This window comes from Lepidochelys olivacea (genome assembly GCF_965140295.1).
Source record: "Lepidochelys olivacea isolate rLepOli2 genome assembly, chromosome: 3".
Lineage (NCBI taxonomy): Eukaryota > Metazoa > Chordata > Testudines > Cheloniidae > Lepidochelys > Lepidochelys olivacea.
In genome coordinates, this window is record NC_140413.1 from 39,893,193 (window position 1) to 40,953,752 (window position 1,060,560).

Below are 1,060,560 nucleotides of genomic sequence, written 5' to 3' on the forward strand. Positions count from 1 at the left end.
CAATGAGCTTCAGGGTGCGAATCACATCTAATGCTGGGCCGCCAAGGCTCTCTATAAGGCATCTTCGCTTTTCTGCATCTGGTACGGCCCACTCTTGCAGCATTTCAGTGCTATGCTCTAACCAGGGTTCAAACTCCTCCTCCCCAGCAAATAATCTTAACTTACGACAAGAGTCTGACTCAGCATGGGGCAGCACAACCTTTTCCAATATTTGCCCCAGAGCTTTTGTCCAATCATCAGCCGAGGCTGCAGCCTCCGAGCTAGAAGCTGCTGAGCCAGGGCCCAACAAACCTGACATATTAGCCATTATACAAACAGTAATTTCCTCAAAATATAAGCACAAACAAAAAAAATATATAAATTGTTTCCCAATGTAGTGGATCACTCAACAGGTGCTTGCGAGGGGTACTGACCCAGGCGATCCCGGACGAGCCCCCAAAAATGTAACCCTTCTGCCCGTCAGAGTTGGCAGCAACAAGGGCCGGGTTCAATATCTAGGGGTTCCATTCCAATAACACAATGCAAACCGGCTCGAGCCCCCACCCAGTGACCTGGGACAAATATATACCACCCCCGCTGGGCGCCTCCAAGAGGCAATACTTCCCCTCTCGCAAGCACATAGTCTGAGTGTAGCAAAAGTCTTTTAATAACAGAGAGAAACAATGTGGCATTATGTTGGGGAAACACCACCAACAGGATTCATAACACAACCCATGAGCAAAAACAACCCCACCCCAGGCAAATTGGGGCATGCCCTTTTCCCTTTGGTTCTTGAGTCCAGCAACCCCAAAAGTCCAATGCCCCAAAAGTCTCTGTCCCTGGTCAGGGCAGCCCCAGAGTTCGAAAGTTTATCGGCGGAGCTTTACCTCCCAACCTGGGTGGAAATGGGACGGGGGTAAGAGGCACCTTACGTGATCTGAAGCTGACCGCCCCATAGCTCCATAGCGGCGCTCCGCTCCGCCAGCCGCCCCACAAAACTCCTTCGCGCAGCTGCACTCCGCTCCACCAGCCGCCCCACGAACTCCTTCGCTCAGCTGCGCTCCGCTCCACCAGCCGCCCCACGAACTCCTTCGCTCAGCTGCGCTCCGCTCCGCCAGCCGCCCCACGAACTCCTTCACTCAGCTCCACGGCCCACAAGCAGCTCCTGCCATCCACACACTGCTCCGCGTCGAACTGCTTCACCAGCCGTCCCGCAAACTGCTCCACAATATATCTTCAGGCTCCCCCACTACTTAACACAACACTCAGTGATTTCAGCTCTTAGGTGAATTCAGCTTATAGTAGGGGAACCCCAGTGCTGGTGCACTGTCAGCCCAAAGTGAGCTCAGCAGCCTATAACTAGACTTCTAATGAAATCAAAATTAGCTCTGATATTCCACAGTGGAGAGAGGAGGAAGTACAATCAGCATGTAAGGCCCTCACCAAGGGGCCCATGCCACCAAGTATTAATACTTGTCCCCAGCCTCTCTCCATTCACACAGTTTTGGAACCCATGACCCTTGCCTAGCGAGTGCTACTTAGATGATGGTGAATCCCTCCATCGTAACAAAAGGCCACGTACAGTTCCAAGCACAGTTCCCATAATCAGGGTAATAACAATTTATTCTTCCTGCCCCAATAACAGAGACACTGGGGATCCCACAGCGGCCAAAGTGACCATTTGGGCAGCTATGGTCTCATTCTAGGCGTGGTGGGTGTGCCTATGCAAATGAGATCTGCCCCTGAAGTTCTTTTCCACAACTTGCCACACCTCACCACCAGATGTCAGGGTGGAGCTCATCCTGACACTGCTTACATAGCTATAAAAATCATGTCCCTCTGTTTCCTTTATTTTACTGTGTATGGTGCAAAATATTTCAATTCTCCCTTCCCCCTTAAAACTAAACAAATCTAATTGTGGCCCTTACAGTAGGAAGGATGGGATACTTCAAGTTACATTTTGTTTTAAATTCCCTTTCCTGTCATGTTTAGTTCCTGTTTTAATTGGTCCTGCTGTGATTGTGCTTGTTACTGTGCTACTATGCAACTGTTTTTCCTTTGTTTTTCCATAGTGAACCTTCAGGGCCAGATTGTGACGCAGCCTGAACTGGGGGGAGTTGGTTGGGTGAGGAGGCATTGCGCTGGCATGGGGACCCCAACAGAAATTCTGTCTGACTTAGAAATCCTCCTAGGAGTCTGCCTGTGTTCGCCTCTGGAGTAGGACAGCTTTGGGCAAAGGGTAATTGGGGCCCTCACACCAGACACCCTTTCAGCTGCCTAGCACCAGCTGAGAGAAGAAATAATGCTGCCTATCATGACTGTGCCTGGCCCATGATGCCACCTCTTCGGGGCTGGGTACAATTTGGTCCTCACTGAGCAATTTCAGTAGCTAAGAGCCCCTATCACCGTGGTGAAAAGCACTTGTTCCCTAACAATAGCATTGAGTGCAGAAAATGTTACTTTGTACTAGCAGTCACAGCTAACATTTTGCTTTTGTACTTTGGAAATCTGCCATAATGCACTCATGAAGTTATCACACACAACTGCTTTGTAATGCCCTGAAAGACTGTTGTAGTATAAAAACTGTCTGTGTTGATTCTCAGGCTAATTTCTGGATCTCACTTTTTTATCATTAATCCGTACTTAATGTGCAGTTCAAAGGTCCTTCCCTCCCCTATTAGCTGAATGTAACAGAACAGATAATGTACCGACTAGACACATTCATCTGATCATCTTATCGAACACTGCAAACATTAGAAACAAACATTCTCCCTTACTGGTGGCAGAGTTAATGATATGGATCACATCTTGCAAAGAAAGAAAATGAATATGAATTTTCCTTTGATGCTTGGAAGCGTGGAACCTTTCTGAATAAACACTCTTAACTAACACAAACCATTCCCTGCAGAGCAGCAAATTTAAAATAAACACATGAGATGTAATTGAAAGGTGGTTTGTTGTAAACAGTTTTCAATTATTCTTCTTTCTGTGTAACTGCGTTTTTTAAATATGTTCCACTCAGAAAATATTATGGATAGTAGTATACTATGACCATCAATATGGGCTAGTTATTAGACTTTTGTAAGGTTTTTGACTTAGTAACACACATGACATTCCAATTAAAAATATGGCATTATATAATATCAATAAAGAACTGTTTAAATGGGTTAAGAACTGATTAACAGATCTCAAAAAATTTGTATCAATAGAAAATCATCATCAAATGAAGGTGTTTTTAGGAGGGTTCCACAGAGATTGATGTTAAGCTGATGCTATTCAATATGTTCATCACTGATCTGGAAGTAAATATAAATTTAGTGCTGATAAAATTTGGAGATGACACAAAGATTGGCAGAATGGCAAATGATGACGACAAGGCAGTCATACAGAGCAGTCTGGATTGCTTGTTAAACTGGGACCACTGAAACAAAATGCATTTTAATACAGCCAAATGCAAAGGTATACATCCATGAACAAAGAATATAGGCCATACCCACAGAATGGGAAACTGTCTCCTGGAAAGCAGTGACTGAAAAGGATTGAGGGGTCATAGTGGACAAGCATCCCATTATGAGCTTCCAGTGCGATGCTGTGCCAGAAAATGTTAATACAATCTTTGGATGTATAAACAGGGAGTTGTACATGGCAATACTGCACACAGCTATGGTGTCCATATTTTGAAAAAGATACTGAAAAATTGTTAGGGTGCACAAAAGATCCACAAAAATGATTCACAGGCTGGAGACTCACAGTGAGACACTTAAAGAGCTCCATCTATTTAGTTTACCAAAAAGAAGACTGAGAGGTGACTTGATTACAGTGTGTAAGGACTTTCACAGGGAGAAAATACTGGGTACTAAAGGGCTCTGTAATCTAGCTGAGAAAGGCATTATAAAACCAGCAGCTGGAAGTTGAAGCCAGGAAAACTCAAAGTAGAAACTAATTCTAACTGATAGGTCTGAAAATGTAACTGTAAACAGAGAATGGTCATTGAGTGGGTATGTTTCCAGTGGGGTCCTGCAGGAATTGGTTTTTGGTCCTGTGCTACTTAACATCTTTATCAATGAGTTGGAAAAAAACCTACAGTTATCACTGATAGAGTTTGCAAATGACATAAAAACTCAGAAAGTGGTAAATAATGAAGAAAACAGGCCATTGATTCAGAGAGATCTGGATCACTTGGTAAACTGGGCGCAAGCAAACAATATGCATTTTAATTAAGCTAAATTTAAATGTACACATCTGGGAATGAAGAGTGTAGGCCAGACTTACAGAATGGGGGGGCTCTACTTTGAGAAGCAGTGACTCTGAAAAAGATTTGGGGATCATGATGGATAATCAATCAGTTGAACATGAGCTCCCAGCGTGACACAGTGGCCAAAAGAGCTAACGCCATCCTGGGATGCATAAATAGGGGAATCTTGAGTAGCAGAACAGTTATTTTACCTCTGTATTTGGCACTGGTGTGACCACTGCTGTAATATTGTGTCCAGTTCTGGTGTTCTCAATTCAGGAAGGATGTTGATAAATTGGAGATGATTCCGAGAAGAGCCATGAGAATGATTAAAGAATTAGAAAATGTGGCTTTTTGTGATAGATTCAAGGAGCTCAATCTATTTAGCTTAACAAACAGAAGGTTAAGGGTTGATTTGATTACAATCTATACCTATTTATCCCTGGGTAGTTTGTTCCAATGGCTAATTACCCTCCTTGCTAAAAATGTGCCTAATTTCATAGATTCTCAGGCCATAAGGGACCATTGCGATCTGGTGTCCTATAGAATTTTCCCAAAATGATTCCTAGAGCAGATCTTTTAGAAAAACATCCAATCTTGATTTAAAAAGTCAGTGATAGAGAATCCATCATGATCCTTGGTAAACTGTTTCAGTGGTTAATTACTCTCACAGTTAAAAATATATGCCTTATTTCCAGTCTGAATTTGTCTAGCATCAACTTCCAGCTATTTGATCGAGTTATATCTTTCTCTGCTAGATGGAAGACCCTGTTATTAAATATTCGTTTCCCATGGTGGATGCTTCATTTCTTGATGTCTTCAGATCAAGACTGGATGCCTTTCTGGAAGATATCCATTAGCCAAACACAAGGTATTGGGCTCAGTACAGGAGTAAGTGGATGACATTTAACGTGATATACAGGAGGCAAAACTAGATGATTTATTGGTCCCTTTTGGCCTTAAACTCTATGAAGCTATCCACTTACTGAATGAACATGGAGTGGGAGTCTTTTTGCATGCCTTTGGCCATCTAGATAACACTGTGACTCATGGAAGAGGCTAAACACATCTAGTGATAATAATATATCAGAATACCTCAAGAAGAATCCATCTGTTTTCCAATGCCTATCAATTTAGAAGTTTAAGATTATTTTATTTGATGCACACACATGTTACACTGGGTTAATGTGAAAGGGTTAAGCACAAAAGGTAACGAAACACTGTGCCACATATTTAGTTTAATGTGGCTGGAAAAATCAATACACTTGGGTCTGTCAGCAATCTCACATTTAATTGAACAACATGTCAAGTATTTTAATCTGTTTACCAGTGTAAACAGAATCTACACTAATGCTAATAAGCCAGAATACTTTTCCTGAATTGCAACTGGATTTGAACATGACCTTCATTTTAGGACCTTCAGCATGATCAGATATAGATCAAAGAGCTATCATTATGTCTACAGAATTTGGTGAAGACCTCTGTTATTCAATTATATATTCACTTATTGATTCACTTTCTAAACTCAAATAAAGGGTAATCAGTTAAATATTTCTAGTGATGGTTACTTCATGGGTGTGCATTTGTATTCACTTCCATTTTATTATTGTCACTGGGCGAGGGCATAAATCAGACAGCAGTCTATTATTGAAGCCGTTTGATAAACAGTTGGAGCCAGATTGTGTCTGCCCCTTGCACAGAGGGGGACTGAGGAGAAGGGTATAAATAAGTATTCCTTCTTGCATCTTTTGGGCCAGGACTAGGAATAATTGCAGCCCCTGCACTCTCCTGAGACTGGACTACTTCCTCTTAGCTCTCCCTGGGATACTAGTTATGCAAAAGGGGGCAGAAAGGGGGAAGGAGAAGGTGGGCCCATGGACCCAACTCTCATCAGAAGATCTTACCAGTAACATAGGGAGAGCATGCAGCACCATCTTAAGGATTGGTGAAGTGGGCATGCTCCTCCTGGGTGCTTTGAATCACAGGAAGGCACATTCTGGCTTGAAGCTCTCCCTGATAAGGTGCAGCTGGGGGTATTGTCCCCCAAGTGTCTAACACCTATCAACCAAAATCTGGTCAAAGCAAAACAAGTGTTTTCACAATGGAGAGAGGTAAATAGCAGGGTCCCCCAGGGATCTGTACTGGGACCTGTGCTATTCAACAAATTAAAAAATGATCTAGAAAATGGGGTAAACAGTGAGGTGGCAAAGTCTGCATATGATACAAAATTACTTGAGGTAGTTAAGTCCAAACCTGATTGTGAAGAGTTACAAAGGAATCTCACTAAACTGAGTACAAAATGGCAGAGACAAAATATTGACAAGTGCAAAGTAATGCATATTGGAAAACATGATCCCAACTATACATACAAAATGATGGGGGTCTAAATTAGATGTTACTGCTCAAGAAAGAGTTTTTGGAGTCCTTGTAGAGTCCTGACTGTGAGGATTTACAATTTTAGCAAACATTTTTATAGTTACAGAGCAAATATTTAAACATTACCTTGTGTCATAAATATAAAGGGAAGGGTAAACCCCTTTAAAATCCCTCCTGGCCAGGGGAAAGCTCCTCTCACCTGTAAAGGGTTAAGAAGCTAAAGGTAACCTCACTGGCACCTGACCAAAATGACCAATGAGGAGACAAGATACTTTCAAAAGCTGGGAGGAGGGAGAAAAACAAAGGGTCTGTGAAGGGTTCATGTAGCGTTCATGCAGCGTTCATGCACCTGGAAACAGTCAGGGCACACCCTGACTGTTGTGTAGGAGCAATGCACACATTGCTCTGCTCTGTCCAAGGACATGGACCATGGAAACATGGACCATCTGGGAAGTCAAAATAAGGACATCAACCGTGGGAAGCTTCCTCGGCCTAAGCTCAAGGCCTGAGAACAAAGATTGTAGTAGATAGAGGCTAGTAAATAGGAATATTAATCAAAGTCATATTATTTCCTTTGTTGATGCCTTTTGCGGTCGGTTGGGGTATGTAATGCGCAGGGGGGAGAGAAATAAAAAAGAGGTGGAAAAGCTGACAGGGGCAATCCCGTCAGCAGACCAGCCTGCTTGCTTGCCTAAAGCCATGTCCTGTCTTGTATTGAATCGCCACAACCGGCGCCCAAACGTGGGGCCCTCAGCACTCACCTCGCCCGGCAAGGGTTTCAGACGCATCACTCATCCACTTCGCAGATCCCGGTGAGTATTTTTCATTGTGGTAAGTATGGGAAGCTCCCTCTCTGCTTTGCAAGTGCAACACCGCAATGAGCTACAGTATTTGCTGCGTAAGGCTCAGCATGATTGCCCCACTCGAGAACTCACTCTCCTGCTACAGGAGGTGAGTGCCCAATGCCCGTGGTACCCTGAAGCTGGAACCCTTAAGCTAGCGGACTGGGAGCGGTTGGGCCAGACATTGCACAAGGAGCCTCGGGCGCCCGTGCAGGCTTTACACGCCTGGCATCTCTGCCGCGACGCGATACAGCGTGTTGCTTCGGACAGGCCTCCCCCCCCAACAGAGGGTCTGTCGATCTCGCCACCCCCGTCTGCTCCTGTAACCATCCCTCCCCCTGCTTCGCCCCCAGGGCCTCTATTACCACCGCCTCCCTGGCCTTCCCCACTGGAGCTGGTGTGTGATCACCCTCCCCCCGTGGGGCCCCATGCTCCGGGGCCCCCCGGAGGGTCGTCCGCGTCTGCTCAGGGGCTTTTGCTGGTGCAACAAATGGTCCATGCAGCGAAGACTCGCTCAGATCTTACAGCAGAGGAGCTGGCTGAGCTGGTCTCAGTCTGTCCGGTGACCTGGGCAACCAGGTTGCAAACTGGGTCAGTTTGCCTTACTCGGTGATCAGAGACGTAAAGAAAGCGATTCGCGAGTTCGGCCTCACTAGCACGAATGTAAGTGGTCTCATTGAAGGGCTAGGTACTGGGTACACCCTGATCCCTGAAGATTGGAAGGTGCTGTTGCGCATGATGCTGACACCTAGTCAGTATGTTATTTGGCTTAGTGAATTTCGGCAGATGGCGGAACGCCAAGCCCAGGTATATAGAGAGCAAGGTGTCATTTATGAGCAGTTGGCAGGGGAGGGCCAGTTTGCTACTGTTCAGATGCAGTCTCAACTCCCTCAGGCCGTCTTCCCCATTATTTCCACCTGCGCCCAGCATGCTTTCCGGAAGGTCCCGGATTCAGGCAAGCCTACCAAAAGCTTTGCCAGTATCCGTCAGGGTGCATCAGAGTCCTTTATGGATTTTACCAACAGATTGCAGGAGGCTATCCTCCGACAGGTGGATAGCCCTGCAGCAGCTCAGGAGATCCTGTTAAAAATGGCGGTTGAAAATGCGAACGAGGATTGCCGCCGTGCTCTCCAGGCAGCACAAACTGCTGGAGTTCTAGAGCTGTCTGATATGCTGCGGGCGTGCCAAAACATCGGAACTCAAGCACATAAAGCTGGGGTTCTGGCCGCCGCCCTGCGGAAAAGCGGGAAGGAGGGGAAGCGTCGTTACCGCTGTGGTAAGGAGGGTCACTTTCAGCGGGAGTGCCGCTCATCGACGGCGCCCGCCCGCCCCTCAAAGAAGTGCCCCAAGTGTTGGAAGGGCTATCACTGGGCTAATCAGTGTCGTAGCGGGTCGGGAAACCGCACGATGGGTTCCCCCCGAACCCAGGGCCAAACGGGGGTGTTTCCCACTCAGACAACTGTTCCTCTGCCTTAAAATCCATAGACTTCATGAGGGCGGCGACTGCTGGAAGTGCAGGGCTTGATTTGATTATGCAGGAGGACGCTGATTTTCAGTTGCCGGGGGAGGTTTGCGCCATACCTACCCAGGTGACAGGACCTCTCCCTGACGGATTTGTGGGTCTGGTTCTCCCTCGCTCATGCTGGGAAACAGGGCTTTTTTGTCATCCCAGGGGTCATTGACGCCGATTACAACGGCATAATTAAGGTTCAGGTGTGGACCCATCTTCCACAGTCGCTCCCGCATGGACAGTCAATTGCGCAATTGATTTTAGTCCCCTATCAGGTGCCAGCTGCAGAGGATCGAGCCTGGGGCAGAGGCGGCTTTGGATCGACACTGGCTCAGTCGCCATCTCACAACACGTCCTCTCCACTTGTTGCTTTAACAATGTCGGTCCGCCCCTCAAAACCTCAGTTAACACTTCTCTTAAATAATGTTCCTTTTACAGGGCTGGTGGACACTGGAGCTGATGTTACGGTGATTTGTGATCCGGAGTGGCCGGTCGGTTGGCCAACAGTTCCTTCTAAAGAGTTGTGGGGGATCGGGGGTAGCAAACCTGGGAGCCAAAGTTTGTCTTGGGTCACGGTCTCTAAACCAGGAGGCCATGCTCTTGCTACAATCCACCCTTTTGTACTCCCTGTCCACCTCAATATTTGGGGCTGTGATTTACTTACAAAGCTGGACACCACCCTTGATATTAATATATAATGGCCCGAAATCCTCCCTCACCCACCTTGCCATCTGCATTACCATTGGTATGGCAATCCTTAGAGCCCGTATGGATTGACTAGTGGCCCCTCCCCCTAGAAAAGCTGAAAGCGCTTCATTTACTTGTACAACAATATTTGCATGCACAGCGCTTGGAGAGCTTCACTAGTCCTTGGAACTAGCTGCTGTTATTTTGGCCTTTCGATTTTTTGCTGATTGTCCCTTTAATTTGATCATGGACACGCATTATGTTTATCAGGTAATTGATCATTTACCCCTTGCCCTTATTACCCCTCAGGTCGATGCGGACCTTCTTCGCCTGTTTTTGTCCTTACAGTATCTCATCACCACTCGTAATTTCCCTTATTTTGTTGCTCATATTCGCAGTCATACACCTCTGCCTGGGCTACTCACTGAAGGCAATGCGCGTGCTGATCGCGTGTTACGTGGTCAGGTAAATTCCCTTTTTTCTGACCCCATCGAAAGCCATGCCTTTTTTCATCAGTCTGCCTCTGTTTTGGCCCGACAGTTTTACATTCCTGCTGATCGTGCACGTTCTATTGTTCATTCCTGCCCCCACTGTGCTGCTGCTGCCCCTACCTTTTTTTATGCCGTTAACCCCAGAGGTACCGCAGCGAGTCAGCTGTGGCAAATGGATGTCACTCACGTGCCACAATTCTGCCCCTATTCGTTTTTACATGTTTCCATTGATATCTATTCGGGATTCCTCTGGGCGACCCCACAGCGTAGGGAAGCCACTCCCGAAGTTAGTCACCATTTGCTAGCCTGTTTTGCTGTTATGGGTCGCCCGAGCCAGATAAAAACGGATAATGCCCCAGCCTATTGCTCCACAGCCCTTTCCACCTTTTGTGCCCAATGGGACGTCCGTCTCAAACACGGGATCCCTTATAATTTCACAGGCCAAGCTATTGTTGAACGTGCAAATTGCACACTAAAAACCTTGCTTGACAAACAATTAAAACAAGGGGATCTGCGTCTCTGAACCTTAGGAGACATTCAGCAACAAATGCATATCTTTTTGTTTACTTTAAATAATTTAACGCTGAACGCAGATCAGCAGACCCCCACGGATCGGCATTTTCATAAATCCGAGGTACTGGAAAGACCACATGTCTATTACTGTCAGCTGCCCGATCCGCAATGGCTGGGCCCAGTACCTCTAATCACTTGGGGTCGGGGATATGCTGCTGTGTCTCTCCCTGCAGGACCGTTGTGGGTTCCGGCCCGGTGTGCGCGACCGGCACTGAAACAGCATGGTGTGGCACCAGGGGCTGTTGAACCCCATACCGGAGTTTCAGCTGACCTTGGAGGAGGACACGGTGCCTCCCAGGTCGACAATGGCAGGACGGAGATGGAGGAGGCGTAGTGTCCCAAGCCAGCCCGTGACATGGGGAGCAGTAAAAGCATTGGTCGCCGCTGCTCAACGACGGCTGGCAGCAAACCAACAGCCAGAGACTCCTGAGACTTTGTTTGTGGCAATTCTTGCCCAAATTACTGCTAATTCTGTATTGATTGTGTGCCTTTTGTGCCTGCTATTTCCTGTAGGGGTTGGCTCGGGAGCGCTTTCTCCGTTACGAGCCCAAATGATATATAACCTATGGGAAAGATTGGCTTCAATAGCAAATGTTACCCACTTTTGTTTATCTAATTCTGTAGCAGCCGGAGAATTGTTAGGTACATGCCCTATCCCAGTATGTCATCACCCTGAGGAAATAGGGAATGAGACGATGCTCGCTGCTTACGCGAATCTCTCTTCCCAATACTCTGGTATGGCTAATTGGGGCCCGGCCAACTATACTTTGCCTCACACGGCCATATCCCTCCACACACCGTACCCGGCCGGGGCCAACAATGTCACCTGTGTGCGTGTGGTTAACTGCACTAGTACAAAGGTGCCCTTGGGCTGTCGGCAAGTTTCTCAACCCTTTTTAAATTGTTCCCACGCCGTGAATGTTTCGTAAAATTATGGCCATATCATTCTACCATCAGGGTGGTTTTTTACCTGTGGCTCACGCACCTTTAGTTATATTCCCGCAAATTTAAGCGATGGCACCCTTTGCTGCCTCAGCAGAATGACACTCATTCTGCCTTTTGCCGGCCAAAAGCGCAGTAAAAGAGGTGTACCCCTTTCAGAAGACTGTGTTGCAGATGTTGATCTTTTTAGCCGCGCTGAGTATACCGCCTTAGCGGCCTCTATTGTTGGAGTTCCCGGGCTTGCCACTTATACAGCCAGAACTTTAAATAACCTGGCATGCTTTGCGGCAAAGGCAATTAATACAACATCCCAGGCAATTGCCCTACTTAACACAGAGCAACACGAATTAAGGGATGCAATTTTGGATAACAGAGCAGCCATTGATTTTCTGCTCCTGAAACACCATCTAGGCTGCTCCACGTTTCAGCATATGTGTTGCTTTAATTTAACTGATAATAGTCGCTCCATAGAAACTAGACTGGCCGAATTGGCCAATCTTACAGCACACATACACCAAGATCTGGGGTTTGAGGGCTTTTGGAATTGGCTTACAGGATGGCTGCCCTCTCTAGGATGGCTGCGACAACTTTTCGGTTATGCTGTGTTTGTAATTGTTGGGCTTATATTTTGCTGCTGCTGTATACAATGTATTCCCTCTTTGCTAAGGCTTTGCAGAGATCCGCCCTGGCAGGCTCCCGAGTTATGTCCTTGTCTGTCCAGGAGTTAAATCACTTGCAAAAGCAAATTGATGGCTACCATGAGATGGCCGAGCACAAATAAAAACAAAAGGGGGGATGAAGGGTTCATGTAGCGTTCATGTACCTGGAAACAGTCAGGGCACACCCTGACTGTTGTGTAGGAGCAATGCACACATTGCTCTGCTCTGTCCAAGGACATGGACCATGGAAACATGGACCATCTGGGAAGTCAAAATAAGGACATCAACCGTGGAAAGCCTCCTCGGCCTAAGCTCAAGGCCTGAGAACAAAGATTGTAGTAGATAGAGGCTAGTAAATAGGAATATTAATCAAAGTCATATTATTTCCTTTGTTGATGCCTTTTGCAGTCGGTTGGGGTATGTAAAGTGCAGGGGGGAGAGAAATAAAAGAGAGGTGGAAAAGCTGACAGGGGCAATCCCGTCAGCAGACCAGCCTGCTTGCTTGCCTAAAGCTGTGTCCTGTCTTGTATTGAACCGCCACAGGTCTGTGTCTGTCTGTATGCTGCTTTTGCCGGGGATAGACCAGGAATGGAGTCTTAGAACTTTAGTAAGTAATCTAGCTAGGTATGTGTTAGATTATGATTTCTTGAAATGGCTGAGAAAAGAACTGCGCTGAATAGAATGACTATTACTGTCTGTGTGTCTTTTTTGTAACTTAAGGTTTTGCCTAGAGGGATTCTCTATGTTTTGAATCTAATTACCCTGTAAGGTATCTACCATCCTGATTTTACAGAGGTGATTCCTTTACTTCTATTAAAAGTCTTCTTGTAAGAAAACAATGCTTTTTCATTGTTCTCAGATCCAAGGGTTTGGGTCTGTGGTCACCTATGCAAATTGGTGAGGATTTTTACCAAACCTTTCCCAGGAAGTAGGGTGCAAGGGTTGGGAGGATTTTGCGGGGAAAGACGTGTCCAAACTACGTTTCCCAGTAAACCCAGTTAGAGTTTGGTGGTGGCAGTAGAGATCCAGGGACAAAGGATAAAAGTAATTTGTACCTTAGGGAAGCTTTAACCTAAGCTGGTGAAAGTAAGCTTAGGAGGTTTTCATGCAGGTCCCCACATCTATACCCTAGAGTTCAGAGTGGGGGAGGAACCTTGACACCTTGTAACATGGAATACAGATATTATAAGTAGGATTAATACATGCAGCATCCTACATAAAGCATTCCATAATGTCTAAACACCAAACACATTCTTATAACTCTATTATCTGTTTTAACAATACTAACACACAAGTAAGTCAGACTGGTTTGCAGCTATGCATCTATCAGTGTTCAGTAAGGCCTGGGGCCTTGATATGAACTGGCATGGGGTCTGCCAGCTTCACACACCCAACTTGAATACTGCGTGAAGTTCCCCATCTCAGGGGGAAAAAAAGAAAAGAAAAAAAAAGGTACATAAAATTAACAGAAGGTAAAACTTCCATATGAGGAGAGATTATAAAGACTGGACCTATTTAGCTTAGGAGACGACTAAAGGTGGATATGATAGAGGTGTAAAAATCATGAATGGTACGCAGAAAGTGAATAGCTAAGTGCTATTTACCCTTCACATAATACAAGAACTAGGAAATCACATGATGAAATCATTAGGCAGCAGGTTTAATTTAAACATAAGGAAGTACTTTTCGTAGAAGTGGATCTCTTTGTCACGGGATGTTGTTGAGGCTCAAAGTATGACAGGGTTCAAAAAAGAATTAGATAAGTTTATGGGGATAGGTCCAGGAATGGCTATGAGCCAAGACAGTCAGGGATGCAACCCCATGCTCCAAGCCTCCCTAAACCTCCAACTGCCAAAAGGTATGGGTCACTTGAAATTGTCCTGTTTTGTTCATTCCCTCTGAAGCATCTGGCACCAGCCATTGTTGGAACACAGGATACTGGGCTAGATGGACCATTGGTCTGACCCAGTATGGCTGTTCTTATGTCCATAGATTTCAGGACTGGAAGGGTCTGCCTGGGTCATTAAATCCAGTCCCAGTAGCCATCTAGGAGTTTTCCAGTTTTCTCTTAAGTACATCTACTGATGGTGCCTCAACACCTTCCCTAAGTAGATAAGTCTATCGTGTGGCTGACCTTGCTGTAGGAACTTTTTTTCCTAATATCCCAGCTTGAAGTTTAATTTATGCAGGTTCATACCACTAATCCATATATGGCCTCCTTTGGCTAGCCTGCATAATTCTTCCCTTTCTTTTAGCTTCTGTCACATACCCTCTTTGAGAGTCCTTTTCTGTACAATCAACATATCTGATTCCTTCAGTCTCACATTCATGTCCTACAACCCTTTATTTTTGTAGCCTTTGTTTTGACTCCAAGCAAACAATGCTTATTCTATATAATTCGGATGCAGTGCTGTAGTTATACGATGTGTTCTTAGTAAGGCTGAGTAAAAGAGAAATTGTCATTTGATTGGTCTTAAAAAAGTATAGATTCCATACAAAAAAACGGAAATGAAAATATTAAGGTAACACATTTAAGCACTAAAGTCACGAAATGCCAATGTTTAAAGATATATGTATAATCCTAACACCTCGAGTCTATTCATTAAAATGCAATTGCATTACATGATCACATACTATTTCTCAAATAATAGAATACATCTCACACATTTTTTCTGTAACTTTAGACACACACACACCCCACCTTATACAATTTTCCACACTTTTTAAATGTATAGTAGTTTCCACTGTCATCAAGGTTTAGTACAATATATACGTATTGGCTTAGACATCTGATTTTTTTCCCTCCATAAGGAAAATATTGTCATCATTCATATACTATACTTGCCCTATTCAACCACAATTGCTTAGGTGCAATGCAGAAGGATAAAGCAGTTTACGACACTAAAATTAGCTGCACACAACGTATTCAGTACAAACTGCATTAGGTACAGGTCAGGGCTGAAGTAATTAACTACAACGCTTATTTAGCTCCAACCTTCAGTGGCCCACTGTAAAAATGTCAGCAAACTTTGACTACTATTCTGTTATACTTCGTGTGTAGTTTGCTGTGAAATTTTTGTACTCCTTTCCTAGACTTTTTTATGATGTAAAAGATGCTACATGTGTAGTTAAGTGTTTCACAATTTTGGTATATACTTTTATCTGAGAAACTGAAATTGTATGTGATCACGTCATGAAAGATTACATCATAATGCATACATACAAAGGGCTAGAGTTCAGGCTTCATGGACAACTTTGCATTTTCCGACTTCTGAGTGTTTAACCCATGCATGCAACCATAGGGCTAGATTGTGGCTTTTATTCTACATCTCTGCATAGAGGTGATTGGTGCAGAGGCCCCCTGTCACAGGAGAACACTAGAAAGATTATGCTGCAGTCTCTCCAAGTCTGTCCTTGTGCACAGAGGCCTGGGGTGGGGACTGCAATCTATTCAATCTTTGGCCCATCCACCTCCTTGCCCCGAACTTCCCAGAGCACTATTGTGAGCAGGGCTGACTGGAGGAGAATAACTATGTTTAGAACGATTCCTCACTGGAACAAAACCAAACCTTTTAAATGTTTACACAAAAACACAACGGGGCTCAAATGTCTGTTTTTGGACAGAAGAAGAGGTTACTCACCTTATGTAGTCAATTAGAGGGGTAGCCGTGTTAGTCTGGATCAATAAAAGCGGCAGAGAGTCCTGTGGCACCTTACAGACTAACAGCAATAATAGCTGTTAATCTATAAGGTGCCACAGGACTCTGTCACCTTATGTAGTAACTGTGGTTCTTCGAAATGTGTGTCCCTATGGGTGCTCCACTGTAGATGTATTCACGTCCCTGCACCTTAGATCAGAGATTTTAGGTAGCAGTGTCTGTTTGGCCTGCACATGTGCTCTCTGTGCCGCAGGCTCTGCTGCTATATATTGCTGTGCGGGTGAACCACCCTTAGGTCCTTCACCACCACATAGCTGATTGATAAGAGCTTTGAAGCAGAGGCGCGGAGGGTGGGTAGTTGAGCACCCACAAGGACACACATCTCGAAGAACCAGTTACTGCACAAGGTGAGTAACCTCTACCTCCTCCTCTTCTTCACATAATGTCCTCATGGGTGCTTCACTCTAGGTGACTCTACAGCACTACCTCTAATGGATGGGGTGGGGCTTTGGAGTTGAGTCCAATATTGAAGACAGTACAGTCGAGCTAAATAGAGCATCAGATGCCGAGTCATGGGTGACTGCATAATCTTCAGCAAATGTATGAGTAGATGCCAGAGTCACTGCTCTGCATATTTCTATGATCAGAACGTTATTGAGGAAAGCTATGGAAGTGGAGAAAAGTCTTGCAAAGTGAGTTCGAGCTCCAGAAGGAGGTTGAAGGTCACGCATGTGATAGCAGTGGATAATGCAGTTCAATATCCACCTAAAGAGAGTCTTTGCTTAGAGACCAGGTACCTTTAATCTGTCTGTGATGGAGAGGAATAGTTTTGGAGGTTTTCTAAAAGGTTTGGTCCTTTCCTAAAAGAATGCTAATGCTCTCCAGATGTTGAGTGTGTGCAGTGTTGCCTTCCCACTTTTATCCCTGTGAAGTTTGGGAAAGTAGGCTGGGAAGTGGATAAGCTGATTGATGTGGAAGGCTGAAGGTATTTTTGGTAGGTATTTGGGGTGCGGTCATAATATGATCTTGAGAAAATTGTAAGGGTTGGGGGTACTCCATTAGGGCTCCTAGCTCTCTCATTCTCTGATCAGACGTGATGGTTTTCATAAAGAGGTGCAGAAGCAAGCAAGTGGGCATAGGCTCAATGGAATCTTTGTAAGACTGTTTAAGACAAAGATAAGGTCCCATGCTGGTGTACCGTCTCTGGTTTGAGGGTAGAGGTTACTCAGAAACCTTTAAGAAACCTTTTCATCGTAGGATGAGAAAACACAGAATGTCCGTCTGTCTTCTGATGGAAGGTGGATATGGCTGAGATGTACTTTAACTGAGCTTAGAGATAGATCTGATTTCTTTAATTGTAAGATGTAATATAGCACAATCAGTAGAGAGGATGCAGATGTAGCCTGTCTTGCATCAGACCAGAGTTGGAATCTCTTCCATTTTTGAATGTATGTATGACAAGTAGTTATTTTCCTGCTATGTAACTGTACCTTCTTCACATCCCCAGAGCAGTTCATTTCTAAGGTTTGGAATCATCAAGGAGCCACGCTTTGAGTCGGAGAACTTGTAGATTGGGATGATGGTTCTAGCCTGCGTCTTGAGAGAGAAGATGAGGAATGGGGGGCCAACTGAGAAAGGTATGGAAACCAGGTCTGCCTTGGCCACATGGCAGCTATAAGAATAAACTTGGCTTTTTTTTTTAAACCTTGAATATAACCTTGGATATTGATGGAAAAGCATAAAATAGCTGTCTGTTCCATTTGAGGATAAAAGCATCTCTGATAGAATGGTGACCCAGGCCTGCCCTGGATCAGAATTGGGAACATTTCTTGTTTTTGGCTGTGGCAAACAGATCTCTCTTTGGAATTCCCCACTGTATGAATATGCTGTGAAGCAGGGTAGTGTCTATTTCCCATTCATGATCTTGGGAAATTTTTCTGTTGAGTATATCTGCTGCAGCATTCTGTATGCTTGTGAAGTAGGTTGCTGATATGCTGATGAATGCACCAGTTCCATAGTTTCACGGCCTTGGCATTCAGGGAAGGTGATTTTGCTCCTCCCTGGCAGTTTATGTAGAACATATATGCAATTTTGTCTATCATAATCTATACGTTTGCTTTTGATCAGTGGCAGGAAATGTAAGCAAGCGTTGCTGACTGCTCTGAGCGCTAGTAAGTTGATATCCAGTGTGGATTCGAGAGAGGACTATTTGCCCTGAATGGTGTAGGTGTCCAGGTGGGCACCCCACCCTATTAGGATTGTGTCTGTCATCAGTATCTGGCATAGTTGAGTGGAGGAGACTTCTGTGCAGACATTGTGAGGATCTGTCCACCAGTCAAGAAGTTTTTGACTGCTGAGGGCATTTAAAGTAGTGTGTTTAATTGTGTCTGCTAGGGATGTATACCATTCTGAGCCACCCTTGAAGGCAACGCATGTGGGGTCTCACATGATTTAAGACAAAGGTACCCACCACCACATGTGCCAGTAGTTGAAGACAGGCTCTGGTCAAGATCTGGGGACTGGCCTGAACTGTTGAGATTAAGCTGGCTAAGGTGTTGAACCTGTATGATGGGAGGAAGGCTTTGGTCTCTACTGCATCTAGGTAGGCTCCTATGAATTCCAGTTGCTGCACTGGGGTCAAAAGTGGACTTTGGGGGTATTTAGTTGTAGTCTCAACTGTAGGATTAGATCTATCATCTTTTGTCTCTCTCAAGACATCAGTGAAGAAATGTGTTTTGAGCAGGTAATCGTCTAGATACAGACATATCATGATGCCTTGTTTGTGATGGTGTGCAGCTACCACTGAAAGGACCTTAGAGAACACCCTTAATGCAGATGAGAGACCAAACAGGCGCACCTTATATTCAACATGATCTTGACCCAGAGTGAATCTTATGAACTTCTTGTGGGATGGGTGGATTCTAATATAAAAGTAAGGGTCTTGTAGGCCGAGAACCAGTTCCCCTGATCCAGAGATGGGATGGATCCTGCCAAGGTAGCTAGCTTGAAGTATATTTTTACAAATCTGAGGCAGCTATGCCCCCTCAGCGCTACTGGGCATGCTCCAAATGCACTAGTATATAAGGGAGCAGCACAGCTCAGTTGAGCTGACCGCCAGGGAGGAAGGACGCATGTTGCAGCTGAAGCCCGAGGCTGGAGGAGCTGGAAATGCTGCAACCCAGGCAGACGTCAAGATACACAGAGGCCTCACAGAGTCCGGGAGTCACCGGGGACCGTGAGGACTGGGGAACCTGGAGACAGCAGAAATGCCTAGACCACAGAAGCAGGAACCATGGTACGAAGCAGCCCAGGGGAAATAGGTCATGGCCCGGTTAGTAAACTGGAACTTTGAGTCAGCATATTTCGGTTAGATCCCCGCTGACTCATTGGCACGTGCTCTTACTACTACCAGGGCCCTGGGCTGTGGCCCAGTGGAGAGAGAGGGCCCAGGCTCCTTTACCCAGGCTGCTACCCCCCCCATTGTGAATGGCGGCCCCCCCTTTCCTGACTGGGGCCACTTGGCCACTACGCCTTGCTGCCTGCTGACTGGGGAGAATCTATTGCTGTTGACCACTAGGCCTTACTGCCCGGCTGACTGGGGCAAATTTATTGACTTGGGTCCCTAGGCCTTGCTGCCCTACTAATAAGGGCGAATATATTGACTTTGGCCACTAGGCCATATTGCCATGCTAACAGGGGTGAAAACACTGACTTTGGCTACAGAGGCATAAACGTGGGATACTTACGTCCCGCCCCTACACCCTAAGGGGGATGGAACAGATTCGGCCTGCACTGGACGGGGTTCCCCCACCCTGTTACACCTTCCCTCTGTGTTGTGTGGGAACTGGTTCTATAGTTCCTAGTTTAAGGAGGTGGTTTGTTTCCCTCATGTAAAAAGTGCTCATGAGAAAGGTCCCTGAAGGGGGGGTGGATACAGGGAGGAAGGTAAAGTAGATTGAATATTCCTTGGAGATGATCTCTAATACCCACTTGTCTGTGGTTATACACTCCCAGTTTTGATGAAAAGGAATAAGGCGGTTGCCGAATGGGTGGAGATGTCTGGGTTGTTGCAGCAAATGAAATTGCAGGTGGTAACTCGGGGCCTCGACCAGCACATTCAAATTGTTGCTTGGATGTAGAAGGCTGTGATGTGATTCTTTTTGTAAATAATTTTGATCCCTCAGGAGGTCCTCCACTGTGGCTTATACGTCCTTCGGAAAGCTGGAGAGATGAAGTGAAGAAGCTCTCCTCATGACCACTGCTGTCAAGATGGAACAAGCAGCTGTACCAGCAGCATCCAGAGATGCCTGTAATGCTGTCCTTGCATGGAGCTCTCAACAATAATCACCTGAAACTGCTCTTTGATCTGATATGTTCAATAAAGGCATTTAACTTACAGTAATTGCCATGAGGGCTTGGTAACCAGCGATCCTAAATTGTAGGGTTGCTGATGAATATGATTTCCATTCAAATAAATCCAGTCATTTCCAGTCTTTGTTGTATGCTGTCATTTTAGCGTGCTGCTGTCTGCCATATTAGTTAAAAGCATTGAAAACCAGGGAATTTGGGGATGGCTGAGAAAATAAAACTCCATGTCTTTAGAGGACATATAATATTTTTTGTCCACCTGTTTGTGGGTATTGTGGCTGGGTCTGCCATATAGTTTTTGCTGGGTGACGAGGCCTCATTGATGGGGAGCGAAATTCTGGCTGAGGACAACATCTATAAGATGTCAAGCAGTTTGTGCTGTGACTCTGATTTCTTCAAGCGGGATTTATAGTGAATCTTCTACTCTCTTAAAAGAGGTCTTGGAACTGTTTCAAGTTGTCTGCTGTAGTTGGTAGAGGAAGCATAACAGCTTCATCAGGAGAAGAAGAAGAAGAAATGTGGGTTGCAGGAGTAGCCTCCTTGTCTAGCCTCTCCTCCTGTTCCCCAAAGATCTCCACTTCAGGATCAGGGGATCTGGCTAATGAAGCTGAGGGAGTTCACCTTCCTTTATCCCTTTGGGTAACCCTAGAGGTCCTCAAGAATTGGTGTCTATATGCCACTCATGGATCCCAGTATGACCAGTGAGGTGGTACAAAGGGCAGGCGTGATGGCATCCACGGGTGTCCATACCAACTGTGTGGGCCATGTCTCCCCTGATAGTAAACTGAAGGTGCATCAGTTTCTAGGTGGCTAGATCCATGGTGTTGTAATGGAGAGCTTTCCAGACACTTAATATAGGTCATCCTCATCATGCTCTTTATTGTCACTTAATGGGGTAGAGCAGTCATGGATGGTGGAGGAGATTGTCTCAGCACCGCATGTAAGTCAGGGGAATAGGACGTAACTGGTACCATGGTCAAGTTGGTGCCTAGCAAAGATGATTCAGGCATCTCTGAGATCATCAAGTCTTTAGGGAACCAAAATCCCTGTGATACCAGCACAGCCGGCGGTACCGCTGAGGCTGGCTGAATAAGAACTGTTGAAGTGTACAGAATCAACGGTACCGGAGGTCTTTTGTACTCCAACAAATGACCAGCAGATGTTGTCCTAGACTTCTGCGGGGCTGAAGTACTCATGACTGAGACTCTAGAAGACTCTGTCAGTGCCACTTTAGAGGAACTAGACCACCATTCTTTGCTGCTTCTTTCCCCTGCCAGTACCAATTTACCCAAGCCTGGCCCTTAGGATCTTTGGGCTTAGCAGTGGTAGTGGTACCTGAGGATCCTGCAGCTTCATGGGTACCAAGTGGTGGGTTGGGTAGTCGACCTTGTCAGGGTCTCTTTCTCTTGGCTGATTCCCTATTCAGGCAACTTGTTGCCTGTTTGAGACTGAGAGAAATCGAAGGATTTCCTCTTTGAAGTCATCAGAGAGTACTTAGCCCATGATGTTGACAGAATTGGCCTTGTCATGGATCACTGTACAGTGGGTCCTGAGTCCAGGGTTGGAGGCTGGTCGGAGTGAGCTTTCCATCATGAGCAGTCTTAATTTTTGCCCATGGTTCTTTCCAACTCTCAATTTTAGTTTGAGGCAAAATGTGCACTTCTGAGACATGAGTGACTCTCCAAGGCAATGAATGCAGTGGGAATGGCCATTGCTGATAGGAAAGGTTTCTTCACTGGAGAGGCAACGTTTAAATCTAGGGGAGTTGGGCATACCCTTTTAGGGTTCACAACCTGAATGGGAAGAAACTAAGGAGAACTAACTTAGGCTTGGACAATAACTATTCTACAAGTAAAGTCATTTTTTTGAAGGGGGGAGAGAAATGAAAAGAAGGCAGTATTAAGACTAACTAACGGAAGCTCTATTACTACATCTAATACTGAAGGAAACAAACAAGAAAACACTAAGAAACTCTGTTAATGGGATTTGCTAAGGCTCTCTCTCAGGCCAAAGGCAGTTGAAAAGGAACTGAGGGCAGAGCAAGAGACTGGGAGAGCACATGTGTGAGTCAAACAGACACAGTTATCTAAAATCTCCGATCTGAGGTCCAGGGACATGAATACACCTACAGTAGAGTACCTATAGGGACACTACTGGAAGAATCACCTGAGCTTTTCGATTTGATAAACGTGGAAGGCTGGTTTGTGGCCTGGTGGTTAGGATACTCGAATCAAGAGTCTGCTGTCTGATTAAAAGCATTGTTTTTCATCCCAGATCACTCAGAGCAAGGATTTGAACTTGATTCTCCCACATTCCAGACCAGTGCCATAACCATCAGTCTATACATCATGAAAGTCTCTCCCCCTTTTCCCCAGGAAAACTTTTTGAAACTGACATGTCTCCATGAAACTTTTCAGCTTTGACAAAATAGTATATTTTGGCTAAATGAAATTTTGCTGAAAATGTTCAAACCAGCTCTAATTGCGAACAGCTCTTCTTGCACACCTTGAAGATCCTGCACAGCCATGTGTGGGCCACTCACTATTTGGTCCTTAATATTCTCTTGATTTTTCTTTGGCATTTCCTAGGGGGGCTTTTAAGAGAAAAACAAAGTAAAACTTACCTCTCCCAGGCTTTGAAGTTCTGGGGGCTTGCAAAAAATTGACAATAGCAAATGTTTGCTGAAACTATCTGGCTCGAAGAAGCTGGAACACCTCTCCCCTCCATATCTTAGGACACTGTCCCTCTCTTGCATACCAGAGGTGAAAGTCTCTGTCTTATACTCCTTAGGAGCTAAGCAGCTTATAAGATGCATGATTTCAAGGCTCCCACTTGTGCTCCTTACCAACTTAGCAAGGAAGTCCAATGTAAAATGTACTGCACATGCACAGCATGCATCTTTGAAAAGTTCATGACTTAATGAATTCAGAATTTAACCAATACAAGGCACTTCTGCTCAATGAGGACTATGATTATTCCAATTTTCAGTTTTCATAATTCAGCAATGTTGGTTATAGGGCTGTTTCAATAAACGTTCCAGGATTTTTGATGTATTTAAAATAAAGGGGAAAGTATACCCCTCAACTCTCCTCAGAATTCTAAACAGATAAACTCTTTTTGCTAAAACTTAAAAACAAAAAACCCACCTAAAAACACTTATAATTTGGGACCAGACCCAAGGTACATCTAATCTAGTATTCTGTCTCTGACAGTGGCCAGATACTTCACAGAAAGAATGCTAAAAACCCTAACACAGGCAGAGATGGGGTAATCTGCCCCCCTTATGCTAAACTAACAGAGCATAAGGTCTAATGTCTCATCCAAAATTTACCATTAATAATGATCACTTTGCATATCCTTGTTATCCATATAAATGTTCAATCCCTTTTTGAATCATGTTAGATTCTTGGCATCAGTGATTTCCTGTAGCAGGGAGTTCCACAGTTTAATCTGTTTAATGTGTGAAAAAGTACTCCTTTTACTGGTTTTGAATTTCTCACTTTTTAATTTAATTGGGCAGTGACCACAAGCCTGGAAAATTTCAACCTGAAAAGTCAAAATTTTGGTAAGTTTTGAGAACTAAAAACAGGATGTTAAAATGGAAACTATGAAGAAAATGACACTTATATTAGTTACCCCGGTCGTATTACTAAAAAAACAGGGCTTGCTTTATTTACCCACATGGTCTGGCTGTCCACTCACATTTATTACTCCTGAGTCTCATTCTGCAACGCTGCTCTTAAACCAGTTTTCTTCCATCTTATATTTTAGTATGGCATTACTGCATACACTCATACACAAATATACACTTATAATCTTGCATTTATCCACAGAGAACTTTATCTGATTGAAACTGGCCCAAATTTCATAACTCTCCAAGATCTCCTGCAGTTTTATTTTATCCTCAACTGTGTTTATAATCCCAGTTAGTTTAACAGCAGCAGGTTTGATTAGCGTACAATTGATCTCATATTGCACATCATGTATAAAAATATCAATCACCATTGACCGCAACTGGCTAAACCATTAAATGTTTCTTAGGCTTGTTTTGTTTGCAGTACTTGACTTTTTTGCACAAAATGCACGGATTTTACAGTGGCTACAGTGAAAACAAATTAAGAGATTAAAAACAATCTTCTCCCCACTTCTAATTCATATTAAATACTTTTTTTTTTGAATGAGGAACTTCTTATCATGATTTTTGGGACTAGACAGTTTACAAGACAATATCCTTGTATCGTAGTGTGTAACCCAAAGGTACATTTCAATTTTTAAATAAATGGCTTCAAAATACTATTACAAATTGTACAGAAGAACAACAAACTTTGAATAACCAACAACATCTCTCAGTTGTCACTATTTCCTTAACAATCTTATATATATTTGTGTTTTCCTTTAGATAGAAATTCTTCCCTACTGCATGAAATTATTCATGACAAATGACAAAAGTTAAGATGCTCACATGAAGCAATTTCTGCTATGCCAACAAAACAGTCTTTAAAAAGTGGGACACAAGAACTTTCCCACTTTCTAACAATCAGTCTCTTAAAAAAAAAAAAGACAAAAGGATTAATGCTGTCCACTATCACCATCACTGTGTATGGTGAATGTGGAGCCTCTTGAAGAAGCAATCAGCAAACATTTGGGAATTTCTGGAAGTGAAGAGGAGGAATGGAACATAAGGCATTTTACTACAAGGGATAACCAGTTAATGAATCTTATTAATTAATGAGTATTTACAAAAATTGTGGAGAGGAGTGAAATATTCCCTTTGTCCTAATTCTATTCTAATATGCCAGTGTTTAAATGGAGCTCGTCATGGCTGAAAAAGAGACAAAACACCAAACCAGCAACTCAGTTAATTAAAATGGATTAAGGCAGTGGTCCCCAAACTTTATACCTCATGCCCCTCCTTACCCCTGTCTGCATCCCCCTCAAATCAGGGATGGGAGCAGGGATATGGCTCTGGGAGGGGGGGACATGGACAGGGTAAGGGGTCTGACCCTGGGCCCATAACTGGAGGAAGGGGTAGGGCTGGGAGTGGAGCCTTGGCCAGCAGCTGGGACCCAGGGTATGGGGCCGGAGCCATGAGAGGAGCTGGATTGGGCCCCAGCTGTACCCCTCCAAACATTACTTGGGGGCTCTCCACAGTTTGGGGACCTCTGGATTAAGGGTTAGAATTCAAACTGTCAAACAAAAAGGAGAGAGACAAAGTAGATGAGGTAATATCTTTTATTGGTCCAACTTCCAATAGCCTTGTTCACACTGAGTAGCAATTTACTCTGCGACTAGTCCCACAGAAGTCATTGAGATTACACATGGAGTAAAATGTTCTTCCTTGTGAGTGAGGGTATCAGAGTCTGGCCCCTTTAAGTATGCAGCAACTTAAAATTGAGCTGCACTGTTTTAAATGAATACTGCACATGATCAAATCCTTTTTATGGTGAGGGAACAGACCAAGCATTAAAACGGAAATATTATTACAAGACATGGTTTAGAGTTTCCAACTGTAGAATTCTATCATACTCAACACAGCCTTTCACTATTGGCTCGTTGCGGTCATTTCCTACTTGGACAGCACCTTTTCCATTCCAATCCTAACTGCATGAGGACAAAACTGTCTAATCCACCTAAATGTTGATTAATTAAAAATGAACTAATATTACAGTATAGAGAAAGAAGATGTTTGTGGAAGATCAAATACATTGATCAATGTTCTACCATTATTAATACAATGTTCTTCCATCTGGAACAATTCAATAAAATAGGTCCCAGAGCTGGGAGGAATGGATATGAAACTATTTCTATTATACATCTCACTCTCTTCCAATCACTCAGTGCTCTCCATCCTCTTACACTGTAACGGGCCCATCTTACCAGCAACAGCATGTTAGTAAATGGATAGGAACCATGGACCACATCCCATCCAGTCCCAACATGCCTGAGGTGTGCTGCCAGCAGCACTGACTAATTCTCCTTTCCTGTGTGCTGCCAAAGTGCAAGCAGCCAAATTAAAGCTGCTGGCTCATGCAACCTTAATTTGGACCCTTTGTGCACGTTCTTTATTATATAGTTTTTAATTCCATGAACACAAGTATGCTGTGCTTAGGATTCCTGCCTCATTCAGTGCACAGGATGGACAGTGCTCACTTAATAAGCAGCTATTCAATATTTTGTTTTCTCCTAGTTTTTCACTGTGCGGTGCAATGCCTTATTTTCTGCACACTATTCAAACCCTGCTCTGAAAAAATAAATTATTAATTTCCTCATGGGCTTTTCTGTGGTGCTCCTCACTATAGCATCCAACTACTTCACAAACATTCACAAATGTTCGCAACACCCTTGTGATGTGAAGGCGTGGGGAACGGAGGCACAAGAAATCAAGGTCAGAAGTGTCAACTGATTTTGTGTTCCCAATCTGAGATACCCAGTGCTTGACTTTTCAAGGAGTTTAGCATTGTATAGCACTTTATATATTCAAAGCATAGCTCCCACTGACTTCACTTATCACCATCATTATATGTATTGCAGTAGAGCTTAGGAGTTCCAGTCATGGACCTGTACTCCATTGTGCTAGGTACTGTGCAAACAGAGAAAAGAACGGCCCTGCCCAAAAGAGCTTACAATGTAAGTATACGACAAGAGTCAATCAATGGAGCAGACAGACCGACAGGGGAGTACAAGGAAACTATGAGATAATTTTGGTCAGCATAATAAACTGTCAAGTTTGTAGGCCTCACAGGAAAGAAGAATTTTATTGAAGGATTTGAAGGAGGACAATGAAGTAGCTTTGCAGATGTTTGCAGCTGTGAGTGCTCAACATTTCTGCAAAACAGACCCCAGCCTCTCAAGTCAGGTAAACAGAAAAAGAAGAACAAAATTAGTGACCACCTGTGAAAAGTTTGATTTAAGCGACTTGCCTAGCATAAGAACTCTGTGGCAGAGGCAGTCATAAAATTCAGATCTTCAGGGCAGCATTCAGCTGCCTTAACCAGGAGACAATCCTTTCTCTTCCAACAATACCCTGCTTCCTTCACTGCACACCTTCCCACTTCTGCAAAACCACATTGATCGATCCCCAGAGTGGTCCATCCTGTGCACTGAATAAGATGGGATCCTGTGGAAAAAATAGGATGTGATCATGTAATTAAAGACTTTCATTCAGCCCCCTTATGCATATGCATTATGAAAGTTGCACTGGTAAGTCCTAGTCTCATCCCTTCATATTCCTTATGTTGGGTCCCGGTTTACCTCTTCACTCCAAGCCTTGGTGCCAATATGGGGGTTATTAACGGCACAGGAGAGACAGGTTCCCTGAGCTCACTTCTGGTGCCCAGATCCACTCTTGCCCGGAGTAGCCACTATAGGGAAAGTCAGACTTCACTCTGTAGCTCTGGGCTGGAGGGAGCCTGCACAGTCCAGTCACACACAGGAACTGTGAGGAGATGGAATCTTTGGAGATGGTAGCTATTAAACTCTAGCAAATCTCTACCGAGCATTGCGAACTGCAATATTTCAAAGGTTTATAACTTTGACAAATTTGGACAGATTTTCACAACGACCCGAGAGACACATCCCTGACACAAACGCCAGCCCTTGCCAAATTTCAGGTCCCTGCTACAGTGCATGGAGGAACTTATTTGAGCTTTCTAAAGAAAAGATAATCAGAATTTTTTAAAAATAAATTTATAAATATATATGTAATTTAAAATTATTTAAATGTTTAATAAAAAAGCATGGCTAGAAAGGAGATGTTCTCAGAGTTTTAAAAACAACTTTATTTTCCTTCTTGTCTTTCTCAAAAACAGCAGAACTGTTGTGGCTGAACTTTCCAAAAAAGTCAGCCTGCGGCAGGTCACCCAGCATGGAAAATTTCAGCTCAAGTGATTAAAGTTTGGCAAAATTAAATGCAACTAAAAAAAAAGGTCTTATATGGGAAGTGTTGAGCTACCTTACCAACAGGTGGTGCTATAAATTCCACCTAGAATACATTCTGACACTCTGCAAACAATAATGGCTAAGAAGCACATTTTCTAGAAAGAAATTACCAATAAACATTTAAGTTTAATGTACCTCTTGAATCTTTGAACACCTAGAAACCATCCCATATGTCCCTAATCCCGCAAAAAGATGCATCTGTTTGCACAGATCCAACTGCCGATTCAGGCTCTATGTTAAATGATTTGGTTGATGCATGTCCACATGTAAGATGTTCCCAACCAACCAAAATACAAAATCAAAGTACTTTTATATTGCTCATTATCTTTTGGAGGACAGTCAATGATATGAAAAATACTTCATTTACCTTGCTGAATATACAGCATGTACGCTGCTATTTCTGAACATTCGCTATTCAGTTTACAGTTGGTATATTAAATTTTAACTCTGCACAGATGGACACACACACATGCTTTATTTCCTGTTCTTCCCAGGAAGGATATCTGTAATCCAGTAGTGGAATAGAGAAGAGATGATCTTGGCATGATCTGAAAAGAAGAAAACAAATTCTTCCTGAAATATATTTGTGGTATTTTTCAGCAATCAAATACCTGAAGGTTAAAAAAAAAAGCTTTATAAACATATGTTTTCATCTGACATTACCATTTAAGAAAAAAAAATAACCCTTGGAGCTTGAGACACCAATATAAATTTGAAGACGACAGACCAAATTCATTTCTGGAATAAGCAAGCGTGACTCTTCATAGATTAGTTGCTTGTACCAGGGCTGACTCTAGCCTTATACTGTTTAGTGCAACCACTGAATTATTTCGTAATCAACAACACTGAAAAGTGGATTAAAATGACACAACCACAAGTGTATAGTTGAGGCTGAAACAGTCTGTGATCTGCATCATTTCCTTAGGTATTCTCTGAATGGAGAGTGATTTCACCTACCCTTTATTTATTATTATTTATATTTCAGCTGCATTCAGAGCCCCAACTCATAGAATCATAGACTAAGGTCAGAAGGGACCATTATGATCGTCTAATCTGACCTCCTGCACAACGCAGGCCACAGAATCTCACCCACCCACTCCTGTAACAAATCTCTAACCTATATCTTAGCTACTGAAGTCCTCAAATTGTGGTTTAAAGACTTCGAGGTGCAGAGAATCCTCCAGCAAGTGACCCGTGCCCCACGCTGCAGAGGAAGGCGAAAAACACCCAGGGCCTCTGCCAATCTGCCCTGCAGGAAAATTCCTTCCCGATCCCAAATATGGCGATCAGCTAAACCCTGAGCATGTGGGCAAGACTCACCAGCCAGACACCCAGGAAAGAATTCTCTGTAGTAACTCAGATTCCACCCCATCTAACATATCATCACAGGCCATTGGGCATATCTACCGCTAATGGCTGAAGATCAATTAATTGCCAAAATTAGGCTATCCGATCATATCATCCCTTCCATAAACTTATCAAGCTTAGTCTTGAAGCCAGTTGGTCTTTTGCCACCACTGCTTCCCTTGGAAGGCTGTTCCAGAACTTTACTCCTCTGATTGTTAGAAACCTTGGTCTAATTTCAAGTCTAAACTTCCTGATGGCCAGTTTAATCCATTTGTTCTTGTGTCCACATTGGTACTGAGCTGAAATAATAATTCTCTCTCCGTGGTATTTATCCCTCTGATATATTTATAGAGAGCAATCATATCTCCCCATAGCCTTCTTTTGCTTAGGTTAAACAAGCCAAGCTCTTTGAGTCTCCTTTCATAAGACAGGTTTTCCATTCCTCAGATCATCCTAGTAGCCCTTCTCTGTACCTGTTCCAGTCTGAATTCGTCTTTCTTAAACCTGGGAGACCAGAACTGCACACAGTATTCCAGGTGAGGTCTCACCAGTGCCTTGTGTAACGGTACTAACACCTCCTTATCTCTATTGGAAATACCTTGCCTGATGAATCCCAAGACTGCATTAGCTTTTTGCACAGCCATATCACATTGACGGCTCATAGTCATCCTGTGATCAACCAATACTCCGAGGTCCTTCTCCTCCTCTGTTACTTCCAAGTGATGTGTCCCCAGTTTATAACAAAAATTCTTGTTATTAATCCCTAAATGCATCACGTTGCACTTTTCACTACTAAATTTCATCCTATTACTATTACTCCAGTTTACAAGGTCATCCAGATCTTCATGTATGATATCCCAGTCCTTCTCTGTATTGGCAATACCTCCCAGCTTCGTGTCATCCGCAAACTTTATTAGTGCATTCCCACTTTTTGTGCCAAGGTCAGTAATAAAAAAGATTGGTCCCAAAACCGATCCCTGAGGAACTCCACTAGTAACCTCCTTCCAGCCTGACACAGTTCACCTTTCAGTGTGATCCATTGTAGTCTCCCCTTTAACCAGTTCCTTATCCACCTTTCAATTTTCATATTGATCCCCATATTTTCCAATGTAGCTAATAATTCCCCATGTGGAACCATATCAAATGCCTTACTGAAATCGAGGTAAATTAGATCCACTGCGTTTCCTTTGTCTAAAATATCTGTTACCTTCTCAAAGAAGGAAATCAGGTTGGTTTGACACAATCTACCTTTTGTAAATCCATGTTGTATTTTGTCCCATTTACCATTGACCTTTAACTACTTTCCCCTTCAAAATTTTTTTCCAACCCTGTGCATACTACAGATGTCAAACTGACAGGCCTGTAGTTACCCGGATCACTTTTTTCCCCTTTCTTAAAAATAGGAACTATGTTAGCAATTCTCCAGTCATACAGTACAACCCCTGAGTTTACAGATTCATTAAAAATTTTTGCTAATGGGCTTGCAATTTAATATGCCAGTTCCTTAAATATTCTTGGATGAAGATTATTTGGCCTCCTGATTTAGTCCCATTAAGCTGTTCAAATTTGGCTTCTACCTCGGATGTGGTAATATCTACCTCCATATCAACTGAGCTTGTGCTAAGCAATGTGCAGCTATATAAAAGCACAGTATGGCCAGAGCTTCAGCCTTAACACAGAGATTCCCGTCTATTTTAACTATATTTTTGATAGCACAGCAATGAGTACCGTAGATATACCTATCACATTTAAGATGCTCTATAAAGTCATTTTAATGCAGCTTTCCTATTTTATTTCCTTTTGTATGAATAATCTGCAAAAATGTTATTTTGAATAACTTGAAGGCATATGTATTAATTTGAAGGCACATGTACTGTACCTAGGTGCAGCATAACTATTACTTTTCCTGGCCTGCAAAACACAAATGAAATATTTTTAGAGGACATCTCTCCAAGAAAACCAGCAAAAAGTAGCTTTCAGCTCTTTAGTGAGTGATAATTTCCTAGGCAACAAGAGAGGAGTCTATTTTAGACTTGATACTCGCCAACAAAGAGAAAATGTTAACAGACAAGGGAAGGGAGCTAATGAGTAGAAACTGAAGAGGTCATATATCAGGGAATAATGACATTATTTTTCTACTGGATAATTACCTATGCTCTTAACACACACTCAGAATTAGGACTAAGAATCACTCATTCTAAAATTTGTAATTCCCAACAGCATATAAAAGCTTTATCTTCTAGTCACAGACCATTTTTTGTCTCATGCACAATAAGGTGACATGAAGCAGCTCAACCTCCCCTCCAACGTAGACTCACAAGCAGCATTCTGTTTCCCACACTTTCTGGAAGAGGTGAGTGAAACTTCTATGAGAGATTCCTTTATATTTGACCCCTATCCCTACCCTCTTCAGGTGTATGGAAGATTTTGGGTAGAGAGGGCTAGAGTAGGGGTCTCCAAAGTGGGGTGCGTGCACCCCAGGGGGTGCGCGGCAGGAGGAGTGCTGCCGGCACGATGGCAGCAGCGCTCCCGGACCTTTGATTCTTCGGCCGCAGCTCAGCTGTCCCCGCTCTGTCTTCGGCAGCACGCCGGCAGTAACTCTTTTTTTTTTTTTTGGTGCTTCCCTAGAGCTGGACCTGGGGGTGCTTGATCCAAAAAGTTTGGAGACCACTGGGATAGAAAATGGTACACGTTTTTTGTGAAAAAATTCAAAAGAAGTGAAAAATGTTAGGTTTTCCTTGCAAACATTTTCACAATTTTTTAAATTTTGAAAATGAACAAAAATATTTTTAGAAAAATTGCCATTTTTTAATCTTATTTTTAAAAATGAAAATTTTTGATCACCTCTAACTTTGGGGTGATTACTGAGGTGGAAACCATCCAACTCCCTCAGTCTGCCTCCCCAATCCCCTTCCTCTGGTTCTGGAGTGAGCTAGGGGACCACCTCTATATTGGTTAGAGTGCACCACATTATCATAGGCGTCCTGGATTTCCCCGTCTCTTTTCAGGTACATTTCCTCACTTGGTACGAAGTCCTAAGGGCCAGAGAGAGAATGACAGCTTGAAGTGCGCATCTCTACAGTTTCACTGTCCTAAGTAGTCTCTGCCATGTCCTCTCCCTGCAACTCTGATGTGTTTCCCACCTCTTCTTCTGGACATCTCCACCACCACCATTGCATGCTCTGCCAAAGAATAGGAACTAAAAACTTAAAATAAAATGTAAATTTCCTTTTTCTTCTTTTCTTTTTTCTTTCTTCTGTCTACTGAACAATACCTCCCAATCACAGTAATGTTCTGGGAGGTGTGGAGAGAATTCCAGATAAATGCTTTATTCAATTATCTTTTCTATAACAGGGTAGAGCAATAACACCATTATAAAGTTCAGAGATGAGGAAGATACATTATTATGTATAAGGAGAGGGTCCGCGTAAAGACTTTTATTCATTCTTCTTCATGACTCCCCACTGCAACATCCTTCATTAAGGGAAAAATACCCCCCACAAATTATTAGCCATTTGACCCAGGTGTCTTGCACTGAATCATAACCACAGGGAAAAGGGGTTCTTTTGTTAACTTATTGCTTCTTGAAGCACAAGAGAAAAAAATGGGTTTGTTTTGCAAAAATAAGCCTCTTTGCTAATACTAATAAAAACTGTTTTCTTTTCATCAAGTTAATGAGGAATTACCCTTTATTCCAGGGCATCACAGCCCAGTAAAAAAAAAACAAAACAAAAAAAAAACAAAAAAAACCCCACACTCTAGAAACAAAGGCAAGAGAATCATATGAGCAAGTCCTGATGGAATTTAGATCTCATGTTTGGGAAATATTGCGGTTACTAAGAAGTACTCTATGTTTTATCTTTTTGAATAGCCCTGAATTGTGTTTCTGTAATGAGCAGCTGGAGTTTGCTGAGGCAGCGAACTTCTGTAACAGCTACAAGGAAGGTTGTCTGCTTTTATCAGCTTTCTATTGTAGATTAAATCTGGGGTTTTTTGGACTATGAAAGAAAAAAGTTTATTAATTAAAAAGGTAGAAAAATAAATACATAATTAAAAAATTATGTCGGAAGTAATTTCTTACCATTACATTGTAGCTCTTTGAGATTTCAAAAAATAAAGTTAAAAAGTGATTACCTCTGCTGAGGTAAGTTAGTATAGAGCAGACCTTTAAATAACAACACTTAAAATACAGAAGGCTGGATTCTTCTCTTACACTGGTGTACGTGAGGAATAGAAATTTGATTGTATTGACCAGTGGAAAATAGGTGTGAGTGACAGTAGAACTGAACTAGGAGTGACTAAAGACATGAGGAGAAAATCAACTGGGAGAATAAATAAGGCTGTACACCAACAGGGATGTTTTCAGTCTTCTAAAAGAGGAAAAATACTTATTTCAAAGGGCAGCTCTGCTGTGAATGCTTATTTTATATTTTCTGAGTGGATTTTTCAAAGTTAATTTGTTTTCTTTTCCTTATTCTATTCAACAGTTGTGTTTTACCAAAAAGAGAGAGAGAGAGAAAAGGTGAGTCTGATCCAAAAGCCCACTGAAGCCAGCTGAAAGATTTCCATTCACTTCAATGGGTTCCGGGTCATGCGCACAGTGACTATAATGACTTTGCACATGACTCAACTCTCACTTCTCATTGACTTAATGGAAGATGAATTAGGCCTTTTGTTAAAGGCCCAATTCTGTTACCCCTATTAATGCTGAGTTGTATTTTGCTTTGAGAGTATTTATTCTGAAATCAGTGGGATACACAACGTACTTAAGGGTAGCAGAATCTGGCCCTAAAATTCCAGCTCCAACTTTAAGCAGTTCACCTGTGATCACAGTGAAGGATGATTCTTTACATTTACTGTACACATGCATTTTATTCCACATGCAGATGCACTGCCAATGCACCAGGTCTTCAAGTATTGAAAAATTTCAAATGTACTTTTTGAAAGAGTAGGGAATAATAACTGAGTTCTGGTTAATAGCCTCAGACTGTAAACCCTTCAGGACAGAGATTCTCTCTCTTCTGGGTCTGAACAGCAAAATGATGCACAAAACCCTACTGGGGCCTTGTGGTGTTACCATCACATAAAATTATAGTAGGTTCTAATGCCCAGTCCTCTATGAATTACTGTCAGGTATCTAACGGCTACTGTCTTCACTTACTCAGTTACTGCACTACTGGAACAGAATACAGCCCTGTATTCATAACCTAAACTCTATTGCAGTGGTTCTCAACCCGCGGCCTATGGGCCAACTGTGGCCCAATCGGCACACAGCTGTGGCCCATATGACATCCTCAGGGCCATAAAGGTAGTATTTTTATACGGTGTGGATGTGGCCCACATAACACAAAGAGCGGCATATGCTGCCCACAATGATAAATAGGTTGGGAACCTCTGCTCTATTGTAATAATCTTTGTATAAAGTATGCCTTGTAAAGTATCATTTGAAAATTCATACTTTGCTGGTCAGTACTGTCCTGGTAAAATATGTGTGGCAACATTGTGTGTGAGGTTATAAGATTCCCCTGTATGATGTTGTTAACATATGTTCCAAACCCCACAGCCCTGCCCAGGCAGAAGTCAGGTCTGTCCTAGACAAAGGAAGGAATGTATGCCTCCCTTAATTTGCATTTAAGCAGTGAAGAGAGTCATCGAACAGGGAGGGAAAACAAAGGAAGTTCAAACAGGTGAAAAAAACCCAGCAGGGAATATCTTTCCACATAGACCCTTTGTCTCCTGCGTCTCAGCTGGAAATGTTTTCCAAGAGGGGAACTGAAACTATAAAAGGGAGGGAAAAACACTACAAGGGACCCCTCTCTCTGCTGGCCCATCTTATTCACTACATCTGAAGAGACAAAGGAAGCAGCCATTGGACTCTGGGAGCGGGGTCCTGACCTAAAGAGTTTGGCCTGTAAGACTGCTGAAACACGTAGTGAGAAAACAAACTATATTAGATTCAAATTAAAGTTAAGTTAGGTACCAGTAAGCTTTTTATCTCTATTTTTGTTGTAACTACTTCTTTCTTTGTAGTTAATAAACTTGTTTTATTGGTTTATCTCATCCAGTGTGTTCAAGCTGAAGCATCTGGGTAACTCCATTTGGGGTAACAAATTGTGTGCATATTATTTCCTAAAATGAGTAACGGACTTAATATATTTGCATTGTCCAGGAGAGGACTGTGCAGTACAGGACACATTTTGGGGGGAAATCTGGGAGTAGGACTGTGTTGGTGTCACCCTGTGGTAATTTTTAAGACTGATAAGAATCAAAGGTGTGCCTGGCTGTCTGCAGCACACACAGACATAGCTGGGATTGAGTTCCATGCTGGAGGCTGTTTGTGAGCAGTCTAGGTTGGCGGCTACAGCAGCAAGACACTGGAAAGGACACCCCAGGTTAAATGGCAGGGATGACACAACTACTCATTCATCTGAATTGTACCTTGATAGGTCACAACTACCACTATCTTACTCATTACTTTTCAAGATTCTTTAAAGCACTATACACAATGGTATAAGTATAGTTCACAATACTGGTTTCTTATTCTAAGCATTGAGAAGAAACAGGGACTAAACCTATTCAAATAGCTGATCTCTTCCTATGCAATTCTGAGAGCCTTCACCTCTCACTAACTTCTTTGAGAGCTGAGGACACTCAGCACCTTACAGTACAAGTCACTATTGTGGTTTCATATCAGTCACAACTCTTCCCCCCGACAAAAAGGCAAATTAATGTCTTCCCCGTGAAGAACGATGCTTTCATAATCTAGTAATAATCTTACTTTCACCATTGTGTAGTTATTTAGTTACTGTTTTGTCCCTGTATGAGAATCATGACAAATTTGAATATTTGAACATTTCTAAATGTTGAGAAGAACATCAGCAGTATGATGAGTAAACTGCACATACCTGGCAGCATCATGGAATGTTCTTGGAATTGTTCCAAAATGCCCTTCAATCTCTCAATATCCTGCAAAAGTACAAGGGATTTCATCTGATGTAGAAGTGTCACATCTGAGGAAGCCATGCTGTGAGATTCAAGATGTTGTAAAATCTCTTGGACAGTTGCTGAACTTATAGCTGAATCCATGCATTTTGATTTAGCTGAACAAAGAAAGCCAAATAAATTTAGGAACTTTCTCCATGTTTATTGAAAATTTGTTAATTACCTTTACTTTTAAAATACATTTCCTTCCTTTTTATTTACACTTCCTTAAAACCAATACCATGTTGTACTGACATGCAGCCTGTTTCTTCTTAACATGATGGGTAGGAAGATGCTGAATATGAAAAGTAAAGACGACGCCAATAGGACTACCAATGAATTGTGAGGAATCTAAACTCGCTACCTAGCTTTTCTAATAAAAACAAATTGTGATTTATGATAAAGTAGGAAGGACTAAGGAAAAAACTGTACTATAGTCAAAGCAAGTGTCTGTGTACAGTACCACACACATATTTTTATGGATATACATATACAGAGAGAGGGTCTGCTGTAAAGCTTTTTGGGAGACAACTGATCAACTTATTCCTGTATATTAATATTTATGCTTTGAAAATATATATTATAGCATACAATAAAACTAGAAAGGAAACTATGATTTCTCATACTGTGCTGTTGCTTCTCCTAACTTCTCCAATGCCAGTACCTTTGAATGGTTTGTCCCTATAACCCCCTCAAGACAGGCTTTCTTTAAAGTTAGCTTTTCTAATAAAAACATTTGTAAGTGATGTGTTTAGATTCCTCCTAATTAATCTTTCTAACAGAAATATAAAGGTATAATGCAACGTGGTCATTGGTAAATCATGCTGAAAGCAGTGGCTTCCAATTTTATCTAAAAATGGGGAGGGAAGTGGGGTACCCAATGAGAAAGATTGTGATAAAAGCAAACAGCATAATTTCAGATCTATATATAAACCCCCATTTGTCTAACAGGCAAGTCAGTCATACCGTGATATGTAGATGCGACATCTAATCCATAACATAGATTTGCTTTTGCCTGACAATTTCTCTTTTGTGAATAACCAGGTCCATGTTGGGTTTACTGTCTGCGCTACAGTTTTGGAGTTAGGGCCAATCTGTCAATCACTGACAGAATTTAGCTTTGCCTATTTTGGAAACTGACAGTCTGAATACTTTTTGTTAGAACTGTGCAGCCAACACAACTATGGGAAAGTGAACAGGATTCCATTCTGGCTCAATGAATTGTTAACTAAGAGTCCAATTCTACTCTCAGGGTACATTTGAGCTGGGAGGTGAGTGTCTCAGCTTGTGTAGATATACCTGCAGTAGCTCTGCTCGAGCTAGCATGCTGAAAATAACAGTGTAACTGGGGTACCATAGGTAGCAGCTTGAGCTAGCTTCCCGAGTATATATCTAAGGTGTCTGGGTGGGTACACAGGTCTACATAAACTGTGAATCACAACTCCCTGCTCAAATTTAGATACACTCCTAATTACAACAGTGTAATTCTAGAGTAACTCCATTAAGGTCAGTTGAATTACTTTTGATTTACACTGATTTAAACAAGAGCGTAATTTAGTCATAAATTCTAATTGCAAAATCTTTATTACTGATGACAATATATGAACCTGAAAAACGGTGTTTGGCTTTCATATAACAGGCTTAGGCCTGGTCTATGCTGCCACTTTACAGCGCTGCAAATTTCTTACTCAGGGGTGTGAAAAAACACCCCCCTGAGCGCTGCAAGTTTCAGTGCTGTAAAGTAGCAGTGTAGACAGTGTACCAGTGCTGGGAGCCACACTCCCAGCCACACTCCCAGCACTGGCAGCTATTCCCTTCATGGAGGTGGGTTTTTTATAATGTGAGCAGACCTCTCTCCTAGCGCTGGTGCCACGACTACACAGCCACGTTAAAGCGTTGCTACAGCAGTGCTTTAACGTTGCTAGTGAAGACATACAGACCTGAGATAGAGTAGACATCTTTTTACATGTAATCTGAACAAATTTTATCTGAAAATCATTGAGGAAAAAATAAATATGAATTCCCCAAATGCCATTTTTACAGTCATTTTTCAAAGATGTTCTATACCTTAAAGGTGAATTTTATGAGACTGGGGTCCAACAGCTTTGGCTTACGATAGACACTTTATATGCAGGCAAACTATTTAAAATTCTCCACATAGTTCCACCAGGAATGTCAAAGCTGTGAGTTGTGAAAAGGTGACATTACATGTCCTAGTTTTAAAGCTATGTTCTGGATCCCAACAATGTAAACAACAGTATTTTGCACTTACAAAGCATGTTCCATTCTTCATTATACTAAATTGCTTTAGAATATGCACAGGGAATCACTTCACCCATAATTAAAATCACTTCACTCATCACTAGTTACTTCTGAAGTGGATTCATGACAGAAGCTCCACAGAACAATACTTTAATAGGACAAGAAAATAATATTGTGTCCACTTGAAACAATAGGGATGTGCCTGATCCCAGTCACCTGAATTAGAATATAATAGGACATCAGATCTAACACCTTGATAGTCTTTTGAAGGGTGCTACAGCATCTTTAATTGCCACAGGTTACTAAAACCTGAGTTATGCATCTCATCCACAAGATCCTTAGGTCCTCCAGTAAAGCTCCTACTGCTTCCCCATTTTCTCTGGGTGACTGGTGAGTTGGCAAGTCATTGTAGCTCTCCCTGTACATCACAAATGAATCAAGAACAGTGGTACTTGTGGCACCTTAGAGACTAACAAATTTATCTGAGCATAAGCTTTCATGGGCTAAACCCCACTTCATCGGATGCATGCAGTGGAAAATACAGTAGGAAGATAGATATCTATCTATCTATCTATCTAGAGAGATATCCACACACACACACACACACACACACACAGAGAACATGAAACAATGGGTGTTATCATACACACTATAACGAGAGTGATCAGTTAAGATGAGCTATTACCAGTAGGAGAGAGAAAAACAAAAACTAAAACAAAAAACAACCCCCTTTTGTAGTGATAATCAAGATGGGCCATTTCCAGCAGTTGACTATTTCCCCCATGTTTATTTTTCCCCCATTCTGTTCCTCACAAGTTCTTGTCAACTGTGGGAAATAGCCCATCTTGATTATCACTACAAAAGGGTTTTTCTCCCCCGCCCCCTCCTGCTGGTAATAGCTCACCTTAACTGATCACTCTCGTTATAGTGTGTATGATAACATCCATTCTCGTTATAGTGTGTATGATAACACCCATTGTTTCATGTTCTCTATGTATATATCTATATATAGAGCTATATATAGATATAGATATCTTCCTACTGTATTTTCCACTACATGCATCCGATGAAGTGGGTTTTAGCTCACGAAAGCTTATGCGCAAATAAATGCGTTAGTCTCTAAGGTGCCACAAGGACTCCTGTTCTTTTTGCAGATACAGACTAACACGGCTGCTACTCTGAAACAAATGAATCAGACACTGGAGAAGGGGGAGGCTTCCTGAAAAACAGGTTGGAAAATAAGGACAAGAAAACTCAGATTAGAACAGCAATTACTTCTGTAATTTGAATGTTTCTGACATCAAGCAATTCATCTGGATGTTGATTCACAGAAGAAAAAAAAACCAATTTGGATGATTTAGCACTTTTTACCGAAGGTTCACAAAATGCATGACAAAATATTATACACATTTTAAAGATGGGGAACCAGAGATCTCATCTTTTACATCTGTGCACCTACTTGCATATTTAGAGACCTAAAAAAGGGAACTGAGTTTTAGAAGTGCTAAGCACTTGCAACCCTTACTGACTTCAATGCAGTTATACTAGCAATGGATATAGCCCCTTTTATATAGAAATAATAAGCGTATTTTTCCCTAATTTCAAGCTGTTATTGTTACTGGAAAAAAAGGTTGATACATACTGTCAGCAAAATAGATTTCTTGTGTTGCCTGCAAGAAGTCCAGAATGCCATCTGCTTTTTCATATATGTCTTTAAAGTCTGCTCCTTCACTGTTGTCCTTCTCAGGCTGATACGTAAAATCCACACCAGTGGTTTTTGTTAGCAAGCCAGCTGCTCTCATCTTTTCTTTTTGTCGTTTCTTTTTCATTTTCCTCTTTTTGTTTTTGCTTATTTTTCTGCCATCTGTCTGCTGCAGCTGTAAATTATCTTGAAACAGAGTCTCATGCTTCCCAGATTCTGTTTGTTCTCCATGTAAATTATCAGGATTTCCAACACTGTTCTTTCGTTTCGTCCTTCGAATGCGCTTTCTCTTGGGTTGTCCGCAAGAATCCTCCACTGTAGGTTTAAAAGAGGGATATTAACCACTTCCCCCCCCCCAAATTCTGACATATATAGATACCCCTAATCTTACTCTCTTTCCTCAGTGTGGCTTTCAGTATTACGTATCACACTTCTTGAGTCCAATTGGTCCAGAAAAAGAAATGGCCTTACCCACTTTGTCTTTCTAATATCCTGGGACTAACAGAGCTACAACAACACTGCAAACATCTCCTTGAATGCATCAGACAGGAAGGCCAGTGTCTCTCCCCTTCCACTGCTGATGGAGACTTCTTTTCATCCCATTGGTATGAAAGGCCTTAAGACTCATGGCCATATTAAGTATGGCCCTACTCAGGGAAGAGGACAAAAAAGCATCCCACCCTCGCCACGCATGGGGGCACAACATAACGATGGTGAAGCTTCTGCTAGGCTACCACTGGTGGCTGATAACAGAGCCAAGACCCCACCCATCTGAACACCAGCTAGTGGAGCTGATCAAGCACAGAAGAGCATTGTGTGCAATATCCTAAAAATGATTGATGGAGCCTCCTGTATGTTCCAACTGTAGGGCTGTGCCTGAAAGGCACAACTTAGTTCTCAGTCTTCGGCTCTTTCCTCTTCTCCATTTACACCACTGATAGCTTTGGCCTTGGACATCACCTTTATGGGGAAAGACATTTAAGGTAACAATGCCCTTGACTCACAATTGCTGATCTCTCTCACTGCCTCTCTTGTCTGTCATTCCCTGGCTATAACACCATAACTTCCTGACTGTTTCATTTTTTAAAAGGCTGAAATGTCAAGGGGATGAAGTCCCTCCTTTGGCTTTCATGCTCCTTTATTCAGAGCTTAGCTTTGTACCCAAACCAGAACTCTGACATCATCCATAACACCGAACTTGCCTCCTCTCCCACACATCTCCTCAGAATGCAAGTCTTGCCTGTTACTACCCACAGAAGATTGCCAAAATCCACCCTAACGTTGACTGTACTGCTGCTGAAATCCTTATTTATGCCTAAAATATTTTTCTGTCTAATTAACTGCAATTCTCTTTTATGGTCTAATGACATCCTTACTCTCAAACTTCAGGGGGCCCTGAACACTGCTGCCATTCTACTGTCTCACTTCAGAAAGCAAGACCACTTAATCCTTATTATCCTTTATCTTCACATTCTGAATTCAACTGAAAACACAGGTTCTGATTCTCTGTAAGCTAGTTTTACACCAGTGTTACTCTGTTGAAATCAAAGAGTTTCTCTACATCATTACACCAGTGTTATGCTAGTGAATCAGGTCCACACTCTTGGTTGCTCTGCACACTTTGTCCGCTTGCCTCTGACATCCACAATTTGTCTGGCCCTCCAATCTTGGCCTCTATTTTCTCAGTAATTGGGGACTTTTCATTTGTGCTTTCATTCGACTCTTCTGTCTCGAACTCAGTTAGCTCTAGCCACTTTCTCTCTTTTACAACCCTCAATTCCTCTTTAGCTATGGATGACTCACTGCAAAGACATTTTTGATACCTTCTATGAAGGAGGCTGTGGAGCATTTCACATGCATGACATTTGAGCTAAACATCTTTATGTAGGATTTTGACATATGGGATGTAGGAAAAATACAGTCTGTAGTGCTGGTGGAGTAAAATATGAGAGCTAAAGGCAGGGATGAATGGGGGAAGAAAATATAAACAAAGCACCAATGTTGCATTTTAAGATCTACATTGGCCTTGACTGGATTAAGTTGGTAATAATAAGTAAATCCTATGGTAAAATTTGATAACTTTTCTTCTCTGAGATTACTTAACCGTCTCTTTACATAAGCACATCAGTTTCGGCTCATGAAAGCATCTGTAACCTGTTTCAGCTGCCAAATGCTCCAAGACATTTTTAAGACAGCCTGAGACCACTAAGGCTCAGGGCAACAATTTCATACCGTGGAGCAAGGCACCCCCAAAAGGCTTGAAACTGCCAAGAAAATGTCTCAAAAGGGAGGAAAGGGCTTAAGATAATAGAAATTTTGAGTCAAGTCCAAAGGTTTTCCTATCCTTTGTAGCTCAGGACAGCAGGAGGTCTGGAGACAGCAGGGTGAGCAGGCAGAATGAACTGATTCTTCTCATGTATACTGGCTCCCCAATGGTGTACTTCCATTGATTTCAATGGAGTCACACCTGATTTACACCAGTGTAAGTTAGAGCAGAAGCAGAGGCAGCATTTTTATAAGGTGTACTTAGTTCTCTTCATCTTTCTTAAGTTAAGCTTCCTGTCCTCTAGTCATTTCTTGTGGGTCTTTTCTGAACATCTTACAGTGTTTCTACATTTTTCTGGTATTAGAGTTCACAAAAGAACTTGCCACTTTGTTTGATTACTCCATGGTACTCCCTGCTGGCCAATCAGATATTGTACCACTGATATGACGCTCAATGGCAGAAAAAAATCAGTGTTGATAAATGCAAAGTAATGCACACAGCAGGAGGGAATAATTTGAAAAACTCAATACTAGGCTCTTAATGGACTGTATCAACTGAAGAAAAAGACCTGGTCATCAGTGTGGACAGCTCAATGAAGATCTTTGCTCAGTGTGCATCACTGATAAAAATAAATAAATAAGAATGTTAGGATGGATAAGAAATGGGATAGATAATTGTTAGCATATAGGTCTGTTTGTTAGCCTGGGATTGATAGCCTAGTCTTTTGATACTCTTATACCAAGAAGTTGCTGAACCGACTAGAGGGGATGCCATTTTAGATTTGGTCTTGGTGAGTAATGAGGACCTCATAGAGGAAATGGTTGTAGGGGATAATCTTGGCTCAAGTGATCATGAGCTAATTCAGTTCAAACTGAATGGAAGGATTAACAAAAATAAATCTGCAACTAGGGTTTTTGATTTCAAAAGGGCTGACTTTCAAAAATTAAGGAAATTAGTTAGGGAAGTGGATTGGACTGAAGAATTTATGGGTTTAAAGGTAGAGGAGGCCTGGGATTATTTTAAATTAAAGCTGCAGAAGCTATCGGAAGCCTGCATCCCAAGAAAGGGGAAAAAATTCATAGGCAGGAGTTGTAGACCAAGCTGGATGAGCAAGCATCTTAGAGAGGTAATTAAGAAAAAGCAGAAAGCATATAGGGAGTGGAAGAAGGGAGGGATCAGTAAGGAAAGCTACCTTATTGAGGTCAGAATATGTAGGGATAAAGTGAGACAGGCTAAAAGTCAAGTAGAGTTGGACCTTGCAAAGGGAATTAAAACCAATAGTAAAAGGTTCTATAGTCATATAAATAGGAAGAAAACAAAGAAAGAAGAAGTGGGACCGCTAAAAACTGAGGATGGAGTGGAGGTCAAGGATAATCTAGGCATGGCCCAATATCTAAACAAATACTTTGCCTCAGTCTTTAATAAGACTAAAGAGGATCTTAGGGATAATGGTAGCATGATAAATGGGAATGAGGATATGGAGGTAGACATCACCATATCTGAGGTAGAAGCGAAACTCAAACAGCTTAATGGGACTAAATCGGGGGGCCCAGATAATCTTCATCCAAGAATATTAAAAGAATTGGCACAAGAAATTGCAAGCCCATTAGCAAGAATTTTTAATGAATCTGTAAACTCAGGGGTTGTACCGTATGATTGGAGAATTGCTAACATAGTTCCTATTTTTAAGAAAGGGAAAAAAAGTGATCCAAGTAATTATAGGCCTGTTAGTTTGACATCTGTAGTATGCAAGGTCTTGGAAAAAATTTTGAAGGAGAAGGTAGTTAAGGACATTGAAGTCAATGGTAAATGGGACAAAATACAACATGGTTTTACAAAAGGTAGATCGTGCCAAACCAACCTGATCTCCTTCTTTGAGAGAGTAACAGATTTTTTAGATAAAGGAAACGCAGTGGATCTAATTTACTTAGATTTTAGTAAGGCGTTTGATACTGTGCCACATGGGGAATTATTAGTTAAATTGGATAAGATGGGCATCAATAGGAAAATTGAAAGGTGGATAGGGAATTGGTTAAAGGGGAGACTACAACGGGTCCTACTGAAAGGTGAACTGTCAAGTTGGAGGGAGGTTACCAGTGGAGTTCCTCAAGGATCAGTTTTGGGACCAATCTTATTTAATCTTTTTATTACTGACCTGGGCACAAAAAGTGGGAGTGTGCTAATAAAGTTTGCAGATGATACAAAGCTGGGAGGTATTGCTAATTTAGAGAAGGACAGGGATACCCTACAGGAGGATCTGGATGACCTTGTAAACTGGAGTAATAGGAATAGGATGAAATTTAATAGTGAGAAGTGTAAGGTCATGCATTTAGGGATTAATAACAAGAATTTTAGTTATAAGCTAGGGACGCATCAACTAGAAGTAACGGAGGAGGAAAAGGACCTTGGAGTATTGGTTGATCATAGGATGACTATGAGCTGCCAATGTGATATGGCTGTGAAAAAAGCTAATGTCGTCTTGGGATCCATCAGGAGAGGTATTTCCAGTAGGGATAAGGAGGTTTTAGTACCGTTATATAAGGCACTGGTGAGACCTCACCTGGAATACTGTGTGCAGTTCTGGTCTCCCATGTTTAAGAAGGATGAATTCAAACTGGAACAGGTACAGAGAAGGGCTACTAGGATGATCCGAGGAATGGAAAACTTGTCTTATGAAAGGAGACTCAGGGAGCTTGGCTTGTTTAGCCTAACTAAAAGAAGGTTGAGGGGAGATATGATTGCTCTCTATAAATATATCAGAGGGATAAATACCAGAGAGGGAGAGGAATTATTTAAACTCAGTACCAATGTGGACACAAGAACAAATGGATATAAACTGGCCACTAGGAAATTTAGATTAGAAATTAGACGAAGGTTTCTAACCATCAGAGGAGTGAAGTTTTGGAATAGCCTTCCGAGGGAAGTAGTGGGGGCAAAAGATCTATCTTGCTTTAAGATTAAACTCGATAAGTTTATGGAGGAGATGGTATGATGGGATAACATGGTTTTGGTAATTAAATAGTCATGGTAAATAGGCCCAATGGCCTGTGATGGGTTTTTAGATGGGGTAAGATCCAAGTTACCCGGGAAAGAATTTTCTGTAGTATCTGGCTGATGAATCTTGCCCATATGCTCAGGGTTTAGCTGATCGCCATATTTGGGGTCGGGAAGGAATTTTCCTCCAGGGCAGATTGGAAGGCCCTGGAGGTTTTTCGCCTTCCTCTGTAGCATGGGGCACGGGTCACTTGCTGGAGGATTCTCTGCTCCTTGAGGTCTTCAAACTACAATTTGAGGACTTCAATAGCACAGATATAGGTGTGAGGTCTTTTTTTAGGAGTGGTGGGTGAAATTCTGTGGCCTGCATTGTGCAGGAGGTCAGACTAGATGATCATAATGGTCCCTTCTGGCCTAAATATCTATGAATCTATGTGTAAACAAAGGACAAAGACACTGTGATGTTGCTTCTGCCTAGTCAGATGGATCTGTTAGTACAATGGGAATAGATAAAAGCAGTTAAAATGTTACTCAGAGCACACTTTCAGATTGCCTCAACCCCTATCTCAAGGCAAAAATGAAGCAACCAGTCGGGAGGGGCAAAAGGGGGAAGGTATAAAACACTACAAGACCAAAGAAATGCCCGTTAATGACCAGAGCACAACCTCACTCCTTACCCCTCCCATGGGGTAAAAGAAGATGTGGGATGAAGAACCCAAAATGCAACATGACCCTAAATTGTAAGGGGTGGGGCTGTGGGCATGCATTTCCGGTATAATGATGCCTTCTGAGGAGCAGGGGATGAGACACTGGAAAACAAGGCTCTGCAGCGTCAGAGTTATGGAACATGTTTGCTGGAAACTAACCCCAATAAACATTGCATTGTCTACACTTCGGACTCCTGGTCTTCTGCTTTCTGTCTGCATGACAAGAACCAGGGGAGAAGGTGAAGGGAAAGCTCTCTCACAATAATAGTAAAGAAAATATTATAAAGCCATTGTATAAATCAATATCACTTCCTTTTCTGCATTAGTATGTTCAGTTCTTGTCACCCCATTTTCACTAGAATATAGCAGAATAGATGGGAGTTAGGAAATAGCAACAAAAACAATTAAGAGAATGGAAAAATCTGGAGAGAGACTGAAAAGAGTGGGACTATTTATATTACAGCCCAGATGAATAAGAGAGGCTATGATAAAAATATATGAAATAAAGGAATTATAGGGAGAAGAAAAATCATGTTACATAATACAAGAACAAGGGAACATTCAATGAACTTGAAAGATGACAAATTCAGAACCGAGAAAAGTAAATATTTTTTTCCATAAAATGCACTGTGGGCCTGTGGAACTCATTGACACAAGACAATATTGAGGCCATGACCTTGCAAAGATTAAAAAAAGATTAGCTATTTATATGGACAGCAAGAACAACAGAAATATCTAGTTATATTATATAATAGAAATATTAAAAAATAAATAAGAGTATTGGACATTACATAGGCCCTCAGGCTGAGGGTATAAGCCAGCCTCTAACAGCTGTTGGGGTTAGGAAGAATCTCTGTCTGAGGGAAACATTAGCCCACAACTGCCACCACAAGTTTTCTTTCACCTTCACTGAAGCATCTGGTCCTAGGTATTGTTACTGTGCATATGAACTATTGGCCTGTTCCAGTATAGCAGTGGTCTCCAAACTGTGGGGTGCAGAAGTATGTTCGTAAGGGCACAGAGGGGCCTGGGCCAGCCCCCACAGGGGGCGAAGAGGGAGGGCCACCCAGTCCCACTCTGCCTCCAGCCCCAGCTGTGGCCTCCTGCCCCACTCCCGGTCCCCATTGCGGCTCCACTCCCATCCCCAGCTGCAACACTGACCAGGGCTCCCAGCCCTTACCGCGGGCCCCAGCCGTGGCACCACACCTGGCCCTGGCTCCCAACCGTGGCCCTGCTTTTGGCCCCAGCTCCCAACCATGGTTCCCAGGGGGGACACGGACAGGTACCATTATGGGTAATGGGGGGTATGACAGAAAAAGTTTTTGGATCACTGCAGTATAAGAATGCTTATGTCTTTATACTCCTTGCTTGCCCATCAGGATGTGTCATATCACATGCATTGATCCCATACATGAGAAATTTAGGGTCAAATTTTGCCATCTTTACTTACTGACTGATTTCAAAGGGGCTCTCTGAGAAGTAAGATACTACTATTTAAGATGAGTCCAACATATTAGAATCTGACCTCTCCTAATTAGCAAAACTCACCAGCTTGCAATACATATTCAAATTTGTGAGATTCCACTGTAAATTAATTTTGATTGATCCGTTGCACCATATATCAGTTTGTAGAGCTACTTGGATTCTTTGAAAAATTCAAGTGACATAAATTTTGCTCTAATAATAACTTCTTGCTATTGATTCAAGAAGTCTGTTATTTCTGAGATATTAGTATGTTCTAAGAATGTATATTGTATAAGCAATTCTAATAAGAACATGTTAAATGTATAGTTAAATGGAATACAATCATAAAGACATCATAAACACTGCTCCTGTCTGAAATAAAGGGGTCAGATCATTAATATTCATTAGGATGAATGGATCATTTATACAATATTCATACATTTGAAGCCCAGTTTAGGTCTTCACGGAAAAATAGAAATGATTTTAAATAGTAATGCTTTTCTCTTGCATACTGACATTAATTGATATTCTTATGCATCGATCCCCATGGCATCTGGCCACATGACACAATTAAATACAAACTTGCATTTCAACTGTACACACTAGGCCTGACAAATACTCCCCATTTCTGTGTCTTCCCCCTGGCCCAACCATAAGGAGAAATTCATTGACAGCAACTGAAAAGATGTGTCTCGTACTGCCACCTTAATGCCAGCAAACTGTCTCTGGTGAATCAACGCATCTAAATAATCTCCACTGAAACACTTAACTTTCACTCCCACATGGAGACTGAGTAAATGCACAGTAGCTGGCTTCAGTCACTAGGGAAAGAGATGGTGCCTAAGGTAGATGGGTTCTACACCACATAGGGCCAGATTTTTAGGGCACTGAGCACCCGCAGTTCCCACTAACTTGAATTCAAGTTGTGGATGCTCACCACTTCTGAAAATCAGGCCAGAAGACCTTTACAGATTAGAATCAATAGCACCCCAAACTGACAGAAAGACAGTGCAGTGCACAGAGCACAGATTAAGAGATTTTTTTAAAGGCACAAAGAATAGGTACATGCCCACCTCCCACTGGAAATCCTATGTGCCTTTGAAAATCTCCCCTACAGTGTGCTAATGTTGACCCAATCTAGACAGCAGGAAGGTTGCTGTGTTCTTCACTAGCTGAAGCTTCCTAGTGGTTTTCAAAGTAGTGTGCAGTACAACATGGTGATAACAAGGGCATAGAAGACTATGACATGGAAGACAAAGCTGGACATGGTTCAACACAAACTCAAGAGGGTACTGTGATTTTTCTTACTACTTATCCCCCAAAAGATAGCTATGTACAAAAAAAGTAGAGATGGGGAAAGATAAAGAGTCAAGTGTAATGTCTGAAGAAATATAGTTCTTGTACATAACAGGTTTACAAAAAGATTCTTTTAAAATGCATTGGATACCTCAACTGCAGCAGTCAACTTTACCATATTTGCTCAGGGACTTTCTAGCTCACACAATGGGCTTTTTGGAAGATGTCTGTGGTATTTATATTCAGAGAACAGCATTTATCTTCTGTTCAAATGAAATCAGTTGTCTCCGTATTTTCCATGTGTTTTAAGCTCTTTTTTCCCTCCCTGTCACTACATATTTTTCCATGGCGCACCAAGCAGTCACTGAAGATGAATTTCACTTTGGTTTAGGTTGTTTGAGAGAGAAAAAAATATGCTATTTTTGGTGTAACTTAAATTATATCAGCAGGCTGTAACTGGTCCAAGAGAGAAAAAACAGTGGCTAGCAAATGCATTAAGACTTATGGTGCATGGGAAATCATAACAATTCTGAAAAGATCTCAAGAGCATAGCGCTAGACTTTGGTATTTCTAGTCTCTTCATTTTCTGAAACACAGAAAATGCAGCTGTAATGGTTTTACTCATATGTAATTTTGTTGGTGCTGAAGACGACAACAAAAGACTATCAGCTCTACACGGCAAGGACCATTATATCTTAGCACTCCTGTAAAACAAACCGAACAATAATAAAGTAAAAATCTCAACTCTCTATGACAAACTGACTTTTCCATCCTAAAAGATTGAGTAGGCCTCCACCAGACATTCTTCACAGTTTTATAGCGCTGAAGGCCAAAAGGGACCAGTAGATCATCTAGTTCAGGGGTCAGCAACATCTGGCACGCGTGCCAAAGACGGCATGTGAGCCGATTTTTAATGGCATGCTGCTGCCTACCGGATCCCAGCCGCCGGCCCCGCTCAGCGCCCGCTGCCAAACCCTGGCAGGCAGCAGCATGTCGTTAAAAATCCTGCCCACCCTGGCCTGCTCTTCTCCCCCCCCCCACACAGGGGCAGGGTGAAGAAGCTTGTTACTGCCAGCTGCTGCTGCAGGGCAGGCAAGCTCCCCCTCCCCCTGCCGTGCTACCTGCCTGCCCTTCCTCCTCTCCCTCCCTGCTGCTGATCAGCTGATGGCCCTTGCGAGGGAGAGGGAGCAGCAAGAGCGCTCCGGGGAGGAGGTGGAGAAGAGCTGGGGACAGGGCCTTGGGGAAGGTGGGTGGAATCGGGACATATCCCCTCCAGACCCTTGCCATGAGCTGCTCTAGACAGGGGGCTGGGAGCACCCCCACGACCCCAGCCCACACCGCCAGCCCTCTGCTCTGACCCCTGCACCCCCCTCACACACTCCCCAGCATCCTGCCCTGACCCCTGCATACCATGATCCCAGCCCTGACTCCAGCACCCCCCCCATAAATCCAGTCCTCCACACTCCATGCCCTGACTCCTGAACCCCCCTCACACGCCCTCTGCCCTGACTCCTGTACCCTGCTCATACACTCCCAGCCCTCTGCCCTGACCCCTGCACCCCCCACGACCCCAGCCTTGACTCCAGCACCCCCACACATACCCAGCCCCCCCACACCGCATGCCCGGACTCTTGCACCCCCCATATTCTCACCCCCACCGTGAGCACCAAACAGGAGCTCCTACACCCCACCCCATTTCTACCTGCACCCCTTGCACCAAATGGGAGCTGCCCAGGTAAGCACTCCAATCACTCAAACCTCCTGCCCCAACCCTGAGCCCCCTCCCTCATTTTAGCTCCTGGTCAGACCCTACACTTCAACCCCCAGCCTGCTCCTTCACCCCCAGCCCTGTGTACTCCCACCCTCAGCCCAGTGCAAAGAGAGAGGAAGAGAATGGGCTAGAATCAGGGAGAAGGTAGGTACCCACTCTACGTGGGCAGGGCCGGGATGCCAGACCAGCAGCGGGCTGAGCGGAGCCGGCAGCCGGGACCCTGGCTGGCAGGAGCCAGCGGGGATGGAACCCCAGACCGGCAGACTGCCGGTCTGGGGTCCCGGCCCCTGGCCCCACTCAACCCGCTGCTGGTCTGGGGTTCTGGCTGCCAGCCCCTTGCCAGCCAGGGTCCCAGCCGCAGGCCCCTCTCAGCCCACTGCCGGCCTAGGTGAATGGAACCCCAGGTTGGCAGCGGGCTGAGTGGGCCGGCGGCGTAAGATCAGTATTTTAATTTAATTTTAAATGAAGCTTCTTAAACATTTTGAAAACCTTGTTTACCTTACATACATCAATAGTTTAGTTATATAATATACAGACAGAGAGAGAGACCTTCTAAAAAACGTTAAAATGTATTACTGGCATGCGAAACCTTAAATTAAAGTGAATAAATGAAGACTCGGCACACCACTTCTGAAAAGTTGCCGACCTCTGATCTAGTTTCAACTCCTGTATATCACAGGCCACTAAATTTCACCCAGTTACCCTGGTATTGAGCCCAATAATTTGTATGTTTGACTAAAGCATATATTCAGAACGATATCCCACCTCGATATGAAGACAATTCTCTATCTCTTGATGTCAACTTCCCTTGGTAGTTTCTTCGAATGGTTAATCATCCTCACTGCTAAAACTGTGTCCTATTTCTAATTTGAATTTGTCTAGTTTCAGCTCAGTTCATGTTATGTTCTTACTTCATGCAGACATGGGCTGCAGTAATCCACAGGCTGCAGAGAGCTCCTACTAATGAATTTGTTTTCCCTAGTGATATCTATACCCAATACATGAAAGCCCCAATCCAAAGCATCTTGAATCCTACCGACTTCAATAGATTTGCGATCAGGAGTGCTGGTACTTTACATAGGGACATGTGGTTACAGAAAGCTTCTTCACTCAGTCACTGTGGACAACATCACCACCCTGCTTGTCAGCCAGATCTATAATCTGGGTGCCATCTTCAACTCAGATCTCTCTCTAGGTCAGAGGTTCTCACAACAAATTTTTTGGAGGCCTCAGAGTGTGGCCACCATCTTTTACTGGGGGCTGCTCTGACAAACCTGTCTCTCTGTCCCCGCCTCCCGTGGCCCTTCAGCAAGAGCCTGCCCCAGGGAACTTGGATAAGGAATTCACCTGCTGACTGCGGAGTCTCAGGCTCCTGTGTCCTGGCCGGGTGGGAGTGGGGGGACTGCCCAACAAGAGCTGCCTCCGACACCTTGCACGCCGTCCCTATGTGTCTCCAGGGGCGATGCCCGGAGCCCCTGAGGAGGCTGTGCAGTGAGGGCACTGACCCCTGCTGGCAGTGTCAGCACAAACACTAAGGTAGCGCATCTCACTGCCCTTGGTAACAGCTATTCAGGAGCAACAGCTGGACCCTGCAGGTAGTGGTCACTACTTTGCCCCCCCCATAATCTCTGCCTATACTTTGTAGGCTGTCATGGCCCCCAAAAAATCTGCTGGTGGCTGCATTTGAGAAATGCTGCTCTAGGTCCTCATATCCAGGCTACCTCTAAATCTTGTAGATTCTTTCTGAATAACATCTCTAAGACATGGCCTTTCTTTATCCATCCACTCAGCTAAAACTTGCATCCAAGATCTGATTACCTCAAGTCTTGATTACTACACATCCTTTACTCTGGCCTTCACATATACAGTCTTGCCCCAGTCAGATCCATTCAAAATGCTGCTGCAAAGATCTTTTTCCTAACCTGTCACTTTGACCGTGTCACCCCTCTTTTTGCAACTCTCCACAGGCTTCCCCTTCTCCATCGCATCAAACATAAACTGCTTGTCTTACTTTCAAAAGCCCGTCGTAGGCTATCCCCATTCCCCAACTCTACCTATCATTGCTCATTTGCTATTGAGACGTTGATTCCCATCTCCAATCAGCCCAGGATGCCAGCCTCTGTCACCCACTTGTTACATTTTCAGACAAGCACCTTTATGCTTTCTCCCATGTTGCTCCTCACTCTTGGGAGGAGCACCCTATAAACATCCACAAAACAAATTCATTATCCTCATTCAAAACTCTCTTTTGCCATGATGCCTACAAAAATCTGACAACAGTTAGGCTGCTGGGGTGCAGAGACAACAGCCTATCATGCTGACCAATGCCGGCCTCATCGTCTCCTTGTAGTCTCCTGTCAGTCTGTCTCCATCTGTTATCTCTTGGCTTACACTTAGATTGTAAGCTCTTTCGGGGAGGGAATGTATTTTTCCTCTGTATTTATACAGTGCTTGGCACAAAGGAGTCCTAGCGCACGATTAGAGCTCCTAGGTGCTACAATAATATAAATAATACAATTAAAAAAATAGGAATGGCTCTTGGAGCTATGACAACTCAATGGCTTGTTTTTTAAACATAAGTATCTTGAATGCTTAATGATCTCTATCAATTTTTACTTTAAATTCCATTTTATGCATTTTGACTTTTCTTGACTGACTTCCAACCAGGACCTTTCAGTCAGCCACCTTCACATTTAGACTTTAACCAGCACTTCCTACATTTTCTCATTGGAGTTCCCCAACACCATTTGTAATGACTATTTTGACAAAAAGGGGATGTCTACACTGCAAGTTGAAGGTGTAACTGTAGCATAGGTTGGCATACTTGTGCTAACTTTCCTGTAGCTAGCACAGATAACGATAGTACTGAAGACATGCAAAAACAACGAGGAGTCCTTGTGGCACCTTAGAGACCAACACATTTATTTGGGCATAAGCTTTCATGGGCTAGAACCCACTTCATCAGATGCATGGAGTGGAAAATACAGGAGCAGGTATAAGTACATGAAAAGATGGGAGTTGCCTTACCAAGTGTGAAGTCAGTCTAACGAGACAATTCAATTAACAGTAGGATACCAAGGGAGGAAAAATAACTTTTGTAGTTGTAATGAGAGTGGCCCATAGTGACATGGTGGCACAGATTTCAGCACAGGCTAGCAGCCCCAGTAGAAGCCTACCTAAGATCCTGAATACTTAGTTGGGTTGCTAGTCTGTGCTGTGCCGCCACGTCTTCACTGCTATTGTTATCCTTGCTAACTAGATCAAAGCTAGCATGGATTTGCCTACCCATGTTACAATTACACCTTAATTTGTGGTGAAGACAGACTCTTAGAGCAAAAAAAGTAGGCAGATCTAAAGATTCACAATCTGGGGAGAATTGGCAATGAAAGTTAAAGCCAGGTTTCTATGACAATTATTATCCTTTTTTTAGGGCTACTGAATCAGAAATGCTGTAAAGGTACCAAGCTGTGAGTGCCCACGGAACTTTTACAACTTAGCAGCTGCAGAGCTTAATTGCTGTTAAACAGGGAGATTCTTTTCTTAATAAGATTGTGTTCTTGTATTTGAACTGAAAGTATCATCAGGTTTGTGTGGTTGCTGGGAGTTTCCCCCCCCCCATAATTTATATGAATAAAACTGAAGACATTTTAAACATTTCAAACCACACATTTTCAATACAATCAATCTAATTTTCTTCTAGTTTTGTAGGCCACAGATTAACATTTCACAGAGTCGTCTTCACAATCATTTTTTCAGATTTGGTCTTCAATGAATTGTAAGTTTAAAGAACCCAAAGGGCTCCCATTTCCTCAGAAAAATAAAACAGAAGTTATGAGAAAAGCCAGAATATTAAAACACTTAAGCAGCATTTAAAATCTGCATTTTCAGTTAGTCACGATAAATTGATGTAGGCTATAAGGCCTAATTTGGACTAATCAATTACAGACTATTAAACGACAAGTGATTTAATGGGAAAAAATGTGATATTTATTTTAATTCCTAACAATTAATAGTATGAAGAACAGAAATTTAGTTGCAATTTGAAAATGGACTTCTGAAAGACCAAAATGATATAGATGAACACGGAAACTCTGCCCTAACTTATCTATTTTAGTTAACATGCTTATCAGATATTTAAATATTTTAAAATCTTCTTTAATTTACTGCATTGTACTAAACTCTACTGATTTTTTAAATTTCTGACAGCATGCCTGATTGTTAGTTATGGTGTAACCTTGTTTATGATGTAGTTCCTAAGGCTACAATTAGTAATTTTTAGCTGCCAGTATAGCCATTTTTAAAAGAGTGGAGAATGAAGTCTAATGAAGTATTATAAGGAATGCAAAGCTTTGGAGTATTTTTATTTTTCAGTATCTCCTCCAGAGGGGTTGTTTTGTACTGTTAATTCAGATTTAGATTAAAATTTGTACACACATAAAATAGTGGATGAAAACAGGTATGCTTCAAGGTGCCAGCTATTTCCTAACACTGGATATTCAAAGTTCATTTTGTTTATTAAATGGCTTAAAACGTATAGTTAAGTTAGAAACTTCTTAATGTAAGCAATAAGGCCTGGGGGGCAGGGGGGGGAGTTAAATCGGTCTAAGTTATGCAACTTCAGCTACGAAAATAGCGTAGCTGAAGTCGACATACTTAGAACTACTTACCGCGGTGTCTTCACTGCGGTAAGTCGACTGCTGCCACTCCCCCATCGACTCTGCCTATGCTTCTCGCTCCGGTGGAGTACCGGAGTTGACGGGAGAGCACTCGGTGGTCGATTTATCGCATCTAGTAGACCCCTGGTGGATCGATCGCTCCAGAGGTAAGTGTAAACATGCCCTAAGACATGGATGAGGAGGCACAATGCTACATTAACTACACCCCAGGTGTATTCTGAGAAACGGAATGAAGAACATCCTGGACAGGTCCTCCAGTGGTGTAAACTGGCATAGCACCAATTTATGTCAACAGACCTATGTTAATTTACAAGCAACTGAGGATCCGGCTCAAGAAACTTCCCCATTGATTTAAATTTGTTATGAAATGTACACATTTGTAATTTTTTTAAACAACAAATTATTTTAACAAATATGTGGATTCTAGTCAGGGATATACCATAAATACCCCGTGTAAAATGCTACTGTGGTGATCTGGAGTTGGGAGTGCTCAGTACTTTGAAAAATTAGTCCCAAGGTTGGGCATCCAAACACAGAAGCACCTAAAGTTAGCAGTTTCTTGGAAGTTTTGACCTACGGGTCTTGAGTCTGCCACGTGCAGTGCACCCTTAACTCCCATTTACTTCAGGGGGAGCTGGGGTTGCTCAGCACCTCTTCCTTTAAACACAAAGGACATGGACTTTATTATCTCAGTTCAGTGATATGGCACCATCAGTGAAATAAGATCCCTGCTGTAATAAGGAAAAATACACAAACCTCTCTGCACTTTACATTATACTTCATATAAGCCCAAAAATACGGCATCTGCATCCAAAATAAAGCTTTTCACATTACATATTTAACACCATAAACCAAGATTAGTGGTGATGCTATTGCTTTTGTTATTTGCTGGAGCATTGCCCAGCATCTTTATAGACTGAAAATGTGTCATCTTTTTCACTTCATACAATTTCAACTATCACTGGCCATATAATTTTTACAAGCATGCACAGTAATTCTTTTCACTTTTCTGATATTCTGTCTACATAGGTATTTATAAAGTGCCAATTACTGAAATATCTGAATACTTCACAAGCTTTAATGAATTAATTTATTCTCCCAGCTGGCTCATGATTTAAGGAAATATTGTTATCCCCATTAGGAGGGAATCAGAGCCTGCAGACAAGATGGGCAGGTGGAATGACTAATTTAAGAATCCTGCGTCACGGCCTGGTTTTTCCAGAGCTCTGAGCCGCTTGTTGGCTGTGGGTGAGCGTCAGGACTTAGGCAGCTTTGTGCATGCCTACCAGCAGAAACTTAGGCAACAGCTAAGCAGTGGCTTTGAGAAAAGACTCATTGCCTAAGTATCTTTGTGAATTTGGCCCTTGATCTCTCACCACTGAAGCCAATGGCAGGTTTGTCATTAACATCAATGGGCATATGATCAGACCCTGATTGACTTGCTCAAGATCAGACAGGAAGTCAGGGGTAGAGCTGAGAATGGAACCCAGCCCTCCCAAGTCTCAGTCCATTCTTCCTCTCCATATTTGCACACACAGAGCTGGAGATTTGGGGTGACAGACACTGATATGTGAGAAGATTTGGTACCAGAGAAACAAGGATCTAATTTTCTTAAATGTTTTACTGTATGTGTGTGTGTGTAGCTTGGGAAGCATGCATTTTGTAGGGAGTACCTTGAGCTAGATCTGATTCTCTCATTGTGTGTACCATTCAGTATGCAGTTAGTTAATCGTAAAGACTTCTTTAGTGATAGGGAAGAACACAAGCTTCAGAGGAAATCACAATTCCTCTGGTTTAATTTTAGTCAGATTTCTTCCAATCTGAAAACAAACAGAAAATGGTCAAAGACAGCCAAAAACTGAAAGATGATTTGATCTCGATACACCAAGACAGCAGACCAGAGTGTTTCTTCTAGCATTTACCCATCAATCCTTTTGGATTATGGTGGATTACAGTATTTGATTGGTATCAAATTACAACTGCCAAAGTCCATTATTTAGAAGATATAAAACCTTTACCTTGCATCATTTATTGTACAATATCAAAATATAAGGACATGAATGGGGAACCAGGCAGTCTTCATGTGTTTTATACCTTTATTTACCTAAATGCCAAACTGAGAAACGGATGAAGTTTTCATTATCTATATTGGTGAATCATTAATAAGCAGTCTGTTATCTACATTAGGTACAAAAATACAGAATGTAGTTAGGTGGCTGGAGGTCTGCACCCAGTGTCAAGATTGCCTTATGGCAGCTTACAAGTGTGTTACTTAACATAGTGAGAAGGGAACTCTCTCTCTTTCATCCTTCCTGACCTTTCAGCAATGTTTAATACTGTGTGCCACAACAGACTGATGTAGTGATTGTGACAGCAAGTAAATTTGGCTGACACTGTTCTGACCTCCTTCTCACCTTATCTGCTTATAGATTGTTAGTTTCTATGGGTAGCTTCTCATCCGATCTCTGTTACTAGATTTGGAATTCCCCTTTGCTATACGAGTTTGTTAGCATTTATATGCTACCTCTATCATTCATTATTCACCATTAAAATAAGCGTGGGCATTTTTTGCTGATGTCACCCAGTTACATTACTGTTTTACTGTTCCAGTGGTGAGTAGAAGTATGGGACATTACAAATAAGCTGATGATCAATATTGTTAAAACATTTTAAAAAATCCCAGCAATTTAACACCCCAATTTAACACATTGTAGGAGGTGTCTGTTGTCCTATCCCTGCCCAAACATCTTGGAGTCCTTTTTCCTTCTTGTTTATCATTTGACATTATTCTTTCAACACTGGAATGAAAAGTGTAGGGGTTTCCTGATTTCCAGAAAATATGAAGACTTTCAGAATTGCTCCAGTAGTATGATATTCAGAACTGTCAGGACTTCATTACAACTCAAGTAGGGCACCTCTAACTTGATTTTCAACGAAGCTACACATGTTCAGAGTGGTGCTAGGGTTACAAATCACATTACTGATGTGCTGTTGTATCTGCAATGGCTTTGTGCCAAACATTTTAATCTGACAATTTCCAGAGCCTGGGATCTTCTTAGAGAACAAAGCTTTTTACGCCTTGTGACTCCACTTACACCCTCTTGTCTCTCTGATTTGACTGACATCTATTTTTGAGAAAGCGTTTATTCGCACTGCACTTAAATTGCACAACTCAAATCTGACAATTTAGGGCAGCCAGATCCTAGGAAGTTTTTAAGAATCAGTGACTGTAGACATACAGTAGTGAAACATCTGCACAGAAGGCTTTGCAAACAAGACAGTATTTGTACCACCTTACCTTACTGTTTACATGGAAAGGGAGCCTTGCATGGGTGGGATTCTGGTGACCTCAGAGACTAATTCTCTTCTGCTGTAACACAGAGGCAGATGACATATCCTGAGGCTCTTGGCTTAGTTGTGAGGAGCTGGAGACATGGGAACAGATCTTCAGTTGGTATAAATGGTTGTAACTCCATTGAAGTCAAAGAAACTATGACCATTTTACACCAGATGAAGAGCTGTCCCATGGTGCTATCACTGAAGCGGTCTTTCACTAGACTTCACTTCTGTTTTTGATTTATTGTAGACTTTTTTAAGCTTAAAAAAGTAAGAACTGTTATAGCAGATTAGACCAATGGTCCATCTAGCTCAGACCAGTGGTCCATCTAGTGGTATCCTTGCTCTGATGGAAGCCAGCCAAGGTGCTTCTATAATAAAGTTTTATATACCTTATATATTTTATTCATCTCTTGTAATTGTGGATGTTCCCATCCACACATCTAATCATGTTTTTAATTCTGCTAAACTCTTGCCTCAAAAACAGCTGTAGCAGTGAGTTTTAAAGGTAAATTATGCAGGGGATAAAAAATTGCTTTTTTTTTCAGTTTTAAATTTTTGTAGAGACTTGGGAGGTGAAAAGGATTCAGTTTCTTGTGACATTCACCTTTTTTTTTTTTTTTTAATTTTATATATGAGGATATACAGCCAGTCTACTGGATGTATATATTTTTTAATAAATAAAAGGATTGATTTTTTTAAAACACAAGTACAATATTCATAGGGCCTTTCATGTTCAGTTTTTATTTAATTTAATTTTCCCCCAGGGATTTATGAATGTTTATTACAACAACAACAAAAACAGCTGAAAATTGGTTCAAAAAACTATTAATTTTTCTGGGTAAATACTGGGGTTTATTTTGGTGGACGGAAGGATAGGGAAAAAGTATGCAGTAAATTAATGCTTTGATGAATGGAATACAATGTGGTTTGCTGCAGAACTAAGACAGAACTCAAAAAACAATGCCACCTCTGAGTTTAAGAAAACAATATATTTCTAATCCCCAAATAAACCTTTTCATTTGAATAAACAGTTTACTTTTGTAGACTTAAAACTATTAGCCTATAAATATTTACATTTAATAATTGGGCCCAATATTTTAAAATATTTATAAACGTTCACTAGCTTACGCGAAGTCTTTCAGTGCAATTTCCAAAAGCCCTGCGAAGTGCAGGCTCGCAGCAATCTTTTCATTCTCCCAGTTTTGGATGTAGCCGAATTTTGAAAATACTCTCTCCACATCAGCTGAGCCAGCTTGACATGTATACGTGGTCGGCGTGAGATTTACCAATACGTTCAGATGAGCACACACGCTTCAGAGCTTGAGTGGGGGAGAGATTTGAGTTTGTCAAGGCCTGTGCCTATGGGACTATGTTACATGCTGGAGTGTATGTACCTCCTGAAAAATCGTGCAAGCAAGTGACCCGAGTGATTCACTGCAGTGTGTGGCTGTGAGCTCCCTGGAGACAGCAGCAATATCACTGACCTTAGTATGGCCATGACTGAGAATGAGGGCCAGCTGATGGAGAGAAAAAGCAGATATGCTTCCCCCTAGGTTGGCTATGCAGCTGGGACGAGACAAGAACAAAGGAGGTTGTAAATTATAGTGCTCAACTTCTCTCAGTCACTGAAAGAAAGACATACTACTCATGACACCAGGCAAGCAACTGTCCCTTTTTCATCATCTTGTGCTCTCGCTGCTAAAAGAGGGCTTCCATTGTACTAACAAGCTATATGACAGCACAAAAACCAACAGATCAGGTTCACCAACAGAATTCACATGGTAGAAATGCGCAGTTTCACTATAAGTGGGTTTTCCTATATAGTCTGTATTGTACCTTTAAAAGAAGGAAAGTGTATTACAAAATTTCCATATATTTGACCTAAAAAGACAAATGATACACTGAAAGTTTACACAACCCATGATATTTCAGCAAGGACTGTTTCATTTTGATATGTGCATATTTAAACTAGTGCTAAAAAGAATTTTAAAAAGCACAAAAATACTGTAGCTATGGAGCTAGAGCAGGGGTGGCCAACCTGAACCTGAGAAGGAGCCAGAATTTACCAATGTAATTGCCAAGGAGCCATAGTAATACGTCAACAGCCCCCCATCAGGTCCCACCCTCCAGCCCCCAACGCCTCCTGCCTGTCGCAATCAGCTGCTTCGCATGCACAGGAGGCTCTGTGAGGGAGGGGAAGGAGCAAGGGCATGGCAGGCTTGGGGGAAGGGGTGGAGTGGGGGCAGGGCCTGGGGCAGAGCAGGGGGTTGAGCAGTGAGCACCTCCCGGGACACTGGAAAGTTAGCATCTGTAGCTTCAGCCCCGGAGTCAGTGCCTAGGCAAGGAACTGCATATTAACTCTGAAAAGCCACATGCAGCTCTGGAGCCACAGGTTGGCCACCGCTGAACTAGAGGAATAGAACTGTTACCAGTCACACTATTGCACATTCAAGTCAGTTACACATTAAAGCTTTGCTTAGATTAACATATGGAGAAGTATTTTAGTTATTACAGATAAGTAATGCTTAGAATGAAGCTGTGTGTAAAAGAACAATGCTTAGAATGGCAACAGCAGCTCTACATAAACTTCATAAACTTTGAGAAGGCTTTTGATAGCTTTCACAGGACCAGCCTATGGCTCATTCTGTGGGCACATGAAATCCCTCTCCGTATAATCAACACCATCAAAAGCTTTTATTTCAATTTTACATGCAGTGCTGATCACAGTGAGCTCAGTTTTGAAGTCAAAACATGAGTACATCAGGGGTGTGTCATGTCTGCAATCCTCTTCAACATTGCCATTGACTGGGTAATGCAGCGTACAACAGAAGACATGCCAAGAGGGATTAAATGGACACCCTTCTCATCCCTTGAAGACCTGGACTTTGCAGATGATCTCACTTGGCTTTCCTACCACATACCCAACACCATATACAAGAAAAAACAACTCGACTCAATGCATTCAGCCAGAAAACTGGACTGAAAATCAATCTCAATAAGACAGATATCATGACCTTTAAAAGGATGGTCGAACAAGCCAGGACATCTGGATCAAAATCAATACAGCCAGGAACACCTTCAGGAGCTTAAATACAGTCTGGAAATCATCAAAATACACCACCAAAACCAAACTCAAGATTTATCAGAATTGCGTACTTTCAACATTCCTTTACAGTACAGAATGCTGGGAAATGAGAAAGAATGACACATTCAAACTGTCTTCATTTCATACAACCCACCTCAGAAAAATCCTCCATGTCTTTTGGTCCATAACAATCTCAAACCCAGATCTACTGATACAATGGAACCAAGAGGGTATGAGCACCATCATTGTCAGGAGGAGGTGGAGATGGATTAGCCATGTGCTTCAGATGGAAACTGATTCCATCACCAGAGTAGCAATAAGATGGACACCTGAAGACAAGCAAAAATGAGGCCACCCAAAAACAACATGGCAAAGAGCTGTGGAAGCTGAGCTGAAAAACCTGGGGCACAGCTGGGGAACCATTGAAACTCGCCAGAAACAGACAGAAGTGGAGGAGCTTTGTTGCTGCCCTAAAATGCCAGAGGTGTAATGGGAACATGATGATGATGACACTAGTTCTTGTGTACTTTGTACAAAAATAAAAGCAAAGCTTCACTAGGACAAGTCCACCTTCAAGGCACCAGCTACACACGTTGTGTCCCAACTCAGACATGAAGGAAGAGGAAGGATGGTTCAGTGGTTAGGGGACTGGCCAGTTTGTAGGAGACCTTGGTTCAATTCCCTGCTCTACCATGGACTTCCTATGTGACTTTAGGTAAGTCACTTAGCTTCTTTACGTCTCAGTTCCGCATCTGTAAAATGGGGATAATAATGCTTCCCTACCTAACAGGAATGCTGTGAGGATAAATACATTAAAAGATAATGAAGAGCTTTGAGATCTACTCATTAGAAGTGCTACATAAGAAATAGGATTTATTATTAATAATGTAGGCAGCAACAATTGCTGTCTTCCTCTCTGTACTGCTTTATCATCACACTACTCCAATTTCTGTACACCAACTCCCTCTCCAATACTAGCAGATATTATAGGGCTCTTTAGTCTAGTGGAGAAAGGTATAACAAGATCCAATGGCTGAATGCTGAAGTACATAAATTCAAATTAGAAATAAGGCTAAAAATTTTAAACATTGAGGGTGATTAATTATTGGAAAAAACTACCGAGAGAAGTGGTGAATGCTCCATCACATGATGTCTTCAAATCAAAACTGGATGTCCTTCTAGAAGACATGCTTTAGCTAAATTAGAGCTGGTCGGGAATTTCCTGACAAAACAGTTTTTATCACAGAACACAAGAATCAAAACTCTTCCCTGAAATGTATCAATTTAGACAACATTTTTGTCAGGAAAGTTTCTCAGGTCCAGGATGGAATTTCTGGTCAAAATCAGAGAAAGAGACATACACCCCATAATGGCCAAGTGGTCAGGGCACTTGTCTGGGAGACACATGTTCAAGTCCTTGTTCCAATTCAGGCAAAATGGGGACCTGAAACTGAGACCCCCACATCTGAGGTGCCTATTTAACCACTGGACTATTGAGGAGAAAAGGAGTCTCTCTCACATTCACATAGAGAGAGCGATGTTGACATCACAAATATTTGTGTAGGATGGGAAAACCTTTTCCAATCCAGCTCTAAACTGAACACAAGTCAGTTACTGCACTCAGCAGAAGGGTAATCAGATGAAATTTAATGTCCTATGACATATGGGGAGGTCAGATTAAATGAGCTAATAGTGCCTTCTGGCCTTAAACTCTATGAATACATACAGATGATCCATAAAACATTGCAAGGCTAGATTTGAAGCTGCCTCAGTTGTTTGAGACAATGACATGAAATGCATTTGGCTAAATGTCCTAACTCATGATATATTTGGGATGGATAGAAATACACATTTATTAAGTGCTTATTAAGAAGATGAAATGCTGGCTGACCAGGTCATATTAGCAAAAAGAAAAGGAGTACTTGTGGCACCTTAGAAACTAACCAATTTATTTGAGCATGAGCTTTCGTGAGCTACAGCTCACTTCATCGGATGCATACTGTGGAAACTGCAGAAGACATTATATACACAGAGACCATGAAACAATACCTCCTCCCACCCCACTCTCCTGCTGGTAATAGCTTATCCAAAGTGACCACTCTCCTTACAATGCGTATGAAAATCAAGGTGGGCCATTTCCAGCACAAATCCAGGGTTTCAGACTCCAGCGAGAAACTGCTGAATTGGAATTCATTTGCAAATTGGATACTATTAATTCAGGATTAAATAGAGACTGGGAGTGGCTAAGTCATTATGCAAGGTAGCCTATTTCCCCTTGTTTTTTCCTACCTCCCCCCCCCCCGACGTTAAATTTGGATTTATGCTGGAAATGGCCCACCTTGATAATCACACACATTTTAAGGAGAGTGGTCAGTTTGGATGAGCTATTACCAGCAGGAGAGTGAGTTTGTGTGTGTATGGGGGTGGGGGGGTGAGAAAACCTGGATTTGTGCTGGAAATGGCCCACCTTGATTATCATGCACATTGTAGGGAGAGTGGTCACTTTGGATAAGCTATTACCAGCAGGAGAGTGAGTTTGTGTGTGTGATTGTTGGAGGGGGGGTGCGGGGTGAGAAAACCTGGATTTGTCTGGAAATGGCCCAACTTGATTATCATACACATTGTAAGGAGAGTGATCACCTTAGATAAGCTATTACCAGCAGGAGAGTGGGATGGGAGGAGGTATTGTTTCATGGTCTCTGTGTATATAATGTCTTCTGCAGTTTCCACAGTATGCATCCGATGAAGTGAGCTGTAGCTCACGAAAGCTTATGCTCAAATAAATTGGTTAGTTTCTAAGGTGCCACAAGTACTCCTTTTCTTTTTGCGAATACAGACTAACACGGCTGTTACTCTGAAACACCTGTTCTGTTCATACCCTTTGGGGCACCTGGCATTGGCCACTGTCGGAAGACAGGATATCGGGCTTGATGGACCTTTGGTCTGACCAATATGGATTCAAAGGAAAATCCTGTATCTCTGCACTGTTTACATTCTAATAGGGCAGAACAAGTGATCGAGAAGATGGAGATCCCCAGAATTATTCTGGGTAGCCTTGAAAGATGTTTGGAAAATTGTCAGTTTATTATATCACTGCCACCATTTGGAGTTACAAACTGTGACTCACCTGTGCATATAGTTTGCCCGCTTTAACCTCTCAATAACTCTAATTTCCTTTTCTTAGTTAATAAATCTATCATTTGGGATGTCAGTCCTTGTTTTCCGACTGTCTGCTCTGAGACAGGCACTCTCAGTTTTGAGCCACTCCAGACAACGTGACAAAAGGTACAAACCATTAGAAGTTAATAGAAACTACTTGTGCCTTTGCTATATTATCACTCTATTGTTCAAGCTCTAGTATGAAAATCTTTTCTTAATTTTATATCTGACATGTTGACAGTGTAATTGTTATGTCAGAAATACCAGAAATACAACAGAACAACAATACACATTCGTTTCTGTGTATTGGGGATTAAACACGCTGTACCGGAACACGGATACCTGATCCAGTGTTCCATCTGAACTTTCCCAAACCTACGCTACCTCCTCTCTCCTTCTCTATTAAAGTGTCATAGATGCAGCTTTTTAGTAAATAACCACCAGTGAAATATTTCTAGGAAACTTCAATCCCCTAGTATTATTTTGGTGGAGGCCTGGTATCTCTGCCCTAAGGAAGCATCTAGTTCCATAAAGCAGGTTCATAATGGCTAGAAAAGCAACATACAGTAGAATCTCACAGTTACGAACACCTCGGGAATGGAGGTTGTTCGTAATTCTGAAATATTCCTAACTCTGAACAAAACATTATGGTTATTCTTTCAAAAGTTTACAACTGAACATTGACTTAATACAGCTTTGAAACTTTACTATGCAAAAGAAAAATGTTGCTTTTAACTATCTTAATTTAAATGAAACAAGCACAGAAACAGTTTCGTTACCATGTCAAATTTTTTTTTAAACTTTCCTTTTATTTTTAATAGTTTACATTTAACACAGTACTGTATTGTATTTCCTTTTTTTGTCTCTGCTTCTGCCTGATTGTGTATTTCCAGTTCCAAATGAGGTGTGTGGTTGACTGATCAGTTTAACTCTGGTGTTCATAACTCTGAGATTCTACTGTATTTCTCACATGGCCTCAGCAAAAGCAGTAGACACACATTTTTCCAGGCGAAACTGCAAGGAAGCTCTTGCCAACAACCATCAACTAAGCAGGAAAGTAAGGAGTTACTCGGGAAGGTAACTTGATCCTTATTTATAAGGTATATGAGCAAACCTGGTTAGAATTAATGAAAGACTTAACTAGGTCATTAGATTGATTGAGCTAAGACAGACTCAGATCTGAACTTCCTAGCATTACTCAAATTCTAAGCTAAATTGAAACCTATTAAACAAATGGGTTAGATTGCCAAGTGAAGCATTATAATAATTGATCCAAGAGGACACCACAAAGGCATGGATCAAAGTCTCTGCATCAACAAAGGAAGGGAAATGTTGGATATTGGCAATGATTCACAGGTGGGAAAAGGCTGATTTCACCAATGCAGACACATACAGTTGGATTCCCAGCTGGTGGACACTGGCATTGCACCATTTGCTTCAACAAAGCTATGCTGATTACACTAGCTGAATAAATGGCCCATTGGCAGCAACAAGCCTGAATCAATCTGAACTTCCAGATTTCATGTGGAGGAGTTTTTGAAATATAGCATCATCACACTGGGTCCAAGCAACGAAGTATCTTGCAGCAGCTTGTGAACTATGGGTCCAGCCACTGAAGTTATTGGCTTTCTTTATCAAGGGCCAGAGTAACAGCCGTGTTAGTCTGTATTCGCAAAAAGGAGTACTTGTTGCACCTTAGAGACTAACCAATTTATTTGAGCATAAGCTTTGAGCTGTAGCTCACGAAAGCTTATGCTCAAATAAATTGGTTAGTCTCTAAGGTGCCACAAGTACTCCTTTTCTTTTATCAAGGGCTAAATTGTGACTTTGCCATAAAAGGCCTGTGTATGTGGCTGCATACTGTCAAAGCAGCCTAGAAGCAGATTGATGTTTAGTCATAATCTGCCTCTTGGTTCCCCACTGAACCTGGGAAATAGGTGATAGATATGTATGGCACCCGCTCTATACCTGATGCTGTGCACGCTCCCTAGCACTGACTGGCACGTTACTCCTCTGCAGAGTAACATACTCTGGTAACATACTCTATTACATTCCCACAACAGGCCATGATCTGGCCCCAAGTTACTAGTAGTTCTATTCCAAATACACCTGACCATGGTGTAAACAATTTTCAACTTTTACAACAAGGAGAAGACATGAAAATTACAAACCCATAAAGCATAGCAGTTAGAAAAATTGGAGGTTTTTTTATGCTCATAAAGTTGTGTGGTGTACAAGATCAGGAGGTTATTCAATTTAAAAAAATAATCAGCAAATTTTGTAGCCACCAGCATTGCAAGCAACAAGATAAAGAAATTAATGGGGTGGTAAGGCTGACATAAATGGAGTTAGCAACATGATAAGAAACAAGATCTAAGACATCGGTCAGGGCAGAGTTGCACAAGGCATTGGAGGCAGTTCAAACTTGGTACAGTGGCCAAAGGGAAAGCTAGTGAAGGAATCTGAAGAAGGACATGATGTGATTTGATCGATGGGAAAGAAAGAATTTCAGCAGATTCACTTTGGATAGTACCATATTGGTCATGGAGTGCAGGATAGGAGTACATTACAACAGCAGGATGAGAAATAATTAGGGCATAGGTGTTATTTATTTAGAGAATAAGTATAATACATACAGCAACTAAGTGTAACTTTTTGGAATATACCACCCCACTCAAATGTAACTTCAACTCTGCTCCAGATAGATAACTCATAAAAATGAGTTCATGTCCATTTAACCCTTACATTTTCCACTACATCTGAGTATCTCAAAAAACAAAACAAAAAACAAACAAACAAAAACCCATGAGCCACAACAATGCTGATCAGTATCTTTTGTTGGACCAACTTCTGCTAGTGAAAGAGAGAAGCTTTTGAGCTAAGCAGACCAGAAAAGGTCTACATAGCTTGAAAGCTTGCCTCTTTCACCAACAGAAGTTGGTCCAGTAAAAGATATTACCTCACCTACCTTGACTCTCTAATATCCTGGGACTAAGAGAGCAACAACACCACTACAAAGTGCAGGTTAAGTCAACTTTAAGGCTGAATGTTGTATTAAGTATGACTGTCCACTAGCAACTCATTACACACAGATCAGCCAACAGCACTTAATGGTAATGACTTTCAGTCACTACTAATCTGTGCTGATAGAAGTCAGTGACGAACACATTTAAAGCACCACCCTTTGAGCCATTAAATTTCCTAACCTGTGACAGATTGGAACCAGTGTCCTAAAAGCTGTAACAACCTGTGGCCATGACCCTACAAAGGGCCATTATAGTTATATCAGCACGTAGAATGAGACGGCCATAAAAAGGAAACTGCTGGATTGGCATGATTCTATCTTTCAGCAGAGGTCTGTGAGGATTCCTATGGAGACTGCCTCAGCATTGTTTTCTATAACTTATGCTGTAACATACATTATTAAAAAAGAGCACACACATTATATATAAATTCTATTATTAAAGCCATCCACATGACTGGTTTATGTAAAGGCCCATTCTTTTTTCCCGTTGCCCTTTGTGACTGATTCAGTCACAGAGACCCCCTTGGGATTGTCACCTGATGTGCTGAAATGACCTCCGAGTCCAGTTTCCCTGATGGCTTGGGACTCCACAACCCTGCCTTGTTGAGTCAGACATGCTAGTCCACTGCAACACACACACCCAGGTCTGAACCAAGCCCCCAAAGCTGCAGGCTTTAACTGAAAACCACTCAGCAGGTTACCTATCTCCAGCACCGAGAGACCCAGTTCCCAATGGGATCCAAACCCCAAATAAATCGTTTTACTCTGTATAAAGCTTATACAGGGTAAACTCAAATTGTCCACCCTCAATAACACTAGTAGAGAGATATCCACAGCTGTTTGCTCCCCAGGTATTAATCACTTACTCTGGGTTTACTAATAAACAAAAGTGATTTTATTAAGAATAAAAAGTAGAATTTAAGTGGTTTCAAGTAATAACAGCCAGAACAAAGTAAGTTACCAAGCAAAATAAAACAAAACATGCAAATCTAAGCTAATACATTTAAGAAACTGAATACAGGTAAATCTCACCCTCAGAGATGTTCCAATAAGTTTCTTTCACAGACTAGACTCTTTTTTAGTCTGGGCCCAATCTTTTCCCCTTGTACAGTTCTTGTTAGTTCCAGCTCAAGTGGAAACCAGGGGATTTCTCATGACTGCCAGCCCCCTTTGTTCTGTTCCACCTCGTTTCATATCTTTGGCACAAGGCGGGAATCCTTTGTCTCTCTCTGGGTTCTCACCCTTCCTTCTAAATGGAAAAGCACCGCGTTTAAGATGGATTTCAGCATCATGTGACATGTTCACATGTCCTTTGAGACTTCAGTACTTGCTGGCTGACACCCATGTATACAGGAAGGCTTACAAGTAAACAGAACCATTTACAACCAATTGTCCTAGTTAATGGGAGCCATCAAGAATCCAAGCCACCATTAATGGCCCACACTTTGCATAGTTACAGTAGGACTTTAAAGTAATACTTTACACAGTAACTCCTCACTTAATGTTGTAGTTATGTTCCTGAAAAATGCGACTACAAGCAAAACGATATTAAGCGAATCCAATTTCTCCATAAGAATTAATGTAAATGGGGGGGGGGGTGTTAGGTTTCAGGGAATTCTTTTTTTGCCAGACAAGAAACTACATCTATCTATCTATCTTTCTATCTACACACACACACACACGCACACACAGAGTATAAGTTTTAAACAAACAATTTAATCTGTACACAGTGATAATGATTGTGAAGCTTGGTTGAGGTGGTGGAGTCAGAGGGTGGGATATTTCCCAGGGAATGCCTTACTGCTAAATGATGAACTAGCAATTGGCTGAGCCCTCAAGGGTTAACTCACTGTTAATGTAGCCTCACACTCTATAAAGGCAGCATGAATGGAGGGAGGGGAGACAGCATGACAGACAGAGACAGGCACACCCTGTGTGTGGGAGAGAGAGAGAGAGAGAGATACCCATTTCCACTTTAAGTACGCTGATACCACTCTTAAGTACACTACCTTGTTAAATTAATCAGCAAGCTGAGACCACAGCAGCTGCTGCCAGGAAGCTCCCTGAGTCCTGAGCCCTGTTGTGTATGTCCCCTACTCTATGGAGATGGGATAAGCGGGGTGCAGGAGCAGGGGGGAGGGGGACACCCTGACATTACCCCCTCTCTCCCTCCCCCCCCCAAGTAGGAGGCTCTGGAGAGCAGCTCCAAGGCAGAGGGCAGGAGCAGCACATGGCAGTGGGGGGAGGGACAGCTGAACTGCTGACAATTGATAGCCTGCTGGGCAGCTACTGTACAGGGAACTTAGGGGAGCGGGGAGCTGATGGGGGGCTGCCGGCCTGCCCTGGTTCCAAGCCCCCACCAGCTAGCTGCAACGGGCTGCTCTTCCTGCAAGCAGTGGACAAAGCAGGAGGCTGCCAAACGACTTATAAGGGACCATTGTGCAACTTCAAATGAGCATGTTTCCTAATTGATCAGCAACATAACAATGAAACAACATTAACCGGAACGACTTTAAGTGAGGAGTTACTGTATTTCTAGCTTCAGATACAAGAATGATACATTTATACAAATAGGATGAACACACTCAGTAGATTATGAGCTTTGTAATTATACCTTACAAGAGACCTTTTGCATAAAGCATATTCCAGTTACATTATATTTACACTCATAAGCATACTTCCATAAACATCACACCCTCATCTTCCTTCCCCATTTATTCAGGCAGATTGTTACACGGACTTGTTGAATCATGCCTTAAAACTGACAGAGCTCTTCGCATCAGGGACAGTCTCTTCCTCTGTATTGGTACAGTGTCTAGCACAATGGGCCACTGATCTCGATTGGAGCCTTTAGGCAGTTATAAGTTAACAATAGTAGAAATTTCAAACTCACACTGCTTCTTCTCCCTCACCTCCTTTTTAATGATGAGAGGGAACTGAAACAAGTCCACTGGAATAAGTTAGGTTAGAGAGTAAGAGCCACAGCTTCAAGTAGATGTGCACTTAAGTGATTGCACCTGTCATAGGTGCACAAGCTTCCAAATGTATGTGTAAACCTACATGACCCCACACAACCTCATCTTGCACATGTACATTTCTGGGGTAGCAGTGGTTCATGGTCATATGCTTGAGCCTGGTGTGTGCAAAACAGAGAGAATAATTAGATGTGCACCAGTGGACATGTGGGCCTAAGCGAGTAAGAGAAACAATACAATATTCAATGGTGATATTGGAAGGTTAGTAGATAGAGAGGGCGCAATTGGGGATTATAGTTTTACATACCATCAACCAAGCAAATGATGCCAAAATCAGAATACCATATATGAATAAAAATCTGTAAAGTTCTTTGAGATCTATAAAAGGAGGGTTAGAATAATTATTTCCATATTACAGGCGGAGAAACTGAGGTGTAGAAAGGTGAAGCAAATTACTCAAAGTCTGTCACAGTGAGTCAGCACCACAAACAGAACTAAGGGTTTCTGACTCCCAGTCCAAGGCCCTATTCACTGTATCATGCTGCTGCAGGCCAATTTAAATATGGAAGGACAGGTTCAGAAGGAAATTGTGCACTGATGAGGAAAGGGTTAATTGGTATGTTCTAACACCTCTACGGTTCCTAGCAGCATTAGGGGTTTGAATGAGGTGGACCTTGAGGCAGGTCCATGTGCCTGTCCTCCTCTGTAGGTCCCTGCAACAAGACAGAAGCTGCATGTTTTCTCCATTTCCCCTTCCTGCAAGTTGCCTGCTATCACTATGACAACAGGAAGCCTGCAGCACAGCTGCAGGGGAAGAGAGAACATATAGCAGCAGTCTAGAGAGGAAAAGAGACAGGGTGGGTGGGGGGCAGGAAAGAAAACGTATAAGATAGAATAAAGAATGAGAAAACAACCAGGAAAGGAAAGGGAGAAAAAAATTGGTGAGACACTGCCCTTGAACCATGGCATGGTGTGAAAGCACAAAGGGGCTGATAGGCACAACCCATCATAAAGGGGAGAAATGTCTAACCAAACAAGCTTGGGAACGCTGAAATATATAATTTAAAACAGTCAGCCAAAGGCCCCAATTCTCCCACTTACCCCAGTCTGACACCCATGTAGATCCACTGACTTCATGCTACTCCTGATTTACAGGAGTGTAAGTGAGACAGGTTAGTCAGGTCCTTTGAGAAGCTAAGAACTTAATTCAGGATGGCGAAGGGAGAAATATATTATAGAGAGCTAAATAAAACAATGTAAATGCCATAAACAACCTTTAAATGTCTCTTCACTACATGTATGCGGGGTGATGGTGTTTCTCTACATCTCGTGACATTCATAGAAATTCATACTCCTGGCTCCAAATACTTTATAACCTACTGTTCTGTCATTCAAATCTTTAAGACTTGCTCTTCTCCAATGCGTACACAAAGTGAACCATTTATATTATAAGTATAATTTTAAAATCTCCATTGAACCATTAATATATGCCCAAGCCTAAACTAAATCACTGTGTGGTAAAATTGCTGTAATCTTTGCCTTTCCTTACCACATCCTCATCCTAATATTTATGGTCTTTAACTGACACCACAGCTAGCTCTCTAGGTAGAAATTCTGTCTTCCTAGGTTCCTGAAAAGGCCTACTGTACTTACAGTTGCTGTAAGAACAATGTCTAACACCACTTGGAATAGCTTAAAAAGTCAATAGTATGTAGAAGCTCAAGACTTCTTACCATGATGCATGTGGTTGTGGAGATGCTGGCATTTAGGAATCAGACAGAATTACAGATGGTGAGGGCTATGAAAGGAATGGTAATTCTGTTACACACAAACTTATACTTTGAGGGGGGAAATAGTTTTTATTAAATTATATTTATATTCATGCTCTGTTTAACAAACTTGAACACTTCCTCAGTGGATGGCACAATTCCTCAGTGAGTTTCATACTCATCTACATGAGATTTAAGCTTGTTTTCATCTGAAATAAGAGTCTGTTTTAAGGGCCTACTGGACAGCTATATGCATCATCAAAAATCACCATTATACTGGGATGTCAAAGTTATAGTACATTGGCTGGATAGTGAGGCAAAGCTTTACTGGGTTCAGTAGATATAGGTCAGTCTGGAAACTTCCACAAGCTCAGTCATGACAGAGTGATGCCCTTTTTGCCTGGAGTAGCACACGAGTACTACTCATCTAGGCTCTACTTCAGCAAGGTACATAAGCATGTATCTAAATACAAGCACTGATTAATCCCCTTGAAATGAACATGCTAAAAAGTTGCTGCATTGGAGCCTTAATAAAAGGTGCTCGAGTCAGGCCTCATATTAATAAGTTTTAAAAAAATGATCCCTATATTTCCTTTACCTTTCCAAATTTAGCAGAACTGGGAAGTGACTAGTCAAGACAAGTTCTCCACCACCCAGATAACTTTAAACCAAGCAGAGTACTTGATTCAGATCCCACTCAACACCATGAAACTAGAGTAATCCCACTGACTTAAGTGATGCTGCTCCTGATTTACAACAGTGTGTGACCACCACCAGACCTTGAGTTTCTCATGAACTCAAGACAAAATGTAGTAAGAAAGACTAATCAAACACTGGGTATTTATTTGAACTCTTTGAATAAAGCTGCCTGATTAACATTTCATCTAAAAATGACAGCAGTGATTGCATCCCTTAGTATGACATATGTGGGAAAAGGTATTGCAAAAGGAAGAAGCTTGAGCAATTGCATAAAAGAGCTAACTAACAAGGATCTGCAAGGAAAGACACTTTGAATCCTTCAATATATCTTTCTGGAGATCCTTGCACAGCCATTAAATCTCTGCTAAGAGTTCCCTTTTCATATATCACTACAGAATGAGAATAAGGATAACACCAAAAAATAAGAGCATACAAATGGCCATAGTAGGTCAGACAAAATGTCCATCTAGCCCAGTACCCTGTCTTCCGACAGTGGCCTATGCCAGGTGCCCCAGAGGAAACGAACAGAACAGTTAATCATCAAGTGATCCATCCCCTATCGCCCATTCCCAGCTTCTGGAAAACAAACAGAGGCTAGGGACACCATCCCTGCCCATCCTGGCTAATACAGTCATTGATTCACCATGATGGACCTATCCTCCATGAACTCATCTAGTTCTTTTTTGAACCCTGTTATAGTCTTGGCCTTCATAACATCCTCTGGCAAGAAGTTTCCACAGGTTGACTGTGTGTTGTGTGAAAAAATACTTCCTTTTGTTTGTTTTAAACTTGCTGCCTATTAATTTCATTTGGTGACCCCTAGTTCTTGTGTTATGAGAAGGAATAAACACTTCCTTATTTACTTTCTCCAAACCAGTCATGATTTTATGACCTTTATCATATTCCCCCTTTGTCTTCTCTTTTCCAAGATGAAAAGTCCCAATCTTATTAATCTTTCCTCACACAGAAGCTGTTCCTTATCCCTAATAATTTTTGTTGCCCTTTTCTGAACCTTTTCTAATTCCACTATATCTTTTTTGAGATGTAGATGAGAATGAAACTCACTGAAGAATTGTGCCATCCACTGAGGAAGCGTTCAAGTTTGTTAAATAGAGTTCGAACATAAATATAATTTAATAAAACTTTGATCATCTTTGTTACTCACCTCTGGATCCTTTCCAATTTCTTTACATCCTTTCTATACAAAGGTGTCCAAAACTGGACACAGTACTCCAGCTAAAAAAAAGGAGTACTTGTGGCACCTTAGAGATTAACAAATTTATTTGAGCATAAGCTTTCGTGAGCTACAGCTCACTTCATTGGATGCATGAGGCTTAACCAGCACCGCATAGAGCGGTACCATTGTCTTCTGTGACTTGCATGCTATGCCTCTGTTAATGCACCCTAAAATTGCATTTGCTTTTTTTGAAACAACATCGCATTGTTGACTCATGTTGAGGTTGTGATCCTCCACAACTCCCAGATCCTTCTCAGAAGTGCTGTTGCCAAGCCAGTTTCTCCCCACTCTGTGCATTTGTTTTTTCTTCCCTAAAGTGTAAAACCTTACATGTGTCTGCTGAATTTCATTTTGTTGCCTATAATCCAGTTCTCCAATTTATCAAGATCCCTCTGAATTGCAGCTCCATCCTGCAAAGTATTGGCAACCCTCCCTAGCTTTGTGTCATCTGCAAACCTGACCAATATGCTCTCTATACCTACATTTAGATCATTAATAAAGATCTTGAACACCAGATCCAGATCCCCATGGAACCCCACTTGAGACCTCCCTCCAATCAGACATCATTCCATTAATAGTTATTTGTTTAAAGTTGTTTAACCAATTCTGTATCCACTTAATGGTAATTCTGTCAAGCCCACATTTCTCCAGTTTACTTATCAGAATGTCATGTCGAACTCTGTCAAAAGCATGGCTGAAGTCCAGGTATATTATGTCTACCACATTCTCCCAATCCACCAAATTAGTTACTTGTCAAAGAAGGAAATCAAGCTGGTTTGGCCTGATTTGTTCTCCAGGTATTGTCCTCCAGGTATTCACATATTTAATGTTTTATACATTGCTCTAGTAGCTTCCCAGGTATCAAAGTCAGGCTGACTAGTCTATAGTTTCCCGGCTCCTCCTTCCCCCTCCCTTTTAAATATAGGCACTACATTAGCCCTTCTCCAATCTTCTGGGACCTCTCCCATCATCCATGGGAGTGTAAATATTATTGCCAGTGGTTCTGAGATTTCTTCAGCTAATTCCTACAGTACCCTTGGGTGAATTGCATCCAGCCCTGTTGACAGGGGTGAAAGTAAGATTAAAAAAAGACTTGAAGGGGCGGGGCCTCGGGCAGAAGGGGCAGGCCTCGGGGGTCAGCCTCCCTAAGCCAGCCCTTCCGCGCTGCCCAACCTGCTCCAGCTGGGGCTCCGGCGGTGATTTAAAGGGCCCGGGGCTCCGGCCTCTGCCTCTAGTATTACATCTTTTAAGATCTGCCATGTGTGTATGTATGTATATAGGTAAAAGAACACTAATCTCAAACTCTCATTAGTCCAAAGACAAATGTTGACAAGGAGAGAGTATCCAAAAGGAGAAATAATATAATTATCTCGATTTTCTGAATATATATTATATTAGTGGCATTGTCATGACTGAGTTATATGGTGTGATTCTAATGTGTTTAATAAGTTACTCACAGAGCTTGTTAATGATGGATAAGCAAGAACTGTTCAGAAATTTTTCAAGTTATTTTAAATTAACTGAAAGCAAAAGTAACTGTGGTTGAGTCAAGATTCCAAGAGGCTCTCAAATTATACTTTTAAAAACAAACTGGTCAAAATCCAGAATTATAATCTGTTCTTCCACAAGGTCATCTCAGGTTACTGTAGTAAATAATTACACACTTGGAGAGTGTTACTCAACCATAGATCTCAAAGTGTTTCTCAAAAGTGGACAAGTATTCTGATACCCATGTTACATACAGGAATCTGAAACACAGAGGCCCCAGTTTAACAAAGCATTTAAGTTTAGGCACATTTGTAAGTTTCATTGACTTCAATAAGACTTAAGCACATGCTTAAATGCCTTGCTGAAACTGGGCCAGAAAGATTAAACAAGTTGTTCAGGGTCACAAAGTAGACAGCAGCTTGCATAGTCTAGTTTACCTTATACAACATAAAAGAGAAGGTAGGGACAAAAAATACAAATACGGGACAAAGAGGGTAGAGGGAGGAGTAGTAAGAGTCCAACTTCATGTACCTTCATGAAAATTTCTGTCAATTCCCCTTAGTTCTTTTCCCTCCTGGTTTCTGAATAAGCTCTATATTGCTGCAATATTCATTTGTACTCAGACGCTGCTACTGATCAAACAAACAGGCTTGTTGCTGCGTGGCAAGGCTAATCCTCTTTCTCGCTACAGGCGTGGGGTGCACTGGTTCCGTACACTCACTCCAAGTTCTAATAAACCTAGTGAGCAAGTGGCCAAGCACATGATTCAAACATAAATCTCCTCAGCAACAACAGAGTTTTATATTCCTAAACCTTCCTCGCATGCCTGCACCAGATCTTCTTGAACAAATCAACCCTAATAGATGCACAAGAAGCAGCAGCTGCCTGAGTAAGCCAGGGGCAGAAAAATCCCCATTTCAATGAGGGCTGAATGTTTTACAAACAGAGCTAATATTTTTGGGAAGACCTGTGGAAGAGCCACCATTCCCTGAAATGTAAAAAAATTCTTGTCTAACAGGATCAAATTACTGCCCTAAGAATTCTTTGGGATAAATCCCTATATTTAACTGACTTATTTACAATAGAACCTCAAAGTTACAAACACCAGAGTTACGAAGTGACCTGTCAACCACACCCCTCATTTGGAACCAGAAGTACACAATCTGGCAGCAGCAGAGACGTACCAAAAAAGCAAATTCAGTACAGCACTGTGTTAAACTACTAAAAAAAGGGAAAACAGCATTTTTCTTCTGCATATAAAGTTTCAAAGCTGTATGAAGTCAATGTTCAGTGGTAAACTTTTGAAAGATTAACCATAACATTTTCTTCAGTTACCAACATTTCAGAGTTACAAACAAACTCCATTCCCAAGTGTTTGTAAACTCTGAGGTTCTACTGTAAGTAAAAAGTATGAGGAGGGTGATCTTTATGTTCTCCCTCTCTGCCCCAGCCTCCTGGGGCAGAGGTACTGGGTTTTTTTCATCTCCAGTAGTCACTTTCATTTACATTTTCATTCCCTCTAAAGCATCTGACATTGGCCACTGTTGGAAGACAGGATATTGGGCTAGATGGACCATTAGTCTGATCCAGTATGGCTGTTCCTATTTTCAGAACTCTTTTTGCAACAGAACTATACTTAAAAAAAGTAAAACCACAAGATGAGATTCTCCTTCATGAAACTCAACGCTCAGCTTTATTACCAAGTGGCTTAGTCGCCCCAGTTTATCAGGAAGGAAATTTGGAACGTGTACTTATGTAAGGCTACATTGTACTTTTGCAATCTACCCAGTATAAGAGGCAGAGTGTAGTACAGGAGATTTGGGCTAGATGATGGGTCAGCTTATGTGTCTGCATAGGGACATAGGAGGAAATAAGGCACACTGACATACCTCTGCACAGCCTTCCCAAACCTTGGTGCAATGCTTCAGACCCATTCCTCCTCCTCTTCTCCCTCCACCCGCAAACCATAAAAATGGGAGGATGGGAGGGCAGCAGGCAGAGAAGGATGGGGAGTGTGTAGAGCCTTGTCTCTCCCCTCCTAATGTGCCAGCCAGCAAAGCTGTTTGAATGGATACCAGTAACAGATTATTATCCTCCAAGACAGTTCACATTTGCTGGCCAGCACATGGAGAGGGTGAAGCCATGGCTTCACCTACTCCCCATAGCTTTCTGTCCACCAGCTTACAGTGGGGGAAATGCAGAACTTACTATCTCCTTTGTACCTGGACTTAGTCTGGAGAGGCAATACAGGGGTGGGCCTTATGTGAGCAGATAGGCCAAGCCACAATCTGGCCCTACTCTCTTACACTGAAAGAATGGTATATGGTCTCATCTCGCTTGAGATTACGTAGCTCATCATCACGTCGGCTGTAATAGTAGATTACATACATAACACTATAGTTTAAAAACCGGGAAATACATAACTGAGATCGGGCAGGAATAAAAGAGGGGTAACCAAGAAAGAAAGAAAGAAAGAAAGCAAGCAAGCAGCAGGGTTCCCCCGCCCCCATCCGTTGATCTAGGTTCCCCAATTCTTTTGGTTGCATACTGTCTTTTTAGAACAGAGGTGGGCAAACTATGGCTCACAGGTCACATCCGGCCCGTGGAACCCTCCTGCCTGGCCCCTGAGCCCCCAGCTCCTTCTCTCCCCCTCTCCCGCAGCCTCAGCTCACTGCGCTGCTGGCACAGTGCTCTGGGCAGTGGGGCTGCAAGCTCTTGCTGGGCAGCACAGCTGCAGAGCCACGGCCTGACCCGGTGCTCTGTGCTGCGCCATGGCGTGGCTGGCTCCAGCCAGGCAGTGCAGCTGCCTGTCCTGGTGCTTTGGGCGGTTTGGCTGTAATGCTGCCAGCCACCGGTGCTCCAGACAGTGCGGTAAGGGGGTGGGGAGGTTGGATAGAGGGCAGGGGAGTTCGGTGGTGTGGTCAGAGGGCAGGGGTGGGGCTAGGGGTCAGGGTGGTCAGAGGGTGGGGAATAGGTGGGTTGAATGGGGGCAAGGGTCCCGCGGGAGGAAATCAGGAAGGAAAGGGGGGGTTGGATGGGATGGCAGAGGGGAGTCAGAGGCAGGGATTCTGGGGGCAGTCAGGGAGAAGAGGTCGTTGGGTGGGGCAGGAGTCCCAAGGGGACAGTCAGGAATGAGAGGAGGCGTTGGATGGGGTTGCGGGGGGCAGTCAGGGGACAGGGAGGAGTGGATGAGGCAGGGGCCCCAAGGAGGCTGTCAGGGGATAGGGGGGCAGGGGCTGGGCCTCGCCTGGCTGTTTAGGGAGGCACAGCCTCCCCTAACCGGCCCTCCATAAAATTTCGGAAACCTGATGTGGCCCTCAGCCCAAAAAAATTGCCTGCTCCTGTTTTAGAATATAAGATCTCCAGTTCAGGGATCTGTTCTACCCTGCATCCAGGAAAACACCTAAGAAACTTTCGGGCACTACATAAAAAATAAACATAATATTAATGCACTTCACAGAGAGAGTAGATCCCTGTGCTTTACATCAAGCATGATAAAGTTACATTATATGTTATACACTATCATTGCTTATGAAAGGCTCTCATGGAGAGCATTACTGAACATATTGGAGCAACTGCTCCTTTTAAGGATTTATCTTTTTGAGGAAAAGGAGTTAAATTAAACAAAAACAGTTAACATTTTATTGCATGGCATAGCATTATTGTTTAACTTACCTTGAAAGAAGAAATAAAAGGTTTGCAGATCAACTCCAGTTCATTAGCTTTATAAAAAAAGTTCAGCTAATGCTGTGTAGTAAGTCAGAGTAAGTGAATACATGATAATGCAACTTCTCATTGCTTTGCTTTCATTCAGAATGCCCTTGTAAACAAGATGGTGCATCACAAGGGGCTTATCCTGAAGAAGTACATTTAAGTAAAGAGATAAGATGGAAAAAAAATTGGCAGAGTCAGAGATCAAAATTAAAGAGCTTGAAGCTAGGAAGATATTGACCTAGCTACCAGAATTTGATGGATGATAGCTTATCTATAGCTTCAACACTGAAGTTTGTGTTAATGCCCTTGTTAGAAAGCTTCAAGTCTACCGCTAAAAGAAAGTTAGCTACGTGAGTTTAAAAATATGTAATATCACAGTGAATACAGAGAAATATTTGTAAGAGAAAGTAAGAACTTCTCTGCATTTTTCCCTACCTCTCTTCTATTTAGAACTCTATAATGCATCAAACATGACTGATCAGGTTTTAGATCACTATGGCCCAATTCCAATATTTCAATATCTGCTCAAAACGAAGTCCCTGTTTTAGGTGCCTTCGTCCCACTTTTGGGACCACTGTGATACACAAAACTTCAGCCAAGCCCTGAAGGTGTTTAAACTCACTTGGCCCCAAAACCTTTTTGTAGTAAAAAGGTTCCTTAGGCGCCAATGTTTCTGACTCTGAGCATGCACGTTGCTGCCTCTCTCTAGGCATCTGGATGCCTACCTCTCACGTAAGCCCTACAGAAATTAATGAACCAGGGTAGACAGGCTTTTGGCTGTCTACATTGTGCTCAGAGGCTGCCTACTGGATTGGGGCCCTAAGGTGAGATCTCAGAAGACAGCTGAGAAAAAGGAGCTCCCTCATAACTTTTAGCTGGGAGGCTAGGGTACTCACCTGGGATGTGGAATACCCCGGGTTCAAATCCTTTCGCCCCCTCATAGGGAAGGGGGACTTAAATCCAGGGGTATTCCACATCCCAATGAGTACTCTAACCACCAGGCTACAAGTGATGAGGGAAGTCAACCTCCTCCCCATCTATGAATTGCTAGCAGCAATAGTTGCCTCTGTCTGAGAGAGTGGTGGGTCTTATCACACATCCATATCATTGGCATCTCCCACTTGCTAGCTTAGATAGCTCCCTTGCTAGCATATTGGTTTTTGTGAATCACAATCTAAGGTTCCTATCTATCCCCTTTCATTGTATAGGAGCCTAGGCACCTAAATCAGGCTTTGTGAATTAGTGATTTTCTAGGAGCCTAGAAGCCAGGTGGTATGACTCTCAGTGTCACAAAGCTTAACTTATTTTGTGCATCCAACCCTCAGATCCTAATCTTAAGAATATGTGTTGAGTCTATGTCACAAGTTTCTCTTGAAAGAAAATACAGCTTTTGAAGAGCACATGTACGGAAATACAAAACAACCCTCCTTCCTCCCCCACAAGATCTTTTATAGAAGGAACCCAACCGCAGAGCCCAGTCATCTTCAAACAATCCTGTTATATGTATTGGAACTGTACAAAACAAGTCTCAAGCATCAGAGATGAAGCATCAAGATGCAACCCAAGCCTCTTTTACCTCAAAAATACCTTAAAATAACTTATGCAGTCACAATGATGTATATGTAATTAAACTAAGGTTAAATACAGTAGCAACGTATATTATTTATCCTTCATGATAGGGAAAAGAGCTTGAAGCACTCGAACAAACAGAGTGATGGATATTCACCTAGATATACTTTATTGTTCTTTTTCTTCCCCAGACTCAAGCCTGGACAAGACAGTCATAAATCAGAATTCTCATCTTCTAGTCAGATCAACCACAAGGCAACTATCACAGAAAAGAGGAAGAGGAATAATGGATATAGAGATTTTCAGGGTCTTAGGGCTGACCCTGCTACATTCCAAAGCTGAAACTCTTTTTCATTTTAATATGTAACTATTTCAATTTATAAAACAAAACAGGTTGTGTTTAAATTCTCAACCTAGAGGCTTGATATTCCATTTTACCATGACTGAATTTTGTGTAGTAAAATGTCTTTTCTAGGGCTATCCCTGCTCCTATTTTTTATGCCTGATGAGGTTGTATCTTCCCTCTTTAAAATCAATGGCATTCCATAAGCTTCAGTGAACACTGGATCAGGCAATAAAAAACTATACAGGCCAAATAAATCGAGATGAATGAAAGTGGGATTAGCAGCAGGACCCATCAATTCAGGAGGCAATATCTCAGAAGGCAAATTGACCTGCAGGAATACATTAGCTAGTTCCTGTCTGACCTTGCAGCAGAATAAACCTAGAAAACTCTACAATCCAATTACCATTGATATTGTACCCAAATACAATTAATCTCTTGTCATTATACTATTGTTGCACTTCTAAAGGAACTAAATTAGATTTAATGCCTAAACTGATGGCAGCACTCCATACACTAGGATCACAGTAAAAGGATATGAATGAGAACATTTTACAGATATTATTCAAGAAAGAGTGTCACTATAATTATTTTGATACATGCCCACAGCATCCTGTGTTTCACTTTAAATGATCACATTTTATGATTCTAGGAGCTATAAAGCAAGCATATAAATACACATTTTCAAAGAATCATGCATACACACAGACGCACGTGTGAGGGCACATATTCCTCTGTGCACATGGGATTGTATTTATTTTCATACACTCCTAAACACACCTGAACAGGCTAAGAATTCAAACAGAACTTTGTGTAGTCAAGGTCTGGAATTTTGTGTAGATTGTCCGGGATTTTGAGAAAAGCTTCTATAGCTTTCCAACCCAATTTTTCCTGTCTGGGTAACTGCAGCTCACAGTAACATCTCAACACTTTTTGCAACTCCTGAAAGGAATACTGAAGGAGGAACTTGGGCACAATGACGTAACCAAATTGGGGATTAGTGGCATGAACCCTCTGTGACAGATATGGCAATTTCGAAATTGCTATATCCTGGACAAACCTTATTGAATTAATTCAATAAAGTTAAAGTATCTTATGAGTTCACAGTATTAACAATTAAAATGTTTACGTATTATTGTGGGATTTTATGTAGCATCTCTAAGGAGGAGATCTGATTAAGCTAAACTCTGGAACTCCTGGGGGAGTTCTGTGCCAAAAAAATTTCTGCACACAATATTTTAAAATTCTGCAAAATTCTGCATATTTTATTTGTCAAAATAAAACTACACAATCACTCCAGTTTCAATTATTTTGGTAATTTATTTCAAAATATCTGTAAGCAACTACGTCTGTAACAATACAGACACAAAAAATATTCCCCCAGGAGAAGTTAAAGAAACTGCTATGACAACCCAGTTCCTGTTTTTCTGTCCCCTTCAATCCAGAGCCCAGACGGGGGGCCAGATGTAGGACACTCCCCCCCGCCCTCGCCCAGCTCAGACACTCACACTCCCTACCTTTCCAGACCCCAGGGATCCAGAGGGAAAAACAGCCTGATGCTGGGTCCCAGGCTTGTGTAGAGTTTCCTGCACACTGCCTCCTTCCTTCAGGGCATGCCAGGATGTGCAGCTGCCCAGAATCCTCCAGCTCCCTCCTCCTCTACCAGAAAAGTGTCTATTTGCAAGCTGGGCGCTGCCAGATCCAGCTAAGGTGACCAGATGTCCCAATTTTATAGGGACAGTCCCGATTTTGGGGGCCTTTTCTTATATAGGCATCTATTATCCCTCACCCTGGTCCCGATTTTTTACACTTGCTATCTGGTCACCCTAGGTCCAGCGGCCCCTTGTGGTGGCCAGCAGCTCTGCAGCCCATTTCTGGGGATGGGGAGGAAATTCTGCACAGAACAAGAATTTCTGCACAAATTCTGTATTGTGCAGTGGCACAGAATTCCCCCACGAGCAGAAATATTATGAGCTTCAAAAGGGACCACTTGAAACAATGTGAACTTTTAAAGTTAAGCTGGTTTCCCAGGAAATTTCCAGAGGGAGGTGAATGCAAATGTAAACCCTTTGGTTACACAAGAACTCAGCCTTTTGAAGCTTTGCCCAGAGGTTCCTTCTGGAGCTGTGAACCTTTTGTCTGCTAATCACCTGTTACAGGAGGACAGATCAAAGACCCAAACTGTTTAAAGCAGTGACTCAGATTCATGGCGAGGCTTGTTCTGAGCCAAGGTGGTTATGAACTTGTAGCCACAGGAAAAAAATCCCAGGGGAGTGGAGAGAGGGGAAAGGAAGGTTGAAGAGTTGTTCACCTGCCAGAGGCTTTGCTGGAGCTGGGCTGATTTTTCGTAAACTTATTAACATGTGTGTAGGTTTATTGTTTTCAATACTTTTTCTCTGTAATGCTTTCATCTTAAGAATAGATGTGCTTGCTTAGAAAGAGCTGTATGGAAACTTAACTCTGGGCAGTCATACTGTATATTGCCTCTGAGGAATGAAGGCAAAGCAGGCCTGCTGAAGCAAGCTTTCTTGATGAGAAATTCACAGAGTAAACAGGAAACTCTGCAACCTAGAAATATCCTGGTCAAGAGGGAGAGAGACATGTGTATCTGCTCAGTAGAGGTGAAAACTGGGGAGCCGGGAGTCTAAAGTGGATGCACTTGCTGGATCACAGAGGGGAAATACAGTTGCCCTAAACTGTGACACCCGCTATGAAGTCTTGTTTACTACTGGCATAAATTCCAAATAAAACAATCGGCACAACGGAAAATGATGAAGTAGGAAATAAAATGGGAATTAAGCCAAAAGGGAATTGTTTCCTCAATTTGAACTGCTTTGATCTGGATGGTGGAGATAGACAGAGTCTGGCCTGGGTAAATTATTCTTAAGGGCTTGCTGCAACAGAGAAAATCTTTTCTGCATATGTAATTGTCTTAATTTCAGAAGTTGTGTTATGTTGCCGTTAGTAGGGGCACCACCAGTATATTATAACAAAAGAATTATCTAGCTATAACATCAACAGATATGTTTACAAAGCAACATTATAGCCACTGATATGAAGAATCAGCCATCCATTAATAGGAGTGTTAACACCCAATAGTGAACCTTCACCTGGGGCCCAGTTCTGATCACTGTCACACTAATTTTACACTTCAAGTGTCACTACTGGGATATAACTGAGACCAGAATCAGGTCCAAGATATTTATTCTAATCTATATTTTATTATTTATTATTATTTTATATTATACATCTATATTATTTATGTTTATAGTTTATAATATAATTTATATTATTTATCATTCTATTGTATTATAATCATATCATTATAATATAAATTTATTATAATTTATATTATATATCTATTATTATTTATATTTATTTATTTATTATAGTTTATTCTATATTTTCAGACAGATCAAGAAAGAAACAAACTTTCCTGAGCCAGGAAGTTAGAAATGGAAAACAATTAGCATCAGTAAAATGTCATTAGGCAATATGTTGTAATGTGTTAAGAGCTTTGAGACTCTGCTAGCAAGAGAGCATTAAGAGAGTGATATGGGATAGCTTTGTGTCTGCCCTAAGGATCACATCACAGGATGCTGTTACTTTCGCTTAAGAAATTTTGTTTTACGTATTTCATATTTTTTACAGCCTGTAACTACACCTAGTTAAAAAAAGCCGAGGGAAAAATCCCCACCGTGCAATTATTTAAACTGTTCCTGCTATACTGTCGGAGTCTTCTTTGAGATTTTAGCCTCAATCCCACAAAGATTTATGCATGGATTTAATGTTACTGGTGATGTTTATATGCTTTCATTTCAAACAGGACTACACATGTGCATAAAATTAGGCATATGCGTAAATCTTTGTCGGATTAGTATTAATCTGTTACAATTGCATTTATCAACTATTGTACAAGTGATTAGTCTCTAAATTGACTCCTTCTGAACATCTGACGGAGGCATTAGCTAAATCAGAGATTGCCTTCCAATGGTCAGAATAGTCAATGAGTGGTTCTGTGCGAACACTCCTTGCCAAAAGAGGTTGAGAAACTATGTTTGCAATAAAAATTTTGGAGTACTGGAAAAAGTAAGTTTAAACCACAAAAGTGAGCTCAGAACTGGCAAAGTGAAACAGATGTATTAGATATACACATTTATTCACTTAAAATAAAAAGAATGAAAGGATGCTTAAGAAGCGAGAGGCATAACTCAGTAAAGCAGTCATTGCAAAAACTGGAATGCAATGTTTGTACTATCTTTAAAGGTGGAGCTATAATACCATTGTACGTTTTACACTTCATTATTATAAAATATATTGGTATCCAATATGCACAAATATTTCTTCAATTAGACTTTTAAATATTTAAACAGCAGATGAGGAACATAACCACAGTAGTCCAGGACTGGTATCATAATGAAGATGGTTTGATAGTTAAAGCATAGGGCATTGAGATGACTCACAGGCCTGTGCTCTAATCAGTAGACGATCTTTATCATCCCATGTTTTACTCTCAAGTCATTTAAGTGCCTCATTTTCTCCACTTATAAAATGATAGTGCCACACAAGCATGGGGATTCCTAATTCACTCATGTTTGTGAAATGTGGAAAAGGGGCATGTGTGTACACCTGTCTGTATAAGGGATGTGAAAGGAGACCAAGTTAAAGGGGTCAGAAGAAATTTTTCATCGAGGCCTTGAAACTTAGGACAAGAAATTTTAACTATATGCACTGCAAAGTAGAAACCCAGTAACCTGTCATATGATGATTGTGTTATTAAAATAAAATCTTAAAAAACAAATTAATAAGCTTTTTATTCAGAATATAAGTCTGATTTAACACAAAGAAAAAAGTGCACAATTTAAATTTGGTTCTCAAATAGCTTCCTACAAGGGAAGATCAGCCACCTTAAAAGGCAATTAGAAGAAGAGAAATGGCTTAGCAAAATTGGTTTTTATTTTTAAATCCTAACAGAATTTTAATAAAATAAGCTTGCTAGCGTATATTTTGTTTTTACAAATGGATTTTAATGAGAAATACTTCTGTACTGTCCACAGTCTTTATACGGAGAAAAATCACCTTAAACTTTTTTTTTTTTTGTGATGTCACATTTCCAGGGTAATGTATGTGTTTGACCCCTCGTTCCTTCTCTCTGAGGGCACCTCTTTCAAGTGACAAGCTCATGCTTGCCCTTCTGTCTCTGTAGGGAAATCCCATGATTCGCTCTATTCTGAGCTTAGGTCTCCACATTACAGCATCTCTTAGGTCTCCACATTACATGCAGGTTACTCTGCAGGTGTTTTGGCCGTGCTACAGACTTCCCTCCCGGACTGAGAACAGCATGAAAATGTAGTAGCAGAGAAAAGCTTGTTCAACACAAAGTATTACATACTTACCTCTAGGAACATACCAATCAAAGAAAAAAAGGGTTAAAACAACAAACACTGAAGATTAGCATTTCCCTCAAGATTTAGGCAGGCCTGACTTACGCTTGGTACCCTCCTCCTCCTCCTAGGGAACACGGCTGTGTCTGCACTACAGAGACTATACTAGCATAGCTACATTAGCCTAGCTGTGCCAGCATAGCGCCCAAGTGTGTAAATGCAACCTACACCAACAGAAGAACTTTCTTTGAACTCCTCCCCACAGCCTACACCTCCTCGAACTAATTAGCTAGTTGACGGACACATTCTTCTGCGGACTTAACTGTGTCCACACTTGGGGTTAGGCTGGCATAGTTATGTCTGTCAGGGTGTGCTTTTTCACATCACTGACCAATGAAGCTGTGTTGGCCTGACTTTTGAATGACAGAATCATAGGACTGGAAGGGACCTTGAGAGGTCATCTAGTCCAGTCCTCTGTACTCATGGCAGGACTAATCATCATCTAGACCATCCCTGACAGGTGTTTGTCTGACCTGCTCTTTAAAATCTCCAATGATGGAGATTCCACAACCTCCCTAGGCAATTTGTCAGGGTTCTTAAGCACTGGCATAGTTAGGAAGTTTTTCCTCACGTCCAACCTAAACCTCCATTGCTTCTTGTCCTATCCTCGCCTTAAGAACAACAATTCTTCTCCCTCCTCCCTGTAACAACCTTTTATGTGTTTGAAAACTGTTATGTCCCCTCTCTGTCTTCTCTTTTCCAGACTAAACAAACCCAATTTTTTCAATCTTCCCTTATAGGTCATGTTTTCTAGATGTTTAATCATTTTTGTTGCTCTTCTCTGGTCTTTCTCCAATTTGTCCACATTTTCCTGAAATGTGGCGCCCAGAACTGGTCACAATATTCCAGTGGAGGCCTAATCAGCATGGAGTAGAGCGGAAGAATTACTTCTCATGTCTTGCTTACAACACTCCTGCTAATACATCCCAGAATGACGTTTGCTTTTTTTGCAACAGTGTTACACTGTTGACTCATATTTAGCTTGTGGTCCACTATGACCCCAAGACCCTTTTCTGCAGTACTCCTTCCTAGGCAGCCATTTCCCATTTTGCATGTGTACAACTGATTGTTCCTTCCTAAATGAAGTACTTTGCATTTGTCCTTATTGAATTTCATCCTGTAGACTAAGTCAAAGATACAGTCTGCTTCTCTCTCCCCAGTGTCTCTCTCTCCTTCCCCCCATCCCATTTCCCCAGGCTGCTCTTTTAAATTGCTTTCAAGTTCTTTGTTTCCAGACTCCTGCTTGTAGATCCCATGAGGTTAGAAGCTGGGATTTTCACACACTGCACCTCCACAGGTCAGCCAGAGTCCTGATTCCATACTGGGGGAGATACTAATTCTTTTGAAGTTTATCTCCCTTGTCCATTTGAGTATCAGCAACTGGGTGAGCTTCAGCCATTGCTTGGTTGCTGTGTACATGTGGAGAACTCCAGCAGGAATTAACCCTTAGAGTACATCTTCACTGCACAGCTAACCTGAGCTCTTTCTTCATATGTGGCACCTGAGCTACAAAAGAAGGAGCTAGTCAAATTCTACCCTTAGTTACATCTCTGCAACTTCATTAACATCTGTGGCATTGCAAAGATGTTACCAAGTGCAGAATATGGCCCTTTAATTCTAAAATAGAAAGTCAGCCCATGTGGACACATATCTTAAGAAAAGGCACTTCTTTTTGTTGCAAAACAGCGACACCCACTGGCAGCAAGAGTTAAATACCTGGGTGCTCCAGTTAGGTTTTACTTGATAATTGTGTTGTTAACATATCTTTCTTAAAGAAAATGTATTATAGAAACTGTCATTTAGAGCAATTCCTTACCTGCTGCATCACCACTACTCTCTGAGTGTTCAGCATTTGTGGGACTATCTGTTCTTGGATTACCTGGGACGTAGCTATCCGGAGGGAGACTTACTGTGTATAACCTTGGAAGAAGGATTTCATTTTCTCCACCTGCAAGGCAGAAACAAAGTGTCTGTCTATTGATTTTTGCATAGATTTGCTCATACAAGTTTTTCACCTGTGCATGGACACAATGGCAATAGGACATCTAGGAAAACCGATCAAAAAGACAGAGCATTTCAAACAAGGAGAATTATTAAATTATTTTGTAAACAACTGGAATAAACAAACTATGGAGGTTAAATTCTGTGGTTGCTACAGAACAATTAAGGAGGATCCTGAAGTTATTCTGAAATTTGTTGTCCCTATTTTCAGAGCTTTCCTTCTTCTAAGCTTTGGAAGAAGTGTCCCCCAAAATGAGCCATTTAAGTTATATATTTTTTAAACTGCCTTATTTCCTTCTCCTTTGAATGAAATGAACACTTTTTCTATTAAGTGTTTATTAAAAAATGGATGGGGAGTAATAAATTCTTTCCCATCAGCAGAGACCATAATGAAGCAATAAGAAGAAGTGGGGTTCTACTGCCCCTGTTTGGAGGGACTTCTCAGATGCGGCTTTTGCTGTGGCTCTGAAAGGTTCATAGAGAATCTGAAAAGCACCACCTGGCCAGGTCTGAATAGTTCCGTTCACAGTGGCAGTCTGGATGTGGCTCAGCTCTGTGCAGAGTTCTGAGAGAGGAGAGTGCCCAGCAAGTCACTGTTCACCATTTACATATCTTTTAGAGGAAAGATTCATTGTGGTGATGTTGGCAGCACCTCTTAAAGTAGTCATTTTAGAGAATGGAAAGGCTAGCTTTGTTCAGCAGCTCAGAAGAGCAGAGGACTAAAGGGACTTGGAAATGGGTGAGAGTGAGAAGCTGAGGCACATTTGTTCTGGCATAGGAAGATGAGATCCGAGCAAGTTGAGCCAAGAGATATAACCACTAGATAGCCATTGAAAAATAACCACACAGATGTGGGTCAGTAACCATACAACTTCCCTGAGCTTCAATTGGAGGAAGCCATTCCATTTCAACACACCAAGGGCTAGACTATGGCATTTGTCCAAATGCCAAATTTGGAGTGACTACAGGAGGAATTGTACAGAGGGTGGACTATCCTTCCCCGAGGTCCAGGAGGCTTGGGAAGGCTTCTGAATGATACAATGAGGCTTCTGAATGATACAATGTGTTCTCTCTGTAGCCAGCTATCTCTGCAAACTGTGAAGGGCAGAACCATGGCTCTACTTCTCTGTCCTTTTGGGGTGATTTGTGCCCTTAGGGGTAAGAGAAGGATCAGTCTATATGACCCTGAAATGCAGACACTGACAACGTGGAAAAAATAGCCACCAAAATTAAATTTTAAAACTATTCTTCAATAAATTCATTTCATTACGCTGATGCCAAAACCTTGAATGGCCAGTACCTGGGGCTGATTTTTCTCCACCAGTGTTGATTAATGATGAAGTGTTAATCAGTGCTAGAATTAAAAGACAAGGACATCTGAATGTCCATAAATGTGTTTACGCTATTAAACAATATCAACGTTTGCTAATTTTTCAGTGCAATATTATTGGATACTTTGGATTTGATTCCTACAAAAAATGGTTTACTCAAAACATTAAACACAATTTGCAAGGTCATTTTCAATTTAAATCTTTTGACTCCAGAGTGCCACTATGTAATGATAAGATTTCAGCATTTATAGTTTGGATAGATATGCAAGAAGAGAGAGAAACATGTCTAATGGTTGAAGAAATTCCATTGAGTTAATTGTGATGACAGCTACTGCCTCATATTGATTTAAAGTAAACTGCAGCACCAATGCTGCAGGAATCTCAAACGTTTCTAGGAAAAGGTGTTTACGCAAAATATGCTTTTTTGTGAAGATGTATCACCAAATTCTCTGCAGGACAGCAATAATTTCTGTGACAAGGTAGACAAGTGATTAATTCAATGGGTAATTTTAAATACTTTGAAAAAAATTACCATATGCTTACGTGAGTTGTGTTTAAATTTGTACTCCTCAATCAAAAGTCTAGGGCAGTGTTTACCAAACTTCAGGGAAAGCTCCTGGCAGGCCCAGACAGTTTGTTTACCTGCTGCATCCGCAGGTTCGGCCGATTGCAGCTCCCACTGGTCGCAGTTAGCTGTGCCCGACCAATGGGGGCTGCAGGAAGCGGTGCAGGCCGAGGGACGTACTGGTTGCCGCTTCCAGCAGCCTCCATTGGCCGGGCACAGCGAACCCCGGCCAGTGGAAGCCGCGATCGGCTGAACCTGCAGATGCGGCAGGTAACCAAACTGGCCGGGCCCAGCAGGGGCTTTCCCTGCACAAGCAGCGTCCCAAGTTTGGGAAACACTGGTCTAGGGCACAGGTATATAGATCTTTTAACATGCACAGTATTTTAGATCTGGTCTACACTAAAAGTTAGGTCGACCCTGGCTATGTCCCTCAGGGTGTGAAAAATCCATACTCCTGAATGACATAGTTAAGTCAACCTAACCCCTGGTGAGACAAAGCTAGGCTATCAAGGAATTCTTCCATTGACCTAGCTACCACCTCTAGAGAAGGTGGATTACCTACGTTGATGGGAGAGCCCTTCCGTTTGAGTAGGCAATGTCTACACTGAAGCACTACAGTGGCGCAGCTGTCGCTGTGCTGCTGTAGGATTTCAAGTGCAGACAAACCCTCAGTCTTTGCTAACATTGTATAGGTATATCACCCTTGCCCTTCCTATAGTTCCCTAAATCATTCACTACACTCCTAGCACCTGTAGCAACTGAGGCAGAGATCCTACAGACAATAGCCTCATTCAGTGAACAACCCTGATTCCTCAGTGTACACCATCCCTCCTGTTCACAGAATGAAGCAAGGGTCCCCTGGAAAAATATAGGCTTTAGTTACATGACCACAGACTGTTCCATAATGCACATGCACAATAGTGCAGAATTCATTTGTTAGACAATGTACAGGATAAAAACTAATTATATATAACACAGCAAAAATTAAGGTTGCAAAGTCAAGCACTCATAAGTAGGGCCCTACCAAATTCACAGCCATGAAAAATGCATCACCTACAGAAATCTGGTCTCCTCCCGTGAAATCTGGTTTTACCCTATACTATACAGGTTCACAGGGTGGGAGGTAACTGTGATTCCCCCTCCTGCCCCAACTCCTTTTTGGGTCAGGATCCCTACAATTACAACACCATGAAATTTCAGCTTTAAATAGCTGAAATAATGAAATTTACAATTTTAAAAATCCTATGACCATGAAATTGACCAAAATGGACCCTGAATTTGGTAGGGCCCTACTCATAAGGCAGGAAGTGCTAGAATTAAAGGCTGCACAGGCAGAATTAAAGACTGTAACATCGCAACCTTAATCACATGATTACATACTATTTTTTCCACAAGATCAGCATCTCCTTCAATGCACAGAACTTGCTCTCAGGATCAGTCAGAGTTGTGTGGTAAAGGAGGCTGCTGTCTGAAGCCTCTGCCTCATTTGTTGCAGAAATTGGAAGGTTTGTAGTGAATGAAGCAGAAGACTGCAGAAAGAGAACGGAGGTTAAGGCTGTTGAATACTACCCTGGAGAACCGGCCTCTAACCCTGTCTCTGCCAAAGAGCTCCCATCTGATGCTAGTCGAGTCCCATGAACAAAACTTTTCACAGGTGGTCACTAACTGCGTACACCTAATTTTATGCTTGTCCAGCCTGATCGGATCTGATCTGCAGAAGTGCTGAGCACTCACAACTACATCTGACGTCAATAGGAGCTGTGCTTTGCAAACATGAAGTGTTATAATGCTAAGTACTCTAAAAAGTCAGGTTGGTCTTAGGCATCTCATCTCAAGGTACCCAAAATCAGTGGACAATTTTAGCCTTAATCTCCCTGTGCCTTAGTTCCCCACTTGTAAAATGGGGATAATACTTCATCTCACAGGGATGCGGTGAAGATAAATTAACGTTTGAGAAGCAGTCAGGTATCATATTGATGAGTGCCATAAAATAGCCCATGAGAATATTACTAATTCTGGCTTCATAGCAGGATTTGAATAGTGTGCAGTAAATAAAGCATGAGGTTACGCACTGAACAATGTTCAAAACACAATATTTAATAGCAGCTCATTCAGTGAGCGTTGTCCATTCTGTACACTGAATGAAGCAGAGGTCCCATGAAACAAAATAGTACGTGGACATAGAATTAAAGACTATCATAACGCATATGCACAAGAGGGTCAAATTCAGGTTGCACAGACAACCTTAATTCTAATATTTCCTAGCCCTTGAGTGCTTAATTTTACAAACTTAATGTTCTTTTAACATAGTTTTTTTGTTTTTGGTTTGGGGTGGGTTTTTTGGGAGGTGTGTGTATAATTTCCTAGGTTTTTAAAAAAAGCAAACTGAAAAGACAAATTCCATATGTAGCATCATATTGACACTCACAAGGTTCAAAAGCATATTTCACCTCTTCTAAGGGATAGTGTCTAATTCCTTTCACATTTATGTTAATAGAAAACTCATTTCCTTCAACAAAAGCAAAAATCAGGTGTAATGAGATCTGAAACACAAAGGGTCTATAAAATATGTCATGGCCCATTTTTCCCCCCATATATCATCGGGGAGAAATAACAGAAAATGTGGAAATGGTAGAGGTGTTTAATGACTTCTTTGTTTCGGTTTTCACCAAGAAGATTGGTGGTGTTTGCACATCTAACATTGTGACTATCAGTGAAAATGAGGTAGGATCAGAAGAGGCTAAAATAGGGAAAGAACAAGTTAAAATTTACTTAGACAAATTACATGTCTTCAAGTTACCAGGACTTGATGAAATGCATCCTAGAAGACTCAAGGAGATGACTGAGGAGATATCTGAGCCATTAGCCATTATCTTTGAAAAGTCATGGAAGACGGGAAAGATTCCAGAAGCCTGGAAAAGGGCAAATATAGTGGCAATCTATAAAAAGAGAAATAAAGAGAACCCGGGGAATTACAGACCAGTCAGCTTAACTTCTGTACCTGGAAAGACAATGGAGCAAATAATTAAGCAATCAATTTGCAATCACTAGAACAGGGGTTCCCAAACTCGGTTCACGGCTTGTTCAGGGTAAGCCCCTGGTGGGCCGCAAGACGCTTTGTTTACCTGAGCGTCTGCAGGTATGGCCGCTCGCAGCCAATGAGAGCTGCGGGAAGAGGTGAGGGCCAGACCACCGCTTCCTGCAGCTCCCATTGGCTGGGAACTGCGAACCGTGGCCGCTAGGAGCTGTAAGCCACTAGCCATCACCTTCAGCCCCCAACTAAAACCTCTCCAACGCATCATCAAGGATCTACAACCTATCCTGAAGGACGACCCATCACTCTCACAAATCCTGGGAGACAGGCCAGTCCTTGCCTACAGACAGCCCCCCAACCTGAAGCAAATACTCACCAGCAACCACACACCACACAACAAAAACACTAACCCAGGAACCTATCCTTGCAACAAAGCCTGTTGCCAACTGTGTCCACATATCTATTCAGGGGACACCCCCATCATAGGGCCTAATCACATCAGCCACACTATCAGAGGCTCGTTCACCTGCACATCTACCAATGTGATATATGCCATCATGTGCCAACAATGCCCCTTTGCCATGTACATTGGTCAAACTGGACAGTCTCTACGTAAAAGAATAAATGGACACAAATCAGATGTCAAGAATTATAACATTCATAAACCAATCGGAGAACACTTCAGTGTCTCTGGTCACTCGATTACAGACCTAAAAGTCGCAATATTACAACAAAAAGACTTCAAAAACAGACTTCAACAAGAGACAGATGAATTGGAATTAATTTGCAAACTGGATACAATTAACTTAGGTTTGAATAGAGACTGGGAGTGGATAGGTCATTACACAAAGTAAAACTATTTCCCCATGTTTATTCCCCCCCTCCCCCCAAGCCCACACTGTTCCTCAGACGTTCTTGTTAACTGCTGGAAATGGCCCACCTTGATTTATCACTACAAAAGGTTTTCTCCCCCCCGCTCTCCTGCTGGTAATACCTCATCTTAAGTGATCACTCTCCTTACAGTGTGTATGATAACACACATTTTTTCATGTTCTGTGTGTATATAAATCTCCTCACTGTACTTTCCACTGAATGCATCTGATGAAGTGAGCTGTAGCTCACAAAAGCTTATGCTCAAATGAATTGGTTAGTCTCTAAGGTTCCACACGCACTCCTTTTCTTTTTTCCAGGTAAACAAAGCATCTCGTGGCCCACCAGAGGCTTACCCTGAACAAGCCGTGAATCAAGTTTGGGAACCCCTGATCTAGAAGATAATAAGGTGGTAAGTGACAGTCAGCATGGATTTGTCAAAAACAAATTGTGTCTAACCAACCTGACAGCTTTCTTTGACAGGGTAACAAGCCTTGTGGATGTGGGGGTGGGGGGAAGTGGTAGACGTGGTAATATCTTGACTTTAGTAAAGCTTTTGATACTGTCTCGCATGACCTTCTCATAAGCAAACTAGGGAAATGCAACCTAGATGGAGCTATTATAAGGTGGGTGCAAAACTGTTTGGAAAACCGTGCCGAGAGAGTAGTTATCAGTGGTTCACAGTCATGCTGGAAGGACATAATGAGTAGGGTCCCGCAGGGATCAGTTCTGGATCCAGTTCTGTTCAATATCTTCATCAATGATTTAGATAATGGCATAGAGAGTACACTTATAAAGAACAATCGGTTGCACACATGCAAAATGGGAAATAACTGCCTAGGAAGGAGTACTGTGGAAAGGGATTTGGGGGTCATAGTGGACTACAAGCTAAATTTGAGTCAACAGCATAAGGCTTTTGCAAAAAAAGCAAACATCATTCTGAGATGTATTAGCAGGAGTGTTGTAAGCAAGACATGAGAAGTAATTCTTCGGCTCTACTCCATGCTGTTTAGGCCTCAACTGGAGTATTATGTCCAGTTCTGGGCACCACATTTCAGGAAAATGTGGACAAATTGGAGAAAGACCAGAGAAGAGCAACAAAAATGATTAAAGATCCAGAAAACATGACCTATGAGGGAAGATTGAAAAAACTGGGTTTGTTTAGTCTGGAAAAGAGAAGACTGAGAGGACACATGATAACAGTTTTCAAGTACATAAAAGGTTGTTACAGGGAGGAGGGAGAAGAATTGTTCTTCTTAACCATGAGGATAGGAAAAGAAGCAATGGGCTTAAATTGCAGCAAAGGAGGTTTAGGTTAGGAAAAACTTCCTGTCAGGGTGGTTAAGCACTGGAATAAATTGCCGAGGGAGGTTGTGGAATCTCCATCATTGAAGATTTTAAAGAGCAAGTCAGACAAACACCTGTCAGGGATGGTCTAGATAATACTTAGTCCTGCCATGAGTGCAGGGGACTGGACTAGATGACCTCTCGAGGTCCCTTCCAGTCCCATGATTCGATGATTTCTTAATTATCTTTTAAAAATGTATTTTCTTATACTAACCAGTGATCTCTTAAATTAGTTCTAATATGTTGCCTCTCATTTCAAATAAATTTCTACAAAAAAATAAATCATGCTCCTAACCTGACTTTTCTATTAAACTGTCCTACTTAACACAAAGCTGGGCATATGATCCTTATATAAAATTGAGTTTAGAGCAAAAGCATATTGTCAACACACATCTGTTTAGCTATAATAAACTGAAGGGGTCACACAAAGGCCCTAAATTAGTGACTTTTTATTCCTCTTAAGGAATCAAAAGGTATAAGGACATGAAGCAAATTCTACTCCTTCCCACTTCTCTTACATAATTACTTTTACATTTTCAGGCAGGCTTACAAGTAGTCAGAGGAACTTCTCCCTGTCTTCTTACGGAGGAAAAAAAGAACCAGCACTGTCATGTGTCTCTCCTTTCCTCCATTCCATGCATTTGCCTGCAGTAAGTTTGACCAGGACCATTCAGGCCAGGACATCACCATTTAGAAGATCAGCTTAAAGGCATGCTTCTAGGCTACTGAGTTTCCTAACAGACTCCCTATGGATTAATCCAAACTATAAGTTTGAGCAAAAGGATTCATTTAGAACAGTCAACCTTTGAATCTATTAACCTAGATAAGTTTACCTAATGGAAAATTTAAATTTTCAGACTTAAACATTTGGTGCGTTAATGTAAGCACAGAGTACTTGTTTATTTGAAGAAGATAATAATTGGGGAAAAAATGCAGCAATCTATAAATTTACCTCTTCACTCCTTTAGCATTTAATATGTAGCCTACCACTGAAGGCGATTAGGAAGAGAAAACAGAAATCCACTTTGAATTTTTGGAAGACCAGAAACCAATTTAAAGAGAAAGCAAAGTCAGTGACATGGCTGCTTTTAGCAGGGCTGAATTTGGTTAGAAGGGAGTCACAAAAAAGGAAGAAAATCTGGCTCAATGCATAATTCTCATTCTGAAGTATGAAGATAATTTTTTTACTGTATACTGGAATTTCTACACCCTTTTAACATTTCTACACCCTTTTAACATAACAAGACAGGATTATAGTACATTTTATTGACTATCAGTTTGAAGATACACAAATCATGACTGAGGGGATCCAGCTACAGATCTTCAGCAAATACAAAGTCTGATCACCTACAATGATAGGCAACATTATTAGGCCATTAACTGAAATTACGCTATTTTGTAAATACAGTAGCTTAGTCTCCATCAGCTGTTTTATGTAAAAGGATAAAAACAAATTATAGAGTTAAGTATCAAGCTATTTATCATGTACTTTATTGTGTATCAATATAGGCTGTGATGTATTGGCCAATTTCCTGCAATATTTCTGGAAGATCTTATTGAATTAAATTTAAATAGCTGTGGAGTCATTTGTATTACAAACTTTGCATTTATCTATTATTGTGGGATTTTACATAACTTCTCTAGGGGGGAGAAGTGGCCAGTGTATACCTTGGGAAGTGTTCTGAGCTTCAAAAGGAATATTTTAAACAATGTGCCAGACAAGAAGGAACATGCAGGATAGACAAAATAAAGTTGGTTTCCTAGGAAATACCTAGGGGGAGAGGAATGTAAATTCTCACCATCAGACCCAATCTTTAGAAGCTATGCCCTCAGGAGAGAAGCACTCTCTGGCTGATTACCTACTCAAAGTCTCTGATGATCAAAGTCCTAGACCAGCGGTGGGCAACCGGTTGCCCGTCAGGGTAATCTGCTGGTGGGCCGCCAGGCAGTTTGTTTACATTTGCATGGCCGCCTACAGCTCCCAGTGGCCGTGGTGCGCCATTCCTGGCCAATGAGAGCTTCGGGAACCAGTGTGGGCTGCAGGGATATGCTGGGTGCCGCTTTTCACAGCTCCCATTGGCCGGGAACGGCAAACCACAGCCACTGGGAGCTGCGGGCGGCTGTGCAAATGTAAACAAACTGCCTGGCTGCCCGCCACTGAATTACCATGATGGGCTGCGTGCGGCCCGTGGGCCACAGGTTGCCCACCACTGTCCTAGACTGTATAAAAGAAAGGACAACCTATCCATAGGGGTGATTGTTCTGAGGTAACAGCTGTTATGAACCTGTAACCACAGGAAAAAATCCTTCGTGGGGTTTGAAGAACTGACTTCTACCAGAGCCTTTGTTGGAGTGAGGGGGTGATCTCTGGTAAGCTTATTAGCATGCAGGTTGGTTCTTTTATTTTTTTTAAATATATTTTCTCGTTAATGCTTTCACCTTAAAAATAAATGTGATTGCTTATAAAGAGCTGTAAGGTAACTTAACTGTGGGCAATTACATTGCTACATAGCATCTGGAAGAAAATAAAGCGGGCCTGCTTAGGCAGTTTGCCTTGCTGGGGAACTCACAGGGCAGGCAGGGAACTGTGCTGCTTGGAAAAACCCTGGTCAGAAGGGAAAGAGACATGAGTGTCTGTCCAACAGAGGTGATGGCTGAGGAGCTGGGAGCCTACAGTAGGAGCCCTTGCTGGAGGATGGAGGAGGAATATAGGTTGCCATTGCCCTGAACTGTGACATAGGCAATTATATTTTGTGTTCAGCATTATTTTTTCTGTCAGATGTCTACAGATTTCAGACATATTGGGAGAGCACATAGTGATATTTCCAATATGGCTTTATAAGTAAGTTAGCACTTTGCCAAATATTTCAGCCAGAACTGTAGATCTCATTGGTTGAGTGTTCCTTCCAAAAGTCTAATAATAGAACCCTCTGTCAATCAATGTAATTTTTATAGAATGCAGCAGCTTCAAATCCAAAAGACCACGTCTATGCTGCAATTTGTTAATTACCTTCAGTGATTAACTGATTATATCATTACTGAGACTTTTTCCTGGAACACTCACAGGAAAAAAAAAGTTATCCATAACCCTATACAAAGTACAAGTTTGCTCAAAGATTTAGTTTTTAAACTGAATTTTCTTCTAATATCCTTCCTTACTTTGGATAATTGACAAATAATCAGTATAGCAATTAGTTCCTGTTAAGTGCAACAGTGATAGTAAGACACATATTTTGGGAAAACACAATGTATAGTATGCCAAATTCAACACAGATTTACACCTTAAGCAATCCTACTAACTTCAAATAATGGTTTTGTATTGTGGGGGAGGGTAGAGGAGGCAGGCACTTGTGAGAGGACACAATGAGAGGACACAATGTTAAATTTGACCCCAAATGCCATGGTTTTGCCTCTGAAGAGCAGCCACCAGTGGAATGAGCTCTAACTGGACATTTAAGATAACTGACTAATTTTAAGAAATGGAAATAAAAAGACGCTAACCTAGAAGGCTTTCAATGACTCATCCATCAGATACTCCAACATATCTAATGAAAACAAAGATGACTAGAGGCTAGGCTTCTACCAACTCATCTCCTCAGTCTCTTGAAAAAATGTCCCAGGTGTAAGGTCCAGTTGGTCTTGAATCTGGGCCTGCAAAGCTGATCCGTAGCAAACACCTCCACGCTTCCACCCAATAGCAGCTGTTAACTGGCTCATGCTCCACTACCTACAACCTGCTGCAGACACAGACCGTGCAAAGTCCTGCCTCAGGGGATCCAACAGGCAGCAGCTTCATGCATCCTGATTGGCTCCTGGCCCTATATGAATCCAAAGTGGGTGTGTTTCAGGAAGTATCCAGGTGACATCACTGATCTCCTGTAGCTGCCATGACCTGCTTTCCTCTCAAATTCCTGGCTTTGACCTCAGCTTGATTTGTACCTTGCTTCTTGATCCAGACCCTGAAACCTGACTGGGATTTGGATTCCCAGAGATTGACTATAAACTCCCCTGCTACTTTCAGGCTCAGGTTTGACCCTGCTCTGACCCTTGGTCCCAACTGCCCTTGTCAGGATCCTGACAGTTTGCCTGGACAACTCTAGTTAGTGGTGAAGACCTACTCTGAGGGAATATGGAGGTAACGATCCACTCCCTACCAAGAGGCTGCATAGGTTGATTGCTCCCAGAAGGAGCTCCCCATGCTGTGAGCCCAAGTATCACAGCTTGCAACAGAGAACCAAGCTCTGTGCAGGCAATCTACCCAGCTCAATGATGAAAATGTGGGACTGTGGGCCCACCTGGCACAGCATGCCGCAGATGCTATGAGAGCAGGTGGCTCAGCTGTGAGCGAGAATGCTACACTAGGATATGTGCTATGGCCGTGTACCTGGACCCAGAACTCCCAGTCCTCTTCTCAGAACATTTTAATGGAGACTACGAAAAAAATGGGGGGGTGGGAGAGAAAGAAGGTTATTAACCAATGCCAACTGATGTTTCTGCTTCAACCCCAATACTACCCCATCAATCAAGCAAAAGGAAAACTCGTTACTACCCTCATAATGGGAGATGCATTCGATCGGACCTTGCCCCTGCTTGAACAAGTGACCCTGACGCTCTCTGAGATACTTTCCTCCAGGCATTTCCCGCCATATTTGGGGAGTCCAACCATGCCTGCTCAGCAGAGGCAGCCCTGTGCAAACTCAGTGGGGGGGCAGGGACTGGCCTCCTCCTATGCTACCCGCTTTTGGCAACTAGTCTCTTACACTGAGTGGAACAAAACAGCTCAGCTCTACCAGCTGCGTTGACGACTATGAAAGGAGATTAAGGATGAGCTAGCTTGTGTAGCTACAACTTGGAACAAGGCATCAAAATGAGGGATTCCATTAAGGTTGCTGGAACAGGAAACTTCAGCCGTGTCCAGCCATGGTTTATGATGCAGTAAGACAAGGCAGGTTCAGCACCAGGCAAGTGGCCTAGTACTCATATGTGGTGAGGTATGAGATGGAGCTCTCCCTTCCCGCAATCAACCCCCGTCAGCTGGGAAGCTCAGACCTGGAACATTAGAAATAATAGCCTTAGTGCTTAAGATGTGGTTCTAATTGTGGAATGCCGTTTAGGTGGAGGCGCTGATCAACCTAGATGCCTTCATTGACCTCATCATATGCATCAACAACAGGCAGGGAAGGGGTCCGGGCCACCACACCCCCAGCATCCCTTGGGACCCGTCTCCAAAATGGACTCTGAACCCATGCAGCTGTATATTGTCTGCCGTCATGTGACCCCTAAGGAAAAGGAGTGCTGTTGCCCCATGGGCTGTGTTTCTGCTGTGAAGGATCTGACCACACTCTTAACAAATGCCCATCATGTGCTCGAGCACAACTCAGTTTAGCAAATGACCATCAGGGCCGGCCTTATGGGTGGGCGACTGCCTGGGGTGCCATGGTCGGGGGTGCCAAGGTCAAGCGACCAGGAGCGGGGCATGCCTGGAGTGTGAGGCCGTAGAAGGGAGCTTGGGGCAATAGAAGCAGGGGGAGGGCTAGGGGAGAGGCAACAGAGCTTGGGAGCAATGGGAGGGATGAATGGGGGGGCAGTGCTTAATTTGCAATGACAGAGGTGCCAGAACTCAAGCTGGGTGGCCAGAGAGCGGCGGCTGGTTGAGCACCCAGCTCTGAAGGTAAAGTCGCCACCACCAGCAGTGCAGAAGTAAGGGTGGCATGGTATCGTATTGCCACCCTTATTTCTGTGCTGCTGCTGGCAGCAGTGCTGCCTTCAAAGTTGGGTGGCCAGAGCGCGGCAGATGCTGGCTGGGAGCTCAGGGTGCCAGGGCTATGAACCGCCAAGCCTAGAGGTGCTGATGCTCAGCCCCAGCAAGCCCTAGCACATATTAAGTACTAAAGCAGTGGTCGGGGTGCCAAGATACAAGTTTGCCCAGGGCGCCATTTTCCCTAAGGCCAGCCCTGATAACCATGCCCAGGACCGATAGAGTGGGTTGGCCTGAGCAAGCCCCAAGATAGTACCACCCTACTGCTCACCCTACTGTCTTTTTCCTTCTCTACCAGATTTCTTTTCTTTCCTATCTTTCTTCTTTTTCTTTCTGTAATAACAATCTGGCTTAGCCAGCAAAGACTGCATATTTTGCAACACTGTTGTAAGCAAGCGTGTGACCAAAGAAGCAAATAAAGGCAATGTCCTAAATAGCCTGATGCTGGTACAAGTTTCGGAGTCCAGGTCTTGGAGTCGCTAATAAGACTGAGTGCCATGCTTGAGTTCTTCCAGCAGTGAGGCTGCAAGTGATAGCCAACACCAGAGACTAAAGCTGCATTTTCTACCTTTGCAGTTCTTTCCTTTCCCCTTGTACGTGTTGGTCTTGTTTCGCCTTCTAGAAAACAGAATCAAACTAAAAGCAAAAAGAAAAGGAGTACTTGGTTAGTCCCTAAGGTGCCACAAGTACTCCTTTTCTTTTTGCGAATACAGACTAACACGACTGTTACTCTGAAAACTAAAAGCAGCAGCAGCAGCAACAGCCCCGTTCCATCTCAATTAACTTCTTTTCTTTCCCCCAAAAGGCCAGTAGTTACCACATTTAACTCCATTTAAGAGACAGTCAAACAAAGGGCTTTTTTCAGGGAACAAACGAGTTGTTAAAATGAAAGCCTTATTTAATACTTTACATTTCAAATGCTTGAACTGTTTTCCCCTTCTTTTCTCTATCTTTAATAAAACGTTTAAACTATTTTTAATGGTGTGTTTTCTATGGTACTATGCAGGCTGAGGTCTGTGTACCGAACCTTGTTTTAAGCTGTTGTTTGACAGTGACAGGGTTCTGTTATCATCTTTAATTTAGATGGAATACATGAGCCCAAAGAATTAGCACAACAGGAGGTCAGAGGGCCAGTTATCCTGAAACTGTATCATATTCTGTTACAGAAGAGACAGACTCAAAGGCAGCAAATGTGCAGGCCCTGTTCTGATATTAAGGCTGAAAAGGCTTTTGAAAGCACTGGTACCCTACATAGCACAATTTTGCATAAGTCAAAATTAAGGAGTGGCCGGGGGGGGGTTAGAAAAAAATAATCTATTGACACTGAATAAAAGAGGAAGTTACTCACCTTGTGCAGTAACGAGGGTTCTTCGAGATGTGTCTCCCTATGGATGCTCCACTTCACGTGTCGGAGTGTCCCTGCGCCGCAGATTGGAGATTTTCAGTAGCACTGCTCGGTTGGGACACGCGTGCAGAGTAGTCACCTCGTGGTGCCGTTGGCACCTCATGTAGCACACACATGACCCTGACCCTTTAGTTCCTTCTCTACTGCAGAGCTCGAACGAATTCTGAAGTAGAGGGGAAGAGGGTGGGTAGTTGAGCACTCACAGAGACACACATCTCAAAGAACCCTTGTTACTGCACAAGCTTGAGCAACTTCCTCTTCTTCTTCGAGTAGCGTCCCGGTGTGTGCTCCACTTCAGGTGTCTGTAGAGCAGTGCCCTACCGTGGATGGTAGGAGCTTTGGTGTCATGCGTGTTGTTGCAGAAAGCATGGTAAGGCCTAGTATAGTATCTGACAGAGCACTGAGTGATGGCATCATGTTTTCCAAAGGTGTGCTCTCAGGCCTGTGTGGTAGCCCTGCATATATCTATTAGAGGGACATTGTTCAGGAAGGCTATAGATGTGGCCATGTCATGCGTACAGTGGGATCAGATCCCCAGTGGGGGTTCCTTGTTGCGCAGTCAATAGCAAAGTTGGATACATTTAGATAGTCTCTGGTTGATATAGCGGTCAGCCCTTGGAGTGTTCTGTTGTGGAAATAAAGTCTTGGGGATTTCTGGAACGGTTTGGTTCTGTCTAAATAAGTCGATAAATAACTCGATAAGACATCGAGTGTGTGTAGAATGGCCTCTTGGGAGTTCCCATGTGGTTTTGGGTAAAATGGTAACTAATTAATTAAACAAATCTAATTATTTCTAGAGAGAAAAAACAAAAAAAGCAGCACTGCCACTAGGCTCCGTCTGCAGCTGAGGACAGTTGAGAAGGAACTGAAGGGTAGGTTGCACACACCCTGACATGAGGCACCAACGGCACCGTGAGAGGACTGCCACGCACGTGCACCCTGATTGAGCACTGCTACTGAAAAATCTCTGATCTGTGGCACAGTGACGCACTGACACCTGAAGTGGAGCACCCACAGGGACACTACTCAAAGAAGAAACAGGAGTTCCTCATATAAAAGAATTTATTCAGCCTGTTTCACTCTCGGAAATTCATCATGAATGAAGTTTATACTCTCAAGAGTTTTAATTGTACTTTGGTCAATTATATAGTATTACATACAGTTCTTGTATGCTACACCGTAAGCAGTTTAATTAAACTTAAATAATATTTGCTACGTTTGCTTCCCTTCCCCATTAGTGCTGCTTCAGACTTGAAAAGACAAAAGAATTCAAGTGACTTGTTTCTGCAGGACCTTAAACCACTTCAGTTCCCTTACTCAGTGGTGAAGAAAAAGAAAAAGCCAAGTGGGATGGTGGGCTTTGCAGAGAAGAGAATAATTGAACACTACAGATCTTGTTCTTAGAGTAATTATTTTTCAGCCTCTTCCTCAGCACAGGTCTGCTGCTCAGCACCTCTCAGAATCAATCGGTACCAAATCCCAAATGAGGCTGTTGTGCAGATCAAGTGAGAAAGTGTAGACAATTGTAAGAGAGAACATGATTCTAAGACGCCCTTAGAAATATGCTGTCAAAAGTGAGCAAGCCTACTTTATAGTCTATCTACTTACTTACAAAGCCCCTCCACCACAGGACTGGAGCTCGAAAGACAAAAACCCCCACCCATCAGGTTCCAGCTTTGCAGATTTCAAGAGAAACCATCTTTCCCAATATTTATCCTTGCTATAGCTAGGTCAGGCCTTAACAAAAGTCAGAAGCCAAGAACATTACTTCCATCAGCCAGGAGGTGTAAAGTTTTAATGCAGTCTATTAAAGTGAGTCTCTCGTGCCCATATGAAACAAGTTTCCTAATAAACTTCATGTTGCCAGGCATTTCTTTGATGTGATACAGGTTTTGCAACATGTTATTTAATATGGCATTTGAAAACACTTTGGGAAGCTTGATGGAGAACAATTCTGTCTTTCTGTCTGTACTTGAAGGGGACTAATATCAGCACGGTTCAGTTTTCCAATCATTTCAGCCTATATGACCGTTGTCAAAGAGTGAAGATTTTACCATGACCAATTTTGAATTTGAAAAAGTTGTACAATGTTCTAGACAGGTAGGGATATAAGCACCTTCAAGACCAAAAGATAGCTACCAAAGGCAAAATACTAGTTTCCTGGGTAGACCTAAGAAATAGGAAAAAATAGAACCCCCTAGAAAGGCAGAGAAGGATACAAGTGTTTTTTAGATTCAGAAGTGAACTTCTAGTTCCAGTGCCAAACAGCTTTCTTTCTTTTCTTAAAGGGAATAATGACTAGATTGAGCTTGTGAATGATATCTACTTTCCAAGTCATCGGCCACAAAGGACATGGATTTCTCTGAAGTTCTCAATTATTTTGGGCTTTTTCCTGAGCTTTCGTCCCAGAATTTTTGCAGCAACACATGACTAATACTACGCAGTACTACCAATTTGTCACTTTTGGGAGAATTAAAACAAATTTTAAATTGTATCCTATTTAAAACCATACATTAAAAAAAAACAAAAAACCACTTTTCATAAACAGTTAGGCAGGTGCTGCCTGAGTGTTTTTAAAAACTAAAACAGTCTTTTACAATGAGTTCCTATTTTTGCATCTTTCCAAAAATAGGGCTCTTACTGTGCTAGTGTTCTTTGTTTATCAAAACACGAGCACTGATATTTATCCCTATCAGAATTCCAACTATCAAGTCATTATTAAAAAGAAAAGGAGTACTTGTGGCATCTTAGAGACGAACAAATTTATTTGAGCATAAGCTTGAAGTGAGCTACAGCTCACTTCATCGGATGCATTCAGTGGAAAATACAGTGGGGAGATTTATATACACAGAGAAAATGAAACAATGGGTGTTACCATACACACTGTAAGGAGAGTGATCGCTTAAGATGAGCTAATACCAGCAGGAGAGCGTCGGGGGTGGGGGGTGGACGACACGACCTTTTGTAGTGATAATCAAGGTGGGCCATTTCCAGCAGTTGACAAGAACGTGTGAGGAACGAATAAACATGGGGAAATAGTTTTACTTTGTGTAATGAGACATCCACTCCCAGTCTCTATTCAAGCCTAAGTTAATTGTATCCAGTTTGCAAATTAATTCCAATTCAGCAGTCTCTCGTTGGAGTCTGTTTTTGAAGTTTTTTTGTTGAAAAAACTTCAAAAACAGACTCCAACGAGAGACTGCTGAATTGGAATTAATTTGCAAACTGGATACAATTAACTTAGGCTTGAATAGAGACTGGGAGTGGATGTCTCATTACACAAAGTAAAACTATTTCCCCATGTTTATTCCTCCCCCCTCCCCCGTTCCTCACACGTTCTTGTCAACTGCTGGAAATGGTCCACCTTGATTATCACTACAAAAGGTCGTGTCGTCCACCCCCCACCCCCGACGCTCTCCTGCTGGTATTAGCTCATCTTAAGCGATCACTCTCCTTACAGTGTGTATGGCAACACCCATTGTTTCATTTTCTCTGTGTATATAAATCTCCCCACTGTATTTTCCACTGAATGCATCCGATGAAGTGAGCTGTAGCTCACTTCAAGCTTATGCTCAAATAAATTTGTTCGTCTCTAAGGTGCAACAAGTACTCCTTTTCTTTTTGCAAATACAGACTAACACGGCTGCTACTCTGAAACAAGTCATTATTAGGATTTATTGGTCATAAAGTGGGCAAATATCAATGCTTGCACTCCCAGAAAGGGGGATTGTTGTGTTTTGGGCTTTTTTTCTTGTGCATTTAGGAAACTCTAGTCAGAGAAGTTTATTCATAGGCTTTAGAGAGAAACATTTATTCTACGAGAAGGTAATTTTTAAAAAAAAAGAGCCTGTGTTCATGCATGAAGTCTAAAGGAAACACAGCAACAGTCTTCAGAAGAGACAGATTCGTGTCCATGTGAAATTACCTACTATTTTACATAGGAACAAGACATCTTTTTGGAAGGTGTTAGCTTTGAATTGCAGCCTGGTATAAGAAAAGGACTCAGGGCTAGAACGCCTCAGTTCTAATCACAATTCTGCCATCGACAAAGCGAGATAAATCACTTCTATATGCCTCATGTTTTACCCAGTTGGAGAATGAAGATATTTACTCACAAACATTGTAGGATTCTTTTAAATAGTAGTTAATATCTGTAAAGGACATTGACGATATAAAGCACTTTAGTCAGTGACCGTGCCAAATATTATTTGGAAGTTCCTAATCGAGACTAGAAAAAAAAATTAGGCCGAGATCAACTAACAAATCTGAATGCCTGGGGAGCCATTTCAGTCACCTTTATAGCACTGTTCTCCTCCTCCTCCACACTGCAAGAAGGCCTTGTTGCAGAGACTGAATTCCATGATGGGGGAGGCGGCAGAGATGTGGAAGGCTTCAGGTTGGGGTGGCAAGAGAACAGAATGTTGGAGCAGTGGTGAGGGAGTCTGACTAGTTTGTGTGTGCGTGCATGCGAGAGAGAGAGAATAGAGGGTCAGCAGTAAGCGGCAAACAGTTTCACACATTATAAGGCCAAAAGGGACCATTGTGATCATCCAGTCCAACCTCCTGTATAATATAGGCCATAGGACTTCACTGAATTAATTACTGTTTGAATTAGAGCACATCCTTTACAAAAAAAAAATCCAACCCTGATTTAAAGATTTCCACTGATTGAGAATCCACCATACCCTTGTTACATTGTTTCTATGTTTAATTATCGTCACTGTTAAAAGTTTGCACCTTATTTAAGAATATGAGACCGGCCATACTGGGTCGGACCAAAGGTCCATCTAGCCCAGTATCTTGTCTTCCAACAGCAACCAATGCCAGGTGCTTCAGAGGGAATGAATAGAACAGATAATCATCAAGTGATCCATCCCATTGCCCATTTCCAGCTTCTGTCAAACAGAGGACACCATACCTGCTCATCTTGGCTAATATTAATTTCTAGTCTGAATTTGTCCAACTTCAACTTCCAGTCACTGGATCTTGTTATACATTTGTCTGCTAGCCCTCTATTATCTAATATTTTCACCCATATAGGTACTTACAGACACTGTTCAAGTCACCCCTTAACTTTCTCTTTGTTAAGGTAAGTAGATTATGCCTTATAATGAGAGACTTGAGGAGCTTGTTTTCCAATCCACCTCACGGCCCTTTGAGCCCTCTCCAACTCATCCATATCCTTGAATTGCAGACACCAGAACTGGATTTCCAGGAGCAGTTGCTAAGGGAGCTAATATAGACCTCCTATTCATACATGATTCCCCTGCTTATACATCTGTACACTACCAATCTCACTCACTTGCCTGGGGAATTAGCCACACCCAAATTATACTTTAGATAAAAATTGGAGCCTGGAGGGAAAGGCTAAACAACCACAAACTCACAAAGGAAAAAAAACTTCCAGATAGGGCTTTCTACCCAGCCACTACTTCAGTCCTAGGACTTCCCATCCAGTCTGTCTTCCGCAGGGCCACAGCAGTAGATGGTTCTTTCCTGCAGCTTCTCTGTATTACTCCCTCCATCCCCCCACAACTCTTTATAGCCAACAGCTGTCCCCTTCTCAGCCTCATCTGATTAATCTTCATCCAGTGTTGAGAAAAAAGAAAGTTACATCAATTATGTTGTGGGGGACTGTCCAGCAAGTGTATTCAGAAGTGAAGAATAATTCTTTAATGTTTATGATGAAAAAAACACAACAAGACCTTATTTAACTAGGAAATTGAAAGAACTAGCAGGAGTCTCATTCAGCGTGGGCCCATATGCAATTTTCATACATCCTTGGAGAACTTTCTACCTTATTGTAATTGTATGCAGCAACTACCGTCACTGCAATTCATTATCAGTTAGTATATGCAATGTCCTAAAACAGCATAGTTGGATGACCACTAGTTCATGAGTTATTGCAACATACCCACATTACCCCACATATACTTTATTAATCGTCATATGCAAGTTACATTTATGTTAAAAAACAGCTTGCTAGTGAGGAAGACAGTCACCACTATTACAATAAAAGATACTCTCTTAGAGGCAAAAGTGTATATAGAACTACTAAAAATACAGGATAACAGTACAACATGTTTGGGGTACATTTTACCCACATACTTTTTGATAGAGGAAAAATATGTTTGTCACACTAAATTGAAACTTTTTTTTTTTGCTGAATTTGTCACTTAAGCACAAGTACACATGTCCAAAGAACAGCATAGTTGGAAGACCACTAGTTCATGAGTTAACAAATACATGCTTGTGGAGTACAGCATAACCCTCATTCATGTTCACGGGGTAAATAAACAGGGCTGGCTGCCCCCAGACCTCCAGCCTTTGAAGGGGAAGGCCACCCTGTTACAACATCGAAGGATCACAGCCTTTTTAGCACAGTGTTGCACTGGAAACTCATGATTATCCACCATGACTGGCAGAGAGAGGGGAGTTGAGGCGATGACAGCAAAAGCAGTGGAAGAGAAGAACTGGGCTGTGGTAAGTGTGGGTTCTGAATAATTATTCTAAAACATAACTGACACTGAGTTTAGGCTGAAGAGTGGTGCCTAGTAGCATTCCAGAACGAGGAGAGTGGCTAACCAAGGAAATACAAAGTTGAGGTACATGTCTTCCCGGTGTGGACAGGCAGGATGGTCAGGAGTGGAGATTAAGTGGGTGAGCCTAGCTAGAGCAATGATTACCATGGATGCATGTTAATCCCTTCACTGCCTCTGCCATCACCATCTCCTCTCTCCGCCAGTCCAGCACAGTCCTCTCTCTATGGGAAGCAGCTCAATGTACAGCTCAGCTTATGTAGCAAAGAAAAGTGCTGCCTATGATTTGTTTGCACCAGCAATGGGCACCAAACAGCAATGGACAACTTTGCTTCTAGAGTATAATGATTTGCAAGACAGGAAGGGGAGGGTTAGCTGGAAATATGGGGAAGGTTCTGTGTAGAGAAGGACACACACAGTGTTCTCTCACATGCTTAACCAAAACAGAAAGTCTATCAGCATTCCGTAACAGTCAATGCGCAGTTTCTCTCCCTGTCCTGTCAGCCACTCCACACTCCTAACATTTCAAAGTACAAACCATTACATTATAACAAAACATACTGCGGGGTAAACTACAGACCACTTAGGAATCACATTGCATCTTTGGCCTTTAGCGGGTCACAGTAGCATCTTTACCGTACACCTCTGTAATAACTACAGCTGTCCGAATAAAGAACTCCTACAAAGAGCATTTTTATGTTTAAAAAAAAGTTAGGAAATTCGCTAACAAAATATCCTTTTCTTAGTGCAGAGTTAAGGTTGCCTGGTAGAATCATGTGCCTTTCCAGAATTTCAAGTTCAACAAAACTCAGAATTCTGAAAACCAGGATGTACAAAAATCAAGGTTGCTCTGGTGCATACCTTAACTCTCAGACTTCTGAGTCTTGCTGAACTTGACATTCTGGAAGGACACACGATACCACCAGGCAACTCTAACTTTGCATTAACAAAGGATTTTTTGTCAGTGAAAAATTTAGTTTGATCAAGATGCCGAATGGTATGCACTGCAGGGAACTTGATGGGTAAACCCAAAAGTAATTTTGCATTTAAAATTTGGGGCTCAGTGCATACATAGGACAAGGCTCTGCACTATGCGTTCATATATAACTTTTTTCTCTTTAAAAACAATGACCAAAACCCAAGTATTTTCACATTGCAGTAATTAGCAGATTACATTACCTGCCGAACTGGCACAGTTTGATGAAGCCTGAGTATTCTCAGAATCCTTCTGCTGTGGTTTTGATGTGGGATTTTTTAGTACCATCTCTTCTCCACTTGGAACAGGCACATGAGAAGTGGAGGGAGTAGCAGCGAAGAGCCTCTTCAGTACTTTCCCTATGAACACTATGGGATAATAAAAATAATTGTAATAAATAAAAGTAGAAACATCTTTACAATAGACATAAATCACTGTATTCTGAGATCCTTTTTTTAACCCTCTAATCAATTAAGAGTTGCTTCCCTTTCCTCCAGCTGTAAGTGCAAGCTGCCATCTGCACGTAAATCCCACATCCTCAAGGGTCATCAGTGAAATTTTGAACCTGGAATAGCCAGCATTCCCCCTGGCTATTCCGAGCTAAAGGAGTAAATGTTAGCTCGCGGCAGCAATTGTACGCTGCAACCCTCTGCAGCCAGGACAGGACATTTTACAAGAATGCTACACAAGCATCTTAAGACTGCTTAAAGTGTCTTGTTGGCACTGGGAGAATAACATGAGGGGGAAACGAGTCCAGGAGAGCTGGCTGTATTTTAAAGAATCCTTATTGAGGTTACAGGGACAAACCATCCCGATGTGTAGAAAGAATAGTAAATATAGCAGGCGACCAGCTTGGCTTAACAGTGAAATCCTTGCTGATCTTAAATACAAAAAAGAAGCTTACAAGAAGTGGAAGATTGGACAAATGACCAGGGAAGAGTATAAAAATATTGCTCGGGCATGCAGGAGTGAAATCAGGAAGGCCAAATCACACCTGGAGTTGCAGCTAGCAAGAGATGTTAAGAGTAACAAGAAGGGTTTCTTCAGGTATGTTAGCAACAAGAAGAAAGTCAAGGAAAGTGTGGCCCCTTACTGAATGAGGGAGGCAACCTAGTGACTGAGGATGTGGAAAAAGCTAACGTACTCAATGCTTTTTTTGCCACTGTCTTCACGAACAAGGTCAGCTCCCAGACTACTGCACTGGGCAGCACAGCATGGGGAGAAGGTGACCAGCCCCTGTGGAGAAAGAAGTGGTTCGGGACTATTTAGAAAAGCTGGATGTGCACAAGTCCATGGGGCCGGATGCGCTGCATCCCAGAGTGCTAAAGGAGTTGGCAGATGTGATTGCAGAGCCATTGGCCATTATCTTTGAAAACTCATGGCGATCAGGGGAGGTCCCGGACAACTGGAAAAAGGTTAATGTACCGCCCATCTTTAAAAAAGGGAAGAAGGAGGATCCTGGGAACTACAGGCCAGCCAGCCTCACCTTAGTCTCTGCAAAAATCATGGAGCAGATCCTCAAGGAATCAATTCTGAAGCACTGAGAGGAGAGAAAAGTAATCAGGAACAGTCAGCATGGATTCACCAAGGGCAAGTCATGCCTGACTAATCTAATTGCCTTCTATGACGAGACAACTGGTTCTGTGGATGAAGGGAAAGCAGTGGACGTGTTGTTCCTTGACTTTAGCAAAGCTTTTGACACGGTCTCCCACAGTATTCTTGCGAGCAAGTTAAAGAAGTATGGGCTGGATGAATGGACGATAAGGTGGATAGAAAGCTGGCTAGATTGTCGGGCTCAACAGGTAGTGATCAATGGATCCGTGTCTAGTTGGCAGCCGGTATCAAGTGGAGTGCCCCAAGGCGTCGGTCCTGGGGCCGGTTTTGTTCAATATCTTCATAAATGATCTGGAGGATGATGTGGATTGCACCCTCAGCAACTTTCCAGATGACACTAAACTGGGAGGAGAGGTAGATACGCTGTAGGGTAGGGATAGGATACTGAGGGACCTAGACAAATTGGAGGATTGGGCCAAAAGAAATCTGGTGAGGTTCAACAAGGACAAGTGCAGAGTCCTGCACTTAGGACAGAAGAATCCAATGCACCGCTACAGACTAGGGACCAAATGGCTCGGCAGCAGTTCTGCACAAAAGGACCTAGGGGTTACAGTGGACAAGAAGCTAGATACGAGTCAACAGTGTGCCCTTGTTGCCAAGAAGGCCAATGGCATTTTGGGATGTATAAGTAGGGGCATTGCCAGCAGATCGAGAGATGTGATCGTTCCCCTCTATTCGACACTGGTAAGGCCTCATCTGAAGTACTGTGTCCAGTTTTGGGCCCCGCACTACAAGAAGGATGTGGAAAAATTGGAAAGAGTCCAGTGGAGGGCAATAAAAATGATTAGGGGACTGGAACACATGACTTATGAGGAGAGGCTGAGGGAACTGGGATTGTTTAGTCTGCGGAAGAGAAGAATGAGGGGGTATTTGATAGCTGCTTTCAACTACCTGAAAGGGGGTTCCAAAGAGGATGGATCTAGACTGTTCTCAGTGATAGCTGATGACAGAACAAGGAGTAATGGTCTCAAGTTGCAGTGGGGGAGATTTAGGTTGGATATTAGGAAAAAAACTTTTTCACTAGGGGGGTGGTGAAACACTGGAATGTGTTACCTAGGGAGGTGGTGGAATCTCCTTCCTTACAAGTTTTTAAGGTCAGGCTTGACAAAGCCCTGGCTGGGATGATTTAATTGGGGATCGGTCCTGCTTTGAGCAGGGGGTTGGACTAGATGACCTCCTGAGGTCCCTTCCAACCCTGATATTCTATGATTCTATGATTTGTATGTAAAAGTAACGAGAATGGTAGCAATAGCACATGCTAACACTATTATTTCTATTAGAGAAGTAACTTTCTCACATGCCCTTTTGCCTTCCACCTCACCCTATCATCTCATGCTTGCAGTACAAACTGCTATTGGTTATTTAAATGCAAAGGTCATTTAAATAAAACCAAGCTGTAGCTAAAATTGCCTTCTTCCTAATGAGCATGCCTGAGTATTTTAGTCACTTAAACCATATTTTGTTTTAGTCACAGAAAGCTGTTGTCTAGAGTGTGACACTCTTGGGTTATGATGTATGCCTGGTCAAGCAGAGATTTTTACAGAGCAGAGGAGGAGAATAGGTTTGGAGATAGTTATCTAACCTTTGATCCAATTTTAATGTTTTGGCAGGAAAAGGCACTTCTATCCTCAGGGTAACCTACTGTGGGATTCTAACGAAATAATTATAATGTTGCCTGGAGAAATGGGGTTTTATTACTTTAACAGGCTGATAGGATGGAAGGGCTCCCTTTTTCATGATAAAGCTATTTTTAAGGAATAGTATTCCCTCTAGCCAGGCAATCTGATTGTGGGCCACGAGACATTTTGCTGATCTTATTTGTCTATAGGCATGGCCCACCGCAGCTCCCAGTGGCCGTGGTTTGCCATTCCTGGCCAGTGGGAGCTGCGGGAAGCGGTGGCCAGCATGTCCCTGCAGCGAATCACGGCCACTGGGAGCTGCAGGCAGCCATGACTGTGGACGATCAATGTAAACAAATCTTCTTGTGGCCTGCCAGTGGATTATCCTGACGGGCTGCATGCGGCCTGCAGGTTTCCCACCACTGCTGTAAGTAATGGCTGCTATGACTCTACAAGGACATGTGACCAGGCCACATGATGCTGCCCTCCATCTTGGGATGTCAGTACTTTTCCACAAACTGACCTGGGAACCAAGCTTTGAAACAAAGGGTTCCCACCATATACTAAAACTATATCAGGCAGGGAGTGACATCATCTGGGGATCTTCACTCCCCACACAAGATGACTCCTGGAAACACCTGAGGAACAAAAACTGAACTGAGGGAAGTGCTGGACCCAGGCTAAAGGGATTTCTAGCCTGTGTATGAAAGACCTGGGGATCCAAGCTGTAAAGCAAGTGCAGCTTGCCCCTTAAGAATCTGCAGCCTGCTTGTATCATTTTTAGGGCGAGAATCTGCTATTAATATCCAATCTAGTATATTAAGCTTAGATTGTGCTTTTGTTTATTTGCTAGGTAATCTGCTTTGATCTGTTTGCTATCACTTATAATCACTTTAAATCTATCTTTTGTAGTTAATAAACTTATTTTATGTTTTGATCTAAACCAGTGAGTTTGGAGTGAAATGTTTGGGAATCTTAGCTCAGAGGGCCTATTGCATTTCCACTACACATTGAGAGGCAGGCAAACTATGAGCTTACGCTGTACAGTTCCCTGTACAATGCAAGACAGTATAATTTTGGGTTTATACACGGGGGTGGGGGAAGGAGCCTGGGGAGCTGGGAAATTGGCTGGTGTTTGTTGTTTCCACTCAGGTAGCACCACCTGCTGTCATGTTGGATAGTAACGGTGCCTGGGTTAGGCTGGATGTGTCCCCACCCAGCTGTGTATCTTAGAGGGGTGCAGTGGTTCCCCCAGCTCTCAGACTGCACTCCAGGGGTGACAACCCATCACAGGTCCCTAATGTAGTGCCAGATGCTTCTATCCTTACTTATAATAACTAGTCCCATTGACATCAGGAGTAGTACTCTTGCCAGGTCCTTAGCAGTATCAGTCCCATTTTATGGACACATTCTGCTCATCTCACTCATAGAATTAGTCCTATTGACTTCAATTGAACAACTTACATCAGAAAAGTGAGCACAGTTTGGCACTTAGTGGTGACTAGCACTACGCATCTTGAAAGACATGAGGGGAAACAGTCATCTACCATAGTATACATACACCCATTATAATTTCATTCAGAACAAGATTCTCTTTAAATATTTAAACTGGCTCACAGCACTATTTAAAAGCCTAAATTATTTTACTATGAATGAAGTCTCGTGCCTCTAGGAAATGACAAGGTATGAACAACGAGTGTGGGACATTCAGGGGAAAAAAGCATTTTATGCTGTAATCACAATTTCTATTCATTAACTAGAGGAATAATTTCATTGCGACTGTGGCTTAGATTCTTATTCAATAAGCGTATTGAGAATAATGTGGTGGTGGGGGGGAATAAATGGTAAGAGAGTCTTTAGACTCAGTCCAGAGGATGGGATGGTGCAACTACCTGCTGCCCCAAGAAGAAATGATGACTCAGTTTCAGTTCCTCCAGCGCCTACATCCTGCTTTTGGAGAGGGGGAAAAAAGAAAGGAGGGGTAAATTATTTCACCCATTTTGATGGGGCATTTGCTTGCCCTGCTACTGACCTGTGTGTACACATATGTACTGTCAAAGTTTGACTCAGACTCACAGTTTATCAGACCACTCTGTTAAGGGTGGCAGGTAATTGAAGATACATGAGTGGTCTCAGGGATCTCGAAGGGTGGTGACTAAAATCTTTTTCTTCTTTTGTCTGTAAGTTCTCTGTAACTTGTTCTCCAAAAAACTGTATAAATTAAAAGACACAAGCCCCACTCGGGGGGCTCACTTCTAAATGTATTAGCAGAGCAGCTTTGCTAATAAAACAATCTCCTTTAACAGCTTCCAGTTAACTTAACTAATTGCCCTTCACACCTTCCATTCTGATGCCTGCTTCTTAGATGTGCTGGCTCTATCTTAATTGCTTCTCCATTCAATAGCTAACTGTCCCTACGTGTGCTCCCTCAGATACTTTGTAACATGTTTTGGCATGCCCCCTCATATATAATGTATCCAGGATGTCCCCTTATACAACCTTATACTTATACAATGTTATACTTCCACAGTACCACGGGAGTCAGGGCAAGTGCATCAGGCATGCATTTTGTGCTCTCTTTGCCTTCCTTTCCCATGTGTCAAGCTCTGATTTAAGCAGCCCTACTGCAGTTGCACATGGCAGGGCGTGTGGCCTTGCTCTCCCCCTGCCCTTACTCACTGGCATTGCTATATTTCTAGCAAATCAAAATCTAGCCCAATTAAAGTTTTGTGCTCAAGAGCGGTGCCAAATTTACAACAACAAAGACTGCACTACTGTGTTCTGTCACCCTTTCAAGTGACCACTACAGATAAGGATCCAGACAAATTGGTTCCAATCCAGCACCTTTCACAATCACTAAATTCATTAAAGGAAAAGCTTCCTAGAAGTGTTAGGAAAGATGTAGCGATGTTAAGTACAGAGAAGATTTTCCCCATGCTGTGTGTCTCCAGTGTACAAATATATATTCTTTGCTCAGTGAGACAGTAACAATTATTGGCACTGGTCACAATGGTGCCCTACAACCCTTCTGAGATGAAAGCATGTTCTAATCTAGGAAATCATTTTCTATATTTACATAAATCTGAGAACATTTGAAGTTAGGGCTATGAAGGAGATAACCTTTTTAGGTAAGGTTATTTTTTGGCTTGAACAAAAATAGTTTTAATTTATTCAGTGCCAGAACTTGGTAGTCATAAATGGAAATTTTACTAGGACAGTTAATTCAGATTGGATTATGTGCACGGTCATGTGATTTTAAGACCAAATAAAGGACTACACATGGAAACCAATGATAAATACAAAGTATATCAAAACAAGACGGAGGAGCTTTATCTTGAGTAAAATGGGGATGAATGCTAAATTATATCTATGCTCTTCATTACACATTAAGAGGTAAAAGAAATACATTAATTTAGCCTCCTTTGGAAGTTTGCTAACGTTTGAAACACACTCCAAAGAGAAAAATATAATGGACTGAAGGAGATTAAACAAAATTTTAACCTAAAAAAAAAAAAAAAAAGCAGGCAGATACATCTGCAGAAGATTAAGATCTAAACAAACAATGAAGGCAGTGGGCCAGCAGATAGCCTGGTTTCAAAGTTAATGAATATCCACAGCTCCCACTTACATCAACTGAAGTTACATAGGCTTAGTTAGTACTTCTGAAAATCAGGCCCTATGATATGCAAGTTCAGACACCCAAAATTAGAATCCACTTTTGAAAACCTGGCTCCCTCTCGGTACCCTGGCTTCCTCCCCTTTATGAAGAGCTGTAATCTACACATGATATTTAGAATGAAGGGTTATGGAGTGTTTTAGCTCCATTTCAACAGTCTGACTTAAAAAAAAAACCCAGTTACATTTTATCGGAAATATGAATTAAGAAGATACAAACAGCAGATGTAGATTTCAAGAGAGAAAAACAGCTGCCAAACCACAACAAGCTAGTCTCCAATTATGGTATCCATGTATAAAATGAAAATGCAAAGGACCTGGGATCTATTTAAATATCAATTTTATTTTTGCATAATTAAACCCATCCATCAACCACAATGCCAGCCAGAATTTCCAACAAATTATGAGCTTATTACTGTCACTACTGAAGAAAATAGGCTGATTCTGGAAGCATGCGTGCACATACTGCCCTCCTGCCCACACATCCTGACATCTTTTCCTGAGTTGGATTTTATTCCTCTTGTTTAAATGGGAGGGGCTTGTGTCAGTTTTTAAAGCAAGGGTCATCAATCCTGGAACTCCCTTCTACACTGTGTTGCAAGAGAACCCAGATTCTCTGACCTTCATGACATCCTGCAAGGTTGATTTATTTTGCCAGGTGTCAGTTTGCGTAGATTTCCGGGAGGAGAGACTTTTCAGCAGGGAGTAAGAAAGGTTTAAAGACCATGTGATCATTCTGACATTGCAATCAGATGCTGTACAATCATTAGAAGGGACTGGATAGGGGCTTTTATAGAGTTAAATATATATTAAAGAAAGGCTATATTTTGAAAGGTGCTAAATGACAAATTCAAGGTTTGCACTTAACAGAAGTCCCATTCAAGCCAAAGAAAGTTGAGGATGTTCAGCATCACACTGTAAACCGGTGGTTCTCAACATATTTACCACATCCAATACTACCTATATGGCCCTGAGGATGTCCCATGGGCCGCAGCTGCGTGCCGACTGAGCCACAGGTTGAGAACCATTGCTGTAAACATTCAGCACTTCACAGGTGCAATCTCTAAACGCTGAGTGCCCAAAGCTGTATATGAGTACCCAGTGTTTTGTGTCTGAGGATCTAGAGAGCTTGACATAGAAATGCAAGATAGTATTTCAGTGTGATCATGTCACAAACAGCCTGTGGATTTTTCAGTTGACATTTTAAATCCAAGATTGAAAGACACAAATTTTAGCTGTAGTGATTCTTGGATTAGTTGGATAGGGTAGGAGGGAAATGAAATCTATAAGTAGATCACAGGTTCTTGTCAAGGTGAAAGGCTGAAATATATGAAAAAATAAGCACTAAAAATGTGGGATGTTTCAATTGTACAAGCAACCAAAGCAGCAACCACAGACCACATGTTTTATCTTTCCTGGTACTCTGTGTGGGCAATAGGCACCTGCTATTTTTAGCAATGAGAGCAAGTTGTGACAGATACTAAACTGCTAGACAAACATTAGTCACTGCAGAACTAAACATAAAAGCTGTATACGGAAAGAGATATATAATACATTGCAAAAATAAAAGCAACAAATGTTTAACCAAAACAAAACCCCACACACAATGCACCAAGCACTAACCCCCATTAAAGAGAAAGCAAGCCAGTATAAGAGAGGAATTCAAGCTTGAACTCACATAATAGAAGAACACAATGTGGTACCCAGAGACTTCCCACCCACTCCCAGAAGAGACAGACCCCATATTAGTAAGAGAAACTGAAAACTGAAATGCAAAGACAGCTGTAACTCACATAGACTCGCTGTCCAGCACAAAGTGCTGATCAAAACCAAAGCTGTACAAGAGAAATTGGAAAATAAGGCAAAAATTAACATTATAGGCCAACACCAGCATAAAATTCCAGATGTAAAGGTTCTCCTGCTGTTACTAAAGTTATCTAACGGTTATTTGAGACTCTAATTTGTTTAGTTATCCTGCTTGTGTTGATTACACAAAATTAAAGTCCCAATCAACATCATAATAGCTCCTTTCTTGGCTCAGTGTAGGAGGAGTGAGTTTCCTCCAGAGGCCTTCTGCATGGAGTGCCTGACATACACTGTTGGCTACCTGCCATACATACTGTGAGCACCCCTGCCATGTAACTCAATTGGTTGCCCACTGCCTATTCAGATGCATCTTGGGCAGCAAAAAGAAAGCAATATCAGACATGCTCTACACATTACATCTGGATTAAAAGGAAAAACTGACTAGAAACATGAGATTTCCCCTACTTAATTGCTGTCTCCATCAAACACAGAAGTGTTTTTCTACTAAGAAAGGCTACACAGGAAAGCGACTAGGGGTCAGGACCTGCTCTGAAGTCTTTCCATGTGTAAAATGCAACAACATCTGTTCCTCCAAGTATGGAATGACAGTGTACAATAGGACAGGAGAGCGGGAAAGAGAGATTATCTTGATTCGGTAGTCTACACAGAAAACACAGATGGAAAAAAAAATAAAATCCCAACACATTTTAGGTTACCTAGTTCATCTCTCACACAAGAAAGAAAATATATAAAAGCATTGCATGATTTTTCTTCACTGGGCTTCTTAAGGTTTTTGTCCTTTGTTTTAAACATTTCTGGTCAAGGAGCTTCCACAATTTTCCTTGGAAGATTACTGAATAGTATAATAAACTTCTCTGTAAAGGTGGTGCTCCTCCCACCCTAGGCTTATCCAGACTAAGCTTATTCATAACGTAGTCCCATTATTCCTAGTCACAGTTCCTTTGTACCCAACAGAGCTCTAGTCTCTAAGGTGCCACAAGTACTACTTTTCATATTTAGCTCTTGACATCCTTCCTCCTAGAGCGATCCCTCCTGTCTCCTAATAATTTTTCATTCTCCTCTCTGAACTTCTGCCAACGAGTCAGTGTCTGCTACTGAAGTGCCCAGAACAGCAAGCAATTTTCCATTCAGTGCTTATTCCCTACATTCACATTCCTTGGAATATTGCATATGATATTATATAGAGTGCTTCTGATAACAAGTCATATCTAACTCTGGGTTCTCTCCCCCAGGCTCAGGTGGCAGCTGGACTTAGACGGGCTACTGTTGTACAATTTTAGGTGTGTTATTACATTTGTGCTGTTCTTGGATGCTAACGTAGCAGTTGTACCCTCCCCGTCTCAACCCAAATCTGCAAGAAAATAAATAGGGGGTGTGTGCTCTACCCATTTGCCTGGAGACAAAAGTGGCAGGGTTTTTTTAGGATTTTGATTTTTTTTTTGTTTTACAAGGAGCACAGGTTTGAAAAGAAATTTTTTTCTTCTTTGGGCTGGGTAAGCAGGTTTCCAAGTAGTTGGAGGGTTTTTGCTTTAATTTGGGCCCAGAGCAGAGACAAGGGAATTGTCTTTTTCTGTAGGCTGACAATCACTATCAGAGAATAGGTATTCTATTCCAGCACAGCAAAATTTTACAGCCAAGTTTTGTTTGTTTATTTCTAAACCTCGGGTGTAAAGTTAGTTAAAAACAGAGAGGTTAGAATGGCCAAATCCTCAGCTCGACTACAGCTGGAATTAGCCAAATTTCAGGCTGAGGAAAAACAAAGGGAACATGAAAGACAGATAGAACTCATGCAGCTGAAGAAGGAACAAGAAAGGGAGGCAGAACAACACCAAGAGGCTGCCCACAAGAGGGAAATGGAGGTGGCAGAGAAGAAGAAAACTGGTCGCAGTTGGAGCGGAGACCAGAAGGGACCACCCCAGACCACACCCTATTACCGGGGGCCGCCCAAAGCCCCACCTACCTCCCAAAGAACCCTCCAGACCCCTTATCATCCCACCACCCCGTTCTCCAGCAACCCTCCTCGCCCCAGTGACCCGTCAGCTGGACGATGTTTTAAGTGTAACGAGCTGGGGCATGTAAAGGCCAACTGCCCCAAGAACCCCAACAGATTACAGTTCATTGCACCGGAATCACACCAGAGGTCCACAGGCCCAGATACCTCCCAGATACCCTTGGAGCGGAGGGAAACTGTGAGTGTGGGTGGGAAGAAGGTCACCGCGTGGAGGGACACCGGAGCACAAGTGTCAGCTATCCATGCTTCCTTAGTGGACCCCAATTTAATCAACCCAGAGATCCAAGTGACGATTCAACCCTTCAAGTCCAACTCTTTCAATTTGCCTACAGCCAAGTTGCCTGTCCAGTACAAGGGCTGGTCAGGAATGTGGACTTTTGCAGTCTATGATGATTATCCCATCCCCATGCTGTTGGGGGAAGACTTGGCCAATCATGTGAAGCAGGCCAAGAGGGTGGGAATGGTCACCCGCAACCAGGCTAAACAAGCCGTGAGGCCTAGCTCTGTTCCGGAAACTTCTATCAGGACCCAGTCAGAGGTGATGGACCTGGACCCCAGGCCAATGTCTGCAACAGCAGTAGTGGATCCAGTCCCAGAGACCCAGACGGAACCAGTCCCAGAACCGGAACCAGCCAAACAACCAACACCAGACCCCGTGTCAGCACTGAATCCAGTACTTGCAACCTCAACACCAGAGGGCCCCACCGAACCTGAACTGGCAGCAGCCGATAACCCTACACAAGAGGCTCAGCCGGAGCCTGAATCCCAACATAGTGCACCAGCGGAGAGCGGTTCACAGTCAACAGAAACAGCTCCATCCCCTATATCGCTTCCAGAGGGACCAAGCCTAGGTCCACAATCCCATGAGGAACTGATGTCTCCAGCATCAAGGGAACAGTTCCAGACCGAACAGGAAGCAGATGAAAGCCTCCAGAGAGCTTGGACGGCGGCACGGAGCAACCCACCGCCTCTCAGCTCTTCTAATCGATCCAGGTTTGTTGTAGAAAGAGGACTTTTATACAAGGAAACTCTTTCTGGGGGACACCAGGAAGACTGGCATCCTCAGAGACAGTTGGTAGTTCCAACTAAATACCGGGCCAAGCTCTTGAGCTTAGCCCATGATCACCCTAGTGGCCATGCTGGGGTGAACAGGGCCAAAGACCGTTTGGGGGGGTCATTCCACTGGGAGGGAATGGGCAAGGATGTTTCTACCTATGTCCAGTCTTGTGAGGTGTGCCAAAGAGTGGGAAAACCCCAAGACCAGGTCAAAGCTCCTCTCCAGCCACTCCCCATCATTGAAGTTCCATTTCAGCGAGTAGCTGTGGATATTCTGGGTCCTTTTCCGAAAAAGACACCCAGAGGAAAGCAGTACATACTGACTTTCATGGATTTTGCCACCCGATGGCCGGAAGCAGTAGCTCTAAGCAACACCAGGGCTAAAAGTGTGTGCCAGGCACTAGCAGACATTTTTGCCAGGGTAGGTTGGCCCTCCGACATCCTCACAGATGCAGGGACTAATTTCCTGGCAGGAACTATGAAAAACCTTTGGGAAGCTCATGGGGTAAATCACTTGGTTGCCACTCCTTACCATCATCAAACAAATGGCATGGTGGAGAAGTTTAATGGAACTTTGGGGGCCATGATACGTAAATTCGTAAATGAGCACTCCAATGATTGGGACCTAGTATTGCAGCAGTTGCTCTTTGCCTACAGAGCTGTACCACATCCCAGTTTAGGGTTTTCCCCATTTGAACTTGTATATGGCCGTGAGGTTAAGGGGCCATTGCAGTTGGTGAAGCAGCAATGGGAGGGATTTACACCTTCTCCAGGAACTAACATTCTGGACTTTGTAACCAACCTACAAAACACCCTCCGAACCTCTTTAGCCCTTGCTAGAGAAAACTTACAGGATGCTCAAAAAGAGCAAAAAGCCTGGTATGATAAACATGCCAGAGAGCGTTCCTTCAAAGTAGGAGACCAGGTCATGGTCTTAAAGGCGCTCCAGGCCCATAAAATGGAAGCATCGTGGGAAGGGCCATTTGTGGTCCAGGAGCGCCTGGGAGCTGTTAATTATCTCATAGCATTCCCCACCTCCAACCGGAAGCCTAAGGTGTACCATATTAATTCTCTAAAGCCCTTTTATTCCAGAGAATTAAAGGTTTGTCAGTTTACAGCCCAGGGAGGAGACGACGCTGAGTGGCCTGAAGGTGTCTACTACGAAGGGAAATGTGCTGGTGGTGTGGAAGAGGTGAACCTCTCCATGACCCTTGGGCGTATGCAGCGACAGCAGATCCAGGAGCTGTGCACTAGCTACGCGCCAACGTTCTCAGCCACCCCAGGACTGACTGAACGGGCATACCACTCCATTGACACAGGTAATGCTCACCCAATTAGGGTCCAACCTTACCGGGTGTCTCCTCAAGCTAAAACTGCTATAGAACGGGAGATCCAGGATATGTTACAGATGGGTGTAATCCGCCCCTCTGAAAGTGCATGGGCATCTCCAGTGGTTCTAGTTCCCAAACCAGATGGGGAAATACGTTTTTGCGTGGACTACCGTAAGCTAAATGCTGTAACTCGCCCAGACAACTATCCAATGCCACGCACTGATGAACTATTAGAGAAACTGGGACGGGCCCAGTTCATCTCTACCTTGGACTTAACCAAGGGGTACTGGCAGGTACCGCTAGATGAATCTGCCAAGGAAAGGTCAGCCTTCATCACACATCTCGGGCTGTATGAATTTAATGTACTCCCTTTCGGGCTGCGAAATGCACCCGCCACTTTCCAAAGACTTGTAGATGGTCTCCTAGCGGGATTAGGAGAATATGCAGTCGCCTACCTTGACGATGTGGCCATATTTTCGGATTCCTGGGCAGACCACCTGGAACATCTACAAAAAGTCCTTGAGCGCATAAGGGAGGCAGGACTAACTGTTAAGGCTAAGAAGTGTCAAATAGGCCTAAACAGAGTGACTTACCTTGGACACCAGGTGGGTCAAGGAACTATCAGCCCCCTACAGGCCAAAGTGGATGCTATCCAAAAGTGGCCTGTCCCAAAGTCAAAGAAACAGGTTCAATCCTTCTTAGGCTTGGCCGGTTATTACAGACGATTTGTACCGCACTACAGCCAAATCGCTGCCCCACTGACAGACCTAACCAAAAAGAAACAGCCAAATGCTGTTCAGTGGACCAGAAAGTGTCAGAAGGCCTTTAACAAGCTTAAAGCGACACTCATGTCTGACCCTGTACTAAGGGCCCCAGACTTTGACAAACCGTTCCTAGTAACCACAGATGCATCCGAGCGTGGTGTGGGAGCAGTTTTAATGCAGAAAGGACCTGATCAAGAATTCCACCCTGTAGTGTTTCTCAGCAAAAAACTGTCTGAGAGGGAAAGCAACTGGTCAGTCACTGAAAAAGAATGTTATGCCATTGTCTACGCTCTGGAAAAGCTACGCCCATATGTTTGGGGACGGCGTTTCCACCTGCAAACCGACCATGCTGCACTAAAGTGGCTTCACACCGTCAAAGAAACTAACAAAAAACTTCTTCGGTGGAGTTTAGCTCTCCAAGATTTTGATTTCGACATCCAACACATCTCAGGAGCTTCTAACAAAGTGGCTGATGCACTCTCCCGTGAAAGTTTCCCAGAATCAACTGGTTAAAATCGTCCTTGAGATGTGGAAAATATTGTTAGTCTTTATGTACTTGGTAGTATATTTAGAGATGCATGTGTCTTATTAACTCTGTTTTTCCTAGAGCTCCAGGAAGAAATCCCAGCCAGTGTTTCACCCTAGCTGAGATTTGGGGGGCGTGTCATAAATATAAAGGGAAGGGTAAACCCCTTTGAAATCCCTCCTGGCCAGGGGAAAGCTCCTCTCACCTGTAAAGGGTTAAGAAGCTAAAGGTAACCTCGCTGGCACCTGACCAAAATGACCAATGAGGAGACAAAATACTTTCAAAAGCTGGGAGGAGGGAGAGGAACAAAGGGTCTGTCTGTAGTCGTCTTGGCCGGGGACAGAACAGGAATGGAGTCTTAGAACTTTTAGTAAGTAATCTAGCTAGGTATGTGTTAGATTATGATTTCTTTAAATGGCTGAGAAAAGAATTGTGCTGAATAGAATAACTATTTCTGTCTGTGTATCTTTTTTGTAACTTAAGGTTTTGCCTAGAGGGGTTCTCTATGTTTTTGAATCTAATTACCCTGTAAGATATATACCATCCTGATTTTACAGGGGGGATTTCTTTATTTCTATTTACTTCTATTTTTTATTAAAAGTCTTCTTGTAAAACACTGAATGCTTTTTCATTGTTCTCAGATCCAAGGGTTTGGGTCTGTGGTCACCTATGCAAATTGGTGAGGCTTTTTATCCAACATTTCCCAGGAAAGGGGGAGTGCAAGTGTTGGGAGGATTGTTCATTGTTCTTAAGATCCAAGGGTCTGGGTCTGTAGTCACCTAGGCAAATTGGTGAGGCTTTTTACCAAACCTTGTCCAGGAAGTGGGGTGCAAGGTTTTGGGAAGTATTTTGGGGGGAAGGACGCGTCCAAACAGCTCTTCCCCAGTAACCAGTATTAGTTTGGTGGTGGTAGCGGCCAGTCCAAGGATAACGGGGGTAATATTTGTTACCTTGGGGAAGTTTTGACCTAAGCTGGTAAAGATAAGCTTAGGAGGTTTTTCATGCAGGTCCCCACATCTGTACCCTAGAGTTCAGAGTGGGGGAGGAACCTTGACAAAAGTGCTGCAGTTTATTATAGATAGGAGCTGTATCCTTATCTTGGTCACTGCAAGATTAGATTGCTGAAAAACAACAAACTCTGCATGGAGTGACATGAGGACTACTAAGAAATTGAAGCTAATGCAGTTTGCCACAGCCCGTTTATTAAATGGAGTCTCACACTGGGAGTATGTTATACCAGAGCTTTAGGGTTTTCACTGGCTGGCAACAGGCTTCTGGGTAGAATTACTATTCCTAGCTTTTAAGGCCAGAAGATCATCTACTCCGTCTTCCTGTCAGGAAATAGAATTCCATTCAGTTACCCCTGTATTGAGCTCCAATAACTTGTGTTTGGCTAAAGCATTCCTTCTAGAAAAGGCATCCAGTCTGAATTTGATGACATCAAAAGATGGAGAATCCATCACTTTCCTTGGCAGTTCCAATGGTTAATCATCCTCTGTTAAAGCTTTGCGCCCACTTTCTAATTTGAGTTTGCCTGGCTTTGGGATCCAGCCAATGGTTCTTCTTATGCGTTTCTCTGTTAGATTAAAGAATTCCTTAGTATGCAGTGTTCTCTCCTTGTAATGGTACTTATACACTGTAGTCAAGTTACCCCTCAATCCTCTTGTTGATAACATGAGCTGATTGAGCAATTTTAAGTCTTCCACTAAGGCAGTGGTTCCCAAACTTGCTCCGCCGCTTGCGCAGGAAAAGACCCTGGCAGGCCAGGCCGGTTTGTTTACCTGCCACGTCTGCAGGTTCGGCAAATCGCGGCTTCAGTGGCCACAGTTCATTGCTCCAGGCCAATGGGAGCTACCAGAAGCGGCAGCTGGTACATTCCTCGGCCTGCGCCACTTGCAGTGGCTCCGATTGGCCTGGGGCAGCGAGCCACAGCCACTGGGAGCCACAACTGGCTGAACCTGTGGACATGACAGGTAAACAAACCGGCCCAGCCCACCAGGGGCTTTCCCTGCACAAGCGGCGGAAGAATTTTGGGAATCACAGCACTAAGGCACTTTCTTCAGCTCTCAAATCATTTTGGCTTTTTTCTGTACCTCTCCAATTGCACAGTCTTCTTTTTAAAATGTTGACACCAGAACTGGATACCGTATTCCATTGTCCATTTCACCAATGCCGTACATAAGAGGTAAGAGTCACCCTCTCCTCGCTACTCCTCTGATTATACATACAAGGATAGCATTAGATCCAGTGGCGGATTACTGTACCCAACCAATTGGAGAGCCCCACAGGAGTGACTGGAACTCTAGCCACAGCCCCTGCTCCTCCTCTCCCACCAGCAGCCCTGCCTCCAGCCCAACCAAAGAAACCTGTGTGGAGGTGATGAGCAATTCCCGTCGCCCTGAGACAGAGCTGGCTGACTGCTGCTTGTCCAAGCCTCACACTGAGGTGGCCCAAGGATCTCCCACCCTGCATGCTGGACAAAGACCCCACCCCAGCCCCACGCTGGACTGAGGCACCCCCCCCCGCCCCAAATGTGGTGCTGGACTGAGCCCCTCTCCCCCCCCTCACCAGGCATGGAGCTCACCTGAGCCCCTCTCCCCTCCCCGGTGTGGCGCTGCTCTGAGCCCCCTCAACCCACTCCCATCCCTGGCGTGGTGCTGCTCTGAGCCCTCTCCCTTCCTTCCCACCCCCGTGTGGCACGGAGCTCCCCTGAGCCCATCTCTCTCCTGCCCCCGCACAAAGCTGGCCTTCTCTGCTCCTTCGTGTGGGGCTGGCCTGAGCCACTCGCTGAAGCCCACATCTTCCCTGCACAGGGCTGGCCCGAGACCCACTGCTCATAACTGCCCCGCCCCAAGGCCCACCACTCATCCGCCCCCCTCCTTTTTGGAAAAACTGGACATTTGTCCCATTTGCTCTTGCGAATTGGTGATCAGTTGGCGAGAGCAAATGGGACAAATGCCCAGTTTTGCAAAAATGTTAGGACGTCTGGGGCCAAAATGGGACATATGGTCATGCTAGGCCAGGGGTCCCCAAACTATTTTAGTCACGTCCCCCCTTACCCAGTCCATACCCCCTCCATCTCCAGGAGAAGGGCAGGAGTGGGGCCGGGGCCCACAGTCAGGGGCTGAGAGTGGGTGTGTGGCCGGGAGCAGAGCCACAGCCGGTGGGAGGGCCATAGCAGAGCTGGGAGAGGGCTGGGCCCTGCCATGCCCCCCCCCCGAACAGTCCTCTGTGCCCCCTTAGCGGGGTGTGCCCCATGGTTTGGGAACGACTGCCCTAGGCTGTGGTAAGAACTGCACAAAGAGCCCAGACAGTTGTGGGGGAGCTCCAGAACCTGCACCTGCCTTGGACAGGGGGCTGGAGTGCCAGACAGCAACCCCCAGCCATTGTCCCTGCCCCCACTCCCAGGACACGCCACCCAGGGCAGGTGGAGGGACCAGGGCTCCCCATAGTGGCCCAGACTCCCTGGACAGCTCTTACCATGGCTTGGCTTCTGGTCAGGCCAGGGGGTGGAGCCTTGGGGGAAAAGGGGAGGAGCAGGGGGTGGGACCTCATGCCTGGAAGGGATGTGGTGGGCCCAAGTGTTCTTCGTTCCCACTGCCCCAATATATCTTAATTTGCCTCTGATTAAATTGTTTTTGCTATAGCATTGCACTGGCAGCTCACGTTCTGTTGCTTATTCCCTACAGTCCCTAGATCCTTTTCAGAGTCACTGCTTTCCACAATATAGTCCCCCATTCTGTAATTGGGCCTGCAAACCTACACTGGCCTGGGCACAAAGTTGCAAACAGCTTGAGTCCAGATTTCCTGTGAGACGGTAATACTATGCATTGCCAAATTGCTTCAGAGGTCAACAGAAGTTAACAAGGGAGGTTGTGGAATCCCAGTCATTGGAGTCGTTTTTGAGAACAAGTTAGACAAAACACCTCTCAGGGATGGCCTAGACGAGGGTTTCTCAACCAATAACTGAGTCACCAGAATGTCTGAAAAAGTAACGTGGCAGCTCCTGTCCCAACAGGCTGGCTGGGCTCGACTCCCTGCTCCAGGCACAGCAACCTCTGGGGTCCCAGTGCCACTCAGTTCTGGCCCAGCCGTCATGATAATGCAGGGCCACAACCACAGCAGGGCAAGTGGGGCAGCCGCTCAAGGTACAAAGCCTTGGGGGAGGAAAAAACAGGGTAGTGGGGGTGGAGCCATAAGGCCCTCCAGATTTCTGACCTCCATTTAGCACAGAGGTTTTCAAACTGTTTGAAATCATAGAATCTCAGGGTTGGAAGGGACCCCAGAAGGTCATCTAGTCCAACCCCCTGCTCGAAGCAGGACCAATTCCCAGTTAAATCATCCCAGCCAGGGCTTTGTCAAGCCTGACCTTAAAAACCTCTAAGGAAGGAGATTCTACCACCTCCCTAGGTAACGCATTCCAGTGTTTCACCACCCTCTTTGTGAAAAAGTTTTTCCTAATATCCAATCTAAACCTCCCCCACTGCAACTTGAGACCATTACTCCTCGTTCTGTCATCTGCTACCATTGAAAACAGTCTAGAGCCATCCTCTTTGGAACCCCCTTTCAGGTAGTTGAAAGCAGCTATCAAATCCCCCCTCATTCTTCTCTTCTGCAGGCTAAACAATCCCAGCTCCCTCAGCCTCTCCTCATAAGTCATGTGTTCCAGACCCCTAATCATTTTTGTTGCCCTTCGCTGGACTCTCTCCAATTTATCCACATCCTTCTTGTAGTGTGGGGCCCAAAACTGGACACAGTACTCCAGATGAGGCCTCACCAATGTCGAATAGAGGGGAACGATCACGTCCCTCGATCTGCTCGCTATGCCCCTACTTATACATCCCAAAATGCCATTGGCCTTCTTGGCAACAAGGGCACACTGCTGACTCATATCCAGCTTCTCGTCCACTGTCACCCCTAGGTCCTTTTCCGCAGAACTGCTGCCTAGCCATTCAGTCCCTAGTCTGTAGCTGTGCATTGGGTTCTTCCGTCCTAAGTGCAGGACCCTGCACTTATCCTTATTGAACCTCATCAGATTTCTTTTGGCCCAATCCTCCAATTTGTCTAGGTCCTTCTGTATCCTATCCCTCCCCTCCAGCGTATCTACCACTCCTCCCAGTTTAGTATCATCCGCAAATTTGCTGAGAGTGCAATCCACACCATCCTCCAGATCATTTATGAAGATATTGAACAAAACCGGCCCCAGGACCGACCCTTGGGGCACTCCATTTGATACCGGCTGCCAACTAGACATGGAGCCATTGATCACTACCCGTTGAGCCCGACAATCTAGCCAGCTTTCTACCCACCCTATAGTGCATTCATCCAGCCCCATACTTCCTTAACTTGCTGACAAGAATACTGTGGGAGACCGTGTCAAAAGCTTTGCTAAAGTCAAGATACAATACATCCACTGCTTTCCCTTCATCCACAGAACCAGTAATCTCATCATAAAAGGCGATTAGATTAGTCAGGCATGACCTTCCCTTGGTGAATCCATGCTGGCTGTTCCTGATCACTTTCCTCTCATGCAAGTGCTTCAGGATTGATTCTTTGAGGACCTGCTCCATGATTTTTCCAGGGACTGAGGTGAGGTTGACTGGCCTGTAGTTCCCAGGATCCTCCTTCTTCCCTTTTTTAAAGATTGGCACTACATTAGCCTTTTTCCAGTCATCCGGGACTTCCCCGGTTCGCCACGAGTTTTCAAAGATAATGGCCAATGGCTCTGCAATCACAGCCGCCAATTCCTTCAGCACTCTCGGATGCAACTCGTCCGGCCCCATGGACTTGTGCACGTCCAGCTTTTCTAAATAGTCCCTAACCACCTCTATCTCCACAGAGGGCTGGCCATCTCTTCCCCATTTTGTGATGCCCAGCGCAGCAGTCTGGGAGCTGACCTTGTTAGTGAAAACAGAGGCAAAAAAAGCATTGAGTACATTAGCTTTTTCCACATCCTCTGTCACTAGGTTGCCTCCCTCATTCAGTAAGGGGCCCACACTTTCCTTGGCTTTCTTCTTGTTGCCAACATACCTGAAAAAACCCTTCTTGTTACTCTTGACATCTCTGGCTAGCTGCAGCTCCAGGTGTGATTTGGCCCTCCTGATATCATTCCTACATGCCCGAGCAATATTTTTATACTCTTCCCTGGTCATATGTCCAACCTTACACTTCCTGTAAGCTTCTTTTTTATGTTTAAGATCCGCTAGGATTTCACCGTTAAGCCAAGCTGGTCGCCTGCCATATTTACTATTCTTTCGACTCATCGGGATATGAGGTGCAAAATGAAGATGCTTACTTGCTACTGCCCATGGGAGCATCTCATGGCAGCCAGGCTCTGTGGGTAGGGGCAGCTCCAGGAGGAATTGTGCTACCCACAGTGTCCCATTTTTCCACACCCCCCACTTTGCACCATGTGTAGCTGTCCTGATCGCCCCGCTGTAGTTACACCCTGGGTGCGGAAACCCCAGAGATTGTAACATCCGGAGTGGAGAGCCAACCCCAGCCAGCCTCAGAGCACAACTGCTGCCCCTGTGGGGCACTTAATAATATTGAGAGACTTTGTCTAATGGACACTTATGAATACATCTATAAAATTAAAGAACATATTTGCTGCCACTTGAATTTCAATTACATTACTATTGGGAGGAGCTCTTCTAGCAATTACAGGTTTCTTCTTGTTTAATCCATGTCTAAATTTTGGATAATCTCCCCTTTTAGTTTTTCCACATTAGTTCTTTATTTTTTACTGTTTTTCTAATCAATATATCCTTATTATCATCTCTCTGTCCCCAGTGGTATCCACAACACCTATTTTAGCATAACTTGATCCTATAATTATTTCCAAACAGAATATATGAATTCTATATATTTTCATTTTAGAAAATCTTCATCATGCAAATCAAGAATCATGTTAAACTATAACAAAATACCCAAGTTACAATTATTTTTACACACCTTCTAATGAGTACGTTGTGTGTGTGTGTTTGTTTGTGTTTTTACACAAAGACCAAATTATTTAGGTTGACGTAACGGTCATTTAGGGTCAGACATTCTGGAGTGAGGAAATATAAGCCTTTTTTAGTTCCCTGTGCAAATTCTGCTTCCTTGTGCATCCAATATAAGGCAGGGTTCACAGAAAGAAAAAAAAAAGTGATTGTGCCATTAAAGAGTATAATCATACTCGTACACAGTGAGAGACCAACCCTTTTCCCTCCTTCCTAATGCAAGTCATTAGTGTTTTCATAACTATTTTGGTGCACGGTTATACTTTCATGTATCTGGGATGGTGGTTTTTTTGTTTTAAAGATATATCTAACAAAAATACACATCGTGTGCAAGTAGAGGTCCCAAGCCTAAACTGTCAGTTTTGGCTAGGTTTAAGCCTAGATTGCTCAGAATTTGCTTGGTTTTGAAAAGATATTAAAATGTAATCTGCATAATATAACTCCCACCCCTCGCACCATCTTTCACCAAACCCAATACCTGTTAGCAAAGAAGATCCACGTTTTCTACTACTATTTCCACAGAATTCCTTTCAGTTTGTCTTTCCAGAACCTGCCACTCATGAGAAGCTCAAGTGGGTGGATCTATTTTTGTCACTGCATTGGATTACAGACTGGCTGACTATAATTGACCCTAGTTAGTTTTTGGGACTGATATAGTGTGAATTATGAGCTATGTAGCACAAGTGTACTGTGTCAGTTTCCTTTTCAATCAAGACTACTTTCTCTATTACACTTGATACTCTGTGACAGAAGTGTACAGGTGTCAGAAATTAATGTGATTTAACGCCAGTGTGAATTTAAGACAAGGTCACAGGTTGAAGTGCAGGAAATGTCACATTACCATAAAGATCAAAATTTGGTCACATCCGGTAGTTGCAAGTCTCTATGGAAACACTTGGATCAGTAGTGCTGAATTGCTTTGGCCAATGAGGAAAAAATCTTGGCTGCATTTGAGTTAACAGTTCATTTGCTTCTTCCTAAAGAAATTGATGGGAGTTATGCACTATGAGAACTGTATTATTAAATATTGTCAAGGACAGTGTTGGAATTAATAATATTTGAAATTATGATTACTAATACAGGAAATCACCAAATACTAATTTAACTATAAATTCCTTTATTAAATCCAAAGGCCAAATGGGACTTTATGCAATTGCTTTAAACATGCTTAAAAATCCTAAATAATAAGCAATTTACTACATCGAAACAGTAACAAATAATTTATAAGTATTTGATCAAGATACTGACAAACGGGCTAGACCAGGGATTAGCAACCTTCGGCACGCGGCCCATCAGGGTAAGCCCCCTGGCGGGGCGGGCCGGTTTGTTTACCTGCCATGTCCACAGGTTCAGCCAAACGCGGCTCCTACTGGCCACGGTTTGCCACTCCAGGCCAATGAGGGCTGCGGGAAGCGGCGGCCAGCACATCTCTCGCCCTGCGCCACTTCCCACAAACAAACTGGCCCAGCCCGCCACGGGGCTTACCCTGGAGGGCCGCGTTCCAAAGGTTGCCAATCCCTGGGCTAGCTGAAGAGGTGCTTAGACCATGCCGGTTTGCTTCAGTGTGGTCAGGTAGGTATTAGCAATGAACCCTTTAAGAGCTGACTTTTTATTCCTTTTAACAAACAAATGATGTCATTGCCAATTACTGACTTCAGCTAAAAACCAACTTGAGACAGTTTACCCTTATGTCCAGTCTTAATCCACATAAGATTTATAACCTTCTTTCTCCCCAAGACCTTTCCTCCCCCTCCTCCTTGCTGTCCAACAGTTTTTTCATTGCACCGGGGTTCACATAGATATGTGGGATGGGAAGGTCCATGCTGGCTCAGTTTAAGACAGATTCTCTTTGATTGCAGATGGTTTTAAATCAGTCACTCCTATCAGTTAGAGGTCTTCTTTTTAGAAACTTCCCCTTATTTCATTAGTTATTCTTTGAATCAGACATCCTTCCTACAATTTATTCCTTTTGACCTTAAAACATTATTTTTAAGGCCCTCCTTCTTACTAGTCAGGGCCTTTCTTCATAAACAATTTTCCTTAACCAATAAGCTAACTTTATTTTTTTAATTTTAAACTTATCCCTAGCTCTAACAATCTGTAGGATAAGTACTGTTATTTTTTGTATGCATAAATCAAAAAATAAGTGGTCTAAAGATGGTCGGTCAGTTCTTTCAGGATTCTGTTAAGAGTGCATGGTTAATGTCAAATTCCACTGTATTTCACATAGAATTATGCGCAAAGCCAGCTGTCTCTCTGGTCAAAGCAGAATCCTAATATACACAATGGTATTTCCAAGGTACTGAATATATGGCACTTTACCATCTATGCTTGCTGGAATTATGTATAGCATGACTTTTATTAATAGCTGGAAACTCATGTTCCCCCATTAAGGAGCCATGTTTAAGAGACCTCTGTTCGAAGATTTTATTAGATCAGGCTGTCTTGTCATATTATTACCCTCCAAACATATGGAACTGCACTGCCTCATAGCCTTAATGGCTGGATCCCAAGAGAACTATAACAAATTGCCTTCGAGCTAATCAGTGACTAACCCTCTTGCAGCAAACTACGAGGGGAGGTGTGATGCTCTGTACCTCAGGGGAAAACACCCAGCAGCCCGATGTTCATTCTTGTAAAATGATTGTGTGGTATCCAATGCAAGGTTTGTCATGTCGGGTATCTTCGGAAGGCTCATGATGCACTGAGCATTGTTGTTACAGTAATGTTATAGGTTATAATTTCATGTATGGAGTTATGAGGCTGAAAATGTATCCTCATGACTTAAAATAAGCCCAGGCAAAAACTCTCCAAGAGCAGAGAGGCAATTCACACCTCATCAGGACAGGTATGGGACAAACCCAGCCCAGACTCACAGAACAAAAGACACTGGCCTAGGCAGCAACAAAAGGATCTGTTGGACTCTCAAGTGAGTCACCCCCCTTCTTTTGGCCAGTTTGGGACTGCAAGGAGGTAATGCTCACCTGACTCTGAAGGGGGGTGGGGGAGAGGTGAAGCCATGATGGAAGAAAGAACATGATAAAAGGGATAGACTTTGCCATGCTCTCTCTCTCTCTTTCACTTACATCTACAGACACCACACCAAGCAACCGAAGCACTGATCAAAGGGGAGAGCCTGGCTGAAGAGCCACCAGACAGCCTGTGGTGAGAAGCATCTAAGTTTGTAAGGGCACTGAAAGCGTTAAGATCAGTTTAGAATGCGTCTTGCTTTTATTTCATTTGACCAAATCTCACTTGTTATGCTTTGACTTATAATCACTTAAAATCTATCTTTATAGTTAATACATCTGTTTATTTTACCCGAAGCAGTGCATTTGGTTTGAGGCATGTCAGAGTCTCTCCTTGGGATAACAAGCCCGGTACATATCCATTTCTTTGTTAAACTGACGAACTCATATAGGCTTGCAGCATCCAGCTGGCATAACGGGACACTGCAAGATGGAGGTTCCTAGGGTTGTGTCTGGGACCGGAGATATTGGCTAGTGTCATTTGGTTGCACAATCTAAGGAGCAGCTTACATGTCAGAGGCTGTGTGTGTGAAGAGCCCAGGAGTGGGAGTTCTCACAGCACAGCAGGGGTAAGGCTGGCTCACAGAGTCAAGAATTGGAGTGACCTAGCAGATCACCAGTCCAGATAACACCAGAGGGGAATATCACAGGCAGGTCTTATAAGGTATCATTTTAAATCTCAATTTGCTAGTCAAGATTGTTCTGATAAAATTGCAGCAATACTCTGTAAAGTTACAAGATTTCCCTGTATGATTTTAACACTGTGTGTTCCAAACCCCACAGCCCTGCCCAAGCAGAAGTCAGCAAACAGGTCTGCCCTAGGCAAAGAAATGTGTGCTCTGCTTAATTTGCATTTAAGCAGCAAATAGAGTCATCAAGTAGGAAGGGAAACAAAGAAAGCTCAAACAGGTGTAGAAGGTGTCTGAAACGGAAGTGTCTGAATAATTATTTGAGATAATAAACTGCCAAATTAGTCCCTTTAAGAAATAACAGACTTTAAATATTTTGTACTCTCTAGGTGAGGGCTGGGCAGAATAGGACATTCATTTCTGGCAGGGAAATCTGGTACTGGGGATGTTAGGATCACCCTGCAAAATAACCAATGCTGGTGAGAGCTAGAGCGTAACCCAGGTGTGGCTGGGAGGCTGCAACTACAAAGACACTCAGCTTGTGGCTTGGGTGGTGGAAGGCTGTTTGAGTGCCTGAGGTGGGAGCTACTTCACCAAGGCAGGGGTGACCCTGCTGCCCATTAGTCTGGATTGTACTGTGGTATATTATAAATTCCTAAAGCAACTCTTTTAGAAAAACTTCTAATCTTGATTTTAAAATAGTCAGGAATGAAGAGTTTACCATGACCCTTGGTAAATTGTTCCAATGGCTAATTACTTTCACCATTAAAAACATATGCCTTATATGCAGTCTGAAAGCAGGTCAGCTAACCTGAGTTAAGAACCCATTTATTTATTTTTTATTGCAGTGTAGATACAGCTGGTCTGTGTGTGTGTTCCTTGGCCACCCTGCCAGCTCTTGCTGACACTGTGAGCAACTTCTGGGCACTCACTCAATTGCCACCCTTTTCTAGGCCCAGGGTCCTCTAGCGTGTTGTCTTTGATCTTTCTCTTCTCACCTTGACAAGACAGCTAGGGCACCAGAGGAGTCGCGTCTTCAGGACCATAAGCCTGACTATCATGTTTGAGTATTTGTTGGGATGCTCCTTATTTAGAACATTGATTTACCTTTCCTGCTTGGTTCCCCTGACAATCCCTTTTGACCTAACTCCACAACAAATAACCTATCATGAACGCACATAGAAATGCAGCATATTAATAAAAAATACAGGAAAGTTCATCACACACAGTAATGCTGAGCATACCAGCCTCATGCCCCTCCCCTCCGTTTCCAGCAAACGTCTCTGCCAGAGAGATATTCTTGTTTACATGTTGCTTTGAAGAGACAAAGATTGTCTATTAGGTTGAGATCTAACTTTAGGTTTCCACAGATACTGTAGGTGATGGGTTCTCTATAAAAGCCTAGACAAGCTAGGTTCCATTTCTCTTCTGATTCCCTACGTTAGGCTGCTGTTCAGTAACTACACATTGGCTTAGACACAGTTTAAGGAGAATATTTATTCACTGATTTAAGATCTGATGCTGCAATCATGAGTATGGCAGTTTTGGAGCACAGTCTGGGAAGCGAACATCTCTCTTTAATGTGTGACCTGACATAGTAATACTTTAACATGGTGTTTCTAATGGGAGCAGTACTGAAAATTATAAGATGAAAGGTATTCAAAATAGGTTTCACCATTTAAAATAAAAGAATTTGATAGATGTTCAGAAAGGAAACAACTTATTGCACAAATTGCAATATCTTTTCTGCTTGAAAGGAGGACAGTCTTGTGGTTAAGAACTAGACTGAGATGGAGACAGTCTAGGTTCAGTTTCCAGCACTGGCACAGACTACATGTGTGACAGCAGACAAGTGAATCACTTCATACCTCAGTTCCCAAACTGAAGTGGGAATAGTAATACTGTTGTAATTCACAGGAGTGCTGTGAGATTAATTTGTTTGTGTTCTGAGGTGTGCAGATACTATGGTAATAGGCATTGTACGGGGTGGGGGGAGAGGGGGCATCTCCAGTCAGGCCAAGGGAGCCACAAGTGGGGAGAAGGCAAATTCCATGCCTACCTTGGTTTGCAGTTGGGGGGAGGGGGTACGGGGGAAATGCCCAGGTAGGTCCTTATAAGTAACAAGATATATAATGCTTATACACCCTGGTTTATTGTATGAGCATCATGAATGGGTTCAATATTTATTTTTAAAAGAGGGAGGGGTAAACACATGCAGTTTTCCTAGGGAAGAAACTCACTCAGTTGTCTTTATTTTACAAGAAGCTAAATAGATCACATTCCAGGGAAATACTGCAGAGATGCGGCCCATATAAATATTTGTTAACAACAGGAGAGTTACACACACCGTACTGAACACTAAAAATTCCTCCAAATTAAGAGGATTGGGACTTGCTTGCCTTATTTGTTCTACTCCTATCATACATAAAAACAGATGTTCCAAATAGACATTTCTCCCTTTCAACTGCTACTTAAGTTTCTCTCTCAATAGTATCAGATCACCCCATGAGAGAAGATGCGTGAAAGAAATATCAATTAATGGGATCAGCCAGGCAACCTTGGCTCCATTAGCAAGTCTTATATCAAGAGTCTCAGGCCAGCCTCCACAGGTTAAGGCTACAGTTTTCTTCAAGCAGTGGCTGGTTCCTCCTTATGCTAAGATAAAAGGAAGACACAGAAGCAGAGCCTAAAGAGTTAATCCTGAAGAACACTGTCTTATTCCCTTGTTTGATGGACTGCAGAAGGTTTTATGAAGCAGGGGCTCAAAGAGGATGCCTTCCATGATTCTCTACTATTTCAGGATCCCTAACATTATATTAGATTTATATAATTCCTATTTTGTTTTTCAAATAAATAAATACAATCCATAGTTATCTGGCTTGCAGAAATTGCAAAGTCTTTGCTCTGTAGGGGATAGACTTGTAGAGCTTACAAGATTCAGAACCAGCCAGGGTATACTTAACTAGCTGCATATACACACTTTACAACATAAAATGTTTTATTGTTCTTACTCCATATTAAGTTTTAAACTGATAAAAAATTGTGAAAAATAATTGCATTTTAGAAGCTTAGCAGTAACACTGTTCCATTAGGATTATTTAAGTGCAAAGCTGCAACTTTCAATGTTCAGATTTTTAGAAATAGATACACACAAAAAAACAAGCCCCCCAAACCAAAAATCCCTCAAAGGCAGTCACATTGCAAAAACAGGAAAAAGTCTATTTTCCCAAAATTTTATAACTCCAACTGCACAAAACAGCTCCAAGCATTTGTGCGCACACACTCATCTCGAGGACAACAAAAAGCATTGACAGTTTCAGCCAAAAGTGAGAAAGGTTTTTTGAGGGGAGAGAAAGGGGAAGACTATTAAGATGAATTTAGAAAGGGGTTGCATAGAAGCATTACAGAACCTTAACAGGAACTCAACTTCTGGGGTGAAAGGAGGCAGCAGCAGCAAGTGCACAGCAAGAGGAGGGTAACTTTTGCTCAAGAACACAGCTACAAGCACCTAGTCTTCTAAAATTACTGCAATCTTCAGGGTCCACATAGGGCAGGCAGAATCTTGTTTTAATGGCTTGTTGCTTATCCCCGCTCTTCCTCCCGCCCCCCCAAAAAACACCCTGCAAGGCACTCTTTCTAACGACACAAGGCCAATTAATTAGAGCACTCAAAGGCTGCCACACGTTTATCTACAAATATAATCTATCCTTGCAGATCTACTAAGTGTCACACACTGGACATGACACTCACACAGACAGCTCCATGCCTGTCCTTGCCTATCTGCATACTTCGTGGAATTTCGTACATGCAGCAAGTTTTTCCTATCGCTTCTCCTCCCTGCTATCCGGATTTGTTGTGGTGCTGGGTCTGCAGGCAGCCTCTCCATGCTAGCGCTCAGCCCATGTGGAGCGGCGGGCAGTAAAGCAGGAGCAGCATGCTGTCCCTGGCATGGGACAGGAGCTTCGGCTGGTGGGGGGGAGGGGAGGGAAGGGAAGTGGCGAGGTAGAGCAGTGGCTGTTCCAGATCACCTCTAAGGTGCCACAAGTCCTCCTTTTCTTTTTGCAAATACAGACTAACACGGCTGCTACTCTGAAACCAACCCTCACAGGCACTGTAGGCACACCCCAGACTCCCTCCCAGCTCTCCCTGGCACCTCCTAGGCTGCTTCCGGCGATTCCCCCCCGACCCCATGACAGCACCCTTCCCACAAGCTACTTCAGGCTCACTCCCCCACTCCGATGAACGCATCCGATGAAGTGAGCTGTAGCTCAGGGAAGCTCATGCTCAAATAAATGTGTTAGTCTCTAAGGTGCCACAAGTCCTCCTTTTCTTTTTGCGGATACAGACTAACACGGCTGCCACTCTGAATCCCCCACTCCAGCCTCCCCTTCCTGGGCTACTGGGCTCTCCCCGCCAGTAACAAGCCCCATCCAGGCCCCAGGCTTCCTCCCCGCTCCTAGTCCCTGGCCCCAGGGCTCCTCACCCCCAACCTGCCGCCCGCTGCCTCCCGGTCCGGCTCCCGCAACCGCCCGGGCGCGCGGGGAAGCCGGCTCCGCGCCCGTGTGTCCCTGGGGCAGGGCTCACGGGAACTTTGGAAACGTTTCCCGGACCGAGCAGCGGGCGAGCGGAACCGCCGGCCCGCACCGCCCCCGAGCAGGCAGGGGATCCCTGAAGCGCCCCGGCCCCGCGACCGCACCTTGCCTCCTGCCGACAGACATGGCCCCACACGCAGCTCCGGCCGCGGCACAGGGCCCTGACAGCGCGCCCCAGGCTTCCGCCCTTCCAGCTCCCTCTCCAGCCGGCCGCGCCCACCCCCGGCCGGGGACGGCGCCCATTGGCGCTGCCGGCGGAGGGGCGGCCCCCGCCCGGGGCGCAGAGCGGACCTTCCTGGCATGGCGGCTGCGTCCGGACGGCCCCCGCGCCGCGCCTGCCGCGCTCCGGCCGGGGGAGCGCGGCTGCGCAGAGCGCGCGCGCCGTGTGGAGAGCGGGGTTTGACAGCTGCAAGCTCAGCAGCAGCCCCGGCGGCAGCAGCGCATGGCTCGCGCGAGGGGAAGAGCAAGCGGTGCAATGCCCCAGCGTGTGTGACCGCTGCGAGGGGGGGAAATGTTATACACACCCCGCTCCTCCTCCGCCACCTCCTGCCCGGGCTTCCCCCTCACTTGACCCGCCAGCCCAACATGCAACCCGGCACCTGCTAAATCAATAATGTACTAGAATGTCAGCGCTGAAAAAGGTAAGGACACGGTGATGGGTATCTTCTGTCTCATGCCGGTGAGTGCCCCAGGCTGGGGGCACTGCTGCTCCCAGGCTAATGTAGCCTCTGCAGGCGGGAGACCGGGGGCACAGTGGCCAAGGATATGCAGGACTTGGGGTGTCAGCATGAAGAGACGGGAGCGAAACGACTGGGCTGAGCGTGGATCTTGGGCTGCAAAGTCTGACAGACTCTTGTTAAAAACCATGAGAAGTGCAGCTGCTGAGCGCGTTTGGGGGCGAGGGTACAGCTGCTGCTGGGCTTGTTTTGTGGACGCAGCTAAATCCTGTTGGAATCGTGGGGGCGGTGTGGCTGTTGGGGGTGGAGTGCATCGGGGGTTTCTTGTGGCATTCTGGTCTTAGCAGGAGCTGCTTTGCTGCTGTCGGGTTGGGCGGGAGGCATCTGCAGCTGTGCCTCAGGAGAGCAACGTTAGAGAGCGGCAGCAGGTGCTAGCAGGGTTGTTGCAGGTCCTAGGGATGGGGCTGCTTCTGTTAGGTATCGGCGTGAGGGTTGCAAGAGAGGGTCTTTCTCGTTGCACTGCCTGGGGGCGCATCAGCTGCTGAGCACCGCTGGGATGTTGGGTTTGAGCAGCTGCTGCTGGGGTTGTTGGTTGTCGCTACGCTCCCTCGGGTCCCAGCACTTCTGTGCTGATGAGGATGCAGCTGATTTTGGGGGCTGCCGCCGCCGCTGGGTGTCCAAGGTGCTGACCGCCGGCACAGGGTGTGAAACCGTCAGCTGTGGCTCTTCTTCCAGAAGGCAAGAGACGGTGACAATTGCGCTTTTCGGCCCCGCGTGCAAAAGTGGAAGCCCTACAGCTGACTGGAGCGTGAAACAGGGGTTGAGGGGATTTGCGATTAAAAGAAGCATTGCACAAAATGCGCGCGCGCGCCATGCCTGATAGAAACACACAGAGAACATGTTAAACGTGTATGATACAGACTGACCAGCCCGGGAGGAGGAAGGAAGAGGGGGCTCCTCCTGGATTTATATCCATGCAGTAGGGCAGAGTAAGGCTTTTGGCTGGAATGGAGAATTGATGTGTGGGAAGGGGGACACCGTGCATCTGATTTCTTTGCCTGGAAGGGACGAAAGTGCTGTCAGCGAGGATGGTGGGTTTTCACAGACCATCATTGTAAGGGTTGCTATGTGAGGCTGAAACCAGAGAAAAGGCTGGTGTAACCAAGCCGCCTCCTCCACGTCCTCTCGGTGGTGTACTGCACTGGCGGCGGTTCTCAAAGGGACCAGCAATGAGCATTAGTCCCGGGGCAACGGCTTGGAGGTGGGGGGGGGGGATGCTGGGGTGTGTGTGATTATCCTGTGTGCGGAGGTAACTGATAACTGGCTCAGCCCTGAACAGGGGGTACCATGGAGAGGGCTGCGCAGGGTGCTGCTAAAGGGAAAGGAGGGGCAGGGAAGAACGGGAAGGGGCTTGGAGGGAGTTTGGATTTAGCGAAAAAGGGGAGATCCATTTCCCTTGCTTGGATAGCTGAGTCCGGACGCTTTTCAAGAAATGGAACCGAGATGCTGCTGGCATTGTCCCTTGCCTGGAGCTGGGATGCTGCCTGTTGTGGAGGGTAACTCTGGCTTTGAGGGGCGGTTGGCTTGATCAGTGCAGTCTGCATCTTGTATAGGAGACCAAATAAGGCTAAGGCAATAAATCATATTGCTTGTGTCTTATCAATGTAGCCAACTTGGGTAAGGTGAAGAAGCTCCAGTGACTTCCTCCATCTTTCTAAACAGGGAGATAAAAGGAGGGGCGGAGGGGACCCATAGGTCGAAATTATATCCCAGATAGGTGAGAGTAGCAGCCGTGTTAGTCTGTATCCGCAAAAAGAAAAGGAGGACTTGTAGCACCTCAGAGGCTAACAAATTTATTTGAGCATAAGCTTTCGTGAGCTATAGCTCACTAGTGACCAGAAAATATTGAGGATTGCTTTTCAGAAAGGCATGTTAAGTGCCTTTGTGGCAACCAAAATCACTTAAGCACTTGGCATTTTCATGCAGCTGCATTTGATGTACTAAACACGTTATGTACAGTACACTAAGTATTAAAAAAATTAATAATTTAACTACACTCTTTGTGGTGGGGAATCAATTACAAACTAGCATGTCTAATTACTTTGTGGAATAAAGGATTGAACACCTCTCTAGAAACCCTCTAGGGAGATAGAACCACACCCACACTCTCCCCGTACTGTAACAAAGTCAGATCTAATCTCTACGTAGGAATATCATGACTGGAAAGTTATAAAATACTTCTAATATGCCCCCCCCCCATATCTTTCGTTGCTCTTGGAAACTAGTAGATTATATAAGGCTTGTAAAGAGGAAGAGCCAATAGTCATAGCAGTTCAGCCTGTTGCCTTGATGCTAAAATGAAGAAGTCATTAATCAGGATTTTCTATCAGCCAAATTGTCCTGTGGTGGCTGCTGGTGACTAAGGCTGTGTTAGCAATTGCGACAGATTTCAGTGTGTTTTGTTGCATTTTCTATTTCATGACGATTTAGATAGTGAATTTCAGATGGTGTGATCTCATCTTTAGATGCAGAGAACAGATTAAAATTTTGTGTGCACCAAGTACATATTGGAGGATGAGGGGAAAAGGAGGAGTACAATAACAATTTGTAGGTATTCAAATCTTTCATCTCAGAAATAGTAATAATTACCCCCCCCCATCATTTTACCAAGACCAATATGTTCAGTAACATCAGTTATGCAAAATTCAGCTGAATAATATGCCAGAAAAAGCATAAAGAACTCCTAATTTGCACCTCTTTAAAAAAAAGCTTCCCAGAGCCATTTTCTCCTCAACCCTCCTCTTATCCCTTGTAACTCTGAGGGGTTAGGATCAAATGGATGGTGAAGTTTTTCCACTCCAGTTGGATCCTTAGCACCCATACAGAGTCCCTCCTGACATGGGTAGTCCCATTAACTTCAATAGAAATACTGCTTTTGAATAAGGCTTTGCAGGATTAGGACTTTAAATTGTTTGTTTAAAGTTTAAACAATCCTAATATCAATTTTAGACCAAATCTAGTCATTCTGATTCAACGGGGAAATCTCACTATGCAAAGATGAATATATACATATCAAAAATTAGTCAAGATGATGAGACTATGTTTTATTTCTTTCATTGTCCAGGTTTTGACAGACTTTGCAATCTAATGATTTTACTATTAGGGCCCTGATTTTTTTCAGTTGTAATTTGTGTATTCTTATCTGTAAGCTCATTTTATGTGTGTGTCTATCTTCAAGTGCATTATACATACAACTAGTGGCATTTTCCCCCTAGTATTATAAATTCTTTTTTAACTCAGACATTAATTATGTCCTTTTTGCAGTTTGTTTCCATTTGTATTTTACTACATTACAGGTTTAAATTGGTTTACTATGTCTTGGAAGCAAGTGATAGTTGACACACTTCCAAATTAAAACAAAATCATGTGTTCCACTAAACTTGAATCAGTCTTGATTGTGTATACCCAGGAACAAGACTATCAAACTGAAGTGCTCTTTAATTGATGGTGTGTTTCATCTATATTTCTCTGGAAGCTATAATGCTGCAAAACTGGAGAACTGACAAAATCTGAAGAAATCCAATACTTCAGATCATCTACATAGGGTGACCAGATAGCAAGTGTGAAAAATCAGGATGGGGGGGAGTAATAGTTGCTTATATAAGACAAAGCCTTTAATATTTGGACATCTGGTCACCCTGTCTATGTAGATTATGACTAGAAGTATGAACACTTCTACACTAAGGCTTTTCTTGAACATGTGAAGGAGCCCAACTGTAGATTACTGACAACCCTGGTGTGGGTTTTTTTTTTCCTGGGGTGGTGTGAGCTTAATTCTTTGTACTGTATCCTGCAATACACCATGGGAGTACATTAGCTGTAAAGGATTGATTTTAAGAAATGATTCTAGATGTGCTGCAGATGTTGAAATTATTTTCTAATGCAAATATATTCAAGATACCTAATGTACGCTATCAATTTCCATTCAGTATTTGTGTTCTCTCTGGAAAGTTATTAGGACAAAACGGGGGTAGTAGAAGATTTCCATTTTTTGTATTTTCAGAGCTCAGCAATTATACATAAAAAAACCTATTAAAAAGTCATTCCACATGGAGTAAACAAAGTATTTAGTTTCATGAATGCAATTTTATATTTTTCCAGCTGCATTATTTTTAAAAAGATCAACCAGATTTTATTACTTTTTCTTTTAAAAGGGATTTTGTTGTTTTTAGTCATGAATCATTTTGTATGCTCTTGAAGATATCTGGTTTGTCGTTTAAAATTGTATCAGATTATGTTAATGATTTTATGACTGAGTGTTATGCACTGGAGAGTTAATTCTGAGTGTTATATTCAGAGCCTGTGTGATCCTAGAATAAAGAATACATTTATTAAGTCTGCATAATTTAACTAAACAAAAAATAAAGGCTAGATCTGTCAAATGTAGTTGATTCTATTTGAGATTTTTTTTTAGCATTTTTCCTTAGTGCTATAAAATGCTATTTGCATGCACTTTTCAAGCAATATACCTAATTTCCATTGGGAAAAAATGTAGGAAATACTTATTGACTAGCTTCTTATAATTTGTAGTTCTACTTTGCAGATTATTTAAATATCTAGTGTAATTTTAAACTACATTTACAGTGAAACCTTTTTTAAATAAGCACTCAGTAAACAAAGAGTACTTAACAGAGGTGATCAGGAGCAGTACTATATTAAGCAAGAGCCAAAATCTACAGAATGGAGCCCTGGCCCTGTTGAAGTCAATGGCAAAACTCCCAGTGATTTCAACGGGGCCAGGATTTCACTCACAGCTTTTACTTAGGAAAAAGTCCCACTGAATTTGAACAATGTTAGATATGGTATATTCTCAAGACAAAAAAAGTTGCTTGATTAGGGTTTCAATCTGCAAAGTCCCGAGCACCCTCAGCTCTGACTGAGATCACTTGAGGCATAATTGTATTCTAATAAAGCCCTCACTCATGCCTAAAGTCAAGTTACTGGAATATTCATTAATAAAATGTGATAACTGTGAAGGCAAGTGGTTGCTTTATTAGGTATTCAACATATGTGATCCTGAAAGGTGCTGAGCACTCACAACAATTTTTAAATCAATACTGGATGTTTTTCTGAAAGATATATTAGAGTTCAAATAGGATTTCCCTGAATTAATTCCTATGTCCTGTATTGTGGGGTCAGGAAGGAATTTTCCACAGGTCAGAGACCCTGGTTCTTTTCCTGACTTTTTTCTTTTGCCTTCTCTGCAGCATGGGGCATGGATCACTTACAGGTTTAAATTAGGGCAAATGGTGGATTCTCTGTAACTTGAAGTCTTTAAATCATGATTTAAAGGAGGAGGCCAGACTAGATGATCACAATGATCCCGTCTGGCCTTGGAACCTATGACAAATTCCCATGGAAACTCAGCACTATGAGATCTCCCTTACTGTCTTCATCGTATGTTGATTATCCTGATAGAGCTATCCCTTCTCTTCACAAGTACAGCATTGTACTCTAATAGTGGATGCTACAATAATATTAGAAAGGGATTCATAAATAATATCTTCCATGATGGAACTTTGGCTTGATAGAGAACTTTGTTAGAATACATGATGCAGAATACTCAATGGAATAATTTTTTTTAGGTTTAAGAAAAGTGTTAAAATTGTGCACCTATCTTTACTATGCAAGGGGGAAAATCTTTTGCAGTTAAATGTAGTCAAAGCAATTTCTTTTTATGACTGTTATAATCCTATAAGTAATTTTGGTAATAGAGAGAACATTGAAACGTCCCTTGTTTTTTCTATGGTTTACCATCAGGGGCCTCTTTCAAACAACATCAGTCAAACAAAAACAGCTGCTGCAATTTTAGTGCATGAACAAGACAATCCTTATTAGCTACTTCCGTTCATCACCATAGTGAATTAGCTTATTTAAACATGCATGATAAAACAGACGATTGCGGCCCATTAAAGCAGAAAACTAATGTTAGCCCCTCAAGTATGATGGTAACGATACTTTATATCAGTTGTTAGAAATCTACTATACAGAACAAATATTTCTGTATTGATACAGTATTTCATTATTAGGATAGAGGGAGGACCTCTTCCTTTTAATATCGGGGGGGGGGGGAATAAATGCTGTATAATTTACCTTGCTAAACTCAGATATCCATGAACCGTACAGCTTCCTTTCCTCCACTAGTTAAGAATACCTGTGTATAACAGACAGTATGTCAACAGCTATGATCAAACATAAGTATAACTAGGTATGGATGAATCAGAATCCCTATTGTAATAGACCTGACTGTGACTACAAATGGTCATGCTACATTCCATAAATACCTCAATACTAAGCATGTGCCCCCTGCACCATATTACACTTCAGCAGAACTAATTATTGTTATGTTTCTTTCTCTGACTCTCAGTTTTTGCCTTTTTGCTTTTATCTGCTCTCTGATTTTCTAGATACTATACTTCTTACACAGCTTACCCAACTATTCCATTTTCCTCACTGACTTTTCCGTTTTCTCTGTCTTGGTGAGTTTTGAGAAGTGAATTGCAAATAGCTTGTGTTCTAGCTGTGTTGGTCCCAGGCTATTAGAAAGACAAGGTGGGTGAGATAATAAAAGATATTATCTCACCCTCTTGTGTCTCTCAAATAGTTTCAAGCAAGACACTAGCCCTTAGATCTCCTACTAACTTCTATGTTTTATAGCCACATTCTTCTATCATTTAAAATATTTTTCCTCTCTCATTTTCATAATGAAATGTGTGACACAGAGGAATAGTGGAGTCTTTATTTCGAGGCTGCAGTCACCTGATATGGGTCAGATACGCTAATAGTTGATACTCTCATCACAGAATGGGAGTCAGCATCCACTAACTCCAGTGACTGCTTTTAAAGCTGTTGCTAAAAAAAAATAACTGGCTAATCTGACAATAGTGAAACTGATTACATACAAAATGCTATCAGAGGCTCAAAGTAAACAAATTGAAAGAGTAAACAAAATATTTTCTCTTTACTCTTAGTTGTCATGGGTAACTTTAGTAGGTAATTTTTGTTCATGGAAGTATTTTTTTATTAATTGACATTGCCTCTTTAAGTAGTAATGGCATTTGAAGATGGCATTTGCAGTATAATGAGAGCAGCTTCTATGAGCACATCAGTTTGTGCACCTATATTCCACAGTGAGCAGTTGGACTGCTTTGCCAGTGACGGTACTGTGGTATTAAATTCAAGCGAGTAAAAAACAAATGATGTTGGGTAATTTGGTGCTTTACAGAATCATCATCAGTCAGGTACCAGAGAGGAACAGTTTTGTATTAGTGGGTGTCTTGTTTCAGTAAGGAGTAGAATGAAGTTCCCAGCTTTCATGTCATTCTCCTACCTTCACAAGTAGCCCATAAAAACAACATAAAACAAATTGCTTCAGTAGCCTGTGTGGAGGTTTTGTTCCTGGAATGTTGTTCTTTGAATGGAAGGCAGGAAAGAGAGAGAACTCTCCACTTCCTTTTTGCGCTCCCCGGGCAACCCAAAAAACAGACCTACGCCCTACCCCTGTTCAATCCTTGACAATTTATGGTTTAATAAGCAACTGGGATATGAAGCTATGTAGCATAAACTTTGGTACACATCAGATTTTGTCTAAACAGAGCCCTAAAAGAGTAGGAGAGAAGCTGACTCATTTGTTTCATTCACTTAAGGTTCTGTCTACACTCAAAAAACAAAACAAAAAACGTGTTCTGACTTGGGTTAGATAACCTGACTTAGCTAACAAATAGCAGTGAAGATACAGCAATTTGATTTTTAAGTCAAGTTAACAGGTCAAGTGTAAGCCTATAGGGCAGCCTTGAGTTGAATTCAAACTGCTAACCTAAGTTAAAAGCTGAGTTGTTGTGTCTTCACTGCTATTTTAACTGGGTTAAGAACACACCTTTTTTGCAGTGCAGATATGTCCTAAGGGTGAAATTCACTCTGTGCAGTGGATCAGTACAAGGCCTATCTTGTATTCTCTGCACAGCAGTGGTTTTCACCCTAAATGAACGAATAGAGGATGATACTAATTATCCTCACTCTGATGGGAAAGTAAGTGAGGTTCTCCTCTTATCTGAATTGTCTTTCTCCATCTCACTTCCAAATCTTATAAATCTGCATTACCAGTAGCTTTCTGGATCTTATTTCATAAAACAGGAGATATCAGTAAAACAATTACATTTGAGGTCTCTTGTTTGTCTACATAAATTCTCTTCCTTCTATTCCCCCTCCTTGAATAGGATCTCTGATTGTAACATGTAGTTTTAATTATGCTTACCCACCTTAGTAAAATGTTGTCATCTACAATTGAAAAATGCTACATATATGCAAAATATTATTCTTTTCCATTGGCTGGTAAGTCTTTTGGGCTCTCATTGGTGAGAAGGATGGCTGCTAAGCTCATAAAGCTCATTTTCCCTTTGGAGTAAAATTCAAACCTCTCGGTTTTCAGCTCTTGCTGGTTGCTGGAACATGAAGCTGGCTGCATGGTTTCCTTCATGGCAGCTCATAGCTCTATCATCTAACCACTGGCACATTTTTCTGGCTGATTAATTCTTACTTGGATTTGCTATTTGTGTGTTACTTAAAGGCAACTAATTTTAAAAATTTATTTTAACGTCTTGGAGGTTCCATCTAACACTGAATCTGATATTCTTTCAATCCAAGGAGTTGCTCTTAACTATTTCAGCTTTAAGAGGGTAATTTTGTACTAAAGAGATTTTGATAATAAAGAACCTACTATTAATGAAGTTCTTAGAATGGCTAAATGGAAAGAAAGCAGCAAAATCAATTGGTTCAGAAATTTAAGTTTGTTGATTTTGTTTTCTGAAATGGAAGCAGACAAAGAACATATGATCTGCTGACTACCAATCATTTTTTAGTAAGTTCCATTTGGCTGAAGGTTCAAAGATTCAGACAAAATAGCTATTGTTCATTAATATTGGGTAGATTATTTTATATGGGATCTTAAAACAATTTGTTCATTTTGGAGATTCAGCAGATATTCCTGACAGAGTTGCTTATAGTAGAGTATTTAGAAAGTGCACCTGTGCATTTAAAAGTCCAACACTGTTTATGTTATGAAGTGAGAACCCAAAAATTAGTAAACCTGAGAAATTAAGAATTCCATCAGTGATGAGATCCTAATTCTGCTAATAATGCAACATTTGATAATACTGTATCTAAGACTAATTCAGTCAGTGTTTCCCCCAAGTATTAATTTAGAATTTATCCTAAAAAATCCCAATATTTGTAGGTATTCACTTCTAAAAGTGCTGCTCTAATATCTCTGGACTACTGCAATATCTTCTTTCTGTAGATCAATACACTCTCAACACTGACCTCTTTAGGGAGAGTTGCAACAACTAAAATCCTTCACAACCTCACTGGAATTGAGGATTAGCATATTAAAGATTTTTGCCCTGTCTTACTTCAGAATGTACTTGTACCTCCTCTCTCCTCCACCCATTTAGTAGGGGAAACATAGTACATGAAGATACAGGATCTGTAGCAGGTTAATAAACTGCAGGGAAATACAATATTGAACAGGACCAACCATAAATATGGTAGGTTTACTTTACTGAAAGCTTTAGCCTGATCTAAGGCTAAACATTACTCTCCCATCTTCTCCATAGCCCAATTTCAAATATTTCCTGCAAACTACACAAAGTGTTTGCAACCTTTAACTGCGTTTTAGTGTCTGGGATGTAATAGTTTCCCTGCTGTCTTCCCCAAACTTTTGGCTAAAATGGAAGCAAAAAAATTTGTAATCCATGTTCAAAAGGACAATAGACCTCCAATTACTGATATCTTCCAATTCCCCCTTTTCTGGGTTGGGGGCGGGGGGAAGGGCCTTCATAAAAGGAAGTTTTCAACTTGCCTCCAGTCAAGGCATTGGTGAAAGTCCATGGAAGCACCATAGGAAAGGGATCAACAAATCTCTGATTTTGCCATCTATGCATCAGCCTCAAGGGGAGTTTCCTTTATTGACAACGTAGCTGCAGGAACTTCTGTCTCCCCTGTTAGCCTCACAAGCTAGTACCATTCCTCATCTGCCAAAGCAGGAAAACGTGCAATAATAGTCAACAACTTGCTGCTGCTGAAAAGGAGGAATGTTTTATCCCTGGATGAGCTCACTGCAATACTCTGCTATACTGAGGTAGTTCCAGCAGGTCCCTGCAGACCTGCCATGTTAGGATTCTGTAATTCTACCATCTCCCACTGCATTTTTTCCTTTACATCCTGTAAATACATCAGAGGAGGCTGCCCTGCCTTTTGTCCAGAAGTCCTTTTCAAATGTAGCTGATTCCAGCTTTCTCCTTTGATATTAAATCATTTCTTTCTTCCTTTAAGATCCTCCTGTCTACTTTTCTCTAGCTTGTGGTCGACTATGAACTCCCAAATGACTCTGCAATGCTAAATAACACTTGTAATCAGCTGTATTTCAACATTGCGAAAGAAACATACAGAGGGCACCAAGTTGCACATGGTCAGTTTACACCATTTCATCTGGGATGCATAAAACTCTTGACAGTTTCTCGTTCCATAAAGATGCCTTCAACCTTTCTAATTATCAACGGCATTATTGAGTAAACAAATATTTAGTGTCCAGTAACCTCAGCCAAAAGTCCCATTCAACCTGAACCAAGCAGTGGTCAGAGAACTCTACAGGCTGCACCCACATCTTGTATCACTGAAGTAGGGTTCACATACACCTGTCCAATCGACTACTTGATTCCCTTTTAAAAAAAGCCCCAGCCCTTCTTAAATGAGAATGCCCGAAACATTTTGTAACTTTGTGGCAACTCATACTGCTTGTAAATACGTTTCATCAACTCGTAAGACTTCAGGTTATTTTGTCTGTTGGTCACTCCATAAAAACTGTTAAAATACCTCCCCCCCACCCCAAAATAAATCTAGCTGTTGAGCCAGCAGTAAGAAAGGAATAGCCTCCATAAAAAGGATCTTTCCTCAGCTTTTGATGCTATGGGCTGTAAATGGCAACACAGTGATACCTCACACCCAAAAAATAGAAATCAAATAACAACCCCTTTCCTAGTTGCATTTCTGCAATTCTCTGCACCAATATTGCAGATGTATAAATCTTACCATTACTCCATCATAAGTAGCAGGCCCAGTGGACCAGAAGGATGGGCCCCTCCTCCAAGTCCTCTGAGCAACCAAAACATCTTTCCTAGAACATAATCTTGTTTCTTGGATCTCTACTAAATCCAAAGACCCTTCAAAATCTGAAGACCATTTGCCTCCAGCACACATGCAGGATGGAGCGCACATTCCAAATTGCTATTTTCAGTAACTTCTAAACAAAGGCTCAGGTCTGAGTCATCACAGGTACTTGCAATCCCTGTCTAGTTGACCATCTTGGTACTGTTTTTAATTCCTCTGATTTACCCCTTTCTCTCACCCTTTCCTTTTTGTCCCCTCCCCCCCTTTTTTTTGACTGATTCATTAATCTTCAAAGTCCCAGATCTTGATCCCAAAGAGCATGGTTCTTCCTGAAGTTGCTCAAGTTTAGTAACTCCCCAATCTTCATCCCCCAATAAATGGGCTTGCAGGGCAGATTGACTCAAATCAAAGCAACTGAAATCACCAATTTTAATCATGATTTCAATTAGCAAGTAGGAAACCTTGATTTAACTCATTAGTTTTAATTGTGTTTTGGATTTGTACTTTTTAGTTATTTTCCTCAAGAAAGATTGATTCTCATTTGATTTGCAGCTAAACATGTTGATTTGCAACTAAATATAGCCTTTACATTAAGAATTGATGCCTCTTTTTGCTAACCAGGATGATACACGCTATTAAGACACATTTATTTAAACAAGTATATAGTGTAACTGACACGTATTCAAATTCTTATTTTTTACTTTTTGTTGTGTTAGAAAATGGTGAATGATGCATTTCTTATTTATCAGGTGATTATTAATTTTTACTTATGATTTATGTAAAGCTATATTTGTATGGAAATGCAAATGCAAATAAAAATGAACAAAAGAGCAGTTGTTTTAGTATTATTATTATAATTAAATTAAATGACCTTAAAAGTGCTGGATACAAAAGAAAAAGGTTTATCAAAATAAGTTTTGCACTTAGAACTAACTGATTTATTAAATGAAGGAATTATCTTACCTAGTATTTATTTATAAATTGGAAGAGAAAAACAAGTTTTCCTGCTCTGTCAGCACTCAATTGATTTCTTAACTTTGAACCAATTAGCAGTTGAACTGAACTAGTTGAATAAACTGAAATGAAGAAAATATTCTCTCTGCACCTGTAGAAGAGGCTACTGCTGTCAGAAGTATTTCAACAAACTCTGGTTGCAGGTGTTTAGCTTTCTTGGCAGCTAACATGTAGCACTTACAATTATTTTTGTATTTAATTTAAAACTTAATAAATTTGGGCCTTAATTTAGGCTGTCAATTCCAGATTTAATTTTAAATAGGTTTATTTCAATGTGTACTTAATTTTAATTAAACAAAATCTGATTTCAATTAAAAAATCTGATGTTTTTTAATGAATCAGTTTTTATCTACCCTATGAGCTTATAACGTGTCCACAAGCTCCTCTCTTTGCCCCCCCCTTGCCCGAGGCAGCACCAAATACAGAAAACCTGTTATTCATTGGATTGGTGAAAATCCTATGTAATTAGGGTTGCCAACTTTCTAATTGCACAAAACTGAACACCCTTGCCCACACCCTGCCTCACCCCTTACTGAGGTCCCCTTCCCTCTGTTACTCACTCTTCCCCACCCTCACTCACTTGCTCATTTTCACCAGGCTAGAGCCGGGGCGGGGGACTGGGGTATGTGATGGGGTGAGGGCTCTAGCTGGGGGTGTGGGCTCTGGTGAGGGGCTAGAAATGAGGAGTTCAGGGTGTGGAGGGGCTCCAGGCTGAGGCAGGGGGTTAGGGTGCAGTGGGGAGGTGAGGGCTTCAGCTGGGGTTGTGAGCTCTGGGGTGGGACTAGGGATGAGGAGTTTGGATTGCGGGAGTGGGCTCTGGTCTGGGGCCAAGGTGTTTGGCATGTGGGATGGGGTTCTGAACTGGGGCAGGGAGTTGGGGTACGGCAGTGGGTATGGGGTGCGAGTTCCAGGAGGGAGTTTGGATGCAGAAGGGGGATCAGGGCTGGGGCAGAGGGTTGGGGTGCAGGAGGGGATGCGAGGTGCAGGCTCTGAAAGGGAGTTTGGGTGCTGGAGGGGGCTCAGGGGGTATGGGAGAGGGTGCAGGGTGTGGGCTTCAGGTGGCGCTTACCTCAAGCACCTCCCAGAAAAAGCTGGCATGTCCCTGTGGCCCCTAGGTGGGGGGAGGAGGGGCATCAGGGAGGCACCGCATACTGCCCCTGTCCACAGGCACTGCCCTTGCAGCTCCCACTGGCCGCAGTTCCCGGCCAATGGGAGCTGCGGAGTTGCGCTTGGGGCAGGGGCAGAGCGGTGAGCCCCCTGGCCACGCCTCCGTGTAGGGGCCACAGGGACATGCCAGCTGCTTCCAGGGAGCTGTGCGGAGCCAGTTATGTCCCCTTTCAACGGGGTGTTCTGGTTAAAAACTGGACGCTTGGCAACCCTCTATGTAATTCAGGCAACTGTAGGCCACCCTCAGGATAAACTGAGCATTGTCTTTGGATCCTCTGTTTCACTTTCCAATTTCAAGAAACATTGCTGTTCCTGAAGATGGGCACATCAAAACGTGCTCTCTAACTAGAGAGTCTGTTAGTAGCCTGTCGATCCATCCCTGGTGCCTGAGATTCCTGTGTAACCAATTGTGTCTGCAGATGTTTCTCTTTTGCCCCCTCCCTATCTCTGTTTCTAAGGCAAGACCATCCCCCATATTACCAGGTTTAATGCTCCAGTCTTTAGCGTCCTGACTCTCAGTGGTTCCCACATCCTCTCCCTGACCCATCCCCAATCCTGTATCAGTGAAGGACAAAATCAGTCCTTCCCACAAAGGTAGAGTGGCCCAGATGCTCAAAATGGGCCCTTCATCAATCCTTGCAGGGCTGCTTGGAATCCTCTGACCCCCTGGCTTTGTATGACTGGGAGTGATATCTTTTCCTATTGTCCCATGCTTCTGGGCACTTTCTATAAACATGTCCACTGTTCCCATAGATATAGCATCTAATAAGGTCCCTGCAGTTGTCAGTCTTGTGAATATGTGATCAACAGGGCATGCCTTTTCTCACCCCACAGTCATCACTAAAGTGTTCTGTAGAATCACAGCTAAAACAAGTGTGTGGCTTCCAGGGATACCTACAGTAACCATACATAGAACCTAAATATAATATATTGGAAAGATGTTGCACTATTTTATTTATCAGGAAAAGTTTGAAGGGGCCTTTAAATTCACCATTTCAATTCCTAGATGTATTGTAAATTTTAGATTTAAGCTAAATGCTGAATATCTGCTCCCTGTATATTTTCATTGTGGAAAAAAACAGGAACTGGGTTAATAGAAGGTTGAAATAAAGAAATAGCTACTGTACCATCTCAGACTCTCGTTCCTTTCTTAAATCCAAACCATTCTCAGAAAAATTCAACTTCACCCTAGGATTAAAAGCTGGTATCAGATTCTCTGCCGCCTAGCACATGAATTATGACTTTCAATTGTGTAGGAGAGAATCCTACAGTTTTTAACAGAGTCCCAGTAATAAAATCTCTAGTGGGACATTTGTCCACATCTCCTGTGTAGTGCATTTGAATCATGTATCTTGCCTAAGAAATCCTAGGAAAATGTTTCCAACTGTGAATAGTCCTGACCAGAAGCCTGATCCTGACCAGCTGTGATTTCTGCATATGATTCTGTGGCAGCTCCATGACTGGAAACAAATACCCCACGTCCTTTCATATAATCACTTTTCCTCAGATGCTCATTCAAAATAGGCCATTGTACTCACAACAGCACTAGGACTTCCCTTTGTGTTGCTGGGGACCTCAGGATCACAAAAAAAAACAAAAGATCCCACTTCAGAATCTAAAGAATGCCTCTTCTGAGCTACTTTTCCCTTCAGTTGACCCTTATCCTTGGAGCCCCTGCAACAGAGGAGACACAAGTACTACTCCATCTTCCACAGGGAAAGGGGAAGCCACAGATGTGGCAGCTAAGTTGCCACTTGCCTCTACATTTGTGATACACCACAACCATGGCAAAGCGTCACTGTACTGCTGAGGACCCCATGCACAGTTTGACACTTAGGACACACTCTGCATATCATTTCCCAGAGAGAGGGAACCCAGTTCTACCATATCTGCTCCCTCTGGCAGCTACTCCACAACAGCAGGAAGCTCCAGAGCAAACTCTTTTCTTTTGAACAACATGCACTCCTATTGATTGCCTCTTCATATACACCCCTTCTTTCTCTCCCCACCCCCAGCACAGCCGCAGGCCAGTTCCACTATGCAACGTGCCTTCGGCCTGGGGGCACAACTCCCAGGCCCCACAGTAACAAGGCTCATAACATCAGTTGCTAAAACAGCTGAGAGAACCACAGGATCCACCAGTCCATGCAAAGTAATTTGTGCATCAGACTCCAAACAGTCCTTGACTCTCTCACCATTACATCCAGAGAACTCACTGGAGAAACAAAACCTCCTCCAGCCCCACCACCTCAAGCTTCAGCCATCTTGGCAAGAGGAGGAAGTGAGTGTGCTTTCTCTCTCTCTGACCAGAAATTCCATCCTGGACCTGAGAAATGTCTCTTGATGAAAGCTTTGTCAAACCTGGTACATTCCTGGGAAAAGTTACAGTTGACAAAAATCAGCATTTTCCGACAAAAAAAAATAATAATCAAATTATTCCTTGACTCACTCTAAATGGGTGGCTGAAGCCTCAGGGAAACAGATTGACCAAGTTTGTTTGCCAGGAAGGAGGTTGAAGAAGTACAATTTTTCCCAGAAGGTGCACAAAGAATCCAGGTCTTATTCCTAGCATTTAAAAGCTCAGCGGGTTGGGGAGAGAAAAAAGATAGACCTTTGTAGAGAGAAAGGGAACTTTTTGACAGTGGGACCAACCAAGGCTAGGGGAGCTGTCTGCTGAGGTCAGCAATTTGGAAGAGAAGTCGGACTGGGAGGAATGGAGTCCTGGAGAAGGATCTAGAACCCTGAAAGGACACTGACTCAAATCCCAAAGAATGCTCAAAAGTGGAAGGGAACGGAGGCAGGGATTTTTATGCAGGCATTTCTTATTTTGCCTGGATCTGTACAGTATACCTCTTGTGGTGTCTAAATGAAAGAGTGATTGCAGTAGACACTCTACACAAAGTCTGTCTCTGTTTGCTTCAACTGACACATGTTTCTGATGGGATAAACTGTAAACTATAGTGCCAACACATTTAAAGCTCTGGGAAGGGTATGCTCAAGCCACTGGGGTGTCGGGTGGGGCCTGGGGCATTTAAATCTAGACAGTTGGGCTGCAAAATCCCAGCTCCCAGAAGCAGGTGGTAGATGGAGTCTCTGTATTCTGAGAGTATGCCTAGAGATGCAAATGTAACCCTTCTGCCAGGCCGAGTTGGTAGCAGCAAAGGCCGGGTTCAGAACACAGGGGTTCCCTCTCATCAAAGCAAATGCTAAACTGTCTCGAGCCCCCACCCAGTGACCTGGGAAAATCTTACACACACCCCTGGGTGCCTCAAAGAGGCAATACTTCCCCTCTCGCAAGCACAGAGTCTCGGTGTAGCAGAGAATCTTTAATAACATGAGGTAAACGACATCAGCATTAAATTGGGAAAACATCACAACTAGGGTTCATCAACCAAACCATGAGCAAAGACCCACCCCAGCAAATTGGGCCATGTCCTTTCCCTCGGATTCTTGAGTCCAGCAACCCAAAAGTCCAGCCCCAGAGTTCAAAAGTTCATCCGCAGAGCGTTACTCCTCAGTCTGGGTGAAAATGTGGGGGAGGAGGGGCGGGAAGAGGTAAGGGGCACCTTACATAATCTGAAGCTGACTGCCCCACAGCTCCATAGGGCTTCACTCCAATCTGCCCCACGAGCCCCTCTGCTCCACCAGCTGTCCCACAAACAGCTCCGCTATGCAAGCAGCTCGAGCCGTCCGATGAACTGCTCTACCAGCCGGTCCACGAGCCGCTCCCACCGTCCCGCAAACTGCTCCGCTCTGCTATAGATCTTCAGGCTCCCCACTACTTAACACAGTGCTCAGTGATTTCAGCTCTTAATAATTTTAGCTCTTTGGTGATTTCAGCTTGTAGTGGTAGGAGCCTCAGTGCTAATGCACCATAAGGCCAAAGTGAACTCAGTACAGGACCTGTAGTTAGACTCCTAATACACCCAAAATTAGCTCTGATATTCCACAGCGAAGAAAGACAGAGAAGTTATTGATGTTTCAGGCCCACACCAACAGATACTGATACTGTCTCCAGCCTCTCTACATTCACAGACTTTTGGAACCCATGTCCCTTGCCTAGCGACTGCTACTTAGTTGATGGCGAGTCCCTCCATCACAACAAAATGCCAAGTACAGTTCCACTGTCCTTGATTCCCATAATCAGGAAAATGACAGTTTATTCTTCCTGCCCCAATATCAGAGACACTGGGGATCCCGCAGCAGCCAAAGTGACCATTTGGGCAGCTATGGGCTCATTCTAGGCGGGGTGGGTGTGTCTATGCAAATGAGATCAGCCCCTTAAGTTCTTTTCTACAACTTGCCAGACCTCACCACCAGATGTCAGGGTGGAGCTCATCCTGACTCTGCTTACACAAAGCCAGAGGGAGTGCCTGGACTCTGCTCAGACTCAGCAAGCCAAAAGCACATGATCCAGTGTGGGATTCAAATGCAGCAGCCTGGTGAGTGTCCAGTAGGGAGAACTTGCCCAGGGCTGTGGAAAAAAAACAACTCTCAGGGAGAGGTGATAGTATTGATATCAGTGGGAGCCCCACAAATGAAATCGAGGGAAAGCAAAATATTAAAATTACAATGCAGATCTGACTGGAGAATTTTGCCTTACTTACTTTGATAGAGATGTTTCTCCACTAGAACTGTCAGCTAATGATCCCCTTGATTAGTAATAGGCAAAAATTCCTTCCAGGAACTCTACTGGCTTTTATCCACGGATAATCTTTTCAGCTTAGTTATTAACTCAAATACAACACATTCTGTCTCGTAACCATTTTTAATTTCAGGCTAGGGTTTCTAGAAATAGAGAAAATACAGCCCTTTGACTTCTTTAATATTGCATAACTTTTCATAGTGTCTACTTTGTTGGGTTTTTTAATAAAAAATCATACTCAACCATTTTTATTGATTAATGCTTTAAAATAATTGACCATAAGAGAGGTAGTGTGGCTTTAGAAGAGGATAGGTATATACAAATAAAATATTTTTCCCAAGAAAGATTGTATTTATGCTTCATTGCTTTTTAACCCCCCACTCCTCACCTACACTTTCTCAAAGCACTGTAGAAAATGTGGTGTCTGAGTTATTGGAATTCCATAGCATGTATGTAGCTATTGAAAGTTACCAGACTTGATGTGTTAGAAACAAAACTTTCATTAAATTGATGGGTTCATTGCAAAGCAAAAGGAAGATTGACAAAGTTGTATTACTTCCCAGTTTAGAATCATAGAATCATAGAATATCAGGGTTGGAAGGGACCTCAGGAGGTCATCTAATCCAACCCCCTGCTCAAAGCAGGACCAATCCCCAACTAAATCATCCCAGCCAGAGCTTTGTCAAGCCTGACCTTAAAAACTCCTAAGGAAGGAGACTCCACGACCTCCCTAGGTAACGCATTCCAGTGTTTCACCACCCTCCTGGTGAAAAAGTTTTTACTAATATCCAACCTAAACCTCTCCCACTGCAACTTGAGACCATTACTCCTCATTCTGTCATCTGCTACTACTGAGAACAGTCTAGATCCATCCTCTTTGGAACCCCCTTTCAGTTAGTTGAAAGCAGCTATCAAATCCCCCCTCATTCTTCTCTTCCACAGACTAAACAATCCCAGTTCCATCAGCCTCTCCTCATAAGTCATGTGTTCCAGTCCCCTAATCATTTTTGTTGCGCTCCACTGGACGTTTTCCAATTTTTTCACATCCTTCTTGTAGTGTGGGGCCCAAAACTGGACACAGTACTCCAGATGAGGCCCCACCAATGTCGAATAGAGGGGAACGATCATGTCCCTTGATCTGCTGGCAATGCCCCTACTTATACATCCTAAAATGCCACTGGCCTTCTTGGCAACAAGGGCACACTGTTGACTCATATCCAGCTTCTCATCCACTGTAACCCCTAGGTCCTTTTCTGCAGAACTGCTGCCTAGCCGTTCGGTCCCTAGTCTGTAGCGGTGCATGGGATTCTTCCGTCCTAAGTGCAGGACTTTGCACTTGTCCTTGTTGAACCTCATCAGATTTCTTTTGGCCCAATCCTCTAATTTGTCTCGGGCCCTCTGTATCCTATCTCTACCCTCCAGCGTATCTACCTCTCCTCCCAGTTTAGCGTCATCTGCAAACTTGCTGAGGGTGCAATCCACACCAGCCTCCAGATCATTAATGAAGATATTGAACAAAACCGGCCCCAGGACCGACCCTTGCTTGATACCAGCTGCCAACTAGACATAGAGCCATTGATCACTACCTGTTGAGCCCGACAATCTAGCCAGCTTTCTATCCACCCATACTTCTTTAACTTGCTGGCAAGAATGCTGTGGGAGACCGTGTCAAAAGCTTTGCTAAAGTCAAGGAACAACAAGTCCACTGCTTTCCCCTCATCCACAGAGCCAGTTATCTCATCATAGAAGGCAATTAGATTAGTCAGGCATGACTTGCCCTTTGTGAATCCATTCTGACTCTTCCTGATCACTTTCCTCTCCTCTAAGTGCTTCAGAATTGATTCCTTGAGGACCTGCTCCATGATTTTTCCAGGGACTGAGGTGAGGCTGACTGGCCTGTAGTTCCCAGGATCCTCCTTCTTCCCTTTTTTAAAGATGGGCACTACATTAACCTTTTTCCAGTCCTCCGGGACCTCCCCTGATCGCCATGAGTTTTCAAAGATAATGGCCAATGGCTCTGCAATCACATCCGCCAACTCCTTTAGCACTCTGAGATGCAGCGCATCCGGCCCCATGGACTTGTGCTCATCCAGCTTTTCTAAATAGTCCCGAACCACTTCTTTCTCTACAGAGGGCTGGTCACCTCCTCCCCCATGCTGTGCTGCCCAGTGCTATAGTCTGGGAGCTGACCTTGTTCGTGAAGACAGAGGCAAAAAAAGCATTGAGTGCATTAGCTTTTTCCACATCCTCAGTCACTAGGTTGCCTCCCTCATTCAGTAAGGGGCCCACACTTTCCTTGACTTTCTTCTTGTTGCTAACATACCTGAAGAAACCCTTCTTGTTACTCTTAACATCTCTTGCTAGCTGCAACTCTAGGTGTGATTTGGCCTTCCTGATTTCACTCCTGCATGCCCGAGCAATATTTTTATACTCTTCCCTGGTCATTTGTCCAATCTTCCACTTCTTGTAAGCTTCCTTTTTGTGTTTAAGATCAGCAAGGATTTCACTGTTAAGCCAAGCAGGTCGCCTGCCATATTTACTATTCTTTCTACACATTGGAATGGTTTGTCCCTGTAACCTCAATAAGGATTCTTTAAAATACAACCAGCTTGAGAGAGCATTGCTTTACAAGGAAAGCTGGTCACAAACTGTTTTGTATTACCAAGCATTTGTTGTTTGTCATGATGTGTTAATTTAAAGGTCATGTGAAAGAGTGGGCTTAGATTAGTGTTGGAAAGCTAGCCAAGAGTCTTGAGGAGGGACCTGAAGAAGAGTTATGAGATTACTTGGCACCCAAGAAGAGGAATGCAGTTCCAGGCAAAGTAGATGATAGGAAATAATCTGTGAGTAGGAGAAGAGACAAAGGGACTATAAAAGAGAACAAGCAAAGGATAAGAGTGATGGAAGCATACAGTGATGGAGGAGTAGAGGGAAACAAAAATGGACACATGAATGGTGCAAAGCTTTGAGTATGAAGTGTTTGAACCTGATGTTGAAAGAGGAAACAAGTGAGAAAGAGTTAGGGAAGTGAATGGTTAGTGAAGTGGGAGAGGAAGATTATTTTAGCTGCAGCTTTATGGTTATGCTGGAAAGGATATGGGTGGGTGGCTGGAAATGAAGTTATTTAGCACCTTTGCCAGGAACAGCCCTAGCCGTTTTGCCGGCCAGGGCAGAAAACATTGTTTGGCACCCCCTGCCCATTCACCCCCACACCCAATGAGCAGCTGAGGAGAAAAACAAAAATTGGCCAATCTGTGGAGAGAAAAAAAACCTGAGCAATACAGCAACCTCCTGGAAATTGGCAACCTGGGAGACCGCCCTGCTTGCATACCCCTGGAAGTGGCCCTGATCTTTGTTTCTGAAGGATTCCCGAACACTTCTATAGGATTTGAAAGGAAAACGTATTTTCAATCCAGGAAGTTAAACCAAATTGAAAATTTATTTTTTTAAGCTGACATAGTTGTTTCTAACTGCTCAATATTTAACTGTATTTCCATAAATATGTACTAAAGAAGCCTAACTGATGATGATGTAGTTATCAGGTTGTATTTCTATAATGCACTTTATCTAGGAATAAAACTGGATAACTTAAAAAGCTCCAACTGGTTCAGAAAACAATGGTCTATCCTCTGAACAACAAAACGTCTTCCCAGTGTTCTTATCTCTTCACTGGGTCCTGGCTGAATAATGAATCAAATTTACAGTTCACTCCTCATCTTCAAAGCCTTTCATAGGGCCCATCCAAGTTACCTGGAGGAATGGCTCACTTGGCATGATCATAATTTCCTGCAACAACTACATTTGTATGGAACAATGGAACTACCAGCTGCAGAGTTCAGCTCAGTCTCAGATTTGGGAGTCAGGCAGCAGAGCTTTCTTGGCCTCAAGCCCTTGTCTGTGGAACTCCCTTCAGGAAGAAATCAGAATGATCATGAATATTCACATCTTCAGAGCAAAATGTGAACCACTTCTTCAGTCTTGCCTTCCCTCCCCTGAGAAAAATCAACAAATTCCAGATGACTGGAACATTGAGAGATGTAGAGAAACAGATAACTTTATATATTCATGCAAATAAATTTGTAAGGTGCTCAGACATGGTTTAAATACCTAGATAGATGAAAAAGTTTTCAAGTGTTTAATTGTAAAACTCTATTTATGAAAACCCACTTTGTTATCCAAGATTACTACATTTTACTATAAACTAGTTATAGGGTGTTGCTTTTATTTTTTTGTGTACTTTTCATATGAATGATTTTTCATGCATTGTTTTTTGTGCTAAACAATACTACAAGATGCTGTTCGCAGGTCTCTATTGTAAGTTAGAAAAATTGTTATATTATTTGAGCAATACATTGTGATCATTTAATTAAAGTATTAAAAAGCATCTCTACAAGGGAGAGTGGAGCTGGGGTTAAGATTATGCATATAATCTTAACTTTTGCATTTCCTGTTTTACATACTTTTTCACTACACAACCTTAGAAAGCCCTTTGTACCTGTTTTTTTTTAATTTCTCATGTTTTTTAAAATAAACTACATGTTTTCTCACTGAAAAAATCTATAATAAATAGTATATAAATAGTATATAATATATACTATAAATAGTATATAATAAATAATATATAAAAATCTATAATCTATAATAAGTGACTAAAACATAATAAAATAAATGAAAGACATGGAAGATTACTATACCAAAGAATTGAGAATTACCAGACACAACAAATTAGTACTAATAATATTATAGTCATTTTAGAGATGAAATTCCTATTGATTTCATTTAAAAAATTCCATGTGCAGGCTCAATCTTGCTCCTATCCAAGTATATGGCAAAACTCCCATTGACTGAAATGGGAATAGACTCAAACCCTTTAGCAATCTGTATATACTAGATTGTCATTTCACAACTATTCAAAGAAAAATTATGTTAATTTTCCCTCATGTATAGGTAAAAACAAAGACTTGTATTTAAAAAAAAAATCAATGAAAATAGTTTCCTGTAATGTAGATGTGCTTCACCAGGAAACAATAATGACATTCTTTGAGAACTTTCATAATATAAATATGTTAATAAAAATCTCACTATTTGTTTTCCCTATAGATGGTAACAACAGATCATTCAGACACTTCAGCTGGTACAGAATATATCTGTATATTTATTTAGCAATACTTGCAGGGAGTACGCTACACCTTTGTTTTACAGGTTGCATTGGCTTCTGTTCAGTTTCCTGATGCAGTTCAAGGGGTTGATTGCAATTTCTACAGCCCTTCATGGTCCAGGTCCTGTGTATCTTAGAGGCCATCTCTCCATAACTTCAAGGGTCTTCTATTTTCCAAGACATTTCTATTCTCAAACTAACATTTGAGTTGGTTTTGGAGTTTGCTTTTTATAATGAGGGATTGATGTTGGTAATGTTGGCTAACATTGGGTTAGCAAGTATTTAATCTTGATGGTTGATTGTAATTTATTGTAAGTAAGGGTATGTGTGTGTAGGAGCATTATATAACATTGAATAAATAAATAATGCTTATTCTCTGAATCCTTTCCCCCTTTTTCTATCTGCACCTAGAATTAAGAAGAATTTCCAAAGTAGATACTGAATAGCACTACCTGCTAATGATCGCTGTAGATAAGACTAAATTAAGGCTTTTATTTTAACCCCTGAATTTCACATGCTCAGAACTTTTGAAAAATTCCATTTCTGGGCTGACTTTTTTCATGCTTGCTGTCATTCAAGAAGTAAATATCTGGGAAAGTTGAAGCAAAATTATTTCAGCCAATTTTCAAATTAGATGAAGGTGAAAAAATATATACTTTTAACACATTTAGGCCCCAGTTTAGAAAGATACTTAAGCACATGCCTAACTTTATGCATTTGAGTAGTCCCATTAACATCAATGAAAATTATTGAAATATTAAGAAAAGATTGGGGTTGGTCACAGAGTTTTAAAGCTAGTGGCTTCAAATTTGACAAGTCCATAATAAACATGTGTCCTCTCTCCAAGAAACTAATAAGAACATTGTAAAACATTGTAAAACTTCCCACGTGCAAACCTGAGTTTTTAAATGCTTATAACTCAGTTAATTTTTATTCAGTTGTCACAAATTAGTCCATTTTTCAGTGACATCTAGTCATCTTAAATATTTAAAATATTAATGTTCAGCCATTTGTGTGTGTGAGCAAAAAATCATCTTAAAAACTCCCTAAGGCCAGATTTTGCAATGAAGTCCCAGTCTAGTCTTTAGGCCTCAGTTCAGAAAGGTACTTAACATTTAGCAGGTGAGAAGTCCCATTGACTTTAGGATTATGACTATATTAAGCTTCAAACTTCATCTGTTTTTGTTGTAGCCCTATCTATAAAACATGTTACAAGGATATTTTTAAATATATGGGAATAAGTATTTTTTCACCCTTTCAGGTAATAAATAGGTTTAACAAAAAGCAATTATCTTTCTTTAAGAATTTTTTCTTTAGGAATGCTTTATCACCTCTGTTTTCCTGCCATCCAAATGGTGACCAGTTATGGGTTTACTTGGGCTGTGGTCTTGTTAGTTCTCACAAACTAAGGTGATGTGACTGTTATATAGCATTTGGTATTACCAGAGGCCAGTTTCTTTGCCAAAGAGGTCCTGGTTTTTGTTGCTAAGATAATGATCCTCCTCCTAGTCTTTATTTTACCCATATTATTTATTATTATTTTATTACTATTTATTATTTGTACTGTGGTAATGCCTAGTAGCCCCAATCCTAAACCAAGGCCTCACTGTGCTAAGTGCTGAACAAACACATAACAGAAAGACTGTCACAACTCCCAAATTATATGTGATCCATTGTCTTTGGGCTTATGATCATAGAATCATAGAATATCAGGGTTGGAAGGGACCTCAGGAGGTCATCTAGTCCAACCCCCTGCTCAAAGCAGGACCAATCCCAATTTTTGACCCAGATCCCTAAATGGCCCCCTCAAGGATTGAACTCACAACCCTGGGTTTAGCAGGCCAATGCTCAAACCACTGAGCTATGCCTCCCCTCCCCATAGATGGAGACTGGTTACCAGCTGGATAAGTCTTATTTTCAGTCAGTAAGCTCACTTTAGTGTCTCTTCATGGAGTGTTACCAGATATAAGTCTCCTGAGCTGCTGGAATGGGCAGGAATTAATATGGAAATCTGTGGACCACAATTTGGGGGGGGTCCATCCATCTGTCCCCCCAAAGGCTGCTTCCTTGTCTATGGAGTCTGCATTCAGGCAGTCTTACCACTAAGCAGTTATACAGTGTGTGACTATCATAGGCTCTACAACGAAGCTTGTAGCAATAAACCTCAACTGCAGTTTTTCCAAGAGCAGGAGCTTAAAGGAAAGCCAGAATTCTAGGAAAGGTTAAGATGCTAGTTCTTACATCTTCTCCCCTCAACACTCCAATATATATGTTTTGTTCCACCTTCCCAGGGTTTTTAGGAACTTTGGCAAATTATTTATCAAAAATGGCTGTGCCTCCGAGCTCTGTCCTGTTTCAGAGGGAGAAGATCAAGAAATCAGTTTGCAGTTACTGTAGTTTTATTGTGAAGCAGATGAAGTGGTGTCTAAACCCCTGCTTCAGCAAGGTGCTTAAGCACATGCAGAATTTAAGCATGTGAGTAGTCCTATTGAAGTAAATGCTTAATGTTCTACAAGTGCTTAAGTACCTTGTTGAATCAGGGCCATAAGAGCAAAGAGATGCTGACTTTCTTAGGGCTCTGTATTTATGGACAGATGTTGCAATGACATGATAGCTTTGGTGCCCTCTGCTGTCTAAATTTGATTTTTCTTACATTTGTTTCTGCACTGGAGAAGCAAATGAAGAGTGCAAATCCTGTCATAACTTGCCACCTCATTCATTACTAGAATTCAGACTTTTCTTTGAGTTGTCTTACTCTAGGAAAATCACAGTTAACATTCTTCTGTACTTTCCTTAAATGATTCCAAACAAAGGAATAAGGATTCTTTCACTGTTCATCATGTACAAAACTGTATATAATTTTGATAACTTTTAGAAATTATCTCTGAAAGATCTGATACTGCACAATTTATTTTAAGAATACTTCAGGGGATTAAAGTACTTACGGTTTAAATAAAATCTGTCAGACAATAGCAATACTAAATTTAAAATCAAAATTACATGAGTAATAACTAAGTGATCCTCATTGCTTATTCTATGTGCCAGTACAGATGACATCTGACAACAATTGAACCAACTAATATCCACCTCTGTTAAACATTTCTTGAAAACCCCCACCTCATTTAAATCATAAAAATGGCATATGGATATGCACAGCTCCATTTTTTGTATCCCTCTCATTTCAGACTTCCTATTTGTCTCCAGTGTCTGTATCTTGATGTATAATTCTTGACCCTAAACTCCCCTGCTCCCACATCCGTTTCAGCAAGTCTTCCTCCCATCACCTTCACATTCCACTGCCAAGTTCACCGTTGATGAAGTCTGCATTCGTGCCTTTGTCATTTAGACTGTTGCAAATTCTTTCCATGCTGTCTCCTCAAGGTCCAGCTCTCCAAACTCTGGCAAGTGCAGAATACTGCTGAATAGCTTCCCACAAGGGCAAAGAAGCATGACCATACCATCCTTATATAGCTTGCAACTCTACTTGATTTCTATAATCAAAGCAATTCTTTTAAAGCTTCAGAGTAACAGCCGTGTTAGTCTGTATTCGCAAAAAGAAAAGGAGTACTTGTGGCACCTTAGAGACTAACCAATTTATTTGAGCATAAGCTTTCGTGAGCTACAGCTCACTTCATCGGATGCATACCGTGGAAACTGCAGCAGACTTTATATTTTTAAAGCTGTTTTTAAAAACTGGAGCAGATGTTCCTTGTCAACTTTTTTTTAATTCTCTTCTCTCCTCCCTTCCCCTCTTGTCATTAAATGCCTAATACTATTGATTCTCCATTTGAATGTATAGAATGGTGTTCATATTCACACTTGAAAAACACTTAACTTTGTGGATAATGCCAATGGCATATATATTATATGTATGCTATTATCAAGTGTTGCTTAGCAACTTCTATGGACATGTTCTGCTAGTTCCTTTTCATGCTTTATATCTGCTTTTCATAGCCAAAGTTTAGCAACAGTACTTGATATGTTTTGTATGCCTGTATGGGTAGATCCTGGTTTTGGAAACATTTGAAGATGCACTTTGAGAAATTGAGATCAGACAAACAGACTTATCCAGTCAGGCATTTTGATATTGAATGTCTTACTTTCCGTATTGCTAGCCTCTTACCAGAATGCTTCATGACACCTTATGTCAAGTCAGCTTGTTCAAAAATTCGATGAAAAAAATCTGTTAGTTCAATATTAAGGTTTAGATTTTAAAGCTTCCAAAAGCAAGAAATTCAGAGCTGAGGTTCATAGGAGAGGTGAAGTGGTTAGAGCTCATGGGCTTGACACAACTCTCACAATGATTGACACCAGTGTAATTCAGTCAAATTCATTGGAATTATTCCTGATTTACACTGATTTTGCACTGGTGATTGGATTCAGGCCCACAGTTGTCATGTGGTGCTTAAGATTTATATTCTCATCTATGTGCATTTAAAAATTCTTTCCTAACATTGCATTTACTTGAGTTGTTTGCACTTAATATTAGGCTTTTAAAGGGAGAAAAGTCTGAATTAGAACCAAAGGCAGGGGGAGGGGTTGGCTTCTGTACCTGGTCAGCCTTTTAAAGTAGGTCACCTGACTGTGGATTGACCTGCTGAGATATTCGGGGATTTGCTCCCCGTCGACTCAGGAACTTCCAGCTCATGAGAGGCGGAAGCAGAGTCGACGGGGGAGCGGCAGCAGTCGACTCGCCACCGTCCTCATTGCCAGGTAAGTCGACATAAGATGTGCCGACTTCAGCTACGCTATTCATGTAGCTGAAGTTGCATATCTTAGGTCGACTCCCGCCTATTGTAGATCAGGGCTTAGATGGAGCTGATTATCACTAGTAAGAAGGAGTACAGGGCATAGCTGGTGCATGCACAGAATAAGCCAATGATAGCAGTCTGTGCTAATGGTGCTATTTCTCATAGCCATATGAAGTGCCTCTTCTTGTGGTAAGTGTTGTGTCATTCTAATCACTTCTTGAAGTTAACTATATAAAAGAATCAGATGCATAAAATATCTTGACATTGAGAAAGTTTTGTAGGTAAGAATCACAGGTGCAATTCAGGATTTAGGAAGATAAGCAAGGCTAAAAATGTGTCCTCAGATATGTACATAAATTGTACTGGCTTCAATTAGAGTTGCATGCCTGTAATCTGAAGGCAATGTTTAGCCGCAAGTGAGAGTCAAATGAAGAAGTAGCCTCATTTCGTGTTTCTTCACTTGTGAGGAATGAATCTCAGGTAAACTGTTTATCTCAAAATTCTACCTTTTAAGCTGCAGAAGAATTTTCATTTGTAGTCAGGAGTAGTACTAGGTACCTGACACTATAAATTACACAACATCACAGTCTCCTAGAATCTTCAGCTTTAACAGATCTGACTGCATAATTTCCTCTTCCCAAAATATATGCATCCTGTATTTGGTTGATTTGTCTATCAATTTTATAAACAGCAGCAGTCTATACATTGGTGTTTTTATACTTATTTCTGTCCTTCCTTAGACATAGAATTGCAGAAAACCTATGTTTCAGATGACTCTCAAATGTCAGTGAAAGATGTTTTCCATTAAAGTAATTCACAGGGACTTAACATACCAAATAAATACTATTTGCCATTAGTATGAGCCAAAATGGGTGCTAATAGTTAAATATAAATTGGCCACAGCAATGGAATGTTTGGTCAAAATTAAACTTCGGCAATGCTAGGAACATAAAAATGATGAATTGTCCATGTTCATTATGTCTTTTCCAGTAACACATATCTTTGCCAATTGAAAACATCCTTTTATTCCTGATTAAGTAAAGTCTTTAGTCCTTAGGGCTTAAAGGCCTGCCAAGTTTCAGACTGTAAAACAAAAATGCTTGAGTGGCTGAAGCATGGAAAAAAAGGTCTTGAAGTCAGTGTTTTATATTCTGTATTTAGATGAGTCAAAATTGACCGAGGTAAATTTTAATCAAACCCAGTCAAAAAAAAATTTATAATCACTCCCAAACTAAGACCAGCATTTCATAGTTTGAATGTGATAGTATAATTTTTTTCCTAATCTTAAAATAGGAGTTAAATGGTACACATTGTCCATATTTGGAAGTTTGGACACGCATAAAAATAGGCCAAAATGGATCATGTAAATAATGTTTAGCTATGAAGGGGCCTGACCAAAATCCCCTTAATACATACGGAGATTCCTATTGACGCCACTGAATTTTGGATTAGGTTTTGAATCTATGCTTATGAAGTGAATGCTCTCACTTAAACATGCATCTTTTTCTGTTGAATCTTATGCATAAGATACGGAGTTGTAGAACAACAAAATAACCCTTTAATAAGTTTAAAGGTACAACCGGTTCTTTCTCCTCCCTGTAGTCCCCCATATTCTTAGTATCAACTGATATCTTTTTAAAAAAAATTAAATAAAACATTGAATTAACGAATTAGAGAAGGCTATAACAGCAGAACTAAGCAACCAATCTCCATAATAATTCTTTATATTTCCTACTCCCAGAGTAAATATACCAAGTGAAGGAAAATTGGCCATAACTTTATTCCGTTCTCCACAACAGTGACATGGTATAATGGCAACTACTTAGATTGTGAGCTTTTTGAGGGCAGAGACTGTCATTTAGTTCTGTATTATTACAGCGCCTAGCACAGTGGGTCCGGGTCTATGACTAGGACTCTGAATCGCTACCACAATACAAATAAACAGCAAATAATTATAATGCCTGATTCCTGATGAGCAAAGTGTTTCCTGCAGCTTAGCCTTTTCTTCCCCGGCACAGGTGCTTCAGGAAAGGTTTGTAAAAGTTGCCTCTTGGGAGACAGAAGAAGATGTCTGGTGAGGTAGGGCTCCATCTACGGATTGAACCCCATCTGAGGATTTAGTCATTAATATTAAACTGCTGATGTTTATTATTGTAAATGCAGCCCTCTAGGCCTCAAGAACAGTCAAATCTTGCTAAGACTTTATTAACTAATGGAATTCTAGAAAATCAGTAATGTTACTTGGAGACTTTGGTTGGGACTTTCAAAAACACTCAGCTAGCTTTGCTCCCATCAAAGTCAATGGCAATGGTCTAGTACTTCCAATAGTAACATATGTTGTGGGAATTTGAGGTTCATGCAAATCTCATCACTGAAACACAGGTAAGTAATATGAGTGGGAGAAACCAGAGCCAGAGAAGAATCAGATCTACTAACACCATCACTTCACACATCTATATTACCTTTCACCTAAGGATTTCAAAGTGCTTTACAACCAATTAAAGAGTCACAACCAAGAGAGGTGTGCACTGCTAGCCTGAGCATAGCACTGCTATGTTCTAGACCTGGCTCTAACACCAGCTTCTTCTGCGGCCTTGAGAAAGTCATTCAGTCTCTGCTGCCATTTCGCCATCAGTATAGTGATGATACTTATCGACTCAAAGGGGAGAGGGGAGGATTAATTAGTTAATGTCTAAAGTGCTGAGTGTTATTTTTTAATTACAACAAAAACATTGTAACACAGAGGGTGCAGCTTCACCTATCATTGTAGTTATTTACCATAGTTCACCAAGTGCAATATAGGCAGAACCATTTCTGATATTAAATTATTTTTAAGAAGATTATATATAGCTCCAGCCCAAAGGTTGGTTGTTGAAGAGTATGCATTTAATTATCCTCTACTCCACATCAAATATCAGGTGAGTGAGTACCTCCAAAGAGTCTAATTCAAGCAGTGACTATAAAGACTCATTTTTATATCAAACACTTTCAGTTAATGAAAAAAAGAAATAAACCCCTAGTTGTTCCACACAAACACCTGATATAGTATATCGAGCCATGAGGAAAAAGTCTTGAAGGAATAGTCCACATGAGTTTGCTAGAGAAACAAGCAAACAAGAAAAATCTTGTAGCTAATAACTTGGGGGAATGTCCAGAACAGATGACCCCATCACACGACCATGCTCTACCCTATGTATGAGGGAACAGCCATAGAAACAAGTCATTCCCCTCTCCAGATTGAATCAGGCTCTTGACTGTTTTCCAAAAGTGGGAGTTTCAAAGAAACACAGAGAGTATCAACTCTGGAGCAGCAAAAAGCAATCAGAACATATAAGCCACTTTCTCACAGCTGCTATCCTTCACATTCTTCTACACACACAATTCTAACCTGCTCCTCTGCCCATGCACAATGTCCTCCTCCTACATTCCTTCATATTCCCCCTCCTCTCCTTGTTGAGTAGATCTGGTGCAAGAATTATTTAAAATAAATGTTTAGGATTAATGATCACTTTTGCCTTTCTTCATAAGTGAATGTTTCTTCTTCAAGAGAGGCTAAAGGCAAATGTTCCCCACCAAATCCACAAAAAATTGCCTCCTTCCAAAATGGCTGCCTACTATTTTCAAATTGGCACTTTGCCTCAGTGGGAACACTTGGAGGTGATAACTCATTTTGCAAAGGGGCTCTTTGCTAATGGCAGTCCTTTAGCTTCACTGTAATGGAGAACAACGGAAGATGGTAGCCATTTTGAAAGAGGACAGATCTTTGTGGAATTCCATGAAGGACATTATTGATCAGCCTCTACTGAAGAAGCTGTTATGAAAAATACAGCAAAAATTCCCATTAATCCTTAAAAGATTCTTCAAATATAGCTTGTGCACAAGGTCTTAGTGAATTTTAAATATATAGGAATTCTGAAGAGTCTGTGTTATTTTATTATTAAAATCATTTGGGACAAAGAAATGGTCAGACATGGTACTAAATTTCACAAAGGGCCCTGGCCAATTTACTTGTAACTTTTCAGAAAATGAATGATGCACTCAAACAGTAAGTTCTGTAAATTTGGGGAGCATACACGTTGTTCTTAATACATAACAAAATAGCTGAAACCCTGCTTTAAGTACAAAATTCAACTTAACCTTTACTATAGAACCATGAGTGGCACTTCCATAATAGTAGCCAAAGCATGCTAAGTGATTTGCATTCAAGTACAAAGAAATTTTTTTGTCCCAAAGAGCTAAATAAATCTAGAATCTACATAAATGTGTCAGATTTGGGAATAGAACCCAGATCTCCTAATTCCCATTCCTGTGCTGTAGCCACAAGACATTCCTTTAGTATTCTGTAGCTTACAATTCATATTATAATTCATAGAGGTTTTTTAAGAACAGGTTAGACAAACACCAGGGGTGGTCTAGGTATACTTGATCCAGACTCAGCTCAGGGGGATGGACTTGATGACTTTTTGAGGCCCCTTCCAGCCCTACATTTCTATCATTCTGTGAATGTAGGGAATTACAGGTGTAAATGTAGGACTTCAATTTGAAACACCCCATTGATTTCAGATGTGAAGGGTTGTTCCCTTAGAACCAAATCCAGAGCCCAGCGCCTGGATGATATGTGTGCCGGGGTGGTATGAGGCCTACAGCACTGGAATTTCCACACACAGTTGGAATACCAAACTGTCCTGTTCAGAGTGACTTGAATGTGGGCCAGGATGTGACTGTGTATGTTTAGGTTTCTGTATTGCAATTTTTAGAATCTAACTTGCTGGTTTTCCTAACTAGTTTAAATACTGTGTGTTATGTTTCCAGGTGCACAGTAAGTCATCATGTTCCTTCAGTAAACTAAATTACTTTAATTAAAATGAAGAGAAAAGTATAAGAAAATAAAGATTTCAAATTCAGTACAGTGAGAATGAGTCTTCTTATTACACCTGTCATCACTTGACTTCCTAATTCATTTTCAACTCTTAGTATAGAAAGTCATCATTGCTAATAAAGCTACATGTACAAGTATCTTTTTTGCACTAACCCATCCTCTTCTTCTGTATGTGTGCCTGTAGGGAAATTACAGGGTCTAAATCTCACCTGCCTTGTACCTTGTGAAGCGATTTTTCATCTGGGAAAAATGTAAAACGTGATTGCATCAGAATGCTAGTGTTTTACACCCACTTTGCACTTAGTTAGCAAAGTGTAAATAAATGACTGCACAAGTGGCAAAGCAGGGAGAATCATGTCTGTGTGTGGAATCTGTGATATTACAGTGATTTCCATAACAGTTTACAGATGTCAGAAATGGAGTATTCTGATGTCAATACAGCTAAGGCAGAAGGGGAAGTAGTACTTCTGCTTGAGAGGGTGGGGCAGGGCTCAACAACCTGAGGGTCCTTGGTGGTTTATGTCTTATGTTCCTAAAATCTCATGTTTCACTAAAATCTCCAGTGAGCTGCAGGAAGGGATTTGTTCCTACTGTGTTATGTTTGTTTGTTTTGTCTCAAGAATCAGAGATAGCAACATCTGGAGATGGGACACAGGACAGGGTGGCTGTTGCTCTGAAGTGGTACTGAGAAATCTCTTTCTTGGGTGCTTGGCTGGCTGGTTCTTGCTCACATGTTCAGGGTCTAACTGATCATCTTAGGTGGGAGCAGGAAGGAATTTCCTGCCAGGTCAGATTGTCAGTGACTTTTTTGTTTGTTTGTTTGTTTGGTTTTAGGGTTTTTTTGCCTTCCCCTGCAATGTGGGGCATGGGTTATTTGCTGGGATCATGTGGGTATATCTCACTTAAACAATTCCCTGCCATTCTCTGCCTGTGTCACTCAATTAATTTGGGGAAATTCTATAACCTGTGTTATGGAGAGGGTCAGTCTAGATTATCCAGTGTCTTTTCTGGCATTGGTTTTTCTGAGTAGTTTAGACTCCTGAAGCCAACTATGTCCAGTTGTTGGATTTAGTGTGTTGGTGGCCTGTGATGTACCGAAGATTAGACTACATGAGCTGGTAGTTCCTTCTGGCCTTAAACTCTATGAATCATGATTTTCTCTGTGCTTCATTCAGTGCAGCATGTGAATTCCAAATTTGGCAGGCACCTCCCTGACCCCTGACGTGTTTGCTTGCCAAATTTCTAAGTCCTGCAGCAAACCATGGGAATGATGTAAGAACTCTTCAAAAATCATCACAAGAATTTTTTATAATTGAAAGTTTTAGGTAACCTAAATATAGAGGTTGCTGAGGTGTGTGTGCATGTATGTATAAACACAGACACACAGATCCTGTCATGTACTTCTGAACCAAAAATGGACTGGTCACAGAGCTTGCTTATACGCTCCAGATGTGTTTATCATACAATCCTTTAATCCTCTGCCAGGTATGGCTAAGGTTAACTTTAAATAAGGTATTTTACAAAGTGGCATCAAGTGGCTGAACAGGATAATACAGTTTAGCATTCCACAATTCTGCAGACACTTGCACACGTGAGCAGACCTACTTTAATCAATGAGATTATTCACAATTAATCTTATGTTGTCAGGATTAAGCTCATGTACTGCAGATGCTATTTCAGCTTCTGCAGTTTTGCAATGCACCTTTTGTTCCCACTCTGTACTGCAGATGGTATTCCAGCTTTCTCAAAATTCTCTGTTGGCCTTATGAATAATAACTCAAAGTCCTCTTCCCCTTTATATCTTCTTTAGTTGTTACACTGGTATCCTGACAGTTCTAACTATTCACATTTTCTGATATGTCCTTCTGAACGGGACACATCAGTATAGAAAAAATCCCTGTGCATCATATTCAGTGCAGTATCACGTGAATTCCAAGTTGTCCCACACCGGTTTGCTTTTTCCTCCCTTTCTTTAGCTGAGTGGGGAGTCCTACATTACATATAGTTAGTATCATTGAGACTGTGCTCTTGTATAGTATTGCATTCCATCTAATTGCACCACTGCCAGTGTGAACACAACATAGTCTCCTGCCGATTTCACTGTGCTTCAGGTGTGGCTGTGAGATACAGGCACAGCTTGGATAAGGCTAACTGATTCTTTCTAGAAGATGCTTTAGAAAGAGGAGAACATCATAGCGTGGGGAAGAAAGACTCACAGCACTTCATAAATGTTAAGGTCAGAAGAGACCATTAGATCATCTAGTCCAGTGGTTCTCAAACTTTTGTTTCACATAACAAGCCTCTGAGTGTGACCCCTCCCCCCCTTATAAATTAAAAACACTTTAAACGTATTTAACAGCAATTATAAATGCTGGAGGCAACGCGTGGTTTGGGGTGTATGTAATAACCTTGCATCTCCCTGAGGGATCCCAACCCACAGTTTGAGAAGCCAGGATCTAGTCTGACTTCCTGCGTAACCCAGGGCATAGAACAGGCTCCCTCTTTACCCTTCCCTCCCCAGGAGCAAAACCTGGCTCCGTCATTGGCCAAAGATAATAAAGCACAAGAGGCAATAGTGGTAAAGCATAAAGGGCATTTGAACTAGAATTTAAGGCGCTGCAGGGAGAGGAGGAAGAACTATGCAGTCACACTCTGGGCACTAGAAAGTCAAGATTTCTGGAACACACAGGATTGGTGTAAGCTTCTCTGGTGGACCCTGTCATAAAGGATAGAAGCCAGACCTCTAGGGAGAAGCCCTGGGAGGCGGTGTTATTACAAAGAGCCAAGAAAGGGGCTGGGGAAAAGGCCTGAGAACAGGCTAATGGTAGGAAGGAGTCCAGGGAGGCAGTGGAAGTTGTTTGACAGAGCAGACCTTGGACTGAAACCCAACAAGGGGGAACACAGACCCATCTTCTACCAGCCAGTGAGCAGGTGGCCCCTTCTGTAAGGAGGTCAGGACAATTCAGAGCCCAGAGAGAGGGGCAAAAGACCGTTAGGCTCTGAGTCAGGGGCTAGAGACCTGATACAAGGTTTTAGGATTATTTGTTGGACTTTGCTACCCAAGATGGAGAGAGACTTTTAAAACGACCTGGATGGAGTGCTGAGTCATGAGATCAAGACTGGATTTAATGAAGATATGCTGTCGTTCAAATGGAATTATTCTGAGGAAGTCCTACGGCCAGTGTTATAGAGAAGGTGAAACTAGATGATCATCATGGTTCCTTTTGGCCTTGGAATCTGTAAACCCCACCCAGTAATTTCTGACTCAATCCCCTAACTTGATGGGCTAAATGGAGGAAATGGGGACTAGTATCTGAAAGAGAAAAACAGAGAAACACAGAAAGAAGAGAAGTCATAGTCCCAGATGAGAAACAAATCAAATAGAGAGAAAAGAAGAAAAACCAGGCAGATAATTCCTTGTTCAAACAACTGAAATGAAACCTTGTCGAGTTTTTGTTGTCTTTATCAGCAGAAGGATACTGCTATTACAAATATAATATTCCAATCTTTACCTTTATAATAGGCCCTGTGCTGATCAGACAAATTTAATAACCAGTTGATGAGCACATTTTGTTCTCCCCTCCGATCCCTTTTTCTTTTTCTTTGACTGTACTAAGTATAGCTACCGGCTGCCATCTTTTGCTGTGACTGCCTATCCCATAGGTTAAAACACATTTAATAATACAAAAGGACTGCCCATCAATATAATAACTACCATTACCCTGAGCCTGTTCCCTCCACAATAGCCTGAAAAAAAAGAGTGAGAGAAGAGAACTTTCTAAGCATACTGCAAAACTCAACAGATCTGGGCTGAGGTAAACAATAGGGGGAGCGATTTCCAAACCTAGGGCCTATCACAGAGAAGGCTCTGCTAGCAGTCCCCTCTTGTTTTGTTGTGGGAACCCTACTTGAGCACCTCCGCTGATCTGGTAGCACGACTCCACAACAGGGGGAGACAGGCAATTTCTCTGGTAGCACGTCAGAGGGAGAGAGGCAATTTCTCAGGTAACATAGTCCCATAAGTGCTGGAACTAGAGGTGCTGCCACACCCCTGGCTTGAAATAATTTCCATCATGTACAGGGTTTACAGTTTGATTCATTGGCTAGCAGCACCCTTTCACAGTCCTAAACCAGGAGGGGCTTTACAGGACAAAACAAACACCTGGAATTGCACCTGGAAACTTATTGCACTTGCATTATGTTTATAGCACAGATACAGGCATTTTTCTTTATCAACTGCTTGTCATTTCTGCATTGGCCTCCTGGCTATGAAAGACAGACTGTACTTATTTACGTGTTGCAGGAGATGATTATATAAGAGAGGTGCATAGTGCAGTGAATCAGAGCATCAAGATAACAAAATGTGTTGTTGGATTTTCATTAGCTTTTTTATTCTGGGCTGCCCTTTCATGCAATGATTTGTAATCCCACGCTGCCCCCCTCCGCCTCCCATTTTGTTGTGCTGCACTGGCCATGGATCTGGGAGAGCTGACCACCTCTCTTGCTACAGAGCTGTGTGGTCAGTCCCTGGAGCTCTTACCTCAAATAGACAGCGTCAATTTTCTGGCCAAGAAGCTAAATCCTGAATTTGCTTCTGAATGTAAACCTCACATGTGGTGCACTGTAGGCCTGATTTAAGCTCATTAAAGTCAATGGGAAGACTCCCATTGATTCGAATGGGCATTGGATCAGGCCTGGAGCCACTAAATGAAGCAATGGCTTTGTCTAACTGTGTTTTAATAAGGAAGCTTGATAGTAAGTATTCATAGCTGAATGACAACTTCATAGTCTAAATTATTTTTTGGAGTATTTTTGTTGATATCAATGGAATTACACCAAGGATGAATATGACCCAATATTTTTGTTTATATGAAGGTTGATTGTTTTTCACTGATGTGACCAAGAAAATTAGATCTTGGCTTCATTTTTATGGTTAAACAATATAGTTATAAAAGCTGGAACCTAGACCTAAGCTTAATATGGGATACTCAGATCTAACTAAAATGCAAAATTGAGTTGTTCTGTTGATAGTACATACTGTACATTAGCTGGAACATATTTTTGGACACCATCCCTGTATTTTGCAAGTCAAATGCTGATATTCAGCCAAGATAATTCTAAAGGTAGAGTGTAACTTTAGCAAAAAATAATTGAAACAGTAATTGTGTTGATTATACTATGAGGACTTAATCAAAATAATTTAAAATTTTAACAAAAATATGCTTAAGCCATGTATGCTTAATTCACTAAATTAAAGCAAGCTACTGGTTGCTTAGTTTAGTAAATTAAAGAGAAAGCTATTTAGTTTAAATGAATTTCAGTAATCTGAAGAAACTTGCACATGGTAGATAATGCTTCAAGGCTGTACCTGTAATTACTATTTTTTTAAACTAGTTTGGCGAAAACACCATACAAAATGATTCATAGTGACCTTGTGCTTCTCGGAAACTACAGAAAAGACAATCACACATGGAGGCAGAATGTAGCAATACTGTGAGAAGGTGAAACGGCCAGGAAATAGTTATGGGCTGCCTATCTCTCATATGTTTAAAGGAAGGGGTATTTCTTTTTTTACAGTTTGGCAAGACAAAGATAAAAGCCTCTCAGCCATTGCAGCCTGCTTGGGTCAGGGGAATAGCTTTGTGGTGTATTTTTTTGTAATCAAATAATAATCTGTTCCCTGAGGTAAGGGTCTGAAAGAGGCTCAGCAGTGGCAGAGGTTCTTTCCTGGGCTGGGGAGAGAATCTACCAGCATTAGGGTGACCAGATGTCCCAATTTTATAATTGGGGGACAGTCCCGATATTTGGGCCTTTTTCTTATATAGGCACCAATTACCCCCCAACCCATCCCGATTTGTCACATTTGCCATCTGGTCACCCTAAACAACATATAGACACTCCCTTACAGATAAACACTTCAACTTGCTTATCAGCTTCAGAGAAGATAATTTATTATATGCGAGATCACATAGTATACTAACAAAACAGTGATTAAATATAAAATTGCTCTATATATTTCAAAGTATATCTTAAAAAAATCTTTAGTCTCTAATTACATACTGAATAGTATTTGAAAAAAGTTACATATAAACCACATGGGATCGGAGAGGAGAAAGCTGAGGTTGAAAACTGAAGAATTAAAAACACAATGTTCGCTGTCTTTTGTGCTCATGAAAATGAGGGATGATAGCATTTGCCAGAAACAGAAGTGCTGTGCAAGCTTCACCAACCAGTTTGTAATTGTGTTTAATTCTGATCTACAGCTCTGCCTTAAAAATCCCCACTACTACCACCTACCTCCCTTCCAGAGTAGCCACTAATGATGAATTATGTGACATCTATTTTAGCTAATGTCCATTAAACAAGACTATCACACAATCCTCCTTATAGATTTGAACACCCCATTCGTGGGTGAATAGCTTTTGTATTCACCCACTGTGCCTCCTACTCCCCTATAATACATTTTCAGTTCACTCCATCAAAAATATCTCTGGAGAGAAAGTGATTTATTTTTGAATAGAAGATGTTCAAAAATACCTGAGTGCTGTGTTTATATTACACATACTTTTTCTTAGTATCCTGTGGAATTTAAAAAGCTTAAGCCAGAATTTTCTCCTTTGTCTCTAGAATGAACAGTTTATAGTTTTCGAAGATTTTTTTTCATAAAGTGCTCTTCTGTTTTATAACAATGAAAATTTCAGGAAATACAGCTCCATACTAGAAAATAGCTGGTCGTTTTGTAATTGCTAGAAAGCAGCTACATATGTATTTTGTTGACAGAGAGATAGTAATAATAGCTAGTGTTTTCAAAGTATTATGGAGTCATGAGTCACAACTCCATCATTTAGACTGATGTCATGGTTAGGGGGCTGCTTGCTCCTCTGTCCCCTTTCTGGTCTCTCTAAGTGCACTCCATTGTATGTTAGGCCCTTCTGCCTTGGGGTGCAATTACACAATTCTCCCTTTCCTAGACTGAGATTTGGGTACAACACCCCAACTATGCCGGCTGCTTATTACCATGCAGGTCTGACCCAGATACTTGTGTTTCTTCCCTTCATGAGCCTGTGACCAGTGATATAGTGACCAACAGCCTTCTCAAAACAAGTATGTTTGGTAGCCAGTGGAACAAACTATGAGAGGAGATGATTTCAGAACAAGCCACCTACATGCATATTTAGTCTCATCTGATTTTATACTCCACTGCAAGCTACATTACATCATCTTCCCTCGAGTCGCAGGAACAGAACAGACCCAACTTCCATTCTTTTAGGAAGCCAAGGAGCTTTTGGGACCCAACCTGTCCCAGTTTGTCTTCCAGACTGAGTGTCTGCCAGTCCCAGCTTTCAGGGAAGCTGCTTTTTTATGGATTCATAGATTCCAAGACCAGAAGTTGTGATCATCTAGACTGACCTCCCGTACAGCACAAGCACCAGAATAATTCCTAGAACATACAATATCTTTTTAGAAGAACATCCATCTTGATTGAAAAATTGTGAGTGATGATGAAAAATCCACCATGACCCTTGGTAAATTGTTCCAATGGTTAATTGCCCTCACCGTCAAAAAATTTACACCTTATATCTGGTCTGAATTTGTCTGGCTTCAGCATCCAGCCGTTGGATCATGTTATATCTTTCTCTGCTAGATTGAAGAGCCCATTATTAAATATTTGTTCCCCATGTAGAAGCTTATAAACTAATTAAGTCACGCTTTAACCATCTTTCAGAGTAGCAGCCGTGTTAGTCTGTATTCGCAAAAAGAAAAGGAGTACTTGTGGCACTTTAGAGACTAACAAATTTATTTGAGCATAAGCTTTTGTGAGCTACAGCTCACTTCATCGGATGTAAGGTGCCACAAGTACTCCTTTTGTTTTAACCATCTTGTTGTTAAGCTAAAGAGAATGAGCTCTTCAAGTCTGTCACTCTAAAGTCTGTCATTTCCAATCGTTTAAATCATTCTCATGGCTCTTCTCTGAACCCTCTCCAATTTATCAGTGTCCTTCTTGATTTGTGGACACCAGAACTGGACCCGGTATTCCAGAAGTGCTTGCACCAGTGCCAAATATAGACATAAAATAACTTCTCTACTCTTACTTAAGATTCTCTTGTTTATGCATCCCAGGATTTCATTAGTTCTTTCAGCCACAGTGTTACACTGGGAGCTCATGTTCAGCTGATTATCCACCACAACCCCCAATCATTTTCAGAATTATTACTTCCTAGGATAGAATCTCCTATCCTGTAAGTATGGCCTACATTCTTTGTTCTTAGATGTATACATTTACTTTTAGCTCTATTAAAATGCACATTGTTTACTTGCCTCCAGTTTACCAAGTGATTTAGATCAATCCAAGATCAGTGATCTGTCTTCTTCATTATTTACTCCCCCAATTTGTGTCATTTACAGACTTTTTATAAAAATCATCACTGATGTTTTCTTCCAGGTCATTAATAAAAAATGTTAAATAGTGTAGGGCAAGAATTGATCACAGTGGAACCCCACTGGAAACACACTTTTGATAAACTTACTTGATAATGATTCTCCATTTACAGTTACATTTTGAGACCTATCATTTAGCTAGTTTTTAAATCTGTTTAATGTATGCCATATTAATTTTATATTGTTCTAGTTTTTGAAACAAAATGTCATATGTTACCTAGTCAAGTGCCTTACAGATATTCAATTATATTATGCCAACCCCTATTACATTTATCAACCAAACTTGTAATCTCAAAAAATAAAAAAGTTAGTTTGACAGGATCTATTTTCCATAAATCCGTGTTGATTTTATTAATTAGATTACCTTCCTTTAATTCTTTTTTAATTGAGTCTCATATCAGCTGCTCTATTATCTTGGCCGGGATCCCATGTCAGGCTCTCAGGTCTATAATTACCCAGGTAAACCCATTTACCCTTTTTTAAAAATTGACACAATGTTAGCTTTCTTCCAGTCTTCTGGAACCTCTCTAGTTCTCCAAGAGATATTGAAAAATCAACATTAATGGTCCAGTGAGCTCCTCCAACAGCTCTTTTGAAATTCTTGGATGAAATTTATCTGGATCTGCTGATTTAAAAATGTCAGACTTTAGTAGCTTCTTTTTAATATCCTCCAGAGATAATAGTGGAATGGAAAGAGTTATCACCATATGAAGAGACTACATCATCGGGTTTTCCCCAAATTTATTGACAATTTCTGCCCTTTCTGCATTATTATTAATAATTTGACAATTTCCATTCAGTGATGGACTTATACTATTGTTAAGATTTTTCCCCTCGGAGGACTTGTTCTGGTCAAACATCTTTTGCAGTTTATTTACAGTGTTCTCCCCACCAGCCTTACAAATTGTGCATCTCAGTATTTACAATAGTATACACGTCATAGCTCATTCAACCAAGGAGGAGGAAGATAGAAGAAGTCTAGATGGCTCGATGTCTAGTTGGCAACTGGCATCATGTGAAGTGCCCCAGGGGTGGTCCTGGGGCCAGTTTTGTTCAACATCTTCCTTTAATGATCTGGATGATGTGCTAGATTCCACCCTCAGCAAGTTTGCGGATGACACAATGCTGAGGGGAGAGATAGATACGCTGGAGGGAAGGGATAGGTTCCAGAGTGACCTAGACAAATTGGAGGATTGGGCCAAAAGAAATCTGATGAGGTTCAACAAGGATGAGTGCAGAGTCCTGCACTTAGGATGGAAGAATCCCATGCACTGCTACAGGCTGGGAACTGACTGGCTAAGCGGCAGTTCTGCAGAAAAGGACCTGGGGATTACAGTGGACGAGAAGCTGGATATGAGTCAACAGTGTGCCCTTGTTGCCAAGAAGGTTAACGGCATATTGGGCTGCATTAGTAGGACCATTGCTGGCAGATTGAGGGAAGTGATTATTCCCCTCTATTCAGCACTGGTGAGGCCACACCTGGAGTATTGCATCCAGTGTTGGGCCCCCAGCTACAGAAAGGATGTGGATAAATTGGAGAGAGTCCAGCAGAGGGCAATGAAAATGATTAGGGGGCGGAAGCACATGATTTATGAGCATTGGCTGAGGGAACTGGGGTTATTTAGTCTGCAGAAGAGAAGAGTGATGGGAGATTTGATAGCAGCCTTCAACTACCTGAAGGGGGGTTCCAGAGAGGATGGAGATAGGCTGTTCTCAGTGGTGGCAGGTGACAGAACAAGGAGCAATGGTCTCAAGTTGGGGGAGGTCTCGGTTGGATATTAGGAAAAACTATTTCACTAGGAGGGAGGTGAAGCACTGGAATTTCCATCCTTAGAGGTTTTTAAGGCCCAGCTTGACAAAGTCCTGGCTGGGATGATTTAGTTGGGGTTGGTCCTGCTTTGAGCACGGGGTTGGACTAGGTGACCTCCTGGGGTGTCTTCCAATCCTAATCTTCTATGATTCTTCTATGATTCCTCTATTGAAATCTCCCCTGGTGTTGACTCTCAAAAACCTGCCAATCAATCAGTCTGTCTTCCCCCCTCTTCTCCCTAGCACTTCTTGCCTGTCCCTTTTTACTTTCTGGGCTAATGGATTAGTTAGCCTTGTAGCTCTCTCCAGCCCATTCTCGATCTATCAGTTAGGCAGAGTTTTCCCCCTCACGTTCACTCTGGGGTTAGTTAACTGGTGATCCAGTGACAAGAGTGCTGATACAGCTGCTATTGCCCAGCACTCTGTCACAGGCCCAGCACTCTGTCACTCTGTTATTCTCTTTGCACATTATAAATGGGATCAAATCATGATCAGCTGAACCTAATCTACCAATAATTTTTAGTTCTGTGATCAGTTCCTCTTTATCTGTTAGGACAAGGTCTGCCGTAGAATTCCCCCATGTTGGCTACAACACTTTTTGAGTTGAGAAATTTTCAAGTGTAATGTTTAGAAATTCCAAGGATGCATTAGTACTGGCAGCATGCGACCTCCAGCATAAGTCGCTTGAATTGAAGCCTTCCCATGATCAGTCGTCCCCCCCCACCAACACCACACACACATTGTACATAGGTGCATAAGGAGGCAGCCATCCTGTCCCCTAGTGTGATTTGGTTGTCTGTAGTGGTCATCAACTAATAGCCCATCTTGTGCTTATCTATTAAGACATTTATCTGTAAGCATTCAAGACCATTTTCTTCTGAGTTATCAGTGACTTCGAAACAGGTGATTTTTGACAGAGTGCCAATCCTTTTCCCCTTTTGCCCACTCAGTCCTTCCTAAATAGGTTATAACTCTTGATTTTAACATTCCAGTCATGTGAATCATCCCACCAGGTTTCAGTAATACCAACTAGATCAAATTTATACTCATAAAGAGCAATTCCAATTATTATGCAGGCTGCTACCATGGGTGTACAGGCAGTTCAAGAATTTCTTCTCTTTTCTCAAAGCCTCTCCCTTCCTATGTCCATTGATGACTTTTGTTACAGGGTCTCGGTGGAAGTCTTCCTTTTACTTTAGCCTGCCTGGGCATCTGGCAAAAAACAGCCAGATGCCCAGGCAGAGTAAATCCCCATGATAGTTGCTTCATTGTTTGGCAGTTAGACCCATTCAGCCTCATTGGCCTTCAATCCTTGGTCTGGTGACTATGGCAAAGTGTGCCAAGACTGAGTGCTCCCCTCTGACATTCCAACACACCACCTCAGAAATCCAATACATAAGCCACATTTTGGAGTACAAGTCAGCATGCACCATTGAGCACCCCCACATTCATCATAGCTGAGTTTTGCACTTTAAGTATGAAGATTCTGTGTTGTTAGGTTAAGATTATTCAGGGAAAAATGGGACACACAACTAGTGATAGATTACTTATAGGGCCCATTTTTAATTAGATTAACACAACTGACAGATTTTAAATTCACAATATTTTGAACTACACTCAAAGAGTAAGAGATGTGCATTTGAAGAAGAAACTATTTTGAAAAGTGTCCTGTAACCTTGATGTTAGAGGCATCAGTATATACTTGAAGAGTCTGAAAGTTTCAGCTGTTTTGATCACATTTGTTCTACAAAAGCTTTCAAATGAAAAATGTTGGCCTCCTACATTACTCACCCACTGTGGACAGGCGGAGCCAGCAGTTCAATGCGGCTCAGTGAAAAGTACCTCAACACTTTTAAGATATTTAGATTTATTTTTGCTTCCTCCCTGGATAGATGTCCTGAAATATAAAATGTTTACTTGAGCAATTCACAAGATAACCACTCGACTTCACCACATAGAAAATATTCACCGCACCATGTTGAAAGTATTTTTGGTGAGACACTTACTTGTGTCTTATTCCACCTCCATTTTACACCATGCACTATGTCCAATTCACAACCTTTGCTGCTCGATATTTCTTGAGTCTTGGCTAAACATCTATGGCTAGATAGAAAATGGAAGTGCTTTTATAGAGTTACCAACTTTATAATCACATAAAAATGAACACCCTGGCCCCGCCCCGGCCCACCCTTTCTGCGTGGCCCTGCCACCACTCACTCCATCCCTCCTCCGTCGCTTGCTCTCCTCCACCCTCACTCACTTTCACTGGGCTGGGGCAGGGGATTGGGGTGCAGGAGGGGGTAAGGGCTCCAGCTGGGGGTGTGGGCTCTGTGGTGGGGCCAGAAATGAGGGGTTCAGGGTGCGGGAAGGTGCTCCGGGCTGGGGCAGAGGGCAGGAGTGTAGGAGGGGGTGAGGGCTCTGACTGGGGGTGCGGCTCTGGGGTGGGGCCAGGTATGAGGGGTGTGGGGTGTAGGAGGGGTCTCTGGGTTGGGTTAGAGCTGAGGGTTTGTAGTGCAGGAATGGACTCAGGGCTGGGGCAGGGGGTTGGGGTGTGGGAGAGGGTGTGGGCTCCCGGTGGGAGTTTGGGTGCAGAAGAGGGCTCAGGGTTGAGGTTAGGTTGCGGGAGGGGATGCAGGCTCCAGGAGGTAGTTTGGGTGTGGGAGGGGGCTTAAGGCTGAGACAGGAGTTTGGGGGCGGGAGGGGATGTGATGTGCGGGCTCCGGAAGGGGGCTCAGGGCAGTGGCAGTGGTTTGGGCTTTGGCTCCAGCTGGGCGGCGCTTACTTCAGGTGTCTGCCGGTCGGTGGTGCAGCAGTGCTGAGGCAGACTCCCTGCCTGCCCTGGCTCTGTGTGGCTCCTGGAATCAGCAGGCATGTCCGGCTCCTACACGCAAGGGCGGCCAGGTGGCTCTGCGCCAAGTGCAGTGCACTCTGCCTGTGCCTGCAGGCACTGCCCCTGCAGCTCCCATTGGCTGCGGTTCCATGCCAATGGGAGCTGGAAAGCTGGCGCTCAGAGCGGGGGGCAGCGTATGGAGCCACACTGGCTGCCCCTGTGCGTAGGAGCCTCCTTGGCTGCCCGTGTGTGTAGGCAAGGAGCCTACCTGAACCCCGCTGCCCTGCCAACTGGGAGTTTTAACGGCCTGGTCAGCAATGCTAACTGGAGCCGCCAGTGTCCCTTTTTGACCGGGTATTCCAGTCGAAAACCAGATACCTGGCAACCCTATGCTTTTATCAATCTCTGTAGGAAATACCATGAAAAATGCAGGATTTCTAGCAATCTCCAGAGAAGAAACAAATTTCTAGTATCTGTGTTGGTGTGAGAGATTTCATAGAAAGAGAAGGGGACTTTCATTCCCTCAGTAAACACATCTTTGTGCGTATGCATTTATGCTTCTCCTTTCCAATTCATATTACCACATAAATTCCCAAGTTGCATATGCACCTTTGCTGATGCACATGACTAGATGAATGTTCAAACACATGTCTACATAGGGTCTGCAAATGAGTCCGCTGATTATCAGGTAAAAAATGTACTCATAAATACAGATAATCCCTACATTAAAGCTGTCACTTGTAAAGCTTCATCTGATGTTAAGATGCTTTACATTTCCTTTTATCTCATGTATTGCATGCTTTATGCTTAAAATTCCCTGAGTCTCATGTAAGTTCAAAGAGAAGTAAGCAATTATGTAGTATATTAGCTTAAAGTAACACAAAAATGTTAGAGTGAGGGATATTTTAGTGTTCAATTCTTTCTGGGTTACACTTGTCTAAGCTGTTACACATATGCTTTAGCCTTCAGACTTCAAAGGGAACCTAACCAATTGACTCTCTACTTTCCTGAATACTGCACTTTCTACTTTCCAGGGAGGATAGCATCTACCATAGAATATATATGTTGTTCATTCAATTCTTTGATTTATAGTTGATGCAAAAACTTTGATATAGTGGTTATTTGAAGACACTGAAACAGCAGTCTATAATTTGAAAGAAATTTTAGAACTAAGAAAAGGCAATGTATATATAAGCCTATGCTATAAAACTGTGATTCTCTACCACCGTGCTAAATCATGTGTAAGCTACTTAACTTTTGATCCAGCCATTAATTAGTTTAAATGCAGAGCATAGTGGGCCAGATTCTCCTTTACACTGAGGCCACTTTACACCATTCTGGAAATGTAAAGAGTCTGAAACTAAGTGAAAATATAATTTACACCCTCTTTAGACACTGTTACACCCATAGGTAGCGAGTTATATGAACCCATGGTGCCCAAGTTCCACCAATATTTAGGAATGTGGGCCCGGCTCCACCAATGTTTGGGCTTACCATGCTTTCAGGGTCCGTCCTATGGACGGCACAGCTCTACTTGGACCTGTTCTAGGCGGCACTAAAAATTATACAAACCTGGCGCCCATGGTTACATCAGTAAAAGACCTTAAGGTAAATGAGAGTAAGGCCCTATAGCATTAATAGTAACCCTTTTCCTTCTGGGGAATTTTGAATGTGGTCTCTTTTGGTATCACCTGTCTTTTTGTGAAGTTAAGAAAGGCTTGAGTCTTCTCTACTGCAGTGATGTAAAGATGCTACACTGTGCTTGACCTACAGTAGCTGGACAAACAGTCTGCCAATAACAATAAGGTAGTCCAGTTACATCACTTCTCAAGTCAGTTATTATGGACTAGATTTTGATTTTAGGCACAGCCCTGAACAAGGGGTGGTGAGCAAGCTTCAGGATGCCAGCTGTAATGCTAGGAGGCATGATGCCACAGAGACAACCTTGCTCTCGCAGGATAGTCATTTGCCAAGGGAATGAGGAGATTTTACATTATTCCCTACATTTGCTCCATGGAGGGAGTAAACAGACTTGTCTGCCAACTCTACTGGTTTTCAGACCTTGCTAGGGATCCATGAAGAGGAGCAACCAATCAAAACTGCTTTCTGTGCTCAGGGTCAGCCTAGTGTCTCACGTCAGGAAGCCTGAAGAGCTTCTGCTTCCCACTTCCCAGCCAATGGACTGAGGGTACTTCTTAGTACAGCCAGTTAGGGATCAGCTGTTCCTACGGGCTCTGCAGGTCCTGTTATGGTTCCTTGTGCTGTCCGGGGGGCACAGAGAGAAGTGGGAAGAGTGAAGATCTTCCTAGATCTTCCTAGATCTTCAAGTCTAGCTTCCAAGATCTTCCTAGATCTTCAAGTCCATCTTAGCCCCCCTCCCCCCAGGTTTGGGAGGTTGGAAAGAAAAGATGATCCTCCCTGCACTGATCTCCATTCTATGGGTCTCCAAAAGTCGGGGGCGGGAGGGGGCTTTTTGATGTGAAATTGGTTGGGGATTTGTTTATTTTTAGCACAACAAAGTTTGTTTTTTTTGGTGGGGGTTGGTGTGAAATGTTGATGCTGAGATGGAAAAGAAGAATGAAATGCTTCCATGGGGGGGAGGGAGTGGAAGCAGGTAGAGGATGAATTACTGGAGTCTCTCTCTCCCTTCTCACTCTGTCCCCCTTCACCTCTTTCTGAGCATCTCAAGGCATGTTTATGCAAATCAGTTCACATTTATGCATATATATAAAGAGAGATTTTACATAAATGTGAAGTCTACTGCTAGTTTGCTCTGAGAGTTTTGGCAGCTCAAGTAAATAGGTGGGCAGTACCTGGTTATCCATGTAGGCCTGGCTCCAAGGCCTGAGTGGCCCACAGAGAAGTTTAAGGGGAGGCTCTCTTACTCCTTCTTATTCTCTGCAAAGGCACATAGTCCAAGTCACTATCTAGTCACGTATTATTAGGATGTATATCTGGTCATGATATGATTGACTCTGTTTTTTTGGTTCTGTGACACTGATGCAGAGGCAGAACAAGCTTGTATAGGTGGTATGATATTTAAAGTACAAACTGGCATTTGAATTTTGAGGCTTCTAACTCATAATGTTCTTTGAGAAAACCACAACATTGTCTAAAGGCCCACCCTCACCTTTAAATAACACAAGGACTATGGTCAATACAGTTTGTGTTTTTATGATTGTGTGCCACGTGTGGTTGGATCCATTGTTAATCATCAGTTCTTTTGGTATCTTCCAGTTTGTTCAGAATATATGTGAAAACATTCCATGTGAATATGAGCTAAAATACTGGGAGAGCCAGATTGTAACTTTATTCTTGAACGATGAACTCCGTTTTCAATGTAAAGCCAGAGTCTCAACTGGTGTAAATCAGTGTTTCCCTTGACTTCAGTGGAAATGCGCCAATTTATAGCAGGTGAGGGTCTAGTCCATAGTATGTACAGTGAAACATGTAGCGGGGAAGCTGCAACGTATACAAATGATTTGGTGTATGCAGATAATATTTGTCAGTGTGATGGAAGAAGAGTTGTGATTTAATGTTTAATGCTGGTAGGCAAAGTCACGCTAATTTTTATTTTGATCCTAAAGGCTATATGAAAGTCATACTACTGGTTCTTTTATAAAAATGAACTTGTGTTGAAAAATTACAAGTTTTTTTGCTAATGTAAAAATTCAGTTGTAAGTCAAACCAAAGAACTAGCCTTAAAAAAAAAAGAAGCACATACTCTTACATCTATCTTTGGTACTTATGTGAGCATCTCACAGCCTTTGATATATTTATGTTCATAACACCCCCATTTAGCAAATAGGGAACTGAAGCATAGAGGGCTAGATTCACAAAAGGACTTCACTTCACTTAAGGGTCTACCTACCACTTTAGGCACCTACATCCCAGAATCAGGCCCCACAGGGATTCATAAAACTCTTGCTCAGCCACTTCCAAACCTTGTAGGTGGCTAGATTTTTGTTTATGTGCCTATGTTTCTGCTTCTGCAGCCTCAGTGTAGGCAATGGCATCTAGACTCCTAAACTCTAGAACAATGCATGAACTAGGGGAACATAGGTATTCCTCTCCCAAAAACCCACAAAGAAGGGAAGGAGTAGGAGTTCCCTGGTAACTTTTAGCCCGGCAGTAGGGTACTGTCATAGGATAGTTCCCTGAGTTCTTTTCAATATCAGTCACTGACCACAACTCCTCCAGCTCTTTTTAACCACCACTGTGCCTTATTATATGTTATACTTACAATCAATAGCTAGCCTTTTCACTTACTTCTAGAGAATACTGTAGCAACCAGTCTTGCCTGCTTCTGCCTTCCCAGCATAGCCTTCCGGTTTGCTTATATAGTCATAGCTGCTGGGGCTATTTCCACCCAATTAGTCCCTTCTCTTCTCTTTCTTCTTGCGCATGTATTTAAACATACACTGTTTACTGCAATGACTACTGAAAACTGGAAGTCCCAATACCAATTGAAGATTCTTCCCCATCCCTTTCAGGACTGACTATTTCTTTTTCCATCAGACTTACGTTCCTCAGACTGACCCATCGGGTTGTGTTGGGGATGGAGATTTGTTGGAGTTTTTCAGCTGGGGATTTGCTCCCTGTTTGTTTTTGTTTTATTGTTATTTTAAATAATGTCAAAGAGATCCAGTGTTGCAGAGGCACGTTTTTATGTCAATAATACAGATGCATTTATTGTTATAGCAGTAAGCATTTTATTAAAAATAACCACTGTGTAAAAAATAGGGTGCAATATATTTCTTTGTTAAGCTTTTCTTTAGCTGCTTTCTGTTCCTTTTAACTTTTAAAAATCTAAGGAGCTATAGCTGCTTTCCAGGCCCAGGGCTGGAGTGTGCTGTTAGACACAGCCCCAAGCAGTGGGCAGAGTGTAAGCTGCACCATTCCAAGGCTAGCCCCAGGAACCTTGGACTAGATCCACAAAGGGACTTAGCATCCTAAATCAAAAATTTAGACCCTCAAAACCCTGCTCAGCTACCCTTTAACTCTGGGGGAACTAAATTCCCTAGGTGCCGATGATTTTGCCAGTAGATTCCCATAGGCACCCATGTTTCTGCCACTGAGCATATGCAAAGTTCCCTCAGTCCTGACACCTGGCACCTAGCTCGCAGCTAAGCCCCAGCAGGATTCACAAACTAGGTATTCCCTGGCCTATTTTGTCTGCGGGGCCCGATCCAGAGGGCATGCCCAGAGGCTGCCTATCAGATCAAGTGCCACATAAAACACTGCTGAAGGAAGACATGGTGATGCTCCTCACCCCCTTTACTCAATAACTAGAGCACTCATCAGGATGTGGCTCTCCTGGGTTCAAATCCCCATGCTGATCCCCTGATTCAGAGCAGGGATTTGAACCCAGATCTCCTAGTAACATACCCTAGCCACGGGGTCATTCTGGGGTGCTCTCCATCTCTCTTGTCAAAGCTGTTCCACTTTTTACAAGATAATTAAATATTAATTGGAGCAGGGACCAGAACCCAGGACACCCCCTCCCAGCTGTGTGCCCTAATCACCAGGTTATAGAGTCAATTCTCACTCCCGTTATGCCCCAATGAATGATTTGAACCTGTGTGTGTATATATGTATATGTAGTGAAAAGGGTGCCTAATCCAGGTCAGCACTAAGTCCAGGAAGAAGTTCAAGGCTGAGAATCTTGAGCAGAAGGAGACTCCTCCCATTAAATGCCTAACTCCCTTTGAGGGGCAGGGATCAGGCAACACCCCTCTTCTTAGCATTTTCTATTAGCTGCCTTAGGCAGCTCCCTGCTCAGCATGCTGACTTCTGTGAATCCTGTACTTAGGCACCTATCTCTCTCCATGCATTGTGTAGGGAGCCTGGGTGCCTAACTCAGAGCTGTAGATTCCACTAGGTGGCATGGTCAAGATTGGTTTCAGAATAGCAGCCATGTTAGTCTGTATCCACAAAAAGAAAAGGAGTACTTGTGGCACCATAGAGACTAACAAATGTATTTGAGTATAAGCATCCGATGAAGTGAGCTGTAGCTCACAAAAGCTTATGCTCAAATACATTGGTTAGTCTCTAAGGTGCCACATATCAGAGTAACAGCCGTGTTAGTCTGTATTCACAAAAAGAAAAGGAGTACTTTTGGCACCTTAGAGACTAACCAATTTATTTGAGCATAAGTTTTCGTGAGCTACAGCTCACTTCATCCGGTGCATCCACAAGTGCCACAAGTACTCCTTTTTTTAGAGTCAAGTCTGTCCATTCCCTGCCCTTTGGCTCAGTGTGGGGAGTAGAGGCTACACTCAAGGTCTGGGTAGCCCATGTAGAGGTTTCAGAGGGATCTCTGCAAGAACATATAACCCAAGTCACAATCTAGCCCAGTATTTAATTTTCTGGGGAATGGAAATGGATATTTTTTCTCTTTCACCACATAATTGACTGTGATCTCATTGCTCATTGTATTGATTTGTACCTAGGATATATTGTCTGGTAGAATCAGAAAAGTTACATTAATTATTTTTTCTTAATTAAAACACTATTTGTTTTTTATGTGAGATGCGCCTCACATTTCTTGGGATTTGTAAGGGAAAGGTTAGTGGATTGCATTTTCTGTTTGTTGGGAGCTATTTATGAAATATAATGCTACGTTGATTAGTCTAAGAAACCGCAATACTTATTTTAATCCAATACTTGTATGTAAGCGTCCAATGTACAATACATACTCTATTTAGCAAATGCACAAGCAGAGGAATCAGACACTAAATTCTGTCTGTAATCCAATCGGAACTAGCTCATGGTTTTCCATGTAAAGAGCAGAAGTGATGAGAACTGTTACAACTACACAGTGGCAAAGTTAAACACATCTAAAGCTTTTTCCATGGTCTGATTGTTGATGTGCAGTCTCTGTGTTTGCTTGCTTTCCTGCTACATTGCTGTGCTCAATTTAATTAAATGCTGCTTGGGACCATGGTTTTATTTTTGTTTTATGTGCACACCACATGGATTTATACTTTCCTTTTTTTTGATGGGGGTGGATTTTTTTTTGCATTTTTATCATGTTTTTTCCCATTTCTATTCACTCCTCATCTTAGGATTTCACATCCTCTGAAGTGCGAGTGTAACCACTGCAAGTTCATCCACTGCTGCTACTTGCGAATGCCTGCAACGTGCACAAGGCTCAGACATTATGGGGACAACTCAGGTACTATTTTAACCTCCTAGGAAATGCATTTATTTCCAGTGAAGAAACTGCTTCCCCACTGCACTGAGAATACAAAATGGCTATTTGGATTCCTAGTGTTAGATAACATCATATGGGGGCTAGTTCTGCGGTGCTTACTGATATTGAGTCATATTGAAATCAGTGGGACTACTCCAAGAGTGTGGTCCTACTCCAGGGGAGTAGAAGTGGCAAAATCTGGCCCAAAGAAGAACCATTGGTATCCTGAACATTCATGCTGGCTGTTGACATAGGAACGTTTACATTATAAAATTTTCTAATTAGAATTCAAGTTAGCAATTTAATTGCAACCAAGTTTAATTTCTACCATTTCAATATTAAAACAAACCAACAAATTCTGCAATCTTGTTAAAACCAAAAGAAATTAAAATGTGTGGAAAGAAGTGCACTTATGTTTACAAATATCATATAAAGACTATTACAGCAGTGCCCCCTAGTGTTGCTCTAATTAAAGTGTCAGTGTTGTCAAGATAAAATCCCATTTTAAGAAATATATTTATTAGAGGCCAAATCCTGCATCCTTTACTCACATGAGCAAATCATTAAAATATGCAAACAACTAATGGGAGAAGAGCTGTGTGTAAGCTTGAAATATTGTGTCTCTCATCAACAGAAGTTGGGCCAATAAAAGATATTACCTCATCCACTTTGTCTCTCTAAGTGGAGAAGGATAAGACTCCAGGTATTTGTATGTGGGTGGGTTTTGGGGATTTTTGTTTTTAAATTTCTGAACATGGTATTGTTAAGCCTGAAGTATTTTTATAAACTTTTTTAAATTGGGGAAATGTCACTTTTATCAAATTATAAAAGAACTATATTTATTGTTTATTGTTTGTTGTTGTTGCATATCCAGAAGTCGAAACTAAATAAAAAGTCCACGCCTTAAGCCATATTTAGAGTCCTTTTGGAGTTTCACTTTAAGTTGTTTTGAATACGTTAAAAGGACCAATTTGTTACTGGAATTCTGGCTCCCTTGACAACAGTGAGCTTTAAAAAAAAAAATTTTCTTTTAACACTGTAACAGGAGAGAGGTAGGACCAGCAAATCAAATTTTGGGTTATTCATATAGTTGTATGGAATATTAACCACAGAGCTTGACTGTAATCATAGTTTTATGTTTGAATAATACAGACGTGGTTCATGTATTGAAGTGTATTTGGTCCCTGTTTGTGTGGCCATTTTTTCATATGGCCACAGTGTGCTGGTGAAAGTGTAAATGAATCTTGAAATTCACATGAACAATTTATCTAAAAAAAATCACACCAGAGGCTATTTGTTCATTATGATAATTTAAATTTAACTCATCCATTCAAAGAGCAGAAACAATATCATGCGACTTTGGTGACTAATCACACACCACAAATATCAAATGAACAGCGTATGAACACCCCCACAGAGAAATTTGAATAAACTATTTCAACAAATACATCTTAAAAATATCTTCAATATCATTAATGGTTTTGTGGGAATGAGTTTGATAATACAGGAGTTTCCTGGAAAGAAACTCAACATGCAAAAGGAAATATACCAACTATTATCGCTATCTTTTCAGACTCCTGTTTCAAACTTTATGTTTTAAGTTCCCTAACCTTGAGCAGTTGAGGTCATTTGTTTTGATGGCTCTCACTTCTTGATCTGTTTTGTAAACAAGTATTGGCCATTAATGCTGGCAGGCTACTTATCCTTGCAGCATTAAAACTAATTAAATTGCCAGCAGAGTCTTAAATTCCATTCTTAGGCTAGTCCTGATATGTGACGGGATATGTCCCTACATGGGGGAAGATATATGCTAACATACATAAACTAACACAATAATAGATGTAATTAAGGATGAATTACAAAGATCACCATGTTGTCTAAACCTAGCAATATATATACATTCTTTTTTAATCTTTTTCATATGGCTGAATGTAAGGCAGTGTTAATAACCTTGAAAACCATCTCCTGGACTCAAGTTTTTTCCAGTGTGAATTCCCTAACTACTCTTGTTTTGCTGACCTAGATTCAATTTTAATCTTTTATGGGATCTTTGTTTTAGATTCTCACCTATTTAAACGTAAATTCAGAATAGCACAACTTATTTTGGAATGAACTTACTACAGATATAGAATGCTTCTAAAATCACACTTTCATTTGTCTATGACATGGGTGGACAAACTTTTTGGCTCAAGGGCCACAGTGGGGTTGCGCAACCGTATGGAGGGCTGGATAGGGAAGGCTGTGCCTCCCCAAACAGCCTGGTCCCTGCCCCCTATCCGCCCCCTCCCATTTTCCACCCCCCTCAGAACCCATCCAACCCCCCTGCTCCTTGATCCCTGACTGCCCCATCCCAGGACTCCCCGCCTCTCATTGCCCCCCCCCAGGTCTCCCCATCCAACCCCCCCACTCCCTGTCCCCGACTACTACGACCCCTATCCACACCCCCACTCCCTGACAGGCCCCTCGGGACTCCCATGCCCTATCGAATCCACCCTGTTCCCCGTCCTCTGACCCTCCTCCCAGAACCTCCACCCCCTGGGACCCCACCCCTTATCCCCCTCGCTCCCTGTTCCTCACTGCCACGACCCCTATCCACACCCCTGCCCCTAACTGCCCCTCGGGAACCCCACCCCATATCCAACTCCCCCTGCTCCCCATCCCCTGACTGCCCCCCCGAACCTCTGCGCCACCCAACTGCTCCCTGCTCCTTGTCCCCTGACTGCCCCTGGGGACCCCCTTCCCCTTATCTAACCCCCGCTCGCCGCCCCCTTACCATGCCAGAGCCAGCCACGCCGCTGCGCTGCCCGACTGGAGTGGCAGGCCAGAGCGCTGCCCGTGCAGCAGCATGGCTGCGGGAGAGGGGAGACAGCGGGGGAGGGACCGGGGACTAGCCGCCCCGGTCGGGAGCTCAGGGGCCAGGCAGGACTTTGCCACAGGCTGGATGTGGCCCGTGGGCCGTAGTTTGCCCACCTTTGGACTATGAGCTTTGCGGGTATGTGGTGTCACCAGTTCAGTGTATGGCAGTTTTTGTGTTGCATTTCATCCAATTTTTAGCTTTCTGCTATTAGTTTATATTAAACATTTTTTAACCATCAATACAGTTAGTTATTGTTAAATCACATAGGATCTAATAGATTATTTATTCTGTTGTATTGAGATGGCTACCGTGCCCCTCACCTGTTGACACTCACAATAGCTGCACAGATTAAAATTTACCCTTTTGCAGAGAGCCAGCATGAGGCCTATGAGAGACAGATGTGATGTTTTGGAAGCATGGAATATTCACACTATTACACACTATTATATTGAGATGTGACAGATGCTATGTGAGATGGGTTCCCCCAGGGTGCCACCTGGAACTGGCATACCACTGAGCCGTCTGACCCAGCAGCCTGGGCTCCCTCTCACACTGTGCTGCTGTGACAAATTGCAAAGCCCTCTCAGCTTGCACTTTCACCAGCATTCACACAGGTAGGGACACACCCAGCTGCAGTTACATGCAGGCTCTTTAACCACGAGCCTCCCAGCCTCGGACCCCAGAGCAGTACTGTCCTGCTCTGGTCAAATCTGGCCAGTATATGGGTTTAATACCCAATCCGCCTGTCCCTCAATGTGAAGAGGACCATGCACACTTGTGGTAACCAAGCTGAGATTTTCCCCAGACACCTGAGTCAAACACACACTGATTTGTATTAAAACATAAAATAAGTTTATTAACTACAAAAGGATATAGATTTTAAGTGATTACAGGGGGTCCCTGCTATGCATCTTCCCCTTATCCATCGTTTTGCATATCCTTCGCTCATCAATAGGGGAATGTGTTCCGATTCATGTTGGTCCCGATCTGCGTATCTGTCATTTGTAATTTACTTGCTTCACTTTTTTTGTTGCTTTTCTGTGGGTGTTTAGCACCCACCGGCAGCCAGCACCTCTTGTCTGCCGAGATCAACTCCTCTCCCCCGCCGCCCAGCGCCTCCTGCCTGCCACGATCAGCTGTTCAGCGGCATGCAGGAGACACTGGAAGGGAGACGAAGGAGCAGGGAGGGGGCGAGCTTGGAGAATGCGGCAGAACTGGGCAAGAAGAGGCGGGGCAGGCTGTGAGTACAGTACTATACAGTACTACCCATCATGAGTGGAAAAGTGTTCAAAGTCTTGAGAGTGGGCCTGTGTCTAAGAGGCTATGTAAAAGTGTGACACTAGAAGTGAAATTAGATGTTATAAAGCGTACTGAAAGAAGTGGGCATGCAGCCAACATTCCTCTTATTCTCTGTTTGCCTGCTATGACGATACACACAGGATTTTTAAGAGTGCTGATCAAATTCATGAGAGCACTAGAAGTGCTATGAAATTGTCATAGATGAAGATAACAAAACAGAGAAGCAGTAAAATGGAGAAGATGGAATGTTTGCTGGCTGATTGGATTGATGACCTCCATCAAAAGAAAATGCCTGTGAGTTTAAGCTTGATTCAGGAAAAGGCCAGAAGCCTGTATAATGATTTAAAGGAAGGAGAGGGGGAGAGCTCCATAGCAGTAAAGGAGACCTTCAATGCTAGTCATGGGTGGTTCCACAGATTCCAGAAGCATGCCAATCTACATAATGTAAAACTCACAGGAGAAGCGGCTAATGTGGATGAAGAAGTGGCTGAAATGTTTCCTGCGCAGCTAAAGAAAATTGTTTCAGAAGGTGGCTATTCTCCAAAACAATGAGATGGGCCTTTACTGGAAGCAGATGCCAACGAGGACTTATATTTATCATGATGAGAAGACTGCTCCCGGATTCAAAGCCTCAAAGGACTGCTTAACCCTCCTGCTTGGGAAAAATGCAGAAGGTGATTACAAGTTGAAACCCTTGCTTGCCTACCATAGTGAAAACCCAAGAGCAATGAGGGGCTACGTTAAGTCTCATCTCCCCGTAATTTGGAAGTCAAACGGAAAGGACTGGATAACACACAGTATTTTCCATGAGTGGTTTGTAGACCATGCTGTACCTGAATTTAAGGCTTACTGTCAGAAGGAAAATTTGGCCTTTAAGATTCTCCTTCTGCTGGATAATGCAAGTGCCCACAAACTGGACTACGAAGCCCTCTGCCGCAATGTCAGTGTCCTATTTTTGCCACCCAACACAACATCGTTGCTGCAACCTATGGACCAGAGTGTAAAGGCCACGTTCAAGGCTTATTACCTACGGAGGATGTTCTCCATGCTGATTAAGGAGACGGCAGGTAAAGGAAAGCCCAGTGTAAAGGAGTTTTGAAATTCCTACAACATTTTGAATGGCATGGAAAACTTTGATGCACTGGGGGAGGAGGTCACTTCGCAATGTATGAACAGCATTTGGCACCGTGCATGGCCAGACGCTGTTCACAGCTTTGTCGGATTTCATGCCATTCCTACTCTCCAGCAAGAAATCATCAAGTTGACAAAGAATGTTGGCTCCAAGGAGGTGGAGGAGGAGGATGTAGAGGAGTTGTTGGAGTCTCACGCTGAAGAACTGACAAATGAGGAACTGATTGAGCTGGACCAACAATGGATATCCTAAGAAAAGAAGGATGACGATGAAGATGACGTAGGGCAGGAAGCCAGGAGTCTGACGGCAAAGAATCTCTCCTGTTTCTTTGGATTGCTGGATGAGATGACGGAAATCATACAGAGCGGCAATCCTTTTTGTGAATGTTCTGCCAAAGTCTCCAAGGTTTCAATGATGCAGTGGCTTGCTACAGGGAGAGCTGTCATTCAAAGGTTCATGCAGGAGAGCAGACGTTGATACAATCCTTTTTAGGACTTCTGCAACCGAATAGCCAGCCCAAGAATACCCAGCGCCACCTTACCTAATTAAGTGTAATTGACACTGTTTTATCTTACTGTATTTACTGTATTAAAATGTTCTATGTGTTTGAACAGTGTTAGTAGGATTCTACATTATTTTATTCAATGTTTTATGTGTAAAATGTGTACTATATAACCTGTCATTGTAAAAAGGTACATTGTTTAGGCAAAAAGAGCATTGTCATAGGCGAATGTGTTGACACTGTGAACACATCCCCCTGTTATTCCATTATTTCTTATGGGGAAAAATTCCCCAGTATCAGTTGTTTCGGTATCTGTCGCCCTTTTCAAGAACATAACCCCGACGTATACTGGGGACCCCCTATATAAGTGATAGCAAACAGATCAAAGCAGATTACCTAGTAAATAAACAAAACCACAAGCTGAGTTTAACATACTAGATAGGTAGGATATGAATTAGCAAATTCTCTCCCTGAGTGATAAACAGGCTGGCAGATTCTTAAGGCATAAGCTGCCTTTGCTTTTCAGCTTGGGTTTCCCAGCTTTTCATACACCAGCTAAAAATCCCTTTAGCCTGGGACCATCATTTCCCCCAGTTCAGTCTTTGTTTCTCAGGTGTTTTCAGGTGTGTTGTTGTAGGGAGAGTGAGGTACCATCATGATGCCCGTTCCCCCTTCTATATCTTCTTCTCACTTGCTGGAAAGCTCTTTTGCTGTGACCTGGGTTTCACAGATCCCATTGTGTAGTGCTATCTCTGAGAGGTTTCTATTGTACACAGTTCCTGGGGTAATACTTGTGCTTGTGTGCATTTCCTCAATAAGCCATTAACATTATTTGGCCTTTTTACTGTTGTACCTGAAAGGCTGCTTGTGGGTGTTTTTAAACTCACAACATGTTTCAGTAACACATACATAGCCAAACTTCATAAATTCACAAACAATGATACCACATACAATCCAATGCAATATTAATGTCTAGCAGATCAAGACTTTTAGAATGATACCTCACAAGACATACTTTGGGCAAAACATATCTTAATTATATGACAATGGTGAATAAGGGGGTACCAGGGTGTCACACTATGATCACATGGAATCTTCAAAGACTACTGAATCACTATTATACTATACATGTTATGTATATCTTCATGAGCTAGTTAGGGAGTGTGTTTTTGGCTCAGTGGGTGGGCTTAAAGATATTTTTACAAGAACTAAAGTCATACTGGGGAAGAATTAATGCAAATGCCTAATGTGGATAACAAGTATATGGCAGTTTTGGCCCCTGGGGAAACAGCATATACTGGTTTGACCTGGTTCAAGAGGTTGGCAGTCAAAGAACCTGAAATAGTATGATGATTGCCCTGATCCAGGTGGTCTACCACAATTCAGGTCAACTGTACCTGTATTCCCCCTCCATGGTCCAGCAGGGGCACCCACTCTAGGCCACCAGCTCCTCAGCTGTTACCTCTCTTGAGCAGAGATCTGTATCTCCTTCCCTCCTAGCTGGAGTTTTTCCATACTTCATAGTTCCTGGCCTACACTATGAGCACCCCAGCAAGATAGACTGCCTAAGCAGGCCTGCTTTGCTTTCTCCTCAGAGGCTATAAACAGCATAATTGCCCACAGTTACCACACAGCCCTTTCTAAGCAAGCACATTTATTTTTAAAGTGAAAGCATTACAGAGAAAACATATTAAAAACAACAGAAGAACATATACGTATGCTAATAAGCTTACCAGAGATCACCCCCCAATTCCAACAAGGGCGGTAGGAGTCAGTCCTTCAAATCCTACTGTCAAGGTTTCTTCCTCACTCTGAACTCTGGGGTATAGATGTGGGGACCTGCATGAAAAACCCCTTAAGCTTATTTTTACCAGCTTAGGTTAAAACTTCCCCAAGGTACAAATTATTTTACCTTTTGTCCCTGGACTTTTTTCCTGCCACCACCAAGCGTCTAACAAATATAACAGGGAAGAGCCCACTTGGAAACGTCTTTCCCCTCAAAATCCCCCCAAGCCCTTCATCCCCCTTCCCTGGGGAAGGCTTGATAAAAATCCTCACCAATTTGCATACATGAACACAGACCCAAACCCTTGGATCTTAAGAACAATGAAAAATCAATCAGGTTCTTAAAAGAAGAATTTTAATTGAAGAAAGAGTAAAAGAATCACCTCTGTAAAATCAGAATGGTAAATACCTTACAGGGTAATCGGATTCAAAACATAGAGAATCCCTCTAGGCTAAATCTTAAGTTACAAAAAGACACAAGAACAGGTATATACATTCCATACAGCACAACTTATTTTATCAGCCATTTAAACAAAACAGAATCTAATGCATATCTAACTAGATTGCTTACTGACTTTTTACAGGAGTTCTGACCTGCATTCCTGCTCTGTTCCCGGCAAAAAGAACACACAGACAGAGAGAGCCCTTTGTTTCCCCCTCCTCCAGGTTTGAAAGTATCTTGTCTCCTCATTGGTCATTTTGGTCAGGTGCCAGTGAGGTTGTCTTAGCTTCTTAACCCTTTACAGGTGAAAGGGTTTTTCCTCTGGCCAGGAGGGATTTAAAGGTGTTTACCCTTCCCTTTACATTTATGACACCTATAAAGGGGTTTTTCTGTGGTTACAAGTTCAAAACACCTATTAGCTCAGAACAAGCACTCCTATGACTCTGTGAACCACTCCTTTATACAGTTTAAACCTTTGATCTTGGGACCTTGGGAACAGGTAATCAACAGACAATCACCCCCTCCTCAGAGTGTAGTTTCAAAGGGTAAAGGGGGGGAACAACAGTTTGCATACATCTTCCATCTAGATATTTCCCAGGAAGTCCTCTGAACACACATTGTGCCAAAAGTTCATTCTTGTCTGCCACGTTGTTTCATATAGTACTTTGATCATTCAGGTCCAAAATAATACATAATGTTTGCATTTAATACAATGCATATATACTTAATTCAGTAAGATGTGCCAAAGTTTTTGCAGGAAATTGCCATAAATCTCACAAGGCCAATCTCAGGCAATTCAAGAACTGACGTGAAACTGTTACCAAGAGAGACAGACCCTGTGGAAAGGACCTGAAGTACTTTAATCCTATCAGGGTCTCAGTATGGAAGATGGGTGACTGCCTAGTAAAGTAAGAACATAAGTATGTATAAGAACTTAAGAATGGCCCTACTGGGTCAGACCAAAGGTCCATCTAGCCCAGTATCCTGTCTTCTGACAGTGTCCGGTGTCAGGTGCCCCAGAGGGAATGAACAGAACAGGTAATCATCAAGTGATCCATCCACTGTTGCTCATTCCCAGCTTCTGGCAAACAGAAGGTAGGGACACCATTCCTGCCCATCCTGGCTAATAGCCATTGATCGACCTATCCTCCATGAATTTATCTAGTTCTTTTTTGAACCCTCTTATGGTCTTGGCCTTCGCAACATCCTCTGGCAAGGGGTTCCATAGGTTGACTGTGCCTTGTGTGAAGAAATACTTCCTTTTATTTGTTTTAAACCTGCTGCCTATTAATTTCATTTGGTGACCCCTAGTTCTTGTGTTATGAGAAGTAGTAAATAACACTTCCTTTCTCTAAACCAGTCATGATTTTATAGACCTCAATCATATCTCCCCGTAGCCGTCTCTTTTCCAAGCTGAAAAGTCCCAGTCTTATTAATCTCTCCTCATATGGAAGCCGTTCCATATCCCTAATAAGTTTTGTTGCCCTTTTCTGAGCCTTTTCCAATTCCAGTATATCTTTTTTGAGATGGGGTGACCACATCTGCACACAGTATTCAAGATGTGGGCGTACCATGGATTTATATAGAGGGTAAAAAGATATTTTCTGTCCTATTATCTATCTCTTTCTTAATTATTCCCAGCATTCTGTTCCCTTTTTTGACTGCCGCTGCACATTGGGGATGTTTTCAGAGAACTATCCACAATTTTTAAGGTCAGGCTTGACAAAGCCCTGGCTGGGATGATTTAACTGGGAATTGGTCCTGCTTTGAGCAGGGGGTTGGACTAGATGACCTTCTGGGGTCCCTTCCAACCCTGATATTCTATGATTCTATGATTCTATGACAATGACTCCAAGATCCCTTTCTTGAGTGGTAGCAGCTAATTTACGCCCCATCATTTTATATGCATAGTTAGGATTATGCTTTCCAATGTGCATTACTTTGCATTATCAACATTAAATTTCATCTACCATTTTGTTGCCCAGTCACCCAGTTTTGAGAGATCCTTTTGTATCTCTTCGTAGTCTGCCTGGATCTTAACTATCTTTAGTAATTTTGTATCATTTGCAAATTTTGCCACCTCACTGTTTACCCCTTTTTCCAGATCATTTATGAATATGTTGAATAGGATTGGACCCAGAACAGACCGCTGGGGGATACTACTATTTCCTTTTCCCCATTCTGAGAAATGATCATTTATATCTACCCTTTGTTTCCTATCTTTTAACCAGTTACCAGTCCATGAGAGCACCTTCTCTCTTATCCCATGGCAGCTTACTTTGCATAAGAGTCTTTGGTGAGGGACCTTGTCAAAGGCTTTTTGAAAATCTAAGTACACTATATACACTGGATCCCCTTGGTCCACATGCTTGTTGACCCCCTCAAAGAATTCTAGTAGATTGGTGAGACATGATTTCCCTTTACTAAAACCATGTTGACTCTTCCTCAACAAATTATGTTAATCTATATGTCTGACAATATTGTTCTTTATTATAGTTTCAACCAGTTTGTCCGGTACTGAAGTCAGGCTTACAGGCCTGTAATTGCTGGGATCACCTCTGGAGCCCTTTTTAAAAATTGGCGTCACATTAGCTATCCTCCAGTCATCTGGTACAGAAGCCGATTTAAATGATAGGTTACAGACTACAGTTAGAAGTTTTGCAATTTCACATTTGAGTTCCTTCAGAACTCTTGGGTAAATACCATCTGGTGCTGGTGACTTATTGCTGTTTAATTTATCAGTCTGTTCCAAAACCTCCTCTAATGTTACCTCAATCTGGGACAGTTCCTCAGATCTGTCACCTAAAAAGAATGGCTCATGTTTGGGAATCTCCCTCACATCCTCATCCGTGAAGACAGAGGCAAAGAATTCATTTAGTTTCTCCTCAATGGCCTTATCATCTTTGAGTGGTCTTTTAGCACCTCTATTGTCCAATGGCCCCACTGGTTGTTTAGCAGGCTTCCTCCTTCTGATGTACTTAAAAAAATTTTGCTGTTACTTTTTGAATCTTTGGCTAGCTGTGCCTCAAATTCTTTTTTGGCCTTCCTAATTGTATTTTTACACTTCATTTGCCAGTGTTTATGCTCCTTTCAATTTTCCTCACTAGGATTTAACTTCTACTTTTTGAAGGATGCCTTTTTGCCTCTCACTGCTTCTTTTACTTTGTTGTTTAGCCACGGTGGCTCTTTTTGGTTCTCTTACTACGTATTTTAATTTGGGCTTGTCATAAATATAAAGGGAAGGGTAACCACCTTTCTGTATACAGTACTATAAAATCCCTCCTGCCAGAGGCAAAATCCTTTCACCTGTAAAGGGTTAAGACGCTAAGATAACCTCGCTGGCACCTGACCAAAATGACCAATGAGGAGACCAGATACTTTCAAAGTTGGAGTGGGGGAAACAAAGGGTCTGTCTGTCTGTGTGATGCTTTTGCCGGGAACAGAGCAGGAATGCAGCCTTACAACTGTTAGTTAGTAAGTAATCTAGCTAGAAATGCATTAGATTTTCTTTTATTTAATGGCTGGTAAAATAAGATGTGATGAATGGAATGTATATTCCTGTTTTTGTGTCTTTTTGTAACTTAAGCTTTTGCCTAGAGGGGTACTCTATGTTTTGAATCTGATTACCCTGTAAGGTATTTACCATTCTGATTTTACAGAGGTGATGCTTTTACCTTTTCTTTAGTTAAAATTCTTCTTTTAAGATCCTGATTGATTTTTCATTGTTCTTAAGATCCAAGGGTTTGAGTCTGTGTTCACCTATGCAAATTGGTGAGGATTTTTATCAAGCCTTTCCCAAGAAAGGAGGGTGTAGGGCTTGGGGGGATATTTTACGGGAAGATGTCTCCAAGTGGTCTCTTTCCCTGTTTTTTGTTTAACATGTTTGGTGGTGGCAGCATAGGGTTCAAGGACAAGGCAAAGTTTGTACCTTGGGGAAGTTTTTAACCTAAGCAGGTAAGAATAAGCTTGGGGGGTCTTTCATGCAGGTCCCCACATCTGTACCGTAGAGTTCAGAGGGGGAAGGAATCTTGACAGGGGTATACATTGAAGTTGAGCCTCTATTATGGTGTCTTTAAAAAGTTTCAATGCAGCTTGCAGAGATTTCACTTTTGGCTCCCTACCCTTTAATTTCTGTTTAACTAACCTCCTCATTTTTGTGTAGTTCCCCTTTCTGAATTAAATGCTACAATGTTGGGCTACTGTGGTGTTTTTCCTGCCACAGGGATATTAAATTTAATTATATTATGGTCACTATTAGCAAGCGGTCCAGGTATATTCACTTCTTGGACCAGATCCTGTGTTCCACTTAGGACTAAATCAAGAATTGCCTCTCCTCTGGTGGGTTCCAGGACCAGCTGCTCCAAGAAGCAGTCATTTAAGGTGTCTAGAAACTTTATCTCTGCATCCCGTCCTGAGGTGACATGTAGCCAGTCAATATGGGGATAATTGAAACCCCCATTATTATTATTGAGTTTTTTATTTTACTAGTCTCTCTAATCTGCCTAAGCATTTCACAGTCAATATCACTATCCTGGTCAGGTGATCGGTAATATATCCCTGCCTCTATATTCTTTTTATTAGAGCATGGAATTTCTATCCATAGAGATTCTATGGTACAGTTTGATTCATTTAAGATTTTTACTTCATTTGATTCTATGCTTTCTTTCGCATATAATGCCACTCCCCCACCACCACAACCTGTTCTGTCCTTCCTATATATTTTGTACCCTGGTATTACTGTATCTCATTGATTATCCTCATTCCACCAAGTTTCTGTGATGCCTGTTATTTCAATATCCTCATTTAATACGAGGCACTCTAGTTCACCCATTTTATTACTTAGACTTCTAGCATTGGTATATAAGCACTTTAAAAACTTATCTCCTTTTAGTTGTGTTGCATTACACGATGTAATTGAATGGGACTCTTCTTTTATTTGACCGTTTCTGATCAGACCCTGCCTGTATTTTATCATTTTCCATCCTCTCGTCCTCACTAGGACATAAAGATTCTCTATTAATAGATCCTCTCCTAAGGGATGTCCAAACCATTTGCTCTTCCGACCTTTCGGCTTTCCCCCAGCCCTTTGTTTAAAAACTGCTCTACAACCTTTTTAATGTTGAGTGCCAGCAATCTGGTTCCATTCTGGTTTAGGTGGAGCCTATCCTTCCTGCATAGGCTCCCCCTTTCCCAAAAGTTTTCCCAGTTCCTAATAAATCTAAACCTCTCCTCCCTACACCATCATCTCATCCACGCATTAAGACTCTGGAGTTCTGCCTGTCTAACTGTCTCTGCGCGTGGAACTTGGAGTATCTCAGAGAATGCTATCATGGAGGTCGTGAACTTCAATCTCTTACCTACCAGCCTAAATTTGGCCTCCAGGACCTCTCTTATATCCTTGCCTATGTCATTGGTACCTACATGTACCACTACCACCGGCTCCTCCCCAGCACTACACATAAGTCTATCTAGATGTGTCGAGAAATCCGCAGCCTTCGCACCAGGCAGGCAAGTCACCATGCGGTTCTTGCCGTGGGGGTGGGACCGTTCTACTGTGTCCCGGAAAGTCTCATCTGTGTACCTCTCCGTCTCCCTCAGCTCCTCCAGTTCAGCCACTCTGGTCTCCAAAGCCCGTACACGTCTCTGAGGGCCAGGAGCTCCTTGCACCGAATGCACATATATGCCACCTGCCCATAGGGCAAGCAATCATACATGCTGCATTGGGTGCAATAAACTGGGTAGCAACCACTCTGTTGTGGGACTTCTGCCTTCATTCTCTTTTTCCTCCTGCAGCTGGTTCCTTTGTTGTTGTTTTGTTTGTATCAAGGGGCTTTTAAGTGTAAAGAATGTTGAGTTCTAGTCCCTGCTTACACTCCCCCTCGCAAAACTCCCCTGCTAGCCGCTCCTGGTCGCTAAAATCGGAATATAAGCCGTTTATTGCTTTTAAAATAAGATTTCAGAGTATGCTTTTGTTCTGAATAAATAGTACTCTACTTTATGGGAGACAGTTGGTCACTAGTTAATCCTGTCATTGCCCATGAGAGAACAGGACTAAAGGCAGACCTGCTAAAATAATCAAGATGAATTGCAAAAGTCTGTAGCCTAGCTCTAGCGGGAGAGCATCACAGAGTTCCCTCAAAGAGGCCACGAAGGGATCAGAGGTGCAGTTACCTTGGGATTAATTAACTCAGTTAAATCCTGCTGAAAATCTATTTTGACCCTATTAAGTGAGATTTAAGTTGTTCATAGGTCTTTTATTGGCCCTCTGCCCTGCAACTCCATGTGACAACAAAAAGTTTTGGGATCCCTTCCCATGAGTATTGGGATAATTTTCCACATTCCATAAAGAAAGGGAGGGAGGTTGCGCACCCCCTTAAGGTGTTCCTGCCCCTCCCCCCTTTGCCCCCAAGAAGGTGGCAACGTCCACAATTGATCGTCTTTGCCACAGAGGAGTAGCTCCAGCATTATAAATACATCAAATCATTCAGATGGGAAGAAGAGCACTAAATCCTGTACTGCTCTAAAAGCAAAGAGTGGGAATTGAGGGCATGAAAATGATAATATGTGTGCTTCATGTAAGCTCACTATCAAATCTGAATATTTGAATCAAATGAATCTACTTCGTAAGAGTAAATTTCTTTTTCTGGGGGCCTGTGTGCACATAATGAATTTGATGTAATCTACATCTCTCTTCTTAAATATATCTGTGTGTGAAGTGCTGTGTGCACACCAGTAATTACTTTGTGCCCAACTATCAGTCAGGTGAAACTGCTTAGCTGCTTTTTTTCATCTCTGATATCTTATGCTTTGTCTTCACTGCTAAAAGAAAGTTGCATGTTTACTAGGGCTGTCATTTAGTCACAGTTAACTCACGCGATTAACTCAAAAAATGAATCATGATTAATCGCAGTTTTAATCAAACTGTTAAACAGTAAAATACCAATTGAAACTTATTAAATATTTTGGATGTTTTTCTACATTTTCAAATATACTGATTTAAATTACAATACAGAATACAAAGAGTACAGTGCTCACTTCATATTATTCTTTTTATTGCAAAGATTTGCACTGTGAAAATGATAAACAAAAGAAATCGTATTTTTCAATTCACCTCATACAAGTACCATAATGCAATCTCTCTATCGTGAAAGTGCAATTTACAAATGTAGATTTTTTTTGTTACATAACTTCACTCAAAACCAAAACAGCGTAAAGCTTTAGAGCCTACTAGTCTGCTCAGTCCTACTTATTGTTCAGCCAATCACTAAGACAAACAAGTTTGTTTACATTTACAGAAGATAATGCTGCCCACTTCTTATTTACTATGTCACCTGAAAGTGAGAACAGCCATTCACATGTCACTTTTGTAGCCAGCATTGTAAGGTATTTTTCGTGCCAGATATGCTAAGCCCTTCATGCTTCGGCCACCATTCCAGAGGACATGCTTCCATGCTGATGACGCTCATTAGAAAAAAATGTGTTAATTAAATTTTGACAGAACTCCTTGGGGGAGAATAGTATGTCTTCTTCTCTGTTTTACCCACATTCGATGATGTATTTCATATTATACCTGTCTTGGATGATTACCCAACATATGTTGTTCATTTTAAGAACACTTTCACTGCAGATTTAAAAAAACGCGAAGAAGATACCAATGTTAGATTTCTAAAGATAGCTACAGCACTCCACCCAAGAATCTGAAGTGCCTTCCAAAATCTGAGAGGGATGAGGTGTGGAGCATGCTTTCAGAAGTCTTAAAAGAGCAACACTCCGATGTGGAAACTACAGAACCCGAACCACCAAAAACGAAAATCAACCTTCTGCTGGTGGCATCTGACTAAGATGATTAAAGTGAACATGCATCGGTCTGCACTGCTTTGGATTGTTATTGAGCAGAACCCATTATCAACATGGACGCATGTCCTCTGGAATGGTGGTTGAAGACGAAGATTAAGATATGAATCTTTAGCATATCTGGCACGTAAATATCTTGTGATGCCAGCTTCAACAGTGCCATGCAAAAGTCTGTTCTCACTTTCAGGTGACATTGTAAACAAGAAGCGGGCAGCATTATCTCCTGAAAATGTAAACAAACTTGTTTGTCTGAGTGATTGGCTGAACAAATAGGACTGAGTAGACTTGTAGGCTCTAAAGTTTTACATTGTTTTGTTTTTGTATGCAGTTATTTTTTGTACACAATTCTACATTTGTAAGTTCAACTTTCATGATAAAGAGATAGCACTATAGTACTGGTATGAAGTGAATTGAAAAATACTATTGGTTTTTTTTTACAGCACAAATATTTGTAATAAAAAATAAATATAAAGTGATCACTATACACTTCGTGTTCCGTGTTGTAACTGAAATCAATATATTTTAAAATATAGAAAACATCCAAAAATATTTAAATAAATGGTATTCTATTATTGTTTAACAGTGCGATTAATCGTGATTAATCTTTTTAATTGCATGACAGCCCTCATGTTTACCTCAGGTAAACTGACACATGTGAACTGTCCTGGGGGAAATACTCAGTAGTAATGACGAGGCACTTTAGTTTTACTGAAAGTAAAACTGAGTTTGATCTCGGTGAGTTTACTTCGAGGTAAAACTGAAGTGCTTTGTCATTACTGTGTCTTTACCTTAGGATAGTGCATGAGTGTGAGTTACCTTGGGGTAAAATCATACCTTTCCTTAGCAGTGAAGACAAGGTTACAGAAGGTGTCCCCTGAAACAGCTGTTGACCTGACTATCAACTAAAGCGGAACACTAAAGTGCATTTCCCATTTTGGTTAAGATGCTGATTTGTGACAGTTTATATTAAATATCATACTGAAAATGTTCCAGACATCAGCAACTGGTTTTCAATAACTATATACACTTATGTTAATTCTTTAAAGAGATGCTATGGTAGATACAGAGAGCATTTTCTCCTAGCATATATACTGTAAAACCCAACTTATTTATTCATTTGTTTTTGTATGTTGTATTCAATTCCAAACTTGCATTAATCTACCTCAGATTTAAACTATGTATAAAATTAAATACATTATCCCATCAGTTCATTTTTTAATTATATATTAACTAAGTTCTGAGCTACTGTAGTGGGGGCTTGTAATTAACTATGTCTGTATGGTGCAGTGGTATAGTAAAAGCAGCCATTTTGATTTTCCCAGTTAGGAATCCTGCCTTCCACAAACACCCTTTTGATGCTCGTAGAGTGTATTCTACCAACACTGGTGCCTGTTTGTTAGAACTGCATAGTTGTCAATGTGCTTGCTGGAAATGTGGCAAGACAGTTTCACTGGGGCACAGATGCCAAACAAAAAATCATTTAGATGGGCAACCCATAAAAGTGAAGTAAGTGCTGCTTTATGCCACATTCTTCTATACACTTACCGTAAAACACCTATTCATTTTTGTGTGCCTAAAATGGAGTATCTGAACAGGGAAAGAAGGCAAAACGTGGAAGTCAAAGGTACATGTGTTTTACCAAGAAAACAAAACAATGCTACAGGGTTTCAAGGACATGTCAAAGCTCGGGGCTGTTTTTGCAAGGGTTAGCAATCTTTGTGAAGATTTTGACATTCACATAGATCTTTCCAAATTGTGCAGAGCACGTGGTGGATTTTGCTAGCTTCACCAGTGTCTTGTTGACTTTGAGCCAGATTCTCCAGGACAATCAGTGCAGAGGGGCTGGATGCTATCTGTAAATAGAGAGCAGAGAATGCTCCTTGTGAAGAGAAACTCTCTGCAGGCATAAACCCTGACCTCAGCTCCCTCTTCCTTCAGCATGGGGAGAGAGATGGTGGTATGGGGGCATGCTGAAAGGTATGCTCTGCTTTACTGATTCTCAACAAGTGTAAGGTCGATTAGGACTTCATGCCAGTGGCATACTTAGAGCAGCTACTAAACTGCACTCACTGACTGCTACTTGAGCTGGCCTGGCACAGAATGAAGGAGATATAATTGGCTTCTAACAGTTTCTCTTATACCTAGTGGAACTCAATGCACAGAATCAAGCCTTTTGAATCTTGCAGTTGGATGGGACAGCAGTTTGACCTTTTATTTGGCTCACTGGTCTTCGTTGACATACACTGAAGGATATTCCAGGAACCATTTGGGGGACTTTTACTATGTGGTGCTTTCTTCCTCCTCCTGCTATTTTTCATCTCTGTGAGTTTGAAACATGGCTATTATCAGGATAGCGGTCAGAATTATTCCATGCTTCTGACTGATCACTCTGCAGTGGTCTTAGTACTGCTGTCTTGAATAAATGAAGTTTATTTATGGATGGCACATCCAAAAAAACACAGGCCTTCAGTGTTTTTCCTCATTTATTCCAACTCATGCATTTTCTGTTAACACTGACTTGATTGATTTTTTTCAGTTTCAAACAAGATCTCTTATGGTTGGATTACAGCAGAGTTCGCTCTATCTGGGACTATAATCATCTTCTAGTGCTACCACTTCCGAATTACTTTCCAAATTTCAGAAAGTACTTTCAGAGTAATATGGGGACTATAGAGCTCACTTTGATAACCGCTCAGTTAGACTACAGCAATGACTTGTCCTATGGTCTCCCTGAAGAAGTTTTGCATGGGCTCCAACTTGTGCGCAATGATATTACTCTTATTTTAACTCACTCACAATAGACTGAAGGAGTAACTGCAGCTATAAAGAAATTTTACAGCCTCTCTGGGAAATATTAAATCACTTTGAAATTGGTTAATGCCTTATAAAGCAGAGTACAATTTAGGTCAGATGTCTGATGCTCTGCATTCTGTGTTATGCTCTCAACTAAAGGCATTTTTAGACTGATAATGAACACCTCCTTTTGTTATATTCTTACATTTTCTTTCATAAGAAAGCTGTCCCATCCTACATGACAAACCATCAAGTTTTCTTAAAGATTTCATTTTGTCCTAACCACTAAAGAATACCACAGTCTTCTCTAATTAAAGTTTACTCCAAAAAAGTTGGATGAAAGTGGAGCTTATATTGTTAAATGTTCAACAAGCATTGGGATAGAGTGTCAAATTGTATATGTGATAAACCAGATATATGGGGTCAAATTGAATTCTGTGGAGTTACATCAAAGATACAGTTGACTTAGGTTTTTGGTTTGAGAAGGTTTGGATGCTTCCTTGAGAGGATTTTATAAGATGTTCACAGCACTAGAAGTTTATTTTGCCCAGTAAGGGATGTAAGGCTTTTCATGAGTCTTATTCTTACACAACTCCGACTGGGGCCACAAAAGTAGAGACTAAGGCACAAGCCAGACTCTATATCGCTGGTTCTGATCTACTTCCTTATGAGCTGTCTGGACCCAGCTACTATTTCTGAACGAAAGCTAAAATGTGTATTGCGTGCTAAGAAAATAGTCCTGGTTGGGATTTATAATTCTGGTTAATAGACTCAATCCAATCTAATATCTTTATTTTCTTAGTCCTGTTCTGATTCACGTTTGTTTGTACTTTGGATTTTTAAAGTACATCTTGATTGCTTTATATGGAAGGTGCTTTTAGTCTTACCTTGTAGTGCCTTGCATTATACAAGGATACAACCGACAAACACTGTGTACAAAGACAAAGTTAAAACAGACAGTGACACTGGGAATCAATTCAACTAATTAAGGAGTCTAGATGAACAAACCCAAACAACAAGGAGTCCGGTGGCACCTTAAAGACTATCAGATTTATTTGGGCATAAGCTTTCGTGGGTAAAAAACCACTTCTTCAGATGCATGGAGTGAAAATTACAGATGCAGGCATTATATAATGACACATGAAGAGAAGGAAGTTACCTCACAAGTGGAGAACCAGTGTTGACAGGGCCAATTTGATCAGGGTGGATGTAGTCCACTCCCAATAATAGATGAGGAGGTTTTATGTAGGGACTGTCTGGTTTGGCCAGTGTGCATGGCAGAGGGGCCTTACTTGCACATGATGGTGTGGCTGATTTGGTTGGAGCCTCTGATGATGTTGCTAGAGTAGATATGGGGACAGAGTAGGCAATGAGGTTTGCTACAGGGATTGGTTCCTGGGTTAGTGTTTCTGTAATGTGATTTCTGGGTACCTGTCTCACTCTGTCAATCTGTTTCCTCACTTCCCCAGGTGGGTACTGTAGTTTTAAAAATGCTTGATAAAGATCTTGTAGGTGTTTGTCTCTGTCTCAGGGATTGGAGCAAATTTGGTTGTATCTTAGGGCTTGGCTGTAGACAATGGATTGTGTGATGTGGCCTGGATGGAAGCTGGAGGCAAGTATAGCGGTCAGTAGGTTTCCGGTATAGGGTGGTGTTTATGTGACCATCACGTATTTGCACTGTAGTGTCCAGGAAGTGGATCTCTTGTGTGGACTGGTCCAGGCTGAGGTTGATGGTGGGGTGGAAATTGTTGAAAGCCAGGTGGAATTCTTCAAGGGCCTCCTTCCGGTGGGTCCATATGATGAAGATGTCATCAATGTAGCGCGAGTAGAGGAGGGATGCTAGGGGACAAGAGCTGAGGAAGCATTGTTCTAAGTCAGCCATAAAGATGTTGGCATACTGTGAGGCCGTGCAGTATCCAGAAATCACCTACTACAGGACAGACCCAACAAGGAAAATAACAGAACACCACTGGCCATCACATACAGCCCCCAGCTAAAACCTCTCCAGCACATTATCAGTGATCTACAACGTATCCTGGAAAACGATCCCTCATTTTCACAGACCTTGGGAGGCAGGCCAGTCCTCGCTTACAGACAGCCCCCCAACCTGAAGCAAATATTCACCAGCAACCACAGACCACACTACAGAAACACTAACCCAGGAACCAATCCCTGTAGCAAACCTCGTTGCCTACTCTGTCCCCATATCTACTCTAGCAACACCATCAGAGGACCCAACCACATCAGCAACACCATCAGAGGCTCATTCACCTGCACATCTACTAATGTGATATATGCCATCATGTGCCAGCAATGCCCCTCTGCCATGTACATTGGCCAAACCGGACAGTCCTTATGTAAAAGAATAAATGGACACAAATCGGACATCAGGAATGATAACATACAAAAGCCAGTAGGAGAACACTTCAATCTTCCTGGATGTTCTATAACAGATTTGAAAGTAGCTATACTTGAACAAAAAAACTTCAGAATCAGACTTCAAAGAGAAACAGCAGAACTAAAATTCATTTGCAAATTTAACACCATTAATTTGGGCTTGAATGGGGACTGGGAGTGGCTGGCTCATTACAAAAGCAGCTTTGCCTCTTCTGGAATTGACACCTCCTCATCTATTATTGGGAGTGGACTACATCCACCCTGATCGAATTGGCTCTGTCAGCACTGGTTCCCCACTAGTGAGGTAACTCCCTTCTCTTCATGTGTCAGTATATAATGCTTGCATCTGTAATTTTCACTCCATGCATCTGAAGAAGTGGTTTTTTACCAATGAAAGCTTATGCCCAAATAAATCTGTTACTCTTTAAGGTGCCACTGGACTCCCTGTTGGTTTTGGGGATACAGACTAACATGGCTACTCCCTGATACTTAAACCCAAACAAGTTTGTGGATGATACCAAGCAGAGAGATTTGCAAGTGCTGTGAGGGGCTGAATTAGAATTCAAAATGATCTTGACAAACTGGAGAAATCGTCTGAAATAAACAGGATGAAAGTAAATAAGGAAAAATGCAAAATACTGCACTTAGGAAAGAATAATCAATTGCACAAATAGAAAATGGGAAATGACTGCATAGGAAGGAGTACTGCAGAAAAGAACCTGGTGGTTATAGTAGATTACAAACTAACTATGAGCCATCAGTGTAATGCTGTTGCAAAAAAGTGAACATCATTCTGGGATGTATTAACGAGTGTTGTGATCAAGATTCGAGAAGTAATTCTACTCTTTCAGCACTTATAAGGCCTCAGCAAGAGTACTATGTCTACTTCTGGGTACCATGCTTTGCGGAAAAGGTGGACAAATTGGAGAGAGTTTAAAAGACAGCAACAATAATGATTAAAGATAGAAAAGAATAGTTTTCTTTAGTCTGGAGAAGAGATGACTGGGGGTGGGTGAGACATATAATAGTCTTTAAGTATGTAAAAGTTTTTTATAAAGAGTACAGTGTAGATTTTTAAGAAGAGGTAAGACAAACATCTGTCAGAGATGGTGTCAGGGTTCCTTCCCCACTCTGAACTCTAGAGTACAGCTGTGGGGACCCGCATGAAAGACCCCCTAAGCTTATTCTTACCAGTTTAGGTTACAAACTTCCCCAAGATACAAACTTTGCCTTGTCCTTGAACAGTATGCTGCCCCCACCAAGCGTTTTAAACAAAGAACAGGGAAGAGATCACTTGGAGACATCTTCCCCCAAATATTCCCCCAAGCCCTACACACCTCCTTTCCTGGGGAGGCTTGAGAATAATATCCTAACCAATTTGTTACAAAATCATCAAAGACCGAAACCCCTGGATCTTGGAACAATGGAAAAATCAGTCTGGTTCTTAAAAGAAGGATTTTATTAAAAGAAAAAAAAAGAAAGGTAAAAATCATCTCTGTAAAATCAGGATGGAAAATACTTTACAGGGTATTCAGATTCAAAACACAGAGGATCCCCCTCTTAAAGTTACAGAAAACAGGAATAAACCTCCTTCTTAACACAGGGAAAATTGAGGTGAGGCTGACTGGCCTGTAGTTCCCAGGATCCTCCTTCTTCCGTTTTTTGAAGATGGGCACTGCATTGGCCTTTTTCCAGTCGTCCAGGACTTCCCCCTGATCGCCATGAGTTTTCAAAAATAATGGCCAATGGCTCTGCAATCACATCCGCCAACTCCTTTAGCATTCTCTGATGCAGTGCATCCGGTCCCATGGACTTGTGCTCATCCAGCTTTTCTAAATAGTCCCGAACCACTTCTTTCTCTACAGAGGGCTGGTCACCTCCTCCCCATGCTGTGCTGCCCAGTGCAGTAGTCTGGGAGCCGACCTTATTCGTGAAGACAGAGGCAAGAAAAGCATTGAGTACATTATCTTTTTCCACATCCTCTGTCACTAGGTTGCCTCCCTCATTCAGTAAGGGGCCCACATAGTAAGGTTGCTAACATACCTGAAGAAACCCTTCTTGTTACTCTTACCATCTCTTGCTAGCTGCAACTCCAGGTGTTATTTGGCCTTCCTGATTTCACTCCTGCACGCCCGAGCAATATTTTTATACTCTTCCCTGGTCATTTGTCCAATCTTCCACTTCTTGTAAGCTTCTTTTTTGTGTTTAAGATCAGCAAGGATTTCACTGTTAAGCCAAGCTGGTCGCCTGCCATATTTACCATTCTTTCTACACATCGGGATGATTTGTAACCTCAATAAGGATTCTTTAAAATACAGCCAGCTCTCCTGGACTCCTTTCCCCCTCATGTTATTCTCCCAGGGGATCCTCCCCATCAGTTCCCTGAAGGAGTCAAAGTCTGCTTTTCTGAAGTCCAGGGTCCATATTCTGCTGCTCTCCTTTCTTGCAAAGTACTCCTCTTAGGAAGGAACAATCAGTTGCACACATACAAAATGGGAAATGACTGCCTAGGAAGGAGTACTGTGGAAAAGGATCTGGGGGTCATAGTGGATCACAAACTAAATATGAGTCAACTGTGTAACGCTATTGCAAAAGAAGGAAACATCCTTCTGGGATGTATTAGCAGGAGTATTGTAAGCAAGACACGAGAAGTAATTCTTCTGCTCTACTCTGCGCTGATTAGGCCTCAAGTGGAGGGAATATTGTGTCCAGTTCTGGGTGTCAGATTTCAGGAAAGATGTGGACAAATTGGAGAAAGTCCAGAGAAGAGCAACAAAAATGATTAAAGGTCTAGAAAACATGATCTATTGAGGGAAGATTGAAAAAATTGGGTTTGTTTAGTCTGGAGAAGAGAAGACTGAGTGGGGACATATTAATAGTTTTCAAGTACATAAAAGGTACAAGGAGGAGGGAGAAAAATTATTGTTCTTAACCTCTGAGGATAAGACAAGAAGCAATGGGCTTAAATTGCAGCGAGGGCGGTTTAGGTTGGACATTAGGAAAAACTTCCTAACTGTCAGAGTGGTTAAGCACTGGAATAAATTGCCTAGGGAAATGGTGGAATCTCCATCACTGGGGACTTTTAAGAGCAGGTTGGACAAACACCTGTCAGGGATGGTCTAGGTAATACTTAGTCCTGCCTTGAGTGCAGGGGACTGGACTAGATGCCTCTCAAGGTCCCTTCCAGTTCTATGATTCTATGAAATTCTATGAAAAGATAAACTAATCCGCCTTGCCTGGCTTACCTATACTGACTGCAATATTGGAAACTTGGATTAGGATGGGTTGGAGAAGATGGATTTCTATCTGGCCTCTCTCAGTCCCAAGAGAGAACAACCATGTAAACAAAGAGCACAAACAAAAGCCTTCCTCCCAAGATTTGAAAGTATCTTGTCCCCTTATTGGTCCTTTGGGTCAGGTGCCAGCCAGGTTAGAATCATAGACTCATAGACTATCAGGGATGGAAGGGACCTCAGGAGGTCATCTAGTCCAACCCCCTGCTCAAAGCAGGACCAATCCCCAATTTTTGCCCCAGATCCCTAAATGGCCCCCTCAAGGATTGAACTCACAACCCTGGGTTTAGCAGGCCAGTGCTCAAACCACTGAACTATCACCCCCACCCCCAAGTTAGCTGAGCTTCTTAACCCTTTACAGGTAACAGGATGTTGTCTCTGGCCAGGAGGGATTTTATAGCACTGTATACAGAAAGGTGGTTACCCTTCCCTTTACATTTATGACAGATGGTCTAGATAATAATTAGTCCTGTCACAGTCCAGGGGATAGGACCTGATGACCTATCAAGGTACCTTCCAGTCCTCCTCTTCTATGATTCTGTATAGCCACTTCCTCATCTCTGTGCACCACTGGAGCAGTGCAATGTGGTCAGAACCCCCAGAGAAAGCAGCCTCTAGATTCTGTTCCAAGCTCGCCTGTGTATTACCAGGAACAAATCAGTTAACTCCATTTCTCAGTTACTTAGTTTATAAAAAGAAAAGGAGTACTTGTGGCACCTTAGAGACTAACCAGTAATAAATTGGTTAGTCTCTAAGGTGCCACAAGTACTCCTTTTCTTTTTGCGAATACAGACTAACACGGCTGCTACTCTGAAACCTTAGTTTATAAAATAAGGATCATAGTGGTTATTCACCTGAACAATGTCCTTGTGGATTCAAAGTATTAATATTGATACCAGGCATGAAATGCGTAATTGATGCACAAGTGATGATTGTGGGCATCATTTTAAAAAGTTAACAATTTTCTGTAGCCATGTAGTGGCAGAGTTACTTTTCATTCTAAGGATAGGGAAATACTGCAATCCCTAGCAAGCCTTGTACCCTCCTTGGAGTGGTCAGATTGAAAAGGAAAACAAAATATAGAATTAACATGACATCTGCTGAACATCACCATTTGCTCATTCGCTTGCTTTTGTCACATCCCATCTGATGCTACTCCTTGTCTATTTAGATTATAAGGTCCTTGGGAAGAGCCTTGTCTTATTTGTCTTTAAAATGCCTAGCACTTTTGGGCACTAAATAAATAATATCTCAACTATGTATCAGAGTTCCTGATTCAGGGAAGTACTTAAGCAAGTACGTAAGTCCATCCCTGTTTTGGAAACCACATAAGCATGTTCTTAATAGAGCTGTCCGGAAAACAACAGTCCCATTTTGTGGCAATTTTTGAGGTTGCAAAATAAATGTCTTAGTTTGCTAGGGCTGTAAAAGCACAGTTTTGTCCAGTCTAGCAACAAAAGTTAGAAACTCACTTATGGTGTCTTATTATGCCAAAATACCTCCCTTTGAGATGTATGTTTCTCTGTGCTGCACTTCCTAGTGCCTCTCAGCCTTCTTTCCATTTGTGACTTGAGCAAGAGATGCCAAGAGGATGACTTAGTGTAAAAAGACATTTGAAAATGAAGGGTAAGTGACAGCCTTTGAAGTGCTTTCTCAGACTCGCTGCAATCTTACCACGGGCAGGCAAGAGCACACTTGAGACACACTAGGATCACACCTGGCAAATGCCTGAGAGATCTGGGGGAAAAAAATCTTAATTTTGAAAGGGGTAGGTTTCTATGAGTCTCTTTGGAAAGAGAGCTGAAGTGATTGAGCATCATGTTTAGCTTTTAAATGGGTCCAGGCCATTTAAAAGCTAAACATGATGCTCTTTACAGTGACATTTGAGTTTTGCTGTACCCTTGCAAATTCTTCCAGAAGTTTGCAAATTAAGATGATTTAAAGTGTTCTGTGACAATTTTCAGCTTTTTGCAAAAACAGATCACTTTAAACTTTGTAGTACAAATGATTAGTGAAGTGTTTTTAGCATGCATAGAAACATATTCATGAAATCCAGAAACAAAGGTTCTTTCCATATTATATTTGGAAATGGAGATAAATTAAGAAACTAATTAAAGTGCTGCTATGTTGGCCATGGTTCAGTAGGTTCTCTAGGAGAAAAGCCTTTTCTATATTTTTTAAAAAAGCGATCTTAAACAGGAGAGATGCATTTTAACCAGTTTGTAAGTAAAAACATACTGCAATAATTAAATGCATGAAATTATTCCCTTGATTTTCCAACTTATTTTATTACATTCATTAAGTTCAAACACATAGCCTTTGGAAATTCTTGTTCATTTTGAATACTTGAAAACTGATAATAACTGGAGAATTTATTCAGTGACCTTTACGTGAAACTTACCCTTATGCAAAGACCCAGCATAAGACTTATGCAGTACTTAAAACCCACTAAGGCCTCAGTGGAAAATCAGGAGCTAGATGCCCAAGATTAATGCACAAATTGAATTTTTCATGGTCATGTTTATAATTAATCTGATTTGTATAAGATGAATGGATCTGATATTGATAAAAAACTACATTTTAAAAAACCCTCACATCATTGGCCTTAGATTTCATTTTGTCTTTGGATTGAAGACTGTCTTCTCTTTTTGTTGGGGCTCTAGCTGAGTTCCCTTTTGTCCCTGATCCTAGCGAGTGGTCCCTCATGGCCATCCACTAGGACTGCTGTAAGCCTTTGTGCTCTGGATCCCCTGGGGTGTGTTAGGTTTCTAGAGTCTCAGCAGGCTACAGCACTAGTTCCTCCCTTGGCCTCTCTGGCACAGTTCCTCGCACACTGTCAGTCTGCTACTCCTGTTCAGAAATGGTGCTCCTCAGCTCACCTGCCCTAGGCCCTCAGGACCCAGCACTGACCCCCGAGATACTCAAACACACCCTTCTCTCAGAACGCCATCCAAAAGCATAAATCCTCTGGTTTCCAGAACTCCCCAAGGAGCACACAGTAGGATGCTACATACTAGGTGACTTCTCTCTCTTGGACTGGACCCCTATCTAACAAACCAGCTTCTGCCCTTCTAAAACCTTCAGCCTTGTCTCAGGTGATAACTTTGCCAACTTCCCCATAGGAGCACAAATCCCTGCCAGGTGAATTTGTTGCCAAGGTGACTCCCTCCCTGCTAAACCAGTTTTTCTGCACAGGGAACAGTTTTTTATCTAGATAATTGCCTTTTGGGTCTTATATCCAACAACCTCGTTAATATACCCCAGAATGATATTAGCAATTTTTTGCAATTGCATCAGATTGTTGTCTCATATTCAATCTGTAATTCACTATAAACCCCCGGAACCTTTTGAGCAGTACTGCCACCTAGGCAGTAATTTCCCACTGTGTAGCTGTGCATTTGATTTTTCCTTCCTTAGTGTAGTACTTTTCACTTATCTTTATTCAATTTCACCTGCAGGAGATCTCATGACCCAGTCATGCTGTTTTCCCATGTAGGACAACCTTTGTTTCAGGGGCGTGGTGAAACTGATAAAAGTCATTAGCAAGTGAATGGCCCTTGGCTGGTAGTCTCCATTGTCCTGCTTGCCCAAGATTATTCATTTGATGATGATCCTCATCAACTGTCCGATTCAGGAAGTGTCATTGTAGCCCTGTCAGTCCCAGGATATGAGAGACGAGGTGGGTGAGGTAATATCTTTCATTGGACCAACTTCTGTTGGTGAGAGATATGAGACAGAAGTTGGTCCAATAAAAGATATTACCTCATCCACCTAGTCCCCCCATTCAGGAACAGACAGTGCTTGTCAGTCCCCTTCTCCATAACACAAGAAGGATGATGCGAGGATACACTGCAAGACAACAATAAAACAGAGAGGTCATAAAATCAAAATGGATTTCGTAACTTCATAGTCATAGACAGATCCCCAAACCACCACATTTGGTGTCTCTCAAGCAGCCCTGTTAGAACAGTATGTTAGGTCAGAGGCCTTCCCTGGGACTGCACCTTGGCATGGTGGGAAGGCTTGTGTGTTCCAGTGACCATGAGAGCTATGCCAGTGGGAATTTTAACACCTGGAAGGGGCACTAAAGCTGTACAAAGCAAAAGGTGGGGACCAAATTAAAAACAATCCACTGGTACTCTAGATTAGGGGTTAAGTGACAGGCAACGTATCCTCAACAGTGACAACCTATCCTCGAACAAAAGTTAAGTTACAGAAACACAACAAGGTAGTCATTCCAGCAAACAGCGTGATGGACAGGAATGGTAGAACCTTATTGTGCCCTAAGTGAACATCTGATAGTGTGGAAAAGATTCAGATTCGGATGAATAGTGGGAATAGCTGGAATATGCAGTGTAGTCTGTTGGAAATCTATAGGCCATGATAAAATAACGAAGACTACTTTCACTTCATATTTTGTACATTTTTTGTATAAACATTATGAATACCTTGTTTTGGTAAAATAAATGTTTATTTGTACCGAAATTTAAAACCAGCCTTTAAAATACATATTTTTATGTTGGCAGTGCTTTATAAGGATACTGCATACAAAGCTATGCTCCTTAAATATTTTGTAGCTACTCATGTCCACCAAACGTACGTGTGTCAGAGCTTTCCATTTTTTATTTTGCTTTCTTTTTTGTGTGATGTAGTGTAAGGGTTCTCAGTCATCAACTGATTTTATTTTCCCCATATACTGATGTAAACATTTTCTTTCCTCTGAGTTCTCAAAGACCTTTTTGGCAGGTGCCTATTCTATTATTTTGACCAACCTTCACACTCACAGTTAATGAAGAGATAATGTCAATGGAATAGAAAGCTGTCACAAGAGAATGGTCTCCCACAGTTACAGTGCTGTACTTAATGCTGAGGCATTTATTAAAAATAAACATTTTTAATGTTTCATGCATATTGCTACAGCAGAGATAGAGCTTCTTGCTACAGGGTTAATGAAAGGCTGCATTGTGTGTGTTTTATGGAGGGACTTTGCATCTCAATTGCCCCTAATCACTGCCTGAATATGGGAGTTCATTAACTCTCCATCTGCTGGAAGAGATGGACCCTAAATACCTATCCTGCTGACAGCTATAAAATACATTTCCTTACTCTTTTTAATGTAATCTACAATCTCTTTTAGAATTTTAGTATCAAATCCAAATTATGGAGCAGTTTAGATGATATGGTGATGGGTGCAAGAGGACAGGTGCTACAGAAATCTCTAATGTAGATAGATCATTCTGTTTTACTCACTGATTTATTTATTTTTTGACTTGCTCTTGTGTGACCTTCAACTACAATAATGTTTCCTCTTTCCTACCCTGGGAACATAGGAACGGCCATGCTGCTTCAGAGGAAGATATAAAACTTCCACACTGTATAACTGCAAAGTGGTATGCCCACAAGGGAAATTTTCCTTTAACCCCAAACTCTAGTGATTAGTTTAAAAGGCATATTAACCTGATAGATTTCAGAGTAACAGCCGTGTTAGTCTGTATTCACAAAAAGAAAAGGAGTACTTGTGGCACCTTAGAGACTAACCAATTTATTTGAGCATGAGCTTTCGTGAGCATCCGATGAAGTGAGCTGTAGCTCACGAAAGCTTATGCTCAAATAAATTGGTTAGTCTCTAAGGTGCCACAAGTACTCCTTTTCTTTTAACCTGATAGAGAAGGCTGTATATTCTTTGTAACTTTTCTCTGTCTAATATAGCTACAAATATTCGTATAAATCAATAGTCCTTTTTCCTCTGTGTAATCATTGTGTTTTCTTACTTTACCTGATAAACACTGAATCATAGAACTGGAAGGGACCTCGAGAGGTCATCTAGTCCAAACATTGGGTGAGCAGGGTTGTAATTTACTACTGAGCATACACTAGATCCACATTTTCATACCATCTGTTTAAAAACATACTGAGCAAAACACTAGAAAGTATCCAGCAGGAAACTCCTTTGCCCTGACAGGGTGATATACGAGGTAGCCTAATAAGATTTTTCTATCTATAGACTCAACCTTGTTGTTTCAAGGCCTTTTCACATATGACACTACCCACTTATATTCCAATTTCTTTTTTAATTTGGCTTTCCATATTAATTCTCCATTGATTTCATGTTTCACTCATTTCTAATTCTCTGCATACACTCACTCCTCTAGCTCTCCTATTTTTTGGATTTGTGTAGCAGGATTTCATACCTCTTTACCACAGGAAGTTATCCAATCCTTTTGATTACCTCTTGTATTCTTCTCTGTTTGTTTTCTTGTCTCTGGCTCATAATCTTACTGCGTATGCTCTTTCATCAGTTTTTACTTGTATTTTAAATACGCTAATCTCTGTAAACCCTCTTGGTTTCCTTTTAGTTTAAACATTATTGTGTATATTTTTTGTTCCTGTCGATACTCACTACTGCATCTGGTGGAAGTATATATTGCAAATAACATAACTTGATTGATTCAGCTCTTTTTCTCTGTTCGTGAATCATTCACAAGAAATGATCCTGATCTTTGACAGTTTTGTATAAGACTTCCCTGAATAGTTTAGAGTCTAGACAAACATTTTCTAGCCTGTCGGCTCTTCACAAACTGTTTACTTTGACTGTCAGAAATTCACAGGGTGTGATTAGTCATCTAAATCATTGCCAGCCAGCCTGTACCCTTCAAAAATCAGCCCCCCCCCAAATTCATGAAACTAGTTTAAAAATGATGATTTAAAAATAACAATTCATTTTGAATTCTTTTTTATTTGCCTTCTAGTTTCTGAGCCTTTTGGTTGCACTCACTTCACATTTTCAACCTTTCCTTCACAGCCCTGAGGGCTAGAAACTTTTTTTGAAATGCAAACTTATATATTCTTGCAATTTTTTGATTCCAGGAGGAGGGGCTTTAATAAGCACACTGGCCACAGGGCCTGCCCAAGCAGTGGCCAGTGCAGCTGGCCCCAGGGACCAGCGGTCCTGGGGGCAGCGGGAGCGGTGGCAGGGAGAAGGTCAGAGCAGCTGCTGCTTGTACCCCCCCAGGCCTTTCCCAGAGCAGCGGCCCCCCCAGGTCCCTCCCAGAGCAGCAGCCCTCCAGACACCCCCCCGAGAGCAATGTCCCCCCACCGCCCACTACTCCCTGAGTAGCAGTCCCCCAGAGCAGCGCCCCCTGAGCAGCAGTGCCCTGGGGGCTTCCCAGCTAAGGTTTAGTCAGGGTATTTATAGTACAGGTCATGGACAGGTAATGGGGCTGTGAATTTTTGCTTATTGCCTGTAACCTGTCCATGACTTTTATTAAAAATAGCCATGACTAAATTGTAGCCTTACTTGTGTGTACTTTTCTTAATGTAGTTGAGATATTGCTACTTCTGGCCCAGTTCTAGTCTGACCAACACCCAGGGTAACTCATTGTATTGAATGGAGTTGGACCATGTTTAGGCCATGCTAGAATTCGGCACTTAGTTACTTGAACTATAATTATTCACTTCTCTCTCTCCTCCCAAACCCCATCCCTTTGTGTGCATATATTTGTACAGGGATCTTTTGGTTTGCAATGTGTGACCAACACCCTTACCAGCTCTTCTCTCCTGCTTGATCCTTCAGCGTCTCCCTTTGTGTTCCCTTGCCATACTTCGATGGCAACACAAGTTACTGGAAGCACCACTTCTGTCCATGTACCTTGAATGAGACTATAGATTCTAGAATCTCTTTACACTTCAGCATCTCTCCTTGGGTTGTGAGGGGGTTTTTTTGTGGGAGATGTCTGAGCAAAATTACCCATTGCAGCAAAATTTATTAAAAATAGCAAGAACATGGAATAAATAGTTTGCTTAACATATCTAGGTTGACAGTTCTCAAAAGATAAGGCATTTTAGTTACAGAGACAAAAAGAAAAGTGTCAGAGTAACAGCCGTGTTAGTCTGTATTCGCAAAAAGAAAAGGAGTACTTGTGGCACCTTAGAGACTAACCAATTTATTTGAGCATGAGCTTTCGTGAGCTACAACTCATTTCATCGGATGCTCACGAAAGCTCATGCTCAAATAAATTGGTTAGTCTCTAAGGTGCCACAAGTACTCCTTTTTTTTAAAGAAAAGTGTGTAGCTCACACCCCTTGAAAGCAAATTCCTCTCCAAACTGCCTGCCCAGAGCAGCACAACTCTCTGCTCTGTCTGCAAAGATCTTTCTTATGAAGTCCTCCCCCATCCTGGGCCACTATCCCTGCTTTAAAAAAACAGTTTTCTGCACCTCCCACAATAGGATTTATTTAGGAAATGGACCACTGAAGATAGGAAGACCCTTAATGATGATTAATGGCTGCCTTTCAAAGGCTTAATTGCCTAATTTAGATACCACTATTTACAAACCACCTTGGCTGCTTGTACCCAGTTTTGGTCAAGCCTATTGTATCTAAGCCAGGCCATTAAGCAAGTTTTTTTTCTTTTGTCACGAACTATGAATTATGGGAAGGTCCCCAGATGTGTTGGTCACACTGTTCTGACTTCTGCTCTCTCTTGTTTCCGCTTTGTTTCCTCATCTAATCTTCATTTGTTTTAACCCTCTTCTCCATAGAACAGACATTTCCCCCTGGTTTATTGCTGCCAGCTTCGCACTCCTTCAGTCCACACTCCCTCTAGCCAATCTCTCTTTCCACCCACCTCTCCATTTGCTCTGTGTTTTCACCGAACAGCCTCCCACATGTCTTGTATAAGCAGCTTCCACAGTTCATTCAGCTAAGTGCAAAGCAGCAGTAATGTTCACAATACCTTGCCAAAATGCTTGTTTCTATCCAAACTATGTTGAAATGTATCAGAGGGGTAGCCGTGTTAGTCTGGATCTGTAAAAGCGGCAAAGAGTCTTGTGGCACCTTATAGACTAACAGACATATTGGAGCATAAGCTTTCGTGGGTGAATACCGACGTCGTTGGATGCATGTAATAGAAATTCCCAGAGGCAGGTATAAATATGCAAGCACGAATCAGGCTAGGGATAACGAGGTTAGTTCAATCAGGGAGGATGAGGCCCTCTTCTAGCAGTTGAGGTGAGAACACCAAGGGAGGAGAAACTGCTTTTGTAGTTGGCTAGCCATTCACAGTCTTTTTGTTTAATCCTGAGCTGATAGTGTCAAATTTGCAAATGAACTGAAGCTCAGCATCCATACAGCCTGGTAAAGCTCCCCCTGCTGGACATTTACCAGACTGCTGTTTGGGTCCCACTGAACTGGGCCCTTGTGCTTTTCAGCTTTCTGTGGTTTGAGTAGGCTGTGGCACTGTCTCTTTTCTTGGCCTCTCTGAAACTCTAGTGAGGCACAGATTCTTGTGAGGCACAGACCACAGCCCAGCTTCCCTAGGCTCAGGGACCAGGATTAACATCTCAGACTCCCCTGCAGCTTAAGCACACCCTTTTCCAGAGCTCCAGTCTTGTGGGTGCGTTGGGTTTACAGTTCCTCTTTAGGGACACGTGATAGCGAATGCAAGCAAACACACAAGCTTTCTCAGGGTTCCCCTCATAAATCACTCTTTATTGAGATAGCACAAGAAATATGGAGATCTAGACAAAATAATAAACACCTGTACACATTTCCCTGCCTTAATTTCCTCACCACCTCTAAAGGAGACTGGATCCCTTTTCCTGCATGTAGCTTCTCCTCCCAATCACGGAATCTCTCTCAGTCTTATGAAAGCTAGTTTAATAGATAAAGTTGGAAGGGACCACTATGATCATTGGCTCTGGCCTCATGTAAAACACAGGGCATAGTGCTTCTCTGAATTAGTTTCTGTCTGAACTAGAGCGCAACCTTCAGGAAAACTTCCAACCCTGATTTTAAAATTTCCAGTGCTGGAGAATCCACCAAAACCCTTGATAAGTTATTTCAATGGTTAATTACTTTGACTGTTACAATTGTACACTTCATTTCTAGTCTGAATTTGCGTAGCTTCAACTTCCAGCCATGGACCATGGTCTGCTAGTTTGAAGACCCCAGAATTAAAGCTTTGTTTTCCCTTTTAGGTACAAAGACTTGTTAAGAAAAACAGATTGAGCTCCTGGAATCTCTCATTGTAAAGCAGATTTTCTAATCCTTTAATCATTCTTGTTCTTCTTTTCTGAACCCTCTCCATTTTTTCAGCATTCTTCAGTTGTGGACTCCAGAAGCAGACATATTAGGAATACTTTAGGAAAGATTGGACAATTTGAAGAGAATGCAGAGGAGAGCAACAAATGATGAAAGGTTTAGAAAACCTGACCTCTGAGGAAAGCTTAAAAAAATAAGGCATCTTTAGTATTGAGAAAAGAAGACTGAGGGGGGACCTAATAAGTCTTAAAATATGTTAGGCTGTTATAAAGATGATGGTGATCAATTGTTCTCCATGTCCAATGATGGTAGGACAAGAAGTTATGGGATTAATCTGCAGCAAGGGAGATTTACATTAGATATTAGGGGAAAAAATTCTAACTGTAAGGATAGTGAAGCTCTGGAATAGGTTTCCCAGGGAAAATGTGGACTCTCCATCGCTGGAGGTTTATAAGAAAAGTTTGGTCCTGCCTTAGTCCAGGGGGTTGGACTAGATGACTTGGAGATCCCTTCCAGACACTAAATTTCTATTATTCTGTGACTACAGCAGCTGTTGCACCATTGCCAAATACAGCAGTAGTATATTCGTACTCAAGATTCCCAGGTTTATACATCCTTGGATCACAATAGCCCCTTTGTCCACAGGATGACACTGGAAGCCCATGTTCAGCTGATTACCCACTGCGACCCCCAAGTATTTTTCAAAGTCGCTACTTCCCAGGATAGAGTCCCCCATCCTGTAGGTATGCCCTGCATTCTTTGTTCCTACATGTATAACTTTACATTTGATTCTATTAAGACATTATTTGCCTGCACCCATCTTACCAAGCAATCCAGATTGCTTTTTATCAGTGTCCTGTCCTCTCCATTATTTACCACTCCCCCCATCTGTGTGTCATCCACAAAGTTTATCTTTGTGAACTGGTCCTGCAGTTTAAAAAAGAGGCCCCCTGCTGCAAAAACATGTCCCTCTCTTCCTTTCTCCTGCCCAAGCATCCATGTCTGAGTCCCACGAAGTTTCTCTTGAGGCTCTCAGGCTCAGTGGCATTTGAGATTCACTGTTAACACCTCTTCCGTTCTATATAGCTTTTTATACCATGCTTATCACCATAGTATCTGAGCATCTTCCAGTTGTGCAGTAGGCAAATGTTACTACACATCTGTCAGGTGTCGTTTATTCGGTCATCCTCACCTCAGAAGGAGAAGTATATGGAGTGGAGTGTCTTGTTTGGGAAGTATTTTTTAAAGAAAATTATTAAATATACCTGTTGCTGTGTGTTCATATTAGAGAAGGCAAAGTCAAAGAAATGTGCCTTGCACTTGGAACGGAAAGTGGTGTGATTTGTGATGGTCCCTCAGTTCTTCGGGGAGTTCATACCACAGTCTCAGACCATGTCCAGAGCAGTTTGTCTCCTGCACAAACAAGCTTTGTTCTTACTGCTGAGAGTTCCCAGAGAAGTTGGGCCAGAGAAGCAAAGTTGACAACCACAGCCTTTGTCCTAGAGCTTTAGATGGTCTTTTTGGTATGCAGGGCTGAAGCCATGGAGCACTTTGAAGATAAGGACCAAGACCATGAATCCGAGTTCTGTGGAAAGCCAGTGTAGAAAATGCAGAAGCAGTATGATGTGGTCACTGTAGCCTATGTTGCTGAGGAGTCATGCTGCAGTGTCGTGTACCAGCGGGACTTTCCTGAGTGCTGAAGGTTCATGCCCAATTATACCGCACTGCTGTAGTCCATCTGAGAGGTGACAAAGGCATAATAAATGAGTCCAGGTCTCCATCTGCCAGTATGGGATGGAGTTTACCAGCCAAGTAGACATGGTAGAAAGCATTACTCCCTGATGCTGCTGTGAGAGCTCAGCATCAGTGAGGACCCAAGAGTTTGCCTAGACTACCGACTGAACTGACCTATTATGGATGTAAATCTTCAATCAAAGGAAACTGCACTATGGCTACAAACTCCTTAGAAACTTTCCTCTGCCCACCAACATCACCTCTCTTTTGCTTCAGCCACCAGTTTTTCATCCATGAGCTACTCTCATCCAAGCACTGGGCCATCTTGGTGGAAGTGGTGTGGTCATATGCGATGAAGAATAGATAGAGCTGTGTATCATCTGCATATTGCTGGCACTTGAGTCTATGTTCTCTGGCCAGTTCATGTAGTGGTTGCAGTAGATTTTGTAAAGGGCCAGAGAACTGATCCTTGTGGAACTCCACAGTTGAGGGGTCTAGTGGTGGAAGTGCAGTTTCTTATCACGATGCTTTGGGTGCATCCCTCCTGAAAGTGCTCAAACCATTTTAGTGCATCACCATGGTATCCTGCCTCCTCTTTCAGATGAGACAGCAGTGTCAGACAATGGTGTCAGACACTGCAGAGGTCCAAGAGGATGAGAATGGACGTGAATCCTCTGTCCATTGACAGGAGGAGATCATCCATCAGTGCCATTAAAGCAGTTTCAGTTCTTTGTCCTGGCCTGAATCCAGATTGTGCTTGTTATACCAATAAAATAAAAATCAGCAGGATCTTATTAAAGGGGATAAGGCAAAATGCCACATTTATTGTGAATCATATCAGAAAGAATCATAGTAGGCAGTTAGTTATAGCTATAACATTCCATTCAATTTCATATTTATTCACACATTCATTCATACACACACACAGGTTCTGCAAGGTTGTTATCATAGTTACCAGCCTTAGAGTTGCTCGTGCCAAGCCACTGGCCAGGTGGCCTGGACATGAGGAGGGAGCAGGGTCTTGTCAGATACACATCTGATGCTCCTGGAAGTTGGTTTGCAGAATCAGACCCCAAAGTTCTCAGTTTCTAGAGTCCATTTTTCTAGGAATTTATTCCTATGCCAGTCTATGGGAATTGCTTCATCATGCTGTTGCTGAATCAATCAGCAGATGGCACATTCCTGACGGCGCCATGCTGCCAGATGTTATCTTGTTCTTCAGTTCTCCCATCCTTGAGGCTGTTGGGTGGATTCCAGTCTGCCCTCCGGGGGTCCTCTGGTTGTTTCCACTTGATGCCTTCTTCGGCCGATCGACACTGGATTCTTAGGCTGGCACCTCCCTAATCATTCATTTATTATTCACACCAAGCATCCATCCACATACATCCTCTATCTTTATTTTAATCACAATGTTTAAATCACATTTAATCAATGTTTCTGTTGTTACAAAGTATCGCTTTGAGTCTCTCTCTGTGTGAGTCGTTGTTGTTACAAAGTATTGCTTTGAGAACAGATTCTGTCTTAGGATGTACCAACACAATTAGCAGCTTGCAAGTTTCACACAGAGAGGGAGAGAAATGGTAAAACCAAGAGACCAAAAACCAAGAGACCTCTTAATTAGTAATACCCTGGAATTTAAACTATGGGGAATCAAACTCATTTGTGATTTTAATACAGAACTTCTTTAATATGATCCAACATGCTGGGTCTAGAATGTTGGCGTTAGTTAGATGAGCTTGCATTTGACCTTTCCCTAGGTTCTTTATGAACTTGTTCAGGAATAGGAGGTTTGACATTGGATGGTAGTTAGCTAGGACTGAAGTATCCATGTTGGATTTCTTCAGTGTTGTTTGGACTACTAAGTGTTTGAAAGAGGAAGGGAAGATTCCATCTCTGCATGAGGAACTGGCTATTTCAGTTAGGAGTGGAATCAATTGTTCATGGACTCCTTCACAAAGCCAGGAAGGGCATGGGTCAAATTCACAAGTCTTGGGTCAAGAGTCCTTAGGGGAGTCTTCTTAATGAGTGAATGTACTGATTCTGGGAATACAGGTCGGCTGTTGCTTGATGGGTGCTTGAGCGGATCCATGCTGCTTGAGAAGACTTCCCAAATGTGTGTGACCTTGTCAGCAAAGTAAGATGATAGCAAGCACTGTGAAGAGCTCAGTTGTGATGCAGGTTGTAGGCATTCAGAATTGATTAAGCGGTTTACCACCCTGGATAACTCCTTGAGGTGGGATTCAGAAGCCTTGATCGTGGCTGATGGAAAGATTCTCTTATCCAGTAATACAGCCTCAGCACAGGCAATGAAGAATTTTTTTCTTCTTTTCTGTATCAGCGTTTGTTTTCCACCATCAGTGCTTGATTTTCAATCCCTCTCTCTGTTGCAGGGTGTCAGAAAACCAAGGAGATCCATGTGGGTGATGCGGAGGAAGGACCCATTTGGTGGGCCAGCATATCAATGGTCAAGGCCAGTGTGGAATCGTAAGGTTCCACCAGGCCCTTAACTCCTCAGTCTGCGGGTGGAATGCTGTCTTTTTAGAATATCTTTTAGAAGGCTTTGGAATTTGTTGGCGTCCATGAGTCTTTGTTGTTGCATCAGGATCATTGGTCTTTCTTCTTGCCTGGGCAATGGAAGGTTTCTGACCACTGCCTTAATCAGGAGTTGGTCTGTCCAAGACATCGTCTGGGTTGAAATGTTCTCTGTCTTGATATGGAGGCAGTAGATCAGGCTGTATAGTTGGACCAAAGTTGACCTGTGAAAATCCCAGGGAGGCAAGTGAGATGAGTTTTGGGGATTTGCATCTGCAGCCTTGTCTGCACCCAACTTCTTTGTTTGCACGTGTCAAGGTTCCTTTCCCACTCTGAACTCTAGGATACAGATGTGAGGACCTGTAAGAAAGTCCCCCTAAGCTTATTCTTACCCGCTTAAGTTAAAAACTTCTCCAAGGTACCAACTTTGCCTTGTCCTTGAACAACTGCCCCCACCAAGCGTTTTAAACAAAGAACAGGTATAGAGACCACTTGGAGACGTCTTCCCGCAAAATATCCCCCCAAGCCCTACACCCCCGTTTCTGGGGAAGGCTTGATAATAATATCCTCACCAATTGGTAAGGTGAACACAGACCAAACCCTTGGATCTTAAGAACAATGAAAAATCAATCAGGTTATTAAAAGAAGAATTTTATTTAAAGAAAAGGTAAAAGAATCACCTCTGTAAAATCAGGATGGTAAATGCTTTATAGGGTAATCAGATTCAAAACACAGAGAATCCCTCTAGGCAAAAGCTTAAGTTACAAAAAGACACAAAACCAGGAATATACATTCCATCCAGCACAGCTTATTTTACAAGCCATTAAACAAAAGAAAATCTAACGCATTTTCTAGCTAGATTACTTACTATCTTTACAGGAGTTGTAAGGCTTGCATTCCTGATCTGTTCCCAGCAAAAGCATCACACAGACAGACAAAACCCTTTGTCTCCCCCTGCTCCAGATTTGAAAGTATTTTGTCCCCTCATTGGTCATTTTGGGTCAGGTGCTAGTGAGGTTACCTTAGCTTCTTACCCCTTTACAGGTGAAAGGGTTTTGCCTCTGGTCAGGAGGGATTTTATAGCACTGTATACAGACAGGTGGTTACCCTTCCCTTTACATTTATGACAGCACGTTTGGGTATTTCCCACTCTCCAAACCCCAGCTCCTTCAAGCAAACTTGGTGAGACAGACCATCCAGTCCCAAGGGGCTTCTGTTTGAATGGGCACCATTAAGGTTTAATGACCCTCCATTGTTCCTGGTCTGGGAGACAGCCCTGACAACATATGGATGAACTCCAAATACACTGAAACAGCAAATTCTCAAAATTGTCATACCTTGTACCTAAGCAGGGGTGATGGATTCCTCCTAAAACTGGGGGAGGGGCACAAGGCCCCCACCCCCAGCATTGCCCTTCCCCCTGGCAAAGCTGGATCCAGGCCGGGGAACCCAGGCCCTCCACCTGCCCAGAATGGGAGGGCCTTGAGAGTGGCCCCCCTATTCAGGGCAGGTGGAGGGTCCACAGCTCCCCACAGCTGCCCAGGCATCTCGTTGGCCCCCAAGGACCTGCCCCCAGGCCAGGCCAGAATCTGGAGCCAGGTTGGGTCAAGAGCCATGCGGGCAGCTCTGGGGAGCCATGGACCCTCCACTTGCCCTGGGAGGGGAGCGGGGACACGAGCCAGGGGCAGCTCTCTGCCCCCTTGACCGCAGGCGGGTGGAACGTCTCTGGCTCCCTCTATCTGCCAGGGCTACTTTTCCCCTGGCTGTCAGGGGTGGCCTAAGGGCAGGGCAATGTGGGCCCCTGCCCAGGGAGCCGTAGCTTGGGGCCTCTGTGGTGCAGAGGCCAAGGGCTCGGGCTTCCCATTGCTGCCTGCGAGGTGCAGCCTGGTGCGGCAGGAGTGTCTGCTTCCCTGCTCCTTAGCAGAGGCCCCCTGCTCACCGCCCCACGTGGTTTCCCAGCCTGGCTCCAAGTCCTGCCTCTTCACTCTGCAACTAGGAGCTGGGCTCTTTCCCCTTCCTCCTCCCAGACTGTCCCAGCCCTGCCATTCCTCTTTCCACGGGCCGCCTGAATGAAAGCCATGCTGCCCAATGGACGGTGAGTGTGGCATCTTGGCCAGCCAATGGGAGTTGGAAGTTGCTGGCCTCTTCCAGGTTGGGAAGGGAAGGGACTGGGAACTAAAACTGCAGGGCAAAGAGACTAGTAAGTCTTAGGGGGTCCTGACCCTGTTCCCCAGATCCCAGCTCCCTCTCCCCCCAGCTCCCAGGGACCCCTCCCTGTGCCCACATCTCCCAGCCCCCGGGGACTCCTCTCTGTGCCCCCAGCTCCCAGGTACGCCTCCCTGTGCCTACAGCTCCCAGCCCCCTCCATGTCCACCCAGCTCCCAGGGACCCCTCCCTGTGCCTACAGCTCCCAGCTCCCTCCATGCCCACCCAGCTCCTAGGGGCCTCTCCCTGTGCCCACAGCTCCCAGTCCCTCTCCATGCCCATACAGCTCCCAGGTGGCCTGTTCTCTGCCCCACAGGCCCCAGCCTCCCAGTTTTCAGGGTGTCCCTCACATCTTTGAGGTCCCTCTCCTGCATGGCACACTCTGACCCCACAGTTCCCCATGCTGCCCAGCTCTCAGGGGCTCCCCCTTTTTCTTACTCATCCCAAAGGGAGGTGTTAGTGCAGGGGGTTGGGGATATTTCCGGAGCCAACCTTCCATCCTCACCACCCACTCTAGCTACCTTCAGTGCGCTGGAGCATTTTAACCTCCCCCTCTCCCAATAACCCTCTTCCCTGCGGAGGGGCACTTGAATATTGGGGATGCTCAGTATTGGGGTGGGGAGAGATCTGCCCTTCTGGAGAACCACTGCCCCCCTGGTATCCCCACACCAATGTGATTCTATCTGTACACCTCTGGTTCCCTCCCCCATTTCTGGGGCTCTCAGGCCACCAGGCTTCTCTGCTGCCACCGCCCTGTGATGCCCTACTGTCACTGTGCCTCCATTTGGGCTGCTGACCCCCTGGGGCTCTGGCAGAGGAGCTAGATGCCATGCTGAGTGGGAGAGTTTCAGAGGTGCAGGAGAGAGAGGACTCTGCCCCAAAGGCCACTCACCCCGTCAGAGTGCAGAAGACCACCTACTACATTGTCTTGGCTATCCTGCTCAATGACCAGATGAGGGGTCCCTGTAGCACTGGCTGGGAATAAATGAGATTGCTGTTGGGTTTCCTATGATGCTCATCACCGTGGCATCCAGATGTGAGTCACTGGAGGGCAAGACCGGCTCTAAGTGGGGAGACGTGGTCAGGGGGTGCTGTGATTAAGAGGCAAGAAGCAGGGTGGGCCTGGAGTGTGAGGTCATGGAAGGATGTTTGGGGCAATGAAGGGTGGAGGGAGAGGCAGCGTGGGCTGGGGCGACGGCGGTAGGGAGCCTGGGAAGACAGCTGGGGCCAGGGTTCTCCAAAATACAAATTTGCCAAGGGTGCTATTTTCCCTAAGGCTGTCCCTGCAGGCTGGGCTCCAGCTTCTGGCCTGGCAGAGGGGTGGGATCTCAGGGAGAAGAGGAAGGGCAGGAGGCCAAGCCCGTAGCAAAAAGTGGGAGGGCCATGGCCCCTTGGGCCCCCCATTCCGGGGCTCCTGTACCTAAAATCTCCTTTGCAAGTGAATAAAATAAGCAATTGTAGGGGGAATTGTTTGTTCAATTCTATGCTCCAGATAACAACATAATAGACAATAACATTTCAGCTGGCTTCAGTGCTTTCATGGTTTAGACAATCAGCTGATCCACAGAGAACTGCTGACAATTCTGTAAGGAACTGCTGCTCATTTACCCTCTGGGTCAATTATCCACCTAATAAGAAGGGTAGAAAGAAATGCAGCCTTGTGTAGCTCTGATTTTAATTATATTTTTTCTGTCATCCACTGCCACATTATGCAGGGATGTTGTGTCATAAAAGACCAATTACATCAGATTGTCTCAACTACAGACCTGGATTTATGGGAAAAGGAGAAAAGGCCTCAGGAAAGGAGAGACACTAATACATGATTAGACTGAGAATGTGGAGATGTGATCCTGTTGTTATGTACTTAGAAGCTTGAGAAAAATGTATCTAACGCATAAATGAGTCCAGTAAATTGCTGGTCATATCTTTGCAGATTATCATTTTGGTCTTAAAGCATTAGTGTAAGACATCTTCTTCATTGACTTCAATATTTGAACATTTAAAGCTAGTAAATAAGGAGACATCATTTTTGGAGCCAATGAACAGACAGCAGGGTGTTATTGCATTGCCAGCATTTCATAAAATTAACTCACATGCATGGGTCCATATGCTATTGCACAGAAAATTAAATTCAAGGTAACTTCCTGAGCTACACTGGTTTTCATAGGCACTGTTGAAAAGAGAGAGAGTTGGAAAAACCTGACTCATGAGAAATGTTAGGTAAAGCATATTCAGGAAATTGTTGTTAAGACTCTTGCTTAACAATGGATTGATGCTCTGTTCTGATCAAACTCTGCTCAGCCCGGGAATGGGGATGTCTAAAGAGGAGTGAAGGTAGCACCACACCGCTTTTGTGCTCCCCACATTCTAGATCCATCTGGTTTGACACCTGGTGCAAGTTATAGTAGCCAAGGGGTTGTTCAGCCAGAGTGCTGTAGCACTTTGACCATACCCCTTTTCCTGGCCACACCCTCTGCCAGAAACTGCAGGGGGTAGCATAGATCTGCAATGCCAAATACACACTACAAGGAGATTCCCACCTAGCCAGATATATGGCCGTTCAGCTCCTTTGCACCCACAGAGAATTGTGCAACAGAGCAGTTTTTGTCCACTTGGGAAATTTGAAATGAGTGCCGGGTGAAGCTAAGTTTATTGAGGGAAACCAATACTCCCAAACATGAGAAAAGAAGACAATATCTATAAAATGCCAAAGAACTGGCCAAAACTAACTCATGGCACACTTGTTTGAGTTTGTGATCTTATTTTGAATTGTTTTTTATCATCAGATTTTGGTTCATTCAGAAGTGAGGAATAGCCCTACATATAGCTGTAGACTAAGAGAATAGAGCTCTGTTTTCAAAAGCTTAGGCAGCTTAATATCCACTTCAGCAAGATGCATATGTGTGGTCCACAGCACTCTGCCAACTCGACTGAAGAAGCAGTTAATGTTACAACGGTAAACCTAACTTACTTTCTATGCCATGCAAGGAACTTTAAGAATTTAATTAAATTGGATATTTTGAATAGATATGATTCTCCTTCAGATGATGATAGAATTCTAACATCTTCCTTATGTATTTCTTTTGAGGCCTCAAAAGAACGAAACTATGTTTGTGTGGAAATAGTGTTAGAAAGTTCAGTTTTATGAAGAGTCTGTGCATGCAATAGGAAAATGTGTTACTAAAGATGAATGATGGGGCTTAGTCTCATACAGATACTGAAGGTGACTTACTAGATAAGTTCCCTTTTATTTCATAGGGGGAAAACGGTTGCACCTTTTGGCCCCCTTGCTCCCATTTTAACAGCTTACAAGCCTGATTTTTCACACTGGAGGAGTATCAACTTCTTCTTTGAGTAATGTCCCTATGGGTGCTCCACTGTAGATGTGTCTGTGCTCCCGGTGCTGCTGAGTGGAGAATTTTGGTAGCAGTCTGTCCTGCCGGGAGACTAGCCAGAGGCTGTGCGGGCATTCCCTCCTCAGTTGCTTCTCAATCATTCCTAGCTAGAGACAGAGCTAATAGCTGGCCATTCACGGATTGTTAGTTCCGTTTGTAAATTTTTGCTTCCCTTGAAGCCCTTTTCCTTTGTTACCTCCTTTGTTTTTTTGTTGGCCATGCTGGAAAAAAAGAAAAAAAAGAAACACCCCCACACTCCCCTCCCGCCACACAAAGGTATGCCTGGCTCTCCAGACTTCAAAAAGTGCCTCAGTTGCAAGAGATCTATCCTAGAGACTGATGGACACTCACAGTGCCTTTGCTGCCTGGGAGAAAAGCACAATCCACAAAAGTGTGGTTGGTGCCAGCAATTAAAACCCAGGTCCAGGAAAGACAGAGACAAGGCTCAAACTCCTGCTCATGGAGTTGGCTCTTCAGCCTCTGGAGCCCTGGCGAGAACTCTCACTGCAGCCTTCTATTTCAAAGGCAGGTGATCCCAAGGAGCCGAGACACTCACTTAAGACCACTAAGGAAAGGTTTGAGAGTCCTTGTAGCAAACCCTGATTAAGCTTTAAATGATCTCCAGCTCCATCGGTATCATTGGTACTGATGGCGCCAAAGCCACCTGAAGCTGGTACCCAGGGTATGAACAGTCCTGAGAGGACAAATCAAGTCGTCTGCCCGAAGACTTGATGGGCACGGGTAAAGAAGTACTGGTGTGGGGCATGAGAGGTATGGAAGATCCACCCCGGGATAGGCTATGTCAGCACACATATCGGCTCTGGCCCTGGTACGCATGGCACTGATGGACTGTACGGTCAGGTCCGATTCTCTGACTCATTGGTAAAAGTCTCTCAGCACTGACAACCACCACCGGTACCGACACCATTCACACCGCTGGATTTCCAGTGCGTGACAGATCTGTGTCCGATGCACCAGACTCGTCCCTACTCAGTACAGGGGCCCCAGTACTGAGTTCTCCCAGAGCACTGGGCTCGCTGGCATATGCCTGCCTCACACCACCTTTCTCATCATCTGAGTTGGAAAGTGAGGAGAGGATTTGGGTTTCCACTGCTCTTCAAACCCACCATATGGAACCCAATCTCAGTATGGGCACCAGGGATATCGTCCATCTGACCCTCAGCTTCCATAGCTTAGCCAACCATGGTACCAGCTGCCAGCCTCCTCAATGGCCATGCTGGGACCCTTGGCAGGCCCAGAGGCAGCACGTCTTCCAGGCTCCTAGTGTGGCATACCAACAGGCAAGGAGGCATCCTCCTTCAGCTGCGACTTTGAAAGCTTCGGAACCTCCTAAGCAGCTGGGGGAGGAAGTTGGGGCGGAGGCAGAGGAGAAGACACTCCTTGAGCTCATTTCTCGTTTGTTCTCACCAAATGAGGTGATGGCTCCTCTGCCATCCATAGCTGATGATTCCAGAGCCTAGGTCAGAGCGTGGCAGAAGCTCTGCAAATACACTTACAGGAAGTGATTGAGCCTCACCACAAATTGGGGGATATTTTACACTCCTACACCTCTTATAGAGTGGCCCTCTCAGTTAATGAGTCACTTCTGGATCCTCCCAAAGTCATATAGTATACACCTGCATCCATCCCACCAGCATGTAAGCAGGCGGACAAAAAGTATTATGTGCCAGCAAAGGACATGACATTTTTATTTTCCCACCCACCTCCCAATTCCATCATTATAGATGCGGTTAATTCTAGGGGCCTCCAGCACCAGTTTAAATCTACCCTGTATGACTGACATGGGAAACATCTGGACCTGTTTGGCATCAGCCACCCTCCAGTCCCATGTGGCAAGTTACCAGGCCTTGCTGGCAAAATGCAACTACAAGAATTATACAAAAAATAGGTTCCTTTATTGAACAGCTTCTGGACTCCCATAAAGATCAATTCAAGGCCATAATCAACGAGGGCCAACTGTTGGCTAAAATGTCCCTCCAGTCCACATTAGACGTGGCTGACAAGGTGGCCTCTCAATTTCCACGGTCATCGTTATGAGAAAGGTTCTGTGGTTGCATTTGTCCAGCTTCCCTAAAGAGGTCCAAACCAAAGGATCTTCCTTGTGAGGGGACGAAGTTATTCCCTGAAAAGACCAACACATCTCTTCACATGTTGAAGGATTTGTGGGCGACTCTTCAATCCCAAGCGATATACATATTGGCTCACAAGTGAAAATAAGCCCTAAGCCACTGTTTAAATCTTGATCACCACAATACATGTCTCAGTACTTGTCACAAAGAGTTTATGAGCCACAGAGGAAGAAGCCGACATCAGTTTTGATGGGTTGGTTGTGGCACCTGTAAACTTCTCTCCTTGCCACCTCAAGCTGGAAGACCTCGTTTGTCCTTTCGGAGACTGCCTTACCCCGTTCCACAGCACCTGGGATATGCTATCCATTTCTCCTCCCTCCCCAAACACCTTTCCCTCCTCCCTCGTCAGGGACCGTCTACTCAGTGTTGGAGCTATAGAGTCTGTGCCTGTATATCTGAGGCAAAGGCTTCTACTCTCGCTAGTTCCTGATACCAAAGAAAAAGTGAGGTTGGAGACCCATACTGGACCTCAGAGTGCTCAACAAATACATCAAAGCACATACATTCAAGATAGTCACTCTATCAATGATTATTCCAGCATTAGAGGACCTGGTAAACGTATGCATGGGAATCCCGTTTGCTCAGTCTTCCCCATCTCTACTCCTGACCACTGATGCATTCCCTCATATGATGGGGTGTACATCTCAGTAGTAGCACAATACAGGGCAAATGGTCTCCAGCAGATATATGTCTCTACATCAATCTGCTCGAGCTTAGAGCAGTCAGAAATGCTTGTGCTCACTTCCTCTCACTAATCAAAGACATGCACACAAGGGTAATGAAAGACAATATAGCCTGCATTTATTACATAAACTGACAGGGAGGTGCCAGGTCTCATTCCTTGTGCGTAGAGGCATTAAAACTATGAAACTGTTGCATCTCCCTCAATGTCTTAATATTAGCAGCTATCTACTGGGAATACACAATACGATGTCCAACAGTCTCAGCCACAAATTCCCACACAACCACGAATGGGAGCTCATCAGTGATACTACACAACATGTTCCGATAATGGAGGATGCTGGTAATAGACTTATTTGCTACTTACCAGAACAAGAAATGTCAACAGTACTGCTCATAGGCACCAACTCCGTGGGTGCTCTGGGGCTGGAACACCCACAGGAAAAAAAATGGTGGGTGCTGAGCACCCACCAGCAGCCCCCCAACCAGAATGTCCCCTCCCCACAGTGCCTCCTGCCCGCTGGTGGGCCCTGCCTATCAGCACCTCCCCCACCCTTCCAGCGCCTACTATGTGCCGCGGATCAGATGTTTTGCGGCGTCTGGAGGTGCTGGAGGGAGGAGGGAGGAGTTGGGGCACAGCATGCTCGGGGGAGGAGTCGGAGTGGGAAGAGGCAGGGTGGGGGTGGAGCAGGGGTGGGAAGGAGCAGGGTATGGGTGGGGTCTTGGGGGAATGGTGGGGTGGGGGCAGGGCCTGGGCAGAGTCAGGAGGGTGCACCCCCCGGGCAGATTAGAAACTCAGTGTCTATGGTACTGTTCAATGGTGGGGATCAGATGACACTCCATCTGAGATGCTCTCCTCCTTCCTTGGGACAAGGGACTTCTTTACACCTTTCCCCCATTCCCTTTATTACTGAAGGTCCAGTTGAAAATAAGAAGAGAGAAAGCAAATGTCATACTGATTGCTCCCACCTGGCCCAGGCAGATGTGGTACCCTTACCTGTCACAGTTGGCATTTGGTCCACCAATAAGTCTCCCAACACGACTGACCTCCTGTTGCAGATCGAGAGACACACCGTCCATCCCAGTCTGTGGATTCTGCGACTAGAGCATGGCTCCTTCATGATTCAACACATGGAGACTTCTTGCTTTGAGGAGGTACAAGAGGTGCTGTTACACAGTAGAAAGGGACCTAATCATACCTACCTTCAGAAATGGAAGAGGTTGGTGCCAGCCCAAGGGTGTCACCCCTATTGTGACCATCCTACCAGTTGTCCTAGACTAGCAGTTGACTTTAAAGAAATTGGGTCTCTCTGTTAGCTTGCTGAAGGTTCATCTAGCAGCAATTGCAGCCTTCCACCAAGAGGTAGAAGGATACTCAATCTGCTCCCACCTGGATAGGAAGAGGTTCCTTAAGGGCATAGCAAACCTTTCCCCACAACCCAAGCTCCCAACTCCCCTATGGGACCTCAACCTAGTATTAAGGACTGACTAGACTGCCATTTGAACTAGTGGCCACTTGTTCACTAACTCACCTTTCCACGAAGATGGTGTTCCTCATCGCCACCACCTCTGCCAGAAGGAGAGGGGAGATAATGGCTTTGATGGGGCATCCCCCTTTTACTGTGTTCGTCCCTGACAAGGTCACACTTAGGCCACATCTCAAAGTTCACCCCCCAGGTGACTTCTGCATTTCACATGAATCAGCTTATTCAGCTTCCAGCCTTTTATCCCAGACCTTATGAGGATAACAGGGAAGCCATCCTCCATATGCTTGACATGAGAACAGCCTTGACCGTCTATTTGGACAGGACAAAGGCTTTTAGGAAATCTCCAAGACTTTTCCTCTTGGTTGCAGATAAGTCAAAAAGGTACTGCGATCTCAGCTCAGGGGCTAAGTGGGTCTCTGGCTGTATTAAATTCTGTTACCAATTGTGTAATGTAGCACCCCCATCTTCACTATGAACACATTCTACAAGATCAGTCTTCTCGTCCGTCACCATCTCCATGGGTATCCCTATATTGGAAATCTGTAGAGCAGCCACTGGGGCATCTGCGCATACCTTTGCGGAACATTATGCCATCCTGGGGGATTTGGCTGCAGATGCCAAATTCGGTGCCACAGTACTATATCTATATCAGACTTGATTCCCAAGTCCCAGCCTCCAGTGGTTGTCTTCAGTAGAGCACCGATAGGGACACTGCTCAAAGAAGAAGTTACTCACCTTGTGCAGTAACAATGGTTCTTCGAGATGTGTGTCCCTATAAGCACTCCACAACCCACCTTCCTCCGCCTCTACTTTGGAGTTCTAGTAGTTGATTTAGCGGTAGAGAAGGAACTGAGGAGGGAATGCCCATGCATACTGGCTAGCCAGTGTGCACGGCGAGGAGCAGTGCATACACAGGCGGGACAGACTCTAACCAAAATTCTCTGATGAGCAGTGTGGGGATGCAGACATACCTGCAGTGGATCTCTCAAAGGGGGACACAGCTCGAAGAACCATTGTTACTGCACAAGGTAAGTAACTTCTTCTCCAGTTGGGGTTTTGGATGCACAACACCTTTGTAAATCAGGCTTCTCCTGTTCATCTCATAAGACAGTTATCAATCATGGCTAAAAGAACAGTTATCTCTGGGTTTGCTATCAAACTGGGAGGAGGTATCTAGTGGGGTCCCACAGAGGTCTGTCTTTGGTGTAGTATTTGATATTTTCATTACTTGATAATGGAGCGGGGATTGTGTTTATACAATTTGTGAATGATAACTGGAGGGGTTGCTGGCATTTTGGAGGACAGGACTAGAATTCAAAAGGACCTACACAAATTGGATACGTGGTCTGAAATCAACAAATCAAAGCCAAGTGCAAAGTACTACACCTAGGAAGAAAAACAACTCAAACGCACAACTAGAAAATGGAGAATAGCAGCTAGATTAGGGGTCGGCAGCTTTTCAGAAGTGGTGTGCAGAGTCTTCATTTCTTCACTCTAATTTAAGGTTTTGCTTGCCAGTAATACATTTTAACGTTTTTAGAAGGTCTCTTTCTATAAGTCTATAATATATAACTAAACTATTGTTGTATGTAAAGTAAATAAGGTTTTTAAAATGTTTAAGAAGCTTCATTAAAAATTAAATTAAAATGCAGATCTTATCAGTTTAGTGTGATCCTTGCCCTTGCTTTTCCTTGCTGAGTTTCCAATGTCCGGTACATATTTGGATACTTTAAGCTGCACACAGGCTTCTGAGTGATCAGTTGTTAACCAGCTCTGAGAGGGACAGAGGACAGATTTCATGTGTGAAAATAACTGTTCACACGGGTATGTGGATCCAAATGCTGAAAGCATTGCAAGCGCAATTTTCTTCAAAGAGTTAAAATTTCACTGGCCGGGATGTCCAGCAGGTCAGAATAGAGGCTCCATGATCTCTCTCGGTAGCTTCAAGTGCAATCTGCAGATCTCCAAACTTTGATGCCCACAATTCTGAGCTTTTTAACTGAACACCCATCCACTGAAATACAGACAAATCCAAGTTGCTTTCATTGAACTTTTCAGGTTTAATTAGAAAAGAAAGCATTGGACCAAATTGCTGGAAATCTTGAAATCGTTCAGAAAATTCTGATTCCAGTTCTTGCATGTACATTCTAATCAACATCAAATGCAGCGCGCTGTTCCACATGGCGTGATAGTGATGTAAGAAGCAAATCAGAACTTAAAAATATCCAAGAACAGTGGTGCTGGAACATTTTTTAAGCTGAGGGTGCTGAGCTGCGCCCCCTCTTGCCCCTGTCTGCACCCCTCACTGCTCCAGGCTGGGGCCAGTGGGCCACAGCTGGGGGTGGCTGCAGAGCCCCGGGCCGGTGGCCAGAACCCCAAGCCCGCAGCAGAACCCCCCAGACTGGTGGCTGGAACCAGCAGCGGGCTGAGTGGGGCCAGCGGACGGAACCCTGGTTGGCAGAGGGCTGGGGGCTGGTATCCCAGGCCGGCAGCGAAGCCCCCAGGACCGGTGGCTGGGACCCGGGCAATGTGAGTGCCACTGAAAATCAGCTCACTTGCCGCCTTTGGCATGCATGCCATAGGTTGCCTACCCCTGAGCTAGATGGTAGTACTGCTAAAATTATGTGGGAACAAATGGGAATGAGGATATTGAGGTAGATATTACCATATCAGAGGTAGAAGCCAAACCCAAACAGCTTAATGGGACTAAATTGGGGGGCCCAGATAATCTTCATCTGAGAATATTAAAGGAACTGGCACATGAAATTGCAAGCCCATTAGCAAGAATTTTTAATGAATCTTTAAACTCAGGGGTTGTACCGTATGACTGGAGAATTGCTAACATAGTTCCTATTTTTAAGAAAGGGAAAAAAGTGATCCGGGTAACTACAGGCCTGTTAGTTTGACATCTGTACTATGCAAGGTCTTGGAAAAAATTTTGAAGGAGAAAGTAGTTAAAGGACATTGAGGTCAATGGTAAATGGGACAAAATACAACATGGTTTTACAAAAGGTAGATTGTGTCAGACCAACCTGATCTCCTTCTTTGAGAAGGTAACAGATTTTTTAGACAAAGGAAATGCAGTGGATCTAATTTACCTCGATTTTAATAAGACATTTGATACGGTTCCACATGGAGAATTATTAGTTAAATTGGAAAAGATGGGGATCAATATGAAAATTGAAAGGTGGATAAGGAACTGGATAAAGGGGAGACTACAGTGGGTCATACTGAAAGGTGAACTGTCAGACTGGAGGGAGGTCACCAGTGGAGTTCCTCAGAGATCGGTTTTGAGACCAATCTTTTTATTACTGACTTCGGCACAAAAAGTGGGAGTGTGCTAATAAAGTTTGTGGATGACACAAAGCTGGGAGGTATTGCCTATTCAGAGAAGGACCAGGATATCATACAGGAAGATCTGGATGACCTTGTAAACTGGAGTAATAGTAATAAGATGAAATTTAATAGTGAGAAGTGTAATGTCATGAATTTAGGGATTAATAACAAAAATATTAGTTATAAGCTGGGGATGCATCAATTAGAAGTAATGGGGGAGGTTGGAGTATTGGTTGATCATAGGATGACTATCAGCCGCCAATGTGATATGGCCGTGAAAAAAGCTAATGCGGTCTTGAGATGCATCAGGTGAGGTATTTCTACTAAGGTAAGGAGGTGTTAGTACTGTTATACAAGGCACTGGTGAGACCTCACCTGGAATACTGTGTGCAGTTCTGGTCTCCCATGTTTAAGAAGGATGAATTCAAACTGGAACAGGTACAGAGAAGGGCTACTAGGATGATTCGAGGAATGGAAAACCTGTCTTATGCAAGGAGACTCAAGGAGCCTGGCTTGTTTAGCCTAACCAAAAGAAGGCTGAGGGGAGATATGATTGCTCTCTATAAATATATCAGAGGGATAAATACCAGGGAGGGAGAGGAATTATTTAAGTTCAGTATCAATGTGGACACAAGAACAAATGGATATAAACTGGTCATTGGGAAGTTTAGACTTGAAATTAGATGAAGGTTTCTAACCCTCAGAGGAGTGAAGTTCTGGAACAGCCTTCCAAGGGAAGCAGTGGAGGCAAAAGACCTATCTGGCTTCAAGATTTAGCTCAATAAGTTTATGGAGGAGATGGTGTGATGGGATAACATGATTTTGGCAATTAATTGATCTTTGACTATTAGTGGTAAATAGGCCCAATGGCCCGTGATGGAATGTTAGATGGGGTGGGATCTGAGTTACTACAGAGAATTCTTTCCTGGGTGTCTGGCTGTTGAGTCTTGCCCACATGCTCAGGGTTCAGCTGATTGCCATATTTGGGGTTGGGAAGGAATTTTCCTCCAGGGCAGATTGGCGGAGGCCCTGGGGTTTTTTCACCTTCCCCTGCAGCGTGGGGCACGGGTCACTTGCTGGAGGATTCTCTGCACCTCAAAGTCTTTAAACCAGGATTTGAGGACTTCAATAGCTCAAACATAGGTGAGAGGTTTATTGCAGGAGTGGGTGGGTGAGATTCTGTGACCTACGTTGTGCCCGAGGTCAGACTAGATGATCATAATGGTCCCTTTTGACCTTAAAGTCTATGAGTCTATGTGGGGGGTTAGCATGGATCACAAATGAATATGAATCAGCAGTGTGATGCAGTTGCAAAAAAGGCTAATATCATTCTGGGGTATGTTAACAGGAATGTTGCATGTAGGACATGGAGGTAATTTTCCCAGTTTAGTTGGTACATGTGAGGCTTCAGCTGAAGTACAGTGTCCAGTTTTGGGAATCACACCTTAAGAAAGATGAGGCCAAATCGGAGAGAGTCCAGAGGCAAGCCACAAAAATGATAAAAGGCTTAAAAAGTCTGATCTAGGAGGAAAGGTTAAAAAAAAAACTGGGTGTATTTAGTCTTGAGAAAAGAAGACCGAGTGGGGACTTGGTAAGTCTTCAGATATGTTAAGGGCTGTTATAAAGAGGATGGTGATCAATTGTTCTCCATGTCCACTGAAGGCAGGACAAGAAGTAATGGGCTTAATCTGCAGGAAGGGAGATTTAGGCTAGATATTCGGAAATAACTTCCTAATTATGAGGATAGTTGAGCCCTGAAATAGGCGTCCATGAGAGGCTGTAGACTCTCCATCACTGGAGATTTATAAGAACAGGTTAGCCAAACACCTGTCAGGGATTGTCTAGGAGGTTTACTTGGTCCTGCTTCAGCATGGAAGGGCGAGGGCAGGGGAAAAATACATGTCCTCTCAAGGTCCCTTCCAGCTCTACATTTCTATAAGAACAATGATGTGCTCTGGGAAGTGCAGCTGCCCTTGTCACAGTATAGCTTATCCCATAAGGATTCCAAGGTCTTATCTGGATTCCTTCAGGAACTATTGGAGTTCTATTAATTGTAGAGGTTGCTGGTGCTGCTGAGTGGAGTAAATGGGATTCTGGCCAAAATGGAGTTCCTGCTCTTTGCAGTGTAATTAGAAGGTGCGGGGGAGGAGAAGCAGGGGGTGCTCAGAGAATTCTTTCCTGGGTGTCTGGCTGGTGAATCTTGCCCATATGCTCAGGGTTTAGCTGATCACCATATTTGGGGTCGGGAAGGAATTTTCCTCCAGGGCAGATTGAAAGAGGCCCTGCAGGTTTTTCACCTTCCTCTGTAGCATGGGCCACAGGTCACTTGCTGGAGGATTCTCTGCTCCTTGAAGTCTTTAAACCACGATTTGAGGACTTCAATAGCTCAGACATAGGTGAGAGGTTTTTCACAGGAGTGGGTGGGTGAGATTCTGTGGCCTACATTGTGCAGGAGGTCAGACTAGATGATCATAATGGTCCCTTCTGATCTTCGTATCTATGAATCTACCATATAATTATTACACTCCTCTTTTTTCCTTCACCGTAGCTTAACTCTTTGCTGAAGCACTGGCCAGAATTCTGACTTTTCAAAAAGTAGTACACAGAGTTAAACCTTGGGGCTATTGTGTGTAAAACCCTGATAAATGGATGTTAATAGTTCCTAGTCAATTTTCATAACATTTTCTATACTTTAGCACACATCAAAACACATTCCCCTCTCATCTTCTCTCAGAGAGGATTTCTCAGTCTTTATGGTGTGACTGTAGTATGCAGGATCACCTGTCTCTTCAAAGCTTGAGAAATGGCAGTGTCTCAGTCCTTTCAAACACTTCAGAACCCTGTCAACTAGCAAACACTCTGGGGATCTCCACAACTTGCAGCACTCCAGCCCTGGGTTAATAGCTTAGGTCCTCTTAGTTGCTGGTGAAACCAAGGTCTCTAGCCTGTGTTCAAAGTGGTACAGTTATTGGAATCATCATATAAAATATCCACTTCCTGGATCTCTCTAAGGCTCTCATTTGATAGCACACCATAGTCTCCCTATAATCCCAGCTAAATTGGGCAAGAATTAAAAACCCTTACTTAATCAACTGCTGCCCCATTCTTTCTCTTTAACTGAGCCAGATACTGACTTTTTAAGGGAAATCATGCCTCACCAGTCTACTAGAATTCTTTGAGGGTGTCAACAAGCATGTGGACAAGGGTGATCCAGATCATGTAACGTACTTGGACTTTCAGTAGGCCTTTGACAAGGTCCACACCAAAGACTCTTAAGCAAGGTAGTGGGATAAGGGGGAAGGTCCTCTTATGGATCAGGAATACATGGTCAGTTTTACAATGGAGACAGGTAAGTAGTGGGGTCCCCCAAGGATCCATACTGGGACTTGTGCTGTTCACTATATACAGAAATGATCTGGAAGAAAGAGGTAAACAGTGAATTGAAAAGTACGCAGATGATACTAAATTACTCAAGGTAAGTCTAAAGCTGACTGCTAAGAGTTACAAAGGGTTCTCATAAAACTAGGTGACAGGGCAATAAAACAGGGCAATAAAATGGCAGATGAAATTCAATGTCGGTAAGTGCAAAATAATGCTTATTGGAAAATGTAATACCAACAATACATAAAAAACGATGGGTTCTAAATTGGCTGTTACCACTCAAGAAAGATCTTGGAGTCATTCTGAATAGTTCTCTGAAAACATCTGCTAAATGTGTGGTGGCAGTCTTAAAAGCTAACAGAATGTTAGGAAAGGGATTTATATTAAGACAAAAAATATCACAGTGCCACTATATAAATCCATGGTATGCCCACCCCTGGAATGCTGTGTGCTGTTTTGGTTGCCTCATCGCAAAAAAGATATATTAGAATTGGAAAAGGTACAGAAAAGGGCAACAAAAATGATGTAGGGTATGGAACAGTTTCCATACAAGGAGAGATTAGTAAAACTGAAACTGTTCATCTTGGAAGAGATGACTGAAGGGGGGATATGAGATAGGTCTATAAAATGATGAATAGTGTGGAGAAAGTGAAAAAAGTAGTGTTTACCCCTGAATATAACAGAAGGACCAGGGGTCACCCAATGAAATTAATAGGGAACAGGTTTAAAACAAACATAAGGATGTCCTTCTTCACACAACACACAATCAACGTGTGGAACTCATTGCCGGGGATGTAGCGAAGGCCAAAAGTATAACTGGGTTCAAAAAAAGAATTAGATGAGTTCATGGACGATTGGTCCATCAGTGGATATAGCCAAGATGGACAGGGACACAACCCCATACTCTGGGTGTCCCTAAACCTCTGACAGAAGCTTGGACTGGACAATGTCACTCAATATTTGTCCTGTTCTGTTAATTTCTGCTGAAGCATTTGGCACTGGCCATTGTTGGAAGACAGGATACTGGGTTAGATGGACCACTGGTCTGACCCAGTATTGCCATTCCATGTTTTTAGTCCTGTGTCAGCCAGCCACTGAGTCCATTGCGGTTTTTAACTCCTCTATTTATAAACTTCTCTCTCTCTGCTCTCCCGCTTTTCTCTTTGGTTGGCTCAGATGGTGAATAGAGTATGACTTGCCGCGGGGGTGCCCCCAATAAAGGCTTCCTATACAGCCTCAGAACAGCTACTGAGCATATCCAGTAGCTACCACAGCCTGTTCTGGGTCTTTCTGAGTTGTCCTGCTGTGCCCTCTGTACAGATGCAGAGACAGAGTATCCAACAAAGGCCAAGTTAAGTTGACCCAGGTATGTCACTCAGGGGTATGAAAATTCCACCCAGAGCAAATTAGTTAAGATGACCTAACCCCCCCAGTGGAAACAGTGCTAAGTCAATGGAAGAATTCTTCTGTCAACCTAGCTACTACCTCTCAGGGAGATGGATTAACTACACTGATGGGAGAACTCATCCCTCCCTGGAATGAGTGTCTACGCTGAAGCATTACAGCAGCGCAAGAGTAGACTAGCCCTAACATCCATGTCCCCTCCTCGCTGCTTCGCTTCCACTCCCCTAGAGAAACAAAGTCAAATGCTGCAGTATAAAGCATATGGGTTACAATAGCACTGACCTCATGCTAAACATTTCTAGTGAAGATTCTCTTCTGCAATCACCCCCGTTCTCACAAAGCAATTATTTTCTCTTGACTACTATTTCTATACGAAATTTGAAATGTAAAATTTCAGCTATTTGGGGGATATTTATGCACAAAAATGCCTTAGGTTATTTTTTTCCTAGAAAGAAACAGTACATTTTATCCTACACACTAAACTCAGAGAGCTGAACAGATTTCATTCAAACTTCCCAAAAAGAACGGGAACAAAAAATAAAAACGTAAATAAAAACACCTGAACTCAAACCAAATAACCCAGCTACCTTTTGGCTGAAGTCAGCTATGGAAGGGTAATTTGGGAGAAGGGAATGGGCACGTTATTATAACTTCTATTTTTTATGAGAGTCAATTATAGTTTTGGCTGATGTGAAAGATATAAAGTCACCTCATCAGTTTACAGATACAGAAAGATTAGGAGTTACAGATTTGTCCCTCTTAATTTACATTCTCATTTTAGGGGTTTTTAACTAGCAAATCTGTGATGCTACAATAGATGATGTATGTATAAACAAGTACACAAACTGGTTACATGCATGTGACTGATTGACACCAAATACTTTAGGCAAGCAATAATCTGAGATCCTGTCTCTCTTGCAAAGTGGTCAGCTTCATTTTCTGTCTTTCTGACTGAAGGGTCATCTCTGAATGATGAAACGTTAGCCCATTGTAACATCCTCCATTCATTCTAGTATAGCAGTTGTTTCCCAGGTAAACTAGAAAGAACAACAGTTTATCAAAAAGTAGTCTCTAAGGTGCCACAAGTACTCCTTTTCTTTTTGCGAATACAGACTAACACGGCTGTTACTCTGAAACAGTTTATCAGTGACCCTAATCTCAGGTGCAACTAGGGTTGCCTGGAGTCTCCAGGAGTTAAAGATTAATCTTTAATTAAATATTATATCATATGATGAAACCTCCAGGAATACATCCAACCAAAAATTGGTAACCCAGGTGCATCACATACCCTTCATACGTGGATATTGTGAAAGAATATTGTTTCACGCTGATGCATAAGGCCAGATTCACCATTACGGACTGGCTGCTTTGTGCCACTCTGGTGAGGCAAGCTACTGATCATTCTGCACGGCAACTAGTTAAGTCAGCAGTGTGGCTTCTTTACCTTGCTTAGGAGCACAAATCAGCCAAAGCATACCAGTGAATCTGTCTCAGAGTTTCAGTGACTGCATTGGCTAGGACCTGCTTTCTTTGCCAGTATTTCCTCCATTCCTAGTGATTGCTAGAGACTGGAGATCAGAATTAGGCCCCATTTACAAAACTGCACTTACACTTGTGTATGTGAAATCAAGAACAGATCCCTGAATTTATCATATAATCCAGTAAATAAATTAAATTCACTGTGATTGTATTTTCTGAAATGTACCGGGCTAGATTTTTGACTTGGATTATATGTGTGAGCTGCCCAGAACATGAGTCTGGGTAGGTTGGAGTAAGCAGGTACTGCCTGCCCACATACTCCCCACCCATATGCTCCAGAGCAAGCTGAGCCAGCACAGGGGGTGTTGTAGTTTGCTATTAGCAGAATGCAAATTGTGACTCAGAGTCACAATGCCTCCTGGGGCTACTTCTGCCATGATGCAGTTCATATACCACCCCTTGCTTAGAGCTGCGCCTGATGACCTACCCCATAGACACTATAATTAGAAGAAATGTTACTTTAAGGTTCAAAATTTATTGCTTATCTATGTCATAAAGCATCCATAAATGGAAGGAAAAAAATCATCGTTTGTAATATTGCTGGGCATTGCCTGATGTTACATTATGCTGATTATGTCATCACTTGATAGTATGAGAAATTAACAATTCTGGGTCAACAGGACTTTGTTTTGCTTTTGCAAATAATTTGTTAAATTCATCCTTATTTTGAAGCTAATCCTAAATCTGTTTCACCATTTAAAAATGTCTATTAGCCCCAGCTAGTCAGTTGGAATGCACTGTTGTCCAGCAGGACCCTTTTCTCTCTCAGAAAGCTGCTTCAGGAATGTTAAGTGACATGATGAACTACATCCGGCAAAGTGTAAAGGGGACTATTTGCATCTCCTGGTGTGTTGCAGTCTTTTATGCCCTCCAGATATCCAAAATATATAAAGTTTGTGGGAAATAATCACAGCATTAAGTCATTCCAATAGTTGTAAGTCTGCCGAGAGGTATCATCTCAGACATTTTTTTACATGATGTTCTAGTAAGGTCACTTTTTTGAGGGGTGAGGGTGCTGAAATAATATGATGTTGTTTTTGTAGTTGTGCTCTGTAGAAGAGTGACTCACCAGCTTGTGGCTGGACACAGCATTGCAGGACCTTCCTTCCTGTCAGTGGCTTCATCTCTCAGCTATTCAGGCCTTGCGGTGGGCCAGTTCTCCTCATAGCTTGGCTGTCTGGCCAAGTCATGTGAAGACTCATCCTCTCCAAGTGAAACTGTCTCAAATAAACAGTGTCCAGCACAATGCTGGTTATCAATACCATATCTTCTGCCCCTCCTAGACTCTTCTTCAGTCCCACTCATCTTTCTTAGTAGCAGGCTCTCAGGTTCCTCCCTGCATCCCCCAGCAGGAGACACAACCCCAAATGAAACTAAACACATTTTAAGGTACCTCTGTCTGACCTGGGCTTGAGCTTGTAGTCCCTCTGGGTTCTCCACAGCTCACTGTTCCTCTTCAGAAACACCGACCCACAGGGCTACCTCCCTGGAGCCTTGTGCCCATCTCATGGACCACCACGGGACTAGTTCCAACTCCATAACTTTCCTGTAGTCGTTTTCCTACAGAAAGGGAATTCTGGGCCCCTTTCGTCTCAACTCTCTCCTTCCCTCATCAGTCACCCATTCGCTCCCTAGAGCACCACAACTCTTTTTCTGAAACAGTCCCAGCCCTTCCCCTCCTGCATCTCATAAGTAATTGAGTCTGACATCCCTCCAGGTGCAATGAAGTGAGCTAACTGAGATTTCAGACTCCTGTTAACCCTTGTCTACCAATGTGAGGTTTATACATCCCATCACATGCACTAACATACAAGAACTGCAGGAATCTCAGTGGATGTACTGACACCAAAGTCAAGAATGCAGTTCAGCAAAGCACCTAAGCACATGGTTAAAGTTAAGCATGGAGTTGGACTGCTGAATCAGAGCTCTTGATAGTGATTTGCACAATGGAAATGCAGCTGAGTACTAACTGCAAATGAGTTCCTGAGTGCCAGTACAACATCCATTCATTATACTAGCTCCGTCAAAGCCCAAACACACAAGTCCCTTGAGATCTACTCTTGCATTTGCAGCTTAATTAATACCTTTTTCTCTATGCCTCTTTCAGTTCTATTGATTTCTGTAAATCCTCCTCCCTGAAGTCCTCTAAGATGACGTTATTGTGCAAATAGTTTAAGCAAAGGGTTTGTTCCTTCCGTTTCTTTAGGGTCAGTTGTTTAAATCTGCAACTACATTCACAAACTTGGAATTGCTGATGTATTTCATAAGTATTTTATTTCTTGCCAAGAACACTAGGTAAGCTAACTATGCACTGTGTGTTTTCAGGATAACAGTTTAGATGATTCCAGCTTCTTGTCACTAATGGTGACAAGCGCACAGCATATTTTCCACAGGATTCCATCACTCTGAGGTGGATGATCCTTAGTTTAAACAGAGCTCCCTTTCTTTATCAAAGAATCAACTGCACCACATCCATGAGCAAGAACAGCCTGTATAATGAGTGGATCGCCAATAGATCCAGAGGGACTTTCATAACTACCTTTCCTTTGTTTGTGGTTACATGGGAGGGAGCCCTTGAAATATTTTTCTGTTGTAACATGGCATCATGGCATGGGAGAGGTTGAGAACCATAGCCCTATATAATCTTATACAGAATCTTGCTGTTCTTCCTAACCTTATTATGCCAAATCTGATGCAGTGGACTTCAAATATCAGGCTCCCAGTCACAGAGTGAAACACACATGAAAGACTAAGGGCTGCCTGACTGTCATGACTCAGCAAGGGATTGAAGGAGCAGGGGCATTTTGTCTTTTTCCAGCTGAAAGACACAAGAAAGAGGAAAGGTTTCTGGGGTCTGCAGCTGGTGTTCATCAGGGGAACTGCTTTGTGTTACACTTCATGTGTTTTTGTGTTTGAGTAATAAATTGTACCCTCAGATAAGGGCCTGAAACAGATGTGGGCATGACACTAGTTCTTCTTAGGGCTGATAAGAGAGTCCCCATGTATACTCCCTCTTAACCCCCACCAGAAAGTTCTATATAAAATTTTGTTTTGCTGTGATTCAAGATTATAGCTAGTATTTTATGGAGGTCCATGAAGGACTTTTTCACAAAAACCCTCAAGTTTGTGAACCATGTTTCTGTTGCCCACGGTAATTGTTTAAAACCCCTTGTTAGGGGGCTTATTCCTTCACTCACTTCCTTCCCTGGTCCTTCTCGCATGAACAGAGAGCAATAATACCCAAAGTCCAAAGGTGCAAACAATTCGATGTTTATTGGGGTGAACTTCCAGCAAGCATGATTCCAGTTTCCTTCCTTAGTATCCTCCTTCCCAGCCCTGACAGCACAGAGCCTTACACCTGTGTCCCTGTTCCCATTCCTGCCCTTAGCAAAACATGATTCCAATTTCCTTACCCCCATTCCTTGTTCCCATTTCCCCCTTTAGCAAAACATGATTCCAATTTCCTTACCCCCATTCCCTGTTCCCATTTTCCCCACACACACACACCCCCTCACTTCCTGATTGACTGCAGACTATATAGTAAAACTTGAGTTCGGCTTAGCTATACCTTAACCAATCATTTTCCTGAAATTTAACTAACCAATCCTAACATATTGTAACATGATTATGTAACCAATTATATCCCACCACCTTAATTAGTTTACACCCAGCAAAATTAATTATACAGCAGACAGAAACAATCAGAGAACCAGTCAGAGATTATACAGACAAACAATAGCAAAGTGGGAACTATAATGACAAAACAATACAGAAGTGAGGATTTCACATCCCAGTATTGATAAGTGAGTTCTTGCCAGACAGGATGCTATCAAACTAAGTTTCCTTTTACATCTTCTAGGCACTTCCCTTTCTCTGGGGGTGATAGGCATTATCAGGACAGGATTGTATTCCTAACAGCCCAATAGCACCTTCTTTCAATGTGACTAGTTTGGAATGTGAGGATGTGACCGTTCCCTGCTTCCCAGCTTATGGCTGCCTCTGGTGCTTAGCCAAAGGCCTTAGCCTAAGAACAGGGCCTCAGACTGTCACAGTAAGAGAAGGCCCTTACACTGGCAGACAGTGATTTTGATTCTTTCTTTTATACCTCTGACTAGCCAAGTGATAAGAATACACCCTAAATTCTTAAAGTACAGGCCTTTGCAGACAGACCTGAATATCTATATCCTAACACCCCTTCTGAACATTTGAATAAATAAACTGTCTGGTCATGCTTTGGAACATGCTTGTGATGAAAATACCATTTTCCCGTAATCTTTTGGATAACGTTTGTGATGCAGTGAAGCATAATATGGCTGCAACCTGGCACAGGTGTACATAGCAGAACACCCTGGTGTTAAGGTTGCTATTCAAAAATAGTCCAGCATCCTTTGCAAATAATTCTTGATGGGGCAGGTTGAAGCCGTTTCATTAGTGATTATGGAGCACGTGTGTTTGGGAGGTGAGAAGTAGAGATTTCAGTTGCTGAAAACAGAGAAGGGGCTGGATTAGACAAATGACAAGGTAATATAAGTGAAGAAGCATCTGAAAATGGGATGACCCAAGAGGATAATTGAAGTGCTAAAACAGGAGCACATGTCAATGGAAACAGCTTGTCTGGTAGTCCTGATGCTGATTCTTTAGTATGTTTCAATGGGATGGACTTATCAGTTAGCCTGATTGTATAGTTCAGCATTGCTTGTCTTTTAACCTTTTCTTTTGGGGAGGTAACATTTTCCTGAAGGCAGCATGAATTGAAGAATTAAAAATAAGTAGGCTGAAATCAGCCAAATATCTATTCCAAAGCCATGCTGGTAAAAATTTCCCCTTTAACAAAGTTTGCTTATTTGGATTTATAAAATAAAATAATAATAATAATTAATATAATAAATAAAGCACCTTTCTAAAAAGCTCTGGACTGCCTGCCATTATGTAGATACACATACAAGGAGAGATTCTCCTGCCACCCCAGTCTCCATATGCTCCCCGGTTGGTGTATGGGGAATGTAAACACTGCTCAGCTTGGAAGCCTCTTTAAAGAGGACAGGGGGAATCTAGGGATGAAAAGGCGCATCTTCAATAGCACATTACACTAGGGAGATTCTGGGTCATTACCCAAGAGGCTGCTTTAAATTAGAGCAAGCCCTGGGACTGCTGTAATTTACACTGAGGTCTCGTCAGTTCCCAGCTAGCCTAGAATCCAGACAGTGGAAAGGTGACTTAAAACCATCCTTGCCCTCCTGCCTCTTGGACTACTTTTTCTATGCTATGCTTTCAAGAGAGGCATTGACAATAGTCCCCACAAATTATATAATCTGCCTCCCCAAAGAATATAGCCATAAGCAAATCAGTCCAATCATAATAGCCAGCTGATGCCTCACTCTGTCTCAGAACCTATCCTTCAATAAATCCACCTTCCCAAAGCCCTGAAAAAGAGCCAGGCTTTGCCACAAGCTGCAATATTGTTCAATTTCAGACAAAGCTCAGGTGGGCAGTAAAGCCAAAGTTATTGTTTTAAGGGAAAGGCATTCATTAAAAAAGTATGTGTTTGCGCTAGAGGAAAAAAAAATCAAACCATGTTATGAATGCGAATCCTTCCTTCACCGTCAAACATTGCTTAAGGCGCGAACAAGGCTCTACCATCCCTGTCCTTTGCATGCAAGATTTGTGAAACCTAAATTTAAGTAATGACTGTTCTTAAAAATAAACCTTGTGTGTTCTTTCTTTCATTCTTCCTTTGCTGTCATTTACTCTTGTCTGGATGGGGTGATTTGCTTGAAGACCTCTGTTCCTTTCTCTATAATCTTGAATCCTTGGGGGGGGCACTGCTACTTCAGGTAGTATTATGGGCAAAAGGATGATCACATTGGGTGGCAGTGTAGCTTAGTGGATGTAACTCTGAACTGGGACTTGGAAGGATTGGTTCTGCTACTGGCCTGCCTGGTGATTTTGGGGGAGTCACTTTGCAGCTCTGTGCCTCAGTTTCCCCATCTGTAAAATAGAGATAATGATACTGCCCTCCTTTTCAAAGGCCTTTCAGGTCTACTGATGAAAAGTGCTACATAAGAACGAGATGTTGTTTATTATTAATTATTATTAATAATAAATAAAATAATAAAGATGCTATCTCTGGAAATGCCAAGGCTGGTGTCCTGTTCTCAACCTGGCCAGTGAAATGAATAGTTAATAGTGCTGACAGTTAACTCTTCAGAGTAAATACCTCATTGAGATGAAGGTGAGGAATTTACACTTCTGGCTACAGCTGTTGTTTTACACTCTTAGCCTGTTACTCCTGATTACATTCGAAAATTTATTTTTGGAACCATAAGGGATAAATACTTTTATAATGCTCAGATTCTGATAGAGAGAGGAGTTCTCTTGTCCTAATTTTCCTTTTTCTACACCCGATCCCACTCCAGATCTACTACTTCTTAATTACTAAAATGTGCCCTGGGCATAAGAGAGTAACTTTAAAAAGCAATCATGTATACTAGTTAACTGTCTATTCCTTACATGATTCATAAAGTGTCTGAGGACTTCCCTACTAATTCAGGGTATCATCCTGCATACAATCCTGACAAAAGTGAGTAGCCCCTCTATCCACAGTGAAACTATTCACATGGAACCAAGCCCTTAAATGCTAGTGAACTTGCCATAGTTTGGGATGCTTTTTAAACTATATCACTGTATTTGTAGTCAAAGGACATTCTCAAAGGTCTTTCTCTTGATCTCCTATAAAAGGATGGATTGTTTTACATTTTCACACTTTGACCTCACTCATCACTTTTCAGATGGATTTTTCTTACACACCTGTGGCTTTAGGCAATAAACCAAAGCATGCTATAGGGACAGTTTTATATCTCCATGTCCTAGCTCTAAACTATCCATTTTAAATTTTAATGAGGATCAGCTTGTTTCTACTTGAGATTCAGTGGATGATTATAATTCTACTCTTACCATTTAATCGATTTGCTTGTCTGGTTGCACTGCATAGAGTTATCAAAACCTTTTAGCCTGTCAAGCTTTAGTATAAATCTCATATGCAGTATTACATTCCACACAAAGGGGAATAACACCCAAAGCTTTTGACACCAGCACTCAGGTTGCTTGCATTTTTCTTAAAACATACACCCATCCTCTCTGTGTACTTGTGTAAATTCAAATAATATACTATTTAATTGCACAACCGTAAATTAAATAGATGTCTCACTTGACAAACCAGAGTATAAACGTATCCCAATGTGGTTTTCCAGACAAAAGCCTGCAGGACAGCTGCATATGGGTGGGGTTGGGAGAGAGACTGCATGGAGCCTTCCATTTGACGTTGCAATCCTATTTAGGGGCTACCTACAGTATGGCGAAGCAGCAAAGGAATGGTGCACAGCTGAGGCCATCAGTCCCAGTACAACCCTCAGTGGGCAGGCAACAAGAAGAGTACATGCTCTATCCACTGCAGCATGCATTTCTGGGAGCTCCCAGGAGGGAATCTCATAGATTCCAACGTCAGAAGGGGGACCACTATGATCAAGTTATCTGACCTCCTGTATAATACAGGCAATAGAACTTCCCCAGAACAATTCCTCTTTGAACTACAGCATATACTTTAGAAAAACATTCAATCTTGATTTAAAAATTGACAGTGATTGACAGAATTCACCATCAACCTTGGTAAGTTGTTCCAATGGTTAATTACCCTCCCCAAATCAGTCAGAATTACTGTGGACTTCTGCTGAGCTCATGTTTTGTGGGATTGGGTTTTAAGCCTTGAGTAAACAGATGAGTTTTACTATTTGTCCTAAAGGTCAAGTAATTCCAGACATGTCATATCAATAGAGGAAGCAATTCTGAGTCAGGGGTCATCTACTACAGAGGCCCTGTATCTGGTCCTACTCCTGTTAAGGTATGATATATAGCAAGAGTGCACCAGCTGACCTTTCTTTTGCAGCACTGCACTGGAAAGAGATGTGTGCTTTGCAGTGGCCATGATCCACCTGTTTATTGTAGGGTTTAAAGTTCAGTGGGCTGAGAAGATTTAACTATGCTTGCTGCTAATGTGCTCTGTCCATCTTGTATCAGTACAAACCAAACAAGCATTGCATGTGGAACAGAGTGATATAACGGTGATAAGTGTCATACCAAACAGCCGGTTCTGAAGGACCTTTGTGACTGCCTTGTGATTTATTTATATTACGGCCCCAACGAAGATCAGGGCCCCATTGTGCTAAGCCTAGTACAGATCCATAGGAAGAGGCAACCTGTGCTCTGTTCATGTTATAATCTAACTAGAGAAGACTGAAAAGGATGGGAGAAAAGGAGTGATAGCTCTGTTTTCTAGGTACAAATAGATTTAAGGGCTAGATTTACAAAAGGACTTAGGCACCTAACTGCCCCTTTAGGTACCTAGATCCCAGAATCAGGCCCCACTGGAATTCACAGAGTCCCCGCTCAGCTGCCCCTAAACCTTGTAGGTGTCTAAATTTGTTCAGTCCCTAAATTTTGCAGTAAAAGGTCCCGAGGCACCTATCTATTTGCCTGTGTGCATGTGTGTCAGGGCTCCTAAAGCCCAGAGTGATGCACAAAGATAGGCATTCCTCCACTTAACTCACCAGCAGGGCCTGATCCAGTAAGAGTGCTCTGAGCATCATAACTGGGCCTCTATAGATGAGCTCACACAAAACAGGGGGTGGACTTCTCTAATAACTTCTAGACCAGGATTAGGGTACTCACTGTGGGATGTGGAAGACTCCACTTCAAGTCTTCCCCTCTTCACCTGGGGCGGGAGAAGGGATTTGAACATGGATCAGCCTCTGTTTAGGTGAGTGCCCTAACCATGGGCTTATGGGATATTTTGATGTAGAGTTACCTCATTCTCTCCTGTTGAACCTGTTCCTCTGTGAATAAATAATTTTAAAAAGTCACTGAAGTAAGGGGCCTGGATTCTGGTCTCCCACCTCTCACATGACAGAGTCATTCTCATGCTTGTGTCCTCTCTCTGGCACGGTGATGCTTTCAGTATTTATTCAGAGTGCAACAGCTTCACCAGGAGAGATTGAAGGCATCCCCCATCCCCCGTTAGAATGTCCCATAGTTTAGTGCCGTGGTTCTCAACCTTTCCAGACTACTGTACCCTTTTCAGGAGTCTGACTTGTCTTGCATACCCCAAGTTTCATCTCAATTAAAAATTCTCTGGCCACCCAGCTCTGAAGGCAGCACTGCCGTCAGCAGCAGCACAGAAGTAAGGGTGGCATGATATGGTATTGCTATCCTTACTTCTGAGTTGCTGCTGGCCAGGGCATTCATATTGTTTGCAGCGTGGGAGGATTATTTTTTTTAATCCTGCTCCAATCTGTCCCGCCCTGCAATACCCACTCCCATCCACTCCTGCAATGTTGAATTTTTAATCCCTCTCCTGCTGTTATGGCAGTGAGTCCAGCAGGTTCCCAGTCCTGCTGCAGGGCTCTGGAGCCTGTTGTAAAACTAGGCAAATAAAAGGAGTTGATGTACCCTGGAAGACCTCTGCATATCCCCAGGAGTGCACATACCCCTAGTTGAGAATGACTGGCTTAGTGGTGACAGGTGGCAGATCCCTCTTCAAATCTTTTCACTCCACTCAGGCAGAGGGGGGACTTGAATTGAGGGGCTCCCACATCCTGGGTGAGTACTCTCACCATTGGGCTAAAAATTATGAGGGAGGGCTGCTACCCTGACCTCTTGCAGAAACATCATAGGCGCCTACTGCCAAGAGCAGATTTGCAGCTGAGAATCCCAAGCAGAGGGAAGAGCCTCCCTGTAACCCAGACATAGGTGCCTACCTTGGAGAGGGGTGGGGCTTCAGACATACCCTTCGGTTGGGCATCTCCTATTGTGCTGGCTTTTGTGAATCCCATTCTGAGATGCCATTTTCCTCCATTCATTGTACAGGCAGCTAGGCGCCAAACTCAAGCTTTGTGAATTCTAGTGATCTTCTGGACACCAAAGCATCACCATGCCCAAGTTATTTGTGAATTTAGCCCTACGTGACTTGCTAATTAGAATACAAAATGTCTGCAACAGATCCTGGAATCATCCCAAATTCCGCAGTCAAGTTCCTAAACACACATGGTCTTCAACAACTGTCTCCAATGAAAAGTTGGCTTTTTATAAGAACTTTTTTCCCCACATGCCCTTCTAGGGCTGGCCCTTTAAATTTCATGGAGTTAAACCTCTACAGCCCTAGAATAGGTATTTGTAACTAGCAGCTTCTGGCTGAATCTTGTTCTCTCACTTTCTTCCAGTTGGTGAGTACCTATTATATTTCTCTCAGTTTTCCTTTGCTAGTTGCAGCAAATTCCTGCATTATTCAAACTTAATAATCCGCTAGCAGGAAATTGAAATGGGAATTCCATATGGCTGTGTTTGTTTGAAATTGCTTTTTTGGTAGCAACATCATTTTGGTTTTCACCTACTTCTGTAGCTGGAGGGTTTTTATTAATACTATGCCTCTCACTATGGCGTTGAACACCTTAAAGAATTAAATATGCTATGTGAATGCTCTACATGGAACCTAATTTTTTCATTTCCTCCCGTTACACCCTGTAGCGGGGTGGTCACCCCACTCCAGGGCTGAAGGAGTTAAAATAGCCCTGGAGAGGGCTACAGCTGGGGGAAGCTGAGTGAGTAGCCTTATAAGAGGGCTGTGGGCCAGAAGCAGGGGAGTCTCACTCTAGCCCTGGAGTGAGAAGGGCTAGCTGCCTAGGAGTAAGGTACCTGAAGCGGAGCAGTACTGGGGAAGGGCAAAGGGAGCTGGGGAGTTCCAGCCTGGTAAGCCCCCAGGCTGCAGGCCTTGTTAAAGGCCCAAGAGGTACTGGGGCTGCAGAGGGGCTGCCTGAGGATAGGCAAAGGCAGCAGGTCCTAACCCCTTGCCAATGATGAGTGGCCATTACAGACTGCAATCTACCCCCGTGAGCGGGGGGCTAGATGATGACTGGCAGTAGTCACTGAGACAAGGTGGGTTTCTTTGAGAATCACAGCTGCTTCAGGAGATTGTACTCATGGTCTTTGTATGAGCTGGGACCAAGCTATCTCAGATTGTGAAGATAAGGACTCGAAATTCAGTGGGCAGCCAGTACAACTGTCTGAGAATTAGCTAGACATGCTCCCACTGACCTGCATTTTTCATGCTGTGTTTTGCACTTACTTGAGGGATGGGGTATTTTTAGTAGCTGTGGATTCCTTCATAAGTACAGTCAATTACAATAATTGAATCTGAAGGTCACAAGTGTATAGAGCTCCATAGCCAGGTCTGGATCTGACAGAATAGGTTGTAACCTTCTGACCAGTCAAAGGGGGAAGAAGTGTTGTTTTTTGTTGCTCTTGCTATTTGGGTGTCTAATATTAGAGGAATCCAGGAGGGACAGGCTTGAGGTTGTTGTTGCTGCCAACTCTTATTTTCAAATATTATCAAATAGAAAAAAGGCTACCTTCTAGCATTAATTTAAGTAATTTAAAAACAGGAAGTGGTGCAGTCTTCCTCAATCCTTTTTGAGATGTTTGTTTTTTAGTTTTTTTTCCCCAAAATAAATGTTTGCTCTTCAAAGGCTGTGTTCAGAAAATGTGTATGATATATGATGGCTGTGTGAGGATTTGGTGATTAAAAGTAACAGTGGTCTTCAAGTTTGGGACTATTGTAACTGCTCTTATTGGTATTGACAAGAATCTGCGGTAGAGCTAACTCACGTTTTCTTTCCTGGGACATCGGGGAAGTGATATTTTAAAAACCGAGTTGGGCTTCATTTTGCTTTGTGACATTGATGGCCAGATCATAAGCTGGTGTAAACTGAAGCCAATGAGTTGCATCCATTTACACCAGTTGAAAATCTATCCCTTATGAGATTTTATCTTTTTGTTGGGAGAAGGGTCTCTGTCCTTCGTTTTAATTTGATTTTGATACAACATATACTATACATTCATTGGGTTTGCCATTACTGAAATCCTCTCCCATTAATCCTTAATTTTGGAGGTAGAAGGAAACAACCTTTATTGCTTTTGCCCACAATGTCTTTTCAAATTACAGCCCTGTGTTACTTCTTCCAGATCTCTTTTTAATCATGGAGAAGGTTTTAGAAAATTTCCCTCTGGTTGCAGATTTGCTACCAACTGAAAGAGAATTCTAAATTAATACAACTCTTAACACATGTACATGAAGAAAATGAAATAAGGCTATATAAAAGTCTTATTTGATGGCTTAATTTCATTAAGAAGAACAAAGTTCTGATCCCAGAATATAGATTATACATTCACATATAAAATATTTTTCAGCAAACTTCTGATTATTGCTGAGTATTTCCTTTTGTAACCTTAGAGATTTTGTTTTAGTGGGCAAAAAAAGGAAAACTGTATGTAATTTAAATCTGATTTCTCTGTATTTCCTCTAAATTGTTCAACAAAGGTTGTCCTTCGTGACAAAATATCCTGGACCTGTTTCATGTATCCTCCTGCTATCTAGATCAGTGGTTTAATTTTTTTTTTCATTTGTGAACCCCTAAAAACTTTTGAATAAAGGTGTGTGCAGACAACTTTGGAAATCTTAGACATAGTCTGCAAACTCTCCAGGGGTCTGCGTACCGCAGATTGAAAACCTCTGATCTAGATGGAAAGGTGGAATTTTGCAGAGACTGATAGTAGAGCGGCATCGGGGGAGAGGGGAGAAATGCTTTTTCCCCACTCACAAAGTGAATCTCTAGCAAGTGCTTTTTGACAGTAATTTGATATGAAAGCTGACCAGTATGAATATGAAACTGAGAATTGGACAACAGCAGTCTCGGAGAATTTTGAAGAAACATAATTGGACAAGTCCAGGACATATCATCACAATACAGTGAAATACAACTAACAATAGACTTTTTATTGGAATCCCTCTGGGTGGGAGAAGTTTTGTACAGCCTGCCTTTGCCAACAGATGGGAGCTAATAAAGAGCTACTATGCAAGATTGTTTCTTTAGGATGGCAGAGATGCTGACAATTAACAGAGAATGATTGAGAGGCATTGCAAATGCTTTGCCAATTTCAGCAGCACTTAATGCCCAAGTTTTAGTGCTTCAATATTTCCGGCACTAGTACTGAGTTAGTCCATTCATAATGGCAAGGCCAGTGTTGCTTTGACATAGATCTCTTAGGTAAATTTTTGCTGTAGAGTATATGCAGGTCTGGATTAGAAGTGGAAAGCAAGATCACTCTATTTATGCTTGGTTGTCTTAAACAAGATATTCCACAGAGCAATTTCACAAATCTGGAAACCTGTTGCTAATCCCTGTGGATATGGCACATAATAGCATGGCATAAAGTAATACTTAGAATGGAGTTGCTGGCTATTTTAGATCACCTTTGAATAGTTATGGGAATTGTAGTGAAACCAAAGATCTCACTGATATTATCAAGACTAGTCTCCCCTAAAAAGCATAGTGAAATGTAATACTCTTGATAATATTTCAGAGTAACAGCCATGTTAGTCTGTATTCGCAAAAAGAAAAGGAGTACTTGTGGCACCTTAGAGACTAACCAATTTATTAGAGCATAAGCTGTAGCTCACGAAAGCTTATGCTCTAATAAATTGGTTAGTCTCTAAGGTGCCACAAGTACTCCTTTACTCTTGATGATAGAAAACTGGTCACATTGGCTCCATAATAAGCTTCATCTGCTGAGCATTGTCTAGGCCGCAAACACAACTTTTCTATGCAGCATTTCAGCACTTCTATTGACACTAGTGTTTGTATGTTCTGAAAAATGAAATATAGTAATGCTATAAAGGAAAACAACATTTGATTTATAATAATTTGCAGCTCACAACAGCTTGCAAATAGAAGAGCTATTTTTTTCCCCCCTAGAGAAGAAGTATCCCTTCGGAAGTCTGGTAGAAAGCTGGTGATTATAAGAGGCTCAGTCCTACATACCTCATTTGTCCTAAGTAAGGAGTGGGGAATAGCTCCCAAAAGCAGCAAGAGTTTCATCCTGCAAGATACTGAATGTCCTCCACTCCCAATGAATCACTTGGAGTTGGGGTTCTCAACATCTCACGTGATGCTCAGCATCTCACAGTATGATATCCAAAAAGAAAGGAATAAAGGAAAAACAGAATAAATCTCCAAATGCAAAAAAACCCAAATCAGTAGAGGCAAAAATAGAAAATACGTCTATAATAACAGGAGGAAGCAAAGGACAATTCTTAGTGAAATTTCAGCACAGTTATAGAAGTCACTAGCATTACAAATTCTGCAGTGGTACATACAAGGACACTTTGGGATAAGTTGTATCTGATTATGAAGAAATCTTGCACTAAACATGAGCCTCATTTGAAAAATATGAAAAAGCAAACAAAATGTAATGAAATATGATCTGTAATCTGGAAAAACAAGTAAGACTGATCCCACTAGATTTGGGAAAGAAGAAACTAACAATATTTAGCACAGAGAAGCTGCAAATAACACAAGCTTAAAGCTTCAGAGGGGTAGCCGTGTTAGTCTGGATCTGTAAAAGCAGCAAAGAGTCTTGCGGCACCTTATAGACTAACAGACGTATTGGAGCATGAACTTTCATGGGTGAACTGTCACCCACGAGAGCATGAACTTTTGTGGGTGACAGTTCACCCACGAAAGTTCATGCTCCAATACGTCTGTTAGTCTATAAGGTGCCGCAGGACTCTGCCACTTTTACAAGTGTAAAGGTGTGCCTCTTGTTAAGGAAAAGTTAGCATATGTGACTCCATTTTGGTTTGGGGCCCACCATTGTCTAAAAGCAAACACATCATGCACCGGGAGGATTGTTCCTTAGATACTGCATTCCTGTGAAAACCCTCCCCCTTGTTTCCAGCCTGTCTCGACTCCCGGTTTCTGTTCTTTGTCTGTTCCTAACTCCCTGCCTCCTGGCCTTGATGTGAGCCTCCCATCCTGATAAGAAAGGCTACTGGTGCATTGCTTTAGGACCATGTTGTGTAGTTGAAGTAATGGTCTAGCACGGGGAATGTACCTAGCAGGGATAGGTGGTAGATAAGGGAAGGGTTTGTCTATTGGCTAAGGTTTCCGATGCACGAGGGCAACATGCTTTGCTAAAAGATATAGAATCTCTGTATAACCTGCATTTGGGGTCTCCTCCTGACTAGTGGGGGGCACCATGCTTGAGTGTAATAAACTTAGTGTCTCTGGAAACTCTACAGTTGTGGACTTTGTTGGTGTGCCTCAGCCTAGACTCAAACTGTGTGTGACCTAGCAGGTATAATTCGTAGCAGTTCTTGTGCGTGACCTATCAGGTGTAATTTGTAACACTCTTAAGAAAAAAGAGAGGATTTGCCTTACTGGATCAAACTAGATCATCTAGTCCAGTATCTTGCCTCCAACTCACCTGTACCAAGATGCTTCAGATAAAGGGGCAAAAAGCTCATTAGTGGATATTTGTGGAATAACCACTGCATAGGAGAAGTTTCTTCTTAATGTTCAGCAGTTAGCTGCTGTCTTAATGTCGTGAAGAATGAGTTCATATCCTATTATTTTTAATTTATGTGATATAATTGTGGATGTTTATCCATATAAATGTCTAATCTTTTAAATCCTACTGAGCTCTTGTAATCCAGTCTGTTTTTATGACAATGTGTTCCACAAGTTACTTTTAACCATATAAAGTAAACTTGCCGGCTTTTCTGGGGGCATGTCAGGGCATGGCCTTTGGAGGTGGTTGCAGGCAGCTGTAATTTATAGCAGCTCTGAGGCTACTCCAGTTTATGCCAGGGGCTGAACTGGCTCCAGGGAATCGGGGATTACTGGATGCAAATAAGGTATAGACCTGCTGCTCAGTCAGATGTGACTTATCAGGGATTCACCATGGGATCTTAAAATCAAGCTGGGTTCTTTTTTCTCTCATATCTACTATAATAAAAGTTTTCTAGGTCAAATTCTGTCTTGAGTTACACCTATACAAAACCATTAGGCCCTCAGTAACCTAGGACCTATGCAACCTTTTCATCTTCAGTTGATTTGCACAGTGGTAATTGTTTGTAACTTAGTAAACAACTATGTTGATGGACAAGAAAAAAATAGAATCCAGCTCATTCTTACAGCCATACTAGCTGTGTAGTGCTAACAGGAGTAATGAGCATTAAAACATGCTTCTCACTACAGACATAGGGATGGCTGGAGACACACACTGACCAGAACTGCTGAGTAAATTGCTATAATTTTTACATAGTCACTTGAAAGAATAATTCTACTACAAAAAGTTTAGATTCTCTGTTTGTGAAAGGAGGTAAAGGGGACTGGGGTTTAATAATTTCCAACCTCTAAGAGGTTTTGTAGGATTTAAGTAATGAAGTTAAAGAACTTCAAAGGTTGCTTGCTCAGAATTCACAAAGCACTCATTTGTATTTTCTTAACAAAATATTTTATTGGCTGAGCTTATAATGCATTCCTCTCAACTTGATGGCATTATTGTCTGTCTGGCTGTTAAACTGTAACTTCTGAATTCTGCAGCCAATTAATTCCAAAATTTCAGGGAATATTCTAGGCATCAATGGACAAAAATCTATTGATGGGGAGGGGGTGGGAAATGGGGAATACATGGAAGCCCTGCCATCCATTTAGCACAGCCACAGGTTCAAGTGCCCCTGCAATTGACTTATCGATCAATCAACTGGTTTGATGCTTTCCAGTATAACAGTACTTTTGCTCATCCTCCTAATAGGAGGATACCCTGAATGATTTATCTCCCAGTCAGTTAGTTAATAAGGTGGGCAGGGAGATGGGGTATTCCATAGCCCCTGGCATGCGGATGAGTGGGTACAGAGCATGGGGAATGTGGAGATGGAGGAATGGGGGTGCACAGATCCCCTGTTGGGAGAGAATCTGGGAGCCCTGCTATGCTGAGGGATTGGCACAGTGTTCCTAGCATGGGAAGAGTGGGGATGAGGGACAGAAAGAGACCCAGGGAAGGGGTGAATTCAGGAAAGGAGTACTCCTAGAACCCCCGGAGGGGGGAGATCACACAGAACCACTGGAGGGTGGGTGAGAGAGAGAGAGACTGAGAGACCCTTGGGTGGGGGGAGGAAAAACTTTTTTCAGTTCAGGTGTGGGAAAGATGAAACAGAGTAAAAGGGGAAAATATAAAAGAAGCAAAATGCCAGGTCTTGTTAGTGACTCTGTCCCAAGTTATGGTAGTATGAGTGAACATGCTTTTGCAGATGAAGTTATCTGAATGCTAGACCTTGGCAAGTGACATGGCTCAACTTGCTCTGCCCTATCAGACCTAAAATGAATATATATATATTTTTTTTTAAATTGGAAAAATAGGATTTAAAGTGTCGGCATTAAAACACATGATGCTCTACCTCTTCATTTCACATTGCGAGAAACTTTGGCTCTGATTTGGGTACATAAGCACATTTGTAACTAAGCATGTGAGCAGTTGTCTTTTCCTTCAAGCTAGGAATATGCTGAAGTATCTTAGCATTAAGTATTCTGTGCAGCAAGAGAATTTTTGAAAGGGATCTTAAACCTTATTCTTTGGCATTTGTTAGTCTCTAAAGTGGGGGAACAGGTTACCCTACATCTGCTTATGGTGATATTCTTCCACCTTTCTTTGAAGCATCTGATGCTGGGCACAGTCAGAGATGGAATTCTGGACTAAGTGTCCGATATCCAGTATGGGAATTCCTGAGTTGCTCACCGGGGGTCTATCTCACAACTGAAGGTAAACCCTGCTGGCTTTGTCTTGCGAACTTGTATTTCTACCTTTGCTGCAGAAAGGGGGCATTATATAAAACGGCATTCCATTCTGTGTCTGCATTTTTATATTTCTCTATCTACAACATACTACAATTGTGCTTACTGCTGTTCCAGTCACTCCAGATCTGATCTAATTTGGATGAGGATTACCTGTTCAGGTAGAGATGCAAACAATTAAAACATAAATCCAAGACTTCTCTATGTAATTAAAGAAAAGTAAGGCATTTTAAGAAATAGGATTGCAGTATGTAAGTTAATTTAAAGGAAGAAAGCAGGAGAGAGGAGAAAGTGGAGAGAAGGGAGATAATTTGCTAAAGAATTCTGACTCCCTCTACTGAGTAAAGAAATGGAGGGGAAAAAGTGGGAGGAGAGCCGTGAGAAGAGGCATTCGGATGCCATGGAGATGGGTACAGTATAAAAATCAGTATGTGGAGGTTGATATTAAACTCCTGCCAGCCAGAAATTGGTTTTATACAGGGCAGCAGTGTAAAGAAAAGACCGCAAGAATTGTTGTAGTCTTTTCTGCAATATTTCTAGTCCTGATGTAGGAAATGGGCAATAAAATGCCCTAAGGGCCTGGTTCTCCATTCTTCTACACTAGTTTTACATGGGAGCAAATAATTGAGTTCTAAAGCTTTAGCCTGTCTCCTGTACATTTGCTTTTTCTTTAATGTCTGCTTTTGTTTTTCTTAATTTCACTCTAATCTGATTGAAAAAAAAATCAAGCTCTCCTAAGAAATAAGTTATGCTGCTTCATGGGTTTGGGATTTTGCAGAAAAAAAAATTGTGCCTGAGTGGGAAGGAACTAAATGTTCAGCTGTGGTACAAGATAACTCAATAAGACTGTGTTTTCTAATCTCCATGTCTGTGTAACACTGCTTTGAAAGATTGTCCCTTTTCATTTTAGGATTTTCTTTGTTCTCTGCTTTTAATTTTTCACTCTCAGTACCTAAGTGCTGATGCTGTTATTTATATCCACAGGTATAAAGAATGTCAGTTCAGATGTATTACATGGTACTTAAAAAAAACCCTTCCATGAAATGTAATAGAACAATTTTAGTTTTCTGAAAATTATGGTGGTAATAATGCTATTCTTTTAAAACTCAAGTTTCCAGCTGATTTATGAATTGGTATAAGAACACTTGGCTACTTGAGTCCAAATCCTGCTCTCCTTACTTATTTAAGTAGTCTCATTGGCTTCAGTGGGGCTATTTCTATGATTAGGTTAAGTAGGATTTGGCCTCTGGTCTGCAGGTCTCTTACAATAATAAGTAGTGCCATAGGAAAATACTTACTGTACCTTAACTACTCAGAAGTATATTGCATACAAAAGTGTATTAAATAACGTGATTTTAGCTTGCCAAGGCAATCACTCAAAAGTCCAGAAATGGCAGCTTTGCAGTTGCCTGTCCAACCTTAATTCTGTCCCCTTGTGTCCTATGTCCAATGAAGCACATTAGGCAGGGTCCCTGTGGGGGTGGGGGGAGGGGGAATAGTTTGCAATCATGTAGTTAGAGACCATATTCTTATGCATAAAGGAGCAGCATCAAGGTTGCACAGGCAACAACAGTAAATCTTTTAAAAAAGAACAAAGAGTACTTGTAACACCTTAGATACTAACCAATTTATTTGAGCATAAGCTTTCGTGGGTAAAACCCACTTCATTGGATGCATTCAGTGGAAAATACAGTAGACAGACACACACACAACATGAAAAAATGGGTGTTGCCATACCAACTCTTTTTTTCATGGTGGGTGTGTGTCTACTGTATTTTCCACTGCATGCATCCGATGAAGTGGGTTTTAGCCCACGAAAGTTTATGCCCAGATAAATTTGTGGCACCTTAGAGATTAACAAGTACTCCTAGTGTGTGTTTGGTTTTTTTTTTTTTTTTTTTTGCTGATACAGACTAACAGGGCTACCACTCTGTAAAGTAAATCTGTTGTGTCTCGGTTTCAGGGTAACTGATCCTCCACAAGCCATTGAGGGCACCCACAAGGTTTCTGGCTCCTAGCTGTCATCTCTCTTGGGTGTAAACCCAAGGAAGCCAATTAAAAACTATTAAAGTACTTGGCAGACTTATTTATATCTATCCCTGAAGTATCTAGGTGCTGATCCCTTAAGACCCACTGAAGTCCTTTCAAATATCACAAAAACCGGCTTTTGAACTGAAAGGAGACCAACACTGCCACTCTCAGCCTTGAATTAGAAGATTAACTACGTTAGCTGGCAGCACTGTTACCATAGGAGGGTGGAGATGAGCAGGAGGAGTGGACTCCTGGGGCATGTGCTGGGTCTGGGGAACGGTTAGGGGGAAACCAACCTGGCCCTCTTTCTTCCCTCAAATGCACTGAAAGTTGGGGAAGCTCCTCTCACATGTCCCCCAGAGTGGGGAACGGGCTATATGGTAGCTCCCAGGCATTCCCCGTGTAGTATTGTGGGGCTGCTGCTGTTTTGGGGGCAGTGCAGGCCTGGGTCTTGTTTTGGTTCAGCTATTCTTTTGGCACACGGCCAAAAGTTTCCTCAAACAATAAATAACAAATTGCAAGAACTTTTTCTAGTAGAAAGTATTATACAAAACTAACCACAGTGGTAATGCCAGCTCCCCCATGATGCTATTTTGCCAAAACAAAAATAACCCCCCCCCCCCAACAGTTATAGATTGACTGACTGGTATGTTCTGAGAGTGGCAGTATTCTCTTTTCAGTCAAAGCTTAATCAGGCTTTTCTGATACTTGCAAGGAGTTCAGTCAGTCTTAAGTGATCAGCACCTAGGTATTGCAGGGATAGATATAAAGAAGGCTATCCAATACCTTAATAGTTTCTAATTGGCTTCCCTTTGGAGTAGCCACGGCAGATATAAGTTTTCAGCCACAGTTACATTTAGGTTGATAGCACTTTTATAGTCACCTTCCTTTCTAAGGATATCAGAGTGCTTTGTAATGATGGCTTAAGCCTCCTGACCCCATGAAAGAGCTACCTATTGTCCCCATTTTTATGATAGAGGTTTTGTGATTTACACAGGTCATGCAGCTAATCTGTGGCAAAGGTGAGAAGAGCCTAATTCCTAACACTCAAGTTCTCGGCTCTAATCATTAGCCATGCCCCTTCTGTCACTTACACCAATGGGACATAGAGTGCCAAAGTCCCTGCTGAGCATTTTGGGATCTTGGTATTTGCCAGCTCATGTCTTTTACAATAAGACAGGAGATGCAACTAGTAGTCTCACACGTGACATGTGACATTTGATGTTCCTGTATCTTCAGTTTATAAGAAATCTTGTCCATCTTTAAACAAGTAAAGGTATTTTCTCTCTCCATATCAGGTAATAGTGTACCAGAGTGTCCTGTCCTTTGCAAACAGTGTAGTGTGGTGGCAGTCATTCCTCCCCCTCTGGCTCAGAGGGAGGCCAGAACTCCTCACTAAACAGACAATCTTTATTATGAAGTGTGTCATCTTGGGGATTGTATGCATCCGATGAAGTGAGCTGTAGCTCACAAAAGCTTATGCTCAAATAAACTTGTTAGTCTCTAAGGTGCCACAAGTACTCCTTTTCTTTTTGCAGATACAGACTAACATGGCTGCTACTCTGAAACCTGTCATCTTGGGGATTGTGACAAGCTTTCTGTGCTAGCCAAAAGAGGGCAGAGATGTTGAATCAGATGGCTTTTGGGGTTCATCTCAGCAATGTCAGGGATAAATTGAGAGACCCAATATTACATCTTTTAGATTATGCAGATCCCCTCTACATCCAAACAATTAGAAAAAAAAAGTCTTTCCCTTGGTGACCTTTCAGATTCTCAGTTTTAAAGAAAAGGCAGTTTTTTACTGAAACCACTTCAGTGTATAACAGCTCTTCAGAAGATTCTATATTAGGGGAAGTTCCAGAACACAGCACCACTGAGTTTATAACTTGCTGTACCAGATGACTGGAAGATAGCTAATGTAACACTGATTTTTTTTAAAAAGCGCTCCAAAGGCAACCCTGTCAATTACAGGCCAGTAAGCCTAACTTCAGTACCAAGCAAATTGGTAGAAACTATATTAGGGAACAGAATGATCAGGTTCATAGATAAACATGATTTGTTGGGGAAAGAGGCAACACACTTTTGTAAGGGAAATTCATGTTTCACCAGTCTGTTAGAATCCTTTGCAGGAGTCAACAAGACTATGGATAAGGCTAACAAAGTATTGTAATGCCCCTATATATAAATCCATAGTATGCCACACCTTGAATGCTATGTCCAGTTCTGTTTGCCCCATCTCAGAAATGATACAGTGGAACTGGAAAAGATTCAGAAAAGGGCAACAAAGTTGATCAAGGGTAGACAATGGCTTTCATATGAGGAAAGACTAGAAAGATTAGGGCTGTTCATCTTAGAAAAGAGATGACTAAGGGGGGTTATGGTAGAGTTCTCTTTATTCATGATTTTATAGAAGTTTTTATCCACACAATACAAAAACAAGGGATCAACCGATGAAATTACTAGGCAGCAGGTTTAATACAAACAAGGGAAGTACCTTTTCACATAAAACACTGACCTGTGGAACTCATTGCCACAGGATGTTGTGATAGCCTCACGTATAACTGGCTTAAAAAAAGAAGTGAAGTTCCTGGAGGATAAGTTTGTCAATGACTGCTAGCCAAGATGGTAAGGAACACAACCCCAAGCTCGGTGCATCCCTAAACCACTGACTACCAGAAGCCAAGAGTGGAAGACAAGGGGGTTAATCATTTTGTAATGGTCTTGTTTGGTATGCTCTCTGCCAGAGACGTGATACTGGGCAAGATAGACCATTGCCGGCCCCAGTATGGCAGCTCTTATGTTCTTAAGTGTATGTATGGGAAAACCAAGGCACAAGGATAAGTCAACATTTTCAAATGTGATCTCTAATTCTGACCATGATTTTTTGGTTCTTGTATGAGGGTGGCAAATGTGGGTAGCCCAAAGTGCAGCAAAGTATGGGATGGTCTAAGGCAGTGTTTCCTAAACTTGGGACGCCGCTTGTTCAGGGAAAGCCCCTGGTGGGCTGGGCCGGTTTGTTTACCTGCTGTGTCTGCAGGTTCGGCCGATCACAGCTCCCACTGGCTGCGGTTCGCTGTGCCCGGCCGATGGGGGCTGCAGGAAGCTGCATCCAGTACGTCCCTCCCTTCCTGCAGACCCCATTGGACGGGCACAGTGAACCGCGGCCAGTGGGAGCTGTGATCAGCCAAACCTGAAGACATGGCAGGTAAACAAACCGGCTGGGCCCGCCAGGGGCTTTCCCTGAACAAGCGGCATCCCAAGTTTGGGAAACACTAGTCTAAGGTATCAGGGTGGTCTACCACTGTAAAGCCCTGTTCAATGATCAGACCCTGCTGGGAAGGGGTCAGGTATTTCCTTTATAAGGCTGAGTGTGCTCATTTGGGAGGAGAACTGCAAGAGGGAGGTTGGCTCTTATGACTGGTCCTAGAGTGGAGAGAGGATTACCGAGTGAAAGGTCTTTGGGCCTCTAGCCTGTGTTGATCAGGGGAATATTTTGTTTTGTTACTTTGCATGTTTTTTTGTTTGAAATAATGAACTGTGCCCTGAAGGGAGGCCTAGAAGAGACTTGGATGTGGTGTTTATAGTTTTTCCTGGGCTAGTTTCCTAGGTTCTAATTTTAAGAAATGCTAGGAAGCATAACTTAAACTGAAGTCAGTGGGCAATGGGTGCCCAAAGTTAGCACCTCAGCAAATCAAGCCTTAGGTATCTAAAGTCCTATGTCCAGAAAAAAGGCCTCTAAAATAAGAGGCCATTTCTTACTGTGGGCATCAGTGGTTTGCCAAAGGTAGGGTTGCCAACGTTGTATTTTTAAAACAAAAAATAAGGGACTGTTTTCTTAGCACCCCTGCCTCACCTCTCCTTCTGATATCATCCTCCTCCTCCTCCTCATCATTAATTATAAATACTACTACAGTAGAACCTCCGAGTTACAAACACCTCGGGAATGGAGGTTGGTTGTAACTGAAATGTTTAACTCTGAACAAATATTATGGCTGTCCTTGCAAAAGTTTAAAACTGAATAACTTAATACAGCTTTGAAACTTTACTATGCAGAAGAAAAATGCTGCTTTTAACCATCTTAATTAAAATGAAACAAGCACAGAAACAGTTGCCTTTCCTTGTCAAATCTGTGTTTTTGTTTTTTTAGTGGTTTACGTTTAACACAGTATTGTACATTATTTGCTTTTTTTCTTTCTGCTGCCTGATTGCATACTTCCAGTTCTAGATGAGGTGTGTGGGTGACCAGTCAGCTTGTAACTCAGGTGCTCATAATGCTGAGCTTTACTGTACTAATAAGCAATACTCACCAACATTCACCAGGGGCATTTCTTGCTGCTGCTTGCAGCACTCATCAGCTCCCAATCTTGTTGTACAGAGATGAAAAAATAAGGAATGTCCCTTGTAATAAGGGACTGTTGTCAACCCTAATTCAAGGTCACATAGTGAATCAGTATCTAAGGGGTGATTAGAATCCACACATCTCCTGGTGCCCAGTCCTTTGCTTTATCCATTCATCATATTACCTCTTCAGAGATGTCAGAGTAATAGGAGCTGAAGGGGGAATGATTGCCCATTGAGAGAAGATTATACTCTATCTATTGATCTGAGTGTTGTTGTTTTTTAGTTGAGTATATTTCTCATATCATCTTTGCTGCAGTTTGTTAGATGACCTTGAAGACAAGCTATGCAAAATTTTTATGGAGACATACCAGCTCAGGCACTTAATGTTCTTGTCTGTCAATACTTGATGATAAACCCAATATTAAACTCATGGGGAGGTGGGGGAGTATAGTTTTGCAAGGAAGTTGTTGCTGACAGGAGACTACTATCCTCACTGTGGCCATCAGGCGTTTAAAACTCCTATTGACTTCAGCTTTTATACAGCTGAACTTCCACTGAACCGCTGGATTCGCAGAGCATTATAAGAACTATTTACTTTATGTTGAATAATAAACGTCACCTTTCCCTCAAATAGTAGTAACTCTTTTTTTTAATGTTGCAATAGGTTCTGCCTGGCATTTTGCAGAAGCATTGCTGTATTTTACCAGACAGGAATACAGGTAAACCTCTTCTTTTTTAATTTTTTGATCTGTTAATGTGCCTTTCTTGTGAGATGCAGAGAAACATGAAAGCACAATTGTATAAGATTGAGAAGATTTCTTGTTTCTAGAATAGGACTGAAAAGTGAAAAATGAGATTTATTTCAAACAGTAAGTTGATTCCTCTGTTTAAGTGATCCGTTTTCATGTGAAATAGGTTTACAAGTTACGTTCTATTTTTGGCTATTATCTTTGTAGGAAATTGCTAACAGATCTTGCTTTATAAAGTTGAATATGTTAACTCCCGAACTACTTTGCTAGCCAGAAAAATAATTATTATTAATAATACAAAGAGGTTTAACACTGGAGTCCATTTGTGGCTGGGTCCCTGTGGTTCTTAACTTTTCATACTGACATTTGAGTTATAAATACTTGTACTGTATTTATTTAAAGTGTGTTTCTCAATGCATAAAAGAATAGAGTGGAAGATGATGTGAAATTACTAGTTTAGGTAAGTTCTTACTCTTTTGTGTATAGATTATGATGTGGTAAGTTTGACTTTTGAAGAATTATATGGAAGGAAAATCTCAAGGTGAGTGAGAAGAGATATTTGTATCTACCCTGAAAAACAAAATATCAATTTGAAATACATTTATTTCATCAGAAGCCCTTGCTTGAAACCTGGAGTCATCATAAAACAAGAAGATTTATAAAACATATTAATCCTCATAAATATGGTGAAATTTGGTTGTGTGACAAATTGTGTGAACATTTTAAAATACTTGGAAGTAGTTGTACATTAATTTCATAGAGTTCGAGAAAATACACAAACAACAACTCATTTGTGTGATCAGTTGAACATATATCAATGCACAAAGCACTTCCATTTGCTCAAAAAAATAAATTAAAATCTGATTTCTTTCCCTCAGCTTATTTGCATGTGGAACTTGACCCATACATCATGTGACTCATGGGTATATTATTGTAATTAAAGATAAGTTGAAATTTCATTTACATATTTCTTAAACTGCAAGACCTAAAATAATAAAACAATTGTCTTGCCTATCAAATTTGGACATCATTAATAACGTGAGCACAGACTGAGTGTAAAAGCCAAAGTTTGTTCATTCCTTTCTTCCTGTTTTCAAACTATCTTGAAAAATTCTGTCAAGATAATGGCTATAATGACAACATTCCATTTGGTGTTTGTTCATTAGTGTATTCTGTATTACTCTGCTTACTCATAGGGCTTGATCCCAATCCTGTTGAAGTCAATGGTGACATTCACACTGATTTCATTGGTACATAATTGTGTCCTGCAGATATTAAGGCCAAAATTTTCAAAAGTTGATGCCTAAAATTAGGCTTTTGAATTCATCCACTTGGATAAATGGCCCAACTTTCAAAAATGCTGAACACCCACCACTCATTGACCTTTCAAAGTCAAGCCCCTTATTTAGGTGCCTTAATGCACCTAGTTTTGAAAAATCTTGGTCTGTGTTTTAGGTGAGAGACACCTGTTTATTTGGTGATGGGTTTCAGAGCGGTAGCCGTGTTAGTCTGTGTTAGCAAAAAGAATGAGGAGTACTTGTGACACCTTAGACTAACAAATTTATTTGAGCATAAGTTTTCGTGGGCTAAAATCCACTTCATTAGATGCATGCAGTGGAAAATACAGTAGGAAGATAGATATTGTGACAAAGTTCCTCCTCTAACTTGGTGGGTCCCGCACTCATTGGCGGATTTGCTCGCCTCCGAGATTCACAACAGCCCTCAGTTTGGCCACTTCCATGGCTCAAATCTGCCATTCACTCAGATAACCTCATCGCTGGCCCGCATGGGGAAAAAGAGAACAACAACACCTGCAGTCTCTGCTGATCCACCACGTAGGTCAGGGAACAGCCCAAAGACCTCCCCTCTGGTGGAACCCACAGTCCAGGTCAACTCTTGTGTCTGATCACGAGTTGAGAGGTTTGTGGGGAACCTGGGCCCACCCTCTACTCTGGGTTCCAGCCCAGGGCCCTGTAGATTGCAGCTGTCTAGAGTACCTCCTGTAACAGCTGCATGACAGCTACAACTCCCTAGGCCACTTCCCCATGGCCTCTTCCCAACACCTTCTTTATCCTCACCACAGGACCTTCCTCCTGGTGTCTGATAACCCTTGTACTCCTTAGTCCTCCAGCAGCACGTCCTCTCACTCCCAGCTCCTTGCATGCCTCTCCCTAACTGAAGTGAGGTCCTTTTTTAAACCCAGGTGCCCTGATTAGCCAGCCTGTCCTAATTGATTCTAGCAGCTTCTTAATTGGCTCCAGGTGTCCTAATTAGCCTGCCTGGCTTAACTGGTTCCAGCAAGTTCCTGCTTGTTCTGGAACTGCCCCGTCACCTTACCCAGGGAAAAGGGATAGACTTAATCTGGGACTAATATATGCCTTCTATTACTCTTCTGTAGCCATCTAGCCTGACCCTGGCACATCACACATGCTCTCGCTCTCTACAAAAAGGAGGATTCTGCGTGGACTCCTCCTGAAGGTCGAAACAACAGACTGGACTTCTACATAGAGTGCTTCCGCTGACATGCACAGGCTGAAATTGTGGAAAAGCAGCATCACTTGCTCCATAACCTCAGCCATGCAGAACACACTGCCATCCACAGCCTCAGAAACAACTCCTTTGTCGGCCTTTTTGATTATGATGTCAGAGGTGCTGTCGTCCCCATGAATAGGTCAGAATATGAACAAGAGGCTGCTCGGCAGCTCTCCAACACCACATTCTACAAGCCATTACCCTCTGATACCACTGAGGGTTACCAAAAGAAACTATACCATCTGCTCAAGAAATTCCCTGAAAAAGCACAAGAATAAATCCACCCAGACACACCCCTAGAACCCCAACCAGGGGTATTCTATCTGCTACCCAAGATCCATAAACCTGGAAATCCTGGACACCTCATCTCAGGCATTGGCACCCTGATAGCAGGATTGTCTGGCTATGTAGACTCCCTCCTCAGGCCCTACGCTACCAGCACTCCCAGCTATCTTCGAGACACCACTGACTTCCTGAGGAAACTACAATCCATGGGTGATCTTCCAGAAAACACCATCCTGGCCACTATGGACGCAGAAGCCCTCTACACCAACATTCCACACAAAGATGGACTACAAGCCATCAGGAACAGTATCCCCGATAATGTCACGGCAACCCTGGTGGCTGAACGTTGTGACTTTGTCCTCACCATAACTATTTCACATTTGGGGACAATGTATACCTTCAAGTCAGCGGCACTGCTATGGGTACCCACATGGCCCCACGGTATGCCAACATTTTTATGGCTGACTTAGAACAACGCTTCCTCAGCTCTCGTTCCCTAATGCCCCTACTCTACTTGTGGTACATTGATGACTTCTTCATCATCTGGACCCATGGAAAAGAAGCCCTTGAGGAATTCCACCATGATTTCAACAATTTCCATCCCACCATCAACCTCAGCCTGGACCAATCTACATGGGATGTCCTATACCGGAAATCTACTGACCACTATACTTACCTACATGCCTCCCAGCTTTCATCCAGACCACAAGATCCACTGTCTACAGCCAAGCACTAAGATACAACCGCATTTGCTCCAACCCCTCAGACAGAGACAAACACCTACAAGGGTGATGTCATGGTGGGAGTCTGCTATAGACCACCGGATCAGGGGGATGAGGTGGACGAGGCTTTCTTCCCACAACTCACAGAAGTTACTAGATCGCAGGCCCTGGTTCTCATGGGAGACTTCAATCACCCTGATATCTGCTGGGAGAGCAATACAGCGGTGCACAGACAATCCAGGAACTTTTTAGAAAGTGTAGGGCACAATTTCTTGGTGCAAGTGCTGGAGGAACCAGCTAGGGGCAGAGCCCTTCTTGACCTGCTGCTCACAAACCAGGAAGAATTAGTAGGGAAAGCAAAAGTGGGTGGGAACCTGGGAGGCAGTGACCATGAGATGGTTGAGGTCAGGATCCTGACACAGGGAAGAAAGAGCAACAGAATACAGACCCTGGACTTCAGGAAAGCAGACTTCGACTCCCTCAGGGAACTGATGGGCAGGATCCCCTGGGAGAATAACATGAGGGGGAAAGGAGTCCAGGAGAGCTGGCTGTATTTCAAAGAATCCTTATTGAGGTTACAGGGACAAACCATCCCAATGTGTAGAAAGAAATGATAAATATGGCAGGCGACCAGCTTGGCTTAACAGTGAAATCCTTGCGGATCTTAAACTTAAAAAAGAAGCTTGCTTACAAGAAGTGGAAGATTGGACAAATGGCCAGGGAAGAGAATAAAAATATTGCTCAGGCATGCAGGAGTGAAATCAGGAAGGCCAAATAACACCTGGAGTTGCAGCTAGCAAGAGATGTTAAGAGTAACAAGAAGGGTTTCTTCAGGTATGTTGGCAACAAGAAGAAAGTCAAGGAACGTGTGGGCCCCTTACTGAATGAGGGAGGCAACTTAGTGACAGAGGATGTGGAAAAAGCAAATGTACTCAATGCTTTTTTTGCCTCTGTCTTCACGAACAAGGTCCGCTCCCAGACTACTGCACTGGGCAGCACAGCATGGGGAGTAGGGACCAGTCCTCTGTGGAGAAAGAAGTGGTTCAGGACTATTTAGAAAAGCTGGATGAGCACAAGTCCATGGGGCCGGATGCGCTGCATCCGAGAGTGCTAAAGGAGTTGGCGGATGTGATTGCAGAGCCATTGGCCATTATCTTTGAAAACTCATGGTGATCGGGGGAAGTCCCCGACGACTGGAAAAAGGCTAATGTAGTGCCCATCTTTAAGAAAGGGAAGGAGGAGGATCCTGGGAACTACAGTCAGCCTCACTTCGGTCCCTGGAAAATCATGGAGCAGGTCCTCAAGGAATCAATTTTGAAGCACTTAGAGGAGAGGAAAGTGATCAGGAAGAGTCAGCATGGATTCACCAAGGGCAAGTCATGCCTGACTAATCTAATTGCCTTCTATGACGAGATAACTGGCTCTGTGGATGAGGGAAAAGTGGTGGACGTGTTGTTCCTTGACTTTAACTTGCTGGCAAGAATACTGTGGGAGACCGTGTCAAAAGCTTTGCTAAAGATGTATGGGCTGGATTAATGGACTATAAGGTGGATAGAAAGTTGGCTAGATTGTCAGGCTCAACAGGTAGTGATCAATGGCTCCAGGTCCAGTTGGCAGCCAGTATCAAGCAGAGTGCCCCAAAGGTCGGTCCTCAGGCCAGTTTTGTTCAATATCTTCCTTAATGATCTGGAGGATCGTGTGGATTGAACCCTCAGCAACTTTGCCGATGACACTAAACTGGGAGGAGAGGTAGATATGCTGGAGGGTAGGGATAGGATAAAGAGGGACCTAGAAAAATTGGAGGATTGGGCCAAAAGAAATCTGATGAGGCTCAACAAGGACAGAAGAATCCCAAGCACCGCTACAGACTAGGGACCAAATGGCTCGGCAGCAGTTCTGCAGAAAAGGACCTAGGGGTGACAGTGGACAAGAAGCTGGATATGAGTCAACAGTGTGCCCTAGTTGCCAAGAAGGCCAATGTCATTTTGGGATGTATAAGTAGGGGCATTGCCAGCAGATCGAGGGACGTGATCGTTCCCCTCTATTCGACGTTGGTGAGGCCTCATCTGGAGTACTGTGTCCAGTTTTGGGCCCCACACTACAAGGTAGGATGTGGAAAAATTGGAAAGCGTCCAGAGGAGGGCAACAAAAATGATTAGGGGACTGGAACACATACTTATGAGGAGAGGCTGAGGGAACTGGGATTGTTTAGTCTGCGGAAGAGAAGAATGAGGGGGGATTTGACAGCTGCTTTCAACTACCTGAAAGGGGGTTCTAAAGAGGATGGATCTAGACTGTTCTCAGTGGTAGCAGACGACAGAACAAGGAGTGCTGCTGAAGTGAAGAAAGAGATTGACAGAGCTAGAAGAGTACCCAGAAGTCACCTACTGCAGGACAAGCCCAACAAAAAGTAACAGAACGCCACTAGCCGTCACCTTAAGCCCCCAACTAAAACGTCTCCAGTGCATCATCAAGGATCTACAACCGATCCTGAAGGACGACCCATCACTCTCACAGATCTTGGGAGACAGGCCAGTCCCTGCTTACTGACAGCCCCCCAACCTGAAACAAACACTCACCAGCAACCACACAACAGAAATACTAACCCAGTAACCTATCCTTGCAACAAAGCCTGTTGCCAACTGTGCCCACATATCTATTCAGGGGACGCCATCATAGGACCTAATCGTATCAGCCACACTATCAGAGGCTTGTTCACCTGCACATCTACTAATGTGATATACATCATCATGTGCCAGCAGTGCCCCTCTGCCATGTACATTGGCCAAACTGGACAGTCTCTACATAAAAGAATAAATGGACACAAATCAGACATCAAGAATTATAACATTCAAAAACCAGCCGGAGAACACGTCAATTTCCCTGGTCACTCGATTACAGACCTAAAATTTGTAATACTACAACAAAAAAACTTCAAAAACAGACTCCAACGAGAAACTGCTGAATTGGAATTAGTTTGCAAACTGGACATCATTAAATTAGGCTTGAATAAAGACTGGGAGTGGATTGGTCATTACTCTAAGGAAAACTATTTCCCCATGCTTATTTTTTCCCCACTACTATTACTCAAAACTTGTCAACTGATGGAAATGGGCTATCCTGATTGTCACTACAAGAGGGTGTGTGTGTGGTTCCCCTCCTCCTCCCCCCCCCGCTGATAATAGCTCACCTTATGGATCACTCTTGTTAAAGTGGGTATGGCAACACCCATTTTTTTCATGTTCTGTGTGTGTACGTGCGCGCGCGCGCACACACTCCTCTTCCTACTGTATTTTTCCACTGCATGCATCTGATTAAGTGGGTTTTAGCCCATGAAAGCTTATGCTCAAATAAATTCGCTAGTCTCTAAGGTGCCACGAGTACTCCTCCATTCCTTTTGTTTATATTTGGTGCATCTCATTCATTGTACAGTGTCATTCACATGAAATTTGTATATAACTCCAGTCTTCTGTAATTGCCTTGTGACACTGCTGTACAAACTGCACGCATGTGTGTGGCTGGTATGTCACAATATGCCCAGCTGGTAATTTTTTACACCATTCAGAGCTGCCAGCAGTGCCGAAAGTAAATTTGTGTTCCTAGCTCCCATAACAATGCACAGTATATTTGGAAAACAAAATATGGCGGCAAGCATAATTTTTCTTGCATTTGCTTTCAGGAGGCAATCGAATAGTAAGCAAAGAGGCTGCATGTGCAGCAGCTGGACTCCAGTGAATAAGGGGCTAATGAAAACTCAGGGGAAGACCTATATATTGCCTTGATTTGACTCTAGCCAGAGCTGTGGGGTATAGACTGCAGGGCTCATAGAAGGAGAAATTGAGCCTTTGCTAAGCTCTGAATAAAGGTTTCCAGTCAGATACACCAGCAAGGAGAAGTCTTCCCATCTCTCACTGGCTCAACTCTGTTGGCTGGCCCTTGGCAGAGAGTGGAGTTAAGGTTTTCCTTGTTCCACCCTGTCCACTTCCCACACCCTTGCTATCAGTGGAGAACCTGTGTTCTCTCTCTGCTACTGGACTCCTGGTCCTGGCAGACTGTGCTGAGGTAGGGATGTGGCTATGAAGCATAGGAGCTGACTTTTGGTTTTTTTTGCCAGTGGGTGCCTCTTCAGAGGCGTGTGTGTGTTGGGGGGGCACTCTACCAGTTTTGGGGGGAGGCTATTTTCAGCATATTTATAAACTTCTTTCATATTCTACTTATTGAATGTGTTTATCATTGCTATCTTTACTATTTTAATGATTCAATTATGAACTACATAATTACATTATCATGAATTACAGAATATTAAGATCATTGCAATCACCTACAAGCTTTGTTCACTAACCTCCCAGTTTAAAGACATTTATGGCTCACTGTACCTTTTTGGATGAAAGTTTCAGCAATCTTATTTACATCTAGGTTCCCTGGTATTATTTTGATGCATGTTAAGGACAGCTACATTATTCAGTTGCATCTGTCCCATTGATGACTGGAGATAATTTTTAAGTCTTCTGAAGCAGGAGAATGAGCATTCCACAGTTCAGGATGATACAAGCACAGTGAGAAGGATTCTTACAAATTTGCAGTACTCGGGAAAACGTAGTGCTTCCAGAATACTGCAAATGACTCCAAGTTCTTTCTTAATGGGTAACAGCTAATTTAGGCACCATCATTTTGTATGTATTGTTGGAAGTATATTTTGCCATGTGCATTACTTTGCATTTAACACTGAATTTCATCTGCCATTTTGTTGCCAAGTCACCCAGTTTTGTGAGATCCCTTTGTAACTCTTTGCAGTCTGTTTTGAACTTAACTATCTTGAATAATTTTGTACCATCTGCAGACTTTGCCACCTCACTGTTTACTCCTTTTGCAGATCATTGATGAATATGTTGAACAGCACTGATTCCAGACCAGTATAAGCCGCTAGTGGGACACCATTATATACCTCTTTCCATTCTGAAAATGGACCATTTGTTCTACCCTTTGTTTCCTATCTTTTAACTGGAGTGCCTGGCAATGCTTTCAGGATCATCCAACAACCATTAATTTAATGACAAGCCTTTTGTTATCTTAATCATCCTGTCTCTGATTATAAACAAACCTTCTGCCCCAAGGGCAGAAGATATTAGCAGCAGCACAGAACTCATCAATTCCACACTTTAAGCTCTGATTCCTGGGTACTGAACACCCACTATCTCCCTCCCACCCCCCCCCATGGGTGTTTCAGCCTCGGAGCATCCACAGAGTTGGCGCCTTTGCTATGAAGGGCTTGGTGACAATGGAGCCCTGAGAAATACCTTACTGGCAAACTTTAGATGCAGGTTTGGGTCCAGATTTTAAACTCCTCCAAAATTTTGAGGGTGCTTGGATTTAGGATGGTCAGGCCTTTGCGGCAGAGTGTTGTTTTGTTCTGTTTGTACAGCACTTTGCATGTTGGAGTCTGTGACTGTTGCTCCTTGGCACTATGATGATCCTAATAAATAATAGCGGGGTCCATTTCTGTATAAAAAACAAAGGGAGGGATGGAGGGACAAAGTGTGTGGGGTAGGGAAGGCATGAAATGAAACACACAAATGTTAAAGGGAAAAAAGTTGTTTTTTTTTAAATGCAGGTACTAGAAAGAGAAGACAAACTAGAGGCTTGGGCTAAAAGAAATCTGATGAGGTTCAACAAGGACAAGTGCAGAGTACTGCATTTAGGACAGAAGAATCCCATGCACCCCTACACACTAGGGACTGGCTGGATAAGCAGCAGTTCTGCCAAAAAGGACCTGTGGATTACAGTGAATGGGAAGCTGGATATGAGTCAACAGTGTAGCCTTCTTGCCAAGAAGGCTACAACAGCATATTGGGCTGTATTAGGAGCATTGCCAGCAGATTGAGGGAAGTGATTATTCCCCTCTATTCAGCACTGATGAGGCCACATCTGGAGTATTGCATCCAGTTTTGGGCCCCCACTGCAGAAAGGATGTGGACAAATTGGAGAGAGTCCAGCAGAGGGCGATGGAAATTATTAGGAGGCTGGGGCACATGACTTACGAGGAGAGGCTGAGGGAACAGGGGTTATTTAGTCCGCAGAAGAGAAGAGTGAGGGGGGAATTTGATAGCAGCCTTCAACCACCTGAAGCGGGATTCCAAAGAGGATGGAGGTAGGCTGTTCTCAGTGGTGGCAGGTGACAGAACAAGGAGTAATGGTCTCAAGTTACAGTGGGGGAGGTCCAGGTTGGATATTAGGAAAAACTATTTCCCTAGGAGGGTGGTGAAGCCCTGGAATGGGTTACCTAGGGAGGTGGTGGAACCTCCATCCTTAGAGGTTTTTAAGGCCTGGCTCAAGAAAGCCCTGGCTGGGATGATTTAGTTGGGATTGGTCCTGCTTTGAGCAGGGGGTTGGAGTAGATGACCTCTTACTATTTGCTCTCCCCAAAGCAGTGCAACATGATCAATCTATGACTTTTGTCTCATCAACAAGGGTACATTTATGAAATGCAACAATGGTGGTAGGGTAACTGACCTCTGTGTGTATTTTGTGCCGGTTTGATTTGTCAAACTGTGAATTGCTGACATAGATCTAGAACAGATTAAACCAAATCATACAGTCCTCGATGCTCTGTACTACCCTTTCTCATTCCACCTGAGTGGAATACACTGTTCATCTGAGTCCCTCTTATGTAGTTCCACATTTGCTAAGATTGGAATGACTGTTTCCATTACAGGTTTCAGAGTAACAGCCGTGTTAGTCTGTATTCGCAAAAAGAAAAGGAGTACTTGTGGCACCTTAGAGACTAACAAATTTATTTGAGCATGAGCTTTCGTGAGCTACAGCTCACTTCATCGGATGCATTCAGTGGAAAATACAGTGGGGAGATTTATGTACACAGAGAATATGAAACAATGGGTGTTATCATACACACTGTAAGGAGAGTGATCACTAAAGATGACCTAATACCAGCAGGAGAGCGGGAGCAGGGAGTGGGGAAGAAAACCTTTTGTAGTGATACGTTGTTTCCATTACAGCCTCCTTAAGAAATATTAATATCTGCTAAACCTTAAATGGGTTGACACCATGCTACGGTGAGCCTTGCTCTCCTCTCCACCTGGTTTAAAACTAGTGATGTCCTCCTGCCCTTTTAAAACCTTGCGGGGAAGTTTATACCTGATTTTGAAGTAAAACATAGGTTTGAAACAGTGTATTGAACTTTATGTGGCTAATTTTGAGTTTGATAAAGAGTTTGGTTAAAAAAGTTATACAGAAACTCTAGCGAAATATGGATTTATGTGGTGTCATTCTTCATCAATTCAATTTCCAGCTTTTGCTATTCATTATTGTATTTTCACAGAACAGTAAAACTCTCATTATTCTGTGTTTATGTCCACTTTCATTTTCATGTGGCCATTACATGGGCTAAAATCACATCAGTCATACTCTGTTTGGATGTTCTTTGTTTTACAAAACTGATGATTTCTACCTGATAAACTGGCACAGATGTAGTATTAGGGACACCACAGTGGTGACCATCTACTTCTTTAGCCAAAGTAGTTAGCTAAGAAAATGCTATTGCACTTCCTTCCCCCCGCCCCCCCCCCCAATTTATTTGAACAGCAAATACTTGCTAGGAGAAAATCTAAGGTAGATTTTTAAAATAATTCCTATATTCAGATGTAATTTTGTTTATACTTGACTAAACTAAAGAAATTAAACTTGTGCACTTGCCTCTGAAAAGTAGATCTACATTCATTTATCATTTGGTTTAGCTGCTTTTGTTAGAGTTTTGGATCAGGATTCGGGAAAGTGTGCAGGTTTTGCCGTTATTATATTAACCAGTGGTTTATTATTAATTTATTATTTATTTTTAAATGAGTGATCTGAATGGCTGGTAAATGTTCCAAATCCATGGACTTGATAGGGTTGTCACCTATCGGGTTTTACCCGGACAGTCTGGTTTTGGCTTCTGTGACCAGGTGTACTTGACTTGTGTAGCAGCCAGTACGACTTCTCAGAGAGCATAACACTACAGAGTTTAGGAACCAAAACACTATACCAATAACAAAATAGGCTTTTACTTGTATATTTAAATGCATGGCTAATTATAGTGGATTTTGCCCAGTGCCCTCTTTAAGAGGGAATCATAGAAACAATACATCCACTGCTTTCCCTCCATAGAAGGCGATTAGATTAGTCAGGCATGACCTTCCCTTGGTGAATCCATGCTGACTGTTCCTGATCACTTTCCTCTCCTCCAAGTGCTTCAGGATTGATTCCTTGAGGACCTGCTCCATGATTTTTCCGGGGACTGAGGTGAGGCTGACTGGCCTGTAGTTCCCAGGATCCTCCTTCTTCCCTTTTTTAAAGATGGGCACTACATTAGCCTTTTTCCAGTCATCCGGGACTTCCCCCGATCGCCATGAGTTTTCAAAGATAATGACGGCTGTGACTGCAGAGCCATTGGCCAACTCCTTTAGCACTCTTGGATGCAACACATCCAGCCCCATGGACTTGTGCACGTCCAGCTTTTCTAAATAGTCCCTAACCACTTCTTTCACCACAGAGGGCTGGCCCCCTACTCCCCATGCTGTGTTGCCCAGCGCAGCAGTCTGGGAGCTGACCTTTCTCATGAAGACAGAGGCAAAAAAAGCATTGAGTACATTAGCTTTTTCCACTTCCTCTGTCACTAGGTTGCCTCCCTCATTCAGTAAGGGGCCCACACGTTCCTTGGCTTTCTTCTTGTTGCCAACATACCTGAAGAAACCCTTCTTACTCTTAACATCTCTTGCTAGCTGCAGCTCCAGGTGAGATTTGGCCCTCCTGATTTCATTCCTACATGCCCGAGCAACATTTTTATACTCTTCCCTGGTCATTTGTCCAATCTTCCACCTCTTGTAAGCTTCTTTTTTATGTTTAAGATCCGCAAGGATTTCACTGTTCAGCCAAGCTGGTCGCCTGCCATATTTACTATTCTTTCTACACATCGAGATGGTTTGTCCCTGTAACCTCAATAGGGATTCTTTGAAATACAGCTAGCTCTCCTGGACTCCTTTCCCCCTCATGTTGTTCTCCCAGGGGATCCTACCCATCAGTTCCCTGAGGGAGTCGAAGTCTGCTTTCCTGAATTTCAGGTTCCATATTCTGCTGGTTACCTTTCTTCCCTGTGTCAGGATCCTGAACTCGACCAACTCATGGTCACTGCCTCCCAGATTCCCATCCACTTTTGCTTCCCCTACTAATTCTTCCCGGTTTGTGAGCAGCAGGTCAAGAAAAGCTCTCCCCCTAGTTGGCTCCTCCAGCACTTGCACCAGGAAATTGTCCTGTACATTTTCCCAAAAACTTCCTGGATTGTCTGTGCACCGCTGTATTGCTCTCCTAGCATATATCAGGGTGATTGAAGTCGCCCATAAGAACCAGGGCGTGCGATCTAGTAGCTTCTGCAAGTTGCCAGAAGAAAGCCTCATCCCCATGGTCCGGTGGTCTATAGTAGACTCCCACCACTACATCACACTTGTTGCTCACACTTCTAAACTTAATCTAGAGACACTCAGGTTTTTCTGCAGTTTCATACCGGAGCTCTGAGCAGTCATACTGCTCCCTTACATACAGTGCTACTCCCCCACCTTTTCTGTCCTGCCTGTCCTTCCTGAACAGTTTATAACCATCCATGACAGTACTCCAGTCATGTGAATAATACTTTTCTGCCTCAATTTTACATATGAGGAAATGGAGGAAGTTAAATTCCCTGCCAGTTTCAGACAGAAATCTGTGGCAGGGCTAAGGACAGAACCCAGACCTGTTGACAAGTCCTTTTTTGCTTTAGTCATAATACTTCCCTTTGCTTAAAATCTATAGCTGGGTTTTGAATCCATATCTTGTAGAATTCTCCTGCTGGCTGCCTGCTGAGTTCTACAAGTGTTCTCATTCAGCTGCTCAGCTGTAGACTGCCTGCTGGTACTTTCCAGCCCTGTTTCCATGGAAATGGGAATTAGAGGGGTGAAAACAAAGCAAGGATAAGTACTTTCTTAATCTTCTATCTAATCCAGAAGTTCCCAAACCATGGTCTCTAGATTGCTTTGCTCTGCTCTTTATTTCCTCCTGTCAAATTTCATTAATAGAAGCTAAAAATACATGAAATATATCCTCCATATTATTGTCATGAAAGTAATTGCTGTATTTGGCCTAGGTATGTATGGGATCATCACTGGGACAGGAAAAGGATTGTGTAGCCATGAAGGGGAGGGGAAGTAGGCAGTAGTGAATGGGAGGGGTGGTGCTCAGTAAAACAATTGCTTTGTCAAGACGTACGGTTATGAAAAACTTTGAGATGCATGGATTCCTGTATTGTGGTCTGTGGTGTACTGGCTTTAATTGAAGCCACGTATGCCCTTCTGAGGGCTCAGAAGGGCAAAATTCAGCCTCTATATGGATTTATTTTCTTTTGAGTTTGATAAATATGCATTTCATAATTTACCTGGAGTCCATCTCAACTGCATTAAAAAAACCACATTGCTGTACAAGAAACAATTTTTGGAAAAATGCTAATTTTTTTTTTTGTCTGAAGAGACCTATACCAAAATTTCTTAAATTGTGACATCAGTGAATTTTGGCACTTTGAGAATCTAATGCAAGATCCTTTTGAAACCTAAAGATCCATTATTTTTTCTCCTTTCCACTCCTGCTCTCTTTGAATTGTTTTATATTGCTTTTCCACTATTGGGGAGACACAAATAAATCTGTTAGCCTTCAAGGTGCCACCGGACTCCTTGTTGTTTTTTGTGGATACAGACTAACAGAACTACCCCCTGATACAAAGAGGCTAGCCATTAAGAGAGACATGTCCTCCTCATTCCCCACAGTTGTTGCACCTGTTTCCCCAAGCTGTGCATCGCATCAACCCTTCTTTTAGTGGAGGAGGGCTGGGGACAGCAGGCTCTGAAGCTGAGTGTTTCTTGATTAGCCAAAAGGGATTACTGAAGCATCCACCTAGGGACTGACTCTGCTTCCTGTATAAAAACTCCTTATTCTAGCAACCTTCAATCTTGGGGGAACTCAGGTAAAGATTTTAGTCCATGTTAAACTTCCTCTAAAAGCTGTTTATTTTGGTCGATCAGGGATCCTCACTACTTCTGTTTCCAGATGTACTATGCTACAACACAGCCATCTTTATTATAAATGCACACTTTTACAAAATAAACATCCTTATTTTATTTTCAAATATATGCTACCCCCTCAACCTCTTTATGGGAGGCTAAGTTTCCTATTTAGTAGCATGGAAAAGATACAAAGTGTGGCAAGAGACCACTCTGACTTAATCAGGAGATCTTCAATGATCTGAAACTCAAAAAACTCCTCTGACAACCAAGTTCCTGTTTCTCTGCCCCCTCCCCTCCAGAGCCCAGCTGGAGGGTCATTCACCCACAACCCTTCTCCTCCCCAGCCAATACACCTGAACTCCCTACCCTCCTGACCAGCCCTGGGGGCCCCCTTGCCCAGATACCTACCCCCTCCCCCTAGAGCCCAGCTGCAGGGCCCCCCTTGCCCAGATACTCTCTCCCCTCCCCCAAAAAGCCCCTTCCTCCCAGAGCCCAGCCATGGCTCCCTCAGCCGAGACAAAGGCTCCCTCTCCCCCCAGAGCCCAGGCATGCCCCCCCATCCTATGATTCTATATCTTCTCAGCACTACACTTGCAGAGGAAGCAGTACTCTCCTAAGGACCAGTTCACTTTTTAAAGGAAATGCAACCTAAGAAGTGGGAATACGATGATCTTTTTAAAATTAAAAAAAGGGAGCAGAAAATTGAGGTATGTGGTAAAGATGGTATCATAGGATTTTAACTCTCCTGATCAGTGGGTTTCATATGAGTTAAAACATGTCTTTTTTCAAAAAGCTGTATGAAGGCACCTGGTTACTGTATTGACAGAATGTTGCCAGAGTACTAGCTTGGTTCGACATTCTCTTCTTCACCATCTGCATGAAATCATTGGTTAGCTGCTGAGACAACATGGGCTGAATTACCAGTAGTATGCAGACTAGACCAGGCTCTACATTTTCTATGTGAATAACGTCATCCTGAGTTTTCCCACTGTCTACATAAGAACAGCACCTGGATAAAGTGCAGCTGGCAAAGCCCAAAATCTGGCACGATGAAAGTGGTGCTGGTAGGAAGGGGGGAAAGTTTATTACTTCTATTAGTGTGGCACTTAGGCTCTCTAGCCTCTATTTGTAATACGCTGATTGTAAAGTGCATTTGCATCATCAAGGTCCCTTTGGACTCCTCAGTGCTGCTGGATGTCAAAATAGTCATCGCTATGAACATTTGAAGTTCCATCTGTGACTGGTCAGAAGACTACTGCGGTCCCCACGTGAACCCAGAGTGGCTTTTTGACCTCCTGTAGTGTGAAGATATAGAGGTTTATTAGTCTGCTATTGCCTTCAAGCTAAGGGACCAGATCCATTTTCTCAAGCAGTTCATGTCTTCAGATCTATAGCTTCAGAATTCAATCCACACAGACAAACTTAACCAAGGTGGTGGTTGTGCATATATTCATGACCTCTAGGCCTAAATATTGTAATTTTATTACATCTAGGAATGAAATCTATCACCCTGAAAAACCTCAAACTGGTACAAACCCCAGATGCCCATTTGCTAAGTAACGCAGGTGTGCTTTGAACACATCACCCCACTGCCAAGTCTTTGTACAGGCTCCCTGTTGAATGCAGAGTCCAGTCCAAGCTTTCTCACATGACAGTCAAATCCCTCCATGTGATTGGTACTAGTTATACTTCCCCATCTGTGATCATGACCTTCCTCACAAAAGTTATGTTTCCCCAAACCCATAAGTCTGTGGATGTATAGGGGGAGTTTTTTGTGTATGGGAGACAGCCATCTCTGGATTACAGCACTCACTCTCACAAGAGACCAGAATGTGCACTAGCTTCCCCCCTTTCTGCATTAAAAATAAAATCCATATCTCTGACTCAGCTTTCCCACCATAATCTTAGCATATACACAATTAGACCCAGATGCAAAAGGGGAAAAAAATCTACTAGTTTACTCAAGATTAATCCTACAGGCAGAATGGGAGGGAGGGAGTGTTGTTGTTGTCTTCTTTCAGGCAGTGATGGAGGCTACTTAATTATGTAGCTAGGAAAGTCTATCCAAAACATAGCATCTCCGGGGAGGAGGAAAATGAGAAGAAGGAAAAGAAGAAGAAAAGAAAACACTACCTTGCTCTATATTTCTGACATAATTAATAGAGAATTCCTAGTGTATACAAGTAAGCACCTCAAAAAAGAGGAAAAAATATATACAATAAGTAACACAAACTGCACACAACTGCTAATAGCTATAATATAGTTAGAGGGTAACTATTAAGCTAAATGAAAACAGCAGGTTAAAAAGAATGATTGATTTCAATAAGCCAGAGATTTGTTTATTGACTGGTTCAGTTTATTTGCTAAATAAGTATTCAGGCAGTACCTATATCACATTAGAAGAAGTTTACTTTATGAGGTCATTCTTTTGAGTGGGAGTTGTGTGGATAAAGTGTTGAAGTCCAGAGCCAAAATGCATGGCATGCCAACACAGTGCAGTATGTGGGCAGAGTCAAAGGAAGCATGTAACTGAGAACAGAAAATCAAACAATAGAAATTCCTTGTCAATTTCAAGTCAATAAGGTAAAATTCTTGTGTATATACATGGTAAAATATTAGTCCTTACCATATTGTGGAATAGCTACCAATTAATGGCAAGGAGAAAAGAGTTTTCATAGGTCTCAAGGAATCGGAATAGGTAATGCCAAAGGAGACTTAGGGCTCATTGATTCTGCATAGGTGCAGAAGTCTGTGCTGGCATTTTCTTCCCACTGCCAAGATCCGGGTCCCATTATAAGCAAACCAGAAATGATCTTCTGACCTATGTAAGACAACAGGAAATGTTCAAGTGAGATCTGCATTTCCTGTTTCAATATTATCTGATTGCATGCCAGATGTGAAGAGGTGACTTGGAAGTACTTTCAAGATACTGTGCCTGCAAACACAGGTGCAGAGTGAGAATGTGCTAACAGCTCCTATTTCATCAATAAGGAGCAAAAGAAACAAGTGAAAGTGAGAAGGAACCATTACTCTCCTGATCCTCTACTGCTTTTCTCGCACCTGGCTTCTAGTCTGTGACTTCTTTCTTTTGCCAGTGATTTTTATCTATGTTTTGAAGAGCAGGAAGATACATTCTTAAGGCAAAGAATAAGATGGGGAGAACCCAAGTATGCAGGGAAAGGGAAACACAAGCTCAACTTCTGAAGGGAACTTGCAAGTCTCTCTGTCACCAAAGAAGCATGGGAGCTTTCCTCTAATTATACCCATTTTCTAGAGGATCTGAGAAGTCCTCCTTCATCCAAAGAATACATACAAGAGGCCCTCAGAGCGTGGAGACATTTTTCTGATTATATTTTTTTCTAGCTTATTCCTTTTACATAAATTTCCCTTCACTTCCCATTTCATCTCCTATTACTAAAAACTGTAGAATTATATTGTTATTAATCAAAATGTGAGGATTAAAAAAACAAACAAGCTCTAGTTACCCTATAAGTTTAAAAGGACTTTGCTAAATTCGCATAGCTTTACTTGTAACCTTGGCTGGCTTGGTTTTACAGTCCTTTTGGATACTATTGTATAATAATACAATAATAGTCACCAGTGCCTGCAGTCATCTACCATAGGTAGTACTGTAATTTGTCTCCTTTTCATTGTGATAGGAAATGGCAGATGTTTCTGCATTATAATGTGTATCATGATAGATATTGTTACTGGTGGTTATTGTATAGCCCATGTTGTGCACTATGTATGATATGAAACCCTGTGATAGTTTGCACAGATGATGGTTAGTTCTTTCAGTAGAGGTTTGTCAGTAATGAGGACCTGCAGCTGCACCAGCCTGGTCATTGGGCAGCCAATGAGTGCACCTGGGCCACAGCAAAACCACTTCATTGGCTAAGGCAGTAAGGTGGCTTGCTCTTGAACCCAGCAACTGCGGAGGACCAGGGGCTGCTTAACACATATGCTTGCAGATTCTAAGCCTTCTTATGTTGGCCTCACTCCAAGCCCTGCACCCAGCCTTGCTCTTGCCTAGACCCTGCCTTGCACCTGGCCTTGTTCCAGTCTTATCCCAGCCTTGTTCCTGCTTGAAACCAGCCCTGCTCCTGTCTTCCCTGACTCCAGATAACCCAGTTCTGACCTTCAGCTCCAATTCCTGACTGACTCTGCCTTGATCATGGGCTCTGGCATTCAGACTCTGACCACTAGGCTGACTCCTACTCTAACCAGTAGGCCTTACTCCTGCTCTGACAGTTAGGCCTGACTGCTTAAGACCCAGTCTCCTGACAGTCTCTAAACAATCTCCTAAGTAGCTGAAGAGCCAAGAGGGAGCAGAAAATTTATTCATTCCCTCATAACATTCTCCCTCCTGTAAAATCAGTAAAGAAAAACATCTGGCAAAAGACATCTTTTATGGTGAAATATTCAAAATTTAACCTTTAGATGGGCAAGCATAACAATTTGCACAGAATCACATGCACGCTTGCTAGTGCATGCAGGTGATAACATATATTGTTTACTCCATTTAATTCAAACAAGCAAAAAACTATATTAGAAGAATATTAAAACTGTGTGGTTAAACATTCAAATCAGGAAGTGCCAGTGAGTGTCAACAGCTGGAACAGCTATGAGAGAAAAACAGCTGAGAGCTGTGTGGCTCACTCCCCTGCCTGCCCAATCCAAACATCACTGGGGTTGTAGCTATAGCTCATAACTATATTCCGCTGATAGCAGCCTCAGTGGGTGAACCAGCTGTGGCTTGAGGGCTGCCTATTGTAGATGGTTTGTCAGACCTGATTTCGGAGCCCTGATGGCATTTGTGGACAGTTTTAAACTATATTATCTCAGTGCCTCCTTTTAAAATCTATAAGGGCCAGTCCTTCTTACTCTGTCATTAAAATTTTACATGAGCCTGGAATTTCCATGTCAAATATAGCCTGAACAATGCAGGAGGTTCCGGTTGATAGAATTCTAATTCATGAACGACCTTCACAAATATATTTGGAGGTGGTGAGTCACTGAAGTCTGCCCACAGTGCATAAGAAATTACGTCACAATTAAACTGTAGGTGATATAAATATAAGGGTAAAAAAATATCAAAATCCGCCTCAAACTAAACGGGAATGAATTTTGAAAATAAAATTCTTCAGGCTGTGTTCAGTCTATACCACTCTCGCATCCCCAGTTGATTTTCTTGTATTTTAAATAACTTCTTCACAGCTGATGATGCTCTCCCATTTAATGGGAAAAAAATCCTTCTTTAAAATGTTTTTAAAGAGATTAAATGTACCCCTTTTTCATGTTTCAACTCAATCTTTAGTGACTGTGAAGACTTAGAAATAATGTACAGTAATAAGCACTTACATATTAGGACTAGTCAACCATGTATTGTGGCATAAATGCCTACAACAAATTTATATGCCAGGTGTGTGTATATATACCTATATGCACTAGCTATATACTATAATGATTCATTTAAAAAAATCATTTGAATTTGTTGCCCACTACTGAAATTTTCTAACTCCATCTTGTTTCTATGGAAACTGTTATAGTAAGAAGATACAGTAAACATGTACTGCATTATATGAGTCTTCTTTATAGTGTATTCATTTGATTAATATCCATCCAAATTGTTCCAATGACAGGTGCTCTTTGTGTTACTGTGCTGCCATCCAACATGCAGTATTCTTTTTTTCTTTCCACTGTGGCTAAATCCATGCTAACATATGTGGTGCTTTCACTTTGGTGGTTGATCACCCTCACAAGTAAGTGATGGGATTGTATATACCAGTGGTTTATACTAGTGATAATCAGAATTTTTTTCCAGAATCTTTGACAGAAAATACCATTTTCATCAAAGTAAATATATTTTACAAAATGTTGATTTCAGTGAAAATTCCCACAATTTTTTAAAAATGAAAAATGTTAATTTTTGGGAGCTGTTTGTTCACTTCCCCACATGTTCATTTTCTTCGCATACAGTGCTAACAGAAGACACTTTCATCTGGAAAAGGAAAGATATGTTTCAATCAGTACTAAGTAGCAATGGTCCTTAATGGTTTTTAAATAGAATATTTCAACTATTATATTGTCATATTATGACATGTCAATAGTAGTGCATGTTATACACTAATATGGTTATGTCATGATAGAATGTAAAAATAATATTTATAAAAATAAAAACCTCCACAAAGTAACATCCAAAATGAAACTTCAAAATTCTGAAACAATTTTTCCAAAGCTGAATATTTTTCAGAAATTCTAGTTTGTGGTAAATTTCAAAAATGATTTGATTTGTTCCAAGTCAAAATGAAAAGAAATGTGGAAACTTCCTGCAAACTGGACATTCTAAGTTTCACCTAACTCTAGTTTAGACATTACTTCTAATAATACGTACCTAGTTCACAGGAGTGCAGTGAGGATTTATTTGTTAATGTTTGTAAAGTGCTTCAAAGATTAATAGAGTCATAAAAATCACAAACCCTGCTCTTTTCTTTTGTGAATATTTGGGACCTGTGTGTTGCCTTGGCTGTTTATGTATGACTTTCCAGGGGCATAGCTCTTAAAGATGTGGTTCAGTTGCTAAGAGTGCATGAGATGAAATAGCTTTCGTGGGCCAGATTATGCCTGTCAGGAGTGTAAACAGCATTCTCACTTTGAGCCAGGTGCTGCTGCAGGCCTTCCACTACTCTCAGCACAGGCACTGCTCCCACCTAGCACTTCCTGGATTACTATGCACACCAAGGGAGGAGCAAGGTGCTGGCCATGCCCCTTCTTCCCGCTCCCCCTGCCACCTCCATACTGGCTAACAGAGCTGGCTGACTGCAGAGAGGAGTATGTGCTGCACCGTCCAAAGGGGATTGAGAACATTCCCCCCATCTGCCTAGCAGATGCAATGCCTCATGGAGTTCCAGCCTGTGTTGGCAGAGCTCCGCAGTGCCCCAGTGCAGGCCTGAGCTATAGTGGAGTCAGGCTGTGGTTAGTGACTGACTTTTAGGGGATGTCTACGTTGCACCATAAACCCATGCTTGAGCCCAGGCTCAAGCCTAATGTCCCTTGCACCTACAAGGCAATTGGACTAACCTCGGGCTCTGACACAGACTCTACAGAGTAGAGTGGTAGATACACTGGAGGGCAGTGATAGGATACAGAGGGACCTAGACAAATTGGAGGATTGGGCCAAAAGAAATCTGATGAGGTTCAACAAGGACAAGTGCAAAGTCCTGCACTTAGGACGGAAGAACCCAATGCACAGCTACAGACTAGGGACTGAATGGCTAGGCAGCAGTTCTGCGGAAAAGGACCTAGGGGTGACAGTGGACGAGAAGCTCGATATGAGTCAGCAGTGTGCCCTTGTTGCCAAGAAGGCCAGTGGCATTTTGGGATGTATAAGTAGGGGCATAGCCAGCAGATCGAGGGACGTGATCGTCCCCCTCTATTCGACATTGGTGAGGCCTCAACTGGAGTACTGTGTCCAGTTTTGGGCCCCACACTACAAGAAGGATGTGGATAAATTGGAGAGAGTCCAGCGAAGGGCAACAAAGATGATTAGGGGTCTGGAACACATGACTTATGAGGAGAGGCTGAGGGAACTGGGATTTTTTAGTCTGCAGAAGAGAAGAATGAGGGGGAATTTGATAGCTGCTTTCAACTACCTGAGAGGTGGTTCCAGAGAGGATGGTTCTAGACTATTCTCAGTGGTAGAAGAGGACAGGACAAGGAGTAATGGTCTCAAGTTGCAGTGGGGGAGGTTTAGGTTGGATATTAGGAAAAACTTTTTCACTAGGAGGGTGGTGAAACACTGGAATGCGTTACCTAGGGAGGTGGTGGAATCTCCTTCCTTAGAAGTTTTTAAGGTGAGGCTTGACAAAGCCCTGGCTGGGATGATTTAATTGGGGATTGGTCCTGCTTTGAGCAGGGGGTTGGACTAGATGACCTCCTGAGGTCCCTTCCAACCCTGATATTCTTTGATTCTATGATTCCCAGGACCATGCAGAGGCTGGACTGTCCAAGCTCAAGTTAAACTGGGACCCAGAGTCCAAGTCTTGTTGCTTTGCAGTGTAGACGCAGTTTCACTGGACTTGGGTTCTAGGCGTCATCTGGGTGTATCCCAAATTCCACTGATCAACTTCTAGTCTTCTCTATCCTAACAATCTGCAATCCACTCTATTGAAAATGGAAGCCACCCCACCCGTTGCAAATGGCAGTAGCTTAGGTCAGTGTCAACTCATTCTGTTCTGATCACCAATCTGCAAGCACATGATCAGAGAGCCTCCCGGTTTTGCAATGGAGAGCGAACCTATCAAACGTCTTGGCACAGCGAGCTGCTTCCTGGTCTTCTCACAGTGCACCATGGTCCTAGGGCTAGATTGGTCACATTTTGGGGGGCTGAGAGAGATGCTAGGGACTCTGTGATATGGTTATTTTGACTCAGGTCTGTACACTGCAGAGTGAACTCCAGAGCCCAAGATTCGAGCACAGATTAGAAAAGTCTTAACGTAGGGTTAAAATGCAATGTAGATGCTCAAGCCCATGGGTCCCTAATATGGGTCAACTGACCCTGGGCTTACATTGCAGCACAGAATTATGTTTGTTTTTTCTTAAAAAAAAAGAAAAAAGCAAGCTCAGTTGGCTTCAGGGCCAACAACTGCTGCTGAAGGACAGCCAGATTTTGGTCGGGTAAGATTGCTGAGGGAAGGAGGCCAAGTGGTCCAGGGAACAGTACAATGAGAGTATTAGAATAAATTAACAATCAGTAAATATTGTCCAGGAATCTACTTTTCATAATGGGCTGAAACGACACCTAACCCCTTAGAAAAAATATTTCATATATTCTATTTAGATTAAATGAAAAATGAACAAACCACACAGATAGCAATAAACTATTCCAGCTTGTGCGTTTGGCCCATTGATTTCAACAGGACATTTTCCTTTAGCTTTAATGGGCATTGGACTGGGCCCTCACAGGTTATGGTGATGGCTTCTTGGACGGCTGATGCTATGAGGTTGAACTCACCTGAGGCATATATCTATCACTTATTAATGTGTTATTTCCTGTAGCCCATTGATGTAATGGCACAATCTGTCCACAAAGAAAAGCATCTTTCAAATGAAGAAATGTTCTGAGGGGAGTGGCTTACTTAAAAAGGGATGGAACTGGGAAAAGTGTCAATAAACTTAGGAATGTTTGGAAACAAGGACAGTCTCCATTTGTTTTTGTCCTAGTGGATAGAACAGGAGAGCTGGGCCTGCAAGGTGACCTTGGGCAAGTCACTCTACATCTGTGCCTCAGTTTCTGCATCTGTAAAATGGGTTAATGATACTGACCTCCTTTGTAAAGTACTTGGAGATCTACTAATGAAAAAGTTCTGTATAAGAGGCAGGTATTATTTATTATTATTTTGGGTACTAATTGACTCATGTGCTTGTCACTTAATGTCTGTTCTGTTAAGTATTAGGTTAGATCAATTGATTATAAAGGCATCTATCACCAAATAAAATTATAAATACCCTAGGAAGATGCACAAATCTCAGGGAAAGTGAGTGGGAGAGATGTTGGCTCTCTCACCAGAAGCAGAAGTGACAGCTGTAGGGCCCTGCTGCTTGTGCTGCATTTAAACTGAAATCAGTCTATAGTGCTCCCTTTCTGTTTATCTTGCAGTGCTTTGCATATCATGGAAGCTTTAGATGATGTGGGATATGGACAGGGCTGATTCAGAACTTTTAAACTGGCACACGTAATGCAGCAACCTGCTTACTGAGCAGGCCTTCTCGGTAGCAGTCTAACGAGACAATTCAATTAACAGCAGGATACCAAGGGAGGAAAAATAACTTTTGTAGTGGTTAACTTTTCCTCATAGGTCATTGTGACAGGTTTCAGTTGGTCCACCGAGCCGCTGGGGGGCGGTGGGGAGCTACTACCCTACCGGCAGGCCCTGGTCACACCTTTCTGTCACTAGGGAATTAGCAGGGGAAGGTGTGCCAGCCAGAGCCCGTGGCGTTGTTGGGATTCTGCTACCCGAGGCGGGTTGGCCAGGGTAGGGGAACGCAGGCCCACCCAACTCCACTGCATTCCAGCCCAGGGCCCTGACCGTGGCAGGAGGAGAAGGTCCCACCACTGGGTCAGCAGGGAGCCATCTGCAACACGCTGACCAATACTGACTCACTGCACTGTGCAGTTCTGGCCTTGGGCTACTTCCTACCCGGTCTCTCAAGCGGGTCCCTCTGGTCCCTCCAGCTCATCAGGGTATTCCACTGTTGGCAGCTCCAGCTCCCCCTCCGCATCAGGCTCACACTGGCCCGGGTTACTGCCTGGCTCCTCCAGTTCTCCAGGTACTTGGCGGCTAGCAGTCCTGGTAGCCCCAGTCCTTCATCCAGGTCAGGTGTCTCCTGGCCCAGGGCCTCCCCTGGCTCAGCAGCAGGGTCTGGAGGGAACAGCCTGTGTCTTTCTCCCTCCCTAGTACTGCCCTGACTGGGCTAAGGGCCCCGCCCTTTATACTTCCTGTCCCACCCCTCCCCTTCCGGGGGTTGGAGTAAGCTTGGTCTGGCCCCGCCCACTCAGGCTGAGAGAGTGGCTCTTTACCCTCTGGTTCGGAGGGAAACCACCCTGGCTCCCTACAGTCATATTTTCTAAACTCTTTATCCTTTTTATTGGTCTCCTGTGGACTATCTCCAATTTCTCCATATTTTCTTAAAGTGTGATGCCCAAAGCTGGACACTGTACTCCAGCTGAGGCCTCACCAGTGCTGAGGAGAGCAGGACAGTTACCTCCCACACCTTACATATGATGATCCTGTTAATAGACCCCCCAGAATATTAGCCTTTTTTACAACTGCTTCATATTGTTGGCTCAAACACAATTTGTGATCCTCTGTAACTCCAGATCCTTTGCAGCAGTACTACTGCCTAGCCAGTTATTCCTCATTTTGTGGTTGTACATTTGATTTTTTCCTTCCTGAGTGTTTGCCCTTGTCTTTATTGAATTTCATCTTGTTGATTTCAAAGAAATTCTCCAGTTTGTCCAGTTTGTTTTCAGTTCTAATCCTATGGGCCACAGTGTTAACAACCCCTCCCAGTTTGGTGTCATCTGCAGATTATATAACCGTAATTTCCACTCCATTATCCAGGTCATTCATGTAAATATTGAATAGTACTAAACTAGACCCCTCCGAGACCCAATAGGTATGTCCTTCCAGTTTGATAGCAAACCATTGATAACTACTCTTTCAGAACGATCTTTCAACCAGTTATTCAACCACCTTTTAGTAATTTCGTCTATACCATCTTTTCCCTAATTTGCTTTTGAGAAAGTCATGTGGGACTCTGTCTAAAGCCTTACTAAAATCAAGATGAGACATATGCATCTTTTAAATTAAACAGAAGATGCTGCAGGGCACAGCATGTTTGGCTGAATTAAATGTGAAATTAAGAAGTGTATTAAGAATGTTTAGTATTCTGAAGTTGTGTGTCTAATAGATAATGTTATTAGGTGTGAATACCTATTAAGTAAACACATTTTTAGATAAACTTCTTATCCTTTGCATGCGATGTTAAGTTATGAATCTCAAATCATATTCCATGCTTCTTCTCTCATTACATTTTTATGTTTAAACATTAGAACTCTTCTTCAACCTTTATGCATTCAAATTTTGTCCATTATTAGAATAGAAATTATGTATGTGCGTAAGTGCTTTTCTGATTAGAGATGATTCTAAGCATGTGCCTAATCGCCTTGCTGAATCTGGCCTACTTCTGTTTGCAAAACTCCCTATTTCTGAAATGAAAAACTTACATACAGTTTGAAAAATTGTTGCCTACATTTTGAAGTAATCAGTCAAATTTTCATTTAAAAATGAAGATGTTTTAAACATCACAGCATCAAACGCATTTTAAAATTATTTGTATCTCTGGAAATATTGAAGTCCAATAGTTCTGATGCATGCAAATATATTTAATCTTAGGGGTATGATAGTACAGAATGCATGAATGTTAAAAAATCAATTATTACACACGTTAGCAATTGGGACATCAATTCTGCAAGTCATTCCTCGTGGACAGGTCCTTTGTCCACATGGAACCCTATTGATTTTAGTGGGGCTTTGATTGGGTGCAGGTTCCTTTTGTGCAGAACAACTTGCAGACACTTTCTGTGGGACACCCTTATCCTAAATTCACACTTGAGAATGGTAATCTGAAGGGGAAACAAATCTATCTACCTTTAACTTCTGATTTTCCTTGTAGATTCATATTCAGTGTCATGGTCACTAAAGGGTATTTGACTTTTTCCTTCTCGCCTATATTCATGATCATTACCTATATTTTGTAAACCTAATGAACATAATGTTTAACTCATAACAGTAAACTCAGACATCCTTGTCTTAATTTAAAATTATAAAGCTTTCCCAATAGCAGAATAATAGTGATGTCCACTGTTGGATAACTGGGAAAATAAATAAACCAGGCTTCTGGTTAAGTGTTTTAAAAGAGTTTCTCTCATACTCATGTGAAAACAGTCCTGCCATGAATTTTTATAAATTGGTAAGTCTGTTTATTATACAGTACAGTGATTAATGGCGAATCCCCTTTTGAAAGCTTGAGTAGGGTTGCCAACTTTCTAATCACACAAAACTGAACACTCCTGCCCTTCCCTGAAGCCCTGCCCCACCCCTTCTCCGGGGCCCCACCCTGCTCACTCCATCCCCCCCCCTCCATTGCTTGCTCTCCCCCATCCTCGCTCACTTTCACCAGGCCGGGGGAGGGGGAGAGGGTCAGAACTCTGGCTGGGGGTGCGGGCTCTGGGTGGGGATGAGGGGTTTGGGGTGCGGGAGGGGGCTACAGGCTGGTACAGGCAGTTGAAGTGTGGGAGGGTGAGGGCTCTGTCTGGCGCTGTGGGCTCTGGGGTGGGGCCAGGTATGACGGGTTTGGGGTGCAAGAGGGAGTTGTGGTATTGTGGGGGTGCAGGGTCCAGGAGGGAGTTTGGGTGAGGGAGGGAACTCTGGGCTGGGGCAGGGGTTGAGGTGTGTGCGGGAGGTGAGGGCTCTGGCTGCAGATGTGGGTTCCAGGGTGGGGCCAGGGATGACGGGTTTGGGGTGCAGGAGGAGGCAGGAGGTTGGGATGTGTGGGGGGGTGAGGACTCTGGCTGGGAGTGTGGGCTCTGGGGTGGGGACAAGGGGTTGGGATGTGGAGAAGGCAGGGTGCGGGCTCCGGGAGGGAGTTTGGGTGTGGGAGGGGACTTTGGACTGGGGCAGGAGGTTGGACTGCGGGGTCCTGGTGACGCTTCCCGTGGCTCCCAGGAAGTGGCCGCCAGGTCCCTGCAGCCCCTAGACGCATGGGCGGCCAGGGAGGCTCTTCACGCTGTCCTTGTCCCCACAGGCACCGCCCCCGCAGTTCTCATTGGTCACGGTTCCTGGCCAATGGAAGCTGCGAAGCTGGCCCTGGGGGCTGAGAAAGCGCGCAGAGCTTCCCTGGCCACCCATGCGTCTAAGAGCCACAGGGACCTGGCAGCCACTTCCAGGAGCTGCGTGGAGCTAGGGCAGGCAGGGAGCCTGCCTTAGCCCTGGGGCCCCACTGTGCCACTGACGGGACATTTAATGGCCCTGTTGATGGTGTCGACTGGAGCTTCCAGTTGAAAACTGGACCCCTGGCAACCCTAAACTTGAGTCATTGGCCAGGGCACGCTCCAGGTATCACACACTGCAAAAGATTACTTATTGTGTAATCCCAGAGTCAGTGACAACCCCTTAACTGAATTTTATAATTGGAAAGATGATGCCTGTTCAGAGTCGAGAAGTTTTAAACATTATTAAAAACTTTAAGCAATTACAATGACTCAGGAAAAATAAATATAATAATTGAAACTGGTACAGACTGTAATGAGATTATAATGGTATAATAATAAAAAACAAATAATAAGCAAATGAAGATTACACTATCAAATATATAAAGCTCCTGACAATAGCTTGCAAAGAGTTAGCTTAAAATAGATGAGGAACATATATGAAACCAGATGAGGCAGTAATTGACTGTGTGCCTGCCCTGCAAAGGATTGTGTAATACGGGGACTTGGCTCCCTGTGAATCGATGACTCTACAAAAAATGAGGTTTATCTATGGATAATATATGAAAAAAATTGGGGGAAGAGGAGGGGAATGCAGAGGGATGCATACAATCCATCTCTCTTCCTTAGGAGCCAAATTCGGATACTTTTACTCATGCTGAGTAATGCCTTGCTTCACAAATGGTCCTATTCATTTCAGCTGCACCACTGGTACTATACAGTGTGAATAAGAGTATCAAACTCTGGAACTTGGGCATTGAGTAGTAAGAAGTAGAACTAGGCATTGTTGTTTGTATTTGGTAGCACCAAAGGCCTCCGTCAGGACCCACAATCTCATTGTGCTAGGTGCTGTACAAATATCAGTATTGTCAACGTTAATCATGTGCACTATTAATTTGGATGCAAATTCGTGCTGCCCTGAATATGTGCACAATAATCCCCACACAGACACTTGTAGAGAGATTTTCAGGTTTTTTTTAAGATTACTTGCCTTTGTGTGTTTGTTGTAAATTGGAAACATTATTGTTCTTATTTATTTGTAATATGTATTTGAAATAGATCTTTGATTTGCTGAATATGTAAAAGCACTCCTTTTCCAGACGGAGTGCATTCATGTCACATCTCATCCATGTTTACAAGTCAGAGGAGAACTTGTTTAAAAATGAAAAATATGTATTTATCCTCTAGGTTTACAATATTTCTGTCTGCTTACCTGCACATCCTTGGAAGTGCGCTCTCTCTCTCTCTCATTTAATATTCGTGAATCACTCAGACCCTACAGTGATGAGTACCATAGAAAAGCCCATACAAAATGAATAATTCTGCCTTCAGATCAAGGTTTGAATAGCATTCAGTAAATAAGGAATGAGGCCTCACAAGGAGTTCATTAGTGAGTACAGTCCAACCACTGTGCACTGAGTGATGCAGGGGTCCTGTGGAAGAAATAGTATATGATCATGTTACTAAAGACTGTATCATAATACATACATATGCACGAGTAGACTGAATAAAGGTTGCACAAACTACCTTAATTCTGGCATTTCCTAATTTTTAGTGCTTTACTTTGTAACCTCAAGAATGTTCTTTTAATGTTGTTGGTGTGTGTGCAATTTTCTAGATTTTTGAAAAACAAACTGAAAAAACAGAAAATCTGTCATGAGGCACCATATTGGCATCCACATGGGCCATCATTAGGTTTAGAACTTTTAGATCCACTGCACAGACCCCTGTTGCTTAAGCTAATGGAGTAACATAGCAGGAGTAGGTTGCCATCCTCCATGTGGATCCACACTATAGGGGGATGGGACTTAGGATCATAGAATAACAGGGTTGGAAGGGACCTCAGCAGGTCATCTAGTCCAACCCCTTGCTCAAAGCAGGACCAATCCCTAGTTTTTGCTCCAGATGCCTAAATGGCCCCCTTAAGGATTGAACTCACAACCCTGGGTTTAGCAAGCCAATGCTCAAACCACTAAGCTATCCCTCCTCCGGACTTGCTTCTGGGTTTCCCAGGTATTTGCTGACAGAAAAGGAATAATGAGACTCAGGGGAGTGTGCTCTAGTGGGTGCAGACTCTGTCTGTTCCCCCTTCAAGCTTCATCCTTCCTGCCCCATCTCCTCCAAACTATCCCTGTCCCAGTCCTGTCTTTTCTCCATCTCTGGCTCCTCGTCTCAGTCTCATTTGTCTCACCTACCAAGTCCCCGTATTGACTCATCAGGTTTCTCATCCCAGTGCCAGTCTCCTTGCCAGCAAGTCCTAGTCTTACCCCTCTGGACTCTCCATCCCTGTCCCCCCACCTCCTTGTCCTCAATTTCCTTGCCTAGCCAATCCCAGTTTCCTGCCCCCCAGCTCTTCATCCAATCTTTCTTCTCTAGCCTGGCTTCCATGGTCCCAGTCCCAATATCCCTCCTACCACTTCTCATCCAGTCTCATTATCCCCCACTGCACCTACTGGTTCCCGGTCTCCCCCACGCTGTTTCCCTCCCTGTCTCCCTGTGCTAGCTCCAGTCTCCTTGACTGGCCAGCCTTTCCTCCCACCCAGGTTCCTGCCCCGTTTTATTTCCCACACTACCTGCAAGTCTGTCTCTCATTCCTTTTGCTTTCAGATCAGCTGGCTTCTCCCTTCATGCTGCATGGGTCTAGCAGGGAGGTCGCTGAGGGTATGTCTGCAAATAAAAACCCGTGACTGGTCTATTTCAGCTGACTTGGGCTCCTGGGTCTTGGGCTGCTGGGCTGTTTCATTGCAATGTAGATGTTGAGGTTCAGATTGAAGCCCGAGCACTGGAACCCTCTCATCTCACAGGGTCCTGGAGCCCGGACTGCAGCGCAAGCCTGGAAGTCTACTGTGCAATTAAACAGGCCCTTAGTCCAAGCCCCTGGCACAAGTCAGCTGCCATGGGCCAGACACCGGTGTCTAAATGCACTGTAAATATACCCCAAGAGCACAGGAAAAACAGGCTCCCTTCTCTCAGTTCACTTAGTGAGTTCCAGCCCAGAACTGCAATTGCAATGAAAGTCCTGCTGAACCCCAGGCTGGAGTTTACTCTGTGGACAGAATCTTTGGGGAATCGAGCTGCTAAAATCTAAGTTGTCTCTATCCAGCATGTGCAAGTGTGATGTTTTTGCAAATTGGCCAAATTCTGGCAGACTTTCATGGGGACAGCACAAGCCATATCCCCACCACAAAGGCCACCCCCTTCCAAATTCCAAGTCTATTCTCCAATGTATGGGGTGTCTACAGATTTTCAAGGAAAAGGCCACTAGAATTTATTTAACATGGGCCAAACATATTTTCCCCAAACCTTGTTCTCAATAATAACTGAACTGTTTTGTCTGAAATTTTACAGAAAAATTCAGCCTGAGGCAGACATCTAGCATGGAAAATGTCAACCCATTTACCCAGTTTGGTAAAGTTTTAAGCAGGGTGTTATCATGGGACCTGTCAGGCAATCTTAATCGATGGTGATACCAGCCCCACCTATAACTGATGCAGAGAGAGCAAGCAGGGTTCCGCTTATAACATTTTTGGTACCCAATGCAGACCAAAGAAAACAGAATGTGCTTTCTTGGAGAAAAACTGTTCCAGATCCTGCTGAAGTCAGTGGAAAGACTCATTCATTTCAGTGGCTTTGGATCAGGCAACAGGAGATCTACATGTTACGCTTTTTTAGTTTCTGGGTGTTCTTAAGGTGCATTGTTGAAATTCAGTCTGGAGGTGACAAGTTGTGGATTATTGTAGGAAAGTAAGCATCTGAAAGAAAAGGTCACAGCCCTGTCACCAGAAATATAGAGTAAAAAGCATTCCTGGCCACTGCTCATATTTGGACCTCTGGAAACAGCTGAGGAGCACATAATCCCCCTACAGTGCAAACCTGAGAAATGAAAGGTGGGCACACACCCTGAGCTGGAAGAAGTTATTATTATCTCTGCCATTTTTTTCTGGTTTCTCTCTTAGCTGAAGAGCATTACCTCAGTCTTCTTAGGCTTGGGTCTCTGCCACCTTGTCCTCATCCAAGCCCCAGTTCAGATCAGACACTAGGTAAACCAGTTAATGACACTATCCAGTCTGATGGAGTGGCACTATAGAGCTGGGTGTCACCTGCACATTGAATACAGTGCAGCCCAAACCTAATGGCCATCATGCATCTGAGATATAGATATCTACTAGAGATAGGATAGAGATTAAAAGATAAGTGAAGCTTTATAGTTAAGGCTGCAGAAAGGATCATTTGAAGGGGTCATTTTCAATTGTTAACTTTTATTAATCTCATATCTTTCATGCTAATATTTGCTAATTTTGTTCTCAGCTCAAACAATGTTTTGAGGGTTTTGGAAAAAGTAGTTCAGCCATTTTCAAGAGAGAGGAAGCGTGGGGGGAAAATACCCTTTTGCCATTATAAAACATTTTGCAATCTTCTCATGAACAGCTTTAGTGTCTCAGCAGGAAGTGGAAGGACTTGGAATTTGGCAGGGACAGAGTTCCTGATTCACAAATATGCCTTTTGGTGCCCTGGTGAAAAGTGGAGTTGATTTGATTATCTTAATGATCTTAAAAACTGCTCTCTCACATAAAGGTTTCTCTTAAATGTTAAAATTAACAATCTGTCAAAGTGCCATTGGCCACACATGAGACAAGACCGGCAGAACAGTGGAATTACATTTCCGTGCATTAGGCAGGTCAGTGAGAATTTGTATTTTAATATGTAGGTGTGTCTGGCATTCTCTGTAACCATCACCACTCACAACAGCTGCTTTCCATTGGTTCAATAGTTTGGTTGTTCCAGTGTGGAGAAGATTGAGTATACAGGATACAGAACTTTCCTGGGAGCTGGCACTAAACCATGGAATACCGGATAAGATAAGAATGACTACTGACGCTCCAAACTGCACACAAAACTCACTTCTTTGGACACGTACATATGCATGAAAAAGTGATTTACTGCTATATGCTGAAAAGGGCAGAGGAGAGATTATTGTTCCTGTAACTACTTTGGAGCACTCTGGGGGCAGACCATTTAGGAAACTCGATAGGTAGATAGTGTCTGTGGTCATCTGAGACAAAGATGGAAGGTGGTGGGGCTCTGTCTTATAATATGTAAAGATGCATGTGAAATGAGGCAAGGGTTCCTGCCCCAATTACTGCATGTATTATGGAAGACAGAGCATTGTGCTGTTGTCTAGTAAATAGTTGCACATTGATAGAATTTCTCTACTTTTGATTTTCTTTTAAAACAAAATCTAGAAAACAGCAAAGGTTGTCTGCTACCATAAATTCACCTCCTCTTGCACATGCAGTATGGATTGATGTTTTATTACATGTTCTCATGCTACTACTGAAAAAAATACAATACTTTTTTTCTAAAATATTATACATTTGTTGAATGTTGAACAATGATAATGATTGTTTGTAGGCTACAAAGTGGCAATGAAATGAAATGAATAAACAGTCTAATTGAGTTGGAGCAGATGTTGACTAGGTATTGGCCATTCTGCAATTACTGGTGTGGAGGTTCTTGATTCTCTTCTCATGCTGATTTCACTCATAAAAGCACAATGTTTAGGTTTTGATATAAGATAAGTGTATCTGTACAGTAATTTTGTGGCATATCTTGTATTTTCCCTCAGTTAATAATGAAGTTAGATTGTGTTAATTGTATTTTAATTAATATCCAAATGGGAAATTAGCTTTTCAAATTCTGTTAATGACAATTACCAGTGCACTAAGTCTTTTAGTAGTATTAGTATTAACATAAGAATGCTTTTCTTCATCTCTCTGGCATTGTTTCTATGCTATCTTTGCACATAAGAGAAAGGAATAATTATTTGTTGCTCCTATTCAGGTCCCACACACATTCTATATGGAAACATGTATCTGGTACTTTTATTGAATATCTAAAGGAGACCACATAATTTGAGAGAGACGAGGTGGGTGAGGTAATGTCTTTTATTGAATCAGCTTCTGCTGGTGAAAGAGACAAGCTTTTGAGCTTACACAGAGCTCTTCTTCAGATCTGTCTTGGATGGATATTCTCATCCACCTTGTGTGTCTCATATCCTGGTATCAGCACAAGTACCAAACTCTGCAAACTATATAATTTAGCAGTTTTAACCTCTCTGCTGTTGGATCCTTGCCCAGAAGCCAAATCCAAGTAAATGGACCACCAAGCACAGATTTTGTTATGAACTGAAATATGTTGTTTCATTCCACTGAAGCTGGAAGAAAAAGGAATTTCCCCAAATTTCTATTAGACTTCTATCACTAGATACAAACACACAAGTGTATTGACCCTTTGTTTTTTAAAAAGTCTGAATTATGTTGTGATATTATATTCACAGTCTAAAAGTGTTTTTTTTACTTTATTCAAAATAAAATGACAGATAGTAACCTTGAGCAGAGTCTTTGTCATCAGTGATTTAATTGTAGCCAAAGATAGGAGCCCATTCCTCCTCCTCTTCTTGCCAGTTTTTGTCCATGTCCCATTACCCAACTATCCAAGACTGATGGCTTCTCACCCAGGGCATATTGAATACAGTTCTGTTGCTCAGTTGCCATGAAAGGTGATAATATTTCATTATCCCTACTTCCAATATTTAAATTTTAAACAAAATAACTAGAATTTTCACACTGGAATGACAATAACAAACATGCAGACAGTTCGACTCATTCTTTCTCTTCCTCCAGTTCACCAATAGATGGTGACAGAGAGCTCCTTCTCTGTGGATATTCAGACCACAGCCTTACGTGTAGATCTTTGATACTGATTTATTACAGAATCTGGCCTAAGTTATGAAACACAACAGCAGTTTTATAATTAATAAAATATAATTAAAATAAATTAAAATGCCTTGAATAAACCAGGTGGGGGAGGAAGAAAAAGACTTCCCAGTCTTCTGTCATTCTTTGGTGCCCTAGCATTTAAAAAAAATGGAATATATTATTGTAGACAGCTGTTTGGTAGGAGGAAGTGGGGGTGTCTTCAGTAGAAACACAGCAGTTTCACACACAAGCTCCTATTTTTGTGGCATATTAATATTCAGATTTTTTAAAGTTAAATTAAATCCAGAAGAAACAAGTGTTATGCAGAACAGTTTCTTGTCAGTTATCAATTAGTTGTACAGTAGTTTTGTAACTAAATGTCCTTGTATCTTTGAAAAATGTGCCAAATTAGTAACAGTGTGTACCTCACAGATTAAAATAAACTCAGTATGGGCCAGTGACTGCTTCATTACACTGTATGTTCACATACTTTATTATACTTAATGAACATGTCTCTTACATGAGATGTGATTCAGGACATGATTCTCACATTGTGTTTGGGGGCATTAAATGGGAATAAGATGTTATTTATGATAACTGTAAGGCCTATTTACAAGGCAAGTGTGGTGGAAAGGGACCTCAGTTTAAATGACCATCAGGATCACAGAGCAGCATTTACATATCATGAACTCAGATACATAAAACTTCTTTTATAGTGAAACATAATAAAATTGTCATGCTTATTTCAGAGTGTTTCAATTTCCAAAATGCATTTGCATGTCCAGGCTCAGATTCAGAAAGGCACTTAAGAATATGAGTAGTGTCACTGACTTCAATGAAACTAAAGACATATTTAAAGTTAGATGCATACTTTAATCAGGCCAACAGTAAGCTTCCACTTATGGTGAAACATTTTGACGGGGAGGAACATTAGATGCTACTGAGAAGAACACTAAATAAACTTGTGGAGGAGGGTGAGGGGAGACATTTCAAGGCACAAATAAAACCTCAGACTGGAAATACCTTTGTGCAACTAGAAAAGATTGTTATTGTATGTACTGTTGGAATGTGTTTCTTCATCATAGTATCACTTATCCTTGGTAGACTGTCTATGACATGAATGAATTTCATCCACTCCCTTCTTCTCATGTACACGCTGATGCCATAAGGAAATTGTGACACCCTGTATCCCATGTAACACCCTGAATCCTCATGTTCACCACTTTTATATGGCTATGATATATTTTATAGAAAATATGCCTTGTGAGATATCATTTGAAAAATCATAATCTGCTGAATATCATTGTACTGCTATGATGTGTGTAACAACACTACATGTGAAATTGAAATTTTACTGTATAGTATTACTAAAAAGGGTTATGGTTCTGGGGAACGCCCACAGACTAGTGCCTCAGAAACATACAAAAAGCACAGGTGTTAAGAAACTGTTAATTGCTTAATCAGAGATTCGTCATCAGGGGAGTTGTAAAGAAGAAATTTACAGGAGGCAGCTCACGAACACCATGGAACTGCCTGACCCCATAACCCAGCAAAGACTTTTCCATCACAAGGAGCTAGAGCAGTGGTAGTCAATCTCCGGCCCGCAGGCTGCATGTGGCCCATTAGGGTAATCCGCTGGTGGGCTGCAAGACAGTCTGTTTACATTGACAGTCTGCAGGCACGGCCGCCCGCAGCCACCAGTGGCTGCGGTTTGCCATTCCCAGTCAATGGGAGCTGCGGGACACAGTGCGGTTGTCCACGACTGAGTTAGAGTGTGAAAAGTTGGGGGGAGGAGGAGAAATGCCTCTAGACACCTCTCCTCCCCCATCTCTATTCACAGCAGTAAAATCATTTGAAAGACAAAGAACCATCATTGCACTGGGGGGAGTGGTCCAAAATGGAAGGCTTTTCAGTTGGTATGAACTGCTGAAAGTTTTAGGTGAGAGAAATCCTTTTGTTTTCAAATTTTATTTAGCTTGGTAACATTTAGGAAATAGCTTGCATGTTAATCTTTTATTTCTTTTGTAACCAATTCTGACTTTTTATGCTTTTACTAGTTTTAATCACTTAAAATTTGTCTTTCTTTAGTTAATAAACTATTTTTTAATCAAACCAGTGTGTTTTGATTGAAGTGTTTGTTAACCTGAGTAAAGATTCCTCAAAGTCTGGTGCATAATCATTTCATTTGAGGTAATGATGGATTTTAATGAGCTTACACCAGTGGTAGGCAACCTGTGGCTGCATGCGGCCCATCAGGGTAATCTGATTGCGGGTCTTCCCACACCTCCCATTGGCTGGGAATGGCGAACCGCAGCCACTGGCAGCTGCGGAGGGCCGTGCCTGTGGACGGTCAACGTCAGCAAAATGTCTCTCAGCCCACAGTCAGATTACCCTGATGGGCTGCATGTGGCCTGTGGGCTGCAGGTTGCCCACCACTGGTTTACACTATTCAGGGTGGGGTGGGGGTCCTGAGCAGTGTAAGATGTACATTTCTGGGTGAAAGGCTGGGACTGGGGGATTTGCAGGTGTCACCCTATATATAGTTCATGAGTGGCTGTGTGAGCAGGCCAGGAGTGGCTATTCTGACAGCAAAGCAGAGTAAAAGGCACCCCAGGCTAGAGAATTAAGGGGACACAGTGGTTCCACAGTCCAGATTGTACCCTAGGGGATGTCACAATAATGTGGACTCATCAGCCTTGTATAAGATATCTTTATAAGGTACCTTTTTATATTTTCATAATTAAAAGCTATGACAGTTACTTATTTGTATTATCAAAATTGTCTTGCTGATACCTTCCCTCATCTATTCATTGTGTCAGGCTGTTGTTGGCTGTCTGAATCAGGGATTGACTTTATATACGTACAGTACCTCACACAGTGGATCCCTGATCTTTGATTGGTGGCCTCTAAGTACTACTTTAAATACAAGCAATAATAATAACAGTGGTTCCAGGGGCTGTGGAGTTTGAACATATCACTTACACTTTGGTAGGGTTTCAAAATCTCTCTTTGCTTAATTTCAAACTCACTCAGAAAGTGTAGGTAGGTTTGGAAGTTCAGTTAGAACTGATATGTAGTTGGGCTTGCATTCTGCTCAGGGACTGAAAAAATGAGTGAAACTGAGAGAAAAATGAACAAAAATGGAGAAAAGAAACACTGAAAAAAGAAAAGGAGGAGATAAATTCCAATAGAACAGTAGATTCAGAATGTATACTATATTCACCTGGGGTGTTCTAACCCTAAGGTATGGTTCATCTTTCCCCCCTTTGCCCCCAATAAAAATATCCCCCTTCAAACTGAAGTGAAATAACCCATTGTTGGAGTCCAAATCTCTCCTGACTGCTTGGAATCCAGGACAGTCCTGTGTTAGTTTACTCATGCGTCAATCTTTCAAGCTGTTCAGAGCAGGAACTTGGTGATTGTTTTGCCACTTGCACAGAGCCTTGTAAATGCATGGTACTAGAACAATAAAGAATGAGGAATTTCAGAAAGTTAATATCTGCCCTTTTCACTCAGCCATAGGCAATTGTGACTCCCCACAACTAACTGTCATCAGGGAAGAAAACCAAGACTTTTTTTTACGCACTATATATATGTGTAAAAAAAAATCTATATATAAAAATCTATATATATGCACAAACAAACTCCGACACTGAATATAGTCATGAACCAGAATCACGACTGAGGACAGATTTTGTCCCTAGTTCTAAATCATAATCTGAATGCTTTTTGCCATTCCATTTGCACACCGTGCCCCAAAGCAGGCAGATCCTGCTCCTGGAAGATCTGTCCTGCATCAGGAGAAACAGAGACATCCTAGCAAACTCCCCCTGTGTTGTGGTGATCCCTGACTCAAAACAGCTCTTTTGGGGTCATTGCTGTTCAAGTCTGTATTGTGGGAGCAGTAAGGGGGAACACTATTAGATAGTGATATCAGTCAACTTCTGTCTCACTTGATGTTCTCTGCTGAAATCCAAAAAAGGGCAATGGATTCTTCAAATCACAATACCAGAATAGGCTAATTTGGAAGCCCTCCTATATTGCTTTTCCTTTCAATCCAGGATCCACTTAATTAACTTTTCCCCCCTAGTGATCTTTGAAGAAACAGGTTTCAATTGGTTGCAACTGTGTTTTGATAAAATGCAGTATTGCTTTAGTGATGTATTATAACTTTGTAGATATGTGTTTCAATTTAGACTTCTACACAGTTACTCACTTGACTCCCTATAAAATGTTGATATCAAGATGAAGTAGGAAGACAGAAACAGCCAAATTTCAAGAGAAACAGGTTGAATAAGAAAACTTCCCCTTCTTCTGTGTTCTGATCCATGTCAACTCCACAGTGTGACTTACTTTACTAGAAGAAAAAAGAAAGGTTCCAGGGATTGAAATGACACTGTGAAAGACTCCCTACAGATAGTACAGCATATTCCAGAGACCTTGTTCAGTAAATACTCAGGACTCAGCTAAAGTCAAATTGGATTCATTTCTTGCTTTCAAGTTCTCTAGCGTAAGACATAGTGCTGAGAAAACTTGTACTGCTGCTACTTTCTTCATATATTTGCATTAATCAAGAATGGCCTCAAATTCCACTAACAGCATTTTATTTTCCAAAAGAATGCAGTCCACAACAAAAACATTAACAGGTTCCAGGCTACATTTACAATTTTTTTATATTGTAAAATGCAAAACATTAGATTTCCCATATTGTATGCCATTAGAGGGAGAAATTTTGGCTAATATAGGCTTGAGATATAAAGCTCCAGTTGAGTAGCATAAATCAAGTTCAGTATTTTCCCAGTAAAATAGACTTTATTTGTTGTTCTCTGTAAGGCCTTCTTCCACCTCCACACTAATAAGCATTCTTCTCTGCCTTAGCTAGCTACCCACACACTTTCTTCGTTTAAAGACACAACTGTCCTCAATTACCATTCAGAATTTTTCAGTCTCTCATTAAATTAGAAACAGTAGGCAATTTAATCAGGTGGTGAACAGTGAAATGGTGCTAAAAATGAACTTCAGGAAACAGATCTAATAAAAACATGGAATACTTCTGGTGCTAGTTTTGGAGATCTGTTTAACCAGATTAAATTATAACATTTTAGACACTAGATTACATTTTTTTTAAATTGCACCATTATTACAAATTAGTAGGCTTCCATAAATATTGTTTTAGTTCATTTCAGCATGGTCTCTTGCATATCAAATATGAAACTCTTATGCCCCAGTATCCAAAACTACTGCACATAGGTTTAGGCGCTAACCATTAAAATGAAACTGTTTGCAGAATTGGGGCCTTAGTTCTCATTTACCAGACAATGGGAAAAATACTCCAAAATTATATCTTATTAAAAGTGTCATATTCATTTTCTCATATCAAAATTTCTTTTACAAATAAAAAGGCAGTTTTCCTAACTGTCAGACCTGCAATCTGAACCCGGAATCAGGGAGTCAAGATGGATTATTTTTGTTCATGCATCATCACCTCTATTGAAGGGGAGAGCACCTTGCCCCTTTACAGATGTACATTCCCTTTTACTGCTCGGACAGCAACAGTGGCCAGGGCTGGGAACTGTTGCACTGAAGCAGTTCAGACCAGCTCCTGTCCAACAGTGGAGTGAGCACTGTAGGATTCTTTCCCTTTAAGGACTTCCCCATGAACTACCATCTAGCAACCACCCAAGACATCAAAGTGTGTGGCACTGGCCATGTTTCCATGCATTCTTTCCGCTGTACTGATCTTTCTGTAGAGGGGCATCAGATGTGTATGTATATGGATGAGTATCCTGTATAGATGTCTTTGAAATCTGTACTGTCAGCATACTTGAAAAGTTGTTCTGCTTCCATGACTGTTTTTCTAGGCTATAAAATGCTCCCCAGTGTAGTTTAGGGTCCTGGTCTTCTCTGGTGGGTGGGTTTGGGACTAAACGGCTTCCTCCTTGGCTCTAAGAAAAGGAGTACTTGTGGCACCTTAGAGACTAACTAGTAGCTGCTGCATTGCCCTCTAATGGAGCTCTCTGGAGCCTCATGGCTTGTGCATGCTAAGAAAATATGCACTTAGACTGGTGCAGCCCCCTAAATAAGATGAGATGCCCTGGATTGAAGAGGGACTTACACCCATGTAGCTTAGCTCAGCAACTTACTAAAGTAAACTGCATCCCACCCTGTGCTGATTTAAATCAGAACTGTGCCCTGGTGTGCCCAGTATATCTTGGTGTATTTCTCAAACATCACTGCTGTCTGCAGATCTGAAAAAGACTGTACCACCATTGGGTACAATAAGAGCTGTGTAAAACAGCAGCATCTAGTATCAGAATGCAGTTTTTTAAAGATGGAGAGAATGAGAGAGTACATCGCAGTTGTTGAATCTTGACCTCTGAATCCCTTTAAATATCATCTCCATAGGTTTGCTTCGGGTAGGTCAATCCTACATCTCTCATTTCACCAGAGCGGTGTGTGATGACTGTACCAGTTATCATTGTCAAGAATGTGGAACTTGCTATGTGCAATAAGATAGTCATCTTAAAATTCATTCTTGTCTTAGCGTATCTTCAGTTGCTGATCCATAGGCACGAATTCAGTATTAAAAAACAAAGAGGATGACTATTTCATGAGATTTGGGATAATATTATAAAGATTCCCCTGGTTCTTGTGCTACATGAAATAAGGAAATGAGCAACTGCTAGCATGCAAAAAGTTAGTGACTGAATTTTATCATCATTTTTAAGGGGAAAATTTGGCAATATAGTAGCATCTAATATACTTCCTTTCACAGTCATTGAATAGAGAAAATGTCAAGCAAACGGAACTCGAGAGAGACCAAGATCAACAGTCAGTTAAGCAGAAATTTTTAAAAAGGAAAAAAAAATGCTTTGAATTCCTGTTCTGCCTACAGAAGACAGGCATCGAGATTCCAATTCTGAATTCAAGATACATTTCTGCCAAATAGAGAAATAAATAAAGCAGTAACCACTAAAATGAACAAGATATTGTAAATTATTGACCATTTTTGGAATCTGCTTTGAGCGGTAGTCTTTAAGCATCACACTGAATGGTACTGCACCAGCTAACATAACTATGTAGCACATCTTTTTCACTCAGATAGTGAGGTTGATAAGACCATTGAAGACATGTCTGAAGGGGACAAGTTGCTAGAAGCCAGCAGGTCTTTGTCCAGTTGCTTCAGCATGACGACATCAGAATGTCAGACTAAATTGGAAAAGATGTTCATCAAAAATTCAGTCTGAAAGATGGAAATATAAAGTAAGATCACTATATAACATGGTATTTGCTTACAGTGTTTTATAGCACCCAAATCTATTGATAAAGCTGCAAAATTTTATTCAAAAATAGTATATAATAATACTTATTTGCTTTTCTAGGACAAACCCATACTCATGATCAGAGACCTAAATTCTTAAAGTGTACGGCAAGTGAGGAATTGGAAAGAGTTGGAGGGAATTTTACAGATGTCTTATTTATCCATGAGAGAGCTTGCGAACTTGAGATGTCTTCAAATTGAAGCCAGATTTCTCATGGCTGTACAGTATCATGGAAGTGTTGAGAGCTACTTGTAGTTTTGGAGGTTGATGTACACATCTGCATAGCTTTTACTCTAGTTTTCCTTCTGTTGTGGCAGGAGTTATGAACCACACTTATTTCCAAGTGTATATCATGAAAGATTCTGTTCCATTTGTGAAAGCATTTGGTATTTATCAGTGCTTCTAAGGCACAACCCACTGCACTGTACTACCACACAGAAAATCATATTGTGCGTAATAGAGTATCACATTGTACAACTAACTACATTTTACCACTTGTATATCCCATTAGTATTTCAGATTAGGTTTTGGTTGGTTGGTTTGTTGATTTTTTTCCCTCTTCATATTCAAACATTATTTTATCATAAATGCTTTGTCTGTCTGTAATGCAAACAAAAACCCATAGAATATCCCATCTGACCCCATCATTATATCAGAAACTGAGTGCAGGCTTCCTCCCACCAAGTAAATACTCTTTTTTGAGGGAAATTTAATCTTCTTGAATGTTAAAATGTTTCTGATGTTTTTTTTTTCTATAGGTCTCCTGATCTATCTGCAGCTGACCTAATTTTGGAATTAATCCCGACAAAGGCAAATAAAACATGAAAGGAATTAGTATCATGATTTTAGTTCTGATGGACTACTCTTTGAATCTCTTGAAGAGTTTTAAATTCAAGACAACCATGAAAGTGCTGTATCTTGCTTCTCTCTTGTCATAGAAAGGTTAGAGGAAGCACTGATTTCATAGCAGATGAGGCAAATTTGAATACTTTTGCCTGGGCATGCAGAATTTTAAGTCTCATGGACCACTGAAAGTTTGTGTGTGTTCTTCTTTGTCATGTCATGTCATGCTGATGTAAGATCGTGGAATCAGAAGTTAGACCTCTTTCAGTGAAATATGGCTTGAGGATCTCTCTACAAGAAGATAAGATTACACTAATTTATTATCATAGTTCAGAGAGCTATTGGTCTCAGACCTGAATTATCCCTCGTGTCTCATAATTTCAATCCTGCATGCTTGAACTTGTATTGAAATACAAGTGGCGAATCTTGATCACATGCTTTGGGTTGGATTGGTTGCAAGCTTCAGGATCAGGATGGAATTTTCCTCTATCATGATCAGAGCAAAGATGGAAGATACAATTTTAAACTTAAGGGTGCCAAGTCTTGTCTGTGTAGGAGCCCACAGTCCTATTTGCAGAAGTGCCTAAGTCCCATTTGTTTTCAATGTGTGTTAGAATTGCAAGTGTGCTAGGCTCCAGGTTAGTTCAGTGCTTTTGAAAATGTTGTCCCTTGTGGTGTTTTTACCCTCTCTGAAGCATTGTGGATGAAGCTTTCCCCACATCCACATTACAAGTACAGAACAAAGACTCCAGGACTGAGTTATTGAAGTCTCACTGTACTGCCCTTCTTTCCTCTGAGACACTACATTATGTAAACTTGCAATATTTCCTGCAACCAAATCCACATCTAATAAGTCTTTTCCTGGAAGGCTTTGGTTCCTAGTTAGAAGAATCCCAACAAGAAAAACCATGTTGATTGATGTTCAGATCCTTGGAGAATTGCTGTTTTCACCATGATAGTGCTCAGATCTAATAATAAACAAGATCTTTCCTTGTCTTGTATCACGAAGACAGAGCAATAATAAGATATATTCAAATCTAATAGCTAATAAATAGATCACACAAAAGTGAGAATGAAGGAGGTGAAGAATGCAGTGGGGAGTAAAGGATGTTAGGAGGGTTGCCTGGTGATAGATATGTTGGACAAGCAACCATTGGGCAATGGGACAGTTGGTTGTTTCCAAATGGTGGTTCTCAATTTAAAAGTGACTACTTTAAAATATTTTATCTGTTTGGGTTCGTTTGAGTTAACCAACTGTGGGAAAAAAATCTTTTACCAGTTCAGAAATGTTTCAGATTTTTTTTTACACTCAAATCAATTGAAAATGGCTTTTTAAACCAAACTTCATATTTGGCTTGGACTTGATCTTCAGTGATGAATATAAAGACATTAGAGTTAGAAATTAAGTTCTCCAGCTTACATACTGATAGAAAATTATCTTATGTCTCTTAGTGGTCTGTGTGAATTAAGTTTGATCTCAGTCCAGTTCCTGGTGCATAATGAAAATCATCAGCACAATTGGCAAAAATTGTAACAATTTTTACCCATCTCAGAAGAGACAAGAAGGAATGAATAGGCTTGCTGACTCACATGCCTTTCCATCCTGAGAGGTGGTGCCTCCAGTTTAGGACAAAGACACATCAGTTAGCGCGTGCTATTAGCCAGGATGGTCAGGGATAGTGTCTCTAGCCTCTGTTTGCCAGAATTTGGGAATGGGCAACAGGGAATTGACCACTTGATGTTAGAAGACAGGATACTGGGCAAGATGGACCTTTGGTCTGACCAGTATGACCGATCTTATGTTCTTATGGGAGAGCAAGAGAAAGCATTTGGTGCTACTACATGAGATGTATCTGATATATAGTTAGAGGGCTTTGGTCTCCAAGGATGGCAGTCGGGCATCTTTTTGTGCTCTGTTTAATGTCCACTTCTAGTTCCTTTGTTTATCTGTTTGACCTTTGCTCCCATTCCCCTATACTTTTCCTATGTCCCCTGCCCTCAGTTGACTCTGTATTTGTGGCCCCCTCCCATCGCCTCACCATCTTGGAGGTCAAATAGACTGACACTAAAATGCACATCTCCAGATGTGAAAGCTAGAAAAGAAAGCTATGGAGAAATAGAAGTAGTAAAGCTGTTGCTGTGTGCCTTAGCAGAGTCCTGCATTTGAGAGTATGATGGCTTGGTAATCCCTCTTTATTTTTCTGCAACCTTAACTTTTACTGCTGGTAATAGCTCATCTTAAGTGATCACTCTCCTTACAGTGTGTATGATCACACCCATTTTTTCATGTTCTGTGTGTATATAAATCTCCTCACTGTATTTTCCACTGAATGCATCCGATGAAGTGAGCTGTAGCTCACGAAAGCTTATGCTCAAATATATTGGTTAGTCTCTAAGGTGCCACAAGTACTCCTTTTCCTTTTGTGAATACAGACTAACCCGGCTGCTACTCTGAAACCTACCTTTATTTAGGCATCCAAGTTTGATAGTGCTGGCCATAATAACTAATGCTAATGGAACGTTAATAACAAAATTTGACATGAAAGAGAATGCTCTCATATTTCAGGACTACAAATGCTGAACTTCTTTACCAAGTGATCTTTCATCAAAGCAAAAGGAGATTCGGAGCCTCTCTTATGATCAAATGCATATAACTCAGGAATATCAACTCTAACTCTCCTCCAAATAACCCATCATTCTTCATGCAATAATTAAATGATAGCAACCAAAAATCAGTTAAATGCAAAGAGTGGGCAGTGATGAAACTCAAGTTACTTTCAGCAAGCAAATCCTTGTGACCTCAGTTTGCCTGGGCCCTAAATGGAGACAATGGAAACAAAGATTGTTTCCTGCTGTGCTGTAGACATATCTCTTCTCCCAAATTGAAAAGCTATTGTAACACTGCATTATTGGACTGTGTCTTTGAGCCTCAATGCAGCAAATGCTTAAGCACGTAAGTAACTTTATCAATGGGAGTAGTCTCACAATGCCTGTAAATTGCTACCATCTAGTATTGGTTAGGCAAGCAGTCACCTGTGGCCATTAGACTACTCATTTATTTAAATACTCAAACTCCGTTTTAATGTTGACTCTTGTCCCCCCCTGATTTCTGTAGGTCTGTTTATTCTCTCTCCTCTTAGATTCTGAGCTCTCTGGAGTAAGGACTCCCCCCACCCCGCCCCATCTGTACAATGCCTAGCATAATTAGGCCTCATCCCTGATTGTGGCTTCTACATGCTACTGCAAACAAATAACACATATTTTTCATAATAATATCATTCTTCATGTTTAAGTATGTAACTTAAATAATGTAAATGCATTAGTACCAATGCATGGTGCAGGGAATGCCAGTAATTGAATGCACTATGCAGAACATACTCTTTGTTGCTTAGCAGTTAAATGTATGCACATAGTTGCAGTGCTGACAAAAATGCTAATAAAAGCTGACAAGTTATAGCTCCAGAAAAATTACACAATTAAGAAAAAAAAAATCTGAAGAACTGCCTGAGCAGCAGAAAATGGCACATACTGGTAGAGATCCCATCCCTTGTGAAGACACTATCTTCAGCTCTGAGCCACTTAAGGGGCTGAAGGGGATGGGAAAGGAGAAGGGTTCACAATTATAGCATGTGCTGCAGACAAATAAGATCATGGTAAGGATTTTGTTCCTTTTTGAAGATAGAAATGTTTTTCTTGCAAAACTGTCCAGAAAAGTCTTTTTCTTCTCACTGTTCCCTGTTGTCTGCTTCCTGTATTTTTGTAGGTTTTCCATAGCATCTGTCGCAGTCAAATTTGTGACTTTTCTAGCAGATGGTTGTATCACACTATATGGGTTTTATTTATGTAATATGATACAGCTTATACTATTAATATAAAATGAATTGCTTTATCCACACAGAAGATCCTATAATGACACTTTTCAGAGTAGCAGCCATGTTAGTCTGTATTCGCAAAAAGAACAGGAGTACTTGTGGCACCTTAGAGACTAACCAATTTATTTGAGCATAAGCTTTCGTGAGCTACAGCTCACTTCATCGGATGCAACTGAGCATCCGATGAAGTGAGCTGTAGCTCACGGAAGCTTATGCTCAAATAAATTGGTTAGTCTCTAAGGTGCCATAAATACTCCTTTTCTTTTTATAATGACACTGAATCATTTCATTGTTTTTAATATGTTTTTTGGTTATGAAAGGAACGAACACAAGGCAGAGGGACAGGGTGGTAGGCTGGGATTTTCAAAGAAGTCAATGGGATTTAGGGGTCTGAATTCAGTTGTGGTTTTAACCCTTTATTCTCCCTCTCCCCACCTTTAGGCTCTTTAGAAATATCAGCCGTGACATAAAGAACCCAGGAAGCACAATCCGTCTTTTGGAACATGTCATTACTCATTATCCCCTTTTATTAAGGCAGACTTGTAATAAAAAGTTAGCATACTACATCACACATTACTTATTCAGGATCAGGTTAATATTCAAAGAAGCAGGCTAAAGATTCTAGCTTGCTGGTTGGGACGGTCTCCTTCTCTGACTACGCTAAAAAGACCTATCAAATTTCTAAATACCTATCCTCTTTTTTGCATTTTTCTTGTGTACATCTGTGGTGTGAAAGCATTTCCATTACAAGGACAATCCATATTTTACTATACCACAGTTGCATAGAAGGAGAGGAGGGGGGTCACATTTTTCCAATTATGCTCAGTACAAAGTCTTGCAAATTTGTTATTCTGTTTAAAACATAGATCTTTTAGTGGGGCATTAAGTAAGCAGGTCAGAGCATCTCCAGAAAGCCAGCATTTTGTCATAGGATTAATCTTTTTAATAATTTCTTTCACAAACAGTCTTAATTCCTAGATACCACCACCACATGTTTCAGTATGTTCCCCTTTCACCACAACCTGTCCAACCCCTTCCTAGTAGCAAAAATATGATGGATCTTAACTGGAGTCAGATGCCATCTATACAGTAATTTATGCATTGTTTCTTTAAGAGCTACACAAATTGAAGATACAGATATCTCCTTTCCCATATAAAGACACACTCATCCAGATAAATATCTTTGTCCAAATCTCTCTCCCATCTTTTCATTATTAACTTTCTTTTCAATCAAAATTGTATATATCTTAGAAACTTTTTGTTCCAGCTTGCTTCTGGGTCAATTTCTTAATTATGTTTAAAGGTCTAGATAGAGCTGCCTCATGTCCAGATTTCACAATAAAATGTTTGAGTTGTAAATACTGAAAATACAGGATCTTTAAGTTATTTCCATTACTACATATTGGTATGATTTCCAAGGAGCAACTGTCTAAATTGAGTAATCTGAGCACTTACCCACAACAAATAGTCACTCTGATATTTCCTAGGGATAAATTTCTGATTATTAATTAAAGTAGCTAAGGGAGAGGACCTAGGCGACAGGAATTCAGAAAATTTGTCCAAAGCTGCTAAGTGGGATAAATGAGTAATGTTTTTTTTTATTTTTGATGACCTAAATTTCTTTTTAACCCAGCAGTTACAATGAATAGCTCTGTTTGGGTTCCAGTCTTGTTTGAGTTTTCCACAGTGCTTGGATGGTCTGTTGCTAACCCAGTTGATCACATCTTTGGATTGTGATGCCTAATAATAAGCCAAATTAGGGAAAGCTAAACATGCCTCTTTGTAGCCTTATACAGAACTTTATAATGCACCCTTTGTCTTTTACATTTCCTTATGAATTTTAATAGTGCATCCTGCCATGTTTTAATGTAATGTTAGGGATATGAAACAAAAATAACAAGTTTGAGGAGATTCATCTTTACTGTGGCTATGCTGCCTAGCAAAGAAATTTATTATTTGTTCCATTACTCCAAGTCTTTTACTATTTTACTTCACAATAGAGGGTAATTTACCTTAAAAAAGATTTTTATATTTCTCAAAAATATTTATTCCTAAATATTTTAAAGATTACTTTATCCATTTAAATTTATTTAGCTGCCAAACTATTTGTTCTGAGGCTTTGGGGAATATAAATTCCTCAAATTTCAGATTCTTTGTCAAGACAAAGTGGGTGATGTAATATCTTTTATTGGAGCAATTCTCTTGGTGAAATAGACAAGCTTTTGAGCTACACAGAGCTCTTCTTCACCTTGTCTCCCTAATATCCTGGGATCAACATGGCTGCAATGACACTGCAAACCACAGGTGTATTTTGAAACCAGGTACCTGCTCAGATTCCAAAGTTGATTGTTCTATAATTTTTAACAAGGCTTCTGGTTCCTTTAATTATAAAAAGACATCAGCATACAAAGCTATTTTGTTTTTTAATCCAGAAGTTTTGATACCCTTTACCAAGGAACTGTTTCTTACATTTATTACAAATGACTCCATTGCTAAAACAAACAACAGGGGAGAGGGATAATGGGCAACCCTGTCTCATACCCCTAGAAAAATTAAAAGGAGGAGATTGATGACCACTAACTAAAGCAGACACATGAAGATAAGTATATAGGGCCAATACGCCCCTATAAAGTGATTTTCAAAACCAAACGTTACCAAAATCTGTCTACTCTAAGGTATTCCCCCTACAGCTGGTTGGAGGCTTTTTTCAGCATCCAAAGAAAGCAGCACATAGGAAGAATTTGTAGAATTAGCATTTTAGGTCAAATCCATAGTTCTTCTGGTATTATGAGATAGAAGCCTGCCAACAACTAACCCACATTGGTCAGGGTGAACATATTCGGACAAGATAACACTCAATCTGTTTGCTAACATCATGGCATACATTTTAGTATCCATATTAATTAAAGAAATTATGATTCCCAATAAGATCTTTTCCTTCTTTGGGAATGACCCAGTTTTCGCCTCTTTCCATGAGTCTGGAATCTTGTTCCCTTGAAATATACCATTAAACAATTCAGTTAAAATAGAGACCACCACTTACTTTAGAGCTTTATAATATTCCCCAGAAAACCCATCAGGACCTGGACCTTTATTGGATTGTAACTTCTTAATTACATCTTCAACTTCCTCAACAGCAAATGGCCTATCAAGGGTGCCTCATCATTCTCTGAGAGCTCAGATAGTTTCACTCGTCTCAAATATCTACACATTCAGGATTTGGATGTTCTGAAGCACACAAAGTGTGGAAAAAGTTAGCAAACATTTCAGAGATGTTTCTCCATTACTAAATCTCTCTTTTTATTTCTAATCAGACGGATGGCTGATTTATCCTGTTTCTTTTTGAACTGTCTGGCTAAAAGCCTATCAACTTGATTGCCTTTGTCATAATATTTTTGTTTAATATAGCTAATTGTTCAATCAGCCTTGTCTGTGGTAACAGGTTAATCTTCCCTCTTATTTCAATTATTTTCTTATACACTCTTTTAGATCCCTGTTGATTTATGTTTACCTTCCAAAAGAGAGAGTTCTTTAACCAAACTCTTTTTCAAGACTTCTCATCTTTTTGAGGTATGATACTTTATTTATAAGGGTTCCCCTCATTACTGTCTTTCCAGCATCCAAGAGAACACTTTTATTGATCACTTCCTTATAATTTTGTTCTACATATTTCTGAAAATTTTCTTCCAGTTCTTAAATTTTAAGGTCATACAGCAAAGCTCTATGTTACTGCCAGGCCCTTTGTTTTTCCACTGAGTCCCAATCTTTATAACTCCCAGAATAGGTTTGTTGTCCTAATCAACCAATAACCATTTTTATTTCTAATTAACCAAGGTCTTAGAAACAAAAGTCATACAAATCCTAGAATAAGATCCAGGAGTAGCAGAATAATATAGTCTCTGATGTCCAGATTAATTAGCGATGCAACACATTTGCACTTGCTCCTCCCAAATGCCCACTGTGTACATTTGCATTATCCAAAATGGAATTAAGCACCTTGTTGAAGTTCCCCCTAAAATAATATCCCCTTATCTAACATTTTCTAAGTCCCTAACAAACTAATCAAAAAAAGAAGCTTGATCTTCATTGGGAGCATATACGTTGGCTAAGGTGTTTCAAGGGCTGCTTAGCTGAAATATATCTGCACTCTTTATTTATGAGTTGTGCTGAAACAACAAAAGGGAAGTGTTTATGAAGGAGCATTGCCACCTCTCTTCTATTAGATTTCCCTGGAGAGACATGTGGTAGCTGTGTCTAAGAAGTATTCCAGTATTTATCTTCAATTTTCTTCAAGTGTGTTTCTTGTATATAGATTAAACTAGGAAAATGCTTTTTCAGTGTGCAGAATACCCTTTTCTAAAAAGCTTTCATTTATATCTTAGATATTTCTTCTCACCCAAGGTCCTGATCCTGCAGTTGACATAGAGTCTGGGCCCAGTTTTGATCTGTTTATATCCTATCCTATTTCACTGTAACTGATTATAAGTACAGATCTGCTCACAATAGCTTAAAGAGTACCTTAAGCTGCGCCAAATCATCAAGCAGTTCATTTGAAGTTTGGCCCCCAGTGCTGAAACCCCAATATTTTTAGTTAAAGCATTTTAGAAAAGTATTGTTATTTTTCAGTTAAAAGTGGGCTCTCTGCAACAATCCCTAGTCACTCAATGAAATCAATGGACATTTTGCCTAAGTAAAGAGGGGACCTGAGTCAGTATGGATCAGATTGATTAATTTCATTTATTAAAAATGCTGACTGGTTTAGGCTCCTGTGCAGGGATTTGGAGCAATCAAATTTTTGAATTGCTCCACTCCAGCTGTGCTCCGGCACCAATAGTGACTGCTCCAGGTCCGCTCCGACTCTGCTCCACGCTCCGACTCAAATTAATTTTTAACTAAATAAAAAAGTGCATACTGTAATTTTGAAAAAAACATTATTTTTATTCAGACTTTTAAAACAATTTAAATGTCATCAACAGTGATACAAATTGGAATAATTCATAATTCATTCTGTAAAAAATTATTGCAGCAATCAAGTTGTCTCTCATAGCCTGCCACAAATGTTTGAGGTTAAAATTAACCTTAAGGCTGAAAACAGTCACTCTACACTAGCTTGAGTTGTTGGCATTCTCAAAGCAATTCTACAGGCAGCCTGAATGCGGTGTGGGTAGCTGTGAATGGCCTCAAAAACAGACTTAACTTTTAGCCTACCAATAGACTCCATCACCTCACAATCTTCCAGAAAGTTTCTCTTGAATAATGCTTCATTGCAATTATGAATCGCAGAAATTCACCGGCGTCTTTCTTGTTTATCCAATTCCTTTTTGAAGGCGTCATCTTCTGAAGAATTGGTGCTTGAATTATCTCCATTTCCCTGTGATGGTTGAAGATGTCTCAGGGATGGACGCTCAAACAAGTTCAGAGTGGAGACGGAAGTTTGAGAACAGCCTGCTATTTCTGAAGGATATGAACTTTCCGAAACCGCAAATTCGATTGTTGATGACTCCTTTTGTTGTGTTTTGTTTTCTTCAACTTCTTTTGTCAAGTTCAAATGTAGCAATCAATTTTGTTTTTCGAGTTGTCTAGCAATATCAAGGAGCCCTTTCTTTGCCTTTGGTATTTCCCTTGAGGTAAGAAGAATCCAATACTGTGGGTCAACATAAACTCCAGCAAGGAAATGAATATTGTCAAAAAGCTTCTCTTCACGTTCCTGCATGGAGGATAGAATTCCTTCTGCAATTTGTCCACCATTTTCTTGCAAGAATTTTGACAGTTTTCACCATTCCTTCTTTAAAATTCCCGGGGTTACATCGACAGCTTGAAGATTCATGGTTGTTTTGTTTGGCTTTGCCAAGAGGTCTTGCAAGTTCTTCACTTCATCCCGCTCAGCTTTTGTCAACTTGAGTTCTCTTGTTCCAGCAGCAGCCACTTGTTCACAGTAAGATTGAAAAAATGAGAAGCCGATCGATCATCGCAAATGTTGAATCCCAGCGAGTCACAATATCCAATGATTGAGTTACCCCATGTAGATCAAGCAGAACACTTTGAATACTTGGGGTTCATAGTTTGAGAATGACTTGTTGAATTTTTGCCAGAAATTTCTTCGCATGTTCTTTGTTCAGTCCATCCCAGATTGCCAACTGAAGAGTGTGAATACCACACCTCACCAGTTGGACTTTTGAGTCATCCTCATGAAGCCATGTTGGAAGTATGAGGTTAGGGTCATTAACCAATTGCGCAGCAGCATCTATGTTGAGTTCGATTTCATCCATTCCTTTAATTCCTTCATCAGGCAAAATAGCTTCAGTTCTGTCCACATCCCTGTTCTCAGAGGTTGAAATGATTTCATTGTCCTCGCTGAAATTTTTGATGGCACATGTCATGTTTGCTGCATTGTCAACACAGATGCTCAGCACTTGCATTTCACTGATCCCAATTTTTTCTAAAATAGCTTTTACTTGACTTTAAACATATGAAGAATTGTGACACCCTTCAGTGTCTATTATATCCAAGGTTTTTACTACAGCTTTATCTTTTCCTTCTTTATAATACTGAGCATTGACTGCAAGGAAATATCTCTTTCCACAGGTTGCCACATCCATTTTCAGGTAGCACAATTTTTGCTCCAAAGATTTCTTGAGCTCTTCGCGACCAGACTCAGCTGTGCTGACAACTACATGACGAACCGCATCTTGCCCCATCGAAACGCCAAGCTGCCGACCCATTTCACCTGCAATTTTTTGGAATCCTTTGTTCTTTAGCCTGAAGGTAGCAAGCGGTGTTGAACTCAAGCAAACCATTTCCATCAGCCATTCACGGAAAGTATTGGCATCCATGATGACTGTAACCTTTGAGGACGTCAAATGTGAGTCAAGTTTTGTTGCTCAATTTTGGGTTTCTTTTTCAGATGAAGCTCCGCAAAAAATCTTTTCTCCAGGAGTTTTCAAAGAGCCAGGTGAACGTCATTGAGCCACATCAGCTTTCTGTTTTGCCTCATCTTCCTGGTCCTTTTTTGTAACCAGAGCTGCATACTTTTCAGGATGGTTATGTTTTGCATGCTGTCAAATGTTAAAACTTTTTATGGCACTTGCTTCACTTGTCTTGAAGCTACATGGTTTGAGCTTGCCATTCACTTCCTTTTCCACCTTGCACATTGCCGATTTCTTCTTTACTTTTCCAAAAAGCCCAAATTTGGGCTTTTCAAATTCAAAAGTAAAGACGTGATTGAGATCCTTTTTTCTGTAAATCGGCTATCAATCATGGGGGGGCAGATTTGATTTTTTTGTTGAAGCCATGGCCAAATCTTCTTGTGCTGCTTCTGCATCCAAATGTTTCTTGTTGTGATCTTTGAAAAGCAATGAACAGAATAATTACATTTTTTTATAACGTACCTGCTTGTGATATCTTAACCACTTAAGGTACTTCGAATTTATTTTGGATTTTCTGGACAAAAATTATTGCATTTTCTTTTTACACAAAATTATTATTAATGTATATTTTAATATTTTAACATGTTTCTTGCAGTCTTGATGAAGTAAGAAGTATTTTTAATATACATAATGTGACAAAGCTCTGTCCTTGCCTCCGTGGGTCCCACATTTCCTGGCGGATTTTGCTAGCCTCAGAGGCTCACTGTGACCCACGTAACCCTTCTCTCTCTAGAGACAAGGGTCACAGTCTACTGAGCCATTTTCATCATAAGCCAGCAAGGGAGGTGAGGAGAAGTTATCCTTCCTTGCACCGTCTCTATTGTCTCCCAGTCTCAGTGATTAATCAGGGGGCAAAGGAAGGGGGGAGCCCCGGCCCACCCTCTACTCCGGGTTCCAGCCAGTGACCCTAATAGTATCAGCTATGGTAGCTGACCTTTTAGAAACATGACATATACAATTTCCTGGGCTACTTCCCCCCCACAGCAGCCCTCATTTCCTGAAGATTCATTTCACCCTTACCTCAGGGCCTCCTTCCTTGTGCCTGATATGGTGTGTACTGCTCAGCCTCTCCAACAGCACAACTTCCTCCCACAGCTCCTGACATGCACGCCCACCTGACTAACTGGGAGGCTTTTAATGAGTTTCAGCCAGCCCCTGATTGGCTTCACGTGTCCCAATCAACCTAGCATTCTCCCTGCCTTCTGGAAAGTTCTTAATTGGCCCCAGGTGTCTTAATTGACCTGGAGCAGCTGCCATTTCACTTATCCGGTACCAGGGATTTGTTTAGCCTGGAGCTAATATATCTATCTCCCACTACTTTTCTATAGCCATCTCGCCTTGCCCCATCACAATAATTAATATAAAAATTTATTTATAAATTGCAAGTTAGTTTTTCTTATGAAATTTTGCAGTAAAAATATTTGAAATATTTTCCAAGTTTTTAATTAATATCTCAAAAATGCTTTTATATAGCTATATCAATGGAATTTGGTATGTGCCATAGCATTAGTACGTGCTATCGCTGTTCTACAACATTAATTGTTGGGAAGTAACAAGGCTACACATTACAAGGTTGAAAATAAACTTTAATGGAAAAGCGGATTCAAATTGCAAGCACAGTCCTTTTAGTAAAGAGAACAAATTTTCAGAAAATATTTTTGCTTCATCAGCCTGAATAGATTATATAAGATTTAATATATATTAAATATTAAATATTTATTATATATATTATATAATATATTAAAATTATATCTGTAGCTCCTCTCCTGGCTACATGAGGTGGCGGCAGCCTGGCCCCCCTCAGTTCCCTCTCACCGCCTGTTGGCTGGAGTTGGAACTTTGTGTGGTTGTAGTGTCACAACCTTGTATTCATGCTTTCTTAGCCTAGTTTATTGTACATAGTTAGTTAGTGTCATTTTAAAAAAAGTAATAGAGTATAGTGTTAGCGGTAGTGTTCACTGGTGATGCCCTAATCGGGGTTCAAACATTGCCCTACGTGTGGAGTGGAGATTCCTAACAGTGACCCACACACGTGGTGCTTGCTCTGCCTTGGAAAAGCCCACCTTAAAGAACGCAGGTTCAGTCTGTAGATCTTTCAGAAAAAGGACTGAGGTGGCGTGGCATCTTCGCCTCAAACAGGCCATGTAGCCTGACCCGGTACTGAGGCCCTTCTTGGGCCACAGATCGCCCTTGGACTCGGAAAGTGCTGCCTCTTCTCTTGTTGGGACAGGTGCCTCTCTGAAGAGGCACAGGAGTTGTTCTCCATTGTCAGCATCAAAGAAGAGATCTCATAAGACCAGTTGTGAGCACAGCAGGTCACGGGAGACTCTTCTGCCTTCCCTAATAAGAGCATGGACCAGCTGGGGACTGGTACCTAGTCCAGTACCAATGGGAGTGATGCCAGTGCCCACTATGTCTGTGACGACAGCATACCAGGCTGTGGCAGACCTACTATGCCTTTCGGTCCCATCCTTACCATTGGTCCAAGACTTTCCAAGACTGGTGGCTTCAGTGGCTCCCCCGATGGAGCGTACCACCAAATTGTCAGGACTTTCAGCACTGTACTCAGGTGCACCCCTCCCAGTGGTAGGGATGGAAATGGCATCAGAATTAATACAAGGACCTTGGTATCAGGACCCTTCTAAGTACCGATGTATTGACACTACAGATGCTTGTTTGCTGGCTGTCCCCACCCTTGATGTCAAGGCATCACAGTGCTCCGGTACAGCTGTTTGCACCTGGATCAATCTCCTTACATAGAGTTGCACTGTCCTTGCACTGACAGTGTGGCCACCTTACATAGAGTTCTTCAAGGACAAGGTAACGCATCGGCCACACCCAAAGTTCTTATCCAAAGTGGTCTCTCAGTTTCGTTTGAATCAAGTGGTGTACTTGGCTGCATTCTTCCCTAAGCTGTGTTCCTCCCTGGAGGAGCAGCGCCTCAATATGTTAGATGTTAGACAGTATCTAGCCTTTATCTGAACAGGACTGAACCATTTCGTGCTTCACCACACCTGTTTATGTCATATGTGGACCACTTGAAGGGACAAGCAGTCTCTGGTCCGACCGTCTCTAGATGGATAACATATTGTATCAGGACTGCATATGAAATAGCATCAGCTACGCCTCCTCAGCAGATACAGGCTCATTTGATGAGAGCACAGGCAATGTTGGTAGAATTCCACAATGACATTTCCATATTAGACATTTGTAAGGCAGTCACATGGTCATCCAGCCGTACATTTACCAATTATTATGCTATCACCGCATGTTCCAGAGTGGACGCTAATGTCAGAAGGGTGGTCCTGCAATCCCTACTCTGATAGGCTCCGAGTCCCACCTTCTACAAGCTGTACTGCTTGTGGGTCACCTAAGTGGAATACACATCTCCATCTCCTCAAAGAAGAAGAAACAGTTACTTACTGTAAATGTGGTTATTCGAGATATGATGCAGACAAGTATTCCCCAACCCACCTGCTGTCCCTTCTGCATTAGAGTCTTCCTCTGGACATTCAGTGCAAAGGAACTGAGGGGGTCCAGGGTGGTGCCACCTTATATAGCCAAGGGAGGGGCTACAGACACAAGGTGTGAGCGCTGCCCCTCTACAGGTACTGCTAGGTGAAATCTCTGGTTCCAGCATGTAGGGTGCACACACACTAAGTGGAATACATGTCTGCATCACATCTTGAAGACTCACAGTTACAGTAAGTAACCGTTTCTTCCACTGCATGGGTTTGCATCCTATTGAAGCAGAACAAAATAGCGACCAGAAGAGTGATTACCAGTTGCTGATATTACAATGGGCCTTCTGCTTAATACATTCATTTGCAAAAGTTGGATGCCATTTAACAGTGGCACTGTGACTTCATCATTCTTTCTCAGTATGAATCAAGTCAGCTGACCTCTGTGTCTGTAAAGGTGCGTTGCAGCTGTCTCACTCTCAATGCCATGCAAAAAGACTAAGAGAGTTAGTATGCAGCAAGCCATGGTGTGAATCTAAGTGCAACAACTTGCCATGCACTAACTCCATGCTTCGGAACTTTCTCTGCTGTAGTATGATCCACACAAGTTGGTGTATGGCTAACTGGTGCAATGTAGATTCACACCCTAGCTTGCTGTGCACTAACTCGTCGTGTAGACGAGTCCAAAGACAAGGGCAAGGACCTGTTTCAGACATGGTGAGAATAGGTAGCTATAAGATGCACTGGTGCCTCTACCTCTGGAGCTGTTCAGCCTGCCTTACCCAGCAGACCAAGCCTTGACTAAGCCCCGTTAAAACAATTCACAATTCTGTACAGCATGGCCAGAGAAGTACTATGCAAGCAATTTGAGCAAAAAGTCAGTTTATGCCTGTAAGACCTGTGAATTCAAATTAGAATTCATGGCACCATACTGAGTTCACAGTCTGAGAAACTACTTGAGCAAAAACAAAAAGGAGAACTAGTCAATGTCATATAAAGTCAATGTCTGTTTGGCCTATAGACATTCCTTCACATGTGTGTTTACAGATGTTCAACCCCACTGAGTAACATACAGTTTTGCAACTTTGTATGTATAAAACATATGAGAGCATACATAGCAATTGTGTCTAAGCCAGTTAAGCTTGCCCAGCATGAATGACTTCAAAATTCTGTCAGAAGAGATGCCACAAAATTTCAAGTTTCAGAGTAGCCATAAAAATTTCAAGTTTAGTCTGTATCTGCAAAAAGATCAGGATTACTTGTGGCACCTTAGAGACTAACAAATAAATTTGTTAGTCTCTAAGGTGCCACAAGTAATCCTGTTCTTTTTACAAAATTTCAAGAAAACTGTCACAAATTTTGTAGTCAGGCAGCCACTCATTTCTTAATAGTCTCCATTATCACAGAAGGCCCATGTCACTGTGTCATTCCCCAATTAACGAATGGGTAAAAATGAGCCACAGAGAGGTTAAATTTGCTTAAAGTTACAAAGCAAGTTTGTGGTAAATCCAGGAATAGAGTCCTCATCTTCTAATTCTTAGCTCTTTGCTTTAACCACTTTCTAGCCACTGATTTATATCTGCAAAAAGAACAGGAGTACTTGTGGTACCTTAGACACTAACAAATTTATTAGAGCATAAGCCTTTGTAGGCTACAGCCCACTTCATCGGATGCATAGAATGGAACATATAGTAAGAAGATATATATATATACATACAGAGAAGGTGGAAGTTGCCATACAAACTGTAAAAGGCTAATTAATTAAAATGAGCTATTATCAGCAAGAGAAAAAAACTTTTGTAGTGATAATCAAGATGGCCCATTTAGAGAGTTGACAAGAAGATGTGAGGGTACTTAAGATGGGGAAATAGATTCAATATGTGTAATGACCCAGCCACTCCCAGTCTCTATTCAAACCCAAGTTAATGGTATCTAGTTTGCATATTAATTCAAGCTCAACCTAATTTATATCTGGATCCTGTAGCCTGCCTCTTTATTTTATCCTAAATATAAAAGTACATTAACTTATAGAATTCTGTGTTGGATAACATTAGGATGCTAAAATGTTTTGGAATTCTTAGTCAAGTTATAATCTTGAAATAATGAAGAAATTGTAGAAGCAATTGTTTAAAGAATGTAATGATGCTCCTTTTAAAGAATATGCATTACTTTAGGGGGGAAATGCCTGATTTTTTAAAAGTAAAATGTCAGTAGAATTGTAAAAAAAATGGTGGTTTAGCTTATTTAGCTTTATTTGCCTACTGTAAAAAGAACACAGAAAAGGGAGGATAAATAAGAAAAATCAGAGACAGGGAAGTACAGTAACTCCTCGCTTAATGTTGTAGTGATGTTCCTGAAAAATGCTACTTTAAGCGCAATGATGTTAAACAAATCCAATTTCCCTGTAAGAATTAATGTAAATGGGGGGGTTAGGTTCCAGGGAAATTTTTTTCACCAGTATAAGTTTTAAACAAACAATTTAATGCTGTACACAGCAATGATGATTGTGAAGTTTGATTGAGGTGGTGGAGTCAGAGGGTGGGATATTTCCCAAGGAATGCCTTACTGCTAAATGATGAACTAGCAATTGGCTGAGCCCTCAAGGGTTAACTCACTGTTAATGTAGCCTCACACTCTACAAGGCAGCAGGAATAGAGGGAGGAGACACAGCATGGCAGTGGCTGCAAACATTCCCTGTGGAAGAAACTGAACGTGATGATGAACCCATGCTATCCCACTGGAGCCCACCACTCCCTCCACTTTCCAAAGTGCCGGGAGAGGGTACCTGTGTAACGAGAGAGAGAGACAGAGACACACACCATGTGTCTCTGTGAGAGACAGAGGCACACACCGTCTATGTTTGTGTGTGAGAGAGAGAGGGAGAGACAGAGACACACACCATGTGTGAGAGAGTGACGCCCCTTTAAGTATACTGACCCCACTCTAAGTACACTGCCTTTTTAAGTAGATCAGCAAGTTCCCTCCATCCTGAGTCCTGTCCTGTCCCTTCCCAGCTCTGTGGAGATGGGGTACAGGAGTGGGGGGAGGAGGACACCCTGACATCAGCACCCCTCTTCCGCCCCACCCACTGCACAGCAAGCAGGAGGCTCCTGGGAGCAGCTCCAAGGCAGATGGCAGGAGCAGCACATGGCAGAGTGGGGAGGGACACCTGAACTGCCCAGCACTTAATAGCCTGCTGGGTAGTTGCTGCATAGGGAACTTAGGGGAGCTGATGGGGACTGCTGGTCCACCCTGGTTCCAAGCCCCAACCAGCTAGCTCCAGCGGGGCTCTTTCTGCAAGCAGTGGACAAAGCAGGCTTCTGCCAAATCACGTTATAAGGGAGCATTGCACAACTTTAAATGAGCATGTTCTCGAATTGATCAACGAGGTAACAATGAAACAATGTTAACCGGGATGATGTGAAATGAGAAGTTACTGTATTTGCAATAGAAGATAATAATTGGACAGCCAGTCATGCAAATAAAGCATATAGTGAGTTCTTTCTTTCCCCTTTCAAATGTCTTGCTTGTGGAACCCAGTTCATGTACCTACAACAATTTTCTATAAATTATGCATATTGAACTGGTAAAAATTAATTACACAACTTCCATAATGTGCTAATATGAGTACACTCACTCTCTGATTTCCACCTTTCCCCACTAATGAATACAATAAACTAATGCATCCGCTAGTCATGGGCAGAGCATAATACACTATGACGTTTTTTAAACAGGCATAAATGAGTAATCTGAGTTAATTTAATGCAATGACAGTCAGAGTCTCTACTTGCTGTGCTGTGGCCCAGATCCTCAGCTGGTTTAAATCTGAATAGCTTCAGTGGAGCAATACGGATTTATACCAGCTGTAGATCTGGCAGTGTATTTCTAGGGAGCCTGAAAAATTCTGAGGAAATGGGATGACGTCTGTATAGAATTTTCCCTATTTATATAAATATGGATAGTAGGAGTACTTGACCTATAGTGGAATTAGTTTTGTTAATTAAACTGTGACACATCTTTTGAGTTCTAATTTACTGTGTAACTGTAAGGCCAAACGAAACGTTCAGAAATAGCCATTCAAAGCAAAATTTTTTAGTCTGTTTAGTGCAGCAGGAAAGTTCTGCTGTGACAAATGGTTGGCAGAGAGTCGAAACCAGAACAGTGGAGGAGGTGGGGTGAGATTCTAATGTAATGCAGTTTTTAAGGTGTGTGATTTAGTGTTTGTTTTCGAGATTGCTTTGCTCCATAATGCTGCTGCTGTTTGGCTGGAGATATTTATTAATTAATAGTAAATTGACTTACTCTAAGTGCAGTAAGGATGGTCTTTGCCACAGAAAGGACTATAAACATCCTTCTCAGTAGTCCATGACTACTGTCTATCACTTCAAACTATTGACTTAAGTTTGGTATGTAATAAAAATGTAAACCTATCTATTTGTTGACAGATCAGTGGGAAACACCTGAGCTGCAACTCTTAGTATATAAAAGAGGGAACTACTGGCAAGCATTCAAATGCCCTTTGACTTTGGAATTCATTTCCTCTGCTCCACTAGGTTTGTAATAGCCCAGGTTTTGTTGACTTTTAGGGATTCAGCAAAGTCAGTCTAATGGGCAGCCACTGAGAAGGGTTGAGTTTGGGGGCAGGATTGGTGGAGGTGTGGGGGTGCGTTTATTTTTTTCAGGGATTAAAGTTTTACAGAAAGTACGATAGGTGAGATTTGATTCTATGAACTGGCTTCTCTTTGTGGAGAGGTGGTTTTGGTTAGCTACTACGATGTTAGTTGGACTGTGAGTTTTAAATATCTGTCAAGGGTGCCTGGAATGGTTATTTTTTGTGATTATGTACTGACATAAAAAATAAATAAAAGGCTTTAGAGATATGGTTATAAAATTTGAACAGCTGAAGGATTCTTTGCCCTCTAGATGGAGCTGTCCACTTGTGTTACAATAAAGATGACTACAAATATATAATTACTACGGGTGAAATCTTTCTGGAGATCTGATGGCAGAACTTGCTTTTGCCTGTAAATTACCATACATGAGCATGTCAATGGATACAATTACAAATTTTCCTCTGTCTTCCATGCAGATTTGGACATTGTGGACCTGGCTTTAGGGTCCATTTCTCCCCAATTACAGCCATGACCTTTTAATTCTGCTTTCAGCCCTATATACTCTTCTTTAAGCTTTCTATACTCCTCCTAGTTCTCACTCGTAGCCACTTCCTTTATCTCTTTATCCCACATTTTGCTTAGCATCATCTTCCAGGCTTCATGCCCAGCACTGAAACAAGCTCTTCCTTTTTGTCCCCTGGTGGCCTCTCGTCTGCATCTTCAGTTTTTCTTCCTTAAAACCCACCTCTTTTCTTAACCTGTTAGTGGGGTTCTCCATGATGATGACATTCCCACATTCCCTTTGTACTACCTTCTCATGTACTATATTTGTGAGTCTGTATTAGACTGCACAGTCCTTATGTTACAGAGGGACCATGCTTTCTATGTATTTGTGGTGTTATGTACAATGCTCCATAAATAATAATTCATAGATTCATAGAGATTAAGATCCCTAACTCGGAGTGAAGCACATTCATATTTGTCGCAAGGGCTAGTCCAAAGGGTTGTTCCATAATGGATTATTCCAGACCATGTTTTCAAAATGTTAAAAGTCACACATGGGCCACATCTTGTAAAATCTCAGCCACACCCTCTGTCCTGTCAAGTCTGTTGTCAAGATGTTAGGTTCCAAATGAAAGCTATAGGGCTGCAGCATTTTTGTGATACATTGCATGCATGTTAATTAAACAAAGAGAATGTTTACATGCCAACCAGCCTGTCACATGCTGCATATTACATGGCATTACAAAGCTAATAGTACGTTGCATAAAATAGTCACACTTTTATTGTTTGGCATTTCTCCCTGCGAATAGGCCAGGAGTTCAAATAAGAGGTGAAGAATGACAGCAAAACTACCAAAACAAATCCATGGAGCAGCACTTTCCAAATGCATATTAGCCATTTAGCATGATCCCCTCCCACAATTACACAGTTTTGACAAACTGGTACTAAATTGCTATTCTATTTGTTTTGGACCCAACAATCGGTGCAATTAATAGTACTTCATCAGAAGGCAGGCCCATTTCATGTATTCATATCTGCTGAAAAATGCTAAAAAAGAGAGCTGTTCAGAAGTATTTGTTGTAGCTTTTAAAATTACAGTAGACCCTTGCTATAATGAACCTGTTGGGATCCAAACCTTTTGTTCGTTATAGCCAGGGATTCGTTACAATGAAAGGACAATCAAAATGAATGATAAATTGCTGGAGTAACTTAATGAAGTTACCTTGGATAAAGACGTTAGCTGAATCAATTAATAATAATAATAAAAATTAATAACTATTTGTAACATGCATCCAGTATTCTGCATTATTTCCTTAAAGAATACAGTACAAAAAAATCACAAATCCCAAATTGAAAGAGAACATTCAAAACCAGTCAAATGTGAAAAATGTAAAAGTTTATCAACACATTTTCAGTTTTGTTTCAGTTCAAAAAATAAAAAGTCCAAATGTTGATTTGAGTCTCAGTTCTAAAAAAAATAATCAATTTTTCTTTGCCGTAATGGTTGCATGGAAGCTGTATGAGCCAACATCAGCACTGGATGGAGTTCCAGGATTTTTATTAAAACAACAAGGAGTCCAGTGGCACCTTAAAGACTAACAGATTTATTTGGGCATAAGCTTTTGTGGGTAAAAAACCCACTTCTTCAGATGCATGGAGTGAAAATTACAGATGCTATTATACTGACACATGAAGAGAAGGGAGTTACCTCGCAAGTGGAGAACCAGCGTTGGAGGATTTTTATTGCCTCCAGATCCTATGTTTCCATCCATGCAAGAGCAGCCTCTAACCGCTTAACTGCCTCAAATGCAAGTGGGGTAGGGGGCGCTGGTTTGTTTGCCTCATCAATTTCATTTTCCTGGGCATCTAAGCTCCCAATGCTTTGTCAACAATGTCTTCATCTGTCAGCATGGTGGTCACTGCACACTCATCATCCACATGAAGCCAGTCCTTCACTACAGCTTCAGGATTCTCTACACCATGCAGCAAATGAAGCATCCGGACATCTGACAGAAGTTGCTCATTGTTGTTATTTTCCAGTTGCAGCACTTCTGCATCTTGATTGACAATTTGCAGGGAGGGTCCTAATGTCTTGTTCCAAATGTTTTTGACATTTCCTGAATGAATACTGGACCGTGCATCAGCTGCAAGATATATCATATCTTTCAGGGTGAAGGATGTCAAAAAAGTCACATAGCTTGTATTCCTTGTGACTAGGATTTCTCTCAGTAGCCTTCTTCTGTACTGCTTCTTGAATGCTGCAATAATCCCACCATCCATCAACTGGATTTCTGACATTGTCTTTTTAGGTAAGTAGACAACTTTAATTTTTTCATCAGATGTCACTAAGTGGGTTGCAGGGAGATGTGTGGGTAGTTGTCCAGGAGTCACTGGGCTCTTCCATTTTGATGCACTTGACATTGATGTTTCTTAACACTACAGACATAGTCTTCAAAAAAGCACTGTTTAAAATTTCCCCCCATCATCCAGGCTTTTCTGGAGTTCTTGTAACTGACTGGAAGTGACTTCATATTAATGTGATGAAAGCATTGTGCCTGTTGTGACTTCTTGATGCAAAGCGGGATAATTTCGTGACTTCCACTTGCATATGTACAGAACAGAAATGTCACCCTTTCCTTCAGCACTTTATATCCCTTCACTATATCTGCCCTCTGGGAAAATGTCCTGTCAGGCACACATTTCCAAAACAACCCTGTTTCATCGGCATTGTATATCTGCTGCAATGTATAACCTCCTTCTAACAAAAGTTGCTTTCGTTTTGGGAGAAAGCTGCCTGTAGCCTTGTCATTGCATGAACAGGACTCACCAACAACATTCAGTTCCCAAATGCCATGTCTTTTTTGACGTTGCCACAGCCATCCATCAAATGCTTTGAATGTTGTTTCAAGATTAATTTGCTTTGCCTGGATATTTGCTTTTTTGCAGATGCTCAGTCCAGATACAGGATTACCATTGCTTCTGGACTGCTGGATCCACAACAAGATTTCTTCATCTAGTGCATCATCATCAGATTCTCTTAATTTCTTCTGTGACAGTCCTTTGTCAGTGTTGACTTTATGGACAAATGCTTGGAGATTATTTTTTTTAATGTTCCAATTGTGCTTTTTGATAGCCCATCCTCACGACTGAGATCTGCCTACATTGCTCCTTTTTTCAAATGATCAATCATTTCTAGCTTTGCTGCAACAGAAATTGATTTTTGCTTTGGGGGACTGGCTCATACTTTTGTGACGCTTTTGTTTCAGAGGCACAATGCGATTTTTTGTGACACTTCCTTTTCGGAAGCACTGGATAAAAATTGTGCATGCATGCGCAGAAGCCATTTTTTGTACAGTATTGTAGTTAGGATCCAGGGACCAGGTTCGTTATAGCCGAAGGTTTGTAATTATGAACAGTGTTACAGTGAAGGTGTACTATAGTTTGGCTGGCTGGTGCCAAGCCTTATGAAAGGCAGCAGCAGGTAGGCAGATTGTGGTGTGTTTTTCCTTGAAGCTTGTAAACACAGTCCATGCATTCAGCTATTCTTCACTAATAGCTGAGCCACTTTGAAATTCTGGGTAATACGTTCCCCCTTGACTTACCCAACTGCCATGAACAGTAATAGGATTTATGCGTCAAAAGTAGAGTGTTTCCTACTCATGATTTCTTGTGACATTGAGTGTCCACGATGCTGAACTCAGGTGATTACATGAGAATTTCAATTTCCTTAAATAAAAACAAGTAAGTTTCTAGCCTTCATGGTGGTTGAGAAAAGCTTGGAATCATGAGCCAAGGCAAATAGAACCCAAAATTTACTATTTTAGAATGTTCTCATGATTTTTAAGCCACTCTCATGATTTTTTTTTGGTGGTGGGGGGCGCTGCTAATCATGATTCTTGAATGCTTGGGGTGAGCAATACCACAAGGAGAATGCATGTAGTGTGTGTGTGTGTGTATGGGGGAGGGGGGATCTGGGAGGGAAATGTGAGTTGCCCCCCAGGGAGGCACATATAAGCTGTGTGAAAGCCCTGTTAGAATAGCCGCCATTGTGATGGTAGAGTAGTTAAATATCTATAAATGTAGTTCAATATAGTAATTGTTAATTGTCTACTAATAAGTTATTGAACCTTTTTGTATGTCTCATGCCGAACTTGTGCATCCTAGCTTTACTGCCTGAAGGAGAACAGGGCAATTTAATGCAATCTGCTTAAGTGATTCTGTGGAAGAACACATGAGATGTCCTCATGTTAAGTGTGGAAAGTTATGCAAAAAATTGTATTTTGTATAATGCAAAGCCATTTGTTCGCCTTTGATTTGACATTCTTTTTGTTAGGAACTCCTAGATTGTCATCTCATCTGCAGGCTCCATGTACCATAGAAACCAAGAAGTTCCAATTCAGTGGTGTAAATTAATGTACAAAGACCTTGAACTACCTTTCAAGGAAAAGTAAAACTAGAGAAGGATAAAGAAAATTTTAAGAGGCCATTGTTCCTCTGCTGGAGAGAATTTGCTGTAATAAGGATTTGGTGGCATAGGTTACCAAGTTAGATGTAGGCATGTGGTGACTGTTTTTTAGTCCGGTTTTCGGAATAACAGGTAGTCGTGGTCAGCAAAGTCATTTGGCATCCTGAGAGGAACTGCAATGAGAAGAAGCTAGTGGAAGAGAAAAAGTAAGGAAAGATTTTTAGTGTCCATGAAGGAATCAGCTAGTGTACACAACTTACTCAGAGTGTATGGGGTTTTCTGGAGTATAAAGTGAGAACAAAACCTTGTGAAACACCTCACCAGTGGATGTTGTATAAGTAGCAAATGAAATAATGCGTATAAGAAGATTAAAAAAAATAGTCACTCTGACACCAAAAACAGAGCAAAACAAAAATGTATTTGTAGTCCTAGTAATGTTTTAAAGTTTTGATTCTAGATTTATACATTTATTTTTCATTACAAGAGACAATTAAACTAACCAAGACTAACTTTTCCCACAGCACAGGCTCATACCCTTAGACTGAAAGTACTCCTATATTATTATGAGCATTTACTCTGAATCAGCATGCCAAAGCCACAACTAGTGCTACTTATTTGGCATTACACATGAAATATTTCCTGGGTTGCAGATTTTATATTCTCAGCAACTGGGAGCTGTTCATCTTTGAGTGCTGAAACTTGCATCTAATGAGGTATTCACACTGCAAGATTTCTAATGCAAGTCTTTTCACTTTAAACAGGCATAAAATAATTATATATATACACAACTATATTTTGATTAAAGACCTAACTTAAAATGATAAAAGCAACAGAGCTAAGAGAGCTGCATCACATGAAGAACGTTTCTCTCTGTTTCAATATTGTTGGTACATTTGCTGAATTTTAATGCTTATGAAAATGAAGGATTTCATTCTAGGCATAGTGAGTGCGGGCAGTAACCATAGTGACTTCTGCACATATAAGCATTGCCAGTGTTCTTTGGTCCTAGTCTGCAACATCCTAGCAACTTAAAAATCAGTGAGCTTTTCCTGAACAGATTTGGGCAACCATTGCAAACAATGTGATACAGTGGGTTCAGGTGTATAAGTGTCCTGTCCCGAAAGGACTAGAATCACAGAAGTATAACTCAACTGTGCTAGGTTTCCGAGTCTAGTCAAAAAACCCTCATGATCAAAGGTTTCAAAGCTATCAACAGATATATAAAAAATAGCATGGACACTTTACCTTTGTCCATTGTCAGGGACAGATCATCTATTAATGAAACCAGTATATTTCCCATATTATACTTAGGCCTGTAGCCAGATTTAACAGGATTCCCCATGATACTTGCAGCATGAGGCTATTCTGTAATATTTCTAGAGGATTTCATTTGTTGATCCTTTTGCTGTTATTGGCAGAGTCTAGCTCCTTTTATCATTCTGCAGACACACAGGACTTGGTGAAATGCATGCCTCTATTTTGTTTGCTGTGCCAGAAATAACAGGACTATTTGAAGTAGCCACCACTAAGTAGTCTTCTTATTGCACATTTCAGCCATCATAGTTTCTGCTCGAAGTCTCTGGAGTGATACAACTCATAAATGGGTTAGAAAACTACTGTGGCTCAAACTGAAAAGCTTATTATTTGGACTGGGAACAAACTGCTGTAAAAACAAATACGTAGGTGAACCAAAAATGATAAAGCATGGGATTTCATTGCCATGGGATTTCATGAATGCCTTTTATTTTTGCTTTTAAAATCCAGTGAAACAAAATAACCACAGCTTTCTTAGACTTTGTCATGAAAACGGTAGCTGTTCTTTTCTGAAAGCATGTAAATAGCACATGCAGCATTCGCTATGGTTCTATTTGTTCTTAAGACAGTAAAGCAAAGTCACATGATAAAATAGCCTTCCTTTTTAAATATCGTGTTGCAAGCTTTAGCAGGCTTTATTCACTGTTTTGACATTTGTCATCCACAGATCCATGCATGGTGTGTGTTTCAGTAAGGCAGCAATAAAGTGCACACCCTAATACTGATGCATTGTTTTGAGGACTGCAAGGTTAAAACCTGCCCAAAATAATTTGCTTCATAATTCACTTTCTGTAATGAATAATTAAAGGAACTAGTGCACTGCATCCCCTCTCAGCACCACGACTTCACCTTCTTTAATTTCTATCCCAATTTCAGAAGCTTTGGAAAACTCTCTTGAACAAATCACAGTGGGTTGATTGGCCTTTGAGGAGCGTAACATTGACTTGCTGACATTTTAAAATGTGACCTCTCAAATTTATAGAAGATAAATAAGCAGAGTGTAAAGTTGTTGCTGTTGTTTGTATCACAGTATCCTGAAGAGGCTCCAGCAGAGACTGGGGCCCCGTTATGCATGGCACCATACAAACCCATGGTAAGAGGTAGTCTCTGTCTTGAAGGGCTTACAAACTAAATAGATAAGACAAAGGTTGTGTGGGGAAACAGAGGCACAGCGAGATGAATCAACATGCCCATGATCACACAGCGGGTCAGTGGCAAGCTCAGTACCCAGGTCTCCTGAGGCCTAGTCCAGTGCCTATCCACTAGACCACACTGCCTCTCAAAAGTGTCTTTAGTCACAGTAGTACAAAACAAATAAAAATACTGTTCTTCATTTTCACTTCCAGACCAGCTGAAGGATTCTACCTCAATTGACTTAAATAAATGATCTCACCCTTTCTTTGATAGGCCGGAACAAGCAGTCGTATTCAGAAATTGGTTAGAGCCAGTAGCCATGACTGTAGCTGAGCAGAGGATGACAATTCCACATCACAGCAACTTTTGAGGCTTTGGAATTTATATTCCTTTCACATTCAGAGCACAGATTTTCATCCCAAGCCATTCTGAATGAGGCAGTAGGGGGACTAGAATCTGGGTTTCCCCTATTTTAGACCATTACCCTAACCACTAGGCTATAGAGCATGAGCTCACACTTTTGCTTGCTCCCTCCCAACTTCCTGATGAAAGCTTTGTCAAAACATACATCTCCATAAAATGTTTCAGCTGTGACTAAGTGTCCTGAGTCACTCTAGTCACAACAGCACCACAAACTCTGGAGGCAAGTGCTGTAGGTGCTCCAGCGGTTACAGCCATGTAGACACCTAACACTCACTGGCTTCATGCAGGAAGGACACTCTGCAGAGGTCACAAAACAAGCAGGGAGCTTTACTTACAGTCTGGCAGAGATGAGGTCAGACACAATGTAAAGGGAATGCAGGTAAGGGGATTACACTAAACAGCAATAGATTACATTGTTAGTGCATAGCAAAATTAACAGTGATAACTACAGGCTGGACTGTGAACCAGTGCCTGCTTCCATCCTCTGGCCCTACTGACCCCTAACCCACCTCCTTAGCCACCTCTGGCCATTTACTGGGTTCCTCAGAGCCCTTTCTTTTCACACTGTTTGTCCTGAGTCCGTTCTCTCTGGTATCATACTCAAGCCTGTCTGAGGCCTTACCTTCCCAAGGCTGGATCCATGGACCCTCCAGCTCTCTCTTCAAACCAGAAGTTTGCCTGGGTCTCAAGTGAAAGGCTCCTTTTTCCTCCCTCAGGACAGGTTCTAGGAGCTTCCTCTGCTTCCCAGAGCTGCAGCCTTACTGTCCAGTGTTCCAAGATGTCTGCTGTCTCCAGTACCATCCGAATGTGATCTGGTAGCTGAGAGGAATCAGCTCTGTATCAAAACATCTGTCTTTGATCAGTCCTAAAGCTACATGCTTAGATATTCTTTAGCCAAACCACAAGTTATGCTTTAACCAAACACAAGTTACTGGGCTCAATACAAGGGTAAGTGGGTGAAATTTAAGGGCCTGTGACATAGAGACTAGATGTTCTTAATGGTCACTTCTGGACTTAAACTCTTATGAATCTGCAGCAGCTCTGCATCCTGTTGGAGAAATGGCAGTGGCCCTTTCACCGATTTACAACATCTTCTAATTCATTGTGAGACCAAACCAGAGCACTTTGCAGTGAATGTCAGCAGTTCACAAAATCTAGGCTTAAACATGAGAGAGCTGGAGGGTAAGACATTCTTGGTCAAGGGAGCAGAATTCCAGAAGAGACTATACTTAACCAGAGTCTGATCGCTTTTAGGTCATGCTGGAAGATTTTCCTCTATGCCAAAACATTTCCATCGTAACCAGAATGACTTTTTTAGCAACAGCTCCCTGTCCCACATCAGAACCCCCCTCTTCCTCCACCTCCACCAAAGACGTCACTGTCTAATTACCTCAGAAAGGCACGCAAGGAGAGGAACATGTACAAAGCCCCAAGAGAAGTAGAAAGACAGCCATGGTTTCACCACGAATCACTGTTGGAGGTTCCTTTTAAGCCTTTGAACTACCCAGTTAATCCAGAGTATAATAAATCAGCACATAGGAATGCTGATAAGATACTGGTCTTTATTTCCTGAACACAGTTGCATGACAAGGGTCAGGATTGTAAAATGTTATATACCCTGAGCACATGGCACAGGTAACCTCAGGTAATTATTACTCAGATCAGTGGAAACTCTGCAAGTGGGTAGGCAAAGCTAACATTTCCAATCCAGGGATGCCTGAGGTAATGTTACCTGTGAAAACTATTTGTAAGTCTGGCTAAAAATAATGCTTCAATTCAGTTATGGATCATTTTAATAATGACTGAAATTTAAACACAGTAAGGCTTTATATCTTGACCACTGTAAATTTATACATGATAGGGCAGGCCTGGTGAGTGAGTGGCATATTTTTTTTCCTAATAATCACTGTGAGTAGCCTAGTGCCTGTTTCTGCAAGGAAACAGGTTGCAAATTTTAAAAGAAAAAGAAAAAGTTTAGACTAGCAGGAACAGAGATAATCTCTAAGTGAAACCCTCGTAAGACTGAGGTGATGTTGGTTAGAAGAGGAAAATATTTTGAAGAGTTGTCCAAAACCATAATACCACCTTTGATTGAAGATGGTTGGCCTCCTTTTTTCACGGTGCTACCTGGTTTTTGAGTCTTCTAAATTCTCTTCTGCTCTTGGAGGCTTATATAACAGAATGGGCAGGAATATGGTAGGATTTTTTTGTTTTGTTTTGTTTTTACCTTTTTTGATTGGCCAGTAAATTGTGCTTCCTCCTGTTGAATGAGGACATGTAATCCACATATTCATCACTTCCGGGCTTAATTACAGCAACACACTGCAGCTGGGTAATGACAGAGGCTGGGATGAAGAAACCCTAGCTATCCCAAGGCATAACTACCCTCTTTCTGAGCAGCACAAGTTTATGACATCATATCAGCCTGGTTCTTTGATGGGGTGAAAGTATGGCTTTGATCATCAATGTACAGAGCCCTAGCTTTTTAGAGACCCTCTTGCTGTCCCTGGGGGGATTGTCTTGCCAGAACAGCAGCAGTTATCAGGAACGATGCAACAGCACCAAGCATTAGACCTGTAGACGCAGGTGATCGTCAGTGGCTCACCTACAGCTGTAAAACTGCTTTTTAGTAGATGTTACAATGACTATGGACCCCCCCTCTTTGCAATATCTTTCTCTCAATAACAGTGTTGAGGTTTGCTGTAGGAGGCTGTATTTAGTTACTGTTTATATTCAGAGGCAGTTTAAATGGACGCTTAAGCCATATTGTGCCCTGAGTGTTTAAACAAAACTCCCTTTCCAAATCAATAGGAAAATTCCACTGAAGATTGTATGACACAAGATAGCCCATTGTAATTGTGCTTTCAGTTTTAACTGGAGAGTAACATTACTGTTTATTAATGAATTAGGTAAGATGGACTTAGATCCAAACCACTGCTGCTTTTCTTGATTTTTAAGACTGTAGTAGCCAGGTTTTGCAAAAACTAAATACCTCATTGCTCCATCTACAGTTTTTTGCATGTTTTTTATTCTCCATTATTTTAATATTCATGTAGAAGATTGAAAGTAATTTATTTTCCTACCGGATATTATAAAACTTATGTAATACGTGTATAGTGAGGTTTGAAAAATAATTAGAAACTAGAGGTTGTTCCCCAACATCATAGTAGTGTTAAAGTAAATTACATTTGGGCCTGAACAGTTTGAAAATGTCCCTTTGTTCATACTAAAGCTCTGATGGTGATTCCCAGAAGGTCCAGTATGTAGGTTTGTGTAAGCATTGCTTAAGTTTTCGTGCCTAATTTAGGTATACCTCATTGTGGTGTTATCTGAACCCAATGTGTCCACTAAGCTGGGCTGAAACATTGGAAGAACAGGCTTCCGCAAGAGATTTCTGACATGTCTACCCCTTACATGTCTACCCTTTACAGGATATTTCTGGTCCTGGCTGGAAACCAAATGTGAAAACAACTTACAAAATCTGAATGTTCAGGAACTGTGATAAAACTTCAATTTTGTTCTAGAAATGAGAAAAGATTACAGGTGGAGGTTATATCCTAAGGTTTTTTCCATGTGCCAATTTGCCTGTTTCTAGTTAATAGTCACAAATAAGAGGTGTCTTTAGTAATACAATTACAGAAGGAAGCATCAAATTTCACATAGTGCACAGTAATTGTTCTCATACTGTGCACTTGTAACTGGATGACGTGAGGAGCTCTGTTTTATTTTTATTACTACTGGTTGTTTGCAGTTTAAGGGTAAATAATTCCAATGTGGTGTGTGTTTTAAATCATATGTTGTATACTTCTGCTTGTTGTAATATTTCTATTTCCAATTAATATCAGTTACAATGGCACCTACTGGGGATGGCAGCCTTTCCTCTCAGTTAATTCAGTAGATAAACCTCATTTCACTGCAGCAGATCTTTCTGTTTCTTCTCAAAAGCAACTAGCTCTTGGACATGTCAATGTGTGTATTTTGGAAGCTAAGGCTGGGATATAATATCTTGCTCTCTCTCCTCCCTACTAGAATGGAGCTTCGGAAACTTATGGGGCATGAGATGCTTTGTGTTAGTTCTTCAAAGCAAAGTGGACTCCCAGCCTAATCCTTCAACTGAACTCTCTTCTCAGTATCCCCAGGTGTTCTCATCTTTTCCTTCAAGTTCATAAACTCAGAGAGCCAAGTACATGTAGGGATCAGCTCATAGTCACCACCGTGCTGGCTTGGACACTCCATCACCACTTAAGTCATAAGTTATACTTAGTGTAGGGTGTAGAAATTTCAAGAATTTGCAGGAATCATAGAATCCTAGAATATCAGGGTTGGAAGGGACCTAAGGAGGTTATCTAGTCCAACCCCCTGCTCAAAGCAGGACCAATCCCCAGCTAAACCATCCATGCAGGTTTATGGGCTGGCCCAAATGTGGGGACAAAGTTAATTCCCAGGTATGCTAGAAAAGGACAAACCTGAATGGAAGTAAGGGCAGAAAGGAAATCCAGAGACAGGATCAGAGGTGGACAATGGACATTGTTCCTGTGAGCTTGGCTGAAGTACTGTGTTCCTGTGAGCTTGGCTGAAGAATTTACACTGTGACAGAAGAAAGCCACTTGCTCTTAAAGGGCTAGGATCTTGTTTTATGTTCTGTACAATCTTACCATTTATGAGAATCTTTTTGTTCAGTCAATTCTACTTGGTCTGATTTATCACCATTCCCCTCAGACAGAATTTCCCAGATACCTTTTCAATGCAGTGACTGTGCCTCCCAGCCTAATCCTTCACCTGAACTCTTCCTCTCAGTACCCCCAAATGGTCTCATCTCTTCCTTCAAAGTGGGGCAGCCCAGCCTACCCTAACTGCTGTCTCTCTGACAGCAATTAGCAGGATGCGGTACTGCTACCTACTGTTCTGCCTCTCACCTACTGCTAAATCTGGGTTTCCCCAACAAGGCCCAGAGTCAGTGTTGCTCCTTAACTCCGTTTGGCATACACCCTTGCTTAGGAAGGCAAATAAGGAGGTAGTCTCTTCTCTCATGTACTGCTGTTGCTATGTATGCTGGTGAGCACAAAACCAGTTTAATGTAACGTGGCAGGATGTGTCATATGTGTGTCTCTGGGCTCAGGTGCCACAAGGAACCCTATATTGTGCTCCAGCTGTAAGAAAATAAATGATTTTCATTTTACCTCTGGCATATCCTTCAGAGAATCTTTATCATGAAACACTTAATGGGCCTTCTCCTTAGGCTACCCTGTGGATGATGGTGCTCTCACAAACTTTCATTTTAGGTTGCTGCTTTCCCCTTCCCATTTTGTAATCTCACACCAGGCCAAAATGACAATTTTTAGGCCATGGAGAAATTGAAGTCTTGCATCCCTCTTACACCCACATATGTCCCATTTTTTCCTTAACTGCCTCTCTTCACATTTTATCATGGAAATGCATGAAAATTATTAGTGTCTTCTGGACCCCAATGTTATGCTTTCCTGCTTCCTCCCAATGTTATCTCAATACCAAGCCTAAGGTGTGATGATCCCCAGATGCCTCTGTCAAGGCTGCATTTTTGCCATTGCCTGTACACCACACCCAGAGCAAAGAGGAACTAGCTGCAACATGAGGACAAGCAATGCCAAAAGCAAACAATCAGTAAACGAAGGATGAGGAGGAAAGCGCTTACCAGTGTTTAAATCACCCTTAAATGTTCTCAAATGGACATCTTTGTCTACTTCACTTGGAACCCTGTGAGGCCATGTCTACATTTGACATTTTTTAGGAAATCTCTCACATTTCAATACCACTAGTGTAGCTTCACTGGTAGAACAGTGGGAGCACTGGTGTGGGTAGGACGTGGCTGTAGCCCTGCTGTGAGTCACAGAGCTTGTTAGTCATGTCTGAAATGTTATTATTTATTGCTGTACTGCTTGTAATATGGGCCCCATGATGCTGAGTGCTGTACAAACATATAGTAAAGGACACTCCCTGCCCCACAGAGCTTACAATCTAAAAAACCCAAGATGCAACAGGCAAGTGTAGTACACAATGGAGGGAATGCGTAAGAAGATGAGGGTAAGGGTAATAGGAACACATAATTTCAGAGGTAGCTATGTGCATAACTGACAGATATAAAGCTTTTCATGGAAACGAAGATACTTCATTAAATCTCTTAAAAGGCCACCAGTCTACCCATTATCGATGTGTAATTTTCAAGTATGGCTCCATATTTAAACAGTTATGACTAATTATGCTATAACTGTGTTAAGAAACTGTGCAAAAGTGTATTGAATGCTTTCCCATTAGCCTTTTTGTTTAGAGGAAAAGCTTGGACACACTGATGTGGAATTTATTGTAGCTACAACTATGCTTGTTATTGCAGTGGCATTGTCTGTATTTTCAGAGAAAACATGCTTAACCATCTTGAACGTGTTTGTAATATGCATTGCTCAAGACATAGTGTAGACGGGTCCTAGTACACTGTCTTGAATGGCAGAAAATAGAGCCTTCTGTTTATGGACTAAAGAGGAGTTGAGCCACTTCTTGGTCTTTTTGGCACAGGGGCAATTAAGCTAGATTCTGGAAGATACCCATCGGCTATCTTGTCAATCCCTTGCCTTTTTAAAGATCCATGTGTGGATTAAGGCACATTTTACATACCTAGTTTTTGTGGCTCATGCTTCTCAATGCTTGACATTTTTCTGCCTTGAATGTTTGTATTTCACCATTTTCACCAATCATTGACCAGAGGAATAATAGTTACTAAGTACAAAAACTGTGTCTACCTATTGTTAGCAACCGAGCCACTAGACTTAAAAAAAAAAAAAAAAGAGACGGAGAGTAAGAACACCCTGCATTACCATTTACTTTAATTGTCCCCTCAAATCTTGATTTGCCCACCATGTGTCAATTTGCAACACCCTTAGTCACATTGAATCGTACCTTACTCCACGAACAGTCCTATTGAAACCAGTGGGGCCACATGTGGAACCAGCAAAGTGGCAACTGATTTTAGCTAGCTGTGACCTCCACCAGAAAACTTCACAAATAAACATGTCTAAAAGAATGCTTTGCTGAGCAAATCTCAGCTTGAGCGTTGCTCTGATGCAGTCAGAGTTTTAACCAAACGAATCTATCCGAACGAATTTGAAACACAAAAGGAAAACAGTCTAAGTATATTTTATTAGAAGTTTATCTACTGAGCAAATAGCACTGCCAGGCAGAGTCCTAAAAATATTCCATAAGGGTGGCTAATATATGTGCAGCATGGAAGCATTGGTACTTTTGCTGTCAATATATGTTTTGCAGTCACTAGAAACAAGAAATACAGTATTTCTTACTTTGCTAAAAAGAAACTGTCACCTACACATCTTAACCACTAATGGATTTCGCTTTTCTAAACTCCCCAGTGCTTCCCTGAAAACATGAGGATTCTGAGAAGGTGCCAGTGGTTTTATCTTATTTGCCTTCAACACTTTTCTAAAAGGTTTTTTTTTTAAAATGAGCTCCACCAGGCAGTTTCTTCTTCATTTGCAGCTCTGTGGATGATTATGCAGGATTCATGATATCACATCAGCAGAAGCTGCTGTAGATTGATGGGACCCCATCAATCACCCTGCCCCCTCAATATTATCAAGATTTGTGTTGTCAGGGGCCGTGATGCTGTGTAGGAAGTTGTCCATTTATGGATAATAGAGCAAATGATATCATCACAATAGGTGGCTTCTGTCTAAATAGGGATCATTTGTTAAATGAGATTACAAGTATTTATCTGGAAAACAGGAGACAGAGGCACCTGCTTTATGTAATTGATATCCTGGGGAATCATATTGTACCATAATCAAGACAAATCTTCATTTCCAATTCTATTATCTGAAAAAAATAAACCCCTCCTTTTTCTGCCTACACAAAACAAAGCCCACATCCACATGGAATAAGCTCCAGACCATGTTTTCTATTATGCTTGAATATATGGGACATGCATTGCAATCCTATGCTTGCCACACTGCTGCAGTATACTTGTTTTGCAGAGCTCTCTAGCAGGCAAGTCAAAGCTGTGAGTAACCAGACCCCTGGATACATACTTTGATTTCTGGCCTGCATTTTTTACAATGAATTTGAATTGTTCATTGACTGCATATTTTTCTGATTTGTGAGAAGCTCCATGCTCTGTATTTGGATGCTGCCTGTAATACATCATTAGTCTTTAAGACGGTAAGTCAAAGATGACTCATTTCTTACTTTTTACCTTCAGTGTATACTTTCTTCAACACCATTTTATCAGTCAGAAAATAATGTATTAATTATCCTGAAACACGTTAATTTCCAATACATGCTCTCTTTCTTCCTCCCCAAGTACTTTGCACCATGTTTTTTCCCCCATGCAAGCAATAGGCTTGTATTGTCTTTAAGGAAAATGCTTTTGCTACATTATTTTTTATTATAATATTGCTGCATTACATGGTATACCTTAATTGTAGCGGTAAATAGGAAAACAGCTCACATAAAGAAGTCTAGAACTAAACGTGTTACTAAAATAAAATAAGTTCAGTCCAGTATTAATCTTCATTACAGTAAATCCTGTAATAATTTGTAAGGCAAGAATCATTTTGTTTTGATACTTCTGTTAAAGTAGATGTGTTGCTGATGGGAATTAGTAAATATAAGGACCTGCAGGTACAAACCCCTTTATTTTATTGAAAGCTGTGAAAAGAAAAGCCTTACCAAAAGGCAGTTTTCTCTGTAGTGCAGAAGAAGATTCAGTAGTATCTCTTATCAGCTGCTCTGAATGGGATAAAAGAGAAAAGGCAGATTTAGTATGCTGTGAAGTGCTATGTTGGTTCATAATATAGAAACACTACTGGTAAAAATATGCTATTTAAAAGAAACCCTCTTGAAAAAGCTTTGAACCTAAAATACTAGTGTCAGTGCACTCAAATGTCAAACTCCAAATTAGCTGATATATTAATTGTATAGTGACGGTTACAATGTTATCTAAGGATTATTTTAGAAGAAATATGTTTAAGTAGGGGTCTGGAGGATCACTAGGTTACTAGGTCTCTTCTGGTAAAATTCATTCAGTAGGGTCTTTAGAATGAGGAAACTTTGTAACAAGTGAGTGGTGTCTGGATGGATTGATATGTATGAATTTATGTGCATCCTTCACAGCTATTTTTCATGGCTCATGCTTTTCAACACTTGACATTTTTTCTGTCTTGAATATTTAGCACTGACACACCAGATTATACTTATCAAAAGTTGTTAGTAAAATTATACTATGGACACTGCCCATGTTTTTAATTAACTCTCAAGTATCTAGCTAAAATAGCTTCTCTTTTTTTAAGTTTGTACAGGGATGTAGTAGCAAAAGGCATCCTCTTTAGTGATCAAGAAAACCGAAGTAAACTGTGTATTATATATATATAAAAACAAGGCTATAGGATAATTGTCATATATTCACAAGTTTTAATGGCCTTCAATTATTTTCATTCCTATTGCTAAGTTTTAGGGAAGGCTTGATATGTGCACTAGCTGAGTAATTATTCTGTAAACATGCATTAATATCAGTGCTTTACATTTGTTCATAAGTCGTTCATAGGATTAATATCTAGCATGCTTTCCAGTCATTTCCTGTGCTCTTTATTTAGCAACAAGTGATCAGCATGATTATTCATCTCACAATACAGTACATTTTAAAATGCAAGCTTTGATATGTAAATGCAGTTAAATAATGTTTACTAGATTTATAAAATCTACATGTTCGACAAAATTTGTGGCCCTAGGTATCTAGTTTTACATTGCATATACTGTGTTTGAAATGCTGGAAGGCAAGTGAAATTACTTCAGCTCATAAGCACATTAAGCATCAGATTACTGTCAGGCATTACCCTCTGCTTTTGCTAACATCTCCCCAAATAAAGACTATTTTTAAATTTAAAACATGCATAGAGTTGGCTTTCTAAATATATTCTGTGAAAGTTATTTCATTGTAAATACATCTTAAAGTGATCTAGAAAGGAAGGAATTTCCATAGACTGCATTCATCTACATTAAGCAAAAGATGTAATTCAGTTTCTGCATTTATTATATGTCACACTGCTACATACTTTGTAATTCTGGCATGCAACATTTTATGTATTCTGGTTCATCTAATCTGAGGTAAAAGGTGGTTGATATAGTGTATCTTTTAGAAAAAATATTTTTGAGCAAGTTACAATTTGATTTTTTTTGTTAAACTATCTACAATTTTAAAATTTTATTTTCAAGAAATTAAGATTGATAGCAATTTTGGATATATACTTCATTGCCTTTTTGCAATAGAAAATTATTTGATAACAGCTTATTAATTATGAAATACAAAGTAAACCAACATAATTAGAATAACAGTTGCTATTCTGAAGATCATATGAATGAAAGCTATGCAATCATGTTATTTTTTAACTTCATATTATTATTGCTTTAATACTATTCATAAAGAAAAATATTTAACAGATACAGGGAACTTAATCAGTAATCATGGCAAAGAGCATATACAATGATCCACATTTCAAAACAGTTATGTCAGGTAAGGAAATTTTGTACCCTAGTGTCATACAGCTATATAATATAGATTGTGTCATATTAAAGAGATTCCATAGGTTTTATTCATAAGTATTCTTTGAAGCTGTGTTATATTAGTAGTATCTTGACCATATTTTTCTGAAAAATTTGGGGTTTATGCACTTGGAAAGTAAAAAAAAAAATTAAGCTTTTTTAATTCTAAGGCTGCTCTTAGCTTAAATCAAAACAACAACTTGCACAGTTTCTAATTTAAATATATTCTTAGGGGACAAAGGCCTGGATCTGATCTTAGTTCACCAATGTACACCAAAGTAAATCAAGAGTAATTGCATTGGAATTACACTAGGATAATACTGGGGTAAGTGATCTCTGATAGAGGCCCCTGGTCAACTCTTGACATAAAAGAGCTATGTTCACACATGAAGGAGCAAATATGAGCCCAGCTTTTTTTTGGCCTTTCGGTGCTACCATAATATAAATATTAAATAATAATGAGATATTTGAGGGTAACAATGTTTGCTAATTTCCCACACTCATTTCAAAGGGGAGCTCTTCATACACATGACAGCATAATATGATTGCATGGAAAGACATTTTACGCTGGCTGTCAATTTCATATACATCATGTAACCACCGGTGTTACTTTTATTAGCATGGTTCAAACATTTGTCTGGAGGGGTAGAGTACATGGTAGGCCACACACCATTGACCAGAAAGGCTGCAGTTAAATTTAATTACATTGTTTTTGGTTTCTCATTGTACATTAGGAAATATTTATAAATTCAACAATGAAATATTTGTATTCATAGGTCTAGCATGAATTGTATCTCGGATATAATGTAACTGTCTTTGACAGGTACATTTACAAAATGGATATTAAGACTGACAAGGTGCTGAAAATCATACAGAACAGTATTAATGTCAGCTAAATATACAGGAAAGAACAAAGTTATTCTCCTTACCAAGCTAGTAATTCTTCTTAGTAGTATCTTGCCAAAGGAAAAATTGGGTAATGAGTCTGTTACTATCAAGCAACCACCATAAAACATTTAGGGGAAGACAGAAGGAGCCACAAAGTAGCGCATATATTGCTTTATTGTAGTGAAATGAAATTGTGCAGTGAACACCATTAAAATCTTGACAGATGCTATTTGCAAGTACTGTAATAAATATTACTGCAATATCTGAGAAAGAAGTAATGGTAATTAGTTACAATGGCAAAGTTGTAAAGCTTTTAAAGATGACCAATGACCATAAAAAAAATCCAGAGTTGAAAGTGACATGCATATTATACAGGAACGTCCAGTTTCTTAGAAAAACACTCTTGGTTGGTAGATCCCAAATTAAACTTGCCTCTTAGTAACCTGTTGTTGTATGGTAACAAACATTTCCTCTAGATCCTGATCATTCTATCAACCACTCCAAAATGAGACCAGCAACAGTGTGTATAAATCTTAGGTAATCTGATGGGTGACCCACCAAATCAAATTCTGGACACAGGGGGCCCGAACCTGCTCCCTCTGAAGTTGATAACAAAAGTTCTATTGACTTCATTGGGATCAAGATGAGGGCAATACATTATTTTTCATTGCATGGCTAATGGATGCTGTCCTTCCTCCTCACCTGCTAGCTGCCTGGAACTATTCTTATGAGCAGACAGGCTACTGGAATTTTCCAAGAGCAGAACTCTGTGGACTTTGTATACAAATCCTACTCACAAGAGGGGAAGAGGCAGAGTGAATGGATGGCATGATGCACGCTCTTGTGAACCAAAGCAAATGGATGCTTAATGCCCTGTACTTCTGTGAGTGTTGCTATGGGAGTCAGATAGAGCAGATTTTCTCAGCTGACACAAAGGGGAGCTTTGAGGCTGTAGCATCATCCACCTGTAGCTCCTTAGGACCCTGCCGGAGTTCTGTGGGGTACTGGTGCAAGAGATGATTGATAGGGTTACCAGCCATTCTCTGGTTTATATATTTTCACCTATATTTCCCCCTTTTCTGAAACCAGTGTGTTTGCAAGCAGAAAACAGATCAGGCATTAATGTAGTATGAAGCAAGATTAACTCTCATTCTACGGCTAGTACTGTGCAGCTGCAGGGGAACCCAAAGCAAAGGTAGTGCAGTGTGGCTCTTGAAGGAGCCATGCTACAATTTGGAAGCAGAAGGCAGCGTAGCAATGCATGGAGTCTGATGCCTTCTGTCTTTGTGGCACTGAGTCTTTTCATTCCTGTGAGTCTCCATGATTGGGAAGTAAACCTTCAGCTCACTGAAGAGAGTGCGATTGGTTGGTAACTCTTGTCTCAGAGATAGCCCAAATCTGCAAGCTTGCACTACCAGGCACAGCGCTTACTACTGTAAATAGTCCCATTCAGATGAATGAGGACTCAAGCAAGTAAGCACTACATTTGACTGTGCACAGAATTTTTTGGCCTCTTTGCACAGTTCTCCATGGAATTTACTTTTCTAGCCCAAACTACTTTTCTAGTTGCACTTTTAGCCTGTCATCTTTATCAGTATCTCTTTAAACAGGTCACTGTCCGCTCAGTATTCACACTTGTATCAGATGTATTTTGTGCCTCCAATTGATAGAAGTAATTGAAAGAGATGAAAGAAATATTTTTTCTGTTTGTTCAGTTGGTGTATTTGACAGCCCTTTGTATCTAGTCAGCTTTATTGTTCTCTGTGTACAGTCATTTGGTTTCCCCCTGTTTATGCAGGTATTTACACATACCAGCAGAAACGAGAAAACATCTTAAAACAGGAAAATCTGATTGTATTACCACAAATTTCTACAGGTGAAGTACCTTCAACTCATAGAGGATGCCTTTTTAATTTTTTTTAACTGACTAGGTGAAGTTGGTGGTGTCCCTTCTGTAAATATTGCAACCCAAATGTTTTGGCAGCCTAGATTTTGTGAATTCCCAAATAATGTTTAAAATTGATTTAACACAATACAAAAAGTCTGGATTTTCTATCCCTCACTTCTCCCAGCAACCACCAAATAGACACTGAAAGCCAACTATGACAACGTCTGACTGAAGACTGAGGCCATATAGTGTACTATATTGTCGCCAGCATTAAATAAGACTTAACGTGACCAATGATTCAAGACTGCAGTTCTCCCATGTCTGTCACATGCCCACATTCTATCCTCAGATGAAAAGTTTCAGAGAGATTCTGGGGGCCAAACTTTCAACCTTATGTCTCTTGATATAGCTGCAACAACTAGAGCAACTTGTTTATTATTGGTTTCAGAGTAGCAGCCGTGTTAGTCTGTATCTGCAAAAAGAAAAGGAGGACTTGTGGCACCTTAGAGACGAACAAATTTATTAGAGCATAAACTTTCGTGAACTACAGCTCACTTCATCGAATGCATAAAGTGGAAAATATACTGGGGAGATTTTATATACGCAGAGAACATGAAACAATGGGTATTACTGTACAGACTGTAACAAGAGTGATCAGGAAAGGTGAGCTATGACCAGCAGGGGTGGTGGGGGGGAACCTTTTGCAGTGATAATCAAGGTGGGCCATTTCCAGCAGTTGACAAGGACAGTAGGGGGGGATAAACAAGGGGAAATAGTTTTACTTTGTGTAATGACACATCCACTCCCAGTCTTTATTCAAGCCTAAGTTAATTGTATCCAGTTTGCAAATTAATTCCAATTCAGCAGTCTCTCGCTGGAGTCTGTTTTTGAAGTTTTTTTTGAAGAATTGCCACTTTTAGGTCTGTAATCGCGTGACCAAAGAGATTGAAGTGTTATCCGACTGGTTTTTGAATGTTATAATTCTTGACATCTGATTTGTGTGTGTTTATTCTTTTACGTAGAGACTGTCCAGTTTGACCAATGTACATGGCAGAGGGGCATTGCTGGCACATGATGGCATATATCTCATTGGTAGATGCGCAGGTGAACGAGTTTCTGATAGTGTGGCTGATATGATTAGGCCCTATGATGGTGTCCCCTGAATAGATATGTGGACACAGTTGGCAACAGGCTTTGTTGCAAGGATAGGTTCCTGAGTTAGTGGTTCTGTTGTGTGGTTGCTGGTGAGTATTTGCTTCAGATTGGGGGGCTGTCTGTAAGCAAGGGCTGGCCTGTCTCCCAAGATCTTTGAGAGTGATGGGTCGTCCTTCAGGATAGGTTGCAGATGCTTGATGATGCGCTGGAGAGGTTTTAGTTGGGGGCTGAAGGTGATGGCTAGTGGCGTTCTGTTATTTTCTTTCTTGGGCCTGTCCTGTAGTAGGTAACTTCTGGGTACTCTTCTGGCTCTGTCAATCTGTTTCTTCACTTCAGCAGGTGGGTATTGTAGTTGTAAGAATGCTTGATAGAAATCTTGTAGGTGTTTGCCTCTGTCTGAGGGGTTGGAGCAAATGCGGTTGTATTGTAGAGCTTGGCTGTAGACAATGGATCGTGTGGTTTGGTCTGGATGAAAGCTGGAGGCATGTAGGTAAGCATAGTGGTCAGTAGGTTTCTGGTATAGGGTGGTATTTATGTGACCATCGCTTATTAGCACCATAGTGTCCAGGAAGTGGATCTCTTGTGTGGACTGGTCCAGGCTGAGGTTGATGGTGGGATGGAAGTTGTTAAAATCATGGTGGAATTTGATTACCACTACAAAAGGTTCTCCCCTCCCCCCCCCCGCTCTCCTGCTAGTAACAGCTCACCTTACCTGATCACTCTCGTTACAGTGTGTATTGGTAACACCCATTGTTTCATGTTCTCTGTGTATATAAATCTCCCCACTGCATTTTCCACTGAATGCATCCGATGAAGTGAGCTGTAGCTCACAAAAGCTTATGCTCAGATAAATTTGTTCGTCTCTAAGGTGCCACAACTACTCCTTTTCTTTTTGCGGAGACAGACTAACACGGCTGCTACTCTGAAACTTGTTTATTATTTTGATTTCTTTTACAGAAGCACCTTTGAATCCCAAAATCAAGGGTTAGGACCCCCTTGTGTTAGTCCCCATACAAATAAATAACAAAGAAGATAGTCTCTGCCCCAGAGAGTTTACAATTTAGCTATCAGACAGGATTCAGTAGATGGATCAAGCAGACAAATGGGAGTTGGGATGATGAAGTAACAAAATGAACAAAAACGGATGTCAATTTCTGTTTAAACTTACGTTTAAGCATGTATTTTTTTCAATTAGCAAAAATACGCACATATAAAGCCATAAAATCATTTTGTGTAATTAGTATCTAATCTTGTAGCACCCACATATGTAGTCTATTGAATTCCTTGGGATTATTCATGTAAATGTGGTAAGATTGAGACTTACACTTCTTTCATGTACTGAAAATCCACACGTAGTTTTATGGGAGCCAGCTTCCTTGTTCCATTCCTGATTCAATCCAATCTTGTAATGCAACTCTGCCTCCAAAAAGAATGTAGAAGGGCTTAAAAAGCACCATGTGTACTGTAGATGTAAATGACTATGGGCTTCCCTTTGACTTCAATGGGCTTGGGATCAGGCACCTTTGAAATACGCATAACACCTCCTGCAGTCCTTTTGGGTCCTAATTCCTTGGAAGCTTTAAGTAGTACCACTCTCCCACATCCCTCATGTGAACTTGTGTGCAGTGAGGACCTGCCTTTCATTGTTCTCCTGACTCCCAGATAACACAATGTTGTCCAGATCCTGACTGATTTCTATTAAATCTATGAATGTGAGAATAGAGGACTGTATGTTTGTGTATGTTTGTGTTTCAGTAAGCAAGCACTAATATGCCTTTATTGTAGAATCATAGAAATGTAGGAGTTGAAGAGACATCAAGATGGGGTGGGATCTGAGTTACTACAGAAAATTCTTTCCTGGGTATCTGGCTAGTGAATCTTGCCCATATGCTCAGGGTTTAGCTGATCGCCATATTTGGGGTTGGGAAGGAATTTTCCTCCAGGGCAGATTGGAAGAGGCCTTGGAGGGTTTTCACCTTCCTCTGTAGCATGGGGAACGGGTCACTTGCTGGAGGATTCTCTGCTCCTTGAAGTCTTTAAACCACGATTTGAGGACTTCAGTAGCTCAGACACAGGTGCGAGGTTTATCACAGGAGTGGGTGGGTGAGATTCTGTGGCCTGCGTTGTGCAGGAGGTTGGACTAAATGATCATAATGGTCCCTTCTGACCTTTGTATCTATGAATCTAGGTCCTCTAGTCCAGCCCCCCACGCTAAGACAGGACCAAGCACATCTACGCTTGTTATGTAAAAGTGAGAGATACTTGCAGTTTCTGTTCTCGTAGAAGCTCATACCTTGCTCACCAGGTCTCCCAAAGAAATGCTGTTATGTATGCATCATCCAAACACGAAAAAGAGCTAACATACTTTCGGTCAGATATAGAGAGAGAGCACAGTATGTCTGTCCTCTGAGAGTCTGTTCTGTAGTGTGAGAACAACCACTGTTTCTGAACTCTGGGCACAGGAAGAATGTCGATGCTTAATGGTGCCTTGATTTCTGTGTACTGCACATCTTTCACACCTGCATACACCACAAATGCCTCCTTCAGATGGGAGCTCTAGGATGTATGATCGCTCCAGTGGCAGGCCTGGAAATTTTGGCCTGATTTTATTATTTAGATCTGCAATTCTTCAAGCAAAACGTGGGCAATTGCTTAAAGAAATCAAGTAATTAAGTGAGCCAAAGATCAAGTCTGGTTATATTGTCATTGTACTTTTAGGGTGGGATTTGAAACTAAATGGGACATCTACTCATAGATTACTTAAGTGCTTTTGAGTACCCCACTCCTAACTTAAATAAACAAACAAAAACTATCTGGTCCATAGGGTCATTCACTAATCCTTTCATAAAGATCTCAACCTTCAGCATTCTACACAGCAGCTTTGAGTCTAATTCTGTCGGTCTGCCTCTGCGACACCAACATGCCAGACTCCTGAAGTGTGATGGGCCAATTATATCAGCTTCCTGCCTGTGCCTGAAGTACACACTATAATCCAACTGGTTCAGATGTGCTCCTTTCAGTTTTATGATGCCATCATTAATATGCTAGACAACAGTGAAAAAGGATGTGGACATATGAAAGAACAAATCTGGGTTATATTCATCCTCTCTGATGAAGAGGAGATTCTGGAAGGAAGGTCTTGTAGTGTAGGTGTTAGAGTGAGATTCAGAAGATCTGGTTCTGCCACAGACTTCCTTTGTGATGCTGATCCCACCATTTGATCAGTCTGTGCTTCAGTGCTCTGTCTACAAAATGGGGATACTGATAATTCCCTACCTCACACAAGGCTGTTTTCAGGATATATACAGGGGTGATGCTCAGATACTATGAAGATGGGTGCCACTTTGTACCTAAATAGAAATTGCACCTGACTCCGCCAGCAAGTCCTTCTGTACTTGCTGGGGGAAGAGGAAATCATTTCTACAAGAGGAAAGACCTGTTTTCATTGGTACTCTCCCCATGGGTGTCCAGTAAGGAGTAGACAGCTTGATATAAGTCTACAGATGTGGCTAAACTGTAAGACACCCATGAGTTATGCTTCGTTTGGCTTGAAAGTGCTGCAGAACTGCTGTACATGTCTGTAAGCAACATGGTGCCCTGGAAACCTTCCTAATTGACTAAATTGTGGTGAATTTCAAAAGAATGTTAGGGTATTAATTTAATTAGACAACTCTTCTTTAAAAATTTCAACTCTAAATTTCTGGCTGGTTCCCTTTAGCACTTTAAATATCACTGTATTGATAGCAATCTTATTTAGGCTGCATGTTTTCATTTTTTTTCTCACGGGTGAGATAGCGTATCTGCTTTCTAGAGTTTCCAGTCTTCATTATTACAAGATAGTTCTGAAATCAGAAATACAATTAGGAGATCTTCAAATGATTTAGTCTGAAAACAAAAGAAATTACATCACGCTTGTCAAGTCAGTTTTCCATTAAGAATCTAATTTGGGGACAGGTGCTACATTTTAAAAGAAGGAAAATCCCGTTTTCCTGGAGTACAGACAGTAAGATTTTGTGACCCCTAGTCACCATGGATCTAGCACTCTCATGTGTGTCGCATGAAATCAATGCCAATATGCTTTTAATTTTGTTTAAAATGTTGTAAGTTTTGAACTAATCAAGTCCATTATGGATCTATTCCCAGTTCTCCCACTGGTCTGTTGGGTGAATGTGGGCAAGTCTCTTTGGTGCCTTAGTTTCCCCATCTGTAAAATGGGTAATGATTCCAATGTTCTTTATAAACCACTTTAAGATCCACTGATGAAAAGCACTATATAAAGAGTTACATATTATTATTATTATTATTTTATTTGAACTATTGGATAACTGGGATACTTCCAACCTGCCATTTTAAAGTAATGTTTTTGTGCTAAAATTAAATATTTTTGCCATGCAATTATATTGTGTCAGCATCAGGAAAATAATAACAGAGAAAAATGTCTCTCAGTGACTGGATCAGGCACAGAGGGGATATTGTGACTACATTGCTAGCAGCTGTTGTCTTCCACTTTGAACAAATATTTAGTGAACTTAAAACATATGTTATATATTTGGACGGAGTATAGACAGTATTTTTTATACTGATGATCTAATATTAAGAGAGAGCCAAAAACGATTTTTTTAATTACCAAAATATTCAACATGAGCAATTTATAGAGTAGCATTTATTTCTGATTTCAATGCTGTACTTGGTCTGATGATCTATTTTTAAAAATGATTTAAAGAATAATAATTAGTGCCCAACATAGATGGTCATATAACTCAGCAAATGTTTTTTTAATCCTTAGATAGTAAATATGGGAAAGTATAGCTAGTTATGAGCATGCACAATTGAAAAGCAAACACGGCTAAAACTTGCCCTTTTGAAACACTAGTGCACATAAAGTGGAAGAGTGTGAGTTAGATTTGTACACAAAAAAATCAAAGTTGTTTTGAATTACAAATGTTCAAAACTTTACACATTTTTTCCTAATTTTTTGACATATTTATCAAAAACATTAGCAAAATGGTTGAGATTTATGATTTGCCAAAACCCCAATTTTCAGTAAACTGACAAATGTGGTAACTATTTAGATAAGTTTTATAGTGTTTTCAATAAGCATTTCACAAGAAATTCCAAGTCTTTTTTCCTAGCATTATTTTCGGAATTCCAAAATTTTGACATCAGCAATTTTTCATAACATATTTCAATTTTAGAAAAAGGGCATTTATTATGGAAAAAATCATTCAAAAAAATTTGACCAGCTCTTGTGAGGCATGTTCTCCTCTCCCAAATACAAGCAGTGGGCTAGAATATCTCCATATCATTAGAAAGAAGAAAGTGACATGTTGGCCTAAACAATTTAACCCAAAAGGTTATGGTCCAGGAAAAAGAAAGCATGGAGAGTCCAGTCCCCAGAAATCTAGCATGCATGCTGCTGTCAGTGCATACCAGCACATCTTCACCACACCCCTATTCTACACCCCTATTTTGCCTAGGGAGGTGGTGGAATCTCCTTCCTTAGACGTTTTTAAGGTCAGGCTTGACAAAGCCCTGGCTGGAATGATTTAATTGGGTATGGGTCCTGCTTTTGAGCAGGTGGTTGGACTAGATGACCTCCTGAGGTCCCTTCCAACCCTGATATTCTATGATTCTATGATACCTGGCCCTCCAGGATTCTATCTACAAAGGAGACTAGGGATCGAATGGCTAGGCAGCAGTTGTGCAGAAAAAGACCTAGGGGTTACAGTGGACGAGAAGCTAGATATGAGTCAACAGTGTGCCCTTGTTGCCAAGAAGGCTAACGGCATTTTGGGCTGTATAAGTAGGGGCATTGCCAGCAGATCGAGGGACGTGATCGTTCCCCTCTATTTGACATCGGTGAGGCCTCATCCAGAGTACTGTGTCCAGTTTTGGGCCCCACACTTCAAGAAGGATGTGGAAAAATTGGAAAGCGTCCAGCGGAGGGCAACAAAAATAATTAGGGGACAGGGAACACATGACTTATGAGGAGAGGCTGAGGGAACTGGGATTGTTTAGTCTGCGGAAGAGAAGAATGAGGGGGGATTTGATAGCTGCTTTCAACTACCTGAAAGGGGGTTCCAAAGAGGATGGCTCTAGACTGTTCTCAGTGGTAGCAGATGACAGAACGAGGAGTCATGGTCTCAAGTTGTAGTGGGGGAGGTTTAGGTTGGATATTAGGAAAAACTTTTTCACTAGGAGGGTGGTGAAACACTGGAATGCGTTACCTTGGGAGGTGGTTGAATCGCCTTCCTTTGAGGTTTTTAAGGTCAGGCTTGACAAAGCCCTGGCTGGGATGATTTAGTTGGGGATTGGTCCTGCTTTGAGCATGGGGTTGGACTAGATGACCTCCTGAGGTCCCTTCCAACCCTGATATTCTATGATTCTAGGAGGTATCAGCCAGTGTGTCTGTGTTCTCTAACCAGGATAGGATTTGGATTTGGCTGTATTTGTGAACACAAGTTACTCCATATAATATATAGAATATTTAAGGCTAATTCCCAGCTCACTTGAATGGGAGTTCATTGTGACACTGATTTCAAGCCAATATTGCAGATGCAGATTTATTGGCATTGTGACGTAATGCAAATGTACAATGTCTAAATGGTTTCAATGTCAAACTGTACTAGTGTATGTCTTTCTAGAACCCTGCTTGCAAAGTGACATCCGTATAAATCTACAGAGCCTTCATCACAATGAATGATATTAATATTTTTTCTACCATTTAAAATGAAAAAAAACTAAGGGAATTAAATTTATATAATTATAAAAATAATAAAACATAGGGAAACCTAAAAAAGCATAGATTTTGTATCCTGGAGTATACCGATGACACCAATGTAGACAATTTGAAGACATTCAGCCAGGGTATAGAAGATTGCCTACCACGGTGACATTCATTCATAGAGAGTTAGATACGCCACTGATGAGTACTCAGCATACTTTGTATCATTATCCTTTGTGCTGCAGTGTTGAATTCCAAGTTTTTACTCAAAATGTCTTCATTTCTCTGGGTTTTTCTTATTGTGTCAAGACTGTGTTTTTGATTGTTATTAAAGGAGTAACCATCAATTCAGTTCCATCCATGGAGTTTCCTTAAGGATATCTGAAGTATGTAACAGTGTTTCTAAATTGTAAAATTAGGTGCACAATCAGCTCACTGATGGACTAGTTAGCTATTAAATCTCCACTAACAATAATAGCTCACTGACCAGTATAACGCTCAGTCTCTCCATTTTTATGGCAGAATTGCACTCATCCATGCCTGGTTTTTTTAGATGAATGTAATGATTATGAAAGGTATTAGACAGGCATAGCATGGACAGTGTCCATGCATGAATCCCCATTGCTGCCTCAGTGATGTGCCTCAGACATGATCTTGATCTACCACATTTTCCAACTGTGGTGTGGACAGCTCTTAAAGAATAACTATACTGAGAACACAAACTGCTTTCATGTAGGTCATTAAATCAGTAATCTGAGCCCTGTATGCCACTACCAATTTCCAGAACCAGTGATCTCCAAATTGTAGTCCAAGGATCATATGTGGTACATGGAGAATTGGTTGGTGACACAATGATGGCTGATCTTGTTTCTAACTGCTAAATGTGTTACCTGGGGTTTTCAGAACCCCCAACAGGGGCAAATTAACTATTTCACTCCAGGCACACAGCACTTCCGTCTGATAAGATTCATTCAAGTAAGCATGCTCTTGTCTAAACACTGCAGTTTATTAGATTTAAGCACACACAAACCTAAGCAATAGGTTTAGCACATCCCAGATAGTTGCCTAACATCTGGAACGGTATTGAGTAATTAACACAGGTTCTCAGTGGCCAGTTGCTCAACCACCGGGGAAAAAGGGTGTCAGGAAAAAACATCTCTCAAGATGGCTTCAGAGGACTGCTCCAAAGTACACTCTGTTAGCTAATCTTTTATAACTAACTTCTACAAAACGCAAAGGTCATAATGACCCCTACTATATCATCACTTTTCTAACTTTCAATAAACTTTTAATATCAGAGGCGTCTAGACTCAAGGTTTTCCAACCACTAACTTTTTAGTCTCAATTGTTTACTTGTTTGTCCCCTCCTCCCATTCTGATTAGCAGAAACTGTAGCTAGATTTGACCTTGCTTCTAAAAGCTTGTTTAACCCTTAACTATGTGGCATTCTATTTCATTACTTCAGGGTGGCTGAATGCACATAATATGCTTGCAATTAGCTTGATCACATTCTTTGGTATACATAGCCCTCAAATCCAGGGCAACAAATAATATTAGATACTTTCTTAATGTCCCTCTAGAGTGTAAATAATTACTGTAGTTATCACAGGTATGTTGTGTGATCACAAATAGAAGAGAACAAGGTCCACAATATGGAAATAGCAATAGATGGTGGTCTGCATGACTCCTGTATTATAAAGTGATCCATACTGGAAAAAAAAATTGTTCAGAATCTCTGCCAAGAGCCATCCTGCTGTGCTAAATATTATGTACTGTTTCAAAAGCAAATGCTTATTTTTCATACTGTTGTCATGCAACTCTGGCCCAGGCCTTGGTCAAACTACTCAGATTATCATGGAGGGGAAATAATCTAATTGATAAAATCATATTGTTTCAGATAAAATGCTTCATGAGGATACACTGATGGGAAAATCCAGTCCAAAGGTAGACTGATAGCTTGCACACAGACAATTAAATTTACAAGGAAACACACATGGTTCTGATTTGTACTTCTCAATGTAATATCAGGGATTTTCCTCAAGCAGAATTAGTGTGCAACATGTCATGTGTTGTGCCCTATACAAAACACTGGGAAAAATACATCTCTGGCATGTATTTTTCCCTTTTCTGTTTTTCAGTAATATTTTTATTAGTTTCAGAGTAACAGCCATGTTAGTCTGTATTCGCAAAAAGAAAAGGAGTACTTGTGGCACCTTAGAGACTAACCAATTTATTAGAGCATAAGCTTTCGTGAGCTACAGCTCACTTCCTCAGATGCATATCGTGGAAACTGCAGCAGGCTTTATATATACACAGAGAATATGAAACAATACCTCCTCCCACCCCACTGTCCTGCTGGTAATAGCTTATCTAAAGTGATCATCAGGTGGGCCATTTCCAGCACAAATCCAGGTTTTCTCACCCTCCACCCCACCACACAAATTCACTCTCCTGCTGGTGATAGCCCATCCAAAGTGACAACTCTTTACACAATGTGCATGACAATCAAGTTGGGCTATTTCCTGCACAAATCCAGGTTTTCTCACATCCCCCCCCACCCCCATACACACACAAACTCACTCTCCTGCTGGTAATAGCTCATCCAAACTGACCACTCTTCAAGTTTAAATCCAAGTTAAACCAGAACATCTGGGGGAGGGGGTAGGAAAAAACAAGAGGAAACAGGCTACCTTGCATAATGACTTAGCCACTCCCAGTCTCTATTTAAGCCTAAATTAATAGTATCCAATTTGCAAATGAATTCCAATTCAGCAGTTTCTCGCTGGAGTCTGGATTTGAAGTTTTTTTGTTTTAAGATAGCGACCTTCATGTCTGTGATTGCGTGACCAGAGAGATTGAAGTGTTCTCCGACTGGTTTATGAATGTTATAATTCTTGACATCTGATTTGTGTCCATTTATTCTTTTACGTAGAGACTGTCCAGTTTGACCAATGTATATGGCAGAGGGGCATTGCTGGCATATGATGGCATATATCACATTGGTGGATGTGCAGGTGAACGAGCCTCTGATAGTGTGGCTGATGTTATTAGGCCCTGTGATGGTGTCCCCTGAATAGATATGTGGGCACAATTGGCAACGGGCTTTGTTGCAAGGATAAGTTCCTGGGTTAGTGGTTCTGTTGTGTGGTATGTGGTTGTTGGTGAGTATTTGCTTCAGGTTGCGGGGCTGTCTGTAGGCAAGGACTGGCCTGTCTCCCAAGATTTGTGAGAGTGTTGGGTCATCCTTTAGGATAGGTTGTAGATCCTTAATAATGCATTGGAGGGGTTTTAGTTGGGGGCTGAAGGTGACGGCTAGTGGCGTTCTGTTATTTTCTTTGTTAGGCCTGTCCTGTAGTAGGTAACTTCTGGGAACTCTTCTGGCTCTATCAATCTGTTTCTTTACTTCTGCAGGTGGGTATTGTAGTTGTAAGAAAGCTTGACAGAGATCTTGTAGGTGTTTGTCTCTGTCTGAGGGGTTGGAGCAAATGCGGTTGTATCGCAGAGCTTGGCTGTAGACGATGGATCGTGTGGTGTGGTCAGGGTGAAAGCTGGAGGCATGCAGGTAGGAATAGCGGTCAGTAGGTTTCCGGTATAGGGTGGTGTTTATGTGACCATTGTTTATTAGCACTGTAGTGTCCAGGAAGTGGATCTCTTGTGTGGACTGGACCAGGCTGAGGTTGGTGGTGGGATGGAAATTGTTGAAATCATGGTGGAATTCCTCAAGGGCTTCTTTTCCATGGGTCCAGATGATGAAGATGTCATCAATATAGCGCAAGTAGAGTAGGGGCTTTAGGGGACGAGAGCTGAGGAAGCGTTGTTCTAAATCAGCCATAAAAATGTTGGCATACTGTGGGGCCATGCGGGTACCCATAGCAGTGCCGCTGATCTGAAGGTATACATTGTCCCCAAATGTGAAGTAGTTATGGGTAAGGACAAAGTCACAAAGTTCAGCTACCAGGTTAGCCGTGACATTATCGGGGATAGTGTTCTTGACGGCTTGTAGTCCATCTTTGTGTGGAATGTTGGTGTAGAGGGCTTCTACATCCATAGTGGCCAGGATGGTGTTATCAGGAAGATCACCGATGGATTGAAGTTTCCTCAGGAAGTCAGTGGTGTCTTGAAGGTAGCTGGGAGTGCTGGTAGCGTAGGGCCTGAGGAGGGAGTCTACATAGCCAGACAATCCTGCTGTCAGGGTGCAATACCCACCTGCAGAAGTAAAGAAACAGATTGATAGAGCCAGAAGAGTTCCCAGAAGTTACCTACTACAGGACAGGCCTAACAAAGAAAATAACAGAATGCCACTAGCCGTCACCTTCAGCCCCCAACTAAAACCCCTCCAACGCATTATTAAGGATCTACGACCTATCCTAAAGGATGACCCAACACTCTCACAAATCTTGGGAGACAGGCCAGTCCTTGCCTACAGACAGCCCCACAACCTGAAGCAAATACTCACCAACAACCACATACCACACAACAGAACCACTAACCCAGGAACTTATCCTTGCAACAAAGCCCGTTGCCAATTGTGCCCACATATCTATTCAGGGGACACCATCACAGGGCCTAATAACATCAGCCACACTATCAGAGGCTCGTTCACCTGCACATCCACCAATGTGATATATGCCATCATGTGCCAGCAATGCCCCTCTGCCATATACATTGGTCAAACTGGACAGTCTCTACGTAAAAGAATAAATGGACACAAATCAGATGTCAAGAATTATAACATTCATAAACCAGTCGGAGAACACTTCAATCTCTCTGGTCACGCAATCACAGACATGAAGGTCGCTATCTTAAAACAAAAAAACTTCAAATTCAGACTCCAGCGAGAAACTGCTGAATTGGAATTCATTTGCAAATTGGATACTATTAATTTAGGCTTAAATAGAGACTGGGAGTGGCTAAGTCATTATGCAAGGTAGCCTGTTTCCTCTTGTTTTTTCCTACCCCCTCCCCCAGATGTTCTGGTTTAACTTGGATTTAAACTTGAAGAGTGGTCAGTTTGGATGAGCTATTACCAGCAGGAGAGTGAGTTTGTGTGTGTATGGGGGTGGGGGGGATGTGAGAAAACCTGGATTTGTGCTGGAAATGGCCCACCTGATGATCACTTTAGATAAGCTGTTACCAGCAGGACAGTGGGGTGGGAGGAGGTATTGTTTCATATTCTCTGTGTATATATAAAGCCTGCTGCAGTTTCCACGATATGCATCTGAGGAAGTGAGCTGTAGCTCACGAAAGCTTATGCTCTAATAAATTGGTTAGTCTCTAAGGTGCCACAAGTACTCCTTTTATTTTTATTAGTGTCTCTCTCTCTTACTGTTCCTGAATGCTACCCCTCTGGGTGCATGTGTGTGTGTGTGTCTCCTCCCCTCCCTCCCTCTGACTGTTCCTGAGTGCTATCCCTTGGTGTCCCTATCTGTGATTCAGTCTCATTTTTATTCATGTATAACTTGGCTAATGCAAATGTTGATCTTTTCTTTTTAAACTATTTTGTTATGCAAATGGACAACATGTACAAAAAGGGAGATGTGGGGGTAGAATTCAGAATTCTCTATTCTTTCTTTGTCTTTGTTAGCATCTATATTTAATCAGGATGAATAGAGAGATGACCACTGCAAAGTAAATTAAAATGAAATATTTTAGCATTTACAGGTCAATTTTTTTTTAATTTTAAAGGAGAAGCATAGTCAGTCTTCCAAGTCATCAAAGCAAACAAGTTAATGTAAAATCCTACACAGAACTTTCTTCAGGCTTTTTAAATGGACTGCTCTCATTCTGTGAATAGTCCTTAATTATATGAGAAACATGAGCAAGATTTGCAAGATCAAACCAATAACTATGCACCTGATCCAAAGTCAATAGTAAGACTGACATTGAACAAAAATACATCCTCCTAGATCTTTCTTCATTTATCCACCCAGAGCAGAGTCACTGTAACTATTTTTCATGTTTTTTTGCTGTGTCTTCCAAATTATTTTCATCCCGTGTATATGCTTTTAAGAAAGTTTTAACTTCTCCTAGCTCCTCTGAGAATCAGATTTTATTGTTAGCATTTGACTCCAATTTGTGCAGTGTTCAAGATTGCCATTTGTGAACCAAAAGCAGCCCCGTGGCCAATGAGCTGCTTTCAGCTGCTGTGCACAAATCAGAAAACTTGTATATCTTCTTCTGGTGTAAATAAGTGTCTTTCCATGCACTCTTCCCCTGTGTATATAACAATCATTTTATTTTTCCTAGAAATATTGAAAAACATAAACATGGGCACAACTGAGCTATAATCACTTTTATTCCTAGCCCTAAGTGTCTGGAATCAGTTTTGGTTGTTTACTGGAAAGTGATATGGTTTATTAATTATAGAAATATTTCTGCTCTTGGATACATCCTGGAGTAAGTCTGAAGAAAATGGGAGAGTCCTTTCTTCATTCTTTGGGAAAGTACTAGGGCCTGGATAATTTCGGTCAAATTCAGATAAGATGTTTGGACTCCATACTGCTCTCAGAATCACTGACTAGATTCACGAGCTCTGCTGCTCTCTAAGAGACATAATTGGATATGACTTATACCCTGAGGAGCCAGAAGAAGGTGTAACATAAAAACAGTCCCCACTCATCTTTAACTTACATCCTCTTATACTATCCACCCACTTCTATGTATTTTTGTAGCCCCTCATTCTCATCTGCCAATAGGGTATTTTTAGAAGATTAGAACATAAGAACATAAGAATGGCCATACTGGGTCAGACCAAAGGTCCATCCAGCCCAGTATCCTATCTACCGACAGTGGCCAATGCCAGGTGCCCCAGAAGGAGTGAACCTAACAGGTAATGATCTAGTGATTTCTCTCCTGCCATCCATCTCCTGCCATCATCCATCTGACAAACAGAGGCTAGGGACACCATTCCTTACCCATCCTGGATAATAGCCATTAATGGACTTAACCTCCATGAATTTATCCAGTTCTCTTTTAAGCCCTGTTATAGTTCTAGCCTTCACAACCTCCTCAGGCAAGGAGTTCCACAGGTCGACTATGCGCTGAGTGAAGAAGAACTTCCTTTTATTTGTTTTAAACCTGCTACCCATTAATTTCATTTGGTGGCCCCTAGTTCTTATATTATGGGAACAAGTAAATAACTTTTCCTTATTCACTTTCTCTACACCAGTCATGATTTTATATACCTCTATCATATCCCACCTTAGTCTCCTCTTTTCCAAGCTGAAAAGTCTTATCCTCTTTAACCTCTCCTCATATGGGACCCGTTCCAAACCCCTAATCATTTTAGTTGCCCTTCTCTGAACCTTTTCTAATGCCAGTATATCTTTTTTGAGTTGAGGGGACCACATCTGTACACAGTATTCAAGATGTGGGTGTACCATGGATTTATATAAGGGCAATAAGATATTTTCCGTCTTATTCTCTATCCCTTTTTTAATGATTGCTGCTGCACACTGCGTGGACGTCTTCAGAGAACTATCCACAATGACTCCAAGATCTTTCTCCTGATTAGTTGTAGCTAAATTAGCCCCCATCATATTGTATGTATAGTTGGGGTTATTTTTTCCAGTGTGCATTACTTTACATTTATCCACATTACATTTCATTTGCCATTTTGTTGCCCAATCACTTCGTTTTGTGAGATCTTTTTGAAGTTCTTCAGTCTGCTTTGGTCTTAACTATCTTGAACAGTTTAGTATTGTCTGCAAACTTTGCCACCTCCCTGTTTACCCCTTTACCCAGATCATTTATGAATAAGTTGAATAGGATTGGTCCTAGGACTGACCCTTGGGGAACACCACTAGTTATCCGTCTCCATTCTGAAAATTTACCATTTATTCCTACCCTTTGTTCCCTGTCTTTTAACCAGTTCTCAATCTATGAAAGGATCTTCCCTCTTATCCTATGACAACTTAATTTACGTAAGAGCCTTTGTGAGGGACCTTGTCAAAGGCTTTCTGGAAATCTAAGTACACTATGTCCACTGGATCTGCCTTGTCCACATGTTTGTTGACCCCCTCAAAGAACTCTAATAGATTAGTAAGACATGATCTCCCTTTACAGAAACCATGTTGACTTTTGTGCAACAATTTATGTTCTTCTGTGTGTCTGACAATTTTATTCTTTACTATTGTTTCAACTAATTTGCCCGGTATTGACGTTAGACTTTCCGGTCTGTGATTGCCAGGATCGCCTCTAGAGCCCTTCTTAAATCTTGGTGTTACATTAGCTATCTTCTAGTCATTGGGTACAGTGACTGTAATCTGATTTAAAGGACAGATTACAAACCGTAGTTATTAGTTCTGCAATTTCACATTTGAAGTCTTTCAGAACTCTTGGGTGAATGCCATCTGGTCCCGGTGACTTGTTACTGTTAAGTCTCTCAATTAATTCCAAAAACTCCTCTAGTGTCACTTCAATCTGTGACAATTCCTCAGATTTGTCACCTACAAAAGACGGCTCAGGTTTGAGAATCTCCCTAACATCCTCTTCCTCTTTTCCCCAACGCTCACAGTTTTAGCTACCTTAAAACAACTAGGATCCCAGTCCTAGTTGTTTTGGAGCCACCATAGCTGCTGACATGGCATCTTAGTAGGTAACAACATGTTCCATGCCAGGGCATTGGGTTGGGCAAGATTCTTTACTGGTGAAGGATTTTGCTAATGTAGCCCCCAGAGGAGTTCTTGAACCTGCAGAATGACCTCCGTCAAAAGTTAGAGTATCTCTCACCGAAATTAAAGCCCTATTCACCTTTGTAGCACAAAATAGCTATTTGCATCCATCATCTCAGCTTCTTGGAAACTGGCAAATTCATGACCTCACTCTACTTGAAGGCACAAAGGGAATGGAAACCTCACATATCTTCCTATCTGGGAATTCCCCCCAGCATGAGATAGTCCTCAGTGGACACAGAACCAGTGAGCCCTCTCCTAACAATTACAGCCCGTGGTGAAGGGGATATATTAGGGTAGTAAACAGAAGTGGCTTGGTTATGCTTTACTCTGCCTATGCTTAGTTAGCAGATGGGCTTAGAGGCTACTCTAACATGTGCCAGGTCTAGGTAGAAAATCAGGGATCTGTAACTGGGTGCCTGATGGTGCCTCCACCCCACCACAAAACTTGCAAAGCAGAGAAATTGGCCTGGGTTTCCTGATTACATACAAACAAATTATGTTTCTCTAACTTAATATATAACTAATGGAAGAAATGGGAAGTTGATGGTAATGAATATAAATCAGAAGTTAGGAATTGTAGAAAATTGTTAAGGGGATCAGAAATCCATGGTAAGCAGAGTCAAGGACAATAAGAAGTCTTTAAAGTATATTAGGAACAAAAAGAACCCTGAAAATAGAATTGGTCTGTTACTGGGTGTAAATAGTAAAACAATCAATAATAATGCAGAAAAGGCTGAAGTGTTCAATATGTATTTTTGTGCTGTATTTGCAAAAGAAACAGATATATAGTCTCAGCATATGGTGATGATAACACCCTTTCCATTCCACTACTATCTCGGGAGGATGCTAAACAGTACTACAGTTAAACATTTTAAAATCAGCAGGTCCAGATAACCTTGCATCCAAAAGTTTTAAAAGAGTTGTCTAAGGAGCTTATTGGACCATTAATGCTGGTTTTCAATACGTCTTGGAGCACAGGGGAAGTTCTAGAGGACAGGATTAAAGACAACATTGTGCCAATTTTTAAAAAGGAGAGACAAGGTGACCTGGGTAATTATAGGCTTGTTGGTCTCACAGTGATCACAGGCAAGATAATAGAGCAGCTGATATGGGACTCAATTAATAAATAATTAAATGAGGGTAATGTAATGTAATGCAAATCAACATGGGTTTATGGAAAATAGATCTTGTCAAATGAACTTAATACCTTTTTGTGAGGAGATTTCAACTTGGTTGATAAAGATAATAGCATTGATGTGATTGACTTAGACTTCTGTATGCTGTTTGATTTAAAAAAACGAGAATAATATAAAATTAACATGGCACTCGTTAAATGGATTAAAAACTAGCTAACTGATAGGTCTCAAAATGTAATTGTAAATGGATAATTGGCATTGAGAGAGTGTGTTTCCAGTGTGTACTGCAGCAATTGGTTCTTGGCTCTCCTCTATTTAACATTTTCATCAGTGATATGGAAGAAAAAATAAAATCATCATTGATAAAGGTTTGCAGAGGACACAAACATGGATGGAGTTGTAAATAATGAAGAGGACAGGTCACTGGTATAGAACATTATAGATTGCTTGGTAAGCTCAGTGCAAGCAAACAACAGGCATTTTAATATGGCTGAATGTAAATGTATGCATCTAGGAACAAATAAATTAGGCCATATTTACAGGATGGGGGACTGTATCCTGGGAAGCAGTGACTCTGAAAAAGATTAGGGGCTAGGTGGTGGATAATCAGATGAACATCTTGCGTAGGAGTAGACAGGTTGTTTTACCTCTATATTTGGCACTGGTGTGACCACTGCTGAAATACTGTGTCCAGTTCTGGTGCCCACAAGTCACAAAGGATATTGCTAAATTAGAGAAGGTTCAGAGAAGGTCCACAAGAAAGATTAAAGGAAAACAGGACGTATAATGATAGTATCAAAGAGCTCAATATATTTAGCTTAACAAAGAGAAGGTTAAGGGGTAACTTGATTACTGTCTATAAGTATCTACACGAAGAACAAATATTTTATAATGGACTCTTCAATCCAAGGTATAACATGATCCATGTCTGGAAGTTGAAACTAGACAAATTTAGACTCCATCACAGTTTTTAAATCAGGACTGGATGTTTTTCTAAAAGATATTCTGTAGGAATTATTTTGCAGAAGTTCTGTGGCCTGTGTTATATAGTAGGTCAGACTAGATTATCACAATGGCTTGGAATCTATGATCTTCAGATCTGGCATTTTTAGTTAAGGAGATGAGCCTTTAAAAATAGCTACTGCAGCTGCACACAGTGATTCTTTGCTCATTTAAAATAGGAGGAATACTGTAGAGGTTTGGAGAGTCTCATCTTATTGAAATGGCATCTCTGCTTCCTTTTTCTCTCCTCAGGAAGCCTGCATGAACTGTCCAAGACAAGGTCCTGCAAACAGGCTAGGATTCATCTGCATAAATTAGCAGTGTGTGGAAATCATGTATGAAAACAGTGTTGAGCATTTACTGTACATTGATAGAGCTGCTAATTATTCATCATTACAGGTTTACTTGTATACTTGTTCGGCATTATTAGAATTACTATTTTTTAAAAAGAAAAGGAGTATTTGTGGCACCTTAGAGACTAACAAATTTATTAGAGCATAAGCTTTCATGAGCTACAGCTCACTTCATCGGATGCTGTAACTCACGAAAGCTTATGCTCTAATAAATTTGTTAGTCTCTAAGGTGCCACAAGTACGCCTTTTCATTTTACAGATACAGACTAACACGGCTGCTACTCTGAAATCTATTTTTTAAAATTAACAGTACATTTTATATAGATTCTATGTTTTACCAAATTGCAGGATTGGATGGTCCACAGATTAATACTTGATGTATATCAAATAATTCATCATCTGGAAATATAGATGCTTCAGAGATAGGAAATGAATAATTAATTTGTTTCCTGGGTTAAAAAAAATTCCCTGAGGTGCTTTTCTGTTTTCTGCTGAGGCTTAAATTTTGTAGTCCTCTGACAATGTCTTACACCCTCCAATATGTCTTGTTTCTATGGAGACACCCATGAACTGCAGTTTGCATTCTTCTGCACATCACAATGCTAGGCTGCTTCAGTGTTTTTCCAACGCTTTGCGTTTTTCTCTTTTAATTTGAACCTAATCAGTATACTGTGCTCTCTGTTGTTTGTTTAATGCAGACACAGACACATACTGACTGGTACTGTATATAGCATTGTGTTAGAATTGTTGGCCACGGCCTATCTGTAAACAGACAATCTTCTCTAAACTTAATGGTACAGACCAGCATGGTTATCTTATGATTTAGCTGGAGTGTAATCTTAACCTCCATTACTTATGTTGTATATGGCATGATAGATAAGATAATCATATGATACTTCAGACCTCTTAAATAAAAGGAAGTATGTTATAGTGGTGAACCCAAGAGATCAGGATCTCTGTATTCTATTCCTTTCACACTAACTGACTTGTTGTTCGATCACAAGAAAGTCTCTTAACCTATTTCATAGAATCATAGAATATCAGGGTTTGAAGGGACCTCAGGAGGTCATCTAGTCCAACCTCCTGCTCAAAGCAGGACCAATCCCCAACTAAATCATCCCAGCCAGGGCTTTGTCAAGCCTGACCTAAAAAACTTCAAAGGAAGGAGATTCCATCACCTCCCTACGTAACGCATTCCAGTGTTTCACCACCCTCCTAGTGAAAATGTTTTTGCTAATATCCAACCTAAACCTCCCCAATTGCAACTTGAGACCATTACTCCTTGTTCTGTCATCTGCTACCACTGAGAACAGTCTAGAGCCATCCTCTTTGGAACCCCCTTTCAGGTAGTTGAAAGCAGCTATCAAATCCCCCCTCATTCTTCTCTTCTGCAGACTAAACAATCCCAGTTCCCTCAGCCTCTCCTCATAAGTCATGTGTTCCAGTCCCCTAATCATTTTTGTTGCCCTCTGCTGGATGTTTTCCAATTTTTCCACATCCTTCTTGTAGTGTGGGGCCCAAAACTGGACACAGTACTCTAGATGAGGCCTCACCAATGTCGAATAGAGGGGAATGATCACGTCCCTCGATCTGCTGGCAATGCCCCTACTTATACATCCCAAAATGCCATTGGCCTTCTTGGCAACAAGGGCACACTGTTGATTCATATCCAGCTTCTCGTCCACTGTCACCCCTAGTTCCTTTTCTGCAGAACTGCTGCCGAGCCATTCGGTCCCTAGTCTGTAGTGGTGCATTGGATTCTTCCGTCCTAAGTGCAGGACTCTGCACTTGTCCTTGTTGAACCTCATCAGATTTCTTTTGGCCCAATCCTCCAATTTGTCTAGGTCCCTCTGTATCCTATCCCTACCCTCCAGGGTATCTACCTCTTCTCCCAGTTTAGTGTCATCTGCAAACTTGCTGAGAGTGCAATCCGCACCATCCTCCAGATCATTTATGAAGATATTGAACAAAACCAGCCCCAGGACCGACCCTTGGGGCACTCCACTTGATACCAGCTGCCAACTAGACATGGAGACATTGATCACTTTCCCTTGAGCCCAACAATATATCTAACTTTCTATCCACCTTATATTCCATTCATGCTGCCCATACTTCTTTAACTTGCTGGCAAGAATACTGTGGGAGACGGTGTCAAAAGCTTTGCTAAAGTCAAGGAACAACACGTCCACCGCTTTCCCCTCATCCACAGAGCCAGTTATCTCATCATAGAAGGCATTTAGATTAGTCAGGCATGACTTGCCCTTGGTGAATCCATGCTGACTGTTCCTGATGACTTTCCTCTCCTCTAAGTGCTTCAGAATTTATGCCTCAGTTTCTCCATCTGTAAAAGATGGTTAATAACATTTAGTTATCACATGGTGGTGCTGTAGGGCTTAATTATGTAGGGCCATGTTTTGTGTCTGGGTGTCCATGGCTCCCATTGAAGCCAACATTTGTATCCTACAGCCTAATGTGTTAGTAAAGTGCTTTTGACATTCACAGACTAAGGACACAAGATAAGTGCAAACCCTACTGTTTTTATTAGAAGTATACTATAAGGTATAAAGCGTTTTTAATAAGAATCATGAGGGTGATATGATGCCAAAGCACGCTCCTATTACCGAAGGAAATCTTGACCCCATGAAGTGTCTGTGACAGAGTTCTCATTTAGTTCAATGGAGATAAGATATCCCGCAGCTGAATGTAATAGACAACCAAAGCTTGTCAGGGCAATACCAAGAACTGAAGCTGGGATGGGAAGGGAATCATATTCTGTTGAAATAAATAGGTGTTCTGCTCCAGTATTGTAAGATAGAACTTGCACAGGTCTAACACTGAAGTCATATATCGTGTATATGTTGAAATTCTGTAAGTCACTGTAAGAGTTCTTGCTGGGCTCGGTGGCCTTGTGGCTAGGACCCCCCAAGTTGGGGCAGTGGTATGGGAGCCCTGACCCATCCACTCCACTGGGCACTGACCCAGGACCCTAGGAAGGTCAATATGTTTGACCTCCGAGGGGCCCTCTGAGTTACTTTCCCAGGCTTACTTCCTGCCACTGCTTTCCTTCCTCAGCTTCTGGTCCAAAATCAGGGAAAAAGAAACTGAATTGTCAGCTCCAGCTAGTCTTGGCATATAGTCCGATTCCCTCAGGGAGATATCTCCAGCGCCTTTGTCAGGAGCCTTCTGGATATGTCTGTCCCCCTCCCCAGCCTCCTCCCTTCTGAGCTGGGTTGCTGCCTTTTCAACCCTGTCTCCAATGGAGCATGCTCTACAGGGCTGGAGGGGTAGGGCCACCTGGGTCCAGAACTGTGCTTCAACCCCCTCCAGTCCAGTGTGGGTTTGATTATCCCATCACAGTCACCTTGCTACATGCAACAGATGATATATAATTGTTAGGCAATTGGTGTGCTAAGACCACTGCTTTTGATGCTGACCACTGCTTTTGATGCTGCTTTTTGATGCTTTTGATTTATCTGGTTGTTTCCTTGCACTCCCCATCTGTCTGTTGTATCTCTTGTTGTCTCTTGTCTTACACTTACAATGTAATCTCCCCTAGGCAAAGACTGTCTTATTGTGTGTTTTTAAAGCACCTAGCAAAAGGAAGTCCTGGTCTGTGGTTGGGGTCCCTAGGCACTATGGCAATAAATAATAATATAAATAAAATAAAATGTGTTTACCACGTATGCTAGTAACTGATAATATAGCCCAGAAATATATAATTTTGTTTGTGCACCTCATTCTCATTTTGTTGCTGAACTAACATAGTAAAATAGACAGCACATTAAGCCTAATCTTTAGGACATTTCAGTGAATGTGCTTTGTTTTACCTTTATGGACCTTTACATTCCATCTTTAATTTTTTTAAATCACTAAATTTGTTTGTTGCCACTGCTTTACCAAGGATGTTAACTATATCTGTTAGAGTACATAATTTTAGTTAAACATAAACCTGTTCTTGACAGAAGTTGGTGGAGTTAGAACAGGGATGAACAAAGCTTATTAAATATAACGTATATAGAGGTTGTTCTGCAGTTACTGTGATTTTCTTCATGTCATTATAAAAGATGGACCAGAAAAGGTATGTCATGTTAACTGCAAGCCAATACAGAAAAAGAACAATTCAGCCATATAACGATGTGATAATCTAGAAAAATAGCCATGTTAGAAATGGGTTTACAGCTTGAATTGTCAATAAACAAATCATAGGTAAAGCCACATTGGTCTATTAAGGTCCATATTCCCACAAATGAGGATTTAGAGACGGGATTCCAGAGTACCAAGCTCCATTCAAGTCTTTAATCACTGAACTTTTTTCATTCTGCATAGCTTTCTATGCATAAAACTGAATTACTGAATTATTTGCAGTACAGAAAGGACACTCTGAAATCAAAACCTTGGTGCATAATGAATTATGTGAAAAAACTTCATGAGCTTAAATATACCTGGTCTTCCTTTCTTATCAGCTCTCTCCTCGCTCTGATTCAAAACTAAGTCTGAAGACCTAGATTCTAGATCCAGACATTTCCCAGCTGCTCCAATCCATGGGGGGCTTCCAAGTTCACTGACCCTGAACTTAGAAGAACAGCATGGACTTGTCTTGTTGGTCTCAATGTTTGACTGTGTTTGTAGCTCTTAGAAAATGTCTGTTGACTGGGAATGTGGATCCTTGATCTCGCTTTCTCTGGGGAAGTAGCAGCAGTGTGGAGTGAGGAGAGAACAAAAACTTTCAAACTAACGAAAACTAACAAAAAAATTGTATGTGCTGAAGTCCATCACTTTCAAGAGTCCCTTTGCCTGTGAAGCTTTTTCCTCCACAAACTCACTCATATATTATATTTTAAATGCTACAACTTTAACATTTAAAATTTTGCATGCCAGTATTTTTGACAGGGAGCTAATCACTAACGATGAAAAATACAGATTATTTTATTTTCAATATTTTTTCTAAATGTGGCCTTCGCATAAGGAATTTTAAGTAGTAAAATTGTGAAATATTAAAGACAAGATTTTTTTTTAGTTTTAGAGGGTTAAAAATATCTGACATTTTTGTCCTAATTTCAAGGATTTTTTTAAATCTTATAATGAAAAAAAGTTTGAACAATCAACAAAATTAACCCGAGAATAATCGCTAGTTTTGAGGACAAAGGCATGTTTCTGTTCAAAGTTGATTTTTGTTTCTTTGGTTAGGTCATTATAATGGAATTCTAGTTGTAACTATGTGTGTGTTGTGTATTTATAATATATAGATAGATAAATATAATATTCTTCTATTTAATACTGTTCTTTGTTCTTATTTGCTATCCAACTTTTTTTTATCAGTTTTCAGACAAATCAGTTTTATGGTTTTCATGGAGTTCATTGAAGCACCTATGCTCTATAAAGAGAAAAAATGTAGTGTAAAATAGAGAATTGGAATGTGTTGAGGCAAAAAGAGAACAGAAACAAGTATCAATCCAAATTCCATGACCTCACTGCACCTTAAGCCAGGGAGAGAGGCTGGAGAGGGGCATTGTCTGGCTTGCCTGAGGAAGGGAATACTTCATTAAGAGGTAGAGAAGCATGGATCAGAGCGGATCAGTATGGGTATGATGATTCATCCCCCCAAGGTGACCTGACCAGAAAGGAGAGGAGAGTATATAGGGGAAAACCAGGTAGGAAAAGCCCCCTCTCGCCCACTCTCTTATGACCCAAATTCATGGGGGGTCATAAGGGAATCAGTAATTTTGCATCCTGACATAGCATATGGGGCACCAGAATTATCAGGGAGGATGGAGTTCACCTTTCACACTTGGGGACTGACGTTTTTGGTCAATATTATAGGAGGCATTAGATGTCTGGGAACCCAGTGGGGTATGGGGATGGGGGAGGCAGCCAAGCTAATAGTTGGCACCTCCTTGTGATAAATGTCCAGTACAGGTACTCCATAGGAAAGAGATATAGTGATCAGATAAATGGATTGGTAAAAGATTTAAAGTAGGTGTTTGTTAAAGGAGTGGAAATGGGGAGTTGAACTCCCTTGATTGGCACGGCAGGGACCCAACTGCCCCACAACAATTCCTAGTCCACTTTAACCCTCATTCAGGGAGGGGCATGGCAAGATCCCAGCAGTGGGTTGGCTAGGAATCAGGATAGAAAAGGGAAGGGGGGCTAATGGACCCCCTGCCCAGAAAAATAGTGAAATGATCATAGATTTACTTGCACTGTACTCTTTTTTTTTTTTTAAATCTGCTGAGTACTCCCAGACAGTTAATAATGAAGTTGTGGCCTAATTAAACATATCCAGTGTCTCCTGTCATTCTTCCAGTACAACCACGTATCTAGATAAACACTGAGCCTTTTTATGCTAGGCTTCCCAAACAGCTTTTATGGCACATGACAAATGAAGCGCAATCAATCCTGCAATTATTAATATACTAAAATCAATTAAAATAAGTGGTTCTGACAGATCAGTTTGTAAGTCTGTTGTGAACCAATGTGATGGTAGGAGCTTTCCTGATGGGAAATATCAATTGTCCAGGGTTGTACCAAAGTGATTGGACATAGGTTCGGCCTTATTTAGTAGTTTCATTAACAATATTAAGCAGGAGTAAACAGCATGTTAATGAAATCAGCAGATGATGTAAACAGCAGGGAGCACAGAAAATACAAGATATTTAAAGATTAGAAACATGGACAAAAAAGTAACATATTTCAGGTGGGAAAATGGAAGGGAATCCATCTGGGATAAATTAATCCTAGATAGGTAGGTAGATACTGGAAAACAGTAATCCTGAAAGACACCTGTAGGTGATACAGGGCAGTAGTTTGCAATTCAGTATGGTAGCAAAAGGGCCTGTGCAATATTTGGAAGCATGTGCAGATGGATCGTGCCACAGAGCAGGGAGGATATTGTCATCTTTTACATGAACAGGTGAATTGGAGGGAGTTCAAAGATGAGTAAATAGAATTCAGGAGTTAGGGAGATTGACTTATGAGGGAAGATTGAAAGAGCTAAATGTACATAGTTTGGTTAAGTAATCAATGGGGACAGATGGAATAAAACAGTCTACACCCTTGAAATACTTGTAAACATTCAAGAGGTAGGTGAGTTATGCAGGGTGTGAGATGATGAATCTCTCATCAAAGAATCAGGAAAAGATTATATCAAATAAAATACAGCCAAGATACAAAACACTTCGTAGTGCAGAGGTCCCCAAACTGTGGGGCACACCCTCCTAGGGTGGCACAGAGGAACATTTGGCAGTGCATGGTGGGGCCCAGGTCAGCCCTCACAAGGAGTGGGGAGGGAGCACCACCCAGCCCTGCTCTGCCCCCAGCTCCGCCCTGGCCCTGGCCCTGGCCCTGGCCCTAGCCTCAGCTGCGGCCACAGCTCTGTTCCCGGCCCCAGACCTGCCTCCGTTTGCGACCCCGGCCTCTTACCCCTGTCTGCAGCCCCCTTACCCCCCGGCCCTGGCTCCTGGGGCGAAGGGGGTGCAGACAGAGGTAAGGGGAGGACATGATTGTGAAAAGTTTTGGGGCCACCGTCCTAGTGCAAGGAGTTATCTGCTAATTTACAGCACAAACAGGCTACAGTACTTGAACCTGTAGGGTGCTCAGCTGCTCCTGGAAATGGTGAATGCCTTCAGCTCCCACTGACATGGCTGGGAGTTGCAGGCCCCTGGCATACCCTGGAGCTGCCCAGAATCTTGCAGCACTGAGCTCATGAACTGCTAGCTTTGCACTAGGTCCAGGCTTCTGCCTATTGGAGGGGAGACCTTTCCAAAGTGTTCCACTCAGTCCTCTCACTACTCTCAGTCTCAGATTCAAATGAATTAAATCTCTCTTTCCACTCATCTCCTCCTCTTCCAGTAACTCATGTGTGGTAGAAAGATACAACTCCCTGCCAACTCTGAACGGTCATTTTCAACGTGGTATCCAACATCTTGTTAAACTCATACAAAAACATGACTTGTAACCTGTGTGACTGGGTCAAGACAGGGATCATATTCTAGCATCTGCTAGAATCACAGCTGTTGCTTCCTACTCCAGTTCTAGCTGGAAATGGGGCCCACACTGGAATTCTGGTATCTGAGGTTCAGAGTCACTTTCAAGTTCAGAGAACTTTAGGATTCAGCTCCATTTCTAGCTGCAGCCTTCTAAACTGGAATGCCTACAGATAAAACAGCAAAATAACATTTCCGTGGTTCTCTGGGATAAAATAAACAGGGTGGGTTTAATAGAGAAGTACTGGCTACTCAGTGCAGTAGCTCCAAGCAGTTTGGTACAGTTCCCACAAATGTATCAGTCATGGTGAGGAGCTCAATTCTCTAATTAAAAACACATTTTTATCAAATATTTTTCAGCTTTTTACTCTCAAATTAAAGCTTAAAAACCTCCCGGGAAGGAAAGGAGGCCAGATTGGAGGGGGAGGAGGTGAGAGGAAGGAAGTGGGTGGAGAAAACCACTATATTCCCAAGATGCAAGGAAAATGGAAAAATAGAAGAAAAAATGTATTAAATCAATGTAAACTAAGAGGTAAGTTTCAGGGGTTTTTTACTTTTATTTACACTTTGTGGGGCTATTGTTAGTGGTGCTTTTAAACACGCGCGCGCGCACACACACACACACACACAGTGTGGGGTAGCCATTTATTATTTTGCCTATTGCTGCCCTAGGCCCAGTTTATATTTCCAGTAAGACTTTTCAGGGTGTGTGTTGTGGTGAGATATCTCAACATGCTTTGTTCTTTATGTGCTAAGCCTTCTATCTCATGCTCAGTGAGCAACATGAAGTGAGGGGATATCCCATTGTGACACACACAGTGTTGAGTCTTAGAGTTAAGCAATGGAAGTAGATTGTTTAGGCAGCTTTAATGGGCCTTGTTTCCTATTGCTTATACCAGCATAATTCAGTGGAGTACCAATACATGTCAGGAAAAACTGCATGGAAATCAATAGACAAGCACTGGTGTAATTTGGAGGAGAGTCAGGCCCACTATAAGTCAAGATCTGATATGTCTTTATATAGTAATGATTTTTATTGTAAGCTGCCACAGAGATTGTATAAATCCTTTGAAGGTTTGATTAGAGACCACCAACAGCTGTGTAGTATGGTCTGGTGCATTTAAAAACTTGTTTGTTACTGGAATGTTTACTGTTACTCTGCCAGGAGGCTGCAAAAGCAGCAGCTGAATACAAATATTGCTGACTAATAAGATTGTGCATGTGTTGTAAATATCACATGGGTTTGCAAGTGAAACTGAAGATTTTGTCCAAGATGAATTTAGAAAGGAAGGAAGCAGGAATCTGGAAAAAGTGGATACAAATTTTAAGTTATATACAGATGCACCAGTGTCTAGATCGGAGAAAAAACATAAAGAAGGATAAAGGAGTTTGAGGCGCAAGTGGTGTTCTCGTCCATCCTCCCCGTGGAAGGAAAAGGCCGGGGTAGGGACCGTCAAATCGTGGAAGTCAACGAATGGCTACGCAGGTGGTGTCGGAGAGAAGGCTTTGGATTCTTTGACCATGGGATGGTGTTCCATGAAGGAGGAGTGCTGGACAGAGATGGGCTCCACCTAACGAAGAGAGGGAAGAGCATCTTTGCGAGCAGGCTAGCTAACCTAGTTAGGAGGGCTTTAAACTAGGTTCACCAGGGGAAGGAGACCAAAGCCCTGAGGTAAGTGGGCAAGCAGGATACCGGGAGGAAGCACAGGCAGGAACGTCTGTGAGGGGAGGGCTCCTACCTCATACGGAGAATGAGGGGCGATCAGCAGGTTATCTCAAGTGCCTATATACAAATGCACAAAGCCTTGGAAACAAGCAGGGAGAACTGGAGGTTCTGGTGAAGGCAAGGAATTATGACATGATTGGAATAACAGAGACTTGGTGGGATAACTCACATGACTGGAGTACTGTCATGGATGGTTATAAACTGTTCAGGAAGGACAGGCAGGGCAGAAAAGGTGGGGGAGTAGCACTGTATGTAAGGGAGCAGTATGACTGCTCAGAGCTCCGGTATGAAACTGCAGAAAAACCAGAGTGTCTCTGGATTAAGTTTAGAAGTGTGAGCAACAAGAGTGATGTAGTGGTGGGAGTCTGCTATAGACCACCGGACCAGGGGGATGAGGTGGATGAGGCTTTCTTCTGGCAACTCACAGAAGCTACTAGATCGCACACCTGGTTCTCATGGGCGACTTTAATCATCCTGATATCTGCTGGGAGAGCCCTACAGCGGTGCACAGACAATCCAGGAAGTTTTTGGAAAATGTAGGGGACAATTTCCTGGTGCAAGTGCTGGAGGAGCCAACTAGGGGGAGAGCTTTTCTTGACCTCCTGCTCACAAACCGGGAAGAATTAGTAGGGGAAGCAAAAGTGGATGGGAATCTGGGAGGCAGTGACCATGAGTTGGTCGAGTTCAGGATCCTGACACAGGGAAGAAAGGTAAGCAGCAGAATACGGACCCTGGACTTCAGGAAAGCAGACTTCGACTCCCTCAGGGAACTGATGGGTAGGATCCCCTGGGGGAATAACATGAGGGGGAAAGGAGTCCAGGAGAGCTGGCTGTATTTCAAAGAATCCCTATTGAGGTTACAGGGACAAAGCATCCCAATGTGTCGAAAGAATACTAAATATGGCAGGCGACCAGCTTGGCTGAACAGTGAAATCCTTGCGGATCTTAAACATAAAAAAGAAGCTTACAAGAAGTGGAAGATTGGACAAATGACCAGGGAAGAGTATAAAAATGTTGCTTGGGTATGTAGGAATGAAATCAGGAGGGCCAAATCGCACCTGGAGCTGCAGCTAGCAAGAGATGTTAAGAGTAACAAGAAGGGTTTCTTCAGGTATGTTGGCCACAAGAAGAAAGCCAAGGAAAGTGTGGGCCCTTTACTGAATGAGGGAGGCAACCTAGTGACAGAGGATGTGGAAAAAGCTAATGTACTCAATGCTTTTTTTGCCTCTGTCTTCACGAACAAGGTCAGCTCCCAGACTGCTGCACTGAGCAACACAGCATGGGGAGTAGGTGGCCAGCCCTCTGTGGAGAAAGAAGTGGTTCGGGACTATTTAGAAAAGCTGGACATGCACAAGTCCACGGAGTGGTAGATACGGTGGCAGGTAGGGATAGGATACAGAGGGACCTAGACAAATTGGAGGATTGGGCCAAAAGAAATCTGATGAGGTTCAACAAGGATAAGTGCAGGGTCCTGCACTTAGGACGGAAGAATCCAATGCACCGCTACAGACTAGGGACCGAATGGCTTGGCAGCAGTTCTGCAGAAAAGGACCTAGGGGTGACAGTGGACGAGAAGCTGGATATGAGTCAACAGTGTGCCCTTGTTGCCAAGAAGGCCAGTGGCATTTTGGGATGTATAAGTAGGGGCATAGCCAGCAGATTGATGGACGTGATTGTTCCCCTCTATTCGACATTGGTGAGGCTTCATCTGGAGTACTGTGTCCAGTTTTGGGCCCCACACTACAAGAAGGATGTGGAAAAATTAGAAAGAGTCCAGCGAAGGGCAACAAAAATGATTAGGGGACTGGAACACATGACTTATGAGGAGAGGCTGAGGGAACTGGGATTGTTTAGTCTGCAGAAGCGAAGAATGAGGGGGGATTTGATAGCTGTTTTCAACTACCTGAGAGGTGGTTCCAAAGAGGATGGTTCTATACTATTCTCAGTGGTAGAAGATGACAGGATAAGGAGTAATGGTCTCAAGTTGCAGTGGGGGAGGTTTAGGTTGGATATTAGTAAAAACTTTTTCACTAGGAGGGTGATGAAACACTGGAATGGGTTACCTAGGGAGGTGGTAGAATCTCCTTCCTTAGAAGTTTTTAAGGTCAGGCTTGACAAAGCCCTGGCTGGGATGATTTAATTGGGGATTGGGTCCTGCTTTCAGCATGGGGTTGGACTAGATGACCTCCTGAGGTCCCTTCCAACCCTGATATTCTATGATTCTATGATTGTTCTGTACAGAATAACAAAAGGCATTAATCCCAAGCACTTGTAGCCTTGCCAGATATTTAAAATACAGTCTCTTTAATAAATTATACATCCAGCAATTTCAGCCCAATTCCCATAGCCAGAAATATCCAGCCAGGGAATTGAACACAGATACACACATCCCATCACACACCTTCTCTTTTTTGTTGTCTCTCCTCCCCGGGAACTGATGAGTTTTGCACCATTTCCTAAAGTCAATACATTGAGGTTATTGTAGATGAAGATTAGAGTGCTATGTTCTAAAGCTGAGGGGCCCAGACAGAGAATTCCCTGCCAGCAGCTCTCCAGCGCAGGCACCTCTGCTGATTGCAGACTCTAGCAGTATGGAACTGGGAGAAAGAGAGTGCCTCAAATGGGCAAGTCCCTAGCCACTGAGATTAAAAATACACTGGGAAATCAACAGCAGCCATCTGAGATTGTGGTGCATTGGGATTCACACCACTTACCAAGCATGCAGTGCCACCTTCAGTTTACAGATGAATTTAAAATGTAGTGCACCATGAAGCAGTCCCGTCTTGAGCAGTGGATGGTGGCAGAGAGATCCACACCTGAAAGAGATGCTTGCAACCTTCTGCCTATGACTGCTAGTAACAGCAGGTGGGAATCTAGCCAAACCCACAGCAAATCTGAACAACCACCAGCAGAGGCAGATCCAGAGTCAGGCCCACCCAAAAGACAGAAAATCATGAGTCAGACATTGAAAAATGATGAGATTGCCCCCCCAAAATCATGAGTGTCTTTAGACTGTCTTTCAACTTTTTAATGCCCTCTACTCCTCTGCCAAAGTGTGAGAGAGAATTTGGGGATAAAATGTCAACCCTTAATGCTCACAAAAATGCCCGCCTCTCCCTGGCTGCTCAGATGGAGACTCCACCTTCTTTCTCCTCCCCTCTAAGTTAGGGGGACGTGCCTTAGCCAGCCAGCTGTCATCTGTGCCCCAGTTTTAGCTATACCCTGTGTGAGATGCTCAACTGCACTGGCTGGATCAGATTGAATGGAAACATACTATCTACATACGGTAGATAGTAATCTCCTAAAGCAGGGACAGTCTTTCTGTTTTTGTACACCATCCAGCAAAATGAGGCCCTGATCCTGACTGAGCCAAAAATGCTGGGGAGGCACATGCATTGCATAACTTCTCCCTTGCCTAAATCCAATAAATCCAACCCTCCTGTCCTCTTTCATTTCACCCTAGAAGTGAAATTAATCTCCTTCTCAGGCACCCATCTGTTACCTTTCACACACCCATGATGCTCAACCTACTCAATCCCCACGCCCACCATTGAGGATAGGTCATTGGTGAGTGTGAACAAGAGAGGAGGAAGTTGGAAGTAAAGATTCAGTGAAGGGGATGTCACCCTCAATGGAAGAGGAATACCTCCTACAGTTACTGCCACTCTCTGCCACAGAATGCGGACAGTAGTCAACACGTAACCAAGAGTAGGAAGGCTCACACCCACCAGTACTGAATCAAGATACAGAAAGCAACTTCTCACTTCTCATAATCCTCCGGCCCATTCCGAGATACATCCCTAGCCCAGAGTACTTCCAACCAAAGGGGAAAAAAAACCCCACACACACTCTTCCACAATTACCAGAGTGTACTGGGTGGAGTCCCTGAGAGGGTATTCCTACGCTGCAGCTGTGGGTATGAATGGCAGCTTGTGTAGACATACCCATGCTAGCTGCACTCTAGCTAGCTTGCTAGAAGCAAGGCTGCTGAGACACGGGCTTCAGTATGGGCTGCACAAGCAAGTACTTACTCCCGTGGGTTAGGTGGGCTTGTGAAGCCTGCATACAACATCTTATATTTTATTTTTAGTGAGCTAGCTAGAGTACAGCTAGTGTGAGTATGTCTATATGAAGTGCCATTCACACCCCAGCTGCAATGTACATGTACTCTCAGTGGCAGAGGTCCCATCCTCAAGGGGATCAATCTCATCCCTTTGTTGTTCCAGGAAGCTGGGACTGAACTGCACTGGTGCAGTGGCTACCAGATGCCTTTAAAGTTCCTAATGCGTGAAGCACTTGTTTCTTAAGCCCCGTTATGGCTATAGATGGTTGTAAAATCACTCCCCTATAGTTACAACACAGTTAATTTTTTAAAATTTATTTTTATAAACAATTATTTAAAACAAGTATTTCTCTAGAGCAGAACTAGCTTAAAAATGAAAATCAGTCCAATATTCCCTTTGCAATTTTATAGATGGTGTTCAGTAAGCATTTTAGGCATGGTATGTGCATAAGTTCAATTCAGTTTCCTAGTTTAAAAATTACTCTACCTGTCAGCAAACCTAGGGGGACGTTCTGGAGTTAGGAGAAAGTGCAGCTGTCTATTTTACTTCCTGGCTAAATTTGAATGGAGGGCGGGGGGACTGGAGAACATTTAAGTCTGTTAACAGAACAGACTGAAAAGTGACAAGGGAATTATTTGATATATATTATTGCTTTTTAAAGCATAATTGCATTTAGCAAGTCTGTTTATTAGTGATAAGTTTTAGCAGTGATTTCAGATAGGTGGCACCTATTTTCTGAACAGATTAAATTAAAAGACATTAAAACTCTGTTTTGGATAATATCTTACACACATCCGAAAAGGGTTAAATACTTAGACTTTGTCATATTAGTATTATTATTAATTATTTGTATTACCATAGCACCTGGGATCCCCACTCATGGACCAAGACCCTGTAGTGCTAGTCTTTCTACAAACAAAAAGACAGTCCCTGCCCCAAGGAGCTTACATTCTAAGTTATACATGTATGTAAAGTACCTGGCAGAAATACATTGTACTGGGGCCTCTGGTTGCTACTGACATATTAACTAAGAGTGAGATTATATCCTGAACTGCATGGTCATTTAAAGGTGTAAGGTCAAGTGAGTCTCCTCCATGCCCATCTTTGCATTCCTTAGACCACTCTGGGCATGTAGGGGTAAAACAGCAATATGCACCCCTGAATTCCCCCCTGAAGCAGATGTGCAGGGTGCAGACAGACAGGCGTGGGTAGATGGAGAACCTTGGCTCTGCTCTCCAATGCTCCGGCCATCATAGCTGTACCAGTGCAGGATTCAGGAAAGGAATCTGCTACTGGTATGAGCCAGCAGCACCTTATTACTCCCCCGGAGCAAGGAAGGAATTGTGACTTTGAGGTATGTTTCCTTTCCGGAAGAATGGCTATCCACCACCTTTTATGCGGGGGAACACAATCTACCCCAGGAAAAGGGAAACTATAAAGTGAAAGCAGAGGAAGAGAAAAATGTTTACTTTGTGAATACAACTGATCTGCATTATTATTTAAGAGGCCTATAAATAGATTAAAGTAGTAGCCCGCCTAGGAGCTTTTTGCCCTATGATGAATTCCATAACATGTTCGCAGAAATTAGGCTCTTTTGAACAATAGCAATTATCCAAATAAACTATGCAAGGTTATGACAATAAAATAATTGATTCCTTAGTTAATGACTGTACAAAAAGAAATTGTGAACATAATCTTACTATTTTTGCATTTTCATTACCTTTACTTTTCTGGGAAATGTTTTCTCGGTTCAGTCATAAGTGGAATTTAGCACTGGTGTTTAGTTCCTATTTGGAAATCCTGAAGCTCTGTCTTACCCCTTCTACTTAGCACTTAATGTTAGTGGTTTTCATAGTAAACACACATTATGTAATATGAATTAATTTTAGTGCTATTTTATCAAAGGAGAGACTTGCCCCAAGGGACTTGCCCCAAGCCAAGTCAATGACCATGCACAATGATTTGAGCTCAGTGGTTCCTAATTTCAAATCGTGGGTTTAAACCACTGGACAATATCTGTCTCTCAATGAGACATCCTTGTATCTTTCCCAATGATCTATATACCTTGAACAGAAAGGTGTTACCTTTGGAATAACTTAACTGTGTTTTAATGTATATAAACCACTGTAACCTTAAACAACTGCAATTGAAAAAATTCTTGTATTTCTCATTGTGTCTAAAAGCACCACAAAAGTTTCCTTAGGTATGAAAGTATCTAGATCTATTTCTGTATCTGTTCTTGAAAAAAAGTGAGGTTTCTATTTTGCAGAGGTCATGAGATTCCACTATTAATCACATCTATTTATTTTAGTTTATATTGTGGAACATATGAGGGACTTTTCCTCTGAGATGAATTCATACACATATTGTGAATGACTTACATCTCTGCTGACTGCTTGTCTTTAAAACCTAAAGACCTTTCATGTATACAATTAAGCGAATTGCGTCATTTATGGTACAATGGGAAGAATACATCATAAGGAAAAAAGTGAAAGTTATTCTCTTCCATCTGTTCTTCTGTTTAAGTGTATAACAATAATCTTCCTTAAAAAGGAATGAACAGAGTGGGTATATAGGAGGGGGTGGACAAACAAATAAAACGAGATGCTGACCGTATCTCTCAAAGCCTTCACTTTGGAACACTATTCAATCTTTTTTTTCTTTCAAAGATCTCCTCTCCAAATAACTTTTATGGACCTTAGTCATTGCATATGATTCAGGGATATTTTAAACCAAGTAACATATAAAACTGAAAATTAGGTATAATGTAATTCTAGATTATAGCAATATTTCCTCCATGTCTCAGGAGGATCTACGGCCATGATTTCTCAGTGGCACTGTTACAGGCTAGCAGTATTTGCTTGAAACACCCTACCAAGTCAGCAGGTACTGATACCCTGCTGCGAATCGATGACATGACGATTCTCCCAGGAAAATGGGAATCGCTCTCTGCCTGGGGGAGGATCTGTGTTGTGGCCTGAGAGGTCTTGAAGGGGAAACTCTAGGAGTAGCTGGATCTGGGAAGAAGCCTCAAGCTGATTTTTTTAAATCTTATTGTTTTCTTTGTTAAAGCCAAACTCCTGGAAGGGAATGAGTTTGGACTTTCTGTGCAGTGTGGACTGTACAGGTAGGCAAAGTTACCTGCTCACTGGCACCTAAAGTAAATATTTTAATAGAGAAAGCTATTCATGATCATTTTCTACTCTTTCCATCAATAATGTCTCTCTCCACCATTTAGTATATTACAAAAATTGTTCGCACTTGCTGTAAGAGTAATTCAAAGCCCTGGTCATTCTAATGAACTACATATAGTGCAATGAATAAAAATACAGTACAGTTCCTTTAATCTCTATCATCATTTAAGCAACTGCCACTGTTCTCTTCAGAATCACAGAGCAGAATACAGTAACTCCTCACTTAATGTTGTAGTTATGTTCCAGAAAAATGCGACTTTATGCGAAATGATGTTAAGCGAGTCCAATTTCCCCATAAGAATTAATGTAAATGGGGGGGGGTTGGTTCCAGGGAATTTTTTTTTGCCAGACAAAAGACATTATATACATATACAGTATAAGTTTTAAACAGTTTTAAACAAACAGTTTAATATTGTACACCGCAATGAATGATTGTAAAGCTTGGTTGAGGTGGTGGAGTAAGAGAGTAGAACATTTCCCAGGGAATGCCTTTCAGCTGAGCCCTCAAGGGTTAATACGCTGTTGTTAATTTCACCTCACACCCTACAATGCAGCATGAGCTGAGGCAGGAGGGAGGAAACACAATAGACACAGGGCAGCAGCTGCAAACACTTCCCTGCAAAAACTGAACATGATGATGACCCCACGCTATCCAGCCGGAGTGCACCTCTCCCTCCTCCTGACAGCACATGCATGGCTGCACAGGTGCTGACTGTCCAAAGTGCTGGGGGGTGCATGCATGAGTGAGAGAGAAAGACGGGCATTGCCCCTTTACGTACGCTGGCCCCACATCAAGTATGTTGCCCTTTTAAGCAGATCAGCCAGTGCAGACAGGAAGCAACAGCTTCCTGAATCTGCCCCCCTCTTCTGTCCCCAGCACTGTCCCCTCCTCCACTTTGTGGAGTGGGGACAGGAACAGGGGGACATCCTGACACCAGCACCCCTCTTTCCCCCCCCCCCATCCTCAGCAAGCAGGAAGCCCCCCGGAGCAGCTCCAAGGCAGAGGGCAGATCAGGAGCAGCACAGCAGTTGGGGGAGGGGCAGCTGAACTGCCCTCCCCTTACAGAGAATTTAGGGGAGCTGATGGGGAGAGGGGGCTGCTGGACCCCCCCCCCGGTTCTAATCTCCACGAGGAGGGGCTGCCCTTCCACAGAATCCTGCAAGCAGTGGACAAAGCAGGCGGCTGCCAAACGACGTTATAAGGGAGCATTGCGCAACTTTAAACGAGCATGTTCGCTAATTGATCAGCAACGTAACAATGAAACAAGTTAACCGGGATGACTTTAAGTGAGGAGTTACTGTACTTAATACATTGTGCTAATGACTTGGAACCAGTATATCATACCCACTGTTCCCTCTAAGCTGTGCACGTGTGCGTGCGCGCTCACACAGATCCTAAACACCCGTGCACACGGCGAAACACCACGTGCACAAAAATTTGCACAGAAGCACAACAATTTGCACAGAAGAAATTTTTTGTGCACACGGCCTGCCAAAAATTAGAGGGAACATTGATCACACAGAGATAAGGGGTGATAAAAGACTAAAATTTCAGTGATATTTGACTTATGCTTACTCTCAGGAGTTTCTTATAAGATTAATAATGTATAAAATCTTTCAAGAATAATTTGAGTAGCATTTGGCTACATAAAGAGGAGCAGGAAAAAGAGGAAAATGTATAAGAACTAATATTCTGTATAAGTTCTTGGGAGAAGTATCTCGGTCGCTTTCTACTAATTTGGCTTCCTGAATGGAGAAGGGAGGTTGTATAATTCATTTTTCTCCTCACAGAAAAATTGTTCACATGTTCAGTGGTTCCACTGGTTTGTAATGAGAATGTTGAGGATATCCTACTATAAGCTTTAAGGAATGTTGTCATTCTGCTATGTTTAATGGCGGCTGTGTGGGGTAAAGATACAGCACTTCAAGATCTGTAGATATGTTAAGGGAAGGGGGGAAAAACCTGTAAGAATATTTGGTGGTCACACAATTTTTTAGAGACTTCATGAGTGGAAAGTTAATTGCTCTAATATCACAAGAAGAGAATTGAGGGAAGCTGTGGTTGAAATGACTTTTTACAGGATGAAAGATAATAGAAAAAGAATATTGATTTTGGTTCATTTTTAAAAGGGTTGGAGGCTTCCTCTCTTGCTTGTGTCTCTTTCACTATAACTGCTAATTTATACACTGCAATTCATGGTTTATGAATATGCTCATTTTATTTTATTGTTTGGAGCTGGAAACATCTTTTGGTCGCTCACTTTGGGACTCATCCATTGCCTATTGAAGACAACAGGCGTTTGTCCAAATAATCCAATAGTCACATGAATACATAAAAGGAAAGTTTATAATATGAGGGGATCATGAATTTACTGGTATTTTCAGTATCTTCAACAAAATGTGTGCATTACATTTCACTTGGCTCAGCCAAGTCACATTATGAACACTTTGTTTTCATATCAAAATGTATTTCAGTGCCAAGCAATTTGTACTTTTATCTATTTTTTTAAAGAAGATCGTTGAAATTGTACAAACATCCATTGCGCGTACAAATGAATATCTGCACATAAGAGCAGGTTTTTAAGTAAGAGGAATTTGATGGTTCTCAGCTCCCAAGATTTGCTCAACACCATGTCGTATCAAGACTTTAATGTTTAAGATCTTACTTAACCATAATAACTAGGAGATTCAAGCTGAAAGCTAAATATTGACCTTAATCACTCCACTGTGCTTAGGTCTTGCTGAACATTTCCAAACTTTGGGACAGTTGTGTGGACTAAGATGAAATTATGGTGCTGGTTTCCAGAGATGTATCTTTATGTCCCTTCTCATTCTGGTCTTCAAGACAAGACAGCTTTTCTCATATCTCATGTGATAAGTTAACTTCTTGGAATGGTGATCACTATTTTTTCCATTCTATCCATCATGAGCTTTCAGTTTTATGTCCAAACTGCAAAGATGTTTCCTCCCATATGATCAGTTGCTGTTAATCCCCTTGTAACTGGACTTTGCTAGGTTAAAAAAGATATGCTCTGGAAATAAAAGCATGGAACATTCGAGTTGGGAAAGAACTAAACACATCACTGTAAGCGAAGCGGGGTGGGAGGAGTGAAAGGGAAGTTGAATATGTGCTTTTTCTCATGGCTTCTAAGTGATATTTTGGCAAAAATGCTGACTCTACAAAATTAAGAAAGCAACAAAACATTGTAGGTGAAAGAATGAGACTTGAAAGCACATTAAAAACTGTCAAAGCCAATACTTTTGATGAAGTAATTGCTTTTAAGATTGAAATGAAATATTTGAAGCATACTCTGTCAACGGTGGTGGACCAGGACATCTGTGGTCAGATTTAGTGGTTAGAGCAGTGGTGGTCAAAGCAGGGGTCAGGTCCCAGAGCCAAGCCGAGGGTCAGAGTCAATATCCAGAACAAGTCAGGAGGGTGGGAACCAGAAACAGGGCAGGGACCTGGAATAAGGCAGCAGGGTAGGAACCAAGAATAAGGCAGAGCTCAGGTGAGGAGGCAATGTCCAGTGTAGCAGCCAGCCAGGAATTCACTTAGGACAACTTCTGGTACCTTCTTATGGCTTAAATAGCAAGTCTGAACCAATCGGAGAGGCTGGACATCTCTCCTAATCAGGAACTTCATAGGCAGTGCCTGCAGTGAGCTAGGGTCCAACACTTCCCACTCCCTGTTGATACAAGCAAGCTGCTGAGCAGTGGCTTGGGACCCATGGACCTGGGTTCAAGGCCTGTGATCCCTCGTATCAACTTTTTAGACAAATTATTTATGGCCTTGGGTTTTGGGGGGACTCATATTGGTTTAAAATGGCAATAGGATGACAGCTGGGAAGAGTTATTAAAATGAGATAATAATCAGCAAACAACTTTTAATCCTGAAAAAATACAGTCTTTCTTTCCAACCTTACTGGCATTTGAATTGAAAGACTTATCAAAGTAGTTTCAAATTCAATGTGATGAAGTATTCTCTATGGCAGAAAACACAAAGGTAGATAGATATAAGAAAGAGAAAGAAAGAGTAATTGGGTCTGATCACAAATACTTTCCTGTAACTTAAGCAGAGGGCTGACAAGATGTGGAATGAAGAAGGTTCATTATGCAGTGTCTGTCGCTGATCCCTCAGAGTTTGAGGATGGTGGTCCTCCAATAAAACGATAGCCGGTTGTCGCTGGTGATCTGCAGGTGACTAATGAGACCTATCTGGGATCCACAAACCTTGTCACAGTTGGGGCAGACATTTCCCAATGGAAGGGGCAGACCTGGATTGTTAAATTGGGCTGCTGCATATTTTTTCCTCCTTTCCCGTTTCTCCATTTCCTGTTGTCTCTGTTCGAGCTCAAAATACTGGCATCCTTGCCGCAAAGTCCTTTTCTATTTTGGTGAATCGAGGGCTTGGTTTTCCCATGAGTTTATGTCAATATTGCACTTCTTCATGTTGGCTTTGAGGGTGTCTTTGAAGTGCTTTTTTTGCCTGCCCCTTGATCGTTGGTCATGGCTTAGTTGTAAGAACATGACCTGCTTCTAGAGTTGACTTACAGACATTCAAAGAACATGACCAGCCCAAGGGAGTTGGTGGCAGATGACCATAGCTTCAATGCTAGAGGTTTTGGCTTGGGACAGAACACTAATGTTGGTGTGTCGGTCATCCCACTCGATTTGGAAGCTCTTTCGGCGGCACCGTTGATGGTAGCTTTCAAGCACCTTGAGGTGTCTACTGTACATGCACAGATTTTGGCACCGTACAAGACAGCAGGAATAACGACGGCCTGGTACATGAGAAGCTTGGTTTGATTCTTGAACTCCTGATCTTCAAAGAAACCTTTTCTCAAGTGTTCGCAAGCTGCACTGGCGCATTGAAGGCAGTGTTGAATTTCCCTGTCGATATCAGCTTTTTACAACAGATAGCTGCCAAGTTAAAGGAAGTGCTTGACGTTCTTCAGGATCTCTTTACTGATCTGAATTACAGGAGCCTGTTGGTGGAGTACTTTAGTTTTCTTGGTGTTAAGTGTGAGGCCAATTTGGTTGTAGGCCTCAGAGAAAGTGTCGGGGGGGGGAGGGGTTGGGGTTTTTTTTTGGAAGATCTTCTGAGTGGGTGCACAGGGCACATGCAGCATAGGCACTCAGATACAACACTGATAGGCTTGTTATAGAGTGATAGAAACTAGATAAGAAAAATAGGAATAAGATTAAAATAACTCAAATCAAGGCAGATTTGTGTATGTGCTGTATGAACATGGATGCAGGAAAAAAAGAAATGATTTCAGCATTCAGTCAATCAGTGAATTTTATAGACATTGATGCAGTTTAGTCCATCATTTTCACTTACATTGTAGAATGACATCAGAGGTTAGATTTAAAAACTTGTCATGGGATTTCAAGTGAAGAATAACCAGTAACTTTTCAAGATTCATCAAAAGCATAAAAGTTAGATATGATTAGCTTTTCGAATGTTTATGAATAAATGGCATTTTACTAGTAGAAATTTCCAAATAGATATATAACAACTGAGTTGGTAATTGCAGAGTTTGGATGGTACTTCATGAATACTGTATTGACCTCAGTACAGCACCATTGCTCTGAAATCATGACAGACTCACAGGTCCTGTAGGGGTCTTCATTCTGAAAGGATAGAGTAATAGGGCTATGTTCTCAGATGGTGTAAATGACTTACAAGTGATTTCAGGGACTTGATTTCAATGACACTATGGCAGCGTATACCAGCTGCAAATCTGGCCAAGGTAATATTCAGGCCATCTAATTTCTCTCACTGCCTATGCAAGATTGTTCACTATGGTACACCTTTTTTAGTTCTTTATCCAGTTTTAAATGATCCAAGCATTGTAGGATTTCATGACTTCTCTGTGGAGATTATTTCACAGTATAATAGACTTCAGTGCTTGGAACTACTTCCTAATAAAAAAGGAGTGAATCGAAAAAATAGCAATGAGATTGTGAGTCTTACAAAGCTTTGAGTTTATCTTGCAAGCTGACTACACTTCCATAATATTGTATCTTCATATCCAGTCTTTTTTTAAAACGAGTACAGATATTTTTATAGTAAGGCTTACTTCTCATTCCTGCTTGTGAATAAGTATGAATTTCATAGTGTGGCAAGTTGCTGCCCCAACATGCCCCCTTGTACCATTGCAGCACCTTTTGCTTCAGTTTCCCCCCACTGTCCTTCAGCCAATTCTCGCTGTCACAGTGCCTCATCCTCTGGCCAGACTACTCTGCAGGGTTCTGCTCCTTCTGGGGCCACAGAGTACTTTACTAAAGTCCAACACAAGCATATACAAAACCAAACCTTCAGCCTGACTGGGTTCAGCTGGCAGCCACCTCTTCAGAGGTGTGCCTCTGATGCTCTGTCTAGACTATTCTCCTGTCTAACCACTAGCTTTTGTACCTCAATAAGGGGCTGGCACAGTCCTCCCCCCACTCTGGTTCAGGCAGGCTACAGTTCCTCAGGGCCCATGCTCCAGTCAGGCTTGCAGCTCACCTCTGGAACAGCCTATCTGCTCACCTCTCCTGCTCAGCCTTCTTTCAGGCTGCTTCCCAGAGAGAGTGAACTTTCCGCCTCCTCTCCTCCAGGTCTCCTCCCCACAACTGGGCTCATCTAGCTCTTTATGGGGAAAATAAACAGTCCCCCCCCTTGAGTTAGGCCTGGCCCACCCTGGAGGTGCACCCATGTTGGTTAATTGGTCTCACAGGCCTATATTAAGCCTTTCACAGCACGTGTGGGGTAAGCACCCCACCACATTTGGTTAAATATGAAAGATACCTACTCAACCATTTGAACGCAGCAGTATGTGGTCCCTTCCTGGAACTTGTGTTCTAACATTCTGATGCATCCAAGTATCCTGACTGGTAGTTGATTGGTTGAGTATAGTATTTAGTTTATTGGTTTATGGTTGCCAAAAAGAGTCATATCATTTTTTATTTTCTTTTAGGACTACTTGCAATTTCCAGTTCTATAAACTATTTTATACTCTGTCAGGCTTCTTTATGTTAAGGTTCCACATGAAGGATAATTGGTTATCAAATGTTTCTTGAAAAGTACATAACTTCTACATCATTCTCTTATCTACCATGGCAGTATTATGTTCAAAGAACTCTATTGACTTAATTATGCAAGACTTTCCTCTTATAAATTAATGTTGGCTGACTCTAATGGAATTAAGCTTTGCATGGTACTTCCTCAATAAACAATTTGTTTTCATTATGTATATACCACAATTAAGTGGTAAGCTAGCTGGCCTTTATATTTTTGCTGTGTCTCTTGGGTATCTTTGATTCATGATATTGGGCTTTCAACTTTTCAGTCCCCAGGAAATGGAGATGCCATCATAGGATATCAACTGTAACAACTCACTACCCACTTCACTAATTGGAATGCATAATGGACAAATCACACCCGTAAACTGAAATGAAGAGGTAGGAGGGAAATGGAAAGTACCTCAAGGCAAGTTTCAGAGAAGCTGAATGCATATGTCCAAAATTTAGAAGGAGAAAATTACCAGTGTGAATAAGCATCAGAATACAAAGAGTGATAAAAGAAAAGAAAATTGTGAGGCTGAAAGTATTGGTGTGAAATTAAGGACCTGAATGCTTGTGGCCCTTCAATATCCATTTGCATTTCCTTGCATTTCATTTCAGTTGTCAGGAGGTTAACTCCAATGCACTTGGCTAGTCCAGTTTCATAATTGTACTCTGTCTAGCTGAAGTTTCACTGTTTGATATTTTTCACTTTCTGTCCTAAAGTGTTGAGTAATGTTGGTGTTAAGCAGTTACCATGCTTCGCTCCAGAGGTAGCTGCATTCCACTGGTTGGTGAAATAACACTTCGGATTTATCTATACTACGAGTTAGTATGCAACAAGCCTGGGTGCAAATCTACAGTGTTGTACACTGATTGCCAATATGGGCCCTGTTACTGTGCACTGAAAGTTCCTTAGTGTGCTTTGACTTATTTCTGTAGGGAACTTTTAGTGTGCATCAGCAGGGTCCATGTGGACAGATATTGCATGGCAAGTTGGCGTCGGAAACTACAGTTCTCTAGTGTGCCATGCCCTAATTCGCTGTATAAACATGCCCTAATAGCTTATCAATGTAAATTGAAAAGTGCTTTGGGATAGAAGGCATTATATAAATACAAGGGTCTTATTAATACATCACCAGGGTTATTGCTGCAAGAGGCATTGTCTTAGTGTGAAGTGAAAGAATGCACATAAAAATGAGGCAAAAACTGGAAATGAAAAGAGACTGCAAACAAAGTAAAGACAAAATTTTACTTATCTATAAGAAGACCGGTTGCTGCAAGTATAGACACTTCATGGCAGGGTGAAAGGGACTTGGTGGCAGAGAAGACATATATTGCTGAGAAATTGAAATATTTCTTTGCCTTTATGTTCATCATGGGGAGAAGAAACATGTCATAACAGATTGGATTTATTGGGAAAGAAAAGAGAATATCGTACTTAAATTAAGGGTCACACTAAGGCAGATTGTGGCAAAAAGTATATAAGTGGAAATAAATAGAGCTCCAGGACTGAACAGCCTGCAACTCTGTATTTTCAGAGATGGGAATTATATTTTAAAAATAATATAGAAATGTTTTAAATCCTCAGTGGCAACAAGAGCAACCATGACACATGCACAGAAAGCCTCCCAGAAATATGCAAGTTACAGAGCTGTAAATTTTGACCTATGGATATACAGCACTGGGAAATAGTCTGTTGATTAAGAGCAAAGTAGGAGTATGGTTTGATAGTATAAACTTCATTCATTTTTTGGTGAAGGGTGGCTTCGGTTCTCTTGCAAAGCAAAATAAAATATCTTCAGAACAGAAGACTAAATCACTGCTGATGAGTTAAATGCTTACATGTTGTTCTCTAGAGCATTGGTCCTTTTCAGGTCCCACTGAAGTCAATTGGAGTTTTGCTCCACTGAAGCATAGTGAGGTTAGAGTTGTTGTTTGCAAGAGCAAGCTGTACACAGGTTTATGTAGGAATCACAGTTAAGACAATTGTGATTTAGCCATACATACAAAAGCAGCACACCATGATTTTGCCTGTAGCATGAGCCGATAGCTCACAGCTAGAAAGCAACAAAGGTTCAACTATGTTAAGGTTGTTCAAAACAAATTTGTTTTAAGAGGTTGATATGACAGTCATAAATGTCATATTTACAGATTGAACAGGTGATTTGATCGTTGGCCATATTTTAACTGATAACTAGCTTGCATTTTAGTCTACTCTGTTAAGATGCCTCTGGATATTAAAATTGAGGTTATTTTGTCCAGTAAGGGAGGAGTGTAACAGGGTGCTCCACTCACCGCAGGGATGGTGTCTCCTCTTGGCCATTCTGGGGATTCGCTGTGCAAGGCCGATGCCTCTTTCTGCGGTTGCACACCATCTCCCTGTCAGCCTATGGCCCCCTCTCACTGCAGTAACCGCAGCGTCCTCTTCATAACTCAGCCTTCTGGTGAGGTCACTCAGCATTCCCCCCTTCTGGAGTTTTGCCCTTCAAAGTCTCTTTCTCTCCCACAGTGACCCAGGAAGTCATCCAGTTCACTGTCCTGCTGGTGACACTTCCCCAGTGGCAGGTAGGGGAACCCGGGTCAGCCCTCTACTCTGGGTTCCAGGCCAGGGACCCTACAACACACAGCCAAGGTCTGTTCAGTCCCCAACCTTGCTGCTTCCTCCTTGGGCTCCTCCCTACTCCATGTCCCACAGGCTCTCTTCTCCACCTTGCTCTTTTCAGGGTATACCCTGCCTCTGGGCCAGACTTCAGCATCCTACTCTTTCCCTTGATTCCCATCCTTCCTGCTCTACTAAGCCGAGGGTGACCACAAACTTCCTCCCAGCCACCCTTGCTGCTGCCAGCTTCCTGGGTTTATACTAGCCCTGTCCACCTCTGCTCAGGTGAGATTCCATCTAATCAAGGATATAATCTGGCAGGGAGATATAGACTGTATCTGGCTTCCATTGACCCCTTCACGGTAAGTGTGGGATGGACACCCCATCTCAAACAGGAACAATAACATCTTTGTATAGTTCAATTAGCATAACCCTCTTTTATTTGAACCATTTACCACAATTACAGTATTCCTTTTGGGACAAAGTCAGATGAACAAATATATGAGGACGAAAAGGAAAGGAAATAGGAGAAAAAATTGGATTATTCTCATCCTTGGTCATATGTTGTCCACTCTTCTTCTTCTGGGCTTTCTGCAACTTTCAGAATTGTTGAAAGGCTGGCAGAGTCTGCTTAGCTCTTCTACTTTAGTAGTTTTCATTCTCTACTCATAATGCCAAGGCAAAGCTCTTCAGTTCATAAAAAGTTCCATGAGTATTAATGTATGTAAAGCTTTTTTCAGTTTAAATCCAGGATAGACACGCAGTTAGTGTTTCAAATCCTGGGCTACAAGACAATGTTAAGCAGGTAAAAACACAGTGTGCACACTCTGTGTGGGGTCAAAACAAACTCTTGAGTTTATCAATGAACAAATGCTCTGTAAGACAACATAAACTCCAACCTATGTTTTCAGACAGGTTTATCTGATACCATGGTTCTTAGATCTGGGCAGCCCTTCTCAGCCTACACCTTTAGTTCTCTGCCTCTCTTTTCAGGACAGACTCTTACTCCCTTCCCAGCCTATTCTAGTGTGGATTTCATTTACGACATCTCAAGAACACTGTACGAGTCAACATCATTGATATGAAAAGAGGAGAATTTAAAAGAGTGAAAAATTCTACAGCATAGGAATAAACGCAATGGGAAAACAGCAAAGATTTATTTATTTTTTTAAAAGAACTTGAATTTCACTTTGAGTTTTGCCTGAGTAAGGATTTCAGGACTTGGCCCACTAGGAGTAAAATATTTTCCTTAAAAACTCTTCTCTCTTTAACACAAGTTTTATATAACTGGCATGTTATTATGTGGTTAGCATCATAATCAAGGGAAAAGAAAACATGTAGCTTCACTCTCACTGTCGGGTTATATAATGCTTACTCAATGCATTGCCAGCATTGTCAGACACTTAGAAGAACATAAATTGTTGGGCAAAAGTCAACATGGTTTCTGTAAAGGGAGATCATGTCTTACTAATCTATTAGAGTTCTTTGAAGGGGTCGACAAGCATGTGGACAAGGGGGATCCAGTGGACATAGTGTACTTAGATTTCCAGAAAGCCTTTGACAAGGTCCCTCACCAAAGGCTCTTATGTAAATTAAGTTGTCATGGGATAAGAGGGAAGATCCTTTCATGGATTGAGAACTGGTTGAAAGACAGGGAACAAAGGGTAGGAATAAATGGTAAATTTTCAGAATGGAGACGGGTAACTAGAGGTGTTCTCCAAGGGTCAGTCCTAGGACCAATCCTATTCAACTTATTCATAAATGATCTGAAGAAAGGGGTAAACAGGGAGGTGGCAAAGTTTGCAGACAATACTAAACTGCTCAAAATAGTTAAGAGCAAAGAAGACTGTGAAGAACTTCAAAAAGATCTCATAAAACGAAGTGATTGGGCAACAAAATGGCAAATGAAATGTAATGTGGATAAATGTAAAGTAATGCACACTGGAAAAAATAACCCCAACTATACATACAATATGATGGGGGCTAATTTAGCTACGACTAATCAGGAAAGAGATCTTGGAGTCATCGTGGATAGTTCTCTGAAGATATTCACGCAGTGTACAGCGGCAATCAAAAAAGCAAACAGGACCAGAGGAATCATTAAAAAGGGGATAGAGAATAAGACGGAGAATTTCTTATAAATCCATGGTACGCCCACATCTTGAATACTGTGAACAGATGTGGTCTCATCTCAAGAAAGATATACTGGCATTAGAAAAGGTTCAGAGAAGGGCAACTAAAATGATTAGGGGTTTGGAACAGATCCCATATGAGGAGAGATTAATGAGGTTAGGACTTTTCAGCTTGGAAAGAAGGAGACTAAGGTGGGATATGATAGAGATAAATAAAATCATGAGTGGTGTGGAGAAAGTGAATAAGGAAAAGTTATTTACTTGTTCCCATAACATAAGAACTGGGGGACACCAAATGAAATTAATGGGCAGCAGGTTTAAAACAAATAAAAGGAAGTTCTTCTTCACACAGCACACAGTCAACCTGTGGAACTCCTTGCCTAAGGAGGTTATGAAGGCTAGAACTATAACAGGGCTTAAAAGAGAACTGGATAAATTCATGGAGGTTAAGTCCATTAATGGTTATTATCCAGGATGGGTAAGGAATGGTGTCCCTAGCCTCTGTTTGTCAGAGGGTGGAGATGGATGGCAGGAGAGAGATCATTTGATCCTTACCTGTTAGGTCCACTCCCTCTGGGGCACCTGGCGTTGGTCACTGTCGTAGACAGGATACTGGGCTGGATGGACCTTTGGTCTGACCCAGTATGGCCGTTCTTATGTCCTTATTAGCCTTTTTAGGAAAGCCAAAACATTGAGTTTTCATCATAAATATTTAATTTGTGATTATTTTAATAGGGAATTTTTTTTAAAGTAGCTGCTAGATGTATCCATAGCAGAAAGTAGAGGGGAGTTAGATATTCAATGACTTCAATAGGAATTCTTTTAGACCCTTAAATAGAAACATCAGCATGGAGGCAGATGTTAAAAAGGGGGCATCAAATCCTGTGTCATAGTGCACTGCACTATGAAGATAGTTTAATGTCATGTTAAATTACAAATACATAACAGAAGAAAAGTGTAGGGTAATGATGTATAAAATGAGCTGGATAAGAAAAACAATCTGTTTAGCTAGCAGGAGTTCTGCAAGTAACACAAGGAGATGAAATCACTGTTAACATAAAGTTGTGGCATGAAAGCAATAACATATGCCAAGAAAAGTGGTTTCAGGAATAGACAGTGCATTTTACAGGGGGCTTGGCAGCTCACAATACACTTGCAGCAAAAACACATCCTGATACAGAATGATATAGATGAACATAAGAACGGCCATACTGGGTCAGACCAAAGATCCGTCTAGCCCAGTATCTTGTCTTCCAACAGTGGCCAATGCCAAGTGCCCCAGAAGGAATGAACAGAACAGGTGATCATCAAGTGATCCATGCATCATTCCTTCCTTTTTTCTCAGGGCTTCTGTTTCAGTTGTCTGTGTCACTCTTCTTTTGTAGTATCCACTTACCTTCGACACATACAATGGTCATCAGCATTACCACACAGTGCTGCCTGAAAGTAGCACAGTTGTTCTAGATAGGAACATAGCCATGTAGTAAAGTTTAATAGTTTAGTAGTTTCCTAGACACACTCTCTGGCCCTGATCCTGCATGTGACTCCGTACAGGTGGACACCTGCACCTGCATGGAGCCCTGTTGAAGTCAGTGGGGCTCTGTACTGGTGCAGGGGTTCGTCATCACAGATGCTAGGTTAACAGGGCCCCTGTGAGTACATAGATTCAATAGAAACAAAGTGATGTTTTTGATTAGTTTAATTTTTAAGAATATTTTTATAGTATTACACTGAGAACTGTGCTGTTATTTTTGCGATAGCACAAATTTCCACAGGAGATTTGAGAAACTCAATTCCCACCTAAAAATGATCTCCACTGAGCTTAATATTATTTAATTTTGTCTTGCTTGATACTTTACGTTATGCATGAATTATTTTGTAATTTTTTAAATTATATTGTGCATTGATTTGACATACTCAACTACTAAAGGAACTTGGTAAAAACTGTATGGTATTACAGTATAGATTTGTTATGGTGACAATCAATAACTATATCACTGCTTGAAAGAGGTTACAGTTCTTAAAAAAGGACATTCCTGAAATATGCACATTTATTTCAACATTTCTGTTCAGAGTTTCACTAAGCAAAAGTATCTGTACTTCCTACATGGTTGTAGGTGTATTATTATTACTCTTACCGCAGAGATATTTGGGGGTCTAGTGATTAAAGTTTGAGACTAGAAGTCAGAATGCATGTATTCTATTTCTAGGTCTTGGGTAAAGAAGTAAGACCTTATGATTTTAAATACCATGGATACAGTGAAGTTAAGGTTTTGGGACCAGTAGGGTCCAGTGGCTAAAACAATGGATTGTAAGTCAGGAGACATGGGTTCTAGTCCCAGCTCTGCCAGTGGTCTAGTGTGTGATGTTGGGTCAGTCTCTTCACTTCTCTGTGACTCTATTTCCCCATCTGGAAAATGAAGAAAATTATACTTACCCTTCTTTGTAAAGAGCTTTGAAATACTGTATATGCATGAAATGCAGTGTATACATGGTGATGGATAACCATCATCATTGACTGGGCATCAATGTCTCCCATCTGCAAAATGGGAATAATAATGGTCTGATCTGGGCTTTATGGGATTCAGTTAAAATTTGTGAAGTGCTCAAACATCTCAGATGAAAGGTGCTATATATGTACAAAGTATTATTTTTATTATGCTAGATGTTTCACTGGCCTGAGGAAATATTAGGTGGAGACTCTCAAAGGGAATATGGCCACATATCTACCATTCATTTAACACCTTTTCTAGAACAATTGTTTCACGCTGCCTCTGTAGACTCAGGAAGACAATCTTGCATCAACTCATATTTGGAAGGGAATCTTCACAACCAGAAGGGATACAAGCTTAATTGATTTTAAATGAAAGTCGCTTTGTAGTCTCTTTATACGGTGGCCCTACTTCAAGAAAAAAATGCATGGTATAGAAAGTAAAAGCATAGTAGAGCTACCTCTATTGAATACTTTACCAGAGCCTGGTAGGTACGGGTTGATTCATGGCCAGTATCTTGTTTCTTCTCATTTGGGGATCCTAATAGGTAGTTCCATGACTGCCCAGCCTTTCAACAGTATTCTGCTAATGCCATTAGGAGTTATGAGTAGATCTGCCATATATTAATTCAATTGAATAGATAAAAATGGTACTCTAACAGAATACATATATTTGGAGGCAGATTAAATTCATGACCATTCCACAATGCATAATCTCTCAATAGCTGTTCAGAGTTTTCCTGAGAGCATCTCAAAGATCTCTACAAGGTTTCGAGTCAGCTTTCATTTACTTTACAGCACTTCACACTCCCAAATTGCAGTCACTAGAGAAGAATTCACTGAAAGTTTTGAAAACAAACTCTCCAAAAGCCTCTCACTTACATGAGAAGTTTTCTACCAACAAAATCAAATCAAGATACCTAACCAAGGTTACGATCTTATTTGTTCTAGCAGTATACATAGTACCAAATATATAGAATCAAGTTGTTTGCATGCTAATAATACTCCTAAATCCAGAATATATTATTTTAAGTATTCTGTATATACATCAATTAAATTATGTTTGAGATTGTCAAAGCAGGTCAGGAGATTTAGCTGCATGTCTTTCTTTACAATTAATAGTGTGTGGCTAAATCGACTTTGAAAATCTGAACCCACAAAACTAGGGCATTGACACTGCTTTCTTTTTTAAAACAACTAGCATTCTTAATAACACTGGGCCAAATTCTTAGTTTCTTATTTGAGGAAAAACTCTCTTTGATTTCAGGATTAAAGACTAGAGAATGTATCCTTCTGTAAATTAATGGAATTACTTAACAGTATTCTTTTCCTACATGTTGTGTTAACCCCTCTCTTATATTACTACAGTATTAAACTATCACCCTTCTACTAGAGGTTTAGCAGTTTGAACAAAATTATTGAATTACAATTTTATTACATTCTAGTAACATGACTTTTATATTTCCTGAGCATTTTACATGGACAAAGTAGAAAATCCTTCAAATCGGTGTACATCACATACAGTAATTTATATATATGGTATATAATGTAAGGAACCCATGGTACTTGGAACTGGTGCATCTGAACTGTTTTATTTACTATCCAAACTATAATTTTCTTTAGACAGTTCTCTTCTTGAAAGTCTGTGTGTTTTTGGAGGTGAAGGATTGGTGTGAGAGACTTCGTGAGGGCTGGTTTCAAATAGCCTCAGTAGACTGCAGTTGAGTGTATGGCTTCCAAACAAAAAGTGCAAGCATGTAGGCCAAGTGCCACAAATAATAAGTCACTCCAAAAGGCAGCATCCATGGTGTTTGGCACCATCTACGCTAAAACTCCCTCTGTGCAAATACACAGATTACTGGCATTGTTAGGGGTGTCTGTATTTTAGTGCATTTTATATTAGGGGTATTTGTATAGGTGTCTGTATTTTATATTAGGGGTGCCAGTTACCTCAGCTTGGGCTGCCACTCCAATGCCTCAGGGCTGCTGCAGCTGCCTGCCATCCTCTCCGACTTAGGCTACAGTACCACATCCTCTTGCAGGACAGCCACTCACTGGAACTCAGAGTAGCAGCCGTGTTAGTCTGTATCCGCAAAAAGAAAAGGAATACTTGTGGCACCTTAGAGACTAACAAATTTATTTGAGCATAAGCTTTCGTGAGCTATAGCTCACTTCACTGGGTGCATGCAGTGGAAAATACAGTAAGGGGATTTTATATACACAGAGAACATGAAACAATGGATGTTACCATACACACTGGAATGAGAGTGATCAGGTAAGGTGAGCTATTACCAGCAGGAGAGGAAAAAAAAAACCTTTTGTAGTGATAATCAAGGTGGGCCATTTCCAGCAGTTGACAAGAATGTGTGAAGAACAGTAGTGGGGGAAAATAAACATGGGGAAATAGTTTTACTTTGTGTAATGACACATCCACTCCCAGTCTTTATTCAAGCCTAAGTTAATTGTATCCAGTTTGCAAATTAATTCCAATTCAGCAGTCTCTTGTTGGAGTCTGTTTTTGACTTTTTTTGTTGTAATATTGCCACTTTTAGGTCTGTAATAGAGTGAACAGAGAGATTGAAGTGTTCTCCAACTCGTTTATGAATGTTATAATTCTTGACGTCTAATTTGTGTCCATTTATTCTTTTACGTAGAGACTGTCCGGTTTGGCCAATGTACATGGCAGAGGGGCATTGCTTGCACATGATGGCATATATCACATTGGTAGATGTGCAGGTGAACGAGCCTCTGATAGTGTGGTTGATGTGATTAGGCCCTATGGTGGTGTCCCCTGAATAGATGTGTGGACACAGTTGGCAACGGGCTTTGTTGCAAGGATAGGTTCCTGGGTTAGTGTTTTTGTTGTGTGGCGTGTGGTTGCTGGTGAGTATTTGCTTCAGGTTGGGGGGCTGTCTGTAAGCAAGGACTGGCCTGTCTCCCAAGATCTGTGAGAGTGATGGGTTATCCTTCAGGATAGGTTGTAGATCCTTGATGATGCGCTGGAGACGTTTTAGTTGGGGGCTGAAGAGTACCCAGAAGTTACCTACTACAGGACAGGCCCAACAAAGAAAATAACAGAACGCCACTAGCCATCACTATTTTGTAAAAGAAATTATGATCTTCATGGAAGTACGCTCTTGGCTATTAAACGTTTGCCAAGAAGTGGGGAGATAGCATGTTTCTGTGTGTGAATTGTGGATATGTGGACTGTCAAAGTGACAACGAAGTAGTATGCTCACAGTAATATTGCAAGAGTGCATGCCCAAATAGTGTACTGATACACTGGTATACATTTTGCATACATTTTACACTTAAGTTATACTGCATTTTTTACAAAACAACTAAGTTTATTAAGTGAAATTGATATAGTTATAAGCAACAGCATACAAACTATATTATGTAATGAATTAGACACAACTAGAATTCTGTCACATAGAAACATATTGGAGAATTCTTCAATTAATGATACTGAAGGCCATGTACTATCCTTGTCCACAGAAGCTACTCCTATTAATTTTACAGTGATGATATGACCTTGGGGAGAGAGATTTTATGTTTTGTGAAGAAAACTACTTCACATTTAATTCCTTTCATCATAAAAGATCCCAAAGCATTGTACAGCACCACAGAAATACACAGAAATGGTTTCAGGGTGGCAGAAATGCAGACAAGTGGAACATGATATGCCGTACAACTGGGATGCGTAGAGATTTTGATCTAGGTCACTGTGGCAAACCTCTATTTCCATACAGTGCCATGGAATCTTTAAAATAGATAATGTGCATATAAAGTGGTTAACAGCTAGCTCAGAAGACCCTTTCTCACATTATAAGTCTCATGGCTATCAATTTATCTACTTCTTTGTGGATGTACTAAGTTGATCCTGTGGGATTTTAATTAGCATTCCCGGTAAGACTAAATATGACAAACCTGACATAAGATGAATAAACAGTCCCTTATTACATGAATGTAACAGGTCAGATTTAGTCCTGTTATTGTAATTCACATTATTTCTACACAATGGACCAGATTCTCAGCCAGTGTAAATTTGGCATTGTTTAACATTGGCAGAGGACTTTCCCAAACATTTTATCAAATTAAGGAGAGAATTCCAAGGTCTTAATCTTAAAGTCCTCACTCGGGCAAAACTCGCATTCAAACACACTTAAGAAAAAAGTCATAGCATATTGTTGCTCTCTGTGAAGCATACAGTCACTCTCCTCCCTTTGCCAGTTGCCTCCCCAGTCCAAGCACTGGTTATGCCATCCCTTTGTAGTCCTGATACTGGTCTTCTGAAATCCTTTCTACCACTGATTTCTTACCTCTAGCATGAGAATTCCTCTTAGAGATCCTGTGTAAGACCCTGACTCTGCCCATGCTGAACTTCACACGATTAGTCCCATTGACTGTGTAAAACTAAGCACGTGCAGAAGTATTTGCAGTATCAGGGCTTAAATCTGCTCCATAGAGGGGTCACTCCTGCAAGGTGCAGAGAAGATCCCGGAGGCGCTGAGTGCTTTTAAATTCCATTGAAGTCAACAGGAGCTTGAAGTTACTCAGCACCTCCAGGAGTTGTTCTCCCTCTTGTGCAGCTGAGCCCATGGAGGGTTTACACATGTACAAAAACCCTAAGAATTATGAGACCTGCTGGTCCTTTCCTGCTTGTCCCAAAGTGTGTGAATAACCCAAGCACTGACATGGCATATTTTCTCATGTACTGCAATTCCAGCATGTTGGAATCTCTGTAGCATACCTGTGATATTTGGTATCTCTTCCACATGGCAACCTCTTAGGCTATAGCAAATGTTGTCATCTGGCAGTCTCATATTTATATTCTGCACAGCACTGAAAGTACTGTCAGCATCCATCAAATAATAAAATAATAGCCTTGTAAACCTTATTATCTCTACTATGGCCAAAAGCAGTAGCTTGGCTAGCCACATAGTATAGCTTCTGATCTGTTAAATAATGAAGTAAAATTGGCTTCAACCAGGAACCCATGCAAGGGTCAGATTTTAAAGACTTTTATTCCATAATTATAGTGTTATCCCTCTTTATATATGAATACAGATTTATATAGCTATACACCCTTCTCTACTGTTGGTCACCAATACTCATTGGACCACATTATAAATCTAGATAGGTAATCTCTTTCCATGTGTTCTGTGAAGCACCTATTACATTTCTGGTCCTGCAAAGCAGTGATCCTTTGTAATGGATCTACTATGGCTATTTTTAAGGTTAGGACAGATGTTAAGCAGGGTTGTGTCATTGCCCTGATGCTCTTCTCCAACTTCCTCACTGTGATAATCTATTTGATCACTGACAAGATCCCAACAGCAGTGCAGCTAATCTATCAAATGGATGGTAAGCTGTTCAACCTGGGCCACTTTTGATTGAGAACCAAAACGTTGCTGACTTTAGTCATTCAGCTTCAGTATGCGGACGACGGTGTAGTGTGTGCTCACTCGGAAACAGATCTTCAGGCAGTCATCAGTGTCTTTGCTGAAGCATACCAGATAGTGGGACTGACACACAACATCCAGAAGACAAAGGTCCACTATCAGCAAGCACAACTCCTAGCACCAGCAATAAAGATTCTTGATAATCTTCTAGAGAATGTTGTGCATTTCCCATATATTGGAAGCCAACTCTCCCAGACAGGTGACATTGACGGAGAAATCCAGTACCAGCTCAAATATGCTAGCCGAGCTCTTGGTCATCTGAAAAAGAGCGTGTTTGAAGATTGCAACATCAGAATTAAAACCAAACTTCTGGTTTATAAAGCTGTTGTGATACCCACCCTATTGTATGGGGCTGAAATGTGGACAACATATAGGAGACCTCTAAAGGTGCTGGCAAAGTATCAGCAATGCTGTATGAGTAAGATTATTCAAATTAAATGAGCTGATAGATGCACTAATATCAGGGTCCTCTTGCAAGCTGATATAACGAGCAGATTGCCAAAATAAGTTTTCTGTTCTCAATTCAGCCAAGGGAAATATGCTAGAGGATGTCAGAAAAAACACTATAGAAATGTCCTCAAGGCTAATATGAGGAAATGCAACATTGACATTAACTCCTGGGAATGTATAGCCCAGGACGGAATAATGGAGGAATTGCTTGCGGCAGGGAACTCTGCAATTTGAGAACCAGGTATATGTAACAGAAAAATGGGAGCAACAGAAAGAGCACACCCTGACACGAACCAACATCCCAGGTTCACCCATGTGGAAATACATGTCTGCAATGTGGAAGAGTTTGTGGCTCTAGAATAGGCCTCATCAGTGGGGGGGCTGACCCACTGAGGCAGGTGGCTTGTTCCTCTAGCCAGATATAAGGGAGTAGCTAGCTTGAAATGGAGACCTAAATTCTCCTTTTCATCACTCTGGCAGCATAAAGGGATGTTAAATTTGGTTTAAAATACATGTACACTCATTTTAAGGCTCTTTATGCTGCCAGAGTGGTGAAAAGGAGCGTTAGTGTAACTGAGAATTCCAAGTCATGAGGCTCCCCAAGCCTAAGGACACTCTGTGATGGAAGGCACTCCTGTATTCTCACCCTATATGCTATTGTAAAACTCTTTGTACAAGATATGCCTTGTAAGGTGTCAGTTAAAACTGGTCAATAATATCATGGTAAAATGTATATAGCATCATTATATGTCAAGTGATTAACATAAGCTGAAATCATGACTCACGTGTGTTTATCAGCCAAGTCTGGAAAGTGGGTAAACCTGTTCCTCAAAGACAAAGGGCAAGTTGAGGCCCCAGCCAGGTGTCATCAAAACTAATGGGCCATCACTGATCAAGTTGGCCATTCTTTGGCAAGGACTGGTGCGGGAGGGGAGGAGGTGGAGGAACAAAGCAATCTGATCTTAGCAAACAACCTCTCCTCTCCCTGCCACGAGACTCCATGTCTCTTTGCTCTCGCCTAAAAATAACTTTATATAGGGTCACTCTCAGGGAAATACATTTTCAAAGGGTGTCTGAACTATAAAAATGAGCAGCAAACCCACCCCAGGTTCTCTCTCCCGGTCCATTTCTCTCTTTTCCATCAAGAAGACAAAATAAAAAACCTATAGACTTTGGATGCAGATCCTGACCTGATACTTGGTCAGCAATGATACTGGGAACCAGTGGTTAGAACTTCACCTTAAACCAAGCCTAGTTTCTTAAATTTAGAAAGTGTTTTATCTTTATTTTTCCTGTAACCATTTCAAACTTTAATGCCTTATTACTTGTACTCACTCAAAACCTATCTGTAGTTAAATAAACCTGTTTTTTTGCTCTTTAATTAATATTAATCTAGTGTTGTGAACTATGTGGGTGTAGTGAGGCAGTGTGGCTTCCTGCCATCCCGGGGAGGGTGCCGGAGTGCTGGGTGCCATCCAGGTGCCGGAGTGGGCGGAGCTAGGGAGCTCTGAGCCCGCCCCTCAGCGGGTCAGGCGGTGACCCGGAAGCATAAAAGCTCACCCTCAGAGCTCATTGGGGGCCCAGCTGCTGGGGAGGCAAGATGCCTCCAGCCTGGCCTGTGACTGGGAAGCCCCCGTGGCCCAAGGTGCATGCCAGGATTGGCCTGACTTGCCCTGCGGCGGCTACCCAGAGGAGTTGCCGGACCTGCCCTGAAGCCGCTACCTGGAGGAGTTGCCTTACCTGCCACTTGCCTGTTACCCTGAGGAGCCCATGGTGCTGGACACTGCGGAGGACACCGCCTGGACCCAGGTACCCCAAGAGGGGGAATCAGGAAGTACTCTGGGGGCAGCTGACTGTAGTCTGGCTGAGGAACTGCCAGAGCCTATGACAGTGTGTTGCGGCCAGGAGCCTCACTGACACAGAAGCGGGTCTTCTGCCACTGCTAGGGCCCTGGGCTGGGATGCAGTAGAGTGGGAGGGCCTGCACCCCCCCGCTGCCACCCAACTTGTGGGTGGCAGTCTCCCCCTCTTCCAGGTCCTTTAGAGGCCTGGGCCTGCTCACATTGAACTGTTTGCTCAGCTCCTGCCTGAGGGTCTGAGCTACTGACTTGGTTGCCCTGCCCTGATCCAAGGCCTGGGCCTATTTCTGTATACTGTTTGCTATGGCTCAGCCCCTGCTGGAGAACCTGAGCACCTGACTTATTGTTGCCGCGCCCTGACCTAGGGCTCGGGCTTACGGTGCTGGTTCCAGTTGCCGCAAGGGCAGCCGAGGGAGACTCCCATGGCCAGACTGATTTCCCCAAACATTATCTGTATGTCGTGAGCCGGTGTGGCTCCCTGCTGGCCCGGAGAGGGTCGAGCCCCGGCTGGCTGCATTACAGTGGATAACTCCATTTAAGGTGGCAAATTGTTGTATATTGTTCCCTTACAGGGACAACAGATCTTTGTAATCTGAACTGTCCAGGAGAGGGCTAGACTGTGCAGTACAGAATAGACATTTGGGGTGGGGGGAAATTTAGGACTCTGAGTGTGTTGGGGTCACCTTGCATGTGGTAATCAAGACTGGTGGAAGCCAGACTGTGGCTGGAGTGTGCTGACAGACTGCAGCTATAGAAGGACACTCAGCATGTGGCTTGGATGCTGGAAGGCAGTTTGTGAATGGCCCACGTGGGAGCGACAGCAGCAAGGCATTATAAGGTACCTAAGGTTGCAGGGTAGGAGTGACACAGCCCGTCACTGGTCTGGATTGCAGCCTGGAATGTTATATTCTCAAGCTAAGGGAAAAGGCTTGAGTTGAACTTCATTATCTTATTTTTAATAAAGTAAAAGCAAACCTCAGGAAGGGGAGCAAGTTTTGACTATTCACATTCTTTTACTGCACCCATTACCATGGTTTCTGAGTGCCTATCTGATTCACTGCTCTTTGAGCTATGATATGTGACTCTGCACAGTGCAGTGAGTTCCTTTTAAAAACACACTGGGAAAGGCACCTACTCACACTATTCAGCAGTATAAATCTGCTGATTTAATAAATTGGAATCAAAACAATGAAGCCAAGAGTGTGCACTAATCATGAACTCTTTCGGAGTTCACACTGCTTCGCCTTCCATCACAAGGCAATGATCAGGGTTTGAATTGGAGTTTCTAATTTGAAGGATAACATACTACTTCCTATATTCTCTGAAGAATGAATTTATGTGATCTAGAAGGAAGAGATTTATGGTAAACTCAATATATTGAAGCAGAAAACGCAGAAGTTAAGGCAGGACACGTTTGAGAGAAGTGTCCTCTGGAGAAAACACACGAATAGATGATCTAATAAGAAAGGAAAGTTGGCCAGGCATGAAGGAGGCCATAAATAACATAATATTTCTTTTCTGTCTTCCACACAACCTACTAGTAAATTACTTTAATATCTTCTGTGCAAATCCAGGACATATTTTCCCTGTTGGTGGTTCATGATCAGCTAATAGAAGTTAACATTCTAAGAGAACATAAATATGACAAAATCACCAAGGCTGAAGGTGAAGAGAAGTAAACCATTCTGGATGAGATGGCATTCTTGCAAACAGATCTGAGGCAATAGAAACATTTACTCTATTAATAATTGTGCTGTTTTGGATGAATGATTCATCTAATATTTTATCCTCTAAATATGAAAAAAATGAATTCGATAACCTCCATACCAGCAAAAGGCTTTAAACTGCAGATTGTGATGTGCCTGCCAGGCAAATGTCATTCTTCGGGCATTCATAAAAAGCTTTGTTGTTCTAATTAACAAGAGGAAAAGAGCTGATTCCAGATATTCAGGGAGTTCCTTACAATGGAGGAATAGTGGGAGCATGTTCTGCGTACATACAGTAGTGTTCTCACTTAATAAAATATTTATCTATTAATGCGTGAGTTAAAATATTTCCTCTGATGTTTTGAGGTAGGAAGCTTTTACTTAGGTCTGAAGAAAAGACCTTGAAACAGCTTTTAAGCCACAATAGTATTTTTTTTAACAACTATCCTGTAGGTAATTATGAAAACTTCAGAAATTGACACACATGGCCCTTTTTATTCATGTAATTAATCTTAAATGAAATGTTTCTTGTAAATTAATATACATTTAAAATATGTAATTTTTCAAATGTAATTGAGGTTTTTTCCCCCCTGAGAATTGCTATCAATTGAATTCAATTCCATTAGGCTTGATATAGACATAATGCGCTGTTGAAAATCTATCTGTAAATACTGATAATTCCATATTCAGAACATACAAACTAATTTTAATAAATAATCCAAATATATGCTATATTAGAATCATAGAAGATTAGGGTTGGAAGAGACTTCAGGAGGTCATCTAGTCCAACCCCCTGCTCAAAGCAGGACAATCCCCAACTAAATCATCCCAGCCAGGGATTTGTCAAGCCGGGCCTTAAAAACCTCTAAGGATGGAGTTTCTCCACCTCCCTAAGTAATACATTCCAGTGCTTCACCACCCTCCTAGTGAAATAGTTTTTCCTAATATCAACCTAGACCTCCCTCACTTCAACTTGAGACCATTGCTCCTTTTTCTGTTATCTGCCACCACTGAGAACAGCCTAGTTTCCATTCTCTTTGGAACCCCCCTGCAGGAAGTTGAAGGCTATTATCAAAACTCCCGTCACTCTTCTTTTCTGCAGACTAAATAATGCCTGTTCCCTCAGCCTCTCCTCATAAGTCATGTGCCCCAGCCCCCTAATCGTCTTCGTTGCCCTCTGCTGGATTCTCTCCAATTTGTCCACCTCCTTTCTGTAGTGGTGAGGACCAAAACTGGACGCAGTAAGCCAGATGTGGCCTCACCAGTGCCGAATAGAGCAGAATAATCACTTCCCTCGATCTGCTGGCAATGCTAATGGAGTCCAATATGCCGTTAACCTTCTTGGAAACAAGAGCACTCTGTTGACTCATATCCAGCTTCTCATCCACTGTAATCCCCAGATCCTTTTCTGCAGAACTGCTGTTTAGCCAGTCGGTCCCCAGCCTGTAGCAGTGCACGGGATTCTTCCATCCTAAGTACCTAAGTCCCACTCCTCCAATTTGTCTAGGTCACTCTGGACCCTATCCCTACACTCCAGCATATCTACCTCTCCTCCCAGCTTATATTAAATTTGATCTAATTTTACCTGAGGGCTTTCCCCTGCTCTCCCCTTAAAGATACTGCTTAAATAGTAAAGAAATTGAGTGTTTTAGTTTTTTCAGCCCATAGAAGACATGGTGCAATCTTCAGTGGCCCCAAAGGAAGTGAGACGTTCAGTCACCTTTACACTTCCTCTGATCTCTCTGCAGTGAGGCAGCAGAAGCTCCTGGAACAAATCAGACTAGCCAAATGACTGCTCTAATTTATACTGGTTAGAATGGTCCTGAGGTGAAAATCCTGCTGTTCAGGGATTGGCAGAGTACATCATGCTCCAGCCACTCCTTGGAATGCCTCGGCTAGCCCGAACATACCTCCTACACCAAAAGGACCAGAAGAGCTGGCATAAAGCTGGTCAGTCCAGGATTCTCCCATGCAGGGGGGATGCTCTCTCCCTTCATGGCAATGATAAGGTCACTTTGTGCCACTCCAGCAGTGATTTTGGGGTTCATGCTCTGGCTCATAGTTTTCAGCATTAAGACTACCACTCTATTTGTAACTAACTGAAGATGACTTAAATCTGCATTTTAAAATTCCTTAAACCAGCCCCTCTAATTTGCTTTGCTAAATTTGGGATTGAGTAAATAACTGTAAACACTTTTTTTACTATTCAGAATAAAGTAATTCTATCTTGGGGAAGAAAGGTAAAGTCTGAGCAAATCAAGTTTGCCTCTCTCCTTACTGAAGTATGCTTACTGTTCCAGTCACTAATTGAGCTGTGAGGTTCTGTTCTGAAAGATATCCTCATAACCCCAATGTCTTCAAGAGCTGTGTGCAGGTTTAGCTGAGTAGAATTTGCTAAACACTCCTATTGAGGATACACAGGAGGAGGAAGAATCCAGCTTGATTTCTGAACTGTGTTGGCTCTGTAGATCTAACAAAAGCACAATAACTTTGTGAAGGATTGCCCCCTGCCCCTCTGGGGTGCAACCTGATGTGCTGGTATACTACTGACCCTGCCAGTTCCACCAGTCTGGGTTCCCTTACATTGCCCTGCTGGGCCAGGCCCTCAAACCTCCTCCAGCACACATGCATCTATGGCCATACCCAGCTGCAGAAAGACACAGACACTGAGATCAGCTCTCCATAGGAAGACTCAGCTTGGAAATTGCCCAGTGCTCAAGTGCACACCCCCTCTGGAGGGTAAACCCAAAATTATATTGTCTTGCGCTGCACAGAAAACTGTACAGTGTAGCTCATGAAATTTGCTTCCTCCCTCAATGTGGAGGAAGATATGCACAGCTTTTTGAATCCCAATTATGAATTGCACAAACTGGTTAAAGAAAACAAACCCAAGTTTATTAACTACAAAGGATAGATTTTAAGTGTTAAGGGACAGCAAACAGATCAAAGCAGATTACTGAGCAAAGAAATCAAACACGCAAACTAAGCTTACACTAAAGAAACTGGCTACAAGTAGTAATTTCTCACCCTAAATGTTTTAAGCAGGTTGCAGCGTTTCTTGAAGACAAACTGCTCTTGCTTGCAGCTTAGAACTCCTAGTATTCCTTTCACAGGCTGCACAACTTCTAGCATAACTCCAGTCCTTTCTTCCCCAGATCAATCTTAGGTGTTTTCAGCAGTCACCTTGGGCAGGGATTCAGTGAAGAACCGACCCTGATTAACTCACTTCCCTGCCTTAAATAGAATTTACATATGGCAAGAATACTTTGTTTCCCAGTTTGAGCCCCACCCCATTTGTGGAAAAATAGCAGTCCAAGATGGAGTCCATTACCAGGTGACATGATCACATGATTCTGCAGTGTCAAAACAGCCATAAGTCCTCAGGAAGACTTCCCAGGAAGGTGGGAGATTAGCATCTTCAAGTCCTATTGTTCGCCCTAATGGCCCATACAGACTGATTGCATTCTGCATTCCCCAGATGTAAACCCACTTGTAATTGTTACATTGTCAATATTCCTAAATTTAGATACAAAAATGATACATGCATACAAATAGGATAATCATATTCAGTAAATCATAACCTTTCCAATGATCTCATGAGACCTATCTTGCATAAAATACATCCTAGATAATATCACCTTATAACAATATTTCTATGAAGAATATGGGGAGTAGCATCATAAACTTATTTTTGTCATTCAAGTCAAAAAGATATGACTGAATGTATCCAGAATGCAATTCAGTTGATTACTAAGTTGTCATTTTTACATAGTTCCTTTTCCGAGCAAAACTGCACTTTAGTTGTGAAAGCTGGTAGAAGGAGAGTATCTTCATATCTTTACTCTAAGAATAAATAAAGTATTGGTGCTAGTGATGAGTAAAAGGGAAAAAATCATCTCAGTGGGTTGTTTTCATTAGGACTTGAAATTGGTGATGGAGTCAGGTATTTATTTGATGCAGTCTTTTTTATTTACAAAGCATGTACATAGCCCCGCCCTGTCCTCTTGAACACAGGAGGATTCAAACAGAAGATAGTTTCTTTGCTCACAACTCCAAGGCTCTTTCAGCCAGCACTCAGCCCCAAAAGTTCTCTCTCGAGGCATTTTCTCAGACACTGTCTGTAGGCTTTCAGTCCTTGTTCTGCTGTCGCCAGGGCTTTTCTGTGTCTGTTTCTGTGGTGTCTCTCACTGCTTCTCTCTCTCACACACGGACACAGACACACTGCTCCAATTCAGTCACTCCCTCATCCCTGAGTTTATCATAATCACAGGTGACCCTCCTTGTGCTACGCAGCTAATTCCTACTCCAGCCTTCCATGTGGCTTTGTTTTGGGTGGAAGCAAATATTATTTCAGCTTACCATTTCATAAAGGAACTCAATTGTTTTTACATTTATCCTGAATGAAGGGCAGCTGTTATACCCACCAGTTTCAACCAATCCATTACAAGACAGTATACGCCCCAAAGAAAAATTCATTTTCCTCTTATTCAGCAAAATGATCTTATCCAATGATCTATTTGTATTCTTAATCATCCTCCCTATGGAACAATGAAATGGGTGGCACACCAGATCCTGAAAGCTTATTCAAGCTATCATGCCTGGGCAATGTAATACTAATGCTATGAATTCTGAAAGGATTAGCATAATTCCTAACTGGAAGAGACAGTTGATGGACCTACTTCTCAAATGACATACTTTCATTAACTTAAATATTAATAAAGGATCAAATACAACTTATTCTGTAAAAGCAAAACTTAGTGCAGTAGCAAAATGGATAGGAAAGTCAGAGATGAAAAAAAGGGCAAGGAAAGTCGAAATATAGCAGCAATGAAACAAGGCAGTGCTCAGGTGAGAGGCCAGCAGGAGGAGAGATGCTGGTGGGAGAGGCAGAACAGAAATAAGATTTAGAGGCATTTGCGGGAAAGAAAAATATGAAGAAATGGTAAGAAAATAGCATATTTTATTATAGGTGCCAGTGTAATACAAATAAGTAATAATAGAGGTCCCATTGTCCTAGCTGCTGGACAAATACATGGTGAAACAAGCCCTAACCTGAATTGTTTACAGTCTAAATAAACAAGACAAAGTATAAGATGAGACAGGGAGGTAAAAACAAAATAAATCACTAACTTCTTTCCCTGGTTTGACTGAACTTTTGTGAAATGTTACCTAAGGGGGATTTAGGAGCACAAGCCCATTAAAAGTCATTTTGAACTGTGTGCCTAAGTCCCTTGGATGCTTTTGAAAATCTCACTCCTAACTGATCATTGCCAATACTGATAATTGTTTCACCAATAAATAACCACCTGCTTCTGAACCTACTGGCTGTATACAAAAAGGTGGGGTCAGAACACTCTTTAACTGGATTTCTTAATCTTGCATATTGGCACTATTACCTGCATTGTTAAATTCATTCCAGGGGCCCAAATATAATTTCCAATGTACATACACAACCATTGCATATTGCACCAGATGTAGAGTAAATTGATGCAGACTAGGGGAAAGTATTGCTATTATACTCCCATTGATTGTCGTGATGTATGTGATTAATAGTTCTGATGAGCACAGTCAGTTGAGACTAGAGGGTATGGCCAGGACAAATGTAGGTGCAGTCAATATTAAACCTACTGTGTGGATTTCTGTCCTCCATAATCATAAAATGCACAAAGGAGGTTCAATTTAAAGCTGCTTGGAGCTACTTTAAATGGCACATTTCAGCCTGTGATTTAGAGTAGGCAGGACAATGGAATTAGATATGGCAATAAGAGCTGCTAGACACTCATCTAGGTAGGAGATGTGAAGGTGAGTGAGATGACAAGGTAAGCTTGTTCCGGACAGCAAGAAATGCTCAGTTACTTACAGAAAGCAGCAAGGTTGTAAGGTAAGTATGAGGGGTGAGTCCTAAACTTCTGGAATGTACAGGTCCATTATGCTATCCATGCATTCACAAACATGAGAGCCCAGCACAGGTACTCTGGAGCCAAGGAGGCAGCACACCAAACTGCATTATATGGTTTTTCAAACAGGCAGGCCATATGGCTGTACAAACAACCGAGATACAACAGGTACAATGCCTGTCTAACCCAACTGCAGCACAAATCCAGTCCTGCAGTGGCTCGGAGGTACTGTCAGAAAGAGTCTCTAGAAGGCCATCAAACCAGTAGCAGGTACAGAAAGGTCATAACATTTCCTCCTACATAGCACATTCCAAGGTCTGTTTTGTCCAGAATTGTAAATACCATGTGTCTGCTGCAGAAGTGGTGGTAGCTTTTACATTCACATCCCCATCCCCAGTGATATCAGTTCCTGTGGTTTGCTCTACTTGTTCTGGTAGACACCATTGGTGAGGAAGGTTTTATGGCAACTCCCTTCATATGGTCGCAGTGTATTCTGTTTGATACCAGTCATTGCTGGCTTTGCAGCTGTCTTAAAGAGGGATTTTGCATAGATTGTCCAATTGCCTTAACTTCTGTCCTCCAGTTTTATGCATTCTTTCTCCTCCTTTTATAATTGAGAGAGAGAGAGAGAGAGAGAAATCAGGCTCCAGATCTTCATGCTTTTCATGCCCTTTGCATCTGTCCTTCACATATCTCCATCTGAAAGGAAGTAGAAAATAGATGTGACAAACACATATGTTACCTGAAATGTTTGGATTTTTTTCCAGTACTATTAAAGTCTATTGATCTTTGCAGTCAATAGAAATCCGATTCCCAATACTCTGGTGTTAACCTCTCAGCACTAAATCTTCATAGTGACCTTATTAAAAATCAATATTTGTTTATCAGTAAATGTCTTGTACTTAATCAACTTGTAAAACTGATATAATACAGATACCTCCATTTCAAGGAAGTGCTATTTTCAATTGGTCACACGAATTGTACTACTGCATTTGTCATGTGCATTTTAATTTTGAATATAAAAAATACATATTTTCTAGTTGTTTTTTTTCTGGCATGAATTTTAACTTAAGGCTCTTTTAGGCTTTCTAGAAATGTCATGCTCAGTTCTAATACAGAAACTGAACCTCACTACATACTATCCTATGATGAATGTGGTGATGGCAAACATTGCTTGAAAGAGTGATTCAAATTAGGAGTCTCATTTAAAGTTTACTCTGGAATATTAATCTTGTCATGTTGTGCATAACTATATATAATACCAGTATTAGGGAACACAAGTACACATTTTTAGCATAATTTACTAAGAAATTTTGGGCTAAAAGTTAGCTAGAAATATAGGGTCAGATGTTCAGCCACTGTCCAGTTGCTTTGAGTTGCTTAGGCGCCCTGTGTCATGTAAAGTTGACGGCTCTGCTCCCCTCCTCAGCACAGAAGGCATTCCAGGCTTGTGGCTGAGGGCATGAGAGAGTGGGGTCAAGGCACACTTCACTCCAGTGAATTCCTAGCAGGTGAAATTGTCCCAAGGGGGCAACCCATACAACCAGCATAATTAAGTTGTGGCCCTTAGACTACTCTAAATTATTCCGATGGCAGAGTGGCCCTTGATTGGCCTCAGGAATAGAGGATTAGAAGTAGGGCGATTGCGTATAGGACCAGATAGATTGCATGACCACAGACAGGCCAAAGGGAAATAAAATAGCCCCCCTATTTTTCATCTCATGGTGCCTGAAGACTTGAGGATGGTGATATTGTCCTAATCATGTGAAGTGGTGTGTGGAAAATGGTGGTTTAAATTTAACAGCTTTCCATGAGACATCAGTTCTGGGGCTTGAATCAATTGCTTTATTTTAATAGAAAGAAGAAGATCTTCACAATACATAGTCTTAAATAGGATAAATGTTCTCAGCAGACCCCAGGGCAAATTGTTGGGTAGTCCACTTGAAAGGCTCAGGACAGCCCTTTGCTCCGTACTTTGACTCTGAGAATGCTAAACGCACCGTTCTAAGCTTTCTATAGAACTGAGATCTTAATAAGAGAGGTTGACTGCCCAATGATCCTGTCTTAGGACCTTTCCACGATATAAAACCATTTCCAGTACAAAGTTAATGAGTAATATTGTCGCACCAGAGGTATGAGAGGAGACCACATTGTAGAGCAACCCACCAATCCTGCAAATGCAGGCTGCATCTTCACACAGCACCATCTGCTGCCTCTAGAGCTGGTGATAGGCAACATTGCCCCCCCACTAAAAAACCCACCTTTGATTGAAATCCCATCCCCCCAGCCTGTCTCAAACAACACCCACTGCAATCCATGTAATGCGGGAGGGGTATGCCATTACAGTCTAGACATTTCTTTAAGACATAGAACACAAATCTTGATGCCAGTAAGCACTTAGACCAATATAGCAATATTTAAACTTATATTAGACTATTGACTTCGCCTCCCTTCAGTAGTTTGATCTTCTTCAAAGGTTTCTCTCGGTCCTACAGAGCCTGCATTCTGCTGGTTAATCCTCACTGGTTTCACCAGCAACACACACACAACTCCTCTGCTGTAAAGCATTTTAACCCTAATACAGGTTTCAGAGTGGTAGCCGTGTTAGGCTGTATCAGCAAAAAGAACGAGGAGTACTTGCGGCACCTTAGAGACTAACACATTTATTTGAGCATAAGATTTCGTGGGCTAAAACCCACTTCATCGGATGCATGCAGTGGAAAATACAGTAGGACTTATATATATATATATATACAGAGAACATGAAAAAATGGGTGTTGCCATACACACTAAAATGACAGTGATCAATTCAGGTGAGCTATTATCAGCAGGAGAAAAAAATCTTTCTCCTGTTGATATTAGCTCACCTGAATTGATCACTGTCATTATAGTGTGTATGGCAACACACATTTTTTCATGTTCTCTGTATATGTGTGTATGTATATGTGTGTATGTATATATGTATATATATAATATAGTCCTACTGTATTTTCCCCTGCATGCATCCGATGAAGTGGGTTTTAGCCCACGAAAGGTTATGCTCAAATAAATGTGTTAGTCTCTAAGGTGCCGCAAGTACTCCTCGTTCTTTTAACCCTAATACAGGCATCCTGAGTCACCAGCTTTCATCATATCCCTAATTACCAGGAGAGCAAGGGTTGCAAAAACCAAAATGAAGTGGAGAGCCACTCCCAAAATAAAAAGAAAAGGAGTACTAGTGGCACCTTAGAGACTAACCAGTTTATTTATTTTCCACTGAATGCATCCGATGAAGTGAGCTGTAGCTCACAAAAGCTTATGCTCAAATAAATTGGTTAGTCTCTAAGGTGCCACTAGTACGCCTTTTCTTTTTGCGAAGACAGACTAACACGGCTGCTACTCTGAAACCTCCCAAAATAAACACTCTCATTAGGATTGGCAAATGATGCCTCCCTCAGAACAACTTTTCCCAAACCAGTAATCCCCATTTATATAAAATAGGAAACTATCCCCCCCTTAGAAATTAAAGAGAGAGGTGTGACTTGATTATCAGCATTCACAGAATCATAGATTCAGATTGGAAGAGATCTCAGGAGGTCATCTAGTCCAACCCTCTACTCAAAGCAGGACCAACCCCAACTAAATCATCCCAGCCAGGGATTTGTCAAGCCGGGCCTTAAAAACCTCTAAGGTTGGAGATTCCATCACCACCCTAAATAATGCATTCCAGTGCTTCACCATCCTCCTAGTGAAATAATTTTTCCTAATATCCAGCCTAGACCTCCCTCACTTCAGTTTGAGACCACTGCTCCTTTTTCTGTCATCTGCCACCACTGAGAACAGCCTAGCTTCCATTCTTTTGGAACCCCCCTTCAGGTAGTTGAAGGCTGCTCTCAAATCCCCCCTCACTCTTCTCTTCTGCAGACTAAAAAAGCCTAGTCCCCTCAGCCTGTCTTCATAAATCATGTGCCCCAGCCCTCTAATAATTTTTGTTGCCCTCCACTGGACAGTCTCTCCAATTAGTGCACGTCATTTCTGTAGTGGGGGGCCCAAAACTGGATGCAGAACTCCAGATGTGACCTCACCAGTGCTGAATAGAGCAGAATAATCACTTCCCTCAATCTGCTGGCAATGCTCCTACTAATGCAGCCCAGTATGCCATTAGCTTTCTTGGCAATAAGGGGCCCACTGTTCACTCATATCCAGCTTCTTGTCCACTGTAATCCCCAGGTCCTTTTCGGCAGAACTGCTGCTTAACCAGTCGGTACCCAGCCTGTAGCAGTGCATGGGATTCTTCTGTCCTAGGTGCAGGACTCTGCACTTGTCCTTGTTGAACATTATCAGATTTCTTTTAGCCCAATCCTTCAATTTGTCTAGGTCACTCTGGACCCTATCCCAACTCTCAACTACTCTTGAGTTAGCTTAGCTTAAATGACAGCAGTCACATTGCAAAATAACAGCTGATCAGCACAGACTGGATTAGCAGCACAGAGTAGCTGTGTCCTCACTGCATTCCTAGCACCCGTGTCAGTGCACTCAAGCTTCAACCCACATGCCCTGCTGGGCTAGCTAGCTCAAGATTAATCTGAAAATGGGAATTTTGTATGTAGATGGGACTTGGTTTACGGGCAACATTTGAGTTCTATGTTGCGCTAACACTGCAGTGAAGACATGCCCAGAGAGAACAGGCAGGTTTGCTGATTGTAAACTAGCACAGAGCAGGGAGAGAGGAAAAAGATAACGTTTTTATTCTCTTTGAAAGTAAGTTTCCACTTATTTTTTTTTATTGTGAGCTTAAAGAAGAGACAGAGTTATGTGGACTTATCTCTTTGCAGTAATGTTGTCAGACTTAATTAGTTAATGCTTTTCAAAGCACTATTAAAATCCTCAGATTAAAGGCTCCAAATACTGTAATTGTAAAGTATCTTATTTATTATTTATTTATTATCAGCTGCTGCAGGACTAATGTAGAGCTGATTTCCAATTTTAAAAACAATTGTAATTCTAGGGCTAAATTCTAGGGCTAAACTTCTGATTTTTTTTATTTATTTTATCTTTTTGCGTTGTGAAGCTGAGTGTGCACAAAAAATTTGAAAGCCTGGTTACCAATGGGTATAAATACGTATGGTTTCATTGACTTTGAGCTCTTGTATAGCAAAAGAGGGTGCTTACCTATTACAAGTGTGCGCATTTAAAAAAATGCCCATCCACATTTATGTGTGCAGTTAATCTATGAGCTCAAATGCATGATCTCATACTTTCTGCTGTAGCTTCCCAGTTATCCTTTTACATCTAAACATGTGGCCCCATGTTATCCAATCTGGACAAGTGACTGCTGGCAGAAGAGTGTGGGTGGGGTATTCACCCTCCATTATGCTTGCCTTATACTGTGGTAGCACTGAGCAGCTAGAGCTTCTCTATATTATGACCATCCACCCATGTTTGCAATGAGCTGTCTCAAAAGCTGGGGATCAACAGGGAATAGTCTATGATCCATTTTCCCTGGACAGTAGCTTTCTGCCACACAAAGATACTCCTAGGTAGGAGGAATGCTAGTGTTTGGCTCTACTGTCTCTTATGGTTGCTAGAGTTGCATAAAGCAGCTGGAGTGGGGACCAGGATCTGGCCCATGTTCTCACTTGCTAGTGGTTTTAAAAAAGAGGGCTTTAGGTTTTGGCTGGGGTCTGATTTTTGTTTTATGATTTGTTTTATAAAAGCTTTGTAGTTCACTTTTGAGCATCACTGAAGGTTGTCAATATTTATTAGACATCTGTATATCAAAGTATTTCTAATGAGCTCATTGCTGTGGTATCTGAGCACCTGAAGCATTCAAGTTATTAGGTCAGCTGTGAACTAAAGTTGAAGTTCAATTAAGCTGCAATGCCCTTGGATGTGGATCCTCCAGATCAGGCAATGGGCTTCACGATTACAGGCTCTATTGTGTCTTAATTGACTGTGAGATGTTATGCATTCTGGATTGAAGATGCGTAACCTGTTTTGAGGTCAATGATCTTTTGGTCATGCTCCACAATAGGAGCTACTATTCATGAATGCTGATAAAGACAGGTTTTCCTTGTTTAAAATAACATTGTTCTGTAGGAGTATTGCTTTTATATAGCACTTCCAAAGTTGGTCTTCCTTAGATCTCCTTTACACAAAAGTTTGTAGCAAAATTTAAACCTTTTATTATTAATGAAGCAAGACAATAAATTATTAACTTTAGAACATAGTCTAAAAAGCCTTTCAGAGTGGTTGTTTGCGGAGAATATGCACTGTTAATTTAGCTGTGATAAGGTTATCTGTAAAGCTGTGGAATATAAGAGCACAGTGTCTGCTTTGAGGGGAAGAAACTGTAAAAAAAACAGAAGAAAATGCTGACTGCTTGAGTGTGCTTCCTCCTTGGGATACCGGAAGGAAGCACAGGCAGGAACGTCTGTGAGGGGAGGGCTCCTACCTCATACGGAGAATGAGGGGCGATCAGCAGGTTATCTCAAGTGCCTATATACAAATGCACAAAGCCTTGGAAACAAGCAGGGAGAACTGGAGGTTCTGGTGAAGGCAAGGAATTATGACATGATTGGAATAACAGAGATTTGGTGGGATAACTCACATGACTGTAGTACTGTCATGGATGGTTATAAACTGTTCAGGAAGGACAGGCAGGGCAGAAAAGGTGGGGGAGTAGCACTGTATGTAAGGGAGCAGTATGACTGCTCAGAGCTCCGGTATGAAACTGCAGAAAAACCTGAGTGTCTCTGGATTAAGTTTAGAAGTGTGAGCAACAAGAGTGATGTAGTGGTGGGAGTCTGCTATAGACCACCGGACCAGGGGGATAAGGTGGATGAGGCTTTCTTCCGGCAACTCGCAGAAGCTACTAGATCACATGCCCTGGTTCTCATGGGCGACTTTAATCATCCTGATATCTGCTGGGAGAGCCCTACAGCGGTGCACAGACAATCCAGGAAGTTTTTGGAAAATGTAGGGGACAATTTCCTGGTGCAAGTGCTGGAGGAGCCAATTACGGAGAGAGCTTTTCTTGACCTGCTGCTCACAAACCGGGAAGAATTAGTAGGGGAAGCAAAAGTGGATGGGAATCTGGGAGGCAGTGACCATGAGTTGGTCGAGTTCAGGATCCTGACACAGGGAAGAAAGGTAAGCAGCAGAATACGGACCCTGGACTTCAGGAAAGCAGACTTCGACTCCCTCAGGGAACTGATGGGTAGGATCCCCTGGGGGAATAACATGAGGGGGAAAGGAGTCCAGGAGAGCTGGCTGTATTTCAAGGAATCCCTATTGAGGTTACAGGGACAAAGCATCCCAATGTGTCGAAAGAATAGTAAATATGGCAGGCGACCAGCTTGGCTGAACAGTGAAATCCTTGCGGATCTTAAACATAAAAAAGAAGCTTACAAGAGGTGGAAGATTGGACAAATGACCAGGGAAGAGTATAAAAATGTTGCTTGGGCATGTAGGAATGAAATCAGGAGGGCCAAATCGCACCTGGAGCTGCAGCTAGCAAGAGATGTTAAGAGTAACAAGAAGGGTTTCTTCAGGTATGTTGGTAACAAGAAGAAAGCCAAGGAAAGAGTGGGCCCCTTATTGAATGAGGGAGGCAACCTAGTGACAGAGGATGTGGAAAAAGCTAATGTACTCAATGCTTTTTTTGCCTCTGTCTTCACAAACAAGGTCAGCTCCCAGACTGCTGCGCTGGGCAACACAGCATGGGAAGTAGGTGGCCAGCCCTCTGTGGAGATAGAGGTGGTTAGGGACTATTTAGAAAATCTGGACATGCACAAGTCCATTGGGCCGGATGCGTTGCATCCGAGAGTGCTAAAGGAATTGGCGGCTGTGATTGCAGAGCCATTGGCCATTATCTTTGAAAACTCGTGGCGAACGGGGGAAGTCCCGGATGACTGGAAAAAGGCTAATGTAGTGCCAATCTTTAAAAAAGGGAAGAAGGCGGATCCTGGGAACTACAGGCCATTCAGCCTCACCTCAGTCCCCAGAAAAATCATGGAGCAGGTCCTCAAGAATCTATCCTGAAGCACTTATGCGAGAGGAAAGTGATCAGGAACAGTCAGCATGGATTCACCAAGGGCAAGTCATGCCCGACTAATCTAATCACCTTCTATGATGAGATTACTGGTTCTGTGGATGAAGGGAAAGCAGTGGATGTATAGTTTCTTGACTTTAGCAAAGCTTTTGACACTGTCTCCCACAGTATTCTTGTCAGCAAGTTAAAGAAGTATGGGCTGGATGAATGCACTGTATGGTGGGTAGAAAGTTGGCTAGATTGTCAGGCTCAACGGGTAGTGATCAATGTCTCCATGTCTAGTTGGCAGCAGGTATCAAGTGGAGTGCCCCAAGGGTGGGTCCTGGGGCCGGTTTTATTCAATATCTTCATAAATGATCTGGAGGATGGTGTGGATTGCACTCTCAGGAAATTTACGGATGATACTAAACTAGGAGGAGTGGCAGGTAGGGATAGGATACAGAGGGACCTAGACAAATTGGAGGATTGGGCCAAAAGAAATCTGATGAGGTTCAACAAGGATAAGTGCAGGGTCCTGCACTTAGGACGGAAGAATCCAATGCACCGCTACTAGGGACCGAATGGCTAGGCAGCAGTTCTGCGGAAAAGGACCTAGGTGTGACAGTGGACGAGAAGCTGGATATGAGTCAACAGTGTGCCCTTGTTGCCAAGAAGGCCAATAGCATTTTGGGATGTATAAGTAGGGGCATAGCCAGCAGATCGAGGGATGTGATCGTTCCCCTCTATTCGACATTGGTGAGGCCTCATCTGGAGTACTGTGTCCAGTTTTGGGCCCCACACTACAAGAAGGATGTGGATAAATTGGAGAGAGTCCAGCGAAGGGCAACAAAAATTATGATTAGGGGACTGGAACACATGAGTTTTGAGGAGAGGCTGAGGGAACTGGGATTGTTTAGTCTGAAGAAGAGAAGAATGAGGGGGGATTTAATAGCTGCTTTCAACGACCTGAGAGGTGGTTCCAAAGAGGATGGTTCTAGACTATTCTCAGTGGTAGAAGATGACAGGACAAGGAGTAATGGTCTCAAGTTGCAGTGGGGGAGGTTTAGGTTGGGTATTAGGAAAAACTTTTTCACTAGGTGGGTGGTGAAACACTGGAATGGGTTACCTAGGGAGGTGGTAGAATCTCCTTCCTTAGAAGTTTTTAAGGTCAGGCTTGACAAAGCTCTGGCTGGGATGATTTATTTGGGAATTGGTCCTGCTTTGAGTAGGGGGTTGGACCAGATGACCTCCTGAGGTCCCTTCCAACCCTGATAATCTATGATTCTAGGAGTGGTCTTAAATTAGTGGATACAGGAAATGGAACAAGATGGATTAATTATAGGCCAGTATTCTAATACATATTCAGACCCTCAAACTTGTAGTCCTTCACATGCTAAACTCCCACTGATTTGAAGGAGAATACTCATGTGAAATGACTAAAGGCCTGAGTCCAGCCCTGTGTATAATAGTAGGTATTGTACTTTGTCCTATTTTCTTTTTTTTAAACTCTTCAGTAACTAAGATTACTTTAAAAAGTAACTTTAAGATCTTTATTTCAAGAATCAGTAACATACAGATACAGAGTGAAGTATTTCTCTGCACTTTATAGGGGCATGCATCTCAAATTGTATACTTCTGGCTTTGTTTGTAGGTGAGTCTGTGGGCAGGGTTTCCACATCCATATTTCTGATAAATACAAACTGTTAATATAACACTTATTCAGCATGTTAGTATCTATTTGTATTTTTAACTAAGATATTAAAATAATTTGCACTTACACTGAGCTTACTATATAATATACAGTATCAATCAAAGTTCTTTGTCAAAGTGATAAAGATATATTGTCACCATATCTTTCAAACTAGAACACTGAAGATTAAAAATTATGACTTGCCTTAGGTCATGCAGGGAATCAAGTGCAGAGATGGGGACAGATCCCTGTAGTCCTGGCTCCATCCCACTTGGTCAGTTTAATAGAATACAGTTGCCCCTCAGCTGTGATTTGCAATTTGTGCAACACTTTTTGCCTTACTCTGAGCAATAAAGCACAGGTTTCATAGCCATTTTGTTAAACAGCTTAGCCAACGTATCTGAGAGCAGGAAATAAAATATACAGTGTATAATAATTCTCTTTTCTTATTTTCTATATGGGACTTTTGCATCACAAAGTACACATTACTAATGATATCGCTTAACCAGAGTATGTACTGCAATATTTCTGTACATAGTGCAGCAGCATTTTCTGATACGATGTCCCAGACCTCTGTTTGCCAGAAGCTGGGAATGAGCGACAGGGGATGGATCACCTAATGATTACCTGTTCTGTTCATTCCCTCTGGGGTACCTGGCACTGGCCACTGTCAGAAGACAGGATACTGGGCTAGATGAACCTTTGGTCTGACCCAGTAAGGTCATTCTTATGTTCTTAAGTGGAAGACATAAGAAGCTGGCTTCATCATCCAGTCCCTTTGTTATGTCTTCTGCTCTTTACACAACAACAACAATATGAAGAAACCACATGGGCAGACCTCCCAACAGTCCCAGGTTTCGTGGGACTGTCACGCTTTGACCTACAAAACTTGCTTTCCCAGTTAAAATGGCTCCTGTCTCAGGGGATTACCTGGACTCAGTTCTCTCTTAGCCCTGCTGCTCTCCCATTCACTCCTTGCTCCCAGCCTTACTTCCCACCCCGGCCTTTCCCATGCCCACAGGACAGGGACCTGCCATTGTGGAGTGAGTGTTGGGTGGACTCACTCTGCAATTCCTTCCCCTGGCCTTTCCCCCTTCAAGAGAAGCACCTTCCCACATTGAGGGCAGGACCTAACCCACTTTAGAGAACACTTGGAGGTATGCATGGGCATAGTTGGGTTCCACATAACTGTGTTTACTAACTATACACAGATATGAAAGGTCTAACTGCCTACTTACTACATCTCTGGCTGATTTCTAAAACAAATAGCACAGTGAGTGCCACTGGGGGACTCATGATTATTTAAAGGAATACTACTCAGTTCCGGTACACTTATCCTCATCCTGTGACTGGAGCCATGTGGGCAGTCCCCTGTTCCATTACCAAGTCCTTTGAGGATGTGGGACTCCAAATGAGCACAAGGCTTAGGATCAGAACCTAAGATAGCAGAAAGATAAGATGGTGGTCTTTACTTTAATGTATTATTATATTAATTAACACTTTTATAATTAAGATAAAGCAAGTATATTTTTTAAAAGTAGGTTTCCTTTAAGAGTAGTGATCTGAAAACCTAAAGACAGCTCAGCTGAGTATAATGGAGTAGAAGTGGGCGTACCATTTGAAAGGGCAAAAATAACTGCTGGAATTCTAGTGAGGAAGATTTTATGAGACAGATGAGTATGCTGCTGGCAACCTAAAAAGTGGGAGATGGGTTTTCATAGCAAAAGTTCCTCAAAAGTTTTTCTGGTGTTTAATCCTTTCTCAGTTTAGTGTGATTGCTAAACAGGGAATTTGGTATATTTTTCAGCATGGGTTTCAGAGTATAAAAGAGTATTTAAGATGTGTTCATTACTTTGCCCCTACAGTACTAAAATGATATCCCAGTCTTTCCCTGGAGTTCTGGCTGCACTATTGCGGCAGACTGTGGAGGCCCTCTCCCTCTTTTAACAAACTATATTCAAAATCAGGTAACCACTAACTTAAACCAGCTGTTCAGTGCAAGAGTACTGTTGCCAGTGTTAACTTCTCCCTACATACACTACCTGTTTCATGTGATTAATTATGGCTAGCTGTCTGTTACTCTGAGTACATTGTTCATCCTGTTCTTTTTTCCTAATTCCTTTTCTATCAAACTTCCCACTCATAGATAGTCAGAAATGTCCACAATAAAAATATGTTTCTGTATTCACACTACATTACGTTATGTTCTTAAACTGACCAGATATTGTCAGCCAAAAAGTGAGGCACCTGAATTTCCCTGGCAGGATTTCAAAATGGACACTTCATTAGTTCATCAAGAAAGTAATGCAATAAGGTGAATGTATTTTGGAATATTTGTACCTTATGCCTGAGTGAGCATAACTTAGCTAAAAGCCTGGGGCATTCTGTGCATGTTATAAGAGCATGGCTCATCCTGGCTGATTCTGTGTGTGGATACTTAAACAAGAGAATCTACTTGAAAGAGAATGTTCAGCATCACAAACAAACCTGGGTTTTCAGCTGCATCTGTGATCCAGGGGATGTTACAGCTTTAAACTAGTCACATCATCTCATTTCTTGAGGAGGAATAGCTGCATGTTTTTGCAGATGAGTGCAGAGGTTTGGTGTCACTCCTTAGGATGTGGGCTGGCCAGCAGACTGGATGTAGGTGTGATGTAGTTCCATTTTTCCCCCTCCAGAACTATTACTTCAGCCTCTCAAATAGGAGCTTTACTCTGCTGAATGTGGAGCTCAGATCCAGGCTCATTCAGTAAGGGCAGCACCTGGGCACAGGGAATGAAGAGTTGCCTTTTGGCTCCTCAGTTTTATGAAGGTGAAGCTGCTCTAGTGGGTTAGTAAAAGGAAAAGGAGTACTAGTGGCACGTTAGAGACTAAAGAAAAGGAGTACTTGTGGCACCTTAGAGACTAACCAATTTATTTGAGCATAAGCTTTCGTGAACTACAGCTCACTTCATCGGATGGTTAGTCTCTAAGGTGCCACAAGTACTCCTTTTCTTTTTTCGAATACAGACTAACATGGCTGTTTCTCTAAAACCTTAGAGACTAACCAATTTATTTGAGCATAAGCTTTCGTGAGCTACAGCTCACTTCATCGGATGCATAGTGTAAGGCTGAAATATACAAGGTAGGTGTGAGCACACAAAGAGGTAGGAAAAAGACACAGTAAGAAAAGAAAGTAGGACACAGGACAGGGGGGCAGACTTACAGAAAAAAGATGAAACTAAAGCCCTGGCCAGTTATTTAAGAAATACATGATTTTGACATGACAGTGTATGCTATTAAAACTCAGCATTTTCTGACCATTATTACTTCAGGGAATTTAGATAGGAAATGGTAGTGTTATCACAAATATAGGAATAAATTATGGTGTCTCATATGCCACTAGGTTGTAACTACTGGCAAATACGGACTTTTAAAATGGTGACTAGTGTGCACTCTGGCTGTGCTGTAGTTATGGTTGGGATGACACTTCACACTTTCTGTCTAAGCCCAACACCCCATATTTGGATTATTGTAACTTTTTAGAAAATTTGAGTTTTGGGATTAAACTTTTCTCATTTTTCCTCAGCCTAAAATGAATTATTTTTGGAAAATTTCATAAAAATTTAGTTTGGTCATTTCAGAGTTACCCCAGCAAGAACGGAGGGGGTGGCCATTTTTCATATTTTTTCTTTGTGCATTAGACATTGCTCAGATGATTTTTTAGGCTAAGGACTTGATTTCCAAACTTTTTATGGATTTAGCTCCTGATGAGGAAAAGTGCTATTGATATTTGTAGACATTTCATTCAGAAATAAGTTATACAGCTTTGAAATCATATCCTGCAGGGTGAACATTCCTGCTTTTGTAACAGGTAGGGCAGGCACAGGATGTCTTATTTCAGTGGTTAAAGTAGATAGAAACAGGAAGGAGAGCTCTCACTGCTCCATCAAAGGAGAATGGCACAGCTCTTGTGGAGCATTTCTTACTATGGGCCTGGCTTGACGCAAGTAATTAGACATGGATGAGACTTCATTTCTTTGGAGACAGGATTCGAGAGGTCTGTGCGTTAGTAGGCTGGAAACAGAATATCTGTGCTAACTCAAATAGGTAAATGGGTCAGTAAGCTAAGAGGCAGAATGTCTGTACTATTTTAGATAAGAGGGAACGCACAGGGAGCCATTTCCTATGGACAAGGTAAGTCTGGAACATAAAATTAAGTAAAGAGTAAATCATGCATGGACAGTAGGTGGATGAGCTTCCTTTACAGGGATTGGTTCCTACAAAATAACCAAGCCAATCCCAAAACAAGTGATGCAATGTATAGTAAATGCAAAGTAACCTGTAAATGTATACAAAGGAAGAGGTTTTCTGTGTAACTTTGGATGTGTGGTATGCCCTATCCCCACCCCCTATTTCTGATTCTGATCAACTCGGCATAGTTTTGCTGTATGCCAAATAAAGATACTTGAGTGATGAAATATAGAGTTGGATTGAGTTCTTAGGACTCCAAGTGGAAAGAGGTCTTGGAGGGAATCGCAACATAGTGGTGCCTTGACTCAGATCCTATTCGTCTGGAGCAGGTAACATACAGTTTATTATACATGTAGCTTTGCTGACAAGGATCACAGCCAATGAGCAACGACATTGGAAGGGTTCAAATTTGAGGTTCCCAAGGCACTGGAGGAGTGGGTTAAATCTGAAGAGGTCCCCATGGACTCCCTGGGAAGTGATGGGGTAGACTGGAATGGGTGAAAAAGGAACTCTAGAAAATAGTATTAGCAAAGAACTTAACTTTCTTCTTGCATTTAACATAACATTCAATAAGAAGGTGTCAAGGTTCCTCCCCCACTCTGAACTCTAGGGTACAGAGGTGGGGACCTGCATGAAAAACCTCCTAAGCTTATCTTTACCAGCTTAGGTCAAAACTTCCCCAAGGTACAAAATATTCCACCCGTTGTCCTTGGACTGGCCGCTACCACCACCAAACTAATACTGGTTACTGGGGAAGAGCTGTTTGGATGCGTCTTTCCCCCAAAATACTTCCCAAAACCTTGCACCCCACTTCCTGGACAAGGTTTGGTAAAAAGCCTCACCAATTTCCCTAGGTGACTACAGACCCAGACCCTTGGATCTTAAGAACAATGAACAATCCTCCCAACACTTGCACCTCCCCTTTCCTGGGAAATGTTGGATAAAAAGCCTCACCAATTTGCCTAGGTGACCACAGACCCAAACCCTTGGATCTGAGAACAATGAAAAAGCATTCAGTTTCTTACAAGAAGACTTTTAATAAAAATAGAAGTAAATAGAAATGAAGAAATCCCCCCTGTAAAATCAGGATGGTAGATATCTTACAGGGTAATTAGATTCCAAAACATAAAGAACCCCTCTAGGCAAAACCTTAAGTTACAAAAAAGATACACAGACAGAAATAGTTGTTCTATTCAGCACAATTCTTTTCTCAGCCATTTAAAAAAATCATAATCTAACACATACCTAGCTAGATTACTTACTAAAAGTTCTAAGACTCCATTCCTGGTCTATCCCCGACAAAGACAGACTATAGACAGACACACAGACCCGTTGTTTCTCTCCCTCCTCCCAGCTTTTGAAAGTATCTTGTCTCCTCATTGGTCATTTTGGTCAGGTGCCAGCGAGGTTACCTTTAGCTTCTTAACCCTTTACAGGTGAGAGGAGCTTTCCCCTGGCCAGGAGGGATTTCAAAGGGGTTTACCCTTCCCTTTATATTTATGACACGGCCCCCAAAACTCAGCTAGGGTGAAACACTGGCTGGGATTTCTTCCTGGAGCTCTAGGAAAAACAGAGTTAATAGACGCATGCATCTCTAAATATACTACCAAGTACATAAAGACTAACAATATTTTCCACATCTCAAGGACAATTTTAACCAGTTGATTCTGGGAAACTTTCACTGGAGAGTGCATCAGCCACTTTGTTAGAAGCTCCTGAGATATGTCGGATGTCAAAATCAAACTCTTGGAGAGCTAAACTCCACCGAAGAAGTTTTTTGTTAGTTTCCTTGACAGTGTGAAGCCACTTCAGTGCAGCATGGTCGGTTTGCAGATGGAAACGCCGTCCCCAAACATATGGGCGTAGCTTTTCCAGAGCGTAGACAAGGGCGTAACATTCTTTTTCAGTGACTGACCAGTTGCTTTCCCTCTCAGACAGTTTTTTGCTGAGAAACACTACAGGGTGGAATTCTTGATCAGGTCCTTTCTGCATTAAAACTGCTCCCACACCACGCTCGGACGCATCTGTGGTTACTAGGAACGGTTTGTCAAAGTCTGGGGCCCTTAGTACAGGGTCAGACATGAGTGTCGCTTTAAGCTTGTTAAAGGCCTTCTGACACTTTTCGGTCCACTGAACAGCATTTGGCTGTTTCTTTTTGGTTAGGTCTGTCAGTGGGGCAGCGATTTGGCTGTAGTGCGGTACAAATCGTCTGTAATAACCGGCCAAGCCTAAGAAGGATTGAACCTGTTTCTTTGACTTTGGGACAGGCCACTTTTGGATAGCATCCACTTTGGCCTGTAGGGGGCTGATAGTTCCTTGACCCACCTGGTGTCCAAGGTAAGTCACTCTGTTTGTTTAGGCCTATTTGACACTTCTTAGCCTTAACAGTTAGTCCTGCCTCCCTTATGCGCTCAAGGACTTTGTGTAGATGTTCCAAGTGGTCTGCCCAGGAATCTGAAAATATGGCCACATCGTCAAGGTAGGCGACTGCATATTCTCCTAATCCTGCTAGGAGACCATCTACAAGTCTTTGGAAAGTGGCGGGTGCATTTCGCAGCCTGAAAGGGAGTACAATAAATTCATACAGCCCGAGATGTGTGATGAAGGCTGACCTTTCCTTGGCAGATTCATCTAGCGGTACCTGCCAGTACCCCTTGGTTAAGTCCAAGGTAGAGATGAACTGGGCCCATCCCAGTTTCTCTAATAGTTCATCTGTGCATGGCATTGGGTAGTTGTCTGGGCAAGTTACAGCATTTAGCTTACGGTAGTCCACGCAAAAACATTTCCCCATCTGGTTTGGGAACTAGAACCACTGGAGATGCCCATGCACTTTCAGAGGGGCGGATTACACCCATCTGTAACATATCCTGGATCTCCCATCCTATAACAGTTTTAGCTTGAGGAGACACCCGGTAAGGGTGGACCCTAATTGGGTGAGCATTACCTGTGTCAATGGAGTGGTATGCCCGTTCAGTCAGTCCTGGGGTGGCTGAGAACGTTGGCACGTAGCTAGTGCACAGCTCCTGGATCTGCTGTCGCTGCATACGCCCAAGGGTCATGGAGAGGTTCACCTCTTCCACACCACCACCACATTTCCCTTCATAGTAGACACCTTCGGGCCACTCAGCATCATCTCCTCCGTGGGCTGTAAACTGACAAACCTTTAATTCTCTGGAATAAAAGGGCTTTAGAGAATTAATATGGTACACCTTAGGCTTTCGGTTGGAGGTGGGGAATGCTATGAGATAATTAACAGCTCCCAGGCGCTCCTGGACCATGAATGGCCCTTCCCACGATGCTTCCATTTTATGGGCCTGGAGCGCCCTTAAGACCATGACCTGGTCTCCTACTTTGAAGGAACGCTCTCTGGCATGTTTATCATACCAGGCTTTTTGCTCTTTTTGAGCATCCTGTAAGTTTTCTCTAGCAAGGGCTAAAGAGGTTCGGAGGGTGTTTTGTAGGTTGGTTACAAAGTCCAGAATGTTAGTTCCTGGAGAAGGTGTAAATCCCTCCCATTGCTGCTTCACCAACTGCAATGGCCCCTTAACCTCACAGCCATATACAAGTTCAAATGGGGAAAACCCTAAACTGGGATGTGGTACAGCTCTGTAGGCAAAGAGCAACTGCTGCAACACTAGGTCCCAATCATTGGAGTGCTCATTTACAAATTTACGTATCATGGCCCCCAAAGTTCCATTAAACTTCTCCATCATGCCATTTGTCTGATGGTGGTAAGGAGTGGCAACCAAGTGATTTACCCCATGAGCTTCCCAAAGGTTTTTCATAGTTCCTGCCAGGAAATTAGTCCCTGCATCTGTGAGGATGTCAGAGGGCCAACCTACCCTGGCAAAAATGTCTGCTAGTGCCTGGCACACACTTTTAGCCCTGGTGTTGCTTAGAGCTACTGCTTCCGGCCATCGGGTGGCAAAATCCATGAAAGTCAGTATGTACTGCTTTCCTCTGGGTGTCCTTTTCGGAAAAGGACCCAGAATATCCACAGCTACTCGCTGAAATGGAACTTCAATGATGGGGAGTGGCTGGAGAGGGGCTTTGACCTGGTCTTGGGGTTTTCCCACTCTTTGGCACACCTCACAAGACTGGACATAGGTAGAAACATCCTTGCCCATTCCCTCCCAGTGGAATGACCCCTCCAAATGGTCTTTGGTCCTGTTCACCCCAGCATGGCCACTAGGGTGATCATGGGCTAAGCTCAAGAGCTTGGCCCGGTATTTAGTTGGAACTACCAACTGTCTCTGAGGATGCCAGTCTTCCTGGTGTCCACCAGAAAGAGTTTCCTTGTATAAAAGTCCTCTTTCTACAACAAACCTGGATCGATTAGAAGCGCTGAGAGGCGGTGGGTTGCTCCGTGCCGCCGTCCAAACTCTCTGGAGGCTTTCATCTGCTTCCTGTTCGGTCTGGAACTGTTCCCTTGATGCTGGAGACATCAGTTCCTCATTGGATTGGGGACCTAGGCTTGGTCCCTCTGGAAGCGATATAGGGGATGGAGCTGTTTCTGTTGACTGTGAACCGCTCTCCGCTGGTGCACTATGTTGGGATTCAGGCTCCGGCTGAGCCTCTTGTGTAGGGTTATCGGCTGCTGCCAGTTCAGGTTCGGTGGGGCCCTCTGGTGTTGAGGTTGCAAGTACTGGATTCAGTGCTGACACGGGGTCGGGTGTTGGTTGTTCGGCTGGTTCCGGTTCTGGGACTGGTTCCGTCTGGGTCTCTGGGACTGGATCCACTACTGCTGTTGCAGACATTGGCCTGGGGTCCGGGTCCATCACCTCTGATCGGGTCCTGATAGAAGTTTCCGGAACAGAGCTAGGCCTCACGGCTTGTTTAGCCTGGCTGTGGGTGGCCGTTCCCACCCTCTTGGCCTGCTTCACATGGTTGGCCAAGTCTTCCCCCAACAGCATGGGGATGGAATAATCATCATAGACTGCAAAAGTCCACATTCCTGACCAGCCCTTGTAGTGGACAGGCAACTTGGCTGTAGGCAAATTGAAAGAGTTGGACTTGAAGGCTTGAATCATCACTTGAATCTCTGGATTGATTAAATTGGGGTCCTCTAAGGAAGCATGGATAGCTGACACTTGTGCTCCGGTGTCCCTCCACGCGGTGACCTTCTTCTCGCCCACACTCAGTTTCCCTCCGCTCCACGGGTATCTGGGAGGTATCTGGGCCTGTGGACCTCTGGTGTGATTCCGGTGCAATGAACTGTAATCTGTTGGGGTTCTTGGGGCAGTTGGCCTTTACATGCCCCAGCTTGTTACATTTAAAACATCGTCCAGCTGACGGGTCACTGGGGTGAGGAGAGTTGCTGGAGAACGGGGTGGTGGGACGATAAGGGGTCTGGAGGGTTCTTTGGGAGGTAGGTGGGGCTTTGGGCGGCCCCCGGTAATAGGGTGTGGTCTGGGGTGGTCCCTTCTGGTCTCCGCTCCAACTGCGACCAGTTTTCTTCTTCTCTGCCACCTCCACGCATCTGGCTCCAATCTCTCCTGCCCCGATTACAGTTTTGGGCTTCCCGTCTAGGATGTATCTTTCTATTTCCTCAGGAACACCCTCTAAGAATTGTTCCATTTGCATTAGGAAGGGCAAATTTACTGGAGATTCAACACTTGCTCCTGATATCCAGGCATCCCAATGTTTCACAATGTGGTAGGCATGTCGGGTAAATGACATGTCTGGTTTCCACCTTAGGGCTCTGAACCTCCGACGAGACTGCTCGGGTGTTATCCCCATTCTGACTCTCGCCTTGGATGTAAACAGTTCATACTTGTTCATGTGTTCTTTAGGCATTTCAGCTGCCACCTCAGCTAAGGGTCCACTGAGCTGCGGCCTCAGCTCTACCATGTATTGGTCAGTAGAGATGTTGTACCCAAGGCAGGCCCTTTCGAAGTTTTCTAAGAAGGCCTCAGTATCATCACCTGCCTTGTAGGTGGGGAACTTTCTGGGATGGGAAGTGGTACCTGGAGAAGGATTGCTAGGGTTTGTTGGTATATTCTGCCGGGCCTTTATCCTCTCCACCTCCTCCACATGCTTCCTCTCTTTTTCCCTCTCCTCCTCCACATGCTTCCTTGCCTCCATTTCCCTCTTGTGGGCAGCCTCCTGTACCTCCTTCTCCAGCCGCATGAGTTCTATCTGTCTTTCATGCTCCCTTTGTTTTTCCTCAGCCTGAAATTTGGCTAATTCCAGCTGTAGTCGAGCTGCGGATTTGGTCATTCTAACCTCTCTGTTTTTAACTAACTTTACACCCGAGGTTTAGAAATAAACAAACAAAACGTGGCTGTAAAATTTTGCTGTGCTGGAATAGGATACCTATTCTCTGATAGTGACTGTCAGCCTACAGAAAAAGACAATTCCCTTGTCTCTGCTCTGGGCTCAAATTAAAGCAAAACATCTCCAACTACTTGGAAACCTGCTTACCCAGCCCAAAGAAAAAGCAAATGGGTAGAACACACACCCCCTATTTACTTTTAGGAAGAAAAGAAAAAAAAACCTCTGGGTTGGAAGACTGTGAATTTCCCTGTAGGAGTTAAGTACCCTGCCTCCAGGCAAAGAAAACCTGCAATTCACAAAGATAATCCCCTTTTGTCTCTGCTTGGCCACAAAGCAGAGAAAAAACAAGCTGCTTTCAGTTTCAGCTGCTTTCTGGACTTCCTTTCCAAAGGAAAAAAAAATTTCCTTTTTAAAATCTGTATTTCTAGTTCAAAAAATCTCAACTGGATCTCAATGATTTCAGGTTAATCCCACCACTATGCCACCATGTCAAGGTTCCTCCCCCACTCTGAACTCTAGGGTACAGATGTGGGGATCTGCATGAAAAACCTCCTAAGCGTATCTTTACCAGCTTAGGTCAAAACTTCCCCAAGGTACAAAATATTCCACCCGTTGTCCTTGGACTGGCCGCTACCACCACCAAACTAATACTGGTTACTGGGGAAGAGCTGTTTGGACGCGTCTTTCCCCCCAGAATACTTCCCAAAACCTTGCACCCCACTTCCTGGACAAGGTTTGGTAAAAAGCCTCACCAATTTGCCTAGGTGACTACAGACCCAGACCCTTGGATCTGAGAACAATGAAAAAGCATTCAGTTTCTTACAAGAAGACTTTTAATAAAAATAGAAGTAAATAGAAATGAAGAAATCCCCCCTGTAAAATCAGGATGGTAGATATCTTACAGGGTAATTAGATTCCAAAACATAGAGAACCCCTCTAGGCAAAACCTTAAGTTACAAAAAAGATACACAGACAGAAATAGTTATTCTATTCAGCACAATTCTTTTCTCAGCCATTTAAAGAAATCATAATCTAACACATACCTAGCTAGATTACTTACTAAAAGTTCTAAGACTCCATTCCTGGTCTATCCCTGATAAAGAGAGACTATAGACAGACACACAGACCCTTTGTTTCTCTCCCTCCTCCCAGCTTTTGAAAGTATCTTGTCTCCTCATTGGTCATTTTGGTCAGGTGCCAGCGAGGTTACCTTTAGCTTCTTAACCCTTTACAGGTGAGAGGAGCTTTCCCCTGGCCAGGAGGGATTTCAAAGGGGTTTACCCTTCCCTTTGTATTTATGACAGAAGGGAAAAAAGAATGCTTGGTTTGATGGTAAAACCTGGTTATGGCAGTGCAACTCAGTGTAGTCTCACCCAGTGGAACCCTGGTAGTCAAACAAATTATGCAAGGGGAGGTCAAGTGGTGACCCCACCGCTATGCTTCTCTCCCCAAGAACCTTTACAGTGATTCTAAAGGGAAATGGGCCTTTTCTTAAAGGAATGATCTGTAAATAATTGTAAATGACTGCTGTAGGCAGAGAGAGAATTTGACTTGACTCATTTGACTATGAACAATTTAGTCAAAATCACTAAAAAGGAAATAAGGGGTTTCTGTATGAACTTGGCTGCCTCTGATGGTACAAGGAGGGAATGTAATCTGAGAATAGTTTTGTAAAAAATAATTAGAGCAATAAAAGGGGTGTTGAGAAAAATATTTAAAAGAAATACAAAATACATTCTGTGTAATTATGCAAGGTTTTAAGGACCTAAACAAACACTGCTGGCTTGTAAAGTCCCATTGTATATGTTTTTTTAAATCATTTTTTTTATTTCCACTAAAAATCCACTTGATTCTTTCATTTAAAGTTGCAAAAATTGACAGATATACTTTTTGAGCAGCTGTCAATGTTTCCTGGTAGTCTTTGCTAAATTTTTATTTCTTCTCGAGCCAGACACAAGTAGCTGGTGTTGTTTGGATTTATTACTTAGCATTTAATCATTTAAGTACCTCAGTGTGGTAGTTTTTTTGGTTTTTTTAATTCAATATCTTTTTTAAATAAGGACTAGGCTGTAGTTGTGGTAGAAATGGCTAGAACCATGACAGTAAAAAAAAAATCACTAAATCCTTTTGTATTAATAAAACAGCTGAAAGAGCTGCAGGAGGAGGATAAAAAATTGAAGACATGGTGTACCTCAAAAGTAACAGCAAGTGGGGAGGGGTCACAAAAGTAGCTGTGTTGGAAACACTGAGCCTTAAAATAGCTCTGAGAAATCAGACAATCACTTTGATGGGGCGGGTTCATAAAAACTCTATAAGCACAAAATGAAGTTAGACTTCATGTAAAAATTAATGTGGCAAACATAATTTTATGAGAAGTAAAGGGTAAACATTGCACTATGGGAGGAAGGTGCATTCCCATAAAACATGTAGTATATATTGTAAAAGGATAAACTTTATATAAACATCACGTGCAGCCTGATGTAAAAGACCCCACCCCCAGTATGGGAAGTGGGTTACAATCTCCTTGTCCTTCAGCTTCACTTTCACCTCCTCCACTCAACCACTCACCCCCTCTGGAAAGAAACCCTTGGCATGCCAGGACCGTTTGTCTTATTTATACATGCGTGGTGCTTCCGCTAACTCCCCACATGTTTAATTAAAATCCTATACAATTTAAAAATGCATTTTTTGTTTTGTTTTTTTCCACTCTACTTTTTAAGCAGGTCTGTGGCAGGCAGAGCTACTCTGCAGTGCCCTCTTAAGGACCACATGTGGTATTGTAGCTACACCCCACCTAATTTGCAATTTTTGGCCACCTGGGGCAGAGCAGCCTGGGCTGTAAGCTTGGTGTTGGTTCCAAAAGAAAAATAGCTACTCAGGATTCAGCTGTCTGCACCGTTAAACGGAGAAGAAAAAATGTAAATGCTTGTTGGAACTCTCTGGGAAAGGTTTTGGGTTGACCCTGAGGAGCTCTGCCTCTGGCTCAGCTCAGTCTTTGAGCAAAAGTGGGCAAGCCTTTTTAACTGTCCTGGTGGTTCTTGATTGGTCAGTATTTCCTCCTAGCCCTTGTAGGCCTTTGGAGAACTGTCATGTTGGTTACCCAGTCTGGGTGGATTTTTCTTGGGTGGGAAGCGTCTGGGTATTTATACCTCCAACAAGTGGAAGAGGCGTCCTGATAGACCCCATCACAAAATCATAGAGGGAGATATCTTCCCTGCCATTCCCTTTACTTTAACTCATGCCTTACTCTTACAAAGAAGGACAGTAGTGTCAAAAGGCAGGGTGTGTGGCTAACTTATTGTACCTCTGGACAGGGAAATGTAGATTGTTTTGCTGAAGCAGGAAAATGCTACCGAATGTCAGATACTTGCTCACCATAAACTTTGTTATACCAGTGCTGCTAATTTCATGCCACTGCTTTGACATACCAGTAACTTTGAGTTGGAAAGTGACCTTGAGACACATTTATGTAAGTTCTTTTACCTAGCTAATAGTTTTTTCCAATTTTTTTTTTAATTAAAACCTCATGCTCTTTTGAATAGGCACTCAGACTTTAAGGCCAGAAGGGGATCATAATCATCTAGTCCAGGGGTTGGCAAACTTTTTGGCCTGAGGGCCACATCAGGATACAAAACTGTATGGAGGGCCAGGTAGGGAAGGCTGTGCCCCCAAAACAGCCTGGCCCCCACCCCCTGTCCGACCTCTCCCACTTCCCGTCCCCTGACCGCCCCCTACCGGGACCTTCTCCCCTAACCGCCCCCCAGAACCCCACCCCTATCAACCCCCATTGCTCCCTGTCCCCTGACTGCCCCGACTGCTATCCACACCCCCACACGCTATCCAATCCCCCTGTTCCCCATTGCCTGCCCCCCCCGAACCTCTGCCCTACCCAACCGCTCCCTGTCCCCTGACTGCCCCCCAGGACTCCCTGCCCCATATCCAATCCCCTGGCCCCAGCCCCCTTACCATGCTGCTCAGAGCAGCATGTCTGGAGCCACGCTGCCCAGCTGGAGCCAGACGCGCTGCCCTGCATGAGCATGCAGGCCCGCCGCCCAGAGCACTGCCCATGCGAAGGCGTGGCTGCAGGAGTGGGGGAACAGCAGGGGAGGGGCTGAAGACTAGCCTCCCCAGCTGGGAGCTCAGGGGCTGGGCAGGACGGTCCCGCGGGCCGGATGTGGCCCATGGGCCATAGTTTGCCCACCTCTGATCTAGTCTGACCTTCTGAACATTGTAGGCCACAGAACCTCACCCACCCACTCCTATAACAGACCCATGATTCAGGGTATCTCATTTAAACCATCATTATAAAACTACCCATCTGGATTTCTGTTCCTCAGAGAGGACTTCCTGTGCTATGTACAGACACAAACATGAAATACAGGGCTATTTTAGTACAAGAACACAGGAAACGCTCTGCTTCATAACTTCGTAGATTCTTCCTCTTCCCTTAACTCTTAAAGGTGCATTATATAAGCATTGTTTGCTTGCTTAGAGAAACTGGCAACTGCTGACACAATTCTACTATTTTTATATGGGGCTACATCATGCCTTTAGGCACAGCTCCAAGCCAGGAGTAATGTATGCTGTATTACCCTGATGTTAGCCCTGGGAAGCATGGTGACTCAGATACCCTCTGAATCACATTTTCTCCCCTGCTTCCTCCTCGCTCCTAGGAAATAGTAATTTACTGCTGATTTACTATTAGTAAATTAAGACCCCTCTGCAGCAGCTCAGATGCTCTGGTCAACAAGTAGGAGTAGAGAACTAAAGTTCCAGCCATGCCCTTTCTCTGCCCATCTGCTCCAAGGAGGGAATAAGCAGGTGAATGGTCTGACTTATTCCTACTCATTCAGGCCCAAAGTTTAGGTAGCTTGCATAGGGCTGTCGGTGTGGGGTTCTTATTCTACCATACTCTTGTGTGTGGGTGCATAGTTACAAGCTAGACCTCCTAGAGGAAACTGCAAATGTGATTAGGTAGCATAGATCAAATAAATAACACTTTATTTTGGATCAATGATCCATGCTTACAAGTTGAAAAATCTTGGACATTGGACTTATATCCATGAACTAATCTTTTATTTCTCAAACTTCTCATCATTTAATACAGTGGATTTTAGTAATCTGTTTTAGTCTGGCGCAGGACTGAATCTAGCAATCCCTGGAAGGTCTGTTCTCTTCCTGGCACATGCCACAAAGCTCCCAGCTCAGTTGCAAGTTCCTTGACATTTTATCTAATGACATCAACTCTAAGAGGTCTGTTCTGCCATACTTGTGAATAATTTATCTGTAATATGCAGAACAGAACTGATGTCTTAGAATTTCTATAATTGTGGGCAGGAATTTTGAGGAATTATGAGGAAGTTTGGATGTCCATATCCTGCTCCCTGTCTAGTCTGTGGATAAACAGAAATCTTGTTTCTAGTTTAAGGTATCAGTTTAAGGTATTGATAGCCCTAATTACACTAGTATTACAAGTTAACACCTCTAAAGTGTTTATGGATTTATCCTCACAAAACACATGTGAGGTAGGAAAGTGACAGTTCCTTTATTTTACCAATGCTGAACTTAAGCACACAGAGATTGTGACTTGCCTGAGGCTGCACAGAAAGTCAATCACCAGAATAAGGAACTGAATGTAGGTATTCTGAATCCAGTCCAGTGCCTTAATACAAAACTAACAGAACCCAAAACTAATGTATTTGTGGTGTTCAGTAACTATTGGTTATCTTTTAAATGTTTGTACTTGAGGAAGAGGGATAGTGCTTGCTACACTTTACATGGAAAGGGCAGCATGGAAGAAGGATCCAAATGAAGCACTTTGTTATGAGGTATGGGAGGATTAAAGGGATTGGAGGTCTATGGGGAATAAATGTACAGCATATATTGGATGTAAAAAGTAGAAACATGGACAAATTGCTAAGGATGAGTACAAAAGAATAACAAACATGTAGGGATAAAAAGAGAGGCTAAAGCACAAAGTAAATTACACCTAGCAAGAGAGATGAAGAAAAATATAGGTCTTCTATTTGGTGGGGAAGGAGAGCTGATAACATGCAGCACAAAGATGGTAAAGGTGTTGAATGTCTGTTTTGCTTCAGTCTTCACTGAAAAGGTTAATGGTGACCAAATTGTTAACACAACTAATAACAACAAGAGGGAAGGAACACAAACCAGAATATGGAAAGAACAGGTTAAGTTAGGTGTATTCAAGTCTGTAGGGCCTGATGAAATTCGCCCTATGGTGCTTAAGGACTAGCTAAAGCAATCTCGGAAAGATTAGTGATTGTCTTCTAGAACTTGTGGAGGATGAGTCAAGTCCCAGAGGACTGGAGAAGTGCAAACCTAGTAGCTATTTTTTAAAAAGGGAACAAAGAGGACTGAGGGATTACAGATCAGTCAGCCTAATTTTGATACCTGGAAAAATACCAGAACAAATTATTAAACACATAGAAACTGATTATCTAGAGGATAGTAGGGTGAGAAGGAACAGCTAACATGGATTTATTAAGAACAAATCATGCCAAACCAATCTACTGTCCTTCATCTACTAGGCCGGTGGCACTGTCAAAGGAGTAAAGCTGTAGATTTGATTTTAGTAAGGGTTTTTGACACAGTCCCACATGACTTTTTAATAAGCGAACTAGGGAAATGTGATCTAGATTAAATCACTGTAATGTGAATGCACAACTGGTTGAAAAACTGTACTCAAAGAATAGTTATTAACAGTTCACTGTCAAACTGGGAGTATGTAACTAGTTGGGTCCCACAGGGGCCTGTCCAGGATCTGGTACTAGTCAATATTTTGATTAATGTGTAATGGTTTGTGACCATCCCTCCCCCTTCAGTCTTAAAGAGAGGCCACACCCCCTCACTACATTGTACCTAGAAGTACAATGCTTCACAGGGGAATTAGCAGTCTCAGCGCTCTGGCACCTCTGTGTGGGGCAAAGCACCAAGCCAACACAGGTCATCCGGCCTAATGTGGGTAGGCTGCTGCCCCCAAGGGTGAGCTGGCAGCAAGCAGTAGGAGGACTTATTGGAAAACCTGGGAGGTGGGCAGGTGCAATCCCGCCCACTTCTAAAGGCCCCTCCCCCAGCCTAGCAGGAGGGACCACTGGACACAGGAACCAAATGAATATGCGGGACAACTAATGAAAAACAGGGATCAGAGTGGTGGTCACAAGTTCAAAATAAGGGTACCAGATAGAGACACCGAGAAGAGAACCCCAGACAGTACCCAGTGCTCCTCAAAGGTATCTAGGGAGCCAGCGGACGTTGCCCAGTGGAACTCTGCCCGGAGACGTGAGACCAGGAGGAATGGAAATAGGCCCCACAGTCGCAGAGCACCCCCTCGTCCAGCATCTTCTTCTTGGTGTTATAGATGGTGACTTTAGCTAGAGCCAGGAGGAGGTTGACAAGGAGGTCTCATGACTTTGTGGGGCCTCAGATAAGGTGTGCAAAAATGAACAGGTGTGGGGAAAAGTGCAGCCAGAACCTCAACAAGAGGTTCTGGAGGAGCCAGCATAGGGGCTGCAACCTGGCACATGCGAGGTAAGTGTGCGCCAGGTTCTCCCTCACGCCACAGAAGGGGTACGCCTCAGGTATAGGGGTGAACCGCGCCAGATACACGCCCCTGCTCACGGCTCTATGAAGGAGCTGCCAACCGATGTCCTCGGCGGGCCTTGGGACCAAAGTGGCTTTAAGGCTGGCCCGCCGGGGCTCCTCACCCTTCACAAGTGGTAAATAGTCCCGCCACTTGGTATCAGGGCAGGCCGAGAGGGTGAGGAAATGCAATGTGTTGAGCATGAGCGTGTACAGTTGGTCCCTGGGCGTGGTTCAGAAGCGAACTGGCTGCAGCGTGAGCAGCCGGCTCGGAGTATGGGAATGGGGAAGCCCAGGGGGGCTCGGGGAACACGAGCCCAATAAAAAGGTCTGGAGGACCCGGGATGAGGGGTGGGTGGGGAGCGCCCTTTCGCAGGGCCCGCCGTAGGAAGACGAGAGAAGCGGGCGACAAGCCAGCGCCCACCTCCTGGAGTAAACACAGTGGGGTCGGAACGGTGCAGTCCCATGCACCAACCGAGCGCACGGGGATCCACCCAGTTCCCCCCGTCGTAGTCCAGAAGGTCTCTGACCCTGGTAATTTCTGCCAGGACCAACCTCCGGCGCACCGAGGGAGACTCTGCCACCTGCACACATAGATCGGGGTTGTGTAGCAGGGGCTCTGTGAGGAGGTCCACCCCCTCGGTGGCCACAACAGATCTGGACACCAAAAGGAGCTTCCAGATCTAGAGGAGGTCCTGGTAGAAGACCGGCAGCAATGAGAGGTCTTGCAGAAGACCCCTTGGGTGAAGAAAAAAAAGCTGCCAGTTGTATCAGAGCCCTCAGAGGTGGTGGAGGAAGGCATGGGCCAGCGTGCTCCGTGCCGGACTACCTGCACCAGGGCCTGGAGGCAGAAGACGTGGACCTGACTACGAAGGCAGACTAGGCCCCGCCCACCCTCCTCCAGGGTAAGACTCAGGACCCCTGCAGAGACCCAGTGCAGTCCTGTCCAGAAAAACTCCAGGGCTGTCCTCTAGAGCCTGGTCAGGATCCTGGGGGCGGGACCAGGGTGTTGAGCCAGTGCCAGAGCATGGACAGGACTAGCTGGTTCAGCACCAGCGCCCTCCCTCTCAGCAATCTTGTCCATCTCCACATCCGCTCACCCACCCTGGCCTCCAAATCCTGCCAGTTCTCTGGCAGAGATGGATACGTGGCAGAAAGGTAAACACCGAGATAGAGCACCGGACCCGCGCTCCACCGGATGTCTTGAAGCGCGGGTGGGAGGGAGCTCGCCTGCCACCCGTCCCCCACCACCAGCCCAGAGCTCTTGACCCAGTTGACCCGGGCGGAGAAGGCCGCCGAGTAAATGGCCTGTCAGGCCTCCACCCGCACCAGGTCACGCAGGTTCTGGGCCACAAGGAACACATTGTTGGCATACGCCGACAGGACCAGCCGCAGCTCTGGCTCCCAAAGCACCAACCCCGTCAACCGCCGGCAGAGGAGACCGAGGAAGGGCTCAATCGCCAGAGCATACAGCTGGTCTGAGAGGGGGCACCTCTGCCATACTCCTCCCACCGCCAACGCTGACAGGCTCGGGATCCAGTTGAGCCTGACCAGACACTTCGCCTCAGCATACAGCACCTGGAGAAAGCCCACAAACTGGGGCCCGAAGCCGAACACCCGCAGAGTGCCCAGGAGATACCCATTGTCCATCCTGCCGAACGCCTTCTCCTGGTCCAGGGACAGGAGGGCGAACGACAGACCATCCCTACGCCCCAGCTCCAAAGGGTCCGGGACCAAGTACAAGTTATTGAAGATGGTCCGGTCTGGGATGGTGTAAGTCTGGTCGGGATGGACCACGTCCACCAGCACAGACCCCAGCCACAGCGAGATGGCCTTTGCTATGACCTTGTAGTCCATGCTGAGGAGCGAGAAGGGACACCAGTTCCGTAAGTCGTGGAGGTCCCCCTTCTTCTGCAATAAGGTGAGCATAGCTAGCCTGCACGAGAGAGGGAGGACCCTGCTTTTCAAGGACTCGGCCCAGACAGTGACATGGTCTGGGCCAAGGACATCCCAGAACACGCGGTAGAACTCCACGGTCAGCCCTTCCATGCCTGGAGAGTTGTTGGTGGGCATGAGACGGAGGGCTTCCGAGAACTCGGCCAGAGAGAGAGGCAGCTCCTGTCGGTCTCGGTCGCCCGTGCTGACTGTCGAGAGTTCGGTCCAGAGCACCCTACAGGCTTCGACATTGGTCGGATCTGGGGAGAAAAGGCTGGCGTAGAAGGCCCTGGCCCTTCCACGCATCTCCTCCGGATCCATGAGGGGGTGCCGTCCTCCGCCAGGAGGCAGGTGACATGCTTTTTGACCCCCCTCTTTTTCTCCACAGATTAGAAGAAACAGGAGCCACGATCCATCTCCTGAAGGAGACGGATGCGGGATCGAACAAAGGCACCCTGGGCCCAATGGTCCTCCAGGATCTGGAGGTCCTCCAGCTTCTCCCGGTACGCTGCACAGAGGGGTGGATCCTTGGGGCTGGAGGCCAGATGCCTCTCTAGCTCTTAGACCTCCTGCTCCAACTGCTCTATCACCGCATCCCTCTGCCAGCTGGCGCCCTGGGTGTAGTCTCGGCAGAAGACCCACGCGCATACCTTCCCCACATCCCACCACCGCCGTGCTGAGGGAAAGGTGTGTCATTGCCCCCACCAGGCCAGTCAGAACTCCCGGAAGGATGCCACGAAGCCCACATCCTCCAGCAAGCTGTTATTAAAAGGCCACTAGGCTGGCCCCTGAACTGAGAGAGGCCGTCCCGTCACCAAGGGTGATCCAAGAATGAGGCCGTCCAGATGCTGGAGGCGTTGGCCCGTGCCAGATGGAAACATGAGAAATAAATTCAGTCCAACCTGGAGTGGCGCGACCAACTGTCCTCCACCCGGACGTAGGTGAAGGTGGTACTGTCATCTGGGTGGTGGTCACGCCAGACGTCCACCAGGGAGTTAGGGACATCGTGGACCATGAGGATGCTCGCGGTGGCCTGGGAACTCTCGAGTCCTGAATGGTCCCGGTCCTTGAGGGTGGTATTGAAGTCCCCACCCAGAACCAGGCATTCATGAGGATCCAGGATGCCAAGGAAGGCCGACACATGCAGGTAAAAGCGCACCCAGTCCGGGCCCGTGTTTGGGGCGTAAACGTTGAGGTCAGCCCCTCCCCATGGGCCTGGATGTGCAGCAGGCGGCCCAGCATGACCTCAGTGACCCCCCAGCACCTCAGGCCTGTTTTCCATGCAGGTACTTATAGACTGCCATCAAGTCATTCCTTAACCACCTCTTTGGTAAGATAAATAGAGTGAGTTCCTTGAGTCTATCACTAGAACAGATATTAAAGGAGTTGAAACATTCTCAGGGCTCTTCTCTGAACCCTCTCCAATTTTTCAACATCCTTCTTGAACTGTGGTCTCCAGAACTGGACACAGTATTCCAGCAATGCTTGCACCATTGCCAAATACAGAGGTAAAATAACCTCTCTACTCCTACTTGAGATTCTTCCATTTATGCATCCAAGGATTGTGTTTGTCCTTTTGGCCACAGTGTTGCGCTGGGAGCTCATGTTCAGCTGATTATCCACTATGACCCCCAAATCTATTTCAGAGTCACTGCTTCCCAGGATAGAATCCTCTATCCTGTATGGGGATCTGCCCATGTGGATTCTGTTGCACAATAGGGATTTTAGTGTTTTTAAAACAGTACTTCCCAGGAAAAAGCAATAGGGGTATCTCTATAATATCCTGAGCTTCATCAAGTGATGATGTAAATTAAAGTCTGTTTTTTTTCCTAATCTGTTAATCCTGCATCTTAATTAATTGGTTAATTTATGAAATCTCATAAAACAAGTAGGGTAAGTCATGCCTGTCAATATTTTAACAGGAGACCCTATACATGTGTTTCTGGAAATGGTTTTGTTAACACAAAATAGCACTTTCCCCTCTGACTCAGTCTTGAACCCATGACACAGCATTTGTTCTCATATGGACTCCCGTACATTTGAAAATGCACTAAGACATCAGCTCATCACATTTAAAAGGATGACTTCTTTCAATTTTATACTTGGAAGAGACTTTTTTTAATTCTTCCAGGAAAAATCTTGGGTATATTTTACTTCTTTAGCATAATCAATACAAACTCATTCTTTTCAATATTAAATAGAGAAGGTCAGAAAAAGTCAATCTGTTCTTTTTCTTTTTCCAAAATTTATTGTGAAAGGGGTTTTCCCTACTTTCCAGCCAGCTGTAATCAATCACCAGTCAAGAAAAAAGGTAAATATTTTTATTTTTCTTATCAGATATCTATGTGCCCCAGGGGAAATTAAGGAAGGATCTTATCCTGGTAGTCTGTGGAAGTCAGAGTCAGCATGACACCAAGGGTGCCTTAGAGGGGAGAGGAATATAAAAAAAGAGGTGAAGCTTTGCCGTGCATTCCTATCCAAACTTGAACTGACTCGCTCAGAGGTTCATGAACTTGGACATGATTGCTATTTTTCTAAATCTCCAGGCACCTAATAGTGCCCTTTGTGCATCTAGTCCACAAAGTACTGCTGGGTGGAGGAGAATATCTAATCTAGCCTCATCTTTCCACAGTGAATCATACCAATCTCCAGGAAAGTAAAAATCACAAACTTAAGACTCTAACGATGATTTAAAATGCCATTTTTCTAGTTTCTGTCTCAAACTTTATCTTGCAAATTAGTTCTATTGTTCTGACTCTGCAGTGATAAAATATCACTGTTATTCTCACATAACTAACATCATCTGCAAATTATCTCCTTTGTTCTGATGTCTTTGGCATGTTATGTTCACTGACTTCACATATGACAGCCAATCTTTGTGTCATTCATTTGAGTAAGGAATGTAGAATGTGTATATTGTAGCTATTGAACTATTATGGTGCACATCCCAAGTGAAATAATCTACTGTCTTCTAGTGTGCCAGGCTCACAAATTTAAAACAAAAAAGATTCATAAAATAAGAAGGGGGACTGGATTTATCCTCCCCTTTCTGATATAGCCAGATAGCATATTTCAGTTTTAAACACAGAAATAGGAGTTTTGATATTTGTATTAGTAATTTGGTCAAAATCCAGATGTCTCTATTCAGACAAAACTCCCATTTAGACTTTGATGTTACTTATTGCCCCCAAATAAACTTTCCAGTGAGAAGAAGCTCCTGCTACTAGTTCTGTGGGATTGCAAGAAAGTGAATTTTAAGCCTGTCACAGGTGTAGAACTGTTCATTGTATGTGGTGGGCCTCAGGACAGTGTCCGAGTGGGAGAGGTGTTGATGTAAAAAGTGCACACACGTTGGGGGAGAAGAATGGAACATTTATCTAGGGCATATATATTTTTTTTAAATACCAGCTGTTAGAAATACCTCAGAGTTCCAGCATGTTGTTTTGCATCAAGATGGGGAATCCTGCCTCCACTCCCAGGCCACAGAATGCCAGTGGAGATTCTATTGCCATCCATTGGCTATAATAGCCTCCACAGTCACCATGCCCTCCATACATGGGAGGTTTGGTTGATTTTGCATAGTTCCATACCTCTTTGCGCTTTCTTCTAAACCCCGCTTCTCACATCTTGCTACGATGGACCATTCATGGAAAAGAGCTCTGGATGCACAGGGAGATGCAATTCTACCTCATGAATAGGGTCTTCACAGCCTGCCCCCAATGCATGCAAACTGACGTTTTTAGCCAATTAGCACTTTTACTGTAGTGGGAGGATTTATAATTCAAGTGTTCTGTCCCTGTTTCCTTCCCAATGCAGTCCCCTCAATGGTGCCTTTCTGCAGTGGGCTCTTCCTTGGGCTGCACTTTAAGACTGTTCAGAATTTGAAGCTGGTGCAGAATGAGGCCACCTGCTTTTTTAGCAGAGGAGCTTCACAGAAAGAGCATATTATACCCATGATCTGTAATCCTCACTGGCTGCCACCTCTGCCTTTGTGCAACCCTTCCATGGTTGCAATCAGAATAGACAGTCAAACTGGAGCCCCTTCAGTTTAAACAGGAGGGGTCTGCTGGCAGGGCATTCTCTGAGAAAGGCTCCTTTCATTTAGAATTGGCTTTACCAGTGGTCTGCCAGAGCTCAGATCCATTAACTCTTTGGACATGCTGCAAATCCCATGGAAATCTGAGGAGGGGGTGAGGTGATAACTGGCTGAGAATGGTTTCATTTGGGGGGGGGGGCGTTATATTATAGCATGAATGTTTTTAAATGGCTACAACTTCTGAACTGATTATTGTCTTATTTTTTCTAAATTGGCAAGGGATATGAGATTGCCACTATGAATTCTAGATAAGAGTCCCTATACATCATTTTACCTTCATAATACATCTTAATGTATTTTCCACATGCCTGCATTAACTAAGCTCTGTCTTAATGTTTTTCATATAAATACTTTATCTTTCAGCCTCTGTGATCTAATTTATAAATGTGGTCTCAGTTTATTTGTAACTACATTGTTTTCCCTTCATAATGAAAGATTAAACAAATAGGTATAATAAGATTAAACTTTCCTAGAATAATGGGATTTTTGAGCAAAGAGGATAATTATCTACAAATATCTTACCGAAAACGTTTTTTGCCAGCCAATCCATCACTCCCCTTTACACAAACACACACAAACTCTCATCAGAAGAGACTGAGTTGATAGACAACACAGACACAGGGACAGAGAAACCATTCCCACCTCCTTCTAAGGTGTTTTCTTTAATCAATTTCAATAAAGATCAGATGTTTGTAGCTGACAGAGACAGAGAGCTTCTGCACCTCAGTTGTATTTGTCAAATACAGTAATTTCCAATGAATGAATATTATTTTTTAAAAGACTGTAACTATATATTTGAGGAATAATCAATGTGGGAGAGGAAGTTAGGGAGCTACAGAAGCTTAAAAGCATACGATTAAAAATGTCTTTGGAGCTACAGATAAGATACACTTAATTGATGTAAAGTTTGTGAAAATGTTTGTTTTTGTTTACTTCAGTTAGCATGAAAGTGTGGGAAGAATGTGTTCACTTAACAACAGATACTATCTGATTTATGCAGGTGCACAGGTTGGGGAGGGTGCAAGGAGCCTTTGCATAGCTCTCATCAGGGCCAGTGATCATTTCAGTCCCTGTGCAGAGGAGAGTGCAGGGATTGCTTTGTACCCTATGCCCCGGCTTCCACTTCACACCATACCTCACGCATAAAACCATTAGAAATAGGTGAGCTCCTCACTCAGGTCATGCTGGAATTTTTGCCTCCGATTGCTCCTTTTGGGGCATTGCAACTCCACACCCTGCTTACAATGGGCTGTACACAACAGGCTGTTAGAAACCATTTGCACACACATATGGATATTAACTAATAATGCATATTCACACCCATTTCTAGAATCAAAATCATAACATCTTCAGCCTCAGACACCCACTAGGTCCAGTTCATAACTACTCATTTTTTCTTTGAAAAACTATGCAGCAATAAATTGCCCAGACAGTAAAACAAAACAAACATCAAACCCCATCACTTCATAATATCTACTAGAAACAAGTAAGGGAGCACTTAAAAGGGCATTATAATGCATCTGAGGTTCTTTTATGGGTAGGTTTTAAATGTTTGAATGCTTTGTAATGTATTTTTATAGTAGTCAAACATTCTGCTCCTTGTCACTAACCTGAGTCTGTGAGGAAGAGGAGTTTGGTTTTCCATTTTAGAACAGTCTGTCTGGTTGCCCATTTCGGTGGAGAGAGCAATTGTGTGACAGACATGGGTAGTGACCAGGAGAAAGGAGAGCCTTGCTCTGATTGCCCAAGTTGGAAGTGTAATAAAGAAACAAGGTAGCCTGTAGTGGCCCACAAGGATTTTTTTTCCAATTCGTTTTTTTTTATTTTAAAAAATTGTATCCTGCTTCCCCATCTGTGCATAAGACGATAATTAAGTTAGAAAAAAGACAACGAGTTTAATCAAAAGCAGTAAGCACAATTATACTGTATAAATTGTGGTTTTTAACCTTTACTGCAGCCTGCACCCCTTTGGTTCTCAAAATATGTTCTCGCATCCATTATCAAAGATCGTTGAAGTAGGTCAGTTCTTTAAACCTAGATATATTTTTTGTTTGTATATTACAGTAATCATTAAAAAATGTATAATGTTAATAAATACATAGGTTTGATGAAACAAAGTAGTTGTACTTATGTGCCTGTGCTTAATTTGTGTTTTTGATGATTTACCTTCTAAAAAAATTTGGCATGTCTTGCACCCCCAGAAAGGGCATCTCGCACCCCCAGGCGGTATGTGCACTCCAGGTTAAGAACCACTGGTATAAATGTTCTTTTGGGATGGCAGAAACTTGGATTTGTATTGGCAAGGCTTAATTAAATTCAGACCTTATTGCACATGGAGAGGATTGTATTAGCCATACTTTATGGAAGGGTGGTTATTGTGTAAGAGAACTGGTCAGGAATTTCCATCCTTCTTTTTTTCTTTTTTTGACAGAAAACGCAATTTCTGCAGACTCAATTTTTTCCCCAGATACATTTTGATTTTGCTGAAATTTTTCCCCCATCAGGAAAATTGAAATATAGTAATTCCACTTTGGGTTCAGTCAACCCAAATCAAAATATTTTATTTTGTTGAATTAAATTGAAATGTTTTGTTTTGAGTCAATTCAATATTGAACTGCATCCCCCTTACTAGCTGTGGCACCTCATGGGATTTGTAGTTCAGATGCCTTATGCCCCCATTCTGTCTATTGGCCAAACTCTCTGGCTGGCCTACAGTCTTCCAAAATGCTGTGGCACATTATAGGCGTCACATGCCTGGTGCATCATGGGAGATGCAGTCTAGCTAGGAAGCCCAGACTATAGAAGAGAATGGGGGCTTGAGGCACCTGAATCACAACTCCCATGAGGCACTGTGGCAACACAAACAGACTCGGTTCCATGTTGCACTGAGCCAAAATGAAATGTTTCAATGTAGTTCAATTCAGGAATGTCAAAATGTATAATTCCACAAAAATTTAACATTTTGATTATGTCTCAATTCAGGATGAAAGCAAATGTCAAATATTGAAATTTTCCCTGACATGGAAATTCCGGTGTGTTTTTTTTTTTTTTAACCAACTCGGCTACATAGGTGCACCAGTAGCTGAAGAATAGTGGGCAATACCAGCAGCAAATCACTACTCTCCCCCTTGTTGGTTCATTTCCACTGATCCCCAGTGCATTGGTAATGAAAACAAGGCTCCACTCACTTCCCACTCACTTGCTCTGGGTATGGGGAAGGAGCAGGTGGGAAGTAGCAGGCACAAAGCATCTGTTTGCTCCTGCACATCTGAATCCAAGATCTAGGTAACCCATAGAGAAGCATAAGGGGAAGGTTTTACTCTTCCTTACAGCCTTGTGGGGGAGTGTAAGCCAAAAGACAAGCAAGCCCTTTGAGAATATGCTGAAATTCAATAATTTAAAGATTCACAGTTTTCTTAAAATTCTGGGCCAAAGATTCTCAATCTTGATTAATAAAAAATGTTTAAAAAGTCAATGTTACTCTGTGTAGGTGTAAGGGGCTGTGTGGGCAGATCACTCTGCAGGATTGGAGCTTTTTATCTTAACAAATGCCCATAAGAAACATGTCTTTTCCTCTGACTCTTCTGGGTTTTTTTTCCCTTCAGAATATTTCTTCTTTGGATAAAATGGGGGATTATTATGAGAATTCTTATTTCCAATTGTTTCTAGAGCTCTGCAGATTATCAGTACTAGACTTTTTGTGAATATAAACAAGCTATCTTGGCATATAGTTCTCCTATCTGTGTTCTTGCACTGGATAAGATATCAAATCAAATGCTGATCATTTAATATAATTTTAATAAACTAAGAGTCAAACACAATTAAAGGAAACTTTAATAAATATTATAGATTAAATTAATCAGATTATTTGATCAAATTATCATTAATATAATGACTGATAAAGTCATTGTTAAATGCCATAGTTAACATAGTGGCAATGAAATCAGTGTCAAAACTCCAAATGATTTCTGTGGTTGGTGCAAGACTTGACCAAAACTGAATATTCTATGGCCATCTTTGTATGAAGTACCCAGTCCATCTCGCAAACACCTACACGACTAACTTGACTCACATGTGTTATGACTAACAGTGCTCACTTGGGTGAGATGATTAAGCTACTCACATTGGTAAGAGTTTACAGGCTCCAGGTCCTAAAATTGCATGCATTTCCAGAGGCATCACCCAGATCCTCCACCCCAAATTGCTGCTACCAAACCATCAGATAAGAAGTGATACTGGAGAATGTGTTTGGCAAATGAGTAATCATGGGAATATGAATCTTGCAAAGATGGAGCCCTGTTGATTTCAGTGGGACTCTGCACAGGAATAAAAACCTGCACTTGTGGATCTGTTTGCAGGATTGTGCTTTTGAGCAGTAACACCACTTCCTTTCTACCCACTTCAGCCCTTGCCAGATCTGTACATTCCAGATGGTTCTTAACAAGTGTGTTAGGCATTAATAATATAACCTCTTTTATTTCATATTGCATCTATTAATATAACCTATTATCATCTTGCCTCTTACAGCAGCTGTGAACTGGTCTGATAGTTTCAATTATTTGTTCACAATAGCCTCCAAATTCTTTTCTTCATCAGCACGCAGGAGAAGATGTCCATTTAGTACATATTCTCTAACTTGATGCCTGGCTCCCATGCTAATTATCTCACATTTTTCTGCATTAAACTGCATTCACCATCTGTTCATCCAATCACAAAAATAATCCAACTCCTTTTAAATCTGATGGCATTCTTTTAAATTATTGCTTCTGTCTATAATTGTATTATCATCTGCAAAGTGGCCGAGGTTGGGCCAGATACACCAATTTACCTCCATCAAGTATCTCCATTGATTTCAGCAGAGCTGTGCTTATTACTCCCTTTCCTTGTTTGTACCTGTGATGGGGTGTTCACGCCACACCAGCCTGGAAAGGGTTAATGTGGCTCAGAATGGGTTAAGTAATCTGATAGGCCACACCTGAGGGAAAATTAGGTTTCATAGGGGAGCACTGATTGAGGATGTGCTGAGCCCAGCTGTGTAGGAGCAGTGGGGCTGATATGTGGCCAGGAAGTGAGGACCAATGGAAGCTTCAGCATGAAAGCTTACAGTCATTCTCTGGGCTTACACAAGGAAAGGAAGAAATGCAGTGGGAGACACCCTGGAATCCAGGCCCTGAAGGAAGGGTTACCCAGAGAGGTAGTGGAGAATGAAGCTGCTAGATGCATAATAGGAAGGAGCCCAGAGAAAATGGCAGCATTTGTGATAGAGCAGACCTTGACTGCTGATTGTAAGGCCCCTGGGCTGGGACCTGGAGTAGAGGTGGGCCCAAGTTCCCCTACTAGCCAGTAAGGGAGTGGCATAGCCTTGAAGTGGAGGACTACTGGGGATGAGGTCAGCCAGTCTAGTGAGACTTTGATACCCCAGATGGGGAAAGACTACAGTGATCTGGCCAGAGGGCCAAGCCATGAAGAGGGAGCATCCCGAGTCTCAAAGAGGAAGTACTGCAACTCCTGGAACATGAGAGAGGCAACAGTATGAACAAGAGAGAGAGAGGGTTGTCATACTGGATGGAACTATTCCCCAGATGCAGCCATATGGAGGTGCCCCAGAGGTGAGTAGAGAATTCCACAACAGTACTATTGCCCATTCTGAGATCCCTATCCTCCCAGAGAATATAAATGCCTTAGTCATCTCCCACCTCTGTGCAGCCAGTGGCCTATGTTCCTCAATGCCATGCTGTAGCCTCCACATTTATTTGACAAATAAAATTTGCAGAATTGTAAAATATTGTGTACAGAATTTTTAATTTGTTGATGGAGAATGACTTCCAAAGTAATATATGTACGGTATGCTTAGTTTAGAAGATAGTCCATGATTAAATAGTAATGAATAACTAGGTTGTATGTGTACTACTGCACTCTGCTGTGTGTAATATCTGATCCAAGACACACTGAAGTCAGTGAAAAGCGTCTTGTTGACTTCAGGGTGCTTTGGAGCAGGCTGCTATCCAGAACTTATCAGATGTGTGTCTTTATAGATTGTCTGTCTACTGCTAAGAGAGTTTCCATTAATTCTAGTGGTGTGGGGCTGTGCTTTTGAAGCAGGCAAATCTGTAGTCCAGCATTTCTCAAACTGGGTCTGTGGGCCCCTGGGTGTCCCTGAGGGTACTCCAAGTGGTCCGTGGATCCCGCTTAAAAACTCCTTTCCCTCCCAGCATACCGGGGAACAGGCTTCCTACCTGCCCTGGCTCTGTGCCGCACCCGGAAGCGCCCAGCATGTCCCTGTGGCCCCGGGGAGGAGAGGAGGCAGGGGGCTCTGTGTGCTGCTTCCACCCCAAGCACCGACTCCGCAGCTCCCATTTGCTGGGAACTGAGGCCACTGGGAGCTGCTCGAGCAGCACACGGAGACTTCCTGACCACCACCACCACCTAAGAGCCGCTGCCAGAGGGATCTGCCGCTGCACCCCTCAACTCCTCCCACACCCCAAATCCCTGCCCCAGCCCAGAGCCTGCACCCCACACCCAAACTCCCTCCCAGAGCTCTCACCCTGCACCCCCTCCTGCACCTTAACTCCCTGCCCCAGCCTGTCGAAAGTGAGAGAGGGTGGGGGAGAGCGAGTGATGGAGGGAGAGGGGATGGAGTGAGCAGGGGGGGCAGGGCCTCAGAGAAGGGGCAGGGCAAGGGCTGAGCACGGAGGCTTGGGGATCCTCAAAAAATTTTAAATCAAAATGTGGGTCCTCGGGTTGCTGAAGTTTGAGAACCGCTGCTGTAGTCTATTCCCACTGCAGTAGTGGAGTCCCAAGTAGCCATGGTGTGCAGCCTAGTGGCAACCGTGAAGTCATACATAGCTCCTGATTTATTCTAATATCTGATCTTTTGAGTCAGTAGTCATAATGTACTTACATTTAGAAGCTTCTCTTAAAAGCAGAATCCAGGTTCATGATTTAGTTAAATGAGATATAAGGAGATCAAAGGACTTGCTCAAAGTCACGTCATGAGTTCTTGACTCAACTCAGATTAGATGTCTGCTGTTTACCAGTCCTTTTCTCTTTCTGGTAAACTGCATCAACAGCAGGTTTTCACTTCTTTTGATTTGTTTTAAATAAAATATACTTTTTTTTGGTGGGCGATCATAAGTATTTTATTTCTCAAACCTTTAGGAATGCCAATTCTGGAAATGAATTTGAAGTACAGGTTGAGCAATTATTTACTATTGCTTATCAACTATAACGTAACTTTATAAAAAGAACAGGAGTACTTGTGGCACCTTAGAGACTAACAAATTTATTAAAGCATAAGCTTTTGTGGGCTACAGCCCACTTCATCAGATGCATAGAGCATGTGAACTGCTCTATAGAATAGAATGGAACATATAGTAAGAAGATATATATATATATATATATATATACACACACACACACATACAGAGAAGGTGGAAGTTGCCATACAAACTGTAAGAGGCTAATTAATTAAGGTGAGCAATTATCAGCAGGAGAAAAAAAAAACTTTTTTGTAGTGATAATCAAGATGGCCCATTTAGACAGTTGACAAGAAGGTGTGAGGGTACTTAACATAGGGAAATAGATTCAATATGTGTAATGACCCAGCCACTCACTTTATAGTGAAAGATCTGCTGTGAAAGCACTGCCAATGCATTCTGGCAATGGTTTGAGCATTAACTATTTCACCCCGATGAAAATACAATGTTAGGTGTTAGTGATTGCTGCATACGTCTTATTGTTTGTCATTTCATTTGTTTTAAAGGATATTGTGAAGTTAGTTGTCAAGTTTTTGGAACATTGCAAAGTTGTTGAGTTTTTTCTGCTTTAGGCTCCTCTCTAATGGCCATTTTATATTCTGTTTTCATTGTATATTGTTTTAGTCCCCGTCCCTCTCAAATATAATTGTCAAAAACTACTTTGATATTTTCCTGACTAGAATCTTGACAAGGAAAGAAGTTTTATATAATTGTGTTTTTCTTATTTTCTTAGTGGTCCCATCGGCCATTTATATGCTTTTGGACATTTCACTATAAAACCTTTATCTCTTCTCTCAAATGTTTTTATGTTGCAGTTTTTAACTGATAACCTTAGCCAAAATCCTTTAATTTTTTCCTTTTATTATTCCATCTTCAGAAGAACCTTAAGCTCTTAGCACTACACCTGGTTGGGTTCAAAGTGGATTTTAACCTATATGATCGTGATTTTCTGGGATCCCATATGTCTTTGATCTGCCGTCCTGGGTCTTGACCATCCTGGCTAGGTGGAACATTTTCAACTTGGAAATCATGTCTTCATCTGGAAACTTTGTACTGGCTATTGTTACAAGGAACATCTAAGATTACTATAACTAAAATATGAGAGAGTAGAGCTTGCTTATTGTGTATTTGGCAGTACATTCTCTGTAGTCAGTTTAATTGTTGCAATTTCTGTCTCATGATTTCCCCCCTTGCACTGCTGGGTGGGAGGGGGATATCATGTGTATATTCTTCTGCATATCCTTTAATAGCTAACAGTAAAACCAGCAGCAAAACCAAACCTGTAGATGCAGCAGACAGACTGAAAATAAAGAAATAAAAGGGGGATGGAGATGGAGTATGTTTGGTGGTACTCCTGACTCTAGGTATAAATTGATTCACCATTTTGGTCACACAAATATCTTCTTCCTTCATCTGTCCCTTATTCCTTCCCCCTTTCTAAAAATTGACTGACCACAGTTCTTTTTAAGAAGTACTTTCCATTTTTGTTGTTCTATTCCATTTCCACACTCTCCCCATTTATTTTTGCTGATGCCACTGTGGATTCTTAGTTTCTAGTTTTTATTAAAGATTAGCAGAATTGACTGTACAAAGTTATTGTTTTATGTAAGCAGCAAAAGGGAAGGTGGTATATACAAGAAAAGAGTATAGTGTGGTTGAAGTAAAGTAAGATGTGAGTCACAATAAGAATACATATGTATGTTATAAAAGTTATGTCTGTAATTTATTTTTAACTCATTCACCCCACTTGGGCCATCTTTCCTGATATAGTTCAGCTGCTAATCTAATATAGCCAGTAGGTCTTTCCTTTTCTCTTCAGCTCTTGACCATCTTTGCAGTCGGTATTTTGTTTTCTATCCTTAGGGCCTGATCCTTGTGGGTATAGAGCTTGCTGTCATTAGGAGTCCTGCTGAATCGTAGGACTGGAAGGGACTAGTCCAGTCCTCTGCACTCATTGCAGGGCTAAGTATTATCTAGACCAGTGGTTCTCAAACTTTTGTACTAGTAAACCCTTTCACATAGCTAGCCTCTGCATGTGACCCCCCCCTTATAAATTAAAAACACTTTATTGTATATTTAACATCATTATAAATGCTGGAGGCAAAGCAGGTTTGGGGTAGAGGCTGACAGCTCGCGACCCCCCATGTAATAACCTTGTGACCCCCTGAGGGATCCTGAACCTCTGATCTAAACCATCTCTGACACATTTGTCTAACCTGCTTTTACAAATCTCCAATGATAGAGATTCCACAATCTCCCTAGGCAATATATTCCACAGTTTAACTACCCTGACAGTCAGGAAGTTTTTCCTAATCTCCAACCTAAACCGTCCTTGCTGCAATTTAAACCCATTGCTTCATGTCCTATCCTCAGAGATTAACAAGAACTATTTACCTCCCTCCTCCTTGTAACAACCTCTTATTTACTGGAAAAGTGTTATCAGGTTGCCTCTCAGTCTTCTCTTCTCCAGTCTAAACAAACCTGATTTTTTTTCAATCTTCCCTCACAGGTCATGTTCTCTAGACCTTCAACCATTCTTGTTGTTCTTCTTTGAACTTTCTCCAACTTGTCCACATCTTTCCTGAAATATGCCCAGAACTGGACATGGTACTACATTTGAGGCCTAATCAGTGCAGAGTAGAGAATTACTTCTTGTGTTTTGCTTACAACACTCCTGCTAACACATCCCAGAATGATGCTCACTTTTTTTGCAATAGTGTTAAATGTTAACTCATATTTAGCTTGTGGCCCACTATGACACCCAGATCTCTTTCCACAGGCAGTCATTTCTCATTTTGTATGTGTGCAACTAATTGTTCCTTCCTAATAGGAGTACTTTGCATTTGTCCTTATTGAATTGCATTCTGTTTACTTCAGACCATTTCTCCATTTGTCCAGAGCATTTTGAATTTTAATCCTATTCTCCAAAGCACTTGCAACCCCTCCCAGATTGATATAATCCGCAAACTTTACAAACGTACTCTCTATGCCATTATCTAAATAATTAAAGATAGCGAACAGAATTGACTGATGTGGAAGGTCTAAGATATTCAAGAAGTCTTTTTTCCTTTTGGCAGGAACTACACACCCCATTCAAGAGTGGCCACACTGTAAATGAACAGAAGGAAGGGTCAGAGTTAGACTAGCAATGAAGGAGATTATTCTTGGAAGCAAGCAATGTGCTCAGTAATAAGTGTTTTTGTAGAAATGGGTCCACAGGGATGAAATGCATTTATTGGCTTAGTCACAATGATTCTAAATAGCTAGTATCATTCAATTTTTATATACATTCTTTGTGATACTTTGATGTTTGGCTGTTGCATTTAAATGTTAGTGCAGTGCTTTTCAGGAAAGGTCTTTTAAAATAGAAATTTTATTAATTATTTATTTGACTGCATAACTTATCTGAATCAGTTCAGATTTGTCTCTTCTATGACTGTTCATAGAAATAAGCCAAGTTCCTATTTAATCCCTGGTATGTTTTAAATATTCTCTGGAGTCTGGTTTTTTTGTTTGCAGTGTTTGCATGAACACACTCAAAATCAATAAGAAATAGTTAAATAGTATTAGGAAGTGATGCTGGCACAGTTATTCTTACCACTTCTTGGCTGCATGACAGGGAGGTAAAACAGGACCCTTTCCACTGACTTCAGTGGGCTTTGGATAAGGCTAATAGTGCCCTTACTATAAAAATAAGACTGAGTCCTGGATCTGGTGAAACCTTGTGTCATGAGACACCCCTGCATTCACAAAGTGTTCTGTACTTGCACCATTTCACTCAATTGATCCCTAAAGACATTTTCGTAGAGTTTAAAAATTCTGCCTATGGATATCTGTGTGAGATGAGACCTCTCTTAGTTATGTGGATATGTGAGCATAGGGTAGGAAATGCTCATACATTCATTTTGAACTGGGAAACTGTCAGAAGGACTCACTCGATCTTTGGAGTGAATCAAACATGCTAGTTGTGAAATTAGAGTCCTGGGGGACACTACAAAATCTTTTGGATTTATTCCACAGGTCTGTCACATTTGCATTTCATCTGAGGGCACTGTGCTACAGTGTGAAATCAACAGGCTGAGAGCTCCAAATAAAGAAAAGAAGAGGGATCGTAGATAAAATAGTGAGTCATAAATAGGGAGACATAAAATAGAGAATGAAACACAATTCATAATACGATCAGCTTTAATGGACACTATTCATAGTTGTGTTTAGATACAAATATTGGACCAAAATCCTGAAAATGACTAATGGTCTCTCAGCACACCCCTAAATTGTGCCTTATCTACTAGCTTCACTAAATCCCAAGATACTTTATTTCTCTTTAAATGGCACAGAAAGAATTGTAAATTCCATTTCAGTGACATCAGGGTAGACACATATTGATGGTAATACTATTGCATTACAAACAGTTGCAGCACCCTTCTTCCTCTGATATCAGTGAAACGAAAATTTGAAGTATTAAATGCTAATGTTAGAATGGATTTTTAAAGTTTACTGGAATTCCTACTTGATTTTGTTTTATTCCAAAGATTTATGTTCTAACAAAGAAAACTATATTTTACTGGGAGGACAACTATATTTCACTCCATAACAGAAATAATCTCCATTCTTCTTGTAATGCTTGGAATTCTGATTTTCAGCAGTGGTGTTCAGTTATATTACGTAGCTTATGGGTTTTTGCTGTTCTGTAAATTTGTGTATTTTCAAAATCCTATGAACTCCCTTCTTCATCAGTGTGACATGCACAGTGCCGTGCAATAATACTTTATTTTTATAGCTTCTTTCATTCAAACCTGTGACCTACAGAGTTAGGTAGTAACTGGAAGAGAGGAAATTTTAAGAAATATAAGCAAGAGAGACTACACATGTTTGCAGCTGAGGTTTAAAATGAGATGGAGTGTGGTTGAGACAGAGAGATTCAGGAAGGTTATTCCAGAAGACAGGAGCAGCAGAAGAGAAGTTGTTTCTTCAAATCAACAGTGGTCAGATCACATGAGGGAGAGACAGAAAAGACTGGTGTTACACAGAGAGTGAGGGTATAGGGAAGTGGGAGAGAGAGAGAGAGAGAGACACACACACACACACACACACACACACGGTCTGTGAAATATTTTATTTGTAGTCTCATTTAGAATGCTCATCAGTGTATTGGATCACCTCATGTGCTATGGAATTTTACATCACAAACACTCTTATGAGGCAGGGAAGTATTGTAGTCAGTATTTTACTGACAGGAAGCTGAGATGGAGAGAGGTTAAATGATTAGTCCATGATCACACAGAAAAGATATAACAAAACCCTGATCTGCTGAGTTCCATCATGATGCTTTCATCACAAGACCATCCCTCCTTAATAGGTAGGAAGATTTTTTTTATAAAAAAGGAGTCCAACTCTGAGCTAGATCCTGCAAAGAATGAGTTTGTTTGAATATGGGCTGGTGTGGCCATCCTTCTCTTTACTTGAGAGAAGGCTGAGAGCAGCATTCTGCACATGGTGGAGCATGGGGAGACCCACATGGAGAAGAATGTTGCATGAGTCAAGACAAGAATGCGAATGATGATTTAGCAGAGATGGAGTCAGGACACAGGACAGTGACATATGTTGCAGTGATAGTGATAGGTAGGTTTTCAGAAAGAGGAGATACAGTAGGATGAGAAAAGTTCAAGGTCATGGATCACACTCAGATTATGGACTATGTAGGCTAATAGGAATCAAATAGTGGGATCAACGTTCATGTTGCACTCCCTGTCAGTACCTGGCCGCAGCCAGGAAAGCTAATGATCCACCAGAAGACCAAAAATGTTGATGAATCCTGGTCATGTGCCACCTAAAGCACATTGTGCATATGCTAAGAATAAGTAAGATGGAGAATGTGAAATTGTGCTTGAGGACGTTCGTCATTCCCAAGAGAAGACCTTTCTTTTGAGGCATTTACTGTCACTGAAACAAATTAAGAAAGACAAATAAGCGTCTTTAAAAGTGATGAAAAATTAGTATTATCGCTGTTAAATTCATAGTTAAGGATAATGATAGAGATAAAAGCACAAAGATAGACAGTAGATAGAAAAGAGCAGAGAGCCAAAAAGTGAAAAAGCTGTCCCTCCCCCCACTACCATGTGCTGCTCCTGCTCTCTGCCTTGGAGCTGCTCCCGGAAGCCTCCTGCTTGCTGTGCAGGGGCGGGGAAGAGGGAAGCTAATGTCAGGGTCTGCTCCTGCCCCTCGCTTACCCCATTTCCATAGCAGGGACGGAAACACAACAGAGCTCAGGACAGAGGGAGCATGCTGGCAGCAGGGGCTGTCTCAACTTGTTGATCTAATTAAAAAGGCAATGTACTTAGAGTGGAGTCTGCGTTCTTAAAGGGGCAATGTGCATCTCTCTCTCTCTCACACACACACAGGGGGTGTGTCTCTGTCTGCCATGCTGTCTCCCTCCCTCCATTTGTGCTGCCTTGTAGAGTGTGAGGCTACATTAACAACGTGTTAACCCTTGAGGTCTCAGCTGTTCTAGCTCATCATTTAACAATAAGGCATTCCCTGGGAAATATCCCACTCTCTGACTGCACCACCTCAACCAAGCTTCACAATCATCATCATTGCTCTGTACAGTATTAAATTGTTTAAAACTTATACTGTGTGTGTGTATGTATGTGTGTATATATTTTATATATATATATATAAAATCTTTTGCCTGGTGAAAAAAATTTCCCTGGAACCTAACCCTCCCATTTACATGAATTCTTATGGGGAAATTGTATTTGCTTAACATCATTTTGCTTAAAGTCACATTTTTCAGGAACATCACTACAACGTTAAGTGAGGAGTTACTGTATATCAGTGTTGGTGGAATAGCAGTTTAGAACATTCTGAGCATCCATCCTCTGAGGCGCTTCGGTTTAAGTGCCAAAATCACTATTCACTTCTGAAAGTCTTGGCTAGCCTATACTACTTTATAGGAAGAAGATTGTTGTGTCTATTTTATGATGATCTTTTAGTGCAAGCTAGACAAATTCAGACTAAAAATAAGATGCATTTTTAACACTGAGAGTAATTAACCATTGAAGCAAACCTAGAGACATGGTAGATTCTCCATCATTTGCAATCTTTAATGAAGGCTGGATAGCTTTCTAAAATATGTGCTATAGCCCAATAGAAGTTATGGACCCGATGCAGAAATTATTGGGTGAAGTTCTGACCTTTGTTACAGAGGAGGTCAGATTAGATTATGATGATGCTCTCACCTGGCTTTAAAATCTATGGCTCTGTAAAACTATTTGTATTACATGTTGAAGCCTATTGACTTCTCTGGCCATATTAAAGAGGGAAAACTGTTACTTTGTATAAAAGCAAGTGGTTAAGAAAAGAATATTGTGTGTTCTGTGTATCTTAAACTATTCAAACTGTGAAAAAATGTTAGTCAGTCAGTTTGGTAAATAACTAGTGACTAAGCCAAATGTAGCTCCTTCATTTACTTGAGTGAAATTACACCAGGAATGAACTTGGCCATTTGAGTTCAGGTTATGGCATAACAAATCATAATTGTGGTGTGTGCTATGTGTAACATATGAATGTTCTGTTTCACAAACAGTAATATTTGGCCTTTTTGGTATATTTTCTTTTGTAAATCATTATGCTGAAATATAAGGATAAATATAACTCCGAGTTTTGCTTTTCATGATTCAGCTGTTACTTTTTTATATTATTTCTTTTGATGTCAAAACAAGGAGAAATTGTTGGCTATCTACTTCATGCTTATTCCAAAAAATAATACTTAGTCCTTGTACACAGTGTGGAGATACACCACTTCAAATCACTTTAAAACCATGAACTAATCATAACTATTATTAGTCCAATAGAAGTTGCTCACATTAAGTGTTTATAAGATTGAGAGGACCTTAGTTAGCCATATGTCTCCAACAGTGTACTAAGGGCATGCAGGAGTGAAATGTTGCTCAGGCTTGCAGGAGTGAAATCATGAAGGCCAAATCACACCTGGAGTTGCAGCTAACAAGAGATGTTAAGAGTAACAAGAAGGGTTTCTTCAGGTATGTTGGCAACAAGAAGAAAGTCAAGGAATGTGTGGGCCCCTTACTGAATGAGGGAGGCAACGTAGTGACAGAGGATGTGGAAAAAGCTAATGTACTCAATGCTTTTTTGCCTCTGTCTTCACGAACAAGGTCAGCTCCCAGACTACTGCACTGGGCAGCACAGTATGGGGAGGAGGTGACCAGCCCTCTGTGGAGAAAGAAGTGGTTCGGGACTATTTAGAAAAGCTGGACGTGCACAAGTCCACAGGGCTGGATGCGTTGCATCCGAGAGTGCTAAAGGAGTTGGCGGATGTGATTGCAGAGCCATTGGCCGTTATCTTTGAAAACTCATGGCGATCGGGGGAGGTCCCAGATGACTGGGAAAAGGCTAATGTAGTGCCAGTCTTTAAAAAAGGGAAGAAGGAGGATCCTGGGAACTACAGGCCAGTCAGCCTCACCTGAGTACCCGGAAAAATCATGGAGCAGATCCTCAAGGAATCAATTCTGAAGCACTTCGAGGAGAGGAAAGTGATCAGGAACAGTCAGCATGGATTCACCAAGGGCAAGTCATGCCTGACTAATCTAATTGCCTTCTATGATGAGATAACTGGTTCTGTGGATGAAGGGAAAGCAGTGGACGTGTTGTTCCTTGACTTTAGCAAAGCTTTCGACACAGTCTCCCACAGTATTCTTGTCAGCAAGTTAAAGAAGTATGGGCTGGATGAATGTACTATAAGGTGGGTAGAAAATTGGCTAGATTGTCGGGCTCAATGGGTAGTGATCAATGGCTCCATGTCTAGTTGGCAGCCAGTATCAAGCGGAATGCCCCAAGGGTCGGTCCTGGGGCTGGTTTTGTTCAATATCTTCCTTAATGATCTGGAGGATGGTGTGGATTGCACCCTCAGCAAGTTTGGAGACGACACTAAACTGGGAGGAGTGGTAGATATGCTGGAGGGTAGAGAGAGGATACAGAGGGACCTAGACAAATTGGAGAATTGGGCCAAAAGAAATCTGATGAGGTTCAACAAGGACAAGTGCAGAGTCCTGCACTTAGGACGGAAGAATCCACTGCACTGCTACAGACTAGGGACCGAATGGCTAAGCAGCAGTTCTGCGGAAAAGGACCTAGGGATTACAGTGGACAAGAAGCTGGATATGAGTCAACTGTGTGCCCTTGTAGCCAAGAAGGCCAATGGCATTTTGGGATGTATAAGTAGGGGCATTGCCAGCAGATCGGGGGACGTGATCGTTCCCCTCTATTCGAAATTGAGGCCTCATCTGGAGTACTGTGTCCAGTTTTGGGCCCCACACTACAAGAAGGATGTGGAAAAATTGGAGAGAGTCCAGCAGAGGGCAACAAGAATGATTAGGGGACTGGAACACATGACTTATGAGGAGAGGCTGAGGGAACTGGGATTGTTTAGTCTACGGAAGATAAGAATGAGGGGAGATGTGATAGCTGCTTTCAACTACCTGAAAAGTGGTTCCAAAGAGGATGGATCTAGACTATTCTCAGTGGTAGCGGATGACAGGACAAGGAGTAATGGTCTCAAGTTGCAGTGGGGGAGATTTAGGTTGGATATTAGGAAAAACTTTTTCACTAGGAGGGTGGTGAAACACTGGAATGCGTTACCTAGGGAGGTGGTGGAATCTCCTTCCTTAGATATTTTTAAGGTCAGGCTTGACAAAGCCCTGGCTGGGATGATTTAATTGGGGATCGGACCTGCTTTGAGCAGGGGGTTGGAGTAGATGACCTCCTGAGGTCCCTTCCAACCCTGATATTCTATGAAGGGGGGGGGGGGTGGAATTAAAGACTGAATTGAGAATCTCAGGTCGAGAGAGGAACAACAAATAAGGTGCTAATCTATATCTAGGTATCTATCTATAGCTCTTGTTAACCTGGTGAAAGGACCAGTATCAGCAGGGGGAAACACTTCCTTCAACTCCCCAAGTAGATTTAATACATGATATTTAACATAATACTGTGATGGGGTATAAAAACACTGTAAAGGGTTAACTATCTGCTGTGGGCTCAATCAGCTCTGTCCTGCTCCATGTGCAATAGGTATCGGGCTTAGAGAGGCAGGTGAGAAGGGAGGATCCAGCTCAGTTAGGAGCTGGCTGGGAGGGAGAGCAGTTCTTCAGCTTCCGTTCCTTGAGAGCAGCCTGGCTAGGGCCAGGAACTGAGTAGACTCCTGCCTGACCGAACCTTCCTGAGGGAAGGTAGGTTTGACGTGGAACTATTGTTTTGAGTTGCTATGAGTGATTTGCTTGTTTGTTTCTGAGTATGACTGCTTCAAATGGTGCTTCACTGGAAGGGGGAACAGCCAAATTAAAACAGTTTTGTCTTTTGCACCTGGCCATGGACCCAGAAGTAATTTGTTAGGAGCCCAGGAATGACCCTGTCACGAATACTTCCTTTAATCAGGCAACTCACATGTGAGTGCTCACAGAATTGAGGGCTCATTGACCGACAGGAGAGAGAACACTGAAACATGGACCCACCTCCCAGAGAAATCTTCCCTTCCTAGATATTAGATCTAGCTGAGAAAAAAAAGTTGAAAGACTTTTTTAAGAAATAACTTTTAAATGAGATTTCAAGTCCTTGGTTTTTATAGATACATATGTACACACAACCATAATGTGTATTTTTGTGTGGTCATTCGAAACTTAGTGGATCTAATTTTAGAACAGTACTATTGTGAATACCAAACAGAATATCGTTCATTCTCTCATAGGTAGCATACTAATACATTATGTCCTGCCATGCATACCAGCAAAGCCAGTGTGGCCTTCAAGGTTTTTCTCAAATGGATATCCACAGAAACCTTACTATAGTTATGCTGGATCTTCAAACATACAATCACTACTGAGACCTCTTAGAATGAGGTAAGAATGACCTCTTAGAATGAGGTCATATACTCTTATGAACAATAATCACATGATACAGTGTCTCAAACATTTTCTTATTCACATGTCTAATAGAACAAGTCTTGTTTTTATTTTTGTGATTGAGCCAAGCAGAACTTTAAGGAGACCTGGTGCTCCACAGGTAGCTGGTTGGAATAAAGGAAATTTGTAAGCATAAGATCACTTATGAATCAACAACATCCACTTAGTCTGCTTCCTCCCAATCCACACAGAGACATCAGTCAATTCAAGTATTTTTCATTCTCAGCGGGGCAAGAATTGAGAATTTCAAAATGAAAATCCCCAGTCAGCCTTCTCTTAGTGTGCTGAGAGGTGAAGGAGGAAGCTTTTGACTTGCTTATAGCAAGGACCCGAAACTAACAAATCGGGGAAGAAAGTGCCAGTGAAGTCTTGAGATGAAAGCTCCACTTGGCACTAGCCATGGTGATTGAGCCTTATTTTTCAATGTGTGCTATTAGAGTAGATACTCTGCTACAGATTTACAGCAATCCTGTAGCAATATTGGCCAAACAAACTGGTACTATGATGCACTAGAAACAGGGGAGGAAGAGGATGGTGATGCCATCAGTGAATGGTGATTACATCAGTGAATGAGGACCTTTGGAAGACATTGCTGAGAATTCTTGAGAATAATGTGACCACCACACTGGTCATGCTGTGAAAGCCTACAAACCAGAATAGCAATCATTAATAGAACACACAGGGTCAGCAAATGAGCCAGAAGTTCTGAGTCTAGAGCCCATTCTTTCCCAGAGGTCAGTATAAGCAGCTATGAATGGCCATGCTGCCTCTCTAATGAAACCTGAAGAAAGACTTAAAAAAAAAAAAGGTTTCAGAGTAGCAGCCGTGTTAGTCTGTATTTGCAAAAAGAAAAGGAGTACTTGTGGCACCTTAGAGACTAACCAAATTATTTGAGCATAAGCTTTCGTGAGCTACAGCTCACTTCATCGGATGTAGCTCACGAAAGCTTATGCTCAAATAAATTGGTTAGTCTCTAAGGTGCCACAAGTACTCCTGTACTTTTTTTAAAAAAAGAAAAGGAGATCTTCTGAGCTGCCCCTTGCATCATTCACCCATCAGGGACCCAGAAACAAGCCTGTCTCACCTGATTTTAAATTAGTTTTTAAGCTTTACTCTGGTACATGTTTTCTAACTTTCCACTGGTAGTGGCACTGAGCAGGGCTGCCTCTACAGTTTTTGCCGCCCCAAGCAGTGAAAAAAACTGCCACCGCGGATGGCAAAAGGGAGAAGCTGCCGCCGATTTGCTGCCGCCGTGGAAACACTGCTGTCCCTTTCTAACTACCGCCCCAAGCACCTGCTTGGAACGCTGGTGCCTGGAGCCGGTCCTGGCACTGAGGCAGGCAGTATGTCCACCTCTGTGCTTTAGAGACCCTCAACATGTTTGTCAGCATCATTCCCTTACTAAACTGCACACAACATATGTCACTATCTTTTTGACGTTGTTTTACCTTTTGTTTAGTCTTCTGGTCCATCCATCCAATTAAGCACTGTTAATTACTTACACTGTTAACTTCCTCCTTTTTCTTCTCAAACATCTGTTTCCCATGTTACACCCAACTGACAGTATTAAAATATAGGAAGGGCTTGCTGGTTTCCTGTTGTAAAATTCTGATTGCCTTGTCAGGCTTAGCTCTCTGTCTTGAGAGAGACTTCTATAAATTGGATAATATCATGGATTCACCGTAAATGTCAAGCTGGTAATCAATTCAGCCCCCATGCCCCTTTTCCTACACAGAGGTGGTTCTTCCTTAATGTCAAGACTAACAGCTTCTAGGGGATTTTAAATCCCGTCCACTATTTGCCATTCAGTAGAAATTGGATTGGGCCCTTAAGTCAAAGAAGATGAGATAATTTAGTCAAGCTAATGTACTTTGGGCGCAGTGTCTCAATCAGTCATGTTGAAACTCTCTTGAGGTTCTTCCATTACTGCTTAAGGACGTGTATTTTAAAAAAAAATATATCAGTTTCAGAGTTTTCCAGAAGGAACTGCTTATCAGTGTATCTGACTTTGCCACCCATCAGACAGATTGTTCACATTACTATAACAAAAATAAGAAATATGAAATAAAATTAAATAAACTTGTTTTAACAAATCATTTTATTGTGTCTTGTTCTTAATTATTTAATTACACATGTAAGTAGTCTTTACATATTAGTCAACATGTGCTAATGCTTTAAAGTTAAATACTCGTTTAAGTGTTTGTGGTATCAGGGCCTAAAAGGACAAAATGCAATGGAAGAGTTAAGTCAATAAATGGCAAGGGAATAAAAGGGATAAATTATGGAATAAGTTCTGAGGTTCCTTGTTGTTACAGTACAAATACTGTTATGGGTTGATTTAAATGAATACTTTTTTATTGACATTTTAGAAGTTGTGCCTGCCAACTGAAAATTAAAATATGCATCACCAAAACCCCTTACATGTGATTCTGATGGAAACAAACTTTTAAAAGGTGGAGGCAGAGGCCAAGGGGGAGAATGCTGCTGTTCATTTATGTAACAACTACCTAGATAAAGCATAGTCAAGGCTGTAACATATGCCACTGAGAGGATGAGTACATTAGTTGCTAAACTTTTAGTATTAAGACATTGGTTCACATTTATTTTTGTGCTTGGAGACTTGAAATCTCACTCATGTGGCTATGTCTATGCTGTACTTGTTGCCGATATGCAATTTATTCTTATTTATTTGCAGAGCATCTTAAAAATACTTACTTGGAGTGGTATTATTTTGGCAAGGAGAAGAGGGTGGTTGTTGGGTTTTCTTGTTCGTTTTTTTTTTAAAGGGAAAAAATCTGAAAATGTAGATTTGCAGATTAAATCTTATCAACATATGCGGATAGTTTAAAAAATGTTTCTGGGATGGTGATTCAGTGTATGGCAGTGTTTGTGAGTCAGTATTGAACTTCTGTCTAAGTATGGCTGTAGCAGTCTCTCTGCCACGTTTCATCTGGGAAATAAGCAGAGGCTCTGACTGTTTGTGGCCATTAAGTATATGGTGCTATATAGTTACGAGTAGAGATGTTAATGGGCTACTTCAATGTCATTATATTCCACTGATTTAATTACTCCCTGTGATTTCAACTGATAATGGTATTTTTCAGGTTTTGTCCTACATTATAGAGTTATCCCACAATTTGATACAGTCACCACACCAGAGGTAGTGGTATTTCAGGGGATAGAGATTTTTTTGTGTTTGCTATACAAAACACATGTAAGACAAACAGCCTAATCACAGGCAGCCCTTCATTGCCAAGTAAGGGTGAAAACTCAGCTGAAATACTGTGTGTGAGAGAGAGAGAGAGAGAGAGCACGTGCTGAGATATCAGGAAGAAGGAATCTTTTGCAAGAAGTCTCTGCATTCCCCTCCTTGCTGAGGAGCAGAACTCATTGGCATTTCCCCACAGAGAAATTCAGAGAGGAGGAAAGGAGCATGTTGTAGGTGTGACTGGGGGGCTCGCATGCTTTGCCAAACACTGCATTGGGGATATGTACATGAGGGACAGAAGCATCAGGGGTCTTTATTCCTTAGTGTGTTTGCTGAATATTTTAATGAGGGGCATAACTCATATTATTCACTAATTTGCAGGACTTGACCCAGAGAATTTAGAAACCTTCTGGAAGAAAAGAGTGTAAACTCTTCCCCCATTATTATTTTTTATTCTTAGTAATAAAGTTAAGAGCGCATTATATATTCAGATGCCAATGACTACATGCAGTTTTCCCTATCCAAAATATTAAGGTACCAAATGTTTTTAGTTACACCCTCGCACTACACTAGAATCTGTGGGATTTCATGGCTGTAACTGAGAGTCAAATCTGTCATTGTTTAAACATTTGAGTAAAACCTATTTTTAAAAAAATCCTTGTACAGAACTTTATTTTCATTTAAAAGTAATTTTTGCAATTTTGGTGTAATAAAAATGGAATGAGACTTTCAGGGACACAATAGAGCAATCCAACCCGCAGTCTGACAGCCTCTCTGCTGTTAAGGAGGATGAAAGTCTTGGGAAAGGAGAACATCAAACTGAAGAGGAGGGAAATGATCCCATAGTTGGAACTCACCTTCCAGATATCCTCTTGCTCAGAGGATATCATGATATCTCTCCACAGGAGGGAATCACAGTTACTAGGAAGTCAGGTAATAGTAATGGGGAATTTGATCATGAGACATACAGATAGCTGAGTTTATGTTGACCGGGAGACTCTCATGGCGACTTGCCTGTAGGGTGCAAAGGTCATGAATTTCTCAAGACATCGAGACAGACTTACGTGCAGTGCTGGGAAGTAGCCAGTGATCATGGTACATGTAGGTACCAGTGATATAGGGGAAAGGTAGGAGGGCCTGGAGGCCAAATTTAGGTAAGAGATTAAAGTCCAGGACCTCCATGTTGGTATTCACTGAAATGCTTCCAGTTCCATGCTCAGGGACAGTTAGGCAGAACTTTAGGGTCTCAGTGAGTAGATGAGATGATGATGTAGGCAGGAGGGTTTTAGGTTTATTAGGAACCCAGGAACCTTTTGGGGAAGAAAGAGCCTATACATGAAGGATGGGCTCCACCTAAACCAAAATGGAACAAGATTGCTGGCATGTAAAATGAAAAAGGTAGAAGAAATTTTAAACTGTCTGGGGGAATGCTGACTGGTGCAGAGGAGCATATGAGTCCGACAGAGACATTCCATTGGAGAAGATCTATTAACAGGGATTCTCTATATCCTGATAAAGAGGAGACAATAGAAACTGATTAAGTACAAGAGAAGAGAAACAATCAAACAAAGGAGTCACATTCAGTTATACCACATGGAGGCAGACAATTAAAAAGTAAAAAATTTTATGAGTGCTTGTATACAAATGCTAGAAGTCTAAATACTAAGATGGGTGGGCTTGAATGCCTGGTATTAAATGAGGCTATTGATATAATAGGCATCACAGAAACTTTGGTGGAACAATGATAATCAATGGGACACAGTAATACCAGGGTACAAAATATATAGGAATTACAGAGTAGGTTGTGCTAGTAGGTGAGTGGCACTATATGTGAAAGAAAACATAGTCAAGATATTAAATGAATCAAACTGTACCGTAGAATCATACTATCAACCTCGTGACTGGGATGGTGACGGTAATTGTGATTAGAGAGGCTATAAAAATAGCAAACTCAGTAATGGGGGATTTCAACAATCCCCATATTTGAGTGGATACAAGCCACCTCAAGATGGGATGCAGAGTTAAAATTTCTAGACACCATTAATGACTGCTTCTTGGAGCAGCTAATCCTGGAATCCACAAGGGGAGTTTAGGATTTAATCCTAAATGGAGTACAGGATGTGGTCCAAGAGGTGAATATAACTGAACTGCTCAGTAATAGTGACCAAAGTGTAATCAAATTTAATATCCTGGGGGGAGGGGAAGCGGAAATACCAGAAACTGACCACAGTAGCATTTCATTTCAGAAAGAGGAACTAGACAAAAATGAGGAAGCTAGTTAAGCGGAAATTGAAATGAACAGTCATGCGAATGAAATGCCTGCAAACTGCATGGAAACTTTTTAACACCATAATAGAGGCTCAAATTAAATGTATACCCCAAATAAAAAAAAACAGTAAAAGGACCAAAAATGACACCATGGCTAAACAAAGTACAAGTGGCAGAGGCAAAAAGACATCCTTTAAAAACTGAAAGTCATACATACTGTACTGAGGAAAATAGAAAGGAGCATAAACTCTGGCAACTCAAGTGTAAAAGTGTATAATAAGTGTATAATAAAGTAAAAGTCTTTTGCTAGTTGCTCTTCAAATTCTAACAACAAAATAATTAAGTACATCAGAAGCAGAAAGCCTACCAAACAGTCAGTGGGGCTGCTGGATGATTGAGGTGCTGTTGAAGGAAGACATGGACGATGCAGAGAAGCTAAATGAATTCTTTGCATCAGTCTTCACTGTAGATGATCTGAAGGAGATTCCCACACTTGAGCCATTCTTTTTAAGTGACAAATCTGAAGAATGGTCCCAGATTGAGGTGTCAATAGAGGATGTTTTGGAACAAATTAATCAAACTAAACAGTAGTAAATCACCAGGACCAGATGGTATTCACCCAAGAATTCTGAAGAAACTCAAATATGAAATTGAGGAAGTATGAACTGTGGTACTTCTTAAATTAGCTTCTTTATCAGATGACTGGAGGATAGCTAATGTGACCCCAATTTTTAAGAGAGGCTCCAGAGAAGATCCTGGCAATTACAGGCTGGTAAGCCTAACATCAGTCCCAGGCAAAGCGGTTGAATCTATTGTAAAGGAACAGAATGATCAGACAGATAGAGGAACACGATTTGATGGGGAAGAGTCAACATGGCTTTATAAAGGGAAATCATGCCTCACCAATCTAATAGAATTCTTTGAAAGGTTCAACAAGCCGGTGGACTAGGGTAATCCAGTGGCTATCGTGTACTTGAACTTCAGAAAGCCTTTGACAAGATCCCTCACCAAAGACTTAAGAAAGCAAGCAGTCATGGGATAAGAGGGAAAGTTCTCGTGAAGATCAATAACTGATTAAAAGATAGGAAATAAAGGGTAGGAATATGTGATCAGTTTTCAGAATGAACCAAGATAAATAGCAGTGTCCCACAGGTACTGCTGCTGTTCAGTATTTTCATAAATGATCTGGAAAAAGGAGTAAACAGTGAGGGGGCACAGCTTGCAGACAACACAAAGTTGCTCAAGATAGTTAACTCTTTGCCGTTCCCTTTGGATTTAACAAAGGGATCTCACAAAACTGGGTGACTAGACAACAAAATGTCAGATGAAATTCAATGATGATAAATGCAAAGTAATGCACATTGGAAAACACCACCCCAACTATACATACAAAATTATGAGGTTTCAATTTTGCTATTACCACACAAGAAAAAAATCTTGGAGTTGTGGGTAGTTTTTGGAAAAATATCCACACAGTGTGCAACATCGTTCAAAAAAGCTTAACTGAATGTTAGGAAGCATTAAGAAAGGGTTGGATACTAAGACAGTAAATATCATAATGCCATTATATAAATTCATGGTATGGCCACATCTTGAATACTGCATGCAGTTCTGGTTACCCCATATATCTTTTTTTATATTAAAAATTGAAAAGGTGCAGAGAAGAACAACAAAAATAATGAAGGGTACGGAACAGCTTTCATAGGAGGAGAGATTAAAAAACTAGGACTGGTCAGTTTGGAAAAGAGACAAGTAAAGGGAGATATGATAGAGATCTATGAAATCATGAGTGGTATGGAGAAAGTGAATAAAGAAGTGTTTGTTTACCCCTTCACATAATACAAGAATCAGGGGTCACCCAATGAAATTTATCGGCAGCAGATTTAAAACAAACTAAAGGAAGTACTTCTTCACACAATGCACAGTCAATCTGTGGAACTTGTGGTCAGTTGATGTTGTGAAGGCCAAAAGTATAATAGGGTTCAAAATAGAATTAGATAAGTTCATGGAGGATAGGTCCATCAATAGCTATTAGCCAAGATGGTCAGGGATGCAACCCCATACTCTGACTGCCAGATGCTGGGACTGGATGAAAGAGGATGGATCACTTGATTATTTCCCTGTTCTGTTCATTCCCTCTGAAGCATGTGGCATTGGTCACTGTCGAAAAAGAAGATACTGAGCTAGATGGACCATTGGTCCTAGCTATCATTCTTGTGATACTTCTCATTCATGCACAGTTTGAGTACTGCCAGTTTGAGTTACATTTGTAAATGATTGTGATTTGGTATCTCTTGAGCAGAAGTAATGATCTCAAATATGAGCAGAAGAAATGACTTTTATCTCTCTTCTTTTTTCTTTTCAGAGTCACAGTGTACACTCTGTGGTGAGCCTGAGGGTGAGTGTGTTTCTATATTCTTAATCATTTTCAAAGCTGATAGTGCACAGGCTTGACTCAAGTGATCTGTTTAGTCTGTTAGTTCATTTGTACGGGTAACAGTAGATTGAACATGGTATTAGAAATGATGCTAACACAAGAAACACTCACACTTTGCTGTGCTAGATACCAAAATGAATCAAATTAAACTGAGTAAAGCACAGTACATGCTCCAGGCAGAAGGAAATTATCTTAAATGACAAATATTCCATTACAGTAAAAATGGAAATATTTGCTTTTTGTTCAGTTTTTGTGTTTGCCAGTGTAATATGGGATATGAAACACTGATGAGGCACTTGAAGACATTATTTGGAAAAAAAAGGACATTGGATAATGTAAATGAAAATGACTTAATCTGTAAAGGGTCACATTTTCATGTTTATTGTAACTCAGAGTACTAAGAGAGGCTCTTTTTTAACAGGTGAAGTGAATAAATACTACTTTTGAAACAAGGATAATTAGGCAATAACATTAATGCAAACATATGCACCAATGATATTTATTTTTCAGTGCCAGATTAACACTAAGATGAGATGTAGGATTTACCTAAATAAGCATTGATGTGAATCTGAGGGTTTTACTCTTCGAAGCAAAGAGTCCATTGCTGGAGAAAAACCTCATATTCTATTACCCTTATTGCTATTAAACAATTTTCCTCTTACATTTTATCTTCGAACTCAGCTATCTGGAACCTCTCTGTCAAAAGTAATCCAAAATACTGGCCATGATGGATCCATGTCCATCCATTTTACAAAACTCAGAAGCATGATTATGCACTAGCAGCTTAATTTTTCAGCACTTTATCTCTTCAGAATAGTTTCTGAAAAGCAAAACAAAGCTTTCTATATTTTGAGGTGGGGAGGAGAAGCTAATAACTGTATTCAGGAGATTTAAAGATGGTATCTGATGTGATGAGTCTTGGGGTGTTGCAACTAATGAAACAATCCAGTTCATAAGAACATTTTTCATCTGCTTGTATTGATTTGTTAGCCATCCTGACAGGTTTGTTTTGACGTTTTTGTGTTCTTTTTACAAAAAGCTACCGTTCTAGTTGCAGTGCTTTTTCCATGCACTTTATAAAAAGTTAGACCAAATAAAGGAAAAGCATAAAACAGATGTTCAGTGGCCTTATGTGGCAAACTGAGGACTTCACTATCTCTGTGTACAATTGTGTGTTGGATTAATACTGTTGTTGTTGTGCATGACTAAACTGATTTTCCACAATCATGCTCATTTTCCCCAGAAAACCAGAAGTACATACTCAGTTTTGCAAACTTGAATTCAAAAACTCATGTCCTTAAAAGTGAACAACAGGGTTCAGATTTTTTTTTTAAAAACAGTTACTCAATAACAAGCCCTTTATTTTTATGTGTTTAAAAAAAAATCTATCACATGGTCAGTGAGTGTGTTGTTGGTGGGACCTGTATTAACTTGATATTCAGTGTTTAGATGAGCAGAAACAAACTGTTATAGTTAAGAATTTTTTCTGGCGCACCAACTAACTCCTTGAGTGCAGTGCTGCTGGTATGCTAATTGTTAAATCTTAGCTACGGTTTTTAAAGCATACTCATTAAGTTCAGCAAAGATAAGTGAACTCCAGGTGCGGAGCAAACTCAGTGGTTTTAACCATAGTATTATGGAGCAGTGGTAGCTGCACCAGAGTTAAGGTTGCTTTACAGAGTTTCATTTTAACATGAGCTTTACACTTTTGTTTTGTAGCGGTCTCAATAAAATGGCAAAAAACTCCACACACACAATATAAATTTTGAGCATTATATGAATTTTTCATTGTGGTTTGATGAAAAATGAATTGATAGGGAGAGACTAATGAGAGTTCAAAAATCACCCATTTTGGCAATTATTTCATTGGATTGTCTCTTCCTCCCCACTCCAGAAATCTAAAACACTATAGGATCTGTCCATTGGCTACACTGTTGCTCAGCTAGATAGTATTTGTCTTTAGAGAATTTTCCAACTTTTTTTAGTCATGGAAAATACATTTATATTCATTTCCAAGGGAGGGAGGCAGAGACTGTTTCATCCTCTACCCCTGTACCTTAGGGGGCAGTTCCCTAATCTAGGAAAGAGGATGCCGCAAGGTTCTTACCTCTTCTAAATGCTGTTTAAATTTCTGTCCAGTTGATTATGCTCACGATTGACTAAGGCTGGGAACCCTCCCTAGAAGACAGTTAGAAACGTGCTTCTGAACACTCCTCCCCTCCTCCCCCATTTTAAAATAAATCAGCAGAATGTTTATTCAAGGTTGGGCAGGCCCGGACGCCAGGTCTTTAACATGACAAACCCCCCATCTGATCTACTATACCACATAGCTTTCCATACGGGTTTAGTCACACTGAGTTATCCTATTTCTAGCCACTATAAACCACATTGCTCTGCCAGAACCAGGAGGAATCCAGGATTTCTGATCACCAGTATTCTACTGTGGACTAGTAACTAGTTGTGAAACACACTGGGAAGAGCATGTGAAGTCCTTCTCCAGTGCCTCATCTAGACAGGAGTTTGTGCTTACTCCTGCAGCTCAAATAGTAAGAACTTAAGGTAGTGATCTGAAAGTTAAGAGATTCAAACCCTGCTGCTGATCTATTTGGAGACATGGTAAGGATTATGTGATTCCCATGATGAAAAGGCCACTTCAAAACAGGTTTTTTACTTAAAACCCTATGATCTGTAAATAGTCATGTGAATCAATAAAATACATTTTTCATATTTGTTATTTATCACTCATTTTGCTTGTGCGATCAACTGTTCAGTGTATGTGTAACATGGCCTTGTCTAAGCTCACAGAGGATGTGAGACTGTGACAACATTCAGCTTGAAAGCCTGGTTCTTTAGCACAAGCTGTAAAGATTCAAGTGTTTATATCCAGAGCTCATCAGTTCAGTCCCTTTTGCTGTCTAAGATGGCGATTGTCACACTTGCAGCTGTACCACATTAGCATATTTAATTGTTGAGAGTTATTCCTCATATTAGTAGGGAAGGGGGAGTGCATTAGTCAGATCTGCTGGTACAATACAGACATTCTCACCCTATTGCTGTAGCTGCTGCTGGTGTCATCTAATTTCCAGGAGTCCATGAGAGGCTACAAGCTGTTTTGGGAAGTGAGGGATGGTGCAGATTCCTTCACCGAAGTTCCCTTGAGCTGAAAGGTTGTTGGTGCTAAACATGAAGGGTTGCTCTTGCTGTACTGACTTTGAGTAACTTTTTAAACAGAGAGAAAATGTTGTAGACAAAGAATTTACTGAGGCAGAACATAGCTTCTCATGTTCTTGAATAGTGTGGATGAAGTCAAGAGTAACTTCAGCAGCAGTTGCTCCCTGTGATCTCTAGGCATATGCAGCTCTTCTTTTTCCTGACTTTCATGAGCTGTCCTCTGAAATACACTAAACCTATATTAAAAAAATTGGGAAATTAGCAAACAAAAACTACATTTGGTAGCAGGGCACACTCCAGCTACTCAGAACCTTAAAAGTATGGAACTAAGTTATGGGGAGAGACTTATGCATTCTTTTCCATCTTCATATTGCTTACAATATTAATAACACATGCCAGCACTCTCATAAAGCTTTCACTTCCATTTTTAGCTTGTAGCTTATGTATTCTATTGTTATGGTTTTCCTTGTGTTGACAAAGGTAACTGCATAAATGTAATATACTTTGACTTTTGTAGGGTGTTTGACTTAGTACTGCACTGCATTTTGATTAAAAAATTAGCACAATAAAATAAAGCACAAATTAAATGGACTAAGAACTGGCTAACTGACAAATCTCCAAGTAGTTGTCAAAGAGGAATCATCATTGAATTTGAGTGTTTCTAACAGGATTCTACAGGGATTGGGACTAGCCCTGGGCTATTCCCTATTTTTACCAATGATCCAGAAGTAAATAGAAAATCACTGCAGATAAAAGTAGCAGGTGACACAAATATTGATGTAATGCTAAATAATGATGACAGAGAAGTCATACAGAGTGATCTGGGTTGCTTGAGAAGTTGGGTCTATTCAAACAAAATGTACTTTAATACAACCAGATGCAACGTTTTACAGATACAAACAATAGAGGCCTTACCTACAAAATGGGGGGGCTGATCCTGGAACACAGTGACTCTGAAAAAATTTAGGGTTCAGAGTGGATTAGCAACTGACCATGAGCTCTCAGTGCGATCTTGTGGCAAAGAGGGCTAATGCAATCCTTAAATGTGTAAACAAGGGAGTAATACATATGAGCAGGGAAGTGATTTTTACTTCTGTATAGGTTATAGGTGAGACTGATACTAGAATACTGTGTAAAATTTTGGTGTCCACATTTAAAGGATGGTAAAGAGTAAGAGGTGACTTGTTTGAAAAGTATAAGAACTTTCATGGAGTGAAAATGCCAGGTAGTCAAGGAGTCTTTAATCTAGCAGAGAACAACATAAGAACCACCAATGGCAGGAAGCTGAAGACTTAATTCAAAGTATCCAGTGATTTTTTTTTCTGGATGTCTAGTGTGAGATGCCTACAACCTGATCTTTCACAATAATGAACCTATAAGGTGCTCTTTAGTGTTCAAAGCACAGCTCCCTTGACACACTGACTTACAGTGGCAGCTATGAGTGCTCAGCACTTCTACAAATCAGATCTCAGGGTCCTAAATCAGGCACTAGAAAAGGAGGAACATACAATTAGTGACCACCTGTCACAAGTTTGATTTAAGTTACTTGACTAACATGATACAGGAACTCTGTGGCTAAGGCAGGGATAGAATCCAGTTCTCAAGGGCAGCATTCAACTACTTGAAACCTGAGACCATCCTTTTCTCTTTCTGCAATCCCTTACCTCATTCACTGCACACCTGTGCTTTTCTTTCTTTCAGAAGGGTATGGTCAGTGTATTGTCTGCGGTTATGTTACCACACAACTCATCCTAAGCAAGCACATTTATTCTTATGGGGAAAGCATTACAAATAAAACACATTAAAACAGTAGAAGAACCTACACATCTGCTAAGAACTTACTAAAGGTCATCTATTAGCCTTATGTGGCCCTTAGTAGGTCAAGTCTTTCCATCCTTTCCACAAGGATTGGAGCCCAGCCTTGGACAGAAGGTTCTGTCTGTTTTTTGCATTAGAAAGAACCCCAAGAGTTGGTTTAAACTCAAGCTGTTTATCCAAGAAACCCTTTCTTTGTCTAGTCTCTGAAAGATCCAGTTTCAACTATCTTATATGAGCTTTCCCAGAAGGTGGTACCTCTCTGGCAGGGTTTCAGCCTGGCTGATTTGCATTAATCATCACTTTTGTTGTTGTTGAGGAGGAGTTGTGGTAGCCCTCCCCCAGGAAGTAGAATACAATCACACACAAACCATTCATTTAAAACAATGGACCCCCAAAGATATTGCAAGAAGTTTCCCCATCTGTCATAGGCTCTTCCTTTATTACACAGTCCTGATTCATCCCCAAAGCAGGTCCATCCTGTGTCTTGTGGGGGGAAAAAAAGTATGTGATCATATAATTAAAGACTGCCTCATAAGACATATACAAAAGATAGGTCAATTAAGTTAACTTTCATTCTAGCATATCCTAACTTTTAAATGCTTGACTTAGCAACTTAATATTTAATATATTTTTGTATGTATTCAATATAATCATATCTTAAATGTATGTTATGAAGGGGTTAGACTTTACAATTTGGATCTTAGGGCCAAGTATTCCATAGTAATTGCAACCACTCTTGAATTATTGGTGCAGTTTGCGTATACAATTCATATGTGGGCACAACCTGAGCATGTACCCACAAACCTACTACCTGCATTTGGATGCCAGTCAGGCACTTCAGAGGGACAAGTATTCAGATTCTCTCCACCCCTGAGTTGTTGATTTCTTGAAGGTGCAAAATGCCTGCACAAATTTGGCCTACAAGAAGGAGGCTGGCTTCAACCCTATGTAAAACTATCCCTTAGTGTGTAGCAACTTGGATTGAATTTTCCAAAATCCAGATGTATTCATATGAGAGCTTCATATTGTTGTAGAATGTGGAGAGCTCCCTGTGCTGTCTGGTCTTAAATGAATGGAGTATCAGAACAGTACCCATGTTCAATTATGTGACTATTTGGAGATCATCACTTTTCATTTCTTTTCACTCAGAATTTGATACAAGTGTCGCTTTGAACAGATCTATACCTTTTATTCTTTAAAACCTTCCCTTTGGAAGTTTATCAGGACTACTTCCAAACATACACTCTGACTATGCTGTCAGACAGATCTAAAAAGAAGGATCTTGGAGGACCCTATAGCATTGCAGGATCTGTCGTGATTTTGTATTTATGCACATATACACAAAAAAGGTTGAATGAAGCCCTTAATTTGCATATGGAATTTAAAGGTAGTTGTTTTTACATGTTGTTTTTAGATATGTACTCACTGGAGTGCCACTGACACTCTCTTGCTTCAGTGAGTTTAAGGAATACACATATTTACATATTCACAAGGTAATTTACATATCAGATCATATTTTGATGAGATTTTTTTTACTCTGAACATCCCATATGCAAGGAGAGGGAGTGAGTGTTCATTCATCAAGCTATGCACAATTGGCTTCAGAACTAGGGGCAGAAAAAGTGGAAGATAATATACCATACTAAGCTGCTGTCAACTCTGCCAGAAAAACAGAAGGATGAAGACCTTGATTAAAGCAAATACAAACTACTGTTAGTGCTTCATGTTACAGAACAAACATCAGGGAGACGATGTTCATTTAAGGGCTTACCTTTAAATCACACTAAAAGTGAACAATGAAATTTGTTTGATACCTTTTCTCCATCTGATGCATATGGAAAAGATTAGGATGTGAAGAGGGAGTGGGGAACAAGAAATACTATGCCATATATTTGAGAGTAATGTCAATGGCTGTGGTATGATTCTGGCCCCACTGATAGGATTCATCTGGATATATCTCTCCAAATTGGTTCCCATTACAAGGGCGTTAGGAATTGATGCCCCTCCTTCCCTCTTGGTCTCTGCTTGTGGCACATAATAGTCCACCTTGGTATCTCCTATTCTTAGCCTGTGTCACACACTAGCTAGGTCTCCAAAGGGCTGTAATACTTTAGACTGATTCAGGTCATTGGACTCAATACAGGAATAACTGGGTGTGGTTTAGTGGCCTGTGATGTGCAGAATGTCAGGTTGGATGATCTGGCAGTCACTCCATCTCAAATAGGATTTATTAGAAATAGCAGAGATGTAGAAAGAGATGACAAATACAATTCAGATGCATTGAGGAAAAAATTGCATCAATAGAAATTGAAAAGATTGGGATCCTTTATTCTAAAGAGGATGCAAATGCGGGAACGTAACAAGTACAAAACAACAAATTCTATTAAAAATGGGCCCTTTCAATTATTCATACTTAAACCAAAGCAAGAGAACAGTGAGTGAATTACAAAGCCTGAAAATTCAAAACTAATCAAAGGAAATACTATTTTACACAATGCTCAATTCACCTGTGGAACTCATTGCCACAACATACCTTGGAGGAGGAGGAGAAGAGTTACAGAGGGTTTTAAAAGCACTAGATGCTTCCATGAATAATGAGAATATCCACAGCTATATTAGAAAAAAATTAAAGAAAAACAAATTTTAGGTACATAAATTCTTAGGCATTAGTGCAGAGACCAAGCTCTAATTGAAGGGATTAGGAAGAAACTTTGACTGTACAAGCAGGTTATCCCATAATTACCCATTTTCTTGCCCATTCCTCTGAAGCATCTGGTATTGGCTGTAGTTAGATAGGATACTGGATGTAGTCCTAATTGTTCTGATCTGGTATGACAATTCTTATGGTTCTGTGAACCTTGATTTTAATTGGATCATGTGGGTCCCTGAGAGTCAAACCTCTGAGTGAGTGGGAAGGGAAGAATTTAGGTACCTAAATACTGTTTGAGGATCTGGGCCAATTCACTGAAATCAATGGGAGTTAGGCCCAGATTCTCAGGTGCCTTTCTCCCTCTCCACACTGTGTGAGCTCAGACAAGACAGCTGAGCCTCACTGGTGACTCAGCAAATCGGGGCTGGTCATCTTGTCATCTTAATTGTACCATTAAAGAACTTCAGAAAATATTCTGGGGTTGAATGTGCAAAGTTATATCAGCATACAGAATATTATATGTGATAATATTATGTCCTGCAAAGTCGGAGGAAGGGCTGCAAGATGTGGAATACATGTTTTTGTTTTAATTTCAAGTGCCTGTAAATTAAGATGGGTTTATTCTCGTTGCCTTTACAGCTCGTGAAGATGTCTTGTTCAGTTGTTCTGACCCCGGACATTGCGAAGTAACAAATTGGATACATATTAATAATGAAAATGAGTTATTTGTATTGCTACAGATTTACATTTTCAAATGAAGAACATATCTAGATTGTTGTATTTTTGTCTAAGGAGAAACCAACTTGTGTTAAGTACTACATTTTAGCAAAAAACTCAAGTTTCAAGATTGCTAGACTCTAAATACCTTCCCATTGCTGACACTAGCAAGTGGTTGATCTGATCAGAATTTATGTGATTTTGTTTTTTAAATCATTTCTTTCCTGGACAGATAAATATGCTAATTTCCACATATTAATATCTTTCTACCAGCCCGTCTGGGGAAAAACAACTAGAAATACTGATTTTGTTAGGGTTTTATCCAAATAAAAGAAAACAAATTATGAATATTTTGTAATCAAAACCAACAATATTGTTGAGTTTTGGACAACTAGCCAAATGTGTAAAATATCTAGAACTGTCAGAACTATCCAGAATGAGTGAGATCTTTTTCTCGAGTGGCAACAGCTAATTTAGACCCCATCATTTTGTATGGAGATTACGTTTTGTAATGTGCATTTCTTTGCATTTATCAACACTGAATTTCATCTGACATTTTGTTGCCCAGTCACCCAGTTTTGTAAGATCCCTTCATTAACTCTTCACAGGCTGCTTTGGACTTAACTATCTGGAGTAATTTTGCATTTTCTGCAAATATTGTCAACTCACTGTTTTCCACCTTTTTTCCAAATTCTTTATGGATATGTTGAACAGCACTGGTCCTAGTACAGACTCCTGGGGGACACCACTATTTACCTCTCTCCATTCTGAAAACTGACCCTTTTATTCCTATCCTTTGTTTCCTATCTTTTAACCAGTGACTAATTCATGAGAGGACCTTCCCTCTTATCCCATGACTGTTGACTTTGCTTAAAAGCCTTTGGTGAGGGACCTTGTCAGAAGCTTTCTGAAAATCTAAGTACACTGTATTCACTGGATCACCCTTGTCCGCATGTTTGTTGACTCCTTCCAAAGAATTCTAATATATTGGTGAGGCATGATTTCTCTTTACAAAAGCCATGTTGTCTCGTCCCCATCAAATCATGTCCATCTATGTGTCTGATAATTCTACTCTTTACTATAGTTTCAACCAATTTGTTGGTACTGAAGTTAGGCTTACTGGCCTGTAATTGAGCCTCCAGTCATCTGGTACTGAAGCTGATTTCAATGATAGGTTACATACTACAGTTAGTAGTTCCGCAATTTCATATCTGAGTTCTTTCGGAACTCTTGGGTGAAGACCATCTGGTCCTGGTGACTTATTACTGTTTAATTTATCATGTTGTTCCAATACCTCCTCTGATACCTCAGTCTGGGACAGTTCCTCAGATTTGTCACCTAAAAAGAATGGCTGAGGTGTGGGAATCTCCCTCACACATCTGCAGTGAAGACTGATGCAAATAATTCATTTAGTTTCTCCTCAAGGACCTTATCTTCCTTGAGTGCTCCTTTAGCACTTCTGTTATCCAGTAGCCCCACTGATTCTGATGTGCTCAACCATTTTTTTTGCTATTAGTTTTTGAGCCTTTGGCTAGTTGCTCTTCAAATTCTTTTTTGGCTGCCTAATTCTACTTATGCTTAATTATCTGGTAATATTTTGAAAAATTTAAAAACTAAACTGAAGAATAACTTTTAGTTACAAAAAACCCTGCTCTATGCAAAAAGTTCCTTTTTTAAATTAAGATCCATCATTTTAAAGGTCATTATTAAAGTACTGGAACTATACTACTTTCATGCCAGCTGTGTTTCTGGTTAAGATGAGTGTTTCTGGAGAAATTCTCATTGTTTTCCTTATTAAAATAAGGAATCTGGGCAATATTTAGTTCCAAAAGAATTTCTTAATATTGCAATATACTGTTCACGATATAGATAATGTTCCATCTGTATGGCTATATGATGGCTCCATAGTATTTGTATTTCACCTAGCTTAAATAAGACTAATGGTCATAGGAAATCAAAAGGATGTGTTAGAGATTTTTGAAATGAGATTAATAAAATATTAAAATAAAAATGCTGACAATTTGGATTAACCAACTCATCTGCATTTTCATCAGTTGTATGCATTGCTCCTAATAGATGTTCAGGCATCAGTGAAATATAATGGAGATCAAGTAGTCCTGTATGTCTTTCAGTACCTCTAATGTTGATGCATCTTGACATGGTTCTTTAATATCTTTTGAAAGCAACAAATTAGCATGTTTTCTACATTATTCATTGAGCCTTGTTTTGTGTGTGTGCGCTTTTGTTTTGTTTTTTGACATGATGTGAGGAGATGAAATGTACTGCTTCCTGTCATTTTCTTCTGTAATATATGTATCTTATGACAGTTCATGGAGTCTGCTATGGTTTTTAAGCAATGCTGTCTAATAAATTACAATAATTTTAATATTTTAAAACAGCGTTGAGCAGCATGTTGCTATTGTATTGACATGATAGTCTTCAAAATTGCATTTGGGCACATAGAAGTGATTTATTCAGGTAGTCTGTCAGCTAATGGACTAGTTTATGAAAAGAAACTCTCCGCAGCTGATTACACTTAGTGCAGTCTAGAGCATTTCTCAAACTGCTGAAGCAACAGTGAAATCTTCCAATATTGGTATTTTATGCATGTGTTGTTCTAACACTTGATAAAAGTTTTCTCTACAGTGGATCCTTTGGTAATTAAACCAAGGATCTCAACATGCTGCAATGCTGAAAATGCTGCAATATCATGTTATCTGGTTATGTTGGAAGACATTGGATGTGGTTTAATTAGGCAGCAACTTTATTCTTAAATGTCTGGGAGTACTCAGCAGATAAAAGTGCACAGTGCAAGTAATCCCATAATCATTTAAATATATACCCAGGGGGCTTCAGCCAGCCCTCCCCATTACCCATCCCTATCCCCAGCCAACCCCCTGCTGGGACCTCACCATTCCCCAGCCCTCTCAATTGAGGGTTAAGGGGGCGGGCCTATAAAGGAGGGGAGAGTTGGCCCTCTGCTGCTCTGGACAAGCACCCTGTTTATATAATGAGTTGCAACATTATAGCCTAACTCCCATTCCATGTTTTACCCCAGATAAGTTCCCTCTCCTCCAAACTCATTGTGGGGAAGGGGACTCCCCCTCACCTTGGCCAATCAGATGATCAGGTGGAAATTCTTTCCCAGCCCCCCAAGAAATGAATGACTAGCGCAATGCCCACAGTGAATCCAAAAAATCCCAGTATTTCACCACTCACATGGTTAGGAGGGTGGGTGCTGCCCCACCTGGTCCAAGTAAGAGGGCTTTTGGGGACCGGTGGGGATGTATATAGTCCTCCTTCCCTTCCAGTCCCCTGGAGGGTGGGGAAATGGGTCAGAATCCCCATGCTGATCTTGTCTGCCGCTGCAGCAGGAAGTCTTTCCAAAAAGCCAGACAATGGCCCCCACTGATTTAATTTGTGGTGAAATTAATTTAAGGGCACAAATCCTTTTTCACAAAGGGTATGTCTACACTACGAAATTAGATAGAATTTATAGAAGTCGGTTTTTTAGAAATCAGTTTTATATGTTTGAGTGTGTGTGTCCCCACAGAAAATGCTCTAAGTGCATTAACTCGGCAGAGAGCTTCCACAGTACCGAGGCTAGAGTCGACTTCCGGAGTGTTGCACTGTGGGTAGCTATCCCACAGTTCCTGCAGTCTCTGCTGCCCATTGGAATTCTGGGTTGAGATCCCAATGCCTGATGGGGTTAAAACATTGTCGCGGGTGGTTCTGGGTACATATTGTCAGGCTCCCATTCCCTCCCTCCCTCCGTGAAAGCAAGGGCAGACAATAGTTTCGTGCCTTTTTTCCTGAGTTACCTGTGCAGACCCCATACCACGGCAAGCATGGAGCCCGCTCAGCTCGCTGTCACCGTATGTCTCCTGGGTGCTGGCAAACACGGTACTGCATTGCTACACAGTAGCAGCAACCCATTGCCTGTGGCAGCAGACGGTGCAATAGGACTGGTAGCCGTCATCGTCATGTCCGAGGTGCTCCTGGCCACATCAGCCAGGAGCGCCTGGGCAGACATGGGCGCAGGGACTAAATGTGGAGTGACATGACCAGGTCATTCTCTTTAGTCCTGCAGTCAGTCCTATTGAACCATCTTATAATGAGCAGGCAGGCAATACAGATTGCTAGCAATCCTACTGTACCATCTTCTGCCAGGCAGGCAAGAGATGAGGATGGCTAGCAATCCTACTGCACTGTCTTCTGCCGAGCAGCCATGAGATGTGGATGACTTGCAGCCCTTCTGCACCGTCTGCTGCTAGCCAAAGATGTAAAAGATAGATGGAGTGGATCAAAACAAGAAATAGACCAGATTTGTTTTGTACTCATTTGCTTCCCCCCCCGCTCCCATCTAGGGGACTCATTCGTCTAGGTCACACTGCAGTCACTCACAGAGAAGGTGCAGCGAGGTAAATCTAGCCATGTATCAGTCAGAGGCCGGACTAACCTCCTTGTTCCAATAAGAACAATAACATAGGTGCACCATTTCTTATTGGAACCCTCCGGGAAGTCCTGCCTGAAATACTCCTTGCTGTAAAGCCACCCCCTTTGTTGATTTTAGCTCCCTGAAGCCAACCCTGTAAGTCGTGTCGTCAGTCGCCCCTCCCTCCGTCAGAGTAACGGCAGACAATCGTTCCGCGCCTTTTTTCTGTGCGGACGCCATACCAAGGCAAGCATGGAGGCCGCTCAGCTCACTTTGGCAATTAGGAGCACATTAAACACCACATGCATTATCCAGCAGTATATGCTGCACCAGAACCTGGCAGAGCGATTCCGGGTGAGGAGGCGACGTCAGCGCGGTCACGTGAGTGATCAGGACATGGACACAGATTTCTCTCAAAGCATGGGCCCTGCCAATGCATGCATCATGGTGCTAATGGGGCAGGTTCATGCTGTGGAACGCCGATTCTGGGCCCGGGAAACAAGCACAGACTGGTGGGACCGCATAGTGTTGCAGGTCTGGGACGATTCCCAGTGGCTGCGAAACTTTCACATGAGTAAGGGCACTTTCATGGAACTTTGTGACTTGCTTGCCCCTGCCCTGAAGCGCATGAATACCAAGATGAGAGCAGCCCTCACAGTTGAGAAGCAAGCGGCGATAACCCTGTGAAAGCTTGCAACGCCAGACAGCTACCGGTCAGTTGGGAATCAATTTGGAGTGGGCAAATCTACTGTGGGGGCTGCTGTGATGCAAGTAGCCCACGCAATCAAAGATCTGCAGATATCAAGGGTAGTGACCCTGGGAAATGTGCAGGTCATAGTGGATGGCTTTGCTGCAATGGGATTCCCTAACTGTTGTGGGGCCATAGACGGAACCCATATCCCTATCTTGGCACTGGAGCACCAAGCCGGCGAGTACATAAACCCCAAGGGGTACTTTTCGATAGTGCTGCAAGCTCTGGTGGATCACAAGGGACATTTCACCAACATCAGCGTGGGATGGCCGGGAAAGGTACATGACGCTCGCATCTTCAGGAACTCTGGTCTGTTTCAAAAGCTGCAGGAAGGGACTTTATTCCCAGACCAGAAAATAACTGTTGGGGATGTTGAAATGCCTATAGTTATCCTTGAGAACCCAGCCTACCCCTTAATGCCATGGCTCATGAAGCCGTACACGCTCAGCCTGTAGTTGAACAGCTCCCGACTACTGTCCAGGCTGCCTAAGTGCAGAATGGTGGTAGAATGTGCATTTGGACGTTTAAAGACGCGCTGGCACAGTTTACTGACTTGCTTAGACCTCAGTGAAACCAATATTCCCTCTGTTATTACTGCTTGCTGTGCACTCCACAATATCTGTGAGAGTAAGGGGGAGATGTTTATGGTGGGGTGGGAGGTTGAGGCAAATCGCCTGGCTGCTGGTTACGCGCAGCCAGACACCAGAGCGGTTAAAAGAGCACAGGAGGGCGCGGTACGCATCAGAGAAGCTTTGAAAACCAGTTTCATGACTAGCCAGGCTACAGTGTGAAAGTTCTGTTTGTGTCTCATTGATGAAACCCACCGCCCCTTGGTTCACTCTACTTCCCTGTAAGCTAAGCACCCTTCCCTCCTCCCTTCGATCACCGCTTGCAGAGGCAATAAAGTCATTGTTGCTTCACATTCATGCATTCTTTATTCATTCATCACACAAATAGGGGGATGACTATCAAGGTAGCCCAGGAGGGGTGGTGGAGGAGGGAAGGAAAATGCCACACAGCACTTTAAAAGTTTACAACTTTAAAATTTATTGAATGCCAGCCTTCTGTTTTTTGGGGCAATCCTCTGTGGCGGAGTGGCTGGTTGGCCAGAGGCCCCCCCCACCGCGTTCTTGGGCGTCTGGGTGTGGAGGCTATGGAACTTGGGGCTGTAGTGGCAGTCTGTGATACAGCTGCCTTTGCTCCAGCTCAACCATACACTGGAGCATACTGGTTTGATCCTCCAGCAGCCTCAGCATTGAATCCTGCCTCCTCTCATCATGTTACCGCCACATTTGAGCTTCAGCCCTGTCTTCAGCCCGCCACCTCTCCTCCCGGTCATTTTGTGCTTTCCTGCACTCTGACATTATTTGCCTCCACGCATTCGTCTGTGCTCTGTCAGTGTGGGAGGACAGCATGAGCTCAGAGAACATTTCATCGCGAGTGCGTTTTTTTTCTTTCTAATCTTCACTAGCCTCTGGGAAGGAGAAGATCCTGTGATCATTGAAACACATGCAGCTGGTGGAGGGGGAAAAAAAAGGGACAGCGGTATTTAAAAAGACACATTTTAAAAAACAGTGGCTACACTCTTTCAGGGTAAACCTTGCTGTTAACATTACATACATAGCACATGTGCTTTCGTTACAAGGTCGCATTTTGCCTCCCTCCACTGCGTGGCTACCCCCTCAATCCTCCCCCCTGCCCGTGGCTAACAGCGGGGAACATTTCTGTTTAGCCACAGGCAAACAGCCCAGCAGGAATGGGCTCCTCTGAGTGTCCCCTGAAGAAAAGCACCCTATTTCAACCAGGTGACCATGAATGATATCTCACTCTCCTGAGGATAACACAGAGAGATAAAGAATGGATGTTGTTTGAATGCCAGCAAACATACACTGCAATGCTTTGTTGTACAATGATTCCCGAGTATGTGTTACTGGCCTGGAGTGGTAAAGTGTCCTACCATGGAGGACGCAATAAGGCTGCCCTCCCCAGAAACCTTTTGCAAAGGCTTTGGGAGTACATCCAGGAGAGCCGCGAATGCCAGGGCAAATTAATCCTTTCACATGCTTGCTTTTAAACCATGTATAGTATTTTAAAAGGTACACTCACCGGAGGTCCCTTCTCCGCCTGCCGGGTCCAGGAGGCAGCCTTGGGTGGGTTTGGGGGGTACTGGCTCCAGGTCCAGGGTGAGAAACAGTTCCTGGCTGTCGGGAAAACCAGTTTCTCCACTTGCTTGCTGTGAGCTATCTACAACCTCATCATCATCATCTTCTTCGTCCCCAAAACCTGCTTCTGTGTTGCCTCCATCTCCATTGAAGTAGTCAAACAACACGGGTGGGGTAGTGGTGGCTGAACCCCCTAAAATGGCATGCAGCTCATCATAGAAGCGGAATGTTTGGGGCTCTGACCCGGAGCGGCCATTCGCCTCTCTGGTTTTCTGGTAGGCTTGCCTCAGCTCCTTAAGTTTCACGCAGCACTGCTTCAGGTCCCTGTTATGGCCTCTGTCCTTCATGCCCTGGGAGATTTTGACAAAGGTTTTGGCATTTTGAAAACTGGAACAGAGTTCTGATAGCATGGATTCCTCTCCCCATACAGCGATCAGATCCCGTACCTCCCGTTCGGTCCATGCTGGAGCTCTTTTGCAATTCTGGGACTCCATCATGGTCACCTCTGCTGATGAGCTCTGCATGGTCACCTGCAGCTTGCCACGCTGGCCAAACAGGAAATAAGATTAAAAAGTTCACAGTTCTTTTCCTGTCTACCTGGCCAGTGCGTCTGAGTTGAGAGTGCTGTCCAGAGCGGGCACAATGGAGCACTCTGGGATAGCTCCCGGTGGCCAGTACCATCGAATTGTGTCCACAGTACCCCAAATTCGACCCGGCAAGGCCGATTTAAGCGCTAATCCACTTGTCAGGGGTGGAGTAAGGAAATCGATTTTAAGAGCCCTTTTAGTCGAAATAAAGGGCTTCATCGTGTGAACGGGTGCAGGTTTACATTGATTTAACGCTGCTAAATTCAACCTAAAGTCCTAGTGTAGACCAGGGCAAAGTCTCTCTTTATCTTTACATGTCACTTGTGTTGAAGAGAAATTCAGCACATTATTGTTCAGATACCCCTGTTTTTCAAATGTATGAAATCCTACACCACTGGGCTTCATTTTCTGAACTCCTCATTCACTTTACTGGGGATGTGCAGATAAAGACAAACCAAATTAATCTGTTCAAATGAAATGTAATCCCAGCCACAGAAAGCGAGGTCTGTCCATTCATTTTACATGCCACTGGTTAAAATAAATGTGCATCTAACCTGCTCTCATTTGAAGTCAATGGCAAAACCCTGTTTCATTTCAATAATTGGAGAGTCAGTCTCAAGGGCCCACATTCTGCAAACACTTACGGATGTGTGTAACGTTTATAAGGTGACTATTCCTAGGGATAATAATGGGTCTCTTCATATGAGTAAAGTTACACACATTCTTTAGTTCTATTTATGTCAATTGGACTATCCACATGAATAAAGTTACATTCATATTTAAGCATTTGCAGGCTCAGAACCATTATAAACAAGGTCAATACCACCTCCAAGATGTGGGTATCTTTTGGTTTAGGAATAAATTCTTTGGCTGGTTGGTTACTGCTATTCTACTATTTGTTATACTGCATTTCTTAAAAATAAAAGTGGACATAAGTACTGCACTACCTGAGGGCTGTTGGAGGATTTCAAGTCTCCTTTTTATATGCCGACTTCTACTTCAGCATTTTGTTGAAACTTCTTTGCAGGGTTAAGGTTGTTCTTTGAATATGCAGTGCAGTATCTTACCCATTATTTAGTTAAGACTGTATGAATAGTCTGAGTGTTTGAAGATTATCTGCTTTCCCTTAACTGCTCATTTCAATAGATTGTAATGCTCAGGTTTATCTTTTTTTAAAAACTGTATTCCTTGGAATATGTAAAGCAGCAACTTGTAAGCCTTTAAGTTACACAGTAACATCTCCCAAATTTTTCCTCAATCTTGTTACTTTGTATATCTTCACTATCCCTGTTCAACCTTTGATTGATATGAAACAGTGTAGAATTCTACTGAATACACAACCTTTGTGTAGGCAGAGGTTCTCAACTCTTGGCCCAATCAGCACACATTTGCAGCCCATGTGACATCCTCAGGACTACACAGGTAATATATATATTGTGTAGATGCTGCCCACTCCAAATAACACCTAGAGAGTCACATATGCAGCCCCCAGTGGTGAATAGGTTGAAGGTAGGAGCTTCTGTGCTACTGGAGAATACCCTTCCCCCTTGCGCTAACCAGTAAAGCCAGCTTTACAGGCAGAATTCCTCACCAGCAAGGTGCAAAGATGCTGTCTGTCCCTTGGTATTCCAAAAAGTATCAGATGAAGTGTTACTGAATCAGTGAATCACACATTTTAGATAATTTAGGGCACCATTCACTTCCATGATCCATGAAAATTCTGCACTTTTACCATGTGCCGAACTATTGTTGATATTAATCAAAGTATTCTGTGGAGATGGAGTGCAGACCATGCAATAAAATTTTAAAGCGCGTACCTTCAAGCAGAATGCTTTTTGGCTTATGGACTTTCTGATCCTTTTCCATCACCTCTCCCATCCTCTTTAGACCTGAGACTAGCTCAGACATCTAACAAAATGTTAGAAGCAAAATTTGTCTGTGATAAATATATAGCACTGAATATGTGGCTGGAACCTTATTGTATTTTGTAACTGACTGCCTATTATTATAAGTTATATGATACAAATGACTGTTAATTGCAATGGCATTGCACAGGTTTGTGATATGCATACTCTTTGGTGCTCCATTCATAGTATTTAGAACATTTTTGCTTGACTCTGAAATAAATCATAATCCTAGAATATCAGAGTTGGAAGGGACCTCAGGAGGTCATCTAGTCCAACCCTCTGCTCAAAGCAGGACCAATCCCCAATTTTTGCCCCAGATCCCTAAGTGGCCCCCTCAAGAATTGAACTCACAACCCTGGGTTTAGCAGGCCAGTGCTCAAATCACTGAGCTACCCCTCCCCACCATAAGTTATTGTGTAGTTCAATTTTTAATTTGACTTCCAGATCTAATATGCTCATTTTACAAATAAAAAGATAATTTTCTAACTGCTGGCCCTGGACCATCTCGCTGAGATTTGAGAGTCAGTGTGGATTCTTTCTTACACCTTCTCACCTATGCTAAAGATTCTGCCGGCCAAATTAGACTCCCAGTATTTTTTCCTCAGTGCCGCTTTTACAAATCCACTGCCTTCACTGTGTTTCTAGAGGTGTAACTGTTGTGATGCAATAAACTGTTCTGTGATATAATACACAATGGAATGTAGTCCAGCTCCTTTTCTCTTACCTTAGTAAACTCTGCTGTAATGACAGTAAAATCTGTTTTGTCACAGATGTGACTCAAATATATAAATGGAACAGGTGGCTTAACTAAGAAAAGGAGAATCATTTTTACTTAGTCACTTTTCAGAGTGGACCCATTCTTTAAATTAGAATGCAGCCCTTTTATTTTATTTGAAGTGAATTTTTTAATGTGGTATTACACCATCGTGGGTTCAGCTCTGGCAGCTACAGTTTCAAGCTTAACAGAGTGAAAGTCACCTTTGCTACTTGTTTTAGTGTCAGTCTCTAGAAACACATAAAGACCAAGGGTAGTGACCACACATATATTCACAAGTACAATGTTTAGACTGTTTTACAAGTTTTATTCAAGTTACAATTAAAGTTGTGATTATCCAAACATATCAAAATTCTATACAGACCTATACACAAGTTACAAATACAGTTATACTCCCATCCTTAACAATAATGTTAGGGTCTGATGGGTCTCTCATGGCTTGATCATCAGTAGAGGGAGGGTTCCTCCTGGAGTTTCCCACAGGAAGCTCGATTTTCCCATTCTGGGCATCCCCTTTTTATAATGTGATTCTGTCTATACATACATTGTGCACATGTCCATAAAAGTGTCAACCCTCTTTTCTCCTATTAGTCTGTGTCCCCTGGAAACTTAAGGAACCCTAATTTTCTATAGGCTGTGTACATTCCCTTTATTCTCATTAGCATTGACGCACAACTAGTATGCTGTGGTTATGATGCATGTCGGAGACAGATGCACCTTTACAGTATTTTTATTATCTTATGATTATTAATATGATCTTTATTAACCTTCTGGGTAATTTTTTGCAATATTTGGTACCTCTTTTCCCATAATCTTAGGGCATCAGGTTATTTTCTGGTCACTTATGTCATCCATTTCTTGTCTCCATGGCCTAAAATAGCTAAGCTAAACTCTTGTAGGCCTCAGCCTACAGGTTCTTGCATTTTAGCTTGTCTTACTCAGGTCTAATACATGATTCTTCTAAATACTGATCATAAGAATGGCCATACTGGGTCAGACCAAAGGTCCATCCAGCCCAGTATCCTGTCTGCCGACAGTGGCCAACACCAGGTGCTCCAGAGGGAGTGAACCTAACAGGTAATGATCAGTGATCTCTCTCCTGCCATCCATCTACACCCTCTGACAAACAGAGGCTAGGGACATCATTCCTTACCCATCCTGGATAATAGCCATTAAAATACTTGAATTTATCTAGTTCTCTTTTAAACCCTGTTATAGTCCTATCAATCTTATACGTTTATAATCCTACAAATGAACTCTAATTAAGAAAAAATGAATGTCATACAACATATTGATTAATCATAACATCATACAATAAATGGATAATAAACTAAAATAATTGGCTACAAGAAACATCCATTGTTGCATTTGTGTTAATTCGTGTGCATTGCAATACAAACTTCTTTTATATAATGTGCCCATGTTTTAATAAGGAGAAGCCTTTGCCTTCCACAATGTTGTAGAAACCCTTATCCCACAGGATTTATTTAATGTTATATTTTCATTATACTATTACATACATGATAAAAGTTTAACTTGAATGTTCTTTGTTCATAGTGTAACCCATACGCCTTCTGGGTGTGGTGTTCTGTCCCACCTAGTGGCACCGAGACCACTTAGAGAGAGAGAGAGAGAGATAAAATGAGTCTGCGTTACAGCTTTAGCTAACAGGCACTTGGATTTTAGCTCATGTGGAGAAACTCATTCACTAAGCTGCAGAGACCCCGGGTTCGGTCCCGCCCACCGACAACCGAGGTCTGTCGGCATTACAATAGCAACTTCTGAAACTGCTAATACTGCATCTTTCAAAATTTTTCAAAACAGATTACAGTTTATTGATAGGACTTGAATGTCAGTATTTATAAACCAGGTTTAGCTGTGAATAGAGCACAGCTGAACCTGGTTTACAAATTATTGCTTTATCACTCATATAAAAGATGTCCTGCAGAGGTTACAGTGTTCAGAGATTAGAAAGAGTATTCTAACTCAATATCCATTTGATATGTTTCAGGGAGAGAGCTCAAAACTAAAGCAACAGAATCACATTTATGATGTGCATTATTGTTAATCATGAACTGAACTGAGGCTTCTAAGTTTGTTTCATTCAACAGTTTAGTGTGAGCATGAACTGTAGCCCGTGAGATTATGACTTTCACCTTTTCTTCAATAATCTTTGGATCATTTTATTGGCACGGAAGAAAAGTAAAATACTTTGGTGCTGAAGAAAAACATGTATGTGGCTTCTTTTTTGTTTTTGTTAGGTTTTTTGGAGAGGTGGAGGTATATAAGTAGCTGAAAGCAGCTGAAAACTTGGCTTAACTAGCTGTTTAAGTTAATGGTTGCTTTGCATCAAAGGAGCAGCATAAATTAGCTGTAAGGTGCTTGTGAATTTGGTCAAAATATTCAATTTATGCCTAGACAAAGATAGTAGAGAGTTTATGATCAAGCAAAGTCTATCTGTTCAACTTGTCTTTTTCTTCTTTATCTGAATCCTACTCTACATCTTTGTATATTTTAGCTAGCCAGCTGCTGAGAGCACAGGTCTGGGGGGAAAAACTAAACAATTGCCTTAGATACCTTTTCCGTGGAGTGGTATATTTTAGAATTTAAATGAGTGAAAATGAATTCTAGCCCATAACCACCTCTTTCCTTTAAAACATGGAAGAGGACAGATCCTGCAATTGCAGAACTCTCTTTGACTTCAGGGATAACTGGCCGATATAGATCGTCTATTTCTAGCACAAATCTTTTGATAGCTGCTAGTAGTCACTAACTAGAATTTACTTTAGGCTAGTGATGGTAGTATTAAAGCCTACAGTGATTTTTGTAATAAAATACCTGCTTTAGAGTAGGCCTGTAAAATACTTTTTCTATTCTGCCCGGCCCAACCAACTCCTGTCCATCATGGTTAAATCACTGTCCACTGTAACAGCCACAGGATTTGGGGTTGGATAAGTAAGAGGATTCTTTCACACACACCAAACTTAACTGATTAAATAGTGAAAAAGGGGAATTGAGGAACTTTTCACTAGCGTCCTGCTGTAAGACACAGGAGCCCAGATCCTTGTGCCAGGAGCCGTTCATCATTGCCAGCATTTTAACTTTTCAAAAGGCCAAGTCTGCAACCATAGTGAGGGTATAGGGGGATGCTTGAGGCTTTGTAGAGAATTTTAACTAATCATTAACTAACTATCACATTTCTGCAGGAAGATAGGGAAGTTGCAGATGGAAATAACACAGACAGAAAGGCTACAGGACTTGATGAGGGTGACCAAGGGAGTCAGCACCTGAGCTAGACAAAGAATATGGGGTCCCTTGTTCTCAGTCCTACGCTTATTTCACTTGACCATGTTGAGTCGCATGATACTGAGTGTGTGCCTTGTGTGTAGAGGTCACCTTGACTTCTCAGCAGAGGAGCCAGCTTACCTGTAAGAAGTGGCTGGAGGGAACTTGTAGCGATCAAGCATTATTTCTACAGCGGAAAACTGGTCTGGTCTGCTGAGATCCACAATGATCAAAAGAATTATGCTTGTGGGTCTTGTGTCTCAAAGCCAACCCTGAACCCCATGAATAAACTATTATTTTTAGGAAAAATCACAGTGACAGACTGTCAGTTGTAGCAGCTGGACTATATCACTATATGTCAGTTTATTTTTTTCCAAGGGTATCTTTAGAAAGAAAATGGTAAGAAAATTACTTTAAAAATTAATAAATTAAAAGAACAAAAGTGGCTCGACACTGGTGTTTTGAGGCCACTGTGTCTGATCCATTATTAAATATAACATATAATTACAGCTAATGATCCAGCTAGAAAAGGAGAGAATGACCAACAAGATATGGGGGATTATTATTTTCTATCTCAGAGGTCCTTTTTCCAGGATAAATTATAATGGATAGCATTGCCTAAAGAGAATATAAGTGCTCTAGTTGAGAACTATGCAGAAAACAAATCATGCCTAGATGACCTTCAAACATTCAGAGATGTAGTACTAAGCAGTGCATTTTATATTCTAAAACAATTGTTAAAATATGTGGGTGCTGTAGGTATGCCAGATAAGGATATTTTGGTAGGTTTATAGCCCCTGATTATAAATGAGTACTCCTTTGGGGAATCACTTTTAAAAATATTTTGCAATAAAAAATCAAGGGCAGGTCCTCAACTGGTGTAAATTGGTCTAGCTTTATTGAAGTCAGTGGAGCATGCTGGATTTGCAATGGCTGAGAATCTGGCCCCCAAAATTATATGTATTAAAATAATCTCTGGGAGTATTATGACAGTGTTTGTACATTGGAACTATAAAGTCAAGTCTCCTGTGTTTTTTGGCTAACTTCCTTGATACACTTTTGATTGGCCTAGCGATCTAATAAAAGAATCAATAATACATTACAGCCAAGCCAAATAAAATTTGCACAGGTTAAGTGACACTTTTCAGAAGAAGCAACACTGCAGTGTAATTTAAGGAAACAAATGGTAATTATTTTTACACCAAAATGTGGGAACACAGCAGGGTGATTCCAGGAAACATTGGATTTTTCCTCTCATAACAATGTAGAAATAGGTAAACACATTGTAAATATTCACAGCTTTAACATTCCCTCCAACTCACTACCTTCTTACACAATATTTTTCGCCCAGTGGAAATCATCTCCTCTGTCACACCTTGTATTTATAACTCTGGATTCCCACACCACTCTTCCTTTCAGAAAAATGAAGACTACTCTAAACAGTGTTTATATATGTACACAGGGGCTTTTACGTGTTTGCACAGGTATACTGATTATTGAGTGTTGCATAATTTATTGGAGAAATTATTGCTCTTAGTGTGATAAGTCTAGCTTCCCAGCACTATTGACTTCTTGCCAAACCGCTATTTCTGTTTCTTATACTTCTAATATTAGTTAAAATAAACTCATTCAACATCTTCTGTGCTCAGAAGAAGAGGTAATAACATTAACATGACTAGGGTTATATTTGTCTCCATCTCAAAATTCATACTATGGCAATACCAGTAGGGATGCACATACTGGACCTATTTTTATACTGCTTATACTTGTTCAGTTCCACTGACTTCAGTTTTCAGTGTTGCTCCTGATTTACAGTAATGTAACTGAGAACAGAAGTGGGCCCCTTTGAGTGTCAACAGTCAATATGAACTCACCTTTTCAGGGGTGTGGTTTGTTTTGTGAACAAAAGGTGCAATCTGTGGGGGGTGTTATGGGCTTCCACTAATGGAAGTAAATGACTGTGAACTTCTCTGCTGTCCTGTTTGTGCAGTCCCAAGCTATACATGGTGGAAGAGTGAAATGAAGCAGAACTCATCACACTGCTGCATACAGCTGAGATCACGTAGTTAGTGAATTGTTCCATGTTCTCCTGAGTGACTAACTGCAAGTCTAATATTTCCCTTTGTCACATTTTCCTCATAAACAGTGTTGATGTGGATAATCAAAAACAAAATGAACAAAACCAGTGTTTTGGTGGCATTTACAAAAATGTCATCTTTTGGACAGAACACAAGCTAAATTAATAGGGTTAATGACTCCGTATTTACAAAGGCAAATTTAATGTTTATTACTTGGAATAATAAAACAAAAATATTACTGCACTGGTTGCCAGCTCATTTCTGGATGAAGTTTCTGGAGCTAGTTTTTACCTATATATTTTCATTTCCGGTTACCATCCTGACTGCCTCTGGCGCTTTGTCTGCACTGGCAAGTTTTTACGCAGTGAAGCCGCTTTCTGCGGTGTAACTCCCGAAGTGTACACACTGCCAAGCTGCGCTGTTGCAGCACTGTAAAAAACCCACCCTGAAGAGGCATACAGCTTTCTGTGCTGGGGCTACTGCACCGCAGTGCCAGTGTAGAAACCCTGGTTGTTACAGCACTGCAACTGGCTTTGGGGAGGTGTCCCACAATGCCTGTTCTCGCCTCTCTGGTCATCGGTTTGAACTCTACTGCCCTGCTGCTCTCAGGTGACCAACCGTGAGCCCCATCCTTTAAATTCCTTGGGAATTTTGAAAGTCCCCTTCCTGTTTGCTCAGTGACACATGCATTGGTCTCAGTGCTGAGCCCATGAGCTGCTGGTTCTACAAAGAGCTGGACGTGATACATGGTGGCGACCCCACCTCCACTCTAAAGACCACTGTGGATACTTTGATGGCTCGCATGGTAGTCGAGAGTGGACCAAGCCAGGAGGAGGAGGAGATCTTGGACAAGCATGTGGAGGGGCAAAGGGACCCAGAGGCAGAGGACGACTCAGGAGAGATGCATGCAGCCAGGAGTTCTTCTCTATCTCGGAGGAGGCTAGCCAGTCTCAGCTGTTAGATGTTGGCAAAGCGCAAACAGGAGAGGAGGCCCCTGGTAAGTGGCTTTGATTTTTGGAATCGCTGAAGCAAGTTGTTGGGGGCAGGAGGGTTGCAGAAATCAGGCTTGTGTCTGTATGATGCACGTACCACCACATGCCTACTCTGAGCGGTGGAACAGGGTGTTGATTGACTCCCTCACTTCTCTGAGGGAATCTGCCTCAGAGATCTCCATGAAATTCTTACGGAGATACTGGGTAATCCGCGGCCACAGGGTCTTTGGCAGAATTGCTTTGTTTCCTTTCCCATTAAGGGTAACTTTCCTACGCCACTCTGCTGTCATTGTGGGGAGGGACCATTTCTGCACACAGGTGAGCCGCATAAGGGTCAAGGCGGAAGCTGCAGTCTTGGAGAAGACCCTTCCTTGATTCCCTGCTCTCCCTCAGCAGCAAGATATCTTCCATAATGAACACAGCCTGTGGAAAATGTGAGGACAGTAATGATGATAAGGCTGGGTCTCCCCAAGAGCCACATAACCAGTGTACAGTATGATCCTGGTACACTGATTTCCCCTGCCCCTGTGGTTACTCACCATTTTGGGGGTCTTGTGGCTCATGTGTGCTTGCCTGGGGTCAGCCAGTTAGTGACAAGTATGTGAATAGTGGCTGTGTTTTAAATCATGGAATCAGTGGTCTGTGTGTTGCAAACAATACTGCTTCTGTAAAATGTTGCATTTTGTTTCACAGATATGACCTAGGGAGCCCAACCTCCCTCTTTGTTACCGCAGACTGAATGGCTGTGCAGAATTAGAAAGTGGCCATGAAGAACTAAAAATGACTTTCTGCGTGATGTCATCATGCACTCCACAGCCAAAAAACAGGAATTGAAGGAGTGGCAGGACAGTGAGAGGAAGGACCAAAAGGAGCATGTGGCGTGCCAGAACAAAGCCATGGAGCGGCTCTTAAACATTATGGAGCGCCAAGCAGACACGCTCCAGGAGCTACTAGCACGGCAAAGCAAGCAGCTCCGCAGCCGCTGTCGCAAAACTCTTTTTTTGCGCACGCTGCCAACACACTCTTATCAACCTCTTGGCTCCAGTCTGTACCCGCTTCATACCATTCCTCCCCCATCACAATCCAGCCCTGCGGACTCCCAGTGCCCTCTGCACTCAACACCCATCCCTCTGCAGTTTAGCCCTGCTGAAGAACAGTACCCACTTCACTGTACTCCAAAGGACAAGGTTGCATATGATACCTGGACATGCACAAATCTTTAACCGTCCTGGGACTTCACCTCCTCCTGGGACCCTCCCTTCCCCCATCCCCCACGGTGCTGATGTCTTTTTTGTTTTGTCTCTCTGCTCCAGTTGTTGTTTTTTAATAAAAGAATTGTTTTGGTTTGAAAGCAATCTTTCTTCCATTAATTGAACGCAAACAGAGCCCAACAAAGCAAGAGCAAATTTTCTTAAACCTTCACAGTGCATCGTCTGTACCAATCACAATCACCTCCTAGCATTACAAGCACTGCACTCCTGAGCATAGCAACAAATATTAGTGGCTTTCAGCTTCAAATTGCTGCCTCAAGGCATCCCTGATCCTTATGGCCTCACGCTGTGCCCCTCTAATAGCCCTGGTCTCTGACTGTTCAAATGCAGCCTCTAGGCACTGAGTCTCAGTGGTACAGCCCTGTGTGAAGCTTTCACTCTTCCCTTCACAAATATTATGGAGTGTACAGCACACAGCTGTAAGCATAGCAATATCGTCATCAGCCAGGTCCAGCCTCCCATATAGACCGTGCCAGCGGGCCTTTAAATGGCCAAAAATACATTCAACAGTCATTCTGCACTCACTCAGCCTGTTGCTGAACTCTCCCTGCCACTGTCAAGGTGCCCATGTATGGCTTCATAAACCACAGCATTAAGGGGTAGGCATGGTCTCTTAGGATCACAATGGGCATTTCGACTTCCCCTATGGTGATCTTCTGGTCCTGGAAGAAAGTCTCTGCTTGCAGCTTCCTGAACAGGTTAGTGTTCCAAAAGGTGCATGCATCATGCACCTTTCTGGACCAGCCTGCATTAATATCCGTGAAACGCCCATGGTGATCCACAATTGCCTGGAGAACCACTGAGAAATACCCCTTCCAATTAATGTACTCAGTGGCTAGGTGATCTGGTGCCAGAATTGGAACATGTGTGCCATCTATCACCCCTCTGCAGTTAGGGAAGCCCATTTGTGCAAAGCCATCCACAATGTCACGCACGTTGCCCAGAGTCACAGTCTTTCGGAGCAGGATGCGATTAATGGCCCTGCACACTTCCGTCAACATGAGTCCAACGAGTCCCATTCTGAACTGGTTAGCGACCATTTGGTAGCAGTCTGGACTAGCCAGCTTCCACAGTGCAATTGCCACTTGCTTCTCCAACAACACGGCAGCTCTCATTCTCCTTCATTCTCATTCATCCTTGTGCCGCAGGGCTGGAGCGAGCTCATCACACAGTCCCATGAATGTGGCTTTCCTCATCTGAAAGTTCTGCAGCCACTGCTCGTCATCCCAGACATGTATGACGATGCAATCCCACCACTCAGTGCTTGTTTCCCGAGCCCAGAAGCAGCGTTCCACTGTGGTCAGCACCTCCGTGAATGCCACAAACAATCTCGTGTCGTAGCTGCTATGTGTGGCGAGATCAATGTCGCACTCCTCTTGCCTTTGTAGTTTAAGGAATAACTCCACCGCCACTTGTGACATGTTAGTGAGAGTGAGCAGCATATTGGCCAATAGTGCGGGATCCATTTCTGCAGACCAAAGAGGCAGAGCGCGCAGTACACAAACCATTGAAAGATGGCACCAAATGCGGACAGAAGCACAGGGATCGCTGGGATGCAAAGCAGTGCTTCACAGGGGCATTGGGACAGGACCCAGGATGCCCTGCGTTGGGAAAGGACCCAGGATGCCCCTCCGCCTTCCCACAACTCTTAGCAGAAGAAGAGAAAGAGATGCTTTATGGGATAGTTGCCCAGAGTGCATCGCTCCAAATAACAGTGCAAGTGCCGTAACTGTGAACACGCTATTGTGCAGGCAGCTGACTGTGTGAACACACAACAGTGGTTTCCCTTCACCACTCTCTGAGCGGTGCTGTAACTGCTGGCAAAGTAACTCTGCCAGTGTAGACATACCCTTTGTGTGACCTTGCAGCAGTTGCACCAGCTCAGGTGCTTGAGTTGACAGTCCCAGTTTAAACAATAGGAAGGTGATTGGTTCCTGTGGGTACAGCCTATTGGAGCAGTCTTTCCTGTAGTCATCTGTACCCAAGTGTTAATTTCAAACTTTGGATCTAGAACAAATGACTTCCTACAATAACTGACTAATCCAAGCTTGGCCATTTAATGTTCAATTTCATGCTTTCACTGTTTATGAGAGGTATAAAGAAGAGGGAGAAATATCCTATTCCTTAGCCAGTTTTGTTTACAGGCAAATTAATTGTGACTCCTACCGTTTTACTAGGGTGAGTGATGAAATGGTCATGATCCTCAAATCAAATGGACACACACGAAGGAAATGGGAGGTAACAGTCTCAATAGCTCAGCTATCTCAGTGACATTTACAGCTCTGTAGTGTGTTGTTGTTATGAAAAACTAGGTATTTAAATTAGGTGTTCAAAGATATCAAATAATATTGTAATTAAACATAAAATTGGAATTGAAGCAAAACCCTTGAGCCCAAGCTCAAGTTGAGATCCAAATCCAGTTACAGATTTTTGCAGTTTAGGCCAAATGCTGATCTACGTGGAAGATTAGATTAATTGACACTGACAAAAAGTTTTCTGCCACTCTTGAAATATTATGTATTTATCTCATGTTCTTCTTGCTTCTTCAATACAGTAGATTTCTTACAAAACTGAGTCAAGTATCAGGTCATCACCTCTCATTATCTTTCAGATCACTTACCAGTTATTTGCCAGGCCCTTATTCAAAGGAGAAAAAATCAGCTTGGTGCTCTGTGGACAGAGAGAACGGATGACAAAATTAACTGTAATTCAAGATTTAGGAACAGTTTATTACTCATCTCATATAGAAAAGTGTCTATATCTGTAAAAAGAGTAATCTTGCTCCATTTCCAATGCATTCTCTAACATGTTGTCCATGAAACTGCAGTCATGACAACACAATAAGTATCATATCCCAGTAAGTATGACAGTTGACAGAGTTGCCCTGGAGCTTCAATTACTTGGGCTCCGTGATGATGAATGAAAACTGTTACAGCTCTCAGGAGGACTGCAGGAGACTGGCAACAGTTTGATCAATGATGGCATAACTATTAAAGATCTAGGGAGATTGAAGTATTTCAGTAACTACAAAGAATAGACATCTCTGGGCTTTGGCTTGTCCCAAAGCAGTGTGACTGAGCGGACTGAATAAAAACAACAGAATCACAGTTAGCTGAAATGTTTTGGGATGTGCAGCAACTACTAATATGATGTGGGCCGTGTTTGGAATGGGCATAAGATAAATATTTCAGTACCTAAAGATGAACAAACTTCCTATTAACACCTTCAGCAGAAGAAGCTGAAGTATTTTGTACATGGAAAGAATCCAGAAAAGGAGAGTCTGTAGTCTGGCTTGGGAGCACTGAAAAGATTGCTCATGCCATATTATGAAGTAGATAGGCCTATGAGTTAATCAAAGTATCATTATCACGAGACACTTTTGCATTATGCTACTGACCCACAAGGCCATGAGGAAAGAAAGAAATCTCTCAGCAGGATCTCAGGAGACATTCTGAAGTACTTGGCTGTCAGCACCTTGGATCAAGAGCAGTAGACACATCACTGAATATAAAATACAACTATGGTAAATTGCTCAGTATTATTTAAAATAATTTAGCAGATTATTATTTAAGGTCTTGATTCAGCAGAGCACTGAAGCATATGCTCAATTTTAAGTGACTGGCGTCTACATGTTCTTTGGTGAATCATAGCCATAATGCCTTTTTTTCTCTCCTCCTGGCAATAGCTCACCTTAACTGATCACTCTAGTTATAGTGTGCCTGGTAACACCCATTGTTTCATGTTCTCTGGGTAGAAAAATCGTCCTACTGTATTTTCCACTGCATGCATCCAATGAAAGTGCCCATATGCTCAGGGTTTAGCTGATCACCATATTTGGGGTCAGGAAGGAATTTTCCTCCAGGGCAGATTGGAAGAGGCCCTGGAGGTTTTTTGCCTTCCTCTGTAGCATGGGGCACGGGTCACTTGCTGGAGGATTCTCTGCTCCTTGAAGTCATTAAACCACGATTTGAGGACTTCAATAGCTCAGACATAGGTGAGGTTTTTCGCAGGAGTGGGTGGGTGAAATTCTGTGGCCTGCGTTGTGCAGGAGGTCAGACTAGATGATCATAATGGTCCCTTCTGACCTCAGTATCTATGAATCTAAGTGGGCTGTAGCCCATGAAAGCTTATGCTCAAATAAATTTGTTAGTCTCTAAGGTGCCACAAGTACTCCTGTTCTTTTTGTGGATACAGACTAACATGGCTGATACTCTGATACCTCACTTTGTGATTTGACAGCAAAGTACCAGCCATGGTAGAAAGGTTAGTTTGACTGGCCTCACACCCACATTGCTCATAAGATGACATTCTTATTATCTTAGATTGCAACTTGATTGCTGTTTGTTCCTTTATTGATATAAGGTTAAAAAAAATCAGGGAAAAAGAGTACTCTTGGGGTGGTGGGAATATGTTGCTATGGCAGTAATCTAACACAAGGACACATTTCTGTAATATTAGTTTTGAATGAACATTTGTTTTGCTTTTGTTTTGTGCAGGTACATTTCTGCACCTCACAACCCACTTAACTACTTTTGTAATTACATAAAACAATTTTTAAAAGTGTTGGCTCTCTCTATAAGAGCTAAATGCTAACCTGCTTTTCAAACACAAAAATCCAACTTATAGTATTCCTGGGGAACAAAATTGAATAGCATGTTTTATTATTAATCTCTATAGAGATTCATAAACTTGTTTCTAAGAACCTAAGTAGATTATCTGTCGATTACTCACCTGCTGCACAATTCCCCAGTGTGAGGAATTACCAGATAAAGGGCCAACTTGCTTTGAAGTGCAAAATGTGTGTATTTAGCTAGATGTATCCAACCATCTATTTGTGAATCTATGTATCTAATATGTAAATACACAAATTGTGCATTATAATGCTAGCTAACAGCAGAATAGTGAATGGTGTATATATAACTTTACACATTATTTTAAAAGTTGGGAGTGTGCTATATCTTAGAATTAAAGATAATGGCCCACAAGGCAAATAAACTGGGAATCCCCCCGAAGGCAGAGTCTGCATGAGTTATGAGGCATCTGCCAGGGAATTAATGCCATTTACTCTCCAGTCTGTCTTTTCTCTCTCTCTCTCTCTCTCTCTCTCTCTCTCTTCACTCTGGTCCCTCCATCATACTGCAGCTGCAGTTACGATCCTTGCTCTTCACTCTGTGCATGTCACCCACTTCTCATATTCCTTTGTCTTTGTCCAATCTCATTCCTCAGCATCTTCACATTTCCTCACTCTCACCTTTAAGTATCTATATAGTGACAACCCTGTCTATTTCAGAGTAGCAGTCGTGTTAGTCTGTATCCACAAAAAGAAAAGGAGTACTTGTGGTACCTTAGAGACTAACAAATGTATTAGAGCATAAGCTTTCGTGAGCTACAGCTCACTTCATCGGATGCATACAGTGGAAAATATAGTGGGGAGATTTTATATACACAGAGACCACGAAACAATGGGTGTTACCATACAGACTGTAACAAGAGTGATCAGGAAAGGTGAGCTATTACCAGCAGGAGGGGGGGGATCCTTTTGTAGTGATAATCAAGGTGGGCCATTTCCAGCAGTTGACAAGGACAGTAGGGGGGGAAATAAACAAGGGGAAATAGTTTTACTTTGTGTAATGACACATCCACTCCCAGTCTTTATTCAGGCCTAAATTAATTGTATCCAGTGTGCAAATTAATTCCAATTCAGCAGCCTCTCATTAGAGTGTGTTTTTGAAGTTTTTTGTTGAAGAATTGCCACTTTTAGATCTGTAATCGAGTGACCAAAGAGAATGAAGTGTTCTCCGACTGGTTTTTGAATGTTACAATTCTTGACATCTGATTTGTGTCCATTTATTCTTTTACGTAGAGACTGTCCAGTTTGACCAATGTACATGGCACATGATGGCATATATCACATTGGTAGATGCGCAGGTAAACGAGCTTCTTATAGTGTGGCTGATGTGATTAGGCCCTATGATGGTGTCCCCTGAATAGATGTGTGGACACAGTTGGCAACGGGCTGCAAGGATAGGTTCCTGGGTTAGTGTTTTTGTTGTGTGGTATGTGGTTGCTGGTGAGTATTTGCTTCAGGTTGGGGGGGCTGTCTGTAAGCAAGGACTGGCCTGTCTCCAAAGATCTGTGAGAGTGATGGGTTATCCTTCAGGATAGGTTGTGGATCCTTGATGATGCATTGGAGAGGTTTTAGTTGGGGGCTGAACTATGGCCTGCTATACGTTTGTTTAATCAAAATGCCCCCATCTAGAACTCTGGGCATGTTACACTCTACCCTCCTTTCAGAACCTTTAACATCTACAATATAGTCATCTTGCTCCTTGTGCCGTGAACAGCTTCTGTCCTCCTTCACACCTTAAAATCCACCTCTTCCAGTTAGCATCCCGCTGCCCTTCAACCACTTAATTTCATTTAACTCAATTTAACAAACTTTCCCTTCCCACAAATGATATCAGTAGATTCATAGCTTGATAGATTTTATGGCCAGTCAGGACCATTATGATCATCTGGTCTCACTTTCTGTATAACACAGGCCATTGATTTCTCCCTGTGATTCCTGAATGTAGCTGAACAACTTGTGGTTGAACTAGGCACACAGTGTCTTCTAGGAAGTCATCTACTCTTCATTTATAGACTCTGAGTGATGGGAAAAGTGCCATAACCCTTCGTAATCTGTTTCTATGGTTAATTACCTTCAGTGTTTAAAAAAAAATAAATCTTAGTTCTGGTTTGAGTCTGTTCGATTGTAAACTTTCTCCTTATGTCTTTAAAATGCTGAGTGCACCAACTGTACTATGTAAAGAATCAGTAATTCAAGCAATTCAATTAGGAGCCTGAATAAATAGAAACCACTAACCCTCTAGTGTTTGTTCTTCAAAGTAGAGATTTCTCTCATTTTCCCCTTCCTCTTTCTGTCTCCTTTCCCATATCCAGTTCTTGGTTGACTCTCTCCCACCTGTCCCAGTGCTTCTCTCTGTATATTGCCATTATATTCCATTTTCATTGCTTTGCATCCTGATTTTTTTGTCTCCTTTTGACATTACATGATATACTGCATTATTATTTATTGTTTAACATGTCTATTGTAATGGTGCTTTGTGGCCTTAACCAGGTCAGAGCCCCATGGAACTATGTGCTATAAAGTCTAAACATTTAGTAACTGGCAGCACTTACCCTGAAGAGCTCTCAGTTGCAGCACCTATTTTGGAAGTCGTGGCATGTTTAATAACATACCTAGCAAGTGAGGCCAGTAAATGCCAGCTCTGGCCCTACCTCTGGGGCCTCCACAAGTTCTTCTAATCCTCCCCTTGAGGAGGGAGCACTACTGACCTCTGCACAGCAGGAAGGTGAGTTGGGGCATGTTAGCTGGAAGGGGGGAAAAGTGTTAGTGTTGCTGGAGCCAGAGCATCTGGAAGTAAGGCACTCTAGGACACCACCATGGAGTACTGCCTAACGGCTAATCTCACCCTGAGGAGGAGAGTTTATTTGCCAGAGGGATGAGGCAGGCAGGTAATTCCTTGCAAGGAGAGGAAGGAGCAGGAGCTACATAAGGGGCAGAGGGTCATCATTTGCTGACTATGTTGCCTTTTATACCCATACCTGCCAGGCTTGTTAATCTATCCAATTTTAAACTACCCTCTTCCAAAAGGCATGTTGCAGTACCATGCCATTCCTGGGACAAGGCCAGCTTTACAACCATCTGGGACTCAAACAGCTGCAGGAAAGGGGGAAGAAAATTGTTTCCACTTCTGGTTCTATTGCTAAGGGGGCGGGGAGAATGAGGGATGAGTGGTAAGTTTCTGAGCAGGACTGAGTGGGACTCCCAAGTGGCTGCTGAGTTAGTTTAGTTCCTGCAGGCAGCTTTGGCCTAACAACACCATCTTTAGAAAAACTCAGTTGGAATGACATTACAGGCTAAATATATTATCATTTCTAGATTTGAAATATAATTCCTGGGGGAACCACTCATGGCCTTCTTCCCATCGGTGGGTAATTGCATGGTTGCCATAATAGAGTCATAGATTCCAAGGCCAGAAGGGCTGATTGTGATCATCTAGTCTGACCTCCTGTATAACACAGGCCACAGAACTTCCACAAAATAACTCCTAGAGCATATATTTTAGAAAAACATCCAATCTTGATTTAAAAATGTCAGTGACGGAGAATCCACCATAACCTCTGGTAACTTGTTCCAGTGGCTAATTACCCTCACTGTTAAAAAATGTGAGCCTTACTTCCAGTCTGAATTTGTCTAGCTTTAACTTCCACCCTTGGATTGTATTATACCTTTCTCTGCTAGATGGAAGAGCCCAGTATTAAATATTGGTTCCCCATGTAGGTACTTATATTCTGTAATAAAGTCACCCTTAACCTTCTCTTTGTTAAGCTAAATACTCTGAGCTCCCTGAGTCATGCAAGGGATGTTTTTTAATACTTCAATCTAAACCTTCTCCAATTTATCAATATCCTTGTATTGTTGGCACCAGATCTGGACACAGTATTCCAGCAGCAGTCACACCAAGTGCCAAGTACAGAGGTAAAATAACCTAACTTCTCTACTCCTACTTGAGATTCCCCCGTTTAGGTATCCAAGGATATTAATAACTCTTTTGACCAGAGCATCACACTGGGAACTCATGTTCAGCTGATTATCCACCACGTTCCCCAAATCTTTTTCAGTCACTGCTTCCCTATCTTGTAAGCAGTGTTTAATTTGTAATGAAAGAGGTGTAGCAGCTCAAGCAATTTCATTACATTCATAACTGATGCAGCAATCCCAGAGGTACCAGGGCTATGAACTGCCAAGCCTAGCGGTCCTGGAGCTCAGCCCTGGCACAAATTGAGCACTGCCTGTAAGTATGAACTACATCATATGACACACTCTAACAGTGACAGATGTTCTGCAAATCTTTGGGGGATTGGAGCCCTCATTTGAATTCTAAAACCAACAATTCAGTTTTAGCTCAACATTTGTACTCCCTTTACTAATCTGTTTTGATTTTTGAAGGTTGTGTAGGAAGATTCAAAATATTGACTGGAATGTAAACTATATAGATCTAGTTTCTTCTGTCATGCATGTTCCATCAATTTTTTTTTGTTGAGTATAAGTTCTCATTAGATAGCACAGGTGCTCCTTATTACTGTAGTGCCATATTAAGAATGTTTTTCTCCTTTTCTTTTGAAAACTAAGACCTATCAGACCTACAATAACAGTGTTAGGCTAAGTAGGTCTAGAGGGGACAAAGCTGGTATATATTCTGGTGGGGACTGAGGGGAGAGGAGAAAGAGGATGCTACACCAACACAGAGTCCCATCTGAATTGATTCCTAGCCTGTAGTGACAGTGTTCCAAAAGGCTGAGGAGGAGCCACTGGGGCTTAATTCAGATCTGTCTGGTTAGAAATGTATACATCATACAGAGTACTGAAACACAACACATCAGTTACATACATAACCACATGATCTACATCACATATTGAAGAGTCAACAGTCATGACCCATAGCTCCATCCCAGGACGATTTTTCCTGAGCAGTTATGGTGTCAATTTACATCTCTTGATTTAAGGTAAGGAGTAGATTTAAAAAAAAACCCTTCATAAATGCTCCAGTCTGTTCAATCTGCATTGTCTAACACACACAGAATATTGAACTCCTCCTCTGGATTGTTTTATGTACTTTTTCTAACTGGAGTTATACACTTCCATTTACTCCAGACATTTCAACTGCATTTTTTATATATTTGTTTGGGGTTTTTTGGCTTTGGACCCTTAAAAGGACAGAGGGATTAGATCTGTTACTCATGGGGACTGAGGGTGGAGCACATTCTTGTGCAGGTCAGCATTAATCCTACATGATTAGTGTTCTATCATGCATCCCCCTCTAGTGACTATTCCACAGAAAACATGAGACTGTTACTAAAACCTGCTCGCATAATTATTTGTCATTAACTCAAATGATAGAGGCCCATGCTTTTAGTGCTAGAGATCCTGGTGGCAACTCAGGATTAGTTACCATACATCACTTAGGTCCCATATTGAGTACATTGGCCTTGTACTGGCTGTCTGCCTGGTATGAGTTTCAGGGGTCTATCATTTTCAGTTCCTCATGCTGTTTTTCACTTTGAAGGAGGTGTTAGGGTTCCTTCCTCACTCTGAACTCAGGGTACAGATGTGGGGACACGCATGAAAGTCCCCCTAAGCTTATTCTTAGGTTTCATAGATATTAAGGTCAGAAGGGACCATTATGATCATCTAGTCTGACCTCCTGCACAACGCAGGCCACAGAATCTCACTCACCCACTCCTGTGATAAACCTCGCACCTATGTCTGAGCTATTGAAGTTCTCAAATCATGGTTTAAAGACTTCAAGGAGCAGAGAATCCTCCAGCAAATGACCTGTGTCCCATGCTACAGAGGAAGGCGAAAAACCTCCAGGGCCTCTTCCAATCTGCCTTGAAGGAAAATTCCTTCCCGACCCCAAATATGGCGATCAGCAAAGCCTGAGCATATGGGCGACATTCACCAGCCAGATACCCAGGAAAGAATTCTCTGTAGTAACTCCGATCCCACCCCATCTAACATTCCATCACAGGCCATTGGGCCTATTTACCATGAATAGTTACCATGAAGATCAATTAATTGCCACAATCATGTTATCCCATCATACCATCTCCTCCATAAACTTATCGAGTTTAATCTTAAAGCCAGATAGGTCTTTTGCCCCCACTGCTTCCCTTGGAAGGCTATTCCAGAACTTCACTCCTCTGATGTTTAGAAACCTTCGTCTAATTTCAAGTCTAAACTTTCTGATGACCAGTTTATATCCATTTGTTCTTGTGTCCACATTGGTACTGAGCTTAAATAATTCCTCTCCCTCTCCGGTATTTATCCCTCTGATATATTTATAGAGAGCAATCATATCTCCCCTCAACCTTCTCAAGCCAAGCTCCTTGAGTCTCCTTTCATAAGACAGGTTTTCCATTCCTTGGATCATCCTAGTAGCCCTTCTCTGTACATGTTCCTTCTTAAACATCATCCTTCTTAAACATGGGAGACCAGTTTTCCAGTATTCCAGGTGAGGTCTCACCAGTGCCTTGTATAATGGTACTAACACCTCCTTATCTTTCCTGGAAATACCTCTCCTGATGCATCCCAAGACCGCATTAGCTTTCTTCACGGCCACATCACATTGGTAGCTCATAGTCATCCTGTGATCAACCAATACTCCAATGTCCTTCTCCTCCTCCGTTACTTCTAATTGATGCGTCCCCAGCTTATAACTAAAATTTTCGTTATTAATCCCTAAATGCATGACCTTATACTTCTCACTATTAAATTTCATCCTATTAGTGTTACTCCAGTTTACAAGGTCATCCAGATCTTCCTGTATGATATCCCGGTCTCTCTCTAAATTGGCAATACCTCCCAGCTTTGTATCATCCGTAAACTTTATTAGTACACTCCCACTTTTTGTGCCAAGGTCAGTAATAAAACGATTAAATAAGATTGGTCCCAAAACCGATCCCTGAGGAACTCCACTGGTAACCTCCCTCCAGCCTGACAGTTCACCTTTCAGTATGACCCGCTGTAGTTTCCCTGTTAACCAATTCCTTATCCACCTTTCAATTTTCATATTGATCCCCATCTTTTCCAATTTAACTAATAATTCCCTATGTGGCACAGTATCAAATGCCTTACTGAAATCTAGGTAAATTAGATCCACTGGGTTTCCTTTGTCTAAAAAATCTGTTACTTTCTCAAAGAAGGAGATCAGGTTGGTTTAATATTCTTGGATGAAGATTATCTGGGCCCCCTGATTTAGTCCCATTAAGCTGTTCGAGTTTCTCTTCTACCTCAGATATGGTAATATCTACCTCCATATCCTCATTCCCATTTGTCATGCTACCATTATCTCTAAGATCCTCATTAGCCTTATTAAAGACTGAGGCAAAGTGTTTGTTTAGATATTGGGCCATGCCTAGATTATCCTTAACCTCCACTCCATCCTCAGTGTTTAGCGGTCCCACTTCTTCTTTCTTTGTTTTCTTCTTATTTATATGGCTATAGAACCTTTTACTATTGGTTTTAATTCCCTTTTGCAAAGTCTAACTCTACTTAACTTTTAGCCTTTTTCACTTTATCCCTACATGTTCTGACCTCAATAAGGTAGCTTTCCTTGCTGATCTTTCCCATCTTCCACTCCCTGTAGGCTTTCTGCTTTTTCTTAATCACCTCTCTGAGATACTTGCTCATCCAGCTTGGTCTACAAGTCCTGCCTATGAATTTTTTCCCCTTTCTTGGGATGCAGGCTTCCGATGGCTTTTGCAGCTTTGATTTAAAGTAATCCCAGGCCTCCTCTGCCTTTTGTTCCATAAGTTCTTCAGTCCAATCCACTTCCCTAACTAATTTCCTTAATTTTTGAAAGTCGGCCCTTTTGAAATAAACCCTAGTCACAGATTTATTTTTGTTTGAACTTCCGTTCAGTTTGAACTTAATTAGCTCATGATCACTTGAACCAAGGTTGTCCCCTACAACCATTTCTTCTATGAGGTCCTCACTACTCACCAAAACCAAATCTAAAATGGCATCCCCTCTAGTCGGTTCAGCAACTACTTGCTGAAGGAATCCATCAGCTATCGCATCTAGGAAAATCTGAGCCCTATTATTATTACTAGCACTCGTCCTCCAGTCTATATCTGGGAAGTTAAAGTCTCCCGTGATCACACAATTTCCATTAGTATTTACTTCATTAAAAACATTAAAGAGGGCTCTATCCATATCCAAATTAGATCTCGGCGGTCTATAGCACATCCCAAGCACTATCCCAGGGAAGGCTCTACTAGTTTTCTTCCCCAATGTGATTTTTGCCCAGACGGACTCTGTCTTATCCATTCCATCGCTTCTTATTTCTTTACATTCTACCTCATCACTGATATACAATGCTACTCCACCACCTTTACCTTTATTTCTGTCTTTCTTAAACAGCACATACCCTTCAATACCCTGTAGTCCAGTCATGAATATTATTCCACCATGTTTCTGTTATCCCTATAATATCTGGTTTCACTTCCTGCACCAGTAGCTCTAGTTCCTCCATTTTGTTACCTAGGCTTCTTGCATTGGTGTACAAACATCTTAATTTTTGATATTTGGCCTCACTCACATTCTGTACCCAACTGGGCATGGTCATTCTACCAGTATGACCTATTAGACTTGTATCCTCACTGCCCTTCCTCCTTATGTCCATTCTCCTACCCATGGCTGTATCCTTTCTTACTTTGTTTTCTTCCCTCTCAGTGCTAAAATCCAGCATGGAGATTACCTGGACATCTCCCAACCATCTCCCCCAAATTCCTAGTTTAAAGGTCTCTTAATCAGTTGTGTCAGCCTCCATCCTAGAAGTCTATTTCCTTCCCTACTCCGATGAAGTCCATCCCAAGAGAACTGTCCTCTGTCCATGAATGCCTCCCAGTGGCCATACATCCCAAAGCCCTCCTTATAGCACCACTGCCTAAGCCAACTGTTGGTAGTCATAATCTTGTCACACCTTTGTTGCCCTTCTCTAGGAACAGGCAGAATCCCACTAAAGATCACCTGAGCCTTTATTTCCTTAAGCATCTTCCCCAGCCTAGCATAGTCTCCCTTGATACATTCCAGCAAGAATCTACCGGTATCATTTGTTCCCACATGAAGGATAATTAGGGGATTCTTTCCCACTCCCTTTAGGATCCTTTTCAACCTCAGGTCTACATCCCGTATCTTAGCACCTGGAAGATAGCACACCGTTCTATTCTCTGGATCAGTTCTGGTTACAGGCCTGTCTATTCTTCTCAGTAAGGAGTCCCCGATCACATAGACCTGCCTTTTCCTGGTGACTGTGCTATTCTCCAGTCTATCCCCTGTTCCTTCTGGCTACAAGTTCTTTCTATTCCTATTCTCCCTTATAATCCTCTTCAACCCATCCTGTATCTTCCTGGACTCATATTTGGTGTAGTCTCCATTGGCTCTTCCCCTTTTCCAATAGGGCTAGCTGCTCTTCTCTTCTTCCTTGCCCTTCCACCTTCAGTGACCACCTGCTGAGCCCCTTCTTCATTTTCCAACTCTGCAAACCTATTCTTGAGCTCTATTTCTCCTTCACTAGCCCGTCTTTTCCTCTGCCTGCTTCTTTTAGTCACATGCTTCCACTGTCTACTTTCCTCACCCAGCAGTCTCCCCATCTGCAAGTCTGAGCTTTTCCCTTCAGCTACCTCATGTCTTTGCTCCATAATCTGCTCGAACCCCCTTCTCAACTCAGCCAGAATTTCCACCTGCATCTCCAATCCTTGGATCTTTTCCTCAATCAGCTCTATCAGATGGCATTTCATGCAGACAAAACTCTTACCAGGTACCCCCTCCAGGATCATGTACATACCTCAGCTTTCACATCCAGTCATCTTCATTGTGTCTTCCACCACATGGGTCACTCCCACTGCTGCCTCTGTATCTGTCATTGCCTTCCCACCTAAATCCTGTTAATCTGGGAAACACAAACCACACCAAAACACCACCACCCACAGCAAAAACCAACCCCAAACAAGTACCACAATACAAAATCCCACTGAAACTCCCCTGTTTACAGCTCTGTTTGCTGGCTCCTGTGCCAGGTTAAAAACTTCCCCAAGGTACAAACTTTGCCTTGTCCTTGAACAGTATGCTGCCATCACCAAGCGTTTGTAACAAAGAACAGGGAAAGAAACCACTTGGAGATGTTTTTCCCCCAAAATATCCCCCCAAGCCCTACAACCCCTTTCCTGGGGAAGGCTTGAAAATAATTCTCTCCAATTTGTACAGGTGAACACAGACCCAAACCCTTGGATTTTAAGAACAATGAAAAATCAATTAGGTTTTTAAAAATCATTTTAATTAAAGAAAAGGTAAAAGAATTAACTCTATAAAATTAGGATGGAAAATACTTTACAGGGTATTCAGATTCAAAACACAGAAGATCCCCCTCTGGGCAAAATCTTAGTTACAGAAAAAACAGGAATAAACCTCCCCCTTAACCCAGGGAAAATTCACATAAAACAAAAGATAAACTAATCTGCCTTGCCTGGCTTACCCTATACTGGTTGCAATATTGAAGACTTGGATTAGGATGGGTTGGAGAAGATGGATTTTTGTCTATCGTCTCTCAGTCCCAAGAGAGAACAAACACGTATAAAAAAAAAAAGAGCACAAAACAAAAGCCTTCCTTCCCCCAAGATTTGAAAGTATCTTGTTCCCTTATTGGTCCTTTGGGTCAGGTGCCAGCCAGGTCAGCTGAGCTCCTTAACCTTTCACAGGTAACAGAATGTTGCCTCTAGCCAGGAGGGATTTTATAGCACTGTATACAGAAAGGTGGTTACCCTTCCCTTTATATTTATGACAGGAGGCATTGCGACATTTTGCTTTGCTTCAATCCTTGTGCTGGAAGAAAACAAAACCAGCTTTGCTTTGCTTTAGACATTTTGTAATTATTTTTGGTACACATATAATAAGGGTTTTATTTAAGCAGTTCTAGACAAGTGAGTAGAGGACAAAAGCTTTCTATTTTAGAAACAGGCAGACTCATGTTGCTAAGCTGCATTCTCCATTTCACTCCTCCACTCAAGGCAGAGCCCATTCACTACTACAAGCAACTCAACAGTTCAAAACTGGACTGCAGAGCACCAGAATTCTGCACTTAAAAATGTAGGGTGAAGTTGAGAGTTCAGCCTAAATAAGGGTGTCTGAACTGATGAAACTTATACCATCTTTTAGCTCCCTCTAAATGTATTTTACCCCAAGGTAGACCCCCCTCTAGAATCCCATACGCTTACTTACCTAGACTCATACTCACTTTCCAGTGGGTCACTTGCCCATCACCTTTACATATCACCTCTGAATTTAGTCCGGAGCCGAACTGAGCGTGACAGAGTGGAAGTTTAATTTGGCAGCTGCACAGGGAGGGCAAATAACTGCCATGACGATCTCCTGAGATGTTCAGCCACTCCTGATTTTTTTTTTTAACAGATTCTTTTTTCAAGCATTTTTCTTCTGTAGTTTGGATTTCACTTTAATGCAATAAGCATGTGTTATGTTGCTAGAAGTATCTGATTAAAATGGAATATCACTGAATGGTTTCATAAGCAATTATCCTTACCATGTAATTAAACACAGCTCAAGCATATAAATCAGAGGCTTTCCTGTATCGCTGAAATCTAATATGTAGTGTAGCAGGACGGTTCTAATATACAGTGTAGCAGAACCGACAATGGATGAAATTCGCTGTGTCTGTTTCTCCCCGGCACGAATTTGTTCTTTTGTCAGCTAAGAAAGCAGAGGCATTGGCCCTCACTAGCGCCAGCCGTCAGCCTCATGCAGGAAAGTGAACCCTTGGTGGTAAGCGCTTTGTGAAAGTGGGAACATTAGCTAGCATTGTCATGCTCTGTGGTATCTTACTTCACAACCAGCAATGACCTAAGGTATGTGAAGAATAGTGACAGCCCCACAACAGTAAGACCATGGCATATTATTTAAATCCTTGTATTGCATAACATCATGAAGACCTTATGCATTTTCCAGGCTGTCTGACTAGTGCAGAAAACATTTTTCTGCACTTTAAAAATCTCAACATAAAAACTGCTTAATCCTTTACTTTTCTCATAAATCTTAACACAATTCCTTCTTTAGTAGAAAGCTATGGGTAATTATACTGTACAACAAAAACATATGCTTCGAGGATCATTGGATGTGTTAATTACCATTTAGTAGGATTGATGCTTACATTGTTGAAATAGTAAGGAAGAGTGTAAAAAATTATTCTTGATTAAATCAATTCCTTTTCTCAAATGAGGGTGATTTCAGTAGTCATTTCCTTTTTTAGATGATGGATAGATAAGTCTATCATCATTCTCCTATGCACTCCCAGTCCGGAGAACAGTGTCTCAATTTAGCAAGGCCTGTTGAATATTCTTACTCTTTTAATAGAACATATTTGCAAGATTTGCACAGATGTGTTTACTAATACAGTCTGTTTTGCATATCCCTTAACCTTTTCTGAATTAGGACAAACTATTCAGTGCTTATACCAAATAAAAAGTCTATTTTGTATAATTCAGTAGCTGCTGATCTTAGTGAGCTACAGGTCATTTTGACCCAGCCAAGACTATCAATACTGTCTCCAATCTGGCTTTGTGCAGACATGGATTGCAAAAAATGATCAAGTTGCACTGTCACTTTCTTATCAAAGTCAACTAGATTTTGAAGTAACTTCTTATTGTGTCTGCCTTTTTTAAAAAATCATTTTGTTTGTGGCAATGTAGTACAGGAACAAATCTACATGCCTGGTTTGAATATAACCAAAGCCTTGTTTTGAAAATACACAAGGTCAAATCCTGCTCTCCTTTCTCACATGAGTAGTCCTAGTGGGAGTGTAGAGCAGGATTTGCCTTATAATATATAAAACATGCATTCCTTATATACATTAAAGCCACAAAAAAGATCTGCAAGGGAAGATACTGCACCCATACAGATCCAGTGGCAGGTTAAGTCCTTGCTTTTACAAAAAATGAAACATGTGAGATCCAGCTGAGACTCATTTTTCTTTCTAAAGAGTCTTTATAATTTAGAGAGCTATTATGAAGTAACTAAGGTTCAGAATTGGATCTAATATGTATATAGGTTTATCACACACACACTGCAGATATATATAAAATTCACTCTGCTGTCAGGCAAGACTATATGATGTCTGAATGACTACTCTGGTTGGTTGCTTGGTTGCCACTCCGGCAGCCTCCTGAGAGAGAGAGCAAGTCAGCTAACAAACTGTCCTCATACTTTTAACACTGGTCAACAGAAAATTTAAACAAGCCATAGCCATGTTGCTGTTTGCAGTTCCCTAAAGGAATCATAAGAGAAATGAATGCTTGCTGGGTAAAAAAGAATAAAATACAAAACAAACATGTAATGGTGCTGAGGGAGTTGGCTGATGTGATTGCAGAGCCATTGGCCATTATCTTTGAAAATCCTTGGCGATCGGGGGATGTCCCGGACGATTGGAAAAAGGCAAATATAGTGCCCATATTTTAAAAAAGGGAAGAAAAAGAACCCCGAGAACTACAGACCGGTCAGCCTCACTTCAGTCCCCAGCAAAATCATGGAGCGGGTCCTCAAGGAATCCATTTTGAAGCACTTGGAGGAGAGGAAGGTGATCAAGAACACCCAACATGGATTCACCAAGGGCAAGTCATGCCTGACCAACCTGATTGCCTTCTATGATGAGATAACTGGTTCTGTGGATATGGGGAAAAGTGGTGGATGTGATATAGCTTGACTTTAGCAAAGCTTTTGATACGGTCTCCCACAGTATTGTGCCAGCAAGTTAAAGAAGTATGGATTGGATGAATGGACTGTAAGGTGGATAGAAATCTGGCTAGATTGTCGGGCTCAACAGGTAATGATCAACGACTCAATGTCTAGTTGGCAGCCGGTATCAAGCAGAGTGCCCCACGGGTCGGTCCTGGGGCTGGTTTTGATCACCATCTTTATGGGATGAATTGCACTCTCAGCAAGTTCGCAGCAAGCTGTGGGGAGAGGTAGGTATGCTGGAGGGTAGGGATAGGGTCCAGAATGACCTAGACAAATTGGAGGATTGGGCCAAAAGAAATCTGATGAGATTCAACAAGGACAAGTACAGAGTCCTGCACTTAGGAAGGAAGAAAGAATCCCATGCACCGCTACAGGCTGGGGACCGATTGGCCAAGCAGCAGTTCTGGAGAAAAGGCCCTGGGGATTACAGTGGACGAGAAGCTGGATATGAGTCAGCACTGTGCCCTCGTTGCCAAGAAGGCCAGTGGTACATTGGGCTGTATTAGTAGAAGCATTGCCAGCAGATCGAGGGAAGTGATTATTCCCCTCGATTCGGCACTGGTGAGGCCACGCCTGGAGTATTGTGTCCAGTTTTGGGCCCCCCACTACAGAATGGATGTGGACAAATTGGAGAGAGTCCAGTAGAGGGCAATGGAAAAGATTAGGGGGCTGGGGTACATGCCTTATGAGGAGAGGCTGAGGGAACAGAGGTTATTTAGTCTGCAGAAGAGAAGAGTGAGGGGGGATTTGATAGCAGTCTTCAACTACCCGAAGGGGGGTTCCGAAGAGGATGGAGTTAGGCTGTTCTCAGTGGTGGGAGATGACAGAACAAGAAGCAATGGTCTCAAGTTGCAGTAGGGGGAGGTCTAGATTGGATATTAGGAAACACTATTTCACTAGGAGGGTGGTGAAGCCCTGGAATCGATTACCTAAGGAGGTGGTAACCTTAGAGGCTTTTAAGGCCTGGTTTGACAAAGCCCTGGCTGGGATGATTTAGTTGGTGTTGGTCCTGCTTTGAGCTGGGGATTGGACTCGATGATCTCCTGAGGTCTCTTCCAACTCTAATATTCTATGATTATTTCTAAGTGGCTATTGAAAGCAACAGAGAAAATAACATACAGAAATTGTCACATACATTTTCGTAGTGTATGTCTACACTATGAAATTAGGTCAATTTTATAGAAGTCGATTTTTAGAAATTGATTTTATACAGTCGATTGTGTACGTCCCCACTAAGAGCATTAAGTCGGCAGAGTGTGTCCTCAATACCGTGGCTAGCATCTACTTACGGAGTGGTGCACTGTGGGTAGCTATCCCACAGTTCCCGCAGTCTCTGCTGCCCATTGGAATTCTGGGTTAAGCTCCCAATGCCCGATGAGGCAAAAACATTGTCAAGGATGGTTTTGGTTACATGTCATCAGTCTCCCTTCCCTCCGTGAAAGCAACAGCAGACAATCGTTTCGCGCCTTTTTTCCTGGGTTACCCATGCAGATGCCATACCACAGCAAGCATGGAGCCCGCTCAGCTTACCGCTGCTGTTGTGAGCATTGTAAGCACCTTGTGAATTATCCTAGAGTACATGCAGAACCGGGCTAAGAGATGCCAGCACGAGGATTATTGTGATGAGGATGTGGACACAGACTTTCCTGAAAGCACAGGCTGTGGCAATTGGGACATCATGGTGGCAGTGGGGCTGGTTGATACAGTGGAATGCCGATTCTGGGCCCGGCAAACAAGCACAGACTGGTGGGACCGCATAGTGTTGCAGGTATGGGATGGTTCACAGTGGCTGCGAAACTTTCGCATGCTTAAGGCAACTTTCCTTGAAATTTGTGAGTTGCTTTCCCCTGCCCTGAAGCGCAGGAATACCAAGATGAGAGCTGCCCTGACAGTTGAGAAGCGAGTAGTGATAGCCCTTTGGAAGCTTGCAACACCTGACTGCTACTGGTCAGTCAGCAATCAATTTGGAGTGGGCAAATCTACTGTGGGGACTGCTGTGATCCAAGTAGCCAATGCAATCACTGACGTTCTGCCATCAAGGGTAGTGACTCTGAGAAATGTGCAGGTCATACTGGATGGCTTTGCTACAACGGGGTTCCCTAACTGTGGTGGGGCGATAGACGGAACGCATATCCCTATCTTGGCACTGGACCACCTTGCCAACCAGTACATAAACCGCAAGGGGTACTTCTCAATGGTGCTTCAAGCACTGGTGGATCACAAGGGACATTTCACCGACATCAGCGTGGGATGGCCGGGAAAGGTGCATGATGCTCGTATCTTTAGGAATTCAGGGCTGTTCGAGCAATTGTAAGAAGGGACTTACTTACCAGACCAGAAAATTACCACTGGGGATGTTGAAATGCGAATAGTTATCCTTGGGGACCCAGCCTACCCCTTGCTCCCATGGCTCATGAAGCCGTACGCAGGCAGCCTGGACAGTAGTAAGAAGCAATTCAACTATAGGCTGAGCAAGTACAGAATGGTGGTAGAATGTGCCTTTGGACGTTTAAAAGCTCTCTGGCTCTGTTTGCTGACTAGATTAGACCTCAGCACAACCAATGTTCCCATTATTATTGCTGCTTGCTTTGTGCTCCATAATATCTGTGAGAGTAAGGGGGAGACTTTATGGCAGGATGGGAGGTTGAGGCAAATCGCCTGGCGGCCAGTTTTGAGCAGCCAGACACCAGGGCAATTAGAAGAGCACAGCTCAGCGCACTGCTCATCAGAGAGGCTTTGAAAACCAGTTTCATGATTGGCCAGGCTACGGTGTGACAGCTGTGTGTGTTTCTCCTTGCTGCAAATCCCCTTTGTTGATTTTAATTCCCTGTAAGCTAACCACCCTCCCACCTTCGATCACAGCTGGCAAAGGTAATAAAGTAACTATTGTTTTGAAACCATGCATTCTTTCTTTATAAAAAAGTGAGATAACTGACAAGGTAGCATGGATGGGGTGGGGTGTGGGAGGAGGGAAGGACAAGGCCACATTGCTTATTGTAGCCACACTACAAATCAAAACTGTTTGAATGTCAGCCTTCTGTTGCTTGGGTCATCCTCTGGAGTGGAGTGGCTGGGTGCCCAAAGCACCTCCCCCCTGTCCCCCTTCCCCCTCCCCCCGCGTTCTTGGGCATCTGGGTGAGGAGGATATGGAACTTGGGGAGGAGGGTAGGTGGTTATACAATGGATACAGCAGGGGTTTGTGCTCTTGTTGGCTTTCCTGCAGCTCCAACAGATGCTTCATCATGTCCATTTGCTCCCCCATTAGCCTCAGCATCACCTCCTGCCTCTGCTTTTTGCACTCAGTTAATGCTTTCCTGGCCTCTGCCACTGCCATGCATGAAGCTGTGCCCTATCAGTGCAGGAGGACTGCATGAGCTCAGAAAACATGTCATTGCGAGTGCATTTTTTTCGCCTTCTAATCTGCGATAACCTCAGGGACGGAGATGATAGGAGGAGCATAGAAACATTTGCACCTGGGGAGAGATAAAAAGGGAGAGTAAAATTTAAGATGATACATTTCTGAGAACAAAAGGGAAACTCTTTCACAGTGAATCAAGCAATTCACAGCAGACAGCACATGTGCTTTAGGTACAAGATCACATTTTGCCTTTTATATTGAGTGCCTGCCAGTATGGTGACACATCACACACGGCTGGGCAACAGAATTCAGTTTCCAGGCAGCCATGGTAAGCCTTTTGGTATGCAGGGTTGGCTTCTTCCACCTTCATAACATATGGAAATGGTTTCAAACTGCAGCGCCATCCGTGCAGGCAGGCCAAACTCCGATCAAAAAGAAGAAATGCTAATATATATGCCAAAATCGCACAGGGCATGGTGGAGAGAGGCTACAACAGGGACACACAACAATGCCGCATGAAAGTTAAGGAGCTCAGGCAAGCCTACCAAAAGACAAAGGAGGCAAACGGTCGCTCCAGCTCAGAGCCCCATACATGTCGCTTCTATGATCAGCTGCATTTCATTCTGGGGGGGACCCTACCACTACCCCACCACTGTCCGTGGACACCTGCAAGGGGGGAGTCTCACACAACAGGGAGGAGGATTTTGTGGATGAGGAAGAGGAGAAGGAGAATGCACAGCAGGCAAGTGGTGAATCCGTTCTCCTCGGCAGCCAGGACCTTTTCATCACCCTGGAGCCAATACCCTCCCAAGGCGGGATCCCCTGAAGCCGGAGAAGGCAGCTCTGGTGAGTGCACATTTGTAACTAAAGTGTAGGGTTTAAAAAACAAAACTGTTTAATGTTTGATTTGCCTTGAAGAATTTGGATGCATTTGCGGCCGGTACAGCTACTAGAAAATTCTGTTAACGTGTCTGGGGACGGAGCGGAAATCCTCCAGGGACATCTCCATGAAGCTGTCCTGGAGGTACTCTGAAAACCTTTGCAGAAGGTTTCTGGGGAGGGCTGCTTTATTTCGTCCTCCCCGGTAGGACACTTTACCACGCCAAGCCAATAGCAAGTAGTCTGGAATCATTGCAGCACAAAGCATGGCAGCGAATTGTCCTGGGTTTTGGTCGCATTCAAGTAACATTTGGTCTTTATCTTTCTGTGTTAGCCTCAATAGAGTGATATCATTCATGGTCACCTGGTTGAAATAGGAGAATTTTTGTATGGGAACAGTAAAAGGACCCCATTCATGCTGGGTTGTTTGCGCTTGGCTAACAGGGATCATCCTGGAGAATAGCCATGCGGTGAGGTGGGGGAAGGTGTGTGCTGCACATCCACCTGAAAACCGCAGCCCCTCCTTTTAAATGTGAAACCCAACCAGCATTGCTTGTTAAGGGAAAGGATGGCACTGCAGTTTGAAACCATTTCCACATGTTATGAAGGTGGAAGAAGCCAACCCTGCATACCAAAAGGCTTACCATGGCTGCCTGGAAACCTAATTCTGTTGCCCAGCCGTGTGTGATGTGTCACCATACTGGCAGGCACTCAATATAAAAGGCAAAATGCGATCTTGTACCTAAAGCACATGTGCTGTCTGCTGTGAATTGTTTGAATATCTGTGAAAGAGTTTCCCTTTTGTTCTCAGAAATGTATCATCTTAAATTTTACTCTCCCTTTTTATCTCTCCCCAGGTGCAAATGTTTCTTTGCTCCCCCTATCATCTCCGTCCCTGAGGTTATCGCAAGGGAGACACCTAATGCGGCTAAATTCGACTTAACCCTGTAGTGTAGACCGGGGCTTAGTCTGAATCTTCTGATTCCCCATGTGTCCCCACCAAAATCCACAATGGAAATTACAAACCTCCTTTGATTTATATTGTAGTACTGTAGTAAAATCACGTCATGATCTGCAGTCCTGCTGCTGAGGTCAGTATGCATTCCTGGTACACAAATTCTTTTGCAAGGGAACAAACCTAAAGGTATGCAGAATATGCATCTGTTCTCCTATTTGCAGTGCTACTGTTATAATTTCATCTGAATCTCTGGTCTAGGGTATAAGGTCTTTAAGAAAATTTCTCCCCAAAAAGAACAGTAGTAAATCTTCAAAAGGCATATCTTTTAAATTGACTTCACTGGGAGCAGGATTGGATCCAGAGTGGATAGATATTCTAAATGTATTTTGACCACTCTTGCAGATGTTTCTTCTCTCTTCATCTTGGTTTTGGTTTGGTTTTGTTGCAAGATGCAATGTATTGTGTTTATGAGCATGATTTATTTAACATAATTTATCATTCCAGAATTATTCTGATAGTAATAGTAAAAGTTTAAGGAGGTTGATGAGATTCACAGCTTTTCAATTCTAGGTTGCTGTTTGGAATCTGGCCCAGGCCAACTATAATTTAAAGTTACCAGTCATTACTGGTTGTTTTCCAGTTGCTTGGGTCGAAAAGTAATTGGAAAGTTAAGAAGTATGGCTGCCAGAGGATATTTTATAGACCAGCTGAAATAATTTCATCTTTAGTGGAAAAACAGCACACCCACTGGAACAGACACTTATACGCTCTCTTTCATACCGTTATGTGGACTTCAAAGGCTCAATGCCATCTCACGTAATTTGAAATGGTGCTATTTTTAAAAATAGCTGATAGAGCAGACATCATCATCAGAATAGTTGAAAGTGTAAAACACAAAAATGGCCATACTAGGTCAGATCTGTGGTCCATCTAGCCTGGTATCCTGTCTTCCAACAATGGTTGTTGCCAGATGCTTCAGATCAAGTGAACAGATCAGGGCAATTTATTGAGTGATCCATCATCTGTCATCCAGTCCCAGCTTCCGGCAGTCAGAGGTTTAGGGATGCCCAGAGCATGGGGTTACATGCCTTGTATATCCTTATTCTTTCATGTTCCTCCTTATGGGCTTATAACTTGTGAAGCAATGTGACTACTATAGAACCCGGAGGGGGCAAGTGGAGGGTGTAGAGTGGGGCAGGAGACTGAGTATGTTAAACTACCACCATTCTGATTGGGTAGCATTTTACATCCACTTTACAATCACTTGCCACAGGTGATGACTATACAAGGTATAGGGCAACAGAAAATCAGCTCCCATTTTCTGACATAAATATGCACGTCAGCCCTGATCCTGAGGGTTCTTAAGCCCTTCCATAGCTTTACTCATATGAATAACCCACATACTTGCATGGGACTATTCACATGAATAATGCATGAATATGCTTAATATGCAGGGCTGGACCTTAGAAAAGAAAAGATGGATGCTTAATCTGAGTTGATTTTGTATTTATTTAAATGGTGCTATTTGAAGATGAAAATAACAGAAACAATTTGGTTAAGAGTAACATTACATATGTTTAAGTGTAAAGTCTGAGAGAGAGAGGTGATGTGGAGGTAAGTTTCCTATGAACTGAATGAAGCAGGGGCCCTGTGGGAAAAAATAGTATGTGATCATGTAATGTAAAGACCATATCAAAATGCATACACATAACATTATGATCGCACAGACAATCTTATTTCTGACATTTCCTGACTTTTGAGTGTTTAAGTTTGCACTGGGCTTCTTGTACCAAAAGTGTTTTTTAATGTAATGTTTTATTAAAAAGAAATATAAAATGTGTATAACTGCTAATGTGTCAGTTTCCAGAGGTAGATTTCAGGGGAAGTTAGTGACCCTTACTAACAGCCCCATCTAATATATAAGGAGCTGATAGAAGACAATCACTTAGGAAGGATGGAAATAAAAAAAAATGGAAATCAAATTTGACATAATCACACATAGCATTGCAGTGTTTTTAGAGGCCGAATGGTTTCATGTTCAATCTTAATCAAAGATAATTTTGACTATATGGTACTTAGTTATGAAAAATACTTCACATACTTGGTCTTTATAAAAAGATCCTGATTAAAGTACACTAAAATATCCAATTTCAATTGTTTGTTCTTAATGCAGAATAGGACTTTTCTCATTTAGTTACAGGAAAATTTTAAATTCTGCCGTTGTCGTCTTTTGTTTTTAACCTGTGGTATAATGCATACAGGTTCAGCTGCACAGACTAAGGTACAATTTGTGAACTTGTGAGGATATTTAGTATACAGGTTTTTTTTCTAAGTTGCAAAGGAGTATAGTTTCAGCCAGACCACACTCATAGAGGGCTTTTGTGATGTCCCTTAGACTTTGGAGGTTGCTCTGCTCCGTGGTTTGAAATAGTCTGAAAATGATGTTTGACAGGTCTTGGAGGGAAATTTGAGGATATGTCACTGAATGGTGCGAAAGCTGCTACTTTGATTTGTTTTGTATGCATATTTATATGTTAAAGTGGGACCGCTAACACTGCCTATTATTAAGATTATCCAAACCTGTCCATTATAAGATTCAGTTTCCTAGTAGCTTATACTTTGCCAAATTTAACCCTTCGTGCTGAAACTTTCCATGCCAGGTGTCTTCTTCAGTCTGGGTTTTGGAAAATTTCAGCCAAAACGGTTCAGCCCTTACCAAGAATGAAGCTTGGGAAAAATAAGTTGTTCGTGTTTAAAAAATAAATAAATAAATAAAAAATGGTGACTTTTTTTGGGAGCAGGGACTTATATATTGGAGCAGTGACTTGAAATTTGGCAGGGCCGTGGCCATGGTGTGTCTTTTGCTGCCCCAGTAAAACTGAAGGATGCATAGTCAAGTGCTCCAAAGTTAGGAAGTACCAAAACTTAAGGTTTGCTATGCAACATTAATCCAGCTCTCATATGTGCATGTATTATGATACAGTCATTTATTACATGATTACCTACTACTTTTTCCACAGAGCCCCTTCCTCATTCGGTCCACAGGATGGACCTGCTCTGGGGAAGGATCAGTGTTGTGTTGTGAATGAGGCAGGAGATTGCAGGAAGAAAAGGATGGTCTTACGATTCAGTCAGTTGGATGCTGCCCTGGAGAACTGGTGTCTCTCGCTGTCTCTGCCATAGAGTTTCTGTGTGATGCTCATCAAGTCACTTAAACCAAACTTTTCAGAGATGGTCACTAATTGTGCGTTCTTCATTTTCTGCTGGACTGCACCAGAGGGGTGTTAAATAAGATATTTTAGTTCTGTTCTGTACTTTTCCCCTGAATGGATACATGTAAATTTTCTGTTATCTCAGAAGTAGGTAATTTTCTTGACAATTCATAAAAGATTACTATTTTATTGAACTAAACTTTAATGTGCATCTACAGTACTTCTGATTTAAAGCACTGGGATAATTGTATTTATTTATAAACTATTTCCCTATATTAATAGACTTTTTGTATTGTATTTTTGAAGAAACAAATAATTTTTAATCACTTTTGATTGTAGGGCATAGTGATCTTATAAGCAACAATTGTATTGACTGTGCCAGAAAATACAGTTAATTTATCAAAAATTCTTGGAGCAAAGGAGGTACATGCTTTTCACTGGAACTGATCATTTCGAAAATACAGTTAATTTATCAAAAATTCTTGGAGCAAAGGAGGTACATGCTTTTCACTGGAACTGATCATTTCAAACAAGAAGAGGGAGGAAATATTAAAAGCAGATCCTTGCAGAGTTAGATCACCAGTACTCACCAGAACTAATTATGCATGTGGTTTTCTGAGGGAGAATTTCATTTACTGTCAGCATTTGTCAGAACCATCATCTTTCCCCCTTCAGATCTTCCCTGCCCACTCCCTTCTCGTCACACTAGATAACACAACCATTGTCCCTTCTCCTGGGCTCAACTCTTCTTTGGCTTTTCTCTCCTTCATCCAAGCTGTTGCTAACTTACGTTTCTTATCATAGCACATCTCCAAAAGCAAACCTTGCTTCCAAAAGCAATCCCTGCTACCAAATCCCTTGACTGTGCACTAGTAATCTTCTGCTGGATTAGTACAGCCTGTTTCTTTCTGGCCTATTTGACTATCATGTTGCACTTCTCCCCTCTACTCAGTATGCCACCTCCATACTTACTTTTCTCTCACATTACTCTTACCAATAATCCTTCCACCTTTCGTTTCCTTTCACCTCCTGTGTATCTACATCATATTCAAACTCTTCTCCTCACCTTCAAGGCTATTTACAGTTCAGTTCCTTTCTACGTCTTGCCTCTTTTTTCCTGCTTGTATAACACCGACAGACCCTGGTAGTCGGCAGGCAGGATCGAACCAGGGACTTCTGGAGCTTAGTGCATGAGCCTCTACAGCATGAGCTAAAACCCAACTGCCTGTTAGCTAAGGCTGTAGTGCAAACTCATTTTCTCTCTCTCTTTAAGAGGTCTCAGTGCCACTAGATGCAACAGAACACCACACCCTGAAGGTGTGTGGGTTACACTTGCACCATGCACTCTGCTTCTTTTCATTCTGTCTATGTAATCTGCTTACAAAAGGGCTTTCACACTTTCTCCCATAACATCTTTATCATCTCCCTGATCCCATATGCCATTTAATCTTGCCTCATATACTACTACTTTTGATTCTGTTTACACCAAGATTTGTTTTCTTTTTTTCAAATTATGATTATTAAAAGATCTGACAGCTAGAAAGATGAAACGTCAAGTAAAATTCAGTTTCCATTCCACTTTGGGATTATATTTTCTTAATAAAAGCAAGTGTTAGAGGGTGGAATCCTTCATAAAGCAGCTTTTCTCTACATTTTCTGAGGCAGCATGATACTCCATGGCTGAGTTCAGTGCGAAGAATCCCTTAGATTTGATGGTATTTTGCAACCTTCTGTTGCAGTGGTAACATTTTTTAGCCAATGACAATTCCACTGTCTGTTACCTAATTCCTGAAGCTCTCTCACTTGTACATTCCTTTTTCCATAGCTGCAGAATCACTCAATAGCCCTGGCATTTACCTTTTGCAGTGCACTAAGTTATACATCTTATGAAAGGGAGTTGGTGTACCTTGTAAAAAAGACAGCTAGAGAAAACAGCTTTGAGCTATGTGCTGTATCACCTTATCATGCCATTACATCTCAAGGCACTTTGCAGAAGATGTACAATCATTTAATAATACAGTCTCGAATGCTGATCAAAATGACAGAAAGCACAAAGGGGAAAGAAGTGAGTTATCAGTTCTGATTTAGAGAGTGAATATCCCTGATATAGCTGGGTGTAGAGTTCCACAAAGAATGTGATGAATGGTTAAAGCAATAGCCATTCCACCAAGCACCTACTGTTTAGATACTGGTGATGAATGTAGGATAGCATCAGATTACCTCCACTGTCAGTAGTGACTGAAAAGCAGGCTTGGTCAGAAAGTCCACTTGGACAAAGATTGAAGAGCTTGGTAGATCAAATGAAGTGTGTACTGCATTCTGAAACTAACGCAGAATCTGAGCCACCATTGTTATTAAATCAGTACTGGAGTTATGTGTCTTCTCTGTCATATAGTATTCATAATTGAAATTCAATGTTGATAAATGCAAAGTAATGGACATTGGAAAACATAATCCCAACTATACGTATAAAATGATGGGGTCTAAATTAACTGTTACCACTCAAGAAAGAGATTTTGGAGTCATTGTGGATAGTTCTCTGAAAACATCCACTGAATGTGCAGCGGCAGTCAAAAAAGCGGAGAGGCTGTTGGGAATCATTAGGAAAGGGAGAGATGATAATACAGAAAATATCATATTGCCTCTCTATAAATCCATGGTACGCCCACATCTTCAATACTGCATGCCGATATGGTCCCCCCATCTCAAAAAAAGATATATTGGAATTGGAAAACATTCAGAAAAGGGCAACAAAAATGATGAGGGGTATGGAATGGCTGACATATGAGGAGAGATTAATAAAACTGGGACTTTTCAGCTTGGAAAAGAGATGACTCAGGGGATATGATAGCTGTCTATAAAATCATGACTGGTGTGGAGAAAGGAAAAAAGGAAGTGTTATTTAATCCTTCTCCATAACATAAGAACTAGGGGTCACCCAATGAAATTAATAGGCAGCAGGTTTAAAACAAACAAAACGAAGTATTTCTTCACACAACACACAGTCAACCTGTGAACTCCTTGTCAGAGGGTGTTGTGAAGGCCAAGACTATAACAGGGTTCAAAAAAGAACTAGATAAGTTCATGGAGGAGAAGTCCATCAATGGCTTTTACCCAGCATGAACAGGGATGGTGTCCCTAGCCTCTGTTTGCCAGAAGCTCGGAATGGGCAACAGGGAATGGATCACTTGGTGATTACCTATTCTGTGTATTCCTTCTGCGGCACCTGGCATTGGCCACTGTCGAAAGATAGGATACTGGGCTACATACACCTTTGGTCTGACCCAGTATGGCCCTTCTTATGTTCTTAAGTAGGGATGGGCAAAGCCAGGGCAGAGAGAGATTGCAAGTGTCACAGTGTGTTAAAAATATCTAGCACATTTACAAAGGAGCTCATTTTAAAAAATCTTTCTTTTTTTCTGTAAATGACGCCCTCACTCTTTTAAAGGCGATTCAGTTTTCAAATCTGTTTTACTGCTAAGGGAAGCCAGTGCTATGTAATCAGTGAAGAAAACTTTGAAAGATCACTTCACATGGGGCTGTTCCTTTAGTCAAAATCCTAAAGAAGCGCAAACAATTTCAAGCGGTTTTGGACATGGGGAATCTCAGCTGCTAGATTGTACTGAAAATTATCCTGGGACTCCAACTTACAAATTTTGATGAAATAGGCACTGAGTAAAATATTTCGGGGCATGATGGAAGCACATATGCTGTTTCAGAGAGAGACAGATTCACAGTGCCTCACAAGCAGCAGTGACACATATAGAGGGGACCCTTAACATCAGTAGAAGAAATGTACAATTTGGCAACAGCCCTGATAACGCTCCAGCAGCGCCTGGAAGGACAGAACATGTGCTGTTTGTAGAAGGGAAGACTATAGAAAGACACTTATCCCTCAGCTCTCCTCCCCATGAGAAGTGTATTCAACAATAACAGGGCCTTTAATATCAATGCCACAGCTATACAGCTTGGCAGACTCTCTATGTGGGAATGTACTGCTTCTCACAGGTGCCGACTTCTATTTTTCCCCGAGGATGCTCCACCCCTACTCTGCCCTGAGGCTCCACCCCTCCCTGATGCCCTGCCTTTGCTCCACCTCTTCCTGTCCCCACTATGCCCTCTCCCCTAGGCCCACTGCTTATTACTCTCCGCCCTGCCCCAAGTGCCCCCTGCCAGCAGCTAAACAGCTCATCGGTGGCCCCGCTGGAAAGCTGTGGCTGGTGGCTGCTGAGCACCCCCCCCTTTTTTGTTTTTCTTTTGTGAGTGCTTGCGCCCTGGAGCACCCATGGAGTTGGTGCCTATGTTGCTCGTGTTAACAAGCCAGTAGTAGCACAACATTTCAGTAATGGATTTTTACATCCATTTCTTGGCCACGCAGAGGAGTGAGGAACCCTGGCTGGGCTTCACTATTTTCTAGCTAGTGTAACTTCTTGGGTACTTTTTCAAGTGATTTTCTATAAATGTCCTTTTTGTACAATGGGCCAAATACATTTTGCACCAGGAACATTTACTGGGAGATATAATAAATGCTTCCACTGAGTGCCAAAAATTATATGTGGGATTTTTTATTTGCATCCTATTCAAATAATATGTAAAGAGAAATTTAAAATATTTCTGTGTTTTTCTTTTCTACAGAAATGTTGTTAGACCAAAAATTTTCTATAAGCAATGAGATATTAACTCAGAAGAAAAATATGGAACAGAATACAGGAACTTTCATATTCAAGCTATGGAAGGTGGTTCCCAAGTTAATGAGTTAAGTACTGCTAAAGCAGTAACGGTTTAAATAGAGTTAATAAAAAGTATGTTAATGCATACATGTGTAAGAGCTTTTAAAATCCATGTAGGTCTGACATTATCCTACCTGCTGTGATTAAATTAAAAATCCAGTGCAACCAGTAAGAAATAGGAGTCTGGATTTCATCTGTGCACCACATTGCATTAGTTTTTGTCAAAACCCTTAGCCCCTGCTGTAAATTGTTCCTACACACTCAAAACTCCTGTGAAATAACACAAAAGGTGTGGTTTGTTTCCAAACCATGTGTAGCTAGTAGTGATATCCATTCCAGAGTAGAATGTGATTTGTATCTATAGCATCCTTCCTATAGAGTATCAGAAAAAGCTCTACACAGAGAACCATAGAATATTAGGGTTGGAAGAGACCTTAGGAGATCATCTAGTCTAATCCCCTGCTCAAAGCAGGACCAACACCAACTAAATCATCCCAGCCAGGGCTTTGTCAAACCAGGCCTTAAAAACCTATAAGGATGGAGATTCCACCACCTCCCTAGGTAACCCATTCCAGGGCTTCACCACCCTCCTAGTGAAATAGTGTTTCCTAATATCCAACCTAGACCTCTCCCACTGCAACTTGAGACCATTGCTTCTTGTTCTGTCATCTCCCACCACTGAGAACAGCCTAACTCCATCCTTTTTGGAACCACCCCTTCGGGTAGTTGAAGGCTGCAATCAAATCCCCCCTCACTCTTCTCTTCTACAGACTAAATAACCCTTGTTCCCTCAGCCTCTCCTCATAAAGCATGTATCCCAGCCCCCTAATCATTTCCGTTGCCCTCTGCTGGATTCTCTCCAATTTGTCCACATCCCTTCTGTAGTGGGGGGCCCAAAACTGGACACAGTACTCCAGGTGTGGCCTCACCAGTGCCGAATCGAGGGGAATAATCACTTCCCTCGATCTGCTGGCAATGCTCCTAGTAATACAGCCCAATATGCCATTGACCTTCTTGGCAACGAGGGCATGCTGCTGACTCATATCCAGCTTCTCGTCCACTGTAATCCCCAGGGCCTTTTCTCCAGAACTACTGCTTGGCCAATCGGTCCCCAGCCTGTAGCAGTGCATGGGATTCTTTCTTCCTTCCTAAGTGCAGGACTCTGTACTTGTCCTTGCTGAACCTCATCAGATTTCTTTTGGCCCAATCCTCCAATTTGTCTAGGTCACTCTGGACCCTATCCCTACCCTCCAGCATACCTACCTTTCCCCACAGCTTGCTGCGAACTTGCTGAGAGTGCAATTCATCCCATAAAGATGGTGAACAAAACCAGCCCCAGGACTGACCCGTGGGGCACTCTGCTTGATACCGGCTGCCAACTAGACATCAAGTCGTTGATCATTACCTGTTGAGCCCGACAATCTATCCAGATTTCTATCCACCTTATAGTCCATTCATCCAATCCATACTTCTTTAACTTGCTGGCAACAGTATTGTGGGAGACCGTATCAAAAGCTTTGCTAAAGTCAAGCTATATCACATCCACCACTTTCCTCATATCCACAGAACCAGTTATCTCATCATAGAAGGCAATCAGGGTTGGTCAGGCATGACTTGCCCTTGGTGAATCCATGCTGACTGATCTTGATCACCTTCCTCTCCTCCAAGTGCTTCAAAATGGATTCCTTGAGGACCCGCTCCATGATTTTGCCGGGGACTGAAGTGAGGCTGACCGGTCTGTAGTTCTCTGGGTTCTCTTTCTTCCCTTTTTTAAAATATGGGCACTATATTTGCCTTTTTCCAGTCATCCAGGACCTCCCCTGATCGCCACGAATTTTCAAAGATAATGGTCAATGCCTCTACAATCACATCAGCCAACTCTCTCAGCACCCTTGGATGCATAGATCTGGACCCATGGACTTGTGCATGTCCAGCTTTTCTAAATAGTCCTTAACCTGTTCTTTCACCACTTAGGGCGTAAAGGAAAGTTTTATCATATGATGTATAGAAATAAAATTACTGAGTGCATGAAGATTATGTGCCAGTTGTTTAGGACAGCACAGAACAAAGAGTAACCCCCCACAACAATGGGGAATAGACAAGAAAGGACAACAGGAAGGCCACAACCAGAGTGTAGTGAATGGCTAGCAACATGAGTGGTGCGTCCAATAGGTTGGGGAAGGCTGTGCTTCCCCAAACAGCCCTGACCCTGCCCATGCTCTTCCCCGAAGCCCCTTCCTGCTTGCACTTTCCCCCTTTGCCCCAGCCCAGGCAGGCTGCTCCTCTTCGGTCCTTCTGCGGCCAGGACTTGGCGTGGCTTGGGCTGCCCAGTGTTGCTCCACCGCCCAGTTCTTGGGGAGAGTTGGGAGGGGGGGTGCTGAGGCTGCCTGCCCTGTGTCAGGGGGCCCTGGGGGCATTGGGGCCACGGGAGCCGTGTGCTGCCTGCCTGCCCGCCCACGGCTTGAGGGCTGGGGAGGGCCACGCGCTGCCTGCCAGCACTCGGTACTCTGGGCCTGGGCCTGGGACAAGGGTGGAGGCTGGTGACGGCAGGGAGAGTGGGCTGGTGGCTCCGGCGGGGGAAGGAGGGGCGGGGCCAGAAGGGGGGGTGGGACCGGCTGGGGGCTAGCCTCTGCCAGCCGGCGTTTCACCCACTGCCCACGGCTAGGAACTAGCTTTTGAACACGATTTAGGGTGGGATAGGATGCCAGTAAAGACAGAGGTGATGTGGTCTTGCTTTCTGGAATGAGAGTTCTGGCTACAGCATTCAGGAAACCCTGAGGTTTGGAGAATAGAGATTTTGGAAGACCATAGTACATAGTAAAATGGTTGAGGCAGGAAGGTAAGAGATAAATAGTGATTTAATCAGTCCATTTAGGGTGAGCTCTCACAGTGTTCTGGAGGTGTTGGGTAAATTAGCAAACTAGAGACATAAGGGAGAAAAGAGTAAGTTAGGGTTAAAAGTAAATCCTAGCATTCTGGTCTGAGACCAGGCCTGAGCATGGGAATTTCTCTTTGTTTGTATTTTCAATACTATTGTTTATTTGTCCTTGTTTTTTTAGCTTTTTCACAACTCAGGAAGCTATTTATTGGGCTACAATAATTGGGCCAGCTAGTCTTCCCATGGCATGTCAGTATCTTGATAATAGGGATAGGGCACGCACACACACGCTCCCCACAAGTATATCATACACGCATCTGCACCCATTATAGTTCAGTGTCAAGCAGGACTGAAAGCAAGAATGGACATGTAAAAACATTTATGTGGTAGCTATTGTGTATTTCTGTTCTGTATCTAACTTTAAAACAGACCTTAGAAAACCTCCCATACTATTGTTAAAACTTCTGTTTTTGCCCTTGGTCCTGTCTGCCTCTGGCTATCCTTCTTTATTATTATTTCTTCTCTCACACATTAACTTATGAGTATGTGACATTGCTATCAGTGCAGTGTGTGGAGAATGAAGTCAGTGGCTGTGTTCAATGAGCCTAAACACTAAAAACATTATACATTTGTGCACCGACACTTACATTTTTCAGTCTTATTAACTTAAAGAGGTGTGACTTTGCTGTCATTGCAGTGCAAAGGAAATGAAATCTTGTCCCAGTGCCCAGGCTAGCCAAGAGAGAAGTTTCCGAAATAGTCACTGTAGGAGATTTGGTACAGTTTGCTACTAAATCAGTTGGGTTGCTGGAGCATAACCCGGGGGCTGTACAAGGAAAGAGAGCATGTTTTGGGAAATGAGTGCCAAGTCAGACTGGGATTTTTGAGAGGAACTAGTCAGGCTAGAAAGGTGAAAGAAGGCTCATTTAGAAGAGGTGACTGGTGAGGAAGGAGAGAGGAAACATCGGGATAGATATGGACGGGTCTTCTGGTTGTGGATGGTGATGGAGGGAGAAGAGGAACTGCAGACAATGAAATGTCTTTATTACTTTAGTAAAGTGCATGTAAGATAAACCTATACCAGTCTTAAAGGCTGTGAAGTGATTTATTGCAATCACTGCTACAAATTGTATATGTTGCATTAAATTCTTTAATGCCTTATATGATCATATACCAGTGTGTATCTTGTAACTATCCTCAGTGTTGCATATTTATCAAAATACATGGAGATACAAGCCTAAACATTTTATTAATATGGGCTCCACTGGAGCGGAGGGCTTTTTAACCACATAACATCCAAGAACAAGATTGGGAGTTGTACCTTGTTATGCCAGGATACAATTTGTTCCTTTATTATAATGACCAATGAGGAGACAAGATACTTTCAAAAGCTGGGAGGAGGGAGAGAAACAAAGGGTCTGTGTCTGTCTGTATGCTGCTTTTGCCAGGGACAGAACAGGAATGGAGTCTTAGAACTTTTAGTAAGTAATCTAGCTAGGTATGTGTTAGATTATGATTTCTTTAAATGGCTGAGAAAAGAATTGTGCTGAATAGAATAACTATTTCTGTCTGTGTATCTTTTTTGTAACTTAAGGTTTTGCCTAGAGGGGTTCTCTATGTTTTGGAATCTAATTACCCTGTAAGATGTCTACCATCCTAATTTTACAGGGGGGATTTCTTTATTTCTATTTACTTCTATTTTTTATTAAAAGTCTTCTTGTAAAAAACTGAATGCTTTTTCATTGTTTTCAGATCCAAGGGTTTGGGTCTGTGGTCACCTATGCAAATTGGTGAGGCTTTTTATCCAACATTTCCCAGGAAAGGGGGGGTGCAAGTGTTGGGAGGATTGTTCATTGTTCTTAAGATCCAAGGGTCTGGGTCTGTAGTCACCTAGGCAAATTGGTGAGGCTTTTTACCAAACCTTGTCCAGGAAGTGGGGTGCAAGGTTTTGGGAAGTATTTTGGGGGGAAGGACGCGTCCAAACAGCTCTTCCCCAGTAACCAGTATTAGTTTGGTGGTGGTAGCAGCCAGTCCAAGGACAACAGGTGGAATATTTTGTACCTTGGGGAAGTTTTGACCTAAGCTGGTAAAGATAAGCTTAGGAGGTTTTTCATGCAGGTCCCCACATCTGTACCCTAGAGTTCAGAGTGGGGGAGGAACCTTGACATGGTGGCATAGTGGTGGGATTAACCTGAAATCATTTTGAGATCCAGTTGAGATTTTTTTGAACTAGAAATACAGATTTTAAAAAGGAATTTTTTTTTTCCTGTGGAAAGGAAGTCCAGAAAGCAGCTTTGAAACTGAAAGCAGCTTTGTTTTCTCTGCTTTGTGGCCAAGCAGAGACAAAAGGGGATTATCTTGTGAATTGCAGGTTTTCTTTGCCTGGAGGCAGGGTACTTAACTCCTGCAGGGAAATTCACAGTCTTCCAACCCAGAGGTTTTTTTTTCTTTTCTTCCTAAAAGTAAATAGGGGGTGTGTGTTCTACCCATTTGCTTTTTCTTTGGGCTGGGTAAGCAGGTTTCCAAGTAGTTGGAGGTTTTTTGCTTTAATTTGGGCCCAGAGCAGAGACAAGGGAATTGTCTTTTTCTGTAGGCTGACAGTCACTATCAGAGAATAGGTATTCTATTCCAGCACAGCAAAATTTTACAGCCACGTTTTGTTTGTTTATTTCTAAACCTCGGGTGTAAAGTTAGTTAAAAACAGAGAGGTTACAATGACCAAATCCTCAGCTCGACTACAGCTGGAGTTAGCCAAATTTCAGGCTGAGGAAAAACAAAGGGAACATGAAAGACAGATAGAACTCATGCGGCTGGAGAAGGAGGTACAGGAGGCTGCCCACAAGAGGGAAATGGAGGCAAGAAAGCATGTGGAGGAGGAGAAGGAAAAAGAGAGGAAGCATGTGGAGGAGGTGGAGAGGATAAGGGCCCAGCAGAATATACCAACAAACCCTAGCAATCCTTCTCCAGGTACCACTTCCCATCCCAGAAAGTTCCCCACCTACAAGGCAGGTGATGATACTGAGGCCTTCTTAGAAAACTTCGAAAGGGCCTGCCTTGGGTACAACATCTCTACTGACCAATACATGGTAGAGCTGAGGCCGCAGCTCAGTGGACCCTTAGCTGAGGTGGCAGCTGAAATGCCTAAAGAACACATGAACAAGTATGAACTGTTTAAATCCAAGGCGAGAGTCAGAATGGGGATAACACCCGAGCAGTCTCGTCGGAGGTTCAGAGCCCTAAGGTGGAAACCAGACATGTCATTTACCCGACATGCCTACCACATTGTGAAACATTGGGATGCCTGGATATCAGGAGCAAGTGTTGAATCTCCAGTAAATTTGCCCTTCCTAATGCAAATGGAACAATTCTTAGAGGGTGTTCCTGAGGAAATAGAAAGATACATCCTAGACGGGAAGCCCAAAACTGTAATCGAGGCAGAAGAGATTGGAGCCAGATGGGTGGAGGTGGCAGAGAAGAAGAAAACTGGTCGCAGTTGGAGCGGAGACCAGAAGGGACCACCCCAGACCACACCCTATTACCGGGGGCCGCCCAAAGCCCCACCTACCTCCCAAAGAACCCTCCAGACCCCTTATCGTCCCACCACCCCGTTCTCCAGCAACCCACCTCGCCCCAGTGACCCGTCAGCTGGACGATGTTTTAAATGTAACGAGCTGGGGCATGTAAAGGCCAACTGCCCCAAGAACCCCAACAGATTACAGTTCATTGCACCGGAATCACACCAGAGGTCCACAGGCCCAGATACCTCCCAGATACCCTTGGAGCGGAGGGAAACTGTGAGTGTGGGCGGGAAGAAGGTCACCGCGTGGAGGGACACCGGAGCACAAGTGTCAGCTATCCATGCTTCCTTAGTGGACCCCAATTTAATCAACCCAGAGATCCAAGTGACGATTCAACCCTTCAAGTCCAACTCTTTCAATTTGCCTACAGCCAAGTTGCCTGTCCAGTATAAGGGCTGGTCAGGAATGTGGACTTTTGCAGTCTATGATGATTATCCCATCCCCATGCTGTTGGGGGAAGATTTGGCCAATCATGTGAAGCAGGCCAAGAGGGTGGGAATGATCACCCGCAGCCAGGCTAAACAAGCCGTGAGGCCTAGCTCTGTTCCGGAAACTTCTATCAGGACCCAGTCAGAGGTGATGGACCCGGACCCCAGGCCAATGTCTGCAACAGCAGTAGTGGATCCAGTCCCAGAGACCCAGACGGAACCAGTCCCAGAACCGGAACCAGCCAAACAACCAACACTAGACCCCGTGCCAGCACTGAATCCAGTACTTGCAACCTCAACACAAGAGGGCCCCACTGAACCTGAACTGGCAGCAGCCGATAACCCTACCCAAGAGGCTCAGCCAGAGCCTGAATCCCAACATAGTGCACCAGCGGAGAGCGGTTCACAGTCAACAGAAACAGCTCCATCCTCTATATCGCTTCCAGAGGGACCAAACCTAGGTCCACAATCCAATGAGGGACTGATGTCTCCAGCATCAAGGGAACAGTTCCAGACCGAACAGGAAGCAGATGAAAGCCTCCAGAGAGCTTGGACGGCGGCACGGAGCAACCCACCGCCTCTCAGCTCTTCTAATCGATCCAGGTTTGTTGTAGAAAGAGGACTTTTATACAAGGAAACTCTTTCTGGTGGACACCAGGAAGACTGGCATCCTCAGAGACAGTTGGTAGTTCCAACTAAATACCGGGCCAAGCTCTTGAGCTTAGCCCACGATCACCCTAGTGGCCATGCTGGGGTGAACAGGACCAAAGACCGTTTGGGGGGGTCATTCCACTGGGAGGGAATGGGCAAGGATGTTTCTACCTATGTCCAGTCTTGTGAGGTGTGCCAAAGAGTGGGAAAACCCCAAGACCAGGTCAAAGCCCCTCTCCAGCCACTCCCCATCATTGAAGTTCTATTTCAGCGAGTAGCTGTGGATATTCTGGGTCCTTTTCCGAAAAAGACACCCAGAGGAAAGCAGTACATACTGACTTTCATGGATTTTGCCACCCGATGGCCGGAAGCAGTAGCTCTAAGCAACACCAGGGCTAAAAGTGTGTGCCAGGCACTAGCAGACATTTTTGCCAGGGTAGGTTGGCCCTCCGACATCCTCACAGATGCAGGGACTAATTTCCTGGCAGGAACTATGAAAAACCTTTGGGAAGCTCATGGGGTAAATCACTTGGTTGCCACTCCTTACCACCATCAAACAAATGGCATGGTGGAGAAGTTTAATGGAACTTTGGGGGCCATGATACGTAAATTCGTAAATGAGCAATCCAATGATTGGGACCTAGTGTTGCAGCAGTTGCTCTTTGCCTACAGAGCTGTACCACATCCCAGTTTAGGGTTTTCCCCATTTGAACTTGTATATGGCCGTGAGGTTAAGGGGCCATTGCAGTTGGTGAAGCAGCAATGGGAGGGATTTACACCTTCTCCAGGAACTAACATTCTGGACTTTGTAACCAACCTACAAAACACCCTCCGAACCTCTTTAGCCCTTGCTAAAGAAAACTTACAGGATGCTCAAAAAGAGCAAAAACCCTGGTATGATAAACATGCCAGAGAGCGTTCCTTCAAAGTAGGAGACCAGGTCATGGTCTTAAAGGCGCTCCAGGCCCATAAAATGGAAGCATCGTGGGAAGGGCCATTCGTGGTCCAGGAGCGCCTGGGAGCTGTTAATTATCTCATAGCATTCCCCACCTCCAACCGAAAGCCTAAGGTGTACCATATTAATTCTCTAAAGCCCTTTTATTCCAGAGAATTAAAGGTTTGTCAGTTTACAGCCCAGGGAGGAGACGACGCTGAGTGGCCTGAAGGTGTTTACTATGAAGGGAAATGTGGTGGTGGTGTGGAAGAGGTGAACCTCTCCATGACCCTTGGGCGTATGCAGCGACAGCAGATCCAGGAGCTGTGTACTAGCTACGCGCCAACGTTCTCAGCCACCCCAGGACTGACTGAACGGGCATACCACTCCATTGACACAGGTAATGCTCACCCAATTAGGGTCCAACCTTACCGGGTGTCTCCTCAAGCTAAAACTGCTATAGAACGGGAGATCCAGGATATGTTACAGATGGGTGTAATCCGCCCCTCTGAAAGTGCATGGGCATCTCCAGTGGTTCTAATTCCCAAACCAGATGGGGAAATACGTTTTTGCGTGGACTACCGTAAGCTAAATGCTGTGACTCGCCCAGACAACTATCCAATGCCACGCACAGATGAACTATTAGAGAAACTGGGACGGGCCCAGTTCATCTCTACCTTGGACTTAACCAAGGGGTACTGGCAGGTACCGCTAGATGAATCTGCCAAGGAAAGGTCAGCCTTCATCACACATCTCGGGCTGTATGAATTTAATGTACTCCCTTTCGGGCTGCAAAATGCACCCGCCACTTTCCAAAGACTTGTAGATGGTCTCCTAGCGGGATTAGGAGAATATGCAGTCGCCTACCTTGATGACGTGGCCATATTTTCGGATTCCTGGGCAGACCACCTGGAACATCTACAAAAAGTCCTTGAGCGCATAAGGGAGGCAGGACTAACTGTTAAGGCTAAGAAGTGTCAAATAGGCCTAAACAGAGTGACTTACCTTGGACACCAGGTGGGTCAAGGAACTATCAGCCCCCTACAGGCCAAAGTGGATGCTATCCAAAAGTGGCCTGTCCCAAGGTCAAAGAAACAGGTTCAATCCTTCTTAGGCTTGGCCGGTTATTACAGACGATTTGTACCGCACTACAGCCAAATCGCTGCCCCACTGACAGACCTAACCAAAAGGAAACAGCCAAATGCTGTTCAGTGGACCGAAAAGTGTCAGAAGGCCTTTAACAAGCTTAAAGCGACACTCATGTCTGACCCTGTACTAAGGGCCCCAGACTTTGACAAACCGTTCCTAGTAACCACAGATGCGTCCGAGCGTGGTGTGGGAGCAGTTTTAATGCAGAAAGGACCTGATCAAGAATTCCACCCTGTAGTGTTTCTCAGCAAAAAACTGTCTGAGAGGGAAAGCAACTGGTCAGTCACTGAAAAAGAATGTTACGCCATTGTCTATGCTCTGGAAAAGCTACGCCCATATGTTTGGGGACGGCGTTTCCACCTGCAAACCGACCATGCTGCACTGAAGTGGCTTCACACCGTCAAGGAAACTAACAAAAAACTTCTTCGGTGGAGTTTAGCTCTCCAAGATTTTGATTTCGACATCCAACACATCTCAGGAGCTTCTAACAAAGTGGCTGATGCACTCTCCCGTAAAAGTTTCCCAGAATCAGCTGGTTAAAATCGTCGTTGAGATGTGGAAAATATTGTTAGTCTTTATGTACTTGGTAGTATATTTAGAGATGCATGTGTCTTATTAACTCTGTTTTTCCTAGAGCTCCAGGAAGAAATCCCAGCCAGTGTTTCACCCTAGCTGAGATTTGGGGGGCGTGTCATAAATATAAAGGGAAGGGTAAACCTCTTTGAAATCCCTCCTGGCCAGGGGAAAGCTCCTCTCACCTGTAAAGGGTTAAGAAGCTAAAGGTAACCTCGCTGGCACCTGACCAAAATGACCAATGAGGAGACAAGATACTTTCAAAAGCTGGGAGGAGGGAGAGAAACAAAGGGTCTGTGTCTGTCTGTATGCTGCTTTTGCCAGGGACAGAACAGGAATGGAGTCTTAGAACTTTTAGTAAGTAATCTAGCTAGGTATGTGTTAGATTATGATTTCTTTAAATGGCTGAGAAAAGAATTGTGCTGAATAGAATAACTATTTCTGTCTGTGTATCTTTTTTGTAACTTAAGGTTTTGCCTAGAGGGGTTCTCTATGTTTTTGAATCTAATTACCCTGTAAGATATCTACCATCCTGATTTTACAGGGGGGATTTCTTTATTTCTATTTACTTCTATTTTTTATTAAAAGTCTTCTTGTAAAAAACTGAATGCTTTTTCATTGTTTTCAGATCCAAGGGTTTGGGTCTGTGGTCACCTGTGCAAATTGGTGAGGCTTTTTATCCAACATTTCCCAGGAGAGGGGGGGTGCAAGTGTTGGGAGGATTGTTCATTGTTCTTAAGATCCAAGGGTCTGGGTCTGTAGTCACCTAGGCAAATTGGTGAGGCTTTTTACCAAACCTTGTCCAGGAAGTGGGGTGCAAGGTTTTGGGAAGTATTTTGGGGGGAAGGACGCGTCCAAACAGCTCTTCCCCAGTAACCAGTATTAGTTTGGTGGTGGTAGCGGCCAGTCCAAGGACAACGGGTGGAATATTTTGTACCTTGGGGAAGTTTTGACCTAAGCTGGTAAAGATAAGCTTAGGAGGTTTTTCATGCAGGTCCCCACATCTGTACCCTAGAGTTCAGAGTGGGGGAGGAACCTTGACACTACCTCATTACCAAGGGGAAAATTGTTCATGTTAAAGATAAACTAAAAAGACTACTAGGAACTTCCATGAAGTATGGAGACTTTACACAGTCTCTCCCTGAGATGACAAGTGGAATACTTTCTGCCTCAATCCAGCAGAGCATTTTAGCATGTGCTTAATGTTAAGCATGGAGATAGTCCTGTTGATGTCAATGGAACTACTAACATATCTAATGTTAATACCACAGTGATAGATGATATAAAAACCATCTGAACCTGTAACAGAGTCCCCTGCGGTTCTTCCCCCAGGTAGTGGGAGAACCTGACCACACCCAGTTATTTGCATTGGGAGGTTCCAACACAGGCCCCAGATCCTTGCAGGCCTTTGTAGGCCTTCTTAAGTCTCTCCAGATGGGGGATCAAAACAAAAGTCACAAATACCAATGCATTCAAGGGTACCCCCCCTTCCCAGGGCCCCTCAAAAGGATGGTAGGGGAAAATACCAATGATACAGCACCCACATCATGGGTTTCGAGAAATCTCCCTGGCTCGGCTTCTGAGTCAACCTCAGTCTGTCTGGTTTACCCTGAGAGTTTGCTGCACTCTCTATAGGGTCAGGGTGAAGGTCTTCTGGCTGGGAGTTCACTCTGTAACTTCAGGAGTTGCTCCTGCAGTCTGCTGTTTATGGCAATCCTAAATTCTCCCCCACGCCCCCGATGGCTACAGTTTCCTCCCTTTTATAGGCCTTCTCCCTATACATGATTGACAGGGTTTCAGGGGAGAGGCTACCTCTGCTCCCAGGGCCTCACTGGCATCTTCCTGATCTGTATGGGATCTATACACCCCATCACAGAAACTGTATAAAAAACTAAGATATATAATGGAAAGTGTAAGGTAGCAAACATTACAAGTGATATTCTTCTGTATGCTTGATGGTTTCATTAGCTTATTTTTGTGTGTAATCATATCATGGACCAGATCCTTCAGTGATATAAATCAGTGTTGGGTCTTTGAAGTCAGTGGAGCTATGCAAGTGTACACCAGATGAGAATCAGGCCCTTTGGTTTTAACAGGAGAAGTAAATGGAAAGCGAAACTGGTTCAGTTCTGACTTTTTATTAGTTCCTCTGAATTAAGAACAATCATTTCTGCCTGAAGTGTGTACAGTAAAATCACAGTGAAATGAATGAAAAATCTGCCTTTATTGCCAGTTAAGGTGACCAGATAACACGTGAGAAAAATCAGGGCAGATGGTGGGGAGTAATAGGTGCCTATATAAGAAAAATCCCCCAAAATCGGGTCCGTCCCTATAAAATCGGGACATCTGGTCACCCTATTGCCAATAGACCCTTTGCTGGCAGAATAGTCATGTGAGGATGCAATCTATTAGAGCTCTTAAGACTGGAGAAAGTTTCTTGGGAAAAGGGATGGTTTCCTTATGCTATTACAGGCTGGCATTTTCCCATCATTGCAAGGCTTTTTTTACTCCATTCCACATCCCTCTGTTAGTCTAATGCAGTGGTTCCCAAACTTGTTCTGCCGCTTGTGCAGGGAAAGCCCCTGCCAGGCCGGGCCGGTACCAGTACGTCCCTCAGCCCGCGCCGCTTCCAGCATCTCCCATTGGCCTGGAGCAGCGAACCGCAGCCACTGGGAGCCGCGATCGGCCAAACCTGCGGACGCAGCAGCTAAACAAATCGGCCCAGCCTGGCAGGACTTTCTTGCTCAAAATGGAATTATGCAATGCAATTTGCATTGATCATGAGTACAGCTAGTGTTTAAAAATGTGTTGTGGGAAAGAAAAGCAATAATCGTGCTTCCAAGCATTTCAGTGTTAAATGAATTAATATTCGCAAAAAGAAAAGGAGTACTTGTGGCACCTTAGAGACTAACCAATTTATTTGAGCATGAGCTTTCATGAGCTACATCGGAAGTGAGCTGTAGCTCACGAAAGCTCATGCTCAAATAAATTGGTTAGTCTCTAAGGTGCCACAAGTACTCCTTTTCTTTTTGCGAATACAGACTAACACGGCTGTTACCCTGAAACCTGAATTAATATTCTGACTGTAGTCCTGTTCTTTAACACTAGACACATCACATACATGTTGAGCTCACTTGCTACCATCTTGGGCCATCTGTTGGGTCTTTCAGCTATAAAACCAATGCACAGTTGCTATTATCACTTGGTTGACTACATCTCTTGTTTTTGATAACATCTGTGTCTTTCTAAAACACAGCTATATATTTTAAACACTAAACAGTTTCCTTTACTTTTGTGGGTAGGTTTGAATTATAGGTATACTTTTGTGTAAATATTCTAAATCACAGAACTAAAAATTAATGGCAGCTTAGGTGCAAGTGGAAAGGACTTGATCACATTTATAATGTGCAAACAGAATAAAGTCCAGACCAGTAATAGATATACTTGCTGCTTTAACAGGGTCAACTGCACAAAGCTGAAAACAATTATGAACCCGATCAACTGAAAGGAAGAATTCAATCAGAAAAATTTGAATGATAATTGGGAATTGTTTAAGAACACTGCACTAGATGCCCAAAAAGCCACAGTCCCACAACTGAGGAAGAAGGTTAAAAAATAACCTGCTTTAGAGAAGAAATGAAGGTAGCTGTAAAAATAATAATAAAAAATGTAACAAGTGGAAGAAAGGGGAAGTTGATGATAATGAATATAAATCAGAAGCTGGGAATTGTAGAAAATTGATAAGGGAAGCAAGGGAACGCAATGAGAAATCTATGGCCAGCAGAATTAAGGACAATAAGAAGCAGTTGCTTAAGTATGTTAGAAACAAAAAAGAATCCTAACAATTGTATAGATCCATTCCTAGATGGAATCAGTAGAATTATCTATAATAACCCAGAAAAGCCAGAAGTATTCAATAAATATTCGTGTTCTGTATTTGTTGGAAAAGAACAGATGATGAAGTCTTATCTTATGATGATGATAATACTCTTTCCATTCTGCTAATATCTTAGGAGGATGTTAAACAGCAGGTCCGGATAACTTGCATCCAAGAGTTTTAAAAGAGCTGACTGTGTAGCTTACTGGACCATTACTATTGATTTTCAATAAGTCTTGGAACACTGGGGAAGCTTCAAGAGACTGGAAGAATGTTAATGTCTCAATATTTTAAAAGGCCTGTCTGGGTAATTATAGGCCTGCAGTCTGACATCAATCCTGGGGAAGATAATGGAACTGTGATACAGGACTCGGTTAATAAAGAATTAACGGAGGGTAATATAATTATGCCAATTTACATGGGTTTATGGAAAATAGATCCTGTCAAATTAACGTGATATAATTGTTTGATGAGATTACAAGTTTGGTTGACAAAGATAAGAGCGTTGATGAACTTAGACGTCTTTAGGGTGCTTTGACTTGTTACCCCATGACATTTTGACGAGAAAACTAGAATGATATAAAATTAACATGGTACACATTAAATGGATTAAAAGCTGGCTAACTGATGGGTCTGTTGTAAACATTGAATCATAATTGGGCAGGTGTGTTTTCTAGCAGGGATCGGTTCTTGGCCCAATGCTATTTAACATTTTTATTAATGGTCAGGAAAAAAAACATAAAATCATCAGTGATAAAGTCTGTAGATGACACAAAAATTGAGGAGTGGTAAATAATGAAGAGGACAGGTCACAGATACAGAGCTGTCTGAATCACTTGCTAAGCTGGGCACAAGCAAACAGTATGTGTTTTAATACAGCAAAATGTAAATGTATATACATCTAGGAACAAAGAATGTAGGCCATAATTACAGGATGGGGGACTCTATCCTGGGAAGCAGTGATTCTGATAGCTAATGTTGCTATTGCAGTCGTTGTTGTCTTACCCCTTCCCTTCTCCATTGGGATTTCCACCCACACCTCGCTTCTGGTCCCTATTAGACTGTAAGCTGTATGCGGGAGGAATTTTATGCTTTTACAATGCCCAGGACAATGGGGTCCCAATGCATGTCAAATACAAATAATACATAATAAGAGAGAGAGAAAGAAAAACTCCCCAACGTTCCTTCAGTGATGTCATTTCCTGGGTTTTAGTTTCAAAATTTTCTCCCCTGCTCCCTTTTCCAATTATAAGGCAAAAATAAAAAGGATGTTCTTGAAAGATAATAAATGATGACCAAGTTTGCTGGAATTAGTGCATATTTTTAAGTCCTTCAAATGACACACCAAAGCTCATAGTGAACAGGAGATTCTGCAGTGTGTGGGGTACATTATAAGTGTGTTGAGTAGTGTAGAGACATGCAGCTAAAACCTAAGTGTAAGAGAGATACTGGAGGGAGGAATGAATGTCTTTGAATAAAATTAAAATATATTTGTAAGTCACTGTGAACACATGGAATAGGCAAGAACTCTTTTCACTTTGCCATGTATTGTGCCTAGCTTTTCGATGTGTTTGAGGAATAAGCTATCAATATAATATCCAGTGAACAAACTTTTGTTTTTAGACGTGTATTATTCCTTTGATAATACCAAAATAAAATATAGTAAAGGATCTGATTTAAAGCCACTAGTGTAAGGAAGTTCAAAGGGAAGGCTGAAAATCCATTCTGACATAGGCACAATAAATAGATGCATGACAGATGGTGAAATCCTGGCCGCAGTGAAGTCAGTGAGAGTACTGCCATTCACTTTGATGAGGCCAGGGTTTCACCTGGATTTGCAGCCTTACTTTTAAATTTCCTCACTTTTGGGGGGGTTGGTGGGCCAATCAAAGTTGCACCCTGAGCACTGTGTAGTTTAGCTTTGCTACTAAAGGGAACTGTTCTGATGCATATAGGTATACTGTATATTTTACGTGGTGTAAATTCTGTTTACGTATTTTTTGGTAGACATGGCCCAAACCAAAACCCCAGATCCCTGCTGAAATCTGGACCCTCCTTTAGCATCTGGTACCTTTCCTGTCCTAGATTCAGTGAATTTTCATGGCTGATTTTTTCTGTGAGGCAGTTTATACGGTACATCTTTTGAATGCCAGCAATCTATCATGGCATGTTTTAATCTAGTTATAATATGACTCAGATCCAGGGCCGGCTCCAGGCACCAGCTTTGCAAGCAGGTCCTTGGGGCAGCATTTAGAATGGGGTGGCAGTCCATGTCCCGCGGCAGCAATTCGGCGGTGACTGCTTGGGGTGGCAAAATTGGTAGAGCCGCCCCTGCTCAGATCAGAACTGAAAATATGCAAATCTGCCCTGGCTTAAGTTTGTAAATATTCGTAAAGTTCTCAGATGCGAATAAATACATTGTTTTATAGCTCTGCAGTGCTACTCTAGCTTTTATCTGCTGCTGCTATTATTTGTATTATAATAGTACCCAGAGGCCCCAATCAGGATCAGGCCCCATTATGAGTTATATATTGCTGATTTGCAAAGAGCCTTATAATTACAAATACAGATATTAATTTTGCTAGTAGAGCTAATATCTAGAAGTAGAGGCAATTCTCTGGTTTGTTGCTTTTACATGTATAGACACAGCTTTTCTTTGTGTACCTGTATTATGTCCCTTGTGGGTTTATAGAAACTGCAGCTGCTTTTGTGTGCTGTTAATGGGACTCTTACAGAGCTATCTATTGTGTGGGAGATTGTTAGATTTTGATCAGTGGGTTGTTGTCTTTTCAATGTCTAACAGTAATAGACTACTTTGTGTTCTGTTTTGCTGCGTGATTTGTGAGCTGTACTTGGTCCTTTTTTCAAAATGCAATATTGCTGTTCGCTTTTCCTTTTTTTTTTCCAGAGGTCATTCATATTTTTTGGAGAATACCATTTGTTAGGTTATTAATATTCTTGCATTCAGTAGTATATTTCTTCAGAGTAGTTGCTCTGTTACTGCTTTGTGACAAGCCATGATCTGGAGCCAGTGGGAGACCCATTCTCCTGCATGGATGTCTGAAGTAGTACATATTCTTCCCCTGTTGTTCAAATGATTTTTGTCCTTACTGGTGATCAGTTTTGCAACAAATATGCTTCCTTTGGACCACACTGTGGCAGTTAGGCACAGCTCTGAGTAAGTAATAGTGAGTGGCTGGAGAAAAAAAGACTTTCAGGGTTCTTGGGTTTGCAGAGGCAGCTACACCTCTGCACCCCTTTATGAGATGCAATTTATTACCCTTCGTGTGGCCGGATGCATGTTGTTTAGATTGAGGGAGACTTCGGTGAGCTGACATTAAGGCCAGGCAGAACCTAACCCTTTATGACCAATAACTATTATAAGAATTAGAGCTGAGTGAACAATTTTGCAGTGAGTAATGGTTGAATTTCATAACAGGTTGAATTTCATCGATCTCTGCAAATTCTTGGTGAACAATATATTTGTCTCAAATCTATTCTTATGCAAAACCACGTGGCAAATAATTTCTTCCAAAACTTTTTACTATCTAGACTGTCCATGTGCAAGTTGTTGCAAGTATTCAGTAAATTGAGTAATTGAAATTCAAGTCATATTGGACACAGAGGTCACATGATACATTTGATTCCTGATTGGATGAGCATAATTCATAGACTCAGACTTCTGATGCAAATGTTGTTGTTCTTGCCTTGTCCTGCAATAATCATATCAGGCCATGAAGTTCAAGAATGCAAATGCTAATTTTCACTAATTCATAATTTACTTTCTATTAATAATGGGCACTTGTTCCTTATAGGTGGCAGAAACACTCCTGTAAACTGCAAGTGAGTTCACTTGCTGGAATATTTCTGAACAGCAAGCCCCAATGGTAAGGCAGTGGTGGCGCCGCTTTCAGAGTTGGGTGCTCAGCCAGCAGCCGCTGTTGCTCTCCAGCCGCCCAGCTCTGAAGGCAGCGCTGCTGCCAGCAGCAGTGCAGAAGAAAAGGTTGCAATACTGTGCACGCTGCAGGGCTCTACCCCGTATCGGGGTTTTTTGGAATTTTCTGCCCCTTTTTTCTACTCTTCCCCTCCCTGGCTTTGCACCCTGAGTGGCTGCCCCACTCACCCTGCCTTGGTTATGTTCTGATCTTGTAACCCTCCTACAATAGCCTTGTCACCTAAATTCCCTCTAAGAGGTGTGGCCATGCAGCAGCCTATTACGTGCCGTGCAGGCGCTCAGGGCCCCGGCCCCGGACCTGCCACAGCAAGGAGAGGTGCCTCTCCCAACCAGCCGCAGCCCAGCCCCAGACCTGCTGCGGCTGGGGAAGAGGCACCCCTCCCCGGCCCCAATCCAGCCTCGGACCTGCCGCACCCAGGGCAGGCTGCACCCCAAGCCTCTCATCCCCAGCCCAGAGCCTGCACCCCCAGCTGGAATCCTCACCCCCCTGCACCCCAAACCTCTGCCCCAGCCCTGAGCCCCCTCCTACACTCCGAACCCCTCGGCCCCATACCCGCCACATGAATTTTGTTATGTGCACCAATATGGAGGTGATGTGTCACACATAACAAAATTTATTCTGCACATGCATGAGAAAAAATAGAGGGTACACTTCTTGTGACTCCCTTTTGGATCAGGACCCCCCAGTTTGACTGATTTTGGTATAGATTAAACATTTAAACAAGATATCAAATTTTGTATCTGATGCTCTGCATTCAACTCAAAATGCTAAGTGTCACCTTAGCTATAAAATCAGGGTAGTGTAACAGGTGCTTATTGTTTTATTCTTCCTCATTGTTTTTCAGATGTTATGTTTTGCCATATGTTAGTGACTGTCAAGGGGATATTATTGATCAGCTGAGGCATCTGCTCTGCTCACATTAATTTGACTATTCTTTCAAGATGGATGGGTTCCTTCCACTGTAGCACAGCAGTACTGACCAGGTCTTTGCAACTGGGAAATGAACATTGTATTAACTTCAGCTCCAAGTCCACAGCTTTTGTTTACTCCTAAATAAACTGCATTCTAATTGATGGAGTCATCTCTTTGCAAACTCTGTTGAGAATAAACGTCTTAAGATAAAGAGGACTAATTTTCTTCCTAAATTGCAATTTTTAATTTGCTACCATGCCTGAGGTAGAAAAACAGTAAAAATTCTTGTCACAAAACAGAAAAAGGCCTAGTCCTATTACATTCTAGGGACTAATCATTACTCAGCAAAGGATTGATTGAACTTTGAAAACAGAATGAATGTGCAGACCTAAACAATATTAAACTTTTAATGATACATCCAAAGGGATGCTTTGATTATTTTACATAGAGTGTGGAGGGACACTTGGATACAAGAATATAAAAAATTGGTTAATAGAAAAAATCAATATTCAAAACAATACTTTTAACTTTTGTTCCTTAATTATGACTCTGTGAGGTCAAATGATGCTCTTACCATCATAACTGAAAAATGTGAGCTCTTATCTTGAGTCCCAATTTTTATGAAAATCGTACAGAAGCAGAAATTCCCAGAGAGAGAAATCATCACAAAGAATAATTATCTTTACCTTCTGTTTATACTTGTAACTACTACAGTTGAATTCCACCAATTTATGGTTTCTGACTTATGGAACTGCCTTTTAAATAAAAGAACTGCCTCAATCTTACTTTGAATATTGGTTCTATATATTTGTGAAGTCATCCTTGCCCATATGCCTGACATAGATTTAAAGCAGTGAGCAGACTGTTGAAGAAATTATTTGGTTGGCTAGCTGCGCTCTGATTCTAATTCAGGCGTCAAAGTATAGGAAAAATCTGGTGTAATTCTCTTGTTCAACTTACCTTGTCATCTTCCTTGTTTGCTCATACCTTCTCATTAGTGGATGGTAAACTCCTTCTCTTCACACCTGGAAATTGTTGCCCATCTTCCTCCTCTGCTTCTGCCCCTTATCTCGTGGCACACATAGTTCTGGAGGCTAGCTAGAAGTGTGGTTATTTATTTATTATATTCAAATGCCCTAATCATTATAAGAACCTTATGGTGCTAGGTTCTGCACGGACACAGAAAAGTGCCTGTCCTGAAGAGTTTACAGTATAAAAGCAAGGTTACAGACAAAAGATTGGAGGAAGGGACAGGCCATGCAAACAAAGTGATCGGGTAACAATGGGTACCTCTTAGAATCATAGAATCATAGAATATCAGGGTTGGAAGGGACCTCAGGAGGTCATCTAGTCCAACCCCCTGCTCAAAAGCAGGACCCATCCCCAATTAAATCATCCCAGCCAGGGCTTTGTCAAGCCTGACCTTAAAAACTTCTAAGGAAGGAGATTCCACCACCACCCTAGGCAATGCATTCCAGTGTTTCACCACCCTCCTAGTGAAAAAGTTTTTCCTAATATCCAACCTAAACCTCCCCCACTGCAACTTGAGACCATTGCTCCTTGTCCTGTCCTCTTCTACCACTGAGAATAGTCTAGAACCATCCTCTCTGGAACCACCTCTCAGGTAGTTGAAAGCAGCTGTCAAATCCCCCCTCATTCTTCTCTTCCGCAGACTAAACAATCCCAGTTCCCTCAGCCTCTCCTCAAAACTCATGTGTTCCAGTCCCCTAATCATAATTTTTGTTGCCCTTCGCTGGACTCTCTCCAATTTATCCACATCCTTCTTGTAGTGTGGGGCCCAAAACTGGACACAGTACTCCAGATGAGGCCTCACCAATGTCGAATAGAGGGGGACGATCACGTCCCTCGATCTGCTCGCTATGCCCCTACTTATACATCCCAAAATGCCATTGGCCTTCTTGGCAACAAGGGCACACTGCTGACTCATATCCAGCTTCTCGTCCACTGTCACCCCAGGTCCTTTTCCGCAGAACTGCTGCCTAGCCATTCGGTCCCTAGTCTGTAGCTGTGCATTGGGTTCTTCCGTCCTAAGTGCAGGACCCTGCACTTATCCTTATTGAACCTCATCAGATTTCTTTTGGCCCAATCCTCCAATTTGTCTAGGTCCTTCTGTATCCTATCCCTGCCCTCCAGCGTATCTACCACTCCTCGCAGTTTAGTATCATCCGCAAATTTGCTGAGAGTGCAATCCACACCATCCTCCAGATCATTTATGAAGATATTGAACAAAACCGGCCCCAGGACCAACCCTTGGGGCACTCCATTTGACACCGGCTGCCAACTAGACATGGAGCCATTGATCACTACCCGTTGAGCCCAACAATCTAGCCAACTTTCTACCCACCTTATAGTGCATTCATCCAGCCCATACTTCTTTAACTTGCTGACAAGAATACTGTGGGAGACCGTGTCAAAAGCTTTGCTAAAGTCAAGATACAATACATCCACTGCTTTCCCTTCATCCACAGAACCAGTAATCTCATCATAGAAGGCGATTAGATTAGTCAGGCATGACCTTCCCTTGGTGAATCCATGCTGACTGTTCCTGATCACTTTCCTCTCATGTAAATGCTTCAGGATTGATTCTTTGATGACCTGCTCCATGATTTTTCCGGGGACTGAAGTGAGGCTGACTGGCCTGTAGTTCCCAGGATCCTCCTTCTTCCCTTTTTTAAAGATTGGCACTACATTAGCCTTTTTCCAGTCATCCGGGACTTCCCCCGTTCACCACGAGTTTTCAAAGATAATGGCCAATGGCTCTGCAATCACAGCCGCCAGTTCCTTTAGCACTCTCGGATGCAACTCGTCCAGCCCCATTGACTTGTGCACGTCCAGCTTTTCTAAATAGTCCCTAACCACCTCTTTCTCCACAGAGGACTGTCCATCTATTCCCCATGTTGTGATGCCCAGCACAGCAGTCTGGGAGCTGACCTTGTTTGTGAAGACAGAGGCAAAAAAAGCATTGAGTACATTAGCTTTTTCCACATCCTCTGTCACTAGGTTGCCTCCCTCATTCATTAAGGGGCCCACACTTTCCTTGGCTTTCTTCTTGTTGCCAACATACCTGAAGAAACCCTTCTTGTTACTCTTAACATCTCTCGCTAGCTGCAGCTCCAGGTGCGATTTGGCCCTCCTGATTTCATTCCTACATGCCCGAGCAATATTTTTATACTCTTCCCTGGTCATACGTCCAATCTTCCACTTCTTGTAAGCTTCTTTTTTATGCTTAAGATCCGCTAGGATTTCACCGTTAAGCCAAGCTGGTCGCCTGCCATATTTACTATTCTTTCGACACATCGGGATGGTTTGTCCCTGTAACCTGAACAGGGATTCCTTGAAATACAGCCAGCTCTTCTGGACTCCTTTCCCCTTCATGTTAGTCCCCCAGGGGATCCTACCCATCTGTTCCCTGAGGGAGTCGAAGTCTGCTTTCCTGAAGTCCAGGGTCCGTATCCTGCAGCTTACCTTTCTTCCCTGTGTCAGGATCCTGAACTCAACCAACTCATGGTCACTGCCTCCCAGATTCCCATCCACTTTTGCTTCCCCCACTAATTCTTCCTGGTTTGTGAGCAGCAGGTCAAGAAAAGCTCCCCCCCTAGTTGGGTCCTCTAGCACTTGCACCAGGAAATTGTCCCCTATGCTTTCCAAAAACTTCCTGGATTGTCTGTGCACCGCTGTATTGCTCTCCCAGCAGATATCAGGAAAATTAAAGTCACCCATGAGAACCAGGGCATGCGATCTAGTAGCTTCCACGAGCTGCCGGAAGAAAGCCTCATCCACCTCATCCCCCTGGTCCGGTGGTCTATAGCAGACTCCCACCACTACATCACTCCTGTTGCTCACACTTCTAAACTTAATCCAGAGACACTCAGGTTTTTCTGCAGTTTCGTACCAGAGCTCTGAGCAGTCATACTGCTCCCTTACATACAGTACTACTCCCCCACCTTTTCTGCCCTGCCTGTCCTTCCTGAACAGTTTATAACCATCCATGACAGTACTCCAGTCATGTGAGTTATCCCACCAAGTCTCTGTTATTCCAATCACGTCATAATTCCTTGACATCACCAGGACCTCCAGTTCTCCCTGCTTGTTTCCAAGGCTTTGTGCATTTGTATATAGGCACTTGAGATAACCTGCTGATCGCCCCTCATTCTCAGTATGAGGCAGGAGCCCTCCCCTCACAGACGTTCCTGCCTGTGCTTCCTCCCGGTATTCCGCTTTCCCACTTACCTCAGGGCTTTGGTCTCCTTCCCCTGGTGAACCTAGTTTAAAGCCCTCCTCACTAGGTTAGCCAGCCTGCTCGCAAAGATGCTTGGTTGTGCTCTTTCTAAAAATATTCATTTTTCATTTTTTAGTTTTTTTTAAATTGTTATGGAGACAGGGTTGAAATAAGGCAGATTACAGGAGAAAGGTGAATAAATAAAAGCAAGGGAGTGTGAAAAAAGGAGGGAGAGAATAATGCAGAGGAACAATGATGGCAGGGTGGGTGACGTGGGCAGTGGAAGAAAAGGGATGGAATTCAGAAAAATGTAGGTTGGTAAAATCAGGGACCTTCCTAACAGCGAGATCTGGGACTCTATGAAATACACCACTTCCCTTGGGAAACTGTGCGCTCATTGCGTGGACATTTGAAACTGGACTGGAAAATACACTGTTATTCTGGAAGGTGTTAACAGCTGCTAGTGGTCATGTCTTTGACCTATAGGCAATCACAGACATTTCTAAAACTGATGGATGTGGTAATCACTTTTCATTCCAGCTCAATGGAAGAAGCCATTAAGCTCTTTTATAGAGTAAAAAGCTGAAACAATAGAAGCCACCTTGTTGGGCCTGATGAAAAGGCCTGAGCAAGAAGTAACTCAAGGAGAGTAAGAGGAGTCTCCTGGGGATTGACTGTAAATGAAGGGGGATGGGCATTGACTGATTGCAACTGTGTTTGTTTTTGTGGATGTCAGAGGTTGAAAGCAAACACAAAGCAATGAGAAAGCCAAGAGAGAACAAACAGAACACTGAGTGTCCTTCAGAGGGAGAAGAGAGACCCTTCTTTGGGACAGGCAGGGTGAGGGGTGGGAGGGGCTTGGACGTTGTGTGCAAGGAAACTGCCTGCTATTGTTTGTTCTTAAAGGCCTTTGTGTACATTCTATGTAAATAAACATGACTGCACCAAAGAAATAGCTGACTCGTATCATCAATTCTTCCTTGATGTCAAGGCTTCAAATATTAAGAACATAAGAATGACCATGCTGGGTCAGACCAATGGTCCATCTAGTCCAGTATCCTATCTTCCAAAAGTGGCCAGTGCCAGATGTTTCAGAGGGAATGAACAGAACAGAGCAATTATCAAGTGATCCATCCCCTATCGTCCAGTCCCAGCATCTGGCAATCCGAGGCTTCATGGTTGCATCCCTCCCTGCCCATTTTGACTATAGACTTTGATGGACCTCTTCTCCAAGAAATTATCTCATTATTTTTTGAACCCCATTATAGTTTTGGCCTTCACAATATCCCCTTGCAATGAATTCCACAGGTTAACTGTGTGTTGTATGAAGAAGTACTTCCTTTTGTTTGTTTTACACCTGATGGCTATTTTCATTGGGTAACCCCTGATTCTTGTGTTATGTGAAGGGGTAAATAATGTTTTCTTATTCACTTTCTCCACATCATTCATGATTTTATAGACCTCTATCATATCCCCCCTATCCTCTCTTTTTCAAGCTGAAAAGTCCCAGTCTTTTTAATCTCTCCTCCTATGGAAGCTGTTCCATACCCTTCATCATTTTTGTTGCCCTTCTCTGTATCTCTTCCATTTCTAACATATCTTTTTTGAGGTGGGGTGACCAGAACTGCATGCAGTATTCAAAGTGTGGGTGTGCTATGGATTTATACAGTGGCATTATGATTTTTCTGTCTTATTATCTCTCTCTTTTTTATTGGTTCCTAACATTAATTCTTGTGACTGTTCTTTTTATTTTCTGTTTAATTAGCTTCCTCATTTTTGTGTAGTTCCCCTTTCTGAAATTAATGGTGGGCTTCTTTGGTATTCCCCTCCACCCCTCACCTGTCATCACAAAGATGTTAATATAATGAAATTTATGGTCACTATTACCAAGTGGTTCAGCTATATTCACTTCTTGGATCAGATCCTGTGTTCCACTTAGGACTAAATCAAGAATTGTCTCTCCCCTTGTGGGTTTCAGGACTAGCTGCCCCAAGAAACAGTCACTAATGGTATCTAGAAACTTTATCTCTGTATCCTGTCCCTTCTTTTGTTCTAATTTTTTCTCCTAACCTCCTAATGGAAACAACCTGGCAAGGCTCCAAATATTGGCTAACTGCTTGATTGGTAGGTCAACAATATTGTCAGGGAGTCCAGTGGCACCTTGAAGACTAACAGATTTATTTGGGTATAAGCTTTCATGGGTAAAAAAACCACTTTTTTACCCATGAAAGCTTATGCCCAAATAATATTGTCAGGAACAATCATGCAGTGGCTGGATATGATGACAATAGCCCAAATCTTTTCTGTCTTAGGTATCTGTTATATAGCATCAGTCTGGGTGGTTCATCATCTAATTAGATTAGATGTGAAATAGTTAGTTAGTCAGCACTTTACAGCTACATAAATAAGCTTTAGAATTAACTCCCCATTGATGCCTCTTCAAGAACTCCCTTCTGTTAACTCAGGAATGCATCAGGGCATCCATTCATAATCACAAGGTTTTTTTCCAGTACAAAGCTTAGGGTTTTGTTTTTTAAACAAATGTTCCAGTGGTACAGGACTGACCAGCAGAAACTTCCAGAAGAGGCATTCTGTCTTATATGTTCTAGACCAGTGGTTCTCAAAGTTTTGTACTAGTGACCCCTTTCACATAGCAAGCCTCTGAGTGCGACCCTCCCCTGCCCCCGCTTATAAATTAAAAAAAACTTTATATATTCAAAACTACTGTAAATGCTGGAGGCAAAGTGGGGTTTGAGGTGGAGGCTGACAGCTCGTGACCCCTGATGTAATAACCTAATGACCCCCTGAGGGGTCCCACCCCAGTTTAAGAACCCTTGTTCTAGACAGTCTATGTAATATAATCTCTTTCCTGTCTACATTATTTTCAGCCACCCTTACTCTTATCTCTGCTTAATTTTTGAATTATTATCACATAGTTATGAACACATTTATGTAGGGTCTGATTCTGCTTCCACTGAAGTCAATGGCAAAATTCTTATGCTCAAATAAATTGGTTAGTCTCTAAGGTGCCACAAGTACTCCTTTTCCATTTATTTCAATGGCAGCAGGATTGATAGCCCAAATGTTCTTGTTGAGCTGTTCATAGACATGCCTTTTCCATATTAATCAGTAATAAATTCTATTTGTCATTGCTGCTGCTCACTTTGTATGAAAACAATAACAAAATGATATGACAAAGTGTGCCATTTGTCATTCGTGTATTCCGTGTTGGTCCCTGGACATGAGAGAAACAAAGAGGGTGACGTAATATCTTTTATTGGACCAACTTCTGTGGTGAGAGATACAAGCTTTTGATTACACAGAGGTGTTCTTCAGGTTTAGGAAATGTACTGTGTCACAGATAAATACAAGGTGGAACAGATTGTTTAGCATAAGTAGTTAACACATATTTCAAGGAACCATTCAAGCTGAAGTGGCCTGGTAAAACCTCCCCAGTCATAGTTAGCAAAGGAGGGGAAGGAGGTGGTGGGGTGGGATAACAGGTTATAGACTGTGGTAATAAGCCATAAATCCAATGTCTCTATTCAGTCAGTGTTGCTAGACACTAACAATCATGATGACCTTAAACTTCCAGGCTCATCTTTTGAAAGAGTTGTGCAGGTTTCCTTTGAGGATGAGGACTGAGAGGCCAGTTATAGAGTGGTTGCTTTGTTAAAAGTGTTCACCTGTGCGTGAAATGGTGTTTTCATTCAAGAGCACAGTGATTGTCTCATTTCACACACATAGTTGTTATTGGGGCGTTTAGTGCACTGGTTGAGGTACACCATATGTTGTGATAGACCAGGTGGGTGAGGTAATAGCTTTTGTTGAACCAACTTCTGTTGATGAGACAGACAAGCTTTCAAGTCACACAGAGCTCTTCTTCAGATCTGGGAAAGACATTGCTAGTGTCACAGTAAAACGCAAGGTGGAACAGATTGTTTAGCATAGTTAGCACATATTGTAAGGGACCATTCAAGGTAGAGTGGCTTGTTAACACCACTGCAGACATAGGACAAAAAGAGGGGTTAATGGGTTACAGATTGTTGTAATAAGCCATAAATCTAGTATCTGTTCAGGTTGTGATTTTTAGTGTCTAGCAGAGTGATGATTTTTAAACTCTCAGGCTCATCTTTTGAAAATGTTGTGCAGGTTTCCTTTGAGGATGAGGACGGATAGGTCAGATACAGGGTGATTGCTTTGTGAAAGACAAAAACACCTCTGGGTGAACAATTTTCACTAAGTGATCACTCTGTGTCCGACCTATGAGTCCTGTGACAGAGTGCTGGCTAGGAAACCCTGAGCCAGACCTCTGTCACACCAGCGCCAATCAGGAAAGGGGAGTTGGAGCTGGCTGAGTAAGCCCAGGCCTAACTAACAAATAGGGAACATCTGCTGGCGTCGTAAGCCAGGGGCTACATAAAGGCTGGCAGGAAGAAAGCCGAGGAAGGGGAGGAACCAGGGAGTTAGAGGCTGCTCTCCCCTGTTGGCTGCAGAAGCTAGGAGTCCCTGAGACTGTCAGCAGCTACAAGGTGGTGGGAACTTGTACTGTAAATAAAGAGCACAGGAGATTGCACCAAAGCAGAGGTTTCTGGCTGGTTTGTGGGAGCAGAAGCAGCAGAAGATCGAGGGGCCCACCTGTGCACTGTTACAAGTCCTCATCTTCAAAGAAAAACTGCACAACATTTTCATGTGTGTTAAGGTGCATATCCCAGATTTTCTGCTCCAGAGCATATTCTGTGATGTCTGAGTGGCTGGCTAAGAGATTTCTTGGTGTATTTGGAGTGGTTACGGGATCTGTGAAAGTAGGTATTGCAATTATGTATAGCTGTTGTGACACTGGTAAACCAAGTGCCAGCTCTTGCCAAAGCTGCAGGCATTATCTAAGAACTGATAAACTCATAGCTGGAGACCAAACCAGCTCATCTGTATGTTAATTTTGTTCAAAATCAGTATTAGTCTTATATGAATATGTTTAGACTCTATGAAATACTTGTCTGTTGATGCATGCATTAATCTTGCTTGTAATGTCTGTATTCCATAGTATAAGGAAATATATAAGATTTGCTTAGTAACTGTGAAAATGTTTGCTCTGAACTTGTGAACCCAGGCTCAGGAATCATCCCCCTCACCCATCCGAGAGGACTTTCGAAAAGTAAGTGGGCCATTATAAGACAAAAGCCTTGTTACTTCACCATGTCTGGATGGGACAATTATGTGCCGAAGACCTTGCCCCATCCATTTGAGTGCTGGAAGAGGGAAATAAAAATAGTGGACATGAATATTTTTCATCTAAAGTTGTCTGAACTCTCACAGAGCCAGACACACTCAAGTGAAGTCAGATTCCCAAGGGTTCCCCCTGGGTCCACTCTGAAAGACATTTTGAATTGAATTGGTCACTCTTAGAATTTAGATTGCAACTCATTTGTGTGTACAGTATATGTTTGTTTGCTTTAACCTGTAAATTACTCTTATTTCTTTTTCCCAGTTAATAAACCTTTAGATAATTATTACAGGATTGGCTACAGGTGTTGTATTTAGCGTAAGATCTAGGGTACCAAATGATCTGGAATAAGTGGCTGGTCTCCTGGGACTGGAAGCAACCTGAATATTTTGTGATTGGTTTTTTTTTTTGTTTTTTTTTTAGTGTAAGTGACCATTCATCACTAAGTTCAGCTTGTCTTGGTGCAAGATTGACTGGAGAGTCTAAGGGGACTGTCTATGACTGCATGGTAAAACTGTTACAGTGATCCAGGAGTTCTTCCCTTGTCTTTTCACTGGCGTGGTGAAATCTAATTATAGAACGTACCACAGATTTGGAGTGTCTGCTTTGTTTTTGACAGCCTGCCCTCTGGCAGGCACTCACAGGCGTAAGCCATTCCAGACAACAGACAGTTGTCTGTAGGGTCAAAGGACTGTTGAAGCTGATTGTGGTGTCCAGGAAGTGGATGCCAGTGTGGGAGTTTTCTAGAGAGAGTTTAATGGATGGGTGGTAGTTGTTGAATTTGTGGTGGAAATCTGTGAGGTAATTTAGGTCATCTCTCCAGAAGATGAAAATATCATAGATATATCTAAGGTATGCCATTGATTTTTGGGGTGCATGAAATGAATGAGTTTGGTGATGTGTTTAGAGTGGATATCTGAGGGCTGGCCATGGTCTTGTAAAAGTCATCATTGTGAGGGATGCTGGTGTATAGGGAAGTGACATGCATAGTGACCAGGATGGTCTTTTGAGAGATGGTGTTTTAATGTTTCGGATTTTCTGGAGGAAGTCAGCTGTGTCCTAGACAAAGCTGGCCCTTTGTGTGGTGAGTGGTTTGATGATGGTTTCTGAGAGTCCTGATATTCCTTCAGTAAGACTGCTGTAGCCAAATATGATGGATCTGCCTTGGTTCCCTTGTTTGTGCATCTTGGGAAGCATGTAGAAAGTCCCTGGGGTAGTCAAAGTGGTACCAGACCCTGCCAGACCACAGATGAAAAACCTGTTGACATATTTCCATTGCTATGATGATTAACACCCCGCACAACATACCTTTCAAGATCTATGAATCCTTCAGATGTCTATCACAACATGTGATGTACCTCATCCAGTGGACTTGGTGCCCCAAAATAACAGCTATGTGGGAGAAATAAGATAATTACAACACTCTTGAATAAAAGGTTCTCTACTTCTCTATATCTTACTTCTCAGTCTTCATCCTCAAAGGAAACCGTCAAAAGATGAGCCTGGGAATTTAAGTTCATAATGTCGGTAGACACTAACGATCATGGACTGAATAGACACACTGAATTTATGGCTTATAACCCATTTAAGCCCCCCCCCCTCCTCCGACAACATTGTTTCCCCTTTCCCCCCTTTGACTGGAGAGGTGTTAATGGGCCACTTTACCTTGAACAACAAGGAGTCTGATGGCACCTTAAAGACTAACAGATTTATTTGAGCATAAGCTTTCGTGGGTAAAACCCCCAATTCTTCAGATGCCTGGAGTGAAAATTACAGATGCAGACATAAATATACCCGCACATGAAGAGAAGGGGGTTACCTCACAAGTGGAGAACCAGTGCTGACAGGGCCAATTTGATCAGGGTGGATGTAGTCCACTCCCAACAATAGATGAGGAGGAGTCAATTCCAGGAGAGGCAAAGCTGCTTTTGTAATGAGCCAGCCACTCCCAGTCCCTATTCAAGCTCAGATTAATGGTGTTAAATTTGCACATGAATTTTAGTTCTACTGATTCTCTTTGAAGTCTGTATCTGATTTTTTTTGTTCAAGTGTAGCTACTTTCAAATCTGTTATAGAATGTCCAGGAAGATTGAAGTGTTCATGGCAGAGGGGCATGGCTGGCACACGTACAGCCACCAGCTAAAATCTCTCCAGCACATTATCAATGATCTACAACCTGTCCTGGAAAAGATCCCTCACTCTCCCAGACCTTGGAGGCAGGCCAGTCCCTGCTTACAGATAGCCCCACAACCTGAAGCAAATACTCACCAGCAACCACACGCCACACCACAGAAACACTAACACTGGCCACTTTTGGAAGATAGGATACTGGACTAGATGGACCTTTGGTCTGACCTAGCATGGCCATTCTTATGGTCTTAATATTTGAAGCCTCGCCATCAAGGAAGAATTGATGATACGAGTCAGCTATTTCTTTGGTGCAGTCATGTTTATTTACATAGAATGTACACAAAGGCCTTTAAGAACAAATAATAGCAGGAAGTTTCCTTGCTCACAACATCCAAGCCCCTCTCACCCCTCACCTGCCGGTCCCAAAGAACAGTCTCTCTTCTCCCTCTGAAGGACATCCAGTGTTCTGTTTGTTCTCTCTTGGCTTTCTCATTGCTTTGTGTTTGCTTTCAACCTCTGACATCCACAAAAACAAACCCAGGAACCAATCCCTGTCCCCATATCTACTCTAGCGACACCATCAGAAGACCCAACCACATCAGCCACACCATCAGAGGCTCATTCACCTGCATGTCTACTAACGTTATATATGCCATCATGTGCCAGTAATGCCCCTCTGCCATGTACATTGGCCAAACCAGACAGTCCCTACGTAAAAGAATAAATGGACACAAATCTGACATCAGGAATGATAACATACAAAAAGCCAGTAGGAGAACACTTTGATCTTCTTGGACATTCTATAACAGATGGTGTGGGGGTGATGGTCTGCAGGAGGGAAGGGACATATATGTCTGGTGCTGTAAGATAATACATTTGTGCCTAATACATTAGAGAAATTGTTCAATAGCAGTTTCCTTGTAAAATATTTTCCCTGTAATTATATCAAAAACTTACAACCAGACTCTGCCTCTCTTATTCATGCTGTCATACTGATATAGCACCTTACTTTGCAGTTAATCTCACTGAAATCACTAGGACTATGTGCAGAGTAAATTGATACTCCGCATAAGTCGCAGAATCTGGTTCTAAATTATTTACCATATATGTGATAGCCAAATAAGGTAACATGAAGAAGTGCAATATTGACAAGCTTATAGGAAACCCACCCCTCAACCAAGCAAAATGGAAAGGGACCCTGTGGCAAGGATCCAAGTATTTTGAGATCCGACTGAGACAACAAGAAATGGAGAAACGAGGAAAGTATGCCCCTCAGCCTGATTCAACAATTCAGATCCTCTCCTTCCATTGGGAAATACCTGCTGCCCCAATTGTGACAAGATCTGTGGATCCCAGACCAGTCTCATTAGCCACCTGCAGATCCACCAGTGATAACTGGCTTTCTTTTTATAGAAGACAGTCCTCCTCAAACTCCAAGGGATTGCTGATGAACTACATATGGATGATTTTCCTACAGCCTAGTGTGGCAAATTGCTGGCACTACTACGATGGATCTTGCGCTTTCTCTTCTTGGGGGGGGAGGTTCAGGGCACCATTTCTTGCCCCTGAACTGGGCTATTAACTGCCCCACTAGTGTCCTAGAGGAGAGGAGTGGAGAGGGAGGGACCTGGGCACACCCTCTACTCCGGGTCCCAGCCCAGGGGCCCTAGGGATAGTGGTAAACCACTAGAACTAGCGATTCCTTCCCCGGGCTACTTCCCTCTCCTGCCCTTCAGCTTGTGGGGCTTCCTGCCCTCCCTCTGCACAAACCAGGTGTCCCTTTACCTAGGATCTTGGTCTTCTTAGCCCACCGCAGCACTTCTCCATATTCTCTGCTTCCTTCCAAACTGCTCTCTGCTCCAATACCAATCCACTCTCCTTTAAGTCCTCCTCTTGTCTGATTGAAGCAGGGAGTTTTTATCATGTGACTGGCTTCAAGTGCTTTAATTGGCTTCAGGTGCTTTAATTAATTTATAGCAAACTTTCTTCCCTCTACAGGGAATAAGGCTCCCTTCTGACACTCTCCTGCTGCCCTCTGGCCATGCTGTATCACACTAGTCTAACTTATGCACTCAGTTTTTCAGGCAAATTCAGATCCGAAATGTTACTAGGAGAGGGTCTTGAATCCCTGGCAGCTCAGTTCAGCACCTGGATTCCTACCTCAGCAACTGGATTCCCCCTTTTGAGCTTCACTCCCAGTGTTGTCCAGATTCTTTGGTCATTTCCCAAAGAACTTAAAATGTATGGTTACAATAGAGATGTTAGTTATTTTCTTAAACAATATTTGTGAAGTTTTCTAAGTGTATTAGAACAATTTTAAAACAGAAAACTTGTCAAACTAGACCTTAAATGGTTTTTGCAAGGTTCTGTTTTCTATCACAGATCCGGTTGGGCTTCCCTTACTGACCACCCACCAGAATACTGTCGAGGGGCCCAGCTGCTGGGTCCCTGGTGTTTTAAGCCTCTGGAGCCTGAACAGAGCCCAGCCACTTCACAAGTCTTTGGTTCCCTAGGCAAACTCTCGGGGCACAGACCTTGCATCTTGCACCTCTTCCCTAACCAACCAGTTTCCTGAATAGAAACCAGCCTTTTGCCTTGCCTTTTTGAATAGGGTCCATCACAATGTAACAGCTGCCTATTGTTAGGTCTTTGCCACTACCCCTGTTGGAATTTCAGTCCAACAAAGCGGTGAAAGTATAGAGAAGACAAAAGGCTGCATCTTCAAAATGGAGTTTGCAGTTTGGCACAGATCTATTCATAGAGAGCATAACCTCACAAAGAATTCATAATTTGTACAGAGGAATTCTCTAAATTGGCACATCATCCCAAAGTCAAACTCCATCCTATCATAGGTTAAAACTCAGCTAAACAAGCCAGGAAATCAGATTGGCTCAGGTATCAATTGTTGGCATAAGATAATATGGTGTCAGAGGGTGTCATTAGAGGAGATTTTGGAACAAATCAATAAACTAAACAGTAATAAGTCACCAGAACCAGATGGTATTCACCCAAGAGTTCTGAAGGAACTCAAATGTGAAATTGCAGAACTACTAACTGTAGTTTGTAGCCTATCATTTAAAACAGCTTCTGTACCAAATGACTGGAGAATAGCTCATGTGATGCCAATTTTTAAAAAGGGCTCCACATGTGATATACTAGGCAAACTGGTTGAACCTATAGTAAAGAACAAAATTGTCAGACACATAGATTAACATAATTTGTTGGGGAATAGTCAACATGGTGTTTGTAAAGGGAAACAATGCCTAGCCAATCTACTAGAATTCTGTGAGGGGATCAACAACCATGTGGACAAGGAGGATCCAGTGGATTTAGTATACTTAGATTTTCAGAAAGCCTTTAACAAGATCCCTCACCAAAGGCTTTCAGCAAAGCAAGCTGTCATGGGATAAGAGGGAAGATCCTCTCATGGATTGGTAACTGGTTAAAAGATAGGAAACAAAGGATAGGAATTAATGGTTAGTTTTCAAAATGGAGAGAGGTAAATCCTGGTGTCCACCAAGGGTCTGTACTAGGACAAGTCCTATTCATAAATGATCTGGAAAAATGGGGTAAATAGTGTGGTGGCAAAATTTTCAAACAATACAAAACTACTCAAGATAGTTAAGTCCCAAACAGACTGCAAAAAGCTACCAAAGGATCACTCAAAACTGGGTGACTGGGCAACAAAATGGCAGATGAAATTCAGTGTTGGTAAATGCAAAGTAATGCACATTGGAAAACATAATCCCAACTGTACATATAAAATGATGGGGTCTAAATTAGCTGTTACCACTCAATTGTTCTTGGACTCATTGTGGATAGTTCTCTGAAAACATCCACTATTGTGCAGTGGCAGTCAAAAAAGTGAACAAAACATTGGGAATCCATTAAGAAAGGGATACATAATAAGACAGAAAATGTCATATTGCCTCTACATAAATCCATGGTATGCCCACATCTCGAATACTGCATGCAGATGTGGTCACCTCATCTCAAAAAAGATATATTGGAAAAGGTTCAGAAAAGAGCAACAAAAATTATTTAGGGATATAGAACGGCTGACATATGAGGAGAGATTAATACGATTGGAACTTTTCATCTTGGAAAAGAGACGACTAAGGGGGGCTATGATAGAGGTCTATAAAATCATGACTGATGTGGAGAAAGTAATGAAGGAAGTGTAATTTATTCCTTTTCATAACACATGAACTAGGGGTCACCAAATGAAAATAATAGGCAGCAGGTTTAAAACAAAAGGAATTATTTTTTCACACATCACACAGACAACCTGTGGAACTCCTTGCCAGAGGATGTTGTGAAGACCAAGACTATAATAGGGTTCAGAAAAGAACTAGATAAGTTCATGGAGGATAGGTCCATCAGAGGCTATTAGCCAGGGTTGGCAGGGATGGTGTCCCTAGCCTCTGTTTGCCAGAAGCTGAGAATGGGCGACAGGGGATGGATCACTGGCTGATTACCTGTTCTAGTCATTCTCTCTGGGGTACCTGGCATTGGCCACTGTTGGAAGACAGGATTCTGGGCTAGATGGACCTTTGGTCTGACCCTGTATGACCGTTCTTATGTTTTAATTGACTAAGTGTTGATCAGCAGCCTCTAGTTTGACACCCGTGACAGGCTAGTGTTTTTTTTTTTCTCCAGACATGGTTAAATGTTTTTTTATAAAGGCTATAAAAGATTCATAGATTTCAAGGCCAGAAAGGACAATTGTGATAATCCAATCCAACCTCCTATATAACAGGCCAGAGAACTTCCCAAAAATAATTCCTAAATCATATCTTTTAGAAAAACATCCAATCTTGATTTAAAAATCAGCGGTTATGGAGAATTCACCGTGACCCCTGGTAAATTATTCCAATGGCTAATTACTCTCATGCTTAAAATATTGTGCCTTACTTCCAGTCTGAATATGTCTAGCTTCAACTTCCAGACATTGTTTGTCTGCTAGATTGAAGAACCCATTAATAAATATTTTTCCCCATGTAGGTAATTATAGACTGTAATCAAGTTTCCCCTTAATCTTCTCTTTGTTAAGCTAAATAGATAGATTTAGAGAGTTCAATTATAAAACGTGTTTTCTAATCCTTTAATTATTGTCATGGCTCCTCTCTGAACCCTCTCCAATTTTTCAACATCCTTCTTGAATTGTGGACTAGAGACCTGGACACAGTATTCCAACAGTGGTCACACCAGTGCCAAATACAGAAGTAAATCTCTCTACTCCTTCTCAAGATTCCCCTGTTTATGCATCTCAGGATCACATTAGCTCTTTTGTCCACAGCATTATACTAGATGCTCATGTTCAGCTGATTATCTACCACAAACCCCAGATCTTTTTCAGAAGCACTGTTTTGTAGGCTAGAGTCCCCCATCCTGTAAGTATGCCTACGTTCTTTGTTCCAAGATGTATATACTTAGCCATATTAAAATGCATATGATTTGCTTGTGCCCAGATTATCAAATAATCCAGATTATTCCATATTAGTTACCATTCCCCCAAGTTTTGGTGGATCTGTGAACTTTATCACTGACAATTTTATGTTTTCTTCCTGGTTATTTATAAAAATGTTAAACAGAACCAATCCCTGTGGAACCACAGTAGAAATACACCTGATGAAGTAATTATATTAATTAAAACTTGCTTCTCATGTTCTTTCCTGTCCTGTAATAGTCACATTTTCTGTCAGAGTCAAATTTAGAAATACCAAGAACACTGAGCTGTAATACTTTGTCAATACAGGTCAGTAATAAATATTGTTCATACAAGATGGCAAATGCTGCTGAACTGCAATCTGACAACATAGTCTAAATTGTATTCTTGGGTAGGCAGGTGATGAGCTGAGAGTATTGTCTGCAACAGAGGTCGGCAACCATAAGCATGTGGTCCATCGGGGCAATCTGCTGGTGAACCATGAGACATTTTGTTTACGTTGTCCGACCGCAAGCATGGCCTCCCGCAGCTCCCAGTGGCTGCAGTTCATCGTTCCTGGCCAATGGGAGCTCTGGAAAACGATGCGGGCCGCAGGGACGTCTTGGCCACCACTTCCCGCAGCTCCCACTGCCCAGGAACGATGAACTGCGGCCAGTAGGAGCTGCGGGAGGCCATGCCTGTGGACAGTCAATGTAAACAAAATGTCTCACGGCCCCCGCAGCGGATTACCCTTATGGGCCACGTGCCGAATCCCTGGTCTGCAATATACAGTATGTTCATTTTACTGTTACCTTGATTTAGTTCCCCTTTCAACTACCTGTTACATTTTGTCAGGAGCCAAGAGTATGAACTTTCGTGGGCAGGGTCTGCTTTATTCCGTGTGTGGACAACAGCTAACACACTGGGTCCCTGTCCCTTGACTGAGGATTTAGTTGCTATTGTAATATAAATTAATAATAATTATGAATATTTAGCAATTTAGACAAGGAAGTCAGTGTAGGAATAGATTCCACATATGGTATTTTAAATTTAAAGGAATGGTGAATAATGCTAAGTGCAGTTGTACAGTAAAAGCTGTGTTATCTGGCACTTTATCAACTGGAAAGCTCTATTAACCAGCATTTCTGATGTCTCCCAATACAAATCTTCAATCTAGTAATCGGAACTAGTATACTGCCCAGGAGGTTATGCAATTGCACATTCTGCCCTCTACTTTTTTATGCAAATGTAACCCTTCTGCCAGGCCAAGTTGATAGCAGCAAGGGCCGGGTTCAGTACACAGGGGTTCCCTCTCATTAAAGCAAATGCAAAACTGGCTCGAGCCCCCACCCAGTGACCTGGGAAAATCTTACACACCCCCTGGGCGCCTCAAGGAGTCTATACTTCCCTTCTCGCAAGCACCAAGTCTTGGTGTAGTAGAGAATCTTTAATAACATGAGGCAAACAACATCAGCATTAAATTGGGGAAACACCACAACTAGTGTTCATTAACCAAACCATGAACACCGACCCACCCCAGAAAAATTGGGCCACATCCTTTCCTTCAGGCTCTTGAGTCCCAGAACCCAAACGTCTCTTGAGTCCAGCAATCCACAAATCACCCAAAGTCCAAAAAAGTCCAGCCCCGGAGTTCACCTGCAGAGTGTTACTCCTCAATCTGGCTAAAATGTGCCTGGGTGTGGGGGAAAGAGGTACGGGGCACCTTACATGTCCTGAAGCTGACTGCCCCACAGGGCTCTGCTCCGCTTCACCACGACCGGCTCCGCTCAGCTCGCCGTCTCACGAACACACCGCTGTCTCACGACCGGCCCCGCTCAGCTCGCCGTCTCACGAACACACCGCTGTCTCACGACTGGCTCTGCTCAGCTCGCCGTCTCACGAACACACCGCTGTCTCACGACCGGCTCCACTGCACACTAGATCTTCCGGCTCCCCACTACTTGACACAGTGCTCAGTGATTTCAGCTCTCAGTGATTTCAGCTCATAGTAGTGGTAGCCTTAGTGTTGGTGCACCATAAGGCTGAAGTGAATTCAGCACAGTACCTGTAACAAAACTCTTAATAGACCCAAAATTAGCTCTGACATTCCACAGTGGAGAGAGACAGAGGTGCAATTGGTGCTTCAGGCCCTCACAAAGGGGCCTACGCCACCAGGCACTAATACCTGTCTCAAGTCTCTCTCAATTCACAGAGTTTTGGAACCCATGTCCCTTGCCTAGTGAGTGCTACTCAGTTGATGGTGAGTCCTCCATCATAACAAAAAGGCCAAGTACAGTTCCAAGCACAGTTCCCATAATCAGGGTACTAACAATTTATTCTTCCCGCCCCAATAACAGAGACACTGGGGATCCCACAGCAGCCAAAGTGACCATTTTGGCAGTTATGGCCTCATTCTAGGCGGGGTGGGTGTGCCTATGCAAATGAGATCAGCCCCTGAAGTTCTTTTCCACAACTTGCCACACCTCACCACCAGATGTCAGGGTGGAGCCCACCCTGTCTCTGCTTACACAAAAAAGCAGACAAGTAAGCAAGTTGATATCGGGGATTTATTCAAAAGAACTGCTTCCAGGGTGTGTCATAGGGTCATTACAGGTTCAGCCCAATCTTCTACACCTTTTACCTCTACAATGATGAGTGATGTTGATAATGATGACCCTGAGGCACTGCAAGATCCTGACGTGCCTTCTGAATCATCAAAGAAAGATTAAATTATCTGCAGTATAGTTTTAGTGTTAAGTGTATTTTTAGTGATCTGGGCATATGCCATGTGCTGCCTGTAGTGATACTGTATTTAGTGTCATAAGATAACCTACTGTATAGAAAAATTTACCTGAATATACCTAAGTGCTTTAAGAAACCAACCACTCTGCAGTGCAGTACCATTACTGGATTGGTGAGAACCTGTATAGTATTTTATACTTTATTCATTTAATTGTATTCTAGTTCTTTGAAAATTGGTATTCCATTGGTAAGTATAACTCTTAGTTAACTGGAATTTTTGACTGACTGGCACCCCCCATTCCCGCAACATGCCAGATAACAAAGCTTTTACTGTACTATAAAGATAATGTTGCCAACTATTTCTCACTTTTGAGAGAAGCCAACTGATTTATATCAGGATTAATTATTTGGTTATTCAGAACAGCTTCTGAAAGCAGTCCCTAAAACCTCCCTTGATATTTTTTCTGACAATTTCATCCTGATGTCAAGTTTTTGGTGAGGGCGGTAGTTAGTTAGTTAGGATTAATGATAGGCTGGTTGCCTGTGCACTATAAACAGACATGTTACCTTTATCTTCTACAGTCAAAATTTACAATAGACCACAAAATTCTCAGCGATCCATATTCAAGGAACAATGGGTAGATTAAGTCAGAAGTGACTAACAAGCATTTAGAAATCATTGAGTGCTGTGTGTGTGTGTGTGTGCGGGGTGCTTACTGAGGGGTATAATTATAGTCATTGTCATGTTGAATTCAGAAGTATACATTTTTTTTTTCCTAGGGGTCCCCTGTATCTCTTCAAAGTTCTCTCCAGACCCCTCATGCTCTCCTCCATGTTTCTATCTCTCTGAATCATCAAGTTCATTATATGCATCTTCCTGGCCAAAGGGGCCAGTTCAGAGCTCCCTCTGTAACCACTCATAGCTGCTTTTTCAGAGGTGAATTATAGAGTAACATTAGCCATGATCTGCATCTAGCAGGAGGGTGACACTTCCGCCACCCTTGTATATTCAATCCTCACTGATGTAGGAGCCTTAGTCCTGAAAGTATCTCCTGCATAGCCACGTAGTGTGTTACCAGAAGAGTTGGCCAGTCTCTGGGTTTTTAAATACAATATACCATGGCTACATAGGCATATATCTGTGTTTTTCTATGGTTTTTAACTGGGGTGCCCATAAAAACCCTGACATTTTTGAAACATGGCACATCCTTGATCCCTGTACATTATGCTACTTTTAGATATCAGATATTCACAGCTGCTAATTCTTTTCCTTCAACATTTCTTCAGTCCGAAGCACACGCACTCTCTCTCACTCTCTCTGTGTATATATGTGTGTGTGTGTGTATATATATGTATATATATGTGTGTGTGTGTGTATATATATATATATATATATAATAATTTATAGAGCAGGACTTGTCTAAACAGCTCTTGCATAATGTTCAAATTATTTTTTTGTGGAACCTGCTTTGTAAATTCTAATGTATGTAGTTTTGCCTAGCCATGGTGAATTAGAATTATATTCTGGGAGTTTATAGTTCCAGTGTCATATCTGAACCTTCAGATTTTCAGAACTTCTGAATCCCCAGGAGAGTAATGAATGCTTGTATCAAAAAAATCTATCATCTTCTCAGTTTTCTTTCTTTTCCCAAATACATTTATCTCAGAGTCTTCATTGCCCCCAGAATTTCCCATTCCTTCAGCCCCTCCCTAACATTACTCTTTCCTCCCTAGCAGAGTCTCCAAATATCAAATGTTTAATGAATTATTTGCATTTTTTAATTTATTTAAAATAATTACCATTAGTTTTCAGAGTTAACACCCCATTGAGATAAATGGGGAATTTAACTCCTTTCCGAGAGGGATTGTCTACCTGCAGTTTTAAGGAGAGAGCATTGCATTAGTTCTAGATTCCTAAGATTATTTCACAACTTGTAGGGCTAACGTTGCTTACATGAAAGCTTTCTTATCTCGAAGACATCAAAAAATGCTTATAGTTATGCTATAGTGTGGTATTTCCCTGGCATGTATCTACAATACTTATGTTCATTCTCCAAAAGAGACATTCAGTCCTGTATCTGCTTAACTTAACTTTTCTTATTTGGTCATATAACTGTGAAGAAAGTGGAGAACTTGTGGTAACAGTTACACAAAGCTAGGCATTTCTCCCCCCCCCCCCCTTTTTTTTTTTTTTTTTTTAAGAGAAGAGAAGTGGCAAATTTAGTAATTCAGGTCTTAGTTTTCACATGGCTGGGCTACTCCTACATGTATTTCTAGGACAAATCTCAAATATCTTTTATCTAATTAATTTTCCTTGACACAAACTTGAGCCAAGAACCCTGGGGCCTAACTAGCTGGAGACAGAGGGCAAAAATCTTACCAGCAGGCTTCATTGTGATTGCAGATCTACTAATGTAACCCATGCCCCCTTGGTGTAGAACCTACCCCAGCTAGAGACTGATGAGTCTGCTACAGCCTTGGCTAAGAGTCATGGGGCTTTTAACTAATGCAGGAGAGGCTCATACACTAAGTTCAGAGGTCACAGATCCTAACCGGGGTATGTCGATGTTATGCTTATATAGGTTACTTCATCCCCAAAAGCTGAATGTGCCTATGCAGCCCCTTAGTCTCTATTCCCTTCACTGGCTCACCGATGCCTGCCTGCCTCTGCATTCCCATTTTATTTCCTGGGGAGCCTTCACTCTCATACAGAAGAGAACTGGATTTGGTCCTTTATGTGGCAATATTTGTTATCTAACAACAAGTATTTTGTTTTGCTGCTGTATTTTCTTCGTCTTTCATCATTGATTCTGAGCCAGTACAGGTGGATCTTCAGGTGAGTCAGTTTGTCTGTAGCCCTCTCAAAGCTTGGTCTGAGATACAGATCCAAATTTTCAGACTTGGTGTCTGAAGTTAGGAACTTAAACAAGTGTCCTCTTTTTCTGAGTTGCTGCTTCCAGGAACTTCAGTAGAAGCTACAAGTTTCTCAGCAACTCTTAAAACCAGACCACTATAGCTTAAGTGTCTAAATATGGATTTAGGTGTCCACCTACCTTAGGTAGGCCAGTTTGAAAGTAAAGAACTAATTTTTAATCTCCCGGTAACTGCAACTTGTTTCAGATTTGCTGGATTTCCCTATATTATTTTTAAAATAGACATAATACAAAAGCTTTCCTTTCAAATAATATAAAATTAGGAGTGATATGTGACACTGCACCCCTTTTTATTCATAGTGATATAATTCTGATATGATTATAGCAAAATTATGATGTATTGTATGCAAGATGGGTTATGTAAGGTGTATTTGGAAAAGTTATGATTTGCTGAATATTATTATCCTATTTGTATGCATGTATCATTTTTGTATCTGAAGATATAAATACTGAATATGTATCTATACTTCAGATGTAGTTACTCCTGAGTAACGCCCACTAGACAAGATGCTTTCAGTCTAGATATCTTGTTGGGAAGGGCCTATTCAAGGCAATGAGCCATTAGGATAACCAATAGGCCTTAGGAGAAGCTTATCTCCCACCTGGTGAGTCTTCCTGACAGCACTCTACACAGTGTGTAAGTAATGGCTGCTATGACTCCACAAGAACATGTGACCAGGCCACGTGATTCTGGATTCCATCTTGAGATGTCAATATTTTTCCACAAACTGGTCTGGAAACCAAGTTTTGAAACAAAGGGTTCCTGTCATATGCTAAAGCTATATAAGGCAGGGAGAGACATCACCTGGGGTTCTTCACTCCCCCCACAAGAAGACTCATGGAAACACCTGAGGAACAAAGACTGAACTGGGGGAAGTGCTGAACCCAAGCTAAAGAGATTTCTAGCCTGTGTATAAAGACCTGAGAAACCCAAGCTGTAAAGCTAATGCAGCTTGTACCTTAAGAATCTTGCCTGTACCATCAGTTAGGGTGAAAATCTGGTAATTCATATCCAATCTATCTAGTATATTAAGTTTAGGTTGCATTTTTGTTTATTTGCTAGGTAATCACTTAAAATCTCCTCCTCCCCACCGTGGGCTTTGGGGAAGAGATTGCGGGGGGAGCCAGCCAGAGACTGAAGTCAGCACAGCAGGTTTCGAAAAGTTCAAGCAGGGACTAATAGACGCTCATATCACACTGCTTTCTATAGTTTTCACTCTGAACTTCCTCTCCCCTGTGTTTAATGGCTGTTTTCTCCAACCTCTACTGCCCTCCCTTCCTTTGCCTTTCCATCTAACTAATCCCAATCTAACATAACCTCAAAGGATTTACATCATAAAACAAAAGCAAATAAATAAAATTGTAGAATTAACAGTGACCATCCCATTGTGTGTTCTATATTTCCCCCCACTGTTTGTCTCTCTTGTCTGTTTAGATTAAACCATTTTGGGGCAATGACTGTCCCTCATTCTGTTTTTCTGCAGTACCTAGCACAACAGCGTCCCATTCTTAGTTGGCACCCTGACACTGCCATAATAGCCATGATAAATAAATAAGTACAAACAGTGATATATATAAAAATGTCCTCTACTGTTATTTTACGACTTATATATGCTTTCCTTTTAGATACACATAATCCCTTTTGGAAATCGGGTGAGTCTTTTCTGCTGCAGTGAGTGATTCACATGCAAACTATGTTTTGCATGTGGGTGGTTAGATCTGGAAGTCTGCATACATAACATCACTGGGCTATAAGGCAAACCTGCAAAAGTAAACAATATACGCTTCCTTGTGAAGAACTACTTAAGAAACAATAGTACGTAAAGACAGATGGGTCCCTTTCTCATACGTAACATTAATTTTATAAATTCATTCGGTCCCCAGAGATGACCTGGTACAGAAGCACACATTGCTCTTTTAATTCCAGCATTACTAGAATGATTGTTTTTAAACATTACAAACCCAGTGGAGAAATTAATACAATATTGAGCTGCAAAATTTGACGTTATAGGCCTGTGAAGGGGAATGCTCACCTGCAGTGACACCTAATGGTCAGGCTGGGTGTGGCATGCTGTCCTCCTCCCAGGCATTCCCTGTTCTCACTTCAGATCCGCTATGTGGGGGATCTGTCCTTTCGGCAACTCATCCTTCTGGCCAGGTCACAAATTCAAGTCACCTCTTTCAGGGTACACATAAGGAATCCAGTTTTGTGGAAATCTTCAGAAGTCAGCAAGGGCTTCAGCACTTCCTTCTTGGGTGGGGGACTTAGGGTCCAGACCCTTGCACCTTCAGGATCTTCCCCAATTTAGATTCCCTAGGAAGGGATAGACTTTAGTCATTGTCCCCTCCTAAGGAGTTGGTAGGGTAGCCCAGGCCCACACTCTCCACTGGACTCTAATTCAGGGCCAAAAGTTAGGCAGCTAAAATCTGCACCTTGGGGTGCTATGTAGCTGCCTCCCTTGATCACTTCCTACCAGTGTCTCTTCTTGCCACAGGAAAAATAAGGAACCAAACACAAAATTAAAGTTTCTGACCTTCAAAAGTCACCTGTCCCTTCTTTGCAGGCTAGGTGGTCAGTATCGCCAAGCCTCAGGCAGCAAGTGCTCCTGGGGGGGGCTCCCTCCCAAGAGCCCAGAGCATAGGTCTGCTCCCTTCCACTGTCAGCCTCCTTTTGCAGTCTCTGCCTCCAGCTTGTGCAGGCTTTGCCCGTGCAGAAGGGCAGGGCCACTTCAAGAGCTGCTCCTTAGCTCCTTCTTCTCTAGCGTGGGATTTGTGCACCACATCACAAGGCCAGATCCTCAGCATCTGCTCTGGCCCTGTTGTGTCACTTTTGTTGCCCAAACAGATCAGAAAGATACCCTTTTAGTGCAAGTCTGAATTTTTCCTGTTTTGAATGCTGAAGTGGTGCTGTGGTCTCTGTACTAGGGTGAATTTCATCCATGTAAACATCCCAGCATGTATGGGTTTATTTATACACGTATGACTAAATTCACATGGCATTTCTTTCTTATAGGAGTTGTGTATGTAGGGCCAGAAGTTCAGAAGTGCTCAGTACCCACAGTTGGGGTCAGATGTTTCAAATTTTACTTAGCACCCACCATGTGAGGTTGTATGCCATACCAAGTTGTTATTAATTCTGGAGCATTTGTGCTCTGTGATAGTAAAGTGATGTATAATAGTTATAATTGTGCTTAACATATGTAACTAAATGTAACACACTTTTTATTTAAATTGTTTGTTTGATTGTGTCAAGGTCCTAATAAGTACAATGACTCCAACATACAGTAAAACAATGACCACTCTAATATGTAATGCCTGTTTATGATTAATAGCCTATGGCCCCATTTCCCACCTGGAATTCATTGTGTGAATGGGGCATATCTAGATAGATATAGATTCTGGGATAGAACGTGAAATCCCACAGTAACTCTACACCATACTTTAGAATGAGTGGTAAATAATACTATAAGCAATTGTAAACTGCAGGTGAAAATTTTAGAGAGGCAGAATTTAATTAACCAAACTGAAAAATGGCTAGGATACTGGGGATAGCAGCCTTATAACCACTACCAGATGGATGTTGAAAATTAATTTTAACCTGAACCAAAAAAATTACCACACTCATATTTCTTCTGGTGCTGTTCGAAGGGCAAACTGTTGCAAAGAGGATGACAAATATGAAAGCGATCCTTTAAGTGTCATGGTTCCAGTGATTTCTTCTGGAGCTGGGCAGTATTAAATGATTGGATACAAAATCCAGTAGTAAAATAATCGTATTCTAAAATATTCTTAATCTTTTATTACAAATTATACATTTCCCCTGCCTAGGAGTAGAGTATCATATGGCAAAAATCTATATTCATAAAAATACTGGGGGAATAAGCCTACACTGTGGTGTGTGGGATAAACTCGCAGCCTTCCTGAGAATTAAACAACAATGGGGGCCTTTTGTCCCCCAATACTATGGGGTGCTTGTTACTTTAGAATATAACAATTTATATAGGTCTTCCACTACAGAAGAGTGTGAACGTGTGTATGTATCTGCACATGTGTATTTTGCATAAGGTTTGTGTAAGATTTCTAAATTATCCTCAATATAAAAAGTCTATTAGCTGTAAATGTACTAAAAATTAGAAGTTTATGATGAAATATTTACAAATCTTATCAAAATTAGTATCACATGCTTAGATTTTATTTATATAAGATGTTTGTGGTATGGACTGTGCCACTGTCTCTGTTCAGCATTTTAACACAATGGACGTCCTGACTTGGGTCTCTAGGCCATACCATAATACAAGTAATACATTATATAATTTCCATCAAAAGTGTGTGTGTGTGTGTGTGTGTGTGTGTAATTTAGATTGTGGCTACACTAGAAACCTTACAGCGGCGCAGCTGCACCAATGTAGCTGGCCTGCTGTAAGCTCTCTAGTGTAGCCGCTGTAAACCAGGAGTTTTCCTGTCGATTTAATTAATCCACCCTCAATAAGTGGCAGTCGCTATGTTGATGAGAGAAGCTCTCATGCCGATATAGTGCTGTCCACACCGGCGCTTAGGTTAGTATAATTTATGTTGCTCAGGGGCGGAGTTTATTCACACCCCTCAGCGACATAAATTATACCGACATAAGTGACAGTGTAGACATAGCCTTTGTGATGTAAAGAGAGTAAATAGAGTAACAAGAGTAAATAGCATCTTAAAGATCTGCATTCAGGAGTAACAAGTCAATTTATTTACAATAAGCATTTTCTCGAAAAAGATCACTTGATTAGGCATTTCTGTCTAGCTGGATATGTTTAACATGTTTTAAGTAAAACCAGAAATATTTATGGTGAAAAATCATGGAGCAGGTCGTCAAGGAAACCATTTTGAAGCACTTGGAGAGGAAGGTGATCGGGAACAGTCAACACGGATTTACCAAGGGCAAGTCATGCCTGACCAACCTGATTGCCTTCTATGATGAGTTAACTGGCTCTGTGGATAAGGGGAAAGCACTGGACTCGATGTGCCCTGAATTTAGCAAAGCTTTTGATACGGTCTCCCACAGTATTCTTGCCAGCAAGTTAAAAAAGGATTGGATGAATGGATTATAAGGTGGATAGAAAGCTGGCTAGATTGTCAGGTTCAGTGGCTAGTGATCAATGGCTCCATGTCTTGTTGGCAGCTGGTATCAAGCGGAGTACCCCAGGGGTTGGTCCTGGGGCTGTTTTTGTTCAAGATCTTTATTAATGATCTGGATGATGGGATGGATTGCATCCTCAAAAAGTTTGCAGATGACACTAAGCTGGGGGGAGAGGTAGATACGCTGGAGGGTAGGGATAGGGTCCAGAGTGACCTAGACAAATTGGAGGATTGGGCGAAAAGAAATCTGATGAGGTTCAACACGAAAAAGTGTGGAGTCCTGCACTTAGGACAGAAGAATCCCATGCACTGCTACAGGCTGGGGACCGACTGGCTAAGCAGCAGTTCTGCAGAAAAGGACCTGGGGATTACGGTGGACAAGAAGCTGGATATGAGCCAACAGTGTGCCCCTTGTTGCCAAGAAGGCTAATGGCATATTGGGCTGCATTAATAGGATAATTGCCAGCAGATCGAGGGAAGTGATTATTCCCCTTTATTCGGCACTGGTGAGGCCACATCTGGAATATTGTGTCCAGTTTTGGGCCTCCCACTTCAGAAAGGATGTGGAAAATTTGGAGAAAGTCCAGCGGAGGACAACGAAAATGATCAGGGGGCTGGGAACATGACTTACGAGGAAAGGCTGAGGGAACTGGGAATTTTTTTGTCTTCAGAAGAGAGGAGTGAGGAGGGATTTGATAGCAGCCTTCTAAAGAGGATGGAGCTCGGCTTTTTCTCAGTGGTGGGAGATGACAGAACAAGGAGCAATGGTCTCAAGTTGCAGTGCGGGAGGTCTAGATTGGATATTAGGAAACACTATTTCACTAGGAGGGTGGTGAAACACTGGAATGGGTTACGTATTGAGGTGGTGGAATCTCTGTCCATAGAGGTTTTTAAGGCCCTGCTTAACAAAGCCCTGGCTGGGATGATTTAGTTGGTGTTGCCCCTGCTTTGAGCAGGGGATTGGACTAGATGACCTCCTGAGGTCCCCTCCAGCCCTAATCTTCTATGATTCTATGAAAAGGTGAAATGTTAAAGATACAGTAATTTAAGTTATTGAAAGTTACTTAGATTCTACTTCTGGAGGGCCAGATTCAATAAAACTTGTTTCCTTCATGGCCGCGTTGCAAGAATAATGTGTTCACTTGAAAAAGCTATTTGGATTTTTTTATATGGGTTTTGCAGTTGATGCAGGCAGCTGTAGTGTGGGATGATGTATCAAGTTTTAGTACACTTGTCCTTTCAGTAAGTTAGCAAATATGAATTAATATGCTTATCATATATCCGAAACATATTATTAAACCTAATATTGTATATGAAAACTATAAAATTTCTAATAAAAATCATACCCAGTATTGCTGCTGCTTTTAGCAATGTATTATACTTGGCAAGTTCAAAAGGAAGCATTTATTTTATCTTACTATAAATCCCTCACCTCTAAGCTACAGTCAACGGACAGGAAAATGCCAAAATGTATTGTAATCAGATCAATATGGTAAATACCATTTTAAGTTGCAATACTGAATATGCAATTATAAGTGAAGATGTGTATTAACTTATTTTAAAACAGACTTATAATATACATACTTTACCTTCATTTAAATATATGTATCATATCTTTAAAAAATGACCATTAGGTCACAAACCCGCAACTTCTTGGATGTGATTTGTATGACTGCGTGGAAGGTTCACACTGATAAGTGAAACTGGCAAGTTTGATTAGAATCACTTGTCGTCATGGCAGTTTTACATATATTCTATCACAAGCAAAAGGCAAGTTTCATTCGGCAAAACCTGGCTTGTGGTTTGTACAATGAAATATAATAATGGGAAATTTTTCTGAAATATGTTCGAGTTCTCAAAATTACGTGAAAATATTCAGAATAATCGCATAATTTACAAAATGGACAATTTGCAAAATTGAATAATATTTCAGACCACAATACGTGCTACCAAATTTTACTAGGGTTTGTAAAGCATAACTCAGGAATTTAGCAAAGCCCTGCTGTTTTCTACAGTACCTTTTTATTTTTTTTAACTTCATCACAAAATAGCCACATTGGGAGTTAATGGTAATGGCCATACTTACTTGTCTCCAGAAAGCAAAAAAAAAGCAATTGAGTTTCCACAGAAACATTTCTATTAACATCATTATTTTGTTGATCTAAAATCTCATTCTGGCAAACATCCTGTACATATATATAAAAACGTAGCAACAAACATGACTGCATAGAAGTAGAAGTGGCTCAAGGAATGAAATATTAGAGAATTATTGTACCCAAACAAAGAGTTTGATCCTGATCCCATTGAAGTCAATGGAAAAGCTCCCATTGAATTCAGTGGTGCAAGATTGATTCCCAAGTACCTGTTGAATCCTTCTTAGGTGTACTTAGTTAAAAGATCCAGATCATCCCCTCCCATGGAAAAACCAGTCAAAGTGGGGCTCACTTTCAGAGGAAAGAATTCTCCAGAGGACACCCTTTGCAGAAACCTCTCCAATATTGTCCAATGTGGGGGTGGAATTTGTCACCCCTATGGAAAAGTCCTCAAGGGACACTCTAAACCTGGTGCAACCCCAGGCCATTTACATCAGCTCTAGAGCCTGACCGCCTCCACTTGGGTTCTCTGGAAGCAAGAGTCTGTTGGATCTGTACTACTAGAGCTTCTGCCTGGTTGCAGTGGCCTCTGATGAGTAGCAGGGTTCCTTGGAAAAAATAACAGGCCCAAAGTTGTATTATCTCCTTTTTACTAATTTCTGAGGAACAAGTACATGTGTAAATTGTATCCTTTCCTGCCCACCCAGCGCTCCTTTTAGTCAGTCTTATCTCCAGTTCCTTCCTCAGCAGACCATGTGGAAAGGCTTCCATAGGGCCAGAGTTAGGGTGGGAAAGGTGTCACTGCGGTGGATGGAAACTCCTTCTGTATCTAATGTGGGGGAGGGTGTAAAGGGTCCCTTCCACTGTGGATCTAGGTTGTACAGGCTTGTCCGAGGGCTCAAGTGCCTGACCATGATTCCAGATGTAGTGCATAGCTGGTGGAGTATGGTACTATTCAATGTGAGTATGAGTGGCAGAATCAGATCCAATGAAATGTATTCTGAAAAATAAATTTTATAGTTTTACTCTGAATATACATGCTGATTTAGGTCTGATAATATGAAATTATGAAGACAATGTGAGGTACCTATGCGGGACTCTAATTTTACAGTTGTAGTAACCCTGATATGGACTTCAGGCAGCTTTGAAATTGCTTTGTTTGATTCCTTAGGCTACGTCTACACTACCGCGGTAAGTCAACCTACGCTACTCAACTCCAGCTGCATTAGTAACGTAGCTGGAGTCAATGTATTTTAGGTCAAGTTACCACAGGGTCTACACCGTGGAGGATCGATGGGAGAAACTTGCCCGTTGACTTACTTTACTCTTCTCGTCGGAAGTAGAGTACAGGGGTCAACTGGAGAGTGATCTGCTATCGATTTGGCGGGTCTTCACTAGACCTGCTAAATCGACCGCCGGTGGATCGATCTCAGAGCGTGGATCCTAGCTGTAGTGTAGACATAGCTTCAAGTACTTAAATAGGTACTTAAAGTTGTAAGAGCCCCAAATTGAAATCAGATGATGTAAGAGTTTAGGACAGAAAATAGAGAGACTTTTTTTCTCTCCAGTGTTCACATTAATCCCTTGCTCCCCACTCACATTTCAGGACATTTGAATAACAGCTTGAAAACATCGTGTTCAGTTTAGAGCTAAAGGAGCCATGAATTAAATTTGGTGTCATATGACCAGCAGCCAGTAAGCATTTTCCAGCTGAGTACGCTAATAAACCTGTTTACTCTTTCTGAATGATCAAGCACAGGCTCATTAGCTGCAGATGCCTTCAGCAATATACTCTGACATATAGAAGGTCATTCTCCTTTCATTGTCTTCATATCTTTATAGTTTAATGGTTCACCAGAACAGCTGCATTAATGTATGTTGTATTGAGTAGCTAATTAGTAATATAAAACTGCAGTTGCAGCTATTGTAGGATTCTCCCCCCCCCCAATCCTGATGAATTAGTGCTTCATGTTCATTTACTATGAAAGCTCTTAAATTAATATGAAATCAGCACAGTCATTTAAATTGCATTAAAATATTGCAGTAAAATATCCTGCACCGCAAAATGACCCCTTTATGCCCCACTTTCCTATCTGGTATTCAGTGCTTGGGTACTTGCTTGTAAGAACTCTGTCAGTTAAGCAAGCAGGGGGCATGGATGGTTTAATTTGCCATGCCCTCTGCCACTTACATCAGACTCCCTCCCCCACACCCAGGACTAGGTGGCAAAATGGGCTCAATATTGTGGTACGTTTTTTGAGGAACATAACAATTCTCACACCAAGAAAAGGAGTACTTGTGGCACCTTAGAGACTAACCAATTTATTTGAGCATGAGCTTTCGTGAGCTTTCCGATGAAGTGAGCTGTAGCTCACGAAAGCTCATGCTCAAATAAATTGGTTAGTCTCTAAGGTGCCACAAGTACTCCTTTTCTTTTTGCGAATACAGACTAACACGGCTGTTACTCTGAAATTCTCACACCGTTTTATTGTCAGGAGGAAGCTAAAGCCCCAGTTCAGTTTCCCTTAATATTAAGGTTAGGCAGTAGTATTAGCAAAGTGAACAAGTACCATATTTATTTGCTTAAGTAATTTTAATCAGGGCTGTCATTTTACTTCCACTTTAGCCATTTTCAATGCTCTCTTCCAAACTTTTTTCCAACAGGAACAATCCTGTTTGCATGGAAGGTTCTCTTGCAGGAGAACAAAACCAGTTTTCATACTTAGTTTTTATGGGAGTGAGAAAACTCTCTGATGTTTGAGTAGCAGCCGTGTTAGTCTGTATTCGCAAAAAGAACTTGTGGCACCTTAGAAACTCCTTTTCTTTCTCTGATGTTTGACATTGAATGCGAGTAGTGTCCCTTTACAAGCATAAGAGTTGCCATACCTCGGTGTTTCTCAAATTTGGGACGCCACTTGTTCAGAGAAAGCCCCTGACGGGCCGGGACGGTTTGTTTACCTGCTGCGTCTGCAGGTTCAGCCAATGTGGCTCCCACTAGCCGCGGTTCGCTGCTGCAGGCCAATGGGAGCTGCAGGAAGCGGCGGACGGTACGTCCCACTTCCGGATGCGGCAGGTAAACAAACCGGCCTGGCCTGCCAGGGGCTTTCCCTGAACAAGCGGCTTCCCAAGTTTGGGAAACACTGCCATACCTGACCAGAAAACGCTGGTCAGGCTAATTTTCTATCCTGCCTCTGGTAGGAGCCCATATTATTTTTATTTTATTCATTGTACTATGGAAGCACCCAAAGGCCCCAACAAGGATTGGAGTAATGTTTTAAATAATTACTAAAACAAATTGCTCAATATTCTCAACTTTCTCTTAGTCCATCTGTCTCTATTTCAGGGTAACTGCACCTGTGTGCCCCCTCTGTGCTCTACTCCAGAAGTTTCCACTCAGGTATCAGGTCTTAAGCCATCACTTGTCTCTGGCAGGGACCCTGATACCTCTCCTTTCTGACTGGAGGTTTAAAGGCTGCACTGTGTTCTCTCTGAGGGCTATGAACAGCATATTGCCAGAAGTTGCAAGTTACCACACCACTCTCTCTAAGCAAGTACATTTATTCTTAAGGTAAAAATATTACAGAAGACTCATAAAAATATTAAACCGATTTAAACACACACAAAAAAACATATCAGGAATCACCCATTGGTTTATTGGGCCTTAGTAAGCCAAAGCCATTCCAACCCTTCTGCCAGGGTTGGGGCCTCCCTTGTACAGAAAGTCCTGTCCATTTGCTGGATCAGAAAGAAGGTCCTGAGTCAGTTTAAATCTACCCTTTTTGTGCCAGAATCACTTTGTCTCTTAAAAAAAAAACCCCAGTTTAAACCAGTATATGCTAGCCTCTCTGGTGGCACCCCTCTGGAGATGTTTACAACCTAAGTGAGTCACCTTAATCATCCCCCACTGTTTTTGTTTCCTGGAGGAGCTATAGGAACCCTCACCCCTGCAGTCGCTTACAGTTGCAGGCCCTCAGTAATACATACACTATTAATACACTTAATACAGTATGGTCCTGTCAAGGTTCCTTCCCCACTCTGAACTCTAGGGTACAGATGTGGGGACCTGCATGAAAGACCCCCTAAGCTTATTCTTACCAGCTTAGGTTAAAACTTCCCCAAGGTACAAACTTTTACCTTTTGTCCTTGGACATTATGCTGCCACCACCAAGTGTGTTAAATAAAGAACAGGGAAAGAGCCCACTTGGAGACGTCTTCCCCCCAAAATATCTCCCCAAGCCCTACACCCCCTTTCCTGAGGAAGGCTTGATAAAAATCCTCACCAATTGAACATAGACCCAAACCCTTGGATCTTAAGAACAATGAAAAAGCAATCAGGATCTTAAAAGAAGAATTTTAATTAAAGTAAAAGAATCACCTCTGTAAAATCAGGATGGTAAATACCTTATGGGGTAATCAGATTCAAAACATAGAGAATCCCTCTAGGCAAAACCTTAAGTTACAAAAAGACACAAAAACAGGAATATGCATTCCATTCAGCACAGCTTATTTACCAGCAATTTAAACAAAAGGAAATCTAACGCATTTGTAGCTAGATTACTTACGAACAAGTTCTAATACTCCATTCCTGTTCTGTTCCCAGCAAAAGCATCACACATACAGACAGGCCCTTTGTTCCCCCCTCTCCCTCCCCCGCAACCCTCCAACTTTGAAAGTGACTTGTCTCCTCATTGGTCATTTTGGTCAGGTGCCAGCGAGGTTATCTTTAGCTTCTTAACCCTTTGCAGGTGAAAGGGTTTTGCCTCTGGTGAGGAGGGATTTTATAGTTCTGTATACAGAAAGGTGGTTACCCTTCCCTTTATATTTATGACAGGTCCCCAAAGATATTGCAGGTGATTGAAATGTCTGTCACACCACTGACTCACTTAAAGCGGGATTTAAAACAGGCATGTTACTATCAGTTTGTACAGTGCCTGGTCAAGGCCTCTAAGCTCTACTGCCATACAACTAATAAATACTAATAAAGGATAAATAAAATTTAAGAATCTTACATTCAAGTTTCAATGCCACAAAATCTATTTATTTAACTCCGCCATCTTATATTTTCTTCACAGATACACGATGTCCAGTTGTTCAAGGTTTAATAGCAGAAGCTGTTTGTTTAACTTCAAATTACAATAAAATGTAACGGTCAAAAATAAAGTTAACATAATCCTTGGCTCCACAGATGCAAGACTTTATCTCACCAAATGAAGCTTGAGGCTTGATGATGGCTTCTTGTTGAAGGACATTCTTTCTGACTGCTGGGCTCATTGCTGGTCCTTTCTTCATGCTGAGGCTTCTTGTCTGTCTGGCCTCTGCCCTGTCTCCATTTTTCTGTGTTATTTGGGCTCTGTGGCCTTCAAATGTATCTTCTGTTGTATACAGGATCTTTTTTTCCTGTTGCATAATGAGATTTTGTCACAGTTGCCTGAGATTCAAGTTTTATACCCTGAAACTTGTGCTCTCTCTGAATGCACTGAAGTGGGAGAAGTCCCCTCATTCTTATCTCCTTATTCCAGATTTCTGATTATTTATGTAATACAAAAAACAATAATAAGAGAGAGAGTTATTCCTTTTTCGGCTGAGGTAGTATTTGGGGCCTTGCAGGTTGTTGATATTAGGAGGAGAAATTGATGATGGAATCAGGTATTTCTCTGATGCAATCCTGTATTCTCACAAAAAATGTTCATGAAGTCCTGTTTTCCCAAACAGTGGGAATCAAACAAGAGGAGACTATTTACTTGCTTATAATTCCAAGTCTCTTTCCAGCCAGCGCTCTGCCCCAAAAGCTCTCTCTCAGCTTTCTTTCAGGGTCACATTATCAGCATTTCTCTTGATTTTCTGCTTTTTCTGCTAGCTTTTCTGCTTAACAGACACGTGCACAGTTCAACCAAACAATATCCAGCCCCTGCATTTCCACTCACACCCCAGGGAAAACCCCTCAGACCACATAGCTCAAAACTCCTACTAAGGCCTTGCCATGCTCATCTGTGATTTGGGCAGTGGCTTCTATTGTTTTAGCTATTCATAAACTGCTCCCTCATTTAGCTTGAATTGAAGGCTGCTATCATGCCCAGAGCTTAAAAGAGTTTTGTGACTTCCCATAGATCAAAGACACACTCCCTGGGAGGCCTCAGCTCCAGTATAACATTAATAATAATAATATAATACACCAATAAGTATAATGAGTAGAAATATTTGAAGCTGTGCATCTCTTACAGCTCATGAAAGATGAAACAATGGCTTCATACCATGCCTCTAACCCAAAAATAAATTTCAGTTGAATCATTTTAAAAAATAATCTTTTTGCATTAATACTGAGGGTTTCATTCACATAAAATACTGCGTTTTATTTTTTAGCTTACACTGATCATGTAAAATGTCTTAATGTCAAGAGACCATCACTTTCTAAGCCAATCACTAAGATGAAACCTTTTCATGCCAGTTTGCAACTCTTTGTTTGCCAGTCTGCCAATATTAACACTTAGCAAAGGATTTAATAGGTAGTTTCACCAGTTGCAAGAATATCCATTACTTTTACTGTCATATTAAGGGCCTAGTCCAGGGAGGTGCTCAATCCCCTCACATCCCAGTGATTTTAGTATGGAGTTGTAAGCATTCATCACATTGCAGGCAATAAGAGAACAATTTGGACGCAATATAAGGTAGTGCTTTGACAGCTAGGTTTTGTTATTTACAATATTCTACATTATTTTGTTCACCTATTTTTTTCTTCTACATTGGTTTGATCTGGACTGCCGTCTGAACAGATTGTTTCTCTCAGGGCTTGTGTGTATTTACACTCTGCACTCAGTCATAGAATGTACCTTTTGTATTGAATTGCACTATCCCATTGTAAGTCTTAAACTACCTGTTTGATTCAGTATTTTTTAAGATGGTTTGTTTGTAGTGCATTGCAACTTTGTATAAAGTCCTCCTGTGTTGATAGAATAAAAACTATATAGATTTATTATTGACTGGCTGACAAACTCCAATCCACTATTTGTTCAAAATACTGCTGGCAGCTTCCTTTAATATACACAGCATGTACACATTATTCTAATTGTGTACAAATGACATGCTTGAGACAGAATTAATGAACATTGCAGTAGAAAAGGTGATACTGTATAATACTAATAATTAATAATACTCGGCTCTTGCATAGCTCCAAAGAGCAGATAAGTCTAATGATTTCCATTTTACAGATGGGAAAACTGAGGAACAAGCATGAAGTGACTTGCATAAAGTCACCAAGCAGGCCAGCAGCAGAGCTGAAAATAGGATCAAAGTTTCCTGGGTGCCAATCTAGTGACCTATCCACTAGGTCATACTGCCTGCTAACTTAACTCTTTGTGAACTGTAGCCCAAGAGCAACTCTCCAACATAAGCTTAAAGTGCCACTGAAGTTTAAGAACTCTAACTATTGATCTCTCTTGATTGCTATTCAGTATTTTCTTATGGACTTGGGTAATCAGTGGGGGGTTGAGGGAGGAATGCTGAGTTGCACAGTTTTATACAGTTCTTGAATTTGGTAAGAATCTTTTTTTAATTTTTTTTATTCCAACTATTATGCAACACACCATAATGCATAAGTTGGAAAATTACCATAGCAGTTTGAGGTAGTGTACATCATACTTAAGGAGGTCAGTTTAGTTCTACTTTATCGAATTCCCTCTTTTATTTTTCATTGATTATGTTATTACCCAATTTTCAACACACACAGCCAGGTGATTGGAGGGGAAGTTGAAATGGAGGTTATAGTATGTGTCAAGTATGACTGAGCCATTTAGTACTGTTTTTTTTTTCTTGCTCATTTGGTTCCTGCAGGCTAAATATGGCAAGGTTCACAACATTTTTATATTCTTGAGATGAAATGTTGAGATGGTATGTGCTGCTCCACGGTTGTTGACATTAATAAGAATGGTGAGCTCTTATGAAGAGGGGAACTTGATCACATTAATAAATTATACCTAGGATCTAATTCTGCCCTTGGCTGAATCCACCAGGATCCCTTCTGATTTAGTGGGAGCCCTACGGTATGTTTCCAAGGACAAAATTTGGTCCTTAATCCTTAGAGCACTGGCTGCTTCCTGGGAGCTAGCCAGCTCGTACAGCCTGAGAGCTGTGGTTACTGCCAAACTGCTGGGAAGTAATGTGCTGTGGTGGATGGAGGGTTTCTGGCTGTTGTGGGATAGTACAGGTTAGGACTTTTTTGAGGAATGAGTCCCAGCCTACCTCTTGTCCTGATGGTGATCTGATTCTCATGCCTTGTTGTGGCCAGGAACCATCAGGAAAAGGTGAGACACGTTGGGATCTAAAGCTTGCGGAAGAGGAGAAGTGAGGTAGGACCCAGAATGGCCACATGCAGAAAGAGAGGTTGAGCAATGGAAGGGGATACATGTCGTCAATATTCAGATGTTGACCTGCTAAGAGAGGAAGCAAGGTATTTTGGTGATTGGTGCAGGAAGAAGAAAGGAGAAGTCTAAGGATTTGGGAGGGCTCTCCAAGAGAAGAGGAGAAGCAAAAAGGTAGGGATTCTAGTGGAGTGGAAAGAGTGGTACTGGAGTAGAAAATATTTATCTAGGAGCTCTTTAGGTACAGGATCTAAGAATACTTATCTTTTGGGGCCAAGAGTTAATTGAGATATTTTAGGATTCCATGTAAGAGAAGAAGAAGGTGTTGTTCATTCAAATACAGAAAGCAAACAAAAATGAAATCTATAATAGATAATCCTCTGACAATTATGTCAGAAACTATAGAACATCATCATGTTTGTTTATTTATAACACTTGTGACTCTAAGCAAGTTTCAGAAGCAATAAATAAAAATCAAAGCTTTGGATGAAACACCTTAAGGATTTAACACTTCTGCAATCACTGAAAAATATATTTGTTTAAAAACTGGAAGACTGCAGATTTGCTTACAGGATAAAAATCAGCCTGAAAAGCATCCCCTGGAGTGCTGTAGTCTTGAGTAAAAATATACCTCCCAGCAAAAAGATAAAGAATGCAAAATTGTTTGAGTATGATTGTATCTTTCCCAAGATTTTGAAGGCAAATTCTGAGAACGTAACTTGCCTTGGGCTGTTGACTGCAATTCTCTCTTACCTCACTGTTATATCTTCAATCTTTCACACATTCTACATGCTACGTTCAATTGCAATAAAACAATTAAAATAATCAATGCAAAAGATGGATAAAATATTTCATGAATGTAACTCAGTGAAGATATTATGCCTAATAAATAAGCACAAAACCATTCAGTTTAACCATTAAATTTAAACTTGAGAAAAAGAACCACAAGTGGTTTGTAGCTGGAAATATTGATTTTTCTTGCAGTGTAACTCAAGTTTCTGGCAGGGATACTATAAAATAAAGTGACACAAGTAATGCTATAAAGGCAATTAACACTTTTTACTGTTACCAATGGAAACAAGAGTTTCTTTTCCTGGTAATGGGCCATTGAAAGATTTTGTGTGATAGCTCTGTAAATTGCAGAACGTATTTTGTTACAGCTGCTATGTATTCTTTACTGCTAACATGACATGAAAATTAGTATCTCATGCAAGAATGAGAGATGAGCCTGACATACAAAGGTCAATTCTAAATCCAAACTGTCCGCAAATCAGGGGGTATTCCAGAGGTCTGGTTCAATCCATTAGAGAAATAGGGACTACACAGATCCAGTTTTTGAGCACAATTACTCAGTTTATGAATATTCCATCCCATATCTAAGTAATACTCTTTATAAAATAGTGTAGAACATTCAGTATTTAGGTATGCTAAAATCATGGAAAGGAGAGGTTGTTGTTTAAATACCATTATAGAAAACTACACATTTTGGGCCCGATTCAGCTTTCAGTTACCCTAGTGTAATTCCAAAGTAGTTCCATTAACTTTACTGGAGATGCTCCAGAGTTACACAAGAGTAACAGTGCAGAATTTGGCACTCTCTGTGTTCATCTATAACCTTATGATCAGTAGCAGCTATAGAAAACTACTCTTATTCTGTGTTTAAATAAAATGCTTCATGCCAAGACATCACGTACCTTCAAGTCTTACAATGGTCCTAACTGTGTGATATGTTTTAGTGGAATCCTCTCTGATGTCGTAATTTAGGTCTCATCAAAAAGGATGCAAGGTGTCTGTCTGTGACTGAATATCAAGCCAGGGTAAAACCAACTCCCGAATGAGTGTTGTATGATGACAAGACTATTTTGCGGCTGAGACCTAGACTTTCAATTTGTCGTTATAATTTGTGCCCACAAAAATGTAAATACAGGTTTTTGCATCCAGAGGTTAAGCTGGGGGTGAAAATCTTAGTAGCTGTACATCTAACAACTTGCCCCCCATCCTGATCTATAGTTAGATATTTCATTAAGATTTTTACCAGAGATTATTTACAGGCTCAGAGGGAGACCAAGCCACTGAAAATTTGGCTTTTTAAATCAAATATGATGCTTTGTGTACTTGTTTGCATATCAGTAGCAAGATTTAATTTCCAACTCTCAGGTATGTTGTCTAGAGATTACTTAGAGTCCAACTCAACTGCTTATTCTGCCACAGCCATGAGCTTGTGTGTGTGTTTTTTTAATCTAAGCATGTTCAGAAGGACTATGTCCAGGATTAAGCCTATTAAGTGCTACTATGGCTATTCATTATTTAATACCTATAAAAGTAAGTATATTAAATGTTGGACCAAAGGCAATACTGGAGTAACTCCACTGTCTCCAATGGGATTATATCATAGAAGAATGTGACCTATTCTGATCATACGTTTCGTACAAAAAACGTAAAGAATATTATAAAAGAATTCTAAGGTAGCCGAGTGAAGCAGTCAAAAGTCTGGAAATGTCAGTGCAGCCTTAGCTTTGCCCCTTGTAAATATGTAGGATGGTACAGATTTTAGTTCTATTATCATGTACTGTATTATTTTGCCCCACAAGACCTCTGCCCTGTTTAGGGCTCTCTTCTACTCCCATTGTAATCAATAGGAACAAAATCCTGATCCCACTGAAGTCAAAGGAAGTTTTGCCATTGACTTCAGTGGAGTCAGTTTTACACCCTAGGAGTTTTCCTACTGACTTCAATGGAAACATGATTGTGCCCTCAGTGCATAGGTTGGATGTTGCTCAGTGAATGAGACAGATAAGTAAGATTATTATGTTCATTATTCATTGTGTGGTGCCTTACCTCATCCATTGCATGCAGTCCGAATTCTATATCATGGGTTATCTGGAAATGACTGCCACCCTCCCGCTGCTTTGATGGCAGGAAGAGGGAAGGCAGCCACACTTGTAAGATCAGATAGGGTTATTATTTCTATAATAGAAAGGACCCTCCTCAGAGAAAATGACTTACTGTCTGACTTTGAAGGACCTGGATGAGTATACCATATCTTAACTGTGAGTAGTATCCGGATTCAGATGTCTGGGACACTTTATTATTTTGTAGAGACGAGATTGAGTTTTTTAATCGAAAACAAACAAAAATAACTTCATTTCAAAGACCGGTTAAGATTGCTAGGTAGTCTCTAAGGTGCCACAAGTCCTCCTTTTCTTTTTGCGAATACAGACTAACACGGCTGCTACTCTGAAACCTAGATTACAGTAATTTACCACATATTTTACAGACTCAAGCACTTAAAAATAAGGAAGTGAGTAGTCAAGCACATCAAAAATCTTTTCTTGTCCACATAAACAAATAGGATGCTTATCAAATATAAAGAAATGCATAGGTCATAACTTTACACAGAACAGCCTTCTGTCATTCTGAATGATGGTGAAGAGTACTTCATGAAAAATGATAGCACAAGAAGTGTCTAACCTAAGGCTAGAACTTATTATCTTGATTCTAGAGCCAGTGCCTGACAAAGTTGACCACAATGCCTAGCAGCTGTCACTAAACCACTCTGGCTTAGTTGCCCTATTTAAAAAAAAAAGTGGCAGCTAATTCTTTGCATTTACAATTTGTCTTGTCATCTGCGACTCTCAAAGCACTGTACAAAAGTTGAGAGGCACTACTGTTACCATTTCATATTTGGCCTTCGAGCCACTATGTGAATCAATTCTATGAGAGACACTGTGGTCTAGTGAATAAAATAGGGTCCCATCTCTGACGCAGCTGCCTGTGTCACCTATATCAAGTCACTTAAACTCTCTGAACCTCAGTTATTCCTCTGAAGACTGGACATGTACATAAGCCAAATGGGCATTTTGGTGGTGTATGCAGGATGGATTATTTTACTACATCCTGGAGCTGTTTATTTGCATATTTGAAAATTATAGTAATACCTAACTGTTATGTACTGATACCTAGCTGTTCATCCAAGCAGACCTAGCTTGCTCACAAATACAGCATTAATATATTATCTGTCATTGTTATTTTTCCTGTTTGCTTCATTGACAGAGACTCATGTTTAATTTACAGTTAATGATAGTTCCTTAAATATTTTATTATTCTTCCCTTGAAAACAGCTTCTTACACAAACCATAGTCAAAAGGTATCTACATTTCAAATGCTATGATGTAATGTAATAAAAGGACTGAAGGAAAAATTAAGACACACAAAAATTAAAAGAGGAGCTGTGTTTGTCTTTTAATCTCAAAGATTTCATCCATCTAACCAAAATTTTCATAAAACATTGTAGCTGTCAATGAGACTTCACTTTAAAAATGTGAAAGCAGCAGAAATTCTATTTTTAGGAGGGTCAAAATTAGCCTTATAAATGGGATTGTGAAAGCTTAACTAATGAGAGGTTATCACCTCTCCATAATGAAATAGCACAGAGACTGTCATAGACGAGACTTGAACCTGGCATTCTAGCTAAAAATCCAACCACCGATCCCCCCGCCTTACCTCCCCCAACTAAAAATACAGGCTTCTGTTGGTTGTGTTGAGAGAACAGCTGACAGCTATTGACCTGATGCTGCTTTCACTGATCTCAGTAGGAAGAAAACTCCCATCAATATCAGTAGAAGGAGGATTGGGCCCAAAAATTAGTAATAGATTTGCTTAATTTTAATCTAATCTCTTCAAATATAGCCATGGGCATGTGGATATATATGGAAAGTTTGAAAGGATAGTAAGCTGTTTGAGCTGGAGGGAGACAGAGAAATCTAAATTTCATTTTAGGGTATATTTTTAATGTCCTGTAACTCATAGAAAATTTGACTGTTTCTGCAAAGTCTGAAGCTAACTATTCTCCTTTCCCTTCATAGTAAATCTGGACATTTTCAGATCATACTTTATTTTCCAAGCCAAGATTTGGGGTGGGGAGAGCTAAAATAGGGCTTTATAATTGGAGTTGACTGCAATCATCTCTCCATAATTAAAACAGACTTGAAAAGGGATTTTTTTTCTCCTTGAACCAGAACACCAATATGTTGATCTGACAAACCTTTGGCCTCCAAAAGAGTCCTGTCTTTAAATTAGAATATCATCCATTTAGAACTTTACCACTTTAAACTTCCTGAGACATCTTGGGAGTAGAACTAATTCCAAATAGCATTTGCTTACACACACAAAGACTATTAGTGTATTAAGGCAATTAATTAAAAGTTTCTATTTCAGATTCTAAAAATATCCCATATATAATATTGAGAATATTTTTTCTCTTTCAAGCATCACTGCCATTTTGTCAGCAATATTATATTGTTTTATTTAAATCATTTGGATTAATGCGTATCCATATTTTATTTGGCTTTCCTATTGCAATAATGGAATTAACTAACTCAGTGTATAGGTTGTTCTATACTTTCAATAACTCCCATATAATCAAGTTCAATTTTTACTTTAGCTGCTAAATCTAGAGTAAGTTTTCTTGTTGGTGGGTGGATCACTCCTGGTACTAATCTGTCAGTCTTAATCTGTGGTCTTCCTTCCAGACACCCCATGCCTTGGAAGACATCTGAGAATTCTCCCAGTATGTTGTCTGTACTCTCTGTGTTTAGTTCTGTGGCATTTACAACAAACTACTACTTATACCAGCTTCGTGCCTTGGCAGGTTTTTAATCCTAACAGAGGTCATATATCTGCATTTTCTGTATGGAAAGTCAAGTTATAGTGTTTTTTCAAAGTTTTTTCAAAGCTGTATTAGTCACTTTGCATGCCTTTGCCCTGTTATTTTATATCCTCCTGATAATTAGACAAGCTTTGCTTCAGATTTCTCCTGAGACTATTAAACATCTCTCATAAGTAGCATTTTTGGAGGTTACAAAATTTATGCATAATTTATGCCAAATCCCCTTTATCTTCTGCCTCCTGTTCCTTTCCGCACGTAAAAGCATTATTAACCAGCAGCACTCTTGGGCTTGCCACATGGAACACATCATTGCCTGCACGTTGGTGATTTCTCTGCAGCCTTCACGGTGATGTGAGAAATTTCAATGTTGCTTAAGTAGGTGCCATTTTTTTCCTACAAGGTTTCTTTGCAAATCCAGTGTACTCAGAGGAAATAGTTGCTCTTTTAGTCATATAACATGACACACGTGACAAACAGAGAAAATGTCTGTTTTTATTTCATATGAACATTATGTGTGACTTGGTTTCCTTGTTGAATTGTCTACGGCTGCCTGCCTGAATGCATCAAGCTATATCAAAGGAGGCTGTAAAGGACCTGGTAAAGGGCCAAGCAGGAGAGGTAAAACAATGCCACAAACTCGGAGGTACCCAGCTTCAAAGGAGTTAAGGTAACAATGGCTGGGCCATCAGCTGCGGGGACAAGTTACCTAGCTGGCTCCATCCAGGCTAGGATATTTTACTCTTCCCAAGCCTAAACCTGAGATCTAAAAAGACACTGACCAGATAAAAAGGTGCCTCGGGCAGAAAAGGAGGGGTGTTTTTTGTGAGCTGCCAGAGGCTGCCAGGATGGTAGTGAAAAGGTGGCAGTCTGACTGAGACACTCAGAGTATGTCTACACTGCCTCTGGGACCAAGCCCCCCATCCAGGCCCACAGAGTCATGCTAGCAGGGTTTATGCTGGGGCTCTAAAAATAGTTGTGTAGACGCTGCAGCTCAGGCTGAAGCTTGAGAGCTGAAGAGTGAAGGAGAGAGAATCTGGGATATTTTTGCCCCCCACTTTTATAATGAAATGCATTTTCCAGAGGTCGAAACAGCAAACTGGACTTCTACATAGAGTGCTTCTGCTGACATGCACGGGCTGAAATTGTGGAAAAGCTGCACCACTTGCCCCATAACCTCAGCCGTGCAGAAAACACTGCCATCCAGAGCCTCAGAAACAACTCTGACATCATAATCAAAAAGGCTGACAAAGGAGGTACTGTCATCATCATGAATAGGTCGGAATATGAACGAGAGGCTGCTAGGCAGCTCTCCAACACCACATTCTACAAGCCATTACCCTCCGATCCCACTGAGGATTGCCAAAAGAAACTACACCATCTGCTCAAGAAACTCCCTGAAAAAGCACAAGAACAAATCCACAGAGACACACCCCCAGAATCCCAACCAGGGGTATTCTATCTGCTACCCAAGATCCATAAACCTGGAAATCCTGGACGCCCCATCATCTCAGGCATTGGCACCCTAACAGCAGGATTGTCTGGCTGTGTAGACCCCCTCCTCAGGCCCTAAGCTACCAGCACTCCCAGCTATCTTCGAGACACCACTGACTTCCTGAGGAAACTACAATCCATGGGTGATCTTCCAGAAAACACCATCCTGGCCACTATGGATGTAGAAGCCCTCTACACCAACATTCCACACAAAGATGGACTACAAGCCATGAGGAACAGTATCCCCGATAATGTCACAGCAAACCTGGTGGCTGAACGTTGTGACTTTGTCCTCACCCATAACTATTTCACATTTGGGGACAATGTATACCTTCAAATCAACGGCACTGCTATGGGTACCCGCATGGCCCCACAGTATGCCAACATTTTTATGGCTGACTTAGAACAACGCTTTCTCAGCTCTCTTTCCCTAATGCCCCTACTCTACTTGTGGTACATTGATGACAGCTTCATCATCTGGATCCATGGAAAAGAAGCCCTTGAGGAATTCCACCATGATTTCAACAATTTCCATTCCACCATCAACCTCAGCCTAGACCGGTCCACACAAGAGATCCACTTCCTGGACACTACAGTGCTAATAAGCGATGGTCACATAAACACCACCCTATACCGGAAACCTACTGACCGCTATACTTACCTACAGGCCTCCAGCTTTCATTCAGACCACACCACATGATCCATTTGTCTACAGTCAAGCTCTAAGATACAACCGCATTTGCTCCAACCCCTCAGACAGAGACAAACACCTACAAGATCTCTATCAAGCATTCTTACAACTACAATACCCACCTGCTGAAGTGAAGAAACAGATTGACAGAGCCAGAAGAGTACCCAGAAGTCACCTACTACAGGACACGCCCAACAAAGAAAGTAACAGAACGCCACTAGCCGTCACCTTCAGCCCCCATCTAAAACCTCTCCAGCACATCATCAAGGATCTACAACCTATCCTGAAGGATGATCCCTCACTCTCACAGATCTTGGGAGACAGGCCAGTCCTTGCTTACAGACAGCCCCCCAACCTGAAGCAAATACTCACCAGCAACCACACAACAAAAACACTAACCCAGGAACCTATCCTTGCAACAAAGCCCTTTGCCAGCTGTGTCCACATATCTATTCAGGGGGACACCAACATAAGACCTAATCACATTAGCCACACCATAAGAGGCTCGTTCACCTGCACATCTGCCAATGAGAGATATGCCATTATGTGCCAGCAATGCCTCTCTGCCATGTACATTGGCCAAATTGGACAGTCTCTACATAAAAGAATAAATGGACACAAATCAGACGTCAAGAATTATAACATTCAAAAACCAGTCAGAGAACATGTCAATCTCCCTGGTCACTCGATTACAGACCTAAAAGTCACAATACTTCAACAAAAAAAACTTCAGAAACAGACTCCAATGAGAAAGTGCTGAATTGGAATTAATTTGCAAACTGGACACCATTAAATTAGACTTGAATAAAGACTGGGAGTGGATGGGTCATTACACAAAGTAAAACTATTTCCCCATGTTTATTTTCCCCCCTACTGTTACTCACACCTTCTTGTCAACTCTTGGAAATGGGCCATCCTGATTATCACTACAAAAGGTTTTTTTCTCCTGTTGATAATAGCTCACCTTAATTGATTACTCTCGTTATAGTTGGTATGGCAACACCCATTTTTCATAGTGTGTGTGTGTGTGTATATATCTTCCTACTGTATTTTCTACTGCATGCATCTGATGAAGTGGGTTTTAGCCCACGAAAGCTTCTGCTCAAATAAATTTGTTAGTCTCTAAGGTGCCACAAGTACTCCTCATTCTTTTTGCTGATACAGACTAACACAGCTACCACTCTGAAACCTGTCACCATTTTCCGGAAGGTTATCCCTAGATAAAATTCCTTTCCACTGTGAGGATGGAAACATGGAGTCTCACGGTGAAAGAGGTTCCGTGTTGTTGGTTGTTAAAATGCAAATCTGTTCCTGCCCCCCTTCATTGCCAAAAAATGGCCACTTGACAGGTGATTGCCGGTCAACTTTGATGACGCCTGGTTAGAAATTTTAGTTTGTCCTTTGTCTTTGAGGAACAGATTTACCCCCTCCTTAGACGTGTTTGGTAAACGCATTTCAGTCATCACTTCTGTTTATGTCCATAACTTTATATCTAATGTTGCTACACACATTTTACTGTGATATTATTGACCAGTGAGTTATTAGTTTTCAGATGATACCTCAGAGAAGGCATATTGTACAAAGATTACTACAACAGTCTGTAGGGTGTGACTACGGGGTGCATTTAGGCACACTGTCTGAGCTGTGGATAGAGAGGTAACAGCTTAGGTAAGGGAATATGTGTACACTTCTCATTATCATTTTAAAATCTGCTTCTTTAAGCACTGCAAAAATCTTTTGGCAAAATAAATGATGCTTTATTCTGAAGAAGCTTTTTTTCTGTATCGCTGCAAACATATGCTGTCCAAGATCCCTGTCAAGGTTCCTTCCCCACTCTGAACTCTAGGGTACAGATGTGGGGACCTGTATGAAAACCTCCTAAGCTTACTTTCACCAGCTTAGGTTAAAACTTCCCCAATGTACAAATTAATTTTACCTTTTGCCCTTGGAATTTCCACTGCCACCACCAAACTTTAACTGGGTTTACTGGGAAATGTAGTTTGGACACGTCTTTCCCCCCAAAATCCTCCCAACCCTTGCACCCCACTTCCTGGGGAAGGTTTGGTAAAAATCCTCACCAATTTGCATAGGTGACCACAGACCCAAACCCTTGGATCTTAGAACAATGAAAAAGCATTCAGTTCTCTTACAAGAAGACTTTTAATAGAAGTAAAGGAATCACCTCTGTAAAATCAGGATGGTAGATACCTTACAGGGTAATTAGATTCAAAACATAGAGAATCCCTCTAGGCAAAACCTTAAGTTACAAAAAAGACACACAGACAGGGATAGTCATTCTATTCAGCACAGTTCTTTTCTCAGCCATTTAAAGAAATCATAATCTAACACATACCTAGCTAGATTACTTACTAAAAGTTCTAAGACTCCATTCCTGTTCTGTCCCTGGCAAAAGCAGCATACAGACAGACACAGACCCTTTGTTTTTCTCCCTCCTCCCAGCTTTTGAAAGTATCTTGTCTCCTCATTGGTCATTTTGGTCAGGTGCCAGCGAGGTTACCTTTAGCTTCTTAACCCTTTACAGGTGAGAGGATCTTTCCTGTGGCCAGGAGGGATTTTAAAGGGGTTTACCCTTCCCTTTATATTTATGACAATCCCAAAGTAGGATTCAACCCCAGGGGAACCTGCGGGACTAGTCGTGGTTGGTGCCAGGGGGCTGTATTCCAGGTGTGAAAGTGGATGAATTCTGGAGTTCCACCCGGGAGAGGAAAAAGCCTGAGACCTGGCAGATATGGAGAGAGCCAACAAGAGTTGACAGCAGCGCAGCTAACCCTGTGACTGGGACAGCTCCATCTACTGTCTAATAAGTAATAGTAACATTTGGGGGTTCACCCAGGCCAGTAAGAGGGTCAGTGAATATCTGCCTTGTAACCGTTGGTGGCTGTGCATATCAAACAGCTTGCCAGCAGCCCACCAGCCTCACCCTAGCTTTGCCCAACTTGGTTACTCCTTGCAGGCTGACCTTTGTACCTTTCCAATCATCCTACTGTAGAGTCCAGTCCCTTGCTGGACCCTCACAGAAAAAGTGTTAAGTTTGCTGCCTCTGCGGAGTCAGTAAAAAACTCCAACCTCTGTCAGCTTACTATAAGCACCCACGTTACTGAACTTACCCAGCACTGATGATTTACAACAAAAGCAAAACAAGTTTATTAACCAAAGAGCATGGCTTAAGTGACACCAAGTAAAAGAAATAAAGATAGATATGATTATAAACAAACAAAAGTGAAACGTGCATTTAAAATTCTAAAACTTAATCTAGCAACAGCCTGTGTTCAAGATGGTTTCTCTCACCCATGGTTGTCTTCCCAGTTTTTTACTGGCTGGCTTGGCCAGGACCCATGGCAGGGATCAAATAGCTCAGTTTCTTTGTCTCCTTAAAATGAAGGATAATTTATGAGTTCTCACCCCCTTTCTGTATAGTCCAGTGATTCATTGAAATGTATTTTTCTGAAGGGCACCCTCAGATAAATTCCTTAGTTCATGCTAACTAAAGGAGCCATGAAGTCTGGAGGATAAGCTCCATATTGGCTCTTCCCACCCTGATGGTGATTACTACTATGCAAATTATGTCTTCCTCCTTCAGCCTCCCATGCAAATGAATAGCCCATTTGGCCGCACCTGCTTTGAGTTGTCTGCCTCTTTTCTTTGTCAGGAGAAAACCTGTTTATCAACTCCCCCAGTATGGCTAGTTTAAACACCTTTTAGTCTCAGACTTTAAAGCATAATATCGCTAAATATCCATAATTTCACATACAGCACAGTTACATATATTTTACAATATTATTAACCAATGTGGTGTTAGTTTTCAAATGATACCTCACAAGGCATATTTTGTACAAAAATAATTGCAGTAGCATGTTGGGTGTGAATACAGGGGTGCCTTGAGTCACAGTAATTGAGTCCATTTTGTGACACTCAGCTCAACTGGGTTCCTCACAGGCATTGGAAAACATCCAGTTCACAGAGGATATGCTCAGAGGCTTAATATAATTATTAGCATGGTCATTCCCATACTAGTGTCTAGAAGATGATCAGGCATAAGCTTTCATGGGGTAAAAAACCCACTTCTTCAGATGCATGGAGTGAAAATCTGTAATTTTGACTCCATGCATCTGAGGAAGTGTTTTGTTTTACCCATGAAAGCTTATGCCCAAATAAATCTGTTAGTCGTTAAGGTGCCACTGGACTCATTGTTTTTGTGACTACAGACTAACACGGCTACCCCTCAGATAGAAGATGATCTCTACCCTTACAGAGAAGAGCTAGGAGAGCACAGAGTCACTAAAACCCACAGAGGAGAGAGTGTTCAATGGTATCTAATAAAAGCAAAAGCTCAAGTAGGATGAAGACAGAAAAAGCCCTTTGATGGTGAGGGCGATTTTATCAATGATGTTAGTGAGAGTCGTTTCAGCTGAGTGGAGGGTTGCAGCCCAAATTGGAGAGTGCTCTGAAAAGAATTAGAGGAAAGGAAGCTGATGCAGTGGGAGGAGATAGCACACTCAAAGATTCTAGATGTAAAAGATGAGGAAATTGGTGTTGTGCTTGCAGATGTTGGTTGTGCCAAGAGAGTATTATTATTTCAGGATAAGTATTTACTATAGTGTACTTGAGCAAAGCAGGAAAAGTCAGAGGAGAGGAATGGAGTAGTTAAGAAAAAAAAGAGCAGGGTTAAGACAGAATGAAAGAATTAGGAGACAGGAAGGAATGGTCTCAAAGGAATATGTTGGTATGTTTGACATGAATGGTAGCATTAAATGGGACAATTGCATTCTGCATTTTTCTGCCCATATTTTATGCAGAGTTAGGTTAGTTAAAATAAAACTTAGCAAATAAATTAAATTAACACAGTCAGCTTTAAACTTTTGGGGAATAACATTCTGCATATTTTAAGTATATTCTTAGGTCTGACTGCATGCAACTGTGCACTTTTAATGAAATAAATGTGTACAACTAGGCATGATGGGCCAAATGAAACCTAGTGTAAGCATCTCTGGCCAGATTCCATGATGACCGAAACACTCTTGGATGTTACATATTGGGTGTTGTTGAGGGACACAGAGATGCCATGTGTGAAGGGCTGGTGTAGTTTGTATTATATCTTTGTTAGTTGCTTGGCCTGCTACCACTTTCTGCATGTAAGGTAATTTGTACATACACTAATTTTTGCATTCAGTCTATATTAAACAAGTTTACCATTTAGACCTAATATGCAATGAGCTCTCATGTAACACAAGCCTTTGTTTACATCACTATTGAATCTAATCTGGCACTTGTGCCCAACGCCCACACCCATAATTTGAGCAGTAGACTTCCGTTGCTAGTCCACAAATCTCTCTACATTGAGATTTGCATAAAGTACTAGATACAAATCTGTTTTATACTCTATTTAATCTATCATCCTGCCTTAAAATGCAGGGATGTGTCAAGATTCCTTCCCCACTCTGAACTCTAGGGTACAGATGAGGGGACCTGCATGAAAACCCCCCTAAGCTTATTTTTACCAGCTTAGGTTAAAACTTCCCCAAGGTACAAACTATTTTACCTTTTGTCCCTGGACTTTATTGCTGCCACCACCAAGGGTCTAACAAATATAACAGGGAAAGAGCCTACTTGGAAACGTCTTTCTCCCCCAAATCCCTACACCCCCCTTCCTGGGGAAGGCTTGATAAAAATCCTCACCAATTTGCATAGGTGAACACAGACCCAAACCCTTGGATCTTAAGAACAATGAAAAAGCAATCAGGTTCTTAAAAAGAATTTTAATTGAAGAAAAAGTAAAAGAATCACCTCTGTAAAATAGGATGGTAAATACCTTACAGGGTAATCAGGTTCAAAACATAGAGAATCCCTTTAGGCAAAACCGTATGTTACAAAAAGACACAAAAACAGGAATATACATTCCATTCAGCACAACTTATTTTATCAGCCATTTAAACAAAACAGAATCTAACACATATCTAACTAGATTGCTTATTAACCCTTTACAGGAGTTCTGACCTGCATTCCTGCTCTGGCCCCGGCAAAAGACACACACAGAGCGAACCCTTTGTGTCGTCCCCCCCTCCAGCTTTGAAAGTATCTTGTTTTCTCTTTGGTCATTTTGGTCAGGTGCCAGTAAGGTTATCTTTAGCTTCTTAACCCTTTACAGGTGAAAGGGTTTTTCCTCTGGCCAGGAGGGATTTAAAGGTGGTTAGCCTTCCCTTTATATTTATGACAGATGCAAATTGTGATGGCATGATGTTGCAATATTATCAGTAATGATATGAAGTACAGAAATTAACATTGCCTGTCCTGTGTTTTGGCATGCATGTGTTTTACACTAACTCATGCAAAACAGTCATTGCTTTATAAAGCAATGATTTATAAATGTATGCAGGTAGGGAGTGAATGCAATTTAATGGTTATGTGGCCATTAGGAGTCAGAATGCCTGTTTTTTATTCCCATCATTGCTGTATGATCTTAAGTCACTTAAGGCACATTTCTCCTATGCAGCCTTTGGAAAAAAAAGCCATTTGGATGCCTATATACCCATATCTAGTTGATTTTCAAATTAAGTTGTTGGTGGGCATGTCCAAATCACTTGAAGTTCTGGACTCATAGAAAATTGCTTTAAAATGTTATCTGGGGAATTGTAGGGATGAAAGGGGCATTTCAGTTTAAGAGCCAAGTAATTTTATCTCAAACTACTAAAATTCATAGTCTAGAGAAGCAAGAAGTGGTATAATTTTCTCTCTTAATGCTTGTTTGGGTACTTGACACGCTATTTCAGTCACATAGGGTTCTTATGCTTAAAAAGATCTTGTGAGCTTTTTATATAGGGGAGAAGGCAACACGCCACATTTATTGAGAATACAGTAGTTAGCATATGCTTTTCAGTGTCTCACACACACACAGTCCCACCAGTTGATGGTCATGGTATTTTGGGTTGCTCTTCAGCTGGTATCAGCTTTTCCTGATTTTCTGAAAGACAAAAAATATGTTTCTACCCCTGTTGGGGTGGCAGATTGCTTAAAATATCCCTTTCTTTTACAAATACCCTTGCTGATTGCAGGCAAAACAGAGGAATTACCTGCATACTTTTCTGTATTTGTTCTATAGGCAGGCCAAGTGTCAAGGTTCCTCCCCCACTCTGAACTCTAGGGTACAGATGTGGGGACCTGCATGAAAAACCTCCTAAGCTTATCTTTACCAGCTTAGGTCAAAACTTCCCCAAGGTACAAAATATTCCCCCCCGTTGTCCTTGGACTGGCCGCTACCACCACCAAACTAATACTGGTTACTGGGGAAGAGCTGTTTGGACGCGTCTTTCCCCCCAAAATACTTCCCAAAACCTTGCACCCCACTTCCTGGACAAGGTTTGGTAAAAAGCCTCACCAATTTGCATAGGTGACCACAGACCCAAACCCTTGGATCTGAGAACAATGAAAAAGCATTCAGTTTTTTACAAGAAGACTTTTAATAAAAAAATAGAAGTAAATAGAAATAAAGAAATCCCCCCTGTAAAATCAGGATGGTAGATATCTTACAGGGTAATTAGATTCAAAAACAGAGAACCCCTCTAGGCAAAACCTTAAGTTACAAAAAAGATACACAGACAAATAGTTATTCTATTCAGCACAATTCTTTTCTCAGCCATTTAAAGAAATCATAATCTAACACATACCTAGCTAGATTACTTACTAAAAGTTCTAAGACTCCATTCCTGTTCTGTCCCTGGCAAAGACGACTACAGACAGACCCAGACCCTTTGTTTCTCTCCCTCCTCCCAGCTTTTGAAAGTATCTTGTCTCCTCATTGGTCATTTTGGTCAGGTGCCAGCGAGGTTACCTTTAGCTTCTTAACCCTTTACAGGTGAGAGGAGCTTTCCCCTGGCCAGGAGGGATTACAAAGGGGTTTACCCTTCCCTTTATATTTATGACACCAAGTTTTAATGGCTTCTACCTTTTAGGGGTTTAGGGGAAATTGTTCCACTGTTCAGTTATTAAATTCATGAGGTGGTGTACCTCAGTTTCCCTTTTCATACAGCAGACCACGTTTGTAATGTTTTTCCTGCTGTGTTAAGCTCTAAGTTTATTTATAGGTAATAGTGAGAAGCATCATTACCAAATGACCTGAAAGGATTTTCCAAAAATCACACACACTATACATTGTTACAGGGGTACTTATTAACATTAATAGATTTAATGCTAATATTATTGTTATTAAACATTGAAATAAATTTAAAGGTATCTTGTTATACTATACCTTTTATTTAGACAATTTGTTTGCTGACCAGGTATTTCCTTTATCTGCAGCTTTATTTATTTATGGGCAGTTTTTTTTTTTAAATCAGTTAGGTAATTTGCATCAACACAGATGCTTTCTGGCTTGCTTTTGGCTTCAAAGCCATCAGCAGCTCAGAGATTCTGTTTTTAAAAAGGGACACAATCAACTTTCAGAGTTCTGATTACTTTTCACTTTTAACTCCCGCTTTCAAAACATACAGCGATCTGAAAAAGAAAACACAACCTATTGTGGCTCCCTTTGGAGCCCTAATAGGATTTTAATTAAGTAGCATGGTATGTTTGCGTTTCTTTTACCCCTTCTACAATATACACTACACATGTCCTGGGGAAAATGCACATTCCTTCTGTAGTTTAGCTTCTATAATATTATATTAGTCATATCAATTTTTACTTAAGGTGTAACTGTTTCTTTTGTGCTTAGAGTTTTCATGTACCCTTATCAAAGTGACAGTCTGATTACACAGAGCCATCTTAAGGCTCAGAGTTTCTACCACTGCTTATTTTTGTTTTGTGCACCTCACCCCTGCTGTTGCTTCAGAGGGGTACTGTCTTTTTTTAAATTTTATTCTTTTACTACAGCTCTCATCTGCTAGTTTGTTACCAAAAACAACCAAACAAAAGGAATCCAGAATCTCTTCCTGTTCTCCTGATTTTTACTGCTTTGCTGCAGCCACGACTTTGGTCTGTATTTAAAAACATTTTAAATTTTGTAAAGTATCGAGTTACTCCTTAAGGGTTAAATGCCAATTTCCAAAGCCAAACAACACTATACCTGTGTCTGGCAAAAAGGTCGGACAGTTTTGCAACTTAGAATTAAGGAGTCAAATGGATTTTTAGTGGCATTATTTAAAACAAAATCAGTTGGTCCTTAGAACCTTACATATTTACACACAGAGACATACACATTTTCTTTACATCTCTTCTACACTGCTCCGTTTTTACATAGCTGTACATAGATTACATTCCCTTTACACATTTGGGGGCAGTTAAGTTCTAATAGAAACTCCTTATGTTCTTTTAGCAAATGAAAATTTGACTAAATTGTCCATAGTCAAATTATTTAAATCAGGTTGTCTCTTTTTGCCTGGCTTATTTACAAACATTCCTTTGGAAAAGGGCCCATTTTTCCTTCAGAATAGCTGCAAGGAAACCAAGAATGCTTTTTCTCTAACACTTTTCCTTTAACATTTTTAAAAGTTTGACTGCTTAATTCCCTGCAGTCTCTGTAGAGTTAACTTTTCACTCTTTCCTTAAATCACTTGCTTATCTCCCAAAAGGAGACCTTAATCAAATCAGATTTTACCATTCCAAGTATTGTTTCAGGGATCTGAATTCCCCATGCCTGCACTTACTCCATTTCTTACTCCTGCTACTATGTCCTCAGGGTTTCCAACCTGTTTTCCCAATTTCTTTATCTGTTGCCTGCCTGCTTGTCTGGGCCCAATCCTGCTTTCCTCGTTTAACCATCCCTTTCCATGGGCACATACTTTGGTCCAGTACCAATTTAGCAAGGAGGGTGGGCTCCTCAACTAGCCCCTACCACTCCTGGTCTCTTTCCTTAAAGATTTCTTTCAAAATTGTGAAATCACCACAATATCACTGACAAAAAAATACTATACTGCCCAAACTCCTATATCCTTCAGAGTTTGGTTTAACAGAACAAGATTTGTTTAAAAGGAGTAATCTTTGGATTGCTTCCTTTTAAACATTTCTTACACAAGTGCTAACACTATTTGCCCACACTCCTATATCCTTCAGTTGGGTCTCACATAGAAAATACCACCTGAACATATTTCTTTATGAATCTCTTTTACCTTTATAACTCTTCCATGCCCACACTTGTGCTGGGACTTATAAAACACAGAATCATAGACTCATAGACTATCAGGGTTGGAAGGGACCTCAGGAGGTCATCTAGTCCAACCCCCTGCTCAAAGCAGGACCAATCCCCAATTTTTGCCCCAGATCCCAAATGGCCCCCTCAAGGATTGAACTCACAACCCTGGGTTTAGCAGGCCAATGCTCAAACCACTGAGCTATCCCTCCCCCCAAAGTCTATACCCACTAAAAAAGAAATCTTCCTGACGGAACTGGAGGGGGAAACTCTAAGCCCCCTACCTTTTGGGTTCAATCCTGCTACAACTGAGGGTATATTCACCTGTGCAATTTTCTCCAACAGATGGGTAGGAGTGAGAACTCTAATCCTCCCCCTTATAACCCCCTGGTTGCAGGGGTGTCGGGTCATATACCTAGACAGTTTGTGTATATATCTTACAGATATAGTTTTGCCATACAGACAGGTCAGAGCGAGGACTCTAATCCTCCCCCTATTGCCTGGCACTTCTATGACTGGGGGTGTGCACACCTGAATTATCAATCCCTTTATACATATGGTATACCTTTTAGTAATATTTGGCAGTATTTTCAACTATTACAAAGCATATTCTTCCCCCTTTGCATTCTCCACCAAAAAGGTTATGCTTATAAAAAGCACATGGGATCTTTTCAGGGAAAAGAGACAATACGCCACATTTATTGAAAATACAACAGTTAGCATAGCTATTCTATTACACAACACATACACCATGCATACAGTCCCCCCAGTCTATGTTTATAGTTACCAATCCAGAATCTGGATCAATCTAGTGGCCAGCTCGATTGGTTGCAGAGGGGAGCCAGCCTCTGTCGGTCGCGATCCGATGCTCCTGGAGTTGTGGCAAGACGAACCCAAAGTTCCATGGCAAAGCACACTGTACTTATAATCCTTTTTTTCCACTGAAGTCTGTGGATTTTGCTGTGTTATTTATGACCTTAATTGGTGTTATCTTTTGATGTTAACACTCCAAAGCACTTCCGAGAGGGTCATCCTGTCCTGGTTTCGATTTAATCAATTACCTTGTCTTTAGGGGTGCCAGCCTCTACCACAGGGTCATCAATCTGCCCTTCCTCAAATATGGATGTGCTCTGATGGTTCTCTGGTGTCTAAGTCTCTTCACTCCTCCTTCCTTGACCATCTGACTTTAACAATGGCTTTCACACCTTATCTTTTCCTGATGCATACACTCCTCATTCACACAGTCTTGTACAGAGACCTTCAAAAGGTCTACAAACAGCCATGTTTTACATTGAGCAAAAGACATTGTAAATTAAACCTTACTAAATCTTGTGACCAGAACAGTTCACATTGCGGCCTGGGCCTTCAACATGCTAAATATTTACATAGTAAACATTATGACTTATCATACATTAATACATGCTACATCATTATAACTGTCAATCATAATCTCTAATACAAATATAAAATCCTACTCCTACATTCTTTGCCATGCCTTAGTGGACGCCACAATTAAAAACCAGCAAAATCACAATTATTAATGCTGACTCTTATAAAAGAAAGGAAAAGGAAAAACCCACAAACAGAAAACGATGGGTTATTTCAGTGGTTGCTACAATCTCTTCTGGAGAGCCTTATGTGTAGATTACACCTTTGAGAGTGGGCCTAACCTTGAAGGGGACTGAAGTATTATATTCCCAAAACTAATAGAGGGTCCTGTCTTTGTGTATCATAGATAAACAAAACAGTTTGTAGATGGGCAAACAAATTTCATTTAAGGATATAGTGAGTCCTGTTTGGTATACCATAGATAACATTCAGGTTATAAATGGGCAAAAGTGAGTAATCTTAATTAAGTCCTATGCAAAGAAAGTATTTACATCAGTTACTCAAAAGAAAAAAAAAATCTTTCATTCTTCTGCACAGATCTCAAGAAGAGCTCTTTGCAGCCTGAAAGCTTGTCTTTCACCAACAGAAGTTGGTCCAATAAAAGATATTACCTCACCCACCTTGTTACTCAAAAGAATTCATGCAAGGATCTCAAGACCAAAATTAAATCCCACTGTTTCCTTATGTTTACAAAAGGTTAGCCTGTATCTCCTCTCTACGAATACATGGTCTAAACAATTTGGAGTCTATCAAGAGAAGCTTTTAGTATTTTAAATTACATTTGCATTTCAGTTTCTCCTTAAAATAATCATAGGAAAGTAGAAATCAGATTCCTTGGCAGTGCTTTACAACTTCATCTCACCAATTCATATTGAAGTTTTGGTGGTGGTGTCCTCTGAAATGAAAGGTTGCTGCTTCTTGATGGCGCTTTGTGACTATCTTCTTAGTAGCCTTGCTTCTAGAGACAGGCTGAGCAAAGATGTGTGGCTGTGATGAGTGGATGAAGATCTGAGTGCATTGGTTGTTCAATCTAGAGAGTTTTATAACCTCATACAAGAAGGAAAACACACCTTTTTCAGGCTTGGCTGTTGTTATCCTGTCATTGGCTCAGCATCTTCATGGGTTGCTTATTAGCAGTTTCAGCTGATAAATAGGTGATCTGCTACTACATATGTGGTGGAGTTGTAATTTTTCCTCAGCTGATGGTTATACTGCCTTTGTCTCTGTAACAGGTTATTCTCAGGTTTCAGAGTGGTACCCATGTTAGTCTGATCAGCAGAAAGAATCAGGAGTACTTGTGGCACCTTAGAGACTAACAAATTTATTTGGGCATAAGCTTTTGTGGGCTAAAACCCACTTCAGATGCATGCTGTGGAAAATACAGTAGGAAGGTGTGTGTGTGTGTGTACACACACACACAGAGAACATGAAAAAATGAGGGATGCCATACCAACTCTAACAAGACTAATCAATTAAGGTGGGCTATTATCAGCAGGAGAAAAAAAAAACTTTTGTTGTGATTGTAGCAAGGTTGAGACTCTCAGGTGCCACACCTCCTGTTGGTTGTCTTGGGAATTAATTCATCCAGCTTGGAGCACCCCTTCCGGCCGGTGTCTCACCTTCCACTGGCCCTGTGTTCCTCCCTGACCCCAGTGCCCCTTTACCTTGGGGTACTTCCCCCGGCAGTGCCCCTGCATTCTAGGTCTCCCCTCCCAGGGGAACCCTCAACCCTCTATCCCCTCCTTGCTTCAGTCACCCTCTAGCCCCCACTCACTGGGACAGACTGCTGTCTGTAAAACACTATCATTGGCAAGGGGGTTGGACAAGCTGCCTCTGCCTATTCCCAGGCTACACCTCTGTAGCCTCCATACCTTTCCTGGCCTTTAGTAAGGCCTGCAGCCTGGGGGTTTTCCAGGCTAGAGCTCCCCAGCTCCTTGGGCCCTTCCCCAGCCCTGCTTCGCTTCAGGTACTCTTTTCTCCCAGGCAGCCAGTCCTTCTCTCTCAAAAGCTAAAAAGAGTCTCTCTGAGCACCTGGCTCACAGCCCTTTTATAGGCCTGCTGTGGCCTGATTGGGGCGTGGCCCCAGCTGTGGCTGTTTCCCCAATCAGCCTAGCCTTTTCTCTCAGCCCTGGCCCTCTCCAAGGGCTGGCTTTTAACCCCTTCTGAGCCGAAGTGGGGTGACCGCCCCACTACAGTGATAATCAGGATGGCCCATTTCAAACAGTGGAAGAGAAGGTGTGAGTAACAGTAGGGGGAAAATTAGCATGGGGAAATAGTTTTTAGTTTGTGTAATATTTCCCCATGCTAATTTTCCCCCTACTGTTACTCACACCTTCTTGTCCACTGTTTGAAATGGGCCATCCTGATTATCACTGCAAACGTTTTTTTTCTCTTGCTGATAATAGCCCACCTTAATTGATTAATCGCATTAGAGTTGGTATGGCAACTCCCATTTTTTTATGTTCTCTGTGTGTATGTATATATATCTTCCTACTGTATTTTCCACTGCATGCATCTGATGAAGTGGGTTTTAGCCCATGAAAGCTTATGCCCAAATAAATTTGTTAGTGTCTAAGGTGCCACGAGTACTCCTCATTCCTTTTTAGGAAATCCTCAGAACATCTTTAAAGTTAGAGTTAGCTTTTTCTCTAATTCAGTCCACTTTCTGAGAGACCTGGTCAGTTTCATTAGGGGCCAATACCAACTGAAATTCTATTTCAAATAAGTCCCGACCTTTACTTTCTATGTAAAAGTTTTTCAGTTCTAAAACAGTCTTTTAAAACTCTTTTTAGTGTCTTTTAAATAGCCATCCAAGAATGCATCATCTCTTCTAAATGGTCTTTAGAGAGAGAGCTCTTGTCTATCTCTGCTTGGTAAGGAAATTGCTTAAGCATTGCCAGATAACTAATTAATTCCCCAATTAATATAAATAGTCTATACTCAAATGGCTTCTTTCATTAGTAATCAGTTAAAATGAGGTCACTGAACGCCATATCAGTACATAAAATATCTTACCATTGCATTGATAGGAAGTTATTGCATTAGATGCTTGCATTTAAATGCAAAATGTTTGCAAACATACATCTCAAAAGAGGCTCATGCCATCTTTAAGAATCTAAGGAATTAGAAAGATTTCACCTTTATGCAGAAACAGTAGTTTAGAAGAAAGGTCTTCCACAAAACATTTCCCAACCATAAGACTTCATTTTTCCAACTGTAAGAAATTATTTTCAGTATTTCTATAATTTTTTTGGAGGCTTTGAAACTGAGGTTTTTTTTCTTGCAAAGGAGGATGGGGTAAAGAGAAGCCTGCTTTTATGACTTAGGTTTGTAGCTTTTGGTAACATTCCTTATGAATCACTTCTTTGTGAATCCTTATATTCTTTTAAAGTCAGGAATCTTTCTCACAACTAAATATTTTGTAAAGCCTGTTTAGATAAAACCTTATCTGAATCAGATGATATTTTCTACAAGAGACATGTCCTGTTCTTTAATAAGACAATTCATTGGTTGTTTGTCTTTTGACCAAAATGGTTCTTGGATTTATGTCCTGCCATTTGCAGTATATTTACAATGTTCAACTAAAGATTTCTAATATAGATTTTATACACAGCACAGATCACTGTAACCAATGCTTAAATACACCTTCCAAATCATAGCAGAAAAGAATATAGTATTGAAAGTTAAACCAAGATTGATGTTATAAAAACTGCATTTTAGAGTCTGTATAAACATACTTGGGTTTAACGAATATGGTTTTTAGTCAAAAAGGTGCTCTCTTCCCTGATGCTCGGCTTGTCTTTTGGCAAAAATCTCCTGAATTTCTATAGTTAACCTAAACTTCTTATTTAATAAAACAATCAAAAATGTCATCATGTAAATTATTATATTCTCCAAGACTCATGTAGAAAAACATGTATCTCTTAAATTCAGTAACAGTGCAGGCAAGTTTATAAGGACCTAACATAAGAATAAATTATAATTTTGATAGCCATTTTGCAGCAATATTGAGGGAATACCCCTTACAGAATTATCACCTAACTAGTATTTTCAAAAGAACTCAGTGCTCATAAGCGCGGCTTCACTTAGTTAGAAATAAGCCAGTTTTCAGGCATGACTAAACCAGGGGTAAAAGTAAAGGGCTTGTAAAGAATATATAGATATCTGTATTCATAGAACCATAGGGTTAGAAGGGATGGCAAGGGTCATCTAATCTAACCCCCTGCCAACATGGAGGATTCCTGTGGGTTTGGTCATTACTGTGTTGCTGGCTAAATGTTAACTCGGGGTTAAATCAGTCTTCGTTAGACCTCAGTCTGTAGGAACAAAAGTCAATGGCTATAGACAACATCAGCTGCTGATATTCAAATGGACAATGTAGATGTTAATTCAGTGATACTCAGACCTCAGTGGCTCAGGTGCCAAATTAGTGATCAACATTACCCAAAAGAGCCACAATAGTGTGAATTCATGGTTTCCTATACAATTCATATAGATAGATCCTTACAGCAAAATGACTGAAATATTATTTTATCAACTACAATTGGTTAAAAGCATAACAAAAGCATCCTGATTGGTTAATAACTTAGATTTGTTAAGAGTTAAATATAACAGTGTTTTAATATCATGTGCTACAAAGAGCCACAAAAGACACATTAAAGATTCACTTGCGACTTGTAAGCCTCAGTCTGAGCATCACTGTGTTAATTCCTTTGACATTTACCTTCACTAGTGTGGAATCAGGAGTCAGACTGAGAGGAGGGAGACCCTTGCAGTTTGTAGCCTCAAGGGGATCCAGGTGAGAAATCCAAAACACAGACTGAAAGCAGTTAAAAGCCGAGCCTCTGGTAGGAAAGAAAGAGATATAAGGTCTGCAGAGTAATAGTAGTTTGGCCCACTTAAGCCATGAGGGAAATGCTAGGCTTTTGAGTTTTAACCTTTGCTATCCTATAGGTATTTTCCTATGGACAAATAAATATTACTTCGTTTTGAAGAAGCTGTCTAGTGTCATGGCTCCCGGGTGGAGGTCTATGGCAGGGGTCAAACCCAGTTGGACCTGCTGAGGAAAGTTGGTTGATAAACAGAGGTGCTGTAGCCTGTTGATTCTATCTCAAAGTGGATGAATTGTGGGATTCCACAGTATGAGAAGGGTAGATATAAGATTGTCACATGAGGGACTGAGAGAGAAATTAAAGGTACAGCATTCCCTGGAATCATGAGAGTGGTCAAAAAGCAGCCTTTCATTTGAGTCTCCTTAAAAGAAAGAAAAGGCTATGGTGAAAATCGGTTTATTTTTAATAATATTGCAAGTGAGGACTCAGGAGTTTAATAGCTAGACAAGAGATTTTCAGAACACAAGAACTATCCATGTTCTGCTTTAAGATTTCACCTTGCTTTCTCAGAGCCCTTTAGTGCTTGCTTCCATCCACTGCAGAATGACCAGCTTCGGATCTTGTATACCTCTGTGTCTTAGTTTGTCCATCAGTAAATCAATATAAATCAAACAAAAACTTAGTTTCATTGCAGTTTAGGTTACTTAAGTGTTAAATCTCCAACACAATCCCTTAAAAGGGATCACTCAGGATCGAGCGTGCCCACATACTCGGGGTCCAACTGATTGCTGCATTTGGGGTAGGGAAGAAATTTTCTTCCAGGTCAGATTGACAGAGACGCTGGGGATTTTTCTGCAGCATAGGGTCCAGTTCACTTGTGAAACTAGTGAAAATGGTGGATTCTCTGTAACTTGAAGTCTTTAAATAATGATTTGAGGACTTCAGTAACTCAGCCACAGGTTATGGGTCTATCACAGACGTAGGTGGACAAGGTTCTGTAGCCTGCAATGTGCAGGAGGTCAGACTAGATGATCATGATGATCCCTTCTGACCTTAAAGTCTATGAATCTAAGACCTAAACCTCACAGTAATGGTCCTTCATAAGAATCTGCCTTGCATTGGCAACATTTAAATAATACAATACACACACCATATTTCTCTGACACTCTTAACACAAAACCTTATTACCAATTTTAGACTTTTCTCATTTACTTTTAATGCATCAGGTGTGCATTTATGTATTATGTACGTGGGGACCTTGCTGAGTTACAGTGTTTTGTCAGAGTGTGAATTAGAGGAATGTGGTGTAATGTTCTTTGAATTGCTGTGATGAAAGGCAGTAAGACAAGTACAAAGCATTAGTATTTCAAACTTGAGGCACTTGTATGTGGCTGAATGTTCTGTAGGATATTAAAGAATAGGGTTGGTTTTTTTACTCTATTGAGTTTAGATAAATCAGTCTCAAGACTGTGGTTACGCTCAGAAACATTAAGCAAGCAGCTTGCTTGGGATCAACAGAAGGAAAAAGATGGACCAATGAACACTACCTAAATATATAGAAAATGTAATTTTTCAGTCAGCAGAGTTTAAAAAAAAAGGGGGGGAAGGAAAACAGAAGGAATGTGGGAGGACAATATAAAGTGCAATCCAGTTAAGATGGCTGGTTTCAATAGATCCCAAGTTTTTCTCTCTTGAAAAAATGTTTCTGGGTATGCTCATCAAAGGCTGCCTTAATGGGACTCCGTCGATTCAAAGTTGACCTGGAGCTTAGCTTTACATTTTTGAGGAAGTTAAATCTAAAACCTAAAACCATTTTTAAAAAAGTCCATGCAAGAGTTATTTATTTTACAAATACACATTCCACTGAAGTTTCTATAGTACCAAGAATGATGAGGTGAAACTAATTAAACTAAAGATAATTGATTTAATTGGCTTTCATTGTCCAAGCTGAAATAAATGCAAGAGTCAACAGTATTTTTACAGTTCTTTCTGTGTTAATAAGGTGTTTCTAGTAAGATAGGTACAGAAATTTTATAATATTATGTAAGTTGACAATGTCCCGGGAATAATGTAGCTTTGGAGGTAGTGTACATTTTACAACATTACCAGTTCTTGGGATTTTATCACAAATCTTTCAATATTTGGTGGTTTTTTTATAGCCCCAGCTCCTGAAAATCCCAACTTTAGTTTTTAAAAAAGTGTGTTTCTAGCCCTCGTTGCAGTGAAAGGCTTGAAAGTTCAAGCCTAAAGACTCAAAAATCAGAATACAAATAAAAAGAACCCAACCTTCATTATATTTTGTCATCTCGTGATTTTTTTAAACCAGTGTCATGATTCTGAGGGCCTGACTCATGAATTTTGAATGCTTTGGTTTGGCTATACTAAGTTCATTTTCGTCCTGACACTTTAACTTGTGCTTTTTAGAGATGTCTGACTATCAGATTTATTAACAGTAAGATACTTAATTTTCCATACAACCATTTATCCCAAACAGTTCTTGCATTGTTCATGTGGTTATACTCAGAATAGATAAAAATGAATTTAGTGTCTTTGGGAAACAAGTGACAGCACTGGATTGAAAGCTGACAGAACCAATACATGATTGCCCCTGTGGATTTGATTTGAATGGCCCATTTTGATGTGTAGTTTAATCACTACTATGCCTGTACCTAGAAAAAAAACAAGAAATAAATAGCTTTACATAGTGCATTGTTCGACAGTTTTCATAACTATCTAACCAAACTATTATTTTTCTTCTTGCATTATTGCTGAGATGGTAAAAAAACAGAGTTCAGACAACCAGTGCAAATGATTTATGGGGTTCTTAAGCTGACTACTGTAACATTATGAATGTCTGTGTAATCTACAAACTCATTTTTCTCCATTTTTATCAGATGGATCATTATAGAAAACATAAATTCACATTAAAAATCATAATTGCACTGTTAACAGAAATAATGACAGACAAGTGTGATAATGTAGCAATGACCATGAGAAAGAGTCTGAAAACTGAGTCTTATTAATTGAGATAGGGGCAAGAGGATAAAATAACAATAATTACTGAAGATCTAGGTCTAGAAATGAGAATTGTTTGGGAATTGTCTTTACAGCAACAACAGTCTTTTAATTAATAATGTATATTGTTTCTGCAGCGGAAGCAAATTTCCATTATAGTGCCATCATACAGAGGCATGGATGCCGTTCTGTCTTACCTACTAGTTTTATTTAAGGATGGTCCCCAAACCTAAAAGGTATATCCACTAGTGGCCATCTTCTTCTAGGGAGTGCAGACTTGTCAACTCTTGAGATGTTTTTCACAAGAGTCTCAGCTAGATCCCAGGGAGGGAAGAAGGTGCTGAGCTCCCAACATCCCAAATCTAAGAAGGATGAGGGGACCGAAAGAAAATCAGGAGAGGCTTGGGGAGATGGAACACAAGAGAGAAAAGACAACAAAGTAAGGGAAGAGATAGAGAATGGAAGAGATGGAGAAAATGCATCCAGCCAAAAACAGCCCACTTTGTCTGCCAGATCGGACATGCAAGAGAAGAGCTTGAGATTCATGTCTCACTTCTCCAAAATCAGGGGAAAAAATAATGGGACTAAAACACAAAAGCTCTCATCAACTTTTAATAGATAACTTTAGAACTCAGATACTTTCCAACTGCTGCTCCACCACTGCTTCTGCTCCCTCCCCCATCCCCACACTGGCTGACATAGATTTTTATTTCCCATGTCCTGGCTGGAAGAGCTGCAACTGCAGCTTCTGACCTGTGCAAGTCATCCCAGTTCTCCAGCCACTGCAGCTCTGCTGTCCACCCCCATTCCACTTCTCCTGCTTCTGTGAGGCCCTGACCAGTCTTTCACATCTCTTCATATCCCTTCTTCATGTCCCAAACTTTTGTAGGGCAGTTCTTCTGGATCCAGCCCTCGGCCCTTGACTGCACCCCCTTTTTCTTTCTAAAGGACCACTATAAAATGCACTGTTCCCAGGTCCTCTGAGCTATTTTACAGTACACACCCAGAATGACTCTTGGTCCCTTATTTCTACTGCTGCTTTCTTGTTCTCCTGCCCAGAGTAAATTAGGATCCAGCCTTCTTGTAATATTTTTTTGCCTACCACAAAGAATTAGAGGAGAAAATATAATTCCTGGCAGGGAAGTTATTGAACATTTAGAACCAAGGAACATATATTTGCAAAGAAGCATAGTTTAGAGTTTCTTTGGCTTCTCTTCACTCTGCTATGAATGAATCAGTGCACAGATATTAAATTTGGCATTTCAGTATCTCACTGATATTCCAGGGAAGGATTCCTAACATTACAATTACTTACATGTGTTCTACACCTGAAATACATTTCCCAGTGTGGCATCACGACTGTGCTTCCAGAGTAGGTGTCAGTGTTCTTTCAATACAATGCAGCAGCAGTACAAACCTGGGATGTTAATCCAGGAAGAAGATATATTGTACATCACTATTTTAGTGCAAATCCTGCTTTAGAGGAACCACCCAGGTGAAAGATGAAGCTCTGCATATGGCAGTGTACAATATGTGCTATTATTCAAATGTGAAGAATTGTGCCCTGGAGACAGGAAATAGAGAAGACTTCATCTTTGTGATGCTGGAAATCCTAATCAAATCAATGCTAAGAAATAAACAATGATCTTATCTATATAAAAAGCCTGTACTCTCTCTAATGCCTGTTCTGCACTGAGCTAATGAAATGATTGCAGCGTACTAAAGAACAGTATATCCCCATTCCCCTTCTAAAATCATCTACATTTTCTACAGTGTAAATAGAAGTCAGTACTAACTTCAAATCAGTCTTTTTTCTCTTCTATTTAAATGAATGAATTACTGTCTCAATCAGGTATGCATTTTGTGAATATAATTTATTGCTAATTGCTACTGTGGACATAGTAGTTATGCTGTTTGGAAATGTGTTTCATCTGCATGTACATCACTTTAATCAATGTTCCTATTTTTTGTTTTGGAAATCTTGTGTGAATCAAACTGAAAACCACCACATCAGAGCAACAGATATGATAAATGGAATCCAAGAAACTTTTATTCCACCTGATCCCGTATAGTTAGTTGAAAATCAGTCCAGGGAATACAAAGTCTTTTTGATAATAAGGACTATTGCTTTTCTTCTTGTTATCCCAAGAACAGACTCAGGGATCCCCGAGTATCCCTCCTGTATCTTACTTCCAGGTTCCCAAGATGTTGACCTGTTAATCAGTTCCTGCAAGGAGAAAGGAGGCGGCCTGCCCTAGTAGAATTGCCAGGCTTAACCAAGGATCTCCCTATGTCCTTCGGGAAACTCCCCAGAACAGACTAGATTTGTTCACTGCTGGGAGAACATGGATACAGCCCTCTGGTCAAAAGATTGACACCCAGGCAATACTTTTCCAAAAGTATTTTCTTTATTTAGTGTAAGCAGCCTTTCCTAATGCAATTCATCTAAACATCAGTTAAAACATAAATCCCTTATCACAGGTATACAAGCTAAAGTACCCAATATTGTAATGTTATACAGTTGGAATGGCTTAAGTGATTATGTTCTGCACATGGTGATCAGTCATACGTAGGACACTGCCAGCAATTTTAATGAACTCTAAACTTTATACATGGTAACATAAACATACACACTACAGACACTCATCTTTAGTATCCCAGCCATACATATTCATTAACCCTACTTCTGTTTTATATCCTACACTATACCTAGCATGCTTACTCTCCATAGGTTATTCTTCCTCTGTTTTGTCAGGATCCTTCTGCTCTGCACTAGAAGCACTGCTGCTGCTTCTTCTGATGTTCTTTTGGTTCTCCTTCTTTATCTCCTGCTCCTTACTTGACTGACCTTTGCCTACTCGCTCTGTATTTTATAAAATTTTTGGCCTGTTCTGATTGGCTTGTCTCCCAATCCTAGCATTAGCATACCTATCCTCTAATCACCTTCAGACCCTCTCTGATTGGTCCATACTTACATTTAGCAGTTGTGGTTGGTCTATAACTGTCAATTAAAGCTGTTACACAATAAGTTGTAGTATTATGGGATATTTGCTATTATGGGATGGTGACCCTAACCTAGTTTTGGACTGACCTCTCCTTGCAGCGTTGGAGTGACCTTTACTTGACCTCAGTCCATATCCACCTACCAATGCACTAGCCATAGACCAAAACTGCCATCTCTCTGTCTTTGGCTGTGTGCCAACATTGTATGCACGCTTAAATTACCAACCGTTTGAACTATAAACCATCTTCTTATTTCTTTAATATATGCTTAATGGTAACATATGGACCTTAATGTTATGATCTATCACTGCCACCCTGTTTCTTACCAATTTAGTTAATTTTAGTTCAGTTCTTCCCATTTTCAGTTCTGTGCATAAGAAACAAAACAGAGCAGCTCAAAACCCTTCCTATCATCCTGGCCTTTAATTGGTGTAACAGAGTTGTAGAATCCCTATGGCAGAGACTGGAAACCCCAGTTGTTCCAGGCACAGCAAAGATTTCATTCCATTATTAACTGTAATAATTGCATGTACTTAAGTTTTTAGCAAGGAAGAGCAGCAGACTGTATTTGTCTGCATTTGGGAAACCTTTACACTGCTCGCCTTCTTTAGTTCATATCACTTATTGTGGGAAAGTAATGATGGAAGCGGGGCTTGTGGATCATGATTTGTGAGTTCAATGTATCCTAAAATTCAGTGGTTTCAACTAGCAAAGGAGGACTTACTTTATTCAAAACTTCACACAGTAGAGTTGTAAGAGGGTGACGAACTACCTTATTTTCATCTCATGTAGGTCTAGTTGCAAGGAAATAAACACATGCTATTCATGTAGTACAACAAACTAGTGCTGATTTATTTTGAGACAGATGCATTATGTGCATTGCCTGCAGAGTATCCAGTTTTGCAGTCATTCTACCCAGAGTCCCAGTGGATGTACACATGTATTTCATAGGTAACAGTCTACGTCCATGTTTTTATTTTTATTTTATTTTATATAAACAAGCAATTACTCAAGCCCCAGATCCACCAAAGGATTTAGGCGCCTAACTTGGGGGAAGGTGAGTGTTAGCACTTGTGTATAATCTGTAACACATGGATGGTCAAGGGGTCATGAACAGGTACTGAAAGTAGTCATGACCATGATCCCTTTCTTATGGGAGAGGGAGATCTAAAAATGTGTTTTTCTGTCGTAACTCAGATGGTAAAAGTTGAGAACCACTGATCTAACATGCATGTAGAATATGTGTAGTGTGCAGTGTCTTTGTATGATTTTTGGAAAGCCGTATTTTCTAGGGCAGGAATCATGTTTTCTTTGTTCTTTTATAGCATTGAGCATGTTATTGGTACTCAGTAAATTTCTCTCATTTGGACATTTATATATCATCACAGTCAGGAATGTTTTCCTTCTACCTTCTAATGGGAGAAGCTGTGTGTCAGCCTATCCAGCAGAAGATATATTTTTTCACCACAACTATTTTAAAAAAAAATAAAAACTGTACTGTAGGAGGCTCAACATTTGAGCTGCATCAACAAATATTCAAATCACATCCGCTTTTTTTTATGTTTGTTACAAACAGGAAGGAAAACCCTTTTTCAAGGCTGTGTTTATTTAAAACTCCTACTGCACATTTCTAATAAATTTACTCAGATCCTTGAGCAACCCATCTCCAGGTAAAAATAAAGACTAAATTAATTTCAGAATAACACCAAGTGAACTCACATAGGGGAGTAAGCACATAGGGGAGTAAACTCGCCACTGAGCTTTTCTCCTCCAATTCCTCCTCCAACACCTTTTCTCTTCTTCTCTTTTAATGGGAAGCACAGAACTCCCCTGCTCTGCTGTCCTGGGGAACACACAGCTGCTTACTTTTATCTCACAATCTGAGTGGAGGGAGGAAGGAACTCTTGATGGTGGCATATCTTTTATAATACCATTGTGAGGGTGATAGTCGTAATTGGGATGGGGTGCTATTGACCTATGAGGCTTTGCTGTATGATCAAAAGGTCTGCACACCCCATTCCATATTACATTAGGTAGGAAGACTTCTTTGGCCAATCAAATATATTTTACTTTTGTCTTCCTAATACAAAAGGAGCCCTTGCTAGTCTTGTTAAATAGTCATGATTCTGTGACCCTGTTTTACAAAGCAGAGCTTGGGTTCAATTCCATCTACAGACCTAAATATGAACACAAGTGTGTGAGTTATAGAGCATCTTTCATAAGTTACCAAATGGGTCTCTGTTAAAAATATAGAATTGTAAATGGCAGGGTACTACTCCTGACAGCTACAATTCTAGATTCTTGTCCTACCAGTAGGAAAAAGCCTGAAGGATTTGCTGTGTTGGTATCATTGTCTGCTTTCCCTCAAAGTGAATTCTCCTGGGATACGGGAGTAATTTACACTTCCCTGCTCCTGCAGTAGTATATCAGGCTTATCATCTTTTGAACGTAGATCTTTAAAGAATCTTTTTTTTTATATTTGCAAGAAAAAGAAAAATATTACTATGGGCTAAAAATTCATATGTACAACTTCAGAACGCATGTTCACATTCAAGGAATAAACCTCTGAAAACAGTGGTTTGTAAAGGAATTACTTGCGAAACCCAACCTAACTATAGTGAAGCATGATTAAAGTTGTTATAACAAAGCAAGTGAACTTGTTAAATTGTACAAGAGTTTCATATTTACATACTGCTTTTTCTATGTCATACGGACCCAAATTTATACACACTACCTAATGAGGTTTTTATCTTTGCTGCCTGTGACAAATTTTATATTAATGATACGTGATCTTGGTACCAATTAAATTAGTGTTAAAGATTTTTTTTTCACTGTTTTAATTTCAGGTTTGGATTCTCTAACAGGGCATGCATTTCCAGGTAAAGTTTCAGTTAGATATTGTGTAACCTTGTGCGTTTTATATTTATTTTGTTTATATGCTTTTTTCTTTGTTTGTTTTTTTGTCAAATTGTGTGGTTTCCCCCACATGCCATTTCATGTGAAGGCTATGCCTTAAGATTTTTAGTCCAGGTACATGAAGAGGAGATACCAATATCAATCTTAAAAAAATATAACTGAAAATCTGTTTGCAATGGGAATAACACCATCTTTAAAAAGTAAAAGCAAACCAAAGGAAAAAGATTGTGGAACTAAAAATTTCAGATCCAAATTAGAATAATTGAAATGAGTTCAAAGTGGAGATCAGTTTAATAATCTGGTAACATTAACAAGCCTATGCCTGGATAATGATTTAGGAAGTGTAAGATTCTGTTTCCACCCTGCTGAAGTTTTGAACAGTCACGGGATGGTGTCCTGTAGAGAGACAAACCAGGGTGGGGTACACCATTATAGTAATTCTCACAACTTTCCTGCATACAATTATATCTAATATGACATGACCAACATGATTTAAAATAAAAATAGTCTCTGTGATGGCTGGATTAGCATTATTATATCCTCAGAGCCATAATTTGCTTAACCAATGTAAACATTTTGGGTTGGGAATTTTCCAGTCAGGAGCTAGATTTGATGCTCATTGATCAAGTGAATTTCTACATTGTGCCTGGAATGTAGTTTTTACGTAATCAATCAAAATTCTGATGCAATAGTCCATTTAAATAAGCAGTCTCCATAATGCTGCAAGCTTTCTCTGTTTTACAAATGTCCAGATGTCTACCTCTACTCAAAATCTCCCTTCATGGTAGAGCAATGAGTCCAATAAAATGAAACAGGTGGTGAAATCCAAGTCATAACATGTTAGGTATCCAAGGAGCTGTTGACCCAAAGGTAGAGATTGTATGTCTCCGTTTTATTAGAACAGTCTTGGTCTTTCATATGATATCTAAGTGCCCAAATGTCTTTTGGGACACATCAAGTTTATCTTTGTTTTCATGCAATCAATAAATGTGTTGTTTTAAATAACTACAGAAGGGGGACGGTTTTGTGCTGGGCTTTTCAGATGCTTATGTGGGGGCAAGATTTCGCCATCCTTACTCATTAAGTACTTTGAGTAGTCCCACTGGTATAAATGAGAATACTCCTGGAGTAATGTACCCCCAGTCAATCTAAGGGTTCTGTAAATCTGTTTCTTAAGACAGGAATAAAATCACTGTTGAGTCAGAAGTTGGCAGAAGTAGCATCAGTACACATTCATTAAAAACAACAAAAAACAGCCTTTTTAGTTTGAAAATATGGCCACTTTAACAGAAGGAGATTACTCAAGCAGACTAACAGTAGGGCTTCAGTATTATTTTGTGTGAAGCAAAGTAGTGGGAAGGAGACTCCATGTTTGTTCTGCTAAGAAAACATCCAGTGTAAAGGCCAAATGCATCCTAAGTGTAAGCACATGCAACTCTATCAAGTGGCCCTTTGCATAGCAGGGACACATATATCCTGTGCATAGTCGACCGTCAAAGAGATGCAGATTGATAATATCTGTGTCCATGAGGAGTAAAAGCCTGGAAATGGGGATTTGATTTATATAGGTTCAAAATGGAGATCTATTTAACCCAGAGAAACAATTTCCTCAGTTTCAGTGCTGCTTGATATTGCTCAGTTGGCTGCTGTTTCTTCATCATAGCTTAGTTTAGCCAAGGCACCAGCTTTTGGTTTGTTAGCATTTGTTATGGAAAGAGATGTCATTCCCTGGCAAATGCAGCAAATAACCTGTCCCCTGCGCGCACACAATTTTTCTGGCAGAGCTGGGACACTTTTTTTCCTCACAGAGAGATTTATCCCCAGTGTGGGATGTTTTACAATGCCCCCGAGGCGAAGACTGTATGCTTATCTTTGGTCATTAGTTATTAATTGGCTCCTACTGTGGTAGTTCAGCTAGTCACATGTGTAACTATGTTAGCTTTGCTGACTTAGGCCCTTGTCCTGTTTATATTCATATGGATCCCCACTGACTTCACACAGATACTATGGGGGTGTAAGGGTCTAAAGCTGTGGATCTTTAAGTGGATTCACACCCCTAGCATAAAATCACTATGTTGTATGGACATGTTAGTTATGAGATTTAAGGCTCTTCATCGGAGGAAACTCTAGCCACCCAAAATGTATGGGTCTTTGTATTTTTGTTGCTCTCCCCTAGACTCTCTAGTTTGTCCACATCTTTCTTAAAGTGAGGTGCCCAAACCAGGATGCAATATTCCAGCTGAGGTCTTACCCGTGCTGAGCAGAATGGAACAGTTACTTCCTGCGTCTTACTGTCAGTACACGCAATAATTATGTTAGCCTTTTTCACAATAGCATCACATAATTGGCTCATGTTCAATTTGTGATCTACTATAAACCTCAGATCCTTTTTGGTGGATATAGTGTACTTGGACTTTCAGAAAGCCTTTGACAAAGGTTCTTAAGCAAAGTAAGCAGTCATGGGATAAGAGGGAAGGTCCTCTCATGGATCAGTAACTGGTGAAAAGTTAGGAAACAAAGGGTAGGAATAAATGGTCAGTTTTCAGAATGGAGAGAGGTAAATAGTGGTGTCCCCCAGGAATCTGTACTGGAACCAGTGCTGTTCAGCCTATTCATAAATGAGCCAGAAAAAGGAGTACACAGTGAGGTGGAAAAATTTATAGATGATACAAAATTATTCAAGATAGTTAAATCCAAAGCAGACGGCAAAGAGCTACAAAGGGATCTCACTAAACTGGGTGACTGGGCAATAAAATGGCTAATGAAATTCAGTGTTGATAAATGCAAAGTAATGCACATTGGAAAACATAATCCCAACTCTACATACAAAATGATGATATCTAAATTAGTTGTTACCACTCAAGAAAGAGATCTTGGAGTCATTGTGGATAATTCTCTGAAAACATCTGCTCAGTGTGTAGCAGCAGTCAAAAAAGCTAACAGAATGTTAGGAACCACTGGGAAATGGATAGATAATAAGACAGAAAATATCATTATGTCACTATATAAATCCATGGTATGCCTAAACCTTGAATTCTCTGTGAAGTTCTGCTCACCTCATCTCAAAAAAGATAAATTAAAATTGGAAAAGGTACAGAAAAGAGCAACAACTATGATTAAGAGTATGGAACAGAGCCCATATGAGGGGAGATTAATATGACTAGGACTTTTCAGGCTTGGAAAAGAGATGACTAAGGGGGGATATAAGATCATGAAAGGTGTGGAGAAAGTGAATAAAAGTGTTACTCCTTCACATAACACAAGAACCAGGGGTCACCCAATGAAATTAATAGGCACCAGGTTTAAAACAAAAGGAAGTACTTCTTCACATGACGCACAGTCAATCTGTCTAACCTGTGGCCAGTGGATGTTGTGAAAGCCAAAAGGATAATAGGGTTCAAAAAAGAATTAGATAAGTTCATGGAGGATAGATCCATCAATGGCTATTAGCCAAGATGGTCAGGGATGCAACCTAAGTTCCCTGTAAGGTGGCTGCACAGCAGGCTATCAAAAGCCATGCAGGCAGGGAGGGGCGCCCCTTCCCTGGCCCGGCCCAGCCCAGCCCCACCGGAGCTTCCAGGGAGAGGTGCCCCTCCCCCAGCCCAGCCCTGCCAGAGCTGCTAGGGAGAGGCGTCTCTCCGATGGCCTGGCCCAATCAGCCCCACAGGAGCTGCCGGGGAGAGAAGCCCCTTCCCCGGCCTGGCCCAGCCCAGCCCAGGCCCCCGGAGTTGCCAGGGAGAGGAGCCCCTCCCCCGGCCCAGCGCAGCCCAGCCCCGCCAGAACTGCCGCAGCCCAGGAGAGGTGCCTCTTCCCTGGCCTAGCCCAACCCAGACCCACCGGAGCTGCTGTGGCCAGGGAGAGGCGCCTCTCACCTGGCCCCCAGCTGCTATGGCAAGAGAGGGCTGAGGGACTCCTCTGTCTCCCTACCACAGCCCTGGGGCAGCCTGCACCCCAGACCCCTCATCACCATCCACACCCCCAGCCAGAGCACTCACTCTCCTGCACCCCAAGCCTCTGCCCCAGCCCTGAGCCACCTCCCACACGCCGAACCCCTCAGCTCCACCCTCACCACACATCACCTCCATAGTGGTGCACGTAACAAAATTAATTCCGCACATGGAAGGGAACACTGGATGCAACCCCATACTCTGGGTGTCCCTAGCCTCTGACTGCCAGAAGTTAGGAATGGATGACAGGGGATGGATCACTTGTAGATTACCTGTTCTGTTCATTCCCTCTGGGGCACCTGGCATTGGCCACTGTCAGTAGACAGGATCCTGGGCTCGATGGACCTTTGGTCTGACCCAATATGGCCGTTCTTATGGGTTCCCAGGTTGAAAGGAAACCATTGGTAACTCTCTCTGAGTACTATTTTTCAACCGGCAATGCACCCATCTTGCAGTAATTTCAAATAGACCACACTCCCCTAGTTTACTTATAAGACTGTCATGTTGGATAGTGTCAACAGCCTTATTAAAATCAAGATATATCGCTATACCAGCTGCTTCCCTGCCCCCATCCTCTAGGCCAGTAACCCTGTCAAAGAAGGAAATGAGGTTGGTTTGGCATGATTTGTTCTTGACAAATCCATTAGGGGCTCTCTCCATTCCCTCAATACATACATTAGCTCCCCAACAGCTCCTGGGCTATAACTCGCACCATCATTCCACTGCTTCTCCTGACAATGAGAGAGTAGCTAGCCCCTTTTGCTTGCTTCCCTCCCTCCCTTTCTCTAGGTGACAGCCCTCTGTTTCCACTTTTATCTACCCCACTTACCTTGCCAGGGCATAGCACCCTTCCTCTTCCTTTCCTCCCAAGTACAGGCTCCGACCTTCTGCCCTCTTGAAATCATGGGCTGGCTAGCTCCTCCTTTCTTCTTCTTCAGCTTTCCTTTGGTCCCTGTTGCTGCTGCTGGGGGGTGGGGGGGGACAGCGTGGAACTCTGCATCTAAGTCACAAACCTTTGAAGTACCCTGATTCTGCCCAGAGGGGCTACAAAGGCAGCCTGCAAGCATGTGCAGCTCTTAGCTCTGCACCCTTTCAATGAACGAAGTAGCTCACTTGAGGGGCAAGACCTTAACAAGCCCGGCCTGCCCCTTGCTCCCCTGGGTGCACTCTGGTGCTGTTGTATTGATGGGACTGGATGCTACTAGTCCCTCTTTCCCTGACTGCGCTCTACGGTGCTGCATTAAAGGGACAGATTGTATCAGCCTCTTCTTTCCTCCCTCATATACTCCTTGTGTTTTCTCCATTGTGATGCTGGAGAGAAGGGAAAAAAGAAGGGCAACTGCCACTAATGCTTTTAGTCTTTAAAGGAAGGAATTAAGTGGGTCTGATGCCAGTAATCCCTTACTGGCAGCTTTCACTATATAGATTCACTTTCCCCAGAAGTCCAATGTGACTCTCCCAGTCAGAAGCAAAGCAGACAGAAAACTAGAAGGGTTTTTGGACTCGACATTCATAGATTCATATGCCAGAATAAGAATCTCAAATAGGAGTAAAGAGGTTATTTTACCTCTTTTTTTTTTTTTTTTTTTTTTGTCAGTGATGCAACCACTGCTGGAATGGTGTGTCCAGTTCTGGTGACCACAATTCTAGAAGGACATTAATAAATTGGAGAGAGTTCAGAGAAGAGCCACAAGAACAAATAACAGGTTTCAGAGTAGCAGCCGTGTTAGTCTGTATTTGCAAAAAGAAAAGGAGTACTTGTGGCACCTTAGAGACTAACAGATTTATTTGAGCATAAGCTTTCGTGAGCTACAGCTCACTTCAAAGGGTTAGAAAACATGCCTTACAGTGGTAGATGCTGGAAGCTCAATCTATTTAGCTTAACAAAGAGAAGGTTAAGGAGTGACTTGATCACAGTCTATAAGTACCTACATGGGGAACAAATATTTGATAACAGGCTCTTCTATCTGGCAGACAAAGGTATAATATGAAGCTAGATAAATTCAGACGGGATATAAGGCATATATATTTTACAGAAAGGAAATAACCCCCAGAGCAATTTGCCAAAGGTTTTGATGGATTCTCCATGGTGATTTTTAAATCAAGGTTAGATCTGTTTCTAAAAGATGTGCTCTAGTTGAAACAGGAATTGATTCGGGGAAGTTTTTGCCTGTCTTATTCACAAGGTTGGACTAAATAATCACAATGGACCCTTCTGGCGTTTGAATCTGTTAATGAATTATGATTATCTAGTCTGACCTCCTGCATACCACAGGCCATTGGATCTCCCTCAGTAATTTCTGCCTCAGGCCTATATGTTAGACTCTTGTAAATTGGGACAGATATAGGACTGTTTGTATTATTTACATAGTGCCTTAGGTTAAAGGTGGTTATTAATAACAATCTGTTTTATGTTGTGCAGGTCTTAAAATATGGAGAAGAAACACTTAAGATAGAAAAACACATTTAAAAACACGAAGTCAACTATTTTAACTCTGCTGTACATATGGTCTGAATTTTCTACATGACTATTGTAGAAATTTTGAAATGATTCAACAATATAGTTATTTCCTGCAGTACCAGTATTACAAATGTTAATCTGTTCAGTGCTTAAACATAATAATAGCAATATAAAGTTCATACAAAATATGTTCTACAAGCCTTTGGCATTCTTTTCACATGAATCATTAGGCAAACTTAGTAATATAATTTTAAAATTGATGTGATTTTAGGAATCTATAATGTATAGAAATCTTTTCCACTGTAAGATTCAAATCCTGTATTGTAACTTGTGTCTTGAGTACAGCATGCCGAAGTAGAATTAGAGATAGGTAGAATAGTGTCTATTAGAAATTTCTGATAGATTTTTACCAGGTGGAAAATGTCACTTGTTTTAAGTAGAGAAAGTGATGTATCACAAGCATATCTCACTTCCAGGTAGACCCTGTTCTTTTTGTGTTTGTCATCCACAAGATTTGCCAAATACATATCAATACACATCCTCGTGGATGAAAAAAAGGGTCTATTCATAATGCCAGATTCTCAGCTGATATAAATTGACATAGTTGCATAGAAGTTACTAGAGACTTCAGGATGTCCAGATGCTTGAGTTTTCTCCCTTCGGCTGATAAATAGGTTGTATAATTGTTCTGTAGTAGTTTAGCTTTTTGTTATATCTTCTTCAAATTCCATTCCAACACCAGCTCTGGAATGTTTCCTCCTTTCTTTACTAACTTCCCAAATTGATAAAAGCTTCCTGATAGGCCCTTTTCAATAAGATCCAAAGGCTAAGCTTTTGCACATCTTTTGCGTAGCTCACAGTTTATGAAGCCCAAACCTCTTTCAGGATTAAGATTGTGGGTGAATACTTGTTCCAACAGTTCTTCATTCATTTTGGGTAATGAAGCCAAACTTTAAAATGCCTTATTTTTTATTCTGATAGCTTTTCACCAATGCTGGCAAAAGAATCTTCAGGGTTTGTGGTACTTGAGGTTTCAGCATTGTACTCAGAACTCAAAAATCTATCCTTAGATACAGATTTGCATGGTAACTCAGGGACTTTCAAGAGGCAAACAGGATATGTCTCGAATCTTCATACAGCTGTTGTAGTATATTGTCTTACAGGAAGAATTAGGGGAGGGATGGCTAAAAAATGCCAATAAGAATACATTCTAACTCCTTGAATGCACCTGACAATGAAAGATAGTTGGTTTGTGACTACTTTTATACCTGAAGAAATAGCACTTTGTCCTTTTAGAGAGTGTGTGTTATTCCACGGGTTACAGCTAGTAAGTAATCTGTTGAACTGTTTGTATTCCAGACTAACCATCCTGTTAAGTTTAGATGTTATGTGAACATTGTATTCTTTTCCATTGCTTGTGGTTGAAATCATAGTTTACCAGCCCAGTGCCTGCTCAATCATGCTGTTGGCAACTGTGGCATTCAGTAATAAGTTAGAGTAAATCTTACATTGTCTAACTACATTCTCTAAATTTTCCGTGTGGTTTTTCAGAATTCTTTGGAACATTAGGGAGAGGTGGACATTGTAAAACAGATGATCAGGGGCTGTGTTTAATCCAAGATTCTCAGCATCAAAAATCTGTGACATCTAAAGTCATTACCATTTGGATGACAAATCAATCTGTTCAAAGACATTGTTGGAGATATTATATTATAAAGATGCTACTTTCTAACTATCCTCTTGAAGACTGATTCAATTCCAATCTCACACTTAAAGTGAAGTTAATTGGGATTAATCCTGATTTACACCACACTAAATTAGAGCAGAGGACCCAAGCTGAGGAACAAACAGTGCAATCTTGATAGATAACACAAAAAGTAAAGACATCAAATCACCGATGTACAGGGAATGGTGTGATAACAAAACAAAAAGAACTATTGTGACTCATTGACTATTCCTGGTATTTCCCATATTTTGCAGAATTCTGTGGGTATGGTCAGAAATGAGTGAATATTCTCATAAATTGCACTTGTCTTGGTGGGCGCCACTGGTCCATGGTTCAGCAGTAATTTTAAAGTTTCATTAATTCTGGATACTTTTTGCATGGCCTTTCGCGGCTCAACTTGGATGAAATTTTCACCTGAGCAGAATGCTAGTAAAAGGCCTATACACCAAATAAATTTCACGTAAGCCCTCAACATCTGAAGTGGAATTTAAGTGGTTCATGTGCTTTTTGCTGACCGTAACTCTCAGTCTGCCAAGCAGAGCTGAAAATTTTGCGGAAAATTTTGCAGTTCCAAAAAAAAAAAACATTCGGAATCAGAACAAAAAGACACAGATACAGAATTTTTCATGGAAGGAATATAAAAAAAATCAGTTTCAGAAGAACTAATATGAAATTTTTCAAAAAGTTCCAGTCCCACCTCCCAGGGGCTTTTCAGTTTTTTGGATCTGCAGCAGCCTGCTGGGAAAGCTGTCAAGGAGCCTGAGAGCTGGAGCTCCCAGGACTTTCTGAGTTCTCAGCAGCCTGCCTATTGAGCCACTTGGAAGCCTGGGAGCCTGAGCTCCCCAGGAGCTTGCTAGATGAGCTGCTGAGGTGCTGAGAGGCTGGAAGCCCTGAGATCCCCGGCTCTGTGGCTGTCCACCAGGTGAGCTGCTGAGGAGCCTGGAAGGCCAAGGAGCTTGATCTATCTGGTAGCCAGAAAGGCATTCTGCTGAGGAGGCAGGAAACAAGGCAGGCATCTGTTGGAAACATGACTGTTTTTTGTCAAAATGAAAACATTCCCAGTGGAATGTTTCAATTTCAATTAAAAATGGTTTGTTAGAAAATTGCCAATAGCTCTGTTGCCAAACATGGAACGCAGTGTGTGTTAAAGACCCAAAATGAGGGACACAGAAAATTACTCATGCAGGAATCTGAAAATGATGTGGGGTTCTTTCCTTTGGTGAAAATAACTCTTTCTATAATCTCAGTTTCATGATACTTTATTTTGGATGTAAATAAATACTTTTCAACAAGAAAAACCAAGAGGGCACTGGAGTTAAGATAACTTTGGAACCAAAATGAGTAACATTCTTTGAAAAGAGGTACCTGTGAGAAGTAAGGTGGTGACCCTCTGCAGAGGAGTATATTTCTCGCCAAATGATTAGTCGGAGTATATTTCTCGCCACATGATTAGTCGGCTTCCATCTCCTTTGTCTATCGCCACGCTTTTCTTTTCTTTTCTTTTCTTTTCTTTTCTTTGATAACAGTTGAATATAGCTGAAGTGCGAGAGATTTTATCTCTTGCTTCCCAGTCATTTGTGAAACTTGCTGTCCTTCTAGATAAAGTCTGGTGAACTCCTGACTGTATATAATGTTAAGTTAATGACTTATTTTTTCAGTTGTGCTTTTAATTAATTTTGTTGTCATTTTATTAATTAATTGTTCTTGTTGTAAAGTGCTCTGGGGGTGCTTGATATTAAGGCTGCAATATAAAAACAGTGTGATTATATGTTTCATTCTTTACGTTAAAACAGAATTGAAGGAAAAGAAAATGAAAATTTCATCTGGACCATAGTTATTGCAGGATGATGTATCTTTGATTTACAAAATAAATTAATTCATTACTTGATCTCTATTCAATTAAACATTTTCTTCCTTGAAAATCTGAAACATAATTATTTGAGAGCAGCAGAGGCAGCAGTAATTCTGATGTTGGGCATGTCAAGTTATTCTGAACATTCTACTAAGGCAGTGATTTTTCTGCATTGTCAGTCATCCGTTCTTGCTCTACATTAGTCTGGGACGCAGCTCGAAATGACATTGTCAAAAGCCTGTTAAATTGCAATACATCTTAAATAGCTCCAATGCATCAGTATGTTGAAGGAAACAGGTCAGAATGAAGAATCTATTCCATTCTTTCAAAAGAATGATATTCAGATGTTGTAAGCTAATTCTATATTCTATGGGAACTCATGTGAAGGAAGGTGTAAAATTGGAATTATAGCCAAGGGCAAATCCTAAAGGAAATTAATTTGGACTAAGGGTTGCAGAAGTGGTCAATTAGGTTGGCTTGTGTCATTAATCTGCCAACATGATATTTTAAAATATAGGTTCTGGCAGTTCTCTGAATTATTGTGTATAAAATTATTGTAGCTGTTAGACGCATGCAGAAAATGTAAAAGTACTGTTCTGATATTGCATTAAATCCTACATTTGCTTGAAAAGAAACTAACTACTTTGCATAACATACTGTCTGGAGTAGAAAGAATGGTCTGTTGTTAAGGTCTGTGGTCTAAGAGTCAGAAGTTATAGTTCTAAGTAGATTCTTATGTGATCTTCGGCAAGTCACTTAGTTTCCTTATCTTAAAAATATGGATAAAAAATCTCCAAGGCTAAATTCATTAACATGTATCATATGCTTTGAAACCTTCATCTAGGAGGTGCTCTAAAATACAGAGGTGGTATTATTAAATATTTGGTAACATTTCTAACTAACCTTGCTAACATACCATATAGCTGTAGCTCACGAAATCTTATGCTCAGATAAATTTGTTAGTCTCTAAGGTGCCACAAGTCCTCCTTTTCTTTTTGCAGATACAGACTAACACGGCTGCTGCTCTGAAACATACCATATAGATGTTGCTCCGTAGTTCAGAGTTCATGACTTCAGTGGAGCAATTCCAATTTACACCAGCTGTAGATTATTCCCAGAACACTTTACAAAATGACAGCTTCATTTAGTATCATACACTTTTCTATACCACAGTATGCTTTTTGTCAGGGTTACAAGAACATTCATAATCTTTATGACCCCAGACAGCTCAATATTAAGTAAGGTTCCTCTATGAATTTTGGCTCTTTATATATCCAGCACAGTGGAATATGGGAGAGCAACCTATATTTTAAAATAGTTTTAAGCTATTAGTTAATCATTATTATTATACATAAAGGACAGCGTCCTCAAAATAATGTGACACCAGTACACTTTTTGTTTTTTTCTAAGTACATTTTTAACATTTACATTTTTTTACTGTGACAAAGCCATGACTTCTACTTAGTTCATGACGTGATAAGCAACCAGCCTTGCCCACATGTTACCAAGGCTGTGAAGGGAAGGAATTGGCAGCTAACCAACTTACTGAAAACTGAATGGATACTAAGACAAGTTTAATGTATTGCATAGAATAAAATTCTGATACCTTTTCCTGTTGCAAAGATTTTAACAAGAATAAGTAGTGGTATGACATGAAACTACTCTCCAGACAGTTACTATAATAAGAATGTTAAAAGTAGAAATATAAACCATAGTATTTACTGTTTTAAGATTAGACTGATGGATGGTATGATTTTAGTGTAATTCTTGAAAGCTTGCGTTTGCCATTTTTCTTTTTTAGTTAGTCCAGTAAATGCTGCCTGACTGATCTTACTCCAGTGTAAATCAGAGGAGAATCAGGTTTACTGCAGACAATATATTTTAAAAATTGGATTTTTCCCCCTCTTACCTAACGTGGTCATGAGTCCTGTGTCCAGAAATTTTGGAAAATTCTGTAATTTTGTAGTTGTCTTTGATGTCCTAGAGTTGAGATTTGTTTATTAAAAATCAGTGATTTTTCTGGGTTTCTAATATTGGAGTTTGTGCGCTGCTGGTACACTATGGAGACAGCCAGTTCCTGGCTTGGTGGCTAGTACTTTGTCACTGTGCAGATGCAGGAAATTTGCTGCTTATCCTATCCTCTAGGAGCAGATAACCTGCCCTGTGACTCAAGAGCAGACTACTGTGTTGAAATCTGTATGGGAGGAAGTACTTTATCATGAGGGTGAAATTCATGCCTGTGCTGTGGGTCAGTAGAAAGCAAATGCACTCTTTAAGTTCCACTTGAGCGTTATGGCTTTGTGCTGACCCTTAGTATAGGGGTTAATTTGCTATTTATCATATGTGAGCAAGTAGAGTAGCCTGTGTGTGGAGTAAAAATGCATAGAGCAAATTACTGTGGAAATAATAATTACTATTTATTTGTAGTGGTAATTTTCCTTCTCTACCTGGTAGGCCTAATTCTGGTTTTGCATCAATTTAATTCTCTTTACTTAATTAGACTTGTTCCTGATTGATACTGGAGTAAATGAGATCAGAGGCAGGCCATGTATGTTCAGAAGAAGGGTCGATAGGAGGAGTTAAGACAAAATTAAAAAAAAGGATTACTACTTTGTGTGGGTGCACAAAACAGAGAGATGCTGTACTGCAGATGGAAAAATACTAGTTGCCAGGATTTAATTTTTAAATGCATCTTTTAGTTTAGTTTCATCAGCATTAGAAGCTGTACTTCAGATGTTCATCCTTGAACTGTAATATTGTCTCCTCGTTTTGTTTCACGTTTCCCGTACTTACCCACAATGCTGGGTATTTGTATTCTAGCGACACATTTGCTTGTCCAAGTAACTGTCAGTTTTGCCTTTGAGGCACTGTCCAAGACAAAAATATGAGAAAATAAATTGAAAGTCAAAAAAATTATCTTTATCCCCAAAACATGCATAATAATTGACAGCTGTTAAGCTAACAGTGTTGCACTTTCACCATCCAAATATTGTGGGTTGGGGGAAAGATTCATGATGGGTGTCAGGCTCAGTGGTGGTCTTAAGATCACTTTCAAATGTACCATTAATGATAAGGGGACAGATTGTGGTACTCTTACTCATAATGAGACTCAATGATTGAGTAGTTCTGCAGAAAGAGTCCTTTTGCCTTCATTGGAACCACTTTTGGCAAAAGACGCTACTCAGGATAGGATAAACTTCTCACTGTGAGCCAGGGCATTTCAATCTGGCTCTGAGCATATGTAAAGATTATGGTGCTCCAAACTTCTGACTTAGGCCACAACTACCTGGGTATGGAAATCAAGCATCACTTTAGTGAGAATATGCTTTGGCATCATGCTACATCAGCTGTTTAAAATTTTCACAGCCACTTTTTGCTGATTATGAAGTATTGAAAAAAAACAGGGTTTTTCTAATGCAACATTGAAAGTGCTTCAAGCCTGATAACAAGATCCATTTTGGAACTTGGGACTGTGTATATCTGACTTGAGTGCATTTAGGGTGGAGTAAGCACAAGAGACTTAAGCAGTTCAGCGTACTTGTTGTGCTGGCCTTCCTGCAACAAGACAGGGTGAATGTTACCCATACTGTCTGACTGGTGGGGGGGAAGATGGAGCCCACGGGAGTAGCTCCAGCTTGTTCCTCAAGTTCCAGTCAGTTCCTGAGTTGGAAATGCCTGTTTTCCCCCTGGACACTGTTTTATGAAGTTGTGCACCCAGTAAGAAACTGAGGTTTATCTACCTGTACTCAAGAGACTGGAAATAAATTGATTTGAGGCTGCCTTGGGTGGAACTTGAGGAGTCAGATTAATTCAGAGTTTGACAAACTTTAAGTGCCTGGTGAAAGGCTCTCATTTGGACCTTCCCCATCATAACCAACTAATGGAAGATGAGAAACCATGTAGATGAGTATCATAACTAGTGCCTTCTCTATCAATTAATAGAGAAAAGCAGAAGATTAGGAACCTTGCCTGGCATATTTAACTTAAAACACTGCAGTGATGGGCACCCTAGAAAATCCTATGAAAGTCAGGTGGGTAGAGAGGGGAACAATTTGTCAAGCTCCCTCTGAAATGAGGGCTATACCGCCATCAGATGTTTTCTGGTGTTTTATCTGTCACAATATGAGCTTCTTAGAAGAATCACTTTTGTATTTGTGATGACAATGAAGGTCTTAGAATGGAAAGCACCTGTGTTAGCTCAAGTATGTTGCCTGTTGCTATGGGAACTGTAGAATGTTTTATATAAGAACTTTATCTAGAATTTATATGGCATCTTATGCTAACATAATAATATTAATACTTCCTGCAGTTTTAGATTTTTATTTTTATTGGCAATATGGAGCAATAATTCTACTGGAGAAAATAATATACTATCCCCTGGAAACATCCCTCATAAAGATAGACTTAGCAATTTTCAATACAATGGGGAGATAGCATCCTGACTTAAGTTAGACATTACTGATGTTTTAAAATACATAAAGGTATAGAAGAATGTGATTTTTGAAGTCTGAGCTTTGAACAAGGCTACCACACACTATGTATTCAGGACATTGCAATCATGCGCTAGACTTCATCTCACCCTTCTCTTCTGCACAGTCTCTTTACCACTAAATTATTATTTGTGGAGGTAACAACAAATAGCAGCAAAATATGAGCTTTCATCCTAAGTATTTCTTTTAAAAAACTGCATTGTACCCCCTGTACTCAAGATTCACCTGTCACCCACTTTTATGTAGAAAGGCAATGTTGTTTATCGATATTAGTCCACGATAAAATATTAGAAACCCTGAGGAATTTTAGTCAGAGCCCAATTTCAAATACTTTCTATTAAACAAATTATTACATTGAACTAAACTATAAAAAAATCCAAATTGCGTGAAATCTAACACTATATGAAATTTCACACCAATGCATCCATAATAATTTTTTGTCTCTGCAAACATTCAGTACAAATTGGTACCATGCATGCTATACCATAGTAGGAGGCAGCTGTTATAACTGTTCATTTCTTATTTAGTACCAAGTACTATAGTTTTCTCAAAGACAAACTATTTATTTTCATGTTTGAAACTGTTTTGTGTTGTCTTTTTTTTTAAATTGGAATACACACATTTTATATGCTTGAGTTGGAAATGCCTGTTTTCCCCCTGGACACTGTTTTATGAAGTTGTGCACCCAGTAAGAAACTGAGGTTTATCTACCTGTACTCAAGAGACTGGAAATAAATTGATTTGAGGCTGTCTTGGGTGGAAAAACTGCATTTATAGTGCTGATCCACGTAAAAAAAAATAAAAGAGGAAAGCAATTAATAATTAATGCAGCTCTATATTCATAAATAAAATTAATGTAAAAATGTTCCAAACAGTATTTCTCCCTCAAGCAGGATAATACTTTTCATTCATCTAATAGCATGGAATAGTCACTTTGAACAGTATAGGCAACTTTTTTTAAGTGAGGGAACTTTCTCCTACTTTAAATTATTTTAAGTATGGAATGGCCTCATGTTTTCATTACAATAAACAAAACATCCTATTTCAAAGCATTATTAAAATAAGCAGCTTTTGGAAAACTAAAGATCCAACACTACATATGGATTGTGATAGGTGAGATTTCAGATTTCTTTTTAAATAATGCCCAGATGTCATAGTAATCCTTTACTTTTCATATACCTGTAGTTAGGGTGACCAGGGGTCTCGATTTTATAGGGACAGTCCTGATATTCAGGGCTTTGTCTTAAGTAGGTGCCTATTACTCCGTACTCCTTGTCCTGAATTTCCATATTTGCTATCTGGTCACCCTGGTCATCAGTTGAAAAAAGCAAAGTGATTTTGTCTTGGTTTATTATAAAATAACATTTGTCACAGATCCACAGGATCTGTGCTACACCTCCAGCTTTTGAACAGTCTCTAGAAGGAACCCCTCGTGTGTGCCAGACCCAAGGGATAACACTCTTCCTTCAGGGTAGGCCACTCAAACTCTCAGCCTCCCAGTTTCAGCCTCTGGGACTTTAGCACTCTTATTTCAGCACTCTGCCCAGTGAGAAGATAGACTCCTGGTAGGCACTTGTACACTCTTCAGGGACTAATGCCCCGCAACAATTGTTTGCAAGTACCCCAAACCATGCTTTCAAAACAGAGTGGGATTTATTAGTCAGCTGGAACACAGCATAGGAAGTCCTTAGGTTAGCATAGTTCATTCTGGCCAAGCCACAATTCACCGGCCAAGTCACAATTCACCAGCCAAGCTGCAATGAACTCTGTTTTCAGGCTCTGTCTCTCTCTGATTTTCCTTCCTTCCTTCAGTCAGTTCCCAGGTGACAGCCCATGCTTCCTCCAGAGCTCAAAGACCACACTTATTTCCCAACTGCATATCTCTCAGTCCTTTGTTCTGGAGTTCTCTGCTCATAGTCCTTGCTGAGAGTGTCAATCCATTGGAGCTTGCATTGTATCTCTGGACCCCTTGTTGGACTGGGTCAGTTTCAGCCAGTTTCTTAACAACTCTATTTATTCCCTCCAGACAAGGAAGTGACATACACAGACTTATGTCTCCTAGTCTACTCTGAGAGCAAACTTAATCCCTCCCCCACCAACCACTAGGTAGCAGTGCAAAGTATAGGGGGAAACTGAGGCACACATAGGCATCATGAAAATATTACAGAAAATTCCCACTTTGTTGTAATGTGTGATTATCATTCCTTCCAAATAGTATTCTCATATCCTGTTTCACCTTAGCCATCAATAACAAAGGTATCATTTTTAGCCCTTTGGCCTTTTATCTGCATTTTGTCTCTTCATTTTCTTCTACTCTAACATTAACTTCCACTTTTACAGTTATTCAGCTGCATACAGATCTTCCAACACTTTTATGACTCTTATCTGCCTGTTTTGATCAAGTGAACTTGTTGGTTCATCTGAGCTTCCTTCATCTCCAATCACTTTGAGAGAATGCTTTGCTGGGCCAAGAGAAGCATCCTCAGCCACAGCTCTGTACCTTCTATCTCCCTTCTTGACTCAGTTATTCAGTTTCCCTCTACTTTCCTTATGCCACTTTGACCCCTCAGCTCTTCTTTTCCTACATCTGTCTATGATTCTATCATTCCCTCTGTATGGCCTGCTCCCAGATCCATTTAAATCAAAGGAAAGGCTCCCATCAACTTCAGCGGACCTTTGGTTCAGCCCCATATTGTTGACAATGCCTGTACCTGGACTGAAATCCTCATCCATACCTTAGTTTGCTTTCACCTGGGCCATTGCAACTGCCTTCTCTAAAGTCTTCTTATGATTGAGCTTTCCAGACTCCAGCCAGCGCAGAAGTCTGGGGGGCAGATCCTGATCTGGTGTAAACTATCATAGCTCCATTGACATTAACAGAGCTATGCCCATTTACATCCATGGAGGAGCTATGACACCAATCAGTGGAGTTTGGACAGTTAACATCATCTGAGAATCTGCCCCCTGCTGTTTGTTTTCTGACCTGCACAAAGAAGATTAACTGTGTCATCCCTGCTCTCCAAGCAGTGGCTCATGGGGATACATTTCATGATCCTTTCAAAATTGACTGTTTGTTTTCAAATTTCTCTGAACTTACCTCACCCTGTCTCACAGACCATGTTCCAGAACATTATCTTGCTACTTTTGTTAAGGGAGCCTTTCCTTCTGTTATCAGCAATAGATTTCCAGCAGTTGTCTCTGTTTTCAAATCTGATCGGAAACTTTTCTCCTTTGTCTCATTTTTTAAATTTCTGTCTTCTCTTGGTATCAATTAACCTGATAAAGGTTTATGGGTCTTACTATGAGAGAAAATAAAGTTATTGGGTGAAATCCTGACCCCACTCAAGTCAGTGGTAAAACTTCAGTAACCAATGCAAAGAGTTAGATTGGAGTGGGGCTGTATTAATTGACTATTGCATATATTTTCTGTGTTAATGAACATTATGCTTTGAATAAATGTTGACTTATTCAGTCTCAACAAAGTATAAAAAGTTGATGTAAAATGTTTGTTTTGTTGTTTAAGTTTTTAGCTTTTATTGGTTGACTTTTTTGAATTCTCATACAATATGTGTGTGTATGGGGGTGGGGGGGATGTGAGAAAACCTGGATTTGTGCTGGAAATGGCCCACCTTAATTATGCACATTGTAGGGAGAATGGTCACTTTGGATGAGCTATTACCAGCAGGATAGTGAGTTTGTGTGTGTGGTTTTTGGGAGGGGGGTGAGGGGGTGAGAGAACCTGGATTTGTGCAGGAAATGGCCCAACTTTATTATCATGCACATTGTGTAAAGAGTTGTCACTTTAGATGGGCTATCACCAGCAGGAGAGTGAATTTGTGTGGGGGGGTGGAGGGTGAGAAAACCTGGATTTGTGCTGGAAGTGGCCCACCTGATGATCACTTTAGATAAGCTATTACCAGCTGGACAATGGGGTGGGAGGAGGTATTTTTTCATATTCTCTGTGTATATATAAAGTCTGCTGCAGTTTCCACGGCATGCATCCGATGAAGTGAGCTGTAGCTCACGAAAGCTCATGCTCAAATAAATTGGTTAGTCTCTAAGGTGCCACAAGTACTCCTTTTCTTTTTTCATACAATATTGCAATCCTCAGTCTTTAAAATAACACATGTAGTACCTGTTCAACATCTTTTGCGGTTCATTTTCAAATACAGAGTGTACTATGATATGAAGCAGAGTGAAGTGAGAATGTATTGAGATGATAATGTGAATTATTAAAACTACAGTTTCTTTAAGTCTCTCTGCAGGCTTTTTTTTATGACCAGCAAGAAAAAAGTCTGATCACAAACAGAAACTTCTAAAATTAAAAAGAAATCTATTACTCTGTTTTCATGAGAAATGCAGTGGCATTAAAAAGTGGCATGTCTCTGTTTCAAGCAAGGATGAATAATAAATTTTGTTTTTATTCTTTATTTTTATAGTTACATGGTTAAAGTCTAATCCATCTTTCCTTCCTCCAGAGAGCTTCCACTGGGAGTGTTGGGTGCACAAGGAGTACTGGATTGGATTTTAGCACAGTTATGTAGTGCAAGATGCAGACCATAGGCCCTTCAGGATTGGAACTGTTTGATGATACCCTATATGTTCCAAAACTCTTAAAAAAATAACAAAGTAAAATCATTCTTACCCATTTGCAGAAATATCACACCAGCCCCTCTGGTCTCTCCCATCAGCTCTTCAGAAAAGGAGCTGATGGCTATTCTCAAGCACTAAATTAGTACCCTATTAATTTATAAATCCCATACTGTTTTACAGTAGATAAGCACATATATGTAGGATCAGACTATCCACAACTTTTTCACTAGTGTACAAATGAGAGAGGGCACAGTGAGGACCCTCCCCTCTTGTACTTCTATACAGCAAACAAGCATAGCTGTAGTGAAAAAGGCATGGAGAAAGTGGGGCCATGTCATTGTCCACTCCCTCCACCACTCTCATGGGAGTATGCACCTCCTGAGCCTGCAGAATACCCCCTTAGATCCCATGTGATATGGTGGCTGCACACCAACTCACCACAGGGCTTGTGAGTACAGTTGGGCCCTTGATAGCTTAATAGTCAGATCCAGACTAACATGGCTACCCCTCTGATGCTTAATAATTGAAGAATCTTTTAGAGATAGAATTAATATAATAGAAAAAGCACTCAGGTTTATTTAGGTAGTAAGAAAGTGAAAGCATATCCATTAGTAAGTGACCTTAATCTCGGGCTGTATATGTACATTTTGGATAGATGGATACTGTAAGATCCAAAGGGGAGATATGTCTTTGAGTACATTTTGGTATTGTAAGGACATTGGATTCTATCATTCTCTCTGTATGGCCTGTATGGCCTGCTCCCAGGTCCATTTAAATCAATGGAAAGGCTCCTGGTAAAACAGGAACTGAGGTTGGTCTAAATGTTAATATCACCTTAACTGTTGATTTCTTTGACTAGAGAATATTTACAGTTGAGCACACTTAGGCTGTTCTCCACTATGTGCAGGGAGGTAATACGTAAAAAAAAGGGACAAGCTATGTTAAAACCATGAAAGGGGAAAGCAGTAACAATGCAGCATATTTCCCCCACCTTCACAACCCATGCATGCCCAGTAACCAGTGTTTCTGTCCAATCTCCCCCCCCAACTCCCGCCATATACACATATACTGTATACACATGAACTTTATGTATCAACAGGGCTGATGGGGGTGTGGAGGAAGGGGGCAATTGTACTGGGCCCCTGAGCTCAGGATGCTCCCCAAAACATCTGCAAGTGGGATGAAATGGGAGGGTGGAGGTGCCAGCAAATATGATGTCCTGGGCCCTAAATTTCTCTCGACAGGCCTGTATATCAGCCTAATTGCTTTTAGGATTGTGGTTCTGTATCTAATATGTTGCAAAGGGTTCCTCTTCAGCTAGGAAGGTGTTTAAACTGACTTACTCTTTAAAATAGTGCATTTAAAATTATAGGACAAAAGTATTTATAAACTCATCTAAGTAATTAGTTTGAAAGTTTTACCTCGTATTCCATAAGCTTCATCCATCTTTCACTATTATGCAATTGCATATGAGTTATCAGTGGAATCTTGACGTACTGTAATGGTGTAAAACTTTTATTTATTAAGCACCCAATTCTTCATTCATGTGCACCCAAAGCTTTCATTGATTCAAATGGAAGTTTAGATATGCAAGGAATTAAAGATTATACCCATTCTAAGGTGACTATAAATTTATCTGTCATTTCAGGCATTTAAACCTAGACCTTATGATGTATTATAAAATTGCCAATTGAGTTCTAGTGAGGAATAAGCCAAGTCATTCTCCACGAGCTATTCTGCAGTAACAACGTTGGTACTACACTAAGGTAGTTGGAAAGTGTATCACTTGTGTACACTGCCAGTAAAGAACGATAATATACGGTACTAGTAGTGCAGAATAGAACCATAAATAAAACAAGGCTATGGAGAAGAGGTGGTGCAAGGAGGCAGTTGTGGCTCTTCAATTCAGAGCCACATGGCTCTGGTGCAAGTCAGGGTTGAACAGGAGCAGCACTAATTTACACCATTAGAATAAGTGGAGGAACAGTGGTTGGAGCTGAGGTCAAAGCTGGACATCTGGTCGGGACTGGGAAAAGGTGGTTCCTTGAAGGAACAAGCCAGGATCAGAACAGAAATTGGAGTACATAGTCAAGCCAGAAACAGTACCGTAGCCGGAGTCCAGGTGAAACCAGAGGTTGAACCTGGGTGGTCAGAGTCTAGGGACAAGCCAAGTCAGTGTTGTAGCTGGGGTCCAGATACAGGCCAAAGGTTGATGCTGGGCAGTCAGAGTCTGAGGGTCCAGGGAGAGTGAGGAAGCAGAAGCAAGGCTGGAGTAGGTCAGCAACAGGGCTGGAACTAGATTAGGATAGGGCAAGGACAAGACTGGAATAGGGCTCAGGCAAGTGTGAGCAGGAACAGGAAGAGGGTCAAGAGCAGTCTGGGAGTCTCAAGAATCTGATACACTGTGAGGTACCAAGAGAATTCCTGGCAGGGTTGTGCTATTGCACAGACTGATCTGTAGCTCTGGCATGGTGGGGGAAATACCTTAGCCTGTGCAACATCTAACCTAGACTCTGCCCCTGGATAGGCTGCTGCCACATGCATGAAGAATGAGTCACTGCAGGAAGAATAAAGAAAAGGAGTACTTGTGGCACCTTAGAGACTAACCAATTTATTTGAGCATAAGCTTTCGTGAGCTACAGCTCACTTCATCGGATGCATACTGTGGAAAGTACAGAAGATCTTTTTATACGCACAAACCATGAAAAAATGGGTGTTTACCACTACAAAAGGTTTTCTCTCCCCCCACCCCACTCTCCTGCTGGTAATAGCTTATCTAAAGTGACCACTCTCCTTACAATGTGTATGATAATCAAGGTGGGCCATCTCCAGCACAAATCCAGGGTTTAACAAGAACGTCTGTGGGGAGGGAAGGGTCGGAAAAAAAAGGGGAAATAGGTTACCTTGCATAATGACTTAGCCACTCCCAGTCTCTATTCAAGACTAAGTTAATAGTATCCAATTTGCAAATGAATTGCAATTCAACAGTTTCTCGCTGGAGTCTGGTTTTGAAGTTTTTCTGTTGTAATATCGCAATTTTCATGTCTGTAATCACGTGACCAGAGAGATTGAAGTGTTCTCCAACTGGTTTATGAATCTTATAATTCTTGACATCTGATTTGTGTCCATTTATACTTTTACGTAGAGACTGTCCAGTTTGACCAATGTACATGGCAGAGGGGCATTGCTGGCACATGATGGCATATATCACATTGGTGGATGTGCAGGTGAACGAGCCTCTGATAGTGTGGCTTCCTACCCCCAACCCCCTCAGACATTCTTGTTAAACCCTGGATTTGTGCTGGAGATGGCCCACCTTGATTTTCATACACATTGTAAGGAGAGTGGTCACTTTAGATAAGCTATTACCAGCAGGAGAGTGGGGTGGGGGGAGAGAAAACCTTTTGTAGTGGTAAACACCCATTTTTTCATGGTTTGTGCGTATAAAAAGATCTTCTGTACTTTTCACAGTATGCATCCGATGAAGTGAGCTGTAGCTCACGAAAACTTATGCTCAAATAAATTGGTTAGTCTCTAAGGTGCCATAAGTACTCCTTTTCTTTTTGCGAATACAGACTAACATGGCTGTTACTCTGAAACCTGCAGGAAGAATAAGTTAGTGCGGCTGAGTTGGTGCCTCATACCTGATTGGTGACTCACTACAACTCTGTTGGAGAGGCAGTTATTAAGTGTCAAAAGGAATAGGTGGATGCAAGCCTGCCCCAGGGGTGAAAGTAAGTTGAGTGACTTACCAGTACGCTGGGGCCAGCTCTGGGCCCCGGAAAGGGCGGGACCTAGGATGGAAGGGGCGGGGCTGAGGGGGTCAGAGCCAGCCCCAGCCCACCCTGTAAGGTAAGTGCCCCCCATTCTCCTCCTCCTCCCCCCCCAACCGGGGCAGCAGCAGCCCGGGGCTCCGGGGGCTATTTAAAGGGCCCGGGGCTCCCCTGCTTCTACTGCCCTGGTCCTTTAATTAGCTGCTGGAGCCCTGGGGAAGCAGCGGGGCTCCAGCAGCTATTTAAAGGACCGGGGCAGCAAAGGCAGCTGGAGCCCCGACCCTTTAAATAGCCCCCGGAGCCCCCGTTACCCCAGGGCTCTGGGGGCTATTTAAAGGGTCTGCGGCTCCCCTGCTTCTACTGCCCTGGTCCTTTAAATAGTCCCTGGAGTAGCGGTGGCGGGGCTCCGGTGGCTATTTAAAGGGCTGGGGTAATAGAAACAGGGGAGCCCCGGGCCCTTTAAATAGCCTCCGGAGCCCTGCAGCTGCTACCCCAGGGCTCCAGCAGCGAGGCTCTGGAGGCAATTTAAAGGGCCTGGGGCTCCAGCCACTGCTGAGAGCCCCAGGCCCTTTAAATTGGCCCCTGGGGAAGCCGGGCTGCCCCAGTACAGTGCACCGGCTCTTGCCAGTACGCCGTACCAGGGCATACCGGCTTATTTTCACCTCTGGCCTGCCCACATATAACGGCCCCCCTCCAGCCTAAGGGGAGGAGCTTCTGAACCCAGGTCTCAAATTAATACAGGCTGTTTGAGGACAGCTGAGTGAACAGCCCTGGTTTGGCTTCAAGTTTGCCTCACAGCCTCCTCCAGTCACTTTTAAGCAACTTTGTTCCATTTTTGTACAAACTGAGCTTAGTGAACCAGAGAATCAACTCTTTATAACAAAACAAACCAGGCCAGATCCGTAGCTGGTGCAAACAGGCATATCAGCATGGAAATCAGTGGAGCTATGTTGAGATTCTGGCCCTCTAGATGGATTCCATATTTATATATGTTGAATCTTGTATGTTTACACGATTTATGTCTATTCTATAATCTCAATAAAATTTACCTGCAGCATATTCAAAATAAAAGTTGGCAGATATGTTAGGCTAGCTAATGAGCCTTAAAGAAGCACAAAAATCAGGAAAACACTGTTAATGCTGATGATCACTTTGAACAGGATCTTTTAAATTATTATCTTTAAGACTGAATGGCGTGCCAATTAAAATGGATTTTTTTTAAGCTGGTCTCTGTACCAGCTGTCAGCTAGAAGTCTCATGAGTACTGCTACAACTCTAATCACAATGCTGTGCTTTTCAGGAATTTTTTGCTGATACTGAATAAAAAGGTCAGACAGTTCATGTAGCATTCATTACTCTGTGCCAACAGCATCAGACATCCTAGAGCTGCTTACTCTTATGGATGGCAACCATGATTCTCTAATTCTTTGGGGGTAAACAGTAGAGTTCTCAGAGCCTGACCTCTGAAATTCATCACATGTTCTGACTAATTTTGGTATTGAAAATTACATGAAATACCCTAAATGAAGAAGGTGGGGTAGGGTGAGGTTGGAATAACTGTCAGCAGTAATTCTTATGTAACTAGAACACATGGTTGCATATCAGAAAAATTCTTTTTTGGAATAATAACTGTCCCTAAGGCATTGTGAAGTACTCTAATCTATGGAACATCAGGCAGAATAAGAACTACATTAGACATTTTACTTTTATTTCAGTCTCCATAGAAACTGAATGTTCAAATGTGTTATTTTTGTCTTTTGAGTCTTTATGTGCCACAAAATTTGGATATGTGCTGGTGTGTGTGGGGGGAAACCTGTGAAATCCCAATTAAATGGTGTTGCCATATGTACTGTCAGCAGGCTAGTGAGATCTTTCTGAATGACTGGCGTGGCAAAAATGATCTCTTTGAAGGGATAAATACAGGTCTCCCGCAGTATGGTACACACGATGTCTATTTTTTTACTTGATTGTAAAAATTCTGTCCAGTGAACTATATTGTCCAATGTTTAGAATATGCATGGTCAGCACACTGCTGCTGGACCCCTTCTCCTCCCCCCAATTCAGTTGAAATGGTGGAAGGCCTGAAACAGACAATTATCAGTATGGGCAGTGTCACATTCCACTTCAACTGGCTCTTTGTATTCCAGCAGAAACAGGAAAAGGAAGAGGAAAAACCACTACAGTTAAATCAAAGCTATTTTTTCTTGGCTCTTGAGAATCGTCTTTTAATGAAGAAGCACTGTATTACTTAATTCCAAATCAAGTAAAGCAATCTCTGGTAGCCTCACAAAGAGTAACATTCTGGTACCTCACTAACTCAAGAGCAAGGTGAACAGTTACTTTATCCCTGAAAGAGGAAATGGCAGTATCGGTTATTTTTGCTGTTATTCCTTCACAGCGCTGTTACTGGGATGTTGATAATATCTGATATTAAATTACAGGAAGGTGGAGTAGTGGGTATTTTGTGATTACTTAGTGGTGTATTCAGAGTAGCAGTTGTGTTAGTCTGTATTCGCAAAAAGAAAAGGAGTACTTGTGACACCTTAGAGACTAACCAATGTATTCACTAGTACTCCTTTTCTTTTTAGTGGGGTATGTTAGTACTAAACAAAACACCCCTCATCCCAATAAATAACATGAAAGGACATTAGTAGCTCTCTCTCTCTCCCCTTATGGCTTTCTTCTTCATAAAGTATTTGCTTGCTCTGATTTTTTTAATTAAATATATTTTCATTGTATGAAGAACTACAACAGTTACAATGAAATAAGGGAGAATAGAAACCCAAATCAAAGGGGGTTACAATATAAGCCACATGCATCAATATTACATTTGTTCAGTGCTTTATGTTCTAGGAAAAGTCAGGAAGGAGAAAATAGCCAAAGTAAGGAGAAATGAGAAACCACAGGAAACGAGAAAAATGACACCCGGAACCTAGCAATTCAGACAGGCAGAGCTAGAAAATTATCAACATACAACAGAGAACAAGCTTGATACTTATACCGATGCTGTGACAAGAACATGAGCATATAATATATCTCAGCAGTAAAGAACTTTGCTGCCTCCAAGCTACTAAACAGAACAGTCTCTAATTTCTCTTCAAAGGCTGCCAGCTAACTCCATCCAGCCATTTCTTCAGTTTGCTAGTAATGAAAATCCACAGGCTTCTAAAAAGACATTTCAAGGAAAGCAAGTTAAGTAAAGTTCAAGGAAAGATACAAAATAGGTCAGTTGTCAAAAAGGAAATTAGTACATTTAACTTCCATGTGACAGGTTGTTATGGATACTCAAAGATAAGCCTTTTAACTACCCAACATTGTTTGCAATCGAATGGCACGTTTTATGCAATATATCCACAGTGCTACATAGTTGCTGCCTCACAGTATATACAAAGTTATTAAATCTCTTTTTTTACCCTTTTTATGCTGAGAAAAATTGGTTTACCAGAGATAGGAAGAAAAATTGTTCATTAGATTTATCAGGCAAAAAGTGAATGCTACAAATAGAATGCAGACTTAGTGTGGTCACTAAACCATATAAACCAGACTCCAGCAAATATCTTGTTAGATAGAAAATAGCCAGCTTGTGAGCAAGCTTTACTTTAATCTCTTGATCTTGCAGCCTTGGTTTGCAAAAATATTTTTCTTTTAATTAAATCAAAAGTGCCCCCATCTTCTGCTGAACTGAGCATTATACTAAATATGGTGTCCAAAGAAAGCTCTGAAACACAAATCTATTCATTCAATAGAAAAATGGGCAGAGAATGATTGATAAAATATCTACCATATTTAAACTTTTTGTAATTTACTATAAAATATACATGCACTATTTGTGTTTTATAAACCTATTTGTCTATACATTTTATAGAAAATGTTAATGATGTTCCTTAATCCTAATTAATTGATTTTTGTTGTTGTTCTGTCCTAGAAAGTGTAAATGACACTTCAATACATGATTAAATATATAGTCACTAAATGCAGTGAGCTGTTTCTAGCTGTTGAGTTGTTCCTACTTCAAGTCCCCAAAGGCCTTTAGTGATGGGTTTTTTGGGAGGTTGGGAGGGGGGGATGAGGGCAGACTGTGGGGTTTTTTATCCTGTGTTTGAGTGCTATTCCTAATGAATTGATAAGGGAATATTTCAAAAGTAGTCATTGGGGCCAAATGATGACGTTGGCTCTATATGAGCCTAATCTAAAGGCCACTGAAGTCAATGAAAAGATTCCCATTGATTTCAGTGGACTTTGAATCAGACTTTTTGCTTAATTCCAAGAGGTTGATTCTTCTCACACATGAGTGAAGTGAATGGAGTAACACCACTGAAAAATTGGTGGAAGTATGAGCAGAATAAGACCTCAAGAAAGTGTCTCAATGTGTGTTGAGGACTATGTTGGAATTGCAAGCTATCACTTTAAGAGTGGGGGTTTCCTGGTCCTGCTTGCAGGGTAGGTGGCTCTGTGGGGAAATGTGCAATCTGAACCTAGCAGTTTGCAGCCAGACAGCCTACAGTGAGGTGGGAGAGTTGTGCCTCCTTGTTTAAGGAGCAACCTGCTCTGTTTCTGGTTACTGTGTGTGTTAACATTCTGGATTCTAAGAAATAAATTAATGTTAGGTTGCAACCTTCCAGCAAAAGTATATATCTTTTTATCTAGCTTCTCTGTGTGTATGCTATCAACATAACACTCAAGTGTGAATACAGTGTAGTTGTAATTTAAAACACCTAACTTGATCTTCAGGACTCTACCATACTTTCAGAAGTGCTTTGCTACAAGTACTCATGTCTCATGCAGAATGGTTTGCCACACAGGAAGGGCATTTTCCAAAAAGGGACAATGCTCTTTACTGAGTTTTGGAAATGCAAGAAATGCAGGATCACGTCCTCATAGTGGTAAAATAGCAGCATTTTATAGCCACATTCTGGCCAACTCTAGACTCCTGCACAGCCTCCAGCATAGGTTCCTCAAGACAGAAACAAAAACATTTGAAGCCAGCATGCTCTATAGTGTCTGCAAGGCCCTTACCGTGAAATGGCCACTCATGTCTCAGTACATGAGGCATGTGTGGATGGCTGGTGACATGTTAGGGGCCAAGATGTTACGGTGAAAAACACCATATAATCACAAATAAACAACAAAATAATTTTACAAGTTAGGGAGGAGCCAGCATTGGAGCATAACAGTTTTGCCTTATGGCTCTCTCAGCGATTGCTTTTTGGATGTATTTGTATTAGAACACCAGTCCAGAAATTATCCCCAGATTTCTATTCTGATTTCTGAAAAGCATGTAACTTTCCTACTCTTAGAATAACTTGCACTCTCTCCATGAGTAGTCTAGAGAAATGCCTGACTGGCTGCATTTTCAAACGTGTACATGTCCCTATACTAACTTTAGCACTCACAAACATACAGATCTGAGATGCTCCCTGGAAATTTTTGCTTCCATGTCTGAGCAGTTACTTGTATGTGTTTGGAGAAATATAATCCTGCTCCCGAAGGTGTGATGGCATTTTGAAGGAGGGTTTACAGCCATTATTTTTAGGTCAGTATTCTGAAATTTCAAAGAAGATGATGCTCCCAGCTTGATTATACTCATAAATAAATTAAAACAACAAAGTACACTCCTCCCATAAGGCAGATCTATGCATACATGAATTTGTCTACTTGGTATTGGGGCCTAAGAGACCCTGATCCCTCATATTGTGTCTGTAGTTGGCATAAAATAATAGAGGGAGGAAATCTATAGCATAATTCCAATATAGAAGTTAAAGATAAAATGAGGTAAGATTTAAAGGAGGCCAAGGGGAATATTATGGTATTTCAACCATCTTTTTCTAAAACAAGTACCATTGTTTTACACATTATTTAAAATATAATTACATCAAGGAGTTTCCCTAGAGAAGGCCTATTATTTATTCAGACATCCTTTTATGCTCTTTTTTTAGCTGGCTTTAATAAACCTTTTCATTAACAATTTGAATCCTACCGCATGTCTTAGACAGAGGCAGTCTAAGCAGCCAAGTGAAAACCTCACTAGTAATTGCTGATAAGACAAGGTAGGTGATTCCTTTTGACCACATTTTGTAGTAAAACGAAATGCCTCCTTTCATTCATTCACTTTCTGCTCTAAAAACCAAATGACCCAAATGAAAGCAGAGTTATATATATATCCTAGAATAGTAAGTAATGTATATTTGGCAAATCAAAAAACTTAATTTTGGGTCAAACAAAATGTATTTTGCAGGGTTTTTTTAAATAAAATTCTAAATGAAACATTGTTTTGTATTGACTGACACAATTTAGCAAATGCAGCACAAATTTATGAATGTTTTGGTCTGAATCTGCATTTTCTGGCAAAAATGTTGTCTGAAAAATTTCACCCAGCACTAGCCGGCAGTTCAAATATACATTGAATAGGATCAGTAACTTTCATTCCAAGTATCTCCCATGTTGTTTTGCAGTATATTATTTTATTCCACTATATCCTTTGCATTGTTGCAGTTACTCTATTCCTTATCTCCCAGAGATTGCCTTCATGATGATAATGTTTGTTTAGATTACAGTAGTACCTACAGAAGTAAGGAATTAGGGTTCCATTGTGGCAGGAGGATAAAACAGTGATAAGGTAACTAATAAGAGCATGTTTTTGCATAGACTAGCCCAGCATACAATTTGTATTTACTGTGCTATATCTGAAAATACATCTATGCATATCATAAAAGCTGAAATTTGAGTTATTTACTTCCTTGATATTATACTTCTGTTGTACAGGCTGTTAGAATATAGATATTCAAGCCTGCCTGTAAAGCCTATACTTTAAGAACTTAGGTGTATTTTTATCACTTAGCTAGTTACAGGGGTATAAAAACAGACTCAAAATCACAGTCCATCTGTGTAAAGGCTTTCTCTCACTAGGATAGTCTGAGGCCTTGTTCTTAGGCTAAGGCCTTTGGCTAAGCAGCAGGGGAAGCCATAAACTGGGAAGTGTACAGTCACATCCTCACATTCCAAACCAGTCACACTGAAATAAGGTGGTATTGGGCTGTTAGGAATACAATCCTGTCCTGATAATACCCATCACCACCAGATAAAGAAACGGATCTTAAGATAGCATCCTGTCTGGCAAGAAATCACTTATCAGTGGTTGTGGCTGTGAAACCCTCATTATTGTATGTTTTATCTTTATGGCCCCCACTTTTCTATTGTTAATCTGTCTGGTTCTCTAATTGTTTCTGTCTGCTGTATAATTAATTTTGCTAGGTGTAAGTTAATTAGGGTAGTGGGATATAATTGGTTCGAGAATTATGTTACAATATGTTAGGATTGGTTAGTTAAATTTCAGTAAAATGATTGGTTAAGGTACAGCTGAGAATATTACTCTGTAAACTGGGGTCAAACAGGAAGTGGGGGGAAGGGAAATTGGAATCATGCTTGCTAGGGCGGGACAGGAAACGGGAATAGGGAATGGGGAACAGGGACACAGGCAAGGTTCTGCGTTGTCAGAGCTGGGAAGGGGGACATAGCGTAAACGCTCTGCGGCATCAGAGCTGGGAACAGAACACTGGGGAACAGACTCTGTTGGTGTATAGAGATAAGCCCGACTGGTGTGAAGGGCTTCGGAATATGCTTGCTTAGAAACTAACTTCAGTAAACATCACATTGTCTGCACTTTGGACTTCCGGTCTTTTGCTGCTTGCTGTCTGCGTGACAAAAACCAGGGAAGTGGGAGGGTTGAGGAAAAGCCCTCTAACACAGGCTATGCATTAAAACATTACACTGTTCATGGGACTTTTAAAGGCTTGATCTCATATCCAAATGAAAATGTACATCTCTGTAAGTAAGTCTTATGAGACTAGGCTAAAGCTTTCATGAGCAATTACTTAGAACATCGCAAAATAAAGAAAAGCTATGTATGACATATTTTTGTTTTGTAGTTGTTAATATTCTTTATACATTTATTATTAATAAAGCTAGAGAATGTTTTTGCAGATATTTGTGTCAGGCAAGTATACTCTTTTGCTTTATTCTGTCACAATTGCTTTAATCTGCATAGGTTTCTCTTTTTACATGAAATCTGAATGTAAACTAAAATGTATGTTTTTTTATGGAAACTGATACGTTACACAAGGTCTGATCCTGAGATATACTTACCTCCTTCACGACTCTGAGCTGCTGAGGGCCCTCAGCTCCCACTGAAGTAAATGCAAGTTTTAAACCATAGAGGGCTGTGTGAAATGACCTTTGTGCAAATATTTCCTTTTGTTTCAATCCACATGGATTCTCATGCCTCTCCACTCAGTTTTGCTTTCTGTTTCAAAGATTTGTCCTGAAATCGTCACTTTTCACATGCCTACCTTCATGCAAGCTCACTGACTTCAATAGGGCTCCTCAGCATTATGTGGGGGCTTACACTGTGAGTACTTTAGGGCAGAGACTGTGGCTGAAATCTTGTTCCTATTGAAGTCAAGGGGACTTTTGCCATTGACTGCAGTGGGCCAAAGTTTTACTCTGTGTCTTCCACAGCATCACTCACAACAGGGCCCTGATCATGAAATAATTTCCAGAGTAACTTCTTGTTCTGTTAGCTCAGACCTTCCAGAAACTTTAACCATTAAGGCTGCAATTTTTTGAGTGATTTTTTTGTCCAGAGGTGAATTATTCTGTTAAGTTTGAGGAAGAACAGTTTAGCTGTTTGGAAATAGACGGAATGGGGGGAAATAAGCATAGAGGGTTGAGTTCCAGATGCTGTTGAGTTCTTGTGGCTTAGTCAAAGATGGTGGGAGCTGTTGTGCCAGAAGAGTTTCAAAACCATGAAGGGTGTAGCTCCTTCTGTGGATTTCCCCAGACCTCTTTTTTTCCTTTTAAAGGAAGCCTAAGAAATTCCACATAAATATTTAAGAGAATAATAAGATGAATTCAAATGTCTGGAAATGCTGAAGCTGAGGCTTGTGCTTCCCAGACTATTTATCTTAGCCAGTTACCCAAATATTTCATGTTTGTTAGGTCTGGCTGACAGCCGAGTTTTAATCCAAGTTGTCAGTATAGTACTTGTGCCTACCCTCTATTTTATCCATCAGTTTCTTATGTGACGCTTTATCAACTGCATTGCTGAAATTCTGATAGATTGCTTCTATCACCTTCCCATCATCTACTTCCTTGATCATCTTTTTAAAAAACTTATTCATATTTCACTGACAAGATACATTCATAGGAAATCTATTTTGATGTTTGTTTTTTAGCCCATAGTCCTCTAATTACATTGGGCTAGTCTACACTACCACGCTACACTGGCGCAGCTGCAGCATGTCTGGTGAAGATGCACTATACCAACAGGAGAGTGCTCTCCCATCGGCATAATTACTTCACCTCAGCGAAAGGCAGAAGCTATGTCGGTGGGAGAGCATCTCCTGCTGACTTAGTGCTGGTGTGGACAGCGCTTAGGTCGATGTAAGTTGCATTGCTCAGGAGATGGGTTTTTCGCGTTCGTGAGCAACATAAGTTACATTGACCAAAGCGGTAGTGTAGGCAAGCCCATAATCTTTCTCTTAATGATTAACTGAGTATGTTATTTGAGGGTGGGTTAAACTAAATGGTCTGTAGTTGCCATTGTGACGGGTTCGGTCACAGAGACCGCCTTGGGACTGTCACTTGATGTGCTGAAATAACCTCTGAGTCCATTTTCCCTGCCGGCTTGGGACTCCAGAACCCTGCCTTGTTGAGCCAGACATGCTAGCCTGCTGCAACACAGACTCAGGGTCTGGGCCACGCCCCCAAAGCTGTAGCCTTTAACCAAAAACAGCTCAGCAGATTACTTCTCCAGCACCCAGACACCTAGTTCCCAATGGGATCCAAACCCCAAATAAATCCATTTTACTCTGTATAAAGCTTATACAGGGTAAATCCATAAATTGTCTGCCCTCTATAACACCAATAGAGAGCTATGCACAGCTGTTTGCTCCCCCAGGTATTGATCACTTACTCTGGGTTTATTAATAAACAAAAGTGATTTTATTAAGTATAACAAGTAGGATTTAAGTGGTTTCAAGTAATAACAGACAGAACAAAGCAAGTCACCTAGCAAAATGAGGCAAAAACACGCAAGCCTAAACCTAATACATTAAGAAACTGATTACAGGTAATATCTCACTCTCAGAGATGTTCCAATAAGCTTCTTTCACAGACTAGACATCTTCTTAGTCTGGGCTCAATCCTGTCCCCTGTTACAGTCCTTGTTAGTTCCAGCAGGATTTAGATGGATTCCAGGATCATGTGACATGGTCTGTAAGACCCCTAGTCTTCATTCTTCCTGGGTTGACCCACACCACAGGAAGGTTTGCAGGTAAATAAACCATTTACAATGAATTGTCCTAGTCAATGGGAGCCATTAAGATTCTAAACCACCATTGATGGCCCACACTTTGCATAATTACAATAGGACCTCAGAGTTATACTTCATATTTCTAGCTTCAGATACAAGAATGATACATGCATACAAATAGGAGGAATATATTCAGAAGGTTATAACTTTTGTTATGTTAGCTTACAAGAGACCTTTTGCATAAAGCATATTCCAGTTACATCATATTCACACTCATAAGCATATTTCCATAAAACAAATGGAGTGCAGCTGTCATCACCTGTTTTTTTTAAAAATATAGGCATTAATGTCCATTAGCCTTTTCTCAAGTTCTGCTACCCTGTGAATAATCAATAACAATGTAGTTTTGATGAGACGGTCACTTTTTCAAGCCCCAAGTGGATACCAGGGTAGCAGAAAGTGGCATTAAATGAATGTCTATTTGTATTTTCTCTTGTTCTTGTTATCGAACCAGCATCACTTGATGTTGTAACCTGCAAAAGGGAATGCCTGTAGTCTTCTTCTTTGGGACTTCAGAATGTTCATGATGTCCTGGAGTTGGTTCCACATAGGCAGCCTTAGAAAGCATAATCTAGGGAAATTAAATGTTAGTTTCTAATTTGGCAAGTTTCAAGTTAATAATAAAAACTAAAACCTGGTTAGTTTCATGAGATTTTGGTTTTAACAGAAAACATTTTCTGTTACTGAGTTTTAGATATGGGACTGATTCTTGAGTGATAACCACCAACAGGGAGCATAACCAGTTCCTATACCTCCCTTGTTAACCCTTCTGGTACAAGAAGTGTGGAAGGGGTCAGTGGAGATGTGTCAGGTTCAGAGAATGAGGAGTGTCCAGACTATGCTTTGACTTGGCTAAACCCAGCTGGTCTATGATCATTAGACTGTTAGCTAGCTCTAACGTATATCAGAAATAGACTGAGAATCAGGGAGCCATAAGTCTGTTATAAGAAATTGAACCACTATTACAGTTGTTCAGGAGAGCATATTATTTTATAGCTCTTACACTGAAAGACTAAGAGACAGCTCCCGATCATCTTAATTACCTAGATAGTCTCTTTGCAACTAAATACTCATGTTGGGCTGCACTAACTATACAGCATTTGTGAACTCCTGAATGACTGAGACAATTTCATTTTATTATAATGCCAGTTAGTCCAGTAAAATTTAGGATGACTGAGATATTACACCTCTGGTAGCACAATGGAAAAACACTTTAATAGTAAAAAACTACTGTATTGCAATATAACGTAAAGAATACGTTCACAGTACAGCAGCAATTATAAATCTTCTTACAGTTTATCTGTGTCAGTGTGTTGAATGGCTATATTGTTGTTTTAAGATGTTTTTAGTCTGCTGCATTTAAGTAATTTTCTGAGCAAAGTAAGGCCTAACACTCAAATCAATGACAGGTTTCAGAGTAACAGCCGTGTTAGTCTGTATTCGCAAAAAGAAAAGGAGTACTTGTGGCACCTTAGAGACTAACCAATTTATTAGAGCATAAGCTTTCGTGAGCTACAGCTCACTTCCTCAGATGCATATCGTGGAAACTGCAGCAGGCTTTATATATACACAGAGAATATGAAACAATACCTACTCCCACCCCACTGTCCTGCTGGTAATAGCTTATCTAAAGTGATCATCAGGTGGGCCATTTCCAGCACAAATCCAGGTTTTCAAATCCAGACTCCAGCGAGAAACTGCTGAATTGGAATTCATTTGCAAATTGGATACTATTAATTTAGGCTTAAATAGAGACTTGGAGTGGCTAAGTCATTATGCAAGGTAGCCTGTTTCCTCTTGTTTTTTCCTACCCCCCTCTCCCCCAGATGTTCTGGTTTAACTTGGATTTTAACTTGAAGAGTGGTCAGTTTGGATGAGCTATTACCAGCAGGAGAGTGAGTTTGTGTGTGTATGGGGGTGGGGGGGATGTGAAAAAACCTGGATTTGTGCAGGAAATAGCCCAACTTGATTGTCATGCACATTGTGTAAAGAGTTGTCACTTTGGATGGGCTATCACCAGCAGGAGAGTGAATTTGTGTGGGGGGGTGGAGGGTGAGAAAACCTGGATTTGTGCTGGAAATGGCCCACCTGATGATCACTTTAGATAAGCTATTACCAGCAGGACAGTGGGGTGGGAGGAGGTATTGTTTCATATTCTCTGTGTATATATAAAGCCTGCTGCAGTTTCCACGATATGCATCTGAGGAAGTGAGCTGTAGCTCACGAAAGCTTATGCTCTAATAAATTGGTTAGTCTCTAAGGTGCCACAAGTACTCCTTTTCTTTTTACTCAAATCAATGACATTTCTCTATTTGACTGTCTGTGAATGCAGCTGTTTTTAAGTAATATTATAGACAACTTGTGTCTTGTACTCAATCTGCTAAACTGTCATTTTACTATTACCTCTTTCTCCCAGCCCATTCCTAGACTTTTTTTCTGTTTTGTCTGTCAGCAGGGACTGTTGCATTACTTTTTTTTAATACCAATATGAATTTGAGGATTACTCCCCAGTTCAGGTTTGTCTCAGGCCTGTAATTCCCAACCAGACATTAATCCCCACATAAAATCAAATCAAATCCTGCAAGTCCAATGTGTGTGACTCCTGTGAAGTTCATACTGAAGGTTTACAGTATTGGGCTCAAACCCACTAGCAATGACGTCTTTCCTAACTACCCTAGCCCAGGACATCATGAGGTAAATAAATCACAACCAATTATCTCATAATATTCAATGCCTGGAATCACCTCATTGACACTGTGGAACCACATAGTTCATGTTAATGAAAGGTTATTAAATTATTCAATGTGGTTTCAAGTGTGTGGTTCACAAACAAACTTTCACAGTGGAGAACAGCCAATCAGAATGATCAATGAATTTCATCCTTATTATAATTAAGTACAAGAATACTTTTCTGCATTTTATCCTTCGATGAAATATTTCTTTTGTATCTCCTAGGAAAAAAGATAATAAGTATTTCTCTTTAGATCCGATTATAAATGCAGATATGAGCTGGCTTCATCACTAATCAGCACATGTGACTCAACTGTATAATCAGTACTGATCTAATTAAAAGCTATAGCACTGGCAAAGTGACCTGAGAACATGCAACAAGTAAAAATAGGAACCTATGTGTAGGCTTTGGGCCACATGGTCCATATTAGTCTTTTTCCTCTAAGACAGCAGTGGGTCAACTTGAAGTCCTGATAAGATACCAGAGGAGGCAGTGAGCATGCTTGTACATCCCCATTTGTCATCTAGTAGAATAACAGACTTCACTCCATAAGAGGATGAGAGTTTGGGTGAATTCATAAATATCTATTCAGCCACCATGTAGGAAACATTCTCTATTGTTGTTGAGCCAGAAAGAATCATGGAGCTTCTGCATAAGAACAGCCGTATTGAGTCAGACCAAAGATCCATCTAGCTTAGTGTCCTCTCTCCCAACAATAGCTGATGCCAGGTGCCCCAGAGGGAATGAATAGAACAGGTGATCATCAAGTGATCTCTCCCCTGTTGCCCATTCCCAGTTTCTGGCAAACAAAGGCTAGGGACACCATCTGTGTCCATCCTGGCTAATAGCCATTGATGGGCCTATCCTCCCTGAATTTATCTAGTTCTTTTTTGAACCCTATTATAGTCTTGGTCTTCACAACATCCTCTGGCAAGGAGTTCCACAGGTTGACTGTGCATCATGTGAAGAAATACTTCCTTTTGTTTGTTTTAAACCTGCTACCTATTAATTTCATTGGGTGACCCCTAGTTCTTGTGTTATTAGAAGGAGTAAATAACACTTCCTTATTTACTTTCTCCACATCAGTCATGATTTTATAGACCTCTATCATATCCCCCCTTAGTCGTCTTTTTTCCAAGCTGAAAATTTCCAGTTTTATTAATCTCTCCTCATATGTCAGCCATTCCATACTCCTAATCATTTTTGTTGCCCTTTTCTGAACCTTTTCCAATTCCAATATATCTTTTTTGAGATGGGGCGACCACATCTGCATGCAGTATTCAAGATGCAGAATCGTGTTTGTTTGACTAATCCATAGAAAGGGACAACTCACAAAATTTTCAAAGTGACTGAATGAGCTGTAGCTCATGAAAGCTTATGCTCAAATAAATTTGTTAGTCTCTAAGGTGCCACAAGTACTCCTTTTCTTTTTGTGGATACAAACTAACACGGCTGCTACTCTGAAACCTGACGATCTTTGGATGCCTCTGTTCGGGGTTCACAACTTGAGACACCTTATTGAGCCAGATTTTTTGAAAGCTGAGCACCTTCAGTTAGGCACTCAAAATCATTAGTCGCATTTGAAAACATGTATCTGTACCTATATCTTATGCTCTCCTTTTCTGGAAATAGTTTAAATTAATAGATTTTAAAAGGAAGCTCTGCCTAAGTGTTTTTATGCGTTGTCAATACAAATCAGAATCTGACCAGTAATGTACAATACTGGCCAAAGTCAGCCTAATGCCATCCTGTCCTTAAGTTGAGTCATAGCCCAAACATTTCCAAGGAACTTTGTAGCTGGACCACTCTCACCCCTTAAAGAGGGTTCTTATTAGGCCCACTTATACACATCTAAACTTTCATTTCAAATTATAACCTCTGCAAAAAGTTAAAGTTTAAAGTTTTTAGCTAAAATTAAAATATTAACTGGCAGGGATCATAGGTGAGTGAAGTGCAGAAATACTGTAAGAATAAGCTTTGCTGAAGTATTCCCAACCTTACATGAAATCTATTCTAGTATAAGACTTGCAGCTCAGTTGTAAGACGAAGCATCCAAGCTGTTGGGTGTGTGGATAATGGTAAGCAGCTAAACTCTGGGGAACTTTTCTGAACATAAACACCAAACCTTTTGATCAGCAGCCGCTTATGTGGAAGTTCTTCCCAATTCTAGCCTCCCCTTCATTAGCACACACCTTCTAGTAAGAGAGAGAGAGAGTGTGTGTGTGTGTGTGAAAGAGAGCAATCGGCCATGGTTTAGGGGACTCCCCCTCCCAGGCTAGGTGGGGACCAATCACAGGACAGGGTACCTTACTGGGGAGAGAGAAGGAAGCAGTCCTGAGATCAAGAGTGATTGTGGGGCATGGCAAGAGGCAAGTAGACAGGAGTTCGGGCTACAATAGTGCCTTACTCAGGGGACATGTGTGAAATGTACTCATATCTCTCCCCCAGATGTGGAAGAGCGTGTAACTGAACTTGAACAAAACCTTTTATCATGCCAGGGAAAGGTTTTTTTCCTCCCCTATTTCACACAAGTATGGGGTCAGGCAATGGCGCTGGAGCAGTTTTTAGAGTGGGGGTGCTGAGCTGTGCTCTCCCCTTACTTCTGTCCACACCCCTCACTGCCCCTTAGAGCTGTGGCTGGGAGCAGGGCTATGGCTTCAGGAATGGGGAACATGGACGGAGTAAGGGGACCAAGTCTGGGGCCACAGCCAGGACCCCACACAAAAGTAGGAGGTACTGCAGCACCCCCACACATACCCCTAATTCCTGCACCTATGGGGTCAGGTTGCCTGCTCCTGTCTTTTCTGGTGGCAAATGGAGAAAAAGGTGACAGAGTGGCCCAGTTTTCCTCTCCATATTCAGGGGATCTGCACAGATTGTACTTCCTGCCAAAGTGTGGTACGATCTATGGTCTTATGTGAGGCTGTCTGGGTAAAGAAGGACAAAGCAGACAGAATCAGAGGTTCAGATAAGCATTTGAACTTTAGGATCCTTATAACTGAGTCTCCATAAAACAAATAATAGATGTGGTCATATTAGTGTAAGCTCTCCCAATGTGAAGGTAGACTATATCTTTTCATCATTAAAAAACACAAAACTCAGGTATCTGTTCCATTTCTTTGTTATAAAATGTGAACATCAAAGAGATCAATTACACCATTCACCAGCACTGCATGTAGCTCTTTTGGCTACAGATGTAGTAAACAGAGATGAAAGTGAGCTCAGCATCTTTATGCATGTAACTCCTTTGTGTCTTTGACATAACAGGATTTACTGTACTCGTGAAGTGCCAAAACTTAGGGGCATCTTTAACCATTAATTAATAGTAAATGTTTACCTGGATACTTTCTATGGAGGCAGAAAGTCTTCTGTGTGACTGGAGGCCTAATTCCTAAATAAATATATACAAAGATAAAAAAGAGCATGCTCTGTGTCCCTGTGAAAGTCACATTGCATATGCAACAGAACCAATTTAGGGTGTGCTTGTATCATGTAAAAATTGTAATTAATGTGCCTGATTTGAATTCTGCCTCAGTGGATGTTTCAGTTGTGCACCCAAGGGGGCACTCAGCCCCAAAAGAAATAGCCGCAACTGAAAATGAAGCACAGCTTCATACTCTGCTTTTCAAAAGACAGGCTACGTGTTACTGCAGCCCCAGGATGGCGGTAACCTATGTGCTAACAAGGTATGCAGATTTTATGTATTGCAGCACTTTGCCATTCAGTTAAAAAATCTCCTCACCATGGCAACCATTGCATCACTTGGTACTTCTGCCACTTCTGAAGTGCAAAGCATCTTCCTGAAAGACTACATAGAGGAAAACAAACCTAGTAAAAAACAAGACAGGAAACTTCATAAAATCTACATGAGGTATTGGTTGAGACTCTCCCCAGTTTTTCCAGGATTGGGGTTTGTTTGGTTTTTTTTTGTTTTTGGTTTTTTTTTGGGGGGGGGGGTTACATTATTTCAGTGCATTATGATGAGCATTTACAAATTTGCACATAGTTATATTCCTAAATTGAGTAATTGCAGTGTTAGTTTTTCTTTACAAAGGTATAAACAGTTATACTCAGGCAAAAGTAGCTCAATAAAGCAGTGGCTAAGCAGTCTCTTTGAACTGCCTCTACAGCAACAGATGGGCAACACAGGCCCCAGTCCTGCATTCAGCTCCACACGGGTGTGCTCATCACCTTCAACAAGAGTAGCACTAGTGCCTACAAAGGTACAGCATAAGCGTGTTCTGGCTGTAGCTCTACAAATGATGCGTTGTACACAGACTTTTTATATTGAATCTCTTTTCTTTAACTAAGATTACATCATCATTTTAGGAGACTGAATAACGCAGTTATCCTCCTATGACACTTAGACACTATGATTACGGTTGTGTTAGAAAAGCACGTGCAAAGATAATATATTGTTTTTAAATAGGAAATGACCACCTATAATGGTTGTCACTCCATGATTTAGTCAGCCAGGGCAAAACTGCCATTAGAAAGTTGAAATGATATATAATCAGCACCCCCAAAGGGTAATTAAAGGTATTGTGGGTTACGCACTCAATTGGAGGCTGTTTCCAAACAGTAATGTAATATTATGTCATCTTGGAGAGACCCTTTGTTTTAAGCTGCTGGAAATAGTGTTGAGTTGGAGGTCTGAGTGAGCCCTGACAGAGAAACAGTTGCAGTGTGACCCTGAAAAGAAGCGGAGACTGACCGACAGGCTTCTTGAGCACAGGGCTGGAGTGTGTAGCTTGGATTTTCTGCAAAGGCTGTTTGCCCTAGAGTTCTACTGCGGTTCAGGGAATCAGGATTGGTGTATATTTCTACAAATAAATGGATCACATCAAAGGTTAACCTGACTGCATATCACGAATTTCTCATCCAAACAGAAACCACCCCATAAGGCCCTGAATCTCAGCTTTCTCCTCGGCCAAAGGGGTAACAGTATGCTCTTAATTTTACCATGTTTTCTGCATTGCAATGGAAAACTGAGTAAAGGGTAATCATTAGTCTGTGAAAATGACTGGCATTTCTGCTGCCTCTGTCTTTTCTATTTCCCGGACTTTATTTATTGCTTGACTTTACTCAAGGTAGGGATCAAAGAGAGGTGTCATACATTCTGTCCAGTTCTACGTGCACTTTACACTACAAATAGGAAATTTGTAAGGAGCTTTGAGCTGCCTGTTCATCTTGGAATCTAGGCACAGAGAGGATGTTGTGAGCGAAAAGATGATAGGCAAGGGTATATATAATAGGTTGGTTTGTCAAATTTCCTCTCCCCTATAAAACTACTTTAACTAAGAAGCGTACCCATTCCTTTAAACTTCTCTATCTATGGTAGATATATGCCCTTGCCCCTTGTGATGTGATGTGAGTATCTCACAATTGTTAATATATTTGTCCTTACAATACCCCTGTACGGTTTTAACCTTGTTTTACAGATGAGGAATTGAATCCCAGAGTGACTGTGACGTACCCAAATTCACACAGGAAGTCTGTGGCAGGCCAAGGAACTTAAGTCTCCCAAGTTCTGAGCTAACCACCAGACCATCCTTCCTCTCAAGAAAATATAGCCAACATCCCTTAAATAAAAAACAAACAAATGTGAACTTCAAGGGAGTAATACATGTACACAGAATATTTCCCACAGATAAAGCAGTGACAGGATCAAGAGAACTAGATGCTGGGGCTGCAGGGCTCCTTATGACTGACACGTCTATGCCACTACCCATGGGACAGACATGATCTATGCACTATCAAGCCTGTGGAGCTAAGCATCACACGAAATACTACCTATGGGAGACCTGGTTGGCAGCCCCCTGTGACCTCTGATTGGTCTAGGTGCACTATTTAAGCATGAAGGGATTAATGGCTTTACTTCTGATCCTTGACTCCAGTTCTGATCCCTGGCTAGACTCCTGACTCTGGCTCTGACCTTAGGCCTGACTCCTGCTCCAACCACCAGGCCCTAGTCCTACTGTGACCAGTAGACATGATCCCCGGTCCTATCTGGTAGACCAGAGCGCCCACATCCCAGTCATGACAAGTAGGCTGCAATTACATAGATTCATCCATTTCTACAAAGATGTGGACAACGTTTTTCCTTTTTTCCATTAACTACAATTTTATAATACTAGGAAACAACAGAGTGTAAAGGACAAAAATAAAAAAGAAAGTGGAGGATATGTGCTAATACAAAATGCAGTATAGGATGGAATCACATTTATCAGAACCTTCAGTATGTTTGTCATGGGCCCAACATGCCCGAAATGATTTTGCTGCAAAAACCACAAGGAAATTCTATTAAAGCACCATCTCCTTGGCACATTCGAAGAGACCAAAAAAAAGGTTGCTTATTCATATCGTTTGATTTCCTTAGCAACAGGTTAGTATCAGCTGTGGTACAGCTGAGGGCTTGTAAACATGGCGGGGAAAAGCTACAGCATTAATGGTTGGGTATTTATGTTCTGTTGTTTTTCCAGCCTGTGAATAATATTTAAGTGCTTTGTGCCAAACGGAATGAAATTGCCAGGATTCTCATTGTTGAAAAGAGAAATCATTGAAGGCAAATATATTTTCAGAGAAGCTGTCAGTGTGATAATCATGCACTTGTGTCGCTAAATTACATAAAAATACATGCATTTATGCAGTTGCTAACCCTGTGAAACATTAACAGAAGGAATACCTGGAAGAGTCGCTGTGGGAATCTTTCTGTTCTTTTGTTACTGTTATCATTGCTAGGTAACCCACAGACATCAGCCATCACATTGTGTTTGAAAATATTGTAGTTGGCCAAGATGCCACTGTTTGCCAATCACAGTTTCTGGTAACAATATCATGTCAAGATTTACAAAATCAGTTCAGCAAAAAATTAATCTGAAATTCAAGGGACGAGGAAAATCAATAGAAGTAAGTAAGGTGCTTGTTAACTATTGTGAGGTTGTATGGTTTTATGAATAACATACTGTAGTTTTTTATGCTTTAATGTGATAGGACACCTTGGACAATAGTCCTCAAGGGAATAACGGGTAGACCTATAGAATTTCATTAATTTTAACAAATAACTTTCCTGTATGTTGAAATTCAGAAGTATTTTTCAGTGAAAATCACCAAATTTCAATTTTTAGAGCACTCTTTAGTACTTTAAAAAGTTGTGCAGTTTGATATTCCTGAGGTGCACGCTGATGTAAATACAGAAATTCCAAAGCAGTCAGCCACTTGATTCATCAACTTCAGGATTGTTGAAAAAAAGAATGTTAAAATGGTTCTGACTAAAATTCTCGTAAGTAAGGGAATTCTGGGTTAAGAATGAATATGGATGTAAATGGCCATTTAGACACTGAAAGACTGCTCAAGGCCTCCATTCTGCACATTGATGTCAATGGAAGTATTGTTGTTGATTTAAATAGGAGCAAGATCAGGGCCCATGTTACTAAGGGCTGAGTCCTGCCAGGTACTGAGCACTGTGACCCCAATCCAGCAAAGCAACATGCGTTACTTTTTAAGGATGTGTGTAGTCCCATTGTAGCTAATGGACAGACCTATACCCATTGTGAAGAATGTATGAGATGCCTGTATTATTTTTAATGATTATTATATGTACCACTGTCCATCTGATTGCTATCATGATGTCTGCTGCATGGGTGCAAAGTGATAACTTAAGTCTGGCCTGTTTTATAAGTTTTAACAGCATAACTGTCAGTCAGAGGTGTGATTTTTTTTTTCCTCTCACCCCCGACTAACAGCTATGCTGCTGCAAGCACAGTTACACCTGCAAAAAAGTCATTTTGCAGCTATAACGCAATCCGTTCAGGGAACTGGTTTAAGCTATATCGCAAAATAACACTTTTTTTGCCAGGCCTGGTCTACACCTAAAAATTAGATCAACCTATCTACATTGCTCAGGGCTGTGAAAAATTTTGCATCCTGAGCGATGGAACTAATGCTCCCTGTAGGTGCAGCTAGGTCGATGGAACAATTCTTCCGTTGAGCTAGTTAATGCCTCTTGAAGAGATGGATTAATTATATCGATGGAAAAACCCCTTCCATCGATGTAGGAACTGTGTATACTGCAGCACTATTCTGGGGCTGTGCCTCTGTAGCCATTGTAATGTAGATATATCCCTTGTATAAGCTGTGTCTTTACCATAGGTTTACTTCTATAGCAAGGCTAGCAAATCCTTTCCAGCACAGATGAGGCAGAGTCCTGCAGCATGGCAGACATGGTTGTAGACAGCACAATCATGGATACTTAACAAACAATACAGGTGCCATGACCTGTTGTTGTTTTGCCCCGTCCAGAAGGAAAACAACCAACCCCATTTTATGGCAGAGCCAGCAGCCCTAGCATGACCATGTAGATTACTAGTCAGAGACTATTGACTTGTTTTTATCTACAGTAACAAACGCAGAGGATGGGCAAATATAAAAACCCCAGTGGAGTGAAGGAATACACATGACATGAGAAAGAGCTGTTAAAAGGACCAGACCAGAATGAAAAGAGAAGGCCAGGCAGGAGGAGAGGGGGTGCAGAATATTTTGGACCACTTTTTTAATATAGAGATTGTTTCCCAGACCACTTCTCCATCTAGTTACATAATATCCCTGTAGCAACTACAACAATTGCTTTCATGGGAAAGTAGTCTTGGAAAACTATTCTAACATTTTAATGCCATTTAGCATGTGGAAATAGGGAGGAGAAGACTGCTCGCTGTAGACTACCAGAGGTTCATGGACCTAGGAACCTTTGCCCTAGAACAGGGGTGGCCAAACTGCAGTATGCGAGCTGCATGGGCTCTTTTACAGTTAAAGTGCATCTTGCAGAACCGCTTCCAACCCCACCATTCTCCACCTACCAGATGTGGTGGGGAGCCTGGGGCTTCTGCCCTGTGGTGGGGGTAGGGGCTTCTTTCTGTTCAGCAGGGAAGGGAGTCTCGGGGCTTCAGCCACAGAGGGCTGCCGGGGTGCAGCTTTCGAACTTCTGAAGATTTTCAGATATGGCTCAGAGGGTCAGTGAGTTTCACCACCTCTGCCCTAGAACATGAACAGATCACATGATACAGGTCTCATCTTCAAAGTGTATGATGGCATCTGGGGCACTGTAATGCACTGATGACAATGGCTCTGCAGCACTGCCTTCCACTGGATAAAATCAAGAAATTAAACATTTGTGAACGTCTCCCCATCTGGCAGCTGATTTGAAAAGCTTATAAAAACCTTCAAAAGTGGTTACAACTAATAGAGATTCTCCTAAGCTTAACTGGTAGAAGCCTGTATTTCGGGAGGAGCAGAAGATCGACAATTCTGAATATTATTCCCCAGGCCATCATACCAGTTAGCAGATGGACTCTGGTGGATGGTTTATTGCTGATTTGATGAGGATTTGCTCATGCTTGGTGCTGACCAAGGCATGATCCATGTCCTTACTATCACCTTTAGGACCTTAAGGAGGAAGGATGGTGTTTTTTACAAACAACAAAGTTTAGAAATGCCAAGCTATTTTGGGTGCTTCAGTTTTTGGCTGCCCAACTTGAGACCCCTTAAAGAAGCATGATTTTGCAAAGGGTTGGTGCTCAGCACTAGTCACTTTCAAAAATCTGAATTGTAATCTTTTAGTTTCCCTATTTTCTATCTACAAAATGGGGATATTAAATACTTCTCTACTTTATGGGGAATTGTGAGGCTAAATCTATCACTGTTTGAAAGGCACTTAGATTACTATGGTGACTGCCATATAAATGCCTCTTTAAAATAAAGAAAAGCTTAGTCTTCTCTGGGGAACATCAGTTATTCCTCCACTGCAGAGTTAGCCTGGGTTCTTCCTCAGGTGCTGCCCTGATCTACCTACCATGCTTTCAGCCTTCATGGCTGAAGATGTTCTGCTTTCACTCACGCTGGTAGTCCCTGGTCACCACTCACAAGGGAGAGCTCAGTCAGGGTTGTAATAAGGGTGACCAGTGTGAAAAATCGGGATGGGGTTGGGGTAATAGGTGCCTATAGAAGAGAAAGTCCCAAATATTGGGACTGTCCCTATAAAATTGGAGCTGCAGGTGACAGGGGTATCCCGCAGCCCCCAGCTACTGCAGGCAACTCCTAGTCACTGTGCAGCTGCCCCCTTTTAGGCAGCCTGGGGATCCGCAGATCCCCATTTTCTCCTGGACATTTTTAGTAAAAGTCACTGAATGGTCACGGCTTCCATGAATTTTTCTTTTTTGTTTGTGACCTTTCTGTGATTTTTACTGAAAATATCTGTGACAAAATCTTAGCCTTAAATATAGTTAAAACCTAAAGCAATACAGTAATGGTGCGTGTAAACCGGAGTGCCTTGGTCCTTCCTGTAGTATAAAGGTAGGCTCAAGCTGAATTTTTTTTTTTAAAGGCAGTGACCTGTGGGATATGGAGAAGGTGGAGGAAGAAGTCCAGTGATTTTTTTTATAACTTGTGTTACTTTGTTTCCTCCTTCCCTCAGCTTATGATGACTCAGTACAGAGAAATATTTCGCGTTTCATAAGGCTTTTAAATAATGTACACAGTACATCTAAAAGTAAAGGATGCCGTGGAAACAGGCTTTACACATAGTCCAGGGCAGCATAGTCTAGGGCTAACAGAGTCATGTATAATATTTACAGATGATGCATTCCAAATGTGGCAATTCCAGGTGTGTGCCTCCTTTCAAATGATTATAAAATGTCTAACTCACGTGGCATTGAAATATGGGACCATAATCATATTAGGGGTTTGACCCCTCTTCTGAAGATTTCGTTAGTAACTGTGACACAGAAGCCTAGTGGTGGTTCACTATTCTGTCTTAGCAACTCATGTCAGGCCTGACATACTCACTACACCTCACACACTGTTCTCATGATATTTATCCAAATGTTGGCATGTAATATATCATTAGAAAACTAATAACTCACTGATAATTAATATTCTTGTATGTTATATGTGTTGTTAACCTTCAAAGAATTATACAGATATGCTGGAAATATGTGACTAAAATGTGCTTAAACCAGAAATGTCAGTCAAAGTTGATAAACAGGTTTTTCCAGACAAAGAAAAGGGACTAACACCTCAAGCCAGGTATGCCCAAGGACAGTGTGTCAGAAATACCAAGACCTTCATTGGCATTGTAAAAATCACAAGTGTAGGAGAGGCCAGTTTGGCGTCTACATCAGACAGCATGGCATCTACACTTCAAGGGATGCACTTCAGAAGGATATATTTCATAGGCTTACTAGACTGTAGAGAGAGGGGGAGAGAACTCCTAACTGATCCCTCACGTAAGGAGTCAAAGCGCTTTGAGCTCTGTGTATTGGGTTCTGGCTAAAAAACAGGCCAGCCATGATGAAAGAATGACTTTGGGGAGAAAAACTTCTTTAGGCTTAGAAGTTATTTTTACTTTAGTTTGTTTCCAACCATCTCCATCCTTATTCCTTATACTTAGTATCACTTAATCCTATGTCATTTTGTTAGTAAACATGTTTTACTTTTACCACAAACAAACTCAGTGCTTTGACTGAAACAGAAGGTTTTCCAATCCCAGTTAAGTAATAAACTGCCGTGTATAGTTTGTTTAAAGGAACAGTGAATTTGTTAAGGTTTTGTGGATGCTACGGTAAGAAAGGCTGAGCATGGTAGAGAAAGACATTTTTGGGGTGAAGCTGGGACTGGGAGGATGTTGGTGTCACCCTGGAAGGAGTAACTAAGTTGGTGGAAGCCTGGGTTGAGGCTGTGGTGCTGTAAACATGCTCCTGGTGTCAGGGCTCTGAACCAAAGCTGCATGACACAGAGGCACCCAGGTTACAGGGCAGGTGGTGACACAACCCCTTACTGGTCTGAGTTGAACCCCAGAGTGTCACAGTAACTACCATGTATTTTATAGTTTATTTGCCATATTGTTGTAGCGATGTTGGTCCAAGGATATGAGAGCGACAAAGTGGGTGAGGTAATATATTTTATTGCGCCAAAGTCTGTTAGTAGAAGAGACAAGGTTTTGAGGTTCACAGAGCTCTTCTTCAGGTCTGGAGAAGGTAACCAGAATGTCACAGCTAAATATGTGTGTTAGCCCCCTATGTGTAACAATCTGTCCTACCTTGTATTTAGCTGTGACTTCCACCAACAGAAGTTGGTTGAATAAAAACCATTACCTTACCCATCTTCTCTCTCTCGGGTATCATATATAGCCTCTGAATACATACTCAAGTCTGATTTCTTCCCCTTAGTTTTACTGTAAAAATAATAAAATACAATTACTTTTAAACACACTGAAAATTTCTACCATCATCAGCATCTACACAACCTGAAGTTATATTATCAAATTGAAAAGAAAACTCAAATGTATATGACACTAGGCAGATAGTCTAGCTGCCAAAATACAAAATTAAAATATAGTTGAGGTGAATAAGGACACTTTTTATATTTCATGTTAACACTTGCCCTTTATATGACATGAGTTTAAAGGACAAGGAAAAATTGTTCCCCTTATTTTTTTTTCTTATTGTTGTTTTGTTATCTCCCTGTTTCCTTCTTCCTCCCTTCATGGGATGAGGTCATACTCTGAAATCATCTGTCTAACTACTCCGAGTGAAATCGGTGTGTGCAGGATCAAGCCCGTAAATCGTAAGCTCCCTGTAGCAGGGACCCTCTCTTCTCATAAGATTGGAAAACCTCCCCCGCATATATCTGTTCTGCTGTATAAAAAATAGCATGTGAGTGAAATTAAATTTTTCACCCAAAAGAAAGCCATTCAATAGGTTTTGTGTTCTCTTCTTCAGTTATTTTGAATGAAAAACCATGGAAGACTAGAATGCCAGGAAGAAAACCAGTTATCTTCATATCCAAAAAATAAAACACTTTATATATCACATATCTACCTGGTAACATACTTCGCTGGACTTAGGGAAGGTCAACAGATCTATGTTCTGAATTTGGAGGGAACCCAAGGTCACCCTAAATCTAGGTTTATGTAAGCGTACTCTTCCCAGAACAACCCCCCACTCTGAAGGATGACTAGTGGTGGCACCAGCTTCTGTCTCATCCAGGTTTCAGTAAGGTTGTTTTCAGAGGGTCATTGCAGACACGCTGGCTGAGGAGCGAGCATTCCCGCTTTGCAAAACTTATATTGCTGAGTAAAACTTAAGACAGACACTCAGGATTTGGCCCTTTGATAGTGCAATTATTCTTAGCAATTGTATGGTGCTTTGTAAGTGCTGTGCACCGTGAATTAATCTTCACAATATGTGTTGGGCACATAAGTAAATTGTACAGATGGAGAAGTTGAGGCGGAATGATTGTGTGAATTGCTCACGGTCACACAGCAAGTCAGTAGCAGAACAGTGATTTGGACCCAGGAATTCCTGACTCCCAACGCTGACCTTATTCCCCGAGATATGTTTGTGTTTCTGCTTCATTAATATTTAGCATAAAGTCTCTGATCTTAATTTTTCTGTTTTCAAAAGAGCCAGGCATTAGACCTACTTCCGTTTTCCCCTTGAAAATTGAAATGGGGAATTTGACATGAATTTTGCCTGTTGGCAGGTAAAATATGTATCATAGAAATATTGGGAAAATTTTTTTTTACTCTTATAGCCTGAATCTCTGTTGAAAAGGTAAATTTTCCCATTATGGCATGGTAACAAAGAAGTTGGCAGAAAGTTGTTAAGATCTCCAATGAATACCTGAAGTGAAAGCAGCTCTTTATCTACCTCCAGGCTTCAATTCAGTCTCTCCACTTATCTCACCAAGCTTTGGCCCATTGCCATTCATCTAAGAGAGTTATGCTTCTGGATTCTTATATACTGTTCTTTTCTCCTTTATCCCTCCAGTGCCTGCAGTTGCTGCTGCACCGTGTTCTCCACAGTTAAAAGTGGTTCTGCAGAGCCAAAATCTATTTAAAATGATTCATGATAATCAATAGCTTTATCTAGGGCCTGATTCATTATCTGCAAATGATCTACAAGTAGGAAATTACTTGGAAATCCTGGATCCTCTCCTAGCTGACAAAAGTCTTTATATGCAGTCTGCATATGACCTGCAAGGTTTACTTTTGCAGCCTGCTGGTAGCCCCATCAGTAGCTGCAGAACTTTTTATCTTGTTTCAGACGTACTCCCAGTGTTGTATTTGACTCCTTTCTCTCTTAGTCTCTGAAACCTGGTTGTCGTCATCATCTCTTTAAAATCCTTTTTCAAAACTACCCCTTCTTGTCTCTAAAACATGTTCTCTGTCATGATATGCTGCACTATTAACCACAGCAATATCATCCTCTCTCTGCTCTCCTCTCTTTCCCATCCAGTGTATCCAAAAAGCCATAGGTAACGTCATTTTCCTTTTCTATTACTTTGACTGTGTGATTCCCTGTCACTTGTTTTCCCATTATCTTCCATAGTAAGTTCAAGCTCCTTACCGTCACTTTAAAGGCTCTTTGTTCTTACTGTTGTTTGTATTGACCCAAAATATTGTAACACCCAAAGTCTCTATTCTTGGCTTCATTTTGTTACTTGCTGTACAAACACAACGTGACAAGGTTCCTGCCCCAAGCAGTTTACAATATAAATAGAAAACTGACAAGAGTAGCTAAAAGAGATAGCATAAAAATAAAGTGGTCAGAGTGGTGCTTCGCAAATGCCATGCTTGTTCCAGACAAGGTCAGTGTGGAAAGGATGAGTCAACAGGGATAAGAGGGTAGCAAAAGGATGAGGGATATTGACGGGAAGGAGCGGGGAAAAGTGAGGGAGTAAGTATGGAAAGGCTGTGAACTGATGGGAGACCTTAACATTCCAGATATATATTAGCGAACAAATGCTACTAGTAATGGTACCATCTGTGGGCTTTCTGATGTAATAGCTGGCAGATTTCTTCAGCAAATAGTCACTGAACAGCAATAGGTGATGCTATTTTAGGCTGCTTTGCCTAAGTAGTGAGGATGTTATAGACGAGCTGGTTGTAGACAATAAGTCATCTTTAAGTCAAAAGTGCAAAAGCTATCTGGAATTTGTATCCTAAGTAAGGCGTGGGGGGGGACATAGGGAAGAGCTCCAGACATAACTCAATGATAGTAAGAGTAAGCAGAGAGCCTACCTAGAATGGAGGAGGGACTGATCAGCAAATAAAGCTACGTCTTGGAAGTCAGAAATTGTAGAGATAAAGTGAGACTGGCCAAAAGTCAAGCTGAGTTAGACCTTGTAAAGGAAATTCAAATCCATAGTAAAAGGGTTTTTTCCCCATGTAAGTATAAAAAGAAACAAGAAAAGAAGAACTGGAGTTGCCGTGCGGCAAGGATGGGATAGAGATTGAGGATAATCTAGGTATGGCCCAAAAACTAAATGAATACTTTGCCTCAGTTTTCAGTAAGGATGACAATGTAGAACATGAGGGACAAGGCAGGATGACTAATGGGAATGAGAACACAGAAATAGAAATTACCACGTCTGAAGTGGAAGCAAAACTCTCAAAGAGTTTAATGCACTCAAGTCAGGGTGGCGGGGGGACACACACACAATAATCTCCATCCCAGAATACTGAAAGAACTGGCACATGAAATTGCAAGTTTGGTAGCAAGGATTTTAAAAATATCTATCAAATCAGGGTGTCACTGTATGACTGGAGAATAGCAAACAAAGGAGAAAAAAAGTCACAGAGAAATATTTTGAAACTTAGTTTCATTTCAATTCAGATTTGAAACCAAAAATTTCAAAAAATCTCTGTGAAAGGGAAAGTCTCACTTGCATGACTCTGGGACAGTTCGCATGACAGGCTGCACTGAGGGCACGGACATTAAGCCCGGGATCCAGGTTCTTCAGCAGTCTGCCTGAATGGCTGTTCTGGAATGACAGATCCTGAAAGTCCCTAGGGTCCCCAACTCTGAGGCAGTACACCTGGCTGGGTGCCCTAGAGCTGTGGACCATGGAAGGCCCAGCAGCCCTCCAGGTGGGCCGGCCAGGCAAGCTGGCAAGAAACCAGGCAGGTTTCAAAAGTTGCCTGGCAAGCAGTGTTCTGGAGGAAATAGTCAAAATCAAACCATCTATGTGGAACATTTTGATGAATCCATGAATTCCGATGAAAACATTTTGTTGGATTTTTTTCTGACTCCTTTGGTTTCTTGTGAGAAAGTTACAAATGGTCTTGTTTTATATAAACATATTCCTATCAGTATACACCATGGTTTTTTGGCATGGCAAGCTCATAATTTTGTCAAACTGACCACAGGGTTGCATCAGTTTCAGCTAATATAGCTAAAATAATATTTAATTCTCATTTCACCAGCGTTAACATTTTTTTGTCAATGTTATGCATTTATGCCTACGTTTTGGTGTCTTAGAAATTAGTGACAGAAAAGGTCTAGAAACATATTCCTCAACTAATGGAGAATGTTTTCAAATGACATATTTTCCACAGTTTTGTCTAGTCTATTGTCAAACAACAAGCAATGGGGCTTCTGTCACTGCCCTTAGAAGAATATTATTCCATTAATAAATCTCTCTGTGGATAGCTTTTATTTTTCATGTTTACATTTTCTTTTTCATAAATTCTTCACATGGCTCCTAGTTGTATGCCAGGGAGACGAAACAAAGCCACCAAGAGAAAAAGGGAGTCAGTAGGCACCAGTGGAAAGGGACCCAGAAATAGTTTACAATAGCGTAATTATAGTACCTTACATATCATAAAATATAAACCACTTACAGTACTACAGTGCTTTTGAAGAAGCTATATTAATGTGGGATGTAATGTTACAATTATTTTAATTCATGCTACGTTTTGTTTATTTTTGGATTCATCACTGGGGGCAATTCAGAGTCATGTAAATTAAAGTAAATAGATATGCAAGTTATTCATGGCCCTCAGGTTGAGACAAGTTGCCAATGCAGGCTCCATGCTACAAGGGTAAAGGTACACTGCTAATCCATTCATAGGTACTTTTGTATTAGTATTACCGTAGGCTGATGAGTTTAAAAATCTGGAAGTCTATTGAGTTTCCATATTTTGTCATGATATTTACTTGCCATTTATTTTATTCCAGTCTTTGTCAGCAACTGAAGTTAAATGCCTTAATTTCATCTTCCTACTTACCACTCTCAAGCATTTGTTTTCTTGATGTTTTATATTGTTCTTCCTGATCTTGTCTCTCATCTTCACTCTTATTGTCTTCCACAAAATGAGGAGGGAGGGAAATGCCATTGTTAAAGTGCTTTCAGTCTAGTTGGAGCTGTCTGAATTTCTTTTCAGTGTTGCACCGCACTGTAATGATTCTGTCGTAAGTGCATTATATGCAGCACCGTAATTTTGTGGCCAATCATACATATTTATTTCATTATGATTATGTATGTATTATGTTTGTTATGGTACTGCCTATGGGCTAACTGAGAATGGGGCCCCCTTGTGCAAGGCATTGTGTAAACACAAGATAAGAGACAGTCCTTTCCCCAAAGAGCTTGCACTCTAAATAGCCAAGACAAAATAGAGAGGAAAGGGATACAACACACAAGCAGAGGGAGTCATGATGGTTTGTAAACTTTAAATTCTCTGATTGTGCATTTTATTGGTTTGTGTTTGTTGTGAACTCTTGGATGGGGTTTTGTTAGGAGGGAAGTGGCTAAATGGAAAGACAAAGGAAGAAAGCATGCTAGCAAGAGCTGGAGCCTGTGAGGAAGGAGATGGGAGGGGGTTGGAGCGAAGAGCCAATCAGTACAGTGGAGAAGAACATTCAGAGTGAAGACTGCAGAAAGCAGCCTGATGACATCACTATCCGGCATGCTTGCTTACACTACTTCACAGCTGCTCCTGCCAGTTTAAGGCCACATCCACACTAATAACTTTTGCTGGTATAATTATGTAAGTTGGGAGTGTAAATTTTTTTTTACATTTCTATACCAGAAAAACCCCTACTGTTGTTTTAGTTAAATCAGCAAGAAAGTTTATTTTGATTGGGAAACCATGGGTATAAGCTACACCAGCAAAAGTACTTTTTTGCCCGCATAAGATCTGACTACACTAAGAGGGTTTTCTGGTATCGCTATATTAGAAAACCTTTTCTAGTGTAGACCTAGCTTAAGTCTCTGGCTGGTTCCTTCCTGCAATTTCTTGCCCCAAGGCCACATGCATGGCTTGTGGGAGGAGTGGGACCACATAGCCCTAGTGCTTCCAGAAGAGAGGATCTCTTCTGCATGGTTCCGAGTTGAGAGCTGTGGGTGGCTTACGCATTATTCTTATCAGCTTTTGATAAGTGCCTCTTGCTCGCATGCCGTAACGATAAGATTGGAATTTTCACAAAAGATGCCTAATTTCCATGTCCTGAGGCTCCCTGTGTTCTTAGAGGATACCATAATGTCAGATGGAACTTTCCTCTGGAATTGGATAATTTCATTTCCCCTTTCTTCCATAACTGAAAACTTCAGAGAATGGGTATCAGCAACTACATCAGTGATTATGACATTTCTCCCAAATGTAATGAAATGAATCCTCATCCAATACCCCCAAACTCTTATGCATCTTGTGAAGTCATTTGCAGCTGTGCGAAGCAAGCACAAAATGCTACTACTCTCATTAGGAGTGTCTTACACATGTTTGGCCCACACTTTGCCCAGAAATAAATAACTACACAAGATGCAAGGCAGTTGAAAAATAGCCCCATTGGTTCTAAATGCTCCACAGACATAACTCTAGCTAGATCAGTGGTTCTCAACTCTGGTCCACCGCTTGTTCACGGAAAGCCCCTGACACGCCGGGCTGGTTTGTTTATCTGCCGTGTCTACAGGTTCGGCCGATGGCGGCTCCCACTGGCTGCGGTTCGCCGCTCCAGGCCAGTGGGGGCTGCAGAAAGCGGTGCGGGCTGAGGGATGTGCTGGCCACCCTTCCCACAGCCCCCATTGGCTTGGAGCAGCGAACTGCAGCCAGTGGGAGCCGCGATTGGCCGAACCTGTGGACATGGCAGATAAACAAACCAGCCTGGTGCGCCAGGGACTTTCCCTGAACAAGCAGTGGACCAGAGTTGAGAACCACTGAGCTAGATGATCCTCCCATTCTGTGAACAACGAAAAGTCCCACTGAAATCCAGGAATGCAGGATCTCTCCCCAGAATGGGATTGAAAAATTTGTTCTGATGAAGAGACTGCTATTGTGTGTACAGTATAGCATGTATCCAGCTGTACTGTAGACAGGTTTCATACACAGAGTACATATACATGAATTATAATTTTGGCATGTTGCACAACACTAGAAAACAGTAGGTGTGCCCTAGCATTATAGTTTAGAACAAAATGTGTGAAATAAATCCCTGGATTGGGATGATAAATACATTTCCTTCCCACACGTTTCCTCACCTTCCTGGAATAGTTCTGTGTAAGAAATGAGTTTAGCTCCATTAACCTGTGGGATTTCTCATGCCTTTCATCCCAAAAACCAGGAGTCAGAAGTGGCCTTAGACAGTAAATCAGACAATCTGCATAGGTATGAGAGGACAAGATATAACATATTTCTGTTACCAATGATACATCTGTGCATTACTAACCAAAAGAAAACCTCTCGTGATGTTTTAACACATTTCCTCAGAAATCTTACAGAAGTTTTTAAACAGACACATTTTGTTTGCTGATTAAGCCTGGGAATATCTAAAGGACTATAACTGTTGATAAATGTCAGTATATTGACATTAGAACATAGTCATCTTATAAAATAAGATACTCAGTCCATGCGGAAGTTTTAACATAGAGCCTAATGCAGTTATAGTGGTAGAATGAAGACTTCAGCTTTGCATTCAGGTCAGACTTGTATTTAAATTAGATTAGGATATAATGAATACTGCTTTTAGTATGGATGATGCTTAGACTGACTGCCTTACTCAACACAGATAGCACTTAAAAATGAAAACCTCACTAGTTCATGGTGAAGATTTTACAGTATTTAAATGGAAGCCATTTTAGTGCTTCACAAATGGATCCTTTTTATGCATTCCCTGGCTATGCACATCTTTTTGGAATTAAGGTGTTTTATCTTATAGTCATAGCTGACTTCTTTTAGGAGATGACTTCATAACCTGCATGAGAAACCTGTGGTGGCAGTGGTTGGCTTTAACATGATAAGGCCTTCTAGGCTAGAGAAGAAGGGTTGTAGAATTGATTTGTGTATGCTGTTTATCTGAATGTGACTTTGCTGTAATTAATTTTAACTGCTGTCCACTTTCACACAATCGTGTTCGTTCTGTCATACATTAATACGTGGTGTGGTTTTGGTGACTTTGAATTTCCCTCTGGTCTGTTTCAGATGTGAAGGTTGTGGGTAGACAGGCTGTATAATTTCATTCAGATTATTTTTTTACCCTGAATCCAGAGTGCAAATGCAAAAATTGTATTCCTCTCCAAGTAAAGCCATTAGTAATTGTTAGAGCAGTGGTGGAATGTGGACTGGTTGTACACAAACTGGAGCTGAAAGTCCAACATTAAAACTAATCACTGCCATTGTCCTAACAGAGCAGCAATGAAGCATTAATTAAGCACATTGGAAATCCCGTCCTTGGGGAACCAACTGGCTGAAAACATATGGGTCTTATTCATGGCTGTCATAAATATAAAGGGAAGGGTAAACCCCTTTGAAATCCCTCCTGGCCAGGGGAAAGCTCCTCTCACCTGTAAAGGGTTAAGAAGCTAAAGGTAACCTCGCTGGCACCTGACCAAAATGACCAATGAGGAGACAAGATACTTTCAAAAGCTGGGAGGAGGGAGAGAAACAAAGGGTCTATGTGTCTGTCTATAGTCTGTCTATATGCTGGTTTCTGCCAGGGATAGACCAGGAATGGAGTCTTAGAACTTTTAGTTAGTAATCTAGCTAGGTATGTGTTAGATTATGATTTCTTTAAATGGCTGAGAAAAGAATTGTGCTGAATAGAATAACTATTTCTGTCTGTGTATCTTTTTGTAACTTAAGGTTTTGCCTAGAGGGGTTCTCTATGTTTTGGAATCTAATTACCCTGTAAGATATCTACCATCCTGATTTTACAGGGGGGATTTCTTCATTTCTATTTACTTCTATTTTTTATTAAAAGTCTTCTTGTAAAAAAACTGAATGCTTTTTCATTGTTCTCAGATCCAAGGGTTTGGGTCTGTGGTCACCTATGCAAATTGGTGAGGCTTTTTATCCAACATTTCCCAGGAAAGGGGGGGTGCAAGTGTTGGGAGGATTGTTCATTGTTCTTAAGATCCAAGGGTCTGGGTCTGTAGTCACCTAGGCAAATTGATGAGGCTTTTTACCAAACCTTGTCCAGGAAGTGGGGTGCAAGGTTTTGGGAAGTATTTTGGGGGGAAGGACACGTCCAAACAGCTCTTCCCCAGTAACCAGTATTAGTTTGGTGGTGGTAGCGGCCAGTCCAAGGACAACGGGTGGAATATTTTGTACCTTGGGGAAGTTTTGACCTAAGCTGGTAAAGATAAGCTTAGGAGGTTTTTCATGCAGGTCCCCACATCTGTACCCTAGAGTTCAGAGTGGGGGAGGAACCTTGACAATGGCTTTCTGGAAAATAAAACAAACTCTAAATTTTAAAGCAATTGCAGTATCTTTTTAAAATGCCAGAGGGACAGCCCTGGAATTTGTCTAATTAGATGTAAATAATGTTCATGTGGAGGCAAAATTCCCCACATTGCCATGCTGATGTGACTCGACCTTGACCAAGAGGGCATCTAAATGGTTGAGAGCTTAGTTTATTCTCCTTGCCCCTTTCTTCCTGAGACAGCTAATTGTGAGTGTTGGTTTTTGAGATGTAGACACCTTTCCCTTGGGAATTGTACAGACCCTACCGATTCATTTTCAGCCAATGAGTTTGCCACTACCATTTCAGTCTTGAACTAAGCACTGAAGCAGAAGTGATAATGTTAATATTCTAGTTCCACTTCCCTGACCCACTCTATGCCCCTATTTATATCTTTCAGTAAACAAAGACATGGAGCAGAAAATATGGTTTCGAAGGCCAGTAATTGGTTTTACTTTTTCAATGTGAACTTTAAGACTACCACACAATTCTCCTTCCAGTCCCCCAGAATTGAATAACACAATAGCAAATGTATAATGCTATACCTAAAGATTATTAAAACAAATACACTTCAAAAAGAAATCACTGAATACAAATATACTATATTTAATATTTAAGCATGTCAGAATACATGCAATAAAAGTGAAATTATTTTCTGCTAAGTGACTCTGTAAAAATAAAATTGTGAAGTTACGTGTTTACAGGGGCTCCGTCATTTCCAGTTCAAATATTTTCAGTTTACAAATAGATACATAGTTTTTCTTCTAACTGCAAACTCATCCTAAGAGCCGAGACTCAGGCGGGGTTCTTTCCTGATCATGCATTGTTACAAGTCGGGGGAAAAGGCCAATTTATTCTCCAGTGACATTTATCTAATGCCAGTGCCTTTAGTGGGTTAGCTAAGGTGTACGTGATTGCCTTTGTAAGCTGTACTGTGTAAGTGAACCCCTGTGCTTCTGTGGAATGCCATTGACTTCAGCTCTGCATGGTTGCAGGTGTCTGCCCATGTACAATAGCTTGCAGGATCAGGAACTTAGTGAGTGATTCTGTTGATGAACTGGAAAGAATAGAATCTGGCTTATTCTTTTTTAGCTGTGTTATCTTAGCTGGATTACCACATGTGAATGGTGGTACATACTTTTGTTCCCAGATTAAGAAATTATGACTCTGAATGCACACAGGATGCAGATCTGTGAAAAAAGGTGTCATTATTCTAAGAAAGAAATGAGTCCTTGTGGCACCTTAGAGACTAACCGATTTATTTGAGCATAAACTTTCGTGAGCTACAGCTCACTTCATCAGATGCATACTGTGGAAAAAACAGAAGGTGTTTGTTTTTATACATACAAATCATGAAAAAATGGGTGTTTATCACTACAAAAGGTTTTCTCTCCCCCCCACTCCACTCTCCTGTTGGTAATAGCTTATGTAAAGTGATCACTCTCCTTACAATGTGTATGATAATCAAAGTGGGCCATTTCCAGCACAAATCCAGGGTTTAACAAGAACATCTGGGGCGGGGGGGCGGTTAGGAAAACAAGGGGAAATAGGTTACCTTGCATAATGACTTAGCCACTCCCAAATAACAGAACGCCACTAGCCGTCACCTTCAGCCCCCAACTAAAACCCCTCCAACGCATTATCAAGGATCTACAACCTATCCTGAAGGATGACCCAACACTCTCACAAATCTTGGGAGACAGGCCAGTCCTTGCCTACAGACAGCCCCCCAACCTGAAGCGAATATTCACCAGCAACCATATACCACACAACAGAACCACTAACCCAGGAACCTATCCTTGCAACAAAGCCCGTTGCCAACTGTGCCCACATATCTATTCAGGGGACACCATCACAGGGCCTAATAACATCAGCCACACTATCAGAGGCTCGTTCACCTGCACATCTACCAATGTGATATATGCCATCATGTGCCAGCAATGCTCCTCTGCCATGTACATTGGTCAAACTGGACAGTCTCTACGTAAAAGAATAAATGGACACAAATCAGATGTCAAGAATTATAACATTCATAAACCAGTCAGAGAACACTTCAATCTCTCTGGTTACGTGATTACAGACATGAAAATTGCGATATTACAACAGAAAAACTTCAAATCCAGACTCCAGCGAGAGACTGCTGAATTGGAATTCATTTGCAAATCGGATACAATTAACTTAGGCTTGAATAGAGACTGGGAGTGGCTAAGTCATTATGCAAGGTAAACTATTTCCCCTTGTTTTCCTAACCCCCCCTCCCCCAGACGTTCTTGTTAAACCCTGGATTTGTGCTGGAAATGGCCCACCTTGATTATCATACACATTGTAAGGAGAGTGATCACTTTAGATAAGCTATTACCAACAGGAGAGTGGGTTTGTGTGTGTGTGGGGGGGAGAAAACCTGGATTTATGCTGGAAATGGCCCACCTTGATTATCATACACATTGTAAGGAAAGTGATCACTTTACATAAGCTATTACCAGCAGGAGAGTGGAGTGGGGGAGAGAAAACTTTTGTAGTGATAAACACCCATTTTTTCATTATTTGTGTGTATAAAAACAAACATCTTCTGTTTTTTCCACAGTATGCAGCCGATGAAGTGAGCTGTAGCTCACGAAAGCTTATGCTCAAATAAATTGGTTAGTGTCTAAGGTGCCACAATTACTCCTTTTCTTTTTGCGAATACAGATTAACACAGCTGTTACTCCTATCATTAGTCTAAGAGCAGAAATAGACATTAAGAACCCTGTCAAGTTTTTGATTTGTCCTTTACTCTTTGTTCAGTGTTTAGGAAATGAACAAAATACATTTGTACACATTTTTAAATAAAATCCTATACATTGATTCTCCCCTTTCCCCTCTTTCCACACACACATCTTGAGACTGCCCTATATTTTTCTTTATGCATCAACATCATCATTATTATTAATTCTTTGTACTGGAGTATGTGATGGGGTATAGAAATCACACATTGGAGAGCAAGGGGTTAAGGAGCAGCTTTGGGCCCAGGCAGCCCTGTCCAGTTGCACCTGCAAAGCCTGCACCAGCTGGAGGTGGGGTTTTAAAGGGGATGCAGAGTAGCTCAGAAGGGGTCAGGCAGGGAGGGAGCAGACCTCTGCTCTGAGCTATGAGGAAGTACTTCCCAGGAGCTCTCATGGCCAGAGACCTAGAAAAACAGACCCGATAGAAACCTACAAAGGAGGACTGGTGACTGACTGGAAGGTCAGAGATTTTATGTGTAATTCTGTAATTTACTCCATGGGGAAAAGGGAAACTTGGGTAGGAAGTGGTCCTGGGGTCAGCTACGTAGCACCTCAAAGTGTAGAATGTAGCTGCCTGCCATCAGACCCTGGATTGGAGCCTGGTGGAGACGGTGAGCCTGGGCTCCACTGCCCCCTTCCCAACGACCGGACAACAGAAGCCTTTAACTTCGTAGGGGGTGCAGCTGGGGAAGACCTTGACTCTTCAAGGGCCCAGACCCCAAAGTCCCTGTACTAAAGTGAAAGCCCTGAAGTGCTCATGGGAGCTGAGGGACAGGACTATATCTGAAAAGGGGCAACTGATCTCTGGCTCCTTGTTTTGGTTACTCTTATATCTGAGGGGGAATGGTGCATTGTTTACAATCGATACTTAAATTCCCCACTTGGTTAGAAAAATGCTAAAGGAGATCAGATCATAGAATCATAGAATATCAGGGTTGGAACGGACCTCAGGAGGTCATCTAGTTCAACCCCCTGCTCAAAGCAGGACCAATCCCCAACTAAATCATCCCAGCCAGGGCTTTGTCAATCCTGACCTTAAAAATATCTAAGGAAGGAGAGTCCACCACCTCCCTAGGTAACACATTCCAGTGTTTCACCACCCTCCTAGTGAAAAAGTTTTTCCTAATATCCAACTTAAACCTCCCCCACTGCAAGCTGAGATCATTACTCCTTGTTCTGTCATCAGCTCCCACTGAGAACAGTCTAGATCCATCCTCTTTGGAACCCCCTTTCAGGTAGTTGAAAGCAGCTATCAAATCCCCCCTCATTCTTCTCTTCCGCAGACTAAACAATCCCAGTTCTCTCAGCCTCTCCTCATAAGTCATGTGTTCCAGTCCCCTAATCATTTTTGTTGCCCTCCACTAGACTCTTTCCAATTTTTCCACATCCTTCTTGTAGTGTGGGGCCCAAAACTGGACACAGTGCTCCAGATGAGACCTCACCAATGTCGAATGAGGGGAACAATTTTGAGTCTCTTCTAATTGAATCTTCTCTCTCCTCACGAGGCATGTGTATTCAGAAGAAGCTTCATTGTGTTGGTTTGGAGCTTACAAAATATGAGTGCGGATTTGCAAAAAACAAACTACCCAAACTTGTCACATCTCTACAAATATATGGTGGCCTTGTGATCTAGTGCCAAAAGGCTTTATTTTAAGTGATCAAAGCTACAATTGACACTAATTACTGTTTTCTTTTAGTTCCAGAAGGAGAACTCCTGCTTTTGCTCATATTCCATACCTCATCAGGGACAGATCCTTCTCATATTAAATGTCTTCAGTATTCATAAACCAGTGAATACTATGATTAATCCAATATTTCTTGTTCAGCAAATTCAGTTTGTCTCTGTTGTTAGAGGTTATATTGACAGCACATCTGGAAAACTGGGACAAACCTGGCAGTGACTCAAAGTACATGTGGGCCTCTTGCAATCCAGTCAAAGTTATAAAAGTAGAATGCCATGATTTCCTAGGTAATAATTACAATAAAGCTGTATATATTTCTTACAGCCAAGTAATACATATTGGACGCAAATGTAGTAAGGGCACATTGCTTGTCTATCTTTCCATTTGCAGCTACAATGCTACAAAAATTGTGTTGTGCCTAATACAATTTGACATAATGTTCTTAATCATTTAAAGCAAGAAGTTATTGGATTTTAAAACGCTGACTTAAAGTGCATTCTAGATGGACTCATACTGCACTTACAATGATGCCTTAGATCTCAAAATGTTTTACAAATGATCAATGCCTATCTCTATTTCCCAGGTAGATATGCTGAGATACAGAGGGGTATAGTAGCTGGTCAATGTAACCTGAAAATCAGTGAATAAAACCCAGGCACCAGATTCTTCTTCCACAAACATGATCAACTCAACTGAAAGCAATGGAAATTTGTCTTGCCTGAGGAGATTCCAGGCCTATAATGTCTGACTCACCACTAGTACATTCTCACAACTAGAATTACCATAAGTTCCACACTAATCATTAGTCTGTGCATTGACCCACAGTTTGATCTCATTTCTAGTAAGATTTCAAGTAAATTAACACACTAAACAAGCATTCTGACACCAAGATGCAGCATTCGTTTTGAAATGACAAGCACACAATGATGCCAGAGTTACTCAACATAGTTTCCTGACATGGCTTCCCCATTTACCATTCAGTGTACAGCAAGGACGTATGAAGAATGTATAAACATCAGCAGAAGATCATTGTGAAAGCACCCTCTACATGCTCTCATCTGAGGGAGGGTACAATAGGCACAGAAAACATATACAGCAGATTCCGATTAATAGGAAGCCGGATATTGACAACTTCTGCTTAATAGCACCATTTTGCCGGAACCAATCCCATCCACTTTCAAGTCAGTGGGATTCAGATATCAGCAATGGCATGCTGCTTATTAACAACATTTTTGGAAGAGAGGCCCCAGCTTCAGGCAGGTTTGCGAGGCTGCAGCCAGGGAAGAAAGTGGTGAAGGGTCCTGAGCACCCACCTCAGGCCGGTTTCCAGGGCTCTAGCCAAGGAAGGATGTGCTGGAACGTGTCTCCCCTGCCTGCAGGCTTGCACACCCGCTTGCGGCCGGTTCTCAGCTCGTCCCAGCACTTCCTTTTGGGGCTGCAGCTCCGCAAACCTGTCTGCATAGAGGGACTACACAGGAGGCAAGGGGCTGCAGGCTGGGAGGGGAGCAGCAGCCTGGATGTTGGAGGTGCATGGTACCTCTTTCTGTGCTCTTTGGACTATGTCCTGCTGGGGAACTGCACCCAGTGAAGGAAGCACTAGGACGTACTGAGGTATCCCAGTGCTTCCTTCCCTGGCTTCTGCCCTGTAAACCTGCCTTCTGCTTATTAGCAGCTGCTGGATAATGTTGGCAGCTGTGGGGTTGCCAACAAATGCAATCTACTGTACAACATTTTTACCATATTGATTTTATTGAGGAAGTCTTGGAGGATGGAGCCAAAGCCCTGAGATCAGCCCAGAAGGAAGTCAAAGGACTGGAGATTTAGTCAGGAGATTCAGAAATATTTGGCTTGCTGAATAAGGACATCATCCGTGCTGCTTAGCTAATGAATTTTATTTAGTAACGAATTGTTATTTAACAGTGTACATTTTTGGTTGTCCACCATGGAGCCTGAAATGGGACTCAAACCCTTCTAGTTTTGAAAAGTCAGCAGAAATTTTTAGGATCTATGAAGCACACTGTCTCACAGAACTAAGGGTTTTTCTCTACAGGGCCATTATTGCAGGTTTCCTCTTTTCGTTACAAGATCATTGCTGATTTCGGTAAGGACAAATCAGCTTTTTAAGGAAGTAGGCTGTTGAAATTCTGCAGTGACTGAAAGTGTATCTGCTGTGACAATCTTTAAAACTCCTTAATACTTCTTGGGGCAGAGGTGGGCATGCAAACGTTTTGCACAAAATAAATGGAGGAGCTTGGAAAGGAGTCCAAGCAATGTAGCTATTCTGACTGGCTGGCTCTGTGAACACCCACTAATTGGCTAGCTTGAAAGGGCTACCCTCTGGATCCATGACCTCAGAGTGCAATCACTAGAGCAGTGCCAAGGCATCCTGGGCTCTATGTATGCTTTCCAGCTAAAAGGGAGGATATGCTGCACCCAGATGGATCCAGCGATCCCCAACAGCATATTTCGTTTAGGCTTCCTGGGAAATAGAACCATACAGACACAGGCAACTTCTTCAGCTTTATTTAACAGGCTCCATGACTGACTAGCATTTTCAAACAGCCAGATTGTGTAGTCAGGTTTCAGCTGGCTGGAACTATGTTGTATGTACAAAGTGGAAGGATTAGACTGGAAAGAGAGATCTAGGCTTCATCAATCCTTCTTTCTTATCTGCTGCACTGATAGTAGCAAATGGGACTAAATTAAATACAAGGACTTATTCAACATTTACTAACATAACCTATCAGAAAACTTTGCCTGTATAAGGAGAAAAGACAAACTAATCATTATCTTAATTTACATGTGCAATGAATTCTCCAGTTTGTGAAGTGGCCAGATGGGATGTAAAAGGAAATGGGATAAAACCAATAGTGGTGTTAATAGGAAAAATAAGAGCAACTTGGCAAAGTGACAAAATTTCTTTTTTTATTCCCATTACCCAAGGAGGGCACCCAAAAAAGTGGCCCCCAAGAGTTTAAACCTTTTCATGTAATCTTTAATTTTTGTTACAATCATGGTTTCCAATTTAAATCCACTGCTTCCCCTGCTCTGTGTATCTGCCACACACTGGTATACTGTCAAAACAACATACAAGGGTAGTCTGTTATTTGCTAAGCACTGGCAGTATGCCAGGTGCTATACAAAACACAAAAAAGAACAGTACCTGCCTAAGGAGTTTACAGGCTAAAAGAGAGACATAGCTAAGGCAAGATGCACTAGGAGACCCAGAGGAGGCTGATAACTCAGTTCATCGATTTTTAATTTATTTATGAATTTTAATATCAATTTTAGCTCAGTCTGTCTCCTATGCAGCATTGTGGTGGTGAAGGCAGATAACTGATTGAGAGCCTTGCTGAAGAGCACCTTTGGAAGGGATGTCAATGAGCAGAGGGTGAGCCCTTACTGCACTTGGATTGGGAGCTTGTTCCCCGGAAGGTTACAGGGGATTGACAATGTGGGAGGAGGCTATTATTAGTAGAAGTATGCTATATGAACAGGGTGGGTATGGTGTGAGAATCGGTGCTGCCTAAGAGGAGGCCGTTGCTGTTATAAAGGTAGGATGGGACCAGGGCTCAATCATGTTCACTAAAATATTATTTTACAATTTATGCTCTGAGCAACAGTAAAGAGCATATGTTTTAATTCAGATAAAAAAAATTGAAGTGTAGATGAAGTGTTTCATCAGGCTGAGGCTCTTCCTGGTTGCCAGCAGAGTTCCTTGGAGAACAGATAAACAGTGGGGAGGTAGTTAGAGTTGACCTGAGACTGCTTTAAACCTGTACTGGAGGCTGAAACTTCTGCTGACTGGCCCCAGAATATGAGGAACAAAAGTGACCACCTCGACTCGCTGAACCTCAGTTCAGGCTAGGACTATATGTAAGCGGGGGAATAGTCCCGCTATTGTGGGGAACTTTCCTGGCTTCTCCACTACCCCAGTGAAGTGGGCTAGCAAAAGGATCTGAGTCCTCGCTCCCACTTCCTTTACCCAGTGGCCTCCCTGCCCTTGAGGACTCCCCTTCCACTCTCCTGTCTGGCAGAGTCCTCGTAACCCCAATAAGGCTGGGCCCAGGATTCCTGGGGGGCTCGATCCCCAACCCTGCTGTGGTCACCTAGGACAGGGACTAGGGTGTCCCCACTCCGGGGTACTCTCTCTCTCTGCACTGGACACTTCTCTGACCCACTGACTATTACATACAATTTAAAGCAAATGCAAGTTATTTAATCAACAATTAATTTTAAAAAGAATAAGGAAAAATGGGAAAGGTTAAAGGAAACACATCAACCCGCTCTCTGGCAGGGAACATCACAAACGGTGTCTCTGGAATGTCAGGGCAGTTCACAGTCTGTTCCTTGTAAGTCCCAGGCCTCCTCCTCAGGCCCTGGCTGTGCTCTAGGGATGCTGTGGGTTGGACACTTGCTCTGGTGGTGGCCACACGCTCTCAGGCTCTAAGTGGTAGGACCCTCCTTCCCCGTGTCGCCCCCGCCCTTTCGGGGTTACGATCCAAGCCTGGCCTGCAGAGCCTCTTGGCTGAGGTGTCTCCCTCTGCTGGGCCCGCTGCCCAGGGTCCCCCTCGCTCTCCCCAGCTGCTCACTGCACCCAGCTCCGGACTGCTCCAGCCCCAGCTCCACCACCCTGTCTCTGCACTGCTGCTGCTCTGCCTCCAGCTCCCTGGGCTGCTTCTTTGGCTCCTCTGCCTTTGGTTGCTGCAGCTCTGCTCCCAGGACAAGTCTGCTCTCTCTGGGCTGTGCCTCTGGCTTTGGGGCTGCAGCTCTGCTCCCAGGACAGGGTCTGCTCTCTCTGGATCTGGCACAGCTCTGCTCCCCAGCGCAGCTTGCGCCCCTGCTTTCCCCTAGCTCGGCCCCACTCTGTCTGACCCAGGCAATTCCAGCTAACACGGAGGGCGGGACCTCCCTGGCCTCCTGACTCGCTGATTAGCCTGCCCGCCCTGTCATTCAGGCTGACCTGGAGCATTGGCCTCTCCCCATTGTTCCTGGAGACTATCAGTTTCGGGGTCCTGATTTCCCATAGACCCTTCGCTTTTTAGTACTGGGAGCTAGCCAACCAAAACACCCCCACTGAATGTTAGTAAGGGGGCAACAGTCCCCTTACATATAACAGTGTTTAAAAGAGAACTGGATAAATTCATGGAGGTTAAGACCATTAATGGCTATTAGCCAGGATGGGTAAGGAATGGTGTCCCTACCCTCTGTTTGTCAGAGGGTGGAGATGGATGGCAGGAGAGAGATCACGAGATCACTTGATCATCACCTGTTAAGTTCACTCCCTCTGGGGCGCCTGGCATTGGCCATTCTTGGTAGACAGGATACTGGGCTGCATGGATCTTTGGTCTGACCCAGTATGGCCATTCTTATGTTCTTATTCCTGCACCAAGCAGAGTTCAGCCAGAACAGAAAATTGGGGCCTGAGGCATGGCTGCTTTCATAGATGAGTGCATCACCGCATCGCTTTCGTAGAAATTCAGCTTTCACAAAAGCAAATAGATATCCAGGCATTTTTTAGCCTGTTCATTTTCCCCATGAGACTTGCATACAACTCCTATTGAAGTCAACAGGAGTGTTATGTTCTTCTGAGGACAGATTTTGGACTTCACTTTATATTAATCTGTAATGTGAGAATGTGTGCACTTGAAGGAGACTTAACTAGTAATTGTATCTGTTGTCTGCAGAATGTGAGTTCTTTATATTATTCAAATCCTTAAAATGTAAATCATCCTATTTTCATAATCTCACCTTTATTGTCAATGTCTTTTTTTTTCTAAGCCCTTGCACTTTATCCCTCATCGAGTAGTTTCACGTTAAGGTTAGCATTATCATGTAAAGCAGCTGCTTTCAAATCCTCTGGAGTTAGTGCCACTGCAGGCGGTGGGGCAGCGGGCACAATTTGGATCTGTGTTCTAGGATGAGGAAAGTAACAGATGATCCATGCATGTAAGTATTTTAGAATGTTAGAAGAATGCTAGAATGACACAAGAATGCTATGAGCATGCCACACAATGTGCCCTGCTGCATTACCATTACATAGGGAAAACACTAATGACTGACAGATTATTTTAATTTTGTTAGTCGGTAATAAAAATGATTATTCATAGGAAAAAATGTAACCAGACCAAACAAAAGCTATCCATGCCTTTGTTAAAGGAATTACAGTATGTTGGTGTAATCGTTTAAGAACCTCAGACAAAGATTATCCTTGTAATGCCACATCAGTCACTGAGACCTTTGATTAACTTTGGCTTCATCAGTGCAGAAGGCATGAACTGAATTTATTCAAAGGCTGACTGAACTGACACTAGCCATTTGGGGAAAAAAAATCTAAGCAGTGAGGTTACATGTGAATAGTTATAAATTTATGATAAAAAATATAAGGAGAATTACTCTTCATGCCTGGAACATAAACTGGAAGTAATTCTCTCCCCCACAGCAGAGTTATAGATCAAGGTGTTTTACATGAGTATTATGCCTTGCTCTGAAGCATTTGGCCACCATTCAAGGCAGAAGACTACTCTGCAGTATGGCAGGTCTTACATCCTTATGCAATTTAACTGTCTACCTACTGCCATACATTATACTAGTGGAACGCATCTCAAGCAGTAAGGAATTTATTCTTACAAGGGACCTATAAGGTAGGGAAGGATTATCTTCATTTTACAGATGGGGAACTGAGGCACAGAGAGAGTAAATGACTTGTTCAAGGTCACACAGGAAATCATGTGTCAGAGCCAGAATCACAGTCATGGTCTCCTGAATCTTGATCCTGTGCTGTAACCACAGACCATCCTTCCTTGATTGTTTGTGCTAATATCCCATTTCTACATCTTTTCTCTGACCTCTTTTGGGTTTATTCATCCATTTTCTTCATCTCCCTTTGCTTGTGTAGCAGCCATTCTCTCCTCTCCCCTCCCACGCCCCCGCTCCTTAGCAGCAAGGGCAGTTGAAAAGAATTAAGTTAGACAGAAGAGTTATATTCCTCTTCTGTCTAAAATATGTCAAACGTATGCAGGGTATTTTCAGAAATTTTCTTACAATCTTAGTGTAGTTTGGGGTTGAGTAAATATGAATTTTACAGACTTCTAGCGTGGGAGGAGTTACTGCATACATTTCTGTTTTCCTTTTTGTTTTCTTTTGATGATGGTTTAGGTGTTTTGGATGGATACATCATTTGTGATTTCAAAATACAGCTACTTGCACAAAATTACTGTCTTAAAGGAAAACTTCCTTTTCACTAAGTTTCCTGTGATATTTGCTAACTATTTGCAAGAATTTAAAGGATCTTCTGGGTTTTGGGGGGACTCTATTTTTCTCATGCCTTCCTCTTGATTCCAGACTCCAATGCAGCAGAATTAGAGGCTTCACTTATGAGTTACAGTATATGCAGATCACATGGACACAGTCTCCATGGAAACTGTCTAATTTGTGCTTATATTCAATTAGAATTGTCCATTACCTCTCCAAATGAAATTTAATTTGAATACATGTGCCAGTCATTTTTTAAAATCGTATGATATTCCTTTTCTGTCATTTGACTGACTAGATTTCTAGGAGGTTGAACGTGAATGAAAAAGTTTATTTAACTATGATAAGTGTAGGAATACATGTTACTTTTTCTGAAACTTTTAAAATATTTTCTGATTCTTTTTTCCATACACTATCTGGATTCTACTTCCCACTCTTATAAAATCAGTTATATTAGCTGAAGCCTAGAGTGAAGCATGACCAGGAACAAACATCTGTAAATGTCTAAATTAACATTTGCAACCATGTTATTTAATTTGAGTTAATTGGAAATCAGTTAATTCACATTACAACACAACTAAAAACACCAGACTAGAAAATTTACTAGGCCAAGAAATATACAAGGTGTATACATTTATTAAATACAGCATTGAAATCTGCAAAAACTGTAATTTTGTTTTCATTATAAGTCAAACCACACAAACTACATACCTGATGTGGTAATTATATAATCTTGGTACCTGAAAAGAAAAGCAGGTGTGGCCTAATTTGTAGCCTATTTCAAATGTTGAATGTCCACCTCAGAATAACAGTTGTATTCATGAATGTGAGTTAATTGGAAATCAGCTACTCGGGTTACAACTCAACAAAAAGAGAAGCCCAATATGTCACTGTGTTTGTTCTCTGAAAATGTGTGTCCCGTTTCCCAGTTACCTAAGCAGTGGTAGACAGGAAGTACCTCCCCCTTCACTTTCACTCACTCTTCTACTTTGGACCACTTGCACTTTTGATTAAAATACAGGGTATGGGGAGAAATACTATGAAAGACCGTTTTGACTTAAAGAATTTCCTGGGAACTGTATCAGAAAAAAAAGTGAAGAAAGGACCAAAAAAGGGACATGACAAAAAATAGAGAATGTAAGGATAAGGATAATTTTAGGTACTTATATGCCCTTTGTTACTGTAGTTTCTGACCAAGTAAAGTTATTCTAAGGCACAGTGAGGCTAAGTGACTCGCCTAAGGTCACAAGGAAATCTGTGGTGAAGAGAACTAAAATGGCAAAACTAAAATGAACTAAAATGAACTAAAATGGCAGAAGAGTCACAAACAGAAAATTACTGGACCTTATACATCCAGACTTCAAAAGATTAAGTCGTGAGTGAAAGAAAATAGGCTGAAAAGCATTTATAGCAGTAAAATAAGCAGAGAGAAATGGGAAGTATTTACGACACAACTGGAGAAGTTACAATAAGAATTCTTTCCAAAGTAACTAAAAAAGGAAAACCTAAAAGGGCACCAGAAATCAATGGGACTAAGCAGAGATGGAAAAAGCAACATGCAAGCTAAAACAAAAGGCATTTATTGATACAAAGGATCTGCCCAGGTGGGAAAGTTACAAAACCAAACAAAAAGCATGAAAATAAATTTAGAAAAGCAAGAAGGGCAACAAATATTTGAGAATTTAAGATCCCTTTCCCCTCACTCTGGCCACATCATTCAGCACATACAGTATGGTGAGTCATTTAAAAATGAATGGAGAGCTTATAGCCAGGAATATGGAAATATCAGAGTTATTAAATAGTTACTTTGTTTCTGTCTTTACAGAGGAAGAGGGTGGCGATCTGCTCAAGTCGGGGATCAGTTTTCCGGGGACAACAGAGGAGGAGCTAGGTACAGATATTCTCTCTCAGATAACTTTATGCTAAGCAAGGTTAGAGGCACTTGAAATAGACTAAGAATCAGGTCTGGATAATATGCAACCAAGCAGTGAGCAAGGAAATTGATGGAGCTTTAATTTTTCCTAAGCTATCTAGATTCAATTCCCAATTATTTGGGAAGTACTACAGAAAACCTTTTTAAAAAAAAAAAAAGACCCGAAAGGAAAATAAACTAAAAAGGTATATAGTCTTTATCAAAATGTTAATGTACCTTAGTAAAGGTCTTCACCCATATGTGCATATTTTCAAATTAATTAAAATCTTAGGGGTGTGGTTTATCTGTTTGTTTTTCTTATTGAGTAGTTTTGCATTTTGTTAGGAATATTTAGCATTTCTGTCTAGACCACTACATTGTAAACTGAAAGTAAATCTTGATCATTATCCTAAAGGGTCTGGTTAAGAAAAAACCCCAGAAGACCACAGTTCGATTAAGGAGTGGTGATTCAGGGACAGGAGGCCATTGTGTTTAGCTCATCTCTTGGGGTGGGATTTTCAAAAGCAATCAGTGCTGGCCTAACTCTGCACCTACTGAAGTCAGTGAGAGTTTTGTAGATATCACTAGAAGAATATATGAGTTTTGAAAAATGTGCATTTACCAAGATTGCACATTAGAGATTAAAGGTTAAGGGAAAGAGTTATGGGATATGGCATTAATAGTGCTGGATAGAAGATTGTACTAAGAAGTGATGAAAACTATTCAGTTTAGTAAGGGGTCACAAATTAAATATTTCCACCTCCGGCCTCTGTGTGTTCTCATACTGTATGGGGTAGGTATGGTTTAAAATTCTGGCTCAGTAGTCCCTATCGATGGACGCAACACCGGATTGCTATCAATGGAGGCAACACTGCGCCTCCTTTTTATGCCGCTCTGGCTCCCAGCTGTCCCCTTCCCTAGCACGTGGGAGTTGTAGACACATTGTGCCACTGCAGCCTACCTACTGGGAACTTTCCCCTGCAGCATTTCTGAAGACAAAGCAAATAATATATAGGTCAATGCAAGCTGGTGCAGAAATATGCGGCTCCTTTAGGTGATGGGGTAGGCAGTAGTTAGTGGAGTTCCATGTAAGCTAATGGAAAATAATTAATCAAGGAATAAGGAACCAGCCTCGGGAATATGTGCTAAATTGATCTATCATCCAGCATCCTGATTAGGAAAAGATTGTGGGGTTATTGTATAAAAGTCATTAAAACCAGTAGCAAATGTAAAGAACAGTCAATCAGAAAAAAAGCTGCATCAGGAAAGGAGCAGAAGACACAAAGAGAGGTGATATTGTTACAGTATAAGAATTCACTAAATACTGTGTGCTGTCATACCAGTCATACCACACAAAGGTATTTGTGTTGGGTTGGACCCCCCTTTTGGTGTGCCACCGGATGTGCTGGGGTCCCACTGAGCCTGCCTGTCCTACCAGCCTGGGTTTACCTTACTCTGTGCTGCTGTGACAGGCTCTCAAGCCCCTTTCCAGCACACACAGAGGCAGGAACACATCCAGCTGTAGAATCACACAGAGTCTGGGATTAACTCTCTGTGGGAGGGCTCAGCTAGGGGAATGCCGAGCTCTCCTGTGCACACACCCTCTGGAGTGTAAACCCAAAATGATATTGTCTTGCACTGAATAGAGATCTGTATAGCGTAAGCTCATAAAAATCGCCCCCTCCCTCAAAGTGGAGGGAGATATGCACAGCTCTTTGCCCTCTTCCGCCACAGTTATGAATTGCACAAACTGGGTTTTGGAATAAACAAAAAATAAGTTTATTAACTAAAAAAGATAAATTTTAAGTGATTATAAGGGATAGCAAACAGAATAAAGTAGATTACTGAGCAAATAAAACAAAACACGCAACCTAAGCTTAATTCACTAAAGAAACAGGTTAAAAATAGTAATTTCTCACCCTAAATGTTGTTTAAGGCAGGTTGCAGAGTTTCTGCTGCTTAGAGTTCCAGTTATTTCTCTTCAGAAGCTAGAGCCCGTCTCAGCCTGGACTTAGCCCTTGCCTTTCCCCAGCTTAGTTCCTTTGTTTCTTCTGGTGCTTTCAGCAGTCTTCCTTCTTGTGTGGAGAGGCAGTGGAGAAGAGCCCTGATTGACTCACTTTCCAGCCTCAAATAGGATGTACATAAGGCAGGAATCCTTTGTTTCCAATGGAAAAAATACCAGCAGTGTCCAAGGTGGTACTCCCTACCAGGTAACGTTATCACATGACCTTGCAGTGTTAAAGCCACCAAGAGACAAGGTTTATTTGTAAGGTCCACAGGAAGGAACTCCAGGATGATGAGAGATCAACATCTTCAAAGACACATTCTGTTGTCTTTTCTAATGGCCCATTCAGGCTGATCGCCTACTGTCTGGTAGGCGTTCCCCAAGTGTACACACAGTTGTAATTGTTACATAGTCAATATTCCTAACTTCAGATACAGAACTGATACATGCATACAAAGTGGATAATCACATTCAGCAAATCATAACCTTTCCAATGATACCTCACATGTCACATCTTGCATAAAACATATGCAAAGTTATGTCATATTCATATTACAACAATATTTTTATGAATATGGGGTGCAGCATCACAGTATTGTTCTCTTGGATTCTAAGTCCAAAGAATCTGAGGTCCCCATTCTTCCCATATAGGAGAATAACCTATGTAGGGGTAGGAAGTTCTGTGAGTTTCAATTTAAGCTTCCAATTAATTCTTTCCTCATGGACCTGTTGTGCATCCTCCCACCTTACTTCTGCAGAAGAAACCAGGGATTCTGCTTCCTTAACTGACAGATCACCAAGATACGTGATAGACAAGAGGCACCCTCATGGCAATTTTATGTAAAGCCTCGGTATGCATGACTGGGGGTGGAGGATTCCATAGAATTTGTTCCATTATTTCCAATTCATTATTATGTGAACCAGAGTAAGATGTCTCTGATAAGGCGTTTGGTCTTGTGCTCATTGAAATCAGTGGGAACCAGATCAGATCCTAAAAGGGAAGCTTGCTTTTATCACTTGTACTCTAACCCAAACAACAGTTAGTACAGGAGAAGTGTAGGCACCTATTGTCCCCAGCAGGATATGGATAATTCCAATTGAAATCAGTGGAAGTCTCCTATTGGCAGAGAACAGGGCCCCTGTTTTCTAATATTAAAATTATATTAGAAACAGTCTGCAGTAGAGAAAAAATACATGATGTCTTTGATGAACTCCAACCCCATAGGTGTGGGCTTTTGATCTGGGCATAGAATGCTGACCCGAGAAGTCCTGGTTTTGACACAGATTTGCCCCTAATCTAGGGCAAATCACTTAATCTCTCTGCCTCCATTCTCCTGTTTCTAAAATTTGGATAATATTACCTGCCTAGCTTTCAGGGATATTGTCAGGATTAACTAATGTGTGTACAGTATTTCACAAATTTTAAAGCACTGTGTAAGTGCCAAATAGAATTATTTATAATCCCCTGCATAAAGTGAGAGAAGCTATCAAGGGACAGGACCGAGATCAACTCTGGCATAGTATTGATTCTGCAAAACAGCTCATCAGTTTATACAGCCAAAAGCTTATTGGATTCTTTTAAAAAGGCTTACCAAAGCTTTTGAACCCACTTTATTCTGTAGAGTAATATTTCAAAGGTTTCTACATTGTTGTTTGTTTAATGGAGATCACAATATGGAAAGAGCTTTCGTTATTATGAAATCTACTATCCAGCTTGATCCAGCATTCCTCCCATACCCAAATCCCCATTGTTTCCATTGGGAACATCCACTGAGAGGCAACATGGTCAACAAGGAAGGGCCTCAGAGTGGGAGTCATAAAGTCTGACATGCTGCATGACCTTGAACAAGTCACTTTAAATCTCTGGATCTGCAAAACTTCAGTTATTAAAACTTGCCGGCCGCAATGCAATATGTTGAGATCTATGATGATGTGTGATCTCTAAATACACAGTTTTATTAATATTATTATTAATGTAGGATGGGCCCATAGAGAGTAGCATTCTGTGAAGCTATGCTTTATGCTAGTATTTAAATTCTAAAGTCCTAGATCAGAGACCTCATCTCGTTTTGGCCTGTAAAGTGACTGTTCACTTTGGACACCACAGAAATAATGCTAGCCTAAGGTCACTGAGAGAAATAAGGAAAATGTATTATATTTCAAGGGACCAAATTGTAAAAGAAAAGTTTGGGGTGGTGGGTGGGAGGAGAGGCTGCATTTCAAAAAAGTTTTAATGGGTGATTTTCATACTGGAATAAATAGGGAAAAGATAACCATTATTAAAAATGTATTGAGACAGTTGTTTTTTTATTTCCCATTTGTAGCAATAAAGATATTTGTGTTTTACAAGTCTTTACTACTCGTCGGGCAGCGTCTTGTGTTTGACTCTATTCATATGAGGAATTGCTGTAAAAATGGTTTTAATGTCACAAATTGAACATTATGACTTAAGGCAGTATTGATAGGAAAGAAAGCTAGGATGGATACAACTTTTTCTGAAATAAACATTTAAACCCTGATCCTTCAATTTGATATGTCTCGCTAGGTACTTATACAACCCTTATCACTGAGCATCTCTCAGTTATTAAATGATTTTACACTCATAACTGCCTGGTGAAGTAGGGGGAAGTATTATCCCCATTTTACAGACTTGCCTAAGGTGTCACAAAAAGTGTGAATAAAACTCAAAACTTCTGTATCCCAGTCCAGTATCCTATCCACTAGGCCATCTCTCTTCTTAATGATTCCTGATGGCAGACCATTAGAGCATCATGGAATGTAATGGGAGTCAATGAGACTCAGAGGCCTTCCCCCCACACACCCCAGATTGCCGGAGTGGTATGTAAATTTGTAATTAGTAAACACACTAAGAAAAAATAGATCTTAGGTACTTATATGGCCCCCATTAGGATCTGAGGACCTCAGAATCTTTAATGTATTTATCCTAAAAATAGCCCCGACAGGGAGGGAAATGCTATTATTCCCATTTTACGTATGGAAACTGAGGCACAAAGAGCCAAAGTGACTTGCATAAGGTCACACAGGAAGTCTGTGGCAGGATAGGGAATTGAAGCCAGGTCTCACAAGTCCCAAGGACAATACTTCCTCCTTATATGCTGAAAAAGATATAAAATTATGCTTTTATATTTAGGCATGAAAGTCCCTCTTAAGCCTAAAATTTATCTGCTGCCTCTTAAATAGAAGGTGTGCTAATATTTCTTTACATATCTGTGTTATGTACTTTATACCTGTGCAAATTCTAAGAAGAAAAATAGTTCTATGAACACGTATTCATATTTTTAAATATAGCTACTATGTGCCCTTTCTGTTCCCCAGCTGCAAATATTTTAGTGGAGCATTTACTGTCAGGAATGGCCATAAACACAGAGAATTTTAATCAAATATTGGAGAATATTTTTGGAAAACAAATTTGAACTTGAAATTGCATATATTCTTACCTGAAATCTGATTCTAAGTGTTACCCATCCAACCAGGGAACAGAACCATGCCACGTGACCTAAATATCCAATGAAAACTGATTAAACAGCCTGGATTTTAATTACTGACCCCTGGCAATTAACTGCTTACCTATGTCTATTGACCAATAATTATGATGCAGCTCATAATTCCAAATAATTCATTTAGAAAATGAAAACAGTGGGGCAAGTGCTATTCTCCTCTGCTTTAGCGCCACTTCATCTCGCAGTCAATTTTCAAACAGGAAAAGAGCTAATATTCATAATGAATTATTTGCCCATTTCTACTATTGAATAGACAGTGGTTTTATTTATTCATTTGTTTGTCAAGAAGTAAAGTTGGTTTTTGGTACAAATGATTTTTGCCCTCTTACCTGGCCAGCTTGCTAGAGATGCACAAGTACTTTCAGTGTGATGTTACATCTAGAATATCAGGGTTGGAAGGGACCTCAGGAGGTCATCCAGTCCAGCCCCCTGCTCAAAGCAGGACCAATCCCCAATTTTTGCCCCAGATCCCTAAATGGCCCCCCTCAAGGATTGAACTCACAACCCTGGGTTTAGCAGGCCAAGGCTCAAACCACTGAGCTATCCCTCCTTCCATCTTTATGTCTTTACATCTTGCAAAGACATATTGTATGTTTTAAATTTACTCTCATTACAGACAGCTAATATGCTGGGGTTTCTTATTCCTTAAAAACAAAATAATTATCCTGATTTGCACTCAGTGTCCTTTCCTCCACTTGCTGCTCTTCCGTAGTAAGCCTTAGACCCTATCTTTACTGGAATTTTTGAACTGATATAGCTATGCCAGTGCAAGCCCCAGTTTGGATATAAGTGACCATGGGAAATCTCACAAAGTACCAGTCACAGTTGGCACTGGTGCAGTGTGTCTCCATTAGGGGTTTACACCAGTGTAATTAAATCAGCATAATTATACCAGGTCAAATTTCCCAACTCTAGCCAAGCCCTTATACAGATGCTCAGAAACTTCAATTCTGAGTTCATTTGCTATCTCGAAGATTTTAAAACTGAGAGTTTCACACACAGTTCCCTTTCCTTTGTGCAGTTCATTACTGCCAAAAGTAACTTTGTCTTCATCAGTAATCAGACAACGGCAGAATTAGACCATTCACTCTCAGGGCTATAGCTCAGCACTTTGGAGACTGTCATGTAGCACATACACAGTCACACCTTCTCATGGGCTGAGTCTATGACGGTCCTCCTTGCCTGCCATATAGGTGCACTAGGTCCCAATGAAAATTAGGGGAGGCATTGAGAACTTGCATTATCTCCCAAACACTCAGAATGGAGCTGTCAGCCTAGTAGAAAAGAGAGAGTGACACTGGTTAAAAAATCTCAGTCTGAAGATAGCAGAGAAAAGGGTATTTTCCACCTGCCTACCATGGTAGTATATTTGAAAATAATTTTTTCCCAGTCTAGACTCTCTCCCTGCTCTCTGTAGGAACTCATTAAGGATGAAGAAAGCTCTTCAGTTCTGGTGGCTTGAGTGGGAGAGAAAATTCATTATACGTGGTAGAGCTGTTAGAGGTTGTGGCAAGCAGTAGCTCCTGAAAATCCCTGATTAGCTATACAGTTTCAACAGTGGAACAGGTGCTATTCTCCTCTGCTTACCTTTAGCCCCAAGTCAACCAATGCACAGGCTCAGCTGACCCTGAGTTCAGCCTGTTTATGCAGCTGTCTGGTCATGCTCTACTCCTTACAGACACATAAACCAGCCTGGGCATTACTTCCAGATTTGTTAAAACAGTATCACTTTCTACAGCTCTACAAACATAAGGTTAAAATGTAACATAGCACTAATAACCAATATGATAGCTCAGTCGTGAAGCCAGTTAGGTTTTGCTCCCAGCACTCCCCTTGCAAGTCTGTTCCAGAATGTCACTCATCTGAGTGTTAGAAAATTTCATCTAATTTCAATCCTAAACTTGTTGATGGCCAGTTTATAGCCATTTGTTCTTGTGTCAACACTGACACTTAACTTAAATAACTTCTCTCCCTCCCTGGTATTTATCCCTCTGCTGTATTTATAGAGAGCAGTCATATCTCCCCTCAGCCTTCATTTGATTTGGCTAAATGTGCCAAGCTTTTTGAGTCTCCTCTCGTAATGTAGGGTTTCCATTCCTCTGATCATCCTAGTAGACCTTCTCTGCATCTGTTCCAGTTTAAATTCATTTTTCTTAAACATGGGAAACTAAATTTCACACAGTATTCCAGATGACGTCTCACCAGTGCTTTTTATAACGGTGCTAACACTTCCCTATCTCTATTGGAAATCCTAGGTTTGAATTAGCCTTTTTCATAGCCATATCACATTGGCCGCTCATAGTCATCCTGTGATCAACCAGTACACCCTGGTCTTTTTCCTTCTCCATCACTTCCAACTGATAAGTCCCCAGCTTGTAGCAAAAATTCTTGTAGTTAGTCCCTAAATGCATGACTTTGCACTATTAAATTTCATCCCAATTCTATTACTCCAGTTTTCAAGGTTGTCTAGATGTTCTTGTATGGTATTTCCAGTCCTCCCAACTTTGTGTCATCCACAAATTTTATTAGCATGCTCTCACTTTTTGTGCCAAGGTCATTAATAGAAATGTTAATTAAGATTGGTCCCAAGACCAATTCCTGAGGAACTCCACTGGTAACCTCTCTCCAGCCTGACAGTTCACCTTTCAGTATTACCCATTGTAGTCTCCCCTTTAACCAGTTCCTTATCCATCTTTCAATTTTCATGTTAATCCCTGTCTTCTCCAATTTAATTAATAATTTCCCAAGTGGAACTGTATCAGATGCCTTACTGAAATCCAGGTAGATTAGATCTACTGCATTTCCTTTGTGTAAAATATAACTTATCTAAGCGGGTTTCAGACTTCTGAGTGCCAATCTACGAAGGGCAGTGTACGTACAGGGCAGCGCGTGTCTCTCTCTCTCTCTCTGTCACAGACACACACACACATACACTGTGTGTGTCTCTCTGTCGCACACACACACACACACACACTCTCTGTCTTTCACACTCACCTCCCAACACATACTTGTATTATTGTTGTTGTTATTACTTGATACTTCTTTCAAAGTGTGTTGTTTTAGTTTTTTGACTGTTCTATGCATTTCATAATTTTTATTTCTCTCTTACGCTTAAATTTAATTCTTTGAGTAGTGAGTTCTAAAATGCCCAGCCTGTCCTGGCTGGAGTAATTATCCCTATGGTAACTTTAAAAATATATATATTATATCTAGGTTTCTTTCTACTGGTGGCATACGTCCAAGTAATTCCAAGCCTCCTGTACATTCAGATCCTTGAGTTTTTTGATTCAATTGCTTATCACTTGAGGTTCAGTCCCCCTGTGTTTATCGATCAGTAAACCTCTGAAATGGATTCTTCTGAGGGTCAACTCTCAAAGTAAAGTTTATTCAAACTGTGAGGAATGTGAAGTGGAGTCTAGTGGTGGAGGAAGCTCCATGCTCTTTCTTCCCCTGCTGGTACCTGCTAAAATGCAAATTGTTCTATTTCCTGCAATCTCCCCCATTCTCCTTGTTAGTTTGATGGCCCTATTTACTGTTTACATTTAAATGTGCCTTCATTGTCTGCCTGATGACTGGGTTGATCAGAGAAGTAAACTCATTTCTTTGCCAGGGCAGATCTGTTTATCATCTGCCCCTGACATGCCTGGTTAAATACATTTTAGTCATAATCCCAGCATATATCCATAACTCTTAATACACGCTATTTTCATACATCACACATGAATATTAATGATCAGTGAGTTATTAGTTTTCAAATTATACCAAACTGGGCATATTTTTTACAAAGATTATTACAACAGTATGTAGGATGTGAATACAGCCACCCTAAATCTCTCCACATGCCCAGGTAGACAAAGAAGGGAATGGAACTGGGGAAGGCAGGGAAGAAAATAGGGAAGGACAGGGGCGGTTCACATTCAGTACCAAAAGTTACTAAAAAGGTTAAAAGAACAAGGAGTACTTGTGGCACCTTAGAGACTAACAAATTTATTTGGGCATAAGCTTTTGTGGACTAAAGCCACTTCATCAGATGCATGCAGTGGAAAATACAGTAGGAAGATATATATATATATATACACACACAGAGAACATGAAAAAATGGGGGTTGCCATACCAACTCTAATGAGAGTAATCAATTAAGGGTATCAATTCTCAAACGAGAAACTGCAGAACTGGAATTAATTTGCAAACTGGACACCATTAAATTAGGCTTGAATAAAGACTGGGAGTGGATGAGTCATTATACAAACTAAAAACTATTTCCCCATGCTAATTTTTCCCCTACTGTTACTCACACCTTCTTGTCAACTGTTTGAAATGGGACATCCTGATTATCACCACAAAAGTTTTTTTTTCTCCTGCTGATAATAGCCCACCTTAATTGATTACTCTCATTAGAGTTGGTATGGCAACCCCCATTTTTTCATGTTCTCTCTAACTTCCTACTGTATTTTCCACTGCATACATCTGATTAAGTGGGTTTAGCCCATGAAAGCTTATGCCCAAATAAATTTGTTAGTCTCTAAGGTGCCACAAGTATTCTTTGTTCTTTTTGCTGATACAGATTAACATAGCTACAACTCTAAAACCTCTCAAAAAAGTTAGTACAGCCCTGGGTCCCTGGGAGCAAATGGAGCCAGGAGCCAGAGTGGCGCTAGCTTCCCATGGATCAAAGGGATCTGCCAGTTTTGGAGGGCTTTTTAATGAGAAATCCTTCAAAGTCTCTGTGTGTAACTTTAACCATAGCAAGGGACAACTGGAGACCTTGAAAAGGCCTATACAAGATCGCAGATAGACATTTCCCTTCTCATTTAAAGTTTACTGCCGTTCAGTGATGGTTATTAATAGGTATCAAGTTTCTTTGTTCTGGTTAAGGCATCTCTATTTTCTTCTTTTGGGGGCCATTTTGGAATCTCAGTATTTGCACAGAGAATAGTCATTGGCTGATAAAGACAGTCTTTAAATAAAGAAACAATTTATTAGAACACCCTCTGCTTAGGTACATGCAGATGTTACAGACAAATAGACAGATTATCAGAATATACTTTTCTAGGAACAGTATCTACAATATATAAAACTTGCCTTGGAATGTCCAGGCATTAAATTAGTTCCTACTGTCAAACATGAGGAACCATTGTTTTGATGTGCTGGCATATTTAAGAGCCATTAAAGGTAACAAGTTCTACTACTTTGTAGCAAATGTCCACGGTGCAATTCTCTCCCAAAGCAGATCAAAGTGCTTAAAAAGACAATCCACCAGCTGTGTTGATACTTTCATATGTAAAAGAACTAGGCTTGAATGGCAGTTTCTCTTGCTGTTTTCCTAACACTCAAACTCCATCCAAATGAAAAGTTTCAAATAACAAAGGAAAATCATAGCAATTACAGTCCAACTTTCTTTTACTCATATTCAGCACTGTAGCGTTGTGTTTATCCAGGCTGCTGTGCTCTTGCTGCATATTCAAGGGGCCAATACAGATTTCAGAGTTTGAAGTGTGTTTGGAAGAATATATATTTGTATTCTGGGCTATTATCCAATATTTTCTCACTAACCCTTATATTAGACAATATCTTGTCAGAATATCTGCATAATACAGCATTCAAATGAGGCACTGATTTGTTCAACTGTACAGCCATATCCGAGGCAGAACATAAGAATGCTGAGTGACACAGGTTTAATTTTAGCTGTGCCCCCTCATGAACTGCTCAGTTGTCATATTGTATTAGACTCTGTGTACTTGTTCCCATTCTTTTGACTGGATATTTACTGTCTTTTTATGATAAAACTATATTTTAATTTATTATTTGTATTACAGTAACACCTATGGCCCCAAATTAGATTGGAACCTCATTGTGAGAGGCCTTATATAGCATACAGTGAGAGATAATCCCTTATACTTGCTCTGAAGAGTGAACAAACTAAATAGGATTATTTCAGTCATTTTACATGTGGGGAACTGAGGTACAGAGTGATTAAGTGACTTCTCCAAAACTGTATAAGATGTCTGTAGGTCTCCTGAGTTCTGCTCTGCTGCCCTAACCAGACCATCTCAGATGTTGTCTTTTAATTCTGAATGTCCACCTGGGATTTAAGGCTCAGTGAGGCTGGGAAATGTTCAGTTAGTTCTTCCCTTTCAGGACTTGGATTTGGTGAGAGATTTTGAGGGCACCAACCAGAAACCCAGACTATGTGTGTGCTTCCAGCCACCTGGTTACCTCCATTGCAATGCCAGCTCCACCCCCTTGCCTATCTTTTATCATCTCTTCTCAACTGTTCAAGGAGCATCTGCTCTTGCTGAAGTTAAGAGGCTCTATGCTGTTGCTGAGTGCAGCTCAAACATAGGAATTTGCCATATTGGCTCAGAGCTGTGGTCCATGTACTACAGTATCCTGTATCTGGCAGTGGACAGTGATAGACACTTCAGAGGAAGGTACAAGAAATCCTGCAATAGGCAAAGGTGGTATAATCTGGCCTCTAGGGGAGTTTCCACCTAACCCTTAATATTTAGAGATTGGCTTAAACTCTGAAGCATGAGCTTTAGATCCACTGTAAAACTTCTCGTTGTAGTTCTTACTATTATAGCTGTGGATGTTCTTGCTATTCATGTATGTGTGCAATTTCTCTTTGAATCTTGCTAAGCTCTTGACTTCAGTGACATCCTGAGGCAATGAGTTCCACAGTCTGTGAAAGAGTATTTTCTTTTATCAATTTTCAATTTGCTGCCTTTCAGTTTTATTGAATGTCCCTTTGGTTTTGAGTTATGAAACAGTGAGAATAGAAGTTCTTTAACCACTTTCTCAATACCATTCATTATTTTTGTATACTTTTATTGTCTCTTCTTAATCATTTCCTTGCTAGTCCTTATCTTTTCCATTTTTCTTCAGATGAGAGCTTTCCTATCCCCTAATGATTTTTTCATGCTCATCTCTGAACCCCTTTTAATCTGAAAAGCTTTTTGAGATGGGGTGACCAGTATTGCATGTAGTATTCCAGAGGAGGATGAACCATTGATTTATATAACATCTTCATAATATTTTCCATATTTTTCTCCATCCCATTTCTTATGTAGTCTAGCATTTTGTTAGCTTTTTGACTTCAGCTCTATGTTGAATAGAGGTCTTCATTGAGCGGGTTGCCAGATCCTTTTCCTGAGATGATTAGAGTTACTTTAGAACCCAGTTAGATGTATGAATGATTCAGATTTTTCCATGAACCATGCATTACTTTGCATTTATTAACAGAAAATTTCATCTGCTGTCATGTTGCCTGAGCTTGGTTGCCTGAGCTTGGTTAAGAATTATGAATATAGCATATTTATAAACTACATGAGAAAAATGAAATATATTATTATTTAATAATATTATTATTATACCATTTAAAAAGTCAACATTTATAGGTGTCTAAGTATAGGGGAGACTTGTGATATATATTTCAGATACCATTGCATTATAACTGTTGGCAAATGCTTGCCTCTAAATGGTATCCACTATATCTAAGGCCAGAAGAGCTTTATGAAAGCACTTATGTGCTGTGAAAGGTACATTATTGTGATATACAATAGAGTTGGAAATGGTAGATCATGCTTACCCAGTGAACTGACATAGAAGTAATTTAAGTGAGCCTGCATTTTATTTTCTCTTACATCAGGCTCTCATATTTCTGAAATCAGACAGAGGAGCACTGCCAGGACAAGGTTCAGAAATGCAGATTTTATTTTTCCAATGCAGTTTATTAAAGGTGAGAAATGGGAAGAATCCAAAAGGGATTGGTGGTTCAGTTCTGATGAACAGTGAAAGGTTTGGATCCTTGAGGTGAAATCCTTGCCCCACTGGAATCAATGGCAAAACTCCCATTTATTTCAGAAGAGTCAAGATTTCACTACTGAACTTTCTGCCTTGGCTCAGAAAAATCATACTATTTTCTGATAGTCCTCCAGCTTGATCCTCACCTTCCATCCTCAATTAGTGGCCACCCTCAGTTTTCCTCCTTTTCAGCAACTCCCTAGGAACTCCTCTCCTGTCCTTTCCATTTCCATCATAACTCTCCCACTCCAACAAAATGAGGTTAAATCTTTAGATTTATTTAACGTAAGGGGAAAAAAGAGGAAAAATTTGTCTTTAACTTGAAATCGTAAATAGCCCTGGGACTAGTTATTCAACCAGACATAGATTGTAGGACTAGGGAACATCATTGGGAGAATGTTGTAAAAAAATAGGGAATCTGAAAGATTATCATGGTCTACATTTTCTTAAATAAACCACATTAAAATAGTGAAATGGGAACACTTTGAGAATTAATCAGTCAATGATGCCTTTAGGTTCTTTGACCAAAATGGCCATTTTCTGTACCTGCGGGAATATTTGCATAAATGTCTATCAACTACAGCAACCTCCCGGTAACTCAATTCCACTTTAAGCAAATCTGCTCCCTATTAGGCTTGAAATGGCACCTGACAGAAATTTTAAAACTGATTAAAACTGATAGCCATTGCTAAATGATTTGGCCTGGTAAATGTCAAACAATGCTTACTTGGAATTGTACCATGTAAATGTCTAGTTTGTTGAGTGTTACTTTCTTGTGCTGTGTGATTTGTCAAGGCTTCTAATGTACTTGTACCAATCAGGCTCAAATTGCAATTTGATAATATTCAACCCTAGCTAAAGCTGATCCAGTAAGCATTTAGGGTGAAATCCTGGCTCCACTGAAGTCAATGGGAAGTTTGCCCTTGATTTTAATGGGACCAGGATTTCATCTGTACATGGAGAATAGTGGACAAATTCGTATGGGTCTTTGAATTAGACTAACAGATTGATTTTGCTGTCCTTTCTTACTGAGTTTCATGGTGAACTGGTGAGTTTCCCAGACTCAGCCCTGGAATAAGCAGTTGCAATTCCAGTGATGTCAGTGGAGTTTGAGGTGTTACTTCCAGGCTGTTTTTGGCCTACTAACTACAAAGTATTCATCTTTCAATTCCAAACAGCTCTGTCTCTAAAAAGTGGCAGGAAATAACTGATATGATAAGTTAGTTTAGCTCTTTCTAAGATGACACTTAATGGGTCAGCAAAAGCCAGTGCTTTATGTTCTTGTCAAGCTCTGATCTTCATATTTTTTCACTAGATTCCACATATGGACAGATTCTGTGAAAAATGATGGGTTAAAACATCATTTTGCTCACTTACCTCCTCCCTCACAGTGATATTGTGACTAATAATGAAATGTGTGTTCAGCACTTTGAAACTGTAAAGCACTGTGAAGTGCTAAGTATTAAGTATTATTATTACTTTCACAGATTTTGTTGTATTCTATGGAATCCAAATTTTCATGTAAAAAAATGAAGTTTTGGGGCCTCTTCTTTGAAAAGGTAACCTTTCTTCTGTGGCTAAATGTACTGTAGATTTAAATGCAGTCAGCTTTGCAGAAAAATGTCAGTAAAAATACCAACATATGGTACCATCCTACAATTCCTGCACATGCAGAGCTCTTATTGACTTAGGATCCAGTCCTGCATGCATTTATGCACATGAGTTGTCCCATTAAACTCAGTGGGATTGTTCATGTGTGTAAAGTTACTTATATGCATAAGGATTTACAGGGGCCAGTCTTAAATGGGAGTTCTGCAAGTGGCAGGCTTGCAGGATCAGACCCCATAGCATTTGCAAGCCTGTGAATTCCAATTATTTTACTTATATAAGATAGCAAGTTCTAAGTCTACTTGAAACCATAACATCAGATTCATGCTTGGAGTTTCTGATGCCCATAAATTTGTGAACCTACTTGGACATTGTGCAAGGTCCATCTTTTTTTTCCAGGTATCTGGGAGCAGGTTGTCTGAAGGGCTTGGGAGCTTCATTTGTGTATGTGCCAAATATTTTTTTTATTGTGGTACAATGAACAGGCAGTTAAGTTATATAATTTATACAAGAATTTCTGTGGGAATGTACATTTTAACGACAATGTTGTAATACGTCTTCTAGCATAGGATGAGTGACAACTGAATGTCCAATATCTTTATGAACGGATGTAAATAACTTAAATTGATATGAAATTCTGTGTATAAGAAGATGAGGAGGTAAACTTACATCTGAAGGGCTTTGTCTTGCATCCTTGACTTATGCAAATAGTTCCACTCAAGTCAGTGGGATAAGAAAGCTCCAGGATTGGGCCCAAAATGAGAGGTATCCTTTAGATAATGATTAGGGCTGTCGATTAACTCCAGCGATTAACTCAAAAAAATTAAGCGCAATTAATTGCAGTTTTAATTGCATTGTTAAACAGAATTCCAATTTAAATTTATTAAATATTTTGGATGTTTTTCTACATTTTCAAATATATTTATTTCAGTTACAACACAGAATACAAAGTGTACACTGCTCATTTTATATTATTTTTGATTACAAATATTTGCACTGTAAAAATAATAAACAAAAGAAACTGTATTTTTCAATTCACCTCATCCAAGTACTGTAATGCAATCTCTCTATCGTGAAAGTGCAATTTACAAGTATAGATTTTTTTTTGTTACATACTGCACTCAAAAACAAAACAACGCAAAAAATTTAGAGCCTACAAGTCTACTCAATCCTACTTCTCGTTCAGCAAATCGCTAAGACAAACAAGTTTGTTTGCATTTACAGAAAATAATACGGCCCACTTCTTATTTACAATGTCACCAGAAAGAACAGGCATTCACACAGGGCTTTTGTAGCCAGCATTGCAAGGTATTTATGTGCCAGATATGCTAGACATTCGTATGCCCCTTCATGCTTCGGCCGCCATTCCAGAGGACATGCTGATGAAGCTCGTTAAAAAAATAATGTGTTAATTAAATTTGTGACTGAACTCCTTGGGGGGAGAATTGTATGTCTCTGCTTTGTTTTACCCGCATTCTGACATATATTTCATGTTATAGTAGTCTTGAATGATGACTCAGCACATGTTCATTTTAAGAACACTGTCGCTGCAGATTTGACAAAATGCAAAGAAGGTACCAATGTGAGATTTCTAAGGATAGCTACAGCACTTAACCCAAGGTTTAAGAATCTGAAGTGCTTTCCAAAATCTGAGAGGGACAATGTGTGGAGATTGCTTTCAGAAGTTTTAAAAGAGCCTCGGATGCGGAAACTACAGAACCCAAACCACCAAAAAAAAAAAATCAACCTTCTGACTCAGATGATGAAAATGAACATGCATTCGTCTGCACTGCTTTGGATCATATCAAGCAGAATCCATCATCAGCATGGACGCATGTCCTCTGGAATGGTTTTTAAAACATTCAGGGCCATATGAATCTTTAGCGCATCTGGCATGTAAATATCTTGCAACGCCGGCTACAACAGGGCCATGAGAACACCTTTCAGGTGACATTGTGAACAAGAAATGGGCAGTATTATCTCCTGCAAAAGTAAACAAACTTGTTTGAGTGATTGGCTGAACAAGAAATAGGACTGAGTGGACTTTTAGGCTCTAAAGTTTTACATCATTTTATTTTTGAATGCAGTTATTTTTTTACATAATTCTACATTTGTAAGTTCAACTTTTATGATAAAGAGATTGCACTACAGTACTTGTATTAGGTGAATTGAAAAATACTATTTATTTTGTTTTTTACAATGCAAATATTTGTAATAAAAATAAATATAAAGTGAGCACTGTACACTTTGTATTATATGTTATAATTGAAATCAATATATTTGAAAATGTAGAAAACATCTAAATATTTAAATAAATGGTATTCTATTATTAACAGTACGATTAATCACAAAATTAATTTTTTAATCGCTTGACAGCCCTAATTATGGTGATTGCCTAAAATTGAAACATGAGGTAAAATTTTGAAAACACCCAAGTGACTTAGATACTTAAAACCCAATTTTAAAAATGGCTCAGGCACTTCAGACAGAGCCCTAGTCTCATTGAATTTCAATGGGATGTACGTTTCTAAATACTGAAATCATTTTTGAAAATGGGATTTAGCCTCCCATGTCACAGAAGCACTTTTCAAAAATTTATTCTTGGTCCCTTCACTGGAGCAAAAGCAATTCAGTGCTTTATCTTTAGTCTAGAGGTAGGATGTGTGGCCCTCTTCCATCACTGCAGCTTCACAGTCATCTAGCAGAGGTGTTACCCTATCCGTAGACATCTTTTTTATTGTGCCTCCCACCGTTATCTTGGGTTATCAAAGCTTTTATACAGATTTAATATTAGGTATCCCTTCCCTGAAACATCTTTATCATACCACAGAGCAATTCAAAGAGCTTGAATTTCCTTTCTATTAAAATATACTCCAGAGTAACAAAGGCCTTGATTCTGTAGTTCACTGTGCATCAGTCACCCACTGCACCGATACCCAGCCCCATTCACTACATTTATCTCACTGGGGTTCCGTGCAGGACAAGAGATGCCCCCATGCAGGATGAATAGCAAAATTGGGGCCTTAGTGCATAAATGCTTGGTTCAGATAAAATTGCAATTGTGTTATGCCTGGATCCATACATATGGTATATTGTATACACATCCTCATTTGCAAATGCAGCTGCAGAGTGAGTATATAGGTAGTAAAAAGCCAACCTCTGAAATTCAGAGGTTCAGATCAGGTAAGCATCCAAATGATTTGGATGCTTATGTAAATGTTATTTGAACCTGGAAATCTCATGAGACTAGACTAGCTCCTTGAGACTAGAAAATCTAGTGGAAATCTCATGAGACTAGAATAGCTCCTTTCCAGTATTTGTTCCTTCCAGTTAGGGTGACCAGATAGCAAGTGTAAAAAATCGGGACTGGGGTGGGTGGCAATAGGTGCCTGTATAAGAAAAAGCCCCAAAATCAGGACTGTCCCTATAAAATTGGGACATCTGGTCACTCTACTTCCAGTTGGCCAATTAGTCAACCACTGCAACCAACAAAAGGTTCAATTTCAGTGCTGGAATAAGTTATAAGCAATTAAACAATAAGTTATAAACAATTTAAGTGTTGTTATGCAGGCAAAATTCCCTTTAAAGCCACAATGTCTGTAGGAATGGGCCCTACGGCCTGTTCCTGCTCCCGTTGAAACCTATGGCAAGATTTCAGAGGTGCTGAGCAGTTGCAGCTCCATTAAATACAACTGGAAGTGTGGTTGCTCAACACCTCTTCAGTTCAGGACCATTGGCTCAGGCCCTAAGTGACAGAGGTCCTCAAAATTTTGCAAAAACAGAGGAATTCTTTTAAATTCCCTCTGTATATTGGCAAAACATCCATGCAAGCTTTTTTTAAATTATTAGTTCTTTTTCCTCCTACTAGTGTGCCAGAGCCCCTGCAATGGGCTGTAGTTAGGCTCCTAAGTTATTTGCATGGCATACTTAGAAATAAAGAACTAGTCTACTTAAAATGTGAGCAGTTAAGTGTGTTTATTCATCGATACTAAGGTCAGAAGGGACCATTATGATCATCTAGTCTGACCTCCTGCACAACGCAGGCCACAGAATTTCACCCACCCACTCCTGCGAAAAAACTCTCACCTATGTCTGAGCTATTGAAGTCCTCAAATCGTGGTTTAAATACTTCAAGGAGCAGAGAATCCTCCAGCAAGTGACCCGTGCCCCATGCTACAGAGGAAGGCGAAAAACCTTCAGGGCCTCTTTCAATCTGCCCTGGAGGAAAATTCCTTCCCGACCCCAAATATGGCGATCAGCTAAACCCTAAGCATATGGGCAAGATTCAACAGCCAGATACGTGTTGCTTTACTGATGAAACATTTGCAAATATAAATTAATTTTTCAATGAAAATCAGAGCAATTTTCCAATACAAGTGGGTATGGTTCATTACTTCCAGGCATTATCATTTTTTATGCTTTCTCAGTTTGCATTCAATATGAGACATACAGACAGATTTGTAGAGCTAAATTTGCAGTGATAGATACTTGCTTTGAATATCTGAGAAATTTCCAGTTCTTTTCACACTGATTCCCTTTAGCAAAGAGCAGAGTTCCAGGAAGTTACAGATGCAGATCCTTGATTTTTCATTGCTTAAAGGTTTTCAGGTCTCTTGCCCTAGCACACTAATGTTAACAGAGCTACTTCACAATTTCAAGCAATGCTTTCAGTAATTAAAGCTGATGCTAGCTGCCTCCCCTCCCTTGATGCTGACACAAGGTAGAGAAACTGGCATGTTCTCAAGAATTATGGTCAGTGCTTAGAGAGAAGAGAACAGCCTAGCAGCTACTTGAAATAGAAGAGCAGCATTTTTAAAATTGGAAAGTGCAAAGGAGTACCCAGGAGAAGGTGGAAGAAGGAAGAGGAGGGGACAGATGCTGGGGGAATAGAGGAAATGGATGGGAAAGGATGCAATTCTGACATCCATCAGAGTTTAAGTTTGGTGCAGTGTTCCATAGCATAGAAAGGGAAGCTTTAAAGAGTTTTACAGGATTTTAAAAATTGTTAATAGGTCTTCAAACTAAGGGTCAAGTGCCATCCTTATACGCTATCCATGTATGCCAACATATATCTGGGTCATTGCCATGAAAGGAATAAATCGTATATATGGACTAGTCCTGTTGTCTCTAATGGCCTCGTCCCTTGAAGTCAATGAAAGATTCCTCTCTTTCTCCAATAGAACCCCAGTAAAAGCCACAGCTCTTGTTGCAGGATTAATATGATATATTTCCTCAGCCCCTAGTTAATTTGGCCAAACTGGTCTGGATTACTCTAATTTGCTATGTTCAAAGCTTCCTTAGTTTTGTATATTAACTGGCAGTGCAACTTTATTTGTAGGAGACATTAGTATCCTCAATTATGAAAAAATGTAAAATATTGTTATAAGAAAATATAAGGCCTGCTCTTGTAGAAAAGTGACTGAATAAGATCATTCTGTCATTTTTATTGTGTCCTTTAAGAAACAGGGCAAAAATTCTGCCACATTCTGGCTTGTTTATATTATATTTTTTAAGCTTGCTCTGACATTGATATTCAAATTAGGCCAGGTACTGGGATCCTCAGGAGTAGGGCAGATAGTGAGGAGAGGAAATGTACAGGACAAACCCCAAGAATTTGATAAATTCATAATGAAAGTAAATAAGTAAATGAAATTCTTTAGAAGACTGGTAATGGGACACGAGTGATGCCCAAGAACATTCTGTTTTGTGTCCAAAGTAGAGTCCTTAGCTGAGTGATTTGGGACCTTGCTGCAGGTGATTGTTGGCATATCAATGTAATTATGAATTTTATTTATTATAAGATATTTTTCCTTGGAAAAAAATCTCCTTTTTGTTTTGATTTTTAATTTTTTAAAATATGCTTTGTAATAAAGTTGCACAATAGTCAATGAGAACACAATTAATGGTGACAAAAATACATAAATCCCACCCAAGTATGTGAAAGATGTGATTTTATATAACAGTATACAGGCAATTATACCCAATCATTGTGCAATCTAACTGTGCAAGAATCATAGACGTTAGAGATGGAAAAGTTGCTCTTAGATCACCCATTCTAACATGATTACACCCCTAGAGCTATAGCCAGCTGAAAATATTTGCAACCTACTGCGGTGCAGGCTCTGGCTGGGCAGCGCTTACCTCAGGCGGCTCTCAGAAGCGACTCGCGTGTCCAGCTCATAGGCTCAGGGTCACCCAGGGTGGCTTGATGCTCTGCCCCTGCCTGCAGGCACTGCCCCCGCAGCTCCCATTGGCTGTGGTTCCCGGCCAATGGGAGCTGTGGAGTTAGCATTCGGGCTGGGGCCAGCACGTAGAGACCTGTTGGCCGCCCCTGTGCCTAGGGGATGCAGGCACCTGTCGGTCACTTCTGGGAGCCACCCGGAGCAAGGACAGGTAGGGAGCCTGCCTTAGCCCTGCTGCGCTGCCAACCGGACTTTGGCCTATTAAAATCTCCCGTATTGCCTTTAATAATCACAGGGAGACTCCCAGCCAATCCGGGAGGGTTGGCAACCCTAACCGGTGCTGGAGAGTTGACTTTTGCTGGTTCCTTGATTTGACTGAGGGGCCTTCTTTCGCTGCTCTTGGGCTGTCAACTAAAAGTACTGGCCACTTTGGAAAAAGTTGCCATAAGTTTGTGTGTATTTCAGTTTCTCCATCTTTAAAAAAGAGGTCAGTAATACCTTCTCTATCTCACAGAGATGTTGTGAGGACTAATTCAGTAATGTTTGTTAGGTTCTATGAGATCCTTTAATGGGAGATGCTTTGTAAATGCAAAGCATGGAGTATTACTATTTTCATGATACTTCTTGGTGATATAGTGAGTTAACTACCATTAAATACTGTGCTAGTGTTGTGACTAAATCCAAATGGACTGTTATAATAATTTACTGCTTTGTCTATATAATAGTTCTGCTTTTCATTGGATAATCAAAATTAGGTCATTCCAGTGGAACATTTCTATTTTTGTTTCTTTTGTGTAGCCATATTTGTGCTGGAGATTCTGGGCTAACCACCACAATAGACTAGAATCTGTGTATAGAACAATGAGTTTTCATTTTAATATGATAACAGGCCAGAAATAGGTAAAATAGATTGATACAAGCAAAACAGAAGTAGAAAAGAGTAGAGAAAGATTAATTTAATACCACAGTAAAGCCGGGGGATGAGATCTTGATCCCATTTAAGTCAGTTTAGACTTTTGTGAGGTCAGGATTTCACCCAAGATACAGAATAAGATTTTGTTGTTTTAATTGAATATTGAATTTCCTCTAAAACCTTACTTAAAAGTCTATTAAATATAATAAATTATTACTTAAGTATCCAACAATATACCAGACTGCTCTGGTTATAACTTTGCTCTTGCCAAAGAATATCAATGAATTGCTATTTTATCATGGGTATTGTATTATTTGCAAAGAGGAAGATACCCATTTGCACTGTAGCCAGAGCCAGGCTTTGATTTTTAGACAACCAATGGGGACCTGAGAGGGGAGAGAGACTTTTCACAGGTGTATAAAGATCACTCCAGCTGCTCCTTCACTATTGTGTTGCCTTTGAAAGCTGGTTGCTGATGTCAGGTTATGACAAGCAGCATATTCTCCGGCTTCCATTTCTGTTGAAGTCTCTACTTGTTTGTAGCATGCACCTGCAGTAACTTACCCACTACTGCGTTCTCAAGAGCAAGTTTGCAAAAAGATGGTGCTGAAGTGAGTTGGAAGTGTAAATTCTTAAATGCATAGATGATCCTCTAAAGGATTGGTTTAAATAGCCTAGATATTTATCGGCTTTTGAAAAGTTTGCCTTCATAAGCTGAATTTTGAGGAGGAATATGAATGCCGAAATTAAACTGAAATATTCCTTGAGTTTTCAAATTTTTGTTTGCAGAATTTGACAGCTGCAAGGACTTGCATAAGAAAAGGAGATGAATTAATCAAAAACTGAATACCATATACCTTCATTTACAAGCCACCCTTGATTAGTAATCACTCCTGTTTAGTAGCCACAACTTTACTACAAAAACTACAGGAGCAAATAATTAACTATAATAGAAGCGATAGCTTCTACATGTATATATTTGGTATCTGCTGTCACCAGCAATAACACAGAGTGGTTGAAAGAAATGTTATCTTATTACAGTACTCTGGGACAAATGTATAATTGAGACAAATAGTATGTTTTGGAGATGACTGTACAGTATAAGAAAGTGACTGCTATGGGAGTGCATCTGAGTAGCTGATGAGTAAGGCTCCGTGTTTGTCACAGAAGTCACGGAAGTCATGGATTCTGTGACTTTCCGTGACCTCTGTATCTTCTGCAGCGGCTGGTGCACCTGGACTGGGGGCAGCCTGAGCAGCTCGGGCAGCCCCTGGGCCAGGCGCATTGGCTGCTGCTGGGGCAGTCTCAGGCCCCCACACCTCGCAGCAGCAGGAGCTCAGGGGCTTAGGGCTGGGGGTTGGGGTGTGGGGCGGTGCTTACTTTGGGGGGTCGCCTCAGAGGGGTGACAGCAACTCCCATCCCTCAGATCTTATCTCCACATGCTGCCTGCGCCTGCAAACACCGCTCCCGCAGCTCTCATTGGCCGCTGTTCCCAGCCAATGGGAGCTGCCAAACCGGGGCTTGGGGTGGAGCGGAAGCTGCATGTGAAGCTAGGAGCTGGGGTAGCCGCTTCTCAGAAGCCAGGTAAGGAACCTGCCCCAGCCCTGCCAACCCCTCCCTCCAGTACCCGCAGTGCCCCCCCCCGAGCACCCGTGGTGCCCCTGGGCTGTGCCTTCCCCCAAGTACCCACAGATCCCCCTGGGGCTGCCCTCCTGAGCTGCCCCTCCCCCCAAAATTTTGTCAGGGGTATATAATAAAAGTCATGGACAGGTCACAGGCTGTGAATTTTTGTTTACTGCCCATGACCTGTCCATGACTTCCACTAAAAATACTTGTGACTAAAACATAGCCTTACTGATGAGAGATGCTCAAATAATGTCAGACACCTGCTAATGAAAAGTTTAGGGAAATGGAAACCAGGTTGAATTCAGTGTGTTCATAGTCCTTTATTATTTGCTGTTTCTTACTTGTAGTTTAGTTTGTATATATGTTTTTGAATAGCAAATTCGGGGGCTTTTGTTGAGATTCACTTAATCAAAAATGAAGTTCAGTTTGTGACAAAACAGTTTATAAGGGTTAGGTCATCCAATTGGGGAACAGAAACAATACCACATGACTTAGGTGACCAGTCACAAAGCTTGAGTAGTGAAGTCAAAATATCAATTAATTAACTAAATGCTCATAATGTATCCATCAAAATTATTTGAATGGATTTGCATAATGAACACATTCAGAAGAATCTAGATCTGTTTGTAGACAACTTGTAAACAGGAAAAAAGGTCTAAATTCACCAAATAAATTGTTCACAGCAAATATTTAACCAGCTTTAATTTGGAGATTGAAGTCTCTGATTGAAGTCCCTGAGACCTTCTATGAAAAAAAGGCTTTATTTTCATATTTGTACTTTTAAAATTAATATTTTAATTAGCTACAATACTGAACTGTGTGTGTTCTGTCAACAGACCAGCAGTACTCCTGGTCACCTTCTCAGCACTTCAATGAAGAAAGATTCTCGCCTGCTCCGAGGAACATGAAAGGATTATCTGGTAGTCGTAACCAACCACAATTATGTTCTGCTCATACTTGTGGCTTAGCATCCCCTGAAGATTGTGAACATACCCACGATCATATCCACCATGGGCAGGAGCCAAGGCAATCCTATCTTCTCAGCCCTACAGAGAGCTGCCCACTGGACCATCATCGCTGCTCACCACGAAGCTCCATCCATTCAGAGTGCATGATGATGCCCATGGTTATGGGCGATCACATGTCAAGTAGCACTTTCCCCAGAATGCACTACAGCTCACATTACGAAACGAGGGACGATTGCGCCATGTCTCACGCTAACCCTAAGATTAACCGAATTCCTGCCAATCTCCTGGATCAGTTTGAGAAACAACTTCCTCTCCACAGGGATGGATTTCACACTTTACAATATCAGAGGACCTCAACAGCTGCAGAACAACGCAGTGAAAGCCCAGGAAGAATACGCCATCTTGTTCATTCAGTCCAGAAACTTTTCACTAAGTCTCATTCTTTGGAAGGATCATCCAAGGGCAATGTCAATGGGACAAAGGGAGACAGTCGAGGGGACGACCATCATCATGGACATCATTCCAAGCATAGCAAAAGGAGTAAAAGTAAGGAGCGAAAACCAGAGACCAAGCATAAATCTGGAATGAGTAGCTGGTGGAGTTCTGATGATAATTTGGACAGCGATAGCACTTATCGCACACCTAGCGTGATTAATAGGCATCATGTAGATCATATTTCCCACTGCTACCCTGAAGCTCTCCAGGGGCACTTTGGGGATCTCTCACTAAAGACTTCCAAAAGTAACAATGATGTGAAATGTTCTGCTTGTGAAGGGCTAGCAATGACCCCTGATGGTAAATACATGAAAAGGAGTTCTTGGTCTACACTTACAGTAAGCCAGGCTAAAGAAGCGTATCGCAAGTCATCCCTTAACCTAGATAAGCCTCTGGTTCATCAGGAAATCAAACCTTCCTTGAGGCCGTGCCATTACCTTCAGGTAAAAGCCAGATTTGGTTAATATTTGTAATAGAAAAGCAATTAGTTATAATTTATGCCAGAAAGTCATTGTAAAACTACATGGATGCCCTGTAAATGTCTCTCAAACATTATGGTATTCACCTACTGCAGATATCTTGGAGGTGAGAAATCTGCAGTATTTATTCTTTATTAAGAGGATTCAGATTGAAATGTGAATAAAATTGACGTAATGTTAACTAGTCTAATTTTAATGAATTTGTTTTCAGTACCTGGGTTTATACTGTATTTAAATCTTAATGAAGTCTGTGTTTCAGATTACAGAAAGGGGCACTTTGCACAGCAGTTTTTGTCTAGAATAAATGTATAGAAGACCATTATAAATTAAAGATATTAAGCTAGTCAGGGTGAGAGCTTTCCTTCTGTTCTGTCACTCCCACGTCTCCTCCCAAAACTTCTTAACAACACAGGGCTAAATTTACTGGTAAGCTCAGTTGCTTTTGCTGCTCTGATGTCGTGATGCAAAGTAGTTTAATTGGCTGGAGAAACTGGGTTTATGGTTGCTTTGCATCCCTGAAGTGGTGCAAAGCAGCTGAGGGTACCAGTGAATCTGGTCCTGTCTCTTTAAGGCTTTGTCTGAAAAACTCAGGTGCTGAGCAGCATGACATTTAGTGTATCTAACATGAGGATGAAGGTGTGAGCCATTCCTGTTGAAATTTGAATAGATGGCCTTAGGGAGAGTAAATATTTCAAATCTTGATATTTAGACAACTTAACTAGCCTGAAAACTCCATTGCTGTTGTGAGTGCCTTCACTCTCATTTTCTTTTAAAATCAGATTTTCTCTCTATAGAAATTGTTTGTCCCATACGTTAACCCACTCTATCCCTTCTCACCTTTTGTGTCTTGAGTATCTCCAAATCTCTTTGGTTTCTGTGGAAGCCAATAAATGTAGAATAAAGGGAGGAATGTTTGTTCTAGTCCTGTGCAGTGCTTTTGGTCTCTCCAAGCTGAACGGGACTGTAACAGGGTGGTCTGGCCCCTTGAAGGAAGTGGGATTTCATGCAGCCAACCCTATGCCACAACATGGCCCTTTTAAGGACCAGGTATTTAAGGGAGCAGCAGACAAACAGGGGAATAGGGCCAAGGTGTTAATCAGAGAGCTATCTCCTGAATAGGATAAAAACCCAGCTGTTAATGGAGGAGAGAGAAAGGAGAGTCTGTGAAACAGCCCTGGAACCCAGCTACTGATGCTCTGGGGAAACTGGCTTGAAGCACTGCACAGCCTCATGAAGGAGGGCTGTGGACTCCCTTAACCAGGGGATAGGGTTTGGGCCAGCTATGCCCAGGGAGACTGTATTTTTGTAAAGACTAGGCCCTAAGAAAGTGAATATAACTTGATTGCAGTTAAATATTACTTAAAGTAATTTGGGAGAAGCAGGAGGGAACGAGGACGGCATGTCAGCAGGGCCAAACCCATGCCGCCAGGGGGTCGGCTGTGAAATAGCACGCTCCCCCAACAACCAATGCTGCAAGAGCTGTATCTTGTCAAACATCTGTAGAAACATTCCATATCTTTCCAATTTCTGTCCTTTATTTCACTTTCTTTTTCTCCGTCCTTTCTGTGTTGAGCTCTCTCTCTCTCACTCAATTCTGTCTTTGTGTCTCCTTCTTTCTCCCCCGAGCAACTCTCAGTTCTTAACCCAGTTAGCCTCACTCCCCCACACTTCATTCTGCTCAAATGATCAGTAGTGAAACAGTTAATGCTGAAATTGGAAGCGTTATCATTAAGCTTTAGAGCCAACAGCCCAGTGAGATGAGTGGGACGCAGGAGACTTCATTCTTCTCAAAATCATTATTTTAGGCTGTTTGCAAATTCAGGAAAATATTAGAAAGGAAGGACAGTCCAAAGATTAGGATTCTAAACTAGGATTTGGGAGGCCCAGTTCAAGCTTGTACTTTGCCAGAGACTTTCCTTTGTGACGCTGGGCAAATCATTTAGCCTCTCCCTCAGATCTGCATCTGTAAAATGGAGATAATAGAACTTTCCTAACTCATGGGATATTTCAAGGATAAATTCATTAAAGATTGTGAGGTGCTTAGATGCCACAATAATAGGAGCCACAGATGTTCCAATAAAGAGTACTGCACGTAGCTCTATATTAGAGAGAGTTTTTTCAGAAATATGATGGTTAATTTTTGTATTGAAGTTTGTATTCTGTGGACTCTGAACATGACATGTAGGTCACATAAATCCATCAAGCTGGCTGGGTGTTAGACACCTCTGCACTAGACCTAGTTGGGTAAGCAAGTATGAGAAATCCCATTCTACAGATGACGTAATTAAAAAGATAGCTTTGAGGCATTTTCTTTGAGATGTACTATCTATTAGATGAGACATGAATCATTCATATAAGAGAGTTGGGCTGTGTTAGCAGCTCTGTCACATATTTCCTATCAGAAGTGGATTAAATCATTTGTTAATCTCCCTAGCTTCAGTTACATCATGTGTAAAATTGGAGAATATTTTCCTACCTTACATGGGAGTGCCTACTAAATGATAAGATTTACTCAGGCTGGTCAATCAGAAAGGTAGAGACAGTTCTCAGGATCCCGTGGTAAAAGTAAAGGCACTGCTAGCACCTCTTTTTGACAGACATATTTGGAAATGGATCCTGGCTAGTTCAGAATAATTGAAGATATTAAGGTGTTGATTATTCAGCTAAATCAGCCATGCAAAGCATTTACCTGAGGTGTCCACATGATCAGTTTTGCAGGAAAAAAAAATCCATGTAAAACCTCTCTGGGTATAGCGTTAAAAGTATGTGACATTCAAAGGTTCAAAGACAAGGGTGTTTTCCATACCAAATTTAAACATCGAACTGTCCATTTAGATCGTGGCCATGTAACTATGGAATCCTAGGCAGATATTTTTTTTCACACAGAGGAAGTGTATATTTTTAACTCCTTTCTGTTTATCTTGGGTATTTATATGGCCTGAATCACTTTTGGTATCGGAGCACCTCACAATTGTCCATCTATTTATCCTCACAACACGCCTATGAGGTAGGGAAATGCTACTGCCCCCCATTACAGGTGATGATCTGGGGCGCAGAGAGACCAGTGACTTGCCTGAGGTCACTTAGGAACTCTGTGGCAGAGCCTGAGGTCTGGCGCTTAAATCTAGGTGTCCCAAGTCCCAGGCTACCCCCTAATCACTGTCTCATCCTTACTCTTCCTCTTGCCGAGAAACAGCTGAACTGTGTGTACTCAGATTTTCATCTTTGGGGAGTGACCAAGCCAGGAAAATTTCAGTGTGAAAGATGACAATTTTGAAAAAATATGAATAACTGAAAACAGAGGGTTAGAATGGAAACTCTTGTGCAGCTTTAACTATAGTGGTTGCTGCTGCTCCCCAAAGAATTTATCCCTTTATGTAGGAAGATGTTGGGAGCAAGGAAATGTCTATAATCTTCAATTATTGGATTCTTTGGCTAATTAGGTACAACACATTTGAAGCTGAAGCCTATTATTTGATTTATTTTACTGTTTGACATGAATCCCTAGGTGTGACAAGGATTTTCAGGGAGAAAGCTGGAAGTGAACTAAGTATCAATAGTAAAATTATAAACTTAAAAGGATTTTACAGTTTCCAGTATTCAAATATCTCTGAGCACAGCTGGAAGAGAAAAGGAAAGTACTTCAGGCAAAAATGAACAACTAACAATCAGTACAGTTTGGGAGCGTAGCATTATGTGCCATTGATTGATATTCCGTCCTCAGCCATTCAACAGTAGTTGAAGCAGCAGCATAAAATCGAGGTAAACACATCAATGGTACAGCGAATGAGTCAGCACTTAAAAAAGAAACTAGCATGTTGTGCTAAAAATGGCTACCGCCCCCTTCTGCCTTCCTGATGCATTGAAGTGCTAGCGTCATCCGTTATCTGCATTGACATTGCTAGCACGCAGGTAATAATAGCAGCAGTGGACTCTGTAGCATGAAGGGAAAACACTGGGTTTATCTCTCCTTCCGTTTCATGTTATCTTGAAAAAACAGAGCCAGTGTCAGTTGGGCTGCACTCTGGATTTAGGTGCGCCGATGTGGAGAAGAGCGCTGAGGAGGGGCCAGCGGAGGGGACCACTGAATTGTCACTTACACAGGTCCTAGTTTTGGAACCCCGCTGAGGCCACTGTTGCTTCAATACGGTAGAGTTACAGTCTCAGAAGGTCTGTGCCACAGCTGTGTGCTGTCTCATGGCTGGGAGGGTGGAATTCATCCTAACCCAACTCTATATGCACTACACTGTCACAAAGGCAGATTACAAGCTCCAGGTTTTGTCACATGAAACCCTATATTCCAACTATACACAACTACTTCCAGTGCTGAATAACTATTGAGTATAAATTACTCCTAATGTGTGTTACAATGAACTACTCATATGCATTCATTTCATAATGTTCCCAGTATCCATTATATATCTCTGTATAATTCTGTACTTGCTCCCTGAACAGCTTTAAAGATCTAGGGACTTTACACTAAACTGACACTCCTTCTTCCCAGTTTCCAGGGATGCAGAGGTCTCTACATGGCCAAGGCTGAAGTGCTGCTCTTTGCAAAAGAAAAGTGAAATAATTATATGGACTCCACCATTGGTCAAGGTTATGACTAAAACCACTGAGCATCTCCAGTAATTACAGTGATTAATGACATGATAGCGTGCTGCCTCTAAGTGCTAAGAAGCCACTTACCATTTCTGATTAAAATACTGCTGCAGATGTGCTGTAGCTGGTTTTCCAAACAAAGTAACAAAGATATTCATAGTTTCATATCCTTCTAACAGCCAGTGCAAGTTGACATTATTGCACAAGTGGTGTCACCAGGTGTCATAAATATAAAGGGAAGGGTAAACCCCTTTGAAATCCCTCCTGGCCAGGGGAAAGCTCCTCTCACCTGTAAAGGGTTAAGAAGCTAAAGGTAACCTCGCTGGCACCTGACCAAAATGACCAATGAGGAGACAAGATACTTTCAAAAGCTGGGAGGAGGGAGAGAAACAAAGGGTTTGTGTGTCTGTCTGTAGTCGTCTTGGCCGGGGACAGAACAGGAATGGAGTCTTAGAACTTTTAGTAAGTAATCTAGCTAGGTATGTGTTAGATTATGATTTCTTTAAATGGCTGAGAAAAGAATTGTGCTGAATAGAATAACTATTTCTGACTGTGTATCTTTTTTGTAACTTAAGGTTTTGCCTAGAGGGGTTCTCTATGTTTTTGAATCTAATTACCCTGTAAGATATCTACCATCCTGATTTTACAGGGGGGATTTCTTTATTTCTATTTACTTCTATTTTTTATTAAAAGTCTTCTTGTAAAACACTGAATGCTTTTTCATTGTTCTCAGATCCAAGGGTTTGGGTCTGTGGTCACCTATGCAAATTGGTGAGGCTTTTTATCCAACATTTCCCAGGAAAGGGGGGGTGCAAGTGTTGGGAGGATTGTTCATTGTTCTTAAGATCCAAGGGTCTGGATCTGTAGTCGCCTAAGCAAATTGGTGAGGCTTTTTACCAAACCTTGTCCAGGAAGTGGGGTGCAAGGTTTTGGGAAGTATTTTGGGGGGAAGGACGCGTCCAAACAGCTCTTCTCCAGTAACCAGTATTAGTTTGGTGGTGGTAGCGGCCATTCCAAGGATAACGGGGGTAATATTTTGTACCTTGGGGAAGTTTTGACCTAAGCTGGTAAAGATAAGCTTAGGAGGTTTTTCATGCAGGTCCCCACATCTGTACCCTAGAGTTCAGAGTGGGGGAGGAACCTTGACATGGTGGCACAGTGGTGGGATTAACCTGAAATCATTTTGAGATCCAGTTGAGATTTTTTGAACTAGAAATACAGATTTTAAAAAGGAATTTTTAGGAAGTCCAGAAGGCAGCTTTGAAACTGAAAGCAGCTTGGTTTCTCTCTGCTTTGTGGCCAAGCAGAGACAAAAGGGGATTATCTTGTGAATTGCAGGTTTTTTTTGCCTGGAGGCAGGGTACTTAACTTCTGCAGGGAAATTCACAGTCTTCCAACCCAGAGGTTTTTTTTTTCTTTTCTTCCTAAAAGTAAATAGGGGGTGTGTGCTCTACCCATTTGCCTGGAGACAAAAGTGGCAGGGTTTTTTTTTAGGATTTTGATTTTTTTTTGTTTTACAAGGAGCACAGGTTTGAAAAGAAATTTTTTTTTTCTTTGGGCTGGGTAAGCGGGTTTCCATATAGTTGGAGGTTTTTTGCTTTAATTTGGGCCCAGAGCAGAGACAAGGGAATTGTCTTTTTCTGTAGGCTGACAATCACTATCAGAGAATAGGTATTCTATTCCAGCACAGCAAAATTTTACAGCCAAGTTTTGTTTGTTTATTTCTAAACCTCGGGTGTAAAGTTAGTTAAAAACAGAGAGGTTAGAATGGCCAAATCCTCGGCTCGACTACAGCTGGAATTAGCCAAATTTCAGGCTAAGGAAAAACAAAGGGAACATGAAAGACAGATAGAACTCATGCGGCTGGAGAAGGAGGTACAGGAGGCTGCCCACAAGAGGGAAATGGAGGCAAGGAAGCATGTGGAGGAGATGGAGAGGATAAAGGCCCAGCAGAATATACCAACAAACCCTAGCAATCCTTCTCCAGGTACCACTTCCCATCCCAGAAAGTTCCCCACCTACAAGGCAGGTGATGATACTGAGGCCTTCTTAGAAAACTTCGAAAGGGCCTGCCTTGGGTACAACATCTCTACTGACCAATACATGGTAGAGCTGAGGCCGCAGCTCAGTGGACCCTTAGCTGAGGTGGCAGCTGAAATGCCTAAAGAACATATGAACAAGTATGAACTGTTTAAATCCAAGGCGAGAGTCAGAATGGGGATAACACCCGAGCGGTCTCGTCGGAGGTTCCGAGCCCTAAGGTGGAAACCAGACATGTCATTTACCCGACATGCCTACCACATTGTGAAACATTGGGATGCCTGGATATCAGGAGCAAGTGTTGAATCTCCAGTAAATTTGCCCTTCCTAATGCAAATGGAACAATTCTTAGAGGGTGTTCCTGAGGAAATAGAAAGATACATCCTAGATGGGAAACCCAAAACTGTAATCGAGGCAGGAGAGATTGGAGCCAGATGGGTGGAGGTGGCAGAGAAGAAGAAAACTGGTCGCAGTTGGAGCGGAGACCAGAAGGGACCACCCCAGACCACACCCTATTACCGGGGGCCGCCCAAAGCCCCACCTACCTCCCAAAGAACCCTCCAGACCCCTTATCGTCCCACCACCCCGTTCTCCAGCAACCCACCTCGCCCCGGTGACCCGTCAGCTGGACGATGTTTTAAATGTAACGAGCTGGGACATGTAAAGGCCAACTGCCCCAAGAACCCCAACAGATTACAGTTCATTGCACCGGAATCACACCAGAGGTCCACAGGCCCAGATACCTCCCAGATACCCTTGGAGCGGAGGGAAACTGTGAGTGTGGGCGGGAAGAAGGTCACCGCGTGGAGGGACACCGGAGCACAAGTGTCAGCTATCCATGCTTCCTTAGTGGACCCCAATTTAATCAACCCAGAGATCCAAGTGACGATTCAACCCTTCAAGTCCAACTCTTTCAATTTGCCTACAGCCAAGTTGCCTGTCCAGTACAAGGGCTGGTCAGGAATGTGGACTTTTGCAGTCTATGATGATTATCCCATCCCCATGCTGTTGGGGGAAGACTTGGCCAATCACGTGAAGCAGGCCAAGAGGGTGGGAACGGTCACCCGCAGCCAGGCTAAACAAGCCGTGAGGCCTAGCTCTGTTCCGGAAACTTCTATCAGGACCCAGTCAGAGGTGATGGACCTGGACCCCAGGCCAATGTCTGCAACAGCAGTAGTGGATCCAGTCCCAGAGACCCAGACGGAACCAGTCCCAGAACCGGAACCAGCCGAACAACCAACACCAGACCCCGTGTCAGCACTGAATCCAGTACTTGCAACCTCAACACCAGAGAGCCCCACCGAACCTGAACTGGCAGCAGCCGATAACCCTACACAAGAGGCTCAGCCGGAGCCTGAATCCCAACATAGTGCACCAGCGGAGAGCGGTTCACAGTCAACAGAAACAGCTCCATCCCCTATATCGCTTCCAGAGGGACCAAGCCTATGTCTCCAATCCAATGAGGAACTGATGTCTCCAGCATCAAGGGAACAGTTCCAGACCGAACAGGAAGCAGATGAAAGCCTCCAGAGAGCGTGGACGGCGGCACGGAGCAACCCACCGCCTCTCAGCTCTTCTAATCGATCCAGGTTTGTTGTAGAAAGAGGACTTTTATACAAGGAAACTCTTTCTGGTGGACACCAGGGAGACTGGCATCCTCAGAGACAGTTGGTAGTTCCAACTAAATACCGGGCCAAGCTCTTGAGCTTAGCCCATGATCACCCTAGTGGCCATGCTGGGGTGAACAGGACCAAAGACCGTTTGGGGGGATCATTCCACTGGGAGGGAATGGGCAAGGATGTTTCTACCTATGTCCAGTCTTGTGAGGTGTGCCAAAGAGTGGGAAAACCCCAAGACCAGGTCAAAGCCCCTCTCCAGCCACTCCCCATTATTGAAGTTCCATTTCAGCGAGTAGCTGTGGATATTCTGGGTCCTTTTCCGAAAAAGACACCCAGAGGAAAGCAGTACATACTGACTTTCATGGATTTTGCCACCCGATGGCCGGAAGCAGTAGCTCTAAGCAACACCAGGGCTAAAAGTGTGTGCCAGGCACTAGCAGACATTTTTGCCAGGGTAGGTTGGCCCTCCGACATCCTCACAGATGTAGGGACTAATTTCCTGGCAGGAACTATGAAAAACCTTTGGGAAGCTCATGGGGTAAATCACTTGGTTGCCACTCCTTACCATCATCAAACAAATGGCATGGTGGAGAAGTTTAATGGAACTTTGGGGGCCATGATACGTAAATTCGTAAATGAGCACTCCAATGATTGGGACCTAGTATTGCAGCAGTTGCTCTTTGCCTACAGAGCTGTACCACATCCCAGTTTAGGGTTTTCCCCATTTGAACTTGTATATGGCCGTGAGGTTAAGGGGCCATTGCAGTTGGTGAAGCAGCAATGGGAGGGATTTACACCTTCTCCAGGAACTAACATTCTGGACTTTGTAACCAACCTACAAAACACCCTCCGAACCTCTTTAGCCCTTGCTAGAGAAAACTTACAGGATGCTCAAAAAGAGCAAAAAGCCTGGTATGATAAACATGCCAGAGAGCGTTCCTTCAAAGTAGGAGACCAGGTCATGGTCTTAAAGGCGCTCCAGGCCCATAAAATGGAAGCATCGTGGGAAGGGCCATTCGTGGTCCAGGAGCGCCTGGGAGCTGTTAATTATCTCATAGCATTCCCCACCTCCAACCGAAAGCCTAAGGTGTATCATATTAATTCTCTAAAGCCCTTTTATTCCAGAGAATTAAAGGTTTGTCAGTTTACAGCCCAGGGAGGAGACGACGCTGAGTGGCCTGAAGGTGTCTACTACGAAGGGAAATGTGCTGGTGGTGTGGAAGAGGTGAACCTCTCCATGACCCTTGGGCGTATGCAGCGACAGCAGATCCAGGAGCTGTGCACTAGCTACGCGCCAACGTTCTCAGCCACCCCAGGACTGACTGAACGGGCATACCACTCCATTGACACAGGTAATGCTCACCCAATTAGGGTCCAACCTTACCGGGTGTCTCCTCAAGCTAAAACTGCTATAGAACGGGAGATCCAGGATATGTTACAGATGGGTGTAATCCGCCCCTCTGAAAGTGCATGGGCATCTCCAGTGGTTCTAGTTCCCAAACCAGATGGGGAAATACGTTTTTGCGTGGACTACCGTAAGCTAAATGCTGTAACTCGCCCAGACAATTATCCAATGCCACGCACTGATGAACTATTAGAGAAACTGGGACGGGCCCAGTTCATCTCTACCTTGGACTTAACCAAGGGGTACTGGCAGGTACCGCTAGATGAATCTGCCAAGGAAAGGTCAGCCTTCATCACACATCTCGGGCTGTATGAATTTAATGTACTCCCTTTCGGGCTGCGAAATGCACCCGCCACTTTCCAAAGACTTGTAGATGGTCTCCTAGCGGGATTAGGAGAATATGCAGTTGCCTACCTTGACGATGTGGCCATATTTTCGGATTCCTGGGCAGACCACCTGGAACATCTACAAAAAGTCCTTGAGCGCATAAGGGAGGCAGGACTAACTGTTAAGGCTAAGAAGTGTCAAATAGGCCTAAACAGAGTGACTTACCTTGGACACCAGGTGGGTCAAGGAACTATCAGCCCCCTACAGGCCAAAGTGGATGCTATCCAAAAGTGGCCTGTCCCAAAGTCAAAGAAACAGGTTCAATCCTTCTTAGGCTTGGCCGGTTATTACAGACGATTTGTACCGCACTACAGCCAAATCGCTGCCCCACTGACAGACCTAACCAAAAAGAAACAGCCAAATGCTGTTCAGTGGACCGGAAAGTGTCAGAAGGCCTTTAACAAGCTTAAAGCGACACTCATGTCTGACCCTGTACTAAGGGCCCCAGACTTTGACAAACCGTTCCTAGTAACCACAGATGCATCCGAGCGTGGTGTGGGAGCAGTTTTAATGCAGAAAGGACCTGATCAAGAATTCCACCCTGTAGTGTTTCTCAGCAAAAAACTGTCTGAGAGGGAAAGCAACTGGTCAGTCACTGAAAAAGAATGTTATGCCATTGTCTACGCTCTGGAAAAGCTACGCCCATATGTTTGGGGACGGCGTTTCCACCTGCAAACCGACCATGCTGCACTAAAGTGGCTTCACACCGTCAAAGAAACTAACAAAAAACTTCTTCGGTGGAGTTTAGCTCTCCAAGATTTTGATTTCGACATCCAACACATCTCAGGAGCTTCTAACAAAGTGGCTGATGCACTCTCCCGTGAAAGTTTCCCAGAATCAACTGGTTAAAATCGTCCTTGAGATGTGGAAAATATTGTTAGTCTTTATGTACTTGGTAGTATATTTAGAGATGCATGTGTCTTATTAACTCTGTTTTCCTAGAGCTCCAGGAAGAAATCCCAGCCAGTGTTTCACCCTAGCTGAGATTTGGGGGGCGTGTCATAAATATAAAGGGAAGGGTAAACCCCTTTGAAATCCCTCCTGGCCAGGGGAAAGCTCCTCTCACCTGTAAAGGGTTAAGAAGCTAAAGGTAACCTCGCTGGCACCTGACCAAAATGACCAATGAGGAGACAAGATACTTTCAAAAGCTGGGAGGAGGGAGAGAAACAAAGGGTTTGTGTGTCTGTCTGTAGTCGTCTTGGCCGGGGACAGAACAGGAATGGAGTCTTAGAACTTTTAGTAAGTAATCTAGCTAGGTATGTGTTAGATTATGATTTCTTTAAATGGCTGAGAAAAGAATTGTGCTGAATAGAATAACTATTTCTGACTGTGTATCTTTTTTGTAACTTAAGGTTTTGCCTAGAGGGGTTCTCTATGTTTTTGAATCTAATTACCCTGTAAGATATCTACCATCCTGATTTTACAGGGGGGATTTCTTTATTTCTATTTACTTCTATTTTTTATTAAAAGTCTTCTTGTAAAACACTGAATGCTTTTTCATTGTTCTCAGATCCAAGGGTTTGGGTCTGTGGTCACCTATGCAAATTGGTGAGGCTTTTTATCAAACCTTGTCCAGGAAAGGGGGGGTGCAAGTGTTGGGAGGATTGTTCATTGTTCTTAAGATCCAAGGGTCTGGATCTGTAGTCGCCTAAGCAAATTGGTGAGGCTTTTTACCAAACCTTGTCCAGGAAGTGGGGTGCAAGGTTTTGGGAAGTATTTTGGGGGGAAGGACGCGTCCAAACAGCTCTTCTCCAGTAACCAGTATTAGTTTGGTGGTGGTAGCGGCCATTCCAAGGATAACGGGGGTAATATTTTGTACCTTGGGGAAGTTTTGACCTAAGCTGGTAAAGATAAGCTTAGGAGGTTTTTCATGCAGGTCCCCACATCTGTACCCTAGAGTTCAGAGTGGGGGAGGAACCTTGACACCAGGATGGGAGAGAGGCTGTATTCCTACCAATATTTTATTAAGAATGATTCTCCTGTATATTTCCAGCGTGTTTTTGTTGTCAAAATAAGGTTCAACATTAAACAGAGAGGTAGGCTGAAAGTTGGTCTTTGCCACATTTGTCCAGGGCTACCCGCAGGGGCCCAAGAAGCCTGCAGCCACAAGTAACTTGATATTCTAGAGCCCTGGACCAATTCACACATGTGCTGGGGGTGCTTGCTCAGATTACTGCCACTGAGGCTAGATAACCACACACTCCCCTTGGCTGCCTAGGACTGAGTTGATCAGATAGTGCAGTTTTCGGTCATGGAGGTCACAGCACTCACTTTAAAAACATCTTTTAAAGAATGGACTCTGACCCCAAATGGTCACGATTTTACCACCCTTTCTGGGTCATCTTATAGTCCCATCTTTAAAGGATGTTTTTGAAGTTAGTTGCTTATGTGCTTAAATATCTTAGTGGCAATGTATTCACGGTCCCTGTTACTTCAAGTAAGGGAATAAATATACCCCCCTTTAGAATTGTACAGACAGTAAAATGTCTCCTAACAGCTGCAAAGTAACAAAAATACTGACTTTTCTCTGGCGGCTAAATAATTGCCAATGGAGTTTTGAGTCAGCTGATCAGAACCATAAAACTCATTTGTTAGGATGAGAAGAGTAGATGAGAGAGAAAATATATGTGCATTTCTATATAGCCCTTTTAAAAAGAGGGGTTTTAAAAGACATTTGTGCTATCATTTCAGTAATGCCCACATAATGACTGAGGGAAAAGCCCATGGAGGAAAAATGTGTCTTGCTTGGAATAAATAGGTGGCTTGAAACAGCAGTAAGTCAATGTGCTCTATGGAACGTCTAGTGCACAGTAGCAGGGTTCACCCCAACAGTTAGCACACAGCATGCTGCAGCAATGCAGATTTACACCCCAGTTTGCTGTGCAGTAAGTGTTGGTGCCCGGAAATGCAGTCAGAGAACTTCTCTTTTTCTATTATTACTTTACTCAATCACAAAATAGGCTTTCTGTTACAACTCCTACAATCAACAACCTTCTGCATGTACCTCAGTGATTATAAACTGATGCACTCTTGTAGATTTTACAGTTGTTTAACAGCTAAGATTTTTGGAGTCCTGAAAGTGAATATTTTTAAAAAGTGGGCTACACTTTTTGGTTCATGCAGCAAGGGCACATTAGGCCAGCTAGGTTATCTATAAATAATGCCCTGGATGTCACTTGCTCCTTATGGGCCAAATCCTCTTGCCTCCCATCAAGTCTGAATAGCCAAAGTTGGTGTGCGGATTTCCAGGGCAGCAGAAAATAAAGGCTTTTCTCTTCTCCCCAGACTCCAGAACAACAGCAGAGCTTCTCCTTGACTACTACTGTAGGCTGTGCTGTGTCCTCACTATTTGAAGTAATGGTCAGTGATTGATCTTCCAACTCACCCTTCTCACACACCAAACCCATCTGTGGAAGATGCAGAGGGAGCCCCATAGTCTTTGCTCTGTCGTCTGCAGAGGGCTTGAATCCAGCATGTGGGATTTCTTTCCTCTGTACATCAGAACGACACCACTTGTACTTCAGGCAGGGCCTTTTGTGGCCACAGAGAGGGAAGACGCATGATTACCCTTAGGTGAGGTAGAGTGACTGGAGAAATGCAAAGGTAGAATGATGTAGCTCCTCAGAAGGGGTTAGTTACCAATAATTCCAAAAGAGTCAGCTTTTACTCAGCCTTTCTTGCCTGAGAAGACTTGTAGCAAAAAAGATATGCCCAGAGCTCCATCTACTTCTGTGGCACAATGAAAACAAATTACACAACCACCACCCTTAAATTCCAGAGCAATGTAATTTTGTCTGTCACTATGAAATACCCTTCATTCCCACCTCCTCATATAAACACCTTTATTTGCACCTCTTCATATAAAGATGCACAACTATGGTTCCTGGTTTAAAATACTAATGGATGCAAAATTCATCTGAGTATTCTTACAGTGATTCTTTTTATAGTGAATGGATGAGGATTTTTTTTTGTTTCCATTATATCCTCTAGGTAGCCTGGCTCCACACTCCAGGCAAAGGTCCCGGAATCATTCAAAGCCTTTTTCCTCCCATATGTGCCAGGGAAGCTTGTGGTCAGGTTCATTTGGTCATCTTCCTAGTCCTCTGGGCCTTGTCCCATCATCCAGGCAGCCCAGCTGGCTAGCCTACATTTTCCAGATCCCCCTGGTTACAAGCTGGACTCCAGCTCTAGCTCCCTACGCCCTGTTTCTTTGCTCCCTATAACTTGCTCTGTAATTCAATTAACTCAGCTTTTGGGGAAAGCTGGAGAACAAGGTGCATCTACAGGCAGGTCCTGGTAAGGGTAGGGAAACAGAAGGCTGGGTGTGTGGCTACAACAAAATAGCAACTACCATATCAGAAAGGCTGGATTCTGTGGCAACTTGGAAAAGTCCCTCTATTTATCTGTGCCACAGTGTGGCCCCATTACCATGGTATGTATCTGAGCACTTCACCATCTAGAATGTATTTATCCTCCCAACACTCCTGTGAGGTAGGGAAGTTCTGTTGTCCCTGTTTTACAGATGGGGACCTGAGGCACAAAGAGACTTGGACAAGGTCACACAAGAAGTCTGTGGAAAAGCAGGGACGCAAACCCAGATCTCCAGAGTCTCATGCTAGTACCTTAGCCACTAAACCATTCTTCATCTCTGGCTATGGAGTCCTTTGCCATGGAATCACAGAGACTATGGGGCCCTGTCACGGTTCCTCCCCCACTCTGAACTCTAGGGTACAGATGTGGGGACCTGCATGAAAAACCTCCTAAGCTTATCTTTACCAGCTTAGGTCAAAACTTCCCCAAGGTACAAAATATTACACCTTGGACTGGCCGCTACCACCACCAAACTAATACTGGTTACTGGGGAAGAGCTGTTTGGACGCGTCCTTCCCCCCAAAATACTTCCCAAAACCTTGCACCCCACTTCCTGGACAAGGTTTGGTAAAAAGCCTCACCAATTTGCTTAGGTGACCACAGATCCAGACCCTTGGATCTTAAGAACAATGAACAATCCTCCCAACACTTGCACCCCCCCTTTCCTGGGAAATGTTGGATAAAAAGCCTCACCAATTTGCATAGGTGACCACAGACCCAAACCCTTGGATCTGAGAACAATGAAAAAGCATTCAGTGTTTTACAAGAAGACTTTTAATAAAAAATAGAAGTAAATAGAAATAAAGGAATCCCCCCTGTAAAATCAGGATGGTAGATATCTTACAGGGTAATTAGATTCAAAAACATAGAGAACCCCTCTAGGCAAAACCTTAAGTTACAAAAAAGATACACGGACAGAAATAGTTATTCTATTCAGCACAATTCTTTTCTCAGCCATTTAAAGAAATCATAATCTAACACATACCTAGCTAGATTACTTACTAAAAGTTCTAAGACTCCATTCCTGTTCTGTCCCCGGCCAAGACGACTACAGACAGACACAGACCCTTTGTTTCTCTCCCTCCTCCCAGCTTTTGAAAGTATCTTGTCTCCTCATTGGTCATTTTGGTCAGGTGCCAGCGAGGTTACCTTTAGCTTCTTAACCCTTTACAGGTGAGAGGAGCTTTCCCCTGGCCAGGAGGGATTTCAAAGAGGTTTACCCTTCCCTTTATATTTATGACACGCCCCCCAAATCTCAGCTAGGGTGAAACACTGGCTGGGATTTCTTCCTGGAGCTCTAGGAAAACAGAGTTAATAAGACACATGCATCTCTAAATATACTACCAAGTACATAAAGACTAACAATATTTTCCACATCTCAAGGACGATTTTAACCAGTTGATTCTGGGAAACTTTCACGGGAGAGTGCATCAGCCACTTTGTTAGAAGCTCCTGAGATGTGTTGGATGTCGAAATCAAAATCTTGGAGAGCTAAACTCCACCGAAGAAGTTTTTTGTTAGTTTCTTTGACGGTGTGAAGCCACTTTAGTGCAGCATGGTCGGTTTGCAGGTGGAAACGCCGTCCCCAAACATATGGGCGTAGCTTTTCCAGAGCGTAGACAATGGCATAACATTCTTTTTCAGTGACTGACCAGTTGCTTTCCCTCTCAGACAGTTTTTTGCTGAGAAACACTACAGGGTGGAATTCTTGATCAGGTCCTTTCTGCATTAAAACTGCTCCCACACCACGCTCGGATGCATCTGTGGTTACTAGGAACGGTTTGTCAAAGTCTGGGGCCCTTAGTACAGGGTCAGACATGAGTGTCGCTTTAAGCTTGTTAAAGGCCTTCTGACACTTTCCGGTCCACTGAACAGCATTTGGCTGTTTCTTTTTGGTTAGGTCTGTCAGTGGGGCAGCGATTTGGCTGTAGTGCGGTACAAATCGTCTGTAATAACCGGCCAAGCCTAAGAAGGATTGAACCTGTTTCTTTGACTTTGGGACAGGCCACTTTTGGATAGCATCCACTTTGGCCTGTAGGGGGCTGATAGTTCCTTGACCCACCTGGTGTCCAAGGTAAGTCACTCTGTTTAGGCCTATTTGACACTTCTTAGCCTTAACAGTTAGTCCTGCCTCCCTTATGCGCTCAAGGACTTTTTGTAGATGTTCCAGGTGGTCTGCCCAGGAATCCGAAAATATGGCCACATCGTCAAGGTAGGCGACTGCATATTCTCCTAATCCCGCTAGGAGACCATCTACAAGTCTTTGGAAAGTGGCGGGTGCATTTCGCAGCCCGAAAGGGAGTACATTAAATTCATACAGCCCGAGATGTGTGATGAAGGCTGACCTTTCCTTGGCAGATTCATCTAGCGGTACCAGCCAGTACCCCTTGGTTAAGTCCAAGGTAGAGATGAACTGGGCCCGTCCCAGTTTCTCTAATAGTTCATCAGTGCGTGGCATTGGATAGTTGTCTGGGCGAGTTACAGCATTTAGCATACGGTAGTCCACGCAAAAACGTATTTCCCCATCTGGTTTGGGAACTAGAACCACTGGAGATGCCCATGCACTTTCAGAGGGGCGGATTACACCCATCTGTAACATATCCTGGATCTCCCGTTCTATAGCAGTTTTAGCTTGAGGAGACACCCGGTAAGGGTGGACCCTAATTGGGTGAGCATTACCTGTGTCAATGGAGTGGTATGCCCGTTCAGTCAGTCCTGGGGTGGCTGAGAACGTTGGCGCGTAGCTAGTGCACAGCTCCTGGATCTGCTGTCGCTGCATACGCCCAAGGGTCATGGAGAGGTTCACCTCTTCCACACCACCAGCACATTTCCCTTCGTAATAGACACCTTCAGGCCACTCAGCGTCGTCTCCTCCCTGGGCTGTAAACTGACAAACCTTTAATTCTCTGGAATAAAAGGGCTTTAGAGAATTAATATGATACACCTTAGGCTTTCGGTTGGAGGTGGGGAATGCTATGAGATAATTAACAGCTCCCAGGCGCTCCTGGACCACGAATGGCCCTTCCCACGATGCTTCCATTTTATGGGCCTGGAGCGCCTTTAAGACCATGACCTGGTCTCCTACTTTGAAGGAACGCTCTCTGGCATGTTTATCATACCAGGCTTTTTGCTCTTTTTGAGCATCCTGTAAGTTTTCTCTAGCAAGGGCTAAAGAGGTTCGGAGGGTGTTTTGTAGGTTGGTTACAAAGTCCAGAATGTTAGTTCCTGGAGAAGGTGTAAATCCCTCCCATTGCTGCTTCACCAACTGCAATGGCCCCTTAACCTCACGGCCATATACAAGTTCAAATGGGGAAAACCCTAAACTGGGATGTGGTACAGCTCTGTAGGCAAAGAGCAACTGCTGCAATACTAGGTCCCAATCATTGGAGTGCTCATTTACGAATTTACGTATCATGGCCCCCAAAGTTCCATTAAACTTCTCCACCATGCCATTTGTTTGATGATGGTAAGGAGTGGCAACCAAGTGATTTACCCCATGAGCTTCCCAAAGGTTTTTCATAGTTCCTGCCAGGAAATTAGTCCCTGCATCTGTGAGGATGTCGGAGGGCCAACCTACCCTGGCAAAAATGTCTGCTAGTGCCTGGCACACACTTTTAGCCCTGGTGTTGCTTAGAGCTACTGCTTCCGGCCATCGGGTGGCAAAATCCATGAAAGTCAGTATGTACTGCTTTCCTCTGGGTGTCTTTTTCGGAAAGGGACCCAGAATATCCACAGCTACTCGCTGAAATGGAACTTCAATGATGGGGAGTGGCTGGAGAGGGGCTTTGACCTGGTCTTGGGGTTTTCCCACTCTTTGGCACACCTCACAAGACTGGACATAGGTAGAAACATCCTTGCCCATTCCCTCCCAGTGGAATGATCCCCCCAAATGGTCTTTGGTCCTGTTCACCCCAGCATGGCCACTAGGGTGATCATGGGCTAAGCTCAAGAGCTTGGCCCGGTATTTAGTTGGAACTACCAACTGTCTCTGAGGATGCCAGTCTTCCTGGTGTCCCCCAGAAAGAGTTTCCTTGTATAAAAGTCCTCTTTCTACAACAAACCTGGATCGATTAGAAGAGCTGAGAGGCGGTGGGTTGCTCCGTGCCGCCGTCCAAGCTCTCTGGAGGCTTTCATCTGCTTCCTGTTCGGTCTGGAACTGTTCCCTTGATGCTGGAGACATCAGTTCCTCATGGGATTGTGGACCTAGGCTTGGTCCCTCTGGAAGCGATATAGGGGATGGAGCTGTTTCTGTTGACTGTGAACCGCTCTCCGCTGGTGCACTATGTTGGGATTCAGGCTCCGGCTGAGCCTCTTGTGTAGGGTTATCGGCTGCTGCCAGTTCAGGTTCGGTGGGTCCCTCTGGTGTTGAGGTTGCAAATACTGGATTCAGTGCTGACACGGGGTCTGGTGTTGGTTGTTCGGCTGGTTCCGGTTCTGGGACTGGTTCCGTCTGGGTCTCTGGGACTGGATCCACTACTGCTGTTGCAGACATTGGCCTGGGGTCCAGGTCCATCACCTCTGACTGGGTCCTGATAGAAGTTTCCGGAACAGAGCTAGGCCTCACGGCTTGTTTAGCCTGGTTGCGGGTGACCATTCCCACCCTCTTGGCCTGCTTCACATGATTGGCCAAGTCTTCCCCCAACAGCATGGGGATGGGATAATCATCATAGACTGCAAAAGTCCACATTCCTGACCAGCCCTTGTACTGGACAGGCAACTTGGCTGTAGGCAAATTGAAAGAGTTGGACTTGAAGGGTTGAATCGTCACTTGGATCTCTGGGTTGATTAAATTGGGGTCCACTAAGGAAGCATGGATAGCTGACACTTGTGCTCCGGTGTCCCTCCACGCGGTGACCTTCTTCCCGCCCACACTCACAGTTTCCCTCCGCTCCAAGGGTATCTGGGAGGTATCTGGGCCTGTGGACCTCTGGTGTGATTCCGGTGCAATGAACTGTAACCTGTTGGGGTTCTTGGGGCAGTTGGCCTTTACATGCCCCAGCTCGTTACATTTAAAACATCGTCCAGCTGACGGGTCACTGGGGCGAGGTGGGTTGCTGGAGAACGGGGTGGTGGGACGATAAGGGGTCTGGAGGGTTCTTTGGGAGGTAGGTGGGGCTTTGGGCGGCCCCCGGTAATAGGGTGTGGTCTGGGGTGGTCCCTTCTGGTCTCCGCTCCAACTGCGACCAGTTTTCTTCTTCTCTGCCACCTCCACCCATCTGGCTCCAATCTCTCCTGCCTCAATTACAGTTTTGGGTTTCCCATCTAGGATGTATCTTTCTATTTCCTCAGGAACACCCTCTAAGAATTGTTCCATTTGCATTAGGAAGGGCAAATTTACTGGAGATTCAACACTTGCTCCTGATATCCAGGCATCCCAATGTTTTACAATGTGGTAGGCATGTCAGGTAAATGACATGTCTGGTTTCCACCTTAGGGCTCTGAACCTCCGACGAGACTGCTCGGGTGTTATCCCCATTCTGACTCTCGCCTTGGATTTAAACAGTTCATACTTGTTCATGTGTTCTTTAGGCATTTCAGCTGCCACCTCAGCTAAGGGTCCACTGAGCTGCGGCCTCAGCTCTACCATGTATTGGTCAGTAGAGATGTTGTACCCAAGGCAGGCCCTTTCGAAGTTTTCTAAGAAGGCCTCAGTATCATCACCTGCCTTGTAGGTGGGGAACTTTCTGGGATGGGAAGTGGTACCTGGAGAAGGATTGCTAGGGTTTGTTGGTATATTCTGCTGGGCCTTTATCCTCTCCATCTCCTCCACATGCTTCCTCTCTTTTTCCTTCTCCTCCTCCTTCAGCCGCATGAGTTCTATCTGTCTTTCATGTTCCCTTTGTTTTTCCTCAGCCTGAAATTTGGCTAATTCCAGCTGTAGTCGAGCTGAGGATTTGGCCATTCTAACCTCTCTGTTTTTAACTAACTTTACACCCGAGGTTTAGAAATAAACAAACAAAACTTGGCTGTAAACTTTTGCTGTGCTGGAATAGAGTACCTATTCTCTGATAGTGATTGTCAGCCTACAGAAAAAGACAATTCCCTTGTCTCTGCTCTGGGCCCAAATTAAAGCAAAAAACCTCCAACTACTTGGAAAACTGCTTACCCAGCCCAAAGGAAAAAAAAAATTTCTTTTCAAACCTGTGCTCCTTGTAAAACAAAAAAAAAAATCAAAATCCTAAAAAAAAAACCCTGCCACTTTTGTCTCCAGGCAAATGGGTAGAGCACACACCCCCTATTTACTTTTAGGAAGAAAAGAAAAAAAAAAACCTCTGGGTTGGAAGACTGTGAATTTCCCTGCAGGAGTTAAGTACCCTGCCTCCAGGCAAGAAAACCTGCAATTCACAAGATAATCCCCTTTTGTCTCTGCTTGGCCACAAAGCAGAGAGAAACCAAGCTGCTTTCAGTTTCAAAGCTGCCTTCTGGACTTCCTAAAAATTCCTTTTTAAAATCTGTATTTCTAGTTCAAAAAATCTCAACTGGATCTCAAAATGATTTCAGGTTAATCCCACCACTGTGCCACCATGTCAAGGTTCCTCCCCCACTCTGAACTCTAGGGTACAGATGTGGGGACCTGCATGAAAAACCTCCTAAGCTTATCTTTACCAGCTTAGGTCAAAACTTCCCCAAGGTAACAAATATTACCCCCGTTATCCTTGGAATGGCCGCTACCACCACCAAACTAATACTGGTTACTGGGGAAGAGCTGTTTGGACGCGTCCTTCCCCCCAAAATACTTCACAAAACCTTGCACCCCACTTCCTGGACAAGGTTTGGTAAAAAGCCTCACCAATTTGCATAGGTGACCACAGACCCAGACCCTTGGATCTTAAGAACAATGAACAATCCTCCCAACACTTGCACCCCCCCTTTCCTGGGAAATGTTGGATAAAAAGCCTCACCAATTTACATAGGTGACCACAAACCCAAACCCTTGGATCTGAGAACAATGAAAAAGCATTCAGTGTTTTACAAGAAGACTTTTAATAAAAAAATAGAAGTAAATAGAAATAAAGAAATCCCCCCTGTAAAATCAGGATGGTAGATATCTTACAGGGTAATTAGATTCAAAAACATAGAGAACCCCTCTAGGCAAAACCTTAAGTTACAAAAAAGATACACAGACAGAAATAGTTATTCTATTCAGCACAATTCTTTTCTCAGCCATTTAAAGAAATCATAATCTAACACATACCTAGCTAGATTACTTACTAAAAGTTCTAAGACTCCATTCCTGTTCTGTCCCTGGCCAAGACGACTACAGACAGACACAGACCCTTTGTTTCTCTCCCTCCTCCCAGCTTTTGAAAGTATCTTGTCTCCTCATTGGTCATTTTGGTCAGGTGCCAGCAAGGTTACCTTTAGCTTCTTAACCCTTTACAGGTGAGAGGAGCTTTCCCCTGGCCAGAAGGGATTTCAAAGGGGTTTACCCTTCCCTTTATATTTATGACAGGCTTGGTCCCTCTGGAAGCGATATAGGGGATGGAGCGGTTTCTGTTGACTGTGAACCGCTCTCCGCTGGTGCACTATGTTGGGATTCAGGCTCCGGCTGAGCCTCTTGTGTAGGGTTATCGGCTGCTGCCAGTTCAGGTTCGGTGGGGCCCTCTGGTGTTGAGGTTGCAAGTACTGGATTCAGTGCTGGCACGGGGTCTGGTGTTGGTTGTTTGGCTGGTTCCGGTTCTGGGACTGGTTCCGTCTGGGTCTCTGGGACTGGATCCACTACTGCTGTTGCAGACATTGGCCTGGGGTCCGGGTCCATCACCTATGACCGGGCCCTGATAGAAGTTTCCGGAACAGAGCTAGGCCCCACGGCTTGTTTAGCCTGGCTGCGGGTGACCGTTCCCACCCTCTTGGCCTGCTTCACGTGATTGGCCAAGTCTTCCCCCAACAGCATGGGGATGGGATAATCATCATAGACTGCAAAAGTCCACATTCCTGACCAGCCCTTGTACTGGACAGGCAACTTGGCTGTAGGCAAATTGAAAGAGTTGGACTTGAAGGGTTGAATCGTCACTTGGATCTCTGGGTTGATTAAATTGGGGTCCACTAAGGAAGCATGGATAGCTGACACTTGTGCTCCGGTGTCCCTCCACGCGGTGACCTTCTTCCCGCCCACACTCACAGTTTCCCTCCGCTCCAAGGGTATCTGGGAGGTATCTGGGCCTGTGGACCTCTGGTGTGATTCCGGTGCAATGAACTGTAATCTGTTGGGGTTCTTGGGGCAGTTGGCCTTTACATGCCCCAGCTCGTTACATTTAAAACATCGTCCAGCTGACGGGTCACCGGGGCGAGGTGGGTTGCTGGAGAACGGGGTGGTGGGACGATAAGGGGTCTGGAGGGTTCTTTGGGAGGTAGGTGGGGCTTTGGGCGGCCCCCGGTAATAGGGTGTGGTCTGGGGTGGTCCCTTCTGGTCTCCGCTCCAACTGCGACCAGTTTTCTTCTTCTCTGCCACCTCCACCCATCTGGCTCCAATCTCTCCTGCCTCGATTACAGTTTTGGGTTTCTCATCTAGGATGTATCTTTCTATTTCCTCAGGAACACCCTCTAAGAATTGTTCCATTTGCATTAGGAAGGGCAAATTTACTGGAGATTCAACACTTGCTCCTGATATCCAGGCATCCCAATGTTTCACAATGTGGTAGGCATGTCAGGTAAATGACATGTCTGGTTTCCACCTTAGGGCTCGGAACCTCCGACGAGACTGCTCGGGTGTTATCCCCATTCTGACTCTCGCCTTGGATTTAAACAGTTCATACTTGTTCATATGTTCTTTAGGCATTTCAGCTGCCACCTCAGCTAAGGGTCCACTGAGCTGCGGCCTCAGCTCTACCATGTATTGGTCAGTAGAGATGTTGTACCCAAGGCAGGCCCTTTCGAAGTTTTCTAAGAAGGCCTCAGTATCATCACCTGCCTTGTAGGTGGGGAACTTTCTGGGATGGGAAGTGGTACCTGGAGAAGGATTGCTAGGGTTTGTTGGTATATTCTGCTGGGCCTTTATCCTCTCCATCTCCTCCACATGCTTCCTTGCCTCCATTTCCCTCTTGTGGGCAGCCTCCTGTACCTCCTTCTCCAGCCGCATGAGTTCTATCTGTCTTTCATGTTCCCTTTGTTTTTCCTCAGCCTGAAATTTGGCTAATTCCAGCTGTAGTCGAGCCGAGGATTTGGCCATTCTAACCTCTCTGTTTTTAACTAACTTTACACCCGAGGTTTAGAACTAAACAAACAAAACTTGGCTGTAAAATTTTGCTGTGCTGGAATAGAATACCTATTCTCTGATAGTGATTGTCAGCCTACAGAAAAAGACAATTCCCTTGTCTCTGCTCTGGGCCCAAATTAAAGCAAAAAACCTCCAACTACTTGGAAACCTGCTTACCCAGCCCAAAGAAAAAAAAATTTCTTTTCAAACCTGTGCTCCTCGTAAAACAAAAAAAAAATCAAAATCCTAAAAAAAACCCTGCCACTTTTGTCTCCAGGCAAATGGGTAGAGCACACACCCCCTATTTACTTTTAGGAAGAAAAGAAAAAAAAAACCTCTGGGTTGGAAGACTGGGAATTTCCCTGCAGGAGTTAAGTACCCTGCCTCCAGGCAAAGAAAACCTGCAATTCACAAGATAATCCCCTTTTGTCTCTGCTTGGCCACAAAGCAGAGAGAAACCAAGCTGCTTTCAGTTTCAAAGCTGCTTCTGGACTTCCTAAAAATTCCTTTTTAAAATCTGTATTTCTAGTTCAAAAAATCTCAACTGGATCACAAAATGATTTCAGGTTAATCCCACCACTGTGCCACCATGTCACGGTTCCTCCCCCACTCTGAACTCTAGGGTACAGATGTGGGGACCTGCATGAAAAACCTCCTAAGCTTATCTTTACCAGCTTAGGTCAAAACTTCCCCAAGGTACAAAATATTACACCTTGGACTGGCCGCTACCACCACCAAACTAATACTGGTTACTGGGGAAGAGCTGTTTGGACGCGTCCTTCCCCCCAAAATACTTCCCAAAACCTTGCACCCCACTTCCTGGACAAGGTTTGGTAAAAAGCCTCACCAATTTGCTTAGGTGACTACAGATCCAGACCCTTGGATCTTAAGAACAATGAACAATCCTCCCAACACTTGCACCCCCCCTTTCCTGGGAAATGTTGGATAAAAAGCCTCACCAATTTGCATAGGTGACCACAAACCCAAACCCTTGGATCTGAGAACAATGAAAAAGCATTCAGTGTTTTACAAGAAGACTTTTAATAAAAAATAGAAGTAAATAGAAATAAAGGAATCCCCCCTGTAAAATCAGGATGGTAGATATCTTACAGGGTAATTAGATTCAAAAACATAGAGAACCCCTCTAGGCAAAACCTTAAGTTACAAAAAAGATACACAGACAGAAATAGTTATTCTATTCAGCACAATTCTTTTCTCAGCCATTTAAAGAAATCATAATCTAACACATACCTAGCTAGATTACTTACTAAAAGTTCTAAGACTCCATTCCTGTTCTGTCCCTGGCCAAGACGACTACAGACAGACACAGACCCTTTGTTTCTCTCCCTCCTCCCAGCTTTTGAAAGTATCTTGTCTCCTCATTGGTCATTTTGGTCAGGTGCCAGCGAGGTTACCTTTAGCTTCTTAACCCTTTACAGGTGAGAGGAGCTTTCCCCTGGCCAGGAGGGATTTCAAAGGGGTTTACCCTTCCCTTTATATTTATGACAGGCCCTGACTGGGGCATTTCACACCTCTTTGAGCTTTTGCTTCAAGGCTCTCTGAAGAGTAAGGCAGAGGATCATATATTTATACTAGATTCATGTCTTTCAGTTTAAGCTGAGATTTTGGAGCACAGTTCTGTAGCAAGTGGATATTCTGTGGATACAGAATCCCTGAATACATGGGACCCATGTCTTCTTCACCTCAAATTTCAGTTCCTGCAGTTGTGCTCTGCTTGGATCTACTCTTGAAAAAAAAGTTTGGTAATGGCAGCTAATACAGAATGTATCGGCTGACTTTCTTCATGAAGTGTCTCACACACAGCATATTACGCTTGTGCTTTGTGATCTGCATTGGCTTCCAGGTCATTTCCAGGTGCAATTGAAGGTGTGATTTTGACCTATAAAAGCCCTAAATGTTTTGGGATCTATCTGACCACCTCCTTCTGCATGTGATACCATGACAGATTATATCAGGTGAGGTTCTCACGATGATGTCCTCCTGGTTTAAATGGGAGAGTTGTTGGTAAGACATTCCCAGCAAGGGGTCCTCAGCTCTGAAATTAACTACCCACTTGTTTGACAGTGTCAGTTGACCTTCAGGGCATGCTGCAAGATCTCTCTGTTCTCTCACATGTTCAGGGATGGGGGCGGCTTATGAAATTTGAAGGGAATGGAGGGGGTGGCTTTCATTGATGTTGAGGAGGAATTCCTGGTACATTTTATAAAGCATTTTGAATGTTTTTAATTATATAATACATGTACGTAGAGCAATGAATCAGCACTTTAAAAAAAATCAGAATAACTAAATAACATGTGCATTGAGAAAGATATGTGCACTGAAAATGGTGTTGAGGAGATAAAAGGTTATGTATTTAAGGAAACAAGGCCTTCTTTATAGGTACAGATTCATCCTATAACTCCTCCCTACTTCCAAAATCTTGAGAGTCATAGTCAATAGGGCTGGAGGAGATAGAGCCAGTCAAATTTGTATGGGGTTAGAGACATCTGATTCTAGAATTTGTGACAATAAAGTTATTTGCGTTTTTATGTTTATGGAAAATTGCATATATATTTTTCATAGAATTTCTCTCCTTTTTTTTTTTTTTTGGCCCAGTAACTGGTTCAAAAAACATTTACTCACAGGGTTTTGTGTCTTCTCAGGAAAAAAATATTTCCTTCAAAACTGGGACCAAATTCTCAAATCCACAATCTAAGGTGAAAAGACTTTCAATTGTACCATTTCAAATTTTGCTGCAAATATTTCATATGCCAACAGGAGCTTGCCACAATGCCAAGCATGACATTGTGGCATTTACCCTCTAAGAACACAGTAAATCAAGGAAAACAGTCAATACCTAATGAATCTCTTATTTTTATTTTCTTTTTAAAATGCAGCAATAGAATATTGTCTTTAGATGCTTATTGAACAGGTGCTGCTTGAGGAGAAAACAAAAAGCATAGCCCTCTATATTCAGAGAAAAGTCACAAAGCAAAGGAGAAGCTTCAGGAAAAAAAGCAACCAACAGAGAGAGAAGCTATTAAGAATCCAAGTCTCAGTGTAACTATCAGTCAGGCTCACAGTATTCTTCTTGTCCTTTCACATATAATTCCAGGAATAGTCTACTCAGTTTGGGTTTTATAGAGCCATCACCACCACCCCAGGAAGAAAACATTTAGACCAGGGTAGTATTTTTGTCCTTTTCGATTTTCTGAACAGCGATTCAGGTGTCTTCCAAAAAAACAGCATGACTGAGCTCCCTCTTGTTCCAGAATTTTCTCTAGTTTAGTTTCTTCTGATTGGATAGGCCTCCAAAGTGGGTTCTCTGAGAAAACAAAATGGAGAAATCAAAGAGCAAAACAAGAGCAAGGACTAGCAAATAAGTTCCAGACTAGTCCTGGCAGTTTTCCATGGAGAAACTGCTAGCTCTGTGCAAACCTCTAAGGTTCTCCTAAGCCTTCTTCATAGGAATGCTGGGTTCTTCCTATTAACTCTCAAGAGAATAAGCTCATCAGTGTTCATGCTTCCCACACAGCAGACCAAAAACTAGTAAACATTCAGGCAAGCATCAATATCTACTTTAATATATACACTTTTTCCTCCAAATTATACATGTTATACTCATGACAAAATCAGAGTGTGGGCACTAGCCTTAATGTAGATTCTGTAGTGGATGGTTATGCTAGGAAGAATTGCTTACCCTCACCTATAGGGACCCTCTGAAGAAGCATGTGGGTCTTTCAAAAAAGCTAGCACTCTAGTTGAATGGTTCCTCTATCATCTTGGGAAGTTTTCTTCATGGCTGCAGAGACATTTTCTACACATCTAGAAGTAGTTTCTAGTGCATCCATTTCATAGTATCATAGAATCATAGAATATCAGGGTTGGAAGGGACCTCAGGAGGTCATCTAGTCCAACCCCCTGCTCAAAAGCAGGACCCATCCCCAATTAAATCATCCCAGCCAGGGCTTTGTCAAGCCTGACCTTAAAAACTTCTAAGGAAGGAGATTCCACCACCTCCCTAGGCAACGCATTCCAGTGTTTCACCACCCTCCTAGTGAAAAAGTTTTTCCTAATATCCAACCTAAACCTCCCCCACTGCAACTTGAGACCATTACTCCTTGTCCTGTCCTCTTCCACCACTGAGAATAGTCTAGAACCATCCTCTCTGGAACCACCTCTCAGGTAGTTGAAAGCAGCTATCAAATCCCCGCTCATTCTTCTCTTCCGCAGACTAAACAATCCCAGTTCCCTCAGCCTCTCCTCATAAGTCATGTGTTCCAGACCCCTAATCATTTTTGTTGCCCTTCGCTGGACTCTCTCCAATTTATCCACATCCTTCTTGTAGTGTGGGGCCCAAAACATGACACAGTACTCCAGATGAGGCCTCACCAATGTCGAATAGAGGGGGACGATCACGTCCCTTGATCTGCTCGCTATGCCCCTACTTCTATATCCCAAAATGCCATTGGCCTTCTTGGCAACAAGGGCACACTGCTGACTCATATCCAGCTTCTCGTCCACTGTCACCCCTAGGTCCTTTTCCGCAGAACTGCTGCCTACCCATTCGGTCCCCAGTCTGTAGCTGTGCATTGGGTTCTTCCATCCTAAGTGCAGGACCCTGCACTTATCCTTATTGAACCTCATCAGATTTCTTTTGGCCCAATCCTCCAATTTGTCTAGGTCCTCTGTATCCTATCCCTGCCCTCCAGCGTATCTACCACTCCTCCCAGTTTAGTATCATCTGCAGATTTGCTGAGAGTGCAATCCACACCATCCTCCAGATCATTTATGAAGATATTGAACAAAACCGGCCCCAGGACTGACCCCTGGGGCACTCCACTTGACACCGGCTGCCAACTAGACACGGAGCCATTGATCACTACCCGTTGAGCCCGACAATCTAGCCAACTTTCAACCCACCTTATAGTGCATTCATCCAGCCCATACTTCTTTAACTTGCTGACAAGAATACTGTGGGAGACAGTGTCAAAAGCTTTGCGGAAGTCAAGATACAATACATCCACTGCTTTCCCTTCATCCACAGAACCAGTAATCTCATCATAGAAGGCGATTAGATTAGTCAGGCATGACCTTCCCTTGGTGAATCCATGCTAACTGTTCCTGATCACTTTCCTCGCATGTAAGTGCTTCAGGATTGATTCTTTGAGGACCTGCTCCATGATTTTTCCAGGGACTGAGGTGAGGCTGACTGGCCTGTAGTTCCCAGGATTCTCCTTCTTCCCTTTTTTAAAGATTGGCACTACATTAGCCTTTTTCCATTTATCTGTCCATCTATAGCTATATACAATGACATGCTGGGTACTCTTGAAGAAATCTTAGATTGGGGGTGAGGAAAGGAATCTGTCATCTAAATTTTAGTTCTTGCCCTCTCCTTTTTGTTGGGGCATCTTCTTGATCAGGCTTAGAAAGTTTTAAATGAAAACAAGAATTGCATGTGTAGCCTTATCTATAGTAATGAGTTACTTAGTTTAACCAGTTACCCATCCCAAAGTGAGGGTTTACCTCTACTGTAATCTGTGAGAGTTTAGCCCCCAAGATTGACTACAGTAGAGTGGTTATCAATAGAAGGGGGAACCCCATGGTGCCCAGCAGAGACTACAAAGTGCTCTTTCTATAATGATTATAATTTTTAGCCATCAAAACAATACGTACTGCAATCTGGTAAAGTAGAGAGGCCAGTACAAAATGCACAATGTTTGCATTACTTACATCATCCCTTGTGGAATAACCTGAAGTGTTAGTCCTCACAGTCACCATCATCATCACCACCAGTGGTTGCCATCCTAGAGTCTCCCACCCCAAGACACACAGACTGTGATACAGCCTTTATAATGTCTTATGCTGACGCTGAGTGGGGTTCATACATATTTATAAAGGTTTTAACCCCTTTTCCTTATTTGAACTTCCACACCCCACTAATACTCATGAACATTTATGTCATGTTGTCACCATAGGAACAGGCAATTAAGGAAGTCTCCAACATTTCACTCTACCTACCTCATCTTGTGGTGTCTACAGATCTCTTGTAGGTATAGTACAGCAGTTATTTTCAAACTCAGCAGTTATTTTCAAAACATCAGCATATCACAAACATAAACAGAAGCTCAGCAGGTTTACTACTGACTTACTTATGGTAATTTATCCTAACTCCTAAAGTCTAATTTGGCTAAACTAAATATTTTACAAGCCTGGGGACTATGGGTCTTGTGTTACAACATTAATTTCATCTCTATATCCTAAATATACCTGATAGTTTTATCCTTGGCTACAGCTTCAACTCTTGTTCTTATATTTCTAGCCTAATTTCATGTATAGATTGTGTATGATGATAAGATTTTAGATTTATCTTAATAAAGTAAGATTTTGATGGTAATTTTAACTTACATAGCTCCATTCATCTGAAAATTTCAAAGCATTTTACATTTACATGATAATTAAACATCACAGTGTTTCTGTGAGGTAGGTAATGCTCATTTTAACCTTGGATCAACAAAGATTTCAGTCAGATTTCCAAAGGAGCTCAGAACCCACAACTGAGGCCAGATTTTCAAAAGCCATCAGCTCCTGTTTAAACACCAAAATAAGCAGCCTGATTTGTATGAGTCCAGCGCTATGGAACACTTCTGAAACTCAGGAAATTAGCTACATACCTAAATGGAAGCTGAGCCTGATGTGAAAATCTGATCTCAAATGCTGGGGTTGGGCTCTTTGGAAAATCTGACCCTAAGTGATTAGCCTAAGATCCCACAGTGGAACAGGAACACAAGAATGAAGAGATTCCCTAACTCCTGCACTCCCTTCTCTTCCTCACACCACAAGAGCACAGAATTTGTTAAAGAAAACTCATCATTGTCCATAATTGTTATAACCAAATCAGCAGCAAATGACAAATTAAATGAAAAGATCTTGACCTTATCAGCTTATTGTTCTTTTGAAGGAAAATGCATATGGTAATATGCAGTCCTATTGCTTTGTGGATAAAAACTTCAAATACAAGTTTTTATGGGAACATCTAGAACAGGAAGAAGGCTCGTTTGAAATTATAAATATCAGCACTCATCACTATATGCAAGTAGGTAATTAGGGTAATTATTCCCAATTAGCAGTTGCAAACTCTGCAGATGGGAATTTCAGGGGCTGATAACTATTGTAAAAGGCATTTTTGCAAGCTGTAAAACCACTTTAACGTTTTGGAATGCATACATTTAATACCCCCTACACGATCTGTAACAGATTTTTGTTAGTGTTTCAAAATAATAAAAAAGGAGAACTATGTTCATGCTGTGCTGTGCTGTGCTGTGGTTCAGGAAAATGTTGGCATCTGAGATGGGCTGAATTTTAAAAAAAAATGAAGGTCTTTAACCTACAGTATAATGACTGTACAAAGAGCCGAAGTGAATCTTTAACCTGCTCATACTGAAGCTGAGCTTTAGTATTGCCATGTTTTTCAAATCTTGTAGGAAGAAGTTCACAGGGGCTGATGCAGGGTCCTTTGAAGTCAATGGAAAGACTCCAATTATCTTCTCTGGGGCTTGGATCTTGTCCCATGTGAAGAAATGTGTACCCCACTAAAACATGTTTCCATTGAGCCACTATGCAACATCCCTCCTTCTACCCAGGATCTGGAAAATCCCACTCACAGTTACCATTTGCTATGGGGTTAGTAGCCTTTTCTCTCTTCTGGATCTTCCAGAAGGTTTTTTTCCTTTTTGAGGACTGGACTACCAATCACCTTCTTTCAATCACAGGGGTCTTTTGTTAGCCAGTAAGGGCTCTTAATGTAAAAGGGGCAGAGTGGTTTTGGGTGTACCTGTGTTCTCTCTGTTATATTACATGCAAGAATAATTCGGTGGAGGGCTTTTCCTGATTCCAGTGTCCTTGTGAACTTATTTGCAAAACCAACTTTACCTGTATCAGGTCACTTAGCCATACAAATCTAATCAGCCCAAACAGGATGTGATTAATGTGTCCATGGTGGAAAACTTGTCCTGGAAAAGCTGTTTACCAGCTTTCTAGCTAGAACTGCTGTTAGGATGAAATTGCAAACTTTAAACATTCATAACTTTACAAACAAGGCTTGAGTTGAGCTTGAGTCGCAAATAAGAATCTCAAAATATAAACTTGTTTTTAACATGTTTAGCTTTCAGCCATTTTTGAGTTACAGAAGTACAGAATTTCAGATTGGAGCATATGGGGAAAGTAGGCTTTTTCTTACTTGAATAACTCAAAAACAACTGACCTGATTTTTCTCACACTTTTTTTTTTTAAAAAAAAATCATCTTAGTGTTGAGACAAAGCAGTGAAAATCTCAGAGCAAAATCAAGTTGTTACAATAAGTTATGGACATTTGGAAAAGTGTGTTTAGACCAGAGGCTGCAATTCATCCTTAATGTTGGAAATTGAGAAATGAAATAAAGCACATAGGAACCCACTTCTATGCCAGTAACCAGAATGCTTTTCAGTTACTTGAACCTTGTTCGTAGCCATGCCGGCATCAGAACACGAGCAACAAAACAAAAGGTATAAATAAGTTTGTTTGGTATCAAGTATTTCATCATAATGAATTTACTGATCTAATTCTTTAGCAGTATATCGTTCAGTCTTTGGCAGTCAAGAGAATTGCCAGATGTGTTGTAATAAAGTTTAAGAAAAAGTATTGATTTTTCAAAATGTTAAAGATTTCCATCTGTTACCCTAACACTGCTCGCAGATATTCTTGAGTTCTCAGCAAACCTTGAAAATCCTTCCCCACAGAGAACTTCCATATGTGTTTAGTTTTAAAAGGAAAATGTGGGTGATTTATTGTATCTAGAGATCTCAAGCTTGGGGAGAAATAATCACCCTCTTCTCTTAGCTTCCCATCACCTCCTTCCAAAATCCAAATCTGGCTAACTTTAAGATTTGTTCCTGTGCTTCAGATGGCAACTTTTTTGTTTATTTGTTATTCTTCCTTCTTGTTGCATCTTTTCTTTCCTCTCTCCTGCCGGTGTTTTCCCTATGTTTTTTCTTCTTTTAAAATACTTCAGAGTATATTTTTCTCTAATACAATTTCTCTTTTCAAGCTGTTTTTCTTTTCTGATTTGCGCTTGCTCTCCCTATCAAGTGTTACCGTTAGTGTTTAGAGTGTGTGTGTCTCTCTCTCTGTCTTTGGTTCAGCGTCTCCCTCCCACTCACTCTCTGTCTCTCTCTCTCCCCCTCCCCTTGTTCCTCCTCTTTTTTCATTTCCCCCTTGACCCTCTTTGGATGGGGTCCACAGCACAAGTCCTGCTCACCTACATTTGGGGTATGAGTGCATTTTGGAGAGTGAGGAGCTTAGAGAATAAGTTAGTGTCACTCTCCATGGATCTGATGCAAGGCCTGTTGAAGTCAATGGGAGCCTTTCTATTGAGCTGAATGGACTTTGGATCAGCCCCAAATATATTTAGTTTGACAGACTTGACTAGACCTTCTGACTTTTCAGAATCTCCACTATAGATTCTTACCTCGCAGTCCTCCAGCTTTATAGGGTATATATATATATATATATTAATGGTTCTATATAATATGTGAAGGCATTATGCTGATAAAGGGCTTGATCTTCCAAGGTGCTGAGATCTATGGCCCAGATCTAGCAAAGCACCAATGTATGCCCTTAATTTTAACCATGTGAGTTTCTGCATGCCTATATCATAGCTTGAAACAGCACTGCTTCCAATTCTGAGTTTATGTTGGGTAGAGACTTCATCTCATGCTGAATTACTTGGAAGATTTGTGATGCAGACAGTTATGAGCATGTAGCCATCAAACTCATTTTCACTTGTTTCCTAAGTCAGAATTTGAACCTAGATCTCCTGATGTATAAAGCTAGTGAGGAGTGATGGATTGTCTAGTAACTAAACATAATGAGCATTTCAAAAACTGCCTAAAATGTATGTATTAATAATTAATTGCCTGTTTTGCTGGTATAGAATGAGATTATACTACAGCCTTCTCTGAATTATTTATTTATCGTTCTTTACAAAAATTACTGTAGAAAACTCCTGCCATTACGCTTGTTTCATAAGAGTCTGAATCATGAACAACAGTAGTCATCTCTCTGAATTCCATCAGGTTGTGACAGAACTACATCTTAATGTTGTTTAAATGCAGTTTTTTTATATTTCATTAGCGATGGTATGTCTGAAAGGCTACAGAATCACAATATGAGGATAATGGGTAAAGTATTCAGAAGTGCTTGACTCTCGATGAGTTTTAGGCTCCTATGCACATAAGCCACTTTCAAAAGTGTGACTTAGGCTCTTATGTCACTTAGGAACTTTTGAAAATTTTACCCAGTGTCATTGTGCCTGAAGAGTCAAACCTAAATGACTATGTCTTGAAGTGTGGAATATCTAAGGCTGTCTCTTAAAATATGATGAGATTCCTGCATATTTTGTGTTTGGTACCAGGTGCCTCAAGATGAATGGGGAGGGTACCCTGTTGGCGGTAAAGACGAGGAGATCCCCTGCAGGAGAATGAGAAGTGGGAGTTATATTAAAGCCATGGGAGATGAGGAAAGCGGAGATTCTGACACTAGCCCTAAAACATCACCAAAGGTAGCAGTTCGACCAGAGTCATTATTAAAATCCATTGGACAGAGACCACTTGGAGATCACCCAAAGTAAGCTTCACCAAACTTTGTCACATATCTTACTAAAAGCCACAATGACTCAGGTCATTTTTTTATGATGTTTTGATGTGATTACAACAAACGGGTTTCATGAAATATATATATTTAATATATAAATAGATAAATACACACAGCAAAAAATACAGCAATACTACATTTGTGTCATCTATAACTTTTAGTTATAACATGATTCTTTCCATATTGCAACTTTCCCATGTATCAAGTATATTGTATCACACTCATTTAAAAAACAGTATAACATGTTTTTCTGAGCATCCATAATGGGTGGTCTGTCAAATAAGTAATGTACATAGCTCAGTGGTTTGAGCCTTGGCCTGCTAAACCCAGGGTTGTGAGTTCAATCCTTGAGGGAGCCATTTAGGGATCTGGGGCAAAAATTGGGGGTTGGTCCTGCTTTGAGCAGGGGGCTGGGCTAGATGACCTCCTGAGGTCCCTTCCAACCCTGATATTCTATGATTTTACATATTATAATTGTCTGGATGTGTATTTACATAATGGAGCCATCCTTGTGCTTCTAGTAGGTTTTTATTTTTGTCTTTTTTTAAAAATGTACCATTACAACACTACACATTTGAGTATTTTGGAGCGGTAAATGTTCAAAGCAGTAGCATCGCTCCAGTTCTGCAACTTCCATTAATGGACATTCCACATAGCTTCGGAATTCTGTGAGAAATGCACCAAGCAAAGAAACTGAGGCTGAGGCTGGTTGACTATTTGACCTTTATCCACCAACTGTGCTGTAGATATTACCATATATGCAGTACCTTAGTGATGCACACTTTTATAATAATAATAGTAATAATAAAAAACCTCAACTAAATTATCATCTGTTTGGCTTCATTAAATAAAAGAATTTAGTTAGCAGATTGGAGGAAAAATAATGTTCACAGTACCAACAATAACCAATGTCATAAAAGCAACATGGAATCTAAAAACTTGCTTCAGAAGACAGTTCTAAGAGTGTAGTGTGCTATTTATTTATGCAACGTAAAGGACGTTCTGTTCTCTTCGTAGAAATCAAAAATTACACATTTAAATAAGATATATGTTATAAAGGGCAGCTTTTTATAATCCACAGTATTCATAACGCAGGAGCTTATCAGTAGGTCATTGTGAAAATAGTCTATCGATTTTGCCATGTTTTGCAAATATACTGTACAAAACCAAAATATTAAAAACAAAGAACAGTACTAATGCAGTATACTACAAATGACGGAAATCAATGGCAGATTTGCTGCTGATTTCAATTGTAGCAGGATCAGGTTCATTTTAGCATTGTAGAAAATGATTAAAGGCTTATTTGTGGCTTTGCCACAAGCCCTGAGCCAAGGGCAGCACGTATGTGAACTGTTTCAGGACCAGACCATGAACAAGATTGTGACTGAGAGCCACTTTCTGATTCCTGGTTATCAACTTGCCCAATACCAGATACAGGTTATGTCCCCTGATGCACCAGCTCAGCTGCATTGATTGGCTTGTCCACAGTGATCAGGTAGCTTGTACAGAGAAGTAAGTAGGTACTTATACTCCTTACTCCCTTGTTCCGGTACATAAAATGGTTCAGAATTGAGCTCTACAAGAGCACTAATGTCTTTGACTCAAAAAAAAAACTGCACTGACATTTTAAATGTAGACAAGCCCTAAGGAAGAGGTTTTTTAAGTATTTAGGTGGCTAAAGATGCAGGTAGGTTCCGATAGTGGCTTTTTCAAAAGATAGCATACCTTTAAATCCCTTTAAAAATCTGTCCCTTAGTCTCTCATCTGACAGATGCATTTTCTTTTAATAGTATCATGATACACAAAGCAAACACTAGAATAGTGCAAATCCTACTGCTATAACGTTGTGTGAAAGACTTACCAGTATAATTTACTGCATTTAAGTAAAATATAATATAATAAAGCCTTCTGTGTTGGAGACAGAAGCGGATTCAAATATCTGTCCTATTTCATGTTTGTTCCTTCTTGGAATAGTGCCAATGCTCATATTTGTCTTGGAAATTGTCTTGACTTCCTTTGGTCAGGAGTGGAAAAATTCAACATTTTTTGCTTTGTGGTTAGGTTTGCAAGGGGGCTGCCTGATATATAATCTGGGATCCTACATCAAAATATGGACTTTAGGAAGTAAAACACCAACTTTTTCCATTCAGTCCACTGTTTGCTGGTAGAAAAGCATTTAACCTCAAGTTATAGAATTTCTGATCTTATTGGCAACAGTCATGCAGATGAATAATCATGTGGTGCTAGAGTTTTCCATTATGCTTTTGAAGCACCTCAAGAGAAACTTACCTTTGTAAATATGAAGAGTGAAGTGAAAATGAGCTAGGTCAGGTAACAATAAAAATGACAATGTGTTGTGTATATTTTGCCTACTGCTTCTCTAAATAACAGACTTTACTATAGCAATAGATCCTCCATATGCATTGGATATATATGGTATGTGTTGTGATATTTAATTTATGAATCTGACAGGTATTTAGGACAAATTATGTATTTGGCTAACAACAAGAAATAAGCACAGTATTGATACTGCTATAATTTAGCCTGGCTGTACTCAGTATTCTGTATTCAGGAGAGACTCTCCTGTCTATGTGTGTGAGTGAGTCCATTGGAGTGAACAGGAAGTATGACATTGCATGGTGTCATTTAAAACATTTGAACTTCCTGCTGAAGCTTAACCCTTTATAGCCCAAGTATAACATAAGAACAAAAAAGAAATATAGAATTTGTTGTACTGGATCTGTTCTGCAATCATCTGCCTCTGACAGTGGCCAGCACCCCATGCTTGCAGGGTGGTGGCAGTTATGGTGAGTTTAGATATAGCATCCTTCTCATGAAATACTGCTTGGTAAGCATGCAGACAGGAAGCTTGTCTTTGTATAGTCTTGTGAAGGATCATGCAGGGGCCAAATTTAATCCTGCTTCCATGCTATATTAATTAATACACTATTTCACTGTCACCCTTTGCTGCATGTAGCTGATCCATCCCTGTTTAAATTGTTAAGTTTAAAACTTATTTTTTTAAAAATATGTTCTGTATTTATTTTAGACATGGCTTCTGTAGAGTGTGGTGCTGATGGAATAATTTCAGTTGAGGAGATGGGAAGAATAATTAGCTGCAGAAAAATTATGTTAATCTTGTATTTGCTCTTTTTATTAATCTTTGCTTTTTTTCATCCTCCTGACAGTAGAAGTCCAGCTGCACACTTCATTAGCAGCTTTCCAAGTTTCTGCAGTGAACTAGCAGCCAGCTAGGAGTCTCAGACGGTACATCTATACAGGAACAAAAAATCCACAGCTCCCCCGGGTCAGTTGACTCGGACTTGCAGGGCTGAGGCTCTGGAGCTGAAAATTGCTGTGTAGATATTCAGGCTCAGGCTGGGGTTGCAGGGTCCCAGAGCTTGGTCTCCAGCCCAAGTCTGAACATCTACAAAGCAATTTTTAGCCCTGCAGCCCGAGCCCCAAGTCAGCTGACTCAGGCCAGCCCTGGCAGTCATACTGTGAGTTTTTTATCCCCATGTAGACTTACCCAAAGGGCTGAAAGCGGAGATTTACCAAGAACAAGATAGCTTTTTACAAAGTCTTATCAAACTAACAGGGCAATTGCCAGGCCAATGGTATAGCTGCTTCCTCTACTGTCATTCAGGAGATGTGGGTTAGACTGCTCCCTGGGTTGGGAGAGAATGCTTGAGGGGTAACAGGCTTAGCCCCTGGGAAAAGAGATGTTTTGCAGTGCTGAAGAGCAAGCCATCTGGCTAATGGCTGGACGTTGAAACTGGACAAATTCAGACTAGAAAGAAGGTGTGATTTTTTTAAGTGAGAATAATTAGCCCTTGGAACAGTTTACCAGGGTTATGGTGGATTCACCATCACTGTAAATTTTTAAATCAAGATTGGATGTTTGTCTGAAAGATATACTTTAACCATTATTTTGAGGAAGTTAAGTGGCCTGTGCTATACAGGAAGTCACAATCATTCATTCTGGCCTTGGAATCCATGAGCCTGTAAAGTAAAAAGTATCTTTTATGCCAGTGATACTCAATTAGATCTACCCATGGACCCATTTGAGAATTTTATGACAAGAGGCAGGCCATTTGCGCAGAAGGCTGGCAAAAAAACAAAAACAAAAAAAACTTCAGCTGCCAATACATAAAGACCTTAATTGCAACATACGTGTTACTGTTCTATCTTCTAACAAAGTTTATAAATCAACATTATTACCTTTGTTTCTGGCAATTTCTAATGGGAGATGTGACATCGACAATCTCTGGCAAACTTTGTGAAGAGTGATTTGTAGGAGGTCAGGAGAAGGCGCGTGCATTAGTGAAGATACTTACCTGTCAAATTATTGTGATGTTGGTTTTTTATAATGTTCCTGGTAAAAAATCCAGATTTGCAGAGGTACGTTGATTTGAACATCATTAAAAGACTAGATTCTGGCTATTCTGAAACTGGTCAGCCTACTGAGTCCAGAAATTACAAAGTCTCACTTCTTTCAGTTTTGCTTTGAAGACAACTGAGCTCTGGAGCTTTACAATTTCTAATTGAAAGACATCTTCATCAACTGAATCAAGAACGTTCTTTGCATCAGAAGGGCAAGGTCCATTGGCAGAGCCAGCAAACCGTTCATGAACAAATAAAAGCAAATCCTTGGGAATTTTAAGATTCTCAAATCACATTTTAAAATTTTCAGTCAGATTGTTTAGAATTTCGTGCATTGTTTTTGTCATCAGTTGTTTGTTTCGTGTGTGTTCTCTGCGTGCTACTGGCTCTGGCCAGATAACCTGTACAGCGGGCTCTGATTGAACTGCCCAAGAAGACCACAGACTCTGATCAGTAGCGAAAACGCTTGGCCAGGTTTATTGTCAACAAAGCATGTTCCTGGTTTCCTGGATCAATGTATGCCCATTACAATGGACTCAGCTCAGTGAACAGTGGTACTTTCTGTTCCCCTCTCAGCTGGACAAAGACACACCTTCTGTGACCCCTCTTTTATATACTGTTACAAGTAAGTTACTTGTTGCCCCTCTGACGTGGTTAGTTACCACTCTTTGCATTGTACATGTTGGTTCAATTTGATTAAAACGTCTCTATCCATTAGCTGTCACCCTAATCTTATCTTCAGGAGGAGTCAGTGTGTCTCTATTATCTTCGGAAAGTGTGTTTAGACTTTACTTGATATCAGGGTGTTCTGGTACCACCCTTCTGGAATGTGTTTACGTGAGTGTCCTGTGCCTAGCACTTCTTAGGAACATTTGCATTTTTGAAATACCAGCCCTGTTCTTGCCTGTTCTGGGAACCTGCAAGTAGGCATGTTTTGTAACAGGACCTGAGTTCGGCTCACAGCCTGATTTTGCTTTATATCAGCAGGTCCTGACTACTTTAGTTCAGGCCTTAGGCTTCATACCAGGCCTCATGTGTCAAGCTTTCTCATTCTACTTCAGTTTTCAACTAAATTTCATCTGTAGAAACAACACAACAAGTGCAACATCTTTCCTGTTAAACTTGTCTGAAAGATTTCAAGATTCCTCTGAAAGGCACACACTTTTTCAAACAGATTCCCCAACTCTGCTTGCACAGCCTTGTAGCTGCAAGTTGAGGGAATTGAAGTGACCAGTAATATCCCACAGAAAAGCTACCTGTGACATAGAGGGGGCATAATTCATAAATTCCAAGAACTTGCAACCCTTGTTGGTCTCGTGGTTTGAAGGAAATTATATTATTTCTTTTTGAAGTTCAAAAAACCTTTGTAACATGTATCCCCCCTTAACCAACTAACATTGTTGTGCTGCTACAGGTCATTATATTCGTCTGAAACGTCAAGTAAAAGAGCTTTAAAAAGATGATGTTGCAAGCTAGAAGTTGAGCATATGTAGTTCACCAATCTGATTACAAGACCCATTATTTTTTTAAAGTCCCCAGACAAATTACTGCCCAGGTCAGTCTGGTGAATGATGGGTATATTGCTGCCAAATGTGAAGCAAAGCCCTTCTCTTTCCCTGTCCTGGAGGGACCTCCATGTGTAACAAGTAAGTTTACTTTCTGCAGATCTAAACTGTTTTATTCAAAAATGCCTTTTACCTTTTCAAAAATGATCTCTCCTGTTGTGTAGGTTTCTAATGGTATTAAGCACAAAACTTCTTCCTTGAAAATTTTACCCTCATAAAATGTAACAAACAGTGATAGCTGGGCAGTGTCACTTAAATCACTTGATTCGTCCACTGCAAGAGACATGTATTTGGCTTTTTTTTTTTATTGGAAAGGAGGGCTGACAAATCATCCTCATAAATTACTTCCAATCTTCACATTGCCATGGAATCAGAGAGGGATCTTGCTTCACATGGTTCACAATGTCAATGAAATGTCATCTTTGTTTTTGTCTCCATGAAAAAGCTCCTCCAGCATTTCCAACATGCACTCCTTCGCAGACTTGGCATCCAGGAAAGGCTTTTTCTTTTTAGCTAGTACCAACATTATCCAAAGAGAACCAGCTGCAAAGGCAATGCATGGGAGACGGGGACATGCAGGGTCACGTGCCTTCCCCCCGGATTTGCTGCTTTGCTTGTACTGAGCATGGTCACACAGACTGATCTCAGTAACAAAAAACTGCTGAAGCCAGCCACCCTCACTCTGCTTCCCCACTATCAGTAGGCACAGGATGTCTCTGAGCAGCTGTTGCTTTTCCCTGCACAGTCACTGATGTTGTGAGAATGACATTTGAAGTGTGATATGAAGACTTCAGATTTTCAGGTTTGTCACACCTTGCAACACTGCCAGGAGAATAAGCCATGTTGAAGTTACTTTGCTTTGATTCAAAGTGGTGCTCATGTTGACCATCTTATAGATGGAGATGGTGGTTTGGCATATTAAATACAAAGGTTTTGTGTTTAAATGAGGTGGCATAATAAAAAGAAAATCTGCTGTCCAGTTTGGGTTAAAAGCTTGTTTTTTGCTGTCGACTTTATGACGTTTACTCCCACTCACATTCATTTTTGGCTCCATTTCCATCACTAATGAAAAATGAGTGGTGTCCTAGCTCAATCATAGCCAATGTGATCTTGAGAACTTAAGATCCAGTAAGCAATGCTTCATTTGTTCCAGGGCTGAATTTGTCCCGGCACCTCTAAGCTTGGCAGTTCATAACCCCAGCACCCGGCCATTCTCCAGCCACCCAGCCAGTGCTTAATTTGTGCCGGGGCTTGCCAGGACTGAGCCCGGCACTTCTTTCATTACAAATTAAGCACTGCCAGTAAGTTACTAAGGAAGTCATAGGCAAATGATAGGCCGATCATCACTGTTTGGGAATTTAATTATAAATATTTTTAAGGTGAGCTGGTGGGCCACACAGGAAGCCTTGATAGGTCATATTTGGCCCACGGGCCACCTGTTGAGTATCACTGTTTTATGGGTTCAGAAGGAAGTCCCATCCATTCTTCCTTGCAGAAAGAAGAGTCGTTGGTCTTGAACAATGCAAGATATCTTTGTTCCCCCAGTTGCTGAGCATGTTGCCCTTTACCAGCATTCGTTCCAAACCCCGGAAATTCGTTCCAAACCCCAAACGCCTGACCAGTAGAGAACACTACCACTATGTTATTGGCTTGAAATACAAGGCCACCAGATTAGGATGGGAACGTCAGTGGGTGATGGGGGTAAATCTTCAGGCTCTGACAAGAGTGTGTGAAGCTTCACAGACCTGTAATTCATCCCAATGATGTACAGAAACAATCATGTACAAGGGCAAGTATCACAACCATGAATTTACAACTTCTGATGACAAAGCCTTTTTTTCCCCAAAGTTGCCTGTTCACTTCTGCTCTCAACTTGTGTCTTACTTTTACTTTTCTTTTAATTTAAAAGGCTGAGTTAAGAGGCGTTTTTGTTTTTGTTTTTCTTATTTAATCTCCTACCATAAAAAGTCAATGCATATAAATGCTCTCTGCCAGAGGCAAGAATTTGAAAAATAAGATGTTTTTAGTTAGAGAAGCAGAAAAAAATGCATAAATTAAATTCTGGTTTTCCTGATGTGACTTTTATTTCATTTTTTAGGTTACATGAAGTCATCTTGTGAGGGCCCTATTCAGTACAGTACTTGTGTGCTTCGTCCCATCAACTATAATCCCATCAACTAAATCCCATCAACTATAATGGAACTTAAGCACCTGCTTACATGCCTTGTTCAGTACAGATGGACTTTAGCCCATGTTTAAGTGTTTTGCTGAATTAGGGCCTGTTACAAAAATATAGATATGTACATAATGGAAAAATAAATCAAGTAAAAGCAGAAGAATATAAGAAGCAGCCTGTCAGAGAAAACGGGTAAAGTTTTCAAAAGTACCTAAGTGACGTAGAAGCCTAAGTTTAATTGAAAGTTAATGGGACTTAGGTGCCTAAGTCATATAGAGGCTTTTGACAATTTTACCCTGTATCTCTGATTTCTGTAGGCCACCGTTTTGGGAAGCAAAGCATGAAGTGAGGGTAATGATTAGAAAATTGCTACAATAAAAATATTCTGCATACTGAATTATGATATAAATCACAGTGTTGGTCATGCTCCTGCCTAAATACATTAATCACAGCTAAACACAACCAACTTTAAAAAAAAATTTCAAAATTTTACATCATAAATCGTTCACCATAACAACCAGCCATTAAATCATCTTTAAGTGTTCCTTTAAAGATAATATTACAGAATTAAGAAGGCATTAAATTTCTCTGACATAAAAAAGAGGACCTCTGTTTCCTTCCAATAATTAATAGAAATTTCACAGGGAAAGAAACAGCATCCTATGCCCTGTTCCTAACACGGTCTCACTTTAATAAATGGAATGTGCAATATCTAAGATGAGTTTGTCAAAAAGGGAAAATAGATGGCTACTTTCCTATGCAGAAAACCTTTTTAATTTCATTTGGCCCAAAACCTGATCTCTATCATAGTCAGACCAAAAAGAAAGTATTATAGTTTGGCAAAGCATATAAAGTAAATTTTCCACTATACAGAAATTAACTAGATTTATAGGCACCTGCTATATTTCAAGGAACCCAAAATAGCTATTCTATCCTTAAGGGAAAGTCAAACTTAGTATCTACAGTCCTGGGTTTGCAACTGACTGAAGGTGGGCACTTCCACTCTCCCATGCAGAAAGCCCCATTGACGTCAGCAGGGCTCCACAATTACTGTGTGAATCTCAGCTTCTACAGAATGGCACTGTTCATTTGTAAGATCCAGGTTTCTGAGCTATTTTATGCATATCCAAACACTGAATTAAGATACATCTGGGTAGAGAAATGAATATCCATTGAAATGCAAATCCCTCAATAAAATAGGTTATGATGACTGATGAAACACTGCTAATATTAATATACCTGCTTGTTAAGTGTGAAGCCTCAGGTCTTTAACAAATTTTATGTAACCTTTTTATCACAGAATAATGCTTCTGCATCTCACTTACTGACAGTTAAAGGTGGTTGTATTTTCTTTAACGTTATCATTCATTCTTAGATTTTGTACTAATACGGTGGTGATCCTGGACATTTTTTTAAAAAGTCAGAAATACAGTGTTGGAACATTACAGTTACCTATGTCCTACAGGGCATGTTTTGCCCTCAGAGTGAATTCCATTGAATGATATTTGGTTCCTGTAAATCAGACACACCCTTCATAAACTTGGTGGAATTTTAAGAACTCAACAGTGAGATTCTGTGCTTCGCCTCTAAGCACGGAACTCACAGCCCTGGAGAGTGCAACTAACATGGTTTTAACATACCGTTTGCACCCTTCTAGCCCTGGGCTGCTCCAGAGGCTGAACCAACTCCCAGTGTAACTCTAGAGAGGTGTCCAAGGGCTTGTCTTCACTACCGGGGTAAGTCGACCTAAGTTACGCTACTCCAGCTATGTGAACAATGTAGCTGGAGTCGACACAGCTTAGGTCGACTTACCCCTGTGTCTTCCCTGTGCTGCATCAATGGGAGACGCTCTCCAGTCGACTTCCCTTACTCTTTTCGGAGAGGTGGAGTACTGGTGTCAACTGGAGAGTGCTCTGCCATTGATTTAGCAGGTCTTTACTAGATTGATCCCTGCTGCATTGATTGCAGCATCAATCTCCCTATAGTGAAGACCAGCCCTAAGTTAAAACAGCCTGTTCCCAGTGAGTAGCACTGCCTAAAATCTGCTGAAGCCCAGGATTGGACTGTACCAATGTGAATATATTTTGTGTCCATTGTATCTGTTTAACAGCCACATAAAAAGTAAAGGAAGGCAGATTTCTGAAAATAAAAGTGCTTGCTGTTAACTTAACAGAAGACCCTTTTGTGATGATAGTCTGAAGAGATACAGCCATTTATAAATCATATGAAGTTAGCACCTCGCTCTCCTCAGAAATGCATACTTTAAAAATAATGATTAAAATTATTGATTTCAAATTAGCTTTGCAATAAATATAGCAATAGACCATAGCAGACACAAAGGTTCAAACTAATTGTTATTTTCTCTGGCAGCAGAGAAAACCAGCGGTTACTTTTGAAAATTCAGCTGTAAAGTACGAAGCTAGATATGTAATGCTGGAGGAAATGGATCCCTAGGCACAGCATGATATTTGATCATCCATGATATTAGCTTATCTTGCCTAACTGCAGATGTTATTAGTAATTCCAGTCTTTTAAAATTCAGCCACACTAGTTTTTATGTTTACTCCTCGGTTCAATGAATTCCACAGGTTGACGAGATATTATGCTACCTTAAAAATGTCAAAACAATAAAACAAAAAATCCTTCCTTTCTTTGGTTCTAAACATACAGTACTGCTCTTTAATTTCCTTGAGCATCTCCTTTTTCTTCTTCTAAAATTGGGTAGGAGGAAAAGATGGACAGATTACATTTCACTAAGTCTTCCATAATTTTCTCAAATCTCCTCTTTTTTTCCTTTTCAGGATAAATAAAATTAGATCTGGTTCCTAAATACAGTAACTCTTCACTTAACGTTGTAGTTATGTTCCTGAAAAATGTGACTTTAAGTGAAACAATGTTAAGAGAATCCAATTTCCCCATGAGAATTAATGTAAATGGGGGGGTTAGGTTTCAGGGAATTTTTTTTTTGCCAGACAAAAGGACTAGGCACGCCTCCCCCCTTGCCCTTCCCCCCCCCCCCCCGGTGGCAATCAGCTGGCTTGCAGCGTTTTGGAGGCGGGGGGGGAGAGGAGTGAGGACTTGATGCACAGGCTCTGCCTCCTTCCCTACCCTCCCTCCCTTCTAAATGCCAGAAGCCAGCTGATTGCTGTGGGCAGGAGGCAGGGGAGGGAGGGGGAAGGCACACTGAGTCCTCACTCCTCCCCCTCCCTCCTGCCCGGGGCAATCAGCTGGCTTGCCGCATTCAGGAGGCAAGGGGAGCCTGTGCGCCAAGTCCTCGCTCCTCCCTCCTGCCTCCAAAACGCCGCAAGCCAGCTGATTGCTGCCTGTCCATTGCCGCCTGAGTATATACTCACTTAGACCCACTGGATACATACTCGGGTGGCTAGCCCAAGCCACCATCAGTACCCCAGCTACGCTGTTATTTCTAGTGCACTAGCTTGAGTAGAGCTAGTGCAGGTACATCTACACAAGATGGAAATCACACCCTGAGCTCCAAGCATAAATAAAGCCTGAGATAAATACAGTGTCCAGTGGTTGCCCTTAAATGGGAAAAAAGATAAAAGAAAAAAATTAAGGGCATCTACAAAGGTAAATAAATAGTTTTTGCTAGCTCTTAAATTTTTTCTTGCTGTGTCTCTATCCTTCTTGTCCTTCTTTGGACTTGTTCAAAATCCAGTGTATCTTCAAGGTGAAATGACCAAATCTGTTCGCAGTACTCCAGAAGATGCCATGCCATGCCATTGTTCAGTTATATCATCATAACACAGCATGTTGCCCTCTTTAGTTGCACTTGAGCAACCAGTTTAGTATGCTAAGTGCTGTGGCAGAATAGGAAATCTGCACTGAGCAATTCTCAATAACCCCTAAGCCTTTCTTCTTAGGGCAGTGGTTCTCACACTGTGCTCTGCAGGGCAGTTGCTGGTGGTCTAGGCAGAGCTAGATGTTCCTTGTTTCCAGTTCCTGTTATGGATGCTGGGCTATCTATTGGGAAAAGAGCCTGGATTCCTGGGAAAGCAACTGAAGAGGCAAAGAGCTGGTAGCCAAATCTCCTCCATTAACATCCACCACTACAACAGGGGAAGAGGAAAGGAAATGGCTGCAACCCTCATGACTGGAATGTGTGTATATGTACTATAGTGCTCTGCTGTATGGAATGTTAGACCTTCTCCAGCATTTAGCAGTGTCTTGGCCTCTGCTATTGGTCTGTGAGGAGAATATAAGATCTTCTGGTACTAAGAATAAATTACAGTTATCTTCTCGATCAAGTGGTAGAACTGTGACCTTTGGCTATCACAGTTGCACAATTTTAGTCCATAAATAATATTGGTCAATCATATTTCACATTCTGATCAGCAGGAAAATGACATAAAAAGTTTATTAATTGAACCCCATATCTACAAATACATTTCCAGTGAGGACAAATTAGAAACCAAACTTTGACGCTTATTTTGACGCTTATTTTATTTTAAAAAATGATTTTTATTTTAATTTATTTTAACACTATTTGCAATAATATATGTAGAGCATTCAGCAGCCTGCTGAGAAGCAGACACTGGGATCAGAAAAGTGATTTTTCCTTGGCAAAAAGGCAATCTTTGACTTTAATCCACTGCTACAATGGCGCGGTGAGGATGTACAGTGGTGCAAACACAGTATGTTGGATGATGAGGCAGACCGTGCCTCCAGCACCGTTGGGTCCGAGCACAGAGCAGCTGCTGCTACATGCTATATGTTGTAACAGAGTGCATGCAATATGTGCTGTCCCCATGACATACCAACACAGGGGAAAAGGAACCATATTGCAGCCCATTTTGAGTTTCCTAACACTGTTGGGGTTTGTTGGTACTAGGGTATTTTTTTAACCCTCAAATGAATTAATTGCCCATCTGCCATGGGTAAAGAACAAACCTAGCATTCCATTTTTGTGTTCTTGTTTATACAGTGCCTAGCACAGTACAGTCTTGGTCCATGATTGAGGCTCCTAGCTGCTACTATAATACAAATAATAATGATGATAAGATTCTGCTAACTTGGGACAAAGAACTTTACTTCACCTGGGGTAAAGAAAAAATATTTGTAGTTTGCCTCAAATGTTTGTGGAGTGTTCACACTGGCACCAATGCGCTAACGACCTCAAATTAATTGCCAATTAACTCAAGATAAAAGAAGTCTAGTGTTGCCATGTCTTGTTGGCGTTAGAGTTCCCTGTTCCTAGCGTGCCTAGACTGTGCATGGTGCTTGAGCATGCTGTAAATGGATGCGGAGGCTCCCTGCTCTTTTTCCTGCACCCTGTGAACATGCACAGATCTCGTCCCAGGCCTGGAATGCAAGTGCAGGTTGCTTTAGTGCCCATGCTAGTGCATGAGGTGTAAGAGAGAGGGAGCAATGAGCATCCTTGTCCCAGAAGCAGGGAAGGAAAGACAAGATGTGAGGGATGTGGTTTAAGTGGGCAGCAAATGTATTAAATTATCTAGGAACTACAGCTTGTACCATGCATGATTCCTTTCTCAGTCATTCGGTGGAAATGAGTCAGATCCTAAGCCCTCCACAGCTCATCCCAGCCCGTTGCTGGGATACCACGGCCCTCCTCCCATCTGAGGGTTAAGGGGCTGAGGAAAGGGTGTTATCCCTTTGCTGTACCATACATTGGGACCCCCAACCCCATTCCTCAGCTTCCTTAGGTGATGCTTTCCCTGAGTCCCCTTCCAATGCCAGCTATCACGGAACTGGACCCACTACAGAACAACTGCCTGGACACCTGTTAAGATGAGACAACTTGAACCTTAAAACTCCTGACCTACCCACTGGGTATGTGAGCTCCTGTGGGAAAGGCAAAAAATCCCACCCTGATCAATCCAGCAGTGAGGGGAACATTCCTTCCCAGTCCCATAAGTCAGTTACAGCAATGGGCATAGCAGACCAGGCTTATGTAGTAAAACTGCAGACATTGGCAAGGGGAGAATTGAGGGCAGCTGCTTTTAACTCAAGCTGCCTAAAAACCTATGACTTTACAGTGAGAAAATGACATGCAGTATCCTGCTGTAAAATCCTACTGGAGACACGGCTCTGTAGTTTTTAATGTGATGTAGCTAGGGCAGGTCAGCTGCCGCTGGGAATATAGTGTTGACCTTGCTTAGCTACATCATAGTAAACCCTATTTATGTCTTTTCTCCACTAGGAGAGCAAGAGAACTTAATGCAGGTTAGTTATCATGTTTAAAGAAAAAAGAAAACTTTTTTGGCAGGGAAGACATAGCCAGTGTCTCTTTAAACAAGACCATCCTCTGGGACAGGAGGTGATGGTGGTGGTGTAAGCTCTGGACACTCAGGGAAAAGTACCTTGAGAGGTGTGTTGTAAAAAGACCGGTTCAGGAGATTTATGCGGTTGTGCTGTGTGCCATTACAAATCATGTTCTTTAGCTGATCCACAGGATATTTTGATCTTCTGTAAATGTATTGATACTTTTAACCTATAAGGCATCTTGAAATCCAGCACCTTGATGAAACAAGATGACAGAGAAGAGTGATTTTTATCCCTGTAGATACATTTCCATTCCTGCAGTAGTTGTTGTTCATATTGATGTTCACATTTTATTTTAGTAAAATGTAACATTTGTAGCCAGGGGAATATTAGTGATATTAATTTACAGTAAAAATGCTGAATGCTTCAAATCATTTTGGTAGTAAACTTAAGGCCAAATTCTCTGCTTATATTAAATGATGCAGCTCTCCTGACTTCAGTAGCACTGTTCCTTTTACGTTGATCAAGAATTTGGCCCCAGGGAGTGCATTTATGATGCTAATACCAATTGCTGTTTTCAGTGTCATAACTGATTCCATCTGGAGTTTTTTTATAGCCTCCTCTTTTTTCCCCTTTCTTTTATAGTCAGAGCTACCTTCAAGCTGCAAGTGATGTCCCTGGGGGCCACAACATGGATCCCTCCGCAAACTACAATTCCCCAAAGTTCCGATCAAGGAATCAGAGCTATATGAGAGCAGTGAGCACACTCAGTCAGGCCAGCTGTGTTAGTCAGGTGGGAATCTATTGTTAAATCTTTTACTGTGAGCTATTTACATATACAGGACTAGCTACTAAAAATGGAAAATTTGTTTTTCTTGATTAATATTAGAGGAGTGAGGATGTAAGTAGTCACAAAGTAATTCAAGCTTCAAGTAATTTAATATTGAAGGAAGATGGTATGATTAAAAAGAGACAGTCAAATTGCAAATTATGCCAAAAAACTGCAAAATCAGAATTTCCCTTTTAAGAAATCCACCCTACATATAAATATATACAGTGTTGCCTTTTAGTTTCACTGGGTTCCCACTTCGTCTTGTACAGGAAGAGGGCATGAACAGGAACGCTCAGAGGCTGTTCTCTAGACCATTCATTATTATGTATACCTCTCTCATGTCACCTTTTCATCTTCATACCTCTCTAAATTAAACAAACCTAACCTTTTCAATGTCCCTTCATGTGGAAGTCTGTCCAGGCTTTTAAAAAATGTCATTGCCCCTGTCTGGACATTTACCATTTCTGCTTCATCCTTGTCGAGATGGGATGACCAGAATTCAGTGAGGTATACCATCACTTTATATAATGATATTATGTTAAGTAGTATTCTGTTTCTTCCTTAATATACATTAATATTGTTTGCCTTATTTGACAATCACTATGCACGGAGAAAGTGTTTTTCATTGAGCTGTTCCTAATAATAATTAGGATCTTTTTCTAACTCATTAGAGTAGTGTATATGATGGTTCATATTCTTTCAGGATTCGCAACCTTGCTGTTGTCCACAGTGAATTTCATTTGCCATCCTTTGCTCAATTATCTTGCTTAATTAGATCCTACTGAAGTTCCTCAGTATGCCCTTCGGTCTTGACCAACGTAAATAATTTTGTGTCATCTACATATTTTGCCATTTCACTGTTCAATCTTTTCCAACTCAGAAACATATATATTAAATAACACAGAATATAAACTAAATACATTCAGTTAACAAGTTCTGAGCCTTTGCTATTTCCTGGTCCCTTCCTATGACATCGCACTCTGCATGTTCCATCAATATGATAGCAGTTCAGTGTTTTTATTTCTGTTATATCAATGGGTTCCCTTCCCACCCTCTACTGCTCAGGACTGAATTGAGGGATACTGATGGACTATATATTTAAGAAGTATATATTCACTCTTGCAATTTGTATTTTAAAATTATTATTTTGCAAGTGTCAACAAACTTTGTTTGAAAAAAGTAGTAAGGAATTTCATCATGTAATTATTGACTGAGGCCAAGGTTTTCAAATGTTACAGGTGATTCTGGGTGCCTCCATTTGTGGGTGCCCAACCTGAGATGCCTTCAAGGACCCTGATTTTCACAAAGTGATGAATGTTAATACTTTGAATTAAGCACTGTTAAAGTATCTCAAATTGGGAGGCTCCAAAAATTACTAGTCACTTTTGAAAATCTTGGCATAAGTTATCATAACTCTCTTGGTCAATCGTGTAAGCAAAAGATGATTTAGAATAAGTTTTCTTTTCCCTTCCCAGACTTCATTTATTAGAAATATAAAAATGATAATTTTATGAAGGACAAAATAATTCATTTCACAGTGGACTTAATTGCCAAGATGCCTTTCTAGAAAATTAGAATAACAGCCTTTCATGGGGCTCAGAGGTTCTGTAAGAAATTTCTATATGCTTGATTAATGAAAACTATGGAAAATTTGCAGTGATTTTTCCCCCAAAAATGAATAAGAGTTATTGACCACAATATATAATAAAAAGCAATATCATCCAGATGTGGAGGCTGGTGAGGTTATGAGGTTGACTAGATATTTATATGATTTTGTTTCTTTCATTCTGCTTTAATAAATGATTATATAAAATACATATTATTGTCATTTACTGCTCTCTCCATTATTCAGCTTCTAAATTCTCTTTGGACGAATATTATTTCCACTTATCCAGCCAAATGCTACAATTTGATATTTAGTACATTCCTAATAATTATCCGAGAATGTCTCCAAAATGAATCATACAAATTCATGGTGAAATTAACAATTGTCCAGTGTAAAAAGAGATAGTAAATGGACATAGTAAAACTAAGTAAAACTAAATGGCCCAACTTGATGATCACTTTAGATAAGCTATTACCAGCAGGACAGTGGGGTGGGAGGAGGTATTGTTTCATATTCTCTGTGTGTATATAAAGTCTGCTGCAGTTTCCACGGTATGCATCCGATGAAGTGAGCTGTAGCTCACGAAAGCTCATGCTCAAATAAATTGGTTAGTCTCTAAGGTGCCACAAGTACTCCTTTTCTTTAAGCTCTTTTTTAACACCAAGCACTTGACATTAATATATTTCAGTCCATGTTGTGATTGGCTAAATAAAAATAATAAAAAAGAAAAATATGATGTGAATAGGGCTAGAAAGAGTGTTTAAAAATGAAATCAGTATGTGGGAACTGATGCTCAGCTGATTTAAATCAGCCTAATTCACTATATTTAATAGAGCAACACCAGTTAACACCATTTATGGCTGTGACACATGGTATTTACATAGTTTCTGTCAGTACAGAGCAGATTATTTCTGTTGGGGTTTCCCCAAGATCTCTTCTACTGCGTTTCCTAAGAATTCAGTGTAATTCCAGTTTCATCACTTAAACTTCTTTATTTGGCATACAGCAAACCTACACTGAGTTAATCAGACTGAACCATAAGGGGTGGGCATAGGGTATACCTATGGTACACAGAAACCCCCCTTCTATATATACATACATTCACTTTACATTGCATCACTCATTTTGGCATTGGCTAGGTTGCTTTGTAGGAATCACTGCCTGTACACCATGCTCTGTCCACTCACTGTCCATGTACAACTTACTCTTTTCCCCATGACAACAGTAGTTTTAGTAATTTGAACCAACATTAATAATAGGCTCGGTGTATGAACTGGGGTGTGCAAACTTGCCTCCTCTGGTATAGTCCACTAGAGTGTAATTCTACATAGAATCCTAGAAATGTAGGACTGGAAGCTACCTCAATAGGTCATCTAGTCCAGTACCTTGCACTCAAGGAAGGACTAAGTAACAACTAGACAATTCCTGACAGGTGTTTTTCTAACCTGTTCTTAAAACCCTCCAATGACAGAGATTCCACAACCTCCCTAGGCAATTTGTTCCAGTGCTTAACTACCCGCACGCTGAGGAAGTTTTTCCTAATGTCCAACCTAATCCTCTCTTGCTTCAATTTAAGCCCATTGCTTGTTCTGTCCTCAGAAGTTAAGGAATACAATTTTTCACCCTCCTCCTTGAAACAACCCCACTCGTTCTGCCCTGCCAGCTTGACTGTAAACCATTGATACTACTCTGTGGGAATGGTTTTTCCAACCAGCTATGCACTCAACTTTAGGTAGCTCCATCTAGGCTATATTTCCCTAGTTTGTTTATGAGAAGGTCATGCAAGATAGTATCAAAAGCCTTACTAAAGTAAAGGTATACCACATCTACCACTTCCCCACATCCACAAGGCTTGTTACCCTCTCGAAGAAAGCTATCAGGTTGGTTTGACATGATTGGTTCTTGACAAATCCATGTTGACAGTTACTTATCATCTTATTATCTTTTAGGTGTTTGCAAATTGATTGCTTGATTATTTGCTCCATTATCTTTTCAGGTACTCAAAGGTAAGCTGACTGGCCTGTAATTCCCCAGGTTGTCCTTATTCCCCATTTTATAGATTGGCACTATATTTGCCCTCTTCTAGTCCTCTGGAATCTCTCCCATCTTCCATGAGTTTTCAAAAATAATCACTAATGGCTCAGATATCTCTTCAGTCAGATCTCTGAGAATTCTAGAATGTATTGCATCAGGCCCTGCCAACTTGAAGACATCTAACTTGTCTAAGTAACTTTTAACTTGTTCTTTTCTTATTTTAACCTCAGATCCTACCTCATTTTCACTGGCATTCACTTGTTAGACGTCCAATTGCTATTAACCGTTTTGGTGAAAACTGAAACACAAAAGGCATTTAGGACTTCTGCCATTTCCATATTTTCTATTATTGTCTTTCCCCCTCATTGAGTAATGGGCCTACCCTGTCCTTGATTTTCTTCTTGCTTTTTAATGTATTTGTAGAATGCTTTCTTGTTTCCCTTTATGTCTCTAGCTAGTTTAATCTCATTTTGTGCCTTGGCCTTTCTAATTTTGTCCCTACATGCTTGTGTTGTTTTTTATATTCATCCTTTGTAATTTGACCTAGTTTCCACTTTTTGTAGGACTCTTTTTTGAGTTTCAGATCACTGAAGATCTCCTGGCTAAGCCAGGGTGGTCTCTTGCCATACTTCTTATCTTTCTTACATAGTGAGATAGTTTGTTCTTGTGCCCTAAATAATATCACTTTCAAAAACTGCCAACTCTCTTGAACTGTTTGCTTCCCTTGGTATCTTACCTACCAACACCCTGAGTTTGCTAAAGTCTAACTTCTTGAAATCCATTATCTTTATTCTGCTGTTTTCCCTCCTACTATTCCTTAGAATCATGAACTCTATCATTTCATGATGACTTTCACCCAAGCTGCCTTCCACTTTCAAATTCTCAACCAGTTCCTCCCTATTTGTCAAAATCAAATCTAGAACAGTCTGTCTCCTAGTTGCTTTCTCTACCTTCTGAAAGAAAAAATAGTTTCCAATGCATTCCAAGAACTTGCTGGATAATCTGCCTTGCTGTATTATTTTCCAAATGGATATCTGGGTAGTTGAAGTTCCCCATCACCACCAAACCCTGTATTTTGGATTATATTGTTCTTTTTTAAAAAAGCCTCGTCCACTTCTTCTTCCTGGTTTGGTGGTCTATCCTACCATGACATTATAGGCTTGCTCTGCCTTTAAAGCCTCCTTCTGTAATTTTAACTTTGCTTTTATTTTAATTACATTATAAAAACTGGTACTTTTTCATTTATTAATACAGGAAATGTAGGTATGAAACAAAATATAGGCCAATTAAAATAACATTTCCTGGGTCTGTACCAGGAGTGGTCTTCTTCAGCCACCACACAATACTTATTACCTCCATGAGCAGTTTTTACTTCACCAGTGTCCCAGCATCTCAACTGTACTGTGAAATTTAGAGACTGTTCCCCCAGAATGAACATACATGCTGACAACTCTGTCTGTAAACCAGTACACCTGCACCCATAAGTGTCTCCTAGATGCCAACAGCAGGACAAGTCTGGGGCTTTCCAGATCTTGCATGGTCTTTCCACAGTATTTGAGGAGGGAAAATAAATTTCTTCCACACTGTATGGGTTACAGTGGTTTTACATTTAACTTCATGGTATTGGACCCCAGTTAATTTTCGTGCCCTTCTCCAACTGGTGTTACCTATCTTGTGCCAAATTTTTAACTTTTATGTGGTGATAAAAGAGGGCAAGTTTTTCTTGATCCATATCACTCGAGGCTGCTTTTACTTTGTATAGCATGTATCCCTCATATATTACACAAGATATTATTATTAGAACACATTGACTTAATGCCAAACTTCTTTAAAAGCAATTACAGCAATATGTATACTATATAGAGTGTAACATAAACTTACTAAAATCTCAAATAGCTAAAATACAAAAACCGCTGTATTTTAGCAACATTTTGTTTTACTGTTGTTACTTCCTTTTTTCTTTCTCTTTTTTTCTTGGCATTTTAGCTACTTGAGGTTTTAGTAAGTTGACTGTTACACTTCACTTTTTTTGACAGGAAGTTTTTTTAAAACATTTTTTTCTTTTTTCACAGTTTGCTGTTTGAGCTGATCAATGCCCCTTGCATTGCTTTAAATTATTTTTTTACACAGGTTACATTTCCACTACTTTGCTGTACCCAGGTTGCATTTCCCCTACTACATTCAGAAGCAGTTAAGCCATAGAGAAATCCCTAATTTCTTCAGTGATTTTAACTAACTCATCCATAGTCAGACAATTTAAATCAGATTGTCCCTATACCTGCAGCAGCCAGCACAATTAATTTATTACAGACACAAAGTGCCCCACCCCCTTTTTTTAGAGTGGCCGTAAGTCATGTTGGAGAGAAAAGCATAGTGGTGGTAGTTGTCACCACTTGACCTTCCTTTGCATAATTTGATTACTAAGAATTTCACTAGGCATGAATGCACTGAGTTATATTGCCATAACTGGGTTTCATTATTAAACCAAGTATTCTTTTTTCTTTCTTTCTTTTTCTTAACACTTTAAAGTCCCTTTTAACATTTTATACACTAAAGTCCTTTTTAACACTTTTACTTTTACTGCCCCTGACTATTTATTCCCCTCCAAGATCTCCAGTGTTAATCTGTGCAAAAATTTAGCTGCATGTACTTTTTTTTAAAGTAGTCACTTCAGTTTTTCACTGTTTAATAAGACATTTCCCTAGACCTTACTAGCTGCCAAATTCTGGGACTATAACTCTTCTATTTTATTTCCTAGAATAACACATTTCTCAGCTGACTTTTCCTCAGTGGTCTAAGCTTATTTTTTATGACTTTTGCTCTTATTTCTTAAGTTAGTATACTTTGCCTGCACAACTGTACTCTCTAAATTGAATGGCTGCTTTTTACTTTGGATTTTTTTTTTAACTTTTTAAGGAATCTTTTCCATTTAGTTTCTTTCCTCCTCTTACAACTTTCATTTGCTTTTTATGCTTTTAGCATTCATTTTTCAAAGTAGTACATTTTGTTTGTAATGTTTTAGCCACTAGAAATAATCCTTGTAAAGCTGCTGCTTTGATCTGGGCTTTCTTTACATTAATATAAAAACAAACAAACTAGATGCTATTTTTATGGCTGCCAATGGATCCTATTTTTTGAAAATGTCAGTGACATTCAATAGACCTCTGCTGTGCTTTGCCAAATATTCTTTTTTAAAAAAAATTGAATACGACTCCCTGGAGTTCCTTTTTCACCTGGATCCAGTCTCCCTCTAATCTTTCTCTATAGGGTCCTCCCTTAGATTTAATCCACTTCTCCAGCATGATGCTAACTTCCTCATATTTAAACCCTTAAACCCTACCAATGCCATTTCTCTTAATGCTAGGTTGCGACCCTCATACTAAGGGTATAAGGGTATATATGTTACCAGCTCTAGACGAGCGTATCCAAGTCATGGCACCGCTATGTTAGGGTTCCTCTGTGGCCTCTTCCACTTGGTTCCCCATGAATTCAGTCTCACTCCAGTCTTGTCAGTTTGGTTCCTTTATTTGGCATGCATCAAAGCTATGGTGAGTTGATCCGACTCAACCGTAAGGGGTGGATATGGGGTGTACCACACATCCAAAGTCACACAAAAAAACCCTTCCTTTATATACATGTACACATCACATTTCATTCACTAGACATTCCAACATGTGTTTGGGGTTTGACTTAGTTACCATACTTTATAGAAACCAATCCCTGCCCCCTGCACTGTCCATGTACAGCTTACTGTTTACCTCATCTTTATGGTCCCAACTTATCTTATCCATTGTTATTTTGTCCATGGTAAATGGTTTCCTTGGTGCCCCTAGCTAAATACAGACATTCTGTTTCCAGCTTGCTGGTCCATTTACCTCCCTAATCCTGTCTCTAGAGAAAAAAATAAGGCCTCGCCCATGTCCAGTTACTCATGGACCAGGTACTGATTTGTGTTGACAATTTTTAATAAAAAAGGTCCAGAGTGTGGTGTTAGCTCTCAATCACAGACAGACACTTCACCATCCCAATCGAGGGCAACTCATACAGCTGCAGACGCATCTGTTCTGTTGCAATGCAAGTGGCAAGTGATTCTTTTCTTCTGTCAGTTAGCACACTTTGGGCTTAAATTGTGGCACTGGGTGACATAGCTCCTGGAGCTCCCGCATAGCAAGGGGAAAAGAACAATCTGCAACATCCCCTTTAAAGGGTGCTGTACACACAAAGCTATGTGGCCAGTAAATTTGTTGAGTTGTGCACAGAAGGTACTATTCAGCCCACTTCTCCACTATGCTTGCAGGCTAGGGTAAATATAACTCAAGAGTCTGAAAATTCAGACTCGTTTGATTCAATGTCTCAGGTAAAAGACCAGATATAATTAAATGGTATTGAATGGGTCTTCTCTCTCCAGTTGTGATAGTGGATAGATTTCCTAATCAGTGTATAGAGATTTGGATTGTTGGATGTATCTGTTAGTGTTCTTCATATTTATTAAATATAAATAAACCAAATGGAAACTAACGATGGTCATCTAAAACATACTATATATGGCTAATGTAAAGTGCTAAAATGTGAATGTGTTCAGAAGGGTTTCCTAATCTTTAATTATTTGCTAAACAGTTCTTCATCAATGCACAGGTGTCCACTTGACAGACGTTGAAGCCATGATGATCACAAACAAAGCAAGTCAAAAATCAAATGCATTGTTGTTATTTATTCAGATGAGTGAAGCAGAGGTCAATGGGCAATTTGAGTCGGTGTGTGAATCAGTGTTTAGTGAAGTTGAAGCTCAGGCAATGGATGCCCTTGACCTCCCTGGATGCTTCCGAACAAGAAGCCACAGTTACCTGAGGGCCATTCAGGCAGGTTACTCCCAAGATGATGAATGTATCCCTGCTATGGGATCTTCCAACATCACTTCAACTGTCAGGTCAACAACAGGTAAGAAAATCTATTCTGGCCTCCTTCACATGTAAAAATAATCAGGATGGAAAATGGTGCATGAGACTGAAAGCCTGTTTTTCCCTGTGTAATTATCATAATTGATATTGTCTTTTATGTTGATATAGTACCTTGAGAATCAGGCCTTCCTTTAATATTGTACTGTAGTGCCTGCATGTTTGAATGTGTAGTTATGAATAATTTCATTTTCATTAGAACTTGTAAGTGGGCCTGGACTATAATGGGCCTGAATTTGAGCATAGACTTAACTTCACCTGCTTTGCTCACCTGCACAGTTTTGCAAGTGCAAATAATTGCAGGCAAAAAATGGTGTTATTTAGATATTTAAATAACTGATTGCACCTGCCTGTCTTGAAATTAAACATCTAAAAGAGATCAGTTACATTCACAATCAGTTAGGCCCTTAAATTGCAGGTACAAGAAGGGAAGATGGGGTTTAAATATCTGGTCCAAACTCTTAGGGATAGGGCAGGGTGTAACTTACTTAACTCTGGAAAGGGTATGACAGATAAGGATCATATACAGTGGCATATTTCACGTATCTTCACTGTTACTCATCAGTAATCATTATCATTCATTATTATTCAACTCATTTTTAGGATTCTTTCACACCTTTAGAGCTACTTTTTTTCTTTTAAGTTGCTTAACAAAGAGATTGATTTTATTATTTTATTATTTTTAACTGTCATTTATAGAGAAAGGTGAGCAAATATTGTACAGATAAGTTAGAAAACTAAACTGAATCCATTATAACATTTGTGAAGTTATCCAAATCTATTTTTACATTCCCAAATATATTCCTGTCACACTCAGTGATACTGACCTATCCTCATATTGCTGAAATGAGATTCCACATTCACAGAAAGTAAAAATATAGCCCAAACAAAAAATGAAACAAGCCTACTTAAATTGATTTTTGACATATTTACTATACAGCAGAGCAGTAGGAGCTATTGAGCAGAAAGCAATTGTTGTCTTTCATTATCATCAGCATACAGTACTACCAAGAGCATTCTGTGTTATTTTATCTTCAATGTATCATTTTATACAACACAGCTTAATGAGATATTGTAAGCAACTCCTAAAATACAAATAGTTATTGTTACTTCCCTCACCACATGTATACACATTTCCATCCCACGTTTAGAAGCTTTAATAACTCTGTCATCAAGGGATAAAATATATAAAGCAATAAAACTTTTAATAGCCACCAATGGGACTACATTCTTCCGAGCTGTTGTATAGCACCGTATGATGAATATGAAGATACTGTTGCATGGACTGAGACCAAAGCAGTCAAACGTGGGTGCCTAAATATGGGTTTTTATACCTGACTTTAGGCACCGAAGTTAGAACATTTCTAGATCTAACTTAGAAGACAAGTTGGTTGACTTATCTACCTGAGATACTGTGACTTTGCATTCCAGCTTAAACACAGCCTTCCCATTCAGGAGAGCACTTTCTTTTTCCTGGAGTCATAAAGTTGAATAGAATATGATATGTTTGGCAAAATCATCAGATTAGACAATAAATATGACTGCGTCCCATTGTTCTTTCCTCATGAAAAATGCTATACATTGATTAGCAGTCTGCTGGTTAAATTATGTGGTTTTGAAAACTCTAACCTTCATTTCACGCATGATTTCCTTCCTATTTCTGGAATGATTTATCAGATAGATTTTGTTGTCTAAATACATAATATTTCTTATTAGTCAAGGTCAGGAAATAGTGACACCATAGCAAAAAAAAGACTATAGGAAAACTGGTAATTAGAAATGGGGCCCTAAAGAGAACTCTGTTTCCAAATCCCATAGACTTTAGAAGGTTCCGAATCTGGATCTGTATTCAGATTTTTCAGTTTGTGACATTCTCTAATAAAAATTATTATCCCTGTGCCACGGAACAAGTTTGTTCGTAACTTTTACGGGGTTACTGACCTAAGACAAATATTCAAATCAGAAATATTTATTAGATTTGCAAGGGAGAGCACTGATTATGTGGTTCAATATTAATTGAAATTTCCAGTTTCCAAACAAGTCATTAGCTGTAAAACCATGGAATAACTGTTTCATATTTCTCTCTTCAGCATTTAGCACTTTAGAGACAGATGCTTCTTTTCATATTATTGCTACATTTCAAATAACCCCTTACTTCCTCCTTTACTTATCTGAAAATTGTAAAAGAAGTTATTAGATACAATACAATGTAAGAGGCTGGCCGATATTTAACATGCCCATAGGCTTCTTTCAAATAAAAGCGACAAAGGTTAAAGTTCCATTTCAACCTTCAGTGCAAATTCACCCTTTTGAATCTTTAGGAAGATTAATTTTGGTCAGATTTTTTCCCCGCTGCTGCTATTATAAGCCCTTCTTGGCAAAGTCATTAAAGCCATTTCTTAGAAAATTAACAGGAAACACAATTTCATTATTAGTTTAAATATTAGTAATAGGAGCCGTGGCTGCCTTTTATCAATGTTGTAAAGAAATGAAATTGTAGCACAGACTAGAAATTGTAGCATTAGACTTAGCTAAAAGATTTAATAATGTAAGAGAAAATGTAAATATTTCATCTCTGAATTTAATTATGGAACTATCTATTTTGGATGTATATTTATATATACATTTATAAAACTTAGTTTGTCAAAAGATGCTTACAAATGTGGACAGACACATAGGTTTCATTCAGAATGGCAGGAAAGCTACCGCTTTATTCAATAGTACGTGGGACATATTTGCTCATCCTGTTAGAAGCATTAGGATGTCCTCATAACATTTGGAAAGAGGGTTACCATAGTCAACTCTTCCAATATTTAAACCACTTTCCAGAGACATACGTGATCCCAGGACATGCTCTTGAGTACTGATGATTACTATGGATTAGCTTTTTGTGCCGGTAAACTGGGCTATCCATTGGACGAATCCCTATCCATCCTTACTTGTCAGATTGATATTTTTCTTCTGTGGGAGGAAGCAAAACTCTCCCCTAACCTCAGCCAGGTTGTAAAACAGGGTTATTTTTTGCCATACCACCTAAACAGTGAACTGAGGCTACTTACTTGGTAGAATTCAAAATGATGTAATCTTACTCCAAGAAAGGAAACACCAGATTGGCGATGAATGTGAACATGAAGACTCAGGGACAGTACCTATACTTTTGGCCTTATCTAAATCAGGAAGAAGCCAGTGCCCCACTCATCCTTATGGTCCAGTGAGAATAAGTGACAATGACCCAAAGCAGTCCACATTGTTGGAGACCAATGGTAAATCCCACTCGTCTGTATGACTCTTGCCAAGACTAATTATGATTCACTGTGGTTAAGAACTTTCTGTCCATCTTCTATAAGAATGGTCAGAAGTTGGGAATGGATGGATCACTTGATGATTATCTGTTCTGTTCATTCCCTCTGGGGCACCAGGCACTGGCCACTGTTGGAAGACTGGATACTGGGCTAGATGGACCTTTAGTCTGACCCAGTATGGCTGTTCTTATGTTCCATTGTTTTGTTAAGTGGATAATGTTGTAACCTTTCTGCCAAGTGGTGGCAATAGCAGGAAAGGCTGAATTCAATTTTTAAACAAAACCAGCTCAAGCCCCCACCCAGAAATCTGGGAAAACTAAACACCACCCCTGGGCACCTGTGATAGGCATTACTTTCCTACTTACAAGCATTGAGTCTGTGTATAACAAAAGAAAATTTTATTAAGGGGAGCATTAATGCTGTGTTGTCCAGCATTACTCTGGGAAAACAATGACTCGGCAATATGCAGACAATAAGTAAAACACTTGCCCCCTTGTATCTTGGGCAACACTTTGCCTCAGTTTCCCATCTTGTGCTGTGATAGTTCAGTGGACAAATGTCCCTTTAACATTCCACTCCCCACTGTTGCACCTCACTCACAGTTTGTTGCTTGAGCTCAATGAAGTCCCTGAGTCCAGGGGTGTGCTCAAGTGGGTTAACCTCCATCCCCAGGGGAGTGGGGAGAGTGAACAAGTGATCTCTTTGCCACTGTAGATATACTGTCACTGAAGCTGCTCACCCTTGTCGCTGCTGCTAGTAGTGATGCCATATTCTGAGATTCCACTGCCCAGCCCCGTTCTTATTTTGGTTAAGAGGGTATATGGCAAAGTCCAAAGCAAACACCAAGAATTCCCATTCCCAAAGATGCCTTTTTCCCCACTCTTGTTTACATATCACAAACTCTTCTTTATAGCTAAGTTCAAAATCATACATGCATACCCCCAAACTTTTCCCAGGGCAACACTGGCCTGAAAGGAAAAATATAGCTTAAACTGACAGCTTACTTTCCTGTCTCAGTGTCAAGGTTCCTCCCCCACTCTGAACTCTAGGGTACAGATGTGGGGACCTGCATGAAAAACCTCCTAAGCTTATCTTTACCAGCTTAGGTCAAAACTTCCCCAAGGTACAAAATATTCCACCCGTGGTCCTTGGATTGGCCGCTACCACCACCAAACTAATACTGGTTACTGGGGAAGAGCTGTTTGGATGCGTCTTTCCCCCCAAAATGCTTCCCAAAACCTTGCACCCCACTTCCTGGACAAGGTTTGGTAAAAAGCCTCACCAATTTGCATAGGTGACCACAGACCCAAACCCTTGGATCTGAGAACAATGAAAAAGCATTCAGTTTTCTTACAAGAAGACTTTTAATAAAAATAGAAGTAAATAGAAATAAAGAAATCCCCCCTGTAAAATCAGGATGGTAGATATCTTACAGGGTAATTAGATTCAAAAACATAGAGAACCCCTCTAGGCAAAACCTTAAGTTACAAAAAAGATACACAGACAGAAATAGTTATTCTATTCAGCACAATTCTTTTCTCAGCCATTTAAAGAAATCATAATCTAACACATACCTAGCTAGATTACTTACTAAAAGTTCTAAGACTCCATTCCTGGTCTATCCCCGACAAAGACCAGTATAAGACAGACACACAGACCCTTTGTTTCTCTCCCTCCTCCCAGCTTTTGAAAGTATCTTGTCTCCTCATTGGTCATTTTGGTCAGGTGCCAGCGAGGTTACCTTTAGCTTCTTAACCCTTTACAGGTGAGAGGAGCTTTCCCCTGGCCAGGAGGGATTTCAAAGGGGTTTACCCTTCCCTTTATATTTATGACACTCAGCGAGAGACCCTTAGTATTTCTGGATCTCTGCAGGTCTGTCAAATTCTCCTTATGAGGGAAGAAAGCTACTAATATACAAAATCTGCTTCCCAGCATGCCGTGCTGAAATCCTGCTCTATGACTCTCAGCATTGCCAGGAAACTACAATGCTCAGTGTGTCCTCATTACTGCAGGAATATGGAGTTTGTACCCACCTACACTCTGAAACTGTGGCCTCAGGCTCTAAACAGAGTTAGCAGCCTGGATTTTTCTTCCAAACTGCACACTGCAACCCTGAGACCACTTCTTCTTCCTTGTTAGCTGCCTTCCTTGTTGCTCTGGTATGTTCCCAGAGTAAAAACCTAGAATGCAACACTGCTGAGCCCAGTGGATTTTTTTCAACAGTTTAAAAGGCCAGTATACTCCATTTCCAACCACTTACATTCTTTTTTTCAGGCAGCAGGGAGTGGAATTACTTCAGACCAGGTTATTCAACAGTTTATTCCATCCAATTCACACTCTGCAGTCTCCTAACCTTCCCTTCCTAATACTTCTTCAATGATCCCTATCAGGAGAAAGCACTAAAGAATTAAATTATCTGTCTCCTCCAAATGCTTGCTATAGAGGAGGTCCCTCAGCAGCAAAGGAGAGGGTTTCTATTCCTGTTACTTTCTTATTTCCAAAATAAAAAGTGGATCAAAGTAACCTGAACAAGTACATCAAATGGTGATACTAGCATCCATAGTCCCATCTCTAAGGCAAGCCGGGTGTCTGCTGCTTCCCCCTTGCCATTCAGTAGTGTTCCGGGTGTGTGCTGCCCACTAAAGGTTTGGATAGAGGATTTGTGCGTGTGTGTAAGAGAGAGAGAGAGATGATTTGATCCTAATGCCTTAATAGGAAAAAAAATCCCCAAACTATCAATTAAAATAAAACCAAAAGAGGGAAAAAAAAACACAACCACATTCAAACAGAGCTGATCTGCATAGTAACCATCTTCCTGTGTGCCCTGAAGCTCATTAAACTGGTCTTGGAGCACCACCAAAGGGAATGAGGTCCAAAGCCAGGGATTCTTAAATGAAAAAAAGACCCAACTCTGGACTATGAGAATTTTACCCCAAAGGAATGAATAACGAGTGCACTGCAGTTGATCTTCACTGAGTCACTGGGATGTAAGGTGAGAGGCTGTCTCTCAGAAGGAATCCCAGACCCATTTAGGTTTTAACAACTGGAGGGAAGGGTTATATTGGTACAGCAGAAAACTCTTGCTCTAGAGGGTGGTAAAGTGACCAATAACCAGTTCTGGAACTTGTAAGGTACCTGTTCCTTGGAATCATTCACCATAATTTGAACCAGTATTTGACCCTTTTCTGTCAGCTGGTAGCTGGGAGAATCTATGGATTAGCAAATAGCCACTGGTGAATAATGGGGAATTTGTTTAGTTAAATGAACCTATCTCAACCAGTTGCACTCAGACTAGTAAAGGGTTGTGAAAAATAAATAGAATTCCATATTTATTAAACGATTGAACTGTAATTCCAAATCCAGTTGGTCACATAGCACGAGATAGTTTCAGTTATAGCTAGGGCTCTACCAAATTCATGGCCATGAAAAATACATCATGGACCATGAAATCTGGTCTCCCACAATGAAATCTGGCCTTTTGTGTCCTTTTACCCTATACTATATAGATTTCACAGAGGAGGGTCCTCACCCAAAAAGGAGTTGTGGGGGGGGTCGCCAGGCTATTTTAGGGGGGTCGCAGTATTGCCAGCCTTACTTCTGCGCTGCTGCCTTCAGAGCTGGGCAGCCAGAGAGCAGCGGCTGTTAGCCGGGTGCCCAGCTCTGAAGGCTGCTCTCCGCCAGCAGCAGCGCAGAAGAGTGGCAATACCATACCAGGCCACCCTTATTTCTGTGCTGCTACCTTCAGAGCTGGGCGGCCGGAGCATGGTGGCTGCAGATTGAGGGCCCAGCTCTGCAGGCAGCAGCGCAGAAGTCAGGGTAGCAATACCACAACCCCACCTACAATAACCCCCCCACACACTACTGTTTGGGGGGTTAGGACCCTACTATTACAACATCATGAAATTTCAGATTTAAATAGCTGAAATAATGAAATTTACTATTTTTAAAATCCTATGACTATGAAATTGACCAAAATGAACCGTGAATTTGGTAGGGCCCGAGTTATAGTTCACTCCACCAGTCAATAATAAAATATCCTCGGACTTTCAGATTTCCTTTCTCTTGCCGAAAATTATTTTCAGTTCTGTCATTATAAAACTATCTCTAATAACTAGATCTAAATGGGGAAGTTTTGAGTGTGATCTGTAGGTATTTAGTCACAGAAGTCCTGTTAATGAAAATGAGACTTGTGAGGTTATGTTCCAACAACCATGCTTCAGGACTCCCCTGATGCCTGATATTTCATTTAGCTGGTGAGCTGCAGTTCAGCACAGTGCCTGTTACTAAACCAGCAAGCATTCTTCTTGCCATCTGAACCATAAAGATGAGTTATACTTCCTCTTCAAGGCTATGGAGATACTGAATATAGGGAAATGTATCAGTCATGCTGTGCACAAAAGAGTCAGATGTTTGGTCTGAACACAGGACTGGAAGCCACTCTATTTTTGGCTCTGATAGTGACTCCTGTATCCTTGGGTAAGTGGGTTTCCCCATCTGTACACACAGGATATGATTATCCATCTCACTTGGGTATTGTGTGGGTTAGCTGTTTGTAGAGCCCTTTAAAATGAAAGGCACCATATAAAATGAATTGTTGTATTATTTTTATTATTCAAGTTGGTTTAGTAATTTATAATTATCATTAATCTAGGAGAACTGTCATCTTGCACCATCTTGTACCATTTCATTGCATGATACTTCTTTTAAGGTTAATTGATTATACCAGTATTTCTCAGCTTTTTCAGGTTGGTGACTCCTTAATGAAAGTCAAACATTTTCACAACCACCTATAAAAGTAAGAGTAAAAACGTATCAACAATCATAATGATAACCCTGGGTGTCTGTGTGTGTATGTGTGTGTTTAGAGATTGGCAGAAATACTTGACGTTGAAGGAAAAAGGTGTGTGGGAAGGCGGGCTGGGGGACAAGATTTTCTTGGCTGTAGATTGTAATAATATATTCAATAGCCTGTGACTCCCCTGATCATACTTCATGACCCTCCTTGGGCCAGGGAGGGGGTTGAGAAACACTGAATTATACTAATATGGGGACTGATCCTACTTCACTTAAAGCCAATGGCAAAACTCCCATTGACTTTAATAGGAGCAGGATTACCCAGTAGTTCCTTTTCCTCTCTGCTGCCCTTTGATAAGTGAAGAACATACTTTCAATGCTTGTAATATATTTTTAAATGCCGCATTATTAAATTCACATTTTTCCCACCTCCTTCCTGCTGCTGAAAATCTAGGATCATGTTTTGTAGTGCAATTTAAATATTTTAGAAGAACAAAGAAATTGTCTAGAACGGTGAAACAGCTGTCAACACTACTTTGCTGTCTACAGGATGCTAAATTCTGGTTAGACTATAATTTCTTGCTAATTAACTGATCTAAAATAGAACCCTTCGTAACTAGTCCATCAACGATTCCACAACGTTGGTGTTGCCCACATCTCTCTTTTAACTTTAGTACACGCTTACAGTGTGTGACCTTGATGTCTTGCTTGACTTACATTTCTGTTCTGAGATTAACATTAATTACACTGTCAAAATAGATTTTACCGTCTATGTAGAATGAGCTGCCTTCAGAGCTAGATTCTTCCAATATGGAGGCAATGATTTACACACTGAATGACTTGAATATTGTAATTCCTTTTATATTGTTCTCCTTCAAGTTCTAATTAGGAGATTGCTGTGTGTTAAAATGCTACTCTTTAGACTTCAACATTTTCAAAATTTAGTGGTCACATTTCCCAGTTTATTTGTTTTGTTGGTTTCCTGTACGATGTCACATAGATTCATCGATTTTACAGCTAGAAGGGTCTGTTGTGATCATCAAGTAAGCCACAGAATTGTAACTAGTCATTTCTGCACCACACCCAATGGCTTGTAATTCATCTTGCGTATCGCATGAACAATAAATCTTTTGTATTGTCTCAAATGGCTTCATGGATTCGATTCAGTGCTGAGATGTCAAGAACAGATGATACATCACATGCTGCATTAAAAGTATCATTGGTATAAGACTTGTCCAGCAGCAGTGACCTGGTGTTTCAGAAAATAGTCCTATATTTTTTTAAATACAAACACAATAGACACTAACCTAGCCCATCTGTACTGCACACAGTGATAATGATAATGTGCCAGATCCTCTCCTGGTGCAAATTGGCCTAGCTCCATTGACTTCCATGTTGGTGACTTCATTGGAGCTACACTGATTTATGCCAGCTGAGGATCTGGCCCAATGTTTAATACTTTACAAGCAAATTCAAAACTACAGAAATATATAGGATTTGGTCCCATCCATTAACATTTCTATACAGCAGGTCTTCAGACAAGACTTTGGACCAGATTATTACGATTTGCTGTGTGGCTGTGCATGGGGAAAGAGATCGTGGAGCGATCTCCTCTCTTCCTGCAGAAACCAATCACAACCAGCAACCCTTGCCCTGGACCAGCAAAGTTGGTTGACTGCAGAGAGTAACACACAGTGCAGTTGCTTTGCTCTGCTGCATGCCAGAGTGCTCCAGATGAGCTGCCACTGAGGGTATGTCTATACTGCAGTCAGGGGGGTGAGGGGGTATGATTGCAGCACAACCAAACTATCTTAACTCTAGCTAGCACAAGTACCAGTAACATTGAAACTGCAGCAGCCCGGGCTTCAGCATGAGCTGTACAAACCTGCCCAGCGTGTTGGGTACTTCCTTGGGCAGCTAGCCCACACTGAAGTCTGTCCTGCCGCAGCTTCACTGCTATTGGTACTTGTGTTATCTAGATGAAAGCTAGCTTGGGTACATCTGTACACGGTGCATCTGCACCTCTGATGGCCGTATAGATATACCCTGAGATGAAGCATGTATGTACTGCCCCCCACGTAAGGCCGGTGCCTCAAAGGCATGATAGAATTCTTTGTAACTAAACTGCTCCATCAAAAAACCTGAGCACATGGTTAATTGCAGCTTTTTAATCTTAAGGATTGTGCCAGAATGTGGTAATATGTGGCCAATTCTTAATTATATATTAGATGTGTGACAGATGTGTACTCCTATCCTTGATTTCTAAACATTGTATTTTGTGATCAGTTAAATCTGATCTCTGACAACCAATCTATCTTTGAGTGACCCAGCCGGGAAAATGAATAGGAACTATTACAACACAATGGCCCAACAACCAAACTATGTAAGAAGCTATTTAACTTTAAATATTTAGCTAGATTTCACTCTAGTCTGTGATAAAAACAGATAAAAGTTCTGGTAGAACTGAAGTGCAGGGAAAGCAGAGTACTCCCCGAGGAAGTACCAGCACACAAAGGTCACTGTGACTATATTAACGGTTTCCCATCTGCCCATCTCTGGAAAGCAGCAAGAATGATTCTTTTTAAAGAGACAGAGAGAGAGAGACAAGAGAAACTCCCTGGCAATAGGCAGGAGGGCATGCTAGTGGGCCAAACTAGGGGCTTGATTACACTTACAGCGCTGCTCTACTGTAGTGCTTAGTGAAGAGGCTACCTAAGCCAATAGGAGAGCTTCTCCCATTGGTGTGGGGACTCCATCTCCATGAGAGACGATGACTATGTCAATGGGAGAGACTCTCTCATCAACATATTGCTTTCTACACCAGGGGTTAGGTCGGCATAACTATGTCACTGAAGGGGGTGGATTTTGCATACCCCTGAGCGACATAGTTATCCCGACATAAGTTGGTGGCATAGCCCAAGCCTCAGATTTGATCTCTGGAAACATGTGAGCATGTAAGCCTCTTTGTCCTGGAATGGTGATTAAGATCACCAATCTGATTAGCTTTTGGGGAAAAGTAAAAATGTAGCTATGATAAGAAAATCATTAATTTTTGTTTAAAATATACTTTTTCCTTAATTTCCAAAATAACTTGTTTTTTAAAGAATTTGGTTGTAAGTTTGCAATATCCAATTCTGTCCTAGAAGTAAAACACCCAGAAATATTCCAAAAGAGAAGGGCTCTGGAGTCTGGGGCACTCTGGTCCCAGGATAAGGATGAAAAGATCCTTTTCCAGTAGAACAAAAGGCCGAAGTGGGCACCCAGGCAGGAAATGACTGAGAAACCAAAGAGCAGACCAGCAGGGTGGAAGGGCCAGTGGATAACAAGGATATATTCTTGAAGCCTGATTTGCCACCACTCTGCACCTTGTGTAGTCATTTACACTTGTCCAGTGTAAATGCAAAGTGTCTGTGAAACACTGCCATTCTGATATGGTAGCATTTTACATTCACTTTGCGCACATACTATTGATTTCACCAGGTGCAAGTGTTGTGTCTCCTTCTATTTTGTGTCTTAAATAGTGTTCTATAAATTACAAGTTTCCCTGCAATTTAACTTTCTTTGGCCCAGATTAATTGACTTTCATGTGCTTTTTGCTCTCTGATCAGTTTTGATTTTAAATAATAATAATTGCATGGAGTAATTAAATTGGATGGCAAGGAATGGGCATTGTAACAGTTGTCTGTGGAGAAGTGCAAAAATGTATTTTCCTCTATTCAGATCATGAAAAATTCCTATGAATTGGAATATTTCCCTAAGATCTATACCCAGAAGACTCATTTTTGTTTGAGATGTTTCAGAATCCTCCCAGTTTCTTGTGGCTCTCCTTTTTAAATGCCCTACATCATGGTGATGTCCTTTCCCTCGGGAGCCCGTCAGCACTCATGTCAGGTAGTGGGGAGGGTCACAGCAAGAGGAGGCATTTTTTCCTTGTGGTCCATACTGAGTACATACTGTTTCTGCATGTAAGAGAGGGACCAAGCTCAAGACTGTAAATGTGGATCCTGTGCATTACAGGTGCTACTAGACTCTCTGGCTAGCCCCAAGTGACTAATTTATGTTAACTTTTGCCCATTCCTTCAGTTGATCCATCTTTGTTTACCCAAAGCCACATATGCATTATATCTAATCGCAAAAAGAAAAGGAGGACTAGTGGCACCTTAGAGACTAACCAATTTATTTATTAAATTGGTTAGTCTCTAAGGTGCCACTAGTCCTCCTTTTCTTTTTGCGAATACAGACTAACACGGCTGCTACTCTGAAACCTGTCATTATATCTAATCATTTCTAAAGCATCTCATTATTATTGAGCGCAGAAATGTATTGATGCAGGTAAGAAACCACTGGCTAGATCTCACACTTCTACTTTCCTTTTGTCTATGTACATATGAAATGAACCTATGTGACATTCTCCTAATCTCTGAAAGTTGTTTTACATGGCCATTAGAGACTAGATTGTGAAGTCGATTGATGACCTGCTTATTAAATATAAAAACCATGTCTCAGACACCTCTTTTTTAAAGGAAGGGCTTTTATCCTTCAAATGGGGCATGGATTTATAGGAAATCCCTCAAAGGGGTCATCCTTTGATCAGCAAATAAAATCATTTAAGTGCTCAAGATATCATAATTCAAAAGCTCCATTTGCTTTCTGCAGTCAGTAGTCTTTTAATGTTCATTATTCTTTGTTTTTAAAAGTGATTTTTTTTTGCAGCCATGAGTACTTAAAAAAAAAAAGTTCCATATTTCTGCTGCATGCGAAAGCATTTCTAACAAAGCAAGGCGGTGCTTTAAGGACACTTTATAGGTGACCATTTTCAATGATGTAAATGAATTTGATTATAAGAATTCTCATAATGATCAGAAGATCACACAATGAATTTAGTACTCTCTATGTTTGGGTCCAAATTTTGTCACGCCCTTAAACTGGCTGGCACAAGGAAACTTTCCTCTTGCACAGTTGCAGGTTTTGCACTCTGGCAGAGCAAAGGAAGTTCCAAGGGAGTACTAGCCTCGCCTTCCTTCTGCACTAGTCAAGAGAACAGGAGAAAACATAGTGCATTCTTTCCAACAGCAGCTCAGTTGTCTTGCTCCTCTGAAATCTGGGGCACATTGTATCTTCCTGAAGCAAGTAACCAGACCCAGGATGAATAAAGCTTGTTACTCAGGAAATCTGTTGTGCTTTCCCCTGGATAATGGCATCTTCCCCTTGAGTTAGTGTTTAATGTCATTAAATTAATGGTTATGTTGATTCATAAGAAAAGGGTGATCACATTGTGCACATGCACTGACAACTGTGGGTGAATTAGAAAGCTGCATCTCTTGAAGGTGGCTGAACTGTGACCTCATGAAATTCGATGTCCGATCCAAAATACTAGGTCTCACCTCTTGCCTTTCGTCTTGAAATCTTCTGATTCACTTAGATAATCCTAGGCCTAGTTATTTGTAATAATCTCAGTCTGAAGAGCATTTCATTTCTAGTAGAAATTATATTTGCATTGAAAAAAATTGGTTAGACTGAGTAACTGAATTATTCCTAGAACTGTTTCTACAATACTCAGAAAATTCAGCAAAATACAACGAGGTCTAAGGGAGAAAATCTGCTTTCAGTTATACCAGTTACATCTAAAAATGCCTTTCATTGAAGAGATAAATCAGTAAAAATACTTCGGATTTATACCAGTTTTTTCCCGTCTGAAACCTAAACTGTAAGCTTTCTGGGGCAGAGATTGTCTTCTGTACAACGTATCTGTACAGTGCCTACCATACTGATTTCTGATTATGCTTCATAAGAGATATCATAATGCAAATATTAATGAAAGTTGAACATGGTTCAGAGGATGCGTCATTAATGGGCATATTTGGGCCAAACTCAGTGGTGATAGAGAGTTATATATATATTATACGTGATGTAATAAGTGACTATATAGTGTGCCAATTTGGCACTGTGTGGGTGTGCAAACCACGTGTAACTTGAGGGAAGATAGCACCTCCCACACTGCAACTTGAGACCATTGCTTCTTGTTCTGTCATCTGCGACCACTGAGAACAGCCTAGCTCCATCCTCTTTGGAATCCCCCTTCAGGTAGTTGAAGGCTGCTGTCAAATCCCCCCTCACTCTTCTCTTCTGCAGACTAAATAACCCCAGTTCCCTCAGCCTCTCCTAGTAAGTCATGTGCCCCAGCTCCCTAATCATTTTTGTTGCCCTCCGCTGGACTCTCTCCAATTTGTCCACATCCCTTCTGTAGTTGGGGAACCAAAACTGGACACAATACTCCAGGCGTGGCCTCACCAGTGCCGAATAGATGGGAATAATCACTTCCCTCGATCTGCAGGCAATGCTTCTACTAATACAGCCCAATATGCCTTTGGCCTTCTTGGCAACAAGGGCACACTGTTGACTCATATCCAGCTTTTCGTCCACTGTAATCCCCAGGTCCTTTTCTGCAGAACTGCTTCTTAACCAGTCGGTCTCCAGCCCGTAGCAGTGTATGGGATTCTTCCTTCCTAAGTGCAGGACTCTGCACTTGTCCTTGTTGAACGTCATCAGATTTCTTTTCGCCCAATCCTCCAATTTGTCTAGGTCACGCTGGACCCTATCCCTACCCTCCAGCGTATCTACCTCGCCCCCCAGCTTAGTGTCATCTGCGAATTTGCTGAGGGTGCAATTAATCCCATCATCCAAATAATTAATAAAGATCTTGAACAAAACCGGCCCCAGGACCAACCCCTGGGGCACTCTGCTTGATACCGGCTGCCAGCTAGACATCGAGTCCACTGTGAATAAACATAGAAGCATTTTATTGTCCTGACATAAATTTGCCTAAAAATTTATTTTCTAATAGGAAAACACAAGGGAATTGCTTGTATATGTTTGTAATAACAATGGGCAAGTATCTAAATAGCCCATACTGTTATTCAAAAGGGCCTATAAGACATCTGTATAATTTAGCATAAGGAGGGAGGTTTTTGTGTATCTTGACCTGTACACTTCATTTCCTTGCTTTGGGATGATCAGTAACTAACTGATGAAGACAAGTTGTAAATTCTGATTTCCAGAAAAAGGTTTTTCCTGTTTATAAATTTAAAACTATCTTTGCTGAGGTAACCTACAAATGTAAAAGGAAAGACAGTCTCAACCTCTTTCATTCGTACTTCTTTACGTGTTCAGGTTAAAACTATCCCATAATATGTCTTGACTACTGGTGCCAACTCATTTTTCTGTTTGTGCTTCAGAGCTGCTGCAGATGTCACAGATCAATTGTCAGTGTGGAACCAATCTGTCATTTTTGCTTTGTATGTGCCTCTGTGTTCAACAGCAAGATTGTTGCACAGCGTATTGAAAATGGCCAGCGATTAAACACCAAAATCATTCATGCAAAATAGGGAAATAAAAAACTCACATCAAATTTTGCATGTTTCACAATATATTGGGCATTTTCTGTGTTATCCAAGAATGCTGTTTTACATTGAAAATAAGCTTTTACGTAAACACGGAATCGGGGCATTTCTAAGGAAGCTTGGGCATGCCTCTGCTCAACTCGCACTATGTATTCAGTGGCCGCACTGACTTGCTCCAGGCCTCCTCACACTTGTGTGTGAATTGTTCCACTGAAGGGCAGGATTTCGGAGCTAATAGAACATTATAGGGAAAAACTGAGTTAAGCAGAGATTGCAAAGACTGGAATTGTTTATGTTAGAAAGGAAACAAATAAAAGGAGGCTTGATAATAGTGTACAAAATAGTGAATGGTAAAGAGCAGGTAGACTGAGAGCTTCTGTTCTCCCCAAGTCAGAACATAAGAACAAGGGGGAAATTTAATAAAATTAAAAGGTGGCAAATTCAAAATTGAGAAAAGGAAATATTTTTTTACACAACATGCAATTAGAACTCATTGCCACAGGGGACTCTGGAACTCATTGCCGCAGGGGACTCTGGAACTCATTGCCGCAGGGGATCACTGAGGCAAGGAACTTTGCAAGATTCAGAAGGAATTGGACACTTTTATAGATAAGAATATCCAGAGGCATAATAGTTAATGCTGACAAAAGTTTTGGAAGGGATACTAACCCTGATGCTTCAGGTTTTAGCAAATCTATAAATATTAGAGATCAAGATGAGGCCTAATGTAGGGGACAGCTCCCACATCTGCCTACTGCAGGGTTCTTTTGCCCCCATCACCTTCTATTTAGTTATCACTTAGCTAAGCAATACATTTTGTGTTCATTTAGAGCAAAATCCTGCTCATCTTGTTCATACAAATAATCCCATTGGCTTCACTGGAACTACTTGAGTGATTAAACCACTGGGATTGGCCCTTTAATCTTTCCCAATAAATCAGCCCCTCCAGTATTTTAACAATTTTTGTTAGTGCCTCCAAGTTTCTATTTCTCTCTGGCAGTAAAGCAGCCCTTATAGAACACAGATCCAGGTGTGCTCTCACCAGCTGTGTAGCTATGGATTTTAACTTCCCTGCCTAATGATCTGATCTCTGTGTAGGGTTGCCAGGCATCCAGTTTTCAACCGTTCTAGTTGAAAAGGGACCCTGGCGGCACCAGTTGGCACTGCAGACCGGGCCATTAAAAGTCAATGCAGTGGGGGCCGGGGTCTAAGGCAGGCTCACTGCCTGCCCTAGCTCTGCATGGCTCCCAGAAGTGGCCGCCAGGTCCCTGCAGCCCCTAGATGCATGGGCGACCAGGGAAGTTCTGCAGCTCCCATTGGCCAGGAACTGCCCATCCATCTAGGGGCTGCAGGGACCTGGCTGCCGCTTCTCAGGAGCTGCGGTAAGCGCCGCCAGGACCGTGCACCCCGAACCCTCTCCTGCACCCCAACCCCTTGCCCCAGACTGGAGTCCCCTCCTTCACCCTAAACCCCTCATCCCTGCTCCACCCCAGAGTCTACACCCCCAGCCGGAGCCCACAGCCCCTCCTGAACCCCAAACCCCTCATCCCTAGCAGAGAGCCTGCACCCCCAGCCGGAGTCCTCACCCCTGTCCCACACCCCAACCCCCTGCCCCAGCCCAGTGAAAGTGAGTGAGGGTGGTGGAGAGAGCGCGACGGTGGGAGGTGGGGCCTTGGAGATGAGGCAGGGCTTCAGAGAAGGGGCGGGGCAAGGGTGTTCGTTTTTGTGCGATTAGAAAGTTGGAAACCCTGTCTCTGTGTCTGCAACCTGGAAATTCATTGGACTTTTTTGCTGCTATGTCTCACTGTAAATATATATTAAGATTGCTTATGTGCTTAGATCTTTTTTCATCATTACCTCTTTCCTGGTTTCTCCCTCTCATTGCACATCTAGGGGTGCAGGGGGGGTAAATTATGACGCAAATGCTTTCCAGTGTTTTGCAGAAATAAGTCATAAAATGTATTTGTAAGACAGCTCACTCAGCAGAAGGCCAAAAGCAATATTAAGTTCACAGAAGTAACTCTTAAATCTTACCCCCAAAAAGTAATATTCAAACAACCACACTAATTCTTCTAAGAGAGGACCTTTAGACAAGCTAGATAGAAATTAAGCTAACAGTGGAAATATATTGAACAAGTTCAATATTTACATTGGTTAGGTAGAAATGGGACCTATTGCCTGTATATTAGGATTATGCTTGCCCATGAGGTTTCACTGTCACATTCACCATATGCTTCATTGCTCACTGCTGTTCTCTGGGATGAAGACAGCTGGTGAAATAAAATAAATTAGTTATAACACAGATAACCTGTCTTAGTTTAATCTCCTTATCTGGATTTCACCCACTTCATTTCATCCCAGTAGCCCTATTTCTAATGCTTTCCAGCACTGTGACCACCTGCATCTACCTTTTCTAGCACCATCATTAATTTGAGCTATAGTTTAAGCTTTGCAGATACTATCATAATTTTCAAATACTGTGGTCATCTCCATCTCTGAGAGTACAACTATATTCTGAAAAGCTGCCCTCTTACTTGGCATTTGAAAAGTGTTTTTGTTTTGTTTTTAGTTGGTTTTGTCTTCTCAACCAGTAGTTACAAATCTGATAGGAGATAAGTTTGGTGATGGAACAGCACAACCATGCTTTAAAAAAATGCATCAACTCTCAGAATCTGGACTGTCTCTTCAGTCTCATTTTCTCAAATAAACTCTTTTATTAAAGTCTGTTCTTATTATAGTCTATTCTGATTTTTATGAATAGTTGCCCTAGTGTTTACAGACAAGGATGGCTTAAGGGAAATTGATGAGACAGGCATTCCATTGTTTTAAGGAGAAGTGAAAATATTCATAGTTGATTAAAATTATAAATCAAGATATTTGTAATTATTGATTAAAGATAAATGTTTTATGTTTTTCTAGATCGTTCAGTGTTGTTTCAGTATTCCTGAACAGCCATTTCGGTCCGGTAACCTTAATGTTTACTGTCTAGAATCTAGTTACCTGGGCATACAATCCACTAAAGAATGACCACCAGACCTAGATGGTAGCACCACACTTGGAACAGCTATGTTTTTGAGCCCCATGTTCAGATTTACACTCAGGACCCCTTCCCAGTTTTGCAGTTTCCCTTCCATGTCAAGGAAGCAAGACAAGGCAAAACCAGAATTAGGCAGAAAAATCATAATCTGATTTCTGAATAGTATGTAAGGATGTATAATGATGAACTTTCCAGTTTTATAATTCAACATTTTAAACATATTTCCTCTTTATTCAAACACTTTACACATTAACCTGTCATTTGCCCATTCCCACTCGCTATAATCAGTTTAAGATTGCTATGTCTACATGTCACCACAAGTGCCCTTTAAGTAAAGTAGCAATAGTCAGTGCAGTGACAAACAAGAACTGTTTGTCCTGTGTCTAGAATTTGGTCACCAATGTCCACTCAGCCCACCACTAATACCACAACACCTTCTGTATTTCAAACATTTGATGGTCTGGTCTGTGAGGTCTTTGACATCTCTTGAATCTGATGGCACTATCTATTGACCCTGTTCCTTTAAACTTCTTTAACTCAAAGGCAAGAGCCTCCTCAAATTTCCACCAGAATTGGAGCAGTTTAAATAAGTGGTAGGTTCAAACTGGGCTCCTACTGAAGGGTTTTCTTCCCCAGTACTCACTCTTTTTCTTATTTCATCTGTGATTACCAATGATAAAAAGAAAATGGAAGAATGGCGGTTTTCTCCTGGCTCTACTTTCCCTATGTGGTAACCCTCTCATTCTTGCTCAGCAGAAGTTACAATGGCTAGCAGCTTCTTAGCCAGCCCCTCCTCTCTCTAACTGTAACATAGACCTCATACTAGCTGGAAAAAACTGGATCGTCCTATTTCTTCGCTTATCATGTGACCTCTCTACAGCGGGAGGCACTCTTTGCCTGAGGCCCTGGCTTACCTGGGTCACCTTTACGAAATCCTGCAAAACGCAAAGCCTTGCTGTTAATAGTAGATTTATTAGGCTGTATCTGCACTCACAAGTTGTGCCGCTAACTACATTGGTATAGTTAAAGTAGTACAACTCCGCTCATGTGGGCACAAGTATATCAGTGTAAAAGTGCCATAGCTATTCCTGTATGGGAAGGGGAGTAAGTTATACTGCTATAAGGCACTATTGTATCCATATAGTTGCATCCACCCTAGGAGTTGTACTGGTCTAACTATTTCAGTAACAAATCACTCCTCTACCAAAACAGTACGAACTGGTGAATGGACCTGTCGCTAGTGCAGCCCCTTTCGAGTCAGGTGGGTTGGATTTAAAAATTCAGATTGTTTATGGTATGATAGTGATCACAAAATAAATAAAGTGTTTTCTACCACTCTGCAAACTGTTATTTTTCTGTTCCCTGAAATACCAAAAAGCAAGAGATTTCTCCTGGTCGGGATTCTCCCTTTTTTAGTCTCTCCTGGATGCACCTGATGCTTTGTCAAACTCTCTACTGTGTGATGGGATTAGAGTCAAACCAGAAGCAAACCTGATTCATCCTGTTGATATTAGTTCTCTGTCCCTCTGATGTGTAGCCCGTTCTTTCAGCATCAATTTCATCCTACTTTTTAGATCTGTACTTTTGCTGGTTCTGTCTATTTCAAAATAGTACCCTTCAATATACTCTCACTGCATTTAAAATTTACTACAAGAATAGGGATAAAATGTCACTGTAGATTAAAGTATTTTAGTCTGTTTTGGTTTTAAAGGTCATTCTTAGCCTTTGCATTTTAGAAACATTTGTATGTACAGAATTTCCTGCTTGACTAATATTTGTAGCTTGTTTTAATCATATATATTTTAATCCTTATTCCCATTTAAGTAGTCATATTATTGTCAGATAGTAAATCTATATCCAACAGTAAACCTAAAATTAGTATTAAAAAGATCAAAAGTGTAATGAGCTGCTGCTCAGTGGAAGAGTCTGTCGAAGAATTTCTTGTTTCAATATATTGCTGTCATTTTCTTAAATCCCCACTGAATCAGTGAAGAGTCCAGAGTTCAAATGATTACATAAGGTGAAAAAATCATCCCTCATTCCTGTTATCAGCTTTATCCCATGCAGAACCAACCCATGGGCACTAACGGGTGCAAATCTGAACATCACTCTCAGTACTCAGACACACACACACACAAATCCGTGCTAACTCCTTTCATCTTCACTGTAATCAAGGGTTCTTATTTTAGTATGAGGAGCGTTTTCAATCCTTGCTTCCCTGATGAAATAAAATAAACCTGTTGCTATGGATACCCATCTTAGGATGAGAAAGAGTTTGTGCTGATAGCGAGCTTTGCAGATGAACACTATTTTGCAATTGTCTTTGGTTTTTAAGTAGCATAGTCTCTGTTTTACATTTTTCTCCAATAAAGCACAATATTGCCATTAACAAATTAATCTTGATTTCTTTTTTTCTTTATTCCTTCTGTAGCTGTAACTTATACAAGTTACAAAAAAACGCCACCACCGGTACCCCCACGTACCACTTCCAAGCCACTCATCTCAATTACAGCACAGAGCAGCACAGAATCCACCCAGGATGCATATCATGATAGCCGGACTCAGAGGATTTCCCCATGGCCACAAGATGGTCGAGGGATGTACAACTCTACAGACAGTTTGGACAGTAACAAGGCCATGAATCTTGCCATGGAAACTGCCGCTGCACAGCGCCATGCTTCTGAGAGTCAAATCACTTCAGTACGAACCAGTGACAAGGCCATTTTAGTGACAAAAGCTGAGGAGTTTCTTAAGAGTCGACGGTCCTCTATAGGGATTCAGGTAGCCTATCATTAACATCTGTTCTGTGATGAATTGCTTGCCTTGGTTCTGTAAATAGCATAGAATGAGTCATTGAGCTTCACTGACTCTAATAATTTAACAAACAACCCCTGGCTGCTTAGCATTAATTGTAATTCGCATCATGGCAAAGTGGCTGTGCAATAACCTGGAAGTGAAATGAATGAATAAATCTCTAGGGAGGTTACCTGTCATTCACACTTGATATGAAATGATATTGAGGATCTACAGGTGAACAGAATGTTCATCTCCTTCACTCTGTGAATTCATAGTCTTTTTTATAGAAATATGTCAGCTTTAAAATCCTGGACTGCATTTTTTCATTATCTTTCCTTTTTGACCATGGGGGATAGGTACTGATGCTGCTTCGTGTTTATTGTTTGGTTGTTTGGTTTGGGTTTTTTTTAATTATTACTTAATAATAACTTCTTCAACTCACCCAAAGCAAACCAGAACCAGGAGCTTTGTTGGGGATAAAAAGATAAAAAATGTGTCAGTATAGATGAACAGGGAATTGTAAACTGAACAGACATTATGTAGAATTAATAAGAAAGTCCTTTGAGTAAATTTGTGTGACACAAAAAATATGTTTTTGGTTACAAAATGTCTGCCAGTCTATAGAACATACTGTCACACTGTAGTTTCAGGTGAATGACATATGATGATCTAGAATGCAAATTTTAAATCATATTTCTTCTGCTGACTGGCAGACACTAGGTGCTGGTTGTCATTTAGTTATATCCCTAGCAAATGTTGATTATTAATAAATATACTGCAGGTAACCATGCAAACAGTTCAGGAACTTTTGAGGAGGGAGGAGCAGGCTCTGTGCCTGCAAACACTTAAGGCATAAACTTAACTTTAGGCATGCAAATGTTCCCATTAACTGCAGTGGGACTACTCATCTGTTTAAATTCCTCTGCCTTTCATTACACACAAAGTAATTGCCATGGGTTTTTACACCACTCCTGGAATAAGGGTACATGTGACAGTGACTGTACTGATATTGCAGCATCATTCCAGAGGACAGTGCAATGGAATCTAGTAAATCGAGACATCCCAGTGGATGGCCTGTAGTCCCCATTAAGAGGCAAGCCCATTAAGTGGATCTACTGTTCTTTTTATACAGCAGTTCTTCCATTGCCATTAGGCTTAAATATGTTCCCTGAAAAAATACTGATTAACCAACCAAGATGAAGAACTTTCGTAACTGACATCACAGTATGATAACATTTTGGTGTTACACAGCTCAGGTGTTGGACGTATGAAAAGGCACAGGATTAGGGTAACATTGCCTGCTCACTTCTCAGTGTAAAGGTTCTTTGCCACAGCTGGTTATATTAAAGACTAGAATCCAATTTGACATTAGCAGCAAAATACTCAGGTATCACTTTTCAAATGCTTTAGGAAGGAATTAAGTCTTGCCACTATCCATTACAGTAGCGCATCCTATGAGGTTGTTCAAAAAGGGGGCTAAGTGGATAATGATGGAAAGCTGAAAAGAGGTAATTTTGGTACTTTTAGACTTTTAACCCAGAATTCACAGTTCAAACAGGAAAGGTACGTGTGGTGGTTCTCGTCTGTTCTTGACAGCCGCTGGAACTAAAGGTATATAACAATAGTGGTGCCTCCCTTCAACTCCTGTCTTTGAACAATTAATTCGGAAGCTTTGATTACATCAGTCTCTTCCTACAGCTGATGACCAACATTTTTAGTAGGGTTCTGTTGATTCTTTGTGTGCAGTATTTTTGGTAATGTGTGCTCATAATCCCTTAATACATCCATGCAGTGATTTACACAGGCACAGTGGAATACCTGCAGCCACACAGCATTTGGTGCTTGGCTCCTAATTCTGGTTTTCAGGTTTGATCCCTGTAAATGATAAAAGCTGTTTGTGAAAGGTCAGAGTCTAAAAAGGCTGAAGCACAATATTTTCAGAAGTGCAGATACCTCCTGGGCATCTTTTGGAGGATTTTGTATATAAGATTAAAGTTACAAAATTATCCCAGGACACAATATATTTGTACTGGTGATTTCTCCAGTAGGTTCCAAATGTTACATCTGTGTGAAAAATATTCATTGGCAACATTTCTTAGCAGAAAATACATTTTGTCATATTCCCGTTGCTTTGTTTGCTATGAATAATAAAGCAGAGTAGAATAATTTTATTTCAAAATACAGAAAAAATTTAGTTCCTGCCTCAGAAATAAGACTAAACTACTTCAGTTACGTTAGCCTTCTGCATCAAAGCACCTAAGATAAGGATGGTTTTTTTTACATATTACCTTGATAGACTGCATTATTAGCTTTCTCATTAGAATGCAATGCAGTGCTGTTATGTTGCATCTGAATATATTTGCATTAATAAATTTTGCATCTTCCAGGATGGATAATTAGTGCATTATTAATGTTGCACTGATTTAACAAATTGGTGTGAAAATGACTGCTATTACGGTTCTAGACAATATGAGACCGTCTGAAACATAAGGCAGTCTGCTACTATGAAAGTCTTGCTACCATACAGGCTGTGAAGATGATAGATTACTAACATTAACACCAATCTAGCAATGCTGCTGCATGTGGAACTGTGGAGTTCCTGTATGTGGAACAGCTACCGAGCCTGGCCCTTTATATGAAAAAGAAACATTTTCTGTCCTTAATCCTGCACCATTCAAGCCAGGGAGTTTTGTCATTGACTTCAATAGCCCTTGTCAAGGTTCCTCCCCCACTCTGAACTCTAGGGTACAGATGTGGGGACCTGCATGAAAAACCTCCTAAGCTTATCTTTACCAGCTTAGGTCAAAACTTCCCCAAGGTACAAAATATTACCCCCGTTATCCTTGGAATGGCCGCTACCACCACCAAACTAATACTGGTTACTGGGGAAGAGCTGTTTGGACGCGTCCTTCCCCCCAAAATACTTCCCAAAACCTTGCACCCCACTTCCTGGACAAGGTTTGGTAAAAAGCCTCACCAATTTGCCTAGGTGACTACAGACCCAGACCCTTGGATCTTAAGAACAATGAACAATCCTCCCACCACTTGCACTCCCCCTTTCCTGGGAAATGTTGGATAAAAAGCCTCACCAATTTGCATAGGTGACCACAGACCCAAACCCTTGGATCTGAGAACAATGAAAAAGCATTCAGTGTTTTACAAGAAGACTTTTAATAAAAAAATAGAAGTAAATAGAAATAAAGAAATCCCCCCTGTAAAATCAGGATGGTAGATATCTTACAGGGTAATTAGATTCAAAAACATAGAGAACCCCTCTAGGCAAAACCTTAAGTTACAAAAAAGATACACAGACAGAAATAGTTATTCTATTCAGCACAATTCTTTTCTCAGCCATTTAAAGAAATCATAATCTAACACATACCTAGCTAGATTACTTACTAAAAGTTCTAAGACTCCATTCCTGTTCTGTCCCTGGCAAGCGCAGCATACAGACAGACACAGACCCTTTGTTTCTCTCCCTCCTCCCAGCTTTTGAAAGTATCTTGTCTCCTCATTGGTCATTTTGGTCAGGTGCCAGCGAGGTTACCTTTAGCTTCTTAACCCTTTACAGGTGAGAGGAGCTTTCCCCTGGCCAGGAGGGATTTCAAAGGGGTTTACCCTTCCCTTTATATTTATGACACGCCCCCCAAATCTCAGCTAGGGTGAAACACTGGCTGGGATTTCTTCCTGGAGCTCTAGGAAAACAGAGTTAATAAGACACATGCATCTCTAAATATACTACCAAGTACATAAAGACTAACAATATTTTCCACATCTCAAGGACGATTTTAACCAGTTGATTCTGGGAAACTTTCACGGGAGAGTGCATCAGCCACTTTGTTAGAAGCTCCTGAGATGTGTTGGATGTCGAAATCAAAATCTTGGAGAGCTAAACTCCACCGAAGAAGTTTTTTGTTAGTTTCTTTGACGGTGTGAAGCCACTTTAGTGCAGCATGGTCGGTTTGCAGGTGGAAACGCCGTCCCCAAACATATGGGCGTAGCTTTTCCAGAGCGTAGACAATGGCATAACATTCTTTTTCAGTGACTGACCAGTTGCTTTCCCTCTCAGACAGTTTTTTGCTGAGAAACACTACAGGGTGGAATTCTTGATCAGGTCCTTTCTGCATTAAAACTGCTCCCACACCACGCTCGGATGCATCTGTGGTTACTAGGAACGGTTTGTCAAAGTCTGGGACCCTTAGTACAGGGTCAGACATGAGTGTCGCTTTAAGCTTGTTAAAGGCCTTCTGACACTTTCCGGTCCACTGAACAGCATTTGGCTGTTTCTTTTTGGTTAGGTCTGTCAGTGGGGCAGCGATTTGGCTGTAGTGCGGTACAAATCGTCTGTAATAACCGGCCAAGCCTAAGAAGGATTGAACCTGTTTCTTTGACTTTGGGACAGGCCACTTTTGGATAGCATCCACTTTGGCCTGTAGGGGGCTGATAGTTCCTTGACCCACCTGGTGTCCAAGGTAAGTCACTCTGTTTAGGCCTATTTGACACTTCTTAGCCTTAACAGTTAGTCCTGCCTCCCTTATGCGCTCAAGGACTTTTTGTAGATGTTCCAGGTGGTCTGCCCAGGAATCCGAAAATATGGCCACATCGTCAAGGTAGGCGACTGCATATTCTCCTAATCCCGCTAGGAGACCATCTACAAGTCTTTGGAAAGTGGCGGGTGCATTTCGCAGCCCGAAAGGGAGTACATTAAATTCATACAGCCCGAGATGTGTGATGAAGGCTGACCTTTCCTTGGCAGATTCATCTAGCGGTACCTGCCAGTACCCCTTGGTTAAGTCCAAGGTAGAGATGAACTGGGCCCGTCCCAGTTTCTCTAATAGTTCATCAGTGCGTGGCAATGGATAGTTGTCTGGGCGAGTTACAGCATTTAGCTTACGGTAGTCCACGCAAAAACGTATTTCCCCATCTGGTTTGGGAACTAGAACCACTGGAGATGCCCATGCACTTTCAGAGGGGCGGATTACACCCATCTGTAACATATCCTGAATCTCCCGTTCTATAGCAGTTTTAGCTTGAGGAGACACCCGGTAAGGGTGGACCCTAATTGGGTGAGCATTACCTGTGTCAATGGAGTGGTATGCCCGTTCAGTCAGTCCTGGGGTGGCGGAGAACGTTGGCGCGTAGCTAGTGCACAGCTCCTGGATCTGCTGTCGCTGCATACGCCCAAGGGTCATGGAGAGGTTCACCTCTTCCACACCACCAGCACATTTCCCTTCGTAATAGACACCTTCAGGCCACTCAGCGTCGTCTCCTCCCTGGGCTGTAAACTGACAAACCTTTAATTCTCTGGAATAAAAGGGCTTTAGAGAATTAATATGGTACACCTTAGGCTTTCGGTTGGAGGTGGGGAATGCTATGAGATAATTAACAGCTCCCAGGCGCTCCTGGACCACGAATGGCCCTTCCCACGATGCTTCCATTTTATGGGCCTGGAGCGCCTTTAAGACCATGACCTGGTCTCCTACTTTGAAGGAACGCTCTCTGGCATGTTTATCATACCAGGCTTTTTGCTCTTTTTGAGCATCCTGTAAGTTTTCTCTAGCAAGGGCTAAAGAGGTTCGGAGGGTGTTTTGTAGGTTGGTTACAAAGTCCAGAATGTTAGTTCCTGGAGAAGGTGTAAATCCCTCCCATTGCTGCTTCACCAACTGCAATGGCCCCTTAACCTCACGGCCATATACAAGTTCAAATGGGGAAAACCCTAAACTGGGATGTGGTACAGCTCTGTAGGCAAAGAGCAACTGCTGCAATACTAGGTCCCAATCATTGGAGTGTTCATTTACGAATTTACGTATCATGGCCCCCAAAGTTCCATTAAACTTCTCCACCATGCCATTTGGTTGATGATGGTAAGGAGTGGCAACCAAGTGATTTACCCCATGAGCTTCCCAAAGGTTTTTCATAGTTCCTGCCAGGAAATTAGTCCCTGCATCTGTGAGGATGTCGGAGGGCCAACCTACCCTGGCAAAAATGTCTGCTAGTGCCTGGCACACACTTTTAGCCCTGGTGTTGCTTAGAGCTACTGCTTCCGGCCATCGGGTGGCAAAATCCATGAAAGTCAGTATGTACTGCTTTCCTCTGGGTGTCTTTTTCGGAAAAGGACCCAGAATATCCACAGCTACTCGCTGAAATGGAACTTCAATGATGGGGAGTGGCTGGAGAGGAGCTTTGACCTGGTCTTGGGGTTTTCCCACTCTTTGGCACACCTCACAAGACTGGACATAGGTAGAAACATCCTTGCCCATTCCCTCCCAGTGGAATGACCCCCCCAAACGGTCTTTGGTCCTGTTCACCCCAGCATGGCCACTAGGGTGATCATGGGCTAAGCTCAAGAGCTTGGCCCGGTATTTAGTTGGAACTACCAACTGTCTCTGAGGATGCCAGTCTTCCTGGTGTCCCCCAGAAAGAGTTTCCTTGTATAAAAGTCCTCTTTCTACAACAAACCTGGATCGATTAGAAGAGCTGAGAGGCGGTGGGTTGCTCCGTGCCGCCGTCCAAGCTCTCTGGAGGCTTTCATCTGCTTCCTGTTCGGTCTGGAACTGTTCCCTTGATGCTGGAGACATCAGTTCCTCATGGGGTTGTGGACCTAGGCTTGGTCCCTCTGGAAGCGATATAGGGGATGGAGCTGTTTCTGTTGACTGTGAACCGCTCTCCGCTGGTGCACTATGTTGGGATTCAGGCTCCGGCTGAGCCTCTTGTGTAGGGTTATCGGCTGCTGCCAGTTCAGGTTCGGTGGGGCCCTCTGGTGTTGAGGTTGCAAGTACTGGATTCAGTGCTGACACGGGGTCTGGTGTTGGTTGTTCGGCTGGTTCCGGTTCTGGGACTGGTTCCGTCTGGGTCTCTGGGACTGGATCCACTACTGCTGTTGCAGACATTGGCCTGGGGTCCAGGTCCATCACCTCTGACTGGGTCCTGATAGAAGTTTCCGGAACAGAGCTAGGCCTCACGGCTTGTTTAGCCTGGTTGCGGGTGACCATTCCCACCCTCTTGGCCTGCTTCACATGATTGGCCAAGTCTTCCCCCAACAGCATGGGGATGGGATAATCATCATAGACTGCAAAAGTCCACATTCCTGACCAGCCCTTGTACTGGACAGGCAACTTGGCTGTAGGCAAATTGAAAGAGTTGGACTTGAAGGGTTGAATCGTCACTTGGATCTCTGGGTTGATTAAATTGGGGTCCACTAAGGAAGCATGGATAGCTGACACTTGTGCTCCGGTGTCCCTCCACGCGGTGACCTTCTTCCCACCCACACTCACAGTTTCCCTCCGCTCCAAGGGTATCTGGGAGGTATCTGGGCCTGTGGACCTCTGGTGTGATTCCGGTGCAATGAACTGTAATCTGTTGGGGTTCTTGGGGCAGTTGGCCTTTACATGCCCCAGCTCGTTACACTTAAAACATCGTCCAGCTGACGGGTCACTGGGGCGAGGAGGGTTGCTGGAGAACGGGGTGGTGGGACGATAAGGGGTCTGGAGGGTTCTTTGGGAGGTAGGTGGGGCTTTGGGCGGCCCCCGGTAATAGGGTGTGGTCTGGGGTGGTCCCTTCTGGTCTCCGCTCCAACTGCGACCAGTTTTCTTCTTCTCTGCCACCTCCACCCATCTGGCTCCAATCTCTCCTGCCTCAATTACAGTTTTGGGTTTCCCATCTAGGATGTATCTTTCTATTTCCTCAGGAACACCCTCTAAGAATTGTTCCATTTGCATTAGGAAGGGCAAATTTACTGGAGATTCAACACTTGCTCCTGATATCCAGGCATCCCAATGTTTTACAATGTGGTAGGCATGTCGGGTAAATGACATGTCTGGTTTCCACCTTAGGGCTCTGAACCTCCGACGAGACTGCTCGGGTGTTATCCCCATTCTGACTCTCGCCTTGGATTTAAACAGTTCATACTTGTTCATGTGTTCTTTAGGCATTTCAGCTGCCACCTCAGCTAAGGGTCCACTGAGCTGCAGCCTCAGCTCTACCATGTATTGGTCAGTAGAGATGTTGTACCCAAGGCAGGCCCTTTCGAAGTTTTCTAAGAAGGCCTCAGTATCATCACCTGCCTTGTAGGTGGGGAACTTTCTGGGATGGGAAGTGGTACCTGGAGAAGGATTGCTTGGGTTTGTTGGTATATTCTGCTGGGCCTTTATCCTCTCCATCTCCTCCACATGCTTCCTCTCTTTTTCCTTCTCCTCCTCCACATGCTTCCTCTCTTCTTCCTTCTCCTCCTTCTTCAGCCGCATGAGTTCTATCTGTCTTTCATGTTCCCTTTGTTTTTCCTCAGCCTGAAATTTGGCTAATTCCAGCTGTAGTCGAGCTGAGGATTTGGCCATTCTAACCTCTCTGTTTTTAACTAACTTTACACCCGAGGTTTAGAAATAAACAAACAAAACTTGGCTGTAAAATTTTGCTGTGCTGGAATAGAATACCTATTCTCTGATAGTGATTGTCAGCCTACAGAAAACGACAATTCCCTTGTCTCTGCTCTGGGCCCAAATTAAAGCAAAAAACCTCCAACTACTTGGAAACCTGCTTACCCAGCCCAAAGAAGAAAAAAAATTTCTTTTCAAACCTGTGCTCCTTGTAAAACAAAAAAAAAAATCAAAATCCTAAAAAAAACCCTGCCACTTTTGTCTCCAGGCAAATGGGTAGAGCACACACCCCCTATTTACTTTTAGGAAGAAAAGAAAAAAAAAAAAACCTCTGGGTTGGAAGACTGTGAATTTCCCTGCAGGAGTTAAGTACCCTGCCTCCAGGCAAAGAAAACCTGCAATTCACAAGATAATCCCCTTTTGTCTCTGCTTGGCCACAAAGCAGAGAGAAACCAAGCTGCTTTCAGTTTCAAAGCTGCCTTCTGGACTTCCTAAAAATTCCTTTTTAAAATCTGTATTTCTAGTTCAAAAAATCTCAACTGGATCTCAAAATGATTTCAGGTTAATCCCACCACTGTGCCACCATGTCAAGGTTCCTCCCCCACTCTGAACTCTAGGGTACAGATGTGGGGACCTGCATGAAAAACCTCCTAAGCTTATCTTTACCAGCTTAGGTCAAAACTTCCCCAAGGTACAAAATATTACCCCCGTTATTCTTGGAATGGCCGCTACCACCACCAAACTAATACTGGTTACTGGGGAAGAGCTGTTTGGACGCGTCCTTCCCCCCAAAATACTTCCCAAAACCTTGCACCCCACTTCCTGGACAAGGTTTGGTAAAAAGCCTCACCAATTTGCCTAGGTGACTACAGACCCAGACCCTTGGATCTTAAGAACAATGAACAATCCTCCCACCACTTGCACTCCCCCTTTCCTGGGAAATGTTGGATAAAAAGCCTCACCAATTTGCATAGGTGACCACAGACCCAAACCCTTGGATCTGAGAACAATGAAAAAGCATTCAGTGTTTTACAAGAAGACTTTTAATAAAAAAATAGAAGTAAATAGAAATAAAGAAATCCCCCCTGTAAAATCAGGATGGTAGATATCTTACAGGGTAATTAGATTCAAAAACATAGAGAACCCCTCTAGGCAAAACCTTAAGTTACAAAAAAGATACACAGACAGAAATAGTTGTTCTATTCAGCACAATTCTTTTCTCAGCCATTTAAAGAAATCATAATCTAACACATACCTAGCTAGATTACTTACTAAAAGTTCTAAGACTCCATTCCTGTTCTGTCCCTGGCAAGCGCAGCATACAGACAGACACAGACCCTTTGTTTCTCTCCCTCCTCCCAGCTTTTGAAAGTATCTTGTCTCCTCATTGGTCATTTTGGTCAGGTGCCAGCGAGGTTACCTTTAGCTTCTTAACCCTTTACAGGTGAGAGGAGCTTTCCCCTGGCCAGGAGGGATTTCAAAGGGGTTTACCCTTCCCTTTATATTTATGACAGCCCTCTATTCCCAAAGATGGGCAAACTGTAAAATGTTAAACTTGGGTTAAAATTTAGACACTGTTCTATTACATTGATTGCAGTTAAATCTGCAGTTTTGTCATTGCTGTAGTGAGAGTCATGAAAGTCCCAGAAAGTCATGGGAGCACAAGAAAGCACTTTGATATAAAAACAAACCCAATGTATGCCAAGACCAAATCATGATTACATTATTGGAGAAAGTTGTGATAGGTAGTATAGAAAAATGGACTCTTTTCCCTTCATTTGTCATGTACAGGGACCCTTCAAAACGGGTAATTTGTATTTATTTTTTGCAGGACCCTCTCTATAGTAATTGTTACAAATCCAAAACCTATTTTGCTTTAGTCTGCACTAAAAATGTTAATGGTGACCGGATACTCAACATAATTAATATTAACAACAAGGGGGAAGGAATGCAAGCCAAAATAGGAAGGGAATGGGCTAAAGATTATGTAGATAAGTTGGATGTATTCAAGTCGGCAGGGCCTGATGAAATTCATCCTAGGGTACTTAAGGAAGTAGATGAAGCAATCTCGAAACTGTTGGCATTTATATTTGGGAACTCCTGGAGGGTGGGTGAAGTCCCAGAGGACTGGGCAGAGGTGACATGGGGGGGGTACCACACAGGGTCATATGCCCTCCCAGATTTGCTGCTTTGCTTGTACTGAGCATGCTCACATGGACTGTTGAAGCTGCTGCTCTTACTCTGCGCTCCCACTATCAGCAGGTACGGGTCATCTGGGACTGGGGAAGAGGACAGTACTGGAGACAGTACCTGTCTTTAAAGAAGGGGAACAAAAAGAACCTGATGAATTATGGAACAGTCATTTTAACTTTGATACCTGGAAAGATAATGGAACAAATTATTAAGCAACGAGTTAGTAAGCACCTGGAGGATAATAGGATTATAAGGAATAGTCAGCATGGACTTGTCAAGAACAAATCATGCCAAACCAGCTAGTTTCCTTCTTTGACAGGGTTACTGGCCTAGTGAATGGGGGGAAGCAGTAGATGTGATATATCTTGTTTTTGGTAAGGCTCTTGACACTCTCCGGCATGACATTCTCATAAGCAAACTAGGGAAATACGACATAGGTGAAAGTACTGTAAGGTAGGTGCAAAACTGGTTGAAAGACTGTACTCACAGACCAGTTATCAATGGTTTGCTCTTAATCTGAGAGGATGTATCTAGTGGGGTCATGCGGGGATCTGTCCTGGGTCTGGTACTATTCACCATCCTCATTAATGACTTGGATAATGGAGTGGATAGTATGCTTTTAAAATTTTCAGATTGCCCCAAGATGGGAAGGTTACAAGCACGTTGGAGGACAGCACCTGTCAGGGATGGTCTGTGTATACTTAATCCTGCTTCATCACAGGGAAATGACCTAGATGACCTCTTGAGGTCATTTCCAGCCCTACATTTCTATGATGTTATGCCAATCCACTGTATGATTGCTGTAATATGAAGCTTCATGGGCTGCAGTGGTACAATTAGTCTCAGCTGTACTCCATGAGTTTTTTACATTATGACACGATGTAACTGAATACGTGCCTTGGATGAAAGGCGAAGTGGATTCCACTATTTTTGTATATATTGAATGGAAAACATTAGAGATTATTAGAAATTTCTTGTTTTATTTTTCTCCTTTCTCTCATAGTAGCATTCTGTGAGACAAGAACCTATCAAGTGCCACTTTCCTGAGTCACAGTCACGATACAGGCATTTAATTAGAAGACCCTACTGTGGTATCAACCTTTCTTGGGCAACTCTAAAATGCAGATTTCTGCAGCACTACCTTAAGAGCAAGAGTTGCATTCATGGCACCTCCCAAGTGGTAATGTTTGTACCTATGCCCTTGCTTTACTTTTTAAACAGGTATAGCAAACAGTCCTCTAAATGCAGCCTTGTCACCATGGAGGTGAGCAAATTCAAAAAGTAATTGTAGATGGAGAATCATCATCCAGTGAGGGTGTTTCTGTTGGAGGCACATCAAGATCTGTTCTTGGTCAAGTGCTGTTCAATATTGTTATCCATGATCTGGGAGGAAACATAAAATTGTTGCTATTCAAGTTTGTGGATGAGACAAAAATTGGTGGAGTGGCAAATAACGATAAGGCCAGGTCACTTCTACAGAGCTATCTGTATTGCATGATAAGCTTGAACAACATGCAGTTTACTACAGCTAAATCCAAGGTCATACTCCAGGAGCTAAGAATGTTGGTCACGCGCAGAAGCTGGGGAACTGTACTTTGGAAAGAAGTGACTCAAAAAAGGAGTTAGGGCTGTGGTGAACGACCAGCTGAGCATGAGCTGCATTAGTCTGATGCTAAAGACTGGTCTAAACACGATGTTGCACTATCAAGTGTGATTATTTTGTTCTTTTCTTTTTTTCCCTGAAACAGCAATACTGGCTCGAGCCCTAACATGCAGTTATGCCTGTATAAAGCACCTTTACCAGTATAACTGCATGCACGCTAGGGGGTTGTACTGCTTTAACTATACAGCTATACTTAAAGCAGCACAACTTTTGTGTGTAGACGCATCCTAAGACAGCAAATACAAACCTTGGCTGTATAAGCGGGGGGATATTTACTAGAAGTAGGGAGGCATTACTGCCTCTGTATATTCATTAGGAGACCACTACTGGAATACTAATGTCCACACTTTTAAAAAGATGTAAACAAATTGGAAAGGGTTCAGAAAAGATCTACACGAATTAGTGGAGGTCTGGAAAATCTGCCTTATAACAAAAGACTTATGAAGTTTAGTCGACGTAGTTTATTCAAGTAGAGCTTTAATGGTGACTTAATCATGGTCTGTAAGTTCCTACATGGAGAGAAGGTTTCTGATAGCAGAGGGCTCTTCAGTCTAGCAGACAGAGGCATAACAAGAGCCAGTGGTTGGAAACTCAATCCAGACGAGAAATAAAGTGCACATTTTTAATAGTGGGTATGTGTATACTGTAATCAAACACCTGCGGCTGGCCCGTGTCAGCCAAATTGGGATCATGGGGCTTGAGCTAAGGGCTGTTTAATTGCAGCATAGAAGGTTGGGCCCGGGCTCGGGCTGGTCCCTCTCCCCACAGGATCCCATATCCGAGCTCAAATGTTTGCATCGAGTCAGCTGACAGAGGCCAGCCAGGGGTTCTTAACTGAAGTGTAGACACACCCAGTGCAGGTAATAACCATTGACACAACTTATCCTCTCTCACTTGACATCTTTAAGATATGACTGGATGGCTTTCTAAAGAATATGCTGTAGCCCAACCAGAAGTTATGGGCTTGATGCAGGAATCACTTGGTGAATTATATGAGCTATGCTGTGCCTTCTGGCCCTAAAAATCTCTGAATCATAATCACTCCTTATACCACCCCTACACACACCTTCTCTGAGCAGGAAACCAGCGTTGGCCACACTAGCATTCCCACCTTCACCCTCACTCCCCCTCACCCTCATCACACATACACACTCACTAGGTACTTGAAGAGCACTGGCTATCAAATGATGATACTAAATATGGGAGCAATGAGGGCAGAGCACAGGGAAGGATCTCCCTGTGCGCCCTATCCCCCACCAGCACATCCATTGTGAAGCAGCCATAATTTGACCCCTAACATTGTTCTTTGCCCATATGTGCACATAAAATAATGGATGTAACCAATTAATGGATTTGCCTCATCCAAAAGCTATTTCTTCCCTTGCTAAAAAGCTTAGCAGAAGTGGTTGTAGTTGAAACAAAACGACTTTTTTTTAAAAAAAGCTTGTAATAATGTAATCTTCTTTCACAAATTATCCTATTGATTTTCTTAATTGTCATGTAACATAATGAAAAGTTCATATTACTAAAGATCCAGGATGTTGTCATGCAGACTGTCTGCTCATTTAGTTTGTTACGGAAGAATTGCCATTTAGCCTCTGAATGCATAAAGGATGTTGAAAATAGTCACCGTTCTGTTATGTATTAGAATTTGTTGTTGGTAATCTAACTTTAGTTTAATATGAATCCTGTTTTCTAAATTTTCTGAATTATTTCTTTTATCCAATAGAACTCACTTAAAAGAACCATGAAAGTTTCCAACCTGCTTCATGCATTTATCTGATAATTAGCACTTATTTTGTCACCCACCATATTCAGCAACCTGGACTTCCTGCTGAGAAGTATTATAGCAGTAAAATGCTCCCCCTCTACAAAACACAGAAATCATTCACAGATACAGAGAGAGAGAATCCCTGATGTGCATTTCTAAAAAGTGTTTTGAAAATTGAAACATATGCATCTGTTAGTTGTAAATATTCCTTCAGTTAATTAAAGCAGTGGAAGTTCTCACTGCAGTTTTACTTTAAGCTATTATTCTACTTTGAAAAGTGACTATGTACAAATGAAACTTTCTCATACATCAGATTAGTGTGTGTAAGTGCTAATCCTTGTGTGTTTAGAGTCAGATTTGCTTGTTATTGTGTCAAAAGTAAGGTTTTCTTACTCTTGTTAGCTCTGAAAAGCCAATAGGGGTAAGGGAGAGTGAGCTGAACTCTTTTCCATCAACAGAAATGTTTATTAAATTATAATTGCACACAGAGCCAAGCAGTTATAGCAGGGCAAAGCCACTGCGGGCAATGAGGTTGCATGGGGTCATGAGAGGCATAATGTGGCCTGCAAAAATTTTTATTGCTGGTGGTGATAAGGGAAAAGGGAAGAGCCCGGCTTTACTTTCAGATAGTAGGTTGAGGTCTGTTTTCTTCAAAACTGAGCATATTTGGTTTGGAATTCATTGACAGACAGTAAATCTGAAACTCCATTATGCGATTTTCACAGAGTCAATGTTCAGAGCAGACAAATAATGCTGAAATAAGCGGTGCCATTTATTGGCTAAACATAAATAGCTAAAAGAGCTGAGCAAATAATTTGCAAAAAATAGTTTAGTCAATTAATGTATCTTTTTTTCAGTTTGTTGAGTGGCTGCAAAACAAATCAAGCTATACTCTAATTTATGCTCTGCGTTTATTCAGTTTTGTGAAATTCCTTTGTAACTCTTCTCAGTCTGCTTTCAACTTAACTCTCTTGAGTAATGGTGTATTGTCTGCAAACTTTGCCATCCCATTGTTTACCCTTTTTTCAAAATCATTTATGAATATGTTGAACAGCACTGGTCCCAGTACAGATCACAGGTCACTGGGGGACACCACTATTTACCTCTCTCCACTCTGAAAACTGACCATTTACTTCTGCCCTTTGTTTCCTGCCTTTTAACGAGTTACTGATCCATGAGAGGACCTTCCCTCTTATCCCATGACTGCTTACTTTGTTTAAGAGACTGTTGTGATGGACCTTGTCAAAGGCTTTCTGAAAGTCCACATATGCTTATAAAATTTTGGATGATACCGACCTTGGTTGCAAGCACATTGGAGGAGAGCACCTGTCAGGGATGCTCTAGATATACATGGTCCTGCCTCAGCACAGGGGGATGGACTAGATAACTCTCAAGGTCCCTTCCAGCCCTACATTTCTATGATTCTAACTACATAAGAAGGGTGGATGTTTAAAGGTGGTTTAGCACACCATCCTCTCCTCTGCATCTCCCATTTCTTACTTTAGGTGGCACCCCACATAGTGTGCTGGATTTTGTGAATCTCATTTTAGGCACCTGTCTCTCCCTGTTCATCATATAGGGAATGTAGGTACCTAACTTAGGCTTTGTGGATACCAGTGTTGTTCCAGTGATTTTCTGGGTGCCTAAAAGTTAGGCGTTGTGATGCTCAGTGTTGCAACACGTAAGTCACTTTGTGGAGCTGGGGCTACATGACTGTCTTTCACCATATATCATATTGCTGATGGCATGGCCAGGGTTTCAAATATTAAACTATTTGGAATGCATGCTAGTGAGTAATAAAATATTCAAGGATCACGGAGAATAAATCTACTTCGGTAAGATTCATCCAAGTTTTGGGAGCCACATGACAAAACCAAACGTGTTACCTTTTCCCCTGTGCTGAGTTGAACTTGAGTTGATACCAGGCAAATAATTTCAGTACCAGACAAATTGGTTGAAACTATAGTAAAGAACATGATTACCAGACATGTAGATGAACGTGATATGCTGTAAAGGGAAGTCATGCCTCACCAATCTATTAGAATTCTTTGAGGGGGGTCAACAAACAGGTGGACAAGGGTGATCCAGTTGACATAGTATACTGCGACTTTCAGAAAGCCTTTGACAAGGCCCCACACCAAAAATTCTTAAGCAAAGTAAGCAGTCATTGGATAAGAAGGGAAGGTCCTATTATTGATTAGTAACAGGTTAAAAAACGGGGGGGAAAGAGTAGGAATAAATGGTCAGTTTTCACAATGGAAAGTGGTAAATAACGGGCTCCTCCAAGTATCTGTACTAGGACCCATGTTGTTCAACATATTCATAAATGAACTGGAAAATTATGTAAACAGTAAGGTTGTAAAGTTTGCAGATGATACAAAGTTACTCAAGATAGTGAAGTCCAAAGCAGACTGCAAAGAGTTACAAAGGGATCTCACAAAACTGGGTGACTGGGCAAAAAAATGTAAGATGAAATTCAGTGTTGATAAATGCAAAGTAATGCACTTTGGAAAACATAATTCCAGCTATACATACGAAATGACAGGGTCTCAGTTTGCTGTTACCACTCAAGAAAGAGATCTTGGAGTCATTGTGGATAGTTCTCTGAAAACATCTGCTCAATGTACATCAGTTAAAAAGGCTAACAATGTTAGAAACTGTTAGGAAAGGGATAGATAATAAGACAGAAATTATCACAATGCTACTATATAAATCTCTGGTATGCCCACACCTTGAATGCTGCATGCAGTTCTTGTTGCCCCAACTCAAAAACATATATTAGAATTGGAAAAGGTAAAGAGAAGGGCAGCAAAAATGCAAGGAGAGATTAAAAAGACTGGGACTCTTAAGCTTAGAAAAGAGACGACTAAAGGGGGATCTGATAGAGGTCTATAAAATCATGACTTTGGTGTGAAGAAAGTAAATAAGGAAGTGTTATTTACCCCTTTACATAACACAAGAAACAGGGTCACCCAATGAAATTAATAGGTAGCAGGTTTAAAACAAACATAAGGAAGTACCTCTTCACACAGTGCACAGTCAACATGTGGAACTCTTTGTCAGGGGATGTTATGAAGGCCAAAAGTATAACTGGGTTAAAAAAAAGACCTAGATAAGTTTGTGGAAGATAGGTACCTCAATAGCTATTAGCCAAGATCATCAGGGCACAGCCTCATGCTCTGGGTGTCCCTAATCCTCTGACTGCCAGAAGCTGAGACTGGATGATAGGGGATAGATCACTCGATAATTACCCTGCTCTTCTAATTCACTCTGAAGCATCTGGCACTAGCCACTGTCAGAAGACAGGATGTTGGGCTAATTGGATCATTGGTGTCTATGCCCGATCTTATGTAAATTAAGCTGAGGCTGGCTGGAAGACAAGAATTCTGTTTTGCAAAATATTTCAAGATCTCTACATTTGTTTTTTGTTCTGCATCAAGTTGAAACTAAGACCTTTCAAAATATTTCACAAAAAACAGGGAAACCCACCTCAGGATGGCCATGAGCCTAGTAGTTAGGGCCCTTACCTGGCATGTGGGAGATTCATGGTCAAGTTCCTGCTTCAAATCAAATAGAGAGAGATTTGAACCTGGGTTTCTGCATCCCTGGGGAGTGCCCCAACCACTGGGCTATTAGCTATTCTGGAGTGGGTCTCTGTTTTTGACCAGACATTTCATCCTGAGAAACCTTCCTTGAAGGTTTTGTTGAAATGGATACGTTTCCACAAAAAGTCTGTTTTTTGTTTGTTTTTTTTTAGAAAGAAACATTTAGTTGAAAAATTATCGACCAGCTCTAAATGAAGCCTGGCCAATCTGATCAAATTTGAATTATCTCCCTTTTTTTGCAGAAGGTGACCTTACACTGCCTATGTTTCGCAGAAATTGTTCACCACTCCCCCGCCCCCCGCATTGTTAGATGAAACTGATGTTTTCCTGCTTTTACTTGTTTCAGCCTTTGCTTCCATTTTGCAGGTTTGTTTTCTGTTTGTCAGGTGTTACAATATTTGCTCTCCAAATTACATCAAAAGTCCTTATTTGGCATCCTCCTCCTGCTGCAGGGCACAGCAAGCAAATGAAAGGTATTAAAATGTGAAAGCAATCATCAGAGCATTTACTTAGTGTCAGCTTTGGCAAGCTGGATGGGAGGATAATTTGGCAGAGTTTCCTGTTTAGAAGGAACTCGTGCCAAAGCCATTTTGACACCTGGACTGTAATTTTACTGATAACTGTGTTTTCAGTCATATAAAAGTTCAGTGTAGATCAACTATATATACATTCCTATAAATTCCTGTGTCAGTTACATATTAGGTAAATTATAGTCATCCAGAGCTCCTGCAGAAATGCCCATAGGAGGGCACTTTGGAAGAGGAACTCTCTGAAATGCTCTCTCCATGGAGATGTTCCCAAATCATTCCATTAGTGCAAAGATTTAGCCCACATTGAACACATAGGGAAATCGTCTCTGATGTTGCTGAGGCACTGGGCAATCCACATGGAGGCTAAATATCTGGCTAAATTGCCATGAGCTTACCTTTGTCTTCAGATGATTCTCCTAGTGAGATCTGTGCAACATCATTATCTTCAGTATATTTATGCAGGTTTAATTTATTGCTTCTTAAATGTAATTTAGTGAATAATTCTGTTGATGATGGACTAGAACAGGGGCTCTCAACTGTGGTCCACCGCTTGTTCAGGGAAAGCCCCTGGCGCGCCGGGCCGGTTTGTTTACCCGCCAGGTCCGCAGGTTCGGCCAGTCACGGCTTCCAGTGGCCGTGGTTCACCGCTCCAGGCCAATGGGGGCTGCAGAAAGTGGCACAGGCCGAGGGAGGTGCTGGCCGCCCTTCTCGCAGCTCCCTTGGTCTGGAGTGGCAAACCGTGGCCAGTGGGAGCCGCAATCAGCCGAACCTGCGGACGCAGCAGGTAAACAAACCAGCCCGGCGCGCCAGGGGCTTTCCCTGAACAGTCGGTGGACCACAGTTGAGAACCACTGGACTAGAAGGAATAGAAACCAGTTTACTCTACCTTAGCTGTGTTGGCTCAACATGATTAACTAACAGGAGTAAAAGCTACTAGAAATATATGTTTGTTACTAAGTCAGCAGATGTGACTCTGAATGCACAGAGAGAGACCTAGTGAATAAATGGTTGCCAGTTTTATACAGTCCCATTTCAAAGTAACACTGTATCTTAAGTTAACAATTATTTCTAATATATAATGGAATATATATATTTCCAATATATTATGGAAACATATTTTTGTAATGTTAACTATACGTATGGGTAACTGCCATTCATTTTGTTTAACAAACAAAATATCCTCCAAAAGAGAAAAACGTTCTATTTTAATTATTTTTTCTTTGACTCGCCTTAGATTCCACATAATTTTCATGCTGCAACATATGTGTGTGTGTGTGTGTGTGTGCGTGTGTGTGTTTATAGTAAAGCCTGCAGTAATTTTTATTGTAGTAGTAGTAGTCGGTTTTTTGATGTGTAGTACCAATAAAGGTGAAAACTCTATTGTGAATATATTTTGTAAGAGTATTGCAGAGGGGAATACTATTTAAAAATTCTTGACTTAGTTGATACAGTATTCTCAAGATTATGTTGTTAAGAAAGGTGAGCTATGGTATTATGCTGTATCTTCTTTATCACTTAAATATTTCTTTATTTGTCGGCACAGTTGTCAATAGAATCCATTCATTGTAACATTTCTTTTTATGACTTGCAATTTTTATGGGGCTATTTTCTTTATTTTATTTTGTAAATCCTGGGAAATAATGAGGTTGTATGCTAATAATATATAAAGGGGCTAAACTATGGGTTCCCAGTTCTAATAATAGAATAGTCGAGCCAATCTTACTTTCTGCCTGCATTAAACTGAGTAATTGTATCTGTATACATTTAAGAAAGGGAATTACAGAGCAGAGCAGAAGTGGTTATGCACAGTTTTATAAAACACAGCACCAAAACAATAATGCCAGACTGAATGCTTATTTAAATGATTTTACTGGGCTAGGTGTTTCTTTGAAGTGATTAAAGAAATATATAATTAATTGATATAAAGGTAGGTAGATATAATGTTGGATTGTCAATGTTCACTTCTGCAGATGTATCTTTTGTGTTGAATTAGGTGGAAACGGCAACCGATTCAGATACCGAGAGCAGAGGCCTACGGGAATACCATTCCGTTGGCGTGCAAGTGGAAGATGACAAACGGTAACTCATGCAAAATAAAAGTGTAACCTTTCAGAAGACAAAACACTTCTGTGAACAAACTGCTAGCAAACACGTAGATGATGCTGTCTAGAAATAATTCACAAGGCCAGGCTTATATGTGCATGTTGGCCAACTGCTAATGTTGTAAGAGATGCTTTAGCTCTCCCTTCATATTTACTCAGAGTTTCCAGGGTTTTTTTTCTTTGATTGGGAGGAAGTTAATGTTTGTAAGGTGAACTTAGTGCTCCTACTTAATGAGAGGAATCACAGAACAGGTGCAAGCACACTGACGCGCCAGCCCTGCAAAGGGATCCCCATGGCTGAATCTTTATGCTATACAGTCCATTTGCAGGATGGGGCCTACCTCAACCCTGACCTAAAGGGACTACTTCTAGGAGTCAGTTTCCATGGTCAATCAATCCTTGTCCAGGATTGTCCTGAGACTGCTGACAAATGTGCTAATTCTGGTGGTGGTAGGTGTTTTTATTTAGACACTTGTCCACCTGGCTTTGGACTGGGACTACTATCTAATTTCACAGAAGCCATCAAACAGCCTTTGAGGATAGTAATCACCTTTGCTTACAACTGACATGAGCTAAATTTGAACAATTGACCTGTATATTTCATGAACAATCCTTTGAGCCTCTGTTACAACTATTGAACATGAATTTATTCTAATATTTCAGTATCCAAGGTAAGTATATCACGACACACTCACCATTTCATAATAGTTCTATACAGTGTTTAAACGCGAACAAACATAAAACCACACCAGCCTCCTACCACTTTTTACATTTATTACAAAATTCTTGACAGCCTTAACTCAGAATGTCTTTGAGTAAGACACTTAGTACTTGAAATAATTGTAAATATTTATTTGATAGTCTTCATTTCAACAGTACATGCAGCACTGCAGGTCTTTGGTGCGATTTCTAGTTCTGTTTATTAATGTTGTGCAATATAATGTAATGTGAGAAAAGATCAATATTCGCTTCCAAAGGTGGTTTAAATCATTTTCATTTATATCTTTGTTCAGATCAATAATGACACCAGATAGACGACATATAGATTTTTTGTGTTGTCATTCACTCTCTTACGTTAAGTAACTAAATCAGTTGTAGGGTAGATTTTGACAAAGATTAATTGAAAAATATCCTGTATGCCAGCAAAAATATTTTTTACTATTAGATGCAGAAAGAAAATCAGATGTGTGTTGCCAGTACATTATTCCCTCTCAACGTACGTATTTTTCTTTCTTTTTTTTCCTTGCCCAAGACATGGACGGTTTAAACGTTCAAATAGTGTAACAGCAGCTGTTCAGGCTGACCTGGAACTGGAGGGCTTTCCAGGACACATAACAATGGAGGACAAGGGACTTCAGTTTGGTTCATCATTCCAGAGGCATTCAGAGCCTAGCACTCCTACCCAATATGGTGCAGTAAGAACAGTACGGACACAGGGACTGTTCAGTTACAGAGAAGATTACAGGACCCAGGTTGACACCTCAAATCTTCCACCACCAGAACCCTGGCTGGAGCCAGCCATTGAGACAGTTGAAACTGGTCGGATGTCCCCATGTCGACGGGATGGGTCTTGGTTTATGAAGTTGCTACATACTGAAACGAAGAGGATGGAAGGATGGTGTAAAGAGATGGAGAGAGAAGCAGAAGAAAATGATCTTTCTGAAGAAAGTAAGAACACCTCAGTATCTTTTGTTACATACATTTGACAGAGAATGTGAAGCTGTGGTTTATATTTATCATTAATTGTATATATTAATTTTATATATTAATCAATTTCTATACCACTTGGAAATGTCTTAGACCCTCTACAAGACAAACAGAGAGAAGGTTTCCACTCTGAGGCGCTTACAGTTAAAGCCCCCAATCCCGCAGTTGACTGTGCAGGCAAACTGCTGTATCTGAATGGAGCCCCACTGAAGTCAAAGAGGGTCCATCTGTACAGTCAGTTCCAGGATCAGCCATGGTTTTTGACATCATGAGTGAGATTCTGTGCTCTGCCTCTAAGAGAGAGAGGAGGAGCTAATGTCACAATAAGTCACTCTTGTGCTCACCTGATTCTGAATTGCTCCAGGGGTCATAGCAGGCCTCGGTGTAATTTAGTCCTGAGGAGCTTCTATCTTATGGCAACCTGCCCATGCCTAAGTATGGCAGGAGCATTGCCCAGAATCTCTTTAGTGCTACATGCTTGAGCCCCACCCCTGACACAACCTTTCTGGCAATCCTGTGCCAGGGCATGTGAGAGGATTCTTGAGAGACAGCCTCCAACAGTCTTCTTCAGTTCCGCACCGCAAAACTTTTCTCCCAGCTGGATCCAGGCCTTTTAGAACCCTTTTACTCTACTCCAGCCCTTTTCCTGGCATAAAGGGGCGGGAGCGATGATGGGGGAAACAAAGATTGGAGAGGAAATAGAGTGAGGAAAGACAATGGTTACAGCAACAGGATTCTGTAGTTATTTGGGCATGTGTCCTTTTAGATGGTTCAGTTACATTTTGTTGTTGCATTTTTAGAGAGAATCATTATTATTTGCTCGCTTCTTGTGGAGACCATGAGAGAAGTGATGGAGTGAACTAAAAAGTGATCCAGGTTTCTTGGAGCCAGAGCCATGTTGGCATGAATGATGCTGATAAATAAAACTGCTCCTACCAATCTGTTAGATGCCTCCCCACAACTCTATCCATTGCCATGTATATTTTAGCCTTTGTCGACAGGCTTTTTGGCCAGTTTTCAGTTTGCATGACAATGTTCCTATCGCAGCCAATTTGAGTTGTTTTTTTTCAGTTCAGACTTCCTCAGGCACAGGATCAATTCATTTAGACTTTTGCTGCCCACATATTTCCTCTTCAAGCCCTGCCTGACTCTGAATGTTCTTGTTTGACTGCTTCCTCTCTTCTATGTCAGATTCATGTTTTACCCTCACATCTCTGGACAGTCGCACAGTCCACTGTCCCATTTCTATTTCTTGACTCCTCTTTTTCAGAGGAAAGACAGGCTGTTCTGTTATTAATTCATTTTTATTTACCCTTAATTATTTTGCTCCACCATGCTGTGCAAAAGCCTTTGCTGAGTAACTGCATTATCATACTGCTGCAAGGCCAGTCTTTCCACCTCAACCCCCTCCTTTTCTCTTTTGTCATTCCTTTCATTGTGTTATGTCTGAGATTGGATTGTAAGCAATTCAGATGAGGAAGTTTATCTTCATACTGTGAACTTCTTAGTACACTCTTAGGTGCTATTAAATAATAATAATAATAATTTTATAATATTGTGCTTTTGTTAGAGTGGCTTTTAAGACTCCCTAGACTTCTTCCATAATAGTGGATTTTAATATCCCCTCTCATGTACCTTATTCATCAGATTTCTCAGTTCCCCCAAATCGAATGCCCTTGTACTATTGCAATCTGTAAATCATTTGCTTTGATGAAATCAAGTAGCTCAAAGACACAGATTCCAAGGTTCTCTGTTGTTCTCAGTCACTGTTCAGTCCTCAACTGGTAGATACAGCTACATTTGGTTGGGGTCATTACTTTCCGGAACATAAAACAGTCTTCTAAATACCTTAGGAAGCTTTGATTATGTCATGTTGGATTAATATTGATATCTGGATCCTTAACATCCCCTGTGCTTATAGCATCCTGCAGTTTAGATTACCATAAAGTACAGTGCTGCACCAGTGTAACCATACTTTTCAGATAGTTGTGTGGGACAGATGTCCATGAGGACATCATTTGGCTTGCTGCATTTTTATTGCTGTTTAGATCTGGTGAGACAATTTCAACAAAAAATAAATGTGGAGGAAATGAGAATTGAAATGTCATGACTTTATTTTTCTCCCATTTGCTGAACAACTCTATTACTGGTGGTGGTGCAAGAGAAGGAGAAAAGCCAGCCTCTTGTTGCTGAGATGGAGTCACTGAGATAAAATAAACATGGACTCCCTGTGATGTTGTTTTTACAGGATTATGTTTCAGAGAGCTGCACTTTGGCGGAGATTCTGCTGTTGCTGACACTGAAGTCAATTGAGTTATTACAGGTTTACGTGGTGTAATTGAGAGCAGATTTTGGCTCCAACTAATTGTAACATGTGGCATTCATACTGCTGCTTTATATAGCTATATGTCTCAAAGGTCCCTCATTTCAATGGACATCCCTCCTTTTACTCCCAAATTTACATGCATTAACTACAAACAAATTTGCATTGATATGATTTGCTTCAGGAAAAAAAAGAATCATGAAGTTATCAACAGAGTTACTTATATTAAAGGAATGAATTCCACAGCATTTTGAGTCTTCTGCATGAATAATTTTATTCATTTTGGGGTCTTTTTCACACACTGCATCCCACATTTAGGCCTTGGCAGACTGAGTGCTATTCTATCTACCATACCCCAGGTTTAGTGATAACCCAGCATGAAATTTATCTTGATGTATTTAAACATTTGGCAGATCCATGAAGAAAATAATCAGAAGTGCCTGGGCCAGAGGCAGCCAAGTGTATTTTTTCATCTTCCACTGGAACATACTATACCCAAGAAACTTCACAGCAGAGTTTGCCCATTCAAAATGTCACTGTTAATGCTGAATCCCTTATTTGAGTGTCAGATCTATTAATTGTACCACAAGTGCAGATATAGATGTATATCCCATAGGCGAACCTCGTACTTTACACAACCATTTATATTTCACAGATAATCTTGAAAAAGAGGGCTTAAAATAGAGTTATGTTTTAAAAAGCAATTTCACTTTGTGTGTTAGGACAATAGCCTTGAGATCTTAGAAAACTGTTTGATTGCCCTATTGATTTTTTTCTTTTACTGTAGCCTTTCTCCCATAATGTTGTTTTAAGATCTTCACTCATTGAGAAGGAAAGAATAATCACTGCACCAAAAATAACCTTTCATGTCTCAAAGTCCTTCTCTTTATTTATCTATTTACTTATTTATTTGCTCAGTTAACAGTAAATTATACTAGTGCATTTATTTCTGTAAATGTCATTTATTATTTATGTGGGTAGATATTGGTGTTTTTATAGTTAGGAAATTCTGGCTGTTTCCAGCGTAAGTCATTTGACCATGTTCACTGGAAAAGTGGCCCACGCTATTTTGCAAAGATATGTGTTTCTAAACAACAGCAATTAGAGTCTCAGTTTTGCATTCAGGAAACTACGTTAGGCTTACTACTGTTGGAGGGGTGGTAATGAGAAGATCGCTATCCATGTTCCAGAGCTCCACAGCACAAGGAGAGTGAGGAGCCATGTGGTCCTCAGAGTGCAGCAGGGGAGTGATTTCTAATGGCAGCTGGGAGACTTGCAAAATAAGGCAGTGAGTAAGTAAGCTATGCAGGGCACTGAGAGTTGTGGGAGCTAAAGACACCACACCACAACATAGGGAGAGGCATGGGAGCCAGGAATACTGTGGTACTCTTAAGTTCCACATTTGTCCTGTTTCTTCAGAACCTGGAAATTAACGAGCAGACACTACCTATGTGCATTGTTATGCCTGAGGGAATTCTGCAGTAAAAAATTTAAAATGATGTGCACAATATTTTAAAGTTCTGCAAAATTCTGCATATGTTATGTGTCAAAATAACACAGTATGATCATGCCAGTTTCAGTTATTTTGGTAATTTATTTCAAAATACTTGTCAACAAGTATGTCTGTAACAATACAGATGATAAAAAAGATTCGGGATTTTTTTTTTTACAAATAGATTCCTTACTAGGCATATTAATACAGAACTTTGAATAATACTTCATTTAAACTACAATACAGAAAAGAGTTTCCTGCACCCCTAAGAAGCAGTGCAAAGGCTTGGGGGAGTCAGGGGTAACAGAGGAGCTGACGGAGGGGGAAATAATTTCTGGAAAGGAGCCTGGGAGTGAACCAGGAGGGTTGTTCGGTGTGAGAGAAGTATGGAACAGATTTTTTGGGTTTTTTTGGAGGGAAGGGATTGTTAGGGAGTTGGGGAGCCTCCCCCATGCAGAGCCTGGCTGACCCCTAGCCTCTCCCAATCAGTCAGGCACATCTGCCTGTGTCCTCATGTGTCCCTGCATCCCTCTCCCCACTCCCATTCAGCCCCCACCCCAGGTTATGACACTCCACTAGCCCTTCTGAACCCCAGTCTATGTGACCCCCCCAACAACCCCACGTACCCTGCTCTGTCTATCCCCCCACCCATATGTGCCTCCTGACCTGGCCCCAGGAGCAGGGCGCTGTGAAGAACACAGCCTCCTCTTCCTTCCTTCCTCCATAGCTCACTGCTACGGCCAGTGAGCCGGTTGCCCTCTGTTCTGGTGCTACAGAGGCCCCTGATGGGCAAAAGGCATAACTGCAGTGACTCTTTGTCAGAATGTATTTTCTGTGGAGAAAAAAAAAATCTGTGGGGGGACATGAATTCTACACACACACAGAGGCACAGAATACCTCCAGGAGTAGCACAACAAGGAATGTTACAGTGGAAAGCCAAACCAACAGCCAAAGCACCCAAACATTCAAATATATGGAAATTAAGAGATGAGGGAAAGTAGATAAACACTCAGATACATTTACAGTTCATACAGTACCCTAAATAAGTATGCCTAGTCCAAAAGCATTTTCATTCTGCCTCAGTGTAGTCACCCAACCTAGTCTAGATACTGTACCCAATTCCCAAGTACTATGGTGAATTACACGCAGTGAATGCCTAAGACAGCCCAAATGTCACTGCACTCTGATTCCAGATGTTCCGGGCTTTGGGTGAAAATTACTTGTCAGTGGCAATGCGTTTCTTGGGCAAAATTCTCCATATCACAAAGTACCTCAACCATTGGCTCGCTTGTTGCTGATGTGAGAGGCCACTGAATGGGTATGGCAACTATGATACCCTTTGGCCCCTGAGGCAGTGTCTCTAGGTTAGATGGGAGAGGCATATTAGCAGAGCACAGTGGAGAAGATCTACATTGCTACTACCTGAGCTGGATCTATTGAATTGCTAAATATACTGGCAGGAGTTAAATTCTAGTGTTGTGAATCTGGCAGCTTTCAAGACCCACTAAAGGCTTGTCTGTATATCAGTTTGCACCAAGTTAGTTAAATTGGTTAATTAAACTAGTGAAAACTCCTGAGTGGACAGACTTATATCAGCTTAGCTTGGCCCTGTAAATTTGCAGGGCCAGCTAAATGGATATAAACCAACTTTAAATTAATTTAAGTGTCCACACACAAAGTTTTACTGAATTAACTAAACTGATTTAAAATCACACCTTTACATATATCAGGGCAACTTGTGTGTGTAGGCCTAAAATGCAAACTTTTAAAAAATAGTCTACTATTTGTGGAATTCTGTATGAAAAAAAAACAAGACTTGGAAAGATTTGGAATGAAATTTACTGTTCAAACTACCTTGATTCATTTTGTAACCACTTCAGTCCATAAGACAGTAGATTCCTCCAGGTGGAAGGTATATATTTGGATTTCTCGTGGTAGGTCCTATTGCACTGCAATCCTGATTCTTACACAGCCAGAAAGCAGCATCTCCTCCTCTCTTGCAGACTATCCCTCTTTTACAGTGTTGCGTCTCCTCCTAGCTTCTCTGATCAGTTCCCCCACCTTCTTGATATGTTCCTGACTCATCATCTCGACACATTCGCTTCACCCACGACCACCTGTTTTGCTCCCATGACCCTTATTCCACCTCATGCCTACCTTTTCCTCACTACTTTTTTCCCATCCTGCTTGCATGCCTCTGTTCTGATTCTCCAGCTTTCCCTCTTGCCTTCCCTCACCTGTTTCTGCTACTATTCCTTCTACTTTCCAGGTCTTGGTGGAGCCCCATTTCTGTGGTTACCTGTTACTCTTTCTCCCTTCCCATGCTGCTGTTCCTTCCAAGTTTCTCCAGAATCCACACAAAGACCTATATACCAGACGCTCCACCTACCTTGCAGCACCCATAGATTTGCACCACTCTTGATTTTCAGGGACGAGATGGTTATCTGCAGCAAAATACTGTGACCCTAGGCACACCTGTAGTCACACCCTACATACAACTGCAATGATATTTGTACAAAGTATGCCTTGTAAGGTATCATGTGAAAGCTAGGAACCTGCTGATTATTAATACTATTATAAAATGCATGTGTTAACCTTATATGTGAAGTTAGAAATTCCCTCTGTATGATGTTACTAGAGCATGTTTAAGACAAGACAGCCTAATCTAGGTAAAGGCGATAAACAGGTCTGTGCTAGACAAAGGAATGTGGATTGACCTCAATTTACATATTAGCAGTAAACAAAGCCATTGCTAAACTAGCAAGGGTTATCCTGGTCCTGAACTCGAGAGAGCAGACTGAGCCCCCAGGAGGCCGTCCTGACTTGTAAGACAGAGACATCCCTTTGGGATATAAGGAACACAGAGATACTCCATCTTGATCCTTCACCTTAGGAGACAAAGAAACCAAGTGATTTGATATCTGTGATGTGTCCTGGCCAGTAAAAAGTTGGGTAAGAGACTGGGGGTAAAATAAACCTTTTTGAACAAAGACTGTAACTTGCTACATTAAAGTTTAGACTTTCAGATGCATGTTTTCACTTTTATTTGCTTGTAACTATCTCTACTTTTTATCTCTTTTAGTTGGTATCACTTAATCCATGCTCTTTTGTTAGTAAACTTGTTTTACATTTATTATAAGCCAGTTCTGTGCTGTGTTTGAAGGGAAGGGTGTATCTACCCCAGTTAAATTAATAAGATGTGATGTACTGACTAATTAACAGAGCAGCAATCTTAATATTGTCTGTGGATGCACAGTGGTAGGGGCTGTGCATTGCAGAGAAACATCTCTGAGGCACTCGGGCTGAAGTTTATTGATCGTTACCTGCTAGGCAAGATCTGGGCCAGGCAAGCCTGGAGCAGTTTGCTGGTGAAGGAGACAGATTAGGGTGACCGGGAGCTGACACACAGTCTAACTGCCAGCAAAGCTCACTCTTGCTGAGGAAGAGAGGTAACACAGTGTCTCACAATTCTGGGTATCCCCAGCAGCATGTTACAAATACTAACAGTAGCAAAGCAAGATTCTCATTAGAAATGAACAAGTTTACTTTGCCTTCCCTTCTCACCACAGCAGTCTTGGGCCACAGTGAAGTGACCCTTCCCCACAATGATGAAAATTGGATGCAGCCCTCTAGAGCTTTTAAAAGCTAACACTGCCCAGTGGAGGGGAAAATTGCTTTCCCAATGAAGGGATTAGCATAATATTTGATGCCTGGACAGGAGGGGAGCAAGCTCAGTCTGCAACTGGGCTCTTGTTCATCTTGAATCCATGCTTTGGAGACACATTTCCTAAATGAAATGGTTCACATTTCCCAAGCAGTGCAGGAAATTTAGCAATATATATTAAAATTAATTAAAGAGGTGTGGCTAAATCCCCTATACTGCTCTGAAAATCTCAATTAGTATATTTTGTTATGTCCACCAATTAATAAGAAAGCTTTCCAGGTGTCTTATTCTAAGTAAAAGTTATACTTTTATTTTAACTAAAAAGCTTACTTACATATTTTCCCTTTCCTGTTCAGGTATCCAGTCCATCAGCATCTGTTGGAATTTAAATAAAAAATTAAATGGCTAAAGAATATCTTTGTTTCCCCAAAACAGTATTTTAAAGCCAATAAAACACTGTGTAAGGAATCTAAGAATCTCTCTTAGCACATTAAGTGTTCTGCCCCTCTTTGAATCCTCCTTCAGTTAGCTGGAAAGTGGATCTACATATATTCTCATTCTGTTCACAAGGATTCCATTGTGCAACTTTTGTGACAGTAGACATAATGTAAGATTAATTCCATGGAAATTTGTCAGTTAGGTAACATCTCAATAGCATGAAAAGCTGTGGGATTACTCACGCTAAAATTAAGTGTGTCGTGCTTTTGAGCGTGCCCTGTAAGATTTCACTGCAGATTTGAGACAGCGGCTCCCCACTTTCATTTTTAAAAAGCAGCTAGAATGTCAATGGTTTGGTGTGTAGTCAAGACTCTGTAGTGTACTTTATCAATTATGTAAGATTCATGGCATAGGCCTGATTCTGTGCTTGTTAAAGTCAATGGCAAAACTCCCACTGACTCAGTAGAGGAAGGTTTAGTTCTGATTTCCAAACCACCCCACTGACATATGTCATATATTTTTAATCTTCCATTCTCATGGTTATACAACTTATTGAACTAAAATAGACATATTTGACAGTTACACTATTTGACATTTTTAACTGACACAACTTGTGCTGCAATAAAATGCCATCCCAGACTAACAAACCTATACATAGTGCTAAAAAACATGTGTGTTGTGAACGAGGTTTGCAGTTCAGTAAGAAGATTTAAGTTTAAAAAAAATTTATATAGTAAGTACTAAATATAATTTACTCACAAGCACAAAAAATTAGAAGTAGATTACAATCAAAATGACAACTTTCATATAGAATTATGATTTCATATATATGTATTATATATAACTTAGATGTTAATGCCTGAGAATTAAAAAACGATAGTGTTTTAAGAGGTTCAGTAACACATTTATTATGTGTAGTTTCCTCATTATTATCATATCGACTGCAACTGAGCAGAACTATTTTAACCTACGGGGAATAGCGCTTAAGCAGAATCATGGTTACTTTTGTGTAAATCTGTATAACCTTTATCTACCCCTTTGTGCACATGTGATATAGAACTGTATTCGATTGTATGATTACATCATATATCCCAAATAATATGATCTAGCATCACACAGGATTTTTTTCTGCAGTATTATAACATGCTTGGTCCATGTGGAAAAGTTTCTGTGGCATTATTTGTGCATCTTGTATACAAATAACTTTCACAATCTCTCTATAAGACCTGAACCTATTCCTGTTGAAGTCAGTGATACAATTCCCATTCTCTTCAGATGGAGCACGAGCAGGGTCCTAAATAGTGGTACTCAATGGGAGAAGATTAGTTAATTAATTAAAGAGTGTATTGTAATTCACACTCATGAGGGAACAGAGCTAAAGTTGCATGACCATTTCCTGACTTTTGAGTGGTTAACTGTACAACCTTGATTTTCTCTTAGTAGGTTTTTCTTATATGGAATTGATAGATATGTTGGTTAATTTCATCATCGTTCATTGATTAGCAAAATTCTTTCTAAGGATTACAAACATCTCAACCTCTACAGTCTCTAACATTCATCATCCCTTCATGGAGATAATCAATCTGCACTCATCAGAATAACTCCCCAATGCATGAAATTAATAACAAGGTTTTGGCTGTGTATTAATTCTGTGCTAAAGATTATGAACTGAAGTATTTCAATACTTAATTTAATTACAGTAAAGCTGAGAAACATGAATAAGAGAGATTCTCACTTGTTATAACTTTCTAAGTATGATTTACTTATTTAAATGTAAATAAAGTTAAGAAAGACTGTAGCAAAAGGTAGGCTCTTAATAATACATATTGGTTCACCAATCCCAGTGCTATAACATGTTACCCCCTGCTAAGAGCTAACTTTTGAAAGGTGATGTGTTGCAGTGTACTTCTGATATAGTATCTGCTTCAGTCCTTTGTTTCTAGCACTGCTGAAATATCATTCTAGACCTCTACAAGACTGGCACAAATCAGTATAGTAGGGTTTACTGAATTTGGTAGAAAGAAAAGGAGTACTTGTGGCTCCTTAGAAACTAACAAATTTATTTGATCATAAGCTTTCGTGAGCTACAAATAAATTTGCTAGTCTCTAAGGTAAGCTCATATGCTTTGTTAGTCTCTAAGGTAAGCTCATATGCTTAGGTGCTCTGTTTAATTTGGGCCTTTATGGATAGTCCTAAGTATGGGTCAACATGTACCTGCACCATTCCAGGAAGATCTCTGGGAGGCATTCAGGCTCAGGTTCCTCTGAGGTTCTTGTAGTAGGGTACTGGGTTCTGATCAGGGTCGGGGCAGCATCCACAGAATTGTTAGTGTAGTTCCAAGTGAAGGATCTTTATCATTTGAGCTTTCAGAGGTAGAGGGTGAAATCCTGGCTTCATTGAAATCAATGGCAAAACTCCAGTGGGGGTTGGATTTCACCAGGAGAGAGAACATTTTGATTGTGAGATTCCCAGACTGGGTTTACAAGGCAGGCATCATCTTTTTACCCATAAACTGGGCAAATTTAGTATTAACATCATTCAAAGACAATTAACAAAGAAGTCCAGAATGCATTTCCAGGCATCTGAAGAAGTGGGGTTTTTACCCACGAAAGCTTATGCTCAAATAAATCTGTTAGTCTTTAAGATGCCACCGGACTCCTTGTTGTTTTTGTGAATGCCATTTTACAAAGTCTCTTTTCAGTATAAAACAATGTTTTAAGGAAAACTAATACAATATTGTTCTTGATTCATAATTATTTTATATTAAGATATTAACACATGAGCTAGCACTTAATATTTTATAGAGACTGTGCTTTAGAAAGATGTAGTACTTTAATTAGTTACTAGAATGTTAATGCATGGAATAAGCCCTGGCTAGTTAACAGAGCCCTGCTGCCTACGATGTGCTCTTAGGCCCTGATCCCAAGCCTGTTAGCATCATCAATAAATCATATTCCACTGTGGAGTAAAGATATTATTGGGTTGAGCTCCAGATTGTTAGTTGTGCCTGATGATGCTTGTGAGATAAGGTTAGAAAAACTGATGGACTGTGGAGTTGAATAACAATTTAGAACAGTGCTTGTGACAATCCACTGGTCTTATTGACTTTCATGGGCTGCTGAAGTATTTAAAGTTAAGTGCATACTTAAGTGCTTTGCTGGATAGGGACTAAAGCATTTGCTAAAATAACTTCAGGATGATGACCCTTGGGACTGAGCTTTGGTTTTGTCATTTACTGTATAAATCAAGGTTTGCCTTAAAACTAAAATCTGAGTGCCTGCCTCAGCAAGTTATTTAATATTTTCTCAAATCTTTGATTTCCTAGGAAGTGGAGACAGTGTTAGGCTTGCCCTCTTTTCCTACGTTAACCGTCCCTGCATTCTTTCCAATTAGTAATGTATTGTTTATTATTGCCAGGGGAGCAGGGAGGTTGGGTATAATGCTATACACAGCCTCAGAGTCTTCTGATAACTGCATCTTCCTCAGAAGTAGTTTGTCTACATAGTCTCTAAAACATAACAAAATAGTTACTAATATTCTGAAATAATAGGAGTTCAACTCAGTACTTGTATCTCATCACAGTTTTGCATTAACATTGCTTCAAAGACACCGGTTGGCAAAAACCTGTCTGCTTGTTCAGTTCTAGGTAAGATCCGAAGTGCTGTTGGAAGTGCTCAGCTCCTTATGTCTCAGAAATTCCAGCAGTTTTATTGGCTTTGTCAACAGAATCTGGTAAGTCAATATCCCTACCCACCTCTCTCTAATCCCTCCAATATCCTGGGACTGGCAGCTACAACTGCATGGCATACATATTACTGGATAGTTTAAGCAAGTTGATACCTACATTGATCCACAAAAAATTGGTTTTAACATTCCAGTTCAGAGCCAAATTTAACCATCTAGTTACTGCACCTGCATAAAGTTGTACAAGTCCTGCCGTTTCACTTTGGAGGGTTCCCAGGGCCCTTATTTGTCCTAGAACTCTCTTTTTTTCTTCTTAAGCTGAGTCTGGCCATAAAAATATAGAATGGAGCTTCTTATTTTTCCCACAGAGTAAACGTAATTTCAGGCTAGGCAACTTTTATTTCAGATTAAAGAAAATAAACAAATATAAACTCTCTGTGAGACAGAAAACACAGTGACTTCATTTTGTAATATTCTGTATCTAAACTGAGAATGGCAGCCACCTTAGTAGTAGGGAAGAGAAGACTTCCCTTGATTTAAAGTTGCAGTACAAAGAGAACAGAATTGGCATGTGTTTCGGTTATATAATTACATATATACAGGTCTGATCCTGTCAAGTCAATGGGAAATGAACGCATGGAGTGCTTACAGCATTGGGCCCCATATTTTGCCTAGCCAATGATATATAAAAAGTCCTAGAGCTAGAGGAGCTCCAGTGCATTATCTGGTAAAATGATTGTTTTGGAAGTCCCCAAGAGTCTAATTCAGTTCTAAATGTTATTTTCATTAATATAATATGACAACTGCTATCAGGGATATGGAAACTGTTGGTACAAGATATTTATCTGTACAAGAACATCATTCTTCTAGTGAAGTACATTTTGTGATAAACCCATTCCTACTTCCTCAGGTTCATTTTCAACATTGAATACAATCTTTACCTTTTGTTTCCCTCTCTGCTTCTATTTAAAAAGTGCTAAATTCTGTAACTTGTGTCACAGAAGACATGACCTAGGTGACTAGCTATACAAAATTGATCATTCATTAATATTTACTGAATAACCTTTTAAAGGCATGACAGTATATTCACACTGCAGATGCACATTTTGTTGCTTGTCACCTACAAAGTTAAACATCCAGGGTTTGAAAATTGTATCCAAAATCTTACTGAGAAAGTCATTTAAAAAATGTCTTACTTTGAATATTGTGTATGGTCCTGATCCCACCCCACTGACATCAGTGGGGAACTTAGCCAGATACAGATCATTTAGCATTAAATCCACCACTTAAATGCAATCGCCTCTCTTTGGGGTAGAACACAGCAGCTTTCCAACAGCACACAATAAGACTAAATAAATATTTAAGACAAGAAGTGGGAAAATTCCACCTTATACCAGTTGAAACTACAGTGAGGATTTAGGAAGACAGAATGTAATTACCCAAAAAAGAATTTATCTAAGACAATGAACCCTCATCCCTAGACTTGCGAGAAGTGCTCTGAGATCTTTGAGTATCACAATTGGTCAAGCTCTTGGTTAAAAGTCTCTTAGAAAAGACTCTCAACTGGTGTAAATCACATTGCTCTTTCAACTTTAAAGGAGATATGCCAACTTACATCAGCTGAGAATCTGGCCCATACTAACAACTAGAAAGAGCATTGTTGGTTCATTACTGCTCCCTACACAACCACCTGCACCAGTGTTTGTAACTGCTGAGTTTTCTTTGATGATTCCTCACCAATGTTCTATTCAGCACTGATCCTGCTCAGCTTGTGAGATCTAATGAGATCACACTCAAGGGTGTCATGGTTGCAGCAGACAAACACATAAGCATTGTCAAGGCCCTTTTTGTTAGTTCTTTGCTCCCTGCAGGATAAAGGCTGCAGTCATAAATAATCTAGTTTTAGAAGCAAAGCCTGAATTCAAAATTAGATACAAACAAATGAAAAGTTGCTGAATAAATTCAAACTTGAACAAGGCTTTTCCAAGCTTAGATGTTTCTAATATTAGTCCTTTTGGCTGGGGTTACCCTTCGAAAATAATGTACATTATTGATTTATACATATTAGCAGCAGGAGGCAGCCCCCTTGTGGTCCAGAGAATACAAAACAAGCTCCAGTCAACAGCAGCTATGTTGGAAAATATACTGTACTGAAATAGGTATGAGCAGAGCTGGGTGTACAGAAGAGCCATTGCCTTCAATTCAGAAGGGGATGACAACGCACAATAAGTAGCCTCCAGCAGGCATCTTCTTATGGGTCTGTAATGTAAATTGGGAAAATGACAAGAAGGATTGAGAAGGCTGTGTTGTAGTGGAGGAAGAACAGGTTGAAATAAAAGCTATATTAAATGTTGTACATTGCCACAAGACTCACCTGACGTGGACTGCATATAGGGGACCAATATCTTAAAATGAGTGGAGTCACACCAGTTTACACACCAGTTCAGGATCTGGCTCCTGTGACTTACTTGGACACAGGCTACAAATTATGTTGGAATAGACACAATTTTTAAATTAAATGTTTTAAGTCCCTCTAAACGTCATCTTTCCCCACAGGAAGTTTCCACTGAATCCACTGAGCTCCCATAAAAAAAGATACTTCCTTTAGCAGCGAAAGGCGGGGTTTCAAGTGAACTAATTAGAGACCTACTCATGAAGGGGGATGTCCTTCCCCCTTCTTATCAGATTCACAAGCCATTGACTCCCCACAGACTGGGCTACAGTGTGTGTGGAGGCTGCTGCAGGCAAAGGTCTAATGTGGTGGTTGTAGATTGTCTCCACGGCTGCTCTGAGGCCTAGAGGGAAAGATTCCTTACTGCTGTCTTCACAGAGATCCTTACCACTCAGGCCATCTCTCTCTAAAGTTGTCCAGCTGGTCCCTACCTGGAATAGCACTCTCAAGAAAATGCCTACACAGCAAAGGATTATGTCCCCATAATAGCTTTTCTTATATAATTTCCCTTTAGTACCCAAATGGATTCATAATGAGATGAAGGTCTTCAGGCCAATTCATTACCACTATTATTGGCTGTCCATTAAGTCATACTGCCTGCCCTTGGCACAGAAACTACCTAATCAAAATATCTTGAGGGAAGAGCTTGCCCAGCCCTTTTGGGACCAACCAATAGAACTTTTAAAATGTCTTAGATAAGATATTTGTGCTGTACATAAACCCTAAGACCTGAGAAAATGTAATAGCAACAGTAAGCATAAGCTCGAAATTAATTCATAACATGATTATTTTTGTCTTCTACTCAGATATCACTAGTGGGATAAAAAAAATTGGTTTCTCATGTTCTCCTTCCTCTGTAATGATCCGCAAACATAGTCTGTATGACAGCTTACTACATTTTAAAAGTGCAGGTCAGCTTTGCACAAGAATCTGCACAAGCTACAAGAATCAGTGTATAATGTATAACTCATAGATTTTGGGGTTGTATGCGAGGCACATATTTTCAGTCACAGTTCCCAGCCTCATAATTTACATTGCCTTAGCACTGTGTATCACTGTAACAATAGAAACGGTCACCAGGCATTTTCAACTGTATACAAAGGTGCTTTAAAGAACGTTGTTCAGTGGCTTCCGGTCTATTTATATTTTCTCTATTGTGCATATGTCAGGACCCCAGTGCCATGCCAAGGCCAACTTCCCAGGACCTAGCAGGATTCTGGGACTTATTGCAGCTTTCAATTGAAGACGTCAGCATGAAGTTTGATGAACTGCACCAGCTGAAACTCAATGAATGGAAACTAACAGAATCACCTGAAAGGAAGGTAAGCAGGCCAGATACAATAAAATTTCCCTTCAGATTATAGTGATAAGGCCTCCTGGTGTTACAGTCAGTCCAGAAAGTGATTGGTTTCAAACCTGAAAATAGAAAGTGACTATTTTCCATTGCCTCATTAACAGACAACACTGTCCAGAATCAGGGCCTTGAGGTTTATTTTTACTTTCTTCTCCCATTTTTGGTTTAAATTGTAAAATATAAATAATAAAGGTATAAATATCCCTACCAGCCCTGTGCCTAGTCACTGTCATTTGGCCCCTTGAATTCTGATAACAAATGATTGGAATTGAAAGATGCTCTGATTCATTCAGATTGAAAATGCAACTGAAATAAAGTCCCTCATGCTGTCACACTGTGAGCAGTTAATATCTGGGGACTGCATCCTCTACTTCCTTCCTAATGGGGAGATCTGACTCCCCAAGATCTCTGGCTCTCTGGGGCTGTGCACCATCCCCTCTGAGAATCTCGAGGACTGCAGATCAGCCTGTGAACCTTGTGTGGATAGAGGTTGCATCCTTGTGAATTTCATGCTGTCTGCACTTGGGCTCTCAGGCTCCACATCCCTGCGGCCTGCCTTGTTCACACCAGTAGCAGCACAGATTGCAAATGAGCCACAGTGGCAATATTGCTGTGTATCTGCTTTCTTCTTTACGCTCCTGGCTCCATCTCTGCTGATTACAATATTGTACAAACAGGGAGGGTGTCTTTAGCTTAGAGTCAGTGAAGCTGGCCCCAACTGACTACTTATTTGGTTTTGGAATGCGACTGGAGGCATCTTGTCAGAAGTTGATGTGCTCTTTCACTTCTTCAGGCATTTAGTATAACTGCCTGCTCCTCATCTTGAGTTGCTTGGCCAGGTAGCTGGTGGGTAGGGAGTTTCGCTTTTGCTGATGGTGGGGGTGAAAGTAAAAGATGATTATAGTGGCAGCATTGGTGATTGTCTAAGGAGGAAACTAAATCCTAGTAAAGAGAGAGAAGATGGGAGGAAGGGCACTGGGATGTAGTGCTCCTGGCTGAAAATAGCAAATAAAAACAAAGCACTCTGGCAGAACGTGCTTTCAGGAAGAACGGTGCCTGTGTCCCCTCTCAGGACTCTGCAATAAGTCCTTTAATTTGGAAAGTTGGAACAAGACTGCCAAATACTGTAAAATCTAACCAGTGATAAGTGCATTTGACTATTAGGTTCACCAGTTGCAATAAGAAAACCTACACAATTCATGCCCCTCAAAAGATCTTTATGACATAGGTCTTGCAGTGGATTAAATTAACAATTTACCAGTGTGTCCTATGTAAATAGTGACCCACTGTATCGATAATTATTGCAGCATTAACATGTACTAATGGCGGAAAGCTGCATCATGATAACAATGCCACTGATGCAGGAGGATACATATCATCCAAAGCTTTCAGTTCACAGCCCCACTCAGCAAATGAGTCAAAATAGGAGATCCAAATTTTGAAATAAAATCTGCATTTCATTTTTCAAAACAATATCAGGCTTAATAGCTGCAGAATTGAGCTACCACAAGCATTATACAAACATGTATTAAGAATCACTTTATATTCTAATAATTTCTCAATATGATTTTTTAAGGTATTCTGGGCTGATGTATGGAACAATTAGCCCTACATTTCAATCTGTCTAGTTTGTTTTTGTACGTTACCTTTTTGCAATTCAGAGAGGAGACTAAACTAATAGAGATATATACACAGCTGCTATCTCATACCCAGCTGAGGCTAAACTCAGTATGATTAATTTAATTAAAATCCTGTCCTGCTAATCTTAGACAGGCTTTTCATTGGACCAGAACATCCAGATACACTGAGTTCTTATCAGCCTGTGCTTCTGAACATAATGGATATAATGATGTGCCAGGTAAAATAAAATTATCACAAACATGAAAGTGAGGTTTGCAGCATGCATGTGTACAGTACCTGCAATGAGAGTAAATGGAGATTCACTCTTTATACTGTGCTATTGTACTGCAATGCAATGCATTGGAATTTGCACTGGATTCTGCAATAGCTGGTCCCTCCTGCCCCCCCCCCCGGAGTCCCCAGAACTGATGGTGATTAATGTTTTACATTAATTAGCTCATCTCAGAGTATAAATTGAGCATGTTTATTAGTTGTGTGACAAGTATTTTTTCAATTGACATTTCTCTAATGTGCATGTTTTATTGATATGGTGCCTTTCACATTTAACTCACTTTTCAATTTTCAATAACCATTGTAGGAAGAAAGGAAGGTTCCTCCTCCAGTACCAAAGAAGCCCCCAAAAGGAAAATTCCCTATAACGAGAGAAAAGTCTCTTGACCTACCTGACAGACAACGTCAAGAAGCCAGAAGACGACTAATGGCTGCTAAGAGAGCAGCCTCCTTTCGGCAGAATTCAGCCACAGAGCGGGCAGACAGCATTGAGATCTATATCCCAGAAGCCCAAACCCGGCTTTAAAGACAGAGCGCTGCAGAGTGTCCTTTTTTAAAACAAATGCTTGTACAGTTTGTCACTTACCTGGTAATTTTTTCTCATTCTCTCCACTGAATATGCCCTTGCTGTTGTGTTCTTTGTGCCATAAGCACAGTGGAATGCTTTTGATTTCCTCAGAGTTTGCTGAGCTCCTTGCAAGAACTACTTCTTTTTGTATTTATTGTCTGACTTACAATCAGCTACAATGGATAGGGCTTGTTGAGACCTGACTTATCCAATATGTTCTCAGAGGACAACAAGAAACACCTCTTGAGATGGAACCCAGCTTACTTTTTTGTTATTTATATTTTTATAAATTGTGTGATAATTAAGGATAAGAATAACAAACTATAAATGGGTGCATCTCACCATTCACTAGAGGCATTAGCTAATACAAGTAGAAGGTGCTACAAATGTGAAGTGCAGGAAAGAAAGAACCCATTTATCTCTCTGACCTCCAGTTTCTTTTCCTTGAACCCAGCTAAAATATTTGCCCATGTGCTCTGCCATTCTACCCATCTTTGTTACTGCAGAATAACATTAGGCCTCTCATGTCAAGTCAAGTTTCTGGAGATGAACAGGAATATCCAGCCACTAAAACTCCGAAGTTCATCAGGAACCAAGGTCCTATTGGGAATGCCCACTGAGAAATGTTTGTGATAGCAGTATAACGACATTCAGAAATCAAAGCAAAATTATAATGCAAGAAAACTTGAGTGATGGGGAAAGGAAAGTGGAAGCCTTAAAAAGTTAGATCTTCTGTAGCAAGATGTGTAAAGAGAACAGTTATACTTACTCCTTTGGAACACTCATTGCATTTTAACAGTTCTTTTATGTGTTAACTTTTTATTTTACAACAATCTTCTCTCTTTAATTTCAAAAGCTATGCTACATGTGATATTTTAAACTCTCAAAATGCTATATCAATTGAGTTTCCAGGGTATCCTTGAAAAAAATATTTGCTTGTTTAAAATGCCAGTTGTGATGTTGTAACCAATTTAAGAAATATGAATGTGAGTGGTAAGTATATCTAAGTTTAAATGGTTATCTTAAGGTAAAGGTGAACTGTGGTTTACATTTTTTTTCCAGAAATCTTTTTCCTATGCAGTATCAGTTAAGGCAAGATGATTCTCTTGCTTGTGTCAGACTTAAAGGAATGATTTGATTGTAAAATGACTTCCAGACATGGAATATAAGGAAAGTAATTTTTTCAAGCCTCTGATTATTACAAGAGAAAAGTAGGAACCATGACAATCAAGAGGCTTTAAATGTTCATTTGAAATAAATTTAGATTGTATTATTCCACTTCATCTACCTTCCCAAACATAATTGAGCATCCCAGCTCTTAGACATCTTCAGATAAAGATGTAATAAAAGATATAACCCACAGATCCTGATACCAGGGTTCTGATTCCTGCTCTAGGTCAAAAGAGTATTACAACTATGGTTAGTCTCTAAGGTGCCACAAGTACTCCTTTTCTTTTTGCGAATACAGACTAACACGGCTGCTACTCTGAATACTATGGCACAGATCATCCCAACTAACTCATTTTTTGTTTACTGCTTTAACAAATACTATGTACTTCACCATAGGCAGAACAGCTACTTAATTATACTCCAGCACTTTGGTTTGTTCACCTTGATGAGCACTTTAAATATGTACTTGGTACACCCTGCAGCCTGCCACATGACTGAGAACATTAAGTAACACAGGTTACATAGATCTGACATTGCTTCAAATCTGGGGATAGTTTCTTTGTTTTTTTTCCTTCTGAGCATTTTGTTAAGCATGAGTTCTGGTTTTGGAGCAAAGCTGATATAAGCATGTTTAGCTTCAAGATATGAATCTTTAGAGTTGAATAGCTGAGAAGTTTCTATAAGGAGAAAACTCTGTAAATTGAGCCTGATATCTGGTATATATTTTACCAAATAGCCTTAAACTATATTTGGAAGCAAAAACCAAGATGAATGTATATCCTTCCAAAAACAACAACAACAAAAAACCCCTCCCTAAAATATTCTTATATAAATGAAAACTTAGTATACCCTCACCCCCCAGGGTGTTCAAAGCGTTTTCTGTATACGGAAAGAGCTGAATCCTGGGTAGTGTACAATATTGATGCTGCTTCCTATATTTGTTGTACTATTTTAAATACAAATGTTAAATACCTATTGGCATCTTTAGTCTTTAAAAGTGATATTTAATGTTAAGTGGAGCTGCGAATTAGAACTATCCACATGAAAATAAAGCCAGTGTATTTCCTAGATGTAGGAAATTTAAAATAGACCTATATATATATTTATGGCACCTGATATGTTTTATCTCATTTCCTTGGATACTTCCAGGCTAAATCACACTTGTTTTATTCACTTCAGTAATCCCACATAAGACAAAGGGATCACATGATTAAGGCAAACAGCATTTGACCTGTCAGTATTCAGAACTTGTAAAGTCCAATTGTAAAAATTAGACTAGCTGTTAAATTTAGATACCAGATTATGTTATAATGTTGACTTGGAGCAGTCCATAAAGGTTTTAATTACACATCAGATTTTGGTAAATATTTTGGGGTATTTTATGTTAGTATGTCATCAGTAAATTGGACTCTAAATGTCTGGCTAAAACAGACCTGTGTGAGCAAATCAGACCCTAAATTTTACAATGTCCATGCAATGATGGGAATATGCTCACCGTGAGTCTTTGGATATGTATGATTCCCTGTCTGTTCCACCTCTTTGTTCCAAAGAAGAAGAATTAAAAGTAAAATAGATGCCTACTGCTAAATCTGATAAAATATTATCTGTGCATGTTACATTTTTAAGTGCAATATATTCAACTTGTTGTGCAGGTAACATTCTATCAATAAAGGCAGATGATAAGCCATGTTTACCTATGTATTGTACATCTAATTAGTTGGAAAAAATAAAATTATGTTTATAATACTTGTGTTGAAAGTCAGTCACACCCGATCTGCTTGAATCATTGCTATAAGATACACAGTATTCAGTAACTATCGCTTATAGAGAGGTCCTGTCAAATCTGGAAATTGCATTCATTTCATGCATAGGAATGGATTACAGGACCATGTAGGAGAAAATTCAGTAACTTACAATGTTCTATTAGCATAATACACTTCTACCCCAATATAATGCGGTCCGCAGGAGCCAAAAAAATCTTATCGCGTTATATGTGAAACCGCGTTATGTCGAACTTGCTTTGGCCCCCCTTCTCCTTGTCCCCTGGCGCCCCCTCCAGAGACCTCCCCGTCCCTAATCACCCCCAGGATCCCACACCCTACACAATCTCCCTGTCCCCTGACTGCCCCGACACCATCCACACCCCTGCCCCCTGACAGTCACTCACCGCCGGCAGTGGGAAGCTCCACTCTGCGGGCTGGGGCTGGGCTGCTTCACTTCCGCCACGCCGATGAGTGCGGGGGGGAGGGGGAATCCCTTCCACCAAGCCCCCTCCCCTGAGCGACACGGCTGGGGCCGCGGTGAGGGAAGCGAAGCAGGCTGCTCCTGGCCCCCCGCTAATCACCCGGGCCACTCTGGGCCTGCAGGTCCCCCAGAAGTGCCCCTGCACAGCTCCTGCCTCCCAGACCTTGGAGGGGGGGAGGGCCTGCTTTACCGCGTTGTATGCGAACCTGTGTTATATCAGGTCACGTTATGTCAGGGTAGAGGTGTAGCTGAATATCTCTTTCTTAGCGACTTCATGCTCTACAGATACTTAGAACATCTTTAAAAGTCAGAATTCTCATAACAACAAAATATTTCATTAACTAGGCCATTTGTATACTAGATTTTATCCCTAAAGGATGAAAGATACAGAAAGCCACCATTTGTTATTTCATTGTCCGTAAAACACAAGTATAATAAACAGAATTCTCAAGAGTATTATATTTGATGTAGGAACAAGACCTGACCGGTTTAAGGTTCGATACGTGTTATACTTATTTTTTGCTTTGTATATTTTTTTAGATTTAAAGTTCATTGTAAATTGCTGAAATAAGTTAAAATGCATTTTATTGTTTCTTGACAGCTTGGATCAGAATGGCCCTTGGCAGTGTGTAAAAACTGAAAATGTTGTACAGTTTAATACCAAAAATTACATTTTAGTTCATGCTTAAACTTTGTCACTGTATGTCAAATTTGAGGTCAATTAGAAAAGAATTGAAGCATAAATAGGAAGGTGTGTGGATTTCATACAGATAATGCACTTCATATAACACAAGTTATTTTTTTTAAATCATAACTCCTGCTGTATCAGTAAATCAGTGCCCTAATTTTCACTACGTTAACACTGTTGATTCAACAAATTGGGGAAACTTCCACTCTGCTGGTGATATTGAAAGGGATAGAATTTACTACTAAGAGACTATGCACTGTAGTTTAGCTATCGGCCATAAATGTACCAGGAATCTCACCGAATCCTTCTTTGACTTTTGCTTCTCAACAGCCTCTCTTTCTTCCTAGGCTTCTTTTGTTCATTCCTCTCTCACAACACACATTATCCAGTTCTACTGCTCATTGCCAACTCTTCTGAACATCAACTTTGTGTTAGGTCCCTGTACTGTTTTATTCCGGTACGTATTTAGTCTACTTGGTAGCTATATTAGCAAACTAAGGACCAGATTTATCTCAGTCATTTGCATGCAGCACATTCTGAGACAAATTCTGTTCCTGTTTACACCTGGACTACAGAATTAATGTCAGTGGAGGAGGCCAGAGTTTGGCCTGTCTGACTGCATTGTGTGTTGTGCATGTTAATCTGAAGGCTGAATTTATCCAATAGGAAATTACGTACAGCTGCCTCCTTTAATATTGTATAAAAGCATAAAGTCCACTGTGAGAGGGGCTTTAGAAATGCTGATTGATAGTTGAGTTAAAATGCTCAACAGTAGTCAGTTATTCCTCCGCACTGCTTTCAGAGCAAATCACTAGACAATGCTGTCACACATAAATTGAAATTCAGGTGACAAATATCAGTAACTCCTTTAATATTCAGAGTGGTGCTTCTCTGGTGTATGGGAGGTCAACACTTACATTTATATAGTGCCTTTCATCCAGAAGGATCTCAAAGCACTTTACTAGCTGGTTTGCAAAGGGTTGGCAAAATTCTGGCTCATGCAGGGAAAGTGGTTTAACTGGTATAGGGCTAGACCATGTCCTCTTTCCCTCTACACCAAAAGGGAGTTTTATAATCCCCTCAGAACAGTATGGAGGCCTCTTTGCATAGTCCAGGGTCTGGGCTGGAGGAGGAAGAGGTAGAAATTGGATGAGTCAAGAGAAAGGAATGACCATAACAGGGGTGGGGGCAATGCACATGGTCGTCCCTCAAGAAATTAGGCAGAAGAGAGAGTACATCCTCAGGTTATGGCCTCTCCTTCATACTTGATAGTCTTTAGGGCCACTGTGGCCAAGGGAGAGTCTATTAGGAGCTATGCTATCAGGGAACTGGATAATGATTCACGAAGGAGCCACAACCGGCGCTGAAGGCACAGAGTATGTGGGTAGTACAAGTTTGCCAGGTTTTTTTCTATCTCGCCTCTCAGTCTTTTCCATTGAGGCAAACCATCCCTCTCCCACAAGGGATGATATGGAGGGATCTCCATTAGGGATCTTCAGCAGATATCTCCTCCACCAGAACTCCTTCCCATGGGTTTTTTCAGCAGAGGATGATCTGGACTATCTGCTGCAAAAGCAGTCAATGTATGCCTGTATTATAGGAGAAACCTGCTCTATTCGCTGCCCCCTTGTGGACTGTAGTAAGGCCACAAGTAGAAGTAAAAAGAAATAAAATATTCTGAAAGTGTATGTAGAGAGCAGGCATTTGCACGTGTGTGGACCAGGCTCTTTGATTACACCTTTTATGACCCTAACAGTTCATTTTATGAAAGATTGATAAGACAACCTCTATGCAATATTTGGGTGGGGGCAGATTAGGGGCAGCCATCATCCGTCATAAGTGATGCCACATTTTTGTGGCATGCTCATGTGCACACCCAAATTCCTAGCTAGAATTAAGTTCTCTAGACGCATAGGGATCACTTAGTCCATCACTGAAATGCACCCATCTCTGAGGTGAAATATAGGAGCTGAAACACTACACAACAGTATGTTCAGGACACTATGTGTAAAAGTGAAAGTAAAAAGGAAACTTGCCCAACGTTGAATTTCTCTGGGATACTGAGATTAACACACCTCCTTGTATTTACAAAATAAACAAATAAATGTAATTATTAATGACTGTATGTGGCCAGTACAATGTTTTCATTACATATGAAAGACACATCCCAGAACCTCTGTTACTAAACATGTACCACCATTCATAGAAGGTAATTACTAGGGGACGACATTATGGTCCTAATTTTGCCCTTGGTGATACGGGTGTTGTAACCTTTACCATTCGCTGAGGTCAGAATTGAGCTTTATGGGTCAGAGTCTCAGCAGGTGTAAATCCCTGTAGCTCCACTGACATTAATGCCTATATATGCCAGATGAGAATCTAGCCTTATATCTGCAGTTAACGATCATTGGTAGTCACATTTCTAAATTGGTAATTTGTTGCAAAACAGTCTTGCACTCTTTTAACACTGAGCTGACAGACAAGACAGTATTTAAACGAGGAACGAATGGGAGTTTATTTGAAGACATGCTCATTAGTTTTGCCACAGAGATGTTTAAAATCCACAAATCAGTATAGCCCATTCTGAGAATTTTCTCTTTCTAGTTAGTCATTCTACACAAAGCTGTTTCCATCTTTGGGGCTGAACTGCAATCAAAGCTCCAACTCTATGTGATAAATATTCTTTAGCTTTGGGACTAGATTCTGATCTCAGTTACGTTAATGTAAACACTGATAAACACCACTGAAGTCCATAGAGTTTATGCCAGATTTGTACCAGTACAACCGAGATCAGAATCTGATGCAGCATGTCCTATTGAAGTGGAAATCACTTACTGGGGAAGTTAGCGCATGCAAATCTTTTTGTAGTAGATCTTCCCTTTCAACTAGGTCATAGTCACCACAGAGTGCTTGAAACTGGGCTCAAGTCTATGAAAACTGTCATTACATAGAAAACTACTAGCTTTGTTTATAGTTACCTGTGGAATCCACATCCTCATTCCATCTTTGATTTTCCCCTTGGAGGTTTAAATAGTATGGCCATCTCACTTTAAAAGGGCTCAGCATGTATGTATTCTTTACTCCATTTTATATAGCGATTTTTCTCAATTAACAAAATTTCCCTTTGAAGTCATGTGACTTCTACTGCTCTAGAACTGTTCTTTCTTGAAGAAAAGACACTATAACTGTGCAGTTTCTTCTGTACAGAGATGAAACTCCTACATCCATTTACCATGTAACATGCCAAAATATTTAAGTGTGGCCTAAGGACTAAATTAAATGCCTCCTATAAAATTTCAAGGAATGTTAGAACCAGGAAACTAGCTGTTTAGTTAACATTAAAATATATATAAATATATATATATATATAAATATATATACATAAGAAATCATATCAACAATGAGGATGAACTGAGTGCCAAATATTCACCATCTGTACAAAGCTACACTTCACTAGAATTAAACTATTTTATGTAATTCTCTTTTCATGCTTTTATGGTTCTTTTGATAAATTCTATTTAGTAGCATGCAGGATACCTAAATTGAATGTACAGTATGCTGTTTCATTGCTACAATAATTTCTTGCTTCTAGGTAATATCTTCTTTACCAGAATGTTACTTGTTATTTTGAAGACATATTTGAGAATTGTTTTATTCTTGAGTTATTCCTTTTCATGATTCTCTACTCACCTCCAGCTGATTGTAAGAAAATGTGCTTCACTCTTTTGCCCCAGGCTCTTTTATGAAGTTGCCTCTTTCAACTGGTTTGTGTATTGTTTATGTTCATCTCCTGTACATAATTCTGCAATTAAATTTTTTGAGAAAACTGGAATTTACTCTTTAATGAATTCAACAGTTTGCATTAGTTGAACATACACAGGAAAATGAATATCCGCCCCAATCAGGAAACTCGTAGACCCCCCTACTATTATAGTGTAACAAATCATATGATAGCTGTGAAAGAACTTTACAGATGCAAAGTTTCATGTACCTGCAATTTCAACTTAAATGTAATAGTTTTAACAAATAGTTGTTTGAATGCCAAAGCAATGCATACTTAATATCTGAAGGAATGTGGTAAATCAATTTGGAATCGAGCAATACTAACAGTTGCACTGTTTGATTAATATTCATACAAGAGATATAGAATCTAATCTGCATACATTTTGAATCAATTCATTGTTCTTCATTAACAGAGAAAATAATGGCCTTGTACAGATTTAAAATAATTGAAACTGAATTGTTTGCAATTAGTTTGTACTGGAATGTAAAAAAACAACAGAAGATCATATTGGTTGTACAAGATGGATCCCAGTGTTTCTTCATGTATGTATTTGACCTTTTAGCAACTAATTAGCCAATAAGAACTTTAGTGTGTCATGTTTTTGCAGCTCCTTCCAGAGCAAATGGTCAAAGTTGTCTCAGAAGAAAACCTGAGTAGTGCTTTGCACTGCCCACACTTCTTGATATGCCAGTCGGAGTGCATGAAGATGAGTTTGGAATCTCTGAGAATAGAAGAAGGCGGTACAAGAGACACTGTGAGAATCATGAATTTATTGGGGGCAGGCAGACGTATTAGGGGGAAATTACTTAGCTGGCTTAGTATCTGTTTGAAACTCAGTAGTCTGCCTGCCCACAATTTGGATGAGAGGATTTTTGCTTTTAATATTAAGATGGGGGAAATCCCAAGAATTTTTTTCTCGGTGCTAAAAGTCTGTGATTTTCTTATAAGAACTGAAATTCAGGGAGAGGGCCTAAGGCAGCCTAGCTTTTCTTTCTGTCTGTATCTGTCTCCAGTCCAAGTTCTGTTTTGGCAGAAAGAGGCATTAGTAGCAGTTCTGCATTGATATTCTGCAACCAAGATGTGCCTTGATCACAAGCAGTGGCCATTCCAATACCCATTTCCTTAATCAACTTTTGGGGGTTCTCTAAAATCAAGGATCCTTTCTGGAAATGCATTCTCTCAGAATTGTTAATGTTGTTTTTCTTAAAAAGTATACTGTTTCTTGCACAGTAGTTTTAGGGCTGGCCTGCACTTACATAGTTTTACTGACATGTACATATATGGGGTTGAGATGTGTGTGCTTATTTGCCAATATAAATATGCCAGCTGCTAAAAGCCCTAGTTGTGGCCACAGTTATCCAGGTATACAGTTATTTCAGTATAGCTTAGGTCAGTTCCAGAACTGGAATAAGCAAAGCTATCCTGATATAAGCACTTTTATACTACTATAATTGTGTACACACTCGGAGGTGGAGAGGGAGTTGCTGCTTTAACTATGCCAGCATAGTTATACTTTTAAGCGTAGAGAAGGGTAGGCCATTACTGTGAGCTGTGTTTCTGTCCAATCTAAAGAAAAGCAACATGAGGCAAGGTTAGTGCTTCGATAAAGGCCTTCAAGGTAAATGTAGGTGCCACTGGAGTGCTAGTGACTTATTTGGTGATGTTCTTCCCCCCGAGTCCGTACTGGGCTAATGTCCCAGCACGGTATTAGCAGGAAATGGGACTCTAGAGGTGCAGTCTTTAGACAGAGACATAAAAGAAAGGTCCTGACTACTGGTGATCATTAAAGATCCCTTAGCTTTTCCCATGTGAACAAAGCTGGTAAGCCTGGTGTCCTGACCAAGTTCCAGTTTGAGTAATAATATTGTGCCTGTCTAAAGTCTCTTTGAAATTTCCCATGGATGCAGTATTTTTCATTAACAGAGAATAATGGCCCCTTACAGATTGCAAATACTTGAAACTGAATAGTTTGTAGTCAGTTAAACTGTTTAGTGTTGCTGTGTGCTAATGTTATTTATTACTAGCTACAAATACCTAACGACAGTCTTCTGCAGGGGTCCCAAGGACCCGATTTTCAGAGGTGCTGAGCATCCATAACTTTAACTGGAGCTGTGACACTCAGCAGTTCTGAAAATCAGACCCTAAAATGCTACAAGAACTCAGTGCCACTGCGGCTGAACCCCATCACACTTGATGCAGAACCTGGCACTGAAATGCTTCAGAAATCTCCGTATTTAGGGCGGTGATGTGGATATGATGGCCACCAATTGCAATACAGCTCTAGAGGGAATCTGGGAACTCAATATAATAAACTCCTTTAAATGAAAGGCTATAAAAAGGAAATTAACCTGTAATGCAATGAATACATAACTATTAATAATATGGTAAAGATCAATGACGTATTACAAATGACATCAGAAATCATATTAGAGATGTGACATAATATACTTTTGACAGTTCAGGAAACAAACTCCAAATGAGGAGTGAAGAAGACACATAAATATTATCTGGTATTGGAATATGTCCAAATAAATTTGATCAAATGCATCTAAACTAGAAAGAAATTGACAACACCTTAGAAAAAACTGACCTGATTTTTAAAGTGTATCTATACATACAATTAAACTGATAGATATGATGGACCGCACCACTTGCTGGTGAAAGGCAGCGTGGTTCCACTGGGGCTAATGATTTACACCAGCAGAGGAACTGATTCAAAGTGTTTACATGCACAGCTGCTCAGTGAGTACTGCTGAAAGGAACACAGAAAGGGGAAGCTGAAAAGGAAGCTAAAGAGAAAGCTGCTGGGGAAAGGAAATGTACAGATTAATACAGCTAGAAATTCTACATTTCTTATGATCAAATCAGGAATGTAAGCTTAATTCTGGGGATGTAAAAATTTATTTCACCATATCTTGCTTAAAGTACATATGTGAAGAAGCAACTTTTGATTAGTCCCTATTATGAACCTGTCTGTAAGGCTCCTGCCTCCAGCGGTTGCCAATAATCTGACTTTAGAGCTGTGGTTATCAACCATGGGTATGCAAAGGTCTTCTGAGGGGGTACATCAACTCGTCTAGATATTTGCCTACTTTTACAAACGGCTACATAAAAAGCACTAGCAAAGTCAGTACAAACTAAAATTTCACACAGACAGCTGCTCTATATAGTATACACTGAAATAATATTTATATTCCAATTGATTTATTTTGGAATTATATGGTAAAAATGAGAAAGTCAGCAATTTTTTCAGTAATAATGTGCTGTGACACTTTTGTGTTTTTTATGTCTGATTTGGTAAGCAAGTACTTTTTAAGTGAGGTGAAACTTGGGGGTACACAAGACAAATCAGACTCCTGAATGGGATACAGTAGCCTGGAAAGGTTGAGAGCCCTGCTTTAGATGACTACTTCACAGCATCCTGGCATCCTGCAGGCTGTGAATTAGGACAGCTACCTACTTCTTTGTAGGAGGGATAGAATGCCACAATGTTTGGTCAAAATCAAGACCTCTTATTCATCATTTATTCTCATGACTTTCCTCAAGCAGACATATCAGCAAGAAATCTCAATTAACTTATTCTATGTGCAGGTGGAATAAACAATGTACAGATATCCTTTGTAATAATCCATAGGAAGCTGTACAACTATATCTGATTTTACTTTCTGATCATAATCATAATCGAAGAGCAAAGAATCCAACACTTGGGGATAGTATGGATTTGTATCCTCATAGCCAAAGAGGGGACCTTAAGGATCATGAATAAATGACTGAAGTGAATATGATGCTATATGTAGGTATTTTCTCCTTATCTTTCATATTTTATATGGATGTTTTTCATTTGTGAAATAAACCAAGCATAATCAAAACAGTTTGTTATGTTCAGAGTTAAAGTATTCTCTTTAATTAACCACTTCAGAACATATTGAAATAGTACAACAAAAGAGAAATTGCTTCCACAACTGGAATGGCAGTTTGCACTATTTCATTGCATGAGCCATGCCACTTGGCAATTCGAAAGACTTGTCATATGAAGCAATTTCCATTGAGCCTTTGACAACTAGGACAAGTATTTCACTTCAGTGCCATTTGACCCGCATGCCCTAAAATGTTGCAACCATTTCTCATTTTTCTGAGACCTAGCATCTCACTGTCAGGAAGTATGACAGTATGTCTAGCCCATAAGTTGCATGATATTTGACTTTATTGTCACAAGTGACACGTTTGTAGATGTTTTCTGGGATGATCCATCATGGAATATTGTGTCAGATAGTACACTGGGACCCTGGTCTCTCTGCAGAAAGTTTTAATGCTTCTGATTACGCTGATGCTGTATTTCCAGTTGTGCTAGGAAAAGATTATGGGGGGCAAGATGAGGCAACAACTCTGAGTCAGGATGGAAGGAAGAAAAAGGTGTGGTATGAATAGAAAATACCTAGGGGAAATTACATAGGGAGCAAAAATGGGTGGGAACCATATTGTCACAGATGGTAACAGAGAACAAGGAAATTCACAAACATTTTTGCAGTAGCTGAAAATCAAATACATTACTTGGAATATGTTCTCAGTTGTTTCTGCCCAGGCCTCTGGGGTTGTTCTAATTTTCACCCTCCAGCCAGGTCCAAAATTCAGACAACATAAAGAAAGGTTAATGCCACCTTATTCCCAGCGCACATGGGCTGTGCCGGCTGATTTGAGCAGCTCATAATCTGATCCCCCATATTTAGATTTCAAAAGTTCTGTTTTCCTGAACACAGTAGGAATCAACCAGGAGACAGGTTCCTTGCTCAATATCTCAGGACTCTCTCCAGCCAGCACTCTCCCCAAAAAGTTCTTTGTTTTAGATTGCTCTCAGCTTCAGTGCTTCCCTAGCTGTTCTTGGGCTTTCTGCTTTGTCTGCTTCTGTGGTGTTTTTAGTGCTGTCTGCTCTTGCTCTCTCTCATGCTCAAACTCTTACACACAGCTCCACCGACACAATACACAGCCCTCTGCACTGTACTCCTGCGCAAAAAAATTAAAAATTCTGCGCACAATATTTTAAAATTCTGCAAATTTTAATTATCAAAATAATACTATATAATCAAACCAATTTCAATTATTTTGGTTATTTATTTCAAAAACCTGTCAGCAAGTATGTCTGTAACAGTAGCAGAGAGTTAAAGAAACTCCTATGACAACCTGTTTCTCTGCCCCTCCCCTCCAGAGCCCAACCGGGGGTGGGGGAGCAGACACTCACACCCACTACTTCCCAAAGCCCAGCCATGGGGCCCTCCCCAGCCCAGACACTCACACCGCCTCCCTCACAGAGCCCAGCCGTACCCCCCCCATCCCAGACACTCACACCTCCTATCCCCCAAGGCCAGCTTCAGGGCGCCTCCCCCACCACAGAAACTCTCCCACCTCATCCCCCCACGAGCCCAGCCATGCCCCCCCAGCCCAGACACTAACATTCTCTACTCCCCAGAGGCCAACTGCACCCTCCCGCCAAGTGCAGAAACTCCCTCCCCCACATTCCAGACACTCACACTCCTCCCCACCAGCACCTAGCCACAAGCCCAGACACTCACATCCTCTACTCTCCAGAGGTCCACTGCCAGGTCCCCCATGACCCAGACACTCTCACCCTGTCCCTGCAGAGCCCAGCCACAGCCTTGCCCAGCCCAGACACTCACACCCTCTACCCTCCAGAGCCCAGGCAGCCAGCGGGAGAAACAGCCTGATGCTCGGTCCTGGGCTTGCACAGAGTTTCCTGCGTATCACCTCCTCCTTCCTTCAGGGCATGCTGAGAACTACAGCCTCTGGGACCCCCTCGAGTTCCTTTCCCCTCCCCCGGCCTTGTCTTCTACTTGCAAGCTGGGTTCTGTCAGGTCCAGCGGCCCCTAATGGCAGCCAACAGCTCTGCAGCCCATTACTGGAATGAAAAAAGGAAATTCTGCATACACAGCATTAATTTCTGCAAAATTCTGCATCGTGCAGTGGCACAGAATAGCACTGTCATTCAGCTCGTCCCTCCCCCCAGCTCAGCTCCTGATTGGCTTAGCGTGCGACCTTTGTTTTGGGCCGTAGCTCCTATTATTTCAGCTATTTTACTCCAGTCGCTTTACCATGGGTCCCAATTTTTCTTAAACAGCTGAAGCCTTAAAGGTTTATGAAGATGGATTAATTACATATAACTAGCTAGCTGCAGCTGGTGGGACAATAAAGCATTTCCCATGGGGAGGATGTAGTTGCTTCCTTGCTTGTCCATGTAGTTTTTTTGGGAGGGCAGTGGAGGGCAACAGACTTTATTTAGTGTGTCTGTCAATTGTACTGAATGTATATTGTAGCCGACACCATTTTTCATGTGTCTATATGCTTTTGAACAAAAAATGCCCTATGCAACAAGCTATTCATAAGATTAAATGTGGGTCTATTTATATTTCTCCAGTTCTATGACGGATTCCATACCATCGCAATCAGGACCTTTATTTCGATTTTGCGTTTCTTTTAACCCTTTGGAAACATTCAGTATAATCTCCTCTCCCTTCCCACCCGCCACGTGCACCCACACTCACACCCACACCCACAAAGAGTCACCAGTGAAAGTGACTGTACTTGCAGGCAGAGTGGGTAGTGCCACCGAGAGTTAATAGCATAAGACTCTGGTTTTAATTGCTTATTATTTTGCCATACTTTAACCTGAAAATTTTCATGCCAGGTGTCAGCTTCAGGCTGAAGTTTTTGCAATATGTCAACAAAAATAGTTTAGCCTGTTGCAAAAACAAGATCAGGGAAAAATACATTGTTTTGCCCATATTTAAAAATTCTTGCACCCATCTTACTGAGGTGCTCTAACAGCTCCATTTTAGAATCAGGCAAATGTCACCACTAGAAAAATCTCAGCTTCCTTCAGAGCCCACTAGTCACAAAGAAAGTCCTGGGCCGCAGAGTGTGAGTTACATTTCTTTTGCATTCTGTTTGCATGTCCTTCTTATTCCAATATCAGTGCTCTTGCGTTGCATGTAAGCAAGAGGATGCTACAAGCAAATTCAAGAATTTATAGTCAAGCAAGCAGAGTTCTACACTATGGCATTAAGATAAGTTCCTACCTGAACACAGGAGAACTTCACTAATTTTAATTAATGACTTGGAGACCCATTGTAAATTACTGGGCAAGCAAAAAGGCATAGGGGGAGTTAAAAAAAGAAGCAAGGATGCTGCATCACAAAATATATGGTGTTCATTTATTTTATTTATTGTTTTTTTATTCAAATTACAAAAACATCTAAGCAGAGCTCTAGGTGATGTATAATCCTTGTTAGTGCATGAAAAACTCAATAGATCAAAAATAGCACAGAACAACAAAAAAGGGCATCTAATTTCAATAATGTATAATAAGTCACAGTCTCCCAGTTGCGGTATATTTTGTAAATATAATGGAGTGTCAGCTACATGAAACCATACTACAATAGATGGCCATTAAATCTTTGCTTTAGCAAACAGGCTGCCATTCTGTGTGTGGAAAATTGTGGGATATGTAGACTGGTGGCCTGAGAATTAGTGATATTTTACAAAGTTCTTTAAAAATTAATTTTGTGATTTGGAAAGAAAAAATGGAATCTGGAGATGAAAAGAGAACTCAGAACAGCAAGTTAAAAGCAGACTGATTTTTTCACAGTGGATGGAAGGCTGACTTGAGAAAAACAATTGTCCATTATGACAGGTTTCAGAGTAACAGCCGTGTTAGTCTGTATTCGCAAAAAGAAAAGGAGTACTTGTGGCACCTTAGAGACTAACCAATTTATTTGAGCATAAGCTTTCGTGAGCTACAGCTCTCTTCATCGTATGCATCCGATGAAGTGAGCTGTAGCTCACAAAAGCTTATGCTCAAATAAATTGATTAGTCTCTAAGGTGCCACAAATTGTCCATTAGTATCCCTCGCTTTTTTCTTTGTAACTATAGGCTCTCAATATATGAGTCCTGAGAGGATTTCAGCTATCCCTCTTCAAGTACTCCTGAGGGCATTCTGCGCCAAAAAATTAAAAATTTTGCACACAATATTTTAAAATTCTGCATGTTCTATTTGTCAATCAATAAATGCAGAGGCTCTCGCATGACAGTGGGAAGCACAGGCCACTGGCTGCACAAAGGTGGGAGATCACCCTGCAGCCTTCCCACCCCACAGACACTGAGTCGGTGGTGAGGCTGCACCTATCTCAGCACAAGGCCTGGGCCTGCCCCAGAAACACTCCGGGGCCCTGCCCCTCTACACCAGGTATGGGTGGGCAGGCTCAAGCAGGCAGGATCCAAGTGTAGAGGGATTCAATATGGGGGTGATCCAGGTGTGGGGTGAGAGGATTCTGTGTAGGACAATCTGGGTGCAGGCAGCTCAGTAGGTGGGTCTAGGTGTGGGGGAATCTGGATGCAGAGAGGCTTGTTCGGGGGGGCGGGTTCCAGGTGCAGGGGCACTGGGACTCTGCAGAGGATTCCGTATAGTGACCCCCTTCCCCGCACAGCTGAGCATCGATGCGGGCAGGAAGCAGGGGAGGATGCTGAGTTTCCTGCAGCTGGGGGAGGTTTCTGGGGATGGGTTGGACACCACCTCAGCCACTTCTTGCAGGGGAAGAGGAAGTCCCATCCTCTCCTGACTCCAACCCAGCTAGGACTAGCAGCTGATCCTGGCTCAGGGTAGGAGCCATTGGCTGGGGTGTCCCCAGCCCTGCAGTGATTCACCTCTCTGATGGATGTTCCAGGTGCCTGAAACAATGTGCCCATGCAGCTGAGAGTGGTGTGTGACTGCTCTTGCAGTTTCCCTGTCAGAACGTCATTTTTCTGTGGGGAAGCAAAGAAATCTGCAGGGGACATGAATTCTGCGCACGTGCAATGGTGCAGAATTCCCCCAGGAGTATCCAACATCTTCTGTGGCTGAGAAGAACAGTCAGTAAAGGAAATCTAGCTTCCAGATGGCACTGTGCCATGCCCAGTAACCTTTCTCTGATGAGGATTGTAACATAACTTCCAGGTAGGATGTGGAAAAGACCTTGCAGGTATCTCCATTCTCATCCTCTGAAGTTTAAATATGTGTTCTGTTTACCTCTCTAGAAAAGAGTTCAGAGATGAGTTAGGCCTTACTTTTGTGGACTTTCAAAGCATCAGTAAGGGATCAATTCCCAGAGGCTACTAATAGTCACTGTTTGAGGAGAGAATCAAGGCAGAGAAGCAAAAGGAACTGTTAGAGATCCTAGTTGGAATTCCAGCAGAGTATGGAGGACAGTGGCTGCTCCCTGTCATCTGTACCTTCTGTCTCAAGTTCTTTTGACATCAGTTTCCTGTTAGAAATAGACACTCCATCCACTAGGCTGCATCAATAACATGCCTGTGATGACCATCTCTTTCTTACTTTGATTTAGTAATCTCTGTGCTGAGTAATGTTATAGAGATAAGTAACGAGTTAAAGAGGAACAACAGTTGAAGTTTACAGTGTGGATTTAGTGTCACATACTAAAAATAAAATAAAAGTCATTGGCAATGGCTACAAAAGTGAACTAAGGCTACGTCTTCATTAGAAATGCTACAGCTGTGCTACAATAGCAGTTCAGTGTAGACACTCACTACAGAAATGGGAGGAGTTGTCTCTGTCGCTGTGGTTAATCCACCTCCCAGAGAGACAGTAGCAAAGTTGATGGAAGAATTCTTCCATCAACCTAGTACCGTCTTCACCAGGGCTTAGCTACATTGCTCAGGGGTGTGGATTTTTCACATCTCCAAGCAACGTAGCTGGGTTGACATAACTTTTTAGTAGAGGCCTGGCCTATGTCACAAGTTCTAGCCACAGGAGTACAAATGTATGTTGGAAATTCATATAGAATCATAAAAATATAGGGCTAGAAGGGAAAAAGCATCACATTGTTGGCTCATATTGGATTGGGTGGATTTTTATTGACTCTGACAGACAAGGCCTGAATGTTACAGGATTGACCTGTTCGATGATCTTGAACAGCTTCACATACTGGTGATCTAACCTGGCTACAGATTGGGGAGACCAGATGTTGGCACCGAGACCTTGTCCCTGATAGCTATGTTAGGCGTGGTTTGACAGCTCTTATCTTCATACTGCTGATAGAGCATTTTAGCAGCTTCTAGATAGTCTATGAGCTCTTGTGGTATGTGATGCAGCCAGGTGACCAGATCAGCAGGTTCAGCGACTGAGAAGCTCTTAGGAAGTGCTGGATGGAAGTGAGGGTGCAAGCTGTAATTGGCATAGAACAGGCTCTGCTGCATGGAGGCATAGATCATTTTGCTATAAGGAAATTTGCTAAAAGGGAGCATGGCGACCCAGTCACCCTGATGGTAATTCAGGATGCAAAAAGAGGTGCTCTTCAAGAATCCATTTTACCTGCTCCATCTGCCAGTTAAGCAGTGGATAATATGCAGACAAGGTGAGGCATTCTACAATCCAGAGTTTGAAGAGCTCTTGCCAGAAACAGGCAACAAACTGTGGGCCTTGGACCAATACAATGTCAGTCAGTATCCACCGAGACAGAAGACATATTCAAGAAAGAGGTTGGAGATTCCCAGGGCAGTAGGAACCACACAAAAGTGTGCCATCTTGGTCAGGACCAATACAACTGTACATCCATGGGAACAGAGTAGTTCTACTGTGAAACCCAGGGACACAGTTGACCAGGGCTGTGATGGGGAGGGTCAGGGCTCAAAGAGACTGAATGCCCTTCTGTGAGGGTTTTTGGTCCAGGAACACAGGTCACAGAGTCAATGTATTTTCTAAAAACCAACGAGGAGTCCTTGTGGCACCTTAGAGACTAACAAATTTATTTGGGCATAAGCTTTCATGGGCTAAAACCCACTTCATTAGATGCATGGAGTGGAAAATACAGTAGGCGGGTATAAATACACAGCACATGAAAAGATGGGAGTTGCCTTACCAAGTGTGTGTGTGGGGGGGGGGGGTCTAGCACTTATATATATACGGGGCTAGCACGTCAGCAACTCAGGGCTGCCCATCTGCGTGGCAAAGTGCTGGTACTGCTGCTATCTACCTCGAAAGGGGAATATCGCGGTGCTGTGTTTACCTCAGGTGTGCAGGCCTGAGCATCGTGCTGTAGGGTTGTGGGAGGGTTTATCATACTTGCACGCGAGGGTGAGCTGCCAACTGCCATCCTTGTTCGGGATTTTACTTATGCCCATGATGTCGCAGGGGAAGAACAGAAGAGGCATCAACATTGAACAAAGCCAACACCTGCCTGTATCCGGAGGTCCACTCTTCACCTGCTCGTCCACCTGAACAGAATCTGGAGCCGGTCCCCATCTTGAGGTCCTCAGATAAAGCTGCAAGAAGATGGTAGAGACCTTTTAGTCCTCCATACCCCTGCCTGGGACCTGTTCTGGGGAGGGAGTAAACGCTTTTTGGTCACAGCTAGAATCGCAGTCTCACCCTTATCTGTTTTCCTTGTTATCTGCATTGGGAGTCCTTATAGTTTACATCTGTTTATCCTTACCTGATTAACTGTTGCTTTATTAATAAACATACCTGGTGTTTTGCACCCACAAATTTTGTTAATTTTACATTGGGGCATATAAACCCTGCCGATAGATGTGGGACAAGGGAGACGAATCTCTAGGACTGGTCCCCGGTTGATTAAAACCAGTCAACAGCCCTTCTTATTCCAATAACACAGTTCCTGTTGCAGTCCAAATACAAGACAGAACAAGGCTTTAAGCAAGCAAGCAGGCTGGTCTGCCGACGGGCTGGTCTGCCTGTCAGCTTTCCACCCTCTCCTTTATTTCTCTCCCTCCTCCTGTGCATTACATACTCCAACAGATAAAAGGAATACACTGGCTTTGTTTAATATTCTTATTTACCAATATCTATCTACCGCATTCCTTGCTCTCGGGCCTTGAGCCCAGTCCTGGGAGGCTTCCCACGGTTCATGTCATCTGGGCGAGATTCCAAGGTTCATGCCCTTGAGAGGAGCCGTGTGTGCACTGCTCCTACACAACACTCCGGGTGTGCCCTGAATGTTGCCAAGTGCATGAACCCTGCATGAATCCTACACACTTCCTATAGCAAAGTTTGATGCATCAGTCTCCACTATGAAAACTCTGGTAGGGTCAGGATAGACAAGGATGGGAGAAATAGTAAAAGCCTTCCTCAGCTGGTCAAAGGTGGACTGGGCCTCAGGGGACCAGATGTATAGGCTCCTCTTCTGAAGGAGTGCTGTAATTGGAACTACCAGGTGGGAAAACCCTTTGATGAAATGCAGATAGAAGTTGGTGAAGCCGAGGAACCATTATACCCCACATATGTCGATGGGAGCAGGCCACTTGGAGATGCCAGACACTTTGCATTGATCCATAGTTAACCTGTCTGAGGACACTACCTATCCAAGGAACTTGACTGTGCTACAATCAAATTAGCATTTCTCTAATTTACAACAGAGGTAGTTTTGGTGGAGCCTTTCCAGAACATGGAGTGCACGTTGGTCAGGAAGGGTCTGGTTCTCAAAAAAGATAAGAATGTCATCAAGATAAATAACTACAAACTAGTCCAACATATCCCTACATGTGTTGTTCATAAAGTCCTGAAAGGTTGTGGGAGCACTGCATAGCGAGAAGGGAATGGCTAAGTATTCGAAGACCCTGTAGTGAGTGCAGAACATCATTTTCCATTCATTCCCTGCCTGGACACAGACCAGGTTGTAGACCCTGTAGAGGTTCAAGCTGGTGAAAATGTTTGTGGAATGAAGTCTCTCAAGAAATACATTCATGAGTGGCCAAAGGCATCAGTTCAGAATGGTAACCTTGTTCAGAGCCTGATAGTCCGCACAAGGGCACAGGAAGCCATCCTTCTTAGCCACAAAGAAAATTGGGGTGCCTGCTGAGGATAAATGAATCCCTTTCCCTGGTCCTCTGAAAGGTACTCAAAGCTCAGGCTCTGAGAGGGACTAAATATGGCCAAATGTTTAAATTGCAGATTTTATTATAACCCCTCCTGCACCCACCCCATTTTTCCTTCTGACTCTTGTTAGTATATTTTAAGGGTACCTTTTCTTAGTGATACATAGAAAATAAACTCATGTAGTGTTTCTGCTTTCACACAAGATGGCAGTAAAGTGACATGGTGAAGCAGCGTTTATCTAGACCTGTAAGTATAAGGTGGTTTTTACTTTCTTTTTTGTTGTTATTTTTTAGGGCTGTTAATTAATTGCAGTTAACTCATGTGATTAACTCAAAAAATTAATCTTGATTAAAAAATTAATTGTGATTAATCACACTGTTAAACAATAGAATACCAATTGATATTTATTAAAAATATTTTGGATGTTTTTCTACATTTTCAAATATATTGATTTCAGTTATAACACAGAATACAAAATGTACAGTGCTCACTTTATATTACTTTTGATTACAAATATCTGCACTGTAAAAATGATAAACAAAAGAAATAGTGTTTTTCAATTCACCTCATACAAGTATTGTAGTGCAATCTATCGTGAAAGTGTAACTTACAAATGTAGATTTTTTGGTGTTACATATCTGCACTCAAAAACAAAACAATGTAAAACTTTTGAGCCTACAAGTCCACTCAATGGTACTTCTTGTTCAGCCAATCGCTCAGACAAACAAGTTTATTTACATTTACGGAAGATAATGCTGCCTGCTTCTTATTTACAATGTCACCTGAGAGTGAGAACAGGTGTTTGCATGGCACTTCCATAGCCGGCATTGCAAGGTATTTATGTGCCAGATATGCTAAACATTCGTATACCCCTTCATGCTTCAGCTACCATTCCAGAGGTCATGCTTCCATGATAATGATGCTCATTAAAAAAAATAATGCGTTAATTAAATTTGTGACTGAATTCCTTGGGGGAGAATTGTATGTCTCCTGATCTGTTTTACCTGCATTCTGCCATATATTTCATGTTACAGCAGTCTCGGATGATGACCCAGAATGTTGTTTGTTTTAAGAACACTTTCACGGCAGACTTGATAAAACGCAAAGAAGGTACCAATGTGAGATTTCTAAGGATAGCTACAGCACTCAACCCAAGGTTTAAGAATCTGAAGTGCCATCCATAATTTGAGAGGGACGAGGTGTGGAGCATGCTCTCATAAGTCTAAAAAGAGCAACTCTCTGATGCGTAAACTACAGAACCCGAATCACCAAAAAAGAAAATCAACCTTCTGCTGGTGGCACCTGACTCAGATGATGAAAATGAGTCTGCTCTGCTTTGGATCATTATTGAGCAGAACCCGTCATAAGCATGGACGGATGTCCTCTGGAATAGTGGCTGAAGCATGAAGGGACATGAATCTTTAGCGAATCTGGAATGTAAATATCTTGTTACACCGGCTATACCAGTGCCATGCGAACGCCTGTTCTCACTTTCAGGTGACAATGTCAACAAGAAGCGGGTAGCATTATCTCCTGCAAATTGTAACCAAACTTCTTTGTCTGAGCAATTGACTGAAGTAGGACTGAGTGGACTTATAGGCTCTAAAGTTTTACATTGTTTTGTTTTTGAATGCAGGTTTTTTGGTACCTAATTCTACATTTGTAAGTTCAACTTTCATGATAAAGAGATTGCACTACAGTACTTGTATTAGATGAATTGATTAATTGTTTCTTATAGTGCAGATATTTATAATAAAAAATATAAAGTGAGCACTGTACACTTTGTATTCTGTGTTGTAATTAAAATCAATATATTTGAAAATGTAGAAAACATCCAAAAATATTTAAATAAATGGTATTCCATTATTGTTTAACAGCGCAATGAATCACAATTAATTTTTTGAATCGCTTGACAGCCCTATTATTTTTTACAGTGCTTTTAGTGTTACCGGAAATATGGCTATAAGACTTTGGAAAACAACTTTATGGTTATTTTAAGGAAATCAAATTACAATTAATTTTATATTTGTTTTAGTAGTTTGAAATCAAAGGGGTAAAATAGCTAAATGGTAGGAATACAGGCCAAGATTTCGAAGAGTGACGAGTAATTTTGGGTGGCCAATATGAGGCACCTTAGAGGGGCCTGATTTTCAGAGGTGTTCCAAATTGGGCCCCCAAAATTACTAATCCCTTCTGAAAAACTTGGCCGTACCGTATGACCATGTTCTCCAGCATACAGTCCAATCTCTACGGAAGGCAAGGGCACTGAGTATGATGCTGACAGACCAGATGCCTGCTCTTGGCAAGGCTTTAGGCCTCAACCAAGCACAGATAAATTCATTGCTCGAACTAGTCGTTTTTACCTGTGGATTAGTACAGTTGAGATGGCTGCCTTTGTACTTGTTTTACCTCAGGATCAGAGAACTGTTTCACTTGGCAGGGCATGAAAATGGATGCACATACATTAATAAATAACGCCCAGAGGCAGGCCTTTTGTTAGACTGAGAGGGACAACATTCCTTTCCTGGGTGGGTTTGATGGCTGCTGCTCTGTGGCTCTGTGGCAGAAACTAAGGATGGGCCTTGGTTGGATCTGAGGACTGAAGAAGGGAAAACTGACTCAGGGGGAGCTGTCACGCCATGGTCAGCTGTTTGAGGGTACCTGGTAGGATGGGCCACTGTCAGGGAGTCCTGCCCCTGCAAGTATTGCTCCATCCCTATGTGGTCTGCCTGGGAGATGCTGGAGGATGGCCTACAAGAGTCAGCCTTCTCAGGTAGCAGCATTATATTATAATGTTCATGGTCAGGTGTTATTTGTTCAGGCTGCCAATGTGTGGCTCACAGCACATGTGACAGAAGGGAAATGAGAGTCTTCTAAAGCTTATATTTCCATCTAACCTGACTGGAATTTCAGTAGAAAAAGAAAAGGCATTTCTCTGGCCCCAAAGCTTTATCTCAGCCTAACTTCAAAAGCCTGCTTCAAACAGTGGAGGTGCTAAAGTCTCTCAAAAATGTTGCAAATCTTTTATAATGGAAAGTGTTAGGCAAACTAGATATAGGAGCTGCTACCAGTGCCCCCTCTAATAATGTTAAAGAACAGATACAGTATTGGTGACAGATCTGGATTCCACCAGATTTTCTTTTCTTTTTTTAACAAAATGTTTTTTTTTTCAAAATTGCATTTCTGGCCATGCCAAGAAAGATATTGACAAATTGGGAGGACTTCTGAGAACAGCAACAAAAATGATTTGAAGGGGTGGAGTGATTGATTTGAGGGAAGACTAAAGGCATCTTCGATCTGAGATGTCTAAAAAGAGTCTTGAAGGTTGACAAATGGTGTAAGTGTAAATGTAACACCGACACACCCTGGTTCTCGGTGGGCGGGATCAAACCAGGGACCTCTGGAGTCTAGTGCATGAGCCTCCACTGCGTGAGCTAAAAGCCAACTGGCTGTTAGCTAAGGCTGTAGAGCAGACTCATTTTATCTCTCTCGCTAAGTGGTCTCAGTGCTACTAGATGGGACAGAACACCGCACCCAGAAGGTGTGTGGGTTACTTAAACACCCAGGGGGAAATCCTGGGCCCACTGAAATCAGTGACAAAACTTGCCTTCAGCAGGGCCAGAATGAACCCAAGAATGGAGGGAAAGCAAACTGAACCTTCTCACTGTCACAGTGTGTCTGGAATGGGTCTATGATACTGAACAAGATGCATACAGAAGTATTTACACAATATTGCATTAAGTCTCTGTCACAGGGAACCTCCAACGCTGGAGCAAGTGAGTGGAGACGGGATGCAGATGTTTCGAGCTGACATAAAAATAAACACATACCAGATTTGATATGATAAGAATCAGTGTACATTTCAGTATGGCCAAATGTAAGGTCATCCATATAGGAACAAAGAATATAGGCCATATGTGGGCCTGATGTATACCTAAAAATATCAGATTCTTCCTTTGACCTGGCGACCACCTCTCAGAGGGATGGATTAACACCAGCAACAGGAAAAACCCTTCTGTCAGTGTAGGACGCATCTATAGCACCATAGCTGTGCCACTGGAGCTGCTGTAGTGTAGACATGCACTCACTGAATGAGAGGTTCTGTCCTGGAAAGCAAGAATCCTGAAAAAGAATCTGGGCTCATGGTGGATAATCAGCTGAATGTGAGCCCCCAGTGTGATGCTGTGGCTAAAAGGGCTAATGTGACCCTTGGATGTCTGAACAGAGTGAATCTTCAATTGGAGAAGGGAGGTTATTTTACCTCTGTGTTTGGCATTGCTGTGACCGCTGATGGAATACTGTGTCCGTAGGCTGGCAGGGCCATCCCTCCACGTCTGCATCTGAGGGGACCATGCCTCCTCACTACAGTGAGTTGGGTCTGCTAGAGCCTTCTCCAATCAGAAGAAAAGTGTGGGGGAGGGGAGAATTAGCAATTCACAGCGGGTCGCGTCCTTCAAGTGGGGCGGGCTGTACACAATCTGGGCTCTGGCTGGTGACCTAGCCTTTAGGAAGGGCAGGGCAGCTGCCAGTTAAGGCTAAGGCCTGCAATACGGCCTAACTGTAGCCCCAGTCCAGTCTATGGGGCTCGGGTTTGGGGCAAGTGCCACACACACATGCAGTCCATGGGACTCGGGTTTGGGGCGTGCTGAGGAGTACAGGCCTCCTGGCCTACTGAGGGGGGAGTACTGCCACCCCAGGGGTAGGGTGGCGGGGGGACACAGGCCCACCCAACTCCATCATGTCCCAACCCAGGGCCCTGTCTACTATTGGGTTAGCGAGGATCCACCCACAACACGCTGACCTGGTTTCAGGCTTGCTCTCCACCAGACTACTGCCTGGTTCCCCTGGGTTGCTTCCTTCTCTCCCCCTCGGGCGTACCTGGATCCAGGGGTCATCCTCAACCTCCTCTGGGTACACGGCCAAGGGTAGTGGTAGCAGCTCCTCTGCCTTGAGAGCAACAGGGCTCCCTGGAAGCTCCTGCTGGTCCCTGGGGCAACAGCAGTTCTCCTTGGTGCTCACCTCCAGCAGTGAGGAAGAAGCATCTATTGCCTCCAGCAGCTTCTTCCCAACTGTGCAGCTGAGCTGACCTTTTATAATTCCCCTTCCTGTCCTGCCCCTCTGCTTCCGGCGTGCATGGTGTGGCCCTCCTGACTCCTCCCACCAGGCAGCTTGTAGCGTTCCCTCTGCGTCTGCATCTGAGGGGGCCACTCCTCCTCACTACAGTGTCCTTTTCTGGTGTTCACAATTCAAGAACAATGTTGGCAAAACTGGAAGAGAGTCATGAGAATGATTAAAGGAACAGAAGACATGTCTCAATGATAGATTCAAGGAGATCAATTTATTTTTCTTACCAAAGGGAGGGTAAGGGGTGACTTGATCATAGTCTGTAAGTACCTACATGACAAAGGTATAAAAAGATCCCATGGTTGGATGCTAAAGCTAGACAAATTCAGACTAGAAATAAGATACAAATTTTAACAGTGAGGATAATTGTTAACCACTGGAACAATTTACCAACAGTTGTGGTGCATTCTCCATCACTGGGAATTTTTAAATCTAGCCATGCTGTAGTACAACCGATCTGAAGAAGGAATTAATTCAGGGAAGTCCCATGGCCTGTGTTATGCAGGATGTCAGACTAGAATTATCATAACAAAGGTCCTTTCGAGCCACAAAAGCTGTGAATCTATGTACAGTAGATTATAATTAATAGCAATCCTGATATTAGCAACTTCTGTTAATGGGAACCTATTGCTCAGAGCCAATCCCATTAACATAGTATTAATTGGATTCAGATACAGGCAATGGTGTGCTGCTTACCAGCAATTTTTTTTAAAGAAAGGCCCCACCTGCAGGCAGGCTTGCAAAGCTGCAGCCGGGAAGGAAGTGCGGGGAAGTGCCTTCCCTGGTGGCAGCCCTACACACCTGCCTATGACCAGTGCTTCCTACTGGGGCTGCAATCCAGCAAACCTGCCTGCCCGAGGGGATGTGAGGCTGTGGAAAAAGATTTCTTTTCTATACAGACTTGGGGCACGTCTACACTTACTTCCGGAGCGATTGATCCAGTGGGGGTCGATTCATCACGTCTAGTGAAGACACAATAAATCGACCACCGAGCGCTCTCACGTCAACTCCGGTACTCTACTCCAGTAGGCGGAGTCTGTGGGGGAGCATCAGCAGTCGACCTGCTGCAGTGAAGACACCGTGGTAAGTAGCTTTAAGTACATCGACTTCAGCTACGTTTTTTTTGTAGCTGAAGTTGCATAACTTAGACCGACTTAGCTCACCCCCAGCCCCCCAGTGGAGACCAGGCCTCAGTGTTTGCGAGAGGGGAAGTATTGCCTCTTAGAGGTACCCAAGGGTGGTGTGTAATTTTCCCAGGTTGCTGGGTGGGGCCCGAGCTGGTTCTGTGTTGTATGAGCAAAAGGAACCCCTGGGATATTGCACCTGGCCCTTGTTGCCAACAACTCCACCTGGCAGAAGGGTTTCATAAATAATAACGTTTCCAGTCTCTGCCCAGGCACCCGATGTACCAGCTTTGCATGTGGTAGTGGCAACGTGGACAAATGGGCATTGAAATAGGTCTGGCTGGGTCATAAGTAAACGTGCAGGATTCTAGACTAAACTTCTAGTCCTCCATGTTTGTTTACTTATGTGCCAGTTGCAAATCTATTATACATCTCTTGCGCAGATGTAAGCAGTGTCAGGATGAGCTCCACCCTGACATCTGGTGGTGAGGTGTGGCAAGTTGTGGAAAAGAACTTCAGGGGCCGATCTCATTTGCATAGGCACACCCACCACGCCTAGAATGAGACCATAGCTGCCCAAATGGTCACTTTGGCTGCTGTGGGATCCCCAGTGTCTCTGTTATTGGGGCAGGAAGAATAAATTGTTATTACCCTGATTATGGGAACTGTGCTTGGAACTGTACGTGGCCTTTTGTTATGATGGAGGGATTCACCATCAACTAAGTAGCACTCGCTAGGCAAGGGTCATGGGTTCCAAAACTGTGTGAATGGAGAGAGGCTGGGGACAAGTATTAATACTTGGTGGCATAGGCCCCTTGGTGAGGGCCTTACATGCTGATTGCACTTCCTCCTCTCTCCACTGTGGAATATCAGAGCTAATTTTGATTTCATTAGAAGTCTAGTTATAGGCTGCTGAGCTCACTTTGGGCTGACAGTGCACTAGCACTGGGGCTCCCCTACTATAAGATGAATTCACCTAAGAGCTGAAATCACTGAGTGTTGTGTTAAGTAGTGGGGGAGCCTGAAGATATATTGTGGAGCAGTGTGTGTATGGCAGGAGCTGCTTGTGGGCCGTGGAGCTGAGTGAAGGAGTTCGTGGGGCGGCTGGCGGAGCAGAGCGCAGCTGAGCGAAGGAGTTCGTGGGGCGGCTGGCGGAGCGGAGCGCAGCTGAGCGAAGGAGTTTGTGGGGCGGCTGGCGGAGCGGAGCGTCGCTATGGAGCTATGGGGCGGTCAGCTTCCGATCACGTAAGGTGCCTCTTACCCCCGTCCCATTTCCACTCAGGTTGGGAGGTAAAGCTCCGCAGATAAACTTTCGAACTCTGGGGCTGCCCTGACCAGGGACAGAGACTTTTGGGGCATTGGACTTTTGGGACTTTGGGTGATTTGGGGTTGCTGGACTCAAGAACCAAAGGGAAAAGGGCATGCCCCAATTTGCCTGGGGTGGGGTTGTTTTTGCTCATGGGTTGTGTTATGAATCCTGTTGGTGGTGTTTCCCCAACATAATGCCACATTGTTTCTCTCTGTTATTAAAAGACTTTTGCTACACTCAGACTATGTGCTTGCGAGAGGGGAAGTATTGCCTCTTGGAGGCGCCCAGCGGGGGTGGTATATATTTGTCCCAGGTCACTGGGTGGGGGCTCGAGCCGGTTTGCATTGTGTTATTGGAATGGATCCCCTAGATATTGAACCCGGCCCTTGTTGCTGCCAACTCTGACGGGCAGAAGGGTTACACAATATACAAATCAGTATAGGACTCTGATGCTTTTAAAGTGTGTATTAATGTTTCAATTTCAATTCAAATTTCCAAACAATCACTAAATTGGCAACATTGCATGTAACTGGTTCACAAAACTGGGGGGGGGTAGGGAAATCCCTGCTTGCAAGTATGTCATAAGACTGGGAAACATTTTGTACAGTGAATAAAATCATCTGAATATTGTTTTAATACAACACTAGGAATAAAAAATACATGCAGGAGAATTTAGCAATTTATGAAAAACTCTAGCAATCTTTTGTAAAATAAAAACTGCTCATGTACTGAAAAATTACAGAATAATTTACATTTACTCTATCTGGTTAATAGATGGACCCTGTTCTAAATGCGATGTATCGAAGCTAGTTTAAGCTTGTTCAACAGGGCTGAAATTCACTTTGCCTACTTAAAGGCTGAGTACTCATCACTGTTAGCTAGAGCCTTATTTGTACCCCTGTACGAGGTGAATTTCACGCTGTAGGTGTCCTGAGATTGAAAGTGTGCTCTTGGAAACTATTGATCAGGACCATCTCAGTGTCACACAGACATGCTGGCTTCTAAAATTTCCTAATAATTAAAAGGACAGTGTTTAAGCCCCAAAATTAAGTTCCGTTAGCAGAAATAAATAAACAAAACCTAATATTAACAGAATTATTAGGATTTTTTTAAAAAAAGCAAGAACCCGAACACTGCATCATTTGCTAGGGCATAAGATACGCAAAGTGAAACTGAAAGGAGACTAACCGGGGCTGTGGAGACTAACACAGCCCACTGTGCAATGTTTTGTTAGGACTCGCTAGTGGAGTTGATCGCCCTTTTACTCAGTGCAACACAAAACCTGGCTGCAGCACCAGGGCAGACTGTGGTCTGACCCCACTCCTGCCACTGCAAATTAAGTTCCAAGGGGAACTGTGAACAACCACAAAGTCCCGCTTGCCAAAGCGGGGTATTTGGTGCGCTCCACTTTCCCCTCCGGGGAGGGAGCGATGGTTTACGTCAGGCCGAAACAAAGGGTGGGGCAGGAGGAAGCGAAAAGCAATATTAGCTGTTTACTGTAGTGACGAGCTGAGGCGCCAAGCTATTGCATTGCAGCTGCTTCTGCAAAGGTGGAAGAAGCAGCCCTGACTTCATTATCTTGCAGTCGGCTGATCGCTGCTGCAGTTGGAAGCACAGCAGAAACGAGCCAGTAAGTACCATGCAGTGGGTGCTGTGTGGAGAAGGGGTTTATTAACTACAGCACTCATTTTAGGGTGAGCCTAGGAGAACCTGCATATGGTTATTTCGTTGTTGTTCTTTCCCCCTCCTTTATTGATTCTTTTGCAAATATTTTCTGTGTGTTGTACGGTGCTGTTCCTTCTTGTGAGGAGGAGGAAATGGGGATGAGATAACGTTAACTGAGTGCTGGTTTTGGTTAAATGCTGCAAAATATCAAACTTCCAGGAGAGACTATTGTATGAAGTCAGGGGAATTTCATGCAGCCTGTTAACCACTGTATTTAGAGGGCTGTACGTAACCGTGGTGGTGCTGCGGCGGAGGGCGTTTTGCTTTCGTTCTCGTTTTTTGTGGAGATATGAGAGGAAGATTTCTGGGGCTTTCCCAGTGTAACTATGCTGATATGAATGGACTGATTCTCCACTTCCTTGTACATTCTCTAGTTGTCTACATCTGTGCAGGATGAGTGCGAAATGCTACCAAATGAGAATTCTTAACTCTCCCCCTGATGCAGGATGCAAGGTGGTGGTAAGGAAAGGCCAGTGGAGTTGTTCAGGAGAGCAGAATCAGGCCCTCTCAGAATATAAATAAGCAATATTCCTTTGCTGTGTACCTATAAGGAGCGGAGAGGCAAAGCATCTCTGTAGAATCTGTTTACTTATGCTGCTAAATCCATATGTCTTCCTCTTCTGCCTCCCCCTAGAGCTCCCAGTCAAACTGTGTGAAATGAGATACACTCTGGGCAGTTCTCCCCCTGCCCATATTCACAGGATGTGCTGTCTGGCAGTCTCAGCAATCTAGTCTAATGCTTCAGCAAAATGGAACTGTGATCATGGATATTTTCAAACAAAAGTGAAAGAAAACATTGAGCTTCTTTTAACCACTACATGTGGAGGAAGTTTTAGTTAACTTTATGCCCCCAAGCTTGAAAATTCTGGACTATATAGTTAATGATGACAGGCTTCAGAGGGGTAATTGTGTTAGTCTGTGTCAGTAAAAACAACGAGGAATCCTTGTGACACCTTACAGACTAACAAACAAATTTATTTGGGCATAAGCTTTTGTGGACTCTAACCCACAAAAGCTTATACCCAAATAAATTTGTTAGTCTCTAAGGTACCACAAGGACTCCTTGTTGTTTTTATAGTTAATAATATTAACTGTGATGCTGGCTGAGGAAATATGCAGGTTGTGTCTCTATGTCCTATCCGCTTAGTTAGCTTCAGGAATAACAGACCTTTTAGAATGTGGTCCAGTTCTGGTCAGAAGCTGACCGTGCAATTTTGTTCACAAGATGATCCTGCAAGCTCTTTCTCATGCAAGTAGTCTCGTTTACTAGACTAAGGCTTTGTAGAATTATGCCCTTTGGTGTCTGATATTCCAAATTGCAAGCAAAACAACATTGTTGGGATTCCCTTCAAAACCTTTTCCACTCAACTGATCCAGAACACTTCAGTTCTGCGAGAACACTTCTATCCCGTTCTCTGGAACCCAAAAACTCAGTTCAAAGCTGGGCTTGTCACTGAGGTTTCTTTACTGGCATTTTAGAAAGCTGCACCTGAGGCGATCAGGTCAGGTGTAGTGGGGTAGGTTAGGGTGCACAACTCCAAAGTACATAGTTTTAAATCAGATTATACACCTATTCTAAAAGAGACTAACACATGCAGATTACATTTTACATTGTATCACAGGCATTATGATTGGCTTACCAATTTTGTGAACCAGGCCCTGTAAAGATCATCATGAGCTATCCATGTGCTACAAACTGTGCTGGTAAGCAAAGCGGCAGAGGCAACCTTATCACGCATCTTCCATTTCTTTATCTACTAGCTACATGTTATTCACAAGGCCCCTTGTCAATTCATGCTTTGTCCATTGTCCATTTGTCCTGTGTTCTTACTTCTAATTTTCATTGTCCATACAAGGCTTACAAACCTGCAGACCTGTGATGCTGCATACATAATTAAAACACCTCACAGAACAGGGCTGTCTTTTCTTTAAACTTTGAAAAGTTGTATTTATTTTTTCATAATATGACTTAATACAGAAAAAGATAAAACAGTTCTGATTACAACAAAGTACATATTTGTGTGTATCAAAGGTCTGTTAATGTAAACATATAATGAATAATTTCTTTTTTTTTCCTAGACAAAATTAAATGTGTTCACATGAACCTTAGATATTGGGCTCAATTTTCATGTAGGTCACATAATTCCGCTCCAGCAGTTCAAAGCTCTTTTATACTTCCAGTCAGTGTAAAGTGGCCTTAGTGTAAATGAGAATAAGGCCCATAGTGGCTGGTTTGTTGAAGCTTTAATCTGTACCTTGTAAACTTTTAAAAATAATTCCAGCTATGTATAGGGTGACCGTATTTCCCTATGCTGAATATGGAACACCTTGTAAAATTGCTTGTATTCCACAGCAATCAATCAGAACTATGCAGAACCACCCCCCCCCCCAACATGCTATAAAAACTCCAGAGTCCAGCAGGGAAAGGGGGGGCTCAGGGGTCTGGGGGAGGGGGTGGCCTCGGGCATAGGCGTAGTATGACTTCTATTTTGGGGGTCAGGGGCCAGCAGGGCTCAAGCCAGGACACGTCTGGGGCTGTGCTGACTGACCACTGACTGAGCAGCAGGGGGATCAGGAAATATGGGACCATTTGCCCATTTTTTTAAAAGAAGGCGGGACACCTGCAATAAGACTTAAATACAGGACTGTCCCGTTAAAAATGGGATGGATGGTCACCCGAACTATGTACAAAAATTAGGTCAAATCCTTCCCTCGTGTGATTGAATTGAAGGCAGTCTAGATACACTAGGGATGAATTTAGGGGGTGGAGGTGATGCCCTCTCCTTGGGCACCACCATGTGGAGCTGGCCCGAGACCCGCCAGGCCCTGCCCCCTCCTCCAAAATATCAGTCAAACTTTGCCTATGCCCGAGCTTCCCCGCCTCCTGGTGGCTGAAGCCTGGAGCCTCTCCCATTGCATCCTGGAGTTTTTATAGCATGTCGGAGGGAGCCTCGGCAAGAAAAAGATTGAGAACTCCTTCTCTACAACATTTGCAAATGGTAGCTGTGATCCTAAATAAAGAAGTGACTAGCCTAAGGATGAGGAAAGAAGAATTAGAAGAAGAAGAATTAGTGAACAATCTGAGGGCAGAAATGTAGGCATTAAAAGACAAGGACAAGGAATTGGCTAGTCTAAGAGTGGAGGCTAATATGTGGAAAGCATAGCATATGTTAGCGCTAGAGTCATACCTCACAGAAGGAATCAGAGGAGAAAGAAAAGAAAGTAGCTAATGCAAAGGCCGAAACAGCTAACTTAAAAGCAGACACTAATATGCTGAAAGTAGAGGCTGACACTCTAAGAGCAACTATCTTAACACAAGGAGCTCAGATTGTAGCTGTGCAGAAAGAAGCGAATGATGCACTGCTAGAATAGGGCAAGTTAAGGCAGGAAGTGACAGCATGGAAACAAAAAGCATCAGATGGGCAAGCTGCAGTAAGAGCTGTGCCCACCGATACTAAAGAGAAGAATGGTTGGTCCGTGCCAGAAATGTGCTCTGAAAAGTGCGTTGCAAGCGAGAAAAGAGGTGTAAAGCGAGTAAAGGGGCAAAGGAAGAAACTTTGATGGTGATTTCCCTAAATTGTGCAACGAAGAGGAAGGGACCAACCCTTGGGACAAGGACTCCTCTGATTTGTACTATGAGAGGGACAACCCCACTTTCTCAGAGACTTTACACCCCAGAACCAATTAGGGCAGTGGGCAAGTTCAAGGGTCCCCTGAATAAGGAGTACAGTTTAAGAATGCAGAAGTTAGAGGCACAGGTGCCGACTTTCCAAAGTGCCGGGGGTGCTTGAGCCCCCGGTCTGCCCCAAGGCCCCACCCCCGCCTCTTCCCACTCAGCTCCACCCTTGCCCTGCCTCTTCCCAGCCCCTCTCTACCCCGCCCCACCTCTTCCTGCCCAGTTCCACCCCCTCCCGTGAGCGTGCCACATCCTTCCTCCTCCCCCCTCCCTCCCAGCCTCCTGCATGCCACGAAACAGCTGATCGCAGTGGGCAGGAGGCGCAGGGAGGGAGGGAGAAGTGCTGATCTGTGGGGCCCACCGACGGGCCGCAGGTGCTAGGGGCGTGGGGGGAAGCTGATGGGGGGCTGCCGGTGGGTGCTCAGCACTCACCATTTTTTCTCTGTGGGTGCTCCAGCCCCAGAGCACCCATGGAGTTGGCGCCTATGGTTAGAGGAATCAAAAATGTTGGAAGAGTCCTTAAATCAGATTCAGCAGCAACTGGAGTTTTGCCTTAGGGAGAAGACTCAGTGCAAGACTGAGAATTCCACACTGCAAGTAAAAGCGGTAAAGGAAGCACTAGAGATTGAAAAGCTGCAGCACACTTGTGACAAGCAGCAGCAGATAATTATGATGTTAAGGGAGCAAAATTGCTGCTTGGGGAAAGTATTCTGCCGCACAGGGAGCAGTAGCTGCAGCTCTGGATTCCCAGAGTCCGCAGACTGTGACTGACCACACACTTTGCTGGTATAGTGCGAGAAACTGCTGTCTGTAGGAATTTGCTCCATTAGATAGCAGTTTTTTATAATCCCTTTCATATGAGTAACTGCTACAGGTAGCAAGCACCAGGCAGTGCGGGGGGAGGAGACAGCGGGGCTAAGGCAGGCTCCATGCTCAGCTCCGCACAGCTCCCAGGAAACGGCAGCACATCTGACTCCTAGGCGGAGGGGCGGCCTGGGGTAGGGGAGCTATGCATGCTGCCGCCTCCTGCCAGCGCCACCCCGAGCGCTGGCTCCGCAGCTCCCATTGGCTGGGAATCTGCGGTGGGAGTGAATCCTGGACACATCCAGCTTCCTTCATCCCCAGGAAATGCTGGGGAAGAACTGGTAAGGCTGCTATTTAAGGGGCCATCTGAGGTCAGCATGTCATGGAGCCCCTGCGAACTGCACCAGCCAGAGCTGCCCAGAGCCTGCCCCCTAAGCCCCAATGCCCTGCCCCAGTTTGGAACCCCCCTCCCGCTCCATCCCGGAGCACGCATCTCACACCCCCGTCCTGCACCCCAACCCCTTGCCCAGCCCTGAGCCCTTTCTGCACTCTGAATCTCGGTCCCACCCACCCCCAGTCCAGTGCCCCCTCCTGCACCCCAAACCCATCATCCCTGACCTCACCCTGGAGCCTGTACCCCTGAGCCCATACCCCAGAGCTCATACCCCCTCCCACAACCCAACCCTCTGCCCCTGCCCGGAGCCCCCTCTCACACGTCGAACCCCTCGGCCCCACCCCCTAGCCTGGAGCCCCCTCCTGCACCCCAAACCCCTCATCCTCAGCCCCACCCCAGAGCCTGCACCCTAACCCAGGAGCCCATACCCCCTCTCTGCCCCCTAGCTCCCTCCCCTACCGCCAGCCCCAAGCATGGGGCATGGGGTCACTTGCAGGTTTAAACTAATGTAAATGGTGAATTCTCTGTAACTTGCAGTTTTTAAATCATGATTTGAGGACTTCAGTAACTCAGCCAGAGGTTCTGGCTCTATGACAGGAGTGAGTGGGTGAGGTTCTGGGGCCTGCAATATGCAGGAGGTCAGACTAGATGATCATAATGGTCCCTTCTGACTTTAGTAAAAGTATCTGAGTAAGAATATACATTACAATTTTAAACCTAACCAGTGACCCTTAAGTGGCTTGCCACAAGATGTCAGAACATATTAGTGTTAGAGCTGAGTGGGTCTAATATTTATTTAATTTTCTTTCTTGATATAAGAATTAGATACAGTGCTCCTGTCAGATATTGCTAAGTTATTATCTGGAAAAATGTTAGCGTTTTCAGTTGCCTAAGTAGCCCCTGGAGTCACGGTTAAAATTGTGCCCCCTGTCCAATCTGAAATGACACCCCTGTGGGCAGGCCCAGAATTTGCCTGTCTCGCTACGCACACCGCACTGGCCTATCTGGAGCCAGCCTCCCAAATATAGAAGTCAAACTATACCTAGCTGACTCTGCGAAGGTGGAAGAAGCAGGCCTGACTTCACTGAATTCACTGCTGTTGAGCACATGACAGGAAAACACTGAAGCTGCGGGGAGAAACTGTAGAACAACCGAAACAGACTAGCCGGTAAGTAGCATGCAAAGGGTGGTGCCTGGAGAAGGGCTTAATTAACTACAGCACTCACTTTACTGAATGTAAAGGGTGGACCTAGGAGAACCTGCATATTGGTATTTTGTTGTTGTTTTCCCCTCCTGTACTGATTCTTTTGCAAATATTTTCTGTCTGTTGTACTGTTCCTTCTTGTGGGAGGAGGAAGTGGGGATTAGACGGTGTTAACTACCTGCTGGTTTTAGTTAAATGCTGAGAAAACATCATACTTCCAGAATAGCGTTGCCAACTTTCTAATTGCAGAAAGCCAAATACCCCTGCTCTGCCCCTTCTCCGATGCCCTGTCCCCACTCCCTCTGTCCCTCCTGTGCTTTCCCCCCACCCTAGCTCACTTGCTCATTTTCAGGGGGCTGAGGCAGGGGCTTAGGGTGCGGGAAAGGGTGAGGGCTCCGGCTGGTGGTGCAAGCTCTGGGGTGGAACTGAGGATGAGGGGTTTGGCGTGCAGGAGGGGGCTCCAGCCTGGGGAGTGGGGCTGAGGATTTTGGAGTGTGGGAGGGGGCTCCGGGCTGGGGCAGGGGGTTGGGGTGTGGGAGGGCTGAGGGCTCCGGCTGGGGGTGTGGGCTGTGTGGTGGGGCCAGGGATAAGGGGTTTGGAGTGCAGGAGGGGGTTCACGGCTGGGGCAGGAGGTTGGGGTGTGTGGGGGGTGCGGAGTCTGAGCAGCACTGACCTTGGGCAGCCCCGGCATTTCCCGGGATGGAGGAAGTCCATGCGACTCCCAGGAAGCAGCTGGCATGTTCCTCTGGCTTCTGTGCGGGGGGAGCTGCAGAGCTGGCACTTGGGACGGTGTTTGCGGGCAGGGGCAGCACACAGAGTCCCCCTGGCCGCCCCTTCACCTAGGAGCCAGAGGGACATGCCATTGCTTCCCAGGAGCTGTGTAGAGCTGCATGGAGCCTGCCTGCCCCACTGTGGCCAACAGGACTTTTAGCAGCCTGGTCAGCTGTGCTGACTGGAGGTGCCGGGATCCCTTTTCGACCAGGCGTTCCGGCTGAAAACTGGACGCCTGGCAACCCTATTTCCAGGAGAGAGGCTGTTTCTTGAAATCAGGGGAATTTCACACAGCCTGTGAATCACTGTATTTAGAGAGCTGTAGGTAACTGTGCTGGGCAGGGGGAGGGCAGGGAAGGGGCATTTTGCTTTCTTTGTCTTTTATATGGAGAGTTGAGATATGAAGGTTTTCAGGGCTTTCTCGTCACACCAATGTAACTATGATGATGTTAATGGCCTGATTCTCCACTTTCTTGTATGTTGCATAGGTGTGTACATCTGTGCAGTGTGAATGTAAAATGCTATCAAATTAGAATTCTTAACTCTTCTTAACTGGTCCAAGATGCAAGGCAGTGGGAAGGAAGGGCCAGTGGAGTTACTGTGGTTTAAAGTAGAGCAGAATCAGGCCCTCTGAGAATATAAATAAGCAATATTCCTTTGCTCTCTAGCTATTAGGCTGCCATCCTCTTTTTCTGTTATTTATTCTATTGAGGAGTAGAGAAGGAAAGCATCTCTGTAGAAGCTTTTTACTTGTTTTGCTAACAATCCATATTGCTTCCTCTTCTATCTCCTACCAGAGGTCCCAGTCAGACCATGTTAAATTAGTTCTTCCCCTGGTCATATTGACGGGATGTGCTATGTGCAGCAGTCACAGCGATCTAGTCTAATTCATCAGCAAAATAGACCTGGGGCATGGATGTTTTAAAACAAAGAAACAAAACGTTCATCTTCTTTGAAACACCTCATGTGGAGAAAGTTTTAATTAACTTTGTGCCCCCAAGCTTGAAAATTCTGGGCTATACAATTAATAATAACTGTGATGCTGACGAAGCAATAGAGAGGTTACTTCTGTATGTCCTACCCTCTTAGTTAGCTTCAGGAAAAATAAAACTTTTAGAAAGTGGTCTAATTTTGTTCAGAAGTTGACCATGCAATTGTATTCACAAGATGATCCTGCAAGCCCTTTCTCATGCAAGTAGTCCTGTTTACTAGAATAAGATTTTGTAGTATTATGCCCTATTTATTTTTTTTTTGGTGTCTGATGTTCCAATTTGCTAGCAAAACAACATTGTTGAGATTCCATCTGAGATCTTTTCCATTCGGCTTATCCAAAATGCTTTGTCCAGTTCTGGGAAAACACTTCACCCAGTTCTCTGGAATCCAAAAACTCAGTTCAAATCTAGGTGTGTCACTGAGGTTTCTTTACTGGTATTTCATAAAGCTGCATCTCCAGTGATCAGGTCAGGTATAGTGGGGTAGGTTAGGGAGCATCACAGCTCCAAAGTCCATAGTTATAAATCAGATTATATACAGGTTCTAAACCAGACTAACACGTGTATTACATTCTACACTGTGTCACAGGCTTTATGATTGGCTTGCTAATTGTATGAACCAGGCCCTGTATAGATCATGAGTATGGATATGATTTTGTCACAGTAGAATTAAGCCGAATTCACAGTCATGGTAAAAATGTACAAAATCAGGTATGGTCACGGTGGGACTGAAGTTGAAGCCTGAGCCATACCGCAGAGGATTGACAGACGAAGCCTGAACCCCGCCACATTGAGGGCGGAGAGGGGGACATGCACAGACAGAGCCCTGCCAAAGTCACGGAGATCTGTTAAAGTCATGGAATCCATGACCTCCATGACCAAATTGTATCCTTCATCATGAACTATCCATACACTACAAACTGTGCTAGTAAGCAAAGCTGCACCTGCAAGCTTATCATACTTTACTAGTTTTCTGACTATTTCTTCATCTACTTCCTGTTTATTATTTACAGGGCACTTGTGAATTCATGCTTTGTCCATTGTCCATTTGTCCTGTTTCCTTATTTCTGGTTTTATTTTGTGCATGCAAGGCATACAAATGTGCTTACCTGTGATGCTACATACATAGTTAAAACACCTCACAGAAGAGAGAACTGTAAGAAGCAGGGTTACCTTTTTGTACTCTTTGAAAAGTTTTAATTATTTTTCATAATATGAATTAATACAGAAAAAGATTAAAAAGTTCTAATTATAACAGACAAAAACTATGCACTTGCATGTATCAAAAGTTCTGTTAATGTAAACATATAATAAAGAAAAATATTTACACTATTACTGATATTATTTTGTCTTAAAAAAAAAAGTGTGTGTACATGTACTATAGAGATAGGGCTCAGTTCTCATTTACATTTAGCCCACATTATTCTGCTTCAACAGTTCCAGGCTCCTTTATACTTCCACGCAGTGTAAAGTGGCCTTAGTGTAACTGAGAATGAGGCCCATAGTGGCTGGTTTGTTGCAGCTTTAATCTGTACCCTGTAAACTGGGCGTGTACGTTTGTTCCTAAAGACTCATAGATTCCTAAAACCTCATGTCTATGTTGCCTTGTAAAATCAGTGGCAGAGAGGCTCAGAGCCCAAAGCTTATGCTATGGCACTAACCCAGTGGTGGGCAACCTGCAGCCCACGGGCCGCTCGCGGCCCATCAGGGTAATCCACTGGTGGGCCGCGAGACAGTGTTTACATTGACTGTTGACTACATTGACTGCAGGCACAGCCATCTGCAGCTCCCAGTGGCCATGGTTCGCCATTCCTGGCCAATGGTTACTGCAGGAAGCTCTCAAACTCACCCCTTCCATGGATTTCAGAACCCAAGATCCAACTGGAGCCCAAACATCTACACAGCTGTTTTTAGCGCCGTAGCAGGAGCCTGAGTCTGTAGCACAATAGCGCAAACCTGACTCTGTACATCAGGGCTCAGAGACTCACTGCTGTGGATTTTAAGATACAGTGTAGACCTATCCAGAGGGCTCTACAGGGGAAAAATGAAGGTTCAGTGGTGCTTAAACATGCTGCTAAAGAATTGTAAGCCTCGGCTGTGGTTGTGTTTTTCTCCCTTTAACACTAGCCTCCTTTGTTTATGTTTATGTAGGAGTTGTTTCTGTTCACACCTGGAGTGTTAACTTTGTTAGAAGTAAAAAACATTGGTCACAAAGCAGATTTCAACTGTTACGTGAGGAAGGTGTGGGGGGGAATGATTTTGGCATATAAGCTGTTTTACAAATGTGTTGTCAGTAGTGTTAGCAAAACACTTCAGCCAGACGGACTTCTTGTGGAATGATTTATAAAGGCAATGGAAATCTTGAAGAAGACAAAGAACAGTATGCAGTCTACATAAAAACCAGTAAGGAAAATGATAAGGAAAAGGTATTATATTTTTACATAACTAGGGAACAAAAGGTGAATGTTTTGTGACTGTAACATCCATTGGCATGAATAGTTCTGCAAGTAAGGAAACAGGGAGTCTCTCTCTATAGCTCATCTTCTCTTTTATGTACCTCGTTGAGACCCTGAAGGTTAATTATCAGCCTTGACCAAGGTTTTTTTATGTCAGTTCTAAACTGTTGGGAAATACTAGTGGAAACAGTAACAAATGCTAAACTGTAGTGAAACTAGCGAGCTTTCATAAATGGGGAGATCACATATAGACACACATACAACCATTCTCTGCAAGTATTGAGTTATTTATTTTATTTTATTTATTTGCAGATGGGTTTCTGCTCTGTGTAACAGCCCAGGCTCAGTAGTCTTATAGTAGACCAACGTGTGAGTAAGACACTTCAGACTCCTTCCAGATATTTTGAATAATAGAAGAAGAAATGAATCTTGCAAATGATGGTGCAACGTTCAGTGCCATTTATGACTGGAACTATGTTCTGTGGGAAGTTCGTTTGAAGTTACTAGCAGCTGGTTTTTTCAGTTACCTGGGAGTATTTCTTATAGCTCACTGGCTGTCCTCATGGATCAGTGCCACTTATTGCACTTTGTCAACAAAGCAGAAGATCTTCTGGAATATGAATATCACACGTGGCCTATTTGCAGTTCAGAGTTGTGGAGCTGGCTTGTGGGCCTTGCTTATAGATCCAGTTTTTCAAGTTGACCAAGTATATTCACAGCAAAAATGGAGCTGGTTTCATTGCTTAATAGCCGCTGGCTACTTCTTGCTTGAAAATATCGTTTTTAATGTGTCTAACATTGTTTTCAGGGTATTTGATGTGTTCGAAGGAGTTCATCATTTATTTGCCTTTGGTGGGCTTCTTGGTCTGATAATTAACATAAAGTCTGGACACTATCTACCCCTGATGGGTCTGCTACTTGAGATGAACACTCCTTCATACTGCATATCCTCTATTCTTGCAAGGGTAAGAACTTGCTGTATTAATTATGGGTGAGAGAAGTTACCATCATAGTCCTCATAGTTCCTCCTCCTCAAAACAAATCAGCAAACAAAGAAATATTGGCCTCTAAAATGGCAGATTAGTTCTGGGGTCAAGAAAGAAATTTTTCTTCCAAACTTGAAGTGATGTGTCCATTGGAATCGTTAATTATAACACCCTAACAATAATTAAATATTTTCTGGAAAATCTTTTAACTTTTTTTTTTACCCATTTTGTAGCAAAGAAACAAAAAGAAAGAAATTTTAAGAAATTAGTTTACAGACTCACTAGTTGGGATCTAGTGCACAGGAGCAAAGATTAGGTGATTAAACTCTATTTTTAAAAGATTTTTTTTTTTAAGATTGAAAATAGTAACATGAGAATGTGTGATCACCTCCAACAAGCTTAATGCAGACCATTACATACCTGCTGGAGATTAAAAATATGTCCATGTGTGCTCACACACAAACAAGTGTTTATGTACATTATGTATATTCTGTGGATGCAGAGAGGGAGAACAGCCTTGAGAAGAGCTGCCATGCTTGTAGGGAGAGAGGAAATCGGCCCTGCTTCCCAAACCATAATCTGTTCCAAAGAGTGTGTTTTAGAGCAGTGGTTTCCAAACTTGTTCCGCTGCTTGTGCAAGGAAAGCCCCTGGCGGGCCGGGCCAGGCCAGTTTGTTTACCTGCCGCGTCTGTAGGTTCGGCTGAACCTGCAGACGCGGCAGGTAAACAAACTGGTCTGGCCTGGGCCGCTAGTGGCTTTCCCTGCACAAGCGGCGGAACAAGTTTGGGAACCACTGTCTTAGAGGTTTAAACTTAAATCCTAAAATATCCTGACTCTTTAGAACTACAGCCACAAGTCCTGGCACGATCACCTCAACCCTTCTGCATGTGTAGATGCTAGAGCAATTTGAGAGTCATGGTCTACCTGAGTGGTGTTGGCCAAAACTTCCAAGATCCTGCTAGTCCTTGCACACTTTTGTGACATGTGTTTTGTTTTGATCATTTTCCTCCATCATCAGCTGGCTGCATCTGACTGATGCGGTATTATGCAAAGTGATTTAGAATTCTGCTAGACAAAAGGTGCCATATATATGTGCAATCTTTTAGCAGTCTAGAGAAAAATAATTGAGAGAATGTTTGTATGGCAGTTTACACTAAACAAAACAGGAAAACTAAATATGTGTGTCTCTTATTTCTAGAAAATTCTGACTGCCTTAACATGAAGGTGCAATCTCATTTCTTTCTCTTTGTTGTTGTCTCTTCCAGATTGGCTGTGCTAATACCCTTTTTTGGAAGGCAAACCAATGGATAAATATCCATATGCTTCACTGCCGCATGGTCCTTATTTATCACATGTGGTGGGTGTGTATTTCCCATTGGAATGATGTGGTGGAAAATCTGGGACTTCCATATTTTATTGTTTTTTTCATGGGTTTAAGTACACTTACGTTAATACTTAATCCATACTGGATATTCAAATCGACTCAGCGGCTCTTTAGTCCAGTTGACAGGAAATTTCCAAAAACCGCAGTGAAAAATGCATCCTATGAAAATTTAAATAGTGAAACATTCCAAAAGAAGAGGATATAGTTCTACAACAGCTATTCAGGTTACAGTAAAATATGTCCAGGAAAAAATGGTGCAGGTTTACTAGCCAGTCCATGAAAATAGAATTGCTTACAAGAAGTCTATGAATGTATTGATCTGTTTGCAGTTTGCTATCAGTGTATTATACTCATTTGTCAAAAGTGTTTTAAAATTGTTGCTGTCCATCTTTAAAATACACACACACTCTTTGACTCGGTCAGGATTTATGCCAGTAATTTTAGTCTGGGAGCATAATGTAATAAAATCTCATTCTGGGGGGGAGGGGCAAATTAATGATAGAAATGTAAGGGAGGTGTCATTTGATTCATAAAAATCTACAGAATCATAATTTCAATGATGTTACTGTCTGTAGCATGGCAGGAGGGATTCACTGACTTTCCTCTCCCCTGCTCCCCATCTCCAGGTCCTCCCAGTTGGTGGAAATTTTATGATAGAACTTTGTCAGAAATGGGTCAAATTACCTATTATTCAAAGCCCTTTCTCCCATGAACACAATGGTACCAAACATGACAAACCCAAAAAAGTTAGGTAGATATATATTGGAGAAAATATTGAAATATCAACTTTTAAAATTGTTCTTTAACACAAGGAAGCATTGCTTGCATGAAAAAGACACTGACCTTTGGCAATCCTAACAATCATAGAATCATAGAATATCAGGGTTGGAAGGGACCCCAGAAGGTCATCTAGTCCAACCCCCTGCTCAAAGCAGGACCAATTCCCAGTTAAATCATCCCAGCCAGGGCTTTGTCAAGCCTGACCTTAAAAACCTCTAAGGAAGGAGATTCTACCACCTCCCTAGGTAACGCATTCCAGTGTTTCACCACCCTCTTAGTGAAAAAGTTTTTCCTAATATCCAATCTAAACCTCCCCCACTGCAACTTGAGACCATTACTCCTCGTTCTGTCATCTGCTACCATTGAGAACAGTCTAGAGCCATCCTCTTTGGAACCCCCTTTCAGGTAGTTGAAAGCAGCTATCAAATCCCCCCTCATTCTTCTCTTCTGCAGGCTAAACAATCCCAGCTCCCTCAGCCTCTCCTCATAACTCATGTGTTCCAGTCCCCTAATCATTTTTGTTGCCCTTCGCTGGACTCTCTCCAATTTATCCACATCCTTCTTGAAGTGTGGGGCCCAAAACTGGACACAGTACTCCAGATGAGGCCTCACCAATGTCGAATAGAGGGGAACGATCACGTCCCTCGATCTGCTCGCTATGCCCCTACTTATACATCCCAAAATGCCATTGGCCTTCTTGGCAACAAGGGCACACTGCTGACTCATATCCAGCTTCTCGTCCACTGTCACCCCTAGGTCCTTTTCTGCAGAACTGCTGCCTAGCCATTCGGTCCCTAGTCTGTAGCTGTGCATTGGGTTCTTCCGTCCTAAGTGCAGGACCCTGCACTTATCCTTATTGAACCTCATCAGATTCCTTTTGGCCCAATCTTCCAATTGGTCTAGGTCCTTCTGTATCCTATCCCTCCCCTCCAGCGTATCTACCACTCCTCCCAGTTTAGTATCATCCGCAAATTTGCTGAGAGTGCAATCCACACCATCCTCCAGATCATTTATGAAGATATTGAATAAAACCGGCCCCAGGACCGACCCTTGGGGCACTCCACTTGATACCGGCTGCCAACTAGACATGGAGCCATTGATCACTACCCGTTGAGCCCGACAATCTAGCCAGCTTTCTACCCACCTTATAGTGCATTCATCCAGCCCATACTTCCTTAACTTGCTGACAAGAATACTATGGGAGACCGTGTCAAAAGCTTTGCTAAAGTCAAGAAACAATACATCCACTGCTTTCCCTTCATCCACAGAACCAGTAATCTCATCATAAAAGGCGATTAGATTAGTCAGGCATGACCTTCCCTTGGTGAATCCATGCTGGCTGTTCCTGATCACTTTCCTCTCATGCAAGTGCTTCAGGATTGATTCTTTGAGGACCTGCTCCATGATTTTTCCAGGGACTGAGGTGAGGCTGACTGGTTTGTAGTTCCCAGGATCTTCCTTCTTCCCTTTTTTAAAGATTGGCACTACATTAGCCTTTTTCCAGTCATCCGGGACTTCCCCGGTTTGCCACGAGTTTTCAAAGATAAGTTTAGTTAACAAGTTAACAAGTTTAGTCTTGACATGGAGGATTGAAAATATTTATTGGTCAACATTGTCATCAGTGTCATTACTGTCTAGGGCTAGTGATAGACACGTTATCACATTGATACTCATCCATTCCACGCTCACACATTTCTGTATAAGGCAGACAGCTGGCCAGACATCTGCAAGATGTTGAGCATCTTGTCTTTGTGCATGAGATTTTGATTAGCTGAAGGATTGATTTAGGAGTGCATGGTATTTCATGCATAACTGGTACAATCAGTGCATCCTCCAAGACCTATCTGTCCCCAATAAGAGAGGGTAAGTTTTAGATGCACGCAGTCATTCTGGAGCCATTCCATTGCTTGATAATTTGCCCTCTTGATAGCAGACATAAATGCATCTCTTGTCAATGGCAATTTTTCTCCATTTTTCTGCTTTTTTTTTAAACATCTACCATGAATCTCTGTAAGTGTCATAATGTTCATCTTCAAATGGTAAATTGAGCATATGTATGCCTCTAGTGCATTTACGTCCTCATCTGTGACTGTCTCAGCCATTGTGAGCACCTTCAGTGCAAGGACAGAGTCTTCGGAGGCTGAATGAAATGCCTTCCTGTAAAATCATCTGGTCTTTCTAGCCAGCCTCCTAGCAGTGTCACATTCCAAAAAGGGTCTGGAAATCTGGCAATGCGGCTGTTGAACAGGTCTATAAAGACCCAGGTCTAGTGACACAACACATTTTGATTCAATTTTGAAGATGTACTTGTTCATATATTCCAGCTCCATAAGGAATGTTTACTGAACTGAGTGATGAGTGGGGAATAGCATTGTTGGGATGGTGCCAAATTGGTGTGGCCATATGGAATGAACGGTGAGAGCATAACCTGCCATAACTTAAACATGGCTGAAGGGCTGCAGAGGATCCTGGGAGCAGGTTCCCTTTAAGCAGAAGCAAATTTGATAAAAAACTGGAAAAGTCTGCGTGTACAATCAATATTGAACCTATTGGTCAGCAAATATGGACCCATGCAAAAATAAATATCACATGTATAAAGTTCTAGCATGGAGCACAGGTCGACCTGATTATAGTGACCCTATCGCAAGGACTCACACAGAGAGCCAGAGTGAATGACTGATGAGTAAAAGTGGGGTGATCTTCGTTTGGTACCACCACCCCCAGCTCCTTCTAAAACACTAATTAGGTAAAAATTAGTCACCACACACCCACTGGGCATGCTTTTAAGGCATGTGACTCCTCTGAGGAAAAAGAGTATAAGAGTCAAGCAAAGTAAATTACTGTGTTTGGGATTCCTTAATTGATGTTTGAAGAAGCACCGCTGCTCGACAGAGTAGTCAAAACTCTGTTCCGTGGGCTCGAGTAGGACTGTGAACCAGAGGGGCCTCAAGGCAACCAAGACCTTGCCTCGAGGGAATCCGAGATAGACCAGAGGGCTGAGAAAAACAGACCAGGAGAGAAGAAGCCGTCTATAAAATTGGCAACCACCTTCTCTGTTTGCCAAGCAGGAACTGTGTGGGACCAGCGCAGGGCCTTTTTATGTATGTTTGTGAAAGAGAGACTCATTAAGAGGAATGTATAGCTCTTAATGTATAGCTCTTAATGTCTCACATAGGAGTTATGTGTTTAATATAACCCTTTACCACTTCTGTAATTCGTTCTCAATAAACTGCTGTGTATTGAAGATAATTACTGTGGACCTTTTTCACTGGTATGACCGTAATCTGCTCCACCGGGAGCCAGTTAAGATCCATTTCAGGGGTAGTAGAGCCCCCTGTTGTCAACATAGTGTGACGTTCCCCTGGTGAAATCTGGACTGGTGATCTGCTCGGTCACTCCAATTCTCAACTCTGGGAGCCAGCCTTACCCTGCTCTGCTGTGAGAATCCCCACTCCCAGGCTGTTCACACATAGCCTCTAGCCTGGAAGCTGCTCCCAGCTACGTGAGTTAGCACTTTTGGTGAGCCACTACTTGGATTGTGCAACTGAATGACACTAGCCAATATCTCCGGTCCCAGGCACAACCCTAGGAACCTTCAGTTATGCCCACTGGACACTGCAAGCTTATATGAGTTTGTCAATTTAACAAAGAAATTGATATGTACCAGGCTTGTTATCGCAAATACATTTATTAACTACAAAAGATAGATTTTAAGTGATTATAAATCAAAGCATAACAAGTCAGATTTAGTCAAATGAAATAAAAGCAAAACACATTCTAAGCTGATTTTAACATTTTCAGTGCCCTTACAAACATAGATGCTTCTCACCATAGGCTGTCTGGTTGCCCTTCAGCCAGGCTCTCCCCTTTGATCAGCACTTCAGTTGCTTGGTGGTAGTGTCTGAAGATGGAGGTGGAAGAGAGAGGAAGAGCATGGCAATTGTCTCTCCCTTTTATCATGTCCTTTCTTCCCTCTTGGCTTTGCCCCCCCCCCTTCAGAGTCAGGTGAGCATTACCTCATTGTAGTCCCAAACTGTTATTGCATGTAGTCAGGGGAATTTCACACTGCAAACCACTATATTTAGAGGTCTGTCTGTAACTGTGCTGGTGCTGGGTGAAAGGGAGGTGTTTTGCTTTCTTTTTTTGTGGGGAGTTGAGCAAGGAAGGTTTCTGGGTGTTTCTCTTCACCCCAGTGCAGGGTGCTAGAACAGAGTGTGCTGTGATCCACTGAACCAAACTGTAAACCATGTGTATAATGGAAATCACTTCAAACCAGGGGTGCTGCAGCACACCTTGCACCTATGCCCCAATGTAAATATGTTGACGTTAATGAGACTGATTCCCCACTTCCTTGTACTTTGCCAAGGTGTATAATAAGAACATAAGTGCAGAGTGAGTGTAAAATGCTACCAAATGAGCATCCTTAACTCTCAGTGGTCCAAGATGCAAGGCAGTGGGAAATAAGGCCCTGTGGATTTCCTCTGGTGTAACTGAGACTATAAATAAGCAACATTCTTTTGCTCTATAGCTAGGGGGATAATATCTTCATTTGTGTGATTTATTATAGGAGCAGGAAGGCAAAGCATCTCTGTAGGATTGTTTTATTTATGCTGCTAACAATCCCCATGGTTCCTCTTCTAACTCCCACTAGAGTTTCCAGTTAGGCTATGTGAAATTAGAAGATATTCTCTGGACAGCTATTTTCCTGGCCATATTCACAGGATATGCTGTGTCCAGCGGTCATGGCAATCTAGTCTAATGCATCATCAAAATGGATCTGTGATTATGGATATTTTGAAATAAAAATGAAAGAAAATGTTCAGCTTCTTTTAACCACATCATGTGGAGGAAGTTTTTATTAATTTTATGCCCCCAAGCTTGAAAATTCTGGGCTATACAATTAATAATAATTGTGATGCTGGGAGAGACAATAAAGAGGTTGTTTCTCTCAGTCCTACCCTCTTAGTTAGCTTCAGGAATAATAGACCTTTTAGAATGTGGTCTAATTCTTTTCAGAAGTTGACGGTGCAATTCTCTTCACAAGATGATTCTGTAAGCACTTACTCATGCAAGTAGTCCCATTTACTAGACTATGGTTTTGTAGAATTATGCTCTGTTTTGGTGTCTGATATGACAAATAACAATCAAAATAGCATTGTTGGGATTTCCCCCGTCACCCCGCAAGACCTTTTCCATTCCACTTATCCAGAACATTTGGTCCAGTTCTGGGAGAACACTTTATCCAATTCTGTGGAATCCAAAAACTCAGTTCAAGTTGGGATTCATCATTAAGGTTCCTTGATTGGCTTTTCAGAAATCTGCACCTGAGGTGATCAGGCTCAAGTGTAGGAGGTAGGTTAGGGTGCATCACAACTCCAAAGTACATAGCTATAAATCAGATTTTATACCTATCTATTCAAAAACAGACTAACACATGCATTACATTCTACATCAGTGGTTCTCAAACTGCGGGTCGCGACCCTGTTTTAATGGAGTCGCCAGGACTGGCATTAGACTTGCTGGAGCCAGGGGTGAAGCCCGAGCCCAACTGGGGCCAAAGCCTGAGCCCCAGCACCCAAGGCGAAACATGAGTGCTTCAGCCCTGGGTGGCGGGGCTCAGGTTACAGGCCCCCTGCCTGGGGCTGAAGACTTGGGCTTTGGCTTTGTGGCCCCCCACTCCCCAAGGCAGCAGGGCTTGGGCTTTGTCTCCCCCCACACACCCCGGGGTCATGTAGTAATTTTTGTTGTCAAAAGGGGGTCGTGACGCAATAAAGTTTGAGAACGCTTGTTCTACATTGTATCACACGTTTTATGTTTGGCTTACTAATTGTGTGAACCAGGCCCTGTTTAGATCATTAGTTATCCTTGTACTACAAACGGTGCTAGTAAGCAAAGCTGCAGCTGCAAGCTTATCACACTTTACTCTTCTATTTCTTTATGTACTAGCTACATATTATTTACAAATAGGGTTGCCAGGTGTCTGGTTTTGACCGGAACACCCCATCGAAAAGGGACCCTGGCGGCTTCAGTCATCACTGCTGACCAGGCGGTTAAAAGTCCAGTCGGCGGTGCAGCGGGGCTAAGGCAGGTTCTCTGCCTGCCATGCTCCACGTGGCTCCCAGATGCAGCGGCATGCCCCCCCTCTGGCTCCTACACATAGGGGCAGCCAGGGAGCTCCGTGCGCTGCCCCCACCCCAAGCGCTGGCTTTGCAGCTCCCTTTGGCCAGGAACCGTGGCCAGTGGGAGCTGCGGGGGCGGTGCCTACGGACGGGGCAGTGCACAGAGCCGCCTGGCTGTTTCTGGGAGCTGCTTGAGGTAAGCGCTGCCCGGAGCCTGCACCTCTCCCCTGTCCCCCCGCAACCTCCTGCCCCAGCTCTGCTCCACCTCCAAACCCCTCAATCACAGCCCGGAGCCCCCTCCTACATCCCAAACCCCTCATCCCCAGCCCCACTCCAGAGCCCACACCCCCAGCTTCACATCCCCTGCACCCCAACCCCCTGCCCCAGCCTGGAGCCCCCTCACACACTCTGAAACCCTCATTTCTGGCCCCACCCTGGAACCCGCATCCCCAGCCCAGAGCCCGTACCCCCTCCCACACCCCAACCCCCTGCCCCAGCCTGGAGCCCCCTCACACACTCTGAAACCCTCATTTCTGGCCCCACCCTGGAACCCGCATCCCCAGCCCAGAGCCCGTACCCCCTCCCACACCCCAACCCCCTGCCCCAGCCTGGAGCCCCCTCACACACTCTGAAACCCTCATTTCTGGCCCCACCCTGGAACCCGCATCCCCAGCCCAGAGCCCGTACCCCCTCCCACACCCCAACCCCCTGCCCCAGCCTGGAGCCCCCTCACACACTCTGAAACCCTCATTTCTGGCCCCACCCTGGAACCCGCATCCCCAGCCCAGAGCCCGTACCCCCTCCCACACCCCAACCCCCTGCCCCAGCCTGGAGCCCCCTCACACACTCTGAAACCCTCATTTCTGGCCCCACCCTGGAACCCGCATCCCCAGCCCAGAGCCCATACCCCCTCCCACACCCCAACCTTCTGCCTCAGCCTGGAGCCCCCTTCCATACTCTTAACCCCTCGGCTCCACCCCCCCCATCCCCAGCCCCACTCCAGAGCCTGCACCACCCAGCCAGAGCCTTCACCCTCTCTCACATCCCAACCCACTGCCTCAGCCCGGAGCCCTCTCCTACACCTGTACAGACCAAAAGTACACACTTGTGTGTATCAAGGGTCCATTTATGTAAACATCTAATAAAGAAGAATATTTACAATAGTACTGATTTTCTTTTTTCGTAGACAAAATAATAAAGTGTGTGTACTATAGAGATAGGGTTTGAGGCCATGTTATTCTTCTCCAGCAGTTCAAGGCTCCTTCATACTTAGAATCATAGAATCATAGAATATCAGGGTTGGAAGGGACCCCAGAAGGTCATCTAGTCCAACCCCCTGCTCAAAGCAGGACCAATTCCCAGTTAAATCATCCCAGCCAGGGCTTTGTCAAGCCTGACCTTAAAAACCTCTAAGGAAGGAGATTCTACCACCTCCCTAGGTAACGCATTCCAGTGTTTCACCACCCTCTTAGTGAAAAAGTTTTTCCTAATATCCAATCTAAACCTCCCCCACTGCAACTTGAGACCATTACTCCTCGTTCTGTCATCTGCTACCATTGAGAACAGTCTAGAGCCATCCTCTTTGGAACCCCCTTTCAGGTAGTTGAAAGCAGCTATCAAATCCCCCCTCATTCTTCTCTTCTGCAGGCTAAACAATCCCAGCTCCCTCAGCCTCTCCTCATAACTCATGTGTTCCAGTCCCCTAATCATTTTTGTTGCCCTTCGCTGGACTCTCTCCAATTTATCCACATCCTTCTTGAAGTGTGGGGCCCAAAACTGGACACAGTACTCCAGATGAGGCCTCACCAATGTCGAATAGAGGGGGACGATCATGTCCCTCGATCTGCTCGCTATGCCCCTACTTATACATCCCAAAATGCCATTGGCCTTCTTGGCAACAAGGGCACACTGCTGACTCATATCCAGCTTCTCGTCCACTGTCACCCCTAGGTCCTTTTCTGCAGAACTGCTGCCTAGCCATTCGGTCCCTAGTCTGTAGCTGTGCATTGGGTTCTTCCGTCCTAAGTGCAGGACCCTGCACTTATCCTTATTGAACCTCATCAGATTCCTTTTGGCCCAATCTTCCAATTGGTCTAGGTCCTTCTGTATCCTATCCCTCCCCTCCAGCGTATCTACCACTCCTCCCAGTTTAGTATCATCTGCAAATTTGCTGAGAGTGCAATCCACACCATCCTCCAGATCATTTATGAAGATATTGAATAAAACCGGCCCCAGAACCGACCCTTGGGGCACTCCACTTGATACCGGCTGCCAACTAGACATGGAGCCATTGATCACTACCCGTTGAGCCCGACAATCTAGCCAGCTTTCTACCCACCTTATAGTGCATTCATCCAGCCCATACTTCCTTAACTTGCTGACAAGAATACTGTGGGAGACCGTGTCAAAAGCTTTGCTAAAGTCAAGAAACAATACATCCACTGCTTTCCCTTCATCCACAGAACCAGTAATCTCATCATAAAAGGCGATTAGATTAGTCAGGCATGACCTTCCCTTGGTGAATCCATGCTGGCTGTTCCTGATCACTTTCCTCTCATGCAAGTGCTTCAGGATTGATTCTTTGAGGACCTGCTCCATGATTTTTCCAGGGACTGAGGTGAGGCTGACTGGCCTGTAGTTCCCAGGATCTTCCTTCTTCCCTTTTTTAAAGATTTTACACTTCCAGGCAGTGTAAAGTGGTCTTAGTGTAACTGAGAAGGAGGCCAATAGTGGCTGGTTTGCTGCAGCTTTGATCTGTACCCTGTAAATTGTGTTCACACGTTTGATTCCTAATGACTCTTAGGATGTGTGTGTGTTGAGTTTTAAAACCAGTGGCAGCAAGTCTCTGAGACCAAGTTTACAGATTCCAGCTAACGCTATGGCACTAAACAGGGCTGTAAATGTTGCGGCTCAGGCTCTCAAACTCACCCCCTTCCTGCATTTCAGAACCCAACCTCCAGCCTGAGCCTGAACATTTACACAGTTGTTTTAGCACCATAGCGCAAGCCCGAGTCTGTAGATCGGGGCACAAAGACTCACTGTTGTGGGTTTTAAAATGCAGTGTAGGTGTATCCAGAGGGCTCTACAGCTGAAAAAAATGAGGGTTCAGTGATGCTTAAACATGGTGCTAAAGGATTGTAAGCCTCTGTTGTTGTTGTGTTTTTATTCCTTTAGCACTGGCCCCCTTCTTTTATGTCCATAGGAGTCGTTTCTGTTCACACCTGGAATGTTAACTTTGTCAGAAGTAAAAAAAAATTGGTCATAAAACAATTGTGTTCTGTTAGGAAGGTGGTCTACTTAAATTGCAGAGAAATCACATATTTTTCCCGGGTTGGTCATGGCATAAGGAGCAAATTTCATGAATGTGTTACATAATTTACTAAGTTGCAAAATACATCTTAAAAGCTCATAACTGAAATCTGTTTTTAAACTGAATTTCTCAACCCTGCTTACACGTTTTGCCATCCTTTTTACTAGGGCTGTCAAGCGATTAAAAAAATTAATCGCGATTAATTGCATTGTTAAGCAATAATGGAATACCATTTATTTAAATATTTTTGGATGTTTTCTACATTTTCAAATATATTGATTTCAATTACAACAGTACAGTGCTCACTTTATATGATTTTTATTACAAATATTTGCAGTGTAAAAAACAAAAGAAATAGTGTTTTTCAATTCAATTCACCTAATACAAGTACTGTAGTGCAATCTTTTTATCATGAAAGTGCAACTTACAAATGTAGATTTTGTTTTGTTACATAACTGCTCTGAAAAATAAAAAAATGTAACACTTTAGAGCCTACAAGCCCACTCAGTCCTACTTCAGCCAATTGCTCAGACAAACAAGATTGGTTACAAGGCAGGCAACAGCATCTCCTGTAAATGTGAACAAATTTGTTTGTCTTAGCGATTGGCTGAACAAGAAGTAGGACTCAGTGGACTTGTAGGCTCTAAAGTTTTACACTGTTTTGTTTTTCAGAGCAGTTATGTAACCAAAAAAAATCTACATTTGTTAGTTGCACTTTCATGATAAAGAGATTGCACTACAATACTTGTATGAGGTGAATTAAAAAATACTATTTCTTTTGTTTATCATTTTTACAGTGCAAATATTTGTAACAAAAATAATATAAAGTGAGCACTGTATATTTGAAAATGTAGAAAACATCTGAAAAATATTTAATAAATTTCAATTGGTATTCTATTGTTTAACAGTGCAATTAATCGTGATTAATTTTTGTAATTGTGCTTAATTTTTTTTAGGTAATTGTGTGAGTTTACTGTGATTAATTGACAGCCCTGCTTTCTACTTGTTGCTATACTTGAGCCTTAGGTATCTCAATCCCTCATTCATGTACTCTTGGAGAATTTGTCAAGAAAAGATACTGTGAGAAGTCCAATCATACTTGGTAAATAGAGTCAGATCCTCAGGGATGTGGAAGCTGTGCTTGGTGCAGAGGAGGTGAGGGGCAAAGATGACTTTCAGCCATTTTCCTTCCCCCAATCCTGGGTTTGACTGGGGATAGCACATGTTAAAGCACCCTTGAAGCTATTATAATGTGCACTAGTTCATACCAGCTTCTTAGGAACCGTTTCATCAATGGTTGATGAAATTCCTGGAAGACACCATACTCCAGCCACAATCCCTCCTATCTGACATCAGGAGTTACTTATTCTCTTTCCATGGCCATATGTCTATCCCAGAGATGTCCTTTTCCATATGCTTTATGTTCAAGGGTTCTATTTGTTTAATTGACACCAGTTCTTTGGGCAGTGAATTAACTGAGTGAACCATATAAAAATGGCTTCCTGTTTGTACTACTGCTAAATGCAATCTGGCAGGCCTAAATCTGGAAGGCCATATTGGGGTCCTTTGATCTCAGGTAAGGAAGTCTCTGTTGCGTGTCCAAGGAGGATTCCATCTTGGACAAATGTACAGCATCCTCACTCCATGCATTTAAAAAACCCTGTTTCTTGGTTTCAGGCTTTAGAGGGGAGAGGGAATCCCACTTCACAAGCCCAATCTCTCTCACCCATTAGGGTTTATTTCTTTTGAATGTCCCCTAATTTAAGTTGGCCACATTGCTGTGTTTTGGATACACCATACAGGTTAAGAGTTAGCTCCCAAAAAGAACATGAGACCTGTCATCCTCTTCCTCACATTGCTTGCATTGGCCTAGTTCTTGCTGACAACATTTAGTGTTGTTGTTTAGGTTTTGTGGTATTCCTCAGCTGCTTACTCCCTATCTTGAGAATCCTAGCTAGATGCTCTCTTTAGACAAATTACCTGCTGATTCTGATTCTCTGAAAGTATCTTCTTGATAGATCCTCATCTGTTCACTCCTCTCCATCAGAGGTTGGAGGGAGATGTCTATCTCTCCAGTGTCTATCTCTTCTATCTCTCCAGTTTCAGGCTGTTATTTTTCTGTTCATTTAAGGTCTTGATTGTTCAGTTTTTTGTTGCTTGATTTATTGTTCTTTGGGGAACCTTTGCTTTCAGCTCTAACTAGGAGGAGAAGGGAAAGTTTCAAGAGCAGCAGTTAAGCTCAGGGGTAGTGTTTCAACCATCAGTGGGAGGGAAGGAAGGAAAGTACACACTTCTACATGCCACTGCTACCCTTAGGAAGCTCAGAAATCTTGAGAGACTGGAAAGTTCTGCCTGTCTCTCTCCCTTGAGTGCCATGACCCAGGACTGAGAATCCTGACAAAGGAAGATCTTCAGAGAATCAGAAGAAAAATGTTTCTCTTCTCTATACACCTAAACATAGTAACTCAGGTTTCAGAGTAGCAGCCGTGTTAGTCTGTATTCAGTTATAATTCATGGAAATGTTTCTTTAGAACGTCCTAAACTTTCTAGTTATTTCTTGTTACAGTCAGACTCTGTGTGTGTGTGTGTGTGTGTGCATGTGCAGGGCCCAGCCAGGTGGAAATGCCACCAAGGTTAATTTCCATAGAAATAGAAGGATTCTCATCTATGCAACATCACCATTGGGATACTCAGGATCTCCTCTACTGTTGACAGCATCAGACCTTCTGGCATACATGCGAGTGTTGCCTGCTCCCGAGCAACCTGGGAAGCAAAGAGGAGTTATGTTCCTATATCTCTTTCTCCCACCCTGTCTCTTTTGTCTTTTTTAATTCTAAGTTCTTCAGGGCAAGCATGTTGAATCCCCTGAGACCCTCTTTCACTCGGTTCCCAAAAACTCAGTTTGACTTCAGAATTTTTCATTCAGGTACCTTTTATTGGACATATAGCAACACTATGCACACTCTGGCCAGGCTTAAATGCAGGGGTGGATGCAGGATTCACTACAAATCCAAAGTTACATGACAAAACTTTTCCTTATATACGTCATTACTAAGACCTGCATTCCTTACTGTACATTGCATTATGCATTTCATGATTGGCTTGGCTACCTTTTAGGAACCAATCCCTGTACAGCATGCTCTATATGCTGTTCACTTATAACCTGATCTCTACATTACAAGATTAGTTGGTCCATTTGTCCCTACTACCCGGGTGTTCCTGCTTACCATAACTAAACTGAATCTATTCTAATGCTAGTTAAACTCTTACTTACAAGTTAGTCTTCCATTCACTTGTTCAGTCAGGCCCACTGAGAAATAAGGTCTTACTTATGTCAAGTTAGTCCAATAAAGGACTGTCTGTGATTCTGTTTGTACAGCACCTAGCGCACTGGGGCACCATTCTCCATTGGTCTCTAGGCATTGCAATAATACAGATAATTCATAATAAAGTGTAAATGGTGGTGTGGGCTCTGCCTAAGAGTCTAGACACCATTTGACTTTGCCCCACTCCACTGTTTAAAGACAGACCTAATTAAACTCAGAGTCTTTTGTTTCCTTATGGCTCACTGGAGTTGAAATCACATATAATCAGGACTAAGCCTTAGACCTGCTGTGGGACAGCGTCACAAGCGAAAGAGGCTGCCCCACTAACAAGCTGAAATCACTTAGAGCTGTGTTGAGAGGTGGTACCTCAAGATATTGCAGAGGTTGCAGTAGAGGGACAGCAGCGGCGTGAATGACTACACTGGCACAGTGCTTGAGTGACAATGCAGTAGCTTACAGCGCAGCAGCAGAGCGAATGGCAACGCAGTGGCAGAGTGGACAACAGCGGAGCACCCAGCAGTGGAGTGAACACCGGCATGGCAGCAGGCAGCGACACAAAGTGGCATGGCAGCAACAGCTGAGGCATTGCTTGATGCATTCTCTTCTGCAGGTTGGGAGGCGAACTCATGTGAACACACCTCTGCATTCTGGGCCTTCACTAACCAAGGACAACATCTGTGAGCAAGGTGCAAGTGGAGGGAGGGATAGCTCAGTGGCCTGCTAAACCTAAGGTTGTGAGCTCAGTCCTTGAGGGGGCCATTTAGGGATCTGGGGAAAAAATTGGGGATTGGTCCTGCTTTGAGCAGGGGGTTGGACTAGATGACCTCCTGAAGTCCCTTCCAACCCTGTGATTCTGTGAGAGGGGAGTGGTGTGTTAAAGGAACATTTGTTTGACTTTCATGCCACAAGGTGAGAAACTGAGGAAAAGGATGCTGCACAATGTACGCTGGCATTTTACTCGTGGTCATATGTTTTCCAATCATGCGCTGTACTGGAGGGTGAACGCCCTTTTGCTCAGTGCAATGCAAAACTTGGCTACAGCACCAGGGCAGTGTGTGGAGAACTGTGAACAACCCCAGAGTCTGGCTTGTCAAACTTATTTGTTGCCTGTACTCCCTCCTCCTGTCAGGGCGTGATGGTTTAGTTCAGGCAGAAACAAAGAGTGGATGGGGCTGGAGGATGTAATAGGCAATATTACCCGGTGTGCAAGTATCTCTAACCGCTACAGGCTGTTTCATTTTTTTTCTAGCTGCCTCTGCAAAGGTGGAAAAAGCGGCTCTGACTTCTGGTCATTGGTGTTGAGCACATGACAGGAAAGCACAGAGTTAAAAACAGAGGCTGAGAGCAGAAAAACTGAAGCAGACCAGCCAGTCAGTAGCATGCAAAGGATGCTACATTAGAACCTCAGAGTTAGGAACACCTCAGGAATGGAAGGTGTTTATAAGTCTGAACAAAATGTATGGTTGTTCTTTCAAAAGTTTACAACGGAACATTGACTTAACACAGCTTTGAAACTTTACTGTGCAGAAGAAAAATGCTGCTTTTAACCATCTTGATTTAAATGAAACAAGCCCACGAAAGTTTATGCTCAAATAAATTGGTTAGTCTCTAAGGTGCCACAAGTACTCCTGTTCTTTTTGTGGATTCAGACTAACAAGGCTGCTACTCTGAAACCAAACACAAAAACAGTTACTTTACCTTGTCAAATCTTTTGGTTTAATTATTCCCTTTATTTTTCTAGTAGTTTATGTTTAACACAGTACTGTACTGTATTTGCTTTTCTTTTTTTTTTTTTTTGTCTCTGTTGCTGCCTGATTGCGTACTTCTGGTTCCAAATGAGGTGTGTGGTTAACCAGTCACTTTGTAACTCTGGTGTTCATAACTCCGAGGTTCTACTATTAAACACTCATGCTGAATGTAAAGGGTGGGCCTCAACGAACTTGCATATTCTTATTTTGTTGTTGTTTTTCCCTTCTGTACTGATTCTTTTGCAAATATTTTCCATATGTCTTACTGTTCCTTCTTGTGAGGAGGGGGAAATGGGGAGTTAACATTGTCTAATAACTGCTTGTTTTGGTTAAATGCTGAGAAAACGTCATACTTCCAGGAGAGAGGTTACTGCATGAAGTCAGGGAATGTCACACAGCCTGTGAACTACTGTATTTAGAGAGCTGTATGTAGCTGTGCTGGTACTGGAAAGGGGTGTTTTGCTTTCTTTGTCTTTTTTATGGGGAGGTGGGAGAGGAAGGTTTCTGGGGCTTTCTCTTCACACCAGAGTAAATATGCTGACACTAATGGCCTGATTCTCCACTTCCTTGTATGGTGCACAGGTGTATACATCTGTGCAGAGTGAGTGTAAAATGCTACCAAATGAGGATCCTTATCTCTCAGTTATCCAAGATGCAAGGCAGTGGGAAAAATAAGGGTCAATACAGTTGAGTTTCTCTGGTGTAAATTATAATATAGTTAAGTGTCATAAATATAAAGGGAAGGGTAAACACCTTTAAAATCCCTCCTGGCCAGAGGAAAAATCCTTTCACCTGTAAAGGGTTAAGAAGCTAGGATAACCTCGCTGGCACCTGACCAAAATGACCAATGAGGAGACAAGATACTTTCAAAAGCTGGGAGGAGGGAGAAAAACAAAGGGTCTGAGTCTGTCTGTGTGATGCTTTTGCCGGGGACAGAACAGGAATGGAGTCTTAGAACTTAGTAAGTAATCTAGCTAGATATGCTTTAGATTATGATTTCTTTAAATGGCTGAGAAATTAAGTTGTGCTGAATAGAATGAATATTCCTGTCTGTGTGTCTTTTTGTAATTTAAGATTTTGCCTAGAGGGATTCTCTGTGTTTTGAATCTAATTACCCTGTAAGGTATTTACCATCCTGATTTTACAGAGGTGATTCTTTTTACTGTTTCTTCTATTAAAATGTTTCTTTTTAAGAACTGAATGCTTTTTTCATTGTTCTAAGATCCAAGGGTTTGGGTCTGTGGTCCCTTATGCAAATTGGTGAGGATTTTTACCAAACCTTCCCAGGAAGTGGGGTGCAAGGGTTGGGAGGATTTGGGGGGGAAAAACATTTCCAAACAACGTTTTCCCAATAAACCCAGATAAACGTTTGGTGGTGGCAGTGGAAGTCCAAGGGCAAGGGATAAAATAGTTTGTACCTTGGGGAAGTTTTAACCTAAGCTGGTAAAAGTAAGCTTAGGAGGTTTTCATGCAGGTCCCCACATCTGTACCCTAGAGTTCAGAGTGGGGAAGGAACCTTGACATGTCTTTGCTTTGTACCTATAAGAATGCCATCCTCCTTTTCTGTTATTTACTGGGGAGCAGGGAGGGAAAACTTATCAGAAGAATCTTTTTATTTATGCTGCTAGTGATCCACATGGCTTCCTCTTCTGCCTCCCACCAGAGCTCCCAATCAAAGTGTGTTAAATTAGATATTCTCTGGGAATATCTCAAATTCTTCTTTTGCCCACTTTGATAAAATGTGCTGTGTCCTGCAGTTCCAGCGATCTAGTCTAATGGATCAGGAAAATGGACCTGTGATCATGGATATGTTAGAACAAAAATGAAAGAAAACGTTCAGCTTCTTTTAATCACCTCCTGTGGAGGACGTTTTAATCAACTTTTTGCCCCCAAGCTTGAAAATTCTGGACTATATAGTTAATATTAACTATGATGCTGGAGAGGCAATAGGGAGGTTGTTTCTGTACATCCTATCGTCTTAGCTAGCTTCAGGAATAAAAAAAATGGTCTAATTAGAAAGTGGTCGAATTCTGTTCAGAAGTTGACTGAGCAGTTCTGTTCACAAGATGATCCTGCAAGCCCATACTCATGCAAATTCTCCCGTTTACTAGAATAAGGTTTTGTAGAATTATCCCCTATTTCATTTTATTTTTTTGGTGTCTAATACTCCAATTTGCAAGTAAAACAACATTGTCAGGATTCTCTCTGAGACCTTTTCCACTTGGCTTATCCAGAACACTTCATCCAGTTCCCTGGAATCGAAAAACTCATCAAATTTGGACGTTCACAAAGGTTTATTTACTGGCATTTCAGAAAGCTGCACCTGTGATCATATTTTAAAACAGACTAGGATATGTGCATTACATTCTACATAGTATCACAAGCTTCATGACTGGAGTACTAGTTTTGTGAACCAGGCCCTATGTCAATCATGAGCTATTCATGTACTACAAACTGTGCCAGTAAGTAAAGCTGCAGCAACAAGCTTATTACACTTTACTTTTCTTACTATTTCTTCATCTACTTGCTATATATTATTTACAAGGCCCCTTGTGAATTCATGTTCTGTACATTGTTAACCTCTGTTTCCTTCTGTTTTTCTTTGTGCATGCAAGGCCTACAAACATGCACACCTGTGATGCTGAATACTGTGACAGGGTCGGGCCAGATGGCTACAGGAGAGTAATAGAAGGCAGATATATTAGCCCCAGGTTAAGTAGGTCCCTTTTCCCTGGGTAAGGTAACAGGGAAGGTTTTTTTTTGTTTTTTTTTTTTGTTTTTTTTTTAAAACAGAAAGAAAGTTTATTGGTAACGCTTACAGAATTACCAAAGGAAACAAAACAACTATGCAACAAAACAACGCAATCAGAAGGTATAACACAGCAGTGTTCAGGAGGGAGAAGTGTTCAGGCTAGCCTGGGCCCAGAGCGGGGGGGCTTCCTCGACACTCGTGGTCTTCCACCCTCCTGAGTTACCTGGTGGCCTAGAGCGGGGGGGCTTCCTCGACACTCGTGGTCTTCAACCCCCTCGAGTTACCCAGTGCCGCGCCCAGTGTCACCGATCCTCCCTCTCCTGAGAGTGCCCGGTAAGATGGGCACGGCTGCGGGGTGGGCGGTTTAGGGAGGCGGGGGGTAGACACCCATGTATTATAGGACCCCTCCTAGATGACAGGAATGATGGTATCCACAGCGGCAATGGCTGGGGCTGGCGTCTCTCGCTCTTCCCCTCAATCAAAGGGTCAGACGGAGGGAACCGGACGGGGTCACCGAGCAGAGAACCCCAGACAGCGCCCACCGCTCCTCGAAGGCTTCAAGGGAGTCGGTGGACGCCGCCCAGAGGAACTCCGCTCGGATACGTGAGTGTACTGAGGATCGGAAAACGGCCCCACAATCGCAGGACGTTTCATGGGCCAACCTCCTCTCTCTGGTTTTATAAATGGCTGTTTTAGCCAAAGCTAGGAGGAGGTTGACCAGAAGATCCCGCGACTTTGTGGGGCCGTGGATGGGAAGTGTATAGATAAAGAGGTGGGGGGAAAAATGAAGCCAGAAGCGTAATAGAATATTTGTGAGGACCCGGAAAAGGGGCTGCAATCTGGCACACTGTAAATACACGTGCGCCAGGGTTTCCCTCACATTACAAAAAGGACAAGTGTCCGGAATGGGGGTAAACCGTGTCAAAAACACGCCCGTGCTCACAGCTCCGTGAAGGAGCCGCCAACTGATGTCCCCGACGGGCCTTGGGACCAGGGTGGAATACAGGCTGGCCCACCGAGGTTGCTCACCCTCCAAAGGTGGCAGGAGATCCCGCCACTTTGTATCGGGGCGGGACACCAGGGTGTGGGCATGAAGGGTGTGAAGCGTAAGTGTATATAAGTATTTCCGTGAAGCAATTTGAAAGCTAACCGGCTGCAATTCGTGCAGCCGGCTTGCAGTGAAAGGGTGAGGGGTGTGTTGGGATCTACGGGGTGGGGGCCCGATGGAAAGGTCCGGCGGGCCTGGGGTAAGGGATGGGCGGGGTGCGCCCTCGCACAAGGCTCGGCTAACATAAGCCCGAGCAGCGGGGGTCAAGGCGGCCTTCACCTCCTGAAGTACGCGCCGGGGGGTACGGAGGCTGGAGAGCCCCATGCGCCGAGCGAGCATCAGGGGATCCAGCCAGTCTCTCCGGTCGTAGTCCAGGAGGTCTCCGACCCTCGTAACTTCCGCCAGGACCAACCTCTGGCGCACCGAGCGGGACTCCGCCACCTGCACACAGAGCTGGGGGTTGTGTACCAGGGGCTCCGTGAGGAGATCTGCCCCCACGGTGGCCGCCACAGACCTGGTTGTTAGAAACAATTTCCAGGTCCGGAGGAGGTCCTGGTAGAAGGCCGGCAGCCCGGAGAGGTCTCGCGGAAAACCCCTCGAAGAAAGATAAAAGAGCTGCCGGTCATATCGAAGCCCTTGGAAACGGCGCAGGAAGGCGTGCGCCAGTATGCTCCATGCCGAACTACTTGCACTATAAAAGAGCCTCTGCAGGGCCTGGAGGCGGAAAACGCGGACCTGAGTGTACAGACACTTCAGGCCCTGCCCTCCTTCCTTCAGGGGTAGATGAAGAACTCCAACAGGGGCCCAGTGCATTCCTGACCAGAAGAACTCTAGAATCAATCTCCGGAGGTGGGTCAGGAAACCCGGGGCCGGGGCCAGGGTGTTGAGCCGGTACCAGAGCGTGGACAGGACTAGTTGGTTAAGCACCAGTGATCTCCCTCGGAGGGAGAGACATCGGAGAAGCCTCGTCCATCTCCGGATCCGCTCTATCACCCCGCCCTCTAAATTTTGCCAGTTCTCCGGCGGGGAAGGATGCGTGGCGGAAAGGTAAACGCCGAGATAGAGCAGTGGACCCGCACTCCACCGGATGGTCTGAAGTGCGGGTGGGAGGGAGCTCACCTGCCGCCAGTCCCCCACCGCCAAGCCAGAGCTCTTGACCCAGTTGACTCGGGCGGAGGAGGCTGCCGAATAGATGGCTTGGCATGCCTCCACTCGCGCCAAGTCGCCCGGGTCCTGGACCACGAGGAGTACGTCATCGGCGTACGCCGACAGGACCAGCCGCAGCTCCGGCTCCCGCAGCACCAACCCTGTCATCCTCCTGCGGAGGAGACAGAGGAAAGGCTCGATCGCCAGAGCATACAACTGGCCCGAGAGGGGGCACCCCTGCCGCACTCCTCGCCCGAAGCTGACCGGTTCAGTCAGGGTCCAGTTGAGCCTAACCAAACACTCTGCGGAGGCATACAGCACCCGGAGAAAACTCACAAACTGAGGTCCAAATCCAAACGCCTGCAGAGTGCTCAGGAGGTACCCATGGTCTACTCTATCGAACGCCTTCTCCTGATCAAGAGACAGGAGGGCGAACGATAGACCATCTCTCCGCCCAAGTTCCAAAAGGTCTCGGACGAGAAAGAGGTTGTCGAAAATGCTGCGACCCGGGACAGTATAGGTCTGGTCTGGGTGGACCACGTCCGCCATCATGGACCCTAGCCGCAGCGAGATTGCTTTCGCTACGATTTTGTAATCCTAGCCTCCAGGGCTAGACACATTGTCCCTCATCCATGCCAGTCACACATCTCTGTATGAGGCAGATGTCTGGCTAGACATTTGCAGAGTAGTGAGCATCTGATCTTTCTGTATATCCTTTCACACAGATCCAAAAACTTCAGCCAAGTATCTTGTATTAATTATCTGATTGCAGCACTCCCATGCTGTGTTCTGTGCATTGACTTTTTGTTGTGTTTTTTGTGTCTTTGTTTATTAAATCAATTTTATTCTTATGTACAAAGCCTACCATGATGTAGCAAAGTGGTTTTCAACCTGTGGTCTGTGATCCTCAGAGGGGTCCACAGACTAAGTTCTGTAAAAGGTTGTTGTTACCATGAAACAGTAGTTTTCAACCTGTGGTCTGCAGGCTCCTGAGGGTCCGCAGACTGTCTAAAATTTCCAAGGGGGTCTGCACCTCCATTTGAAATTTTTTAGGGATCTACAAATGAAAAAAAGTTGAAAACCACTGATGAAGTACCAACAATACAGGCTTTCTTGTCCTATACATTCCAGCCCATTCTCTCAAGCCCTCCTCTAGATTGCCAACTGTGACCAAATCCTATTAAAAAAATTTCTTGTACAGTAATTGAGGGTTTATGTATTGTGCCCTCTCTTTCTAGAATGTCCTACCATTGACCTCTGGGAGATTCCCACTTGATATGGATTTACAAGCCTGTTTAAACTGTTGTTTAAAACACTAAATGTAGTTGGGTTCGTTGTACAATAAAGCATTTGTGGGTGATATGCCATTTTTGGCTTGTTTGCATCAATAAGTATTTTATTGAATAATTTGATTTGTTTGACTCTTCCTATGAGGCAGACAAGCAGTTTAATAATTCAATCACAGGCTGAGGGAAATCAAGGGAAGGTTAAAAGGGATTATTGCATCTAGACCATTCAGTATTAAAATAGATGTTAATTGTATTTGTCTTTGTCTCCCTCCATCCAGTTCAAAGTATGCTAGTGTAACTAAATTAACCTGTTGTTGCTGTATCCTTTTCATGCCTTGTAACGGTAATTCCCTCTACATTATGAATACAATTCTTCTTAATCGACATTAGACCAAAAAGGCTGTATTTAGCATTTAGATAAAAAAATTTACTGGATATCATATTGTTAATGAAAACTAATGAAAGGTATGGATGTCTGTAACCATAAGATTTCGTATGTCTTTGTAATGGAATGGCCCACCAACGAAAATGGAGGCCTTAAAACTTTGAATGAGAAGCTCATTAGCTTCAGAGCATGGTCATTATGTAGGACAGTGAAAGATCCACAAAACTTTGTCTGCATTGAGTCAACACAGCACGAACCTATGCTGGACTAGAGACAAGCGCTAGACTGTTTTCTTCTATAAGAAGGCACAGAGCGATTCTTTTATCTCTGATCCATCTGAACACGGTCCGGGGGTATTCCACATACAAGACTGAGATACCTAAAAAACCTTTTGGGAAGCCCTGAGAGATTTATGAAAAGACTCCGAGACTGGTACATTATTTAATCTCTGCTATCATTTGAACTACAAACTCTAATTCAGGTGTAATACAGTTCATCTGCTTTAACCTTGCAATAACTCTATATTCTTTCTTATCTTATAATTCTTTAGTTTGAGTTTACTAAAGGATTGGCTACAGCATTGTTTTTGGGGAAGATCCTGAGAATCCATTGACGTGGGTGAGTAACTGACCCCTTGGGGCTGAAAGACCTAATGTGTGATGAAATTTGGTTTTAACAACCTTTTCATTATAAAGTCCAGTTTGTCTGGGTGGTAGAGAATGGCAGGAGTGTCTAAGGGGACTATTTGTGACTTCATGGCCAGGTTATAGTAATTCAGGAGTGTACATTTGTTTTACTGATGAAATGTCTGCTTCTTCACTGTTCAACATTTTTCTTTTGGTGACTTGCAGTGATGAAATAAGCTTTGCAATATATGTACTAAAAATATCATTTGTGTATTGACAATGGGAGCTGCAAGGTGGCTGTGCCTGAAATGGTCAAAGTAAACAAAATGTCTCATGGCCCACCTGTGGATTACCCTGATAGGCCACATGCCAAAGATTGCTGACCTGTTTTATTACATAGGTTAAGGATAACTTCAAGTTCAGCAACTGGGAAATACCATAGTATAAACTTTTCATGTTAGCATTGATTAGAAAGGGATAAGTAAAAAAAACCTACCCACTTTTCATGTATTATGGATTATTAATGTCCATGCAGCTTCACAATGTTTGTCTTGTGTACAGGTGATTTGAAAAATGCTCCACTTTGAGATTGTTCCTTTAGTTTGTGTATTGTGTGTCTCAGATAGGCCCTGATCCTGAGGACATGCATGTGAATAACTTTACACACGTGCATAAACATTTTCAGGTTTATCTTAACCAAAGAGGAAGAGGTCTAGTGAAATAAAAATTACAGTACAATGTTTCAAAGAGATACTATCCCAAGCTTTTTTTTAAAAAAAAAAAAAATAGCATTAGCTTGTTTTTAAAGTTTTGCCTAAATGAATTGCTCAGCATGCAAAAAACCCACAACCAAATAAAAACTTTCTAAAGGCTATTTACAGAGCTAAGATGTAGGATTCTAAATCGGCTCATTGTTTGTAAATTGGGAAGAAATATACAAATTTTGAGAAGGGTTTTAAAAATAACCACATTTCAAAAGAAAAAGCCATAGCTTTGTAACTGCATGAAGGACAGAAATAATAGCTGTAGCATCAGACACTGGGAGCCGTTAACTACTACCGTTCCCTGATGAAACATGTCCACCCCCTCTACATCCTCTGCTCCCGAGCTTTTTTTTAAAAAAAAAAACCTAAAAGTGACAGCTTCTCCATATCCTTTTGCTAAACATTCTGTTTTTAATAGCGTACATTTTAAAAAAATTAAACGATCCTAAACATTTAAAAGGTTATTATGAAAAAAAAACAGGGCATGGGGTTAAGAGAGCTTACACTGATTTTAGGGAAACTGACAAATGACTGAAATCCTTTTTAGACAAACAGTTTTTTATCCATTCTGTGTTAGCTACGATGAGTTGGCATCAGTAAGCGTTGGTCATACAGAAACAATCCATATCTTTATGAGGCATTATTTCTTCCATTGTCTTGCCAAATTTCTAGTCATTTATGGGGTGTCAAACTGAAAAAAAAAAACCAATCAAAAGCATTGGTAGTATTATATATTTAGGTGATATTTTCTAGCAGTACTTGCAGAGCAATAATTATATTTTTTGTATTTATCATCACAGCAACAGGACCCCAAAGAATTAATCTATTCATAAACACTCTACATTTTACTTTTACTGAGCTGTAATCCTAGATACTTTGTAGCATTAAATAACACAAGATAGTAGATGAAAGACCTGAGAAATCATTGAACATAATGGCATTACACTCAATAAGTTTTATTGCAGAGTGATTGGGGAGAAATAAAGACCCAGTTGAAGTTGAAGAGTGTGTGATTTAAGAGGAGACTTGAAGAAAAGAGAAGCTGCGTGGCTCAGGGTACTTTATGCTGTCTGATTCCCCACCGCACATACACCTACCAGATGCTCAAGAAAATGTGGCCCTTCTCAGAGGAACACACAGCATACTGTTGTGTTTGATGAAGTATAAAATATAAAAGTACAAAGTAAGCCTGCAAATGTCTTCGCCTTACCTCCTATCCTTTTGACAACTGTCCCTAGCCTCCAACAGAAGAGACACTGGTTCCAGAATACCCCATATCTCAGTGATTAGGGTTTCTCCTAAGAGAAGGGAGACCATGTTTAAAATCTTTCTCCATATCAGGCAGAGGGGGTACTAAGCCCAGCTCTCTCATATCCTGGGTGAGTGCTCTGACCATTGGGCTAAATGTTATTAGAGGCACCATCACTACTATTACCACCTCTGCTAGCTGTTTTGTGTGGGGTGAGACTTGCTCGGACCAGGTCTTCTGGATCAGGCCGGACAGGCAAGATAGCAGGGGGAGTGCCTAGTCTGAGGAGCCAGCCTGGGTTTAGAAATGAGCTTAGGCAACCTGGCATGTAGACTGAGGTGGCTGTGCATATGCAGAAACGTAAGCACTTATGGGACTTTAATGGTGGCCATATAGGCATCTAAAAGGTTATGTGGCAGCTGAATGAGGGTTTTGAGGATCTCAGTGGCAGTTAGACTCCTAAGTCCTTTTATAGCTCTAGCCCTAAATGTCATAATTACAAGAATCCATTAGGAAACAAACCAATATTTCTGACACTATTTGGCCTTTCATAGGACTGGTGACAGAACAATAAAACTAGAAATCATGAAAAGGTCAGTGCACTCTTCTTGCAATTTCAGATGCACTTGGTGTATTGTTCTCAAATTTGGTGGGTTGAAGAGCTGATAGGATGGACTCTTACCTAGCTGACATTTAGATGATTACTAATATGGCCCAGTAATAGTTTATAGATAACAGTTAATAACTTCCACCAATGTATTGAGATGCATACCTGAGTAGTCTATATATTTGTATATTACTATTTTTTAAAACAAAATCTCTGATTCCAAAGTGTGTCATGTGCCTGTCAGGGTTCCCTCCCCACTCTGAACTCTAGGATACAGATGTGGGGACCTGCATGCAAGACTCCCTAAGTTTATTTCTACCAGCTTAGGTTAAAAACTTCCAAGGCACAAATTCTTCCTTGTCCTTGGATGATATTGCTGCCACCACCAAGTGAGATTAAGCAAATGGTCCACTTGGAGTTCCTGTTTTCCCAAAATATCCCCCCAAGCCCATTCACCCCCTTTCCTGGGGAGGCTTGAGAGTAAACAAGGTAAGCACTGACCAGACCCTTGGGTTTTTAGGACACTAAAACCCCAATCAGATTCTTAAAAACAGAACTATTTAGAAAAACTGAACGAGCACAAGTCCATGGGGCCGGATGTGCTGCATCCGAGAATGCTAAAGGAGTTGGCGGATGTGATTGCAGAGCCATTGGCCATTGTCTTTGAAAACTCATGGTGATCCGGGGAAGTCCTGGATGACTGGAAAAAGGCTAATGTAGTGCCCGTCTTTAAAAAAGGGAAGAAGGAGGATTCTGGGAACTACAGGCCAGTCAGCCTCACCTCAGTCTCTGGAAAAATCATGGAGCAGGTCCTCAAGGAATCAATTCTGAATCACTTAGAGGAGAGGAAAGTGATCAGGAACAGTCAGCATGGATTCACCAAGGGCAAGTCATGCCTGACTAATCTAATTGCCTTCTATGACGAGATAACTGGCTCTGTGGATGAGGGGAAAGCGGTGGACGTGTTGCTCCTTGACTTTAGCAAAGCTTTTGACACGGTCTCCCACAGTATTCTTGCCAGTAAGTTAAAGAAATATGGGCTGGATGAATGGACTATAAGGTGGAGAGAAAGTTGGCTAGATTGTCGGGCTCAACGGGTAGTGATCAATGGCTCCATGTCTAGCTGGCAGCCGGTATCAAGTGGAGTGCCCCAAGGGTCGGTCCTGGGGCCGGTTTTGTTCAATATCTTCATTAATGATCTGGAAGACGGTGTGGATTGCACCCTCAGCAAGTTTCCAGGTGACACTAAACTGGGAGGAGAGGTAGATATCCTGGAGTGTAGGGATAGGATACAGAGGGCCCTAGACAAATTAGAGATTGGGCCAAAAGAAATCTGATGAGGTTCAACAAGGACAGTTCTGCAGAAAAGGACCTAGGGGTGACAGTGGACGAGAAGCTGGATATGAGTCAACAGTGTGCCATTGTTGCCAAGAAGGCCAGTGGCATTTTGGGATGTGTACGTAGGGGCATTGCCAGCAGAGCAAGGGACGTGATCGTTCCCCTCATTTGACATTGGTGAGGCCTCATCTGGAGTACTGTATCCAGTTTTGGGCCCCACACTACAAGAAGGATGTGGAAAAATTGGAAAGAGTCCAGTGGAGGGCAACAAAAATGATTAGGGGACTGGAACACATGACTTATGAGGAGAGGCTGAGAGAACTGGGATTGTTTAGTCTGCGGAAGAGAAGAATGAGGGGGGATTTGATAGCTGCTTTCAACTACCTGAAAGGGGGTTCCAAAGAGGATGGATCTAGACTGTTCTCAGTGGTAGCTGATGACAGAACAAGGAGTAATGGTCTCAAGTTGCAGTGGGGGAGGTTTAGGTTGGATATTAGGAAAAACTTTTTCACTAGGAGGGTGGTGAAACACTAGAATGCGTTACCTAAGGAGGTGGTGGAATCTCCTTCCTTAGGAATTTTTAAGGTCAGGCTTGACAAAGCCCTGGCTGGGATGATTTAGTTGGGGATTTTTCCTGCTTTGAGCAGGGGGTTGAACTAGATGACCTCCTGAGGTCCCTTCCAACCCTGATATTCTATGAACTTTATTATAAAGAAAAAAAGTAAAAGAAGGACCTCTGTAAAATCAGGATGGAAGGTAATTTTACAGGGTAATAAGATTTCAAACACAGAGGATTCCCCTCGAGGCAAAACTTTAAAGTTATAGAACACAGGAATAAACCTTCCTCTTAGCATAGGGAAAATTCACAAGCTAAAATAAAAGATACTCTAACGCATTTCCTTGCTATTACTTACTATTTCTGTATTTTTAGATGTATCATTCAGTAGGAGCTGGATTACTTGCTTGGTCTCTCTTGGTCTTAGAGAGAGCAACAAAGAGCACAAACAAAAACCTTCCTCCCCAACAGATCTGAAAGTATCTTCTTTCCCCATTGGTCCTTCTGGTTAGGTGTCAACTAGGTTAATGGAACTGATTAACCCTTTACAGGTAAAGGAGGGATTTTATGCTACCCTTAGCTGTATGTTTATGACAGTGACTTAAAGAAGGCATTTGATTATTATAAGACATTTCCCAATTATGGAAGATTATTCATTTCATTACTGGCATGGCTGCTTTTCAGGAACCATTCCCTCTACATCATGCTCTATGTGTGCTGTTCAAGTATAAGCTGCTCTCCACATTCCAAGTTTATTTGGTCTATTTGTCCCTAGTTTAAGGTGTCCCTGTTTATCTTAGCTAGACTGACTCCAGTCCAGTGCTTGTTAAGCCCTTATTTACAGCTTAGTCCTCCATTCACCTTCTCAGTCTGGCCCACTGAGAAATAAGGTCTTAGTTCATAGAACTCAGACACAGTTCATAGAATATCAGGGTTAGAAGAGACCTCAAGAGGTCATCTAGTCCAACCCCCTGCTCACAGGAGGGCCAATCCCCAATTTTTGCCCCATCCCTACATGGCCCCCTCAAGGATTGAGCTCACAACCCTGGGTTTAGCAGGCCAATGCTCAAACCACTGAGCTATCCCTCCCCTTACTTATGTCAACTTACTCATGTCAAGTTAGGCCTACAGACCTGTCTGTGACTCTGTTTGTACAACATCTAGCGCCCGGGAGACCATTCTCCATTGGTCCTTAGGCATTTCCATAATACAAATAATAATTCATAATAAAGTGTAAATCGTGGTGTGGGTTCTGCCTAACAGTCCTAGACACCCTTTGACTTTGCCCCCTCCACTGTTTAAAGACTGAGCTGATTAAACTTAAGAAAACAAAAGACTCTCAATTACAGACCACTGGAGTTGAAATCACTGATAATCAGGCCTAGGCTTAAGCCTGCTGTGGGATAGTGTCTCCAGTGAAAGACTGCCACAGCCAGCACTAGCGGTGAGGCTCCCCCACTAACAAGCTGAAATCACTGAGCTAAGTGGTGGGACCTCAAAACTTCTGTCCTGGGGTTCTCTCGCTGCTGATGGTGCCTCCTGATGGCCATCCTGGGTATTAGCTCCAGCCAGGCATTGTGCCCTCCCCTCGTGGGGTCTCTTCTGTCGTCCTCTCACCCTGCAGATCCCTCTCACTCCAGGAACCGCAGCCTCCTTTCCATGACTTAGACTTCCATCCCTTAACAAATGGGCTCAAGGAGTCTTCCTGCTCCGCTGGTGCAACTTCATCAATGGCTAGTAGAGGACCTGGGCTGGCCCTCTACTCTGGGTCCCAGCTCAGAGGCCCTCTCATCAGCAGCCAAGGTTTGACCTCTCCCACACCTCGCTGCTTTTCCCTGGAGCCTTACCTATGTCTCTGGCTCTTCCCCTCTCTGGGTTTGCCAAACCACACTCTCCTTTCAGGGAGTAACTGTGGACCCTTTATAGTCCCAGACATGCCTCCCAAGGAGTGACTACAGACTATACCTCTGAAGCCTCATTTGTGCCAGCTTCCTGACTTATATAGGTCCCTCCAGCTGAGCCTGCTTCCAGTCAGTTCCCTGCTCCCTGGCTTCTCCTCTGGGGGCAGCTTGTAGAGTTAATTAGCCCATCAGGTCATCTTAACCCCTTCCAGTCCTGTGTGGGGTAGTCACCCCATCACATCATCACAGATGTTGCTGTACAGAGGTGGAGTGAACAGTGACCCAGTGGCCAACAGCGCAGTGGTGAAGTGAGTGGATGATGCAGTGGCTGATAGCGCAGGGGCAGAGTGAACGATGGTGGAGTGGCATACCTGGAGTGGGAGATGAACTCATGTGAGTGCATCTTTGAACTATGTGTCTTCACTGACCAAGGGGAAGAACTGTGAGGGGTGCAGTGGAGGGAGTGGAGAGTGGGGTGTGAAATGAACATTTGTTCGTTAGACTTTCTCACTGCAAGCTGAGAACCTGAGGCCAAGGACATTGCCCAATGTACTCTAGGGTGGGTGTTTTCATCATGGTCATATGATTTTGAATCATGCCTGTGGTGTGTTCCCAAATTAATTCCCGGATCCGTTCCTTTCCCCTTTTTAGTGAAAGTTTTCTTTTGTATATCCAGACTCAGTGCTTGCGAGAGGGGAAATATTGTCTCTAGAGGCACCCATGGGTGGTATGTAATTTTCCCACATTAACGAGTGGTGGCTCGAGCCTGATCTGTGTTGTATTGACAGAAGGAACCCCTAGATATTGAAGCTAGCTAGCCCTTGTTGCTGCTGACTCAACCTGGTAGAAGGGTTTCATAAATAATACCATTTCCAGTGTCTGTCCAGGCACTCCCTGTCCCAAATTTGATACTGAACCCAGCCCTTGTTGCTGTCAACTTTGATGGGTAGAAGGGTTACATACAGAAGAATCTACATGTACTCTGTCTGGTTACTAGATGGAAGGTATTCTAAATGCTATCTAGAAAAGCTAGTTTAAGCTTGTTGAGGGGGTGGGGAGAAGTTCGGGGGGGGGGGGCTGAAATTCACATTACCTGCTAAAGCCTGAATACTAATCACTGATAGACAGAACCTTACTTGAACCCCTTCACAAGGTGAATTTCATTCTGAAGCTGTCACCAGAAAGTTGCACTTGGAAATTCCTATCAGGGCCATCTCGGTGTTGGCTTCTAAAATTAATGTTGTGATAATTAAAGGGACAAATGTCAGATTGGTTAAGCCCCAACTTTAGGTTCCCTCAGAGAAAAATAGATACATAAAACCTAATATTACGATTTTTTTTAAAAGCAGGAACGCGAACACGGCAGCATTTTGCTAGGGCGTAAGATAAGCAAAATGAAACTGAAACAAGACTAACCGGGACAACTTCCCACCTCCCCACGCTGGTTCCCAGCCAGTGTCAGCAGGAAGCGGCAGGTGGCCGCGCTCCGGGCAGCAGTGAGAGGAGACTCGGCGAGCAGCAAAGCTGGGGGCTGGGCGGAAGGGGCAGACAGGGAAAGGAGCAGACTAATGGGGCACAGACCTAGAGTGAGGGAAGCTAAGTGGAAGTAATGTAGGTGGGGGAGGCTGCTCCAATATCTCCCCTCCCCCCAGTCATGCTTGAGGCTCTCAATGCTTCCAATCACCCTTCCCCACCTGGTCCAGGCTCAGTTACCCGCCTCTCCTCCTCCCACCCCCCGTTAACCTGTTCTCGTCCGCAGTCCCCCTCCACCCAACCCCCAGGCACCTTACTCCGCGTGCTCCCCCAGACTCTCTCCAGTACTCCCCACAGGTTTCCCCAGTCACCCTGCCTTCCCCAACCCCCGCTCATCCCCGCCCCAGTCCTGCTTCTGCAGGGCACATTGGAGAGGCTCCTGCCCTGGGGAGGGGCGCCACCCAGAGAGGGAAATCCGAGACTATGGCCAATGAGAAACGTCCCACACCAAGCTGCACAAAACCAAGACGTGGGTCCCTTCATATACCGCAGTCGAGGCACGGTACCGCCAACACACGCGTGTGACACACTATTTCAGTGCAGGATACACACACACACTTCCTGCCCACAGCGGGGTATTGGAGGGGTCTGTCCCTGGGTTCCAGCTCCCACGTGTCTCCACAGCTCCGTGGTTCGAGCTGGGCTCAGGCTGGCTTTTCACCAGACACGTTTTGCATCCTCGCCAACAGCAACGCACTCCAGGGTGCCACAAACTTCAGGACTCTGTACTGGGGGGCGATCGCCCTTTTGTTCAGTGCAACGAGAAACTTGGATACAGCGGCGAGGCAGAGTGTGGTCTGACCCCCGCTCCTGCGCTGCGGAATTCAAATCCAAGAACTGGGAACAACCACCGCAGAGTCGGGCTTGCCAAAGCGGGTCATTTGCTGCGCTCCACTCCCCGCTCCAGGGAGAGCGTGACGGTTTGCTTCAGGCAGAAACAAAGGGTAGCGCAGGAGGAAGCAACAATATCCCGTGTGTGCAGGTGTCTCTCCTTGCTGCTGTGGGGAGCTGGGGCTCAAGGCTGTTGCAGCTGCTTCTGCAAAGGTGGAAGAAGCAGCCCGGACTTCTCTGTTTTGCAGTCGGCCGGTCGCTGCTGTTGAGCACGTGAGAGGAAAGCACGGAGGCTGCGGGGAGAAAGTGCAGAGCAAGTGAAGCAGACCAGCCAGTAAGTAGCCTGCAAAGGCTGCCGCGTGGAGAAGGGATTTATTAATTACAGCACTCACTTTGCTGAATGTTGAGGGCGCGCCTCGGAGAACCTGCATCTCGGAGAACCTGCATTTCGTTGTTGTTGTTTTCCCCTCCTGTTCTGATTCTTTTGCAAATATTTTCCTGTGTGTTGTACTGTTCCTTCATGTGGGGAGGAGGAAATGGGGATTCGACCGCGTTAAGTAACTTCTGTTTTTGGTTAAATGCTGAGAAAACATCCTACTTCCTGGAGAAAGGCTACTGCGTGAAGTCAGGGGAATTTCACACAGCTTGGATGTAACTGTGCTTGTGCTGAGGGGAGGGAGTGGGTTGGAGGGTGTTTTGCTTTCTCTGTCGGGAAAGGAAGGTTTCTGGGACTCTCTCTTCACACCAGTGTAAACTATGCTGACGTTAATGGCCTGATTCCCCACTTCCTTGTGCGGTGCATAGTTGTCTACTTCTGAGCAGGGTGAGTGTAAAATGCTACCAGATTAGAATTCTTAACTCTCCCGCCCCACCGGTTCAAGGTGCAAGGCAGTGGGAAGGAAGGGCCAGTGGAGTTACTCTGGTACAAAGGAGCGCAGAGTCAGGCCCTCTGAGAATATAAACAAACAATATTCCATTGCTTTCTAGCTATAAGGATGCTTCTGTTATTTATTATATTGGGGAGCAGGAAAAGAAGGCATCGCTGTAGAAGCTTTTTACTTATGCTGCTAAGCATCCAGATGGCTTCCTCTTCTATCTCCCAGTCAAACTGTGTTAAATTAACCCAAATTCACAGAACAGTCATTGTAAAAATGTACAAAATCAAGTCATGGTGGGGCTGACAGCCAAAGTCTGAGCCACGCTGCGTGGAGCTGACAGCCAAAGCCTGAGCCCCACCACGCTGGGGGTAAAGGGGTTGGAGATGAGGGGGTTGGGCTGACAGCTGGAGCCCCACTGTTCCGGGAGCATGGGGGAGCTTCTGGGGAGCCCCACACTGGGGGAGAGTTGCACAGCCAGAGCACTCCCAAATTTACAGAGATCTGTTAAAGTCATGGAATCCATGCCCAAATTGTATCCTTCATCATGAGGTATCCATGCACTACAAACTGTGCTAGTAATCAAAGCTGCAGCTGCAAGCTTATCACACTTTACTCTTTTTCTGACTATTTCTTCATCTACTAGCTACATATGATTTCCAGGGACATTTGTGAATTAATGCTTGGTCCATTTGTCCTGTTTCCTTACTTCTGTTATTTTTGTGCATGCAAGGCCTGCAAATGTGCACACCTGTGATGCTGCATACTTTGTGAAAACACCTCACAGAAGAGAACTGTAAGAAACAGGGCTATCTTTTTGTAAACTTTGAAAACTTTAAATAATGTTTCTAGGGCTGTCAATTAGTTGCAGTTAACTAGTGTGATTAACTAAAAAAATTAATCATGAGTAAAAAAAGTAATAATGATTAATTGCAGTTTTAATCGCACTGTTAAACAATAGAATACCAATTGAAATCTATTAAATATTTTGGATGTTTTTCTATATTTTCAAATATATTGATTTCAATTACAACACAATACAAAGTGTACAGTACTCACTTTATATTATTTTTATTACAAATACTTACACTGTAAAAATGATAAACAGAAGAAATAGTATTTTTCAACTCACCTCACACAAGTATTGTAGTGCAATCTCTTTACTGTGAAAGCGCAGCTTATAAATGTAGATTTTTGTTGTTGCATACCTGCACTCAAAAACAAAATATAAAACTTTAGAGCCTACAAGTCCACTCAGTCCTACTTCTTGTCAGCCCATCGCTAAGAGAAACAAGTTTGTTTACATTTACGAGAGATAATGTTACCCGCTTCTTATTTACAGTGTCACCTGAAAGTGAGAACAGATGTTCGCATGGCACTTTTGTAGCCAGCACTGCAAGGTATTTACGTGCCAGATGTGCTAAACATTTGTATGCCCCTCAATGCTTTGGCCACCATTCCAGAGGACATGCTTCCACGCTGAGGACGCTAGTTAAAAAAATAATGTGTTAATAAAATTTGTGACTGAACTCCTTGAGGGAGAATTGTATGTCTCCTGCTCTGTGTTTTACCCGCATTCTGCCATATATTTCATGTTATAGCAGTCTTGAATGATGACCCAGCATGTTGTTCATTTTAAGAACACTTTCACTGCAGATTTTACAAAACACAAAGAAGGTAACAATGTGAGATTTCCTAAAGATAATTACAGCACTTGACCCAAGATTTAAGAATCTGAAGTGCCTTCCAAAATCTGATCAGGACGGAGTGTGGAGCATGCTTTCAGAAGTCTTAAAAGAGCAACACTTCAGTGCGGAAACTACAGAACCCAAACCACCAAAAAAGAAAATCAACCTTCTGCTGGTGGCATCTGACTCTGGTGATGAAAATGAACATGCATCAGTCTGCACTGCTTTGGATCTTTATCAAGCAGAACCCATCAGCAGCATGGACCCATGTCCTCTGGAATGGTGGCTGAAGCATGAAGGGACATATGAATCTTTAGAGCAGCTGACATGTAAATATCTTTCAGCACCAGCTACAACAGTGCCATGTGAATGCCTGTTCTTGCTTTCAGGTAACATTGTAAACAAGAAGCGGGCAGCATTATCTCTTGCAAATGTAAACAAACTTGTTTGTCTGAGCAATTGTGGAAAACATCCAAAAATATTTATATAAATAGTATTCTATTGTTGTTTAGCAGCACGATTAATCATGCAGTTAATCACAATTAATTCTTTTAATCGTTTGACGGACCTAAATTTTTCATAACATGACTTAATGCACAAAAAGATTAAAAAGTTCAAGTGTTTGCTCATGTCGATTAAATGCTAGGTGTGTGCATGACTGCTGGAACTTTTTCCATACGGACAGCTCCTGTGGTATCCATACGGACAGCTCCAGCGCCCCTGGTGCCCCGCGCTCATGCGCCGGTCGGTATATGGGGTGCCACCAGCTCCGTGCCCTTTCAGTTCCTTACTACCCGTGATAGTTGCTGGACTGTCTCTTACAACTGGAAGCTCCCTTGGGGTTTTGTCTGTGGACTTCCTTGGAATTTTCTCTAGACATAATTTTTAGTGTAAGCAGTAGTTCAGTTAGAGTGGTGAGCTGCTTAAAGTCCCTCGGGAAGCTCACATCAAAGAAAGTGCAGGGTCTGCAAGGGCTTCAGGCTTCTCATGCTTAAGGACAGGGATATTTGTTTGAAGGCCCTGTTAATAGAAGCTGCCCTTCGTTCAGCTTCAGAGCTTTGCCACTCCAACTTGGCACCAAGCATGTCAGCCTTGGTGCGGAGTGCTCCGCCAGCATCGGGCTCTTCCTGGCACCGTTCCCCTTCCCCTATGCCAAAGAAGAGGCACAAAAAAACAGCACGGCGACAGGAGACGCTCCCCAGTGCTGCGGAGGGACAGGTGCAGAGCTCCTGACAAAGTGAGACCCGGGCCAGGTTGCTCGTCTTCCCTAGAGCTGTAGTTGGCGGTAGCTATGCCTTCTAAGGCATCCAGCCTGTTAAGGACCCACCACTGACACCTAGGAACAGCTCGGAACCCCTACACCTCCAAGCTCCCTCAATGTTGGAGGCTTTTCAGGCAGCAAAGGACCTCATATCATTCTCAGCTCTGTCCATGCCTAGAGACTCTCGCCCGTCTGTGGAGTTGGCGAAGGTGGTCACTTCAAGAGGGAAGCCCTCGATGGGGCTGCCCCAGTGGGCCTCAACCTGATGCAGGTGCCTGTCCTGTCACCAGTCGCCAGATCCACGGCATTGATCTCCAGCGTCATGACACCATTCTCCAGCTTCCCGGTCATTGGCCCCCTGGCACCGCTCTCCATCACCGCACCGTATGTCTCTGGCACCGGTCTCCAGCCCCCGCCACCAGTTTCCAGTGCAGCACCACCTTTGTCTCTGCATCACAGCCAACTGGAGACAGTAGCAACAGCTCCTCCTGGGTCACTGAGGGAGGAGTCTGAGTCAGAGGAGGAAGCTATCCCTTCCCCTTCATGACACTGGCCGTCTGGACCAGACTTCGCTGTGGGTCCATCAATGGGTTGGCCACTGGGACAATGGCCAGTGCAATGGCCTTATTGGACCCCGACGGGCTCCCACCGATGTCAGGATCGTATTCCTCGCCAATGTCCTCAGTAGTCTCAGAGAGGCAGAGCCTAGCACCAACCTGGCCACCGGAGATTGAATTGAAACCAGACCCTGGTACCAAAACCCACAATGGCCCTGGGGCCGTCTGCCCTGGTTGTGGAGGAGGAGTCAGTCCCTCCCGTGATGATGGCCTCTTCCTTGTCCTCTCCAGATGAGACAACCTGCTGCCACCAGATGATTTTCGAGCCCACCAGGAGCTCCTCAAATTTGTCACCTCGAACTTGGGGTTGGAGGCAGAGCAGCTTAAGGAGCCTACGGACAGCCTTTTTGATATATTGGCTGCTGCAGCTCCCTCTAAGGTGGCACTCCCAGTGCATGATGGGGTACTCAAGCAATTCAAGACACTGTGGCATACCCCGTCCTCTCTGCCCCAACACCTAAACGGGCAGAGAAGTACTACTATGTCCCTGCCAAGGACAATCAGTACAGGTATTCCCACCCTCCCCCAGGGTCACTGGTGGTCTCAGCTGCCAATGAACAAGACAGGCTGAGGCAAATGAGAGCAATCCCTAAAAATAAAGATGCTAAAAAGCTGGATTTACTCAGGAGAAAGGTTTATTCGACGGCCAGCCTGCAACTGCGTCTCTCCAACCAGCAAGCATTGCTGGGGAGATATGACTTCAGTGTCTGGAACTCAGTGGCCAAATTTACAAACTCCCTGTCTCAGGAGTTGAGACAGGAATTCTTGGCCATCATGGACGAGGGCAAGGCAGTAGCCAGGGCCTCCCTATAGACCATCCTGTACACAGCTGATTCTGGCAGCCATGCACGTGAGTGTGCACACACCTAGCATGGAATGGACATGAGCAACACATCTCGAAGAATAACAGTTATGAAAGGTAGATAAGAGTTTTTTCTGATAACAAAGTACATATTTGCATGCATCAAAGGTCGGTTAATGTAAACATATAATAAAGAAGAATATTTACACTATTACTGATTATTATTTTGTGTTTAAAAAAAAAACAAAAAAACCCCATGTCTACAAGGGCTCAGTTCTCATTTACGGTTATTCTGCTCCAACAGTTAAGACTCTTTTATACTTCAAAGCATTGTAAAGTGGACTTGGTGTGAATGAGAATGAGGCCCAGAGCATCTGGTTTGTTGCAGCTTTAATCTGTACCCTATAAACTGGGTGTGTGTTTGATTCCTAAAGACTCTTATGGTATTTCATGGGGGCTCAGTGTAACAAGGGGATTGCTTCTGTTTGCCCAGTGTAGAGTCGATACACCCCATTACACAGTTGTGGAGATTCCCTGCTGAGTCAAGCAATCAGTCAGGAACTCCAGACCCCTGAGCCGGGCAGAGCAAACAATCAGTCTGTAGCCCCTGAGCCTCCTGGTTAGGACAAACACTAGTAGTTGGGGGCTCTGACCCTGTTCCCTCAGGGGGTTAAGGGGCATGGTCTTTTGGGCCAACAGTGATTGGTCAGCCTCCAGTGACTAAGTCAGCTGGACTGCCCTTGCCGTCAGGACTGTAAGGCCTAATGGTCAGAGTAAGTAAAGCAGCCCCAGCTCTCAGGGCTGTAAGGTCTAGTGGCCGGAGTCAGTGAGGCGGCCCGCTCTCAGAGTGGTATGGCCTGGTTGTCAGAATCAAGATGGCTGCCCCCTCTCTCGGAGCTGAGTGGCCCAGAAGCCAGTCGGGGAAGTGGGCTACAACCTAGGGATGGGGGGACCCAGGCCCACCTTACTCCACAGTTCCCAGCCCAGGACTCTATCAGTGGCAAGGGTCTCTGCCACTGAGTCAGCAGGGATCCAGACTGAAATACTCTGAGTGTTCCAGGGTGTGTGGTTGCCTCCTCCCCCTGGGCTACTTCCTACCTTGTCCCTTGTAGTTGAGCATGAAGCATCTCTGGAGTTTCCAGGCTATTCAGCGCGGATAGCTCCCAGCAACTCTGGGTTTCCGCAGACCTCCGCCATTTTCTGGGTCTCCTCCTGGGCTTCAATGTCCCTGGTTCCCACTGTTGGAGCCTCTGGCACTTCCCGGGCTGAAGCCCACAGTGAACATCCTTCCTCCTGGGTATTTCTATGCTGCATTTTAAAACCAGTGGCAGCAAGTTTCAGAGTCCAAAGTTCATGCTACGGCACAAAACAGCACTGTAAACATTGCAGCTTGGGCGCTCAAACTTACCCCTTCCGTGGTTTCCAGAACTCAAGCTCAAGCCCAAACATCTACATGGGTGTTTTTAGTGCCATAGAACAAGCCTAAGTCTGTAGATCAGGGCTCAGAGACTCACTGCTGCAGGTTTTCAAATACAATGTAGACCAGTGGTTCCCAAACTTGTTCCGCCGCTTGTGCAGGGAAAGCCCCGGTGGGCCGGGCCGGTTTGTTTACCCGCTGCATCCTCAGGTTCGGCCAATCGCGGCTCCCAGTGGCCGCGGTTCGCTGCTCCCGGCCAATGGGAGCTGCTGGAAGCGGCGCAGGCTGAGGGATCTACTGGCCACTGCTTCCAGCAGCTCCCATTGGCCTGGAGCAGCGAACCGCGGCCACTGGGAGCCGCGATAGGCCGAACCTGCGGACGCCGAGGGTAAACAAACCGGCCCGGCCCGCCAGGGGCTTTCCCTGCACAAGCAACAGAACAAGTTTGGGAACCACTGATGTAGACATTTCCAGAGGGCTCTACAGATGAAAAAATGAAGGTTCAGAAATGCTTAAATATTTCGCTGGAGAATTGTACGCCTCAGTTGTGGTTTCTTTAGGTTATTGAAAAAAGTAAGGTAGCCACCTAACAGTGTTTAGCCCACTGGGCCATCTTTTTGTAGGTTATTTTATTTTGAGGGTCTTTCTGTCAGTTCTGAACTGTTGGGAAATATTAGTGGAGCTTTCATAAATGGGGAGATCATATATATACATACACTGGGCCTTCCGTACATGTGTCTCTCTTTTTTTTTAATTGCAGATGGGTTTCTGCTCCGTACAACAGCACAGGCTCAGTAGCTTCAACATAGACCAACACATGGCTGAGAACCTTCAGACTCCCTCTAGATATTTCGAATTAAAGAAGAAGAAATGAATCTTGCAAACAGTGCAGCATCCAGATACATATTTGACTGGGACTACTTTCTGTGGGAAGTTCGTTGGAAGTTACTAGCAGCTGGCTTTTTTATCTACCTGGGACTCTTTCTTCTAGCTCACTTGCTGTCGTCATGGTTCAGTGCCAGTTATCGCACTTTGTCAGGAAAGGAGAAGGCCTTCTGGAATATGTCTATAACAAGTGGCCTGTTTGCAGTTCAGAGTTGTGGAGCTGGCTTGTGGGCCTTGTTCATAGATCCAGTTTTTCAAATTGACCAAGTGCATTCGGAGCAAAAGTGGAGCTGGTTTCACTGCTTAATAGCTGCTGGCTTCTTCTTGCATGAAAATGTAGTTATTCATGTGTCTAATATTGTTTTCAGGATGTTTGATGTGTTCTCAGTGGTTCATAATTTATTTGCCTTTGGTGGGTGTCAAGGTTCCTCCCCCACTCTGAACTCTAGGGTACAGATGTGGGGACCTGCATGAAAAACCTCCTAAGCTTACCTTTACCAGCTTAGGTCAAAACTTCCCCAAGGTAACAAATATTACCCCCGTTATCCTTGGAATGGCCGCTACCACCACCAAACTAATACTGGTTACTGGGGAAGAGCTGTTTGGACGCGTCCTTCCCCCCAAAATACTTCCCAAAACCTTGCACCCCACTTCCTGGACAAGGTTTGGTAAAAAGCCTCACCAATTTGCCTAGGTGACTACAGACCCAGACCCTTGGATCTTAAGAACAATGAACAATCCTCCCAACACTTGCACTCCCCCTTTCCTGGGAAATGTTGGATAAAAAGCCTCACCAATTTGCATAGGTGACCACAGACCCAAACCCTTGGATCTGAGAACAATGAAAAAGCATTCAGTGTTTTACAAGAAGACTTTTAATAAAAAATAGAAGTAAATAGAAATAAAGAAATCCCCCCTGTAAAATCAGGATGGTAGATATCTTACAGGGTAATTAGATTCAAAAACATAGAGAACCCCTCTAGGCAAAACCTTAAGTTACAAAAAAGATACACAGACAGAAATAGTTATTCTATTCAGCACAATTCTTTTCTCAGCCATTTAAAGAAATCATAATCTAACACATACCTAGCTAGATTACTTACTAAAAGTTCTAAGACTCCATTCCTGTTCTGTCCCCGGCCAAGACGACTACAGACAGACACACAAACCCTTTGTTTCTCTCCCTCCTCCCAGCTTTTGAAAGTATCTTGTCTCCTCATTGGTCATTTTGGTCAGGTGCCAGCGAGGTTACCTTTAGCTTCTTAACCCTTTACAGGTGAGAGGAGCTTTCCCCTGGCCAGGAGGGATTTCAAAGGGGTTTACCCTTCCCTTTATATTTATGACACGCCCCCCAAATCTCAGCTAGGGTGAAACACTGGCTGGGATTTCTTCCTGGAGCTCTAGGAAAACAGAGTTAATAAGACACATGCATCTCTAAATATACTACCAAGTACATAAAGACTAACAATATTTTCCACATCTCAAGGACGATTTTAACCAGTTGATTCTGGGAAACTTTCACGGGAGAGTGCATCAGCCACTTTGTTAGAAGCTCCTGAGATGTGTTGGATGTCGAAATCAAAATCTTGGAGAGCTAAACTCCACCGAAGAAGTTTTTTGTTAGTTTCTTTGACGGTGTGAAGCCACTTTAGTGCAGCATGGTCGGTTTGCAGGTGGAAACGCCGTCCCCAAACATATGGGCGTAGCTTTTCCAGAGCGTAGACAATGGCATAACATTCTTTTTCAGTGACTGACCAGTTGCTTTCCCTCTCAGACAGTTTTTTGCTGAGAAACACTACAGGGTGGAATTCTTGATCAGGTCCTTTCTGCATTAAAACTGCTCCCACACCACGCTCGGATGCATCTGTGGTTACTAGGAACGGTTTGTCAAAGTCTGGGGCCCTTAGTACAGGGTCAGACATGAGTGTCGCTTTAAGCTTGTTAAAGGCCTTCTGACACTTTCCGGTCCACTGAACAGCATTTGGCTGTTTCTTTTTGGTTAGGTCTGTCAGTGGGGCAGCGATTTGGCTGTAGTGCGGTACAAATCGTCTGTAATAACCGGCCAAGCCTAAGAAGGATTGAACCTGTTTCTTTGACCTTGGGACAGGCCACTTTTGGATAGCATCCACTTTGGCCTGTAGGGGGCTGATAGTTCCTTGACCCACCTGGTGTCCAAGGTAAGTCACTCTGTTTAGGCCTATTTGACACTTCTTAGCCTTAACAGTTAGTCCTGCCTCCCTTATGCGCTCAAGGACTTTTTGTAGATGTTCCAGGTGGTCTGCCCAGGAATCCGAAAATATGGCCACATCGTCAAGGTAGGCAACTGCATATTCTCCTAATCCCGCTAGGAGACCATCTACAAGTCTTTGGAAAGTGGCGGGTGCATTTCGCAGCCCGAAAGGGAGTACATTAAATTCATACAGCCCGAGATGTGTGATGAAGGCTGACCTTTCCTTGGCAGATTCATCTAGCGGTACCTGCCAGTACCCCTTGGTTAAGTCCAAGGTAGAGATGAACTGGGCCCGTCCCAGTTTCTCTAATAGTTCATCAGTGCGTGGCATTGGATAGTTGTCTGGGCGAGTTACAGCATTTAGCTTACGGTAGTCCACGCAAAAACGTATTTCCCCATCTGGTTTGGGAACTAGAACCACTGGAGATGCCCATGCACTTTCAGAGGGGCGGATTACACCCATCTGTAACATATCCTGGATCTCCCGTTCTATAGCAGTTTTAGCTTGAGGAGACACCCGGTAAGGTTGGACCCTAATTGGGTGAGCATTACCTGTGTCAATGGAGTGGTATGCCCGTTCAGTCAGTCCTGGGGTGGCTGAGAACGTTGGCGCGTAGCTAGTGCACAGCTCCTGGATCTGCTGTCGCTGCATACGCCCAAGGGTCATGGAGAGGTTCACCTCTTCCACACCACCAGCACATTTCCCTTCGTAGTAAACACCTTCAGGCCACTCAGCATCGTCTCCTCCCTGGGCTGTAAACTGACAAACCTTTAATTCTCTGGAATAAAAGGGCTTTAGAGAATTAATATGATACACCTTAGGCTTTCGGTTGGAGGTGGGGAATGCTATGAGATAATTAACAGCTCCCAGGCGCTCCTGGACCACGAATGGCCCTTCCCACGATGCTTCCATTTTATGGGCCTGGAGCACCTTTAAGACCATGACCTGGTCTCCTACTTTGAAGGAACGCTCTCTGGCATGTTTATCATACCAGGCTTTTTGCTCTTTTTGAGCATCCTGTAAGTTTTCTCTAGCAAGGGCTAAAGAGGTTCGGAGGGTGTTTTGTAGGTTGGTTACAAAGTCCAGAATGTTAGTTCCTGGAGAAGGTGTAAATCCCTCCCATTGCTGCTTCACCAACTGCAATGGCCCCTTAACCTCACGGCCATATACAAGTTCAAATGGGGAAAACCCTAAACTGGGATGTGGTACAGCTCTGTAGGCAAAGAGCAACTGCTGCAATACTAGGTCCCAATCATTGGAGTGCTCATTTACGAATTTACGTATCATGGCCCCCAAAGTTCCATTAAACTTCTCCACCATGCCATTTGTTTGATGATGGTAAGGAGTGGCAACCAAGTGATTTACCCCATGAGCTTCCCAAAGGTTTTTCATAGTTCCTGCCAGGAAACTAGTCCCTGCATCTGTGAGGATGTCGGAGGGCCAACCTACCCTGGCAAAAATGTCTGCTAGTGCCTGGCACACACTTTTAGCCCTGGTGTTGCTTAGAGCTACTGCTTCCGGCCATCGGGTGGCAAAATCCATGAAAGTCAGTATGTACTGCTTTCCTCTGGGTGTCTTTTTCGGAAAAGGACCCAGAATATCCACAGCTACTCGCTGAAATGGAACTTTAATGATGGGGAGTGGCTGGAGAGGCGCTTTGACCTGGTCTTGGGGTTTTCCCACTCTTTGGCACACCTCACAAGACTGGACATAGGTAGAAACATCCTTGCCCATTCCCTCCCAGTGGAATGACCCCCCCAAACGGTCTTTGGTCCTGTTCACCCCAGCATGGCCACTAGGGTGATCATGGGCTAAGCTCAAGAGCTTGGCCCGGTATTTAGTTGGAACTACCAACTGTCTCTGAGGATGCCAGTCTTCCTGGTGTCCCCCAGAAAGAGTTTCCTTGTATAAAAGTCCTCTTTCTACAACAAACCTGGATCGATTAGAAGAGCTGAGAGGCGGTGGGTTGCTCCGTGCCGCCGTCCAAGCTCTCTGGAGGCTTTCATCTGCTTCCTGTTCGGTCTGGAACTGTTCCCTTGATGCTGGAGACATCAGTTCCTCATGGGATTGTGGACCTAGGCTTGGTCCCTCTGGAAGCGATATAGGGGATGGAGCTGTTTCTGTTGACTGTGAACCGCTCTCCGCTGGTGCACTATGTTGGGATTCAGGCTCCGGCTGAGCCTCTTGTGTAGGGTTATCGGCTGCTGCCAGTTCAGGTTCGGTGGGGCCCTCTGGTGTTGAGGTTGCAAGTACTGGATTCAGTGCTGGCACGGGGTCTGGTGTTGGTTGTTTGGCTGGTTCCGGTTCTGGGACTGGTTCCGTCTGGGTCTCTGGGACTGGATCCACTACTGCTGTTGCAGACATTGGCCTGGGGTCCAGGTCCATCACCTCTGACTGGGTCCTGATAGAAGTTTCCGGAACAGAGCTAGGCCTCACGGCTTGTTTAGCCTGGTTGCGGGTGACCATTCCCACCCTCTTGGCCTGCTTCACATGATTGGCCAAGTCTTCCCCCAACAGCATGGGGATGGGATAATCATCATAGACTGCAAAAGTCCACATTCCTGACCAGCCCTTGTACTGGACAGGCAACTTGGCTGTAGGCAAATTGAAAGAGTTGGACTTGAAGGGTTGAATCGTCACTTGGATCTCTGGGTTGATTAAATTGGGGTCCACTAAGGAAGCATGGATAGCTGACACTTGTGCTCCGGTGTCCCTCCACGCGGTGACCTTCTTCCCACCCACGCTCACAGTTTCCCTCCGCTCCAAGGGTATCTGGGAGGTATCTGGGCCTGTGGACCTCTGGTGTGATTCCGGTGCAATGAACTGTAATCTGTTGGGGTTCTTGGGGCAGTTGGCCTTTACATGCCCCAGCTCGTTACACTTAAAACATCGTCCAGCTGACGGGTCACTGGGGCGAGGAGGGTTGCTGGAGAACGGGGTGGTGGGACGATAAGGGGTCTGGAGGGTTCTTTGGGAGGTAGGTGGGGCTTTGGGCGGCCCCCGGTAATAGGGTGTGGTCTGGGGTGGTCCCTTCTGGTCTCTGCTCCAACTGCGACCAGTTTTCTTCTTCTCTGCCACCTCCACCCATCTGGCTCCAATCTCTCCTGCCTCAATTACAGTTTTGGGTTTCCCATCTAGGATGTATCTTTCTATTTCCTCAGGAACACCCTCTAAGAATTGTTCCATTTGCATTAGGAAGGGCAAATTTACTGGAGATTCAACACTTGCTCCTGATGTCCAGGCATCCCAATGTTTTACAATGTGGTAGGCATGTCGGGTAAATGACAGGTCTGGTTTCCACCTTAGGGCTCTGAACCTCCGACGAGACTGCTCGGGTGTTATCCCCATTCTGACTCTCGCCTTGGATTTAAACAGTTCATACTTGTTCATGTGTTCTTTAGGCATTTCAGCTGCCACCTCAGCTAAGGGTCCACTGAGCTGCGGCCTCAGCTCTACCATGTATTGGTCAGTAGAGATGTTGTACCCAAGGCAGGCCCTTTCGAAGTTTTCTAAGAAGGCCTCAGTATCATCACCTGCCTTGTAGGTGGGGAACTTTCTGGGATGGGAAGTGGTACCTGGAGAAGGATTGCTAGGGTTTGTTGGTATATTCTGCTGGGCCTTTATCCTCTCCATCTCCTCCACATGCTTCCTTGCCTCCATTTCCCTCTTGTGGGCAGCCTCCTGTACCTCCTTCTCCAGCCGCATGAGTTCTATCTGTCTTTCATGTTCCCTTTGTTTTTCCTCAGCCTGAAATTTGGCTAATTCCAGCTGTAGTCGAGCTGAGGATTTGGCCATTCTAACCTCTCTGTTTTTAACTAACTTTACACCCGAGGTTTAGAAATAAACAAACAAAACTTGGCTGTAAACTTTTGCTGTGCTGGAATAGAGTACCTATTCTCTGATAGTGATTGTCAGCCTACAGAAAAAGACAATTCCCTTGTCTCTGCTCTGGGCCCAAATTAAAGCAAAAAACCTCCAACTACTTGGAAAACTGCTTACCCAGCCCAAAGAAAAAAAAAATTTCTTTTCAAACCTGTGCTCCTTGTAAAACAAAAAAAAAAAATCAAAATCCTAAAAAAAAAAACCCTGCCACTTTTGTCTCCAGGCAAATGGGTAGAGCACACACCCCCTATTTACTTTTAGGAAGAAAAGAAAAAAAAAAAACCTCTGGGTTGGAAGACTGTGAATTTCCCTGCAGGAGTTAAGTACCCTGCCTCCAGGCAAGAAAACCTGCAATTCACAAGATAATCCCCTTTTGTCTCTGCTTGGCCACAAAGCAGAGAGAAACCAAGCTGCTTTCAGTTTCAAAGCTGCCTTCTGGACTTCCTAAAAATTCCTTTTTAAAATCTGTATTTCTAGTTCAAAAAATCTCAACTGGATCTCAAAATGATTTCAGGTTAATCCCACCACTGTGCCACCATGTCAAGGTTCCTCCCCCACTCTGAACTCTAGGGTACAGATGTGGGGACCTGCATGAAAAACCTCCTAAGCTTATCTTTACCAGCTTAGGTCAAAACTTCCCCAAGGTAACAAATATTACCCCCGTTATCCTTGGAATGGCCGCTACCACCACCAAACTAATACTGGTTACTGGGGAAGAGCTGTTTGGACGCGTCCTTCCCCCCAAAATACTTCCCAAAACCTTGCACCCCACTTCCTGGACAAGGTTTGGTAAAAAGCCTCACCAATTTGCCTAGGTGACTACAGACCCAGACCCTTGGATCTTAAGAACAATGAACAATCCTCCCAACACTTGCACTCCCCCTTTCCTGGGAAATGTTGGATAAAAAGCCTCACCAATTTGCATAGGTGACCACAGACCCAAACCCTTGGATCTGAGAACAATGAAAAAGCATTCAGTGTTTTACAAGAAGACTTTTAATAAAAAATAGAAGTAAATAGAAATAAAGAAATCCCCCCTGTAAAATCAGGATGGTAGATATCTTACAGGGTAATTAGATTCAAAAACATAGAGAACCCCTCTAGGCAAAACCTTAAGTTACAAAAAAGATACACAGACAGAAATAGTTATTCTATTCAGCACAATTCTTTTCTCAGCCATTTAAAGAAATCATAATCTAACACATACCTAGCTAGATTACTTACTAAAAGTTCTAAGACTCCATTCCTGTTCTGTCCCCGGCCAAGACGACTACAGACAGACACACAAACCCTTTGTTTCTCTCCCTCCTCCCAGCTTTTGAAAGTATCTTGTCTCCTCATTGGTCATTTTGGTCAGGTGCCAGCGAGGTTACCTTTAGCTTCTTAACCCTTTACAGGTGAGAGGAGCTTTCCCCTGGCCAGGAGGGATTTCAAAGGGGTTTACTTATGACAGTGGGCTTCTTGGTGTGATAACAAACATAAAGTCTGGACACTATCTACCACTGATGGGACTGCTACTTGAGATGAGTGCTCCTTCAACCTGCATCTCCAATGTGCTTTTAAAAGTAATAACTTGGTGTATTTATTATTGGTGATAGAAGTTTCCATTATAAAGCTCACATTGCCTCCTGCTCAAAAAATATCTGCAAAGGAATATTGGCCTCCAAATTAAGAGATTAGTTCTGGGATCAAGGAAGAACTTTTCCATCCAAACTTGAAGTGAAATGACCATGGGAATCCTTATTTATATCATGCTAAAATAGTTAGATATTAAAAAATTTTGCCCACTTTGTAACAAAGAAAGAAAATGGAAAGATTTTTAAAAAATTACTTTACAGATTCACTAGTTGGGATCTAGTGCAGAGGACTAAAGATTAGGTGACTAAACTCTATTTTTAAAATATTTAAGACTGAAAATAGTAACATAAGACTAGCTCATCAGCTCCAACAAGCTTAATATAGACCATTCAGTTTCTGCTGGAGACTAAAGGCGTGTGCATGCTTGCTCACACATCTGAGTGTGTGTATATATATTCTATGGATGCAGAGAGGGAGAGCAGCTTTGAAGAGATCTGCCATGCTTGTAGGGAGAGAAGAAATCAGCCCTGCTTCTGAAACCGCAGTGAGTTCCAAGCGGTCTGTCTTAATGGTTTAAGCATAAATTCTAAAATATCTGGACTCTCAAACTACAGCCACAAGCCCCGACAGGTTCACCTCAGCCCTCCTGTGATGCTTTTCATGACAACTTAAACTTGAAGGTCCTGTCTGTGCATGTAGGTGCTAGAGCAGTTAGAGTCAAGGTTTGCTTGGGAGGTGTTTGCCATAACTTCCCAGACCCTGGTAGCCCCCCTGAACTTTTGTGAGAGGTGCTTTGTTTTGATTGTCTTTCTCCCTTCAACAGGTGGCTGCACCTAAGTGATGTTGTATGCACACAGGTGGCAAAGTGGTTTAGAATTCTGCTGCACAAAAGGTGCTATATAAATGTGCAATCTCTTAGCACTCAAGAGAAAAATGATTGAGAGAATGTTTGTATGGCAGTTTACACTAAACACAACAGGAAAGCTAAATATGTCTCTTATTTATAGAAAACACTGACTGTCTTATCTTGAAGCTGCAATCTCATTTCTCTTTCTTTGTTGTTGTCTCTTCCAGATTGGCTGTGCTAATACCCTTTTTTGGAAGGCAAACCAATGGGTAAATATCCATATGTTTCACTGCCGCATGGTCCTTATTTATCACATGTGGTGGGTGTGTATTTCCCATTGGAATGATGTGGTGGAAAATCTGGGACTTCCATATTTTGTTGTCTTTTTCATGGGGTTAAGTACACTTACATTAATACTTAATCCATACTGGACGTACAGATCAACTCAGTGGCTCTTTGGTCTAGTTGATAGGAACTTTCAAAATACAGCAGTGGAAAATGGATCTTCTGGTAAATTAAATAGTGGAACATTTCAGAAGAAGAGGTTATAGTGCTGCAATAGCTGTTAGGGTAACTGGAAAATCTGTCTGGAAGAATGTGGTGCAGGTTTACTTCCAAGTCCATGAAAATAGAATTGTTTATAAGAAGTCTATGAATATATTGATCCTCTCACAGATTGCTATCAGTGTACTATACTCATTTATCAAAAGTGTTTTAAAATTGTTTGTCTATATTTAAAGTACACACACACACACACACACACACACACACACACTCTTTGACTCAGTCAGGATTCATATCAATAATTTTAGCCTGAGCATAAAGTAGTAAAATCTCATTCTGGGGGAAGTGACAAATTAGTGATAAAAAGGCAAGGTATGTAAAAATCTACAGAATCATAATTTCAGTGGCAAGAGGGACTAACTGCCTACCCACTTCTCCCCTCCCTCAGCTGCCATCTCCAGGTCCTCCAGCTGGTGGAATTTTTGATAATACAACTTTGTCAGAAATGGGTCAAGTTAGGCCTTTTGAATAACATCCTTCTCCACGAACATAATAGTGACAAACCTAAAACAATTGTGTATATATCTATTTGAGAAAATATTGAAATATCAACTTTTTAAAATTATACTTTAACAGAGGGATGCATTGCTTAGATGTAAATGATATTGACCTGTGGTAATCCTAGGGAGTTTAGCCTTGACATGTAGGACTGAAAACATTTATTTATCAAAGTCATTATCTGTGTGATCTCCATCTAGGGCTCCACTGCTAGACACGTTGTCACATGGATCATCATCCACAACACACTCATGCATCTCTGTTAAGGCAGACGGCTAGCCAGACATTTGCAGGGGCGTGAGCATCTGGTCTTTGTACATGAGCTTTTGATTAGCTGAAGGAGCGCATGGTATTTTATGCATAACTGGTGTGATCGTTCCATCCTCCAAGACCCATTAGTGCCCGATAGGGGAAGACAGGATGCGGTCAATTGTCCCAGAGCCATTCTATTGCCTGATACTTTGCCCTCTTGACAGCAGGTACAAGTGCATCCCTTGTCAATGACGCTTTTTCTCCGTTTGTCTGCTGCTTGGTAAACATCCACCAACATAGCTCTGCAAGTGTCATAATGTTGTTCTTCAAATGGTAAACTAGGCATATGAATGCCTCTAGTGTGCATTTATGACCTCATCAGTGACTGTCTCAGCCATTCTGAGCGCCTTGAGAGCAAGGAGAGAGAGACTCCGGAGTCTGAATGAAATGCCTTCCTGTAAGATAATGACAGGTTTCAGAGTAACAGCCGTGTTAGTCTGTATTCGCAAAAAGAAAAGGAGTACTGTATGCATCCGATGAAGTGAGCTGTAGCTCACGAAAGCTTATGCTCAAATAAATTGGTTAGTCTCTAAGGTGCCACAAGTGCTCCTTTTCTTTTTGTAAGATAATGTGGTCTTTCCAGCCATCCTTCCAGTAGTGTCACATTCTGAAAAGGTGTTGAAACTTGGCAGTGCGGCTGTTGAACAGGGCAGTAAACACCCATGTCATTTTTATTCAGTTCTGACAATGTATTTGTTCATGTGTTCCAGCTGCATAAGGAATGTTAACTGAACTGAGCGATCCCTGGGTCTAGCATGTATGGCTGGCCAGCGAGGCATGAAAAGCCGCTACCGACACATTGTGCTACCAGTAACAGCCTCTGACACATAAGCTGCCCTATCAGAATTTGCTACATTTCCCCAATTTTTGGGCAGTGATAGTGAATTCTGAAGAAGTAGGTTCCCTCTGTTGTAATTTGCTACCTTTGAGCTTTTGTCTGGTCAGTGTAGCTAATCGTGATGGGTGGGTCACCTGTTGCAGTTTGCTACCTCTCCCCTTTCACATCATCTGATTCAGGGTACCTTTCACATCCTCTGGTCCATGGGTTACAGATTGTGACAGGGCATCACCACCCATCTCAATTAGCTACCCCTGGACAAAGGTGAAAGGTAGCAAGCCATGGTGCATATTGATGTCCTGTTACAATTTGCTACCATTTTGAAATCACCATTGTAAACATGGACTCAAAGAGAGGTATTTACAAACTTTATTATTGTAACCAGGTATATAAACAAGAACTGTTTACTTTCCATTCCAAAAAATTTTAAAAAACAAGCATCAAAATATATGTATTGATAGTTATTAACACCTTTTTTCTATACTGAAATGAACAGTAAAATTAAACTTCTCTATTACTTGTTTATATTCCAGCTGCGTTATTCCAAGAAAACTAAAATATTTCTCTTAAAAAAACAATTATATAATGTACATATTAGGTTAACATCTGAACTATGCATACTTGTTGCACCTGTACTCTTTCTTCTCATCAATTAGGTTTTCTTCATTAGTTCCCTCTGGAAGGCAAGGCATATGTTCCCTCCTCTTACAAGAGTCACACTGGATCTTTGATAAGTTCTAGATGAGAAAATGAAATTACAGAACTACCAATACTAAACATAATTTCTGTTTACTCATAACATTTATAAAATGATATTCCTTCAACATATAATCATTACTCAAGATATGACTATCAGCAGCGGTGAAAATGTTTATTACTAGAATTATTGCAAGAATCTTGATCCTTAGGCTGGTTATTACATTGGGTCTCTATGCAATAGGCTAGATGTTGAGCCATGGCTTTTGTTTTTGTACGACAGACCATCATATTCTGCTTACTTATCTGTTCCAACATACAGTGTGTGTTTCTCATACAATGTTGTGTTCTTACCATCATGCAATCTTCATTTTCTTTTCTGCAAGTGACAAAGTTGCAGCATATGCAGTACACCATGCGCTCTGAAAAATCAATACAATGTACTCAAATGATGATTACGTTGTGACCAAAACTCTAAATAGAAATGTGGAAGTAGGTTTCGCTTTTTCTTACAGTTGCTGTACATGTTTTGTGATCGTTTCTCTATTTAATGAATGGTTGCAATGACTTAGTGCTCATATATATATATATATATATACACTTGGTTTCATATTATCATATCAGTCTTATGCTCTGTATCACTCAATTTGCTGTGTCAGAGCTATGCAGGGTCTATGCTTCTGTCAGAGATGGCAGATGGTGAGGAGGGTCACGTGGGTTTGTGGGATTTAGGAAAAAAGGTGCAAAAATTATGTATAATTTTACATATGGGATATGTATAAAATTATGGAATGGTGAACACCACACTATGTGAAGTTGATCAATGTGCGACGCATTTTGGCCCCAGTGTGCATTGCCAAAACTTTCAAAAATACAGTACAGTCAACCGTGGCGAGTTGCACAGTGGGATATCTATCCATGATGCACCACACTTTTAATCGATACAAGGATTTCTATATGCTCAGTGCCAATACAAGGAGTCAAATCGGCATGCGCACATGTGACATACTAACGTGGAGATTCTATGGTGATGTAACTTGAGTTAATATAAGTTTGTAATGTAGGTATGGCCTTAGGTATATGAAATGTTTGGGAGAGGTAACAGGAAAAGTATGAGGCTAGTCTAATTCATTCAAGTGTTTAGGCTCCTGCTTTTGTGGAACTAGGCCTACTGCATCCTAAAGGCTGAAGAACAAAGAGGCACATAAAAAGAAACAGTATAATTAATTTCTTGTTTTTTAATGTCATGACTTGAGGGTGTATAATTCATGATTTTGGAATTCTTGTGGTTTTCATGCTATCTTGGGGTTGTAGATGTGTTTTCACTATGTTGTGAAAGCCAAAACTATTAACTGGTTCAAAAAAGAATTTGATAATTTCCTCACAATCGGTCCATCAGTGACTATTAGCCAAGATGATGAGGGATGCAATCCCATGCTCTGAGGCTGGATGTTCCTAAACCTCTGATTGCCAGATGCTGAGAGTGGACTTCAGGGGATGGATCACTGAATGATTGCCTGTTCTGTTTATTCCCTCTGAAGCATTGGCACTGGCCATTGCTGGAAGACAGGATACTGGGCTAGATGGACCATTAGTCTCACCTACTGTGGTCGTTCTTATGTTCAGCAGTTACAGAAGATTTTTGCCCTTGAGATGGATGTAATATGAGATAGTGTACTGCTCTTATTGAATATTTGAGACTCAAGTTCTACACACAAGCAATGACGTGAAAAAGCACTTGGGGCTGGGATTGAGAGGCAAAATAACCGTTGCAAAAGGCAATCCCCTTCGGTGGATCAAATGCCAGTGAAGTTTTGACAACAGGCCAGGACATCAATCAGACTGAAAGTCACATGATCCAACAGAATAAACTTGTGTTATAAAAATAAAAATAAAAAGTTAGAATTAAAAATCACAGTAAAAAACATAGCTAGTGCTATACTAGAATCATTGCTCAAACTCCTAGCAACTATTTACATATACATATTTTGATGACTTTGCTATTCAAATAAAAATAGCACGATGACATGCATCTGCATAATGATAAAAAAGGTAAATGATGACGTGGTAAGAGTAATAAAAATAACATTGTAAAAGGAGCAAGCTATATTCAAAATGGATTACAAGGAAGGAGCACAATTCAGGGAATCGCAGCAGATAAGACAAATTTGTGAACTGTTATGAGACTTCATGTAGACAAACTGATAAGGGCTTCTTTTTATTTTTAAAATATGTGACACACAGTTTTTGAGGGGCTATATGTAAAATATTTCACTGAATCAAGTCTCCTGTATCACCTCAGCATGTTATATCAGATAGAGAGGAGCTATAGTGTCTCAGCATTGGGATACACTGTGCCTTTAAGAACCTAGCCCTAGGAAGCCTGTGCTGAGGCATACTGTCCTGTGCGAAGAAATGAAAAAGCCCATTTCCCCCCATCTCTATTTTTGAAAACACAGCAGGTGGCTCATCCCATTGGGGTAACTGTTACCCCCCTCTGCCCCTCCCTGTGCCAGGACTTTGCCCTCTGCCATGGTTGTGCAGCGCTGTCCCCCGAGGTGAACCCTGGCTTCTAGCCCCCCCATCCCTGATTTTCCTCTTCAGCCCCTCTCCTGCCCCTGCCTCCAGCTGCTTGACTCCACCATCCAGTAAATTTCCGCCTCCTGCTCAGGCCGTGCCTATCCCCGCCCCCTCCAATTTGCCCCCTTTTTACTCCGCCAAAGAGCATACAGCAGAATCTGATTCCAAGTAAGGGCAGAGTGAGGACAGTGGCTTCAGCAGATGTTACTGAGCGTACTCAGTTCATGTGAGCATGCTCAGTATAATGTATGTAGTAAATTCTGACAGGAAGTCTGGCACCTCATGTAGTGCTGAGTTAAAGGCTGACCATGTCGGAATGTACCTTTCTCCTGAAATTGTGCAGTATGGTATCTGGGTGTCTGGATCATTTGAGGGTATAGCTTTTGTCTCTTCAGTGAAGCAGTACTCAGTGAAGCCGGCCTTGATTTTAGTACTGGAATTAACAGTAGGTTGGGGATGCAAAAGGATATTAGAAGGTGGGCCCTAATGGGTTTAGGCAGATGAATAGGTATTTCCATAGATCTGTGCAGTGCGTGCTGTATCTCTTATTTTTTAAGTATTAATAGGGAAAAATAGGTTTCTAAAACTGATTTTATAAAACATATAGTGAACAGAATAGCTTATATTACACTCTTTTACAATTTCAAATAAAAGTATTTCCCTTTAGGAAAAAGTAAATTTCCTTCCCCTAACATTCTCCTGAGCCAGTGTAAACTGCTCAGGGGCAGGGCAGGAGCCTAGTTATATTTTATACCTCCTAAAGCATCCGGCACATCAGTGGTATTTAATGAATAACATTGTTCACCTACCAGTGTTTGCTAGCACAAAAGAACCAGAAAGAGAAGCTGATATGTATCAAAACTGAATTCTTATTTGGAAGGGAGGAGTGTTCTTCAGTATTGTTAAAAATATAGCTAGGGCATTATTTTTATTAATGTGACTTTCACCTTGGTTGTGTACCTTGAGCACTCAGATATGGGCATAATATAAGAAGCTGGATCAAATTCATTTACTTTATTTGAAGGGGGTTGGGGAGGAGGCAGAGAAGGAGGGAGGCTCAGAACTTGTTAAAGGGGAGGATAAGAGAAGTTCACCTGGTATGTATCCCTCTAAAATTATAACATCAACAAGTAAACTTATGTGTACAGAGTTACCATTTGGTCAGGTTATTGCTGTTATGCAGATATACATAGATTGCTCTCAGTTCTCTAGACCTAGACTGGTAGCATCTTTTCTTTTTAAGTTTCTTTAGCTCTGAAGGATGAGAGCTTAATCCTGCCTACAGGATAAGGCAAACTGAGGCCGCTTCCTGTAACAGTTGCCAGTGGAGAACACAGCTTCTCCAAGCTGAAGTTAATAAAAATAAATCTATGCTCCACAATGACACAGGAGAGGCTGGTCGGCCTTGCAACCATCTCAATAGAGCATGAGCTGGCCCAGACTGTGGACTTTCAGGAAGCAGTTCAAATCTTTGCAACCAAGAAAGTACGGAAAGCATCACTGTGATTATTCAAACTGTTATACCAATAAAATAAAAACCAGCAGGATCTTATTAAAGGGGAAAAGGCAAAATACCACATTTATTGTGAATACAGACAGAATCATAGTAAGCAGTTAGTTATAGCTATAACATTCCATTCAATCTCATATTTATTCACACATTCATTCATACAAACACACACAGGTTCTGCAAGGTTGTTATCATAGTTACCAGCCTTAGAGTTGCTCATGCCAAGCCACTGGCGAGGTGGCCTGGACATGAGGAGGGAGCAGGGCCTTGTCAGATGCTCATCTGATGCTCCTGGAAGTTGGTTTGCAGCATCAGACCCCAAAGTTCTCACTTTCTAGAGTCCATTTTTATAGGAATTTCTTCCTATGCCAGTCTATGGGAATTGCTTCATCATGCTTTTGCTGAATCAATCAGGAGATAGCACATTCCTGACAGCTCCGTGCTGCTAGATGTTATCTTGTTCTTTGGTTCTCCCATTCTTGAGGCTGTTGGGTGGATTCCAGTGTGCCCTCCGAGGGTCCTCTGCTTATTTCCACTTGACACCTTCTTCAGCCGATGGACACTGGATTCTTAGGCTGGCACCTCCCTGATCATTCAGTTATTATCCACACCAAGCATCCATCCACATACATTCTCTATCTCTATTTTAATCACAATTGTTAATACAACAAAAGGGCGGGGAGTCTCTGGGTGCTGTTTCTGTTGTTACAGAGTATTGCTTTGAATCTCTCTCTGTGTAAATTGCTTTGAGAATAGACTCTGTCTTAGAATGTACTAATGCAATTAGGAGCTTGCAAGTTTCACACATAGAGGGAGAGAAACAGTACCAAAAACCAAGAGACCTCTTAATTAGTAATACCCTGGAATTTAAACTATGGGAAATCAAACTCATTTGTGATTTTAATACAGAACTTCTTTAATATGATCCAACAAAACAGATAAAAATGCCAGTGTTTACTATGCAGACAAGAAAAGTTACATTTGCTGTTCAGGCATTTGAAAGTTAAGTGTTACTAAAATTTTTGAACAAGGCATTTTAAGTTGTTAGTTCTTCTTTATTGGGGTAGGTAGCAGAGCATTTCCATGAGAGGAGTAGAACAGGAAGAAGGTAGAATTGAGACCTTTCAAAGCTTTGGCCCAAGCAAGTGGGCATGGGGTGTCATTTGAGCTCCCCGTTTCAGGTGCCAAAATGTTGTGGGCCGGCCCTGGCTTCTAAAATTAATTTTGTGATAATTAAAGGGACAATATCAGGTTCTTTAAGCCACAAATTTAGGTTCCATCAGTTAGAAATAATACATAATATTTCTATTCATGTTAGATTCTAAGAATTTTTTGAAAAGCAAGAACCCAAGCACGGCAGCATTTTGCCAAGGCAAGAGAACTGCAAGATGAAACTGAAACCATACTAACTATGGCTTAACCCGCTCCCCACGCTCGTTCCCAGCCAGTATCAGCAGGAAGCAGCAGATGGCCGCGCTCCAGGCAACAGCGAGAGGAGACTTGGTGAGCTGCAAAGTTGGGGGCTGGGCGGAAGGTGGAAGGGGCAGACAGGGAAAGGAGCTAAATAGTGGGGCACAGAGCTAGAGTGGGGGAAGCTAAGTGGAAGTAATGTAGGTGGGGGAGGCAGCTCCAAACTCCCCCCCCCCCAATAATGCTTGAGGGTCTCAATGCTTCCATTGGTCCAGGCTCCATCTGGTCCAGGCTCCATCACCCACCTCTCCTCTCTCTCCTCCCCTCCCACCCCCAGTTAGCCTGTTCTCCTCCACAGTCCCTCTCCAAACAACCCCCAGGCATCTTGCTCCCCCAGACTCTCTCTAGTACCCTAAATCCTCACCGATTTCCCCAGTCACCCTGCCTTCGCCAACCCCCGCTCATCCCTACCGCAGCAGGGCCAGATTAACTTTTTGTGGGCCTGGCACCAAACATATTTGCGGGCCCCCATGGGGCAAGTTGCAGGGGGTGGGATGGTCAGCCTCCAGAGTGAAGGGCAGGCTGGGGGCAGTAAGGCACAGCACGGCGAGAGCAGCCCCGCTCTGCGCAGCCAGCAGGAGTGCACTGTTTACGAACCTGCAACTGCCAGACACACACTGGCCTGTCCATCCCTGTGCTGCCAGCATGCCCCTTCCCTTTGAGGGCAGGTCCGCACCACATCACCCCCCTGCCCAGGGCCCCCCCCTTATGCCCAGTGCCCCCGCACCCAGAGACCTCTACCACAGATCTCTATGCCCAGCCCCCACCCCTCCCAGAGACCTCCCGGCTGGCCTCCCACTACAACTGTACAGCACTCTGCACACCACACCACTCGCCCAGCACCCCCTGCCCATAGACCTCCCCACTGCCCACCACCTTCCTCACAGTCCCACCATCACAGCTGCACAGCACCCCATATTCCTGAGGGGATTCTCCACCAAAAAATTAAAAATTCTGTGCACAATATTTTAAAATTCTGAAAATTTTATTTGTCAATAAATAAATGTGGAGGCTCCAACATGGCAGTAGGGAGCACAGGCCACTGGTTGCATGAGGTGGGAGAATACCCTACAGCCTTCCTCCATACCACCTCAGGACAGGGACTCAGCAGTGAGGCTGCACCTGACCCTGACACAGTGCAAGGGCCAGGCGTGCCCCAGAAACGCGCTGGGGCCCTGCCCCCCTGTGCCAGGCGCACCAGATGTGGGTGAGCAGACTCAGCCCAGCAGCAGGATCCAAGTGCAGAGGGACTTAGTGTGGGGGGATCCAGGTGGGGGTAAGAGAGTTCTCTGTGGGCAATCTGGGTGTGGGTGGCTCAGTGGGAGATCTGGATGCACAGAAGCTCATTGGGGGGTTCCAGGTGCAGGGGCAATGGGACTTTGCAGGGGATCCAGGTGAAGGTATTTGGGGCTCAGCAGGGGGGTCGAGGTGCAGGGGAGGTGGGGTTCATTTGGGTGGGAGTCCAGGGAGAGGTGGTTGAGGCTCATCAGGGAGGTACAGATGCAGGGGAGGTGGCGCTTTTCAGGGTGAGAGTTCAATGGGCCTGCTTAACAAGGGAGCTTGTTTCCAGATGTAATTGGCTAGTCCTGAATAATCTTCCATCAGATAAACTTTACTGAGGAACAAAACACCTCATCCGTATCTCAAAATCAGCTTTTGTTGCAGTGATCTTTTAGCACAAAATGCCAAAGATAGTTGAATGCACTTAATTTCTCCTGAGGAACCAACTTAATTTGGTAAATAAAATTTGTCACAGTATGTTGCCAACTGGTGGGATTTTATAGTCTCTCTCAATACTAGATGTTTTTTTTAAAGTCCAGCACCTACATTTGTGTGATTCACATTGTAATTAAAAAAAAAAAAAAGTTTATACCCCTATGGTTGGGAAGTAAAGCCTGAAAGTGTGATTCCAAGTGTAACCCAGTCGGTCAAGGGGATGCCATATGCTGGGCTCCAGCTTCCCCCCTGCCCCCACTTCCCCTATCCCCTTTTCTTCCCCATCCCATGCCCCTTCCCCACCACTCCATCTCCTCCCCAGGCTTGGAAACTGCCCCCCCAGCACGACCCAGGGGAGCGGGTTGGGGCCAGGTCACTCCACTTCCTGCTGCCCAGTGATTGCAGGGCAGGCCCGACCCCGCGCTCATGGGGCGGTGGGAAGTGGAGTGACCCGACCCCAGCCCGCTCTGCTCTGCTCCCCTGGCTCGGGATTGGGGGGGGGGGGCGAACCACCCCCCAGCACTCACCGGTGGCGCAGCTGGGAGCTGGCGGAGCGGAGCAGGCTGGGGCCGGGTCGCTCCACTTACTGCCCCTCAGTGAGTGCACGCCCGACACCGGCTGCAGTCCTCAGGGGAAGGACTCGAGTGGGCCTGCGGCGGAGCAGGGGTAGGAAGAGGCCGGGCGGGGGCGGAGCAGGGGTGGGGGCAGCTTTCCTGGCCGTCTCAGCCGGCCGGGGGATCGGGCTGGCCGGGGCCCCTTCTGACTCTGGGCCCGGCGCCATGGTGCCACTGGTGCCGTGGTAAACCCGGTACTGCACCCCAGTCCTGCTTCTGCAGGGCACGTTGGAGACTATCCTGCCGCATCCCCACCCTGCTGGGGCCGGTGAGGGAAATCTGTCATTCTATGGCCGGTGAGAAATGTCCCACACCAAGCTGCACAAAACCAAGACGTGGGTCCCTTCATATACCGCAGTCGAGGCACGATACCGCCAACACACGCGTGACACACTATTGCTGGGCAGGACAGTCACACGTCCTGCCCACAGCGGGGTATTGGAGAGGTGGCGGTCTCTCCCTTGGTTCCAGCTTCCACGTTTCTCTCCGGGGCTCTAGCTGGGCTCAGGATGGCTTTACAGCGGACATGTTTTTGCATCCTACAGCCTGCGGCTGCCAATGACAACACAAAAAGAAAAGGAGGACTTGTGGCACCTTAGAGACTAACCAATTTATTTGAGCATAAGCTTTCAACACACTCCACCATGACAACACACTCCACCATGCAACGTTTCTCACGCCTCTGTACGGGGGGGGGCGGCGATCGCCCTCTTGCTCAGTGCAACGCGAAAGTTGGCTGCAGCAGCAAGGCAGAGTGTGGCCTGACCCCCTCCTGCGCTGCAGAATTAAGATCCAAGGAGAACTGTGAACAACCCCAGAGTCCGGCTTGCCAGTGCGGGTTATTTCGTGCGCTCCACTCCCCCCGGGGCAGGAGCTACAGTTTACGTCGGGCGGAAACAGGGTGGGGCAGGAAAAGCGATAAATGTAACACTATTCTGGGTGCAGGGGTCTCTTCTTTCTGCGGTGCTGAACTAGGGCTCCACGCTGTTGCATTTCCATTCTAGGGGGCAGCTACTTCTGCATAAAAGGTGGAAGAAGGAGCCCGGACTTTTCGGCTGATTGTAGCTGTTGAACACAAGACAGGAAAGCGCAGAGGCTGCGGGGAGGAACTGCAGAGTAACTGAAGCAGACCAGCCAGTAAGTAGCATTACTGTTTCTTCTTGTGAGGAGGGGGAGGAAATGGGGATGAGACAGCGTTAACTAACTGCTGGTTTTGCTTAAATGCTGAGAAAACATCCTACTTCCAGGAGAGGCTATTGTATGAAGTCAGGGGAATTTCACACAGCCTGTGAACCACCATATTTAGAGGGCTGTATGTAGCTGGGGAGGGGTGAGGAGGTGTTTGTCTTTTTTTGTGGGGAGTTGAGAGTGGAAAGTTTCTGTCGCTTTCTCCTTCACCCTTGAAACTATGCTAATGTTAATGGCCTGATTCTCCACTTCCTTATACGTTGCCTATTTATATACAGGAGAATGTTACCGGAGTCAGGAACTGCTCAGTCAACCACACATAGGGTGACCGGACGTTCTGATTTTATAGGTTTCAGAGTAACAGCCGTGTTAGTCTGTATTCGCAAAAAGAAAAGGAGTACTTGTGGCACCTTAGAGACTAACCAATTTATTTGAGCATGAGCTTTTGTGAGCTACAGCTCACTTCATCAGATGCATGCCATGGAAACTGCAGCAGACTTTATATATACACAGAGAATATGAAAAAATACCTCCTCCCACCCCATTGTCCAGCTGGTAATAGCTTATCTAAAGTGATCATCAGGTGGGCCATTTCCAGCACAAATCCAGGTTTTCTCACCCTCCACCCCCCCACACAAATTCACTCTCCTGCTGGTGATAGCCCATCCAAAGTGACAACTCTTTACACAATGTGCATGATTGTCAAGGTTCCTCCCCCACTCTGAACTCTAGGGTACAGATGTGGGGACCTGCATGAAAAACCTCCTAAGCTTATCTTTACCAGCTTAGGTCAAAACTTCCCCAAGGTAACAAATATTACCCCCGTTATCCTTGGAATGGCCGCTACCACCACCAAACTAATACTGGTTACTGGGGAAGAGCTGTTTGGACGCGTCCTTCCCCCCAAAATACTTCCCAAAACCTTGCACCCCACTTCCTGGACAAGGTTTGGTAAAAAGCCTCACCAATTTGCCTAGGTGACTACAGACCCAGACCCTTGGATCTTAAGAACAATGAACAATCCTCCCAACACTTGCACTCCCCCTTTCCTGGGAAATGTTGGATAAAAAGCCTCACCAATTTGCATAGGTGACCACAGACCCAAACCCTTGGATCTGAGAACAATGAAAAAGCATTCAGTGTTTTACAAGAAGACTTTTAATAAAAAATAGAAGTAAATAGAAATAAAGAAATCCCCCCTGTAAAATCAGGATGGTATATATCTTACAGGGTAATTAGATTCACAAACATAGAGAACCCCTCTAGGCAAAACCTTAAGTTACAAAAAAGATACACAGACAGAAATAGTTATTCTATTCAGCACAATTCTTTTCTCAGCCATTTAAAGAAATCATAATCTAACACATACCTAGCTAGATTACTTACTAAAAGTTCTAAGACTCCATTCCTGTTCTGTCCCCGGCCAAGACGACTACAGACAGACACACAAACCCCTTGTTTCTCTCCCTCCTCCCAGCTTTTGAAAGTATCTTGTCTCCTCATTGGTCATTTTGGTCAGGTGCCAGCGAGGTTACCTTTAGCTTCTTAACCCTTTACAGGTGAGAGGAGCTTTCCCCTGGCCAGGAGGGATTTCAAAGGGGTTTACCCTTCCCTTTATATTTATGACACGCCCCCCAAATCTCAGCTAGGGTGAAACACTGGCTGGGATTTCTTCCTGGAGCTCTAGGAAAACAGAGTTAATAAGACACATGCATCTCTAAATATACTACCAAGTACATAAAGACTAACAATATTTTCCACATCTCAAGGACGATTTTAACCAGTTGATTCTGGGAAACTTTCACGGGAGAGTGCATCAGCCACTTTGTTAGAAGCTCCTGAGATGTGTTGGATGTCGAAATCAAAATCTTGGAGAGCTAAACTCCACCGAAGAAGTTTTCTGTTAGTTTCTTTGACGGTGTGAAGCCACTTTAGTGCAGCATGGTCGGTTTGCAGGTGGAAACGCCGTCCCCAAACATATGGGCGTAGCTTTTCCAGAGCGTAGACAATGGCATAACATTCTTTTTCAGTGACTGACCAGTTGCTTTCCCTCTCAGACAGTTTTTTGCTGAGAAACACTACAGGGTGGAATTCTTGATCAGGTCCTTTCTGCATTAAAACTGCTCCCACACCACGCTCGGATGCATCTGTGGTTACTAGGAACGGTTTGTCAAAGTCTGGGGCCCTTAGTATAGGGTCAGACATGAGTGTCGCTTTAAGCTTGTTAAAGGCCTTCTGACACTTTCCGGTCCACTGAACAGCATTTGGCTGTTTCTTTTTGGTTAGGTCTGTCAGTGGGGCAGCAATTTGGCTGTAGTGCGGTACAAATCGTCTGTAATAACCGGCCAAGCCTAAGAAGGATTGAACCTGTTTCTTTGACTTTGGGACAGGCCACTTTTGGATAGCATCCACTTTGGCCTGTAGGGGGCTGATAGTTCCTTGACCCACCTGGTGTCCAAGGTAAGTCACTCTGTTTAGGCCTATTTGACACTTCTTAGCCTTAACAGTTAGTCCTGCCTCCCTTATGCGCTCAAGGACTTTTTGTAGATGTTCCAGGTGGTCTGCCCAGGAATCCGAAAATATGGCCACATCGTCAAGGTAGGCAACTGCATATTCTCCTAATCCCGCTAGGAGACCATCTACAAGTCTTTGGAAAGTGGCGGGTGCATTTCGCAGCCCGAAAGGGAGTACATTAAATTCATACAGCCCGAGATGTGTGATGAAGGCTGACCTTTCCTTGGCAGATTCATCTAGCGGTACCTGCCAGTACCCCTTGGTTAAGTCCAAGGTAGAGATGAACTGGGCCCGTCCCAGTTTCTCTAATAGTTCATCAGTGCGTGGCATTGGATAATTGTCTGGGCGAGTTACAGCATTTAGCTTACGGTAGTCCACGCAAAAACGTATTTCCCCATCTGGTTTGGGAACTAGAACCACTGGAGATGCCCATGCACTTTCAGAGGGGCGGATTACACCCATCTGTAACATATCCTGGATCTCCCGTTCTATAGCAGTTTTAGCTTGAGGAGACACCCGGTAAGGTTGGACCCTAATTGGGTGAGCATTACCTGTGTCAATGGAGTGGTATGCCCGTTCAGTCAGTCCTGGGGTGGCTGAGAACGTTGGCGCGTAGCTAGTGCACAGCTCCTGGATCTGCTGTCGCTGCATACGCCCAAGGGTCATGGAGAGGTTCACCTCTTCCACACCACCAGCACATTTCCCTTCGTAGTAGACACCTTCAGGCCACTCAGCGTCGTCTCCTCCCTGGGCTGTAAACTGACAAACCTTTAATTCTCTGGAATAAAAGGGCTTTAGAGAATTAATATGATACACCTTAGGCTTTCGGTTGGAGGTGGGGAATGCTATGAGATAATTAACAGCTCCCAGGCGCTCCTGGACCACGAATGGCCCTTCCCACGATGCTTCCATTTTATGGGCCTGGAGCACCTTTAAGACCATGACCTGGTCTCCTACTTTGAAGGAACGCTCTCTGGCATGTTTATCATACCAGGCTTTTTGCTCTTTTTGAGCATCCTGTAAGTTTTCTCTAGCAAGGGCTAAAGAGGTTCGGAGGGTGGTTTGTAGGTTGGTTACAAAGTCCAGAATGTTAGTTCCTGGAGAAGGTGTAAATCCCTCCCATTGCTGCTTCACCAACTGCAATGGCCCCTTAACCTCACGGCCATATACAAGTTCAAATGGGGAAAACCCTAAACTGGGATGTGGTACAGCTCTGTAGGCAAAGAGCAACTGCTGCAATACTAGGTCCCAATCATTGGAGTGCTCATTTACGAATTTACGTATCATGGCCCCCAAAGTTCCATTAAATTTCTCCACCATGCCATTTGTTTGATGATGGTAAGGAGTGGCAACCAAGTGATTTACCCCATGAGCTTCCCAAAGGTTTTTCATAGTTCCTGCCAGGAAATTAGTCCCTGCATCTGTGAGGATGTCGGAGGGCCAACCTACCCTGGCAAAAATGTCTGCTAGTGCCTGGCACACACTTTTAGCCCTGGTGTTGCTTAGAGCTACTGCTTCCGGCCATCGGGTGGCAAAATCCATGAAAGTCAGTATGTACTGCTTTCCTCTGGGTGTCTTTTTCGGAAAAGGACCCAGAATATCCACAGCTACTCGCTGAAATGGAACTTCAATGATGGGGAGTGGCTGGAGAGGAGCTTTGACCTGGTCTTGGGGTTTTCCCACTCTTTGGCACACCTCACAAGACTGGACATAGGTAGAAACATCCTTGCCCATTCCCTCCCAGTGGAATGACCCCCCCAAACGGTCTTTGGTCCTGTTCACCCCAGCATGGCCACTAGGGTGATCATGGGCTAAGCTCAAGAGCTTGGCCCGGTATTTAGTTGGAACTACCAACTGTCTCTGAGGATGCCAGTCTTCCTGGTGTCCCCCAGAAAGAGTTTCCTTGTATAAAAGTCCTCTTTCTACAACAAACCTGGATCGATTAGAAGAGCTGAGAGGCGGTGGGTTGCTCCGTGCCGCCGTCCAAGCTCTCTGGAGGCTTTCATCTGCTTCCTGTTCGGTCTGGAACTGTTCCCTTGATGCTGGAGACATCAGTTCCTCATGGGATTGTGGACCTAGGCTTGGTCCCTCTGGAAGCGATATAGGGGATGGAGCTGTTTCTGTTGACTGTGAACCGCTCTCCGCTGGTGCACTATGTTGGGATTCAGGCTCCGGCTGAGCCTCTTGTGTAGGGTTATCGGCTGCTGCCAGTTCAGGTTCGGTGGGTCCCTCTGGTGTTGAGGTTGCAAGTACTGGATTCAGTGCTGACACGGGGTCTGGTGTTGGTTGTTCGGCTGGTTCCGGTTCTGGGACTGGTTCCGTCTGGGTCTCTGGGACTGGATCCACTACTGCTGTTGCAGACATTGGCCTGGGGTCCAGGTCCATCACCTCTGACTGGGTCCTGATAGAAGTTTCCGGAACAGAGCTAGGCCTCACGGCTTGTTTAGCCTGGTTGCGGGTGACCATTCCCACCCTCTTGGCCTGCTTCACATGATTGGCCAAGTCTTCCCCCAACAGCATGGGGATGGGATAATCATCATAGACTGCAAAAGTCCACATTCCTGACCAGCCCTTGTACTGGACAGGCAACTTGGCTGTAGGCAAATTGAAAGAGTTGGACTTGAAGGGTTGAATCGTCACTTGGATCTCTGGGTTGATTAAATTGGGGTCCACTAAGGAAGCATGGATAGCTGACACTTGTGCTCCGGTGTCCCTCCACGCGGTGACCTTCTTCCCACCCACACTCACAGTTTCCCTCCGCTCCAAGGGTATCTGGGAGGTATCTGGGCCTGTGGACCTCTGGTGTGATTCCGGTGCAATGAACTGTAATCTGTTGGGGTTCTTGGGGCAGTTGGCCTTTACATGCCCCAGCTCGTTACACTTAAAACATCGTCCAGCTGACGGGTCACTGGGGCGAGGAGGGTTGCTGGAGAACGGGGTGGTGGGACGATAAGGGGTCTGGAGGGTTCTTTGGGAGGTAGGTGGGGCTTTGGGCGGCCCCCGGTAATAGGGTGTGGTCTGGGGTGGTCCCTTCTGGTCTCCGCTCCAACTGCGACCAGTTTTCTTCTTCTCTGCCACCTCCACCCATCTGGCTCCAATCTCTCCTGCCTCAATTACAGTTTTGGGTTTCCCATCTAGGATGTATCTTTCTATTTCCTCAGGAACACCCTCTAAGAATTGTTCCATTTGCATTAGGAAGGGCAAATTTACTGGAGATTCAACACTTGCTCCTGATATCCAGGCATCCCAATGTTTTACAATGTGGTAGGCATGTCGGGTAAATGACATGTCTGGTTTCCACCTTAGGGCTCTGAACCTCCGACGAGACTGCTCGGGTGTTATCCCCATTCTGACTCTCGCCTTGGATTTAAACAGTTCATACTTGTTCATGTGTTCTTTAGGCATTTCAGCTGCCACCTCAGCTAAGGGTCCACTGAGCTGCGGCCTCAGCTCTACCATGTATTGGTCAGTAGAGATGTTGTACCCAAGGCAGGCCCTTTCGAAGTTTTCTAAGAAGGCCTCAGTATCATCACCTGCCTTGTAGGTGGGGAACTTTCTGGGATGGGAAGTGGTACCTGGAGAAGGATTGCTAGGGTTTGTTGGTATATTCTGCTGGGCCTTTATCCTCTCCATCTCCTCCACATGCTTCCTCTCTTTTTCCTTCTCCTCCTCCTTCAGCCGCATGAGTTCTATCTGTCTTTCATGTTCCCTTTGTTTTTCCTCAGCCTGAAATTTGGCTAATTCCAGCTGTAGTCGAGCTGAGGATTTGGCCATTCTAACCTCTCTGTTTTTAACTAACTTTACACCCGAGGTTTAGAAATAAACAAACAAAACTTGGCTGTAAAATTTTGCTGTGCTGGAATAGAATACCTATTCTCTGATAGTGATTGTCAGCCTACAGAAAAAGACAATTCCCTTGTCTCTGCTCTGGGCCCAAATTAAAGCAAAAAACCTCCAACTACTTGGAAACCTGCTTACCCAGCCCAAAGAAGAAAAAAAATTTCTTTTCAAACCTGTGCTCCTTGTAAAACAAAAAAAAAATCAAAATCCTAAAAAAAACCCTGCCACTTTTGTCTCCAGGCAAATGGGTAGAGCACACACCCCCTATTTACTTTTAGGAAGAAAAGAAAAAAAAAAAACCTCTGGGTTGGAAGACTGTGAATTTCCCTGCAGGAGTTAAGTACCCTGCCTCCAGGCAAAGAAAACCTGCAATTCACAAGATAATCCCCTTTTGTCTCTGCTTGGCCACAAAGCAGAGAGAAACCAAGCTGCTTTCTGGACTTCCTAAAAATTCCTTTTTAAAATCTGTATTTCTAGTTCAAAAAATCTCAACTGGATCTCAAAATGATTTCAGGTTAATCCCACCACTGTGCCACCATGTCAAGGTTCCTCCCCCACTCTGAACTCTAGGGTACAGATGTGGGGACCTGCATGAAAAACCTCCTAAGCTTATCTTTACCAGCTTAGGTCAAAACTTCCCCAAGGTACAAAATATTACACCTTGGACAGGCCGCTACCACCACCAAACTAATACTGGTTACTGGGGAAGAGCTGTTTGGACGCGTCCTTCCCCCCAAAATACTTCCCAAAACCTTGCACCCCACTTCCTGGACAAGGTTTGGTAAAAAGCCTCACCAATTTGTCTAGGTGACTACAGACCCAGACCCTTGGATCTTAAGAACAATGAACAATCCTCCCAACACTTGCACCCCCTCTTTCCTGGGAAATGTTGGATAAAAAGCCTCACCAATTTGCATAGGTGACCACAAACCCAAACCCTTGGATCTGAGAACAATGAAAAAGCATTCAGTGTTTTACAAGAAGACTTTTAATAAAAAATAGAAGTAAATAGAAATAAAGAAATCCCCCCTGTAAAATCAGGATGGTAGATATCTTACAGGGTAATTAGATTCAAAAACATAGAGAACCCCTCTAGGCAAAACCTTAAGTTACAAAAAAGATACACAGACAGAAATAGTTATTCTATTCAGCACAATTCTTTTCTCAGCCATTTAAAGAAATCATAATCTAACACATACCTAGCTAGATTACTTACTAAAAGTTCTAAGACTCCATTCCTGTTCTGTCCCCGGCCAAGACGACTACAGACAGACCCAGACCCTTTGTTTCTCTCCCTCCTCCCAGCTTTTGAAAGTATCTTGTCTCCTCATTGGTCATTTTGGTCAGGTGCCAGCGAGGTTACCTTTAGCTTCTTAACCCTTTACAGGTGAGAGGAGCTTTCCCCTGGCCAGGAGGGATTTCAAAGGGGTTTACCCTTCCCTTTATATTTATGACAGGCCCTGTGATGGTGTCCCCTGAATAGATATGTGGGCACAATTGGCAACGGGCTTTGTTGCAAGGATAAGTTCCTGGGTTAGTGGTTCTGTTGTGTGGTATGTGGTTGTTGGTGAGTATTTGCTTCAGGTGGCGGGGCTGTCTGTAGGCAAGGACTGGCCTGTCTCCCAAGATTTGTGAGAGTGTTGGGTCATCCTTTAGGATAGGTTGTAGATCCTTAATAATGCGTTGGAGGGGTTTTAGTTGGGGGCTGAAGGTGACGGCTAGTGGCGTTCTGTTATTTTCTTTGTTAGGCCTGTCCTGTAGTAGGTGACTTCTGGGAACTCTTCTGGCTCTATCAATCTGTTTCTTCACTTCTGCAGGTGGGTATTGTAGTTGTAAGAAAGCTTGACAGAGATCTTGTAGGTGTTTGTCTCTGTCTGAGGGGTTGGAGCAAATGCGGTTGTATCGCAGAGCTTGGCTGTAGACGATGGATCGTGTGGTGTGGTCAGGGTGAAAGCTGGAGGCATGCAGGTAGGAATAGCGGTCAGTAGGTTTCCGGTATAGGGTGGTGTTTATGTGACCATTGTTTATTAGCACTGTATTGTCCAGGAAGTGGATCTCTTGTGTGGACTGGACCAGGCTGAGGTTGTTGGTGGGATGGAAATTGTTGAAATCATGGTGGAATTCCTCAAGGGCTTCTTTTCCATGGGTCCAGATGATGAAGATGTCATCAATATAGCGCAAGTAGAGTAGGGGCTTTAGGGGACGAGAGCTGAGGAAGCATTGTTCTAAATCAGCCATAAAAATGATGGCATACTGTGGGGCCATGCGGGTACCCATAGCAGTGCCGCTGATCTGAAGGTATACATTGTCCCCAAATGTGAAATAGTTATGGGTAAGGACAAAGTCACAAAGTTCAGCCACCAGGTTAGCCGTGACATTATCGGGGATAGTGTTCCTGACGGCTTGTAGTCCATCTTTGTGTGGAATGTTGGTGTAGAGGGCTTCTACATCCATAGTGGCCAGGATGGTGTTATCAGGAAGATCACCGATGGATTGAAGTTTCCTTAGGAAGTCAGTGGTGTCTCGAAGGTAGCTGGGAGTGCTGGTAGCGTAGAGAAGCCCTTGAGGAATTCCACCATGATTTCAACAATTTTCATCCCACCACCAACCTCAGCCTGGTCCAGTCCACACAAGAGATCCACTTCCTGGACAATACAGTGCTAATAAACAATGGTCACATAAACACCACCCTATACCGGAAACCCACTGACCGCTATTCCTACCTGCATGCCTCCAGCTTTCACCCTGACCACACCACACGATCCATTGTCTACAGCCAAGCTCTGCGATACAACCGCATTTGCTCCAACCCCTCAGACAGAGACAAACACCTACAAGATCTCTGTCAAGCTTTCTTACAACTACAATACCCACCTGCAGAAGTAAAGAAACAGATTGATAGAGCCAGAAGAGTTCCCAGAAGTTACCTACTACAGGACAGGCCTAACAAAGAAAATAACAGAACGCCACTAGCCGTCACCTTCAGCCCCCAACTAAAACCCCTCCAACGCATTATTAAGGATCTACAACCTATCCTAAAGGATGACCCAACACTCTCACAAATCTTGGGAGACAGGCCAGTCCTTGCCTACAGACAGCCCCGCAACCTGAAGCAAATACTCACCAACAACCACGTACCACACAACAGAACCACTAACCCAGGAACTTATCCTTGCAACAAAGCCCGTTGCCAATTGTGCCCACATATCTATTCAGGGGACACCATCACAGGGCCTAATAACGTCAGCCACACTATCAGAGGCTCGTATACCTGCACATCCACCAATGTGATATATGCCATCATGTGCCAGCAATGCCCCTCTGCCATGTACATTGGTCAAACTGGACAGTCTCTACGTAAAAGAATAAATGGACACAAATCAGATGTCAAGAATTATAACATTCATAAACCAGTCGGAGAACACGTCAATCTCTCTGGTCACGCAATCACAGACATGAAGGTCGCTATCTTAAAACAAAAAAACTTCAAATCCAGACTCCAGGGAGAAACTGCTGAATTGGAATTCATTTGCAAATTGGATACTATTAATTTAGGCTTAAATAGAGACTGGGAGTGGCTAAGTCATTATGCAAGGTAGCTGTCATAAATGTAAAGGGAAGGGTAAACCCCTTTAAAATCCCTCCTGGCCAGGGGAAAGCTCCTCTCACCTGTAAAGGGTTAAGAAGCTAAAGGTAACCTTGCTGGCACCTGACCAAAATGACCAATGAGGAGACAAGATACTTTCAAAAGCTGGGAGGAGGGAGAGAAACAAAGGGTCTGGGTCTGTCTGTATGCTGGTTTCTGCCAGGGATAGACCAGGAATGGAGCCTTAGAACTTTTAGTAAGTAATCTAGCTAGGTATGTGTTAGATTATGATTTCTTTAAATGGCTGAGAAAAGAATTGTGCTGAATAGAATAACTATTTCTGTCTGTGTATCTTTTTTGTAACTTAAGGTTTTGCCTAGAGGGGTTCTCTATGTTTTTGAATCTAATTACCCTGTAAGATATCTACCATCCTGATTTTACAGGGGGGATTTCTTTATTTCTATTTACTTCTATTTTTTATTAAAAGTCTTCTTGTAAAACACTGAATGCTTTTTCATTGTTCTCAGATCCAAGGGTTTGGGTCTGTGGTCACCTATGCAAATTGGTGAGGCTTTTTATCCAACATTTCCCAGGAAAGGGGGGGTGCAAGTGTTGGGAGGATTGTTTATTGTTCTTAAGATCCAAGGGTCTGGGTCTGTAGTCACCTAAGCAAATTGGTGAGGCTTTCTACCAAACCTTGTCCAGGAAGTGGGGTGCAAGGTTTTGGGAAGTATTTTGGGGGGAAGGACGTGTCCAAACAGCTCTTCCCCAGTAACCAGTATTAGTTTGGTGGTGGTAGCGGCCAGTCCAAGGACAACGGGGGGGAATATTTTATACCTTGGGGAAGTTTTGACCTAAGCTGGTAAAGATAAGCTTAGGAGGTTTTTTCATGCAGGTCCCCACATCTGTACTCTAGAGTTCAGAGTGGGGGAGGAACCTTGACAGTAGCCTATTTCCTCTTGTTTTTTCCTACCCCCCCCCCAGATGTTCTGGTTTAACTTGGATTTAAACTTGGAGAGTGGTCAGTTTGGATGAGCTATTACCAGCAGGAGAGTGAGTTTGTGTGTGTATGGGGGTGGGGGGGATGTGAGAAAACCTGGATTTGTGCTGGAAATGGCCCACCTTAATTATGCACATTGTAGGGAGAATGGTCACTTTGGATGAGCTATTACCAGCAGGATAGTGAGTTTGTGTGTGTGGTTTTTGGGAGGGGGGTGAGGGGGTGAGAGAACCTGGATTTGTGCAGGAAATGGCCCAACTTTATTATCATGCACATTGTGTAAAGAGTTGTCACTTTGGATGGGCTATCACCAGCAGGAGAGTGAATTTGTGTGCGGGGGTGGAGGGTGAGAAAACCTGGATTTGTGCTGGAAATGGCCCACCTGATGATCACTTTAGATAAGCTATTACCAGCTGGACAATGGGGTGGGAGGAGGTATTTTTTCATATTCTCTGTGTATATATAAAGTCTGCTGCAGTTTCCACGGCATGCATCTGATGAAGTGAGCTGTAGCTCACGAAAGCTCATGCTCAAATAAATTGGTTAGTCTCTAAGGTGCCACAAGTACTCCTTTTCTGATTTTATAGGTGCAGTCCCGATTTTGGGGTCTCTTTCTTATATAGGGTCCTTTAACTCTCCACCCCCTGTCCCGATTTTTCATCCTAACCATACACCTCTTTGGGAACAGCTGTAGTGTAGTAAACTACTCAGTGTAGTAATGTGCTACCAGTAGCAGTTATTGATGTGTATAGATTGTAAGAAACTGCTCTTGCTGTAAACTGCTACTGATGTAACAAATGCCTACAGGTAGCAGTTCCTTGCACTGTAGTGTATGTGAAATTGCTACAGGTAGAAAAGTGCTATCTGTAGCAATTATTGATAGGTTTAGATTGTAAGAAACAGCTTTTGTAAAAAGATGCTACTTCCCTCATAGGTCATGTTTTCTAGACCTTACTTTTTTTTCCCCCCTCTTCTCTGGACTTTCTCCAATTTGTCCACATCTTTCCTGAAATGTGGCACCCCGAACTGGACACAATACCTAATCCGCGCAGAGTAGAGCGGACGTCCCAGACTGATGTTCTGTTTTTTTTGCAGCAGCGTTACACTGTTCACTCATTCAGGTTGTAGTCCACTAGGACCCCTAGATCCCTTTCCACAGTACTCATGTTCAGTTTGTGGTCCACTATGACCTGCAGATCCCTTTCCCCAGTACTCCTTCCTAGGTTATCATTCATAAACTTTGTAAGTATACTCTCTATTACATATCTCAATCATTGATTAAGATTTTGAATAGAAACATATCTCAATCATTGATTAAGATTTTGAATAGAAACCTATCCAGAACTGATTCCTGGAGAACCCTACTTGTTATCCCCTTTCAGCCTGACTCAGCCCTTTCAGCCTGTGAATCACTGATAACTACTGTCGGAACTGTTTTCCCAACTAGTTTTGCACCAGTCTTATTTTAGCTCCATCTAGGTTGCATTTCCGTAGTTTGTTTATGAGAAGGTCATGGGAGACTGTATCAAAAGCCTCACTAAAGGCAAGAGAGACCATGTCGACCACTCTCCTCCCACCCCCTCCACCCCCCCCAATCCACAAGACTTGTTACACTGTTAAACAAAGCTATCAGGTTGCTTTTACATGTGAGACTTCTTGAATTAGCTACACCAGATGGCCTTTTTAGCAAAGTAGAACCTGTCACTGCTGCAGGTAGTGTTGTACCAATAAAATAAAAACCAGCAGGATCTTATTAAAGGGAAAAAGGCAAAATACCACATTTATTGTGAATACAGAAAGAATCATAGTAAGCAGTTAGTTATAGTTATAACATTCCATTCAGTCTCAAATTTATTCTCACATTCATTCATACAAACATACACACACACACAGGTTCTGCAAGGTTGTTATCATAGTTACCAGCCTTAGAGTTGCTCATGCCAAGCCACTGGCCAGGTGGCCTGGACATGAGGAGGGAGCAGGGCCTTGTCAGATGCTCATCTGATGCTCCTGGAAGTTGGTTTGCAGAATCAGACCCCAAAGTTCTCACTTTTTAGAGTCTATTTTTATAGGAATTTCTTCCTATGCCAGTCTATGGGAATTGCTTCATCATGCTGTTGCTGAATCAATCAGCAGATAGCACATTCCTGACGGCTCCAAGATGTTATCTTGTTCTTTGGTTCTCCCATTCTTGAGGCTGTTGGGTGGATTCCAGTCTGCCCTCCGGGTGGGGTCCTCTGGTTATTTCCACTTGACGCCTTCTTCAGCCGATGGACACTGGATTCTTAGGCTGGCACCTCCCTGATCATTCAGTTATTATCCACACCAAGCATCCATCCACATACATCCTCTATCTCTATTTTAATCACAATTGTTAATACAACAAAAGGGTGGGGAGTCTCTGGGTGCTGTTTCTGTTGTTAGAGTATTGCTTTGAGTCTCTCTCTCTGTGAATTGCTTTGAGAACAGACTCTGTCTTAGAATGTACTAACGCAGTTAGCAGCTTGCAAGTTTCACACATAGAGGGAGAGAAACAGTACCAAAAACCAAGAGACCTCTTAATTAGTAATACCCTGAAATTTAAACTCTGGGGAATCAAACTCATTTGTGATTTTAATACAGAACTTCTTTAATATGATCCAACAGTAGTACTATCTTACAGATAGGAATTTCTCACATACATATAGCTAATAAGGGCAGGGTGAAGGGCAGTGGCTTCAGCAGATGAACTGAGCATGCTCAGGACCCGTAGCTGGTACAGTAGGATGCAAAGCAGTTTACTACACTATACCCGAAGTAAGCAATCTGGCAGCGGCAGAGCCAACCCCCCCCCCCCCCAAATACAGTACAGTACTGTGTTAAATGTGAACTACTGGAAAAAAAGGGGAGACTTTAAAAAAAAAATTTTGACAAGATAAGGAAACTTTCTTTGCTTGTTTCATTTAAATTAAGATGGTCGACGGCAGCATTTTTCTTCTGTATCGTAAAGTTTCAAAGCTGTATTAAGTCAATGTTCAGTTGTAAGCTTTTGAAAGTAAGAACATAGCGTTTTGTTCAGAGTTATGAACAACCTCCATTCCTGAGGTGTTTGTAATTCTGGTGTCTACTATATATCTGTGCAGAGTGAGTGTAAAATTCTAGCAACTTAGAATTCTTAACTCTCTTACTGTTTCAGAATGCAAGGCAGTGGGAAGGAAGGGCCCTTGGGGTTGCTCTGGTGTAAAGGAGAGCAGAATCAGGCCCCCTGAGAATATAAATAAGCAATATTCCTTTGCTCTCTAGCTATAAGACTGCCATCCTCCTTTTCTGTTATTTATTATATTGGGGTGCAGGAAAGGCAGGCATCTTTATAGAAGCTTTTTACCTATACTGCTAACTATCCATATGGCTTCCTCTTCTGCCTCCCACCAGAGCTGCCAGTCAAACTGTGTGAAATTAGATACTCTCTGGGCAGTTCTTCCCCTGGCCACATTGACAGGATGTGCTGTGTCCAGCGGTCATGGCAATCTTGTCCAATACGTCAGCAAAATGGACCTGTGCTTATGGATACTTTAAAACAAAAACATAATAAAATGTTCATCTTCTTTAAACCATACCACGTGGAGGGCATTTTAATTAACTTTATGCCCCCAAGCTTAAAAATTCGGGACGATACAATTAATAATAATTGTGATGCTGGGGTGGACAATAAAGAGGTTGTTTCTCTATGTCCTTAATTAGCTTCAGGAATAAAAGACCTTTTTAGAATGTGGTCTAATTCTGTTCAGAAGTTGACCATGCAATTTTGTTCACAAGATGATCCTACAAGCCTTTACTCATGCATTTACTAGACTATCATTTTGTAGAATTATGTTCTGTTTTTTGGTGTCTGATATTCCAAATTGCAAGCAAAACAACACTGTTGGGATTCCCTCCGAGACCTTTTCCACTCGACTGATTCAGAACACTTCAGTTCTGCAAGAACACTTTTATCCAGTTCTGTGGAATCCAAAAACTCAGTCCAGATCAGGACTCGTTACTAAGGTTTCTCTATTGGCATTTCGGAAATCTGTACCTGAGGTGATCAGACTCAGATGTAATGGGGCAGGTTAGGGTGCATCACAACTCCAAAGTACATAGTTATAAATCAGATTATATACATATTCTAAAACAGACTAACACATGCATTATATTCTACATTGTATCACATGCTTTATAATTGGCTTACTAATTCTGTGAAACAGGCCCTGTATGAATCACAAGCTATCCATGTGCTACAAACTACTAGTAAGCAAAGCTGTAGCTGCAAGCCTATCACACTTTACTCTTTTTCTATTTCTTTATATACTAGCTTCATATTATTTACAAGATCCCTTGGGAATTCATGCTTTGTCCATTGTTAACCTCTGTTTTTCTACTTCTGTTTTTCTTTGCGTATGCAAGACTACAAACGTGCATTCCTGTGATGCTGCATGCGTAATTAAAACACCTCACAGAAGAGAGAACTCTAAGGAGGACTGTCTTTTTTTTTTTTTTTTTTTTTTTTTTTAAACTTTTCAAAGTTTATTTATTCTTCATACTGTGACTTAATATAGAAAAAGATTAAAAAGTTCTAATTATAACAGGCCAATAGTACATGCTTGCGTGTATCAAAGGTCCATTTATGTAAACCTCTAATGAAGAATATTTATAACGTTACTGATTTTCTTTTTTTCCTAAACAAAATAATAAAGTGTGTGTACATACGTACCATAGATATAGGACGCAATTCTCATTTGCATTGAGGCCACTGTGACGGGTTGGGTCACAGAGACCCCCTTGGGACTGCCAGCTGATGTGCTGAGACTACTTCTGAGCCCGTTTTCCCTGGCAGCTTGGGACTTCAGTACTCCGTCTCACTGAGCCAGACACGCTAGCCTGCTGCAAACACAGGCCCAGGTCTGAACCACGTCCCCCAAAAGCTGCAGGCCTAACTGAAAACAGCTTAAGAAGTGCTCTTGTCTCTAGCACCCAGATACCCAGTTCCCAATGGGATCCAAACCCCAAATAAATCTGTTTCACTCTGTATAAAGCTTATACAGGGTAAACTCATAAATTGTTTGCCCTGTATAACACTGATAGAGATATGCACAACTGTTTGCTCCCCCAGGAATTAATTACTTGCTCTGGGTTAATTAATAAGCAAAAAGTGATTTAAGTGGTTCCAAGTAATAACAGAATAAAGTAAATTACCAAACAAAATAAAACAAGGCTAAGCCTAATACAGTAGGAAACTAAATGCAGCTAAATCTCACCCTCAGAGATGTTCCAATAAGCTTCTTTCACAGACTAGACTCCTTCCTAGTCTGGGTCCAGCAATCACTCATGCCCCCATAGTTATTGTCCTTTGTTCCAGTTTCTTTCAGGCATCTCTTTGGGGTGGAGAGGCTATCTCTTAAGCCAGCTGAAGACAAAATGGAGGGGTTTCCAGGACCTTATATAGTCTTTCTCTTGTGGGTGGAAACCCCTTTGTTCTCCTGTGTAAAATCCCCTCAACAAGATGGAGTTTGCAGTCACCTGGGCAAGTCACATGTCTATGAATGATTCAGCTTTTTGCAGGCTGACGCCATTGTTTACATGTTAGTTTGAACGTTTGCAGGAAAGCTCAGATGTGGATTGGCGTCTCCCAAAGTCCATTGTCACCTAAGTGTTTCTTGATTGGGCACTTAGTGAGAATAGTCGTTTCTCAAGAAGCTGACCAAATGCTTCACTGAGGCCACTTAGAATCAAACAAGTACATAGCCAATATTCATAACTTCAAATACAAAAAATGACACACACATACAGACAACATAATCATAACCAGCAAACTACAACCTTCCCATAGACACCCCACTTGGCCTCCTCTGTACAAGACCTGGTGCAACCATAGGACCCTGGTTGCAACAATGATCTGTATGGTCACAGTTTATGTCAATAACGTCACAATCATGTTATTCTGTTCCAACAATTCAGGGCTCCTTTATACTTCCAGGCATGTAAAGTGGCCTTAGTGTAAATGAGAATCAGGCTCAGAGTGGCTGGTTTGTTGCAGTTTTGATCTATATCCTGTAAACTGGGTGTGTACGTTTGATTCCTAAAAATTCTTAGGGTACGTCTACTCTGTGTTTTAAAACCAATGTGAGTGAGTCCCAGAGCCCAAGTCTACAGACTCGGGCTCATGCTATGGCACTAAACAGCACTGTAGATGTCGGGGTTCAGGATCTCAAACTCACCTCCTCCCTGGATTTCAGAATCCAAGCACCAGTTCGAGCCTGAACATCTACACAGCTGTTTTTAGTGCTGTAGCTTGAGCCTGAGTCTGTAGTACCATGGTGCAAGCCCGAGTGTGTAGATCGGAGCTCGAGACTTACTGTGTAGACCTATCCAGAGGGCTGTACAGGTGAAAAATGAAGGTTCAGTTATGCTTAAACATGCTGCTAAAGAATTGTAAGCCTCAGTTGTTTTGTTTTTTCTCCCTTTAGCACTGGCCCCCTTTGTTTATGTCCCTAGGAGTTGTTTCTGTTCACACCTAGAATGTTAACTTTGTTAGAAGTAAAAATCATTGGTCATAGAACAATTTTCAAGTCTTCTGTGAGGAAGGTGTGGGGGGATGCTAGTAGCTAGCTGGTGAAAGATTGTTTTAAAAATGTGGTGTCAGTAGCGTTAGCAAAACACTTCAGCCAGACGGACTTCTTGAGGGATGATTTATAAAGGCAAAGGAAGACTTGAAAAAGATAAAGAATAGCGAGTATTCTACGTATATAGAAGTAACAGGAAGGGAAGAAAAAACAGTAAGGAAAATGACGAGGAAAAAGTATTATATTTTTATATAACTTGGGAACAAAAAGTAAAGGTTTTGTGACTGTAACATCCATTGACACTAATCATTCTGCCAGTAAGGAAACAAAGAGTTTCCCTCTCTCATCTTCTCTTTTATATACCCAGTAGAGTTCTTGAAGGCTAATTATCAGCTTTGAGTAGGTTTTTTCTAATGTCAGTTCTAAATTGTTTGGAAATATCAGTGGAAAGAGAAACAAACTCTAAACTGTAGTGAAACTAGTGAGATTTCATAAATGGGGAGTGTGTGTGTGTGTGTGTGTGTGTGTGTGTGTAAAAAATGCACGCAGCCAGTCTCTACAAGTCTCTTCTATCTTTTTTTTTTTCATTGCAGGTGGGTTTCTGCTCCATGTAACAGCAAAGGCTCAGTAGCCTTAAGATAGACCAACGTGTGGTTGAGAAGCTTCAGACTCTCTCCAAATATTTTGAATTAGAGGAGAAGAAATGAATTTTGCATATGCTGCTGAAACCTTGAGTGTCATATTTGATTGGGACTATGTTCTGTGGGAAGTTCGTTTGAAATTAGTAGCAGCTGGATTTTTCTTCTACCTCACTGTATTTCTTCTAGCTCACTGGCTGGCCTCATGGATCAGTGCCAGTTATCGTACTTTGTCAGGGAAGGACAAAGTCTTCTCGAATATAGCTATTACTCGTGGCCTGCTTGGAATTCAGAGTTGTGTAGCTGGGTTGTGGGCCTTGCTCATAGATCCAGTTTTCCAAGCTGACAAAGTGTATTCACAGCAAAAGTGGAGTTGGTTTCATTGCTTAATAGCCTCTGGCTTCATCTTGTTTGAAAATGTAGTTGTTCATGTGTCTAATATTGTTTTCAGGACATGTGATGTGTTCTTGGTAGTTCATCATTTATTTGCCTTTGGTGGGCTTCTTGGTCTGATAATTAACATAAAATCTGGACACTATCTACCCCTGATGGGACTGCTACTTGAGATGAGCACTCCTTCAATCTGCATGTACTGGCTACTTCGAAGGGTAAGAACTTGCTGTATTAATTGTTGGTGATAGAAGTTTCCATTATAAAACTCCCATTGCTTCCCCCTCAAAAAAAAAAAAAAAAATCTGCAAAGAAATATTGGCCTTCAAATTGGGAGATTAGTGGTGGGATCAGGGAAGAATTTTCCTTCCAAACTTGAAGTCCTGGGAATCCTTAATTATAACACCCTAAAATACTTAAATATTGTTCAAATGTTTTTAAATTTTTTTTTACCCATTTTGTAGCAAAGAAATGAAAAGGGAAGATTTTAAAAATTACTTTACAGACTCACTAGTTGGGATCTAGTGCACAGGACTAAAGATTAGGTGACTAAACTCTATTTTTTTAAAGATATTTTTAACGAGTGAAAATAGTAACATGAGAATGTTGGAGCTGTTAAGTGTTTATGTATCTTCTGTGGATGCAGAGAGGGAGACCAGCCTTGAAGAGATTTTCCATGCTTGTGGGGAGAAAAGAAATCAGCCCTGCTTTCCAAACTGTTATCTGTTCCCAGCAATAAGTTTTTAGTAGTTTAATCTTAAATTATAAAATATCTGGACTCTTTAGAATTACAGCCACAAGCCTTGGCAGGATCACCTCAGCCCTTCTGCAGTGCTTTTAATGAGACCTTAAACATGAAGGTCCTATCTGTGCATATAGACGCTAGAGCAGTCAGAGAGTCATGGTTTGCCTGAGTGGTGTTAACCAAAACTTCCCAGACCCTGGTAGCCCCCCCCCCCCCCGCACTTCTGTAACATGTGCTTTGTTTTGATTGTCTTCCTCCATCCAACAGGTGGCTGCATCTAAGTGATGCTGTATGCACATAGTTTGCAAAGTGGTTTAGAATTCTTCTGGGCAAAAGGTGCTATGTAAATGTGCAATCTCTTGGCACTCGAGAAAAATGATTTAGAGAAGGTTTGTTTGGCAGTTTACACTAAACACAGTTAATATAGTTAATATATATTATGACAGACCCAGAGCAGTGGGGTACAGGAGTCCGGCCTTATTGGGATCCAGGAAGTGGGCGGGCGAAGCCTAAGGGGAGGGTTACAGGAGTCCGGCCTTATTGGGATCCAGGAAGTGGGCGGGCGAAGCCTAAGGGGGGGTTACAGGAGTCCGGCCTTATTGGGATCCAGGAAGTGGGCGGGCGAAGCCTAAGGGGGGGTTACAGGAGTCTGGCAGAAGGCAAATATACTGGCCACTAGATGAATAGTTTTCTGTTCCTTGAGTGACCAGAGCAGGGGCTGCCCTAGAGCAATCAGGCACCTGCTAGAACCAATTAAGACAGGCAAGCTAATTAAGACACCTGGAGCCAATTAAGAACATACTAGAATCAGTTATAGCAGGCAGACTAATCAGGACACCTGGTTTTAAAAGGACCTCCCATCAGTTAGTGGAGGGCGTGCAAGGAGCAGAGAGTGAGAAGGTGTGCTGCTGGAGGACTGAGGAGTACGAGTGTGATCAGACCTCAGGAGGAAGATCCTGTGGTGAGGATAAAGAAGGTGCTGGGGGGAGGCCATGAGGAAGTAGTCCAGGGAGTTGTAGCTGTAGCTGTCGTGCAGCTGATACAGGAGACATAGACAGCTGCTATCCACAGGGCCCTGGGCTGGAACCTGGTGTAGAGGGTGCCCCCCTCCCCGGAAACTCCTCCGCCTTTCCCCCCCCCCCAAACTCCTGATCGGACACAGGAGGAGTTGACCTGGTCTGTGAGCAACACCCAAAGGGACGGTCTAATTTGGAAAGGGATCTGGCCTATCCCGACCCACTAGGTGGGACAACAGAGACTAGGGAGATTGTTCTCTGTTTTCCCCCATGCTGGCCAATGATGAGGTTAGCTGAGTGAACAGCAGGTTTGAGCCTCTAGCAGAAGCGGCCAAACTGAGGGCTGCCGAGAACCTCTGAGGCGAGCAAATCCTCCAAAAAGTGCAGGACCCACCAAGGCAGAGGATGAACTTTGTCACAATATCTTAATTCTAGAAAATGCTGACTGCTTTATCTTGAAGGTGCAATTTCATTTCTTTCTTTGTTGTTTTCTCTTCAGACTGGCTATGCTAATACCCTTTTATGGAAGGCAAACCAATGGGTACTGATCCATATGCAACACTGCCGCATGGTCCTTATTTATCACATGTGGTGGGTGTGTATTTCCAATTGGAATGATGTCGTGGAAAATCTGGGACTTCCACATTTTATCGTCTTTTTCGTGGGGTTAAGTACACTTACATTAATACTTAATCCGTACTGGATATACAGATCAACTCAGCGGCTCTTTGGTCCAGTGGACTGGAACTTTTCATTTTTCACTGCTGTTTTTGGATCCTCTGGAAAATTAAATAGTGAAACATTCCAAAAGAAGAGGAGATAGTGTTGCAACAGTTATTGGGATAATAGTAAAGTATGGCCAGAAGAATATGGTGCAGGTTTACTACTGAGTCCATGAAAACAGAATTGCTTACAAGAAGTCTATGAATATATTGATCGCTATGTAGATTGCTATTAGTGCACTATACTCCTTTATCAAAAGTGTTTTAAAATTGTGTCTATATTTAAAATACACACACACACACACAATCTTTGACTCAGTCAGGATTCATGTCAGAGCATTATGTAATAAAATCTTATTTTGGGGAAAGTGGCAAGTTAGTGATAGGTAAGGGAGGCATTGTTTGATTTGTAAAAATCTAGAGAATCATAATTTCAGTGGTGTCACCCTCTGCAATGTGGCAGGGTGGGTCTCACTGGCATCCGCTTGCCCCATCTCTGGGTTTCCTGTTAGTGGAAATTCTGATAATATAACTGTCAGAAATTGGTCAAGCTGGGTATTATTCAAAAGCCCTTTCTCCCATGAACACAGTGGTACGAAGCATGACCAACCCAAAACAATTATGTAGATAGTTCATTATTTTCTAAAATATATATCCCCTTTTTTTAATTATTCTTGAATACAGAAATGCATTGTTAACATGAAAAAAACACATTGACCTTTGGTAATCCCAGGGAGCTTAGCTTTGACATGTAGGACTGAAAACATTTATTCGTCAAAGTCATCATCAGGGTCATCTCCATCTATGGCTCCACTGCTAGACATGTTGTCACATTGATCCTCATCTGTGTCACACTAATACATCTCTGTATAAGGCAGATGGCTAGCCAGACATTTGCGAGACAGTGAGCATCTGGTCTTTGCACATGATATTTTGATTAGCAGAAGGATTGATTTGGGAGCGCATGGTATTTCCTGCATAATTGGTGTGATCAGTCTATCCTCCAAGACCCATCTGTGCCTAGTGGGGGAGGGTAGCTTTGGATGCACTCGATCATCCTGGAGCTATTCCATTGCTTGATAGTAGGTATAAATGCATTTCTTGTCAATGGCAATATTTGTCTGTCTGCTGCTTGGAAAACATCCACCTATGTAGCTCTGAAAGTGTCATAAGTTGGTTTTCAAATGGTAAACTCAGCATATGAACGCCTGTAGTGCGCTTGTGACCTCAACAGTGACTGCCAGAGCCATTCTGAGCACCTTTAGAGCAAGGAAAGAGTCTCCAGAGGCTGAATGAAATGCCTTCCTGTAAAATAATTTGGTCTTTCCAGCCAACCTTCCAGTACTGTCACTGTCATAAATATAAAGGGAAGGGTAAACCCCTTTGAAATCCCTCCTGGCCAGGGGAAAACTCCTCTCACCTGTAAAGGGTTAAGAAGCTAAAGGTAACCTCGCTGGCACCTGACCAAAATGACCAATGAGGAGACAAGATACTTTCAAAAGCTGGGAGGAGGGAGAGAAACAAAGGGTCTGTGTGTCTGTCTATATGCTGGTTTCTGCCGGGGATAGACCAGAAATGGAGTCTTAGAACTTTTAGTAAGTAATCTAGCTAGGTATGTGTTAGATTATGATTTCTTTAAATGGCTGAGAAAAGAATTGTGCTGAATAGAATAACTATTTCTGTCTGTATCTTTTTTGTAACTTAAGGTTTTGCCTAGAGGGGTTCTCTATGTTTTTGAATCTAATTACCCTGTAAGATATCTACCATCCTGATTTTACAGGGGGGATTTCTTTATTTCTATTTACTTCTATTTTTTTATTAAAAGTCTTCTTGTAAGAAAACTGAATGCTTTTTCATTGTTCTCAGATCCAAGGGTTTGGGTCTGTGGTCACCTATGCAAATTGGTGAGGCTTTTTATCCAACATTTCCCAGGAAAGGGGGGGTGCAAGTGTTGGGAGGATTGTTCATTGTTCTTAAGATCCAAGGGTTTGGGTCTGTAGTCACCTAGGCAAATTGGTGAGGCTTTTTACCAAACCTTGTCCAGGAAGTGGGGTGCAAGGTTTTGGGAAGTATTTTGGAGGGAAAGACGCGTCCAAACAGCTCTTCCCCAGTAACCAGTATTTGTTTGGTGGTGGTAGCGGCCAATCCAAGGACAAAGGGTGGAATATTTTGTACCTTGGGGAAGTTTTGACCTAAGCTGGTAAAGATAAGTTTAGGAGGTTTTTCATGCAGGTCCCCACATCTGTACCCTAGAGTTCAGAGTGGGGAAGAAACCTTGACACCACTAAATCAAGTCAGAGCCAGTCTGATATACGCCTCTCATGCACAAAAAGCTAGATATGTTCAGTGAACTAATGGTTGTGTCACAATTCAGGGGAACTGCATCATTATTCCTTCTCCATGATCCCTTGCATACACCCACTTCAGCTTCCCAAGCTGTCACCTCTATTGGACAGAGATCCATTCTCTCTCCCTCCTGACCAGGGTTTTCTCCAGGATATTCTCAGTGATACAGACTGCCTAAACAGGCCAACAGCTACGCTTTGCTTTCTTTTTGAAGGCTTATGAACAGCATAGCTGCCAGCAGTTATAAGTTACCACACTGTCTTTTATAAGCAAGCATATTTATTCCTAAGGTGAAAGCATTGCAGAGAAAACATTTAAAAACAATAGAAGTTCCTACATGCACGCTAAAGACTTACCAGTGGTCACCCCTTCAGCAACAACAAGCACAGGAGTAGGAGTCTGTATTTCAAACCCCACAGAGGGTTTTTTCTGTGCTTACGAGTCTATAATAGCCTTGGCTCAGAACTAGCACCCAGATGGGGTAGATCAGCCTGTTTCTTTCTACAGCGTGAGCCTTTGATCTTCAGATTCCAGTGGACCCTTCCTCATGGTGCAGCTTCAAAAGGCTGGGTATTTGCATAACCAGAGGGAGTGGGGGAGGAATTTGCATTCACAGCCCACTAGATATTTCCCAGGAAATCTATGTCAGACATTGTCCCAAAATACTGTTCTTGTCTGCCACAATGTTCAATATAGTTCTTTGAGCATCCAGTCCCAGAGTATTACATAACCTCTGCATTTCATACAACGGGCTCTAAAGATAATGAAACTTAATTCAATAAGGTTTTCCAGGGACATTGCAGGACATTGCCCTATCTGCACAGGCTGCATTTTGAGTAGACAAGGAGCATCCAACAAGGAAAGTTCATTTCTAACTTGTAGGTTACATTTACAGGATGGGGGACTGTATCCTGGAAAGCAGTGACTCTGGAAAGGAGCTAGGGGTCTTAGTAGATAACCAATTGAACAGGAGCGCCCGTGTGGTGCTGTGGCTAAGTGGGCTAATGCGATTCTTAGATGTGTAAGCCCTGTGGCCTGAAGCTCTGGAGGGTAGGGCACTCAATTCTATCGTTTGTTGGTGAACAAAGGAAAAAGCACCCCAGAGTAGCTTCAGAACTCCAAACACAGAAACTCCATAGGGGCATGAACTCTCTGCCACCATCTACTTGTGAACAGGGATAAGAGACTGAATGTGCCAGGCCTTATTTGCATTTTTGTTATGTGAAAGTGTTGGTTGTTTTGGATCCAACTCAGTTCTTCTTTGAGTGATTGCTCATGTCCATTCCACTGTAGGTCTGTGTGTGATTTGTGCACAGATGTTGTAGTTTTTTCCCCTCCGTTGGGATGGCTCAAGCACCCTCTGTCACCACCGTGTGCCACTGCATGCTGGTATAAGAGAGGGGAGCCACCCCAGCCTCCTGTCCTTCTCCCTCCCCACCCTTTCCTTCTTACTGTCAGTGATGGTTGTCAGCGAGATCCCAGACTTGCTAATTCAAGTGGTTTGCTCACTCATTGTAAATAGTTATACTTAGTGATTCATAGATATTAAGGTCAGAAGGGGCCATTATGATCATCTAGTCCGACCTCCTGCACAACGCAGGCCACAGAATCTCACGCACCCGCTCCTGCAAAAAACCTCTCTTCTATGTCTGAGCTATTGAAGTCCTCAAATCGTGGTTTAAAGATTTCAAGGAGCAGAGAATCCTGCAGCAAGTGACCCGGGCCCCATGCTACAGAGGAAGGCGAAAAACATCCAGGGCCTCTTCCAATCTGCCCTGGAGGAAAATTCCTTCCCAACCCCAAATACGGCGATCAGCAAACCCTGAGCATATGGGCAAGATTCACCAGCCAGATACCCAGGAAAGAATTTTCTGTAGTAACTCAGATCCCACCCCATCTAACATCCCATCACAGGCCATTGGGCCTATTTACCATGAATATTTAAAGATCAATTAATTGCCAAAATCATGTTATCCCATCATACCATCTCCTCCATAAACTTATCGAGTTTAATCTTAAAGCCAGATAGGTCTTTTGCCCCCACTAGCTTCCCTTTGAAGGCTATTCCAAAACTTCACTCCTCTGATGGTTAGAAACCTTCATCTAATTTCATGTCTAAGCTTCCCAATGACCAGTTTATTTGTTCTTGTGTCCACATTGGTACTGAGCTTAAATAATTCCTCTCCCTCTCTGGTATTTATCCCTCTGATGTCTTTCTAGAGAGCAATCATATCTCCCCTCAACCTTCTTTTAGTTAGGCTAAACAAGCCAAGCTCCTTGAGTCTCTTTTCATAAGACAGGTTTTCCATTCCTTGGATCATCCTAGTAGCTTCTCTGTACCTGTTCCAGTTTGAATTCATCCTTCTTAAACATGGGAGACCAAAACTGCACACACAGCATTCCAGATGAGGTCTCACCAGTGCCTTGTATAACGGTACTAAAACCTCCTTATCTCTACTGAAAATACCTCGCCTGATGCATCCCAAGACCACATAAGCTTTTTTCACGGCCATATCACATTGGCGGCTCATAGTCATTCTATGATCAACCAATACTCCAAGGTCATTCTCCTCCTCCGTTACTTCTAATTGATGCGTCCCCAGTTTATAACTAAAATTCTTGTTATTAACCATTTCATTATCCAACTTTCAATTTTCGTATTGATCCCCATCTTTTCCAATTGAACTAATAATTCCCCATGTGGCACAGTATCAAACGCCTTACTGAAATCTAGGTAAATTAGATCCACTGCGTTTCCCTTGTCTAAAAAATCTGTTACTTTCTCAAAGAAGGAGATCAGGTTGGTTTGGCACGATTTACCTTTTGTAAAACCATGTTGTATTTTGTCCCATTTACCACTGACCTCAATGTCCTTAACTACTTTCCCCTTCAAAATTTTTTCCAAGACTTTGCGTACTACAGATGTCAAACTAACAGGCCTGTAGTTACCTGGATCACTTTTTTTTCCTTTCTAAAAAATAGGAACTATGTTAGCAATTCTCCAGTCATACAGTACAACCCCTGAGTTTACAGATTCATTAAAAATTCTTGCTAATGGGCTGGCAATTTCATGTGCCAATTCCTTTAATATTCTTGGATGAAGATTATTTGGCCTCCTGATTTAGTCCCATTAAGCTGTTCGAGTTTCGCTTCTACCTCAGATATGGTAATATCTACCTCCATATCCTCATTCCCATTTGTCGTTCTACCATTATCCCTAAGATCCTCATTAGCCTTATTAAAGACTGAGGCAAAGTATTTGTTTAGATATTGGGCCATGCCTAGATTATCCTTGACCTCCACTCCATCCTCAGTGTTTAGCGGTCCCACTTCTTCCTTCTTTGTTTTCTTCTTATTTATATGGCTATAGAGCCTTTTACTATTGGTTTTAATTCCCTTTGCAAGGTCCAACTCTACTTGACTTTTAGCCTGTCTCACTTTATCCCTACATGTTCTGACCTCAATAAGGTAGCTTTCCTTGCTGATCCCTCCCATCTTCCACTCCCTGTAGGCTTTCTGCTTTCCACCTGCATCTCCAGACCTCAGATCTTTTCCTCCATCAGCTCTATCGGATGGCAATTCATGCAGACAAAACTCTTACCAGGTACCCCCTCCAAGATCATGTACATACCGCAGCTTCCACATCCAGTCATCCTCATTGTGTCTTCCACTACATGGGTCACTCCCACTGCTGCCTCTGTATCTGTCATAGCCTTCCCACCTAAATCCTGTTAATCTGGGAAACACACACCACACCAAAACACCACCACCCACAGCAAAAACCAACCCCAAACAAGTACCACAAGACAAACTCCCTGTTTACAGGTCTGTTTGCGAGCTCCTGTGCCGCTGCAGCTGTCTGTGTTAGATAGTTCTTTACATAAACTAGTGATAAGTTTCTCTTTTTTGCATCCTTTGTGGACTGTTTCTTCTCTTTTGACACTGGGATTGATATCAGCAGGATGCCTCGCTTGCCAGGTTTTAAGTCAGGGGTAGGCAAACTTTTTGGCTGAGGGCCACATCTGGGTATGGAAATTGTATGGCGGGCCGTGAATGCTCATGAAATTGGGGTTGGGTGCAGGAGGGGGTGAGGGCTATGGCTGGGGGTGCGGGCTCTGGGGTGGGGCCAGAAATGAGGAGTTCCGGGTGCAGGAGGGGGATCAGGGCTGGTTAAGGGGGTTGGGGCAGGGGAGGGGGGAGGATGAGGGCTCCAGCTGGGGGTGCGGGCTCTGGGGTGCAGCCGGGGATGAGGGTGCTCTGCTCTCTTATACCAGTATGCAGTGGCACACACTGACAGTACCCTCAAGCCATCCTGACAGCTATTGCTGATGGAAAAAATCTGTGCACAAGGCATGCACAGATCTACAATTGTATGTGCAACACATCTTGAAGAACAACAGCGACAGAAAGGTAGGTAACTATTTATTTTGGTTGCTATCCTTGTTGGGTGACAAAAGGGCAAAAGAACTTCACCAAATATATCCTGGGTGAGGAGTCACCCTGACCTAACACCAGTCTGGGGTGGTTCTGTAGTGGAGTATGGATACAAGCCAGTGAGAGAGGGGTTCTTACTTTGTGGCAGGGAGTATATCCCAGATGTCAAGGAGTCTGCTCAAGGGGCCTGTCTGTCACAATCCCTGTAGACATTACAAAGAAGCAGCAAGCAGAGTGACAGCTTTGTGATCTGAAGTGGCTTGGCAGTGAAAGGTGGATGTTTGCTGAATTCCAGTGGACCCACAAAAACTGAAATCACCATGGCTGGGTTACGTGGTGGTACTGATCTGACCGGACCAAGCAACACTTCCCCTAGGAGCCAGAGACAGACCTGCCTGAAGTCAGGGACTTCTCTAGCCACTGAGACCAGCTGTGAGTGGACTGTAGTGGAGGGGAAAGGTGACTGTTAATGGGACATTGCCTTACAATATTTTCACTCTGGCGGGTGTGGAACTGAGTACTGTTGCGAAAGATACAGTGGTGGTGGGTATTTTAGGGAGAGAGAGAGTGTATGTGTGAGTATATATGTATGTGTGGAGAGAGTTCTATTGTTCCTTTCCCCCATACCCAAGTTGATTCTATGTTCCCTTTATACAGTTTTCCTTTTTTCACACAGACTCAGTGTTTGTGAGTGTGGAAGTATTGCTTGTTAAGGGAGCCCAGAGAAGGTATTTAGTTTTTCTCAGGTTTCAGAGTAGCAGCCGTGTTAGTCTGTCTTCGCAAAAAGAAAAGGAGGACTTGTGGTACCTTAGAGACTAACCAATTTATTTGAGCATAAGCTTTCGTGAGCTACAGCTCACTTCATCGGATTTTCCACTGAATGCATCTGATGAAGTGAGCTGTAGCTCATGAAAGCTTATGCTCAAATAAATTGGTTAGTCTCTAAGGTGCCACAAGTACTCCTTTTCTTTCGTTTTTCTCAGGTTTCTGGGAGGTAGCGCCACCTGGTGGCATTTGTTAGATTTTAAAAAGGCACCTCTAAATATTTGAGCCCAGCTCATCTTGCTGCTGACAACACCAGGCAGAAGGGTTACAGATGTATAAAAAGAAAAGGAGGACTTGTGGCACCTTAGAGACTAACACATTTATTTGAGCAGAAGCTTTCGTGAGCTACAGCTCACTTCATCGGATTGCATCCTTTTCTTTTTGCGGATACAGACTAACACGGCTGCTACTCTGAAAGATGTATAAAAGGGAATATTGAGTAGTAGTAGGCAGGAGGAATTACAGTGTTGGGGTGAGCATTACTGAAATGCTGTGTCCAGTTCTGGTGGCCACATTTAAAAGAAGATATAGACAAAAATGGAAAGGGTTCAGAAAAAAGCTACAGGAACGATTTAGTTTCTTGAAAACCTACCTAACAGTGCAAGACTTAGGACACTCTTATCTATTTATCTATCAAAGAGAAGGTTAATAGGCAATTTGATAACAGTCTACAAATACCTGCTAGAAAAGAAGATTTCTGATAGTTAGAGAGTTTTTTAATATCGCAGACATAGGCTGGAAGCGATGCTAGATAAATTAAGGCTAGAAATAAGGAACATTACTCCAATGGCAATTTACAAGGTATGTGTTGGATTCTCCATCACTTGATTACTTTAAATCACAATTGGACATCATTCTAAATCATGCTGTAACTCAATCACAGCATATGGGCTTAACGCAAAAATTATTGTGTAAATTCCATTGCTTCTGTGATGTAGTAGATCAAACTAGATGATCATAATGGTCCCTTCTGGCCTGAAAGCTTATGAGTGATATCACTTAACTTCCTTTATTTTTCCTCTTGCAGATTTTTTTTAAAAAAATTAAGTAATAAGAATATTAATTAAACTCACCACCTTAAAGTTACTTAAAAAGAAAACATCTTTTCATTTTTCCCATTCATGGGTGTGATGCTTTTAATTGCTAGTTTAGTAAGATGGTGTAAATTTACCTCTGTACTGGCTACTGTATAGTTGTACACATTCACTGTGTGAACAAATAGATAAAATATAGCCTGACTAAAATTATAGACAAAAGCCAGGCAACATAAAAAGCATTTTCTTTTGTTGAATTGCCATACTGCAAAATAAAATCTCTACTTAATCTTTAGGGTAGCATATTGAATTGTCTATCATTGTACATATTCTGTTTGATTGAGCTTGCATGCTCCAATCAATTTCCCATCCCATCATGTAGATGTTCATATTTTAAAGTTATTTATGCTTTGTTGTCTTAAAAGGGATAAAAGCACTTAGGAGCCTAAATCCCATTGTCTGTTAGGATTTAGGTTCCTAGATTGGTAGGTGTTGTGACACTGAGTGCAGCAATGCCTAAATTGCTTTAAAAATCTGGGTCTAAAACACTTCAGCATCAAACAACAGGAGGATGTATTGATCCTAGAACAGCATTTAGTTATAGGAACCTTTCATACTCCAAGTATCCCAAAGCACGTTACACAGTACAGCAATAACTGTAATATATTATACAGTGCAATTATCCCTAGAATAGATGAAATATTGAGAGTATTTAAAAGCATCTACATTTCTCCACACAAGGTGGCAGTATCTCTTTATGGATATACAGGACAGTGCACGTATGTTCCCAACGACATCAACCATTCCAGTTTTCCATCAACTTTTTCAGTTTGTTACAACAAAAAACTAATAATGGTCTTCAGTTCAGTTAGAGAAAAATGCACATATGTGAAATGCTCAATCCAAGGCATAGGAAATGCACAAACTATTTAATATACTACTTACAGCAATAAGCACTACGAGCTACTGTTGCAGTGCTTTAGTTTTCATTGGCTTTGGACCTGGAACATATTGATTTTCTGTGATTTATAGTAAGATAATTATCATATTCAAAGAAAAAAGGAACTGTAAGAGGGGAAAAGGAGAAAACAGTAAAAATTTGGAAATGATCAAGTTAAAATTGATAGTAATTGTAATAGAGAATTATTAAGTTTTTGATACATTGCTAATCAAGTGGACTTTTTTGAATCTATTAATTTTAAATGAGCTTAATTTCAAGATAAAAGGAAATCAAAGTGATTCCAGAATACAGGGGCCTAGATCCTAGCATCCAGTTGAGCTGCTCAGCAGGACATACAGCTGGGGAGCAAAGCTGATTATATAAGTAGCTATTCAGGGGCTCGTTTGAACTGCCCTCTGCACAAGCAGCCTCATAGCTGTGCTTTGTACCCATCTGTAACACTCCCTAGAGGCTGTTCCTGCAACCAAAGATTGCCAGAGCCCAGCTTCACTTCCATCTGACAAATCCTCTTCACCTTTGAGAAGATATGTGGCATGTCTGAGCAGCTGCTTAGCAAACCAGTGGAAAGCAGCCACGATGGGGACCAGAACCAGGCCCAGTAAATCTTACTCTACTCGTTGTGTAATAGAGCTCAGCGGGAATATCTTGTAGTAACAGGTATGAGATTTAAAAGTAAATTATATGTATATTGCAGCAAGGCCACACCTGCGGGATCATCAAAAGTCAGATGTGAGTCTGTGAAATGAGAATGTGGTATCCAAAATCATTCTCCCTACAGTAAATTTAAAAACATGTGATCTAAAAAATGCAAGCTCCTTGCACTTAACTTCCTTTTAAAGGAATGGAACATCAGCTGTTTTTCACTGAGTCCTTTCAGTATTAATGTTCATCTTTAACTACCACAGAGAAGAATTATAAACAAATAATTAATTAACATGATATTTGTCAAGTACATTTTAACTTCAATTTTAACTTGATTCTATAGGATAACACAGCTCTAGGGCTTTTTATAACTCTTATTCACAGATACACATCTCTGTCACACAAATAAACAATGGAATTGAAATTATGTGGTTGGTTCCATTTGACAAAATAGGATAAGACCCTTCCGTTCATAGAATTGTGTGCAATTCTGAGAAACATTTACTTACGTGAGAGTTTGTGCACAAGGTGTGTGGAGAAGAGAGAGGAAGTGGTCTGAACACGTAAGCTATAAGGGAGATATTCTCATATCTGTTTAAAAATGTAAAAAAATATTGTGCATAATTTAAAGATGCCAACATGGCACTTAAATCTGAATGACCAGCACTTTTTTTACCAGGTGATATGAGATCTCACTCAAGTGAGGGGCTTATATGTGAACTAGAGCTTCAGCAAACGATTTGAAGCCATAGCCACAGAGGGCTTTGAAGCCATCAGATGCACTGCACACCTGTAATATGATAGATCTAACCCGGGGTTGTTTTTTCCTCCAGGGGAGAGGGTTGGAAGTTTACAGTGGAGTGTCTTGTTTTTGTAGGATTTTAGGTTTTGAGAGGGGATTTATGAGATTTTGAAGGGGCCATTATATCATAAACACTGGAGTGGGTCTAATAGTCTGTGAAGTAGAGAGCAGTCAGTGGCATTCATGGACACTACCCAATACACTTAAAAGCTCATGATGCACTTCAACCTAAAAGGTTTAGGCCTCTCATTGCCCTGTGCTGTGCACACACACAACTCCCATTGAAGCCAGAGTGAATCAGATGTGTGTGCCTCCATCCTGCATGCAGTTACACCTATATTTTAAAAAACCCTTGTGATATTGGGTAACCAACTTGAGACATCAGAAAAGGCCTGATTTTCGGAAGAAGAGTGTTCAGCATATCTGGAAATCTGGTTCCTTTTAGGTGTGGAAATCTGGGGACACAAAAATTGAGGCAGTGAAAACCAGTAATAGCTCTTGAGAAAGTAAGCTTTGGATGGTCTGTTGAGAGGGGCCTTTTAAAATACTTTATTAGATTAGATAAGGTAGCTCCAGGGCAGAATAGACCCTGAATTTCCAGCCAAGATGAAGGAAGTTGCAGCGAGTGGCGATGACATGCTGCTTATTAGCAACTTTCTTTGAAGAAAGTCCCCATCTACATGCAGGTTTGTGAGGCTGCAGCCAGGGAAGGAAGCACTGGGACATGCCGTCCCTGGCTGCAGCCCTGCAAACTTGCCTGTGACCCTGACCCAGTGCTTCCTTGTGGGGCTGCAGCCTGGCAAAGCTGTTCCCAGGGACTGCACCAGAAGGTAAGGGGCTGCAAGGTGGCAGGGGAGGCTGTGAGCAGGGCAGTAGTAGGGAAAGGAAACGCGGCCTGAATGTCAGAGCTGCACTTTACCTTACCATGCCTTCTCCAGGCTGCACTCTGCGACAAGATTGCAAGCAGGGAAGAAAGCGCTGGGATGTTATGAACCCTGGCTCCTGAAGAGAGTATAATGCAGCACCACAGATCCCTAGGGCCCTTGCTCCACATAGAAAGCCCCCTCATCGGGGCTTCAGCTGTCTACTGCCGCCCTGGCTGTGGACAGGTTTGCAGGGCTGCAGCCAGGGAAGACTCAACCCAGCACTTTCCTCCCTGTCTGCTGCCCTACACACCTGCTTTATCAGCAACTACCGAGTAATACTTTTGTTGTTGATAGCTACCAGTGTGGTGTTCTGCTCTTGTTCGATGATGATAATAGTCGGCTGCATGCGTGTTCCCTCTGTGTGCTGCCCCAGCTCTGCGCAGATAGCTGACACAGCAGACCCCGAGAGAACTCCCCAAAACCACAGAGTCTAGTAAGGTACAAAGGAACCCAAGCCAGGTTTATTGTCAAACGAAGCACAGTATTAGTTCCCTATAGACACTACTGGACATACTACGAATATGTGCTCCCTGGCAATGGACACAGCTCAGTCAGTGGTGGGACACTCCACGGCCCCCTAGACTGGACAAAGATGTGCGCTCCCGGACCTACTTTTATACAGTTGCAGGACAAATTACTCATCATAGTTCAAACAAATCTATCCATCATGTTGTCCTTTTGACCTTGTCTTTAAGATGCACCTGCCTGTTCCTTGTTATGTCTGTGGAGTGTTTTGATGCTGTCTTGGCACAAGTTCCTCTCGTTAGCACTTATGTGTGTGTGCACGTGCTCCTAACAACCTTTTCTTGGCAACTTCTGTGAGTGGGACCTGCCTCTGGCTCACAACCCAGCTTTGCTTAACACTGCCTGGAAGTACTTTGGTTCAGGCTTCAGGCCTCAGACTGGGCCTCTGATACAAGAGTTTATGTTTAGGGTCTCCTCTTCCTACAACTTTTTGCTGGAAACCAAGGAGTTGCTAATAAGCGGAATTTACTGTACTGCAGTGACCCCACAGCTACAGTCTCTGCTCTGAGCCCAGAGTCCACATCTGGTCCTCAATATCCCAGAGTACACTGGGGAGGGATTCTCCATCTTGCCACAGCCCCTGTATGCTGTTGCAGCAGCCAAATACAGGGCAATATAAACACTAGGCCTGACCATGGGAGAATTCCTTTGAGTAGCTTATACTGCCCTAAGAGTCTCACCAGCCCTTCTCCAGAAAGCTCTAGCATGGGGACATGGTAGCAGCACAAAGGAGCATTCTCCATGGCACAGTTGCCCACAGGGCAGCCCAGGGAGGCTATCATAACTTAGGGCTGTATTTACATACTACTTATGGGTGTCTCATGCCATTATCCATCATGAAATTCCTGGTTTCCATTCCCTGCACACTTTCTGAAGGTACTGCACCACTTCCTAGGAGCAATGTGCTGGTGAGCCAATAGGTTAACTTGTTATGTATCACACAGCTGTAGTGTTATACTCCTAAAACACAGCTACATACACCACAATGAATATAAATGTGCAGCTGCCAGGTATGGCACTACTTATGGCACTGTCATGTGTGAATCTTGGTGTGATGGGGCACCTGCCCCACACTGGCCTGTAAGGGGTTAATGTAGCCCTAGGGAGGCTGTGTTGGAGGCAGTCAATTAGAAAGGGGCTGAGAGAAGTTATCCAATCATGGCCTTGGAGGCTCATATAGGACTGCAGGGCAGAGCAGCGTTCAGTAGCTGCCTGGAGCTTGAGGAGGGAAAATCAGGCTCCTAGCATGAAGAATGAGTGCCAGCACCTGGACAGAGCAGTGCTACCAGCAGGGACCAGGGAAGCTAGAGAGAGGTCCTGGCTAGCTGCTAACACTGGCAGACTGAAACCCTGAGGTAAGGGTGAAGAAAGTGCTGAGGGTTTTGGGGAAGTGGCCCAGGGAGAGGTACAGAGAGGTTGGAGGGGACACAGATCGTGGCTACCATCTACAGGGTCTCTGGGCCAGGACCCAGAGTAGTGGGTGGGCCTGGGTCCCCCCTCGCTACTGAGGAAGTAGCCAAACAATTGGCTGTGGTTGCCACTGAAGGAAGTGGCTGGACAGTTGACCCCAGTTCCCCCAGAAGGGGGAAGAACTGAGTGTGACACAGTTGGAGAGCTGTGTCCTGAAGAGGATGCCACGGTATTTGGGGCAACAGTGGTCCAGGAGCAGATGTGTCAGTGGGCAAGGCACCACCAAAAGGGTGCAGAGCTAATTCCGAAGACAGCCAGCCAGAGGCGTTGCAGTGGTGAGTCGCACCCCCATCACACATGGTATTAGCATATTTCTGAGCACACATTAGTGCTAGGACTGGCACCTTGGGGATATGCAGGGCAGCATAATCTAGTGATCTGTACTGGAAGTCGCACATTCTTGAGTCCTAATTTTGGTTCGACTAGTGACTTGCTGTTTGTTTGCAGGTGACTCATTTAACCTCTGTGTGACTTGGTTTCTTCATCTGTCCAATGGGAAGAACAGTCCTAACCTTCTGTTCAGGATGTAGGGAGGATTAGGTAATGTTTATACAGTATTCTGAAGTTGTAAAGCTACTAGGGTGACTGATGTCCCTCTCAGTTCCTTCAGACAGAGTAGCCATGTGATAACACCTCCTATGTAACTGCTACTGCTATGGTGACTCACCTAACTCTGTACAACAGGATTGGTGGCACACAGGCTGACAAATGCCATGGCCTACGGTCATCAAATCGATGTAAGCTGTTGTCTGAGCCTACAGGAATCGCTATGAGACTGAAGGCATACACAGCTCTTACACACTGGAAACCAGACAAGAAAAGTGGCCATTGGATTTGTAATATGGATGTCTAACTATCTAATGGACTGCATGTACCACTCCCTTATCACTTGTATTTGCAGCGCTATGACAGTCCTTTGCCCATCTCCTTTAGTACAGTTTGTTCCTTCTCTTCCATGTGATGTTTGCTGACAGCTATGTTCTTGTGAGGGTAAGTATGAGTAGTGGTTTCAGGTGTGGGGCTATTTCAACAACTGCTAGCATCCTCCCTGTGTACCAGCCATTCATGTGCCGGAGTTGTGGATTCTGTGTCTCCCATCCTGTTCTAACCAAATCTTACTGTATTTTGTTCTTTGTCCCAGGGGTTTGTTTCTCCTACCATTTATAGCCACGATGCTAGTCACCTTGATTTTGAGGACGATGTTGACAATCATACTTTGTACAAATGGGTCTTTGCATAACTTCATAGACCAATTCAGGAAGAACTGTGTTTTACCACTGGCCACAGAGCCATTTCCCTAGCTGTGCTAATTGAGCTGTAGGTTTTTTTTTTCTCTGCCTGGTGCCGTGCTTCCAGCTGTTCAACGGGACTCTTCCCAAAGTTGTGAACACCAACCATTAGAGTGGCACCATGCAATGCGATCAATCACCAGTTGTTTAAAGGTTGAATCCGAAATTTTTGTGACTCTAAAGCGTTTCATCTGTGCTCCATGCTTATAGTTGCTGGAGCTTAATTTGGAATATAAGACTTGTTTTGGTAAATGGATCTCAGGCATTCAAATTTAATGGCCAGTCTATCTCCATTGGGCGCAGATCAAATGAGCTTCAATGCCGACTAAGCCAGCCTTCACCAGGACTTCAGTGTGGGAAAACCTGGTCCTGCCATTTGATACCCAGGAATTGTTGTAGGTGTCACAAATGGAAGCAGTCAGGCTTCTGAATGTGTCATTGATAACAAGTCCATGTTTCACACCTTGTAGCTATACAATGTGCCTGGCCTGCAGGAAGTTTGGTCTGTGCTGTAATGATTACTATTTGCACAAGTATTCCTTCCTGTGGGTCCCTTGCAGAACACTTTCTAATGTAATGGATAGATGTCTTAGGACTCTTTTGTGTCAGAAATTGCATTACATGGCACACATTGCAGTAACTGCATATTGTCTAGAGTCAGTTGGGCAGTTGTCTTCATCAGCCCAGCTCTGCCCAATAAAGGATGGAGAACATGATTTGCAGAGGACGTTGGGCTCTCCTCTGGGAGTCAAGACCAGCCCCATGCAGTGTGATGGCTGCTAAATGGTGGGACTGTTTGACCTAACCCCTCCTACTTTGAATGAAGTTGAAAACAGCTTCTCATCTTCCATGCTCCAGGTCTAGCTGTTCCAAGAAGAAATCATTTAAGGTGTTGAGAACCTTGTCCCAGTGTGACATGATGAGTTTACATGCATGCAGCTGATGTCACCAATGATTAGTTTATTAGATTGCTGTTGGCCAGCAATCTGTTGCTGAGGCAAACCTGCACCTCACCTTGGCAGCCACTGTCTTCCAACCACTCCCATATATCTGCACGCAGTACACAATGTAGAGTATGCAGAACTTTTACTTTCCTTTGTTTTGTAACTACTGCGAAAGGGAGTAAATCACAGCAGGGCAAAGTATAGGATCCAGCCCCTTATATTTGGATTCCAGGAATTCAGTGTTTCACTTCTTGTTGCTACTGGAGAACATTGCAGCTGATCAGATTTCCCCGGAAGTTTCTGTCTTTCCTTTTTTTTATTAGAGTAGTCATTTGCAATGTACTGCATGGCCCTGATTGCGTCCCTTCACTGGTGATTTCTATTGGCCTGAATCTCCTGTCATAAAAGTGTAAATCAGGAGTAAACCCATTGACTTTAGTGGAATAACAACAGTGTAAAATGAACATACATAAAAGAAAATAGGCCCTATGTTCTTAACAGTGTATATCATAAGCAGCTTGTGACAGCATGTTGTAACCTTTGATTTTTTGTGTTCCCAGTTAGTAGTTTAAAGAGAAGCAATAAGATCAAACTGAGTTCTTGAAGGTTTGTGCCTCCAGGGTGGTTACAGATAATTTAATTTAGTGGAGGGCTGTGAATGACACAATGAGTGATAAAATTGTCATGCTATCTAGAGTGAGTCACAACTGTGAGTGCCTACTACAGGGCAGACTGTCAGAAACAGGACATATACCCCAAACTGGTGAGATGTTCTATAATTAGATTTCACCAAACCAGTACCAAACGTGAACTCCTGGATTATAACAGTCTCACCATGGAGTCACAGACAGTCCCCTTAGACTCTCCAGTCTATCGTGCCATCCAGACAAACAGAGCTTAGTGATAAATGGTCATTTCCACCAAAAAATCACATCACATTCTGGTTGCTCCAGTCCCAAGAGACCTGTCACTTACCCCAGATCAATTGGTACCCTAGGTCTTACACCAAAGACAATGCCAGTAACCAATCCTGTAATAAACTATCTGAAGATTTATTAACTAGGATAAAGGAATAAGAGATATTTACAGATTAAAGCAAGCAAACATATACACACAAATGAGTTAACACCTAAATCCTAAGAGTGACAGAATTGTGGTGATCTGTCAATTCAAAGTGTTTTTTAGGGCAGCCCCAGGAGGCAGCCCCTGGGGATCTCTAGCTTCAATTTAGAGTTGAACTTACTTACTTACTTAAAGTAAAACTTACATATTTTCTTATCGCATGGAATTCAGACATTTCAAGTGAGATTAACGCATGCAGCAACTTACTTGCATTTTATAGAGCCTAAACACTAAATATTCTTATCGAACCAATACCTGTTTTGAACAAAACTAACATACAAGTGAACTGGTCTGGTCTCCAGCTATGAGTTTGTTAGTTCTGAGTTTATGCCTGCCTCCTGGGCAAGAGTTGGGATCTGATTTTGCCAGCATCACAAAAATTAGACTTGATTGAAAATAAAATAATGAGCTCAAGCCATGGCTTTCAACCTGAGGTCCATGAACCCCTGGAGACCCACAGACTATGTCTAATGGGTCAGTGAAAGGTTGTCATTACCACAGAACAGTGGTTTTCAACCTGTGGTCTGCAGACCCTTGGGGGTCTGCAGATTATGCCTAAGATTTCCAAAGGGGTCCATACCTCCATTTGGAAATGTTTAGGAGTCTGAAAATGAAAAAATGTTGAAAACCACGAGTTAAAGCAAGCACATATTGCAGTATAACCATACACTATGTTGATACTCACATCCTAAGATGAAATGATGCATCCAGGGGAGATCAGATCCGAAATAGGAAGAATTGTTATAATCCTTTCTCTCATGGTTCCTTATGGGTGGATGGCTGCACCTATCTAAACTCAGCATACTACCCTTTTTATAATCAGTTACATTAATGCCCCTTAATTAGTTAGCATTAAATCCACCTTTTTACAATAAAAATTTTTTATTTTCTCATTGGCTATTTAACATTAAGCATTGTCTTAATTAACATCTGTGTAGGTGCTGTTGCCAGCACCCAGTGCCGAGAGGCAAAAGAACAGCAGGGGTTGGTTCGCTACCCGGTGTGCTTCACCCAATAATTACAACAGGGTGGAGAAGCAGAAAAGTTTATTTGAAGCTACAAAAAGGTACAGGGAGAATAGAATCTCAAATCCTGCACACAGAGCAGGAAGTTACACAGGCTTTTATACATCCTTTCTTCAGCATACTTATCCAATAGCAAGCTGCCCTAAGTATCCATATAGCCAGCCAATCCAGTTACCAGCTAGTTCCCTTGTTTTTTGTATCATTTGTTAAACTATACATAAAGCTGCTTTATTCAGCATTTTTCTTCCGTATCTGCCCTGTTTGGCCTTGTTTAGTTTCAGGCAGTCTGACTCTGCAACATGTTGTTGCAGATCCTCAGCATAACTGCTGTGAGTGCCTCCAGGCCGGGGGGACACTTGGGCCTAGTACGCAGAGCTGCTGCAAGTGCCTCCAGGCGGGAGAGGGGGGGCCAAGGACACTTGGGCCTAGTGCGAGGGGGCTTCATTGACACTCGTGGTCTTCTATCCCCTCGAGTTACCTAGTGGCCATGCCCCAGTGTCCCCAACAACTCCCTCCTTTGAGAACACTCAACAGCCTTGGCTCTGAGTTTTCTCACTTGGGCTACTTATTTTTTTTTCAGTAGGTCTTTGCATAAGCACTTTGTGATAGCCCTGAAGAGAATGACTTATTAACTTTTGCAAAAGGGCCTTGACACATGATACTGCACAGCATAGTACCATTAATACAAGCAATACAGGAAAGAGAAATTTCAATAACAGGCTAAATAAACCACCAAGCCAAGATGACAAACCCCAGCCTGAAAACAAGTTTTGCAACCAATCGCTCTCTGGGGCAGTATAGGTAACCTGTCCTCTGGCTCGGGCATGGCCCTCAGCCTGTACCACCTTTTCATACATTTCATAACTGCTATCATTTACATATACACAACATCGGGGCCCGACGAGGGCACAAGAGATAGTCCAAAGCCAGCCTGTTTTGGAGGGAAAACGTCCTGAACTGCTGTACCTCTTTATTTAATGTTTTTACTGCTGACCCTAAATCACTAACCGAGTCCTCTAACTCTAGGGTCACTTTCTCAAGTACCATTTGCAGCCTTACAGTATAGCGGCCTATGCATGTCATGGCTGGCCCTGAAAACAGTGGCGCTATTCCCAGTACAGAGCACCCTACAAGCTTCTCGGTTGTGAGGGAATTCTTCATATTGCCCTCCAATGCCGTAGTCAGTCGCCACAGGGTCTTTTCTCATGACTCAACAAAGGTGTCTCGGGCATTTCTAATCTTTCCTTTGGGCAGTGTGGCAGTTATTGACAGATGAGGAACTCCATGAGCTATATAACAGCTACCTGTCCAGTTGGCTGGCAGCACCTTGTAAGCCTTTCGGCCACGTACAAAATAGTGACCCCGTAGGGCCCATTAAGGACTGTTTCTTAAGGGGATTCCTGGGATATTTAAGGCTGTTTTTCCAAACAGTTCATATGCCCCTAAGGGGGCAGCGCATCCTCCTGATTGGGTACAAGTGGGGGTGTTTCTAATTGTGCCGTTCAAATTACACTCGCCATAGGGACCACTACAAACCCACCATTGGCTTGCTACATTGGAGATATTAACTGGACAGCAAGTTATATTTCCAAACCCTTTTTTTTTGTGGTAAGATTATTTGTAAGAGTTTCCCTAAAAGGGGAGGAACCATTACACCCACACTGCTGGCCTCCCCATTTGGTCTTTATCCAATACCCATCAGCCCACTGTGTAATAACACAGGAGCTTTTTCCCACAGGACGCCCATCAGATTGGTTTTGGGTAAAACATAATACTCCCTCAGTGAGTACTGCAACTGAATACTCCTGGTCCTGATAGGTGGCTTGCTGTAAAGAGGTCTTATTCCAGAACGGCGAGTCCTTTCTTTCCTGCTCTTTGGTGGCAGATAATTCTGCTAGGGTCAGGGGCAGCATGTCAAGGGGCATTCCCGTTTTGGGGAACAGTGGAGTTGGAGCATATACCCAGCAATCAGTCTGGTTTGTTAAAGTAGCAACATGGTGCGCAAGCGAAACAAAGGAGTTATGCTCCCGATATGCACGGTTTGGAAATACCAATACAGAGAATAACAATGTTACCCAATTAATTATCACCAGAGACTTTCCAACCCAGGGTCTCCAGTACCTGGGTAGGCCCATTTTAGCGTTAAGGTGCCCACTATTTGTGACTTTTAAACAGTAGCTTTAGCCCGAGATCGTCACTAGATGAGGAGTCAGCAGGTTGGACGGTCCACTGTTCTGCTGACGAGGGGCCGGGTACTGCCTTCAGACAAGAGTGATGGATCCAGTTCTTGTGTCCCTCGATCTTTGCCGCTGTATGGGAGATCAGCAGGACGGTATAGGGTCCTTTCCACTTTTCCTGGAGAGGCTCGTCTTTCCAGGTACGAACAAGCACAGAGTCACTGGGCTTTAAGGAGTGGACGGGAGAGTCCAAGGGGAGAGGCTGGGAATCCTTTGTATACCTGTGAAGAGACAAGAGAACAGCAGACAGGGAACACATATATTGTGACAAAAAACCATTACCCAACTCCCATTCCCCTGACAGATCCGGGGTGCCATTCATAGGCCATGCCCTTCCAAACATAATTTCAAAGGGACTAAGCCCCAATCTACCCTTCGGGAGAACGCGGATACGAAGTAGGATGAGGGGCAAAGCATCAGGCCATCGCAGTGAGGCTTCTTGGCACACTTTTGAGAGATGCCGTTTAAGGGTCTGATTGGTACGCTCCACTACACCACTGGCTTGCGGTCGCCAAGGCGTATGGAGTTTCCAGGGGATCTGTAAGGCATGTGAGATGCTTTGAATGATTTTTGACGTGAAATGTGTCCCGTTGTCAGATTCCATCCACAGGGGAAGTCCAAAGCGAGGAATGATCTCCTTAACAAACTTGAGGGCCACTGTTCTGGCAGTGCAATTATGGCATGGGAAGGCTTCTGGCCATCCACTGAACCAATCCACTATGACAAGGAGATATTTGAACCCTTGGGCCCGGGGAAACTCAGTAAAGTCTATTTGCCACACTTTTCCGGGACCTGGAGTGGGTTCTAGGGCAGTTGGTGGCACAGGATGTCCCGGTCGGGGGTTATTCTTTTGGCAGACTAAGCAGTCCACTTTTACTTGGGCAGCCAGGGGTTGGAGTCCGGAAGTGATAAAGTATTTTCCCATTAGCTGGATAAGTGCTTCCCTGCCAGCATGAGTGGTTTGATGTAGTTTCTGCAGCACCGGCCGGATCAGGCCCTTTGGTAGGAGGACCTTCCCTTCCGGGGAATGGAGCCATCCCTCCTTTTCCCGGAGACCGAGTTTGTCAGTTAGCTGTCTCTCCTCCCCAGAGTACTGAGGGGTTGGAAGCTCCCCTACTGATGGGATAAGGGCATGCATATGGGCATTCTCAGTCTGAGGGGATGGCAGGGTGGCAGCATGCTTGGCGTCTCTATCTGCCCGGGCGTTACCTCTGGCCACGTCTTGATCTTCCCTTTGATGGGCTTTACAGTGTACCACCCGCCACTTCTGAGGGAAGTTGTACGGCTTCTAGGAGCCGGAGGATTTGGGGCCCGTACTTGACTGGGGAGCCTTGGGCTGTCAGCGTTCCCCTTTGCTTCCATAGGCCAGCATGACCATGTAGCACACCAAAAGCATACTTTGAATCGGTAAAAATGTTGACCCGCTTTCCTTTTGACAGTTCAAGTGCACAGGTCAGGGCTATTAGTTCGGCAAGCTGGGCAGAGGTCCCAGCAGGCAAACCTTCAGCTTCCACATTGTCATGGAGGGTCACAACAGCATAACCCGCTCTCCTTTGCCCATCTATTACAGTACTGCTACCATCAATGTACCACTCATAATCTGCATTTGGGAGGGGTACATCCTTTAAATCCGGACAGCTGGAGTACTGGGCATCTATGATCTCTAAACAGTCATGTTTCTTTTCCTCTGTTTCTAGCAAGAGGGTGGCTGGGTTAATGAAGGGGCAAGGCTGTAAGGTGACTTCAGAGTTCTCTAACAGCTTAGCCTGATACTGAGCAATCCGAGCTTGGGTGAGCCAAAGCCCTCCCTTTGCATCCAATAAGGCTCAGACCATATGGGGAGTATAGATTTGCATAACCCCTCCCAAAGTTAGCTTTTCAGCTTCCTCAAGCACTAGGGCAGTAGCTGCGACCGCCCATAAACATGCCAGCCAATCCTTTGCAACCTGATCCAGTTGCTTAGAAAAATAAGCCACGGGATGTCTCCATGCTCCTAACAGCTGTGTGAGCACTCCTAGGGCCACCCCCTTTCGTTCATGTACATACAACTGAAACGGCTTAGAGCGATCCGGCAGGCCCAGTGCCGGGGCTTCCATCGATTTTCTTTTCAGGATTTTAAATGCCCTATCAGCCTCTGGGGTCCAATAGAAGGGGTCATGATCTGCTCCTTTTACACAGTCATACAGGGGTTTAGCCCACAGTCCAAACTCTGGGATCCATATCCTGCAAAAGCCTGCCATACCCAGAAATGCCCTGAGCCGCTTACGATTACTTGGGGTAGGAACTTGACAGATAGCTTGCTTTCTTTCGCTTGAAAGCTGACGCTTCCCTTGCCTTAGCTGTAACCTGATTCCGCTGTACCTCAGACAACAGGGTTCTCAGGAGGATATTACAGTCGTCTCAGTCCGGCTTGTGACTACTGAGGCACCCCTCAAAGACTGAAATAAACCGGCCTGGGTTCGTGGAGAATTCCCCAGCCTGTGTTTTAAAAGTTGCTAAGTCTATTGGATTGAATGGCACATGAGTGTAAACTTGCATAGTGGTAGCCTGATGTCCCTCTGCCCCTGGGCAAGCCACAACAGTCTTGGTAAGCAAGGGGACCCACTGAGGGGGCATTCTCTGTAACCCGAGGCATCCTACTCTTATAAGGTGGGGGTGTGGGGGCCGAAGGGGACACCGGCTCTGCCATTACAGTGGGGGTGGGGGTCTGGGGACTAACGTTAGCTACTACCGAACCAGTCGGAGTCAAATTACAGCTCTGCAGAATTACAACTCTGTTCATAGAATCATAGAATATCAGGGTTGGAAGGGACCTCAGGAGGTCATCTAGTCCAACCCCCTACTCAAAGCAGGACCAATCCCCAATTAAATCATCCCAGCCAGGGCTTTGTCAAGCCTGACCTTAAAAACTTCTAAGGAAGGAGATTCTACCACCTCCCTAGGTAACGCATTCCAGTGTTTCACCACCCTCTTAGTGAAAAAGTTTTTCCTAATATCCAACCTAAACCTCCCCCACTGCAACTTGAGACCATTACTCCTTGTCCTGTCCTCTTCTACCACTGAGAATAGTCTAGAACCATCCTCTCTGGAACCACCTCTCAGGTAGTTGAAAGCAGCTATCAAATTCCCCCTCATTCTTCTCTTCTGCAGACTAAACAATCCCAGTTCCCTCAGCCTCTCCTCATAAGTCATGTGTTCCAGACCCCTAATCATTTTTGTTGCCCTTTGCTGGACTCTCTCCAATTTATCCTCATCCTTCTTGTAGCCCAAAACTGGACACAGTACTCCAGATGAGGCCTCACCAATGTCGAATAGAGGGGAATGATCACGTCCCTCGATCTGCTCGCTATGCCCCTACTTATACATCCCAAAATGCCATTGGCCTTCTTGGCAACAATGGCACACTGCTGACTCATATCCAGCTTCTCGTCCACTGTCACCCCTAGGTCCTTATCCGCAGAACTGCTGCCTAGCCATTCGGTCCCTAGTCTGTAGCTGTGCATTGGGTTCTTTCGTCCTAAGTGCAGGACCCTGCACTTATCCTTATTGAACCTCATCAGATTTCTTTTGGCCCAATCCTCCAATTTGTCTAGGTCCCTCTGTATCCTATCCCTGCCCTCCAGTATATCTACCACTCCTCCTAGTTTAGTATCATCCGCAAATTTGCTGAGAGTGCAATCCACACCATCCTCCAGATCATTTATGAAGATATTGAACAAAACCGGTCCCAGGACCGACCCCTGGGGCACTCCACTTGACACCAGCTGCCAACTAGACATGGAGCCATTGATCACTACCCGTTGAGCCCGACAATCTAGCCAGCTTTCTACCCACCTTATAGTGCATTCATCCAGCCCATACTTCTTTAACTTGCTGACAAGAATACTGTGGGAGACCGTGTCAAAAGCTTTGCTAAAGTCAAGAAACAATACATCCACTGCTTTCCCTTCATCCACAGAGCCAGTTATCTTGTCATAGAAGGCAATTAGATTAGTCGGGCATGACTTGCCCTTGGTGAATCCATGCTGACTGTTCCTGATCACCTGTTCCTGATTCCTGTTTCCTCTCCTCTAAGTGCTTCAGGATTGATTCTTTGAGGACCTGCTCCATGATTTTTTCTGGGGACTGAGGTGAGGCTGACTGGCCTGTAGTTCCCAGGATCCTCCTTCTTCCCTTTTTTAAAGATTGGCACTACATTAGCCTTTTTCCAGTCATCTGGGACTTCCCCCGTTCGCCACGAGTTTTCAAAGCTAATGGCCAATGGCTCGCAATCACAGCCGCCAATTCCTTTAGCACTCTCAGATGCAACTCGTCTGGCCCCATGGACTTGTGCACGTCCAGCTTTTCTAAATAGTCCCTAACCACCTCTTTCTCCACAGAGGGCTGGCCATCTACTCCCCATGTTGTGATGCCCAGCGCAGCAGTCTGGGAGCTGACCTTGTTAGTGAAGACAGAGGCAAAAAAAAGCATTGAGTACATTAGCTTTTTCCACATCCTCTGTCACTAGGTTGCCTCCCTCATTCAGTAAGGGGCCCACACTTTCCTTGGCTTTCTTCTTGTTGCCAACATACCTAAAGAAACCCTTCTTGTTACTCTTGACATCTCTTGCTAGCTGCAGCTCCAGGTGCGATTTGGCCCTCCTGATTTCATTCCTACATGCCCGAGCATATTTTTATACTCTTCCCTGGTCATATGTCCAACCTTCCACTTCTTGTAAGCTTCTTTTTTATGTTTAAGATCCGCTAGGATTTCACCATTAAGCCAAGCTGGTCCCCTGCCATATTTACTCTTCTTTCGACTCATCGGGATGGTTTGTCCCTATAACCACAACAGGGATTCCTTGAAATACAGCCAGCTCTCCTGGACTCCTTTCCCCTTCATGTTAGTCCCCCAGGGGATCCTACCCATCCGTTCCCTGAGGGAGTCGAAGTCTGCTTTCCTGAAGTCCAGGGTCCATATCCTGCTGCTTACCTTTCTTCCCTGTGTCAGGATCCTGAACTCAACCAACTCATGGTCACTGCCTCCCAGATTCCCATCCACTTTTGCTTCCCCCACTAATTCTTCCCGGTTTGTGAGTAGCAGGTCAAGGTTCTATCTCTTAAAGCCATAAACGCTTGTGCATAGAAATGTTTATTCCATTTACCCATTCACTGACAAAACAAAACTAATTCAAGGATTGTGTTGTAATTAATTGACCCTCCTGGTGGCCACCACTCCTGGTCCTCTAGTTGATATTGAGGCCAGTCAACTGTACAGAAGCGTTTTAATTGGCTCTTAGTCATCGGATCCGCACCAAATACCTTCCAGTTTGCTGGAATGCACTCTAGGGGCGTACACCGTGCCCTAACCCCTGAGCTCTGTCCCTGTCCCATACCTACAGGGTAACTCTGGCCGTCCCCAGGTTCCGACAGAGCATACAATCCGGATTACAAAAGGTTCCTACCTTATCCAAGGGACCAGTTCCTTACTGTCGTCCGCAGCTGTTTCTCCCCTACGTCCAAGAGACCGGTTCCTCACCGTCGTCCACAGCTGCTTCTCCACTAAATGAGTGCGTTGCACCGTTGTGCCCTCCAGGGTTGATCAAATCCATGTCTCTTCTGAGGCCCCCGATGAACTCACCAGTGCGCGGGGGGCGTCGGTTCTCGCCGCAATCCTCGACCTCCAGGAGGGGTCCGGGCAAGGCTAAATAGCAGCCTCGTCGCCCACCCAGCGACACCAAAAGCTGTTGCCGGCACCCAGTGCCGAGAGGCAAAACAACAGCAGGGGTTGGTTCGCTACCCGGTGTGCTTCACCCAATAATCACAATGGGGTGGAGAAGCAGAAAAGTTTATTTGAAGCTACAAAAAGGTACAGGGAGAATAGAATCTCAAATCCTGCACACAGAGCAGGAAGTTACACAGGCTTTTATACATCCTTTCTTCAGCATACTTATCCAATAGCAAGCTGCCCTAAGTATCCATATAGCCAGCCAATCCAGTTACCAGCTAGTTCCCTTGTTTTTTGTATCATTTGTTAAACTATACATAAAGCTGGTTTATTCAGCATTTTTCTTCCATATCTGCCCTGTTTGGCCTTGTTTAGTTTCAGGCAGTCTGACTCTGCAACATGTTGTTGCAGATCCTCAGCATAACTGCTGTGAGTGCCTCCAGGCCAGGGGGCCAAGGACACTTGGGCCTAGTATGCAGAGCTGCTGCGAGTGCCTCCAGGCGGGAGGGGGGGCAAGGACACTTGGGCCTAGTGCGAGGGGGCTTCATTGACACTCGTGGTCTTCCATCCCCTCGAGTTACCTAGTGGCCATGCCCCAGTGTCCCCAACAGTGCCATACAATAACTATCAATATAGATAGTGTTTTCCAAAACATGAATATCTTATCTAAAACACTTATAAAAACTAGTTAGGACCAAAACATATGTTCAGCATCACCTGGGGTTATGCCCTAATTTACCTCTAACTTGCCTCTGATTTGTATCACTTCAGTTTCCTTTTATTTTACCAGGCCTTGCTTGACAATTGTCAAGTCTACTTTTAGGAAATACATTTTTGGGGCCTACTCATACTTCACCACATTTCTATATGAGAAGCAAGCATCATCTCTGTTGGCTAAAATGTACAGCACTGTCCCTTGAAATGTATGGTGGATTTGAAAGAGCTGCAAAATCCCATGAAATTATTCCATGTGCAAATGTGCAATCCATGTAATCAGAGTTTGACTTTTATCATTGCAAGTATAGAGTCTAAAATAAAAGTCCTAATACATACAAGGGCAGACCTTAAGGAGAGTTTTATTCCATACAAACCCTAGGTGTTCTCTGCTCATCACCCACTGTACAAGAGCGACAGATGGTCACAGTAGGACATCCCACTAGCCCATCAAAAAGTCAGACACTTTCAAAAAGGCCAGGTGGAAATTTGAATCAACAACATAAGCTTTATAGATATGGGCTGGCTGTAGGTGGAACACTGAATCATAGAACTGGATGGGACCTTGAGAGGTCACCTAGTCCAGTGCCCTGCACTCAAGGCAGGACTAAGTATTAGCTAGACCATCCCTGACAGGTGTTTGTCCAACCTGCTCTTAAAAATCCCCAATGATGGAGATTCCACCACCTACCCAGGCAATTTATTCTGGTGCTTAACCACTCTGACAGTTAGGAAGCTTTTCCTAATGTCCAATCTAAACTGCCCTTTCTGGAATTTAAGACCATTGCTTCTTGTCCTATCCTCAGAGCTTAAGAAGAAAAAATTTTCTCCCTCCTCCTTTGTAACAACCTTTTATGTACTTGAATGTTTGAGTAGTGTAGGTCTCACAACTTCATCCCATCAGTCTGTCACATGGCCAGATGTGCACAGTGAAACCTGTGTTGCAGAGAGAGACAAACTAATTGGCCCATATCCTGTTCTCAGCAGTGTTAGTCCACCGAATACAGTAGACTTACTTCTGATTTACATTGGTGTAACAGAATGCAGAATCAGATCCATTGATTCCTGCAGCCCTGGCTGAGCAAGTGTCTGTTCTCTGCACATTGATATAGGCAGCATTGAAAGTACAGTACCAGCTCTTTCCTTGGTAGCTTAGCTTACTCTCTGTTCACAGTAAAGACCTCTTAATATGCCTCCCAGCAGGGCTTTCATTCTCAGTCTTTATCATTGTTCTACATGATTCTGCTGTAACAACCAAAACACCAACATAAAGAGCTAGGAATGGTTAAAAGACTTCTAGTTATAAAAGCTGTTCCTCTTTTCTAAGATCGAAACAAAATCCACTTCATATTTGCTGTACTGTCATTCTATACAAGTGGGGAGAGTTTCTCTGGTGAAAAGTGCTTTGTTCAGAAATGCCCATGTGTCTTATCAATTATGCCTTAAGGGTGTTGCAAAACTGTACTGAATATGCTTTACATCTCATTGTGCTGAATCTCGGAAATGCTAAGTGAAAACATCTTCAAGCGCTTTCCAAATGAAATGGTGCAGCAAGCAACAGCATATCCGCTACAGCTAGCAAATTGCTAAAGCACTGTAGGCAATAATTGTCAGTCTGAAAAGAAGGGGTTATGGTCAAAAGACTGTATAGACAGCATAAACCGCAGAGTGCAAAGAGATTTGACTTTCCTAGCCTGGCAATCACTAGGCCCATTAGGGGGACCATGCATAGCATCATCTTTGTCTGAGGAAACCTTAGACCCATTTTACTAGATTTGGCCATTATCCTGAAAAAATGTACTTGTTTATCCATTGTGAGTAGTCCCACTGAAGTCAATGGGCTGACTCTCAATGTGTCAATTTAAGCATATGAGTGAATCTTTGCAGGGTTGGGACCTCAAGAGCCTGCCAGACCTTAATCTAAACAGTTGTTGCTAGTGAAGTTAAAACAATTGCATCATCTCATTTTGCAGATTTTTAAATCCTAGGCTTTGGAAGCCAAAACAATACTCCTTTCAGGGAAACAGAGATACACTCGGCGATGTAAGAGAAAAGACTGTGGGTTTTATTCAAAGTCCATTGACGTCAATGGAAAGATTCATGTAAGAATACTAGAATATAACTGGCTGCTAAAAATCGTGTTTGTCTGTTGCGTTCCTCTCATACCCTGCAACTTCTTTTCCTTTTGCCCATCAAGGGGGTCTCCTGTGACTGTGGAGCCTATTTCTGATCCTCTGTCCACTCACACATCCAGGCAGAGTTCCTCCGGGCGGCGTCCACTGGCTCCTTTGACACCTTTGAGGAGCAGTGGGCACTGTCTGGGGTTCTCTGCTTGGTGTCCCCGTTAGGTTCCCTTCGTTTGACCCTTTGACCTCACTCCTGTCCCTGTTATCTCATTAGTTGCCCCCCGGAATCATCTGGCTTCCAGGTCCTGTGGATCCTCCCCTTAGGCTGGGGGGAGGTCCTTTAGCAGTGGGCAGGCTTCAATAGGATCACAAAAAAGAAAAAAAAAAGTGTTTCTTCTGTTATCTCACTGTGTTGTGGATATTTCCATAGAGAAGGCTAACAAGAATCTACAGTTTTATCCACTCGGAATTGGAACATCTGACAAACTCATCACAAGCAGCAGGAACAGATGTGAAACAATGTAAAAGAGATAGGGATAATTCAGAAAAATTGAAGCAGTCAGCAAGGACTAGGCAGAAAGAAGTGGGATGTGTCAGTATAAAAGAGAGAGGGAGGACCAGATTATCAGTTGGTGTAAATCATCTAATAGTCTAAGAACAAGACAAAACAGTAACAGGTAGGCACTCTCAATACAAAGCTAAATTAGAAAATGATAGTACAGTGCAATGCTGATTTTCTACCTAGAGATGTATCTGATGATCTGAATGGGGCACCAAACTTTTAGTACATCTGGGCCCAGCATAATCTAAATAAACCCTTCAGAGTTCTTTCCCTAAATTGTTGCTGTAGTTTGAGAGAGAGGGGGAAAAAAACCAAAAACAAAACTCCTAGCCTTGCCTGAGCAGAAATTATCTTGAGCCAGGGGTTCTTGCAACAAATTTTTGGTGACCTCAGTGTAGCCACCAACTCTTGCTGGTGGCTGGACTGACACTTTTTCCTAAAATTATTTATTTTTACTGAAGTTAATAAAGTAATAGGCACATATTATACATCTGAATCATAGTAATTTATTTATGTAAGGTTGGGGGGGTTGTTTTTGGTTTTTTTGCAGACTCAATAAAAATAATGCACAGTTAGGTCTAGTAAAGAACAGAGATAACAGAATAGAAACACAAATAAGGTGCTTTGCATGTTCTTGTCTTTTTTTATTATTGTTTCTTTTGCTTTTTTGGTAAATGTGGTTGTCTGTACAACAATTCTGAAATAAATTTAAAAATGCTTTGACATAACAGAAGTCCAAATAATAATGAAAAACATAATTGGGTGGCTTGGGTCTGGGGAGGGGAGGCACGGCTGCACCTGACCCAGGGCTCCTCTAGGCAGGCGGGGGGGGCTTGGGGCTTCGGCCGACCTGGAGCTCCTCCAGCAGAGGGGGGCAGTGCTCGGGGCTTCTCCAGGCGGGGGGCTTGTGGCTCCAGTTGCAGGGGGAGTCGGGGGTCTTGGGGATCCGGCTGCTGGGAGTGGGGGGGAGACATGGGTGGCAGGGGTGGAGTCGGGGGTTAGCCTCCCCAAAGGGGGGCTCCACCTGCTGCCCATGCACCCGCCGCTTGCCTCCTCAGTCCCCTGCCTGCTGCTTGCCTCCTGCATCCCTCCTCAGTCCTCCACCCGCCGCTTGCCTCCTCAGTCCCCTGCCTGCTGCTTGCCTCCTGCATCCCTCCTCAGTCCTCCACCCGCCGCTTGCCTCCTCAGTCCCCTGCCTGCTGCTTGCCTCCTGCATCCCTCCTCAGTCCTCTACCCGCCGCTTGCCTCCTCTCACTCGCCCACCCGCCACTCACCCCCCAGCCCGCTGCGAGAACCCCCACTCACCTCCTCACAGCCAGACCCCCCGCCTGCCTCCTCACCCTGCTGCTGGCTTGCCGCTCATCTCCTTACTGCCCTGCCTCCCCCCCGCCATCTTGCTGCTTGCCTCCTCACCTTGCTCCTTAAGCGTTGTGCATCCCACCTTTGTCTCCAGAGCGGCGGGGCATGTAGGAGCAACAGGGAGGAAGGGCAGGGGCTAATGCTCCCCCCACACACACTGCCCAGGAAACTGCCGTGGCCGCAGGGAAACCCCCTGGTGGCCACATGTGAGAAACGGTGGCCTAAGAGGTCTTATAAATACCCCAAGTGAGACACAGATGAAAGGATTTGTTTCACCAGCTCCTACAGAGGCATCAGATGTACCTGATGTGAGGAATCTGAGAAGAAAGGCAGAGAAACAAGTTCTGAAGAGGCAGGCTATGCCTAAAAGACCAGTTAGACCAGCCCCTGAAGAGTAAAGCTATGAAGAAAGAGTCTGACTACCCAGTGCGGATTGGTCTGATGCACCCAACACTGTTAAGACTTGTCCAGACATAAGGGAAGAGCTTGAATGCTGAGCTGTCACCCACAGTATCCTACTCAGTGGGAACCAACAATAACCAGAAGTTTCATCAAACCTGGGTACGTTAATATTTATTATTTATTTATTTCTAGGGACAAAAGGGGGAGATAGTAGTACCACCAGTGTTTGTTTCTAGACACCTAAAAAGAGAGGGGAGGGAGAGTCCATCTTTTCTTAAGGAGCTGGGACCCAGGGAGAAGACAAGGGAAAGAAATTTGCATATTGTATGGGTTTGAGATGGGAGGAAGCAATGTGGTTAGAAAGATTTGGACGAGTATATTTATACTATAAAATTAGTATAAAATTTATTAAGTGAGATGGTGCATTTAGTATTGCAGCTGACGCCCTGGAGGCAGGGTGTGCATATATGTATCCCAGAGATCGAGACCCAGAGGTTTTAATATAGAATGCAGATTAGTGGCTATTAGAAGAACAGATCTCAATAAAGATGAAGATGTCAGGCAAAATTTGGTGTTAAAACTATGTGACGACATAAAAGATCGTCAAATTTTCCATATGGAAAAATCCACCAGAATAGAGTGCCCTCTCCACTTCCTCCCCCACGATTTTGGGATCGGGGGCTGAGACCTTTATACTGCATGCTGGTATTTGTAACTGAGATAAGTTTTTCCTCTCTGGTTTTTGGCTTTGTTAACCTTGCTTTGAACTACTAGGACAGTACTTTTAATTTACAGCAAAGGTACCTAGATCCCTGATCAGGCATATTTGACATATTGTATAAATCATAAAGAGAGCCACTCTCAGCCAATGCTACCCTGCCATGCTACATATAGCTATCAGGGGAATGCCCTTGTCTCTCCCTGGTAGGTCAGTATTTTTGGCTTACCACAGAAAGCCAGAGATTTCACCTGAGAACAGGCCAGGAATAATACAGATTAGATGACTACACCTCCTACAAGACAACCCAGGGAGTTACCCAGGAACTAACTATCTTAACAAATCTCAGGCACGGAGAACAGGGAGAACTCTGATACTATGAACCTGGCTCTGAGAAATGAGGTAAGACATGATCTACATCACATTCAGGAGGACATAACCCAAAGGCCATTTTCAAATACTTCTAGAAATTGTAATTATAGTAATAATGAAGGACCTATTAAAGACAGCACTCGCTAAGCCTGGCTGTAGTGTCAGATACTGTAAGTGACCCCAGATACTGTGGCATATTAGAAAAGGAGTACTTGTGGCACCTTAGAGACTAACAAATTTATTGAGCATAAGCTTTCGTGAGCTACAGCTCACTTCATCGGATGCATTCAGTAGAAAATACAGTGGGGAGAGTTATATACATAGAGAACATGAAACAATGGGTGTTACCATACACACTGTAAGGAGAGTGATCAGGTAAGGTGAGTTATTACCAAGGGGGGGGGGGGCAAAAAAACCTTTTGTAGTGATAATCAAGGTGGGCCATTTCCAGCAGTTGACAAGAACATCTGAGGAACAGTCAACTGCTGGAAATGGCCCACCTTGATTATCACTACAAAAGGCTTTTTCCTCCCCCACTCTCCTGCTGGTAATAGCTCACCTTACCTGATCACTCTCATTACAGTGTGTACGGTAACACTGGGTGGGGGATTGGCGTAAGCTTGATCCAGCCCCGCCCACTCAGGTTGAGAGGGTGGCTCTTTACCCTCTGGTTCGGAGGGAAGCCACCCTGGCTCCCTACATACCCCACCCCTCAAATCCAGCTCCCGATCTTCGGAGCTGGCGTCCTCACCCTCTCCAAGGCGGGATAGGAAATCCGCATTGGCGTTGTCTCGTCCCGCCCAATGGTGAATCGTGAAGGCATAGGGCTGCAGGGCTAGATGCAACCGCATCAGCCTGGCATTATTGTCCTTCATCTTATTAAGCCACTTCAGGGGTGCGTGGTCCGTAACCAGTATAAAGGGGGCCCCGAGGATGTAGTAGCAGAGAGCATCGACTGCCCACTTAACTGCTAGGGCCTCTTTCTCCACGATGGAGTAGTTCCATTCTCTGGGGAACAGCTTCCGACTGAGGTAAACAATAGGCTGTTCCTCCCCGTCAACCTCCTGTGAGAGGACCGCCCCAAGCCCTACGCCTGAGGCATCAGCCTGAACGATAAAGGCACGATGAAAGTCAGGGTTGAAGAGTACTGGATCGCTACACAGCCGTTCTTTGACAGTTCAAAAGGCCGTTCGCACTCGTTGGACCAATGCACCCGGCGGGGACTGTCCTTCGTCAGGAGCTCCGTTAACGGGGCCATAATGCTTGCGAAGTGGGGTACAAACCGCCGGTAATAACCAGCTAAGCCCAAGAATTGACGCACCTGCCTCTTCGTGGTCGGCACCGACATTCCTGGAGTGCTTGGACTTTCCCAATGAGGGGGCGGACCGGTCCCCGGCCCAAGGTGTAGCCCAGGTAAGTGGTTTCCTCCCGCCCGAGTCGGCATTTTTTTGGATTGGCCGTAAGCCCGGCTGCGCGGAGGTCCCGGAGGACCGCCACTACTTGGTTAAGATGTTCCTCCCAGTTATTGCCATAGATGACCACATCGTCCAGGTAGGCCGCAGCGTACTTTGTGTGTGGTTGCAACACCGGGTCCATCAAATGCTGGAAGGTTGCCGGGGCCCCATGTAGGCCGAAAGGCATCCGGGTGAAATGGTATAACCCTGAAGGGGTGGCAAACGCGGTCTTCTCCTTGGACCTGGGATCCAAGGGGATCTGCCAGTACCTCTTGGTGAGGTCTAAAGTGGTGATATAACAGGCCTCCCCGAGCCGGTTGAGGAGCTCATCAATGCAGGGCATCGGATAGGCGTCAAATTTTGACATGGTGTTTACCCTCCGGAAGTCAATACAAAACCGCCGGCTCCCATCTGGCTTTGGTATGAGAACGACGGGGCTCCGCCACTCGCTCTGGGAGCACTCAATAACACCCAGATCCACGATCGCCTGGACTTCCTCTTCTACAGCCTCCCACATTCGTCTAGGCAATGGCCGGGTTGTCTCTCAGACCACCACCCCGGGTTCCGTCTGGATCACATGGTAGGTGAGCATAGTCCGCCCGGGTTTCATGGTGAATGTCTTGGGGAATGCCCTTACTAAGCAGAGTGCCTGTTCTTGCTGCTCAACTGTGAGTCTCTGCTAGCTGGGGCTCACCATTATCCGACTCCTCGGGCAGTTGGGGCCCCAGGTCCAGTTTGGGGGGATATGGGGCAACAAGGAGCCCTTCCCAGTCCTGCCAGGGTTTTAAAAGGTTTACATGGTAAATCTGTTTTTCCTTACGGTGACCAGGTTGCCGAATTTCGTAGGTGACAGGCCCTACCTGGTGGAGGACCTCATACGGACCCTGCCAGCGGGCAAAAAGCTTTGATTCCTCCGAGGGGAGCAGGAGGAGCACTTGGTCCCCTGGCCCAAATGATCGAGCCTGGGCGCCCCGATTGTAGTGCTGCTCCTGGGCTCTTTGGGCTGTGTTTAAGTTCTCCCTCACGAGCTCACCCACCCGTGCCAGCTGCCCCTGCAGTTGTAAGACGTATTGCAAGAGACCCTGTGTTGCAGACGGGTTGTGTTCCAAAGTCTCCCTCAAGAGGTCTAACACCCTGCAGGGTTGCCATCCATAGAGGAGCTCGAACGGGGAGAACTTCGTGGACACCTGTGGGACTTCTCGAATTGCCAGTAGTAAAGGAGGGAGCAGCTGGTCCCACTGGCGGAGGTCCTGGGTATGGAAACGCTGCAACATTCCCTTCAGGGTCCGGTTAAATCGTTCGACCAATCTGTCAGTCTGGGGATGGTAGACCGAGGTCTGCAATTTCTTAATCCCCAATAGGGCACATACGTGACGGAACAGCTTAGACGTGAAGTTGGTCCCCTGATCAGTGAGTATCTCCCGTGGGAATCTGACTTGCGAAGATCTTCAAGAGCTCCGCAGTGATAGTGCAGGTGGTGATACTTCTTAAGGGGACGGCCTCGGGGAAGCGGGTGGCGAAGTCCATCAGGACGAGGATGTATTGATGGCCTGCCTTACTTTTTGGAAAAGGCCCGACCAGGTCCATGGCTACCTGCTCAAACGGTACACCTACGACTGGTAAAGGGACCAGGGGGCCTTCCGTACCCCTGCTCGGGCTGCAAGTTTTGGCAGTCCGGGCATGACGCACAGTAATCCTTCACCTCACGGTGGACGCCGGGCCAGAAGAACCTGGCCAGGACCCTAGCCACAGTTTTTTTCCTGCCCTAAATGGCCAGCAGCCAGGATGTCATGTGCAAGCTTCAGGACAGCTCGACAATGAATACGGGGGACCACGAGTTGGGTCCAGACCTCTTGGGTCTGGGGGTCTCAGTCAAGGCGGTAGAGCCGCTCATGGTTGAGTTCAAACCCGGGCCATTGGGTGGTGCGCCGCGCCTCCACGACCTCACCATCCACCCAGGCCAGCTGCTCATAGGCAAACCAGAGTGTAGGGTCCTCCTTTTGATCCCAGCTAAAGTCCACCAGGTCAGGAGGGGGACCAGCCATTTCCAGGCCATCCGGTGCGGGGGTGGGACCTGGGTCAGCTCCAGGGTCAGAGCTCGAGTCAGGTCCTGTCTTCCTCTCAGGCGGGGCTCCCTCGAGCGCCTCTTTGTTGGGTAGGGATTGGAGCACCTAGACGAAGTCTGGCCAGTCGTGGCCCAGGATCACTGGATAGGCGAGGGATGATGCCACCACCACATTCATTAACCGAGTTGCTCTGTTCACCGTGATGGGGACCCGAACCGTGGGGTATGATTTTATGTCTCCGTGGATGCACTGAATCCGTACTTCCCCAATGGTTCGCTTGGTGTCCAAGAAGAGTGCCTGGTGGACAAGGGTCTGCCCACAGCCCGAATCAACTAGACCCACCACTGGGACCCCAGCGACTTCCATGGGAGCTGTCAGTTTGGCCACGGAGAGCGGACAGGCCCACCACTCCCCGGTGCACACCAGACCAAAGTTGCAGTCCATCGCAGGACAGCCCCATTGCAGATGACCATACTCGCCACATCGGAAACAAGGTCCTACCTCTGGGCGCACCAGCCGCGTGGGGGCACCAGTGGGGCTGCAGAGTTGGCTGGGGCCCGGTGGTTGGGTTAAGCGTCCAGGGCTGAAGCGTGGTGAGGACTCGGGGCGTCGGGAAATCTCGGTCCTGCTGCCATCTGGTCGTCGGGTACGGTGGGGTGCGTTGGTTTGGGAGGTGGGCCCCCTCCTTTCAAGTTTCTGTGCATTGGGTCCAGGGTTTGGGGGGCAGGCGGCCGGTCCTATTGGGGCCTCTGCCTCGAGAAAGTCCTCCATAAGCACGACGGCTGTGCTCAGACTTTGTGGCCAGTGCCGCAACACCCAAGCCCTCCCCTGGGGTGGGAGGATGTGCACGAATTGTTCGAGGATGACCTGTTCAGTCACCTCAGCTGCGGTTCGACGCTCGGGTTGGAGCCATCGGGTACCTGCGTCCTTCAGTTCCTGGGCCACGGCCCGGGGTCTGGTGCCCGGTGGGTAGACCTTTTCCCGAAACCGTCGCCGAAAAGTCTCCGGCGTAATGTCAAAGGCATCCAAGATAGCTGTTTTCACTCGAGCGTAAATGCGGGCCTCATCATCTAGGAGCCCACGGTAAGCCTTCTGGGCCGGCCCCGTCAGATATGGGGTGAGGAGGGTCGCCCATTGGTCAGGTGCCCAACCAGATAGGCCTCTGGGTCATCCTCAGGCCCCATCTTGGCCAGACAGATCAATGGGGCGGGAGGGGGCAGGGTGGCTGCCCTCTCCGGTTGCCCCCACCATGGCCCGGCCACAGGGTTGCAAGCTGCTGGAAGCATTGGGTTTGGTGTTCATGGTGCTGGGCCCCCAGGGTTTGAAGCAACTGCTGCTGGTGGGCCCCCAGCTGCTGTATGAGTTGGTGCTGCTGCTATTGCCGGCTCTCAGCCAGGAACTTGATAAGCCTTTCCATCTCCTTCTTTCCAGTAGGGGAGTTTCAGAGGCCCCCTCGCGCTAACCCCTTTCTGCAAGAATAGGGATCGCCTGCCCGCATTCTCCACCACTTGTGACAGGTTTCAATCGGTCCTCCGAGCTCCTAGGGGGCGATGGAGAGCGACGGTTCCAGTGGTGGGCCTTAGTCATGCCTTTCGGGCACTGGGGAATTAGCAGGAAAGGTGTGCTGGCCGAAGTCTGCAGCGCGCCCCTCAGGCAGGGGAGCGCCGGCACGAGTCTGCAGCGCGCCCCTCAGGCAGGGGAGCGCCGGCACGAGTCTGCAGCGCGCCCCTCAGGCAGGGGAGCGCCGGCACGAGTCTGCAGCGCACCCCTCAGGCAGGGGAGCGCCGGCACGAGTCTGCAGCGCACCCCTCAGGCAGGGGAGTGCTGGCACGGGTTTGTCGTGCATGGTTCTGCTACACAAGGCAGGTTGGCTAGGGTAGGGGAACGCAGGCCCACTCAACTCCACTGCGTCCCAGCCCAGGGCCCTGACAGTGGCAGAAGGCGAAGGTCCTGCTGCTCGGTCAGCGGGGGGCCATCTGTGCCCACTGACCAAACACACCCACCCCACGGTGCAGTTCTGCCCCTAGGCTACTTCCTACCCGGTCTCTCCAGCGGGTCTCTCCGATCCCTCCAGCTTGTCCGGGTATTCTGCCACTGGCAGATCCAGCTCCCCCTCTGTGTCGGACTCACGCTGGCCTGGGTTACAGCCGGGCCCCTCCAGGCCCTCCAGGTACACAGTGGCTGGCCACAGGCCTTCTTCCCGGTCAGGTTCCTCCTGGCCCAGGGCCTCCCCTGGGTCGGCAGCAGGATCGCAAGGGAGCAGCCAGCAGCCTGTCTCTGTCTCCCTCCCTGGTGCGCTCCCCACTGGGCAAAGGGCCCTGCCCTTTGTACTTCCTGTCCCATCCCTCCCCTTCCGGGGATTGGCATAAACTTGGTCTGGCCCTGCCCACTCAGGTTGAGAGGGTGGCTCTTTACCCTCTGGTTCAGAGGGAAGCCACCCTGGCTCCCTACAGGCAGTCTCTGCTGCATGTCCAAGGATAATTCCGTTTTGGGCATATGCAAAGCATCCTCAGTCCATGTTGCTTGGTTTCAGTCTCTAGAGAGGAGGAGAAATCCCACTTCACAAGCCCAAATTCTCTCACCTGTTAGAGTTTTTTTTCCTTTAAGATTTCTCCTAATTTATGTTAGCTGCATGTAATAAAGCGGCCTTTGGTGTGACACTACTGAGAGTATCAATTCAGGACAAATTGCTTAGAGCAGGGCAGTTACAGCCCAAGGTCAGGGGTCCTTTACTAATAAGGCACACCAAACCAGCCGAATGGAGAGGACTGCAGTTTTACCCCACTGGCTAACCAGAAGTCATACGAGCAATTCCCTTAGACACTCCAGTTTCCCAGTATCACCACCAGCACTGCTCCTTATGGGGATGAATGGTTATGAAAACCAATACCCCTGTAAAATAAAAAGAGGTTCTCCTGATCTCAAAGGACCAAGCCCCAGACCCAGATCAATATACCAGTTAGATCTTACCCACAAATCACGCCATTGCCAATCCTTTAGAATCTAAAATCTAAAGGTTGATTCATAAAAAGAAATAAATATAGAAGAGAGTTAGAATTGGTTAAATGGAATCAAATACATACAACAATTGCAAAGTTCTTAGTTCAGGCTTGCTTCAGGCTTGATGGGATTACTGCTGATTTAAACCAATCAAGTCTCTGGAGTACAAACATCCCAGTTTGGATGGGTTGTTCAATCCTTTGTTCAGAGCTTTAGTTTCAAGCATAGTTCATCCAGAGCTCAGAAGCAGGACTGAAGACAAAATGGAGGGGTTTCCAGGGCCTTTTATATCCTCTGCCATGTGGAAGGACCCCTTTGTTCTTACTGTGGAAAATCACAGCAGCAAGATGGAGTATGGAGTCACATGGGCAAGTCACATGTCCAAGCATGACTCAGTTTGCAGGCAGCAGCCATTGCTCACATGCTACCTTGAACGGTCTCAGGAAGGCTCCTCAGATGTGGATTGGAGTCTCCCAAGGTCCATTGTCATTCAAATGTTTCTTGACTGGGCACTTACTCAGAATAGTCCTTTCTCAAGAAGCTGACCAAATGCTTCACTGATGCTACTTAGAATCAAACACATTGAGATACAAGTACATAGCCAATATTCATAACTTCAAATACAAAAATGATACACACATACAGACAGCATAATCATAACCAGCAAATTACAACCTTTTCATAGACACCTTATTTGACCTCCTTTGTACAAGATTTGATGCAACTATAGGACCTTGGTTGCAACAGCGATCTATATAGTCACAGTTTATGTCAATAACATCACACCACATTTTTAATGTTTGTTTTTTGGATACAGCGTACAGGCTAAGAATTAGATCCAATGTTCTTTTTGGAAGCTGTATACCCCTCCCTTATAAACTTCTTCCTTGTATTGCTTATATTGGCTTACTTAAATACTATCAAGTACTACACTTCAGTACTGCATAAGGACAAGCAAAAAGCCATCTTGGAATCCATGTACTGAGGAAACCACTGGAAGAGTGTAGGGATATTCATGAAAATTTGGATCCTGGTTTTGTCTGAAAACCAGCAGTTCCGTCAAAGACTGAATCCTTGGCAGGGCCGGTTCCAGGCACCAGCGAAGGAAGCAGGTGCTTGGGGCGGCCAATAGAAAGGGGCAGCACTCCTTCCGTCATCGGGGCGGCACGTCCAGGTCTTTGGCGGCAATTCGGCGGCAGGCCCTGCAGTCTCTCTCTTCCTCTTCGGCGGCAGCTCAACCAGGCTTGGTTTTTTTGTTTTTTCCTTCACCGCTTGGGGCGGCAAAAAAGCTGGAGCCGGCCCTGATCTTTGGGAGAATATCTACTTGATAAAATAGGAAAGATAACCATTAATAAGTATCGACTTAGGATTGTATTTTATGTTTTGTTTTATATGTGTAACCAGATCTGTTTCCACTCATTTTCCTTTCTCAGTGTGTCTGAAGTCTTAATCTGTTAATAAACTTAAGATTGTTTTCGCTGTAAATATATTTCAGTGCTGTAATGTTATAAAGGACCTGATCCTGAGCTGTACCACTCAAGCTGTGTGTACTCTCTCTCTTTTTGGAAATGGCTTACCTGGTAATAACTGTCAGAGTCTATATCAGGGATCGGCAATCTTCAGCACGCAGCCCGCCAGAGCAAGCCCCCTGGCGGGGTGGGCCAGGCCGATTTGTTTACCTGCCGCATCCGCAGGTTCAGCTGATCGCAGCTCCCACTGGCTCTGGTTTGCTGTTCCGGGCCAATGGGGGCTGCAGGAAGCAGGGCAGGCCATAGGATGTGCTGGCTGCAGCTTCTCACAGCCCCCATTGGCCTGGAACGGCAAACTGCGGCCAGTGGGAGCTGCGATCGGCTGAACCTGCGGATACAGCAGGTAAACAAACTGGCCCGGCCTGCCAGGGGGCTTACCGATCCCTGGTCTAGACACAGGGGCTGGATACTGCAGGGAGCACTCTGAGGGGGTTGGTGTGTACTCAGCACTAGCCTGCACAGAGAGGGCTAGGTCTGCGAACACTGGAAGGCAATGTTGGGGGGAGTGAGGGCGGTCCAGAGGCTGTTGGGTTTAGGGAGCAGAACCACAGCAGGCAAAGACAAGACTGTTTCACACTAAGGGCAAGTAGTGACTAGATGCCTCAGAAATCTGGGTCGTTCTGGGGAGCATCACAAGCTCATGGCAACTTTTCTTTAGAACTTCTAACTTAGGCCTGTTTCAGAGTAGCAGTGGTGTTAGTCTGTATTTAGAGTAGCAGTCGTGTTAGTCCAGAAAATACAGTGAGGAGATTTATATACACACAGACCATGAAAAAATACACATTGTAAGGAGAGTGATCACTTAAGATGAGCTATTACCAGCAGGAGAGTGGGGTGGGGGGAGAGAAAACCTTTTGAAGTGATAGTCAAGGTGTGCCATTTCCAGGAGTTAACAAGAACTTCTGAGGAACAGGTGGGGCGGGTGGGGGGAGGGAGGAATAAACAAGGGGAAATAGTTTTACTTAGTATAATGACTCACGGGCGGGGGGGGGGGGGAGGAATAAACGAGGGGAAATAGTTTTACTTAGTATAATGACTCAATGTGAATCATTATACTAAGTAAAACTATTTCCCCTTGTTTATTTCTCCCCCCCCCCGCCCGTGAGTCATTATACTAAGTAAAACTATTTCCCCTTGTTTATTCCTCCCCCCTTTGCCCCCACTGTTCCTCAGAAGTTCTTGTTAACTCCTGGAAATGTGCTGGAAATAGCCCACCTTGATTATCACTTCAAAAGGTTTTCTCTCCCCCCACCCCACTCTCCTGCTGGTAATAGCTCATCTTAAGTGATCACTCTCCTTATAATGTGTATTTTTTCATGGTCTGTGTGTACATAAATCTCCCCACTGTACTTTCTACTTTATGCATCCGATGAAGTGAGCTGTAGTTCACGAAAGCTTATGCTCAAATAAATTGGTTAGTCTCTAAGGTGCCACCAGTACTCCTTTTCTTTTAACTTAGGCCTGTTACTCTTTCTAGTTATTTCTTGTTACTGTCAGATGGGGTGTTCATGTTAACAATATTCATTTCTGTCTACCTCTTTCTCAATTGTTTCTGCTTGTTGCTGTCTTCTTTAATTTTCCTGACAAAGCCCTGTCAATTCCAAGAATTCAGATCCATTTCTATTGCTTATATTATGCTGATGGTGGGAACTCTAGATTCTTGCTAAACTTAAAACACAATTCTTGGATTTATTGCTCACTTACCATGTTTTGTACTGGTTTGGAACAAAATTAAAAATAGTGAAATTAGGTCCAAAGTTGTGTTTGTTAATTGACTTGTCAGTGCTTTTGGGAGGGGAGAGAGTGAATGAAGCAATTCCCTAACCTTCCTATGTTTCCTTGATACAACTTTAAGATGATACTGAATTCTTCTATTGGGCTGATTTTAACCCCTAGTCCAGGAGCAGGACTATTATTCCTATATCCCAATCATCCACCCTTTGTCTCTCTTGTCTATTTAAATTCTAAGTTCTTCAGGCCAAGGACTGTCTACTATTCTCCTTGTACAGCACCTAGCACACTGGGGCACATTTTTCATTGGTCCATAGGCACTACCATAATACAAATAATAATTCATAATGAAGTGTAAATGAGCACCCAAGGTGCATTGCAGTGGTGAATTAGGCCCTTGATCTCCATGTTGTAAGCATCAGATCATCTTGTGCACTGACAAAAACAACAAGGAGTCCGGTGGCACTTTAAAGACTAACAGATTATGCACAGTTTGTCCACTGACATCCTTCCCTACTGTATGATTAAAACTGGAGTGGTAGTTCAGTTTTGTTGCTCATTAAGAGTTGACACTCAAAACATGAAACTGAGACAAAGCAATTAATTACAATCAGCTAATTTTAACTATAAAATCAGAGGTTGTTTCTATTTCTATATATTGCTTTGGCCTTTTGCACTAAAGGGATAGAGTTTTATAACTATAGAATGTGACTTTTGATCACCTGATTTGATAGTTTCACATCTCTAATTGTTTGTTTCTGCTCTTCTCGGGAAGCAGCAAAAAGAAGTTAAAGTTGAGCAGCAGGCTCTGTAAAGGAGGAGGATAAAAAATAAGGGAGAAACCTTGGGTGAACTGTAAGTTACAATTTTTGACTATCTTCCTATGTGAATGTATCATTAACACTTTATGTGACTATTGCAGCATTTAGATTTATGATTGTAACAAAACATCCTTAAAATACTGCGCTTTAATATGTTACTGGCCATTTTAATATTTGCTGTAGAGTACAAACCAACACTAACTCAGAAAGAAAAGACCCATATCTTTGATTTAACATGCATATTTAACTTAATTTTTCAAAATCTCTAGCTAGGAAATTAAGATTTTAAAAATAATACAACCTGTTTACAAAAATTAGGCCAAATCCTTCCCTGGTGTGATTGTATTGAAGCCAGTACAGATACACCAGAGATGAATTTGGCCCATAAGTTTAAATTGTTTTCCCTTGTCTTAGTACTCCTTGTTTCATAGGTATTTCTGGAAATGTTAGCTGTACATGACTATTTAGAAATTGTATTTGTTGGATGCTAGGCTTTAAAAACACACCTTGCAAATTATAGGGTAAATACACTGTGAACAAGTCTACCTTCTGCATTGTTTTTAACTGAAAGGTGTACTAAAAATTACAGGTGTGCCATAATAAATCCATACTGTTTTGCTTTAATCTATTATAGTAATAAGGTATGTGATGTGCACTGATATAAATGAAAGCTACTGAATTCCAGTCACTCTAATGTGTTTCTGAGTTAGGAGAGGAATTTTGCAAAGAGCAAGAAAGCACAAGAAAGGAAGAAACATAGGCAGGGGGTAAAAAACAGGCAGCAGTGTAATTCTTTGAACGTACTTCTCTTGTCTACTATGGTACTGCAGAATAATTAATACCTAGGTCTTACACAGAGCTTTTTATCCATTAATCCTTAAGGTGCTTTGCCAACAAGGGTAAGTACTGGGAAGAAACTAACAGGTGAATTATTTCAGTAACTATTAACTGAATAAAACGAGAATGTTATCCTCATTTCTTGAGACATTTCAACCTAGACTTGGAAAAGCTCTGGAGCACACAGTGCAGGGACAAATGCTGAACTGTCAGGGGCAGAGAAAAATTGGCTGAACTGGGAGCCAGTTTGCAGTCAGTGTGAAAGGAAGAGAATAGATGCCAGTGAGATACCAACTGTGTTGCAGATATTTAAATGACTAAATCTATTGGGATTAAATGTACTTTATACTGCTGTATTAGGGTGTTCCTAATTAAATGCCTTTGTTGGATCATATTAAAGAAGTTCTGTATTAAAAACACAAATGAGTTTGATTCCCCATAGTTTAAATTCCAGGGGTTTTACTGGATTAAGAGGTCTCTTGGTTTTTGGTACTGTTTCTCTCCGTCTATGTGTGAAACTTGCAAGCTGCTAATTATGTTAGTACATTTTAAGACAAAAAGAAAAGGAGTACTTGTGGCACCTTAGAGACTAACCAATTTATTTGAGCATGAGCTTTCGTGAGCTACAGCTCACTTCATCGGATGCATACCGTGGAAACTGCAGCAGACTTTATATACACACAGAGAATATGAAACAATACCTCCTCCCACCCCACTGTCCTGCTGGTAATAGCTTATCTAAAGTGATCATCAGGTAGGGAGAGTGGTCACTTTGGATGAGCTATTACCAGCAGGATAGTGAGTTTGTGTGTGTGGTTTTTGGGAGGGGAGTGAGGGGGTGAGAGAACCTGGATTTGTGCAGGAAATGGCCCAACTTGATTATCATGCACATTGTGTAAAGAGTTGTCACTTTGGATGGGCTATCACCAGCAGGAGAGTGAATTTGTGTGGGGGGGTGGAGGGTGAGAAAACCTGGATTTGTGCTGGAAATGGCCCAACCTGATGATCACTTTAGATAAGCTATTACCAGCAGGACAGTGGGGTGGGAGGAGGTATTGTTTCATATTCTCTGTGTGTATATAAAGTCTGCTGCAGTTTCCACGGTATGCATCTGATGAAGTGAGCTGTAGCTCACGAAAGCTCATGCTCAAATAAATTGGTTAGTGCCACAAGTACTCCTTTTCTTTTTGCGAATACAGACTAACACGGCTGTTACTCTGAAACCTGTCATTTTAAGACAGAGTCTGTTCTCAAAGCAATTCTTTGTAACAACAACTACTCACACAGAAAGAGACTCAAAGCAATACTTTGTAACAATAGAAACAGCACCCGGAGACTCCCCGCCCTTTTGTTGTATTCATCTTGCTTTGTTAACAATTGTGATTAAAATAGAGATAGAGGATGGATGTGGATGGATGCTTGGTGTGGATAATAACTGAATGATCAGGGAGGTGCCAGCCTAAGAATCCAGTGTCCATCGGCTGAAGAAGGCGTCAAGTGGAAATAAGCAGAGGACTCCCGGAGGGCAGACTGAAATCCACCCAACAGCCTCAAGAATGGGAGAACCAAAGAACAAGATAACATCTAGCAGCACAATGACAGGTTTCAGAGTAACAGCCCTGTTAATCTGTATTCGCAAAAAGAAAAGGAGTACTTGTGGCACCTTAGAGACTAACCAATTTATTTGAGCATAAGCTTTCATGAGCTATAGCTCACTTCATCGGATTTTCCACTGAATGCATCCGATGAAGTGAGCTGTAGCTCAGGAAAGCTTATGCTCAAATAAATTGGTTAGTCTCTAAGGTGCCACAAGTACTCCTTTTCATCTAGCAGCACGGAGCAGTCAGGAATGTGCTATCTGCTGATTGATTCAGCAACAGCATGATAAAGCAATTCCTATAGACTGGCTTTTATAGGAAGAAATTCCTATAAAAATGGACTCTAGAAAGTGAGAACTTTGGGGGGGTCTGATTCTGCAAACCAACTTCTAGGAGCATCAGATGAGCATCTGGAAAAGCCCTGCTCCCTCCTCATGTCCAGGCCACCTGGCCAGTGGCTTGGCATGAGCAACTCTAAGGCTGGTAACTATGATAACAACCTTGCAGAAACTGTGTATATGTGTGTTTGTATGAATGAATGTGTGAATAAATATGACATTGAATGGAATGTTATAGCTATAACTAACTGCTTACCATGATTCTTTCTGTATTCACAATAAATGTGGTATTTTGCCTTTTCCTCTTTAATAAGATCCTGCTGGTTTTTATTTTATTGGTATAACACCTTGTCTTGAGGGCCAATGCCAGGTTGCTTAAGCCCCACATTTAAATAAATAAATAAAACCTAATATGGTAGAAATTTTGAGAATTAAATAAACGAACACACAAAAAAAGCAGGAACCCAAAGGCTGCAGCATTGGGCTAGGGCAGAACTGCAAAGCAAACTTACACGTCACTAAGCAGCGCTTGCCCCGCTCCCCACGCTGGTGCTCAGCCCGTGTGAGCCGCTGTCAGCAGCAAACATCAGATGGTGGCGCCCCAGGCAACAGCGAGACGCGAACTCCCGGAGAAGAAAAGCTGGGGGATGGGCAGACAGGGAAAGGAGCTGGGGAGGGGGCTAGATAACTGGAAGAAGTGCAAGCTGGGGGGAGGCTGTTCCAAACATTCCCCGCATTAGGCAGGGGCGAGGAGCCCAAAGCTTCCCAACCTCCTGTCTCCGGACACCAGCTGGTCCAGGCTCTTCCCCACGCCGGTTAATTTATTCTCTTCCTCCCTTCCCCACTCAACAAACCCCAAGCATCTTACTTCTTGTCCTTCCCCGATTCCCTCCACAACCCTAATCCCCACCGATTTCCCTGGACACCCCTGGCTCCTACCGCCCCCGCGAGGGAAATCACTCGACTGTTCTCCCCGAGAAATGCCCCACACCAGGTTGCACAAAACGTGGCAGCCCTGATAAAATAACAGGGCACGGTATAACAACATCCCACAGGGCGGGCACATACGAGACAGCCGACACACGATTTCTGTGCGGCTCACGCACACACGTCCTGCCCCACAGCGGGCTCTTGGAGGGGTCTGTCCCACGGGTCCAGCTCCCACGTGTCTCCACAGCTCAGTGGTTCTCGCTGCGGCTGCCCATGACAACACACTCCACCGTGCAGTGTTTTGTCAGGACTCCGTGCTGGGCGGGGCGCGATCGCCCTTTCCCTCAGTGCGACCCGAAACTTGGCAGAGCCTGGCCTGGCCTGGCCTGGCCCCCCCGCCGCGCTGCGGAATTGCGCTCCAAGGCGAGGGGAGCGCACCAAACACCCCGCCCTGGCGCTCCCCGCCCCCGCCGGGGCGGGAGCGATGGTTTACGTCAGCCAGGCGCAAAGGGTGGGACCGGGGCAGCTGCACATTATCCCGTGGTGCGGGTGCGTCCCTTCGCAGCAGCGGGGACTCAAGGCTGCTTCACTTCCTTGCCAGCTGCCTCGGCGAAGGTAGCAGCAGCAGCAGCAGCCGCCGCCGCCGCCGCCGCCGCCCGGACTGCACTGTTATGCAGTCGGCTGATCGCTGTGTGTTGAGCGCATGACAGGAAAGCACAGAGGCCGCGGGGAGAAAGCTCGCAGCCAGCAGGAGGCCTGCGTGCTGCTGAAGCAGACCAGCCAGTAAGTAGCGAGCAAAAGGTGCCGGGTGGAGAAGGGGTTTATTAACTATCGCGCTCGCTTTGCTGAATGTTAAGGGTGGGCCTCGGCAAACCCGCACGTGGTTATTTCTCTGTTGTTGTTGTTGTTGTTTCCCCCTCCTGAACTGATTCATTCGCAAATGCTTTCTGTGTGTTGCATTGTTTCCTCTTCTGAGGGGGAAATGGGGATTAGACAGCGCTGGTAACCGCTGGCTTCGGTTAAATGCTCGGGAAAGCCTCTATCTTGGAAGTATGGTGGCATTGCGTGAAGTCAGGGGAGTTTTGAATGTAGGTGGGGTGGGGTGAGTGTGTTTTTTGTTTTTTTGTGGGGAGTTTAGAGAGGAAATGTTTTTGGGGCTTTGTCTTCACACCGATGTATCTATGCTTATGTAAGCGGGGGGAATAGTCCCGCTATTGTGGGGAACTTCCCTGGCTTTTGCACTGCCCCAGTGAAGTGGGCTAGTGAAAAGATCTGAGTCCTCGCTCCCACTTCCTTTACCCAGTGGCCTCCCTGCCCTTGAGGACTCCCCTTCCACTCTCCTGTCTGGCAGAGTCCTCGTAACCCCAACAAGGCTGGGCCCAGGATTCCTGGGGGCTTGACTCCCAACCCTGCTGTGGTCACCTAGGATAGGGACTAGGGTGTCCCCACTCTGGGGTACTCTCTCTGCACTGGGCACTTCTCTGACCCACTGACCATTATATACAAGTTAAAGCAAATGCAAGTTATTTAATCAACAGTTAACTTTAAAAAGAATAAGGAAAAATGGGATAGGTTAAAGGAAACACATCAAGCTGTTCTCTGGCAGGGAACGTCACAAACAGCGTCTCTGGAATGTCAGGACAGTTCACAGTCTGAAGTCCCAGGCATTCTTCTCAGGTCCTGGCTGTGCTGCAGGGATGCCGTGGGTTGGATGCTTGCTCTGGTGGTGGCCACATGCTCTCAGGCTCTAAGTGGTAGGACCCTTCTTCCCAGTGTCGCCCCCACCCTGTCGGGGTTACGGTCCAAGCCTGGCCTACAGAGCCTCTTGGCTGAGGTGTCTCCCTGTGCTGGGCCCGCTGCCCAGGGTCCCCCTCGCTTTCCCCAGCTGCTCACTACACCCAGCTCCGGACTGCTCCAGGCCCAGCTCCACCACTCTGTCTCAGCGCTGCTGCTCTGCGTCCAGTTCCCTGGGCTGCTTTTCTGGTCCCTCTGGCTCTGGTTGCTGCAGCTCTGCTCCCAGGACAGGTCTGCTCTGCAGGCTGCTTCTGTGACTGCTCCCAGCACTGACCTGCTTCATGGGCTGCTTTTCTGGCCCCTCTGGCTCTGGTTGCTGCGGCTCTGCTCCCAGGGCACGTCTGCTTTCTCTGGGCTTTGCCTCTAGCTTTGGGGCTGCAGCTCTGCTCCCAGGACAGCGTCTGCTCTCTCTGGGCTGCTTTTCTGGTCCCTCTGGATCTGGCACAGCTCTGCTCCCCAGCTCAGCTTGGGCCCCTGCTTTCTCCTTAGCTCGGCCCCACTCTGTCTGACCCAGGCAATTCCAGCTCACACCGACGGACGGGACCTCCCTGTCCTCCTGACTCTCTGATTAGCCTGCCTGCTCGCCCTGTCATTCAGGCTGACCTGGAGCATTGGCCTCTCCCCATTGTTCCTGGACACTGTCAGTCTCAGGGTCCTGGTTTCCCATAGACCCTTCCCCTTTTACTACTGGGAGCTAGCCAACCAAAACACCACCACTGAATGTTAGTAAGGGGGCAACAGTCCCCTTACACTTACATTAACGGACCTGATTCTCTACTTGCTTTCAGAGAGAGTGTAATATTGTATCAAATGAGGATCACTAACTCCCACTCGTCCAAGATGCAAAGCAGTGGGATTGCTCTGGTGTAAATGATGATAAGCAACATTCCTTTGTTCTGTAGCTATGAGGATATTGTCCCCCTTTTCTGTGATTTATTATATTGGGGAACAGGGAGGGAGAGCATTTTCACAGAATCTTTTTATTTGTTATTAACGATCCATATGGCTTCCCCTTCTGCATCCCCCCCAAACTGTGTTAAATTAGATATTCTTTTGGCAGTTCTTCCCATGGCCATATTTGACAGGATGTGCTGTGTCCAGCGGTGGTGCACTGCTGACTCCACTCTAATGCATCAGCAAAATGAACTGGTGATTATGATATTTTTAAACAAAAAAGTTCAGCATCTTTAAACCACATCATGTTGAGGACGTTTTAATGTAACTTTATACCCCCAAGTTTGAAAATTCTGGACTATATAGTTAATAATGATATTACTGTGATTATCATGCACATTGTAGGGAGAGTGGTCACTTTGGATAAGCTATTATCAGCAGGAGAGTGAGTTTGTGTGTGTGGTTTTTGGAGGGGGGTGAGGGAGTGAGAGAACCTGGATTTGTGCAGGAAATGGCCCACCTTGATTATCATACACATTGTGAAGAGAGTGGTCACTTTGGATGGGCTATTACCAGCAGGAGAGTGAGTTTGGGAGGGGGGGGGCGGAGGGTGAGAAAACCTGGATTTGTGCTGGAAATGGCCCAACTTGATGATCACTTTAGATAAGCTATTACCAGCAGGACAGTGGGGTGGGAGGAGGTATTGTTTCATGGTCTCTGTGTGTATATAATGTCTTATGCAGTTTCCACGGTGTGCATCCGATGAAGTGTCGGTCCTGGGGCCGGTTTTATTCAATATCTTCATAAATGATCTGGAGGATGGTGTGGATTGCACTCTCAGCAAATTTGCGGATGATACTAAACTGGGAGGAGTGGTAGATACGCTGGAGGGGAGGGATAGGATACAGAAGGACCTAGACCAATTGGAAGATTGGGCCAAAAGGAATCTGATGAGGTTCAATAAGGATAAGTGCAGGGTCCTGCACTTAGGACGGAAGAACCCAATGCACAGCTACAGACTAGGGACCGAATGGCTAGGCAGCAGTTCTGCAGAAAAGGACCTAGGGGTGACAGTGGACGAGAAGCTGGATATGAGTCAGCAGTGTGCCCTTGTTGCCAAGAAGGCCAATGGCATTTTGGGATGTATAAGTAGGGGCATAGCGAGCAGATCGAGGGACGTGATCGTTCCCCTCTATTCGACATTGGTGAGGCCTCATCTGGAGTACTGTGTCCAGTTTTGGGCCCCACACTTCAAGAAGGATGTGGATAAATTGGAGAGAGTCCAGCGAAGGGCAACAAAAATGATTAGGGGACTGGAACACATGAGTTATGAGGAGAGGCTGAGGGAGCTGGGATTGTTTAGCCTGCAGAAGAGAAGAATGAGGGGGGATTTGATAGCTGCTTTCAACTACCTGAAAGGGGGTTCCAAAGAGGATGGCTCTAGACTGTTCTCAATGGTAGCAGATGACAGAACGAGGAGTAATGGTCTCAAGTTGCAGTGGGGGAGGTTTAGATTGGATATGAGGAAAAACTTTTTCACTAAGAGGGTGGTGAAACACTGGAATGCGTTACCTAGGGAGGTGGTAGAAGCTCCTTCCTTAGAGGTTTTTAAGGTCAGGCTTGACAAAGCCCTGGCTGGGATGATTTAACTGGGAATTGGTCCTGCTTTGAGCAGGGGGTTGGACTAGATGACCTTCTGGGGTCCCTTCCAACCCTGATATTCTATGATTCTAAGTGAGCTGTAGCTCACGAAAGCTCATGCTCAAATAAATTGGTTAGTCTCTAAGGTGCCACAAGTACTCCTTTTCTTTTTACGAATACAGACTAACACGGCTGTTACTCTGAAATAGAGAGGTTGTTTCTCTATGTTGTATCCTGTTAGCTAGCTTCAGGAATAAATGACCTTTTGGAAAGTGGTCTAATTCTGTTCAGAAATTGACTGTACAGTTCTGTTCACCAGATAATCTGCAAGCCCCTTGCTCATGTAAATAGTCTCATTTACTAGCATAAGGTGTTGTCAAATTCTGCCTTGTTCTTTTTGGTGTCTGATATTCCAAATTGCAAACAAAACAACATGCACACCTCTTATCCTACATACATAATTAAAACAACTCACAGAAGAAAGAACTATGAAGCAGGGCTGTCTTTTTTTTTTTTTTTTTTTTTTAATTTTACAACTTTGAAAAGTTGTATTTATTTTTCACAACATAGGACTTAATAGAGAAAAAGACTGTAAAAGCTTCTCATTATAACAGACAAAAAGTACATTCTTCTTTGTTTCAAAGGTATGTTAATATGCCCATGGTAGTTGTTGCTCTTTGCACTTGAATTGTGAACCTTGTTAGAAGTAATAAACATTGGTCATATAACAGGATCCTGTAAGGAACTGGCAGATACACTGTTGAATTATTTTAACAGTGTGACAATATTGACAGTTGAGATGTTTTGCTAACGCTACTAGGTCTTCCTGAGGAATGATTTTGAAAGGCAACAGAAGACTTGAAGATTTAAAAAAAAAAAAAAATTATTCTATGTATGTAGAAGTAACAGGAAGGGAAGAAAGACCAGGAAGGAGAAACTCTTTACTGTAGTGAAACTAGTGAGCTTTCATAAATGACTCTTTCAAGAATGGCTGTGCCTGTGTTTTATTTATTTATATTATATACATGCGCGCGCACACACAGAACCATTCTTTCCAAGTCTCCTTTCTTCTTCTTTTTTAAATTTCAGATGGGTACCTGCTGTATGTAATGGCACAGGCTCAGCAGCCTTAAAACAGACCAACGTGTGAGTAAGGCGCTTCAGACTCCCTCCTGATATTTCGAAGTATAGAAGAAAGAAATGAATCTTGCAAATGATGGTGCAATGTCCAGAGCCATATTTGACTGGGACTATGTTCTGTGGGAAGTTCGTTTGACATTACTAGCAGCTGGTTTTTTCATCTACCTGGGAGTATTTCTTCTAGCTCACTGGCTGTCCTCATGGATCAGTGCCACTTACTGTGTTTTGTCAGCAAAGGAGAAGGTCTTCTGGAATATGACTATCACACGTGGCGTGTTTGGAGTTCAGAGTTGCGTAGCTGGGTTGTGGGCCATGCTTGTAGATCCAGTTTTTCAAGCTGACAAAGTGTATTCACAGCAAAAGTGGAGCTGGTTTAATTGCTTAATAGCCTCTGGCTTCTTTTTGCTTGAAAATGTAGGTGTTCATCTGAATAATATTGTTTTCAAGACGTTTGATGGGTTCTTGGTAGTTCATCATTTACTAGCCCTTGGTGGCTTTCTTGGGCTGATAACAAACATAAAATCTGGACACTATCTACCCCTGATTGGACTGCTACTTGAGATGAGCACTCCTTCAACCTGCTTCTCCTGGGTACTTTTAAAGGTAAGAACTTGCTAATGATTTTGTGTTAATTACTGGTGGTAGAAGTTTCCTCTAAAAATGTTGCCCCTTCACTCCCCTCCCCATGAACATATATATCTGGAAACAAATAAATAATGGCCTCCAAATTTGGAGATGAGTTCTGGGATCAAGGTAGATTATTTTTTTTTTTCTTCCAAACTAGAAATGAATTGACCAAGAGAATCCTTAATTAGAAACACCCTAAAAATAGTTAACTAGTGTAAAACAAACATTTTTTTTGTTTTCCCTATTTCATAACAAAGAAACAAAATGTAAGAGATTTAAAAAAATAGTTTTCTGACTCACTTGTTGGGATCTTGTGCATAGGACCAAAAATTAGATGATTAAATTCTAATTTTAGAAGGTTTTTTTATTACGTCTAAATAGTAACGTGAGAGTGGCTCATCAGGTCCAACAATCATGATATAGGCCATTAAATTACTGCTGGAGAATAAAGATGTGTGCTCACACATGAGTGTTTATGTATGTTCTATATCCCCTGTGGATGTGGGGAAGGGAGAATAGACTAGAAATCTGCCATGCTTGTAGGGAAAGAAGAAAACAGCCCTGCTTCCCAAGTCTTAATCAGTTCCAAAGGGTACGTCTTAGTGGTTTAAACTTCAGTTCTAAAATATTTGGATTCTTTAAAACTGCAGCTCGCCTCAGCCCTTCTGAGGTGCTTTTGATAAAAACTTAAAAAAAACGCGGAGGTACTTTTTGTGCATATAGATGCTAGAGCAGGCAGAGAGTCATCGTTTGCCTAAGTGGTGTTAGCCAAAATTCCCAGACCCTACTAGCCCCCACTGCAATATTGTGACATGTGCTTTGTTCGGATACTTTACAAAATGGTTTATGGAGGAAGACCATGTGCATGTAAGTGATGCTGTATGCCCATCAATGTTCCCTCTAATTTTTTTTATATCCATGTACGGAATGAATTTTGTTATGTGCACAAATATGGAGGTGATGTGTGGCAGGGGTGGGGCCGAGGGGTTTGGAGTGTGGGAGGGGGCTCAGGGTTGGGGTGTGGTGTGGGTGGTGCAGGCTCTTGGGTGGGCCGGGATGAGGGGTTTGGGGTGCAGGGGGGGCTCAGGGCTAGGGCAGAGGGTTGGGCTTGGTGTGCAGGGGGGTGAGGGCTCTCACTGGGGGTGCAGGCTCCAGGGGGGCCGGGGATGAGGGGTGTGGAAGGGGGCTCAGGACTGGGGCAGAGAATTGGGATGGGGGGGTGCAGGCTCGGGGGGGTGGGGCTGGGGATGAGGAGTTTGTGGTGCAGGCTACCTCGGGGCTGGGGCCAGAGGACTCCCCCTCCCCCAGCCCTCTCCACACCTGCCGCAGCCCTGGGACTGGGGCTAGAGGACTCCCCCAAGCCCTCTCTCTGCCGGCAGCAGCTCTGGGGCCGAGGCCCACGGCAGCCCTGTATACCCCAACTTGCTCCCCTCCCCGCCCATCCCCTACCTCTCTCCTCTTCAGGCCCCTGTGGCTGCGTGCCTGGGTGACCCTTTATAGTCTGCCACACAGCTTAGAGGGAGCTTAGATGCCCGTAGTTTATGAAATGGTTTATAATTCTTGTGTGCAAAAGATTGCACATTTATATAGCACCTCTTATCACTCCAGAGGAAAATGATTGAGAATATATGTGTATGTCTGTTTGCATCTAACACAACAGGAAAGCTGAATGTGTCTTATTTATAGAAAACACTGACTGCCTTATCTTGAACCAGCAATCTCATTTCTCTTTGTTGTCTTTTCCAGATTGGCTGGTCTAATACCCTTTTTTGGAAGGCAAACCAGTGGGTAATGATCCACTTTTTTCACTGTCGCATGATCCTTACTTATCACATGTGGTGGGTGTGCGTTTCCAATTGGAATGATGTGGTGGAAAATATGGGACTTCCATATTTTACTGTCTTTTTCATTGGATTATGTGCACTTACAATAGTACTTAACCCATACTGGACATACAAAAAGACTCAGCAGCTCCTCAGGCCAGTTGACTGGAACTTCTCAAAGACAGCAGTGAAAAATGGATCTTCTGGAAAATTAAACGGTGAAACAGGTGAAAAGAAGAGGCTATAGTGCTGCAACAGATATTATGGTAACAGTAAAATAAGGCCAGAAGAACATGGGGCAGGTTTACTGCTGAGTGCATGAAAATAGAATTACTTACAAGACGTTTATAAACATATTGATCAGTTGGTAGATTGATATCCGTATTCTATACTCATTTATCAAAAGTGTTTAAAATTGTTGCTTTATTTATATATATAATATAAATAACAGTCAAAATCTTTAACTCAGTCAGGATTTAGGCCAGCATTTTTCTCATGCTGGACAGTGCTCTGTCATTTAGCAGTGAAAAGTAAGCTTCCATTGTTCATTTTAGAATCTCCAAGTGCTTTACAAATAGCTAATTAAGCCTCACAGCTCCTCTTTGAGGGAGATTAGCATTAATCCCACTGAATATGCGTGGGAGATATTGATAGTAACTTGTCCAAAGTTAAATTGCTAGTCAGTGGCAAAAGTAGGACTAGAATGCAGAACACCTGGCTCCCAGACCCATGCTTTTACCATTAGCCCATAAAATGCTATAATGAATTCTCCATCATTTAAAGTCCTTTAAATCAAAACTAGATATCTTTCTGAAAGATATCAGAGAATGCTGTAGATCAAACAGAAGATGTGGGCTTGGTGCAGAGCTGAAATCACTGGGCGAGGTTCCATGGCCTGGGTTATGCAGGAGGATGATCATATTGGTCCCTAGGCCTTAAAAATCTATGAAAATGCAAAGTACCACAAGAGTCCATAATGAGCTGTTTGTTAGACCAATTTCTAGTGTACGAGGGTCCATTGCACAAAATCATCCCAGCTGTCGGCACTGATTGGCAACCTGGTTGGTTGGCCAGCTGACTAGAGGGAAATTGAGCTATCTTTTTCACTCGTGCAGATGTTTCCTCCAAATCAAGGATGTGGTTGTTGCCTGTTCTGGAACCTCTTCTATGACCACACAGAGAGCTTTAATCTTCAGGGACACTCCTCTGTATGATAACACTCCTACAACATACTTTTGGCATCTTCTTTGGTTTTTTATTTAGGATCTTTATTTTCTTTACAATAAAATGGCTCATTGAGGATGATAATACTTTGCTAGCATCTATCTAGCATAACCCTAAATCTTTCCCTGACATAAAGAAAATATTGTTGGTTTAAGGCTAACTAGCCTTGGACAACTGGTTAAAGTAATCGTACCCAGTTACAGGCTTGATTGGACCAGTACTGGTTGAGGTTGTAGACAAGTGACTAATAGACTCTTCTGTGCAGGAGTAGCACCTAATGGCAGAAGTGATGCATTAGTTTTAACATATAAAACTGGCAAAAACGAAAATGTGCGTGGGGCATATCCCACAATCTGACAAGAACTCTGCTTAATTGTAAATTTATTTCCCAAAGTAACTAGCTTCTATAAGACACATGGAAGTATTTTAGGTCAAGGCTCATTTTCCTAACCATTTTGTTGTATGTGGACGTGTGGGTAACATACACTGTTTTCCTAATTATAAGGGAAAAGCATAAATTAGCACATTGTATGTAGTGTAAAATGAAGCATTTCACTGACGCATACCAGGTGGAATGGGGAAATACTGAATGCTCAGAATGCTGTTGGGCCCAAGCAGAAATGTATTAGGGAACACATCAAAGATCTGTTCCTGAGATATAGACCCTTTCACCTCTAGATCCTGGGTTCAAATCCAGCCCCAGTTGATGGCAACAGAGTGATTATCTGAAGGCTGTCTAATGAACTATGTGAAATATATTTTGTGGTCTCAGTCCAGTTCCCAGTGGACAGTACTCCAAACCCCCACCTTTTTGGCAGTCTTATGAGAGAGGCCATGAAAATCAGTTACCCTGTTATCCATAGGTGTGGCCCCTCCAGATCAGAGTAAAGTCTTGTTGTTTGGGCAGCATGGCACACATTGATCCTGTCCTGCAGATAAAGAACTGACTGCCCTAGGGAATCCAATCAAGCACTTTTCAGGAGCAGAAAAGTCACACACAAAATGCTTGAGAAGAGTTGAGGATGAATCAATTCCTCATAAACAGAAAAGAAAACCTGGGACCCAAATGTGTAGAGAGGCCATACCTCACTGCCAGAGGTTTCAGTGTTGGGTGCTCAGCAAGTCTGGTCACTTGGAAGCAAGATGCTACCTGGAGAAGGCATGGAGATGAGAAGACAAAGAGGTTGGGGAATTTCTTGAAACCAGGAGACTGGAGAATTTGTAGAGGCCTAAGGACAGGAGAGAAATAGCCTCAGAAGTGGGTGAAACAGGAGATTGGGATATACTTGTAATTTTTGTAGTAGTTTGCGTGGCCTTGGTTTTAGCACTTGGAGGGGCTGGGATTAGCCGTAGTGCTGGAGATTCAAAAGGATATTGGAAGGGTGTTCCCCAGTGGGATTAGGCAGCTGGATCTCGAAGGAACTGTGTAGTTTGGTTTTTTTTTTTTTTGGTTGTTTTTTTTTTTAAACAATTGGGGAAATAATAGGTTTTGTAAAACTGAGTTTATGAAACCTGTTATGACCAGAATAGCTTTTATTACACGGATATATATACAATTTTAATAGCATTTCTTTTTTAGGAAAAGGTCAAGAGGAAATTTTAACATAATCCTGGAGCCAGTGTAAGATGCTCAGGACAGGAACCTTGTAATATTTTATACTTCTTAAAGCATCCTGCACCTCAGTGGTATTTTATGAATAATTTTGTTAACCTACCCGTGTTTGCTAACACAAAAGAGCCAGAGAGTGAAGTTATGTATCTAAACTGAATTTTTATTTGGGTGGAGGAAGTGTTCTTTGGTCTTGTGAAAAATGTAGCTAGGGCATTATTTTTATTAATGTGACTTTCACCTTGATAGTGTACCTCGAGCACTGAGATCTCTTGGGTGTAGTATACTTTATTTTGCTTTATTTGAAGAGGGGCAGTGGAGAAGGAGGGAGGCTCAGAACTTGTTAAATGAAAGGATAAAGGAAGTTCTTCTGGTCTGAATGTTGGATCATATTAAAGAAGTTCTGTATTAAAATCACAAATGAGTTTGATTCCCCAGAGTTTAAATTCCAGGGTATTACTAATTAAGAGGTCTCTTGGTTTTTGGAACTATTTCTCTCCCTCTGTGTGGAACTTGCAAGCTGCTAATTGTGTTAGTACATTCTAAGACAGAGTCTGTTCTCAAAGCAATTCTTTGTAACAACAACCACTCACACAGAGAGAGACTCAAAGCAATACTCTGTAACAACAGAAACAGCACCCAGAGACTCCCCACCCTTTTGTTGTATTCATCTCACTTTGTTAACAATTGTGATTAAAATAGAGAGAGAGAATGTATGTGGATGGATGCTTTGTGTGGATAATAACTGGATGATCAGGGAGGTGCCAGCCTAAGAATCCAGTGTCCATCGGCTGAAGAAGGCGTCAAGTGGAAATAAGCAGAGGACTCCCGGAGGGCAGACTGGAGTCCACCCAACAGCCTCAAGAATGGGAGAACCAAAGAACAAGATAACATCTGGCAGCACAGAGCCGTCAGGAATGTGCCATCTGCTGATTGATTCAGCAAAAGCATGATGAAGCAATTCCCATAGACTGGCATAGGAAGAAATTCCTATAAAAATGGACTCTAGAAAGTGAGAACTTTAGGGTCTGATTCTGCAAACCAACTTCCAGGAGCATCAGATGAGCATCTGACAAGGCCCTGCTCCCTCCTCATGTCCAGGCCACCTCGCCAGTGGCTTGGCATGAGCAAGTCTAAGGCTGGTAACTATGATAATAACCTTGCAGAACCTATATGTGTGTGTGTGTGTGTGTGAATAAATATCAGATTGAATGGAATGTTATAGCTATAACTAACTGCTAACTATTATTCTTTCTGTATTCAAAATAAATGTGGTATTTTGCCTTTTCCCCTTTAATAAGATCCTGCTGGTTTTTATTTTATTGGTATAACATGAATCCCTCTAAAATTATAATCTCAACAAGTAACCTTAAGTGTTCAAAATTACCTATTTGCACTAGCTATGCTGCCACTTGTAGGCAGTTTGGTCAGGTTTATTGCTGTTATGCAGATACATCTAGATATCTCTCTCTTTCTTCTGGACCTAGACCAGTAGCATCTATTTTCTTTGTTTCTTTAGTTCTGAAGGATGAGATATTAATCCTGTCTAAATGCTGCTAAGACTTTATTGCGGTAGGCCCAGACTAATTGTAGTTCATTTGTAGGTTTTGCTAATGTAAAACTTAGTGTACTCCTTTAGGAGGACCTCATCACACTCCCATATGGAAAAGCTCCCATTGACTTCAGCAAGAGTTGGATCAAGCCCGTAGTATGTTGCTGCCATCACTTGCAAAATTTTTGGATAACCCTGAATGCTGGCCAGTTAATGTACACCCTTCCCCAGTTCAGTGCTCCAGACTTTATCTTTTGCCTTTGTCATGAACAGGATTAATCATTTTAGTGCTTCTTGGAGAAACAAGGTGTTTGAGGTAATACCTTTTATTGGACCAACATCAGATATTACCTCAACCACCTTGTGTCTCTAATATCCTGGGGCTAACACAGCTACAACAGTAGTACTTTTTGTCAGCCTTCTTGCCAATGCTCCATACCTTTTCAAACAGATCCAAAACACTCCAGCAACGTATCTTGTTCTGATTTCCACACTTCTGGGTTGTGTACTTTGCATTGACTTGGTGTTGTGTTTTCTTTTCGTTTGTTAAATAAATGTTTTTGTTTTTAACTACAAACCTACCATGATCATGCATTAAGCACATAGACATCCATGCTGTATAGATTCCAGCCCAAACTCTCAAGTCCTCCTCTACATTCCCAACTGTATCCAAGTCCTGCAAATTTTTCTTCTTGTATAGTAATTGAGGATTTATATACTGTGCCCTCTTTTTCTATAACACTCTCTACTCTTGCCCTCAGGGAGACTCCCACTTGACATGGATTTAGAAGTCCGTTGAAACTGTCTTTTCAAATACTGAATGTAGTTGGGTTCATTGTACAATATACCTTTTTTTTTTTTTAGATGGCACTCTGGCTTCTTTGCATCATTAAAAGTATTTTGTGGAATTATTATAATTTGCGTGACTCTTCCATTCACTGTTTTACTGATGAAACATCTGCTTTTTGACTATTCAACTTTGTCCACTGATAACCTGCAGTGATTAAATAAGCTTGCAATGTATATACTAAATGTATCATTTTGTGTATTTATAATGTTTTGTTACATTTGATAAGGATAACATCATGTTCAGCAATTGTGAATAACTAAAGGATAAAGGTCTTCATATTAACAATGTTTATAAAGAAACAGGTGAAAACTGCCCATTTAATGATTACAGATCATTAATATCAATGCAGGGTCAGAATGTTTTTCTTTTATAAAGGGGATTAAAAATGCAGCACTTTGACATTACTCCTTGAGTCTGTGTATTGTGTGTCCCAGCCGTGTGGTCTGTGTCTGAGTTAGACCCTACTTGAGTACCTGCATGTTAGTAACTTTACACATGTATAAGTATTTTCAGGTTTATCTTAACCGAAGAGGGCTAGTGAAATAAATTACAATTCAATGTTTAAAAGATGTACTATCCCAGCATTTTAAAAAATAACATTAACTTGTTTTTAAAATGTTGCTTAAACGAATTGCCTTGATGCCAATCCCTCCCAGCCCCCACCCCCCAAAAAACCCCCACCAGCCAAATAAAAACTGTGTGAGTGCTCTAACCACCGGCCTAAATATTATTAGGGGCACCATCACCACAACCATCTCCTCTTCTAGCTGTTTTGTGTGGGGTTAGCTTTACTCAGAGCACATCTACTCAATTGGGCCCCACAGGCGAGATAGCTGGGGGAATGCTTATTTTGAGGATCCCGCTGGGGTTTAGGCATGAACTAAGCACCCATCTGCCTAAACTGAGATTACTGTGCATATGTTCACTAGCAGAAACGTAGACAGCTGGGGACTTGAGCAGTAGAAGCATAGGCACCTACAAGGTTAAGTAGCAGTTGAACGAGCATTCTGAGGATCTCAGTGGTGCCTAATGTGGCAGATTGTCCTGGTCTACACTAGGACTTAAGTCGAATTTAGCAGTGTTAAATCGATGTAAACCTGCACCCGTCCACACGATGAAGCCCTTTTTTTCGACTTAAAGGGCTCTTAAAATTGATTTCCTTACGCCACCCCTGACAAGTGGATTAGCGCTTAAATCGGCCTTGCCGGGTCGAATTTGGGGTACTGTGGACACAATTCAATGGTATTGGCCTCCGGGAGCTATCCCAAAGTGCTCCATTGTGACCACTCTGGACAGCACTCTCAACTCAGATGCACTGGCCTGGTAGACAGGAAAAGAACCGCGAACTTCTGAATCTCATTTCCTGTTTGTCCACCGTGGCAAGCTGCAGGTGACCATGATGGAGTCCCAAAATCGCAAAAGATCTCCAGCATGGACTGAACGGGAGGTACGGGATCAGAGCGCTGTATGGGGAGAGGAATCAGTGCTATCAGAACTCCGTTCCAGTTTTCGAAATGCCAAAACCTTTGTCAAAATCTCCCAGGGCATGAAGGACAGAGGCCCGAACAGGGACCCAAAGCAGTGCCGCGTGAAACTTAAGGAGCTAAGGCAAGCCTACCAGAAAACCAGAGAGGCGAACGGCCACTCCGGGTCAGAGCCCCAAACATGCCGCTTCTATGATGAGCTGCATGCCATTTTAGGGGGTTCAGCCACCACTACCCTAGCCGTGTTGTTTGACTCCTTCAATGGAGATGGAGGCAACACAGAAGCAGGTTTTGGGGACGATGATGATGATGATGATGATAGCTCACAGCAAGCAAGCGGGGAAACCGGTTTTCCCAACAGCCAGGAACTGTTTCTCACCCTGGACCTGGAGCCAGTACCCCCCAAACCCACCCAAGGCTGCCTCCTGGACCCGGCAGGCGGAGAAGGGACCTCCGGTGAGTGTACCTGATTTAAAAGCAAGCATGTGAAAGGATTAATTTGCCCTGGCATTTGCGGCTTTCCTGGCTGTACTCCCAAAGCCTTTGCAAAAAGGTTCTGGGGAGGGCAGCCTTATTGCATCCTCCATGGTAGGACACTTTACCACTCCAGGCCAGTAGCACGTACTCGGGAATCATTGTACAACAAAGCATTGCAGTGTATGTTTGCTGGCGTTCAAACAACATCCATTCTTTATCTCTCTGTGTTATCCTCAGGAGAGTGAGATATCATTCATGGTCACCTGGTTGAAATAGGGTGCTTTTCTTCAGGGAACACTCAGAGGTGTCTGTTCCTGCTGGGCTGTTTGCTTGTGGCTGAACAGAAATGTTCCCCGCTGTTAGCCACAGGGAGGGGGGAGGGTTGAGGGGGTAGCCACGCAGTGGGGGGAGGCAAAATGCGACCTTGTAACAAAAGCACATGTGCTATGTATGTAATGTTAACAGCAAGGTTTACCCTGAAATAGTGTAGCCACTGTTTTATAAAATGTGTCTTTTTAAATACCGCTGTCCCTTTTTTTTTTTCTCCACCAGCTGCATGTGTTTCAATGATCACAGGATCTTCTCCTTCCCAGAGGCTAGTGAAGATTAGAAAGAAAGAAAAAACGCACTCGTGATGAAATGTTCTCTGAGCTCATGCTGTCCTCCCACACTGACAGAGCACAGACGAATGCATGGAGGCAAATAATGTCAGAGTGCAGGAAAGCACAAAATGACCGGGAGGAGAGGTGACGTGCTGAAGAGAGTAAGTGGCGGGCTGAAGACAGGGCTGAAGCTCAAATGTGGCAGCAGCGTGATGAGAGGAGGCAGGATTCAATGCTGAGGCTGCTGCAGGACCAAACCAGTATGCTCCAGTGTATGGTTGAGCTGCAGCAAAGGCAGCTGGAGCACAGACTGCCACTACAGCCCCTCTGTAACCAACCGCCCTCCTCCCCAAGTTCCATAGCCTCCACACCCAGACACCCAAGAACGCGGTGGGGGGGCCTCCGGTCAACCAGCCACTCCTCCACAGAGGATTGCCCAAAAAAAAGAAGGCTGGCATTCAATAAATTTTAAAGTTGTAAACTTTTAAAGTGCTGTGTGTCATTTTCCTTCCCTCCTCCACCACCCCTCCTGGGCTACCTTGGTAGTCATCCCCCTATTTGTGTGATGAAGGAATAAAGAATGCATGAATGTGAAGCAACAATGACTTTATTGCCTCTGCAAGCGGTGATCGAAGGGAGGAGGGGAGGGTGGTTAGCTTAGAGGGAAGTAGAGTGAACCAAGGGGTGGGGGGTTTCATCAAGGAGAAACAAACAGAACTTTCACACCGTAGCCTGTCCAGTCATGAAACTTTTCAAAGCTTCTCTGATGCGTACCGCGCCCTCCTGTGCTCTTTTAACCGCCCTGGTGTCTAGCTGCGTGTAACCAGCAACCAGGCGATTTGCCTCAACCTCCCACCCCGCCATAAACATCTCCCCCTTACTCTCACAGATATTGTGGAGCGCACAGCAATCAGTAATAACAGTGGGAATATTGGTTTTGCTGAGATCTAAGTGAGTCAGTAAACTGCGCCAGCGCACCTTTAAACATCCAAATGCACATTCTACCACCATTCTGCACTTGCTCAGCCTGTAGTTGAACAGCTCCTGACTACTGTCCAGGCTGCCTATGTACAGCTTCATGAGCCATGGCATTAAGGGGTAGGCTGGGTTCTCAAGGATAACTATAGGCATTTCAACATCCCCAACAGTTATTTTCTGGTCTGGGAATAAAGTCCTTTTCTGCAGCTTTTGAAACAGACCAGAGTTCCTGAAGATGTGAGCGTCATATACCGTTCCCAGCCATCCCATGTTGATGTTGGTGAAATGTCCCTTGTGATCCACCAGAGCTTGCAGCACTATTGAAAAGTACCCCTTGGGGTTTATGTACTCGCTGGCTTGGTGCTCTGGTGCCAAGATAAGGGTATGGGTTCCGTCTATGGCCCCACCACAGTTAGGGAATCCCATTGCAGCAAAGCCATCCACTATGACCTGCACATTTCCCAGGGTCGCTACCCTTGATATCAGCAGATCTTTGATTGCGTGGGCTACTTGCATCACAGCAGCCCCCACAGTAGATGTGCCCACTCCAAATTGATTCCTGACTGACAGGTAGCTGTCTGGCGTTGTAAGCTTCCACAGGGCTATTGCCACTCCTCAACTGTGAGAGCTGCTCTCATCTTGGTGTTCATGTGCTTCAGGGCAGGGGAAAGCAAGTCACAAAGTGCCCTTACACATGCAAAAGTTTCGCAGCCACTGGGAATCGTCCCAGACCTGCAACACTATGCGGTCCCGCCAGTCTGTGCTTGTTTCCCAAGCCCAGAATCGGCGTTCCACCGCATGAACCTGCCCCATTAGCACCATGATACATGCATTGGCGGGGCCCATGCTTTGAGAGGAAATCTGCGTCCATGTCCTGCTCACTCACGTGACCGCGCTGACATCGTCTCCTCGCCCGGTATCGCTCTGCCATGTTCTGGTGCTGGATAATGCTGGGTAATGTGGTGTTTAATGTGCTCCTAATTGCCAAAGTGAGCTGAGCGGCTTCCATGCTTGCCTTGGTATGGTGTCCGCACAGAAAAAAGGTGCGGAACGATTGTCTGCCATTGCTCTGACGGAGGGAGGGGCAACTGACGACATGGCTTACAGGGTTGACTTACAGGGAATTAAAATCAACAAAGGGAGTGGCTTTACATCAATGAGTATTTCAGGCAGGACTTCACGGAGGGTTCCAATACGAAATGGTGCACCTAAGTAATTGTTCTTATTGGAACAAGGAGGTTGGTCTGGCCTCTGATTGATACATGGCTAGATTTACCTTGCTGCACCTTTTCTGTGAGTGACTGCACTGTGACCTAGAGGAATGAGTCCCGTAGACAGGGGGGCAAATGAGTACAAAACAAATCTGGTCTATTTCTTGTTTTGATCCACTCCATCTGTCTTTTACATCTTTGGCTGGCAGCAGACGGTGCAGAAGGACTCTAAGCCATCCACATCTCATGGCTGCTCGGCAGAAGATAGTACAATAGGACTGCTAGCCATCCTCATCTCTTGCCTGCCTGGCAGAAGATGGTACAGTAGGACTGCTAGCAATCCATATTGCCTACCTGCTCACCATAAGATGGTTCAATAGGACTGACTGCAGGACTAAAGAGAATGACCTGGCCAAGTCACTCCAAATTTAGTCCCTGCGCACATGTCTGCCCAGGCGCTCCTGGCCGACGTTGCCAGGAGCACCTCAGACATGACGATGACGGCTACCAGTTGTACTGTACCGTCTGCTGCCACAAGGCAAGGGGTTGATGCTGCTGTGTAGCAATGCAGTACCACGTCTGCCAGCACCCAGGAGACATACGGTGACGGTTACCTGAGCGGGCTCCATGCTTGCCGTGGTATGGCATCTGCACAGGTAACTCAAGAAAAAAGGTGCAAAACGATTGTCTGCCCTTGCTTTCACGGAGGGAGGGAGGGAACGGGGGCTTGATGATATGTACCCAGAACCACCCGCGACAATGTTTTAGCCCCATCAGGCATTGGGATCTCAACCCAGAATTCCAATGGGCAGCGGAGTCTGCGGGAACTGTGGGATAGCTACCCACAGTGCAACGCTCTGGAAGTCGACGCTTGCCTCGGTACTGTGGAAGCGCTCCGCCGAGTTAATGCACTTAATGCACTTAGAGCATTTTCTGTGGGGACACACACACTCGAATATATAAAACCGATTTCTAAAACACCGACTTCTATAAATTCGACCTAATTTCGTAGTGTAGACATACCCTTAGACTCCAAAGTCCTTTTATGGATCTAGCCCTAAATGTCATAATGACGAGAATCCGTTAGGAAGTAAACCAATATTTTTGTCACTATTTGGCCCTTCACAGAACTGGTAGCAGAACAATAAAACTAGCAGGGTCCAGTGCACTTTTGTTATGATTTACTTGGTGTATCGTTCTCAAAGTTGGTGGGCTGAAGAGATGATACGATGCACTCTTACTCAGCAGACGTTTAAAGGATTACTAATTCTGCTGAATATTAGTTCATAGATAACAGTTAATGACTTTCAGCAATGTATTGAGACACGTACCTGAGTAGTCTACATATTTGTATATTGGCTTGATTTTTTTAAATAATGTAAGCTCTCAGATTCCTAAGTGTTTTGTGCCTTAAAAAAGACATTTTATTATTATAAGGCATTCCTGATTTTAGGTTTGTCATTGCCGTCTATCTGTTGTTTATTGTACATATGGGGGCAGGTCCACAGTTCTATGGGCTTCGAATCATAGCTCCATGGACTTTAATGGAGCTAGGTCAATTAACATCAATTGAGGATCTGCCCAAGTGATTCCAGGATGTTTACATGTTAACTCTTTGGCATTTAAGATCTAGAGGCCCCAACAGGAGAAAACAGAGGCTGAATCTAATTCTGAAGCTTCTGCATTACTCCAAACCCAGGAATCTGACAGGAAACGTAACTTCAGAGTACTCCAGGAACAGGTGTGAAAATTTCCTTTATTGAACCAGAGGAATGATTCTGAGTACCAAACCTTTGCTAGGATCTGTATAGGACACACAACAAAGATAGTCTATTTCCCTAAGAACATGCAATCTAGAATAAAGAGGAAACCACTGTACACTGTGATGTGTGTTTTTAAAAAGAACCATCAACTGTGTTTAAATCCATGGATGTGATATACATTGCTGAAAAATATTGGGTTTTTTTGTCCTCTTTGGACCAACTGGAAGATAATAAAGACCCACACACGTAAACCATGTGTGAGAGCCAGTCTCTCTGTGTTCTCCCATTTAGAAAACTTCTAAAATAAAGGTGTCTCAGAATAATTTTAGTGATTTTGCATTAGGGCTGCTTGTTTTCCTCTCCCCTTTCCTTCTGATTAATCTCCTCCATTGGCTTCTGCACTCCACAAGGGAACAGCGTGGACTATCTATTTGCAATGGAGAAACAGGTTAGTTGCATATGAAAAACAGATATTGTTGTGAAATATGTTTGCTCCTTTTTATGAGCCATTGTCCATGAAGGTCAAATAAATGCACATGGTAGCAGGATAATCTTTTCTGGTAAGTAGAGCTCAGACTTACATGTTGGCTATCTGTGAAAACACACTTTTAATAAGCCACTGCCTGCTAACTATTCAGACATCTTCCTAAGGAACATCACATCCAAGTTCAAGGTGCATTTCTTTGATGGTGCCTTCTCTAACGTAAATAAAATTAAATATTATTAAAATAAAATTAACATTATAATTATAATATAAAAAAAACTCAGGAAGTCTAAAACCCTACCAAAACAAGTGTGCTTCACTGTAAGCACTGCTTCTTCCAGGGAGAGGATAACAGAACAAACAACACCCGGAAGATCTTAGTCACATTGCTTAATGAACTATTGGAAAGCAAGACAAGGCGGGTGAGATAATATCTCTTAGTGGAGTAACTACTGTTGGTGAAAGAGACAGGTTCTCGAGTTACACAGAGCTCTTCTGGAGGTCACTGGAAGGTGCCCAGATACTACAGAAGAAATAGAGTAGAATTCCTCTTAATTTTAACAACAGTGATTTTGAAAAAGTTGAAATGTTTGACATTCAAGAATAGCATTAGAATATCCATGAATTTAGGGGCCAGACAATGTAACTACTGTAAATTTGTATAAAGTGGGTGTTGTGTATTTCATAGGATAGCTCTGTGTATAACTATTCTAACAATAGCATTTTGTAGAATAGTAATAAATTCTCAATAAAACAAATTCCTCCACACACATTTTATTCTTTTTAGCTGCTACTAGTAGTTTTTCCTCATGTTTTTGTGCCATCATGGCCTATTGGAGTTTTGAATCTGACTGCTGCATGAATTGCTCTCCAACCAACAACCTTCCTCACAGTTACTCAAACTAAACTACACAATGCCACAATGAGAAATCCATTTTTATGGTGAGAAATTGCAAAGTCCATATTAGTATTATTAAGGTTCTGTATTACATTAGCACACAATGTTCTTAACCAGGCTTAGTGCTCTACAGTGCTGGGTGCTGTACAAACACAAATAAAGAGAGAGCCCTGACTTGGAGGATTTACAGTTTAAAAGAAACAGAAACTGATGAATAGTTGGGGATGGGGCTAGAACACAAACAAATGAACCTTGTGATGGCTGGCATTTTAGGTAGCTACAACTGCAGTGACACCCACAAGAGGTGATCAGAGAGATCAGTAAACATCACAAGGCTCACTGGAAGAGGGGAAGTAGAGGTGGGTGGGTGTGAAGCCCCATTAGTTCTAGTATATTCTCTATGAACAGATCTTGATTTTTTTATTAATGTGTTTATTACTCAGAAATGAACAATTTAAGCAAATATATTTCAAATTTACAGGTCTTATCTAACACTCCAAAGATTATATAAAATGGGAAGCATTAAAATGGATCTGTGCTAAGGTGTTATTCAACCGTTGGTACCTTTAAACATATGTTCTGTGGCACTGGAGTGTAATTTTGCTTATTTTGGGAACAAAAAAGAAGGCAAAGCAGTGAGACCATGGTCTTTATATACAAAAAAGGAACACGTCTGTTGCTTTACTTGTGAAGCCCCCTGCGACTGAGGCACACTTGTAAAAATCATTGCAAGGCCTACGTTTGATGGAGTAAACTGTTTTTCACCCATGTAAATGTTTCCTGAGAGTGGAAAATGTTCACACAACCTATTCATGATGACGACAGCACCTCCCTTGTCAGTCTACTACAGGACAGGCCCAACAAATAAAATAACAGAACGCCACTAGCCATCACCTTCAGTTTAGTTTCAACTAAAACCTCTCCAACGCATCATCAAGGAACTACAACCTATCCTGAAGGATGACCCATCACTCTCACAGATCTTGGGAGACAGGCCAGTCTTTGCTTACAGACAGCCCCCCAACCTGAAGCAAATACTCAACAGCAACCACACACCACACAACAGAACCACTAACCCAGGAACCTATCCTTGCAACAAAGCCTGTTGCCAACTGTGTCCGCATATCTATTCAGGGGACACCCCCATTATAGGGCCTAATCACATCAGCCACAATATCAGAGGCTCGTTCACCTGCACATCTACCAATGTGATATATGCCATCATGTGCCAGCAATGCCCCTCTGCCATGTACATTGGGCAAACTGGACAGTCTGTACGTAAAGGAATAAATGGACACAAATCAAACGTCAAGAATTATAACATTAAAAACCAGTTGGAGAACACTTCAATCTCTGTGGTCACTTGATTACAGACCTAAAAGTGGCAATACTTCAACAAAAAAACTTCAAAAACAGACTCCAACGAGAGACTGCTGAATTGGAATTAATTTGCAAACTGGATACAATTAATTTAGGCTTGAATAGAGACTGGGAGTGGATGGGTCATTACACAAAGTAAAACTATTTCCCCATGTTTATTCCCCCCCACCGTTCCTCAGATGTTCTTATCAACTGCTGGAAATGGCCCACCTTGATTATCACTACAAAAGGTTCCCCCCGCCGCTCTCCTGCTGGTAATAGCTCACCTTAAGTGATCACTCTGGTTACAGTTTGTATGGTAACACCCATTGTTTCATGTTTTCTATGTATATAAATCTCCCCGCTGTATTTTCCACTGAATGCATCTGATGAAGTGAGCTGTAGCTCACGAAAGCTTATGCTCAAATAAATTGGTTAGTCTCTAAGGTGCCACAAGTACTCCTTTTCTTTTTGCGAATACAGACTAACGTGGCTGCTACTCTGAAACCAAAAGGGAAGGATCTCTCTGCCACTATCTACTTGTGAACAGGGGCAAGAGAATGAATGTGCGAGGCCTCATTTGCATCTTCGTTATGTGCAAGTTTTGGTTGCTTTGGAGAAAAGCTAGTTTTGGGTGAAAGGACAATGAAATGTTGTTATCTTTGTTGGGTGGCAAAAGGGCACCTGGGTGAGGGGTCATCCTAATCTAACACCAGTCTAGCATGGTTGCGTGGTGGAATAGATACAAGTCAGTGAGAGAGGGGTTCTTACTTTCTGGCAGGGAGTGCATTCCAGATGGCAAGGACTCTGCTCAAGGGCCCTATATGCAACAAATCCTTACACACATTGCAAAGAGATAGTGCAATGACAGCTTTGTGGCTTGGCAGTGAAAGGTGGATGTTTGCTGAAGCAACAGAGAGCAGCATCAGAGCTGAGTGAATTCCAGTGAGGTCCCCCAGCACCAATAAAGCTGAAACCACCATAGCTGGTGGTACTGACCTTAATGAACCAATCAATACTTCCCCTAGAAGCTAGAGACAGACTTGCCTGAACTCTGGGATTTCTCTAACTGCTGACACCAGTGGTGAGTGGGCTGTAAGTGGATATGGAGGGGAACTTGACTGTTAAAGGGACATTGCCTTATAAAGCATGACACCAGCAGGTGGGAAACTGTTAAAGTACTACTGCTGAACATACAGTGGTGGTGGGTATTTGTGGGGGGGGCGGGGGCAGAGAGAGAGAGTTCTATTGTTGTTTTGTTCTTCCAAGTTGATTCTGTATCCCCTTTTCCCCTTTAAAAAGTTTCCCCTGTTTCATACACGAACTCAGTGCTTGTGAGTGGGGAAATATTGCCTGTTAATGGAGCCCAGGGAAGGTACTTAGTTTTTTCAGGAAGGGGTGCCACCTGGTGGTATTTGTTAGAATTTTAGGATATATCTACACAGGAATAAAAAACCCGGGGCTGGTTGGGATCAGTTGATTTAGGTTGGCAGGACTTGGGTTCCAGGGCTGAAAAATTGCTGTGTAGACATTTGGGCTCGGGCTGGAGCCTGAGCTCTGGGACTCTACACATCCCTGTTTAGATGTACCCTTTAAAGGATCCTCTAGGTATTTGAACCTGGCACTTGTTGCTGCTGACAACACCTGGCAGAAGAATTACAGATGTATAAATGGTTTCAGAGTAGCAGCCGTGTTAGTCTGTATTCGTAAAAAGAAAAGGAGTACTTGTGGCACCTTAGAGACTAACCAATTTATTTGAGCATAAGCTTTCGTGAGCTACAGCTCACTTCATCGGATGGGAATTTAGTAAAAGTAGCAAGGAGGAATTACAGCATTGGTGTGAGCACTACTGGAATGGTGTCCAGTTCTGGTGGTCACACTGAAAAGAAGACATGACAAAAGGCAGAAAAGAACAGGAAGGATTTGGGGTCTGGAAAACCTGCTCTATAGTGCAAGATTTAGGATGCTCTATCTATTTAGCTATCGAAGAGAAGATTAATAGGTTGATTTGATCACAATCTACAAACACCTAAATGAAGAGAAGATTTGTGACAATTAGAAATGTTTTATAATGTTGCAGTCAGACAAAGGCTTGAAGCTGTGCTAAATAAATTAAGGCTAGAAATAAGGAACACAGTTTTAATATTTAATGATAATTAACCATTGGATCAGATTACCAAGGAATGAGGTGGATTCTCCATCCCGTGAAATCGTTAAATTAAGATTGGAGGTCATTCTAAAAACATGCTCTAACTCAATCACAGCATATGGGCTTGATAAGAAATTATTGGGTAAATTCCATGGCTTCTGTTATGTAGGAGGTCAAACTACATCGGGGGGGGGCAAACTATGGCCCAGGGGCCACATCCAGCCCTTCAGATGTTTTAATCCAGCCCTCGAGCTCCCACTGGGGAGCAGGGTCTGGGGCTTGCCCCACATGTGCTGCCTGGCCACGCCTTCGCATAGGAAGTAGAGGGGGGACATGCCGCTGCTTCTGGGAGCTGCTTGAGGTAAGTGCTGCCTGGAGCCTGCACCCCTGAACTCCTCCTGCACCCCAACCCCCAGCCTTGTCTGAGGGGTTGGAGCAAATGTGGTTGTATCGTAGAGCTTGACTTTGTCCTCACCCATATCTATTTCACATTTGGAGACAATTTATACCTTCAAATCAGCGGCACTGCTATGGGAGTACCCGCATGGCCCCACAGTATGCCAACATTTTTATGGCTGACTTAGAACAACGCTTCCTCAGCTCTCATCCCCTAATCCTCCTACTCTACTTGCGCTATATTGATGACATCTTCATCATCTGGACCCATGGAAAAGAAGCCCTTGAGGAATTCCACCATGATTTCAACAATTTCCATCCCACCATCAACCTCAGCCTGGACCAGTCCACACAAGAGATCCACTTCCTGGACACTACAGTGCTAATAAGCGATGGTCACATAAACACCACCCTATACCGGAAACCTACTGACCGCTATTCCTACCTACATGCCTCCAGCTTTCACCCAGACCACACGACACGATCCATTGTCTACAGCCAAGCTCTACGATACAACCACATTTGCTCCAACCCCTCAGACAGAAACAAACACCTACAAGATCTCTATCAAGCATTCTTACAACTACAATTCCCACCTGCTGAAGAGAAAAAACAGATTGACAGAGCCAGAAGAGTATCCAGGAGTCACCTACTACAGGACAGGTCCAACAAAGAAAATAACAGAACGCCACTAGCCGTCACCTTCAGCCCCCAACTAAAACCTCTCCAACGTATTATCAAGGATCTACAACCTATCCTGAAGGACGACCCATCACTCTCACAAATCTTGGGAGACAGGCCAGTCCTTGCCTACAGACAGCCCCGCAACCTGAAGCAAATACTCACCAGCAACCACACACCACACAACAGAACCACTAACCCAGGAACCTATCCTTCCAAGAAAGCCCGTTGCCAACTGTGCTCACATATCTATTCAGGGGACACCATCATAGGGCCTAATCACATCAGCCACACTATCAGAGGCTCGTATACCTGCACATCCACCAATGTGATATATGCCATCATGTGCCAGCAATGCCCCTCTGCCATGTACATTGGTCAAACTGGACAGTCTCTACGTAAAAGAATAAATGGACACAAATCAGATGTCAAGAATGATAACATTCATAAACCAGTCGGAGAACACTTCAATCTCTCTGGTCACTCGATTTCTGATCTCAAAGTGACTATCCTTCAACAAAAAAACTTCGAAAACAGACTCCAACGAGAGACTGCTGAATTGGAATTAATTTGCAAATTGGATACAATTAACTTAGGCTTGAATAGAGACTGGGAGTGGTTGAGTCATTATACTAAGTTAAACTTTCCCCTTGTTTATTCCTCCCTCCATCCCCCTCCCCCAACTGTTCCTCAGACGTTCTTGTTAACTCCTGGAAATGGCCCACCTTGATTATCACTTCAAAAGGTTTTCTCTCCCCCCACCCCACTCTCCTGCTGGTAATAGCTCATCTTAAGTGATCACTCTCCTTACAATGTATATTTTTTTCATGGTCTGTGTGTATATAAAATCTCCTCACTGTACTTTCCACTTTATGCATCCGATGAAGTGAGCTGTAGCTCACGAAAGCTTTTGCTCAGATAAATTGGTTAGTCTCTAAGGTGCCACAAGTACTCCTTTTCTTTTTGTTGAATTGTCATACTGCAGAATAAAATCTCTACTTAAACTTTAGTATAGCATATTGAATTGTCTATCATTGTACAATTCTGTTTGATTGTGCTAGCATGCTCCCATCAACAAAGCACGTAGATACCCATATTTTTAAAGTTATTTATGCTGTGTTGTGCTTAAAAGGGATAAAAGCACTTAGGAGCCTAAATCCCATTGTTCGTTGATAGGATTTAGACTCCTACATGTCTAAATCTCTTTTGAAAAGAGGATTTAGGCTCCTAGATTGGTTAGGTGTTGTGACACTGAGTGTGGCATTTCCTAAACAGCTTTAAAAATATGGGCCTAAAACACTTCACCATCAAACAATAGGACAATATAGTGAGCCTAGAATAGCATTTAGTTATAGGAACCTTTCATATTCCAAGTATCCCAAAGCACGTTACATAGTACAGCAATAACTGTAATATATTATCATTGGTCAGTGCAATCATCCCTAGAGTACATGAAGTGTTGAAAGAGTATTTAAAAACATCTATATTTCTCCGCACAAGGTGGCAGTATTTCTATATGAATATATAGGATAGTGCACATATGGTCCCAAAGCCATCAACTTTTACAGGAGTATTTTTATTTCAGTTTGTTACTGTCATAAATATAAAGGGAAGGGTAAACCCCTTTGAAATCCCTCCTGGCCAGGGGAAAGCTCCTCTCACCTGTAAAGGGTTAAGAAGCTAAAGGTAACCTCGCTGGCACCTGACCAAAATGACCAATGAGGAGACAAGATACTTTCAAAAGCTGGGAGGAGGGAGAGAAACAAAGGGTCTGTGTCTGTCTATATGCTGGTCTTTACCGGGGATAGACCAGGAATGGAGTCTTAGAACTTTTAGTAAGTAATCTAGCTAGGTATGTGTTAGATTATGATTTCTTTAAATGGCTGAGAAAAGAATTGTGCTGAATAGAATAACTATTTCTGTCTGTGTATCTTTTTTGTAACTTAAGGTTTTGCCTAGAGGGGTTCTCTATGTTTTTGAATCTAATTACCCTGTAAGATATCTACCATCCTGATTTTACAGGGGGGATTTCTTTATTTCTATTTACTTCTATTTTTTTATTAAAAGTCTTCTTGTAAAAAACTGAATGCTTTTTCATTGTTCTCAGATCCAAGGGTTTGGGTCTGTGGTCACCTATGCAAATTGGTGAGGCTTTTTATCCAACATTTCCCAGGAAAGGGGGGGTGCAAGTGTTGGGAGGATTGTTCATTGTTCTTAAGATCCAAGGGTCTGGGTCTGTAGTCACCTAGGCAAATTGGTGAGGCTTTTTACCAAACCTTGTCCAGGAAGTGGGGTGCAAGGTTTTGGGAAGTATTTTGGGGGGAAGGACGCGTCCAAACAGCTCTTCCCCAGTAACCAGTATTAGTTTGGTGGTGGTAGCGGCCAGTCAAAGGACAACGGGTGGAATATTTTGTACCTTGGGGAAGTTTTGACCTAAGCTGGTAAAGATAAGCTTAGGAGGTTTTTTTCATGCAGGTCCCCACATCTGTACCCTAGAGTTCAGAGTTGGGGAGGAACCTTGACATGGTGGCATAGTGGTGGGATTAACCTGAAATCATTTTGAGATCCAGTTGAGGTTTTTTGAACTAGAAATACAGATTTTAAAAAGGAAATTTTTTTTCCTTTGGAAAGGAAGTCCAGAAAGCTTTGAAACTGAAAGCAGCTTGTTTGTCTCTGCTTTGTGGCCAAGCAGAGACAAAAGGGGATTATCTTGTGAATTGCAGGTTTTCTTTGCCTGGAGGCAGGGTACTTTACTCCTGCAGGGAAATTCACAGTCTTCCAACCCAGAGGTTTTTTTTTCTTTTCTTCCTAAAAGTAAATAGGGGGTGTGTGTTCTACCCATTTGCTTTTTCTTTGGGCTGGGTAAGCAGGTTTCCAAGTAGTTGGAGGTTTTTTGCTTTAATTTGGGCCCAGAGCAGAGACAAGGGAATTGTCTTTTTCTGTAGGCTGACAGTCACTATCAGAGAATAGGTATTCTATTCCAGCACAGCAAAATTTTACAGCCACGTTTTGTTTGTTTATTTCTAAACCTCGGGTGTAAAGTTAGTTAAAAACAGAGAGGTTAGAATGACCAAATCCTCAGCTCGACTACAGCTGGAATTAGGCAAATTTCAGGCTGAGGAAAAACAAAGGGAACATGAAAGACAGATAGAACTCATGCGGCTGGAGAAGGAGGTACAGGAGGCTGCCCACAAGAGAGAAATGGAGGCAAGGAAGCATGTGGAGGAGGAGAAGGAAAAAGAGAGGAAGCATGTGGAGGAGGTGGAGAGGATAAAGGCCCAGCAGAATATACCAACAAACCCTAGCAATCCTTCTCCAGGTACCACTTCCCATCCCAGAAGGTTCCCCACCTACAAGGCAGGTGATGATACTGAGGCCTTCTTAGAAAACTTCGAAAGGGCCTGCCTTGGGTACAACATCTCTACTGACCAATACATGGTAGAGCTGAGGCCGCAGCTCAGTGGACCCTTAGCTGAGGTGGCAGCTGAAATGCCTAAAGAACACATGAACAAGTATGAACTGTTTAAATCCAAGGCGAGAGTCAGAATGGGGATAACACCCGAGCAGTCTCGTCGGAGGTTCAGAGCCCTAAGGTGGAAACCAGACATGTCATTTACCCGACATGCCTACCACATTGTAAAACATTGGGATGCCTGGATATCAGGAGCAAGTGTTGAATCTCCAGTAAATTTGCCCTTCCTAATGCAAATGGAACAATTCTTAGAGGGTGTTCCTGAGGAAATAGAAAGATACATCCTAGACGGGAAGCCCAAACCTGTAATCGAGGCAGGAGAGATTGGAGCCAGATGGGTGGAGGTGGCAGAGAATAAGAAAACTGGTCGCAGTTGGAGCGGAGACCAGAAGGGACCACCCCAGACCACACCCTATTACCGGGGGCCGCCCAAAGCCCCAACTACCTCCCAAAGAACCCTCCAGACCCCTTATCGTCCCACCACCCCGTTCTCCAGCAACCCACCTCGCCCCAGTGACCCGTCAGCTGGACGATGTTTTAAATGTAACGAGCTGGGGCATGTAAAGGCCAACAGCCCCAAGAACCCCAACAGATTACAGTTCATTGCACCGGAATCACACCAGAGGTCCACAGGCCCAGATACCTCCCAGATACCCTTGGAGCGGAGGGAAACTGTGAGTGTGGGCGGGAAGAAGGTCACCGCGTGGAGGGACACCGGAACACAAGTGTCAGCTATCCATGCTTCCTTAGTGGACCCCAATTTAATCAACCCAGAGATCCAAGTGACGATTCAACCCTTCAAGTCCAACTCTTTCAATTTGCCTACAGCCAAGTTGCCTGTCCAGTAAAAGGGCTGGTCAGGAATGTGGACTTTTGCAGTCTATGATGATTATCCCATCCCCATGCTGTTGGGGGAAGACTTGGCCAATCATGTGAAGCAGGCCAAGAGGGTGGGAATGGTCACCCGCAGCCAGGCTAAACAAGCCGTGAGGCCTAGCTCTGTTCCGGAAACTTCTATCAGGACCCAGTCAGAGGTGATGGACCTGGACCCCAGGCCAATGTCTGCAACAGCAGTAGTGGATCCAGTCCCAGAGACCCAGACGGAACCAGTCCCAGAACCGGAACCAGCCAAACAACCAACACCAGACCCCGTGCCAGCACTGAATCCAGTACTTGCAACCTCAACACCAGAGGGCCCCACTGAACCTGAACTGGCAGCAGCCGATAACCCTACACAAGAGGCTCAGCCGGAGCCTATATCCCAACATAGTGCACCAGCGGAGAGCGGTTCACAGTCAACAGAAACAGCTCCATCCCCTATATCGCTTCCAGAGGGACCAAGCCTATGTCCCCAATCCAATGAGGAACTGATGTCTCCAGCATCAAGGGAACAGTTCCAGACCGAACAGGAAGCAGATGAAAGCCTCCAGAGAGCTTGGACGGCGGCACGGAGCAACCCACCGCCTCTCAGCTCTTCTAATCGATCCAGGTTTGTTGTAGAAAGAGGACTTTTATACAAGGAAACTCTTTCTGGTGGACACCAGGAAGACTGGCATCCTCAGAGACAGTTGGTAGTTCCAACTAAATACCAGGCCAAGCTCTTGAGCTTAGCCCATGATCACCCTAGTGGCCATGCTGGGGTGAACAGGACCAAAGACCGTTTGGGGGGGTCATTCCACTGGGAGGGAATGGGCAAGGATGTTTCTACCTATGTCCAGTCTTGTGAGGTGTGCCAAAGAGTGGGAAAACCCCAAGACCAGGTCAAAGCCCCTCTCCAGCCGCTCCCCATCATTGAAGTTCCATTTCAGCGAGTAGCTGTGGATATTCTGGGTCCTTTTCCGAAAAGGACACCCAGAGGAAAGCAGTACATACTGACTTTCATGGATTTTGCCACCCGATGGCCGGAAGCAGTAGCTCTAAGCAACACCAGGGCTAAAAGTGTGTGCCAGGCACTAGCAGACATTTTTGCCAGGGAAGGTTGGCCCTCCGACATCCTCACAGATGCAGGGACTAATTTCCTGGCAGGAACTATGAAAAACCTTTGGGAAGCTCATGGGGTAAATCACTTGGTTGCCACTCCTTACCACCATCAACCAAATGGCATGGTGGAGAAGTTTAATGGAACTTTGGGGGTCATGATACGTAAATTTGTAAATGAGCACTCCAATGATTGGGACCTAGTGTTGCAGCAGTTGCTCTTTGCCTACAGAGCTGTACCACATCCCAGTTTAGGGTTTTCCCCATTTGAACTTGTATATGGCCGTGAGGTTAAGGGGCCATTGCAGTTGGTGAAGCAGCAATGGGAGGGATTTACACCTTCTCCAGGAACTAACATTCTGGACTTTGTAACCAACCTACAAAACACCCTCCGAACCTCTTTAGCCCTTGCTAGAGAAAACTTACAGGATGCTCAAAAAGAGCAAAAAGCCTGGTATGATAAACATGCCAAAGAGCGTTCCTTCAAAGTAGGAGACCAGGTCATGGTCATAAGGGCGCTCCAGGCCCATAAAATGGAAGCATCGTGGGAAGGGCCATTCACGGTCCAGGAGCGCCTGGGAGCTGTTAATTATCTCATAGCATTCCCCACCTCCAACCGGAAGCCTAAGGTGTACCATATTAATTCTCTAAAGCCCTTTTATTCCAGAGAATTAAAGGTTTGTCAGTTTACAGCCCAGGGAGGAGACGACGCGGAGTGGCCCAAAGGTGTCTACTATGAAGGGAAATGTGCTGGTGGTGTGGAAGAGGTGAACCTCTCCATGACCCTTGGGCGTATGCAGCGACAGCAGATCCAGGAGCTGTGCACTAGCTACGCGCCAACATTCTCAGCCACCCCAGGACTGACTGAAGGGGCATACCACTCCATTGACACAGGTAATGCTCACCCAATTAGGATTCAACCTTACCGGGTGTCTCCTCAAGCTAAAACTGCTATAGAACGGGAGATCCAGGATATGTTACAGATGGGTGTAATCCGCCCCTCTGAAAGTGCATGGGCATCTCCAGTGGTTCTAGTTCCCAAACCAGATGGGGAAATACGTTTTTGCGTGGACTACCGTAAGCTAAATGCTGTAACTCGCCCAGACAACTATCCAATGCCACGCACAGATGAACTATTAGAGAAACTGGGACGGGCCCAGTTCATCTCTACCTTGGACTTAACCAAGGGGTACTGGCAGGTACCGCTAGATGAATCTGCCAAGGAAAGGTCAGCCTTCATCACACATCTCGGGCTGTATGAATTTAATGTACTCCCTTTCGGGCTGCGAAATGCACCCGCCACTTTCCAAAGACTTGTAGATGGTCTCCTAGCGGGATTAGGAGAATATGCAGTCGCCTACCTTGATGACGTGGCCATATTTTCGGATTCCTGGGCAGACCACCTGGAACATCTACAAAAAGTCCTTGAGCGCATAAGGGAGGCAGGACTAACTGTTAAGGCTAAGAAGTGTCAAATAGGCCTAAACAGAGTGACTTACCTTGGACACCAGGTGGGTCAAGGAACTATCAGCCCCCTACAGGCCAAAGTGGATGCTATCCAAAAGTGGCCTGTCCCAAGGTCAAAGAAACAGGTTCAATCCTTCTTAGGCTTGGCCGGTTATTACAGACGATTTGTACCGCACTACAGCCAAATCGCTGCCCCACTGACAGACCTAACCAAAAAGAAACAGCCAAATGCTGTTCAGTGGACCGAAAAGTGTCAGAAGGCCTTTAACAAGCTTAAAGCGACACTCATGTCTGACCCTGTACTAAGGGCCCCAGACTTTGACAAACCGTTCCTAGTAACCACAGATGCGTCCGAGCGTGGTGTGGGAGCAGTTTTAATGCAGAAAGGACCTGATCAAGAATTCCACCCTGTAGTGTTTCTCAGCAAAAAACTGTCTGAGAGGGAAAGCAACTGGTCAGTCACTGAAAAAGAATGTTACGCCATTGTCTATGCTCTGGAAAAGCTACGCCCATATGTTTGGGGACGGCGTTTCCACCTGCAAATCGACCATGCTGCAGTGAAGTGGCTTCACACCGTCAAGGAAACTAACAAAAAACTTCTTCGGTGGAGTTTAGCTCTCCAAGATTTTGATTTCGACATCCAACACATCTCAGGAGCTTCTAACAAAGTGGCTGATGCACTCTCCCGTGAAAGTTTCCCAGAGTCAACTGGTTAAAATCGTCCTTGAGATGTGGAAAATATTGTTAGTCTTTATGTACTTGGTAGTATATTTAGAGATGCATGTTGTCATAAATATAAAGGGAAGGGTAAACCCCTTTGAAATCCCTCCTGGCCAGGGGAAGCTCCTCTCACCTGTAAAGGGTTAAGAAGCTAAAGGTAACCTCGCTGGCACCTGACCAAAATGACCAATGAGGAGACAAGATACTTTCAAAAGCTGGGAGGAGGGAGAGAAACAAAGGGTTTGTGTGTCTGTCTGTAGTCGTCTTGGCCGGGGACAGAACAGGAATGGAGTCTTAGAACTTTTAGTAAGTAATCTAGCTAGGTATGTGTTAGATTATGATTTCTTTAAATGGCTGAGAAAAGAATTGTGCTGAATAGAATAACTATTTCTGTCTGTGTATCTTTTTTGTAACTTAAGGTTTTGCCTAGAGGGGTTCTCTATGTTTTTGAATCTAATTACCCTGTAAGATATATACCATCCTGATTTTACAGGGGGAATTTCTTTATTTCTATTTACTTCTATTTTTTATTAAAAGTCTTCTTGTAAAACACTGAATGCTTTTTCATTGTTCTCAGATCCAAGGGTTTGGGTTTGTGGTCACCTATGCAAATTGGTGAGGCTTTTTATCCAACATTTCCCAGGAAAGGGGGGGTGCAAGTGTTGGGAGGATTGTTCATTGTTCTTAAGATCCAAGGGTCTGGGTCTGTAGTCACCTAGACAAATTGGTGAGGCTTTTTACCAAACCTTGTCCAGGAAGTGGGGTGCAAGGTTTTGGGAAGTATTTTGGGGGGAAGGACGCGTCCAAACAGCTCTTCCCCAGTAACCAGTATTAGTTTGGTGGTGGTAGCGGCCATTCCAAGGATAACGGGGGAAATATTTTGTACCTTGGGGAAGTTTTGACCTAAGCTGGTAAAGATAAGCTTAGGAGGTTTTTCATGCAGGTCCCCACATCTGTACCCTAGAGTTCAGAGTGGGGGAGGAACCTTGACACATGTGTCTTATTAACTCTGTTTTTCCTAGAGCTCCAGGAAGAAATCCCAGCCAGTGTTTCACCCTAGCTGAAATTTGGGGGGCGTGTCATAAATATAAAGGGAAGGGTAAACCCCTTTGAAATCCCTCCTGGCCAGGGGAAAGCTCCTCTCACCTGTAAAGGGTTAAGAAGCTAAAGGTAACCTCGCTGGCACCTGACCAAAATGACCAATGAGGAGACAAGATACTTTCAAAAGCTGGGAGGAGGGAGAGAAACAAAGGGTCTGTGTCTGTCTATATGCTGGTCTTTACCGGGGATAGACCAGGAATGGAGTCTTAGAACTTTTAGTAAGTAATCTAGCTAGGTATGTGTTAGATTATGATTTCTTTAAATGGCTGAGAAAAGAATTGTGCTGAATAGAATAACTATTTCTGTCTGTGTATCTTTTTTGTAACTTAAGGTTTTGCCTAGAGGGGTTCTCTATGTTTTTGAATCTAATTACCCTGTAAGATATCTACCATCCTGATTTTACAGGGGGGATTTCTTTATTTCTATTTACTTCTATTTTTTATTAAGTCTTCTTGTAAAAAACTGAATGCTTTTTCATTGTTCTCAGATCCAAGGGTTTGGGTCTGTGGTCACCTATGCAAATTGGTGAGGCTTTTTATCCAACATTTCCCAGGAAAGGGGAGGTGCAAGTGTTGGGAGGATTGTTCATTGTTCTTAAGATCCAAGGGTCTGGGTCTGTAGTCACCTAGGCAAATTGGTGAGGCTTTTTACCAAACCTTGTCCAGGAAGTGGGGTGCAAGGTTTTGGGAAGTATTTTGGGGGGAAGGACGCATCCAAACAGCTCTTCCCCAGTAACCAGTATTAGTTTGGTGGTGGTAGCGGCCAGTCCAAGGACAATGGGTGGAATATTTTGTACGTTGGGGAAGTTTTGACCTAAGCTGGTAAAGATAAGCTTAGGAGGTTTTTTTCATGCAGGTCCCCACATCTGTACCCTAGAGTTCAGAGTGGGGGAGGAACCTTGACAGTTACAACAAATATATAAAAATTAATAATGGTCTTCAGTTCAGTTACAGGAAAATGCACATATGTGACGTGCTCAATCCAAAGCATAGGAAATGCACAAACTGTTTAATATACTACTCAAAAGACTAAGCACTACAAGCTAGGGTTGCAATGGTTTGCCTTACATCAGTTTTGGACCCAGGCTATATTGATTCTGTGTGATTCATATTAAGATAGTTTTTCTCTTAACATGATAATTAACTGTATTAAGCAGAAAAAGATATAAACAGAAAACATTGGAAGAGATTAAATTAAAATTGACAGCAATTGTAGAGAATACATTGTTAAACAAACTGACATTTTTGAATCTACTGATTTTAAATGAGTTTAATTTCCTTTGTATCTGGAAATTAAAGTGACTCCAGAATAGCTACAGTGGCCTAGATCCTTTCATCCAGCTGAGTTGCTCAGTAGGACATACAGCTGAGGAGCAAAGCTGATTATATATCCAGCTGCTCAGAGGTTGGTTTGTAATGCCCCCGTGAGCACCAGTCTCAGAGCTATGCTATTTTGCACCCACACTAAGTTCCTGCAGCCAAGGATTTCCAGAGCCCAGCTTCGCTTCCATCTGACAAGACCTCTTCAATGTTGGAAGGGCCTGTTGTGTGGCTGAGCAGCTGCTTAACAGCAGCAAACCAGTGGAAAGCAGTCACAAATGGGGGCCAGAACCAGGAAATCATACTCCATTCATAGGTCGGCAATAGGAAGCTGCAGGAGTATCTTGTGGTAATGTGTATGAGACAGAAGAGAGAAGTAGCGGTCCAAGCAAATAAGCAGCCCATTTTCTCATATCTGTTTAAACAATATTGTGCATAAGTGAAAGATACCTCCACGGCACTTTAATCTCAATTTACCAGGCCACTGGAGATCTCACAGAAGTGAGGGGAAGAGGGCTTATATTTGAACTAGAGCTTCAACAAATTATTTGCAGCCATAGTGACACAGGGCTTTGAAATCATCAGATCCATTGTGCACTGTAATATGGTAGATTTAACCAGGAACTTGTTTGTTCTTTCATCTTCTCCTCAGGGAGAGAAATGCACAGTGGAATGCCTTGTATTGGGAGGGATTTAAGTTTAAGATGGGAGTTAACTATCAGCCATTATATGACAAACACTTTTGAGCAAGTCTCACATTCTGTCCAGTAGAGAGCAGCCAGTGGCATGCATGGACAGTAGCCAACACATTTAAAACTCATGCATGCACTTCAGCTTAAAGCTTTAGGCCTCTAACCAGGTAAACTCCCAATAAAGGCAAAATTCTGGCCTATGCTGTGCACACACAATATCCACTGTGAAGTGAGAGTGAATCAGACATGTGTGCCTCCATCCTGCATGGAGTTACACTTACTCTTTCAAAAAGGCTTGTGATTCTGGGTGCCCAGCTTGAGACACCTTAAAAGACCTGATTTACAGAAGATGGGTTGTTCAGCAAATCTGGAAATCTGGTTCCTTTTAGGTTTGTTAATTTGGGGACCCAAAAATTGAGGCCACCAAACCCACTAATAGCTGTTAAGAGTGTAAGCTTTAGATATTCAGGTCAGAGGTATTTTTTTAGATACCTTGATAGATAAGGTAGATCCAAGGCAGCATTTGGCCCTAAAATTCCAGCCACAATCTAGCGTGGAAGACATAACTCTACATCATGCTGTCAAGAAATTAAAATTTCATAAATTGGAACTGCTGAAATGTAAAGGGAACTGCCTCATGGTCTGTTCTGCTTTTGTCTGTCAGTGTGGAGGGAAGGAGGCTGGACCGCTTCACAAAGTGGGAGAGTATCAGTAGTGAGAAGAGGAAGGTTTGTTTGGACATTGACTTCAGAGGGTACTAAGCAATCTTCAGGAGGCCTCAGCACCTGGCAGGAGCAAGCTGTCAAATGTTTTTAAAAACTGAAATCAGAACAGGAGCAACGACTGAGCCACTGTGAAAATATTGTGAAGTTTTCCCAAGTCTTGTTTAAAGCATGTTGCTTCTCTGAGATGTGACTGTAAAAATGGCCCTGTGTGTTCCATATTTTATTGTCTTACAAGGATTTCTGTATTAAATAGGTTCAGCATCTAGGTAAAGAGATTTGGTCTTTTTCCTTACTGTGGGCCTTGCAAACTCAGCTTGGGTTTTAAAAGCCAAGCTCCATGCTCTGCATCTCATGCATCAATAGTAGAAAAGATTCTAAAGACCAAATTATGCCTTCACTTGCACTTGTCTCACAATTCTGCCCTGAAGGCATGATCCAGTGTTCATTGACATCAGTGGGAGTCTCTCCATTGGCTTTGGATCAGGTCCTTAGTGATATCCAGGCATGTTCATTGGCTTTATAGGCAGTCACACTGACACAAGCCTATGCCACTTTCTATCTCCCGTCCTCTTCGCTGTGTAAGTGGAGTGGAGCTCAATGGACCACATCCAACAGAGGAGGGTTGTGAGAAGGGCCCGGGAGCATTTACTTCCTCCCCTGGACAGCTGTCTATCTCCTTCTAAGTCACGGCTATAAAGGCGAGCTGTGTGCAGGTTTGGACGTCAAGGGCATGGCCACGGGGCAAGTGGGAATGGGGAAAGTGATGCTTTGCAGATTGCAGCCTTGCTAAGTCATTTGGGAGCTACCATACTTCATGCACCCTAAATTGGAGCATCAGAGACCCACTCTATGGCTTTTCTAAATCATGAGGGATGGTCTGTCCCTCTGGAGTGGCACCAACCTGTCTGTAACAGGAGTCAATCTAGTGGTGGCTCAGGATCAAAAATGCAGGTAGACCCCCCCCCATTGTGACACCCTAGAACCCCCTTATTCACCACTGTCGTTTAAGTAGGATATGTTTTGCACGAAGTATGCCTTGTGAGGTATCATTTTAAAAGTCTTGATCTGCTAGACATTCATCTCTCATTGGATTGTATGTGCTATTGTCGTATGAGAAGTACATACATATGACTATGTATGTGTTACTGAAACATGTTCTGAGGTTGAAAACACTCACAAGCAGCCTTTCAGGTACAACAGTAAAAAGGCCAAACAATGTTAATGTCTTACTAAGGAAATGCACACAAGCACCAGGATTACCCCAGGAACTGCTTACAATAGAAACCTCTCAGAGATAGCACTACACAATGGGAACTGTTTGACCCAGGTCACAGCAAAAGAGCTTGCCAGCAAGTGAGAAGAAGATATAAAAGACATCATAATGGTACCTCACTCTTCCTACAACGACACACCTGGAAACACCTGAGAAAAAAAGATTGAATTGGAGGAAGTGATGGTCCCAGGCTGAAGGGATTTCTAGCCTGTGTATGAAAACCTGGGAAACCCAAGCTGCAAAGCCAAGGCAGCTTGTACCTTAACAATCTGTCAGCCTCTTTATCACTCAGGGTGGGAATTTGCTAATTCATATCCTACTTATCTGGTATGTTAAGCTCAGTTTGCAGTTTTGTTTATTTACTAGGAAATCTGCTTTGATCTGTTTGCTATCACTTATAATCACTTAAAATCTATCTTTTTGTAATTAATAAATGTATCTTATGTTTTAATCCAAACCAGTGTGCGTTTGACTAAGGGGTCTGGGGAAAAAATCTCAACTTGATTACCACAAGTGTGCATGGTCCTCTTCACATTGAGGGAGAGGCAGACAGGGTATTAAACCCATATAGTGGCCAGATTTGACCAGGGCAGGACAGTACTGCTCTGGGGTCTGAGGCTGGCAGTTAAAGAGCCTGCATGTAACTGCAGCTGGGTGTGTCCCTACCTGTGTGAATGCTGGTGAAAGTGCAAGCTGGGAGGGCTTTGCAACTTGTCACAGCAGCAGAGTGTGAGAGGGATCCCAGGCTGGTGGGTCAGAGAGCTCAGTGGTACCCCAGTTCCAGGTGGCACCCTGGGGGAAGCTTCTCACACCCATAACTCCCCATGGTTACAAAATGTGCTAATTAACTGCAGACACTGCTGTTGGTCTGTTCAGTGAAAGGCGGTGGGGTGCCTTCTCTGATACTCTGCTGAGGCTGTGGAGGTGACTGCTGGAATATGTGTGTCACATCCTCTGGGCGACTAGAGCAGCTGCCTTTGCCTGAATCCCTCCCGCTAGAAGTTGACTGAAAGAGCCGCCCTTGAAAACAGCTGGTCAAAAGTTCAG

At 42.3% G+C, this 1,060,560-nt stretch overlaps 6 protein-coding genes and 1 long non-coding RNA gene across 8 annotated transcripts; 5 read left to right on the forward strand and 2 right to left on the reverse strand.

Annotated features, from left to right (window-relative positions):
• Positions 1–25,538: 25,538 nt before the first annotated feature.
• On the reverse strand, positions 25,539–141,340 carry ERICH1 (glutamate rich 1). The gene is made up of 7 exons (XM_084623151.1): positions 141,178–141,340; positions 111,600–111,764; positions 89,387–89,518; positions 40,491–40,865; positions 36,511–36,705; positions 28,626–28,806; positions 25,539–27,437 (listed from the first exon to the last, which is right to left on the reverse strand). Exons 1-6 carry the CDS (start codon positions 141,314–141,316, stop codon positions 28,733–28,735), a joined length of 1,080 nt encoding a protein of 359 aa, XP_084479277.1. The 5' UTR covers positions 141,317–141,340; the 3' UTR covers positions 25,539–27,437; positions 28,626–28,732.
• Positions 141,341–141,566: 226 nt separating this feature from the next.
• Positions 141,567–851,372, forward strand: DLGAP2 (DLG associated protein 2). Its single transcript, XM_084623310.1, has 15 exons — positions 141,567–141,714; positions 194,733–194,842; positions 277,874–277,928; positions 486,698–486,730; positions 635,153–635,185; positions 730,781–731,850; positions 765,961–766,172; positions 781,209–781,356; positions 789,754–789,973; positions 810,955–811,304; positions 831,447–831,532; positions 832,808–833,223; positions 844,821–844,912; positions 848,486–848,638; positions 850,889–851,372. The coding sequence occupies exons 2-15, from the start codon at positions 194,828–194,830 to the stop codon at positions 851,105–851,107; spliced, it is 3,102 nt and encodes a 1,033-aa protein (XP_084479436.1). The 5' UTR covers positions 141,567–141,714; positions 194,733–194,827; the 3' UTR covers positions 851,108–851,372.
• Positions 851,373–880,762: 29,390 nt separating this feature from the next.
• LOC311518460 (protein CLN8-like) lies at positions 880,763–894,837 on the forward strand. Its single transcript, XM_084624297.1, has 3 exons — positions 880,763–881,118; positions 891,823–892,475; positions 893,762–894,837. The coding sequence occupies exons 2-3, from the start codon at positions 891,933–891,935 to the stop codon at positions 894,083–894,085; spliced, it is 867 nt and encodes a 288-aa protein (XP_084480423.1). The 5' UTR covers positions 880,763–881,118; positions 891,823–891,932; the 3' UTR covers positions 894,086–894,837.
• A 34,781-nt stretch (positions 894,838–929,618) lies between these two features.
• Positions 929,619–941,822, forward strand: LOC311518448 (protein CLN8-like; the record flags this gene model as incomplete). The annotated part of the gene is made up of 4 exons (XM_084624273.1): positions 929,619–929,763; positions 932,711–933,149; positions 940,300–940,411; positions 941,499–941,822. The coding sequence occupies 4 exons, from the start codon at positions 929,619–929,621 to the stop codon at positions 941,820–941,822; spliced, it is 1,020 nt and encodes a 339-aa protein (XP_084480399.1).
• An 11,224-nt stretch (positions 941,823–953,046) lies between these two features.
• On the forward strand, positions 953,047–975,889 carry LOC311518459 (protein CLN8-like). Of its 2 annotated transcripts, none has more exons than XM_084624295.1 (3): positions 953,047–953,206; positions 971,369–972,021; positions 974,064–975,889. In XM_084624295.1, exons 2-3 carry the CDS (start codon positions 971,479–971,481, stop codon positions 974,385–974,387), a joined length of 867 nt encoding a protein of 288 aa, XP_084480421.1. In that variant the 5' UTR covers positions 953,047–953,206; positions 971,369–971,478; the 3' UTR covers positions 974,388–975,889. The 2 variants fall into 2 exon arrangements, with proteins under 2 accessions (XP_084480421.1, XP_084480422.1); XM_084624296.1 differs by lacking the exon at positions 974,064–975,889 and adding an exon at positions 972,268–972,343.
• A 37,480-nt stretch (positions 975,890–1,013,369) lies between these two features.
• LOC311518461 lies at positions 1,013,370–1,020,841 on the reverse strand. Its single transcript, XR_014710993.1, has 3 exons — positions 1,020,714–1,020,841; positions 1,017,330–1,017,415; positions 1,013,370–1,014,667 (listed from the first exon to the last, which is right to left on the reverse strand). It is a non-coding gene; the product is annotated as an uncharacterized lncRNA (long non-coding RNA).
• Positions 1,020,842–1,021,793: 952 nt separating this feature from the next.
• Positions 1,021,794–1,029,510, forward strand: LOC311518458 (protein CLN8-like). Its single transcript, XM_084624294.1, has 3 exons — positions 1,021,794–1,021,914; positions 1,026,550–1,027,203; positions 1,028,974–1,029,510. Exons 2-3 carry the CDS (start codon positions 1,026,661–1,026,663, stop codon positions 1,029,295–1,029,297), a joined length of 867 nt encoding a protein of 288 aa, XP_084480420.1. The 5' UTR covers positions 1,021,794–1,021,914; positions 1,026,550–1,026,660; the 3' UTR covers positions 1,029,298–1,029,510.
• Positions 1,029,511–1,060,560: the final 31,050 nt, after the last annotated feature.

Bases quoted from the DNA above. Each gene is read 5' to 3' on its own strand.
- ERICH1 (XM_084623151.1), bottom strand. From the start codon at position 141,316: ATGGGCGCCGTCCCCGGCCGGGGGTGGGCGCGGCCGGCTGGAGAGGGA. The intron at 111,765-141,177 runs GTGCGGTCGCGG...ATTATCCCATAG, and splicing joins GTCTGTCGGCAGGAGGCAAG to TGTTCATAGGGAAAGTACTG. The intron at 40,866-89,386 runs GTAAGGAATTGC...TTAAACCTACAG, and splicing joins GAGTAGTGGTGATGCAGCAG to TGGAGGATTCTTGCGGACAA.
- DLGAP2 (XM_084623310.1), top strand. The intron at 635,186-730,780 runs GTAAAGTTTCAG...TTCTGTCAACAG, and splicing joins AACAGGGCATGCATTTCCAG to ACCAGCAGTACTCCTGGTCA. The intron at 833,224-844,820 runs GTAAGAACACCT...CTGCTTGTTCAG, and splicing joins AAATGATCTTTCTGAAGAAA to TTCTAGGTAAGATCCGAAGT.
- LOC311518460 (XM_084624297.1), top strand. From the start codon at position 891,933: ATGAATCTTGCAAATGATGGTGCAACGTTCAGTGCCATTTATGACTGG. The intron at 892,476-893,761 runs GTAAGAACTTGC...TGTCTCTTCCAG, and splicing joins TATCCTCTATTCTTGCAAGG to ATTGGCTGTGCTAATACCCT.
- LOC311518459 (XM_084624295.1), top strand. From the start codon at position 971,479: ATGAATTTTGCATATGCTGCTGAAACCTTGAGTGTCATATTTGATTGG. The intron at 972,022-974,063 runs GTAAGAACTTGC...TTTTCTCTTCAG, and splicing joins TGTACTGGCTACTTCGAAGG to ACTGGCTATGCTAATACCCT.
- LOC311518458 (XM_084624294.1), top strand. From the start codon at position 1,026,661: ATGAATCTTGCAAATGATGGTGCAATGTCCAGAGCCATATTTGACTGG. The intron at 1,027,204-1,028,973 runs GTAAGAACTTGC...TGTCTTTTCCAG, and splicing joins TCTCCTGGGTACTTTTAAAG to ATTGGCTGGTCTAATACCCT.